Source organism: Stenella coeruleoalba, assembly GCF_951394435.1.
Source record: "Stenella coeruleoalba genome assembly, chromosome: 12".
Taxonomy (NCBI): Eukaryota; Metazoa; Chordata; class Mammalia; order Artiodactyla; family Delphinidae; genus Stenella; species Stenella coeruleoalba.
Genome location: NC_137158.1, coordinates 45,959,796 through 47,074,833, shown reverse-complemented (window position 1 = coordinate 47,074,833; position 1,115,038 = coordinate 45,959,796). Strand labels below are relative to the sequence as shown.

The following is a 1,115,038-nucleotide window of genomic DNA, read 5'->3' as shown; positions in this document are numbered from 1 at the left end:
CCTGTGATTCCAATGTATAGAAAGCTTGGGAACCACGGGTCTACAGGAGTATTACTCAATGGGCACTTGAATCAAATGAAGCATTAGATTTAGACGATAGGTTTATTTGCCACACTTGTACTGGTTTAATAATGATATAAAATATTGTGAAGATTGGTTTTCATTTATACCAGTTCACTGATATATTTATTTCTAAATACTTTTGTTGGATATGCAGTTTGGGGAAGTATTACTTGATTTCAGTAATGGCTGAACTAGTGAAGTTGCTTTCAGAATATAAGGTTTCATTTCACATTTCTGCTGCCCAAGTATTATAAATAATGAATTCCAATAGCCAGGCTATGCAGGCTTTTTCTTCTACTGGTGAGATTAACTGTATCAGGCAATGAAAATCTTGTCTGCTTTGCATTCATAGTATCTTTTAGATAAGGAATAATAGACAGTTTGCTGATATTAAACCTAAGTATGTGATCCAATGGCATTTTTCAATATCTTTTTCTAACCTGATTCCAAATAATACAGACTTGTTTCTTCTTCTGTGTTTTAAGTTTTAAGACTTTTTAAAATGGTGCAATTTTTGAGTGGCCATTTTTACCCTTTGTGGACAAATGGAAACAAAATTTAAAAGCCCAAGTACAGTCTAACAGAAAACCAGCATTCCTTAGAGGCACTTATGATCTATGAAGCAAGGTAAAAAGAACCTTGGAATAATACCAACCCTTTCCTTTTACAAAGAAACTGAGGTTAACATAGGTGGTGATTGTTACAGTCCCTGCCGCTAATTACTGGTAGAGATAAGAAGTCAGTCCTCTTGATTCCTAGCCAAGCTTCCTTTCTCCCACTTCTCCATGCTGCATCACTGGCCAAGAAAGTACAACTAACTTCTTTTGAGATTCTCATATCTTACATTAACTGTGGCCATTTATTTAAAAATGTCAAGATACATTTTTTTCCATTAACAAAAGGTCAATGTATAAGGAGAAATAAGCCTTATTTTAGGGAAAATCAAATGCCTACTCAAAATGTACACAAGATAGCGTGTTTCCTTTATCACTGTTAAACTTGACGGTGTATATTACTTGTGATATAATTTTCCACCGAGTTATGGGCAAAGTAAGCTCAGCACCACATACTTACCAAACCAAGCTCCTGTCCTTGAGGTGAAATTTCAGTAAAATTCTACCCATCTTGGTCATTTATCCTCATTTATGCCTGGGGTTTTTTAAGGCATTCAAAAGTCTTAAATTTTCATCTTTTTATTGCATGAATCAATTTTCTAAGTTTCCTGCTATTATACAAGAAGCATAATGCTAGATAGCAGTGTTTCTGTTCATGGTGAGCAAATTAATATTGTGGTGTGAAGGTCAGCCACATGTATACTCATATACATGTATATGTATATATATAAAATATCACTTTCTATTCAGTCTTTAAGCATGTTGCAACAAATAACAACTGTTATGAAGCAGACGAGGGGCACAGACTACAACATTCTTGGATTGTACTATAATGGAAAAGGCACTTAAAATGAATCTGCCAGAATTAAGCAAATTTTAATGTTGTTTGGGGAAAAATGAGTGGCTTAATACTGGAAACTGAGAGTGCTGGGTTCTAGGACTGTGTCTGTCAAATACCAGCTGTGTGAAGAAATTCTTTTTTTCTCCTATAAATTTGCAAAATTCAGCAATAGCATACATGATAACTTGGGCAAATCACTTAACCTGTTTGAGTCTCAGCATCCTAGTCATAAGTTGAAGAAGCTGGTCTTGATCTGTGGTTCTCAATCCTGTCTATACACTAAAATCACCCAGGAAATGTTAAAAAATAATGACGCCCTGCACTACCCTCAGACAAATTAAAAAAGTTTCTGGGGTATGTGGCCTAGACTAGTGGTACTCAAAATGTGGTCCCTGGACTGCTAGCATCAGCATTACTTGGCATATTAGTCAGCTTGGGCTGCCACAACAAAATACCAGAGACTGGGTGGCTTAAACAACAGAAATTTATTTCTCAACGTTCTGAACCCTGGGGAGTCCAAGATCAAGGTGCCAGCTGATTTGGTTTCTGGTGAGAGCTCTCTTCCTGTCTCCTGTCTTCTTGCTGTAACCTCACATAGCCTTTCCTTAGTGCATGCACATGTAGAGAGAAACAGATCTCTTTCTCTCTTCCTCTTCTTTTAAGACCACCAGTCCTATTGGATTATCACCCCACCCTTACGACTTCATGTAACTTTACCTCCTAAAAGCCCTGTCTCCAAATACAGTCATATCGGGGGTTAGGGCTTCAACATATAAATTAGGGCTGGTGGGGGGAGAAACAATTCAATACGTAGAACTTGGGATTTTAAAATTTTTAATTATTTTATTGGGGCATAGTTGATTTACAATGTTGTGTTAGTTTCAGTTGTACAGCAAAGTGAATCTGTTATACATATACATATAGCCACTCTCTTTTAGATTCTTTTCCCATATAGGCCATTACACAGTATTGAGTAGATTTCCCTGTGCTATAAAGTAGGTCTTTATTAGTTACCTATTTTAAATATATCAATAGTAGTGTGTATGTGTCAATCCCAATCTTCCAATTTATCCGTCCCCCCCCATCCCCCAGTGACCATGGGATTTTTTAAAATGTCAGTTCCAAGCCCAGGCTCTGGGAGTAAGGACCAGGAATCTATGTTTTAACCAACTCTACAGGTGGTTCTTATGCACAGTGAGTTTGAGGGTTACTGGCCTAGACCACTTGTTCTTACACTAGGCTGCACATTGAATCACCTGGGGAATTTCTAAACATTTGATGCCTGGGGCCCAATCCCAGAAATTTCGATTTGTTACAGGATGCTCACTCTAAGCAAGTTTTAAAGCTCTGCAGGTGACTCCAATCTGAGAACCTCTGGTGTAGAAGGTCTCTAAGGGTCTTTTCAGTTCTAAACTGGTGTGGATTTTAATACAATGACATATACACATATATATGATATATGTAATATACATAATCTAGATAATGTACATCAAAATGAGGGTGATCAGATAGCTCTTTCTATTTTGTAGTTTCAGATACAAACCATTTGTTAGCCTCTTTTCATTAATCACTTGATTATATGACGCAATAAACAGGAACTTTTTTGAGAATTACTTTTTTTTTTTTTTTTTTTAGCGATACGCGGGCCTCTCACTGTTGTGGCCTCTCCCGTTGTGGAGCACAGGCTCCGGACGCACAGGCTCAGCGGCCATGTCTCGTGGGCCCAGCCCCTGCATCGGCAGGCGGACGCTCAACCACTGCGCCACCAGGGAAGCCCGAGAATTACTATTTTGATAGTACTATTTTACTAGATATATGGTCCTTTATTCTTCATAAGAATCAAAGATCTATTTGATGGTCAAATGTCTTTCCACTGTATAAAACTAAATGAGGGTTTGGATAGTAGCCAGATGTTTATGAGATATTTTAAAAGAATCTTACAAATTTAGAGTCCAGGGGTAATTCTAAAAAAACAAACATAATGTGATTATTTTGTAAATCTCAAAAAGTTTATTCAACCATATAAATAAAGGAAATATGGGTATTTCTTAGTATTAAAACTTACATTCAAATATAAGTTTATATATATAAACTTATATATAATTTTAAAATCTCTTTTGATACCAGGGTATAAATGGCTCTAGGATAAAAGTTGTATGTCATTTACCCCCAAAATGTACAATAATAGCTGTAGAAAAGTGACATTTTAAAATATCTCAAATCACCAGAGCTCTGACCAGTGAATTTAATTTTAATACTGTCAGCATAAAAGTTAGCACATAAAAGTAGAAAAACACAACCCCCTAAAATACTGTCATTTCTCTTCAGGTACATGAATTATTTAAAAACTTCAAATTCATCAGAGAGGAACAAGTAACTAATGAATAAAAATTAATAACCTTCCTAATAATATTGGGGTTTAATAGAAGAGTTATTAAGAATAGTATTTGAGCACTTGGCTTGATTATAATTCTGTTCTGATGAGGCCAAGGGAGCAACATTTTCAAACATATGGACATGTTAAATATCCATACTAATGTTCACAAAGCACCTGGGGAAATTAACACTAAATTGGTACATCCACTCAAAAATTCATGCTCTATTAAAAGTGGGATAATGGTGTCACCTTTGTTTACAAGTCCTTCAAAAATTAGCTTTCAAATATTTTCTGCATCTTTCAACAAGTAAAAACATTAACAGGAAAACTACAAATGAAATATTAGAAAACATGTCAAGATGTAACTTCCTTTCCACATGCAGATACATGACAATATTCCTTCTCTATAGGCAAGTTTATAAGTAGAACATAATCTGCTGGAGAATTGTTTGAAAACAATGCTGCCGTATTACTTTTGCTTTTATTGGATACCAGTAAGAATGACCATGACCTAGCAATTTAACCTAAGAGATCTTGCCTCACAAGTCAAGAGATACCATTTTATGAAGAAAGCAAACTAAACCAACACTTAGAACCACAGATGAGCTGAGATTAACAAATGCTTGCAGTGAAAAGGAAGTATTAGAGTTCTGATTTGTAATAATAGTGCAAAACTCCCAGCTGTTTCCACTTAACCACATCATCTGTTATCTATACTGTATTGAAATGAAAGATCTGTATTACAGAGTTTCTATTCTGAGTGTGAAAGAATAGTACTAACTTTTGTAGGTCCATGATCTGTCAGATGTCATTCTCTGGAAGCCAAAAAGCTTCTGAACTTCATAGTTCAGGATTAAACTGTATTTGCTAAGTATCAAAATACTATTTGCTATATATGGGAAATAAAATATATGAATATAGTAGCTTAGCCAAAATTATAGACAGGAAAAAGAATGTATTTAAATTTGATCATGATGGTTGACAATGACTACTGAAATCCATAAAATCCTGGTAATAATGGTTGTTAAATTGTATTTTATTACTAAGAATCTGGGTAATATACACTGTTCATTTTCAGTGAGGAAATTGATAAAATGCCACTCTAAACATAATTTTTTTGTTTTATTGAAAGAAGCGTTGTCAGTTAGAACTATATGTTTTTTCTTAGTTCAGAAATATATAAGAAAGTCTTATTTGCCAGCTTCACCAGGAACTGACAGCAGTGTCTGTGTCTTCCTTTCCCCAAGAAGCAGAATAGTTCTAATGAAGGATAAACCAGAAAATATAAATTATTTTTGGCCTCTATCTTTGTAGGTGACTTTTGTTGCTTAGACATTGAGATGACAAATGACAGCTCTATTATTCTGGATTGACAATCAAAGAAGTACCAGATTCTATACCCAGAGTGGATGACCGAAGTGTCAAAATTGCATAGGGAAGCAATATTTCACATGATATCTACTCCTTTAGAAATTATGCTCTGCTTTTCATACCATTGTAAAGTTTTCACTTTAAATTTCTGTTTCTGGTTTGGTGTTCCTATTGCTCAGAAGTTTAAACAAGTCTCATTGGCTATTGACCTCCAAGTACATTCATGAAGAATGATACATGAAAGACTGTTTGAACAGGTGCCTGATTCCTCCACAACCTCTTTCATTTAATGCCCCATTGACAGCCAGTGCCCACCAAGACAAAGGCTTCAAGGAGCTGACATTTTACCTGCCTCTTCTGCTGGATGGCATCAGTGAGGAGGAACAGAAGCTGGATCTGGCCCAGAGAGCTTGGAGCCAGGATTCAAAGGCCTCTAATAATTTTTCTAGATGTCTTTAAGAGTTAGTATTAGGGCTTCCCTGGTGGCACAGTGGTTGAGAGTCCGCCTGCCGATGCAGAGGACGCGGGTTCGTGCCCCGGTCTGGGAAGATCCCACATGCCGCGGAGCGGCTGGGCCCGTGAGCCATGGCCGCTGAGCCTGCGTGTCCGGAGCCTGTGCTCCGCAACGGGAGAGGCCACAACGGTGAGAGGCCTGCGTACCGCAAAAAAAAAAAAAAAAAAAAAAGAGTTAGTATTAATCATTATTAATGTCCCTACACACAGTTTTAAAAGGCCAAAAAAAAGAAGTCCCCAAAACTCCCCCCAAAAAATCCAACATGTAGCTCTGGGAGGAAGAAGTTATGAAAGGAGGACATCATCATATACGCAAACTCACAGGAAGTGTTCCCTATTTAGCATAGTAAGAAATCATAAGAATTGTCACAGAATCTAATAATCTATTTCTGACAGTTCCCACAAAACAGATTTTCTTCAAAACTCTTTTTTAACTAGAAACTAATATAGATAGAGAGATGACAGAAAAGAGGTGATAGATAATAGACAAGCTAGGTAGATAGATGATAAAGATATAGAAATAGATATATATAAAACAAAGTTTCAGAAACCAATGTTTACATTTTTTATTTTAGTCGATTTCATTAAAAAAGAAAGATTTTGATTGCTAAATAGATTTCAAAACTCACTAATGGATTGCAACTTGCAGCTTAAAAACATTGCACTGGGGTTATTATGTATGTGTAGAGAGAGATTGTTCATGTTTTGTTTCAAAGTTTAAGGATGTAGACCTCTAAGAAATATGAAACTGAAACTGTGGCTTCTGCATTCTTTCTAACCTACGTAAATCTGGAAGATGTCTTGATGCTTTAAATAAAGAAGTAGAGACAACTCTGCTTAAAAACAGATACCTTGTGACATTGAGAAGCCTGCTCATAGTAGCAGGAGAAGAAGGAAACAGTAGCAACATAGATAATGTTTAAAGCAATACACTATCTTTGAGATTTTCCCAAGGGTCACATAGATTTTTTTTTTTTTTTTTTTTTTTTTTTTGCAGTACGCGGGCCTCTCACTGTTGTGGCCTCTCCCGTTGCAGAGCACAGGCTCCGGAAGCGCAGGCTCAGCGGCCATGGCTCACGGGCCCAGCCGCTCCGCGGCACGCGGGATCTTCCCGGACCGGGGCACGAACCCGTGTCCCCTGCATCGGCAGGCGGACTCTCAACCACTGCGCCACCAGGGAAGCCCCACATAGATATTTTAACAGGAAGAGTGTGTGTTTTTGAGGTACATCAAGAAAAGTTGCGATTGTTAGAGCTGTAAGGCACCAGAGTTTTCCCACACCTTAGAAGTCATCAGTTCATCAAGGAGAAAGTGCACCTGGATGATCATAAATCATCAATCCCTGCCACTGGGAAGAAGGCTTCCAAGGACGCCACATCCCAGACCACACCCACCATATTCCCTCACTACCTCATCTCAGGATTTTTATTACTAAAGAATAGCTCTTCCCCTCAACAAAGCTAGAGACTTTCAAAAACTCTTTCCACCTCCTCCATTTATAAATAATTGTATGGTAGCATACATACCAGCAGAGGCTGCAGCCTGCTGTTGCAGATGGTGTTGATACTGTCATCTCTAAACATGTCATCCATTGACTATTATTCTTATTTCTTTTCACATAGTGACTATCTCTATGGTCAGAAAGAATCAGCAGCAGTGAAAGACATCTATAAGTCACGAGGAAAATAGGGCCATAAAAAGAAATTTTTGCTGTCCCGCATACAAGGGCTTTGGAGTCAGGGAAGGAGAACTTGCCTGTTTTCTGCCAGCAGCAAGGATTCAACTAAATAGTAATGGACTGAAGTTAGAAATCATGTTGTGACCTAGTTCTCAGAAATTCTAAAACCAGATTTATTTACCTAGCTTTATTTTCCTGGGGCGTTTTAATTTATCAGTGACTTGGGTTAATTACTCTATAAAGTCTACACTTGACAGCTCAGCTTAAACCTAAGGAATCCAGAAGAAAAGACATCAAAACGCAAAGACATCAGCCAGGTGTTTCTCTGTGTCTTCACTTTGACACACATATACACACATCTTGGAACATGTACGTATATGGACCTCAACCAGCTTGGAATCATCCGGGAAAGTGGGTCCCTGGAATGCACCATTCAGAGCAGCAGATATTCCTGTTGCAGGGCAATGGATTCTAGAAATATTTTGTATGCTACCTATTAACATTATTTGTTTACATTTCTCAAATAATTTATTAACAGATGAGAAAGAAGGAAAAATATTTTTTAGCTTAAAAAGAAGTCTTATATAAGAAAGGCTATGTTGATGTCATTAAAAAAAAACAAAAAAAAAAAACCTTGTTTTTATGGCTAAAGGGCAGAAGCCAAGGAGTGGCTCACCACCCATCAGCACTTCATCCTTCTGAAGAGTGAACTACTACTGGAGAAGGAACATTGTTTTGTGGATGCCAGAGAAAATCAAGATGTAGTAAACTTTGGGGGAAAAAATTATTAATGAATTTCAAAGGTTCACACTTCTCAATTAGTTAGAAGGGTTTGTTTTTTTGTTGTTGTTGTTGGTTTGGGTTTTTTGCTTTTGTTTTTCCCAGCCATGCTTTGGAAAGATATCAAGACTTTACTGAAACCACAGCTCCCTGTGGAGTCAAAGCTAGTAATTAATGTGAGATGATGAAAAGGGGAGACATTGACTTAAGGCCCATATATGGCTTTTTAGTAATGAATTTGGAAGTACCAGCTAGGCAGACAGGATCTGGTGAGCAGAGACTGCAGCAGGGGCTGAGGGTAGTAAGCCTTTTCATGCCCCAGTGTTGTAGGAACCCGGAAACACTCAGTGTGGCAACTGCAGCCAAACACAGGCAGCATGGGAGGGAAAAGCTACCGCTCAATGGAGATCCAGTTATGTACATCCTGGCTCTACCACCAAGTCAGGGACCTGAGTAAGTCGCAGCAGCCACCTTGGTGCCTGTATCCTCATTTATGAAATGAAAGGTTGTATCATCTACAAGATTCCTTGTATGACTCAAAATTCCTGAGCTGTGGTACAGATGCCTTCCAGATAAGGACAGTCCAGAAGAAATCTAATGCAAGTCACATATGTAATTTTAAATGTCTAGTAACTATATGAAAACAAACAGGTGAAATAAGGTTTTATAAAAATTTTTACTTAACCCACTATGTCCGAAATACTGTTATTTCAACATGCCTTTGAAATCTCAAGTAGCCATGTAACTTCAAGCGCTCAATAGCCCCGTGTTGGGAGTAGCTGCCATCTACCATTTTGGACAGCACAGCTATAGACAGTAGTGTAAATTTTACAGGACAGAAAGGAAAGGAGCTACATTTCTCTTTGATGCTCTGAGTCATGATTCCAAAGTCTGGCTATTCACCAAGATTACTAGAGGAACTTAAAAAAATATTTCTGAGCACATCCCATTCCTTGAGCATGGGTCATGTCTTTAAAAATCTCCCTAGATAAACCTGATGTGCAACCAGTACATTCCAGTCTGCAGAGCAGTGTTTAAAACCTCTTCACTGACCTAATTGAGGCTTCATGCTGTTCAGAGGTAGGTGGAATAAGGGAAGCAGTGATCATGTGGTTAGCGGCCCCTCCAGAGACTCTCCAGAGAGTGGGCATGAGGACTATCTTCTGTCTCCTATGTGAGCTGGAAGATTTCAACACTAATCCTGACAGCATGGGGTGCTTTCAGTTATTGAGGGCAATTTAACTTTTTCAAGTTAAAATGTATTAAAAACAAAAAACAGTGAGCTGATGTTGCAAAACGAAGGAAGCCAGATTCTATTCTCCCAAGACGTGTCCAGCTGGTGACTTGATGGAGCTGCAGCTGTGGTTATAGATCTATTTTTGAGCCACTTAACATTTGTTTGTAGACTGGTTGCCCTCGATCTAAGACATTATCACCTTCATATGTGTTCAACTGAGTGATAACAGAGTAGTTGGGAGAACTTATCAAAGTGAAGAGTCCCATAATACTTCCATTTTACTGACAGAAAAAAAATGGGTATACATATTAGAAGTCTCCCTTCTCGACTTCCAAAATCATTTAAGCATGGACAAAGGAGGCTACTAGGGAATTTTCAGAAAACATACGAGTTGAAATTATGTTGAATGAGCCCTAGCTAATGTTATTCCAAAGGAAAAGCAAAGGGGTCTCAAGTGCATCAATAGATGAGGGTATCTGTGGCCTAACTGGAGCAGATAATTTAAAAGTATCAGCCAAAAAACAATAGGTGAGACCAAAATGGTGATGTAGGAGAATACAGCCTGCATCCCACCACAAAAATCAGCAATTAGACAGCTATCCACAAACAAAAACAGCTCTGGGAGAGCTCTGGAGTCCACTTAAGAAACCCTAACAGCACAGTGGAATGAAACACCTAAGAATAACAGCACCAGAAGAGAATGAAGACAGCTTCATTTTGCCTGTTATCATCCCATCCCCTGGCTGGCATTGCTCAGCACCAAGAGTGAACTTCCCAGCTAGAGGGAGTTCCCTTTGTCAGGAAAGGAACAGCTGGGTGAGCACCTTGCTTACCCAGCCTTTTGGAACACTACACAAAGGTCCCACTTTGGTTCCCCCTACCCAGGCAGGCAAAGTTGAGACACACAGAGACAGCTAGGAAACAAGGAAACAAAGCAGGGGCTACCAATGGCAGCTATGCAGTAGGAGCAATTGCAGTTACAGAGACCTGATATACAGACAAACCCAGCTGATTTTGCCACTGAAGAAACTAGTGGCCAGCACAGTCACAACAGACCCCCTGCAGATTTCACTAGCTTTCACCCAACAGATGAAAGGTGTTCTCATTCATTGACGCCAGTCACCTGAGTCCCTCCCTATTACCTCCCCTCTCCCACCCCGACCAGAGCCCAGAAGGACACCAGCAACCAGCCTAGGCCTCTGCAACTCGTGAGTACAAGACTCCCACAGCTGCCCCCACTGCCGTGTGCACATTCAATTCTAGCCCCTCCAGCCATGCACTTTCACCCACTGGCCTGATGCCCATCACAAACCTCCTGAAGGGTGCATACCTAGGGGGAGATTTGGAGACACAGAGTACACTGGGGCCAGAGTACACTTCAGTGTGCCCCCACCCATAGGTGAAAGTCTTCCCTTAATGAAGTCAGCCCATAAAACACAGATAAAGTCAGCCCTTCTTCAAACACAGACACCTACCCGAGGCTACAGGGAATGCAAAGAATTAGGGAAACATGACTTCACCAAAGGAATACAGTAAAAGCTCTAATAACTGGCCCCAACAAAATGGAGATCCAGGGATTGCCCAACAAAGAATTCAAAATAATTATCCTACAGACGCTCAGAGCACTATAAGGCAACACAAATAAACAATTTAACAATATCAGGAAAACAATACAAGAACAAAATGAGAAGTTCAACAGAGAGATAGAAACATAAAAAAGAACCAAACAGAGGTTTTGGAGCTGAAGAATACAATGATTGAACTGAAGAACTGAATAGAGAACTTTACAGCAGTGTTGATTGAAAAGAAGAGAGAATCAACGAGTTAGAAGACAGATCAACTGAAATTATTCAATCTCAGGAGAAAAAGAAAAAAGAATAAATAGGGGCTTCCCTGGTGGCGCAGTGGTGTAGAGTCCGCCTGCCGATGCAGGGGACATGGGTTCATGCCCCAATCCGGGAGGATCCCAAATGCCGCGGAGCGGCTGGGTCCATGAGCTGTGGCCGCTGAGCCTGTGCATCCGGAGCCTGTGCTCCACAACGGGAGAGGCCACAACAGTGAGAGGCCCGCGTACCGCAAAAAAAAAAAAAAAAAAAAAAGAATAAATAGGAATGAAGAAAGCCTATGAGATTTATAGGACACCATTCCAAGAAACAACGTTCATATCATTGGAGTCCCAGAAAGAGAAGCGAGGGAGAAAGGGGTAGAAAGCTTATTTAAAGAAATAATGACTGAGAACTTCCCAAACCTGGGGAGAGATTTGGACATCTAAGTTCATGAAGCTAATAGTTCACACCAAAATTTCAATCTAAAATGATCTTCTCCAAGACACATTTTAACCATCTAAAATCAAAGACAAAGAGAGATTTTAAAAGCCCAGCTAGGAAAAAAAAATTTCTCTCATATAAGGGAACCCCCATAAGGCTATTAGCAGATTTCTTAGCAGAGATCTTGCAGACCGGGGAGAAATGGAAGATATATTCAAAGTGCTGAAAGAAAGAAATTGCCAACCAAGAATACTTTACCCAACAAAGCTGTCATTTAGAAATGAAGGCAAGATAAAGACTTTTCCTAACAAACAAAAGCTGAGGGAGTTTATCTCCACTTGCAAGAAATGCTGAGAGTTTATAACCACTTGAAAGAAATGCTGAAATAAGTGGATACACAATATAAAAGTAATTTCTATTATAGGTAAACTATAATATCAAAAACATAAAAGGGTGGAATAAAAGGGTAGTGTTGTTCTATGCAATAAATGTTAAGTTGTTATTAGCATAAAATAGACTGTTATGTCTATAAGCTGTTTTACGTAAGCCTTATGGTAACCACAGAGCAAAAACTTATAGTAGATTCACAAAAGGTAAGGAGAAGAGTATCAAAGCATACCACTATGGAAAATTGTCAATTCATAAAGGAAGGTAGCAAAAGAGGAAGCAAGGAACAGGGAACTAGAAAACAGTTAATAAGATGGCATTAGTAAGTCTTTACCTATCAGTAATTACTCTAACTATAAATGGAATGAATTCTCCAATCAAAAGACATTAATGGATTAAAAAAACAAGACCCAACATCTTGCTTACGAAAGACTCACTTCAGCTTTTTAACACACATAGGCTCAAAGTGAAAGAATGAAAAAATATATCTCATGTAAATAGAAACCAAAAGAAAGCAAGGATAGCTATATTTATATCACACAAAATAGACTTTAAGACAAACATGATAACAAGAGACAAAGAAGGTCATTATATAATGATAAAGGGGTCAAGTCATCAAGAAGATATAACAGTTATAAATACACATGCACCCAACATTGGAGCACCTAAATATATTAAGCAAATACTAACAGACCTGACAGGAGAAATAGACAATACAATAATAGTAGGGGACTTTAATACCACACATTCAACAATGCATAGATCATCCAGGTAGAAAATCAACCAGGAAACACTGGATGTGAAACATATTTTAGGGCAAATAGACTTAATAGATATATACAGAACACTACATCCACTAGCACCAGAATACACTTCTCAAGTGCACACAGAACATTCTCCAGGATAGATCACATGATAAGTCACAAAACAAGTCTTAGCAAATTTAAGAAAACTGAAATCATACCAAGTATCTTTCCTGACACGCATGGTATGAAATTAGATATGAATAACAGGAGGAAAGTTAGAAATTCACAAATATGTGGAAATTAATCAAAACACCCTTGAACAACCAATGTGTCAAAGAAAAAAATCAAAAGAGAATTTTAAAAATATCTTGAAATAAACTAAAATTGAAACACAACATATCAAAACCTAAGGAATGCTGAAAAGGCAGTTCTAACCTATATTAAGAAAAAAGAAAAAAATCTCAAATAAACAAGCTAACTTTGTACCTCCAGGAACGAGGAAAAAAAGAACAAACTAAGCCCAATTTTAGCAGAAGGAAGGAAATAACCAATGGTCAGAGCAGAAATAAGTAAAGAATAGAAAAACAATAGAAAAGATCAATGAAATAGATTGAATTTTTGAAAATATAAGATGGACAAACTAGACTAAAAACTAAACTAACTAAGAAAGCAGTCTAAGAAAGTAGACTAACTGAAGAGAGAGAGAGAGGGAGACTTAAAGGATTAAATCAGAACTGAAATAGGAGACACTACAATTGATACTACAGAAATATAAAGGATCGTAAGAGACTACTGTGAACAATTACATGCCCCCAAACTGGATAACCTAGAAGAAATAGGTAAATTCCTAGAAACATAAAACCTACCAAAACTGAAGCATGAAGATATAGAAATCTGAACAAATTAATGAGTAAGGAGTTTGAATCAGTAATCAAAAACCTCCCAACAAAGAAAAGCCCAGGACCAGCTGGTTTCACCGGTGAATGATACCAAACATTTAAAAAAGAATTAATGCCAGAAAAATATTATCCTTCCTGAGGTGGAAAGAGTGAGTTTCTTGAGCTGCTTCCCATTCTGACAGAGTTCTAACTGAAGTTCTTGTAAGGCCTTATTGTACAGCAATTCCATACGCTTCATGGTTCCCTTATTGTGCAAACCTTCCATCCACTCTCTCTTAAAATAAGTTACCCCTTTTGAGATAGCAATGAGAGTGGCAACTCTGTTTCTTGCAACTGAAAGAGCCTGACTTGAGAATGAAAACTGGCCTGAACAGCAGCTGTAGGATCTACATGAGGTTATGTTGTCTAAGACCAAAGCAGCACATAGCACACAAAATGCTTTCGATCAATACATAAAAATTTACTCATTGGTTGGAAATAAAAACGTTTTCCAATCTCCTTAATTTTTTAAAAAAGGGATTTTGATAATTAAATTTATATAGTCTAGGTTAACATTTACTTAATGAATCTCCAATCCTTACCTCACTTCTCAAGGACAAACATGAGGAAGACTGTTCCTGTGTAGACTGCACTAAATATTATATTCATTCTTTTTAAGAGAAGGACTATATATCAGAAAATATTACCTCTACATATTGCTGTAAATATAGGTGTATATTTAAAAGCTATCTGAAGTCTACATTCTAGAAAATGACGTTACATCACTTTTTAAAAGCAGATAACCACTATGATTCAGTATCTGAAGGCTGCTTCCATATACTCTAAAACCTTTTCTAAGAATCTAAGAAAACGTATCACTATGTTTAGATTGACTCTAAGACTTTTGAAACTTAAAATAATAATTATCAAATTATTTTACATTAGCCCATTAAAGTTCAGAAAAAACAAACATCTTGATAGAGAAGCCCTCATCAAAGGAGAAAAATTATAAAATAAGCCCCACATCTACCCGAGTCCCTCTATATCACAACGGCAAGTGTCCTATGGATAGAGACAATCAGATCTATGTTCAAGTAACAGCTGTACAATTTATTTGCTCTATAAGCTCAGGAAAATTACTTAGCACCCCCAAATCTCAGTTTTCTGGGGATATTAATGCCCATCTTGCAAGGTTATAAGGATGAATGTAAAGTGTTGGACACAATGCCAGACAGAGTAAATGCTCAAAAGTAGCTATTATTATTAATGAAACAATGTCTATTTAAAGATTTTACTGATAAACATTTATAAGATTTTCTGGAAATTAAGAAGGCCTCCATGAAGAAAGATATTTATTCAGAGTAACTATCCATGACATAAACAGGTTAATTTGGACTACTACAAAGGAAAATATCCCCAAATTTTCCTTTAAATATTACCTAACACACACTCACACACATGATTCGACACCCCGCCACACACACACCCTTAAGTAGTCTTTCCATTTCTCAAGAGGAAAAGTAGAACATAAAGTTCCTTCTGCTTAAACACAAATTAAAGGTCATTGTCAGGTCATTTGTAAAAATATCCATCAGTGTTTATACAAAGACAAACCCACAGAGATATACACTTCCATGTACACACATACACACAAACACATTTACTTATATGTATACTTGAACAATAAATTAGTAAAGACCTAGGTTTTAGTGCTTAGATAACGTAAATGAGTACGGTGGTGGGGAAGCCCAAACACTTATGATGACCACAAGACTCATGCCTCTCTTATTCTTAATCGTCCCGGATGAACTTGTCTGACGAACACATTCCACAATCCCACAGATTATTCTGGAGAAGGGGAAAGAGAGAGAGAAGGAAGAGAGAAGGAGGAGGGAGAGGAAGTGGAGAGGAGGGAGCATGGAGAAAGGAGGAGGAGGAAGAGAATAGAGGGAGGGTGGGAGGAAGGGATGAAGGAAGAAAGAACAGAGGAAAGGAAGGAGGAAAGAAAGGAAGATTCCATGTGTAGGGCATGTGCGTGGGTTGGTTTGGCAAGCCAGGTCAGTTTTGGGAAGCCAACTTTTTTGCCCAGACTTGCCCTAAGGTTATGTTGTAAAACGGGTAGTGATTTCTCTTCCAGGCATGTTATTGGAATGAGTGAAGTCCCAGACCTGACTAACATTTTCTTCTTGGCCCTCTTACTTCTTTAGCACAAACATGTGGGCTGTGGTGGTTTGAAGTGTTCTCCTCAAAGAATCCCAAAGTTCCTGCTTTTTGTTTCTCAATTTCCTACTACCCAGTTCCAAAGCTAGTGACTCTACCCTGTCTAGCACTGACTCTGTAGATTTTTAAGTCCTTTTGCCTTTCAGAACCACCATTCCTGGCACAGCTGCCTCCACGCAGAGCCTAGAAATTAGGATCAATTACCCATGCCAATTCAGTACATATTGAGAGATTCTTCTAGGGCAGGTACTTTATCATCTGAGGCAGACCTGTGTTTGGGGAACCTTTATGATTGAGCAAAGAAATGGTTCTAACTGGTCATTTTAGTTGAATTTATCCTTGGACATAGTAACAGGGTAAGGTAAGGTCTGAAAAAACTGGTTGTGCCCAGGAAGCTATGTGTAGATAGATAATGTGTAGTTAGATAATAGCTGACTCACACAAAGTAACATTCATCAAGGCACCACTGTTTATTGATACTGATTCCAAGAATATATAAACACCTAAAATCATGAAATGTTACAGCTAGACATCTAGTTTGACCCTTTTGTTTTACATATTTATGGACAGAATTGAGGTCTGGAGATTCTAACTTTTCCCAGATGATGGGCAGAGACTGGAATGAGCTTTGGTTACAATCCAGTGGAAACTAATTGTAACCAAGGAGGTTACACACAATTAGTAAAGGCTTAATGATGGGACTTAAAGTTCTCATAAACTAAAAAGCAGCACTCTGGAATAGGAGAACTGCAGTCACTAGAAAGGTGTGTGATAAAATGTAAGAGACAACTCTCCAGGTTCTACCAGAGTTGAGACGAACATTCAAGACCTTTATCTCATTCATAGCTTACCAGGGAGCTTTCTAATTACAAACTCAAATCCCTAAAGCCCTGAGATTAGAATCGGAGTACACTTGATGACAGAGAGGACTATTTTAATCAGCAAAGACTGATCATTTGAATTAAATTGATAAATCTGTTTCTAAAATTATATACTTGAGGACACTGGATTCATGAAAAATTAATCCAAGATGGTCAATAACCCTTATTCTTTTTCTCTTTTTGTGGAACATTATTAAAAATTTCAGCATATATGTAGCTATTTCATAAGGAGGTAAAAATAATGAAGTTATTAATAAAGAACAAGCATTACTATAATAAAATTGTAGTAGAACGTAGTTGTGATATACTTAGCCAATAAGAATAATAATATTATAATCAGCTATAAAAATGGTTCTTAGAAATTTAAATGTTAATAAGGTTACCAACTTAACACTTTTCTTAAATAAAAAAATAAAAGTTTTAAAATGTGATATGAAGTATCAGATTTATTTTTATCTTCTACTATACTCAAAACACACTGTTTTCTCCCACAGGTACTAGCAAGGGTTACTCTGTTGCTGCCAGGAGATCTGGGTAAGGAACAGCCAAACTGAGATCAGATGACTATTCGGTTAAAATAAGGGTTCTAAGACTGTGGATTCATGAGACTGGGGATTCAGTGAGGAGAAAACATTCACATCTCTGTTACAGGAAAGTTATTAATGATGTTGACTATTTGGAAGAAAAAAGAAAGACAAAAAACCCCCCAAATTCATGCTCAATCACAGCAAATGTTCTACTAACCACTATGTAAAAACAAACTACAGTATTGGTAATATTAGCCAATTTGAGTAGCTTTTAACACAGGAATAAACATTCTTTTCTAAGACTGTAAGTTCTGTGTAAAATAATACAACACAGAACAGAGACTGGGATGTTTCGTGGGACTTTCAGGGCTTTCTTTCTTTCCTTTCTTTGAACAGAAGATATGCCAGGAAAATCATTATACAATAAATAAAATAGTCTATCTTCATCATGTCTAAAGTCACGAAAAACACCCAGATATTGCTCTACCTTTTTTCTTTACTTGGAGGCTGATAGTAGTGTACGTGTTCAGTGAAAATACACATGTGGAACGTAACTCCTCTTTGAGAATACCATGACAACAGTGAGGACTTGCCTGATGTTTACAGAGCCCTATACTTTGCTGTTTAAGGACAGTCTTAAATATCATAATCACCAGTTGAATACAGTGTAAGACCTGACTGGATTCTTTGCTCTCTCTCAAAGAGGAGACAATTGTGTCAGTGGATATTTTTATGATTAATGGGCTAATGATGGTCTGTTTAACACTTTTCCCTGAGAAAATGTGGGAGAAGTCAAGACCCTGCAAGTTCTAAAAGTGATTTGCTTATCCAGGCTTCTCTCAAGAAAGCTTTTGTGATATGAAAAAGAGATTCAAGTTCCTTTCTCTGAAGAATGAGTTCTGATATAATCATGCTTCTTTAAAAGAAGTTTTTTTTGCCAGGAATTCCCTGGCGGTCCAGTGGTTAGGGCTCTGTGCTTCCGCTGCAGTGGGCCTGGGTTCGACCTCTGGTTGGGGAACTAAGATCCCACAAGATGCATGGCACGGCCAAACAAAAAAGTTTATTGCCACAGAAGTTAGAGAGTGGAAGGTCTCTGCTCTGTGAGGAAGTAAGTATATTGATACTACATTGACCTTCATGCTAGTCCTCAGCTAATCCCCTTGAACAGTTTTTATTAATGCATTTGAAATGGCCTGATCACTTTACAATTTTCTTATTATCCTATTTCTTTAGGACACATTAAATCACTTTGAGATAGAGAAAAAGTAAATTATAAAATTTTTAAATGAAACAGATTTGGGTGACTTAATCTCTTAAAGCTTATGAGCTCAGAGTAATCTTTTAAAAATTTTATTCATGTAAACATGAAACAGAATTAATATATAATCCATTCTTCTTAAGGCAATAAATAGGTGTGGAGCTTCTAGTAATGAACACTTGAGGAGACTGATAAATCCTCTCTCCAAAAAGCAACCATAGAGCTAGATAAAATCGACAAAAACAATCATTGTAGCAGTACTCTGAAAACTGACCAAAGGCATACAACAATCTGTGAAGTGTTTAGGTTTGAAAAACTGCTGAACTTAGAGTAAGAATAATTAGAATCTGTGCCATTCTGTCCTAAAGCTGCTCCCACCCTGCCCTGCTCTCCTATTCCTCCCCTGCCTCCCACTCTGCCCTCAGTAAGGACAGAAGTTTTGTAGAGGCAGGGCAGCTATGAGGACTGGCAGCCTCTTTGTCAACCTGGAGTGGTGGCAGACAACCACTCCCAGCAGCATTCTCAGTGAAAGTGATCATCTCACTTAGGTGGGTGAACAAAGAAAGCTAAGAGCTCTACCAGTCTGAGCTTGTGGTCATGGTTGAGGCACATTCTTGGCTGTGTATATGTGGTGACTAGAGTGGGCCAAAGATAGTCACCCACTCCTAGCCAACCCTGGAGCTGTGTGCATGCACAGAGGAGATAAGAAAAGGCCCAGTGTAAAGTAAAAGCTGGAGCTGGAGCAGACTTGGGAACAGCCTGAACTTTGAATGAGCTCCCCTACACACACAGAGGTTCACTGGCAGAGGACAGAAGTCTTATGGCTTAAGGTGTTGAACACAACCTCTGTCCAATCACTCAGCCTTTTGTAGACAAAAGGACATCCTTAGGAAACCAGGCTTAGAATAAAAATAATTGTGTGTGTGTGTGTGCATGTATGTGTGTGTGTGTGTGTGTTTGGGGGGGTGTAGATACACTATATACATACATATATAACTCTGCTCAGTTTTAAAATATGTATATACATACATAGATATATATGATATATATAATGTATAGATACATATAGATATACATATATTCTATATTTGTATACATACATCTATATATTTTTTAAATTGAGCAGAGGCATCAGCACACGCAAATGGCAGAGGAGAAAATTTTCACAAATTTAGCCCAGGCAAGTTACTTAAACAAGCAAACAAAAATCCACAGCAAAAATAACCTTCAGAAGTAAAAAAAAAAATCAGAATCCAGACTCATTGAGATATATTGTCTAATACATCCAGTTATGTAGAGCTCTGTGGCACCATGGATAGAACACTGGACTTCTAATGTGTCCAGTTTTCAACAAAATGATTATGAGATGTGCAAAGAAACAAGAGTGTGTGCCCTATATTCAGGAAATAAAGCAGTCAATAAAAACATTCTCTGATCGCCACCAAATGTTGAATCTTGCAAACAAAAAATACAAAACACTTATTCTAAAAAAGCAGCTATTTAGTTCAAAGAACTGAAGTAAACTATGATTAAGAGTTAAAGGAAAGTATGATAGCAATGAATCAACAAATAGAAATTCTTAGTAGGGTGACAGAAATTAGTAAAAAAGAAACAAATGCATATATTCTGGATTTGAAAACTAAAATAAAAAATTCACTAGAAGGGCTCAATAGTAGATTTAATATGGCACAAGAAAGAATCAGTGACAGATTGGTAGAAACTATCCAAACTGAAGAACAGAGATCTGTGGGACAACATCAAGTGTGCCATCATCCAAGTAGTGGGAGTTCCACAAAAAGAGGAGAAAGAGAAGAGAGCAGAAAAATATTTGAAAAAATAATAACTGAAAACATAACAAATTTGAGTAAAAACATTAATCTGCATATCCAAGAGTCTCAATCAACTCCAGGTATATAAACCTTCTGCATGAAGCTCTCCTCCCTGGTTTTTTGTGGTTGTGTACTCTCATGGGTCCCCTCACACATCCATGACTATTCCTCTTGTGTACTTGTCTTTCTCAATCCTTTTTGTCTCAGTGAATGTATTTTAAAACCCCATGCAACTCATCTTTCTATACTACACACTCTCACATAGAAATTCTATCCATTTTCAAAAACTATCAGTAAAGAGACTTTCAAAACTTATAACTTCTGTATTTCCACTGCCTGGTTAAATACCTCTTCTTGGGTATTTCACTATCTCCCTAACTGCAGAATGGATATTCTTCTGTTGTTCCATATTTCTACAACAGCATTAGCACTAAGAGTGGGCAACAGGCAACCTGAAACCTCAGTTACCTTTGACTTTCCATCTCCCCCAATTTACTCAGTTGTTAAATCCTACCAATTCTACTGACAATTGTCTCCTTCCTAGTCATTTTCACTACTACTTCCTTAGTTAAGGATTTCATTACTTTCTCACCCAGATTGATCCTACAGCAATAACTGGCTTTCATGACCCTGTTCTCTTCTCTTTAATCCATCCAAAACACAGTAGTCAGATTACTATTTCTAAACCATAGCTCTGATCATTTCACTCCATGTTAAAACAACAAAATGATGGTTTCCCGTGGCTCACAAAATAATATCTGAGTTTGTTAACAGAACATTCCTTTCGAAACTATATTTACCACTTCCTTTCACCAACCTCCAATTCCAGTTGTGAAAAAAAAAATTTTGGAGACTGTTTTCAATTCAACTGAAATAAACCATGATGTTTAAAAGAGAAAAAGGAAAGTTTATTTTTGAAAAAAACATGAAAAAAAGATTATTATTTGTGGGTGAGTGCATGTTCCCTGACAACTTGTAAATGTTCTAAGTTTTATCATTATGTAAGTTCTTGGAAGCGCAGAGTAGCCACATCAGCTATGGGAGAGGAAAAGTTTGGGACACGTGGCCATGGGATATGGTGAACAGATGGATGGGGCTGGGGTGGAGGATCCCATGCTGGGCTTTTTCAGCCAGTTATAGACAAGAAGACCAACTAATTTATCTACTGACAGAAGCAAGTTACTAGTAAATGGATACAGATGAACAGAGATTCTAGCACAGGGCACATGAGACAAATAAAGATTAGAGGAAATATTTCTGGAATACTCAGTTTTGCTATTTGTAATCATAGAGGAACGTACAGTTCCAGATGGACCTGGGCGAAGATGTCTAGGAAAGCCCTCAGAGGTCCAGACACACTTGACAAGGGGAAGCTGGAGAATCTTGATTAACTGGCAAGAAGCTGCTTTGTTTTATAAACATGCTGCTGCATGTACAGTACTTTGCTGGAAAATGGAAAAAGCTTTCTATCACTCTACAGCTGTGTGCATAGAATAAGCTACGTGGATTTTGCAAATTAGGTAACAAAAACCCTGCAGATGCTGGTTGGGTGTGGGTCAAGTTGTTTAGCTAAGCTTTCCACTCTCTCTGTATTTATGCCAAAGGCAATTTTTCATTCAGTTTACGAATTATAATGATCTCTGAATTTATAGGATCAAAATTTAAAACATTTCACTATGAAAGGATGCATGTTAATTGAAGATAAATAGAGCCAGAAAAGTAAGGTTAATCAGGACACAAAACAGAGGTGTGAAGAAAACCAAAGCTCTTATTTTACAGAAAGGAACTGATGAAGTCTACTCTCTGTGGTTATTGTTGTTTCTCTTACCTGACAGGATCAATGTAATTATAAAATTTCTGTTGCAATTGCTGAAGATAATCGTCACGGTTATGCCAAATTTTATTATGTCCCCCCAAATTGCTACGGGTATTATTGAATACAGGAGTAAAAAGTCTCTATAAATCAGAGCAGACTTAACATATTTGATATCTTCAGAGCCACTTCTAAAAAATAAACCAAATCACATGGGACATTTTAGCTTACAAATAGTGATTAAGAAGTATGTGAAACCATTTCTTACCATGGGGTATCTGAAATCTCAGACTTCATCAAATTTTGTAAATCTTTAGCCTTTATTTGACCTCAGGACTCTCTCTAATCATCAGTAATACCAATGCTTTTCATTTTTTCCAGATTAATTCTGCAATAAGAGCATTTCTAATCTTAAATGATGAATAATGACACTGTTGAAAAATTTAGCTAAAGTAAATCCTGCACAAAGCATCTTTTCTTATATATGTTTTCCTCATATATATGAGGTACTGCATAGCATGTCAGTAGGGAGCAGGGGTTTCTGAGTCACTTTATTTAAATTAATGTACCAGCTCTACCGCTTATCAGCTGTGTGACATTGAGCAAATATTTATTGTGTGTGCCTCAGTTTACTTATCTGTAAAACAGAGATAATGATAGTATTTACACCTCATAGGGCTACTGCATTAACAAAGATAAAATCTAAACTTCGACATTATCAATATATCACTATCATTAGCTTATTCTCTTTATAGTCATAAATATTCACATGTATCACATAGTCATTAATGTTTTTGCATCAAAGACTATGAACTTAGCATAAAATACATACATATTTTGAGCACAATATAATGACACTAATAGAATTTGATGTTATTCTTTTCTTTAAAACATGCAAGTAAATACAGCAGACCACATGTCACTCAGGCATTTTAATATTAGTTTAAAAATAATGTTTCTTTCATTTTTTAACATCTTTATTGGAGTATAATTGCTTTACAGTGTTATGTTAGTTTCTGCTGTACAACAAAGTGAATCAGCATATGCATACATATATCCCTATATCCCCTCCCTCTTGCATCTCCCTCCCACCCTCCTTATCCGACCCCTCTAGGTGGTCGCAAAGCACGGAGCTGATCTCCCTGTGCCATGCAGCTGTTTCCCACTAGCTATCTATTTTACATTTCGTAGTGTATATATGTCAATGCTACTCTCTCACTTCGTCCCAGCTTACCCTTTCCCCTCCCCGTGTCCTCAAGTCCATTTTCAAGGTCTGTGTCTTTATTCCTTTCTTGCCCTTAGATTCATCAGAACCATTTCTTCTTTTTAGATTCCATATATACGTGTTAGCATACGGTATTTGTTTTTCTCTTTCTGACTTACTTCACTCTGTATGACAGACTCTAGGTCCTTCCACCTCACTACAAATAACTCAATTTCGTTTCTTTTTATGGCTGAGTAATATTCCATTGTATATATGTGCCACATCTTCTTTATCCATGCATCTGTTTTGTTGATGGATACATAGATTGCTTCCATGTCCTGGCTATTGTAAATAGAGCTGCAATGAACATTGTGGTACATGACTCTTTTTGAATTATGGTTTTCTCAGGGTATATGTGCAGTAGTGAGATTGCTAGGTTGTATGGTAGTTCTATTTTTAGTTTTTTAAGGAACTTCCATACTGCTCTCCATAGTGGCTGTATCGATTTACATTCCCACCAACAGTACAAGAGGCTTCCCTTTTCTCCACACCCTCTCCAGCATTTATTGTTTGTAGATTTTTTAATGATGCATTCTGACTGGTATGAGGTGATACCACATTGTAGTTTTGATTTGCATTTCTCTAATGATTAGTGATGTTGAGCATCTTTTCATGTGTTTCTTGGCAATCTGTATATCTTCTTTGGAGAAATGTCTATTTAGGTCTTCTGCCCATTTTTGGATTGGGTTATTTGTTTTTTTGATATTGAGCTGCATGAGCTGCTTGTATATTTTGGAGATTAATCCTCTGTCAGTTTCTTCACTTGCAAATATTTTCTCCCATCTGAGGGTTGTCTTTTTCTCTTGTTTATGGTTTCCTTTGTTGTGCAAAAGCTTTTAAATTTCATTAGGTCTCATTTGTTTATTTCCATTTCTCTAGGGGGTGGGTCAAAAAGGATCTTGCTGTGATTGATGTCATAGAGTGTTCCGCCTATGTTTTCCTCTAAGAGTTTTATAGTGTCTGGCCTTACATTTAGGTCTTTAATCCATTTTGAGTTTATTTTTGTGTATGGTGTTAGGGAGTGTTCTAATTTCATTCTTTTACATGTAGCTGTCCAGTTTTCCCAGCACCACTTATTGAAGAGGCTGTCTTTTCTCCATTGTATATTCTTGCCTCCTTTATCAAAGATAAGGTGACCATTTGTGTGTGGGTTTATCTCTGGGCTTTTTATCCTGTTCCATTGATCTATATTGCTGCTTTTCTGCCAGTACAATGATTCATTGTACTGGCAATCAATTACTTGATTACTGTAGCTTTGCAGTATAGTCTGAGATCCAGGAGTCAGATTCCTCCAGCTCTGTTTTTCTTCCTCAGCATTGGTTTGGCTATTCAGGGTCTTTTGTGTTTCCATACAAATTGTCAAATTTTTTGTTATAGTTCTGTGAAAAATGCCATTGGCAGTTTCATTGGGATTGCATTGAATCTGTAGATTGCTTTGGGTAGTAGAGTCATTTTTCACAATGTTGATTCTTCCAATCCAAGAATATAGTATATCTCTCCATCTGTTTGTATCTTTAATTTCTTTCATCCGTGTCTTATAGTTTTCTGCATACAGGTCTTTTGTCTCCTTAAGTAGGTTTATTCCTAGGTATTTTATTCTTTTTCTTGCAAGTGGTAAATGGGAGTGTTTCCTTCATTTCTCTTTCAGGTTTTTCATCATTAGTGTATAGGAATGCAAGAGATTTCTGTGCATTAATTTTGTATCCTGCTGCCCTACCAAATTCATTGATTAGCTCCAGTAGTTTTCTGATAGCATCTTTAGGATTCTCTATGTATAGTATCATGTCATCTGCAAACAGTGACAGTTTTACTTCTTCTTTCCCGATGTGGATTCCTTTTATTTCTTTTTCTTCTCTGATTGCTGTGGCTAAAACTTCCAAAACTATATTGAATAATAGTGGTGAGAGCGTGCAACCTTGTCTTGTTCCTGATCTTAGAGGAAATGATTTCAGTTTTTCACCACTGAAAATGATGTCGGCTGTGGGTTTGTCATATATGGCCTTTATTATGTTGAGGTAGGTTCCCTCTATGCCTTCTTTCTGGAGAGTTTTTTCATACATGGGTGTTGAATTTTGTCAAAAGCTTTTTCTACATCTATTGAGATTATCATATTGTTTTTATCTTCAATTTGTTAATATGGTGTATCACATTGATCGATTTGCATATATTGAAGAATCCTTGCATTCCTGGGATAAACCCCACTTGATCATGGTGTATGATCCTTTTAATGTGCTGTTGGATTCTGTTTGCTAGACTTTGTTGAGGATTTTTACATCTATGTTCATCAGAGACATTGGCCTGTAATTTTCTTTTTTTGAGACATCTTTGTCTGGTTTTGGTATCAGGGTGATGGTGGCCTCGTAGAATGAGTTTGGGAGTGTTCCTCCCATTGCTATATTTTGGAAGAGTTTGAGAAGGATAGGCGTTAGCTCTTCTCTAAATGTTTGATAGAATTCGCCTGTGAAGCCATCTGGTCCTGGGCTTTTGTTTGTTGGAAGATATTTAATCACAGTTTCAATTTCAGTGGTTGTGATTGGTTTGTTTATATTTTCTATTTCTTCCTGGTTCAGTCTTGGAAGGTTTTGCTTTTCTAAGAATTTGTCCCTTTCTTTCAGGTGGTCCATTTTATTGGCATATAGTTGCTTGTAGTAATTTCTCATGATCCTTTGTGTTTCTGCAGTGTCAATTGTTATTTCTCCTTTTTCATTTCTAATTCTGTTGATTTGAGTTCTCCCTTTTTTTCTTGATGAGTCTGGCTAATGGTTTATCAATTTTGTTTATCTTCTCAAAGAACCAGTTTTTAGTTTTATTGATCTTTGCTATTGTTTCCTTCATTTCTTTTTCATTTATTTCTGATCTGATCTTTATGATTTCTTTCCTTCTGGTAACTTTGGGGTTTTTTTGTTCTTCTTTCTCTAATTGCTTTAGGTGTAAGGTTAGGTTGTTTATTTGAGATTTTTCTTGTTTCTTGAGGTAAGACTGTATTGCTATAAACTTCCCTCTTAGAACTGCTTTTGCTGCATCCCATAGGTTTTGGGTCATCGTATTTTCATTGTGATTTGTTTCTAGGTGTTTTTTGATTTCCTCTTTGATTTCTTCAGTGATCTCTTTGCTATTTAGTACATTTGGATCATCTTTACTATCATTACTCTGAATTCTTTTTCAGGTAGGTTGCCTATTTCACCTTCATTTATTTGATCTTGTAAGCTTTTACCTTGCTCCTTCATCTGTAACATATTTTTTTGTCATTTCATTTTTTTTTGGATGGGTGGTGCTGTATTCCTGTCTTACTCATTGTTTGGCTTGAGATGTCCAGCACTGGAGTTTGCAGGCAGTTAGATAGAGCTGGGTCTTGGTGCTGAGATGAGGACCTCCGGGAGGCCTCACTCCGACTGATATTCCCTGAGGTCTAAGGTTCTCTGTTAGTCCAGCGGTTTGGACTTGGAGCTCCCACCATAGGAGCTCGAGCCCGACCTCCAGCCTGGGAACCAAGATCCCGCAAGCTTCGTGGCATGGTAAAAAAAAAGAAGAAAGACAGAAAGAAGAGCAGTACAATATCAAAGAGTAAAAAACAAAATAAAACCAGAAAGATAAAAAATATATTAGGAAAAATAAAACTATAATTGAAACAACTGCAATAAGGTAAAATAAAACCACAGCAGAAAAAAGAAAAAAAAAAGGGGTGGGGGCAACAAGCCAAAAAGAGAGATCACTAACAAACTATAAAGAATAAAATAAAATTAGAAAAATAAAAGATTTATTAGGAAAAATAAAAATATAAAAGAATCAACAACAATGAATCAGCAAGGTAAAACAGAATCCCAATCTAAAAGAGGAAAAAAGAAAGAAAAAAAAAGCCTTGGTTATGAGGGCAGAGTTTAGGTGGGGGTGGAACTTAGGCAGGGGCGGGGTTTAGGGTGGGGCAGGACCTAGGCGGGTACGGGTGACGTTTGAGTGTGGGGCGAGGCCTAGGTGGGGCGACGTTCAAATGTGGGGTGGGACCTCTGCTTAGGACCTGCATGTAAGGGGAGAGGCAGCACGTGGAAAGGAGGGCCTCTGGAGTGTGGGTTTCCGGAGTTTGGAGGTAGGGCCATGAGTGAGGGTGTAGGTGCAGGGCTTGGGTTCTGCGTGGCAGGAGGGAGGCTCTGAGGGTACAGGATTAGGCGGCCCAGGATCCCAACAGGCTTCCCAGTGCCTAAGTGGACAGGGAAAGCACTGCCCCGTTCCCTTTTGTTCCTTTGCACCCCTGCCCCACCGTCTCCCCATTTCTTTATTTTTAACACAACTTTTATAAGTTATAACATTCAGATGAGCAAGATTTTGGCTAAAATTAATTCTATCACATCATTTAGCATCTTGTAGCTTGTATATCATCTCCCATTCAACTGTTTATATGTCTAGGTCATCATGAACCTTTTCAACAGGAATGTATTTTCTGTTCATATACTGCAAGATACCCATTTTTAGATTTTTCTCCTATAAAAAGTTGACATCTGAATACAAATGTAGGACATACGCTGAACATAATTCTGAGAGAAATGTTTATGAGTAGGTGCACACAGAAGAGAAGAAAACAAAACTTTCAGTAAACTCTCTGGGTATACTTGGTGAAACTTAGGTAGTATATGAATGAATAGAGCAACAAGAAGTGGAATTATTTGTGAATCACTTCAAATGTAAAGATGAAGTAGAATCCTTTATCTTTCAGAACATGATTTAGCTTTAATTCTGCTAGAAGGTAGTAGAGTCATTTCAATCTTTCTTTAAAAGAGAAAAAATGGGAATTTGCCCATTCTGAGTCAAAGTGTCAAGGATAAAAGTTCATTCATTCATTCAACAGACATTTGTGTGATATGCTGGGAATATAATGGCACAAAGATAAGAGATTTCTCTCAAAAATATTAGAATCTAATAATGAGACACACATGTGTAAACAGATTAGTGCAATAATGTTCACTAAGTAAATACAATACATTAAAAGAAAGCAGCAATCGTAGAGATCAACACAGCAAAGAAATGAACTTCTTTCACAGATCACACTATTTTCTAAACTGCATTGTCTTATCTCTGCGTAAGCAGAAAATGCATGAAATAATGTAATTAGAGTGATATGTTTTAATTTCTAAAAAGAGAAATTTATATATTTATTTTGAAAAAAGAGAGGATAGCATTTTAAAAGGATGCTTTTATAGATATACTGAAAAGAATATGGCGTTGAGAGTTGCAAAGACCTGGTGTAGATGCTGGCTCTTCCACTTAGTAATTTTATAGATTTACTAAAGATCTTTAGCTTTCCTGAAGCTCACTTTTCTTTTTTGTAAACTAGATATGGTACTTGTCCTGAAGGACAGTTGAGACACAGCACAGGTCAGTGCTTGCCATTTGAATGCATGAATGATATAAATACATGTTAATTCCATTCTCTTTTTATGGACAATTTATCATTTTTTCATTTTAACAGTGAATGAGAATTCTTGTTGCTCCACATCCTCACCCATACTTGGGATTATCCGTATTTTAAATTTTAGCTATTCTGGAGGAAATCTAGTAATATTTAACTGTGGTTTTAATTTGCATTTAATTTAATTTAATATGCATTTGCCTGACTACTAAAGAAATTACAGACATTTTCTTATATTTGTTGGCAGTTGGGGTACCCTTGTTGTGAAATGCCTCTTCTGGTCTCTTGTTTATTTTTCATTGGGTTGTTTTATATATTGATTTGTAGATGTTCTTTATATGTATGCTGGATACAAGACTCAACATATGTAATATATTCTTGTACCCTGTAACTTGACTACAGGTAATTAAAGGTGTCTTTTGATAAATGGAGGTTCTTAATTTTAACATGGTGTAATTATCAGTCTTTTCCTTTTATTGGTACTTTTCGTGTCCAGTTTAATATAGAGACAATTGATTTATTTCAAAGGTGCATCTCCTTCTGGACTCTGATTTGTGCCACTGATCTTTTTGTCTATTCTCACCCCAATACTACACTATCTTAATTATTACAGACATACAATACGTATTAATACCTAGTAGAAAAAATCCTCCTACTTTTATCCTCCTATTTGAAGAGTGTCTTGCCTGTACCCGGTCCTCTGAATTTTCATATAGATATCTTTAGAATATTTTTAAAGTTCCTTTCTCTCTCTACTCATATACACACACACATACAAATACACACACACTGGGGACATCTCTGGTAGTGCAGTGGTTAAGACTCTGCACTCCCAATGCAGGGGGCCAGGGTTCAATCCCTGGTCAGGGAACTAGATCCCACATGCATGCTGCAACTAAGAGTTCGCATGCCACAACTAAGGAGCCCGCAAGCCGCAACTAAGACCCAGTGCAACTAAACAAATACACACACACTTAAGCACACATATAAACCTACTTGGATTTTTATTGAAACTTCATTAAACCTAAAGGTCAGTTTCAGGAAAATTAACATTTTTAAATGCTGAGTCTTCCAACATGTGAATGTGGCATCAGGCTGCTTTAATTTGTTTTTTATGTCTCTCAGAAATGTTTTATGTTTTTTTCCCATAACTCTTTAATATTTATTGCTCGATTTTAAATATTTTTGATACAATTATACATTTTTTCAGTTTTATTTCCTACTGCTACTTGTCATAGAACTGTAATTTTTAAAATCTACAGGTAGATATTAGAATTAAATGAGCTTAACAAAGACAACCTTGTTAAACTCATTTATTCTAATATCTATCTGTAGAACTTTGGGATTTTACTATATACACAATCATATCAAATAATAGCAGTTTTATTTGTTTCTTTTAGTTATTTTTCTTTCCTTTCTACACTGATTAGGACCTCTAGCATAAGGCTGACCAGAAATGGTGATAATTCTCATACTTGTCTTATTCCTGATCTCAGAAGGAAAGCTTTCAATATTTCCATGGTGTCTGCTATTGGTGTTTTGTAGATAACCTCTATTAGATTAAAGAAATTTTCTTCTATTCTTAGTTTGCCAAAAGACATTTTTAATCATAAACAAATGCTGACTTTAATCAACTGCTTTTCTAGTAAGAGGATCATATAATTTTTTCCTTTTATTCTTTTAATGTGGTAAATTCTACTGATTAGTTTTCTAATGTTAAACTAACATTGTGTAATTACAACAAACTCAATTTATTCGTGACATATTATTGTTTGTACATGTTGTTTGGTTAGCTGAAATTAAGAATTCTGATATATATGTTCATGATTGAGGTTGCCCAGAAATTTCTTCTTCATAATTTCCTGTTCATGTTTTGATGTCAAGGTTATGCTGGCCTAATAAATTAAGTTGAAGAGTGTTAAATTTTTTTTTTTTTCTGTTTTCTGAAAAAGCATAAAAGATGTCTATTCATTAAACATTTGCTAGAGTTAAATAGTGAAACTATTTGGACGTATATTGGAAGGTTTTAAATTAGAGATTCAACTTTTTTCAGTTGTTATGAGATATTCATAATTTCTATTTCTTCATGTCTAAATTTCAACAGGCTGTATTTTTTTCATCCTACTAAGCTTATATGAAATAGTTAAGACGTGAAGCATACATTTATTAGAAATGTAATTATTACCAAAATCTATGGTACATGAGAGCTGTACTTAAGGGTACTTCTATTTCTTATTAAAAGTTTGCCTTATTAAAATGAACTGCTTTCTGGCATAATTTTCAAAAACAAAGTTGTGCTACTAAAAAGATCAAGAATGTGTTTTATTTCTTTTGAGTTAAAATGAAAAGATGGTTGCAGTGGCACGCCTAGTGTATTTGACACCTGAAAGGGACCATTTTTAACACCTCTCCCCCTAAAATATTTTCAGTAATAATCATGAAATAAAATGAACAAAAATTATTATGTCCAGAAAAGAAATGCAGACAGTGCCCATTTTCATTTATTAAATTTTACATAAATAATAATGCTAATAAAAAAATAATAAATGCAAAAAAATAAAGTTTTAATCCATTTAAGTACATTGATGTGTTTTTTGGAAAAAGGAGAAAAATATTCATACTTACATTTTGGTCCCCATGGTGGTGGTGATGAATAACTCCACTGTGCTTTCTGCTTTAAGCCTTCACTTCTGCAAGTATGTCAGTGGCTTTGTCAAATTGATCTTCACATAGTCATGGTCAATAGAATTGGTGTGGCCTCACTCATGGTTGATTGAAGGACACTATTTTAATTTCAAATGTTTCTTTCACATGAAGAAATAGATACACAAGTAATTAGAAAAGCTTTAAAATAAAGATAAGTTTATCCGAGTTTCATAAAAATCCCACTTCATAGTAACTTTCAGAAACTGCAATACTGTCCAGGTCTTTGTTCTTTGGGATCAGCTCTAGCAGCTTTCAAATGTTTCTGCAGTTTAAAAATTTCCACTAAAATACCTTCACCAGAAAATTCATCATAAATTTCTGTTATATTCAGTAAAAGTCTCCAAAGTGTGTAATGGTTACGAATTATTTGAACTTGCTCAGGCTCAGTTCATATCTCTAACTGCTGTGGTACTACTATATAATCCTGTGTTTAAACATAGATTCAAACTAAATTATAGCACAGTGATTATGAAAATGAAAAAAACAGAACTTGGCTGCTTATTCTTGAAATAAACATGTGTAGCTGGGTCCACGTCCAGAGGAGTTAGATTTATTTCCATGTAGACTACAGTGTTTGTTAAAGAACAGGTAACCAAAAAAATGGTAATTCTCAGCTTACATATATATTATTAAATTTCAGTAATGGCAGCAGTTGTTTAGAATTTAGACCAACAAAAAATTTTTTTTCAGAGAGAAGTAGTATGATTGGCATTGCTTAGAATTGTCAGTGCATAGTGATAATAAAAAGTAGGCTGGGGCTTCCCTGGTGGCGCAGTGGTCGAGAGTCCGCCTGCCGATGCAGGGGACGCGGGTTCGTGCCCCGGTCCGGGAAGAGCCCACATGCCGCAGAGCGGCTGGGCCTGTGAGCCATGGCCGCTGAGCCTGCATGCCCGGAGCCTGTTGCTCTGCAACGAAGAGGCCACAACAGTGAGAGGCCCGCGTACCGCAAAAAAAAAAAAAAAAAAAAAAAAAAAAAAAAGCAGGCTTTTTATTATCATTATTTTATTTTAACCCTTTAAAATTTTCTACACACAAAGCATTCCCTTATTGCCTATACTAGGGGTGGACCACTTGCACCATCCCATCTTTGGTACACCACAGGATGGATGAGAAAAATAATGAGGGAAACTGACAAGGAACATTTTTTTCCTTTTAACCAGCAGGCCCAGTATGTTTCAGAATTAAGAGATTCCATGTAATTATAAGAGTAATAAAGTGGCTTGTTGTCCTATTTCTGGAAATACTCATAAATATACAAATTATATTTCCTTTTGCTCCTTCATTAGGCTTGTTTCAATCATTACACTGCCTCAGTTTCTTATCTGCTGTCACTGACAGTGAAGTAATAGAATTAATCTGACGTAATGGGGTGGATAACCAACTAATATACTGAGATTAAAAATTTTGGTAAGGCAAACAAACCTCTGAAGTATTTGAGGTATTTCCTGGCCTTATCAGTCATTTTCAGAACCCTATTAAAAACTGAAGGGAGGCAAAATTATTCTGCTCAATATATGCACATCCTCTTGGATCTAGAGGGGAAATATCTGGGAAATGTAATTAAAAACTTGAGAATCATACTGTGAATCTCAATAGGCTGCAGCAAATGTTAAGTCGCTGGTTCACAGTTTAAAAAAGAAAAAATAACTTAAGATATGGTAAAATTCCAACATCCTAAGAATGTAGTATTGCATAAATTGTAGGAAGCAAAATGAAAACCAGCATTAAATCATTTTGCAGTCAGACTTTAACCAAAATGACTACACCTTTTATGTGTTCTATGCTTTACTGACAAATTTTATTCAAAGAACTAAACCACATGTTTCTTCATAGTCACAAAATAAATAGAAGAAATGTCTATTTGGTGCTTCCTGTTTGGTTCTGTTAATGGACTAATGTTCCCTCCTGCTGTAGCAATTGAGGATGTTTGTATTCTTGACCCCTCCCACAGGGAAGCAGGAAAGAACCTGAACTCTGATGACTAGCTGTACTTCTGGCTTTGATATACTGCTCTGGCCTCCGTGGAGGAGGAACAGACTTGAACTTGTACTAAAAGAAGTGAAAATGCCAATCAAGAGTCTGACTTTAGCAGCCATGTCTCTAAGCTTCTTGTGTAAGAACATAATTTCTTAATAACACACATAATGGTTTCAATCATCCTCAAAATTAGGCAGATAAAATATACAATAAGGCATTTTCTAAAAACTATGTAAAATGGCCAATGAGGTATGAAGCATACACCAATAATGGGCCCATTGATAACAAATAGAAATACTTACTGGGAGCATTCTGTAGTCAAGTATTATGAGAATGCTTTAAAGTTCTAAACTCTAAATACCCTGTAATCCCAATGATTTCTATCCCTTGGACACCAGTTATGGTTTTTCCAGCAAATCATTTGTCCAAGATCCTGATGATAAAATCCATCTTCCTCGAATTCTACCTTTTCTGGAACCCCAACACCATACAAGATCATTCAGGGTCAGTTATAAGCTCTCCAGGTCACATATGGAAGTTTAAAAGTTTATTCTAACCCTGTCCCTTAACCTAACCCTCCTCTTTCTTACCTGTTTCACCTTGTGATGGAAGAAAGGGAGAAATCCATGAAACACCTATTTTAATTTTCTACTAGGAGATAATCTCCTGAAGTCTTTAACTCACCTCTTTTAGTACCTAAGAGCTAATAGATTACTCTTTGCGTTGTGCTGGGTAACTAGGTAACTGAGGAAAACAGCGTCTGTTCTGGAGAAGATGGTACTATACCAGCTGAAGATACCTTTCCCTAACTTTTCCCTGTTCTTTCCTCTTCTTACTATCTGCACTGTAAACCCCTTTAGAATCCACCAATCCATTTTCCCTGGAGTGATAAGGCCTACGTAGAAGGCCTGCATATTTGAAGATCATATAAATGACCTCCAACATGAGTCTCAAGGCTACAGTTTAGTAAATGTGAACCGTCATGAAAATCTAACTCCCTGACTGTCATCATTTTGAAGAGTCTACTTAGGGTTATATTTCTATTTGGCCTTTCCCTTTTTCCACTGGAGTGGATTTAGGAAAATATATTTATTTTCTCACCTGTCTAGTAATTTTCTGCTTCATTTTGCTCTTACACCCTATTTCCCCCATTTAGATTTAGATATATTTTACTTTTCTTTCCATGAAGTCTCCATCCTAATTCATGCCCCATGCTCAGCAGTAAATTTTAGGGAGAACTCAATATCTACATTTGACAAATGAAGGGAGAATGTAACAGTTTCCTTGGCCAAGCAAGAGAGACAGAGTATGACTGTTGTGAGTCAGGATTTGGGCACCTCAGCAGCAGCCAAAAGACATCTAGACTGCCACAGCACTAGATGAAAGTACACGGCAGAGAGTGGGACAGATGGTCAAACAGGGTTATGCTGTCACCATTTAAATATTATCAACAAGACCTAAAGAAGTAAGAAGATCACAATAACTTCCAAAAGATTTCATCACATTGGCACAAACAGCTCCTAAGATATTTCAAACATCAAAGGTTTTTCTTTCACAGAAAGAGTTGAAGAGAACCCTTACCTCAGATTTTCCTTTCTTCTGTGTAGGCTCTTGCTTCTCAGGCTTCTGCTTTTGTGTCCTCTGAGCTCCTTCAGGATGAGGACTCTCTCCCAGTTACTATAGTGATGGGCCAGGAAAATATCTGAATGCATGCTGTAAGTCAGACAACAAATTATAAATGGGTTGGCATTTGACAAGGCAGAACTATAAAAACAGAGAGTAGTGGTCTTTACTGCAAGGCAGAGGAAAATTACATAACACGTATCAGAGCATCACACTGTGACAAAACAGAAGTCGTATAAACATCTTAACTTTTTTTTTTGCGGTACGCGGGCCTCTCACTGTTGTGGCCTCTCCCACTGCAGAGCACAGGCTCCGGACGCGCAGGCTCAGCGGCCATGGCTCACGGGCCCAGCCGCCCCGCGGCATGTGGGATCTTCCCAGACTGGGGCATGAACCTGTGCCCCCTGCATCGGCAGGGGGACTCTCAACCACTGCTCCATCAGGGAAGCCCTAAACATCTTAACTTTCAGGAGCCCACCTATCTCCCCCAGTTGCAACACGGTGCGTTAGGTTTTATCAAAAATGATGAAAGGGGCAAGGAATTTGATGGAGCGTCGGAGACAGTACCCAGAAGAAGTCATGATTAAACTGAGATGTGAAGGTGGAGTAAGATTTAGCTACTCTATGAAAAGGTAGGGACTGACTATCAAGTGCAAAGGCCAGTGAATGGGAGAGAAGGACATTTTCAAGAAGCTAGGAGTTTACCAACATGTCTGGAGTGAAGAAGGTGAAGGGGAAAGAATCAAAAGAGGTTGAGAAGGTAAGTGAATCAGGCAGAGCCTTACAGGCCATGTTCAAGGTACTGCATATGCTCTATGGGCCACAAGAAGGCATTGTAGGATTTTAAGTAAGACCAAGATATGATCATATTTTCATTTCACATTCCCCATTTTCCCTCTCCGTTTTCTGTCACGGGCTTTTACCCTAATAATTTCTTGCACATTTAATCCTGAATTGGCATCCACTTTTTGTATAATTTATACTAACGTAAACTAAGAGAATTTTTAGAAGTAAATGAGTTAAGATATCTGCACAGTACTTTTTTTCTTAAGAAGCTCAATCAATTTCACAGGCACTTTTAAACACATTGGTTACTGTAATTAGTTTCAGGAAGTCACCTACAGCACAATCAAATACCAGTCTTCCGGGGCTGGATGTTATTTCAGGTCATTCAGCTCTATATTCGATTGCACTGTTGTGGTAAAGATTATCTGATAAATTGAAGGGATAATGCTTCACCAAAAAGTACTTTTCAAAAATTCTGTTTATCTAGTAGAGCGTGGATCATTAATTGAAAACTGTGTAAAAAACAATTTCTTAAGTCCAGCCCCAGGGGAGGGTTGCTGTCCATTTATTGTTAGACACAGATATCTGAAATGGAAGTATAAACTTGAAAATTATGAATTACTATTTTGATAAAAACAATGATAACATTTTCTGTCAGAACTTTCCTTATCACTGTTACCTTCTTACTGGGATATTAGAGTAGTAATTTCATTCCTTTGCTGGTGCAAGATTATTGAATTCCTTGTAGACAAGACATAGTATATTCTATATAATAGGGTATTTAGGCAGATGGTTAAATCACTAATGGTTACACCACTGATTTTAAATCACGTAGATCATTATAAGTTAATGATCAGCCTATAGAAAGTCTCTAGTTATGAGTCACAGGCCAATCTGATGTAACATTTAGGACCAGTTGGAAAGTCTTTGTAGAAAGATCCATGATCTCAACCATGAACCCAACCATGAGCCAGATAATGAACCTAACTCAGAAGCAGGCTTTGGTCCTACTGTCTCCCATTTGACCTTCTATTTTCCAGACTCAGTCTGAACTACTTTCAGAATAAATTTCTAAGATTTATAAAATTAAGAGATTTATTGATATAAACTTTAAGCATTGAGTCTCAACTTTAGATGTAATTCAGTGCACTTGAAATTTTCAGACAGAATGTAGTGACTCCAAACCCACTAAAGGAGAATCAGAGTGTTTAATGGGGGATAGTGGCATCAGTATTTTTTAAAGCACCAGATATAATTCTGATGTGAAACCAGCATTATGAGACATGGCTTTGGAAGCTATCAGTTACCTAATTTTATGCAGTATAACATAGTGCTTTAGAGTATGGGTTCTGGCGATAAACAGCCTGGGATCAATTCCTCAGTCCCTTTTACTAGCTTCATGAGCATCAGTAAATTACTTAATGTCTCTGTACCTCATTTATTCAATATCCAGTGTATATTTGTTGAGTGCCAGGCTCTGTTCCAGAGGTACCAGTGAACAAAACAGATGGAATCCCTGCCCTGTGAGGTTTACATTCTAGAGTAAGGACACTTTGGTGGGGGAGGGGGATTGAGCGAGTATGTGAAGATTAAACAGATCTTATATGTAAGGTGCTTGGAACCGTGCCAGGCACAAAATGCTCAACAAATGCTATCTGCCATTTCCTTATTTTACCAATGAGGAAACTGATATCCAGAGAGGGGGAGGAATCTGCCCAAGTAACTAAGAGAGGAGAAGACAGGAGGCAAATCCAGGCTACCCTCACATCACCTCCCTCAGCTCACTCCTAGAAGAATTTCAGTCTGGGGCTGCAAGACAGATGCTAAAACAATGGGGCCAGAACCTGCCTCTTGACACAGATTCCTGTACCTGAACGGAGCTCTTGCTGGTGCCATATATCAGAAGCAAATATTGCTAAATGCAACTTTTATTTGGCATCCCTGAGGACATGGAAGATAAAGCGCTAAAAGAACTCATCTTGTTTGTAGCACCAGCCAATTCTTTAAGACTCCTTATAACAGTCACTGAGGGGCTATCTACTGTTCTCCATTTATATTATGAATCAGTAAAGAATGACTAAGGAAAAATGTAAAAGGAAACTACAAAATGTATTTTTGATACCATTTAATATAAAACAATAATTATTAAAATCTCCCTCAAATAAAATGGTAATATCTTGTGAATAAAGCAAATCTGATGATTTCCCCTAATATATTTAAGCCAGAGCATTACTTTAAAGCATTTAAGAGTCAGATGGAACTTAAGAAGCTTACAGGAGACCAGAAGGAAAGCAATAATTGAAGAGGAGAAAATGTATTATTGGAATAACTTATCTGAGTCAAACTCTTATGAGACGTCCAAACATTTCTTCTAACCCTTTATTAGAATGACTAATATTTGTTTGCATTACAAGATAACTATAAAGATTAAAATCCATATGATGTGACTAAGCTCAAACTTGTTCTCATGACCCTCAAGTCTTAAAAAAAAAAAAAAAGAATTCAAAATTAATTAAGGGGCTTCCCTGGTGGCGCAGTGGTTGAGAGTCCGCCTGCCGATGCAGGGGACACGGGTTCGTGCCCCGGTCCGGGAAGATCCCACATGCCGCGGAGCAGCTGGGCCCGTGAGCCATGACTGCTGAGCCTGCGCATCCGGAGCCTGTGCTCCGCAACGGGAAAGGCCACAACAGTGAGAGGCCCGCGTACCAGAAAAAAAAAAAAAAAATTAATTAAGAATTAAATTTAAAGTTGAGTAAAGTAAGGAGGGGCAATCAATTTAAACATGTTGCAATTCATACTAGAATCTATTTGAAAAACCTAATTTGTTCTGTCTTATGATAACACAGCAAAATTTTCTTTTATCCTTATTATGAAAGCACATGAACTGGAAAAGAAAAAGACAAAATAGTAAATCTTGTTTTAGTATAAGAGATTACGTTGACAGAAAAAAAATGGGGAAAAGGAAATCATCAAGGCAGTAGCTGAGAGCCTTGAAAACAAAGACAAGTAAAGCGCAACTTGATATAAACCATGAGAAAATTGCTCTGTACCTAGGAGGGTTTACATATATGTATCATTAATTTCTCTATGAATTTTATCTCTAATTCAGGATATGAGTTAGCAAAGTTATTGGGATAGTAAGTCCTAAACCTATTATTATAGTCAAGAGAGTAGGTATAATAAATAACCAGATGACAGGCATGTTCATGAACTTAAAGCCAAAAAGTTAGAGTCTGTGCTTTTTAAGAAAGCAATAACTAAATCATTTGATCAACTATACACAGAAATTAATGCTTCAACTAAGAGAAAAGGAAAAGAAAGCCTATTGAAGCTTGAGCTTTTCAACTAGAAAATGAAAACAGAAGGTCTATGTCTGAATCTGGTGGTTATTCACTCTTTGTGGCTTGAATTACTCCACCTCTGCTTGCAATTAATTTATAAAGGATTTATGTGCAAAGAGCAGTTAAAGACGCTCACACATTTATGGGTGTTATGTAAGCAATCATTATTACTAACCAACAAAAAGATATAGGGAGAGCTCTAATCAAATTCACCAAGTGCTGCCTAAACCCATTTAGAAAGCAGTGTGATGATTTACTATGGTTGGGCTTCACTTAAAAGTTGGGTTGTAAAAGTACAAACTATATATTATTTTTCCAGGGCTGCCATACAAAGTACCATAAACTGGGTGGCTTAATACAATAAAAATGTATTATCTCACAATTCTGGAGGCTAGAAGTTCAAAATCAAAGTGTTGGCAGGACTATGCTCCCCCCAAGCCTCCAGGGAGGATCCATTCTTTGCCTCTTCCAGCTTCTGGTAGCCCCAGATGTTCCTTGGCAGATAACTCCAATCTCTGCCTCTGTCTTCACAGGGCTGTCTCTTTAGAAGGACATGAGTCATACTGGCTTAGGGGCCTACCCTACCTCAGTATGACCTCATCTTAACTAATTACATCTGCAACATTCCACCTCCTAATAAAGTCACATTTGGAGGTACTAGGGGTTAGGACATCAACATATTTTTTTTTAACACAATTCAATCCATAATAATCTGTAACTGCTGTTTGGCATACATATTCTGTCTACAGAAAAGAAAAAAAAAGGTTAATGTATATAAACCAGAAAAACATAAGAGAGTAAGTTTCTCCATTACTGGCTTTAAAGATTTATAGATTGATGTTCCAGTTTCTATTTCCAGAGTAAACCATATTACAGATGGCAATAGGTTTCTCCTCTTAGAGTCTCCCTCCTATACCTGGGTTACCCCTGGCCCCCCACCAACCACTCCTTACTCCTTCAGTGCTTTCCTGAAATGCTCCTTCCTCTTCACCATCAGATCCTTTCTGTCCTTTAAGGGCCAGCTATGTTATCCTTCAGGAAGGCTGCTCTGACCAGTGACTGTGCCCATAGTGACTTACGTTCCTCCAAACCCTTACAGTGTTTATGCCCGAATTATTGAACTGGTTACCATCTTACTGATATTTTTCAAAATGTATTTATGTAGTTAAAACAAAAATGTAATACATTACATACTCCAAAGCTGAAAAAGTAAAAGAAAAAAAAGTCCTCTCATCCCTGAACCCCACATTCCCTGGACCTCCACACATCACCTGGCTCTCAGCTCAGTCATCTCTTCTGCAAAATCAAAACTTGGACTAGATGATCTCTAAGGTCCTTTTCATACTGAAAGCACTAAGGTCCTAACACAGAAGATTTTAAAAATGAGGGATAGCTCATTGTGGTGGTTGATATACTCTAGAATCAAACAGAAACTGACTTAGAAAACTCAGTTCTACCTCTTTCTATCTCATTTCTTGTTTCTAACTTCCGCCAGCCACTGTTCTAGGCCCTGACAATGCAGCAGCAAATAAAACTGTCAAGGTCCCTGCCCTCATGGTGATTACATTCCTGTAGGAGAGACAAACAATTTTAAAAAATACATAAATGTATGAGTAAATAATATGATTTTGGATGATAATTACCACACAGAAAAGTAAAGTAAGGCAAGAGATTAATGAATGAGGGGGTGTAAAAGATATTTTAAATAGTTTGTTGGGGTACATTCTCTGGGAAGTGCTATTTGACAGAGAGTGAAAAGGTCTGGAGAAGTGCATTTCAGAGAGAAGCAGCAGCATGAGTAAAGGCCCAGAGACAGGAAGGCAGATGGTCAGAGCACAGGTATGCTACTTACTCTTTTCATTTTATTTCAGAGATAGGTCATTGTGATCTTTTTCATTCTTTTATACAGGTGGCTTTTTTTTTCTATTGTATGCATGTTCCATGATGTTTTTAATAGTCCTCTATTGATAGGCATTTGGGTTGTTGCCAATCTTTTGTTGTTACAAGCAAAAAATTACAAACATGAAATTGTCAGCACAGCCTGCTGGAATGGAACAGACTCTGAGCTGGAAACAAAGCTCTGTCTTTCTCTCTCTTTTCTTGTCTCTCTCTTTATTTTGACTGTATTTCACTGACTGTTTTAGGTACTAGGAATATAGTAGTGAGCTAGATGTCCAGGTCCCTGCCTCAGGATACTTATATCCTGATGGGAGAGAGAGACATTATGAAAATGAACATACATGTAAAAAAGATATGGTTTGGATTGTGACAAATGATGTAAAGAAAATAAAGCAGGACAAGGGAACAGTAAATGGCAAGGTTGTGGGTTCTCTTCCAGATATATTGGTCAGGACAGGCTTTGAGAAGGTGGTATTTGAGTAAGACACGAATAATGTGAAGGGACAGACATTCAAAAGCCTAAGGAAGAGCATTCCAGACAGAAGGAGCAGCACATGTAAAGACTTGAGGCAGGAAAGGGCTTGGCACACTGGGGGAACAGCCAGAAGACACAGTGGTTGGGAGCACACCCAGCCAGATGGAAGGAAACTGGAGCTGAGGCTGGAGGCACAGGCAGCGTGGGGCACAAAGGCCCTGTGGCCATAGGGGACACTTGGACTTGTTCTAAGGAAGCCATGGAGAGAGCCATTGTAAAAAAGAATTACACGTTCTGATTCATGTTTTGGAAAGCTCACTCTGGCTGTGTGTGGAAAGGACACTATGAAGGGGATGAGTAGAACCAGGATACGCGTCTTGCTGAAGTCCAGGCAAGAGTTGATGGTGGTGTATCTTTATCTATCTATCTATCTATCTATCTATCTATCTATCTATCATCTATCTATCTATCTTATCTACGTCTATAAATAGTGTGGGTTTGATAAATATTGTGAGAAGTGTACACATTTAGGACAAAAAAAAGCTGTTGGTGGACTGAATGCCAGTAACAAAAAAAAAAGAGGGAAATAAAGGATGATTCCCAGGTTTTTTGTTGTGAACAACTGGGTGAATGGACTGAGATCAGGAAAACTGGGGTAGGAGCACAGCTGTAGGACACGGGTGGGAATACCAAAAAGAATATAGTTTAGAGTTAGAAACCTATTAGGCATACAGATGAAGTTTTTGGGGAATGGCTGGATATAAGAAGAGGACCTCGACAGTGGTGATCATTTCGTCATGGATAGAATGAGTACCCACAGGGAAAGGAAACAGTGAGGTAGAAAAGTAATTTGAGACCAGATTATAGGAAGTCCTGAGCATGATGCTGAGGAGCTTAAAATTTCTCTACATGGGCAGCGGGAAGCTGATGAAATTGTGTGCGTGTGTGTTATCAATAAAGTTTGGTGTTTGGATAAAAGTAATACACGTTTACTATTTAAAAATTGAATTTTTATAAGTTTTTAGGATGGAATAATATCAAACTTAGAGAAAGCAAGAATAGTACAAAGAACTCCTGTCTACCCTTTACCCTGATTTACCAATTATTACTATTTGCCACATTTGCTTTATTTTTCTCTTTTCTTTCTCTGTATAACATATGTATTATTTATATAGACATACAGAAATAGACACATAGATATGCATGTGTGTGTATACACACATACACATTTATATATACTCACATGTATATACACACATTTTTTTTCTGAACTAATTGAGAGTAGTTAATCCTTTTACCCCTTAATAGTTCAGTGTGTATTTTCCAAGAATAAAGGCATTCTCTTTTATTACCGAATTACAATCTTCAAATTCAGGAAATTTTAATCCATGTAATTCCAATTTTGTCAATTGTCCTAATAATGACCTTTATAATATGACAATTTTTATCTTGTAGAACCAAATCCAGGACCATGAATTGTGTTTCATTTTCTTGTCTCTTTCATGTCCTTTAATCTGCAAAGTTCTTCAGCCTTTATTTTTCACGACATTGACATTTTTAAACAATATGTTAAAAATACTTTATTATTGAAAAATCACTAAGGTCAATGAGAAGGAGGTGGATGGGTAAGAGACAGCATAAAATAAGGGGCAGAGAGGAGACCTGGAAACAGCTTGAGGTGATGAAGGCTTAGTGAGATGGGAGAGAAGGGGGCCCACATGGGAAATTCAACAGCATTTAGAGCCCATTATGTGTGAAAAGTATAGAAATGAAAGTTTGATTTTAGCTTGGGCCATTCAATGGATGGTGACAAGGATTATAAGTAATAGATTTTGTCCTTTGTTTGATTCTAGGTTGAAGGAGGATAACCAGTTTTGCTTTTGAGTGCTAAGTAGATCTATGTATTATGCAGTTGGAAATAAGACACAGAGCTCAGGTGAGATGTCTAGGATGGAGAAGGATTACCTAAAGAAGAATAAACCTAAATAGTCTACCTTCTGCTTAGCTTTCCATCTCCCAACTGAGCCCTGTACACAGCAGATACTTAGTACGGATTGTAGACTGACAACCATCTCATAGTAGCTTAAGGGAAAGGGAAGGGGTGGCCAAGTTTTCTTCCAGGCAGATGAGGGCTGGGAGGACTCTGGGGATTTCCCTGCAGAAATGAGGAAGCCCTGAGCAGATCAGGTCGGCTCCTCCCCTGCTGCTGAGAATCAAACAGGAATTAACAGGGTGCCAGAGGAACGAAGCTTTGTACCAGGTTCACGATTCCCCATCCAGAATTTCCAAATTGAAAAAACTCTGAAGATGTTTTTGTATCTCATTTGGCAGCAAAACTTGACCTGAAGTGATCCTGAGGCTCTTGATAGTGTTTATTTATCCCAGTCACTGTGAATATTCATACATTTCCCCACATGCCTATTAATGTATTTGATAATTAAGAAGTGCTGCCTCAGAACTCACTGTGTAGTACTCAAGTCATGGTATATCCGCCCTATATACCTCCTTTCTAAAAACCAAAAAACTCTGAATATCAAACTCATGGGACTGTAAAGGTTTCAGATGAGGAAATGTGGAAGTGTATTTAAAAAGTAGGGGTAAATACTTTGCAACCTAGACTGACACCTTTAAATGAACATTCCACCCATGAATGTGTGAGTGAAGCTCACAGAAGACTCCCCAGGCTTTGGCACAATTACATCTGGAACTACCGAGAGGACCTTGGTTTCCCCTGTTTTGACTCACTTCTCCTCACTTCAGCATCTTTGGCTCTTTGCTTGATTTTATCCCTTAGCAACCATTACAGGCCTGGCTCACCATTTAATCCAAAGCCCTCACTCTTCTTCAGGATATGGTTTTTGGCTATTTGATCTCTGGCCCTCCTGAATTGTAACTGCCTCTAAAAAAAGGGGCTTAGACTTCCCTGGTGGTGCAGTGGTTAAGAATCCGCCTGCCAATGCAGGGAACATGAGTTCAATCCCTGGTCCGGGAAGATCCCACATGCCGTGGAGCAACTAAGTTCGTGCACCACAACTACTGAGCCTGCGCTCTACAGCCCGCAAGACACAACTACTGTGCCACAACTACTGAAGCCCGTGTGCCTAGAGCCCGTGCTCTGCAACAAGAGAAGCCACCGCAATGAGAAGCCCGTGCACTGCAACGAAGAGTAGCCCCCGCTCGACACAGCTAAAGAAAGCCCGCGCACAGCAACGAAGACCCAATGCAGCCAAAGATAAATAAATAAATTTATTTTTTTAATAAAAGGAGGCTTATCAGCCCCTCTCTGCATCAGCCCTCCTCCACCCTCACTGTTCTAAGCCTTATAGGACCCATCATGTACACCTGTCTCCTACTGTCCTGTCCCTCACATGGGGGGGCTGGGAGGGAGTGTGCAAAAAAGAATCAGACCATCCAGCTGGTCATTTGTTGGCTCATCGTTTATTCATTCATTCAAGAAATATATATTGAATGTCTACAGTGTGCCAGATGCTGTGCTAGGTTCTTAAAGTTTGGCAATTAACAGACATATTTGATGTCATCATTGCATTTACAATCTTCCAAGGGAAACATATTAAATAAATAATTAACTACAATTGTTAAGTGCTACAAATGGGGATGCAGAGTGCAGTGAGGGTGTATAATGAGGGGGAGGGCCCGACTTGGTGTAGAGGCTCAAGGAAGTCTTCCCTTCCTCACAAGAGGAAGACTTGTGAGTTGAGATGAGAGGGTGAGTAGGAGGTAGCTGGGTGAAAAGGGTGAGGAAGGCAGAGAGGATGGGGTAGAGGGAATTCCAGGCAAAGCAAACTGCATAAAAAGGACCCAAGGCAGGAAGGAACTTTGCCTAAACGTGCAAGTGAAAGCCTTCACTGTAGCTAGAAGGGAGAGAGAGAGGGCCAGCAGTGAGGTCTTTATCCTAAGAGATAATCAGCCACTGGGCAGGTGTGGAGGAGGGGGGTTGGTTAACTAAGGATGTGAACTAATCAGCTACTACTTATCAGGTCTCTCTGGTTGTGAAGTGGAGAAGAGATTGGAAAATCAAGGTTGAATGTATGAAGAACAGAATAATACAGTTCTTCCCTCTTGGGACACATAGACATTTAATAGAAGAGGTAACACAGAAACATATTGAATGAGCATGACCCTGAGCAGGACTTGACCTCCCTGCTCCTGAAACGGTGAGTTACACAGTCTAGCTCCACATGGCTAAGGCCAGGGATTTCAGGAAGGCCTGGCCATCTCCAGGGAAGAAGCGGAACAAGACTCCCTCTCCAGGTGGGTCCTCAGGACGGCCTTTGACCTCCAAGGGAGAAGCCTGCCCCAGAACAGTTTGTCTGCTGTCTCCCTCTTTATGCTGGCACTTACGGCCACTCCAAAACCTTCAGCCTGACCACTTGAGTAATCCAACTACCATTCTACAACCAAAGAATGCTCTATCTCTTAGGACCTTGCTCCATATTTTGTATTTGCACAGTATCTGAATAAAAATCATACTTGGGATGATTTCACCTTTAAGTTTGCTGCCCATAATCACTCATCATTTAACTCAAGAAAAGATGGCCATGAAGTTTGCATTAAGAATCATAATCATATGTTATCATATATAAACTACTTCACTCAAATAGAGCAGGATTTACTCTGGCTTACTTCCATATTCCAAGACTTTAATGCTGCCTGTTGGCAATAGGAACACTGCTGGAATTCATTCTTGAACAGAACTTTTTCTGAACTGGAACTCTACACTAAAAAGCAGTGAAGAAAACTTGTTACCATTCATTTATTTTGGACTTAAATTCAAAGGGTGGGAGGAATGGGGGAAGGACAATAGTTCTTTGACACTAGCAAGTTAGTAGAAGGCCAAAAACCTCATTTTTTTAGACTTGATAGCCTGAGGCAGAATAGTCACGAAAACATTCTTGCAAAGTAGATCTTCAGCAGGAAGGGAAAGATAAGATAAATATATGTAATGAAGCATATTAAGCAATTGCAAATGTTGTACCTGGACCCTCTGAATTCTAAAAATTCCCAGCTCTTCACTCATGTGGAATTTGATCAAAAAGTGAAAAAATTATATATTCAGAAGTTAAAGGAACTTGCACATTTGAAGTTGGACTTTTTGCTTTCATTTTTGCATTTGTATGAAAATAATATTCAGATATGGCATGAAATGAGTACTGTACTATTAAGGAATATTCAGTATTCCCAAAATAGTAACAGCCACTTAAAATATACTACTTGAAACTTGCTATTCAAACATGACTCTATTACTTTCACTTGTTCTCTAATTGTGACTTGAGGTCCCAAAGGACTACAGCAACCTCTGCAGTAGTTTACTCTGAATAAAATGTCTTTCTGAAAGATGTGAAGGCGTGTCTACACTTTCTTAATACTGTACACATCTTCCTAAGAAAAATTTACACTTTTTTTTCTGGGCTAAGATTTAGGAATAACTGCCAAATTAAAAATAAATGGTTTGAACAAAAGCAAATTATTAGCAGACCAGCAGTTTATTAAAATTCCACAACTCGATTTCCATGTGATGTTCCACATTATGCCTGCCCAGAGCCAACCACTGCCAAAACACTAGCAATCTCAGAAAACAGCAAAATGTGCTAACTTTCTTTTAGACCATGTTAATTTTACTTTCTCAACTTCAATATTCACAGTATACTATGGAACTTATTTCGACATTAATAACTATTAAAGATATCCACTGAAGGATTACCTTGGACCTCTTAGGTGAGAAAAAAAAGAGTTGTGAATGGTTTTGTTCAAATTTTGGAGATTTTATTCGGTACAAGTTGAATGAGAGGAACCTCCCTCATCTCTCTGTCTCTGTCTCATCTCTGTCTTTATCTCTACCCCTATCCCTATACCTAATTTAGATCTATCTAGGTCTATATATTTATGAATTATGTCTTCTCTGCTTATAATGTCTTCTGACTCATTTAGGAAAAAGGAAGCAACTCACTCACATTCTAAAGTAACTTAAATACATGCTGCTGTAGCTGCTGCATTAGCTAAAAGACTTAATAACACCAAAGAAAAACCCCAGGTAAAAATGGTAACATCCCCAAATGATTTTTCCAAAGCATGAATCCAATTATGTCATCCTTATCCTACCAAAAACTCAGAGGTTCTCATCACAGAATAGAATCCAGCTTCCTTACAGCCGTCAAAGCCTTGCATGGTCTGCCTACTCCACCTCTCTGACTTCACCTCCTCAGTAAAGTTAGTTTACTACTCGAGACACCTACTCTTTGTTGATTAGACTTGTCTCAATCTTAGCTCTTTTGTTCCTTCTGTTAATGATGCTTTTCCCACCTTCTCACCATTCAGTTCTAACTCAAAAATCACCTCCACACAAAGGCCTCTTCTTACTACTTTAGCCCTAATCACTTTTTTTTAAATTTTGGCTGCATTGGGTCTTCTTTGCTGCGCGTGGGCTTTCTCTAGTTGCGGCGAGCAGGGGTTACTCTTCTTTGTGGTGTGCGGGCTTCTCTTGTTGCGGAGCATGGGCTCCAGGTGCGCAGGCTTCAGAAGTCGTGGCACATGGGCTTAGTTGCTCCGCGGCATGTGGGATCTTCCCGGACCAGGGATCGAACCTGTATCCCTTGCATTGGCAGGCGGATTCTTAACCACTGCGCCACCAGGGAAGTCCCAGCCTTAATCACTTTTGAAACTGACTTTCTTTAGAGCATTTAACAGTCACCCCGATTACCTTTTTATATGTTTTTATATTTATTGTCTCTCTCTGCACACCAGAAAGTAAACTCCTAATAATCAGGGATTTGGCCTGCCTTATTCAAAGCTATATCCCCAGTACCTAGAACATACTAGAGATTTCAGAAATATTTCTTTACTGAAAATATGTTTCCAAGATTGATGAGATTGAATGAAAGGGCTTATCTGTCTTACACATTGTAAGTATAACTCTAATATACCTTGTTTATCATTGGTTTACAATAATCATGAAGAGATGGTTTGCTAAGAAAAAGCAAAACTGATGAGATTATGGAAAATTTTTCATCAGTGGAGTCCTAGTTTATGGAATTCCACTTCTAAAGAGGTTTCTAATGATAATGTTCTAGCTATTTTTAGAATGAAAATAAAATGTAACTTCCAATTTTCTTATTCCCCTTAAGTAAATCCATTTGTAGCTTTGAGTTAAAATTGTTCTGTTCCAGGGTTTAGTCATGCATTGAAAAATAACTGAAACTAATGGTATCAAAAAACATACCAATTTACAGGAGATAAATTATTGTTTTCTGAAAACCTAAAAGCTTTTCTTGTTTAAATATTTAAATTAAGGCAGTTATATTTTATTTTCCATGTGGAGTTTCCTGCCTTCCCTTTCTACACATTGGCTAATTTAGCCATTGAATCACATCTCATCTTATATAAAGACCCTGAAATTAAAAAATGTTTGGGATAAAGTCAGCAAATTTTAAACAGGAAAAAATAAATGCATGCTGTCAGAGTTCAATAGGACGCCGATGGCAGAACACAGTACTTCACAGTGAGCCTCAAAGCCCCCCAAATACAGCACAACTCACATTCCAGCCTTCTTCCCTCCCCCTTCTTCCCCCTGCCCATGCCACTCAACTTTGTCTATACTTGCCCATTTCCCATCCTCTCCTCTAACACCTTTCTTCTTCCTTCAAGTCCCAGCTCGTGTCCCCTCTTCTATAAAACTCTTTCCAAACCCCCCAGGCAATCACTAGGTCTTTCCCCTGTGCTCAGCACTCAGACTGTACTTGGTAAAACATGCCTAACATTCACCTTTTCAAACTGCAGTGTAATGTCCTCCATCCCATTGGATAATCTCTCGAGCAGGAACAGTGTCTTTATCCTGGAAGCCTCCACACCTACACTTACTTACTGGGAAGTGCTCAATAAGTAGTTGGTATTCAATTCATTTCAGCATACTTCCAGGTTCTGAGAGGGTACGTTCTGCATATATTATTTTATTCTGCATTGGTAGCTGTTAATAAAGATGGGGTGGGAGAAGATTAGGGGAGGGACTTGTTATACTCCAGTCTCCTCTTTTCCTTATATTCTCCCTCTGGCCTCAAGATGGGGCCAGCGACCACTGAATAGACTCTGGGCTGAGGTTCTGACTTGCTCAACTACCTCTAACACCATGAGTAAGGTATTAGCTCTCAGGTCTTTTCACTGACATCTTACCTCCATTTACAAATACTTCTTCCATCTACTCTCAGTCCTCAAGGACTCTTGTACCCTAAAGCTTTTCAAGTCCCCTATTTAGGGCTTTCCTATTCCTTAACACTTCTGTTAATACATTTAGACCCCAAAGTTCAATCTAAGAAGGTTGGTTTAGTTATTTACGTTACTTTAACTAGTGTATAAATACAAGAGCTTTTATATTTTATTTTATTTTATTTATTTATTTATTTTTTGCGCTACGCAGGCCTCTCACTGTTGTGGCCTCTCCCGTTGCGGAACACAGGCTCCGGACGCGCAGGCTCAGTGGCCATGGCTCACGGGCCTAGCCACTCCGCGGCATGTGGGATCTTCCCGGACCGGGGCACGAACCCATGTCCCCTGCATCGGCAGTCGGACTCTCAACCACTGCGCCACCAGGGAAGCCCAGGAGCCTTTACATTTTAAAAGGAATCGGTTACCTGCAATGAAATTCTAATAAATAATTTTTAACTTGGAAGCTAGCTGTGTTTTTGCTAACTGCAGCATCTCGCTTCTAAGCCTTCCATATAAAATAACTTTTTATAAAAAATAGACATACTTATTAACTATTCACTAATTACTAACTTGCATATTGTGACGGTTAATTTTATGTGTCTTTTGACTGCACTGCTTGACTAAACATTATTTCTGGGTGTTTCTGTGAAGGGTATTTCTGAATGAGATTAATATCTGAATCGATGAACTCAGTGAAATAGATTGTCCTCCCTAATGTGAGTGGGCCTCATCCAATCCATGGAGAGCCTGAATAGAACAAAAAGGAGAGGAAGAGGAATTCACTCTTTTTCCCGGGCCTCATGCTTGAGCTGGGACATCTCATATTCTTCAGCCCTTGGACTGGGATTTACACCATCCACTCCCCTGGTTCTCAGGCCTTTGGACTCAGACTGAATTAAGTAACTGGCTTTCCTGGGTCTCCAGCTTGCAGATGGCAGATTGTGGGACTTCTCAGCTTCCATAATCACGTAAGCCAATTCCCCCAAATAAACATGTCTATAGCTACCTCCTGATGTTTCTGTTTCTCTGGAGAACACTGACTAACATAGATATATTTTAAAAGATATACAGTACTTCAAACAAAAATTACTACCAAATAAATCACCAAGGTCACTTCTAGCTCATTGGTTAAAGCAACCAATACTCCATAATACAGAGGTTCATCTCAGCGAATTAAGTTTCTGATTGAGTTCCAGTTGTTTTAAATTACTCTCTAACCTATTATTGGCCTCATCTTCCAAATTTAAGCAAAAAAAAAAAAAAATCCTCCATTTACCTTGAAATCAGTATCACATTTTGAGCAAGTGTTTTTGCTTCAGCCTTTAAATACCAATCCAAAAAATTATCATAGCAAATATGTTAGTTTATGGTGTTTTCTTCTTTTGAGTGAATACTAAACTCTGTATTTGATCATATAAAGTTAAATTATTTCATCATTTTATGAGAGGGTTTTCCTTAATGTTGTTTGAAAAATATTTTAAATTAAAAGTGCAAATGTTATTCTAATGTCACCACGCCTCTTTAAAATTGCAGGAAGCAAGGAGTTAAAGAACACCTTTCCTTTTCTCATCCCCATTTCCCTGGAGACCACTACTGTTGGCAGCTGGGTACACATCCTTTCCGTGTTTATATAGATATATGGGTATCAACTTATATTATTTATTAAAATACAATTATGATATATTTATCTACAATGTTTTTTGTATCTTTCTAATTTAACATGGATACTTTTCGAAGTCACTGCTTTGGATCCGTTTTATTCCTTTAAAGGTTATGTAATATTCAATTATTTGAACATGCCATAACTTATCCAACTTTTCTTCTACTGCCTTTTAGTTTGTTTCCATTTTTGTGTGGAGGGGGGCTGATGCAATGGATTGAATGTTTGTGTCCCCCAAAATTCATATGTTTAAGTCCTAACCCCTAAAGTGATGGTGTTAGGAGGTGGGGCTTCTGGAAGGTAATTAGGACATGAAGGTGGAGCTCTCATGAATGGTCTTAGTGCCCTTATAAAAGGGACTCCAGAGAGCTCTTGCCTTCTTTCCATCATATGAGGATACAGTGAGAAGTCGGCAGTCTGCAAATGGGAAGAGGGCTCTCACCAAGCTCAACCATGCTAGCGCCCTGATCTCAGACTTTCAGCCCCTAGCACTATAAGAAATAAATTTCTGTTGTTTACACGCCACCTAGCCTATAGTACTTCGTTATAGCAGCCTAAATGATTAAGACATCTGGTCTATCCCTACTTTAGTAAGGATATATGATTAGGACTTCCTTTAATTCCACTTCTTAGAAACTTTCTTCCTTCAACCCAACATCTCCCTGAATCAATCACATAGTCTTTCTCCTTTTCTGAACTGCCAATTATGAAAGAACTGGCCTCGCATGCTAGCTATATTTCTTCATTTCTCATTCACTCCTCAACTCTGTAACCATCCTGCCCCTCCACTCTTCTCAAACTGTCCTCCCTAAAGACACCCATGCCCACACGGTTGCCCAGTTCAGGAACTTTTCTTCCCAGTCTTCATCTCACTCAACATGGCTGCATCCTCTTAACCCTGGTTTCCTGAAGTCCATTTCTCCTTGCCTTCTAGGACAACACTCTCTTCTGGTTCTTCTCCTACCTCTAATAGCTATTTCTCAATTTTTCTCTGCTTGTTCCACCTCACCTGTCTCTCTCATGTTGGTGTTCCAGAGTTCTATTCTTGGCTCTCCTTTCCTCTCCTTCTACATGTCTTTCTGGTGTTCTCATCCTCTCTGATAGTTTCAACTATCACCCATACACTGAGGTCCCAATCTACCTGTAGAACACACTCTTCTCCTGACCTACAAATGCCCGAATTTATCTTCCCGTATCTCCAAAGGGCCACCTCAGATTGACAACAAAATTCTCCTTGTCTATAGCTGAACTCATGATTTCTCCCCTCTCGTCAAAACCTGACCCTCTGCATATATTTCATAACTTACATTTCCACCCAGCCCTGTGGTCCAAACTAAAACAAATCAATCTTCCTCAACTCCTTGCCCACTTTCATATCTAGTTTTTTAATCAGTTCTTTTATTATTTCTCTGAAGTCATCTGTTCTGTTACTACCACATTTCTAAAGATATATTCATTAATTCTTGTCTGAATCATTTCAACATTTCACAACTGATCTCCCAGCCTTTAACCATACAAGCTTCAAGCTGTTTTCTTGGCAATTAAGTTATCTGATATAATGTATGTTAGTCCCCTGTTTAAAGACCTCCAATATCCTCTAATATTCACAGGGTTTTAAAATGCATATATACACTATATGCATATAATAATGTATATTATACACACAAGTATATAAGAGACTGTTAGTCATTAGACTCCATTTCATTGAATCATCACCCCCACCCCCAACTAATTGCCCTCTCTTTCAGCCATTCCCCAAGCTGTCTGAGCTCCTACTTGAGTCCCAGGTCTTTGCTCAGGGTATTTCTTCAGCCTAAAATTCTCTCTCTCCCTCTTCTTATAATCCTATTTTTCTATTAGGACTCATCTCAAAACTGTCTCCTCTGTGAATTCTTACACAGCTCTCTTGTCAATTACAGGAACATAAACTTCCTGTTCTGTGAATCCACAGCCCTTGGCTCACACCACTCTTGCTGCATTTATCATCTGGCATTATAATTATCTACTTCTCTATCTTCTCCACAATGGCATAAATTCCTAATGAACAAAGTTCACGTCCTTCAGATCTTTGAATCCTATCACACAGTTCGGTGTCCTGCATATAGTAAACACCAACAAATATGTTTTGAGTTTACAGTTTAGAAAGACCAAATAGAGTGGTCAGGTCTCCAATCTATGCATCCAATCTACTGTGCTCCAAAAGACAATGCAGACCAGAATGGTGACTAGAAAATTTAGCAAATTTAGATTGGGTGCTCTGTTTACTTTTTTGTATTAGTAACACAGTTCTAGGATCAGCATTTCATCAGCAATTCCACTGGGGATAAACCCAGAACACTTCCTCTCTTTGGGAGAGAAGAAAGCAGTTAAGATGATCCTGTTTGGTTTTTACAGTCAGGGAAATGTTTCCAATAATGAGAGACTATATATGGGCAGATGAAATGCTAAGTGGGAAGGATGCAGATTACCACTCTTTTCTCAGGGTAAGTTAGAATTATTTTCAAACTGGACTTCATGCATTTCCTGATAACAAACCTTTACTTTCAAAATTTCCCCCTGAGTATAGTACAGTGAAAACTAATGAAATATTTACAGGCAGAGCTCTTTTTACCCTTGAGTTCATTTATTACAAATGAACTCTTTGAACCCCACGTCTAAGAATCTGGAAATGCTGTTAAGTTACAAATATCAGCAGTAGCAGGCGGTACTGTTTCTTAAATCTGTCCCACATTTAATAAATGCTTCCACTGAGGGCACTTGTCTCCTAAAAGCCGTATGTTCTGTTTAGATTAATACATTACGGTTGCCATGGTTGTTAAAGCTGGATTTCAGTCCGTAATCATTCAATCAATGCAGTCAACACTGTAGGATGATACTCTGGGTGGTGGGCACTGAAAATATAAACCCTGGAAAAAGCAGTTATCAGGAAAGAGCCAATAGTCCTTGAGTTCCCTGGTTACCGTCAAAGATTTAAAAAAATCAGAAAAGCAACATGGCATAGTGGAAAGAGCTTGGAAGTCAGCCAAACTGGGTTTATATCCACACTACATTACTTACTAGCTATATAACTTTAGGCAAGTCACTTGATGTCTCTGAGATTTCCTGATCTTTCCAATAAGGTGAATTCTACCTATGTCATACAGGAAGATGAGATAATCTCTATTAATGATCAAATGAAGGAATGATGGTCTCCTTCCAAATCAACCATTCACATTTTTAAGACAGATGTGCACAGAATGGATTGCTTACAAACTCAAGGAAGTTGTAATATAGTCTTAGAGCCAAAGAATTCACAAGGCAGAGTTCTCAGGTAACAGATGAAGTGTTATGAAAGAAAACCAAAGTATCAAGTTAGACACTATAATACAAACTTTTCATATTGAATTAATTTTTATGTGCAAAGTATAAATGACCTTGATGAAACTTGCTTTAAAACAAGAGGGCTGTTTTTCATCATGACAGTCTGGTTGTTCCAATAAGGTTCTTTGACCGTGGGACTGTACTTTAAAAAATTACTGATATTTTTGTAACTTATATATGAGCTCTGGAGTTTTAATTAACAGCCACAGCACAAATTCATGGGAACAATGTTTAAAGAGTTTATCTAGAAAAGGCAAAGAAATATGTTCCCTTGTATGAAATTTCTTAACCTTAGGAGTTTGAGATGCTTTCAAATATAAAAATCATGTTTATTCAATGGGCTTTACTGTCAATTTTCGGTATTGTACCAAACAAATCCCTAAGATTCATAGTAAAAATTTTTAAATCTACATAACTATTTCCATTAATTATTTTTTTCATTTTATTAAAATTTTTTTCTTCTTACTAAAAATACAGTAGGAGTTCATTCACCAAGAACACATTTTATGGGTTATTTAAATGACTAATGTAATTACACAAATTTTTCAACTAACTCTTTCTGAATTTGATTCATTTAGCTTCAGTCCTTTCTCTGAAGGGTAATGGCTCACTTTGGTAAATTATTTTAAATCTGTAAGGTTTATAGTGAAGGACGTGGGTTGCATAACATTTGGATGATCTTTTTGATATTAAGTGAGCCAGTAGATAAGTACTTCCAGTGAGAATACTTACTCCCAATATAAACACACACAATTTCTGCTAAAAAAGTTAACTGAAAGCATGAATTTTAATAAATTTTTTTTTTTTTTTTTTTTTGCGGTACGCGGGCCTCTCACTGTTGTGGCCTCTCCCGTTGCGGAGCACAGGCTCTGGACGCGCAGGCTCAGCGGCCATGGCTCACGGGCCCAGCCGCTCCGCGGCATGTGGGATCTTCCCGGACCAGGGCACGAACCCGCGTCCCCTGCATCGGCAGGCGGACTCTCAACCACTGCGCCACCAGGGAAGCCCTAAATATTTTTTTCTAAGAACTTTATGAAGCATAAGCCTCTCTCTGTGGTATGGCATTTTAATTCTAGCAAGCCTTTTTTCTACCACCTGACGGTGCTGTATGTCTAGTACAGCATTGTCCAATATAACTTTCTGCCACAATGAAATGTTACACACTGTCCAGTACAGTAGCCACTAGCCAGATGTTGCTACTGAGAACCTGAAATGTGGTGTGACTGATTAAATGAATTTTTTATTTTAATTAATTTAAATTTAAATAGCTACATGTGGCTACTGACCATTATATTGGACAGTGCAGGTCTAGAATGTATGTTGAAATAACTGGAGTAGTGGACAAGTATGCTTACTATGTCCTAATGCCCCATCTCCTTCTCAAGCCCCTCAGCTCTTACCCATAGCAGGATACAAGTCAAGTGTCGTTTCTTCCATGAAGCTTTCACTGACTACTTTAATCCACATGGATGTCTTTCTCCTCTGAACTCCTAAACACTTATCTGTTTTATAATGGAATTTAGTACCCAGTTATTATACCATGGACAATAGTTTAATGTACGTAAGTTTCAGCATAAAAACAATACAAATAATAGTACCAGCTTCTATTCATTGAAAGCTTATAATGTTAAATATTTTACAGTATCTTATTTCATCTTTTTAATAGGCCTCTAAAGCATGTATTATAATCTCTATTTTATCTATGAGGAGGCTGTGACTCAGAAAGATGAAGTTACTTGTCCAGGTCAAACAGCCAGTTAGTGGCAGAGCTGGAACTTGAAACTGGGTCCATGACTTCTGTAATACAGGGTAGGGGCCTTGTCAGAGTAGGCAGGGTCATATGAGATACTTTGGCCTGATTTGATTATGGGAAGCCATTATAACAAACCTAAGCCTGTGTGAGAAAACTAACTTGTAACGATTACAGCTTAGAGGGAATAAAAGATTATGATTCAATCTCAATTACAAGAGTATTTCATTTATAGTGAGAGACCATTCCAAAGTTCTTCCATCATAGACTAGATATACCACTTTCTTAGAGACGAGTTGCTCCCTCTAGTGAAAAGCGATGGGAATACCGTACCCCCAAGTATTCAAAGGAGAAAATCTCTGTAGAAGCGATACCTTCCTAAGGGGTCTCTTGGAAATTTGTGGAGGTGAGTTTTAGATATTACAAAGAATGGAGGTTGTTATTGGCTTTCATTAGGTGGGCCAGGGATGCTAGATATCACGCAGGAAGTCCTCATCAACAAGACACTGGTCTATTTCTGGGAGGGAAACCTATTTATATTTATCTATCTGAGCCTGGAATTTAACATAATTTTACATATAAAAACAAAATATGTTTGCACTGTTTTACTATACAATGAATTTTCCAGGAAGGAAACTATGGCATTTCATCTGACAAAACACTGTCAGTTGTAAAACATAATATTACTTAAATATCACCAAGAATGAGAGGAAGACAGAGAAAAGGGAAAAAAACATTGCCAATAAACTATGACACAATGCATTCTTATACATAATTTTATCTCTATTTAAAGGGCTCCTTTAGACATATTTAGACACAAGTCAAACACACCTGGACACATATAAAAGAAAAAAAAAGCAAAATAAATGAAGGTATTTCTAAAACTTCTTATATTCAGAAAATTTTTGACTCAGAGTTGTCAACATCCATGTTTTTCAAAACAAAATTATTCTCTTGCTATCGAGTATTTTGATGATGCTGTATTTCTTAAAACAGTGCTCAACTCGTGTCCAGGTTTTCTTCAAAGCCACTGACACCAATTTCGTATGTTTTGATTTTGGCACTTTTTGAGCCTTCCAAAGATATTGATGGAAAGTTTTCAGAGGAGAAAGACATCCATGTGGATTAAAGTAGTCAGTGAAAGCTTCATGGAAGAAACGACACTTGACTTGTATCCTGCTATGGGCAAGAGCTGAGGGGCTTGAGAAGGAGATGGGGCATTAGGACATAGGAACAACTAGCGGTTATAACCATTCTTCACATGGTCTTCAAAGAGTCTGTCTGGAAATGAAATCGGTAACAGTAACCCGGTTTGCATATGTTCAGGCAATGACAGTAACAATGATCATTACTGACACCTGGCTGACAGTGCTTATAAAACACACCCTGCTTTCAGAGACGTGAAAACGTATTTCTTACAATGGAAGAACTACAGAGCTGGGCAAGCGAGGGGAACTTTTCCAGAACTTAACCAAGATTTAGTCACCATTTCAGAAAATCTCATCACCAAAAATAATGCTACTGATGATATCTGAGCCACCAGGAAAACCTACCTGTATCAGTCTCCATCCATGGTGATTAGAGCAACAGGTGTAACTTTCTAACTACTTTGTCATTTCTTATAGCTTAGGCATGTTAATGCCTTTACACGTTGAAACAGATACTATTATAAATTACTTTTATTTCTCTTTTATATCAGGTCGTCATTATATTGATGTTTTTGTATTTATATGTGTAGGTGGATTACATTATCCATGAATTTCAAGAAAGTATTGACTATTAGAAAATATCTGTTATAAAAGGGTGACATTGGGTCTGATAGGGTTTAGAAAATACTGAATTTAGGTATCACGAATAACTGGTTTTCCTCTAAACAGAAATCAAATTCTTGGGCACTTACCTAACAAATATTAATATGCTTGTGGATAAGGAAATGGGGGAGGAGGCATAAAATTGCATATTAATTTAACACTAAGAGAGGACAGTTTATGCTCTTATTTTAAGAAGTGACTTCTCATTTTGTTCAGAGAGCATGATCTCTTGAGTCAAACTATCTGGATTTAAATCATGGGTCTATCATTTTGTAGGTAATTTTGAGTGACTCAGTCTCTGCCTCATTTCCCTAGTGGGTAAAATGAAGTTCATAACAGCATTACCTCAACAGGGTTCTTATGAGAACTAAATGATACAATGGGATGGTGTTTACAACAGTGACTGGTACCTCAGAAGCAGTAAATATGTGAAAGCTTCATTAATTACAAGCATAAAATATATCATTCTGCAAAACAAAGATGTCTGAACTTCTGCTAAAATCATTACCATCCGAGAAATCTTTCCTGAAGAATCAATGATTCCTTGAAATATGGAGAATAATTTCATAGTTGTGTGAACGTTTCCTCACAGAACCATATTAGAATATATTAGATTCCTTGGGGTAGTGGGGTTTATTGCCAACTGCCCCACAACTGCTCTGTAGTGTACAAATACATCTTAGATTCCAAAGTGCAAGAAGGTAATATATGAAACATAACCAAAATATATTCCCTCATCAAGTAAAATGTAAAGCAGTACAGACACACTGTTAGTTTTTGTAAGATCATCAAGGTTTTAATTTATTCAAATCAACAAATATCCTTAAGAATCTACCAAAATCTCAGCTCCATGCTATGTTGAGTAAATACAAAGGAAGAAGCAACTGGGCTCCTATCTCATGGGATGATGCTGGGATGCTGAGATGATGAGACTGACATGTATGAAACAACCAGGGTCACTAAGAGGAAGAGTATAATTACATCTAAATTGCATGGCACAGCTCATAAGAGTTGCAGAAGTTCAGAAGAGGAGTGGTAGAGTGGTAAAGGAACTCTACCTTAGGGGTAGAGTTAGGGACAGGGAGGCAAAATGTAGCGTATGATCTTGGTTAAGGCAGTTAACCTCTCAGCATTATTGTTTCCTCTTCTATAATGTTTGACAATTTAATGCATGTAAAATGCCTAGCACAATCTAAAGCAAGAAAGGTTTGTGGTGAGGTCTTACAGAATGGGTAGTATCTGCCCAAATAGAGTGTGTTTCAGAGAGCAGGATAACCTGCCTCATATAAAAGAGACACATATCCCTTTTAAGGTTTTAGGTTAAAAAAGGAAGAACTCACAAGGAATAGCCCTACTATAATAAGTACAATCTTCTGTGGCAAATAGCAACCACATTTCTTTTCCCTGCATGGCAAAATAACTCCTTTAGCATGTGAGACTTGGTGCAGGTTGAAATCCTAGACAGTTCCTTCTGACAAGCAGACGCTTTCTTTAAAAAAAGAAATGGCATAGAACACACAAAGCTGCTTTTCCTTCTAAATCCTTGCTTCTAGCTGCCCCTTCTCTTATTCAAAAGTGAGCACTTACTCCAAAGTGATCATAACCTCGGCCCTCCATCTTCTATAATAAAGAGTTATAATCACAATCACTTCTCTACTGTGATTTTCAGATAATTAAAATTAGAAGAAATTTAAGTTTGTCCTCATTCCTGATTCATTCAACCAAATAGCCCATATCATGGCCTTTTTCAAATGTACTGACAATAAGAGAAGGAAGGGTTCCCCCAAAGTGTCTCAATACTTTTGGGGGAAATTACACTCACCACAGTCCTGATTACATTTACATGCACCACCTATCACTGGAGTCTTTCCTAACATTATCAGTTAGAGTACTAATTAATTATACTTTTGGACATCATAATGGTGACTTGGACAAATAAGGCCACATCTTCTAGTACTGGTCAAAGCCTGATACTGTCTTCTGCTCAAAAACAGAAGGCATGTTAGTAATAAAAGCTTCCACTTTAGGCCAAATTAAATTATTCTAGTTCCAAGACAGAGGATGATTTCATAGTAATGAGGAAGAAGTGGGCCTTGTGGAAAATTTCATTATTCATTCTTATCTATACAAAAGTAATTTCAGCCATGCATTACAGGCTCATATCCATTTCTTGCAGACAGAAATGAAGTAAGGCTTGGAATCATTACCTTGGCTTGTTCAGAAATGAGAGAAGAATTGGAAATACAGTGCTGGTGGTTTGAGGCTTTGCTATGTAGCTCACCCAAATATGTCAGTCCTTTCAGTGTTTGTTTGTCATACAGTGTGACCACACAAATATACATTATTTGTAAAACAAAACTGTTTTCCCTGTGGTTTTTCTATGCTTTCTGAGGCTTTGATGCATATGTCCAAATTCATTCTGACTAGGATTTCGTTACTGAAGACAGTAGAGCAGTCCTCCGGTTTGCTGGTGGCTGACAGGGAGGAGAGCAGGGTGACAACCCATGTGCCCCTTACTTCTGCAAGCACCAAGCTGCAGGCAGAAGAAACCGTATTCTGTGCATCTGTTCCTTTGTTTAACATTCTAATAATCTATGCAACACTGTGGAAGGCAGTGTACCAGGCACTAGGTAAACGGTACTAAACAAAACCATGACCCTGTCCTGGAGTTCACACTCTTCTCAAACATATTTTATGGTAGGTTTTGGGTTTAACTTTGCCTTTCTGTGTACATATTGCCTAAGTATATTTCTGGACTTGATAGCCAAAAAGACACTCAAGATATGATACATCGTAGCTGTTGGGAAGGACCTCAGGGGAAGCAATGGTGAGGTTGAAGGGGATGCTGCCAGGAAAAACTTGAGCCACACATAGACACAACCAAACCTCAACCCAAGGAGTGTTCATTTCATACTGTTGTAACAAATTACGACAAACTTAACAGCTTAAAACTACACAAAGTAATTATCTTACAGTTTTGGAGGTTAGATGAAATCAAGGTGCTGGCGCAGCTGCATTCCTTTGGAGGCTCTATGGGAAAATCTATTTCCTTCCTTTCCAGCTTCTAGAGGGTACCTTTATACCTTGGATCTTCGTTCCTTCCTCCATCTTCAAATCTGTTTTTTTCTTCTTTCTCCTTCTCACCTCTGCTCTGGTCATCACATCTCACACTTGACACTCCTGCCTCCTTCTTATCATCATAATTACACAGGATCCATCCACCCGAATAATCCAGGACAATCTTTCAATCTCCGGCTCCTTAACCAAATCAAATCTGCAAAGTTCCTCTTGCCACCTAAGATAACATACAGGTTCTGAAGGTTAGGACATGGACATCTTGGGGGGGCCATTATTCAGTCTACCATACAAGGCAAAGCAAATAGAAAAAAAAATGTTTGCCTCTTTTACACCTTGAGGCAACTAACTGAAAGCTGGCATTATGCAGTTTCTTTTCTACTTACGACCATTTTGGTTACCGTTTTAACTGGCTTTTCTTCATAAAAATGGCAGTGGGTGGCCCCTCCACCGGTATTTCTCTGAGGCCTCCTAACTCTCTAACACCAGTTTTCCTCACAACAAACTAAACCTGAGACACTGACATCCCTCTTAAAGTCGGCTCTATGAGCTAATTAACATGAATAGATACTTCACCAAAGCCAACCTTTCCTACCTCCTTGCAGAACTAAACTCGTTAATAGATTAATAGTTTACGGGGCTGGAAATAGCTTTTCTATTTCCTGCAGTGAGGGGCCATGGAGCAAGATTTAGCAAATCGATCCTGACTTAATTCCTGCAGACATTACGCAGGACAAGCTCTTCTTTGATGCAGATTATAAAGGTAAGACTAGCAAGGAACAATATGCATCAGTTTCGTGGTGAAAAGTCGCTCAGTAGCTTTTTCTCCCAGTGATGTCAGAGGCCAGAATATTTTCATTTCACTTCTACTTGAGAAAAGGGAAACAATTTGCTATTCAACTTAGTTTAAAAATAAAGAGAAGATTTTTGCTCCTGGCCATTATGTAATAACAGGGAGTAGATTTACCTTCCTGCCTAGAAAATACCAAACACCAGAAAAACTTGTTTTCAGACGACAGCAGGCAGTGTAGTACTGGGATCCCTACAAGCTGGAGGTACTCTCCAGATGCATCGCAGGGAAGGTCCTCACTGCTTCAGCCTCTGAGTGCGAGCCACATTTATTTACGTAAGTCAAACTACCAGTCCACCCGATTAAATTCATAGGAATAAAACTAAGAAAACACGCTCGGATCGCAGGGTACCAGGTAAGCCGCGCCAGGACTTGCCAATTCTCGCGTCAGGGTGAGATCTACAGCCGTGACGTCACCCTCACGGAGAGGCTCGCGAGACTAGCGAGTGGGTGGAGAGAGCGGTGAGTTTTCGGTGAGAGCAGTGGGTTTTCGCCGAGCGCGGCTTCTGCGGGGAAAAGCAGACGGTAGCCTGACGTTTGTCTGGCTGCTGCCGACATGAGCGGCCCGGATGGGGTCGAGAGGACGCCTCTCCCTGAAACCCCCAGTCTCACCGTCCCCGACCGTGCCCCCGGAGACCTGGATTCTCCCAGGTGCCTGAAGCTCCGTGAGGAAACCGAGGCGTCACAGGTGATGGCGGAGACGGGTGAGGGGAGCTTCGAAGCCGTGGCGCCCGCACCGTCCCAGCTTCCAGAGGAGCGGGGCGCCCCCCGCGCTGCTCCCGCAGATCCGGTCTGTGACGGTAAGCCCCAGATCGGAGGCGGTGGGGATGGCGGTTACGTAGCGCCCGAAGCGGGGCAAGAGCAGGCCCCGCCTCCCAGTGAGAGACTGGAAACGGCGTTTGTATCCCTGGCGACGGACGGCAGCCGGGGAAATGGCTGCCGGCGGGGAGAGCCGCGGGGCCCGGGTGGGGAGAAGGCCCTAGAAACCTGTGGCGCGGAGAGGTTCGGATCTGAGCTGATGGCGGAGGCGAAGGCTGAGGAAGTGAAGACTGAAGAGGGCCCCCTCTTCTCAGTCGCAGTGGATGAGGAGGTGGCGGAGAAGGAAGGAGTGAAGGAGGGGGAGGGAGTGGAGCAGGAGATGGAGATGGAGGAGAAACCAGTAGGTGAAGAAATAGAAATGGTGGAGAATAGAGTGGTGGAGGAGGCAGGGCACCGGCCCTTGCGGATGGATCTCCGCATGAACCCTCTGGAGGCCATCCAGCTGGAGCTGGACACTGTGAATGCTCAGGCTGACCGGGCCTTTCAGCAACTAGAACATAAGTTCGGACGGATGCGTCGACACTACCTGGAGCGGAGGAACTACATCATTCAGAATATCCCGGGCTTCTGGGTCACTGCCTTTCGGAACCACCCCCAGTTGTCCCCCATGATTAGGGGCCAAGATGCAGAGATGTTAAGATACATAACCAATTTGGAGGTGAAGGAGCTCAGGCACCCTCGAACAGGCTGCAAGTTCAAGTTCTTCTTTCGAAGAAACCCCTATTTCCGAAACAAGCTGATTGTCAAGGAATATGAGGTCAGAGCCTCTGGCCGAGTGGTGTCTCTTTCCACTCCAATCATATGGCGCCGGGGCCGTGAACCCCAGTCCTTCATTCGCAGGAACCAAGAGGTCGTTTGCAATTTCTTCACCTGGTTTTCAGACCACAGCCTTCCAGAGTCTGACAGGATTGCTGAGATTATCAAAGAGGACCTGTGGCCAAATCCACTGCAATACTACCTGCTGCGTGAAGGAGTCCATAGAGCCAGACGTCGCCCAATAAGAGAGCCAGTGGAGATCCCCAGGCCCTTTGGGTTCCAGTCTGGTTAAACTTTGCCCTTGGTAATGTTCCTGCATAAAGTCCCTTTCCGCCCCTTGCTGGACCTGTGCTTGGGCTACAGAAATGAGTATGCCTTCTACTTTTTTTTTTCCCCCTTTCTTTTTCTGACATTTCTGCAGCCTTTTTCCCTTGGACATTCAGTTCTCTCAGCCTCAAGATTGAGACCATCATGACCACGCTCCACCACTTCCACATGTGCATTAATATCACATGCTGCATGGCCATGATTCACCCCACTCCTAAGCCAAGTTCGTGATGATGTAAATTGCACTGCCTTTATCTGCACTACTTGGACCCCGTTTGTTCCCAGGGCCTCCGGTCTGCCTCTTATACCTGGAATTCTAGATTTGTCTAGGAGCCCATTCTACCCACTTTGCTCTGCAGTACAGGCATATGGCCTGTGGACAGTTGCGGGCCTTTAATGATATCAAGGGAGAACAGCAGTGGACCACTTGGCCTGTATGATTTATGTGACTCCATTGCTCTTCTTGTGCCTCTGGTCACCGCCTGTCGCTGTCTGCTACTGGCTGTGCCCTTGGCTGCTACCTACTGGATGAACATCTTCTAGACCATTGTCAGCCCCACTCTGGTTTCTGGTAAACAGTCTCCAGGTTTCTTGCCGGCACACAAAAGACCTTCCATTCTTCTCCCCAAAAGACCTCTTCTCTATTCCTCACCCCACCCCGCTTCCCTCCACTCCCTTCATCCAGAACCCTATTAACTGTCAGGCAAGCGGTTGAGGTGACAAGTTAGACTTGTCCTTGTGGCAGGATGGTCTAAGGCTGGTGTCCTTTCAAAGTACCAGGCTTTCTCAGCCTCAACTAGTGAATTCAGCCAAAACCTAGGTACCTCTTTGTGCCTCCTTTTCTCATCGGGAGTGTGATTAAGTGCCAGGGTGGCAGTACACTTTCTCCATTGTCTCTCTCCTGGCTCTTAAAAGAAGTGATAGCTCATAAACATTTGCAGAATCAGGTCTTTTAGTTTTAATTTGGCTCTCCATTATTTCCAGAGACAGGTTGTCTTGTGTAATAGACTACCAGAGCTCTTACTTCCCTCTGCTTTCTTCCCTATCCTCCACCCACTTTAGCAACATCTAGAGGGTTTAAAGGGAGACAGATTTATTAGATTAAATGAAAAGCGATATCTAGGCCCTAATGGATGGAAGAACTAAAGATACTGTGATGGGTGCCCAAAGCATGGGAAACTAAACAGAAGACCACAGGCAAAAATGAGCCAGGTAAAAATTGGGCCTAAAATTAAGACTGAGAGCCTTCAAGGAAGGTTCTTTCTCTGTCATTGGTGATGAGAGAAGTTATTTTTCTCAGGATAAACATGGGAGAATTGAAGGGGGTTGGAATGTTAAATATGTTGTCTAGAGAAGAGATCTTTAAAGAAATGCAACTCAACTTTCAGTGCTTTCTCTCATTTTCATTTGACTTTATGAGGAGGATTAACACTGTGTCTTTTATTTCATTAGTATTTAGTAAATCTTGTTATGTTATTTCTGCTTACTGGGAAAATTGAGCTGTACAGGCTTTATTTTGCTTTCAGTTGGGAACATTTGGAACAGTCTTATTTTCCTGTATGATATAGAGACTTACGTGAATATCTATAGCGGATTTCAACTTGTTTCTGTTAAAACCGTATCCTTAGAAATATAATTTGAATAACTAGTTCTTGTCATATTATTAAGACTTTGGAAATTGTTGTCTTCGTGGAAAAATAACATACTAAAAATGTGTGGCTTGATTGTCTTGATAATTTCCCAGTTAACAACTTAGTAATTGATGTGTCTCTTTTCCTAAGTAGCATAAATACTTGTGAGGTTGCTCTGTCTCATTGAAAGTATACCATTGATATATTTGTCTTTCCTTATATGCATGATGGTAAAATAAAAGCATGTTACTCTGCTAGATTTCTTATTTCTCACCCTGCACATAAACACACATGAAGAAATTGTTCTAGGTGATGGCAGGTTATGGAATTATTAAAGTTCTTAAATGGATACAATAGGCGTTATCCCAGAAGTAAGAAAATGAGGAACACGACTGTACTTTCAGTAGGGACGTTTGTTGTTTCTGTTGTTTTACTTTAAAATGGTAACAATTTCAACTTCTTACGCATGATTGCATTCTTTTCCATACAGCTTGTGTAACACTATCCCCCCTTCACTTCCTTAAAGCTTCCATTTCTGTCTCTATAAATGATATTCTCAGGTCATTCAGGCTCTCTTTATTCATTTGTGCATTTAGTAAGCAAACATTCATAGAGTTCTTATCATGAGTGATACACTCTTCTATCCTTATACTTTCTCAACTGTAGAAACTTGTTTACTTCAAACCTCACCACCTTCTGTGTCAAATCCTTTAAGGCCTGTCATAGATAACTCTTTTGCCTTACAGTTTTTCTATTTTTCTTAGGGAAGATGAAATATTTCTTTTTGTACTTAGTGTACTTTGTAGGGACCTCTGTTCTAGAAAATAACATGTAATAATTCATTATAGTGAATTCCACAAATATTAAGGCATTTTGTCAGGCCCTGGGAAGATAACAAGACCATTCCCTTTGTTGTTAAAGAATTGGGGAGGGCTTCCCTGGTGGCGCAGTGGTTGAGAGTCCGCCTGCCGACTCAGGGGACACGGGTTCGTGTCCCGGTCTGGGAGGATCCCACGTGCCGCGGAGCGGCTGGGCCGGTGAGCCATGGCCTCTGAGCCTGCGCGTCTGGAGCCTGTGCTCCGCAACGTGAGAGACCACAAGGGTGAGAGGCCCGCGTACCGCAAAAAAAAAAAAAAAGAATTGGGGAAAGACTGATGTCCAAATAATTGACACAGTGATACAGTAAAATAAAGAGATATACTTTCACATGTTTTTCACTCTTTCCCTTTCTTTCTAATTTGAAAGCTTTGTGAAAGCAGAGGTAGGGTGTCTTTTACCCTCATTGCTACATCTAGCATAATGTTTTGCCCGTACTTGTCACCAGATAAATATTTATTGAATGACAAAATGAATATCTCAAATGGAAAAAAAGAACAAAATAACTTAGTACCCAGAAAAGACTTTTGATGAGGTAATGGAAAGAAGAAAACAGTTTTCAAGGCATTTGTAAAAGTGATTGTCAACAAATTTGCAAAGCCTTTCTTAAATAAATTTCTTGTTTAATAATTAGAAAAGGTTTAAACACTATAACTTTTCACTTGCTATTTTAACAGGGCATTAATTTTGGATCAACTTTTATGTGCTTTGTTTTTGTACATTTTAAGGTGACGATCACACTGGAGATAGAAAGGGGGTTAGACTCTATAGACATGTTCTGTCTAATACAGTAGCCACTTGTCACCAATGGCTATTGAGCACTTGAAATGTGGTTAGTCCAGATTGAGATCTGCTAAAGTATAAAATACATACTTGATTTCAAAGACTTAGTGTGGAAAAACAGAATGTAAAATGTCTGAATTTTTATATCGATTGCATATTAAAATATTTTTGATATATTGGGTTAAATAAATATTAATAAAATTAATTTCCCCTACTTACCCATTTTTAAAAAGTGGCTGCTGGTAAATTTTATATAGGACAGTGTGGTTCTAGACTTCTTGATGAATATGTCAAAGCATATAAAATATCTGTAGAAGTTTAACATGTTAATCTTTTCTCCCCATGAAATTTTTTGTGACTTTAGGGCAAGGTTTAACTAGCTAAAATTCAAGATGTGTAAAGTATAGCTAGAAGCCAATGGGTAAAAGGTAAAATGATATGTCTTTAATCAATTTGTTTTTGAGTACCTAAGATATACTCAGTACTTCATAAAACGTATTGCGTAAATTAATTTGGGGTATAAGTAGGGTAGATATGGGTGCCAAATTTGCACTTGTAACTGATAGTTACATTGGTTATTTAAGGTAGTCTCGGGCTTCCCTGGTGGCGCAGTGGATAAGAATCCGCCTGTCAATGCAGGGGACACGGGTTTGAACCCTGGTCCGGGAAGATCCCACATGCCACGGAGCAACTAAGCCCGTGTGCCGCAACTACTGAGCCTGTGCTCTAGAGCCCGTGAGCCACAACTACTGAAGCCCGTGCGCTTAGAGCCCGTGCTCCGCAACAAGAGAAGCCACCGCAATGAGAAGCCGGCGCACCACAACGAAGAGTAGCCCCCGCTCGCCACAACTAGAGAAAGCCCGGGCGCAGCAAGGAAGACGCAACTCAGCCAAAAATAAATAAATAAAAAATAAATAAATAGTCTCTAACAACGTTTATGACCTACAGCTTCGTATTTTTCTAGAATAAAATGGTCTGTATTTTTTGGTTTACAGATGTACATGAAGCTCAGAAAATAATTTCAGTCAGTAAACACACCATTTTGTGTATGTTATGTGGGCTCCAAATTTTAACAATTGGCCAGCAACAGAAAGAAAATATCCCAAGCTAGCTTTGGACCAAGTCAATTCAATGCTCACCACTTGAAGAAGTATATTTTATTTTATTTTTTAATATTTATTTTATATTTTTATGTTCTCTGTACCTTCCTGAAAAGTGTATTTTATTTTTGAAAATTAGTGTCGTCTAAAGTGTAGTGAAAATTACAATTTGAAGCAATTACTATTTTGTATTGGATACTATATTAAGGATTATATGGGATAGTAAAGTAAAGGTTGTCCTTGCCCTTGAGGAACTATCTCATTAAGGGGGTGCCATTCTTTGGATGTTTCCTCTTAAGCAAATTCACATCCTCAAACTAGTTATGTGCATAAGAAAACTCGGGGGCTTAATGTGGCCAGGAGGAGGTGTCAGAGATGATCAGGACCATACCCTCAGGGCCATCTTCCTCTCCCTCAATGTTAGTATATAATTGAAGTCCTAGATTGTATAGAAGTGACAGATAACAATCTTTATCCATTCATCAGAATGGGAGGTGTTTCACTTGTGAGCAGTACCAGCTCCATCTCCATGTTTGCTTGAAGTGAATTGTTTGAGCTCTGTAGGGTCACCTTGATCTATTTCCTCTGACTTCAGAGGTTCTTGAAACCTACAGAAGAATTTGCATGGGGCTACCTTAGGAAAACAATGTCTACTTCTTGGCTTCACTTTTTCAGGATTTGCATTTAATATAATTTCCCTGAGAACAGGCCAGGAAGAAATGGTTCTATTAAAAATGTAAAAGGTCAGTTAGGTAAATTGCTAATTTTTATAAATAACCAAATGTCTTATTAGCAACTTGAAGAGACAGGGAAGACAGGCTGGTTTTAAATTGGGATTAACTCAGTTTTACAGTCTACCACCTAGTGCATTAGCCAAAGTAAATACCTTCCCTGAGCCTCGGTTTCCTTGTCCGTAATGCAGGGATGATAATATCTTTATTATAAGCTAATATTCTCCCAGGATATATTTGGAGAATAGATTATATGGTTATAGAGAGGATAGTAACAGCAACCAATTGGGAGCTTACTATGTTCCAAGCACTGTGCTAAAAGATTCCAAGTATTAACATAGTTAATAAAGGTTAGAGTGTGAAAATGCCAAGCACAATGCCTGGCATATAATACAACTAAAAAATACTAATTTTCATTTACCTGCCTCTCATTTTAATTTCTTATTTAGTTCATATCCAGACAAGCAGTCATCTAGCTTAATATTTATCAAACCTGGCTGCCCATTATAAATAGCTGGGGAGCTTTGAAAAAATCCTGATGCTTAGACTCTCCCTGAAACCAATTAAATTAGATCTCAAGGTGCAGACAGGTTTTAGAATCATGGATAACCTTTCCTTGGACTCCTGAAGTGAGGGAATGCTCACTCGTTTTCAGTTTTGTTAAATTTACTCAGAAATCCACTGCCTTACAACATCTAGCTATTGTAAAGGGCCTGGCATATAGTTCCCTTACAGCACATTTTGACCCCTGTAGTCTTGCAGAATGGAATTAGCCTGATTCCACCAAAGAGTTCTAAGTACTTGAAGATCTTCATTACATCCTTGTCAATGTCCCCTCACCAACCTGGCTATATATCAGTTCCTTCGATGTTCCTCCTCTGTTTTGTATGCTAATTAAACAAGATTTATTATGCCAGTGCTCTTACTAAACTCGGTGCCCAGAACTGAACAAAATAACATCCAAATAACAAAACAGAATGAGATTTTTTTTTCTGCCTTTATTATGAATAGTATATTTCTTTAAATGGATCCTGGGAGAGCATTAGCTTTTGGGGCAGCAATATTACCCTTTTACTAAACCCTTAAGTTTTAAAGTATTCACATGCTGCTGAGTTTGGCTTCACCATCTTACTGCATTTTATTGAACTTTGTGTCCAACACTTTACACGTATCTATACTAAATTTTATTCTGTTAGGCTAATTCTCCTAACTTATTCACATTTGGAGGATTCTTTCTAATGAGTAATTCTCCTTAATTTCATGTCGTTTGCAAATCTAGTCTGTAGCCACCTCATTGTTGAACTTCTCCCTCCCGGGATCTTCCTTTCAGAGTGACATAGCATCTTTAAGACAGGATCTTTCCATCAACTGTAGATCCACCTGTTATCGTGTGTGTGTGTGTGTGTGTGTGTGTGTGTGTGTGTGTGTGTGTGTGTGTGTGTGTGGTTTTAACTTTGTTCTAGGGCATCAGCAAGCATACTTGGCACCTCTTAAGGAATTAGGGAAAGATGCCCCCTCCAGGCAGAGGGGTTAGAAAAGTGTGCCATTTCCTCCCAGATGCAGTCCATTATAGCAGATGTGCTTTGTCTTTCAAATTTCCTTGTCAAAAAAGAAAATGACTTCTTAGTGATCTTTTTTTACCTCTATTGATCACTCTGCTTTTTTTTTTTGAAGGCAGTATTAATATTTTAATATTACTACTTCAACTTCTGTGGGTTTGAAATTTTTCAAAATAAAGTTGGAGAAATATTAAAAATGATGTTATAGAGCTTATTTTTAATCAGTCATCAAAATTAGAAAACAAATAACTACAGAAGTGCACAATTAAAAGCCTAGTTTATAGACCTGCTCAATTTCCGTCAAAGTAATAAAAATAAATACTCATATTTAAAAGATTGTTCTATAATTAGAGACTATAAGAAGTAAGTAGGAAGCATATATTATTGTGAAGAGTTATTGGTGAAGGTGGGTTATTTCATACAGCTCTAGATAAGACCCAACATTGCCCCAAATTGACCATATATCTAGAAACTTATTTTGGGATTCATGTACTCCTTTACGAAGTTCTAGAAATATGGGTCTTAATGAGGGCTTCAGCACACATTTCTTGAGGTTGAGACCCACTGATGGATCAGAGATTGGCATTGCAGAATCAGCCACAGGTACTAAAAGCATGATTTGTACACAGAAGCCTGTGAATGTCTTCATTTCCAAGTCTTCATTTTTTTTAAGCTTCAGACTCTGATTCCAGAGTTCAGGAAAGCTTAGTATAGGAAAATAGTGTGTTCTCCGCTTGATTTCTAGTCAGTATACATATCCCATTTGAATCAATTTGCATTTCCGTGATCACACTAATAGTGGTTAACACTGAGTTTCAAATATTTAACCCCTACCACCTCACTGTTGTTTTTGCTTCAGCCATTCTCTTTGCTATTTTAAGTGACCAAAGATGTTACCTAATAATAGATTTTGTTTGTTTGTTTTTGGTATTTGTCTTTGTTTTCTTTCTTAAGGTATGATTTACACACAGCACAAGAATGTTCACAGCAGTTTTATTCACAATAGCTCAAAATTAGAGCAAACCAAATGTCCACCACCAAGTGAATGAATAAATTATGATGTATTCATACAATGGAACACTACATGTAGTGTATACTCAGTAACAAGAAGGAACAAACTTGATTATGCAGCAACATAGTTGAATCTCTAAATCATTATGTTAAGTGAAAGATGCCAGATAAAAGAGTACATACTGTATAATTCCATATATGTGAAGGTCACTAGCCCAGGAAACTTACGTATGGTGACAGAAATCCAAAAAGTAGATTGGGGAGAGTAACTAGAAAGAAGCATGAGCAAACTTTCAGAGGTGATAGTAATGCTCCCCATCTTAATTTGGGTGATGGTAACACAGATGTATCCACTTGTCAAAACTTGCCCAACTGTACACTTAAATTTCATGCACTTTATGTAAGTTATAACCTCAATAAGTAGCAGATTTTAAAATTGTTGAGAATTCAAAAACTGGAACTCCATTTGCCCATCTCCAGTGTTTTGGCTTCTCTCCTTCTGTGCTTAAAAGTTGCTGACTCTACTTGCAAGACTGTATTTGCAAGTTGTTCTCATGCTGTAGTATAATTCCAATTTTGGAATTACTTTTTTTTTTTTTAACTTTTTCTCCCTTAATTCCAGGCCAAAATTGATCTCTTTGGAGATACCCTTAACTTACAAACTAAGAGGTTCTGTTATCCTCTGGTCACTGAAGAAGTCCAGTCTGCTCAGGGCATATTGTTCTGTAGGTGATACTGATATACTCAGTAACAGTCTCCCTGGGGGCACCCTCAAGAATCCCCCTGAGCTTCCCATTCCATTTCTGCACATTCAGATGCCTACAAGATGCTTCTCTGGCCTTCTTTTAATCACAGTTGAATTCCTTGTCCCATGAGTCACAATTTGAGCCTTGGGGATATCCAGTTCTCCTTCAAGTATACATCTCTGTCTCCATAACCTTCTCCACAGATTGTTAGAAATATCATGAATTTCCATGTATGCTCTTGTTTTAGGTTTCCATACCACTATTCCCATTTACTAATAAATAGGGAAATAGAGGCTCAGCAAATTGAAATGTATTCATCTAGATGTAAGCAGCACAGGCTGCATTCAATTAAGGTTTCTTATTTCAAGCTAGGGCACATTTTACCACATTGCAGCAGCTTGCAAGTTTGGCATAAAAACATACATAAAATCCTAGTTAAGTACAAGTATCTTGGCCTTAATTGAAAGTTAATCCTAATTCATTCATAAACGGTTTTAAAAAGGATATATTTATTTATCTTTATATATCTGTTTATCTTCATGTTAAACAATAGAAGGTATCCAGACCCCATCAGATATCTATTTCCTGTATTTTAAAATATAATTTTTGATATTTACTGTCTGAGTTAAATGCTTAGTTTTACTTTTCCTCAGAAGAGCAGAGTGGGCCAAATGTCAAATGTTTTAATATCATTCTGGAATTTGGCAGCTGAGATGTAAAGAACTGTTGATATCACTAAGAAATGTAGAGGATGTATATTTATTGAGGTTTAATTGAGTCAACAGAGTGATTACTTATAACAGATACTTAATACTTATCCTTTTCACCAAGCTCTGCCTTCTCTTAGCACGGTGCAATTACGAGTTGTGTTCAGATGGGCCTAAGAACTGGTGGGTATCTGGTAGTCTAGGTACTGTTGTAGTCAACTATTGTTAAGTAATGGCCGAATTTCTCAAGTTTACTCTTGGGTCAGTTTTGCTGAATCCTCTCCAATTAGCTATTAAAGGTATATATTTCACAAAATTTTTTTCCCTTAAAGTATTGTATAAAGTAATATTATGTGGAAGAATGAGGTAATGCATTTAGTTCCAGCAATAAACTTTTTCTATGAACTGGAAATATACTATATGTCTAGAATCATTTAGAAATAACTGGAACATTGCAGACAAGTATTATTACTACATCCTAATGTTTTATGTTTTTCTCAGATTATTCCAATTATATTTACTTTGTCCAATTCAACTGTCCTTTCTTTCACTTACTGCTTCACCCTTTATGGATTTCTTTCATCTTTGAACTTCGATATACTTATTGTTTCATAACAGAATTTGATGTTGATTTTGTACTGTCTGCAGTGTATTCAATATACGTAAAACAACATAAAAATAATAAAAATTACCAAGTCAGCTTTTATTTATTGAAAGCCCACTGGGATAAATACTTTACACATGTTTCATCTTCACAACAGTCCTGTAAATTAAGTTTTATTATATTCATCTTATACATAAGGAAATTGTGGCTTAGAGAAGTCAAGTGATCTGTTCAAACTGAACAGCTAGTAAGTGGCACAATTGAGATTTAAAGCCAGATCTGTCTGATTCCAACATATGTGTCTTTATTCAGCGTATTAGTAGGGTTTGCCAGAGAAATAGAAACAACAGGAAGAGACTTATTATAAGGAATTGGCTTGTGTGGTTATGGAGGCTGAGAAGTCTCACGATCTGCCATCTGCAAGCTGTAGACCCAGGAGAGCTGGTAATGGTATAATACCCATCTGAATTCCAAGGCCTGAGAACCAGGGGAGCTGATGGTATGATTACCAGTCCAAGGGCAGGAGAAGATTGATGTCCCAGCTCAAGTACTCAGGCAGGAAATAAAAGGGGCAAATTCTTCCTCTACCTTTTTGTTCTAGTCAGGCGTTCCCGGATTGGATGACGCCCACCCCAACTGGGGAGGGCAATCTACTGACACTTTCCTGAGTGCACCAATTCAAATGCTAATTCCAGAAAACATCCTCACAGACACCCCCAGAAATATGTAATCTGCCAAATTAATCCTGTCAAATTGACACACAAAATCAACCATCACACCCAGCATACAAAGGCATGAGGTCACTCAGGTCAGGGACCTTGTCTCTGATTTCCTTTATGATTGGTAAAAGCAAGGCTTTTTTTTCCTGGTGGGGTGAGTGGCTAAATGCTGTCACAGGAAGCCATCATAACCGAACAAGCTTGTCTGAGAAAATTTTAATTTTGTAACAGTGATAGCCTAAGTATAAAAACGATTATGATTCAATTTGAAAAACATATAGAGCATGAAACATTTGTTGAAAACTCATACCTTAGTTCTTTTAATGAATGTATGGTTTATAAAATTGGCATAAATATTCTCTTTGGAACAGTTTAAACTTTAAAACCAACGACAAACTAGTCAGATTATTATTAATTTTTTGGTTCATTATTTGTTGTTTTTTTAAAATAATGAAGCCAGCTATTATATTTTAAATTGTCCTATAAAATATTTTAAATATAATAGATTATTTTATAGACTACTTCCTCCCTCTAGTGACCAGGAATGGGAATACCACATTCACAAGCATTAAAAAAACTGATTCTCAATGTGTTTGTGTACCTCCCCCTAGAGGATGCTTGGGAAATTTGCCAGAGTTATTTTGGTTATTATCAATACAATGAATGTGGGTGCTACTGGCATTCATCAGGGGCATTAAGGACGCTAGCATCCTGCAGTGTGATAGACGGTGCCCCATATAAACTAATTATCCATTGCTGAATATTCATGTAGTTGAAAAATTTATTATTTAAGCCTAGAACCTACCACTATCCTACATATGAAAACAAAAATTTTTTCCACTGTTTATACCTTCCATTTTTAAAAGCAACTTATTTCATTTACAACATTGATTGTAAGATACATCATTGCCTAACAGTAAGAGTGAAAAGAACTGCCAATTAAACTCTGACACGAAGCTTTTTAAGGCTTATTTTATCAACAGTCAACAGCGTGGAAAGGCAACCTATAGAATGGGAGAAAATATTTGCAAACCATGTATCTTAAAAGAGGTTAATTTCCAAAAAATACACGGAACTATTGATTCTATAGGTATAGCCATCTAACTACTTCATCATTTAATTTAATATAGGCATACCCAAGCATTTACAAATTAAAATAGATATTTTAAGAATTACTTTCTTTTACTTTCCCAGATTTCCACAGCGCATGAAAGGCAGAGCTGGAACTCCAGCCCATGCCTTCTGTCCTCCTCTAGTAAGATGGGGTCTGTAGAACACCAATAACAAAAGAGGAATGTTATATCTAATGGGTTGAACTGTTGATTTAAGGCATGAAGTGAGGATCATGAATTCTTGTTTCTCTCCTTAGTAACTTAGTCTCCCCTTAGTAGTATTGTTGGGGCACTTCCACAACAAGAGTCACTACTTTGTGGATGTGGATGATTTAACATTAAATTTGGATATGATCTTATTTCTAAGAAAGTGCCTTCTCATTTTATATGTTGTGTAGGGTTGAAGAATAATATAATGAATGAGTGCACAGGTTCCTGAGTCAGATTACCTGGGTTCAGATTTTGGCTCTATCACTGCTGTGTGACCTTGGATAAACAACTCAATTTCTCTGTGCTTCATTCAGTTCCTTCTGAGGTAGAGTCATTAAATGGAGGTGATAATATCATCTCTCAGGGGTGTTGAGAGGATTAAATGAGATAACACATTTAAGTGTGTAAGTGTCTGGTGTATAGCAGACGCAAAATAAATGTAAGCTATGATGAATATATACAGGCATACCTTGGAGATATCGTGGGTTCAGTTCCAGACCACCAAAATAAAGTGAGTATCTCAATAAAGTGAGTCATACGAATTTTTTTGCTTCTCAGTGCATACAAAATTATGTTTACACTATACTGTAGTCTCTAAGTGTGCAATAGCATTATATCTAAAAAAACAATGTACATACCTTAATTTAAAAATATTTTCTTGTTTAAAAATGCTAACCATCATCTGAGCCTTCAACGAGTTGTAATTTTTTTTGCCAGTGGAGAGTCTTGTCTCGATGCTGACGGCTGCTGACTGATCAACGTGGTGGCTGCTGAAGGCTGGGATGGCTGTGGGCAGTTTCTTAAAGAGATACACCAGTGAAGCCGGCCACACAGATTGACTCTTCCTTTCATGAACAATTTCTCTGTAGCATGTGATGCTATCTGATAGTATTTTATTCACAGTAGAACTTCTTTCAGAATTGGAGCCAATCCTCTGAAACTCTGCTGCTGCTTTATCAACTAAGTTTAAAGTCTTTTGTTGTCATTTCAACAATCTTCACAGCACCTTCACCAGGAGTAGATTTGGCTCAAGAAAGCACTTTCTTTGCTCATCCATGAGAAGCAACTCCTCATCCATTAAAGTTTATATTTATAACAAACTTAATAATAAAGAAAAAGTATGAAATATTTCAAGAATTACCAAAATGTGACAGAGACACCAAGTGAGCAAATATTTGTTGGAAAAATGGCGCCTATATACTTGCTTGACATGGGGTTGCCACAGACCTTCAATTTGTAATACCATCATAGCCATATTATACATTTTGGTAAAACATGTTTAAAATCTTCATTTAGATCATATCATTAAGTTTCACTAAAATCTATGAGATTGTCACCGGGCTACCGTATATATAGAGTAGATGCTAAAGAAGAAGCCACTATGCAGCCATCCTGTCTAGCTGGGATGAGGAGACTGATCTGCATGAAACAACCAAGACAGTTAAAGACAGAAGATAAATAAGTACAACTGGATGGCAAAAGCAACAACAGCTATAGAATGGTAAGGTGGTTAAGGAAGGTATAGGAGATGAGAGGAGACAATCGGCCAATTAATACGTGTCCGAGCATGGATGAGTTAACTTCTCAGTGATTCCTGGGTCCTTATTTATGAAATTAATTCATTTAAAATGCCTAGTGCAATCTACATGAGGTAGGTTGAATGGAGTTTTAAAGAATGGGCAGGCTGTTATTAGTGGAAAATGATTCTATTGACAGGAATAATCAGAGACAGGGATGTTTCAAGTAGTGGAGATACAAATCTTTTAAAAAATTTGATATGTACCATACACCCCAATGTTCATAGCAGCAGCATTTACAATTGCCAAGATATGGAAGCAACCTAAGTGTCCATCAACAGATGAATGGATAAAGAAGATGTGGTATATACACACACACACACACACACACACACACACACACACACACACACACACTGGAATACTACTCAGCCATAAAAAAGAACAAAATTTTGCCATTTGCAGCAACATGGATGGACTTGGAGGGCATTATGCTAAGTAAAAGAAGTCAGACAGAAAGACAAATACTGTATGATATCACTTATATGTGGAATCTTAAAAATATAACAAACTACTGAATATAACAAGAAAGAAGCAGATTCACAGATATAGAGAACAGACTAGTGGTTACCAGTGGGGGTGGGGGGAGGGGAAATATAAAGATGAGGGAGTGGGAAGTACAGACTATTGGGTGTAAGATAGGCTACAGGATGTATTGTACAACACAGGGAATATAGCCAATATTTTGTAATAACTGTAAATGCAGTGTAACCTTTAAAAATTGTATAAAAAATAGTCAAAAAAATTTGGTACATACAACAAGAGCAAAAAGTTCACATGTAGTAGCCTTATGTAATTTTCTAATTTTCTGTTACAAATAGCAAACTCTTTCTTTCCTGCATGGCAAGTAACTTTCACTCAGCATTTGCTTCTCTGTCTATTGGCTCATGTTATAATCCAAGAGAATTAATCCTTCAACAGTGAAAAGATTCTTTAAGAAAAGAAACAAGGCAGAGTAGTGTCAAAGAAAAACTCAAAGTCAAAAAGTCACTTAATTGTAGCATGCCGTTTCCTTGTTTATAAGCAGGATAAATAAATAGATTGATTTCACCCCACAAAGGCAAAAACAGGATTTATTAAAAGAGGAAAGAGGAGAGAGAAAAATAATTATAGTCTGGGAAGAGTGAATCTTGTTTACACATTTTTTTTTTAATGGCATAACTGATTAGCTGGCAGCAGTCAATATGGACAGTCTGTCCTTGAATATCTTAAGTGTTTATGGACTCTCTGGAAAACCTTTGTGAGCTAAACTATGAAGCTGGATGACAGGCTGTTTCTCTGTAATGTCTGCCTGTATCTTTCCATCAGCACCTCATTATTAGCTGTACAGGTCTGCACTACTTCCTTCACCAGAAGTCTCAATATAACTGCTGATTTTCTCGAAATCCTTTGCCCCTAAATCTTTACTTCTAACTGGAATCTCTTCTGAGTCCTTATTTGAAAGTGATCATAATCTGGGGTGCTTTGTAGTGGAATTTCTATTACAAAGAGTTATAATCATTTTTCTAATATGAATTTAAGACTTTAAACAAAAATATGCAAATTTAAATTTTCCTTTTTTCTTGCATTTTCCTAAGGATTAACAGCAGTATTTTCACACTTCAACAAACAGAATAGATAGTAGTGATAACACTATCAAATGAAATGTTAGAACGAACTGACCCGAATAAACAAGTTTTCTTACTCAAATATTTTAACATTAACTTTTTAAATGTTACTTAAAATATTTTAATTAAGACAATTAGTAGCTCCGGTGCCTGCAAACAGTTGATCATGGCTTCTGCCCTGCAGTGAATTATCACAGAAGAAAAATTCGGCAGAATTGCTGGCTTCATGCCCACAGCCATTCTGAAGCAGGAACTCTTCAGATTACGATTACAACCCGAGGGTTAGCACTATATAATATGTATACTTTCAGAAATTAAAATCCCCTTTGATTACGTTTCTTCCAGTAATGCTTAATGGCTGAATTTGCACCCTTGCACGTGTGTGCGTCACCTCTAAGTGAGGAAAATACATTTTGTTACTAACATCAGTTGAAAATGAAAATATTGTCCAGTTGCTTCAAAGGTGTTTGCCAAAGTACATATACTTTAAAATCTGTAAGGCAAACTGAAATAATCCTTTATTATGTCTTCTTAGAATAAGAGAAACTTCCCTTTTAGCTGCTCCTAATTTTTTAAAATCACATTTAACACAGCAACACTTTCTTAGAAATCAAAACCTGCTCATCTCAATTCTTTGGTAACAGCAATGAATCCGTACGTTAAAGAAGGGCTGCGAATTGCTGAATCCACTTTACTATACAAGAGAAGCCCCATGAGCTGAACTGAATAGACAATAACCTTTCTTAGCAGTTAAGTATTTTATAAGACAGTAGGTGCCTTAGAAATTCATTCAGGGCCTTAGAAATCCACATTCACACGGTTCTCACTTGCTCGAGTTTGGTCTGTATCCATTTATGCAAGCCAAATCTTTTCCAGACTCACGAAATTCATAACATTTTGTAACAAAGACAAAGAAACACCCTTGACAGCCTAGCATAATCATAAGACGCAAAGAACTCTCGCGCGAGGTTGAGACGCTACCGCCTAACGTCACCGGTTGCCATAGCAGCATCCCTCAGAGCGGAAAAGAGGGGTGGTGCGAGGGGCGGAGCGCGGCTTCGGCGGAGGACAACGGACTTTCTCCTCCTGCAGGTCTGACTTCTACCAAAATGAGCGGCCTGGATGAGGGCGACAACTTCCCTGTCTCTAAAACCTGCGGTCTCGCTACTCCCGACCATGCCCCGGGACATCCGGACCTAAAGCAGTGTCAGGGCGAGGAAACCGGGGCCACCCTGGTGATGGCGGACACAGGTGAGGGCGGCTTGGAGACCGCCGCAGAGGGAGGCGCGCCCCGGGACCCCGCGGGCTGTGGCCTTGCGCTCCGCATTCGGGTTGCTGGGAGTCGCGGCCGCGTTACGACCAAAGCGGGCCAGAAAGAGGCTCCTGCTTCCACCGAGGGCATGGAAGCAGCCTCTGCCTCCACCTCGGTGGCAGCCGACAATAGCCAGAAAAATGGCTGTCAGCGTAGAGAGCTGCGCAGCCCTGCTGTCGAGAAGGCTCTAGAAGCCTGTGGCGCAGGGAGGTTGGGGTCTCAGATAATGCCTGGGGCGAAAGCCAAGGAAATGACGACAAAAAAGTGCGCTGTTTCAGCAGCAGCGGAAAAGGAGGGAGTAGTGGAGGCGGTGGTGGAGGAAAAGAAGGTGATGCAGAAGGAGAAAAAGGTGGTAGGAGGAGCGAAGGAGGAGGCCCGGGCCAGGGCCCCGAAGATCAATAACTGCATGGATTCGCTGGAAGCCATCGATCAGGAGCTGTCAAATGTAAATGCTCAGGCTGACAGGGCCTTCCTTCAGCTGGAGCGCAAGTTTGGCCGCATGCGAAGGCTCCATATGCAGCGCAGAAGTTTTATCATCCAAAATATCCCAGGTTTCTGGGTCACTGCCTTCCGCAACCATCCCCAGCTGTCACCTATGATCAGTGGCCAAGATGAAGACATGATGAGGTACATGATCAATTTGGAAGTGGAGGAGCTTAAACACCCCAGAGCAGGCTGCAAATTCAAGTTCATCTTTCAGAGCAACCCCTACTTCCGAAATGAGGGGCTTGTCAAGGAATATGAACGCAGATCCTCTGGCCGGGTGGTGTCTCTTTCCACGCCAATCCGCTGGCACCGGGGCCAAGACCCCCAGTCCCATATCCACAGGAACCGGGAAGGCAACACTATTCCCAGTTTCTTCAACTGGTTCTCAGACCATAGCCTCCTAGAATTCGACAGGATTGCAGAGATTATCAAAGCAGAACTGTGGCCCAATCCCCTCCAGTACTACCTGATGGGTGATGGGCCCCGCAGAGGATTTCGAGACCCAGCAAGGCAGCCAGTGGAGAGCTCCAGGACCTTCAGGTTCCAGTCCGGCTAACTCCTGCCCCGTGAGAAGCTCCTGCACAAGTTTCCTTACCACCTCCTCTTGGACCTGTGCTTAGCCAACAGCATGCAGTCTTCCATTTACTTTCTCTTCACACTGGATTATTTTGTCCTTTTGTCCTTCTAAATCCTCAAAAATCAGTGGCAAGATAATCGCTTATATGCCTATGCTCTTCTTCCTCTGAGCCTTCCTACTGTTCTGCATCGTTACATGTTCCAAGTGCACGGCCTTCCACTATTTCTATGCCAAGCACATGATACTGTAGATATGCACTCCCTTCTTTTGCATGCCCTTGGCTCTGTCTGACGATAGCCTTCTCCCAGTTTTTAAAGTGGTTGTCTACCACAAAGAAGCTTGATATACCTTTGCAAATACTTAGCTGGGCTTCATACTTTATGCAGGCTGTCCTCCTGATACCCATGTACTCTGTGGCAAGATCTTTGAGTTTCACTGCTGCAAGATGAAGCTTATGTAGATGATGCCAGTCATCAACCCAAACTGAACATTCCAGGCTACCAGTAACTGGTTTCCAACTGTCTTCCTGGGTCCATGCTATCCACGCTGCTGGTTATCGCAGAATCAGCAGCTGGCTGGTGGGTGGCTACTAGGCATGAATGAGGTAACAGATGACAGGTGTTCTGTGTTATCATGTTGGTCTTCTTATGCCTTTGGGCACCCTGCATTGTGATCACATACTGGTGAGTATGAAGGCCTATGATATGGCCCACCCGAACCTGCACTCAGCCTTCTGAATGAGCTTTGCACAGGCACCATCGCCTTCCTCTTCAGGAACTATCTGTAGACTTAAGCTCCTGAGTAGCACACAGGAACTATCCCCTTCCCTGCCCCCCAAATGGCTACCCATAAACCCTGTCAGGCAGGTTGGGCAGTCGTAATATCACAGCGTCCAAAGCAAAGCTGGTGGGGGGGGGGGTCCCTTCAAGCAGTTAGCCTTTTTGAGCCCTAGCTGACAAACCACCCTTAATCTAGGCAACTTTATTAGGCATCCCCTTCTCAACCCCTCCCGCACCCATTATGAACATGACAAAGTTGCCAGGGCGGGGGCACCGACGAAGAGGTCTTTCTAGTCTGTGGCGCCTGTTATACATCTGTCTCTGTCTTCGTCTCCCTCCCCGCCCCCCCCCCCCCCACCGCTTCTTCCTCTCAGAAGAAGTTACAGCTCAGAAACGGAAAAGAAAACTGGCAAAGCAGGCTTTTTGTTTAATTTGCTCTCCCTTTGATTGTGTCCAGAAGGAGAAAGGTACTGTGCATCAGACTCCAGATCTCTTATTGCTGTCTTCTGCCCTCATGTCTCCACCTCACTTCCTTTAGCAAAGTCTAAACATTTCAAAGGAAAACCTGTAGGTTAATTGCCTACTTATGGGCATTGTTTTTTGGGGCCAACTCTGACAACCCCATCCTCTTCCTCATCCATTTACCAAAACCTTCTGTGTGTTTTCTTGAGCTTTAGTGCGAGAAGCTGAAGAGAAGACAGAAGGGCCTCACAGTAATAATGGCTTCAAGACAGACCCAGAGCAGGCTGTGATCCAAGGCAATCAAAACATAGTTTCACTCCACCTTTCTAAGCATGGAAATTCTTTTTTGGGCCTTGGACCACTTAGAAATAACCCCAAGGCAGCATTTTGAGGGTCACTCGTGTCCTCTGTACTGTTCTTTGACTGCCCTGATGTCCCACAGCCTCCATCCTACTGCCTGGCCTTCTTGGCTCTCAGTCCTCAGCTTCTGCATTTCCTTCCCTGCTTCTGACCTAACAAATGAGGGAGCGGGCTGCAGACTGCATTGTGGGAGCTGCCAAGCCTCCCTCCTAGGGGGTAAGGGGGTGTGTGAAAGTCTGCTCTGCGGGGCTTGGGATGTCTGGACACAGAGCAGTGGGAAAGGTGTCCTAGGCTGTAGAAACTGAAAGCTCAGAAAACAAATGAGCTTGCTGTGGATTGGGCTTGAGACGGTAAACAGGAAAGACTGGAACCCTGTAGGGTCAGGGGTAGGAGGGGAGGCCCCTGAGGTTTTTCCCAGGAGAGGTGGGAGAATGAAAGTGGTTGATGTTTAAAGAGGATGGTGGGAGGAGTTCGTTTTCCTTCAGTTTTTCCTAACTCCTCGAATTCACCAGTAGTTTTTTGTACACAAAAATGCAAGTCTAAATGTTTTGTATTATTTTAGAATATGTGAACGATTAATGGTGTATGCTCCTTATTTCATTGTGTTTGAGTAAAGTCCTGTTAATTCCTTTCTCCATTTATGCTTTCTGGCAAAATTGACATTTACAGGCATGCTTTTTGCTTGTAATTGAGAATGTGTGCAAAAATATCAGGCTTGTTTCCTGTGCAGTATGAAGACTTCTGTGAATATTCACTAATATATCAGCTTGTTCTGTTCTCTCTTCTTATATAGCTCTATTCTTAGAAATATAATTGAATGTGACCTTTGAAATTGTGCTGTCTTGTGGAAGTATTCTCAAACAGAAAACCTAACTGTCGTCTTGATATTTCTTGGCCTAGCAGTAAATATTGTACTTGACCTCGTATGTTCCTAACCAGTGTAAGTACTTGTAGAATTGCTCTGTCAAACTAAACAAAGATAGTACTTTAGTCTTCTCCTATGTGCTCTAAGGAAAAATAAATCTGTTACTCTGCTGTATTTCTTGTTTTCACCAAAAAATAAAAATAAATAAGGCTTGTCTGTTTTGTCTAGGCTAATAAGTGGTTGGCAAATCATTAAAGTTATCAAGTCGTCACAGTAAGTATCATCCTGAACCTTAAAAAAAAAGGCAATAGTGCACATTCCAAGATTTTTTGTGTGAAAAATGGTAAGCCCAAGTGCATACTCATAAACATATTTCCTATACAGTCAGTGTAGGTTTTGGTAATTGAAACACCATATATTGATTTTTGTCCCTCACTTAAAATACTGTTTTCAGTGGAAAACTGTTCTCTATGCCCCATAATAGTTTACTTATATATTTATGTTAACTATGTCCCACCTTGGGCTGATTCTTTTATTTAATGAGCTTAAGATAGACTTTTGGAAGAATTAATCATTGGATATTCTTTAAGTACTACTTAAATTGTTTTCCTACAACTGTGTGGTGCTCTATAAAGAAAGAAAAAAAAGTTATGACAGATATAAAGTCTAGAAACATGATATCAGACATCACAATGTCAATTACCAGTAATGTTTTGCTTTTCAGCAGCTATTACATGAAGGTTTGGGAGATACATACTTCCGCATTCTCTCTAGCAGAGAGAACAATGAATGCTGCAAGGTCTCCATAAATGAATCACTGAATATTTTTAGCCATCTAAACAAAGATTTGACATAAATGCCCCCAAATTACTGATTTGAATTAGAGATTGTTAATTAAACATACAGTTAAAACAGACTTGCTGACTCTTGGTGCAATATTTATTTGCAAGCTCTATTTGCTGAAGTATAATTTTTCTAGACCTGGAGAACTTTAAGTATTAGAGAGCTAAGTTTTCTTTTGCATGTTTTATACCTATCTTAGTCCTAAATTCCCTATACAATGTTCATTTTACCTTTTCAATTCAGTGATTAATTTCTGCCTTGTCCACCATCTGTTTCAAGCATATCTCTTTGTCCTGTTCTGGATATAATCAGAAAATCATTTTTGTTGGTTTACTATCAGCTTTAGTCTAACCAGTAGTACTCATTTTTCTAGTAGGCTGATGCTACTCGTTTGTTACAGATTAACATGGTTTCTGTTCTGTTTAGTCTAATAAAATTAGACTCAGTTAACATTGTCTAGGATTCACGTACCACCCGATCGGTTAACTCATAAAGCCTTGCTCCATTTCTTTGCATTGCCTTTTTGTTTTTCTTCCTCAATTCTAGACCCAAATTATTCTTAAATCAGACCTCCAAACCAGTTAAAGAGTTTCTCTCATCCTTTTCACCAAAGAAGTATTACCATTTTGGTCTGCTTGGGCCATTATTGCCCTATGATTAATAGTGGCATACTTCATAATTTCCCTGGCATCCTCTTCTATTTTTCTGGGTATTCAGCTCAGGCCAGACACCCACAAAATCTTCTCTGCCCTTCCTTACCAGGCCCCCTACTCCTCCACATCACTCCTCCTGCTGCTTTTGCTTCTGCTTTACCTCCAGTTGACTCACGTTTCCTTACATCAGTTTTCATCATTAAAAACAAACCCCCCATAAATGACCGATATTCCTAATCATTGAGTTCCCAGTCTCATAGAGTCACAATTTAAGCCTTCGATACCCAATTTTGCGTCAGATATGCATTCCCTGGCTTGACAATCTGAAGAGATCTGAGGTGACAGTAGGTACTTCCATGTTTGTTCTTATGTTACCTTCATAATCCTGACAGTTTTACTGTCCCCTTTTAAACAGTTGAGAAAATAGGCTCAGAAAGTTGAACTAAATTGCCTAAGATGCAAATCACAAATTGTGCTTTCAAGCTAGGGTACCTTCCACTGTATCACAGCCATCTGTACTAAATTTGGCATAACCCTATTTATATGGGTATTCAATTGAAGGTTATTCTTAACCCATTCATGATGGTCTTTGAAGGGTTTTTTTAAAAATCACTTATTTAAATTAATACAGAATTCCATAGTTACAGATTAAAATACTCCTGAAGTTACATATGTAATCATGATGTTTGCTGCCAGATGAAATTAGCAGTTTGTTCCCTTCACTGAAGGGAGTAAATGTACAAAAAGGACTTTTATTTATTAAAATTTTTTTTTAATTGTATATTTTATTTTATTGTACTTAATTTCTGCTGTACAGCAAAGTGATTCAGTTATGCATGCACATTCTTTCTAAAAATTCTTTTCCATTATAGTTTATCACAGGATATTGAATATAGTTTCCTGTGCTATACAGTAGGACCTTATTGTTAATCCATCCTATATATATAATAGTTTACATCTGCTAACCCCAACTCCCACTCTACCCCTCCAACACAGCTCCACCCCTTGTCAACCGCAGGTCTGTTCTCTATGTCTGTGAGTCTGTTTCTGTTTTGTAGATAAGTTCATTTGTGTCATATTTTAGATTCCACATATAAGTGATAATCATATGGTAGTTGTCTTTCTCTTGATTTACTTCACTTAGTATGATAATCTCTAGTTGCACGCATGTTGCTGCAAATGGCATTATTTCATTGTTTCTTATGGCTGAGTAGTATTCCATTGTATATGTATACACCTAATCTCCTTTATCCATTCATCTGTCAATGGACATTTAGGTTATTTCCATGTCTTGGCTATTGTAAATAGTGTTGCTGTGAACATAGGGGTGTATGTATCTTTTTGAATTATAGTTTTGTCCAGATATGTATCCAGGAGTGGGATTGCTGGATCATATGGTAATTCTATTTTTAGTTTTTTTGAGGAACTTCCATACTGTTTTCCATAGTGGCTGCACAAACTTACATGCCCACCAACAGTGTAGGAAGGTTCCCTTTTCTCCACACTCCAGCATTTGTTTGTAAACTTTTTAATGATGGCCATTCTGACCGGTGTGAGATGATACCTCATTGTAGTTTTGCTTTGCATTTCTCTAATAATTACCGCCATTGAGAGTTTTTTCACGTGCCTGTTGGCCATCTGCATGTCTTCTTTGGAGACATGTCTATTTAGTTCTGCTGCCCTTTTTTTTTTTTTTTTTTTTTGCGGTACGCAGGCCTCTCACTGTTGTGGCCTCTCCCGTTGCGGAGCACAGGCTCTAGATGCGCAGGCTCAGTGGCCATGGCTCACGGGCCCAGCCGCTCCGCGGCACGTGGGATCTTCCCGGACCGGGGCACAAGCCCGTGTCCCCTGCATCGGCAGGCAGACTCTCAACCACTGTGCCACCAGGGGAGCCCCTGCTGCCCATTTTTTGATTGGGCTTTTTGTTGTTGAGTTGTGTGAGCTGTTTGTATTGGGTTGGCCAAAAAGTTTGGGTTTTTCTGTAAGATGTTACGAACTTTTTGGCCAACCCAATATATTTTGGAAATTAAGTCCTTGTCAGTCTCACCGTTTGCACATATTTTCTCCCATTTCGTAGGTTGTGTTTTGTTTTGATTGTACTTTCCTTTGCTGTGCAAAAGCTTGTAAGTTTGATTCTGTCCCTTTATTTCTGCCTTTATTTCCATTGCCTTGGGAGAATGACCAAGAAATATTGGTATGATTTACATCAGAGAATGTTTTGTCTATGTTCTCTTTTAGGAGTTTTGTGGTGTCATGTCTTAAGTATTTATTTTGAGTTAATTTTTGTGTATGGTGTGAGGGTGTGTTCTAACTTCATTGATTTACATGTAGCTGTCCAACTTTCCCAACACCCCTTGCTGAAGAGACTGTCTTTTTCCCATTGTATATTCTCACCTCCTTTGTCGAAGACTAACTGACCTTAGGTGTGTGGGTTTATTTCTGGGCTCTCTATTCTGTTCCATTGATCCATATGTCTGCTTATGTGCCAATACCACGCTGTTTTGATTACTGTAGCTTTGTAGTACTGTCTGAAGTCTGGGTGGGTTATGCCTCCTGCTTTGTTCTTTTTCCTTGTTTTGGCAACTCTGGGTCTTTTATGGTTCCATAAAAATTTTAGGATTATTCTAGTTCTGGGAAAAGTGCCATGGGTAACTTGACAGGAATCACATTAAATCTGTATATTGCTTTGGGTAGTATGACCCTTTTAACAGTATTAATTCTTCCAAGATCATGGGATATCTTTCCATTTTGAATCATCTTCAATTTCCTTCATTAATGTTTTATAGTTCTCAGCATGTAAGTCTTTCACTGCCTTATATGCTGAGTCTTTCAGGTTTATTCCTAGGTATTTTTTTTTGATGCGATTTTAAAGGGGACTGTTTGTTTACAATCCCTTTCTGATATTTCATTCTTAGTGTAAAGAAATGCAACCAATTTCTGTATGTTAATCTTGTATCCTGCTACCTTGCTGAATTAGTTTATCAGCTCCTGTAGTTTTTTTTTTTCTTTTGTGGTATGCGGGCCTCTCACTGTTGTGGCCTCTCCCGTTGCGGAGCACAGGCTCCGGACGCGCAGGCTCTGCGGCCATGGCTCACGGGCCCAGCTGCTCCGCGGCATGTGGGATCTTCCCAGACCGGGGCACGAACCCGTGTCCCCTGCATCGGCAGGCGGACTCTCAACCACTGCGCCACCAGGGAAGCCCCAGCTCCTGTAGTTTTGTGTGGAGTCTTTAGGGTTTCCTATATATAGTATTATGTCATCTGCATGTAATGACAGTTTTACCTTTTCCCTACCAATTTGAATACCTTTTATTTCTTTTTCTTGTCTGACTACTGGTGCTAGGACTTCCAATAATATGTTGAATAGAAGTGATAAGAGTGGGCATCCTTGTCTTGTTCCAGCTTTTAGTGGGAAGGCTTTCAGCTTTTCACCATTGAGTATTATATTGGCTGTGGGTTTGTTATAAATAGCTTTTATTATGTTGAGATATTTTCCCTCTATACCCACTTTGGTAAGAGTTTTTATCATGAGTGGATGTTGAATTTTATCAAAAGCTTTTTCTGCATCTATTGAGATGATCATGTAGTTTTTGTCTTTTCTTTTGTTGATCTGGTGTATCACATTGATTGATTTGCGTATGTTGAACCATCCTTGTGACCCTGGGATGAATCCAACTTGGTCGTGGTGTAGGATCCTTTTTCTGTGTTGTTTGATTTGGTATGCTAATATTTTGTTGAGAATTTTTGCATCTATATTCTTCAAAGATATTGGCCTGTAATTTTCTTTTTTGGTAGTGTCTTTGTCTTATTTTGGTATCAGGACGATGGTGGCTTCATAGGCCTGTATGCTAATATTAAATTTAAGTCCTCTGTCCGTTAACACAATTTTCCTGCTTTCTTATTTCATGTAACTTTATTAAAGAATATACAGCTTTTCTTCTCTAATATTCTCTTTTAAATTTTAAATATACCATTTTTGATGATTATTTTTACTCTTCATATACAATTAGAAACACTTTTTAGAAACAAATAAAAAATTTTTAAAGTCTAATTACAGTCCAACAGAAGCACTGACTGACTCTGCTAGAAAAGTGGGAGGAAACTTGGATATAAACTCTTAACCATCTTTTTCACAAGATGGAAAAAACTAAGGTCAGATTAGGTGGTAACTTGTTCAGATTTCTTTGGTAGCTGCTGGTAAAAGTAGGACTAGAACTTCTGACTTGAGTGAATTTTTTTGACTCTTCAGTGGCCAAAAAAATGCAATTAACTTCTTACCTTGGAGTTCGCATTTTTCATATTAACAAGAGCAGTTTATAAGCATTTAAAGATGTATTATTCTTTGCCATTGACAAAATAAACATGCATAAGGAAAAAGAGCTTTATTTTTAAAAGAAATCAAATGTCTACTGAAAGTTTACATGAAACAGCATCTTTCACTTAAGCCCTAAGCTTGATTATGTATGCTCTTTATTATATTCCAATAAGATTTTGGAATTCAGTTTCAAAGACAATCACATTTATTAGTAGATATTGAAGAAAGCTACTGACTTTGAGGAAAAAAAATCAGTAACTGTTTACCTACCCTGAGATACTCATCCCCACAATATATTTGGGATTATCTGAGCACTTAAAAATTTAACAAAATACTTAACTTCATCGCATCCATCAATACGTTAAATTCTCTGCTACAATCCAAGTAAAATGATGGTGACCAGTGTTTTCTGATATGTCCATGATGGACAGGGTAAAATTACAGCATAAAGAGTAGCCAAGAATTTATATTGTAAACATTATCTGGGTCCAAACATCTTGCCCCAAACAGCTACTAATATGACTATACATTAGCACATCGAACACAATAATCCTGGATTGTAGTATAACTATAAAACCTCTTAAAGCAATTTTTCTCAACCTCTCTTTTCATTATCACCCCCCCCCGCCCTAGGAGAAAAATACTTAATAAATTTAACTTTAAATTACATTTCTCCCTAATGAGAGAAATTAATACTAAGGAATAAGATTTTATTGAGTAGGGTTGAGATATGGAGGACCATTATCCATTGCGTTATACTAAGATTTTTTTCACCCCAAGAACCGATTTTTGCCCCACTGAGAATACAAGCCTTAGAGTGAAGTAAACAGCCTTTAACATTATTAGGGAGGAAAAAAACCCTAATGGGTAACATTGGAGGCTGAAATAGTTGGCTTCTCTATCATCCCTGTCCCATTATGGCTGTGTAGTCTCAGAAGACATCATGTCTACTTCCTTGCTTTGGTAACCACAAAAATAGCATAGTTAAAATAATTTAATCTTACTAGACTTGGTGTTCTGAACTTTAAGTTGAAACAACAGGTGTAGATCAGTTGTTCTCAATTCTGGCTGCATTTTCCTGGGGCATATTAAAGACATCAATGCTCATCTGTATCCCCAGACCAATTAAACCAATGTCTGGAGGTTATGGTCTAGTCAATGGTTCTTGAACTTTAGTGTGAACCACACTGTAATTAAGCACAGATTGCTGGGTCCCATTCCCAGAGTTTCTGATTCTGTATGTCTGGGATGGGGCCTGTAAATTTGCATTTCTATCAAGTTTGCAGGTGCTGCTACACTAGTGGTTTGGGGAACACACTTTGAGAACCACTGGTCTAGGCAAATGTGTAAATATGCATGTGTATGTATGTATATCCCCAGGTGATTCTAATCTCAGAACTGCTAGTATAGAAAATATTAGTAAGATTCTTTTCAGTTCTAAGATATTGAGATTTTAACATAATGAGAGTTGTTGGGTATCAAGATGATCTCTATAGAAAGGAGACCTATGGAAAAACATACCAATTTCTTGGTCACTTCATTAAGAATTTGTTTCTATAAAGCATTTTACAGTAGTTTTTGAAAATTAACATTTTTACAGTACATTTGCTGTACATATAGTTCTTCACTTCATTTTTCAGTAAACATAGTTTATTTGGTTGTCAGTTTCCCATCATTTGATAAGACCAGTGGAGGGTTTGGATAATAGCCTGCTGTTTTTGAATTGTTTGAAGAGAAACTTGTAAATTTGTAGTCCAGGGGTAATTCTGGGGAAAAAAAAAAAGATTCTGCAGATTTCAAAAGAACTTTCATAAATATAAACAAATTGAAATTTGATAGTCATTGATAATAAAACATTTTTAGTTTCATAATTTTAATATTTCTTTTGTCACCTGGATAGGTTGCATGATGTAACTGGTAAATGAGAACTAATAATCTTCATAGCCCTTAGTAATAGTTACTAAGAATAATCTTTGAATGCTTAGCTAAATAAGAATTCTAATATGCACAATATGGCAACTTTTTCCATATGATAAGCATCACTCACACACACACACACACGCACACACACAAACACACAGCCACAAGAGGGGGGAGAGAACATAAAATTCATACTTTATTGATGGTGGGACGCTGTGACATCTTCAATATAAGTATCTCAAAAGCTAGCCTTCAGATATTTTCTTCCCAAGCCTCTTCAAAGAACCATTACCAGAAATATTACAAGTGAAACGTTATATGTCATGTAATGATAGTCATTACACATGCAGATACTGGGTAGTCATCCTTATTTCACAAATTTCACAAGTAATACATTATTTGGTAGTACTCAGTATTTTGAAAATGATACTAACATAAAAATTATACTTTATATTAAATGCCAGTAAGAGTTATTAAGACCCAAATAGTTAATCCTTATGAGGAGAAAACTAGTGCTAAAGATTGGGCAGAAGGAACACTGCCTTTCTGAGGCCAGAGAAAGCTAAGATTACTATAAACAGAAAAACATTCGTATTAGTGAATTTCACTGGTCTTCACTGCTTCAAATTAGCTGGAGCATATTTTGAGCCACTAAAAAGGCTCATTAAAAGGCATTGGAAAGTACATTGATAAAAACTGAGTTTCTAAAATAGTGCATCTGTGGTCCTGGATTTCTTATAAGCCACAAAAATGATACAGGCTGTGAGCTGACCCAGCCACCTCTTTCTCTGTATTTCCTACACACTTCCTAAAGTAAATGTTTTAAAAGCTGTTATAAGGTTAAAATGATTACATTATCAAAATGCTTATAAACCAACCATCATGGTAATGTATATTGCAAACTTTTATAACATCTATAAAAATACCTCCTAAGCATTTAAATGTCAATGAGAGAACCACATCTAACAGAATATTGACGAATAAAGAAACATTACATGAATACAAAAAAGGGGGAATATCAGGTTTGTTTTTCATTTCCTATCTCATTTAAAACAAAAATTTTATTCTCTCTCCCAGGTAGCAGAAAAAGTCTACTAAGGTTAAGAAATCTGGGTATGGAATAGCCCAACTGAGATCAGATTACTATTGTGTTTAAACAAGTACATCCAGATTGGGGATTCAACAAGAGGGAGACATTTGCATGTCTTAGAAAAGTCACTGTTGGGTGCATTTTGGAAGAAAAGAGAATGGTAGACAAAGAACCAAATTCTTGTTTACCACAATGATGTTCTGTTAAACTCTGTGTACTAAATACACCATAATATCAACCACATTATCTAATAATTAAATGAAGAGAACCAAAATGAACAAATATTCTTAAACAGTAAGTTCAATGTAAAACAACACATAGAGAAACAGAACAACTCTCGGGACTTTTTTTAAAGATACTGGCAGGATAACATTTATATAAAGATCCTATCTTCAACATGTCTAAAGCCATGACCATCACACCATTTTTCTTTCAGCCGTTTTTCTTACTTGGGGGTCAATTACACAGTACTATCCAAATTTACTGAATATGTTACTGAAATAATAAATTTCAAATTCTGTGTGAGATATAATTTCCTTATGAGAATGTGATCGTAAGCAATGAGTGCTAAGTTAAAGAGAGACTAACACTTTGCTTTTTGAGGCAATGTCTTGGACATCAAAATCGACAAATCAAATATAACTTACCAACCCTCTAACTCTCCCCCCCACCCCAAATCGACTCCTTTAGCTTTGTTTGACTACTGGTGAGTCCAAGTATTTTGTCCTAAGAGAAGTTAGAAGACAAAGGCTCTGCCAAATTCTTTTCCAGGGTGCTGAGGAAGAAAGCTTCTGGAAAGTGAAAATGGGAGCCACAGATGTTATTACTGCTTCCTTAAGGAGAAGTGATTACCCCAGAAGACAGGGGATTATTTTCCCATTTTTTGAGAAATATTTAAATCCTGGAATAATGGAGAGTCACTTTTCCTTGGCTCTTTTACTATTTCACAACTATATCCCACTGAACAGTTTCTATCCAGGTACTTTAGAATAATTCAGTGACTTCTATAATCACACAACCCTACTCTCTCACTATAAATTTGAGTCACTTTGAAGGAAAGAAAGAGTGAAATATAAAAAATTGAAAATAATAGTTTAGTCCTGGGCCAGTCCCTCCCTTCAAGTTACAGGGTCCATTTCTTTAATAGGAAAATTGTATGTGAAAGGAAGAAATATATTCTTTAATTTTATGTGTGTAAGCATGGAACAAAATGAAAAAAAAATCAGTCTTTTGAAACTGGTGAGAATGAGATATTATTTCAGTGAGTAAGATATATTGACATACTGGATTTGTATAATGGCATAGAGGATGGACCTTTTGGAAGGTCACACATATCTTAGGGTCATCATCATCCTACCAATAAATATCAGATAAATATCTTACTTTACTTTCTCTCATATCCACCCTGTGAGGGTGGTATACCCAGTTTAAGGAAGAAGAATCTGAGGTTCAAAAAAAAGTAGACTTCCACTTCTGAATTGGAGCTGAGACAACTAGAAAAGCTGGATAAAATAAAAACATCAGAGTGAAGTTATTGGAGAGTTGAAGAGGCAACTAAGACCCGAGGACAAACACTTCCTGGGAAGTAACAAGCAGCAGTGAAGTGAGCCAACATTCTGCCACAGCTTTTCCCTTTAGGCACCAGAATTCTGGCTGGGGGCGGGGCAGAGGCAGTTACTAGCAGCAGAAAAACCAGAAGAGATTTTGGCAGTTTTGAAGGGCTACAGACACAAAAAGTGAGGGGCTGGAACCTGCTATAAACAAAGGGGTGGAGAACCGGATTCTAGACTCAAGCCCTTCAAGGGAACTTCAGGAAACTAAGAAGCAAGCAGAAACATACCCCTCTAAAGCACAGTAGATTTTTCAGCAGTCTCTTGGTATTGAGAAAACAGGGAGGGATTAAATTCTGACCTGAGAGAAGAGAGGGTGAATACCTCGGACTTTCAGTGATACTATTTCTGAAACCAGAATTTTTTTATTATGAAGTGATTCTCTTTCAGTTAAGGGATTTTTTTTCCTTCACATTAATAGAGCTAACTCTAACTTTCTTTTGGTTACCATTAACATGGTATTGTCTCTTTCTATCTTGATATTCAAACTTTCTGCATCCATTTCTCCCCATTTTTCTCTCCATTTTTTTTTGGGGGGGGTTTTTAAAATTATGTTACATAATTAGTTCGGTACATGTATCATTACAGTGCTTTTGGTAGTTATCTTAGAGATTACGAGATGCATTTTTGACTTAATATCTAACATACTCTCATCCTTTGCCATATAATAAAGGATGTTAGAACACATTTAACTCCAGCTGTCCCATTTTGTGATTTATACGCCATTGGTGCTATATGTCCTAAAATTATTTATTTAAACCCCATAGGATTTTAAAAAATTGTTTCTAACTGTAAATATTCATTTTAATTTATTCATACATCCTTTTGTTGCTGTATATTCACTTCTTTCATCTCCAGTCTTCCAAGAGGGATCATTCTCACTTTTGCATGAAGAACAAGACCCTTCAGTATTTTCTATATAGTGCAGGTCTTCTAGAGATACATTTTCTCCATTTTTGTCTGTCTAAAAATATTTTTCTTTTATTCTTTAATGATATCTTTACTTGGTATAGAATTTCATCAATACTGACAAGCATTTTCTTTCAGCAATTTAAAGATATCATTCTACTGTCTTTTGGCTTCTTTTGTTTCTGGGAAGAGTCAGATGTCAGATGTCTAACACTCTTATGAAGTACTCCTTTGAAATCAATCTGTCTTCATTCTCTGACTGCTTTTAATATTTCTTAGTTATCTGGTCTTTAGCAGTTAACGTTGGGATTTCCCTTTATGTATTGTGTTTCAGTTCTTTCGGCTACTTAAACATTTGGCTTATTTTCTTTCATCATTTTTGGAAAGCTTGTTGTAGCTATTGCTTTTGGCCTATTCTCTCATCTCCTAAGTTTCTAATTATAGGAATCTTATTCCTTCTCATTATATCTCCTGTGTCTCTTAGTCCCTTTCCGTATCTTCCATGCTTTTTTCTCTTCAGGCTTCATTGTGGCTATTTTCTTTTGGCTTATTTTCCAGCGTACTAATTCACTTTTCCTGTGTCTAATCTTCTGTTAAACCCATCCATTAAGTTCTTAATTTTTACTTTTTAATATTTCAATTTCAGAATTTCCACTTTTTACTAGTTTTTATATAGCTACCAAATTTCTCATTCCTTTCTTTTCTGTACTTGAACTTGGTTATTTCTGTTAGTGTAGTCTCGTACCCTTGTGTGCCTGGTTATTTTTCATTATGTGCTGAACCTTGTATTGTTTTTTGAAATAATTTGAGTCCTAGAATGATATCTTTCTCAAAAGACGACAGTCATTAATTCTTACCAGGTGTCTTGGGGCACTACCAATCTAGAATCTCCTCAATCCAGTTTTAGGGATTCAGCTGATTTAAAGCTGAGCTTCAATTCCTGTGAATGCCTATTTCTAATTCATCCTTCAGAGTCTCAACAGAGATTGAGAGAGTCCACCAGGCCCACCCCTTCTTTGGCAGGCCCTACCTTCTACTTTCTACCCCTGTAGGTTCATGAAACTACAAAAAGGCCACTCACTTCTTTGAGTGCCTTCTCCTGAGTTAGCAAACAGGGGGAAAAGTAGCCCCCAAAGTCAGGTTCACCTTACTTGGCTTCCTTAGCATCCTGTCCTGGTAACTCTTCCCTAGCTTTCTCCTATGACTCCAGACAGACTTAAAAAAAAAAAAAAAAAAAAAAGTACAGCATTTGTAGTTGGCTTCAGTGGACAGGCAGGTCTTAATTACCTAAACTGCCATATCTAGGTGTTACCCAAGAAAAATCTATAAATGCCATGGGAAAATTTTCTTCTTTTAAAGAAAAGAATTCTAGGGCTTCCCTGGTGGCGCAGTGGTTAAGAATCCACCTGCCAATGCAGGAGACATGGGTTCGAGCCCTGGTCCGGGAAGATCCCACATGCCGTGGAGCAACTAAGCCCATGTGCCATAACTACTGAGCCTGCGCTCTAGAGCCTGCAAGCCACAACTACTGAGCCCGTGTGCCGCAACTACTGAAGCTCGCGCGCCTAGAGCCGGTGCTCCACAACAGGAGAAGCCACTGCAATGAGAAGCCCGTGCATCACAACGAAGAGTAGCCCCCAGTCGCCACAACTAGAGAAAAGAACGTGCGCGGCAACAAAGACCCAACACAGCCAAAAAAAATAAAGTAAAATAAATTCATAAAAAAATAAATAAAATTAAAAAAAGAAAGAAAAGAATTCTAGTACTTCAGGTCATTACTGTCCAGCAGCAGGTAAATCTTTATAAGTATTATCCGCCTTACCTGCTATTGCTTCAATACTTGGAATTGCAATAGTGCTGTAAGTGCTGATTCTCTTACAAGACCATGTATAAATCAAGGAATCTTCTGTATTTTCCAGTCCGGAAACTGAATCAATAAAAAAAGAGCCCCATTTTTTAGATAATCTATTTAGAGGCTTTGCCTTCAGTCCCTGAAACAAGAAATAGAATAACGAAACTGTGATTAATTAGTGTTCAACCTCATTATAAGTTTTTTCCACCAGTAAGTAAATCAAAATAGAACAACTGTGTGGAACAACAATTTCAGTTGTTTAACTTTAACCAGACTATATACTATATAAAAAGTAAAACAAAACTTTGTAGTCCTTTAATGTATTCTCCTCTGGCTTTGTTTGGGAACCCCTTTCTCATCCTTTGGGATCTGGCTTGGATGCCACCAGGATATTTTCCTTGATTTCCCACAGTTGCGTTGGATTAGGTCTCCTCCATTTTCTCACACTCTTGAGTTTATCCCTAATATGGTACTTCTCATACTATCTTGCAATTATCATACTATTTACTTTTCGCCCTGGACAGATTATAAACTACAGAAGGTTAGGAACTATCTCATGTATTAGTGTATCCTTAAAGGCTTAGTGCCTAGGACATAGCAGGCACAGAAATGTTGTAGACTAAATAAGACTCATTCAAAAAATACTTCTCAGTGTTTTATGGGTATAGTATAAAACTAAGAATTGAAAAAAAAACCCTATCACGTCCATAGAATTTGGATTATAAAATCTGTCATCCTTTTCTGATGAAAACTTCATTTTGGAGCAGCAAAGAGTCCCAAATATGCCTTTAGATTCATGATTCTTTGCGCTGGAACTCACTTTGTGAAGCAAGATGAAAGTATGTGTTTTTCAGGTGATGGTGTTTAGAGATCACTTAGCAAGAATCTATCTGGATTTCACCAAAGATATTTAAGAGCAGTATGGAATATAAATATCTATGCTTCTGTGTGTACATTTAAGGTGTATTTAGATATAATTTCTCAAGGTGTAAAGAGAAGTTTAGTGTCGTTTTTCTTTATTTACTTCATTGTCTTTTCTAAAATAATGAGTGAGAAGAAATGACTCACATCACACAGGCTATATGTAGATAATGGTTCTGCCAACACTGAGTGGTAATCTGGGCTGCACATTATTCCTTTGAAAAGAGGAAAACAGACCTGTTTACCCTTTCTGGTTCAATGTATTATGGATGCTGTTATTGTCTAAATGTCTGTGTCCTTCCAAAATTCATTATGTTGAAATCCTAACCCCCAAGATGATGGAATTATGAGGTGAGGCCTTGAAAAGGTGCTTAGGTCATGAGGGTGGAGCCCTCATGAAGCCCTCATGATTAGTGTCCTTATAAAAGAGATCCCAGAAAGCTACCTTCTCCCTTCTGCCATGTGAGGGTACAGGGAGAAGATGGTGGTCTATGAGGAAGTGGGTCTTCACCAGACAATGAATCAGCTGGCACCATGATCTTGGACTTCCCAGTCTCTAGAACTCTGAGAAATACATGTTTGTTGTTTATAAGCCAGCCAGTCTATGGTATTTTGTTACAGCAGCCAAAATGGACAGATGCTAATCTTTGTTTATTCTGATGCTAAAGTTTTAATGACTCATTTTCTCAAATATAAAATATATATATCACTAATCGAACGAATCATGCCATTTCTTGAATATATCAACAAGGAGCACTCCTATTTTCATTGAGCCTTTATCTTATAGATTTCATCCCTTAATGGTAAGTGTTCTCACCAAGTTTCTATCTTCTCTTCTTCTCTTTCTCTCTTGTCTCTCTCCCTTAGACATCTCTCAATTTTCCTCGCTTATCCTAACCTATCTCCCAAACCAGTTTGATCTCATCCTCCAGCTGTTTCAAAGAAATGGGATTCAACATTAAACCAATCACATCTCTCTCCTCACAAAAACGTCTCTCCTCAAAAAACCAGGTCTTTCTCATGACTTCCATATTTATATGAATAAAACCCATCAATTCCAGTTGGCTGCGCTTAAAAACCATCGATGTTGTCCGTCTCAGCTCCTACCACCAGCACCCAGCTAGTTGTGCCTCCAGAACATCTGCCATGTACTCTCTCCATCTCCTTCTCACTAGTGCCCACTGTTCATGTTTGTATCACCTCTAGCTGGGCTGCTGGGACAGCCCGCCACAGCATCCCTTCCCATGTGCTGAGCCCATCCTTCACACGCTGCTAAACGAAAGCTTCGCCCCTGTTGCCTGCACATCCAAACACTGCTAGTGATGCCTTTGGCTGACAAACCTACACATCTGCTATTTTACGGTCAAGACTGTACTGAAGCCTGTACATTACAATCTCTGTACACTTATTCATGTTACTTCCTGAACCAAGAATGTTATTTCCATCAGTTGAAAATGTACCTGTCCTTCAATGTTTACCTCACATTCTACATTTTTTATAAATTTTTCCCTAATTCTCCTCAATGAAGTATCCATCCTGTCTTGTTTGTAATTCTTTTATAATTTGTACCCTCTGGAGGCAGTTATGCTTTATTTGTATACTCAAGCTCCCTGACCCCTTTTATCCACAGACTAATATGTTCTGTTAAAAGGATCTGTGTATGATTCTATAAGTCCCTGATATTCATAGTAGGGAGGCTTGCACAAATTAAAAACTTAGTATATGTTGAACAAGACAATGGTGTCAGACTGGTCATTTAATGAGTGGCCTTATTAAGATATCTCTGCTAATCCAATAAGCTCTTACTTATGTCTGATAGTTGTGATGAAAGTTTTGAGTACTGTTCTGAAATATGTGTATGTGTGTGTACACCCAACAGAGAGCTACCAAATCCTGTCTCTTCAGTCACAGTGGGTTGATTTATTAAGGACATATATGTTCAATGGAGCAGGGCTGGGGTGGGGAGGTGGAGTGTGATGATAAAGGAACATTATTTCAATTCTATCTTGGGAAATAAAATCTTCACGCTGTTGACTCACTGTTTCCTGTGGAAGAGCCAATTATTAACTCTTTGTTCATGATGTGTTTATAACTAATTAACAAGAAAAGGGGTCTGTGGGAGAAGGATGGAGCTACCGTCTATGGAATGCTAAAGGAAACATTCCCACTGATGCTTCATTTCCTTATTACTGTCTGTGCATTCTCAAATCATTTTGAAGAAACCAAATCTCCTTATTTCTCTTTAGGGGAAACCTCCTCCCAAATCCCTCGGATTAGAAGGCCAGCTTCCTGGAAGGTTATTTTAAAGCTCTTTTTAACTCAGTCCACAGAACTTCCAATGTCACACTGAAGACCAAATGCTACTCAGTGGAAACCTTGTAGAAACCTGACCCCTTTATTCTAACATTCAGTTGCATCTACTTATAGCTATCTTTTTTTTTTCTTGTGGTACGCGGGCCTCTCACTGTTGTGGCCTCTCCCGTTGCGGACCACGGGCTCCGGACGCGCAGGCTCAGCGGCCATGGCTCACGGGCCCAGCTGCTCTGTGGCATGTGGGATCTTCCCGGACCGGGGCAGGAACCCGTGTCCCCTGCATCGGCAGGTGGACTCTCAACCACTGTGCCACCAGGGAAGCCCTCTTTTTTTAAAAAAAATAAATAAATAGACTTTATTTCTTAGAAGTTTTAGGTTTCCAGATAAATAGAGCACCTCCTTCCCCCCTGAGCACCCACTGGTCTTTTCCAGAATGTCATATAGTTGTATGCAGTATGCAGCCTTTTCGGAACTGGCTTCTTTCACTTAGTAATATGCACTTAAGGTTACTCCATGTTTTTCCATGGCTTGATAGTTTCTTTTGATTGTTATTTTTTGATTGGATATTTGTTTTTTGACTTGTGTTTTCCATTCTTTTTAGATTGTTCCACTGGAATGACTTTAGGAAAATGCATTTTATTTTCTGACCTTTCTTCTTTTCTGCTTATTTTTGCTTTTATACACTATTTTCCCTTTCTAGATTTATGACATATTTTACTTTTCTTTCCCTCAAGTCTTTACCTAAGTTCATTTTGGGTGGCTCAGGAGTAAGCTTAAGGGAGCTACCAATTTTGTTAAGTTAGACCATGAAGTGAGAGCACGAGGGCTTTCATGGCCAAGCAAAAGAGGTAGAGTATAACCGCAGTGAGTCAGGATCTGGCCGCCTCATCATCAGCCAAAACACGGCCACGGTGCCACAGCACTGGATGAAAGTAGAGAACTCGGAAGACAGACATTACAGACCATTACGTTAATGGTCAACAGCATTTATCTTGGCATCATTTAAGAACTATCCACAAGATCAACTGTAGAGCTGAGATGGCATGAAGATCACAGTAAGTGCCAACAGATTTCATCTCTCTTGGCACAAACAAGCACTTTCTAAGACACGTGAAACACAAGGCTTTTCTTTCAAGGAAAGAACCAAAGGAGACCCTTACCTCATATTTTCCTTTCTTCTCTAGAGGCTCTGAGTCCTCAGGCTTCCCGTCTCTGTCCCCTCTGAGCTCTTCCAGGATGAGGACTGTCTCCCAATTACTATAATGACAGGCTGGGAAAATATCTGAATGCATGCTGTCACCAAAGTAAACAACCTGTAAGAGAGCAAATTCTGTTTGAGACATGAGAACTGTGAAAGCGTAGTGTTCATTTTATAGAAGGCAGAAGAAAATCCCTCAACAGGTGTCAGAGTTAAGTGATGTAAAAGTTGCAGAGACGTCTTAAATTTCCTTGAATAACTTCACAGGTGACCTGTCCTATTTGATACACAAGGGGTCAGGTTTAAGAAGTTACACAATTCATCTGCAGGTAGAAGAAAGGCAGAAGATAAGTGAATTCAATTTTCTGAAATAAAAATGAAAGAGCCCATATGGTTACAGTTAAACCTGCCCCTGGAATTGAAGAGCTGGTGAGATATTGGAGACAACCTGTTACAGAGGGTTAGATTAGCAAGAATGGACAACACAACCAATTTACCAGTTTCTGGGCGCCACCCAGACCTGCTGAAACAGAATCTCTGAGAGTGGGTGGGCTTGGGCAAGTGGACTCTGGGACCCTTCCCAGGCATTCTGAGGCAAAGCCTCATTGATCTAGTCCATGTCTCTTAATTTACAGATGAGGAAACAAGGTTAAGGGAACATGAACTAGAACCTCCAAGGCAGGAGTCCCCAGGGGGCTGTGACAGTGTACGAGCCAGTGGAGTAGGGCTCAGTGACCCACTGACCCTCCTTCTCATGGGGCTCCTGGCAAACGTTTTTTAGAAGCATCCTGCTGTTAAAAATATACCAATGTCCAACATCAACAATGTGGCCAGGATGTTAAAAGCTAACGTGTCTTCAGTCTATAGTATAATCAGTTACTGCTTGTTTTACACATAAAAATGTTCCTGATGGACAGTTATCAGGATAACATTCCTCAGTAACCCACACACTATTCCATTGTATCTCTCAGGTCTGTGGCCTCCTACTTGGAATATCTGTTTTTCTCTGTTACAGAGAAAGACTCAATGTACATCAACAAAGGAAAGGCTTATTTAAGCAGAAGAGGTAGGCAAGGAGGTTGGCAGACAGGCAGAAGCAGATGATTGCCTCACAGATAACTATGCTGAAGGCATTTAGAGTTATGGTTTCAGTTTACAAGGGCTTATATCTCCAAGCCCTTGTAAACTGGGCTCAGTCAGAAAATACCTTGGGTTCAGGTTTGCCAGTCATTTTCTTCAGAAGTTCATAAAGATGGACCGCATTCCCTTGGGAGTACCAGCCAGGTTTATCCAGAGATGGCAGGGCCTCTTGTTCCTCGTCATTCTCTGAAAGCACAGTTGGACAATCACATACTTTTTAATCAAGTGATAGCACCCAGCTGGACAGACCACACTCTGGCATGGCTGTAGGACACGTACAGGAAGGAACCATGTGGGGATGGGAGCTAGCATTCAGTGATCACCTATATATATCATGAGCACTTCATGGACGTAAATATATATACTTTTCAAAGATTTTTTTTTTAAGAGCGGTTTTACATTCACAGCAAAGTTGAGAGGAAGGTACAGAGATATCCTACACACCCTCTTCCCTCACAAAGGCAGAGTCTCCCCCATTGTTGGTGATAAAAAATGAGTCCAACATATCACAATGATATGAGTGAACTCCTCCAGAACAAGGAATTCTAAAACCACATTTACAGATAATTAAAGCCATATCACAGCAACTGCCAGCTTAAGGTCAAGAGATATTTATGCCTATTTGGTTGACATTTCAGCAGCCATGTTTTAATTCTTCTACACAATCAAATGAAAACCCTACTATTCTCTAAAGAGTAGTTAAAAAACCAACCACGTATTAGCTTAACATTAAGAGTCTAATGCATATCAGACTCAGCATATTCCTGGAGAAACACAGTGAAAACCAATTATTTCTCACGTCTGTCTGTCTGTCTGTACTCAGCACAGAATGTCTTACCATGTAAATAATGTGGGTTTGATGGCAACTGGGAAATGAGTAATTTATGCAAATATTTTTGAAAGCAAATGTACATTTGATATGTAGAGGCCCACGGTACAGGAACAGTGGGAAGGGCATCTTTCCATTGCTTATTAAAAACAAATCTACAGAATCATAATTTCTTACATATTGGGACTCAGTAATTAACAAAGAGGAAGAAACCCTTCTTTATACAAAGACCAAAACAAAATACTCACTTTACACAAACCCCTCCCTCCCCCTCCCCGTTTCCAGCTCCCACACTGGAAGCTGCTGTGCAGGGTACTGATTCATGCAGGGCAGCTTCCAGGGCTCCGGGAGAACCTCCATAACTGGGAAGCTGTGGGACTCAGAAAACTATTAATTCCAGCAGCAGGGAGCCAGTGTGGGCTGTGAAAGCATCAGAGCCGAAGTGGAAGCGACACAGTCCAAGGGAACAAACTCAAGGAAGCTTCAAGCACAATCTTTATAAACCCAAACATTTTCACACTTCTTTTCATCTCTGGGAAACAGTTATATGAACTTTCATTTTCACATAATATAAATAAATGTGCCCTGCAAGCAGTACAATGATGACACTGATTTGAAAAAGTTTACTTTAAAAGTATATTAGAAGATAATAAATACAATAGATAAAAAACAGAGGAGGACAAAGGGGATAAGAGAGTGACTGTGATTTGTTTCCTCAGTTTTAAAATGGGGATAATAACAGTACTTCCCTCATAGAGTGTATAAGTGAATTAATACAGATGGAGCACACGGAAGAGTGTGGGCCACGTAGGGTTGAAGAAGTCTTAGCTGCTATCCCTTCAATTCACAGGCGCAGAAACTGATATCTGGAGAAGCTAAGAAATTTGCCCAAAGTTACCAAACTGCTACAATCACCCCTCAAAGGACTTCAAATTAGGGGTAGAAGACAAGGAGTAAGACAACAATCAATGAAAGCAAATAGTAAATCAAACTAAAACTCTTTTGAAGACTATAATTTGCTTCTGGATACAGCTGTGTTTTACAATAACAAAGTAAATCTCATTTTTTAACTGTAAGACCATATAGACAAGTAAAAACAAAAAAACAAAACAGTACGTTTTTAGTCAGCATAATAGTTACAAAATTAATATGGGGAAATGACAGTCAAGGCTGTGGCTGACAGCCTTGAAGAAAGCAAGCTCCACGACTCAGATAAGACAGAGAGCCAGAGAACTCATGTGCCTGGGCCTGACTGGTGTGACGTCAGAACTGGCTCCTGCGGCGGTTCCCAGCAGCTTCTCCCAACTCCCAGAGCCTTTGGTGTTACTACCTTACCAATGTTTTAAAAGTATGTATTTGTGTGATGTTTTTGAATCAGTAATACATTTAAGTATTTTTAAAAGACTCAATTTTGAACTCTACCTGCTATGTGCTCACCTCTTCTGCAAAAGGTAATCATTCTTTTATGCATACAAAAGCATATATAAATATATATTCTTTTTCTCTACTTTTGAAATACATTTATTGAGGTATAACTGACATACAATAAACTGCGCATAAAGCATACAATTTGATTAGTTTGGGCACATGTATATATCTATTATGAGCTGAACTGTGGTCCCCTCAAATTCATATGCTGAAGCACTAACCCTGTTCCCCAGAATGTGACTGTACTTGGAGACAGGGCCTTTAAAGAGGTGACTGAGCTAAAATGAGGCCATGGGGTGGGCCCTAATCCAATACTATTGGCGTCCTCATAAAAAGAGGAAATTAGGACACATAATTAGGCAATTAGGACACAGAAGAAAGACCATGTGATGCTACAGGGAGAAGATGGCCATCTATACGCCAAGAAGAAAGGCCTCGGAAGAAACCAATCTTTTTGACACCTTGACCTCAGACTTCTAGCCTCCAGAACTGTGAAAAAAGAAATTTCCTTTGTTTCAGCCACTCAGTCTGCGGTATTTTGTTACAGTAGCCCTAGCAAACTAATACAACACCCGTGACCCCTCCTCCCTTTTAAATGCAAATATCAGCATATTCGGCACACTGTTCTGTAACTTGATATTTTAAAACCTTATTTTATTGATAATATGTTGTGATCTGCCTGTTTTTTTAAATTCCATGATTTATTTAATAGTCTTTTTTTGATAGACATGTGAAATGTTGTTACAAGGAAAAAGTTACAAACATGACAGAATTCGCCTGGTGGGATCAAACAAAATCCCACCAGGATTTCTTTCTTTTCTTCTTTCACTCTTTATTTCAACAATCTTTCACAAACCAATTTACATAGAGGGATATGGCAGTGAACTAGATGGTCTGAGTTCTTGAGCTCAGAATGTTTATTTTCTAGGAGCGACCTCTGACTTGCTAGGGGTTTACTTAACAGTGATTTATGATTAAAATATATTTATAATTGTTTTGGTTTCTAGGACTCCTTCTAATATGAACTTCACTAAACAGTTCATATTTGCTTTATACATCTCTTCTTCAATTTTGAGCTAGAAAAATTTCTCACCAATTATGGATTTTCATACACACTTTCTCCACTGTTTTTGGAATGGGCAGTAAGATACTTTTCAAGTAAAATACCTCCTAAAATTCCTGCCTGTGTTGGGGACTATAAGATGGAAATTATACTATTAAAGGAAATAAATACTTTACCAGTGAGCTGGAGCAAATTTCATAAACAGAAAGTGAAACTCCTACTCTTACCCTTTATCTACTTTGGCTTTGGTCGTTTAGTTAAATATGCTTAACTAACTAGCTCATTTCCACACCTAAAATGATAGGAAGTTTATTTCTTTTCAGAATAACAACCTTCAATTAAATGTACTCACTAAGACATCCTCTTGGTCTTACTAAAGTACGTCTTGGTGATCTGACCAGTAGCATCTGCTTCAACAGAAAATCTGTTTAGAAATGCAAATTGAAGCCTTTTGCCCAGCCCTACTGGATCAGAATCTCCATTTTAACAAGATCCCTAGGTGATTTGAGTGTGAAGTCTGAGAAACACTGATGTAGAAAGAACAGCAGGAAAATAAAACAAAACAAAAACCTGATAGAACAATAAAAGGCATTCATTTCACCAAGGAGACAGTAATGGGCACCTGTGGGGAGCAGTGAGAATGAAGATGAAAAGGTAACCTAGCAACCAGATTTAGCCTTAGGGTGCTATATGGAGTGGGGAGCCAATGAGATTGTGTGTGTGATAAATATATTAAATATATTGTAAGTCTAACAGTAATAAGTGAGCAATACAAAATATATTGAAATTAAAAGCAAGTGACAAATAGAAATCTATGCCAATGAAAAGTATTTGAGGGCAGTGGGCAAGAGATAGAAATAGAGGTATAAAGGGAGGCAGAGGGACGAGGTAGAATGGGGAAGAATGATCAAAGCTTAACGGGAAGGGAGGGGACGGCAGAGATGAGATATTTCTGAGGTAGATTAAACAGGACTTTATGAAAAATACAAGACAAAACAAGAAACAAACAAACCCCCCCAGGACTTGATGCACAGCCTCCTGGATGTGAAAGGGTGAAGATGATGAAGGTTTCCAGCTGGGTTTATTCAGCGGCTGGTCAAGTAATGAAGGTAAGGAATACAAGGTGACCAGCATATTTGGTTGTTGATTGCTTTCAAGGTGGAAGGAGAATCAAGTTTGATTTCAGAATACTGGGTGGAGGTGTCTGGTATACAAGACAAAATATGGTGTGAGGTTCTGGCAAAGACAGCTGGGGCAACATCTGGGAGTCAGTGGATAGGTGAAAGCTGAGGCCAAGACACCAAAGACAGCAAGTTGGGTCATGATTCCCAAATTGGGCGGCGCGGGGGAGGGGTAGTTGGTAGCAGGAGACTGGCGTGGTCCCTCTCCCCACTGAATTTACAATCTTGCAAGGTAGACGGACTCCCTCCCCGCACCAAGCCTTAGCTCTGCTGAGGAGCTGAGTCGTGAGATAACAGATTTTGCCTAGAAGAGGTTCCCCGCCCCCAAACAGTCCTTAAGCCCCTGTAGGGATCAAGCTGAATGGAGCTCAGCCCCCCACCTGCTGAGTCCCCACCCTCCCTTTCGGCGCCTCCATGACAACGGCTGCCATCAGTCCTGTACAACTGCGCAGAGGATGCTGCAGCGCTGGGGTCTCTGGGATTGGCTCACCGTGCCTTCCATCCCAACAAGCTTCTTTGCCTTAATTTTACTTCTAACTTTAATCATTCGGAGCAATGATCTGATTTACGAAGACACTGGACTGTCACGTAAGGGCCAACTGACATGACTTGTACAGTAACATTAACTGCCATATGTGGGATGTTTGCTGGGTTACAAGGCTGAGAGATCAGTTAAGTACTGTAATAACCAGGACCTGATGTAATACTGTGCCAATTCATACAAGGGATGATAAGGGAGTGGCAGGTGACAAACTTGAGAAAACTGGAGGATAGGTTAGTTGTTAAGGGGAGAGAGGAGCTGAAGATGACAGATTTCCCTAACTTAGGCAAGATCTGTGGTTCGAAAAGTTATAACAGAGTTATGGAATATGGGAAATGAATGAGTTGTTATAGGTAAGTCAATTTTCATGTGATGCCAGGGCTCTGGGGCATGGAAAGCTTAGAAGACAGATAGAAACAGGCCTCTGTAAGTCAGGGAAAAGTGAAACCAAGAATTAAGGAATTAGGAGTCATTAGCGAACAGGTGACAGTTAAAACCAGAGGGTGGTAGAAAGCAGACAACAGCAGGAGAAGAAAGGAGGGTCAATGCAGAATGCTAGAGAGTAGCGACATTTAACAAGAAAGGTGAAGGGAAACCAGCAGTGGAAACAGAGATAGAGCAGTTAGAGGTAGAAGAATCAGAATCAGCAGCAAAGTAAACACTGTAACAGAACACAATGTATTAGAAATTCTTTAATATGAGCAGTATGAACCTCTTATTAATAATAGTTCTGGCAATCCTTTTGCCCTCTAAATGTGAATAAACTATTTTGTATCAGCTCCAGAAACTGCAGGATTCACTGTGTCTTACACCAAAATATGTTAAATCAGAGGACCAGAAAACTAAAGCTGGAAAGTACCTTAGAGAGCTTCTAGTCTAATCCCTTCTGGATGTGAAAAAACGGAGACAAGCTCTATATCTATATAAAGGCATGAAATCCCATACATTCTGAGGTCCATAGGCATTTTATTCTAATCATTATAGACAATGGTGATAGGACTTTGGGTCCTATATCATCCATCCAGACTTTTCAACTCTTAAAGTTAAGACTTATAACATTTTCATACTTTAAATTCAGCCAAGATGACTATCAAGTCTTTTAATGAATATAATATCTGAAAATATAGTTTGGATAACTATTATTATGTCAGTCCTCAAATCCAAATTGATAGTATAAAACCAAAAGAAAATACTGTACAGAGGTTATAAGATAGGTACCTCTACATGGTTATAGTTTTTAAAAGCTTACCCTTATATCTCTGAATACTCTTCAATTAAATAGAAATACTGCACAAAGTACAGTAATTTGTCAGCATAAGTTGATGCGTTTGTGGTCTCCAATATGTTAAAAAATTTGGTATATTTTTAATGTGCATTGTTTTCTGTTACTGGTGTTTGTGTGTCTGAGTAAAATTTTAATAAAAACCTTGGTGAAACGGCATAAGCACTACTGTAGGTACAGAACAGACAAGGATTTTCTTGGAACAAAATATGAAAACCTTGAAGATAAAAGTAAAAATAAACATCTATTGAGTACTTAGTTAATGTATTTAAATATAAGTTTGTGAAGAAGGGAAAAACATTGAAATTTTTTTCCTGGTTTAATACAAAGAGTCCTATTTGACACCTTGATTATTTCTTTTTTTTAAATTTAATTTTTTTATTTTACATTGGAATATAGTTGATTTACAACGTTGTATTAGTTTCAGGTACACAACGAAGTGACTGAATCCCTGATTATTTTTTTAACATCAAAGATTTATATAAGACATTAAACCAATATATAAAAAACACCATCGATCCCTGCCTTTCTACTAGGCCAGGGTTTCTTAACCTTGGCACTACTGAGATTTGGGGCCAGATAATTCTTTGTTGGTGGTGGTGGGGGTGCTGTCCTGTGTGCTGTAGGTTGGTTAGCAGCATCTCTGGCCTCTACCCACTAGATGCCAGCAGTACCCCCTCCTCCAAAGTTGTGACAACCAAATGTCTCCAGACGTTGCCAAAGCTGCCCTGAGGAGCAAAACTGCCACAGTTGAAATCAACTGTACTAGACCATTCTCATCAGCATAATGCATATTCGAGTATCTTCAGTTAAAAACAATAAACTACAGGTTTTCCTTGATTTACAATGGAGTTACAACCCGACAAAAGCAGCATAAGTTGAAAATACCTTAAGTCAAAAATGCCTTTAATACACCTAACCTACCGAACATTAGCCTAGCCTACCTTAAACATGCTCAGAACACTTACATTAGCCTACAACTGGGCAAAGTCATCTAACACAAAGCCTGTTTTACAACAAAGTATTGCATACTTCATGGAATTTACTGAATCAGTATTCAATTAAAACAGAATGGTTGTATGGGTACAGCATGGTTGTAAGTGTACTGGCTGTTTAACCTCATGATCTGAGGTACTGGCTGACTGGAGCTGTGGCTTGTTGCCCATTCCCAGCATCAAGAGAGAGTATTAAAAGGCATATTGCTAGCCTGGGAAAAGATTAAGATTCTAAATTTAGGGCTTCCCTGGTGGTGCAGTGGTCGAGAGTACGCCTGCCGATGCAGGGGACACGGGTTCGTGCCCCAGTCCGGGAAGATCCCACATGCCGCCGAGCGGCTGGGCCCATAAGCCATGGCCGCTGAGCCTGCGCGTCCGGAGCCTGTGCTCCGCAACGGGAGAGGCCACAACAGTGAGAGGCCCGCGTACCGCAAAAAAAAAAAAAAAAAAATTCTAAATTTGAAGTACAGTTTCTACTGAATGTGTATTGCTTTTGAACCATCATGAACTCAAAAAATCTAAGTTGAAGCACTGTAAATCGGGGACCATCTGTATGCCCTTGATCCTACACTGTCTTCCACCTAAAACCTCAATTGTTTGACTATTTTCATAGCTAAAATTCTAGAAAAAGTTGTTTACACTCATGGGTTCCACTACCTCCAATGAACTCTTCAAGATACTGCAGTCTGGGCTTCCCTGGTGGCGCAGTGGTTGAGAGTCCACCTGCCGATGCAGGGGACACGGGTTCGTGCCCCGGTCCGGGAAGACCCCACATGCCGCGGAGCGGCCGCGCCCGTGAGCCATGGCCACTGACCCTGCGCGTCCGGAGCCTGTTGCTCCGCAACGGGAGAGGTCACAACAGTGAGAGGCCCGCGTACCGCAAAAAAAAAAAAAAAAAAAAAAAAAAGGTTACTGCAGTCTGGTTCTATATCTATCAGTGCTCAAGACACCAGTGATCTCTGTCTTGTCCACTACAATGGACATTTCTCTTTCCTTTTCCAATTGACTTTCAGTAGCATTTGCCCTAGGTGACCACTCTCTCCTCTCCTCACCGGTTTATGAATGTTGTACTCTATTTCCCCCACTATAATCTGTCTGCTCCTACATCACACTCTTTCTTCTCTATCCTTAATGTTAGAGTGTGTCAGAGCTTGGTCTGGGCCTTCTGCCTATCTGTATTCTCCCTCTGTGTGATCTCATGTAAGCCCAAGGCTTGAAATACCCCTCTATGAGCTGATGAATCCCAAATTTATATCCTGAACCTACACCTGTTCTCTTGGATTCCAGGCTCATTTATATAAATTTCCTAATTGAGAGCTCCAGTTAGATAACTTACAGTCATTTCAAAATTAATACGTTGAAAAATGAGTGCTTAATAGTTATATTAAGAACCACCCTGCACAAACTTTTCCTCTGTATTTTTCCTCATGGCTGTAAATGGTCCCACCATTCATCCATTTGCTCAATTCAGAAAAAAGAAAAAGCAGCAACCTGAAGTCATTTTTGATTAACTCCCTTTTCATCTGCTGCTTCTAAAGCATCACCAAGTCTTGAGTTTTCCATCTGCACAGTGTATCTTAAATATGTCTACCTCTCTCCATTTCCAGTACTGCCGCCTCAGACCAAAGCACCGCAATGTCTCACTTGCGACATTCAATTGCCTGGTCTCCCTCTTTCTCTCTATCCTTCCCCACATCCAATCCATTCCCCACCCAGCAGCCAAAAAGGTCTCTATGTCACTCGTACATCTCAACTGAATAGCTTCAGGTTGCTTTTGGCATAAAAATTAAAACCATTTCCACAGTGTATGAGGCTGCCTGCCTCCCTAATTTCACCCCTTCTCTGGCCATGACTGTGTGCCAGAATCACAGGTCCCTTCTCTGTCACAGGAACGAGCCCAAACTACCCTCACACGGAGGCTTTGCATTTGTTTGTCCCATTGCCAGGGATACACTTCCTCTGCTCTTCTCATTACTCATCCCGCAGGTCCCGCCTAGCAAGTCACCTCACCTGACCTTTTCAGACAGGCGTCCCCTGGCCAGGCACTCTAAGGTGGCCTCCCGGTTTACTACCTCACCAGGCAGTCATTTCCATCTCGACAGGTAACATGACCTGTAATCATATCCCAGGCATTCACCAACTTGCTTACGTGCTTGTTTATGCATCCCAATGAGGGGGAAGAACACCTGGTATCTCTTTTATTCCCCTTGTTGCATCTAACACAGAGCTTTGTACATGGCTGTCAGCCAACAGGTATTTATTGAGTAAGTGAATGAACAAATCTTAAATACGAGAGTAAAGATACAAAATGTTAACTTACCAAGTGTCCGGAAAGGCCTCTGGCTTGGTAAATGAGAGAAGAAACCAGGCTTCAATGCATTTGTAATCACAATGTCAAAAAGATATTCAAAATCATTCCTAAAAAGCAATGATATTTTTCATACATTTATTTTAAGGAATTAGAAAAGGTCCATATAAAACAGAACTTAATCTTTGCCTATTTGACCACAGCATCATTTCTGATCTTTTGATTAACTTCTCTATGCTTTCAATACATTCTAAGGTGAACCTTACACTGGAAATAGAAGGTAGTCAAGCACTAATCATCCTGACACCACCCTGAAGTATCAATACAAACATAAGGGGGAAAAAAAGCATATTAACTCATTAACTCTAGGTGCTAAGCTGGTTTTCTCACTATGGCAATAATTATAGTGTGTAAATTCAATAGTTTCTAACACCTAAAATACTCACGAGCTATGTTTTCAAATTTGGGGCCTGAAATTTGTCTGGATTTATTAGCATCAAGAGTTATTAATAATTTTGTGTGTTACATGGGTCCTACAGAAAGCTAGCATTGTAACAGGTCAGATGGCATCTTTCAGAGAGTGTTCAAAATGTGAAGATACCTTATTTTGAAAATCAGGGTAGTATTACAATATGGTAATTTTTAGGCAACAATAATAATTGTTTTTTAGTCTGTATTTAACACTGTATTAAGGATTATTTGAGACAGCAAAGGAAAGATAGTCCTTGCTCCTGACAGACTCACTATTACATTGGGGAGATAATATTTACCCAACATTCCAGAATACTTTTACACAGCAAAACGACACTGCAGAGGAATTAAGATATGAAGAAAAAGTTTGGTAATCTATGCTAATGAAAAAGAAATTAAGACTTCCAAGTGTTTATTCTGAAGCATGGTCCCACTACCAGGACAGCAAATGTCTCTACAAAAGGCACTTTCCGAGGCATACAGGGCTGCAGCCTTAATTCACTTCAAGGATCCCAAACCTATACATTAATCAGAAAGCAGAAAACCACCGATAAACCGTAAGTACACCATAGGCCAATCTGAATTCACATGTGCTGAGGAACACGGAAATCAGGAAGCTAAACAGGTTGGCAAGAGGTCAGTTTTGAGGCTAAAATTTGCTTCATACTCACGGTAATTCAGTACAGTATCTGCTAAAATTTGAGGAAACAGTAGGGGAGGTCTAACAGCTCATTTTAGAATCTGGCTCTGACCATGGATATTCCCTGGCATTGCCCGTAAGAATGCCACAGATAAGTATTAACACTTGCTGAGCCTTACCAACTACTCTCATACTTTTACCTGTATTGTGCTATTTAAACTTCCTGTCACGCCTATGAGATACTACTGTCCCATCTTTAAGATGGTGAAATTGAGGCTTAGAGAGGTCATAGAACCTACCCTAGGTCACGGGGTGAGTTGCAAGGCAGGGCTTGAGCCCACGACTGTCTTATTTTAAGTCTATGTATTTATGCTGCCTCGATGTTCATGGATGTCAATCCCACCCCTGGCCATGTAAATGGGGAAGTGTCTGGCTCCACACGGAAATGGCTACAGAGGGATTGTATTCCAGGTAAGTAACAGGGGCTATAATCTACAACTCAGTGTCCCTCAATAATCATCCAAAGCTGAGAAACCAAATTCACGGAGGACTGCCCAAAGCACATGCGGTCCATCCACCTTTCAGAAAAGCTAAAGCCCAGACTATGAACGGGCTCTGAGCATACTGACCCGGTAATACCGCTCTGCTACAATGTACTTGGGGTGTGTTTCTGTCAGGAGACGTTAAGGGCTGTTATGAGAAACAACCACTTGTCACTCAGCATTGTTTAATATAATGATATGGTCATGGCTAACACTTTTGGAAAAGCACTGGTGTAATTTGTTATCAGCATTTTATAAGATCATGAAAACGAAATGACTCATCACTTACCCAAGGATATATTCACAGAGGAGTCTACAGTAATCACTGTGAGAACTGGTAATTAACATAAGAATTTTCCCAGCATTTTTTAGCTGTCGAAGCCACTTTTTAACAGATTCCGGACAAGTGTGTAAATACCTGCCTGGATCTCTTTTTATTTCTGGAAAATATATTCCACAGTTTTCTGAAAAATAAAAATATCAAGGAGGTTTTTCTTTTTAAAATTTTTTGACTCAGTGTATTCTCGAACAAGTTCCTCTCTCTCAAAGCTATAGATAAAACTAAAAGGATAAAAACTAGGTTCGAATAATCCAGCAACGACGCCATTACTAATTGCTTTTTAAGAATACTTTTCTTGTTCTTAAAAACATGATGATTGAGAATGTCAGTTGAAAATATTTTTTGGTTATTTGACAAGGACTGATAAAGTGTTAAAACAGATAACACGATAAACACAATACATCAGCATTTTCAAATCAAAGAAAATCTTACTGCATTTGCAATGTCAATTAATAAATATTCTTTCAATCATTCAACAAATATTTGCTGAATACGGATAACAAACAAATACATATTTAGATAATGCACCAGGAACACGTCTTTGGCATGATGCAGCGGAGAAGGGAGCTGGGTTCCTGAGTCAGTGTTGTTTCAGATGAAACTGAGACTAGAGGCCCTGGTCTATTACAGCCCCTGGGAGGTGATGTGATGTTAAATGGAAAAACAAGTCATAAAAGGCAGGAAGGGGACTTCCCTGGTGGTGCAGCAGTTAAGAATCCACCTGCCAAAGCAGGGGACACGGGTTGGAGCCCTGGTCCAGGAAGATCCCACATGCCATGGAGCAACTAAGCCCGTGCGCCACAACTACTGAGCCTGTGCTCTAGAGCCCCCGAGACGCAACTACCGAGCCTGCATGCTGCAACTACTGAAGCCCGCGCCCCTAGAGCCTGTGCTCCACAACAAGAGAAGCCACTGCAATGAGAAGCCTGAGCACCGCAACGAAGAGTAGCCCCCGCTCGCTGCAACTAGAGAAAGCCCGCACAAAGCAATGAAGACCCAGCGCAGCAAAAAAATGAATAAAAATTATTTAAAAAATCATTAAAAATAAAAAAAAAAGAAAAAGAAAAGGCAGGAAGGCAGTGCAGTTGACAGTGAAAGCCGAAGAACCAGAGTCACTGAGCTGGGCTTGCCAGCTCTGTCCCTTTGGGTCTTTAGAGCCCAGGGGGTCAGCCTGAGCTCCGAAGCAGCTGGTACCAACATTTCCAGAAGTCCTGGTCAGATGCACCCACTATGTTTGATATGATGCCTTAAAAGTTATGAGTACTTAGGCACATAATTGCAGATTTGGTTGAAATGCTACTAGATTCATAAAGCACTTTAGAGATACTGTTCTTTGGGCATGATAGCAGTAGTAAGCAAATAAAGAGAACCTGAGTTCCTACTTTCCTTAACTGCTAGGAAAAAGACACAGGCATAAACAAAACAAGAAGTGAACGAGCTTGTAGTGAATTATAAACTCTGCAATAGATATAGGCTATAACTGTAATTCTGTACAATGTCATGCACTTGAAATAAATGAAATGAAAGTTATATATCAAGAATGTCAGGACAGAAGAGTCTCTTAAGAAAAAAAAAAAAAGAAGAAACAAAAGCAGAAATGGTAGCAAATACTGTTGTCTGACTGCCCAAATCCACTCCCCTCCTTCTTTGCTAAAGAGTATTCTGATTTGTTTGAGGTTTCATCCTCCTCTGAGGGGCTAGGTGCTCAGGGAGGGTGGGTGTCTACCAGTCTAACCTAACAGGATAATTCCTTCCAATGTCCTGGTCATGTAAAACAACCCAATTTAATGAGCTTAAACATTAAGGATATCTATTATTTGCAGCCTACAGCATCTCTGTTCAGAAAATAATACATTGTAAGAATTAATCATAACCCGATTAAAAAAATTACTTAACAAAATAAAGAATGTTACAAAATGAGAATAATATTCAGACATCAGAACACCAAGAACAAAAACAAAGTTTGTGCTCTTGTATTTTGCCCTACAGAGAACACATGTGTAAATCTCTAGGATCTCTTAATATCCCAGAAGCTATGTAATGGCCCTTTAAAAAATTAAAATATACTTTGTTTTTCAGGAAAGAGGAGGTACTAGTAGTAGAGGACTAATTTAAGGAAGACAAAAGAATAAAATTAAATAACTAAAAATAGAATAGTTTGATGAGTGAGTGGCTATCAAAGCAATGGCAGAAGCTGTGTCTTTCCCAGAATTTATCTAAAGGAATCATATGTAAGATTATTTCACCCAGAAAAACAAAGCTTTTGTAGCAACAGTAATATTATGGGCTGGATAACAAAAGATTTGTAGTATGTAATGCTGAGAACATTTATATACTTAAGCATCTGTATTCAAAAACAATTGCTGAGAAAAGGTTATTTTTCCTTAGCTATATGTGCTTAGTGCCATCTAGTGATCAAAATATAAGTTACTGTTAAAAAGCTACTATTTCATTTCCAAATGAATAAAATAAAACATATACATTTAAATACTATATTTAAAAATTCTTGCCTAGATTAGTATTAGTTTCCCTTAATAAGCCTAATCTAAAAGAGTGCAAACGTAATAGCCTAGTTGGAGAAAATTACTCTCTGAGGAAATAATGGGGTTGTCCTCCTTTTGTTCACAAGCCAGAGTGAAATGAACAAACTAAAAAAGACAAGTCCTGTACAAACAGATACCCCATGGCAAGTTATGGGTCGCTCTTGCTATAAAAGATCACTAACTGTTGTTGGGTAAAATATTTTCATTCCCATGTAACCTTAAATCATTAAAGAAATAGGAGGTATATTAATATGACTATACTCATCTTTTTAAATTCTATTTTTATTGATATAACTGACATATAAACTTACATACTATGTAAGTCTACGGTGTACAACGTGTTGATCTGACACATACATATTGCAATATGATTACTACTATAGCATGAGCTAACACCTCTATTATGTCACAAAATTATCATTTCTTTTTTTGTGGTGGGGACATAAAGATCTGTTCTCTTAGCAATTTTGAAGTTTATAATTTAGTATTGCTGTCTCTAATACACGCTCATATTTTGTTGAAATAAATCAAGCTATTAAACCAAAGGAATTTATGTTAAACATACTACACTGGAATAATAACTGCCTATTAAATTATTTGCCTAAAGGTAGGGAGTCTGCCTTTTTGTTCAGCAGGGAGCAATCATTCAATGAATGAATATTTAAATTAGTTCAGGGACAGACACAGGAACATTTATGTTTATTTAAAATCAAAGTAATAATATGATTTGTAACATATTACCTAACTGTGACAAAAAACTGTATCATTCATGTCCTATCGAAGTCATGCTATCTAAAGTACCTTCTTTTTTTACCCCCTATTGATAAAAATAATCGTGTTAAATATATTTTTATACTGATAGAGTAACACTGAATAGACAAGACAAGGAATTGAGACCTAAGGTGGAAAGAAAGGAATGGTCTTGTTTGTTCCCAACTCACAAAGCAGACTGTGTTTTCACTTAACCTCAAAGGAATTCTATTTCACTGCCATTTTATTAACTCATTTTCCTGGCCTTTCCATCCCTCTTCTTTCCTTAGATACTGGTATTTTCTGTATCCAGATGGGATTAAAAGTATAATTTTTAAAAAGCTAGTTCTAAAAATAAAAGTTTTGTCCTTTTATATTAAAAACTGGGTTAATATAGAGTCATGGAAATAACAGCCAAGTGTTGCGACACTCTGACGGGCACTGAAAATGGCCTGCATGTATCAAACATGATTAAGGATTGAGGGACCTCTAGTGGTAAAAAAAAAAAAAAAAGTACAACTTGAATAATAAAAATACCTTTTTTAGTCTAATAGGTAATCGTGCCACATCACGATTTCTATCATCATGGCGTTAGTAAGCATTTTCCTCACTTACTGTATCACTACTGTTTGTGTGATTTGTGGCTACAGTTCTCAAAGCTGTTGTGCAGGGGGATTAGAGATGCCAGGATGCTAATAACACCTCCACCATCAGCCTCCAAATAAGGTCTGCTGTTATTTCCACTGCAGAACATAATTTAGGAGAGACTGAAATATTTACAACCTTTATAGGTTATAGAAGAGCATGCTAGTGAATAGCTAAAATGTTCAGCCATGAACTGTTTAAATGTACTTGCTGTAAGAGATGATATAATTTTCTGAAATATACATATACTATATGATTTTTTTGGCCAAGAGATACTGAAATAGTTTTTGAAGGATGAAGGAAATAAACAATAGATTAAATATGTTCTAGATTTCATTTGTTTATTTATAGAAGGCAAAAGATGAAACTGAAATTTAATATTAAAACAGATTTCTTGTTTATGGTTCCTGTATGATTTGTTTCTATCTAATATATTTGTAAATTAAGAAATCTTGAATGTCTAGATTGGGTAAAGTGAGTATCTATGTGCTAAATATAATGCTTGAAAAGGACAACAAATAAGAATTGAGGAATGAAGTATAAAATGTACTGAAAAACATAATTTATAAAATTTTACATTAATAGTATTTGACTTTCATCTCTGTATCTGTTACCTACCCCAAAGATTCTGATTTAATTGGTCTGGGCTGGGGCGATGCCACTGATATTTTTTTAAAGCTCCCCAAGTAATTTCAATGTACAGTCAGGATTAAGAATTATGGCTCTAAGCTATAAGAACTAGAACTTTTGCTATTATTATCTGTATATCTTGCATGCGTCATTGTATATCACTGGCTCTCAGAGAGCAGGGATTTCTTAACTTTACAGTATCTGATTACCTAACATACAGCTTTATACATAAGAGGCAACCAATACATATTAATTACTGGTGATGTGCGATGTCACACATGGGCATGAACACTGAATGAAGAACCTTGCCTGGCAAAGAGAAGACTTGTGTTGGAGATGAGACTGGAGAGAAGGGAAAGCATATGAAATTTAAACATTCAAATGCAAGAGCACTGACAGCTAAGGGACACTGACTTGGTCCACAAGACCTGATAGAGGAACTAGGGGGAGGAAGTAAGTTATAATGTCTGAATCCATGATTCCCAAACTGAGAGCAATATGAATCTGGTGTAGCACTTGTAACAAATATCAATGACTGTGCCCCACCCTAGAGATCTCTGGTGGGTCTCTGGGGCTCCAGAGACTCACACCTGGCCAACAAGACACTTGCAAACCTGTGAAACAGATGGCTTAGATGGACCATTTTATAATCTTAAGATTGCCTGAGTCTACACCTCATGGTGATGTCACAGGCAGATAACTCTTTAGTCACAATGAACACCCATTTCCACAGTGTTTCTCCTCCTTAACAGACCACAGTAAAGTAAAAACATAACTTTTATATGCACTGGGAGAGCAAGAAATTCGTGTGACTTGGTTTACTGTGATATTTGCTTTATTGTTGTGGTCTGGATCTGAACCCACAATATCTCTGAGGTACGCATGTATGCAATCTCCCCAAAACAGAATTTCTGTAGAGTAGTCGTTGTTAAAATACTCTGAGAGTTTCGGATTCAAGTAGATTAGGGGTGGGGCCTGAATATGTGCATTTCTAACAGTTTCCCAGTTTAGGTGATTAGTCCAAGGACCACACTTTGAGAAACACTGCTATATAATACCCTTATAAAACCAGATAGCTTTCTGAAAACCATTTCGCCCCCCCCCCCCGAAAAGCTTGGTCCTCACTATTCTGGCTAGAAATGCAAAACCAGATTAAGCATGTTTAATGTTATCTGATGAAAATTCTCAAACCTATGTCTTATGTTAAAATGGATCTAAACCATCAAGGTTTTAAGTTTTAAAAAATTATTTTCACTTTATAAGCGAAGAATATATGTGACGGTGAAGATGTAATGGAATGTTTTTCATAGTATTATTTTACATTCATTTTAATTTATCAGTCCTGAGAGCAGTAATTTTGTAGGTAAAGCAGAAAAAGCCCAGGTTTTGGAGTTAAACTGGACTAAGTTTGAAATCTAGGTTTGCCACTAACTATATTGGTTATGTGATTCTTGAGGAAGTCTAGAAACAGAGTTAATTTTTAGTAATGCTCGTTGTAACTGGAGGGACATTTTTGCCATCTTCTGCATGTGATTTGTATATAGAACACATGTTCAATTTATTATACATATTACAGTATAGGAAAAATGTATGGGGAGCTCCCAAGATGGTCACAACACTATCTCTCATCGCACATGTGTCTGGAGTCAGAGTCTACTGCCTCACTCCTTTGAATCTGGGCAGGCCCTTTTATTGCTTTGACCAATAGAATGGGGTGCAAGTGACCTTGTGTTACTTCCATGTGTTACCCTTAACTGGCCTGGAAACTTCAATTTCCTGTCTCTAGGAAGCTGATCCCACGAAAAAGTGCAACCAATCTGAGACCACCATGCTGTGAGGAGCAATTCAGATGAACTCATTAGGTGCAGGTGCTCCAACTGCCAGCTCCAGCTGAGCGCTGAGCTGACAGCTTCAACTGCAAGACCCGTGAGTGAGCCCCTGTAGATATCAAGCCCAGTCAAGGCTTCAGGAGACTGCGCCCCCAATGACACCTGACTCCAACCACATGGGAGACACCAAGTGAGAAGCACTCAGAGAGTCCAGAATATAAGTGACAATAAATTTTGGCTTTAAGCTACCAAGTTTTGCAGTGGTTTCTTATGGAGCAATAGATAACTGAAACAAGATGCTTTGGAATGGAGTCACAATTCCAATTATTATCTCTAGGCAATTCAAAATAAATTAAGAAAACATTTGTAAATGCTTCCGGAAACACCTGAAATAAAAGTAAATAGGCTTTAAATTGTTGTTGTTCACCTCTGAAGAATAACTCCAAGGTTTCTACTGTATATACATTTACAGAACATAAATTTATGTATAGCTTATGACAACATAAATCTTTTGAACAGTTACAGTTTAAAGAAAACTCAAATTAACAAGTTATTGAAGGTAAATTCTACACAGTACTTCCGACTTCTCACGTACTTCAAATGTGAGTTACTCAGAAACGGAGATAATAATAACCAACTGCTGAAACACACAGTGATTACAGCAGAAGAAAGGAATCTTTTGAGATGTTTACCTCCCATTAAGCTCAACTCAAAACTTGAGATTTCTTCAAAAACTAAATTGGTCTTCAAAAAAACATGCATTTTAAGTATAACATTTCATCACAAGAGTGTACTTTTTCCTTAATTACCTTAGTTAAAATGTCTTCAGTGTCTCCAGAAATATCTTTTCTTACTAATAAAGCCAAAGTATGCAGAACTAGGACTAACTTGGAAGAAATCAACTTTGGAACACACACAAAGATTATTGCCACAAAGGATTATTTATTCAATATCTGGTCTCACAGTGTAAAATATAAACAGGAAAGCCCTATTTAGCTATTAGGTCTGTGTCACATCTACAGCTAGGACACACAGCATTTAGTGAAGCAGTTATTTTAATGAGGCATTACTCTGTTTTTCACCAGACTTTTCCACCCAAATCTGTATCGTATCAGTATACAATTGACCCTCTATATGTTTTGGTTTCTTTTTTTTTGGGGGGGGGGTAAAACACCACCTGGTCAGTTACCCCATGTTGACAATAAAAAAAAATACTAAACTTTTAAATTAGTGATATTTTAATTCAGTTAATTGTTTTGGCAGAGGTCTTAATTTTGTAATACAAAATTTGAAATTATGGACTCGATCAAATAGAAAAGTGTTAATTTCTCTTTGATGTAACAGACATAGAAATTATAGCATCTATGTGTGTAACGCCCTGTAACATTGTTTGAGGAATGGTAATGCCCTAAACCAGAATTCTTAACCTAAAGTACATACATGGGTCTCAGTGGGTGAATGGAAACCCAACACTGTTTACAACATTTTGCTCATCAATGTATTTGTGCATTTCTTGGGGAGGAGAGCAGGTGCATACCCTCTAGTTTCCATCAGATTCCCAGGTCTGCGGTCACATGACACCCAAGTTAAGAACCACACATTTTTATTTTCCAGGTTAGGATAGGCCAATTAAAAACACATTCCAGGGCTTCCCTGGTGGCGCAGTGGTTGAGAGTCTGCCTGCTGATGCATGGGACACGGGTTCGTGCCCTGGTCCTGGAAGATCCCATATGTCGCGGAGCGGCTGGGCCCGTGAGTCATGGCCGCTGAGCCTGCGCGTCCGGGTCCTGTGCTCCGCAGCGGGAGAGGCCACAACAGTTAGAGGCCTGCGTACCGCGCGCAAAAAAAAAAAAACACATTCCACCCTGAAGGTCCAGTGGTTAGGACTCCAAGCTTCCACTGCTGGGGGCCTGGGTTCCATCCCTGGTTAGGAACTAAAATCCCACAAGCCACGTGGCATGGTCAAAAAAAAAAAAGAAAAGAAAACCCCCAAACCAAAACAGACAAAACCAAAACACATTCCAATACACTCCCTTTGTCACTGTCAAAAAATAATCTTATAGATATGTTTTAGACAAAGGTGATTCTCTAGAACAGGTGACATAGAATTTTTACACAAATAAATATAATTCCTAGACTATTCTGTGATTTTGTACACTTATACTCATCCTAAGTCTGATAAATGAACATTTATTTAGGATGGCTAATTAATGGTTGCTCCTGTCAATTTAATTTATAGGTTAATTGAAAATTACCAAATACAAAACTTAAAAACATATATAAAACATAAATACTCAACACTGAAAGTATTTTGAAATAACATTATTTGAAGAGATTAAATTATTGCTTTTCTTAACAAATACGATACATTCCTGCTATAGAAAATTCACTGAATTGGGTTTACTATTTTTGGATAACAAACCACCTCACACAGAGAGGGTTAAAACAGTATATGATCGTATCTCGTAATTCTGAGGTTTGACTGAGTTTAGCTGGGCGGTTCTCCCTTGGGGTGTGCCAGTCAGATGTCACAGTCTGGCACCTGGGGCTGGGATGGCTGGAACAGTGAGGGCTGATAAAACATCTCTCCACTTTGCTAGCCTGGGCTTCCCCATGACATGATGGTTTCAAGGTAGCTTGATTTCTTAAATGGCAGTGGGTTTCCCTCCAAAGCAAGTGTTCTAAGACACTAAGGCAAAAGTTGCAAGGATTCTTACGACCTTGTCTGAGAAGTCTGTAGAGTCACTTCTGCTGCCTTTTACTGATTATATGGGGCCATTTCATTTTCAAGGGAAAGAAAAGAGGAGTATAAATTCTGGGAGGCACACTTCATTAAGAACTATTATCTTTTCAGACTAGCTACCCAACACACTAATATTTTGGTGTGATTCTTGCCAGTATGTTTTCTATTCATATATAACTATATGGGAATTTTAAGTATACCACATACAGATTTTTACCTGTGCATTTTGTTCAGTGTCATATTTGAGCAATTTCCTAAGCATTAACAGTAATTTAAAAACATTTTGATAAATTTGCCTTAGTATTTTGAAAGGATTATTTATAATAATTATCTTTACTTATAGTAATAACTGACATACTTTGAGTGCTTATTTTTGCCAATAACAGAATTGCCAATGCAACTATAAGACCTTTACAACTATTAATGTATTTAATCCTTCTAACAACCCTGCGAGGCGGGTCCTGCATTATTCCCATTTTGCAGCTGCGGAAACTGAGATACAAAGAGGCTGAGGAACTTGCCCAAAGTCGCAGAGAGAGAATGTAGTACAGACAGGATTTGAACGCAGCCCGTCTGCTTTCAGAGCCTGTGCAATACCACCTCTCTACTGATATAGCATTTGAGTACTGTAGAACAACTTCAAGGATACCATAAATCCTTACTTTTTTTGGCATACGGTGCATTACTAAATAGTATCATAGTTCAGGGACTTCGGGATTGATTGGAATTAGAATAAGTGAGAGTTTGAAATTTGGACAAATCAAATTAGATTTCTGCAGAGGAAAAAAGTATCTATCGATGTGCACTCTGTCTACTTTTCTAGTCACAGCATCTAGAACTGGAAGGGGCTTTAGAAATCATCCACCTCAATGCTGTCCTATTAAAGATGAATTTGTAGAGACCACAGATTTTGCACACAACTATAAAGTTAATAATAAACTTGGGAATGGAATAGAGTGCTCGAGAATCCTACCCCACTAAACCTTACATAACCTCATATGTGATCTTAGCAGTTACACGAGATATGTAACCTCATTGTTTACATGTCTAAATCTTTGTGTTTTAAATCGAACTTATCTGGTGATCAGTGTCTGTTAAAGAAAAATAATGCATTCAGAAGAAGAAGCAGAAGTCAAATGCTTAAATGCTATCCCTATTTTGCTCTGTAATTATTGAATAATGTGCTTTTCCTCAGAATGTCTACAGAAGTTTTTTGTAGTGACTGAGCTCATGTTATATATGCTACTATCTGAGAACTGAGCTTTTATATTGAGACAGGCAAAAAACCCAGAATAAGTGTCTCACATTAAGGTGTAAATATTATCTTCCTTCCAGGAATGCACTGTCCTCTCTTTGCTGCTTAGAAATGTTTGGGGCTTGTCTGTGAGCCCTCTCCAACTGCCTTGCCCAGTCACACCACCTCTGGACATCATTCATCACACTACACGATAATAAACACTTGTAATAAGTGTGTTTACGTATTTTTCTCTCTCCTGAGACGGAGATCTTTTAGGAAAAGAACTGTCTTTACGTTTGTATTTACATTCTTGATGTCAGGCAAACAGTAGAGGATTAATAATTGCAGAAGTAAGTGTGAGGGGAGAGCTACCAAACAAGATTTTACCAGGTGATCATAAAAACCAGAGGTTGGCAAACGACAGCCCGCAAGCTAAGAAAGGTTTTTACATCTTAAAATGATTATATAAGTATCTACATAAAGCCTATAATCCTTATGATCTCTGGTCCTTTGAGAAAAGTTTGCTGATTCCTGATATAAACATAGTATTTCATAATTATAGGACAGTAACAATAAGCAACAGTTATAACTCAGTTTTAGAAAGTGCCAACAAGATTAACGAAATTGTTCATTTGCGAGATTCTGTTTAAAGGTTACGTAGTCTCTCAGCAGAGTGAATATTAGAAGATCATTTGTGATAAAACTGCTTTTTGGAAGACAATATAAATACTTTCATGTATTTTTTTCGTCACAGTGGGTCCCCAGCCATGATATACTTGCCCCTCAGTTATTCTCCGGCCCGGGTCTTCTAACAGTCTATTCTACGGAGCCAGAAGAGGGTTCTTGTCACTTTGCCACCTTGTTAAAACAAATCTAAATCTGCTTTTGCCATTGCCTTTATGACTCTGATACACTTTATTTTTAGTCTCTGAATAAAATGTTTCCAGGCTCATTTGCTTTGCTTGCTGATACAGCAATAATAGCAGGGGCCACATCACAGCAAGACACTGCAAGTCCAGGCTGAAAGCTAACAGCTGGTAATATTTTCTCTTAAGGTCAGAGGAAGTAGAAAGATCCAAAAAATGCACATGATGACATCATCAGAAGGACCTAAAGAGCTTGTAGCTTGAGATGAATAAAGGCACTATTGCCTAAACACACTCTTACATATTAGCTGCACAAGAAACAGGAATGTTTTCCTTGGTATAGCAAATCAAAGATGCCTCCAGGTAAAACCTTGGACAAATTTTAGGGGTTAGCTTCAAAGAGATGCACTGTAAATTTCGTCTCAAAATAGTTTTTAAATGTATTTGCCAGGCACAAAACCACCTTGCAAGGTTTTGTTTTCACCAGAGGAAGTGGGCCCACATACTATCTTGACTTGAAACCTCCCACCTCCTCCAGAAGAAAGAAGCTGGAAAAAATTAGAACTAAAACGGGATAGTTTGGGGCAAAGCAGGCTCAGAGAGGTGCCATTGCTCACTCCTTTAAAAGAAAGTTACAGTTGACTTCTCTAGCTCCGAGGCACAGAGATCAGAAACAACAATAGGAACAAAGCAGTCAAACACCAGACATTAGGGTTCATTTACTATAAATGTCTTAAGGAAATCTGCCTCCTACTGAAGACTCAAATGCTCAGTTATTTAACAATTCTTTAAAAAACAAAAAACCTGGAGTAGAACTTTCACCGAGTTTCTACCAACCTGGTTTTTCTTCCGGAGTCCATAGCTTAACAGAATGCCAAGACAGCATTTTGGCATGTACACACTATGCTCAATTCAGCTCCCCGGAAAACATAAATAACTAAAAAGATCCATTATGAGAACCCAGTCCTCATTCAACAATAATCCATTATGAGGCAGAAAGTGGAGAAAGCCGGGGCAGGGGGAGGGGGTGGTACAGCTGTCCCAGCCTCAGTACCTAACACAGCTTGCAACCTCTGCACGGAGTGGGCCAGGTCTCAGGTAGAAAACGGTGGGAATGGGCAATGGGCGGGAAGGGTTCCCAGCTGAATGATGCTACATTCGGCTGGCTTCCAGAGAATATTCTATGCTAAGCAGGGCTTTTAATCTTCTCAGTTTCGCTTTTTTCTTCTTTGGCCTGATTCCTTTCACCTCTTTCACTCTGCCTCCTTCCAATTTGCTAATACAATAAGTTTACATATCTTGGGTATTTTTCTGAACTGATAAACATACAGTCATATTAAGATGACAATCGCATGCATTTGTAAAATACTTAAATATGAAAGACTTCTAAAACCAAAAATCAAAAAACAACTCTGCCGGGTTAACATGAAAAATCTTAAAAATAATGTTAAAAATTCAGTAATATACATATAAAATTAAAGATTTTGAAAGGAAGGTATTTTTCTGCTTTCTCCATCCCACTGTTAATCTTAAGCCATTACCTCAAAACCGATTCCTTCTTTGCTTTTCTAAATTCCATCCTGCTTTTAGGGGTCAGCATAATTTCCATTTTTTCTAGTTTTCTCTCTCCTTTTGAATATGCCAACTACTATATGCTAGTTCACATACTCCAACTCTTGTTCATATATTTTTCTATATAGTTTATTAATTGCATAAGAGATTTTTATCTTCTATTTAAGCTCCATAAATCAAATTTCTTTGTACCATTATAGTGATTAGCATTACAACGATTAGATTCTGGGCACAGAACACATTCAAAAAAGATAGTGTAATTAAACTTTCTCTTAAGGATGTTAAACATACTTGCTTGAAATCTCGGTGACTATAAGGTACTACATGGTTTAATGAAATAAACCATCTCTTCTGTAGTCAAAGGTGAACTTTGAAAAAATAAAAAAAAATAAAAAAAATTTTAAAAAAAGGTGAACTTTGATTTCTGCTCAATCTAAATGAGGCCTACTTATAAATTTTAATTAAATGGAACCTCAAGGCTAAAGTTCTTAGGAGCAGCAGTGCATATCTCATTGTTGGTGTATATTTAGTGAATATCTTCAGTTTTTCAGAATAAAGCACAACAAATCCGCTACATGCATACAACAGTTCTAGTTATTAAGGCAGGGATCCTACAAGTTCCCAAAAGACCTGAATAAAACAACACTGTCATAATCAAACTATTCCTTACGAAAAATTATATTCTGACTTTCTTTTGCTCTAAGAAGAAATTTGTTAAGCACATGACACAAATGATCAGACTATTTCTTTCTAAAGGAAAGGAGCTGGCAACATAAATCCAGAGAAGCTGCAAGCTTGGAATTACTCAATAACCAAGAATGAAACATTCAATATTCAATTTAAGTGAGGCAGATATCTGCATTTTACTCACAGTGTTTAGCAAATGTTAGCAATAAACACCAAAATGAGCTATGTGTACTCAATGAAGAAAAATGTGAATGAAAAGGAAACTGCACTAGACCTTATAGATGCCCAATAACAGTCCCATTTATCTGAAAACCAAGACAAAGAAAATGTTTTTCCCTCCAGATAAGAACTCCATTTAAAACTTCAAAAGGAGTTAGTTAATCTAAATGTCTCATGCCAGCAAATTAAATCATTATAGAGCAGAGGAGGGAAGGGAGAAAGGAATGCGTGATTTGTAGACGACTTCATTAAGTAATGGCCGTTGCTACTGATGTGAAGAGAGTGGCTACTCCATTCATGCTGAAAAACCTTCAAAGGACAGAGAAGGGGACTTCCCTGGCAGTCCAGCGGTCCAGTGGTTAAGACTCCGCTCTTCCAATTCAGGGGGCACGGGTTCAATCCCTGGCCGGGGACCTAAAATCCCACATGCCACGGTGTGGCTTAAATAAATAAATAAATAAAGCAGTTCTGTGTGAAGTACATATACATACATAAGCACATTACAGGATGCAGTCCTGGGTGATCCTGGGTAGCCTGAATCTGGATCAAACAGTCCTGATTCAAGTCTCAGTTGTACCATTTGCTTGGGCAAGTGTCTCAGTCATTCAGACACTTTGTTGGCTTATCTGTGAAATGATGATAATAGAACCCACCCGATAAGATTATTGTGTGGATTAGACACAATAATATATGTGAAGCACTTGCACAGTGCTTGGCACATAGTAAACACTCTCTGTGAGTCACCCTGGCTTAAACATACACAGTTAATCAACTGTGAAATCACCCTATGGGCGACATTGCATCAGGAAATTGCCCTGCAAGGGTTCAAAATGCAAGGCTTCACTTACCAAAATGGCACTTAACTTCAAAACATATTTGGAAAAAACTTCAAAAGTTCTACTGAGGGGGATGCAGGGAAGTGTCTCTTCTTGCCACTTCCATGGAAAAACGCAGGGCTGGATTGCCTACTGCTCCATTATTTAACGTTTCTCACAGCACTGGGCAGAGAACACTGGGGACCACAAAACCCCATCTCCTCACTGTGCAGACATGAAAGTGAGGCCTAGACAGGTTGAGTTACCTATCATCACACAATGACGTTATTACACCCTGCATGCCCCTGTCCACTAATAAAGTACAGGATCTTTATTAGTCACCATCTTTCATTCCTTTTGCAGTTCTATAATATACAAGGTTGGGAATGAAGCACTCACTGAAGGAGAAAAAAGTCTGTTGACTCCAACTGGGTGAACTGAGGGCTATTTACGTCAAATACTTTATTATAAAAATTCAGCAAACCCACCTGGAGAGCACTTGGCAAATTCGAGTATTATTAACTCAAGTATATCTTACTCCACCAAAAGCCTGTAGGCTCACATCAGTGCATCATTCTCTCTTATCCAACTGTTTCCCTGCAGGACCAAAGGCCACTGTCTTCAAGGTGTTTTCTGGATGGGCCTACAGAAAGTTGCAAGTGGGTACGTTTGATGATCACTGTGTGTGTGTGTGTGTGTGTGTGTGTGTGTGTGTGTGTGTGTGTGTTTGTGAATCTAGGTGTATCTGTGGCATAAAACTATTGAGCCAGCTGCTCCCTACTGGCTTTTTCCAAAAGTTAAATTACGATTATCATTATAGATATTAAGTGGTCCCACCAAATCCTGACAGTATCATGTATTGGTGAGGATACTGAGAATATAAAGTATCTGGAACTCTCCTACACTGTACAAGTATTTTGGAAAATTGTTTAGTAGATCTACCAAAACTGAACACACACACACACACACACACACACACACTTAGCCAATAATGCAGCAATTCCACTTCTAGGGACAGATCTAACAGAAGCACGTAAACAGGTACACAAAACACATGTACATGATGTTCATGTTTGTGATAGTCCCCAATTTAAATTTACCCAAGTGTCTATCAATTATGTAGAATAGATAAATAAATTGTGATAAAGCCATATAATGGTATACTGTACAGTAATGAAAAGGAACAAATTACTGTTACAGTCAACAACAGGGATGAATTATAGAAACATAATGTTGAAGGAAAAAATAGCCAGATATAAGAACATACATACAGCCTAATTCTACTTATATAAAATTAAAAATTAGGCAAAATTAATCTATGGTGTTAGATATCCCTCCAGGCAAGGGATACTGGCTGGAAGGGAGAATGAGGGCTTCTAGGGGACTGGAAATGGTTCTGTTAGCTGGAAATATGTTCATGTTTAACAGTATTTAACAACAGTAATTACAAAGAACTGACACAATATTTTCATGGCCATAAAAATTAAGTAGAGATAAGTGCTAAATCAGAAATTCAAGAGTCACATCAAATGAGAATCTATGTAACCCAACATTGTAAGAGAGTTCAGTATAGAAAAGCAAGCATTTGGTAAATTAGTTTGTTTAAATTTTCATTAAATAACATTTTAGATTAACTTTACTATTTCCTGTCTCCCAGCACAAGAAGTGTTTTTCTAATATCATAATCTGTGGGAGACAATTGTCTATTAAACTTAATTAAAAAGCCTTGTAGGGCTTCCCTGATGGCGCAGTGGTTGAGAGTCCGCCTGCCGATGGAAGGGACACGGGTTCGTGCCCCGGTCCGGGAAGATCCCACACGCCGTGGAGCGGCTGGGCCCGTGAGCCATGGCCGCTGAGCCTGCGCATCTGGAGCCTGTGCTCCGCAACGGGAGAGGCCACAACAGTGAGAGGCCCGCGTACCGCAAAAAAAAAAAAAAAAAAAAAAAAAAAAAAAAAGCGTTGTATTAAGAAGTCAAGAGCCATGTTACAAGGAAAAGAACTTCTAATAAGACAGGACCCCACATTTTTGGGCATTTTATATTACTCCTAATAATATCTGTTACCTCTGTACTTTCCTCACTCTTTGAGAACTTCCAGCCAAGGAACTGTCAGGTAATCAAGAACTGTCAATCTTTCTAATTTTCTCTACGGAGCTTCTGAATTTACTTGTTCAATTCAACAACAGTAGTAATGAAAACAGCTGTCACTGTTTTAATATTTTAATGTTTATCTGCAGTGCATTTTGAATTTATAGACAACAGTTCCCCCTTTCCCAGACTATAATCTCAGAATTCCATTCTTAGCTTAATGGAAACATCATGTCACTGGATTTTTGTCTGGCTCTGTAAATATCACTCAATCCTGATTTAATGCGTCACTGAACTTTGCAGGCTTCAAATAACAGATTTGTATCTGTAAAAGAAAATAGTTCTTTGTTTTTAGAATTAAAGAAATAAACCTCTTGCCAATAATAATTTTCTAAAGGTTCAGACTCTTAAAGGTAGAATCAAGGACATATGGGCTCACTCTCTCATTTCCCCCAAAAGAATATGTAAACTAAAACTCAGTGACTTTTACTTTTTTAGGGTTGATTTAAGATCTCGTTACTTTCAATCTAAATGGGTCAAAATTTAGTAGGAACTTTGTTCTGCCAATGGTTATATATTCCAAACATCCTAAGCACAAGAAAAAAAAGTTTCTCAAAAAATAATTTTTCTCTAAAAGAAGGGCCAAATGTGCACAAGCAACTCTGAGAGCTAACATATGAGAAGAGCCTGCATCAGAATGGAGGATTCCTATACTGTCTAGACCTGTGTTGTCTAATATGGTCATTAGCCACATGTGACTATTTAAAGTTAAATAAAATTTAAAAGTCAATTCCTGCAACACCCTCACCACATTTCAAGTGCTTGACAGCAGCATGTGGCTAGCGGCTGCCACACTCGACAGCATAGATATAGAATATTTTATCATGGGAAAGTTCTATTGGTCAGCATTCCTCTAGGTTAACTTCAGCCCATGATTCCTAAAATTTATCAGCTGTGGCTGCATAAAGCTACGGTGTGGCATTTGGGTCAAAACAGCAAGCAAATGTGATCTGGTCCAGAGATAGAGCATTTTAAAAAGCAGAAATAATAATTATAACCATGAAACCATGCCAAGGCTGCAGTGTGGGCTTGCAGGGGTAACAGTCTGCCCAGAATCAGGTGGCTCAGGCTTTATACCTGCATTTCAGCTGCGTGTCCTTGTCCTCACCTGTCAGATGGCAGCCATATGTTGCCTTCCCTACTTCCTGGGTGGGATGGGTGACAAACAAACCTAAATGATGGGGGTGCTCTGGAGAGTGGTAAACACTTGTTGTTTTATTGTTATTTTTATGTTAAACAACACTATTTTTTTTATCAGCAGTAAACCTGACTACGGCAAATGTTTAGCTCACTGAAGTACTTGAAACCAAAAAGGATTACTGGGGGGATTTCATAAGTCAATGGTCATATTAGGGAAACTTGATGGATCAATTATTTAATACTAAGAGATTACAGAACACTGCTCTCTATATAATGGAATGATTCTGAATTCAGTATTTATAATGAACCACGTTCATATATATACCTCTACACAGTGCCACACGCCCAGAATGAATAAACAATACTGTTCACTGAAATAAAGACGGTGGAGTAACTTCCAATTACACAGTTAAGTATCGTGGCTAAAGCTGGAAAGGTATCACAGAGAAACTAGGCACCTACATTAAACTCTTTTATCTTGTAATATAATGTCTCTCCAAGGTTTTACTATTCTGAAGGATCTCCCCATCTTCCATTCTTATTCTGCATACATCCAGGTACATTACCTGTTGAGCAGGTCTGTGCTTCATCCCATAGCTGTAAAGGGGTGCTGCCATGGACCTACTTTCTATTCCCCTTTGAGAAAATAGAAACCAAACAGGGAAACTTCCAGACCTTGGTTAGAAGAAAGAACCTATAAGCTGTAAAGGCAGCTGTATCTCTGACAAGGTGAGGGAAGAAGGCAGCACATGTGGATTTCCTCACAACAGAAAGTGAACCTGGTCTGCCACAGGATTTATGCCAACACACTAAAGATTGTTATGTGATACATAAGTATGACTGATGAGGACATTAAATATCACTGTGAGAATGATGTCAGTGAGAGACTTCATGAACAGAGTTTTAAAACTAAGAAAATCATATACTAGAGCCTGATAATATCCTTCTGGATAAAACAACCATTGTTTATAATAGTGCCTTAACTCTATTTAGCTATACTTTTAAAAATAAACTTTAGGGGCTTCCCTGGTGGCGCAGTGGTTGAGAGTCCGCCTGCCGATGCAGGAGACACGGGTTCGTGCCCCGGTCCGGGAAGATCCCACATGCCGTGTAGCGGCTGGGCCCGTGAGCCATGGCCGCTGAGCCTGCGCGTCCGGAGCCTATGCTCCGCAACGAGAGAGGCCACAACAGTGAGAGGCCCGCGTACCGCAAAAAAAATAAATAAATAATAAACTTTAAACTTCCGAATAATTTAAAATCTACAGAAAAATTGCAAAGACAGTACAGAGAATTCCCATCCTTTACACTCAGTTTCCCCTATTATTTTATTTATTTATTTATTTTTTTGTGGTACGCAGGCCTCTCACTGCTGTGGCCTCTCCCGTTGCGGAGCACAGGCTCCGGATGCGCAGGCTCAGCGGCCATGGCTCACGGGCCCAGCCGCTCCGCGGCATGTGGGATCTTCCCGGACCGGGGCACGAACCCGTGTCCCCTGCATCGGCAGGCGGACTCTCAACCACTGCGCCACCAGGGAAGCCCCAGTTTCCCCCATTATTAACACTTTACAACATTATGATACATTTGTCACAATTAATGAACCAATATTGATACATTACTAACTAAAGTCCACACTTTATATTTCCTTAGTTTTTATTTAATGTCTTTTTTCTGTTCCAGGACCCCATCCAGGATCCCATATTACATTTAGTGGTCATGTTTCCTTAGTCTCCTCTTGGCCGTGACAGTTTCTCAGACTGTCCTTGTTTCTGATGACCGTGACAGTTTTGAGGAATACCGGTCAGCTATTTTGTAGAATGTACCTCAACTGAGATTTTTCTGGTGAGACTGGAGTTATGTATTTTTAGGAGAAAGAGCCCAGAGTACAGGTGCCATTCTCATATCATATCAAGGGTACATACTATCAACATGACTTGTCACTGTTGATGTTGACCCTGATCACCTGGCTGAGGCAGTGCTTGTCACTGTAAAGTTACTCTCTTTTGCCTCTTTCCATACTGTACTCTTTGGAAGGAAGTTACTATGTGCAGCCCTCGATTAAGGAGTGGGGAGTTATGCTCCATCTCCTTGAGGATGAAGCGTCTGCCAAAATTATCTGGAGTTCATCTGCACAGGAAGGTAGGCTCTTCTCCCCATTTATTTATTTGTTCAATCATTTATTTATATCAATAGATTCACTGATATTTATTTTATACTTAGGGTCTTTGGGTTATAATCCAACACTATTTTGTTCTTAAACAGTTCCAGCTTTGGCCATTGGGAGCTCTATTATTTGATTCCTGTGTCCTTTTGACATACCCTGTCATTATGGTTTTTTTTTTTTTTTTTTTTTTGGACCACTTCCCTACTTTCTGGCACTACGAGATGCTCCAGGCTCATCTTGTATATTGCCTACACCAGTCCTAGAGTCAGACATTTCTCCAAAGAGCTCTGGTTCAGATTATTGGAGAATGATCTGGGCACCTTTTTAAAAGTTTTTAAAGGTGTTTTCATACACACACTTCTCTCACATCCACAGCCTCTCTGACAGATGGGTAAACTAAGGTTCAGAGTAGCTGAAGGATCTGCTCAAGATCAAGACTAATAATGGCAGTGGTGGGATAAAATTCAGTCTTCTGATGACAGTTCAGTGTCTTTTCCATTATGGGTGGTTTTTGGATGAGGACCTAGCCTCAAAGACCAGATTCACAACTTGTAGGAAAAAGCAAACGGGCATTTCTAGAACAGTCTTTCCAGGAGGGAAAATATAACAGAGGTATGTGACAGACTCTATCTATCCAGAAGAAACAACTGGAGATTCTGTCTTCTATGGAACGAGGTCTCTAACTATATTACAGCAGTGGTTCTCAACTGGGGGTGATTTTTCCCCTCCCCCCGCCCCCCGCCCCGAGACATTTGGCAATGTCTGGACACATTTCGTTGGGTAGGGGGCGTGCTGTAACTGGCATCTAGTGGAGAGATGTTGCCAAACATCCTATAACGCATAGAAGAGCGCCCACAACAAAGAATTATCCACTTCAAAACGACAGCAGTGCTCACACAGAGAGACCCTATAGCCAGAGACCACTGAAGAACTTCATCCAATTTTACGCTGTTTCTACTCTTGCTGAATTTTTTTCCCTTTGGTGGCTATGATGGATAATCATGGAAGATTCTGGGGGATTCTGTGACCTCATGAGCTGGTCTATTAGAAGAAAAAGCCCCCCATTTTGATTAAGGAGTGTGGCTCACAATCACATAAAACAGACTCACCTGGTTCTTATGTGTGGGCCAGAGAGCAAGTAGGGGCGCTCTTTAAAGTAAGCTGCCTGAATCAAGCAGGGCATGAACAGAGCGATCATTTCCACAAGGGTGAGCACAGTTATATGTCATCAGCCAGAAAAGGGAAGACCTATCTCCATATATGCCATCATTTACCGGCCACGCATCTGCCGTCTTCTAGTTCAGGAATGAGTTGTGCAGAACAATAAGGTGGCTTGGAAAATCTGCCAGTGAATTGGTCAGGCTTACTAAGTAGATGGCGGTTACCCAGAAACTGCTGCTCACTGCTCAGTGACCTCAATTTGGAGAGGAAGTAGGTGACTGAGTCCCAGTGACCACCCAGCAGTCTGACAGAAGAAAGAACACTTTTTGTTTACCAGGACCTCTCCTGCAAGCTTTAGAAAAGTTTGTTCACTTTTGGTACTAACAAGTCAACGATGGACATTTTCTGAGCAAAGCTAGGTGTGCCCTGGGACCACCAACTGCCACTGCCCTTTTTGAAAAAATATAGAAAGCTTACAGGGGCAGTATAATTTGGGGTGATCCTATTTGGGGAGATCCTGATAATGCAGACACGTATATGTAAAAATACTCAATGCACCATAATGTCTGGTACATAGTAACTGTCAGTGGTAGCAACAATAACAGACCAAATGTTTACTAAATGTTTTCTAAGTGTCAGGCCCTGTGCAAAGTACTTTACACATTATCTCACTGAATACTCACAACTAGCCTATGAGATAAGTACCATGATCACTATTATTACCTAAGCCATCAAGGAAGTCAGATGCTTATGGAATACATGATGGGTAAGGAAAGGTTGAAATTGTCCTTCCGTGAGACAATCTGAAGCCGGGAGATGACATGAGGTCAGGAGATCACAGGGATAAACAAATGTCAGGTTTAGCTCCTTAACATCCCCACACTACCAACCACAGTCTTACAGTAGGTGCTGAAACAAACACTGGATGGACGGATGGAAGGATGAATGAATAAGTGACCAAAATGCTTGTTATTAAACATGGTTATAGAGTAGAGACTCTCTCCCCATCTCAACTTCCCCCTTCTCAAATTATGGTTCAAAATGACCTTTGCAGTCTCTGAAAGCTAGTGCTAGAAAAGAACTCTCTTTGGTCTTCATCCATGATGTCAGAGTCTGCTCTGTGCACATCACATTTGTTTAGTCACTATTCCTTGCTACTGTTGCTCTAAATCTACCTACACTTTCAATCTTAGTCAATGAATACATCTGGCTGATCAACAACAGAGTCTACTGTTTGCTAAAGATGTGCCTTCTTCAAGCAGAAATCTGGAAGATCGTTCTGGCACCCATCTCTCTAACCCCTGATTATTTGGAGGAAGTGGCAGGGGAAAACCTAAGCAATAATTTCAAATGTGCTCATATCTAAAGGCAGAATATTTGGATTATATTTGGTATCACTATAGTGAACTATTCTTAAAAATTAATATTTCTGGAATGAATTTGGTCATAATCTGGCCATGTTCAAGCCAATCTAGTACACTACCACTACTTCTTTAATAGAAAAAAATGTGAATTTAATAAAAATTTAAGATAAACAATAGAAATATACTAGAAAATTTTAAAAAGTGCTTCCATAAAACTGCTAATATTTTGGACAATCAACATACTCCTCTTCTGCAAGATTTTTATAGTGAAATCTTGGTATAAAGTCCTGGCAAGCCATTTTCTAAGCAGCAGATATACTGTTTCATTTACTAACATATACTTGCACTGTGCATTGAATCTGCTTTGTTTTATAGAAACTTACTATCCTGGCACTTCAGTGAACAAGATAGCTAAGAATTTCCACTGATGATATAACATATAGTATGACATAGGCTAACTCTAGGTTGCAAAGCAAAAACACTCCATGCTACCCAGGTATAAGAGCAGGACACAGAAAGTTTAGAAGGAGTGGTGAGCAGGAATAACAGGGAAGAAAGATGACTTCAGGCTTGAAGAATTACAGTATACCTTCTAGATTTGAGGGTGAAAATGAGATATGCCACAGCAGCCATGCACGGCTTTTTGCTGTCACTATATTTTAAAAAATGCTTTAATCAAACATGGACATGGTCAAAAACACTAATTAGAAGAGATATATGCACCCCTATGTTCACTGTAGCATTATTTATTCATTGTAGCCAAGATATGGAAGCAACCTATGTGCCCCAAAATAGATAAGTGGATAAAGGTGTGGTATACCTATCGACTGATCGGTCTATCGATTTATCTAGTGGAATATTAGCCATAAAAAAGAATGAAATCCTAGACCTAAAAGGTATTATGCTAAGTGAAATAAGTCAGCTAGCAAAAGACAAATACTGTATAATTTCACTTATATGAGGAATCTAAAAAACAAATGAACAAACATAACAAAACAGAAATAGGGTTACAGATACAGAGAACAAACAGATGGTTGCCAGAGGGAAGGGGGGTGGGGAGAGGAAAGAAATAGGTGAGGAAGACTAAGAGGTACAAACTTCCAGTTGGAAAATAAATGTTCACAGGTATGAAATGTACAGTGCGGGGAATATAGTCAACAACTATGTAATACCTTTGTATGGTGATACATCATAACTAGACTTACTACAGTGATCATTTTGAAATGTATAAAAATAACAAATCACTATGTTGTGCACCAGGAACTAACATAGTGTTATAGGTCAATTATACTTCAAAACCAACTGACAAACAAACAAACTCACAGAAAAGCGATCAGATTAGTAGTTAACAGAGGTGGGGAATAGAGGATGGGGAATCGGATGAAGGCAGTCAAAAGGTACAAACATCCAGTTATAAGATAAATAAGTACTAGGGATGTAATATACAGTATGATAAATCTAATGAACACTGCTCTGTTATATATGAAAGATGTTAAGAGAGTAAACCCTAGGAGTTCTCATCACAAGGAAAAAAGCTTTTTCCATTTAATTTCATATCTATGAGATGATTTATATTCACCAAACTGTGATAATCGTTTCATGATGGATATAAGTCAAATCATTATGCTGTACAACACCTTAAAACTTATACAGTGCTGTATGTCAATTATATCTGAATAAAACTGGAAGAAAGAAAAAAACAAAAGGTTCTAGCCCTATACATGCCCCTCTTCAGTCCTGTGCTCAAAGGTCACCATCTTTAGCCATTTGTTCTTAACTCTTCTGAAAATTTACATTCACAACTCTAAGTAATATACTTAAGTTCTTAGTTCATAAGCTTTAGACAATATTCACTGACTTCTTACTAAGAAATGAGGATTTACTGAACTCACATTATCCTTCATTATCCTTCTCCTTCCTCTTTACAATATTTATAGTTATATTTAGTTTTATTCTTTTACTGGTCACTTTTTAAATACTGCACTTCAAGCTCTTATTTGTTGTTCCATCAAATTTTAACTCCCCACAACGTAAAACAAGCTATTAGTGACTCTGCTTCCCACCAACTCTCCAACCTCCTTCTACATCCTAACTTCTGACCATCATCTTATTTTTTTCAAATTACCACGAAACCTTTCTATGCTTTGTTTATGAATTGTTTCTAAAAATTAAAGGTAAATAATCTGTGTTTACTGTATTGTGATCTATAAATATTATTCATAGCAGAAACAAGTAATGTTTTAGAATTACATTTCTATTTCCAGAGATCCATGTTTATGAACTGTCATTCAAAAAGAACATGTTACTAGAATAAAGGTCAAATAGATTTCTTTTTCTTAGTTTTAATAAGTGCTCAAAATCAAGCCACATTTTTGTGGAATTGTGATTGGACAATGACCTTATTGTACACTTTTTATCTGGAGTTTCTAATTGCCTTTACTTTTCTATTGTTCATCAAATCATCAAATTTTTACAGCAAAATTATGTTTGGGTCCAACACATAAAGATGAAAATTTCAAAGTTTATTACAGCAGACTTAAAATGAAAATAAACTTTTGAAAACACTATTTTGTTTTTAAATACTTAAAGATAACCTTTTGCTTATGCGTCCTTTAACATGAAGATGAGATATATTCTATGTATATTAATAAGCTCCATTTATATGGTACTGTCAGTTTATAAAACACTGCTTGCACATATTATTTTATGCTCTCAACCCATGAAGGAGGCAATATCTTCTCTACTTCACAAACACAGCAACTTTACATCAGAGAGACAGAGAGATTTAGCTAAGACTGGACAGCAAGTAAGCTGCAAGTTCCAAATTTGAAAACAAGTTTTCTTTTTTTTCTTTTCAAAGTTCAATGTTTTTTGCTTCTACCACAGCTGCCTACTACCTGGGCTCTTTCTACCTTTTGTTTAGAAATAAAACATCATGATTTTTGGTATAGAAGTTCTGTTATCAGTTAGAGCACTCCTATGGAAAGCAACACAATACTTTCCTTATTACTCCTTACTTATTACTAGATTTTTGGGGCAGGAATTTTGTAAATAAACAATGGAAAAGCTGGCAGAACTAAGAGAAAAACACAAATAAACCAAAAGGACATTACATAAAGAGATGCTACAATAATAAACTGAATAGTCAAGGAAGGCCAAAGATTCATAAGCACTAGCTTTCTCAAGTAATAAATGAGCATCTATAAGGCACTGGAGTTACTACTCCAGCAATACAGCATTGTTATAAAAATGGACATTGATCCCAATCATACTCTAACAAGCCAAGTATATCTCACACAAATAGCTTCTTAGGAACAACTCTGGGTACTGATTCAGAAAGATCAAGGGCAACCAAGGAGGAGAACTGGGGTATGGAGAAGATGCCATGTGAGGAACCAGGGGAAGCTGAGCATAGAGAAGTAGGCTCATGTTACAGTCATATGAGCACAAAGAAGCAGGTTTCAGCTTAACAACAGGAAGATTCCAACAGAGGAAACGTGCCCTCAGAAACAGACAAAATATTAGTATTTGGACCAGGTGGATTTCTGTTAGTTGAAGCTTTAGACTCTCTACACAGGTATAAGGCAAAAGCTGAAAATTCAATTCCAGAATTTTGAATTTCATGTTTACCTTTTATAATAAACAAAATAAATATTCTTTAATGTTATTTAAGATCTTATTTTTGACTTTACATCAAAAGAAAATAGTTCAGGAAAAAAGTTTCTTAAAACAAGAACCTACTTAAAGATTAACAGAAACACAGAATGCAATTTGAACAAGAAGAAATGTCCAGGCTTTCATCTGTATATGCTTAAACTCTAATATGTCAACTTTCTTTTTTCAAACTGATGAGGGAAAGTAGTCCAGTTTTTCTTTTGTATGTAGCTGTCCGGTTTTCCCAACACAGTTTATGAAGTGACAGTCTTTTCCCCATTATATCTTCTTGTCTTCCTTGTTGCAGATTAACTGACCATGTAAGTGTGAGTTCATTTCTGGACTCTCTATTCTGCTCCATTGGTCTACATTTCTGTTTCTGTGTCAGTACCACATGGTTTTGATTACTGTAGCTCTGTAGTATAGTTTGAAATCAGGGAGCATGATACCTCCAGTTTTGTTCTTCTTCCTTAAGATTGTTCTGGTTGTTTGGGGTCTTTTGTGTTTCCATACAAATTTTAGAATTATTTGTCCTAATTCTGTGAAAAATGCCATTGGTATTTTAATAGGGATTGTACTGAACCTGCAGAATGTCTTGGTTACTATGGTCATTTTAACAATATTAACTCTTTTAATTCATAAGCATGAACTAACTTTCCACTTGTTTGTGTCATCTTCAATTTCTTTCATCAGTGTCTTATAGTTTTCTGAGTACAGGTCTTTCACCTCCTTCATTAGATTTATTCCTGGATATTTTATTCTTTTTGATTCAATTATAAATGGGATAGTCTTCTTAGTTTCTTTCTGATAGCTCATTGTTAGTATATAGAAATGCAACAGATTTCTGTATATCAATAATGTATCCTGCAATTTTACCAAATCAATTGATGCATTCTAGTAGTTTTTTTGTGGCATATTTAGCATTTTCTATATATAGTATCATGTCATGTGCAAACAGTGATGGTTTTACTTCTTCCTTTCCAATTTGGATTCCTTTTTTTTTTTTCTTGTCTGACTACTATGGCTAGGACTTCCAGTACTATGTTGAATAAAAGTAGTGAGAGTGGGCATCCTTATCTTGTTCCTAATCTTAGAGGAAATGCTTTCAGCTCTTCACCATTGAGTATGATGTTAGCTGTGGGCTTGTCATATGCCCTTTATTATGTTGAGGTTAAGTTCCTTCTATACCCAATTTGTTGAGAGTTTTTTCATAAGTAAATGTTAAATTTTGTCAAAAGCTTTTTCTGCATCTATTGAGATTATCATATGATTTTTATTCTTTGCTTTGTTAATGTGGTATACCATGTTCACTGATTTGCGGACACTGAACCATACTTGCATCCTTAGAATAAATCCATATAAACTCAAAATGGATTAAAGACTTAATAAAACTTCTAGAAGAAAGCATAAGCAGTATGCTCTCTGTTAGTCTTAGCAATAGTTTTTTGGATATGTCTCCTCAGGCAAGGGAAACAAGAGCACAAACAAACAAACAGGACTATGTCAAACTAAAAAGCTTTTGCACAGTGAAGGAAAGTACCAACAAAATGAAAAGGCTGCCTACTGAATGGGAGAAGATATTTGCAAATGATATATCTTATAAGGGGTTAATACCCAAAATACACAGAGAACTCATACAACTCGACATCAAAAAAAACAAAAACCAACAAACAACCAGATTAAAAAATGGACAGAGGACCTAAACAGACATTTTTCCAAAGAAGACATACAGATAGCCAACAGGCACAGGAAAAGATGCTCAACATCACTAATCATCAGGAAAATACAAATCAAACCCACAATGAGATACTACCTCACACCTGTCAGAAGGGCTATTATCAAAAAGATGACAAATAACATGCATTGGCAAGGACGTGGAAAACAGGGAACCCTTGTGCACTGTTGGTGGGAATGTAAACTGGTGCAGCCACTATGGAAAAGGTATGGAGATTCCTCAAAAAATTAAAACTAGAACTACCATATTATCCAGCAATTCCACTACTGGGTATTTATCCAAAGAAAATAAAAACACTAATTTGAAAAGATATATGCGCTCCTATGTTCATTACAGCATTATTTACAATAGCCAAGATATGGAAGCAACCTAAGTGCCCATCAATAGATGAATAAAGAAGATGTGATATATATATACATATATATGTATATATATGTATATACACACACACATATATATATATCTATATATGAAATATACAGGGGTTTGGGGGCATGAGAGAAGCAGGTGAAGGACAAATCTCCAGTATAAATGAGTTACAGGTATGAAATGTACAGTGTAGGGAATATAGTCATTAACTATGTAATATCTTTGTACGGTGACATGCTATAACTAGACTTTTTTTTTTTGTGGTGATCAGTTTGAAATGTATAAAAATACCAAATCACTACATTGTGCACCAGGAACTTACACAGTGTTGCAGGTCAATTATACTTCAAAAACAAACTCATAGAAAAAGAGGTCAGATTTGTGGTTACCAGAGGTGGGGGTTGGGGGGAGGGGGAATTGGAGGAAGGAGGTCAAAAGGAACAAACTTCCAGTTATAAGTAAGTACTAAGGATATACTAAGAATATAATGCACAACGTGATAAATATAATGAACACTGCTGTATGTTATCTATGAAAGTTGTTAAGAGAGTAAATCCTAGGAGTTCTCATCACAAGGAAAAATATTTTTTTCTTTTATTTTGTATCTATAGGAGATGAAGGATGTTCACTAAACTCACTGTGATAGTCACTTCATGATGTTTGTAAGTCAAATCATTATGCTGTACACCTTAAACTTACACAGTGCTATATGTCATTTGTATCTCAATAAAGCTGGAAGAAAAAATTCAAATGATAGGGGGAAATGAGTAGAAATCTCCAAAGCAAAAGTATATTTCATAAGAATATTTGATTACATACAAAAAAGGGAATCATCCCTTTCATCAATAATAGTATTAGCTGATATTTATTGAGAGCTCACTACATGTTAGGCACTGTGCTTAAGACATCATATGCATCATCTCACTAATAATAATACAATTTATCCCAATTTTAAGTATTTGCAAATGAAGATTTATAGGGGTTAACTTGTCAAAGTCAAAGACTAAGTCCAAGCTCACATCCATCTCTTAAACATCACATACACTACCACTAACTACCTAATTCAGTGGATTGGAAGTCCATGTGATAAATTCTTACCATGATATTAATGATTATCAATTTTCATCTGAGTAATGGGCAAAAGGGAGATCAATCAGATGTATTTCATAAGCCCAAATTCTCATTCTCATGTTTGTTGATAATTTCTATTATGTTTATTCTGTCCAAAAAAAAAGGAAAATCAATGTAGCTCAAGAGTAGCAAAACTAATTTGAATTCATCTCTGATAATGCTTCACTCTCCCTTGCTGGTGAGGACATTAATAAACAATGAGAATCTGGCAGCCTTAAGGTCTAGGGAGTACAAATACTGCATATTGATGATATACACACTTTTAAGAGATAGGTCTTAGGAGAAACATGTCAAATTTTGATGTTGATTGCAGAAACTTATCTAACCTACATTACTACATAATAGTTAGACAGTTTTGTAGAATATTTTCAGCAACAGGAAGATTTTCTTTACAGATAGTATAGACCAGCAGTCCCCAACCTTTTTGGCACCAGGGACTGGTTTCATAGAGGACAATTTTTCCACGGACCGGGGTGGAGGAGGGGGGATAGTTCAGGCGGTGATGCCAGCGACGGGGGAGCGGCAGATGAAGCTTCGCTGGCTCGTCCGCTGCTCACCTCCTGCTGTGCGGCCTGGTTCCTAACAGGCCACAGCCCGCGACGCAGTAATGATCCACCGCGCAGGGCTTGGAAACCCCTCGTAGACAGACTATTTTCCTACTGCCCTTCATTCCATGTACCATGCAAACTGAATAATCAAGACATGGTTATTCTTATGTATAATTAATCAAATACATAAAAATCTTTTTGAGTTAGACAGTGATTGCTGAAGGCTATTTCATCTTATCAATAAACTATAATCTATCAGTAAGTATTTATGAAGCACCTATGAAGTGGAAATCACTTGCACCATAAGACCTTTTTCTTTCCTTCTGCAGAGAAACAGGAGCTGTGACAGTAAGTACAGCAGGGTTTTTTGTTTACTTATGGTTAACATTTTTTGAAGACCTCAGATGCTCTTCCTTGTTTTGTATCTTGAAGCAACTGGTCTTGTTTCAGGTCATAGGTATAAATTCTTGCTAAACTACAGAAGGAAGAGCCGGAGTTGTTTATTTTCTTTCTTTCTTTTTTTTCTTTACCATATTGACTTGCAGGACTGAGTAACATTAAATGGGTAGAAGCACACATTACATTTCTAAAGAATGGTTTCTCCTATTATTAGCATTTAGCCCAGGAGTTCAGAGACAGGTCGTGGCCCTAGTTCTAACACTTACTCACTATGCAGCTTTGGGGAGGTCACCTTAAGGCCTCTCAACCTCAGTTTCCTTGTTTAAAACAAGGAACTGGAGTTGGATAATTTCTCAACTCCATTCCGGCTCTGTAATCCTAGCATTTCCTTGTAATGGTCTTTATAAATAGGGGTAAACTACTAATGAGGACCCATGTAGAAGCCCCACACAGAACCCAACCCAATGAAACCGAGAACACGTCTCTGGCACTTTCTCGGATTACTGGAATCCAGCAGACCTGTCACTTGCTCCCCAGCAGAACGATTCTTTCCATACCACATGCGTCTGGCAGTTCAGAGAGCACCACATTTTTGGCAGCTTTGCAGGCCTAAAATCTGTCCTATTTGATTTTATTCAAGACCCAGTAAAGCCAAGAATTGTGCAAAGTCGATGCTTTCTGCGCTGGGGGTGTACCTCTATTACCACTGTCACTTTTATTGCTCTTAAATTTAGCATGTAAAAACAGCAACTAATGTGATGGGGGGTTTGTTTGTTTTGTTTTCTCAAGATGCAATGCTACTAGCTCCTTTATCCTGCCTACTGTCTCCCTTAACGCTCACCCGTCCTCCAAGTAACTATCCATAGCTCCCCCTTGCTATATCCACCAATATAAGAACCATCAGAAATTACTTCCTTTTATCTTGTAGCGACAACCTCATTTTTCAAGGAAAAATCCCCAGTATTTCACCTAATAATGAAAGAAAAAACAGGAAGATAATTTTTAAAAATACTGTTTTGGCTCAGGGAGTGCTGGCTTTCCCTCACTGAAAATGCAGTGATAGAAAAAGAAAAAAACATATACTATCTACTACGTGCCAGGCACTTTATATACCTCATCTCATTTAACATCCACTACCACCTCTGTGATAGATATTGTTACACTCTTGTCACAGCTGAAAAAAGTCCTGAGGTTGAGTCAGTGGGATGAAATAATTTGCCCATATTTAAACAGAGGCCATGCAGTTTCCATTATACCATGAGGCACATATTACTCTGACACTCTCTGAAAACTATTAAAAGAAAAGCATATATTTCATTTCTCTTGTGAAATCAGTTTAAAAATCTTGAAAGGCAAATGCATAGATACAGCAAAGTATACAATAAAATAATTATGTACTTCCTTTGAAGGGATGCTAACAAGCACTTAGCATTTAATTATCTGCTCTGTCTACCATTACTTCATTTCCCCTACCTTCTGCATATGAATGGATTTTTGTATCCATCTCTTTAAGGATACAGTTTTATTAAAATAATTTTATTCACCCTCAAAACATTTCACCACAGCCAACTATAAATATTTACTCTCACTTGACAAGCAAGAGGCTTTCCAAAGGAGAGAAAAATAGTCTGCACAGCTGGTTTAAACTTTTGAACTCGATTTCATCCACAAGAATTATAGAGAACCAGCAGTCTCATGAGCACAACTCAATGTCATCCAACATGAGTTCATCTGTTTGTACGTACATTCATGTGTCCTTAACGTAAAAAGGATCTCAATTACTTACACAAAATGTTTAGGAATAAGATCCAAGATACAGAAGACAGAATAAACATCATAACCAGAGGAAATCAGAGTAAAATGTCAATACCAGAAAGACAAAAAAATAAAACGCACACATACAATACTGGACTACATATAAGTCACCAACTGGAGTCTGAACTTACTGGCACTCAAAATGGGGAAAATTACATACACACAATTCTAATTGTCTATGAGAGAGAAAACTTCTAGTTAATCGAGGTGAATCTTTTACCACAATTTACATCTGAAAGAAATTTCTCAAGAGTGAAACTAAAAATGAGAGCAAAATTTAAGTAGAAGGGGATATATGTATACATATAGCTGATTCACTCTGCTGTACAATATAAACTAACACAATATTGTAAAGCAACTATATTCCAATAAAAAATTTTAAAAAATTAAGTAGAAGAGATATTCCTAAACATCCTATTTCAACCAGATTCAATGAATCTTTGGAAGAGTCATTGTAATGATGAGTAAATCGACAGGTGAAGACTTTGCTGTAAGTTGAGAATATGCAAGGCTACAACTTCTAGGATTTATAAGGTCTGTTTTAAATACAGTAAAGTTCTACTGTCTGAATCAATGTTAATGTTTTATCCATTGCAATTACAAACTTAGACTCCATACTTTAAAATGATAGAGCTATTTAATTAATTTTAAACAAATAAAAACAGAACAAAATGAGAAACAGTTCTGTTCTGATTACATATTTATTTCAAAAATTCAAATTGGGAGCCAAAATAACTAGTTTAGAATGTTTTCTGTTCAAAGTATACCACATGTCTTAACTTGGTTATGTGAATTAAATTATGGTTATGATTTCTTTGTTATAACAAATTCTTCCTCCAAAAGAGATATCACTTTTCTACACTTGTAATTACATAAATATTTCCCAAAAGAAATCCCATGAATGATACTAAGATGTATAAAAAATATTATTAAACTTGAGAAAGTCATTAATACCATGGTAAACCTGTTAGCAAAAGATATTAGCTTTGTCTTATATTGCACGGTGAGAGAACTTCATGGTGGAAGTTCTATCTTAAAGCTGCGCTATAAGGTTTAGTATAGATCTAAGGAGATGCTAATATATGTAATTTTCCTATAGTAGGAAGTTCTTAAGAAAATATCCAAGGAAGAATTCAAATAAAACAATGATTCTGTTAATATCCAAAGATTAAGAATGAAATGACCAGAAAAAAAAGGATCTACCTTAAAAAAAAGCCACTCCCTCTTACATACTACTTTAGTTGATAAAAAGTAAGCAAAAACTAAAAATAATAGAATATTTTAGAATAAGTACAGTATAATAAATTAATTTTCCTCATGACATACCTGAGAGATACTGATGATCAGTAAAATATGGAGGCAGAAACTACAGGGAAGTTTCAAAAAACAGCACAGATGAGAGGGAGTAAATCCTCTTCTTTCACTAAGCCTACTGTGCTTAAATCTGCAAAATTCTTGCTCTTCCTCAAAACACTATAAATCTTGCAATACTTATTCATTAGAGAGCTCCTATCCAATTTTAATAAGAAAACTAATTTTATGTTGCATCATAAACACTGAGTAGGCATTTTCTAAGAATCCACATAATTTGCAAATGAGTATCTTTATTTAGCAGAAAACTTTAGGTAAAATATGGAGTAGCTGAAAAATCATACAAGCTCTGCTTCTGGTCTGGATGAAGAAGGATATGGAAGACCTTTGCTCCTGCTGAAAGAACAACAAATCCCCAGAGAAACCTCAACACACTTCTTTCCATAGAAGAGCTGCGAACACACAGAATGTAAAAAGAAACGTTAAAGAATTAAACGGGAAGAGGCCACTTTCATATCTTGGACCCATCGCTGAGCTTGGAGAGGTGAGCCCACCACAGAAGGACAGTTTGTCAGGCAAGAGGAAACCAGACAGAATATGGATGTATCTGTGGACTTACTGTTAGGATTTAAATCTGTAGGGGCTCCAAATGCAAAGATAATCCTCTCTGCTAAGTCACTGTCCGACACACAGGGATTTTAAGAATCAGCAGAGGTTGGGCATAGGACACATGAACTAGCTCCTTGTGGCACCGCATTGGGGGCAAGGGGTCAGCCACAATGAAAGGTGGTAAGAAGACACTGGCTACAATTTTAAAAAGCTACCCTAGCTAAGTGTGGGACAGCATGTCAGCCTGAAATAGCTCAGAGCACCTGACAGCAGGGGTCTCTGGATTCACTCACAAGGCTTTCCACAGGCCCCCACCAGGTACTCATGACAAGATTGGGGGTGGGGCAGGAGACCTGACAGAGCTTTGGTACAACAAAAGCAAAATACAAAGCAAAAAAGTTACGGGAGCTAGAAGCAGTCCAAATTTATCTGGATAAAAACTCAAGATGGTTTTCATTAAAAACAAAGACAAAAAAAAGCTTACTGAAAGTTATAAAGGGAAGAAGCCAGAATTCTCTAGTGTGTCTATTCGTCATACAAGTTCCATCACTTCTATCATGAAAGCAAGCAAGAATAAGGAATACTTCGCTCACTAAACATTTGTATCTGGTCATGGGCATAATTTGAGTTAAATGTTTCACTGAACATGCGTAACATGTTTTGCATCAGGAGAGAGGGAAAAAATTAACATTGGAGAAGAGTCCTATTAGTAGGGTCAAAAGAGTCTGTTTATAATGTTCTTACAGAAGAATTCCAAATAAGTATATTTTCCCCTGTTCCAAGCAGGGGAGTTTAATTCCTGTCTCCCAACCTTGCATGTGGGCTGGACTTAGTGACTTGTTTCCAAAGAACAGAGTACAAAATGGGGGAAAATAGCAATTTTACAGTAGACAAACCTGGAAAATGCTATGTTGGCTATCAAGGTTAATATCATCAGTAATATTACATTTATAGTATATATCCCGGATATGATGTGATGAGAATACTTTTTCACCTCTATGGGAGTTTCTTCTAAACCTGAAACCCCAGTCTAGTCATGGGGAAAAAAAAATCAAACAAACCCAAATGGAAGAACACTTTACAAAATACTTGGCTAGTACTCCTCAAGACTGTCACGGTCATGGGAAATAAGGAAAGACTGAGAAAGTGTCACAGCCAGAAAAGACTAAAAATTAGACATGATGACTAAATGTAATGTGGTATCCTGGATGGGATCCTGGAACAGAAAAAGGATCAGTGGAAAAACTGGTGGAACCCAAATGAAGTCTGGAGTTTAGTTTGTAGTAATGTATCAATGTTGTTTTCCCAGTTTTGACAAATGCATCGTGGCAATGTAAGAAGCTAATATTAGAGGAAAATGGATGAGGGCTAGACGGCATCTCTTCATATTATCTTTGACACTTTTCTGTAAATCTAGGGATTATTATTGTTATTATTTTTTTTTGCTGTACGCGGGCCTCTCACTGTTGTGGCCTCTCCCATTGCGGAGCACAGGCTCTGGACGCACAGGCTCAGCAGCCATGGCTCACGGGCCCAGCCGCTCCGCGGCATGTGGGATTTTCCTGGACCGGGGCACGAACCCGTGTCCCCTGCATCGGCAGGCGGACTCTCAACCACTGCGCCACCAGGGAAGCCCTAGGGATTATTTTTAAAAGTTTATAAAACAAAAAAAATATACTTTTTTAACCCACAAAATGTAGTATGTCTAGGAAAAGAGAAGACCAGGGGATTTCTCTGACCTGTGCCTTGCTTCCAGGAGCACACTTGCCCTCATACACTTTTCCTGTCACTGTTGCTGGAATGGAACACTCCACGTGAATGAAGCTCACTTCTCTAAAGTGGACTGACAGACTGCCTATCCCCTCATACCACAGCACTAGAATATTCTTTTCTATTATCTAAAAGGCACAGAAGTAGAAGACACCTTCAGTGTTTTCACTAATGCTCCACATCATTCCACCACCATCCCAGATAGGTGCAGGTATTTGGGTTTCAGGCTGTTAAAGGCAAATGCACCAATTTCTTCCTATTTTTTAATCATAATTTTTAAAGTTTCAATTTTGCTGCCCTTTAAAACAAAATTTTGAGAGCTTCAATGTGTATTTCAAGTGAGTGGTAATGAGCAGCCTTGAACACAGTTACATAGTCAGTTGATCACTCAGATGGACACTGCTAAGGGCTATGGTGTGACACTTACATAGTGTCTTTAGTTATTTTTAATACACTGTGTTTAATTTACTCACATAATGGGCCACTGGAAAAAGATCAGAAGCATAAAGACCACAAATTTTGAACTTTAACAAATTATGGAAGACTGTAAAAATGACTAATTCTACAGGCTCACCCCAAAATAATAATATCTATGAATGACAGTCATCTGGTCAAATGTCTTATGTAACAAATCAAAATATCTCTGGCATTTCAGTAAAAAATGTTAAAAGAAACAATATAAGGATGATTTTATCCTAATTGGTCATCCACACCTGCATGAGAAATTGTAGAAAAGTGCTTGCAAATAGAATCCTGAAACATTCTTTCTTATCTCATCATTTAGAAACCAAATAGGAACAAAGAGATTTTCCTAAAGGTCAAAATTCAAGAATTCCAAACATCCAGATATGAAAATAGTTTTTGACTATATTTGATGTCTTAACACATAAAAAATATAATAAACACTTTAAAAATTCTCAACAAATAATTTTTCTTACGTTATAGTATAAATATTACCAAGGATTATCTTAAAATGAACTTTACAGTATATTTAATAGTATGCTAATCTAATAATTTTTAACTTTAAATCATATCCTACACCATGTAAAAATGAAAAAATAATTTTCAAAATTTCTATGAGGGAATCAAGGAATCATATTACTTAGGAAAGGGTTCACAAATACACAAAAGGCTACGAAATGTTCAACAAGTTCAATTATCCTGATTTACAGATGGAAAAAATTAACATCCAACATTTGTTTAAATTCCTATAGAGTTTGGAAGAAAGTGATAGTGTTCAGGGAAGAACTGACTTCTCTCTGTTCCTCACAATCTTTCCACAAGAAAGATTTTCTCCTTTAAGAGACTGCAGCCTTCATCTGGCTGCCATCCATCAAAAAGATCCTCACCGCTAAGCAAAGTGGGTCAGAAAACTCTCCCATCCTTGGACTTCTCTGTGTGTCAGAACTGGATTTAAAAACTCTTTAAGCACATCGCCAACATCAAAACACAAGGCTTAGAAAATATACACTCATACCAATGGTTATCCCAAGGCTTCTTACTGAACCCCAACTTCCCAACACAGCCCCACTATTCCCACCATGGGAGGAAAGCTAAAAACTCAGAGTTCTAAAATGATCTGTAAAATCAAAAGCAGAATAGAAAATAGCAGAGAAAAGCAGAGGGGTACAGAGGATCTCTAACAGAAAATCCAGCCAAATCAAATGTGGAATAAGCTTTCTTCTTGCTTTGCCCTCCTTCCACCTCACTGCCTGCCCCATTCCAGGTCCCTCCCAAAAGCTAGTTCTCAAGTTACATGACATTTGTGATTTAAACAAGTATTTTGTAAGTACAGGTCTAAAATCTGATTATTATTATAATCATCATCTTCACCACCACTAACACTTGCACAGAATGACTTGTTTTTGAAAGCATATTACAAATTTCTGATAGCTAGAGCATAAATGGCCTTTTGGAACAGGGTCTATTTGTAATTCCCTTTCACAAAATGCTCTTCTAAGCCAGAGCAAAAAAACCACATCTTTATTTATTTTTTTATTTTTTTCGGTATGCGGGCCTCTCACTGTTGTGGCCTCTCCCGTTGCGGAGCACAGGCTCCGGATGCGCAGGCTCAGCGGCCATGGCTCACGGGACCAGCCGCTCTGCGGCATGTGGGATCTTCCTGGACCGGAGCACGAGCCCGTGTCCCCTGCATCAGTAGGCGGACTCTCAACCACTGCGCCACCAGGGAAGCCCACATCTTTATTTGATTTTATGACTTGTATTCTTTGTAAAATAATAATCTTGGCAAGTAATTAACAAATAAATCAAGTGATGAAAACACTAAAATATGCAAAACCATACAAGTGGTGACAACTATATTTTAATGGTTCACTCACACATCTATTAATTTATTCAACAATCATTCATTGAGCACTTAACTGTGGCTCAAGGATTGTGCTAGGGATAAAAGAAGATGAATGTTCATTACTTTTAAGGATATTACAGGGCAGTAAAGAGAGACAGCTGTGGGAACCAAAGAGTTCAAAGAAGAGTGGTAGGGTAATCAGTGGGTAGGAGGAGGCCGTCGAGGAGAAAGGGTAGGGGTCAATCACAGAATTACGTGGGACAGGATAAGTGTCGGGAAAAGGCTCAGGGAGGGGGTGACCCTGGAGCTGAAGTCTGAAAGATCAGTAGGCCCTGGTAGATAATGAAGATGGGATACCTGGAGGGTGGGGGTGGGATGCTGACCTTCCGAGCTGATGCACTGAAGTACAGCATACAGTTCTATGAAACACACGGGAAAACAGCAAGCAAGCACTCGGCAAGGCTGGAATTTGAGGGAATGAGGTCCAGCAACATCCAAGGCTTAGCTCTTGTGAAGAAATATAACTCTATCCATAAATTGTTCTTAATTGTGTCTGGACACAGATCCTTTCCAGAATTTAAAGGTAAATAAAAAGCCAACAACAACAAAACTCAAGAGCTAAAGCGTACTGATCCCTTACTATGAGTGAGGCATTTTACATACATTTCTCATCTAATATTATATTCTCAACAACCCTAGGAATAGGAATGATTTAATTGTTTCTGAACACAGATATTTTTCAGCATTTAAAGGTAACAACAATAAAACTAGTAGCCATAGTGTATGTATTACTTACTATGGGTCAGGTACTTGACATACATTTCTTATTTAATTTTATAATTTCAACAACCATAGGAATAGGAATTATTTCTGTCATTCAAAAAAAAAAAAAGACAGCTAGGTAATTCGCCCCCAAGCACCCAATTAAGTGGCAGGATGGACTTCAATCTCAGTTTAACGTAAGCCTGTGCTCTTTGTGCTCTTAGGACACTCTCTCTGAATAACAATTTTTAAAAAGCACATGTATCTACACCATTATTTTCTTCTTCACATTCAGACTGAACTCCCAATCATGGGGCAGGGGAGTGAGATAATGTCCTTCGATTTCACATCTTCCTTTAGCTACCACTCCCTTTTACCGCTTCACAGCAAAAGCAATAAAAAGTTATCTACACTGGTCATATCCATTTTCTCACTTCCTGTTCTCCTTTCAAAGTAGTCTTCTTGCTGAAGAAAGTAGGAACCTGTTCTGGACAATGCCAGCTACAGCCTCCATATTGCTAATTCAATGGCCAACTGACTGTCCTCATATTACCCCACAGCTCAGCAGGTGATTACTTCTCTTCTCTTAGCTCCTGGACACCATTCTCCACTATTTTTGTTGTTTTCCTTTTCTCCTTACCTTATCTGCCCTCTTCTCAGCAGCTCTTCTGCCCTCAGGAACTCTAAATGTTGGACTGTCCCTTGCTCAGCCCTGCATTTTTTCCCTCCTTTTATGAAGTTAAATACCATCTATATGCTGATAATCAGTACATTTTTTTAAAATTCATTTATTTATTTTTGGCTGCGTTGGGTCTTCGTTGCTGTGTGCGGGCTCCTCATTGTGGTGGCTTCTCTTGTTGCGGAGCATGGGCTTCAGTAGTTGTGGCACGCGGGCTCAGTAGTTGTGGCACACGGGCTTAGTTGCTCCACAGCATGTGGGATCTTCCGGGACCAGGGCTCCAACCCATGTCCCCTGCACTGGCAGGCAGATTCTTAACCACTGCACCACCAGGGAAGCCCTAATCAATACATTTTTATCTTTAACCCTGAGCTCCAACTAGTTGTCTAGTTGTCCACTCAGCCTCATTTCTAGGACATCAAATGGGTATCTGAACATCAACAGAACTTAAAAGAACTCTTCACTCCTCGTGTTTTGTCCATTTAAAAAAATTTCCCAATGGAAAAAAATAAAGCTTAGCATACAAGGATACTATACCCTTCCCCATGGCTAAAGAGGTTATGCAGTGCTGCGTGTATTCCATCAGTATGCAATATGAATAGCCAGGATCCCCACAACTGTGTTTAGATATATATGTTCCTATCATGTACACTTTCATAGAGGACTTAGGGTGTCTATCATGATACTCTGGATAATCACTTTGCTTATTGTACTTACAGAAGTGGAAATTTAATAAGCAATGGCTATATATCAATAATCTTAAACAGGAAATTATAACATGTTTTATTTTTTTTTAATGTACAGAAAATTGGTCTCCTGCTGCTCATGGTGGAAGACTATGCAATTTGAACCAAGAGGATAACTAGAAAAATAGGACAAAGTTTAAAAAATATATGCTGACCAGAGAGGTGAGCCTGATACCTGGGGCCTCTATGATTTCCCTCTTAAAGCCTCTGCAGTAAAATGTGCCTTTCATCTCTCCACCCATGTTCACTTCAACATCCTAATGCAGTTTGACTTTTTCGTCTTGTTTTGTTAAAAAATGGGCCCTAATAAGGGAAGGACAGGGAGATACCCTCTCTTGTGGTTCCATATGCTTTTTTGTTGTGGTCTACTGAAAAAGAGTAACTTAAAAAAACCCTGCAGTTTCACATACACTTGATCTCCCTTTGGAGTCAAATCTCTCCAACAATTCACGTCAGTACTTTTCAGATGTGAAAAACTATTTAGTTTTAAGACTTCAACACTGTTTTTTGGCAGACAGCTTTTCAACATGGTTTCAACTCTTTGAACCTGTCCCCAGAGTTCACTTCCACTGTCTGGGCTTCCAAGATAGCAGTGACTAAAGGATTTAACTGAGTGTGGATGCCCATAGAAGTTATTTGTCTAGGGTTCCCCTACACAAGTTACACTAATAACTGACTGGTCCCACACAATTTGACACTTTTACACAACCTTAGAGCACTGCAATTAGTTCAAGAGATGGAGTGGGGGGATCCTCCTTCTTAGACCAAATTAATCAAGAAACCATGAGACAAACGGAAAAGGGGCAAAATATCTGGGATACAAATAAGTAGAGTTTCACTTTGTTTTTCCCTACCCCACCCCAAATAATCCAGGTAATTGCAGCCCAAGGTTAATCTCCTCCCTTCCCTCTCTTATTTGGTTAGAGGGGAAGTGGTGTTATGGAGTGAGTATATTTAGGCAAAGAGAAAAAAAAAAACAAAGCAGAATGAACAAGGTGTTAATGAGGAGAGATGCAGCAACTGTCTTCTCAGGGAGTAAATGGCTCCTCCGTGGACCAGGGGCTAGATGCATAGATTGGGGTCCTGAGAACACAAGGAATTGTGTTGTGACAGGAGACTGGAGTGGGGTAGGGTGGGGAGAGGACTGGAAGCACAAAGTCACTGTCATCTAACCTGTATTATCTTCATATCCATAGTCATCTTTGATAACAACTTCAAATGTAGTTTTTACTCAAGATATACTGTTAAAAGCAAATATTATCAAAGGGTCATAAGAATATCTTTAGTGTTGTCCTACCTGACTTACCCCACGCCTCTCTAGTTGATCAAATTCATCTCTCAAGGCAACTTTAAATTACCACTGCTTCCAGGAAGCCTTCCTTATGCCACCCTCATCCATCCCCAATTAGGAAACAGTAATCTCCCTCTCTCTTACTTTACCCACATCTTTTTTATGACAGGTTCCTTTCTGCTTTGTATTATATACATAGCATGATACTCCTTTAACAGACAGACTATAATAAGCTGATTTAATACTTCGGGATTAAAAAGCAGAGATCACATAATACTTCTTTTCAAACCCCCAAATTAAAGCTCATTAATTTTGTCAGAAACTTAGAGGGACAGGGACTAAGGAAAACACTACAGAAAGTAAGTGTGAAACAGGAAAGCAAGAGGCAAATGGAAAATACTCTTTATTTTACTTATTCCTCCCCAAAATAAAGGACAATGGGGAACAACAGGCCGATAATATTGTGTTTTCAAAGTAAACAAATATTATTGACCTTAACGTAACTTCAAGATTTTTATGCAATGGCATAATCAGAAAAGCATACTGGCCACTATCATGAAATTTCATTACAGGAGATAGTTCATTACTCAACTTGATTTAAGTCAATGTAATTTTTTCTAGCCTATTCCCAACCCTAGTGCCTTTAGGTAATTGCTAATTTTAGTTTCTTGCATATTCTTCCGGTCTTTAAAAAAAATAAATACTCAGTTGTCCACCCTCTACTTATGTTTATACAAAAGATAGCATAAAATATATACAACTCTGTACCTGGCTTTTAAAAAACCTTATGTATCCTGTAAATCCTTCCATTTGAGTACATGCAGAGCATCTTCCTTCTTTCCCTCTCTCTCTCTGTCTTTTTTTTTTTTTTTAAGGAGAAGCACATTATTTCTCTGTGTGGATACACTGTAGCTTATTTAACCAGTCCCTTTTATGGATACATGCCTTGCTTCCAATCTTCTGCTTTTATGACCAATGTTGTAATGGAAAACCTCATTTGTATGTCCTTTCATTGATGTGTAGAATACTGATAGGTAAATACATTGGTAATTTTTGATTGATTCAAAATCATTTTAAACTGTTCACTTTAGCCTTTAAAGGACATATTCAAACTTCTTAAACTGGATTTAATGTATATTATTTAATCCCCAAATATGGTCTTGGGCAAAGGTTGACTTACAGTAGTCTTTTAGGTGACCTAAGCAAGTGCCATTGATTTCCAGAAGAGGTGTCTGTGCTGATAAGTGACAAGAACTATAAATGTGCTGGTAAGTGACAAACACTATAAAATGAAAACTACCACTATAAAGCACTAAATCAAAGACTGTTATCTTTCTCAGATTGTCCCAGACTGCATGGAGAAGTTTGGAGAGGTTAGGAAACTCCATAATACACAGCCATCATGACTGTATGTTTCCTATAGCTCTGAAGCTTCTAAGTTAAATATTTGTACCCTTAACTAATCCAGATGGAGAAATATTTCAGTGCCATATTAAGTTGGCCACATATAAAGTCTATATAATCCCTATGTAAATGAAGTTCTATTCTATCATAACAGCCTCACTTCAAACCTGCACAGGGAGTAAAAACAAAACAGATAAAGAATGATGTGACTGTAAGTTTCTTTTTTTAATCCTGAACGATGTTTTCTATTTTTATCTCATAAAGCAATATTATATTTTATTCTCAAAACAATTCGTTATTTTTCCTCATTTACAGGACTTTATAGCCAAATCAAGAAATGTAATAAGATGCCCCTGCTAAGAAGTACCGCTTAATTATTAATCCTGATTTAATAAAGCATATCAAACATTGCTTTATTTTGAGTTTGATGGCTAAAATAAAACAGAACAAATACAGAATTATTTAATTCCATCACCAAAAACATCCAAATACTTCTCAGGGAGGATCTCTCCCTTTCATAATTAAATTAACCTGTAAGTTTACCAAATAAACACCATGAACAGGGTACTTTCAAATGGTTATAACACTGCCTCACTGTCCTAGCATTTTTTAAAAAAGCAAATACAAAGTTTTGTGTATTTTTTAAATCAACATTTTGCTGGAAGACTTAAAATAAGGTTGACATAAAAATTCCAAAACACCAGTCAGATCACCTGTAGCAAGGAGTACATGTTTGGGTGAATCTGGTGTCAGAGTTCAGGGAAGAAAACAAGTCACAAGCATGCCTGCCCTGAGAGGAAATTGGGTTACCATGGACAGTGTTAGGATATAGGAATAGGAAGAGATTCAAGGCCTCAGTGACAGCAACTTAATTTAGCCCAAAACAGCACTTCAGATGTTTTGCTCTTTTGTTAAAGTATTAAATGCATTTACCAACTACTTAAAAATTTCATATAGGGGCTTCCCTGGTGACGCAGTGGTTGAGAGTCCGCCTGCCGATGCAGGGGACACGGGTTCGTGCCCCGGTCCGGGAAGATCCCATATGCCGTGGAGTGGCTAGGCCCGTGAGCCATGGCCGCTGAGCCTGCGTGTCCGGAGCCTGTGCTCCGCAATGGGAGAGGTCACAACAGTGAGAGGCCCACGTACCGCAAAAAAAAAAAAAAAAAAAAATCATATATTTTAAATGTTAACACTACCACTAGGTAACCAAAAATAAAATCATTAGAGTATTATATTAATTCTATTCCAAGGGAATAGGGAGAAAATACATTGCAAATCAATGTTGATCCGAGACCCACACTTTAATATCTTTTTGGTTAATCACTTCAACTAGCACATAACCAAAACAAACCTAGAAATAGTCCCTTTAGACATGTATTGCACATCCTAATTTCAAAGATGCACCCTGTACTTTCTGAGTGCAATAAATATAACTTTACACTAAAATGGTCCTTGGAAACTCTCTTTGGCATTTAATAAGATCTACTGTCATCCTGAAGGTCTGTGCCAAACTGCATTTCTGTGCATGTAACTTCCGCAGAATGCCACAGAGAAGGTGAAGAAATAATCCTGTCAAGGTCATACCTTTCACTTACCAAGGCTTAACAGCCCCCAAATGACAGGAACTATTCAGTAATGCATGACATGTAAGAAATAAAAATTACTGGGAATTCCCTGGTGGTCCAGTGGTTAGGGCTCCACGCTTCCCCTGCAGGGGGCCCGGGTTCGACCCCTGGTTGGGGAACTAAGATCCTGCAAGCCATGTGGCGTGGCCAAAAAAAAAAAGAAAAAAAAAATAGATTGAACTACATGAAACTGCTGATATTTGACTGGTTTTGATATACAAAAATGGCAACCTCATGTGGTTCAACTTAATATATTCCTAAACCCTGACCAAAAAGAGAGACCAAGACTTGATTTAAGGAGACTTAAAAATTGGAACAAAGTGTTTTACAACTTAAAATTTAAATGAAGACATGGAATATTATTATTTTTGTTTCATTTTGAACTCTAGTTGAACACAGACTCTACAAAACACTATGCTTAAACATAAACTGAATATACTCATCTGACAACAGATATTATTGAATATTTCTCTAACAGAGTTAAATTCACTTTCAAGGTATTTGTGAAACTTTTAGAGCTGATGTTTGTGGATATTCTGTGCAAGAATATGATTTTAAAATATACTGGCCTTTTAAATATCTTACCAAAATATAACATTTTATAAATTAAAGCTAAAATCATACAAGGTCATCATTTTAACAAGTTTTTAAGAAACAATCCTTAATTCCAATTAGGTCAACTATTCAAGATTAAATTATTTATGTGTGTATATATATGTATGTATGTGTGCATATGTGTAAGCACATATACATATTTATGTACCACACACATTTTGTTAAATATTACATATTAGGCTACTTCAAGGGATTAAGATTTTACTCCTTTTCCAAAAGTAATGTAATTCAGCCATCTAGTGGTAAAGTATAAAGCAATCATTTCTCTGTATTTTATTATGCTATGAAAATAAGACTAGCAGTATGGAGGGGGATTATAGGTTATTTAGATTTGCTGTTTCTTTCCTCTGGTGAGGCCACATAGCCTAATCAAGAAGTCAGAAGCATTTTCTTTGTAGACCTTAAAATGACGTTTAAACATTAACATGGCAAAGCATCAACTTTTATTTTTTATTGTACTGTAATCAGCCACATCTTTATAAAATATTCTACCCAAAATTCTATTACTTTGACAAGTAGATTTGGCCCGAAACTTGCTGACACAAGTCTTAAGGCTATAGAAGATACAGTCTAGTGGGAATGGGATACATGTGTAAGTCACAGGAGAAGAGAGATCTTAAGCAGAGACCAGAAAAGGGAGAAATAAGCATCCAAATAAATGGTGAAGTTATGACAATGAGTGTGGCCATCCAGGTAGCCCCTGAAGTATAAAGAAAGGACTAAACATAGAATCTTTAGGAATCCCAACATTCATGGGTTGAGCAAAGCAGAAGAAAAAAATTAATAAAGCAAAGAAGAAAGTCAGAATTGATGGAGGAACCAGGGAGAGAGGTAGTAAGAAAGTCAAGAGGATAGGGTTTTGAGGAAGAGTGATTTATAAAAAGTCAGATGTTTAGAAGGTAATATGACTACTGAAGATAGATCACTGGACTTAGCAAGTAGGAGTTTCTTGATCTTATTAAGAACAGTGTAATGATCTTACTGATCTTATTAAGAACAGTGGAATGGGGCCAAGAATTGTATGTGTTGTAAAAGGAAACAGAAAAGTATAGGACAATTATCCAAGAAGTATGGCTGTGAACGGAGAGAAGGGAAGAGAAGAGAAGGAATCGTAGGCTGTAGGAAGGTTTCTCTTTTTATTTCATAGCATTCAAAGTCTTGAATATGTTAAGGGGCTTTCATAAGACTACAAAGAATAAATGGCAAAATAAAAGTCCCATTGAGATAGAGGGAGATGAATCCAGTGTATATAGGAGTTGGACTGCCCTGGAGAAAAAGCAAGGCACCTCATTCTCTGACATGGTAGTATGGGTTATTAACATAATAGAAGAAATTAAAGGTAGAAGAGTTGAAAAAGTTGTTATCTAATGTTTTCTTTTATTTATTTATTTATTTTTTGCGGTACGTGGGCCTCTCACTGTTGTGGCCTCTCCCGTTGCGGAGCACAGGCTCGGGACGCGCAGGCTCAGCGGCCATGGCTCATGGGCCTAGCCGCTCCGCGGCACGTGGGATCTTCCCAGAACGGGGCACGAACCCGTGTCCCCTGCATCGGCAGGCGGACTCTCAACCAGTGCACCACCAGGGAAGCCCATGTTTTCTCTTATTTTTGAGACAAGAGGCAAAGGGATCTATCTCATGGTGTAGACGCAGGGGCCAGGATAAACGGGATGGAAGGTAAGTAGTAAAAGAAGCTGAAGAGTGAACTCCTGTGTGTAACTTTAAGGTGATAAAACCCAAATCATTAACAGACAGAGAAGAATCAAACAGTTCCTATATTTGCCAATCATATATGCCCATTTCAAGTTCCTAATCATCAAACTAGTTTAACATTTACATTTCAAAATTAACTGAACTGAAAGTATAATGAAGACAGTGTTTCCTTTTAAAGAAGACTATGAAACACAAAACTCACAAACTCTATCTCCTCCAAAATTTCCATTTCTCCTTCTCCTTTGTAAGGAATAGTGTACCAGAATAAACCAGGTCACTGTAATCCTGCATCTTAGTCAAAGAAGTAGCTTAGTAAAATAAAATAGGTGTTTTCGATTAAGTTGGCATCAATTACTCCCCAAATAACATGTCCTTATAAAGCTTCAGAAGCCAAAATAAACTCCTCAGTGCTCCAGAAACAAAGGAATATTTGATGAGACAAAATGATCAGATTATGAATGTTTCAGTCATCAAGAAAAGAGCTGTTATTATTCACAGGCTACAGTGAAGTATTTTATTGCTGCCTTTTTATTATTTAAAGTTTTATTTGCTGTGCTAGACTAAACTGGTATTTATTACAGAAAAGCTAAAATGGCCAGACTTTATTCCCATTATAAATGGGAAGTAGAAATAAAAAGTAATGTTTTCTAACGTTTGTACTATCTATATACCTAACCCTAAATTTAACAGCCTAATGTCACATTTTTCAATATTTACATGTATTGTTTTCTTGATTAACACTGTGAATTCTAAAAGCATACCAAGAGACCACATATAAATTATTTACATTTCATAGCCTTATATTAACAAACTTAAATAACGAACAGCATGCAAGAAAGTAAAGTGACAGAAAAAGATCTCTCATGCAAATGGAAACGACTAAAAAGCGGGGGGTCATTATACTCATAAGAGACAAAATAGACTTTAAAACAAAGGCTATGAAGAAAGATAAAGGAGGACACTATATAATGACAAAAAGGAACAACATGCAAATGCTCAATATATTTCAAGTGAATAAGCAAATTAACAGAATAAAAGCCTGTTCTACAAGGCTTTTAATCATATGATAATTCTGGAGGGCATAAGCCCAAAACAGTGTAAGTTGAAAACATTTAGGATTTTCCTTCTTGAGTAATTTATTTTGAGAAAAAATTAGCTGGGAAAAATATGCATAGTAAAAGTGTATTTGCACATATGAATGGGGTTTATGATGGCTGATACACTCACTGAAAGGTGCACACATTCTGACACGACAATCCTTCATTGTGTAGGGGGAGGGGAGAGAGAAGAGGGATGGTGCAGGCACTCAGGGCAGTGGGAAGATGGGCAGGATACTGTACAGAAGCAAAAAAAAGGGATGAGCAAGTGATACAAATTACAGTTGGGAGATGCAAACCCTACTCCCTGATCAAATTCAGAAACACAGGTAAATCCAGAGATGCCAAGACTTCTGCAGACGAAAGATAACATTTTTAAGTGCCGTAAAAAGTTGTCAAATGTCATGTTATCAAAACTCCTAAAATCACATATAACCTGAAACTGTTTCTATTCATAAAATTTAAGTGCCAATCATAGTACCTAAATCAATTTATGTAATATTTAAATGAGAACTCTGTATATATTACATATAATTGTAAGTGGTATTCCCAAACTCACCACATTTGATGTTTACTAAATATAATATTCCAAGACTCTCCAGTTTCCCTACTGATATTATATTAAATGACAAGAATATATGACAGAGAACTACAATAGCAAGCAACATGAATAAAAATAAGCTTATCAAATACTGCAAGATGACACTCCAATCTCTCAAAATTAGCATTTAAATATCACTTTTACCCAGCTACTTCACTCCAGCCACACCACACCATTCTGGTCCAAGACACCATTTTCTTAATGACCTCCCAGCGACCACTGACTCCCCAAAATTCTGCATATTGTAGCCAGAGTAATCTTTTAGAAACACATATTTAATAGGTCACTTTTCTGCAAAAAAATCCTTCAAGCCGTGGCCTCTCACGGTCTTTGTCAGAGACCAAGCTCTTTGGGTCTTCACAACTACATGATCTAGCTTCTTTGCTTCTAGTCTCATCATTCATGGCCCACAAGCCTTCTTACAGGTCCTTAACAGTAGTTTGGGGGCAATCCTCAAAGGGAGCTATCCTAGGAAATATCATCCCTGTGAGGGGGATACCAGACTTTAGATAAAAAGCCACGGGCCCTAATCCTGACTCTCTGTATAAATCAGATTCCTTCTCAATTTCCTCATCTCTAAAGAAAGGAGACTGGTCAAAAAGATCTCTAAGAATCTTCAAGCTCTCCAATTCCATAACTCTTTCACCACTTATTTTACAGAGAGCATTTATTTTACAGAGAGATTGCAGACTCAAAGGTTCTACCCCAATTTCTATACTGATTTGATGCACTGAGATTAAGTTCAACTATTTCAACTACTTCCTTTTTAATTCAGTGACTGTACTAAGCAATGGGACTCTTGTGGAAAACAGCTCTCTCTCCACTTACAAGTCTAGCCACCCTTTTTGACAGCTGTCCTTTGGTTCACTTTTGTTAAAAGCAACTGTGCTATATTTTTCACTATTCACTGTTTGGAGAGCTCCATCTCAGACTCAACTTACTTACCCTACTAGAGCAGGCTTTGAATAGGTCAGTGTTCTGTTAATATTGGCAAGGAAATCATTTAGAAGACTATAATCCTAAAATGCAAAGTCAGTCTAGTATAGAAACACACTGTCTATTCGATTTCCTGTCACACACAGTGGGAAGAAACATAAGTTAGTATATAGAAGTGGTTTATAAAGCTCTGAAATTTTGCAGTGACGAACACAGCTATTTACGCTTTTAATTATGAAAAAGTTCTTAATGTTTTAGAAGTCACTGAGTAATTTAAATTGTGTTGAATATGCTAATAATATCACTTACACCTTCAAATTCTGACCCAAATGTGTAATTACCCTAAAATGTCCTGCCAGGAAAAAAATATTTTGAGAACTCTGTTGGTTCGCTGCCCACCTGTGTTTGTCCATGGGCTATGTATCTGTCTTATAAGAAAGAAAGAAAAATTTAAGAAACTTGTGAAATAGAATGAAAATCCAAATGTCTAGGAAAGTCTGAGAAGAATGGTCAATTTTCATCACTTAAATTTTCAGTATGTTCTAGTGATAAAAAGGATTGGCTCCTTCAAATAAGCTGTAACTTATAAATCCATGTCATATAATATATATTTACTGAAAATATTTCTTTGGCTAGATTCTTATTTTCCCTGTTATGCTTTCGGTTTGATTTACTTATAGAAATGACTGCCTATAAAGGTACCCACTCAAAATATGAGTTTAAAAAGTCAGTACATTTAAGTATATCTTAATAGTAAACATTATTTTCCTAATTATTTTGCTCAGTTTTCCCACAGAGAAAAACAAACAAAAAAAATCTCAAAATTTAGATAATAATGACTTTGCTATACGAACCATCTAACTTCTAACCATTTCTTCCTTAACAAAAAAACTAATGTACTGAAAAAATACATATAAAATTCTGTTATCATCATTAATACTTCTATTAATTAACATGTCCGTATTTTGAGAGTACAATGAAAACTGATATTCACAAGGATGGTCCTAAGGCAATGTAAGATTCAGTAGTATTAGTAAAAAAAAAAATTAACTGTAACTTTAGGATTATTGTTATCTACTACTGTATTCAAATGCTCAGAAATGCAGGAAAGGAACTCTTTGGATGGCATGTACAGTAAATTCAATGAAAACAAATGCTTCATTCTTTTCTCTTTTGCTTTTTGTCTTTTTAAAAGATGTATTTTGGGATATATTATACTTTTACATGTTACAACATTCAAAAGGTAAAAATGGGCATACAATGGAAAGTCAGCCTCTCTCCTACCCCATCCAATTCCCCTCCCAAAAGGCAACCACTCTTACTAGTTTCTTGTCCATCTTACATAAACCGTGATGGTCCGTGATACATATACAACAATTATATGTATTTTACACAAGGGCTGTTTACAATATACTCTATTCTATACACATTTTTTTCTACTAAATATATTCTGCAGGTCCTTCCATATCAGTCCCTAACAAGGTGGCTCCATCTTTTCAATGACTACTTAATGTTCCATTGCACAGATGTATGAAGTTGTAGCTGGTCTTTATTAATGTATATTTGAGTAGCTTCCTTCTTTTGCTATTGCAAATGGTGTAACAAGTAACCTTATATATACATGTCCTCTGCACATATGCAATTATAATTATCTGTAGGATAAATTCTTAGAGATGGAATTCTTGAGTGAAGGTCATGTGCATTTAAAAATTTTAAAGTATGTATTAATTTACACTTTGTGCAGCAGTTTCTATTTGCAACTTCTTGTTATGAATGAAACTGAACATCTTTGCACAAGTTTAAAGCCATTTATATTTCCTTTTCTGTTAACTGTTTATATATTTTGTCCATTATTGAACTTTTTTTTAGTATGTTTTTAAAGAAACTTTTATATTTTAAGACTATTAGCACCTTGTCCATTACATGAGTTGGAAATTTTTCTCCTGGTTTTTCATTTGTCTTTAATTTTGCTTCTATTTTTCTTCACATGCAGAATGTGTTTTAAATGTTATCAGATTCATACATCTTTTCTTTTATGGCTACACTTAGAAAGGTTTTCTGACTCCAGGATTTAAAAAAATACACATTGGTCTTACATTTATTAATGGCAATTTAATGATTTCTTTTTAATGGTCAGACCTTTGATCTCTGGAATATATTTTGGTGTTAGATATATTTGGAGGTAGGGCACAACTTTACTTCCAGAAAGCTACCCATGGGTTAAACAGCATTTACAGAGTAAACCATTTTCCACTGATTTGAACTGCTTTGATCGTATACTAAATTTCCTAATTCTTTTGGGTCTATTTCTGGACTATCTATTCAGTTTTAATAATACTATGATTCGTAAAAAAATATTGATCAGGAAGAATTTATAGTACACTAAAGCTTAAGAAATATGCTATGTTGTGTCATAATTACAGGATACAGGATAAGATACAGATAGTATAAATATTCTTCTTAACCCTAATTCTTACTTGTTAATTCATTTATCTTTCTTCTCCCCCCAGCAATTCTTTCTTTCTTTAAGGAGAAAATTTCCAAGTGGCCATCTGAGAATATTCCTAGCTTTAACCCAAAGGGATTTCTTTTCCCCATCTTGAGTGAAGCAACTCCAATTATTTACTTATGCCATATAGCTGCAGAGATATTCCCTTTCCCCCCCTTTTCTGAACTTGAAAGGTCAAAGTATGATCAAGTCCATTTAGGAAGCTACCTAGAATCACAGGATGATGCCACAAAATAAAACATTTTTTCTACAGCCTGGATAACTTTTTATTTGCTTTATTTCTTTTTAATTATATACTGGACTGGAATCTCAGAATATCCACACTGCTTTATCATACCTTAGGGACTCTCTCTGCCCCAAATTCTATCCACCCACACCCACCTCAACTTCTGTCCACTACAAAGTATGAAGTTCTTCCTAATCAGCGCTAACTATAACCATAACCAACAAGCTGGGCTGTGCAACATGTGGCTGGTACCTGGGTAGAGTTAGGAGAAGGAGGGATTCTCTCCACTTTTGTGCTGCTCTCCAGAAATAAGAGAAGACTTCTGCCTGGTACAGTGCTCTGTGAAAAGCCTAGATTGCATACTAAATTAGGATAATTACCAAACACAAAATTCTGTGCAAGTGTTCGCTGCTCTTCAATACTGTTGAATAAATGTTAAAAGAAGGTGAGAAGGTACCCAAAACTCTATTTAGTTGGTTTACAAATAGAATTTTCAACTCAGCCACATAACAGCTACTGGTAAAAATGAAATCGTATTCTAAATAACAGAATGTTATTTAGAAAATAAAATGTAAAGTGGGAAAAAAAAGAAACAAACCATTTTCATATTTTATTGGATGGAAGACACAAATTTGATTTTTAGATAGATCTCTGGCAATACCTAAGACAAAGCTCTGAAACATTAAGAGTAGAAGAATGTATAAAATGGTAAATAAATAAATACTGGGTAAGAGATGAAGAGAAAATAGTAAGATGACAATGACAGGACTTATAATAAAGTAACAAAGAACCCATTTTAATGTCTTAAATGAATGTGAAGCTTGTGGATTTATTCTCAAGCAATGATGTAACCAGTCTCCTTACTAAGAAATAATAAAGAACAGAGAAAACTGCATTTTGAAAATCAGCATTCCTTTTTAGCCATCAATTTAATACTATTTAATTTTTTTTAGAAACTCACAATGGAGAGTTATTGAACTCAGATCTTATGATGTAAAAAATCCAAATATTTTGTTGCCGACTCATATCATCATATATCATCTTTCAAAACAAATTCATTTGGAGACATTTAATGGTAAGCAGTTATCAGTATCCTTTGTATTATAACACACTTTGCAGAGGGAGGGGAAGATCCTAAAGAACCTTCCAGTCTATTACAAAGCTTCAAACCCATAGGAAGCTTTTACGTCCTATTACTTTGCTCACATACTAGACTTAAAAGGCACTCTATTTCTCATGTGTCAATCTGATACAAGAATCAAACCTAAGAGTTCATTCACTCTGAGAATATTTCAACATCATACTCCAGCTGAATCCTTTTCCCTTAGATCACGTCCCCACTGCTGGCAAATAGCACATTTTAAAATAAATCCAGGAACTTTCAACAGAGTCGTGCAGACAAGTCAATGCTGTCAGTCTAAGATCCCTGGGTTAAAAAAGGTCTCATTTTGAACCATATGCCGAAGAGAGGTCTTATTCTCCTATCATGCATATTTGTGGCTGGGATATGGGTGAACTAGCTCAAAGTTGTCAGAGACAACTGCAATCACACCCAGTCCCTCTCAAGACTGTATTACTGCTGTGAAGTCTAGGAAATAGTCTGGTGTGTCCCAAAGTCTGGTGTGGATTAAAATTAGCTCTAAGAGTCCATTTACTAGCTTATTGGAAATCAATGTTAATTCAAATACACCCAAATATTTGTGTTCTAAACTTAGAATCCTATATTTAAAGTAATATAGAAAACTAGAAAAGACAAGTTCAACAAACATATTTAGCAGCTCAGTGTATATGAATGGAAGTTGGTGTTCTGTAAGTTTACATTTTAACATTGTAACAAGAATAAATGTTCATTTTCATATTTTCTGTTATAAAAATGGATTCCAATTATATAAAAAACCCTAGAAGTTCAATAATGTTCAAATGTAGAATGGCCAATACCAGGAATAAATTAGCTCTGGATATCCTCATCATTAAAAAAATCAACGACCATACTTATTTGGCAATGATTGTGAAAAATCATAATGAAAAAGCTCCTATCTCTCTAAAATTTTCCCCAAGTTGTAAAAAAGGCTTAAGACATCCCATTCACACCTGCATTTTTATAAAGGGTTAAAAATTTCTTACTGTTATAGATTAAAATCTAGTAGAGAAAATACATCACAACCAAACACTGATATAAATTCAGCCATGCTGCAATTAATGACAAAGTAATAATCCTTCTTGATTTGATTACAACAAAACAAATCATTATAGTTAATTTTTTAAGTAAATGACTTACTTCCTTATAGGCTTATCCATAAAATGATCACTTGTCTTAGGAAAAAGGGCACACTCCCATTCCTTATCTACGGCTAACAAGGATAGTGTAACTTGTTGGCAGTTTTCATAGGGAGAAAAAAACTATAAGTAGTAGAATTAATTCATTCTAAACAAAAAAATCAGAAAAAATGTAGCAGAAAAATGTAGCGCTATTCCTTCTAATGTTATTTATGTTGGTGGAAATTCCTTTAATTATTATCTATGCCAGAGGCAAATTTAGTATGAGTGAAGTATCAGGCATTTTGATATTACTCCTAAATATTATACAAAATAACAAAATCATGTCTCTGGAATTTCACAGTAATAGCAAAATGTGTATGACAGAACCACAGCCTTCTTCCAAATAAGATAAAACCATAATACCTATGTTTTTATCTACCAACTTTCCCACCATAAAACATAAATAGAGAATAGTTAACCTAGGTTTTTTGAGGCATTTGCTTGATTTCCATGTATTCAGACTGACACATGTGTGAAGAGCTGAAGCATCTGGAATAAAGGCCTTTGAATAAGAAAACATCTCCTAGAGCTAGTAAATACAGAACCTTGCATCTTCAGCCTCTGAAGAAGACAGGTGACAAGAAATGAAAAGAAACAAGAAAAGCAGTGCCAAATTATTTTTCAAGGTTTGAAGAACACTATACATTTATTTCACTGATTCCACTGCCATGAGCCTCTTTGAGTTATCATTCTATCAAGATGCCCAGATCGCTAAAGACATTTCTTATTATAAGCACAAAACTTAGTTTTCACCACACACTATAATCTCATTTTCCTGTACGTTTGTTTTCGATTCCAACAGATTTCAACAAAATTACTGGAAACAAGTTACAAGCTCATTGAACATGTTTTAAGAGTAAAAAATGAGTTTGAGAGTGGAATTGGCATTGATGATATATAAAATCCTTAAATATAAAATATGAAACCTGAAACTAAGCAGGAGATACTTTTTCAGTAGACAAATTAGGTTGTGGTTTTGATTTTTATGTTAGTAAATTTTTTTTTTCAACTCAATGCAACCTCTACTACTTTTTCCTAAGATTTTTCCAGGTTAAAAAAAAAGCAAAAATGATGTTTAATAAAACAGAGTTTGTGGTATTCTTGTCTTTTAAAATTAAATTGCTAAAATCGGTGCCCAAAATTCTAAAAAATAAAATGGAACACCTGTGAACTGTACTAACATTAGTTTCATATTTTGAACGGGTATCCATTTAGCCCCCTTACAATGTTTTATAATTCTATTTGTATCATGCATTACAAATCAGCTATGAAGTGAAAATAAGGTAGCAAATTTTTTTTGATTTTTAATCCAACTAACTTCAAAATTTTCCTGTAAAAGGAATTCCTCTTTATTTTTCTAGACTACAGATATACCACATTTACAGTATTTTTCTCAGAAAACCACTTACTAACACAATTAGGACCTGTATGAGGATTTTCGGTAATTAAATGCTGATCATAATCCTCAATTGGAAACATTTTCCTGTTGGAAATCCTGATAACACAAATGTGGTACTAGTTATTATTGCATGAAAATAACTTCTCCTTGAATTCAAATGTCGAATATAAACTTTTGTTAATGATTTATGTAGAACTTTTTCAAGTAAGCCTAGAATTTCAAATTCTGTAAAGAGAATGATCACCTATCTCTATTACAGAAAAGAAAGTCATCAAAAGAAAAATTTAGTGAAACCTTCTCTACCATCATTCAAAGAGGCGCCAGGTCTTTTCTTGAATATACAATGGCATAGAGTCCCACTGGAAAGTTGGGAAAAGAATAACAACCATTAATTTACTGTATCTCAATGAGCTATTTTTTAAAATAGAGTTTTTCTTGGCTAGATAGCTGTAGACAGTATATAAGATGCCATGTATCTGCAAAACACATAACTAATGAAAATCAATATTCAAAATATGGACGGAATGTCAAAAAAACCAATGACAACAACAGACAACTCAATAAAATATGGGCAAAGATACAAACAGGCATTTGAGAGATGACTAAACACAACCGGCCAATAAACATGAAAATATGCTCACCCTCATTAGAAATCAGGAACATGCAAATAAAAATCTAATGAGACAGCATTTTACAACTACTGATTGATAAACCTTAAAATTTAGATGACACCATGTGGTTGTAATTCTTATGCTCTGCTGTAAAACATAACATGACTTTAGCAAATAATCTAGCATTATCTAGTAAAAGAGAAAATATGTATATTCAGTATTATGCTCCTAGTGTACTCCCTAGAAAAATTCTTTTGTGGGCAGCTAGGAAATATGTAAAAGAATGTTTAAAGCAGCATGATTTTTAACAGCAAGCAAATAAAAATAAGCTAAAAATCCATCAGCAGATGAACAAATAAATTCTGATATACCACGGGAAACTATATAGTAGTAGAACATGAACAAACAACAGCCACACACATAGTATAGACAAATCTCAAAAATCATAATGTTGCATCAGAAAATCAAATTGCAGAGGCTCACACACAGTATAGTTCCTTTTAAACAGAATTTAAAAACATGCAATAAAAAAAGTTATTGTGGGCTATGTATGTGTGTGTTTTGGGGGGTGGGATGTGGGAGGCTATCCTTTCTATGATGACAGAGGAATAATAGACACATAATTCAGCAGAGTTACCTACAGGGGGAACACAGGGAATAAGTCAGGGAGGTAGGCACAGGTGCTTCAAGAGTAGCGATAATGTAGGTTTTCTTTAGGTGGGTGGCAGATACATATATGTCCACTTTGTTAATATTCTTTGCTTTTTGTATAAAAGAATTATATATACTATATATACATCAAATACATACATATATATATATACTGTATATACATTATATACATTAAAACAAGGGGTCCTTGTTCTTGAAAACTGTGGAAAGCAATGATGTAAGGCAGGAAGGGGAGACAGGCATAATGTGGCCAGAAGAGCAAAAGAATTGCTTCTACCCTGAGAAAGTACAGCAGCCAAATGATGTAAAACTGCTACATTAGCATTTCAGCTAGCTTATAAGGGATGGAACTTTAGCATAAGTTGATTGATTTAAGTAACCATCAGAGGAAATTAAACAAAAGAGGAGTATTTAAAAATACATGATTGCATGCTCTTGTGGAAAATGCCAACGTAGCATCTGAACCTGGCATCCAAACTCTCTGCTCTGCCACCTACTGGCTTATTGAACCTGTGCAAGTCCTTTACCTGCTGGGCTTCAGTTTCCTTATGTTGGAAGAAAGAGTGATAATATCTGTCACATGAAGTTCCGTGGGTCAAATGAGAAAAGCGAAGTACATGACACACATAAGATACAAAACAAATTCAAGGCCAATCTGACGACAAAGTTGAATCAGATCTAATTAGAGTGTTGATCAGGGAATGCTATTTAAAAAGGGACTGACAGACTCTAGGGCTTTACTAGGGTCTCACAGACAGACAACATTTATACAAATGGCCCTTACCTTGAAGAAGATGACTTAATATTTATAATGTCTCTTAAGAGAAACAAAGTTAAATTCTTATTTCTCACTTTCCTCCCATGACAAGAAATATCTAAAGAACCACAGCTCATTAAAGTGACCCACATATGCACTTTTCAGTTGAAAAATCAGATCCTAAAGTGCTATGAAGTTAAATTTAAAAAGACATATGGGCTCTTTACTGTCATATGCAATGTTTTAAAAAATTATGATAAATTTATCAACACTGCAAGTCAAGTACATTTTAAAAGCAGTTCAACACTGTTATACTGTAGCACACAATACGCATTAAAATGTACAAGAATTTTGATGTATCAGTACTGAGGTAAAATAAAGTCTAAGTATAGATGGCTCTCAAATACAATTATTTCTCAACATTACTGTGAAGTCAGCTTTTAAATGGTATTATCCAAAACATAATAATTGTATTACCCAAAATCTACATGAGTTTAATCAACATTTGTAACAGACAACAAAATTTTAAGTCTTTAAGTTAATCACTCACAAATTGTTACTAGTAGACTGAGCACTTTTCCCCTCACCAAAAAACATACAGTATTTCGTAAGGTTGGTTGTTTCCCACAGGCCACAAAACTCTTAACATTTCCCCCTTAAATTCTCCTACCAGAATTTTTGCCAAATAATTCTTTTCTCATTATACCTGTATTTTTTTAAAGTAGTGCTACATAAGCATACATCTATTTTTTGTAACTGTACTATTTTATCTGTCATCTATGATCAATATGCCTTTTACTAAATTAATCTTTAAAAGCTTTTCTTGGTTACAATACACAAATCCTACTGGTGGCAAAGCTAAAAAGCAATTATAAACTAAATTTACCAATGTGAGAAAGAAAGGTTTATGGGGAAATCAAGCGAAAAGTAGAACTGCAGACAAAACAGAAAATATCCCAATATCTACTCTTACTCTCTTAACATCATATTTGTAGTCAGGTGCAATTCCCCATCATTTTTACCTCAGCCTGAATAAAATATTTTATACAAATATGAAGATCAAAAAATGAAATTCTAAACGTATCCCATTAGAGTATGTAAATTAGTGTACTCTTTACAAAACCAAGCATAGATTCATTCTAATGCTACTCCACCAGCCCCACTCAAAAATTATATCTAAATATTAAACACAAATAGTGAAACTGCTATGAACTCAGAATTAAGAAAAGGTGTTATATCAATGAAACTGTATACTGGAATACAACTTTCTATATACACAATAATGGACTTACCTAAATTTGAAGAAAAAAAGATTATTTGATGAGCATGTTAGTCCCAGTTCAAATAGGGTAATACTAAATTTAAAATGTATTTTATGGCACCAACATAATCACATGACACTTGAGTTCTTTATGTTGTATTTGACAACTCAAAAATAATTTTTCCATTTGAAGGGCAGGAGTGAACTAAAGACAGGACTTCAGTTAAGCTTTAGCTCAGAGTTGAGTTATTCTGAGCATATTAAATCTAAAGAAATAACAGCATTTGAAGAAGTAGGTCAGTGGTCACCTAGGATATATCAACAAGAGAATTCAAATAGCAAGTCAATTCATAAAAAGCTCTCTGCCTTTTCTTTCTTTCTTTCTTTTTTTTTTTTTTTTTTGCGGTACGTGGGCCTCTCACTGTTGTGGCCTCTCCCGTTGTGGAGCACAGGCTCCGGACGCGCAGGCTCAGTGGCCATGGCTCACGAGCCCAGCCGCTCCGCAGCATGTGGGATCTTCCTGGACCGGGGCACAAACCCGCGTCCCCTGCATCGGCAGGCGGACTCTCAACCACTGCGCCACAAGGGAAGCCCTCTCTGCCTTTTCTTTTAAAAACCATCAAACTCTCTGAAGTTGAGAATCCCACACTAAGGTTTCCCCATTTAGGGATCTCTTTTTACAGAACAAAAAGCCCTCACAACTTTTACTACAGCTTATCCGTTGTTAGGATTAAAATATTAGTAATAATTCAAACATCTCCCAAAACATTGAGAATTTTTTAGTAATGCCACCCTGCCTTTCAACCATTATAAAAGACCATGATGGGCTAAAAATAACCATATTAGACACTTCTTCAGGATAAAAGCAAACATATTAACATTAGCACTATTTGCTTTTTAATTAGCTTCTTTTTTAATTAGCAAATTCTAAACTAACCAATTCTAGAACTGAAACAACATGCTCTTTCAGTGGCAAAGAATGAAAACAGTTTCCTTAAATTTGAGAAGCTGATCTGGAAAGCAAGCATAATGAGATTACACTGTCATACAAATTCCTGACAAAGAACAGCCAGCACAGTAGTTCTGAATTTACCAGTGCTATAGTTAAAATTATACTGGGTCCCTTGTAAATCCTTAAGAAATATATCCATAGACAATAATAACTTTACCATCACCTACTGTGTGATCTTGGCTAGGATGCTTAACCTCTCTGGGCCTCAATTCTTCATGTCTAAAGATGGGGATAATAATAGTACCTACTTCATGGGGCTGCTACAAGGAGTAAATGAGATAAATAATGCAAAGTTCTTAGAACTGTATCTAGCACATGATAAACGCTTAATATATGTTAGCTATTCAGGTGGACACTTTCTAACAGATTTCAAAATTCTAAAAGACACTTGATCCTCCATACAAATTTCAGGAAGAGTAAATAAGAGTATTTGTAAAAACATGACCAGGGATGAGCGTAGAGCTAAAGCAGTGCCTGAAGTACAGCTAAAAAATACCTTTCAACTGAATTAAAGTATAATGAAGCTAGAGTAAATATTAAGTATAACTTGTGGAAAATATGTTCGGTAATATGTTATATTACCAAAATTATATTACATTGTTCATTAAATAATGGAGTGATACATTACCTATGGTTTTAATGGAAAAAAGTGAATTCTGCTCAAACATACCTTTGCTAAATACAGGTGTGTGTGTGCATGTACGTGTGTATGTTACTGTTACCCAGAGGACTTAATTAGAGTCATAAAAAATGGGTTTATGTCCGCTTCAGACAAAACTTAAATGTCAGTTTCTGGTACTTACTAAGATTAGCATTTCTTGTAGCTCAAATATTCATTTTTTTGTGATACTGAATGTGATTCTCCAATTTTTCATCTTATAAACTCTAATGTTCTAAAATATCTATCCACTGCCCACCTTCCAAATAATAACTTATTTTCCCTTTAAAGGTCACATATTTCCATACAGGAGGGAAGATGCTAACAGGTAGTTTGGGCAGGGAAAGAATTAATAAATGCTGTCAGTAGTCTATGAGCCCATTTGTATTTCCTGGCATATGTGTTTAATACAGCGAGGATGTGAATGAACGGATATATCAACAAGTAAATGAGGTATGGATGGGTGAAGAAATTTGGAAAATGAAGCACAGGCTTGTCTAAAAAGTTATTCGTTGCTCTAAAACTGTACAGTTCGAGTTTCTGAGACATTTAAAGAAATCCCTTTAAATTCTCGAGAGTATGGGCTCCTCTTCTTTTTCTTTCTCTCTCCATTCAGCCCCTCTCCTGACCTATCCACTTAACTCTACACCTCCAACCATGGCTACCTTGAGAAACACTGTCTTTGGAAAATCTTACTCTGAAATTCTAACTCGATTACCAATAGGACACTGGAAGGTACACAGTCACTAGAACAGGAGCCACAGTCTCTTTTGTGAAATGGCTTTGGAAGCAGTTGTTGATGCTGTGACTTCTCCAAGAATTCCGAGTTATTTTAAGGTAAGACACAGACTGAAAATACCCCAATTCAAACCAACACTGCGCAAAAGGACCCACCCCTGAGTGCCCACAAGTGTGAGGCAAAATGCCCACACTCAATAAATATTGAAACCTGGTCTCCTAAAGCTCTTCATTCATTCATTCAGCAAATATTTACAAGGTCCATGCTTTGTACTAGGCACTACCTGTACAGAGAGGAGTTTCAGTGGTAAATAACCAACAGTCCTTGAATTATATTCAGGAACAATTAAAAAGTGTGATAAGAGGACACCATTGATGATTTGAAAGACGGTTTCACGCCAGAATCCACGACTTCTGCATTCTGAAGAAGCCAGAGTGTTTGGTATCTGTCTCCTCCATTTCACTAAGATCACCAGTAGCAGGTTAGCAGCATCTAACCCAGCAAATGGCACACAGTAGAGACTCAAAGTTTGGCAAACATTTGGGAAGACTGGCGCTATAAAGAGATTCAAGTATAACGTCAGAGGTGTACACTCCTTCAACATCATGGTGGTCATCACCAACACTCACATTTACTGAGCATTCCCCGACACTGTTCTACCACTTCACATATATCTTATTTCATCTTCCAAGGTTCCTAACAAATAAAAATCAGAGAAAACAGGACAGGACCATAGCATGTCTACATTTCAGTCTTACTGGTATCAGAAGTGGCAAGATTTATTTTGACATAGGTGATTAAAGATAATTGATAGAAGCTTAGCACTAAACAGATCATTTGTGGGGAAAATACCACTGTTAATAGTTATTATACCTCCGTGGTATATAAATTTTATATTCTATTTCCTACATTTTCTCTAAGTAGTAATTACTTTAAAAATCTGAAAGCAAGTAAGCAGCCTTTAGGGATTTTACTAATGAGGAAACCAGGTGTAAGAAGGCAGAAGCCAGAGATGGCAGGAAGAGTAACCCTTTAGCACTGGTCCACAGTCAGGGGCAGAGGTCTGCTGGCCAGGTAACAGTTGATTGATTAAAGGTAAGCAGACTGGGGCCCAGCATTACTTAAACTAAAAACACCAGGATGTATTTTAATTGTTAATATGAGTAAGTTACACAGCTATAGGGCATCAGTCTTGAAGGAAGGTTTCTTGGTGGTCTGGTTGCCACCCACAGAAACTGTGCTTCATACCCTCTAGGTAGGTAGTGATCGTGGAGCTGTTCTATGTATTATAATAAGCAGGGGGGCAAAGAGATTTAAATAAAAAGCATTACCCTGTGACTATTCCAATTAATACTTTAATTCTCTAATTTCTCCTTCCAACTTAGCAGACTGCACATGAAAACTGAACTTGTTAATAAAGTAGGAATGTGTTTGAACGGCCGAGACTCTGCTGGATGGCCAAGATCCTTGAAGACCTTAAGTCAAAGAGCCAAGAATCTCTCTCTCTATTTTTTTATTCTTTTTTTATTTTTATTTTTTGCGGTACGCGGGCCTCTCACTGCTGTGGCCTCTCCCATTGTGGAGCACAGGCTCCGGACGCGCAGGCTCAGCGGCCATGGCTCACGGGCCCAGCCGCTCCGCGGCATGTGGGATCTTGCTGGACCAGGGCACAAACCCGTGTCCCCTGCATCGGCAGGCGGACTCTCAACCACTGCGCCACCAGGGAAGCCCCAAAAGCTCTATATTTTTAACTTGGCAGGTTACTATGGAAAGACGATGATGTCATTAACCACCTGAAGCACAAAACTATGAATTCTTTAAGTAATGTGGCAATTTATTGTGCAACAGAAAATAGAATATAAAGCCCTTGTTCCAACTTTCTAAATGACTGGTTTTCTTGACCTGGCCTGAAGTTTCAGGGGTTTTCATCAACACCTGTTTTTTGCATGAATTTCTCCTTTCAAGCCCTCAGCAGGTATCTAACCACTAAACCACATTAGGTTATTTACACAAATGGATCATTTTTAGCTCTTGGGTTCTGTAATAGCACCTATGAATGTTCTTTTAAAACCTTTTCAAGAGGAATGAGGTGCAGCTAGGTGGTGGTGGAAGCTGTGGGCCCCCAAGTGCCCTAACTAAATTTCTGGGCACCTTCCTCATTTCCGCTGTTAAAGACTGAAGGATGATTGAAACAGGAAAGTCAGTATCCTGCTAGGGTAAGGAGATGAACACACCAGCTTAGTCTGTGGAGTTTTCCCTCAATGGGCTCCCTCACCAACAGGTCTTTACTTCATAAATTTAACGCAATTAAACATTAGGGAATGAGACATTCATAACAGAGGAACTAGTTTCCTCCTCTGAAGAATGAAATGATTGATCCAGATAACCTTTAATGTTCCTGAGAGCTCCGAGTCTGAAAGAACAATAACATTCTGAATCAACAGTTTATGTACCTTAGGAGAAATTTTTAAACGTTAAAAAAAACCCTCATGGGTAAACTAAAAAGACAAATGACAAACTGGGAAAAACATATGCAAACTATATCATAAAAAAGAGGTTTGTTTACAGGATACAGAACACTTCTAGGAGAAGTGGGCTAGAAATAAAGTCTTAACTATATGAAAAGATGCTCAACCACACGCTTAGTAAGAGGAATGAAAATTACAAGTAGACCAAGATTCCAATTTTCACTCTAAAATGAGCAAAAATCTAAATGTTCAACAAAAATGAGCAAAAATCTGAAAATTCAACAAAATCTAAACAACACATCCTGTTGGCAAGGCTGCAGGGGCAGGCACTCTCACAGAGTGCTGGTGGAAATGCAAAATGATACAACACCCATGGAGGGGGATTTAATAATATGTAACAAAATCATATATGTATTTACCTTTTGACTCATGAATCCCAGTTCCAAGAATCTCTCCCAAAGATTCAGGCAAACATATATATGTATATGTGTCTGTGTGTGTGTGTCTACACATATATACACACACAGTAGAAGCAACTGCATTAGCAAGAAAGAGGAAATAACACAGATGCCCATCAATAGGGAAATGACTGAAAATACTACAGTATATTCATATAATAGAGTACTACGTAGCTGTAGAAAGGAATGTGGACCATCTTTCTGTGACGTTAGTCAATGATCTTCAAGATAAACTGTTACATTAAAAAAGGTTAAATAAAGTATATATATTAGGATGTGACTTATCAAAGAAATTGGAAGGGGATATGAATGAGTACTTATTTTTATTTATTTATTTATTTATTTATTTATTTATTTATTTTTGTGGTATGCAGGCCTCTCACTGCTGTGGCCTCTCCCGCTGCGGAGCACAGGCTCCGGACACGCAGGCTCAGCGGCCATGGCTCACGGGCCCAGCCGCTCCGCAGCATGTGGGATCTTCCCGGACTGGGGCACGAACCCATGTCCCCTGCATCAGCAGGCGGACTCTCAACCACTGCGCCACCAGGGAAGCCCGAGTACTTATTTTTAAAAACAATTGAAAGATAAACCAAAAACTTTTTTCTTTTAAAAAAAGCTTACTTACAGAAGGAAGGTGAAACACAGGGTGGGTAATAGGTCAGTAATGGAGACCAGATTTCTCTGAATATTCCTCGTTTTGTAAATTTGACTTGGGAAATATGTAATGCATGTCGGAGCTGGCTTGTACTGGCTCTTGGTAAAGGTTCAGGTGTTTTGCGAGCTGGTTGTCTTTACCCTTGTGGTTTGCAATTGGCCATGGTGGGAGTATCTACACCACTGATTACAGCACACAGACCTCCCTAACCCCCAAGAAACATTTATCAGCACACTACAGGAACTTTAGGAAATTACCAAACAAAATTAAATTTTAAAAGAGCATTCTTAAAAATTGAAAGCAAAACAAAACAAACCTAACAGTGAATTGACTGGGTAGCATTACTACATTGAAATGAGCCATTTCAAGGGACCATAAGGCACAGTGATTTGACTATACAGCTATAGTGGAAATACCAAAAGAATTAAAAAATAATCCTAAACCTTTTTCAATACTGTGGTGTGAATGTTGGTATTGTCATTCTAAGAAGTCAAAGTGTTAAGGAATAAAAAGCAAATAAATAACTACATTACTGTCATGAGAATGAGATTTTTAGTGTAGTACTAAGGAGCTAGAAATACAGGTTGCAGGTCACTAAGAAAACACCCTGTGGTCCTCAATCTGAATTAGATGTATTAGTATGAAGTTATGATGTCTAATATGTAATTAACATTACATGAATGAATCCCCTAGCTCTCTCCAGTAAAAAAGCCCAGAAACAATCATCGAACCGGGAACAATGCACACCCTTAGGACCCAGGCACCCAGATTGTGGTCTCCAACTTCTATTTCCCACAAAAGGAACCAAGACTCCCCAATTACAGTTCTGGGTCAGGGCAAGTACAAAATATTGGACGGAAGAAGCTATAAAAGACTCCTCGATCATACCAAAAGGATTCAGAAGCCAACATGAAAAGGTTCCTGCTGACCAAAGATGGAGGAAAAATCTGAGCAATAATAACAACTGCCATGGACTGAAAAACATAAAATGCATTTAAATCCATGAGTTTATAGTGATACTCAAACACCTCACTGTGCCACCTCTGAAGAATGCTAGGAAATATGCTTATTGTTTTATACACTGGTAAAGGTATCTATCCTGCTTTTTCTATACAAACTGTACTTCAGGGTAACCAAATAGTTGGAGTATTTTTCTTTACAGAAGTATTCTAGCTAATAAGCAAAGGAGCAATGGTAGAATTAAGTTACCTAGGTAATGATCATTCTTAGTAATATCACAAAGAGAAACAACCAGCAATAAAAGGTCTCCTGATTGAAATACACCATACCACTGTCTATAAAGTATTCTTGGCCAAAAAGTATTTGTGTGTGTGTGTCTCAAGCCTGAATCAGATTAAACCTCTAGATCTAACTACCAATTTACAGGAAAAACAGGATACAGAGAAGCATGTTAAGTGACAACAAAATCCACATTGTAGGAAACTGTACAGGAAAGATGACCCAGTTTCTCAACAAATAAGCTGTAAAGGGAGAAAAGAGACATGGATAAGAAACCTACATTAACAGGGACATATCAATTAGGGGAAATTCATGAATTTAAGTTGAACAAACAATAAACAATCAGTAAAAAAGTATGAATATGTATGTATGCTACACATGTGCTTGTGTATCTCTACATATGTTTGTGTGTATATATATATGTGTATATACGTGTGTGTATATACACTTACGTGTGTGTGTGTACACACACAATTGGGGAAATCTGAAGTGAACTAAAGCATCTGATAAAATTAAGAAATAACTAATTTTTTATGTTTGATGAAGATACTATTTTAAAGAAAAAGAACTTATCTTCTGGAGAAATATACTGAAATTTCACAGGTGAATTGGTACAATATATGGGATTTAAAAATATGGGGGGTGATGAATGGAAGAAGGATTGAGTGACAGTGACTTGAGATTAGTTTAAGTTGGGTAGTGGGCACAAAGGCATTCACTGTAACCATTCTCTCTACTTCTATGGATAAGACTAAATTTTTCTATAGTAAAGTTAAAAACCATATGAACAAAAACAACAAAAATTATGTATCTAATATTAACAAGCTGGTAACAGAACACTGATAGCAGACTAAGACATTCCAACCTAGAAGTCCCTCATGATCACCTGAGAAGCTTTTTCTAAATATCGTCTCTGAACCACCATGATTTTAATGAACCCCAAAGACAGAAGGAACTGTGTCATGTACCCCAGGACTGTGGAAAGAAGGTTGAGAACCACTGTTTAAACACTGTAAGGGGGGGCGGCTGTACATCATTCGTCCAGTTTTTTATTTCCATGCCTGACATGCAGAAGGTACTCAAGAAATATTTGGTGAATTAATGATACCCTGGGAAGTGAAAATGAACATGCGAGCTTAATAGCAGCTAAATGCTAGATGTGCAAAAAACACTGATATTTGATATTAAAAAGCCACTTAGGTTACTGAGCTTAAAGAGCATGACTTTCTGTTCTTTAAGTACAATGGGTTTTTATCATAAAGCCACAGACTAGTCACTTCCAACAGCTACAAGTAAACTCTTAGGATAAAAATAGTTTTAAATACACAATTGGGTGGGGTGAGGCTAGCAAATATTCTGATTCTACAATCTGTTTTGGACAAGACAGTGTTTCTTATGTGACTAACAAAGCAAACAGTAGTCAGATTCCTTGCGCTGAAATAAGTACACTGTTTGCAAAAAGGGTTGAGCATCCAAGGCTTATTCAATAAAGACACCACATTTTCCAACGTTAAATGGGAATATAGAATGACAAATACCCACATATATTTACATACCCCCCAAAGAAGGCATATGACCACTTGGTATGGATTTTGTCTTGTAATTACTAAATGGAGCCAAGCCCACTGTCTCACCACAGGAAACAGCAAAATACCTCAAGCACAAGAATAATCTAATTTTAAAGCTGGGAGGAGTTTAGAAACCTAATACAAACTTTTCATAGTGTTGAGAAAAAACAGACACCTAGAGAGGTTAAGGTGAAAAGTTCTGGAAATAGAGTAACCACAGAGGAACACTTGGTCTACACAGGTGCACAGAATGAAGGGCCAAGAATTAATCTTTGAACTTTCACATGAGTGATGTCTAGCAGGGTATCGGTCTCAATTACAAACAAATAAGTGTATGCGTGTGTCACCATATATACACACAAAAATACTAGAATATGCACTTCTAATAAATACTTTTAAAACAAATTCTACAGCCTAATATTCAAGGGCATCCATAATGTTACCTCACCTACTTTTTCAAAATCTTTTCCAAATGAACCATAGTAGATAGAAGGCAGCCACTTCTCTCACTTATCTTTGTGGTCTCTTACAGATGTAGTAGAGTAATAGTATAATTACAAAAACTATTGCATAGATCATTTTCAATGATGAAAGAATGATCAGAATATATAGAATGGATAAACAACAAGTTCCTACTGTATAGCACAGGGAACCATATTCATTATCTTGTGATAAACCATAACGGAAAAGAATATTAAAAAAGAATGTATATATGTGTATAACTGAATCACTTTGCTGTACAGCAGAAATTAACACAACACTGGAAATCAACTATACTTCAATAAAAAAAGAATGATTAGAAAATATAATCTTTCCAAGTCTTCTGTAAATCTGAACTGATATAAAAGCCATATTTCATATATATCTGTGACTATTATATAAAGACATATAGGACATTGTAAATTTTTAAATATGGCAACCAATAACATTGTAAGTTTTTAAATATGGCAACCAATACAAGGTTTAAAAGTGAGAGAAGAAAGGAAGGCAGTGAGATGAGTTATCCACTTACATTTCTACAAGGCTTAGTTCAAAATATATACAGAAAATTATATGCAGGGGAGGAGGAAGGGAAGAAAAAGAACAAACCCTTATTTCACCTACTGGTCAAACATTCAATTACTGATCAATCCTGAATCCATACCACTTTAATTCTGCAGAGATTTTTTAAAAAGACGTATCTATACCTATTATGGAATTTTCCTTCTCACCTACTTTATGTGTACAGTTGATGTGATTTAGCTCCAAAATGATGAAATTTAGTAAGAATCAGAATTTGGCCTCTCAACTTCCTGTTATTAGACTCTTTAGGATCCTGAAAACTGATTTAAAGAGTCTCCTAACATTGTTAAAGAGAATACTAACCACTGAAAATTACAATGATAACATTTACTTTCATCTTTGGGGGAAAAACGTTTCTAATTGGGCTGATTCAAGATCCCTGAACGAAACTGCAAGGTAAACCAATAATACTTTTAAAAAGCCAAAAGCAAAGTCTGAAGATTATTTTTCTTATGAAATGAATACAGCAACCTTATTTAAATGGACATGACAGGACCTTATCAAGTTAAGGGTTTTTGTAATCTCCACTGCAACTCTAAAGTAAAACCCAAAATTAAGCAATAAAATCTGAAGCCATTTACTGAACACAGTATAGTGTTGTAAACAATGAATTTAAATCCTTCAGGGTGCAATACAGCAGCTTCCCACTAGCTAGCTATTTTACACGTGGTAGTGTATATATGTCAATGCTACTCTCTCAATTCATCCCACCCTCCCCTTCCCCCCCCCCACCCCGTGTCTACAAGTCCACTCAGCTTGGTGCTCTGTGATGACCTAGAGGGGTGGGATGGGGGTTGGGGCGGGGGAAGGGAGGCTCAAGAGGGAGGGGATATATGTATACATATAGCTGATTCACTTTGTTCTACAGCAGAAACTAACACAACATTGTAAAGCAATTATACTCCAATAAAAAAAAAGTCACATACTCAGAATAATAAATAAATTCTTCAGGGTAATTATTGCTAACTCTACTATCAAATTCATGGATATTTTGCCTCTGTCTAAAAAATTTTAAATAGTATGCAAACACTGAAACATTTATATGCTAACAGTTAATATTTCTCTTATTAATGGCTGAGGACTTATATTAAAATTCTGAAATACAGGACTGCATATCTACATTTTCACTCGTGTGTTTCTCTCAAGCCTAAAAATAAGAATTGGAGTAAGCTATTTTCATAAAAATTTAGAAACATTCACGGACACATTAATGGCTTCACGTAATAACCGAAGTAAATTTAGATGATGGTTTAAATCCACACTCCCCTCCAAAAGACTTCTTCCCCTACTTTTATATACTACCAAGTATTTTCAACCAACGAACACAAGAATGTCCTTTCTAAAAATATAAAGGGGATAGGATCATCCCATTATGAACTAACCTAAACATCTGAGTAATAACTTCTAAAATAAAATCACAGAAAAAGATGGTGCATGGTTAAAACTATTAATATATATTTAAGACAAAGAGTTTATTTTTCAATAAGAAAACAAGGAAAAAGAGAGCCCAACCTGATCTTGTATGCCTGCCCAATAGAACTTTCCATCATAATTTGTGCTTTTCACCTCTGGGGCAGGGGGAGGAGCTTAAACTCTGGGTAACCTCATGTAGTAAGGGAAAAGCAGCATAAATACTGCATGGCAGCTCCCCCCGGGCACAGAGGAAGGCACAGAAAGCTGGTAAGAAACCAACTTCAGGAACTTCCAGCATCCAGGTAAGTCTATGACTGGTGGACTTCCATGTTAGCTTATTTGGAAACAAGCTTCAATTAATTATTTGTTTTTTGTGATTTAAAAAGATGGCTTTCCACTAAAGTGCACTTAGAAAGTTTAATTTGAATCAGTCTATTAAAAATAGTCCTAATTAAACTATATTTGTAAAAACATGTCCTAATCTGAATTTCAGTGTATTTGAGACTATTGGTAACTTCAGTCTATATCAAAGATCTTGAATTATTTAATACAGACATCCAATTACAGTTTCTGTGTTTCTTTTATTCAAATAACTTTATTTTCACTTGATTACCTGAATGTGGTTTTCAAAAACAACTAAGACATATACTTGTATAATTAACAAAATTATAACTCTCATTAATTTATTGAATATATTCAGAATATATAGGATAAGGTTAAGAAAAGTAGATAACTATTTAAAGAATTCATCTGTGAAACATCAGAAAAACAAAACAGGTCAGTCATGAAGCTATATGAAATTACTGTTTTTCAGACTCCATCTGAGAACATGCTGCCACAAATAGCCCTTCTGCTGCTAATATCCTTGAACTTGGCCCATGGAGTATTTTATACTGACCGATACCAAACACCTACAGGCATAAAAGGCCCACCATCCAACACCAAGACACAGATCTTCATCCCTTATACCATAAAGAGTAAAGGTAAACTGACCTATATGTTTTGCTCTATTAACTAGTGGGTTTTTGTTTTCTACAATCTTAATGATCTCTTTAACAAAATGTTTTAAATTTTATTTGGCGTTAAATTTATCTTCAAACTTCTCAATTAGCCCAAAAGGATTTATGGAAAAAGTAGGTCTATTCAAGAACATTCATATCCTTCACACAAGTATAGCAGAAAGATATACCTGAAGAATATTAGGAAATTTTAGGTATAGAAATTTTTTCCCTCAATGATGCTTTTGCACAAATAACTACCCATAATCTAGACATATTAATCCAATCAAATTAATGTTTAAGATGTTTTAACTAAAAATAATTGCCAACTGTATACAAAAAGAGTAGCAGGTTTATATATCTAAATGCTTACACATATTTACTTTTAAAATTTATTTTGCTAGCTTAGAAATACATACAAAATTCTTATTATCAAATGAGATGCTCTCCAAAGAAATTTAATAGGCAAACGAAGTAGCAATTCTCATAATTTTTAAATGCATTTTTGTTAAGTTTAGTAGTTAAGTGCACAGACCTAACTGCTTCAAACTAGCTATGCAACCTTGAGTAAGTTATTTATCCTCTCTGTGCTTTAGTTCCCTCATTTGTAAAACAAGGACCACCTCTTTCAAGGGCTGTTCTGAAACTTAAATGAGTTAATATGTAAAGTGCTAAGTGTTAGCTATTACTTTTACTACTACTATTACTACTACTTCTACTTCTCATACTACTTCCATTACTTCTACTTCTATTTCTACTTCTCTCCTCCTCCTCCTCTTACTACTACTATAGTACTGGTGATGTACTGGTGGTGTAGCCTTAGACAAGTTTTAACTTTGTTCTTGAATCTATCCTTCACCTGCTCAGCTTTCTTGGCTACTATGAAGAGTACTGATATAATGTATGTAAAGTACTAACAGATCCTCAAAGAAGGGCAACTATTAGGTTTCATATTCACTAATTCCACTTAATAGCTGTCTGGCACAAACTGCCCGTTACACTACAGAATTACACCGAGTATTATGAACTGATTGTAGGATTCAAATTTCTTTTCCATAGTATTTTTTCATTATGCTTACATATTTTATACTGTAAATAAAGCTATTTGCCATAAAAATTTTTATGCTTTTGGAGACAACCATTTTTAGCAAATTCAATGTATAGGATTTTCTTTTTAAAAAAGAAAGATGAAGGGCTTCCCTGGTGGCGCAGTGGCTGAGAGTCCGCCTGCCGATGCAGGGGTCACGGGTTCGTGCCCCGGTCTGGGAAGATCCCACATGCCGCGGAGCGGCTGGGCCCGTGAGCCATGGCCGCTGGGCCTGCGCGTCCGGAGCCTGTGCTCCGCAACGGGAGAGGCCACAACAGTGAGAGGACTGCGTACCGCAAAAAAAAAGAAAAAAAAAGAGAAAAGAAAGATGAAATTTTAAATGTTTCTTGAAAGGTAGCTTAATGATCAAAACTAAATGCACAAGTACTCAACAGATTCTCTTGAATTTCTCAAAATACAAATAAAACATAAGAAAGAAAAAAGTTAGGAAAAAAGAATAAAAAATAAGAAAACATGATACTTTACTCGAAGCAACAAATGAAATTTGAAATGCTATGACAAACATATACTCTATGATCACAAATTCAGACTCTTTGTAGCTTACAAGACCATAAGGAACAGTTGTGAATTAAAATAAAATGCACCACCACTTTTAGAAGGTTAAAATATTTTCTATCTTTTCACCATAATGTACGGCACCATTTTTTTTGTAGAAAAAAATGAAAATGTATATCTTGTTAACAAATGAAAAGTTTAGAAACTGTATTTTCACTATGAAATCCACCTTAGTCTACTTGACAATACAAGGTAGAAACTCAAAAACATTATTATCCACTGGCAGTCAAACGAAGATAAAAGCCCACAATTTACACAAGCAAAACACTGAGTTGATAACAGATGTACAAAGAACTCCTGTGCAATTCCTAGGCACATCTGTTCAAACAGGTTAAAAGAGAACTCAGTCCAAAACACACTAAATTATGCTGCAGAGGGTTCCACAACTGGTGGGCACACAAGTGCCACATTCTGACACAATCAACCACTTCGTGGGCATTTAAGAAACTTCTCTACTGGGTAATCGTTATTCTTTGAGGATGGTGCCACCCTATCAAGCTACAAACAAGGGCTTGTGTCCCTCAAGAATACAACAGAAATCACATTCTTTCATGTACTGGAGAGGTGGAGCACCTATTAGGGTAACATTCTAAGTGATAGAGATCACTGTCTTTGGAGTTCCAGTCTCAGATGGTGCTCAATGCAGTCATTCTCAGTAAGACTTGCTTGCTTTTCCTCTCTACTTTAACAGTTGAACAGATTTCCAACCAGACCAAGACAATTATTTTTAGTACAGACATGATCTTTATACGATTCTGAAGCTAACCCCAATTTAATACGGTTTGCATTTTTTAAAATGTCCTATTTTATTCCAAATCATTAAAAGAAATCCTTTACTTATTCATTTATTCTATTTGCAATGTATCAATGCTCATTTATACATACAGACATATCATATATGTACACTAAAGTCAACCAACAATACATGTGTAAACACATGGAAATCTCTTCCATAAATTAATTTTTTCATAGTCTTTTTCCTGATGTCATTTTCTTAAAATCTATGAGTAAATAAAACTCCACATATTTGTTTGCAAATGAAATATAACTTCTAGTTAGTACAAAATATAAAGATACCCAAATGAATTTCCTATTTCAGTATATCTGTTTTAATGATTCTGCTCTGTATTTTGTTTCATTTGTTATCAAATGTTTTTCAAATATCATGAACACCTCTACCCAAGACTATAATATTCTCAACTACTGTTGGCTGACTACTTCTTACATGCCAGTTAATTAATATGAAAGATTTTAAATGTGCCAACAACTAATAGTTAAAAGAAACTATACCCATGAAAATACATTTTCAAAGGCAATTTACAATTCAATTCATTTAATCTTAATTCCATTTTAGTCTTCATTTTGATATTTAAAGCCATTAAAGATTTAGTTAAATGGAGTTTAAGCATATTAATACTTTCTGTACAAAAAAGATGTAGCTCAAAAGTCACAGTTATAAGTCATTTTCAGGGTTTTGACCAAACTATTTGACTACTGCGACATCTACTAAAACTATCATTACTATGAACTGTTTTCTGACAGCATAAGAATCTAAATAGTATACACAGGCATTCTAACTATATTTCTGAAAATTTATTAAACATTAAATTAATTTTAATATAAATGCTACAAGTAGATATTTAGAAACATAAGCAATTTCATTACCATCTTTGCTAGCTATCAAAGAATTTCTCTGAGAAAAAAAAAGACTATTTTATCTAGAGGCTTACGATAATGCTGCCTAAAGATTCTTTGACATAGTAATGCTTCCGTAATGGTATATCCTAATGCCAGCAATGTCTGTTACATCCCACCTTAGACTGACTAAAACTAAAACCCTGGACACCTCTTAAAGCACTTATCAGATAGACACTTGTTTTATTCTCTTTGTGATTAAAGTTCTCATAGGAGGTGTTTTGAGCTTTTCCTATACTTGTTGCTCAATAGCATGCTTCGCATCACAGGCACTGAATAAGTAATTTTTTAGTTTAAATTTATTATATCAGTATAAGTACTTAGCTCAAATGAACCCACAGATCTATGAAATCAACAATATTTGCGTTAATCAAAGAAAACTTTATATAAGCACTTTAACACTACTGTATGTACCTTGCCCATTAATTCCCTAATTCCTTGTTCCAATGTTAATAACGGAGAATGTATGAGCTCACGGTATGTACTGAGGTTAAAAAAAAAAAAAAGTCATCCTAAATCTAAACTGTTCAGCAGGGTCATGGCAGACGTAAATTAAAACAGACTGCATCTCTCCCTTATCTTATAGGATAGCTTTTTTGAGGGAAAGTTGTTATTCTTGTTCTTAAACTTGTTCCCATTTATTCTGTACTTGCCTTTTTCTTCTTTATCTGTCAAATGCCTTTTTCCCCCCTTCCTTTCTAGGTAGATGATTTTCCTAAAATAAATGTGATAAATTTACCTCCAATGCGCTCTTATTCTAAATGAATTCTTCAATCCCAGCTTATTTTCACGGATCGTTAGGATGCAATGGAAGTACCACGGTAGCCATGATCTTGGGAAATCATCTTCTCTAGCAGTGTTTTTTAAAACAATATAAAATGTATTGTCAAACCATTTAAGACCAGTCTGCCAAAATGGTCTGACTGATACTGCAATGTCCTGTTCTCATTTATATTTTGAGAAGCAATGATTCCTTAGCATTACTAACCACCCCCCACCCGGACCCGGTATGTGTACTGGGCATGTCTTATAGGTATATCAGTAAGAGGAGAGGAAGGTATTCCTGGTCCACCAGGCCCTGCTGGACCTCGAGGGCACCCAGGTCCATCTGGACCACCAGGAAAACCAGGCTATGGAAGTCCTGGACCCCAAGGAGAGCCAGGGTTGCCAGGACCGCCGGGACCATCAGCCACTGGGAAGCCAGGTCTGCCAGGACTCCCAGGAAAACCAGGGAAGAGAGGACCATACGGACCAAAGGGAGATATTGGACCAGCTGGTTTACCAGGACTACGGGGCCCGCCAGGGCCACCTGGAATTCCCGGCCCAGCTGGAATTTCTGTTTCAGGAAAACCTGGGCCACAGGGACCTCCAGGAGCCCTGGGACCCAGGGGCTTTCCTGGAGAAAAGGGTGCACCAGGAGTCCCTGGTATGAATGGACAGAAAGGGGAAACGGGATATGGTGCTCCTGGCCGCCCTGGTGACAGGGGTCTCCCAGGTCCTCAGGGTCCCATGGGACCACCGGGCCCCCCTGGAGTGGGGAAAAGCGGTAAAAATGGGTTTCCAGGACAGCCAGGTATCAAAGGTGATCGAGGCTTTCCAGGTAAAAGGGGGCCAACTGGCCCACCAGGCCCCCAAGGTCCTCCTGGGGAACAAGGACCAGAAGGTACTGGAAAGCCAGGAGCCCCTGGAGCCCCAGGCCAGCCAGGGGTTCCAGGGACAAAAGGTCACCCTGGGGCTCCAGGAATAGCTGGGCCCCCAGGGGCTCCTGGCTTTGGGAAACCAGGCTTGCCAGGCCTGAAAGGACAAAGGGGACCTGTAGGCCTTCCGGGGGGTCCGGGTGCCAAAGGGGAACAAGGCCCAGCAGGTCATCCCGGGGAACCAGGTCTGACTGGACCCCCTGGGAATATGGGACCCCAAGGACCAAAAGGCATTCCAGGCAACCACGGGATCCCAGGCCCTAAAGGTGAGATGGGGCCAGTCGGGCCTGCAGGATACCCTGGGGCTAAGGGAGAAAGGGGCTCCTCTGGGTTAGATGGAAAACCCGGGTACCCAGGAGAACCGGGTCTCAGTGGTCCCAAGGGTAACCCAGGGTTGCCAGGCCCAAAAGGTGACCCTGGAATTAGAGGACGTCCTGGCCTCCCAGGCCCTGAGGGCCCAACAGGAGCTAAGGGAGTGCCTGGGCACAATGGTGAGGCTGGGCCAAGAGGTGCCCCTGGAACACCAGGTACTAGAGGTCCCATCGGGCCACCAGGCATTCCAGGATTCCCTGGATCCAAAGGGGATCCAGGAACTCCAGGTCCTCCTGGTCCAGCTGGCATAGCAACTAAAGGTCTCAATGGACCCACTGGGCCACCAGGTCCAAGAGGGTACACTGGAGAGCCTGGCCTCCCAGGGCCCCCAGGCCCCCCAGGCCCCCCAGGCCAAGCAGTCCTGCCAGAGGGCTTTGTGAAGGCAGGCCAGAGGCCTTTTGTTGGTGCCAACCAGGGAGTAACAGGAATGCCTGTGTCTGCTTTCACTGTTATTCTCTCTAAAGCTTACCCAACTATAGGTACTCCTATCCCATTTGATAAAATTTTATATAACAGGCAACAGCATTATGACCCAAGAACTGGAATCTTTACCTGTAGGATTCCAGGAATATATTACTTCTCCTACCACGTGCATGTGAAAGGGACCCATGCTTGGGTGGGCCTGTATAAGAATGGCACCCCTGTAATGTACACCTATGATGAGTACATCAAAGGCTACCTAGATCAGGCTTCAGGGAGCGCCATAATCGATCTCACAGAAAATGACCAGGTGTGGCTCCAGCTGCCCAACGCAGAGTCGAATGGGCTGTACTCCTCTGCGTACGTCCACTCCTCCTTCTCAGGATTCTTAGTGGCTCCAATGTGAGCATATTCCCACCGAGCTAATATGAATCTGCCTGAAAAGGCGTTCCCCAACTCCACCCCACCCCACAAAATGCATATGGAGGTAGGCTGCAAAAAAGTGACCAATTTTAGTTTTCCAAAATACAGATCTGAGCTTTCAGACATAGTGTACAATATGTGAAAACCCTCTCAAGTTTCTAGTCAGCAATCCTAAGTCTCTCTAAAGTTTTCTGTGAACTCCTTCCGTATTTAAAAATTCTACCATAAAAGTACTGCTAAGCTAAAAAAATAAAATGATCTTAAAAAACCCTGAAATGTGATGCTAAATCATGTTAAATTTGATTTTAGAAATTCAGCATTTCCTTTTAAAATAAGCCTGTTTCTAACGATTAACAGGAGAATTTCTAGGAAACATTCAGGAGGTGTCATGTATATTTATGGGACTTAAATACTTGAATATCCAAATTTAAAAGACATTGTATACCCTAAGATCTTTCTGATGGCGCATTACTCAAAGGCTTACGTGGTCCCCTTCATCAATATCTATTCAAGTACACAGGTGCATATAGACTTTCTGCAGCTCTCATAAAAAACCCAAAATATTATGTTAAAAATAATCTGAAATGCAAGGTGCTTTAGTCGTGAACCTTTTCAAACTTTTCTGTGGTTGCAGGAAAGCTTTCTGTATACCATTCACAACTTGGGTAGTGAAGAGTATACAGATGATGTCTGTATGAATAGGATAGGTCAAACAAATGATGTCTGACCTATTCTATTTATTTGACAGAAGTGTGATTAATTTGCTTTAATTCCTTATTTAGTCTTATGTAATATGATTTTGTGGGTTTACAGAGCATTAGCATATGTACCTTGGGCCTTCCATTCCAGTGAAATTATAATTGATGTGAAGGATTTCAAAATGTGACTAGAAATGAAACGATGTTATTTATTTATGCTCTGTACTGTATTTTTATGTTGCTGTTTAAAACTTTTAAGCTGTGCCTCACGGAATGTTTTATCTACTCCTTATTTACAATGCAATAAAATAACATGAATAGATTATTATGCTGAATTTATCTGACACCAGCAATTTGCTATTCTCAACCATTTTTGTAAGGCTTTTCATTTTACAAAGTTAATAAAAAGTAAAATGATAAAGTGGTGGGTAGCTTTTATAGGTGTCATGGTTATGCCCTCCTACCGGAGATGGGCATTCCCACACACCCAAGCACTCAGTGTGGACTGTGAATAGCTATCAAACAACCACATGTGATCTACAAGCCAGGGTGAAGGGCTGGTGGCTGGGATTAGAAAAGTAAGACAATCACCCAAACGTAGTGATGTTTTTCTAGGAAGGAAAGAAGGAGGCAGCAGAGAAATATGTAGTCTGAATAAATATTCTGTAGTTACTATTTATTACCTTGACATGTTTTTAGTCATAACATTTAGGATTATTTTGATGGCTTACACTACATTAAAAGGAAGGCAAGCAATTTTTATGTCAATCAAAAGGCAACATTTTTCTCAGCTGAAAAACACTGCTCTTGAGCAGCTATCGGCCCATTGGCTGAATTAGGGCAGTCTGGTTCAAGTCATCAGGGTAACATACTATAAAGGCATGTCTTAATTCCTTAGAAGCAATCTCTCTGTGTAACCCAAGCAAACCTGTGGATGGAACCGTAAAACCCTAGGCTTGGGTTGGTGATATCTCTGCTCCCATTCTAGGTGAGCCGGTCCTGTTTTTAAGCAATAAGAATAGAATTTTCACTTTCCCTATCTGTCTATAATTACAATACTAATGATTACAAGTGTCACCAACCTTCATTCCCAAGCCAGGAAACAGCAAATTCTGGGGAACCCACAAAATGACCCTATTGGTAAGCATGTAAAAGACGGCATATCTTAGGATACTGGCCATTATGGCCACGAAACAGAAATGAATAAAAGAACCTCTTAAAATATAACCAGTATCAACTTTATGGCAATATTTAAAACCAAATTAAATCTTAATTACGGAACACAGAAAAATAGGTAACTTCTAAGTAATTCATTAGATACACAGCATTGAACAAACATCTAAAGTCTCTCTTCACGTTACTCACCTTTAAAAGCTGACATTTTATAATTATGTTGTATACCAGCAACTATGTCCTTCCAAAAATCAAATGGTTTTTGACCATTGTTCTGCGAAAGAAAAAAGAAAATCCAAATGTGATACATGTAATAGTTTTGTTTTTAAGCATAACAGAAAACACCTGACAAACAACTATAATATCACTGTATTGTAAAATAGGGATTCATGTTTTAGAAAACATAACAGATAAAAACTTCTCGTTTTTCTAAATGTGATTTTAGAAAGAAATCTTCCATGCAAATCACTGATACAGAGATATATACATATGACTAAATATTAATATAACTCACATAACCCAAATAAAATAAAAATTTCCACTCATTATAAAATCTAAACATTATAGAATAGTTTTAACACATGAGCAAATCTACAATGTTATAGCCTGTGAGGTACCAGAATGTGTCACTTCATGTACCATGGCATCAGTGGAGCTAAGAGACCTGAAGCCTTAAAACCTCAAAAGCTGGTTACTGTAGAATTCTGTGCACATTTACTTGAGTTTCAGTATAAAAGAGGAGCAAGTCTCTATTATTAAGGAGGTTCCTAATCCAAAATTCAAATCATTTTTACTAAGATTTTTTTTAAACCAGAAAGCAAGTAAACAATTCTACAACGTTATCACCCTGTGCTTCCTTGGAAACATTAACCAGTGTCCTTCTATCTAAAGAAAGACCAACTACTAGATATTATTAAATTATATAAAGTCCAATTTAAAGACTGGTGCATTTGTATATAATCACTATAAAATGAGAGACTGACTCCATCTCATAATAACTTCTATAAGCCATAACTATTGCTCAACAGAAACTTTCACAAACATACAAATTAATTCTGATTCAAAAATAAACCATTATCTAGTTCTATCAGAAACATTAACATTGTGATTTTTAAAGACAATATATGCAAAAAGGAAAGTGATTCTGCCATAAAACCAGTTTCTGTTCATAGGTCCTAAACTCTAGGTATAAACTGATATAACCAGAGATCTATTTAATCCTGATACATAGGATAAGGAAAAAGTCTATATGCATTAAACTATGCCCAGAATGATGAATTTAAAAATTTCACCTCATTTTTCTGGTTTTATACTATTTACAATGCTTAAAAGGACACATGGAATTTCCTTAAATTTCTTTTATTTATTTTTAAAAATTCTGCTAATGAAACCAAGAAATATTCTTTCCATACGCAGGTTTGGTATTTTCTTTTTCTAGACTATCGCACCCCCTGCTGCAGAACAGGTTGATTATTGGTGGGGTCGGGGAGGGAGAAGGGATGGTCGCTATTTAATTTTCCAAAAATATTTTGACCAAATACTCTATGTTTTTCCTCCTCGGTCACCTCTGAAACCACAAAGAGGAAACTAAGTAAAATCTCAACTCAAAAGACATATATAATTAAGTCCTCTGATTTATAGCTAAATACACTGCACAGTTTCTAAAAAATGAGTCCCCACTCACCTTTGTTAAAGAGTCCACCACTCTGGCACACAGAAGAGCTCCAGGCAGGTCAAAGTAGTTATCATAAAAATAATATTTTCCTAAAAAGAACAAAAATTTAAACTGGGAACAAATTGATGCCTCGTTTATGTGACATACACAGAAACTTGGCTGAAGAGAGACTAGATTTTGGTTTCGCTACTTAAAGGGGCTTTTATTTCAATTCAGAATCACTCCACTACAGCCTATCATCACCTGTTAAAGAAGGCTTCAGCTACAAGGCTACTACAAGAAAGTTAAAAAAGGATATCCATAGTTAAGCACTTTATTAAAAAATATTTATTTTTTTAATGTGAAAATTAGACCATATCCCAAATATGAAACAGATTATGAAAAAGTCACAATTTAAATTATCAATGTCACTGAATTATCATCAACCTGACACTGGAATACCATGAAGTGCTCCACACAACAGTGCCTTTGCAAATCTGTGCTCTGGTCCCCTAGAGCCCCGCATTCAATCTTCATACAATTTCAGACAAACTTCAGTACAATGTTAAGAACAGCCAGGGTGAAGAGAAGAATAAAAAAATCAGATCACGTGAGGACACAGTGTGCTTATCTTAGAGAAACTCGGAAGCACAGGCCTGGCACACTCTAGGGTCTCTGGGAGGAGAGGGATTTGATTAATCCTGTTTGGCCCTAGGGTAGAAATAAACTTCAGCCCTTCCTTGGCACCGATGTCATTTTTGACTCTGCTGTGCCCGGGCAGACGCTTTTGAGGACCCATATCACATCCCCTTGGTCCGCGGCTGACCCCAGCCACAGCTGTGCTATGCAGCAGCATCCTACCTCAAGCTCACCTGTGCCATTCCCTTTCTCTGAGAGCCTCTGGAGCCCACACGGCAAGCCTCAGTCAACAGGGTCAGGAGCCAGTGAACGAATGCTCCAGCCTCCTGTCCCCTGGACTGACAGCTCTGAGAGGTGTTCTCTGCACTTCTCCTCAGGAGTCCCGGTGGAATCCAGCTCCTGCTGTTCTTTCCTTCCACGTCACACCCGCACAGCTATCTCACTCCCGCATACTGCGATCAGGAGCAACCGCTCTGCTCTGAGGGGGAACGTAACCTCAGAGTCCTCTAGAGAACCCTCGGTACAAGGAGGAATCCAACAGAACCAATACATGGAGTCAGATTTCAGTTTAATGTTAAGAAAGTACTTTTCAGATGGTCATAATTACTCTTGTGCAGAGTACTGGTAACTGGCTGATTCTGAGTCCCCACTCCTCCCATTTGTAAGCTGTGTATGAGGTTCTGCAACACAGCTGCCTGGTTCCTTAGTGTCCACCAAGCACAATGTCCAGCATATTGCAGGCACTCAATAAATGTTTGTTGAATGAATGATCTAAAAATAGAGCGGATTACTGTCAACCCTTGAGCAACATGGGTTTGAACTGCAGGAGTCCACTTATACATGTATTTTTTCCAATAGTAAATACTATAGCAGTGCATGATCTGTGATCTGCAGTTGGCTGAATCCACAGATGTGGGACCTCAGATGGGGAGGAACCCCAGGTAGGGAGGGCGACCATAAAGTTACACTCAGATTTTTGACTTCACGAGGGTAAGTGTCCCTAACCCCTGAGTTGTTCAAGAGTCAACTATATTTTGGAATGAAGAAGTGTCACGGGTGAATTAGGAGAAAACTCTCTGCAAGGGCCAGATGTCTATCCCTTTAAATGCTACTTAATGCCCCTCACGTCTTCATGTCAAATTATTAAGGATATATAAGGAATAAAGTCAAAGTTCTGTTAATTCACAAAATGGTTGCATAGGTTTGTATGTCCTTTCCCTCAGTTAAGAATATTTTGGTTAGCATAGTCTTCCTGTTTTTTACTCTCTCACAGCTGAAATTGTTGTGGGAACATCTCAGACTCATTCTCATTCCCAAGAAAGGTTAAGATGTCTTTGTCAGCGTGAGGAAAAGCGGGAATTTGGAGGAAAGGGAGAAGCTATTCCATGTACGCTTCTGCCCACACTGCTATGCTATGAGACCAAACACTCCAGTGCTGCAGGGACCAGGACAGTGGGCACCGGTTCCCAAGGCTCACTAACCTGCACTGTATCTAACCTCTTGGCCTGTGACACCAGAGTGACCTGCCTGAACCAGACAGCCAGCTGTCTTGGGCACTGTGGGAGCAGGAGGTGTGTCATCGTTGTACCCTTGCTTTTCCCCTCCCCTTTTTCTCCTTTTGTGGGCATTAATAGATGAAATTCAGTTTATGAGTTGAAATACGGATTATGAGCCTTGGTTGAGGATCTAATCAAAGAGCTCAGGGGTTGGATGAGAAGGACGCATTGACTTCCATCCTCAAGGCAAGGGGCTGATGTCACTCGACTATCAAAAATGGGCTAGATGACCACCGCGTGGACATAACAGGGTTTGTGCAGCTGTGACATGTTAACAGTGCCAGGCTGCTCTCGATGTCTCTCCCAACATCAAACTCACAGACTGTGCCCATGAAAGCTTTGGCCCTCCACCTCCTTAGAGGGCAGACAGCTCACTGGGAATGAGGTGATTACTGAATTTAGTTCAAGAGAACAAGCCTCTGAATCAAGATCGAGTCCTATAATCATTAAGCTTTACACACAGAAAAACTGTTGCACCAAAACCCACTGCCAACACCTCAGCCTTGCAAACCTGTGTTCTCTTAGTGATGGAGGAACAAAGGCACATGAATGACTGAGGGGAAGAGAACAATTCATGATAGTGTAAGTTCCCACGTCTCCTGCAGACAAGTGATATCATCTCCATTTAAAGATAAGGAAAGGGATGCTAAGAGTGGCTGAGTAATTGACCACATCACTTTAACCAGCAAGTAACAGAGTTACTATCAACCAGGACCGTCTGGCTCCAAGCGCCTTGTGATTTCCACTAGACCAAGCTGTTTCTGCATAATCTACCAGTATGGGAAGAAAAAGATCAAAAGGACTTGCTCTCTGGAAATTGGCTGGTAAGAAAAACCATACTCATGCCAAGGCAACCACGTGAGAAGTGCTTATCAAATAACCTGTCAATAAAATGTCTGTGTCCATCAGTGCTTCAAATTCCCTAAGTGTACTGGTAGGGATTTGTACTTTACAACTCTCTGCTTAACTCTGAACACGAATATACTCATTGTAGAAAGAAGTAGCCCATAAAGAATCAATTGGAGTTCCTGAAAATAAAGGCCTTATTTGGCAATATTTTAAACCCACATATCCGTAGAGCAACTATATTTCTAAAAACTTACCCTGGATATATTTACAAAAGTGCAAATGATACATGTATGAAAACGTCACTGCAGGCTTGTTTGTAATGGTTAAACACCGCTCACAACATAAATGTGCAATGTGAGGACACTGATGAAATACATCACGATGTAGGCCCTGGATGGCAGAGCATGCCTGCATCGGAAAGAATGAAGTACATCTGTCTTTGTGCTATTGTGACGGAATCTCCAAGATGTAGATGAAAAAAAGCGAAGTACAGAAAAAGTATGATCCTTTTTGTATACTTAAAAAAATAAGCTTCGGAGAAAGGGGATTGTGGGGGACAGGGGTTGGAAATAATTACTCTTCATTTTACTTCTTTCTATAATATTTACATTTCCTGATCATATGCTCCCATTATTTTTTTTAGTATAAACAAAGTTTAACTGGAATCACAGGCCATTTTTTCCTTCTTTTATGTCTCTACATTAAGAAAAAATGTGTTATGTTTCAAAGGCATTAGCTTTCTCTTACTATTTTGCAGAAACAGTAGGCTTCTATTTATGTGTCACAGCCCCATCACTGGGCACCTGGAGTGGAAACACTTCCCTAACCAGCCCAGTTAGGAGTAAATAAACTCCAAGACCATACTCAGAGCAGCGCTCCTGCATAAATTACGCACCACAAGGAAGTTTTGATCCTGCGTAAATTACGCACCACAAGGAAGCTTTGGATTCTAGGAGGCACTGCTCTCTAGTGGGCAGAGCAGTGGGTAAACAGGCGTGTCGTGTTGGGTGAATGCTTTCTTTTGTAGCTGGGAAATACTTTACTTCTTTAAAATACTCCCGATTTCTGAATGGATGTCAGAATAAAACACTTAGCTGGGTGCCTACCTTTTCTGGGAGAAGGGAAGAGTTTATAGTTAACCCATGAACAATGTGGGGAGGGGAGGTTCGTGGCTCTGACCTCCATGCAGCCCAAAATCTGAGTATAATTTATAGTTAGCTCTCCTTACCCGCAATTCCACACCCACGGGTTCCATGAACTGTGGATCGTGTAGCACTGCAGTATTTACTATGGAAAAAAAAATCCACGTATAAGTGTATCTGAGCAATTCAAACCCGTGTTGTTCACGTGTATTTACAACTGCCTACATCTGGACAGACAACAGGTGTTCCCTATCACTTGAGTAAAAAGGAAATCCATCCATTTAACTTCAAGCTATTCTGAGTTGAGATGTGTGAAAGCATTCTATACGCAACCCCAAGGTGAAACCTCAGTTTTTCCTATCAACTTATTTTATCAAGATAACACACATTTCCTGACATTTTCATCTCACTACAATAATAATTAAAAAAAACCCCAAAAGATAGCAAATGTAATAAACAAAAACACAACAGTAATAAGGAATAACTCCAACTGTTTTCCGGTTACTACATTTTCTAAATGAAAACAGGTGCATTTCAAAACTGTAGTGTAGGAGAAAATGGCAAAAAAAAATTAGAACAAATGAAAAACTAACAATCAGGACTTTTAATAAGGTCCATGTGTTTATAATAATGTTTTAATGATTCTTTACTAATTTATGCACACCCCTGTTTATAAATAATTTTTGAAAAATCTTTTCATGTTTACTCACGGTGAAGCTCTTTAAAGAGAGTTGGAAAAATGTGTAAAACCACTTGGAATAAAGGGGAAAAAAAACCAAAGGCAGAAGGTACTAGAAATGGCAGTAAAGAAAAGAACTCTAGAAAACAGGAGAGATGAGTAATGTGGGGAGAAGCGGGGGACAGAGGAACGAAAGTAAGGATTGTGCATGTAACAAATTGATAAAAATACAGAATAAGGAATGTATTATTCCTTGTTCTTTACTCCAGAACAAGTGCAACTAGAAAGGTGAATCAACAGAACATTAAATAAAACAGAACCAACTGCCAAAGAGAAAATCAGACACGTGGGAAAAAATACATCCTATTCCTATGAAACCATAGCAGGTCCTTTGTGGGTCCTGCCCAGCAGGGTGCAAGGAGGGTCTTCTTTGTGTCCTGACGTCCCAGGCTCAGGGTCCAAAACAACAGGGGAGGGAATGGCAGTGCTGCCCCACACATGACCCATACCTGACCGGCAGGCCATTCCCGAGTCTGGCGTGAAGTGCTTCCACTCCTTCCTGCCGTACTCCTCCGCCAGCACCTCTGGAGCCAGCATCTTTGTGCCGTGGCTTGCCCTGGTTTGGGGAGATAAGGCACGTGACTCATCAGTGGTTCTCCTGAACACCCCCTCCTCCAGCCTTGTTATTGTTAATTCACCCTGATACTATGAAAGGATTTTTACAAAAAAGGTTTTCAACTGGATGACTTCCCCATTTAGGGTCCTATATGGCATTTCTCTTGACAGCTCTTATTCTTCTCCATGTCACCCATCAACCAGCAAAGTGATCAGGGGCAGCTCACTCTGAGGTCAACGCTGTGGCAGTTGCCCTGGACCAATACTATAAACCACAATTTCTCTGGAAGAAATATGACGACTTCTTGCCTAAGAAGCTGTCAATTAACCACGCAGATAAGATTAGCCTAGCTGGAACAATGAGGAAACACTGCAGGGACTGGGTGGGAAGCTGGGCTGGCAGCAGGAAAGAAAGAGCAGCAGTCAGAGCACGAGCTGCGTCAGGCCCGCAGGAGCAGGGAGGTGCCTGGCACCCAGGGCCAGCGGCTGTGAGCACAGGGGACTTATGAAGATGAAGGTGGGGTAGTAACATGCCACTCAAGGACACCACAGAGCTAAAAACACAATGGGAAACAGCAAGACGAATGGGGCAAAACTTGGAACAGGAAGACAAGAAGGTAGCTATTTTTTGTACTCGAAATACTGCTTTTGCATCCGTTGGGCCTGGTTAAGAGAATCTTACCCTGTAGAGAAACAGTTGATACTTTACGTTGTTTACTTTGAGAAATTATAATGCTAGGGAGTATTATTAGTCTTCTCTTGGTGTTATATTGTGGTAGCAAAGCAAAATGAAGGAAAAGGAAATGAAATAAGAAGGGCAAATGCAGGAAAATCATAATCGGGATCCTATTTATAAACAAGTTAATATTTACATAAAAGCTACTATATGTAAGGGTGGAGGAACCTTGAGCAAGAAATACGATCAGAAAAGGAATCTACTGTATTGTTTGAAAGCAGGCATCAAGGACATAACCTTGTAAATTCAAGAGAAGCTGCAGGTTGGCCAGAACTTGAATGGAGACGGTCAGACCTTGGGAAAAGGGTGTTGGGAATGGGGACCAACAGACAGACGTGACAATAAAAGAAAGAAGCAAAACTGTGGAATGTTTTCCATTCTTTTAACCGTGATTGAAGACAGCCAAATACACTGTAAGAATCTGAAAGTGGCATTTAACGTCATGGTCAAAGCTGCATTCTGTGTGTGTGGTGTACACACACAAATCAATACACACACTCTATCTCTAGTTGCCTGAGAAAAAACATGCAAATGAATTGTAAAATAATCAGAAGTGGAACCACACCTGGCCTAGCTAGCTACACCTTAGGGGCCAGTCTGGGGTAGAGTGTGAGTCTGTACTGTGCAAAAAGAATGATGTACCCAAAGGGAGAGTGTGTACAAGGGGTAACCTGTGCTGAGCATCCTCTTCGTGAACTCTGACCATGTCAGCATAAATCATAAATCGTACAACTGCACAGCCACGTTAACTGCCTGTACTGTCAGCAGTGGGGGGAAAATAGATGCTCACTCCATGGTACCCTCTGTAAGACTAAGGGCAGCGATGGCAGCTGCTTCTCAACTGCCTGCCCTACTCCTACTAATACTCAAAGTGTTGGACTCACCCTAGGAGGAGGGAAGGAAAGGGAGTCAGCACTAAGTTTGGGAGGGGGGGAGATACTTATGAAGGTTGGAACAATCTAGAAACACTTCCAGAAGGAGCTGAGACACAACATGGGTCCTGCATGATGGGGGCGAATTTGGATAAATGGGGGAAGAAAGAGAGGTGTGCCTAGACCGCCAATCCCCACCCAACATCCATTCTCTCCTTCTTCCTTAATAAAGGCAGCTTCAATTTTACTCCAGGTTAGCACAATATAATTCCCAGGCTCTGTGGTCAAAGACATAAAGGAATTTATTAACATTCTACTGTATTTCCTGAAAATATTTCTGATGAGCTAAATTTAAAGAATTAGACCTTTCAATCTAATGCTTCCAGGTTTATATTTAAACGGCTCAAATGATTCACACAAAGACACGCAGGCACATAGATAATCTGCCATCTGATTGACTAAAGTAATAATCTTCTTTAACCCATACCTTAACTATCAAATGCTATATGATAATAAAATGTCCTGGAAAGAGTGAAGCTTTGACTTCACAACTAAATTTTATTACCTGAGCACGGTGCCATTATCTGCAAGTTTAATGAAGTTCCCGTCTTCCAGATCCAATGCCAAGCCCTTGCAACTGAGATAGAAAATTCTGATTACCAGTCAATTCACATAGTTACCTAACCCAAGAAATAAAAATTTATATTTTCAAAAAACTCACAATGCTAAAAAAGGACTCTCCCACCCAAGTGAATGCTATGTTAATCAAACAAGTAAGAATATCAATTCTAAAATTAAATATCATCCTCAGAGCAAGTACATAAAGAAAACTGTTATGTGGGCAAACCAAGGACAGCATATTCAGTGTCTAAAATCTTTGAGCTTTTAAAAAAAGGAATAAAAAAACTCACAGAGAACAAAGAATAAACACCATTGTATGCCTCTGTTAAAATGTACAAATGCTTTCCATTAAATAAAACACACACACAAACACACATTTGTATTCTACAAGTTAAGATCTTGGCCAGAATCTTTTCTGTACTCTTTAGAATCTGCCTCAGTTTAGGTCGGGTTATAAGAACTAGCCCTCTGGACTACGCATACTATTGAAAACCACTAAAACAAAGTCAAATACTAAGTTTTGGGTTGTTCACTGTAAAAGACTTATGGGATTTGGGAAGAAAAATGGGTACAGATTCATTATCATGAGTAATAAAAGCAAGAAGGTAAAACGGCCACCAAACACCAAGGGAATTAAAAAGAAAACGACAGGGTACTTTAGAAACATTATTTACTTTGGTCCACAGTAAAATTTCCAGAGTCGGTGGTTTCATACAGTAAAATATTTCTGTTTCTTCGTTTGCTAAAAGGGATAGATCAAAAAGGACTAACCAAACACTGGAAGAATGTATAACAGATGAACTCTGTTGTTCCAGAATTATTTCTGTATGTATTTTTCATGCGTTTCAGGACTACTGTTATTTTTCAACCGAACAATTTAAAGTGGTTTAATAGGACTTTTGTTTGTTTTATTGTTTAAATGAGGAAGAAGGACAAAGGAAGCCTTGGAAAGTTGAGACTCCTAAGCCAGGAAGGGAGTAAGCAGTCAGAGTCTCAGACATAGGGGTATCTACCCAATTACAGAAAAACAAATGTCCCAATTCAGACACTTATTCAAAACATGATGATTTCCTCTTTTCTTACAGTTCTGTATTTGAAGGGCAATAAAAGAAAATTTTTTAATAAAAGATGTAAATTTTAGACAGCTCTTAATAACCTCTCAAACTCTTAATAACGACAGACTTAAACCATGTAAAAATACACAAATTAGTCACATATGCTCTTAGCTTATTTTCATACTTAAACAAGTCTTAAAGTAGAAAGGACTTTAATTCATCAAACGTAAAACTTTTTAATACAGAAGGCATTTTGTCCTTTGACTCAACTTCACATTTCACTTTGTTTCCATAGCAGAGGAAGCATTAAAATTTTATCCACAATAATTAAAAATCAGAAGGAATGTGCTGACCTTAAAAAAGCTGCTTACCAGAAATCCCAGTCCTCTGGAGTCACAGTGAGCAATTCCTTGTCATACCCTTTCTCCTTGACCAGGAACTGAGCAAAGCTATTATAAATGAGCTGTTAATAAAAAGAAGGAAAAAAGACAGATTAAATGTAAAATTCACTATTCATTCTTAGCTTCAGAGACCTGAAAACCTAATGGAATCAGTCATGAGACAGGTGGGAGGGAATCTGTAGTATCTGTAATTGTGAAGCTCTGCAGGTTAACACTCCGTCCCCAGCAATTTACCCACTCCTGAGAGCCCCAGGGAGCTGCTGTGTCTTTTTTATTCCATCAGCATACAATTATACCACCAAGGACAATTATTAATCTTACTCCCAAAGCCTAATGGGTTGGAGATCATTAAGACTTGACAAAGCTTTGTAAACTGATTTAACAGATCTCCAGAGGATAAACATAATGACCACTCTATCATCACATCCATCCTCCATCCACCCTTGCTAGAAAGGCCCCATGGCGGCTGATAATGCTAATTCATATACTGGGCCCCACAAAATGGAGGCCACCCCACTGGCCCAGCTCTGGTCACAAATCTAAACCTAAGACAGTGTGCGCTTACACAAAACCCCTGTCAAGGAGACCTAACATACACCAATCACAATCCTCCACGTCAGCTTTAGCTCGCTTACCTCACCCTAGAAAACAGGACCTGCAGTGCCTATCAGGGAATCCCTGACCTCCTAGCCAATCATGCCCTATTTCTGTGGTGCCTCTTCTAACACTCTATAAAACACGGTCTTGCCCAAAATCTCCGGGGGAGAGTACTCCACTGCTTGTGGGGCACTGCACTCTCCCAATCTGTGGATTATCTTCTCCAAAGGAAAGACATCAAACTCATTACTTACTACCTTATTTTACTTTTGTCATCTGACACAGGGGAGTCTCAAAGAGAAATACACATAGGGACCAGGCAGGTACTCTAAAGAAGGAATCATGGTACCTCCATCAGACAAAGTGAGTATCGTTTTTTCCCACCATAAGAAAAGCTAAGGAAACAGGAAAAAGGAAGCCTCTGGAAGCAAGCACAAAGACAAATGCTCTGCTGATGGCTGACAGATCTTTTCATTCTCAACAACAACAAAATGACAGGTTTTCTGAGACTGAAGAGTGTCCAAGGAGACACACTGAGCAACCTGACCTTCCTTCTCCAGATGTTAACCCATGACAGGTTTTGATAGCATTGGAATGGCACAAGGGGGAAGCGAGAATAGATACAGCAAGAGTTGTAGGAGGGCTTCCCTGGTGGCGCAGTGGTTGAGAGTCCGCCTGCCGATGCGGGGGACATGGGTTCGTGCCCCGGTCCGGGAAGATCCCACGTGCCGCGGAGCGGCTGGGCCCGCGAGCCATGGCCGCTGAGCCTGCGCGTCTGGAGCCTGTGCTCCGCAACGGGAGAGGCCACAACGGTGAGAGGCCCACGTACCGCAAAAAAAAAAAAAAAAAAAAAGAGTTGTAGGAGAAGGCCTCCCTGAGGAGGTGATGTACACACTGACACCTGCAAGATGGAGCAGTTAGCTGGGTGAATCCAGCGGGGAGAGGGCAATCCAAGTCCAGGGGGGCACACAGCTGAAGCTGGGGATTGGGGTTAGTCACTCAGGTACAAAGTACTACGGACAACAAAAAATACACATCATGATCCTGCCTGCAAGGTACCAGTGCCCTGGGATTAAGAGATGTAAATCCCATGTTAATGAAAATCCTCAGATGCTTAGAGCAGTGCATGGCATACAAGTAAATTCAATTTAAGTATTGCTATTATTATCAGTCGGGCGCTGGTTAAAAAAAAAAAAAAGGTCCTGACTTGTAGCATTTGCTCATTTCCATGGTATAGTTACCCCCACCATGGCCAGTTTCAAGCTACCAATGGTTACTGCACACCATCAGACTTGCCTCTGGTCAAAGTATTTATTCAAACTTGGACAACTGGAGTGTCTCATCCCTTGGCAATACTGATTAACATATGGGCATGCGATTCCAATGAGGTCAGATTCCTTCCCAAGAGAAAGGGCCCTTTCTAGCAGGGATGCCACCAGGGGTGTCCAGAGCTGCGTTCCTTACCTCTCCAAGGAGATGGTTCTGTAATAGGAGAGAATGGGGTCAATGTGTAAAGAGGAGCAGAGAACAGAGGTGCTGAGAAAAGCAGGGAATCTGTGCCTTTGAAAGCCCTCTTCTTGGGGCTTCCCTGGTGGCACAGTGGCTGAGAGTCCGCCTGCCGATGCAGGGGACACGGGTTCGTGCCCCGGTCCGGGAAGATCCCACATGCCGCGGAGCGGCTGGGCCCGTGAGCCGTGGCCGCTGAGCCTGCACGTCCGGAGCCTGTGCTCCGCAAAGAGAGAGGCCACAACAGTGAGAGGCCCGCATACTGAAAAAAAAAAAAAAGTCCCAAGGCCTTGGTCCTTGAAGCTCTTCCTCAAATTATGTTGAGTCACCACAGAAGCCTTCCTGGCACAGGGCCTCCACCACCCACCCCCTTGCTCTCCCAGCCTTAACTGCCACTTACTTTCTCAACAGTCTCACCTGACAAATAATCACACACAATCCACAGCGGGTGCAAACTGGTGCCCCGTGGGTCCTACGCAGACCACAAATTATATTTGGTTCCCACTGAAGGCTGCCAGATAAAATATGAAACACCCAGCTCAATTTGATTTTCGGCTAAACAACAGATAATTTTATAGTATGAGCTTATCCCAGGAAATATCTGGAACACCCATATACTAAAAATGTTTTTTTTATTTGAAATTCAAATTGAACCGGTGTCCTGTATTTTTCTTTGCTACATCTGGCAACCCTATAATCCTGCTGTGTTCGAAAATGAGCTGGTGTTTAAAAATTGAAAGACTTCTCATACAAGCTTAGATTTCTAATTTGTCTTGAGAGAATTAGATCTGACAAGACTGAGCCTCTACCTACGCCCATGGCAAATGCTGGCAGGAGTTGAGCACAGCTGCGCTTGAGGAGGGGCGTGCGCGCACTCTCCCAGCCGCACGTTTAAGTTAACTGCCTGGGTCCAGACACTCCTGAGTCAGCAACTCCAGGACAGCACAGGTGTCATCATTTCTACGATGCTTTTCCTGAGCCCCCCCCCCCCGGTGAGGCGACGCACCCAGTTTCACGTTTGCACGACACTCTGCACTTAACTAAATGCCTATGAGACTGATATGAGAGGCACGCACAGTGATCCATGATGCAGCGCCACTGCCATCTCCGGCATCTTCTCCTGCAACGCCCCACCTTCTGCTTGACACCCAGCAGATCCAGGCGCTGTTTCTCACCTTTAGGTCCTTGCACTGGCCATACTTCCTCTGCCAGAAATGCTCCTCTCTGCCTCCTCACCTGCCACTTGTAACTCCTGTGCTGGGACCCAAGCATCACTCACTCCAAGGACTCTCCTCTGGGATTTGCAGCACACATAAAGCCTGGTGGGAGGTAGCAGAGACCTGCCAGCTGGACCACCTTGCTGGGTGACCCTGGATAAGCTACTTATCCTTTCTGTGACTCAGTGTCCTCATCTCTAAATGATGATAATAACATCTAACTCACATGGTTGTAAGGGTCAAGCCAGTTTATATAGCAGAATGCTTATTAGAATACTGGCTGTTAGTGCTATTTTCAGTTACTAAAATACCTATTATTTATGCAATTGTTCCACAATTATTTATTGAATCCCGTACGTGCACGCAGTCAGCTTGGCACACAGAACACACAATAAACTGTCACATATACTGATGTCAAGGGGTCATGGCTCTAGGATCTAGGGAAAGATTCCAGCAAGTAAACAGGAAAATTTAAGGCAGTGTGTAAGTACTGTGAGAAATTAAGGTTTTTATGGAAAACTGCAGATGGGATAGGGACAGAAAGGTAAACTTTAGGGGGCCAGGCTACTTAAGATGAGACCTGCCAGCTGAGAAGTTTGTGTGATGAAGGGAGGAGGGCCCCAGGCACAGGTAACAGTCAGTCAGCAGCAAGGACCAGGCAATGCTGCCCTCAGCACAGGGGACCAGAACTAACCTTTCAATACCTTTACCCATTACAAGGCCACCTGAAGATCTGTGTTATCTCTGTATCCCTAACTCTATTATGGTGCTCAGCACATTGTTGGTACTTAATAAAAGATTTCTGAACCAAACAGGATATAAAACGCACTAGGTTAATGTTTTCAACCTTTAAATATCACTTACATTCGAAGTTTATAGCAAAGAACTCTTGTCTTTTAACGAGCCTGTATTCTGAAATTTTATGCTCACTCATGCACAAAAGTGGCTCTAATGACAATGGTTTTAACAATATTTCCTTCAAATAAAGGTGACTAGGGAGGAAATGCAAGAAAATGTTAATCAGGAGAAGATTTGAAAGGCAAAGGGAAGGAAAATATGAGTCAAAGACCTAGAGGAACCAGTGGCCAAGGATCAACAAGTCTCCTCAACTCTCAACATGACTAAGGAAACACCTGTACAGCAGGAAAGCAGGAAAGTATAATAGAAGGAACAGTACACTTCTTTTTTTCCACCATCTGTACATAGAGAACATGAGTAATTCACTGTTTTGACCTTTGAGGGGTACCTGAACTGCTGATTGGAGCACTGACCTCACCATACTGAGGAGCAGCCCTTGCTGATGCCTGCACCAGCGGCCAGGAGCTCTGTTCATAAGTGGTCAGGCTGGGGAATGATATGGGTGGTGACTATAAAAGCAAACACTTGTATGTGTCCAACACAGCTCTAAGCATTATCCATCCTTTACCCTTTTAATCCTTTCAACAACCTTTCCAGGCAAATCCAATTATTAGCCCCATTTTACAGATAGGGAAACTGAGAATAGACACGGGTTAAGTAACTTGCCCGAGGTCATAGAGCTAGGAACAGAGGAGCTGGTGCCCTCTGTCTGCAGTCCGGCTGCAGAGTCCTCGCTTTGACTACCATAACCAGCTTATTTCGCTTGGATATTTACATATTTGACTAAAAAAAAAAAAGTTAATTTTTCAAAATTAGTTTCCTTGTGAAACCAAAGGAATGGGGGAGGGAGAACAATTCACTTCAGGGTACAGGTGTGGAATCATACACACCCCACTTCCCCCTCCCTCCCTAAGTGCAGTGAGGACCCAGGCTGTTGTCAGGATTAGACCTTACTCGAGGTGCATGGAGCACGCAACAGGTGAGCAAAATTTATTTCCTTCTCTTGGCAAAAGGCAAAATTAGGGCTAACATATTAATGACTTTTCGGTTAGTCTTCCAATACACCACACAATTTCTCCCGGACTGCAGTGTTTAAAAACTAACAGGCGGTCTCACGGACGTGCAAAAGAAAAACGCAGCCAAAGAAAATACAAGTCGTTAACCAGGTGGGTGTATCGGCGCTCTGCTGGTGGCCAGAACGATTTGCTGAGAAGTTCCAAGGCTGGGGATATGCAATGGACACCCCGAGTTCCCCTAGCCCCACCCTTCCTCTGACCCAGGAACCGTTTCCCTAGCCCAGTCTTGCACGACTTGTCCCTCCTTCGCCCCTCTTCTTCCCTACCCATCTCTCAAACTTGGCTAAGGGCTGGGCTAAATAAGCCGGTACCCACAGCACGGGCGGGGATGGGGGAATGCACACTTCCTTCCGCCCCGCCTCGCCGTGGGAGGCCGAGTTCTGCGCAAAGGCGCGGCGGCTGCAGGGCCCCGGCGACGCTCACCGCCGCCTAAGCCGGGAAGAAACTCGAGCCCCAGCCGCCATGAAGACTGCACGCCGTGCGCCCCGGCAGCCCGCGCCACTCACCCGGGCGCTCTCAGGCAGGTTGTAGCGACACAGAGTGTGGTCCAGGTCGAAGCCGACCACGTCGCAGGCGGCCAGGGAGAAGTGCTGAGCCATAGCTGCCCGCGGACCACCAGAGAGCTCCTAGACGCCGAGAGGCGACGACGAGCGCGCGGGCAGGACGTTGCGGTACTACCGGGCAGGACGCGGCGGGGCGGGGCTGCGGCCGCCCCCTGAACGCCGCACCGCTGCCCCTCGCGCTTCCCGCGCCCGCCAGCCCCGCCCCCGGCCGCGCTTCTGCCCGCCCCTCGCGGCCGGACTTCCCCGCACCCCGACTGGCCGGTTCGCTCCCCAGCTTTCCGCAGACACTCCCAGGCCGGCTCCTGCCCCACTGTCACCACCCTGACCCCCGCCCCGAAGTCCCGAAGGCGGGATGTGACCAGGAGCGGAGCCGCTGCTGCAGGAATTGGAGGCGGCACTAAGCCCCTGTTGGCGCAAAGCCTTCGCCGCAGAATTAACCGGGCCTCCCCTTGGTTTTCAAGGCGCCAGGGAAACCAAGAGAATGTCAAGGTACACCTGACCCTTTACTCTTGTGTGCGAAATGATATAAGATTATGGAGAAAATTTTATCCACTAATATTCCCCTGACCCAATTAGCCTATAATTTGGAAGATTTTTTTTGCCCATGAGACCTCTGACTGGATTCAATCAAAAACTTTATATTCTTTAGTAAATTCCTAAGTGTATTTGTAAGCAGAAACATTTCACCCCCTGGAGCGCGTTGGAAAATAAATTTATTAGAAATCGTGAAGGACCGTTTTGCGAAATGACAATGATTAAGGAAACCAATATTGGTTGTTATTTGATTATCCTATTTTTTATTGTAATGCATTTTTTTCTATGAAAGGATATTAGAAACTTCATAGAACATACTACAGAAGAGAGAACTTTATGCAAACAGAAAGGTTTAAAGTTTATAGAACACAATAATTTGAATGACAGTGTTTTCAATTCTCTCAAGGACTGTTTATAGCTAGTATCATTTTAGATGGATGAAGGGCTAGGACTTTGAGATCTTTAAAATAATTTAAAAGAGAAAATACAAATTATTTAAAAGAGAAAATACAAGTCATTTACAAGAGAAAATACAAACATTGACGTTAAAAAGAGAAGATATAAATGTATTATCTTTGTACTGCTTCTGTTTTAAATTTAAAGGAACACTTTACCCAATAGAAAAAAATCAATAGTCATGACATAATGAAAATATAATTGGTTGAGAATTCCATTTAACCCTTACAAATACTAACACTTGTGGGGCTAATAGACCAACCAAGGAATTGATTTAGTACAATGAATAGTTCAATCTAGTAAGACACTTATTATACGTAGTGGACCCATTTGAATAAATTGGTAACTTGTTCCGTTATGACTTGTAAAAGCCCCAAACATCTCTCTGGAAGAGGACAGGAAAGAATCCTCAAGAAGATTGAGTGGGGACTTCCCTGGTGGCCCAGTGATTAAGAATCCACCTGCCAACACAGGCGACACGGGTTCGATCCCTAGTCCGGGAAGATCCCATGTGCCGCGGAGCAGCTAAGCCCGCGCATCACAGCTACTGAAGTCCGGGTGCCACAACTTCTGAAGCCCCGGTGCCCTAGAGCCCATGCTCCACAACAAAAGAAGCCCTCTCACTGCAACAAAAAGTAGCCCCTGCTCACCACAACTAGAGAAAGCCCATGCACAGCAACGAAGACCCAACGGAACCAAAAAAAAAAAAAAATTTATTGAAAAAAATAAGATTGAGCTGTTCACTGATTGGAGCCCAACACCATGTCTTTAATGTCTGTGAATCAAAAAAGACAAAAGCTGGATTGTATCATAGCTTGTACCTATTTCCCTTTTGTGAGTCTATTGGCCATAGAACTGACCTTAGCATTCCTCTTTGGCCCCTGCAGTAGAGTGCCTGCCAAGGTCAAACTTTCAGGTAGACTACACATTGAAGGCCATAAGTCTCCTTGGAGGATATCTTGTTTTATTGTGGGATTAGGCACGTTAGGAACTTCCCTTAGTAATGTAAATGTACAAGCGCACTCATTGTTAGAAGGAAGAGTATGAAAGGATGGTTTTTTCATGGCATAAGTGTCCCTTGGACTGGAGAGTTGGCCCTTAGACCTGAACATGCTTAACAACAGTTGTATCTCTGCTGAGAAACAACTGTTATACATCTTATATTCCTCACGGTCTTGTGCTAGACAGCCTACAACATTTACACTTTGTAGGAGGGTTTAGAAAATTATCGGATCCCATCATCCTGAAAGATCTGCCACTCCTCCTGGAGCTCCACTCACATTTCTTGGCCACTAACCTCAAAGCTCAGTCTAATTCCTCTAAGAACACATGGGATGGTTTCCCTCTTTCCCTTCACTCCTTACATAACCCTGAACTTAAATACAGACATTAGCTTTGTTTCACAGGCTTATTTTCAAATGAAGATATTTTCTTTTTTTCTGTACATTAAACTTTTATCAAATGTAGTGGTATATCACCTCTTCTATTGTCAACCAAAAGTTCAATGTTCTACTCAGATTCCAATTAATTTCTGTTTCTTTGAGTGATATATAAAATATGCCAGTGTTAGGGACTCAATTGTGTCCCCCAAAGTTCATATGTTGAAGCCCTAAGCCCCAATGTGACTACATTTGGGTATATGGACTTAAGGAGGTAAGTATGGTTAAATAAGTTCATGATAGTGGGGACCTATCAGTATGGCTGGTGTGATTATAAGAAGAGGAAAAGACACAAGGGATGCACATACACAAAAGAAAGGCCACATGAGGACATGAAGAAGGTTCAGCCTGCAAGCAAGAGAGGTTTCACAGCAAACCAGCCCTACCTACATCTTGATCTTTTTTTTTTTTCCACATCTCTATTGGAGTATAAATGCTCCACAACACGGCGTCAGTTTCTACTGCACGACAAAGTGAATCAGCCACACGCATACATACATCCCCACGTCCCCTCCCCTCCGACACCCCCACCCTACCCACCCCATCCCTCCGGGTCCTCACAAAGCACCGAGCTGAGCCCCCTGGCATCACGCAGCAGCCTCCCACCCTACACCCAGTACTGCACATTCGTCAATGCTACCCTCTCACTTCCTCCCAGCTTCCCTCCCCTACCCCCTCCCCTACCCCACCCCCCTCAAGTCCTTCCTGTACGTCTGCATCTTTATTCCTGCCCTGCAACTAGGTTCATCAGTACCCCCTTTTTAAAATTCCATATATATGTGTTAGCATATGGTATTTGTTTTGGGGTTTTTTTTTTTCTTTTATTTATTTTCCCAGAATTTAATTAGGCTGATTTTTTGTTGCAACAGCTTTCGAATTCTTTTTTTATTCTTTTTTTAATGGAAGGGTAGCAGATGTACAATCTTATATAAGTTACAGGTGAACAATAGTGATTCACAATTTTTAAAGGTTATACTCCATTTATAGTTATTATAAAATATTGTTTATATTCCCCATGTTGTACAATACAACCTTGGAGCTTATTTTATACCTAAGTTGATTTGCATTTTTTTAAACATCTTTATTGGTGTATAATTGCTTTACAATGTTGTGTTAGTTTCTGCTGTATAACAAAGTGAATCAGCTATATGTATACGTATAACCCCATATCCCCTCCCTCTTGCATCTCCCCACCACCCTCCCTATCCCACCCCTCTAGGTGGTCACAGAGCACCAAGCTGATTTCCCTGTGCTGTGCAGCTGCTTCCCACTAGCTACTTTACATTTGGTAGTGTATATATGTCAATGCCACTCTCTCACTTTGTCCCAGCTTACCCTTCCCCCTCCCCATGTCCTCAAGTCCACTCTCTACATCTGCCTCTTTATTCCTGTCCTGCCCCTAGGTTCTTCAGAACCTTTTTTTTTTTTTAGATTCCATATATATGTGTTAGGATATGTTATTTGTTTTACTGTTTCTGACTTATTTCACTCTGTATGACAGACTCTAGGTCCATCCACCTCACTACAAATAACTCAATTTCGTTTCTTTTTATGGCTGAGTAATATTCCATTGTATATATGTGCCACATCTTCTTTATCCATTCATCTGTCGATGGACACTTAGGTTGCTTCCATGTCCTGGCTATTGTAAATAGAGCTGCAATGAACATCGTGGTACATGACTCTTTTTGAATTATGGTTTTCTCAGGGTATAGGCCCAGTAGTGGGATTGCTGGGTCGTATGGTAGTACTATTTTTAGTTTTTTAAGGAACCTCCATACTGTTCTCCATAGGGGCTGTATCAATTTACATTCCCACCAGCAGTGCAGGAGGGTTCCCTTTTCTCCACACCCTCTCCAGCATTTACTGTTTGTAGATTTTTTGATGATGGCCATTCTGACCGCTGCACCTTGATCTTGGTCTTTCAGCTTTCAGAACTGTGAGAAAATAATTTCCTGTTATTTAAGCCTCTTAGTCTGTGGTACTCTGTTAAGGCAGCCTCAGCAGACTAACATATAGATGTTGTGTCCAGTGTAGCAAATAATATGTGTTGTTTGAAAGATCTTTGCTTAAGTTTTTTGCTTATTCGTTAGTTTATAAAATCTTGGTACTTTTATTTGTGTGTAATATCAATATCATGCTGTGAAGTTTTAGGGTTTCTTTAGTACTCCTTGTACATATACATTTTTTCTTATAATTAGGAAGTTATAAAATAATTTTGAAAAGCTCAGAAATAAGAAGTTATGATTTTTTTTTTTTTTTTTTGTGGCACGCGGGCCTCTCACTGTTGTGGCCTCTCCCATTGCGGAGCACAGGCTCCGGACGCTCAGGCTCAGCGGCCATGGCTCACGGGCCCAGCCACTCTGCGGCATGTGGGATCCTCCTGGACCGGGGCACGAACCCATGTCCCCTGCATCGGCAGGCGGACTCTCAACCACTGCACCACCAGGGAAGCCCAGAAGTTATGATTTTTATTGCTGATTTTCTAGAATTTAATTTCATCATTATAACTGACCTACATTTTAATAAAGCTAATACTATAATTTAGGAACTTTAACCTTAGATTTGGCTTTTACTTAATTTGTTATCTACCTAAATAATAACTTTGTGATCAGCTAGCTTAAGTTTTAGACACTAAAATAACTCACTAAGTGATATTTTGTGGATTTATAATACTGTATTTTAACATCTACGTTGTAAATGTTATTTACCAAGCATTTGGGGGTGGGGGGAATGCCCTGATTGTTTAATCTTTCATTAGTTTAAAATGTGCTTTTCTAAATACCCCAAAGTAAACATAATATTCAACCTTTTATATAGTATAAGCCAATCTACACGTCTTCTCTGGGTCATATAATTTGTTTAAAGGGAAATAATGAAGACTATTTAGTACTTTAAAAAAATGATAAAATGTACAAATGACTAAAAATTAATCTCTCTAAGCCATTTAGCTAAATAGAACCGAAAGCTGATTTATAATACTGGGCTGTGGCCTTAAGATGGCAGTAGTTCTGCACTAGGAATATATTTCATTTAATTTCTTTAGTAACCTTACAATTTTTTAATAAAAAAATACATCATTTTCTACTCTCCATTTCTGCTCTTGCCACAAGAAGAGAAGCCTACTAAGAAATTTTAGTGTGCGTTTTCTTTGTGAGTCTAGTTACTTTTGATGGTGGAGAGGGAAAATGTGATGGGATGAGGTCCTTTGGTAGAAAACTTCTTATTAAGGTGTGTGTGAATAAAAAACCAAAATGTTTAAAATGTGAAATAAGCTCCTCTTGGAGAGAGAGCTAAAATACCAAATGGCAAAATTGTGATTCAAAAAGATCTCAAACAATGTAGCAATGGATTGAAATTTAATTGGGACAAATGTTGAGTTTTGGGTTAGGATCAAGTAATTAACTTTATCAGTATATTATGGAGCATCTTGATTTATCAGAAGTTAAGTCAGAAAAAAATATGGATAAACTCAAGATGAACTCTGCTAGTTATGATTTGAACTCAGTTTCTCTTTAATTGGCTGTCACTTCACAATACTTCCCTTTGCCTTGGCTGTCCTTCTGGGGTGTGAAGGTTTCTACATTGCAGAAGGGCTAACATGTTGTCAAGGAGTCTGGGAAGAGACTTTAGGTCCTTGGTTAATAGCATCCATACAACTGCTTTTCCTCAGCTAGACCATCCCTGTCAGTCTTTGGTTGCCTCTGGTCACATTGGCCACACCATCAGCAGCCATCCCTGCTGCATAAACTCTGAAACACCTCTAGTTACAGTGTCATCAGGAAAATGTTTAGTTTCACTCAAACCATGAAACCATTCCACACTCAGCCAACCTCTGTTCCTCTCTCGAGCAGTTCCAGGAAACTTTCACAGGAGACTTTTGGTTTCGTTATGGTGGAGTCTGGCTACCTCAGACCGTTTTTCTACCTAGTTGTGACCCACCATTCCTATTCTAGTGATTGTCCTGTGCTGTCATAGGACATTCTGCAAAGCTTTTTTTCTCTTAGAATTTCAAATGAGAATTAAGACTCGATTCTCTCTTTGGGACTCTCAAGCTCATGTGGAAGGTTCTGTTGCCTTCCATACAAGGGATTTAACCTTGCAGTGGGACAGAATGTAGGGTTCCTTTCTCAGAGACCCATACAAATGGCTCTCTCTCATGCTCTCCATCCTGTTTCCCTGGGACTCACATTGTCAGATAAGGTACAGAATGCCTTTCAAGTACTTAGGTGAGTAAGAGTTTCGATTCTTCAAAGGCATCCAAATATGAACATATCTCAGAAACCCCTTATGAAGTGTGGTCCAGTCAATGTGGAGTTCCCCATGGCTCAGGCATGAATCCATAATTTCTTTATCTCCGAACCTCTTAAGCAGGATGTTCACTTTCATGACAAATACTGAATGCATCTTATCTGTATATTTTCATTTTGACCTTTTATCTCCTTCCAATCATGCATTTTTTTATGATGTACAAAAAGTTTCCTTAAATGAGTAACACCTCTCATAACTTAATATAGTTTGATTCTTTACTTTGCCACAGTTTCCTCATCTGTAGAATCAGATATTTGAAAGTTTTTTTTAAATATATTATCTATTTATTATTTTAAAAAACGACTTTCAAAATTGATTATTTTATTGCTCATCCACCCTTCTTTACCAATGTTTTTTCGTAAACACCTGGTAACAAAAATATTCCACACCAGCCCTTTTGAAAAGCAATATACAAATGAGTATCAAGAGTCTTAGAAATGGTTTATATGTGTTGACATCTTTAATCCAATTCTAGACATCCATCCTAAGATCTCTATCCCAGAGAAACATCAGGTAATAGGGTCAATGGGTAATGGTACTGATATACTTTTCCATAATTTGACCCACTCCTGTGTTTCAGCTAAACATTCCAACCACTATTCCTCTAAAATGGATTCTTAAAAAGCATTCAATTAATACAAAAGAAGGCAGACAAAGAGAAGAAAATAAAAGGAATGCTGAACAGTTGGGAGCAATAGAAAGCAAGTAACAATATGGTAGATTTAAACACAGGCATAATGATAATTATATTAAATGTAAATTATCTAAAGACTGCAATTAAAAGTCAGAGGTTATCAGGTTTGTTCAGAAAGCAAGATCTGAGTACAGCATCTAAAGAAACCAACTTTACACATGAAGCTATAAATACCATTTGAAAATATTGGAGATGCACCATGAGGTATCTGCCATCATGAAAGACTTTAGTAATCCGCTTTATTAGTTTTCTCTAACATATTTCTATATAAATTGACTTGTTCTAAACAAAAATAAAAGATATAAACAAAGAAAGACCGTTGCTTAGATTTCTAAATTTCTGGATCTTAAAGCAAAATCAGTTTAGTAGTCAAAAGATTTGTTAGGCAGGAAGCAAAAAGCAAATCATGTATTATCTCCCCTATCTTTGTTTCTGAGTTGCTTTTAACCTCTATTCTCTATACTTCATACCTACCTACCCACAGAAACTGGTATTGGGATTTGTGGAAACACAATCACAAACATATCTGGTTGGCTAAGGTGGGTTTCCAGGCCACACCTGTCCCCTTCTCCATCACCACAGTTCCCACTCACAAGTGGCTTACAGTCCTTTAAAAACGTGGCTGGGCTTTTCAGGATCAGGGATGGGAAGTACAATGAGCAATTCTGTGGTCATTCTGTGGTTGCTGCTTCTTAATCCTTTCACCATTTTTGTTAGCATGAAGAAAAGCTCTACTCATTTTGACCATATTAGCTGGTTCTGCCTCATAATAGGAGCACTAGTTAGAAATGGAGTTGAGTAATAGGAAATCCTCCCACTTCTGTAAGGTACATGTTCCCCATTACTGTTAAGTACATTAAGTATTTTTTCTTTAGGGTTGTTTTATTATTACCTGTTTTTGTGTCAGGCTTCCCTACCAGCTGTAAGTTATTTCAGACTGGGACCTGTGTCTTGTGCATCTTTGTATCTCAGTCCGTAGCACACAGCCTGGCACATAATGCCCATTGGATGAATGTATGAATTTCCATGTCCTAATTTCCATCTTCATCCATTGTGAATTTTTGAATGGGTTCAAAGAAGCTTTTACTTGGAGGCAGGAGACCCTATATTTCACTGACACTCTAAATCCATGTTCTCAGTAATCAATAAATCAGGATTTTACAGATTTATAATAAAGATTTTAATCTCTTGGAGCCACAGTTTCAGGCAGTGTTCTGACAACCATTAATTTTTAGTCCTGTCAAATACTAGTATAAGTGTATCAGGCACTAATTTTTCATTTGACCTTTGGTAGACTCTTCACTGTCTACATAAGAGCTCTCATGCAGGCTGTATAAATTATCATAGGGTAAAAATAGCCTATGCTAACATTTTGGGAACCTAAGAATTAACTTCCCCAGTCACACTTACTTTTTAACGGTGCATCATGTAGAAAAATACTCATTTTAAAAGCTTTGGTTTATATATTTTATTGTGAGGTTCACAGAATTTTTCTAGTTTCTATTAATAGATGCTGCCTATATTAAGATAATACTGCCTATTAAACTCTTCATTCGAACTGTTGACCCTTGGAAAATAGCATTTTTTTATACACTGTAATTTATTCTTGTTCTTAAAGCTGTATTTTAAAAATGTCATTTGGACATGCAAACAGTTCTTAATGAGAACGGTTGAATAAATTCTGCTTTTGGCTTGCAGTGGAAGTGTCAATATATGCATAATTTATTATTATTAGTTTCTTCTGGAAATTAGCCAGGTAAGCAATATAAACAATATGCCCATTTTTTCCTTTTTTTTTTTTTTTTGCCCCCAAATATGACAGTACTCCAAGGAGAGTACACAAGTGCTACAGAGTCTCTGGGTGCACACGTGACCTCTGTCCTCTCTCTCTCTCTCTCTGTGGTGTATGGGCGTGCACACACTCACACAGCGCACTTGCACATGGGTAGGGGGGCTTGTCAATGAGTGGAGGAATAGCAAACAATATTGAGCTTCTTCCATGCACCAGTCATTGTGTTAATAAGAACATCAAGTAATGACCTCACTTGATCATCACAACATAGAGGTAGGTAAGAGCATACTCATTTTACAGATGAAATTCAAATCCAGATCTGTGTGACAAGAAGTCAGCCCCTTCTTTTTTTAAAGCTCTATTTCACTATAGTTATTTATGCGTAATACATGTGTGTGGTAAACAAAAATGAAGCCAATAGAATGAAAGTGAAAATTGTCTTTCACCATTACTCAACAAGTTATAATTTATCTTCCTAGAAATAACTGCTGTACAGACCTATTCCGACATACAAAAATGTAAATATTATATATTTTTAATATTTAAATATATATATATATATATTTATCAACCTACCTCAGTCCCTGCCTTCATATTTCCCATTCCTGAAGATTTTAGTTCTTAGCTCATTGTAATTTTTTCCATCTCCACTTCTCTCTTAATTTTGAATGTTTCCAATACCCTAGCCTCTCAATTCCTTTAACTTCTCTTCTACAATGATCTTGTCACTCACACCGTTTCAGTGGCCCACTCCCACCTTCTTTATCATCTCAAAAACAAGCATCCCACTCTCTTGCTACCCGCTTCTGTTTTCCAGCTCATGTCTTCAGGTTTCCAGCTCCAACAATACTTGAGTCCACTGATATCTACAATCCAATGATTCCCATCTCCTCTTCCCTGTCCTTCACTGCCATTATGTTCTTGCTTCTTTTTGCCAAGCTGAATATTCATGGAGAATCATTATCACCACTTAGTTGATACATCCTTAATTCCTATATTGTTTTTTCACCTCTTAAAAGGTGAAAAATTGTGGTAGATTTCAAAAACAACCATAATTCTTCTCTTCCTTGTATCTATGCCCCTTGCAATATGACTCTGTAGGCTGTCTCAGTAGGGGTCACATAAGTGTTATTTTCCAACAATTCATTAAACTGCAAGTTTAAGTTTTATGCACTTTTCTGTATGTTTGCTGTACATCACAGTTTTGAAAGTTTAACTAAATAAGGCATTTATTTCACATGGGGTGTTGTGTGTATTAAAATACATAACACAGGGCATTCCCTGGTAGTCCAGTGGTTAGGGCTTCCACTGCAGTGGGAATGGGTTTGATCCCGCAAGCAACGCGCATGGCTAAAAGAAGAAAAAGAGAAAGCAGGGGAGACTACTGCATATCAGACAAAATAAACTAAGAACCCAACCCAAACTAACTCAAGAGACAAAATACATTTAAAAAAAAAAAAAAAAAAACTAATACAAAGCCTGGAACCATAAAAACTCCTCACCAACATTTGTTTTTAGGAGTCTGTGTGTCCATCCCAAACTCTTTATGAGTCCTCCTATATCTAATAACTGGATTCCGGCCTGGTTAGACTCATTTTTCCAGATTGGTCAAGAGGCATTAGAAGCAGAACAAGATTGTCCCTGTGGGAGTGTTCTTTTGTCTTTGATCTTGGGAATAAACAATAATGGTAGCCAACAAGTTAAATACCTCTGTCTAACAAATCCTTGGATGCCATGCTCATAACTGTTGGAAGATATTGAGGGTGTCCAGAAGATGTGATACTCTACTCCTGGATCGAAAAACCATCTCCTCCAGTTTTCATTCTCCAATGTACATTCTCTTGTAAGACATGTCAGCGTCCAGCTTTGTGTAACTGCTGTAAGAGCATAAGTTGATCTGGCAGGGTCAGAACAAACGAAGGAATCTGGTCATAGGCAGGATTTGCATCAAGCTCTATGACCAAGTGAAGGTGATTCTCCATCTTCTTTGCAAGAAAGAAGCACAGGCTTTCTCCAGTGCCAGCAGAGTCCCTGGAATATAGGAAGTAGTCAAAAAGTGTTTGTTTAACGAGTAAGGGAATGTATAAATAAATACAATAATCAGGAAAGAAGTTAAGGGGTAATTACAGTTTAAATCAGAGGAGAGGAGACCATAACTTACAGAAAGATCATATTGAAATAGCACTGTGAACCTACTACAAGGATCAAATTACAAATCTGAATGAGGTAAGAGGTGAGAAGAAAAGCGTTGTTATTAGTTTCGTAATTCTAAAGCTTGGATTTAAATAATCACAAGAAGATAAATGATATTATTAACTATCTTTTATTGAGGGCTTACTTTGTGTCAAAAATTTTATAAGCATTTTACATCTATTATCTCATTTAATCTTCACAATGATCCATGTGGTGTAGATACTATAATTATCCTCATTTTTACAGATGAGGAACTGGGCATCACAAGATTCAAAAAAGAAAACCTCAAACTTGCTCACAGTCACGTAGATAGTAAGTAGCCATAGAAGCGACAAAAACCTCGTGACCTAGCAGTCTATTCCATCCATAGCAGAGAAATGAATGGATCATGATGTAAGAGCCAGTTCTTCTCCCAAAAGGAGAGAAGAGTTCAGCAAGCAGGTGGAAGAAGAGAAGCAGAGGGGCCTTGGTGAGAGCAGAGACCCCCGCTGGTGGTTGCAATGAGCCTAATCTCTGCGCCTCCCCTTCTGGCTGAGCACTCACGAGGGAGAGGATGATGGGGGCACCCCAGTGCAGTGAGTGTTCCTTGCTTCCCAGGGTGTAACCAGAGAAGACCTCACCTAGCGAGTCACAGCAGGGAGGAGCCGTTGCAGATAAAACAGGGCAGCAGCTCAGCTTCTCTTGTATCCTGGAGAAGAGTAGGAACTTTCCTTTGTCGCTGAATAGAGCTCTGAGGTAAGACTGCGGAGAGCTACAGATGAGAAGAGGCCTTGGGATGGGACAAGGGGACTTAGATCTCTCCAGTCTGACTCTTATACAAGGAAAGAATCTTAAGACAAGTTTTCAATATGGCTTTTTATGCCTACTGGTGGTCCCCATGGCAATTTGAATACTGTATATGAAGTTTTGCTATCTATGAAAATTTGACCATAATGCAATAAAAAAGTATTTTAAAAAATACTTTAAAATTTTTCCTCAAATTTAATTTTGCCCCTTATATATCTGATTACTTGCAGAAATAAAGCAACTGGATAAGCAAAGAAGAACCAGCATATTTCATTACCGAGAGGTAAGCTCATTAACTATATGGATTTGCCTGAGACCTCCCCAGTTTTAACACAGGTAGTATTTTGTGCCAGGAGATCCTCAGTCCTTGGTAAGCCAGGACCGTTGGTCAGCAGCAGCTGCATACAAACCACATCTCCCTAACATTAAAGGAATTCAGATGAGTCAGTCCCAGTATGACTGGTTGTAGCTCTGCACAATATTCCTTCTTAAGCTCTAAGTAGACTTTCCTCATTCGGACTCATTGAGGGTTTCTTGAGTCGTCAGCAGCTCTCTGAATTGCGGATTTAAAATTTTTAAAAATATTTTCTAAGGAGATGTGAGATATCTAACTCTATGAAACACCAAGGACTAGGCTAGAAGAAGCGTCTGTGGTAGCTTTGCTGACCAGGCAGGTGTAATGTGGGAGCAGATGCTTTTGACTTCTGTGTCACTGGAAGATAGGAGTCAGGACAGGACAAGAAATTCTCTGACAGTCTTCTTTGCCCTAGCAACAGCCAGGAGCCAGGATTCTGGACTTTGCTGTCAGCTCTTTTATTAATTCCCTCAGCAGTCCTTGGCATGTTGTCAGCTCTTTTATTAATTCCCTCAGCAGTCCTTGGCATCATAGCCAAACATCATTTTAAACTCTCAGTCCGTCAACTCTGGATAATTCTTAGCTATCTCACAGTGTTGTTGTGGGAACTGATTAATATTTATGAACACATTTAAATGGAAAAGTGCAGTAGAAATATCATTGAATGAATTGAAAAATTGTTTCCTATATAATATTATGCACAAAGGAAAATAAGCCATGGACTGTAGTGTCTTCTCGGAACAGTTTTAAAATAATGATCAGTTATCTGCCACTTCCCCTTTCATCTTTAATAAGCTTAGTGTTTTGTTATTTAATGTTCTCAACACTGATTTCTGCTAAATTTATTTTTATTATTATTGTATTGATACATTTTGTTTCCTGTTAAATTCAGTACATCTCTTTATTTCCAGTTAAGATTTTCTAAATCATTGACTATGATTTTCCTCCACTGAAATTTGTCCAGTATACAAGGGACATTTGTCATTACTTAAGAATAACTATTGAAACCCACTGCTTAAAAGAATAGATATTTCTCTAGCCAAGATCATTGCATCACATTTCTGTTACATGAATTCTTGCCCCATCCTTACATTCTTCTGAATAAAATTAAAAGTATATTTAACTGGAAGAAAATGGGATTTTCAGCATAAGAAAATTATACTTAAGGATTTGGTTAAGCTCATGAATTATGTAAAATAGAGAAATAATACCTTTCTCATAAAACGTGTATTAGTAACAATTCTCAAAATATTTGTTTTGATAGTATTTTACAAATGGTAAAAAATAAATACATTAACTGTGAAAAGATAGTCCAGTTCAGAAAGATTATTTAAAAAAATTCTGCCTCATGTGTTGTGACAGCAGGGAAGTAGCAGTCATTTTAACAATTTAGCATTTAACAATTTAACTTCTGTATCATGTTTAAGACCAAAGTTATTATTGTAAATGTTTCTCTCATTTCTCATAATTTCAACCTACTTAACTCTTTCCAGCCACAGCTGCTATTTAGTTAAGACACTGACAATGTTGTCTCCAATCACCAAATGTTGGAAATTGTTACCAAGCAGATGAGAACTTCACTCTAATATGTCTTAGAATGGGAGCCTTTCTCATTCTTACCAAAATTCTATAATTATAACCGGTAACTAAAAGCAGAGTACATACCGTAGAGACATATTGAAATGTTCTTTTTGTCTACTCTTCTCTTTCAATATTTCTTATTGGTAACATACACAGAAAATCCTTCATAATTACATAACGAATTTCCTCATGACAAACATATTACGTTTACTAGGATCTATTTCAAAGGGATACTTCCTTTTTCAGGGAGTACCCTAAGCCTTTTGCTGAGATTTGAGAATCGCTCTAATCTTATCAGCAGTTTATTTAATATACTTCTAGATGTCTTCCCACTGCCCAACCCCCAATCCCTGGTACACTTTCTGCAGAAGTCTAACTTTTATCAGTCAGTTAGCGTTAGGTTAAGCTCTATGAGAAACAATACTTAAAAACTCTAAAGCCTAAAACAACCAAGGTTATTTCTTCATTAATTTATATGTACCTGGCTGGTAGTGAGGCTCTGTGCCATGTTTTGCTCAGCCAGGGATGCAGGCTAATAGATCACCTTTCATCTGGAACATCGTTGTCATGGTAGGGAAAGGAAATGTAGTTAGTTGCACACTTCCTCTTAAGTGTGCAATTAACTACATTCTTCCTACTTGGAAGTGATACATACTAGTTCTAATAACAGTTTTGTTGGTCAGAGCAAGTCATATGGTCATGCTTATCTTCAAGAGGATAGGAAAGTACAATTTTACCATGTGCTTGGCGGAGGAGGACTAGAAATGTCCTTGAACAGTAATAATAAATACCACATCTAGTTATTTTGATTAATATTTCCATTTTTAAGGAGTACTGTTTTCTGACATGGTTCTCAAATTAAGGGCTCAGTCACTCAACAAATACTTAAGTGTCAACTTTTTCAGTCTACTTTGCCAAGCTCTGTGGAAGATACAAAGATGAAACAAGTATAGATCTAAAGACTGGTATATAATAGAGTACAACAGTCTTCTTAATAGCACTTGGTACTTCTGCTTCATAGTCCTTAGCAAGTGGTGATTAATTATTTCTATAACTATTTGTGTAATGCTGTCTCATCCACTAGATTATAAATTCTATATAGGATATGGGCTGTATCTCTTTTCCTGTCTATATTCTCAAGAGCAAGCACCACCATGCCTGATACCCAGTAGGTGATGTTTCAATGATTATGTACTGAATATATTATAAAAGAGGAAAATTCTTGTGGAAGTCAAAGAGGGAGACATTACTTCCAAACAAACTTATTCCTTATTTAGATCTTTGTCTCCCTTTGTACTGACAGTATTGATCTGGTCACATTTTTGATTTGCAATAATGTCCTTACACAGGACAGACTATGCTTTTTTTTTTAACTTAATGTTATAACCCCAAGCACTAGCCCAGTGCCTGACACATGATAGGAGCTCAGTAAATATTTGTTGACTCAGTGAAGCAAAGGAGATAAGCCCTGAGGATGACTGAAATAAGTAATTGCCAATAGGCAAGCCACAGTTTTATGACAGTCACTAGAGTGTACTTCCTTCAACCAGTCCATTAGTAACATATGGTTTAATCTTCCAAAGTGTGAGTGTTACACACAATTGCTTCTGATAATTTAGCAGATGAGTGTTTTTGTAATTGAACAAAATTCTGATTGCATCGAACACTAACTGGGCAATGGAGCTTTAGCAGATGACCTCCAGTGGCTGGAGACAGACCCTCTGCTGGAGGCCAGAGGGAAGGGTGATAAGAGGGAGGTTTGTCACATTCTATACATTTGGGGCTAGGTTTGTAACATGGCTTTGTAACTCAATTCATATGTACTCTTTTAAGTTTTGATATTCTGTAATTTCTCTTAACTGAGGAGATGTAAAAATGTGTACAGTCAACCGTACTGTAATGAATACTCCTTTCTGAAGATGAGCATAGCACACAGATTATAGGCTTTTCATGCTAACGTGAAACAAATGCATAGATCACTCTGTACATGGGGGTCAAGATGTTACTTATGGTTTAAATTCAATTGAGGAAATGCAAACTACCTTCTAATAGGCTTTTATAATATGTTGAACATATTTACCGTGATGATTCTCCAAGGAACATTAATCCTCTAAGACCTGGTTACATTTGCAAGATGATCAACCATTTTTCAAGGTCCAGGACAGCAATTACACCAAGTACAAGTCTGTAAATTGTTGTGCCATAAAAACCTCTACATATTACCTGGTTTAACAAGAGATTTTCAATATAAGTTGCTAAATCATCATTATTATGAGCTTAGTTATTAAAATTCCAAGAGCTTGAAAAAAATCTAACCATCTAAAGTCTTTTATTATTTTTGAAAATTTATTAGAGGTATTTATCTGAAGTCAACCAAAATATTTTTTTAACCTTGACTTTAAATAGTAGGAATTTATGAAGATAATAGGATTGATTTTTCTTTTCAATCAAGGAACAAACGAAAAGAAATGCTTAAAAACATGAGACAATTAGACAACAACCATTTATATGAGCAGTGGAAACCTGAATGTGGTTACTTAGGAATAGTTCAATATCAAAATAAAGAATGCCAAATATACTACTTATTTATCGAGACACAAAAAAAGGCCTAGCTGAACAGGAAATTCTTGAAGCTCTGCCCAATTGCTTGGCATGGACATTGGAAAATTCTAAATCTGGGAAGTTTTGTATAATAATTTTTTAATATAAATAATAATTTGTTTTTATATAAAATAATTTGTTTTTATATAAAATCATGTATATATAAGTAAGAACCAGTACATTTGTTATTGTTGCTAATGACTAACAGAAATAAATCTATTACAATCTCTTTCAATTGGAGAATGCCTATTAGACGTATGGCAATATTCTTTTCACCCCTTGGGTTAGGATTTTGAAAATACTCTTGGAATCTTTCAAATACTAAGAAATACTAAGAATGCTAAAAAATGCTACTGGGATTTATTGTATCATAAATGCAGCATTATAAGAAAGGGAAACCTGGGTTCAGGCTACACGATTCATGGACATCATAATTAGAAGGATACAAAATAAGCTGTCCAGACTGAAAATCAGGAGATTGGAGTCCTACCCCAAAGCTCACATAATCCTCTTCTGGGATCCTGGATAGGGTCACATCAAAATGATCCTTGGTCCTTTCATCTTCTACTCCTTAAGTCCTCTTTCCCCCAACTATGACAACCACAGATTGTATGGAATCCTCTTTTGACTGGAGTTCTTGAAGAGGACTGCCGTGTGGTGGAGAGGAAGGATCCTCCCGGGCAGGAGTGCTGGGTATTCCTTTATCATCAATATAGTAGCTCAGTGACCTGAAGCAAGTCACTTCCTCATTTCTGAGCTATTTCCTTCATTCTAAAACGAGGTAATTGGACTAAATGGTCTTTAAAATCTCTTTCAGGATAGAAAGAGACTAGACAGTGGCATTACTTTCAAAGGTAAATGATTGTCAGCTGAGCATTTGCTGATGTCCCACTCAGAGAAGCAAGCTGTCACTAAATTCTGCTACACAAACTGTGGTCTAGAAATCAGCAGCATGGGCATCCTCTGGGACTTCGCTGGAAATGCAGACTCCCAGGCCTCACCCCAGATCTACGGAATCAGAATTTACATTTTTGCATGATCCTCAGATGGTTCACAAGCACATTCAAGTTTGAGGAGCAGCTCGATCAGGTTTGTGAATGTTGATGCCTGCTCAGCTCTGCTTTGTGTCAAAGGTGAGAGCGAGAGAAGGTAGCCCAAAGCCCCAGCCAGTTTCCCTTAACCATCTGCAGGTCTCCCAGCCTGAATCCTTTCTTGTTTGATGTGACAAATTAAGCAGAGTTGAGTCTGCTCTGTACCTGGATAAGACCTCCTGGAAATGTCAGGTGAGGGTGGCCTTTAGTTCTCAAAAGACACCAGCTCTTGTGTTTCCTCTGGATCTTTACACTTGCTTTCCCTCTACCTGGGGCACTTTCTTTCACTCCCCTTTTCACTTGAGTAACTCATATTGTTTCTTCAAGTCTCAGTTTAGATGTCATTTCTTATTTCTAACTGCCCTCTTTTCCCACATGCCCATCTGGGATAGATTTCTCTTCTGTATGTTCCAACCTATCTCATTAACAGAGAAATTGGGGTGCGTGCATGCATGCGTGCACACACACACACACACACACACACACAATCTATTTACTAGTGACGCTGTTAACTTACATGGCTCATACAGACCTACTCTCAGACTTTTCAGAGGTCCTTCCATGCTGAAAGCAAGAGCAAGAAAGAGACTCCTCTACCCCATCCATGGGGCTAGGACATAATAGATGGAACCAAAGCATCCTAGTGTTCTATAACATTATTTTATCATTTAAAATTTTATAATAAATGTTGGTATTTTGGAATCTTTTAATGCCAAATCTTAACATAAAATATAAGATTGAAACATACTTTAGTTGATCTACTGGGGGTGATGCAGGTGTAATTTTATTTTATTTTATTTCACTTATAACTATTATTATTTTTGGCTGTGTTGGGTCTTCACTGCTGCACGTGGGCTTTCTCTAGTTGTGGTCAGCAGGGGCCACTCTTCATTGCAGTGCGCAGGCCTCTCGTTGCAGTGGCTTCTCTTGTTGTGGAGCACAGGCTCTAGGCGTGCAGGCTTCAGTAGTTGCAGCACGCGGGCTCAGTAGTTGTGCCACGTGGGCCCTAGAGTGTGCAGGCTTCAGTAGTTGTGGCGTGTGGGCTCAGTTGTTGTGGCTCGCGGGCTCTAGAACTCAGGTTCAGTAGTTGTGGTGAACGGGCTTAGCTGCTCCGTGGCCCGTGGGATCTTCCCAGACCAGGGATCAAACCCATGTCCCTGCATTGGCAGGTGGATTCTCAACCACTGTGCCACCAGGGAAGTCCTGTAATTTTAATTTTAGTTCATACAAACTTATAAGTTGATATTTTCCTGAAAGAAATATGCGAATGAACGGATGATGAGAGATGGGGAGAGGGATACAGCTGCAGAGGGTGAGAACTAAGAAATGATGGGTGGGATAGCAGTCATATGGAGAGAATTTCTGGGGAAAACCAGAGATTTTAAAAGAGGTTTTAAAAGGATGTTTTCCCATGCAGTGTAACTGTCTCCTTCACATCCTCACAGATCCATAGTTTTAGCTATGTATGTAGCAGTGCTTTTGGAATTGGATATGTTGCCTGCATTTTGCTTTTGTTTGAAGTGGGAGTGAGCTGGGAATGTGATAATTTCCTACAACTGTTTTTAGTAGTACAAGGAGAGGGCACAGGTACCCCAGGGGTGGCCCAGTTACATATTTTCATAATAATGGCTAATATTTATTGGGCAGCTACCACGTCCTGGACCGTGGGCTAAATATTTTAACGCATTTTCTCATTTAATTCTTATAACTCTACGAGGTAAATGTTAGTGTCTAGGAATTGTCAGCATTTTACAGATGAAGAAACTGAGGCTAGGTGGTCAATAATTTATCCAAGACCACAGAGCCAAAGAGTGCCAAGGGAACAGGAATTCTCACCCCCAAGCCATGCTGCCTCCTTGTGATAGTGCACCAGAGACCTGCACTCAAATGGCATCGATTAAACAAGCTATGCTATTTGGGTTCATTTCTTCAGGCAGTTGTGATTCTATCTAACTTTCCTGTTATCTCATGTACATTAGAAAAGTCTTTTCCATAGCAATATTGAGTAAGGGTTAACCTTTTGAGAAGAGTTAGACCCCAGCAGAGTCATGGCTCTACTAATCTTATTTTGCACATGGAGTTTGGAATTAGCCAAGAAACTTAAAAGATTAACCCTAGGAATCATACTTTAACACTATATATGCTCATGCTCTGTCTACCCAGCCACAAATTTTCTATCGCAGGTTTGTCAAAATATCAGAAGGGCTTAAGGAAAACAGACAAACAAACAAACAGACTTCTAGGTGTTTCCGTTTTCTATCATTTGGGGGAATTGTGATGGTCTTTAACAGACTGGAGAGAGTCCTCAAGATTACTAAAATAATTTTGCTGCTAGATAGATGAGAACCTTGATTAATGAAGTATTTGTTTAACAGGCAAGGACAAACCACCTGGGTGAAATGTGTTTACTTATTTCCATTTTAGAAAAGGCTTATCAGCTGCTTCTAGGAGATTGTATACATGAGAATATTCAGTCCTTTTTGAAAGCAAGTGGGACTTCCCTGGTGGTCCAGTGGTTAAGACTGCGCTTCCACTGCAGTGGGCACAGGTTTGATCCCTGGTCGGGGAACTAAGACTCTGCATGACGTGCGGTGTGGCCCAAAATAAAAAATAAAAAATAATAAAAAGACAGCAAGTTCTTTATCCCTTTACAGATATCTCTAGAATATTTTTTCAGTATCATGCTGAAATCTAGACATACTATGCCTATTTCATGTCTTTGATAGTGCCAAAGAAAGAAAAAAAGAGCTTTAACCATTTTTGAATTAAAATTTTTTAAATTTTTTCTTCCAAGCTGAACTGATTTACTTGCAAGCAAGAAAACTCATATCAGTAAAGAAATTCACTGCATAGTTCATAGTTCACTGAGGGGAAATGTCATGGTTTCTGAAGTGTTAGAAATGGAGTTTCCTGGTTATACTCTTTAAGTATTGAAAACATACCCTTTGGATAGGACAGAATGAGTCCCGTGTTGGCTGATGTTTAAAGTAGTCCATTGTCATTGGTCAGGAGAAATACTTCAGTTACGAACAGTAAGGATCTAACGTGCAACGGCTCCTCAAAGTTCATATCCTTCAACAGTTTTAGCTTGTTTCAACTAATGCTGAACAGCATTTGACTTTAATATTCCCTAAGTGCTGCTGTAAGTGAAAAATTTCCCCTTTATAATAGCAATTCCTATGACAAAAGAAAATTGAGGTTAATTTGGCATCTTTTTTTCTTTTCTCATTTTTGAGTCCATGTTGGCTTCTAATAATTAATATGTCTGCTGGAGGTCCAGCCATCTCAACTGAGTTTCAGAAGAGAGGGAAGGGAAAGAGAGTAGATCCTCCAGCTGAGTCTGCCTTTTTTAAGGGACTTTCCTGAAACCCCACCCAATGACTTTCTGCTTACTTTCTTCTTGGCCACTTCTGGTTGTAAGAAGTCTGCAGCCTTTCACTTCTATAAAAGTAAGGTTCTGTTAGTAGGAAGAACAAACTGGACATTGGATAGGCAAGTAGATGTTTTTGTCTCAGGGAGAAAGAAAGTGCAAGGATTTGCAGATGTGGATATATTTTTTGATGTAAGAAAAGGACATTGAATCGGTTAATATTGAACAGATTTGGAATTTCTGTGACAAGTTCATCATTAGAGAAAAAGGATATCTGCAGAGTCTAAGAAGAATGGTGGACGATTTGGAAGAGTGCTACTAGAAAATGAGGAGAACTGCATCTAAGTGGGCCGGCATGTAAAAGAATGTTGAGCAGAGCTAAGGGCTTAACAGGAGTTGGAGATCATTAATTTGTCCTGGTATAAAACTGAGTAGCTGTGGGATTTTTTCTGTTGCAGTGCTCAGCAAATCAGATACAGGAGCATGGCTAAATTCATTTAATGCTGTGTGTATGTTGGATGTGGGGTTGCAGGAGCTAGTAAAACTCAAGGAAAAGAAAAATTATTTTGGCAGAAATGGACAAGGAGTTTCTAAAGGAGGTACGGGATTTTTATTCAGGCCTCAAAATGCAGGCAGAAGTCTGTTGGGAGGAGAAGGAATACCAAGAAAAAGCATGGCAAAGGAGACGGGATCAGAGGTGGGAATGAACAAGACCTATTGGAGACACAGTAAACCTATTTGGCTGAGTGAGAGGGTTAACATAAGGCAGTAATGGGAGGAGGATGTTGAAAGGGTACATCTGATAAAGATCGGATAAAGTGCAAATTTTTCGTCTTGAATTCCAAGCCGTATCTTCCAGGCAATGAGGATCTGTTGAAGGTTATTGTGCAGGAGAGTGATTTAAGATTCATGGGGTGCCAGTGTGCGGTAAGGATGGGAAGGAGAGTGGCTGTAGGCAGGAAAACCGGTTTAGGAGGCTGGCAAAGGAATCTAACATTTGGGAAACAATGCGTGGAAAAAAGGGGACTAAGAGACAACAGACAGAAAGTCACTATCCTTTGTGGTCCCAGCTCTTTTCACGCTCTTTGCTCTCATTCGTGAACACTTGTACACGTGTTTATCTTACCCCAGTGGCTCCTTCCCTTCCCTTCCTTCCCCTTCCTTCCTTCTTTCCTTCCTTCCTTCCATCCTTCCCTCCTTCAACAAATACTTATTGAATATTTACTGCTTACATACTGGACATTGTACAAGGCACTGAAGATTCCAAGAAGGAAATTTTATTCTCCTGGGGAAAACAAACAAGTAAGGGTATCAAGTGGAATTTAATAGGAGACCAAGTAGAAGTGTGTGTGCCAGGTTTTAGGGGCACACAGAGTAGAGGCCCCTAATCTATTATGGCAGAGAAGGTGCTACTTGAACCTGCCTGGAAAAATCACAAGGAAGTCACCAGGGGAGCAGGTAGAGAAAGGAGCAAAGGTGCAGCAGGAAAGAGGGCCTTGGGCTTCAGGGGCGGCTGGTGGCTTGGTGAGCCTGCATCACAGTGTGTATATGTAGGAGTAAAGGGCCGAGAGGTTCGAGAAGTTACCAGAGCCTTGTGTGTCCTGATAAAGACAGCAGGTTCTATTCCAAACATGTTGGAGGTCCCTGAAGGATTTTACACAGAAGAATATTAGCCTTTTTTTAGAGTCATTGAAACACAGGAGTTAAAACCTCAGACTCTGGAGTCAGATTGAGACCAGGGTGTTACTCATGGTTCAGCCACATGGGGGCTGTGTGACCTTGGGCAAGTTACTTAACCTCTCTGCTTCAGTTTCTTCTTCACTGAAATTAAAAAAAAATACTACCTGCCTCACAGGTATTGTTGTTTTTTATTTTCTGAGAGTTAAATGATGTATCATTTGTAACATTCTTAGCACAGTGCCTGGCACATAGAAAGCCCTCAAAACTGATAGCTACTTTTACTAGTACTCATATCACCTCTGACATTGTTACTATTATAAAAACTGCTCTGGGAGTGGTGTGCAAGATGAGTCAGAAATACGAGATAAACTGGAGGAAAGGGGATTAGTTACGAGCCCTCTGGAATAATCTAGGGAAGAATATTTGTTTTGTTCAACACCCAGCTGTCATTCAGAAGGAATAAAAAAAAATGTAGACTAAATGGAAAGACAGACAAGTGGAATTTAGTGATTGATTAGCTCAAAGAAACCAGGGAAAGAGTAAAAGATGACTGCAAGGCTTCAAGCTTGGGTGGCTGTAGAATTCTGGTGCTGTCGACACAAGGAAACCCTTTCTCTCCCCACCCCTTGCCTCAGGTTTCTCAGGCCATTGCTTACCTGATGTCTTTGTATGGCTGGTTTCTTTTTTCAATTTCATTCACTAGCTCAGTGACTGTGCTGTACAGGTCTGCCACTCTGTCTTTTTCTGGAATGCCTTGTCATAACCATAAAGGAGGCATATTTGAATTTAGAAACTTCAAATTTCTTAAGTCTTAAACTCCACTTACAAATTGGTTTTGAATACATCTCTCTAGTTGCTTCCAAATCTTATTTCATATTCTAGATCATGTAGATATCTCTGGAAGGACTTTAGCATCTATGCCTCTGTTTAGGGGCATTAATAGGATCCTACACTTGTTACAATTAATGTTGTGTTTGGAACAAAATGTTCTTATGGCTTCTCAATATTATATAATCATTATTTTCTCTTCTGTTTTATATTGGAATTATATTTTCGGTCCCATATCACAAACAAACAAACAAACCTGGCTTGGCTTTTGGCTTTTCTCTTCCTGCCAAATTAGTACTTTCTACTCTGACTCTGAAGACAGTTGGAGAAACCTAGAACATGAGATCTTGTTTTAACCAAATGATCTGTCTGCCATGAATGCCTGATTTTAGTACAAGGAAATAACAGGAGGGGCTAAGGCCACGGTCCTCAGGTTGTCTTTCTTTTCTTCTTTTTTTCTTTTTCTTGAGTTCAGTTATTCTGATTACTAAAAATGCCTTGCTATTTGACAAAGAACAGGAATTTTGAGTTTGTACTGGGGTTAGGTTAGCCAGGTTAAAGGCTCCAGCAACATTTAGAGAAATTGTTTTTAAGAGAGCAACTTGGTAATAAAGGCCTTATACCAAAAGAAGTGACACCTCATAAACAAGTCTGCAGGGTTCTCTACTAGTGAAAATGGCCTTGTGTTGACCCATCTAAACTTACTGCCTAGGTGTTCTTTGGGATCCAGGGCACCCATTTGTGAGACAGCTGCCTTGAACTAGGGGAAGTAGAGCAAAACTCACTCCCTATCGCGATGGCTGCGCTGATGTCAACTTCATTAGTTCCTGAGCTCCTGCCAGCGAAGTTAGCAAGAACTAGTGCAGACCTGGAGTCAGAGTTGAATAGAAGGAGCTTCCACAGCAGCTCACAGGCAGCCCTCCTACTCTTTCTCTCCGCTGGTCACCTAGTCTGTGCGTGTGTGTGTGCGTGTGTGCGTGTGTGTGTGTGTGTGTTTCTGAAATAGTACATGAAGGATGGGAAATTACATGTCTTTGTGGGAAAATGCAGTGTTTCGGTTTCTCACCGTTTTAGTCAGCTGCTCTTGTATTTTTCCAGACTGTAAATGTATTTTGAGGCTATTAAAATCTATTCACAGTGATTAAAAAAAAAGGTAGGAACTCAATGGCTCTTTCCCAATTGCCCTTTTGTCCAGTAACAAATACCCACTTTAATTTTCCATTTTATTCCCCTTAGTGGTGGCAAAACTATCCTACTCGTCCTTATGGAAGAAAAATATCTCTGCCTTTAATTTCTGTGCTGGTAGCATAGCAGGACAAAATGCTCCCTGTGCTGGCCTATCTGTCCAGGAGCATGATTTTTTTTTTTTTTTTTTTTTTTTTTTTTGCAATACGCGGGCCTCTCACTGTTGTGGCCTCTCCCGTTGCGGAGCATAGGCTCCAGGCGCGCAGGCCCAGCGGCTCCGCGGCATGCGGCATCCCCCCGGACCGGGGCACGAAGCCGTGTCCCCTGCATCGGCAGGTGGACTGTCAACCACTGCGCCACCAGGGAAGCTCAGGAGCATGGAATTTGACAGCTGCTTTTAAGAGTTTGGCTCCCTGGTGAGGGCGCTAGTCTCTCGGGTGTGGGAGAAGGGAGAGGTAGAGAGGACGGGAATTCCATTTAGATCACAGACACAAAAGAACCAGGAAGTAAGAAGAAATTATTACAGTCTGTTCCTAGCTCAGGATGTTAAAGGCAGAAGCCTGGGCCGGTTGGTTATTCATTGGCAAAAAAGAAAGAGCAGTGGGGGTCAGGACTGGTCAAACCACAGAGACAGACCTGACGCGGGAGAGAGCTGCTGGCAAAGGTAAGACGTGGAGATCTTACCTGGAGTTCACCTCTTTCGCTTGGTAACTTTTTCTTGGGACAAGAGGCAGGAGGACTCTTTTCTGTTCTCAGACGTTTGTCTAAATAAAGCCCTCTCAAATTTATTTTTGTGGTGGGATTCCTAAGCAGACAAGAAGAAAAGTCACTCTCTCACCGAGCAGCTGCCCAGCTCCCACCAGGTTTTGCTCTGGGACAGCAGCTACGGGCACAGAAAGCAAGCCGGTGAGCCTCTCCAAGCAGGTCCGCCGGACTGCTGGGAACCAGGGCTTGGTACACGCTCCCCAAACCTGGAGGACTGGTGCTGATTTCAGAGTTTCCAGGTGGAGGAAGAGAAAGTGGATCTGCAGAGAGTAAGGGGAGAGGGAGAAGCCCCTCTCCCCCACTGCCCACGGGGGCGCCATGGGTAACATCTGCCTGAGGCTCCGGAGGTACCTGGAGCCCTGTCTCCCCTGCTTGTCTCAGGAGGCAGACAAGTCGGTGGTGATTCAGAACCCGTGGACTGTCTGCCCCCCCGATCCTCCCCGGCCGCCGTGTCCGGAGCCCGAGAGAAGCCAGGGCCAGTACTTTGTGGCTCTGTTTGATTACCAGGCTCGGACCCCAGAGGACCTGAGCTTCCGCGCGGGCGACAAGCTCCAAGTCTTGGACACGTCCCACGAGGGTTGGTGGCTCGCCAGGCACTTGGAGAAAAGGGCAGACGGCTCTGACCAGCAGCTGCAGGGCTATATTCCTTCTAACTATGTGGCTGAGGACAGGAGCCTCCAGGCAGAGCCGTGAGTAGTACACACATTTTATTTCTCAGCTCTCTGAGGGCGGGTAATGAGGTTTCCTTCTTACCTATCTGCAAACCCACTAATTTTCAAAGAGCTGCCTAGAAAGTATAAGGAAGTACTGGCAAGAATCTTCTAATTGAAACACAACTCCCCTGCTAGGTGAGAGTGAAACTGGAAGGTAGCTGTTGAAATGACTTCTATTAACAGTTTGTATACCTACAGGCCCTGGGTGCATTTTCATCAACATAAACGAATGGTGCATTTAATGCTCTATCTTTTCTTTGGCTGTAAAATAAGTCATGCCTCACTTTAACATAGAACTGCATCTCATTTGCAGGTATATCATAGATCTTCCTTAAACTACACTTGCAAATCTAAAGTCCAGCTCTCTCTTTTTTTAAACTTTTGGAAGCATCAACTCCAGTTCTGAGAGGCACACACAGGGGTAACTAATGTAGAAGGTCACATTTAGAAGATGCTACATTTTCCCAGTGAAATCATGACTGGATATTTTTCTTTGAGTCCCAGATATGGAGTTATGCTACCCAAATTTTGATATCTTTTGGGTTTTATTATGATTAGAAACTAGTCAGCTACAGATGTTTAGGAAGTTTTAACAAGAAAAATAATGACATTATTTCTCCAGAGAAGGAGATTAAGACTTTACCCTGATATTTGAATAAATCCTATGAGTTATAGTGGAATCAAGGAAGAAAACTTTATGTACTTATGCACGTATCCATCCGTCCATCCATCCATCCATGCAAGTGTCAGGTGGAGTAGTGGCATGGGGGGAGAAGGGGCAAGGTTATGCTAGTGGTAGTTGAATATAAAGTAGATAAAGCAAGGTCTTGACACCGTTGTCATACTTGGGGTCTGGTGTGTTGAGAAGCAGGCTCAGACTGCTACTTACCCTAAACTTCTTGCTGCCTGGTTCCAGTGAAACCTAAGACTGGGAATGTCTCTCAGGACTCATTTTATAGAGTGGGTCCTTAGTAGAGGAACCTCTGGGGATTCACTCATTTTCTCATGTGTTTTTTCTTTTGATGTGAGCTGCAGCATCCCTTACTGGCCCAGGTAATAAAATTGTAGGAAGAGCCATGGTGCATTGTTGCTGATTTCCAAACTCAAATTCAAATACAAAAGGGGGTTGCGGGGCTTTTGAGATTCTTTCCAACACCAAGGGCCTGTAAATGTTAGGAAGTGTCTTATTTTACACCTAGATAGAAATCTCTTCCATTCCTATACACTAACAATGAAAAATCTGAAAGAGAAATTAAGGAAACACTCCCATTTACCATTGCAACAAAAAGAATAAAATACCTAGGAATAAACCTACCCAAGGAGACAAAAGACCTGTATGCAGAAAACTATAAGACACTGATGAAAGAAATTAAAGATGGTACCAACAGATGGAGAGATATACTGTGTTCTTGGATTGGAAGAATCAACATTGTGAAAATGACTATACTACCCAAAGCAATCTACAGATTCAATGCAATCCCTATCAAACTACCAATGACATTTTTCACAGAACTAGAACAAAAAATTTCACAATTTGTATGGAAACACAAAAGACCCCGAATAGCCAAAGCAATCTTGAGAAAGAAAAATGGAGCTGGAGGAATCAGGCTCCCTGACTTCAGACTATACTATAAAGCTACAGTAATCAAGACAGTATGGTACCAGCACAAAAACAGAAATATAGATTAATGGAACAGGAGAGACAGCCCAGAGATAAACCCACACCCATATGGTCATCTTATCTTTGGTAAAAGAGGCAAGGATATACAATGGAGAAAAGACAGACTCTTCAATAAGTGGTACTGGGAAAACTGGACAGCTACATGTAAAAGAATGAAATTAGAACACTCCCTACACCATACATAGAAATAAACTCAAAATAGATTAAAGACCTAAATGTAAGGCAAGACACTATAAAACTCTTAGAGGAAAACATAGGCAGAAAACTCTATGACATAAATCACAGCAAGATCCTTTTTGACCCACCTCCTAGAGAAATGGAAATAAACACAAAAATAAACAAATGGGACCTAATGAAACTTCAAAGCTTTTGCACAGCAAAGGAAAACATAAAGAAGACGAAAAGACAACCCTCAGAATGGGAGAAATATTTGCAAATGAAGCAACTGACAAAGGATTAACCTCCAAAATTTACAAGCAGCTCATGCAGCTCAATATCAAAATAACAAACAACCCAATCCAAAAATGGGCAGAAGACCTAAATAGACATTTCTCCAAAGAAGATATACAGATTTGCAACAAACACATGAAAGGATGCTCAACACCACTAATCATTAGAGAAATGCAAAAGTACAGTGAGACATCACCTCACACCAGTCAGAATGGGCATCATCAAAATATCTACAAACAATAAATGCTCGAGAGAGTGTGGAGAAAAGGGAACCCTCTTGCACTGTTGGTGGGAATGTAAATTGATACAGCCACTATGGAGAACAGTATGGAGTTTCCTTAAGAAACTAAAAACAGAACTGCCATATGACCCAGCAATCCCACTACTGGGCATATACCCTGAGAAAACCATAATTCAAAAAGAGTCATGTACCACAATGTTCATTGCAGCTCTATTTACAATAGCCAGGACATGGAAGCAACCTAAATGTCCATCGACAGATGAATGGATAAAGAAGGTGTGGCACATATATACAATGGAATATTACTCTGCCATAAAAAGAAATGAAATTGAGTTATTTGTAGTGAGGTGGATGGACCTAGAGTCTGTCATACAGAGTGAAATAAGTCAGAAAGAGTAAAACAAATAACATATCCTAACACATATATATGGAATCTAAAAAAAAAAAAAGGTTCTGAAGAACCTAGGGGCAGGACAGGAATAAAGAGGCAGATGTAGAGAGTAGACTTGAGGACACGGGAAATGGGAAGGGTAAGCTGAGACAAAGTGAGAGAGTGGCATGGACACATATACACTCCCAAATGTAAAATAGATAGCTAGTGGGAAGCCGCCGCATGGCACAGGGAGATCAGCTCTGTGCTTTGTGACCACCTAAAGGGGTGGGATGGGGAGGGTGGGAGGGAGACGCAAGAGGGAGGGGATATTGGGATACAAGTATACGTACAGCTGATTCACTTTGTTATACAGCAGAAACTAACATAACATTGTAGGAATTATACTCCAGTAAAGATGTTAGAAAAAAAAAAAAGAATCGGATCTTGTCTTTGTCCTGATCCATCATGGTCACAGAGTGGCCTTTTCTGATGTTGGTATTCTGTGACGTTGTTTGTGTTCAAGAGGAGAACACCCAGGCCTAGTCATAAGTGCCATGCAAACTCCTGGACGCTAGGGTCTGCTTTTCTCTTTTTCAGCCAGCATAATACAGATGCTGCTAAATGCTGTAGAGTCACACAACTGTCTGTCATGTAGCATGCACTTAAAAATAATATCTTGGGCTTCCCTGGTGGCGCCGTGGTTGAAAGTCCGCCTGCCAATGCAGGGGACACGGGTTCGTGCCCCGGTGCGGGAAGATCCCACATGCCGCAGAGCGGCTGGGCCCGTGAGCCATGGCCGCTGAGCCTGCGCGTCCGGAGCCTATGCTCCGCAACGGGAGAGGCCACAACAGTGAGAGGCCCGCGTACCACCAAAAAAAAAAAAAAATATATATATATATCTTAATGGATGAATGAGGAAACAAATACGTGGCTGAATGTATGCAGACGTAGAAGAGACAAGTCCTGCTTTGGGGATAATCACACCTTTCTTTCTTTCAGGGTTCAGCTCTCATGACCCCCTTCCAGCCTGCCTCTGGAGCTTGTACTTTTATCGTATAATGGCTAGTTGTACAACTTCTCTCTTTCATATAAGACTGTGAAGTCTTTGAGGGCAGGATACTTGTGTTTCCTGTATCATGCCTGGAAAACTATTTAAAGCAGTGCTTGTGCTCCAGCGAATTTATAATCTCAGGAGGTGAGACTCTCTATTTCCTCTTGAAGTTGTAGATTCTGTGTAGTAGAAGCACTCTCCCATTCAGTTTTACTCAATGCTTATTGACGGGACAATTCAGCACAAATTGTTGAACATGGCAGAAGGGAAGTAAAAGTATATTCAGGGAATGGGAAGTTGTACAGTTTAGTTGAAGCATTTACGGAGAGAGCAAATAGAAATCTGGAAAAAGAGGTTGGGACTAGGTTTTGGAAAAGACCATGTGTGCCACGTTAAAGAGTTTGGGTTTTGTCTGATAGGAAATAGATGGAAGTAAGAACTTTGAAAAGGCAGTGATGATGTGAGAATGGAATGGAGAAGAGAGAGGCTAGGGAGGAGTAGGGAAGTTGTACCAAATGTCTTCAGCATGAGGTTGTCAGGGTTTAATTTCTAATTGTGGTACTGTTAAAAAAAAAAAGAAGAGTAGGAATATGAACAATCTCATGAATGAAAAATCAAGAGGACTTAGGGGAAGGGAAATAATTAGCACTTTTAAGTACCTTTGATGTGCTGAGCACACAAAACCATATATATGAGCTAATTTAATCTTTATAATAGCCCTGCAAGGCAGGTTTTCTTATCACTGTTTTTAGGATGAGAAAATTGAAACTCAAATTTAAATAAATCCAAGAGCATTCTTATCTGGTAAATAGTAGAGGCAAAACTACAAATTAGATGTAGAAGAGAAAGAGAGAGAATTAAAAATGTTATTTGGGACCACGTGAAATAGTAAGAGAAATATACATTTCATAAAGTACTTCTTATTAGGGGGTGTGGTTGAAACAGAAAAGCTGACAACACATTCGCTTTTAGGCATGTTGAATGTGAAGTACTAATAAGTCATCTCAATGACCATGTCCAGGAGAAATGTAGAAATACAAAACTTTGGGCAAAAAGAAAAGTCTATTCCGTGAAGATAGATTTTTGAAGGCATTCACACCGAGGTGTTGTAGATATTACAGGAATATAAGAACTGCAGGGCATTGTAGGCTTTGCAAGGATTATGAGAACCATAGTGTGAGACTCTAAGAAACAGAAGGGGCCAAAGATTAACTCTTTAGAAATGCCCGTCATTTATGTGAGTAGATGCGGTGAGTAGATTGTAGTAACGGCCCAGTTTTTTATACCTCCTTACTACACACTCTCGGGTAGTCTCCTCCCACACAAAATCTTCGTTGACCACGGAACTTGCTTTGGCCAATGGGACGATAGTAAACGTGACAAAAATAGAGATTGAAAATGTTGGGGCTTGCTTTCTTATTGCTCTTGGAGTTCTGTAACTACTATGAAAAAACTCAAGCAAACCTCCTGGAGGAGGGAAGACCATGTGAAGAGAAGCCCTATTTTGTCCCAGCTGACTTACCAGCTGAGTGGAGACTCATGATCCCAGCTAAGGTCAGTGGAGCCCATCCCAAATTGCGCACCTTTAGATTCCTGAGTTAACCAAACACAGTCAGTTCTTCATATCTATAGGTTTTGTTTCTGTGTATTCAGCTAAATGTGATAAAAACTAGTTGGAAAAAAAAAATCCAAAAAGTGAAACTTGAATTCACCACATGTTGGCAACGGTTTACATAGCATTTATGTTGTATTAGGTATTATAAGTAATCCAGACATGAGTTAAAGTATCTTTAAGGGATGTGCGTAGGTTATATGCAAATAGTACACCATTTTATATAGGGGCCTTGAGCCTCCACAGATATCAGTATCCTGGAACCAATCCCCCTCAGATAAGGAGGGAAGACTGTAGTTGTTATGAAGCAAAACCTAACTCATACAGGGAAGAAGAGCCCCTGAAGGAAACAATGAGCATCTTACTCAAAATAAGAAGACAAAATGTCAAGAAGGATGTTTTAGGTCAAATGCTAAACAAAGGTCAGAGTAATGAGGAAGAGGTAAAGACCATTAGATTTGCTGGAAGATTACTGGTGACACTAAAAAGCAGTTTTATAATGTAAATACAGATGATGTCATTCAGTAAAGAGAGTGAGTGAGTTATAACAAGGAACTTCATGCTGTGTCTGGGACTCTGAACTGGGAGGTTTAGGCTGGGTTGAGCCATAGAAAAAGTATTGTATGTTAGGGCTCTACACGTGGGACTTGGGTCCATCCTGAGAACCTGAGACGAGGAAAAGCAAAATTAAAAGAGGCAGTGGAGCTTAGCTGCCTCCGTCTCTGAGCAGAGTATGCAGGGTCCTAAGGACTCTGTCTGTTTGGTTGGGATTTACCAAAAATTTCACCTTCTCTAGGGCATCAAAGTTGGTAGCTTTTAAACATCCTCTGATAAGTTTAGATATTTCGATTTAGAAGTTGGGGCAGAGCGAGGATAAGTCAAGGGTTTATCTTTAGTGCAGTTGGGCCTTCCCAAGATTGTTGGCAAAATTAAAGAATTTTTCTCTTGAGTGCTATCCTCCCCAGTTTTGGGGTCATGTGGAAAGACTGAGCTTAGTTCAAGGTCTTAAAGTACAGGCAGCAAATATATGTAACTTTTAAAGAAGATTGTCTGTGAAGGTAAGCCCTGTTGTCTTCTATGATATACTATAGTTATAAGATATTCCTTGGTTTAACTTCAGGCTATTATCATGCAGAGAATACAATGATGTTTCAGATAAAAATAATAGAAAAGTGACTCAATATCTTGTATCTGCGTTAGGCAGTAGTTTATAGGAATCAGGCACATATTGGTGTTGATGCTGAATCACTCCGAACTCTGTACTACCTCTTATTAAAAGCCTCACTTTAAAAAGCAGTAGTTTAGGAAAATGGAGAGTCATGCTATTGATTTAGCAGGTCCTGGTAAAATGGTAGAAAACAAAATAGTTACATGATAATTAATGGAGATCAAAGGATCCCAGTAGACGATTTTTCTCTTATGATAATTTTGGTGCTTACTGAAACCCCTGATATCTTTTAAGGCAAAATTGTCCATTTTCTGAAAATTTTAATGTTAGAAAATATTCTAGTTTACTGATGGTTTTTAAAAAAACAACAACTTTATTTTTAAAAAAAAACATGTTTGATAAATACAAAACAATATGTGCAACTTTAAGGTAAGATTTAAAGCATGATGATTAATGAACATCCATTTAACCAGCTAGCCTATGACCTAGACTATAACTAACAATGAGCCTATGAGTTCTTCCCCTCCCCCATCTCTATAGTAAAACCCTTTCCTAGGCAATGTTGATAGCAATTCAGTTTCTAATAGTGAAAGGCTGGAATCAATCCAAATGTCCATTAATAGGAGAGGGATAAATTGTGGTTTATTTATTCAATGAAATATTATACAATAGTGAAAACGATGAAGTGAGTGGCATGCAACAGCATGGGTATGTTTTTGAAATATGTTGAGTGGAAAGTAAATTTCAAGAGATGGCATACAATATGATTCTAGTTTATAAAGTCTGCAAATAAAACCAAATAATATATTGTTTAGGCATGTATATTAGTAAACTATAAAATAAAGTAGGGGAATGATAAACAGCTATTTGATTTATTTATCTGAGTATTGTAGATTCTATGCTTCTGTTGAACATTTAAAGAAATGATTAAAAGAATGATTTTCATGATTCAATCATGAAAAGTAAAGGTAACAAATATTCTGGCCAAAAGTTCAAATGTAGATATTGTGATTGATCAGATATTGTTTATGACTCTGCCCTCCTCACAATACTATTTTCACTGAATTATCCTTTAATATTATCCTCCTAATATAAGAAAGACATAAAAAATTATAGCTTTGGGGACTTCCCTGGTGGCTCAGTGGTTAAGAATCTACCCGCCAATGCAGGGGACTCGGGTTCGAGCCCTGGTCCGGGAAGATCCCACATGCTGCGAAGCAACTAAGCCCGTGAGCAACTACTGAGCCTGCGCTCTAGAGCCCGTGCTTTACAACAAGAGAAGCCCCTGCAATGAGAAGCCCGCACACCTCAAAGAAGAGCAGCCCCCGCTCGCGACGACTAGAAAAAGCCCACGCACAGCAACGAAGACCCAATGCAGCCAAAAATAAATAAATAAATAAATTTATTTTAAAAAAAACACATAGCTTTTGCAATTACTGTTGTCATTATCCACTCTGACTTTTTTTTTTTTTTTTTTGTGGTACGTGGGCCTCTCACTGTTGTGGCCTCTCCCGTTGTGGAGCACAGGCTCCGGACGCGCAGGCTCAGTGGCCATGGCTCACGGGCCCAGCCGCTCCACGGCATGTGGGATCTTCCGGGACCGGGGCACGAACCCGTGTCCCCTGCATCGGCAGGCGGACTCTCAACCACTGCACCACCAGGGAAGCCCTATCCACTGTGACTTTTAAGATACTCCTTCCCCAAATTCCAGTGACAAGAATTCTTAACCTTAGACCATGGACTCCTAAAGGTTACAGAGAGGGGCTTGAGACAGTCTATGAACCCTCTGAAATTGCATATAAAATTTGTGTGATGTATATTTGTGCATTTTCTAGGGTAAGGGGTTATAGGTTTTACGATATTCTAAAAGGAATGGTGTTTAAAAAGTGTAAGAACCTGTTGTAAAATTAGCACAGGCAAAGTTTGTTTGTTTCTCTTGAAAAATTGATTTACTTCCTTATAGCAGATAATAAATTATTAATTTATTATACACCACATTTTTATTCTTAGCTACAAGGAAGCTCAGAGTCCAGTTAAATGCTTGTTCACAATAACTGTATTTGACCTTAATTCTGGCTTATTTTCTTCCTTCTCTCTCTCTTTATTTTTTTGAATTCTTTTTTATTTCTACTTTCTAGAACATAATATTGAGTTTTGTAGGGGTCTGTTGTTATAACCTACTTTAATACGTAAATAGTGATGATCAGTCTAGACATGTTTTATGATCTTAAATTATAAATAAAAATAATTTTATATCTTTATATACTAATTAAAGGGTACTTAAAAAAATTCTGTTTCTGAGCTTTGTTGAGCGACTAGTTCTAAGCCAAACTGACAGGTTGTTTGATAGAATACAATTAAAGACTGTTGGCCAAAAACCTACCTTGCTACTCCCTTACTTCGCTCCCACTTCGCTTTTCTGGCTCTAACACTGGTTGGTGCTGTTTCCCCTGCCTCTTACTTGTTTGTTTCATTTCTTTTCAATTTCAACCAAGGGCACACATCTTTGTCTGCTGGAGAATTTGATACAACCTCCCCGCCATTTCTCCTTGTTTCCGGGATTGCAGTCAGCTTGTGTTTGTGCACATGTGTAGGATTCATTCTGGTTATCTCTTGATCTGCAGAGTGAGGCAGAAAAGTGCCCTCACTAGAGGCTTCAGCCCTGTGTAAGACCCACATGCATTAGAGGAGAAACACACAAGGAGCCAAGAAAAAAAAAATAGAGACAAAGGGAAGGAAGGGACATAGTAGTTTAAAATGTCGGTAAAAAAGGCAGATGAATTTTTAATAAACATCAGAAAAGGAGATGTAAGGAACAAACCGAAGATCCCATAAGCTAAAATAAAATAAAATAAAGTAAAATAAAATAAAGTAAAGCTAATGTTTAAGGAATACAAAGTGAGAGTATGTGAGAAATTAAAGAGAATAGGAAAGAGGATTGAGGAGCAGACAGACAATATGGCTTGGTTTGTAGTTGAGGGAAGACTAGGTAAGGATACTTAGCATTTCCATGCTAAGAATGGAAGTATGTCAGACAAATGTGTTCTGTAGGGAAGTTCATGATTCTAGGCTTATAGTATTTAACTGTATTAAAATAAATATCCCTGGAGCTTTTGCTTTTGTGTTACATAAGCATTTATACTAAGGAGACTATAGCCAACGTAACTTTTCAAAGGCAGACTTTCTGTTGGGTCCATCCATAGTGAAGAAAATAAAATGCTAATCATTGTCACTGAAAGTGAGTTAAATCCTTTTCTTCCCTCATTCTGTACCCTCTTTCTACCACCCAAAAGATATGTTATATTTTAGGGTTCATCATCTTTCACAATGTAAAAAGAAAAGAACCCACAAAAATATGCATATTCATCATACAGAGAATGAAACCAAGTGACTTCATGGACCTAACAATGAATTGGCCTCCTGCCTTGACTGTGGGCAATTTGGATGAAAGCAAATTGATAGTGATATAAGAAGTCTTTTACATTCACTAATGGAAAATTGGCTGTATAGGCAAAGTGGTAAAACAGAAGACTTCTGTAGGGAATTAGAGGAAGTTAACAGCCTTGCTTGTTCCCACTGGTTGAGAAGGTCTCACAAAGAAAGTACTCCATTAGGGCAAACAAGACGGATTTATTATTTGCTGATTTAATTGTCAAAGAAATACTATGTTCATAATAGTAAAACCAACTGTTGTTCTGCTGACATGTTCACATGTAGACTATGAAATCTCTTTTTGAGAAAATAAAAGAATAGATAGCTGAACATTTATCAGGGAAGGTTTACATAAGCTTCTGCACAGTTCCAATGATGACTTTTCCTAGGACAGAGGTCACTTACTTTGCTTACCTTATCTATACATTTACATTTGCAGTTAAGACTAATATTTTTCTTGTAAAGCTATTTCATTTATTTAATGCACAAAATACTATTTTTTTCTTTTCAAAGGAACATTTTCAGTTTGACTTTGAAATTAACTTAATAGAAGCTAATCTTCTTCAAATGCAAAGAAAGAACATCTCCCAGGAATCTTTGCTTAACAGTTCTAGGAAGATAAAATATTTCAAAAAGCATTTCGTTTTAACATTCTAAGTGCATTGTTGCAGCTGACAGAGATCACTGAACATGCTTAGTGGTTTAGTTTTGTATAGGGGTTGTTATGAGAAAAATGATCCCAACTTGTTTTTCAAACCTATGTTCTTATCCATTCGACATATTTTAGTAACTTTTGGTTATTATAATTTTGTACCATTGTAAAGAAATAGGAGTATAAATAATATACAGTTTAGTTTGATCCAGCAGAAAGTAAGTATATTTGCTAAGGGTAACCCAAGTAATTGGCAAGGTTACTGCATTCCTGGAGCTTAACCTATCTGACGGATCTCAGTCCCAGCTGAAAGAGGGGAGCAAACTATCCTTATCACTGGAGGTTTTGTCATGGAGAGAGGCTTTGTCCAAGCTAAGAAGGTAACTTTGTCATTTCTTCTTAAACTGCTTTTCTATTTTTAGAAACCAAGTATTTGGTCAGACAAACTTATTGAAAAAGAGCAGACAGATCTCCTACTGCATGTCCTTTTTCTGTCTAGACACTTTTCCTAGAATGGAAAATCGAAATGAAATCATGTTTAATGGAACTTAGAGGTAATGGCCATTGAGAAAGAGAGCCAGATGAAGAGAAAGAAAATAGATGGAATGAAGACAAGACAGAGGAGACGAAGGAGAGCATAAGGAGGAGAAGGCAATTTCTATTACAAAGGAAAGTAACAAGTGTCAAACAATCACTGAGCATGTTCTTCTCTACTGTAAATAGAAACCACAGAAACAGACATTCACCCTGCTCACTATTTATTTGTGAGAATTTGTTGCAACACAAAAATTCATTACCTGTTAGCTTAGCCACTAATATTGAAAAAAAGAAAATCAGTACAGTGGAGTATTAAGGAAAACCTTTAATAATAGCTCGATTAAGAGGTCAATGAGTTGGAAAGCTTGATTTTAATGAGTGGCTACACAATTTACATGACAATTTCTCTTGCTTCTACCTTTTTTGATTCAGTCATTTTGTTACATTTAGTTCAAATGTATTGACTATCATGCACAATACTTTGCTAATCAAATATGTTAGCAGATTATAACTTTGAAACAGAATTTTTCAATCAATGTTATTAGGTGAAAAGTTTCTGGTAGTATGTATTTGGTGGGTGCATAGGTGCATAACGGCTGAGGGGGCATATTGAAAAAGAATTAGCAAGTTTAGAATGTGCCTGAATCTTAAGCATTCTGTAGGTTCAACTGAAATTGAATCTATGGATATTCACTTCTTATAAAAATTCTTGACCTCTCTTAAGGTCACCACTATCATTTAAATTCCAGTTAGTAAAGAATTAAATTATTTTTCAGAACTAATTTCCTCTTGGAAAGCTATGCAGCAGCAAGCAAATAAAATCAACATTCTTAACTCTTAAAAACAACCCTTAACTCCTCTCCCCCTCGGGCTATTGCACATAATCTCTTCTCTACAGCAAACCTTTGAAAAAGTTGCCTTTACTTGGGGTCTTTTTCATTTTTTTTTCCCCTCTATCTCTCTCTCAACCACACTCCTTCTTTAAATGTTTTTACTATATGAATTTTCCAACATATACAAAACTGTAGAAAACAGTACCCCGTTGTCTCATCACTCAACTTCCACAAATATCCTTATACTCCTTTTTCCCACCTCTACTCCCACCCCACCATGGGTTATTTTGAAGCAAATCCTAGACATCATATAATTCTATCTGTAAATTCATTTGTAAGTATCTCTAAAATGCATGAAATACTCTTAAACAAACAAACATAATTGAGTATAATGATCACTCCTAAAAATATAAAATAACACTAATATCATCAAATATCTGGTCAGTGTGAAACTTCCCATAGTTTTATAAACCTTTTCTTAATATTTGGTTTGAATCTAAATTTTTGTGGATTTATTTTGTGATTTGTTTGTGGATGCAAGTAAAGCCCATACATTACAATTGGTTTATTTGTACCTATTAATCTCCCTTAACTTGGATTCCTTTTCTATGTTCATCCGTGGTACATTCCTTGAAATGTATTTCCTTTGCTTCCGAAGCTGGATTTTGCGGACTGGTTCTCTCTTGAATTGACTGCAATTAGACTTTATCACTCCAGGAAGCTGCTCTTATTAAATGTCACCAAGAAACTCCACATTGCAAAATCCATTGGTCAGTTCTTAGTCTTCATCTTAGTTATCTTACCAATACTATAATATTTAACACACTTGATAACTCCACCATCCTTAATACACTTCTTTTAATTGATCTCCAGGATACCCAGTCACCTGGTTTACTCCCGCATAACTGAGACATTTGGGCTGGCACCCTCTCTTCTCCCAGACCATTAAATATCGGAGTGCCCAGTCCTCTGACCTTGATCCTCTTCTCTATCTGGCCTCATTTTCTTGGTCATCTCGTTCAACTTGAGACATGTATACTTGACATCACTATATCCTAATGGAAGTTTCCAAATTCCAGGCATTTCCAACACTTCCAAAACTGAGCTCCTACATTCCTCCTATGAACCTGTCCCACTGTCTTCCCCAGCTCTGTCAATAACAACTATGCCTCCATTTGCTCAGGCCAAATATCTTGGAATCACCAACAGCCATTTTCCTTTCAGACCTCACTTCTCATCAGTCAGAACATCATTTTGCCTCTATCCTCAATAAATATCCACAAATCAGTACCTTACCAGCCCCTGCCATTGTCTGGTCCAACTCATCTTGATCTTTCAATCTGGCTTAGTATGATAGCATCCTAACTGGCCTCTCTGATTTGACTGTTGCCTTAAAATATAATCTATACCCAACCCAGCAGGCAGAGTGACTCTGTTAAAATGCCAAAAAATTAAAATTACTTCTCTGCTTGAAACTCTCCAGCAGCTTCCTGTCTCACTCAGAGCTAACTCCCAAGTCTCCTTGCAGTGACCCCCCCCCCATTTCTACCATTACCTCTCTGGCTTCACTCCTCATTTCTTTCCCTTCTACCTCTGCCACATGACTTTTTTTGTGGGGAGGGGGAGTGTGGATCTAGCTGAAAATGATTTTGTAAAATTTTGTTTGGAGTCTGGAATTTGAATTATTATTGCTCATTAAACTTGTAAGACATAGGGAGAAATAAAGAACTTTGTAGGTGTTCTCATAGATGCAATAACTTGCTCTACCCTGAACCATTGATATACAAGGTGTGGCCAAATTACTCCTAAATCATTAATTTTGATATTAAGGGAGAAGAAGTCTTTCTTGGTCCATGAATATGTATATTCATCCTAAGAATATTGGAGAACATAACCAGTTTCAGGTCTATTGATCGGGTATGAAAGACTATTATTTTCACTTAGATTTTGGGATTGAAGAGTGGCCTTTTAATTAGCTTGTGCTGATGTTTCATCTGTGTTTGGCATTTCAAACTGATTCTCTTTAATAAGGGACAGCCTATGTGCCACTGTATAGTTTTGAGAACACAGTCTTTCTTGCTCATTGATGCTGAGGGCAAAAGGGGAAAATCTGGGAGTTGAACAAATTGGTCTCTTGTACTAACATCAGCAAAAGGCTGTGTTATTACTAAACAGGTATTTAGATTTCAGTCCCAGGCATTTTAAGATCCTTGACATTGCATTTGCTTTTCTCTTATTTATGTCTTTATAGGAGAATTTTTCTTAATGAATTCAATGCAATGTATGCACATCTAAAAATAGCTCTAAACACACAAAAATAATGAGTAATTCTGTTGTCATCATGTAAAATTACCTTCTGCATCTCAAATGTTTCTCCTTCCCGTAAGAAATTAAACACAAACATGAATATATAAACAAATATGTTCTTGCTGTAATGCTACTTGACATTTTAACTGTAATTAAAAGGACTTCGAATATTAACCAACATTAATTAACAATGTAAAGTGCCTTAAGCATGAAGTGTAATAACAATGCTGAGTAGATTAGGCACATTCATCAATACACTTCATGCTTATTAAAGATTTGTTTTTGAATGCTGCATTATTAAACAGGTTTATTATGCCTACTATATGAATCTTGAGTTTCTGCTATATTTGTTCTGTAGATATTACTCCTTCCTGAGGCTGTTGTGGTGTTGAGGACAGGCTCCATGGTCTGAGTATGCAGGGTGAGAGGCTGATTGGAGGTGTGGTTCTGGGAGAAGCAAAGCTGCCTTGTTTTTGATTTTGGTTATGCTAGTATTTTATTTTTCCTAAGTCCCAAAGTGCACGGGGGAGTTGAGGGGGGAAGCAGAAAGGACGGAGAATAATACCTCAGGAGTCCCACAAAATGCTATTTCTTTTGGTGTGGTACGCCTGGCACTCTATGATATTGCTAACTTACTTCCAGTGAATCCAAGAACTTAGCAAAAAAGCATTCCCCAGGTGGTGCTATTTGTGGATTCTGTTCACTTATAATGTCTATGCCGGTAGTTTTCATTCAAGCAGCTTGTGGCTAGAATGGCTTTGTGCCTTAGCCGCCCATCCTCTCATGACATTATGTTGCACAGTCCCTGCCTTGGACACTTTTTATGAATATTATAATGATTTTCAGTTTTCCTTTTTTGTAGATACTGGCAGGCTTCTCCCTCGACCCCTGATCCTACCTCTGAATAGTTCTTTTTGACCAGTGTCTCTAACTACCCTGACACACTCCTGTACATTAGCATTAAACGAAAAAAAAAAAACCCTCAAAAGTTCTTGTTTCACTTTGAAGTTTTCTTCTAATTTTTAAAAATCTTAATCTTTTTAATCATATTTTTTCTTCTTTAAGCCATTAGCATTTTTTTGTTTACTGAATCTGTTGCAGACCTATAATACTGGATTAAAAATCTTCTGTTTTCCCTTTTAATTTCAAGTACTTCTTGCTTTATGTTATTTTGATTTATACTATTTTATACATATTAACATTTTAATTTTTAATTATGATTATCAATTACAATGACCTTTTTATTCTGATGCTTTCAAAAACTTCCAAAGTCTACTTCTTCTAAATTAATATTGTTTATTCAAGATTAAAAAAATTAAGTGGGGCTTCCCTGGTGGTGCAGTGGTTGAGAGTCCGCCTGCTGATGCAGGGGACACGGGTTCGTGCCTCGGTCTGGGAAGATCCCACATGCCGCGGAGCGGCTGGGCCCGTGAGCCATGGCCACTGAGCCTGCGCGTCCGGAGCCTGTGCTCCGCCAACAGTGAGAAACCCGCGTACCGCAAAAAAAAAAAAAAAAAAAAAAAAAAAGTGGATAAGCGTCTATCTAACAATCTACTGTTATTATTTCTGTATCTTTTTACCTTTGGTGCCCCAAATAGTAAAACATGCAGTTATATTTGGTCTTTTAAACCAGTCTTAAATTCTATGACTTGATGGACCATTTAGGCTGCTTATATCCATTATTCATTATATAATATTCATTTGCTTACATAATATTTATTGTTATAAGTATTGTCATTTATCATCCTATTTGACACTTTAAAAATTATAGCTCCTTGTCTCTTTTCTATCGAGGGTCTTTCTTTGGGACTGTTTTTATTTTGCTCTACTAATATGACAGATGGAAGTTATTTCATCTTAAAGGGTAGAAGTGTTTAAACACTACTAGATGATTTAAATATGTTTTCTCATTAGTCCTTTCATCATGTAATTAGTAATTATTATCTACGACACATCAGTCAGTTTAGGGTGGTCCATGGCCAACTCTTTAAGGCCTGATCCTAACCCTGTGGGAGCACATCACTCTGCATAAAGCAAACATGATGGCCATGTCCAATACTTTTTGAGATTTATTATGAACTCCTTATCATCTCTTCCCTACTCCATACCCTTATTTCTTGCGCCATATTGATACCTTTCCTCTGTTTCTCCAGGTCCCAAGTCATGGCATCCTTTACTTACAGGCTGCATTTCCCTTCTTCTGGTAAATCATTTGTGAGGATTATCTCTTTAATAGCTCACCTTTTGTCTTCTCAAGATCTTTCCTTTTCTGATTATTCTTGTGGGAAGAGTAGCCAGTTTTCTCTAACTTGAATCCCTAAGAACTTGGCTCCTTGAAGGACCCATTATTCACATACCTGACCCTTTTTCATCAGTGAAAACAAATCTTTATCTATCATCTGTTATTTTCTTATGGTAACTGATGTTTGATCTACTCTGGCCCCTTTATTGTCCCTATTATGCTTTGACCATGAATGTGGGAACTACTTAAACGACAACAGCAACAACATCAAATTTCTGGACACTGTTACTCAAGAATTACTCTAGGTGCATCTCTTCTTCAGTCACTTAGAATTTCCTTACTAATCAGTATGTCTTGCTTGTCATCTCACTGACTTCAAACATTTTACTGGAAAACTGAGGCACAGGAACTGGTGCCCTGTGGGTTTTTCTCTGTCATCTTTCCAGAAGTGGATGTTTATCTCCTCCTTGTTCTTTTTCTTTACCTTTTTTTTTTTTTTACTTTATCAGTATATGTTATTTTTGCTTGCTGTTCAAATTTGGTTCCTTGAAAAGAGTAGCAGCTCAATTTCAACTAATAATTTGGATACCTTTAAATATACCACACAGTTGATATTTTGACATCTTGTGCCACAGTAATTTATAATTGCTACAACCATTAATGCCTGCAGCATAGATAAAATAAACCTCAGTTTCTTCTTTCTAGGTCTTTTATTTATTAAACAAGAAAGCATATTAAATTATATACAAGTGGGATAACTGATTCCACTCTGAGCTTTAAGAGACTGGGCAATTTATAAACATCAGTTTAATTTAATTTAATTTAATTTTTTTAACATCTTTATTGGAGTATAATTGCTTTACAATGGTGTGTTAGTTTCTGCTTTATAACAAAGTGAATCAGTTATACATATACATAAGTTCCCATATCTCTTCCCTCTTGCGTCTCCCTCCCTCCCACCCTCCCTATCCCACCCCTCCAGGCGGTCATAAAGCACGGAGCTGATCTCCCTGTGCTATGCGGCTGCTTCCCACTAGCTATCTATTTTACGTTTGGTAGTGTATAATCAGTTTTATTTTAATTGAAGTAGAGTTGATGCTGTGCCAATCTCTGCTGTACAGCAAAGTGACTCAGTTATACACCTAGAGACATCTTTTTTAAAATATTCTTTTCCATTATGGTTTCTCCCAGAAGATTGTATGTAGTTCCCTGTGCTGTATAGTAGGACCTTGTTGTTTATCCATTCTAAATGTAATAGTTGTAAACATCAGTTTTTAAGTTAAACATTTTATTTTGAGATAATGGTAGGTTCACATGGAGTTGATAGAAATAATACAGAGAGATTCAGTATATCGTTTCCCCTCTTTTCCCTAATGGTAACATCCTTCAAAACTATACTGCAATATCAGAACCAAAATATTGATATCGATGTAGTCAAGATTCAGGCAGTTCCATCACCACAAGAGTCCCTCTTCTTACTCTTTTGTAGTCAGCCACTGCCCTGCTTCTCACCACCCCACTCCTGTTCCCTCCAGCTCCTGGCCCCGTCCCCTGAAAACTACTAATCTCCATTTCTTTAGTTTTATTTCAAGAACGTTACATAAATGCAATTATACATTTTGAGATTGGATTTTTTTCCCACCCAGTGTAGTGCCCCGACAATTCATGTAGGTTGTTGTGGGTATCAGTAGTTTGTTCCTTTTCATTGCTGAATAGTATTCCATGATGTGGATGCACACAGTTTGTTTAACCATTCACCCACTGAAGGGTATTTGAGTTATTTACATGTTTTGGGTATTATAAGTAAAGCTTCTATAAACATTCTTATTCAGGTTTTTGTGTGAACATAAGTTTTCATTCCTCTAGGATGAATGCCCAAGAGTACAATTGCTAAGCATATGGTAGTTGCATTTCAGTTTTATAAAAATTAGCCAAACCGTTATCCAGAGTGGCCGCAGCATTTTATATTCCCGCCAGCAATGTATGAGTGATCCAGCTGCTCTGCATCCTTACCAACATTTAGTATTGTCATTTTTTATTTTAGCCATTCTGATAAGGGGTAATGATATCTTTTGATTTTAATTTGCATTTCCCTAGTGACTAATGATGTTGAAGATCTTTTTATGTGTTTATTTGCCCTTTGTATATCCTCTTCCATGAAGTGTCTCTTTATGTCTTTTGCTCATTTTCTTAAAGGATGTTTTTTTCTACTGTTGAGTTTTAAGAATTCTTTATATATTCTAGACACTAACCCTTTGTCATATATGTGGTTTGCGTATAATATACGTATTTTCTTTCAGTCTGTAGGTTGTCTTTTTATCTCCTTAATGGGATCTTTCACAGAGCAAAAGTTTTTAATTTTGCTGAGGTTCATTTTATCATGTTTCCCTATTATGTATCATACTTTTGGTGAAAAGTTTAAGATCTCTTTGCATAGCCCTAGATTCTGAAGATTTTTTTTTTTTTTTTTACATTAGTGCATTTTAATTGGAGACTTACTTGCTGCACTCTTCTGAAGTGAAATCAGTAGTCTTGATTCCAAAGTCAAAAACTATGTAAATGAATAAATGTATGAATTAGCCATAGTCTATATCGCTGGAGTCTTTAAAAAATATTTTTGATGGTTTTAGCATTGTGAAGAAACACAAAGTGCCTCTACTGTAGGTACTGTCATGAAGGAAGAAGAGTATGGAATGATAGGACTCCTGCTCTCTGTGCCTTATAGAGTTATTGGTAGATTACCAGAATAAGAGGCATCCAATAGAAATGTAGAGAAGGAAGCTAAGGTCAGAGGTCATGCAGCATGTAAAGCATATTCATTTCCAGAGAGTAAATGGCAGACTTTGGACTCAAGCATAAACCAAGAACTTTTAACTTGTTCTCCTAAGTGTGTTTACTGTCCTGTATTACAGAATCAATGTAACATGACTGATAACAACAAAGGATTATAACCTATGAAAGGTTAGTAATAGGTGAGAACATTGCTGAAAAATAGACTATCAGAGAAAGATATAATCACATACCTTGGGTGTTTGGGCCTTCTAATAAGCCTGGTCTTTTAAAAAGGTCAAAATTATAAGGGTGTGGCTTCAAGCTTTATTATTTCTGAAAAGGGCTTGATTACTTTGAAAATATGTTCAAGGTTCAGGCAGAAGTTCACAATGCCTTCATCAGTAGTGGTAGTTTCCTTTTAGAACTGAAAATTAAAATAATTTTTTACAGTTAAATAAGCATAGAGTTCATACATAAACTTTAAGATGAAGTTTATAGTCATTTTTCAAATAAAAGTGAAAGCAAACAATGTATTTTTGTTTACTTCTTGGTCTTAATATTTCCTTCCTAAAAAAACTAGCTAACCAGAAGCATAGCTTTGTATGACATATTGAAGATTAGATATTTACTTTCTTGACTTCAGGCTTTGAGCACCAGTTAGTCCCCTGAAAATGCGAGTATGTCTATACTGTAATAATCAAAGAAGCAGTGGCAGCCTATGTGGTATCATTTGACAGATGTTATGAGGCTGCACTAATCCCAGCTTCTCCTTTTCATGGAGCCTGGAATTTTTTGCTGCCCTTTGAGTTAAAGCCTTCTGTGCAGAAGATCTTTTTTAAAAAGGTAAATATCTTACCAGGGAAGTAGACATTAATATCCTCAAGAGACTCACATTTCCATACCCATCCCTTACCTGAGAATAGAATCCTAAAGAAGCAGAAGCCAGGACAGTTATATTCATATGGGGTATCTAAAAAGGGAGGGTGGACATTTGTAGGTGCCCAAGGCAGCACAGATACATTTTATTAAAGGGAGATTTCTGAGGAGGTCAAACTTTCCAAGTGAATCTTTTTTGCAAATGCCAACCTACTTATTTTCAAGTATAACTAAGGAAATATTGGCATTATAAAAGCTACATAGTATGGTTTTTTTAAAAAGTAAGTTTTATGAAGTACAGATTACATACAGCAAAATGCATGGATCCTAAACTTACATTTCGGAGAAGTTTGATAACTGTATGCATACGCCCATATAAACAACACAACAATTAAGAAGTAGAACATTCCCATTACCTCAGAAAGTTCCGTCACTGTCCTTTTCCAGACACTCTCTCTTCCCTTGCCCCTGGACAAACACTGTTGTGATTTCTTAGTTTTGCCCATTCTGGCACTTCACATAAGTGCAGTCCTACATTTATTTTTCTGTGTCTTGCTTGTTTTGCTCAATATAATGGTTTTGGGACTCAACCATGTTGTTGTATTACCATTAGTTTGATTTTTAGTGTTAAGTCCTAGTTCAGTGTATGCTGTACCACAATTTGCCTTTTCATTTTCGCTTTTATGGATATTTGGGCTGTTTCCCATTTTTGCCCATCATGAGTAAGGCTGCTATCAGTATTTTTTTTTTTTTTTCGGTACGCGGGCCTCTCACTGTTGTGGCCTCTCCCGTTGCGGAGCACAGGCTCCGGATGCGCAGGCCCAGCGGCCATGGCTCACGGGCCTAGCTCCGCGGCATGTGGGATCCTCCCGGACCGGGGCACGAACCCGTGTCCCCTGCATCGGCAGGCGGACTCTCAACCACTGTGCCACCAGGGAAGCCCTGCTATCAGTATTTTTGTGCAAGTCTATCTGTGGACATGATTTCATTTTTCTTAAGTAAATACCCAAGAGTGGAATGGCTGTGTCATAGGGTCAATGTATGGGTAACTTTATAAGATATTGCCAAATAGTTCTTCAAAGTGTTGTACTATTTTACACTCTTACAACAACATATGAGGGATGCTTTGTATCTTGCCAGTGTTTGATATTCTTGGTCTTTTTAATGTTAGCCCTTCTACTGGGTATAAATATCTCACTGTGGTTTAAATTTGCACTTCCTTAATGACTAATGAAGTTGAGCACCGTTTCCTGTGGGTGTTGGCCAGTCTTATACCTCCTTTTGTGAAGTGTCTGTCCAAGTCTTTTGCCCATTTTTAAACCCAATATCTGGGCCTACTTGGAGTTAATTTCTATTGACTGCATTTTTTTCTTGAGTGTGGATCACACTTTCCTGTTTCTTTGCAATACTGCTAATTTTTGGTTGAATACAGGACATTCTTGCAGCTACTCTAGATTCTGTCACATTCTTCTGAGAATTAGTGGCATTCTATCTTAGTAGACAGTTAAACTTACTGGGCTTTAGCTGCACACTTTGCCTCTTACAAGGTATATAACTACTTGTATCTCTATCCTATTCTTATTTCACCATTGACTGTGATGTTAGGTTATGTAGTTTTTATAACTACTTGATTTGTGAGATATATATATATTTGGATCTAATTTACTAATATATTTTAAAGGTTTTGCATCTGGACTAATGAGAGATATTTATCTGTAGTTTTCTTTTCTTGAAATATCTGACTTTGATATCACAGTAATTCTGGCTTTATAAAATAAATTGGAAAATATCCTTTCTTCTTGTATTTTCTGAAACAGTTTGTATGTAAGATTGATATTATTTCTTCCTTAAATTTTGGTAGAATTCACCTGTAAAGCCTTGGGGACATGGAGTTTCCTTTGTGGGAAGGTTTTAAATTATGAATACAATTTCTTTAACGAATGTAAGGCTATTAAAAGTTTATATTTCTCCTTGTGTTAGTTGGGTAAGATGTATTTATCAAGGGACATGTCTGTTTCATCCAAGTTGTCAGATTTATTGGCATATAGTTGTTAACAATAGTCCTTTATTGTTATTTTAATGTCTTTGGGAATCTGTGATGGTCCCTTTAACTGCAGATATTGATAATTTGTTTTTTCCTTGAACAATATTGCTAGAGGTTTATACCTTTTATTAATCTTTGAAAAAAATCAATTTTTGTCTAATGGATTTTTTTCTATTTTTTGTTTTTTCCACTGTTGTTTTTATTATTTCTTTCCGTCTGTCTCTTAGGTTCAATTTGTTCTTCTTTTTTCTATTATTTTTAAAGGGGCTCTCTGGTACAGTTTTGAAAAAGCACTAGGAAGATATGTATACGTTTGCTTAGAAAATTTATGTTAAACAGTTTTGCAATCTTATTTTTGTTATCAGGGATTTCTTTTCAAGTGACATGATTACTGCTGTAATTTAATTTTCAGTTAATTACATACAATGGACATGAAGATTGTAGGCAGCATGGAGAAATTATAAGGCAGAAAAATCCTTGTTTTTCATTTGTCAAATCAAACTCCTAAAAATAGCACTTTAATTTGAAAGTAGAAGTATAGTTATATATTTCAGGCAATATACAGCACTAGTCTTTTTTTTTTTTTTCATGGTCTCTGCCTTATCAGCCACTATATGTGAAATTTTTTCTGCACCATTGACATATTGATCATACATGTCAATTATGAAACACTTCACAATACATTGCTCTTAAAATGTATTTCTCCAATTATCTGACATCAAAATGATGTATGATATGGTTAGGTAGTGTAAATATTTTGACGTTTTTTTCTTTTTATACTGATCTACATGTATGTTTTTCCAATTATAATGTAAATTTGTAAAAGCAAGCATAGTCTCAGAGTAGGCCTCAGTAAATGTTTATTTATTTTAACGTTTTTCCTTTAGATATTTCTCAGCATTTAAAACATTTTAAAATTTATTTGTTTAGTTTCTAAAGAATATAAAGAATCTGATTTTAAAAGTTAGTTGATATAAAATATCATTTTTAAAAACAACATAAAACCATTGAAATTTTTGTAGTTCTTTTTTTTTTACTCCAATTTTCCCACCAAATATTGGAAACGCTGTGTTGAGTAAGTCTATTGGTGCCATTTTTCCAACAGCATTTGCTCACTTCATGTCTCTGTGTCACATTTTTGTAATTCATGCTGCATTTCAAACTTTATTGTTATTAATACATTTATTACAGTGGTCTGTGATCAGTGATCTTTGATGTTACTATTGTAATTGTTGGGGGCTCCACGTACCACATATAAAACAGAGAACTTGATGAACATTGTGTGTGTTCTGACTACTCCACCAACCGGCTGTTCCCTCATTTCTCTCCCTCTCCTCCAGCAGGCATCCCTATTCCTTGAGACACAACTATATTGAAGTTAGGCCAGTTAATAACCCCATAATAACCTCTATGTGTTCAAGTGAAAGGAAGAGTTGCATGTCTCTTGCTTTAAATAAAAAGCTAGAAATGATTAAGCTCAGTGAGGAAGGCACGTTGAAAGCCAAGATAGTCTGAAAGCTGGGCCTCTTGTGCCAAACAGTTAGCCAAATTGTGAACAGAGAGAAAAAGTTCTTGAAGGGAATTAAAAGTACTGCTTCAGTGAACACACAAATGATAAGAAAGCAAAACCACCTTACTGTTCATATGGAGAAAGTTTTAGTGGTCTAGACAGAGATCAAACCAGCCACAACATTTCCTTAAACCAAAGCCTAATCCAGAGCAAAGTTCTAACTCTCTTCAGTTCTACGAAGACTGAGAGAGGTGAGGAAGCTGCAGAAGAAAACTTTGAAGCTAGTACAGGTTGATTCATGAGGCTTAAAGAAAGAAGCCATCTCCATAACCTAAAAATGCAAGGGGAAGCAGCAAGTGCTGATGTAGAAGCTGTAGCAAGTTGTCCAGAAGATGTAGCTGAGATAATTAATGAAGGTGGTTGCACTAAACAAGAAATTTTCAGTGAAGATGAAGTAGCCTTCGGTGGGAAGAAGATGCCATCTAGGATTTTCATAGCTAGATAGGAGAAATGGTTTGAAAGGATGGGTTGACTCTCTTGTTAGGTAGGGGCTAATGTAGCTCGTGACTTTAAGTTGAAGCCAGCGCACAATTTTCCATTCCAAATATCCTAGGGCCCTTAAGAATTATGCTAAATCTACTCTGCCTGTGCTTTATAAGTGGAACAACAAAGCCTGGATGACAGCACATCTGTTTACAACATGGTTTACAGAATATTTAAAGCTCACTTTAGAGACCTGCTGCTCAGAAAAAAAGATTGTTTTCAAAATATTACTGCTCATTGACAATGCACCTGGTCACCCAAGAGCTCTGATGGAGATGTACAATGAGATTCATTTTGTTTTCATGTCTGCTAATACAACATCAATGCAGCCCATGGATCAAGGAGTAATTTCTACTTTCAAGTCTTACTATTTAAGAACTACATTTCATAAGGCAATAGCTGCCGTAGATAGTGGTTCCTCTGATGGATCTGGGCACAGTAAACTGAAAACCTTCTGGAAAGGATTCACCATTTTAGATGCCATCAAGAACATTTGTGATTCATGGGAAGAGATCAAGATATCAACATTAAAGGAGGTGGAAAGAAGTTGATTCCAACCCTCATAGATGACTTTGAGGGGTTCAAGGCTTCAGTGGAGGAAGGAACTGCAGAGGTGGTAGAAATAACAAGAGAACCAGAATTAGAAGTGGGGCCTGAAGATGTGATTTAATTGCTACAATCTCATGATAAAACATTAATGGATGAGGAGTTGCTTCCTAAGGATGAGCAAAGAAAGTGGAATCTACTTCTGGTGAAGATGCTATGAAGATTGTTGAAATGACAACAAAAGATTTAGAGTATTACATAAACCTAGTTGATAAAGCAGCAGCAGAGTTTGAGAAGGTCGACTCCAAATTTGAAAGCAATTCTGTGGGTAAAATGCTATCAAACAGCATTGCATGCTACAGAGAAATCGTTCATGGAAGGAAGAGTCCATCGATACGGCAAACTTCACTGTTGTCTTATTTTAAGAAATTGCTACAACTGCCCCAGCCTTCAGTAACCACCACCCTGATCAGTCAGCAGCAATTAACATGGGGGCAAGACTCTCCCCCAGCAAAAAGATTACAACTCACTGAAGGCTCAGATGATGGTTAGAATTTTAAATCAATAAAGTATTTTTTAATTAAGGTATTACATTGTTTTTGTACACATAATGCTATCACATACTTAATAGGCTACAATGTGTAAACATAACTTTTATATGTACTGGGAAACCAAAAAATTCATGTGACTCGCTTTATTATTGTGATATTCACTTTATTTCAGTGGTCTGGAACCAAACCCTCAGTATCTCCAAGGTATGCCTGTGCTACAAGAAATAAGATTTAAAAAATGTTGATAATCATTAAAGTTGGCTGTTGGGTAAAAGTGGGTCATTAAACTATTCTCTGCACTTTGGACTGTGTTTGAAAATTACTATAATGCAAAGTTTAAAAATATTATGAGTATGTACATGGAAACTAAAGGATGTGGGAAACTTGTGTCTTGTCATTGAGATTTTCTGTCTAAGAAAATATTTCTGAACATGGGTGGATCTAGGTTTCATGGGCCTATAGCTTATATAGTCTGGAGGGGGAGGTTCTCTTTAAAAATAGAATTCAAAATTATGTAGACAAACTTTGGTAAGAAGGGGAATATTTATCAAGAACAGAAGGTGAAATCACTACAAATTATTTAAAGAAGCTGACAAATAATAAACATTATAACTATAGTAAGATATTAATGAACTACATTCTCTATAAAGTTTTCCCCTGCTTTTTTTTAACTTCATTTTCTTTGATTGGCTCTTCATGTGAAAATGATTTTGTAATATCATTTTCTATAGAAAGAATAGTGATAATTTGGTTTTATTTTTGAGATGTTTAATCAATTTTTTGGTTGATAGTGTAGAAAAGCTGCTTTAAGCTTCATAATTCATTATTTGCAATCTCGTCTATAATTTTAGGATTGTTTTACTTATTTAAATATGTATTTGAATCTTATTTTCCTTTCCATTTTCTAGTTTTGATCCTTATGTAACCGAGCCTACCTCTGAACAACAAACAGGAATTCGTGTTTAACTTTAAAAAAGTATACTCTGTTATTCTGTGGGAACATTTTTTTAAAAGATTTTTTTGATGTGGACCATTTTTAAAGTCTTTCATTGAATTTGTTACAATATTTTTTCTGTTTTGGTTTTTTGGCCACAAGGCATGTGGGATCTTAGTTCCCTGACCAGGGATCGAACCTGCACACCCTGCATTGGAAGGCAAAGTCTCAACCACTAGACCACTAGGGGAGTCCCTGTGGGAACATTTTTAATAAGTTGGCTCTTAGTAAGTCAAAACTATTGAAAGTGAACAGTACTTTGTATGGTATATAATATTTTTTAGGCAGAATGTCAAAGAAAGAAGGGTAAATATCCTCACGTGATTTTCTTTTTTTTTTTTTTTTGGTGGGAAATCAGTGAAGTTGAAGGGAAATTTAAAAAATGAAAGTATATGATTTGTTACAGTAGTCCAAAGCAATGGTTCACTCTGTTTAGCATTCTCTCTGGGAGATAGCTACAAGAGAACTTATCTATTCACAATGAAAGGGGTGTGTCCCCAAACATCCTGTTTTCTACTAAGACCACCTTGTGGGGCAGTTTTCTAAGAATTTAGGTAAAATTTTTAAAATGTCTTTTTATAATAGTTTCAACCTGATACTCCTCTTTATGCAGTCGTTTCTTTATATTTCTGACCCACTCTGTAGAGTAAAATTTTGATTTGAGAACAAGTTCACATTTCCTACTCCACATTCTGCACAGTTTTAGAGAGGTCATACCTAACTGCTTTGGACATCTACCAACACACTGGCACTGGTTGCTCTCTGCATGACCCGATCAGGTTATGCAATTTCTCCCGGCTCCAGTTTCCTCCTCCACAAAATGGGGATATTGAAGCACCTGCTCTGACGACCCCAAGATTTGCCGTGAGAATGAGTGCCATGACGTAGGTGATGACACTGTGAATTGTGAAGTGAAATCCAAATGTTATCCTTATGGTGATTGTTGTTATTGTCACCTTTTTTATAGGACTGTGATCATCTGATTGGCTATGAGGATATTCATGACTGATATAATCTGACTTATTCTTTTGCTCTCTGTTCCAAACCTTCAGACAATTCTCTCTATAATAATGATCTATTTTTTGAAGTTATTTGGTCAGCTTTAACTTTGTAAGACTCACTTTAATTTGGTAAGACTCATATCCCCAAATAATAATTTGTTCATTCATTCATGGTATTTATTGAGAGTATATATATATATATATATATATATATATATATTTTTTTTTTTTTTTTTTTTTTTTTTTTTTTTTTGCAGTACGCGGGCCTCTCACTGTTGTGGCCTCTCCCGATGCGGAGCACAGGCTCCGGACGCGCAGGCTTAGCGGCCATGGCTCACGGGCCCAGCAGCTCCACGGCATGTGGGATCTTCCTAGACTGGGGCACGAACCTGTGTCCCCCGCATCGGCAGGCGGACTCTCAACCACTGTGCCACCAGGGAAGCCCTATATATATATATATATATATATATATATATATATATATATATATATATAAAATATATATATATATATATTTTATTGCAGTACGCGGGCCTCTCACTGTTGTGGCTTCTCCCGTTGCGGAGCACAGGCTCCGGACGCTCAGGCTCAGCGGCCATGGCTCACGGGCCCAGCCGCTCCACGGCATGTGGGATCTTCCCGGACCGGGGCACGAACCTGTGTCGCCTGCATTGGCAGGCGGACTTATTGAGAGTATATTTAATACCAGGTGTTGTGCTAGGCTCTGAGCATTGCAGTGATGAGCAGAAAGATAGGGTTTTGCTCTCTTGGCACTTACAAGTATTGTAAGGAGACAAGGATTTCCTAGCCCAAGAGGCTTGAGCTGCAATCCAAAGGAGGTGTAGGAATTAAATGAGAAGGAGGTGTCTCATATAATAAATCTACCATCACTCATTCTCGCCAAAACCTGCCCCTCATTCTTATTGAGGGCCCCAATCCTGAAGCTCTAGGGTATTCCTGTCCTGTGCTCTCATTCCAACAGCAAGTCTTTTCAAATGTGTAAGATTTAAAAATCTCTTTTCTGGGACACAACTGACAGGTCAGAGTTTAGTGTACTCTGTATTTCACTGAGTTCTTCAATTAATCCCAGGCCAAGAAGTTAGCATAGTGTTTTAGTAGCTGGAAAAGTCTTTGTATCACCCAAATTATGAAATGATACCTTATTGAATTGCAATTGGCTAATTAGTAAGGTGGCCATCCACACAGAGCATATTTCAGCTTCTTAGAACACATACTTGTGTACAAATAGCTTATGTGCTATTTATAAGTAATATTTACATTGTGTATCATTGGAGTTTATCCCCTGTGAAGATACTTTGAGACAGCAAGTATTTTAACCTAATTCAAGAAATTCATTATTTTAATAAAGTTGCATTATTTAAAGCATAAATTGTAACTGGACGAAACTTTGCCCCTTCACCCTTATGCTTGGGTGTGTCTTTGTCAGCAAGAGAATGCATAACTACATCTCCACCCTCTGATATGGGCTATGGTGTGAGAGATGCTCTGCCCAAGGATTTGATGTGCTGAAAAAAATTCTATTTGCAAAACTCTGACTGTTGGTGCTGATGAGAATCAAGACCTGGAGTGGATGGGCCTTTATAGGACAGAATAATTTAATGTCTATTGGAGTATCCAGAAGGAGGCCCAGAACCAAATTGCTTTGCATACAAAAGCAGAGGGTATTTTGTTGTAAAAGCAGGTGGCCCTGGACCTGAGGGAAAAGAGGTGATGGGAAATTTTCTCCTCAGGGGAGAGGATATAAATTTCCAAGAACAGAGATTTCTGACACATGTTTGAACTTGTTTTCCATTCTAGATTGTACTTAAATCTTTGCTCTTCACAACTTTTGCATAAAGTTTGGACTGAATTTATAACTTGTTGGATGGGTTGAAAATGAGAAAGTGAAGTCCAGTGTGGGGCAGAGTAGACCCGAGAGAACAAAGGTTTGGGGTTGATGATACAGACATAAGAGAAAGGCTTTCCACTCAGAAAACAGGGCTGTACTTCTCAGACCATGGTACCTGGTTCCAAGCCTCTGAATTGTGGGCTGGGCTTTGGAACCTGCAGCATCCTGAGCTCCACCTCAGGCCTGGGGGCATTTGCCTTGTACACATTCTTCCTGGCATTCTTAGGCAAACTGGGGTTGGAAACAGGCCCTGGAGGAAGTTAAGTGGCCCTGGTGTGTGTGCGGCAGGTGAGGGACAGTTTTGCTTTTCTCAGCAACCTTTCCTCATAACAGTTCCCAGGAGTGAAGCTTTAATATACTTGTGCAACTGTCTTTTCCTCTAACTCTGAGCAAAAACAAGCAGAAAACCAATTTTCAGGTTCAGAAAAATCCTCCAGGGCTGGCAGAGCCTTCCTTTTGTTTCCTGACAAATAGCTTGTTGACACTGAAAACAAAAGGTGTATTTTCTGCCACTGCTTCTGGCTTTCCTTTTGACAAGGATTTGTGGACGTGTTCAGCTTCTACCATTTCAAAGTCCAGTGGTTGGCATTTACATAGGTTATAAACTTTGGTTATTTATGCTAGCATTATTATTGGTTATTATTAATGATATCATCTTTAGTGGGTAGCTGGGTGCACAGGGTCAAATTATTAAAAAAGAAAAAAACTGTTTTTTCTGACCTTTAGTGAACTCTTTGTCTCACTCTTTGTCTGCCTGGGAACACCTGCTTCATTTAAACCCCTAAAAAGACAGTGAAATTAGTGCACATCTGTGATGGTAGCTGCAGGCATACACACACACACACACACACACACACACACACACACACACGCTTACACATCCACATCCACATATATGTGTGTGTCTCTGCCACATATGGATAAAGATTAGTAGAGATTTTGTTTTTCATTGTATGTTTGCCAAATGTGAAAGACAATTTCATTTAAACATTTTGATTTTTATATGGATTTAAGAGATATCTATGAACAAATCCTACGTTATTTATTCTATTAGAATCAAAAATATTATTTCTGTTCTGTGTATAGTTATTTTTCATAAAATGGTGCTCTTGCCTTTAAACAGATTGCTCACTTTTCTTTGGCTAACGAGCCATTGCTTCCAAGAAGACCCTTGGAGGATACTCATAGCTCCTGGTGTTTTGCATTTCCATAAACATCAGTGATAGAAATGAGTGGAATTGATGGACACTGTTTATTCCTTAATTAGAAAAAAAAACTGCTGATAGATCTTGGCCAAACTGCAGTTGAAAAACCTGGATATTGGCTTCAATCCTAGAGTGGATTATGATCCTCACTCATTTACTTCTCTCAAAGATTCAGTTCAGTTTTTCTCCACAGCTCTATTTATTCTGATTACTTTGACTTTAGGAACACACAGGAAAACCCTCTGGAATTACTGCCGCCTACTAAGAGTGATTTTAAAAATGCACTCTCCCTCTTCCTTCTTTTGCTTCTTTTTTCTTTCTCCTTTGCACTTATCACCTTCGAACACACTATATAGTAACTCATTTATTTTGTTTATTGCTGTCTTTCCCGATTAGTACGTGAGCTCCACAGAGGCGGCGCTTATTGTTTCTTTCATTGACTGCTGTAATTCTACCAACTAGAACTGTGCCTGGCACAGTGTAGGTGCTTGAATGAATGGTTGCAATTGTTGAATGAAAAATGAATGAGTGAGTGAATTTTATGGTGGTGGACTCTGGTTATAGCTTTGTCACCAGCTCTTGTGTGAACCTGGAAAAAACACTTAGCCTTACTGAGGAAGATGAGTATTTTCTGTCACAGGCATCACTGAGAATTTAATGAAATGATGGATTCTTTTCCCAGAAAAGTGCATGTACTCTTTCAAACACATTTACAGTGAGTTTCAAAGATTTACCCATGGGCCCAGATAAAAATTTCTTTCCAGCTCTAAACTGATCAACTCTCCTGTGTTCCTCCCACAGAAGAATTCTTCCTTGTTCCCACCCTTCATACTGTCATCTCTTAAATTTATTGTTTAAATAATTTTTAAAGAACAAGTCAAAATTTTCTATCATTTTTGCTGGTGTGCCCCAAACTTAATATTCTCTACCATGCTAAATCTTAAATGCGATATCTTATCCTCCTAATGAACTTTTTGAATTTTGCTGAAGATCTACTTCTTCCATGGAGTTAGTTTCCACATGGAATTACCTATAAACATCAAAGAAATGGTTTTCTTGTTTCTTCCTTTAATGGACCCTTCTCCCCCGCTGTTGCCCACCAAACCAATCTGCTCACAGACACCTTGTTGGTTCTTTACTTGTGCACATGCCCTTGCCCTTCATTTCTTTGGATTTCTCATCTTTTCCAAATCCGTATTCACTTAAGAAAATACACTTAAAGTGTATTTTCTTTAAGAAGGCTTCCATCGCTGACTCACTGTTAGTTGTTCATATCTCTGGCGGTACACCCTTGGTGATTAAATGTTCTTTTTGTTTTATCACTTTCTTTTTGAGTTATTACTCAGTTAAAAAGGTCTTTTATCCCACCCTCGATACTCTAAGATTCTCAAAGGAAAGGAAATACACCCTTCTTTTCCTCTTTTGCTTTTTTCACCTGTTCTCCATATAGGTATTATGAAGTAAATATTACTGATATATTTCAGTTTATAAAGCACATAGAAAGTTATATCAATATTACCCTGTAGGGTAATAAGAAGGTTAAGATATTTTAAAGATGTTTACTATCTTTTATTTGGATAAAGGATTTAATGAAAGTAAGGGATGACACAGTACATCCTTTAGTGTTAAAATGATAAGTACCACGGCTGAAACGTGGACGTGAACCTCTGGTTTTGCTGGTGTCTGTTCTAATAGTGGGCACCTGTGCTGTATCAGTCATAAAATACTTTGAATATCACCTCCGATATTGGCAAAAAAGAAGACAGATACTCCTCATTTTTTCTTTTTGTATGAGAAACCTGTATCCAGTAAATGCAGACTGGGCTGCAAGTCCAAAGCATAGCATTATTAACCCATCCAGAGCAGGTGCACACAGGGACTACCAGCTGATTAGAGTCAAATGTTTGGTCTTGTTTATTCCATGAAAGTGGTCCCAAAGAACAAGTTATTTTGTAGCTTTTTAAAGGATACTCAGTGGCTTAAATAAAGTGGGATGAGATAATATCATTCATGACACCAGAAATTAAAATTCTTTAAAGTTAAGTGAATTTAAAAGTTCCTTTTATTTTTGTCTTGGAATGAGAAAGGAAATGATTCATGAAAGTAGGTAACTATTTTTTTGGTAGGAAACTAAGTGGGGCTGTCACTCTGAAATTAGTGACCCATATAACTTTTAAAAATAAACGCTACTACCCCAAAGCTTATTGATATAAGGAATCCGAATGAACATTTGTGGTGTTTTGTGAAGTAAAGCATTTCCCTAGGAATTATAAAATCAACTGCATATACTTTCTTTGGATGGGACAAAGGTAGAAACTATTTAATGGTTAATGCTTTCAACTCTAACCCATATTCCTCTAGTTTCTAGGACAAACATTATCACAAATGTTGTACAAAAACAAAGCAGACAGATTAAAATTTACACTTTTATCTCAGGCTTGATGATTGGAAATACCATAATATATGTGCACATCTTGTTTTTTATTTTAAAAGAGACATCAATATTAGCTTTTACTTCCTTTTACACAGTCGGGAATTGTTGTGAAGCAAAAACACTGCCTTGAGATTAAATGCCCATCTGAACTTTGCTGTATTCTTTGTAAACCTTTTGTGAGGAATTGCATACTTTTGATGACTAGACTCAGGGAAGTGGATTCAGGTTACAATCAGATTCTTTCATAAACACACGGTACATACCTTCCTCAGTGGGGAAAGTACCAATTCACCTTACTTCCTCCCTAAGAAAATTCCTTCAAAAGCCCCTTTTGTGATGACTATAAAGGTGAATAATAGCAACAAAAAAGCTTTATCAAATGACCCACGCAAGGAATTTCCTGTTTCCTCTGTGACTGCAAGTCATACTTCAGATACTGGATGTGACATTGTCAGTTTATCACACACGGTTTTCATGTGTGCAGACCTGACATGCTTGTGTTTTGGAGAACAGAAGAGTCAGCCTCAGTTTTGGTCTCTACATTCATGTGGAAGTGTTTTTCCTCTTTGGGAGAAGAGAGCGGTCAGATTGGAATCTGTGGTCTGAGGCCAATTAACATTCGAATCTGTGCTGCAACTGGCCCAGAGCAGATAAGGCTTCTCTCTTAAGTGCTTTACCCTCCATGCACTGTGGCAAGCACAGATAAAAGGTTACGTGAAAACACAGGTGTTATCTAAAGTCCAACATTCAGTATAAACCAAAAGACTATATAAGATGCCCACATTGAGGTACAATGTGTTAACTGTTCATCAACGAGTATTTATTTAACTGCTCCAAAAGGCATATGTGGTGTTATCAGACTCAGTCTCTGTGCCAGGAAAGCCTGCAGCCTCAGGTGAACACAGGGAATAATCTAAAAATAAAAAGTAAAACTGTGCAGCACTAGCTTTTGTGTGCTCCATTCCAAACCAGAGGAGTAGAGGCTGAGAACTGTGGGAATCGTGGGTAGGCAGGTTTAAGTAATGCTACCACCGACAACGGTGAGAGGATGTGTTTAGCTGGAGCACAGTTGATGTAGGGAAGATAAGATTGAAGAAATGGATGGCGTCTAGATGGAGGTGGGCTTGGAATTCCAGGTTAATAAGGATTTTCGTCCATAAGCAAAGGGAACCCTTAAAACTTTTTTTTTTTTTTTTTTTTGCCGTACGCAGGCCTCTCACTGTTGTGGCCTCTCCCGTTGCGGAGCACAGGCTCCGGTCGCGCAGGCTCAGCGGCCATGGCTAACGGGCCCAGCCACTCTGCGGCATGTGGGATCTTCCCGGATCGGGGCACGAACCCGTGTCCCTTGCATCGGCAGGCAGACTCTCAACCACTGCGCCACCTTAAAGGGAAGCCCACCTTAAAACTTTTTTAATGTGTATGTACCAGTGAGATGTCGCAGGTCATATTTTCAGATGATTAATCTAGTGGTGGTGGTGTAAGCAAGGGGGAGAGAGACTGAGGTGATGTACATACAACTTGTAGCAACAGTGCCTGGCTCCTTGTGTGTGATCTGGAAGTGGAAGCTATTAAGATTAAAGATAAGAGATAGCAAAATATTACCAGGGTCCAAATAGTGATGATGCATTGGACAAAGTTTGTGGTGGGGAAAATGGAAAGGAAGGAAAGAATAAGAAAATACACGGAGCAGTATTATTATTATTATTTTGTCCTTATCATGGTAGAGGAGTGGGGAAAAGTGACAGCGTTCATTTACTGCAAGCCAAGGGGGATGCTGAGCCTAAGGAGATCTTTATAGAGGGGAAGGGACATGATTGCCTGGACCATAAGGAACTGGATATTGGCTTTCCTGGCAATGTTGCTGAAACACAGATCAATGCAGGCGAGCCATATAGAACTTCCATAGCTCGAGGGGTTATGATTCCAAGCCTTACATTTAGGCACCATAAATGGCTAAATGTGATTATGAGCGTACCCTGCAAACTGTAGTTATTTTGCAAAAATGTTAGTGTCACTGATCCTCCCAAACCACACTGGTGAGGACAATAGGTGGGTTTATCCCTGATAACGTGTGTAACTGTGATGACAACAATAAAAATACCCCTAGCCTGCATTCCACCAGGGGAGGCACCCAGGGCACTTTCCCCATGGTGGCTATGGGTCAAGTTGATCTACCCACTTTCCCACATGGAAGATCCATGTGTTTTTCTGGGACTGGTTTTAGGAGTTTGTTTTTTTAGGGTCTGTCTACTGTGGTTTAAGGCCAGCTGTCCTGGATTTTAGGGAGACATTGGGGAAAGAAATTGTTTGTTAAATTTTGTAAACCTTAGCCAGCAGTTACTAAGGATGGGTTTTCCCTTTTAAAAAACGTAGGAGGAAATTACCTCCATCTGATTGGAATTATGAGTGTCCTACTGCATGCCAGTCAGTGAGGCAGCAGAGTGGATAGAATAAGACTCCAGTAAATGAAATGAGGAAACATTCGTGGAGACACCACATCTATTAACAGGTTGATTTCCCTCAATTTTGATTGACATCTATATTATTTAAACTTTTTTTTCTTTAGGAAAAATGTAATACATACACACAATCAAAAAATAAACTGTACAAAACAGTGTTGGGTAACCTTCCACAAATGTTTTATAAATATTCAAGAGTGTGTATAAACACATCCTGCTTTTCTTTTCTTTACTTAATTTATTTATTGTTTTATACAGCAGGTTCTTATTAGTCATCCATTTTATACACGTCAGTGTATACATGTCAATCCCAATCTCCCAATTCATCGCACCAGCCCCACCCCCCGCTGCTTTCCCTGCTTGGTGTCCATACGTCTGTTCTCTACATCTGTGTCTCAATTTCTGCCCTGCAAACCGGTTCATCTGTACCATTTTTCTAGGTTCCACATATATGTGTTAATATGCGATATTTGTTTTTCTCTTTCTGACTTACTTCACTCTGTATGACACTCTCTAGATCCATCCACGTCTCTACAAATGACCCAATTTCGTTCCTTTTTATGGCTGAGTACAACTCCATTGTATATATGTACGACATCTTCTTTATCCATTCGTCTGTCGATGGGCATTTAGGTTGCTTCCATGTCCTGGCTATTGTAAATAGTGCTGCAATGAACGTTGGGGTGCATGTGTCTTTTTGAATTATGGTGTTCTCTGGGTATATGCCCAGTAGTGGGATTGCTGGGTTACAGGGTAATTCTATTTTTAGTTTTTTAAGGAACCTCCATACTGTTCTCCATAGTGGCTGTATCAATTTACATTCCCACCAACAGTGCAAGAGGGTTCCCTTTTCTCCACACCCTCTCCAGCATTTGTTGTTTGTAGATTTTCTGATGATGCCCATTCTAACTGGTGTGAGGTGATACCTCATTGTAATTTTGATTTGCATTTCTCTAATAATTAGTGATGTTGAGCAGCTTTTCATGTACTTCTTGGCCATCTGTATGTCTTCTTTGGAGAAATGTCTATTTAGGTCTTCTGCCCATTTTTGGATTGGGTTGTTTGTTTCTTTAATATTGAGCTGCATGAGCTGTTTATATATTTTGGAGATTAATCCATTGTCCGTTGATTCGTTTGCAAATATTTTGTCCCATTCTGAGGGTTATCTTTTCGTCTTGCTTATGGTTTCCTTTGCTGTGCAAAAGCTTTTAAGTTTCATTAGGTCCCATTTGTTTATTTTTGTTTTTATTTCCATTACTCTAGGAGGTGGATCAAAAAAGATCTTGCTGTGATTTATGTAAAAGAGTGTTCTTCCTAGGTTTTCCTCTAAGAGTTTTATAGTGTCCGGTCTTACATTTAGGTCTCTAATCCATTTTGAGTTTATTTTTGTGCATGGTGTTAGGGAGTGTTCTAATTTTATTCTTTTACATGTAGCTGTCCAGTTTTCCCAGCACCACTTATTGAAGAGGCTGTCTTTTCTCCATTGTATATCCTTGCCTCCTTTGTCATAGATTAGTTGACCATAGATGCGTGGGTTTATCTCTGGACTTTCTATCTTGTTCCATTGATCTATATTTCTGCTTTTGTGCCAGTACCATATTGTCTTGATTATTATAGCTTTGTAGTATAGTCTGAAGTCAGGGAGTCTGATTCTTCCAGCTCCTTTTTTTTCCCTCAAGACTGCTTTGGCTATTCGGGGTCTTTTGTGTCTCCATACAAATTTTAAGATTTTTTGTTCTATTTCTGTAAAAACTGCCATTGGTAATTTGATAGGGATTGCATTGAATCTGTAGATTGCTTTGCATAGTATAGTCATTTTCACAATATTGATTCTTCCAATCCAAGAGCATGGTATATCTCTCCATCTGTTGGTATCATCTTTAATTTTTTTATCAGTATCTTATAGTTTTCTGCATACAGGTCTTTTGTCTCCCTAGGTAGGTTTATTCCTAGGTATTTTATTCTTTTTGTTGCAGTGGTAAATGGGAGTGCTTCCTTAATTTCTCTTTCAGATTTTTCATTGTTAATGTATAGGAATGGAAGAGATTTCTGAGCATTAATTTTGTATCCTGCAGCGTTACCAAATTCATTGATTAGCTCTAGTAGTTTTCTGGTGGCATCTTTAGGATTCTCTATGTATAGTATTACGTCATCTGCAAACAGTGACAGTTTTACTTCTTCTTCTCCAATTTGTATTCATTTTATTTCTTTTTCTTCTCTGATTGCCATGGCTAGGACTTCCAAATCTATGTTGAATAATAGTGGTGAGGGTGGATATCCTTGTCTTTTTCCTGATCTTAGAGGAAATGCTTTCAGTTTTTTACCATTGAGAATGATGTTTGCTGTGGGTTTGTCACATATGGCCTTTATTATGTTGAGGTAGGTTCCCTCTATGCCCACTTTCTGGAGAATTTTTATCATAAATGGGTGTTGAATTTTGTCAGAAACTTTTTTTGCATCTATTGAGATGATCATATGGTTTTGATTCTTCAGTTTGTTAATATGGTGTATCACATTGATTGATTTGCGTATATTGAAGAATCCTTGCATCCCTGGGATAAATCCCACTTGATCATGGTGTATGATCCTTTGAATGTGTTGTTGGATTCTGTTTGCTAGTACTCTTTTTTTTGTTTTTTGGCTGCCTTGGGTCTTCGTTGCTGTGCGCGGGCTTTTCTCTAGTTGTGGCGAGCGGGGGCTACTCTTCGTTGCGGTGCACGGGCTTCTCATTGCGGTGGCTTCTCTTGTTGCGGAGCACGGGCTCTAGGCACGCGGGCTTCAGTAGTTGCAGCACGCGGGCTCAGTAGTTGTGGCCCATGGGCTTAGTTGCTCTGCGGCATGTCGGATCTTCCCGGACCAGGGCTCGAACCCGTGTCCCCTGCACTGGCAGGCAAATTCTTAACCACTGCGCCACCAGGGAAGCCCTGTTTGCTAGTATTTTGTTAAGGATTTTTGCATCTATATTCATTAGTGATATTGGTCTATAATTTTCTTTTTTAGTAGTACCTTTTCTGGTTTTGGTATCAGGGTGATGGTGGCATCATAGAATGAGTTTGGGAGTGTTCCCTCCTCTGCATATTTTTGGAAGAGTCTGAGAAGGATGGGTGTTAGCTCTTCTCTAAATGTTTGATAGAATACACCTGTGAAGCCATCTGGTCCTGGACTTTTGTTTGTTGGAAGATTTTTAATCACAGTTTCAATTTCATTACTTGTGATTGGTCTGTTCATACTTTCTATTTCTTCCTGGTTCAGCCTTGGAAGGTTATACCTCTCTAAGAATTTGTCCATTTCTTCCAGGTTGTTCATTTTATTGGCATAGAGTGCTTAGGATGTTTTGTATTTCTGCAGTGTCTGTTGTAACTTCTCCTTTTTCATTTCTAATTTTATTGATTTGAGTCCTCTCCCTCTTTTTCTTGATGAGTCTGGCTAATGGTTTGGCAATTTTGTTTATCTTCTCAAAGAACCAGTATTTAGTTTTATTGATCTTTGCTATTGTTTTCTTTGTTTCAATTTCATTTGTTTCTGCTCTGATCCTTATGATTTCTTTCCTTCTGCTAACTTTGGGTTTTGTTTGTTCTTCTTTTTCTAGTTCCTTTAGGTGTAAGGTTAGATTGTTTATTTCACATTTTTCTTGTTTCTTGAGATAGGCTTGTATAGCTATAAACTTCCTTCTTAGAACTGCTTTTGCTGCATCCCATAGATTTTGGATCATTGTGTTTTCATTGTCATTTGTCTCTAGATATTTCTTGATTTCCTCTCTGGTTTCTTCAGTGATCTCTTGGTTATTGTTTGGGCTCCATGTGTTTGTGTTTTTTACATTTTTTTCCCCGTAGTCCATTTCTAATCTCATAGCGTTGTGGTCAGAAAAGATGCTTGGTAAGATTTCAGTTTTCTTAAATTTACTGAGGCTTGATTTGTGACCCAAGATGTGATCTATCCTGGAGAGTGTTCTGTGCACACTTGAGAAGAAAGTGTAATCTGCTCTTTTGGATGGAATGTCGTATAAATATCACCTAAATCTATCTGGTCTATTGTGTCATTTAAGCTTGTGTTTCCTTATTAATTTTCTGTTTGGATGATCTGTCCATTGGTGTAAGTGAGGTGTTAAAGTCCCCCACTATTATTGTGTTACTGTCCATTTCCTCTTTCTTTTTTTTTTGGGGTATGTGGGCCTCTCACTGCTGTGGCCTCTCCCGTTGCGGAGCACAGCCTCCGGACGTGCAGGGTCAGCGGCGATGGCTCACGGGCCCAGCCGCTCCGTGGCATGTGGGATCTTCCCAGACCAGGGCACGAACCTGTGTCCCCTGCATTGGCAGGCGGACTCTCAACCACTGTGCCACCAGGGAAGCCCCATTTCCTCTTTTATAGCTGTTAGCTGTTGCCTTATGTATTGAGGTGCTCCTATGTTGGGTGCATATATATATATAATTGTTATGTCTTCTTCTTGGATTGATCCCTTGATCATTATGTAGTGTCCTTCCTTGTCTCTTGTAACATTCTTTATTTTAAAGTCTATTTTATCTGATATGAGTATTGCTACTCCAGCTTTCTTTTGATTTCCATTTGCATGGAATATCTTTTTCCGTCCCCTTGCTTTCAGTCTGTGTGTGTCCCTAGGTCTGAAGTGGGTCTCTTGTAGACAGCATATATATGAGTCTTGTTTTTGTATCCATTCAGCAAGCCTGTGTCTTTTGGTTGGAGCACTTAATCCATTCACGTTTAAGGTAATTATTGATATGTATGTTCCTATGACCATTTTCTTAATTGTTTTGGGTTTGTTTTTTTAGGTCCTTCTCTTCTCTTGTGTTTCTCATTTAGAGAAGTTTTTTTAGCATTTGTTGTAGAGCTGGTTTGCTGGTGCTCAATTCTCTTAGCTTTTGCTTTTCTGTAAAGCTTTTGATTTCTCCTTCGAATCTGAATGAGATCCTTGCCAGGTAGAGTAATCTTTGTTGTAGGTTCTTCCCTTTCATCACTTTAAGTATCATGCCGCTCCCTTCTGGCTTGTAGAGTTTCTGCTGAGAAATCAGCTGTTAACCTTATGGGAGTTCCCTTGTATGTGATTTATCATTTTTCCCTTGCTGCTTTCAATAATTTTTCTTTGTCTTTAACTTTTACCAATTTGATTACTATGTGTCTCGGCATGTTTCTCCTTGGGTTTATCCTGTGTGGGACTCTGCGCTTCCTGGACTTGGGTGGCTATTTCCTTTCCCATGTTAGGGAAGTTTTTGACTATAATCTCTTCAACTATTTTCTCGGGTCCTTTCTCTCTCTCTTCTCCTTCTGGAACCCCTATAATGCGAATGTTATTGTGTTTAATGTTGTCCCAGAGGTCTCTTAGGCTGTCTTTATTTCTTTGCATACTTTTTTCTTTATTCTGTTCTGCAGCAGTGAATTCCACCATTCTGTCTTCCAGGTCACTTATCCATTCTTCTGCCTCAGTTATTCTGCTATTGATTCCTTCTAGTGTAGTTTTCATTTCAGTTATTATATTGTTCATCTCTGTTTGTTCTTTAATTCTTCTAGATCTTTGTTAAACATTCTTGCGTCTTCTCGATCTTTGCCTCCTTTCTTTTTCCGAGGTCCTGGATCATCTTCACTATCATTATTCTGAATTATTTTTCTGGAAGTTTGCCTATGTCTACCACATTTACTTGTTTTGGGGGTTTTTATCTTGTTCCTTCATCTGGTACATAGCCCTCTGCCTTTTCATCTTGTCTGTCTTTCTGTGAATGTGGTTTTTGTTCCACAGGCTGCAGGATTGTAGTTCTTCTTGCTTCTGCTGTTTGCCCTCTGGTGGATCTATATTATTTAAATGTTGATATTCAGTAACACTGCATAAATTCTCATTTTTGTTTTTAAAAGACACATTGTGACTTTTTTTGTAAAATAACGTCCAGTTAATCACCTTACAGCTTTCGTTAACCTTTTTGCTTTAGTAAAATGGTCTACTGCCACCTGGTGGCAGCATGACCTAGTGAAGACTGGGCAGGCAGAACAGCAAAGTTAGTACAAATACAGTTAGAGAAGTGAGATCATGTTCACATATTCACTCATGTTCTGTCTTTACCTCAAATCCATCGTGTCTAAAACCAAATATATAATTTCTCCCTTAAATCAGTTCTCTTAAAATAGGTGCTATTAAGCGTGAATGTGGCCAGGCATGAAGCACTTTACACACATTATTTTTCTTCATCTCAAAAGAAGCCTACAGGGTAACGATTATTACTCCCACTTACAAATGAGGAAATCCAGGCATAACTTTCCCAGTGAGATGCTGTAGCTCTTACTTGTTGTTACACTCTGCCTTCTGATGTGCTGCTGAGTACATTGTCCTCCAGTCATGCAGATTTGAAACCCTGGTGTCATGTTTGATCTTCCATCTGTTTCACTGCTCATCTATAATCACCCATCCCATATTCCTTTGAGATTTTTCTTGTAACTATCAATTCTGACTGCCAAAATCTCTAGTCCAGATCTTTATGACATGTAGGCTTTTGTAGCATATACCTGGTTGACTTCTTTCATTTTTTTGTGTATAAATAAATTGTGAAGTGATATAACTACATCTTATCGTAAACATCCAATTATAGAGAAGAATGCAGAGTAAAAAGTGAAAGTCTTTTGTCATCTATTTTGTCATCTCTCCCTAACGTCTGGAGAAGTAAGAACATATAATTTTTGGTTTGTTGGTTTTTAAAATATAAATAAAACTATAATATTCCTAGTACTCTGCAATTTACCCTTTTTCATTCAGCAGTATGTCTTGCAGATCTTTCTGTGTCCATGCTACAGAATTTACACACAATGGACACTCAAATGTTTGCAGAATGAATCTTAGATTTCAATTACATATTCCTTTCATCTAAAACAGGCAGTGTACTTTTTGCTCCATTTTCACCTAACTGAAGCATTTTTCTCCAAGGTTATAGGTTATTATGGATCTCTTCTCGTTTTTGGTTATTCTTAATCAAGATCTCTTTCATGGCAGGTATGGCATAGTAATAAAGATTATTTTCATTAAATATCAATAAAATGTGTATGTGAGTGTGTGTAGTATCATTTTATTGGATAATAATTTTTACATGTAAGTGCCAAATCTAACTTATTTTCAGATGTCTTGTGTAAATTTCCAACTTCTTTACTATTTCTGTACCTCAGTAGTTCTCAATCTTTGGTGTGCATAAGATTTACTGGGGAACTAATTATTAAAGCCCAGATTTCCGGGCCCCACCTTCAGAGTTTCTGATTCACTTGGTATGACGTGAAGCCTGCAAATTTCCAACAAGTTTCTGTGTGATGCTGTTGCTGATCCGCATTTCGAGGATCACGATCTATAAGACTCTCCCCTGATGCTTTCTGCCTCCTAGGATATCCTGATGTCTTCTCAGCACTCACTGTTTACTGCACATAAGAACTACAGCTTAAAGAGAGCATTGAAAATGGCTGTGGCCTGTGGACAACGAGGCTTGGGGTGTACGTGCCCTTCCAGAGTGGGACCAGCAGGGGCTCTAAAGGCAGAACTGAGGAGAATGACAGTTCTGCCCATGGCTCAAACCACAAATTAAGGAGTGGGTTTCACCTGTGCAGAGGGTGGACCGAACTATCGGTTGCCCACCAGTCTGTACAGCAGCACATGCTCTAGCGATCACAATCTATAGCAGACGCATCATCTTTGAGTATGAAAAATGGCATTATAATGCCACTGCATCCAGAAAACAACGATTTATTTTCTTCACTTCTTGATGGCATCTCAGCCAAGTAAAATTCCAGGTATTAAGTGAGCTGATGCATCCATTCAAATAGTTACATGTATTTCATTCTTATTATCAATTCATTACTGGTGTGATTTGCCTTGTAAGGTGATTGTACAAGAATCCAGAATTCGGGGTGGTGGTGGTGGTGGTGGTGTGATGCATTGGGCAATTAGGATTGACGTGTATACACTGATGTGTATAAAATGGACGACTAATAAGAACCTGCTGTAAAAATAAATAAATTAAATTAAATTTAAAAAAAAAGAATCCAGAATTGGTGAGACAGAGAGAATTTAAGAAAAAAAATTCATCACACAGTTCCTCTCTACAAATGTAGTAAAATTATTATATCTTTAATCATTTGATTTACAAAACCTGCTTGCTTATACATATATTAGGCAGAGAAAAGACATCATTTTATAAACTAGATTATCCAAAATACAAATGTAATGTATATATGTAAAGCTTATCTAATGGAGTATTTATTCTTTAGAATTATGAGATATATGAGATATAATTGTACTTCTAAGAATTTAATCTGTTAGATAAATTGTAATTCTTGTAAAGGTTTACATATTTATATTTGGACCAAACATTTTAATGATGCTGCATAATTAATGCACTAGAAATCAGGAAAATGCATGGGGTTGATAAGTGTATTCGATCCATGTTGCTTCTTTGCTTGAAATATTTGTGTGAAGAAATTTTGCCATTGCTGGAAATGGAGTCTAAAAAAAAATTGCCTGAGTATTTTAACTATTAGCTTTCACTAAGCATGCTATCCATAAAAATATCTAATGTTTTTCATGTGTTTGTTTAAACTTTATATAAATAGTATTATAAAGGTATGTATCATTCTTCAACTTCCTTTTGTCCCTCAACAATTTATTTGTTTTAACTGCCAGATAGGATTCCATTTTATATCCATAATGAAGTTTATTTATTCCCCTACAATGGGCCTTTAGGTTGTTTCCAACTTTCCATGCTAGAATTCTTCAGTGAATGTGCTTGTGGTATATTTCCTTGAGCACACAGAGTATACAATCTAGAAGTGAAATTAAGTAGCATACAAATATTCAGCTTTACTAGATATTGCCAGATGTTCTCTGAATTAGTTGTATCAAATTGCATTGCCACTAGTATTATATAAAGGTTCTTGTTTCGTGTTTTTTCCAGTGCCTGAATGTGAGTTTTAAATTTTGTCCAGCCTGAAAAGTGTGAAAGTGCATTTCATTTTTTAAATTTAATATTCTTAATATTCCTAATTACTGGCAATAGACAGAGGCTGTACTTCTTTCCTTATTTTTATTAGTTATTGGGTTTTTCTTTTCTGTGATCTATCCAGTTATATACTGTGTCAGTTTTTCTACTGTGTTGTCTTTTTTTTTAGTGATTATAGGTCTCTATATAACCTGAATACTAATCTTATCCTTGTTTATATGCTCTGCAAATACCTCCTCCAGGTCTGTGGCTTATAGTTTAATTTTATTTCATGGTAATCTTGGTGTTGCAAGTTTTTAATTATGGTGTAATAAATATTATTAATCTTTTCCCGTAAGGCTCGTATGTCTTCTTTTTCTTTTTGTCTTGTGGAAGAAAACTTCCTTAGTCTAATAGTCTCAGAAAGTTTTAGAATGTGCCTTTTACATTAGGTTTTGTTTTTTTTTTCCGGTACGCGGGCCTCTCACTGTTGTGGCCTCTCCCGTTGCGGAGCACAGGCTCCAGACGCGCAGGCTCAGCGGCCATGGCTCACGGGCCCAGCCGCTCCGCGGCCCGCAGGGTCCTCCCGGACCGGGGCACGAACCCGCGTCCCCTGCATCGGCAGGCGGACTCTCAACCACTGCGCCACCAGGGAAGCCCTTACATTAGGTTTTTAATCTATGTAAAATTGTTGTGTATGCTATAGGTAGCAGCAATTAATTTTTTTATATGGATTATGATTGGTACCAGCATCATTTATTGACTAATCCATCCTTTCATCACTAATTTGTATGTTTGGGTCTGTTTTTTATTATGTTCCATTATTCTATTGATATTTACTTATTTCTGCAATAGTGGAAAACATACGTTTCTATTTTTCTGTGAATTCATTCCATGGCCACCTTGGAATGTTTCCAAGCCTTTTAAAATTTCATTTGGACAAACAGTAGCCTGTGGACATTAATTTGGTTCCTGATATTAAATCAATATGGTAGTCATTAGTGTAGTCTACCAAACGTTTCCAGTTTTCTGCCTTCAGGGAAATAGTAGGATTGCATTTTCTACTCTCTTTGGATTTAGTATGAACATACAACTTATTTCTCAGTGGGCTCATTCTTGAGCAGAAGCTTTAAATAGAAACTCCAGGAACCAGCCTGTGATTTGCCACATTTTCCAATCCAGCCTGCCTAGTCAATCGTGGAAGCATGGAGATGGAAATTCTTTGGTGGACATAGAGATGGACATGGCACAGATAACCTTCAGTGGACGTGCAGTTGAGTGAAAAACAAATCTTTGCTGTCTTAAACCACTGAGATTTTTGGAGTTGTTCATTGTTCCAACATAATCTGGCATTTCCTGGCTAATATAGTTAATATTGTGTAATTTGCAATTTGATGATTGGGAAAATGGTAAACAAACATCTTACTTTTGTTAGAAGGTAATTATATTTTAATGTCTCTTTTTTTTCAATTTCTTCCCCTCTTCCTTCCAATTGTGTCACCCTTAGTGCACTCATATTCCCCAATACCCATGACCTGTCAAACCAATTGGAACCAATTTTTGAGGGCCTCTCCCAGCCTGCAATTTCTCACCTGGCCTGTATTTCTTCCCTCAAGCCTACATTTCTTCTCTTCGAGTGTTTACATTTTTAAAAATGATGCCTAGAAAGATAAATGTTTTACCTGAAGTCTTTAATGATAAAGATCGACATTATGACCCTACAGTGAAAGGTCATTAACGCAAAGCTGGCTGTCTCAGTTTCCTCTTATCACATTAGTGTCTGGTGACTTGATATATGTTTTAAACTGGTTCTGATATTAAAATCCATAATTCTTTGTTGGGGTTGATCACATTCACATTTACTGACTCTTGTAGTTCTGGAATGTTAGGGATAAGAGTGTAAAGATGAGAAGTGGAGGGGACACTAAGAAGATACTTCCCAGGCAGAAGTATCTTTTTCACATAATCTCTCCACCGATGAACATTTCCTTTTAAACATGCAAAGCCATCTTATATTATGGGGGTCGGGGGGGTTGGGCAGTGATGGAGGGGAGAAACATGGGAGTTAAAACCCAGAGAACTACATTTTTACTGTTCCCACTTTGATGTAAAATATATGAATCCCTGGATTGGAATGTTTGCCTCCTAACACCTAGAAGGTGTTAGGAGCGGCAGCGGACAGTCTGATGGTGATGTGAATAGTTTTAGAGCGTGGAACATGGCAAACTTACCGTGTGGTGGGCCCACCCTAGAAGCTTTGGATTTGACAGGAGAACACAGGGTTTCTCAGACAGAATGCAGGTGTGAGAAGACATGTGGTAACAGAGGCATCAGCTAAATTTCTATTTTGTAATATATTAAAGACTCCTGGTGAGTGTTGCAGACATGCAGAAAAATCATGTCAAGTATCAAAAACTACCGTTTATACCTGTTACAGTTTCACTAAAGAGTATAAGCCCTTCTGATATTGGAACTTTCTTGCCAAACTTCTTGCTCCTTAAAAAAAAAGAATGTTGACTGGTTAATTAAAGTTTATCTCTCTCTCTTTTTAGGTGGTTCTTCGGAGCAATCAAGAGGGCAGATGCTGAAAAACAACTATTATATTCAGAAAATCAGACAGGTGCTTTTCTAATCAGAGAAAGTGAAAGTCAGAAAGGCAACTTCTCCCTTTCAGGTATGGGCATTGTTCTGTGTGATTTAAATGTGGATTTGAGAGTCTGTAGTCATGAACCTTCTGTGTGAACATGGACATGTTAATTTTAAATTTGCCTTATCTGTTATCTTCACAATAGTACCAAAATTAAATCTATTGACCTACTCAAGAGTAATGTAAAAATTAGCAAAACAATTTCTGTCTGTGGCTAGATGTGACTATAAATGTTTCAAATACACACACTCTAGGTATGAGATGAAAAATATATGGATCTGCCTGTGTTTTCTCACTTTTGCATTATCTAGGAGCCTATCCATTTAGGGAAATGATAAGCAAGAAGCAAAGTCTAAACTGTTGTCAAAATTGATCTTGCCATAATACCCATTTTTTTTTCTTTTTGCATTTCATTTGTCTTTGCCTGGTAAATAGAAAATGAATTGAAATGCTGAATGCAAATGTGCTTAATTAACCAATGACATGTAACATTTGGTCAAATGTAGTTTTCCAGCTGAGAGTCAAGTGCATGTTTACAATACCCTAGGAAAGAAAAAGCACAGGAGACCTGAGAATTATCTTTAAGTGTTACAGGTGCTTATATATTAGGTAGTCATTAGTTAGCCAAAAGCTAGATTAAATGTTTTAGATTCTAGCATTAAAAATATAGAAGTAGAATATTTCCATGAGGAAAACAAAGAAAAAGTAGAATTAACTGAGTCATATCTCTGAATAATTCCCAGGCTACAGTGACTATGCTGAACACTTTCTTAGTAGAATATTATGGAGCAAAACAGCTTTACAGGCTTAGAACAAAATTACAAGGATATTGGCTGGTATGTGCCGAGAATACTGTAATGCTTGCTTATGGGTTTAGCAAGCTTTGTAGGCCCTACTTGGAGACTAGCATAACATTATAGATTCCTTTTCAATGAAGTCAAACCATTTAGAGTCTTTCAAACAAATTATCTGATTGCTGTGTATTCACTAGGGGACAAAGTAAATGCAGACCATTATGTCCTACTGAAAGGATAATTTTCTTATTAGCCAGAAGGAGGACTATACAGGAGAAAAATGGAAAGAAAAGGGTCTTCGATATAATCTACATTAAAATGAACAAACAAGTGTACAACCCAATTGCTGACTGTTGATTACCACTAAGGATCTTCAGGTATACCAGTCATGGATTTATTTCTCAGGGCAGTTGTCTCCTAATCAGTCGGAATTGATGGTCTTCAATTTTGCTGACAGTTATGCTGCTAAAGGAAGGCAAATAATATCCCTTTTCTATCTCTGTCTTTCCCACGTGAGTTTTCCTTAGAAGTATTGTCTTTATTCCTCAGGCGACAGTGGCTCGCAGCTGTCAGAGAAGCGCTTCCTGAGGGGGGCATGATTTATTGATGCTGCGGCAGGGCTGCCGAGACACAGCAGCCCAAGGTTGGGGTGGGTGCTAATTGGCTTGTTGTGATCTTGCCTGGCTGTCAGCTCTTGTGAGGTCTGAGTAGAGAGTTGGGGAGAGAGTTAGGGCTATGACACCTCTCATAGCGGCAAGACACTAATTAGCTGTGAATTACAGCAGTGCTTTTGGATATCATGTATTATACGTGGTAGCCAGAGAATCCATCTTCATTAGATGCATGACAGGTAGTTTTAGGGGCTTTACTGTTATTTGTCATTGGTAGAGAATTGTTTTTCTGATGAAAAATATAAAATTCTGACTGCATGTCAACTAGTTTGGCTATTTCTTGACTTCAGTCAATTACTTTAAAGGAAATTATTATTGTTATTGCCATTAATGTAAATTTGATGTTTGGCATTCCATAAGCATTTATATTGTTGCTTAAAGTACACTTTCGGAAACATACACCTTGAGGGATAAAACTGAATTTCAGGCGAGTTTTTTCAGAAAGGATTTTGCATTGCACATTGTAATTTTACTTTAGGCAGCTCTGCATAGGAAAATCTCTAGAGTAGTAGAGGGAATTCCAGATTCATCCTCAGCGAAAGCTTTTTAAGAGCGCATGATAATAGATTGAAGATAGTTGAAAAATGACAGAGGACATGAGGCAAAAAAGTTCATCAGCAGTGTTCAGGGTGATGCATCTAGTAGCTGATATCATTTATTTATATACTGTCTATTTCTTGAACAAATATTTGAGTGCCTAGTCTGTGCCAGGCTTCTGCTGGGTCTACGGCAGCAAGGAGAGTGAGGCACAGTCCCTGGCCCCAGTCTCCAGGAGGGTGATAACACAGCTGTCTGGTGAGACAAGAGGGGGCAGGGGCCAAGTCTCAGAGAGGAGTTAGGAAGGTTTTACAGAGGAGGCAGCACTTGTGTTCAGTGTGTGTCACAAGGTAGCTGTGTGGGAAGGATTACTCCCGGCAAGGCAAAGGCACAGAGTGGAGGGTAGGGAGTGGGGAGGACAGTGCAGGTGTGTGTGTGTGTGCGCGTGTGTGTAGATGGGGAGCAGAGGTGGAGGAGAGGAGGAATGGCCAAAAATGAGCCTGGAAAGGAAAGCTGGAACTAGACTGTTCAGGGCCTTGTATACCATGTTGGGGAATTTGGAGCTTTTTCTACAGGTCCAAATATAGAGGGAAGTTTTAGGCAGAAAGTGACTCGGTCTGACCTTTGATGACAGAGTGGAGAACAGAACGGATGAAAGATTTATAGGTAATAGTCTGGGGAGAAGTGACGGGGCAAACACAGAGGCATCACTTGCTGCTGTCTGAAATCACAGGTGTGAGACAGAAGTCAGTCAGCGTTCCGCGGAGTAGGGCCAGGGAACCTACACTCAGCCGGCTGCACTAATGCTCCTCTGTCCCCAGAAGCCTCATGACCCCTCTGTTGCTCTCCTTTTTTTATGGGGCAAGTGTGGGAATGGCCTTAGGACTCTCGATAGCAGTCTTTGCTTTGGTGCTAAGAAGTGAGTTTGGACATCAACTATTTGCAGGGTGGTTTGAAAAGCCCAGCACCTCTGGACTGTGGCACCATGCGAAATTGCAGCTTCTCTTTTGTAGAAAAGGAACCATAGGGCCTGTTGGAAGTTGAATTCAGCTGCAGTCCTTCTTGCTGGCCATAGGGGGCGATGGTGGGACCGGCCCAGTGGACCATTACCATGCCATCTAGAAAGAGCTCCTGGGGCTCTTTGCTAGAGAGTCTTGTTTATCTCCACAGGTGATGGCTTGATCCAGGGCAGTTTTGGCAAATAGAGGGTAGGGCATGGAGGTGAGAAATATTTAGAAGATAGAGCCAACAGGAATTGGTAGTTGATCAGAAATGGGGTAAAATAAGGGAGAATGCAGAATCTAGGATGACTTGCAGATCTCTGACTTGAGTGATTGGGGGATAGTGGTCAATTGAGCCAAGATGAGGTCCATGGGAGGATATACTTTCAGGAAGAGAAAAGAGGGGACCAAAGGAATTAAGTTCAGAGGTGTTTGAAGTAATTGCAGGAGGACATACAAGGGGCCATTATCTCTTTTTTGACTTGTGTCTGCTGATTTTGAGCTGAGAACTCACTGTGATACATCTCCATTACAGTGAACATGTAGGTCCCATGGAACGTGCAGGACTTTTATAATAGTACTTTGTGATTGCTATGAAGTCTCTTCTTGAGAATATAGGTAGGTCTCTGTAGCAACATAATTTAATTTTAAAATAAATATACTAGAATTTTTAGAATGAAATAAATGTTTTATCCTTCAAAGGAATAGACTGCTGTTGTTCAAAGTATTGCAAAAATGGTAGAACTCCCTTTCCAGAAAGGATATCACTTTATGTTAAAGGCCTTAGCTGGGCAATTATATGTTCATTAAGTGCAGCTTTGATACGTGGAATTGACCAGAGTTATCTGAAGCCACTTTCTGAATAATCTGGATGATTAGCCTGAGCGAAACCATGGACTTGTAACTTTGTAAATATTTCTGCATGCCTTATCAGTTAGTTCTGAAGGCAATTCAAAAAGTAATGAGAATAACAGCAGCTTCATTAGGGAAGATGTGTATCTGTTCATGTTGACCTTGTGTGTATCCTTCATGTTGAACTTACATATTCAAAGAGTCTTTTATATTTATGAGTAACTCTTTCACTGTAGGTAAATGTGTGCTTCTCAAACTAGGTTATACAGTCCTTGAGCCGAAGCAACATACTTTATTGCTTCTGTTTCATGCTTCTTCTCTATCTCCATAGTTCCTAGTACAGTTTGTAAAGACAGTAGATGCTCAAACACTCACCTCTTTACACTGTCATCTAACAAGAGCAAAGATAAGCAAGGCCATTGTCATATTCTTAAACCTCTGAAGTCTGGACCATGTAAGATCACAAATAATCCTCTTCCTTGCTGTGTTTCAGACTTATTTTAGAAAGACAATTTCTCACCTTAACAGGTTAGTTGTTTCCAGGTAACAAGACTTTTGTAGAGGAGACAAAATTGGAAAAGGATGTCACTTGCATTGTGGCCCTGTCTCTCTCCACCTGGCACAGGGTTCAGACCCAAACTCACTTTCCACCAGCCACTGAGATACCATTATTGCTCCCAAACTTTTTTAAGACCTGCTGATTCATTCTAATCTGATGCTGACCAATGGCAAAAGGCTGTGTGTTTCATTGTCAGTCCTCTGAGCCTCCATTTATTCTTTATTTAAAATGAATGTGGACATAGTGGCCATAAGAGTGTGTCAGGAATTCTATTACTATTAACCATGGATGTAAATACAATTGTATATCCCAAGGAGGGGCAAGTATTAAGTGGTTGGAAAAAATTGCTCCTTGAATTTATTATGCAATGAAATGTCTGTGGATTCTGGGAGCATTTTGATATTGGTTAGAGATGATGTTTTGCTTTTTAAAAAATACACAAGCTGCAGAAAGAAATTTTTGTTAATAACTCCAGTACCTCATATAAAATGTATTGAATTTTAAACATGTCGGTGCCATCTTAGAAAATGCCTTTTAATTAAAGTCATAATTTAGTTGTGTTCAACTTAATTACAAATATCATTGCCTATAAGAGCAAGTGGCTTTTTGGGTCAGTTATCGTATATTCTGCCTTTTCTTAATGTTACTACTGATAAATTATATTCAGATGTTTTAAATACTCTATAAAGTTAAATTAACATTTTATTATGTAGTACATATATCTGTGTTTGTGTGTGTACACAAACATACACACACAGATGCACAGGCAAAGAACTTTTTTCTCTAGGGCACTGCTCATGGAGAAATATTCTATTTTATTGAAAATCCATGGCTAGCATTTCTAGAAGTTGCAGTATTCTTTAGGGTGCTTGCATTGTTTTTTCTTTTGCTTCTCTGTGAACACCACATGTTGACTCATCTAAGTTTTCTCTTCTCTTCTGCTTACCTTATTTTGTTTATTAAAAATATCTTTTCTGTATGAGTAGTTTGAGCTATTTGGAGGCAAGCACAACAAAGAACTGATGCATATTATTGCCCTTTGAATGTAACTTTATAGTAATCAATTCCAGATATTAAATAAATGAGAAGTTGATAAGTCACGTGGAGGTTGGTGAAATTGCTACCTTTTCATACTTCATGACATATTCCATTCTCTTATTTTTTTTCATTTTATTGGCTGCCAAATTAAATTGATCCTTTATTTACATTTTGTCCAATGTTGTACTTCAAATGAAGATAGCAGCTAGCTAACAGTCATTTAAGTTAGCATCCCCTTGAATAGAAATTCAAGAATATACATAAGAGATACAGAATCAGAGTAGCCCTGTAAACTGAGTCTATCAATCAATGATTTGTTAGACTCTAGGTAAATATTCTCCCAACTTCAGTGTGAATACAGGTGAACTGACATATAGGAGCAGACTTTGACTTTTGCATCGGTCAGGGCTAGTCATAAAGAAGGTGTGAGGATACTTTGACCCCTGCTCAGTGTGTGCCCCTATCTTAGAGAGGCAGGACATGCAGATACCAGGAAACCAGGCAACCACTGTTTTGGAACCGACTTAGTGATTTTGGTCTTCCCTGGGCATCTGTGCATAGCCTCCCCCCACCCTGCCTTTTCTACATCCAAGTGGAACAGAAGCTTCCAGCACAGTAAATGTTATAAGGGCAGAAGATGACAGATGATGACTGTGTGTTGCAAATTAGGTGACGTTAACCTTAAAGAAAGAAGGAAATAAGAACTCTGTTCTCCCGTGATTGTGTTTTTCATACATTCTTCTGGTTAAACAAACAACTCAGCATTGCTGCCTTAGTTTGGGCTGCTATAACAAAATACCACAGACTGGGTGGCTTAAACAACAAATATTTATTTCTCACAGTTCTGGAGTCTGCAAGTCCTAGATCAAGGTGCCAGCAGATTTGATATCGGTGAGGGCTCTCTTCCTGATCTGCCTTCTTGTTGTATCCTCACATGGCAGAGAGAGAGAGAGAAAGAGCGCTCTGGTCTCTTTCTCTTCTTATAAGGGCACTAATCCCATGATGAGGATTTCACCCCCATGACCTCATCTTAATTACCTCCCAAAGACCCACCTCTTAATGCCATCACATGGGAGATTAGGGCCTCAACATATGAATTTGAAGGGAAAACATTCAGTCCATAGCAATTACAAAGGACTGGATTCTATTTCTTATGGCAGGCATGCCAAGTGAGTAGGAGAATATCCACCATTCCTCCAGCAAAGCCACAGGAGCTGAACATTTGCTAGACATCGGAAGTATGGTTAGAGGCTTGGTGTGTTAGCAGCCCTGCTGTGCGTGTGCTAAGAGAAGGAAATGTACACTCATCTAAGTGGATGGAAAGGAGGACCAGTTGCATATGTTTTTCTCCTGAGCATCAAATTTCTTTGCATTCAAGGATGAGTATAATAAAAACAAAAGTCATGAGATTCTGGATGCTCAATAACAAAATTTTCCAACTTATGTTCTAGAACAGGAATTCTTTGGTAAGTCAAAAGCATTCCATAAGACAGAGGGTTTAGGAGTTAAAAACATTTGAAGAACACCTCATATTATATCTTCTCTGCCCTGACTCAACAAAAGCACATTAAAGTCTCAGAAGTCCTACAGCCAAGAAAGTTAGCTTTTTAACCCAGAGTTTTCCAAATTACTTGATCATAGAACCATTTCTTCTTCTCTCAAACATGATTTGGGAAAAAATAATTGTATAATAGATGATAAACAATAACCTGAAGATGTAGAGAAAACTCGTTTTTTGAGACATATTCACTAAAAGGAACAGAAGAAAAAAATTGAAAGCATTTGATTTGAAACTATAAAATACAAGAAAACACAAACTATGAAATTAGGCATCAAAAGGGGCATGAAAAGACAATAGATGGGAGATAGGAAGCAGAAAAATTGTCACTTTAGGGATGTAAAGAGCAGACTTGAGATGCTCTCTAGAGAGAGAAGAGAAATCAATGAAAATACGTAAGGGTAGATCATGCACAAACAGGAGACATTTCTTTGACATTTAGTAGAATAATTAAATGGAAGCAACAGCTAAATATGCAGTAGAAGAAAACTTTCCTGAGTTAAAAAACAATCTGTGCTTGTAGATTAAAAGTACTCCTAGTTGTTCTAAGTAGCATAAATGAGAAGATACATACCTAGGGTATCTTTTCAAAATACTTTAATATCAGGCATAAAGGAAAAATTCTCTGAGCATCCAGGGAAAAAAAAATTACAAAACAATTCCACACCATTAAATACCAAAACTCAATATAAACATATAGAGTCTTTGTTTCTCCCTAACTTTATTGATAAAGTTGAAAAGATAACTATGTCCTTTCACCTAAATTCATCAGTTGTTAACACATGGTGACATTTACTTTCCATCGTTCACGTATCTATATATGTCTCATATATGTAACATATATGTAAGTTGCAGGTATTATGTCACTTCACCTTGAAAAGCTTTAGTATTAGTATGTATGTCCCAGGAATAAGGACCCTCTCTTACATTATTACAACCCCATTATTAACCCCCCAAATTTTCACACTAATGCAATAATATTATCTACCATAGAGTACATACTCAAATGTCTCCAAATGTCCTTGCTAGCCCTTTGTTTATTTATTTGCTTTTTGATACAATAAAGGATTATGCATTGCATTTGGTTCTGTACATAAAAAGTCAATTTTCAAAAATATTGGCAAGAATATTTTGAATTATTTTTTAACCATTCATGTATTCATTGATTCATTCATTCACCCGTTCATCATAGAACTTTCCTTTGTGTTTGCTATACGGCATAATTGTGTAAACAACTAAGCAGTTCACACTATAACGTGCACTTGATTATTATGCATATAAAGCACTAATATGCAAAGTGCTTTAAGAATCCAGAAAAGAGAACTGTTATTTTCTGAAAGGGATTAAAAAAGGAGGGCATTACAGGGAAATGAGACAACAGTCAACACTATACCAAATAGTGAGTAAGAGTAAGTGGAAAATAGCATGCATAAAACTTATTTTTCTCTTTAGATAATGTTCATTCTTAAGAATCTTTCTTCCTTTGAAAAATCAGGTGATGCTCCTTAGATTAAAAATAAATCATTTTCTGTGATGCACTTTTGAACCCTTTAAAAAATAAAATGGAGATCTGTAAATTGTTCATCCCTTGCCACCAGTATGCTTTAATAACTAACAAGGTGCTAGATTGTATGTATTATAAATGCGATCATGATAAATTCAATGTGGGTTATATTTTTGGATAGCAAGACATTGCCAGACCTGAGGTACCCGACCAGTTCTCTCTGGGTCTTGGGCTTTGATAATATATAAATTTAATGATCTCAAACTGGGAAAAGGGGGAAGGATTAAAAGCAGAGTTGAGCAGTGGAATACAAAAGGAGGCACGGATAAGGAAGAACATTTGAGGCATGGTGCTGAATTTTGGGTTGAACAGAAAACTAAGCCATCTCCGCTCTGGAAATGAAAGTCAGAGACCAGCAGGCCTTCCAATTCCTCCTCCTTACCACCAGGCTTGAGCAATTTAGTCCATTTTATACTTCAGGGAAATAATAACTAAATAAACGTTTATATTTCAAGGTTACCTGATTCTTAAAGTATCTAAGCAATTTCTTTTTGTTACTCTAAGTGGCAAATACGTGTTATTGAAAAAAAATTGTAAAATTAAGCTTAACCAGAATATTTCACATGGTGTTTATACAAACAGGGACATTGTCTGCAATGCTGAATGCTATATGTGTACCTCTATTTTAAAACCAGAACACCATACTGGCTTCTGCTTTCTGCTCCCCACTCTACAACTGCAGCTACTGAGGGCTTTCAGTCAAACATGTGCCCCCTCTTGTGGCATGTCAAGAAATAGCATGCCATCATGGAAACAATACAGTAGTTTAGATTGTCTGTTTTCATGACCCATTAATTTATAGGAAGGGGAAGAATATCTGATTTTAGTTGAAAAGAAGTTTATAATTTTAAAATACCTCTAGCAACTTGTACTGTAAATATTAAAAACATCTGACTGGCAGTAATCTTACTTTATTAATGTCAAAAAATTGACCAGGGTTTACATTTTTCTTAATGATTCAGGTATCTAGTTTCTCTGTAGTGAAAGTTACATAAGATGTGTTCATAATGTAAAAAGTAAATGAAATAAATACAGTCCAATTTAATAAAAGAGTAGCTCTAATTTTAAGCTGTGTATTTAAAATGATATATGTATATTAGCTACTTTCTATTTGTCAGCATTGCATCTATCATGAAGTCATTTCTAATGCATTTTAGAAATGTGCTTTGCATTAAGCTATTAGGTGCTTTGGCACAGGGATTACAATTTAAGAAAGTATTCTGTTGTCTTAAAAGCCTATGCATGGCAGAGACTAAATTTATTTCCTTATTTGTTTCAGCAGGGCAGGGACTTTCCTTAAATCCTCTCTCATAGCTATCTCCCTTTCACCTGCAGATGCTTTAAAAACGGTTTTGCTAGAAATAAAATATGCAGGAAGCAAAAACATAAAAGGAAAGAAGCAAAAATTATTTTCCTATTTTCATATAATTTTAGTAAGCATCATTTTCTGTATATCTCTTATGTGTATTATCCTGAACAAAATGATGATCCAGGCCTTAAAGAACTTGGGATTCATTCATTCATTCATCAAATACTTATTTAATGCGTACTATGTGCAGTTGGTATTCAGAAGGCTGGGCTATAGTGGTAAACAAGACAGTCCCTGACCTCATGAAGTGTCTATTCTAGTTGGCAGTGGAGGAGAGATGCCAACTAAATAGAAAAGACACACTCGTATAGGAAAGATATCTACTTATTTGTTGTGTTACTCTGGTTTTTACAAGACTAAGCAAATAGTGGAAATCAAGGAAAGCATTTTGATTTTCTTTCTTTTTTTAAAATTTTTATTTATTTTTTGGCTGCATTGGGTCTTCTTTGCTACGCACGGGCTTTCTCTACTTGCGACGAGTGGGGGCTACTCTTCGTTGAGGTGCGCAGCCTTCTTTCTCATTGTGGTGTCTTCTCTTGTTGCGGAGCACGGGGTCTAGGTGCACGGGCTTCAGCAGTTGTGGTGCTCGGGCTCAGTAGTTGTGGTTCATGGGCTCTAGAGCGCAGGCTCAGTAGTTGTGGCGCACAGGCTTAGTTGCTCTGTGACATGTGGGATCTTCCTGGACCAGGGATCGAACCTGTGTCCCCTTCATTGGCAGACAGATTCTTACCCAATGCGCCACCAGAGAAGTCCCACACTTTAATTTTCTATACAGACTAATGGTAGGTTGGAGTAGAAATGAGGATTGCTTTCTTACATTGGAAATTTGAGAGAAATCTGGAAGCAGAATATTATGCTAAGATTAACTCAGTTGGGAAGATGAGGTCATCAGAGTGTCAGTTGGATTCTCCCATTAAACAGTAATAAACTCTGCAGCCTGGGTATGGCGCTCTCCTTGGAAGGGCGAGGGGGGAAGGGGAGGACGTACTGTTCAGACTCTTTAAAGCTTCTGCTAGGATGTGCCATATATTGTGTTTGCCCACACTCCAAAGCAAGTCACAAAGCTGCATCCTAAGTTCATGTGATGGGGAATGATGCTCCACCTACTGCAAGCCATTGCAAAGGCCAAGAGAGAATGATTCACTGACCTCATGTCTCATATAAGTAAATGCAATCAAAGGGCTCAAAATCCAGTAGGAGAGGTACAGTATAAATTACAGGAGCAATACTGTGAATGAATTCAATAGCAGAAGTCGATGTGCAGTGGGATATGAAGGGCCAAGTGAGCTGCTCTGCTTGCTTAAGTCTAGGGGCTTAATGGAGGAGGAGACGCCTGAAATGGGCCTTGAAAAATGAACTTGTCTATAGCACGTAAATAGAGTGACATCGTAGTTGGAGTAAATAGTCTGTGCAAATGCACAGAAACAGAAAACACCATGGTGCATCCAGGAAACTACAGGTAAGTGTTTAAACGTTGAAGGTAGGGTGCAGGAGAGAATTCCGTTAAGGCGTGTGAACTTTAGGCGATGGAGTGCCCTTGAAGAGCTTTAGAAAGGAGAATAACAAATTCAGATTGTGTTTTAGAAGAGGACTCTGGTGACTGTGGAAGCTGGATAGTGATGCAGGACACAGGGAAAACAGTGTATGAGCTTACTGCAGTGAGCTTACTGCAGTGGTCCAGAAGAGAGACTTCAAGGGGCACGCCACAAGGTGATGGCAGTGGAGAGTACGGGCTGCCAGGACATAATGCTCGGTCAGAGATGAGAAGTCAGAGAGAGAGAGGATTCGGCGTGACCCTCAAATCTCTAGCTTTACTGTCTGGGTTTCAGGGTGGCAGTGCCATTCACTGAGATAGAATATTCAAGCTGGGGAGGAAACTTGGGGAATAAGATAATGTGAATTAAAATTTTGACTTGGTACATTTGAGGTGCTGGCAGGGAAGTTGAGTGAGCAGCGTAGCAGAGAGAGACTGGGGGGTCATTACACATTCAGTACAGTCATCAGAATCCAAATGTCTGCAATATTACTAAGAATCGTTGTGAGAGCTGATATGCTGGCCCAGGTGAGAACCAATATAGAAGGAGAAGATGGAGGCAGAGAAGCCTGAGAACCAGTAAAAATAAGAAAAGTAGAATCACTGTGTTAGATGGAGGAATGTTCAACCTGTGTTTCCCTTTAAAGGTGTCAGTTGCAGAAATAGACCTTCTCTGCAGCATTATCCTCATCTCAAGATTAAATAGTACCAATAAGCCTCCTTGCTCCCGGAGCTGTGAGCAGTGTCTTGTGAGAGTTGCCTAAAAATACTTGCTGTTTGGCAATAGAAGGAGACAGTTGGTGGAGGGATTAAGAATGTGGTGTGGGATTCAGAGTCTCGTTCTCTGGTTTTGACTCACAGAATGAATATTTACCTGCTTTGTATCCAGGGGAAAAGTACTTAATCTCCCTCGACTTTAGTTTCTCCTCTGTAAAATGATGAAAATAATATCCATATCCCTTAGGGTTGGTATGAGAATGAAATAAAATACTTCACAAAAAAGCACTTAGCACAGTGCTTGCTTAAGGCAGGTGCTCAATAAAAATCCAGTTGCTTTTATGTTTATGCGTCAAGAATACTACCTTTTTCACAGAAACATGGAGGTGTTGGCCCACCTTGCATTGGAACGTGTACTTTGAACTGTTTTTCTGGGGTAGTGGTGAGTCATCCTGGGTACCCATGGTTGTTTACCTGGTTCACCCCTGAACTAGTGAGAGTCATTAGGAAGATGGCTGGCCAGCCTTCAAAGTGTAGCCTGTGACTAGGAGATGGTTTGTCTTTATATGAAGTGTTACGTGAACATGACCTGAACTGTGTAGGCCGGAAGTTATGACAAATGAAACCAAATCTAAACAGACTTATGTAAACTTTGCCTAATACTTGTCCGAAATAAATAACAGGAATATATCTTATATCAAGGGTCCTCATTTAATATGATGAAATTTCCAAGAATGAGAGCTCTCTGCTTTTGGAAACATGAAGGAATAATGAGCAAATTACCAAAAGCTGTCTTGCATATGTAAAAACAATGAAAAAATGGAAAGACACAGTATTCTGCTGTGAAAATCAATTAGCTAATACACGAGAAGGTCCTTTGTATTTTCACAAGAAGATAAAAATTGATTTCAAGGTATTTCAATTATCATCCATTACATATCTCCAGGACTTTCATGTTCACTCTGTTTAGCATGTCTCCTCATTACCGAAATGGGGTGCAGAGAAGAAGAGAGATTCAGGGACTGAGTTCTCCTTCGTAATAGAAAAGGCTTCCCAAGAGTTTGGGAAGAGTTTGATAGGGACAGGAAAGATGGCATTCTAAAAGTCCTAAAACATTCTCCTGAGAAATTAGTAAATTATTACTTGATAAAAAAGAAAACAACTAAACAAAACAGGAAACAAGAAATAAACAGTTAAAGGTTTCTACTATTTCTACTGTCATTCACAGGACACCCTAGAAGACTAGACTTGGATTCCAACCCTGCGAACAAATAGTAGTTTATTTTGAAACTATAGACTCATCAGTAAAAGAGGAATTTAGACTAAATCATCTTTAAAATTTCTTGTCATTCATATATCATATTCACCTTCCGTTGATAGAATAGTAGGACTTGCAAAAACTGTCTAGTCTTATGTTGCTCTTTCTGAGATCTCTTATAATTTGAAACTTCTAAGGGGAGCATCAAACCTCCCATGAACAGAAACCCCAGAGAACCAGCCTATTCTGGTGTTGGACAGTTCATTTCATTAGAAATTCTTTCTTATGTTTAGTAGGTGTGCCATTTTATTTGATTATTTATCACTTCATTTGTGAAAGGATTTAAGTTGGCTTACGTTGCTGAAACAGTGCAAAATACAGCTAAACATAAAAAACATAAACATAAAAAAGGCAAATCAATGAAAAAGAACAGAGAAATAGATCTTGCTGAGCCTCAAATGGGAGAAAAGTATCACAGGTTAGAAATCAGTTTAGCTGGGAGTTCTCTGGCAGTTAATGCAGAATGGGAACCATATTGTGCTTCTCACTGGGTTATGTAAGAAGAGATGCACTATATTTTAAGCGTTAAGTTCAAAGAGAAATGAGTTCATGGCGGTCTTTATATAAAGAATATCAAGTATCATTATAGTCAGTGTCTTGAGACGTATATGTGGACATTGTCTTAGGTAGTTAATTCTTATGTTGCCTCTCTAACAAAGTGGGAAGCATTATGTATATATTTTTATTTTAAATTCACTATACCTTCATTACAGTGGGTTTGGAAAAACAGAGTAAAATACTCACAAATCTGCCAATCTAACTCAGCTGTTACCATGTTGGCAAATTGGATCATCTTGGCCCTCATGCAGTTATGGTTTTCACAAGGAACCTCAGCTGGGTTCCTTCAGCAGGAAAGGGCTCCAGGATGTGTGAGCAGCCAGATGTATCCTCATGTTTAAAATAATACTATGCTCTTAATTCTGTATCCCAATTATTTCACTTAACACATTTTATTTCACTTAACACATTATCTATTTTTTTCTTGTTACTACATAATTTTTATGATTATCGTTTTAACTCTTAATTTTCAGATTTGCTACAATTTTCCAGTCATTTAATGCTGTAAAAATGCTGCAGTGAACATTCTTATACGTATTGCTTTCCCTGTTTTGGCTGATGAACAGTAGTTAGTTTCCTATACAAATGTTTTCATTGAATTTCATGTTGGAAATGGGCCCACGTTAGTGGACATTATAAGAACCAGCCCTTTGCAATGTGTTAGTGTATTTACTATTAAGAATCTTGATGATGATATTGCTTATTACATTTGCTCTGTGTGTGTGTGTGTGTGTGTGTGTGTGTGTGTGTGTGTGTGTTTTATGAAGACCTATGTGAGAAGTTTCTCTCTCATTTCAGTACCAGCAATAGTGTTTTGGGTTTTTTTTTGAATAACAGTTTATTAATATTTTATTCAGGGAATCAGGTAACTGAATGAGTTTCTCTCATGGTTTTGAGCTGTCAAAAATGTGGAGAGCCAAATCTTTGGTCCACATCTAGCAAACACGGACGGAAATCTAAAGAATACCTTACATAAAGCATACCAGCCTTGTTCCTGGAGTCATAGTCCTTTCCTTTCCTTTTTGTCCACTTATCTTAAATTTCATTTTATTTTGATAATTTATGCAAGCCTTTGGATCTTTCTGGAACAAAGCAGATATATAACTAAGTGAATGCATGTAAATACTTGGATTATTTCCTTAGGGTAAGTTTTGAAAAGTAGAAGCACTGGCTTTCATGTCACATTAAATCTTAATCCAGTGAAAGACCTTCTGTAGGAAACTGAGATAATATAATCCACAGATATAAATTCCTGATGATTTATTGCAGATATAATACTGAATGAGAAGTTAAGAGTCCCAAGAGGAATAAAGAGTCAAGTTGTTTCCTAGAGACTTTCTGTGCAATATCAGATGCTGCAAATGCTATTTTCATGTAAAACTGTGGTAGATACTTTTTGATTATATGAGAAAATATTGAATGTTATAATTATGTATTAATTAAAGTGATACTCATCTTCATAAGATATCATATGTATAAACAGCAAAACTGACATTTTGTTCTGAAAATTTAAGAGCCAGCTTTGATTGGGGATTGGCCTGTTTTAATAAGGAGTTAGACCATAGGGGTCTTGAGGATAAGACCAACAGTTTTCTCAAACATATCCTAAGTATTTGGACAGATATGAGGTTCAGGCTCATGGATTTCCATGCTATATAATATGGAAGAGATAGTTGATTTTTGCACGTAAAGGTAGTTGATTATGTTGTCTTTGACTATAAAAGTACCTCAGCTGGTCTACTGGACCAGTAACAATGCTGAAGACCTCAGGACATGAGAGCTATCAGATGTATCTTCAAATACATTTTTTAAGTTTTTTGAGTCACCTAATGTAGACATTCTCTTAATGAGTCTTCACTTAACCTAGCAGTTTAGTAGTCAAACTTACAGACTGATGTCCACAGCACACTGAATATGCCTGGCTGGGGACCCAGTAGTTGAGTTTTATGCATGAAGAGAGTCAAATCTGTTTGTTCCTTTTGGTTTAGTGGATTTTTTTTCATCAGAAAAGAACAAGTCTTCCACATGATACCACTTTAATATTTTGAGACAGGTGTAATTTCTTCTTTCAGAACTACTCATACAGGAATTCTATTCTGTTTGCTGTAGAACAAAACACAGTGTAAAATGGGTGTGTGTGTTAGATTCTGTTTTAATGGGGGATACAGTGTAATAACTCAATTTAATGTTATTTACTTACTGGTATAGAACTATCTTAACATGATTTCTAAAGCAATGGTATAGGAGGTGTTATCATGATTATAATAGTTTTGAAAAGTACAAACCACCCTTCCAAAGAGAAATCAAATAAACAGGAGTTTACATATGTAGGAGTTCTCTCACACAGAATTAGTGGGAGTTTCTTCACTTAATATGTTTGGTAGCCACTATGTTATGTAGCCTTTATTGTGCAAAGAGTGGAAACTTTTACTTTGGAAGTGGCTCTCTTGTTGACAATGCTATTTGATAATACTGATATTCTAGTATAGTACTCATACATTGCACATTTAGAAATGTCTATCATCCTTTGTGAATAATGACACTCAAACTATCCCTGTGAGAGTATATAGATAAGATCATTATTTTCATTTTCTAGATAAGGAAACTGAAATGAAATTCCTTGCCAAAGGTCAAAGAACAAATCACTGGGAGAATTAGATTAGGGCAGTGAGTTCTTGATTTTCAATCCTTTGCTTAATCATCTAAGTCATATTGTTTTACCCAGAATGGGAACAGATTATTTTCAGTCAGTAAGAATAAGGCTGTGCCCAGATGATGCCAGAAGACTAGCTGAAAAATGAAAATCTGCTCAATCATTTGTTTATCTGTAAAATGCCAAACTACTTGTTATACTGATATCTTTCACTAAGCCTAATAGGTTGTCTCATGTTTTGCAGGCATAGCCTCTAACTTAATGTTTGTATTGTACTAAAATTAACTTTAGTTAATTTCTAGAGGGTCTATCTTTTAAAAACTTAATTTTGGAATATTATAATTATTTAATATGTTCTGAATAATATGTTAGTCGTGTGGTAAATTGAGGAAAAAAGCTCTTTGAAAGTGTTTTTTGATGAAATCTCACACCTTTGTGCAGTGGTAGACAAACTCTTTTCTATCATCAGAGACTATGCGATAAGATCTCACCATTAGGAGAAAGCTGGGCTTCTACGTCTGCCACCAACTCCTTCTAAATTCATTTGGGCCTGGCATTTAGGACTGAAATCATAAGACTCCATCTATATCACATGTATTCCTGCAGAATCAGTTACCCTGGATGTGAAGGTGGTCAAATAATCAGGTGACCAGTGCCATGGTCCTTACAGAAGGTCATGGGCAGAAATAGCTGAATTCTTTCAATGTTCAACAAACCTTTATTGTATTCCTCATACATACTTACCTGCATCTCTGCAATATATCCTAATTCTTGGACGTGTTCTGGTAGATTAAGCAGTTGACAGGTGAAACATTCTCCCCTAGGTCAAACAGCATCAATGAGAGTCAAGATGTAAACTCAGGATGCCTGGCTTTCAGTAGCTCAATTCATTCAACTGTGATGCTACTGAGTTTGTTGAGGGATGATTCCATTATATTTTATATAACGTTTACATGTTTTGCAGTTAAACTACTAAAATGCTTAACTAATCTGAACTCACAGTAATTCACAATAAGAATAGCACAAGCATTATCATTCACTTATAGCCTGTAGAATTTGGAATAGGTTTGGTTCAATAATAAAGATCAAAGCAAACCAGAAAAGGAATAGAAAATTCATTTCTCCTTAGTTCTGAGACCTTCTGAATTCAATCTTTATTAAGAATGACAGTTTGCAAATGTGTGGACTCACTAATATCAAATTTAAATCACTTTAAAAAACCCACTTATTTTGGATTTGATTACTCAGGAATACAATATTAAAAGTGCCTTCATCCTGACTATGGTGTATTGAATTTCCCTGATGTAGCTTCTGTGATCTAATTTTAAAATTATATATATATATATATATATATTTCAGTCTTGGCTAGACTGAAAACTTAAATGAACTGCATATAAGTAATCTATGATGCTGGTCAGAGATGGAGTACTTATTCCTGTGTTATGTTGCAAAGCTCAAGAAATTAGATATAAACATGAATGACTGTCCTCTAATAGTATTTATATGCTGGGGCTAAGTTTGTCTTCCTCTATTTAAAAATAAAATTCCAGGGAAGACTTGACTTAAATGTATTTGTATAATTACCTGTTTAATTTTGCAGCAGACATTTCAGAAGCTTATATTTCTCTTCAAATCCAAGAGTTAGTGACATCATTCATTCATCTAGCAGATGTTTATGTTAGTTGTTACTCTGTGTCAGGCTCTGAGTAGGTATTAGTTCAAGACACAGAGTCCCTGCCCTTCACAGAGCCGCCTCCACTGAGATAAATCCACCATCACAATTAAACTGGGTAATGTGATAGAAAGGAGCTGGGAGGAGTACATGCAACAGGGTGATGGGGAAGGCTGGTTCTGAGGATATAAACTGAGACCTGAAGAGGGGCTGGCTACTAGAAAATTCATAGAAAAAGCATTCAAGTGGTGTTCAAGGCTCCAAGGTGAGAATTACTTTCTTTTTGGTAATGTGTAGTTTTCACAATTTGTAGTTTTCTGAAAGCACTACAGAAAGAAATGAGAATTCGGAGAGAGAAAGCAACAGCCATTAGAAATGTTGGAACATTAGAGTGGAAACATATGGAAATTTGGAGTTTTCTTAAAGCCTGCTCTTTTAATGATGAAGAAATGGAGGCCCAGTGACATTGCCATGTTTTGGTCACATACTAGTTAAATTGTAACCTGGGTCTCCCATCGTCCTGTCTATAGCTTTTTTCTATTAAACAAAATTACCTTTATTGTGCTTGACAACTCCAGATGTATTGAAAGTATTGGTTTTTACAGTTGAGAGTTTAGACCTTTATCTACAAATAGTTGGCAAACATTTACTTAGGCTTTCTTTATGATCAATGGCAATTGCCAAAGCCATATCAATCATTGGGATTTGCATCCCTTATTAAGAAAATCACAAAGAGTATTTTAACCTTTCAGTCATCTATTGACTTTAGTTTCTAGCTTAGAAATCATTAAGTCTTTTGTGATGCATTAAAAGGGAATTCCTAAGTTTCATTTCCATGTAGTCCACTTCAGTTTGGAACCAGATATGGTCCATCTTGATTAAAAAAGGAGAATTTTTTTATTGCTTCCCATCATTTCCAATTATAGATCTGTTGGCTTGCTAGACACCTCAGTCATACTTTATGCACTTTTCTTTTTGATAAATGGCAAACGAATTTTCAGGCCAACAATTTATATAAATTGCAGGTATAATTTATACTTAGCTACCTTTCTACTTCTAATATTTTTATTACTTTGTGGAGAAATGAATTGGGGCTAATATTGTTTACATCTCTCTTTGATTTTTTTTGTTAGCCTTTTAATCCATAAATGGAATCTGTAATGAGCTTAGCTCTGTATCCTAATAAAGCCCCTCTTTTTGGTGATGATTATATAAGGCAATTAACATTGCCCCAAGAGTTATAGTCAGTGGGAATGGTAATTTGACAGATCAGAGAGTACAACGATGTGTTCCAGACACTTAAAAAATTGTAATTTAAGAACCTTATATTACTTTTGGAGGAGCTAAATGTTTGCCTGTTCTCTGCATTTTATTATAAAGAACCGAAAAAAAATATTCTCCTGTATGCAGATGAAATGCTTTTTTTCAGTTTTATTGAGGTATAATTGACAAATAAAATAAAAAGGTATTTAAAATGTACAACATGATGATTTGAAATATATATACATTGTGAGAGGATTCCCCCTTCCCACATCGAGTTAATTAACATATCTATCACCTCACATATTTCTCTCCGTTTTTGGTGAGACCATGTAAGTTCTACTCTCTTAGCAAATTTCAACTATATCATACAGTGTTATCAACTTTAGTCACCATGTTATATACTAGATGCTTAGAACTTACTCATCTTATAGCTGAAGTTTTATGCCCTTTTACCAACTTCTCCCTTATCCTGCTCTCCCCAACCCCATTCCCAGGCAACAATTTTTCTACTGTTTCTATGAGTTTAATTTTTTTTAAAAAAAAATTCCACATATAAGTGATACTACACAGTATTTGTCTTCCTCTGTGTTATCTCACTTAGCACAATAGCCTCAAGGTTCATCCATGTTGTTGCAAATGACAGGATTTCCTTCCTTTTTTAAGGCTCAATAATATTTCTCTCTCCCTTCCTCCCTCTCTCCCTCTCTCCATCTCTACCTGTATTTATATCTATATCTACACATAGATTTTGCTTTCTGAGAACACTGTTTATTTTATTTTAGTGTCCATGTTATAGAATTTCATGGGAGGAAATTCTCCTTTGTCTCTGTACCAGAAAGAACTGTTTCTAAACATCTTTTGTGATTTTATCTTATGAACACTGTGGTTTCTGAAACTGTTTCCTTCTTTACATTGCTAGAATGACAGAGTCCATTTTATAGCTTGTTTTAAACAAGTATACTAGGCCTCAAATCAAAGTTTATTTTTGGTGCTAACTGTACTCTTTTATTTTTATATTTCCTTTAAAATATGATTCCACATTCTTTTTTCCTTTTTTAGTCTGCTGTATGTCCTTTATAAGCTTCCTGAAGTCTTTTCTGAAACAAAGTTGAGAAATAAATAGAATTTGTTAAGATTTTATTCCATGCATTGAAACTATCGTCACAAAATAAGCAAATCTCCTTTGCTTTGGCAAGAAGTTTATTAAAAGGACTTATTTTGGGTTCCAGTTTTAGACAATGGGGTTGTGAAACACTACAGAATCAGAAGACTGGATGAAGGGGGCTTTTTCCTTACCCGGAGAAGAACCTTTTCGACACTGAATGAATTCGTGAGTCACTACACCAAGACAAGCGATGGCCTGTGTGTCCAGCTGGAAAAACCATGCTTAAAGGTGAAATGCTTTCAAGCTGTGTTCCTTTATTTTTGAAGTTAATTTTATTTCCCTCAGGTGTTGGAGTTATTTGTCATGTGATATGTCAGCTCAGAAAAAAAGGTCATTGAATACCCAAGTCATGGATAGGCAAACTGTGGCCCCTGAGCCAATATGGCCCCACACTTATTTTTATAAATAAGCTTTATTGGAGCATAGACATGCTCATTCATTTACAGATTGTCGTTGCTTTTTTGCTATAATAGCAGAGTTTAATAGTTGAAACAGAGACTATATGGCTCACAAAGCCTAAAATATTTACCATCTCATTCTTTTCAGAAGAAGTTTGCCAAGTCCCGACTTCAAGCAACCACTGAACACAGAAAATATTCATTCTTTGCACTAAGAAACTAATCTGGTATCTTGTTATTGCAGCATTTAATGATATGGCTGGAGGGAAAGAAAATTCTGGAATACAATTCTTACTTAGATGATCTGTATTCAAGATTATTAACATGAAACGACCAGGTTCATTATCTGGTTGTCTGTATATAGATATCATTTAACCGTTCTAATAGTTTGATTGTTTGGCCTGGCTGTTTAGTGGGAGGAGGTAACATTTATAGAATTAATCTATATCTATCATTAAATTCTGTTGTTTGCATGTTTTACCTAAATGTGTTTAAAGTTAAGTAGTGGTCATACACCTCAGTGGGGCAAGCCTTCAGCTCCACATCAGAGTTCAGGTCTCATGTACTGTCAGTGGTATAGCCAACCCTGTGGTTTATACCTGGATGACCAGTGAAAGCTTCCTTGTGATGCCTGATTAGAATTCTACAGACAAGTAGAAGCTGAAGAATTCTGTCCCGTATGCAGGGAATTTATGAGCTAAATCCTGAGACGTGAATAGGCAATTTTGGTATAAGTATGTACATCTTAGATGGTACAGGAATGACCTCACAAGAGTATCTAAGCTTATGCTAAGAAATAGTTCAACTGATAGAAAGATATGACTTAAAAATTCTTAGTTTAACCAACATTGTTGAATTCTGGTAGGGAAAAGGGTTTACAAAGCATAGGTGACCTTCTGTGCACTCAAGATACTGATGACTTAGTGGAGGAGATAAGATAAATTTCTAAAGGCAGATGACAAACTAGACTATGCACTCTAGGAGAGCAGAGACCTTGCCTATTTTGTTTACAGAATGGAACCTAGTTGGTGCTTGAAAAATATTTATTTATTAAATAAATGAGTAAATGAGTGAACAAATAAGTAAATGAATTTGAAAAAAGATGAAATTAATTATGAGAAATTTTGTGACACATGTGGTAAATGCTATAGGCCAAAGAGTTGGGGAGATAATTGTGGATGAGATGGAACTTCAGTTTAGCCTTCAAACTTGATTTATGTAGGCAAGGAGGCAAAGAGAACTCCCACCACATAGGTGAGAGGGTGGTATTTGGGTGTCATGTGGGACAGATGGACAGCAAGGTGCCCAACTTAGCAGGATTTGGGAGATCTGCTGGAAGAGGCAAAGATACAGATTCTACCACAATTGCTTTCCATTTAAAAGTAATTAGAATAAAATTTACAATATTTTGTTTTTAAAAATGATGTCTCTTTTTAAAAGTACCTAGACTGTTATTTTCAACCAAAAAATTGTTGAATATAACTTTTTTCTTACGAGTATTCTAATTATTCTGTGAAGCAGATACAAGTCCCAGCTCCCTTTGATTTGTCATATAAAACCGTGGACCAATGGGAGATCGACCGCAGCTCCATACAACTTCTGAAGAGATTAGGATCTGGTCAGTTCGGCGAAGTGTGGGAGGGCCTATGGAACAATACCACTCCGGTAGCAGTAAAAACATTAAAACCAGGTACGAGAACAAGAATGGCAAAGGTTAAATGGCGTATGTTGATACTTATAAGCTCAACTTGCCACTGTAAATGTCCAAGAGGTCATGGGACAGCCAGTGTGGGCACCAAGCGAGGGTTATAATCACTTTCTGTAGTGACCACAGTGATCTATCCCAGCACCTGAGATTTTCAGAATTACTGCAGGTATGATTATGATTTTGAATCCTAATCTTATTAACAACTGAGACTAAGCTTTATTGTCCAATCTGATCATTTTTTTCCAAAAAAGAAGCAGCTAGCTATCCATCCTAACACTGCTCTCTAAGGAAGGCCTTTTGGAGGTCAAAAGAGAACAAAAACTCAGATTTCTTATATTAAAAAATAGCGCCATGATAGTTTTCTTTCCAAGAGGAATAATTATTATTGATTTACAGTGTAATAGCAGCAAACAGCTTTGGTGATTGCTTAAATGTCTTCACTTCACTGGGGCCATTAATCAATATTCTCAGCTATTTATTGCTTAGCAGACTACCGCGCAATAAAGACGAGCCTGAAATCAACTCCCACAGTAGCTCTGACAGGCAAAAATTAATATTTAATGTTGCATTACTAGCTGAGTTGAGATTGGGTCTCTTTTGCTGTGCAGCTGGTCAGCTGTAACCAGCGTAGCCAAGGAGTGCTCTGAGCAGGCTTCCCCTGCAGAGGCTCCTGACGTACCATGGTTTCAGCTCTAGCGGATGGTGTGATCTGGCAATGATTTAAGTGTCCTGCATTCCATGAATCTGACGGCCACCCAAAGCATCAGCATAGAAACGTATTGTAGATAAATCGTCTGAATGGAGATCATAATTGCTGCTATCACTGGAAACATCAATCAGATTGTTTGGGGGTGGGGGAATGATCCTACTATATCGGTAACTAACCATAGGCCAAACTAATTATAATAACCAAAAGAGGTCCTTTATTATGGTTTGGATGCCTCTTTTATTCTTAGCTCCATTTTGCCACAGTGATTCAAGACTTTAATCCTATTTGATTATGTGGAGCAGATGGAAGTGAGGGAGCTCAGCAAAAATTGATGGAGAACAGAATAGGCCATTTCCCCCCATTCTCCCTCTGTAAGTCCTTGCCTCTTCCCCTCAGCCTGTGAAGAAATGCTTACAGTTGATCTGTCTGGTTTTCCTAAGAATATGCCTATTTTTAATAATAATACAAATATAGTCAACACTCATTGAACACATATGTACCAGACAATGCTATTATCCTGACAATGATTTTATGTCAGTAGGATTATTAACCATGTTTTAGAGATGAAGAAACTGAAGTTCAGAGACATTTGGTAACTTGTTCAAGATCACACAGTGAGCTAGGATTTGTTCGAGCCTGGGTAGTGAACTTCTAGACTCTCAAAAGGCATACCAAAGGATAGATTGCCTAAATGCTTTATGTGAAATGATCTGCAGGTCACATGTAACTCTTTCTAACTGCATATTAATAAACAGTCAGAGTGTTAGCTTGGAATGCCAAAGCTTATCCATACCTGGGGTTCAAATATTAGCTGTGAAGTCTTCTATCTGAGAGAATGAGGAACGAAACAGACTCTTTAAGCATCAGTGAAAATGATATTTGCACTATCCATAGTGAATACTGAGATGTGAAACGACAGTATTCCTTCAGTTACAACAATGGCTCTGAAACATCATATCCTAAAAGAAATAAAAGATCTTTAAAGGACTAATGAAAGGTAACTCCAGGTATTCTTCTTTCTCTTAGGTTTTATTTGACATTAACTGTTGATTCTTGGCACTTTGCATGGTGAGTCAGAGTTGAGCCATTTAAGTGCAATTTAATTGTAGATGAGTCTTCAGAATAGGCTCCAATATCTCCCTTAACATTTGGTCAAGCTATTAAAACCAACTGTGGAGATATTAATACAGGAGAAAATGTTGAATATCAGCTTCAAGAGGAGGAAAAAAACACTAAGTTTTGGGAGTGGCCCTTGAATGTTTTCTACTGGGCCTACACTATGGATATATGTCCTTGCAGAATTAAAGACATAAATATGGCAGAATATCATTGCTTTTTAGAAACATTATCCAGCTCTTCCCACAGTGGGTACCAAGGACAGGGCAACTATTAATCTTCTCTGCATCCTGGACAGAAAAACTCACTGCAATAATTAAACATTCAGTGTCTTCCAGTGTTCATGTTAATAGAATGTCTTCTCTTTGTGTTCCTAAGATGCCTGCCTTGTTTTATCAACTAGACTGTCAGTGTTTCCTTTTCCTTCATTTTTCACATGGACCTGAATCAACCTCTCTTCACCTACAGGTCATAATACATAAGCTGCACAGCCCTGATGCGCCAACACATCAGTTATTAGGTTGCCCTGGTTGAACTGATTCTCTTCCTTGATAAATCTGAAGATTTGTGACACTCATGCTCTTACTTTACTGAGAGGCAGGAAGCAATCTTGGTGATTCCCACCAGGCTTCTGTGAGGATAGGAATGCCTCAGTAACATAAAGTGATTTCCCCTCTTCTTGTTTCAGGTTCAATGAATCCAAATGACTTCCTGAGGGAGGCACAGATAATGAAGAAACTAAGACATCCAAAGCTTATCCAGCTTTATGCTGTTTGCACTTTAGAAGATCCTATTTATATTATTACAGAGTTGATGAGACATGGAAGTCTGCAAGAATATCTCCAAAGTAAGCTAAAGACTTAATAAAAGGAAAAAAGAGGAATTTAGTTTAGCTAGTCCTATAAATGTCAATTTAGCAAGGCTTCTATAACCCAAAGGATATCTACTATGGTATATCTGTGACAATGAATGTCTTACCATTGAATTGCTCAACTACTCTTTAATAGGATGTATACTGTGTACTCAAAGGGAGGAAAAATATTTATGTAGTGGAAGAACAAATTGTTCACCATAGACATATCAGAGTACTTAAGTGTCATGTGGAAAATTGAAGAATTGATGTTTTTCATGATGCTTTGTTTCCTACAATAACTAATTGAACATTATCAGTCATGGACCAGTATTTTCTATGGCCCAGAATTAAGGGACATGGAATGCTTTCGGGTGAAGGGAGGGAAAGGTACCCTCATTTTTCTCTTTGCCAGTTTTGGACAACATTGTGCTTGTTGGAATTTAAAATACTTCCAACGGCTAGGCAACATTAGAATATTCAGACTAAAAAGAAGAAATATACTATTACTTTATTTTTACATCTGCTTCCTGTAGTCTGAGAAGACTTAAGGGCACTGTAGAATTTTGATGTTTATTACAAATTAATAATTTAATAAGCCACAATATTATAAGCGTTAAAATGAGATGTTCAGAGAAGTGGAGATCAAGTACTGAGAGAATAATTCATGCTTTAAAAAGAGGCATTTTCTATACTTTCTTGGAATGTCAGAGTGGGACTGATAGAATGTATAGAGGTAAAGGGAGGTGAGAATAATGGAACAAAGATATCGGAAAGATAGGAGTATTCTCTCATTTCAGGGTGCCTTGTGAAGCTGGTGATATTAAATTGCAAGACTAGATAGGAACAAAGAACGTAAGACTTGCTAAGTGCTGTTAAAAACAAAAATATACCTAGCTCCCTTGCATAAAGATATCAAATTCAACAGTATTAGATTGTGTTACCCACCAGAGAGAGACTAACCTCAGCCATGGACTCCTTTTGCTTTATTCCCAGGGACAAAAGTATTAGGAGCCCTTTCAGGTCATCTCTAACGAAAATGCTTTGTCAAATTAGAAACATTCGCGCTGTTATATCTCACAGTCAATGCTCAATCCTCAGATCTATCAGCAGTATTCAATTCAAGGAGGACAGGACACTGCCTCCTTCTGGTAACACTACCTTCTGGAAACACTACCTTCATTTGGCTTCTGGGACACTTCATCCAATGTCCTTTTCTCTTCCTTTCTTGCCAGTTCTTCTCAATCTATGTGATTTCTCTCATCTCCCACACTTCTCAATATCTTGGAATTTTCCAAGACTCTTTTGCAACATCACCAGATTCCTTGCTAATCTCAACCAGTCTTATTGTTTAATAACATTTATGTATTAACCAATTGCCTAAATTATATCCCTCCATTACTTCAGAATCATATATCCAACTGCCTTCTTAGCTTCTCCACGTGAACACTGTATCAGTCTGGATAATATGGGTATGATGCAGTAACAAACCCCTCCAAATCTCAGAGTCTTAACACAGGTGTTTATTCTTGCTCTTGCTACATGTGAGATATAGACTGGCTGGTGGCTCAGGTCTTTTGATCACCTTGGCAGCAGCAGGGGATATGACTATTCTCATTCTGGCTCTTAAAGCTTCTGACCAGGAGTGACAGAGGTCATTTCTGTGCCCTTTTCATTTGGTTAAATCAAGTCAAAGGGAGTAGGGGAGTACAGCCCTCTAAAGTGCTTAACAGCAGGAAAAAACAAAAGTTTCCAAACAGCCCTCATTTCTACTACATATGTCTATTAGACATCTCAAAATAATTTGTCCAAAAACTGATCTCTCATATTATCCTCAGTAATCTGCACCTCTTGTGGTCTTTCCTTCTCTGACAATGTCAACACACAGGCCTAACATCTTGGAGTCACCTCTACTTCTCATATCCTATATCTGACCAACCAGCAAATCCCACTGGCTTGCTTTCCAAATATAGCCAGGATTTTACCACTTCTCAACACTCCTACTCCAGTCCGAGTCATCATCAACTCTCTCCTGGATTCTGCAGTAGCCTTCTAATTTGTCTCCCTCTTTTGGTTCTTGACCCCTTCAGTCTCTTCTCAACACAGTAGCTGGAGAGATCCTGTTAAAATGTAAATCAGGTCACGTCCCTCCTCAGCCCCAAACCTTCAGTGACTCCTTGGTTCTCTCTGTGTAACCCATAAAGTCCTGCCTGACCCGGCTCTCCAGTACCTCTCCGACCCCATCTCCCACAGGTTTGCCCTGGTTCACTCTGTCAACTACACTGCCCTTCTTTGCTACTCTTTGTATCTTCCAGATGTGCTCCGCTGCAGGCCCTGCGCACTTGCCGTTTCCTCTACCTGAAAATTTTTCCCGTTACTTATCCGCACAGCTCATTTTCTCACGTCCTGAAGGCTTTACTCAGGTATTCCCATTACAGCGAGTCCTTCCTGCGTCACCCTCTAAATTCTGAGATTTAATCTCCCTTTGCTGACTCTTCGTATTCCTCTTTCCTGCTTTTTGTCTTCTCTTCCTAGCTGTTAGTTGTCATATAATGCATGACATATTTATGTAGCTTATTTTTAGTGTCTTCTAAAATACAACTTGTAGAGGACAGAGATTTTTCTTTGTTTTAGTGCTAGAACGGTGTCAGGCACACAGAAGGTGTGCACTAATTGTGTGTTGACTAAGTGAATGAATAAATTAATGGATAGATTGAGTCAGGGCTATCCTGAACCTAATACAGTTGGGACTTGTTTTGTGCTTGGTATCAGCTTGCAAAGATACGCTTAGTATATTGCAAACTCCTTTGACATTGAGGATTTCTGTGGTTTGTTGATGTGTTTTACTCAGGGTTGAGCACAAACTCTGTCATCTTCTGGGTTGAACTATCAGGGTCAAGTTTACAGAGGCCTTCATTTGCCCGGATACTTAGCAGCCAGGGGGAGTAATGAAGGCATGCTCATTACAGACAATCCCTTCCCAATCAAGAGGATTTGATTTCAACAAAATGATCTTAAAATGTATCTGCCAGTCTTAAACATCCCATAATGATAAATATTATTAAGCTGAAATGCTCTTGAGTAATGGAACATAACTGAAAATACTTCCTTGCTGCAGATGTAAATTGTCACAGCTCTATGAACGTTTATATCAGTTTTGACATCTGGCTGCTGTATTAAAAGTGTGCTCTGAGGTTGTATGCAGTTCCTAGGCCACTGTGCTTTTCAGGGCAGAAAATATGTTACTACTCAGTTTCCTTCACTATTGTGCCTGTCAGTGAAAACCTTTTTATATCCACCGTAATAGGATTGGATGTTGTATTTGATAGCTGAAATAACACACATTTTTCTATAGAACCATCTTTGTAGTCCCTAAGCTTGGCTGAATATTTTTTTGTAATACATTTTGCCAAAATGGAAAAAGCTTGTCAAAAAACTTTAGCACTAAGGGTAATTGATGCCTGGTATTTCTTACTGAAGTTTAAAGAGGATAAATATCTGCATTTTTTACTTTAGCTGGGCTTGTTTTCTTTCCAATAAATACTTATAGAGCATCTAGTATATGTCTGTATATTTTCTTTGTTTTACAGATCAAGTCCTAGCATGTTGTTCATCATTCTCACAGACAGTTCAGTTAAGTGGATTGAAGCAGATAGGAATGTTTTCACTGAGATACCCTTTAACTGAACACAACTCCATAACTATTTGCTGTCTGCATGAATGGAAGTCTCTTCATAGCCCCTGACTTTGGGTGCTCAGGAGTGTAAGGTGGATTTTAGGGAGGCAGTACAGAATAAATTTATGACGCATGAGATTTCAGCCTCCAACATATCCTGGATTGGAATCTCTACTCTATAAATTATTACCTGTTCCTCTGAGTGGTAGGAACACCTATCAAACAGGGCAAAATACTTCCTATAGTTGTTCTGAGTATTAAATGAGGTGATGTACTAGAAAATCAACCATATGGGATAGTGGTAGGAGAGGAGCATATATATTTTAATTTTTTTTTCCTCTAAAAATCACTATATAGCACTTACTGTGTGCCAGGAATTTTTCTAAGTCCTATACAAGTATTATTTTAGTTCATTCTTCTAACAACCTCATGAACTAAGTATTATTATTACCATCCCCATTTTACAGTTGAAGAAGCTGAGGTATGGAGAGATTAAGTAACTTATGCAAGGTGGTTGAACAAGAATCAAACCCAGGAAATCTGGCTCCATAGTCCATGCTTTTAACCATATACATAGCACTGATATTATTCTCCTAATATCCACCTATTATTTATTGCTGCACGACAAATTACCCCAAAACTTAGTGGCTTACAGCAGCAAACATTTATTATCTCACAGTTTCTGTGGTCAGGAATCCAGGTGCAGCTGAGCCGGGTCTTCTGGGTCAGGGTTTCTCACAAGGCTGCAGTCACGGTGTCAGCCGGGGTTCCAATCATCTTTATCCATTCATTTGTTGACGGACACTTAGGTTGCTTCCATATCATGGTTATTGTAAATAATGCTGCTATGAACTTTGAGGTGCATATATCTTTCGAATTAGTGTTTTTATTTTCTTCAGGTAAATACTCATGAGTAGAATTGATGGATTATGTGGCAGTTTTATTTTTAATTTTTTGAGGAATCTTTATACTGTTTTCCATAGTGGCTGCACTAAATTCAATTCCCACCAACGAAGCACTAGGGTTCCCTTTTATCCACATCCTCACTAACACTGGTTACTTCTTGTCTTTTTTGTTTTTGTTTTTGGCTGCGTTGGGTCTTTGTTCCTGTGCGTGGGCTTTCTCTAGTTGCAGTGAGTGGGGGCTATTCTTTGTTGTGATGTGTGGGCTTCTCATTGTGGTGGCTTCTCTTGTTGAGGAGCATGGGCTCCAGGCACCAGGCTTCAGGAGTTATGGCTCGCGGTCTCAGTGGCTGTGGCTCACGGGCTCTGGAGCACAGGCTCAGTAGTTGTGGAGCATGGGCTTAGTTGCTCCGCAGCATGTGGGATCTTCCTGGACCAGGGCTCGAACCCGTGTCCCCTGCATTGGCAGGCAGATTCCCAACCACTGAGCCACCAGGGAAGCCCCTATTTCTTGTTTTTTTGACGATAGCCATTCTTACAGGTGTGAGGTAATATCTCATGGTTTTGATTTGCATTTCTCTGATGATTAGTGATTTGAGCATCTTTTCATGTGCCTGTTGGCCATCTGTTATGTCCTCTTTGGAAAAATGCCTATTCACGTCCTCTGCCCATTTTTTGATCAGATTGTTTATCTGTTTTTGATGTTGAGTTGTATGAGTTCTTTATGTATTTTGGATATTAACCCCTGATTTGATATGTCATTTGCAAATATCTTCTCCCTTTCAGTAGACGGTCTTTCCATTTTATTGATGGTTTCCTTCATTGTTTGAAAGCCTTTTAGTTTGATTTGGTCCCATTTGTTTATTTTTCCTTTTGTTGCCCTTGCCTGAGGAGACAGGTCCAAAAAAATATTGCTAAGACCAGTGTCAAAGAGATAACTGCCTATGTTTTCTTCTAGGAGTTTTGTGGTTTCAAGTCTTACATTTAAGTCTCTAACCCATTTTGAATTTATTTTTGTATATGAGAAAATGGTCTAGTTTCATTCTTTTACATGTAGTTGTCCAGTTTTCCTAATGCTACTTATTGAAGAGACTTTCTTTTCCCTGTTATATATTCTTTGTTGTAGATAATTGACCATGTGAGTGTGAGTTTATTTATGGGCTCTTTATTCTGTTCCATTGAGCTATGTGTCTGTTTTTATGCCAGTATCATACTGCTTTGATCACTATAGCTTTGTCTGAAGTCAGGGAATGTGATACCTCCAGTTTTATTTTTCTTTCTCAAGATTGCTTTGGCTATTCAGGGTCCTTTGTGGTTCCATACACATTTTAGGATTATTTATTCTAGCTCTGTCGGTATTTTGTGAGTATTTTGATAGGGATTTCATTGAATGTGTAGATTGCTTTGGGTAGTTAAAATGGACATTTTAACAATATTAGTTCTTCCAATCCATGAACACATAACATCTTTCCATTCATTTGTATTCATTTGTATCATCTTCAGTTTTTTTCATCAATGTCTTATAGTTTTCAGAGTACAGGTCTTTTACCTCCTCAGTTAAATTTATTTCTAGGTATTTTATTCTTTTTATTTGCTTGTATATGGGATTGTTTTATTGTTTTCTCTTTCTATTAGTTCATTATTAGTGTATAGAAATACAACAGATTTCTGTATATTAATTGTGTATCCTAAAAGTTTACTGAATTCATTTATTCTAATAATAAATGAATCTTATTTATTATTGGGATTTTCTGTATATGGTATCATGTCATCTGCCAATAGTAAAAGTTTGACTTCTTCTCTTCCAATCTGAATGCCTTTTATTTCTTTCTCTTGTTGGTTGCTGTGGCTAGGACTTCCAATACTATGTTAAATAGAAGTGGTGAGAGTGGGCATCCTTGCCTTATTCTGGATCTTAGAGGAAAAGCTTTCAGCTTTTCACTTTTGAGTATGATGTTACCTGCAAGTTTGTCATAAATGGTCTTTATTACTCAGAGCCTATTTAAATATGCTGCTTAGATTAAAAAAACACACACTCTCACACACAAACTGTGCTTAGGTCTTTCCCATTTGAAAACTTCCCTTGACTCCATTTATTTCATTTTTTTAATTGCAAAAGATGACATACATGTAGAAAGGACATGCATGACTTACGTCCTTGCTACATATATATTTATAATGTAATTATAAAGCGAGCAAGTAAACAACTGTGTAGCCACTATGCAAATCAAGAATGAGAACATAGCCAGCAGCCCAGAAACTCCTCTACTACCTTATCAATGACAATCCCTCACTATCAGGAACTTCATGATAATTGCTTTCCCTTCCTTGACTTACATTTTTCTCTGCTAGCTTCTTCTTGTCTTCCCTTCTTGACTAGGTTTTTGGAAATTGACATCTCCTCTTGCTATCTCCACATCCTCAGCTCCCCTTCAGCCCTTAACCCTTTATACTCCATCTCCAGCGAGACTCTCTTCCTGCAACCAATGTTTCCAGTGACTTCTTAATTATTATATTGTAGAAATGCTTTTTAGTTCTTATCTTGCTGGACTTATTTGACAATGGTAGTGATTTTCTCTTCTCAAACCTTTGACTGTTAGGATGTTCTCTTCTGGTTCTTCTCTCATTCTTTAGGCTGATTCCTCTCAGTTTTCTTGCAGGTTTATTTTTATATGCCCACTCTAAGTGTTGGCATTTCTCATGATTCTATCACTTTCTAGCAATCTCACCCACTTTTAATGTTTAACTCTTGCTCCTAGACAATGACGGTTAAATCCATCTTTCTAGCTGCATGCTTTCCTCTGAGCTTCAGAACCATATGCTTGTCTTCTTTTAGACATTTCCTCTTGGGTAATCCGTATGCATCTCTAGCTTAACAAATCTTAAACTGTTTAATTCTGATCAGACAGCAGCAATGATAGATAATAAGAACAGGTAGGCTTTACTAAGTTCTTCCTAGGTGCCAGGTACTGTTTTAAGTGCTTTACATGTATTATCTCATTTTAACAAATAATACCACAAGGTGATGATCATTATTGCTGTATATATGGAGAAACTGAGACACAGGAGTGTTAAGCAGCTTGCCCAAAGTCAGGAAGAAATGTAAGGCAGAGCCCTGATTCAAATTCTGGCACTCTAGCTTCAAACCAATCTTCCTCACTCTTGTACTGTAGTTGCTCAAGTCAGGAATTGTGTCTGGGACTCTTGACCATAAATTCAATACATTTTTGGTAATATCTGGCTTATTCAGATAGAGATAATGATAATTTGGATTTATATGAGACCTTTTCAGTTCTCCAGAAATTTGAAGACCTCTACTAACAGCGTGGCATCTAAACACTTATCCAGGGATGGCTGACCCCATTTCACAAAGTCACCACAAAATAACACTAATCTCTCTAGTAATGATCAAACTGACTCAACTACATAAATTTCCTATACTTAGTTATATAGAATCAGCAGGAGGAGAAACTATGTCTACGAAAGGTATATCATGCCTATACCTTCTCTTCATAGAGAGATGAGCAACCTATTCTAAGAATAACAGGCTAAGAAAGGAAAATGTAATGCATGCATCAAGCTTAATGGAGTACAAATGTAATATACTCAGCTTATAACTATGTAACATATATAGAACCTTCATTATTTTGTGAGCTAGTTTTTAAGAACAATGTGATGGAAGAATGAGAACTTTTCATTGGTTCAGCCATGCAAATTAGTATTATTTTTAGGGTTAAAGACTAAAACAACTAAGAAATGTTTCAAAGAAATCCAGAGGCAACCAAGTAACAGTTTCCATGAAGAGATGAGTCAGTGATGTGTGGTATTAAAAATGGCAATACCTGGACTCTTCCGGATATTTATAGCTGTGTTTGGATCATGTGGTACTGTTGCTCCTTTCTCCCAATAATGCTCATTTAGGGAAGGGAGGGCCTCAGCTTTGAAATGTGTTTGAGCTCTGAAGCTTGTTGCCTCATTAACCCTTCGCAGGAAATGGAACGGTTTGTACCTGTTATATTTATTTTCTCTCAGTGCTATGGCACTTAATCCCACTGATAGCTCATTCATCAAAATTCTTAGAATTTGCTTCAATAGTTCAAATGTTCTCCAAAGTGAATCTCTTATTTTCTCTTTTTACCTAGATGATGCTGGATCAAATATCCATCTGATGCAGCAGGTAGACATGGCAGCCCAGGTTGCTTCTGGAATGGCCTATCTGGAGTCCCAGAACTACATCCATAGAGATCTGGCTGCCAGAAATGTCCTTGTTGGTGAACATAGTATCTACAAAGTGGCAGATTTTGGACTTGCAAGAGTTTTTAAGGTAGATTTGGCTTTGTTTTAATTAGTTGGTAATGGGTCAAAAGGCTAGACCAGTATACTAATAGATTTACTGTTATTTTTCGATATATTTCTCCAAGTTCTATTGGTCCATAGACCATTTCAGGATCCCAGGGCTCTACAGACAAACTACTTCCTATTTCTATTTCTTCACCAAAGAGAAAGAGACAGAAAAAACGATGATCAACCAGATGGGAAAGTATGTAATTAAGTTTGCAGTTGAATAAATGATCAGTTGTTCAGTACCAGTAGCCTCTGTTTGTCTGCCTCTATTTCTCTTAAAAAAGGCAGCACACTTTGTACAGAGTTACCCTATCCATTGTTGCTCACTTTATGCCAGACCAATATGCATGCTGCCAGGCATGCTGCCAAAATTCTTCAGCAAACCTTGGCTTTTAAAATCCTGCCACCCCCGCTCCCATTTTATGACATTAGGCCAAAAGACACTAATATAGGAGATATAATATTAGGTGTTTTTTTCTGAATTTAATTTTTTATTTCTACATTGTATCGTAAAAATATGAGTGTGAGGCATGACACATAAGTAAATGATTCTCTTTTGATCTTTATGAATTTATCATCTTTTCTCTTTGTAAATTAATTAGATCCCCAGTGAGTTGATACATTAATTTAAATCATTTGGACCCTACTTTTCAGTATTAGAAAATGGTTACATGGTAATTATCAACGTCAGTGGCTCTTCAATACCAGCAGTAAATCAGAAAACAGGCTTTGCTTTCACTTTCTATATTTGCTAAAGACCAGGTGTAAAGCCAGTGTTATCACAGATGCATTTCCCATATGTATTACAGTGCTCCTTCCAGTGCTACTTTTAGCACATAGTAGGCTCTCAAATAATATTTCATTAATGAAGTCCCGCAGATTATTCAGTCTTGTGTGTCAGATTTGGAATTTGCTACTGTAATTATCATTTGAACTAAACTCATTTTGAATCTTGTCCCTCTAAATTTTAATGCAAAGCAAGTTACAGACGAATGAGGGTGACCAAAAAAGAACCCCACTTTAACCTAGCTTGATTCCTTAATGCATTATCAGGTAGATAATGAAGACATCTATGAATCTAAACACGAAATAAAGCTGCCGGTGAAGTGGACTGCGCCTGAAGCCATTCGTACTAATAAATTCAGCATTAAGTCTGATGTGTGGTCATTTGGAATCCTTCTTTATGAAATCATTACTTATGGCAAAATGCCTTATAGTGGTGAGTAATTAATTCTGAAGTGGGCCTTTCTGCTGCAGGTCACTTACTTAGGTGTGACTTTAACTGCTTTGCCCAGACTTAGAGGGCAGAGTTATGAGGCTGACCACACCATGTGCCTGTGGGAGCATAACAGATAAAATTTGATGATGATGATTTGCCTTAATGAGTTGGTTTATTGCCTCCTTCTCCTTTGCTCTTGAATTGCAGTCTTACAGACATTACTTGCTGTAGGATTTAGTTTAGTCTCTGCAGCCTGGGAAGGGGATGGTAGACTTCATAGTTTCTCCGGGGAAGACAGTTTGCTTCGTCCTCTAGAGTGTCAGTATCTATGAATTTAAGACTCTGATTTCCAACTTGTTTTTTGTTGGTTCCATTTTCTATTTTTTAGGTATGACAGGTGCTCAGGTAATTCATATGTTGGGTCAAAACTATAGACTCCCTCAACCATCTAACTGTCCATTGCAATTCTACAACATCATGTTGGAGTGCTGGAATGCAGAGCCTAAGGACCGGCCAAGATTTGAGACACTGCATTGGAAATTTGAGGATTATTTTGAAACAGACTCTTCATATTCAGATACAAATAACTTTGCATGATGAACACTGAAGAACATCAAATAATGAAGTAGCAACAGAGTTCAATAATCAGTTCAGAAATACAATCATATTAACCAACTGTAAAAATGAATTTATCTTGACATATTCAAGTGATAAGGTACATTTGGCCATATAATACAAAAAAGATTATATGTGTATTTTATCAACTGGGCAATACTGCAGGACAGTCTGAGATGAAATATCATCTCCCCACTGCCTGGCAAAATCAAATGCACTAAACAAAGTTATTTTTCTTCTTAAAAGAGACACATTTCTATTTATTGTTTGAAATGCTGTTCAAGAGGATCAACAGATGATAGCGAATTTTTACTCAGTGACTGTTGTAGCATTTTCCCGTTTACTGATTAAGGTGGCTATTCATTATTCCTCGGATTGCTGAATCCCATCAGGCTGTTATTATGAAGGAATCTGATTGCTTTGCTGCACAGCAGGACCTGTGCTTTGAGATTTTTTTTCTCTTTTAAAATATCCTGTATAACTACAATGATGGCAAAGACATGTTAAATGACTTGATTGTACTTGGAGTAATTGCACATATTTTTTTCCTATGCATAAAAAAATGAAGCAGCTGTTGAGAAAAAGAATTAAAATCTCTCTCATTTTGTAGAAGGAAATGATGGAATTTTTCTCTACCTCGGTATGTGTCATCTGAGATTCATCTACATTAGTTTTAATCTCTTAATGCTAAGAATCAGCTTGCAAAGTTGATGAGTTATTATCTTGGAAATATGCAAGAAACATCTAATAGCCTGCCAGATCTGAGAAATAAGTATCAAAATAGTTTAGGAAAATGAGAGGAGAGCAGTAGGATTGCTAAGGCCTGGGATTTCTGAATAATTTAAAAAATGTACCTTTGCTATATAGGCTACAAAACAGGCCAAACTCTGTTTCAGATCTAGAGAGTAGGAATAAGGAATAATAAGGTTTCATAACGTTGGTTATGAAACTGTATTTTTTGTCTGATAGGACAAGAGGGTTTTTACTCATCTTAAGTTTTCATCAACCTTTGTAAGAATGTTATTTCTTCTTAAGCAATGGGTGTATCAAGTTCTGTGCCTCATTAGATGATTAGGGAGAGCTCTCAAAGGGGGTTTCAAAATCAAATATATATTCAAAGATCTTCTAATGTAAAGCAATATGAATGAAAAAATGCATAAGAAAATTTTGAGTATATTGAGAATAATTTGAGTATCTTCTTTCATCTTTCTTTAAAGGAGAAGAAGAGCAGTTTTAAGTGGTTACGGAAACCCCAACACAAAGTAGATTAAGCACTAAGTAAATCTGTATACTCTGTAACTGGAAGACAGGAGTTGTTAAAAAGGAGACAGCAGGCCCCAAATGGAGTCACTTGTGCTAAGCCCCATAGCAGCAAACCAAGACTTAATACTTAAACTAATTGCAGTTTCAGCATTTCCCAGAAATGTCATCTTTAACCAGTCAACCTGGAATTACCTGGCCAGCATGATAGACCCCTTCCATCCCACTTAGAAGGGCAGGAGGGCGACCTCGTCAGAAACAATGCATTCTTTGCTAATGACGTTCTTTTCCCACCTCCTTTCTCCTTTTAAAAACCCTTGCTTTTCTACAGCATGGCCGACTCCTTTCTATTTGTTAAATGGGATGCTGCCCAATTCACGAATCACTGAATAAAGCCAATTTGATCTTTAAATTTACTCAGTTGAATTTTTGTTATTTAACAAGATAGAGAGGACTCTATGCACAATACCATTAACAATTCAATGATGTTAACAAAGACCCAAGTCCTTTCCCAACCTTCCCTCTGCCATCAGCATTGTCCTCATTCCTATGGTCATAGATGGCTCTCAAAACCAACTGGGGTTCCCTCTTCTCTTCACCCAGCAGGAGAAAATGGGAAGCCTCTCTCTTTGCATTTTCAGCTTACATAAAAATCATTCTTTTTCAGGCTTCCTTGGTGGCGCAGTGGTTGAGAGTCTGTCTGCCAATGCAGGGGACATGGGTTCGTGCCCCAGCCTGGGAAAATCCCACATGCTGCGGAGCGGCTAGGCCCGTGAGCCATGGCCACTGAGCCTGCGCATCCGGAGCCTGTGCTCCGCAACGGGAGAGGCCACAACAGTGAGAGGCCCGCGTACCGCAAAAAAAAAAAAAAAAATCATTCTTTTTCTGTTCAGGCAAACTGGGGTCATGTGCCTAACCCTAGACCAATAATAGACTCTTATGTGCTGGCTGAGAATAAATTCTGCCACACTGAAGCTGGGAATATGGTTACCTTTTCTGGAGACAGGTTGGGAGTTTGGCTTATCTGAATAAAATTAGAGAAGATTGGATCCTGGGTAGGTGTCCATTAAGGAGAAAGTCCCCTGAGATGAAGTATCTATACTGTACATATAAAATAGGTGTATGTATGTGTATATACACTAAACTTTTTTGAAACTAAAATGGGTCATATGGAGCTAACAATTATAGAGCCCCTTGATTCCTTTATGAACAGCAAATATTTATAAGGGAAGGTCAACACTAATCTTTCTAATTAGTTGACTATGTATAGGACAAATTCAATTATTTATTTAAATTCATAGAATCTAATGCAAAGAGCAAATTATAAATAACCAGTTATTAAAAATTAAAAGAAAATAGCTCATTTTCTTTGAGTTTATTTCTTGGAGTTCAATCTAGCTTGAACATATACAGAAATGAATTAAAATATTCCCATTTCATTGTGAAAATTCAACTACTATATAATTTACTTTTTTTGGTAGCAGCTAATAACAACAAATTTTTTAGTAAGACCTGATTTTGAAATGTAAAAAGAAGGTTATCCTTTCTTGTTTTTATACTACCTGAAACCTGTTTGACTTACCACATTTGATTCTTGGAGACATTTATGTTCAAGTTGCTGTCAAAGCAATCTATTATTCTTGTTTTCACCTGAGGGATCACAGAGAAAAATAATGGATTCAGTTAGGAGAAGCAGGAATAGATTTTTTTTTTAACTGACATAAATTTCTTTCCCTGTATAGAATAAAAGGATCAAGAAAAGGTAAGTTGAATTTTCCTACAACGAGCCAGCTCTTGTTAAATTTACGTCCCCTAAATTGTAGCAAAGCACTTTCTATGTAATGTTTTATTTATGTAATTCAGTTATTTGGAGGTGGTGGTGAGGGAGGTGAGTACATCATTTCCTGTGGTATTTCAAATCTCTTTTGACAAAAACCTAAGAATTTTTACAATAGAAAAGAATTCAAAATTCCATTAAGGCTCTTTTAAGAAGGTTATGAAGGAAATAGCTTTACATTGTCTAAGGTCAAAAGAGACACAGAGTACAACTTCTAATAGTTTTGAAAACTGAATATTGTGTCATTAAAAACAAAGATAAAGTCTAAGTGACCAACAATCTGCAAAATGGGCTGTGGCAATGGGTCGTCTTAAAGGAAAAAAAAAGAAAATGCAGCAAAAAAAAAAAAAAAAAAAAAAAAAAAAAAAAAAAAGGACACCGAAGAACAAGACATTGGGAAATATCAGGCTGGGCGCATTCACTCACACATTTTGCTCACAATGTGTGTCTGCATGGTGACTGCATGGATGACTGAACTATAGCGGGCCCAAACTCTTTCCATTCTCTGATGGCCCGATGGGAACCATTGCCCCTGGAAGGATGCCAACTGTCACCCAGCTGGTGTTTCCTGGAGGAAGCAGGGCTCAGCTGGTGACCCAAGGCTTTGCCAAGCATCTGCCCTACCTGAAATACTGTTTTTCATGGTGTACTTGAGCATATGGTTTCTGGTCCAAATGGCCTGGTTGGTAGTGTGTTTTGTGCTGACTTTTCAGGACTCTTTGCAAAGATATATTATGTGAATTACAATGGTGATACTTTGGATACTTATTCAGATTGTGTGAAAGGCCACTTTAAAAGAAGTAAATGAGGCTTTTATACATGGGTATTGGAATTGCCAGTGGGTCATCTGGAAATGTTCAGTTCTTGTAATTCCTGGCATCATTACAGAGAAGTTTTGATCTATAATCTTCAACATGATCCCCAAATTCCATGGAGTAGGCTAAAAAAAAAGAAAAAAAGCTGGAAAGTTTGATGGAGAATACTTACAAATCTTTTAAATCCATGACCCTTGAAATACTTTAATTTTCACAGTGTCATCTTTTCACTGCTTACATTGCCCCATTAAACTCCTTCAGATTTTCCTTTTTTATATTAAGGAACTGATAGTAAAAGTCTTAAATTATTTATTATATTTAGAAATGAACTGGAGAATAAAAATAGTGTACAACCCTGAATCTCAGAGACTTTAACAAGTTTAGCTTCAATCTGCACTCAGATGACACTATCTACATAGAAGTTATAAGATTAAGTTATAAGGAAAGAGACACCCAATTATTTCCATTTACACTTCTTGCTTGGGTAGTTAATCTATCAGTCATCTAAAGCAGCTGACTGGAATGTAACATCTTTTTCGTCCTCATAGAAAATAATCAGCTCTTCCAGAAAAGGGTAGCAAATCTCGAACATGCCTTAAGTATCTAGTTAAATGTATTGCTTTACAGGAGATTCAAATCATATAATATAATAACCATGGACTCGTATGTTAGGGGAAAATGGTTAAAAGCAACTAAAATTGCTTGGTTTGGAAGAAGCTAAATATTGTCTTGTAATAATTTCTTGAAATTTTAGAATAGAGACTTTAATTGTACTATTTGTGAAGGATAAAATTGCTTGATATTAGCCAAATTATGTTTAATTTTTATGGCCTACACAATTTCAGGATAAAAGGTATGATAGCTTTTAATCATTTTTCGAAATCTACATTTAATTATAGATTCAGAAAGTGGGAAACAAAGCAGATTAGCCAGATTAATATATTTTAAAGATACTTCTGAGATTTTTGTCTCTAAAAAATGTGTATTTCTATATTGTACTCTTTAATAATATTTATTAGGTACAATTACATGTGAATGTATTACACATGCTTAATTTGTATGTGTAACAAAAAGGATAAAAAAGACCTCTTTTAATTGTACCACTTGTTATACTGCTATTACTTACTTTGGTTCAAATGCAAGTATTTAATTTAAAAAAAAATTTATTTCTGTGTTCTTTAAAATACTAAGGTAAAGGCTTTTCTTGAAAATATATTTTACCCTAAGTGTTCTCTTTTCATTCACACTGGGTTTGTTTATTATGCTAGTTATTTCAAACTGATTATTTTTAACTTGACTTTTAAAAGTTGACTTTATTGTTTCAGAGGTCAAGTTAGTTGTGAATCCACTACATGAATTTAATGTATTTCATAGCAAGTAAAATGTTTCCTCAGTTGACTATATTAAAAGAATTTACATTTGTATGATGGGGAGAGTCTGTGAATCTTAGGAATATGGTCTTGCTTATGTCACATATTCACTAAAGGTTGGCTGCTTTATATCACCTTTCTCAGAAACCCAAGCAAATGGAGAAACTACCAGCTCTTAAGTTGTTGGTTGCTCTGGCAGTGGGAATGAGAGTGCTGGTGGGTCTCATGTTGGCAGTTAAATCCTTGGGCTTACAACTCATTGGCCACAATCACAGGGCTTCACCCAGACTCAAGGAGCGCTGGATGTGCAATCCTACCATGTACCCAGATACAGGGCACAAGAGATTCTCGGTAAATAGCACTAACACTATCATACTGCATTAAAATGTCAAGTAAGTTTTAAGAGATATTGTGTGGTGGAAGGTCATGTACACTCATTTATCCATTTCTTTTCCTTAATTATTTTATTCATTTGTTCAGCAAACATATATTGATTACCTGTTAAGTAGCAGACATTGGGCTAGATGCTTAGATAAAATTGTGAACACGAGAGAAATAGACCCTGCTTTCCTAAGTTTACAATCTATCAAGAGAGGCAGATCGGGATACGTGAATCTCAACTCATAAACATATAAGCACAATTTTACTTTCTCATTTTCTTCCTAAGAATTAACTTATTGTCTGCAAGCTGCTACCCAGTATCCATTCTCTCCTTGCTCCTTAATAGCAGAACCTGTTTTCTTGGATCCCAGCTAAAGATCACATTTCTTAGCCTCTTTTGCAGCTAGGGGTGCCTAGGAGATGTAAGAGAAAGTTGTTTGGCAAGACTTCTAGGAGTGTGTGAAGTGAGGGGGAAAGGCACAAATTAGGGCTAGCCAGGCAGGTCCTGCCCCAATCATGGGGGGCTGTGTAGTCCTGGTTAGTAATCTTAATCTTCCTGGACAGACATTGATAGCCTTTAAATTGGTAGCATAATCGAATTTGAACTTTTAAAATATTATTTTCATAATGTATGGAGAATGGATGTGGGGAGACAATCTAGGAAGACTGATTGGGGGAGCGATGATAGTGGGTCAGGTGAGTGGATGGCAGGAGACAGAGAAAACAATGAACACACGTGAGACACTGGAGGTAGAACCAGCAGCACTTGATAACTGTTTGGTTATGTGGATGAGGAATGGTTAGGTATCAAGGATGACCTCACATGTCCTCTAGGGGAAACTAGATATGACATAACAGAAAAGAAGCAGGCAAGAGAGACGATGATCATTGGAGCTAATTAGCTGATCAGTTGTCATGACATCCAACTTGAGATGTTAAGGAATTGAGTATTTGTACCTGGAGCCTAGAAGTGAAGTACAAAGCCAACTGTAAATTTGGGAGGAGTTGGCATAAGAAAATCACGTAAGGGAAGGGGACCACTGAAGGAGAGAATGGAGAATGAGGAACAAGAAGGGTTCAGCATTAGTCCCTGAGGAGGTGGGACATTTAAATTTAGGTGGAGAAGAAGCCAGAGAAGTGGGTGAAAAATCAGGAGTGTTTTCACAGAAGCTAAGAATTAAGGAACAGACAATTGTATTGCATGTTAATGAGAGGTCAAAGACCTTGGAAAGTGAAGGTTTTCCATTAGCTTTTAGCAACTTGGTGGTCCTGAGGAAGTGCATTTTCACTGGAGAAATGGGATCAAAAGTGAGACTGTAGTAGGCTGAGGCAGAAGCGAGAGATGAGTGGGGACAACGCCTATGGCCCTGGCAGTCTTTCCCCATGTGTGGTCGCGAATGTAAGAGAGAGGCAGCAGCTCACCGTAAATGTGGGATTCGGGAGGCAGGAGTGTGTGTTTCTAAGAATCAGGAAGACAACACCTTGTTTGCATGCCGTTAGGATGGTTGTTGGAATTTATCTTAGCAGGAGTAGAGTACATAGTGTAGAAACATTTTCCAATTCAAAGAAATCTGAAAGAACAACTGCTGTCTTGCTCACTGAATTTGTATGAATTTTATATTATGAATATTTCGTTGTTAAACGAAATATCTTTGCCATAGGGGAACTAAGGCCTGGAACCTACAAAAACATGTTTTGAACGAATATGTCTCTGTTCCAGGACCATTTATTTTAATGAAAATTTCATGGTGAAGTTTTCTTACCTGTTTCTTCAAGATTGATCTAGTTTCCTGATATTCTGTGAGTAGATAGGTGGCTTTTCTTTGGAAATGTAAGTTTTATCTGGATTAGAGAAACAGGGCAAAGAAAAAAAAAATGAATTCAAGTAATTCCAACTAAAGTATCTATTCATTTTCCTTCAATATGGATGTCAGGTCTAATTGTTCAAAATGAAACAATATGGCTTATTGCAGATGAATTATGAAATCCATTTAAGAGCATGTTAAAATAGTGTCAAAGAGGTGATAAGAAAGCTGGAGTTTTAATATTTCAGGGAGAAGACATATGAACCACCCCAAAGAATATAATTATAAGAAAGAATAAGAGGGAAAAAGAAAGGAAAATAAAGCAAAGAAAGGCAAAGCTATTTCAAGAAAACATATCGTCAAAGTCTTAGGAGAAATTATTCTTCCTGTATTTGGTTAATTGGCTTATGAATAATGCAGAAACATTCTTATTTGGCTTTAAAATATCCTTAGTTCAAACTCTAAGTTTTAGGACCTAAGTCAGACAGAAGGGATTTTGTAGTAAAATCTTTCCTGGGCATTATCAACATCAATCTATTTTCATAGAACTGCAGAATGTTAGAGTTGGTAGAAACCTTGGAGATCATTTGTCAGTCTCTCAGGAGTTCTTCTCCATCTTTTGGAATAAAAACTCAGAAGCAAAAATCATAAAAAGAGGTATTTAGTCATTTGAGAGAGGTTTTCCTTCAAGTAAAACTGCTTCATAGACTCCTTAAATCCTTGCAGAATTATTTGCAAATCTTCAGGAAAAGACTTGGCATAAATAAAATTGTTTCAAGTTAATTGTCTCTTCCCTGTATTTTGGAGAAACTTATGGCACTTAATTTAGAGAACAGCAAAGATACACGTCAAGAGTTGATTTTGTGGCTGCACATTAAAAATATTTTAAAGCATGCAAGTTGTGCTATGTTGTGCAAATGGGAATGGGTGCCAATCTTAAGTAACAGCCAAAAGTCAAAGCAGCAGGATAAATTAATTCCATAAGTTCTCAAGCTGACCAGCAGGTGGGGGCCCAGATTGCTGCCAAAGAGCTTTTGATTGGCAGAGAAGAAGAAAAGGGACCTTAAAATAATCTAAAATTCTCATATAATATTCGGTCCATGTGAAAAAAATTACTGGAAGTAAACTCACTTGATCGTAGGTAACTATGCTCAGACCTGCAATGAAGACATTGATCACAGATTACAACACAGCGCTCCCAGTTTTGGAGAAATGCAAAATTACATAGTTCACTTCTCACCAAACTGTAATTATCAAAGTAACTGAGTGGTCCTCACCAAAGTAGAGTTACTGGTACATAGCCCTCATGAATGTGTCTTTTTCTATATATAGGTTCTAATATTTCAGCTCTTATTTTTATATGTATTTTTATGATGCACTCAATATCTTCCCACATGCTCAATTATATTTCAAAAGCACTGAAATCTTTTTTATATATCTTTGCTTGCGTTCTTTGCTTATTCACTCTTTTAACAAAGAAGTATGAATAGACTTCTGTAAAATTAATTTTAAAAAATTACTGGCATTTGGATTTTGTTATTAATACAAAAAGTAAAACATTTTCAGTACCAACTTGCAAAACTGACAACTAATCATAGTTCATTTTTTCAACCATAGGAGAGTTAAATTATTATTATACCAGTGAAAAATTGTGCAATTTTTCCTACTGTGGTTTAGAACTTTTAGTTCACAAAACAGTGAAAATGATATATTGTTTGTGGCATTAACTCTACTTAATTTGGAACCTTAGAATAATTTTATTTTCTTCCATTAAATCTTTAATGCAGTTTCAGCATAAAATTTAAATGTATTAATATGTCAAATATTGATTCTGTGTTAACCTTTTAAGGCTATCTAAATTACATAGATACTTTTTGGTGGATCCGAAAACCAGTTGATCCGTACTTTATTATCTACTCAATAGTATGATTTTAAGTTAATTTGTTGACTAAAGAAGAATTACATCCTTCAGGTTCATTCTATTATGATAATAACATTTTTAATACTGTGTAAAAGACTTAGGAAGATTCACGTACTTTTTCTGAATAAGTGATACAGTTGTATTTTCTTTCTCATTTTTGACATTACATGGTTAAATTCTGGCAGTCTCTTCCATGATGAGAAGGTTTGAAGAAAGGGAGGCACTACTCAATTAATGCTGGAAAAATGCCAATGGAAGGTTGACTTTACATCTTGTTGGCCTTATTGTTTCTCGGGTAAGACGGATGAGAAAACATAGAATGTTAGAACCCCAGTCTGGTTCTGACAGAATGCTGTACTAAGAGAAAATTTGCCTTTGGGCCCATTTAAGAGAACATTTGATTTACCTATGGAACGAGCTTTCAGTAATACCTTTATAACTACTAAGTGGTTTCAGGAAAAGACAAAGCTTCCTGAAAGGGCAAGGGTGGATGCTTTCTGAGGAATTCAGGGATTTTTTTCTTTATGGATCCCACAGGCGTTGTCCTATTTTCCCTACAACATACTTCCTGTGTTTGGCCCAGGGTAGGAATGAGATAAGAGAGAAAAGGAGAAAAAGGGAACTAGGAAGAAGAAAAAATGTAGTTAGCAGCAAGACGGTGAGCTGGTGGGAGAAAACTAGTTCTTTCCTCTTGAGACGTAGTAGTCAGATTTATAGTATCTATTTCAGTCTCAGCCAGAGATTTACTGACAGATCTTTGCCAAATCAAATCACTTAATTCTATAAGCCTTTTTTTTTTTGCTCTTGGTAAAATATTATTGTTAGTATTTATGAATTGCAATGAGGATTTCATAAATATAAAGCCATGAATATTTCATGACGATCTTGAGATATTTGGATCTAAGTATGTGTTATCAAATACAGCCAACTCTCAAATATCACTTAGTGGGTAATGCGTGGAGAACTTAGTTCGGGACTGATATCCCCTTGCCACATAATATATTTCTGAGCTGTCGCCCTTCACAAGTTAGTCAGTGTGTAGTTAAGGAAAGCAATCTAATTTAATTTTAGTCTGGGCAGTAAATCTCCTGCAATGAAGGTTGAGATATAAGGAGGTTGGGGAGTGGTGGAGGAGGAACTGATCTGGGCTTTCATTCAATCATCAGTCCAACATGTAATGAGCATCTGCTCCACGTGAGGGACTCGGTTAGTGTTTGGGAGTAAAAGTATGAACAATAGAGGAAGCCTGGTGTGGTTATGAGCTAAGGCTTTGGAGCTAGATTTATAGAATTCTGGATTTGGGTTACTAGTCCTTAGCTTTGAGCATGGTACTGAATCTCTTCTACCTGTTATCTGTAAAATGAGGATAGTACCTAGGTCAGAGAGTTGTTTTGAAAATTAAGTGAGGAAAGCACTTGTAGTGAGTGGTGTCTGGCACATGCCTGTGCACTCAATACATACTCAATACATGTTAGCTGTCAAGATCAGGTCTCTGTCCTCCAAGATAGTCATCTATGGGGAATTTGGGTAACTGATGACTATATAACATAGTGTGGTAAGTGGTGTCACCCAGACATGCATGGGCTATTAGGAAGGCTCAGGAGACACACTGAAATCGGACTAGAGGGTTAATACAAGTTGGAAGAGGATGTCAACATCCGGTTTTGAAGGGAATTGCATGCTAACCTAAGGACCTATATTCTAGTCTGAAAAAATATGGTATAGAATTTACAAGCTTCTAGTATGAGTTTCAAGCTCGGGTGATATTTGAAAACTGACTAGGTTTTCAACCTGTGACCTCTCTCTTAAGACATGAGAGAACTTAGTTTTACATCTTTGGCTTTTGACCCTTTTAGTCCATCAAATATTTCATTTAATTTTTAGGGATCCCTTTATCTGATCAAAATTTTAAAAATTAGTTTTATGTTTGACCTATTTGTATCTACCTTTATTAGCAATATTTCTCAATTTATTCTTTACATTTTATTCCTATTTAAAAAATGTAATCTCTTTCTTTAGAGGATTTTGGAATTTCTTGGCCCTCATAAAATGTGTTTATTTGCCTCACATTTTCCTTCCGGTCTGGAATATATTGTGGAAGAGGAAACACTGATTTAGGACAGATGGCTCCAGGGTAGCAATGCAGCACGTAATGAGGTTTGGTAGAGAGAACTCAGTATGTGGAGGAGAAGGCCTGTTCCCTAACTCTGTGACCTTGAGCTGACTAATTAATCACTCTCAGTCCCATTTTTAAAACTCTTAAAAAATATGTGTATCACATGGAATAATGAATATGAAAATGGCCAGCCCACCAAAGATACTGAACAATCTGAGTTGCATCTAGTTCGTGTTCATGAATAGAACCCCACCTTGCAGTTTACAATTATTTTCTTGTCCTAGAGGAAGCTGGCCTCACACTACAAATGACCAGATCTTAGCATAGCACTGGCACACAGTAGGCAACTGATATATAATATTTGCTTGAATAAATTAAAAAGTGAGACAGCCAAAATCTCCACAACTAAAGCACAGCTTCTGTCTTCTCAGCAGGTTGCAGGTATACCCCAAGAGCATATTGGAGATGGTGTGGTTTGCTTACACCTGGATTAGCTGGTGCCTGGTGGTCAAGTGGTAAAACTTTCTGCTTCCAGTTAAGATATCATGCAGTTGGTACCATAGAGTAAATGTGAATAATGGAGCCTAAAAGCTCCATGTCAAAAGACATTTTCCGGTATTCACCTACTCACAATTCTGTTTCTACAAAAAATCAGGTGATAATAAATCTTTTTATTATTATTATCTTTTTTTGCAGTACGCGGGCCTCTCACGTTGTGGCCTCTCCCGTTGCTTGCAGGATAATACAAACAATGGATTAAATTCATTTTCGTACCGGGCGAAATTTTACAAGGATTCTTTATCTCCATTCCCTTCTCTCAAACAAGTTACCTGTGGTTGGGATCAATAGAATCCAAATTTAGTATAAAGATGGGTCATCTCATTTACATAAACTAGCTAAAAGAAGTACTTTTGTTGTTTCTATTTTCATCCATGCGAAGAATGAAAACTAAGTACACATGGAACCTGCTGTGGGTGATATCTGTTTGTCAGGTTTGTGACTTAATAATCTGAAACGACTTGAAAGTCAGGATAGGAAATGATCTATCAAATCTTAGACTGAGAAGTTTCCACACTATGGGCTGGTTCTTACAAAGAGCCTCCTGAATCATAAAGGAAAATTTCAGGTGAAACAAATTTATCATTATAATCTAATTCAGGTACACTCAGGCTAAGTCTTTACTCAGGTTCCCAGGATGATTCACTATTAGTGCTTTTCTCCATTCTGAAGATACATGTTTTAGATCAGGTTAAAGTGATCATTCTTTCATTCATTTTCATCCAGCAACTATTTATTGAATGCTTATTATGTGTCAGGTATTTTCTAGGGATAATGGGTCAAAAAAAACAGAGCAAGTCTCTGCCCCATATTCTAAGGAGGATTTCATGCTTAACCTTACTATGACCCAGTATTCCTGCCTGAATCCTGCAGTTTACATAATCAGTAGGGTAGTATTATGGGTATATAAGGGTGAAATGGAGCTAAAATGCTTCTGATTATGTAGCTAATCTTCAAAGTTCTAAAAGACTCTAATCTACTCACACTGCCATATATGTTTGAGTTTTCCCCAAAACCAAATTCCAAGGCCTTGGTGATTGAAATTGGTCTCAACTGCCCTGTGCTTGGAAAACAGAGAATTGACAATCCCATCTCCTGGTTAAATAAAGATTATCAGATTTTTTTTTATCCTATAAAATTTCTAGACACATTTCCGGTAGAACTCATATGAAATGATTTAAGTACGTACATTAAATTTTTTTTTTTTTTGCAAAAATTGTAACATTTCAAGCTTAGATTATCATAGTTTACATTAGGGGAGCTACAGCAGGGCACTGTTGGCAATTATAGGTCTTTTAAAAGAGAAACTGAAAATACAAATACTACAGATACAAATACAAGCATTTCACTCAGTTCTTCTATGAGGGTCCATCTGAGTTTTGTCAGTTGCAGTGTTTCTGTAGCCGTAACAAAAACAACAATATCTCTGTGTTTTTTTAATCATCTGATCAGTAGACGAAAGCTGAAAAGGGCCTTATATCTTTTTTCATGAATCTTTGCTCCCCTGCTTTTCAGACTTCTCTGATAAAGCAGGACATTTTGATATCTACTTACTTCACCTTTTCCAAGTTTGCTTTTAAGGTTAGTGAGAGTAATTTGCTTAGTGATATGGTGATTGCAATCAATTGATTTTCTCCCTCTTTTTACTATTTATCATTTTTCCTCACCAGTGGACTCAAAGGCAGAACTCTACATTCTAATAAAGTCAAATAAACACCACAAGCTTCATTATGGATGAGAAATTTGTCTCAGTTGAAATGTGGGATGGGACAGTTTGTTATTGAAAATATTCATGGGTAAAATTATAGAATCAGCATATGAAAAAAATGGGTGACCAGCAGCAAATATCATGCATGTTCCTTCCTTTAAACACCCTTTCTTGGTCCCTAAATATGGGCATTTCTTAAGATTTGCTCCTGGATTTTCTTTTCATTTCTAAATGTACTTCTGCTAGAATTCTGGTCTACACTTTCGGCTTTAACTGTCATCTCTACGTAGATTGAGCAACTACTAGGTCTCACTGGACACTGTGCTGGTTATTCTCTGCTTGCCCTTGAGTTTGTCTCTGCTCTGCTTTGTTCTATGAGAGGCTGATTGCCATAGACTGCATTACCCTAGCTCCTTGCCCTGCACTCTGGTTGTATGTAGACAATGGAAGGATGGGAGGAAAGTGAATTAGGGTTATTATTTATCTTCCCTCCTCACTGCTGAACCTCGATTCTGGCTTCAGCTCTTGTTGGCAGGCCCCTTCTGTACCACCAGTTCTCAGTGGGCTCAGTGTAACATCATTTCCTCCGCTTTCTCCTTTGTACCTGGAGTTAAGGGCAGTTTCCTTCCATTGCTAGTTTATGTGACTATCTCTTTTGAGTCCCTTAATGCTGCCACACTTTGTATCCTGACAGAGGCAGCCTCTCACTGGGTACCTGGAATCATGGTAAGTGGTTAACAAAACAGGTACTGTTTTTGTCTTTGTGGAATTTAATGTCCTAGTCTGTGGGCATAGTCGATAAACTAGCAAACTAAAAGTAAAAACGACAGCTACCGTTTATAGTAAAATTTATGGAAGGGGCTTCCCTGGTGGCTCAGTGGTTGGGAGTCTGCCTGCCGATGCAGGGGACACGGGTTCGTGCCCTCGTCCGGGAAGATCCCACATGCCGCGGAGCGGCTAGGCCCGTGAGCCATGGCCACTGAGGAGCCTGTGCTCCGCAACAGGAGAGGCCACAACAGTGAGAGGCCCGCGTACTGCAAGAAAATAAAAAAATTATGGTAAGAACAAAATGGTGTAAAAAACAGACAGATGTGGGGATTTGGAGGGTGAGCTAATTTAGACATGGAAATATGTTCCCGTGGGGCTAACACATGAGGTAAGACATCAGTGCTTAGAGGTAAGCTAGCCATTTGAAGGGCAGGAGAAACAAGTCAGCAAATACAAAGAACCTGAGGCAGAAAAGAGGTTAGTGATACTTTAATCGATACCTAAGTAGAGGACCTCATATTTAAAATCTCTTCTTACATCTTAAGCTGTTTATAGATGTATATTTATATACTAAACAAAGACTTAGATTGTACTTGCCAAGCGCCAGACACTGTTCTAAGTGCTTTATATTACCTCATTTAATCTTCATTAATATCTTAAAAACAGGTGCTATTTCCTCCACATTATAGAGGTGGAAACTGTAACACAGAGAAAATATGTCCTATTGTCATCTCAGATTTGGCAGATCCAGGACCAATTTTATTATTTCTCATTTTTTCAGACTTATTTATATTAATGGAATTCTCATTATTTCAATCCCACGGGGTACAAACTTGATATTGGACTTCTCTTTTTTTTTCCATTCCTCTCATTCCCTTTATCAGGCATGAGCCCTTGTCAATTATTCCTTCAACACATCTCTTATATGTGTCACTGTCTTTCCATTATCACCAGCCATGCCCTAATGCAAGCCCACTTCCCCCCCAGATCACTGGATTACAGTAGCATCCTCTGATTGTCCCCCCTCCTCAGAAGGGGAGGGTCTGAAGAAGCTACCAGATTATTTCTTCCTAGAAAAATCAATTCATCATGTTAGTCCCCTTTAAAAAAAAAACTGCTAAAGTCCTCCCAATTCCAAGCAAAAGGACCCATCATTAGAGCGTGTGGCAATCTAACTTTGTTCTCTTTATCCTTAATCCCCTGTTCTTTCATCGTGGGTCTTCTGTACCTGCTTTTCTGATTTCTCTACTCTTTTCTGAACATGAAGGAAACAGAAATTCCATGTGTACCTCTGTCTTCAAGCACAAATCAGGTGAACATGTTAGTTGCAGGGGAAAACGTGTTAATCTGGGAATCTATTAATATTTGGAAGATTCAATTAATATATATTACAAAAAGATTACACACATGTGACTGAGAACACATTTATAAATATGAGAAATGACTCCCTCTTCCTGCATCCACCATGCTGATTAAATAACAAGGTAGTGTGTTTTAATTGTTTTTGTGTGTGTGCATGTAATTATCACAATTTCATTTTCTTTAGTCAGCAGTGCTTTTGCTAACTTGAATGTTATATTTAGCTATGAGGAATGTATTTAAGGAAATTAAATCAATTCATTTAATATAGTATATTTACTGAGCCATTATTATGTGAAAATTCTGTTTTAGGAGCCATAGGGAATAGGAGAATAGGATATGCTTTTCCCCCCTAAAGGACCTTAGAGACCACCAGAGTTCAAAATGAAGCTTATACAAGTTCACCTGGAGGGTTACTAGCGAATAGTGGAAGGAGCTGTTAGAGGAACCCAGGCACCAGGTAGGTAAAAATCACTCATTAATTGACACGGTACTTGGATTCACCACTTTGTAATGGAGTTTGAATTTCTTTCCCTTTAGCCCAAAGCTGCTCTCTGGTTCAGTGCTTAATCTTCACTTATACCTTTTAGCATTAAGAAACTGCCAATATTTGTCTGAAATTAAGAACTGAGAAATCAATGTTTTTAAAAAGTCCATAATAACCAATCTCCTAGGGTATTTACTCACTTTCAGAATCACTTCTATTTCAATCAATGCAAAAGCTCTGGATTTATTATCCTGCCTCAAGAGCTAGTCCCTTTTCCCCAACATGACATGTTCTTGTGTCTGCATAACTCGGTCTGGAATAACGCCCCAGGAGTTCCAGTCTGTGGTGGCTTTTGTCGTTCTCTGTACCTCAGGGTAGTTAGGGGACAGGAGAAGGAATCTCAGTATTTCAAATCCTTTAGAACTCTTTGGGGTGGCCATGTGCACCCCGATTTCAGTTCTCCTTTGAAATCTCCCCATTAATATAAGTGGTATATATGCCTCTTAGTTTTTCTCATTGTCTAAAACAATAACTATAGGAACATACACACTTGTCACTCCCAAAGACAAACATTAGCTCTCACAGACAATACAGGTTAAACTAGGGGGGTCTAAATTCAACTGTGTGCTGAGGCCAGCTAGGAAAACCAGGTGAGAGTGGGGACACAGTGTCACAGGGAGAGATGGGGACTGTGACAACCTCTGCTTGCATCCATCTTTTTGTTGCTACACGGGAATGAGAGTCTTCAGTGTTGCCATACAATCTGAATTATGTCAAGAGGAGGTAGAAATCCATATTTTTAAAATAAAAAGACATAAATTTTTAAGTATTGTGATGATAAATTTTATGTGTCCACTTGACTGAGTGCCCAGGGATTTAGTCAAACATTATTCTGGATGTGTCTGTGAGGATGTTTTTGGATGAGATGAACATTTAAATAAGTAGTCTGGGTAAAGCAGATTGCCCTCCCTAATATGGGTAGGCCTCATCCCATCAATTAAAGACCTGAAGAGAACAAAAATACTGAGTAAGAAGGAATTCTTCCTGCCTGACGGGTTGAGCTGGAACACATGTTTTCTAGCCTTTGGTTTCAAACTGAAAAATTGGCTCTTCTTTGGGTCTCAAGCCTGCTGGATTTAAAATTGGAACTTGCACAATCACCATCAGCATTCCTGGTTGTCAGGCCTTTAAAGTTAGATTGGAACTACACCACTGGCTCTTCTGGGTCTTCAGCTTGTCTCCATAATTGTGTAAGCAGCCAATTCCAACCTCTTTCCCCCCGCCGTCTCTCTCTCTCTCTCGCTCTCCATATATATACATATGTGCACTCATACATACATACATATAGTGCCTATTGGTTTTGTTTCAAATAAAATAAAACAAAACAATGGCCTGAAGTCCTTCATGACATGCCTGAAAGCCAGTGCCATCATTTCAGACTTTATATTAAATCTCTAAGAGAACAGGTAAACATTTCTTAGCTGCTCCACACTTTTCAAAGTTCATTGCATCTCACAATGAAGATATGATTTCAACTTAGTATGTAGAACAGTGCTAGTGATTTTATTAATCTTCCTTATCCCTTTTAATGATCTTTTTTTTGACCTTTCTAAGGCCTTCTAGGAATAAGAACTACCCTGTTTATGGGCCACACACTCGTCAGTGACTGTTCTCTTAGTGACACAAAACCCATGCCAAAGCTTACTGGGACTAGTAAATTCTTAGATCAGACGCCTCATCCTCCTTAGTCCCCGTTAGAGGAGGTATTAGAGAAGCAGGGGATGGAGTTTCATTATTCCAGTTAAGTAAGTAAAGAGACTTCACTTTTAAGCACACCAAACCATATACATCAAAAGGGTTGTTGATCTTGAAGGTAGTCTCCTTAAAAACTAGACTTCTAAAATAAAGATTCTGCCATTTATTCAAATAATATTTTCATTCCTCTTTCAGAATTGCGTTTTAAAACAATTTCACAAGGAAATTTTCTACAATTAAATTAGTTACTCTTTGTGTTTGACTAAAAACATGAACAGCCAAATTAAAAAATTCACCTTTTCAAATAACTTTTGGTTGAAAGGTGAATTTAAATATACCCTCAAGAAAAAAAAAAAAAAAAGATTTGCTACCCCTAAGACTACATAAAAGAATGCACCATAGACAGGTGGCTAAAATATTTTAAGCAATGGACATATCACTGGAATAAATGCATATTATGCAAAGATGGCTGCTCCGAAGGGGTCCCATGGAAGGCCTTTGGTGCATTTTATTAGAACTCAGTCTTGTTACTCAAAGCAAGTGTTGCAAACTCATTGAGTGACTTGGGTTGGGAATAAGACAGCAGGAAATGTGGTGAGTTTAGGAACGAGGCTCTGGCAAGAGCAGGCAGCTGCTCTTCAGCAACACCAGGTGTTGTCAGGGAGGCTTTGAGCCATGTGTTCTCAAACTGCTGGTATTTCAACATCTGTGGAGAATGCAGAGGAGTCTGGTGACGTGGGGCTGACTGGTACCATTGGTGGGCATGTTTCAGTCATGTGGTGGCCAGAACAAGAGCGGGGGGAAGTAGAAACCCTGAGTGCAGATTGTGCATTTGCATTTACCTGTGAAAGGAAGAAAATAAATTAGGGTATTAGCAAGGCCCAGTGGATTTTCCTTAAGGTGTACGTAAGTGGGAAGGAAGGATTCTGAGCGTAGGATATGAGTAATGTGAGTGGAAAGGGAAGGGTGAAAATGTTGTGGAGAGCAGGACTGAGGAACATGGAACCAGGGAACTTGAAAAGGATTAAGCCAAAGGTCCAGGTTGAAGGGAAGGTTATGGGGATGAGGAAGGAGATCTCATCCTCTGAAAAAGAGATTTATTGTGGTAGAGTGAGATGATCGATTACTTGGATAAAAATAGAAAACATACTTATCAAATCTGTGCATTCTACCAATCTGTGAGGAATAGCTAATGTGATTAATAATAGAGTTAAGATTCAAGAAGTCATGTTGGAATGTGGGAATGATGAATTGAAACAAAATTAAGTTTAGTGATGATAAATGCAAAATTTTCCCTTTATACTGAAATAAATCATTTAAAGTAAAGAAAGAATAAATGACTTTATACCATTTCACATGGAAAAGATTAGCATTTTACTTGATAAAAAGCTTACGTATTAGTAATACCAGAAGGGTAACATAATTGCTTCAGAGCTAATGCAAACCTAAGTTTAATGAATTGGGAGCGTACAGGGTCCACCTCAGGAGAGTCTATAATTATGATATGTGAAAGGTCTAAAATTGGGGCAGAAGGAGCAGTCTATAACTGGGGCACTAATTAAACAAACTATGATATATCCTTATAATGGAATACTCTGTAGTTATGAAAAAGAATAAGGAGGCTCTCTGTGTACCAATTAGGAAAGATTTTCAGAATATATTGTTAAGCAAAAGATGAGGGTGCAAGATAATATATATAGCTGCTACTTCTTGTCTATGAAATGGAGAAAATAAGAATATGTAATCATATTTTTAAAGTTTACATAACAGAATTCCAAAATAATAAAAAAAGGAATTAAAAAATGTGGTTACACATAGCAGGCTGAGTGGGAATACAGTAGACGATGACAGGGTAGGAACCGTCACTGTCCAAATTGGAGAGGGACCCTATCCAAAATTATATTCTTCCTAATGATGGGGTTTGCACTACATTTATCTGTTCTTCTTCTGTAGTGTCTTTAATAATATTTGTCAGGTAGAAGGCTATCAACTAAATATTTGCCCATCAAATGAATGAGTACATGAATGATATGACATGAGATGACAACTCTCCTCAAACGTACAAATGACTTGTGTCAAATAAGAATTAGCCCTGTTTTTAGTTCTATGTGATCAAACTAGAACGAATGAATGAGAGTTATGGGAAGAGGAAAAAAAAAACCAGTTTGTTCTTTCAATAACCATTTTTGAGAGACTATTTTGTAGTGGGTACTAGAATTATCAAGCAGAATAAGACATGGTTTAAGCTTTCAAGAGGGTCGCAGTTTAGAATCAGGGTGTCAGGCTCAGAGATAAGTACATTATAACAAAACAGACACAGTGCTAGAAGCAGGCATAGAGAGTGTGGAGAGTGCTGAATAAACCTGGGATGAAGGGGTATGTGTGAGTTTGGGGTGGTCATAATTAGTTTCCTGGAGAATGGCATGGCTGAGCTCGATCTTAAAATAAAGAAGGGGAGGGAAAGGAAAGGGGAAAGAAGGGATAATCCAGGGAGAGGGAAGGCAAGCGCAGAGACTCAGGGCAGAGGAGAGTGGAGTGTGTTGTGAGGAACATCAACCAGTTCATCTTGGTGGGAGCATAGAGCTCAGAGCAGGGAGGGCAGGAGATGTGACAAGAAAGGGACGCAAACAACCTTGAACTCGGTATATTAAAGAGATTTCTAGCAGGCTGCGTCATCTAAAGGCGGGAAATGGTCCTCAGTGGAGGTTTTCACGTTCAAGCCCAGGCAGGCTACATGACCTCTTGCTAGTGCTGTAGAAAATAAAAGAGCAGGGGCTCAGAATTTAAAGTAGACTTTTGTCTTTTAAAAGAACTGCATTGCAGGAAGAAAGGAGGGTGGGGACGATGACATTTGAGTTCCCTGACACATCAGAATTGCAGGTTTTCTTTTACACAAGTGCTACTTGCGATCACATCTACCATTGCCTGCTGGTTAGCAGGAGAGGAGGGTGTCGTGACACTCAGGGAAAGGAGAGGAGACCTCATGATACTAAGCAGTGGGGAGAAGGTGGATCTTGGAGTAAACTTGAAAAAGGTTGTTTGCAAAGGGTGTTGATAACATGCATTTGCAAAAACCCTGTAACCAGTAAAGCATTAAGCAGCTATCATTTTGTTGAGGCTTAACTTTCTCTAAGGACTCTCATATAGAGCGGTCTTATTATGGAGAAGCTGATTTTTTTTCTTCAGAAAAGACAGTACAGAGAAGAAATCTAAGCGTGGTGTAAGGGGTTGGACTGGATCGTCATTTATGATACTTTACAGTCCTGAGTTCAGAATGTGGAAGATCGCTGTTAAAACCTGCCTTAGGACTGTCTGGCCTCATATCATTCTGAGAAAAAATCTTTTTGAGAGGAAGGAAGGTTTTTTGTTTGCCTTTGCTTCCCACGACTTACTACAGAAGCTTGCTACCTAGTAGGGACATGTGCTAAGTAGCTTCTATAAATCTTAATACACAAACACACACGCACACCTTTACAGATGCGAAAGCTGAGGAGCAGCAATGTTAGGTAACCTGCCTGAGATCACACAACCAGTCAATGGTGGAACACACAAGGTTTTCTAACTCCCAAGCTCATGGTCAGAGACTACTGTACTGGCAGATTTATTTGGCTTCTTCTATTATTCATTCTTTTTCTATGTATTTTAGATTTTTAAAAAAAATTTATTTATTTTATACAGCAGGTTCTTATTAGTTATCTATTTTATACTTATTAGTGTATACATGTCAATCCCAATCTCCCAGTTCATCTCACCACTACCCCCTCCCCCGCTTCCCCCCTTGGTGTCCATACTTTTGTTCTCTACATCTGTGTCTCTATTTCTGCCTTGCAAACCAGTTCATCTGTACCATTTTCTAGATTCCACATATATGCGTTAATATATGATATTTGTTTTCCTCTTTCTGACTTACTTCACTCTGTATGACAGTCTCTAGGTCCATCTGTGTCTCTACAAATGACCCAATTTCATTCCTCTTTATGGCTGAGTAATATTCCATTGTATATATGTACCACATCTTCTTTATCCATTTGGCTGTCGATGGGCATTTAGGTTGCTTCCATGTCCTGGCTATTGTAAATAGTGCTGCAATGAATATTGGGGTGCATGTGTCTTTTTGAATTATGGTTTTCTCTGGGTATATGCCCAGTAGTGGGATTGCTGGATCATATGGTAATTCTATTCTTAGTTTTTTAAGGAACCTCCATACTGTTCTCCGTAGTGGCTGTATCAATTTACATTCCCACCAACAGTGCAAGAGGGTTCCCTTTTCTCCACATCCTCTCCAGCATCTGTTGTTTGTAGATTTTCTAATGATGCCCATTCTAACTGGTGTGAGGTGATACCTCATTGTAGTTTGATTTGCATTTCTTTAATAATTAGTGATGTTGAGCAGCTTTTCATGTGCTTCTTGGCCATCTGTATGTCTTCTTTGGAGAAATGTCTATTTAGGTCTTCTGCCCATTTTTGGATTCGGTTGTTTGTTTTTTTAATATTGAGCTGCATGGGCTGTTTATAAACTTTGGAGATTAATCCTTTGTCTGTTGATTCGTTTGCAAATGTTTTGTCCCATTCTGAGGGTTGTCTTTTCATCTTGTTTATAGTTTCCTTAGATTTTAAATAATTTTCAAAAGCTACACAAAGGAAACAGGGTGGGATTCTTTCCCCTTAAATTAAACCACAAGGTCCTCATGCTTGTTAAGAAGGAATCCCGGGGTAGCAGCCTGCATCCCACAGGGAGCCCGTGTCTGCTTTAGAGATTTGTCTTGTAATTTGGAGAATGGTTGAAGCTGACAGTGTAGTGAAAAGGGTACAGTCAGCTTCCTGACATGGGAAGAAAGCCTGCTAAGAGGTAGTCTCCCTGGAGCCCCTGGGTGCCAAGTGTGGGACAGAGCTAACAACTTCCAGAGGGATTTGGGGCCAGCCCTTCCTCTCCAGATGGCTCATTGCAGGATGGACGGTCCCACAGTGGGGGGCTGTGGACGGGGCTGTCCTGGAGGCAGGAGCAAGCGATAACAATGAGGAACCCTTCCGATACCAACTGGGGCACGCTATCCCTGAAAAAGAAGGATCTGAACTACTGTCGCCTCACAGCAGGAAGCTGCCTCTCACACTGCTCAGCTGGACTCACCCGGGCACTCCTTTTGATGTGAATAATTATAAAAGCACTAGATACAATCTTGCATATGTTTCATTCTTTGGCAAAAGTGTTTATACTAATTACTAGCATTTTTAGGGTGTGTCATTGTAGCCAAACACTTGAGGTGAATGCGTTTTTTTTAACCTCATAAGGGAAGCTACAACACCCTACACGTGTGGTCCTGTATTAATGAGTTACCGAGAATATAATTTAACTAATTTTGGCTGTTTTCCTCTTCTGTGTGTTATTTCCTTCCTACTTCCCTGAGCGATTGGGCTTGCAAAGTCTGCAGCAAATGGAACCCTGTAGCCATCATTTCTCTAACAAACAAGAAGAAAAATCAAATATAAAACCCACAAAGTTGGTTTCCCTTCACATATCTATGATTTTCTGTTTTCTACCTTCCTCCTACAAATAAAATCTAAGAGAAACATAATACTTTCCAAGAGCTTTTTTAGTTTTTCTAAGATTGTAATTATGATAACATTCAGTTTTACCTTCTGTTGTACGTCTAACCTCAAAGACCTACACTTGCTAAGACATTAAATTTAACACATCTGGAAACCATTGTTTGACTCCTTGTTTCACTGTTACTCGTTCGGCAAACAGCTGTAACACTTTACACTTTTTTTGCTACTGGGCGGGGCCAGCCCGCCCCCTGCCTACTCCTCCCCCACCCTTCCGGTGGCGGACCTGGCGTCCCAGGCTTGAAGGCCCCGGCGAGCAGGCCGCCTGGAGACGCGGGGCGAGCGCGGCCGTGTGGCCCGCCCTCCTGCCGCAGACAAGGTGACCCTTGTCCAGCTTCCCGACGCTAAGCCCTAACGCCACCACACTGCCGGTGCCCGCCGGGCCTGCGCCCACCTTGCTCCTTACGCCTCAAGACCTGCGGAGGAAGAAACTACCCTGCATTTTTGCAGGTGGAAACCCAGGGACCGGACAGGTCACATGACTAGCCAAGGTCACACTGAACGGGGACAAGGGCAGCGGGGACGGGCCGGGCTGGCCGCCTCCGAAGCCAGGCGGTTCGTCGAGGCCCACGCGGCAGCCCGCCTCCCCGCAGAGGCCGCAGGGGACGCATTGGGGCCGCGCTGGGCCGCCCGCGGGCGAGAGCTCCCAGCTGCAGACCTCGGAGTTGCAGGGTGACGACTCAACGCCAAGGCCAACCGAGAGCAGGCGGCGGAGGCGTCAGGTAGGCGAATCCGAACGAGGGGCTCGGAAGCGACACCTCTCACTTCCACAGCAATGTCCTTCCAGACTGAGGGAGAAATGGACCGATAGTGTATACTTTTAAAGAGCTTTTAAGACATACGTTATGTGCTCATTAAAATAATTAGTCATGTTTTGTAGGAAGTTGAGTGACTTGCAGGTTGGCAGATGGTAGGTGGAAGCTGGTCTCTGATTTGTAATTTAGGGCTTCGATCATTGCGTTTTCTTGTTTTTCTGAGAGAGAAAATTTATCTCAGCTCCTAGGAACCCTTAGGCCATTTTCCTCTCAATTTATGGCTGCTTCATGTACAGCTATTTAATACAGGGGGAAGAAGCGGAGGGTGGAATTAGACGAGTATCTCTGGAAGGGTTGGTCCTTGACTGATTTCTTCTGCCTCCCAGGAGTATTGCTCTGGTCACTGTTGTTCAGTTGGAAGCACCATTTCTCTCAGAGTTGGTTTTTTTGGGTTACTCCACAGGAAATAAAAAGGATCAGGAGAAACTGAAAGCTCAAACAACCCCCTCCTAAAAGAAGTGGGGAGTGTGACAAGAAGACATTACTCAATCCTCCCGAATTTCCTGGGTCTCTTCTGCCATCTTCTCTTCTACATCTTCTCTCATCCCTTTCCTAATTCTCTTTCCCCTTTCCTTCGGTGTTGATATCCATTTCTCACCTTCATCGGCTCTGGGAATCTCTTGCCCTTTCCCTTTCCCTTTCCCTTTCCGTCTTTCTGTGGTATTTACATTTATATCTAGAGAGGGTATGACATTGGCTCTAGGTAGAACAAAGGATCTTAGTCTGTTTAACAAATAGTTGAGGAGTCAAGAGCTTAGTGGCCACAGTGTCACGTCATGCTTGTCTGTGTCACTTTAATGAACAGTAGTATCTCTTCCTTTTACCAACAACTCGTTTAGCTAGAGTGGGCAGTGTAGTCAGGATATAGCTCTCTATCTCCATCTCCAACTCTGTTTGCATCTGCATCTACACCTCTCCTCTATTTCTGTATCTTCATCTATGTATCTGTGTATCCATGGCTCTCTCTCTTTCACTCACTCACTTGCTTTCTCTCTCCTTCCTCCAAAATGAAAAGGAGAAAACTATCAGTTATATTTTGATTTTACACATCTAAGTAAAAATTTATTTTCTTATTTGTCCCAAGGATTTGTAAAATAAGAGTAATATAATGATACCTATAACCAGTATGTTGATATAAAAAAGTAACATTTAATAAGAAAATTAGAAAGTGTTACAGTTTGGCTGGGGATGCTAAGAGATGTCTGATTCCTGCTAGACACAATTCATCTGAGGAGATTCTTAATTATAAAGGTCCAGATATCTGGGAGTCACTGAACTTGAGACTGTGTCCCCTTTTAACAAATTTTATGCTGAAATTTATGGAAAATTTCCATACTACATAGTGATATTTGTTGTTAAAAGTCAGTTATCAATTTAGAAGACAGTAATATGACAGCTTTTCCTATGTTTTTTTAATTAAAGGAAAATATCAAACATTTGTGGTAGTCAAGCAATTAGGTAAGACTGGGAGCAAAATGCTGAGAGTGGAGAAAACTTCAACAAGAAGTAAACTGTCTATATGAGTGGGAAAAAGGACTAATTACGTTCTTTGGGTGAAAGTTTAAGGCAATAACTGGAGGGAAAAACCCTAAGTACTTAATACTAAAATTTATACTATTAGTTTAAGACTCTCAGAGAGACAGGAGGTCTAAGATTAATTACAACTTTATATTAAAACTATTGTGGCAGAATTGTCAGTTGCCTACCCAATATCCACTTGTCCTTTATGCACTAAAAGAAATTTTATATCAATGGGTGGCCATGTACCCAGCTGAAAACCATTTCTCAGCCTCCCTTTAGGTATAGGTGTTAATGAGCTATAAGCAGGAATCTTTACGAAGGGTACTTACTCAGTGACAAGTGCCTTTTTTGTGCCTCTTTATCTTTACTTTTACCTGTGTGTAGACGTGATAGATGGAGAACAGTGGCTATCTTGTGACCACAAGGTGACCTTCAGAATGGGGGCCATGGGACTGGCAGGCTGATAGAAGAGCCTAGGGTATCAGTTATACCTTGGAGCTTCCATACTGGCTTTAGTCTGCAGTACATCAGAAAAATTATCCCATTTATCTATGTGTGTATGTACAGTTTGTGTATTTCATGTGTGTATATATACACACATATATCATAATCAAACTGGTTGATTCCCTCAGTGTTTCTTCTCCGACTTTCAGCAGTCTCCGTCACATTACGCTGTTCTACCTTTTCTTTTTTTCTGTGCGCTTATCACTTTTTCACTGCTCTACAGTTTCTTTTGTATTATGTGTATTGTCTGTCTCTCTTAGATAAAATATCAGCTCTACGAAGGCAGGGATCACTGTCTGTTTTGCTCGCTGAAGTACCCAGAGTGCTTAGAACAAGGTCTGGCACGTGGTAGGTGCTTAGGAAATATTTACTGGATGAATGGATGTGCTGCTAAATACAAATAATGTCAATGAAATACTTGGCAACATCGAAGAATAAATTGTAAATAATAGAGAACATAATCTTCCATGCATATGTGGGTTATTTGTCCCTGGATTTTGTGTGTAATGTTGGTTATTAAAACTTGAGAAAGCACAAGGGGATTGGTGAAGGACTACAAAAGGACAGCTAGAGAGGGCTGGATATGAAGGTGGACTTTAAAAGATTAAGATTGCTTAGTTTGGTCAGCCAAGCTGAAAGGAAAGTTAACCAAAGTTCAAAAATTCTGTATGGAAGTGAAGTGCCTTGTTCATCCCTACCCTGCCCTCTCCCTCCACCTCCACCAGGCAGAGTTAGAGGCCCCTCCTCTGTCCTTCCCTTCTCTACTTTCATGAGAGCTGCCTTATAGAACTTCTGAATGCTTCACTTTCTAAGGCGCTTCCTGTGAAGCTGGTGTATTAATAGGTGTTATGCAAAGAAAAATCATGTAAATAACTTTACATAAAGTCTAAGTAAATAATTTTGGATTCTTAGTAAGTAATTTAAAAGAGCTAAGGCTACTTAGAGTATACAGATGACTTTTTGGAAGTTAATATCTATGGAATAATCCCACCTCCCATGAACCTATTTTGGGGTCATTCTCAGAAAAGTGTACTAAAATGGAGAAGCCATGAATCTAATTGAGTTTATCAATTTATGTTTTTAATTAATGAGTTAAACTACAAAAGAGAAAATAAAACATTTCCCTATAGAACGTTGGTTTTTAGTATCATAACCATCACTAACCCACTTATTTGTAATCTTTCTCCTTTGGGTTACTTTTCATATTTGCATAAGGAGAGAATTTGAAAAAATCACATTGCCCATTTTTTTAATGCCAGTATGCCAAAACATTTATCTGTAAAATTATTTCACCACATGTCTTGAAGTTTGTTTCTATAAATGCCCTGATTTTGCATTTTTATAGGCAGTATTCTAAAGGAAGATATTGTGGCATTAATTAACCTTTTTTTGAGAAAGTATAACATGGCTGGGTTTGTATATATGTGCAAAGATTATTTATATAGAAATGGACTTAGGGAATAATGAATTCATATCGGAGCATTGTGGTATGTTTATCAAAACAAATATGCTATTATTAAAGTTGGGGACTTTTTGGATCCTCATTGGCTACAACCAAGGAATGATTCTGGTTTCTAGGGGTGATTCTGGTTTTGACAGGTGGTTCTTTGCCAGTATTCTTCATGATGGCCTTCACGCAAGGAAGTTGGGCCCTACCTATAAGGCAGTACTCTGAAAAGTCATTATTAGAAAAAGGAATGGCCCTTTTGCCAGCTAAGGAAACTAATACTTTTTATCCTTTATTCTCCTCTAGTCACGATGGATAAACACACTAATTCACTGTGTACAAAGGGCATGCAGCTCAATTATTTACTAGAGGCATAAATTAAATGCTGAGCATAGTTCAGGAGGCAGAGCATCTTTCTTTCTTGAAAATGTAAAAGGAGAGGGAAAAGCTTTAGATGCTTCTAATCTTGCCTGTTCATATTATAGTGAACAAATCAGGTTTAATCCATTTCACTGTTGGGCTTCAAATTTTCATGTTTTCTCTCTGTTTTTCAGTAGAAGTTGGCGTGCAGACCAGCCATAGTGCTTGTTTGTTTTTATCAGAACAAATGTCTCCATTCCCACCAAAGGGCTTGTGTATTCTTTACCCTTTCTCTTCCAAATGACCTGTCAAAACTCAGAAATGTCATGTTAATGTTTTATGGACAGACTATCCCAGCTGCTTCAGGAAATGGCAACATCCCTTCAATAATTTACATGGCATTTCTGCTCTACTTCTTGTGTCTGTGAAGTTTCAGCAGTGAAAAAGCAGACAGCAGTAGGGCTTCTAGGTAGCGTATCTATCTCTAGAGCTTTGTCCACTTCTAGTCCTACTTTTTCCTTCTTAAATCAAAAAGTCAAACAATTTCCATTTTCCAGGCCAGTAGGAACCATCAGTCCATTCTCACACAGGGGCTGTGTTTCAAGTTCATTTTGTGGTTCAAGTTTCACACTTGTTTTTACCTGTTGGATTTATTAACTGTACTTTGTAATTAGCAACTTATTTTACATTAACTTGTTCGTTAAGGGTTCCATCCATAAATATCTTGGTTCCTTATCTTGAAGAAAATGTCCTGGCTAAGAAGGGAGTGCATATTTCTTCTGTGCCAATTTGATTTATTCATCTAAACTCTGCCACATTAGACTCAAGTATTTTTCAAGTGTAAAAAATATTATCATGAACAAAGTTTGCCTTTGGTTTAAATATGGTGTGGTGGAAAGCACAAAGGCTTTGCAGCCAGGAGGCCTCGAATCAAGTTCTAGTTTTGCCCCTAACCTAACCTTTTTGGAATCATAGTCAAGGATCTCTGTTTCTTCATCTGTGAGGTGGGAATTCTTATACTTGTCTGACATCTCACAGGACCTGTGTGAGGACAAAATGAGATGCTGTATTTATAATGTTTCATAAATAGAGGATCTTTAATCAGATCCTTTCACTCTGTGAGTCTGGAGCTCTCACACATATTGACCTTTGTATCAACCTTTCCAGGCCTTGGTGCTCTGAGTCAACACAAGTCCAAGTGGGCAGGGCTTATTAGAAGTAACATAACCTCGTGGCTTCTGGAAGTGTGAAAACGCCTCCCAAACAAGAAAGCTGTAGCAGGGCGAGTGCAGTTTGGTGCAGTCTTGTGTCAGAGAGTGTGAAATGTGTTAGATAAGAGAAAACCATTTCTGCTAATTTCCTTCCAATTAAAGGATGCCCTACACCAAGGCCTGGTCATCTTTTTCTAAACTCTCATTCTGAGGCATTAAAAGGCATATACTTTTCTGAAGAACCTTAAACTTACAGGTCTTTGGTAGATATTTTTTAAATAAAAGGGCATGTGCTTTTTGTTTAGGGATTAATTTCCAGGGCAGGTTAGCTTCTATGCATAATCTAAAGTCTTGGTTTATAAAACAAAAATCTAGCATCCACCAAGAGGTACATATTTTCCATCTTGAAGATGTATATTTGGAATTTTACTTTACATGTAGATTCTTTTTATACATAGCACTAAGTATCTATTATGGCAACTGTATATAAATTTGAATGCGTTATCTTATGTTCTGGTATGTTTAATTGCCCTGCATCTAAATGGTTTGTACATAGTTTCAGAGATTTCCCAACTTTATTTCTTATATTATAATATCTCCCTTACCAAAATGGGTTATTGCCTTGAGGTGGGGATAGTAAGTAGAGAGGCTTAACTTACATACACAGCATTTATAGTCTGCCTTATAGTTACTTTTGAGCTTATCTTTTCGTTCTTTTTTTTTTTTGGCCGTGTGTGCACCATGTGGGATCTTAGTTCCCCGAACAGGGATCGAACCCGCACCCCCTGCATTGTAAGTGCGGAGTCTTAGCCGCTGGACCACCAGGGAAGTCCCTTCTGAGCTTATCTTATCTTTCCTTTGGTGCAGGGGATTCAATCATGTTTTCATAAGTCACATAATTACTTGAATATATTAGTTGCTGAATAGATACTTGTAGAAGGAATAAATTACTGTACTTTGTACTGTCTTGACAGAATGATTTCCTAAATGATTTTCATAATCTTTTCCTTTCAGCACTTTACTATGGCAGACTTAAACCATCTAAACTCTTGGGCCTGTTCAGTGTGAATTCATGAGGCAAGTGATTTCATGTCTCCAGGTATCAGTTTCCTCACCTGTAGAGTGAAGATGCTGACATGGGCAATTTCCAAGTTACCAGAAGCTGAGTCCATTGTTTTTCTTATCACTCAACTCAATGCCAGCTCCCTGATTTAGATGCTGTTACTCCTACCTGGAGTTTCTCATGTGCATTAGGGCACACATGTAACCGTATGGAATTAATGACTTTATCATTCTATCTGTGTCAGATTTCCCTAGAACTTCCTTACACTTTTGAAGTAGAAATTAGGTGGAAGCAGGAGTGTGAGTGTATGTGTACAGAAATTGGAAAATGTTTGCAAAAATAGGTATTTGTTGTCTGTAGGTGGACTGATTTTTCTTAACTAACTGAAGAAAAGGAAATCAGTTTGTTGAACCAGCAAAGGATGATTTGCAGCTCTTGAGAATTCTCCAACTGTCTGAAGATTAGGACACAGTCATGGGAGATCCCCAACATCTTGGAGAAGATAGTTGCAGAGAGTAGGGAACCTATGTACAATTTGGCGGGGGGGGGGGGGCGGGTGGATATCCTTCTTAAAAATATGTGATGCAGGGACTTCCCTGGTGGTCCAGTGGCTAAGACTCTGTGCTCATAATGCAAGAGGCCCGGGTTTGATCCCTGGTCAGGGAACTAGATCCCGCATGCTGCAACTAAAGATTATGCATGCCACAACTAAAAGATCCCACGTGCTGCAACTAAGACCCCTGCACAGCCAATAAATAAATAAATAAATATTATAAAAGAAGAGGTCACAGGGGAGCATGTTGCTGTAGAGCTCTAGTACCTATAAGTCCCTCCAGAGCACTCCTGGACCTCTTCCTAAAAAGAAATGTGATGCAAATAACATTATTTATTCCAAGGAAATTACATTTACCAGTTAACCTAAATATGTTGCTAAGTGATGCGAGCGCCATAACTTAAGTTTAACGTTTTTATAATGGAATATATGCTTATAAATACAGTTTATTATTTCTCACTCATAGTTATTTTTCACTCACATAGTCCATGGTGGTGTCTTACTGCAGCACCCTCCTGCTCACCATTACGATGGAGAGGAAAGCATCCCTGGGGGTCATCATAAGGATGTTTATCCTGCATTGTGTGGGTGCGAAGGCTCTTGTGTTGCAGAGTTCCAACTGTTAACTCTCAATTTTGGTATTGGCTTAAAGAAGGACCACCCCCCATCTGCTACTTGCAGAAAAAAATAAACCAGTTTCCATTGCTGCATGTCACCAGTCAGGAGATGTTACCACTGTCTTTAACTGGGCATGATCCATAAAAATTATTTAATGTACCAACTAACATTGTAAAATAACCTATTATTTGATTTTTTGTTTTATGATTTATTAAAGAAACAAGCAAACAAGAGACTTTGCCTTTCCAGAGGGAAATAAAGTGGATACAGCTACCAATTTAGGTATCTGTTGAAATAATAAAATAATGAAAAAAGTTAAACCTAGGTGAAGAATATTACCGGTCACAGTTACAGAAAGTGAGGCATAAATATTAGGTATTAAGGACTTCTTGAATGCTAAAACACGTAGTTGTGACGTCTCCCCCTTGAAGGAAGCTGGGCACTAAGAAATGTGCTACGCTTTTGGCAGAAAGTTGCTGGCTCAGTTACTGAGTGGTTTGGTCCCAGCTGTGGGTTGATTGATGGCACTGCATTGGAGAGCACTCTTAGGGGAGCTGTTTACCTCCATCTTCCATCTGGAGCTGCTGGGATATAGTTCACTGTGATGATGGCTACTGAATGAGCTGCACTGGCAGGACCTCGGCAACAAGGAAGGATGGTGGCTGGGGAGCGGGCCCAGAATCAAAGGATGTCAGGGTAATGAATGGAGCTAAGCACAGAACAGCCAGCGCTTCTCAAACATGATGGGGTGGCAATTCAAAAAGAAGGATGGTGCACAGCTTTTAAAACTACAAATCGGGGAAATATCACGTTCCTTTGTTCTGTTACTTAGAGACGTTACTTTCTAGAGATTTATTTCAAATCAAGGAAACATTGTACTTATGACTGAAATACAGTGACTTTGTTGACAACTACCTATTTAAAATTCATTTGACCACATTAGATTATAAACTTCTTTTAAGGAAGGTATTTAATATTTATCTGGGCACATTGACAACCAGTAGAAGAGGTGCGTTCTTGATCCACAGGTTCTCTAGGAATCTGTAATTATTATGTATTAGGAAAATGACAAGAAGTAAATGTCATATATATATATATTTTTTTCTTTATTTAATGGGAGACAGTACAGAAAAGTCCATAAAAATAGTACAGAAGTGATAGTACAGAAAAGTGTTTGCAAGAAGTGGATGCACTCAAGCACACACTCCACCAACCACAGGTGTAGGTGGAGTGAGTGCTAAGTATTACAGGGATTTGAGAGGCTATTGTAGAGGTGAGGGCATGTCTGGGAATGAAGCCAGCAGGAGAGTGTCTAGAAAACCTCTGTGGAAGGGAGTTGTAAGGAGAGATTGCAAGGAAGGAGAGATGTGAGTGTCTGGGTTTTTTTTTGCGGGGGGTTAGTTTACTCTTCTGCTTGTGGTTATGTATTATCCCTCTGGCACTCTAGTTTTGCACAGTGTTACTAATATCCTTTCCTTTTCATGAAAAAATCCATTTCCTAAACTATGCTGAGAGTTACTGAGCATGGCATGTAAAATATCCCAGAGATGAAAAACGTAAGACTTTTAAGAAGAGTGAATACTTAGGCTAGATCCTGAGTCGGGTTTGAATTGGGGCAGTTTGGTTGGTGGAATAAAATTTGTGAGCATTACTTGTAATTTGATAAGAGATTATTGCAGTGATGAGATCAAAATGGTAGTTGAGGGAGGTAGAGTCAGCTGCGTTGAGTTCCCTAGGATTATTTTCTGGAAGGAAGTTTGAAGGAAGGAAAGATGGAGTAATGAGAACATAGCTGAAGTAGCTACACATCTTGGTTCTCACGCAAACAAGGAAGGTCCAGTCAGAGCGTTGTATCTGTCAGCACTTTCTTTTATGAAAGTTTTGTTCAGTTTGCTATTTGGAGTTCATGGATCGATTCTGTGATTCTCACTGTCCTGGCTATGCCACGTATTATCACTTTGTTCCCCATTTTTGCACAAAGTTAATATAATACTTCTATTTTTTTGCGATAAAATCCATTTCTTAAACTATGCTGATTAGGTAAAAGAATGTGCTTTTTGGAAGCAAAATTGCATTGTGTATTCTTTTGCTTTGTAGGCAATATTTTTTTAAGGCCTGCACTCATAGACACTAAGATTCTCATTAACTGAGGCAAGTACAAACAGGCGCAAAATAATTAACACTTGAAAATCAGTAAAATTACCAACTAGGCACCTAATTCGTGTCCACTGCTTTGTATTTGACTGCTTTTTAATCTCTCCACAACAGTACCATGATGTAGGCATTAAAGTGGATTGAGTAAGTTGCCTGGGGTTATGTGGTTAATGAAAGGATGCGCAGAGATTTGCACTGGGCTCTCTGAGTGGACGCCCACCTTTTACCCATTACTCAATTTTGCTTGGATTTTTCTATGCTGGATTATCTAGATGTTGAGTTTCTCAAAGTTTTGACATCCTACATGCTGCTTTGTAGCTAGCTGCCCCAGGGAAAATGAAAAAAGGTAGAATATAAAATTCATCAATCTTGTTACTTAGTATAGCTCATAAAAAGTTTTGCAGAAGAAGAAATGGAAACAAATGCCTCAAATTAGAAGTGTATAATTGTGTAACTATTATTTAAATTTTTAAATTCTGTCTCTGATGTAGAAAATTGTGACTCAAAAACAGGAGTTACAATGTAAAACCTTTGCATCTAAAGTCAACATTTTAAGGGAATGAAAGTTTCCCATTCTTCCTGATGTTCCCATAAAGTGTGATTGACACTTTTATTAGCTATAAGTATTGCTAGATATACTAAACATTATTCTAAAGCATTTAGCTCAAGTTACAATGCTTTTTTTAAAAAGAGATTTTCCTTTTTAAATGTGCTTGCTGTTTCTGTTTACTGTTAACTTCTGAAAAATTTATGGAAAATTATTTTCTGAAAAGAATTATGAAAAAGTTTAAATTTGGGTCTGTTTAGTGTATTTCAGTCAGACATTTGTTGTGGGCTGGATTGTATCATCCTAAAATATATGTTCAGTTCCTAACCTTTGAATGTGACTTTATTTGGAAATAGGGTTATTGCGTATGAAATCAAATTAAGATGAGGTCATACTGGATTACAATGGACCTTAATATAGTGACTGTGTGTTTATAAAGAAAAGAAAATTTGGACACAGACACAGAAAGACACATAGGGGAGAGTGCCATGGGAAGATAGAGGCAGAGATTAGAGTGATGTGTCTGTAAGGTAAGAGACACCAAGGATTGCCAGCAACTACTACAGTCTAGGAGAGAAACATGGAACAGATTCTCCCTTAGAGCCTCCAGCAGAAGTCAACATTGCTGACACTTTGATTTTGGAATTCCAGCCTCAGAACTATAAAAGAATAAATTTCTGTTGTTTTATGCCACCCAGTTTGTGGTACTTTGTTCCAGAAGCCCTTGGAAACAGATACAAAAAAATCAACAACAAAGTGCATTTTTCTCCTCTAGCAGGTATTTTCTTTTTCCAGTTTTACACTTTTTCCGTAATGATATCAATAAACTCCTAATAGGGAACAACCAAGAAGTATACATATATTCCTTAAAAAATTTTTATTGAAGGCAAAACATTTCCTAGTATAAAGGCATTTCTAACTTCATAGCACTGAGTGCATCTGGACTACATTTTGTTTTTAATATAGCTACAGTGCTTTTTGGGAGGAAGACTTTTAAGACTCTCAGCAAATTTCAAATATGCAATATAGTATTATTAACTATTTTCACCATGCTGTGCGTTACGGTTTTATTTAGGAATGGCAAAGGAAGACTTCCTGGTTCAAGATAAAAGGATTCAAACCATTTATGTGAATTCTTAGGCATCAAATAACATCTACACAATAAGATGTAGCAGATGTGCTACTGTTAGGAATCAATGTGTGATCCTATCTCTGAGAAAAGAGGAATGTGTTGGGCAAAAGGATGGTGGGCACACGCCAGCAAGGAGACACTCAGTTTGAAAAGTTTGAGTCCCTGCACTTGACCAACCTCGCTTATATTTTGTCATTTATAACTGGGAAGACTATCCTTCACTTTAACATCTGTTTGTTAAATAAAAAACGACTAAAAGTAAAACTCAAGATAACTATAACTATTATAAAGGATAAAGTCGTAAAAATGATTTAGAAAACCCAATACCAATTGGGTACTGTATATTTTGTGCTTTTGCATATGTGGTCTTGTTAATCCTTTGGTAAACCCCATGATATACAAATATCATGGACAATTTCCCCTGGTTTTTCAGTCAAGGAAACAGCATCAGGGATGTTTCATGACTCAGCTGTGGCTGCAAAGCTTGTTATTTGCAGGGTCAGGGTCCTAACTTGTAATCCAAATCTTCTGACTCACATAGTCACCAGTTGCCTCTTTTATGCTAAACTGCATTGAGGTGACCTTCTGTCTACTAATCTAGAATATAGAATGTTTATGAAACATCCTGGCTGAAAGAAGGCTCAGTGAAAGAGATGCAGAAATGATTTCTTACCTGGGGACCAGAGGCTTGGTCTGAGGGATCAGATCAGGTCTATGTAATTCAAACATTTATATGAACTTGAGCATTTTACAAAAGGATCTTTTTTTGAGTGCCTTCATCTGCACTAACTAAGGAGAAGTAGAAATAATCAGCAGACATAAAATGAACAACATGCAATGGGTTCCGATACCATTTTTCAGTTTTTACTCATGAAGGGGTTGCTGAAAATGCGTCACCCGCGGCTGAGATCTGTCTGCAGCTGGTCCTGTGGGATCCTCCACAGCGTACCTCAGGGAATTCCACTCCTGGCAGGGCAGTTTGCAAGGCTTCAGGCATTTTACTAAGCCTCAGTATTGACATTTGCAGTGGACCCAACTGCAGAGAATTGAGTACTGGGTCTTGACCAGTTGACACCCACAATGGTGGCATAATGGCAAAATGCACTTATTATCCATCATGCCCTAAATAGTGTAGGCGCATGTTCACAAATGCCCTTTTAACCCTCTACCCAAGATAGAATGATTTACAGACCCTTTTCTGTCCTCAGCTTGTCTGTATATTCTCTTATTTCCTAACCAAAGAAAGCTCACCTGAGATTTTTGCCCCAGCAAAGATGTATTGACATACAAAAATACCTTCCTTTTTTCTCTTCTTTCTCTTTCTCACATAGCCTCTTTTTGGCTTTGTTGTGCTTATAATAGACTTTTCCTTACTTTTGCTTTGGATATGTCTCTGCAGGAAGGATGTTTCTGGTCATTGCAGTCAGGCTGAATTAACAAAACCATCTTCTGGGGGTTCTTAGTGGGTCATTACAACTGAGTAAGAGGTTCCTTTTGCCATTCTGAAGTCAGTTTGCTTTTTTATATATTTTATATGATTCTAAGTCCATCTTAGACACGATATTTCTGTTTTTTAAATTCAATATTCCATAAGAACATGTTCACCATTGAAGAACTTCTTTTCTTACAAAACGTGCAAATTTTCAAAATGCCATACATTAAAATAGAAGATGAAGCAGAAACTAGGACATAACTTTTTTCCCTCTACTCAAAATTGTAGCATGGAGAGTCCCCACTAGAGGGTGTCATTGAGCTGTTATGGTGTATATGACCTGCTCCCACACAGGGTTTATTGCCTGGCAGTCTTGCCTCTTGAATGGATAATGTGGATAGTCTGATATGCAAGGGAGGAAGTAGTGATGCTTCATGGTCCTAAGATTCTACGTGTCCAAATGGAAAAAAAGAGAGGTTTTGTATATATTTTTAAATTTGATGAGCAAACTCACGAGATAACCATTCTTCACAAACAGCACACATTTGTACACACATTCACACATAAAACAAAACTTCACAAAAGCCTAAAGACACTTGGCTTCAGTAGAAATATTGTTTTCTCTAGAGTTCAATGAATCTTAAGACCTGAGGTCATGCAGATTGATGCATTTTATACCAGGAAGATTAACAGAAACGTTTCCTGAAGCTTTACTGTGTGTTACTTCCCGTTACCCCTAATTACTAGGTATGACTGTAAAAATTCCCATCTAGATGCTTCTTTTTCATTTCCTATCTCAGATGCCTTCATTTTCCATGCCACTCACATCAGAAACCTAGGGGTCAGTCCCAATTTTTACTTACCTCTAACCTCTTTGGACTAATTAGTCACTAAGTCCTATCTCTCAAATATACTTCCTGTCCAACCTTAGCAAGATTGAGTAAGTTCAAGCCTTCAAGAACTCAGACAAGCCTATAACTAGTACCCTCTTTTCCTCAAGTCTCTCTTGTCTATTCACCCTCTATTGGCCTTCTAGAGTTAACTTTTAAAAAAACAAATCTAGATAGTGCAAAGTGACCTTGGTTTTCTGTGTTAGAGTGTTTTCATTATAAAGCATTGTAAATAATTTTTAAATAAAAATACTGCATTTGGCTGTAAAGAAAGATGGACCACATAGCCTGGCATATAGCAAGCTCTTGATAAATGTTTATTTATTTATTTTTTATCAGTTCTCCCCGCCAAAGCCTTTGCCATTTTATTGTGTTAGGTGATATGTTAACTTATTCTTCATTTTATTCCCAGGGCATAGCATCATGTCTGAAACATGGCTGATGCTTAATAATTATTGATTGAATGAAGAAAAGTGTAATTTCAGTTATCTACAAATATAGACTTTCTCAGTTTTATTGCCTTTCACATTTTCAGTGTCTTAATTTTTGAAGATGCTATTATCAGCTAAAAATATACTCTAATAGTTTAACAAATGTTACCTAACTATATGAAAGAATTAACCCGTGAACATATTGCCCTCAAGTTGGCAAAGTCCCTAGCACATTTTACAAACACATTTCTTTTGAAGTCCTAAAGGAGGTAAAGTCTTAACCTGCCTGTAGCTGGGCATGGTGAGGGGTGCGCAGAGCCCCTGAAACTCCTGAAATTCCTCCTGATACTTAGAGCATGTGGCCTATGCATTGTTTTTGGTGGTAGGAGTAAGGAGGAGAGGTCCATTGCTTTTGTCAGATTCTCAAAAGAGATCTGTGACCCAGACACGTAATAACCACTGTCATAGAAGGTGGCAGGCAACAAAGTACCAGGGGTTCCGAGGTTCCATGACAGACTAGTGGGATGTATTCTTCAGCAGCGAACGATTTTGGAACATGTCAAATCACACAATGAAGGCAATTGTCACATACTTAGGACTGAACTTTGAAAATAAATTAAATGAAGTCCATGGCCTTGAACTCAAAGTACCTGAACCCTAAGCACGAGCCAACAAATAAAACCGTTAACTCACAAGTCTTAATTTTGTTCGTGCTTATTCAGAGTGCCTAGTGGGTTTATTGCCAACACTGCTGGGGTTCACACAGAGCCTGTCATGTTCATAACCTTGGGTTTTGTTTCTTTGGTGTAAGTCTCCAGACTTTTTCTTTCATTTACGTGTTTTCAGCGTGATGCCTATCATTTTTTTATTTTTAGAATAGAGATCAGAATAGATCTACAAAGAACTGTGTAGCTTCCCTGTTTTAAAAAGCCTGAGCAGAGAAAAAAATGAGCTGCTATTTGACCTTATAACAGCTTTTGAAAAAACATATTTGTTACATGTTTTATCATGCTCCTTTTGAACTTTGAACTTACTATGTCGATAGTATAGCTAAAACTCAGTAAAATATTGGAAGATTCAACTTGGATGAAATATAGATTCTAAATGTAAGATCATAAGCAATGGGACAGGAATGGGTAAGGAACCTAGAAACAGTGAAGAGAATGCCGAAACTACCCAGAGCAGAAGTTTTAACTAGCACCTTTGATCTCAAATTCCATACCCATCGTTTGTAAGTACCAGGCTAGATTAGAATTGAGGATCCAGTCCCTGCCCCCGCTCCGTAGGGCATATGTTTCCATTAGCCCAAGGCAAGCCTAGTTTATACCCATTGCCCTAGAATCTTATTGGTTCCTTTTTCACTCTCAAAAGTATCTCCGTTTGGACAGCAAATTCTATGGACTTGCTCTCTGCCACAGTGTTAAAAGTCTACTGATGCCTCTATAATTACGTACGTATGCAGTCCTGATTAAAACCGAAAGGGAAAGTGAGATACTGGGATGGCCAGGCATTATGCTCCTTTTGTAGAGGCATTAGCTCATAGCCTAGGGAAAAGGCCGTAGATTGTGTTGCCTTAAAGGTTCAGCATTATGATGGAGACATGAAGCATGACTGTGTAGAATAACCTGACCTCATCATTCAGCGTGTTCTTGGTGGACAGCCTGTGGCTCAGTGGTCTGTGCAAAGGGATTATGATCAAGATCTGGTCCACAGAAAATGGAGCAATGCCTCAGTGGCTACCACGGTCAGGCTTTTTTCTTGTGATGTATTTCACTTCTGCATGTGTGCACGTTTGCTGAATTAACTTAGAAGAATCGAATCTGTGATGAGGTTGTGGGACCATAGGTGACTTCTGGTGCTCCAGGTGGTCTGATTGATACAGAATGTGTTTTAATCCAAATTCCTGATTATCCATTTTTTGCCCTTTGTGGCTTTTGTAAATAAGAAGTAGAACCCTTTGTTAAAATGTATCAAAATGAATGTGTTGCTAAACACTTTAAAAATAATGCCCTCCTTGAAATAGGTTAATGAGCACAGCAGCTTTTGGATAGTTGGTGCCTTTCTTTCTGACTCTTTACTGTTCAGATTCCTGGTCCTCTCCTTTTTCATTTCTGACTTCAAAAAGAGACATTTTGGGCTTTTGTATTTGTCGATTGCTCGCTTATTAGACTCTGCCCGAGTATCTGTGGCCCAGGTTTGTGAACGTCCTTGGTTCCGCTTCTGGCTGTGATCACGCTTGTCCCTCAGCCACTCCTGCAGACACACGAGGCAGAGACGTGGGTGAGTAGGATGTGATTCCTCCTTTGTTGGAAACTCTTTCTTAGACCCATTTTATTTATTTATTCTTTCCTGTGAAACTAGAAACAAATTGTACACTTCATGTCATTGGAATCCTACTTACCTCAGAGTTTTCACTGCAAGTTTTCTTCCTTCCTTCTTTTTTTTCTGTTTTGAAGAGAGAAATCGCTCCGGACGCTTAATGTTGTTTTTACTGTCACTGGAGTTCATGTAAACTAAAATTTAAATTCCTTGCAATAAATCTTAAGTCACAGTCTCTTTTCAGAAACAAACTGCATGTTGACACAGAGCTTCTAGTTGTAGGGACTGGATTTTAAAAAGAAATAGCTTTTAAACTTGCTTGAGTTAAATATGGGTTTTGAACAGGTTAGTGTTGTTTTGTTTAGTGCTCTTTTGTTTTCTTGAGGTGTTTCATCCATACTTCACATTCTACCAACAGCCAGGAATATATTCCTTTATTTTCTTTTGCTTTTGCCCCACTTATTCATCCTAGTCAATATATAATGGCTGTAAAACCTGTGAGTGAGCAATGGCCACATGTGCAAGAGTGTTTCAGGAATAGAAGAATATACAGGAAAAGAACAACTAAATGTGAGAAATATTGAGTGATACTAATCTTATCAAGTGATAAGGGGTGTGCTCTTTTGATGAAGGGCTGGCTGATGTTCATTGAGAAACTCCGAGAGGTGGCGGATACTGAACGGTATTCCCTAGTATGTTTGCCCACGGGAATCTTGTTTATGGGTACTTCTTTGGTTTTGAATATTTCGCGGGAGCAGTGGCCCATGGTAGAGATTGTCCTACAGAGTGAAAACAGATGTGGTAGCTGCATATGTGTGGGTACCTCTGCGTGTATCCGTGTCTGGCTGTGTGTGTCCACGTGTGCACCCATCTATCTATAATGACTTCCTGTCACCGGGAGGCACTATTCTGTTGGCCCCTATCTGGATTGACGCCTGCATGGGGGATGTGTCACTCCATGAGTGAATGTACAGGTGAGTGTAGATGGATATACTTTATGCCACTAGTGCCTGTGTAAGGCAAGGGGAGAATCAGTTTTCAGCATGACTGGTTTCAGGCCAGTATAAGATGGTGACTGGCGTTAAGCCAGGATGACTATTTCCATACCTAATTACAGATACAGAGCTGCTGGCATGTAGGATTTATATTTTAAACATTGCGAGAAAGTTAACTGTGAGCTTAGAGTGGAAGTTGAAGCTGTGTTGAAGGGAACATATGTAATTGAGGTGCCGGGGGCTCCAGTACCATGGGTAATTGTAGCTTTGTTGCATAATGTATGTGAAATTTGTATGGACTAGGGCAGGATTCTTCCTATTTCTGGATTCTCTTTTGTTTATATGGGCAATGACACATCAATTATCACTGTTCAAATCACTTAGTGCTCCAATTACCATTCACTCCAAAGTGTGTGCTTTTGACTTCAGTGCCTAGGTCAGAGGGTAACTTGGAAAATTATGTTTGGCTAATGGCTAAGAGCTCCCTCCCACTCCCATCTTTTGATAACAGTGCTGTCCTTATTGTATGCTTCTGTACATGAATAAAAATACAGAATTGCTTCCAAGGCGAAGCAAGTAAGGTATCTGACACAAGGGCTTCCAGTGCCTCATCTCTAGTGAAATCTCAGTCTCCGCTTGTACTTAGAACTCCTTTGGGTCTGTGACAGATTATATAATCACAACTGAATCCCGAGAGGAATGCTTCCCAGATTATCACCGTTTTAAAAGCAGATCCATGTCACAAAGGAGGCAGAGTTAAAGTGACCTGAGTGGAAGCTGACAGGTCGTGAAGGTGAATTAGCCACTGGGAGGTCAGTGGGTGCAAATCGCTGTAGGGGTTGGTGACCACGGAGGGAAAGGTCTCTTCTGGGTTAGCTGGTGGGCCAATTAGGTGGTAATGGCGGCAGAGAACTATTCTTTTGGTGGCATAAGAGGCCTGCGGAGATCAGTGTCAGTAGGATTGCAAAGATGAGCATTTTGTCATGATATGGAAACAATAGATAGTTTTAACCTTCTTTTACAGCATGCTACAAAAGCACACAAGAGCTAGCCTGTCAATGAAAATTTTACTTTTCCTAAGGACCTTTGCCTCCATTAAAAGCAATATTTCACCTCTTCACTATTTTATCTTTGTGTGTTTTCCTTCTCTTACCGTTATCCTATTCAGCCACATGCAATTCAGTTTGCCCGTGCTTTATAGCAAGAGTCTGGCTTTGAATTATATTTTCTGACTGATCCAGCCACCCTTGGAATATTGGATATGAATTCCTCTAGAAAATAGTTTGTGCTCTCATCATAAAGAAATAACATACATGTGATTAAAGTTTGGCAAATCTATTATAAAATCACACATTTTAAAAGGCAGGTGGATTATTTTATTAAATTAAAGTCTTATGGCATTATTTGAATAAAATAATAATTATGATGCTATAAACAAATTCCACGACAAAACACAATACTTAAAATTTGTGGTGTTTACTATCTGGTAAGATAGTAACATCAGTTTGAAGTCCTAGGAGGTTTGATTTTAGGTTCAGTCCTGGCCAAGAGAGTAAACTTTTTAATCTCCTTTATCTATTGAGTGTCTTTTGCTTTTATACCATCTTGGCACTAAGCGTCACAAAAAAGAATCTGACAAGGACATTAATCTGACAAGGAGTAATTGTAAGTATGAAACAGATTATTTCGAATGTCAAAAAGGACCCCCAAAATGACAGTGCTTAGGCAAGAGGAATGAATCACCACATACATACACACACACACACACGCACACACATGCATGTGTATACACACATTATACATTGAAACAGACCTTTTTGGTGGAGGGAGAGTGGCCCTTTTGACTACCCTTTTAATCAATTCCATTAGTACACAGTCTACTCCATGTCCTCATTCTGTACAAATTTTTGTAGTATTTTAAAAATAATCCTTCTTTTATCTTGGAAACTTGTAAAATACTGGATAAATGTATTAAATCTTTTTAGTAAACTGGGGAGATTTTTTTTTTAATTCTAATTTTTTGAAACTATTAATATATAGAAATAGTCTCTTCTACTACAACTCAATTGTAGTGTTTTCAGGAAAACACAAGTTATTAAAAATTGCATTATAAAAATAATAATTTCAATGAGGAGAAGAGGGAAAAGTTTAAGTGCTTTAGACCTACAATAATGAAGTTATTGTTTTCTTTCAAAAATTTCAGTAGTGAGGGACTTTTAAATAGCTCTAAAGACCTCTGAGACCTAAGTATCAGGGAGCGAATCCAGCATTTGATCACATCCATTTCTGCTCAAAACGAATGGAGAACTTCCATTCACTTTTAATACCTGTATCCCTCATTGTTGTGAAGAACAATACACAACTCACCTCAGTTTCAACAGCCCCACTGCAACAGAACTTTCTACCTAGCCCTGACCCTAGTAAAATTGATTTCTCATCTACTGTGGTTAGCGTAATGCAGAACATCCGTAATTAATCTCTTCTATTATATCCAGTACTTGTTATGAAAATAATAATCTGACAGGGAGACAACTTTTTTTTTGGAATGGAAGCAACTGCTCATGATAGACAACATGTGGTATGTTGGGTCATTCCAGGAGGTATAGACGATCAAGGCTTTGCAAAGACCATTGAAAGTATTCCCAAACTGGACTCAAGGAACCGCTAGTTTATGTGTCTTGGAAGAGGGTGATGCCTTGTGTAACTTACAGTTCCTTTTCCCTTTGTTGTGTTTCACAAGCTTTGTTGTGTTTCTTCTTCACCCTTTGTCTCGTGAACTGTTCATCGTATTCACTTCTGCTCTGCTTTTTTTTTTTTTTTAACTTCAACAATAAAACATTTTTTAAAACTGAAGTTTGTATCTCATTGATTTAAAAATTTTTTTTATTTTACATTAGGGGATAGTTGATTAACAATGTTGTGTTAGTTTCAGGTGTACAGCAAAGTGATTCAGTTATACTTATATATGTATCAATTCTTTTTCAAATTCTTTTCCCACTTGGGTTATTACAGAATATTGAGCAGAGCCTTTACCTTTGGGAGGTGAGCGTGTGGACTTGTTTGAATCTTGGTAAGGAGCATCTAGAGACCACAAAGAGGAAAACGAGCAAATATGGGGAAATGGAAACATTGGGAAGAGAAATAGGAATGAACAGAGGTCTGAGAAGAGGGAGAAATCCCCAAGCCAACTCATCATTTTCTTTATATATTGGGGTGAAGAATTTGAGGGACCTCCCGTGCTCAGTTCATCACTTGCTATCTTTTTTTTTTTAAACATCTTTATTGGAGTATAACTGCTTTACAATGGTGTGTTAGTTTCTGCTTTATAACAAAGTGAATCAGCTATACATATACATATATCCCCATATCACTTCCCTCTTGTGTCTCCCTCCCTCCCACCCTCCCTATCCCACCCCTCTAGGTGGTCACATAGCACCGAGCTGATCTCCCTGTGCTATGCGGCTGCTTCCCACTCACTTGCTATCTTTGGATGCCCATTTGTTTTCTGTGCTTTTGACACACATTTCATCTTGATTTTTCTGTCTTCTTTGTTGCTGGAGGCTGCCTGGGCCCCTCTGTGCTGGTCAGCACATAGTCTGCTGCTTTGGCACTTGCTTGTCATCTTTATGTGCAGTGCCATAGGCATTCACATCTCGTCAGCCGTGTCACTACGCTGTACCTGTCAGCATTACAGTTGTCACCTTCTAGATAGATGCCTTTGGAAACTGGTTAACATTTCACTTTTGCTTTAAACCATGTAAGAATGTCATCTTATGGACCAGATAGAAAAAAATAAATTAATAGATTAGAAAACAGAGAAAATGAAGATGACTAGAAATAAAATTTTCCTATTAAAATGCTGAGTTAAGGATTATTGAAGACAAAATGGATTGATGAAAAGTAACCCTAACATACTGGATCCAACTTAACTCTGTTAAATATCTTTCCATAAAATTACCATCTTGTGTATCTGTATTCCACTTCACACAATCAAGTCATATCTTTCAATCAAAAGTTTTTGTACTATCCATTTATCTAGAAGAAAAAAAGTTAAGTATTAATAGTGATTGCCTCCGGATGGTAAAATCATGGGTAATTTTGTTGTTGCTTTTAGAAATGTTTCTTTAATGTTTCTTTAATGTCCAAATTTTCCACTCTGGGCATTAAAAGAATGCTACTCTATGATTATAAAAGAAATGCTTTTATAGTCATAAAAAATTTAAGACACAAAGTCGATAAAGAGGCATATACACAGTCTATTGTTTTTGTCACATGCTTGTCATCTTCGTGTCTTGTCGACTGTATCACTACTCAGCGCTTTTGAGTGGGGGATAAAAACAGCAATAAACTGTTGTGAATCCCCTGAATCCATCTTTTTGCCAAAGATGGTGTAATCATTCATCTCCATAATATTTATGGAAGACTATCAATTTTCTCACTAACGCAATTTGCTATTAATTGGACTGCTGTTTCCCTCAGGCCAATAATTATTTTATTTATCTTTACTTTCAAGACCCTCAGTTAGTGTCTAAGATACATAGAAAAAATAGTTGTTATATAATTTGAATTACTTTTGGGGATTTTCTCAGTCTAGAGTACTTTTACAAAAAGAATCTGTATACTTGAACTAGTATGATCCACAGATTTTATAATATCTCCAAAGAATTTATTAACACCTGGATATTATATATTTATCTTATGTATTTATTGTTTGCTTTTTCTTCTCCCACCCAAGTCAAGTAGAAATAAAGTAAAAAGTCAAGTCTCAAGATGGCAGGGCCATCATTTGTTTATGTGCCAATTCTGTAGCCCCTGTGCCTCAAATAGCACCTAGTAGGTACTCAATAAAAATTTGTTGGATGAATGAATATAGTATCTTTCTTCAAAATTATAAATTAAGAAATGTTTACAGCCAAAAATTAGCATATATAGAATTGTATAATAAAGACAATAAAAATCACTCACAATTCAATTACTCAGAGATAATCACTGTTAAATATTTGGTGTATTTCCTTCCAAGATTTTTCCATGCCTGTAATATAAATATGACATTATAATTATAAAAATGAAATTATACACATATATACATATATTAGTTATGTAATCTGACTTTTCCCAGTTTATTTTTACTTTATTTTGGCTGCACCCAGCACATGTGAGATCTTAGTGCCCCAACCAGGGATCGAACCCACGCCCCCAGCTTTGCAAGCACAGAGTCTTAATCACTGGACCGCCAAGGCATTCCCTGACTTTTCCCATTTTTGGTATGAGATACACATCGTCATTTGTAACGACTGCATAATATTTCACTACAACTTTTTCAAAGTTTGCAACATAGGCTTGTATTTTGTGGAAAGGGCAGAGGCTTTGGAATCAGCCCAGGTTTGAATTCTGGCTCTTCTGTTTAGTACCTGTGCAAACTTGGGTATGTGACCTACATTTCCATGCTTTGGAGGCAGGTTAGGAGAAGAGAGCAGGAGAAAGAGGTGCTAGAGAAACAAGGAAGAGGGTAAAGGAGACAGAGTCCTGAAGAGGAGGGAGAAGGGAGGCAGACAGACTGGAGACTGGACCCTGCTGGATTCCAGTGTGAGTCACACCCTGCTATTTCAAAGCAGTGTCTTCCTCCTCTGCTTTTTGCAATCATCTTTTTTGATGGAGCTGTGTGTTCAGAAGATTCTGGCATTGATATCTTACTACACTAGCCTAGTGCTGAGATTGTGAGGTGTCAGTATCAGCAAAGAGTGATTTACGGTCCCCCCAAATGAATGCCATTTAAGTTTTGTACTAGTTGCTTTTCTGCCTTAGTTATTCATATTCTTAAAGGAGCTCATTACAGGTCATTTCATTTGTCAGGGCTTAATCACCACTTGTCTTCTTTTTCTCCTTAAAACTTTTGTCATTTAGAACCACATACAATTTTAGAATCTATTTTTCTGGAGCATTAACTAGTAGATCACTTCTTTGGAGTTGTATGAACTTCCTAGTAGGTGACCTTCATGGTGTACTTTTATTTTTAAGAAGCCCAACCTTCCCCTTTCTTCCACCTCAGTCCAATCCCCAAAAGACCCCTCTCCCACCTTGGTCACTATAATTTAGGGTCCTTTCTGAATCTTCAGTCCTCGGGATAAATGTTATCTTAAATCAAATAGCTATCTACCATTCCTTACTTGGTGCCAGGATACATTTTAGAGCCATTACTGTGTGAATGATTCATCAAGAAGTAGGCAATTAAAGTATACCCTTTATTTTAGGTTTTACTTTAGGTTCAGTGGCCTCACTGAGGTTCTTTTCTGATTGAGTTGTTGGCTGGTAAAAACTTCTCAAAATAGTTTGTAGAGGGAAGGATCTTAGAGTGAAATCCTACTTGTGCAAATGCTTCAGAGACATGGCAGTTTTTTTCCCAAGAAAACTTTGGCTCTTCCAGTAGAGGCCAAGTGCCTGGGCTCTAAAAGTTGATGTTTTATTTGGGAGAAAACATAGATCCAACTCTTGGACTTTTACAACAGAAACTTTGTCTCTCTTGGCTTCTTTGTTTTGTTTTTATTCTCAGGAAGGGAATGTTCTTCCCAAGAGGTGACAAAGTGGCAAAATGGCCATCAGCGGCTCCAGGTTTATATCCTAGCGGCTTAGTGATGCCAGTGGAACGGAACCACTTTTCTGCAAGATCCTGTGACAGTTTTGGACTTATAGCTCCTTGGTCCAGCCTGAGTCATGCATCTATGGCATGGGTGGTGTGATAAACATAGACACACACACATATCCATGCACACCCACATAACACACACACACAACCAGATTGCTCCCTGGTTAAAGAAAGGGCTCATAATTCAAGCTGAGCAGACCAGATTTTTCCTGAGAATCTAAATCATTTTGTAGAGACACACAGCACAGAGGTAAAATATGATTAGGGAGGATTCATCCTTGGTAATGGCACCCTAAAAATGGCCCATTGGTTCTTGTTTCCTCTAGTAGCCAAAGGGCTGCTGGGTGGCAACCTTCTGGTGGTTCCTAGAAAATTACATTAGGCAAAACCAGAGCATTTTCAAACTCAGACAGCCAGTAGCCTTCCTCCACAACAACAACCACAAAAGATCAAACTATAGTGTTTAAAGTAAGAGAGAGAAAGAGCCAACTAAATTTTATTAGATGTGCTGACAGGAGCTTTTCAAGCCTAAAATTGTTTTTAGGACTTGGGACCCAGATAGAACGGCCAGTATTATTTTTCAGGGTTAGATTCAGAACATTTGTATCAAATGCAAGCCAATATTGATTTGATTAAAAAATTAAATAATTGTTAGAACTTGTGAGAAAAAGCCTTAGATTACTAAATTTCAAACTTTTTCTCCGAAGCATAATTAAACTGACTATGTTAAAATAGCATGATAATAGGAGGAAATATAATTTATTGCAATGTATTTGTAACTCTAGATCTCTGGTTTCAAAATGATTAAGGTGAAAGCTAAATGTCTACTCAGTTTGCTAGCACTAACATACAAACCCATTTGAAAAGTCATTACCAAAAAAGGTGCTACATGAGACAAAAATATCCCTGAATGGAGGTTATGTCCTCTTTCATAACAATAGTATGACACAAAATGCAAAGTGGAGGTTAAGATAACCTGTTCTCTTCCAAAGGAAATACAAAATTGTTCTGTGCCCATTTCTGAGTTCTTTAGTCTGATTGCTTCTTTCTGGGTTGTTCATGCCCCATCAAACACAGAACATAGAACTGCTCTACTAAGTCAGATATATTATGTTCCGTTGTCAGCTGAGCGAGAGGGCTTCATATGCTCCCCCCAGTGGCACTGGTAAAGGTGAGGCCAATACCATCATCTTTTTATAGTCTCTTATGGCTTATATTCATAGGTCTATTCAAATCCTTTCAGCAATAACTTCAGTCACTTCCTGTAAAAAGTCATGTATATTTATTATTCTCAGTGTAAAGTAGGACTCTGCTTTATTTTTAGTTTAGTTTAATATTGTTTGAACATCTCGCATGTGGAGGCGGGGTAGGCATTATGCTAGAAGCTAGAGATGGCAAGATGTAGAAGATTCCTTTGCATCCTTTTTATTGGGGTATAGTTGTTTACAATGTTTGATTCGTGGTCTGACAAGGAAGGTAGACAAGTCAAGAGATAAATCTGGTACAGTGAGGTGAGGACAGAGATAATAGTGACTAAGTTGGTAAGTGCCCAGTGTCACAAAGCTGGTAGGTGACAGAACCAGGAGTCAAACCCAGTGTGCCTGATGCTGAAGTCCACCTTCTTAGCTACTGTGATAGTCAAGCAGAGTAGGTGTTAAGACATACACACGGCAGTATATGGGAGCACAGAGGTACTGAACCAGCCTGTAAATTCAGGGGAGGCTTTCCTGTGGGGTCTCCTAAACTAGCCTCTCAGGAGTTAGCCAAGTGAAGGTGGGAGAAGGGCTTTCTATGCAGATGAAAGATCCTAAGGAAAGGTATTGAAGTGAAAACGTATGATGTGTTTGGAGTAGAGTACCAGGAATGATTTAGTAAATTAGGAACCTAACTTGGCAATGGCCCTGATTTCTACCCAGAAAAGATTAGAAACACTGTTACAGGTTAAGGGAACTCACTGATGGTTTTAAAGCAGGGAAGTAATGCTTTTAGATGCCTGTTTTAGAAAATGCAGTGAGGAAGATGAGTTTGAGGTAAAATTTGAGGCAAGGGAACCAGTTAGGAGATTCCTGCCATAGCCTAGATGACACATGCCTAAATAAGTTGTAATAGTGGTGATGAGGCCATGGAAGAAGGAATCGAGAGATATTTAAGAGGTAGAATGGATGAACTTTATAAAGGGGCAATATAATATGGTAGTGTCACACAGGGTAGGCTGAAAATCTGATTCTCTTACATATTGGTTATGTGACCTTGGGCAAGTTACTTAACTTCTTTGAGATTCAGTTTTCTCATCTGTCAAATGAGGGTAATAGCAGAACCTATCTCATTGGATTTTTATGAAGATTAAATGTTACTCTGTGTGCGTGTGTGTGTATATATATGGAATATTATTAAATATTAATAAAAAAGAAGGAAACCTTGCCATTTGTGGCAACATGGATGGACCTTGAAGGCGTTATGCTTATTGCAATAAGTCAGACAGAAAAACAAATAATGTATGATCTCACTTACATGGGGAATGTAAACAACAACAACAAAACAAAAACAAACAAACAAACAATGAGCTCATGGTTACAGGGAACAGATTGGTGGTTGCCAGAGGTGGGGCCATGATGAAGGAAAGGGGGGTGTTGAGGATGGGGGGGTGGGCAAAATGGGTGAAGGGAGTTAAAAGGTACAGACTCGCAGCTGTAAAACAAATACGTCATGGGTATGTAATGTACACCATGGGAGCTATAGTTAATAATACTGTGTTGTACATTTGAAAGTTGCTTAAGAGGGTAGGTCCTAAAGATTTTTTAAATTTGTAACCACGTATGGTGATGAATGTTAAGTAGACTTAATTAGGTGATCGTTTCACAATATATACAAGTGTCAAATCATAATGTTGTACACCTACAACTAACGTAATGTTATATGTTAGTTATATCAAAATCTTAAAAAAATGTGAACGTGTGGAAAATATTTAGAACAGTGTCATGCATCGTTGTTTCTGACTGGATGGGAGTGGTAGGGTGGCCCTTATTGGTGATTGGGTGGATGATGGTGCCGCCATTTGAGGTAGAAAACTCTGAAGAAGGGGTTGGCTTACAAGGCAGATTTTTGATTTTGGTCGTATATTTATTGGGCTTGATGTGTTTGAGTTGCATTCTCAGGTAAAGTTGTTTAGTAGACAGTTGCACATACGAATCTGGATCTCAGAAGAGATTTCTGAGAAGCAGATACAGATCTGGGAGTTGCCAGTATTTCTATGTGGGTGCCATTGGAGACTATAGGTATTAATAAGATTGTTCATAGACAGTATTCAAGTAAGGGAGGATGATGAAAGCAGGACCTAGGCAAGTCAGCCATGAGGCTGGAGGAAAAGAGCTGATGGAGGCACTGAAGTAGGACCAGGAGAGATTGGTGTCTTTCCTGTGTACAACCAGAGACATCTGATGACTGTTAGATTGCTTAGATAATACTTCCCCTCTGGAGGGGATGAAAATAAGGTGAACAACAGGCATTCTTGTGAATCTCCGAGCATAAGTGGCTGAGAAGACAGGAAGTTTACATTTCTAGGAAGGTTCTACTGACAGAAGGTGAGCAAAATTCCCACTTTTTTCACCTACTCCATGAGTCAGCTGCACTTTCCATTTTCCCTGCTCTTCGTCACTGCTTTTCTTTCTGCTAGGCAGTCTCTAGTTTCACCAAGCCCGTTTTTTGAGTGGCAGTCAGAATGAACACAGCTGTTTAGCTATGGATGAACCACAGCTTTATGTAAAGAAATACATTTTCTGATTATTTCCAGAACTAAAGACGGTTGACTTCATCTACTGCATCTACATTGTTCTGATTTTGTAAGAATCTAGCTTTCTGTGATGACTCTTGGTTCCTTTACTGGGTTGTACAAAAGCTCTCAACTCTTTATTTTATATGCCCTTTGCAGCCATGGATAGAAAACAGAAACAACAAACTTTTCCTCCACTTCCTCTGAGGACAAATTCTTTCATAGCCTAAATTTCTCCTCTCTCGCAGAGCTTCCCTCCATGGTTTAGGATGGTAAACGTTCCTACTTATTCACACAGTCTGAGCAGTGTTCAGTGCATCTCATCTGTTTTTTATATGACACATGGATAGAACAATAAATAATTTGTATACATAAATGAACAGATGTAAGTGGTTTGATCATGCACTCAATGGAGCACATTTTACATACAAGATGTTATGGCACAGCATGGGACGTGTTCCTATAGCACACAATTTCTCTTTGTGTAGAATCAGAGTTCATCATTTTCTCTGTATCCCTAAACTGAATCTTTTTTACTTCAACTTCAAAAATGTTTGAATTAGTTTCCATATTGACTGATACTATGGAAGATGTCTGCCATCTTAGTGAAATGAGCATTTTAATATAAGGTAAATGTCATCTATGAGCATAAACTTCTTTTATTCTTCTTTGGGTTTTATTTTTGAGGCAAGAATAAACCACAAAACAAGAAAACACCTGGGAAGAAACGTAGCACCAGTTTCAGAACAGAATTCCTTTCACAATGTAAAAACATTTTTCCTTTGTGAGAGCTATTGAATTTGTGTAGTTTTCTACAGATTATGTGTGCTTTCAACCTGTGATATAAACCTTGAGACATGAGATTGGCAGGTGCTCCTTCCGCTTTATAATCACTGAGCAAACTAACCCAAATACTGCTTGGCATCTTTGAGAGACCTGCGTGCATATTTACACTATAATTATTAAGGATTTGGCTCCTGTGTTTTTCTATAATTATGGGTTCATATTTCTCCACAAGGTAGAGAAATTAGCCTGTAACAGAAGAACAAGGACTGAACTATATATATAAAAAGTAGCTTTAATTTGTAAAATGTTGAAGCTGTCTGTAATTCTGATTCCTGGACATTATGAAAAATCTAGTATCTCAGGTATCTGTTTTTTTTATTTCACTTCTTTTATTCCTTTTTTAAAACCTTATTTCTACTTAAATATGCTGCTTATTGCTTAGCAACTATGTTGGCACTGCCATGTTTCTCCTATAGCTGAATAATAGCCATGCAGTAAATAAATTTCTCATAGGATCCTTCAGCCAGGAGCTGATCAAGATGCTAAAATGCTGTGAAATGTGGACAAGCATAAGACGTGGCTGCAGTAACAGCATTCGAAGGCACCATCAATTTCAAATATGAGTTCAAACCTACCATGCAAGTCTCATTAACAACTGTGGTCTGGTACCTCATCTCGGTTTCATCCCCAAGTGCACTACTATTAAATGTGAAGTATTTCATTTTAATGTTACCATTGCCTACTCTAACTGTAGACAAAAGGCTGTTCTTACTTCAACAGTTATAGTATTATGATTCACCAGTCACTTTTACTATCCTAAGTCAATTTTTGAAAGACTTTTTTCACAAATATTTCTGTTGATTAAGACTTTACCCATGTGTACACACCATCTTTCATAAATGGATAGGATCTGTGTTAGAAGTTTCTTCCACTTGCCCTTAAAATTTATTGGCTAAATGTAATCATAAGTTTTAGGGCTAGATAGTAATTTCCAATCCAATGTTCCCCTGTCTTTGTGCATGACTTCTATGGCTAGGTATCATAAAGAGCTGATCAGGAAAAAGCAAAAGTTCAGAAGATGTAAAAAGAATATGTTTATTTGTAACTCTATTTCTGTTTTGTAGGTAAGTTCATTTGTACCCCCTTTTATTAGATTCCACATATAAACAACATCATATGATATTTGTTTTTCTCTGTCTGACTTACTTTACTCAGTATAACAATCTCTAGAGTTACAGATGTAGAAAACAAACTTATGGCTACCAGGGGGTAAGTAGCGGGGGAGGGAAAAATTGGGAGAATGGGATTGACATATATACACTACTATATATAAAATAGATAACTAATAAGGACAGACTGTATAGCACAGGGAACTCTACTCAATACTCTCTAATGGCCAATATGGGAAAAGAATCTAAAAAAGAGTGGATATATGTGTATGTATAATTGATTCACTTTGCTGTACACGGGAAACTAACACAACATTGTAAATCAACTATACTCCAGTAAAAATTTTTAAAAAGGAATATGTTTATTAGATTCCTTCATCTGAAGATTTTAGCATTAAGAAGACTTTTCAGAGGCTCATTCACTGGTAACTGCTCAATAAGCATCACTGATGAATTGGGTAGTAATTCTGCCCCAGGGTCCAGTCCCATCAGCTGTCACAGGTTAAAGAGAATGGAACTGGCCACTCAATAAGGTCAGCAAAGACCCTCAAGGTCTTAACTAAAATGCTCTTATTGATTCAGTAGGTGGCTCGTCTTTCTACAGTTCAATATCTTTAACTAGCATTCTAGTCCAATATTTTTAGGTAACATCTCTTTTCTTTGCTTTTTTCTCTCAGGGTAAGAAGACAACCTGACTCCATTATAGTTTAATAAGGCTGCATTGTACAATCCTGAAACAATTAGATGTAAAAGTAAATATTCTAACAGTTTAGGTATGTGCTGGCATTTTTGCTTGTTTGATTCCTTTCTCTTTTTATTCCCCAATGGTATGACTATAACTGGTATGATCCTTTTTATTCCCCATATGATTGTTTGGTATGATTGTTTTCTTTTTGTTGAATTGACCATTTGATGTAATTCTCTTTCTCTTTTGAACTTTGGCTGTGCTTGTGATCTGTGACATAAACAGATCCTAGAGAAGGATGGAAATTTGGAGTTCACTCAGTCTGAAACCTCACGCCTAAGCAAGAGTTTCCTCTACAACATTTAAAATATTCTTTGGGTTCTGTTGAACGCTTCTAGCATGGTGGTTCCCATTTCTTCAGGGGGCAGCCAATTTCATATATATATATATATATATATATATATATATATATATATATATATATATATATATATATTTATAGGGTTTTTTTGGCTGTGTGCCATGTGGGATCTTAGTTCTCTGAACAGGGATTGAACCCGTGCCCTCTGCAGTGGAAGCACGGAGTCTTAACCACTGGACTGCCAGGGAAGTCCTATATTCTTTTTTTTATGAGCCAAAGTCTCTCTCCTATACCTTTCCCCTACCTCCACTCCATCATTCTTAGTTTGGTGCTCTAACACTTACAGAATGTGTTTATTTCATCTCATGTGAGTGCTATTACAGATATTTGAAATTAACTCTATTTAGCCTCCTTTTCCGTTAGGATATCAGTAATTCTTTCAACCATTCTTCAGTAGGAGAGCAAAATTTGCACCCCGAAACTTCTCTTTGGCATGTGGATTATGTCGAGCTGAAAACAATCAAGGCCAAAAGACTCAGGAAGAAACTTTGACCTTCCTCCTAACTGCCTAAAAGAATTTAGATAGAGGGCCTGTTCCTGGAATCACTAGAGATACCTGCCAAGAATATGGGCTAGGTGTGATTGGGGAAACTCTGCAGGGCCTAGAGATCAGGGTCCACTCTGTGTCCCATTGTCTCTGCAAGATGCAGAAAACATTTGTTTATCAAACATTTGCTTTTTCATCTTCATATTAATCGCCTTCCTCCCCTTTGAAGTCTCAAACCATTACCCCCAACATCCTTTTTTGTCCTTAGCTGAAGATGGTATTTAAGGTAAGAGTTTCACCCACTTTGGCAAGTTACTCAGTTTTCCTGAGTCTCTCCCATGTATACTTGTTATTTAACTTTTTTTTGATTTTTCTGCTGTTAATTTGTCTCATGTCAATTTAATTCTCAGACCAGCCAGAAGAATCTAGAAGGGTAGAGGAAAATTTCTTCCTCACTTACACTTCTCACCTTATAGTTGTCAATATTTAAGAATCCAGGTTATTTTCTAAATGTTCGTGAGGTAGTTCTAATACTCACTAATCTCTTTCACATGTGGTTTTAGGACACTTACTCTAACTTTAGTAAAGTTCTCACGGACAGTCTCCATGTCTTGTCTTTCTTGGAATTCATTTGAGGGTCTAGCACAGATTGTATCTTTTACACATAAGTGTTTAAAAGAAACACTTTAAAAAAAAAGAATTAAAAGAGTATTACTAAAATAGAATTGTCAACTTTCTAAATCAATGAATTGTCAGAAGCAACTAGTTGTTTTTACATCTACTCAGATATATCCTTACAATATTTCATAGGCTTATAGGGATGGAAGGGAACTCGGAAATTTAACTAGTCCAGACCTGTTGTCACTGGGGCATGGCATTAGCTAGAAGCCTTGTTTTCATGGAGGGTAATTGAATTCCTGTGGGTTTAATGGGATCCTTCTTTTTATCCTGACTTCACTGGGTATATAATTTCAGAGTACTGTAATAAAGATCGAATTATATTGAAGTTGTTAGGATTCTGTGTCTCCTTACTAGCTTACTGTTGTTTTTATAACTTGACATGATTTATTTACATGATCATGCTTAACCCTCCTGTTCTTTTATCTGATGCAGAAATCGAAGCATATGCATGGTTAGATTAAGAACCCAAGGTGAAATAGCTATTAAGGGGCAAAGATGGATGACCTAGGATATGTCATCTTTGCATTTCCAGCACAACATAGTGCTTTTCTCTTAATATATGTTTGTTGTTTCATATATTAGTGTCTCAATAAATATTTGTTGAAGGAATAAATATATTTGTTTGTATTTAAAATTAAATTAAAATTGTATTTGTATCCTAGTTATTTATGTATTGAACCTAAAAGGTAAAATAGTTTTGCAAGGCTTAAAATAAAAAAGTACTTGGTCCTCTCATCCACCTTTCCCTGTCCCTAATTATGAGTTTTAGGGACAATTTTCAACATTTTGTCCTGCTGATTCTGGAATTTACCCCCAACTGACTAAAAAGCATATTTATTTTGTATGTTTAGACTTTGGTTTGACTTTTTACTGTGGAAGGTAAGGACTTTGTTTCTTACCTCTCTCCTCCCACACACGTGTATTCATTACCCATCTCTCATCCTTCTGATATAGGTATACCATAACTTTTATTAATTAGTATTTAGTGGTTACTTTGTTGTGACAGTGTAAATATATTTTTCCTTCTAGTTTTATTGAGATATAATTGACATACAGCATTGTACAAGTTTGAGGTATACAGCATAATGATTTAACTTACATACATCATAAAATGATTACCCCAATAAGTTTAGTGAAATCCATCATCTCATATAGATACAACGTTAAAGAAATAGAAAAATATTTTTCCTTGTGATGAGAACTCTTAGGGTTTACTCTCTTAACAACTTTCATGTATAACATACAGCAGTGTTCATTAGATCTATCATGTTGTCCACTGCATCCCTAGTACTTATTTATCTTATAACTGGACGTTTGTACCTTTGACCACCTTCATCCACTTTCCTCTCCCCTCACCCACTGTCTCTGGTAACCACAATCTGATCCCTTTTCCTATGAATTTTTTTGTTTGTTTGTATGTTTTTGAAGTATAGTTGACCTACAATACTGTATTACTTCCTGGAACACAACGTAGTGATTTTTAGTGATTTGCTATTTCTATACATTTAAAATGATCACCATGGTAAGTCTCGCTGTCATCTGTCATAAAATAAATATATTACATAATTATTGACTATATTCCTCACATTGTACATTTCCTACCTGTGACTCATTTATTTTTGTGACTGAAACTTTGTACCTCTAAATAGTCCTTTCCTATTTCTCTTCTCCCCCACACCTTTCCTCTCTGGCAGCTACCTGTTTGTTCTCTGTGTCTATGACTGTGTTTCTGTTTTGTTATGTTTGTTCATTTGTTTTGTTTTTTAGATTCCATATATAAGTGAAATCATACAGTACTTGCCTTTCTTTGTCTTATTTATTTCACTTAGCATAATACTCTCTAGGTTCATTCATGTTGTTGCAAATGGCAATATTTCATTTTTTTATGGCTGAGTAATTTTCCATTATATGTATATGTACACCACATTTTCTTTGTTCATCTACTGATGGACACATAGGTGGCTTCCATACCTTGGTTGTTGTAAATAATGCTGCAGTGAACGTGGGGGTGCAAATATCTTTTTGAATTAGTGTTTTTGTATTCTTCAGATAAATACCCAGGTGTAGAATTGCTGGATCATAGTTTCTTTAATTTCTTGAAGAACCTCCATACAGTTCTCCATAGTAGCTGCACCAATTTACATTCCCATCAGCAGTGCATGAGGTTTTGCTTTTCTCCACATCCTTGCCAACGCTTGTTATTTTTTTGCTGGCTTTTTGATAATACCCATTCTGACAGGTGTGAGGTGATATCTCATTGTGGTTTTGATTTACATATCCCTGATGATTAGTAATGCTGAGCCTCTTTTTCTGTACCTGTTGGCCATCTGTATGTCATCTTTGGAAAAATATCTGTTCAGGTCCTCTGCCCATTTTTTAATTGGGTTTTTTTTTTGATGTCTAGTTGTATGAGTTCTTTGTATATTTTTAATATTAACCCCGTGTCAGAGATATTGTTTGCAAATATCTTTTCCCATTCAGTAGGTTACCTTGTTATTTTGTTGGTAGTTTCCTTCACTGTGCAAGGGGTTTTTTGTTTGATGCAGTCCTATTTATTTTTGCTTTTGTTTCTTTTACCTGAGGAGACATATTCAAAAAAATATTGCTAAGACCAATGTCAAAGAGCATACTACATATGTTTTCTTCTAGAAGTTCTGTTTCCAGGTCTTACATTTAAGTCTTTAATCCATTTTGAGTTTATTTTTGCATATGGTATGAGAAAGTAGTACAGTTTGATTTTATTGTAGCTGTAGTATTCCCAACACCGTTTATTAAAGAGGCTGTCTTTTCCTCATTGTATATTCTTGTCACCTTTGTCATAGATTAATTGCCCATATGAGTATGGGTTCATGTCTGAGCTCTCTGTTCTGTTTCATTGATCTATATGTCTATTTTTGTGCTAGTACTGTGCTGTTTTGATTGCTGCAACTTGTAGTATAGTTTTGAAATCAGGTAGCATGATAACTCCAGTTTTGGTCTTCTTTCTCAAGATTGTTTTGACTATTTTGTGTTTCCATACAAATTTTAAAATTATTTGTTCTAGTTTTGTGAAAAAAATGCCATTGGTATTTTGATAGGGATTGTATTGAATTTGTAGATTGCCGTGGACAGTATGGTCATTTTAACAATATTAATTCTTCTAACCCATGAGTACATTATATCTTTCCATTTGTTTGTGTCATCTTCAGTTTCTTTCATCAGTGTCTTATAGTTCTCCCAATAAAGGTATTTAACCTCCTTAGTTCGATTGATTCCTAGATATTTTATTTTTTTAATGCAACGGTAAATGGGATTGTTTTCTTAATTTCTCTTTCTGATAGTTTATTGTTAGTGTACAGAAATATAACAGATTTCTGTCTATTAATTTTGTATCCTTCAACTTTACCAGATTCATTGATGAGTTCTAGTAGTTTTTGGTGGTGTTTTTAGGATTATCTATATATAGTATCGTGTCATCTGCAAACAGTGACAGTTTTACTTCTTCCTTTCCAATTTGGATTCCTTTTATTTCTCTTTCTCATCTGATTTTTGAGACCAAGACTTCCAATACTATGTTGAATAAAAGTGGCAAGAGTGGCATCCTTGTCTTGTTCCAGATTTTAGAGGAAGTGCTTTCAGCTTTTTGCCATTGAGTTTAATGTTAGCTGTGAGCTTGTCATATATGGTCTTTATTATGTTGAGGTATGTTCCCTCTGTACCTACTTTGTTGAGAGTTTTTATCATAAATGGATGTTGAATTTTGTCAAAAGCTTTTTCTGAATCTGATGAGATACACCTTAAACTGAAGAATTTTATTCTTCAGTTTTTTAAGGTGTATCTCATTGATTGATTTGTGGATGTTGAACAATCCTTGCATCCTTGGGATAGTTCCCATTTGATTATGGTGTATGAGTCCCTTAATGTATTGTTGAATTCAATTTGCTAATATTTTCTTCAGGATTTTTACATCTATGTTCATTGGTGATATTGGCCTGTAAATTTCATTTTTTTAGTGTCTTTAGAATTGGGGTGATGTTAGCCTTGTAGAATGAGTTCTGAAGCATGCCTTTCTCTTCAATTTTTTGGAATATTTTGAGAAGAATAGATGCTAACTCTTCTTTAAATGTTTGGTAGAATTCACCTCTGAAGCTATCTGGTCCTGGACTCTTGTTTGTTTGGAGTTTATTTTTTATTACTGATTTAATTTTGTTACTGATAATTGGCCAGTTCATAGTTCCTGTTCCTTCCTGATTCAGTCTTAGAAGATTGTATGTTCCTGGAACTTTATCCATTTTTTTCTAGACTGTACCTTTTATTGGCTGTGCCTACTAGTGCACCCACAGTAGTAACCCTACCACAACAGAAGGACCCATTCAGCCCACATAGAGGATGACCCTAGAGCATATAGCTCTGGTGACCAGAAAGGAATGCTCTGCTGGATCCCATAAGATGTTTCTTATATAAGGCCACTTCTCTGAGATCAGGAAACATAACCAACCTACCAGATACACAGAAATAAAAACAGAAAATTAGGCAAAATGAGGTGACAGAAAAATATTAAGGAACAAAAATAAAACCCCAGAAGAAGAATTATGAAATAAAGATAAGCAATCTACCTGATAAAGAGTTTAAGGTCATGATCATAAAGATGCTCAAAGAACTCAAGAGAAGAATGAATGAACAGAGTGAGAAGGTAGAAGTTTTTAACAAAGAGTTGGAAAATACAAAGAAGAGTCAAACAGATTTGAAGAACACAACTGAAATAAAAGATACTCTAGAAAGAATCAACAGTAGATTAGATGACACAGAGGAATGGATTAGCAAACTGGAAGACAGAGTGGTGGAAATCACTCAAGCTGAACAGAAAAAAGAAAAAATGAATTATAAAAAATGAGGACAGTTTAAGAGACCTCTGAGATAACATCAGGCATACTAACATTCACATTACAAGGGTCCCAGAGGGAGAAGAGAGAGAGAAAGCGGCAGAGAACATATTTGGAGACATAGTAGCTGAAAACTTCCCTATCCAGGTCCAGGAATCACAGAGAGTCCCAAACAGGATCAACCCAAAGAGGACCACACCAAGACACATTGTAATTAAAATGACAAAAATTAAAGATAAAGAGAGGACATTAAAAGCTATAAAACACTGATGAAAGAAATCAAAGATGACGTAAACAGATGGAGAAATATACCATGTTCTTGGATTGGAAGAATCAATATTGTGAAAATGACTGTACTACCCAAAGCAATCTAGAGATTCATTGCAATCAACAGATTCATTGCAATCCACAGATTCATTGCAGTTCCTGTCAAACTACCAATGGCATTTTTCACAGAACTAGAACAAAAAATTTCACAATTTGTATGGAAACACAAAAGACCCCGAATAGCCAAAGCAATCTTGAGAACGAAAAACGGAGCTGGAGGAATCAGGCTTCCTGACTTCAGACTATACTACAGAGCTATAGTCATCAAGACAGTATGGTACTGGCACAAAAACAGAAATATAGATCAATGGTATAGGATAGAAAGCCCAGAAGTAGACCCATGCATATATGGTCACCTAATTTACAACAAAAGAGGCAAGAATATACAATGGAGAAAAGACAACCTCTTCAATAAGTGGTGCTGGGAAAACTGGACAGCTACATGTAAAAGAATGAAATTAGAACGCTACCTAACACCATACACAAAAATAAACTCAAAATGGATTAAAGACCTAAATGTAAGACCAGACACTATAAAACTCCTAGAGGAAAACATAGGAAAAACACTCTTTGACATAAACCATAGCAAGATCTTTTTTGACCCACCTCCTAGAGTAATGAATATAAAAACAAAAATAAACAAATGGGACCTAATGAAACTTAAAAGCTTTTGCACAGCAAAGGAAACCATAAACAAGACAAAAAGACAACCCTCAGAATGGGAGAAAATATTTGCAAATGAAACAACGGGCAAGGGGTTAATCTCCAAAATATACAAACAGCTCATGGAGCTCAATATCAAAAAAAACAAACAATCCAATTAAAAAATGGGCAGAAGACCTAAATAGATATTTCACCAAAGAAGACATACAGATGGCCAAGAGGCACATGAAAAGATGCTCAACATCACTAATTATTAGAGAAATGCAAATCAAAACTACAATGAGGTATCACCTCATACTGGTCAGAATGGCCATCATCAAAAAATCTAGAAACAATAAATGCTGGAAAGGGTGTGGTGAAAAGGAAACCCTCTTGCACTGTTGGTGGGAATGTAAATTGATACAGCCACTGTGGAGAACAGTATGGAGGTTCCTTAAAAAACTGAAAATAGAACTACCATATGACCCAGCAATTCCACTTCTGGGCATATACCCTGAGAAAACCATAATTCAAAAATAGACATGTACCACAATTTTCATTGCAGCACTATTTATAATAGCCAGGACATGGAAGAAATCTAAATGTCCATCGACAGATAAATGGATAAAGAAGATGTGGCACATATATACAATGGAATATTGCCCAGCCAGAAAAAGAAACGAAATTGAGTTATTTGTAGTGAGGTGGATGGACCTATAGTCTGTCATACTGAGTGAAATAAGTCAGAAAGAGAAAAACAAATACCATATGCTAACGCATATATATGGAATCTTAAAAAAAAAGGTACTGATGAACCTAGTTTCAGGTCAGGAATAAAGAAGTAGACATAGAAAATGGACTTGAGGACACAGGGGGTGAGGGGGAAGCTGGGGTGAAGTGAGAGTAGCAGCAACATATATACACTACCGAATGTAAAATAGCTAGGTAGTGGGAAGCAGCAGCATAGCACAGGGAGATCAGCTCAGTGCTTTGCAATGACCTAGAAGGGTGGGATGGGGAGGGTGGGTGGGAGGCTCAAGAAGGAGGGGATATATGGGGATATATGTATGCTAATGGCTGATTCACTTTGTTGTGCGGTAGAAACTAAGGCAGTATTGTGAAGCAATTATACTCCAATAAAGATCTATTAAAAAGAAGAACAAATAGAAAAAAAAAGCAGAAAGGAAAAGCAGCAAGTTACATACAAGGAAACTTCTATAAGGATATTAGATGACTTTTTAGCAGAAACTCTTTAGGCCGGAAGGCAGTGGTGCAATATATTTAAACTGATGAAAGAGGAAAACCTATAACCAAGAGTATTCTACCATGCAAGGCTTTCGTTCAGATTTGATGGAGAGGTCAAAAGTTTTACCACCAAGCAAAAGCTAAAAGAGTTCAGCACCACAAAAACGAGGCTTTGAACCAAGAAATGTTCAAAGGACAACTCAAGTGAAAATGAAAAGGCCACAACTAGTAACGTGAAAATTATGAGACAAAAAAAAAAAAAAAACTCAGCCTACCTGGAGCTTCTTTTCAGATTCAGAAATCACTTATTGTTGTGAAGGAGTATTTTGAAAACTCTACAGGATGAAAGGGTTTAATTTAAACTTGTGGTTAAAAAAAAAAAAAGGAAAAAAAGCGTGGTAGCTGGGTCAGTAGAGATGGAGGTGTTCCATGTGCATGGAAATATTATAATTGACTTCCTTTGTAGGGTGGAATTATGAGACCTCTAGAAATTTACACCAAAGGAGAAAATATGGGATAGAAAAATTACAGTTAAATAAAACAATAAATGTGGTTTTAGTGTGTGCTGTATCTTATCAAGAAGTAACGCTGCAGCTAAAGTAAAGCAATTATAATGACGTTACTTGCTTAAGATGACCCTGTTTAAAAGTTCATGTAGGGGGCTTCCCTGGTGGCGCAGTGGTTGAGAATCTGCCTGCCAATGCAGGGGACACGGGTTCGAGCCCTGGTCTGGGAAGATCCCACATGCCGTGGAGTAACTAGGCCCGTGAGCCACAACTACTGAGCCCGCCCGTCTGGAGCCTGTGCTCCGCAACGAGAGGCCGCGACAGTGAGAGGCCCACGCACCGCGATGAAGAGTGGCCCCTGCTTGCCGCAACTAGAGAAAGCCCTCGCACAGAAACGAAGACCCAACACAGCCAAAAAAAAAAAAAAAAAAAGTTCATGTAAAGAATATGCTGGCATTTGTGCTATGTAAATAGAATGTTCCCTACAACATCATAATATTCACATGTAGGAAAAGTTTTTTTTTTTTTTTCAGATGGCCTTCACTATTGTAGAATTTTCTGTATTTTTTCCCCATTTCATTTTCAGTTGGGTTTGACATTCAGGCTCTCAGGGTCAACTCTGGGTAGCTGTCAAGCAGACAAACACCTTTAATGGTAACCAAATCTAAATGGAGATAAAAACAAACCCTTCAATATCCTGATGGATTAATGCTTCTTGGAGATAGTTTCCTTCAATAATTGATTACTTGCTGTGGTTTGACTATGTGTGTCGGGGACAGTATGTCTGTTGTCATAACAAACTAATTGAGCAATTCAGTTCTGGTTTCTGCAGCGTGGCGAACTTCAGACGTGACTGCTGAGCACGACTGTGCTCTGAAAATAGTACATCTGGGAGACTTGAGCCTTTTCCAGTTCCCTTTACCTGTGATCCACTTCATGGATTTCAGACTTGTGTGAATCTGATCCCAGATGGGACAGCTCACCTTCAGTACCCTGTCCTGTAGGTAAAGGGAGTAGACCATCCATTACCATCTCCTTCTCATTCTTAGGTTAATGACTACATTAAATATTAAATGAGTTTCTGTCTCCAGAGTGCCGATGTAAGTGATTTTACATTAGCTCATCCACTTTTGGCACTGTCCTTTCTTTGATTTCTGATAAAGCACGTTGCTCTGTGTAACGTAATTCAGAGGAAATCATGATTGATTTGACAACTCTTAATGTGATGCTTAATATTAACCTTCTTCTTTAGATATGGAGGAGGATAGTGAAGGAGGAGGTGAGGGAAAAGAAAGAGGAATCGGAGAAAGAAATGTGTCTTAGGCTTTTTGAAGGTGACAGGGATGAATGATCTAATTAACATACCACAAAAAAGTTAACATGTTTTTCCCCCTCTTTCTTCTTTGAGACATCTCAGAATCTCTGATGGCTCAGAAACTGATTCTAACTCCTCCCTACCAGAACTTTGAAGAGCTGCACCAAGAGGGTAAAGATCATTTGGGGATACAAATATCTTGGGAATAAAATCTGTGGGATTTGCTGCAGCTTTTCAAAAAGGGTTAGGGTTTCACCTTCAGCTACCTTCCGATTTAACATTTAATGAGAAGAGGTGCTGTGGTGGAAACTGCAAGGAGAGCAGAATTAAGACATAATCTCTACCCACTGAGATTATTATCAGAGTAGACAGACAGGCAAGACCCCTAGAAATTAGAGAGTGGAGGCGGGAGCATCAAGGAAGGTGGTTTCCTGTGGGACTCTAGCTGGGAGACCATGAGGCATCTGTCGGCAGCTGTTTTCAAAAGCTTCAACCAGTGAAGGAAAGGCATCCCTGAGGCTTTTCCTTCTAAGGCAAAGCTTGTTCTTTTTTTTTTTTAACATCTTTATTGGAGTATAATTGCTTTACAATGTTGTGTTAGTTTCTGCTGTATAGCAAAGTGAATCAGCTATACATATACATAAATCCCCATATCCCCTCCCTCTTGTGTCTCCCTCCCACCCTCCCTATCCCACCCCTCTAGGTGGTCACAAAGCACTGAGCAAAAAAACAACCTCTTTTTGACATTCAGGAGAGTATAGTTGCCCGTGCCCCTTTTGGCTGTTCTTTTAGGAAGGGAACTAGGTTTATATACTTTTTCATTTCTTTGCAGTAGACAGAGAAGTGGAAATCTCTGGGTAATTGCAGAAGTCGGTGTTTTTGGAGCTCAGCCCTGCAACGTGGAGTCCATTCTCACTCCAAGTTGTCAGATCAGAGAGCAGCAGTGATTTGAGTCTGTTTATGACAGATTTGTCCTTTGTCATCTCACGGAGGCATTCTTACACACATCTTAACAGGATTAGGAGGAGGGAACATGGGTCTAGTAACATCCCATGCCTCACTTTTCTTTATTAAGCCTTGCATATTGAATGAACCTGGCCTGGATGAAAACTTTTATTGGATTTGTATAACTTTTGCTCCCTTAAGAGCCAATATATGAACATGTTACTTAAGTGCTGAAGATTCGTAATTGAGTAAAGTTTTACAGTGGGAAGGGAGCTTTTAACTAGATCAACCTCCTCATTTGGCCCATGAGGAAACTGAGGTCTTACCTGAGAAAGTGGTCATCTAAGTCTTCATGGTTGGTGGTATACAAAATAGGGAGACCCAGCCACAGGACCCCATCTATGCAAAACCACTCTGAGATAAAAACAGACACAAGAGGGAAGAGAAATACGATTGAGAGCAGGCTAGCCAGCTCCCCACCTTGTAAAGGAAAATGTTACAAATATTCTAGTAGAACATATATGACCAAATTACTTTTTTAAAAAAGTATCTTATGAAAAATTTATCTTTTGCTGCACAGGCTGGCTGGTAAAATCAAGTAGTAAGATTTTTTAAAAAATTATTTAACACAAAGATCCCTAACTGAAAATTCACTGTCTTTTGATACATGCTGCTCTTTTGTCTTCTCAGTATGCGTATCAACAAAACAAAAAAATCTGTAGTGAAATTCAAGTTTATGCAAATCATTTAATATGAACTGTACACAGCAACTGACAGCAGTGGGCAAGATTGCTGCTATGTGGTCACTGGCAACAGTTTTACATCCCAAGTGGTCCCTGTGACCTGCAGTAGCTCAGAGGCTACTGCAAGCATCTAGCAGCGGGAAAGTGTGGAGTTTTGTATCATTAATCAGAGTTTCTCAATTAATTGCTGACACTTTGGGCCTGGGAATTCTTTTCTGGTACATTGTAGGATGTTTAGCAGCATGCATCCCTGGCCTCTAAACCCTAGATGACGGTAGCACCTCCCCCGCACCCTGTCCCGGCCCACTGTAACAACCAACTATGTCTCTAGACATTGTTCCCTGTAGATGGAGGAGGGCCAAAGTATCCCCCAGTTGAGAGCCAAGAGCTGTTGCATTAGATGATAAAGTCACTTCAGAATCAACCCGTGTGACCAGTTTCTTCCAGACCACAGAAGCCTGCCTTTATTTCTTAAGTAGGAGAAAGCAGCGCAGAGGATGGGTATGCATGTATGTATGCGTGAAAGAAGGCGAAACAGGACGCACTATTTCTTCAGAGACTTTATTTTTCACCCCGCCCCCAAAGCTAATGAGGTACAAATACAAGTGCCAGGTAGGTGAGGGTGTCTACCTTGGGGCAATACCCAAGGAATTTTACACTGATACTGATGAAGCAGGCACTTTCTAAACCAATCAAATTAAAGGCAGAAAAGGAAGAGACAGATTACTGGATCAATCAGGGTCTAGCTAGGAAAATAGAAACCACAGGGGAATAAATGCAGGGAATTGTTAACACCGGTGATGTGTTGAGCTGAGAGTTATATATGGAACTGTAGGGAAATCCAGAAATGAGCAACAACAACCATTACCCTAGGCTGGAGAGACAAAGAGAGGTCCTCCGGGACCTGGGTCATGCCAAAAGAAGCTGGGACCAGAACGGGCCTCTCTGGTGGGAAATGGAACCAGAATGGAGAAGTGAAGCTGCCCTAGGCAGAGTAAGGAGGAGAAATACCCTGTTTCTCTCACCCTCCAATCGGTTGCCACTTCCTCTCCATTTCAAGAGCTAGTTTTCCCACTCACCATATATGGTATATAGAGTACAGGGGGAAGGTTGGAAATGGACCTAAGGGCAAGCAGGCCCAAGGCTGGCACAAATAACTGTGTCCTAACCTGTTCAAAAGCAGCAAATGGCATATCCTGTTTCCTGGAGAACTAGAACTGGGGGCATGAACTTACCTCGCTTAATGTCTAAAACACGACACACTTCCTGTTTCTTCAGGGCCTTTATTTTGCACCTCCCCCCGCAAAGCTAATGAGGTACAACTACAAGTGCCAGGTAGGTGAGGGTGTCTATCTTGGGGCACTACCCAAGGAATTTTATACTGATACTGATTTACAATGAAAAATCACAGTAGTGAATAGCTTACTTTTATGGAGTATTTGCCATGTACCAGACTCTATGTTAATGACATGCATAATTTAATTGTAACTTTCTGAAAAATTTTATGCTGCAGGCACTATTATTATCCCTTTTCTAGAGATTAGAAAACCAAAATAGGAAGAACTTTAAGCAAATTTCCCAAGGCCACATAACTTGTAAGTGGAGGAGTGTGATTTGAATTCAGGCCTATGGTATTGTGTACCTCACAATCTTGGCCACTATGTTACGCTGCCGTGTTGTAGGAATATGATGATGATAGCTAACATTTATCAAGAAGCTACAGGGTGCCTTGCTATGTTTTAAGTGTTTTTCTATTTATTACTATTAGCTCATTGAAATCACACAATAGCCTATTTTACTGATGAGGAAACTCAGGCACAGAGAGGTGAAATAACTAGTTGAAGATCATAGAGCTACTAAGTGGTAGAGCTAGGTTCTGAACCTAAGTAATTTTGGTTTCAGACCTGTGCTTTTAACCACTAAAGTGATAAAAAGATTTTGTGTGTGTGTGATTTATTTATTCATTTTTTCATTTCAACCAGTTCTATTCAACGCAGGGTACTTTCCTAGGCCTTGGAGCTACAAAGATGAATATGACATCAGTGAGGAACTTATCATTTAGTGGTACTTACTGTTTAGTGGAATGCTCACAAACATGTAAACAAGTGATGATGATTTCATGTGACAGATACTATAAGAGAAGTTCTTCCCAGGAGATATGGAGGAGTATAGAGAGATCGGGAATTTTCTGTACGTGGGATAGAAAGTTGAAAATGGAAAATAAATGAGGGTTTCATAAGAGAGCTAACGCATAAGATGTATTTGCGCTGCAGAAGTTATGCAAGTTGTGCAAAGGAAATGTCAGGAAAGAAAGTGGAAACTAAAGGAATATTCATTTGGGTAAAGCATGGAGTCCAGGAGGGTTGGACAAGGAGGTCAGAAAAGAAGATAAGATCCGGAATAACAGAGGTCCCATATGATCCAATAAGGAGCTGGGAAGGTTTCCTTTTGCCATGCCTTTAAAATTCCGTAGAGCATGTGCTGCATTTATTTTATTTTTCCATCTTCTACCAGTTATAAAATTGTGTTTTCTGGTGCCTTTGAGTACACTGCATATTGTTGGCGAGACCTAATGAAATCTTTCTCTGACTGTACTACACTCTAGCTGCTTTGTGAGTGACACATGTGAAAACTCAGAGCTCAATCCAACTGGCACTTAGGAGGCTCTGGTGACCTGGATTTGGAACAGGCCTTGAACTAAGGCTATGTAAGTCCTTATGGAGAGATTGCTGTGAGGTAGCTGCTGAGATGGCACTCCAGCCTCACTGTCTGCTTCATTGCTGTCCAGCTATTCCCCAAATGGCTTTCTTTGGTGATTAGCTTCACACTGAGTGTTCAGACCCAACAGACAAAGTGGAAACCTGCAATTTGCGATTGAAATGTGTTGTCGGAACTTTAGCCTGAAGATGTCACAGCTTCTATTTTTAGAATATGTATAATATAGAAAGGTAATTAAATTCCCCCATCATGGATACCATGCTTGGCTCAGTATTTAAGGAGGAGTTGCCCTGGGCAGCTTGGCATCTGCCTTGTCCACTGGACATTTGTGTGACTTCTCCAGTTTCCAAAGCCCTGTCGGGGTGTGGATTGATGGGAGAGTGGGGGAGGTGACATCTGCTTGAAGGTGATTTTGACATGATGCCATTGGCTTTTGACAAGTAAAGCAATCTAATGAGCACTATTACTTCTTTCCCAAACTGTGGTTCTTTTGTTCCTTGGTTACTGATAATAATATGGTGAATTAGAGGGAAATGTTAGTTTTTGAAACTTAGAGTGAAAACACCAACAGAATACAGAAGAACGTGGATTTGAGTGTCAGCTCTCCTGCTATTCTGTTGTATAACCATTGGGAAATCACTTAATCTATAAGTTTTAGTTTTCTCCACTGTAAAATAATTCCTGTTTCATGTAGTTGGTGTGAGGAATAAAGGAATGAATGCATATGACAGTGATTTGTGCACTGTGAAATACTATACAATTTAACATATTCTTCTTAACAAATTGACAAGATAAACAGCCTGCTAGCCCCAAGTATTTTCATAACATTTGAGATCTAAGTATGAATATTGCGTAGTACTAAGTGCATCTCTTAGCAGAGGGTTCTTTTTCATAAGAAAACTTTTTCTAAGAGCCCCCCTTTGTTCCTCATTTTGTAACCATGGTCCAGAGTTGACAAATTTTAGAATAAAAGTTGTTATTGAGCGACAGTAATCTCATTCTGGCTGACAAATGGCACGGGAGCACCTGGACCCCTCTGGCTTGAGTCTGCTTCTGAAGAAGGGGGATAATAATACCTACGGCAGAGGACAGTTTTTAAGACTAAATGAGTTAATTCTTGCAAAATACTTAGCATAACATGTGAAACTGTTTTCAATGACTGTTAGCACCTGTTTTTATTATCATTATTATGATACCCACAGTCTGCGGGCCCATGTGATGACTGTTGAATTTCCTTCTGGCCGCGGTGGAGAGCCACTATGGGATTTTTAAGCCACTTTTGAAAAATTAGTTCATATCTTCAAAATCACTCTCATTTTGCACAACTCAGGGTAGAGTCTGAGTATTGTGTATCAAGTATCTACTATACCCTGTTTTCTGTAGAAAATAATGTGACCTTGTGAATCCAGTATGAAAAGCAAATTTTACCAAGATAATTCATATATTAAATAATGAATGGAAGTTGATAATTTAATGGAATCCTATAGGGAACTTTTAGAACATGTTCATAAATTTTTTTGATGAATAACCCTCTGCTAACTTATTTGAGCATGTTTAGCTTTTTATTGTACAATTGACCTATATTTAATACAGAAGAATTAGAAAGGAAAACTAGCAGAGAGAAAGAAATATAAAATTTCCTATTGCCTCACTAACCAAATATAATCATTATTAATACTTTGGCATATACTTTTTTTTGGTTAAAATTTTCAAAGTTACACTTACTTGAATTAGGCATATGTCTTTAGCATTGAATTCTGACAAGATAAAAGGCCTGTCATGAGAACTTTACTTAAAATTCAAAAGAAATAGAATGAAAATTAAAAAATCCTAACCCAACCCAGAATCCCTTTTGTAGTCCAGTTTAAATATGTAATTCAGATGAAAAGTACAGGAAACCTTTTGTGGATTGCTTTCCCAAACTGCAATAACGACCTTTTCTATATATGTTTACCTTCTTTGCACCATAAGCAATAAATCACAAATTGTCACCTCTGTGTGTAATGCTTTGTAGCTAAATTATCTTGAAATGTCCAAAGGGAGAACCATTCAAAGAATGATTTAAAAGAGAAGAGTATATGAGTCAAATACATTACATAAAATGATTCACAGAACATGTCTTTGTGAATTCTTTTTTTTTTTTTTTTTTTTTGTGGTACGCGGGCCTCTCACTGTTGTGGCCTCTCCCGTTGCGGAGCACAGGCTCCGGACACTCAGGCTCAGCGGCCATGGCTCACGGGCCCAGCCGCTCTGTGGCATGTGGGATCTTCCCGGACTGGGGCACGAACCCGTGTCCCCTGCATCGGCAGGCGGACTCTAAACCACTGCGCCACCAGGGAGGCCCGTCTTTGTGAATTCTTGAATGTCACTCTGAATATATTTTGTCTCCATCTTTTTTGTTGGCTTTATCCCTGCACTCCGAAAAATCACTGTCAATTTGTATTGACACACCTGTTCTCATAACTTACTATTTACTCTTTGTTTGATACAGTAGACGTTGGAAGAAAATGGGCTAGAATATTCTAATGGAATGGTTGGAAAAATACATTTTAGAAGTGCGGATACATTACTTGTTTAAAGGCAGCCACAGACGGTTTGTACTTACCTTAATTTGTGGATTCATGGACAAGCTAAAAAGTCACAAAGCTATGCTGTCTAAATAAATGAGTGGTGCCGTTCTCTTCCCTAAGCTGTAAAAGCTAGTCAAGAGTGAACAAAGCACCTGGACATGAACAGTTATTGCAGTATCATCATAAGAAATGATTGGTTATATTTACAGTGCTAAGGGGTTTAGCGGGAGAAGTGGAACACAACTGATTCTTTCAGAATAAATTTGCATTTGTTTATTTAAGACTGTTTCTTCAATTGGATTTAATCCCTAGAAGCAATAAGTAGGATTCCTTTTCTCCTATCTACCCTTTGCATACGACCACAGGATCATAGATGTGTGGACATCAACCACCTGTCATCCCAGTTTAACTCTTATCAAAGGATGATGGAGGATGACACGTTGAAACTCGCCTCACTTAAATGGTCAGCAGCAGTGCACTAGCTTGCTCAGCTTGTCAAGTCAAAGAAAAATTGCACCAGACAAGTTAAACAGGCAAGGAAGACTTTATTGAAGACTACTGCAATAGGGGTCAAGACTATTGAAATAAGGGAGACTGAACTCAATGCCACTGAAACAAAAGACAGAGAGTTTTTAAGCACTAGGGTAAGTGCTAATGGAAAAGACCCGGAGGATGTTACAGGGACGTTGTCAATGTGACTAGGATATCTGTGTTTGCTGATAGACACTTATCTAAGTTAGGCTCCTGTTATCCCACAGAGTCTGGGAGATAGGGGTGCTGTCTTCCTAGATGATTACATTTCAAAGGGATGGCTCTCAGGTCCTCAAGGTCCTGGGTTTTAAAACTGGCAAGAGGCTGAAAAAGATTTCATCTCAAAGGGGAGAGAAAGAATTTACAGTTGCAAGTTTTCCAAAGTAAATGATCTAAAGAAAGGGGGTTCAGGGAATGATAGTCAAGAAGGAACCTGCTTAAAGGTTAGTCAATCTGAAGGAAATGCTCAGATTGTCTTAGTCACCAGAGTCAGATATTCAGGAAAGCTGCCCTGTGGTCAAGAGCCTTTGCTTCCATCCTCCCAGCTCCTGATTGATTCCATAAATAGACATGAGATGAGGTGGGTGTGGATTTTCCAGAGGGGATGAATTATACGTCTGTGATCTGCATGAATATACATACATAAAATATACACGTCAGTGCATAGTACTATATGTGTGTACCTCTCTATTTCTATGTTTATCTATCTGTCTTTGAGGGGAAGTCTGTCTTTGCCTGGAATTAAGAATCTTTCTTAGGAAGAGGGCTCTCTGCCCTGTTGGAACAGCAACTCCTATGTAAATTAAATGTCGGTTCTTCTCTGAAACACTTTAGTGTTGAAAGACTTCATTTAATCTCTTCTTTTTTATTATAACTTTTGCAGAATCTGATTTTTTTTAACTTTTAGAATGATCGTTTTTGGTAATATTTACAGTAACCATTTTTTAAACACTAATTTTTATTGAAACAATACTTAATTGTCAAGAGGAAGGTGGTGTGGCATGTAGACCTATTTTATTGTATTTATCAAATAACATGATACAAGGCTTGGAAAGTACATTTGAGAAGAGGAAGTGATGAAGCTTTGTGAGCACACAGAAGGAAGGAATGGTTAATTTTGACTGTGGATGAAGAGAAAGGCTTCGTGGGAGAAGGAGCATTGAGGTGCGTCTTGAAGAAAGACAAAATTTTGATAGCATGAAAGAGAGAAAAGGGCAGCCCAGATCAGGGTGCCTGTAAGCAAGAGTAAAAGGTGTGAACTTGTGTAGGGTGGTCAGGGAGCAGTGAGTAGATGGATTAGATTGGATGTAGTGCCTGTGGCTTTCAGGACCAGATCATTAAACAGCCCTCTGTTCTCTGCTGAGGAATTTTGATTCAGTTTTTTTAGAGAATAATAACGAACTAAACATTTTAGAAAATCAAAATGATAGCAAATCTATTTTGAGAAAGCGATGACTGTACTTGTGGATTCCTGGAAAGTGAATGGGGTGTTGAGAGGCAGGGAGGATAGAGAGGAAGCTATGAGTGTCTTCACTGTAAGAGGTGTGGTCTGACCCAGGGCAGAGGACAGCACATATCTCAGAACATCTAGGCATTGGAGTCAGTAAATATAGGCTGAATGCAGGACTGCATGAAAAATTAAATTGGGTGTAGGAGATAAATAAAAGGGGAAATGGGAAAAACAACTGAGGTATTTTTAGCTAGAATTATTGAGAGGATGGTGATGCAATCATTACACAATTTTTTTCCAACGGTTTATAATCTATTATGCTATGGGAGCTTGGAGGAAGTAGCAACTCCCTCTGCCTGGGAGAATCAAGGAGGATTCAATAAGGAGGCAATTGATGTAGATTGTTTTGGAAGACGAAGGAGGGCACGTGTGGCCAAGACAAATGAAGGAGCAGGTACAGGGACCATACAGCAGGATGGGAGGTCAGGTGACAGGGGCACAGTCAGGAGCATCAGAAATAGATGGGAGCCAGAGCTGTATTTGCATGCTAAGGAGTTTTGTTCTAATCCTTTAACAATTTGTTGCTATTATTATCGTCATTACTCTTTACTATTTGCTTAGTTGAATTAGGCCTATTAATTTCTTAAATATCCTTCATAAAATGGCATAGTGGGTGAGAGAAATTCCCTAAACACCTGTGTTAGCACATAATAATCAACACTGCTACCCACTCTGCTACCCTATAACTCTAGTTGACAATAATGTAATTGCCTTTCTCTTTTTCTAAGCATCACTGTACGTAGTTTTCATTGCAGAATTATAATAAATTATAATGTAAATTAAAATCATTTACAGACCTTAAGAAGCTGTCACATTTGACATATGAATAATAACCTTTTTACTACTTTAGTTTCCCTAAACTATTTTCTTCTACCCTTTTCCTAGAAATAAACGTGATGACTCAGAAGACATTTTTCAAAATTACAGTAATGATGTTATTGTCATATTTCTAGTATTATGTATGCAAAAATTAGCAAACTGATATGCCTGATCTCTGTAGATCCTCTTGGCATTGGAAAACATCTTACATTATGAACTTAGAAGGAAATAGGTGGGAATTTTTATCCCAAAAGGGCCATTATCGGTTAATTTGGGGGGGGTGTTCAAATGAGTGAACAGTTTTGTTGCTTCAGGTAAAATTCATTGAAGAGTAGAACAGTAGGTGATCCACTACTAAGCTGTTATATTTTTTCCGTGTTAACCTGATCAGATGGATTTAAATTCTATCAGCTCAGAACTTGAAATGTATCCTTTTTAGGGTGTTCTCATATTCATTTCATTTTTAGGGAAAATAGAGAAATTATCTAAATTTGAGGTTATACCCAACATATTATTTTGCACTGAGGTATGTGTAAAGTACAAAGACAGAGCACGCAAACCACAGGAACCCTCATGGATAGGGAGCTCGCATGCATTCCAGACTGTACCTTGGCTCCGTGGCAGGAGTCTTATGAGTATAGGGACCCCAGTGAGGAAAGTCTCCTATAGCTTTCACATGCTGATTGGGATCTACAAATTAATCTTAACATAAATTCTCTCAACTTGGGAGCATTTTCACTAATAACTATTCTTAAATAATCTGTTCCCAAATATTTAATCCAGGATTTACTCATTTGAGAACACTGAGACATTTCGTCCTCTTCAATTTCCTTGTAAAACTATGTATTATGCAGCTTGTCAGTGTGATTGCTTCCCCAACCTTCCTCCCATTACATAGGTCTCTTCTTGATGTCCCAGATTTTCAAGATGATTTTGATGATCTTCACTTCCATGAACTCTTACTCTTTATAACCATTGTTTTTTTATAATTTTTTTTCCCATGGAATGACTCCTTGTTGAATTTGTTCTTTCATCTGATGGCCTGGTATATAAAACCCATAAATTCTGTCCCTAAGAACTGGTCCAGATAAATTAGTTCTGTTCAACACAAGTGATATTAGAAAATCAGAAATTATGGAATGTTTTAACTCTAAATATCCAAAGGCAAATGATTGGATTTAACTGGATGCTGAGAACATTCTGGAGTGTGCCTTCTAACGACTAAGGTTTTTCCTGGAATAGGAGATTTAAAATCATTGGTTTACTAAAGTCCTGACTTTTAGAGGATAAATTTTATTACACCCAAGGGTTCTGTTGCTTCCATCCCTTATGCAAATCCAGCCTTGCAGGAAACAAACATGGGTACACTCTTCTGATTTTAGATAATATCAGAGGGATAAATTCTGAACTCCATGCCACATATGATAAAATGTCTTTCTCCGGATGTTAATCTTGCTTTGTGATAAGGTGTGCACACTCACACACAGATGGAGAGACAAATGGCTCTATTCATGATGCACAGGAACAGTTTTAAAGTTCCTTGGTTTAAGTTTGTTCCTTTAACTTTAGTAAGAAATGTTCTGTGTTCTTTCTGAACACTCAGACTTTACAAACCTCCATTGAAGTAAAAGATTGAATATTAATCCACCTTTTAATGGCTGTATTTTATTGATAACCTGTTTTCTTCTATTGTCTTTAGTCCAGTCATTTACATAGATTTGATTTCCAGGTATGTAAGATATGTGCTTATTCTCTGATATGTGTGCAGACGGTCTATACAAAGTACACATAAGTGGCATTATTTTATATAGGTCAATACTATGGCTTTAAGAATTCTGTAAGAATTTTAAAAACATTGTCACTCTTCCATGCTTGTTCTTTTTCACTTGTTCCACCAGTTTCCTCATAACAGTTAGCAATAAAATTCTAGAAAAACAGAGATGTGTTCTTGGTATTCAGCAAGGAAAGGCAGGCTTGGAAGACAGTGTCCCTCTTCCCAGGCAGTCTGTGAGTGGGACAAGGAACAACTCTAATGATATATTCGGTATAAGAAGCTTTAAAAGGTAAAAAAAAAATGCACGATACATTTATCAGCCTGCTGAATGGTTAGAGAGGTGAGAGCTGGGAGCTAGTATGGGCATGAGTAACTGAGGTTCTGAGTTGTTCTTAACCTGGACACTCCAAGACAAAAGACATGACACCAAATTTTTCTGTGCTTTAGGGAGACCCACAAGCATCAAACAGAGTATCATCATACATAAGTGGAACAAAGCAAAGCAAGAGTCTATGTACGAAAGGGAACTAAACGTCCGTCTAGGCAGGTAGAAATGTCCATTTGTAGGAGGCAGGGTTGAGCTTGCATGGGACTGAACAGCAGACCCTAGGGCAGAATTTGGATGGAAAAGTGCTAGGGAAGGCACCATCATTACAAGCAAGTCAAAATTCTCTTAAGATATGAACAAAGTCACCATGACAAGTTCTGAGACACAAGTGATAAAATAATAGCCAAGCCTTAAACTTGGCTTATAAGGGTTCACTTCTTAGAGACAGGGTAAAGGTACAGTTGTTAGAACTAGTTTGTTAAGGTTATCAGAAAACTAAACTAGCTCCAGGTGGAATTGAATTCCAGATCTTTTCACATTCTCATACAAAGTGATATTTCTGTTTCAAAAAATTAAAAGTATGCCTCTGGCTAATAATGAATGTAAACTAGGAATTATGAAAGCATAATTTACCTTGATGACTGTATGAATTATTTCTTCAGACTTAATGGGTGTTGATTTTTCTTGTCCTAGAATTCCATATGGAAGTTTTTCCCACTGTTTCCACTATTTCCTTGTTCATCATCCCTACCCTGCCCTCACCCTCCACCTCCACCAGGCAGAGTTAGAGGCCCCTCCTCTGTCCTTCCCTTCTCTACTTTCATGAGATCTCCTGCCTTATAGAACTTCTGAATGCTTCACTTTCTGAAGTGTGCTCTGGTATATATATATATATTTATATATATATATTTTTTTTTTTTTTTTTTTTTTTGCGGTTCACGGGCCTCTCACTGCTGTGGCCTCTCCCGTTGCGGAGCACAGGCTCTGGACGTGCAGGCTCAGTAGCCATGGCTCACGTGCCTAGCCGCTTCGCTGCATGTGGGATCTTCCTGGACTGGGGCACGAACCCATGTCCCCTTCATCGGCAGGCGGACTCTCAACCACTGTGCCACCAGGGAAGCCCTGCTCTGGTATATTAATAGGTGTATGCAAAGAAAAATTTTCATCAAGTAAGCTTGGGAGCTTTGGACTTAAATGTATTTTCTTGCTGCATGTTGTTTCAGAGCCTGTAATCAGCTATTGGCATCTTGAATCTCTAAGATAGAGTATTGATCAATTCCCACTCTCTTTCTAGGCCATGGGCCACTTTGTTTTGGGTAGCACCTCAGAGGCTAGTGTTTTCTAAAACATGTTAGAAAATGCTCTATATCTCAGGCGTTGATCTTCTTTTCTTTCCCTTACTAGTTTGTGTTAGTTTTTTGAGGAATATGTCTTGCTCATTTTTTTTTTTTTCCCAAAGCTGAGTATAGGTACTTAAATGTAGAAGGACTCAGTACTTTTTTCCCAGTTTAAAAAAAAATTCTTGTAAAATACACAGACATTAAATTTACCATCTTAACCATTTTTAAATATACAGTTTAGTGGTATTAAATACATTTATAATGTACTACCATCACCACCATCCATCTCCAGAACTCTTTCATCTTGTAAAACTGAAACTCTATACCCATTAAACAATAACTCCCCACACCCGGCTCTCCCCAGCTCCTGGCAATCACCATTCTACTTTCTGTCTCTGTGATTTTGACTACTTCTGGGTACCCCATAAGTAGAATCATACACGACTTGTTTTGTTATTGGCTTATTTCACTTAGCATAATGTGGACTTAATATTTGTTGAGTGAATTATTGAAAAATAAGATAAAGTAAAAAAAGCTACCTCAGAAGATCTTTGGACACCCAAAATATTGACACCCTAATTTGAAAGATACATATTTATTTGTATGTAAAGTATAATTACTTTCACTTCTTTTTCATTTATGGACTCAATTAACATTCATTAAGCCCATCATAGGTTCCATGTACCTTCATCAGCACTGACCTTTAATGATGACTAAGACAAAGCATCTGTCTGTGAGGGATGGCTTTGAAGTAGAGTTTATTACATTTTCAGAAAAGATAAACCTTTGACAAAATTGGTAACCCGTTATTTGTTTAGACATCAAATTTTACCAGTTTACAAGACTTGGTCTTTCAATCTCATATTTTTTATGAGGAACAAGAATATTTTAAGTATATCAGTTCTCCTGTTGAACATTGTTATGCCATTTTTATCTTTCTGAGAAGTCAGTTAAGAACAAGGTAAGAATTTTTCTGCATTTATTGATCTGGTATGTACTGCTGATTCCACAGAAAAAAGTGTCTGTTCTCCAAAGCCTATGATCTTGTTATAGAATGAATTATAACTTTATTTCAACTCCCATCCTCAATTATTGATAGAATTTGTATGAATGGGAATGGTATTCAATTTTAAACAGAGTAAAAGATGACTTTGTTCCAGTTTGTCATGTTTTAAATATGTGGCTAAATAACTCTGTTGAATTTTAGATGAATTGGATCCATGCCCTTCTGCCAGAACAAACTGGAAAGAATTAGTTTACTTTATAATGATGATATTATTTAGGTGTTTATTCAATAAATATTTATTGAGGGAATAGTTTTATAAGATTCTGCGTTAGGTAGAAAGATTCAAAGTTATAAAAGACATAATCTTCAAGGACCTCACATTCTATTGGGAGAAGGCAATCGGTAAAATAAAATGGCAATACTTAGCATACCAAGCAATAAGAGGTATATGCAAAGTGAGGTAGAAGTACAAAGGAGGAATAATTAAGACTTTACAAGGAAGAGGAGAATATTCAGAGTAGTTAACATTTGCATAATTAAACTAAAAGTAGAAATTTTCCTGAAAAAGAAAGAAAAGAAAGGGCATTTCAAATAGAGAGAATAGAATGTAACCAGAGCCTGAGTTGCATGACAGGGAACGCTGCATCATGAGATTGAAGAGACATGTTAGAAGCTGATTGTGGAAATCCTTATGCAGCATGATACAGTGTTTTGGACCAGGTAGCAAGAAGTCAAAGAAGGAAGATATGCAGGGATACAAGATACAATTTATATTTAGAAAGATGTCTGATGGTTGAATATAAGTAGAATGCGATTACCATAGTTCTGGCAAGAGATGGTAAAGATCTGTGTCAAGGCTTTGCAAGTGAAAAGGAGGGAACAGGTAATTTTGAAAAAGGACTTGATGGCTGATTGTGTGTGACGGTTGTGGAAGAGATAATAATAATAACAAAAATAATAGTAATAAAACCCTTAAACACTTCTTCGTTACACAAATGTGATGACGTTAACTCACATTGTGAAGGCAGCTATGAGAAGGAAGAGCAGAGATTTTTTTTCTTTGTGGTTTCGTTGTTAATTGATTTTGGATGTGGTGAAGTGGGTGAGGTTTGTGTTAGTTAAGTAAAGTGTATGAGATAAGGCAGAATGCTCAAGTACATGAAAAAGATCAAAATGACTAAGGGTGAAAAACTGATGGATAGCATTTAATATGTGTGAAGAGGAGTAGGAATTAATGAGAGACCAAACGTGAATATTTAGAGAACTAGGAAAAAGAGGATAGAATAGTTTTCACTTTGCACTATGCAATTCAGATTCCTTCTTGTCTTTTTGTGCCTTCATAGTTCATTTCTTTTTATGGGTGAATAATAATCCATTGTATTGATGTACCATAGTTTGTCCATTCACTTATTGAAGGACATCTTGGTTCTTTCCAAGTCCTAGCAGTTATGAATAAAGATGCTAAATACATTCACGTACAGGTTTTTGTGTAGAAGTTCTCAGCCCATTTGGACAAATAAAGGAGTATGATTGCTGGCTTATATGGTAAGAGTATGTTTAGTTTTGTAAGAAACCGCCAAGCTGTCTTCCAAAGTGGCTGTACCATTTTGCATTCCTACCAGTAATGAGTAAGTGTTCTGTTGCTCCACATCCTTGTCAGCATTTGGTATTGTCAAAGTTTTGGATTTTAGCCATCCCATAGATGTGTAGTGGTATTTCATTATTGTTTTAATTTGCAGTTTCTTAATGACATGTGTTATAGAGCATCTTGTCATATGCTTATTTTTTATCTGTATACCTTCTTTAGTAAGTTGTCCAGATCTTTTGCTCATTTTTTAATCAGGTTATTTGTTTTCTTACTGTTGAGTTTTAAGAGCTCTTTGTATATTTTAAATGCCAGTCCTTCATCAGATATATGTTTTGCAACTATTTTCTCCCAGTCTGGGGCTTGTCTTCTCATTCTCTTAACAGTGTCTTTGGCAGAGCCAACACTTTTCATTTTAATGAACCCCAACATATTAATTTTTCTTTCATGGACCATCACTTTTGGTATTGTATCTAAGAAATCATTGCCAAATCCAATGTTTTTAATACAATGGATTTTGTTGTCTTTTGCTGGGAGTCAATGTATGAAATTATAATTTGAAGCATATTTCTACAAATTCTAGAAACCAGTTGTTGAAAACATTGTTTTAATGTTTTATCCATTTTTTTTAAAATAAGAGATCATCTTATAGAGTCCTCTTATAATTTAATTCTCGGTAATATTTGCTTCTAAGATGTACTTTTAGGCTTTCTTTCATTAACGTGATTTAGTTTATTCATTGCTGAGAAATTCTAAACCTATGACTTTTTGTTTTGACTTCCTAAAAAGCTAAATTTATTCCTCAGTGGCAGTAATTATCTCAGTCTTATTTCCATATATGTCCCTGTCTCCCTTCCTCTATGTGGATTTCTGGCTTACCTTTTTCCTTTAAGTTTTAATGTAGCCATCCTACAAGAAATATCTTTAAGTTATTTCAGTCAGTTTTAGAATGACATGACATCCTGAAAGAAGCACCACTGAAGTTTGCTGACTGTATGGTAACTTGGAAACTTAACTGCATAAATCAGTTTGGTTGATTTAACATGAATGCCCAATTTTAAGTCAGAAGCAAATGGTCAAAAAATAGATTTTTTAAAAATTTAGCTCTATTTAAAAAAAAAAAAATTAGCTCTATTTTAATCAATAGCCTATTGCAACTGCCTGACTGGGGGCCCAGGTCAGAGTATATGATAGATGAGCACTGTTGATGGATCTGTGATGGAAGCTGTGCAAATCCTGCCCTGTGAAGTTATTTGAGATTCCTTCTGAGGGCTCACTAAAGGAAACCATTTACAATATTTGTCTGCTGCATAGGCCATAAATAGAAAGATTTCTCTAAGATCTTCAAAAAATATATGGGTTTTGTTAATATTTGGGTGTATATTCCCATTCCTTTCTCTTGTTCTGACAGCTCCTAATGGGGAAGATAGTGTCAGATAGAAAACTAAAAAGGGAATTTTAACTAATATCCTAAGTTCTATAAAACAGCTAAGGAAGGGAGCTAACACATAGAAGGGCTACATATAGCAACTTTAGGATCTTTCTAGAAACTTACATCAATAAAAGATCCAATCCCTGAATTCCAGGGTTAGCAGTCTACTGAGGAGATAGATAATTATGATAAAATGTGTAAATTACTGCTGTGTAAGATGAAGAGAGAAGAAGGAATACTGAAAACCATAAAATAAAAGACTGTATGTAGTTTCATTACAATGTGCTGAAAAGGCAGCGTAAGAGCTTTAGGTTAAAGGCAAGAAAATATTTCCTACCAGTGAGAGCTGTTAACATTTCATGGGCATTGAGGAAATTTGTTAAACCATCCTGGCTGAAAGGTCTTTTAAAACCAGGGAGATTTTCACATGTCTGAGAGGGTAAGTGTGGACCTGCCTGCAGGCTGAGGGATGGATTGGATGACCTCTTAAGAGCCTTGATTCTATTAGTGAATTTAGAAGTGGAAAATTCATCTTGTGTATTAGATGTTAACTTAAAAATGTTAAATCTGTCACAAAGCGATAATCAGTGAAATATTTCACACTCTGTGAGGCCAGAGCAACCTTGAGGCTCTTTGTGAGCCTGAAACAGTGGGATGATGGCTTACTCAAGGGTCTGATGTGCAGCTCTGGGGTCCTTCAGACTAGTTAGAGAGATAATAGTTTCTGCCTTGGAACCTGAGATTTTGACATTCAAATGGCAGTTCGCCATTTGTGCTGTGTTGGGTCATTCATCAACATCAGTGGCATTGATATTCTGTACAGTATGCTTGCATGCGAGACCATCATTATGTCTCCACATAATTTTTTGTCTGGATCACAGTTTATGTATTCCAGCTATATTTTTGATTATACGTGCTCTTCACTTGTTTAGGTGTTCCTGCCAGTGGACAGCATGACTTTTTAAATGGCAAAAAATGTTAGACTACTTTCATGTTATATCACCTCATCGTAGGATCCAGCCAGTGATGGACAGGCAGGGCTCTTCAGCAGGGGACAGGGCAAGAACTTGGCCAATCGGGAAAGGTCTGCCAGGAACTCCATTCAAAGAGCCAGAAGGTAAACTCTGATGAGCAAACAGGACTGGCATGTGGTGACCTATTCAGGCCCACCTCGGGAGGTTTATTCTGAGGGAGTCAGTCATGGCAGGAGAGGTACTAGGCAGGTAGGAAGGTAGTGGTCTGGGGGAGCTCAGACACAGGAGGGCAGCTCCTGGACGCAAGCCACAGAGCAGCGAACCTTGAGTCAGGGGCAGGGGCTGCTTTCCCTCTGCTAGGCCTGGACAGCCTGGAGTCTAAACTGTTAGTACTAGAAAGACGGAGGCCAGAGCCTAAAGGTGACTGAGGAAGGGGAGTATGTGTTCTCAGGGATGGAGTGGAGCACAGTGGGTAAGGGTGATCACTGCAGTCAGCCGACCTGGGTAAAAACTCAGTTCTGTTCTCTGCCATCTGGGTGGCCTCAGCCAAACAAATTAATCTCTTAGCCCTTCAGTTTCCACACCTACAAAGTAGGGAGGATGCAAGTCCCTTCATTTGGTTGTACAAAGTACAGTGCATAGCACATTGTAAGCGCTTAATGAACCATTTAACTACATAAACACACACACACACACACACACACACACACACACACACTACTTTAGTAACATAGTAGTAAAAATTCAAGAAGTAACATCTTGAATTCAAAATTCAAGAAGTAACATCTTGAATTCAGCAACTGTGTTGCTGAAGCCCCACAGTGTGCAGCGGGGGCAGATTACCCGGGCCTTCCCAGACTGGTGCTAAGAGTTTTAATTTTTTTAAAAAAATATTTTTTCTAATGACAAAAATAATAAATTTAGCATGTTTGAGAAACATGAAAGTATAAGAAACTAATACATAATAATCTCCAGGTATCCTCCAAGAACTAAAAATGATTAGTCACTATTTCGATATATATAGTCTCAGTTTTTCTAATCATATATATTATAAAGATTACAAATGTTCTGTATTCTACATGCCTTTTCATATTCTAATAAATCATGAATATTTTTCCATTTTGATAAATATTATACTTTTTAATAATTGAACAATACTCCACTGAATTCTTGTAATAGAATTAACCAATTCTTCACGGTTAGACTATCAGTATTTTCTGATTTTCATGATTTTCCCTTTTATATGTGTCTTTTAAAAACAAATATCAGAATTATTTCTTAAGTGAAATTCTGTTGAATCATGTGCAGATAACCGCTAGTAAAATAATTTTACTCTTTATTCACACACACACACACACAGACATGCACACGCGCGCGCGCACACACACACACACACACACACACACACAAGAATATTACACAGTGTTAAGAGAAACAAGTTTAGAAAAGTCCTGTAAGCAGAATGCCATTTGTTTAGTGGTCCTTGACCATCATGCAGGGTGAGGGTTGAGTGAGTCTCACTTGCACTGCAGAGGCTAGAACACATCATAGTGTCTAATTTGATGAATCTGGCACATTAAGTCCTAAAAGTTCACTACATTCATCCCACTACAGGCTTTGGTTATTATTTTCCAGTTGGAATAAATTGCATGTCAGACCTTGCCCCTTGAAACATGACAAACTGAGAAATTGTGGTTAGAGGCAGGCTGTACCCTTGCTTGCTTCTGGTTGCCTTTGGCAAGGGGCAAAGGTTTGGATCCTTAGAACTCCAGTTTTGTAGAACCCTTATCTGGTTGTTTCCTATTGCTCCTTTCACAATAACCACAAACTTAATACCTTTAAACAACCCAAATGTAGTATCTTAACAGTCATGTGAGTAGGAAGACCAAAGTCAGTCTCAGAGGGCTAATGTCAAGGTGTCAGCCGGGCTGTTTCTGTCTGGAGTCTCTAGGAGAGAATCTGTATGTCACCTCCCCCAGCTTTCAGATGCAGCCTGGATTCTTGGTCATGGATCTTTTCTCCTTCTTCAAAGCCAGCAACATAGCATTGTTACAACTCCTTCACCAACTCTGCTTCTATTGTCACCACTCCTTTCTCACTCTGACACTCCTTCTTTCTAACTGAGACTCCAGGGATTACACTGGACCCACCTGCATAATCCAGGAATCACAAAATCCTTAATTTAATTATATACGTGCAGTCCCTTTTGCCATGCTACGTAAGGTATTCATAGGTTCTGGGGATTTGGACGTGGCTGTCTTTGAGGGGCCAGTACTCTGCCTACCATGTCCTCCCTCCTTGATATCCATCTGTGAATCCATACTCAGATGGACATTGACATATCTGGAAAATGTTAAACTTGATATTATTTCTGGGAATACTGTTATTAAATCTTCCCTGAATTTAATGAGTGAGTAGCTCTGGGAAGCTGATGGTAAGATGTAAAAGGACTGAACTGGACACTGAGCTCCAGACCTCTGTCATCTCTGTGAGACTGTCTGAGCCACAAATAGAGCCATCGTTAGCATGGTCCCTCCATTAAATCTTTACAACCTGCAAATTTCCAGCTCTGTCAGTGAGGCCCAGGCTTATCTACATGCACTGATTGAATATAGAAGGAAAATTATTGGTGCTATTGTCAGTAGTTGACAGAAAATTTGAACTTGGAGAACAACTCTTTCTTAGAATGAGTGGCAAAGGCTTACAGGCTTGCTCATATGTACCAATTGATTGCCAGACTTAAAACTGTAGCATAAAAATCTCTTACATGGATATGAAATGGTCATTTCAGAGCATGAGTCCGGTAGGCTTTAAAAGTTATCTGATTGTACGTCAGATTTTATAGTTCTTTTTGCAATTCTGAGCTGAGTATTTGAGAAAGTTAGCAAAATAATACAAATGTGTGCTCTTTCCTTAATGATTTCTTACATGACTTACGTTGTTGCTGTGCTTACACACACTGCGACATATGCCAGTTTAACAGTTTTAGTAAAAACAAATAAACAAGTAAACAGACGTTCCTGGATTGTCAGCTTGTCAAAACACGTGTAAAAGTCCTTTGGGTTCTGGTGATAAAGGAGTGAAGTCTTCACACTTGAATTTTGGGATCTTATCTTTGACTGTTTCTATTCTAGTATTAGGCAAATTCCCAAGGACCTCAGAAAATATGTAACTGATAAAGAGAGATTTGTGAGTTTTTTTTCTTTTTGCAATTTTCAATTTGCTGCAGTTTATTGATGATAGCAGGCTAGACTAGTTGGGCTGTATGAGATCCTTCCTTTCCTTCCTTCCTTCCTTCCAGGGAAGTATCAGCTAGGGTTCAATATAAGAAATAGAACCTCTTTGAGTGTTATAGAAAAAAGAATTTATCATAGGGTCTAGACATTATGAAATTGTGTGAGTTGGTGAAGAATTCTATATAAAGCTGTTATCTCTGCGCCTGATGTGGCTTGAGGTAGCTGTAGGTCTTCAGGGCTGGTGGTCAGGTGGAAAAGCTGACTGTGAAGTGGAGGAGGGCAAAGAGGTAGAGGAGCTGTCTATTTCTCACCAGCTCAGTGGACCTCCATGATGCAGGTGACCAGCAGGAAAATCTAGTACTCTTCACTGGATATGCAGGACCCTGAGAAGTTGCTGAGGAGATCCAGTGGGAGCTGAAAGAGCTGGCTCGTGGTATCAAGGTGGGCCATCAGGTCATGACAATGTGCGCCACCTGCACCGGTGCCTCCCACCCTCGACAGATTTCAGAGCATGATGGTTACTGTTTCACTTCTGCCTTCGAAATCTAACGTTTCTCCAGTGGTCAAGTCAAACTCAGAACCCCACAGGGAAAGGAATTCCAGGAATTATAGTTCCTGCTGATCTAAGCTGACACAGTTAAAGCCACCACAGGAAATTCCCAAGACATTGTGGACTGACGATTAAGATAACAAATAGAGCCAGGCACCATATTAAATCCTTCAGAAACAGCAGTGAATGAAAACAGACAAGATCCTTGTCCTCATGGAGCTTGCAGTCTTGTGAAGACAGGCAACAGAAGAACCATAAAAAAACACAAAACGGTTATAATTTTGAAATGCACAAAGGGATTTAAAAGGGTCCTATTATAGGGAATAATAGAAGAGTGATCATTCTGGAGAATGAATTGGGTAGGGCAAAAGACAGAATTTGGTGAACAGAAAGGATGATGACTTGGCTTAAATTAGTGGCAGTGAAAATGGGAGGAAGTGGAAAGCTCTTTGTTGTGTTTCAGCGGAAGAAACATCAGCATTTGCTATTAAATTAGATATTGAGGAGAAGAGGAAAGAAAATTCAAGGATGATCCTCAGGTCTTTAGCCTGAGGTCATTATGTGAGAAGGTCAGAAGAGGACTGGTTTGGGAAGGTGGAATCAAATTTATAAAGTTTTGAACATGATAGTTTAGAGACATTCAATTGGAAATACCATGTGTGGTTGTTTATAAAGTCTGGCCCTCAGAGGAGAAGTTGGAGAATAGTGCAGAGGAGATGTAAATTTGGGAGTTACGCTTATAAAGATAGGATTTAAGGCCATGGTAATAAATGAGATATTGTAGAAAGGGAAATATAGAAAGAGAAGTTGGAGGATCTAGCATAGAGCTCCAGTCACTCTATAATTTAGAGAATCGGTAAACAGGAGTATCGTATTTTTATATATATATATATATATATATATATATATATATATATATATATATATATATATATATATATATATATGCCAGTGAAATAGAAAATTAGTAGATTGTGGTGTTGTAAAAGCAAAGAGAAAAATATATGAGCAAGGAGAGAATGCCAGTTATCACTGAGGGTGATTTAGACCAAGAGGTACGTTTTCCAGGATTTTGGTTTCAGCAAACCTTTGCAGTCCTAAAAATTATGGAGAACCCTAAGGGGCTTCTGTTTTTGTGAGTTATTTCTATCAAAGTTTACTTTATTAGAAATTAAAACACAAAATTTAAAGTGTATATTAATTACTTTAAAAATAGCAAAAATCAATCCATTTCACATTAACATAAATAACATACTTTTATGAAAAACTATACTTCTCAAAACAAAAACTATTTTGAATAGGGACATTGGTTTATGTTTTTACAAATCTCTTTGTCTGGCTTAATAGAAGGCATCTGGATTCTTATTTCTGCTTCTGCACCAGTCTGTTTTGTTCTGTTGTTTTGGTTGAAGCATATGAAGAAAATCTGGTCTAACACAAAATGTAGTTGGAAAAGGAAATAATGTTTTAGTAGCCTGTAAAAATAGCTGTAGATATTCTTTTATACTATGCCAAAACTTGGTAAGTGGCAACTTGTTAAAAATTAATTGCTGTGTAGAAACTAAAACCATATCAGTGAAAATTTAATACTCTGTTTAATACCTATTGGTCTGCTTTATACTTGGAATGGATATTTTCACCCATGCGTGATTTTGTAATACCATTTATCACCCAGAAAATATCGGTTTACTGAGTTATACATATGGGTCAAATATTGTCATATTCCATTTGACAGTATTTTTAAAATCACATTAATATCACATCTGATGTTATCAGTATTATTATAGGAATAGATTTTATAACATAAACTCCTTGAAAAATTTTTTGGTATTCCAGGGATCCCTGGACCACATTTTGAGACTGATTAGTTGGACGAAACTAGAAAATTATTCATTGGATTTGACAACATGGTGACTTTGGTAAGAACAATATTGATGGAAAGAGGGAGACAAAATAGAAATTGGAATGAGTTAAATAAAGTAAGGAAGTATTGATTTCACAAAAGAGTACTCTCCAGAGACATTTATTTGTAAAAATAAGCAGAAAATTGGGATGGTAGCTGAGGATGTGTGGTTAAAAGAAGATTTAGTTTTATTTGCTTTGCTTTATTTTAAAAACACAACCACATATTTGCATATTGATGGAAGCATTTGAGAAGACTAGAAGAGATGGCTGGTGTAGGAGAAAGAAGCCATGGCTTCTTTAAAACCAATGGCTTTAAATCCCTTTGTCAGGGATTTAAGGTGACTTACTCTAGTTGACAGGTAGCAATTGCACATTATTTCATTTTTAGAATTCAGGTAAATACTCCTTCCTCCACCAAACACAATTTACTGCAAAGTAAATACCTCCTGTATAACTGAGCAGGTGTAATTAATAAAGTGCAGAAAAGACTTGGAATGTGTGCTTCATCTACGGATACTCAAGTAGAACTTTTTTTGTCTTTTTAAAATTTTTTTCAGAACACTGAGCTGTTCATATAAAACGCATGTGACAGTCAAATGGCTTTTGATTTGCAAGTTTGCAGTCACAGATCTAGAATCTCTTGTTTCTGTTGCTGGCTAGATAAATGCTTCCAGGATCTTATACAAAAGATGAAAGTCCTGATACGCACATATAGTCAGCCTTGCAGATGTCAGAAGGGCACCAAATGTTGCTATTCTTTTCCTGAATCGGAAGGAGAAAAGTTAAGCCCATATTTTATTGAGTGGCATGTTATGTCTCTCCTTTGGAATTCAGATCTGATCAGCCAGAGGGTCAAATAAAAAGGGCTCGCAACTGGATTTTGATCCAAACTTGCGCTTTTATTCAAAAGCGGCAACAGCTTGTATGCTTGGGGAGTTAAATTTGCTTTATTATTTGGAATCAAACCTCTGCTCTGTGCCCCTGAGCTGGATAATTATTCTTTTAGAGAGAATTAGTCTTCTGATGACACATTAAGAGGTTCTTTTAGAAAACAATACATTTTTAACATTGGACTAAGTCCCAGGATATTTGAAATTAGTGTAAGTAATGGTTGGAAAGCCCCCAAATGATGGTTGTAAATGACACGCAGAGTGGCAGGCTCAGTGGAGGCAGGGACTTAATGGGCACAGAGACAGACGCCCTAGAGGAGCAGAACGCCATGCTGAAGGATTAAATGGCCAGTGTCTAAGAGGCTGGATGCTACCATTTGGGATTTATTGTGGCTGTTCTAGAATGATTTCTTCAAAACCAATGCTGACATTTCAAACAGTGCTTCCAGGGGGCTTGGCTTACAATGAAATTTGACTCTGCTTGAACAAAACATTTCAGATATGCTGGCTAGAAACACATTCACCCTATATTAGTTCGTGTGTGTGTGTGTGTGTGTGTGTGTGTGTATACTTTCTTCCCTGAGGGGTAGATGCTGTGATGCTAAGCAAGTATTATCGCTGGATCTGTGCACATGACTCCCATGTTAATGAGATCCCAGATGGGTTGTGAGAATGTACATGAAGGGTGTAGATGAGTCACAAACTGCTGTTATGTAGAAAAAGTGTTTTACAAACATTGGAAAGTGTCATTTCATTATCTAAGAAGTAATTTTTCTTTTCATTTTTCCTTTGGCATTTGTATCAAGTGCCATGTATTAATTTGTGAAATAGCAATTGATGACTGAGTAAAATTGCTACAACTATATTCTGTCAAAAATATGAAATCAGAATTGGTCCCCAAAGGAAGCAGATAATAATGCAAAATCATTGTTTATTACCCTTTCATTTTTAGGTTTGTTAAAAAATGATCCTTTTCTGTTCTTCTGGGTGACTCTTTTTCTTCTTCCCATTTACTGTTTGTAAATATTCATTCCCCAAGGTTTTAGCCATCATTCAGTTCTATTTCCTTCTCTGTCTATCCCTTCAGCTGATGCCGCTATCTATCATAAATGGGTAAATGGTCCGACCTCATGCTCTGAGACCTTGGTGCCATAGCCTAGGGGCTAAATGGAGAGGTGGTGAATTTTCTGTCAGCCATAACCTTTGTCCATTTTCTCATCTTCTTTGGAAGAATTTTCTGCTCTAGTATGCATACGGTTCAAACCAGTGCATAAATGTATATTTACAAACTGTGAAGATCTGAAACTACATATTGGGATATACCAAAGGGACGTGACAGATTGTTAATTCTAGATTCTAGCTGAACATCTCATGCCAGTCTTACTCATTTATTTTGTAATGGTTGTCTATTCATATTCATCTTACAGAATGGTTTTGGTACTGAGATAGAAGTTCAATGAGTATCTTTTACGTCCAGCAATAATTTAAATGGTTTTTAGAAAAAGAGTTACATTTTCTACTTCTTTATGTCTTTGGTGCTATATTGGGTATACTGTGGTTTTAAGAGATGAGGGAAGAATCAGTGAGTTAATGCTCCCTAAATACTAGGTGTCAGTTGGGATGAGTGATATGGAAGGAAGATAGAATGACAATGACATCTGTGACTTGGTTTGAGTAACTTGAAGTCAAATACCTATAGGTACAAAGTTGCGTCTATCAATGCAGATGGGATGCAAAATTGAGCAGGCAGTGGGATCTTTTTAAAATGAAAATCTGATCATGTTATTTCCCTTGTATAAATCACAGCAATATGTTCCCAGTAATATTAGGAATACCCAGATTCCTTACTAGACTTATGAGGCACTTTATAATCAGCTATTTCCTTATTTATCCAGTCTAATTTTGTCACTCCGTTCTTATGAAACTACTTTTGATTGCTCTAGTGTGGCTGAACTAAAAGCTGTAGAAGAAATGAAAGCTTTGGCTCAACAGATCACAGACTTCCTCTTAGGTAGTATCTGTTTATTTAAAGAAGAAGGAAAAGCATATATATATATATAGCCAATATTACCTAATGAAGGTGTGACTTCAGGATTCAGTTGCTAGAAGTAGATAAGGTCACATTTGGCAAATTTACACACTTGCATTTTCAGCTAAAAACAACTCTATCAGTTGTCCAGGATCATAGAATAACATCATCCTACCTCATTCTGAGGATAGTGGGATTACTAAATTCTAAATGAAATAGTGGAAGAACTTTTCTTAACCAGAATCTTTGTCTGTGACTGATGCTGCTTAAAATTTCCAGGGTGGTTAAAGTCAGCAGAGGCCAGGGGAAGGGATTGGGGAAGAGAAGTTTGGGAAAGAAGTTTCAAAATGAGCTGTGGCAGAGGCTTGAGTAGATCTGAGCAATGGCTGGAGAGGACACAGAGAGCACCTAATATGGGTTAGGTTACTTTGTCTGCACTAGACAGTGAGGCTCAGAGTCAGAAATTAAATTCCATTCTAAGGATATTAATGCTTTTTCCACCCTGAGCAGTAACTAAAATTTTCTAACCATATGAATACTGCTACATAATACATAACTACTTTTTAACTTAATGCTCTTTAACAGTGATAATAATACTAGCTAATACTACTGAGTGCTTACTATGTGCCAGGCATTATTCTACATACTTTTTATGTGTTAACACAATGCTCGTCATAACTCTTTGATGTAATTATTATTGTACCTTTCTGGTAGAAGAAACCAAAGCTTAGAGAGGTCAAGTAACTTGTCCGAGCACACAGCAAGGAAGTGGTGTAGCTGGAATTCCAACCCAGGCAGTCTAGTCAAAGACTATACCCTTAGCCTTGAATCTAAACCACCCCTAATGCACCAGGTTTTGTCATTCATTATAAACACCAATGCTCCTTCATTTCTGTATATTAATTTACTGAGAATTAAAGCATTTAGAGTGGAAGTAAATTCAAAGGAAACCTAATCAGGTTCCTTATTTTACAGATGAGGAAACTAAAGCCTTGAGAATGCAAGGGGGTCCATCTAATGTTATATGGAGCTGATAGACGCGAGCTCAAGCACACTACTTTAAGCCCTTGTTGATTCACTGTAACCAAGAGCTGTTTACTGAACATTGTTTTGCTGGGGCTGGAAAAAAGTCTCAAAGTCTTGATCTGGTGGTTCTTTATTTTGGTTTATGTATGTACGTATATGTATGTTTGCTTATATGTTTGTGTGTATGGAAATATATGAATACATATGTACACATACATATAAAATACATAAATACATTAGAAAAAATATATATATACACAAATACATTAAAAATAGATATTTTTAGGACATGTTTTTCAAAGGGAGAATGCCTTAGCGCTTCCTCATCAGGGTCCTGAGTATCCTTGTGGACCTTGCTGGGACTCTGTCTTCAGCAGCCTCAGGCCTATCTGCTCATCTTCGTTTCTTTGGAAGTGAATGAAATTAGAAAACTGAAAGGCACACTTTCTTTCCTTTTGTTTTAGGGTTTGTACACTGCTTTGCTGCTTAGCACATTTTTATTCAAACACCAATGATCAATAAGTACGAATGGGGTTATCTTTCTTTCCCATGTTAGAAAATAAAGTGAACTTGTTCATTTTTTTTATTCTGACAAAAGAAAATCTATATTAAATATTTGTTTTATTGGGCAAACTTTTATTATTTCTTTCTCTATCTTAATGCAAGCATCTGTTCCTGTTATATGATATCCTTATGTGATACTGGGTCCTCACTTTCTACTGTATCAAAGTCAGATTCTGTGGAATATTATTTTCAATCCCTCGACCACCATCAAACTCTCTTGTCTCTCTTTCTTACTATCAGACTAGTTTAGGCAAACTGACTCGGATTGAGCTCAACTATCTGACTTAACCTACATCCAGAAGAAAGAACTATCAGTTGTGCTGATTATTCTCCATCTAAATCATGAGCATAAATCTAAAAGGGCACTGAACATTCGCCTGCATTTATAGTTTGCTTGGCTACCATGCTTTGGATCTTCTATGCCTCACAAAGACTATAATACACCTCCCTTTGAAGCTCCTAGACCCCTACCACATCTCACTCACCGTTTGTGACCTTACTTCACACATCTGCAGACTTGAACTTCCTCATCATCTCACCACAGTCAGACCTACTAGCCAATCTTCATCTGAACCTACAGTTTCTCCTACTGCAATACTCCCATCAAAGCCTTCCCTCTGGGAGCTCCAGCCCGTGTTCCTCACCGGCAGAACTCAAAGGAAGATAGAGGGCAAGGGAGCACATTGAGTAGGTGGAGGAAGTGAAGAGTAAATCTGGAGTGCCAAAATTGCCCTGGACAAAGGTAACCAAGCAAGGAAGAATTTATTCAAGGCTATTGCCATAGAGGAGTGAGGCTAGAACTCAACTACACCACAGTTAAGAGCACTAGAGTTTTTAAAGGCTGAGGTGAGCTTGTGGAAAAATACTGGAGGATGTTAGAAGGAAGTCATAGGTCATCTGTGTTTGCTAATAAACTTCACATATTTTTATGAAAAGTGGTAGTTTTGCAGCTTGAAGCAAGGCCACCACATAAGTTAGGCTGTTACCTTCCCATAGAAACCAGGAGATGGGGATTCTATCTTTCTTGATTACATTTCAAAGAGATGGCACGCAGGTCACTGAGAAAGACAGTCCTGTGTCATGAAATAGACAAAAAGCCCTTAAAAAGAGTTATATTTAAAATGGGTCAGAGAATGAATTTATAAGTTTTCTAAAGTAAATAAGAAAAGGGAGGTCAAGGGTCTATCAGGAAGAAGCTTGTCTAAAGTTTAGTCAAGCGGAGGAGAACTTTAGTGTCTTGGTCACCAGGTCACATCAGCATGGTATATATTAAAACAACATAACAAAGTGTATTTTTTTCCTGCTGCTACTGCTCCATTTCTCTCCTTGTCTTCAAAGCAAAACTTCTTGAAAGAGTTGTTTATAGCTATTGTCTTTGATAATAACCTTTTGTTCACCCTTCAATCCATTCTAACCATTTCTCCATGTCAGGTATTCTGTGATTGGTCATCATGTTGCCAGATCCAGTGGCCAGTGTCTCTCTCTGTATCCTGCTTGACCTCAGCAGCATTCGACAGAGTTAACCACTTTCTACTTGAAACATTCTTTCCTTAGCTTTTGTTTTTTCATCCACATCACTGGGTGTTCCTTCTTTAACTTTTCTGGTTTCCCCCTCTCTGATGTTTAAGTTTGGAATGCCCCAGGGCTTGGTCTTGGGCTCTTTCTTTTTGGACTACACATTCTTTCTAGGTCAGGGGTCCCCACCTCCCTGGCCGTTGACCAGTACTGATCCATGGCCTGTTAGGAACTGGGCTGCACAGCAGGACGTGAGCAACGGGCGAGCAAGTGAAGCTTCATCTGCTGTTCCCATCGCTTGCATTACCACCTGAACCATCTCCCCTGCCCTGTCCGTGGAAAAATTGTCTTCCATGAAACTGGTACCTGGTGCCAGAAAGGTTGGGAACTGCTGTTCTAGGTAATATCATCCTGGACCATTACTTTAAATATCATCCTTATGCTGCTGACTCCCATTCAGTACCCTAGTCTTGACATTTTCCTACAACTTTAGAATCAGGTTTCCAACTCCCTGCTTCTTGTAGGATGTCTAAAAGACACCCAGACTTAATTTGTTCCAAAGCATATTTCTTGTCCCTCAACTCAAATTTGTTTCTCCCCCATTTTCCATCTGGTAAATAGCAGTGTTACTCACCCAATTGCTCAAGTCAGAAGCCTATGAGGAGTCTGGACTTCCTGTTTTCCCCTCCTTTCGCACATCCAAATCGTTAGCAAGTGTAATTGATTCTACCTGCAAAAACGTATCTCTTCTATTTCCAACAATACATGACCCAACCCATTATTATCCCTCCGTGCAATACTTATCTGTTTGCACTTCTGCCTCCCTGTAATTCATTCTCTGCAGTCAGCAGAAGGATCTTTTAAAAAGCAGACATCAAATCATGTAACTTCCCACTTACACTTAGAACAAACTCCAATTCCTCCCATGCCCTATGATACCTCGCATGAGCTGATCTTTGCCTCTGGATAAATCATGGATTTTGTGTCTCAGCACCCTCCCTTTGCCCACTGCTCCCAGCCATGTTGGTCTCTCTGCTCCTGGAATTCTCTTTCTCCTGATCTTTTCATGGTTGTGTGTGTGTGTGTGTGTGTGTGTGTGTGTTTATGTGTTTGTGTGTGTGTGGTAATTCAGGTCTCAGTTTAAATGTCGTGGGAGAAGATTTCCTTGACCACTCAATCCAAGGTGACCCTGCCACTCTATTACATGACTTTATTCTAATTATTTGCAGAACATTTATTATTCTTTGACGTTTCTTCTTTATTTTTTATTGTCTGCCTTATCCTGCCCGAATCATGAAATCAGGTCCTTCATTTTATCCACTGTCCTTGGAACATGGGCTAGCTCATAATAATTACCATATAAAAATATGTTGAATTAATGTTAGTAGAGGAGTGAAAGCTACATATTCAAGTAGATTCAATTTCCTGACCGTGTCTCAATCTTGAAGCTAAGTCTATACTCTATAAACTGACATCACTTTTTTTTTTGGATTAGCAGTATATCAGTGTACTTCAATTAAATCAGAGAAAAGACTAAGATTAAGTGATTAACCAACAGAAGAAATTGCCAGTGATGGAATGATTTTTTCATGTGACATAAAGGTTCCTATTTATAAGGTTTTATGATGATGGTCTTTTCCTTAATGGTGCATTACATAGATATATGTATGTATTAGGGTTAGGCCTTGAGGCTTACATGAATACCATGTTAATTCATTATCTATAGCATTTCAAACATAGAAATAAATAAGAGTGAAATCACTAAATGGTAGGCAACTATTTTAAATGATTAGGGTAAATTAGCTAATACTGGTAAGATTTAATTCGGTTGAACAAATTATTTTTAAAATTCTTAAAATAAGTACCCATGTATTACGTATTTTGGGTTCATTGAGGAGGATTCTCCCAGAGATTTTTTTAATCCAGTTTGACTTATGAAATTAATCTAGATTCTCAATAAATAACAGTAATTCACATACTGCCAGATATCAAAGTATTTTATAAATACAAATTGACCACATGAATGGTCTTTACAGAGTAGATGTTAGGGTTTATGAAAATCTGAATGGGCAACTGATATGGCCACAAATATAAGTGTTCAGGAATAAAGTATATTTGAAATACTCAAGTCTTGCACTACTTAGGGCAAGTTTGCAATAAATTATATTGTATTAGCACAATTGTTTTGCTTAATTTATACAATGTTTGAAAAATCTTTAGACTGCAACGGACAATCCATATTTTTGTTTTTGCTCAAAAAACCTAACATCTCTCCTTCAGTGAGCCCTCATTGCCACATGGCAGCAGTCAACTGAGCAGAGTAGTTTCTGGTCCACTCTCCACCACTCTCTAGTGTTCAGTGCTTGCCCGGTTTCTCAGTTCACTCATATTTCTTGCCTGGGCCCTGTACACATTGTGTTGACAAATCTGTCAGTTGCTCTAGCTGATAGCTGATTAAGTAATACCTAATTCATATGGGGGAAGTATCTATTTGCTTTACCTGTCTCAATGGCACAAAAGATTATATATTTTTTGCATAAAATGTTTCACAGTTGATGAATTAAATCAAAGGTTAACAGAAATTTTGAGGTACTTAACAATACAATAATATAAAATAATGTTATTAATTTTGTAATTAAAAAAAATTTGGCCTATTTTTATGTTAAATGGTATTAACTTGACGAATTCTTTTTACCTAAAATTGCCTAGTAAAAATTACCAATTCAAGAGTATTATTAGAATATATATTAGCACACCTTTTCCATATTGGTGAATGAAAATGTACATTTATTTTGCAACATTTTATAATTATAAACTATACATATTTACAGTAGAAAAATCTTACATGCAGAAAAATTCAGAAAAGATAGAAAATTACCCGTATTCCAACTACATTATGATAGTGAGTATATATGTGTATATGTTTGTGTATTGTGTGTGGATATATATATCTCGAAGTATGTATAAGAATTATATATTTATATTGTATATATATTTTAAAGCAGAACTAAAAGTTAAAATTAAGATTAATAAAGTAAAATTTAATAGTAATGTTTCATTGTCTAATATATTATCAGCAATTTCCTGTGTTACTAAATTGAATGGACAGTTCTGAGAGAGGAAATTAGTTTTTCTTTTTATTTATAACAGACAACAAATGAGAATTTTTCATTTAATTTTAAAACTAATCTTGTTAGGACCAATCAGTCTTGCTCAGTTCATTTGAAAGGGGAAAGATCTATAAAGAAAGCAAAAAATTATAATAAATAAATAAATTTATATCTTTGCCCCCAAAGAAATATTTATTTTCTCCACTTTTATACTCTTTACTAATTGTCTGATTTGATTTGGCCTCAAAATTGAGACTTAGAAATATTTTTACCATATGAAAGGCAAGACATGTTATTGTAAGAAAACTGCTACTAACATCTGAAAGATCCCCATTTTTCAGTATTCTGTTTTGATAAAAATAGAACCATAACTGAAAATGAGTAATTCAAAGAAATAATGTTATCATTTGCTAAAGGGGGACCCCTTTCTTCCTTCATTTTATTAAGCATGAGAACCAGTGAGTTGGATTGGGGGGAACTTTTAATTATTGTGTGTATGTTTAGAACTAAATATGGGTCCATGTATATTTCACAGCACTTAATTCACAGCTCCACTGTGTTTTACTCATGATGGTGTCAGCTATGAAATGAGTGAGTTTTACTCAGCATACCCAATAAAACCCATGTAAAATTTCATTTCTAAACAGATTTGATAAGATTTTTATTTTGATAATTTCACTTCACAGATGAGAAAAAATATCCAAGGAAACAAATAACTTGACGCAGTAACATAGGAAGTTAGCAAGATGGTGAGGCTCAGTACTCATCACCTGATAAATAGTGCAATAAAAAATACCAAATATTACAACCAACAATGCCAAGTTACTACTTAACTAAAGCAAATAAAATAGAGAGCATGCAAAGGCGATACCTCTTTGTAAATCAGTGACTTTAGGGACTTACATTTAGGGAAAGCATTATACTATAACAGATATAGTATTACCATCTCAGATATGTAACAATTTAGGTGCGCACTTCAGTCTGGTAATACCCAAAGCAATATTTCAGGCAATACAAACATTCCCCTATTTAAAAATGGCCATTTACCATGATCTTATCATTTATAATCTGAGATCTTAGTAAAAAATATTTTGATAGAAGGGATTACATTGCAGCCATCAGGCCATCATCAGTGGTTTTCTAGAAGTCACTCTTTACTGCTCTCACCCCCCTTTCTACCACCTCTCCTTCCTGCTCTTGTCCACATTTTCAGCAGCTGCATTATTTACTTGGTTATTATGTTCATATCAAAAGTTCAGTGGTCTCGATTGGGCATTAGAAAGTAAATCACATCTGAGTTCCAGAAGGGCTGCCTATAAAGTGCAAGGTACCATTTTAACTTTCCCACGTAATAGGTTATTTTGTCATTGGCATTACTGTGCTCCCCAAGTCCTAACAACTAGGCTAAAATAACTCCATTTGTTTCAGCCACCCTCTGTTTATTGAACTGTGGAACAATTTTCCTTTTGTTTCCCTTTAACACTTTAGAAAATAAAGTTATTTAAGTATAGTTCTGGAATCCTTATTGTCTCTACAGGTCATTTGCTCTGGCCAGAAAGATTTCTAGGCAATGAGAAATTGATTTACCCAGAAAACAGGGAGCTTCGTTTTTAATTCTTCCTAATGGCCTTCATGAGGGAATTAGAACATCCTCCTCAGAAAGGTTGACATGCTCTGGCATAGATGGGGGTCGAGCTGCGCTATAAACATGTTAGTGTCTTGACTGTGAATTGCTTGCCACCTAGATGAATGCTCATCACACTCTCTGGGAGACACTTGTCACAGCCTCGTCAAGATCTGCTTATCATTCATGTGGTCACTTCCATTACTTCTACTCAGTCGGTGCTGACCTGCTATTAGTGACTTTAATTTAATTTCCCTCACTAGTGTCATGGGTTATTTCTTCCATTACTTGAGAGGTTTAATTTACAGGGTAAACTCCGTTACATGAGAGAAGGAATTTTTCATGACAGTAGGAACAAGTACCTTTTGAAGATTAAGATGATGCTGGTTATTTATCTTGGTCATCTCAGTAGCTGGCAATTGAAACTTCATTGAATGGTAATATATTCCTGTATTGATGGTGCCTCTGACAGGAATTAAGCAGTGTATGTTTTACTGATTTTATGGAGTCACTTTTTGGTGCTATTCATTCAGAGAATCTTAAATAACAGGTGCAGCGTGACTTATGAGAGGTAGAGAAAGAATATTATTTCCCTTTTGTTACCCTATGGACTTCGGAATCTGACTTCCTTCTGTTTTATTATACTGTTTCAAAAGAACAGTAGTGGGAAAAAGTCTCCATTTGTGTAAGTTCAGATTAAAAGCTTAAAAGATGTTATTCTCCCTGTATTTAGATTTGATTTGAAGAAATGCCTGATAAGAGGGTGCCTTTAGAGCAACGGTCCCCAACCGTTTTGGCACCAGGGAATGGTTTCATGGAAGGCAATTTTTCCATGGACGGGGGTTGGGGGGATGGTTTCGGGATGATTCAAATGCATTGATTTATTATGGTCTCTGTGCAGTCAGACCTCTCTGCTAATGATAATCTGTATTTGCAGCCACTCCCCAGCGCTAGCATCACTGCCTCAGCTCCACCTCAGATCACCAGGCATTAGAGTCTCATAAGGAGCATGCAACCTAGATCCCTCCTATGCTCAGTTCACAGTAGGGTTCGTGCTCCTATGAGACTCCAGTGCCACCGCTGATCTGACAGGAGGCGGAGCTCAGGCGGTAATGTGAGAGATGGGGAGCGGCTATAAATACAGATGAAGCTTTGCTCTCTTGCCTGCTGCTCACCTCCTGCTGTGTGACCTGGTTCCTAACAGGCCATGGACCGGTAGTGGTCTGTGGCCCGGGGGTTGGGGACCACTGCTTTAGAGTACAAATTATGGAGGCAGAACTGATGGTACAGCATTGGAGACTATAAAAAAAATTAAAGTGTATTCATTATTTTGATCAGTATTTTTTTTGATCATTAATTGCCAGAACGTTTAAATATTTTTCACTCACTTTTCCCCCTTTATTCTTCAATCTCAGGGCGTTGCTTAAATGACTTATTCTTCTCTCTAAGTTCTTGGCTTACAAACACTCAACAGTCCTTACAGATTATGACTGCTTTCCTTGGTCTGAGTAATGCCCCCAAAGAACTGATGCCTTGTGAACTTAAATAAATAAAAACAAATAAACAAACAAATGGAGAGCTTTGTGTCTGTGGGCCTGGATGTTGAGAGAGAGATGACTGTCTGTTCCTCTCCTTTTTCCGATTTCTGTTGTTGGCTTTCTTCTTGTTCAGGTCCCAAACTTGAGTTCATCCTCAACTCTTTTCTTTTCTTTTACACCATAGATTTAATTCTTCAATATATACTCTGCCCTCAGAATTAACCCAGAATGTGTCCACTTCTCTCAAACACTGATTTCTCTGAGGGTGAGGGCAGGCGTCTGTTGCACCCTCTTGGAGAACAGTGTGCTGGCCACACTGGGTAATGAGGGGGGTGGGAGGAGGAGGCAGGTGCTAAAGTTTATTTTAAACTTCTAGTCCTAAGAAAAAGGGAAGGAATTTTCTTCACATTCTCTTTTTCAATCCCTGTTTCAACTCTTCTACTGTGCTCCTTCTCTAGGGGATGAGTAATGGTCCTTTTAAATCAATTATGGTAATTTCATTCCCCTTTGCCAGTAATTGGCCTGGGGTGGTCATGTGATTTTATTCTGACCAATGAGATGCTCATAAACCCCGTTGAGGGGATTTTATTCTAAAATTACCAGGGGAAAGCATCCCCCCAGCCTTCCTTCTTGCGTGGAACACTAAAATGATATTTGAGGCCATATTGGGGCAGGAGGGGAAAGCTTGGGGATGACAAGACAATACACGAAAGACACAAACAGCCTGGGTCCTTGGTGATATTGCCAAGTGACTGAATCAATCCTCAGACTTCTATAAATAATAGCAGTCTCAATTAGTTAAGTTTGGCTAAGTTTAGTTTGCTCTCTGCAGCCAAAACCATTTCTAACTGATGAACTTCCATGGAATTTTACCTTGGACTCCCTGTCATTATGTTCCACCCAATGTGGAGTGATCACATTCTTTTTACTTGGAATCCTGGTGCACTCAATTTGTCTAAACCATGACTAGAAAGTGCATCCTTGGTTACCATGTCTTGTCCCGTAGATGAACTTCAACTAGATTTCCTAGACTTAGGGGGTCACAGTTTATAGTGTTTTTTTTAACATGTTACAAAGCCAGATCTTCGGCTGTGTTCTTTCTCTCATTAACCAGCATGTACTGTTATGAGGTACCTGAATGTCCTAAGTAGTTTTTAGGTTTATGGCTATATTTTATTCTTCTTAACTGGGATAATATATATGAATACATTTTGTCATAGTTAAGAATTGAAGATATGTGTGGTACTATTATTGTTGTTATAATTTTTATCATTACTGTTGATTATCGTCCTCTTCCTTCTCCATGTTCATGATGGACTCTTACTCCCAAGATCAGAATTCTGACTAGTATTTCAGTGCTACGATCAGTGTATGGAAGTACAATGAGACTCTTTTAAGATGTTGGAAATAAGAAAAACATGATTGCTCTCGGAGAGTTCAGTTGGAAAATTAATATAGGATAAACCAGAACTTTGCAAGTACAAAGAAGCGCCAAGGCTTATAAAACTTGATTGTAACCTGAATGAATGTATCAACATGCATAAAGAAAAAGGATATTGATTAAAGGGGGGGTTGGTTTGCTAAAGAAGCATAAATAGAGTTAGAGTCAAACATTGTCAGTGCTCTTCAACACCATCCAGGGAAGAGAAACTTAACGCATAGATCTTGAATATTCTGGCTTTTGAAGCTTTCTTAGATTCTGTAATTTCCATTTCATCAGGGACTCCTGAACTCTTCAAGCAAGGTTTTCAAGCTGCTTTGACAAAGCCAGTTGCTTCCTTAGGAGGCATTCTGAATGAATTTTATGATTATACAGCTTTTACTTATTTTTGGTGGTTGAATTGTTTCTTGGAGTGTGACTCCTTACCAGCTCCCAGAAGAAAATAATTTTTATTCCTTTTACTTGGAAAGAAAGAGAGTTGCTTTTTGAGGTGATGGAGTGGACCCTATCTTGATAGAAGTTGATTTGACTCTGACAGTTGGACATGTAGAGTCATTGACCTTCAAACTATTGTGACGTTTGAGAAAGTGCTGAGCTTCTGAATAGCAGCAATTGTAGACAATTTTAATAAATCTATCAGTTATATACCTAAAACTAAAGTTTGTAGAGACAAGATGTTTAGTATTATTGCAGCATATAATTTTTGCTAACTCTTTTCTATTAATGTGTGTGTACGATATTTTATTTTAAATGAATAATTCATTATGGGTTTGTTTGATTAATTCTTCTGTGCACTCCTTTGTCCTTGGAAACCCAGAGGAGTAAAATATTACATCTGCTCTTGTGCCTGTCCGTGAATGAGTGGATCTAAATGCCTAGTTGGGCAGTGATTAATCAGATCTGGCCTTCCCTGGAACAGCTGTGTCCAGCACATCTCCCCTTGGAGTTGGTCAGAGCATAATTTACCCCTAGGGATGGCATATGTCTCAGTTTATTTTATAATTTAGCCCAGTGATTTTTTAAGCTTTCAGGTGCAGGTGACATTTTGGTAAAGTATTAAGGGAACCAGATTTGTGGTCAAAGATCAAGGTTCTAGGTTTGTCTCACCCCACTGATTAACAGACTGACCTTTGGGAAATCACCTGTTAGCCCTACATTATACTTTAGGGCACAGAGTAATACTCTCCTTCTTAATTACCTTTCCATGTTGTCAGAAGCAACAAAGAAAACTATATATATATATATACACACACACACACACACACACAGAGTATATATATATATTAAAATAAATATATACATAGAGAGAGAACTTTGAAGTAGTTAAAAGGTTTTGTGTTTCTAATAAAGAAAATTTATTATTTAATCATGTAAATGTTGGGCTAAATTTTACAGCATATGTTCATGAGCAAAATTATGAAATTTTTTGTTTTCTTATGGCTGAACTTAATACTACTGGGAGTTCTCATTCCCTTTGTTGGAAAAACACTTGATCTGTTATCTCCTAAGGAAATTCCAACATTTCAAAATTTGTCTTAGTAATTTTGAATTTAACTCAAGACAGTGAAAATTTCTCCCTCCTTTTCCTCCCCTGCAAAAGTAGCTCTGAATCCCTGGCTTTCTGTCATACAAAGGTGTGTTGGTGGGGAAGGAGGGGGCATCTGGTCCATGGGTACCCTTTGCCCACCCTGGCTGTGCTCTGGGATATTCAATCATCTTATCTTGTCCATTTCTAGTGGTTTGCTCAGGGTTCCTGCATCCCTGAGCAGGGTTCCTGCATTTCTTAGTATTAGAAAGCTAATTGATAGCTTTCATTTGCTCACACTGACGGTCTACGCGTCTACATCAAGTTCCACTGCAGTATCCCCTTGTCCCAGCTGTGAGACTTTTGCTTTGCCAGCCCTTAGTGTCACTTCTCTGCCATTCTTGGTCATGTGGGAGGGGCAGGATGGCTCCCCAGGCAGCCCTCTTTTACTTTCTATGCATGAGTGATGAGGAGGTTGCTGTCCTGATCAGGATGGAAAGGAGGAGTTTGGTTTTCTATTTGTTTTCCTTAAACTCTCCTGAGCATTCAGCTTTTCTCCTCTTTGACCTGGGGAATCTTGCAGGATGCAGGGCTGTTCCTTTTCCCATGGTCCAATTCCATTTTCTCTCTTCTGCTGTTAATGTATATCTAGTAGGTAGGAAATTAGAGAGGGGCGTGGCTGTTGGTTCTGCTGGATCATATTCCATTCAGATTTTGCCTATCAAGCCTGGTCTGAGGCATTTTGAATTTAACAGTCAAGAATTTATAATCTTTTACTGTGATTTCTCTACCAGTGATGGGTGACTAGGCACTTGGTAAAAGTGAAGAAACTCAATGAACAAGGTGAGTAGGAGAACAAAACATTAATTATAATCTGTCATATAAATTCATGTTTGTCTGATATTTTCCTGACGAGATATCTCATAGTGTCACTCAGAACGATGATTTTTGAGAAAGATGGAAATTTGAAATGTGAACATTGGACATATGGATCTCCAAAAAGTTTAAAAATATTCCTGGAGGTATAAACTATAAATCTGACGCATACTACAGTAATTTCATTCTATTTCAGTAGATGTTAGTAAGCTTTATTTTTCTTGTATACTTATAAAACTGTTTGTTGGATGACTGCTACCTTTTGAGGAAGTATGTTTCCTTATATATTAAGTGGGGTATCATTTAATAGATGAAAGATCTCTGCAAAGTACTATGGACATCACTGAGGTGTTGTGTGTTTTAATTAATGCCAATCACTTGCATACACACTAGGGAGGCTTAATAAATAGTAATTAATTAATTATCTTTAAATATTTGGAGGAATGTGAAGTGGAAGTCAGGATGTAAATCAACTTTAATTTTAAAAAATTGCTAGAACTAATAGATTATATTTTACTTGGTACTATACTTGTAGAAAGGAGAGAACTTCAGGAATAGGAAGGAAAAAGAGGAAATAGAGACTCCTAGAAATATTAAATGTGAAACAATTTTGACTTAGAACACATTTTTTTCTAATTTTGTCCTAAAAACAGATATATTTTGATTGGTGATTTTGTGAATGAAAACGGTGGCTCCTCCTCTTTGAAGTTAATGGTCTATTTGGAGCAAGAAGCAAGTAAATAAAACTAAAGAAAACAAACAAAACTCCACAAAATACAATGCTGTGAATGCTGTAATCAGGTCATGACACCAAGTAGTATCAGAGTTCTATGGCAGAACACTAATACATCAGTCTCCTCATAGAGTTGCGTTATGCTCTTTTGCTGTTTGAAACTCTGTTAATAATATGAAAATATATCACAGTGTCCTGATACTGACAATATTTAACTTGATAACAACTTATAATTAACATCAACCAATCTTCCTTGAGTTAAAGGTGTCAAAGTTGCATGTTATGCTGTCAGCAACATAACCAGGAGACATGACTGTGATATAATAATCCTTTAAAAATATTACAGTTTATGTGCATACCATTTTTTATAGGAGAAATTCGGAAAGGAAACGTGCTATTACTTTGAAGCCACACCGCCACCCCACCCTGCAAAACCAGCTGTGAACAATGTAGCTGCGATAGTCTCTCTTTTAGCCTGTTTCAGTGGAGCTACTAAGTCAGAGGTCAGAGGCAGTCCAGTCCAGTCCAGTCCAGGCCAGCCTAGCCCAGTCTAGCAGTCATTTTATGCAAATACCTATTGGCTTATTTGTCTGTAGGCGCGGTTATCAGTTACATGTCCTGTTTATCTTGAGCTTCCTCCTATGACCTGGCATCTTTCGAGTTTCTCTGGGTCTGTCTTCATCAAGCTTCCTAAACCTTAAGCTTTGCCTTCCTTGAAGCTGAAGCTGCAGGTATCATTTTAGCATCTGCAAGGGCGGCAGCATAGTGTGGGTCCCCGGATGTTGGTCCTTAGGCACAGTGAAAGGCAGAAGCAGTTAAGTGGATAATAAAACTCTGCTTGCCAATACTTCACCCCAATAGTTAACAAATCAAAAATTCACCTAGATTCTTCCTAGGATGAATTTTATCTTTTAGTGTTTATTTCAAATAAGACCTCAGTGACTCTTCACATAGAGCCTTCCTTTTCTGAGCAACAGTTTTCCCTCCAGAGCTCTTACTTGTAAACAATGATTCAACTGCCTGCCACATGGCAAAAAACCTGGATTACTGTATTCTGTGGCTGCCATAGTGATAGCTTTCATAAAACAAATGAATTTTTGAAACAATAAGAAAATCAGGTCCAGAAGCCCAGAACAGTGAAGAGCTATTATTATTTTTTTAAGAAACTTTTAATTTTAGAATGGTCTCAGAATTACAGAAAAGTGAAGATAGTAGAACTAGTTCCCATAAACCCCACACTCATGTCTCCTGTTATCGGCGTCTTATGTTACCATGGTACATTTGTCATAATGAACTGAAATTGATGTATTGTTTTTTAAAGTCCATACTTAATTCAGATTTCCTTAGTTTTTACTGAAAGTCTCTTTCTGTTCCAGAAATGTAATGCATTTTTCAGAAGACTACATTAAATTTAGTTGTCATGTCTCCTTAGGCTCTCCTTGGCTTGCACAGTGACATTCCTCTCAGTTTAACTAAACTTTAGACAAATTTCTTCCTGATGATAGACCCTTAGTATACCTTTCCTTAGATCATTTACTTTAGAAAACATGCAGTTGTAAATTTTTTCTCTGCACCTTTGAAATGTAAACGTAAGTTTTCTCCCAGCCTCTTGCCATTTTTACAACCCAGTGAGATCTTTCTCAAGGACCTGGGAACCATCCTTGGAAGTATAAACATGGAAGGAGATAGCACTCCTATCTCCCAGTCTCTATAGGAGGGTAGGAACCTAACTTTTACTTCATAGGTGTCAAGATGGCCCAATCATAGAGAAAAATATTTGCAAACTCAGGAATAATTTGGTATGCTTGGCATATCTCATTTTTGCAATAATCTAATATAAAGTCTTCCTCCTTGTGTGTTTAACTTTGGTGCAGTTTTTGCTTTGACAACAAAAATTTTCCCTTTTTTTAAAAAGATTTTGATGACCATGGCACTTTTGAGAAGTCCCAGTCAGGTACTTTGCTGAATGTTTCGCAGTTAGGATTTATCTGATATTCTTCTCGTGATCAGATTAGCGTTGTGGGTTTTGGGGAGCAGAGAGTGGATATAAAGTGCCATTTTCATTACACCATATCAATCACACGTAATATCAACATGATTTATCACTATTATACCAGAATGGAAAAGAATATTAAGAAGAGTATATGTATGTATCACTGAGTCACTTTGCTGTATAGCAGAAATTAACACAACATTGTAAATCAACTGTACTTAAATAAAATTTTTTTAAAAACCCATGATTTATCACTACTGACATTGACCTTGATCATTTGGCTAAGGTGGCTTTTATCAGGTCCCCCTCTCCTGCTTTTCTCTATTGTATTTAATATGTGTAGCATAGTGAAGTTATGCTCTTCCACCTTGAAACTGGAGTATCTTCATATACGATGTGGAATTCTTTTGCATGAAAGATTTTGTCTCTTCTCCATTTATTATTTTGTTCAGTCATTTATTTATATTAGTATGGATGCATAGATATTTCTTTTATACTTTGGGTTATAATTTAATGCTGCTTTATTTTGTTGCTTAGCTATTGGGACCCCTTTCGGTTGACTCTCATGTCACTTTGACACACCTCCATCCTTGTTTTTTACTTGTTTATTAATTCATTCATTTATCTATTCATTCATTTATTTTAGTACTTCCTTACTTTCTGGCACTACAAGATGCTCCAGACTCATTTATTTTCTGCTTCCGTCCTAGATTCAGCCATTTTTTTCAAGGAATCCTGGTTCCTTTCATTTGAGAACGATACTAGAAATCAATACCTGGGCACTAAGTGTGCTAGTTATTATGAGGATATCTTTGCTTCCAGGATTTCTCAGCTCACAGAGCAAGAAGATGCATGTGTCAATACTAACATATGTATATACATATATTTATAAACATCTTTATCTGTAATCTGTATCTATATTAAGCCAAAACAAAGCTATAATTAAGTTAAATCAGTTCATATTGATTTCTCCAATTCTAATCCATTAACACATGGATTATTCTAGCCTCCTTCCTTTGCTGATTTATAAACTCCCACTCCAACAGGGAAAAACCTAGCTCCCACCATCTGCCTCCCATTTACTTAATTGTTCAGTTCCCTTATGTATGTAGCAGTATCAGAATTGTTAATATGTGTTTCCATGGGAAATAACTTTATCAACTAGAGTATAGTGTTCATGCACAGTTCCTTTTGCCTTTAGTTTTACAGACACCATTCATTTCCAAAGTTACTTACGTCAGCTCTGCCCACCCCTCCCCACTTCAGTGAGGCTTTTTCATATATTTGTAATACAGTTAGATTCTTTTTCACATTCTACATTTCATTCTGGGATTCTCTCAACCTCCTAAATGATTTTTTAAAATTTGCATACATTAAGGTTCACTCTTCGTGATTATTAATTTTAGATCTTTCTTCTTTAATATATACATTTAATGCTACAAACTTCCATCTAAGCACTGCCTTTGCTGCATCCTACAAATTTTGATAAATTATATTCTTGTTTTCATTTAATTCAAATATATTAATTGCTCTTGATATTTCTTCTTTGGCCCATGGATCCTGTGAAAGTGTGTTGCTTACTTTCCTAGTTTTGGGGGATTATTTAGATAGATTTTTTGTTATTAATTTCTAGTTTAATTCCATTCAGTCTGAAAACATGCTTTTTATGATTTCTATTCTTTTAAATTTGTTAAGGTATGTTATCTGGCCCAGATAGGCCCAGAATGTGGTCTATCATGGTGAAAGGTCCATGTGAGTTTTAGAAGATGTGTATTCTGCAGTTGTTGGAGTAGTGTATAAATATCAATTAGATCAGTTGATCTAGTTGATTGATAGTGCTGTTCAGGTCAACTGTATACTTACTGACTTTATGCTTGTTGGATGTACCAATTACTAAAAAAAGATAGAGGTTGAATTCTCCAGCTGTAACAGTGCATTTGTCTATTTCTCCTTTCAGTTCTATCAGTTTTTGCCTCACATTTATAATGCTCTGTTGTTAGGTGCATATACATTTAGGGTTGTTCATTCTTCCTGGAGATTTTACTCCTATCATTATGTAATGCCCCTCTTTATTCCTGATGATTTTTTGAAGTCCGCTTTGTCTGAAATTAAAATAGCTACTCCAGCTTTCTTTTGATTAGTGTTAACATGCCATTTCTTTCTCCATCTTTTTACTTTTAACTAACCTTAGTCTTCATATATAGTGTTGGTTTCACATAGACAACATGTATTTGGGTGTGACTTTTTTTCTCATTCACTCTGAAAATTTCTGTATTTTAATTGGTTTATTTAGATCATTCACATTCAAGTGGTTTATTGATATAGTCATATTACTATAGACCATGGTTGTAACTGTTTTCTATTTAGTGCATTTGTTCTTTGTGTATTTCTTCTTCCCCATCTGGGTTTAATTGAGCATTTTATATGATTCCCTTTCTCTACTCTATTACCATATCAATTTTACTTATTTATTTTTTTAGTGGTTGCCCTAGAGTTTACAATATGCATTTTAAAGTAATCTAACCCCACCTGCAAAGAACACTATACTACTTAATAAGTAGTACAGGTATCTTATAAGAGAGAATTCCCAATTCCTCCCTTTTGTATCTTACGACATTGCTTTCATTTCATTTATCCATATGCTATAATCACCCAATACATTGTTACTATTATTACTTGGAAAAAACATTTTTCTTTTAGATCAATTATGAATAAGAAAAATAAAAGTTTCTTTTAACCTTTACTTATGCCTTCTCCAGTGATATTCTTTTCTTTGTGTAGCTACATTTCTGACCTATATCATTTTCCTTTCTCCTGAAGAACTCCTAACATTTCTTGCAGGGCAAGGCTGCTGGTGATGAATTCTCTCAGTTTTTATTTGTCTGACTATGCATCTTTGTTTCTCCTTCACTTCTGAAGGACAATTCTATGTTGCTGTTCTTTTTTCTCTCTTACTTTGATAGTTAAATAGTTCACTCTCTTCTTATTTGCATGGTTTATGCAGATAAGTCCCTTATAATTTCTATCCTTGTTCCTCTATAGGTAAGGTATTTTTCTCTTCTGGCTTCTTTCAAGGTTTTTTCCTTCATCTTTGATTTTTTGAACTATGAATATGATATCCCTAGGTGTGATACTTTGGGGTATTCATCCTGTTTGTTTTTCTTTGCGCTTCCTGGACCATAGTTTGGTATCTTTCATTAATTTTGGAATGCTTTTGGCAATTACTGCACCAGGTATTTCTTCGGCTTTGTTCTCTCTTCTCACCTCACATTCCAATTCTGCATATAGTACACCTTTTCAAATTATCCCTGAGTTAGATATCTTGTTCTACTTATTTCTTTATTTTTTCTTTGCATTTCATTTAAGGAAGTTTCTATTAATGTATCTTCAAGTTGACTGATTCTTTCTGTGTCAAGTCTACTGATAAGCCCATTGAAGGCATTTTTCAGTGTTGTTGATGTCTAGCCATTATTTTTTTTTTCTGAGAACTTCCATCTCTCTGCTTACATTATCTATCCATTTTGTATGTTTTCTACCTTTTCCATTAGAGTCTTTACCATATAATTACAGTTATTCTAAATTCCAACATGGATATCATAGCTGAGTTATGTTCTGATGATTGATTTGTCTCTTCACACTGTTATTTTCTTGCTTTTTGGCATGCCTTGTAATTTTTTTATTGTAAGCTGGATATCTTGTACTGGGAAGAGGAACTTAAGTAAATAAGCCTTTAGCGTGAGGATTTATGTTAATCTGTTAGAAGTTGGGCTACTTCTCATGTTTCCTATAGCTATAGGTGCCAAAGACTTCAGATTCCTTTAGTGGCCTTGTTTTTGTCTGTCTTTTCTTGGGCTTCCCTAAGTATTCTTGCCCAGAGAGAGTTTAGATTTGCAACCCTTCCAGCTACGCTGTTATTATACTTGAGCCTTGTTGGTGTGATTGTAAGTTGTGACCAGTGCAGAGAGGAGGCATTTTATAATTTTCTGATTAAATCTTAATCATTTAGTGGTCCCGTGCCTTGTGACCTTCACAGTTGTATCTGTGGTGGTGTAGTTTTTTTGCTCTTTCCCCTATTCTCTTCATTGGATGCAGTGTTCCCAGTCCATTTCCTTGAGGCACTTAGCCCTCTTGAGTTCTTCTCCTCTTAGGTGAGCAGGAAAGCTAGAGCAGGATGGAGCAGGGAGAATGCCCCTCCCTCAGAATCTCTATGAACTTCTTTGTCCTTGAAGAATAGGTTTTTATTATGGAGAACACTCTGGGTATATTTCATAATGATTACTTTTCCCTTCCTCCTGCTAGAGTTATGGTATTTCTTTCTTGGATCTTCACTATAAGAACCTGGTGGGGTTGTTGGAGGTAAAACTCATGACAGTGTAGGGGCCCCACTAAGATGGTGGCACCCAGGAGCTTAGCCTCCAGCAATTTATCAGAATTACCATTGAGCTGTTCCTAGCAGCCTATGGCTTCTGCAGCTTTGGCATCATCTCAGCAGATCTCAGATGTGACTCTTTAGATGCACTGTTTCTCCAGATTTTGTTACGGCAGTTTGCCCGCAGCCTCAGTTCTCTGATGGGTCCAAGAAAAGTCATTGATTTTCAGTTTGTCCAGCTTTTTCATGTTGTAATCATGGGAGCGACTACTTCCAAGCTCTTTACTTGTTAGAGGTAAAACTGGAAGTCCAAGGATTATTTTTTATGTAAATGTCTTGACCAGTAAAATTCAGAGTGAGACAGGTAACTCGTTCTCTCAGATGTCTCTTATATTAGTAGCTCCAAAAGTTCATTAAATACTATCTTACTCCTTCTACAATCACTCTGAGGAGCAGAATCAAAGAAAAACATCCTAACTGTGCAACAGGGAATATCTTGGAAAAAAGAAAGCTTAAATCACTTACCAAAGGAGATATAAAAGCATCACAGCAAAAGCAGGTACAGAACTTAACATATGGCCAAGTGTTCTACTTTCTTGACCTAATTTTGCTTGCTTTCTCTCCTTTTACTTACTCCTAATGCAAACAAAATATGGCTGTATGTCTCACTATGGGAGTGAGAGGTCGGAGCTCTGCGCTAAGAGATCCTCCTGTAGCTGTGGTAATTTTGACACATGTAGCACCGCTTATTCTAACACATTATCTTTGCTCGTATTCCAATCCCAAGTGATCCAGTGCTGCTCAACTGTTCCAGAAAAGCACAACAGTGAAATCTCAAGCAAGGCTTTTACATACTGGGGATTTGATTAACATGACTGTATGAGAATAGAGCTTGAGGCTTTAAAATATATATTCAGTGATATACTCTGTGCATCCTACAAAGTCTCTAATAACTGGTGTAAATGCTTAAGCATCAATTTAGGGAATTGAGACTGAAAAGTGGGGACAAGAGCCAAGCAGATTCTCTAAAGGGCAAGACAGTAAGCGTTAGTAATGCTGTCCTGCCACGGAGTCATAAATGGGTAAGCATAGTACCACTGAAAAGAGACAAGTCAGGGTGCTTGCAGCCCCAAGTCACACCTGAGTTATCCAGGGCTCTCTGGTTAGTGAGGCTTAGCTTGCTGGTCTCAAGGGTGAGACAAGGAAGAGTGGATTCGATTGCGATGCTGACCCAGCAGCGTGCAATAGTGCTGACAGCATACAGCCCTGGAGTCTGTGGCAGAAGAGCAGCTTACTGACAAGGTTCAGGAATCCAAAAGTGATATGCAGGACGTCTCCTGTCTCAGCAGCAACCAGCCACAGCGCAGAGTGTCAGCAAAAAGAAAGGCAAATGAATTTCTTTACTTTCTATTGTTCTCTTGCAAGACCATAATAACCAAAGTCAACTGTTATTTTGTATTAATTCTCTTAAATAATAAGTAAAGAATGTTGTTAGTTGTATTAAAATTCTGTTCCCAAGTGGCAAAAAGGTGAAACAGGAGAGTGAAAAGTGACATCTTTGAACGAAGAATGTTTGGGGAGAAAAAGGCCTTGAGTCATACATTTTACAAAATAACTTTTAAAAAATGTTCCTTTCAAGGAAGGCTCAATTATTAAATAAGAAACGAATACGTATGTGAAGAAAATAGCTTATTGAGGATAAAGCAGCAATAAACTAAAAATTATACAGTGCTTTTATATTGGATTTGAGAAAAATCCATGATATGGTGACTGAAATAAAAATATAGGAGGATGCTGGTGCTAAATAATTTAAAGGATAGAGGAGACATACATTTAGAAAATAAAAACTCATGACCATCATTTGCTTTTCCCCCCCTCGTTCTCTGTATAAGATGACTCTGAAGGATACACTGCTCTTACAAAAACAATTTTTGAATTACTGCTACCGAAAAGGCACTGAGGAGAAGTTTTGTGAGTTAGTATAAAATAGCCTCTCTGCCATAAAACTGATCCTGTCTAGTTGGGATGCCATGGGGGCCCAAATCTGCAAATCAGAAAGCAGTTCAGGACTCAGATCTACTGCCAAATCTCCTTCCCGTGTAATGGGAAGGATAAATGGTGTGGGAGGGGCCCTCATTTGTAGTGTTTGCTGATTTCTCTGGTGTTAAATACTCCCACCTCAGCTCATTTTAAACTGCTAGTGTGAAATTGACCATCTCTCAAAGCTCCTGATAGTTTATAATCAGTGATTGCAAATCTATTCAGGGTTGCTGCAACACTACACCAGCTCAAAGGTTGCTTTGAGCTGTTGTGGCTAAAAAATGCATTTTGGGAGAAATTGGAACTTAGGTTGAGTATTAAAGGATAGGTACTGTGAAACTAAGTTTTGGAGTTGGGGGTGAAGGCTTTTAATTCAGATAGGAAATAGGTCATGAGCCCAGACCAGAATTGGCAATGCCCCTGAGTGAATAAAACAGAATGAGTGCCCTGGAAAAAGGGATCTGATGTAGGGGTGTAGAGTTGGAAAAATGACACCAAAATCCATATAGTGTCTTAAATGATAAAAGGAAAAGGTAGTGGTTTTGCTGTATGTAATGGAAAACTATTGAAGGTTTCTGTCAAGTTTAAGACAAGATTATAAGGTAGTGAATTGTGAAGATTAGTCTAGAAGAGAGGGGATTGAAGGAGTTAGAGACCTGAAGCATGGAGCACAGTTTTTATCCTATCACAATGCAGGTTCCCCAGGAACACACTGTGAGAGAGAGATTTGCCTGCAGGCCATTTACTGGGGGGAGCTCTCAGTTGAACTGTAACGCAGTCAGTCACAACAAGGACCTTAGTTAATCCTGTGGGGAACTCCAGCTGTGATGAGCCTTCAGAGATGTCTTGAGTTGGGGTGAGGATGGTGGGTCTTTTTATTGTGAAGGCAACAGATTAATAGACGTGAACTGTTCTCAGAAGGCGAAACGACCTTGGGAGGCATCTTTCTTTAGCCAAGGACAAGTCCGAGAGAGGTACTTGTAGGCAGCCAACCCTCCAGGCAACTGGGAGAATGAATGTTGCAGTCCCGGCATGGGGGACCTGGGTGGCACATCACAACACCACATACCTTTTCTTAATATGCAGGTAAATTAATGAGAAACTAGTCTAAGGTGGAAATGGAATCGGAAAGGAAGCTATACCTGTGAGATGCATTACAAGGGGACACTTTCTATTGCAAAATCATTTTTCGCTTTTACAAGTTCTAATTTTTACAGTCTCTTGTTGCTTACTCATTTTATTATTCTGTTTTTATTTCTTAAAGTTTCCTTTAAAATGTTTATTTTTAAACATTATGCTCTTTATATGATATTTCAAATATCTAAAATACTTAGTGTATGTATCTGTTGTTTGTTGTTTCTCTGGAATCTCACTAATGATGGCTGGTCTCACTGTGTGTTTGGTGATATTTGATGATGAGACCATGTTTATTTGATCACAATCAGTGGGAACCTTGGGGGTCAGAATTGAGATAGCTCTCTCCAGAGAGGATTTGAAATTGTTCCCAAGGCAGCCAGGTGCTCTAGCAGGTTGAGGTCCCTTCCAGCATCCCTAGCTCAGTGCAGGTGTCTTCGAGTCAGCCATGCCTACTCACAACTTCACTCTTAGGGCAGCGCTACCTTTCTGATTGTCCAGTGGTCATTGTTCTCTGCTCCCCACTTCTCTCTCTGGTTTCCGTTTATTGTGTTTTTTGTTTTGCTTTGTTTTGTTCTTTCGAAGGGGTGAACATAGGGGTTTCTGTCATTTTTGGGGAGTTCACTGATGCAGCAAATAATGAGTTTTATGGAGGAGGTACTTGCTCTGTAGTTGGGAAAGTACACTGAAATATTTAGTTCACCGTACTGTTAGAGGCCAAAGTGACTGGAGACATGACATAAGCAAGATGAAGGCATGAAACAGGAATTTCAAAGTTCTGGATTATAAAACTGGAATAATGATGGGCAGAAGTATGAAAGTCAGGAGAAGAAGTCTTATTGATGGTTTGGGAGGAAGGTAGTGTGTTCTAATATACTTCACTATATCCTGTGCACAATATATAAAAGTTTAAATACTTGAGTGTAAACCAATAGTAAATTTTTATGCAAAAGTATTTCAAACAAAAGCTTGCACAGCTTTCAGGACTATTTAGTAACTCATAAATTGTGCAAATATATTTAATTTTAGTTTTTCCCTTATTATTTCGGGTGAGAGAACACTTTATTTAGTATGGAACATGTGACAGAAATGTGTGACATGTCAAGGAGTTGTATGTTAGAAGTGTGATCAGCTGTGAATGAAAGTAGCTTAAATTAGTAGTCAACATTAGCTATTTACATAAAAAACACTCAAATAATTTCGAAATAAGGCATATATCAGAAATATTTTGCCTCTTATACTAGGATATCCCCAAGTAAACTGTGTTGACTGATTTTATATAAGGTAAAAGTTTAATTTATGGACTAACTGTTTGCTTAGTTAATACTACACTATTAAATTTAGGAGCTTTATAATATGTGTTAATATTTCGTAGGACAAATTTTCCTACTCCCCCTTGGCTTTTATTTTTCAAATTCTTTTTTCTTGATTAATTTTTAAAAATTACACAAAAACTGTAGAATCAGTTTGTTTAGTTTCTGAAATCTTATATTTTGTCATTATTGTGCTAAAGTTATGAATTAACTTAGGGTGATTTGCATCTTTATTATATTTTCCTACATGAGAGTATGTTATGACTTATTTATTGCTTACATATTAGTTTTTGTCCTTTAGAATTGCTTACATTTTTGTACAATAGGTCTTGTACATTTCTTGCCAGTAAAATGTTGAATTACTGTGGTGAGAGCGCGCATCCTGCTTTCTTCCTGATTTTGTCGGAAATGCATCTGAGGATAACTAGTGTGACTGAGCTGGAATGCAAGGCCTAAGTTCTTTCTGTTCTGACGCACTAACTCTCAGTAAAGCTTTATTCTTAGGTGAAAATGTACACTTACATAATGTTATAAAAACATGTATATCTATAAAATATAATAATAAGAGTAGTCAAATAATAAAAGTAGTTCAGTACAAGTTAATATATACCTGGGGGTATTAATATTATCTTTTTACATTTTATTGAGTCTGAGGTAAAAGGCCTTGCATTTTGAAGTGGACTTTATTTCCTGAAATTCACTTAAAGTGGCACTTCCTTGTATATTTTACCCATAAATATTCCCATGATATTTATAAACATAGATTTGAAGATTGTAAAATCTTCCTCTCACATGCTATTCTACAATGTGACTTTGCCACTCCTTCAACAAGAGGTGGCTAATTTTCTTCCATTTGGGTCTGGGTGGGCTTATGATTGCTTTGACCAGTAGAGTACTATGGAAGTAGTACTCTGTGACTTCTGAGGCTGTGTCATAAAAGGCATTGCAGCTTCTGTCTTACTCATTTGAACACTGGTAGTTGGAGCCCTGAGCCAATGTGTAGGAGGTCTGACTGTGAGGTTGCCATTCAGTGAGGAAACCAGTCTACATGAAGAGGCCACATAGAGGTGCTCCAGTTGGCAGTCCTAGCCTTCAAGTCACACAGTCCAGGCACCAGACATACTAAGTAAACAGATCTTAAGATGACTCCAGTCCCCAGCCATCAGGCCACTTCCAAGCTTTGAATCTTTCTGCCTAGACCCCAGAGATCATGGAGCATAGATGACTCAAGACCCACTGTGAGTTGCTTGAATTCCTAACCCATTGAGCCCTTGAGCAGAGACAACGTTGAACTTTACCTGAGCCCAGTGCTCTTGGAAAATAGCAATGGTTAAGAAATCTTCTCACCCTTTGTGTTCTGGGAAATGGTTTTTTCGTGAATATTTCATGTTTTTTTTTGTTGTTGTTTGTTTGTTTTCTTTGTTTAATTTGCTTGCCTCCTGCTCTGAATAGATGATGACTTATGACAAAGCCAGACACAGATCCTCCAAATTCCCATTCTTTGTCTCATAAATGATTAGTTGAACTCTTTATCTTCACCAACCAATACAGATAAAATGCCTGTTGACTTGACCAAACTTTTTTTTTTTTTTTGGTGGTATGCGGGCGGGCCTCTCACTGTTGTGGCCTCTCCTGTTGCGGAGCACAGGCTCCAGACGCGCAGGCTCAGAGGCCATGGCTCATGGGCCCAGCCACTTGGCGGCATGTGGGATCTTCCTGGACCGGGGCAAGAACCCGTGTCCCCTGCATGGGCAGGCGGACTCTCAACCACTGCGCCACCAGGGAAGCCCTTGACCAATCTTTGATTTCCTGACCCAGAATTTTTGCCCACCCTTACGTTAAGGAAGTGTTCGAACAATCTAGCATTGGAGAATCTGCTGACTGTAGAGAAAAAATATCCTCCCCAACCATCCGATCATGTCACCTGCTCACCCCATTGCCCCACACCCAATTCTTTCCACTGGGTTATTTTTACTTCTCTCTGCAAAAGAAATCCCTTCCCTTTCTGCTTTCACTGAGGGACACTTGCAGGTCTTATGGTTCGAGGATTCTCCCTATTAAAATAATCCCCTTCCTCATATTATCTCAAGAGTCCCCTTAACATAGTCTTTCCTTACTAATGTAAGGACTTGCATTTTTTTTTCTTTGACAGCATGACAAAATGATTAATCTGCTAACTATTAGGTTAATTAATTGACTTTTTTTCCCCCAGCATATTCAAAAACCCTTTTTACTCAGGGAAGCATAAGTTATGTCAGTGTTGATTCAAAAATTAAGTACTGTAGGCAGGATTATTTCACTACAAAACTATCAGAAATGTTTATACTCATATATTTACTGGATAATGATTTGAATGACTTCTAAGTTTTGGTATTTATTTGAGTGAATGGAATATTTCATTATTATATTCTAGACATTTTAATGATAATTTTCATGTTAGTTGAGTATGATACTGATAAATTTTATCGGTCCATCCAAAATGTTTTCTATTAGTAGGTATAACATGATATAAATTGTATAAGAGCTATGTTACAGAAACTTGATTTTTAAGACTATTGATGGTCTCCAGATAGAGAAGAAATATCCTGAGTATCAATTTTGTGCTAGGTCTTTCACATTCATTACCTCATTTAACAAACAAAGCAGCCCTGCAAAACTATGTTTTAAATTACATTTTTCATAAATGATAAAATGGTCTTCCTCAAGATAATTGAATTCCTTCTTTGAAATTTTAGTTCTCTTTAAAAATTAAACTAATCTAAAACTAACAAAGACAAAATCAATACTGTGGAAACGGAAAAAACATTTCCTTAGTATCTTTATGGCAAAGATAAGAGATGACTTTATCTTATCGCATTTTTTTGTAGGTGACAACTAAAATTTTAGAGAGAAACAAAGATTGTGGGCCACACACAGGCTTAGTAAAGGGACAGAAATAAGGATTTTTATTTTATTTTATTTTATTTTTTTTGCGGTACGTGGGCCTCTCCCGTTGTGGAGCACAGGCTCCGGATGCGCAGGCTTAGCGGCCATGGCTCACGGGCCCAGCCGCTCCGCGGCACGAAGGATCCTCCCGGACCGGGGCACGAACCCGTGTCCCCTGCATCGACAGGCGGACTCTCAACCACTGCGCCACCAGGGAAGCCCCCCAATTTTGTTTTGTTTTGTTTTGTTTTGTTTTGTTTTGTTTTGTAATGGAACCTTTCTTCCATTGATGGCTGAGGTCTCTTAATCTTACTTCACCTGATTTGTGCAGGATATGAAATTTATGTATCACATAAAATTTTTTAGGAAACTAATATATCTGTTTGTGAGCCACCAATGCTATGGTCTGTGAAAAGCTCTGTTAACCCCTTTTATACAGTATTCGGAGTGCTGAAGAGAAATCCAATATAAGAAATGATTTTTCCTAAAAATTGTATATAGACTGGAAATTAGTTGGTAAAGAAAAAAAAGAGTTGGTTATCTTATTATTCTGTATGAGTCCTTCTGTGATAATAAAAGTAGAAGTTATCTTACAATCTGAGGAGGCATGTGAAAACTCACTCTATGGAGCATAGTGACACCCTCTATTCTTAGGTAAGATGATTTGGAATTAGTTTCATTTATTCAACAAGCATATTTTGAGTACCGCCATACTCCAGAAACCATAAAGTTTTCTGAGGGTGCAACAGGGAACAAAACAGATATCGTCCTTACCCTCATGGAGCTTGCCCTCATAATGTAGTTGGACATTTGTCTCTAGCTGAAATTGCTTAGTTTTGAAATTCAAGATGAAATAAATTACCATTTTTCATCCTTTATGCTAGCACGTAAGTTCCATGTGGGCAAGAATCTTTGTTTTTTTGTTCACCAACTTATCCCTGGTGCCTAGAACAGTGCCTGGCACATAGTAGATTCTCAATAAATATTTGTTGAATAATAAGTACTTTCAACAACAACTACCCTTGGTTAAATTTCTCTTATATACTAGACATTTTACAAGACCGTGTCTTCTAGATGTCACTGGGTGGTGATAGGGGAGGTTGGTACTATTTTATCACATTAACAGTAGAAAGTCATATTTTCTTGACTCCTCCTCTTACCTGCATAAATTATACCCTAGAAACCTCTTAAAAATTTCACTCATTTTTTGGAACTTGCTCAGTGGGTGTACAAATATGAAAAAGTTGCCATGCACATCCGGCAGATTCTTCCCCTTTATGGCCCAGGTCTACTCACCGACTTCCTCTGCCAATGAAGCTGCTGGAGGGTGTTTGTCATTGACATTCCTGCTGGGCAGTCTGTCTCCATCAGGATAATGACGTAGTTTGTGCCTAGTGTACTGTCTCCTAACGTTTCTGAAACGCATACGTATTTCCTCCACTCTGTCACACTCCACCACAGAAACTCCAGAGCAAAGCTGCTCATGCTCTGGGTCTCAGACTTTCTTTTGAGAAGAAAACCTTCAGATTCTGTGAGCAGTGCTCTCTCCATTGAGCTCTGACATAAACTGCTAAGTAGGGTGAAGGCACAGGTAGACCTTGCTGCCTTCTCCCATTCCTCTACTCTTCTCTTCTGTTCCTTGTGTAGACTGATGCTTGGACATGGTGGATGCAGTGTGGCCCAGGCCTAGACCTGCGGAAGTAACCTGATAGCGACAGGCTCAAGGAGTAAATTATAAAACTAGAACTTAACAGGGGACAGTACTGTCACCATGATAGGGGCAGCAACTTCTCATCTAAAATCTGTCATTAAATCTGACCATCTGCCTAAAAATTATTTTTCCTAATTTCAGGAAACTAAGTGTTCAGGTCCTTGAATAAGTAAACCGCCTGGAGAGAGAGAGGGAATGTCGACACAGAAACACACTTGAGGCTTCCAGCTGCATGTTATCCTATTAAAAGTCAGTTTGAATAAAACTGTTAAGAGTTAATCAGGCATTTATTTGTGCCTGGCACAGTTGACCATGAAAGAAGATAAAGTTCTTGTTAACTTGGGAATTATTTGGAGGGGGGATGGAAAAATCCCCAATTGCAGGCAGATATTAGCAGCATGTACAGCTACATATGTGGTGTGATTTGGGGGGTTTTAAGAAGATCCTGTGAATTCCACAATTCTTCCTTGTCCTGCATGCTTATGCATGAAATCGTATTAGGAGTAAAACATTTTTCAGTTTCAGTTAGTTCAGTGTAAGGTGGCCACAAAGGAATTAAGACATTAAACATTTCATTAAAGGAGATTTTCATGGGGTTGGGCACAGAGAGGCTTGGAGCTATTATCAGCACACTGGTTTTCTGCAGAGGTAGAGGAGAGGGGAAGGGCAAAGTTAGGATAGGTTGAAGGCAAGCCGCAGTTATCACACACATTTAGTAAAAATAATTTCAATGAGGATTATATCTGAACCATACAAACATTAAAACAAGGATTAGTATCAAGAAATGGAGATTTCATTGAAGTAAAATTCAAAAGAGCCAGGTTTTAGTTCTGACCTTGATCCTTGCTGACTGTGATCTTGGGCAAGTCACTGAAACTCACTGGGCTTTTCTCATTCTAATATCTTCCAGTCCAGTTTTCAAATCTTGTGATTCAAATGGCTGGGTTGTGTGGAAAGACCTAAAAAAAAGAGCAGTGTAGGTTGGAATAGTTTGTAGACTTTGTGGGAAAGGTAAGTGTTATAGATTGAATGTTTGTGTCCCCCCAAATTCTTATGTTGAAACTTAATCCCCAATGCGATGGCAGTTGGAGATGAGACTTTTGGGAGGTGATTAGGCCGTAAGGGAAGGACCTTATAAAAAAGATTCCAGAGAACTCCCTTACCCCTTCCTCTATGTGAGGACACAGTGAGAAGATAGCTATCTATGAACCAGGAAGAGGGCTCTCACCAGACATCCCAAACATTGAATCTGCCACACCTTGCTCTTTGACTTCCCAACCTCCAGCACTATGAGAAACACATTTCTGTTGTTTATTAGCCACCCAGTCTACGGTATTCTGTTATAGCCCCAGAACAGACTAAGACAGTAAGTCTAGAGCTGGACCACCAACAAATACAGTAAAAGTGTTCTGTACCCAGTTTCTAGTTTGGGGGGAATCCCCACAGCACCAGGCAATTCTTGGGCATCAGCTGGGCATCCTACAATTCAATTCAATTCAGACACTATCTACCCAGAGACAGTACCAGATTCCACAGGCTAAAGGAACTGTACCCCTTACCCCACACTTCAGGTGCCCATTGCAAGCCCAGGTTTTCACCTGGGCTTCTACCCAACCAGCTGTAGATTGGAAGTTCCAATGACCCTTCTCCAACTCAGGGTGCCAATCACAAGTCCAGGTTGTCACTTGGGCTTCTGAACAGGGATGGGCTATAAATCAGAGGTTCCAACAACTCCCTCTTTGGGTTCACTTAATTTGCTAGAGCAGCTCATAGAACTGAGAAACATTTTACTTACTAGATTATAGTAAGTTTATTATAAAAGGTTTATTATAAAAGGGTATAACTCAGGAACAGTCAGATGGAAGAGATGCATAGGGCAAGGTATGTAAAAAGGGGCTCTGAGCCTCTATGCCCTCTCTGAGAACCCCATTCTCCTGGAATCTCCACCTGTTCACCAACCTGGAAGCTTTCCCAACCCTGTCCTTTTGGGCTTCAATGGAATAGGTATAATTGATTAAATCATTGGCCATTGGTGATTGAATTCCAATCTCAAACTCCTTTCCCCTCCCTGGAAGTTCAGGGTGGGCGGTGGGACTGAAAGTTGTAACCCTCTAATCACCTGGTTGGCTCCACTGGCAACCAGCCCCCATCCTTAGGGTCTAAAAATCATCTCATTAACAAAACAATAATAACTCTCACCTATTAGGAAATTCAAAAGAGATTTAGGAGCTCTGTGTCAGAAATAAGACAAAAGAAGACCAAATAAATATTTCTTATTATAAATCACAGTGATCACATACAGGAACTAGATTACTGGAGAAAGAGAAGGGGAAGGAATTCCAGTAAGAAGGGCACAAAATGCAAATTGTAGATCTCAAGGAAACTGATGTGACTGGAAAAAGGTCAGGTTGGTTGTAATAAAACTGTATACTGCATTTTCTAGAATGATCTTTATGATTCCAAGCATAATTACTCTTCTGCAATTGTGTTGTGAAATATTAAATTCCTACCCTCTTTCCTATTGCTCCTACCCTGTCAACTCTCTAATTCCCTTAAGATGCCCACTTTGTGAATTTGTTTTAGCCACTAATATCTTGATTATTGTTGTTCTAGTTTCAATGACTGAGGTGTCCTTTCTCTGTGCAAAGCCAAGGAGCATTAATGGAGTCTCACTTTTTGTAGTAGGGACTCTTAGTTTGGGATTGGACTTGAGGCCTCACAGCATATTCTGTTCATCTGTATTTTTCTACTCCTTTCACTTAGACTGGCTGAATTTTTTCGTCTCTGCTTTCATATTAACCTGTGCATTCCTCTATTGCTTCATTGATATTTAACTATGTGTCTTTCTACATATGTATCTTTCTTTTCAGCAAGCTCTGAGTTTCTTCAGGACAGATTTCTTTTTTTAAGCTGTAGGTCTAACATAGTGAACAACACATGGTAAAGGTACACCTGGCTGAGTGAAGAAGTTACCTGTTGTTAAGCTATACGTCCCATGTTTTGTAACAGAAAATGCCATCTTGATGTTGGGAGCTGAAGGAACTTTTGAACTCAACCATATTTTAATACAATTCTGCCCTTGATTTTTTCCCCTAATATTCTTTAGACTCCAGCTGCATCTCTCAGCAACTGAAAAAAATGTGAAGCTCTATTAGCAAAGAGAAAATATTCAGACCTAAAAGACCTCAAATAGAAGATCAATAGGCTGTGAAGGCAATTATCTAATTCATCTGGGTCACCCTCACCTTTATTGCTAGAAGAACTGGCTTTATTTCAATTCAGTCATAAAACCAGTGGGTTATTAGCAAGAAAACAGGCAAGCAGTTCCTCTACCATAGCTACAGTTAAGAACAATTATGGTATTAAGTTCATGGATACTGAAAAGATTAATAGACTTTTCAAGGAGTTTTATGGACAATTATATGTGAATGATAACTGTACTATATGTTAAGGGGAAAGCTCATATATCTGTATTTCCTTAAATGTGAACAAATTTTGGAAGGAAAAGAAACCTTCTTGAATAAAGCTATTCTTCCTACTTAAAACTGCCAAAGTCCTAAAAAAGTCTAGGTAAGGTCATGAGGTAGCCAGCTCCATTAATGCTTTGCATTAAAGGTTTCATTAATCTTTTACAGAATGTATGATAATAAGACTATTTTATCTCAAATGATCCTGGCCTGGATTTTGCTTGACACGTGTTTTATTAAGTGCTCTTATCTGCCATCTTAATAATCCAGTGCTGGTATTTATTAAAAAGTTTTTGTTAAATCACATTTTTCTATGCAGTTCCTTCATTTGAAGAAGTTGAAAGAGTTTTATTGTTATCTTATTAATATATGCTGTCTTTCTCTGCTGGAGATGTGTAGACAGTGTTTCTCTTTCCAGTATCCTGTTATGTCCTTCTACTGTGCATCTCTTCTGGTTGTTATGTTTCTTCCAAGACAGAAAAGGCAAAATGGAGACAGTTTCTGCTGGGTTTAGGGAACTACTCAATACTGCTTCCTCATTTAAAGGAAGATTGAAGGAATCATACAATCCACAGAGAGTTGTCTAGAAAAGAAATACACTTTGAACTATTTTCAAGAATAGTAAGCATTTTCTTGCATTCCATGGATAGGCTTAAAGTTATTCTAATACTAATTAAGCTTTTATTTTGAATGGCACATTTTGTAAGATGTAAATATACAAAAGGTATGAGTATCATGGGTGAGCTGGTTTGGGGGTTTTTGAGTGATTGTACTTAAAGGGTTCACCTCTTTACAGTGTAGAATTCTCAACCTTTTAGGGAGTGATTAGGTCCCAGGGAACTGATTCACTTTTCAAATTCAACAGATGGATCTTATAAAGCAGTGTGACAATTTATTCATTTTTAATATGTGGTATAACTTATTACTGTGCAGAATAGGAAAGAATATATAATAAAGCATACTGTCTAGAATAGTACATGAAATAATATATGTACAAGCCCTTAGGTGAATCCCTGGCATTTAAAAAATACACAAGAATTGTTAGCTACATCTGAAGTAGCAAGATACCTGGGGAGAAGACTTTAATAACCAGAGGTTGTATTTGAAGTTAGTAGCTATTCTGAGGAATCCGTGAAAGGCCTTGCTTTATTACATGGCTGAAATCTCCAGAATATGAAGGATAGTTAAAAACCCTGCTGATACAGTGACTTTCAGATTACAAAATATTTTCATGTATGTTAATGCTGTCCTGATAAAAATATTGTGTTAATCGACTACTCAGTCACTTTTGAACTGTGTTAGTAAACATTGGTGAAATTAATTTTCCCAGTTCTCAATATTGCAACATAAAGGATACATTTCTCCAGTTCTCCTTTTCTTTTTTCTTGTTTTCTTTGAAATCTTCCGGGTGTTGTTTTATTCTTATCAGTAAATCATTGTCAATTTCAAATAATTGTATTACTTCTGGGAACTTTCCTGTTGATGGCTAAGCATATTTATTGCTCGTGCATTCTTATTTGCTTTGGTCATGTAGGGGAGCCACTCAATCAATTGACCGCTGTTCCTTCTGGCTTTCTCTTTAGATTGTGGGTACAAGTTTGCTCCTGGTTCAGAACTCTTTTACTGTTCTTTCAGCAAACATTTATTCAGTACTTACTTGCCCCCTGACAGCGTAGAAGCATCTAAAATGAAACACTTCCTATGGGCCTGGCCCTGTCCAGTCAGTGAGCCAGAGAGAAGCAACAGTGCCTGGCTTTACATTAAGAGCTCCATCTTCATTTGTCAGGGAAGTTTGTTGCTATGCCATTGATCCTTGTTCTCCTTAGAAAATAGGCAGGATCTCCCTATTTAGTCTCCCCTTACCATATAGCAGACTATCTGCTCTGGCTTCTCATTCCATTTGGAATTGGGGCTTCATCCTAGTTCCCCCTCATCCAGGTCTTGCTATCAACTTTATTTCCATATCAAAAAACTGAACCTGGAACTTGCCTAACCTATACCTTGTCCTTGTACACCTACCTGAAGCTGAGAACTGCTCCCCTGGTTCATGTCAGAGCCATCAGTCAAGAATGCCATCTCATGTCAAGCTAAGGTTCACCAAGCAACCTTTAACCATGTCAATATGAACTGCTGCTCCTTTCTAAAGAGGGTCCATCCAGTTCAGTATCCTAAATCCTGTCTGATCTGGTGTTAAGGGGAACTTTAGCTTTTATGTTGTTAGGGCTTTGGAGAATCTCTAGCCTGGCAATCATATACCAGGCAATGCTGGGATACCTCTGCTGAGCTAGAACAACAGCGCTTATGTTCTCCAAGAGTTTTTCCTTTCCTTTATGTATAAACTCTCCACTTTGCTCTCACACAGTATCTGTGGTATTGACTAATTAGAGGACATCATATTTCCGCCAACATCAGCTTGCTTTCTTTTATTAGCTAAATCCTTGGTGATATACTGTTGAGTCTGGTGTGTGGTTTTACTCTAAGGAATAAAGTAGATAAACATTCAATCCAATCTGGGGTCATGTCTGTTGTAATATTTTAAAAGAGGGACTCTTAGATTTTTATTTTTACCACCCTCTCTAAGCAAGAGCATAGAGCATAGATCAAATAATCATTATAAAATTACGTTTTTCTACAGGTACAAATAAAGCCTTTTCAAATATCTGCATCCTTTCTGGTCAGCCCTATCTGAAGCTAAATGACTCAGGAAGGGTACTGCAGTTACATCTAAGTCTCACATTTTGAGGAGAGATTAATGACTCATTTAATCTAAAGCTTCCAAGTGAAATAAAACCCTTGGGTAGAATGAGCTAACGGTACAAAGAAAAAGGACCATAAAATTTAGTGTGCATAATAATTACCTGGGGTGGTTTTTCATAAGCCAGATTCCATGACCCAGCCCAGAGATTCTGAGCCAGCAGCTTGGAGCAGGACCTGAGAATCTGCCTATTTCACAAACACTTTTGAAGATCTGATGCAGGAAGTTCCAGAACCCCACTTACCAAACTGGATCAGGTCTATGCGTGGACATGGCTTTATTGCCCTCCTTTGTCACGCTCTGGCCCTACATCTCTTTGGTTAGAATGTGGTGAGAAAGCTGTTTTCATACTACTTCCCTAAAGCTGTGTTTCTCCAAGTGAGCTCTGGACATCACAATTGCTTAGGAAGCTTGTTAAGCTTGTGACTTCCTGGGCCCTACCCCAAACTCTGAATGAGAATCTCTGGGAGTAAGAATTTGTATTTTTAATATGTTCCTAATTGGCTCGTGTATGCTAAAGTTGAGAACAAATATCTCAACGATTTTTTTTTTTTTTTTTTTTTTTTGCGGTACGCGGGCCTCTCACTGTTGTGGCCTCTCCCGTTGCGGAGCACAGGCTCCGGACGCGCAGGCCCAGCGGCCATGGCTCACGGGCCCAGCTGCTCCGCGGCACGTGGGATCTTGCCGGACCGGGGCACGAACCCGTGTCCCCTGCATCGGCAGGCAGACTCTCAACCACTGCGCCACCAGGGAAGCCCCTATCTCAAAGATTTTGACAATGAAATTAAATAATAAAAATTCCTAATGCTTATGTATTTATATGTTTCTCAAAATACTTTCTCATATATTAATGTATAGTATGTTGTGAGTTAGGTAACACTATCCCCATTTTACTGATGGTGAAATTTAGTTTCGTATTGGTGGATGGCCTGGTCCAAGATGGTAAACAAATATGTGTCTCAAATTTTCTCTGAATCTTAGGGAAAAATCATTTTATTCATTGCCCTGTTACTTATTTTATTCATCCATCCATGTATCCATCCACACACCTATCGATTTGTTCAACACATACTCACTGAAGACATGTTATGTGCCAGGTAATCTGTCAGGTGCTATAGACACAAAGATAAGCAAGGCTCAAATTTGATTTTCAAAGAATTTATAGTGTAGAGAGTGATGGGGTAAAGTGAGAAAAAGTAAAAAAATCCCACAAAAATAGGTACAGTCTATTTTCCTTGTTTTGTTAAGAGTGGGCCGCTGGGCATCATTATATGGTGAAATGGAGTTAGTTCTTACCCACTCACTCTCCCTGTCCCTCCCCCCACCCCATATTGCAAATGCTGAGGACTTCCCCTTTTGTACCATCATCATAGCTTTAGGTATCTAGTCACGTTCTCCATCACAGGGGCTTAGGAGTATATACTGGTCTTTGGTTTTTCAGATGTGGCTAAGGCATAGGTAAAGCTTATTGTTGCTGGACAGTCAGCAGGCAATTTACTGTTAGCTGTTCTTCCTGGATGACAGTGACAAGGGCAGTAATTATTGCTTCTAAGCACATATGATATATAGAAACGACTTAAATGGCTACTGGGTGTTCTGCAAGTCTTGAATCATCTGCCACGTGCTAGTAGCAGCTGGCATTCACCAGGTAGAGGGTCTGCAGTCACTTGATGTCAGCTCTTCTGGCCCGTTCATGTGATCTCTGTTCTTCGCTTTAATCTGGTGGAATTATTAGCCCCTCTAGAGGCAGGGAGTCCAGGTCACTTTCTATTTCCCCCAATCTGTTAAGCTAAGTCACACCACGGAGTTGCTGATGTTTGCAGATGGGCAAGAATGTCATCTTTCTGATGCATTTTCTTTTTTTGTGCCTGTATATGCATTCTTTTTTTTTTTTTAACATCTTTATTGGAGTATAATTGCTCTACAATGGTGTGTTATTTTCTGCTTTATAACAAAATGAATCAGCTATACATATACATATGTCCCCATATCTCTTTCCTCTTGCATCTCCCTCCCTCCCACCCTCCCTATCCCACCCCTGTAGGTGGTCACAAAGCACTGAGCTGATCTCCCTGTGCTATGCGGCTGTTTCCCACTAGCTATCTGTTTTACGTTTGGTCGTGTATATATGTCCATGCCACTCTCTCACTTTGTCCCAGCTTCCCCTTCCCCTTCTCCGTATCCTCAAGTCCATTCTCTAGTAGATCTGCATCTTTATTCCTGTCTTGCCCCTAGGTTCTTCTGACCATTTTTCTTTCTTTTCTTTTTTTTTAGATTCCATATATATGTGTTAGCATATGGTATTTGTTTTTCTCTTTCTGAGTTACTTCACTATGTTTGACAGTCTCTAGGTCCATCCACCTCACTACAAATAACTCAATTTCATTCCTTTTTATGGCTGAGTAATATTCCATTGTATATATGTGCCACATCTTCTTTATCCATTCATCTGTCAGTGGACACTTGGGTTGCTTCCATGTCCTGGCTACTGTAAATAGAGCTTCAGTGAACATTGTGGTACATGACTCTTTTTGAATTATGGTTTTCTCAGGGTATATGCCCAGTAGTGGGATTGCTGGGTCGTATGGTAGTTCTATTTTTAATTTTTTAGAGAACCTCCATACTGTTCTCCATAGTGGCTGTACCAATTCACATTCCCACCAGCAGTGCAAGAGTGTTCCCTTTTCTCCACACCCTCTCGAGCATTTATTGTTTCTAGATTTTTTGATGCTGGCCATTCTAACTGGTGTGAGGTGATACCTCATGGTAGTTTTCATTTGCATTTCTCTAATGATTAGTGGTGTTGAGCATTCTTTCATGTGTTTGTTGGCAATCTGTATATTTTCTTGGAGAATGTCTATTTAGGTCTTCTGCCCAGTTTTGGATTGGGTTGTTTGTTTTTTTGATTTGAGTTGTATGAGCTGCTTGTAAATTTTGGAGATTAACCCTTTGTCAGTTGCTTCATTTGCAAATATTTTCTCCCATTCTGAGGGTTGTCTTTTCATCTTATATGGTTTCCTTTGCTGTGCAAAAGCTTTTAAGTTTCATTAGGTCCCATTTGTTTATTTTCGTTTTTATTTCTATTTCTCTAGGAGGTGGGTCAAAATGGATCTTGCTGTGATATATGTCATAGAGTGTTCTGCCTATGTTTTCCTCTAAGAGTTTGATAGTGTCTAGTCTTACATTTAGGTCTTTAATCCATGTTGAGTTTATTTTTGTGTATGGTGTTAGGGAGTGTTCTAATTTCATTCTTTTACATGTAGCTATCCAGTTTTTCCAGCACCACTTATTGAAGAGGCTGTCTTTTCTCCATTGCATATTCTTGCCTCCTTTATCAAAGATAAGGTGACCATATGTGCATGGGTTTGTCTCTGGGCTTTCTATCCTGTTCCGTTGATCTATATTTCTGTTTTTGTGCCAACACCATAGTGTCTTGACTACTGTAGCTTTGTAGTATAGTCTGAAGTCCGGGAGGCTGATTCCTCCCGCTCCGATTTTCTTTCTCAAGATTACTTTGGCTATTCGGGGTGTTATGTGTTCCCATACAAATTGTGAAATTTTTTGTTCTAGTTCTGTGAAAAATGCCATTGCTAATTTGATAGGCATTGCACTGAATCTGTAGATTGCTTTGGGTAGTATAGTCATTTTCACAATGTTGATTCTTCCAATCCAAGAACATGGTATATATCTCTCCATCTGTTTGTTTCATCTTTAATTTCTTTTTTCACAATGTTGATTCTTCCAATCCAAGAACATGGTATATCTCTCCGTCTGTTTGTATCGTCTTTAATTTCTTTCTTCAGTGTCTTATACTTTTCTGCATACAGGTCTTTTGTCTCCTTAGGTAGGTTTATTCCTAGGTATTTTATTCTTTATGTTGCAATGGTAAATGGGAGTGTTACCTTAATTTCTCTTTCAGATTTTTCATCATTAGTGTATAGGAATGCAAGAGATTTCTGTGCATTAATTTTGTATCCTGCTACTTTACCAAATTCATTGATTAGCTCTAGTAGTTTTCTGGTAGTGTCTTTAGGATTCTCTCTGTATAGTATCATGTCATCTGCAAACAGTGACAGCTTTACTTCTTCTTTTCCGATTTGCATTCCTTTTATTTCTTTTCCTTCTCTGATTGCTGTGGCTAAAACTTCCAAAACTATGTTGAATAACAGTGGTGAGAATGGGCAGCTTTGTCTTTTCCCTGATCTTAGTGGAAATGGTTTCACTTTCTCATCATTGAGAACAGTGTTGGCTTTGGGTTTGTCATATATGGCCTTTATTATGTTGAGGTAAGTTCCCTCTATGCCTACTTTCTGGATGGTTTTTATCAAAAATGAGTGTTGAATTTTGTCGAAAGCTTTTTCTGCATCTATTGAGATGATCATATGGTTTTTATCCTTCAGTTTGTTAATATGGTGTATCACATTGATTGATTTGCATATATTAAAGAATGCTTGCATTCCTGGGATATACCCCACTTGATCATGGTGTGTGATCCTTTTAATGTGATGTTGGATTCTTTTTGCTAGTATTTTGTTGAGGATTTTTGCATCTATGTTCATCAGTGGTATTGGCCTGTAGTTTTCATTCTTTGTGACATCTTTTTCTGGTTTTGGTATCAGGGTGATGGTGGCCTCATAGAATGAGTTTGGGAGTGTTCCTCCCTCTGCTATATTTTGGAAGAGTTTGAGAAGGATAGGTCTTAGCTCTTCTATAAATGTTTGATAGAATTCACCCATGAAGCCATCTGGTCCCGGGCTTTTGTTTGTTGGAAGATTTTTAATAACAGTCTCAATTTCAGTGCTTCTGATTGGTCTGTTTATATTTGCTATTTCTTCCTTGTTCAGTCTCAGAAGGTTGTGCTTTTCTAAGAATTTGTCCATTTCTTTCAGGTTGTCCATTTTATTGGCATGTATTTGCCTGTAGTAATCTCTCATGATCCTTTTATATCTGCAGTGTCAGTTGTTACTTCTCGTTTTTCATTTCTAATTCTATTGATTTAAGTCTTCTCCCTTTTTTTCTTGATGAGTCTGGATAACGGTTTATCAATTCTGTTTATCTTCTCAAAGAGCCAGCTTTTAATTTTATTGATCTTTACTGTTGTCCTTCATTTCATTTTCATTTACTTCTGATCTGATATTTATGATTTCTTTCCTTCTCCTAACTTTGGGATATTTTTGTTCTTCTTTCTCTAATTGCTTTAGGTGTAAGGTTAGGTTGTTTATTTGAGGTGTTTCTTGTTTCTTGAGGTAGCATTGTATTGCTATAAACTTCCCTCTTAGATCTGCTTTTGCTGCATCCCATAGGTTTTGGTTCATCGTGTTTTCATTGTCATTTGTTTCTAGGTATTTTTTAATTTCCTTTTTGATTTCTTCAGTGATCTCTTGGTTATTAAGTAGTGTATTGTTTAGCCTCCATGCATTTGTATTTTTTATAGATTTTTTCCTGTGATTGATATCTAGTCTCATAGCATTGTGGTCGGAAAAGATACTTGACACAGTTTCAAGTTTCTTAAATTTACCAGTGTTTGATTTGTCACCCAAGATATGATGTATCCTGGAGAATGTTCCATGACCACTTGAGAAGGGAGTGTATTCTGTTGTTTTTGGATGGAATGTCCTGTAAATATCAGTTAAGTCCATCTTATTTAATTTATGATTTAAAGCTTGTGCTTCCTTATTTATTTTCATTTTTCATGAAGTGTCCATTGGTGAAAGTGGGGTGTTAAAGTCCCCTACTATGATTGTGTTACTGTTGATTTCCCTTTTTATGGCTGTTAGTGTTTGCCTTATATATTGAGGTGCTCCTATGTTGGGTGCATAAATATTTACAATTGTTATATCTTCTTCTTGAATTGATCCCTTGATCATTATGTAGTGTCCTTCTGTGTCTCTTGTAATAGTCTTTTTTTTAAAGCCTATATTGGCTTATATGAAAATTGCTACTCCAGCTTTCTTTCACTTTCCATTTGCATGGAATATCTTTTTCCATCCCGTCACTTATAGTCTGTATGTGTCCCTCAGTCCGAAGTTGGTCTCCTGTAGACAGCATATATATGGGCCTTGTTTTTGTATCCATTCAGCCAGTCTGTGTCTTTTGGTTGGAGCATTTACTCCATTTACATTTAAGGTAATTATTGATATGTATGTTTCTATTCCCATTATCTTAATTTTTTTGGGTTTGTTATTGTAGCTCTTTTCCTTCTCTTGTGTTTCCTGCCTCGAGCAGTTCCTTTAGTATTTGTTGTAAAGCTGGTTTGCTGGTGCTGATTTCTCTTAGCTTTTGCTTCTCTGTAAAGGTTCTAATTTCTCTATCGAATCTGAATGAGGTCCTTGCTGGGTAGAGTAATCTTGGTTGTAGGCTTTTCCCTGTCATCACGTTAAATATGTCCTGCCACTCCCTTCTGGCTTGCAGCGTTTCTGCTGAAAGATCAGCTGTTAACCTTATGGGGATTCCCTTGTATGTTATTTGTTGTTTTTCCTTTGCTGCTTTTAATCGTTTTTCCTTGTATTTAATTTTTGATAGTTTGATTAATATGTGTCTTGGCGTGTTTCTCGTTGGATTTATACTGTATGGGACTCTGCTCTTTCTGGACTTGATTGACTGTTTCTTTCTCATATTAGGGAAGTTTTCAACTATAATCTCTTCAAATATTTTCCCAGTCGGTTTCTTTTTCTCTTCTTCTTCTGGGATCCCTATAATTAGAATGTTGGTGCGTTTAATGTTGTCCCAGAGGTCTCTGAGACTGTCCTCAATTCTTTTCATTCTTTCTTCTTTATTCTGCTCTGCAGTAGGTATTTCCACTATTTTATCTTCCAGGTCACTTATCCATTCTTCTGCCTCAGTTATTTTGCTATTTATTCCTTCTAGACAATTTTTAATTTCATTTATTGTGTTGTTCATCATTGTTTGTTTGCTCCTTAGTTCTTCTAGGTCCTTTTTAAACGTTTCTTGTATTTTCTCCATTCTATTTCCAAGATTCTGGATCATCTTTACTCTCATTACTTTGAATTCTTTTTCACATAGACTGCCTATTTCCTCTTCATTTGTTTGGTCTGGTGTGCTTTTACCTTGCTTCTTCATCTGCTGTGTGTTTGTGTGTCTTCTCATTTTGCTTAACTTATTGTGTTTGGGGTCTCATTTTCACAGGCTGCAGGTTCGTAGTTCCCGTTGTTTACGGTGTCTGCCCCCAGTGGCTAAGGTTGGTTCAGTGGGTTGTGTAGGCTTCCTGGCGGAGGGGACTAGTGCCTGTGTTCTGGTGTATGAGGCTGTATCTTTTCTTTCTGGTGGGCAGGACCGCATCCGGTGGTGTGTTTTGGGGTGTCTGTGACCTTATTATGATTTTAGGCAACCTCTCTGCTAATGGATGTGGTTGTGTTCCTGTCTTGCTAGTTGTTTGGCATAGGGTGTCCAGCACTGTAGCTTGCTGGTTGTTGAGTGGAGCTGGGTCTTAGTGTTGAGACGGAGATCTCTGGGAGCGCTTTCGCCGTTTGATATTATGTGGAGCCAAGAGGTCTCTGGTGTACCAGTGTCCTGAACTTGAGTCTCCCACCTCAGAGGCACAGGCCTGACTCCCGGCCGGAGCACCAAGACCCTGTGAGCCACCCCTTTGGGAAGTCTGAGGTCTTCTGCCAGCGTTCAGTAGGTGTTCTGTAGGAGTTGTTCCACATGTAGATGTATTTCTGATGTATTTGTGGGGAGGAAGGTGATCTCCACATCTTACTCCTCCACCGTCCTGATGGTCTGTCTACCATATGTAGCTTTTTGTATAGTTATGATTGTGAGCTGCAAAATATTTTCTGATTGTAATAGTGATTTTCTACATTATTTGCCTATATGATTACTTTCAGTCAATGTGTCAATTTTCTTTTCCCTGTGTTATTTTTGTTCTGATTATTTTTTGAATACAATGTTATTCTGTTGACTTTAATAATAAAAATATATTTGTATTTTGCATATCTTTTAAATTTTATTTTCTAATTATTTATATTTTCTTTATAAAACTATTGGTATGTGACTGATTGTAATAAATTGAAAATAAAGTCGGTCCTTCACATTAATTAGAGAAGGACTGATCTAGAATACAAAGGAACCAAAGAAAATTAGCAATAAAGCAAAAGATAATAGGAATATTGGCAAAAGTTACAAACAGGCAGTTTGCAGAAGAGATAAAAATTCTAGCATGCATTTGAAGAGATGCTTTAACTCATTAAAAATCAGAGAAATCAAAGTAAAATAGTGATGGAATATACTTTATATGTATTATGTAGGCAAAAGTCAGAAAGCTGGATTATACCAATTCCTGACAAGGATATGGGGATAAAGGAACCTTTATAGACTGCTGGTGGGAGTGTAGAATGGTATAACTATTCCGGAAAGCAGTTTGGCACCACTTAGTAAAATGGAGAGTTTACATACTTATAGACCCAGCAGTTCTGTTCCTGGGTAAAAATACCAAAGGAATTCCCATAAGGGAATATCAGGAATTCTGATAAGGGAATGTATCAGACACGTCCTAGGCCCTGTCTCAGATCCTTTTGTCCTCATGAGCTCTAGGATCCCTTGTCACTCTACTGCCCAACAAAGTCCCTTCGACCTACCCTGTATGGGATTTGTAACCACTATTGCAGTAAATAATTCTACAGATTGCTCAGTTCAGCCCTCAGAATCCACCTGGATTTCTGAGTCCTTCCACCACTGCAGGACTCAGAGGGAGGTCCCTTTCTGATTAAGTAATTGAGTGGATTGGTTGCCTTTTGTCCCCAGTGCCCACTCTCTTTCCTCATTTCCCCATACAACAAAACAGTTATTATACATAACTGGAGAGAGGGCTATATATGACATTCTGTAATCAGTATATATGTGGGAAATACATGGAACAACAATGTGACTGGAAAAGCAAAACAGCCTTACTAATCTTTCTAATTTTAATAGGAATTATCTTTGTAGCTTTTCCCACAAAGGCATTTGTACTCTGTCCTACTCATCCTCTGGTCTTTTTACTTTTCCTTGTATTTCCTCATACTTTGGTTGAATATGGCTCAGAATGCACAAAAGAGGATTAGTGGTCTTTTAAGTTTCTTCTCTATCCTAAGTTTCTATGAGTCTGTGATCACTATGGATCAGTGAATGACCACTGGAATAAAGTTGGGCTAGAAGGAAAAAAAAAAAACAACTCAGAATAACATAACAGATAAAGAACTGACTATTCTGAACTGACTATTCTCCAAGTCACCAGAGACTGTAGCAAATCATTTCGGGGGAAAAGGCAAAGAGAGAAAAGACAAGAGAATTGTACTGTTCAACTTTCAATAAAAAGTGTTGTTCGGGTTTTTTTTTTTTTTTTTTTTTTTTTAGTATTTAGCTAACAAAATTAGTTCAGGAACACACTTCTGGACAGATTATCAAATACCTTGCCCACTTCTCCTGTTTGACACCACCTCCTTGCTTTTCTTTGTTTCAGTGCAAATTTTTCATTTTCAAGTGAGTCCATGAAATGGGATTGCTAATATGTTTGACTAGGACTCATTGTATCTGATGAAACAGATTTCAGTGCTCTGTACTAGCATGCTGCATTACAGAAAAGTCACTTGCACTCAGACTAAGTAATATTTATTGGGTGATACACTCTTAAAGTGGAAGTAAATGCCTTTCTTTCATACCTGTTTCTCTGCCAGTTTTTCCTTTTCTTTTCTGTTTTTGTTTTCAAAAAACTGAGCACCTTTTCCCTAAATGGACTCTGGTAACCTGTCAATGTGAAGAAACAGTCCATATCCTGGTGATGGAAGGTCTATTCTTATCCCCAGCCTATTGGGAAATACCCTCTGACCTGTCACTCTTCTCTGTAAAACTAAGACTAATTTAAAGATAAATTGTCCGGAGCTACTGTGAAGCAGAAGCAAAGATAAAGTTAATGGGAATGTGATTCGATTTATAAAAATCTGATTTACACACAGCTTTTCAGTAGCACATTTATAACATCAAATGAGGAACATCTGTACTAAAGGAAACAACAAATTCCTTGAGATGTCATTATGAAAAGAAATCAAATTGTGAGGAAAGACAAGATATATAGGCAATTATTCAATATCAACATGGCTGACAAGTTCAACTATAACTGGTTAGAAAAAAATAATTAAATTCCTTGAACCATAAGCTTGTTCACTTTTTTTTTATCTCGACTGTCTGGGGGGAATAGAATAGTGATTGTATATTGTGAAGCAAGGACAGGTTTTGTCACTAGAAACTTCACATCTTTCAGAAGAGCTGTGATGGTGAGAGTTACACTTTATTATTGGATGATATCAGCCTCTTAGCCGAGACATTTATTGTTCACTAAGCATCCTTGTTCTCTCTCACAGTCTTGGCTTCCTTCCAGTTACCTGCAACCATGTGACTTTCTAGCCCACAGGTTGGGGTGGAAGTGACCTTGTCACTTCTGGGCCAAGGCATTTGTGGACAGGTATAAGTTCTCTACTTTTCTGCCACTGTGAACACCAAAGTGGAATCTTCACCAACTGAGATCCCCAAGTGAGTATATGGAACAGAAGCCTTCACTGACCTACACTGACCTGTAGATGAATCAGAAATAAACTTTTGTTGTATTGAGCCACTTAAGTTTGGGGATTAATTTGTTACTGCAGCGTGAATCAGTGTGTACTGATTAACACAACTGCATAGATGTTGCTAATTCAGACTTCATACTAATTTTATTGCTCTGTTATAATTTTTTGAAGTATTTAATTTTACTTTTTAAAAGCAGAAATATTTTAGAGAGGTAAAGAGAGTAGGAAACTACCATAGTTTCTAACTTTTAATTCAACTTTATTTTAAGGCTTTTGTTTGTGTTCCAGGAGTTGTTTAATGGTATCATAGTCAGTATCACTAGATACAGGTAAAAATGTGAACACTTCTACCAGGGTTTCAGTAATTTCATCAACTTAGCATTTTATTTCTTTAGGTAGAAACATCTTTCAATCAAGGCATCTTTCAATCAGTCCACATTCTCCAGAGTTGCTATTAATTTGTGGAAGAGATAGGAACAAATTTTTTAAAAGAGCTCTGACAATTTATAACTAGGCACTGGGTTGTTAACTTCAAGCCAAGTGGGAGAATATATAGTCTTGCTAAATTTATATTTCAGATGTTCTAGTAAACATACCTATTGTTTAAATATGAATTTTTATTCTGCTGCTGATAGAACCAAGAATTTAGGAAGTGATTTTTAACACAAAATCCAATGTAAAAGGCAAAACTTAGACATAATAATTTCAAATGTGGATGCAATGTACATTAATTTGGTAGTTAGGTTGCAAATTGTACATTTAATTTATTAATAAGTATTTATTGAAGTCCTCAAGAATATTAATTGTTTGAACTCATCATCATCAAATTATTATAAAGCCCAAAGTCAGGGCGTTATGTGCAACGATTCTTTAAATTCCACAACAACACGATGAAAAATTTATCATCATTAGCCTTAGCCTTAAATGAAGACCTTGAAGCAGAGGAAGGTATAGTAACTTGCCTGAGGCCACATGGCTAGGAAGTGATGTAGTCAGGCTTTGGATCCAGGATACCCAGTTCCAGAGCCCTCTCTCTTAATCCCTACACCTTACTAAATCTATTACTACCTGTCAGGTATTTTATTACACATGTCATGGATAATATTTCGATTACTTCACTTATGAGGTATGTATTAATATCCTAATTTTCACAAGTAAGAAGACTGAGGAAAAGAAATGTTAAGGTAAATCAACTATACTCCAATAAAAATTAATTTAAAAAAAGAGAAATGTTAAGGAGCTGGATCCTAATCATACAACAGCAAATATTGTGGTAGGAGTTGACTTCGAACCATGCTTAAACAGGAATGAATTTGATTTCCAAATGATGATGTAGATAAAAACTCTGTGTTCAGATATATACACATGACACAGTGGAAGGTCCTGTGCAAATGATAAATTTGGCAATGACTTTGTGGCCCTCTCAATACATTATAGTTCCCATTCAGATATTTAATAGGGCTGTCCGATTTCAAAACAAAAACAAAACAACTATACTCCCGGTTAAATTTAAATTTTAGATGAACATAATTTTTTTTTAGTATAAGTGTCCATACAATATTTGGGACATACTTATATAAAAAATTGTTTATCTGAAATTCAAATTTAATTGGACCTCCTCCATCTTATCTGTCAATCCTATTTTCTAGAAGTTTCGTTACTTTCATTTTGTGATTATTTACCACATTCAAGGTACAGCTCCCTTTTATTATGTCTTTGGAGTAAAGGTATTATAAAAATATATAGTTCATTATTGCTGTTTATTTACCTACAACAAATGGGGAAGATGGGATGAAACAGTTTTTAATCTTTCCTTTAGTATATGGAATATATAAACACGGACATTCATATAAATTGCTTCTTTGCCTTATTCTCTAGTTACAGTGTGTCAGTTCCTCCTTCATCTACTTATAAAATGTAGATATAGATGCTCATAGAGCAAAACCCCACATATTTATTAGTATTTCATACACATGTACTTGAAAGATAATATGAACCTCCTTGAAGTCAAATACATTTAACAATAGATATTATTAGATTAGAGTTTTGATGGTCTGACTGTTGTTTTGAGAACATCACTGAGAAATTTTGTTTATGGATCAGATTCTGAGACTGTCTCTTAGTTTGAATATATTTTTTCTTGGAAATCTTGACTGCTGTTATTGTATACTCTTTCCTTTTGTTTTTTGCGGCACGCGGGCCTCTCACTGTTGTGGCCTCTCCCGTTGTGGAGCACAGGCTCCGGACGCGCAGGCTCAGCGGCCAGGGCTCACGGGCCCAGCCGCTCCGCGGCATGTGAGATCTTCCCGGACCGGGGCACGAACCCGTGTCCCCTGCATCGGCAGGCGGACTCTCAAGCACTGCGCCACCAGGGAAGCCCCTCTTTCCTTCATTTTTAACAAATCACAACGTAGTCAGAGTACAAAAACACTTTAGAACAAAAGTTTGATGAAAAATAGTAAATTATCATTATCTTGGATTTTTTTTTTCATTTAAAAACCTGTCTCTTCTCCATTTATGGAGTTGGGGGCTGTAGAGGGCACTAATTTCTGTGTCATAGCAACAAAAGCCCAATATACCTGAGAATGGAACAAAAAATAGGATTGGAGATTTGTGGTTGTTTTGGAAAATAGTTTCCAAGATGTGCTTCATTCATCTCTGTTAAGTATTAAAATCAGCTGACTGACGCTGTGACAAGAGTGACTAATTTCCAATTTTCATTTGTTCTGGCTCATCTTCTTCTCTGAAGTTCCTTGTTAATGTGTGAAAATAACTGGTGATGCTTTTCATTTTCATTGGAATGGTTAAACTCATTGCTTGGACTGATGTAAAGTTTGTGAAAAGGAATACATGACATTATATAAATGTGAACTTTATAATAATTAAAGTACACGAGGAGAAGAGAAAAGAACCCCAAATTTTTCATTGCAGAAGTAAGAAACGGAAAGGTGAAGCAAGTGTTTTAATCCCAGAGAGTTGCATCTTACTCCTTCCATCATCTGCTCTCCATCAAGTGGTCTTGGGCTGTGAGAGCCTAAGAGTGGAGTTTCTTCTTATCTACACAGTAGCAAAAATCCACAAATTTAAAAATCTGGTGATCCTCCTCCCTGTCTTTTTTTCTGGAATTTCCTTGATGGTCTATGAAATTTACTGGGCTGAAATTGAAATCCAGGAATGTTAATTATTTACCTAAGAAAAATATCTGAAAATAAGATTTTTCGTATAAATTACAGAATAAAATGAATCTAAATTCATTTTTGTTTAATTTTAATATTTCAAGATTGCCCTTTATCTGCACATTGTATGTATTTCCTTATAACAATGACTGAGTTTGTTAAGAAAAATTCTAATGATGGCCTGTTTTATTCAGAGAAAAAGGTCCCAGAACAGTGTTTGAGAGCACCTCTCCACAAAAAGGGAGAAATCCCTGTTAAGTACAACGTCTATTCATCTTCAGTAGGAAAGAGTTTCCTAGGCTCTTCTCTTCACTAATTCTGGGGAAGTTGGTCAGAAGGAGGTTAAATTGCATGGCTGTATATTTATATCAGTATCTTTATCATCTGTATCTAGATTTTGCCATACTCAGTGCAGGCTTACATAAACCTTTTCAGCTCTGAAAGGATTCTTCACATTAGGAAAGGAGGATAAGTCATCCTCATTGCTACTTAGGAGAACTTGTTTTCTACTTCTGTGACGCAGTTAGTAGGCTTCATCGTAGCACACCAGAGACTTGACAGCACTTGGGAAATTCACTTCCAAATGCATGGACTCAAGAGTAATCTTTTCAAGTCAGAGTACATAGGTACCTGGGGAACCATTTCATGAAATCGTGTGCACTGGGTAGCTTTTATGGAGCTCATTTTCAAATGGGAACATTAGGCAGGAATCTGGCAGAGAAAATGTAATCAGGATTTATAATTAAGTGAGAACAGAATTTATAAACTTGATTATAATTGTAGGGTTTCTAGGCCCTTTTCCAAATATCAGCCACATGCACTGCGACTACAAAATAAGAATTTGTATACTAAGAATTCTTTATTATGATTTCAGTTCTGAAAACTTTGACAGGTTTAATCTCAAACTGAAAATATTGCCATCCTTCTAAAGAAAGTGTGGTTACGGGATATTTCTGGTAGATCCAGTCTGGAAGTATTTCAAATAATTACATAACTCAAAATAACTTCTCAAACAAAAATTCATTGTTTTTCTTAAGAATGTTAGTACTGTTCTCTTTAAATGAAAGAATTTTTGAAAGATAAAAAGTTTGCTTATTTTGTAGGTACATCTTATCCTGGTAGGACTAAAGACAGCTCCATCTCCCTCTTTCGTTTATTTTATTGTTGATCTTCTTGGGAGTTTGGAAACAATAATAGAATTTTCTGGAACTAGCTAGCAGCCAGGGAGTTGTGGGCCTTGGGCGTTGTGGGCCTTGGGCATTTTGGCTGCTGAGAAAGACAGATAAGCATGGCCCTGACTAGCTGCTGTAGCAGCAAGGGCTTCGAATTAGGTGACTCTACTCAAGACTGAGAGTCTAGCTTGCATAGCATTAGCCAACATGGTGAAAGAACAGTATAGTGGTTCAGAGTTGGGTTTTATAATTATACCTAGCCTGACCTGGATGTGAACCCTGGCTATAATATTGACTAGCTGTGAGAATATGAGTGTTACTCAACTTAAGACTCAGTTTCCTCATGTGTAAAATGAGGCTAATAAAGCCAAATTTCATAATTATAAAAATTATAAACCTCATAAAGACGTTTAAAATTAACATGTAAACATATATCCCTGATACATAGTGGATGGTCAAATAATGATGGTACCTATTTTCATTTTTGTTGTTTCACTGAAAAGTTCTTAGGCTGAGTTTCTAGCCATCTATATATCCCATGTATTCTTTTAAAGGATATTATATTTCCTCTCTGATTACATATAGTGTGTGTGTGTACCTACTTGTTAAGATATACAAGTAGGAACTAGTGTTTTACAATGGGGACAGAACAAAGTATAGACATTAATTATGGCTCTGTTTTTAGGTTAAATATAGGAAACACCTTTAAAACTTAAGATCCTTGATTTTACTTGTAAATAAAATCAAAATTATTGATCACCTCAAAGTACTCTGACTTCAGGGGCCTTAAAATCTGTTTAGTGAGGCAGAAGGCATGAACTCATGAAAAGTTAAAACAGACAGAAGACAGTACATTACCAATGGCCAAAGGAGTGGATGGGAGTGAGAGACCTTCATGGCCACAGGCAGAGCCCTGGGCTAGAGAAACCTGGGGGCCCTCGATAGCAGCCCTGAACTCAGAACTCTGCTGGGGTATGTGGGTAAGTGTGGAAGTCAGGCATCAGGGAGCTCTCACAGACAACCTCTTACCCAGCCAGAACACTAAGTAGAACATGCATCGTACAAACCAGTAGTGATCATGAAAATCTAAATAAACTTAATGGAAATTAATTAAAAATATATCAGCCTCTTTATAAAAAAGAATGTGGATTCATGCATTTAAAAAGATTTCTTATGGCCTATCTTGGAAACGTGATGCTGAAATAGAATAGTTTTTGAAAAGTGTTCTGGCTACTCCCACTGCAGCCTGAAGTGCAGAGACTATAGAAATCCTTGGGCGGGGCTGGTGGAGCTACGATCACTGGCAGGGAGAGCGCTGTGGGTTTTGCTGTCTGTCACACTTTATTGATGGGATTCTTGTTACCAAACAGAACATTTCATGACGTATCCAGTTTTTGTTTTATTTTGTTTGGCTACCAGGAATATAAGGGTAAATTATATAAAACATGTTGACTTGGTGTTTGTTGTTTTCCTTTCCTGTACCTCTCAGGTTGTAATGATTCTATTACAGTGGAGACACACGCACATACACACACCTTTCTAGAGTACATATATTATGAATAATTTATTAGACAGATACATAAATGTGAGGGTGGCAGAAGTAATAAAGAAGAGTTCCTGGAGTTTTGCATAGTTTGTGACTGAACCTCTGAGGGATCTGTCCTGTGAGTTCTTTCAGGCAGTTCTGTGTCTTATTCAACATTGTATCCCTGCACCTAACAGAGGGCTTGCCATGTGGCAAGTACTCAACAGCTAGTAACAATAGTGAGAATATATTTTAATAGAGTAAGTCACCAATAAGTGAATAATAAAATAAGAATGAACATTCACTGAATGCTTACTCTGCTTACTATGGGTGGGTACTGTGTAAGATAACATGCACATATTATTTCATTTTACCCTGAGGTAGGTAGTTTTGACCAAACTTAAATGATTAAGTAATCATTTAAGAGCCTTTAATTCACCTGTCTGGAGAAACATAGCTAGGATGTGCCAGAGGAAGATGGGAACTAAGTCAGCTCGACCAGAGAGTCCTGGACGTAACTAGGCAAACTCTGCCTCCCTAAACAGATAAAGGGATTTCATTAGTGAATCTGTTGATGCAGAGGAAGGTCTATCCCTATAGCTGCAAATTCTCTGGAATGACAACAGGGAAGAGTCCAAACATAAAAAGGACGATTTAAAAAATTATATATATAACACACTCCAGTTTATTATGTAGACTTTTACTTTAACCCGACCTGAAATTTGTGTTATTCATGTTGACACTAAGTTTTTCTCTATGTATATATAGATATACACACACAAACACATGCACGTATAATATATGTGTGTGTGGGTGTGAGTGCATTTATGTGTGTATGTGTATTTGTGTAAATGCCATCCCTAAAAAAATTATAGACCAAGGACTCCCCTTTAAGTGGCATTAAATTTAGAGAAAAAATGAAATAGGAAAACTGGAGGTAGGGATATTTGCATAGTATTTTGCCTTGTTTGCTAACTTTTAGTTCAGTTTTTAGAAATACAGATAGTTACAGCATGATATGCTTGGAATTACTCTTTTCTCTATGTCCTTCTGTGTGAACAGAGCAGAAAGTGTGAGAAGGTTTATTTTGATCTCCCAACAGAGGGACCAGTATCTCTCATATAGTCAACTGTTCTCTTCTTCCTGGAACATTTTCTTAGGTTCTGGAACACTGTATTTTCTGTGTTCTCTGTCTTATTAGCTATTTCATCTAAGTTGCCATTGCTGGCTCTGTGTCCTGGGCTTGAATTCTCTCAGGTTGCCGCCAGACTCTGTCCTGCACCACCTCCCTCCCTTCCCTTCTCTAGCTGTGCTCTCTCTTTGGGTGGGCTTGTGAATCTCACAGCTTTCAATGTCATCTGCATCTTCACAAACTCTATTTCCAGTCAGTGCTTTTAACACACCTCAAAAATGTAGAAATATCTTACTGTGTATTTGACATCTCTTTAACACAGACAATGAGAACTTTTGTTTTTCTCCTGAAATCTGCTTCTCCCTTAGTCTTTTCCATCTCATTAAATAGCACCACAATATACCCAGTTAGTTGCTCAAGGCACAAACCTATGAATGATTCTCAGTTCTCCTCTTTTCCTTCTAAGCCAACATGAAATCCTCAGTAGGTTCTGTTGTCTTTCTCCTTCATATCCTTAATTTTCATTTCATTTCCAACACTACCTCCTTGGTCTAGGCCACAATCTTCTCTTGCCTAGAATAGCCTCTTAAGTACTTGCCCTGTGTCTCTTTTTCTTCATTATCATTTAAGTATCAGGAGTGATCTTTTAAAATGAGTAATAGACTCATGTCTCTTCCCTGTAAAATCAACTCAAAGGCTTTCATCAGTCTTAGAATAAAATCCGAACACATCGCCTCGCCTGGTTTAGAACACCCTGTATAAATCTGCTCTCTGCTTGCCTTGTTTACTTCATGTCATACTAATAACCTCCCTCCTCCTTCCCTCCCCATCTTGGTCACTGTGTTTTTGCCATACTGGTCTTCTTTCTGTTCCTCAAAAACACGGTGTCTCTGCCTGACTTAGGGCCTTGATCCCAGCTGTTACTTATGCCTCAATGCCCTTTCACCTGACCTTTGCCTGCCCAGCTTCTTCTTGTCATTCAGATGTTATCTTAAACATCTTTCGTTTTGAGAAGACTTCCCTGACCACACAAACTAAAGTACACACCCAGTAACTCACTCTCTCTCACACCACCCTGTTTAAATTCTCTCCATAACACTTAACATGTTCTGAGAGTTTCTTATTTACATTATTTATATATGTATTTGTTTGTTTATCATTGCTGTCTCCACTAGAATATAAACTTCTTGAGAGCACAGACCTTATCTATCTTGTTCACCACAGCACCCAAAGGCCTAGTTAGTGCATGTCATAGTAGACCCTTGGTATGTATATGTTAAATATTGATAGAATGAAGGCTTGCATGTTGAATTCAAGATGTTTTTGAAGGGATCCTCTGTAGCTCTTAGCTGGCTCCAACCCTTTAAACCATGGGTCTTGGTTTATAAAGGAATAGATGGAATTGGGTGACTTTTCTGGCAGGTACTAAGCATCCCACTGTGGGAGCCAACAGGCATTTTGCCTTATGACAGCCTGAAAGGCTACATAGAGTTCTTGACTCTATGATACACCCATAATTCTTGAATTATGATCCACCCATAATTCTTGGCATCTGGAGTGCAGAATGAGAAAGTAATGATAAAAAATTGATATTCACCAACCATTATGTACTAATATAATATCCCAGGGAAATTAGGCTGATAAACACTCTGATTCAAAAATCCTCATAATCTAGCCCTCTAGGAATTCAAGCAAATCAGCAGGCAAACAAACAAACGTAAACTTAGTTACCAACATACTAGTATTAAAGACTCTGTAGTCACAGTCTTCTAGCTGTAAGGGTTGTTTAATCAATAATGTGATCTAAAAGGCATCCTCAGTAAGAGTTGTCTAAAACGAAGCTCTGTGGTTGGTAGAATTTGATGTGGCTTTTGCCACCCGCTAGTAGTCCTGTGATTATGTTTTCTTAAAAAAAGAGCTCTTGCAGATGTATATAATTAGTGGATTTTAATCCTGAGGGATTATCTAGGTGGGACGAATCGGATCCCATGAGCCCTACAGTAGCTGAGAGTGGTGGTAGAAGGGGAAGTCAGAGAGATTCAAAGTATGGATAGGACTGATGCCCCATTCCTAGGTTTGAAAAGGAGGTGAAGGGACATGTGAAGAATGTGCGTGGCCTCCACAAACAGAGAGCAGTCCTCGGCTTACAGCCAGCAAGGCAATGGGGATCTAAGTCCTATAGCTGCAAGGAATTGATTGCTAATCTCCTGTTCCCCATCTGCACTCTGGAGGATGGCCTACTCCTTGCTAGTAGCTGCAGACTACCTCTGGCCTGGCCAAATCAGTGAACTTTTCTGTTATCTGCTGGGCTGGACCACACCTACTCCACCCCATCCCAAGTTTATTCTCCCCTGAGTATTCCCTCTCAGCCCTAGGCAGCATATAAAGTTCCCTTACATCTTATAGTTAATCTTTTATCATAGTTAATCATTCTTTATATTAAACTACCACTGTTTAATCTACTGTGTGATTTCTGTCTCTCTATCTCCTGATGAAACTTAGAATGATATAGCTGACCACGATGAAACCACTCATTTTAGGGCATTTAAGACCTGTTTTTGAATACATGATTTAATCAAATCTATATTTAAAGTTTCTATAGGTCATTGTCCACTGTCATAGGAACAGGAGTTCAAATTATACAGATTTTATCACGGGGAAGGAAATAGTCTTGTATTGGGATTTTTATTCAGAAGGTATTTTATCTCATATAATAGAAATCACAGGAGCCTTATTACCTGTGTAGCAAAAATTTCCATGCCTATCTCTGCAGTGCAAGGCAAATTTTCAGAACAAATACATAAATAATTGCTGATGTTTAGAAAGAAGCTTAGCTTACTTACTAGACATAATTTCCAGGTTCTACTTATTTTATAACAAAGTAATTTCTACTTTAGAGTACCAAGTAATGATTGTTTTAAGTAACATGACTTTTATTGCACCTTACTTCTTCAAATTTTACAACTTCTTTACTCTTATTTTTAACTTAAGGTCTTGATAGACCACCTGCTTTTAACATATGAAGTAAGAATGTTTGGGGTCAGTCCTTCTTCTGCCATTTTGTGGTCAATATTGAAAATGCTTTGTGTCCACTCACGTGTACTACTTGGAGCTGAAGTTGTCCAGCTGGGGAGGAGTTCAGTGGGAGAATGTGGATGCGATGCAGTGGATACAGTAGGAGAAGGTGGGCTGAAGCCCATTCCATCTTCACTGACACTGCAATGTTTCTAAGACATGACGCACAGGTGCATATGAAATGAAACTCTCATCAAAAGAGCATATGCAAATAAATGAAATTTCAGAATAACTCAAATCTTCCATTTGTACTTAATCATCATGAAGGGGACACAATGCCCAGTAATAACTCTTACAACCTCCTTTTTTCTCCTTTCCCATCCATTGTCAATGTGTGCCACTTCTGCTTTCAGCCTTTCACTCCCAATATCTCCCCCCAAATGCCTCAGCTTCTATCAGTGTTTGCCTCTTGCTCTCTCCTCCATCTTCCTTCCTTATTCTCCATTCAAGCAAGGGATTACTTTAATGGAAGGTGGAGAAGGAGAAGAAATTTGAAGCTGGCCAAGTTGGAATCCATTTTAGTGGTAGAGGTTTGACTTAAGGCTGGGAGATCTCATTTATTCTTCATTTAAAATTCCGTCACTGATGTTTACCAACAGTACTAACTCCAATGAAAGACAACTGAAAAGTAATTTCCAGTCTATATTGAGTCAAAGTTCTAGAGCAGGAAGGTGTACTGTTTCTGAACTAGTTAATCTATGGTCACAAAATCTGTTCCCTGGGAAACAGATTTTGAAATGGAGATTAATGGGCAGGACATCCATTAGGGATTGTTATTGAGTTGTGGGAGGGAGCTGAAAAGTGGGGTTGGTTAGGAAGGAGTTGAGCTTCAGTCAATCTCCATAATTGTGTTAGCTGACTCTTTGAGGAGCTCTAGGGCTGGGATGGCCCTTTAGAGCTTTCTTGGGTGGGGATGAGAGAACATGGTCTTCATGTTCCCACACTGACGTGTGGATGTGAACTGACCCTGGAAGGAAGTATAACTTTTAGCAAGGCAGTTTTCTTCAGCTAAGTCAGTCCTCAAAGAGGACTAGATTTTGGAGATCGTCTTCTGTCAGCATTCTCAACAGCTGGGGGAACAGGCCCTTCATTCCTTAAGAGAGATCCAGGCAGTATATCTGTGCGTCCATCACATGTGACCATATGATGGCATTTGTCAGCCAGACATGTGCTTGGTCAAACATGTCATTAACTACTACTTGTAGGAAATCTTAATAGAGATTTATCATGGAACCCTCTAGAAAAATCAGATTTTATTTCTAGCTGTCAAGGAAATTTATAGAACAGCTTTCCTAGGCTTACCCATTTGTAGAACGAGAGAGGCTACTCCAAGGTTGGAATAGAAAAATTAACAAGATAAAGATATAAATGAACACGGAGTCCATGACTCCTAGACTATTAGGAAATACTGCTTGTGTAGCTGGAAGGGTGACAGAAGACAGAGGGCAATGATCCTAATTTTGGATAATTTTCTTTCAGTCTTCTCAGGTGACTCCTGTGCCTCCACAGCAATTTCTTCCTACAAATAAGCAAGGATTGGTGGTTCAGATGAAGGTGTCTATGTCCCATCACCATTAGCTGGAAAAGTGGGCACTCTGGAAAGTCTTAATAATAAATATACCCCGCTTTGCTCCCATCCTACATTCCTGAAAGTTTTGTTTGGAATGCCTTTCATGTTTTGGAAAATGTGATCTAAAATTCTGAAGGTCTAAATCTCTGTCGCAGAGCTATCAGAAGACACATCATAGTCAGTGGTTCTGTTGGCTCACTTCCTTGTTCAATTATGAGCTCCATATGGGCAGAAACCATGCCTCTGTTCTCTATCCCTCCTGACCAGCATTCCAAGCAGAAAGCAGATTCTCATCAATGTTTGTTGAGTGACTGGATGAGTACATGAATGGTTGTTCTATACTGCTGTTATGGTCTTGCTACTCAGTACTTTTTTCTCTGAGAATTTAAAATTATTTTACTAACTGGCCGCTAGCCTCCTGCACAACAGACACAGCTATGTTGGGACTTAGTATCAAAACATACCAGAAATGTCTACTGTGTATCTAATTAGTTGGGAGCAGAGTATCTTGCCTTAAAGACCATCTGCATTTTTTAAGAGCAGAGGGAGCTTGTGTGGCTGAAGCCTCCAGATTCCAATTCAATTAGGTGCCAGACTGAAGAGAGCTGTAATTGGAATCTAATCAGGCCATCAATACTGGTAAGAGTAGAAATCAGTCAGAGCAACCACATCAGCCTGAAGAACAGAGAGTGCCTGATTTGACCTTTATTTAACCGGAAGGTGATCATGTTGCAGCTGCATATGAGTACAGAAGCTCTGTGTGGCTGTGATGGGAAGTGGAGGACACAGAAGTTGCAGATGTGAATGTGAAGTGGAAAGACCATATTCTACTGGAAAAGACTAATAGTGAATATAAAGTAAGGTTAAAAGGAATAACCAAATGGGGATGGCATAAGAACTCCTGAAGTAAGAGTAAGGGTAATGCGGTGGCTCTGTAACTCCTCAATGGAGAGCTCATAGCTCTATAGATGAGGCTGCAGACACATGACCGTAGCATATAGAGAAGTTCTCTCGGTTAAGAAGGTGGTCCTTCCTTATACTTTACAAAGAAAGTAAAACATGTGAGGTGCTTCTTAGGTTTTTGTCTCCCACTTTACACTACAGTGATTCAATCCTCTTGGTATTTACCTATATACATCTAAATAACATGCTTATATTGCTAGCCACTGCCCCCATTACAAAAAAAGAAGTTTGTTTTCTATCTACTGACTTTCAGGTGTAGAAGATGAAGATTTAACCCTCTTTCATTGCTCCCTTCCCTCACACACATGAATAGGTTGCATTACAAACATTGTAATTTCAGTTAGATCAATACACGTTAATATTATTTTGATTATGTAAGAAGATTCACAATGAAGCCATGCAGTACGCTGTGATAAATTTTCCTTTCCTGTCTATATTTTGTCCCTCACCCCATGGCTCGGTGCTTATATTTGTCATGGTTTTCTTTTTCTGCCAATTTTCTTTGCTGCAACTGTTAAAATCTACTCTCAACGTGTTCGAACACATTAAATATCGTATCAGTTTCATTTCCTTGAAGATATTTCACCTGAGACCTGTAATCTGCTCCTGACTGGCTGATGCTTTCTCAATCAGTATCTCATAATCTCTCTGTATTTTGCCTTTCTCCTTGTTCTAATCTCCATTTCCTGGATCCCATATCTTTCTCTTTCCAGGTTTACTCCCTCATTTTGGTAGATCACATTATCCGTAGCTTCCTGAGACTGGATACATAGTAGGTAGAGTTTTTGACAACTCAGTTGTTTGAAAACGTCTTTATTTTACTCTTACCTATAGTTAATATTTGGCTGGATTTGTAAATTAGAGACAATTTTCTTTCAGATTGTTGTTGAGGAGCCTGATGATGCTCCAATTCTACCCCCCCCCCCGGCTTTATTGAGATATAACTGACATACAGCATCGTGTAAGTTTAAGGTATACAAGGTGTCGATTTAATACATGAATATATTACAAAATGATTACCACCACTGGGTAAGCTAACACCTTCATCATGTCGCATAATTGCCATTTCTTTTCGTGGTGAAAACATTTAAGATCTACTCAGCCACTTTCAAGTATATAATACAGTTTTATTCATTATAACCACCATGCTGTATATTAGATCCTCACTGATTCTTGATCCTTTGTATAAAACCTATTTTATTATCTCTGGAAGAATATATTATCTTTTTCCTGAAGTTGTGAACTGTCGTGATGCTGTGCACTAGTGTGAGTCCATTTTAATCCATGGTGCTGGATTCTTCTCAGGCCTTTCCAATAAGGCACCTCAGAGCCTCATTTCTGGGAAAATTCTTAAAATAGTTATTGGAAGAATCCCTTCCCTTCAGTTTTCTGTTTTTTTCCTTTTGGAGCTCTTTTTATTATCTTCTCTCTATTTCTGTCGTTTTGTCTTTTTGCAACATATCCTTTATCTTCCAAACATTCTATTGAGATTTTTTTTTTCATTTCTGCTGTCACATTTTGAATGCCAAGAACTCCTTTTGTTCTCTAAATACCCACTCCCCCTTTTAAAAATAGCATCATCTTCTTTCTATACAACTATGCTTTTTATTATTTATTTCTGGCTCATATTGATAGTATTTGTTTGAATATTTTTTCCTCTGCATGGTTTCTTTTCCCTTCAGATTGCTTTCTTTCGTTCTTTTTTTTCTCTTGGTTGCCACTTTTCATACTAGATGTTGCCTCAGATATGTAGTGATATCTGCCTCATATTTAAAGATGGGACAATAGCAAGCTGATAGGAGCTCTGTACTTGTGGATGGGCTTCCTTAAATGTGATATTTACTCCTATTGGGATCAGGCTGGCCCTTGCCTTGGGTAACTTGGTAACCCTGGATGTCTATTTCTTTAGGTGTTTTCTCTTGGGCTGGTCAGATTTCCAGAAGAAATCTCCTCCAGTTTCTTGACTGGAGGGTTTACATCTGATTGTTAGTTAGCATTCTGAGAGGCTAGAGGTGGAAGAAAGCTGAAGGTCTGAATGTTAGTGTGTCTACGTTGTAAACTATTTTAAATTGAGCCCCACGCCCACACCCCAACCAATTGCACTGTAGCTGTGGTTAGTGTTCTACAACCCTGAGACCTTCTGTTAACCTTTCCAGAAAACAAACCTCTGGTCTTCTGTCAGGGTGAGAGAGGGGCACTGGTTTGTGCATAAGGCTTGTTTCTTACATTTTCAACCAAACTTTGGTTGTAGCTCCATCTTCACCCCAACTTTCCAAGATACCCAGAGCCACCAATTTCTGAGACTCTGTGGCTTCTGCAATGTACGTAATTTTGCTCCTGAGCTTTCCCAATTTGGGATTCAAAAAAGATCTCAGGTTGTAATGTCGGTTACCACACAACCTTTTGCTTTTAAGTTTCTGGATCTCTCCCTTTCTATCCTCGTGGATTTATGCCTTTAAAAACATTCACTTACAGTCATTTTAGAGCTAAATCCCTGTGCTCAATACTCAATACACATTTAGCCAGAAGTTTTCAACTGTGTTACTACATGTTGTTACAAGCTATCTCTATACAGCTAAGCCAATTTCTGTTCAAAATTTATAATCCAAGATTATATTAGACATCACTGAAGAAAATGAACGGAATTCTCTTTTGGTTTTTGCTACTCTACAAACAAGGAAAAAAGAATAAAAATGACTTTGTGCTTGTTCTATGACATAGTATACTTGTATTTCTGCTGCTAATATATTAACTCTTTTGTAGTGGAATAGAGTATGTGAGTCTCAATTTCTATCCACATAATGACAAAGATCATCCTGGCTGGGATTTGTGTCTAAGGAGTAGATGCTTGACACTGAGTCTTAAGGGCTAAAAATTAAAGGAAAGTATTTTACTTTAGGTAACTGGAGTCAAAAGGGAAAAGAGAGAGTGAGTATGTGAGCTAAAGTTCTTGTTAAATGTTGAGGGTCAGAGTCAGATAAACCAAAAGCAAATTTTAAGTCCGTGGGTAGAAAATTAGTCTGGGATTATACCTGGAAAGCTTTAAGTCATATGAGAAATTTAAATTTTAAATAGAGATGAAGGGGTATTCTTTTAATAGAGTCAACTTTAATGAAATTTAAAATATGGAACTAAATTTTCATGGATCATTCAGAAACCCCAGGTCAAAAATGAGGGACCAAAAAAAAAAAAAAAAGTGACAGAGCTGAGTGTCAGTAGCCAGGTAGATCTAAAGCCTTATGGAGCAAGGAGACCTCTGTGGATGAATTTGTAGGGTCTGAGACTTGCTTGATATTGGTCATTAACAAGTTGTGCAAGGAGGGTATGTCTTCTTTAAAGGCACAGATGAAAGATATCACATCTGAAATGCTCTCAATACTAATCTGAATGAGAACAGATTCATGATATCTTTTAGGACACTCTTGAGTGTAAGGTGTGTTTAGTCCTTAGCATCACAGCCAGTGAAGATAGAAAGAAACCTAAGGCTGATAGAAGGATGGGAGTAATCTGTAGAGTTCTGAAGTCTGGCCTCTGAAGGGGTAACTGTATCATTCATTGATTTATTTACTCATTTATTCTTTCAAAAAATGCTTATTTATTAGTTTCTATTTGTCAGGCCCTGTCCTTGGTACTGAGGATACAGTAGTGAACAAGATACATTCTTCTGCCTTTAAATATCTTATAATTTCTTGAAGAGCTCAGGAGTGGATCAAGTGAAGATTATAATGGGGATTCAGTCCAACAGATAGGAGAGTATCAAAGGGATTCCAGGAAGGAAGTGATATCCAAAATGATACAGGCTAGTGGTAGGGTCATGGACTAGGAGGGCATCCCATTCATCAGAATTCAATGCAGAGAGAAGTGTTCGTTTACTCATTCCTTCATTCCTTCACAACATTACTTACTAAACATCTTACAGAGTACCAGGCACTGCGCTAGGGGTTAGTAGATAGACTCTTTAGTTATATATACATGAGAAAAAATGGTTCCTGCCCCCAAAGAGCTTGCATCTAGGAATAGAAGAAGGCACATAAACAAACAATTGTAACATAGGATGTGAAGTGCTACAATAGACGTAGTACAGGATGCATATGAACATTCAGGAATGACACTTAAACTAAACCTGGGAAATGAGGGGAGACTTCTTGGAGGAAATGGCATTTATGCTGCGACCTGAAGGGTGAAGAGCTCCTGAGGCAAGGGTGCAAAGTACAAAGAATATCCAACTTTTCCTGGCTGGAACTTGTATGCCCTTCTGACTGGTGGCTTTTCTATCTTGGCTGATAGGAACTCAAAGAAAGGAAACCAATATTATCCAAGATGTATTTAAGTTTGTACCTTTCAGAGTTTCTTAAACAGAACACAGGACTTCCAGGTTTCTTGGGTAGTGCAGTACAAATAAATCTATCTGTAATATGTCTGTCTAAGAAAACCAGGACTAGTTATTATAATTCATGAAAATTCCAAATGTTTAAGCAGGCATTTGATGAAACCTTTGGAAAACTACAACAAAGGCAAATGGTATGTAAACGATGTTAAGTTGCAAGATCTATTTGGAAACTATTAAAAAAACCCAGTCTATACCATAGTGATATCAAGGGGGTTGTTTGGGGGATTTTGACAATCCTTGCTCTCCCCATATCCATCGATCCTCAAATGAACATTAGTAGCAATGTACTTACTATAGTAAGCCCTGCTTCAAGTCAAGTCCCCTTTTTTGGACGAGGTAACTGCCCATAAGCTCTTTTTATGTAGAAATCTAGAGTTGCCACAGAGTCTGCATAACATAAAACTTAGAAAGAATTTGTCTCAGCAGAAAACTCTGCAGCATTTTCTGATGGAGAGGATTCAAAAGAATACTTACCTACCAAAGCAGGTTTTAATGGATAAATCTAGTTTGGGTTTGGTAACAGATGATTCTAGAGTTTGCTTACTGCTTTGAAGTTGTATTTATTGCCATTTTATTGTTTATCTCTTAACCCCATATTTTGTGTAAGACCATTATCTCGCCAAACAAGTTTTGCTGACCATAGTACTTTTTAGAAATACAACTTTCAAAATAGAGGGGCAATTAACTAAATTCCTGACCTTGTCCAGATGAGCTTAGGAAATATGTAGGGTCAGAATTGCAAGTGTTGAGTAGGGATTTAGAATAACAGCATGTGTTGTATTTTATTGTTACAATAGCCAACCCCCAGCCCTCTTTTGAGTTTCCCTAAACAATTCTCTCCTTTTGCCAAAGCAATAGTAAACAATGTAGAATAATGTAAAGTGAAGGAAAAATGAAGGATCAAGTTTACCTAGTACCCAACACAGGAAGTAACTTGAAAAACTTTCTTAGATATTTTGGTTCTCCAAAGAATCTCTGAGGTTGCATCACTTACTGGGGATCCTCTTTTCTCTCAATCACTGGCCACACCCTCACTTCTCCCTGCACGCCACAGAGTTCAGTACAGTTATTCCTCTCTCTATTTTCTTACTTATGGATAACCTCTTTCTTCTATGCTAGGAAAACCAGGCACAGCCAGGAGAGGTATGCCTTAATCCTACCTGGAGTGCAGCAAATCCTCTTTTCCATAAAACTCTTCTCTTTGCAAAGGAATTAAGTCAAACCAGACACTAAGAGGGTTCTTGAGGAGTGGCCCACAGGTAGAAGTTGACTGGGAAGAAAGTTGAGAGAGATTGACAGACAGACAGTGTGACTGCAATGCTTACCTGAGTAGAAGTTGATACCTTTGTGGAATATTTGGAGCAGTAGAGAATCTGGTCTTAGCAAGAGTCTCTGTTTATTACTCTATCCAAACTTCATGCAATCTTTTTTGCATGCTTTGTGTTTAAACAAAATTTTCAAATGAACCTTTGAACTGAATGCATAATTCCTAAGGAATGGAGTCAGAATTTCTGAACCTCATTCCAAGTGATCACGTTTGAATTCACTCCAGAGCATCAGGAAATTGGAGAAGCTGGAGCAGAGAGCAGAGACGTGCTCATTTAGGAAGGTGTGCTTTATCCCCTTTCCACCTCTGACCTAACCTCCCAGAACCAAGAAAGAGAGTGGGCATGTTAAATAACATTTCAAGAGAAAAGGAGAACGCTTAGTTTACTTGCCTTAAAATATTGTAAATTTGGCATTTTTCATATGACTTCCTTTTTTGATTGTCCTACTTTGGTTATTATTTATTGAATTACTTTTAGCAATCTCCATTTATCTACTCACTGTTCTTTTTTGGTACATTACTTAAATAGCTCTGAAATTATAACATATTGTGCTAAAAGAAAATGGCAATTTCAATTTGCCCATGTAATGAACATAAATTCCAAGGACAATAAATTGTCGTAATCATTTGAAAATTCAGTAATATGGTAATTTAACAATAGGGACTTTTCTGTGACATAGACTGTTCTGCATTATACATTTTAGTGCTACCATCAATTTGGAGAGGAAGCTATCTATAAGAATATAGCACTTGCATGCTTTTACTATCTTTAAGCATGTGACATTAATTTATAGGAAAATGGAATAGTTTTATCTGCTTAAGGAATGAGCAAAGAAGGAAATATTAATAAGAAATGTGAGTCAGGTTACTAATGACTTATGATCTTTATTAGATTTTGTGTTCAAGAAGGTTTACCTAATGACCTCTTAGAGTTCTAAATTATTAAAGAAACTGTACCTGACCTTTCTTTTTTTCTTGTTAGCATTAAGCAGTCCAGTGAAGGAACTCAACACATGCTGAGGTTCTGGCAATATTGCCATTTTCCTATTTTGTTATCTATTTTCTCTGAATATCTTGATTATTACAAGTGCCTAACAATGACATATTACTTGTGACCTTGAAATTAGTTAAGTTTCAGAGCCCAGAATTCACAGGCTATCAGCTAAAATCTATGGAAATATATTTTTTCACTGCTTCTTCAATTTCCACATTTTGTGTTAGAGGAGATGTGCTTACTTAAATATCTGTTTTGCTAAAGGACAAGCAGGCATTCTAATTTCTGGAAATCTATGTTTTCCAAATGTTCATGGATGGTGTGAATTGGTGGGACACCATGAGTGAAGTGGTGACCAAATGATGATGGCTCAGAGGTGATACATAAACAAATCCTCATTACTTTTCCTATTTAACCTTGATAGGAGTTTTTACTCCATGATCTATGAGAAGAAAAAAAGTATTTCACTCACATGTTTCAGTAGATTTTCACTGCATGGTTAGTGGAAATTTTAATTGACTTGAAATCAGCAGATTTGGGTCACAGTCCTGACAGCATAATTTTCCAGCAGATCACTGACTGTATGAAGCCCAGTTGTCTCATTTTCAGATCAGGAGTAAAATGTGCAAAGCCTTGCAGAATTTTAGTGAAATTTAGTGAAATTTAGTGAAATGACCTTTAAATATCCAATTTAAAATCTATTATGATACATAAAGAGTGCTATGTATTTATTTATGGTGTAAACATTTCCATTAACTAATTTACTTGACTAGGACGAGTCATTAAAAGTTAAGATATGATAAGGACCTATTATTTCTGGAGTGTAGAAGGCACTATACCAGGCACATCATTTGCCTTATTTGTCTTGAAAATTTTTGGCTATACATGTTACAGTTGTAAATCAATCAAAACAGAAATATGTAGAGTGATTAGTGAAGGCTCTTTGTTACAAAAACGTCTGTGACTGCTGTATTTTCTTTATGACTTGAACTCTGTAATGGTTTTTTATTGAGGTAAACATAAATATTGTAATGTGCACAAATCTTCAGTGTATAACTCATAGTTTTATAAATACACACATACCCATGTAAACACCAAAGGATCACTTTCCAGAAGTCTCCCTTATGTTATTTCTTAGTTGATATTCTCACCTTTCAACAATATACCATATGCTGACTCCTTTTCATCATTGATTAGTTTTGTCTGTCCTTGATTTACAAATAAATGGAACATATGTACTCTCTTGTTTCTGGCTTTTTATGACTCATCACTAAGTTAGTGAGATTTAGCCACAGTGTTACATTTAGCATTAGTTGATGTTTTTGAAAACGCTATTTAGTATTCCATTGTATAAATATACCAGGATTGATTTATCTTCTCTCCTGTTGAAAGACATCTAGGTTGCTTCCAGGTTTTGGCTGTTATGAATAAAGCTTCTGTAGACATCTTGGTACTTGCCCTTTGGTGGACATATGAACTCACGTCTCTAGAAGAGAATTACACCCTTTAATCTAAATAAATATTTGGCAATTTCATCCTAAATTCTATTTAATAATGTTACTCTAGCCTCCTTCTCATTCTATTGGTTTTCTTCTTCTGGAACTTCTACTGCAGTGAGATTGGAATTTTGCCTTTATCCCCAGATCCTTTTCTTTTAATCTTTTTTTTTTTTTTTTACTTGATAACATAGGACCATTTATTTCAAACTTTAGTAACTGTGACCCAGAATAAGAAATATAATGTACATTGCAACCTAATGCATACACATATTATAAAAGTCTTATGAAACAATGTATACCCTTACCAAGTATAAAGTATATTTTAAAATTTTGTATCTTCTATTTTAGTCTAGTCAAAGCTATTCATTTTTATAAAAGTGGTTTTTATTTTTTATATATTTTTAAAACTTTTAATTATTTTTACATTAGGTCCTTGTTGGTTATCTATTTTAAACATAGCAGTGTGTACATGTCAGTCGCAAACTCCCAACCTATCCCTCCCCCGACTCTTCCATGCTGGTAACCATAACTTCATTCTCTAAGGCTGTGAGTCTGTTTCTGTTTTGTAGATAAGTTTGTATCATTTATTTTTAGATTCTGCATATAAATGATATCATATGATATTTATCTTTCTCTGTCTGACTTACTTCACTTAGTTTGATAATCTCCAGGTCCATCCATGTTGCTGTAAGTGGCATTATTTCATTTTTTTATGGCTGAGTAATATTCCATTGTATATGTGTACCACATCTTCTTTATCCATTCATCTGCCGATGGACATTTAGGTTACTTCCAATCTTATGCTTTTTTTTTTTTTTTTTTGGTCCATTTGCAACTGCCTTCTGAAAGAATTCCTTGCCTTGATTTTTCAGATCGCTAATTCAATCTTCAACTATGTAAAGTCTGCTATTTAGTGTATGTCTATTTAATTCTTATTTCAGTAACTGTTTTGAATTTTTAAGTATTCTACTATTCCTTTTTCATTGAAGGTTGCTCTTTCATTAATTTTTAATATGTTTGCACTATCCTCTTGAATATCTCTGAAACTATTAGTTTTCTTGTCTTATTTCTTTTCATTCCTATGTTAGTATTTGTTGGTGATTTCCTTTTCCTGTTTCAGATTAATTTGCTGGTTTCATGTTGTTATTTCTTTCAAATGTCTGTTGATTCTTGGTTATTTCTATGGATTGCAGTACCCCCAGCTTAGGCAGTTGAATGTGTGTGTGTGTGTGTGTGTGTGTGTGTGTGTGTGTGTGTGTATGAGTGTACTGGAGGATAAAGAGGGTTCATGATTAGAGTATGAAACCACCTTGACTTTTTTTCTTTTTTAACATCTTTATTGGAGTATAACTGATTTATAATGGTGTGTTAGTTTCTGCTTTATAGCAAACTGAATCAGCTATACATATACATATATCCCCATATCTCCTCCCTCTTGTGTCTCCCACCCATGCTCCTAGTACCACCCCTCTAGGTGGTCACAAAGCACCAAGCTAATCTCCCTGTGCTGTGTGGCTGCTTCCCACTAGATACCTATTTTTTTCTATTTTTTAGGTCTTTTTTTTTTTTAGTTTCTGCTTTATAACAAAGTGATTCAGTTATACATATACGTATATCCCCATATCTCTTCCCTCTTGCGTCTCCCTCCCTCCCACCCGACCTATCCCACCCCTCTAGGTAGTCACAAAGCACCGAGCTGATCTCCCTGTTCTATGTGGCTGTTTCCCACTAGCTATCTATTTTACATTTGGAAGTGTATATATGTCCATGCCAATCTCTCATTTTGTCCCAGCTTACCCTTCGCCCTCCCCATATCCTAAAGTCCATTGTCTAGTAGATCTGTCTTTATTCCCGTCTTGCCCCTAGGTTCTTCATGACCATTTTTATTTTTTTTTTAGAGTCCATATATATGTGTTAGCATATGGTATTTGTTTTTCTCTTTCTGACTTACTTCACTCTGTATGACAGACTCTAGGTCCATCCACCTCACTACAAATCACTGAATTTCATTTCTTTTTATGGCTGAGTAATATTCCATTGTATAAATATGCCACATCTTCTTTATCCATTTATCTGTTGATGGACACTTAGGTTGCATCCATGTCCTGGCTATTGTAAATACAGCTGCAATGAACATTGTAGTACATGACTATTTTTGAATTATGGCTTTCTCAGGGTATATGCCCAGTAGTGGGATTGCTGGGTCGTATGGTAGTTCTATTTTTAGTTTTTTAAGGACCCAACATACTGTTCTCCATAGTGGCTGTATCAATTTACATTCCCAACAACAGTGCAAGACAGTTTCCTTTTCTCCACACCCTCTCCAGCATTTACTGTTTGTAGATTTTTTGATGATGGCCATTCTGAATGGTGTGAGGAGATACCTCATTGTAGTTTTGATTTGCATTTCTCTAAAGATTAGTGATGTTGAGCATCTTTTCAGGTGTCTTTTCGCAAACTGCATATTTTCTTTGGAGAAATGGCTGTTTAGGTCTTCTGCCCATTTTTGGATTGGGTCGTGTGCTTTTTGATATTGAGCTGCATGAGCTGCTTGTAAATTTTGGAGATTAATCCTTTGTCAGTTGCTTCATTGGCAAATATTTTCTCCCATTCTGAGGGTTGTCTTTTCGTCTTGTTTATGGTTTCCTTTGCTGTGCAAAAGCTTTTAAGTTTCATTAGGTCCCATTTGTTTATTTTTGTTGTTATTTCCGTTTCTCTAGGATGTGGGTCAAAAAGGATCTTGCTGTGATTTATGTCATAGAGTGTTCTGCCTATGTTTTCCTCTAAGAGTTTGATAGTGTCTAGTCTTACATTTAGGTCTTTAATCCATTTTGAGTTTATTTTTGTGTATGGTGTTAGGGAGTGTTTTAATTTCATTCTTTTACATGTAGCTGTCCAGTTTTCCCAGCACCACTTACTGAAGAGGCTGTCTTTTCTCCATTGTATATTCTTGCCTCCTTTATCAAAGATAAGTTGACCATATGTGCATGGCTTTATCTCTGGGCTTTCTATCCTATTCCATTGATCTATATTTCTGTTTTTGTGCCAGTACCATACTGTCTTGATTACTGTAGTTTTGTATATAGTCTGAAGTCCAGGAGCCTGATTCCTCCCGCTCCATTTTTCTTTCTCAGGATTGCTTTGGGTATTCCAGGTCTTTTGCATTTCCATACACAAATTGTGAAATTTTTTGTTCTAGTTCTGTGAAAAATGCCATTGGTAGTTCGATAGGCATTGCATTGACTCTGTAGATTGCTTTGGGTAGTAGAGGCATTTTCACAATGTTGATTCTTCCAATCCAAGAACATGATATATCTCTCCATATGTTTGTATCATCTTTAATTTCTTTCATCAGTGTCTTATAGTTTTCTACATACAGGTCTTTTGTCTCCTTAGGTAGGTTTATTCCTAGATATTTTATTCTTTTTGTTGCAGTGGTAAATGGGAATGTTTCCTTCATCTCTCTTTCAGATTTTTCATCATTGGTATATAGGAATGCAAGAGATTTCTATGCATTAATTTTGTATCCTGCTACTTTACCAAATTCATTGATTAGCTCTAGTAGTTTTCTGGTAGCATCTTTAGGATTCTCTATGCATAGTATCATATCATCTACAAACAGTGACAGTTTTACTTCTTCTTTTCTGATTTGAATTCCTTTTATTTCCTTTTCTTCTCTGATTGCTGTGGCTAAAACTTCCAAAACTATGCTCAGTAGTAGTGGTGACAATGGACAACCTTGTCTTGTCCTGATCTTAGTGGAAATGGTTTCAGTTTTTCACCATTGAGAACAGTGTTGGCTGTGGGTTTGTCATATATGGCCTTTATTATGTTGAGGTAAGTTCCCTCTGTGCCTACTCTCTGGAGGGTTTTTATCATAAATGGGTGTTGAATTTTGTCGAAAGCTTTTTCTGCATCTTTTGAGACGATCGTATGGTTTTTCTCCTTCAATTTGTTAATATGGTTTACCACATTGACTGATTTGCATATATTGAAGAATCCTTGCATTCCTGGGATAAACCCCACTTGTTCATGGTTTATGATCCTTCTAATGTGCTGTTGGATTCTGTTTGCTAGTATTTGGTTGAGGATTTTTTCATCTATGTTCATGAGTGATACTGGCCTGTAGTTTTCTTGCTTTGTGACATCTTTGGTTTTGGTATCAGGGTGATGGTGGCCTCGTAGAATGAGTTTGGGAGTGTTCCTCCCTCTGCTATATTTTGAAAGAGTTTGAGAAGGATGGGTCTTAGCTCCTCTATAAATGTTTGATAGAATTCACTTGTGAAGCCATCTGGTCCTGGGCTTTCGTTTGTTGGAAGATTTTTAATCACAGTCTCAATTTCAGTGCTTGTGATTGGTCTGTTTATATTTTCTGTTTTTTCCTGGTTCGTCTCGGAAGGTTGTGCTTCTCTAGGAATTTGTCCATTTCTTCCAGGTTGTCCATTTTATTGGCATATTGTTGCTTGTAGTAATCTCTCATGATCCTTTATATATATGCAGTGTCAGTTGTTACTTCTCGTTTTTATTTCTAATTCTATTGATTTCAGTGTGCTCCCTTTTTTTCTTGATGAGTCTGCATAATGGTTTATCAATTTTGTTTATCTTCTCAAAGAACCAGCTTGTAGTTTTATTGATCTTTGCCATCGTTTCCTTCATTTCTTTTCCATTTATTTCTGATCTGATCTTTAAGATTTCTTTCCTAATGCTAACTTTGGGTTTTTTTGTTCCTCTTTCTCTAATTGCTTTAGGTGAAAGTTTAGGTTGTTTATTTGAGATGTTTCTGGTTTCTTGAGGTAGGATTGTATTGCTATAAACTTCCCTCTTAGAACTGCTTTTGCTGCATCTCATAGGTTTTGGGTTGTTGTGTTTTCATTGTCATTTGTTTCTAGGTATTTTTTGATTTCCTCTTTGATTTCTTCAGCGATCTCTTGGTTATTTAGTAGTGTATTGCTTAGCCTACATGTGTTTGTATTTTTTACAGATTTTTTCCTGTAATTGATATCTAGTCTCATAGTGTTGTGGACAGAAAAGTTTCTTGACACGATTTCAATTTTTTTAAATTTACCAAGACTTGATTTGTGACCCAAGATAAGATCTATCCTGAAGAATGTTTCATGAGCACTTCAGAAGAAACTGTATTCTGTTGTTTTTGGATGGTATGTCCTATAAATATCAATTAAGTCCATCTTGTTTAATGTATCTTTTAAAGCTTGTATTTCTTTATTTATTTTCATGTTGGATGATCTGTCCATTGGTGAAAGTGGGGTGTTAAAGTCCTCTACTATGTTTGTGTTACTGTCAATTTCCCCTTTTTTGGCGTTAGCTTTTGCCTTATGTACTGAGGTGCTCCTATGTTGGGTGCATAAACATTTACAATTGTTATGTCTTCTTGGATTGATCCCTTGATTATTATGTAGTGTCCTTCTTTGTCTCTTGTAATAGTCTGTATTTTAAAGTCTATTTTGTCTGATATGAGAATTGCTACTCCAGCTTTCTTTTGATTTCCATTTGCATGGAATATGTTTTTCCATCCCCTCTCTTTCAGTCTGTATGTGTCCCTAGGTCTGAAGTGGGTCTCTTCTAGAAAGCATATGTACGGGTCTTGTTTTTGTATTTATTCAGCTAGTCTATGTCTTTTGCTTGAAGCATATAATCCATTTACATTTAAGGTAATTATCAATATGTATGTTGGTATTACCATTTTCTTTATTGTTTTGGGTTTGTTTTTGTAGCTCTTTTCCTTGTTTTGTGTTTCCTGCCTAGAGAAGTTCCTTTAGCATCTGTTGTAAAGCCGATTTGGTGGTGCTGAATTCTCTTAGCTTTTGCCTGTCTGTAAAGGCTTTAATTTCTCTGTCAAATTTGAATGAGATCCTTGCTGGGTAGAGTAATCTTGTTTGTAGGTTTTTCCCTTTCATCACTTTAAATATGTCCTGCCACTCCCTTCTGGCTTGAAGACTTTCTGCTGAAAGATCAGCTGTTAACCTCATGGGGAGTCCCTTATATGTTATTTATTGTTTTTCCCTTGCTGCTTTTAATGCTTTTTCTTTGAATTTAATTTTTGATAGTTTGATTAATATGTGTCTTGGCATGTTTTGCCTTGGTTTTATCCTGTATGGGACTCTCTACACTTAACTGGATTTGATTGACTATTTCTTTTCCCATATTAGGGAACTTTTCATCTATAATCTCTTCAAATATTTTCTCAGTCCCTTTCTTTTTGTCTTCTTCTTCTGGGACCTCTGTAATTAGAATGTTGGTACATTTAATTTGTCCCAGAGGTCTCTGAGACTGTTCTCAATTCTTTTTTCTTTATTCTGCTCTGCAGTAGTTATTTCCAGTATTTTATCTTCCAGGTCACTTACCCATTCTTCTGCCTCAGTTATTTTGCTATTTATTCCTTCTAGACAATTTTTAATTTCATTTATTGTGTTGTTCTTCATTGTTTGTTTGCTCTTTAGTTCTTCTAGGTCCTTTTTAAACGTTTCTTGTATTTTCTCCATTCTATTTCCAAGATTTTGAATTATCTTTAGTATCATTTCTCTGAATTCTTTTTTAGGTAGACTGCCTATTTCCTCTTTATTTGTTTGGCCTGAAGGTTTCCTTACCTTGCTTCTTCATCTGCTGTGTGTTTGTCTGTCTGCTCGTTTTGCTTAACTTACTGTGTTTGGGTTCTCCTTTTCGCAGGCTGCAGGTTCGTAGTTTCTGTTGTTTATGGTGTCTGCCTCCAGTGGGTAAGGTTGGTTCAGTGGTTTGTATAGGCTTCCTGGTGGAGGGGACTAGTGCCTGTGTTCTGGTGGATGAGGCTGGATCTTGTCTTTCTGGTGGGCAGGACCACGTCCAGTGGTGTGTTTTGGGGTGTCTGTGGCCTTATTATGATTTTAGGCAGCCTCTCTGCTAATGGATGTGGTTGTGTTCCTGTCTTGCTCGTTGTTTGGCATAGGCACAAGCAAAGTAGCTTGCTGTTCATTAAGTGGAGCTGGTCTTAGTGTTGAGATGGAGATCTCTGGGAGAGCTTTCGCTGTTTGATATTACTTGGAGCTGGGAGGTCTCTGGTGGACGAGTGTCCTGAATTTGGCTCTCCCACTTGAGAGGCACCGGCCTGACTCCCGGCCAGAGCACCAAGACCCTGTCAGCCACATTTTTGGGAAGTCTGAGGTCTTTTGCCCGAATTCAGTATGTGCTCTGTTCGAGTTGTTCCACATGCAGAAGTATTTCTGTTGTTTTTGTGGAGAGGAAGGTTATGTCCATGTCTTACTCCTCTACCATCTTGAAGGTCTCCTTGCCTTGACTTTTGAGTAAGAACTTGTCTTTGGTGATAGTTTTAGGCTACCTGGGAGCAGTTTCTTTTTTTTTTTCCTGCTCTACTGCCTACTCCATAGGTATTCATTTAATGTCAGATTTTCTAATTTGGAAACTATTCTCATGGTTATATCCTCAGGGTAGAAACAAAAGTCAGCTGCTCTGTTCTTCAACTAATTACCTGGTGAACAGCTCCCTGACCATTTTTTCTCATTGCTTTAATCATGCATGAGGCCATTCTTGGGTTCTGCTGTCAGTATTCACTTTTCAGTGGTGCCCTTATTTTTCTATATGGTTTTCCTGTGTGGTCTTGCTTTCCTGTATGGCCTTGGCTCTCTTTGGTCTTCTGTCTTGCTGTCATCTGCCTTATCTTTTCTGGGAAGTTAACAGTTCTGATCAACTGATGACACCATCTCAGACTTTCAACATTGCTGGAAATTTATTTTTATTTGTGTTGTATTATTTTGATAGAATTTAGGGTTGAGGAGAGGCAAATGGTTGAGCCTAGTTAGTTATCTTGAACCAGGTATCTCTTGTGTGTTTTTTTCAATAGCTCTACAAATTGTATAACAGGAGAGATATTAAATAACATATCTAAATTTATATTACTGGCATGTGGAGAAGTCTGACTGATTTCAAAATCCAAGTTCTTTTCAGTACCCCCACCTTATTTTAAAATAATAGGGAACCAAATGCCCAAAGGATCAGGTCGATGTGCTGTTTTTAGGATTTTAAAATTTTATTTTCTGATTTCAGTAGCTTTGTTTTTAACGCTGGGATTACACTTGAATAAAATATAATTGCCGATAATGGATCTGACAGCATGAGTGGATTAGTGTATTCAACAGTGGTTTGATCATTAGAGGGAAATACTAATTTAAAACTCCACATTCCATTCTTTAAGCCTGTTTCTCATTATTGTAATAATATAAACAGTTGATTCCCCTTTAAATACTATTTACAAATATACCTCCACTTTTGAATAGAAGAAGGAGAGGAAGAAGGTTATGTGCTTATTTTTTTTCAGGAATTTTCTGTTTAATATTGTAAGGTTAGGTTATCAGAAATAGGGCTCATAATAATGTTTAAGTATTAGAAATATATACAAAGTTGTTTATGTAGAATAACACTATTTATGACTAATATTTTTTCTTTTTGAAAATTACATAATTGGAATGCTAACTGGTAGTTTTATATAAGCTTTGAATATTCCTTACATTTTTCTTTGAATAGAAGACCCTGTAGGTGAAAGAAATAATCACATCAAATATGTTTGTTTTATTATAGTTATTCAAATAATAAAACTTAATTTTATTTGTTAGAATATTGAAATTATATTAGACATTCATTATCTGGTATACTGATGTTGTAGTTAAAAAAAAAGCAAAATTGGTTAGCTTAATTTCACTTTAACAAAGAACAGAGAAGCAAATAGGCTTTTCATTAGTAGCACTGAAATATGTGTTTTCAAAGGACATGAATTACAAGAGGGCAATGTCACTGTAGTTGATTGGAGCTTTGTTAAGTCATATTTTTTATAATGTCAGTTTCTGGTGATCACTGATGGTGGTGGTAATTGTGGCGGGGGCACTATTTGACAATGAGACATGGAGCACTGAAGACTGCAGCTTTTTTCCTTATTCTAAAACTGGACTCTGAGTTAAGGCTTTTTTTTTTTTCATAAATTTGATGTGATGGCATTATTGAAAAGGACATTTTTCCATGATAATTTGCACAGTTATTAATAAAACATCTATTACGCAATAATTGAATACATTTAATTAAAGTTGATGCAACGACAATAATAGAAAAAGGCAAGACTTTCCGCCGGTGGGTCAGAACTGAATGATGGTAATCAGTCTAGATAGTGCCAAAAAGGAAATAATTCCAGGAGATGAGCTTGATGGCCCTTATTCAGGGACTCTTGGTTCCCTTACAATGAAATTTTAGTAGGAAATGCTAAGTTATGCACCCTCTTAATAAACAGTGACAGTAACTCAATATGTCATAATCCTCCCCATCGTCTGACACATCTTGACACAGATCAAGCAAATCCTGACTTCCTTTCAACTCTCCATTGATTCTTCTAGACAAACTCTAAAAATGTTTTTCTGTATCCCAAACAACCAACTATGGACAGTCTAGCCTTCCACCTAGAAGGAATTATTTTCACTCAAAGGTCAAGAAAGTGTATCTGGAAACAATTAATGAGTGCACATTATTAAATTATCTGTTCCTAATGAGTATTCTATTAGCTAGAAAATGATTGTGGTAATTATAAGCAGAACCGATATATGAGCTCATAACAATTGTGTGGATTTAAATTTTTACTCATGGTCTCTTTCATAAAAAATTCCAAACGATGAATGAGTATGTTTCATTTTCTATATTATTAGCATTTAGCAACTGTTTTGCGTAGATATTGAGGAATCAAAATCGACTCACAGTTCAGGAAGATTGAATTCTCCAAAGCACACATGATGATCCATATAATGAATTCTTGGAGATTTGATGTTAAATGGACATTGCTATTAATTCTGAAGCAAAGAAGATGCACGTAGGGGAAAAAGAAAGGAAAGTGCTGTGTTGAGAAATAGATAAAAATGCAAGGAAAGAGTATACACTTTCAAAATGATAGTTTTTGAAACTAAAATTATACACATTTAACTTTTCCCCTTATTCTTTTCCATCATGTATTCACACGACAGCCCACACAAACCACGCAGATCTCCAACAGATGTAACAGACACTGGAGTGTCACACTGTTACTCCTTGTCATCCACTCCTAAGGGCCATAATCATTTACATAATAAGGAAGCATCATTGTATGAGACCATGACTATGCTCTATTCATGGGTGAAAAAAATTCAACTCCTCTCCTGATTATGTTAGTCAGAGAACAGTTATTGTTTCTTCCATTTCATGGCTCTTATTAAGAGTTTTTAGGAGGTATGGCCTTCAAATATATTAAGCAATATCAATTGGATAGAAAGTGCTTCTAAAATTTTTACAGTTGGTAAGAATATTTTTTTGTGCTGTACCCAGCAACATCACACTTGTGTGTGTTTACCTGGAAGGTTGCGTGACTCAGATCTCAATTATGCCAATGCAGCAGCTCAACCTTAGCCCATCACCATAGGTCATAGAAAAGAAGAGTTTAGTGGTGTAAATGAGTGAAGGGCAGCATGGATACATTAATATCCACAATGTTTGGGTTGTCTAAGTCTGGATGAAAAGAGTAAGGCATTTTTCCTCATTATAAAATCAGCAAGGTTGTTTCTACTTGTTGAATATGAAAAGATATATAGAAGGTTAGTTTGGCTGAATGTGAAAAAAAACTGGACCTAAAATATCTGGCTTTTCCATCTGGCTTTGTCAACTACTAGCTTCTTTTTTCAACAAATTACAGAACATCTGAAATTCAGTTTAATCCTCTTAGATGTTTCACTTCAAAATTCGTTTAGAATATTTGAGAAGTCATAATTTATAGTATAAAGTGATTCAAACATAACATAATAGAAAATAATCACAATAATATCACTTTTATATATGGGAAACTTAAAAAGTTTTGGGGAACTTAGAGAGTTTTCACACTATTTACTCCAAAAAAAAAGCTTTGTGCTTCAAGGGCTTCGGAACAACCTCTATCATTCCTCCACATGTTTGGACCCAGTGGAAAGGATTGGTATCAGGTTTGGGGCTTTTTGCCTTCCTTCAGCATCTTTATTCACTAATACTCAGATTAGGCATTGCTGACAAATCAAGCTCACCAAGCCACTATCAGTGGCACAAAGCTATGACTATTGAAGGAGTGGTTTGACTTAAAATCAGAAATTCTTTGAATTTTGCAACACGCTTAAGACAGTCCTGTTAGATGTGGTTCTTCATTAAAGATTACTGGACCTTTTCCATAGAAATATAGGAACTTTGGAGAAATTATGCTGAACAGCCTAGCATTTTATAAACCTTTACAAATGTCTTCTGTCTGAGTCAAAATTAATTCTGGCTCCTTCTCCATATGTCTGTGCAAGAGATGGCTCCTAACCCTTCGATGGGAACAATTCTGCAAAGAAAAACAAGTTCATTGGTCAAGATTCTATAATGGCTGCTTTCTAGAAAAGAAATAAGATTCCCTTTCTTTTATATGCTATTAACTCATGCTGATGTCTTGTTACCAGTGTGAATTCCTCAGGCACTTTCTTACCTTCTCAGGCATCCACCTTCAGGCACAAGTTACTGTGATTTGATCAACCAGAGAGCTTGGTCAGGGAGGTCTTGTAACATAACAGCTTCTAATGGAAAGAATACAACATAATTGGGAATCTGCAATGGCAGGTGGCCCAGGGCATCATCTTTCAATATTGCTCTTCTAGGCTTGTAGATAAGCATGTAGCTGAGTGCACGGAACTAATCAAGACCCAAGAGCAGCATATGTGCTGTTATAATTAACTGAAAAAAGGTAGTGTACTATTTCAGACCTTCACTGTAAAGCTAGAAAGCTTTGCTTCTCACAGTGTAATCCTTAGACCAGCAGTCTGCATCACCTCAGAGCTAGTGGGAAATGCAGCTTCTCAGGCCCAACCCCATATATACTGAATTAAAAACTGCAAGGTCCCCAGGTGATTTGTGTAAACATCAAAAAATCACCACTCTAAATTTGTGGCACATGGTACCATAAAAGTTGGATTTCTAGCCTTCCTTGGTTATGACACTTCAGTTTTGTTTCTGTTTTCTTCCTTAGCTTGATTTTTGTCCAATAATGATGAATCCAGAGACTTCTAATACTTAGGTGTCTTCTTTTATTTGCTGTTAAAGCTTATTATCTCCTAGAAGTCTTCCGTATCAAGGTTTTCATAACATACCAGTCATACTGGGCCAGCTCTTAAACAGAGTCCTTGGCCTTTAGAAAAATTAAAGCAGTTAGCGTCCCACATCTTGATGTCATGGTCCTAATAATCCACTTCAACTTTTGGCCTTGACCTCTGTAGTTTAGATGAACGGGGGCACCGGTATAGATCTTTGCAGAGGCCCTGCACATTTGAGGAGATGTGTACTAATTGGGCTAAATTCCAACCCCTGTCAAATGTTATATTGTTTATTATTGGCAATTGGACTTAAGTAGTATCTGACCAAACTACATATATCATGCCTTGTGTACTAATGTGTACAGTCAAACATAAGACAGGAGATCAGGAAGAATTTCCTAATGTATTTAGCATGCAGGTTGTGGTAGGGGAATGGAGAACTGGCCTATGAAATATCAACAGTTTTGACTTTGGATATTCCCTGACACTTAAGGAATAAAAGAGAGCTAGAGCAGTAGCTGAGGGGTGGTGGTGAAGATACTCTTTCTTCTTGAGCAGAGTATGGTCTGTTTGGAAGGGGAGCAGCACCATATAGAGATGGAGTCCCTGTGACCTTACAGGAGGGAGTCCATGAGGATTCAGTGACTTAATGAATCGAGATGAGTTGTCTTTAGTTAATGGTATTAAGGTTCAGTCACTGCTGATGGTGGTGGTTCCAAGAGGTTTGGTGGAATTGAGATGGTTATATATTTCTAAAGACTGAAAAAAAAATTGAAATCTAAATAGAACATGACACTGCAAGTTGAGGGTAATTTACCTGCTGGGTAGAAAGCCGGTGATTCGATGCCCAGTCTTTTATTTAAGATGTTTCTATTAAGTGAATGAAAAGGAAAAACAAGACTCCATTAAAATGAATTTTCCAGTCCTGGAGGTTCACCTGCATGTCACTGACATCCCCAACCATCCCCCATCACGGAGCATGAACTCTTTGGAAGTTCTGCTTTATTTGGATAAGGAAATGGTGTGATGGCAAGCCTTTGCAAAGTGTGAGAGCTTTTAATTACCTTGAGGGATTATGTGGAAACTGTCACTGGTCAAATGTCTTTTCTAATGATTTGAAGGATATGGAACAAAATATCTCTGAACAAGGTATAAACGCAAGTCCAGAAAAGACTTTTTATCCCCTGTATTCATTACCTGTGATTGCTGTAACAAATCATCAAAAACCTAGTTGCTTAAAACAGCAGAAGTTTAGTCTCCCGCAATTCTGGAGGCCAGAAGTCTGAAATCAAGGTGTCAGTAGGCCTGCTTTCCCTCTGAGGCTCTAGGAGAGAATTGGTTCCCTTTCTCTTCCAGCTTCTGCTGGCTGACCCAGCATTCCTGGGCTTATGGCTGCATCACTCACTCCAGTCTCTGCCTCTATGGTCACACTGCCTCCTGGATAATCCTTTCTGTCTATGTCTACGCTCCCTCTGCCTTTGTCTCATATATATAAGGAGGCATGTGATGGCATTTAGGGCCCTCCTGGATAATCCAGGATAGAGGAGTGATACTAAGTAATACTTCTTAGAAGATGATATCCACTCTTTAGCTACATAATGTAACAAAAGGTTCCATAGATTAGGACATGGATTTATCTTTTGGGGGCCCACTATTTAACCCACTGTACACCCTACTATTCTTTCTAACAAACTTTAGATCATTACATTTTTGAAGATTCATTAATTACTGTGAGTAGAGAGTCAAATACAGACTTACATTCCCAAACTTCTCACTCTTTTGACTCTAGGTTTGTATCCTGGCACTCAGATCCTTTGCCAGATAAGTAATGACCAGGATCAGCTTGTGGCTTGGGAAGAGAAACATGGCGTTGGCCTGTGGACCTAGGGAAAGTTATTATTGTCCAGGGAACCTAGGATCGAAACAAGCCTTTTATATACACATTGACATCCATGTGGATAGCCTGATGTGGAGTTGTATCAGTCTTCTGGGGAAGGGTCTAGCCACTAGTTACAGTCTGTCAGATAATGCAGCTTGATATCTATTTATAAACTTAATATTTACACTAAAGTGGTATACGTAAGTTAAAAGACTTTTAGGGGTAGGTTTCCTTCTAAGCGAGGACTGATAACTTCCTCACAAATGTCTTTGGATGAATTGGATACTGTGGGTTACAGCAAGTGGCTTCCTTAGTGAGTTGTATTTTTCATATTGATTACAGATGGGTTGAGTATCAGAGCTGTACCTGCTCTGTCTCAGAGGCCACTTGTGTGCACTGACACCATATCTAATAGAGAGGTATATGCCGACTGGGAGAGCAAAGGTGCTGCCTATAGGAAAAAAGAGAATACAGCTAGGAGCTTTGGGCTATCCCCTGAGCTGTCGCCATAGCTTTAGTGACTCCTATTTTCTTACTCCCTTTGCTGCTGTTTCCAGATGGGGGGGACAGAATGGAGAGAGGTGATTCAGAGCACTTTGAGATGATTCACAGCTGCAGCCACTTGTGGAGGGAGGAAAGGAACCCTGACGGTGGTAGGGATGCAGGTATCCTCCAACTGCTCTGTATGTAAATGGGTGGAATTTCACAAACTGATAGCATACTGTGTGTGGTATTGCTGTGGAAGTAGGTTTTCTTTTCTTAGAAAAAATGCCTGAGGTGCTGCATTAGACTTAGGACTTTCGAAGAAGGGATAGAGGCCAGAGCGAATTAGACGTAGGTTTTTCCTCTAACCCAGGAAGATAAAGGAAGTTCACGCAAAATATGTTACTTGTACCTAATGCATTCAGTTACATTATTGCTCCCCAAAGCAGTCTTCTCAGAAATGCTTACCTAAATTCCATTTCTTTCTCTAAAAGTAGACATTCAGAATATAAGCATTGCTGGTCACAGGCACTTTACATGTTACATCAGAACATTTTCTGTCCAGGCAGAAAAAATCACTGTGAGTGTTTTGGGACAACTTCACAGGTATGGACAACTTGCTTAGTTCCAGGTTTGTAAATTTCCTAATCATATCTATTCTTAACAAAAAAGAAAACTGGAGAGTAAGTTGCTACAGGAAATTATTTCAGTTGACAAAAATTATCATCAAGGGTCTAAGAGATTTGACAGAACTGTTAAATATTGGAGGGGTGTCTAATGATTTCCTAATAGATGAACTGAGTACGTAGATGTGCTAGCAGCAAAGTGGAAACACCAAGTCAATTTTGGGGAATAGTTTTATAACTGTATATTTGAAAGAAAAGGTTCAAAATAATAAAATCGAAAAATAAGATTAAGTTGAACTTTATTTTGTAGTGTACTGATCACTTTTAATTTGACATATAAACAGGTGCTCACATAATCTTTTCAGTGCTTAGTTTCTCTAAAGATATAATCGTAGCATTTTCTGGAGTCCAGACCTCAAGATGCTGTTAAGAATGAACTAGTATGTGAGCTTCCTGTGTCAGGCATGCAGTGCTACTCGTATAATGTTATCAATTGACCTCCTTGTTTATTGATATTCAGGATGGATCTAAAGACACTCATTGGCCGGGGAGGGAGGCAAGAATAGATAGTTATAACAGTTCTACAGTTAAAATGAGGAGCAACATCCAAGTTACTCACCACGTTTGGATGCATAGTGCTGTGTACCAGCAAAGACACCTTAACTCCAGTGACAGGCAAGGAAATGCAGCCCAGAGACCAGCTCCTACTGTTAATTTTGCACACATGGTATATATAAGCTAAGGGAACATGGAAAGGGCTTCTATCTAGTGGTGAAATAGTGAAGATCCTTCGTAGTTAATGGTGTGGAGTGGCTCCCCAAAACTGAAGCTGTTAAAATAATGGCTCCCAACAGCAATTCATAAATTAGCTAACTTGGTGGTGAGGTGTTGGTGACCGTGGAAGCATCTGTGGTAGTGGAAGTCACCCACTGCTGTCTCCTAAGAGTAACAGCCATGACTGGATGAGCTGCAACTCCTTCAGTGGAGTGAGTTGGGAGTAAAGAGTAACCTGGAGGGGAGAGAGGGGTCTGACAGCATATGGAGGTGGAGACCCAATAATTCTCCATTTTCAAACAGTTTCCAAAGACGAATAAATACCCCCTAAAAATTATGTCAAAGATGGTACAAATGGGACAACTCCTCCCAAAGGGCACAAGGAATTCCACCGAATACTAAGGCTGACAAAATGCCAGAGAGGATACTTCCCATGTGGTTAAGTATTTCCCAGTGTGTGAATTGCCATAGTACACCCCAGGGTGGGAAATCTTCATTAAGAATGGGTCTGGAGTAATTGGACAAAATAGACTCTTTTATGCATGGCTCAGGTGAGTGTTTGAGCAAGTGTCAGAGTTCATTAACAGCAAGTAACAAAAAAACAACTCTTGTTTATTTAAAAAAGGAATTAATTAGCTAAAAATTCAGCCTAGAGAAAGATCAGAAACCAGGCAGTTCTGGGGATCTTGGGAGGAGAAACTGATGAAAAACCTTTTCAGGGTTTTGCCATTAAGATGAATTAAGTTCAGCCGCTCTCCAGCTGTGTGACATTCTGCTTAAGCTACAGCTGTTCCAGGTTGTCCCTGTCTGTTTGTCCCAGCTGGGCCATGTGTAAACTGCTTGTCCAGGAGGGAGCAGGGCAGTATACTGAGAGGTCTGGAGACATCTTAAAACAGGAGAGGACTGTCTCCTCGATGGAAAAAATAAGGTGATGGTTGCAATGAGAGGCAGTGCTGAACAGAAAAACCAAAAGTTGTGCCCTGTAGCCCAGACCTTGCCTGCCCATATTCATAACATCTTTGCATCCATATCAAAAATTCACCATCAATATAACAACTATCCTATGTATAAACATAAACCCTAAAGTCTAATATGTTTATTTAATTTCAGTTTAAAAATAATTGGATGATGAGCATTTTGTTCAAGTTCAGTCTCTTTCCTGTCACAAGGTAGAAGCAGAAAAAAAAGAATATATATATATATATTTTATATATATATATATATATAAAATATCTGAATCACTTTGCTGTACACCTGAAACTAACACAACATTGTAAGTCAGCTATACGTCAATTAAAAAAAAAAAATGTAAGCAGAGACAAGCAGGCAGTGTTTCCCCACATGCTGTAAATGGGTCATAGCCTACCATCCAAATATGATTTATAGCGCCTCCAAAATTCTCAATGTGCGAGCCCAGTCTCCCAGCCCCCCATCCCCTGCAGGGGTTAGAGGTAAAAGATGTTATTTGTCTTTTATTTTGTAATTTGAGGTAAGTTCTCTTAAATCTTATTGTGTTAGTTTTCTACTGCTGCTGTAATACCTTTCCACAAGTTTAGTGGCTTAAAATAGCGCAAATGTATTACCTTATAGCTCTGTAGATCAGAAGTCTAACACAGGTCTCATTGGGCTAAAACCAAGGTGCTGGCAAAGCTGTGTTCTTTTCTGGCTGCAAGGGAGACTCTGCTTCCTTGCCCTTTCTAGCTTCTGGAGGCTGCCTTCATTCAGTGGCTTTTGACTCCCTTTCTCCATGTTCAAAGTCAGCAAGATCACATCCATCTGACCCTTATTCCATCATTACAACTCTCTCTTTCTAATCTCAGCCAGAAAAAGTTCTCTGCTTTTAAGGACTTTCGTGATTACATTGGACCTGGCAGAATATCTAGGATAATCTCTTCATCTGAAGGTTCATATTCTTAATCACAACTACAACGTCCCTTTTGCCATGTGAGATAGCATATTCACAGGTTCCAAGGACTAGAGTGTAGATATCTTTAGGGGAGGGGACATTAGTCTTCCTACCATAGTGATTAATCCTGATAGTGGTGCCTTGAAGAGAGAACGCCATAGATTCAGATGTCAGATACCAGGAGCTGCCTGGTTCCTGTTTATTCTGAAAGCTATTGTTCAGTTATTCCCTTAGTTTTATGAATCACCATCCACTATCCAATAAATTCCTACTTTTCCCTTAAATTAATTAGACTTAGTTTCATTTGCCTACCTAAGAAATTTATACCATGAGTTGGGAAGGGATATTGGGCTTGAAGAAAGAAAAAAACATCAGCTTTCCATTAAGACAAATTGGTAAAGTTTATAGTGCAGGGAAGAACCAATGTGGAGCTGTGATTCACTTTGGATGGGTGGCAGGTAATAACATAGGTAGACCGAATTAAGCACAAATAGGAGCTAATCCTTTTGACTTAATGCCCTTGGGGTGGGGGGCAATGATCAGAGATTGAAACAAAGCAGAGCTAAAGCATATTTAATTTGGTCCACTTGGGGAATTGAGAATCAAGAGGCATCTCTCAGTAGGCCCTGTAGTGGCTTGGTGTAAAAATGGAGGTTATAGATTTGTTTAATGCAAAAATAAGTTTGTTCCAGAAATTCAAAGCCAGGGGACCAGGGCAAGACCTCTAGGTAAAAAAAGCTAACAGAATGCAAATAAGAAACAGATTTCAGATACACAGGGATAGCGTTGACAATGTTCTGGGCTTTGACAGCAGCGGGAGGGTATTGCACAGAGGTGATGGGTAGAATGTCTGGTTACTCTCTACATATACACAGAAGTGCAGATATAGTTTCTGAAACATGAGGCTTCAAATTTCAACTGAAAATTTAGGTATCGTTTCAAAGCATGCTGATATCTGGGGTGAGGGTTATTATTATATTGACCTGATATTTTCTCATGTACCTCAGGAAAGGGTTGGGTAGGTGGCTTGCAAATAGCTGGTCTCATAGGAATAAATTAAGGATAAATGAGGTAAGTTAGAGAGCGAAGGCTGACTTTCTCAAGATCTCACATTCCCTTAGCACTCTGGTAGGTGTTTTTATGAAAGCAGTTAATGAGAATGATATCTATAAGTACTTGGTTTATTTTAGTAGAATCTTGTACTATTTGGACACATAATTTTTGATGGTAGAAAAACTCATTCTGTACTCATTGAAATGCTATGCCATAGATATACCTTTTTCTAATTGTTGATGCCATCTTGTTTTACCTGTAGTCTATTCTAGATCTGCTATTAACTACCTGCTTGACCTGGGGTAGATCTTTTAGCTGTTTTGGATTTCACTTTCACATGTATAAACATAAGCAAATATTAGGTGGCCTCCATCATTCATTCACTGAATAAATATTTATCCAGCATCATGGCTAGGGATGCAAAGATAAAAAACACATCCCCACACCTGTGAAACAGACAAATAAAAGCTTAATTTTAAAAAGTGTGATTGATTTCTACATAAAGGGAGACAAAGGGAGCTAAGGAGGTACTGGGGGTTGGAGATGAGGAATGGGGAGGACAAGGAAAGAGGGGCTGTCCCTAAAAGCCTTCAGTACGTGTGACATTGTAACTGAGTCCGTTGGTTCAGCAGTGAGTCAGGCAAAGGTGGCCTCATATTGGAAAGATGGAGAAATCAGTGACGGCTTGGTGCCATCTAGGAAGAGTAAATGCTTCTGCACAGTTACAGCCTAACTGTGAGAATCTAGATGTTGCTGCTAGACAAGGTCGTGAAAACTAGCCTAGAAAAGTGCTAGATAAGATCGTGAAAAGCTGCTCGGCTAACCATCCCTCTCTCTGAAAACATCTGATGCAAGCATCCTCAATTTCTAACCTCTGGAAGGCACCAGAATGCACAGATCTACAGACAGATACGTCCACAGCCTCACCTCCTCCAAATCTTGTTCAAAGGTTGACTCTTCATGGATGCCTCCACCACCTATTTATTGAATTAAATTTCTTTAATTAGAAATTAAAGCTGCCAGCTTGCCTTCTGACATTGCTGTCTTATTCTGCTCTGATTTTTGTTTTTTCAAACAGCTATCATATTCTAAAAGTGTTACATAATTTACTTCTTTATCATGTTTGCTGTTTATTAAGTATCTATCCTCCCAGAATGAAAAGCTCTATAAAGACAGGGATTTCTTTCTTTTATATTTTCTTTTTTTGTGATTCTCTCTATAGCAGTACCTGGCACATAGTAGATGCTCAATTTAAAGAACGAACCACAGAGGAGTTCAAGCCTAAAGGACATGCAGTGTTTAAAGAATGGACATAGAGGAACATTGGAGGCAGTGGCGTGTAGTAGGTGAATATACATCAAATTTGGGGTGATAATTGACCAGGAAAGCTTAGGAGAGCAGTGGGAGATTGAAGGCACCCTAAGGGCTTTGGTTGCCTGATTAAGAAATTTGGATTTCACTTATATCCATGTTGTTATGGGCAAGAAAGAGTCTAAATAAAAATTTAAAATCAGAATTCTGGTAAGAAATTACAGAACTGTGAGCTTAATCTGAGCTTTCAGATATTAGTGCTAACGGTGAGACCCTTCCAGAATTCTAAATATACTATAACCTTCTTGCAGTGTTAGGTCAAAAGGAAAGGGACATAAATAAGAAGATGAAAATGTAATGCTACAAAAACAAAATACAGTATTTAGGAAAAAAGGAAAGAACACCTAGACATACAACATCATCTTAGAGAAAAAGTAAAACAGCAGCAAATAAAAAGAACATAACTGATCAAAGAAAAGAAAATGTTTTAAGGAATGTAGACTTTGATGGACAGTGTAACAGGAAATGAGAAATCGAGTGAAAAGGTTGGAAGATGTTTGACATTAACAGTACAACAAAACCTATGAGGCAAATTTGATTAAAAGTATTTTGAAGGCCATTTTTGTTCTGTTTCATCCATTTTCCCCACTATACTCACTGGAAAAATGTCACTTTCCTTGTTCTGTATGTTATTAGAATTATAAAGCCTTGGGTGACAAAACTCATTCCTCCCTTCCCCTTATTTGTTCAGTGCAATGCAAACTATACATTGACAAGCACAGAAGATCCTCTCACTAATCACAGGCACAGTATCATCTGGAAAGAACTGGAATGATAATCTAGTAGATTGGTTATTAACCTGAAATTCATGAGCAGGTCAATGACCTTCTGACATTTGATGGAACATTTTGTGAGTATGTACATTTTTCTAAAGGAAGGGTTCACTCTTTTCATTACAGTTTTGAAAGAATCTGTGGTACCCAAGATGTTCATGGTTATTAGAATGACCAACTATCTCTGTTTGCTTGGATGCAGAACTTTCAGTTTTAAAACTAGGAAACATCCCAGGCAAACTGGGACAAGTTGGTCACCCTAATGACTCCTGTAATCCATATATCTATCTATCTATCTATCTATCTATCTATCTATCTATCTATCTATCTATCTAGACACTTAAACCCAGAAGAATGGCACTGATTTCCAAAGATTCCAGATTTGCTGGAAAAGCTGGGGCTTAAGGGTTCTTGTCTTTTCCTTGTGAATAGGTGATTCACATGTTACAATCTTTGCCTCTCTATAGTAATACCATTTTCTCCTCTAAACTGTTGAATGTGAAAGAGTTACCACAGGCAAAAATATACATCCTACACTTCTCTATATAATTTCTCTCTATAAGAACACATATATTTAGTATATTCTCTCTTTAGATACTGAACTTCAAATATTTAAAAGTCTGGTATAAACGAGTAGACATGAAGAAATATGATTTGAAAAGAAAGTTTTAGCAAGGTTTTATCCTGTTTACTTCTTCAGTGCCAGCCACTTTAATACTGGTTTACTGCAAAGTTAATTACAGATTAATTACAGGTTAATTATAGGTTAATTGCAGAACTACAAAATGTATCATTCACTTTTCTATTAAAAGAGAGTTAATTGCCTCCTTTGACTGGATATCATTGCAGACACTAATTTTCAACTACAATGAGAGTTTTAGAGGAAGTTTGAGCACTGTGTAATTTATTGCTGTTGATGGACTCATCTACAATGGCATCATCTAAATCATATTTCACGGGATATAGTCTATGTTTTTCAACATGTGTTTTCTTTTTTTATTCATAGAGAAGCTGTATCATGATAAATATTATCTTAGAGTAGTAGTTTGGTTGTTAGGCTGACACGCATATGACAGTACTAAGGTTTCAATTATCCACTTGCATCAATCAGTCTTTTCGTTTTCAACACTGTTGCCTGCAGTAATATCACAGCTTTTCTGTCAGACAGAAGAACTTTGTGGGAAATGTTATTCATTATAGCTGCAAATCTGTCACCGTGCCTGGCATGGCTTGTTAATGGCAACATTTATTTCAAAGAGCCACATTTCGCTTTGTTGCAGGAGAGTAGACTTTGTGATCGTAAAGTATAATGAAATGCCAAGAAGATGAAGTGAACAAAGTTTTCCAAAAATATACTAAAGTGATCCAAATCTGTTTTTTAAAAAAGAAGACTATGTTTGAATTCATATTTTTATGCCCTTACTTGTATTTGCAAGTGAACACCCTTGGAATCAGGAGGGCTGTCTGTGTTTGTGTGGCTGTGGAGAGATCCAAAGACTGTTCTTCCTCTGTGTTAAGATTTCTGGTGGACACAAGCTTTGTGAAAGCTGCATAATGACTAATAGCAGTGCATAATGATTCATGAAAACGAATATTCTTACTAATTTGTGTGCGGTATTAAAAAAAATTGAGTGCTGAAAGGGATATGGGTTATTGAGATGAGTGCTAGGAAAAAATGGAGGGATATAACTCAATTTAAACTGAGAAAGTTAATTTCTGCTTTTTTCAGTGGCTAGACTGACATGTAGTTTCACATGCTTCAAAGTGAAACTAACACTGCTGGTCATAAAACTTCTGTTTGGCAGGTAGGTTTTAAAAGAAGTGCCATAGTTCCTTGCATCTCCTTCCATCCAGAGATGGGAGGTCGAGCCTATTTCTCTACCCCTTGAATCTGAGTTGGCCTTGTCACTAGTTTTGTTCAACAGAACAGGAGAAGCAAAGTTGAACTGGTTTTAAGCCTGGGCCTCAAGAGGCCTTGCACAGTTTCTCCTGCTCTTTTGGAGCCCAGCCACCAACCTGGGCTGCTCTGGTGGAGAGACCAGGTGGATATTAGATAAGCCATAGTACTAGGTGAATGATTTTAGCCCAGTCAGCCCCCCCCCACACCCCGCTTCATCCTGGTGGCTCCCCCTAGAGCCATGAGTGACCCAGCCTAGATAAGTAGTCAGTGCAGAAGACCTGCCAACCCATAGATTCATGAGTTTAAAAAATGGTGCTTGTCGTAACCTACCAAGTATCAGGATGGTTTATTATTCAATTTCTTTATATGGAAGATGAAAGTATTGAACCAAATGATCTTTCAGTTTGTTTCAAGATTTATCTTTCGTGGATCATGTGAACCAAGGTGAAAAGACTGTTAAAGAAGATTAAGATGGCAGGTGTGATGTAAAAAATTCATAATATCTTTGTAAGAAAGTAAAATATCTATATGCATATAAGTACTATTATCTGTTCCATCTACCTTTCACCTTATTTCTTTCTCTGTATACACCTGTCTCTGTATATACCTATTTTCTAAAAACCTTTACTGGTTTCCCTCTGCTTGTAGCATAAGTTCTAAGTTCTTTAGCAGGTGGATTTTTTTCTTCCAGTTTCATTGATACATAATTGACATATAACATTGTGTAAGTTTAAGGTGTGCAGCACAATGATTTGATATATGTATATATTACAAAGCAAGTGAATGTTTGTGTCTCCCCACACCCCATTCATATGTTGAAACCGGACCCCGAGTGTGATGGTATCAGGAGGTGGGACCTTAGGGAGGTAATTAGAATTAGATGAGTTCGTGAGGGTGGAACTCTCATGACTGGGATAAATGCCCTAGTAAGAGAAACAGGAGAGCTTGCTTTCCCTCTCTACTCTCTGATATGTGAGGTTACCATGAGAAAGTGGCCGTTTGCAACCCGGAAGATAACTCACCAAAGCCCAGCCATGCTGGCATCCTGATCTTGGATTTCCAGACTCTAGAAATGAGAGGGAAAAAAATTCTGTTGTTTCTAAGCTACCCAATCTACTGTACTCTCTTACAGCAGCCTGAACTGAGACATCAGGACACGTAAACCACTAGGATACCCGTTCTCTTCTGAATATGCCAAGATTTGTCATCCCTTCTTGGCTTTGTACATGCTTTTTATCTTCTTTAAATATACCCTCTCCCTATTCACCTGATGAACAGCTTCTCATTCTTCAAAACTTATTTGAAATCTTATCTCCTCTATAAAGTCCCTCCTAAGTTTCCTAGTTGGAGATATTTGTTACAATGACAAGCATCCACTGCAATGGATTGTGTTTTTTTTTGTTTATATGTTTGTTTCTTCTCCTAGATTATGCAATCTTGCAGAACTTCAGATATTAGGGAGAGCAAATATTTACCACCTACACTGTCCTTGCATAAAGATATGCATCTTAATAATCACATGGATGAAACGAGAGGGAGTAACTGATTTGCCTTTTAGATACTATTCAAGGAGGTTTCTAAGTTCAGTATAGATAAAATTCATGTACGACTTTCCTCTGTGATCTCACTGATTTGTCTTAAGTGCATTACTAAAGCTAAGTGCTAAGAACAAAACAATAGTATATTAAAGGAGCAGTTTATTCAGCATAAATAGGTTATTCTTCAGATCCTTAAACACTGAATATTCTTTCCATCAGTAGAAAAATATTAAAGTCTGAAGGAAACCTAAGGTAGCAGCCTCATTGGTAGTAGTAACTGTGTACATGCAGAGGATACCTTGAAATCAGTTAAACATGGAAGATTATTATCGATCGATTTGTCATCTTCCAAGAGCTTGAGTTACTGAAACTCTTGAAGCATCCTTTGCAAGAAAAGTGGACAACCTTCATATCTGTTGCTTGCTAATTTTCTTGGGAGAAAAACGTGAACTCACTTTGTCTAGACATGCTGATTGTAATCCATCAAGCAATGATTAAAGAGTAATACTCTTCTTCATTATACAGAACGTTAAAGAAACCCTTGAATAACAATTAGAATTCTTGAAACACAGAACATAAAAGGTCCCAGCCCATTATATATTTTCCTTGAAACAAAGGCTTTATAGAAACTCATATGCAGAATAAAAGTGAGGATAAATTCTTCATTCTAAGAAAAAGATAATGAAATAACAACCATGTTATAGGAACCTGATTCCAAGGAATTTAAAATTAGGTATCTTATAATCCAATTTTGGGAATAATTTCAATGTAAATATGTAAGTAAAATCTTAATATATATTAAAATATATAATTATATTATATAATAATTGTATATATTTTAGATATAAAAAATTCAACCCCATGTGGATTAATCATGCCATTCACTCCAGCACTGATATTGTAGGTTCCATACAAATGCACAAGTTTTTATTTAATTATCATCTCATCTTTTTTTTCATATATATTTCTTTGGTCTCTTCTGCTGGGTTTTAATCTGTTTAGAGGGCAGAGTATTTCTTCTTCTAGGCCTTTTGTTGTCATCACAGCTGAGTGAACGTCTGTTCAATTCTAATCAATAATTTATTGATTGAAGAAGAAATGTTAGAGAATGTAAATTATCAGTTTCTATTGTTCCTTACGCATGTAATTTATCATTTTATGAAGTTAAACTATCCCCACCAACCCTTGCTCAAATAGTTCCTCCCCCAGAAAAACATTCTCATCTGCATCTTAAAAATGTTGATCAATCTCAACCACCTCAACTCTTAACATTAACCCCCTACGAATCTTCTCTATTATTTTTTTCCAAAGACATAGCAATATGTATTGCTATATTTATTGTATTTTTCTTCATCTGTTATTAACAAGTGTTTATCTCTTCTTTTTTTTCATTAGGTTGGGAACCCTTTGAGTGCAGGGAATAACCTTATTTATTTACGTATTGTCCATAGTGCCTTCCATAGTTCCCATCATATGCCATAAATGATGCTCAAAAAAACATCTGTTATTTCTAAAAACAAATGGTGATAGCTGATCTCTCAGTTTTCCACTAATACTTTCATAAATCCTGACCATGTGTACCTCTGCCAACCTCATTCTAATTGTCTCTTTTTCTCCAACCCTTCTGGGAGGAGGTTTAATATTACCAGTATAGGATAAAAAATGCTTCTGTCCCTCCAAAATGAGCAGGAGTGTGTTTGGGAAGCAAAAAGTCACAGTAATAAACATAAGAATTAGATTATTAATGAAGAATGGATTTTAAAAATATCTATTATATTTTAATGTTCGATACCTTAGACTAATATGTACTCAGTGATACCAGGAGTAACACCCAGAATAAATGATTTGTTGGGTCCCCTCTGGATACATCCAAGAGTCTGTTGGCCAATTCCATTGTCTCGTCTTTGAGTATGCCTCACTTTAAGACAGGAGCTGTACTCAGGATCTGACTGAATGACAGTTATCAACTGTCACCAGACCATTTAAAAGTGAAATACACTTGCTGCCAACTGTCAGTGCCAGATGCAATGGCAAATCACTTTACAGATTGCAGACAAATTGCACTGATATAATTTCTGAAGAGCCTCAATAATTTACACTAATTAGGAGTGGGCCAGTCTGAAAAGTGAGACATCTGAGATACTTAGGGAATCTTTATAAGAAATGCAATTTCTTAACTTTTAGGTTCAATGAGTCACGTAAACTTGGTTAAAGAAGGATTTCAGGGTGTATCTGCATTGATGAGTGACTTTTCATAAACAAATGGAGAAATGATGCTGGAGGAATGACCAGTATGACAGAGTCAGAAATTTAAGTGACTTTCAATAGGCTGAAATATTGAGTAAGTATAGTAAAATAAAATTCTTTAGGAGTAAATCTGTAGCTCTATATACATTTTTGGAAAAAAACGCAAACTACTAGACATGTGGAAGTTGGGTAAGCCACAGCTAGACAGTAGCAGTATTAACAGACAGACATGAAAAGACAAATAAACAAAACTAACAAAAACTCGGAGGTTTTCATTAACCAGAAGCTTAATATGAAGCAACAGTATCATGTGGCTGCTTCCTCAAAGTAAAATGGTGAGTTACATTAACAGAAGACTACTATTTTCTTCAATGCAGAAGTAATAGTTTTAGCCTCAGCACTGGAGAGACCTTGAAACTATAGTACTATGTCCAGGTTTGGATACCACGGAGGAGAAGATGAGTGGCAGATGAGTGGAGGTCCAGAGGAAAAGGCCTGGACAGTGAGAAGGCAGGAAATCATAGCCCACATGCAGAAACTGGAGACGTCTAGTCTAGGCCGGAACTAGTTTACGATTGACCACAATATCTTGAACTCTCATGTGGGAGAGTTGATTAGATGTCTTATCTTTGTCTCCATAAAACAGAACCAGGGCAAATGAGTAAGAGTAAATGAGAAACAGATACCAGCACAATAACTGGAGTGATTGAAGCTGGGATGCTTAGGATATTATAGAAGACCTTCATCCATGGACTCAGATCCTTTCAACCGTGACATGTGGTTATTGTGATAGTCTCAAAAATTTTATTAATTAATCAAACCCATATTTATAAGGCTCCTTTCCATCATTTTATGTTTATCTTGGCGGTAAAATAGAAACTTCCTGCTTTACATTCTTACTCTCTCCTGATCTGCGTGCCTGCAGACTCTTTGCATTCTTCACTCCCCTCTCATCTAAGGCTGAGTCTAAGTCTATAAAGCTCTTGGAGCAGGCCTTACTGCTAGCATCTCTGTGTCTGGTGTAGGTTAATCTAGGGAAGAGCAGATGTCCCATTTCAGACTCCATTACCAAGCAGTTTTTCAAATCCCCTTTACTCATAATATCCTTCTGTTTTTGTTCTTTTCACCTGTAAACAGGGCATAATAGAAGTACTTATCTCATGGGTTGTTGTGATAATAAAATGACTTAATTTATGTAAATCATAGTGAATCAACCTGTCACATGCTTAGTGTTAGCTATATTAGTAATATTTTGGACTCAAAAATTCAAATTTGAGTTGGAGAAACAGTTAAAGGTAGAAATTAAAGAGCTCTACCTCTGTTTTGGGTGTGGTGTGGGAGGCCAGGGTTAGTTCATGGAGAAGATGATAGATGATCTAGCAAGATGGGAGACGTAGGAGAACACGTATGAGAGTAGAAGAGAGAATTTCACTGAGGAAGTTATGGTAATGCCACAGAGAGGTAAAAGGAGCCTGAGCAGCTGGGCAGTTGGGAGCCACGATGATCCTGCTGGAGCAGCTTCCTTGGTGAGGTGGGGACAGTCACACTGCACAGGTTTTAAGACTGAATGGAAGTGAAGAAATGGGCATGAATTGCATGTGGATTGTCTTCATAAAAGCTGGCTTTGAAGTCGAGGAGAGACAATGGGTGGTAAGTTCAAGGAAATGGAGTTTAGAGACACATTTAAGTTTGGAGTTTTTAATGACGAAGAGTGAATGTGTTTATAGGTAAAGAGTAACACTGTTAGGGAAATCAGCCAACCACGTTCCAACCTACCAGTGACCATTCTACGGAAAAGTAACATCTGTTCTTACCTTACCCCTGAACTTTGGCATTTCCTGTCTCCTTAACTCTGCTTTATTTTCCCCATTTCATTTTTCTAGATAAAAGCCATATATTTACAGCTATATTTTTTTTATCCTTGTCTCTCCTCTCTCAAACACAATCTCCCTTGGGGCAGGGTTTCTTGTTTACTTGTTTGTTTTGTCCTCAGTACCTAGAAGAGTACCTGGTCCATAGGAGGAATACAATATTATTTTTGTGGAATAAATGAGTATAACATCTGTGCTACTCTAGCATTTTTACTGCCTTTTGAAAGAGTGAAACATGTTAAAAAGAAGTAGGGTAAGTCAGTTTATTTTTTAGCTAGAAATAACTGGGACAAAATGTGGGTATGAGATTTATTGAGCTAAGCCTGATTCTCCTGATTACAAAAAATGAAGTACAGTTTGCTAAGAAGATTCTTGTAACCATATGGCAGGGACAATAAATGTCGCTTTTTTTGCAGTCTGTATAACTTGGCTTATTTTGTTGCTTCAGTGTGTATGCCTCTCCAGTTTCTTTCCCTAAACTCCTTAAAATGTAAAAGTCCATGTGCCTAATTTTTATCTAAGAAATTAAGGAATTGCTAGGAATGCTGTCTAGTTGGAAGAAAGGGAGAGGCCGTGTCAAGAAGCTTATTAGTACATACATATGTTTTTAAAATTACTTTGCAGGCTCTACATCAAAAGCTCTGTTAAGCCTCGGTGAACTTCATTTCAGCTTTAGGTGCTAGGTGGAAGTTATGGTTATTGTACACTAAAGAGTTAAGAAGCAAAGGGAAAAATGGGTACAGAAAAGAAACAAAAAGTGATGTATAATCCCTAACGCCACAACCTCAAATTAAATGAGCAGGTGAACATTGTTTAATGAGGAGAGGAAAATCAATGAAGTACAAACAGTCTTCCTCAGAAAGTGAATGAGGCAAAAATGGACTCTTTTCCCTTTATTGAGTTTGGGTGCTGCTGGTATCCTGTTGATGTGTTGATGCTAATTTTATTAGTTTTCAACATCGATTTATTTATTTATTTAATCTGGGACAGTGTTTCTCACACACCTGAGGATAGAGTCCAGTATGACCAGGGGCCCAGAGATAGCAGAGTGTGGGTCTGTTAGTGGTGCCGTGAAATATGTGGAGTCACACACAGAAGGTATGGGATGCACCAGTTACCTCCGATTCTCTTTAGATGCACAGTTACTTATAAATGGAAATGACTTTTCTCTCTTTTAAATGCATATTTATTTTGAAACAAGGAAAGGTATAATACTTGATTCTCATTTATATTCCCCACCTAGAGGTAAATATTGGCCAGGAGTGGGTGCCTATCTTTGTGGACTCTTGAATGCATTCACACCCATATGCATACATCCACACACATACCAACACACAACCAAGCACGCTTACACATTTTCATACTACAAATGCTGTGATGTAAACTCCCTTTTTACTTTGATGTTGGTCTGGAATAAAGAAGATAGAGAAATACAGCTTTTTATTGGGAGCTAAAATTTAGGAGGACATGCAACAGGTGATCCTAATGGATGATCCTCATCAGAGGGAAACATTGTCTTATAATTAAGAGATTTTGATAGACTGATGAATGTTTTTGGCAAGAGCACTTTCTAGGTGGTTCTGTAGGTGGTCATACATGTCAGGGAACCTATTATTTAAAATTTTATATTTTGGTGTGCAAAACAGAAAGGGTTAAATCAGTAGAATAAAAAATATGACTTGGTCATTAAGAAAAGTATATTTTGGTCAACAAGCTATATGGAAACAAAGATATGGTACAGGAGGAAAGAATGGGCAGACTTAAATTCTTGAGACTATGAGAGAGAAGGGAACTAGAACGGAATGTGGGAGGAGTCTGTGCAGAGGACAAAGACTGAGGTTCTGTGGGAAAGGATTTAGGTCAAAGGTGCCAGATAGGTGATATTCTGAATACTGACATGCCGGCTCTTTCCAGCTGGCACTTTCACAATCTGTGTAAATAAAGCAAACATTTTCTTACCTATCTTTATTGACTTAACCATCTGGAAGAAATCCAGTTGTGGGAGATGATGGAGTTCACATTACCTAGCACTTCATTACATAAATCTTTCCACGTCACCTTTCCATGTCATAAACTTTTTTGATTTTAATGGTTGCCAAGAAATTCATTGTAAGATTATACCATGGTTTATTAAGTCAAACCATTCTTGATAGTCTTAAGATGTGGTAGGCAGAATAATGACCTTCCAAAGATGTCTCTGGCCTAATCCTGGGAACCTGTTAATGTGTTAGTTTACATGGCAAAAGGAATTAAAGTTGCAGATGAAATTAATGTTGTTTATCAGCTGATTTTAAAAAGAGAGAGATTACATTGGATTATTAGGGTGGGCCCAATGTAATCACAAGGGTCATTAAAAGTGGAAGGGGAAATCTGAAGAAAGTCAGAAAGGTGGCAGCATGAAAAGTACTTGGCCAGATGGTCTGAAGTTGCTGGTTTTGAAGATGTTGCAAGGGGGCCATGAGCCAAGGAAAGCAGGCAGCCTCTAGAAAATGAGAAAGGCAAGAAACTGATTCTCCTCTACAGCTTCCAGAAAGGACTCTACAACTAGATCTTGGCCCAGTGAGGTGCCTGTCAGATGCTGACATATAGAACTGTAAAATTATAAATCTGTGTTATCTAAGCACCAAAGTTTGCTAAGTTGTCACAGCAGCAATAGAAAACTAATATAAGGTCTAGTTTTAGCTATCTAGTGGCTTTCCAGATTTCAGTCTAGACCCAATACAATTCTCACAACAGTCTTTTAAAATGTAAATCTTTTCACTTTATGGCTCTTCTTAAAGCTCAGGTGACTTCAAATTGCCCTTAAGGATACAATTTAAACTTTTGCAAGGACCTATAAGGCCCTGCATGAACTAGTCCGTGTTGATAAACTTTCCTACACCCTTCAAGCCATTTTTCTCTTCACTCTTCCCTCATCCTGTCTTTCGTTAAGGTCCTTAAACAAGCCAAGCTCTTCATATCCATAGGTGGTAGGCATAGTGGTTAAGCACATAGACTCTGGAACAAGAGTGCTTGAGTTTGAATCTTTGCTCTCTTGCTTACTAGCTGTGTGACCTAAGGAAAGTCACTTTACCTCTCTTTCTCTTTCCTCATCTGTAAAATGGGGTTAAATATATTTTTATGTTTAGAGTACATGGAACAGCTCCTGGCACACAGTAAGCACTTTGTGTTTGGTATTATAATGTGTAAAAAAGCCTGTTCTTGGAGCACTCTTCTCCCTGCTCTTTGCGTAGATGGTTCTTTTTCATCCAAACAGTCTCATCTTGAATGTCATCTCAGAGGGAATATCTACCTCTCCGCCTTTGTTATTCATCATCCTGTTTCCTGCGAGTACCCTGTTTCCTTCAAGGCACTTATCGCCTTTTGAATTATTTCTGCATTTGTTTTTTATGTATCAACTGTGCTTCTACCTTTATATTGTAATTTATGTAAGGGTGAGAGCCATGTCTGTTTTTTTAAACTTTGGTGTGTCCAGTACTGAGCATGTAGTTGGTATGGGGGTGTTATTGTTTTCTTGCTCTTCTTGGACACAGAATGCTTATCTTTATCATCTCCCTTACACTTGGAAAACTGTTCTGGGCAATGGCAGATATGACATTTAATTGCTGTGTGAGACCCTCCAGGGCTCTCTCCCATGTTGTGGAAAATCTTAAAGTAGTGTGTTGGACTGAAGGTGTCACAAGATGGAAACAGCCTGAAATGCTGAACCATTGTGTAGAGGACAGCCTCCCTGGAGAGTTGCAGAGTTTGTGTGAGAGAGAAATAACTCTTGTTGGAATAAGATCCTGTGGGTGTCATCTGTTAACTGCAATATAACCTAGTCTCTGTCACTCGTACAGTGGTAATTGTATTAGTTTGCTAGGGCTGTTGTAATAAAGTACTGCAAACTGGGGGGTTAAACAAGAGGTATTTATTGTCTTACGGTTCTAGAGGCTAAAAGTCTGAAATCAAGATGTCGGCAGAGTTGGGTTTTTTTGAGGGTTGTGAGGGAAGGATTTCCTCCAGACCTCTCTCCTTTGCTTGTAGATGGCTGTCTTCTACTTGTATGCATGTCTCTTCATATCATTTCCTCTCTACGCCTGTCTGTCTCCAAATTCCCCCAGCCCACTCCAGTATGATCTCATCTTTATTTAACTAATTATATCTGCAATAAACCTATTTTCCAATAAGGTCACATTCTAAGACAGTTAGGACTTCAACATTTGAATGTTGAGAGACACAATTCAACTCATAACAGAGATGATTATATACATACACTCAATGGAGAATAGATGAAGTTTTTTCCAAGGATCTCTGTAACTCTTTGCTTAGTATCTTTTACCTCATATTCTCTGTCATAACTAAAATTTCAAAAGAACAGAAGTATGTCCTTTTAGATGGCAAAAACTTAGACAAAAGATCAACCATTTATGAAATAAGCCTGTCCAAATGACACCACACTCTCAGCCTGTCCAAATGCTTGTCTCTGAAGACTTTGTTCTAAACCATTAAGTGTAATGCCCTTCTCATCCTGTGGTCAATGTCTAATTGCTACCTTTTCCTCTATTCTTAATTCTTGTTAATTAACTTATTATGATCTGGGGACCGAGGGCTTCTGGTTTCACCATTTACTAATTGCATTACTTTGGGCAAATTATTTATTTTTTGAATCTCAAGTTTTATATCTACAATATGAAGACAGTAATACATCATAGGATTTCTGTGGAGATGAAAAAAGATAACAAATCTAAGATGTCTAACACAGAGGTGTGCACACAATGGATGCCTGGATGCTAGCTATTAATAATAATATGCTAATAACAGTAATAAGAGTAACTGCTAACATTTATTAATGCTAATAATAACAACAATAAGAGTAACTGCTAACATTTATTAAATGTTTTCTATGTGCTAGAAACTGTTCTAAGTGTTTAATAAATATTAGCTGATTTTTTAATCTTCACAATTACCTTAATAATATTGGTACTGTTGTTTCTCTTAATTTTCAGATGAAAGTGAGGCCCAGAGAGTTTGAGTAATCTGCCCAAGGGCACACACATAGTAAGTGGCAAAGTTAGGGTTTGAACTCATATAGTCTGGCTCTAAGGCAATGAAAAAACCAAGCTTATTAAAAATTATAGAGAAAAAAATAACAGAAATAAAAACAAACAAAAAAACCCCTAAAGAACTCCTAAAATAGCTGAAGTAAACTTTGGAGGTGAAACACTTTTAGACTGCCAAAATTTTGGTCTCAGAGGGACTTTTTCCTTCTATCCAAGTGGAGTTCCATGTTTTTGAGGTTAGATAGCCAGTGCTGTGACCTCAGGGAACATAGCTTTTTACTCTGTGCCTTTTTGCTAAAAGTTTAAATCCATTTCCCATCTGCCAGACAATTGCAGTCAGGGAGAAGAAGTGGTGAGTCAGCAAACTAAAAATCACAGGAATTAACCATCTGAGGAAGGCATCGATGTGGCAGGGCTTCAGGCAGACTTGGAGGAGGTGATGCCTGATGGTGGTCCTGGGGTCGGGGCTGTTCTGTTTTCTTCTTATGGCTCCAGTGCATAGCCCAGAGTCAAGTCAGCACTTGGTGAATGTTTGTTGAACTAATTTAAGCTGAAGTTTATCTCTGTGGCCTCAAGCCAGTCTTGTCCCAGCTGACATTTCTCATCGTTCCCAAATTAACCTGGACCAAATTCTTCCTTACAATCTGGGTTTAAATCCTTATAATTGGATAAAGCCTGTCATCTCCTAAGAGATGTGAACTTTTTAACAAGGAACTCTAGATCAGTGATCCTCAGCAAGGGGTGATTTTCTCCCCCAGGGGACATTTGTCACTGTCTGAGGACACTTTTGGCTGTTACCCTTGGGATGATGGTGTGCTCTATCTAATAGATACAGGTTAGGGGTTGCTCCTTAATGTCCTACAATGCATAGAACTACCCTCTCCACCGCCTGCCTCCAGCAAAACTAAGAGTTGCACGTCAAAGAGTAGGACTGATATTTTGAGGATGGCTAGTGACTTGAAAGCATAGCACCATGAGATCCATGGCTTCTTCCTTGTTGGATCAGGCTGGGGCAAGAGAAAGAATATGAAGTCTTCTAAGGCCCATCCATTTGATGCATGTGTCAACTGATGACTCATTTGAAAAACCGACAAATCCTGGAGTGATTGTAATAAAATAGGAGACAATAGTGAGAATAGTAAGGGTTTAAGCTTTTAGAAAACATGGCTTGTGTTCAAACGCTAGCTAAACTGCATGACTTGGTAAACCTATTTAGGTTCTCTGGGATTCTGTCATTTCCTTACCAAAATGCGGATAAGACTATATGATAGCAGCAAGAATTAAAAGGGCTAACATATATGAAAGGCTCAGCACATTTAAGCACCGTATAAGTGCTAACTGTATTAGCAATAATAGTAATGTTTGCTATTATTAAAACAGTATGGTGTATCAGAAAGAACACAAAATCTACAGTTAGAAAAGTTTAGTTTTCTCATATGTAACGTTGGGATAATAAAGTTGTAGGGGAGTATAACAACTAATAGTAACGATGGCAATAATGTTAACATGTGTAATAAATATGTAATATTGTATGTACTAGGCACTATTTCAGATTCTTTGCAAGTTTTAACTGATTCAATTCTCACAGCAGTCCTACAATGTGGGTAATATTATAAACCCTATTTTGCAGAAGAAGAAGGTTAAAGTGCCTTATAAACTGCAAATCCCACCAAAATGTTGGTTGTTACTACCAGTCGCATATTACAAAGTCTTCTCCCTACACTATCTTTTTGGCTCTATGTGACATCCCATGACACCCTTAGGTGATATTTGATGTCTCTACTTCAAAGATATTTGTACCAGTCTTAATGTCTGCTGAAAGATACTCATACTTACTATTTAATGGAAGCAGAGAGATTGCCATCCAGTTCCCACCATTAACTTCCTTCCAAATGTAAGGACCAGAGCCAGCTCTTTGCTGCCTTGGCCCAGACTGATACTTCAGATGCAAAAGGGCCTTCCTGACAGAGCTCACATAGATCTCAAGTGTCCCTTGCCAAGTCTCACTCAAAATGGGTTATAGGGAAAGGACCGTGAATTACAGATTTTGTGATGTTTTCATTATTCCAGTCAAAAGGGTCGACACTCACCAGAGAATCTCACCCCCAGCTCTATTTTAGTTCTAACATGTTTGGAGGAGGACGAGGGGAAAATAAATCTGTCTTCCCCCATGGCTTCGTTACGCTGTGGGTGGTGAACTGATATGATAGGTGATGACGGGAATCTAGATACCTTAAATGCTATGCTGGTGACATACTCCTGTCACACAGCTACCACACCACAACTTCTGTTTTGACATATTGATACATTGCTTTTTTGTTTGTGGAATTTGTTCTGTGGGTGACTTCTGAGACTCGACACGAAAGTCTCTGCCAGCTCTGGGCAAACTTAGCCTAGATTCTGGTAGGAATAGAAAGAGATTTCTTTTCCCCATTCTGTATGCCCAGGAGAAAGTGTTGTTTACACTCTCGTTGAAAGCTGAGAGGAAAATCACATTGATGTTATTTTTAAAGTATTGTGAATTAAATAGTGATGCTTGACCCAAGACAGGGAGGAAAATTTTATTATGCCAACTTTTAACATTCTTTGGACACCCTAATTTGATAATATCTCTTAATTGCTTAATATTGCAATAATGCATTTCCTCCTCTCATTTTCGTATTTAAGTAGCAGCCATTGATTAGAAAACACTTCTGGGAATCTACCTAAATTATCAAATATTGCCTTTGATAGTTGATATTTTTAGTAAAATTTCTATTAGAAAAGGAAATATATTGAGATGAAAATATATAGCTATAATATTTCTAAGCCTAGAAAGGTATGTGTGTTTTATTCTTCTGGTAACATCAAAGTTCTTGTTCTTTCTCTGACATAGATTATTGCATATTATTTGGTGTATATTTAATGCTGAATCTCCTGTTTTATCTAGAATGATTCTCCCATTCACAAATAAGAAATGAAACTGTGCTAAAGGGGCACAAATAATTTTAAATAAATAATTTTTTTAAAAGCCCTTGTGAATTTTTTCCTTCTTGTTGCCTTTTCTTTAATTTTAAAAGCATACTGATTTTTCAAATATAACTTATTACTATTTTGTGTCAATGTTTAAATAAGACACTTGGTGATTTTTCCCTTTGAATTAACACTGCCTACTGTCATTTTATGGTCTGTTAGTTTAATGTTGATTTTCTAAACCCTATCTTTGGTGTATGACTATTGTACAAATGATTTTTTTTTTTTTGCTTGTAATTTGTTCCAGATAATAACCCCTGATATCATACCAGGAAATTTCTGTGTAATGTAAATTTCAGTGTTAAATTATTTATTGCATATAAATTTTCTATCAGAAGAGGATCAACACACTGAATCCACTAATGGTGGCCTAATAGAAAGTTAATGGCTTATTCCAAGTGATTTTGCAAAAACAAAGGGATACCCGAACCTCGATGACACGGTGCAATTGGCCAAATGCCCAGGGAATAGGTTTTCTATAGTCCACATAAAGTCTGCAGAACTACAAAGGTAACAACTTCTTTCTAAGCCATATTCCTTATTGGATTATCACCATTAAACCCACAGAGAGATGGTGCTGAAAATCAGTAGTACACTTGGGTGGATAGAAGTCTTCTGAGACAGATTGTTTACTTAGTGAGTGCTTAATACTACGGTGTTGTGCAGGCCCGGGAAGCGTACATGCTATAACTCCTTCAAGATATTATTGCTCTACTTTTCTAGTTTGAAAATTAGAACTGAGGGGACAGCATGATGACTAGTGATACAGATTCAAATTATTTGCTTTTGAACATGATTTCTGGAAGCAATGACTCCACTTCCTTTTGGTAAATCAAAAGGCAACCAGTTACCTAGTCAGGCAGGATTCTCTACAGCTTCTGCAGTTATTTAAGCCATCACTCTGGCTTCATCAAATGAAAAACTTCTGCTATTCAAAAGGAGATTTTCAAGATGGCGGAGGACTAAGACACGGAGGTCACCTTCCTCCCCACAGATACATCAGAAATACATCTACACGTGGAACAACTCCTACAGAACACCTACTGAATGCTGCCAGAAGACCTCAGACCTCCCAAAAGGCAAGAAACTCCCCACGTATCTGGGTTCGGCAAAAGAAAAGAAAAAACAGAGACAGAAGAATAGGGACGGGACCTGCACCAGTGGGAGGGAGCTGTGAAGGAGGAAAGGTTTCCACACACTAGGAAGCCCCTTCGCGGGTGGAGACTGAGGGTGGCGGAGGGGGGAACCTTCCGAGCCACGGAGGAGAGTGCAGCAACAGGGGTGCAGAGGGCAAAGTGGAGAGATTCCCGCACAGAGAATCGGTGCCGACCAGCACTCACCAGCCCGAGAGGCTTGTCTGCTCACCTGCCGGGTGGGAGGCGGGGGCTGGGAGCTGAGGCTCGGGTTTCGGAGCTTAGATCCCAGGGAGAGCACTGGGGTCGGCTGTGTGATCACAGCCTGAAGGGGCTAGTGCGCCACAGATACCCAGGAGGGAGTCTGGGAAAAAGTCTGGACCTGCAGAAGAGACAAGAGACTTTTTCTTGCCTCTTTGTTTCCTGGTGCGCGAGGAGAGGGGATTAAGAGTGCTGCTTAAAGGAGCTCCAGAGACGGGTGCGAGCTGCGGCTAAAAGCGCGGACCCCAGAGACGGGCATGAGGCGCTAAGGCTGCTGCTGCCGCCACCAAGAAGCCTGTGTGCGAGCACAGGTCACCTCCACACCTCCCCTCCAGGCAGCCTGTGCAGCTGGCCACTGCCAGGGTCCCGTGATCCAGGGACAACTTCCCTGGGAGAACACACGGCGCGCCTCAGGCTGGTGCAACGTCACGCTGGCCTCTGCCACCGCAGGCTTGCCCCGCGCTCCGTACCCCTCCCTCCCCCCGGCCTGAGTGAGCCACAGCCCCCTAATCAGCTGCTCCTTTAACCCCATCCTGTCTGAGTGAAGAACAGACGCCCTTAGGTGGTCTACACGTGGAGGCGGGTACAAATCCAAAGCTGAACCCCAGGAGCTGTGCGAACAAAGAAGAGAAAGGGAAATCAGGAACAGCAGATTAACTCGCCACAACCAACTTGATGTACCCTGCATCTGTGGAATACCTGAATAGACAACCAATCATACCAAAATTGAGGCGGTGGACTTGGGGAGCAACTGTAGGCTTGCGGTTTGCTTCCTGCATCTAATTTGTTCCTGGTTTTATGCTTAGTGTAGTATTTAGAGTTTATTATCATTGCTAGATATGTTTATTGACTTGGTTGCTCTCTTCCTCCTTTTTAAAAAAAAAATATATATATATTTCCTTTTTCTCTTTTTGTGAGTGTGTATGTGGATGCTTCTTTGTGTGATTTTGTCTGTATAGCTTTTTATTTATTTATTTTTTTTTTTGCGGCACGCAGGCCTCTCACTGTTGTGGCCTCTCCCGTTGCGGAGCACAGGCTCCGGACGCACAGACCCAGCGGCCATGGCTCACAGGCCCAGCTGCTCCGCGGCATGTGGGATCTTCCTGGACCGGGGCACAGACCCGTGTCCCCTGCATCGGCAGGCGGACTCTCAACCACTGTGCCACCAGGGAAGCCCTGTATAGCTTTGCTTTTACGATTTGTCCTAGGGTTCTGTCTGTCCGGTTTTTGTTTTTTTGTTTTTTTTAGTATAGTTTTTAGCACTTGTTATGATTGTTGGATTTGTTCTTTTGGTTTGGTTGCTTTCTTCTTTCTTTAATACTTTTTAATTTTTTTATTTAAAAAATTTTTTATTTTAATAAATATATTTTATTTTTTTCCTTCTTTCTTTCTTTTCTTCTTCCTTTTCTTCTGAGCCATCTGGCTGACAGGGTCTTGGTGCTCTGGCTGGATGTCAGGTCTGTGCCTCTGAGGTGGGAAAGCTGAGTTCAGGGCATTGGACCACAAGAGACCTCCAAGCTCCACGTAATATCAAAGGGCGAAAGCTCTCACAGAGATCATCATCTCAACTTGAAGACCCAGCTCCACTCAACGACCAGCAAGCTACAGTGCCAGACACCCTATGCCAAACAACTAGCAAGACAGGAACACAACCCCGTCCATTAGCAGAGAGGCTGCCTAAAATCATAATAAGGTCACAGACACCCCAAAACACACCACTATACTCAGTCCTGCCCACCAAAAAGACAAGATCCAGCCTCATCCACCAGAACACAGGCACCAGTTCCCTCCAACAGGAAGCCTACAGAGCCCACTGAATTAACGTTAGCCACTGGGGGCAGACACCAAAAACAATGGGAACTACGAACCGGCAGCCTGCAAAAAGGAGACCCCAAACACAGTAAGTTAAGCAAAATGAGAAGACAGAAACACACAGGAGATGAAGGAGCAAGGTAAAAACCCACCAGACCAAACAAATGAAGAGGAAATAGGCAGTTTACCTGAAAAAATATTAAGTGTAATGATAGTAAAGATGATCCCAAATCTTGGAAATAGAATGGAGAAAAAAGCATGATACGTTTAACAAGGACCTAGAAGAACTAAAGAGCAAACAGACAATGATGAACAACACAATAAATGAAATTAAAAACTCCCTAGAAGGAATGAATAGCAGAATAACTGAGGCAGAAGAACGGATAAGTGACCGGGAATATACAATAGTGGAAATAACTACTGCAGAGCAGAATAAATAAAAAAGAATGAAAAGAATTGAGGATAGTCTCAGAGAGCTCTGGAACAATATTAAATCATCCAGTATTCGAATTATAATGGTCCCAGAAGAAGAAGAGAAAAAGAAAGGGACTGAGAAAATATTTGAAGAGATTATAGTTGAAAACTTCCCAAATATGGGAAAGGAAATAGTCAAGTCCAGGAAGTACAGAGTTCCATACAGGATAAGTCCAAGGAGAAACATGGCAAGACACATCTTAATCAAACTATCAAAAATTAAATACAAAGAAAAAATATTAAAAGCAGCAAGGGAAAACCAGCAAATAACATATAAGGGAAACCCCATAAGAGTTTCAGAAGAAACTCTTCAAGCCAGAAGGGAGTGGCAGGACATATTTAAAGTGATGAAATGGAAAAACCTACAATCAAGATTACTCTACCCAGGGATTCCCTGGTGGCGCAGTGGTTGAGAGTCCACCTGCTGATGCAGGGGATGCGGGTTCGCGCCCCGGTCCGGGAGGATACCACATGCCGCAGAGCGTCTGGGCCCATGAGTCATGGCCGCTGAGCCTGTGCGTCCGGAGCCTGTGCTCCGCAACGGGAGAGGCCACAACAGTGAGAGGCCCGTGTACCGCAAAAAAAAAAGATTACTCTACCCAGCAAGAATCTCATTCAGATTCGATGGAGAAATTAAAACCTTTACAGACATGCAAAAGCTAAGAGAATTCAGCACCACCAAACCAGCTTTACAACAAATGCTATAGGAACTTCTCTAGGCAGGAAACACAAGAAAAGGAAAAGAGCTACAATAACAAACCCAAAACAGTTAAGAAAATGGTAATAGCAACATACATATCAATAATTACCTTAACTGTAAATGGATTAAATGCTCCAACCAAAAGACATAGACTGGCTGAATGGATACAGAAACAAGACCCGTATATATGCTGTCTACAAGAGACCCACTTCAGTCCGAGAGACACATACAGACTAAAAGTGAGGCGATGGAAAAAGATAGTCCATGCAAATGGAAGTCAAAAGAAAGCTGGAGTAGCAATTCTCATATCAGACAAAATAGACTTTAAAGACTATTACAAGAGACAAAGAAGGACACTACATAGTGATCAAGGGATTAGGCGAAGAAGAAGATATAACAATTGTAAATATTTATGAAACCAACATAGGAGCACCTCAATACGTAAGGCAAATGCTAACAGCTATGAAAGGGGAAATTGACAGTAACACAATCATAGTAGGGAATTTTAACACCCCACTTTCACCAATGGACAGATCATCCAAAATGAAAATAAATAAGGAAATACAAGCTTTAAATGATACATTAAACAAGATGGACTTAATTGATATTTATAGGACACTCCATCCAAAAACAACAGAATACAGTTTCTTCTCAAGTGCTCATGAAACATTCTCCAGGATATGATCATACCTTGGGTCACAAATCAAGACTTGGTAAATTTAAAAAAAATGAAATCATATCAAGTATCTCTCCGACAACAACGCTATGAAACTAGATATTAGTGACAGGAAAAAAACTGTAAAAAATACAAACACATGGAGGCTAAACAGTACTAAATAACCACTACTAAATAACCAAGAGATCACTGAAGAGATCAAAGAGGAAATAAAAAAAATACCTAGAAACAAATGACAATGAAAACACAACAACCCAAAACCTATGGGATGCAGCAAAAGCAGTTCTAAGAGGGAAGTTTATAGCAATACAAGCCCACCTTAAGAAACAGGAAACATCTCGAATAAACAACCTAACCGTACACCTAAAGCAATTATAGAAAGAAGAACAAAAAAACCCAAATTTAGCAGAAGGATAGAAATCATAAAGGTCAGATCAGAAATAAATGAAACAGAAATGAAGGAAATGATAGCAAAGATCAATAAAACTAAAAGCTGGTTCTTTGAGAAGATAAACAAAATTGATAAACCATTAGCCAGACTCATCAAGAAAAAAAGGGAGAAGACTCAAATCAATAGAATTAGAAATGAAAAAGGAGAAGTAACAACTGACACTGTAGAAATACTAAGGATTATGAGAGGTTACTGCAAGCAACTATATGCCAGTAAAACGGACAACGTGGAAGAAACAGACAAATTTTTAGAAAAGCACAAGCCTTCTGAGACTGAACAATGAAGAAATAGAAAATACACACAGACCAATCACAAGCACTGAAATTGAGACTGTGATTAAAAACCTTCCAACAAGCAAAGGCCCAGGACGAGATGGCTTGACAGGCGAATTCTATTAAACATTTAGAGACGAGCTAACACCTATCCTTCTCAAACTCTTCCAAAATATAGCAGATGAAGGAACACTCCCAAACTCGTTCTACAAGGCGATGATCACCCTGATAACAAAACCAGACAAAGATGTCACAAAGAAAATTACAGGCCAATATCACTGATGAAAATAGATGCAAAAATCCTCAACAAAATACTAGGTAACAGAATCCAAGAGTACATTAAAAGGATCATACACCGTGATCAAGTGAGGTTTATCCCAGGAATGCAAGGATTCTTCAATATATGCAAATCAATCAATGTGATAAACCATATTAACAAATTGAAGGATAAAAACCATATGATCATCTCAATAGATGCAGAGAAAGCTTTCGACAAAATTCAACACCCATTTATGATAAAAACTCTCCAGAAAGTAGACATAGAGAGAACTTACCTCAACATAATAAAGGCCATATATGACAAACCCACAGCTAACATTGTTCTCAGTGGTGAAAAACTGAAACCATTTCGACTAAGATCAGGAACAAGACAAGGTTGTCCACTCTCACCACTATTTTTCAACATAATTTTGGAAGTTTTAGCCACAACAGTCAGAGAAGTAAAAGAAAAATAAATAAAAGGAATCCAAATCGGAAAAGAAGAAGTAAAGCTGTCACTGTTTGCAGATGACATGATACTATACAGAGAGAATCCTAAAGATGGTTACAGAAAACTACTAGAGCTAATCAATGAATTTGGTAAAGTAGCAGGATACGAAATTAATGCACAGAAATCTCTGGCATTCCTATACACTAATGATGAAAAATCTGAAAGTGAAATTAAGAAAACACTCCCATGCACCATTGCAACAAAAAGAATAAAATATCTAGGAATAATCCTACCTAAGGATATAAGAGACCTATATGCAGAAAATTATAAGATACTGATGAAAGAAATTAAAGATGACACAGGTAGATAGAGAGATTTACCATGTTCTTGGATTGGAAGAGTCAACATTGTGAAAAACGACTCTACTACCCAAAGCAATCTACAGATTCAATGCATTCCCTATCAAAATGCCACTGGCATTTGTCACAGAACTAGAAGAAAAAAATCTCACAATTTGTATGGAAACATAAAAGACCCCGAATAGCCAAAGCAATCTCGAGAAAGAAAAAAGGAGCTTGAGGAATCAGGCTCCCTGTCTTCAGATTATAGTACAAAGCTACAGTTATCAAGACAGTATGGTACTGGCACAAAAACAGAAATATAGGTAAATGGAACAGGATAGATAGCTCAGAGATAAACCCACGCACATATGGTCACCTTATCTTTGATAAAGAAGGAGAGAACATACAGTGGAGAAAAGACAGCCTCTTCAATAAGTGGTGCTGGGAAAACTGGACAGCTACATGTAAAGGAATGAAATTAGAACACTCCCTAACACCATACACAAAAATAAACTCAAAATGGATTAAAGACCTAAATGTAAGGCAAGACACTATTAAACTCTTAGAGGAAAACATAGGCAGAACACTCCATGACATAAATTACAGCAAGATCCTTTTTGACCCACCTCCTAGAGAAATGGAAATAAAAACAAAAATAAACAAATGGGACCTAATGAAACTTCAAACCTTTTGCACAGCAAAGGAAACCATAAACAAGACGAAAAGACAGCCCTCACAATGGGAGAAGGTATTTGCAAATGAAGCAACTGACCAAGTATTAATCTCCAAAATGTACAAGCAGGTCATGCAGCTCAATATCAGAAAAACAATCCAATCCAAAACTTGGCAGAAGACCTAAATAGACATTTCTCCAAAGAATATATACAGATTGCCAACAAACACATGAAACAAAGCTCAACATCATTAATCACTAGAGAAATGCAAACCAAAAGTACAATGAAATATCATCTCACACTGGTCAGAATGGCCATCATCAAAAAATCTAGAAACAAGAAATCCTGGAGAGGGTGTGGAGAAAAGGGAACCCTCCTGCACTGTTGTTGGGAATATAAATTGATACAGCCACTATGGAGAACAGTATGTAGGGTCCTTAAAAACTAAAAATAGAACTGCCATATAACCCAGCAATCCCACTTCTGGGCATATACCCTGAGAAAACCATAATTCAAAACCAGTCATGTACCACAATATTCATTGCAGCTCTATTTACAACAGCCAGGACATGGAAGCAACCTAACTGTCCATCGACAGATGAATGGATAAAGAAGGTGTGGCACATGTATACAATGGAATATTACTCTGCCATAAAAAGAAATGAAATTGAGTTATTTGTAGTGAGGTGGATGGACCTAGACTCTGTCATACAGAGTGAAATAAGTCAGAAAGAGTAAAACAAATATCATATTAACGCATATATATGGAATATAGAAAACTGGTACAGATGAACCAATAGGTTCATCTGGAGTAGAGATGCAGACGCAGACGTAGAGAATGGACATGTGGACATGGCAGGGAAGGGGAGGATGGGATGAATTGGGAGATTAGGATTGACATATATACACTACCATGTGTAAAATAGATAGCTAGTGGGAACCTGCTGTATAGCACAGGGAGCTCAGCTCGGTACTCTGTGATGACCTAGATGGGTGAGATGGGGAGGGGCGTGGGAGGGAGGTCTAAGAGGGAGGGGATATATGTATACATATAGCTGATTCACTTCGTTGTACAGCAGAAACTAACACAACATTGTAAAGCAATTATACTTCAATAAAAAAAAAAGACACCCATTTCAGTAAACTGTTTCTTAAAAATTTGATCATATATATACCATATCATCAGCCGTTCTACCCCTGGGTTTTTATACAAGAGAAATGAAAGCATATGTCCACACAATGACTTATGTATGAATGTGATGGCAACTGTATTGGCAGTAACCAAAAACTGCCTAAATGTCCGTCAATAGGTGAATGGATAAAGAAATTGTGATGTAGGCACATAATGTAATACTATTCAGCAATAAAAATTAATAAATTAAGGCAATGTTATCAGTGAATTTTAAAATAATTATTCTGAGTGAGAGAGGCCAGACCCAAAAAATGTATATACTGCATGAGTCCATTCATATAACATTCTAGAAAATGCAAATTAATCCAGAGTGACAGAAAGGAGGACAGTGGTTGTCTAGAGACTGGGACTCAGGAAGAGAAGGATATGAGAATATAAAGAGGCACAAGAACACTTATTTGGGGTGATGGATAACTTAATTTGGGTTATGGCTTCACAGGTATATGTGAAACATTAAACTTATTAAATTGTACACTTTAAGCATGTGAAGTTTATTGTATGTCTATCATACTTAAATAAGGCTATTTATTACAAACAATAAAAAGCTCTTCAAAATAGTCATGCCTTTCCGTGGAGAAACAATTCAACAATATGTGATTTTGAAAAAAAAGTCTTCCACTTGATGAATTTTTCCTTTATCTTACCAATTAGATGCATAGCCATCTTTCTGTTTTCTTACCTTATCTCTCTTACATTCCATCTTACTTTCTTTTATGTTACTTATTGATGTTCATTTGTATAGTGATTTGACAAACATTTATTGAGGATATTCTCTGTGCCAGTCACTGTTCAAGATTTGGGGATGTATTAGTGAACAAAACACAGTGAAATCCTGAGGAAGCTGATGTTCTGAGGAAGACAGACATTGACATCATTTTAAAACAAATTAAGAGACTGTTAAGGGAAGTGCTATAAAAGGGAAGTGCAGGGTGCTATGAGGGAGTGTCACAGAGACCTGACCTGGTCTACAGGATGCTGGAAGTTTTGCTTGAGGAAGTGACACTTGATGTAAACTCCTTAAAAAAGGTATAGGCTCCATTATGTCTACAGGTAGACCTGTCTCCAGGTAGATGCTGTATATATGTTTTTGAATTAAATGGAATATTTCCTTATACTAAGTAAAATACTTTCTTAATAGTTTGTTTTCCTTTTTTATCAAAGTAACCTATTAATACTTAAAGCACTATTTAACAAATAAAACTAATTTAATCAGATTAAAATTACATTTAACTCTACTTTTTTGTGTTTTTTTTTTAAAAAAAAGGAGATATACATCTCTACTTTGTATCCTGCCTTTTTAAAGGTTCATCATAAACCCATGACAAAAATCATACTAACTGAAGACAGATAATTGAGGGGGTAATGTTCAGGGATTTTCTTTATTAAAGAGAGTGCCTAAACTGCATGTTTCTTTCCATGGTTGCACCAATAATTTTAATTCTTTTCAAGACTGACATTTTCTTTTTTTTTCATTTTTTTTTATAGATTTGAATCTCCTTATTTTTTCACATCTTTATTGGAGTATAATTGCTTTACAATGGTGTGTTAGTTTCTGCTTTATAACAAAGTGAATCAGTTATACATATCCATATGTTCCCATATCTCTTCTCTCTTGCGTCTCCCTCCCTCCCACCCTCCCTATCCCACCCCTTCAGGTGGTCACAAAGCACCGAGCTGATCTCCCTGTGCTATGCGGCTGCTTCCCAAGCTATCTACCTTACATTTGGTAGCGTATGTATGTCCATGCCTCTCTCTCGCTTTGTCACAGCTTACCCTTCCCCCTCCCCATATCCTCAAGTCCATTCGCTAGTAGGTCTGTGTCTTTATTCCTGTCTTACCACTAGGTGCTTCGTGACATTTTTTTTTTCTTAAATTCCATATATATGTGTTAGCATAAGGTATTTGTCTTTCTCTTTCTTACTTACTTCACTCTGTATGACAGACTCTAGGTCTATCCACCTCATTACAAAGAGCTCAATGTCGTTTCTTTTTATGGCTGAGTAATATTCCATTGTATATACGTGCCACATCTTCTTTATCTATTCATCCGATGATGGACACTTAGGTTGTTTCCATATCCGGGCTATTGTAAATAGAGCTGCAGTGAACATTTTGGTACATGACTCTTTTTGAATTATGGTTTTCTCAGGGTGTATGCCCAGTAGTGGGATTGCTGGATCATATGGTAGTTCTATTGGTAGTTTTTTAAGGAACCTCCATACAGTTCTCCACAGTGGCTGTATCAATTTACATTCCCACCAACAGTGCAAGAGGGTTCCCTTTTCTCCACAACCTCTCCAGCATTTACTGTTTCTAGATTTTTTGGTGATGGCCATTCTGACTGGTGTGAGTGGATATCTAATTGTAGTTTTGATTTGCATTTCTCTAATGATTAATGATGTTGAGCATTCTTTCATGTATTTGTTGGCAGTCTGTATATCTTCTTTGGAGAAATGTCTATTTAGGTCTTCTGCCAAGTTTTGGATTGCGTTGTTTGTTTTTCTGATATTGAGCTGCATGAGCTGCTTATAAATTTTGGAGATTAATCCTTTGTCAGTTGCTTCATTTGCAAATATTTTCTACCATTCTGAGGGTTGTCTTTTGGTCTTCTTTATGGTTTCCTTTGCTGTGCAAAAGCTTTTAAGTTTCATTAGGTGCCATTTGTTTATTTTTGTTGTTATTTCCATTTCTCTAGGAGGTGGGTCAAAAAGGACCTTGCTGTGATTTATGTCATAGAGTGTTCTGCCTATGTTTTCCTCTAAGAGTTTGATAGTTTCTGGCCTTACATTTAGGTCTTTAATCCATTTTGAGTTTATTTTTGTGTATGGTGTTAGGGAGTGATCTAGTCTCATACTTTTACATGTACCTGTCCAGTTTTCCCAGCACCAGTTATTGAAGAGGCTGTCCTTTCTCCACTGTACATTCCTGTCTCCTTTATCAAAGATAAGGTGACCATATGTGCGTGGGTTTATCTCTGGGCTATCTACCCTGTTCCATTGATCTATGTTTCTGTTTTTGTGCCAGTACCATACTGTCTTGATTACTGTAGCTTTGTAGTATAGTCTGCAGTCAGGGAGCCTGATTCCTCCAGCTCCGTTTTTCTTTCTCAAGATTACTTTGGCTATTCGGGGTCTTTTATGTTTCCATACAAATCGTGAAGTATTTTGTTCTAGTTCTGTAAAAAATGCCAGTGGTATTTTGATAGGGATTGCATTGAATCTGTAGATTGCTTTGGGTAGTAGAGTCATTTTCACAATGTTGATTCTTCCAATCCAAGAACATGGTATATCTCTCCATCTATTTGTATCATCTTTAATTTCTTTCATCAGTGTCTTATATTTTCTGCATACAGGTCTTTTGTCTCCCTAGGTAGGTTTATTCCTAGGTATTTTATTCTTTTTGTTGCAATGGTAAATGGGAGTGTTTTCTTGATTTCACTTTCAGATTTTTCATCCTTAGTGTATAGGAATGCCAGAGATTTCTGTGCATTAATTTTGTATCCTGCTATTTTACCAAATTCATTGATTAGCTCTAGTAGTTTTCTGGTAGCATCTTTAGGATTCTCTCTGTATAGTATCATGTCATCTGCAAACAGTGACAGATTCACTTCTTCTGTTCCAATTTGGATTCCTTTTATTTCCTTTTCTTCTCTGATTGCTGTGGCTAAAACTTCCAAAACTATGTTGAGTAAGAGTGGTGAGTGTGGGCAACCTTGTATTGTTCCTGATCTTAGTGGAAATGCTTTCAGTTTTTCACCATTGAAGATGATGTTGGCTGTGGGTTTGTCATATATGGCCTTTATTATGTTGAGGAAAGTTCCCCCTATGCCTACTTTCTGCAGGGTTTTTATCATAAATGGGTGTTGAATTTTGTCGAAAGCTTTCTCTGCATCTATTGAGATGATCATATGGTTTTTCTCGTTCAATTTGTTAATATGGTGTATCACGACTGATTTGCATATATTGAAGAATCCTTGCATTCCTGGAATAAACCCCACTTGATCATAGTGTATGATACTTTTAATGTGCTGTTGGATTCTGTTTGCTAATATTCTGTTGAGGATTTTTGCATCGATGTTCATCAGTGATATTGGTCTGTAGTTTTCTTTCTTTGTGACATCTTTGTCTCGTTTTGGTATCAGGGTGATGGTGGCCTCGTAGAATGAGTTTTGGAGTGTTCCTCCCTCTGCTATATTTTGGAAGAGTTTGAGAAGGATAGGTGTTAGCTCTTCTCTAAATGTTTGATAGAATTCGCCTGTGAAGCCATCTGGTCCTGGGCTTTTGTTTGTTGGAAGATTTTTAATCACAGTCTCAATTTCAGTGCTTGCGATTGGTCTGTTCATATTTTCTATTTCTTCCTGATTCAATCTTGGCAGGTTGTGCATTTCTAAGAATTTGTCCATTTTTCCAGGTTGTCCATTTTATTGGCATAGAGTTGCTTGTAGTAATCTCTCATGATCTTTTGTATTTCTGCAGTGTCAGTTGTTACTTCTCCTTTTTCATTCCTAATTCTATTGATGTGAGTCTTCTCCCGTTTTTTTTTTTGATGAGTCTGGCTAATGGTTTATCTATTTTGTTTATCTTCTCAAAGAGCCAGCTTTTAGTTTCATTGATCTATGCTATCATTTCCTTCATTTCTGTTCATTTATTCCTGATCTGATTTTTATGATTTCTTTCCTTCTGCTAACTTTGGGTTTTTTTGTTCTTCTTTCTCTAATTGCTTTAGGTGTACGGTTAGGTTGTTTATTCGAGATGTTTCCTGTTTCTTAAGGTGGGCTTGTATTGCTATAAATTCCCTCTTAGAACTGCTTTTGCTTCATCACATAGGTTTTGGGTCGTCGTGTCTCCGTTGTCATTTGTTTCTAGGTATTTTTTGATTTCCTCTTTGATTTCTTCAGTGATTACTTCGTTATTCAGAAGTGTATTGTTTAGCCTCCATGTGTTTGTATATTTTACAGATCTTTTCCTGTCACTGATATCTAGTCTCATAGCGTTGTGGTCAGAAAAGATACTTGATACAATTTCAATTTTTTAAAATTTACCAAGACTTGATTTGTGACCCAAGATATGATCTATCCTGGAGAATGTTCCATGAGCACTTGAGAAAAATGTGTATTCTGTTGTTTTTGGATGGAGTGCCCTATAAATATCAATTAAGTCCATCTCGTTTAAGGTATCATTTAAAGCTTGTGTTTCCTTATTTATTTTCATTTTGGATGATCTGTCCATTGGTGAAAGTGGGGTGTTAAAGTCCCCTACTATGAATGTGTTACTGTCGATTTCCCCTTTTATGGCTGTTAGTATTTGCCTTATGTATTGAGGTGCTCCTATGTTGGGTGCATAAATATTTACAATTGTTATATCTTCTTCTTGGGTCGATCCCTTGATCATTATGTAGTGTCCTTCTTTGTCTCTTGTAATAGTCTTTATTTTAAAGGCTATTTTGTCTGATAAGAGAATTGCTACTCCAGCTTTCTTTTGGTTTCCATTTGTATGGAATATCTTTTTCCATCCCCTTACTTTCAGTCTGTATGTGTCTCTAGGTCTGAAGTGGGTCTCTTGTAGACAGCATATATATGGGTCTTGTTTTTGTATCCATTCAGCCAATATGTGTCTTTTGGTGGGAGCATTTAGTCCATTTACATTTAAGGTAATTATCAATATGTATGTTCCCGTTCCTATTTTCTTAATTGTTTTGGGTTCATTATTGTAGGTTTTTTCCTTCTCTTGTGTTTATTGCCTAGAGAAGTTCCTTTAGCAGTTGTTGTAAAGCTGGTTTGGTGGTGCTGAACTCTCTCAGCTTTTGCTTGTCTGTAAAGGTTTTAATTTCTCCATCAAATCTGAATGAGATCCTTGCTGGGTAGAGTAATCTTGGTTGCAGGTTTTTCTCCTTAATCACTTTAAATACGTGCTGCCACTCCCTTCTGGCTTGCAGAGTTTCTGCTGAGAGATCAGCTGTTAACCTTATGGAGATTCCCTTGTGTGTTATTTGTTGTTTTTCCCTTGCTGCTTTTCATATGTTTTCTTTGTATTTAATTTTTGACAGTTTGATTAATATGTGTCTTGGCATATTTCTCCTTGGATTTATTTTGTATGGGACTCTCTGTGCTTCCAGGATTTGATTAACTATTTTCTTTCTCATATTAGGGAAGTTTTCAACTATAATCTCTTAAAATATTTTCTCAGTCCCTTTCTTTTTCTCTTCTTCTTCTGGAACCCCTATAATTCGAATGTTGGTGCGTTTAATGTTGTTCCAGAGGTCTCTGAGACTGTCCTCAGTTCTTTTCATTCTTTTTTCTTTATTCTGCTCTGCAGTAGTTATTTCCACTATTTTATATTCCAGGTCACTTATCCATTCTTCTGCCTCAGTTATTCTGCTATTGATCCCATCTAGAGTATTTTTAATTTCATTTATTGTGTTGTTCATAGTTGCTTGTTTCATCTTTAGTTCTTCTAGGTCCTTGTTAAATGTTTCTTGCATTTTGTCTATTCTATTTCCAAGATTTTGGATCATCTTTACTATCATTACACTTAATTCTTCTTCAGGTAGACTGCCTGTTTCCTCTTCACTTGTTAGGTCTGGTGGGTTTTTATCTTGCTCCTTCATCTGCTGTGTGTTTTTGTGTCTTCTCATTTTGCTTATCTTAATGTGTTTGGGGGTCTCCGTTTTGCAGGCTGCAGGTTCGTAGTTCCTGTTGTTTTTGGTGTCTGTCCCCAGTGGCTAAGGTTGTTTCAGTGGATTGTGTAGGCTTCCTTGTGGAGGGGACTAGTGCCTGTGTGTAGTGGATGAGGCTGGATCTTGTCTTTCTGGTGGGCAGGTCCACGTCTGGTGGTGTGTTTTGGGGTGTCTGTGGACTTATTATGATTTTAAGCAGCTTCTCTGCTAATGGGTGGGGTTGTGTTCCTGTCTTGCTAGTTGTTTGGCATAGGATGTCCAGCACTGTAGCTTGCTGGTCATTGAGTGAAGCTGGGTGCTGGTGTTGAGATGGAGGTCTCTGGGAGATTTTCACTGTTTGATATTTTGTGGAACTGGGAGGTCTCTTGTGGACCAGTGTCCTGAAGCTGGCTCTCCCACCTCAGAGGCACAGCACTGCCTCCTGGCTGCAGCACCGAGAGCCTTTCATCCACACGGCTCAGAGTACAAGGGAGAAAAAGTAGAAAGAAAGAATTAGTAGAAGTAGAAAGAAAGAGAGAAAGAAAGAAAGAAAGGAGGGAGGGAGGAAGGAAGGAAGGAGGGAAGGAAGGAAAAAAGGAAAGAAGGAAGATAAAATAAAGTAAGATAAAATATAACAAAGTTTTTAAAATGAAAAAAATAATTATTAAGAAAAAATATTAACAAAACAAAACAAAAAAACGGACGGATAGAACCCTAGGACAAATGGTGGAAGCAAAGCTATACAGACAAAATCTCACACAGAAGCATACACATACACACTCACAAAAAGACGAAAAGGGGAAAACATCCTAAATCTTGCTCTCAAAGTCCACCTCCTCAATTTGGGATGATTCGTTGTTTGTTCAGGTATTCCACAGATGCAGGGTATATCAAGTTGATTGTGGAGCTTTAATCCGCTGCTTCTGAGGCTGCTGGGAGAGATTTCTCTTTCTCTTCTTTGTTCGCACAGCTGCCGGGGCTCAGCTTTGGATTTGGCCCCGCCTCTGCGTGTAGGTCGGTGGAGGGTGTCTGTTCTTCGCTCAGACAGGACGGGGTTAAAGGAGCCGCTGATGCGGGGGCTCTGGTTCACTCAGGCCGGTGGGGGGTGGGGGGGGGGAAGGAAGGGGCACGGCGTGCGGGGCGGGCCTGCGGCGGCAGAGGCCGGCGTGACGTTGCACCAGCTTGAGGCGTGCCGTTCGTTCTCCCGTGGGAGTTGTCCCTGGCTCCCGGGGCCTTGGCAGTGGCGGGCTGCGCAGGCTCCCCGGAAGGGGGTTGTGGATAGTGACCTGTGCTCACACAGGCTTTTTGGTGGTGGCAGCAGCAGCCTTCGCGTCTCATGCCCGTCTCGGGTCCGCGCTTTTAGCTGCGGCTCGCGCCCGTGTCTGGAGCTGCTTTAAGCAGTGCTCTTAATCCTCTCTCCTCGCGCAGCAGGAAACAAAGAGGGAAGAAAAAGTCTCTTGCCTCTTCGGCAGGTCCAGACTTTTCCCCGGACTCCCTCCCTGCTAGCCGTGGCGCACTAACCCCCTGCAGGCTGTGTTCACGCCGCCAACCCCAGTCCTCTCCCGGCGCTCTGACCGAAGCCCGAGCCTCAGCTCCCAGCCCCGCCCGCCCCGGCGGGTGAGCAGACAAGCCTCTCCAGCTGGTGAGTGCCGGTCGGCCCTGATCCTCTGTGCGGCAATCTCTCGGCTTTGTCCCGCGCACCCCTGTGGCTGCGCTCTCCTCCGTGGCTCCGAAGCTTTCCCCCTCCGCCACCCTCAGTCTCTGCCAGCCAAGGGGCTTCCTAGTGTTTGGAAACCTTTCCTCCTTCACAGCTCCCTCCCACTGGTGCAGGACCCGTCCCTACCCTTTTGTCTCTGTTGTTTCTTTTGCCCTACCCAGGTACGTGGGGGTTTCTTGCCTTTTGGGAGGTCTGAGGTCTTTTGCCAGCGTTCAGTAGGTGTTCTGTAGGAGTTGTTCCACGTGTAGATGTATTTCTGGTGTATCTGTGGAGAGGAAGGTAATCTCCGTGTCTTGCTCTTCCGCCATCTTCCCGGAAGCCATGCCTCACTTTTGTTTGGATCAGTCAGCAAACGCTTTTTCGAAACCCCAAATTCTCCACACCTCCTACCTTTCGCTCCGCCCTAGTCTCGAAACTCCCGCCAGTGCTCCTCAGGCCGGATCCCCGTGGGAGGACCGACATTTTCTTTTCATGTAACGTATTTTCCCCTAGAGCTGAAGAAAGTGGGACTCACAGAGATAGAAAACAAACTTAGGGTAACCAAAGGGGAAGGTTGGGGAGGGATAAATTAGGAGTTCGGGATTAACATATACACACTACTACACATAAAACAGATAACCAACAAGGTCCTACTGTAGGCACAGGGAATTGTACTAAATATTTTGTAATAACCTATGAGGGAAAAAATGTAGAGAAGTATATATACTTTATGTATATATATATATCTGAATCACTGTGGTGTACACCTGAACCTAACACGACATTGTAAATCTACTATACTTCAATTAAAAAAGAAAAAGAAATGTGGGACTGGAGAGCCAAAGTGATCATAGTAGCTTAGTCTCTCTGGACAGCATTAGTCTTCCCAGACAGACATTTTTATGACCAGCTAACATCTTCCTCCAGCCAATGGGCCTACATTTGGAGGCTTGATGGAACAAGTCTTGTATATATTTTTTCCTGACTTGTCTGCTTGGATCAATTCAGGTATTTTTCATATAAAATACAACTAATATGTACTTTAGATCAGTACTTCACTCACAAAAGTAAGTTGTTTCTCATCTAACACAGACAGATAAATAAATTTAGGAGGCTCTCTTTTTGAAATGGCATTTCAAAAATCAAAGCTAAAGTTGTTTTAGATATGACAATATAATATATGTAATGATTTATTTTAAAAATTGCCTCTAAAATGTTACTTTTTCTTTTTTTTGGCATACTTAGGTGATCAATCCCAAGCTGTGACTCACTTGGAAGATCAGGCTACAGAAGACTTCTGCTCTGTAAACACTGACACAGCCTTTGGCTAAAAACAATAAGACAGGATTTGATCTGAAGATGCGCATCAAGAAAAAAAAAAGGAGACTTATTTAACACTTTTCTGCACCACAGCCTGGAGAGAGATGGGATGGAATTTGATGTTCCTTCCATATTACCCAGGAGGGAGAGACAAATCTTGGGAAACATCTGTGACCATCAGGGAGATTGGAAGTGTGAAACATTGGGGGGAAGTTTTCAACCAACACAAGTGTTCTTTGCTTCTTCCTCCCTGATGAAATGCTGGTATGCTTTCCCAGAGGATGTTCACCTTATCTTCCTCACAAGCCACTTCCTTGCCCCTTCAATGCTTTTGGAGCCTCTGTTATTGAAAGGTAACTTTCTCAGAACTCAGGCTTGTTGGGTGGTGGGGGAAAAAAAAAGACAAAGGACACCCGACTAGGGCATCAACATAGAAGAATCAGAAATGTATAACAGCTATCTCAGCTCTGGCTGCATATGAGGATCACCTGGGGAGCTTTGAAACCTGGTAATGCCCTCCCAGAAATTCTGACTTAAATGACTGGAGTGGACCCAGGAATTGGTACTTTTCGAAGTCCCCTTGTGGGGACTCCCACTGTGGAGGCAGGGTTGAGAATCAATGGTATAAATTCATCATTATCCTGTTATTTAGATTTGAAACAGATTTTCGTAGCTTTTGTGACCAGATTCTTCTAAAGGAGACACTCCTAAACACCCTCCTCGTCATTCTGCTCACTGATCGAATTCATTCTAGACCAAAGGAAAGGGTTTTGCAAACTGTTTGCCACCTCTACGGACACTGACATAACAACTGGCCTGATAGCAGTCACTGCGAGGCTGAACAAATCACCAGCTAAGACACCACAGCTGCCATCCACTGGAAGGGTGAGTAATGCCAAGCAGAGTGGCCCAGCCCAGGGCTTTTCTCTGAATGGCCAGTCCTTATCAAGGACCTTTGTTTATTGAAGAAAAACTACTTTTCTTTTATCATAACCTTAAGATGCTTGGGAATGTGAGGGTAGAACTGTCTGTGATTTGTGCCTTATAAGCCTTGGATGCTGATAGCATGTTAATAGGAAGGAAATATGACCATCTTTTATGCACATCTCTGAGTTAGGAGTCCAGCAAACTGAGCTTAGTGAAGCCTGATGGACATAGTAGTGGTAACCAGCTTGGAGGGATCATAGCATGGTGAGTGTGGAGAGTAATTGGGTTGGAAAAGATTTGTGGTCATGGATCTGCCGCCAGTTAACCTTGTTACCCTGAGACCTTCCTTTGGCTTTTGGTACTTTCTTTTCCTTCATCAGAAGGGGCCTGGGATGGGGTTAGATAATACCTAAGACTTTTCATAACTCTCGTATAATCCTTCAAGATCTATTGGTGGATATTTATCTATTTATAAATATAAGGTGAGATACTGGAGGAAACAGACCCTCTTCACCAATTTAAAGTGGTCATAGAATGTTAGAGCTAGAATTTAGTCAGTCACACACTTAGTGAGCACCTACTCTGAGCAAAGGACTATGTGGTGGTTGGGGGTTGAGCATCAAAAAAACCCAGTTATGGTTCCTGCCTTTCCCAGACTGGCACAGCCTGGAGGACGGAGGAAACCACACAAATGGCTGAGAGAATGCTGGCTTGGAGGAATGATTTAATAGAGGTGCAAAGATCAGTGGATGATTAAAGGGAGAAATAAAGGTCATTTGGCTTCATCATGATGATTAAGAATGGCATTACAAAATCTGTATTTGTTCTTTGGAAGTGTTGGAAGACATTTATTCATGGTGGGGAACTCCTTTTGGGAAAGGCACTATGTCCTCCTTATTGGTAAGCCCTATGGTGTTAGCTGGGCATCTGTGTTGGCTGGGTGCTCAGTACGTGCTACTCCTGACTGACCGTAGACTAGAAGTTGTTGTTGGTATTGCTTTCAAACCTTCTCCATCCAAGAGCAGCATTAGAAGTGGCCTGGCACCCGCGGTATAAATTTGTCATCGTATTACCAGGAGCAAAGCCATTTGGCTGTGCCTCACTCCAGGCCTCTTTGCTGGATTCTCAGATGAGAAGTGCGTAATCATGCCAGTGTGTTCCGATGGCACTTTCACAAGCCGTTCGCGCCGTAGGGAGGGTGTGGTGATCATCAGACCGGAGTGTGGATGCGCAGCCTCCTGTACCTCACACAGCTCCTCTCTCACGGTAGCAGCCACTGCACACTGGGGCACAATAACACTGCCAGGAAGGATTATGAACAGAATGTACCCAAAGAAGCTGGTGGTGCTTGAGTGCCAAGAGGAGCAGATTGTACTGCAGACGGTGTTTAGGAAGGCCATTAGGACAACTTAAGTCATCAGAAGACTGTGACAGGAGACCAGTGATGCACAGCAGCGATAGACTTAGGGAGTGGAAAGACAAAGAAGTGGCTTTGGGTACAAAGGCAAAGTAAAGAGAGCAAAAGGTATATTCTGTGTTTGGGGTACATGACAAAGTCATGCACTCATTGAAATAATACATATTGCTTAAAAACGACTTTAGTTGGGGGCAAGAAAGAATATAGAAAAGTCTGCATAGTAAGTCCCTTTCATAGCAGGGAACACTTAGGTTCCAGTTAACGGGGATACCTAGGTGTGGCCTACAGGAGGGAACGTTGTGAGCGAGGAAGTGGCCATGAAGCAGGTTCATGGTGCGCAAGTGTACATGGTACACAAGGGTCCGTGGAAGGCCTTATCCACAGCTGCCATTGTATTCAGCCGAGACCCAATTCATGCTCACTTCTCTGCTAATGCCTGAGGCCCAGAGATCAGAGTAGAATATCTGGACGCTTGGATGATACAAGCTCCAAGAAGCCAGAATCTGGATCTCATTGAGATTATAAACCACAAAGAGGCAGGCAAATATTGGAAGAATCAGAATCATTGCATATACTTCTCAAGGCTTCAGGTCATCTCTTAGCCCTGGTTCTGAGACAATCCCCTGCCCCTCCCCTGCCGTGCAGCAGAGGGGTGCACCCTGAACAGATGGCTGCACAGCAAAGGGACTGATCCAGGTCACTGTAAGATGTTTTTTTACAAAGAGATAACAGTGTATACAGTGATGCCAGCTTTGAAATTAAGGTATAATAGAAAGAGCTGGGGGTTAGTCAGGTACACATTTGGTGAACAGCTATTAGTGAACAAGGTGTTGTATGTGAGGGTTCAGCACTGAGCTTAAAATGGAGCCAAATCTGGTCCCTTCCTTTCCCAGATGAGCACCCCAGGGAAGGGCAGAGGTGCCCACCTAAATGGCCGGTAGAAGCCAATTCAGATGAATTATTTAACAGAGGTGCAACATTCAGTGGGGGAAATGAAACAGAGAAATAAAAGTCTTCTAGATCAGATTCTTCAGTTAACGGGTGAGGAGTGGGAGGCCTAAAGAGCTGGTGGCAAAAGTGGGACTGGAAACCAAGCTTCCTTCAGGGGAATCTGTGAATGTGCCATCACCATGTCCTCTCATTTGGCACTGAAGGTTTTGAGGTTATAACGTGCACCAAATCATATCTTAAGTTTCTACTGAATACAGTCATTTTAAATAAAAAGTTTTTGTTTGAGATTGAATTCATGTATTCCTTATTGAGTCACATCTGGAAGGTAAAACATGAAACAAAACCAAACGAAGCTGTACTTCGTGATACAATCTTATTTCTCTGTCAGTTTAAGGACCACCTTGGCTTGTCTGTTTCTGAGACTCATTCCCTTGAACGCGAGGAACCCTATTTGAACAGTTTACTCTTTGTGTTTAGTGAGAGCCTTACTGTTTCAAATGTCATCCCTGGACCAGCAACATCACCTGAGGGTTAGTAAAAATGCAGCAAATCCTAAACTCCAAACACCAGGGTCATTTTCAGCTCTATTTTTTTTCTTTACACCTTTCATATCCAGTGGATCCAAATGGAACTTATTCTGTCCCAGAAATGCCTCTCTCACCTGCCAAGACCTCTCTCCCCACCTCTGTTCCTTCAGTTCTGGGAGTTTTCCCAGGAACAAAGTCTTTTTCAGTGTGTCACTGTTTCCCCTGGAACCTCATGCCCACAGCTTCCAACCCATCCAATTTCCCTTTGAAAAATATTTCCATTTTTTTCTCAGCTATGAGTCATCAGCTAAAACTGCTATGGGTATTTTGTGATAGCTATGGTCAACATGTTGTTGTTTTTTTTTCCTAGAAAAACACACACATATATACTCTCCACTACCCTATTTCCCCATCATCTCTAGCTCTACTTCTCTATGTATGTGTGTGTACCTGTATCTCTATCTAATCAATATATAAAACTTTTCAGCAATTTAAGATCCAAGTTATAGTGGGAAAGCAATTACTCAGTTACTCAGTTACACTGAAAATTGCAAAATTGTCTCTTTTGCTCTAAAATAATCAGAGTACTTCAGTTATGCTTGTGCCATCATATTAATAGAAATAAGCTCTGTTCGCTTCTGAACTTGGCAGTTTAATGAAATAGATTATATTTTCTGACCAAAACAAGAACCAAAAAATACCCCAAACCCTTTTATGTGTTCCTTTCGGGAGAGAAGTTGTTATTAAAAGTTACTCAGGCTTAATAACATTAAAAAATGGAGTTATTCATTTAATAAATTTTAGTGCTACCATATGGGAATGATGGGTTATTCCTAAAATACATTTAAAATTTTATTTTTCTGAAGACATTTTATGACATGTGCTACATTTATGTCCCTGCTTTTAATTTTAATATAATTTAAAAAATTATTAGAAGGCAAAAACAACAATACAATTTTCAATGGGAAACCTTGGAGGTTCTTGCATGAATTAAGCTATCTTTCTAGCTGTGATTAACCTGTAGGCTGAATTAGAGGGAAAAAAAAGACATAGCTTCAGAGGAAGCCATGGCATTACAGGCTTCAGAGGAAAAAAAAAAAAGACATGATTTTCTTTACTTGGCATGTTGAGAATTTTTATCCCCTTTGTCTGACCTTTTTATCTCCTCCCTATAAGTCATATCTGCAGTTCTTAAGCGTAATGACAACACTGGTTTATTTTCCTGGCTGTATGAAATCTGATTTAAAATGGTTCTTTTCTTGCTCAAGTTTGGCACCTATTTATTTACTTAATGAAAAACTGCACCCTTTATTGTGACATTCAAATATTAATGTTTAATGCAAGGAACATGAAAAATATATCAAAGGTATTGCTTGTGATAAAACCTGAATCAGAGCCTGATCTGCTCAATATGGACACTAATGACTCCACAGTGGTTTTGTGAGGCCAGAGTGCTTGCTCCACAAGATTTTTAGCCCCAGGCTGAAAACCTTGGCCAAATGAGTTTAGCACATCCCTCAGGATTTATTATATTAGGCTGGCTGACAACGAGTAAGGGACAGATTTGTTCAGACCCAAAAGGGCACACTGCTCCAATGCAGTTAAAAGTAGCCAAACACTCATGACTTCACATCTCCATTTCCATTTGGCAGGGCTTTTTCTGCTTCGAACCTAAGTGAAATTCCAAGTTGCAGTTATACACGTATCATTTTCTAACTGAGAGAATGCTTTTGTATTCTTTCCCCATAATAATACCTTTTATATGTACAGCAATTTGCGATCTGCACGGTTTTCACGTCTGTCATCCTTTTTAACCCACACAGTAACACTGGTAGTTATTGTCTTACTGTTCTCACTTTTATAGATAATGGAGTTGATGCTCTGAGAGCATAAGTGATTGTCCAAGGTCACATAGGTGGTAATTGGAGTCAGAACTCAAACCCAGGTCTTTTGGCTCCGAGTATAGCTGAGGGCTCTTTTGACTGTAGACCATTTTACAATAGAGTGGGATGTCTTAACCTTACAAATTGCCAGAAGGTTTTCAGAATTTCTTTAGAAACTGGATTGAAACACAGGAACATTTGTAACGAGTGTTTTTCTTTCAACTAGAACCAACAGTGAGTCATTCACTGTTTTCCCTCAGAGCATTCTCATTTTTCATTCTACACACAAAATGCAGTGTTCATTACATTTGACAGTACTTTGGGAAAACTTGTTTTTAATATTAAATATCTCACTGGTGAATATTCAAAGGGCTTATGCCTGGTTTTGTGGATAACCTGCTGTGTGACCTTGATAAGGTTACTTAACCTTTTTTATGTCTCTGTAAATTTAGGGTAAAATCTTTCTCTTACTTGGCAATTGTAATGCATAATTAATTAGTGCTACTGGAGTGAAATCAAAGGCTTTGCCACTAAAAGCAAGGGAAATGCAGCACACAATATTACCTTAGATAATCACTAGGGCTAACTGCTCTGAGCCCATGACAGCAGATTGGGAGCTGAGATCCATTTGTTGTCATTGATGACAGTAATGCAACGAAGACTTGGTACTATTTTTTTTTTTTTTACCACTATCTGCTCTTACCAATACACCCCAATACAGCACACAAAAACTCAAGGAGTAATGGCAAGATTTTTCTTTGTGTTCAGCACCTCATCAAAACCTCTTTTACATGTTAGTATTTATACATGGTATACTTTCCAAAAAATTTCATTCTCCTCAGAGGGACACAATTACAGTTTTTGCTTTTATTTATTCATTTTTCTAGATTTTTTTGGTCAGTTAGTTAATGGTTTTATAGTGGTGGTATTGGTAGTGTTAGTTATTGCTCACGTGTTCTCTGCAAACAGTCTGCCCCATCATGGAAATGGTTTGGGGATATCTTTTCTTTTTGTGCTCTTCAATTCTGTTGTCTGATGGAACTGAGACAGTATGTGTTACTATCTCTCTTTTAACTGATAAGTAACTGAGGAACTAAGAGGTTAAGGAATATGTTCTCTCTTACAAACATAAGAAGTGTCAGAGTCAGAATTTAAATTCAGCTTTGTCAGATGTTAAAACCCTTGAAAAAGATACAACAAAATAAAAACAGAGCAAGACAAAAATTGTAGAGATACGTACAAGTACTATGGGAGGTCAGAGGACAGCATGGCTTACCTCTATAGATTTCTGGCTGATGATCACGGTGAGTCACAGAGGAGTCCCCTTTGAAGCTCATGGAGGGACTAGCATCTGATCTGAGTCTGGAATGATGAGCAGGTATTCAATAGGCCGTAAATAGGGAAAAATATTGGTAGCTGTAACAGTAGGAGCAGATGTACAGGGGTAGAGAGATGTGGTGGTAGAGACTGCAAGCAGCCTTGTTTGACTGAACAGCAGGTGTGTTTGGAGAATGCTAGGTCAAGCCTCTGTGGTCTATGCAGAGGAGTATGACATTGACCCCCTGACATCGCAGGGGTAATGTGATCATGTCTGTGCTCTTGAGGAGTTATTCTGTGGGTGAAATGAAGAATGGAATGAATGATAAGAAGACAGGAGGTAAATAATATCGACAGAGGAGACATCCAGATTGGAGAGACATTTAAAAGGTAGATTCCCCGTTACCTAGGGAGGTTCAGAGGCAGGCTCCTTGGTCTGGAAGAAAGAGCCAGTAGGAAGTTATACTGAGAAGCATGCTCTAGAGCCATAGCCCTTTATCCCATCATTCCAGTGGCCCCTATTATTAGTCCTTCCTTTCATAAACTTTTAATAATACACTTGTGCTCTTCATGACAAAACCCACCAGATGAAATCACAGCCCTTGTTAAGTAAAACTTACTTAACCTCTTACTCTTTGCCTGCACTTCAACTCTGAATGTGGCTGGAGAAAAACGCAGAACTGTTTAGTCTAGTCCACTTAAGTTCATGACGGACTGACAGCTAACATTGAGGCTGCTTGGTGCTGTCCAGCGCTCCTGCTGCGTTTCTCCATTCCATTTTCTCTCCCACTCTCTTAAGCCGCTAGATAATTTCAATTTTTGCTACAGAATCATTTTTTGTTTTAGTCATTTGGAATGAAAGAATTTCAGCCTTTTTTTCCAAAGTGCTTACCTTCTATTTCATTTTTCATGAAGTACTTCATTATGAGTGTCCTCAGGACAAGAGTATTCTCTAACATAAACATAATAACCCTATCACATGCAGAACTTAGATGTTACCATATTATCTGTTATACAGTCCATTTTCAAATTGCTCCAATTATCCTCCAAATGTCCTTTGTAGCTGTTTTACTTTTAAATCTAGACTCCAATTAGAAATTCTTTATTGGTTTTGGCTTTCAAATTTTTCTCCTTTATTGTACAAGAGTCCTTGCCCTTTGTTTGTTTGTTTTCCATGATATTACAACTTCCAAATACATTGTTTCGTAGAATGTTCCTCAATCTGGATTTGTCTGATTGTTTCCTAATTATTAGATTCAGGGTAAACAAGAATATTATAGGGGATATGTATTCCTGTTGCCATGAATCAAGAGACACATAATGCCAGTTTGTTTGATCAGCTTTGGGTTAAGGTGAGTCTACCAGATGCCTCCATTATAGAGACAGCTTTTCCCTCTTTATAATTAATAAGTATTTGATGGAGTGATACTCTGAGAGTGTGTAAACATCTTGATTGCCAAAATCTTTTACCTGATGAGTTTAGGATCTATTGATGAACTTTTTCTCCATCAATTATTACATTGATAGATATAAAATTGGGATTTTTCCATTTCATTATTTCTGTAATATTGATTAACTGGCATTGTTCTGATTAGATATCACCCCCTCCCTCTCTGAATATCATTACAATTTTTTTCATTTTTTATATTCAATAAGTTATAACTCTTTACCATCATTATTCTTTCAAATGGTGAAATTATTTCAGATTTGTCAGTGGGAATTTCTTGATGTTGCCTTGGTGTCTTTTTGACATTCCTCACTTCTTTCTTGGCACGAGGTATCCTTTTGCTTTCTCTGGCTTTGACATAGAATCTGACATTTCTTCAAGGATGACTTGTTCATTTTATTTATCCAAGAGTTATTTAACAATTCATTTAAAATGTCCCTTGATAAGACTTTCTAGGTTTATTTTTAATTTCTAGTTGAATTGCACTGCAGTTAGAGAATATTTTTGTGTTATTTCTACCTTATGAAACTTACTGAAGTTTTCTTTGTGACTTAATATATGGTCAGTTGTGTATGCTCTGGGTCCACTTGAAAAGAATTTATATTTTCTACTTCGGGGATGCCTAGGGGTTCTTATACCATCCCATGGTTTCACATGGTGCCACATAAATGCTTCAACTCTAAGAGGTGTAGCTCCAGCCTTGACCTCTCTCCTGAATTCTCGACTTATAAATACAATTACCTTCTAACATCTCTCTTGGAGATTTAATAAGCATTTCGAATGTAAAATGTCCAAGATGAAATTTTTAATTTCTGCCATCAATCCTCCTATAGTCTTTCTTGAGTCAGAAAGTAAACAACTCCAGCCTGCTTGGAGATGTTCAGGTCAAAAAACTTAGAGCCGTCATTGAATTTCTTTTCTCTTGCACTCTCACATCCAATCAATCAGCAAATTCTGTTTTTTTCTTTTTTTAATCTTTGAAATATCTATCTATCTATCTCCACCACTACTGCACCTCTTTATTTAATTGTTGCAGTAGGCTTTGACTGACCTGCCTGCTTCCCTTTAGGCTCCTGCTGTCTAGTATCTTCTCTGCATCCTGACTGATGCTTTAGTATGCAAATCACACTATACAACTCCTTCATTCAAAAGACCATCTCACAACCTACATGGTTTGGCTCCTGCTATCACTCTGACCTCATCTTCTACCTTCACCTTGATCACTGACCTCTAGTCACATTGGCCTTCGTGCTGTCCTTCAATGACACCAGGCACACGGCCTCAGGGCCTCTGCGTTTGATGTGCTCTCATCTTACCATGCTTTTCTCTGAGACATCTTTATGTTTCATGCCTTCACTTCATTCTGATCCCTGATAAAATCTCTCATCTGCAAGGCCAGAGAGAACTTCCCTGACTATCTAAACCCTACCTAATACAAAATTCTTCACAACTATTCCTATTAAGTCCTTTACCTGTTTTACTTTTCTTTATAGAACTTATCACCACTTGGGGTGTGTGTGTGTGTGTGTGTGTGTGTGTGTGTGTGTGTATTGCAAGAACAGTACCTGGAAAACAATAAGATGTTAGTAAGTATTTGTTGAATAAGTAAAATTGCTTTATTGAAAAACATACATTTTTATTAAATTTTAAAATGGTATCACTAGGAAAGACACATTTGCCAATCTCGTGTGGTGTTCTATGTGTTAGACTCATTTTTATTTGGACTAGACTCAGCAGTATCACTGAGATCTTATAGAAAACTGCATTCATTTCCTTAAAACAGTTTTCCTAAGCTTGGTTCAATATGGCAGAGTAGAAGAACATGCACTCACTCCCTCTTGCAAGGGTACCAGAATCACAACTAACTGCTGAACAATCAACGACAGGAAGATACTCGAACTCACCGAAAAAGATACCCCACATCCAAAGACAAAGGAGAAGCTGCAATGAGACGGTAGGAGGGGTTCAATCACAATAAAATCAAATCTCATAACAGCTCGGTGGGTGACTCACAAACTGGAGAACACTTATACCACAGAAGTCCACCTGCTGGAGTGAAGGTTCTGAGCCCCACATCAGGCTTCCCAACCTGGGGGTCCAGCAATGGGAGGAGGAATTCCTAGAGAGTCAGACTTTGAAGGCTAGAGTGATTTGATTGCAGGACTTTGACAGGACTGGGGGAAACAGAGACTCCACTCTTGGAGGACACACACAAGGTAGTGTGTGCATCAGGATCCAGGGGAAGGAGGAGTGACCCCATAGGAGACTGAACCAGACCAACCTGCTAGTGCTGGAGGGTCTACTGCAGAAGCGGGGGTTGGCTGTGGCTCACCGCGGGGGACAAGGACACTGGCAGCAGAAGTTCTGGGAAGTACTCCTTGGCATGAGCCCTCCCAGAGTCCACCATTAACCCCACCAAAGAGCCAGTAGGCTCCAGTGCTGGATTGCCTCAGGATAAACAACCAACAGGGAGGGAACCGAGTCCCACCCATCAGCAGACAAGTGGATTAAAGTTTTACTGAGCTCTAGCTACCAGAGCAACACCCAGATCTACCCACCATCAGTTTCTCCCATCAGGAAGCTTGCACAAGCCTCTTAGACAGCCTCATCCACCAGAGGGCAGACAACAGAAGCAAGAAGAACTACAATTCTGCAGCCTGTGGAATGAAAACCATATTCACAGAAAGATAGACAAAATGAAAAGGCAGAGGACTATGTACCAGATGAAGGAGCAAGATAAAACCCCAGAAAAACAATTAAATGAAGTGGAAGATAGGCAACCTTCCAGAAAAAGAATTCAGAATAATGATAGTGAAGATGATCCAGGACCTTGGAAAAAGAATGGAAGCAAAGATCTAGAAGATGCAAGAAATGTTTAACAAAGACCTAGAAGAATTAAAGAACAAACACCTAAAAGAATTAAAGAACAGACAAACAGAGATGAACAATACAATAAGTGAAATGAAAAATACAGTAGAAGAAATCAATAGCAGAATAACTGAGGCAGAAGAATGGAGAAGTGACCTGGAAGACAGAATGGTGGAATTCACTGCCATGGAACACAGTAAAGAAAAATGAAAACAGCCTAAGAGACCACTGGGACAACATTAAACGTACCAACATTCGCATTATAGTGGTCCCAGAAGGAGAAGAGAGAGAGAAAAGACCTGAGAAAATATTTGAAGAGATTATAGTTGAAAACTTCCCTAACATGGGAAAGTAAATAGCCACCCAAGTCCAGGAAGTGCAGAGAGTCCCAGGCAGGATAAACCCAAGGAGAAACATGGCAAGACACATAGTAATCAAATTGACAAAAATTAAAGACAAAGAAAAATTACTGAAAGCAACGAGGGAAAAAAAAACAAATAACAAACAAGGGCACTCCCATAAGGTTAACAGCTGATTTCTCAGCAGAAACTCTACAGTCCAGAAGAGAGTGGCACAATATATTTAAAGTGATGAAAGGGAAGAACCTACAACCAAGATTACTCTACCCAGCAAGAATTTTATTGAGACTCGACGGAGAAATCAAAAACTTTATAGACAAGCAAAAGCTAAGAGAATTCAGCACCACCAGACCAGCTCTACAACAAATGCTAAAGGATCTTCTCTAAGTGGGAAACACAAGAGAAGAAAAGGACCTACAAAAATAAATGCAAAACAATTAAAAAAATGGTAATACGAACATACATATCAATAATTACCTTAAATGGGAATGGGTTAAATGCTCCAACCAAAACACACAGGCTCACTGAATGGATACAAAAACAAGACCCATATATATGCTGTCTGAAAGAGACCCACTTCAGACCTAGGGACACATACAGATTGAAAGTGAGGGGTTGTAAAAAGATACTCCATGCAAATGCTAACAGCTATAAAAGAAGAAATTGACAGTAACACAAAATAGTGGGGGACTTTAACCCCTCACTTACACCAATGGACCGATCATCCAAATAGAAAATTAATAAGGAAACTCAAGCTTTAAATGACACAATAGACAAGATAGATTTAATTGATTTTTATAGGACATTCCATCCAAAAACAGCAGATTACACTTTCTTCTCAAGGACACATAGAACATTCTCCAGGATAGATCATATCTTGGGTTACAAATCAAGTCTTGGTAAATTTAAGAAAATTGAAATCATATCAAGCATCTTTTCTGACCACAATGCTGTGAGATTAGAAATCAATTACAGGGAAAAAGAAGGAAAAAACACAAACACATGGAGGCTAAACAATACACTACTTAATAACCAAGAGATCATTGAGGAAATCACAGAGGAAATCAAAAAATACCTAGAAACAAATGACAACGAAAACATGAGAATCCAATACCTATAGGATGCAGCAAAAGCAGTTCTAAGAGGGAAGCTTATAGCAATACAATCCTACCTCAAGAAACAAGAAAAATCTCAAATAAACAATCTAATCTTACATCTAAGGGAACTAGAGAAAGAAGAAAAAGCAAAACCCAAAGTTAGTAGAAAGAAAGAAATCATAAAGATCGGAAGAAATAAATAGAAACAAAGACAACAATAGCAAAGATCAATAAAACTAAAAGCCGGTTCTTTGAGAAGATAAACAAAGTTGATAAACCTTTAGCCAGACTCATGAAGAAATAGAGGGAGATGACTCAAATCAATAAGATTAGAAATGAAAAAGGAGAAGTTGCAACAGACACCACGTAAATGAAAGCATCCTAAGAGACTACTACAAGCAACTCTGCCAATAAAATGGACAACCTGGAAGAAATGGACAATTTCTTAGAAAGGTATAACCTCCCAAGACTGAACCAGGAAGAAATAGAAAATATGAACAGACCAATCACACGTAATGAAATTGAAATTGTGATTAAAAATCTTCCAACAAACAAAAGTCCAGGACCAAATGGCATCACAGGTGAATTCTACCAAACATTTAGAGAAGGGCTAACACCCATCCTTCTCAAACTCTTCCAAAAAATTGCAGAGGAAGGAACACTCCCAAACTCATTCTGCGAGGCCACAATCACCCTGATACCAAAACCAGACAAAGATACTACAAAAAAAGAAAATTACTGACCAATATCACTGGTGAAGGTACATGTGAAAATCCTCAACAAAATACTAGCAAACAGAATCCAACAACACATTAAAAGGATCATACAGCATGATCAAATGGGATTTGTCCCAGGGATGCAAGGATTCTTCAGTATACGAAATCAATCCATGTGATACACCGTATTAACAAATTGAAGGAAAAAAAAACCCCATATGATCATCTCAATAGATGCAGAAGAAGTTTTTGACAAAATTCAACACCCATTTATGATAAAAAGTCTCCAGAAAATGGGCATAGAGGGAACGTTCCTCAACATAATAAAGGCCATATATGACAGACCTACAGCAAACATCATTCTCAATGGTGAAAAACTGAAGCATTTCCTCTAAGATCAGGAACAAGACAAGGATGTCCAGTTTCCCCACTATTATTCAACATAGTTTTGGAAGTCCTAGCCATGGCAATCAGAGAAGAAAAAGAAATAAAAGGAATACATATTGGAAATGAAGAAGTAAAACTGTCACTGTTTGCGGATGACATTATACTATACATAGAGAATCCTTAAGTTGCCACCAGAGAACTACTAAGGCTAATCAATGAATTTGGTAAAGTTGCAGGACACAAAATTAATGCACAGAAATATCTTCCATTCCTATACACTAACAACAAAAGATCAGGAAGAGAAACTAAGGAAACAATCCCATTCACCATTGCAACAAAAAGAATAAAATATCTAGGTATAAACCTACCTAAGGAGGTAAAAGACCTGTACTCAGAAAACTATGAAACACTGATGAAAGAAATCAAAGATGACATAAACAGATGGAGAGATATGCCATGTTCTTGGATTGCAACAGTCAATACTGTGAAAATGACTATACTATCCAAAGCAATCTACAGATTCAATGCTATCCCTATCAAATTACCAATGGCATTTTTTACAGAACTAGAACAAAACATCTAAAAATTTGTATGGAGACACAAAAGACCCCGAATAGCCAAAGCAATCTTGAGGGAAAAAAATGGAGCTGCAGGAATCAGACTCCCTGACTTCAGACTATACTACAAAGCTACGGTAATCAAGACAATATGGTACTGGCACAAAAACAGAAATATACATCAATGGAACAGGATAGAAAGCCCAGAGATAAACCCACGCACCTATGGTCTACTAATCTATGACAAAGGAAGCAAGGATATACAATGGAGAAAAGACAGTCTCTTCAATAAGTGGTGCTGGAAAAACTGGACAGCTACATGTAAAAGTATGAAATTAGAACACTCCCTAACACCATACACAAAAATAAACTCAAAATGGATTAAAAAGCTAAATGTAAGACCAGGCACTATAAAACTCTTAGAGGAAAGCATAGCAAGAACACCCTTTGACATAAATCACAGCAAGATCTTTTTTGACCCACCTCCTAGAGAAATGGAAAGAAAAAGAAAAATAAACAGATGGGACCTAATGAAACTTAAAAGCTTTTGATCAGCCAAGGAAGGTATAAGCAAAACAAAAAGACAATCCTCAGAATGGGAGAATATATTTGCAAACGAATCAATGGACAAAGGATTAATTTCCAAAATATATAAACAGCTCATGCAGCTCAATATTAAAAAAACAAACAACCCAATCCAAAAATGGGCAGAAGACCTAAATAGACATATCTCCAAAGAAGACATACAGATGGCCAAGAGGCACGTGAAGAGCTGCTCAACATCACTAATTATTAGAGAAATGCAAATCAAAACTGCAATGAGGTATCACCTCACACCAGTTAGAATGGGCATCATCAGAAAATCTACAAACAACAAATGCTGGAGAGGGTGTGGAGAAAAGGGCACCCTCTTGCACTGTTGGTGGGAATGTAAATTGATACAGCCACTATGGAGAACAATATGAAGGTTCCTTAAAAAACTAAAAACAGAATTACCATATGACCCAGCAATCCCACTACTGGACATATACCCAGAGAAAACCATAATTCAAAAAGACACATGCACCCCAATGTTCATTGCAGTACTATTTACAATAGTCAGGTCATGGAAGCAGCCTAAATGCCCATCGACAGATGAATGGATAAAGAAGATGTGGTACATATATACAATGGAATAGTGCTCAGTCATAAAGAGGAATGAAATTGGGTCATATGTAGAGACATGGATGGACCTAGAGACTGTCATACAGAGTGAAGTAAGTCAGAAAGAGAAAAACAAATATCGTGTATTAACGCATATATGTGGAACCTAGATAAATGGTACAGATGAACCTGTTTGCAGGGCAGAAATAGAGACACAGATGTAGAGAACAAATGTATGGACACCAAGGGGGGAAAGTGGGTGTGGGTGTGGTGGGATGAATTCGGAGATTGTGATTGACATGTATACACTGATCTGTATAAAATAGACAAGTAATAAGAACTTGCTGTATAAAAAATAAATAAAATAAAATTTTAAAAAGCCTCAATAAATGCAATTCCTATTAAATAATAAAAAAATAAATAAAAAATAAAACAGTTTTCCTTACTCATCCACATGCCACCTTAAGTTAATGTGAAAATATGGGTCTGTATCTGAGGGAGCTAATCTTACTACTTAAATCAGAATACCTAAGAGCTTTGAGCTCACTCCATTAGTACTGACAGGATTTTCAAAACGTAGCTTCCTCTGGGAGAATAATATTCCTGCTAGGAGACTGTCAATTTTGCATCTAAGAAAACAAGTGGAGACTATTCCTTAGTGCTGAATATTGCAGAAATCTTATGTATTGGAAATATATTCGAGTTTTTATACTTCTTTTCAATCAAATCTCTTAGTTCATTTCTTCTGCTTTGACTGAACGCTCAGTAGCTCTTTCTCGCACTTCTTTAATCTGAATTTCTCTTTGATCAACCTGCTTGATGGTCAGCACTAACCTAGTAAATATAGATGAGAAGTGTTGTGTGTTCTGTAGGGATGCTGACACTAATGCAGCTGATATCTGGATCATATAAATGAAAGCGCTATGTAAGTCAAAATGTGCTGTATATCAGTGTTGTCAAGTGTGATATGATTAAAATTATTATCATTGTTATTATAGCTATGAACTTTGATAAACTCAGGAGTGTAAGAAATAATAACAGTTCTTATTTAAAAACAGTATCAATTTAAACTTAGCTCAGAGCTCCCTTCTTGCTTAGCTAGGAAGAAATTCAATCTTGACATTGTTGCTCACCCCTTCCCTCAGACAGAATCCTGCAAAAATTCTCATGTCTTTCCCTGAGTCAAAGCACTGAGCTGGGCCCAGTGGCCAATGGCAATTAGTCAAACTAACAGTGGTTACTGAAGGAACTGCAGGTTCCTTTCTGGTCTTGTTGCTCTGCTGCTTGCTTGCCATTCTTGGGACAGAGGACTCTGGTGAGGCTGGGAGTTCATGTGCCTAGAATGCTACATTCTTATCTTATAGAACATAAGAAAAATCCTTTCCACTTAGTATTCTATCAGTTAGAGCTCAGATTTGCTGGAACAGAATTGGCTTTAGCTAGTTTAAGCAAATGGGTACATTATATGGAAATAAAAAGCTTATAGAATTTCCAGAGGGGCCAGGAAAACAAGTTTGGAGATTTTGTAGTTAGATAAATGCCCAACCACATGATGGTACCATTCTAACAGGACAGGAGATGCTATTAGGCTATAGAAGTTTATCTCTTGTTTTACTGTTCCCTGATGGCACAGTAACATTTAGGGCACAGACATGCATTGGGTTATACTGGGGAAGCTTTTCAACAGTTTGTTTGCATTGCATCTCTCTCTATTGGTGAACTTTGAGCAGAATCCAGGCTCTCTTCCTCCTGATTTTCCAGGCACCCTCAGAAGATGGTTTGATCTATGCCATCAAGGGTCCATACCTATTTGGAAGGGGAATAGAAAACTCTGAGAAATATAGTCATATTAGGTTTACTTAGTAATTTGCATCAAGTCAAGCGGACTGAAGTCTTTAGTATTGTCTTTAGTGATAGAGACAAGATGGATGTTTTATGCAGATGCTCTTCTTCACTTGCATGGACAGTTTCAAATAACTCCGTTTCATGGTTCAATTCACAGAGTCAGCTGGGGGAACATTTAGCAGCTAGCTGCTCTTGGTTGACCAATCACCATGAAGTCTGTTTAAGAATAAATGTGCTGTAGTGGCCATACCAAGGCCTTTTAAGGTTGAAGCCACTGATTTGTAGCTCTTACCCTCAGGAATTTTTAAGACAAAATTTTCTGCTTTCTGGAAAACTGTCTTAGTAATGTCGGTTTTCATAGGTTTAAGCAGGTCCAAAGCTGCCTCCTTAGGAAAGTCTTGGCCTTATCTTTATATATTCCTGTGGTTTTCATCCTGTAAAGGTGAAGTGGCAAGGACACTTTAGGTGGTTAACTTTCTATGAGAAGATACCAGTTTTTCTAGTGAGAACTTATCTGAACAATGCAAGTCTCTTTTTAAATAACACAGAATATAATGCTTCAGGCACTTGCTTTTCAGCCACAACTGTGGTTTCTTTTTGTTTGCTTCTTGTTGTTGTTTTTTCTGCATAGCATTTTAAACAAATATGAATTAGTTGCTAAAACTTAGGCATTGAGAAATTTTACACAGAAATCTAGACTTGGGTTTTCTCCTGAAAAGTTGGAAGCTCTGGCAGTGGCACTGAGGCCTCATTGCCACCTGGTAATAGAAGGCAGGTGCTGAGGAGCTGAGGCTCTGGTCTGTTTCTCTTCAGGCCTCATGACTTCTCACTGTATTCCCCCCGGCCCACTTCACTCTGTTATATGCTGATCTCCTAGGCAGTTGAGTTTGTAACCTCTAGTCTTGGCACATGGTTATTTATTTCCTTCAAGCAGGAGTTTTGAGGAGTTTTTCAGTGAGTGAGCATTTTGCTTTATTTTTGTTTTTAACCTTGGATGTCAAAATGTACATATCTGTATTTTTCTAAGGGGAAGATTCACAGCTTTCATTAAACTTTCATAAGAGCTTAAGAACCTTTTCTTTGTATGTTCTAAGTCTCTCTTCCTCCCATGATTTAATGATCTAATTATATTTGTGGTTCAATGTAAATGTTTTAAGTCATCTTTTGGAATTAGGTATAATAGAAATAATGCTAATAATAAATAAAAAAGAAAAGTATCATCCAGAAGCTAACTTGATTTTAAAGGATGTTCCAGTCTTCTTCCGTATCTATAAGTTGCAGAGTACTCGAATTCACTCTGGGGCAGTGGTGAAGAATTGTAGAACCTGCAATTTAGTAATGTCAGTTTTTGTTCATATTGACTCGAGGAGTTTCTAATAGTCTACCACTCTCCAACTAAGGAAAGGCTACCATAACAAACTATCAGAGACTTGATTGCCAAAGGGAGGAACACAGCACTCTCATGGGTGAGCCGTATGTAGCTGACAAGCCAGACACAAAGCAGGGGCTAAAAAATAGAGAGTTGAGATGGGTAACAGTGAATACATACCTCACAGAACACCTGGCAGGGAAAAACTATAGGGAATCAAAGTCTAGTGAAGAATATCAACACCCAGTGTCTCTGACAGCACCTGTGATTTACTTTCTCAGGTACTCCATCATCTTCCTCAGTTGTTTATGTGCTTTTCCCTTTACTCTAGAAGGCAAAAAATCCTTCACTTAAAATTTCTAAGAGGTAAAGAAATTAGAGAATTGTAATGTACTTTTTATATAACAATATACAGATCTTAAAAATACCTTTGGAAAAGAGCACTGGCATATCTAGAGAAAAATTACTGTAATTTACCTCCCTTCTTCTTGCTCATATTAGAAGCCTTTGAAGGACTCATTTTTCCATATGAGTGAACACTTGGAGTCCATGGTAAATAATCTGAAATTTCGCCAAATTCTTGATATGACTGTAACCTCCACACACCAGCATGGCAGCTTTGAGCATTGTGCTTATAGGATGGAAATCTGTTGAGATGTACAGAGAAAGAATGAACTAATAAGATGCCCTCTGGCATATGTATTTCTGAAGAGCAGCCACTCTAGAAAAATGCATTTGGAGAAATCATTTCAAAAGAACAGAGCAAGAAAAGGGAAAAGGACGACACAAGTTGTTTTCTCATAAATTAGTATGCAAGCTTAATTGTTTTCATCATTTTAATTTTTTAGCCTTGTTAAATGCGGTTTTGTTTTTTGGCAGAAGGTCTGAGTCAGTTTTCTAAGCATAGTGATAATTGGGACTGTAATAACTGCCAGCAAATGGTGTTTCCTGAGGGATGACTTATGCTGGAAGGTGAGTCACTCCACTTCAGATTCTCAGCTCCGTGTGAGCTGACCTGGCTCTGAGAGGGTGGAAATGATTATTAAAGTGTGCCAACTTGCTCTTCAGCAAGGATGAAGAGATTGTTGGGCAGGGTATCAGGGTAAGTCCCCGGGGGGGGGGCAGAAAGTGGCCGTAGGCTGGGGTGAGTGGGTGCTCCAAGGCTCCCTGCCAGGGCACAGGAGCGTGTGCACCGCCTGCCTGGCTTGTTGTGGAGCTCGGCAGAAAGCTCAACAGATGCATCTCTTCCCATTTCCTCTGTCACTGCTACTTTCCTACCTGGTCCTGTGCCTAGAAGCAGGGCAGAGGAGGAAAAGTCCTGTGCCTCATCTGTGAATGCAGCTCAGCTCCTATTATTAAACTCCAGACTCAACTCTAGGGTATAATGCAGTGAACTTGACTGCGTTCCATATTACTAGTGACTGCTGTGACATTTAGATAAATATGAGCTTTTTCTTATCATCTTAAAAAAATATGTCTTTATAGAATAAAAAATAATCCATATAAGATAGTCTTCTTTTGGTCTGTTTTATACTAAGTGGGATGAAAATGTGCATCTATAATGTAAATAATGAAGAATAGACGATAGAAAGAAGCTAGAAATTAGAAGATCTGTTTTCCAGTCCTACTTGGCTACTACCTTACTATGTTTGGTCTTCTCAAATATTAATGTGCATATGAGGAATGCTGTTAAAAATGCAAATTCTGGTTCAGGAGGTCTGGGGTGGGGCCTGAGATTCTGTATCTCTAACAAGCTCCTGGGTGATGCCTCTGCTGGTGGTCTCCAGCCTGTACTTAGAGTCACATGATCCGAGTCAAATGCTTGACTGATTTGTCTCTTGCCTCTTCACTTCCTTCAGGCCTTGGGTCACATGTCACCTTCTCTCCATGGTCTTCCCTGACTGTGCTAACTAAAATGGCAGTTCCCACTGTCACCTCATTTTCTTCATTGCACTTCTCCATAGATTCTGACATAAGTATTTATGCATTTATAATTTTCCTGTTCTCAGTAGAGTGTAGGCTCCATGAGGGCAACAGCTTTATTTATCTGTTTATTTATTTTCTTTTCTTATTGTATCCTCAGTCTATAAAGGAGTACCTGGCATGTAGAGGAACACAGCATTGAGTGAATGAATGAATGGCTGGAAGGATGGAGAGATGAATTAATGAATTTTTCTCCCCATCATGCACTGTGTGACACCTTATCTGGAGTCCAGGGTCTTCTGAAAGATTGAACAATCCCACCTTTGAACAATCCCAGTATAGGCAGGGGCAGTGTTGGTAATACCTAGATTCAACTTGTAACAGAATTTGATGTTGACTAAAGGGAGTCTACAACTCTGGTTGGGCTCTTGATATTTTGCAGTTTCCATGTCATTGTAGTAAAAATAATCAGAGTACAATCTTGCCCAGAGAAGTCAAGCATTCTAGGCTTTGAAAGAGAGTTCCTCAGGATTTCATGGTTAATTAAAACCATATCAGGAATCCTTCTTCCAAATTATTTCACCTAGTACTGGAAGATAGAAAACCTTTCTGCCCTTCCTGCTTATATTCATCCTGTCTCAACACAGAAGGAATTTTGTAGGGGTGAATTGAGTTGTTACAGCTCCTAAGAACACAATCATAATTGCAGCTCTCAGGAGTGGAAACCATATTAAGCAGAGGTCAACCAGAATCGTAAGATGTAATTTGCAAAACACCAGAACAGGCGAACAACTGTAACTGCAAATCAAGGAATTTTTGTTTTATTCTGGGTAGAAAGGAAGCGGGATGGGTTATGGGATTCTCTTCTACCGTATCACAGTGAATAATAGTGACTTCCATCAAAATGGTCATCTTCAAATTTTATTTATGTATGAAATAATTTGTGGGAACACAAATTGTGTGAAAATAATAATTTTTCCATCATTTTTCAGGACCAAACCTCATATTTTAAAGAACCCTCCACAGCAATAAATGTCCTGTCTTCTATGTGCAACACACAGCAGAAGGAAGTAATCACACAAGAACTATAGATGACTAAGAGATGGCTTTTTGCAATAGTCTAACTTCAAATTTAAAACTAATTATCTTAATCAAATTAAATAAATTGCAAACTGCTAGGAAAGAAGAGATGTGAGTTGAATTAGTCTTTGTTCTTGCCCCTTGCCAAGGGTGAAAAGGAGAATAAGTTATTTTGATTCAACTAAAATCTATGGTTTAGGTAAACTAGTAAAGCGATAATTTCAGCCAGAAGTTATGTTTCCTCTTTAATTCCAAACACACCTGCTAATTTTCTCACTTGTGGAAAAGCAAATTGTAAGATTTGTGGATGATTGCTTCTCCAACAGAAGGCCCTAAAACATTTCTGACAAGGAGCTATCTCTTATTTCCAGTTATTTCACAATCATTGCAGGGAAGTAAGAGAAAACCACAATGTGAATGCAAGCTAATGATGGGGCTGTTGGGGGGCATTTTCTCTTCTCTGAGACTCTCTTTAAGCCACAGGGCTTGGAAGCCTTCCAGATTTATTGGTATAGAAGCTTATCCCACCTGCCGGATTGTAAAATTCCCCCACATAGAGCTTTGTTGTCTATAAATCTGAACTAGAGATGACATGGTATCAACATTTTCTTCTAATACACATCTGTTGAGAGATAGAAAAACAGGTATTAGGTGCTCATAAAATCACCACTCTGCCAAATTCATTTATGTTTCAAATCTATGAAAAAATATTATTAATGGGATAAATTAAAGATGTCAAAGATAATAAGGTGATAAATAAATTAATAAATTCTTCCCATCATGAAAGCCATCAGGATTGTAGACTTGTGTAAAGTGAGTTCCCTTTAATTCACATGATGGTACAATTAGGGCCAAGACTATGTCATTGAGGAAAACAGTGATGTTGGTAAAAGGAAATACACATACATACATATAGACACACAAAGGCAATTTTCACAGCTCACAATGACAAAAGATTTTGGTTTTCTGTTTGATTTAGTTTTATAAAGCTGTTTTCTTAGGTCTAGGTAAGAACATGGCTGTTGGGCTTTACCAGTGATTGCATCTTTATTCATATAATAAATATTGATTAAATAAAATACAGAATTTCCCCGAATATTTAAAGGTCATTTTTCTTTCTGGCCTGCTTCATGGAGTTGAAAAGAATATGACAAGAAGGGTGCTTCCTTTGAGATACTTGGTTAATAAAGCTTTACTCCAGTAGTGGTAGTTACATAATCTTGCGCAAGAAGCATAAATCTTACTGTGCAAACCAGGACTGAATAACTCCTGGGATTTTAAAGGTATGGTGGCAAGTGACTACCATATGAGAGCTTATGGGGCACAAGGACGGGACTCTACTATTGATAAAACAAATTAGTTCATAATATTGGAATAACCATTAACTAATGGATAACCACCAGTCAGCAACAGTGCAAAAGCAATATGTAGTTTAGCTCTTGCTATTGACTAAAATGGCTGTGCTGTTCATTATTTGGTTCAGCATCTGACCAGCCTGTGTCTAAAAATGGCACCCTCTTGGAGGGGAACAGAAGTGGGTAAAGTAATATTTCCCAACATGGTAACAAATGTTTCTGGGTGAATATGTTACCTTATAATGAATATACATAAAGCATTGGCAATATTAGAGGTATACAAAATGGTTAAATGGATGAAAATACCATTTTAACCAAATGGGAGGACATCCTATTAGATTCTTTTCATTAAACGTCCAACAAGTAAGTGTCACATCTGGCCTATTGTTCAGTCACTTTCCAGTCAGGGTTCTTAAGTGATTCCTTAGTGCCATGAAATGCATGTTGAGAGGGGTCCTTTTCACTCTGCTGTGGCCTCTCCTCTTGAATTGACGTTACGCAGTGCACATCACTGTCACTGTCACAGCATGAGCTGCATATTTTGGGTGAAACGTCTTTCATATGGATGTCAGATACCCCAACCAGTGCTACATGTTCAGAATTCAGATCTTGTGTTTTAGAAATAATTTTTTTTCCACTTGGTTATATAGATTCTTTAAGATTTGTTATTAAAACATGTTCAGTGGGCCCTATAATTGGTGAATTTTTGGAGAAGGCTAATATAAATTATTTTATTTTATAGCAAATCAACAGGGATGATGTGGCTAGGGAATGTCCATTATTTTAACATCTGAGAAGCCAAGACTTTTTACTTGCCATTCATTTATATGCTTTGTGTGTGTGTGCGTGTGCATATGTATACACAGACGTTTATACAGCAAATGCCTGAGTTAAGCATATTATCTTGAATGCAACCTAGAAAAAGTCAGATACATCTGAGATATAGAATCAGTAATAATATAATCAATTAGATACATTGAGAATAATCTTTTATAATCATTCCTTGTTAAAAGCCAAACTTCTGCCCACCAAGTAGTAGAACTCAGAAACTTTGGCGAATACATTAACTGGATCTTTCTTCCAGATCATGTGACATCAGTCTTAGAGGTAAGACAAAAAATTCTTACCTCTGGCATTAATTTGCAGTGTGACCTTGGAAGAGTCATTTAACCGCTTTGAGTTTTATTTACCACATCTATAAAATGTCGGGTTTGGAAAGGTTAAAGGTATTATTTTGAAAAGTAAGCATTAACTATTATTTAAAACAATTATAAAAGAAATTCAGGAAAGGAAAAAAGAAGGTGGGTTTCTTGAAGCTTTGTGTTCAGACCCAGGATAGAAATTTAATTCAGGGTGGGATTTCCTCCTATGGAGGAAATGACTAGCTGAGAAACATTTCTTTCGCCCACCAAAACTGCCATGAAAAGGACTGACTGATAGAGGATGTCAAAAATAAGAAAGGGTTATGGTCCAGGAAATGCATGCTGCTGTGGTCAGTTTGATGGACTTGGTATCTTGAAACGTAAGTGGCAGGTCCAGGAGGAAGTGTGGGCAAGCAGTGGATATCAAGGACATTTAGCTTAGTTTATTGATGGCAGCAGGTTGTTTCATAAGGCAGAGAGAGAAGCAGCTGGAATCTTAAATCAGGCCACATTCTGTAATGTGGCTGACTCATTGTCAGTTTCAGGGAAGTATCAGTAGATATCAAGAACTAAGAAATGATAACATCATAGGTGCTAGACTAGGGTGACTAGAAAATACCAGACAGAACTCCATACTTGAAGTCTACGTAACTCCAGGCAGATTATGGAAAGTTGCAGCTAAGGAAGGGAAAGATGAAAATTTTCTTCACCATTCTGTGAGCTTCCTTGTAATGCAGATTAGACCATGGACCATTCATATCATCTTTGTCTCCCTGGCACCTACCCCAGTGCTGGACATTCATTATATGCCTAACATAATTTGCCATTAAAAAAAATTATAGGATTCAGATGAATGGTGTTAATTTGATCTTAATAAATCAGTCATAGAGGTAGGTCACATTTGTTATTCTGAAAAAATTTGGGGGATTTGGTTGACAAAATAGTGAAATGAGAGAAATATATATATATATATTATATAAAGATCTAAATATTGTTTATGAGACAATAGAAAATCTTGGAATTTGTGACTTGTATTACTTAAAAGAAATTTTATATTGTATTTATAGTAATTATTGGTCTAGTCACCATTAAATGCTGGTTTTGCTGCATGACACAAAATAACTACATGATAAATGTCAATGAAATAAATAATTAATGCAATTTATAATATGCTTTTTTCAACATCAACTTAATCTATAAGTATGTGAAATAATTACATTAATGGAATCGTGGAAAAATTGGGACATGTAATTGATAATATCTAAAGAAGATACACTATCATTTTACTTAGTCATGGGGTTAATAAGATAATTGAAAAATCATTTTGTTCATTCCATCCCCTTTAGGCAAAGCTAAAATGTTTATAGTTTCCTTTGAGAGGAGTATGCTTTTTTATACTGCAGTTTTTATAAATGATACTTATAAGTTTTGATAAAATGTAACATTTTTAAATTAATATCTCTTCCAAAAAATCTTATGTAAAACAAATTTCTTTCTGTCAAATGATATTTTAGAGTAATTGCAAATTAAAATTTAAAATCTATTCTCATGTTAAAAATTTGCCCTCTAATATAATAACATTTACATGTATAAAAAAGAAAAATTCATCAAAATATTTAAGGATAAAATTAATAATTTTCTAATACAGTATATATAATCATTGTCACAAAGTTCAAATATTCTGTTGAAATTAGAGTACTATAGAGAAAAGCTATATTCTCTTGGTTCTGAGTCCTTGGAAGAATGAAATGTGTTCTACATATTGCCTGATTCTACCTTGTGTCTCTAACTTTTATCCACGGCACTTAGGTTTTTTTGGTCCTTTTTCTAATTGGGTTTGTTTATCTTGTATGATATTTCTTCATGGTTTATTTAGTAGCTCTGGTAAGGCCTGTTAGGGGTATTTGATTTGTTTGTTTAGCATACTTTTAAGCAACTAATTCCAACATAGGATACAGGTATCATTAGAAAAGGATGGTTACCACAATATATTTTTTCTTAAACTGCAAATTTCACTTAGTGACTTTGCTTTTTAAAAAGCATATCTATAAACCAGAAGGATAAATGAACTTTGTTCACATGATTGTATAGCGATTCCTATTTTTAATGTTGTCTAATATGAACTGAAGGCACAGGGATTGAAAATTTGCACTTATGCCTTTCCTTTGATTTGCACTGTGGTTATAATAATCCATTTAGCACATAGATAGTTAGATACCAGAAATGACTGACTAATAAATGTTACTGGATACTTCATGCAATATTATGAGGCACTGTACTAGGCTCAGGAGAAGCATAGACTGTGCTTTCTGAATTTATGGTACTACTAAAGCCAGACAACGTTTGCATGAATCTCCTTGGCCTTGGCTAACTCATTTTCATTTCATTTCTTTTTCATTCTTTTTCATTTCATTTTCCTCCCCACCTTCAACTTCCTCATCTGTAAAAGACTAAATTTACAATAGAGTTCCAGCTTCTAGCTGGAACATTCTATAATTTCATAAATAGAAATTCCAGTTTTCTCTCTCTCGCTCCTGCCTTTTTAATTTAAAAATATTTATTTATTTGTTTGTTACCAAAGACTGTGCCATTCTTTAACTTATACTACCAGGTCACTTCTTTATGAAAGTAGAGGTGACATGCATCCCTTCAAGGTAACTAGACCCAAGCTTGTTCAGCTAGTCACTCAGCAAACATATACGAACTATCTACCAGTGGAAGCTCTGTGCTCTACCCTGTGGAGGGTTTGGAAAGCAAACAATTCACACTGTCAAGAAACTTACGTTCCAGTCCTGTGTTCTCCATCTTTTTAAAGATTAGGATTCCTTTTTTTTCCCTTTAAAAACAATTGGTATTTATTGAATACATATGACCTGCCAGGTACATGCACAATCTCCATGCTAAGTTTGTAATATGCATTATCTCTATGATGTTTTTTGACTTGTAGGGTTGTGTGTGTGTGTGTTTGTGTGTGTGTGTGTGTGTGTGTGTGTGTATGGTATGTCTATATTTAAAATTTTTGGTAAAATAGATAAAATTTTTACCATTTTAAACATTTTTAAGTGTACAATTCAGTGGAACTCATTATGCTCACAATGTTATACAATTATCATTACTATCAACCTGGCATTTTCATCGACCCAAACAGAAACTCTATACTCATTAAATAATTACTCCTATTCTTCCCTCACACAAGTTACTGGTAACCTGTAATCTACTTTCTGTCTCTGTGCATGTGCCTATTCTAGATATTTCAGATAAGTGGAATCATAAAACATTTGTCCTTTTGTATCTGGCTATTTCAGTTTACATAATGTCTTCAAGATTCATTAATACTGTAGCATGTATCAGAACTTCATTGTTTTTTATGTCTGAATAATATTTCATTGTATGTATATACTACATTTTATTTACCCATTCATCTGTTGATGGACTCTCCTCTGATTTTGCTAAGCTTCCAGTTTTTGTAATCGTAGATCTACTTGGTGTCCTGATATTTTCATCTCTTCCTAGTGCTAAAGGCTAAAATGAAGCCATCCTCCCTCCATGCTTGTCTTCACCTTTATTCTATTCAGAATTAACTTTTTCATTAGTTTCTTTTATTCCTGTTTTATTTTCTCTTTCTGCTAATGATTGTCTTAGCATATGTATGACTATTTTTTTCGAAGATATAATTTCAGTGGTCCAGTGTGTTTACATAGGAACCTAGATTGTTAAATGTTAAGGAAATATCAAAGCCATGACTAAGATTCATTTGAGTTAAATTTTTTCTAGAATTCATTGCAGTGAAAATATGAATGTGAATGTTATTTCCCTCAACTCATTGATGTATTACCATTTTCTCCCCAAATAATATAAGGAACTATACGATATTTATATAATTTACTAAAATACTAGCATTGATCCTTGGAATAATTACTTAAACTCATTGCTAAGTTTCATTATAAATAAATTTTTAACATTTTATAAGATTATTCTAAATATGATGTACTTACTAAAGTCATATTGCAGGAAAGACTAAGGCTGTGCCTATGTAGAAAATTCTTCCATAGCTGTTGACATTGCTATAAACCCTTGTTACCTAGCTAAATTTAAAGATGTCTTTTACTGATGAGATATTAGTGAATTGGGTTTAGAAAATAAGTATTCCATATATTTTATTCTTAGGAAAAAAATAGTTTAGACCAGGCACATTAATGAATTAAATTTAATGAGGACTTTTGTGGCAATAATGATGGAGTGTCAAGGTCTCTAAGATGCCTCATGCTAGCTATTTTTCATTCTCTTTAATTTACACAAGAAGGCTTAAAGAGCTCTGGGCAAGCTGCTTCAAAGAAAAGAACATCACTGTTGAACCAAAGTTAATGCAAAATTATTTGAAAACTAGAGAGTCCTTTGAACACACAGTTATAGAGGAACACAGAGCTTTTATATAACAAAATATAAGTTCCCTTGTAAAGGATTTTTCCCTCTTTACTCTTCAGATTAAGTACATCCAATTCATTTTTTATGCAGTCCACAAGTTTTAAGACTGTGTGGATATGTTGGTTTGTGAAAAAAACTGATATTAAAAACAATTCTATGTTAACAAAAACCAGCTGAATTTAGTTTAACATTTCTTATATTTCCATTTATTTTGGGTAATGACATGCATGAAAATGCATGCAAGTTGTATCTTTAAAGAATCTTTGGGTGAATAAAGTAAGGAAATTGTAGTTGGAAATCTGATACCTGAGATTGTCTATATGTGTTAGGGGAACAAGCACAAAGACCAATTAGCCCATTCTTTTGATTATCTTCATAATCAATACTGATTTCTGTGGTTTCATTGATCTGCTCACAATTCACATTGAGTCTTAGCTTGGAAAGAGCGAACACTTTCTCTGTCCCTCTCTCTAGCTGATTGCCTGTGCAAAGGAGATGCTCACTAAATGTTTATGAAAGAACAAGATGAGAGAGGGTTTGATGTCATTTCCCAGAAGAAAACATGGCCAAATGGCACTTTACAGTCCAATGCAATTTGCACTTTTTATTCTTTTGACTTCTTTTTTTAAAAAGTGGAATAAAACGCAAAACAATATAATGATACTTCAGCACTTCTCTGTCAAACATTCTATGGAGGCTCAACAAATACCAAAGCAAAAATAGAAACACTGTATGTTCGTAAGTTAAATTCAACTGAATTTATTGTTCAAGACAAAATACATACAGCAGGCATTATTAACCGGGGTTCATGGACCCCAGGACTGCATAGTAGTGGAGAGCTTCAGGGTATCTGTGAAGACTCTGAAACCACATGCAGATTTTGGAGTGTATTTTTCTGAGATGATATTACTTAACAGTGATGGAGAAGTTTCTATTTGTTTGGAGCTGTTCTAATCATTTGTAAGTTTTTATTCACTTGACCCTTATGACAACCTTAGGATATAAGTGTTCCCACTATTTTCGTATTACAGATGAAAAAATGACATACAAAATTTTCATGTAACTCGCCCAGGGCATCACAGCTACTAAGCGGTTAAGCCAGCATTTGTACCCAGAAGTCTGGCTGCAAGGTCTGAACTCTTAATCAGCACACACACTGTGCTGTCTTTTGATAGGGAATAGATTTTGTAACTTTTCTTTTCATATTTTTGAGAGGAGTTTGTGATCAAAAGACAATAAATATCTGCTGGAGTAGAGGAGACATCTAGACCCCAGAAATGCCGCTTTCATTAGACATGCTGTTGCTTAAAGTGCATGGGGTTTGCCATAGCTAAGGAAAATCAGATGTAGTCGCCTGTGGTCACGTAGATGTTAGGCATTTTTAAGGTCTGCTGATAAGTGTCTCAACTATTTAATCTGGCCACCCAGGATGTCATATTTCATATTGCCTACAATAAAATGGATCAAAAATGATAAGAATCAAGATTCTGACAAAGCAGGTAAAATGAATTGATCAAAATCTGGAAAAAAAAGTTGAAATTTAAATGGAGACCTTGGAGTAAGCAAAGTGCATTTACTTAAAGTTGAGCCTAGAATTCCTGTTGATCAAAGGAAAGTTCAAAAGATGATCAGTTACATGATTCACAGTGTTCCTAAGAAAAGCCTATCATCTCCTCAGAGAGAAGAATACATTACTTTGTTTGAAGTCAGTAATACATGCTCATAAAAATATATAGTGAGCACTTTCTTCAGTAGCATCTCTCTAGTAAATGTAATAACTGCTGTAATAGACTGAATTGCATTCCCCCAAAATTCATAGGTTGAAGAAGTTCTAGCTCCCAGTATCTTAGAATGTGACTATATTTGGAGATAAGACCTTCAAAGAAGTGATTAAGTTAAATAATATGGTTGGGCCCTAATCCAATATGACTGGTGTCCTTATAAGAAAAGGAAATTTGGATCTAGATATTCCCATGCACAGAGGAGAGATCACATAAGGACACAATGAGAAGCTGGCCATCTACAAGCCAAGGTGAGAGGTCTCAGAAGAAACTGAACTTGCAGACACTTTGATCTTGGACTTCTAGCCTCCAGAACTGTGAGAAAATATATTTCTGTTGTTTAAGCCACACAGTCTGTGATATTTTGTTATGGCAGTCCTAGCTGACTCGTATAAGCAGGTTCCTTAAAATACTTTATAATAATCTGTACTTCAGCATCATTCTGGTCCTTACAGTATTTTTTTCATGGCAGTTGAGGAAGCAGTGCAAGTTAATGGAAGACCCCCAGTGAAATTCTGAGACCTCCCCCCACCGCCCACCAAATGTAGTTCAAACACAGTGCCGTCTCTGGGACAGCTTTATTTGGAGATAAGATCTAGATTATTCAGAGTAATGGATGAACTCTATGTGTGTTCGGGCTTTTGATAAGTCATATTGCTGAAGAGAGCACTTAAACTTCATAGTAAGGCATGAAATAAAATGTCATTTCTGTATTGCTAATTAAGGGCTAAAAATAGACTATTGGTCACAAGACTTGACCTTTGATGAAAATGGAAAGCACCACCTCCCTCCAAGTGTTGGATCCCTCTAGCTCATGGTCACCTTGTCTCCAAACCAGGGGAAAACCTACTCAGGAGCAAGAATTTTTGTTAGAAAGAGTGTGACTCAAATCTGATGCATGAAAAAATTAATGAATGACATAATGTTAAAGTTGCACACTGCAGGTTTGTACAGAATATTTTCAAAGCAAGAGTGACCAGAATAACTATACCAAAGAAAATCTCATTAATGTAGGCATATAAATGCAAATTTAAAAAACAATGAAACGTAATGGTGATTAAATGTATTAAATGATTCACCATGAAAGTCTCACAGTAATTTATGAATAATATTATAAATAATTTCACTTTTTTATACCCCTATTGTAACATATGTCGCCAAGATTATAATTAGCTGTTGAATTGGTTGTGTCCTCCCTACTCAGTTACATCTTTGAGAACATGAATCTCATTTAATTTCATTTTATTTTCTATCAGTGATGCTCAATACATGTTTTTAGGATGACTGAGCAAATAAAAAAAATGAGTAGATGAAAAATGAGCACATGATCAGCTAAAATGTGCACAGCAATTAGATTCTTACACTTTTCACATATCATTTAATAATAATTAACAAAATACTTCTGTACACTTCTTTTTGTATGATGTGAAGTTTGATGCTACCCAGTTTCTTTAAACATTACATTTTGGAAGATAAAGTTGAGAAAATGCTCTCAGTATAAGGTACAGAATACAAAATTGTATATAGACTAACTCACACACACACACACACACACACACACACAGAGAAATAAAAGTAAGTAAACCAAAATATTAGCTATGGTTATTACCTGGGTGAAGAAATTCATTCTGGAATCCTCCTTCACAGCCAGGTTTACTGAAAAAATTAACATATAAAATTCACCATTTTTAGTTTTATGAGTTTTGATGAAGGCATAGAGTTCTATGAGCTGTGTTTTTGGACATGTGACCACAACAACCAAGTAAAGAACACTTCCATGATCCCAGAAGTTCCTCAATGTTCCATTGCAGTCATTCTTCTTGACTCCCACCCAGTACACTGCCTGTGGCATCCACTGATTTCTTTTCTTATAGCTTTGCCTTACTCCCAGATATCATATCCTGAAATCTTAAAGTATGTAGTTTATGAATTTGGGTTCTTTCATTTAGCATAATGCTTTTGATATACATCTGTGTTGTTACATGTACCAGTATTCATTTTTTTTTCTAGTTTTGGAGTATATGGAAAATCTTCTGCTCTATTCCTAATCCCTTCATGAGTACTCATTAGAGGTTTGTAGATGAGGGTCAGAGAATGGGTGCAAACTAGTCTCATACCTGGAGCTCCCGTGGGTTCTGCACTTTCACACTATTTGGCTTTTATAAATTTGTTAAACATTTTAGATGAGTTGTTATTATCTACTTCTATGATGCTTTGTGTCTTGTACTCCTGTGCTCTCCAGTGCTTACATCCTGTTGTTCTTTCCTTAGATTTCAGACCACTTAGTTTCTGTGGTCTTCAGCTCTCTGAAGGGTTGAGAAAAGGTCTCTTCATTAGATTGTAAGTGCCAAGAAGGAAAGGCTAGAGGCCTGGAGCATAGTGGGTTCTCAATGTTTGTTACATAAACAAGTGAGCAAGTGGATGGATGAATGACACTTTTGTTTGAGCAGGTCTATGTAAAATTTATTACTTCTTTATTGAATGTTAATTAGTGTTGGGGAAACCTGTTAGAAACTTCTCTGAGCATATATGCTCCAGTAGATTGGTTTCTGGACCCATACTCATAGTGGAGAGAGGCTTCATTCAGCCCCTACTGAGGAAATTATAATCTGACTACAATATACCAAGGTAACTGGTAGTAAAAGTGAAAATTTCAATCAGCAGGTTGATTTGAATAACTGATGCCAGATAGCCAGTTGGTTTGATTTTTACCCCTCACTGAATTGACTTAATTAACAGCTTATTTTCATACTGTGTAGCTTTCTCTATGCCTATTGACACACAAGATTATCATTCACAGTAAGCAAATGATTTCCCCTGAGAGCCAGAATTCAACTGCTTTACTACTCTGACTAGAATTTCTACCTTTTTTTTTTAATATGGCACAACTTAATGATCTTGCTCTTGTTGGTGTACACTAAAATTTTATCTGTTTAAACACACATTTAACATAGAATATCTTGTTTCTAACTTTTAACACATATGTATGGTTTAAAATGAACTTCAGTAATTCTGGATATTGCAAAAACTTATAAATAGGCGGCAGTAAGTTGTGAAGAATTAATTCTTTTAGTTTCTGATGGCCTTGTAAAACTTTATGCAACAAGCTACTCATGTCTATGAAATCATACTGGGTGATACAATTATTTTTCTCAATGTTAGTTTTTTGTTATATTTTCACTCTTTTTTTGGTTCTTTTTATTTTTCTTTTTGGTTAGAATTAATATTTGAGAATAATTTCACTAACATAATATGGGTCTTACTTCACAAGAATTTATTATAACAGTAGACCAATAGACTAAGCTCATTTTATTCATCCTCTGACCATACTTTTGAATAGTGTTTAGCTCTATTGATTTATAAGCTTCTGGTTTTTTAAAATAACATGTTTTAAAATTCTGCAGATTGACATGTTTATGGGTCTAGTTAAGGCAGGTAATATAAGTGAAGGCAGCCAGCTAGATGTGGCAGACACTAGCCCATCTCTTTAAATGAAGCTGCTATCACTTGGCTCCTGCAGGAATGCAGGTTGCAAAGACCTTCAGGCTTTCTGTTTCTGGTTCATTTTTTTACCTTCAGCTAAAAAATGGATTTTAATTTTTTAAAAAATCCTCATACCTTAACATCAGATAGATCAATGTGCAAATCCTGGCTTTGCTGCTTAAAGCATTTATCTCAAAGGCCATCAAACCATTCAATAAATAATAACTGAATAGTTAAATGAGCATGCTAGTTATTAATTGTAAAACTAGAAAAAAAACTTGTAAGTTGACTTGAACTCCAGCTTCTGTATTGCTCAAGAGTTCTTAAAACAAAATGTCTAACTGCATACTCTGACCTGAGTGTGGGCATATACGTGTTCACATATATATTAGAAAATAAAACAAGAAAAGAGTAAGAATTTCTGGATAGGTATTGATCAAAATTGGACAAAAGCAGAAAGACAAACGCAGAAAGAAGAATGTTTTCTGCTAATTCTGAAAACTTACTACCTCAGAAATAAAGTGCCCTTTTCCTGCTACTCCATGGAAATGCATTTGTTATTTGTTCATGTTTGGTTCCCTCAAGGGTTTTGTTTGAGTGACTGAGACTAATCTGATGAGTGAAGGTCCTAATGGCATGTAATCGCTTAATGTCTTATCTCTTCCAGGCAACTTTTGCATTTTAATAGAGGCCTCCTGTGCCTTAACCCAGTGGAGTGTGTAATAAGATTAGAGTGACCAGACACAGGGCTTTGCACCTGAAAGTACACAATGGTCAATGTTAATGGATAGCTTTGAGAATTTCAGGTCCTGGCAAGGCCAGGGCCAAAACATTTTTGAGAAAGAAGACATTTCAGTACCCTTCAAATCTAGATATGGGTAGGGTTTACTAGTTAGAACACTATTTTAGGTTGTATACATTATATCTGTATTATATGAAAAGTAATGAATAATTTGACTTATTTGAAAATGTTTTTAATCAGTCATGTTGGAATAACACAGGCAGATCGTTAGAAGACCAAAAAAGGGTCAATGACAGAACCTCTCTTTTTTAAGCTTCATTTTATGCTAATATTTTGTGCTTTCTCTGACCATTCAGTATAATCTTATAACGAAGATCTCATTAGCTTCAACAAGTGGTATTTTGGTATCATTTTCAGGTGCACATCCTCTCTCTCCTACAGAGTCTCCCAAGATTTTTGAAGTTCTTGGGGATGGCACATGTGCTCACAAATTAGCCCTGTATGGCATATACATTTCTCTTCTCTTCTGCTTCAGCTTTTTCTCTGCTGCAAAGGCCTAAGATAGCTGTGAAGCTGTGTCTCAGTATTTCTCCCATGGCCTGCATCCCACTGAGAATCATTTCCTCTGTTGTGCACTAAACAGCTTAATTGGGTACCATGGTCACTTTCAAGCCCTATCGCTGCCTCATCTGGACACAGTATCTGGCAGGCACTGCTCACACCTTTGCTCATGAATTGGGGCATCAGGGTTCTGCAGTGTTACCATGCTCTTTGGAGTCCTTGGACTCCCAGGAATGGGTTACATTCTCAGCAGGAACAGGTAGATAACTTTCTCCACTCTTTGCTGTCTTGTACTTCAAGTCAGTTTTAGATTAAATAATTCTTTCATTTTTAATTTTAGACCCTCTTCTTGTGTCCATACAAGCATAAACTGAGGAATAAACTCAAGCGATAAGATACATTATGTCTTGTTTAGACTAGAAAATCCTTTTAATAACAAAGGGTTTATTTTGACCACATCATGTACCTGATTTCTCTTCTTTTAGGAAATGTTTTCTCTCTGGAGACCATATGTTTTAAACAGCCGCCCTGGCAGCTACTCTGTTGACTGTCAGACATGACCACACCTCAGCAGGACAAAACTTGCCATCAACTGGGCTGATGCACATCTTTAATTGTGATTTTTCTTCGGACCAGAATTAGGTCTCTGTACTTAGATTTTCTAATTTGTCCATGCTTAAGCATAGAGAACTTGTGAGAGTGTGGCTCTAAAAAAAGAGACTTCTTTCCCCCATCTATCAAGATCAATAGAAATATGTTCCCATTCTTTGCTGCAAATTTTCAAATAGACAGATGACCAGAAAAATTAAATCCTCTGCCTAAAATGTATGCAGCCCAAGACCAGGAGTAGAACCTCAATGGGGAAGATAAAAGACCCAAAGGAGTCATTTTTATTTCTTCCATCTATGTATCAAAATCTGAAAGCCATCTAAAATTTTAACTGGTAAAACAAAATAAGACAGGACAAACCTCACTACTTGTGTGTGTGGTAAAGTATTGATTGCCTGTGTAACAGCCATTTTATCTTCATCCATGTATCAGAATCTCCATCTTTTTCAGTGGTAATAAGATCAGCCCCAAGGAATAAATTACTTTCAGTTAATCATGCCTATTCCTTCCCCTTTTGTCAATGATTGGCCTATTGGCCTTAGTCATGTGACTAAGGACATAAAAGGGAAATATATGGGTCTTCTGGGGAGTTTCTTTCCTTCCTTATCCAAAGAGGGAAAGCACATGAAGAAGGCCTACTCCCACTACTCTGACAACATTTATGCGTTCTGTGTTTAGAAGTGGACATTTCAGAATCAAGTTTCTAGGATTATATGGAATAGGCCTAGAGTAGCAGAGGCAGTCAGACCCATGCTCACACTCTTGGAGCTGCTGACTAAACTCCTGAACTACCAACTCCCCTAATTTAGTTTTAAATAAACAAAAAATTTCCATATGGATTAAGTCATGGGTTGGCAAGTGACAACCTGCAGGCTAATACAATCCACCACCTATTTTTGTAAATAAAGTTTTATTGGAACATAGTTACCACACTCATTTTTGTATTGTCTAGGACTCCTTTCACTACAATAGTCAAGTTGGGTGGTTGTGACCGAGACTATATGGACTGCAAAGCCTAAAATATTAACTATCTGCTCCTTTACATAAAAAATATGCCAGTCCCTACATTAAACCACCCTTAGTAGAATTTTCTATTATTGTTATATTGATGAATCTGAATTGATAAAATTCTAACTTTAAACATCGACATTTGTTGGGTAAACAACCACATTTTATATCTTATATACCTATTAAGCCTTGACAAGTTATTTTCTAAATGAAAAGCAGTTTATACAAATGAAAGATAAAGTATTTTGGAGCTTATGTCTATGTTTTATTTAATTCATCCCCAAACTCCAGCCAATATTTTGCCCTAAGATGAAATCATCATCTTAATTGTAGCCTAGTAGGATTTAAAATAACTTGACTTTTTCTTTCCAAATGAGATATTTAATGGAAATGCTTTAAGGGTCCAACTACTGAGTGAAGCACTATTGTTGCAGCTATTTCAAAATGACATTTATGCAGGCTATGTAAAACGTTCACAGTCATTAAATAGCATCCTATGGCCACTCATTTATCCTCCCTCAATTATGTAACAAAAGGACTTATCAAGATCAAGTCCCAGTTTCAAAAAAATTGCCTTTTTAGCAGACCGCCCCAAAGCTCAAATAAGTCAGATTGGTGCACATACTCTTAAAAGGACTTAACGCCAATTTCTATACTTATGTACTAAAGAGTTGTAAAACGGAATGAGTTTGCAATGTTTCTTGGGGGTTTTTTTCATATGAAGATAATTAAGACTTAACGTTCCCTCCCTTGTTTCCTAATATGTATGACACAGAAATATACATTTAAGATCAACAGTATTAATGTATTAGTCAGACTGCCAAATGTGGACTTACTTGTCCTTTCCTCTCATAACTGTAGAAGGGTGGGATATTGCTAGCACGATGGGACACCTCCTTCATACACAGCGTTCCTCTGTTAATCTCACTTCTGCTCTTCATGATTAAACTGTATTGAAAGACTTCTTCCATGATTCAGAAGATTGTTTTTTAATATTTATTTTAATATGAAAGAAGAATATGCTCATTCATCATCAGAAATGTTTTTAAAACAGCACTTCCTATCAACCATTGATGATGAATGGGAAGATCTTTCCTTAGTACCGGAGAGAATATTGCACAAATCTTCCTGAGTCTTACCACAAATCTCTCTTAATAAAATTCAGCTCATCAGTTTGCAGGATAAGAATATGTCTTCAGTCATAAAAGGTATAGTGACAATGGGAGATGTTTCAGAGATCTTTTATTCTTATTTATTTATTTTTACTGTGCTTGAGCTTCTCAGTAGATAACAGGCACAGCTGAAATCATATTTGTTTTTAACAGAGAAAAATTTAGGCTGATAAAATTTGTTTTGAGTGGACAGCCTGTCATCTCATCATATAGTCTCTGATATTTGTTAGCTATCAATTGAATGTGGAAATAGTTCTAGATATTGGGAGAAGTTACAACAGAAAAGAAACCAATCAACAACATTCTTTTAAGAGCTAGAGTAAACATGTATTAAATAAAAGATGGTGCTATGCTTGCTGAAATTACTACACTATGCAGTCCTTCATTAGTTACTGAGCACTTGCTATACATGGGGACCTGATAGACCCAGAGGTACAGCTGTGCACAGAGCAATGCTCCTGCTGTCATGGAACTAACATTTAACATGTCCCAGGGGTCTTCCATTTGTCACTTGAGAATCTAGCCAATAAACAGAGTCATAGTTTCAATCATCTAACAGTTCTTTATAGGTTGGCAAAAAATATGCCCTTTTTAACTTAAATGTGTTATTTCTTTATCTTCAGGAAAAAATGATGAGGAACGAATTTGGATCAGATATTGCAGTCTAAGTAGTTTCACTGGCTGCTAGGTTGTCCTAAAATAAGGATCTACAACACTGACCTTGAGCCTTGGAAGCATTAGGACTGCAAGAATCAATTCTGTGTCAGAATCTTTGAACATATCAGGAGGTCAGTTCTGCATCATTCATTCCACTGATCTTCCATTGCTATCATTTAACAGGTCAGATGTGCAGCTGGCAGAGAAGCATTGCAAAGTTAAGTTAACACATGATGCAGATGGAGAGTGTCAATTCAGAACTGTGTGTCAATTCATTGGTCTCTCCAGAGTTCAGGGTCATAGATGAAAGAACTCAGTCTTCTTTTTTCTGCCAGCTAAGCAAACATGCTTGAAAGTATGGAAGATAGAATATCTGAATACTCTTGTACTTGCTGAGGAAATTTAGGCATATCTAAATGTCTTCAGAGTCAACCCATGAGATCCTCTGAGGTAGATTCGGTCAGCGTGGGATCTTCCTCTTAAATGTTCATTGTGTCCTGCCTGTATCTTCACTTCCTACAGTGTCATTTTGTTGGGTGTGGGTGTTGGCTAGAATCTCCATAGACACAGCATTTTGTCTTAAACCCAGCTCTTGTAACAAGAAAATAATGTAGGTTTAAAATAAAGATGGTAATGGAACTTTTAGTGCAGTAACAGTCCAACTGGATACACTACCAAATTCCTTCCCAAGAGATATATAATCTCTGTAATGGAAACGGGGAAAAACCCCCCAAAAGATGTATTGAATACAAATAATGGAATGAATAATTATAAAAGGGTATGAAATTAACTTTGCATTGTTAGAATTTGCTTTTAAAATCATGAGAATATTTAGGAGAGATTTATATTTTTATGTGAATAGGCTATATATGGCTTTTGTTGCTGAATAATAAATGAAAGTCCTTCTGGACTCTATGGTAGCATATGAAAATGTGTAAAGTAATATTAATTAGAATGTAATGTTTAGCCATAGTTTACCAGTTAGAATTTAAATAGATACAGTAGTTAAACATTCCAGGTATAAATATTGGTCTATAAATCAATCTAGTTAACTCAGTGTTTCTCAAACCTAGCACATTTGACCTTTTGGGCCACAAAATTCTTTGTTGTGAGGGCCTATCCTGTGCATTGTAAGATGTTTAGCAGCATCCCTGGCCTCTACCAACTGGATGCCAGTAGAACTGCCCCAGGGGTTACAAATAAAAGTGTCTCCAGATATTGCCAGATATTCTCAGGGGGAAATATTACCTTGGTTGAAAACCACTGAGTTAACTAACCCCTTTTTATCTCTTATTAGAATTCACATGCTATTGTAGCAAGCGTGAAAGGGAGGTGGAGTTGTAAATGGAGTGTAATGGTTAATCATTTGTTCATATTTGTAGAAAATAACTGCTACAATTAAAGTCAAGGCCCCACCAAAAATAAGACCCTTGTCAAATGGCAAGATTTTAGTTGATAAATTGAGAATTTTACAAAAGTAAAGGAAGACTCTGAGCTATGTTATTGGGAAGCTTCCAAACTGGAAGCATGGTGAACAAAAGGAAAATCACATGTAGATGCATCATAGAAAAACTGCTTAAAGCAAAAAACAAAGAGACACTCATAATAAATAATCAGAATAAAATGATATGTTAATTCTGAAATAGGAAGAATAAGGTTGGCACCTGCCTTCTCATGATAAACAGTGGAAACTAGAAGGTAATAGAATGATATGTTGAAAGCTCTGAAAGAAAATTATTTCCAACCTATAATTCTATATTAAGTGAACATTGCCTTTAGAAAATAGAGACAAATAAAAATATTGTTTTGGATAAAGATTGAGAAAAATTATCTTCATGAGTGCTGCACCAAAGGAAACAGTCAAGCGTGTTCTCTAGGCAAAAGGAAAATAATCATAGATGGAAGTTTTGAGATGTAGGAAAAAATAAAGGCCAGTAAGAAGAGTAAAAATGTTGGTAAATCTGAAGCTGCTGAGCTCAACATGGGTGCTAGACATACCACTTTTATTTGCTTCTTGTAATGGATGAGTCAAAACATAACCCCAAACCAGAAATGAAAGTGAAATATTTGGAGCTGTGAATACAGATATTTTGTCAATTAAGTCTAGATTAATACGCTTTGGGGAAAAATTATACGGTAAATTTAAAGCAAAATTTATTGTCATTTTGATTAAATGTAAATAAACTGTATACTACAATTAAAAGACAGAGCGCCAGACTTAATATAAGCAACAAATAACTTCTATCCATATGCTGCATGTAAGAGATATACTGTACAGAAGGATACAGAAAGTTTCAAAGTAAAGAGATGCAGGAGAAAGTTTCTATAACTACACTAATATCAAATAAAAAAACTTAAGTTAAAAATAATAGAAATAGAAGGGCACATTGCATAATGGTAAAATGTTAAATTGACCAGGAAGGTATTATCATTCTAAATTCATATGTACTTAATAAAACATAGTATGAAAATATAAAGCAAAATTGACAGAATTAAAAGAATTATATAAATGCACAATTATAGTGGGAGACTTCAAATAAAAAAATAAAAGCAACAGAAAATACAATAAAGGCAAAAGTTGATTCTTCAGGACAGATTAAAATTGATAAACACTGGTGACACTGTTCATGAAGAAGTGAGGGAAAACACAAATAACTAATGTGGATAATTTAAAAGGTAGCATTACTAGAGATCCTACAGATATCACAGAGAGATTACTTCCAAACTTAATTTTTGAAGGAACATATACCAAAAAAAGCTGACAAGCGCATTTACAGGAGGAAAATCAAATACCAATATCTTTCATGAATTATAAAAATTCTACACAAAATATAAGCAAACCAAAGAGAGCAATATATAAAAGGAAAATACAGCAGAGATGTGTCTAAAAATAATGGAGAGAAAAATAATCATAGTAGAGTCAATTTTAATAGCCAAACACTACAAATAAAGTAGATACCAAGAATAAAATGGATACATAGATGGTACTATAGTTCATGTAGTAACATTATGCAGCGTGAATATTAATGATTTGCTGCAATAAAAAGTATCACAAGGGATAATCTCAAAAATATAATATCAAGCAAAGAAATCGATACTTCTGTATGATTACATTTATATAAAGTCCCAAAACAGACAATATTAATCTATGATGTTCAAAACAGTACTGGTAGTTAGTTATGGGTCTTTTATGGTGTTTTAATGTTCCATTTATTTTCTTAGGATGTGGTTACAAAGGTGTGTCATTTTGTGATAATTTATTGAGTTATACATTATAATTTGTGCATTTTCATAGATAAATGTTACTCCACAGAAAAATATTTATTTTTTAAAATGGTGGCCCATAGACTGCTTTACTTCTTATTTGATTTTGATACCTACAGTCCTTTGACTGGTAAACATTTTTTATTAGTTCAGCTTTTGTTATTGACTTAATCTAATCAAATCTATGGGCCTGATTAAGCTGGTTAATGAAGGTAGGCATGGCCTTAAGAGTAATATTATATCTTTTCTAATTGATTAAACATTTCATAAACATAAAATACCATGGCAATTAGATGGATATATAGGGCAGATTAATATTACTTATAGTGATGTGAAATTATTCAATTTCAATGAATAATACAATAAATACAATTTTAGGGAAAGAGCATTTGTTATTGAAAGGTGCTTATCCTTTCTTATAGAAATTACGTGTTGTTTAGGATAATCTAGAGCAAAATTTACATAACTAAATATTTGTGAATTCAGTGTTGATTTCCATGCAAGGAGATTATTAATTGTTTCTCAGGAGGTGTCCCAGTGTCCGAGATGTGAGTAGTGATCAGCAAAATCAGGTCGTGCAGATTTGTGCAGTTACCACTGGTAACACTCCAGCTGCCATTTTTGGAAAATTATTACAAGTTCTTGTAATACCACCACACATAGACATCTTTATTCAAAGAACTGTGTGCTAGAAGCTACTTTAAAGAGCGTTCTGCTCTGTTTCTTTTTCATTCTAGGTTTTGGATTGTCAGGGCTGGGAACTCAATAGGTTGACAGTTAAAAACAGCAGCAATAAGATCAAGAAGTCAAGTGTTCGTTCTTTCAAGTAGTATGAAATATATCATTCCTCTTCCATAAAAATGAAGTAAAATGTGCACTAACCTTATTTTAACAGAGAAGAGCAGGCATTGCTTCAGAATGTCAAACTTTACTGATTGTACCAAAAGGCAATTGTTGAGAGCTGCTCAGCAGATTGAGTTCAGTTCTCACCTCCACACACAAAATCATAATCAAGACAACCCTCCAAAGCAATTTCAGTGACATGGCAGCCACAGACTCTTCCTGCTTACCAAAGGGAAGTCCTTTCTAGGTCACAAGCAGGAGACAGGTGTTTATTAGTTTGGGCTTTCAGATAATCTTCCCACTGGCTGAAAATCCCATTAAAGAGTATAGTAGTCATTTCAGCTTCATGACAGAGGCAAAGGTGTAGCTGTCTTTGAGAGAGCCTGTTTTCAAGATGTCCATTCACTTGATTTTATGAGGAATGACTACTGGAGGGAAGGCAAGCATTCTTCACAGAGGGAAGAAAGCACTTTGAACTTTTTAAGCGACAGCCTCCTTCAAACCATCTAGCATTGTTGACAATTATTTCCAGTTTGCTAGAGTACTACAATCATAGTTTATGATATTTTGAAAGCATAAAGCTAGGATTGGAAGCTTTGAGGCGGAAACTTCAGCCTCCATCAGCAGGGTGCATGCTATAATTTACCTCATTTTTCACAAAGGTAGTTTTGGAAACTGGTTCCAGAGGAGACTTTGACACTGATAATAGATCTGGCTAACACAACTGAGGCTTCTCCTCTAAGGCTCACATTCACCTTTTAAAGATCTATAATGTTTTGAATACAAATCCAGCATTATCTACATATGGAGAAATTTATAGCAAGTTAAGAAAGTTCCTCTGATGAGAAAATGCTGAGGTCTGATCTACAGACCAGTATTTTTGGAAATACATCATTTTCACTGTAGTTTGGTGGATTAATCCAGACACAGGCTTGTATCTTGTCCTCTGCTCAGTGGCCTCTTCCAAGAGAAGCAAACGCCCATGTCTCAGGGCTGCTGTGATTAAATGAGATCATGTTTTCAAAATACCATGCAGTAGGTGCATGCTGAATGTCATCTGTTGCTTCTGGTAACTATTATGATTTCATTAAACTGGAAAAAGTTATCAACAATACACTGTCTGCATTGGAATGAATATAACTCAGACACTGGGAGTTAGATAGATGGGGATTCCAAACTTAGGAAGATCCACTCCCAAGGTTTTTGTAAAATTTATAAGAAATCAAGAGTAAAAGATTCACTAAATATTTCACTGAAAATATGGCCTTCACTGCAGTAGAGAAGCAGCTGAAAGAGTTAGACACAGAAGAAGCAAGAGAGAGCATGCACTCTGGAGTGCATGGGAGTAGGTCTGGGAGGGGTTCTTGGCTCTCTTGCTTAGCTGTTTAGTGATCTTTGGCAAATCACATAAACCTTTCTGAACCTCCTTTACCTTATCTCTCTTTCTTTTTTTTTTTTTAACATCTTTGCTGGAGTATAATTGCTTTACAGTGTTGTGTTAGTTTCTGCTGTATAACAAAGTGAATCAGCTATATGTATACATATATCCCCATATCCCCTCCCTCTTGCGTCTCCCTCCCACCGTCCCTATCCCACCCTTCTAGGTGGTCACAAAACACCGAACTGATCTCCCTGCGCTATGCATCTGCTTCCCACTAGCTATCTATTTTACATTTGGTAGTGTATATATGTCAAGGAGATGAAGACATCTTCTCTGATCTTCTCACAGGGATGTTGTAAAAATAAAATTGGACATTATGTGTCTGTGTAGATATCATCATGTTATATTTGTAAACTGCAGTGGAAACTTTCACGCTGTTCACAGCTTTCTTCCCCTTTCCCTGAACTGAAATGCAAAAGCTTCTTCTCTACTCTAGTCCACCTTCAGAGGACAAACTTCCTATAAAGACAACCTTTCCTTCCTCCCATCCTCCCACCTGTTTCCAAGTTTGAAGAAGAATAGCTTTGAGAGGAGAATTTCCAGGCGGGGAGATAGAGAACCAAATCTGTACCAGCAAGTTCTGCCTTATATTGGTTTCCGTGGTCATTAGCTCCCCATTGCTCCCTTTTAAATAACCCCCAAATGAACTGAAAGCCTTTTGTTTGGCTTCCCTTGGCATAGCTGAAAATGACTGACATTTTCAAAAGCAACTTTAATAAATACATTTTCAAAACAGAAGTGAAATCATTAAAAAATGCCAGTAAAACCAAAGCTTTTTCAGAAATTTATAACTCTACAGGGCTGGTTGATCTTGTTTTCATATACTGGAAAATGCCAAGGAAAGTTCCTGAAGAGAACCCGTGTACCCTTTTAAATCATAATATAACAACCACTTCATAATAAAATATCCATTTGTTTATACAGTAAGAATTACCCATATATAGTAAGAGAGGGTACATTCTTCTATACTCATAAAACCTGCTCCTCTTTAAAGTTACTGCTCATTTCCTTCTTTTTACACTTGTCAGTAGTCTAGCCCACCTTCAATGACTGCCTTTCTTCCCCATCCTTTGGTCTCTAACCCTTTGACATCTATTTTCTGTTGCCAGCAGTTCACTGATTCCAATTTCCTTCAGGCTATCTATGAACTACAAGTTACAAACAAAGTCTAACCCCTTCTTCTCAGTCCTTCTGCTTCCTGCTCTGTCCTTTAGTCAGGATTCTTGGTTGTTAGTGGCAGAACCCTTACTATAAAGAGATTGAACAAGGGAACAAGTACCATTTATTAGAGTGATTCTAGGGAAGTGTGCAAATTAAAATAAAATGGTAAAAAGTCAGTCTTGAGAGAGCAGGAATGAGGGCAGTATTAAAGCCCTCTGAGATTTGAGCTCTGTCAGGACTTTCTCCTCCATATCTCTTTACTCTCCCTCTGAATATCCCACCATGGACTAAATCCTCCAAATTGTGGGAGACTAAACCATTAGTTCTAAGTTCCAAGCTCAGATTTTCACAGCTTTGTCAATCTTAATTCGTCCTCATCTTTTCCTCCCAGTCATACAGGAAGGGGTCTAAATGATTGGACTCTGGTTCCAAATTTGAGTCCCAGTAATTGTGGTCATCGGCTGAAGTACCATGTCTGACCCAGCTTGGGATTCTAGAACCCTTGTGTTTCAGGAGATGGTAGACATGGTACTAGAACCAACGACCCCAGTTGGAACCACAATTAGTATTGGAAATACAGTTTCTTCTCCACACTAATTGAAAGTTCTCTCTAATTGAAAGAAGCAAAGGAGGAAGTGCTCTTTTCTGAAGATGGGGACATGGCAAGTCAAAATATTACTTATCTCCTATGATCCTCTGAATATGATATGTTGTTGGCCATCTCCACTTCCCTGCTTCTGTGAGACCAGAGCAGTTCTCCTGGTTATTCTCCTGTCTCTCCAGTGTTCTTTCTGGGTAACTTTCCCTGTATTGTTTCCCTCTAAATTTAGGCATTCCTTTGCATTCTATTCTTGTGCCAGTTCTCTTCCCTTCTAAATACTTCTCTCTTGGTATCTTTATTTATTTTTGTAGCTAAGCAATCCTCCTTATTTAGATGACCCCCAAATATATATATCTTTGTTTTTTTCTACTGAATCTCGTAGACTCATATTTGGACTGTACCCTTAATAGTTCATTTGGATATATTCAAAATCAAATTTATTATCTTCCCACTTTTTTACATTTATCTTTTGTTTTGCTCGGAATAACAGGCAGTACTAGAAAATTGCTAAGAAGTTTGAAATTTTGATTCATATTGTCAGAGGCAGGAACATGAGGAGACAGCAATTAGTACTATATGGAGGTTATTAGAATTTGAGGAACTGAAGAAAAAGAGGCTAAAAGCTTTGGTCCAGAGCTGAAATTTTATAGCATTTAATCAAGGTAATGAAACACAAAACTCAAGAAAACATTGTAATTAATTCTCTTCTCTGTCTGGGTTTAGGTTTTTCAGGCTGCCTTTGTATGTGCCCTCTTATACCTTATAGCATCTTAAGGCACCACATAACACCTAATTCACAGCGTTTATATTGTCCTGGTCATCATGGATCAAAGTGTCCTCCCTCCCACTTACCTTCCCCATAGAATTAGCTGTCAGGTTCCTTCAGTTTTAACTCTGTAATACCTAGTTCCTTTTTTTCTTTAAAAAAAAAATACTTCTGTTAAAATTCCCTAGGTTCAGGCCCTTTTTTTTCCTCCTAAACTGCTTCTGAACTGGGCTCTTTTTTCTAGTCTCTTCTTACTTCAATACAACCAGCCTACTGATGCCAGAACAATCTGTTTAAAGTGCAGCCCTAATCATGCCACTTCTATTGATTAGAGAGCAGGAACTGGAGTAGAAAGGTAAAGGGAGGTGTCAAGTTGATGGATGATCAGATGTAGGCTTTTTGAAATTCAATCTTTGGAGATACAAAGAGCTCAAGTCAAATATACTTATTATTGAGAATCTGGGGTTGATGTGTGTGTATGTGTGTATGGAAAGTAAAGTGTTTGGCTAATGGAACATCTAAAATGATGCTATCATGGACCCAGCTAATGCCATGTAATTCTTCATCTTGAGGAGAAGATTGGTGAAATGCTTTTCTCTCTCATTATGCTAATCTAGTTTAACTAATAGAGTTACTCAAAGCAGAAGAAAGTAGTGAAGAGGAGCACAGATTCTAAAGTCAGATGACCAAATTGGAATCTTGGATCTCTAACCTAACAAGTGTGCAACTGTGTAAAATTATTTTAACATCATTGAGTCTCAATGACCTTTGCTGTAAAATGAGGATTGTTGTGTGGATTTATTTATTGAATAGTTAATATTAGATTGCTATGTCAATTTATTGTGTGGCTCATACTGTGGATAATATCAGATAGCCTATATATATCATATAGAACAGTGCTTACAAAGTAATAGTAATAATAATAACTGACATTGAGTGATTGCTATGTATTAGGTGCTGTTCTAAGAACTACCGATAAGCAGTGCTTAAAATGCTATTTAATCTTGATAAGATGCTATTTTACATAATTTTACATAATGTACCATTATTATTTCTTCTTTTACATGAGGAAAATGAAGTGCAGGGATGTTAATTACCTCGCCCAAAGTCATACATCGAATATATGACAGTATCAGAATGCAAAGCGGTAGTCACGCTCAGAGCCTGCGATTTTTCACTCTGTACTACACTTACCTTCCTGCTAATGGTAGCAGTATACTTTTAATATCTCAATCATGATTATTTTGCATCTCCAGAATTGAGTGAGACTGGATGAGGGAATCAGCAACTCATATTCTCATACATCTTCAAGTTTCCCATTGCCTGAAGAATAAAATCCACAGTACTTATTCAGCTAAAGGTTTTTTGTAATCTGGTTTAGACTCACATTTTCAGCTTTATCTTCTGTTTCTTTTAAATAATCATAGAATATGATAGAAAACACACAGCTGCTTCTAGGTTAACAAGCACATTTATTTTTTCAGTTTCTTAATTTTGTACCTTGGCTCTCTGCTGGGAATGCCCCTTCACCATCTTGTGGCCCCGAAAAAAGGTACATTTTTTTCGGTACATACTCTCCATGAAGAATTCCTCAAACTTTTATTCTGTTTACCAGTAGCAAAATTTTGCAGCATTTAATGTGAATGATTTTAGTTATAAAAGAATCAAGATTATACATTTATCCCAAAGTCATTTCTCTAGAATTAACATGTTTTGAGATACTGAAATATCACTGAAAAGTCTCATGTTTTCTGTTTTTACAGCTAGATGGACCAAAGCAAGACAGTGATTTGTAGAGTAGTTGTGCCTAAAACATCTGTTCACTTCTTAGAAAGGATATTAGACTTAAAACCTCAATTTGGAAATTTGTTGGAAAGAGTCCTAGCACAAAGTTTAAAAGGATTGGCCAGCTGACTAATGGGATAGTAATTTGGGGAAATTAGAGGATTTCCCTTTTAGAAGATAGGGTAGAATATACTTTGAATTCATACTGAGGGAACTATACTTGAGGAGTTAATTAGGGTAAATACTTTGGCAGTTTTGGGGGCCCACCACTTATGAAAAGATTCAAACATTTCTGGCAAAAAGAAATTCCCTCATGGGGCCCTATTTAGCTTTGGTCTATTGATCAGATGTTTTAATGTGGTTGTAGTTATTGGACTACAGATGGGGAGATCCTGCAGTCCCAAAAATGCATAGAGATCATCTTTAGAACCATGTGAATTAATGGTTCAGTTGCTGATAAAGATGGAGCCTCTGGATTTATCTTCTTGAAACTACACTGTTGACAACAACCTCAGTCACTGCCATTCAGGTAATATGCAGAGTCTCCCACTGATATCTCTTGGTATCTGAATTTTACTTTTGAGAGGATGAGTTGCTTATAAAAAGATCTCATTTAAAAATGTTGGTTACTGTCATAGAGAGGTTTACACAGAGGATATTTAATTGTATCCTTTTGAACAAAGACAGGTCATCCTGAGTTGGGGAGGTCTCTTTGTATTGTGCAAATATACAACTTTGGGTGGAACACAAGTGGAGATTTGAGGAAGGGATTCCTATAGCACTAGCCAGGACCACTGAATCAGCCTTGTTGACCGAATGACAGAAATTGCAGCTGCTTTTGCTCACCTCTGGCACCCCCATATGATTATCACTTGCTACGTGATTTTTCCAGGTTTATTTGGCTTTTTAACAGATAGAGCTAAATAAACTCCTTTCCTTGATTGCCTAGATATAGAGCTACTGTAAATAAACTGTACATAGAAAGAAAAGTCTTGAGAAGAAAATGAAGAAAAGTGATGTATGTTATATAGACTTCAGAAAGGTGCCTGTAGAATAGTATGAAAAATAGGACAAACAGCTTTCCTTCTAATTTCTCCATAATTTCACTGTTCTAAATATATGTATGATAAGATACTGGGACAGCAATAATGGGGACAAAAAGTATATTTTTACCCAGCCCTCTCTAAAATGGAATTAAGCAAAAATATTTCTGGTAATTAAAAACTTTTTAAACTGTTCTCTAAATAATCTAGAATTTAATACAACTGTTTCTGTGTATTTGTTAGGGGTGCCTGTAGGCTCAAATGGGGAATGGGACTGCTTTTGGAAACCCTTAAACTTTCCTCAAAATGTCACAAAATTTCTACTGTATCAGCACCTCTTGAGATGCTAATTAAAAATACGGATTCTTAAAATTTACCTCAGACATACAGAGTCAGAATTTGGAGAGGTGGATCTGGGAAATAAGCATTTAAAACAGGTTTATTATGAGCATGAGTTTTGTTATGAATGTTTGAAAACCACTTGTTTAAGGAAATCTCAAATATTTGCCTAGGATCTTAACTATTACTGATATGTACAGAACAGGAACACAATCTTCGTAAGATGAAAAACAGTCTATCACTTTGTTTGAGAAGAGTAGATTAGGAACCTTAATTATGTTTTTGGTAATCCTACCAACAGGAAAGGTGACTCCAAGTGGTTCAGAGGAGAAAATATAGGTGATATTGCCTATACTGGGCTGGAAGAGAATTCTCTTAATGTGAGGCAGAACTTAGAAGAAAAAGCTCATGTTTTTGGAGTAGTGATCATTCTATTGCCCCTGAATAAACACAGCTGTGCTAGTTACTAGAGATGTAAAGATGAATAAGACAACATGGCTATCCTTAAGGAGTTGACATTATTTTGGGGAGGCTGACTTGAAAATAAATAATGGCAAGAACAGAATCAGCCATAAGACAGCATAAAGGAGGGAAGGATCAGGGAAGGATCCATTAAATTAATTCTTGAAGGATAGTTGAAATATCCAGATGATTGGTAATGGAAAAGTGTAGGCGACAAGATTGAACTTTAGGCCAAGGAACAATATGTGTAAAGACCTTGACATCTGAAACAACATAATGTATTTGCTGAGCTGCAGATAATTTGATTTGGCTGAAATGTCTAGAACTGTGCATTTGATAGATTTCAGGTCCTAGCTGTACAATGCTTAAAATTCAGAATAGGCTCTGTGAGAATAGTCTAAAGTAAGTAAACCCTAGAGAAGGCTTCAAGATGATCCTCTCCTGTCCTGTCAGTAACTATTTTGACCTCTTTATCTGCACTTTTTCCTTAAATGATTCTTTCCTGCTCTGTGGATTTAAATACCAACTCTGTTGAGGATTTCTGATGGATATCTGCAGAACCAGTGCCAGATTTGTATCTTATTTCCCACGTAATCTCTCCGTTTGGTCTCTAAACGATAACATATTCAAGATGGAACTCTCGATTTCACCCTCATCAACCTACACCTGGCTCAGTTTTCTCCATCTCATCCAAAGAGTTGTTGAAGCTGAACTCCAAAGAATTCTTCTTAATTTCTCCTTTTCTATCATCTCTCATACTCATTTATCAGTTTTTATCTGAAAAATATGTTCCAGAATATTCTAACTCTCTTGATTGCCTTTACTCTCCATCACCACAGCCATCATTAGGATTCCATCTAAAATAGTAATTCTAACAACTGGCTAGTTACTATTCATCACATTGCCCTGCTGTTTTCCTTTATTATATTTATTGGTGTTTCTACTAGAATTAAGTTCTCTGTGATAGGGTCCCTTTCTCTTTTATACGCTACTGTATTGCTTCCAGCTGGAACTGTGCCTGTCACAGACTATACCAAGGGTATCCGCTGTAAATATCTGTTGAACAAATGAAAAAATAAAGGGAGTATTTTCAACTAAAACAATGATGAACACAATCTCTAGAATTACCAATAAACCAGCCATCAGCCATATGTGGCTATTTAAATTCAATTTAAAATTAATTAAACTTAAACAAAATTCTAAATTTAGTTCCTCAGTTGCATTAGCCACAACTCAAGTGTTCAACAGTCACATGTAGCTAGTGATTACTGTGTTAAACACACAGAAATAGAGCACATCATTTTTGCAGAAAGTTCTACTGGGCAGCACTCTATTCTAGAGAATGAAGTGTTTAAGCCATAATAAAAGAATAGGTGTTAAAGGAAGAAAATTTCTAACCTAGACAGGTTATATAATTTAAGGAGTGAGTGAAAAGCCATGAGATTTTCTTTTAAAGAGCTCTTTTAAATAAGATAAATTCTCAGCTCCAGAGAAGGCTTAGCAGCCGTATAGCCTAGAGGTGGGTCTTCGACTTTTGACCTCCCAAGGTCCCTCTTGGATCTACACATTATTCTTGTGATCATAATTAAACTTGCATTGTGCCAGCCAAATGCTAAATCATTCACTGAATCCACAGAAGACATGGTCTTTGATTGCAAGGAATTTTTCAAGATTCTTTTCAAACTGTATTTAAGAATAGATCACATATTGTAAGAGCTTTAATGAAAAGATTCATCATGATTGATGACTGAGAAAATGTGGGTGACAGAGCCCACGATTTCAAAGCATTTCCTTGTCCTGTTTAATTTACAAATTAGAAGAAATTGACTTGTCCTATTTAATTTGCAAAACTTCAGAAACTCTCCAGTTTAAACTACTAACAGTCGTAGCCAGGTTTTATTAGATCTTGACCTACGGGCTTGTCAGACTTCCTCTAGCAGGCTGGTGTATCTTGAAGCTCATTCCCAGAGTGCATGACAGCTGCTTTCCCTGGTATGGCAAAACCAGTCAGAGCTCTTTGGAATAGTCCCTGAGACAATATTTTAAAGGAGCTTTGTACTGAGTCTGAATACAAAGGTATCCATGGGGCTTGTTTGTTTTCAATTCAAGTCAAGCGACAAGAGAGGACATTGCTTGTCTGAGAAAATACGATCATGGTTCAGAGAATTCTTCTGTTCCATAGACAGGGAGCATGCTGAGAAGAGAGCAAGAGGGACAGCAGAGGGATGGAAAACCCTTGTTTTTGAAAAACCAGCTCTGGCCTAACTTTACAGAATGGCGAATCTGCATGTGGCTCCTACCTGGAGAAAGGCAGCTTATTTGATATTCAGAGGAATGAAAGAGCATCAGAAAAAGCTTTCATGAGCTGTTTTCATCTTTGCTGGCTTGCAATGTCATCGTGTATTTCGGGCCAATAGAGTTTGCATCAGTTCAGTTGACAGGACTTCATGAATTTTAATATCCTGACTCCATATTCATGTTGGTGTTGATGCATCCTTGTACCTTTTTTTTTCCCCTTCATTTTTTTTTAGTAAAAATCTGGATTTGTGCCCAAAGTACAGAGTATTGTCATTCTGTAAAGTATGTGAAACAGTTAATGCAGGTTAAATGAAAAATTGCATGAGTTAGTGTAATTTGTTTCAGCAAATCCATAGGCTATAGTAGGTTTCATTTGAATGAGTAAAATGGAAGACACATTGCATTACTTTGCTCCTGGGCTCTTGGATTTGTTTAAATTGGACTCCTTCACAAAATCTTTCAATACCTTTCAGTCTTGGGTTTAGACAACCTGGGAGTTGGTTTGTCATGTCACTGCAAGAGAGTATTAAAACTTTGTATGGTTGCAGAAAAACAGATAATGCATTTTTAAGGTTATGTTCATACATAAAAAAGATGAATACAAAACCACACAGCTACTATTTGGTTATTTATTGTCTAAAAGACCTGAGTTTGACACTTTGGAATGTTGTTTTCACTTGAGTAACATGGTTCTCCTAATTAACATATGGTATTTGGTCATACCAACATATGGTATTTGGTTCAGTTACCCAAAGAGGGAATGTGCACATTATAATTCGAGGTGCAGAGAAAATAGCACAAAAGGGAAAGGTTATGCTGATAGAGAAAGATACACACATTCACAGTTGAATGAAAAAAGCAGTTCAATCAGCATATTTATTTTTCCATTCTGCAGCATATTATCGTAGGGAAGACAAGATTTGTTTCTTGAATAGTCAACACCAGAACAAATTTCTAGTCTTGCTACATAATAGATGTTACTTAGAGACGCAGAAGTGCATAAATAGCTGAAAAGTTGTAGTTCTAGATACAATAATTCAGAGCTCTTGAACACAGGTGTGTCATTGCTCTGCTTGGTTTTAAGTTATGTTGTCGTCATATCAAATCCAAGCCCATCCTAGGAAACTGAGACAGAACTTTTATCAGCTTTCATTGCATTCAGCTAGTTGTTGAATTTCCTGTGGGTTTCAGTGCCTTAAAGGTTAGCTCACCAACTCAATATTGTTTCCTTAAAATGTATTGTCTAAATAGTGCTAACAGTGAGAGTATAAGGTTTGCTGTGCCTTTCTGAATTTTTGGTTTAGAAACAATAAGAAGAATTCCTGATTTAGAGGGCAAGAGAATTAAGTTCAAATATTTGACCTTTTATTAGAAAATATGTAAATTTAAATCCTGATTTCCCTTTGGAAAACTGTATTGGTATATAGATTTCCTTAGCTTCATTAAATATAATATTTTCGGCAATGGCTGTAAACATTTTCACCCAGTACTCCTTCCAAGATGATCATCTCAAAATTATAATCTCAAACCAAATGTCAAGAAAATTTTTTTAAATATTTCTAAGCACATAGATAAAATATTTATTTTTGAAAAAGGGAAAGCTGAAGAAGCATCTTTCCTTTCTTTAATCAGTTATTTCAGAAATGAGAAAGGCTTTACTTGAGACCGTGGTTCCATAAGAGAGTATGAGACTATAAAAAAAAGATAATTAACAAAGGGCAAGGCCAGTCTGTTACACAACGGAATAATTGTAGCCATCAGACTTTAAAGCTTCATGGGGCTTTAAAGAGCTTTGTCCACTTGCATATAAGCCAGAAGTGTAAGGCTATGACTACTTTACTCATTGATCTCCCTGCTCCCTCCAAGTAGCTAACACAATGTTGGAATGAAGTGGATTAATAAACACTTGTTGAATAAATAAAAGAACCCAGAGGGACTTCCCTGGTGGTCCAGTGGTTAAGACTTCACCTTCTAATGCATGCCGTGTGGGTTCGATCCCTGGTTGGGAAGCTAAGATCCCACATGCCTCGCGGCCAAAAAACCACAGCATAAAACAGAAGCAATATTGTAATAAATTCAATAAAGACTGTAAAAATGGTCCACATCAAAAAATAAAAAATCTTTTAAAAAAATAAATAAATGAACCCAGAGAGGGAAATGGGTTTTCCAAGTAAAAGCAATGTTACAGTTTTATGGTGGATTCAAGAATCAAATCTAAGCTCTTTGTAGTCTTTGACTTATGATATGATGCTCTTTCATGACTCTGGTACTTTTGAAAATTTTTACAAGCAAACTCTTAGCAACCTAAAGACAGCCAAATCAAGCAGTGATCATTACAAGCAACTTCATTTTCAGTGGGGTAAATGTTTTCCCAGAAAACGTGAACTCTTGCTGCAATAAATATAACTTTTGGGGGACAACTTATGGGAAAATAAAAAGTCACCATTTAAAGTCCAGTCATACAGGTCTAAGATCTTAGGGTTGGGCGACCTTCAAGATGGCGGAGGAGAAAGACATGGAGATCACCTTCTTCCCCACAGCTATATCAAAAATACACCTACATGTGGAACAACTCCTACAGAACACCTACTGAAAGCTGGCAGAAGACCTCAGACTTCCCAAAAGACAAGAAACTCCCCACATACCTGGGTAGGGCAAAAGAAAAAAGGAAAAACAGACACAAAAGAATAGGGATGGAACGTGCACCTCTGGGAGGGAGTTGTGAAGGAGGAAAAGTTTCCACACACTAGGAAGCCCCGTCACTGGCGGAGATGGGGGGTGGGTGGGGGGAAGCTTCAGAGCCATGGAGGAGAGCACAGCAACAGGGGTGCAGAGGGCAAAGCGGGGAGATTCCCACACAGGATTGGTGCCAACCAGCACTCACCAGCCTGAGAGGCTTATCTGCTCACCCGCTAGGTGGGTGGGGGCTGGGAGCTGAGGCTCGGGCTTCAGAGGTCAGATCCCAGGGAGAGGACTGGGGTTGGCTGCGTGAACACAGCCTGAAGGGAGCTAGTGCACCCCACCTAGCTGGGAGGGAGTCCGGGAAAAAGTCTGGACCTGCTTAAGAGGTAAGAGACCATTGTTTCAAGGTGCACGAGGAGAGAGGATTTTTTCCCCGTCTGCCCACAGAAGGCACAGCACCAACTAAACCAGCTCCAGAGATGGGCGCGAGTCACAGCTATTAGCTCAGACCCCCGAGACAGGCATGAAATACTAAAGCTGCTGCTGCAGCCACCAAGGGTCCTTTGTGCAAGCACAGGTCACAGTCCACACCCCACCCCGGGAGCCTGTGCAGCCCCCAAAAGCCAGGGTCCCGTAATTCAGGGACAACTTCCCTGGAATGTCATGCAGGCCTCTGCCACCACAGGCTTGCCCGGCATTCCTATTATAACTACCGTACTGGCCCCTCCACACTCCCCTCCCATGAGTGAGCCAGAGCCCTGTAAATCAGCCACTGCTTTAACCCCCTCCTGTCTGGGAGGGGAACAGATACCTGAGGGCAACCTGCATGCAGAGGTGGGCCCACAACCAAAGCTGAACCCCAGGAGCTGTGAGAACAAAGGAGAGAAAGGGAAATTTCTCTGTGCAACCTCAGGAGCAGTGGATTAAATCCCCACAATCAACTTGATGTACCCTACATCTGTGGAATACCTGTGTAGAAAATGAATCATCCCAAATTGAGGTGGTGGACTTTGGGAGCAACAGTAGACTTGGGGTTTGCTGTCTGCGACTGACTTGTTTCTGATTTTTATGTTTACCTTAGTAGAGTTTTTAGTGCAAAACTCTTTTCTTTCTTTCAAAAGAGTGCTGGAGTAGCAACTCTCATATCAGACAAAATAGACTTTAAAATAAAGACTATTACAAGAGATAAAGAAGGACACTACATAATGATCAAGGGAACAAGCCAAGAAGAACATATAACAGTTGTAAATATTTATACACCCAACATAGGAGCACCTCAATACATAAGGCAAATGCTAACAACCATAAGAGGGGAAATCGACAGTAACATAGTCATAGTAGGGGCTTTGACACCCCACTTTCACCAATGGACAGATCATCCAGATTGAAAATAAATAAGGAAACATAAATTTAAATGACACATTAAACAAGATGGATTTAATTGATATTTTTAGGACATTCCATCCAAAATCAACAGAATACACTTTTCTCAAGTGCTCGTGGAACATTCTTCCAGATAGATCATATCTTGGGTCACAAATCAAGCCTTGGTAAATTTAAGAAAATTGAAATCATATCAAGTATCTTTTCCAGCCACAACACTATGAGAATAGATATCAATTACAGGAAAAAAAACTGTAAAAAATACATACACGTGGAGGCTAAACAATACGCTACTCAGTAACGAAGAGATCACTGAAGAAATCAAAGAGGAAATCAAAAAATACCTAGAAACAAATGACAATGAAAACACGACAGCCCAAAACCAGATGCAGCAAAACCAATTCTAAGAGGGTACTTTATAGCAATACAATCCTACCTAAAGAAACAAGAAACATCTGAAATAAACAACCTAACCTTACATCTAAAGCAATTAGAGAAGGAAGAACAAAAAACCCCATAGTCAGCGGAAAGAGAGAAATCATAAAGATCAGATGAGAAATAAATGAAAAAGAAATAATGGAAACTATAGCAAAGATCAAGAAAACTAAATGCTGGTTATTTGAGAAGATAAATAAAATTGATAAACCACTATCCAGACTCATCAAGGAATAAAGGGAGAAGACGCGAATACAACTAGAAATGAAAAAGGAGAAGTTACAACGGAAACTGCAGAAATACAAAGCATCATGAGAGACTACTAGAAACAACTCTGTGCTAATAAAATGGACAACCTGGAAGAAATGGACAAATTCTTAGAAAAGCACAACCTTTTGAGACTGAACAAGGAAAACTAGAAAATATACACAGACCAATCACAAGCACTGATATTGAAACTGTGATTAAAAATCTTCCAACAGGTCTCCCCTGGTGGCACAGTGGTTGAGAATCCACCTGCCGATGCAGGGGACACGGGTTCGTGCCCTGGTCCGGGAAGATCCCACATGCCGCGGAGTGGCTGGGCCCGTGAGCCATGGCCGCTGAGCCTGCGCGTCCGGAGCCTGTGCTCCGCAGCGGGAGGGACCGCAGCGGTGAGAGGCCCGCGTATCGCAAAAAAAAAAAAAAAAAAACCAAAACACAACCCAATCCAAAACTGGGCAGAAGAGCTAAATAGACATTTCTCCAAAGAAGATATACAGATTGCCAACAAACACATGAAAGGATTCTCAACATCACTAATCATCAGAGAAATGCAAATCAAAAGCACAATGAGGTATCATCTCACACCGTTCAAAATGGCCATCATCAAAAAGCTACAAAAAATAAATGGTAGAGAGGGTGTGGAGGAAAGGGAACCCTCTTGCCCTGTTGTTGGGCATGTAAGTTGATACAGCCACTATGGAGAACAGCATGGAGGTTCCTTAATATACTAAAAATATAACTACCATATGACCCAGCAATCCCACTACTGGGCATATACACTGAGAAAACTGTAATTCAAAAAGAGTCATGTACCACAATGTTCATTGCAGCTCTATTTACAGTAGCCAGGACATGGAAGCAACCAACGTGTCCACTGACAAATGAATGGATAAAGAAGATGTGGCACATATATACAATGGAATATTACTCAGCTATAAAAAGAAATGAAATTGAGTTATTTGTAGTGAGGTGGATGGACCTAGAGTCTGTCATACAGGATGAAGTAAGTGAGAAAGAGAAAAAAAAAAAAACGTATGCTAACACATATATATGGAATCTAAAAGAAAAAATGGTTTTGAGGAACTTAGGGGCAGGACAGGAAAAGAGACGCCGACGTAGGGAATGGACTTGACACGGGGCAGGGGAAGGGTAGCTGGGATGAAGTGAGAGAGTAGCATTTCCATATATACACTACCAAATATAAAACAGATAGCTAGTGGGAAGCAGCTGCATAGCACAGGGAGATCAGCTTGGTGCTTTGTGCCCACCTAGATGGGTGGGATAGGAAGGGTGAGAGTGAGATGCAAGAGGGAGGGTATAGGGGGATATATGTTTACGTATAGCTGATTCACTTTGTTATACAACAGAAACTAATGCAACATTGTAAAGCAATTTTATGCCAATAAAGATGTTAAATAAGAAAAAAATGATCTAGGGTGACTGGTATCATTTTGGCTAGTACTTTCCCAGTTTCAGCACTGGAATTTCCATGTCTCAGGAACCCCTCATTCCAGGTCAAATCAGGATGGTTAATCATCCTATTGAGATTTGCAAGAGGCATAATAAGATTGGGGAATGGTTTCTGAGGATATAAGAAACCCATAAATGTACACGTTTTCTCAAAAGTATCTCATTTTGGTATTTTAGGGGAAGTAACATAATTTATATCTTTATAAATAAGCACAAGATATCAAAGGAACATTCACTACCTTAAAATTTCTGAGGTTCTCTGCTGTGCAAAAATTATTTGGGTGGAAAAGTATGAGAATATCCAATACCTTGGTTGGGCTGAAAGATATGGGTGAATGCAATGACTACAGAAGTTTGTATATTTGGAAGTTCTCATGTGACCAAATAAGGCATACTCACATAAGACATTAATAAAGATAAAATACATGATACAGCCGGAAAAAGAAAGCATAGGTAGTTTTTGAATAGTCCAAGGTTTCCAGAGGCAGCTCCCCAGGGCCCTCTCAGTCACACAGGTTGAATATGCTTTGTCTTTGGATTATGAATTATCCAAGATATGTGAGAGACATTTTATTTTTGAGAGAGCTCATGCACTCGTTTCCTGCATGGTTTTTTTTTTTGGAATCTACTAATGACACAGCTAAAAGTGGGCTGAGTAACCAATGAAACCACATACAAGCCATCAAGCTATATAGCCTAAACATTGCAAACAAGCTAGTATAGAATACTTCCAGGGAAGTTTTGAACTTTAAATAACAGAGTATATCTATCATATCTCATCTTTATCTAGCCATATCCAAAGCTAAGCAAGTCCAGCTATCCAGCTGCAAGTTAACCCTAACCACACACCGTGGATAGTTATCGGAGGTTACTCCTTAGTTTTTAGAATGGAGTTATTTATGATCAATGGCTATAAAATAATGAAAATAACTGGAGAGTAAGTCTCAGAATACTAGAACTAGGAGATAATTTTTGATGCCTGAATGCTGACTTAGAATAAATGAAATGAAGTATTATTTTACGATTCAGGTCGTAAACCCATGGAACTTCATTTTCTTTGAGAAGGTTTGAGAAGAATATATCAATGACTTCAAAGAGGTTTTAGTAACTCATGTTGACTTAACCTTGATGAGATTTTAAGGAGGTAAGAATTGTTTGCAGATTTTTTAAAAAATATAAATAAATTTATTTATTTATTTTTGGGTGTGTTGGGTCTTCGTTTATGTGCGAGGGCTTTCTCTAGTTGCAGCGAGCAGGGGCCACTCTTCATCACGGTGCGCGGGCCTCTCACTATCGTGGCCTCTCTTGTTGCGGAGCACAGGCTCCAGATGCGCAGGCTCAGTAGTTGTGGCACACGGGCCTAGTTGTTCCGCAGCATGTGGGATCTTCCCAGACCAGGGCTCGAACCCGTATCCCCTGCATTGACAGGCAGATTCTCAACCACTGTGCCACCAGGGAAGCCTGTTTGCAGATATTCTTGAGTCTGAGTTTAGTATCAAAAATACTGACATACCTCTCCATCATAACTCCATAGATGCTCTGATAGAAAACTAATGTCTGCTCAACAGATCATACATATCACTCAGGGTAGCATTTCTCCTGTTCTTAGTTGAGTCATTTTATCAAGACTCAGGATGTGAGATATGGCAGCTAGAAAATCTGGTAAGCTGGCCCATGTTCATTGGTCAGTTCCATAATCAGGTCCCACTTACTTTGTTCATCTGATCCACTACTATTCTCCACTCTCCATTATCTTGCATCCCTTTACATCTATCTGCCATTGGCTCACACTGGACTAGTCACTGTTTTCTGATCTTCCAGGCTCTTCTTCACCACCCTTGCATTTGAAAATGTAATTCTGTATTCAGGGAAAATTGGCAAAATCAGCATTTGTCGTCTTCCTCTTTAACTGTTATATCTTATTCTTATTTGGGCTAGAATTACACTTGCAGTTGACCCATTGTAAATGCTCAAAATGGTTGCTAAGTAAATGAATGGGTATTGGTGTATTTTCCTCCTGAAAATGTATATTTCACATGTATATGTATATGTACATATGTATATTTCAATGGGGTAATTTCTTTACACACATAAATGATCTGAATATATCATTTAATTAGGGAGAAGAAAAATGTATTTAGGTACACATGTAGCCTCACACTAAGCTTCAAATGGCACCTTCATAGGAGATCTGCACACTTCATTGCATTTTCCACATTGATGTTTAGAGGAATCTGTCAATCTTGAATCACACCAGTCTCTGGACTGCTCATCATCTAGCATCATAAAATAGTGCAAAAAAGAGAGATAAAAGCATAGAGAATTCTGTATTGGGCATAATTTGACAATCTAGAATATAGAAGCGGAAAACTGTCATTTCTGAAGAGTATCGTACATATATATGTATGTGGTTTTCCTAACTCAGGTGAAAATGTAAATAAAATGACATTTTAAAATGACATGTAAAATTATGAATTTAAATATTTAAAAATATATATAAATATGAAAATATGGAGTAAAATGGTATTTCCATTTTTAATTTAAAAATAACTGGTTTTGATTCTATATATTATTAATAATTTTTTTCTTTCACAAAACTCCATCATATCATAAGAATACATTCATTCCACTATTCCACTTAAATGGCAAGCCACTTTATTACTGGCCAGGTTTAAGCAAAGAAATAGGACACATTTAATTTTAAAAAATCCTGCATTTTCTCCTGTATATCCCTATTAGGTCATCCACCCAGAAACTTTTCTGTAGCTACTGATAAAAGCTTTTTATCCAGATATAGTACTTATTGGACTGAGCATTTTAAAAGGATGTAGAGGTTATTTCCAGTTCAGCCCAATTTATTTTCAGTATGAATTTGTTCATATATTCTCTCATCCTTTTCTTTTTGCATATAACTTATCTTTAAGCCTAATTCATGTGAACATCCTTTTGCAATGATGTAAAGATTTTCAAGAACCTGCACCTCCAGCATTTAAAATTACTTACAGTAGAATAATTTCAGCTTGGTCTTAGTTTTGTTTCTTATTGATTCATTTTTTAAGGGGAAGGTAGGGAACTTGGCCTGTTCTTTTGGTTATTCTATAAGAGTTTTTTCTAAACCATAGTAAGTCTTTACAACTCTTTAAAAAAAAAAAAATCAGTGAACTTTTCATTGCTTGCCCTGCAAGGCTAATTCTTGTTAAAAGAGTAGATGCTGCCACTTGAATTTTAAGTCCTAACTAGGTGTCCCATGCCATGGTTACAACTTTCAATTCCCTCTCCTTCCACTTTCCAATAGAGAACAATTAAGAACTGATCAGGATCAGTTCTGATTTGTGGTTTCTCTCAAAGGTTACCACAAAGAAATATATGACTCCTACCAAGCTTTCATCTGTGAATTATGGGGAGCAGGGAACTGATTCAGGGGCTTCCTACAGGGCTGCCAGCATGCTGATGAATCAAACATAAGCCTGACGGTGAAGCAAGAAAACAAAAATTAATTAAAATAATTTTTGGACACAGAAGTAATACATTAGCATTATTGAACATTTAAAAATACAAGGGAATATTAGAAATATAAAATTATCATTATGCTACCACCCAAGAAATATTAATATTAAAAAAATCTTTATATAGTAAAAAACTGAGAATGCATTATATTTAGCTTGCTTCTTTTTGTGCTATTTTAGTGTTTTCACAATTTTTAACATGATTTTGAATAGCTATATAATGTTCCATTATGTGGGTTTCCATAATAACCTGGAGTTACTTTGATGTAAAATTTGGAGATGAGACCCAGTTCTAGAATTTAAATTTCTATCTTACCAAATATATGTTTGTTGATTTTAAAAAAAATTTTCATGGGGTTCCTGTCCTTTGTGGATAACTGCAGTGACATTGGAGTACATCATCCCTGGTGTTTCTACTCATGGCACTTACTAACTGTAAAAGGTATTTCAAGGTACGCTGAGAATAGAACTCTACATCAAATGTGCTAACTAATGTGAGCTTCAGAGTCTCAGTTTGGTTTTGATTGCTCTTCCGAAGCACATTCTGAACAGGGCACTGTTTTAATGTCACAGAATCCTCCAGAGGCAAGAAACAATTCATCACGAATCTGCATGAAAAGGTAGCTAGATGAGAGCTGAATGTAATTCTTTTGTTGAAGGCAGGGCAAATTATAGCAAAGTGCCACTGTAGCAAGTTTCCAAACAAATCCATAATAAAAAACTCAGCTGAAGATAGCATTGCAGGCGAGAGTTGGCCAAAGGCCATATTTTTTGAAATCCAGAAAAAGCATATATTTCTCACCTTCAAACACGGCAGTTGAATTGATGATCTCTCTTTGTTTCTTTCTGTTTTCATTCTCTTTACTCCTGCCCTTACTCTTAGTATGTGCCTTAGATGATAAATTGTCAGTGTTTGCGGATTTTCTTGTATGATCCAAATTTCATTACTTAACCGGCAGCCTAAATCACCTTCATTGAGTGTAGTCCTTGATCAGTCTCCTTAAATTCATATTGTTTATTGGCACAGCTTTGAAACTCATTTCCAGAAATTACACGTCCCATTTCCACTCTCATACACAGATTTAACTCCATCCACACCCGCACACTCAGGCACATGCATTCAAATTGTTTCCGAAGTTTGCACTTCTCTCTCACTGACTTTTGTTGTCATATCACCCCCTCCCCTTACCATCTCATAGAACTAAAAGACCATGAGCCCTGAGACAGAAAATCACATTGGAAACTGCCTGGGTCTGAGGTCCAGAAGAACTTCAGTATCAGACTGAAGCTGTCATTGATCAGGTGTGTAAAATCAGGCAATTTACATTCTTTTTGTCACTCAGTTTCCTTAAAAAGAGACAATGAATGAGCTTATACCTGAAATCCTACATGGAAATGACTTAATAAATAATGCAGGTAATTTTCGTAAGTAAAATAACAGAAATAACCCTGTGTAAGACAATAGCAAGTCCTGAGAACTGCAGACAAATGAAAACTATATATCCAGTATAAAAGCATTAAAATGTGTGGCCCCAAACAAACAGATAAGCAAACAAAACAAAACAAAACCACACTCTCTGCTACCTGCATTCAGTCCATGGACTAGAAGCGTTCAGCCAAAGTTTAGATTCTCTCTTTCTCTTCTTACCTCTGAAATTCTGTAACATTCCAGTGTCAAAATTCTTTACAGAAAGATTTTTAACAATAGCCAAAGCTAAAGAGGAGAGGAAAAAGAGGATGTTGGACTACTTTCAGTATCTCTTTATCAGACCTCACACTGTATACCTGAAGACACCCAAGAATAAGGAACAGGCTTGGGAGCCAGACATAGTTCCCAATCAGGAAGAAGTAAGCTTTGTTAACGCTTTGTTAGGGATGATGGATCCATTGACTTTTGAAGAAAAAACAGGGTACATTCTGAATGACTATATGCACACTCTAGAATGAGAATCATATACCAACTATTATTAAATTAAACATGAGTCATTTATAAAACCTAGCAAATAACATGTACTGTAGTTATCAGTTATAAAATTGGTGAAAAACTTTTTAGCTAAGTCCGGATCAGACACCTTTCTGATCTATCCAGTCTTGCTACACTCTGCTCAGGATCCACATAACCTTCAGTGACCACAGTAGTTTTATGCCATACCAGCCAATGCGGAGGTTTTGCTTCCTTGTATTAATTTTGTACTAGTTTTCGCTTGTGTTGTTTTTCAAAATTCAGAGTAAATAATAAATCTTTTTCAATGTATTGGAAGGAGACATGCTCCTTTCCCATAAACATGGCAAATATCAGCTTCCACTTATTTCTCTTTGAATTAATGTTTAGCTCTCAGTGTAAGGTGGTCTGAGTCACACAGTAGCATTCTTTTTCTTGCATTACATTTCATTCTTCTAAGAAGAAATTCAACTTTCAGATTGGACTCTGAGCTTCAATTCAGTTCAACACGTATTTTGTGCCAGGTACAGGGATAGAAAGGTGAAATAAATATAGAAAGGAGAATGAGAAGATTCTTACTCTTTAAAGAGTATATTCACTTGGAGAATATAGGCACATATAATAGGTACTTTAAGTACAAGGTGATAAGTACAAGAATGCAGGTCTCCAAGGTGCCTTGAGGGCTCAGAGTAGAAACAACTCACCCAAAGTAGACTTAAGGGGCAGAGGAAAAGAAAGCTTTCTGGATGTTATGTATTCTGACTGCCTTATGGAGTGACAAGCAATGAGCTGGAGCTGAAAATATTAACAAATTGAATGTATTCAGGAATTTTCAAGTAATTCTGTGTGGCTTTAGTATAACATGATGCAAAGAATATTGAAATGAGAGTTTGGCAAAAAAAAGCCAGGTAACAAACAGACTTGTATATTATATTAGAAAGTTTAGATTTTAGATTTTAGTTTTTTAAACTTTTTTTTAACATCTTTATTGGGTTATAATTGCTTTACAATGGTGTGTTAGTTTCTGCTTTGTAACAAAGTGAATCAGCTATACAGATACATATATCCCCATATCCCATCCCTCTTGCGTCTCCTTCCCACCTTCCCTATCCGACCCCTCTAGGTGGTCATAAAGCACTGAGCTGATTTCCCTGTGCTATGCGGTTGCTTCCCACTAGCTATCTATTTTACATTTGATAGTGTATATATGTCCATACCACTCTCTCACTTTGTCCCAGCTTACCCTTCCCCCTCCCCGTGTCCACAAGTCCATTCTCTACATCTGTTTCTTTATTCATGTCCTGCCCCTAGGTTCTTTTTTTTTTTTTTTTAGATTCAATATATATGTGTTCGGTTATGGTATTTGTTTTTCGCTTTCTGACTTACTTCACTCTGTATGACAGACTTTAGGTCCATCCAACTCACTACAAATAACTCAATTTCATTTCTTTTTAAGGCTGAGTAATATTCCACTGTATATATGTGCCACATATTCTTTATCCATTCATCTGTCGATGGACACTTAGGTTGCTTCCACCTCCTGTCTATTGTAAATAGAGCTGCAGTAAACATTGTGCCACATGACTCTTTTTGAATTATGGTTATCTCAGGGTATATGCCCACTAGTGGGATTGCTGGGTCATATGGTAGTTCTAGCTTTAGTTTTTTAAGGAACTTCCATACTATTCTCCATAGTGGCTGTATCAACTTACATTCCCACCAACAGTGCAAGAGTTCCTTTTTCTCCACACCTTCTCCAGCATTTAGTTTCTGTAGATTTTCTGATGATGGCTATTCTGACCAGTGTGAGGTGATACCTCACTGTAGTTTTCATTTGCATTTCCCTAGTGATTAGTGATGTTGAACATTCTTTCATGTGTTTGTTGGCAATCTGTATAACTTCTTTGGAGAATGTCTATTTAGGTCTTCTGCCCAGTTTTGGATTGGTTTGTTTGTTTTTTTGATATTAAGCTGCATGAGCTGCTTGTAAATTTTGGAGATTAATCCTTTGTCAGTTGCTACATTGGCAAATATTTTCTCCCATTCTGAGGGCTGTCTTATGGTCTTGTTTATGGTTTCCTTTGCTGTGCCAAAGCTTTTAAGTTTCATTAGGTCCCATTTGTTTATTTTTGTTTTTATTTCCATTTCGCTAGGAGGTGGGTCAAAAAGGATCTTGCTGTGATTTATGTCAAAGAGTGTTCTGCCTATGTTTTCCTCTAAGAGTTTGATAGTGTCTAGTCTTACATTTAGGTCTTTAATCCATTTTGAGTTTATTTTTGTGTATGGTGTTAGGGAGTGTTCTAATTTCATACTTTTACATGTAGCTGTACAGTTTTCCCAGCACCACTTATTGAAGAGACTGTCTTTTCTCCACTGTATATTTGTGCCTCCTTTATCAAAGATAAGGTGACCATATGTGCATGGGTTCATCTCTGGGCTTTCTATCCTGTTCCATTGATCTTTCTGTTTTTGTGCCAGTAGCATACTCTCTTGATTACTGTAGCTTTGTACTGTAGTCTGAACTAAGGGAGCCTGATTCCTCCAGCTCCGTTTTTCTTTGTCAGGATTGCTTTGGCTATTCGGGGTCTTTTGCGTTTCCATACACAAATTGTGAAATTTTTTGTTCTAGTTCTGTGAAAAATGCCAGTGGTTGTTTGATAGGGATTGCATTGACTCTGTAGATTGCTTTGGGTAGTAGAGGCATTTTCACAATGTTGATGCTTCCAATCCAAGAACATGGTATATCTCTCCAACTATTTGTATCATCTTTAATTTCTTTCATCAGTGTTTTATAATATTCTGCATACAGGTCTTTTGTCTCCTTAGGTAGGTTTATTCCTAGATATTTTATTCTTTTTGTTGCAGTGGTAAATGGGAGTGTTTTCTTAATTTCACTTTCAGATTTTTCATCATTAGTGTATAAGAATTCCAGAGATTTCTGTGCATTAATTGTGTATCCTGCTACTTTACCAAATTCATTGATTAGCTCTAGTAGCTTTCTGGTAGCATCTTTAGGATTCTCTATGTATAGTATCATGTCATCTGCAAACAGTGACAGATTCACTTCTTCTGTTCCAATTTGGATTCCTTTTATTTCTTTTTCTTCTGTAATTGCTGTGGCTAAAACTTCCAAAACTATGTTGAATAATAGTGGTGAGAGTGGACAACCTTGTCTTGTTCCCGATCTTAGTGGAAATGGTTTCAGTTTTTCACCATTGAGTACGATGTTGGCTGTGGGTTTGTCATATATGGCCTTTATTATGTTGAGGAAAGTTGCCTCTATGCCTACTTTCTGCAGGGTTTTTATCATAAATTGGTGTTGAATTTTGTCGAAAGCTTTCTCTGCATCTATTGAGATGATCATATGGTTTTTCTCCTTCAGTTTGTTAATGTGGTGTATCACATTGATTGATTTGCATATATTGAAGAATCTTGCATTCCTGGGGTAAACCCCACTTGATCATGGTGTATGATCCTTTTAATGTGCTGTTGGATTCTGTATGCTAGTATTTTGTTGAGGATTTTTACTTGTATGTTCATCAGTGATATTGGCCTGTAGTTTTCTTTCTTTGTGACATCCTTGTCTGGTTTTGGTATCAGGGTGATGGTGGCCTCATAGAATGAGTTTGTGAGTGTTCCTCCCTGTGCTATATTTTGGAGGAGTTTGAGAAGGATAGGTGTTAGCTCTTCTCTAAATGTTTGATAGAATTCACCTGTGAAGCCATCTCGTCCTGGGCTTTTGATTGTTGCAAGATTTTTAATCAGTTTCAATTTCAGTGCTTGTGATTGGTCTGTCCATATTTTCTGTTTCTTCCTGGTTCAGTCGTGGAAGATCGTGCATTTCTAAGAATTTGTCCATTTCTTCCAGGTTGTCCATTTTATTGGCATAGTGTTGTTTGTAGTAATCTTTCATGATCCTTTGTATTTCTGCAGTGTCAGTTGTTACTTCTCCTTTTTCATTTCTAATTCTATTGATTTGAGTCTTCTCCCTTTTTTTCTTGATGAGTCTGGTGTATCAATTTTATCTTCTCAAAGAACCAGCTTTTAGTTTTATTGATCTATGCTATCGTTTCCTTCATTTCTTTTTCATTTATTTCTGATCTGATCTTTTGATTTCTTTCCTTCTGCTACCTTTGGGTTTTTTTTGTTCTTTTTTCTCTGATTGCTTTACGTGTAAGGTTAGATTGTTTATTTGAGATGTTTCTTGTTTCTAAAGGTAGGATTGTATTGCTATAAACTGCCCTCTTAGAACTGCTTTTGCTGCGTCCCATATGTTTTGTTTTCATCGTATTTTCATTTGTTTCTAGGTATTTTTTGATTTCCTCTTTGATTTCTTCAATGATCTCTTGGTTATTAAGTAGAGTATTGTGTAGCCTCCATGTGCTTGTATTTTTTACAGATTTTTTCTGTAATTGATATCTAGTCTCATAGCACTGTGTTCGGAAAAGCTACTTGATACGAGTTCAATTTTCTTAAATTTCCCAATGCTTGATTTGTGACCCAAGATATGGTCTATCCTGGAGAATGTTCCACAAGCACTTGAGAAGGTGTATTCTGTTGGTTTTGGATGGAATGTCCTATAAATATCAATTAAGTCCATCTTGTTTAATGTTCATTTAAAGCTTGTGTTTCCTTATTTGTTTTCATTTTGGATGATCTGTCCATTGGTGAAAGTGAGGTGTTAAAGACCCCTACTATGATTGTGTTACTGTCAATTTTCCCTTTTATGGCTGTTAGTATTTGCCTTGTGTATTGAGGTGCTCCTATGTTGGGTGTATAAATGTTTACAACTGTTGTATCTTCTTCTTGGATCAATCCCTTGATAATTATGTAGTGTCCTTCTTTGTCTCTTGTAATAGTCTTTATTTTAAAGTCTATTTTGTCTGATATGAGAATTGCTACTCCAGCTTTCTTTTGATTTCCATTTGCATGGAATATCTTTTTCCATCCCCTCACTTTCAATCTGTAGGTGTCCCTCGGTCTGAAGTGGGTCTTGTAGACAGCATATATACGGGTTTGTTTTTGTATCCATTCAGCCAGTCTGTGTCTTTTGGTTGGAGCATTTAATCCATTTACATTTAAGGTAATTATTGATATGTATGTCCCTATTCCCATTTTCTTAATTGTTTTGGGTTTGTGATTGTAGGTCTTTTCCTTCTCTTGTGTTTCCTGCGTAGAGAAGTTCCTTTAGTATTTGTTGTAAAGCTGGTTGGTGGTGTTGAATTCTTTTAGCTTTTCTTGTCTGTAAAGGTTTTAATTTCTCCATCAAATCTCAATGAGGTCCTTGCTGAGTAGAGTAATCTTGGTTGCAGGTTTTTCTTCTTCATCACTTTAAATATGTGCTGCCACTCCCTTCTGGCTTGCAGAGTTTCTGCTGAATGATCAGCTATTAATCTTATGGGGATTCCCTTGTATGTTACTTGCTGTTTTTCCCTTGCTGCTTTTAATATGTTTTCTTTGTATTTAATTTTTGAGAGTTTGATTAATATGTGTCTTGGCATGTTTCTCCTTGGCTTTATCCTGTAAGGGACTCTCTGTGCTTCCTGGACTTGATTAACTATTTCCTTTCCCCTGTTAGGGAAGTTTTCAACTATAAGCTCTTCAACTATTTTCTCAGTCCGTTTGTTTTTCTCTTCTTCTTCTGGGACCCCTATAGTTCAAATGTTAGTGTGTTTAATATTGTCCCAGATGTCTGTGAGATTGTCCCCAATTCTTTTCATTATGTTTTCTTTATTCTGCTCTGTGGTAGTTATTTTCAGCATTTTATCTTCCAGGTCACTTATCTGTTTGTCTGCCTCAGTTATTCTGCTATTGATCCCATCTAGAGAATTTTTAATTTCATTTATTGTGTTGTTCATCATTGTTTGTTTGCTCTTTAGTTTTTCTAGGCCCTTGTTAAATGTTTCTTATATTTTCTTCTTTCTGTTTCCAAGATTTTGGATCATCTTCACTATCATTATTCTGATTTCTTTTTCAGGTAGACTCTCTATTTCCTCTTCATTTGTTTGGTCTAGGGGTTTTTCCCTTTTTCCTTCATCTGCTGTGTGTTTCTTTGCCTTCTCATTTTGCTTAACTTACTGTGTTTGGGGTCTCCATTTCGCAGGCTGCATGTTTGTAGTTCCTGTTGTTTTTAGTGTCTGCCCCCAGTGGCTAAGATTGGTTCAGTCGGTTTTGTAGTTTTCCTCGTTGATGGGTCTGGTGCCTGTGTTCTGGTGGGTGAGGTTGAGTCTTGTCTTTCTGGTGGGCAGGACCTCATCCAGTGGTGTGTTTTGCGGTGTCTGTGACCGTATTATGATTTTAGGTAGCCTCTCTGGTAATGTGTGGTGTTGTGTTCCTGTCCTGCTAGTTGTTCGGCCTGGGGTGTCCAGCACTGTAGCTTGCTGGTTGTTGAGTGGAGCTAGGTCTTAGCATTGAGATGGGTATCTCTGGGAGAGCTTTCGCTGTTTGATATTATGTGGACCCGGGAGGTCTTTGTGGACCAGTGTCCTGAACTTGGGTCTCCCATCTCAGAAGCACAGTCCTGATACCTTGCCGGAGCACCAAGTCCTTGCCAGCCACAGGGCTCAGAAGAAAATTGAGAAAAAAAGAAAGAAAGAAAGAAAATAAATAAAATAATGTTATTAAAATAAAAAATTAAAAAGTAATAAAAAAATGAAAATGAAATACCAAAAGAAAAATAAAGAAGAGAGCAACCAAACCTAAAAACAAATCCACCAATGATATCAAGCACTAAAAACTATACTAAGAAAAACTATAGTATAGCAGTAACTAAACTATACTAAAAAAAAAAAAAAAAAGCGGGCAGACAGAACCCTAGGACAAACCCTAGGTGAAAGCATAGCTATACAGGCAAAATCACACAAAGAAGCATACACATACATCGTTGCAAAGGGAGAAAAAGGAAAAATAATATATCTATCTATAAAAAGAAAAAAAAAAGGAGGAAGAGAGCTACCAAATCAATAAACAAATCTACCAATGGTAATAAACTCTAAATACTAAACTAAGGTAAACATAAAACCGGAAATAAATTAGATGCAGAAAGCAAACCCCAAGTCTACAGTTGCTCCCAAAGTCCACCACCTCAATTCTGGGATGATTCATTGTCTATTCAGGTATTCCACAGATTCAAGGTACATCAAGTTGACTGTGGAGATTTAATCTGCTGCTCCTGAGGCTGCTGGGAGAGATTCCCTTTCTCTTCTTTGTTCGCACAGCTCCCAGGGGCTCAGCTTTGGATTTGGACCTGCCTCTGCGTGTAGGTCACCTGAGGGCGTCTGTTCTTCGCTCAGACATTACAGTGTTAAAGGAGCAGCTGATTCGGGGGCTCTGGCTCACTCAGGCCAGGGGGAGGGAGGGGTACGGATGTGGGGCGAGCCTGCAGTGGCATAGGCCGGCGTGACATTGCACCAGCCTGAGGCGTGCCGTGCATTCTCCCGGGGAAGTTGTCCCTGGATCACGGGACTCTGGCAGTGGCGGGCTGCACAGGCTCCCGGGAGGGGAGGTGTGGATAGTGACCTGTGCTTGCACACAGGCCTCTTGGTGACTGCAGCAGCTGCCTTAGCGTCTCATGCCCATGTCTGATGTCTGCGCTGATAGCCGCAGCTCGCGCCCATCACTGGAGCTAGTTTAGGCAGTGTTCTGAATCCCCTCTCCTCGCACACCCCGAAACAATGGTCTCTTTCCTCTTAGGCAGGTCCAGACTTTTCCCCGACCCCCTCCCCACTAGCTGTGGCGCACTTGCCCCCTTCAGGCTGTGTTGATGTAGCCAACCCCAGTCCTCTCCTTGGGATCTGACTTCCGAAGCCCGAGCCTCAGCTCCCAGCCCTCACCCTTCCCGGTGGGTGAGCAGACAAGCCTCTAGGGCCGGTGAGTGCTGGTCGGCCCCCATCCTCTGTGCAGGAATCTCTCTGCTTTGCCCTTTACACCCCTGTTGCTGTGCTCTGCTCCATGGCTCTGAAGTTTACCCCCCCCCACCCCTCGTCTCTGCCCATGGAGGGGCTTCCTAGTGTGTGGAAACCTTTCCTCCTTCACAGCTCCCTCCCCGAGGTGCTGCTCCTGTCCCTATTCTTTTGTCTCTGTTTTTTCTTTTTTCTTTTGCCCTACCCAGGTATGTGGGGAGTTTCTTGCCTTTTGGGAAGTCTGAGGTCTTCTGCAAGTGTTCAGTAGGTGTTCTGTAGGAGTTTTTCCCCATGTAGATGTATTTCTGATGTATTTGTGGGGAGGAATGTGATCTCCTCATCTTACTCCTCTGCCTTTTTGAAGGTCCTCCTAGAAAGTTTAGATTTTAATGAGTAAACAATGGGGAGCCATTAAAGGTTATAATTAAGGAAGTTATACTTGATATCATTCTGAATCATTTGATTGGTGTAACATGGAATTGGGAAAAGAATTAAGGAGCTACTGCAGTATGAAATAGAAAAAAAAGATCTGAACATAAGTGGAGTGGAATAATTAAGACCTATTTGAGATTAAATAAGACAACTTATTTAGATGCTGAGGGTAAAATAGAGGAAACAGTTGAGGCTGAATGTCAGATTTCATTTTGTGACATTGAGTTGTAGTGGTGATATCAAGTAAGGTTAGAAAATCATACGGGTAAGACCCTTTGGCAAAGACGAATATAAAGGAAACATAAGATTCTGGGCATGTTCAGACTGTGATACACGTAGGACAACTAGATAAATAGTAGCAGGAGGTAGGATATGGATTCACAGCTTGTAGAAGATATAATTTGAGGAACCATTGTCATGGAGCTGATAATTAAAATCATGAATATAGATGAGATAATCCAGGAAGAGCATAGAATAAGGAGAGTGAATGACATGGAAAACCATGAGAAAGAGGAATAGGAAACCATGATGATAATAGGAAAAGGATAATGCCATGGAAGCCAAAGGAAAGTATTAACCATACAATTCCAGCAGAAATAGATAGAAAGGACAACTTATTATGAACATGTAGTGTTCAACCCAGAAAGGCAAATTTGATTCTACTTTTGAAAATCAGTGAATGTGATTCACCATATTAACAGCATAAAAGAAAACAATCCTATGATCTTCTCAATAAATGCAGAATATTTAATAATATTTAACAATTGATGATAAAAGCTCTCAGCAAACCTAGGGATGGGGGGAGAACTTCCTCAGACTATTAAAGGACATCTATGAAAAACCTATAGTTATCATCAAACTTAATTTTGAAGGACTGAAACACTTCTCTCCTAAGATCAAGTACAAAGCAAGGATGTCCACTCTTACCACTGCTATTTAATATTCTACAGGAAGTCCAAACTAGTGTAATAAGATAAGAAAAAGAAACATTATACAGATTAAAAAGGAAGAAATGAAATTGTCTTTATTTGCAGATGATACGAGTATGTATGAGTACATATATAAAAACTCGTAAGAAATACACAAAAAAATTACTAGAACTAATAAGTGAGTTTAGCAGTATGGCAGGATGCAAGGTCATTATACAAAAGTCCATTATATTTTTTATGTAAGAAGCAATTGGAATTTTAATTAAATAGTTTCATTTATAATTTTAAAAGGATCTAAAGAAATAGAAGATATATTTTGTTATTGCATTGGAAAATTCAATACTGGTAAGATGTTTTTTTCCTCCCAAATTGATCTGTAGATTTCATGCAGCCCCATTAAAATGTTCAGTAAGATTTTTGATAAATCATTTATGCATATTCTAAAATTTATGTAAAAATTTTAAAAATCAACAATAAGTAAAACAGTTTTGTAAAAGGAAGAAGAGCAAAGTTGGAGGACTCACATTACTAGATTTTAAGACTCATTATATAACTGCAGTAATTAAAGTGTTGCTATACTATCGACATAGTAAATAAAAAAAGAATTGAAAATCTAGAAATAGATTCGTGCATATAAGATTAATTAATTTTTGACAAAGATAAGAGGGTAATTCAGTGAAGAAAGGAAAATCTTCTCAACCAATGCTCCTGTGATAATTTGTAATCTTTTTGAAAAAAGAATGAACTTCAAATCTGACCTTATGTTATCCATAAAAATTAACATAAAATCAATCATAGGCCTAAATATAAAAGCTAAAACTATAAGACAAATTTTGGTATAGCTATATAATGGAACACTATTCATTAATTAAAAAGGAATCAACTATTGATGTGCACAACATGAATACATCTCAAAAATAATATACTGAGCAAAAGGAGCCATGTATAGCATATGATTTCATATATATAATATGGAATTTTAGAACAGGCAAAACTAATTTATTGTGACAAAGCAAATCAGTGGCTGCTTTCGGTAGAGGGGGTTGGAAGAGTTATTGACTGCAAAAGGGCATGATAACACTTTCTGTTGTGATGGAAATGTTCTATATCTTGATTATCAAAATACATCAAAGTACACACTTAAAATGAGTGCATTTTACTGTATCTCAGTAACATCAATTAGAAAAATAAAACGTATATATTGATAATAGAAAGATAGGAGAGACATGAAATGTTTAAAAGCTGCTGTCAAAGTGCCAATAGGAAAAAAGGTTGAAGATAATTGAGAAGCTCAATTAACTAGGGAGGTGTGGTATCTGGGAAAATAGGAGGAAATGATATCAAGGGCAGAGATGGGAGGCAGGTGTTACATGATAAATAGGATATTTTACATTCTGAGGTAGAAGGGAGGTAAGCGGTAATACCACTGTGTCTGTTTATGGGGTTAGGTCTGAAAACATGAAAAAAATCATGATGTTGAAGCCTAATTCCATTGTTGAAGTAGGAGGAAAATCTTCTGTTGAAAATGGATTTTCCTATTGGCCAGAGACTTCCGTGCAGTATTTTCAAGCCAGAAACTAACACTTAAAATAGGACTCCATTAAATGTTAAAATTCAGTCTCACTGTCAATTCCAATTTCCCTTCTCTCTGCAGTTTCTATTCAGCTCTATGCCAAGTCTTGGCTTAATGAATCTCTCCACTTAGAAAAGAATGTACAAAACAGTTCAAGTTATTGAGGAAATACCATGAATATTATTAAATATTTAAATTTTAAAAATTGTAATAGAAATATCAAGTAGACTTTGCAAAATATTTAAAATTTGTGACATGCATGAAAGTCTGAAAGAGACGATATTATTTCAAGGCTTTTAATAACAAAACATATGCTAAAAACAAGCTTATTATTTAATCTGTAATACCTTCACACTTTCCTGTTTTCCTGGCTTCATGAGATAATATCTATAACTGGGAATAACGTATCCTTCTTTTTGAATTTTTAAGATGTTTATCTGTTAAATTTATTTTCTTTCAAAAATATCTAATTACTTCTGTGTTCCTATTTACAGGCTGTTTAAGTGGAAATTTAGGTTGATTAGACAATCGAAATAAGACATTATAAAAGAAAATGTTATATAATAAAAGCACTACAGTTAGTCTTCCTAATTTCAAATTTAAATGTCATAAAGATGTTCTTCTAATTAAAAGCCGTAGACAAAAATGCCACATAAGAACACCCATTAAATGATGCTATAAACAGAAATTGAGTGAGATGTGTGGAGAGCAAGAAGCCAGGGACCCAGACTTTAAACTACAGCTACTGTAATCAATAAATAAGTGAAACAACAGTCGTTAAAAGGAATACTAAATAATAATACTTTAAAACAGCCTCAATGTCACATTTATGTAATAGGCATCTGTCTACCAGGGGCCTTTTAATGACTCTTTTTATGCTATCCAAGGGGCTAACTCAGACTGAGTATAGTGGCCATCATGAGAGAAATAGTACCACATCCTGGAGAAATAAGTTCAAATTCCATATTCTCTAACATACAACGGAAAACATGCAAAAAACACAGGATATAAATTTACTAGAACAACTTCACATAATTATGTATTAGATATAACAGTAAATTTTTAAAAAATGGATCAAGAGCACTCTTTACCTGTAAGTCACAGACACACAGTTTGAACTGGCTTAAGCAAAAGGTTAAGATTATTGAAAGACTGCTAATATATTAGATAGTCTAAGAGAAAATTTGGATCAATCAAGATATAGGAAGGGTAGAGATGCATCTAGCCTTTGGAACTAATAGAACTAGGTTTGAAGATTGATGACATCCATTTATATCTAGACTCTCTTTCTTCTCTGTTTCCTTCCATGTTCTCTCTTGCTGAAGAGTGGTTTTCTTCTTATGGAAACTCTGACCACTATTTTTCCTGAAAATTTATATCTCAGCCCTACACAACAGAAAGAGATTGTGTTTTCTCTTGGTTCTATATCTAAAAATTTACAGCAGGGACTCATTGGCTCTGCTTAGAGCAAATGCCTGCCCTTGGTCCAAGCAATTGTAGCCAGGAGAGAGGGGGCTCACAGTAAAGTGGGCGCTCACGCAACGGCTTTGAAGATGGATTGGGGGACAGGGAAGGGATTCTAACCGTGCAGATAGTTCCACAGATGACCATGCATTGCCTTATTTATCCAAGGCAATAAAGGTGTGGTTTTAATGAAAAACATTCATAGTAAGATACAGGTACAGAGTTTAAATGTCAATTTGTAAAACCAAGTATAATTGAACCAATTTAAATTACTTTGTTTAGATGCTGGAAATACACAAGGTGTTGCGTTGGTCACATAGAGGGAGCTTAATTTCCAAGATTTATTTGTGATCTTAGAAAAATAATTGGAGGTATATTTTCTATTTGATAATGCAAATAAAGGATTCTTTTAAGAACATTACGAGTTCTGTAGGTTTAATAAATGCATTTGTGAGGTCCTAGATTTTTTTCATCTTTGAGGTTAGTTGATTGGGAGGATGGCGTCATACTTCAGTCAAATAACTCAAATAACAAGTCAAAAAAGTCCAATAACAAATAACTCAGGTTTAATCAGGTCTCCAATAAGAGAGAGTTGTAGGCAGTTACATGTGGAATAGTTTATACACACATATTTACTAAACACTTTGACGTGTGTCCCTGAGTGCTTATCAGAGACGCACATATTGCCCTCAAAAAGCAGTATAGGGAGGAAGACACATACAATTAACTGTATTTTAATGATGTGTATCACTTTCTCTTGTTTTCCTTCATTTCTCTCATCTTTTGTGGGATCTTCTACTGATGTTTATCTCTTAATTGTTTAAAAAGAGAAGTTATCAACTCATGTAGATCATATATAGCTTTAAAAAATTAAACAGAAGTCTAAGTGCAAACTCTAAAAATGCTTATTATATGGTCTGAAGTTGCCTTGATAATCTGTATTATTTTATCGCTTGCAGGTATTTTTGATATGCCCGCCTAGTTAGAAACTAATAGTATTGATTCTGAGATGTGCCTGGGTCCCTGTTTTCTTTTTACTCTGAATATTCTTTCTTGATAATTACATATCATCCTGTGTCTTTATTGTTGTCCCGTGATGAAGAAGCATAAATTTATATTTTTAGCTCAGACCTGGTATTCAGACAGGTACATTCAACTGCCAACTGGACAGCTCTGCTTGCAAGTTCCACCAGAATCTCACACTCGACATGTCCAAAATTAAATTCCTCATCTCCACCCAGCTCTCCCAACCAGTTATCTCCATATTTCCTGTCTTGAGACCACCACCATTCACCTAAAATTCCATACCAGAAAGCAGGCATGTTTCTTACCTCCTCTCTCTTCCTCACCCATTTTTCTCCATCTCCACTCTGTACCTCAATTCAGATGCTTGTCATAACTCTAATAATGTAGTTACCTACTAACTGGCCCTGCCTGCAGTCCAGTCCGGAGTAATGCCAGAGTGGCCTTGCTAAATGAAGATCGGCTTGCACAAACTCCTTACTTAAAACTCTCTAGTGGCTTCCTGTATCTTCAGCACAAAGTTAAAATGCATTTGTATAACAAATAAAATTTTTCTTCATCTTATATATAGTTTTTGCTTATTATTTATATGACTAGAATACAGGTGTTTTTAGGCATCAACTTAGCCTGCCTTGTTCATTATTATATTCCCTGAACCTGAAATAGCCTTGGAATACTGCAGGAGTAAACTACATATTTGTTAAATGGATTAATGTGTAAGTCAAAGACTGAAGGTATCTAATCTCTACGAGCTGTTTTGACTTTGTCCTTTGTTGTATTCATGCTGAACTATTGCAGTTGCAGGGACAGGCTGTGATATCACATAACAACCTCTCTCCCAGACTGCTTTCTCTCTTTTTTGGTATTCTTCTTCCTGTCTCTTCAATTTTTCTTCTCTTTCACTCCCTCCATCCCCACAATGTGAACTCCATACACACACATACTCTCACACACATGTACACATGCATGCACACAGGCATATACACTTATATCCACACTTGTTCTTTGCTAATTCCAGTACTTTCAAGCAGACTCTTACGTATCAGATTTTTGAGAATATGTTTTCTGACATGTCTTTCTTACCACCCCTCCTCCCACTCTCAAAGCCCAGTAGGTGTCCTTTCTTTATTTCCATAAAAGACTGTCTTATGTTGCAATTGACTTTGGGGGGTTTATCTCCTCTAACAACTATAATATTTGAAAGCTAGAGCTGCATCTCAAATTCGTGAATCCTCGATATATGTTAGATAATAAATACAGATGAATGAATAAAACAATGAATGAGTGAAGCACTAAGGAAACACAGCAAAATAAGTGACAAATAATATGAGGCTGCTAAAAAACTACTATAATGTCAAAAGATGAGTGATATTAAAGAATTTATTAAGAAGTTGAAATTCACATTATTTATCCAGAATGACATACACACCATCTGTTGCATAATTTAATTATAGATTCTAACCAACATTACTGACCTGTTACATTGTGAATGATAAGATCACATAAGTATTCTCCTTCTAGGTTTTGGACTGCTGCAGTGTTGGTACCTCTTAAGTACATTGTCATTCATGCCGAAGCCAACCCCAGAAATAACGGAAAAAAGGAAGTTAAGAAATTCTATTATATGTAATAAAAGCATTAATAAATTCAATCAATTATGGATCTCACAGAAATTAAAAAAAGAAATCCAAAATTTGTGTAAAGTGAAAGATGGACATCTGAAAATTCTTTACAGACAAAATAAACAGGAAATAATATTGAGAAGTGAAATAATGAAAAGGTAAAATAATAATAGTATAACAATAATATTAAAAGTAGTCTGTATTTCTTTAATGAGAGCTTGCGATATGCCAGAAACCATGCTTAGAAAGGAGTTTTAGACTAATCTAGTTAGAAATCAAGTGAAAGTGGATCACGGAGTTTCTGATGCCAATTGAATTATGTATTATTTCTTTAAGCATAGAATTAATAGAGTGGATTCTGGAATTGGTCCACATGGCCTCAACTCTGGGCTCTACCATTCATTCAATGGGTGAACTTGAGCAGGTTATTTAATTTCTCTGTGCCTCAGTTTGCTTCCTTACTAAAAAACAGAAGGAGTATCTACCTCATAGAGATGTGAGGACTCCATGCATTAATATACATAAAACAATGAGAACAGTGCCTGGAAAAGAATTAACACTCAGTAAGTATTACTACTACTACTACTACTACTACCACTACTACTGTTATTACTACTACGTCTTCCACTGGAGAGCATATTTCCCCCTGGCAATGTGTGCTCGTGGCCTATGACAGATCATAACTCAGTGGCCAGCTTTCAAGACTGCCAGGAGGAAGAGGAAGGTTAGATATTATCAATGCAGAATCAAATATTAGTTCTTTTGTATTTCAACCTTAATAAAATTTTTAAAATGGGAGAAATTGAGAGCAGATATCAGATTCTGCCAGTTGATTTTGAAACACAAATGATCTGCTTAAAGTAAGTTTTAAAAAATAATACATAAACTTCTTTTCTGATTCTAAAATTACACACTTATTACAGAAAATATGAACAATAAGGCTTGCAAAGAAAAGTTACTCATATCTCACTACTCAGAGTTAACCAGTCAGGATTTCTGAGCAATTATTCTCTATCATATTTTTTGCCTCTAACAATTTACATGTTTAAAGACTCTCCCATCAATAACTTCAGTTGTCCAGTGAGTTTCAAAACATATGCTTGTGCATTTGTGTGTGCGTACGTGTGTGTGCATGTGTGGAGGAAGAGGGCTGGAAGAAATGGAGTCTTTAATAGTAACTGCTATAAATCTTTCATTTGTAGGGAGTGGTGGATTGGATAGCTTAAAAAATCTCGCCATATATTTTAATCCTCAGGGCAAGATTCTCCTTCATTAGGGGAAATCTATATTAGTATATATCTAACAAATGAGCATATTATCTTATATAGTTAGGATCAAACTGCATTTTAATTATGTATCCCTCTTTTCCACTATACCATTTCCTCAAAAGCATTTCCTTCTTTTCAATAAAAATAATACTTTTTATGAGCATAACTTTAAACAGCTTCATTAAACACCATGCTGGGCTGGGAAATTGAACATATAGGCTATATGAGTCTAAAGCCCATACACTGTAATCTGATTGGCTCAGCCCCACAAAATCCCATATGTCTGTGTGTATTAGTCCTGCGAGCACCTACTACTCCCCCAATGGTGAGATATCGACAGAGGGATAATCAAAATAAATTTAATGATACACATTTTAGAGCCACCAAGTATAAGAAAATGGACAAAAAGATTAATTTTATAAAACCTTTATCTATATCAAGTAAAGTCTGCACAAGTGCAGCTGACTTGAAATATTTCTCATGCAGAGTGACTGAAGTGATGATATTTTATCAAACTCTCTGACTTGGCAGGAGAGGCATGCAAAGAGAGGGCATAACTACCTAATTAAATATGATAGTGGGGAAGCTGAAGGCTACTTGACTCATTTCTTTCAGTTATTCTTAAAAAATTAGGAATTCTGAAGTCAGGAAAGTTGAGCAGATCTCATGGAGACCTTGAAGCATGGCGGTGGCAGTGGAAGAAACAAGGATAACAATAAGAAGCCATAAGAACAATAATAAAAAATGGCTCTGCATTGCTTTGAAGAGATTCTTTATATTCATTGTGTAGCCATAGCATAAATTACTTTTTCACATTTTTAAATAGTATAGGATATGTGGGTGGTTTTCAAATATTCTCTATTAAAAACAATGATATAGATACATGAAAAGATGCTCAAATCACTAGTAGTTAGGAAAATGCAAGTCAGAAACACAGTAAGATGTCACCTTCTGCCTGTTAGAATGGCCATCACCAAAAAAGAGAAGAGATAAAAGATGCTGGTGAGAATGTGGAGAAAAGGGAATCCTTGTGCACTGTTGGTGGGATTGTAAACTGTAAACAGTGGTACAGCCACTATGGAAAACAGTATGGTGGATCCTCAGAAGATTAAAAAGAGAATTACCATATAATCCAGCAATTTGACTTCTGGGAATATATGCAAAGCAAATGAAAACACTCACTCAAAAAGATATCTGCACCCCCATGTTCACAGCAACATTATTTACAACAGCCAAGACATGGAAACAACAATCAAAACTTATGAATGGATAAAGAAATTGTAATATATATGTAATACATACATATATATGAGTATTATTCAGCCATTAAAAAAATGAGGAACTCCTGCTATTTGCAGTAACACTTGATGGCTCCTGAGGGCATTATGCTAAGTGAAGTAAGTCAGACAGAGAAGGGTAAATACTGTATGATCTCACTTATATATAGAATCCAAAAAGCAAAAATCACCCAAATTTATAGAAAGAGAGATCAGGTTTTTGGTTACCAGAGGTGTGGTTGGAGGAGGGAGAATTAGAGGAAGGTGGTCAAAGATATAAACGTATAGTTGTAAGATAAATAATGACTAGGAATGTAGTGTACAGCATGATGACTATATAAGAAAGTTGTTAAGAGAATAAAGCCTAAGAGTTCTCATTACAAGGAATTTTTTTCTTTTTCTTTTAATTATATCTGTATGAGATGATGGATGCTAACTAAACTTATTGTGTTAATCATCTCGCAATATGTCAACCGTTATGCTGTATATCTTACATGTTTACAGTGATATATGTCAATTATTTCTTAATAAAATTGAAAAGAAAACCAAAAAACAAAAACAACTAAAAACACAATTTTAGTAGCTAGCATTTACTGAACACTTACTATGTACCAGGCAGTGTGTTAAAAGCTTTTGTTTATATTCTTTTGATTCTCTCAACAACTTTGTGAAGTAGTTGCTTTATCATGTCCATGATAAATGGAGATTTAGAGAGTTTTCTTACCATGTGTGTCATGCTGCTGGCCTGTAGCAGAGTGGAGCTTTGAACACAGGCACCCCTAGAGAGTGGCACACACTCTTATCCACCAACGGTATCACTATACATTGGTAATAGCCTATGTCACATAGCTCCTTCCAGATTATAAAATGCTTCATGTTCAAAAATAATAATGATGTGATGAATCTTCTCCTGCTTAAGTCTTTGTTTGCATTATGGATTATTTCTTTTCAGTGAATAAGCCAAAATTTCTTAGCGTAAGTTGACAAATGATGTTCCAGAGTGTTTATACCAATTTTCACTCACCTACCAAATTAGGAGAGTGCCTATTTTCTTCATGCCCCAAAGAGAGAAGTTTGAAAACAGAAGAGTGCAACATGGTTAAATCATATATAAATAATAATGAAATGGAGATTAAACATTAAGGTGGAAACTAGTAAAGTATTTCACAGAGAAATATCAGAGGAGCTTTACATAGGTTGATAGACTTGAATACGATATTGATGGATTTGACAACAGAAAGAACAAGAAGGTACACAAATTATTTGGAATATTTACTCAAGAAATGCTCTTTAAAATCATCACAAAATTCCAATTTATGAGTGACTTTAAGACTTGAAAAGAAAAGAAAGTGGATACCTTCCTGGGACATTCATTGAGTTGGCATAAACACAGATGTTGATAAATGTGAAAAAGAGAAAAACAAGAAAGAATGATTAATTATCATTATTTTCAGTTTAAACACATTTTGTTTTGGGCCAATCTACATATGTTTATTTCTTAATCTTTAAAAATGAAAAGGAAGAGAATAGACAAAAGCAAATAGGCATTTGTGAGTACTAGGTTCATCAGAAATTGATAAGGAATGTGTAGAGATTTTGCTGGTGTTGGTCATGTGAAAAGAACTTTAAATAGGTAAATACCATATAAGTAAAATTTTTAAGATAAAATATGATAAAGGATGTGAAAATACTCTGAAAAGTGTAAAGCACAATGGAAATGTAATAATTAGGTTATGACTCATTATTAAATCAAATTATTTGAGAAATAATATGTTGGTACACTTCTCTGACATGATTTATCTTGCATTAAATCCAGAAAAAATAATCATAATGGAAGATGTCATTTTACTAGTGGCTCAGTTTGTGTTATGAGGGCATTTGTCATTAACCATGTAGTTTGTCAGGCAGTTCAGAATGTCAGTTTTCAGGGAGGGACGATTTCTACTGTTATTCTTTAGACCACATAGGACCTGGTAAACTTTATCATATGTTAATGAGGTTGGACAAAGAAATACTAAGGAGCTGAACAGTTAAATCAGCGTCTAGAAAATGAGCCCTACTCTAGATAATAAATTTTATAATATTGTCCCATCTACTTTCTGTAAACACGTGTAGTACAGGCTCTAAGTTTATGAATAATGGCTTCATTTTGAAGTAATTAGGATTCAATGCCATTAACAGCCAGATGTCTGGATAATTATAGTTTAGAATGAAATGTCTAAGAAAAGGCATTTCTGTTCTTATGACAATTATGCATGTGATTAATGGTATAAATGACAATATCCAATATACATACAGAACAGCAAAATTAACTGTATCTATCATGAGTGACAGTATGAAAATTAGATGAAATCAATAAGCAGAGGTAAAGAATAGCTCCTTTAATATTGTGTTCTCCAAGGCAGGGCAGGTTGGAGCAGGGGTCTGGGGGATGGGTAGAGATGGTACCTTTGTCAGTCTCTCTAGAGTCTTAGTGAAGATCAATCAGTAAATACCACCTTTAATTATGTGCACTGTGTAAGTGCACCAAAATCTTAAGGATGCTTGAATGCTAAAGGAACATCTCAGGCCCAATTTTGAAAATTGCCATATGCAAACCTTTCAGAAGGAAAATTCAATTCTAGGATTTATCATATTTTTAGAGTAGTGTGCCCCAGGACCTGTCCCTGTTAGATGAGGCAATGGGATTTTTCCAAGGCATGGAGCACACCTTTAGGTGTTAACCCCAGGCATCTGGGCATTTCCTTCCTCTACAGTGAGAAAATGTTCTGCAGGTCTCCAAAACCAATGGCTTGCATTTAGGTTTTTGTTTTTTTCATTGAAACATATTTCTTTTCCACCTCCTTCCCTTCACCCTCACACAGTCCTGCACACACATGCATTTACACAGATATCTGAATTGTTTTTATTTTGCTTTGTTTAGTGTTCATTTATTATAATACTTAATAAAGACTTTCATCAACTTTACTTTCATCTTTTTTAAACTTCTTCCTTTGGAGGTATTTTGTATCTTTTAATTCACCTTTGTAAATATATCTTACCATCTGTACACACTAGACATCCATAATTTCTATATAGTAAGTACTTCTTCCTTTTTTATTTCTCTACCATGCTATTAGTACTATTTTCAAGTGTCTTAAAAAAAAAAGCTTCTTGTCATGAATAAATGGAAAAAACTTATAAAACAGAGAATAGTATAATCTACCTCCATGTGCTTATCTCTCAGTTTAAACTATTCTCAGTTCATTTCCTTTCCTACCTACAATTACTTCCACTCTTGCACTGGATTATTTAGATGTAAATCCCAGGCTTCTTATCATTTCACCCATAAATACTCTATATTTAAAATATAAGAATCATTATTTAAAACATAACCAGGATATAATTATCTCACATATTATGTCAAACTACTCCCTGAATTTCCCATTGTATTTTAAACAATTAGACTAAATCCACTGCTTTATATTCCTATAGTCATCATTAAATAAATAAAAATGTTTTTGCTCCCATTCTATTGTCCTTAAAATAAAACCATTCTCTTTTTTTCTTATTTTCACCTGTTTTGACCATTATTAACTAAAAGTTATGTTTCTAATTATCTCAGATACTTCAGTTTTCTTTGAGGTACATAATTTTATTTTCTTCTTGAAGAAAATAATAGGAAGTAGCCAGGCCAGCAGGAGGGAAAGGGAATTTCATTAGAAATAATTCGAAAAGAGAAACAGAAACACATAAAGTACATTTTTGGTTAGATTAAGTTCAGCAATTTCACTCTTTCCAGAGCCCAGAGGGACTCGTAGGTCTTTATAGAGGAGAAGCTGTAAAAAGAAAGCAGAGCCCCAACCTATATATCATGTATGCAAGTGTTGGTTCTTTCCAGAGAAATGAAACAACCTGTCTGAGGGACTTTGGGAGGGGAATAACGTAATAAGATCAGAATTTTACCAGGGGCATAATTGAGACAGCATGGAAAATGTATCTGCAAAGGGGCATATCTGGAGTCAAGTACACAAGTCAAGAACATATTGCAACAGTTAGAGTCAAAGATACTAGGGTCCTACAATAATTTAAGGTAGTGATGATGAAGAGGGACAGATTTAGTAGGAGATGATGCTGAAAAAAACTGATGGGGATAGAGGGGGAAAAGTCTTTGAAGACTTTAGATTTGGGACCTGACTCAGGTTTGGAATAACTGGATAGATTTTGGTGCTTTTAAACATGGGGGACATAGAAGAACAGATTGAGGTAGGAGCATTGGGAAAGGAAGCAGGGAAAGTTGTGATTCTGGCTTGGGACACTTAGAGTTGGAGGATCTGTGGGACATTCAGGGAGGAGTATGAAGCAGGCAGTTAAATTAATCCAGAGCTCAGGATTGAGATTGTTGCTGGGAATTTCCACCAGGAATTAATCCTGCTCAGTTGGTGTGGAGGACTTGAGAATGAACCTGGCAGACCTCCAGAAATGCCCAGTAGCTGAGCTTTCAAGTTCATTGCCCAGGCTGAGGCCACACCCACCACACAGGCTCCTTGCCAATGACTGTTTATTCACATCAACAATTTTACTTTCACTTAATTGCATAATTTCTTTTCTTAGTCACTATGTGTTTCACAAGCTTTAAAATTATGATAATACTACTGCACAGAACCATATATTTAAATACTGGAAAAGTCCTAGAATTTTTATGAAGCCCTAAAGAAATTTTCTTTCTGCAACATAACCTGGACAGGTCAATATCCTGTTTGCTTCTTGTTTTCCTGAAGATGTCTTAGCTAAGAGCTATAAAACACTTAGAATTCCAGAGTTCTTAGCCTCACTCCTCCTCTAACACTGGCCATCAGAAGCCCACCAACTAAAATCAATGTGTGTGTTCTGATCCCTTTGTCATACCTGACAGTTATAGAGGAATCCAAAACCACAGGTAATAGCAATGATGTTTCACAATCAATTAGAAAGTTATCAGAAATACTTTTTAATAATTCGATCTCTTTTGTAATAAATCTGTAGGCCTTGTCTAGGGTAGGGACTAGGTCATACTTAAACTGGTTCAAGCCCAGGTTTGCTATTTACCAGCTCTCTGACTTGGGATTATTTAGCAAAATCCTCTGTGTCTTAGTTTTCTCCCATGGGAAGGGCAGAGAATTCTGATACCTACTTCATAAATTTGTGATGAAGATTAAATAAACATACATATAAAACGCTTAGTAAATTGTTCAGCATATACTAAACACTATACATATAGTAGTTACCATGATTTATTTATTTATATATATTTTAATATATTTCATAGAAGCGCCTTTTTTTTTTTTTAAGATGTTGGGCGTAGGAGTTTATTAATTAATTTATTTATTTTTGCTGTGTTGGGTCTTCGTTTTTTGTGCGAGGGCTTTCTCTAGTTGTGGCAGGTGAGAGCCACGCTTCATCGCGGTGCGCGGGCCTCTCACTATCGTGGCCTCTCTTGTTGCGGAGCACAGGCTCCAGACGCGCAGGCTCAGTAGTTGTGGCTCACGGGTCCAGTTGCTCCGCGGCATGTGGGATCTTCCCAGACCAGGGCTTGAACCCATGTCCCCTGCATTAGCAGGCAGATTCTCAACCACTGCGCCACCAGGGAAGCCCGATTTATTTTTTAATTGTTAATACTTAGTACCATGCTTGGAATATAGTAAGTGCTTATTAATGTTTGTTGAATATATTCCTAAATTACACATTTAAAAGACCTGAGTGTGCCATGAAACACATTTCAGCACCTCAGTGGGAGGAGGTCTGTAGTTGTACAATAAACTGAAGCAGGGAAACCCTGTTATCTCTTGGTTTAATAAAACAGTGCTTTATGTAAAGCTGCTGATCAATTGGGATTCTTATTTATTCTTTTCCACCATGATAAACAAATGAGAAGTAATCAATAAACCTAGGTAATCCTTTAGGAATCTGTTCAGTAGAGCATACTATTAGCAAAAGATTATGCCCCAGAAAGCACAAGTATAATATGGGTTTTTTTGTAGTTTGAGATATGAGTCACTTATAGTTGGGGTAACCATATAATTTATTTAAAATGTAACCGTTTTAAAGAGAGAGAAGATTTATTTCATGATGGACTTATTGATCAAGGTCATTAACTCTGCTAGCCATCCATCCACAATATTTTTTCCAATACCACTTATAATAACATTTTGGGTACATAGGGAGACATAGCACTTTTATTTTCCCAAGTACAGAGAGTTACCTGGGCACAAGAAGATAACGTATTATTTGTTCTGTCGTGGAATACTACAAGTACTTTGAGAACTTCACTCAGTAAGCATTCCTTAATGTTATGCAGAACCTAGAATTTACATCTGATATCTCACCACCTGATGAACTGGGATAATGGCATCTCAAGCTGTATGGGAAAAAGGTTTGCCCTGAAATCCAGGTCTCAGAGGGTGGCTCTGGCTGTGGAACTTGCTTTGGTCCCAGCAATCCACAGTTTCTGTCTCCATGGTTGACAGCCCAAACTACTTATCGGAAGGTAGTTTTTGTTGAGAACCATAGTGATAACCAACACATGGATTTTGCTACGGGTTACTGGGGACTCAGGTTTTGGTTTGTTTTACAGTAAAGTAAAACCTGGAGGATAGAAGATAGCTTATCATTTTACTTTAATTATTAAATAAAAATGACATCTAGAGCACTAATTAATTCATTCACTTAAAGCTTATTGGGAGAATGTAATATTCCTTTCCTTCTGAAGCCCTATTTTATGTGTATATTCATGCATGTGAATGTATGATTGTGTGTATATATGTATATGAGTATATATACATATTCCTTATTGAAAATTTTATTATGTATTATTTGTCTATAGTTCCTTTCCTCTTACTAGTTATAAGCTCCTTGAGGGCAAGGGTTAGGTCAATTATATAAAAAATAATCCTTTGTCCTTAACATGGTGCTTTCTTTATAGTAGGTGATAAATATATACCTGCTGAATAAATGTACAGATTCTGTTAGCATCATTTATCAATATGGCCTTATGAAATATGTACATTCCCATGAAGCTATCCCTTGCTGTAAATGAAATAGCAGTGGCATAATTATAGAGAAAACAGCGATGAGGTGTAGACTCCTTTGATTCCAGCTTTGTAAGGGTTATGAGGCAGCATGGAAAACCTTTGGTGCCCTTCCAATACCCAGGTTGTAAAGTATCTAGAAAGTTCACATCCTCACTTAACAGATTTGTCCGGGAAGTAAGATCTTCTAACTCTGGCCATTCTTTCCTCCTGTCATACTTTGCCCTGGGCTCCAAAGTCCCTTGATCCCGTCTGTGATGCTTAAAAGAATCATTACACCTCCCATATAAGGATATCTTTCATAAGGTTTTACAGTGACATGGTCTTCCTCTTGACAGATAGAGCCATTTTAAAGATACCTTTCTTCCAGATAATTTATTTGCAAGATGCCACGTTCATGATTAGGTTAGAAAGACTAGCATGGAGGTAAACTATTAAAAACACACACAAACAAACAAATAGTACAACTTTACTGAACACCAAATTAATTCCAGATGTTTTCTTCTTTTACTGAATAGAGAAACAAATGGGAGTTTATTCAACAAAATACTGAATTAATCATTAGAGGCCAAACATATCTATTTTTAAAGCTATTGAACTCTGTATAACATTAAAAAAAAAAAAAAAGGATTGACTCTCTGAGTCAAGCCATAACTGAACAGATACCTCATTTGGTCCAAGCTCCTGATAATTAGTGGGACTTAAATCTTCCTGGCACACCTCAGCATGTTTAATCACAAGCATCCAGTATTTATAGCACTTACTTTCATTCAGCCTCTGCCTCTTTGGTTTCATTAGCAAGCATTACTCTCCAGGATATTTAGGCCGACTTTATAGGAACATTGCCAAGTGAGTCAGGATCAAAACATGTAATAGATTCAATTCACTGTGACTTATATATACAGTTACACCACATGTTGTGTCCTGGAAGCACTTTATCTTTAACATGCTGTGGTGGTGTGGCTGTCTTGAGATTTTTAAAATTCATGTTGTGTTGTGAAATAATATTAAAAGAGAAAATATACTTAGCATGGAGAATGACACAAAAAGATAATCAGTAAATTACCAAAGTGATACATATGAGTGAAAATAAGGACCTATAATCTTTAATATAAAGAAATAAGTAAAAACATATATATCTAAAGTCTCCTATTCTTACAGCATATACTCTGGAGGGAGACAGGGAATAAGTGAACTCTGATGGCCCAGGCAAAGCCACTGAGCAACTGAATAGTGCCTTTGCCTCCCCCAGTTAACTTCTTCATTCAGCACACCTTTTCTCCCTTTTGCTTCTCTTTCTTCTTCTTTTTTTAATATTAATATCATTTTTATAGCAGTTTAAGATTCACCAAAAATTGAGGGGAATGTACAGAGATTTCCCCCACCACGCATAGACTTCCAAATTGTCAACACCCCCCCACCAGATTGGTACATGTGTTATAACTGATGAACCTATATTGGCACATCATCATCACTCAGTCCAGAGTTTACATTAGGGTTCCACTCTTGGTGTGGTGCATTCTATGGGTTTTGACAAATGTATAATGATATGTGTCCATCATTATGATATCATACAGAGTATTTTCACTGCCTTAAAAATCCTCTGTGCTCCATCTCTTAATCTCTCCTCTCCCCATTCCTGTCAACCTATGATCTTTGAACTGTCTCCATAGTTTTGCCTGTTCCAGACTGTAATGTAGTGTGTAGCCGTTCCAGTTGGGCTTCTATCACTTACTAATATACATTTAAAGTTCTTTCATGTCTTTTCATGGCTTGATAGTTCATTTCTTTTGAGGGCAGAATAATATTCTGTTGTCTGGATGTGCTGAAGTTTATCCATTCACTGATTGAAGGACATCTTGTTTACTTCCAAGTTTTGGCAATTATGAATAAAGCTGATATGGATATCTGTGTGCAAGTTTTGTGTGGACATAAGTTCCCAACTCCTGTGTGTAAATACCAAGGAGTGTGGTTGCTGGATTGCATGGTAAGAGTATTAGTGTTGTAAGAAACCATGAAACTGTCTTCCAAAGTAGCTGTAAAATTTTGCATTCCTACCAGCAGTGAATGAGAGTTCTTGTTGCTCTGCATCATCACCAGCATTTGGTGTTGTCTTCCAGATTTGGGCCACTCTAATAGATGTGTAGCAGTGTCTTGTTTTAATTTGCATTTCCTTGATGACATATCATGTGTGGCACCTTTTCATATGCTCATTTGCCATCTGTATATCTTCTTTGGTGAGGTCCTGTTAAGGTCTTTGGCCCATTTTTGAATAGCGTGGTTTGTTTTCTTATTGTTGAGTTTTAAGAGTTTTTTAATATATTTTGGATAGCAGTCCTTTATCAAGTATGTTGTTTGTAAATATTTTTTCTCTTAGTCTGTGGTTTGTTCTCTCATTTTCTTGACACCATCTTTTACAGAGCAGAAGATATTAATTTTAATGAATTCCAGCTCATCATGGGATCATGTCTTTGATGTTGTGTCTAAAAAGTTATCACCATACCCAAGGTCATCTAGGTTTTCTCCTATCAATCCTTCTTTATCAGGCCTCTGGTCGTTTCAGAATAGCTCCTTCATTTTCCTCTGCAGTTATCCCATATCTCCCTCGCAATGATTACTTTCTAATATCTTTTTAGCCCTTCAAACTCTGTATAAGGTAATCAGCAAATCCATGGTGATGTATTTAATGGCACTCATTGATTCATATATCTGCCATCTCAGGCAAGACATACGTATATTAATAGGGATCATCTTGGGGTAAAAATACCTTAAAGCAAATGAGAAACTCTAAGTTAGTTTTGCAGGCAACAGGATAAACAAAGGTAAGATTCCTGGAAGACAAACTTTTAGGAAGCTGTTATAAATGTTATAAATGGATACTCCCACTTGTGAATATTCTACATTACCAAAGAGGAAAACATAGTTATCAATATGTGTACATACTCAAAGGTAATTTTTTAAAGTATAAGAAAATTCTCAGAAAACTTGGAATAGAGGACAATCTCTACTTTATAAACAACATCTCTAAAAAACTTACAGCTAACATCATACTAAATGATTTCCCCTTAAGATGGGGAACAAGGCAGGTTTGTTTACTGTCATCACTTCTATCAGCATAGTACTGGAAGTTCTAGCCTGGGCAAGAAAGCAAGAAAAGGTTATAAAAGACACAGAGATGGGAAAGGAAAAAACAAACTCCATCTATTTGCTGGTGACATGATTGTGTAGAAAATCTCAAGGAATCTAAAGTTCCTAGAACTAATAAGTGCATTCAGCAAGGTTACATGATATAAGGTCTACATATAAAAATAAAATATATTTCTATATACTAACAGTAAACACATAGATACCAAAATTTTAAATGAAACACTATTTATAATTGCTTAATCAAATGAATTACTAAGGTGTAAATTTAACAAGACATGCACAGGACCTCTATGGTGAACACTATACAATGCTAATGAGAGAAATCATAGGAAATCTAAATACATGGAGAGATACATTGTCCTTGTGGATTGGAAGATTCAACAGAATAAAGATGGCCCTACTCCCCAAAGTGATATATAAGCTTAGCACAATTCCTATCAAAATCTCATCAAGAATTTTTGTAGATAAAGACAAGATTATTTTAAAATAACAAAGGAAATAGGATAGCTAAAACAATTTGAAAAATAAGAATCAAGTGGAAGGAATCAATCACCTGATTTTAAGACTTATTCTAGGGCTACACTGATCAAAGCTGTAAAGTACTGGTTGAAGGGTAAACGCAAAGATCAATGTAACAGACTAGAGACCCCAATATAGACCCACACAAATATGTCCAACTGATTTTTTTTTTCCACCCTAGCCAGGGCACTTTTGACAATTTTGTATGAGTATCTATCTCTAAAACTGCTTCTCCACCCTCCAACTCTCCATAATTTCTGACGGATTAAATGGGAGATAATTTAGCTGAGCCCTGGAGTCTTGGACTCCCTTAAAATACACAGAGGCCATATTATCCTTCCTTAACTTGGGACTAAAGTTCACATTTAACATCATTCTCTTGAGGGGAGCACTGAATAAGAAAGATAAGGGTTTTCCTTCTGTCACTTGTGAATTTGACATCATCTTCCCAAGCACTAGATTAATCCTTTATTTTTTGCTCTATCTATACATTTTCCTAAATAGCTTTATTTTAAAAAGATAATTTTTTTCCATGCAATTCACCATTTAAAGTTCACAGTTGTTACTAAGCTTGGGCTACTACAACAGAATGCCGTGGACTGGGTGGCTTATAAACAACAGACATTTATTTCTCACAGTTCTGGAGCCTGGAAGTCCAAGATCACAGTGCCAACATGGTTGGAATCTGGTGACTACCCACTTCTGGGGTACAGACTGCCGACTGCCTACATCTCACATGTTGGAAGGGCTCTCTGCCCTCACCTTTTTTTTTTCCATCAAACTGAACTTCTTTATTAAGTGCCAAGGGTCCAGGTGGGTCCTGCCCCCTGCCTGTGCCTGGAGCATTTCTGCCCAGGCCTGTGCCTGGAGCATTTCTCAGGAGCCAGAGTGCCCAGCGGTCCTGGGCTGGGGCAGCCCCTGCAGAGTTGGCTGTGCAGCCTCTGTCTGTAGCGTAGCAGCACTCACTGCACGTGCTGGGCCGCGTGCAAGGAACAGTAATCGTTCTTGTGGGCGATGAAGGGGGACAGGCTTCTGAACTTGATGTCACACAGGCAGCAGTACCTGTGCTGCCTTTGGGCACAGGCGCCAAGGCCCCCTGGGTGGGGGCTCTGCAAGCCCTTGTCTGAGTGGGAGGGGGGCGTCCGCACAGCTTGGGGGCCCGGTCTAGGGCTGCCAGCTGGTGGAAGTGCTGGTCGAGGTTGCCTGGGACAGCGCCTTGGGGGCAGTAGGGCCTGGCATTCTGGCTTCTTGCTCAGGTCTATCTCTGGCCTCTTTTTTTTGCGGTACATGGGCCACCACTATTGTGGCTTCTCCCATTGAGGAGCACAGGCTCCGGATGCGCAGGCTCAGCGGCCATGGCTCACGGGCCCAGCCGCTCCGCGGCATGTGGGATCTTCCCAGACCGGGGCACAAACCCGTGTCCCCTGCATCGGCAGGCAGACTCTCAACCACTGCGCCACCAGGGAAGCCCCCTGGCCTCTTCTTACACAGGTATGAATCCCACTCCCGAGGGCTTCAAGCTCATGACCTAATTACCTGTTAAAGGCCTCACCTCCAAATACTATCACACTGGAAATTAGATTTCAACATATGAATTTGTGGGTGGGGGGCATACATTCAGTCCATAACAAGAATTTAATGGCTTTTAAAAGTATATTTACAGTATATTGCATCCATCACCACAATCTAATTTTGGTACATTATTGTCCCCCACTAAAGAAACCCTGCAACCGTTAGCAGTCAATCCTAAGTGCTTTTTCCAATATACTTATTTTTATTGGAGGTAGAATGGGAATATTAAAGAGTTTTAACTATAAAAGACATTTAAAAATGACTTAAAAGACTTTAAAAAATGCTTATTTACTATCTGCCTATCCTTTTCGGTGAAATGTCTCTCCATGTCCTTTGCCAGTCTAGTTGGATTGCTGATATTTTACTATTGAGTTTTGAGAGTTTTTAGTGCATTCTAGATATTAATCCTTGGTCACATAAGCAGTTTACAAATAAATAAGCAAACCTTAGACTAAGTCTCATATCCTATAGAAAAATCATTTCAAAATGCATCAGAGATTAAAATGTAATACTGTGAGACTTTTAGAAAAAACATAGGAGAAAATATTCAAAATCTAAGTCTAGGCAAACAGTTTTTAGACTTGTCACCCAAATCATGGAAGTATAAAGAGGAAATCAATGTATTGAATTTCATCAAAATTAAAACCTTTGGCTCTGCAACCGACCCTATTAAGAAGATGAACAGACAAGCTGCATACTTGGAACAACTAGGCATAGTTATGCAATTGAATTATAGAACAGAAAAGTGTATCTTACATACTGGAATTTGCAGGTTAACATGAACCTACAGTCTGTCTTATTCAACACTGTGTCTTCAGAGCCCACCACATACAAAGGGTTTAATGTGTTCGTGTGCCAAGTTTGTTGTCTGAAAGAATAGTATAGTGTCAGATAGAAGACTTGAGAGACTATGATGAGAACAAAAGGAAATGGTTTTTGGTTTTAGGGGAATCAATCCTGAGAGTGGATGGATGGCGATACTCAGGTTTCTTTTGAAAACTTGTAGGATGTCAGTCTTGGTAGGTAGGACAATGATAGGCTGTTTACTAGGAACTTTATTCTGGTTTGGATGAAAAGAGACTCGGTGGTGAAATTCAGGCTCCCAGTACACAGTTGAGGTGGGCCATGGGGAATGTGCACTCCCTGATGCAGGCATGAACGCTCCACGAATTCCTTCTTGACCTCTTCCCCACCGCTCTCCACCCCACACACAGAAAAGTAGAAATTGTATCTTGAAGGCTTAAATGAAGAGATGATGCACATGATATCACCTTCCACCTTGATCCTCTCTTGGTCTTTGTTGACTCTAGCAAGGTAGAGAGACAATCTGAAAATGCTCTTATGGACCCTAGGAAGGGCATAGATGGTAACTAAAAAATAATTGCCTGACTTATGTCACAGCCACCTGGGTGCAATGATCTCAATCCTATACGCATATTTAAATCCTGGATCCCTTTCCCCAAAATAGATTCTGATTTTATTGTCTGGGTTGAGGGTCAGAGCACCAGTTTCAGAAACGTCCCAGGTAATGATAATGTAAAGCTAAGTTTGAGAGCAGTTGCCCAACAGCAGAAACAATGTAAGAGTTCCAGCAATGGATTAATGGGGTTTGGTGGAGGGAAGGGTGCAGTCAAGGCTCAGAGGTGTCTCCATCAGAGGTTTAAGATGACCAGCTTTGGCAGGGCCAAAATAGACCAGGGGTTGTTCCAACTGAGAACACAGCAAGGACGGAGGCCAACATACAGAGGCCAAGCTGCAGGAGGCACCTCGTGAGTCAGGAGGACCAGGAGAGAAATAGAGCATTTATTCTACAAAGGTTGAATTATATCCTCAAGACATGGTTAAGAAAATTTGTAGTGACTCTGTAATGTAATTTTTTCTTAAATGCTGTCTTGACCCAGTTTTAAAGCTGTGACCAGAGGCTGGTCAGTTTCCCTTCTTGAGCAGCTGATTGTCTACACCTCAACCACTCCTGTACTCAGAGGCCACTGTAAACCACCGTAGTCACCCCAGGCCCAGGTATAAGACAGCTGTGGACAGCCCCTATGCCCTGGAGCTGAGAAATTATTCAAATTACCCAATCTGTAGCCCACCAAACCTAGCTAATCCCCACTTGTTTGCCATACATCAGTCCCCTACAGATCCAGCTTGCTGTTTACCTTGTCGCAGGTACAAAACTCTGTGCCCTTATGTAGTAGCCCTTATGTAGTAGCCTTCTTTCCTTTGGAGTTGTGAATAATAGCCTTTTGTCTATCTGTATGTCATTGTGTTATGTCTCACTATGGAAAGAAATTTTAAGCCTTATAAAATATCCCGTTATGTTTAATGGACAAGATTAAGGATCTAGTGCTTTCCTCCTTTCTCCACCCCTTCTTCACACACATTCACAGGGAAAATTAAGGGGATGAGTGATGATGTGGTCAGTCACAAAAGTAGTTACTTGATCTTGACCAACAAACTATCCTCAGTGTAGTTGACGACTTGAAATACCAGTAACTTACCAAGATTGAACAAGGGTCTTGGCCTACCTTCTGACCCAGGATTGATGAGCTCAAACTGTAATAATCCTTGGAAACCTTGATTTTATATCCATCATTTTGTAATACATGTTAATTGTATTACATGGCAAGATTCAAATGATCAGACATGTGTCTTCCATAGAACTCACTTTAATGGAGTGAAAACGAAATTTGCAAGTGCTGTCTTGCTTAGTGTTCAGTGCAGGGGCACAAAGTCCATACAGCAAATCACAAAAGCCCAGTGATCTAGAAATGCGATGAGAGTACATAAGTAAAAAGTGTAAAGTACAAAGTAAAAAGAGTACAAAGTGAAAAGCATTGAAAATACTCCTACACATAAACACTGGAGAAGATATTTAAGAAATAGAGTATGATTTAAACAGACATTTATAACTGAAGTCTTAAGGAATAATTGAGGGTTACAAAAAATTTAAAGTTGCATGTACAGAAAAAAATGTATTTGAAATGGATCTGATTACCATGATGAGAGTCCACCTCAGGATGGTCATAACTCTTCTTCAAAGATCTAAAATAAATTTTTTTAACATGCAAATACTTAAACTTCAATTTTTAGACAGAAGTAGAACTCAAAGAATCTGAGCCTATAAACCTTTTGGCTACATTATTACAAAATTTCTTTCATTATGATTTTCGCCTAATGAACCAGCTTTAGTGCATTTATAGGTTGGATGACTGACAGAGCCCTCCATTATTAGTTGCTCTGATGGAATTGCTTGAAGGTAGATGTTAGGAACAAGTTTGAGTTTAGGATGCAGTTGGAAATGTCATAAATGTTGAGCTTCAAGTGCATGCAATCTCCATTTTGCATTTACAGATCACAAAAGATGTCTTTTCCACCAATTTCATGAATAAAATACTTCCACGCTTGCGATTTGGTGGACAAATATTACATGTGTCAATAAACTCAGTGATTTAATGCTTGGAAATTATACCTTTCTTTTGGTTTCTTGAAACCTTGTTTTCAGTGAGGTGTGTTTGGGTGCTGTACTCTATACTCTCTTTGAAAGAAGCTACTAGAAATAGCTTCTGAATATATTGTATTTTTGAAAATGCATTCAGTGCATCAGTCCCCTAAATTAGTACTACATGGAGTTCAAGAGCAATTGCTTGTGAAATGCTTTGATTTCACTTATAACCTGTATAAGTATATGCATGTATATGTATATCTCTCCGTACGTCCATGCAAAGTTAGAATTATTACATTGTTTATTTTGTTTTCACTTTATACTTTGTTTTATAAGAAGCTCAATGTAAAATTTTATATTTCAGTAAAGCAATGTAGATATTTTTATTGTTTGAATGTTTGTGTTTTTCCCTCCTCTTGTCATGGACCGCTACAATTTATTGTATATTTTTTGGTCACTGACATTTATTCTTACTTATCTTTTATTGCATATGTTTTGCTTACTCTTATGTCAGGGCCTTTGTGGGCCATGTCAGGATACAAATAAACTGGTAACCCAACATATAAATTGGTCATAGTAAACTCAGGGACAGAAATTCTTAAAAGTTGAGACAGGACCAAAAAGACCTGGAAAATGAATGTTTGTTTTACATACAGAGATTGAAGCCTTATAGCACGAAAATGTATTGAATATGCACGAAAATATGCATATTACGTTTAGTATTACGTTTAAAAATATTACATGCATATTCAAATTATACATACTAATCAAGAGAAAAAGAAGGGATGTCCCATAAAGTTCTAGAGACTGTTCAAAAGAGTATGAGATCTTTGGGCTTCCCACAAAGAAAGCCTTAGGGACCACACAGTTTGGAGAAAGACCTTGTAAAACACAAGGTGGCATCTCATTTGCAAATAGATTTGAATTTGAAAGTAAGCCTGTAACTTTGTTGAAATGAAAGAAATAAAAATAAAAATTCAAATACATCAACTGTTTTTTTAATAATCATCCTTCATTTTTGGAGGTGTTTTCAGAGGACAAGGGGCAACTTCATTTTGTGTGTTCACAGAGAGTTTACTAATGTGTCTTAGAGAAATAACAGACGTAAAATGACTGAAAATAACTTAAGAAGTAAATGTAGAAAATTAAAATTGATTACCTGCCTGTCCAGTCAACCTGGGAATTTTACATTTCTCAGAAAAATATCACAATGCTTGTCTATAAGCTCTTTCTTTTGATATATTATAAAATGCTGACAATCGATACTTATGAAGGAATTGAAAATAACTATATAAAAAGGATGAAATATCCCACAAAGTTTAAGTACCTTTTGCAGATGTAGAAAGGGCCTTTTACTATAAATTAATCTATTCATATGGTTGGAATACACAACTCTCTTGAGACTAGCTCTTTTTCTTATCATATCCTGGTGTCTCATAATCTTCTTCTTGGGTTAGGGGATTATGGGTACTAGAAGAGAGAAACTCTTTATACCTGTAAAGTTTGGTATCATATATATGTATTACTTAGAATGCTACTGTAAAATCTTTTGTTGTGGTAGCTGGAGTTAAGATTTCTAGGTCAAAGAGATGTGGGTGTGTACAAGGGAGGATTCTGAGTATGGCTAGCACACAGTGAGTTCATGTGAGGTGGAACTGAAGAATAGGGCTGGAGAAGGCCAACACAGGTAGCATGTTTAGAACCTAACGACTGTAGAAGTAAGGTCTAACAGTAAGAAACAGAACCACTTTTCAAATTTTATTTAAAATCATCTCAACACTTATAAACAAACCATAAATTTCCTAGGAAGTGTATTTAGTTTGCTTGTAAATCACAGAATGTTTATTTACATTCTGGGATTTGTATTAGTCGGGATTCCACCAGAGAAGCAGAATACACACACACACACACACACACACACACAATTACAATTACAATTTATATATACATGTGTATATAGAGACAATTATAATTGTATGCAATTATATACAAATGTGCTTTTGTGGACAAAAATTGTGTGTGTGTGTATATATATATGTGTGTGTGTATATATATATATATATATATATACACACATGTGATTATCATAGAGTATATAATTTGTTATAGGGATTTGACCTTACTCAGTTGTAGGGGCTGATCAAGCAGCTTCTGTGAAGCTGTTGTCTTGTGCCTAATGTTGAAGTTTTAAGTTAGTTGTAGTCTGGCCATTTGCCTTCTGTGAACTGCATGAACCAGAGAAAATCACCAACATGTATAAGCTCCAGCATGACTGCTGGCTCACATGTGCCATCCAAATCTCCCATATATCAAGAGTTCTCCAGCAGCCCACCTTAACTAGAAGCATACATGGAAGAGAAGTTGGATTCAACCTAGTCATGTTGACCCATTGCAAAAGCCATCATAGCCCTTTATTTTAAAGAAGTTTATTGTAGAAGAGAAAATCCTCCCAAATAAAAATTAAACAAAAACCAAAATCTTAAAATAGAAAAAATACTCTAAATTATAAGGAAGAACAAAGGTTCTAAGGTTCTAAACCTTAGAAGTAATAAGGTATAATATTAAACTACATTTAAAACATCATAAATTTAAAGGATGTGTTTTCTACGTTTCCTGTTAATAGGGCTACCTTCAGGACTGTGTGCTTAGAGTCTATTGCTCTACAATCACTATCTTGAAATTCTTAGTAATTATATCTTTGAACTTGTGTTTTATAAGTGAATGTGAAAAGGAGTATGTACAGAGGCCTGGATCTTACCAGCATGGATTCTTTGCCATCTTCCACCCCAGGTGCGGGCTGGGGGCCAGACATGGGGAGGGATGGAGTCACAGTGCAAGGTGTAGGGTGTGCAGTCAGCCTGCAGGTGTCCCCATGACCGAGGGTGTGTGACATTAAATAAATATATAAATAGAGATTCTATGATTTATATATGCATATTTTATTAATCTATTTATTTAAAGATAAATAAGAGACATCATAATAGGTTGAGAGAGAAACTGTGGAAAAATGAAAGAGCTTTCTTCCTGATTTTTGAACAAAAGGCCCTGATTTTCATTTTATTTATTTTTTTTCTTTTTTTTTTTCTTTTTTTTGCGGTACGCGGGCCTCTCACTGTTGCGGCCTCTCCCGTTGCGGAGCACAGGCTCCGGACGCGCAGGCTCAGCGGCCATGGCTCACGGGCCCAGCCGCTCCACGGCATGTGGGATCTTCCCGGACCGGGGCACAAACTCGCCTCCCCTGCATCGGCAGGCGGACTCTCAACCACTGCGCCACCAGGGAAGCCCTCATTTTAAAATGAAAACCCTGCAAATTATTTAGACAACCCTGCCTGTTCAAATGCTCTTATTATATGAATACTTTTATGTTGAAGAAACTATTAATTAACATTTGAACTACAATTTTGAAATTTTTTATATGTGATCTTGTACATCATACACACTGTCTTGGTTCAAACACCTATAATTTGATTTAAAAATATGTACATGGAATTCATTTGTCTAAACTTTTCTGTATTACTAGATGATACATTTTAAGTGGTATATCTTATTTTTCACTATTCTTTTTTCTTCTGGGTATTGTATATATATTTGTATTCCCAATTCTTCTGTGTTTCTTAAAAATGATAAATAGAAGTATGTGTCCATAACACACATGTGCACACACACACACACACAAACACTCTCTCTCTTTTTCTTTTGTGGTTAGGAGATTTCTAATTAGACACTTTCCTATGTGCCTACAAGAAAAGGTGTTCTAAAATCTTAGAGGAAGGTCAGATAATCATCTAGAGACCTCTCTTAGTGGCAAGGTTGTCCCTCTGTTGTTTGTCTCCATAACTAAGAGTGACCAAATTGCTTCATTTACCTTAATATGTTCTTGACTCTGCATTTGCAATTTACTGACTCCTCAAATTTTAGTTAGAGTTGTCTGAGTTCTGTCCTTTAGACTTTGAAAGCCTAGACTGAAAATCTTGAAATACTTCTTAAAGAAAAGACTGTTAGACCATTATTTTCATCACTTCATATAGGATTGGATAAGCATCAAGGAACATGGTTTATGGAGCAATCTTCTACTCTGTGGGAGATGGGAGACGATGCCTGAGATGACCTGCTACTCTGGTCATCCTAGCAACTTAACTTCACTGCAATAAGGACTTGATTTGGATTTAGTACCAGGGCACTCGCCAGGAAAATGAAAAGTTGGCACCTGTGATATGATTAAGACCTTTCATTATCTTCATGTGGAAGCAGAAACATCCTGTATGTTATGAAAAAAATGATTTTCGAATACCCTTTGTTCCAAGACTTGACTGATTTAATATTTGAGAGGTCAAGATATAAGACACTATTCAAAACATGGGGAGGATAAAGACAGACCTCCTGTCATTTAGGAGTTTACAACCTAGTGAAACAAGATTTATAATATAAGGTGCTCTCTGTACAGATTTTAAAAAAATTCCATTCTATTAGAAGATGAAGGACATGAAATAGAAAAATGAATTATTGAAATATTCTGCTTGAGGGCCTCCTGCTCCCCCACCTCCCCTGGCATTGGGAAAGAAGAAGAAACCCCCCTGATTCTCTTCCCACTTACTCCCCTGGTGGTAGTAGCTGTGGGTAGCCATCGCCTCTGACGGTTTTAGGGTTACTTTCATACAATGTAGAAAAATGTCAACAGAGGACTTCAAAGAGACATAGAGGGCACACAACCAGTGATCAGTGTTTTAAAAATCAAATAAACTGTGTTTATTTTTTAAAGGAAGTATTATGTTTAAAAATATTACTATTGATATTATACTGATATTGTGCATGTCACTTAGTAAGAGTGTACCTTTCAGGCTTAGGAACTTGTCTATTTTTGGAATAAAAAAGAGATATCTTCTTTATATATCTTTATATTTTTAACTCCTAGCTAGATCATCAATAACTTAATTTTATTTTACTTTTTATCCCTCATGGTGCTTAGTATATTGCCTACACATAGCAGTCTCTTGGTCTGGTTATCTCTGTGGTTTGACAAAATATCCCAAACTCAGTAGCATAAAGCAATGACCATTTTATTATGCTCACGTATTCTGTGGTTAGGAATTTGGATAGATTGTAGTGGGGATGGCTTCTCCCTCCTGCATGTTGTCCAGGGACTCGACTGGGAGCACACCAACGGCTGACTGGAATGGCTGAGGGCCGAAGTCATCAGAGGCTACTGCACTCATGTCTCTTGCATCTGAGATAGGATGACTCAAAGTATGGGCTTAGCTATGACTTCAGACTTGAGACCCCACTTGGTTTCTCCTTGTGTCTTTGGCTTCTCAAAGTATGGCAGCTATGAGGGGAAGAGACCTGAGAGTGAGTGTTCAAATGACCAAGGTTGGAGCTTGGTTATTTGTCTTGTCTGACTTGCCTTCAGAAGGCATGCAGTGTCACTGCCACTGGATTCTATTGGTTACAACTGAATCACTAAAAACCACTCAGATTCAAAGAGAAGGGAATTAGACCCCTTCCCTTCACGGGGAAATATCAAGGTCACATTGCAAAAGAGCATGAGGAATGGCAGATATCGTTGTGATCACTTTTATGAAAAACAGTCTTTCATAATGTGCAATAAATAGTTGATGTAATTAATTTAATTGAAGCCTCAAGCAGGGGAGATGATAAGTTCCAGGCTTTCATGATGCCTTCATGTAGTAGCGATATATCAGTTTTTGGAATTTTGTTTTTTCTTATCTCTCCTTGGTTAGTGGTTGTGATGGTTAATTTTATGTGTCAACTTGTTTGAGTCATTGTACCCAGATATGTGGTCAAATATTATTTTGGATGTTTCTGTGAGGGTGTTTTTGGATGAAACCAGCATTTAAACTGGTGGACTTTGAGTAGAGCAGATTGTCCTTCATAATGTGGCAGGCCTCATCCAATCAGTTGAATAGAACGAAAAGACTGACTTCCCCCAAGCAAGAGGAAAATTCTGCAGCAGGGGACGTTTATACTTGAACTGCAACATCAGCTCTTCCTGGATCTCTAGCCTGACAATCCACCCTGCAGATTTTGTACTTTCCAGACTCTATAATCCCATAGGCCAATTCCTTAAAGAAAAAACAAAAAAAAACCCCTATCTCCCTATCTATCTATCTATCATCTATCTATATTTCCTATGGTTTCTGTTTCTCTGGAGAATGCTGACTAATAAAGCGGTGTTCTCTGGGCTGGAGAAAATAGAATTGCACTTAGAATAGATTGGGCGGGATTTCCCTGGTGTTTCTGACTCAGGACTCTAAATTTTCCCGTGATAATTATTCTTCTTGCTACTGCTTCCAAAATTGGAGTAGTGTTTGATCCAAATTAAAAATAAACTTTGCTGAGACACTTTCTGCTTCAAGAATCCAGAAATATGATCTTGTACCTCTACATAATACTGGTAATATTTCCTGTCTCGTTGACTTTAGAATAGGCCATGATTAAAAAGTAACGTTTAATATTGCTCTCCTCCAAAGAGCAAGTCAATCAGATATATGTGGGCAGCTCCCACACCCTTCAGTCAGCAGATGACTATTACGTATTTGAGGGCTGACTTGTGTATCAGCTGATTAATCATGACACAGCATATATAACAGAGCAAAGGATTTTCATTTCTGGCACTTAGGGTATAAACTCAGGTTACCAACCAATATTCTTATATGTCTTCTGGCTGCTTGTACAGCCTTTCTTTAATTTCCATGCTCCATGTTGTGTTTACTCTTCTTAGTCTCTGATCCCCATTGTACTTTTTGTTCACTTTGTCCTGTGAAGGTGTATCCTTTTAAAAATGTGTAGACGAGAGACCTTTGGCAACTGTCCCACCCATGCTACTGTCAGAAATCAGTAAGAAATCAAGGCTTTTTTCAGCTGAACCTCGGTGAGGCCTGGGAATCCTGCTCCATGTGCTGTTCTGGGGAGCCACAACTGGTTGATGAGAGTTGGCATGGGAGGTAAAGTTTGTGTGCCAACTCTTCATTTGGGGTAATTTGCCTTCAACGCTCTGAATGACTATCTTTATTAGATTTCTGGACTAGGGAACAAATACGTTAGATACTTAGTTTTGTTGATAGCGATATACTTGTTCTTCCAAGAATCAAAATATTTAAGATATTGCTTAAATCACGTCAGAGAAAAAAATTTACTGTATATAAGCAACAACAGTAGTATTACCTAGAGGCTTCTTTCAAAGCTCTAAAGATACCCATGAGGATTATGGACTTTGGTGCCCACTAAGTATTTTTGGGCTAATTGGCTTACACTATCTTTGAATTTATAGTAGTACCTTTTTTTCAGTTCTTAATTGAGAAGTATGTGTTGGCAGAAATATGGGCAAAAAAGATTTTCCAAATATACAAACGTGCCATAACAACTCAAGGAAATTTTGGTATCCGCTATTCTTCTCTCTTACTAGAGGTAACACTCGGAGGTGGGATGCAAACTGTCAAGTATTTAAGCTTGTGTATAGCAGTTCATACTTCGTAAATTCTTTATATTCTCTGTACTTCAATCTTTGAGATATTCAGAAAGGGTTGTGAAATTTTCTGTATATTAAAACAAATTATAACACCTTAAGCACAAAAACAAATTGAAAAGAAAAATTAAAGTCCTGCAGTAGATCCGGATTTGTCTGGGTAGTTTTGTAGGTTGTTATGTATCCATGTTAACAACAAAGGTTTTAGCAGGAGCAGTAGTGCATGAAGCTGAAACTTTTCCCACTATTCTTTGCTGTAATTCTCTTTATATTTCTTAGGAGTGGTACAAACAACTGCAGAAGTTTTCACACACAACCTTCCATCTGCCAACAGCTCAAGCTGGCAGGAATAGGCAGCTTTTCAGGGGTGTGAACAGAATTGATTTGTACACACCGCTGGATCTGTTCCAGTGTATTTTCTCAGCCAGGACCAAAAGTAGTGTTGCAAATGAGTGGTACGGTAAGCTTTTTTTTATCTGATGTATACTAGGTTACACATACCGAGTGCTCTCAGAAGCACAGTTTAAGAGTGGGTATCACATTAATCAATTCATGGCAGGAGGGAAAAAATGACTGTTACATTACAAAGGATGGAGATTGAGTAATGGTTAGCAAGAACTTAGGAGAAATGTAGCTGCGCTTCATAGGTCCTGCTGCAGATGAAAAACAATAGCTGCAATTAAAGCCATACACTCCCAGAGTGGATTCAGAATTTAGGTAAATGAGGAAGAGAGCAGAGCGAGGCATAGAAGAGTGTGGCTGCAAATAAAACCTGCTCTCTTTTGCCAGCACCCAAATCTTACTCACGGCTTGAGAGGGATAAACAAAAGCCAAAAAGGAAAAAGTTCACATTACCTGTAAGAACACTCTAGTTTCTGCAGTGCTGTGATGTAACCAGGTAGCCTGCTTATCTGTTTGACAAATAGGGAATACCTAGCAACACATTTTCTTGCTTAATTTTCCAAGTACAAGAGGTTAAATATTAAACTGAGCTAATATTATTCAGGTCCCTAAACAATACTTTGAAGTCATTTCTTCGTACATGGAATGTCTTGTTTTTGATAGTTGAAAAGGATAACATGTCTCTTAGATATTTCTAGCTTCTCAAAGGGAATTTGTCCAGGCACGTGAGATAATTTTTACTGTAGGATAATTTTCCAATAATCATAAGTGCACATTGCATATTGTGACTCATTTGTTGGAAGAAACCTGAAAGCATGTTTAATTCTTTTGATAGGAAAACAAAGTTTCTACAAATTCTCATATTTGAATTTTATTCTTAGAAAAAAGCCTATTTATCAACTTGCCAATATAGTTCATTTCTGTTCTGTAAGCATAACAATTTTCCTGATGACTCTTTTCTTAAAAAATATCAATTACAATTGCTGAAAAAGGAAGTTTTGAACAGTGTCTCTATGGAATACTGTAGTGGATTTATAATAACATTTTTTAACATTATTTAACCTCATTGTTGGAATATATTTTAGATTTTATTTGCTGATGTTGAATCCAGTTAAACAATATACAGTCTCGTTGAGTGGTATAATTTTCTTTAAAAACATCACAACATCTGTGAACTGAAAAACAGGTTCTGGCTGACCTAGGGAAAGAGAACTGGGGGGCCTCTACTGGGGCATGGCAGCCATCTGGAAGCAGAATCAGGGGAGTCAAGACCAGGGCTGAGAACCAGTTATAGAGCTTTATTCAAAGTATGTGGAACAAATGAAATATCTGGACCCTAGAAACCTAGGCTACAGCTAAGAGGTCAGTAAGCCGATGGCAGATGAAGCAAGGAAGACAAGTGAAAGCTTGAAAGGCAGAGGTTAGAACCTCAGTACTCGATTTCTGTAGCTAATTAACGAGGTTGTCTACTCTCAAGGGCAAAGCCCAGGACATATGGGCTTCCCTGTCCCCATTCAAGGTCCTTCCTGCCTGGCTGCTGTTCCAAGCTTCCGGCCAGCCACTCTACCCCTCACTGCTCCGGCTGGGCCAATACCCCACCCTATTCCTCTCCTTGCCGTCTCCTTCCCATGCTGGGACTGCTCTTCTTCCCAGTTCTTTTCCACTTCCTCTCTCTAACTTTTAAACACCTCTGTATCTGAAAGTTTCTGTAAGAAAGTTTCTTTCTCACTTTCTCTATGGTCACCTTGGACAGACTTAGGTGTCTCTTCCTCAGTGTTCTGTAAATGCAGTATTGTTGGATGTATCATTTTACATGATAATTACTTGTTTATCAATCTGTCTTCCCTTTTAATCGGCGTTCCGCAAGAAAGCAAAGATTTTGTTTTATATAAACTCAAATCACTGGTGCCTGGCACATAGTACAGATTTATTTACAGATTGTCAAATGGAATCATGCAATGTTCCATTAACTTTCTTCCACTTTAGGAAACAAATTGCAGATTATTTACAGGATTTTGAAACTAAAAAGAAAAACAAGAAAATTCTTACGTTGATATAGTGTTCCTGATCTGCACTTAAAAAAATAAGAAAACCTTAAAAAAAGAGTTAAAAAATGCTAAACTTATACAACCAAAACAAAATAAAATGATAATAATCCTACCAGTTTAACATTTTTTTACATTACTGTCTAGAACTTGGCCGTATGTATCCATATTTTACATAGCTATATTTGTTGTTAAACTCTGTAATTTTCACTTAATATCATATCATAAATAATTCTTCCAAGTATTGATGTTACATGTGTTTTTCTAACTTTGAGTAAATGCAAATGGTGAAAATCTCCCCCACTGTTCACCAATTCTGAAGGAGTTTTTTCTTCTTTCTGTTTTATTTTGCCAAATCACCTTATATGAAGCAAAATTCATCTTTGGAGAATTCATTTCAATGATGAATGACTGCTACCTGTAAACGTAAATATTGTTTGAAATTCTCTTGCCAGGGATTTAGACATCAACTTTTGAGAGCATTGAGATGATGCTAAATTATAACAAAGTGTTTTTGATTGGAGGGTTATAATCTGTAGGTTAAAAAGTTGAAATATCTTATGAATGTCTTGCCAAAACTAAAATCTTCGTGTATAGAGAAATGAATGTGCTTGCTCTCTATGTATTCAACTTCTTTATCTGACCTTGCTCCTTCAAAGATGCACTTGTTACAGGATGTCAGTCACTAATGAGGCCTAAAGTAATTGAGGCTGATTGAGCTGGCAAGATGCTGCCTAATTAGAATGATAAATGGAACTGGCTGATCAAGAATGGAGGAGTGAATGGCACAGAGGGCATTAAGCAAGGTCATTCTGTCAAGGAGGACCACTCATCCTACCCCCTCCCCCCAGCCACACAATGACCGTCCTTCATGCCATGTGAGCCCAACACTAAACGAAGTATGAAGATCAGTGCTTGTGGAACTTTCTGACTCTTCATTAGGCTAAGTGTGGGGAGGGTTTAGTGATTCCCTAGGTAAGTCATTCAATATAAATATGAAAACCAAATACTTTGAGCCGTATAATTCTCTATTAAGAGTGTGGATTTACAAGTGCATCTGTTTTCTAAACAGGTAAATCTAGGGTACCTCAGAATTTGCCCCATGATTTCTATCATGTTAAACTTTCCACACCACATGAGAAATACATCAAGCAACTTCACATGTTTGAAGGGCACAGATAACATTTAATCATTGTGTTTTAGAACCTGACTCATATGTAACTGATCTTTTTATTTCTTAAGTGTATGTATTAGAATCATTTGCATTTTATTATTTTAGCATTTTTTCCTTTTAAACAATATATTGACTTTATTCTTTAAACTGATGTGGATGAAAATGTATAAATATAGATTCATAAATATTTCGATGACAGTGTAATTTCACTCAGCTTATTTAGTGATGCCTATTCACTTGCTATCATCTGGGAGTAAATGTTCGGAAAGAAAGCGGCTCCTATTCCTGTTAAGCCATATTTAAGCCATTTTTAATAGAAATCGCTCTAAAGTGTATAATACATCTGTCAGAGCACCCACCCCCAAATTTCCTGGGACACAGCCCTTGACGGCACATGACAGTCTTCTAGGATGGTTGATACTTGTTACTCTAGGCATTATTTTAAAGTTTGTGTGTCTGAGATGCAGGCTGTAACTTCTCAGAACCCCTAGCTGATGCTTAGTGTAAGAAAATACTTTGACCTGAGACCTTTAGTCAGACATTGGCAAAAAAATATCTGAAATAAAAGATGGATGTGGCCTACTCAAAAAAAAAAAAAGTAGGTAAGCACCAGAATTTTGGGGAAAATAATTAATAGAAAGTAACATGAAATTGATGTAATATTAAAATAATTCAGTAAATGGCATTTGGTAATAGTAATTACCCCCTGCTACTAAACTCTCATTCATTAGTATATCTGTCACTTCTTCCAATGATGAATTAGAAGGATGTTTATCTGATTCAGCTTTCCTAGAGGTTTTCTCTCTACCTTTCTACCTCTGTAGTCTTCCGTAAGGATTCAGTTACAGATACAACCTTGCAAGATTCATAGGTAAGTGCATCATCTCTATGGCATTCACAGCTGTTTGCTTGACTCTCTGAGTTACTCTGAAATTCACTGACTTTAGAAGGAAATGGTTAAGATATAACGTTTGTACTCAGTGAGGCCTGGCCTTCAATATTGTCCCCACCGTTTACTAGTTATGTGGTTTTGGACAAGTTTCCTGACCTCCATAAAATGGGCATAACGATGTTCACATCCCTGGCTTGTTTTAAAGATTAAAGGAGATAATCTATCTAAAAAGCTTAGCATCGTGGCTGTTACATAGAAAGTACTAAGTGGTAGATAGGAATACTGCTTACACACTTAGTGGTGGTAACTAGGAAATGAATAAAACTTTTCTGTCTGTGTTGCCATTCCGCCACCCTTCCACTGCTCCCATTCCCTAGCTTGACAAGGTATTGCCATCTTTCTGTCCTCTACAATATTCTTTTTTTCTGGCAAAGAGTCACTTCCAGTCTCTGTCCTGTTGGCCACTCTCCCTTCTCCATCAGTCTGCAGCCCCTACTACCTCTCTCCATCCAGCTGTCATATTGCCCCTCCTTACCCGATTGAATATCCTCTGTCATATTGCCAATTCTCTTCCCACTGACACGAGGCATGACTAAAACTGTCAGTCATCTCTTTCAGGCTCATTTATATCCACTTTATAAATGTATTAGACAGCCCCTGCTTTGTGAAACAGAATACATTGAATGGAACCTTTTCTTGATGACTCAGGGTCATGTCCATGAACACCAATGATTGTTCTGTCCTATACAGTTAGAGGAACCATCGAAGTATATAGGTTGCTTGTCCCTATGCTAAATGGATTTCTTTTAAAATTTATTGTCAGGAAAAATCCAGCCTCTCCAGACAAAGGTGGGTATGTCCTGTTGTCTGACAATGAAACATATCTACATGGGCCATGTTTTATGCAAACATAGTTTCTCTCTTTTACTTTGTACTTCAGTGGTTTTCTTTTTTGTTTGCTTGTTTTTTTTTTAATACTACTCTATTTATTTATTTTTGGCTGTGTTTCGGTCTTTGTTGCAGTGTGCGGGCTTCTCATTGTAGTGGCTTCTCTTGTTGCAGAGCACGGGCTCTAGGTTCCCGGGCTTCAGCAGTTGCAGCATGCGGGCTCAGTAGCTGTGGCACGCGGGCCCTAGAGCGCAGGCTCAGTAGTTGTGGCGCACGGGCTTAGTTGCTCTTCGGCATGTGGGATCTTCCCAGACCAGGGATCGAACCCATGTCCCCTGCATTGGCAGGTGGATTCTTAACCACTGCGCCAGCAGGGAGGCCCCTTGTATTCAGAATGTAACTTCTCCTGAATGTGAGGATCTCCAATCTTCCATTCAACTCCAAAATTACAATTCTAACACCTAATTGACTTTTTGTTCAATAGTTGTATTTTATATATGATTTTATTGTCACTTCCTTCAAATCTATTTTGGAATTAGGTGAGACAAATATTATATGTATATATTATAGAAATTGTATTAGTTTCTTAAGGCTGCCATAAAAACTACAGCAAACTGGATGGTTAAAACCAGAAATTTATTCTCTCAAAGCTATGGAAGCTAGAAATCTGAAATCAGGATGATAACAGAGCCATGAACTCCCTGAAGGCTTTAGAAAGATCCTTCCTTGTCTCTTCCTGGCTTCTGGTGATCGCTAGCCACCCTTAGCGTTCCTTTGCCTGGAGACACATTGCTCCAATTTTTGTATCCATCATCACTTAGTGTTCTCCCTGTGTGTCTCTGTTTTCTCCTCTTATAAAGGCACTAGTCATTCAATTAGGGCCTATTCCAATTGAATATGACCGCTTCTCAATTTAACTGCTTGCATCTCCCAGGATCCTACTTCCAAATAAAGTCACATTTAAGGTTCTCGGTAGACATGAATTTTAGGGGGACACTATTCAACCCAGTACAAACACCAAATTTCTTTGATTTTCTGTTTGGTTATATTTTAGTCAATACCACCTGCTATTATCTCTTTGTGGTAATTCTTCCAGCTATACTCCCTTATATGTCCTAATTTCGAGCCTTTAGAAAAATATGTTAGGGCAAAACAAATTAAATTAGCTAAGTCAGTTCACCTGTTAACATTTTTAACCTGGTTAACATATTTTTTTAAAGGTGACGATAAGGTAAATAGCCCATGTCTGCATTGCAGTCCTTGCTGGTCAGGATAATGGCAGAAGCTTTCAGATGACAGCTGGAATCTACAAGCTGTGAAATATTGGTCTTTAATAGGAGGCAGTATCCAATAAGGAAGTGATAAAACCCAAAGGAAAGTAAGAGCAGCCTATAATCCCCATTGAATATATTTGTAGAACAACATGCTCAGAAATATTGTTTAGTATAAGTATTCACTATTAATCCCTCCTTCTGCATTTCCTATTGCTGTAAGGGAAACTACTGTCTGCTCATTTGCTCTGACCTCAGTGATACTCAGACTCTTCTCTGTCCTTCATTCTCTGCATATAGTCAGTCATCACATCTTGCCTAGTCTATCTAATAAATATTTTATTTCCTGCTTTCATCCTTTTGTCACTCCCTTGGTTCAGGCCCTCGTCACTTCTCATCTGCAATATAGTAAGAGCAGTGAAACTAGTCTCCGTGGTTCTACACCCTCTCCGTGTGATTCCTTCCAATACCTCTGAGAAGATGTTCTTCGTAAAATAAAATACTGTTCATACTGCTGCCTTATCAAAACCCCTCGATACCTTTCCATACACTAAAGGATAAACTTGATATATCTGAACAGGACATGGAAGAGTAGTAATGATCTGGTTGTTTCCCCCCCTTCCAACCTCATTTCCCAGGGCTCCCCACATGTAATCTGGGCTATAATGCTGTGAAACATCTGGATTATACACACTTACTAGATACAGCTCACTGTCTTTGTGATACCTTCTGTACCCATTTCCCAGGCAGAATCCAATACTGCCTTTTCTCTGCTCACGTAGCATCTTAAAGTATATACCACTAGTACATTGACAGCATATCATTTTGTGACACTGTGTGTGTGTATTTCCTTTACAAATAGAATAAGCACAATAGTGGAATAAGATGGGCTTTGAGGGCTACATACATGGTAAGTCAAAATAGGTTCCTTTACTTTCCATTCATGTGTTAAGCAGGAGGGTAGAAAAAGGAGAGAGTGAATATTCCAAGGGAGAGAGCAACTCCTGGGACAGCATCAGAGAAGACATGTCTGTAGGTACCAAGGATACAATAATGAATACAACAAGCTAGGTTGTTGCCTTCACGGAGGTTTTACTTTGCTTTCATGTAATTATCTGTTATTTCCATTTGCTATCTTCACTATTTCCATTTCCTAGCACAATGCCTATACAACGTAATCAATAAATGTTTGTTAATTTAATTGAATCAAATATAAAATCCAGATTAGATTTTTACATGGAATTGTGAAATGTGCGTGATACACAGCAAAAAATACTAAACAATCAAGATGGTCATTTTTCTAACCCAGTAGTTTATGAAGTGAATATTCCTTAAGCACTCTACTGTACTAAAATTTTGTATGCTATCAGACTTAAAATGCTGGCAAAACTGTCCAAGGTAATCAATCAATATATACCAGTAATAGCAGACATCAAAATCTTCAGCATCTGTAGCATCTATTACATGTTCCCACTTTTAAACTAATAGAACTTTGGCAGAGGAGGACAAAATGTGAACAGAATTTACAGCTAGTCTCCTAGGTTATAACCATCTAAGTGTATCGGAAAAAATGTAGAAATTTCTGATGTAACATTTAGCCAGGTAATGACAGAGAGAAATAAAAATGTTAGTCTGCAAGTCTTTAATATTATCTTTGTCAAAATCATCATCACTCCCTGCAACTAGATTTGTTGGACAGCCACCCTGTGTGCATTATGTGCTAATGTTATATTTCTTGCCTAAAAATCAAATGCCAGATTCTTACCCAGATAAAGCTTATAATGTAATAGAGGAGATGTGAAGTACACCCGACTGGTGTTAACAGAAGTACTAGCACACACAACCATAAATGTGTGAGCCATTGCTGAAGTTGGCAAACATCGAGTGATATCTCAGCTAATTAGTAGTTTAGTGCTTTTGTTGACGACACATGTTCTTAACCTAATGATTTATTTACTTACCTGTGGTCAGTTTTTGAGTTTATGTTATGAATGAAATCGAGGTTACCACATGATCAGCATATGGACTACCTAAATTGGCTTCGTTAACTTCTACTCGTTAGCTGGTGAACAGTTCACAGGAAAGAAGTGATGACATGTCAGTGTATCTAAACATTTGCATCACAGCAGCCAACAAAACAACTAGAAGAACATGTCTTGTTAAAAATAAACCAGGAAGATCATTTTTATCTGCTAAAGAGGAAAAAGGGTCCTTTGTGATATTGAGCCAGCTACAACTTAATGACTTCATTAATAGAAAAATCCCAGTGTTAAGCAAAGAAAGATCCTTTTTCTTGGTAATATTGTTAAAAATCAAGGAAAACATTCCCTGGCTAATGAAAGCAAATATGAACAAAGCATTTGGCAAAGTTTTAGGAAGATTATGCTTTGGGGACAAGATGAACTAACCAACAGTTGTTTCTGTCACGTGCATGAAACTCTCTTTCTCAAGATCATTTCTCTGGGCAGCATATTACTTTAGGTTGATGTCGCTTTTTCATGATTTGTGCCATCCAGGGACCAGTGTATTCACGAATGCAGCGTAGTGGGTTTGCTCAGAACCACGCTTTTGCTACCTCTGTTGGTTCCTACATGACCATTTTGTGCTTGTGCACAACCTCAACCTTTGTGATTGCTTTAGATGAATGTCAGAAGCAATAAACTCCTGCCTCTGTTAAATAAATATAGAACCACCACTGTTTATTTCCAGCTGTCATTAGTAAGAAAACGGAAGAGCAGAAATAAAGGACAGGAAAACAAAAAGTGAGGATAGCTGATGAAAGCTAGTTCTAGCGGCAAAAATAGTTAACACAAAATCTTTTTTTCATAGAATTTTGTTTGGAAAGTGCACCTGAGGGACCAGAAGGATTAGCAAACTTTGCCAGTCACTGCAGGGTGCAGCTAAAGTAGGCTCATTGAAGTTCCAGTTCAAAAATGATAAGGTTTAATAAATCTCTGTGGGTAGATTTATCTCATAATTGCAGATCATATTTAGAGGACTGGACTAATTAGACTTGATTTGTATATGTTTTAGGCTTAATTGAAAGTCATTTTTTTCCTATGTTACTTCAAAATTATTCTTTGTTAATGTGGAAAGAGGTAACTTTCGTATAAGCTAAATTCTAAAACATACTGTGTTTATCTTCTTTACATTTGAATTGCATGCTGCTCTGCTGTTATGAAATATAGTCACTGTGCTAAAAAAAAGAAAAGATGCTGATTTCTGTGTCTGTGATTTGTGATACTAAAATATGATATTTAGAGATAAATCTTAAAGAGAACACAAGAACAGATTTATGCCAAAGCAGAGTTATATGTTAATAAAGGAAACAAAAGGATAACAATAAAGTAATTTCTTCTGTGCACCACCTTTTGTTTAACAAGGCCACTCTTGGTAGCTGATTAATTGTTTAAAAAAAATACTAAACCTAAAATACTATACCTCATTGCAATAAAAATTATAATCCTTTGAAGTATTTAAATTAGCATGGTTACAAATATGACTGTATATGTTGGTTCCATTAATAGGCCATTATTATTTAAATTTTGCATTAGTATTCATCTGGAATTTTGTCTGGATTTCCAGTCTGGAATTTTGTCTTGGATTTCCATAATGTTTCTCTTGGTCCTCATTAGGGTATCTCGGTACATATGCTGCTTATTGCTAATATGGCTATATTGCAGTATCTTTCGAGTTATGGATGAAATCTGCAGTCATTTAAGTGCATTGCTGCAGTAATCTTTGTGTAATATAGCAAAATTCCTCATGATTCAAGTTGTTTTTGAAATTGTGGAGGGGGTCCAAGGACAGGAAGAGAGCTTTGGTGTTTTCTTTGTGTCAGTGTTTTCCTGGAATTATTTTCCAGTTTTCCTTCCCTAGGCTAAACTTACGAATTAACAGCTCATGTATACAGTTACAGGACAAATTTGGAAACCATTGGGAAGTCTCTCTTACCTCAGAATAATTGTATTTGAGTCTCATTTTCTAATTATAAACTGTGTGAATCTCCATCACTAGATTTTCATTAGGTAAAAGTTAATATCCTTTTAGTTAGTAAAAATAAAGTTGATCAATTAAATACCACTAAAAATCCCAGGAAGTTATTTTGTGGATATTGATAAACTTATTCTAAAGTTTATGTGGAGAGTTGAAAGACCCAGAATAGTCAACACAATATTGAAGGAGTAGAACAAAAGAAGCTGACATCACACAACTTAAAGGCTTACTATAAAGCTACAGTAATGAAGACAATGTGGTCATGGTAAAAGAATACACAAATTGATCCATGAAACAGAACAGAGAGCTTCAGCTAATGGTGCTGAAACAACTGGATATTCACATACAAAAAAATTAATCTAGACACAGACCATACACACTTCACAAAAACTAACTGAAAGTAAATCACAGACCAAAAGGTGAAGTGTAAAACTATAAAACTCTTAGAAAATAACATAGGAGAAAACGTAGATGTCCTTGAGTATGCAGATGACCGTTTAGATACAATACCACAGGCACAATCCATGAAGTAAATAATTGATAAGTTAAACTTCATTAAAATTATTAACTTCTGCTCTGTGAGAAACAATTCCAAGGAAAATAATAAGACAAATAAGAGACTGGGAGAAAATATTTGCAAGACACATTTGATAAGGGATTGTTATCCATAATACATAAAGAACTCTTAAAACTTGACAATAAGAAAACAAACAACACAATTAAAAAATAAGCCAAAGACTAACAAACACCTCACCAAAGAAGATAAACAGATGGCAAATAAGTATATGAAAAGATGTCCTGGGCTTCCCTGGTGGCGCAGTGGTTGAGAGTCCTCCTTCCGATGCAGGGGACACGGGTTCGTGCCCTGGTCCGGGAAGATCCCACATGCCACGGAGTGGCTGGGCCCGTGGGCCATGGCCGCTGAGCCTGCGCGTCCGGAGCCTGTGCTCCGCAACAGGAGAGGCCACAACAGTGATTTCACGTACCGCAAAAAAAAAAAAAAAAAAAAAAGAAAAGATGTCCTATATCATATGTCATCAGGGAAACGCAAATTAAAACAACAAAGAGATACCACTACACACCTACCAGAACGGCCCAAATCCAGAAACCTAACAACACCAAATGCTGGTGAGGATGTGGAGCAACAGGAACTCTCATTCATCGTTAGTAGGAAAGCAAAATATTATAGCAATTTGGAATACAGATTGTCTTTTTCTTACAAAACTAAAAATACTCTTACCATATGATCCAGCAATCAGGCTCCTTGGTATTTACTTAAAGGAGTTCAGTTTCTTTAATTTATGTCTACATAAAAACCTGCACACAGATATTTATAGAAGCTTTATTCATAATTGTCCAAACTTGGAAGCAACCAAGATATCCTTCAATAGGTGAATAGATAAATAAACTGTGATATACCCAGACATTGAAATATTATTCAGCATTAAAAAGAAATAAGCTATTAAGCTAAGAAAAGATATGGTGGAACCTTAAATCCATATTACTAAGTGAAAGAAGCCAAACTGAAAAAGGTTACATATTGAATGATTCCAACTATATGACATTCTGGAAAAGGCAAAACTAAAGTGACAGTAAAAAGATCAGTGGTTGCGAAGGAGTAGGATGGGAAGGAGGTATGAATAGGCAGAACATAGAGAATTGTTAGGGTGGTGAAACTACTCTGTATGATATTACATTGGTGGACACATGTCACCAAATATTTGTCAAGGCCCATAGAATGCACAGTACCAAGGGTTAACCCAAATGTAAACCATGGGCTTTGGGTGGTAATGTTGTATTTATGTAGGTTCATGGATTGTAACAAATGTACCACTGTGATGAAGGATGTTGCTAATGGGGAAGGTTGTGCATTTGTCGGGGGGAGGGAGTATATGGGAATTTTGTGTACTTTCTGCTCAATTTTGCTTTAAACCTAGAACTGCTCTAAAAATAGTCTTTTTAAAATTGAAAAGAAAGAAAAGAACGTTTCAATTCAACAAACAACAAAATAATGAAGTTAACCCTTACATCCATTAGGCCAAATCATTAACTTTTTATGTCTCCTCGACTTTCAAATAAAGCAATTTCTCTTGTAGAAATATTAATAACCAATATTAAAAGGAAACTTCAATTCCCTTTCTTCCCCCCCCCCAATTGTCTGTCCCAAGACTTTCCACATGCCACATTTTGACTACTGCTCAAAGATGCCAGCTGCCTTGATGACAGAAAACATTTAATAATTATATGTCTAAGAAGGGGTGTGTTGGCAGGTGGGAAGGTGGGGTGTGAGATCTATCAGTCTGGAACAGAGACTAAGAAAGAGAAAGGAGAGCAAGTACAACATCAAAGGGTTCTGAGAAATGTCTTAAGAAGGAAAACAACAGAAAGGACCCAGAATGGTAAGTGAATTTGCAGAGTTCTTTCCATGGTGGGCTCAGATTCAAAGGTGGGGTGAGGAAAAGATGAGCCTTGCCTCACAAGGAAGGGATGAGAGAACAGGCTGAGATGCCCAGAGGACGGCAGGACAGCCTTGAGCGTGGATGGGAGGAACCATATATGACCCACATCCACCAATAACTTTGTGTTCATCATTCAGGGCATTTATTGTAATAGGTATAGTAAAGGCTTATTGCCCTGACAATTGATTTGTAAGTCAGATACCTCTCAGTGAGTTGAGATGATTGCTTTTTGTGAGATTTTTGTTAGAAATCTGGCAGCAGCTGAAAGCAGTATTTGTTAAATAGGAAAGAGAGAAAGAGTGCTGGATTAAACGTCAGTGGACGTTAGAGAGGAGAGAAACTGGCAAAGACCCATGGGATGCTTTCTAGCTTTTCCTGATCAGGTTCCTCTCTTGCTTTAGAGAGCATAGCTAGTGTGCAGTGAACCGTATGGGTAGAAAGATGACAGCTATTTATTAAATAAATGATTGTGTGTAAATGTTTTCAACAAGTGAAATTAGTTTAAATTACATTAAAGGCTAAGATTTTTTAAACTTTTTATTTTTGAAAATTCAGTCACATAGCTTTTAAATTCAGAACTGCATCAAAGAGGGTGATGCAGTCAAAGATGAAAATAGTTAAAGGAAGCAAAATTGTTTGGTGAACAGCAAATGATGGAACATGTGGAAGGCTAAGATGGCCTATAATGCTTAAGAAATGCCATTCTCAAGGGCTTTGTTGTTGGGTGAGCAAGAAAGTACATGCAGCTAATGCAATTTGGCACTAATATTCCAATTGATGATTCATTGGTTTTTAATGTGTATTGTTCATAACTTTGCAACATAAGGGAGAAAGCAGTGTAAGCTTAGGGGTAGTATTCTGATCCTAGCATTCAAACTAACGCTGATTTTTTTCATAAATTGAATCTAAAGATAGATTGGCATCTGAAATATTTTCTATATAGATTTTTACGCTCTTTTTAAAATATTGTTGATATTAAGTTTTGAACTGAAAGAAGTAATAGTTACCAGATGTATGTAGCCTGGAATGGATAATGTATGTTTTGCAATAAAATGAAGTATTAACTTTGAGAAAATATCATATTGAAAACTGAACATGTTAGTCTGATGCTTACATAGTTTATAAGGCATGTGAATTCAGATATGTGGCCTTGTTTGGGGTCCTAAGAATCAGGGTCTAGAACTTATCATAAGTTTCCTATGCTCTTAAGATCCTTACGAGTGTTTGTGTGATAAGGTTTTCTAGTTCATTGTAAGTTAAGTTACACACACACATATATACATACATATATACACATATAATTGTGGGTATATATATGTATCTGTATATATACGTGGGGGGACTGAGGGGGTGACAGAAAGTGTGTGAGCACAGGAGCAAAGAGTATATGAGAATCATTTTCAGAAGAAATCAAGCAAAATTGCTAAAGCAGCATATAATATAGATCTTAGTGAATGAAGAATTGTATCAAAACAAATTAATGGATAATTGTTAAATGAATATTGCTTTTTATTACTTACTTAAAATTCTTCCACCAACCGTATTAGATGGTAAAATATAATTGTCAAGATATTTTTCTGTCATTCATTTTTCTCATTCAATCATTCATTTAATGAATAAGCATATAATGTCCTAACTCTGATTTAGTGTTTTGAAAAAAAGATGCAAATACTACATATAGTAAGGATAGGGTGGGGAGGTCAGACATTTTTCTAAAGAAAGTAGCTCTGATCTCTGAGTCATAAGTGCTGTTAATTTAGCAAAGTTGTGGGTTACTAGTGAAAAGCACATTCTGTTAAGCATCAGTATGCACCAGGCCTTGAGGCAAATGAGAACAGCAGAGAAAGCCAGTACATCTGAACTGTAGAAAGGGAGCTAACCTGCAAGGTGAGGATGGGGAGATAGGATACAGATCATGCGGTGATATGTAGGCTTTTTTACCAATGTTAGTGTTTGTCTAAGAGAAGTGTAATTCTTTGGAGGGTTTTACAAAGCGGGATGAGTAGTAGCATTAGCATTTTGCAAAGATTGCTTTGGCCCATAGAGATAATAAATTGGAGGAGAAAATTAAAATGTGTAGATTTAGGGTTAAAGTTGGTGGAATAAAGTATTTTTGTTTATTGAAACACATAGAAAGAAAAAAGTGTGTGTGTCTGTGTGCGTGTTTGTGTGCATAAGTATGAAATAGTAAGGATGACAACAAATTTTGAACAATATCTATAATAAAAAATGGTCCACAACAAGGCAGCATGTTGAGAGCTAACACAAACTACAACCTCAGGTTGAATACATACATCTTTTATAGAAAGTGCCATATCTCTGAAAGGCTTATCCAATATTCTCTTGATTAATAGAAAAAAAGATCAAAGGGTTTGGATGGATCAAAGGCAAAGTAGGGAGAGTCCCTGACACTGCCGGTTCCAGGTCTCAGAGTGGACAGTGGCAAGGGATGGGAAAGTGAGAGGACACCATTATCATCTAATAACCTGCCCCTCCTGGTGAGAGCCTGAAAGAGGGAAGATGTTTGAAAGGTGGGAGGGGAAGGGGCATGGGATTAGGAGATTAAAACCCAGAGAGTATGAATAAAGGAACTTCAAACTGCCACCTCCAAAATCAGAGTGGAAAATTGTACCCAACCAAAAAGAACACAGCAGATTTTGGGAGAGTGGTTCATCAAGGACTTGAAATTATTGATAGCCCCAGGAGAGTCTCCTGACTCTCACCGTATTTCAGACTCTGCTGAATGCTACCAGTCACAATACAGAAAGGAACAAATGCAAGACCTGTGCAGAGATGCTGTCAATAAAACTAAAACAAACACAATAAGCAAACAATAGCAGAAGCATATAAACATTTGACAATAACAACAAACTGCAATTGGAAAGAAAGGAAGATGAAAGTAACATCTAACAAGTTTTAGTTTTAGAATCAGAAGAGGTCTGGAATGTGGTTCTCTACACTTTGTAGCAATTGTGAAAATGTGTGTGTTTGTGCCTGTTTTATGGGAGTTCAAAGAAGAGTTTAAAGAAGAGATTCCAGGCCAACAAAAAAGAATCAAAGGGAGGTGACATACCTGAGGAGGAAGAAATGGAAGGCAAAAACAAAACCATTGTAGAGTTAAAGAAAAGTTTAGAGATAATGAAAAGTAGAATGAATCTGGCTTAAAGCACAGTGATAAATCAGAGAACCGAGAAAAATCACAAAAATAAAAAAATAAATAGTATTAGAAGAAATAGTATTTCCGGAAGACATACAAAGGAAATCAACAGATGTATAATTGTGTTCTCAGTAAGAAAATACAGCATGTGGAAAATGATAAATGGATGATAAAACTGCCTTTCCTATCATAAAGGTGATTCCTGTCCCACAAAATTTGATGCAGAAAAGGCAGTACCAAAGCATACGTTGTGAGATTTAGAACTTAAAGGTTGTGAGATTTAGAACTTAAAGGTTAATGATAATGATAATAATAAAAAGCACATGTACAGAAAGCTGAAGATTTTTTTCATACTTCATAAGATGCCAAGAGACAACACTGGATAATTTAAGCATATCATGCTCAGCTTAGTTTTCTTTCAAGGCATAATCCTAAAATTCATGAAACTCAGAAAAGATGTCTTCACTTGAGTTATTCTTGAAAGATATATTACTTGATAACGAAATAAAGCCAACCAAGGGATGATGGCAATGAAATTAAAGAGCTCAGGAAGGAACACAGCATGATAGGATAATAGGTTGAAATTTGACCTGTTCAGATAAATATTTAAGACTCACCAATTCTGGCTTTACTTTCTTTGTACTTCTCTCTTTTATAGTGAGCTTATGCCACTTTTTTCCCTAAAGCATGCATTTTCAAATATTAATGTCGGGAAACTAGTTAAAAGGCAGTTAGTTGTCATAGTTCAGGCACATGAGTGCTCAGGCTAGGAACATAATAATGGGGATGGAGAGATGTGGACAGATACATGAGATGCAGGAGGTAAATTTGATAGGCTCTGTTAATGTATGTGAGGGAGAGGGAGGCGACAAGCAAAACTTCTACATCCCTGGCCTGCACAACTTGTTGGATGGTTCTCTGTGACAGGAAATACCAGAAAAGACCTCAGTGTGGAGGGTTGGGTGGAGAGTTTCAGATATTATTCGAATCTGTGGTAGCGATTATCAGACTTCAGGGTGTAATGGCTCCTTTGGACTGGCAAAAACATTTGAGAATTCTTTCTCCTTCCTGGAATCCACATAACAGTAAATATATTATTAATATTATTATTTACATTGGTAATTACTACTCCAGAGAATACAGACTAATGTCCTCTAGTAGTTTAGAATGGAAGTGGGTAATCTTTTTGTACAAGTACAGATAGTAAATATTTTAGGCCTTATGGGCCACAAAGTCTCTCTTAAAACTACTCAGCTCTGTCACTGTAGCAAGAAAGCAACCATAGACAATACAGAAATGCATGAGTGTGATGATGTTACAATGAAATTTTAGTTTTGAGCACTGGATTTTGAATTTTGTATAATTTTTACATCATGAAATAGTATTCTTATTTTTATTTTTTTTTTTACCACTCAAGACATAGAAGCCATTATTAGCTCATGGATTATTTTAAAAACAGGCAGTGAGCTGGGTTTGCATACAGATCCTAGTTTGCCAAGCCCTGGTCTAGAATATTTACCTTCTGGATCTCTATTTAAACCTCTTAGCAAAAATTGGATTTCCACCGTCAGCTGAGGTATTATGTAAATATTACCTGTAAGTTTGATAATCATGGATGAAATCATAGCAAATTTTTTACAAGAATAATTGTGCGAGGATGTACAGAAACATAGAACCTTAATTGGAAACATGCAGCACAAATCAGCTATGGTTTTAAGCTTGATAAGGGTTTAATTCAGCAAAGGTATCCTCTAGAGGCAGTGAAATTACACTGTTGTCTTGTGAGGATGTTCTCTGTTAGAGTGCTTAGAGACCTTTCTTCTTGGTAACTTTTATCAATTGAAGTGATATATCTATTCCTGTGCTTTATGATGACATTCCATATTTGAAGATAACTAACTTTTATATCTAACTAACTTTTATATCTTTCTTTATATAGTCCCTGATTCCTGATATCTAGTTTTCCTCTGGTTAATTTCAACTAAAAATTTGTGTGGTGGAATATATATATATATATATATTTTGGTACGCGGGCCTCTCACTGTTGTGGCCTCTCCCGTTGCGGAGCACAGGCTCCGGACGCGCAGGCTCAGCAGCCATGGCTCATGGGCCCAGCCGCTCCGCGGCATGTGGGATCTTCCCGGACTGGGACACGAAACCGCGTCCCCTGCATCGGCAGGCAGACTCTCAACCACTGTGCCACCAGGGAAGCCCTGGAGTATATTTTTAAATGAGCAAAAGATCTGAGGAAGATGGAAACTTCCATATCCCACTGTAATCTAAAAATGTCACTGAAACTTTTTTCCCTAGGGAAGCCCTTTACTTCTGTAACTGTTAAGTATAACATCCTTAGTTTTTATGTTTAACATCAGTAAAAATTTGAGGACATACCAGAGAGATTATAATCAAATGGTATTTTTTATTAGATTTCATCTACTTAATGTGTCTAGATGAAATGATGTGACTCAAAAGAGTAACATACTCATTTGCTAGCTGAAATATCAGTACTCATAATTTAACAAAATATGTTGTTTACATGATAATAAATATTTTACATACAGATAAAATATAATTTTATATTTTTAATTCTTTTTGAATTTTATAATCCTTTTAACAAATGTTGTGTATGAAACTGTAACTAGAGAAAGCTTCAGAAATAAGAAAATGCTAGTGTTCTTAACAAAGCAATTAGTAGTTGAAAGAATATTTAAGAACAGGACAGAAATAAAATAATCAGGAAATCATTTAGACAGTGGAGGTCCTCTGCAATCATTATACTTTTTGGAGAATAGCCAATTATAATTTTTAAAAATGTAACCTACAGTCTTTAAGTAAAATAAAAGCTTATTAGGTCATATGGACATTTTACAATTTTGGCAAAATTAATTCCGATATCTTTAAATATGTCTTCTTCAATTATAATCATATTGAATACTAAATGTACCATTACACTTTGGTCTCTGAAGAATTTAATGACAGACTCCAGTATCATCAGCTAACATTTAAGTCAAATAAGCTTTTGTTTAAGGTAAAATACGCTGAGCCAGAATAAACAGATTCTAACTGAAAACATGTAAACATGCAGAAAAGACAAGTTGAAACCACTAAGTTTTCTATCATAGTTAACAATTATTTAGCATTTGAAAAGAAACACACACACACACAAAGTTTTGTCTTTCTTGCACCAAAAGAATCTAGGGGAAATAAAAGTTATTGTTGAAGTGTTTTTCCTATAAAATATCCACCAGACTTACTGTATTATAGCAAAAAATTCGGTTAACTGATTGAAGCAGTGTGTCCAAGCAATTCCATCTGATGGGCATATTTTTCCCTATACAAGTTGAAATACTCAATTCAGCCACCTGGGAGAAGCACAGCTAATGTATGTTGGAGTCAGAGATTTGTATAGATCTTTTATTATTTTTTGATTTATAAGAAAAATGCTTACTATCAATTGTCACTCTATCATAAAGTGGAGACAAATGTAGAGAAGAAAATAGATGGCTCATGTTCTTTAACCAAGAAATGCATTTTAAATTCTCATGGACTTCATAAATTTGTGGAATTCCATGATTATATTGAATCCAGTGCTTTAATTCTCCACTGTAATATTTGAATCACTTTATATTACATTGAATTGCTAATTTAGACTCTCAAATGATAAAACATGAATTTCACATGTCCTGAATTTAGATAGTGGTTATCACCCCTAGATGGTAAATGTAGGTGAGATGTTCATAATACATCTCTTTGGGCTCTGATAACTAGTATCCCAAGCATCTACTCACCACTATTTTCATTTAAAATATCATATAATATATGCAAAATAAAACATTTTATTATATACAGAAAAAGAATTATACAATAATAAGTTCCTGTCCATATGTTTCCCTTTCTTACATTACGCTCTATTTCTTATTGATAAGATTATGTGAGTAATTCATTCAGATCTCAAAACATTATTATTATGAGCACAAATACTATTTGCTTTAGTGTCTGTTGTCCCGAAATTGCTCATATTCTGTTTGGCTGTTTTCATTTTAGGTTGTGCTTAATGGTGCCATTATCTAAAGGTTAGAATTTGTTAATTAATTTAAACAATTTTTCTTATATGTGGTCATTCTTCCTATAGGTATTGATAAGGTATTAATACTGGAATTGAGTCATAACCTTGCATATAAAATAAAATGAAGATATTTCCAGTTCTTAATTTCCTCACCTACAACTAGTCCTACTCTCTGGTTCAAACCTTTGATCCCGTCGTTTTAGAAACAGCCACTCTTCTGAAAACACAATTTTAAGTATCAGTTCTATGACCAATGTCTTCTAAACAACAACTCACCTACTCTGGCTCTTAGAATGCTACTGCAGTTACTCAACTTGCAGGCATCTTCAGACTTTTTCACGATCTATAAGACTCCTTAGTGCAAGATCAACTTTATCACTTGCTTAGACAATCCAATGGCCTCCAAACTGTTTATCTTCCTCTAATCATTCCTTTTTATTATTTATTGTATATACTGGATGGAAAATGCTCTTGAATGTAAATAAAGTACATTATGTCATTTCCATATTTTAAAACATGTAATATCTTTCTAACTTACTTATAATAAAATTCAAACTTCTTTCATTGTTTATAAAGAGATGCATGATTTAGTCATCACCTATGTCCCCAGCCTCACTTTGTACTATTCTAATTCCTAGCTCAAATTACTCCAGCCACAATGATCTTCTAAGTATTTTTTGAATGATCCAAACTCATTATGTACCATCTTTTGTCCCAGCTGGGATTACCCTTCCTCTCAATTTCGCATGATTTTCTCTTCCTTTTTGTTCAGATCTCAGGTTAAATGTCACGCAATATAAAGTAGCTATTCAATCTCTTGCTATCTCTTTGACTTACTTTCTTTTCTTTTTTTTAGCTTTACTGAGGTACAATTTCCAAATAAAATTATAATATATTTAAAGGGTACAATGTGATGATTTGGCATATGTATACATTGTGGGAGGATTTCTACCCTTGAGTTAATTAACACACCAATCATCTCACATGTTTACCTTTTTTCTTTCTTTTGGTGAGAACACTTAAGTTCTAATGTCTTAGAAAATTTCAATTTTACAATACAGTATTATCAACTAGAGTAACCATGTTATACATTAGATCCTCAGATTTTATCCATCTTATAACTGAAGGTGTTACTTTTTTTTACCAGCCTTTTCCCATTTCCCTCACCTCCTAGTCTCTGGCAATAACTGTTCTACTCTGTGTCTTCTATGAGTTTGACTTTTTTAGATTCTACATATAAGTAATAGTAAACAGTATTTGTCTTTCTCTGCCTGGCTTATTTCACTTAGCATAGTGCTTTCCATGTTCATTCATTTTGTCATAAATGACAGGATTTTCTTGGTTTTTAAGGTTAACTAATATCCCAGTGTGTGTGTGTGTCTCTCTCTGTGTGTGTATCACATTTTCTTTGTCCATTCGTTGATAGACACAGGTTGTTTACATACCTTGGCTATTGGCTATTGTGAATAATGCTGTAAAGAAAATGGGAGTACAGATATCTCCTCAAGATAGTGATTTCATTTTCTTTGGATATACACTTAGAAGTGGAATTGTGAATTATATGGTAGTTCTGTTTTTAGTTTCTTGAAAAATCTTTATATTGTTTTCCATAGTGACTGTACCAGTTTACATTCCCACCAACATTGCACAAAGGTTTACTTTTCTCCACATCCTTGCAATATATGTTATCTCTTTTTGGTGACCACCATTCTAATGTGTGAGGTGGTATCTCACTGTAGTTTTGACTTAACATTTTCCTGATGATTAGTGATATTGAGCACCTTTTCCCGTACGTGTTGGCATATGTATGTCTTTATTGGAAAATCAGTTCAGGAAAATCAGTTCAGGTTTATTAATTAGGTTATTTGGGTTTTTTTGTGTGTTTTGGGTTTTTTTGCTATTGAGTTGCTATTGAGTTCCTTGTATGTTTTAGATATTAACTCCTTATGAGATATGTGGTTTGCAAATATTTTCTCCCATTACACTGTTTTTTCACTTTGTTGATGGTTTCTTTTGCTGTGCAGAAACTTTTTAGTTTGATAATGTCCCACTTGTTTATTTTTGCTTTTGTTGCCTTTGCTTTTGGGGTCAAATCCAAAAAATCAGCTTCCCTGACAGAAGTAGCCACCCCGCTAGTGCATGCTAAATTAGAAGACTGGCTCTCAGGCAGCTTTTAAAGTATGCAGATAAACCCATTTCAGGGAAAAAGTGGGAGATGGGTATTTTATCTCCTTCCTCTGGGCTGAGCCCTAGGGGGATAGTTGCAGTGAGCGCTAGTGAATTTGTTTAAGATGTGCCTCTTTGTTTGCTGAAGTCTTGTGGGTCTTGTGGACACAAGTCGTTAGCTTTCAGAGCTGTTAGGGGGGGGCCCATTCCTCCAGTGGGAGTCTTTAAAAGTTAGGGCACTAGATGTAAGGTCCAAGCCCTTTGCTCCTCGGAGAGAAGCTGGGAGTCAGGTGTTCCTTTCTGATTGTATGGTGCTATGGCATGGGTGGAGATTTTGACAAGAGTGTCTCAGCCTCTCCTTTGTGTTTTGATGTGGGTATTTTCTCATTTATCTGATGTGTAGGAGTCACTCAGCTAGTTTCTGGATCTCTTTCTGAGAGACTTGCTCCATGGGTAGCTGTACATTTGGTGTGTTCCTGAGAAGAAGGAAACTCAGGAGGCTCCTATGTTGCATCTTAGTCTGCTCTGACTCTCACTGATTATTTTCATATCGAACCCCGTAGGATATAAAAGTCATGAGAATGGAGACCTTGCCTATCTTATTCACTGCTGAATTTGGAGTAATACTAACACACAATACACACTTAATAACTACTTCTTGACTGATTAGGTTAACTAAATTCAAAGGCAAGAAAATGTTAGTCATCCAACTTCCTAGTTCAAATACATATTTTGTCAGTTCAAAAAAACTCGCAATGTTACAGAAATATGTTGCTGCCTCCCTCTAATATGAATGCACAGTAGTGGGTCACAATACTTTTAATCTTTAGATATGGTGCTTTCCTGTAAGGCAAACATTATCAACCTTGTTTTCTTAGATTTTGACTTTTCCAAATGTTTATAAATAATTCTATATAATAGTCCAATACAACTGTCATCTCTTAGAAGCTTAAATTTTTAACTTAACTTTCTTTAAGTGGTATCTTTTAAAGGGGATTCCATGTGCATTTAATTATTAATATTAAAGAAGTCCATTTTAAACTTTTTAAGAAAATTCATGTGGTAATTTACTTGTGTTTTACCCAGCTCAGGCTGCTGTTGACTGAAGAAAAATGAACAACCTAAAAGTTGTGAGTTAAGTTTTATTTGGGGACCTTACTGAGGAGTATAGCCTGGAAGACAGCTTCTCAGCTCAGAGGAACTGCTCCAAAGAGGTTAGGGAGAAGCCAGGATATATAGGAGTTTTTGCAGGAAAAAAACCAAACATGGAGTCGAACATCAAAAGATTACTGCAAATCACAAAAAGCAGACATCTTAAGTTAATAATTTTAGCGCTTTTCTATGTTTGGGAAGATGCAAAAGTCTGGGCTCATTGAAATTATTCCTTAGATATTTATCTTAACTATCTAGGGCCAGCATCCTCTTGTTTTTTATTTTCCATCCTGAATTCCCCTCTGGGTGCACCATGGGTGGGGGTGTGTGGCTGCAGTGGCTATGGCTTGATGGTGATGGAGGGTAACATTCATGGTCTACTGGAGTAGCAGGCAACATTTTTTGTCCACATTGCCATAACAACAACATCAACAACAACAACATCAACAACAAAACAAAACATCAACAACAACAAATCAACAACAACAACAAACCACCCAATCTGTGTGGCTTAAACAACAGAAATTGGTTTCTCACGGTTCTGAAGTCTAGAAAATCCAAGATCAAGGTGCCAGCAGATTTGGTGGCTGGTAAGGGCTCTCTCCTTGGGTTGCAGTCAGCTTCTTTCTCACTGTATATTCCTATGGCCTTTCCTTAGTGTGTATACATGGACAGCTCTCTCTCTCCCTCTTTCTAAGGTCACTAATCCTATCAGATTAGGATCCCACTCTCATGACCTCATTTAATCTTAAATACCTCCTAAAAACCCTGTTTCCAAATACAATCTCATTGAGGAGTAGTGCTTTAACATGTGAATTCGGGGGCAGGAACACAATTCAGTTCATAACATATAGATAACTGAATAAAAATAGACATTGAGGTCTTAAAAAGTAACAGCCCTAGGGTTTCTGGTTTTGCTCTGTGAGTGTGTGTGAAAGCACAAACAGAAAATATTTACCGTTTATCAATCATAGTGTCAAGAGGAAAGGTCTGTAATTTATGAATATCTGTGGCTATACGTACATGAATCTAATCCATGCAATTGACAAAGTAAAAAAAATTAGTCAAGCGTCATTCAGGGATCTGAACATATAGTTGGTTGACTCTACTGTTTATTGTTCGGTGGTGTGTATAGAGGCAGAACACATTTGCATGAAAGGGTCATATTCCTTATTGGGAGCTAAGAGCTTTTCTTCATGCAGATAATATACTCACAATTTACAAAATTATGATTTTTCTTTTATAAAAGACATTTTCTAGATCACTGACTCAGAGTTTCATATATGTGTGTGTGTTAGAGACTTATGACACTGATAAATTTCCAGTAAAAATAGAGAAAATATATTGTGAATATGCTGAAGTGCACATTCACTGAAAAGTCACCCATACCCTTCTATATTTGTTTACAGGTACACAACATCAGCATATTAATTCATATAAGTCACTCAGTAATTCATTCAAAAGATATTTTTAAATGTTTTCTATGTAATAAGCCACGGGTGAAGTTGGGAAGCATTTCTTCATGTATATTGCACATGCTATTTGGTCAAAATATATTTTGTATAGAAAATTAACGATTATCCTGGGGACTATTTTTGAGACAGAGAAGGTTAGAGAGTTGAATGATTATTGTGTTAATATGCCAACATGTACATAAAGGACTGCATAAGTAAATGAATTATTTTATGTTCTCTTGTACAGGGAAAATAACACAATATCTGAGTAGATAGGAACTAATAAACTGCAAGAGACAAGATCTATTTCATTGACAAATTAATACTCTGTGTCATTAGCACAGGAATCATCAAAGAAATATTTTAATGAGGAAAGCTAGGCAAGTCTAGAATCTGGATAGGCAAGGCATATCAGCCCAGTTCCTCTGTGTAAGAAATAATAAAAAAAAATCTCAGTGATATACAATAATAAGCATTTATTTCTTGTTCATGTATCTGCTACTCATTTGGGTAGATTTGCTTCAGCTGTGTATATAAGGTTTAGCCAGGGCACCTGTTTCAGACTGTGGATCCAGCTTAGCTTGGTTACAAAAGGGGTTCAGTTTTCTTCCATGTGTCTGCATTTGGGAACCCAGATAAAGGAACAACAGATGTCCAGAGGAAGCTCTTCTCATAATGATCTCTAGAGTACATTCACTGATGCACATGATAAACCTCACTTGTATCACATCCATTAGTATCTTACTGGCCAAAGCAATGGTGTATATCTAAGCCATTATCAGTTAGGCAAATAAATACAGCCCTGTATTCATGGTGGGGTGAGGGGCAGGAATGAATATATGCTGAAAAGTAATCTAATTTTCACAGTGTGCCCTCTTATTCATAGGTATTCACTTCCTTTCTTCATGCAGAGTTACTCACTATCTCCTTAAAAAGAATATGCCAAAATCTCATTGAAAAGTTTCATTCAATCTTGGCATCAAGCTCGAAGTCTAGGATCTTGTGATTTACACTGGGCCAAGATTTTGCTCCCTCTGAAACCAGATTTTGCTCCTCTGAAACAATGAACTAAAAACAAGTTATGTATTCCCTATATACCCAACATAAAATAATGGAACTGGGGCATAAAATAATGGAACTGATTGTAACTTCATTAACAATCCCATCCAAAAAGGTGAGCATATAGCATTCACTGATACATAAAAATTCTAAAATTTGGCCAAGTAAATGCTACCAGGTTGTTCTCCTGTTAGGGAAGTTTCCTTGATCAGTCACCAATTAAATTCCTCAAAGTGGCTTTCCAGTCCATGGTTTTCCACAGTTCTTGGATTCACTTTCTGGGGACTGCTTCAGTTTTATCATTTCCCTTGGTCATTTCTAAAGAAAGTATTGGGAAATACGTCACTCATTGGTGAATGCACAGCTTTTCAGCCTCTTTCTGCATCTAGAAATTTGGGAGCCAGCCTTCTTTTTATACTTTATATAATCTCAGTTTCTTTTAATCTGGCTGCTTGTACTTTTTCCATCATAGGCTCTTTCAAAAACGTTGTATGTGTTTTACTCATTAGTTTCCAGCAAATTTATTTGCTCAAAGCTATACCCACAATTACTTTCCAGACTTGTCTTTCTTTTTAGATTTACTTACCAGTAATTTGGTGTATTTAATTTTGCTGCTATCAAACTTTCTAAAAGCACATTGGGCCAGCTGAAAGAATCTTCTACAATCACCTTAATTCTTTTATAGGTCTAAAGTTCTGCAGATACACTCTTAATTTCATCATTGCCTTACCACCAGTTCCATTTTTCAGTTCTGTAAATTCTGGGCTGTTTTTATTTCCTCTGAACTCTGTTGCCAACAGGTCAGCTCCTTTCTGAGCTCATCTTTTTCTTGGGTCTTAACTAATTGTATTAGTCAGGGCTGTCCTAAGTAACATAACTGATAGGATGGATAGATACATACATACGTACATACATAGAAGAGGAAATTTGTTATAAGAATTGGGTCATACAGTTATGGAGACAGAAATCCCACTACCTGCCGTCTGCAAGCTGGGCAAAGAGGAAAGCTGGTGGTATAATTCAGTCTGTGTTGAAAGACTGGAGACCCAGGAAAGTCGATGGTATAAATCCTCAGTTCTGCAGTTCTGAGAACCAGGAGCTCTGATGTCCAAAGGCAGGAGAAAATGGATGTGCTATCACAAGAAGAGAGAGAGAATTCTCCCTTTCTTCACCTTTTATTTTCTGTTTGGGCTTCCAGCTGATTGCATGATACTACCCACACTGGTGAAGTGGATGTCTTTACCTAGTCAACTGAATCAAATGCTAATCTCTTGCAGAAGCACCCTTACAGACACACCCAGAAGTAAATTACCAGCTATCTGGGCATCCGTCAAGCTGACACATAAAGTTAACCCTCACACTAAGGTACGTGATATACACTTTCAAAATAGTGCCTCAAAACTGCCTGGTTCGACACTGCCAATTCAGCGCATACATTTTCTTTTTACTTCATTACTGCTAGCGTTACCAAATGTTTTGCCACTACATTACACAGAGCATTCTTCTCAACTGCATTTAACAATTTCTTTACCAGCCTGCCAATTCCCAACATCACTGCCACTAATTTTAGTTTTTAATTTTTGCAGAACCATGCTCCTAGGACCAATTATGTGTTAATCAGTTGTTGTTGCATAACAAACCACCACAAAATCTTTGTGGCACATAAAAATAAGCACTTACTTCTTAGTCATAGATCTGTGATTCACCTAGAATATCTCTACTTCAGACTGGGGTGAGGTTACTTTGGTTTGAGAGCCTGTGTTTGAGCCCATGTCTGTTCAAGTAAATTCATTCTGTAGGTAGAACTGAAAGAGGCAGAAGCAATCTGAGGGAAGCTCTTCTCATGGCAAAATACCAGAGCCCAAGAATGTTTGCCTAAAGGCATATCATATTTTGAGTCTTGTCATGTACACTATCATCCCGTTGGACAAAGAAAATCACGTAGCCAAACCCAGTATCAGTGGGGCAAGGAGGATTTTCTTTCCATGGAGACCAAGGTTTGCAGGAAATGAGTGAATGCTTGCTAAACAAGGATAGAATCTACCAAAACAAGGGAAAGCATTAGAAGAATACAGTGATTGCATGTCCTGCCGTGATGGTGATAAGCATGGGCTTCTGGGTCTCTCTGTGTAACTTAATCTTGAGACCCCACAGATACCTGGGGAAATTGATGGATTTTTTCAACCTAAAAATAGACTGTGAGACCTTCTAAGAATAATAGAAGGTGGTTGGATTCTGGTGTTTGGGAGGAGAGAAAGTAATAATTGGCAGCTCAGAGTAAAAGGGAGCTGAATACTAGGAAAGGAAGACTGAGTAGGAAAAGGTGTTAGGTGTGTTTTCCTTCTCTTCCCTACTTGCCCATTTCTTTACGTGAAAGGGGAAAACACAGCATTAATCATAGCAGTAGTCCATGGGCTAATATCAAGATGACATAAGGGCAAAAGTACCTACGCAACTTACGCTGGGAAGCCACCAAGGAAGACTATGCAGTGGTCAAAGCCATTAAATAAAGGTACCTGTCTATGTGTCTGCTGACACAGTCACCCTGCAGGGAGATTGTTTGGGACCTACATGATTTTCCTTAAAGGAGGAGCCCTGCTGAATGGAAGATGGACTAGAGTAAGAGAGTAAGGGTAGGGAAATCAATGCTCCTATGAAATGAATAGCTGATTCTGGCAAGATTTCCAGGAGAAATATGACTATGGCTAAAATGCAATCATATCAGAATTGATTTGCTGTGCCTGACCTCATTGTATACCAATCTACCATAAACTGAATGGGAATTACTTTAAAGAGGAGGTGGGTCCACTATAAAGCAAACTGTCAAAGCTGACAAATATACATCTTTCCCCTGCTGACTTCCTCTGCTTCCTTCTGTCCTGAAGGCAGCAGCCTTTCGTATTTATTTAATGGTGACCCTGAAACATTCTTCTCTAGGAGCAGCCTCATTGCTGTCCTGTTGGTAAGAAAGTGGTTTGTTTTTTAAAGTAGATCTCAATTATCTTACAATCTCGTGCAATGTGCTTCTTAACCCAGGAATAATAGGAATTGATATGAAAGCCCCTGTTAAATAATAAAAGGGTAGAAAGAAAAGCAGCATTTTTCTATTCATATGTAAATGAAGGATAGGAGGTGAAAAAGAAGAACAACTCTCCTTTTTGTTGTGATTCTTTTTCTTTACAATTTATACTATATATTTTATCAAAATTAATTTCTTATCCCTATTAAACTTCATAGTTAAAAATTTAGATACAAGTAGTATCTTATTTATACTAACTCAAGATTCTCTTTTTATCAACAAAAATAATGTATAAATCATCTGAATCATGTACAAATATTGTTGCTTCTTTCTTTCATAAACATTTGAAACTCTTTAGAGTCAACTAAAGTAGAAATCAAAAGAAGAAAGCAGACCCCCATGCTTTAATAAAATGAACCGTTAACAGAATAGAGAGATATTTGGTGCAAGGAGGAGAGCTGTCTTTAGAAAAGTAACAAGGTGAGCTTTCAGAGACCCTGTTTATGTTCACCTATAGAACCCATCGATGTATGCAGTAATTTGCAAGCAGAGGCTTGTAAATTTCATTCTCTTTTCTACTCTCCTCTATTTATTGAAATTCCTAGTCTACCTGAAAAATTTTAATAAGTGGTGTAATGCATTCAGCCAGGATTTACAATGTCATGCATTGAGTTGGTAGAGCCAAAAGAAAGTGCTTTTCTGAGTTATAATTTTGCTCTCTCCCAATCTACTTTCTTTCCTGCACCTGTACTGATTGGCTAACATCATCGAGCATAAATGGCTGGTCACCCCTCATGTGTAATTCATGTAATCAAAACTTTGCAACTGTGCACAATTTCTAAACCTATGTCCTATGTGCCCAAATGGGTTTTCTCTAAGTTGTCAGGACTTTCTGCAATGCAGCATGGCTGGCTCTGCTATCATAAACTGAAGCAATAATGAAATTGTCCGAATGGTTCTAGAGAGAGCAGTTTAATCAGGCACTGCTTCTACCTGGGATTGGCTGACAGGTGGCCCCAAACATTGAGAGGCTTAAAAAAAACAAACAAACAGCTTTCCTCGTATCAAACCGAATGCTCGTATGGCTTACTGGGAAATGTACATGAAGAGATTTTCTTTTTTTTTCCTTCACAATACTGTGTTAGTTTCTGTTGCACAACAAAGCGAATCAGCCATATGCGCTCACATGTCCCCATATCCCCTCCCTCTTGAGCCTCCCTCCCATCCTCCCTATCCCACCCCTCTAGGTCATCTGCAAAGCACAGAGATGATCTCCCTGTGCTATGCAGCTGCTTATGGAGGTTCCTTTAAAAACTAAAAATAGAACTACCATACGACCCAGCAATCCCACTACTGGGCATATACCCTGAGAAAACCATAATTCAAAAAGAGACATGACCACAATGTTCATTGCAGCACTATTTACAATAGCCAGGACATGGAACCAACATGAAGAGATTTTAATCAGCGACTTTTCATTCCCGAGGAACAAAAGTAATGCTTTAGAAAAATGTAGGTATTGTTACTTAACAGTGTTTGTAAATCCAGCATTAAATTTAATAATTATGTAATTAGATCTGAATTACAAAAATGAATGCTTCTGAAGCATTGGGACTTGCAGAGTATGTTATCTCACATATGCACATGCCTCTGAGTAGATTAATGAAATTAGCCAATGGTAATAGGGAAACATTTCTCATTGTCCTTTCTTAGATGAATGATTTCATGATTTGATGTTGTGTCCATAACCATGAGCTAGTGATAGAAGAGAAAATATGGAAACATTATGAACTGTCACATGTTTCCCATGTGCCAAATGTGAATCACTGGCAATTTTGAAATTTTTCACCATGGGGAATACTATGTGTACTACTTAGGCAGCTCTTTATTCCCCCAAAATATAACGTTTTCATCCTTTTTGGTTATTTTTCGTAACTGAAAGATTATACCTAGCTATTTTGCCTTCAGCATTGGAACTGGGTGCTTTATCTAGCTCATTCAAAGTAAAACTATAGTCCAGGTAGGTCATCATGCTATTTGATATTAAAACAATCTTAAAATTAAGGAAAACCCAGAAAATGTACTATGAGCTAAGATGATACACTGAGAAGCAGAGGAATACTCATTTATTTAACCAACAAGCATACCCTGAATATCTACTTCATGTAAGACACTATGCTATATACCAAAAGGTATACAAATGTCATTACAATGCAGATACTGTCCTCAAATAGCTTACAATGTATTAAAGGACAGAAGAGAGTTATGCAGAACTGTGACACAAATTAAGGTATGATAAGGCCCCATAAGATGTAAAATAAAACTTTCTAATATGGTTGAGAGCAAGATAAGTTATATCAGTTTTGGCATCAAGACTCCAGACTGTTTCTTCTCTTTCTATATTCACTCTACTGACTTCACTTTTGAGACACTAGCTCTTCCCTTGGTTCCAGGATGATTATATTAGTTCCATGTTTAACACCGCAAAATATTAATATCCAGGGTCAAAAGGAGTGAGGTTATAATGAGTGAGGAAAGTGATTCTTAAATCCACACACTTTTCTTTGGCCAGAATTGGGTCATATGCCCATTGCTTCTAGATGAGGCAGAATAGAACTACTGTATGAACTTAGATTAACTAAGTTCTCCTGCCTGATTTGGGCATGGGATCACCTTTCTTTGAAGTAGGGCTGGACTTCTTTATGAAATCAGATTTCTGTTCTCAAGGAAGAAGAAGGAAAAAGATGCTAGGTGGACAACCAGCTGTGTCTGCTGCAGTCAGTTGAGTAGAGTAAGAGAGGAGGGCCAGGACGTACAAAATTACATGAAATTTTGTAATTAATTTTGTTATTGGAAGCAGCAGCGATGACAGAAGTCCAAGTTAAAGCCTTTCTGGAAGTATCCTGTATAGAGCAATTCTATCAAAACATCTGGTAGGAAAATGCAGGAGAGTAATGATATATTCAGGAAGATAGTTTAGGTAATGAGAAGGATTTTTCTAATAAATAAAAGGAACATGGGCATTTTTATTCAGAAATACTGTCAAGGAAGAGACCGGATATTACAAAATGGAAGTAAAATCTGGAAGGAGGCTGGAGTAGTATTTTCCAATATTTGTACGTAGTATTTTCCAGTAATGTACATATAAATCACCTATTGATAGAAGGATCGTGGTGAAACCTTATCAGCAATATGTATCTCAATATAAAGAGCATGATGTTTTGTTTTGAGACTAGCCTTTGTTGAGGGAGAAAAAGGGCAGAGAGCATGTAAAAAATAGGTGACTGTTAAGGGAAGGAGTGAGGAGAAAACAACTGCAAAGAAAGGACTTCAATTGTTCACAATGGCTAGAAAGAATTTGTTTTAGAAAAGGTAGAAGGGTGTCATGGGTGACTTAAAAAACCTTAGGTTTACTCTCACCATACTTCATACATAGGAGCCTAGCTGAAAAATAATCAAAATTCTATTTCGAACTTTTCCAGTTTTACCAAAAAAAAAAGAGAGAAAAAAGGGGGGGATAAATAATTTAATTTATCACTTATACTCTAAGATTCTACAAAAGTGACACATTGTAAGTCTTGGGTTACAGCCAAGGTTAGCTATTTTAATTTGCCGTATATTAAAGAATCAACCGACTAAAGATACAAATTGGAAAATTACAAAGTCCTTTTTATAAAGTATTGTAAATTATAGTGAAAAATCTAGTAATCATGAGCTTAGATAAATAAGGGGTATTTTGTCCCTTATTTATTTAAAAATTATAGCTTTGAACAAGTTCACACTGCATCCGAGCCACAAATAAATTGTGTGAGAGTTTGCATACGTGTGTGTACAAAATATATGAGATTAGTGTTTAGAAGCTATAGTTCATGAAGTTTGAGATTGTTTTGAAGCCATAGTTCATGAAGTATGGTTTTTAAAAGACAGGACAGAAAGGGATATGAGACCTATTTTTTAAAATAGGGGCTTTAGTGTAGAAGTAAGAGTAGATTCAGAAGTTCCTAGAGAAGAGGTCAATGGATAGAATTTATAAGAAGGCAAGTTTTAGGGGCTTCCCTGGTGGCACAGTGGTTGAGAGTCTGCCTGCCGATGCAGGGGACACGGGTTCGTGCCCCGGTCCGGGAAGATCCCACATGCTGCGGAGCGGCTGGGCCCGTGAGCCATGGCCACTGAGCCTGCGCATCCGGAGCCTGTGCTCCACAACGGGAGAGGCCACAGCGGTGAGAGGCCCGCATACCGCAAAAAAAAAAACCAAAAAAAAAAAAAAGCTCAACAATTGATTAGGTTGTTTTTGATGGAAGCAAGGTTTGCTCCCTTGAAGAATGATTCACCATCTGCCCAGGACATTATGGAGGAGATGCATTTATTGATGACAAGGAAAAAATGGATATTCCTTTCAATTTACTAATACTAAGCTATATGTATGGATGTGGTCTTCAAATTCCTCTTATAAAATTTTACTCCTCATCAGGGTTAAACACATTTAATTCAACAAATAGAAAACACAAATCTGATTACATTAGTATGGGTAACAAGAGAATTTTGACAATGTCATTAAAATATTCCTGTGCCAATTAGTCTTCGGAAATATACTTTCTGGGCCTGAATCTTAGGTACTTGGGATTTGTTCAAGCAATCAAAAATTCATTTTACTACAGTTCTTGTGCCTATTGATTCCTGTTGATTGATTGGAAAGCCATGTTTACCTCAAATGAGTTACTGGGAATATTTTTATCTTATTTGCCCAAAGAACTAGGTTCAGACTACATAAAGTAACCTAAGGCTTAGCTTTATATATTCTACTAATCACCAGGTATTTATAAATACCTGTGAGATGAAGCTGATACCTCAGGAAAATGAATGTTAGCTTATAAAGTTGATGATCTTATTTCATGCCCTAAATAGCTTTACATTTATTCCTGTTAGTTTATTGCATTTACAAGGAATCAGGATTTTAAAAATTATTTTAGTTCTAATTTTTTCCTTCTTAAGCAATGCATTTGAAAAGAGTAATTCATTATCCTCTGACAAAGATAAACATGAGAACAAGTTCCATACCATATATTCATAGTGGTTTACACATACAATGATTACAAATTCTGTAACAGTGGAAGGAGATATGTGACAGAGTATTTATCTTCTCATGAAGGAGGATCAAACATTTGTTACCACGATCAGTTTTTAGACCCAAATGAAAGTAAAATATATGTTAGACATCATACTTTTTTTTTTTACATCTTTATTGGAGTATAATTGCTTTACAATGGTGTATTAGTTTCTGCTTTATAACAAAGTGAATCAGTTATACGTTCCCATATCTCTTCCCTCATTGCGTCTCCCTCCCTCCTACCCTCCCTATCCCACCCCTCTAGGTGGTCACAAAGCACCGAGCTGATCTCCCTGTGCTATGCAGCTGCTTCCCACTAGCTATCTATGAATGGATAAAGAAGATGTGGCACATATATACAATGGAATATTACTCAGCCATAAAAAGAAATGAAATTCAGTTATTTGTAGTGAGGTGGATGGACCTAGAGTCTGTCATACAGAGTGAAGTAAGTCAGAAAGAGAAAGACAAATACCGTATGCTAACACATATATATGGAATCTAAGAAAAAATATGTCATAGACATCATACATTTTTTCACTTAAATTTAATGATTATTTTTTACCTTGTGAAAATTCTTTTCATTGTAGCATACAATTTTTTTTTCTTTTTCTGGAGCACAGTTTGGGCACAACTTGTGCCAGAAACTAGGGTACCAGGGTCAATAAGATACTTTCTGTCCTCTGTTGACTCAAGGTCTTATTGGGGTGAAAGTCACAGAAATAGATTTTTAAGTCAAAATCTGTTAAGGAAAATGATGGAAGGTATCCAAGGGCTATTAGGAAGATCTAGAGTAGGTCATGGCTAAACTGAGTTTTGAATAGTGTACAAAAACCATGATTATGATTTAAAGGCTGTGAAGTTACAATTTTATCACAACAGTGGTATTGGTGCAAATTTCTTCACTTAAAATTATTACATTTATGAAATTTTGTGCATAAAATAGTGTATTATGAGGAAAGTAGCCCCAAACTTTCTCACAAATAAAAAAAAAATCTGTGTAGCAAACGGATGTAGTAGCAAATGGAGTTTAAAATCCCTTTGAATTCAAACAAATATATATTAATTAAATAAATTTTAGTTTTTTCTATTATTTGCAATAAAGGAGTGTGATACCTCCATCTTTGTTCTTTTTTCTTAGGATTGCTATGGCTATTTGGGGTCTTTTGTGAAAGGACATCTTGACAATATTAATCTCCTAATCCATGAGCATGGAATATCTTTCCATTTATTTGTATTTTATTTAATTTCTTTCAACAATGTCTTATAGTTTTCAGTGCACAGGTCTTTCACCTCCTTGTTTAAATTTATTACTAGGTATTTTATTCTTTTTGTCTCAATTGTAAATGGTATTGATTCTTTATTTCTCCTTCTGTTAGCTCATTGTTAGCATATAGAAATGCAACAAATTTTTGTATATTGATTTTGTGTCCAGCCACTTTAATGTTTTCATTTATTATTTCTAATAGTGTTTTGGTGGAGTCTTTAGGGTTTTCTATATATAAAATCACATCATCTATCAATAGTGACAGTTTTACTTCTTTCTGTTCAATTTGGATGCCTTTTTCTCCTTGCCTAATTGCTCTGGTTAGGACTTCTAATACCATGTTGAATAAGAGCAGTGAGAGTGTGCATCCTTTTTTTGTTACTTATCTTTCCGTTTTTCACCATTGAGTATGATGTTAGCTGTGGGTTTCTCATATATAGTCTTTATTATGTTGAGTTATATTCCTTCTATACCCACTTTATTGAGAATTTTTATAAACAAGTGCTGATTCTTGTCAAATGCCTTTTCTGCATCTACTGAGATGTTCATATGATATTTCCCGTTCATTTTCTTGATGTGGCGTATCACATAGATTCATTTGTGGATGTTGAACCATCCTTGCTTACGTGGAATAAATCTCACTTTATCATGGTGTATGATCTTTTTTACGTATTGTTGAATTTGGTTTGCCAATGTTTTGTTGAGGATTTTTGCCTCTGTTCATCAGAGGTATTGGCCTGTAATTTTCTTTTTTGGTATGTTGGCCTCATACAATGAGTTAGGAAGTGTTCCCTTCTCTTCAGTTTTTTTGGAATAGTTTGAGGAGGATGGGCACTAAATCTTCTTTGAATGTTGTAGAATTGACCTGTGAAGCCATCTGGTCCTGAACACTTGTTTCTTGGTAGCTTATTTGTTACTGCTTCAATTTCTGTTCTGGTGATATGTCCATTTAGATTTTCTGTTTTTTTCCTGATTCAGTCTTGGAAGTTAGTATGATTCTAAGAATTTGTCCATTTCTTCTAGGTTGTCCAGTTTGTTAGTGTATAGCTTTTCATAATATTCTATTATAATACTTTGTGATATTTCTGTGGTATCTGTTGTTACTTCTCTTTCATATCAGATTTTATTTATCAGGGCCTTCTTTTTTAATTCTTAGTGAGCCTAGCTAATAGTTGGTCAATTTTACCTTTTCAAAGAATCAGCTCTTAGTTTCACTGATCTTTTCTACTGTCTTTTTAGTGTCTATTTCAGTGAAAGAACTGCCTTTTAAGTTTTATTCATGGAAGTGGCATCAAAAAGCTCAATGTGATAGAAGCAGTTAGCAAGAATGCAATTGTTTGAGGTAATTAAGCAGGATCAACAAGAGAGATTAACTTTCTGGACATCATTCCTTTTGGCAGAAGCTATGAAATGATTGTTCTGGTTTAAGTAATAGATGCCATTGAAATAAAAAAGTGCAGAAGAGTGTTCCAGGTAGTTTACAGTTGCATGGAAAAGTGGGTAGTATATAAGCCTAGAAGATTCGCTGCCAGTGTACTGGGCATACACTGATCTTAGTAATGATAGAATAAACCTCAGCAGCTGATTTCTCCCCTTTTACAAGCAGACTGTTCCAACAGTTGGAGCTGCCAGTATAGTAGGTAATACATTACACAGATGAGATCAAAAAATGAAATTGCCAGAAATTTGCGTAAAAACAATATAATGAAAGAGAGATAACAAACTAAAGAACTTACACCTGAGGAAATAGACTTATATAACAACCAGAAAAAGGCTGTAAATAAGTAAAATTCCATATCCTCAGAGAAATAAATGAGATTATGTTGTTGTAGAAACAACTTCTAGAAATTTGGGAAATGCAAATTTTAATTGTTTTAAAAATTCAATGGAGAGGCTAAATAGCAGAATAGAGGGAGCAAATGACTGAATTAACATTTTAAAGAGTGGTCTGTGGAATCAGTCTAGAATGTAGGAAAAAGGGATAAAGGGGTCAAAAGTATAAACAAAATAAAAAGTAAGGAAAGAATGAGCAAGAGATACCTAAATGTGATTAATAGAGAGCCCCGAAAATAAACCTATACTTATATGGTCAATTAATTTACAACAAAGGAACAAAGAATATACAGTGGGGAAAAGACAGTCTTTTCAATAAATGGTGGTGGGAAAACTGGACAGCTACATGCAAAAGAATGAAACTGGACTACTTTCTTATACCATATACAAAAATAAACTCAAAATACATTAAAGACTTAAGTGTAAGACCTGGAACCATAAAACTCCTAGAAGAAAACATAGACAGTATGTTCTTTAACATAGTCTTAGCAGTATTCTTTTGGATCTATCTCCTCAGTCAAAAGAAACAAAAGAAAAAAATAAACAAATGGGACCCAATCAAATTAAAGTTTTACACAGTGAAGGAAACCATCAACAAATGAAAAGGCAACCTTCTGAATGGGAGAAGGCATTTGCAAATGACATATTTGATAAGGGGTTAATATCCAAAATATGTGAAGAAGTCAAACAACTCAATATCAAACAAACAACTGAATTAAAAAACGAGCAGAGGACCAGACTAGACAGTTTTCCAAAGAAGACATACACATGGCCAACAAGTACATGAAAAGATGCTCAACATCACTAATCATCAGGGAAAAGCAAATCAACACCACAGTAAGATGTCACCTCACACCTGTCAGAATGTCTATCGTCAAAAAGACGACAAATAACAAATGTTGGCAAGGATGTGAAGAGAAGGGAACCATTGGGCATTGTTGGTGGGATTATAAATCAGTGCAGCCATAATCGAAAACAGTATAGAGATTCTGCAAAAAATTTAAAATAGAGCTTCCGTATGATCCAGTAATTTTACTTCTGGATTTTTATTCAAAAATAGAAAATATTAATTCAAAAAGATATATGCACCCCTATGCTTATTGCAGCATTACTTATAATAGCCAAGATATGGAAGCAATCTAAGTGTCCATCAACAAACGAATGGATCAAGAAATATATATATATATATAAAATGGAATAATCATCAACCATAAAATGAATGAAATATTGCCATTTGTGACAACATGTATAGACCTTGAGGGTATTACGCTAAGTGAAATAATTCAGAGAAAGACAAATACTGTATGATTTCACTTATATATTAAATCTAAAAAATCAAAACAGAAGAACAAAGAAAACTAAACAAATTCATAGATACAGAGAACAAACTGGTAGTCACCAAGAGGGGAGGGTGGTAGGTTGTTGGCCAAAATAGAAAGGGAGCAAGAGATACAGACTTCCAGTTATAAAATACATAAGTCATGGGGATGTAAGGCACAGCATAGGTATTATAGCCCGTAATATTTTAATAACTTTTATAGTGACAGATGGTTACTAGACTTGTGGTGATCAATTCAGAATATAAATAAAAGTCAAATTACTGTGTTGTACACTGAAACTAATATAATATTGTATAAAACCATAGTTCAATAAAAAGGAAAACAAAAGACCTCCAGAAGTGAAAATAGAAAGCATGGTATTGAAGCACTGTTTGAAAAAACAGAGAAGTTCTGAGAATGATGTCACCACCATAGTGGAATAAGAATTTTCTACAATCTTCTCCCCAAAGAACACAAATCAGACAATCACCCAAAGACAAGAGAGCCTTTGTGGAAGTGTAGGAATCTAGCAGAGAAGTTCCAGAACACCTTTGGAGCAAAAACAATCTGTTATTGAACACATTGAAGAAGGGAAGAGGAACAGTCTCACTTTATCCATATCATTCCTCCTCCAAGGTTGCACGGCTCAGTGCTAAGAGAGACCTTCTCAGACCGTGATTTCTCCCATGGGGGAATAAGAGAGCTTGTGAGAAAGAGTCTGGTATTCCCAGCTGTACAGGACACTGCCAAAGAGACCCACTTCTTTCTTGCCCCATCCAGAACACTGAGGTATGCTGTGCAACCAGGGGTAGGGCGTGACTGGGAAAACTGCAAACAGGGCTAAGAATTGAACCTGGTTGCATTTAAGTAATTGAAAGAGAGTAACCTGGAAAAATTAGATAGTCCAGTGCTCATACAGCAATGTGACAAAGTCTCAGATTCTGTTTGTTTCCTCTCTCTCTTATCCACAGATATTCTTCCCTTATCTTGTAGTCATATTCTAGTAGGGAAAATAGAGAAGTGTGAGAGGCATAAAGCATTCTTCCGAGTCTGCTTCCTTTTTATGAATCTTTCTTTGGTGCCTGGTTTGACTTTTGCTTATATCTTATAGTTTTGCTTAAGGCTTTCAGGTGGCAAAATGAAAAGGGTCACCATATCTAAGGCAGTGCCATTCACATTATAGACATGTACTATCTTTAAAGAAATACAAATCAGAGTCTTCAGAATTTTCTTCAACACTGGATGCAAGAGGATGATGGAACAATATCTTTCAGGTACCAGAGGGAAATGAATTTACATCTAGAATATTTCATACAGAAAAAAAGTGTTATTCATTTGAGAGTGTAAAAACACATTATATGATCAACAAAGACTCAAAACATATACCATCCTCAAACTTTCTTTGAAAAAAACAGGGTTTAACATTCAAAAATCAATAATTCAGGGCTTCCCTGGTGGCACAGTGGTTGAGAGTCCGCCTGCCGATGCAGGGGACACAGGTTCGTGCCCTGGTCCAGGAAGATCCCACATGCTGCAGAGCGGCTAGGCCCATGAGCCATGGCTGCTGAGCCTGCGCATCTAGAGCCTGTGCTCTGCAATGGGAGAGGCCACAGCAGTGAGAGGCCTGCGTACCGCAAAAAAAAAAAAAAAAAAAAAAAAAATCGATAATTCAATCTATCATATCAACAGATTTAAAAAGAAAAATCACATGATCATGTTAATAGATGCAGAAACAGCATTTGACAAAATCCAGTACCCATTTATGATAAATATTCTCAGTAAACTGAGAATAGGACTTGTTCTCAACTTGATAAAGATAATCTACAAAAAATATACAGCTAACGTCACACTTAATGACAAGAAACTCAAAGCTTTCCACTCAGATTAGGTATAAGACGAGGATATCAACATCATACTGGAAGTTCTTGCTAATGCAATAAGGCAAGAAAAGGAAATAAAAGATGTACAGATTGGGAAGAAAGATATAAAGCTGTCTTTGTTCACAGATGACATGATTGTGTAGAAAATCTGAAAGATTCAACAACCAAAAAAACCCTCCTGGAACTAATAAGTAATTATAGGAAGGTTGCAGGATACAGGGTTAATATAAAAAAGTGAATGTCTTTCCTATATAGCAACAATGAACAAGTAGTGAAACTTGAAATTAAAAATATAATCCCATTTACATTAGCACCAAAAAGAAAAAGAAATACTTAGATATAAATCTAACAAAAAGATGTACAAGGTCTCTCAGAGAAAAACTACAAAACTCAAATGAAATAAAAGAAAAAACAAATTAAAGAACTAAATAAATGGAGAGATATTCTCTATTCATAATAAAGACTAAACATTATCAATTTTTCAGTTCTTCTCAACTGGATCCATAGATTCAATGCAATCTCAATCAAAATCTCAGAAAAATTATTTTTATGGATATTGATAAACTGATTCTAAAGTTTATATGGAGAGGCAAAAGATCTAGAATAGTCAACACAATATTAACAAACAGGAACAAAGTTGGAAGACTGTGCTACACATCTTTAAGACTTAGTGTAAAGCTACAGTCATCAAGGCAATGTGGCAATGGTAAAAGGAAAGACAAATAGATCAATCAATGAAACAGAATAGAGAGCCCAGAAATAGATCCACATAAATATAGTCAACTGATCTTTGACAAAGGAGCAAAGGCAGTGCAACAGAGAAAAGATAGTATTTTCAATAAATGGTGCTGGAACAACTGGACATCACATACAGAAAGTGAATCTAGACACAGACTTTATACCCTTCACCAGAATTAACTCAAAATGGATCATAAGCCTAAATGTAAAACAGTAAAACTCCTAGAGGAAAATATAGGAGCAAACCTAGATGACTTTGAGTATGGTGATGCCTTTTTAGATAAAACACCAAAGGCATGAGGCAAGAAAGAAATAATTGATAAGCCAGAATTCATTGAAATTAAAAATATTTGCTCTGTGAAAGACAAGATCAAAAGAATGAGAAAACAATTTCTCCCATAGATTGGGAGAAAATATTTGCAAAAGACACATCTAATAAAGGACTGTTATCTGAAATACACGAAGAACTCCTAAAACTCAACAATAAGAAAATAAATAACTCAGTTAAAAAATAGGACAAATAACTTAAAACGACTTGCCAAAGAAGATATATGGATGACAAATAAGTATATGAAGAGATTCTCCACAAATATCATCAGGGAAATGCAAATTAAAATGAGATACCACTACACACCTATCAGAATAGCCCAAATCTGGAACACTGACAACACCATATGCTGGTGAGGGTGTGGGTAAACATACCTCTAATTTGTAACTAATGGGAATGCAAAATGGTACAGCCACTTTGGAAAACAGTTTGGTGGTTTCTTACAAAATAAATATAGTCTTATCATACAATCCAGCAATCTCACTCCTTTGATATTTATCCAAAAAAGCTGAAAACTTATGTCTACACAAAAACCTGCACACGGATATTTATAGCAGCTCTATTCCTAATTGTCAAAACCTGGAAGCATCAAATATGCCCTACATGAAAGGGTTAATGAACTGTGGTACACCCAGGCAATAGAATATTACACAGCACTAAAAGGAAATGAGCTATCAAGACATGAAAAAAAATGGAGAAAGTTTAAATGCATATTACTAAGTGAAAGAAGCTCATCTGAAAAGGCGATATACTGTATGATTCCAACTGTATGATATTCTGGAAAAGGCAAAAGTATAGTGACAGTAAAAAGATTAGTGGTTGTCACGGGTTGAGGGTAGAGATGAACAGGCAGAACACAAGGATTTTTAGGACAGTGAAAATATTCTGTATGTTATTATAACAATGGATATATGTCATCATAATTTTGTCCAGCTCATAGAATGTAGAACACCAACATTGAACCTTAAGGTAAACTGGATTTGGGGTGATTATGATGTGCCAATATAGGTTCATTTTTGGTGAAAATATGTACCATTCTGGAGAATGATCTTGACAATGGGGAGGCTATGCATGTGTGAGAGCAGGCGAAATCGCTGTACCTTCCACTCAATTTTTTTGTAAACCTAAAACAGCTCTAAAAAAAATTGTCTTAAAAAAAACAGAGGATATAATCCATTACAAAGGAAAATTGAATCTGAGAGTAGGTAGTGATTTATGGGAAAGAACAGTGAGCAAATAAATGAGTAAAAGTTATTTTTGTCCTTGAAAATAAAAAGTTTGCACTAAAATTCAAAGTGATATTTATGAGAAAGATGGCAAGAGTGGTTGGAATAGTAAAAATACACTGAGATTAAACTCCTATTCATGGAGAGGCTATGGGTATGATTATTACTAGATATAGCTTGAAAAATAAATTTAATATGCAAACTAATATGAGCATAGCAATGCAAAAATGAAAATAAGCTAAACTAAACTTCAAACAGAATGAAAAAAATTAGGATGAAAGACAATGATGAATATAACAGATGGCAAGAAATATGGAAAGGTGAAATGAGATTAACTATAATAGATCACACTCACTAATTAAGATGGCTGACAAAACATTTTAAAGACAGTGGAGGAAAACCAAAATAAATATAGAGGTATCCTGTGTTGATGGCAGCACCCATCATTTTAAAATTATAAATTTTCTCCAAATTAATTTTTACATTTAATGTCTTTCCAACAAAACCCTATTAGGTTTCTTTCAAGAACCTTGACAAAATAAAATAAATATAGAAGGGTATATTTTCACAAAGAACTAAAAATATTTAAAAAGACAAACCAAAAGGGTAATAGATTTCCACTACTAGATATAGAGGTTTCAACAAGAGATTTTAATTAAAATGATATGAGCCTAAATTATTTATAACATATAAATCCATAGAACATGATAGCCAAGGATACATATATTTATCTGTTTCATTGACTCAATGAAAGGTAAATTGATTATATATTGGAATTTTTAATAAAAGAGGTGAGGTCTCTGTAGGAAAACATTGTTGGGACAATTGGCTGTTGGGAGACAAGTCCCCATAGGTCACTTGTGTTTCTTCCATCTTATTGCCCTTTGCTCCAATCTTTATTTTATAGGATATTTTTGTCATCAACAGACTCGGAAGATAGACATAGAGTCTCTCTCTAGAGCAAAGGGCAAGCATCCTTACCACCTATTATAAAAGGTTTGGTTTTCTTTAGCTCAGGAGTTCCTTTTTTATAGCACAACCCACAGCATAGGTGCAGGTGTCATCTTGTTCTCTTCAACTTTCCTTGTGGAAATTGGGGCTCAGGGAATTGGGGCAAAAAACATGATAATCTGGCTACTGCTATTGCTGTGGTTAATAAACTATCTGTCATTATTGACCCAGAAATCTCATATCTTCTACTGACAGCTATAAAACATTGTTGGCTAACATTTTCGCTTGTTTATAGGGTAAAATATCAAACCCTTCACAGTTCTTACCATTAGCTATCCATGAGGAAAATATAAAATTATATCCCAATCTCATTCCATACACAAAATATGCTTCAAATACTTGAAGTGTTCAAAGGGAAAATAAAATTTATAACTATCAGAAGAAAATATAGAAAAATATTTCATTACTTCTGCTTAGAGAAGAATTTCTTAAACAAGGGACAAAATAAATTTTGCAAAAAAAAGTTGATAACATGTATTTATTAAGCAACAACAACATCTGTTGTGCAAAAGATGACGCTAACAAAGTTATCATGCAGACACCAAAGGGAGAGAATATTATATATAATACATATACATACATATTATATATGTATATTTGTATTGTTCCAAATATTATAATGAATATTATTAATAAATGTGTACACAGTTCGATAGAAAAAGTGGTAGAGTATATGAATAATCATTTTAAAGAAAAGAAAATATGAATGCACAGTAAACACGAGACTATATTCAATTTCATTGATAGTCAAAAAAATACAAATTGAAGTAAAAATAGGATATATTTACTTATCAGTTTTGAAAAAATATAAATATCTATGATGCTAAAGCAGTGGTGGGAAAGATTATTCTCATAAACTGGTGTATTGCAACTTTAGGAAGCTATTTGCTAGAATCTGGTAAAATTGAAAATGTTCACAATATTTGCAAGTCAGTTCCTTTTTCTAAACTCATACTTCTACCATGGTTAAACATGACATAAATCTTACACTTACAGAAATGTTAAAAGAGCTGAAGAGATAAACTCTGGGCTGCTATTTCAGGGGCAGTGCCCAAAACCATACTGCAGAATATGGAGCACTGTCACCATTGAATTAAGTGCCATGATGCAACATTCTTGACATATTGCTGTCATGGACACCACTGACCCCAGAAACACACTGCCTTTACCACTGTCCCTTTGCCAGAAAAGTGCATTGCCCTGCTTGCCCTGTTTTCTTAACCAGATGTTTTCTGAATTCCAGGCAGTGTCTGATGGGTGGAATCTAATTCCAATGTCTGTTCCCTATGGGAAAGGAAGGCTGGGAATTTTTTTCCTTATTTCACATTGGAGCATCAAGGTTCATCACTGGGAGGAATATTGAAATATGAATCAATTCAAATAAAATTGTTTCTCTTACCTAAATTCATATGCCTTTTAAATGCCCCCCACACTCCAAAACAATGTCTATCTCCTCTAAAACTGCCAGCAGCATAACACACAAATCTTCATAGCTTTCAGACATGGTGGACTTTGGTTTTGAAGACAGGGCATGAGATGTGATGTGTTTCCCTGGGGTCTGAATGGTTTTTAGAGTCAGAGGTTGCTCCTGAGTCAATGCTTTGCACAGAAAAGATTCTCCAATGTTGACTAAACAACATGAATAAATAGTTGAATGAATAAGTTAATGATCTGAAAAACTTAAGACTGGATCTTTTAACCATTTTGTGAGACATAGTACTTCTAACCAAGCTTATATAGCCAAGTGTTCCATTTGGCTGACTGTGTGGCAGTGTACCCAGGAGGGAAGCATCATTCAAGTTTCTTGGAAGCCTCTTCAGGAACTGGCAATTCAAAAAAAGTACTTTCATTTTTCTGGATATTCCTTGGAGAGAGCATCTAAGAAAAGACACTGATACTAACAGCAGTCCACAAATGTGAAAAACTACCAATACCCTTTTTTCTTTCTTTCTTCCTTCCTTTTTAAAATTTATTTATTTTATTTATTTTTGGCTGCATTGGGTCTTAGTTGCAGCATACAGGATCTTTCGTTGCGGCACGTGGGCTTCTCTCTAGTTATGGCGTGTGGGTTTTTCTCTCTCAAGTTGTGTCGTGCAGGCCTCCAGGGCGTGTGAGCTCTGTAGCTTGCGGCTCGCGGGCTCTAGCTGAGGCATGCGAGCTCAGTAGCTGTGGCACATGGGCTTAGTTGCTCTGCGGCATATGGGATCTTAGTTCCCTGACCAGGGATGGAACCCACGTCCCCTGCATTGTAAGGCGGATTCTTTACCACTGGACCACCAGGGAAGTCCCCCTTCCTTTCTTTCTTGCTTTCTTCCTTCATTCCTTCCCTCCCTTTCTTCCTTCCTTCCTTTCTTCCTTCCTTCCTCCCTCCTTCCTCCCATCTTCTTTCCCTTCCTCCCTCTCTTCCTTCCTTCTTTTCTTTTCTTTTTCTTTCTTTATTTTTGAGTGTCAGTTGGCTCATAGCTGTACTCATCTACTTATTCTGCATGTTTTCTAAAATATTAATAGAAAGTGTTGCTATACGCATCCTCGGATTTTGTGCTAGGTGATTAGTTGCCCCCTTTATTACCGAATGATGAAAAATCTCATTCATAGGCATGTGGGAAATACATCAACTTGAAAGTAGTGACATACATCAAAAATCAGTTTTCCTAATCAGACATCTGATGTGCCTAGTTATAATTGGAAGGTGTTTTTTTTTTTTAAACTTTCTGATTTATTCCTTAGGACTTCAACTTGACAATCTGGATGTAGAGGTACCAGGAAAAAATTCCCATGGTGATTCCATAGGAGTTCCACAAAGCTCATCTTTCTTTTTCCAATTGAAAGAGTATTAAAACTTTGACTAATGTGGTGAAAAAATAATTGAACCATTTTAAGTGATTAATATTTTATAATTTCATTGATTTGCCAAGATGATGCTAGTAGGAGTTTGAGACCATCAAATATATGGCCCATATGATGGTGTAATCATGTCTTACCACATACTCAATTCCCATAAACAAGGAAGCAAGAATTTTAAATAATTTCTTGGTTGGGTGGATTGTATGAGTAGCAGTTCGTTGCTATGTTCTTCTACCGAGGCTCAAAGAGCAGAATTTCCTTTGTGATACTCAGTGGTGTTTATTTACCTTAGTGGAGGTACGCTTGGTTAGGGTTCATTTTTGCTCTTGCAGTCTCTGAAAGCTCGGTATCTAAAGTTCCCTTAGGTTTCTGATTCACTGATTTCTAGATTTTACCTGTCATTCAGAGACCATGGCATAGGAACAATGATTCTCAGATAACTCTAGGACTCTTATCCTGTTGGTTTAGAGCCTTTCTTTTAGAGGAAAAATAAATCTTTACCATGGCACCACCTTACAGAATAGCATCCTTTGTTGAAAAATTAGAGTACTGGGGTGTACTATTGCAGCAGCAACAGACTGGGTTGGCTTACCAATAGCATAGATAGGGCAAGATGAAATGAAAATGGAGTCAAAGCTTGAATTGTGAACATCTGCATATAACTGAGTTTTGCTTTCAGAGGATGCACCATGTTATCAAGCTTGCTTGGTTTTATGCTAAATGTATTATGGCAGCTTTCCCCAAAAGAATTGGTCAACTTCTCTGGAAACTCATTCTAGAAGACAGCTTCATTCTATTTTAGGTTTCTGACAAGGTTTGCATAACATTGTTCCATTAACTAAATTGACATGTATTTATTCATTTGTATTTCATTATTTCAGCAAATATTTACTAGGCCAAATATAAGTGCTAGTTATTATGCTAAACATTATCATATGTTTTGAAAGTGTTCCTATAAAGGTATTCACTGTGATATTGGTACAGACAAGTGAGGCACAATAAGAACTGCCAACATCAGGAAAATGATGTTAGGGCTAATGTTTGAAAACTATGCAGGCACTGACCAGTTAGATAAAGGACTGTAGAGATTTCTATTAGGACAAAGCAGTAACAGGCGTCAATGAAGTAAGCAAGAGCATGGGGCTTTGTAAACAGCTAAGTACACCTGAAAGAGAGGATGAGAAAATAGGGAGTGTTAAGAGTTCACAGGGGCAAAAACATGAAAGCAAAGGAGGCTTGAAGTATTTCAGTGTCAAATAATGACACAATCAGAATTGGATTTTTAAATAGAAAGCCTGGAAGAAAGATGGAAAATAAATTGGAGTTTGGAAACTTGGGGTAGAAGTTAGAAATCTTATCCAGCAGTCCAAGTGCAAGTGACGAAGTAATGAAGTGGCTGTAGATATACAGAAGAAAGAATAAATAAATGACATGGAAATGGTGGAATGGACGAGTCTTGATTACTGATTGCGTGTGAAAGGTTTGGGAGAAAGTCACCTTTGGAATGCCTAGATCTGCAGTTTTCAAAATAAGTACTGAGGTGCTCCAGTGAACTCACAGGATCCTACACAATATTTTAAATTTTTAAGAAAAATGCAGCAATATCTATAGGACACTGTGTGAATTACTAACTCAAGGTAGTTCATAGTTTCAACATTCGATTGTGCTGCCTTCCTTTCAATGATGTCATATCTTTGTAAAGCTAAGTTTTCAGTGGTTGTTGTGATAAATATAAAATATTGCTTTAAAAAATGTAGAGCAAGAAATGAAGGTGGAATTGCACAATATAACTCCATGGTTGGAGAAGTTTCACAGAGCTCAGATATACACATCCCCTTAGCAAGTAATCATGGTTATTTAAAAATGAAATAAAATATTATCTTTTAAATTTATTTTTATCATTTTTTCTAACGGCTACTAAATTGTTAGAATCTAAACACTTATTAAATTATTTGGGTCTAATTTCTTACTAAATAGAACTCTTAGGTATTTCATTTGGCTTCATTTGGCTTTTTGTGGAAAAAAAAGCAAAAAACAAAAAAAACCTGAGATACTAAAGGCACCACAGATCAAAACAGTTTGGAAATCTCTGGCCTAATGATCTCAGCAGAAAGCCAGAGAAGACAGGGGAAAAATGACCTGGGCAGACACTAAGGACATAGAGTGGTTTATAAAATGAAGTGTCCCCAAAATTTGTGATGGCTGAAAAGGGGAAGAGTATGAATGGTAGTGAGAGGAGAGAAAACAGAGATTAATATGGTAATTAATGATAAATAACCACATTTTTATTTTTTCCTTTTTTTTTATACGGCAGGTTCTTATTAGTCATCCATTTGATACACATCAGTGTATACCTGTCAATCCCAATCTCCCAGTTCATCACACCACCACCCCCACCCACCACTGCTATCTCCCCTTGGTGTCCATATGTTTTGTTCTCTACATCAGTGTCTCAATTTCTGCCCTACAAACCGGTTGATCTGTGCCATTTTTCTAGGTTCCACGTATATGCGTTAATATACGATATTTGTTTTTCCCTTTCTGACTTACTTCACTCTGTATGACAGTCTCTAGATCCATCCATGTCTCTACAAATTACCCAATTTCGTTCATTTTTATGGCTGAGAAATATTCCATTGTATATATGTACCACATCTTCTTATCCATTCATCTGTCGATGGGCATTTAGGTTGCTTCCATGACCTGGCCATTTTAAATAGTGCTGCAGTGAACATTGGGGTGCATGTGTCTTTTTGAATTATGGTTTTCTCTGCGTATATGCCCAGTAGTGGGATTGCTGGGTCATATGGTAATTCTATTTTTAGTTTTTTAAGGAACCTCCATACTGTTCTCCATAGTGGCTGTATCAATTTACATTCCCACCAACAGTGCAAGACGGTTCCCTTTTCTCACACCTTCTCCAGCATTTGTTGTTTGTAGATTTTCTGATGATGCCCATTCTGACTGGTGTGAGGTGATACCTCGTTGTAGTTTTGATTTGCATTTCTCTAATAATTAGTGATGTTGAGCAGCTTTTCATATGCTTCATGCCATCTATATGTCTTCTTTGGAGAAAAGTCTATTTAGGTCTTCTGCCCATTTTTAGATTGGGTTGTTTGTTTTTTTAATATTGAGCTGCATGAGCTGTTTATATATTTTGGAGATTAATCCTTTGTCAGTTGCTTCATTTGCAAATATTTTCTCCCATTCTGAGGGTTATCTTTTTGTCTTGTTTATGGTTTCCTTTGCTGTGCAAAAGCTTTTAAGTTTCATTAGGTCCCATTTGTTTATTTCTGTTTTTATTTCCATTACTCTAGGAGGTGGATCAAAAAAAGATCTTGCTGTGATTTATGTCAGAGTGTTCTTCCTATGTTTTCCTCTAAGAGTTTTATAGTGTCCGGTATTACATTTAGATCTCTAATCCATTTTGAGTTTATTTTTGTGCATGGTGTTAGGGAGTGTTCTAGTTTTATTCTTTTACATGTAGCTGTCCAGTTTTCCCAGCATCACTTACTGAAGACACTGTCTTTTCTCCATTTTATATCCTTGCCTCTTTTGTCATAGATTAGCTGACCATAGGTGTGTGGGTTTATCTCTGCTGTGGCTATTCGGGGTCTTTTGTGTCTCCATACAAATTTTAAGATTTTTGTTCTAGTTCTGTAAAAAATGCCATTGGTAATTTGATAGGGATTGCATTGTTGGATTCTGTTTGATAGTATTTTGTTGAGGATTTTTGCATCTATATTCATCAGTGATACTGGTCTGTAATTTCCTTTTTTGTAGTATCTTTGTCTGGTTTTGGTATCAGGGTGATGGTGGCATCATAGAATGAGTTTGGGAGTGTTCCTTCCTCTGCATATTTTTGGAAGAGTCTGAGAAGGATGGGTGTTAGCTCTTCTCCAAATGTTTGATAGAATTCACCTGTGAAGCCATCTGGTCCTGGATTTTGTTTGTTGGAAGATTTTTAATCACAGTTTCAATGTCATTACTTGTGACTGGTCTGTTCATATTTTCTATTTCTTCCTGGTTCAGTCTTGGGAGGTTATACTTCTCTAAGAATTTGTCCGTTTCTTCCAGGCTGTCTATTTTATTGGCATAGAGTTGCTTGTAATCGTCTCTTAGGATGCTTTGTATTTCTGTGGTGTCTGTTGTAACTTCTCCTTTTTCATTTCTAATTTTATTGATTTGAGTCCTCTCCCTCTTTTTCTTTATGAAGCTGGGTAATGGTTTATCAATTTTGTTTATCTTCTCAAAGAAGCACCTTTTAGTTTTATTGATCTTGCTATTGTTTTCTTTGTTTCTATTTCATTTATTTCTGCTCTCATCTTTATGATTTCTCTTCTTCTGCTAACTTTGAGTTTTGTTTCTTCTTTCTCTAGTTCGTTTAGGTGTAAGGTTAGATTGTTTATTTGAGATTTTTCTTGTTTCTTGAGGTAGGCTTGTATAGCTATAAACTTCCCTCTTAGAACTGCTTTTGCTGCATCCCATAGGTTTTGGATCGTCGTGTTTTCATTGTCATTTGTCTCTAGGTATTTTTCAATTTCCTCTTTGATTTCTTCAGTGATGTCTTGGTTATTTAGTAACGTATTGTTTAGCGTCAATGTGTCTGTGTTTTTTACGTTTTTTTCCCTGTAATTGATTTCTAATCTCATAGCACTGTGGTCAGAAAAGATGCTTGATATGATCTCAATTTTCTTAAATTTACTGAGGCTTGATTTGTGACCTGAGATATGAATTTTCTTAAATTTACTGAGGCTTGATTTGTGACCTGAGATATGATCTATCCTGGAGAATGTTCCGTGCGCACTTGAGAAGAAAGTGTAATCTGCTGTTTTTGGAAGGAATGTCCTATAAATATCACTTAAATCTATCTGGTCTACTGTGTCACTTAAAGCTTGTGTTTCCTTATTAATTTTCTGTTTGGATGACCTGTCCATTAGTGTAAGTGAGGTGTTAAAGTTCCCCACTCTTATTGTGTTACTGTTCACACAATGGTAGAGGTTCACCTTTTGGGAGATAACTGTGCAGGCATCAGACTTCATTGATGCCCACACTGTGAAACCCACCAAGGCCTAATATTTTTCTAAAACTCACAACATGAATTATTATTAAATTTCCAGTAACTAGAAGCAAGAACTCTGGAGTTTGGAATGAGGCTAAACTTGCAGATAATATAAAAAATAAGAGTTCAGGAAATCTTGATTTGGGGCTGAAAACTATCAATGCTAAAGAGATTGCAGTGCCTTTGAACAAGAGCCCAGAATTTAGTCAGAGACACTATGCATCAATTCTGTTCTGGTACCAGTTATGAGATTATTCATTTAAATCACTTAGCACAGAGTAAGCACTCAAAAATACATAGATAAAATGAAGTCTGCCTTGGTGCCTATGTTAATAGTCTTTATAAGAAATGTCTTCATTCCTGCTGTAACTACAGCTTATCTTTGGTTTAAAGTGCTTGTTTAAAGAAACGTGTTTATACCATAGAATCTCTTGTTTGAGATGGAAGGTTTATGTGGCATCTCTTGCGCAGTAATGAGTGCTTACACAACGCTGCGTGACTGCCATCCTTTGGGACCCACAAGAAAATGGACCTCTTGTGAGTCAATCACAACGATGAAAACATTTACAATAAAATTGACTTTCCCTTTGTGTGCAGTTTACATCCACTTGTACAGGGTGAGCTGATACAGGATATCAGCACGTATTCTCACCAAAGGCGATCCTCTTGAGACTCGGGAAAGAAAGGATCATTTCTGAGAAGCTCATTGTGTCTCTTTTTATTTTATGCTATAACTTTTCTTTGACATTACAATGTTTTCTTATGCAAATTGTAACTATTGGCTTTGTATTGTAGTGATCTGTTCTTCTACAGGTAATGGCAGTAGATTTTATAGAAATACAGGCTTGGATGAAACTTCCTAAGCTCTCTCTTTCCATTTGGGCAAGTATAAATCTTTCCCTCCAGTCTTGCCCAGGGATAACCAAGATGAAGCAGCAGGAGACAGATAAAACACAATCAAATCTGGAAAAAAAAAGGAGGGGGGTTTCAATTAGTTGCTATCTCAACTGAATAATGGATCCAAAATGTTGCATATCTGCAAGGAGTTCCACTGAGTTGTTTGAGGCATAAATATGACCACTCCTTGCTTCGTGTACTGGTTAACTCCTGAACAACACAGTGAGGCTTGGTTCTAGGGTAGGAGTGAGTTGGGAGAACCAAACAGATGATACAGCATTGTTTTTATTTGTCACCGATATATTTCTGAATTTGGGAAATTAAGCCTTGGGAGTAAAATGAGAGGTGTAAGCAGATTTTGCTGACTCATTCCATTCTGTCATAGTTCAGAATTAGGTTTGTGATAGACATAGGTGACTTGTATGAGAGGAAAGCAAGACTGTAGTTTTGAAAGTGACTGATTTCCCATGTGGATTATAGTTTTATTAAAAAAAAAACTAATAAATACCAACCTAATTACCTTTCCAACTAACAAACTAATCAAACAATAAACAAATACATAAAGTAAAATAACAGCTGAGCAAGTTTAAACGTGTTTGAAGTTTACATTTGTTACACTTAATCTGTGAGGGGAGAAACAGCTCATTCCTAACTGTTCTTGTGTTATAATTCATTTACTGTCTCTGTCTGTTTATGTGATTGCATGATTCATCAGGCCCTAGCAGGAAATGAGAGGTCTCTTATTCCCAAGAAATGGCGTGTCCCATCCTGCATTTCACTCCTTTTGTTTTTCAGATCCTATGTCTTAAAATAAAGTAGAATTCCTCAAGGACAGCATCCTCTCTTCTACATATAATTTGCTATGGATAAAGCAAGAGGCAGTTGGTGACTGATCATAATTACATTAATACAGAAAATTGCAAATTCCCTATATATATGTGAGATGGCTGAATTCATTAGAACTACATTTAATAATATGGGAGTTATTTTAATGTTAAGGTACCTTTACTATAAAACATATGAAGAGTATACTACATTTTGAGATTCATGAAGATGCTGGTCTGCACATGCCTAAACAGTGTCGGGTTTGGCAGACTCTACAGTCATATACACTCACATAACTGATATCTAAACAGTTGGATGTATCTAGATAGAAAGAAGATGTATGACTTATACACCACCGAAACATTGAAACTTTCATTAATTTGGAATTGTAAGCTTGTGTGTGTGTTTTCATGGCTTAGAATTAAATTGTGAGTGTTAACATTGGAAGCCTGAAACCTTTCTGAATAACTCTGCTTCGTGCTGCCTCATGTTTTATGCAAATTATGTTTTTGCTAGAATTGCATTGCCAGGCTACATTAAACTTTAATGTACTTAGAGAAGGATTGGATTATAAAAATTACTGTTATTATCATCATGTCTATATAAAGAAATTAAGGAAATTATTTGAACATTTTAAAAAGAGACATAGGGAATAAGAATGAATGATAGTAGAGGAGGAAAATTATTAGTTTTAGTCTATAGTACCATTTGGTGCTTGGTATCAAAATTTAGGCCAATCCTTCATAATCAGCCTTACTGTAAGATTCACATTCAAGAGTTACTATTTTCTCTTTAAAGTGAGCTTAGATGCTAGTCAGTCTCTTTAAGTTAGATTCTTCTTCAGAAATGAGTGTCTAATACTTGCAGAAATTTTCTGACTAGGTAAAAAGATTATTATAATTACATAATATATTATATATTGTATATGTAATGTAATTAATATGATATGACTATGAGGAATACAATCTCCTTGGTATCCATAGGGGATTCATTCCAGGACCCCCATGTATATCAAAATCCTCAGATGCTCAAGTCCCTTATATAAAATGGCATAGTACAGTTGCCCCTCCGTATCTCTGTATCTGTGGGAAATGCATCTGGGGATTCAACCAACTGCAGATAGAAATCCTAGGTTGGTTGAACTCATGGATACAAAAGGCCTGACTATATATTCTTATGTGCCTTGCACTTCATATACTTTCTAAATTCGATTTAGGATAGACTGAAACCTGACACTGAAGGATTTCTTTTAGAGATTTTCCATTCCTATAGGACTTGCCTAAATATAATTTGGGCTTTTTCAATACCTTTGTCTTAAATGCCTACAGACTATTTTAAAAAGTTAATAGAAACAAAAGTGTTTTTTTTTGTAATTTCCTGATATATATGTTTACATATTATACATTATTATAATGTTATATATTACATATTTATTTAAATATATGTTTACACACATTTTTAAAGAAAATGCCTGTTTCATCTTTTACTATTTAGTTAAGGAAGTTAGTGATTGTAAAACAAACAGAGTATTTGAAGAAATTGATAAAGGCTTATACAGTTACATTTTGAGGTTTATCCCCAAGTGAATGTATTAGGCTGGAGAAAAATACACTCTGGAAAAGATATGGAAATAAAGACCAGTGAAGGGGGTGCTAGATAGATATATTTGATGCTTCTTTCTTGCCTTATTAATTAATTTACAACTGTAGATAATCTCAAAATTTATCCACATATCTTTCTGATAATTCCATTCCTTTCTATAGACCTGAGTTTCTATTTGGTATCACTTTATTTTGGCCTTTAAAATTTCCTTTGACATTTCTTTTACTGCAGGTCTGCTGGTAATAAATTCTACCAGTTGGTTTTTTTTTTTTTTTTCTTTAAGATGTCTTCATTTTTTGAAGGATAATTTTGTTGGTTATACAATTTTGGGTGAAAAGTTTTGGTTTTTTTTTTCTGTTAGCACCTTAAAGTTGTTTAACAATTGTCTTCATATCCACAATGATTATGATGAGAAGTTTATTTTTTAACTTTGTCTTCTACATAAGCAACCATGTATGCAATGTGTCATTTCTATTTGTATACTTTTAACATTTTCTCTTTACCTTTATATTAAGTGATTTGTTCACGATATGTCAAGGTGTTGTTTTCTTCAGATTATCCTACTTAAGATAAACTGAACTTATTAAAAATCTGTAGGTTTAAGTTAACTAAATTTGAGAAATATTCATTCACTTTTTCTTCAAATATATTTTTCTATCTATATTCTTTCTTGAACGTCACTCGTGTTGCTGCAGATATCAGTAGTTCTTTTATTTTATAGCTGAGTAAATTTTCCATTGTATGGATGTACCACTATTAGTATATCCATTCACCATTTGATGCACATTTTTTGGTTGTTTTTCAATTTTCAGCTACTGTAAATAAACCAGGACTGTGGGGAGACAATTGCAATGTGTCTTGTAATTGAAAAGAAAGGAAAGAAAAAATAAATCATTAGCTCATAGAGTATGTGATCACCAAAATTCCATATGACTCAACATCAAAATACCTTGACATGAACATTAGGCTGCCTTCTTGCATTTATGGCTTTGAGTATATTTCATTTTGGTGTATTAGAGAGACATAGTCAAGGGCACATTTTCTAATTCTTTTCTTCAACTTCTAAACAATATCCTAAAGTGATGTAATTCAATATAAACTTTGGATTTTCATTAATTTAGTAAGAGTTTCCTGTAGATATAGAATAACCACAGTTTGGTTATTTTTGATCTGTTTTCGTTAGAGACCAGTAGAGCATATGATTTTCAGAATTTCTTTCAGACTTTTCAAGGTCCAAAGGTGACTCCCTGCCTTTCATTTCTACAGTGAATTTTTTTCTTCAAAGACAGAGGTGCTATTGATGCCCTCTGTGGTTCCTCGTCTCAGCTAAGAATGATGAATTTGGCTTTCACAGTTATCCCAAGGGATCTCATGCCATAAACGCATTTTCAGTCATGCAGTCTGTGGAGTCAGCTCGTAGGTTTGGCAAACAGTAGAAAACAAACTTATTATACTTCTCAGCCTTACTTGTGAAAACAGCAGTCCTCCTCTAGTCTCAAATCAAAAATTGTAGAATTTTCCATAATAGATTGGAAACCTGTTAGCTTCATGGGGAAGTTAAATTTATGTTTTGTACAGCAGTTTCATTTTTTTGCAGTTAAATCACAGTGACTCACATACATACTAGTCCAATCCCTAAATATTTCAAGGTACGTTCTAGACATTATACAATTAATCTACCCAAGGAAACTAGAAAGGGCCTCATAGGATTTCTTTTATTCTGAACAAATAATAAATATGTAATGGATTAATTATGCATCTGATTCCAATTTTGAAATAAATCTGATGTAAAGTTGCTATAAATTATTTTGAAATACCTCCTTTCTCCTCTCTGCAGTGTCTCCCTGCTACCCACCCCTGTGCCATCTTGGATTATTAGTATTAAAAATGAGGACTTTTATGTCCAATGCCTCTGCTTAGGGGTGAGAGAGCAAATATTCATTCATGTTACACAAAAGAGTAAGCTAAAAACCAAGAATAGTAAGTGACCTAGGCTTTTGTTTATAGTTGGGAAGAAATTTTCTATATGCTGCTGCTCTGCAGAGAGTTCTATTAAAAAAAAAAAGGATCTTCAAAATTACCATGAGATCAGGTATATTTAGTTAATGCTGTTAATCATCTTTTCTTAAATGTATTTTCATAGAAAAAATGATGTGAGGATACCTCTACCTGTGGATAAAAAACATTTGCATAATTTCCTGAATTGAGCCTGTTTATTATTGTTGATTGACAAATAAGCCACATCACTGCATGCATACCACCTTGTTTTGACAGTGAATAAAATTAATCACATATACTGATGGCCTGCTCTGTGCTAATTACTATCCAGTAGTTTGGGATTCAATGAAGAAAAGGGCATGGTTCTGCCCTCCCTGTACTCACAGCTGACAATCAAGTAGAGACATACAAATTAACAAAAGAATTATAGTACAATGAGTGCAGACATAGATGTTTATACAATTTATATGGCAGCAAAGAACAGGAAGTGTTTTACTCTTATTTATGATTATCAAAGAAAAAGAGAAAGATTAATTGGCCTTTGTTTTTATAATTAATTAATTGGTTGTGTTGGGTCTTCATTGCTGCTTCTCATTGTGGTGGCTTCTCGTTGCGGAGCATGGGCTGTAGGTGTGCAGGCTTCAGCAGTTGTGACATGCAAACAGTAGTTGTGGCTTGCGGGCTCTAGAGCGCAGGCTCAGTAGTCGTGGCACACAGGCTTAGTTGCTCCACAGCATGTGGGATCTTCCTGGACCAGGGCTGAAACCCATGTCCCCTCCCTTGGCAGGTGGATTCTTAACCACTGTGCTACCAGCGAAGCCCCCTGACCTTTTATAGGGTTTCGAAGGTCTCTAAGAAGACAAGGAAGAGAGAGAAATTCTAGGCAGAGGAAGCAGCATATAGAAAAGTTCAAAGGTGGGAGGAAAAAAGTGTCTGTATTTGGGGATATGTTAAGTCTCTGGAGTATAAAGAGTGAGAAAGAAGCAGCAAGTTAGAAGGCAAAACTGATGAGTGGGGCAAATCAGGAAAGGCCCTATGTGCCAGCCGATAAATATGCACTGAACCTGCAGTCCCAGTGAATGCCATGACCACTTAATGGACTGTAGGTAATTTAATCTGGATCCTCATGGAGAATAATGGGCAGAGCTGAAGGAGAAGAGACTGATTAGCAGGCACTGAGAAAGTCTAGACATGAGATAACAAGATCTCATTCAGAGTAGTGGCAATGGTGACGGAGAGAGGCAACAGAAGAACAGATATGTTTTAGATGATTTATATCACAATTGGGGGTATCAAACAGATAGGGAAGGTCTAGAATGATCCCTAGTTTTTTTGTCTTGAATAAATGAGCAGTATGATAACATTACATGGTACATGGGATAGGGATGGCAGAGTGACTTCTGAGAAGAATTACAATAGTATTGCTCTTTGTAAATCATATTTATACTATAATCTTTCTCTCTGGAGAGAACCTAGGACCATCATGAGTCTGGGTTTACACAGGACAGTCCCAGTTTATGCCTGTTGTTTTAGATACTAATTAGTAACTGATAAGGTGTATGGCTATGTTAGCTGTGATAGATTGCCAAACTAAAAGAATGATTTTTCTGTCTTTTATCCCTCAGAAAGTTCTTCCTTTTGAATTCACTTGCACTTGTAAAAAAGTCCATGGAAGGTACATTCCTCTGTCAGACTCCTAAATTACTATAACATGTACGAAATTATTTTCTTATGGATCTACCTGCTCCAGTAGATTGTCACTTTCCTGCGTATAAGAACTTCATTTAAAAAATTCTCTGGGGCTTCCCTGGTGGCGCAGTGGTTGAGAGTCCCCCTGCCTATGCAGGGGACGCGGGTTTGTGCCCCAGTCCGGGAAGATCCCACATGCCGCGGAGCGGCTGGGCCCGTGAGCCATGGCCGCTGAGCCCGCGCATCCGGAGCCTGTGCTCCACAATGGGAGAGGCCACAACAGTGAGAGGCCCGCGTACCGCAAAAAAAAAAAAAAAAAAAAAATTCTCTGGCTGCTAGAACAGTACTTGCCACACAGTAAGTGCGCTCTCTCTCGCGCGCTCTCTCTCTCTCTCTCTCTCTCTCTCTCTCTCTCTAGTTATCTTAAGTGTACATTGATTGGTCCTATATATGGTTATTGTGATTTCATAATTGGTCATAAATTTAAGAGATTCACTAGGGAAGATGTAAAAGTTTTCCTCAGAGAAAACTATGATAGGCAAAGGGTTTGGTGAATTTTGAAATTATCTGGAAAAATTCCTGGGGATTTGGATATTATGTTGTAAAATTTTCTCTCTTATTAAATAGTTATTTTGGGGACTTTAATGTCTGTGACTCCTAGTTTTAATATCTGCAAATGTCCTTGATTTTCCACATTACTGATTGTTATTTGGATCTGCTGACATAATGAATTGGCACTTTACACCATAAAAAAAAGATATGCAAATATTTGTTGGCGTTATTACCTTATTACAGATATTAGTGTTACAAGGTTTATAATGATAATATGTTTCTTTTGCAGTGGAAATTTTTCTTAATCACTGAGGCTTTTTAACAACTTCTTAAATTTGGAGAATGGAAGTATAATTATTAGATAAAGAGGCCAACTGGAAAAAAAAGAATAAGCAAATTCTTAGTTGAAAATAATAGTGCCAATGAACGCAATATTGCACTTGATGAAAATGAGTCAGTTTCTACAACACTGATATAGAAGTACATTTGAATTTTATTAAAACCCTGTGATTTTTAAGTTTCTTATATAGTATCCTCACTAACAATAACTGCTTTAAAAGTAAGGTGATATTAACATTTTATAGCTATGTTTTTAAAAAATGTCAGAAAAATGGAAAAAGAAAATTTATCCAGAAAATCAAAAAGAGAAAAGTGAAACAAACCTATTCACTCAGAACTGCTGAGTTCAGGGTGTCCATAGAGAGAAGGATCATGAGTATAATTAGCCCAAAAGTCAAAGAGAGAAGGAAGTGTTAATTTGAATAGACTGCAAGTGTATTATATCTGCTTTCAGCATTGATTAAGTCTTCAGAACACTTTCATCAGGGGAATAAGAGCTGTGAAGTAAATATTAAAATCCTACCACAGAATACTATTCTCAAGAAAATCAATATACCAAAGAAAAATTACACTAAGGTAAATGCATACACACATATGTATTAATATAGCTTAGTGATCTGAGAGGAGACACTATTATTCATGTTATTTTTTCTAATATATATTTATATATTATATTTTAATTGTATAATTTTATTTATAAAATGGTATTAGTGTTTCATATATATTTTATTTGTCCATAGATTTTCAAATATAATACTCAAAATGAATATTTATATGTCAACCTTACTTTATAAAGCATTTATATATATGTATACATATATATAGTATATATATCCAGTATGATATATATATACTTTAAAGTTGACAAAGTAAAATTGACATATAAATTCATTTTGAATCTTATATTTGAAAGTTGCTGGACAAATAAAACATATATAAACACTAATATTATACCACTTTACAACAAAATAATATAAAGAATTAAAAATCCATTCATTTGCTCGCTTAATTCAACCCATTAAACTAGTCATACACCTCATGTGCAGATACACAGATTAACATGTTATTTGAATCGAAGGGAGGAGAATGTAGGTAAAGAGTAGGAATTGGAGTTATGAGATCAAGAAAAAGAATAAAAAATTCTTCATTAAAAAACACAGCATGAATAAAAGATCAAAATAAATCTATATGTGCTGATATATGAATGTCTATGAGATATGAAATGAAAAAAATCAAGTCAAGTAAGTATAACTCCTATATTTGTGCCTATAGTCTTGTGTATGATCCATGAGAAAGATGTATCCATATGGGGAGGAAATGTTTAACTTTGCCATTATGCACATTTACTGATTTTTTAAACAAACAGGAATTACTTTTAAATTTGAGAAACCCCAAACAGAGAAAATTTGAAGCATAAATGACGTAATGTCTTTGTCCACGTGGAGCACATGAATATATTTATCTCTTAGACGTACTCTAGTATTGATCAAATGGATAATTAATGTATCGTGTTCTTAGATACTTAGTGAAGAGCAGATATTTACTAAATTACACTAAATGTGCTTATCTTCTAGTGTTAGGTCCAATAGGAGCTGATATTAATTCTTCTTATTTCATCTCTTTTATTATTTTCCTCATTCCCATTCTCAGTCATTCTGTGTGTATATCATGTTGAACTACTGATAAATATGCAAATTTTCTACAATCTCCTTTTGTATTCTATAGGACTCTGATACATACATACCCCAGGTCTCTTTCTTTAGGAACTCTGGTTATATGTTCTACCACTAGGGAGACTTCCTGAATCCCCAAAACTGAGTCAGTCCCAACTGTTTACATACTGTCTTACTCACTGTTCAAAACCCTATCACACTGAATTCCAACTATATCTTTACTTGCTTGTATCCTGAGATGGGCTTTAAATCAGAAGAGGGCTGTAATCATATCTGCAGTGTCTAACTCAATGATTGGTACCTAAGTGATTCTCAATAACTATTTTAAGTGAAAAAGTTAGCAGTTAAATTGGCCACTCTCTTTGAGCAAGATATTGGATATTTAAGCACCCAGAATAATTTTGGTCCAGCTACTGTACCTACTGGCTGATATACCTTTTATTCCCACATCCATAATAATATCAATGGATATTTTGTGCTCTTTCAGATAATTATTAAATCACTAAGAAAATACATTTAAACTTGGCACATTATTATATATGCCAAGTTCTCGTAGGTCTATATTAGACTCAAAAGATGGAAGTTAAATTTTGTTGATAGAAAGGACATAAATGTATAATAGAATTAAAAATTTAAGGTATATGTATATATATACACATACATATGTACGTACATATATATATGGATCTATGAGATGACAAGCTAGAGTTAATGACAATTTTAAAAGACCCAGATGTGTATCTAATATTATAAGACTACTTTTCATTGGTCCCTATTAATGCTGAGTTATCTCAAGGACTGGTTGATATCAACTAATAAAAGCACTTTTATAATAGCCACCTAGACAGCAAATACTTTTCAGGGTGCTTACTAAGGCACAACTCACTTACTATTATTGGCAGTAATTACAGTGGCTCAAGGTTGGAGTCCAGGTATGCCTCTTGTTATTAACACCTAAATCCAGATATCCACTGAACATTGGCTAGAGAGCATTCTCCCTATTGAAAATATTGGAAATACCAAAATGATTTTGGCTTAAATAATTTGGAGATAAAAAATGGAAAGAAAAGGGCTTCCCTGGTGGCGCAGTGGTTGAGAGTCCGCCTGCTGATGCAGAGGACACGGGTTCGTGCCCCGGCCTGGGAAGATCCCACATGCCGCGGAGCCTGCGCATCCGGAGCCTGTGCTCCGCAACGGGAGAGGCCACAACAGTGAGAGGCCTCCGTACTGCAAAAAAAAAAAAAAAAAAAAAAAAATTAACCTTTTTGTAAAACTCATTTGTACTGTTTCAGTTGTTTCAAATTACGTATTGAAATGTGTTAAGCTATAAATAGGTGGCGTTTCCTGCTGTAAAGTGCTCTGCGGAGGGCAAACATTCCCAAAGATTAAATTGCACACAAAAAATTCATATAGTTTATGTTGCTCAAGATGGAGGGGGTGCTGTCTTCTATTACAGTGCAATGATGCATTAACCTAAACGATGGAAGTCCACAAATAGATATCCTAACGTGGTCATACCTGGGTTTTTGTTGGGCAGAATATACTTGTAATAAAATAAAATATATTGCTGGTGCCTAAGACATGGTTAGGGAGCATGGAAAGTATTCTGGTCCAGTAATTTTACGAAATAAAAGTTAGGTTTCTACTCACTAATAGAGGTTAGCAACATAGCCTGTGCAAACAGGTCCCAAACAAAATGACTACTTTAAAATTTAGGAGGAGTTGTGATTAATTGAATTAGGAAAGTTTCTGGGTGTATCATTACTGCCTATGCGCAAAATTTATCCTCCCTTTTTAAGAATCAACTTAGGCAGGGAAAGTTCTGGAAATATATAAGCCAAATATTAATGACAGTGGTGAGGGGTAGAGAGATTTAAAAAAATAAAGGTATAGACACTTTTACTTTACACCTTCCAATTATTCCGATGCACATTTAGGTTAAGTTGCCTTCTTTTTCTATTTGCAACTAAAAACTTAGTGAATATATATATGTATGTATATATATGTGTGTGTATATATGTATGTACATAGATGTATATATATGTATGTGTATATATATAGGTGTGTGTGTGTATATATATATATACATATATATATATATAAAAGAGCAATTATTTTAAGATGATCTTTTTAAGGTATCTATGTCCTTGATTGTAGTACCTTCTTTTTTTTTAGGGAAGAAAACAGGCCGTAAACAACTTTGTATTATCAGTTCTGCCCAGTTCCTGGCACAAAGTTGTACTCCACAATTGTTGATTTATTTTATGCACTTGTGTTTCCATGCAGAAAACACACAAACAAGAAAACCCACGTCTCTTTTCTTAAAAGAACAGGTAGACATGGTTTGCATTTGGTGTGACCGCTGTTGGGTATCATCATTCCCTTACCGGCTCCAAGTAGTTTGATCAGTCACCCTTAACACCTTCCTTTCCCTTCTCAAGCTTTTCCTGCCAACCCTCGTCCCTGATCCATCCACATAAATTCACGGGCAAATAATTATTTGGTTTCTAAGTACTGTTTCTATGACTCCAAACTCCCTTTCATCCAGATCCATCTCTGCTTCTCCACAGCTGCCAGCGTAGTTCAACACCTCACCATTTTCCAGCACCACTCTCCACCTCTCACCTGGAACATGGTAATGGCCTTCTAGCTGGTCTTTCTGCCTTTAGCGTCTCATATTCCAATCCATCATACATGGAACAAGCAGCATCATAATTTAAAAAATAGATTTAGTAGTATACCTGCCATGCTTAAAACAAATAAAAACAAAATATTTATGGTTTCCTCTTGCTTACAAGACAAAATCCCAACTGTGATAAAGTGGAGATTTTTTTTAATTTGGTTAATGTTCATCTTTAAAATCCTTAATTTCCATGGATTACTCATAGGTGCCTGAAACATGTTAGCTGACTTTTATTTTTGGAGTAAAATAATAGACATCTATTAAAAAAAAATATCTTAACCTATTTAGAATTTGTCTTGAGTGTAGAGTTGTACTGGTTAAACAAATGTTATTTCCCTCCATTATAGTGATTTTTGCTATGTTCATAATCTAAAATAGGAGCTGAAAGATTAATGATATGTCAGATCTTCTTTAAATCTATTCTCAACAGCAACACAAACTGCAAAAAGAATCCGCACTATTTAAGTGGAAATACATCAATCACAGAAATGAGCAGGCTGCAGGTCCAAGTCAATACCTTCCAGCCTCTTAAACAGAGGGAAGGGAAGCAAGTTTGCTTATGTTCAATATGCCAGAGAGCAGGGATGAATAGCAGTAGTGAACATCTCTGACTGCAGCTTGCCAATATTAACTTGAAAAATTATCAATCATTAATCCATCACAGTCCTAATTATTACTGAACTTCTGCATTAACAGGAAAGGAAATTTAATGAAATAGGTTAAAGAGCTTTGGTTTAAAAAATCATCTTATTATTAGATTACATCTAAAGACTCATCCTCATACTAATGAACCTAAACATTTAAAAGAAATCCTGTGGCAAGTTATGAAAGAAGTTATGTTGTAGAAGAAATCAAACGTTTTAAGACCTACTCATTCCCTCAACAAGAAGTCTCATTATTCTAATATTTTTTCATATTTAAGGTGATGTAGGAAACTCCAGAGCGTGTTTATGTTATTAAATATGAACAGTGGAGGAATGGCTGAGCATTCTGCTTTGCTTAATCACGTAAGACCCAATGACAATTAGAGGGAACAAAATTTTCATAATAGATTGAGATAGTGTTTGGCATTAACATGATCAGTGGTTTAGTTGAAGAGCAGGATGATATAATGAACTCTGAGAGTTGAAGACTGAGTAGTTTAAACAGGATGCCAGGCTGCTCAGTTGCAAATGCCTATAATATTAAACCCGGTCGATCTGTCATTTTTATCCTTTCCTTTTGTCTGGGGAGATATAGGGATGATGCCATGCTTACTCTGTGAAACATGCCTATGGAAGATGGGCAGAGTCAAAGATTCGTTAGGATGCTTCATCATTTAATTTCATAGTATGCTTCATAAGCCTTCATAATCTTTATCCTATTTTTGTTTTAAATAACTGTGAAATCCTTGCAGTACATTGTATATTTTTAACACATTAGATTCATATCTAAAGAATAAAACCAGCTAATGAAGATAGTTTTTTATATTGTTTTTAATATGAGCAATTCTTTCAAATTTCCTTTTACAAAATCTGAATGTTTTAGACATACACAACTTAATTGCTGTTGTTTTTACGAGAGCATTTCAATAAAAGAGAAAAAGACTCCATTTGGTTTTCCTGCGTAGAGAATGAAAGCAGCAGGAAAAAATGCTGTTATTCAAGTCTATAACAGTCAACGTCAGTAAAGCAAATGATACTTGAAAATAATATTTAAAGTTGAAAGCAGAGTAAAGTAATGGCCATTAGCCTCTAGTGCCTAGATGTGCCTTCCCAGTTGATGGCATGTATGGTAGGATATTATATCTGATAATTCAAGTAGCATATATAGTCACCCATTAACCTCTGGAGAGTCAGGGATCCATGGCAAGCCCAGAATGTGCCACTTAACAACGTCTCCATTACTTTCAGTGGTCAAACTCTGTAAAAGTGAATATGGATATGTTCTGAAGTACTTCTGGTGATTTTTGCAGAAAGACATATTTGGAACAGTAGTCAAAGGCTCTTAAGAGTTAATTAAATATGACTTAGATTATATCAAAAAAATGATTAAAAAAACCCTGCATTCGGCCGCTTGTGAAAAGCATTCCTATGATGGTCGCTAAAACACTTTGCAATAATTCTGTAATACTGCCCTCTTTGGTCAAAATGATTGATCCAAGAGCTATATTTCCAAAGAGATTGAAATTTGGAAAGCAAATGTTTTTAAGGTATCTTATTATCTTATTTATTTATTTTAAGCTTTACTGAAAAGTCAGTGCCGTCAAGCTCTATCCCTTAAATTTAATTCTGTAAATCTTTTGTTACCTTTTTTTTTCAGTGTTTAACTTCAGGAAACTGTGTTGTTAAAGCAATGTTTTTATTTATATGGGAACTGTGAACCTAATCATGTGTTGTGCTTGCCCTAAAATTGCCTTTCTTGTCATGATCTCTTTTGTTTTGAAGCTGAGTTAAGGAGCAAACTCAGAGTTAAGTCAAATCACTCAGAATATATCCCATTATAAAAATGGGCTAAAAGAGGCATTTAAAAGATAAGTGAATAAATGCTCAAGGGAAAAGTGACAGAAAAGAACGGTGAACAAGAAAAATACACTTTCTAACTACTAAGAGATTCATTTACACTTTGATTACTAAAATGTTTTGCCAGGTCATTTAGATTCTGTGATTAAAAAAAAAAAAGCTCATTGATGAACATATCAACATGCTGTTCTTTTTATCCGTACTTGGCTTAGTGTGTGTATTCTTTTTACAAGCTTGCCATCAACTCTTCATTTTAATTTAATTTTTACTTTTTATGTTGGAGATAGTTTTAAAAGCCAAATAATTCTACGAGCTTACTAAGAAACAGACCAGTTTCTCCTTCCCTGCAAGTCCTATATACCATAGGCTCTTACATCTTTTAGCCATTTTGATTTTTAATTCTTTTTTTCTGGTAATCCTCTCCATATTTCCAAATAACAAGCTTATAATACGGTTCTTAATGTTTCAATTTCAGAGTTATTGGATTTTTACTATGAAAAGTGTAGTTCTTTGAAGATTTTACCACTTGTAGGCCTGTGCTTTCTCGCTGAGTTTTCAGTAAAACTCTCCCACGTCCAGCAAGCTTTGTGTTTCAGTTCCTCAGCTCCCATCTCTTCAGTAGCCACCCACCACAACTCTGTCTTGTGAGGAAGGGGCTCTGAGCATCTAAATGCTTAATACACAGCTTTCCAGCCAGTCCTACTTCTAGCGCCACCTGGACACTTCAGTGGAGTAATTTTTGAGCCTTCTGGGGTTTTCTGGTGGCAGTCAGCTTAACTCCCTGCTTCAGCGTCTCCAGACCTAAGTTTCAGCTTTCTTCAGTTTGCTTAATCAGCTATCACTTTTACATGTGCTTTCCGGCTTCTGAAATTTTGTCACTGTCAGCTCATCCTGTTATCTTTGTTCCTGTGGAATTATACAGTCTTTTATCCTTTTCTTTATGTGTGTGAGGTTTTTGAAAAGAGCACAGGTGCACAGTTTTCATCCTTCCATGTTTGTGTCATTGATTTTTTTCTATCTGTTACGAACTCATTAGAGGTATTCAAATATAGTAATATTACAAAAATGGTTTTATATAAAATAGTTCAAATCATTATGATCTCTTCTGCTTATTATGATTTTAATCATATTTATTTCAACAATTTATAATCTCTATACCACTAGTTCATTTCTCATTCTTATAATAGCTACTCTTACATGTGCTTGATAATAAGACTGAATTCTACTAACAGCACAAAGAAATGCTTATTTGACGTTTGCAAATGTCTACAAAATGTCAACTCATTAGTCCTTTCTCGAGCCCTGTGGAATAGTTTCCAAGAGGCAACCTTAACTTTACATTTACAGATAGAATAGCTGAGCCACTGAGGGACTGTGAAATTCCTGAGGTCACCCCCCCAAAATCAGTTGTGGTAAGAGAATCACGAATGTTTGACTTCAGTTGTTTTAACATAACCATGAAACATCACTCAGTTCTTCCTAGTCAAATTCATCTAAGTATAATGAAATACCTTTCTACAAAATCAGTCTTCACTATTCCCCAGAAATATTTGAGGAAAAATTAAGAAAAATTTTACATTGCAAGCATATCTTATAGACAGCACAAGAATTTTCACTTGGAGAAGGGCTTACCCATCTGGTATATTTTTTTTCCTCATCAATATTTGTCAAAAATTCAAAATAATGTAGTACTCTCCTGGGCAAACCTGGCACTTGGTTACCAAAGACGTGAAAACCTATATGCATGCTGTCTTTCCACTCAACCGTATAACTCAGCACTTTGTCATCTCCATTAAAGACTGACTTTGTACCATGCCATGCATTTTATAATATTTCTATCTAAATGCAGATTTCTACACTCCATGTGTACCATGTAGTCAGGTTTTCCATAAAAATACCAGCAGGAGAGTACGTTGAAATTCATTTTGCATATTAAAGAAATCTCTTTCTGAGAGTCCTTCTTTTATTTGTTTTATCAACTCAAGCAATAAGCAAGAAAATTAGAGTTTCAGCAATAATGGAAAAGCTATTTATGATTTTATCAGCCTTGCCACTTGTTTCCCCTGCTTAGACAATTTACTGACTCTTAAGAGCAAGCCAGTTTAAAGTGTTCCACTGGAAAATGAAATAAGTCTATCTGTGTCATTTCACCCAAGTACTGTAGTACTCTATTACCTGGCGACAGCTTCACTTGAGTAACATGCCCCCTGAATGCTTTTCTTCGCAATACCTACAGCACACATAAAATATGTCCCATAGGGATATGTTCCACTTGAAAACATTATTACAAATGCCATAATATTTTCCAGCATATATCTTGCTGGCATGGTTGGGTCAGGAATACAGTCAGAGCCTAACAGAAAATAATGTCTCTTCACACTTCGTGCAAAATTTTTTACAGAGAAGGCAAATTTGAAAATGACTGTCACTGGACTTATGGCAAATTTCAAATGAGCTCATTATATGCAGTTTATTGAAGCTTTCCATATGCCCACAGGCAATTCATTATGTAAGGAATAAACAGAATACATGGAGAAATAAAGTGCACATGACATTAAAGAAACAATACTTCTAAATCTGTAAGCACAAGAATTAAAGTTAAAAAAACCTCAGTTTCCCATACTTATTTTCTAAAATCTATCATAATTTAAAAAATCATGTTGTAAGAGGAAACCAAAATAAGTTATATATACATACATTCATATACAAAGGAGAGTTTATATCTGAGGTAAAGCCTCTTACTGAACTGAAGGCAGTAACTTAGAATGTTTAAACAGATTTGAATAAACTTGACCTCATTCATCCATGTTGGAAAATATCTAAATTTGAATTGCTATAATGACCTGAAAACTATTAATTATTTTATGTGCATTGTTATTTTTCCCGTGTGTAGATAGCTTACATCTATAGCATCAAAAAATCTTTCTCTAGTCTACTTTTTATTGTCTACACAGATTTTACAGTTTTTAAGACCAAATTATTTTTTTTAATTTATCCAGTTCCTTCATATATACCTTCTTTTCTGTTTAAAAATAACAATTTTTAACTTTTTCATTATTCACTGTGTCTGCAACAGTAAGAACCTGTTTAGGAGAGAAATGGAATAACATTTTTTTCTAAAGTCTCAATAGGCCAAATTCATAACATAATAAAATATATAGATATCAAATATTTATATATTCCCACATTTTAAAAATAATGCTTTAATCCATTTGAATAAGAGAGTATACATCATGTAAAAATGAAATAAAACTGAGAATACTTTAGATATTTCTGATTTTTAATAAACATTATGATGTGTTTCAAATTCAACCAAGATGGATACCATTTGGAGGAATTGGAAGTTTAATCTGTACTGTTGTGTGACTGTGTCATGGCCCAGGTACAGAGGCATACTGAGTTGTCAATGATCTGGAAAATGGCATGAGGCAACATTTGAGTCTGCAAATATACTCTTCTTAGTGGTAGAATGAATCTTCTAATTAACGTACATATCAGCTATTACTAGGATGTAATTTGTGTTTTCAGTATATCACCTATAAAAATTGCTTACCTACATTCGCTCTAATCTATATTTCCTTCTCAGCAGAAGCCCAATAACGAAAACACATTTGATCTGCCTCTTTAATCATTGCATCTTAATGTTTTATTTTGTTCAGCTGGCAAAAACAAAGGCAGAAATGCTCTATGTGGCCTTCTGTGGGAAAACAAGAAAAGGCACTGTTACGGAGGGAAGAATCATGTATGTCAGAGACTTTTGAAAGGAGTTAGCATGGAAATCAGTAGAAAGGGAATTATTTTTTACCTTTTAGAGGAAGAAGGTGGGAATACTAAATCGAAAGAAAGCTTACTGCAAGGCCAAAAAGACAACTATTGTTGGCAGCTTTAAAATGAAATGAAACACCTCACTTCCAGCAGAAGGTTGCACATTGTCCCTGGTGAGACAAAGAATTAAATACTTGTCACGGGTAATCTATGGCTGACATTCTGAACGATATGGCAGAGTAAGGTTGCAGCCCTCTCTGGTAGCTGTTTTCTCCCAGTTGAGCAATGAAAAGCCAAGGACAAAGCCTCAGTTCAATGGTTCTTTTCCCCTTCACACTACCCTTTCTGATTTATCCGCAGGAATGGATTTGAAAGGAAAAAAAATGTTTAACAGAGTTACTCAGAGAGGTACAATGGTGTCCACAGTTTACAGTCAAAATATTATTTTGCTTGAATTTCCAGTACTGTGGCACGATTAACCCAAGTGTTAGGTATTGTGACTCCCAGTGTTTAGTCCCTGAGAGCAGGCATTCAATATAAAGTAAACAGAATTTTACTGAATACCCCTAGTTGATCTCTCACCAGATTCATATGTATATAAATCTAATTTGGGGCTGGCCTTAACACCTGCCTTGAATAGTGACTACCTGAATTTATATGAATGAGGAAAAGGATGGTCCAAGTGTTGTACTTCTGTTTTTACCCTTTCACTTCATATTTTCTGACCCTTTACTGATGAAGGAAGAAGTTTAGCAACTCAAATCCATGAACTAGGATTTGCATTACTGAAGAGTTGGAAATGTTTGTGATTGCAAAATTGCACAGTTATTTCACCACTCTTTCGGTATACAAAGCTACTTATGCCAAGGGTAGATTCTTAGGTCATATTTCTAGGAAGGCATTTATCCAAGGTTTTCATAGGTCAGTGTGTGGTTTTAACTTAATACAGAGCTAGAAGAATCTAGCTAGAGGAATCTAGAGGAATAATGGTTCACATAGCTCTTGAGCCATTCCTCTAGAATATCTATAGGGTCAGCCAAGCTAATGCAATTAGTTTTTCATCAGAGAACTGACCGTGCTGTAGTTTAAGTCCAGAAATAGTAGGTGGAAACTTCAGCTAACCATAGACATAGCCAACTGCAACATGACTCTCTCTTGTATATGGCCAAGAAATTATATGGCAAATGGCATTAAAATATTCAGTGATATGTAGATTCATGAACAAGTATGTCTATATGTGGATGGTCTATACATATGCATTATATACAAATACACGCACACATTCTTAGAGTATGACAAACGATTTTCAATCCCCTCAGCATTTCACTGTGAATGCTGTTTTCAAATCTTTAAAGTGAGTCCTTTGAACCCTCTATGATTTCTACAACCTTCTCCAGTTCATGGCCCAGAGGAAGCAATGATGAATGAAATGAAAATGTATTGTCACAGTTTTTACACATAAGCATATGGATTTTATTTTTAGTTCAGCTAAGAATCTAGAATTAACAGTTTAACATTAAAAAGAAAATGGGATTATGTATACACAAAGAATTCACATAGCAACCCAGCATCTACTGAGATTATTTTCCAGTAACATTCTCAATGATTTTTTTTCATTCTGAGTAGGCATGGAAACCAGTTCACTGCCCAACTTCAGCTTGAGTCACTTGAAGTTAGTGTGCTCACCTCCAAGTTTTCCCGCAAATGTCATTTCTCACTGAGGTCTACGTAAAACACCCTCTCTAGAAGTTAAACTCACCTGATTTCCTGTCATTCTTTTTTTTTTTTTTGCGGTACGTGAGCCTCTCACTATTGTGGCCTCTCCCGTTGTGGAGCACAGGCTCCGGACGCGCAGGCTCAGGGGCCATGGCTCACGGGCCCAGCCGCTCTGCGGCATGTGGGATCTTCCCGGACCGGGGCATGAACCCGTGTCCCCTGCATCGGCAGGCAGACTCTCAACCACTGCGCCACCAGGGAAGCCCCTCCTGTCATTCTTGATCCCTCTTATCCTGCTCTAATGCTTTTCTCCATAGTAATACCATCTTCTGGAATAGCATATGTTTTTACATGTATTATGTTTGTTGTCTGTTTTCCACATTCAAATGTAAACTCCACAAAACTGGGTATTGTTCCTTGAGTTTATCACCTAGCTGGGACCCATGACTGGCATGAAGCAAGTATTCAAGAAATATTTGCTCAATGAATTTCTTCTTTTGAATGTGAGATGTTGGAAATGCTCTTTGCCAATCTATTTTTTGAATAAGTGGGGTTATGCTGCAGTAACAAACAACCCTTGCATCTCAGTGAGTTAGAACAGTAAAGATCGATTTCTCACTCATGCCACCTGTCGGTCATGAATCAGGTAGGGGCTTTGACCTGTTTTCATCTGTCAGGTAGTCAGGTTGAGGGAGGCTGCACCTCAGTGTTTCCACTATTGTCAGAGCATGACAGGCAAACATGGCAAATGATGTGCTGACTCTAAGGATTCCAGCTGGAAGTGATACATGACTCTTCTATTTATATCTCATTTACTAATGCAAATCACATGGTCACATTAACTTCCCACAGCCAAGGAAGTGCCATCCTGCCATGTGCCCAGATAGAAAGTGGAATATATCAGTGCGTGCTTGGTGATCAACACACATCACAGTAAATAATTGTTATTTTTTCCAACAAGTCACTGGTACACATATGTATGCAACATGTATGAAATGGAAGAATATAAGTATAGGTCTACTAAAATTGAATTATTTTCTTGAAAATTTCACAATTTTACTTATGTAATGACTAGCCCTATAACTTCAACGGACAGAAATCCTCACTGCAAGGGTCCTGGAGGAAAGATTGGATGGAAAGCATTTAATAGAAGGGAAACAAATGCAAGCACAGGAGTTGGTCTTTCCTTTTTTTTTTTCCTCTGTGTCTTAGAGTGCTAAGACCTTTTTCTTTCATAAAGAATTGAACTCTAACTTAAGTCAAAAGCAATAAGCTGGCCTCAGCATTTTTCCTCCTCCTTTTTCCACTACTTCTGTCCTCTTCCCTTCTCTCTCTTTTTTTTAATCTCTTCCACCTTTTGATGTTGCTGTTTTCTCTTTTTTTGAAAATGGAAATAACTTACTTCTTAAATTTTTCTGTATATAAAAATAAGAGAACAGCGTCAGAGTTTAGAAAAGAAGAAACAATTATCTGAAATCTCAGCTTTATTTTAACCACTATGTATGCAGTGTTACTATTTCTCCCTCCCTCTCCCCCTCTCTCTAGCTCACACACACACACACACACACACACACACGCGCACACACACACCCCACAACATTCATTCAAATACATGGAAATACACCATCCACATTTATTTATTGAGATGTAATCATACTATGTGTACTGATTTTTGAGGATTTTGTTCCCTCACAAATACATTGTGATCTTTTGTAAAAAATAAATTTAAATCTACTTCAATATTTAATGTTTGTGTAAAAATAATTGATGAATTCAGAATATTGAACACACAGTCTTCTTTTTTTGTGGTAAAATATATATAGCACAAGTTGTCATTTTAACTACTTTAATGTATACAGTTCAGTGGCAATAATCACATTCAAAATGTTGTGTAACCATCATCATCATCCATTCCTAGAACATTCTCATCACTCCAAACAGAAACTATGTACCCCTTAAGCAGTAACTTCCCATTCTCCGTTAACCACAGCCCCTGGTAACCTTTAATCTTCTTTCTGTCTCTATCACTTTGCCTGTTCTAGATAATACATACAGGTGGAATCATACAGTATTTCTTATTTTGTGTTTATCTTACTTCATTTAGCATAATATTTTCAAGTTTCATCTCTGTTGTAGCATGTATCAAAGCTTCATTCCGTTTTATGGCTGAATAGTATTCCACTGCATATATATGCCCCATGTTTTGTTTATCTAGTCATCTGTTGATAAACCCTTGGACTGTTTCTATCTTTTGGTTGTTATGGAAAATGCTGCTATGAACATTGGCCTACAAGTATCTGTTTGAGTTCAAATCTTTTGGGTATATACATAGGAGTGGAATTGCTGGGTCACATAGTAATTCTATGTTTAACTTTTTCAGAAACTATTTTCACAGTGACTGCACCATTCCATATTTCCATCAGCAATGCACAAGGGTTACAATTTTCTCCACATCCTCTTCAATACTTGTTATTTTCCTTTTTTTCCACCTTAAATTATAGCCTTCTTAGCAGCTGTAAAGTAGTATCTTATTATGGTTTTGATTTGCGTTTCCCTAGTAACTAAGGATGTTAAGATCTTTTCATGTACTGATTGGCCATTTACATTTTTTTGAGAAATGTCCATTCAAGTTCTTTGCTCATTTTGAATTGTTTTTTTTGTCTTTTTGTTGTTGAGTTCTAAGAGCTTTTTATATATTCCAGATATTAAACCTTTATCAGATATATGATTTGCAAATATTTTCTCCCCTTATATGGATTGTCTTGATAGTATCCTTTGATACACAAAAATCTTTTCCCAGTGCCTACTGAAGGATGTTTAGGAAGTGTCCAGACTTTTTCAGTATTATTCACAATTTTCCAGTAATTTTCCAGTATTCATGTCCTTGCATCTATGCATGCTTTTTTGAATAATGACTTGTAGAAATAAAATTGATAGATGAGGCCTTCCCACTTTTAAGACTTTTGGTAAATAATAACTCAATCCCTTTATTCAAGTTGCTCACCAGTACTATATGGAAATACCTAATTTTCCCCAAATTCACTCACATTATCTTTCTTTTTCATCCTTTCATATAATAAAATGGTTTTTTAATGACTTTATATTTTTGGAGGCCAAATTACAATGTCTGTGTAGGGAAAACTTTTTGGACACAAAAAGTTTAGAAATCTTTAAAATAAACATATTTAAATGCAATAGTTAAGCTTGTAAACAAAGAAAATCCAGGAACTACTTGAAATATACATTTTAAATGAATAATATTTGATTTATTAAACTAATAATTTATAAAGTTAATCATTTTGGAATTCATCTATTGTTCAAAATGAATTTTTGCTTTCTCACTTGCACAAATGAAGGTGCAGCTAATAATAATTCCCATATGTAAGACAAATGCATTACCATATGAACAGTATTTACTAAAGACAACTCACATGCTAATAAATAGTCCCATGTCACAATTTTTTGTTTCTTAGAAATTCTAAAGTTTCATTTGGAAATTACTAAAGCAAATAATTAACACTTAAAGATATAATGATTGTAATAAAATGAATATGAGTCATTTAAAACCTGATAATTGCTTGTAGAAAATACTTATTAAAAAAAAGTAACTGAAAATATTCAGAGATAAACAGTGTTTCTTGCATATAAAATAATTTAACTTATACTTAAGTTAAATATGTAATTAATTTAACTTATACAAACTTGTTTGTCTTATACAAACAAGAGTTCATATTTATAAACACTGGAAATTATTAGATTTAACGATTATATCACATACCGTGTTAATCTGAGATTAAGAAATACTCTAACTGGCATGACATGAAGAAAAGATCATGAAGCTTTGCGCTGAGACAGTCCTAGATTTCAAACCTGCTTTGAGCCTTACTATCTTTGTGACCTTGGGCAAGTTACACATATTTTCTAGGTTTCATTACCTTCATCCACAAATAAAGATGATAATATCAGCTTCGTTGGGTAATTGCTGGGATTAAATGAGATAATGTATTTATCTACCACAAGGCCTAGCAAATAATATATAATCAATATGTGTTAGTTCTGCCTTCAAAAAAATATACTAAGTGTATAGTATCTATAATACATGGAAATGAGAGCTCAAGGCTTTTCTGTATGCTATTCTTCCACAGAAATATGTGGATGAAATTGTTTGTACCTTAGTTTGATGTTTGTTACTCTGATTTTACATAGTTATTTTGTTCTGTTAAATGCTTAATAGTAGCCTGTGGTGTTATTTAAACAGTGAGCGATTTGTCTCTGTAATTAGAAGCATCTTTACCTCTAATTCTAAGACTTGCATTAATATCAGTGGGAGGTTGATGTGACTATAATACGTAAGGAGGCAATCATAGAAATTCCCACCTAGTAACTAACCAGTGGGTTCTCTCGGAAAGGGAATTCCATATGTCCCTCCTGTTGAGATGTTTTAATTCATCACTACACACTGCCTATACTAATTAACATGTGCGGTGTTTACACAGGTTATGGAATAGATAGTATTTGCTTTTAGAAAAGGTAATTGCATGAAAAACTAAAGTTGATTCTATTAGAGCCAAAGATTTATGTGATAAATAAACCTGCTCTCCTAAAGGTTGCATGCAATTATTGTGAGTCCCAGATTTCAGGACATCTGAATACAGACCTGGCACATGATAGGCATTGAATAAAAATCGTTCAGAACAACATTGAATAGATAAAGATAATAAAAATAGAAAGAAAATAAATTATTGTGACTTTTAGCATCCTATGAGGGTGCTGAAGTGGACCATGAATCAGTTACCTGTTCACAAGATAACTGCAAGCATAAGAATTTTTCTCAAGAAACCCTGATCTATTAATTAAAAATTAAAAAGCAGGAGCCATCACTGTGTGAGGATGCCACCACCTCATGAGAACACATGCTGTCTTCTGACCTTGCTCATTATTGTTCAGGCCTGTAGTTCTTTATACTAAAGGTCAGGCCTGTAGTTCTTTATACTAACCTTGATCCTGCTGATTTGCAGTCTACCACTTTAAAACATCATGATGAAATGTAAAAACAAATGGAAATATTGATAACTTGATTGCTCTTCTTTCATAGTTGCAAATAGAATGTTTGAGAAATACATTGAAAATAGCCAGGTTTCAAATGGGAAATTTAATCTCCAGTTTTCATTAACTACCCCAGCTTTACTCTAATGATTATTACATTTTTCATTTCCTCTTCTGAGTCTATTTATTTCTCCCCCTCCATTTCCTCTGGGAGCCATCCTCACTAGGAACTGGGGAATCCTGAGGGGTACAGAATGGCTGTTTGCAGAGCCTTCTTATCTAAAAGTAGTATCTATGATCCTGAGGGGAAGGAGGTGCTTGCTCAGAGATACTTAATGCTCTCCAAGCTTATTTTTAAAAATCACCATTTGGGCCTCCAACCAGCTTAGCTCTAGGGCTTGTTTCTTTCTGCTTTCATGTTAAAAAGCTCCTTTGTCAAAGCCCTTAGGCCCAGTGGTGATAACTGCTACAGAAAAATACTAGTGATGGAAAGATATATTTTCAATAACCCTTGACTTTTATTAGTTCAGCCACTGCTAGAATAAAGGATGAGTGGGCCCTTGATATTTTAAATGTTCTATGTCCCCCTCCATATACTTTCCAGGTCAGCATTCTTTACTGATGAAAATTCTGGTCTGGATTTTGGTTTGCTGTCATGGGGAGAAGTGTCTGCAATTATCTACCTCTGAGCTTTGGTTGTTATCCCCAAAAGCCTAAGGACAATAATGGTAGCATGAGCTTTGTAGTGTGTGTGTGTGTGTGTGTGTGTGTGTGTGTGTGTGTGTGTGTGTGTGTGTGTGTGTGTGTGTGTGTGTGTGTGTGTGTTGTGTTTTAATTTTCATTATGTCTGAAAATGAGGCATCAGATTAATAAATCTCTAGGAGTGTGTTTGGAGAGGGGAGTTTCCTGAAATAGGGGAGAACAGTGCAATCTTCTGTGCTAAAAAATTTAAACATAATCAGGAAGATTTTTAAAAATCCCACATAAAACTTCTCAGAAGAGCTCTGTAGCTTCAAGTCAATGTTATGGATAAATTTTTAAAACTCAATTATCTGTAAAACTTTTACTAGCCCACAATTTTTCAATATCTCTTTCTACATTAACTGTTGCTAGAATGAAATGCATTACATAACAAGAAATAGCACAAAGATGTATGGAGCTAATGTTATTATTTTTAGAATAATTTCAAGTCTGCTCAAATTTAATCCAATCTAATTGTTCAGGTATCCTAGGATAGCAGATTCATACTAATCTATACATTACACTGGGAAAAATTTAGCTCATGCATTTGGCAATAAATTAAAAGTTGACTTTCAAATGTGTAGAGATGAGCTAGATTTATTGCCCTCTGACTTTCAAAGCAGCCTTCTCAGGCTTTCAATCAAATGACCAGTGGTACAGTGAAAAAAGCACTAATATGTAAGCTAGGAAAAGTGGGTTCTAGTAATGACGTTGAATGTGGGCAAGTTAGTTAATGCTTTTGGATCTCTGGTTGCTCATATGTAAAATGAAGGTGCTTGATTACAGCATCTGAGGATCATTTGAATTAGAAAATTCTGTTTTTATTAAGAGATGCCATCTATAATTTTTGCAAAACTGTTGAAGTCAATTTGAGATAAAATTAGTTGAAAACTTTATAAAACGGAAGAACTTTTCATTTATATAGATTTCCAGATATATTCTGTCATCTTGGCACTGATATTATATCATTAGTTCATTGTAAAATAATTTTAAATACCATCTTACCTGCTCCTGTTCTTAGGTTTGTGTTAGAAAAGAATGTATCTAGAAAGAAGCTGATATTGCTTTTATTTTATATAGCACCTTATATATTTTATAAAGGGCTTTCTTACATTTTATCTGGTATGATGTGCAAAAGAAGTCCCATGAGGTATATAGAATGGGAATTATGGTCACCATGTTAAGTTTGAGATAAGTGAGGTTAAATAAATTTTTCAAGTTCATATAAAAATAAAAACAGAAAAGGGCACCCTGCAACACTGTTGGTGGGAATGTAAATTGGTGTAGCCACTATGGAAAACAGTATAGAGGTTCCTTAAAAAGCTGGAAATAGACCATATGATCCAGCAATCCCACCCCTGGGTAAATACCTGGAAAAGACGAAAATTCTAATTAGAAAAGATACATGCACCCCAGTGTTCACAGCAGCATTATTTACAATAGGCAAGACATGGAAACAACTCAAGTGTCCATCAACAGTTGAATGGATAAAGAAGATGTGGTATATATATACAATGGAATATTACTCAGCCATAAAAAGAGTAAAATATTGTCATTTGCAGCAACATGGATGGAACTAGAGAATCAGACAGAGAAAGACAAATATTATTTGATATCCCTTATATGTAGAATCTAAAAAAAATGCAAATGAACCTACACACAAAACAGAAACAGACTCACAGACATAGAAAATAAAGTTATGATTACCAAAGAGGAAAGGGAAGGCGGGAGGGATAAATTAGGAGTATGGGACTAACAGATGCAAACTGCTATACATAAAATAGATATGCAACAAGGATTTACTGTATAGCACGGGGAACTATTGATATATTCAATATCTTGTAATAACCTATAATGGAAAATAATCTGAAAAATATATACGTATATATTTAACTGAATCACTTTGCTGTACCCCTGAAACTAATACAGTATTGTAAACCAACTATGCTTCAATAAAAATTAAATTAAATTAAAAAAAAAATAACATCAGAAAAAGTCAAGAATAAGGTTTATATAAAATCAATCTTCTTTGTAAAAATAGGGCAGTCTGTAAGAGAAACAAATACAAGCACATAAAAAATGAAAATAGAAAACTATAAAATGATAAGGATATTAAATTTCAATATTCAGAAAGTAAAATGAGAAGGGACCGAAGTATACTTTCTTTAAAATAAATTTACAAAGATACTCAGTGACATGCTAGAGGTGTCAGTTTAGGAATATCCTTAGATACCTCTCTCTTTTCATCCTAACTTTGCAACTTATTACTAGTTAAAACTCATACCACATTTGCGTCATAGGAATTTGAGCTCAAGTATTTAAACATCAAGGGTAAAGGGTTCTTTGGACTCTTTTTGCATTTAATCAGCTTATACGTTCTTCTCATCCTCTGATGAAATGAGAAGTTTGAAAGACTCGAGAGATGAGTCTGATCTAGGGAAGAATTTGGAAGAAAGATGGCGGCAGACTTCCTGAGTATAAAAGTAGTTATTTCAACAATGTTGGAGGAAGACATCAAAAAGACATGACTGCCATTTTACCATCAAGCTGGACTGAGGCAGTTGGAGGCTTTCTACCTCCTCCCCTGTCCTTGAAATGTGCATTTCACTTGCCGTCCAAGTTTCCAGAAGTTGATCCAAGTATACAGCCTTGAGAAAGTAATATGGCATTGAGACTGTCTGAACTGGGTATGTGATTGAACCCAATTAAATCCTCTATATAAATTTTTAACAATCTGGTTAGCCAGTGCAGAAATCTGCTCATGTTGTGGCCACCAAGATAAGACTCCTAAGTTCTCTTAATAAACTTAATAATCTGAAATATATATATACATATAGCTGAATCACTTTGCTGTGCACCTGAAACTGACACAATATTGCAAATCAACTATACAGAAAAACAAACAAACAAAAACCAACCCTGCCCCACCTATCAAACTGGAATAGCCTGCCTCTTTCTTTGGTCTCTCACGTGCCCTCCTGTTACAGGTTGGTTTCAGATTACACCCAGGAAAGCTCCCCAGGAGGTTATGAAGCAACAAACAAGCAGCAGCATTAGATTAAAAATAAAAACTAAACCTTCTTAGATTAGACTTGAATGTACTGAAACAGGCTTTGAAATTCCATAATCAATAAATATGCTTTGATAAAGACTGTCATCGATTTATTCAGATGCTAGTTATGATGTGTTTAAACAAATCATTTGAACCTGCCAGTTGGTGGAATCCAATGGTGGAATGCCATAGTAAAATTGGTTTTAGATTTAAAAGCATATAGTATGTTGTTTGTTTGTTTTAGATCTAAAATCCATGTAACTATAGGACAATATATGAAGCTTAAAATTCATATAATTAAAACATAATTTAATTAAGTACTATAGTTGGTATGGTCATTGATTGAAAAATACATGCACCCCAGTGTTTATAGCAGCATTATTTACAATTGCCAAGATATGGAAGCAGCTTAGGTATCCATCAACAGATGAATGGATAAAGAAACTGTGGTATGTGTATATACAATGGAATGCCACTCAGCCATAAAAAAGAATGAAATTTTGCCATTTGCAACAACATGGATGGACTTGGAGGGCATTATGTTCCCTGAAATGTCAGAGAAAGACAAATATTGTATGGTATCACTTATATGTGGAATCTTAAAAATACAACAAACTAATGAATATAACACAAAAGAAGCAGACACAGAAATAGAGAGCAAACTTGTAGTTACCAGTGGTGAGAGGGGAGGTGGGGCAATATAGGGGTGGGGGAATGGGAGGTACAAACTCTTGGGTGTAAGACAGGCTCAAGGATATGTTATACTGTACAGGGAATATAGCCAATATTTTGTAATAACTGTAAATGGAGTGTAACCTTTGAAAAATTGTACACAAAATATAAAAATTAAATTAAAAAATGAGAGTAGTCAAGATACAAATGTCCAATTCTGACTTCAGATATTAAATGTAAGTACACAAAGTGTGGTGATATTGACAGCAGAGATGAAGTCAAAAAGAGGAAGTATTATTGAGAAAGTTTGTATCATTTTAGACTTTGAGTAAAAAGAAAGTAAATTACTTTGAAAAACATTTTAGAAAATAGAAGAGCACATAATTTCTGGTTAGTAACTGATGTTATTGGCATTAGTCAACTGTCTCATATATTTGGAGGTGATGATACATCTGTTAATTCAGACTAATGCATATATATATATGCACAATTTTAAAAACTTGATGACAGCAAATGAATATATGGCTCTACATCTGATGACATTAAAGAGAAAATGATCTGCACATATTGCACTATAAAAACAGAATAGTGGTGGTAAATAAGCCTAGATTCCACGACTGTATTATAATACACGGTCACTCATTTGTGTTCTACTGTCAGTCTAATACATTTCATTTCTCTTCATGAATAAGTTCACACTGATCTGTAAAAAATAAATATCTTTTGGTCAAATGATAGTTAGATTTGTAAATACTAGATTTATTTGCAGCATCTGAGATAATAATATCAGCAGGTACATGGAAATGTGTTTTTCTGGAAGAAATTGTGTACATGATGCTATTAGAAAAATACTATTTCCTTCACTATTCTACCTCCGACACCAAGTTGCACAAAGTAGATATCACTTTGCAAATATTCATGGGTATTTCTTCTTACTGGTTTAAAGTCAGTGATTATTGCATGTTTAAATAATAATGATTGGATTGTGAATGCAAATCTCATAAGATTGATGAGGCAAAAATCCTGTTATCAATATTGACAGAACATTAACTTTATCATTCAATGACTTATTAGTGGCCAGTCACTGACCTTTCATAGGTGAAAATAAACAACAACAAAATACTCTAAAGCCCCACATGATAGGCCTATTTGAGTTAGGTGCTGTTTCATACTTGTATGTGAATTAATTAATTGGTTTAAGCTAAATAAATAAATAAATACATTCCAGACACTTGGGCATATAACACTGAGCAAAAGAAGAAAAACATAAAAGCATAAATGTACATATAATAAAAATATACTGTAATAAAAATAATAGATGAAATTGACCAATTCCTTGAAGAACACAACATACCCAAACTCACACAGGGAAAAACAGATAATCTAAACAGGCCTATATCTATTAAAGAAATTTTATCAATAATTAATAACCTTCCAAAAAGAAACACCATTACTAGATGGTTTAACTGGTGTATTCTATCAATTTTCTAAGGAAGAAATAATACTAATTCTATACAAATCCTTCCAGAAAATAAGAGAGGGAACACTTCCTAAGGCATTCCAAGAAGCCAGCATAACCCTGATATGAAAACCAGATAAAGACATTACAAGAAAGGATAAATGCAAACCAATATCTCTCATGAATATAGAAAAAAAAAGTGAAATCTTCATTATTGTGGTAATGCTCATTTTGGATCATTTCTTCTCATAATGTAAGTTCATATGCTAGAGCCATAACACATAGTTTCCAAGTATCTAATTCAATTTGCAATATCAGGATAAACCTTGATTAGAGAACTCAGCCTGATAAGATTAAATCAAAGAGGTATAGGTCATACCTCTTTTGCAGTTGAGTGGCGTATTTCTCCCCTGTCTCAACAGACCAATCCTCATCCCTGCATAATTGCTTTTCCATATTGTTCAATAATCTCTTGTATTCTTCTTCACCAACCTGGAATAAACTTATTCCTCCCACTCTCACTTTTCTTCTTTGAGACCATTTAGAATTTATATCCCTCCTGGGCCTTCCTAAAAGACTTACTAATTTATCATAATCTATAACAATTATAACTTTAGCTTAACTAAGTTTTATTTTCTTGTTCTCCCTAAATTTAAGAAAATATGGAGCTAAAAATCCCCCACAATATGTTTGAGATCTGAATGCATGTGCTAAAGCACCAGAATGTAATCAATGAAACTCAACTATGTTCAATATAATTTTGTAAAAATAGTAATATTCTACTCTGGATTAAAGGAAAAAAATCAGATTTTTATATACAGGAGCAACGTCAATGGAAAATATCATGGAAACAAAAGAATGTCTCATTCTTTTCCTAGCACATACAAAGTGCTAGGAAAACAGAAACTAGATGTGACATAGTGTTTAAAGTGAAGGCTTCTCCCTCTGATGATTGAGTATAGTTTTGCTTCTGAAGGAGTTTCAGCAAGACTAGCAATTGCTGGATGCCAAGAAACAAGGGCTTGAAGTGATACCACTCCAAGATATCTGAGTAACAAAACCAATAGTAGAGAGACGGAACAAGTGTGATTTGATTGAAGAGAGCTGACAAAATTGTTTTAACTGTTTGCAAGACATCATACTGGCTACAGGCTTAACAGAGAAAAATCAGCTCTGAGTATGGGAAAACATCGAAGATTTCCCATGGTCACTCTGGAAAAGTAGGTTTTAATGAAGCAAATGAATTTTCCAGCTGATGGATCCCTGCTGCTTTTATTTACTCACTTAATGATTGATATAAACAATTTTATGATTAAAATGTTTATTCTGTTTTTCTGTAATTTAAATTATCTCATTAGCTTGGGGGACCCTGACAATTAGATATACAACTTTTTGCACATTCTAATTTATAACACTTTTGCACATTCTATTACATTTTATTATTTTCTGCCTATATTTTTCCCTTTAAATTAGAATTTCTCACTTTTTTTTGTAAATAAAAATCCTCATAATCTTAAATGTTAGAAATATATTTAAAGTTAAATGATAGTAAGATTAATGATGAATATCAGAGTGATGAGATATTATTTAGACCCTTACACTAAAGTTATCTGTACTAAGCTTAATGGTATCTAGCCTGAACTATAGCTCAGGTTTCCTATCCAGTCATACTTATTTCTACTGGTTGTTATACAAGGTAGAAACTTATGACACATAATCACTAGCTGATAAGAATGATGATGAGTGTTTCATATGTCTGACAGATAGTTCTAGATATTCGGATTGACAAGAAACCAAGACGAGATTTTACACTGAAAACCACTGTAAACTAAGGGGATAAGAATTTCAAAAGTAAAAACTACAAGTTTTCATATTTAACTTGGGTGAGAGAAGTCAGTGAGGCCTCGATTCATTTAGCTGTGGAAAGTTTTCTATTGTTCTAGTGTATCACTTGCATGTGGTGTCGAATATTCTCAAGAGTAATATGCCATTAATTAATTTCTCTGACAAGTGAAAATTTCGAGTCTAGGGGAGAAAATTCAATGTCTCAGCAATTTGCACTAAAATTGGGTCTTAAAAAATACTCTTTCCCTAATCTCAATTTTAAAAATCATAATTTTTTTTCACACTATTTGAGATACTGACACATCACTTAGAAAAGTGACTTAAAATTTTATAAATTATCTTTCTTGACATTATTGAGGTATACATAAATATTTTAAAATCTGTTCCTTATTTCGAAAGCTCATGCAAGTATCTTTCCCTTGACAGCTGTGTTCTACACTCAGAGGAAGTAAAATCTGTGCTTGCTGCCATTTCTCTGCATAGCACAAAGCAACAATGTATCCTTGGTGACCACAGTTTGATTATACTCCTAGTATTTACTGTATTATTCCGTATTTAAATAAAATCCTCAGTCATATTGTTGACCAGCTACTATTTTCTCTGAATGAAGCCATGTAAGGATTACAACATTTTAAAATACATTTATTAATTCCATTCCACGTGGCACTCATCTACTGTTTTCAGTTTGCATTATGTGAAAAAAGTTATTAAAAACACTTCTTGTCCTGCAGAAAACCTTTTCAGTAACAAACAGATACTATATATAGTATCTGTTTATATATATATATGTGTGTATATATGTGTGTGTGTGTGTGTGTGTGTGTGTATATATATATACACACACACACACACACACACACATATATACACACACTGAATCAATGCCAAGAAATGGTTCTACCTTTACCCATCAGCGATCCTGGGAAGCAAACAACATATTAGTTATCCATGGGGTGGTGATTTCTTTCCCATTGTACAAAGCTGATGTTGAGCAAAGTTCTATCGTGCTTTTTTCATAGAAGGATTTTGCCAAGAACTTTTTCTGTATTTTGAACATATGTCATTAGCATTATATCTAGTTTTATGAACTTCATATATATTTATTTTAGAAAGTGAAACTTTTAAAATTCTATCTTTACTGATGAAGGATTGGGGGAAATGTATCAGTAGGCCAATGAAATCCAGTTTTCAAAAATTCATCTTCCAATTGGCAATTTTGTTTTAGATTTTGTTGAAAAATAAACATCTTTTCAGGTTTATTTATTTCTCTGGCCAAGTCTTTTTTTTTTTTTTTTTAAGATCTTTATTGGAGTATAATTGCTCCACAATGGTGTGTTAGTTTCTGCTTTACAACAAAGTGAATCAGCTATACATATATACACATCCCTATATCTCCTCCCTCTTATGTCTTCCTCCCACCCTCCCTGTCCCATCCCTCTAGGTGGTCACAAAGCACCGAGCTAATCTCCCTGTGCTATGCAGCTGCTTCCCACTAGCTATCTATTTTACATTTGGTAGTATATATAAGTCATGCCACTCTCTCACTTCGTCCCAGCTTACCCTGCCCACTCCCCGTGTCCTCAAGTCCATTCTCTACATATGTGTCTTTATTCCTGTCCTGCCCGTAGTTTCTTCAGAACCATTTTTTTTTTTTTTTTTTAGATTCCATATATATGTGTTACCATACGGTATTTGTTTTTCTCTTTCTGACTTGCTTCACTCTGTATGACAGACTCTAGGTCCATCCACCTCACTACAAATAACTCAATTTCGTTTCTTTTTATGGCTGACTAGTATTCCATTGTATATATGTGCCACATCTTCTTTATCCATTCATTTGCTGATGGACACTTAGGTTGCTTCCATTTCCTGGCTATTGCAATGAACATTGTGATACATGACTCTTTTTGAATTATGGTTTTCTCAGGGTATATGCCCAGTAGTGGGATTGCTGGGTCATATGGGAGTTCTATTTTTAATTATTTAAGGAACCTCCATACTGTTCTCCATAGTGGCTGTACCAATTCACATTCTCACCAGCAGTGCAAGAGTGTTCCCTTTTCTCCACACCCTCTCCAGCATTTATTGTTTGTAGATTTTTTGATGATGGCCATTCTGACTGGTGTGAGGTGATACCTCATTGTAGTTTAGATTTTCATTTCTTTAATGATTAGTGATGTTGAGCATTCTTTCACGTGTTTGTTGAAAATCTGTATATCTTCTTTGGAGAAATGTCTATTTAGGTCTTCTGCCAATTTTTGGATTGGGTTCTTTGTTTTTTTGATATTGAGCTGCATGAGCTGCTTGTAAATTTTGGAGATTAATCCTTTGTCAGTCGCTTTGTTTGCAAATATTTTTTTCCCATTCTGAAGGTTGTCTTTTCATCTTTTTTATGGTTTCCTTTGCTGTGCAAAAGCTTTTAAGTTTCATTAGGTCCCATTTGTTTATTTTTGTTTTTATTTCCATTTCTCTAGGAGGTGGGTCAAAAAGGATCTTGCTGTGATTTATGTCATAGAGTGTTCTGCCTACATTTTTCTCTAAGACTTTTAGAGTGTCTGGCCTTACATTTAGGTCTTTAATCCATTTTGAGTTTATTTTTGTGTATGGTATTAGGGAGTGTTCTAATTTCATTCTTTTACATGTAGCTGTCCAGTTTTCCCAACACCACTTATTATTTTCTCAGCACTCTTTCAGGTTTATTTGATCTAACACCAATAGAATCACATTCCGTAACAAGCTGACTCTTTTTGACTATTTGCGTCTATAATGTTACTCTGAGTTCAGACATATACATTGATAACTTTGTAATATCTTCACTAAAACAGTTTTAAGTCCTTTTAGTCATTTGGTGAAATTCGACCATAAAACAGCACAAGAGAAACAGTACTGCCAACGATAAACAACACATAAGTGATATAAAAGTGTTAGATGGGAAAATTGTAACTTATTAACTGATATTGTACAATTTGCAAAAAAAAAGAATATATCAATTATAAAATATAGTAGGATTTCTTTGAATATAGTAATTATTATATTCCAAAAGCATAAAATATATGTGTAGTGAGTTGAATAGTACCTTCCCCAAATTCATGCCCACCTGGAACCTCAGAATGTGACCCTATTTGAAAATAGTGTCTTTGCACATGTAATTAATATGAGGTCAACCTAGAGGGGTGGGATAGGGAGGATGGGAGGGGACACAAGAGGGAGGGGATATGGGGATATATGTATATGTATAGCTGGTTCACTTTGTTATAAAGTAGAAACTAACACACCATTTTAAAGCAATTATACTCCAAGAAAGATGTTTAAAAAAAAAAATGAGGTCATACTGGATTAGGGTGGGCCCTAGATCCAATGGCTGATGTCATAAGAGGAAAAGACACAGACACATATGGAAGAGGGCCATGTGAAAACAGTGACAGGGTGATCAAGAGATGCAGGCAGATTCAAAATATCTTTTAAAGGTGAAAGTGGCATACATTTTTAGATAGAGATGAAAGGTAAAAGAAAACACGAATTAATAATAACAGAAATGGTAAGAGGGGATATCATTATAAATTCTAGAGGCATTATAAATATAATAAGATAATGTTATAAATAACTTTATGGTAATAAATAACTTGGATGAAATTTACAGTCATTGAAATTACAAAAAATGCAGCAGAAATGGAAAAACTAAATGCCTCAATATATGTTAAATGGTTAAATTCATTATAAAATATTTTTATAAAAATATCCTAGGTACAGATTATTTTACTGGTGAATTTTCTTTTTAAACACTCAAGTAAGTAATAATACAGACCTTCCAGAAGCTCTTTCAGAAAAAAGAGAAGAAAAACTTTCATTTTATGAAACCTGGATAACCCTGATACCACAACCTCACAAAGATATTACAAGGAAAATTAAAGATTCATATCCCTTATGAACATCAATAAGAAAATACTTAACAAAATATCAGGAAATAAAGTACAGCAATGTTTTTGAAAATGATAATGCTTAATGCGAAGGGAGGATTAATTTAGCAATGCAAGTTTGGTTTAAAATTTGAATATTCATCAGTACAATTCATCACATTACTGGGAAAAAATGATAAACCCATATCAATAGGTGTAGAAAACCATTTGAAAACAGTTCAACGTTCATTCATGATAAACAGTCTGTGCAAACTGTTAATAGAGGGAAACATTCTCAAACTAATAAAGAATGTCTAAAAAAACCTATACCTATGTCTACATATTTGTCTATATATGTTTGTAGCAGATTTTTCATAATAGCCTAATATTGGAAATGATCTGAGTGACCATCAACAAGAAAATGGATTAACAGATTGTTATATATTTATATAATTCAATATTCCTCAGAAGTAAAAGAAATGAACTACTGATATATACAACCAATGTGAATGGGGCTAAAAAATACTATGTTGACCAAAAGAAACAAGACACAAAGGACTATGTACTTTGTGACCTTGTTTATATGAATTACAAGAGTGTATTTTCCCTTCAACGAGTGACTACAAGGTACAGTGTACTTTAAAATGAATGTAAGGTATTCATTTTTATTTCATTGATAATAACTGATTTTGCTTGCAGTTAAGACAGGTGGTAAGACTTACAGTATAAAATATTTTACACCTGAGGAGAAAAAGTTTTCTAGACAGCTTTTAGTATAATGATTTCAATTTTCAATATAACTATACACATAAAAAGAAAAATAAGGTTTCTGTGCTAGCAAAGGAAACCATCAACAAAACAAAAAGAAAACCTACCAAATAGGAGAGGATATTTGCAAATTATGTATCTGATAAGGAGTTAATATCCAAAATATGAAGAACTCATACGACTCAACAACAAAAAACAAACCAATTAAATAATGGGCAGAGGAACTGAGTAGATGTTCTTCCAAAGAAGACATACAGATGGCCAACTGGCACATGAAAAAATGTTTATTACTAATTATTAGGGAAGTGCAAATCAAAACCACAATAAGATTCATACCTGTTAGAATGGCTGTTATCAAGAAGGCAAGAAACAACAAGTGTTGGTGTGGATGTAGAGAAAAAGGAACTTCATACACTGTTAGTAGGAATGTAAATTGATGCAGCCAATATGGAGGACAGTATGGAGATTCCTCAGAATATTAAGAATGAGCTACCATGTAGTCCAGTTATCCCACTTATGAGAATTTATCCAAAGAATGCAAAAACACTAATTCAAAAAGATACAGGCACCCTTATATTCATCAGGACATTATTTATGATAGCCAATATATGGAAATAACCTACATGCCCATGAAAGGGTGAATGGCTAAAGAAGATATGGTATGTATATACTACTATGGAATACTACTCAGCCATGAAAAGATGCAGTCTTTCCATTTTGATAACATGGATGGAACTTGAGGGTATTATGCTAAGTGAAATAAGTCAGAGAAAGAAAAATACTATATGATTTCACTTATATATTTGTGGAATATAACAAACAAACAAAAACCAAAATAAATGAACAAACCAAAGAAAAACGAACATGTAGATACATTGAACAGAATAGTGATTATGGAGAAAAAGTGGCTGGGTGAGGGCAAAATGCATAAAGGGGATCAACTGCATGGTGATGGATAGAAACTAAATTTTTAGTGGTGAGTATGCTGTAGTGTATACAGAAGTAGAAATATAATGTTGTGTACATGAGACCTATAATATTATAAAGCTATGTTACCTCAATAAAAAATAAATTTTAAAAATAAGAATTAAAATGGAGGGGAGAGGCTAAATGGGTAAAGGTGGTCAAAAGGTACAGCCTTCCAGTTTATAAAATAAGTCCTGGGGATATAAAGTACAGAATGATGCCTATTGTTAATGATACTGTATTGTATATTTGAAAGTTGCTAAGGAAGTAGATTTTAAAAGTTCTCATCACAAGAAAAAACTTGTAACTGTGTGGTGATAGATGTTAAGTAAACTTATTGCAGTAATCATTTTGCAATATATACATATATGGAACCGTTATATTTTACAGCTTAAACTAATACAATGTTATAGGTCAATTATTTCTCAATAATGTTTTTAGTTAAAGTATTCAAAGGACAAGATGCTGAAATTTGTGTTTTAAATAAATTGGTGAGTGGAAGATGGATTTGAAGGGCATCAATGCTGGAGACCTGGAGAATGTAGATTGCTGGCAGCCACCCAGCCAAGAAATTTCAAGGGCCTGAGCTGTGGTGGTGCTTTTAGGAGTGGAAAGAAGGGACTTGGCTAATAAATGATGTAAGCTTGATCTTGAAGAATAATTAGCCATCAACGAGGCAGACATGTGAAAGAAGGACATTCCTAGGCAGGTGTAGAAGCAGGGAGGTATGAAAAAGCAGCAGATGTTCTGAGAAGTGGAAAATAATTCAGTGTGACTAGAACACAAGATAACTACAAGGGGAATGTCAAAGAAAAACCAGAGCTGGATGATAGATAAAGTGGTCAAAGTAGATTTGATTCAGGAACTATTACTGTAAGGGAAATGAGACCTCATTATAGAACTGAGCTCAATTTGGAATACAAGAAGAAGTGAGGATTTATAGCCAAGGAATGAGGTGGAGGTGTGGTAATGGGGGGAGTAAAAAAAGAAGTATCTGTGCCAATGCTATCATGTTAGGAAGACTATTCTAGTAAAAAAGCAAAACTTCAAAATAGCTCCTAGGGAAATTATTAACTCAGACTTTGTAGTGAATTATAGTTATTTCCAAGAAAATGTTTAGTGCTGAGTGAGAATGAAATGTATGATTTTTGCAGTAAACACATTTTTGATGCTCTGAGAAATTTCATAATCTCTGTATTTGATCAATCCTAAACATACAGTTTAATGGTAAAATGAGATGCTCCTTCATCTTTGCATCCTCATGCCATGCTCCCCATAATCCAGACAGACTTGAGAATTTATGTGGTGTCTTTTGAATTAAATCTCTGGGTTCACTGACTGTGATCATAATAACATATGGAGGGAGTTAATTGTTCTTTTTTATTTTAATTATATTAAAAACATTCCTCAGTGCATACCAGAGTGTATCCTTCATATCATTTGTTTACGTTTTTCTTTTGTTTTGATGAGAACTTTTTTATTTATTTATTTATTTATTTTTTGCTGTACGCGGGCCTCTCACTGTTGTGGTGTCTCCCGTTGTGGAGCACAGGCTCCGGACGCGCAGGCTCAGCGGCCATGGCTCACGGGCCCAGCCGCTCCGCGGCATGTGGGATCTTCTGAGACCGGGGCACGAACCCGTGTCCTCTGCATTGGCAGGCGGACTCTCAACCACTGCGCCACCAGGGAAGCCCGATGAGAACGTTTTAATATCCATTCACTTAGCAGCTTTCAAATATGCAATACTTTATTGTTAACTGTAGTCAATATGCTGTACATTTCATACCCAGAACTTATTCATCTTATAACTGGAAGGCTCTACTTTTTGACCCCCTTCACACATTTTCTCCTCTTCCCGGTCCCCACCTTTGGCAACCACCAATGTGTTCTCTGTTTCTATGAGTTCAGTTTTTCAGGTTTCATACATAAGTGAGATCATGCATTACTATTCCTTTATTTTTATATATATATATATCACATTTTCTTTATCCATTCTTCCATCAGTGGGCACTTAGGTTCTTTCCATGTCTTGGCTATTGTAAGGAATATTGCAATGAACACAGGGATGGGACTATCTTTTTTGAGATAGTGATTTCATGTCTTTTGGATATTTACCAAGAATTGGAATTGCTAAATTGGAATTGCTAGATCATATGGTATTTTTAATTTCTTGGGGAACTGCCATACTGTTTTCCATAGTGGCTGTGCCGATTTATATTCCCATTAACAGTGCACAAGAGTTCCTTTACTCCACATGCTTGGCAACGCTTGTTATCTCTTGTCTTTTTGATGACAGCCATTCTACAGATGTTAGGTGATATCTCATTGTAACTTCGATTTGTATTTCCCTGATGATTCATGATGTTGAGCACAAACACCTGTTGGCAGTTTGAATGGCTTCTTTGGAAAGATGTCTATTTAGATCCTCTGCCTTTTTTTTTAATTGGATCGGTTGGATTTTTTTTTTCTTTTTTACTGTCGAGTTGTATGAGTTCTTTAAATATTTTGGATAGTAACCCCTTATCAGATAGATGGTTTGCAAATGTTTTCTCACATTCAGTAGGTTGCCCTTTCATTTTGTTAACTGTTTCCTTTGCTGTGCAGAGCAGAAGCAGTTTAGTTTGGTATAGTCCCACTTGTTGATCTTTGCTTTTGCTGCATTTGCTTTTGTTGTCAAATCCAAAAAAAATCAATGTCAAGAAGATTACTCTCTACGTTCCTGATCTTAGAGGAAAAGCTTTTAGCTTCTTGACATTGAGTATGATGCTATCTGTTGAATAAGAAATAGTTCTGTGATTTACAAAAAAAGTTTTGACTATTTTGTGTCACAAAAGTTAAAACTATATACTCATAGCATTTGCTGTATCAATAGTCATCATGATTCCCAAAGAGGAACAAATTTTGTTCCAGAGAATTTCTAAGATTAATATTTTTGTAAGAAATTTTGGAGAATGTATTTCTTTGTGATTTTGCTAAATGGGAAGAATCATTTTATCTTTTAATGAAAAAAACTTTTGTATAACTATCATCTCATTTTTTGCTACTTATACTTTTGATACTTATCCTATCTGCTATTATTTTGGTATCTAGTGATGCAAAAATTTGTGTAAGAATGGTTTCAAATTTCTCACTAAATAAAAACCAGCTGAACTCAGAACAGTGTTCTCCCCAGAAATGGCAGATATTCTATATCTGCCGTGCTGAGTTGTCATCGATGATAGAGCAAGGTGATTTTTTTTTTTAACTTACTTATTTATTTTTGGCTGTGTTCGGTCTTCGTTGCTGTGCGAGGACTTTTCTCCAGTTGCGGCGAGGGCCACTCTTCATTGCGGTGCGCGGGCCTCTCACTGTTGTGGAGCACAGGCTCCAGACGCGCAGGCTCAGTAGTTGTGGCTCAAGGGCTTAGTTGCTCCAGGCATGTGGGATCTTCCCAGACCAAGGCTTGAACCCATGTCCCCTGCATTGGCAGGCAGATTCTTAACCACTGCGCCACCACGGAAGCCCGAGCAAGGTGATTTTAACGTTAATTTCAGGCAAATTTATTTTCATTGTAAATTCAAAAAATGTACAACTGTAATAATATATTGACTTTTTATTGAATTAAAGATTCTATTGGAACATGCTTAAGTCGAAAGAAAGGAAACACGCCTCTTAGCCTTCAGTAGATCAGAGAAGGAGTAAATAATTGTGTCACAATAAACTTTTCACCCTCATCTATAAACACCAGGAAAAAGAATTCTGTTGGCATCAGTGTATAATCAAATGATCTCCTCTGTAAATTAAAGACCTAAATAATTGTCATATTTTTGCTCAAAGAGATGTATAAGTATGAATTAGATCATGAATATAGGGATCTAAGTATATATCTTATCAGAGGACATGATCATGTAGATATGACACATTCAGAAACAGCAAATCATTAGTTCCTTTTTTTAAACATCTTTATTGGAGTATAATTGCTTTACAGTGGTGTGTTAGTTTCTGCTTTATAACAAAATGAATCAGTTATACATATACATATATCCCCATATCTCTTCCAGCTTGCATCTCCCTCCCTCCCACCCTCCGTCTCCCACCCCTCTAGGTGGTCACAAAGCACCGAGCTGATCTCCCTGTGCTATGCGGCTGCTTCCCACTAGCTATCTATTTTACATTTGGGAGTGTATATGTGTCCATGACACTCTCTCACTTTGTCCCAGCTTACCCTTCCCCCTCCCCGTGTCCTCAAATCCATTCTCTAGTAGATCTGCGTCTTTATTCCTGTCTTGCCACTAGGTACCTTTTAAGTGCCAGGCACTATACCATGTACTTTATGATGCATTATTTCATTCTGTCTGTAATGTTGGTAGAAACTAGAGCAAAAACTAAACCATTTATGTTATTTACCATTAGAACTAAGCCCAGGACCAATCTGCTGGGGAGTGTTAAACTGCATACAATTTTCCAAAGTCTTTAACTTCTAAGATGAATATTTTTGGTTCTGGTGCTATTTTATATCTTGAAATTGAATCCAATTAGTTTTATGAAGTCTGACTCTCAGCTCACTTTTTTTTTTTTTCCACAAAAGTAAACTGAATTTTTAAATTGAATTTTCAAAAGGATCCAAAGATTATTGACACCTACTGGTCAACAGAAGCTGTATCCCATTTGGCTGGAATCTGACTATTTACATCAGCAAAGACCTCCCTTGGAAAACCTAATCTACTAATTAATATAATATAAAGTCTGTAAAGATTTTATTTATTTTCTTATTTGATATCACAGGCTTTATTTCAGTGGCTGGAAGATCATTTTAAAACCACCAGAACAAGGAATCACTGATCTAATTTTGAAAATTGTGACCATGGACCAGGAAACACTAAATAAGTATTTGAGTATTTTCCCTCACTCTACAGCATGTCTTGTAAAATTATGCACAGTGACAAAGTGGACTGTTTCGATGTACTGCCTGTAAAAAAGGGATCAGGGTGTATAGACATAAAACTTGTGTAGTTCAAAATATCAGGAATGTAGCAGCCTTTTCAATTGCTCTTTCCAATCTTCAATAGTAACTTTGTTTTGATTGTATCAGAAACTGCCTTCCTTGTCTTGATATTCTTTGTAGCTGCTTAAATAGATTTATTCCAGAGAGTAATCCTTATTTTCATCACTGTCAAATGTACTCTGCACTTGGGTGGATACGTTTAGATGACAGAAGAATGTTTCCTTGATTACAGTTTTCACAAAAGGCGCCTCTGGAGTGTGTCCTCTTACTTGACTATTGATTGATTATGCTCCAACTCCTCAATCGTCTTCTCCTTCATTTTCTACCCAATATTTTTCAAAACTCAATTTGGATAAGAAATCTCACTCAAAAAATTGTTGATGCTGTTCAGTTTGTACACATGACTATTACCTGAGAGACAGAACGTGCTCAAATGCTTTCCGTCAGTAATGAGTGCTTACACAAATAGCCTGGCTTTTTGGTTTCTTTCTTCAAATCAATCATGAGACTTTTGGAGTTTCCTGATTTCTTAAAAGTAAAATATGTATTTGCCATTTCACTTAGGCAGTTGGACAGGAAATCCAAACTTCCCACTGTAGAAATTTTAGAAAACAAAATGATCTGAGTTCGAATAATAATTATTTAAACAAACACACATATAGCACCTTCTCTGTGCCAGACATTATTCTAAGACTTTCCTTAAATAACACATGTATCATTACTACTTTCCCAAATCATACAATGTATGAACTATATCTCTGTCCATTTTACAGATGAAGATGGACAGTAAGGCTCAGATCTGTAAATACAATGGTGATTAAGGAATTTTTCCAAAGTCACCTATCTAGTACATATCGAAGATAAATTTGAACCTTGGCAGTCTGATTCCAGAGACTATATTCTTAACTACTACATTGTAATAAAGTATCCAACACAATGCCTAGGACACAGCTCAGAATCAACACAAGAGTTTGTCCTCTTCCACCTTTAGCACTCTATGTAATCTGTTCTTATAAGGGTGCTTTTATATATCACCCTTAATAATATCCTTTAAAAGTTCTGATTCAGATGGCCACATTCTCAAAGCCTGAACAAAATCTGCCCCATACCACCCATGATTTTGCTTCAAAAAATAGATGGAAGACCAGCACACTAGAGCTTCTATTTGCAAATCCTGTATGCTATTAGATACATCAAAATCCTAAACTGGTGACATATGTGGAAAATTGGGCAGGATTCTCCCCTGAAGGAAAATAAAATGGTGACTGAAAGAAAACATTTTGATCTTTAGTGAGACAGGAGAAATGTGGGAAACTTGTGATTTTCAGAACCAAATTTCTCTCAGATGCATCTTTTGTGACAAGGAGCAGTGATTCCCAAATAACATTTCAGTTTGGTACAGCCCTTCTCAGAAAAGAATTATGAGGATGTGGGATTTGGGAGAACTTGAATTCAGCTGTATAAACTTTAACACGTGTTTAACTGCTTCTGATATTCATTATTTTCATTCATCCATTAAGCAAGTATTTCTTCAGGGCTACCAGGCATTAGAATAGGAACCGAGATAGAATAACAACTAATGTCGTACTACTACTCTTAAGGATATGGGATATTGGGGAAGACATATGAATAAATATAAATAAATAGATAATATGATTATAATGGGATAAAGGCCATAGTAAGTGCTGTGCTTGTGCAAAGAATGGACATCCCACTTATTACCTTTATGATAAAGAGGAGGTAGCAAGCAGAGGTGAGAAGTAATGTTTCAAGGGGAGGAACATCTTAGGCAAAGGCTCTGAGTCAAGAAAGAGTCTAAAAGGTATGGTATGTCAAACCTTTAACTTCTGAGCGATGTGCTTCAATTTCCTTTTCCAATGGTTTAAACAGTATGTCTCCAAGAAAACTTCTGTATTTAGAAAATGACTGGCAATTTATTCTTTCTGTGCAAGCTCACACCTTTATAGTTGTCCTTCCTTATCAAGATGTTATCCTCAGGACGGCTGTACTTGTTAACACTCAGTATTTCAACACGGGCTACCACATTTTCCATTCCCATCTATAATTTGGCATCAAGTTTGAAGCCATTATTTATCATGTTAGTGTTATAATTAACTACAAATGATTGAAGCACATTTTTTAAGTGTCCTTAAAAAATAGAGTGAAGCTTGCCAGGGTCACAGTTGACAAAATATGTGGTGATAAAAGAGACATTTGGACTGTACTTGGCAAATACATAATCTTTCATTTTCTAAGAAATGGTATTAGATGATACCCTGTTATTTCCTTGAAACTCAAATGCCGTATGTAATTTTTGATAATGATTAGAAATGTAGAACAGTCTCTTTCGTGCTCTTTAAATCTCGTCATAAACTACCTTGGAGTTAACACCTGAGCATGTATTGAGTCAGATGGAATTTTACCACCTGGTATTTGGCCTGCAATACTTGAATTTGTGAAAACATGACCGTGAGCTTTCTTAAAGATTAAAAAAAAAGTTTCTGAACTCTTTAAAATGTTCATAACTTATCTGTCTAATAAAATTTTTGTTATAGTTGCCTATTAAACCATCCGTTGATTTTTAAAGTAAGTATATTTTTCTATCCACATAACACTGAATTTTCATGTACCTTCCCTATCTTTTTCTGAAATAAATGTTCCTAAAAGAGGTTTGTACTTTCTGTTTAATAGAACTAACTCAAATCTCTACCATTCTACCCTGCTTTCCTCAATGCTTTTTGTATACCCACAGTGTTCTCCTAATAGCATCTTCTCTTCTATTTGGCTTTGTGCTTTGGACCTACTGCTTGGTTAGAGACTCACCAGTAGTTGGGATATTGCAAAGGAGGTCTGTGGAGGTGCTGATGTAAAACAGTGCTATAAAGTACTTTTAAGAAAAAAATCTTACCTCCTTGCTGGTAATTTAGAGACTTTGCTCAGTTTAACAAAACAAGAAGATCTTAAGTGTGAGAGGTTTTGTTTGTTTGTTTCCTGAAAGTTTTAGCATTGTTACTTAAAGGTTTACTCCAGGTTTGGTTCTCCCTGATGCCACCCATTTCCTCCGTCTTACATCTCCCTAGATGCTATATTATATGCTACCACTGAAGGACATGCTCCCTTAGCGCTACTTTCCCATATTCTGTTTTTATTCTGCCTATGAGAGTGAGGGTGAAATTACTTGAGCTGAAACAATGCTACAGAGACTACTAGTTCTTTATTTATTACTTATTTTTCTTTTTTTTATTAACAAACTTAATTTAATAAAGGGGTGCTAATACATTGGACTCAAAAATTATTTTTCCAGCCTCTCTTGCAGTTAGGGATGTCAATGAGATATGAAGAAAAGTTATTGGTTGGGGCGTCAGGGAAGTCCATTTATCTCTTCACCCTTCCCATGTTTTTCTGCCTGAAACACTAGCCATGATAGATGGAGCTCTAGAAGGAAGAGTCTGTGTAACTTTGAGGAAGGAAGCAATGCACTAAGGATAGCAGAGGAGAAAAAAAAGGAGTCTAGGTCCCTCATGGCTTTTGACGACTTCTAATAGCTTTGATCTGTCTAAATCTGGATTTTTCTAGAGTAATACCCTGATTTAAGACATGGTATTCAAGTCTCTGTTACCAGAAGCCAAACACAGTTCCTGAAGGATACATAGAGCAAGTAGTTGATCAGTAAACTGCTTTGACCAGTAAATCAACTGTCACCCCCGCTCAGTCTCCATTTCCGTGTCCCTCCTCACATACCATAAAGTGGAGGAGTCATTGGAATTTGGAGCAGAAGTAGATGAGAGCCATCTCAGGCCACACAGTAACATTACTAACACTAGGAAGGTGAAGACGAGAGAAGTTGAAATGAAACATTTATTCAGTAATACTATGGATTGGGAACTATACTGTTAATCTTGATAGAAGTACTTTGCAAGATACACATCATTTTACTGACTTTTCCAGAAAAGTAAATAGAATTAGAGAAATTAAGTTTCAAGGCCATGCAGCTTATTATTTCTAGAGCTAGAATTCAAATTTTGATGTTGCCCCTCCAAAACACTTGCTCTTTAGAGCGATGTTTTCTATTTTTTACTAGCACTTTCATTATATATATGATGAACAGACCAGACTAAGTTCATCAGAGCTCAACAAATTAGAAAGGATAGGAAATTCTACTTTTTATTTCTCAATGAAGTGGCAGCTTCTGCATCTCATCAGGCCGGCTTGTAAATCCTAGCATCCCCATATGAGCTGTAATAAAATTAGGTGAGAAAGAATCTTGTTGAAGTGGAATAACAAGAACACCAGATGTGAAGCAACTGGAGAAATGAATGAATGAACACCTTATCCTTATTAGTCACACAACTCTAGATTTGTCAATATATTTTTTTAAGTCAAGCAGATTCTCCAGCATCTTGCTACTAAACTCATAGAAAAGTGCTGTTACTTGCAAAACACAAAAATTGGGTCCTGTATTTGTTAGTATTGGTGGGGGGAAAGCGAGGTCAGTAAGATATGCTGACTTGTAGCTAAAAATATGAGCATTTATTAAACTTTGCCATATGTGAGGACGCATTCAAAAATTGGGGCAGACACAGTTCCACATTAATGATCATCACATTAATCAGTTCCACTGCTGTTTCCTTCTATCTTTTATTTGATATGCGGGCCTCTCATTGTTGTGGCCTCTCCCGTCGCGGAGCACAGGCTCCGGACGCACAGGCTCAGCGGCGATGGCTCACAGGCCCAGCCTCTCCACGGCATGTGGGATCTTCCCGGACTGGGGCACGAACCCGTGTCCCCTGCATCAGCAGGTGGACTCTCAACCACTGCGCCACTAGTGAAGCCCCTTCTGTCTTTTTAGAAAGTGGTTTGTATTTAATTTGCCTTTGATGCTGCAAAAGTAGGAGAGTATTTAGTGTTTGTACATGGGTGGACTCTGAGATCTTAATACTGCTCCCTATAATAGGGTCATTAATAAAACCTAAAAGAAAAGCTTTTGGAAGGAGTAGCATCTAGATTTTAATCCCAGCTCTAGAAGTTGTAGAGTTACAAGGGCCAACAGGTAAAACAAGAATTAACTATAGGAATAAGTTAAATATCCAAGTCACTTTGTTAAGTTCACAATAGGGTTCAAACCCCACAAAATCCAGTAATGCGGGATACTGCCTACAAAGCTATGGATTTGATGAGAGCCTTCCTGAGACAGGCTTATCTCTGAGTGTCTGAAAAGTGGCTACACAAAGAGATCATATTTTTAAATTATTCATGGTTCTCACGGAGAAGGGAGACTTTAGCTGTCAAACAAGACAACCACCCTGACCCATCTCCGTCCCTACGGAAATACCTTCATAATAGCTTAGGAAAGCCTAGCTTATTTAAACAATGGGAAAGGGAATCATCGTTAAATTCTAAACTAAGACATTGGACAAAAACGATGAAAATAAAATGAACAGTATTTCATTAGTTAAATAAAGCACCCAGGAAAAATTGTTCATGAGGAAGGTGATAATTTTAACCCAATATTTTAAAATTAGCTATATGAATTTCAGAAGTCATAAATACTAAAGCTCAGAAATGATTGGGCTAGACACACAGAAGAATACTAATCAAGAAATAGGGGACTTAAGAGAAATTTTTTTTTTTCCCCCCGGTACGCGGGCCTCTCACTGTTGTGGCCTCTCCCGTTGCGGAGCACAGGCTCCGGACGCACAGGCTCAGCGGCCATGGCTTACGGGCCCAGCCGCTCCGAGGCATGTGGGATCCTCCCGGACCGGGGCAGGAACCCATGTCCCCTGCATCGGCAGGTGGACTCTCAACCACTGCGCCACCAGGGAAGCCCGGGAAATTTTTTTTAAAAAAGAAAATAGAACAAACTTCAAAAACTAACTCTAAATAGTAATCTGAAGTAGATATACATCGAAGAAATCATAGGGAGGGAATGAAAATAAAATAAGCAACAACAAAAGAATAGAATCAAGGATGGTTTGAAGAAAATGTAATAGACATAAAAAATATGCAGAGAGACACGATGTATACCTAGAGGAGTCTGTGAAGAGGAAATGCAAAGCAATGAAACATAGTAAATAGTTAAAACTATAATTCTGGAAGCTTTCTTAAAAGAAGAAAGTTTGAATTGCATGTTACAAAGGTACACTCTCTACCTTGGAAATTCTATTCAGAATATCCAAAGCTGAGATAATTCCTAAAATAACTATTACACTTTAAATATAATGAAAAATAATTATTTGGGAATCTGGGAAAAGCATCACTTAAAAGAGAAAATAAGTCAGAATAGCATCAGACTTGACTGTAATATTTTATTACACTAAAATGTGAACTTAAGACCATACGATGGTATTTTTAAGATATACAAGGAAAGGGAATGTTAGCCAAGTATTTTATATACTGACAAACTGTTCTTCCAGAATGAAGGCCATATACAGATACTTTTGAATTTTGAAAAACTTGAGAAGTGTTGTTCAAATGATCCTCCCCTGAGAAACCTAGTAGAGAACAAATTTCTGGTAACCATAAAATGATAAAGTTTGGGGTGAGCACTGAGTATATTTATGGGGGACTTAAACTATAAGAATGAGAAAGAGAAGGCAGAATGTGTTATCTTTTCTTTAAAAATAAACTGAGATAACACTAGTGACTAAAATTGGAGAGTGGAGGGAAAGAGGGAGGGTAGAAAGACTGCTGTTTATGGTAAGATGGTAATATATAGCATCTAAGGAAGGGTTGGTTAAGGAATTTATATAAGGATATGAGTATCAAAATACAACTTGGAAAAAATGCAAACTATCCATGATAAAAATAGCGCTCTAAAAAAAAAATCAACTACAATTAACTCTTGAATAACACGCGTTTGAACTGCCTGGGTCCACTTATACATTATTATTTTTTCAATAAATACAACAGCACTGCACTGTTTGCAGTTGGTTGAATCTGTGAATGCAGAACTGTGGATATGGACGGTTGACTGTGAAATTATATTGAGATTGTCTACTACAAGGGGTAGACAGGGTGGGCATCCCTAAGCCCTGCATTGTTTAATGGTCAACAGTAATATAAAATTTTATATAAAGATTATATATATATATATATATATATGTAATGAAACAATATAACAAAGTTAAAGACCAAGCCATCATTTTTTAAAAAAAATGTAAATAAGAATAACCCACCTAACAAAAGGAAAAAAATCATATTTGCAAATATATTGAAATGCAAAATTGTGCCCTCCAAGAGACACATCAAAAACAAAGTGATTCAGAAAGTTTAAAAATAAATGTATGGGAGTAGGGAGGAGACCTACTGTAGTCCCAGGCTAAAATGGACACAATGGCAGTGGCAGAGCTGGCCAAGCAGGTGTAGGTCTGCAGTAGATTCATCCCTCCATTATTAATGGAGTGTTTAAATATAGAAACAAGTACAAAAAGTTGTTGGTTGTAGGACAACTTTCAAACAAATTCAAAAAGTTTGCCTCTATTTGTAATATTCATATAAAGCATTTGATTAGATTAAAAGCTGAAGTGACACAGCAACAAAAGGGGAAATTATTCCCACATCCAACTTGATCCATATGTTTACTAAAAGTAATTACTTGAACAATATCCATGAGTTATTTTTGCATTTTCCACTATGATCACTATTTGCTGTGAGAAATACTGCGCTTGGTTACCACTTTATCTCCCTCTAGAGGATAGAGTCCCAGGTGCCACTCTTTCTGAATTAGAAACAGTCCTGAATGACTTCCTATAAAAAGACCAGACTACTGGGCTTCCCTGGTGGCGCAGTGGTTGAGAGTCCGCCTGCTGATGCAGGGGACGTGGGTTCATGCCCCGGTCTGGGAAGATCCCACATGCCGCAGAGCGGCTGGGCCCGTGAGCCATGGCCGCTAAGCCTGCACATCCGGAGTCTGTGCTCCGCAATGGGAGAGGCCACGACAGTGAGAGGCCCACGTACCGCAAAAAAAAAAAGACCAGACTACCAGATCTTGACGTTGAAGGACAGCCTAACCCATTGATTGTGCATATTAGCTAGAAGTACATTGATATGACTTTCAAAACCAAGAATCAGAAGTTGAGCACAGATGGTTATGAGAGAGATTGCATGAAAGTACTGATTTTTCCAACATTCATCAGTAAAGTTCATACATGTGCAGGTACAAAAATTACTTCAGAACACTTCAAAAGGTGTTTAGAAGGGTCTAGATCACTACACCTAGAATTACTTCTAAAAGAGGATGGCCAAAGACACATCAGGCAAATGCAAGTACAAAGTGAAGAATTATCAAGAATCTGATATGACACACACACAATGGAGTACTGTCCAGCCATAAAAAAGAAGGAAATCCTAGCATTTGTAACAACGTGGATGAACCTGGAAGGTATTATGCTAAGTGAAATAAGCCAGAGAAAGACAGATACTATATATCTCTTACATGTGTAACCTAAAATGAATAAATAAATAAAGTAAGAAAGTTAAATTCATAGAAGCAGGGAGTAGAATCATGGTTGACAGGGACTGCAGGATGGGGGAGATAGGGAGCTATTGGTCAAAGGGGACAAAATTTCAGTTATAAGATGAATTAGTTCTGAGAATCTAGTGTAGAACATGATGACTGAAATTAATAACTCACCACACACATACACAAAAGGTAACTATGTGAAGTGTTAGATGGGTTAATTAACTTAATTGTAGTAAATATTTGACAATGTATATGAAATCATCACATTGTACAATTTAAATATATACAATTTTATTGGTCAGTTATATCTCAATAAAGTTGGAAAAGTTAAACAAGGATAAATAATTAAGAAATTTGTAAAACATGTTATGATATTAATAAATATTATATATATGATAAGGCCTTTAAGACTAAAATAGGGAATGAACAGATGGACTAATAAACCAGTAGGGAAATTTCAGAAATAGTCCAAAGTGAATTTGATAATTTATGAAAAGTTGACATAGAAAATCAGTGAGGATAAGTTAATCTTTTAAATCAAGGGATTATGACAAACAGATTTCCATTCAGGAAATAAAATAAATATAGACCCATATATTACATTGTATAAGAAGATAAGTCTCAAATGGATCAGTTATATAAATACAAGAAAACAAAATTATACAGGTATTAGAAGAAAGCAGAGGTGAAATGCCTGGCTGTAATTAAACCTTCCTAATTATGATTCAAAATTGATAAGTAATAGTGAAAAGGGAATAATGCATTTAATTAAATAAACCAAAGAAATGAATAGAAAAATGTCAAAAGACAAATGGTAAACTAGGAATTTGTAATTTATATTGCAAATAATTAATATCTCTAAAATGTAAAAAACTTCTGTAATGAGAAGGAAATATAATCCAGCAATTTAATATACAATTTGCAAATGACATGAATGTTTAATGACATGGAAGAATGTTTAAATTCACTCATAAAAAGAGAAAAATAAATAAAACACCACTGAGATACTATTTCTTACCACTCAGACTGGAAAAAAACAAAACAAAACAAAAAGTCTCATACCAAGCTGGTGAGTATGTAGTGAACTAGTCTCATACATTGCTAGCAAGAATGCAAAGTGTTACAACTCCTGTAGAAGATATTTTGGCAATGTTTAGCAAAGTGATATCAAATATTGGACCAGACAATTCCACTTCTAGAATCTATCCCAAAGGTAGATTAGCAAACCACAAAATAGCTTGTATATAATATTATTTGTTGCAATTATTTGTAATAGCAAAAAATTAGGAATAAACCATATGTCCATTAATAGGGTGTGGGTTGCATAAATAATGGTACATACCACAATGAATTATGAAGCTGCGAAAAAGAATTAGGACAATCTGTGCCCACCAATTTATTTTTTTAATTTTCTTTTTTTTAACATCTTTATTGGAGTACAATTGCTTTACAGTGGTGTGTTAGTTTCTGCTGTATAACAAAGTGAATCAGCTATATGTATACATATATCCCCATATCTCCTCCCTCTTGCGTCTCTCTTCCACCCTCACAGGTGGTCACAAAGCACGGAGCTGATCTCCCTGTGCTATGCGGCTGCTTCCCACGAGCTATCGGTGTTTTATTTGGTAGTGTATATATGTCCATGCCACTCTCTCACTTTGTCACAGCTTACCCTTCCCCCTCCCCGTGTCCTCAAGTCCATTCTCTAGTAGGTCTGCGTCTTTATTCCCGTCCTGCCCCTAGGTTCTTCACGACCATTTTTTGTTGTTGTTTTTAGATTCCATATAGAGTGATAGCTAACATATATGTACACAGCAATGTGTATAGTAGAGAAAGTTTCATGTAAGAAATGGAAGATCAAAATATGTACACTTTATTTACTTAAATTTGCAAAAGGAAACACTGAAAAAAATTTTTTAAAAGCTGATGAAAAGGATCGTATGGGTAACCAAATAGTTTGAATGAATTAGGGAAAGTTCTTCTATACATAATAATTCTAATAAATACAGAAGGAATGATAAAATTGGAAAATTACCATTTTCATCGCTAATGAAAAAATTGATCCAGGCAAGTAGTCAGTGGATAGTAAAACCATTAGTAAAGGTTGATTGGGAACTTTAACTTGACATAGTCTTCACCTCCTGAACTCGTGAAACAATTTTAGCATCACTAGACATCACTAACATGCAGTGAGAAAGCCAGACAGTATGTGCCTACTGATAGAATTAATATCAAATGAGCTGCAGATCCTACAGTATTATTATGTCAACAAAACAAAATAAAAAGAAAATGAATCAAATCAGACTGACAGGAAATTCAGGGACTAAAGGGACTAGTTAAATGACATATCAAGGAAGCAATGTCAAACACGGTTATGTGGGATATTCATTGGACATCTAATGTGGTTTCTAAAAGAGGAATATTGCATACAAAAATAACAGATATGCAACACAGAAAAAGAAAAGCTGTGGTAGATTGATAGACACTTAAAATACAAAAATGAGCATAAGAATCAAATGTAGTGAATATAACTTGTCTCAATCCTAGTTTGAATGAGTTGACTATTCAAGGGCAATTGAAGTAACTTGAAAGGTTAGTTATTAGATAATATTAAGGCACATTTTAAATTTGTTAAGTGTGATAATGATATTGGATTATTTAAGAAAATTATCTGTGTTTTTGAGAAACATACAGAATATTTCTGATTGAGTTGACATGGTATATGCATTTTGCTTTGAAATACTCCAGTAAAACAATTTTGAAAATATTTTTAAAAATATGAGTAGAGGATAGATAAAGAATAGAAAAATACACCTTTCATCTAGCTTAAAAAAACTATCAACATTTAGCTATACTTGCTTTAGCTATTACCCACTTTATTTCTATAAAATAATATTGTGAAAAATTTAAAACATACCAAAAAAGTTACAGCTAATACCCTAATCATGCTTTTATGTATATTTTCCTAATAACTTTAATTGTTTTATAGGCATTCAATAAATGATCTAGGTAACATTAAAGTCATTTCAAAGTACTTATTTATAGATTATCTGTTAAATATATTAGCATAGACGAGCAAGGCAATTTCAGAAACATTTTCTATTAGGTATGCTTACTAGGCTGAGGAAACCAAGGAAAGTCCCTCAATCACCTTTTCATGAATCATTTAAAATGAGACCATCTGAAACATCTGAAATAAAATGTGGATGGGCAAAGCAGTGTGTTGTAAAGAGGGTATTATCTAGCACTAAACTTCCGTGATTTTATTATGCTTGTAGAAGCTTAGAAAATTGTCCCGTGTTCTCACATCACTACATTGAAATGCTAGAAGGTTTGCCTCTCAGTGTGCAGACTCATAGAAACACAGTCTAGGAGTTGGTAATGTCTTCTGAAAATGCACACCTTGCTGAGGCACCAAATGATTGGAGTGGTTCATTAATCACATTTGTTTTGCGACTTAGAAAAACACTCTCTTCCCTCTGTTTTCCTTATCAAATCTATATCTTTGAGACTGTCAACATATTAAGTAGGTGAAATTTCATAATTTAATGTTTAAAGGCAGTGAAATGATGTTAATTATTGATTGACTTGGGGCATTTTAGTTTGTAATTTAATAGTTTAACATTTTAACATCATTTAGGCAACCTATTTGGAGGGCTACTTTGTTCATATAATCATTACACCATCAACTTGTGAATCATATGGAGATATCCAGGATTGTTTTAAGAAAAGCTCACTTATAGCACAATACAGCAAGTGGCTTGGGGAAAAACGACAACCTATAGTACTTTCCATCCTTTACAAGAATACTAATTTTAGAAGGTGAGGTTTAGTAGTAGTAGAATATAATAGCTAACGTTTATTGAGCTCTTACTATTGGTCCCACCCTGCAGTAAGAAATTTACATATGGGATCTCATGTGATATTCATGGAAATCCTATAAGCTAAGTACTGTTATCACCCTTTGCACTTCATATAGCACCTGGAACATCATTGTTGGTTGAAGTTTGCGAATAAACGAATGAATACATTGATGTGTGGGGAAAAATCATATTTAGAAAGTTTCTGGAAAATATTTTATCTTTTCTAAATAACTTCTTTTCTCTTATCAATTGACTGCATTAGAAGCATATGTTCCCAGGATAAGAATACAATGAAGTATGTTGCCCTTGTTCATTTTATGTTTCTAAATGTAAAATTACAATTAAGTTGAATGATAGATGATCTTCACTATTTTGATAACTTGTGAAAAGTTACGTGGTAAAATAATCAGCCGTAGCTTTGTTTTTATAACTTTATTCTTAAAATTTTGGTATTCTGGTTTCATAGGGTGATGATAAGAAGATCTATTCTCCTGTGTTTGCTTACATATTCTCTTTTCCTTTCTCTGTGAACCTGGAGTTTTGGATTCAAATCCCTAATTATTCTGCAACTGATAAGCAGAAATCTCTGGGGTAGAAGCAATATAACTTTGATCTGAAATTGAATCTCCCTTGGAATTTTGTGATAAAATTGATCCGGCCTAAGTAAGTTAGGTGGATAACACCGCTCTACTATCTGCCTTTGAGGCCTCTACTCGGGTTTATCATTTCTGTCAATGTTATTCCAGTTTGTGCAACTGATTCGTTGTGTGGCAGATGAAGGGTTTAAATTCTTTTCCAAACACCGCTGAACAGCGTATTTATGTCACATTACTTTTTTTCTTGTTACAAAAGTATCTGCTCATTGTGAAAAATTAAAATATAGAATGCTATATTACTAAAATGAAAATCACTAGTATACTTGTGTATATACTTCCTGCCTTTTCTTTGAGTGTGTGTGTGTGTGTGTGTGATTGCATTTATATGTGATCACACCGTGCATATTTTTTTAAACATCTTTATTGGAGTATAATTGCTTTACAATGGCGTGTTAGTTTCTGCTTTATAACAGAGTGAATCAGTTATACATATTCATATGTTCCCATATCTCTTCCCTCTTGCGTCTCCCTGCCTCCCACCCTCCCTATCCCACCCCTCTAAGTGGTCACAAAGCACCGAGCTGATCTCCCTGTGCCATGTGGCTGCTTCCCACTAGCTATCTGTTTTACCTTATTTACAAAAGGTAGTGTATATATGTCCATGCCACTCTCTCACTTTGTCACAGCTTACCCTTCCCCCTCCCATATCCTCAAGTCTGTTCTCTAGTAGGTCTGTGTCTTTATTCCCTTCTTGCCCCTAAGTTCTTCATGACCTTTTTTTTTTGTTTTTCCTTAGATTCCGTATATATGTGTTAGCATACGGTATTTGTTTTTCTCTTTCTGGCTTACTTCACTCTGTATGACAGACTCTAGGTCCATCCACCTCACTACAAATAACTGAATTTCATTTCTTTTTATGGCTGAGTAATATTCCATTGTATATATGTGCCACATCTTCTTTATCCATTCATCTGTTGATGGACACTTAGGTTGCTTCCATGACCTGGCTATTGTAAATAGAGCTGCAATGAACATTGTGGTACATGACTCTTTTTGAATTATGGTTTTCTCAGGGTATATGCCCAGTAGTGGGATTGCTGGGTCATATGGTAGTTCTAGTTGTAGTTTTTTAAGGAACCTCCATACTGTTCTCCATAGAGGCTGTACCAATTCACATTCCCACCAGCAGTGCAAGAGTGTTCTCTTTTCTCCACACCCTCTCCAGCATTTATTGTTTCTAGATTTTTTGATGATGGCCATTCTGACTGGTGTGAGATGATATCTCATTGTAGTTTTGATTTGCATTTCTCTAATGATTAATGATGTTGAGCATCCTTTGATGTGTTTGTTGGCAGTCTGTATATCTTCTTTGGAGAAATGTCTATTTAGGTCTTCTGCCCATTTTTGGATTGGGTTGTTTGTTTTTTTGTTATTGAGCTGCATGAGCTGCTTGTATATTATGGAGAGTAATCCTTTGTCAGTTGCTTCGTTTGCAAATATTTTCTCCCATTCTGAGGGTTGTCTTTTGGTCTTGTTCATGGTTTCTTTTGCTGTGCAAAAGATTTTAAGTTTCATTAGGTTCCATTTGTTTATTTTTATTTCCATTTCTCTAGGAGGTGGGTCACACCGTGCGTATTTTCAAGGCTTTGCATTTAACATCATGAATATTTTTGGTTGTCACTAGTATTATTCTCCATCATGATATTTAATGCTTGTGCTGTATTATGGGATTAAATTGTTTAGAATGTATAGTCCAATCTTACATTGTTGGTTACTTAAAGTTTTTTCACCATTTTACTCATTTAAATAACACTCTGATGAACATACTTATATATAAATTTCCATGCCTAATATATTTTTTTATTGGAAATAATTTTCTGGGTCAAAATATGAGAATGGCATTCCGGCTTTTGTAAAACCATCTTTTTTTTTTTTTTTTTGCGGTACGCGGGCCTCTCACTGCTGCGGCCTCTCCGGTTGCGGAACACAAGCTCCGGACACGCAGGCTCAGCAGCCATGGCTCACTGGCCCAGCCGCTCCGCAGCATGTGGGATCATCCTGGACTGGGGCACGAACCCGCGTCCCCTGCATTGGCAGGCAGACTCTCAACCACTGCGCCACCAGGGAAGCCCTGTAAAACCATCTTTAGATGTATATTTTTTCCAATAGAGAATAAGTAATATTATACTTCTTTACAAACATTTTATATACATGGACAGCTTCAGACATTTGGACTCCTATTTAGGTTGGCTCCTCGAATTTCACCTTTTCTGAAAGAAATGTTTTGTTTTTGTCTTTCTTTTACACTTTTAACTCCATTACTTGTAGAGTAATCCTCTCTGTAGCTAACCACCTCCATTTTCCAGGTTATCTTGTGACATGATGAAAATTGCCATTCTTCCATCGCTATTGTCTTCCTCCATTTACCTACCAGAACTTTTCTGTTAATAGACAGGATATCTAACACTATTCCAAGCAAAAACTCTTATTCAGATATTTCCTATAATAAACTTAAAATAAGACCTGAACTTACTAATGTAAACATTATTATTATATATTTCTTGCTTTGTAATCAAAGCTACTTTTTTGTCGTTTTATATTTTTCTAGGAAAAAACGGGATGACATAGCAAGAATCTCTGGTTCTGTAATCTTCATAACAAATAATACTTTCAACAAAGCTGCTGTGGCATGACTCCCAAGGCTAGAACTTTACACACAGAGTCACAGACAGCAGCCTGGTCACTTGCTAAATCTTAGCACTTGTGAATGCTGCAAATGTATTTTAACTAATTTATATACACTAACTTGTTTAGGATAATTAGCTATTTGATCAACATGCTCTAGGTCAAGTTACCCCAGCAACAGATTTCACAAGTTGGTTCACAATGATTAAACAGATTTATCCAGTGTTTTGCTGAGGTCTTATTATGGTTTGGATACTAAATCAATAGATAATAACATTCCACAAGAGAAAGCACCAGGTCAGATGAGTTCACTGGTAAATTCTACCAAACATTTAAGGAAGGAATTATACCAGTTCTCTACAATCTCTTCCAGAAGATAGAAGCAAAAGGAATACTTCCTGCTGCATTCATGAGGCCAGCATTACCCTAATACCAAAACCAGACAAAGACATTGTAGAAAATGAAAACTACAGACTTCTATCTCCCATGAATATATGCAATAACCCTCAAAATATTAGCAATAGAATCTAACAAGGTATAGAAATAATTGTATACCATGGAAAAGTAGAATTTATCCCAGATATTCAAGGTTGGTTCAACATTTGGAAATCAATTGATCATAATCCATTGCACCAGCAAGGTAAAAAAGAAAAACCGCATAATCATATCAATAGATACAGAAAAGGCATTTGACAAAATACAACACCCATCCCTGATAAAAACTCTCAGCAAACTAAGAATAGATGGGAACTTCCTCAACTTGGTAACAAACATCTGCAAAAAACCTACATCTAACATCATACCTAATGGTGAGAAACTAGAAGCTTTCCCACTAAGATCAGGATCAAGGCAAGGATGTTCCTCCTGTAGATTTTCAGCATCATTCTGGAAGTCCTAGCTCATGCAATAAGACATTACTATAAAGCCTCACTCATCAAGACAGTGTAGTATGGGCAAAGAATAGACAGATCAATGAAGTAGAATAAAAAGCCCAGAAATAGACCTGCATAAATATAGTCAACTGATTTTCACAAAGGAGCAAAGGCAACACAATGGAGAAAAAATGGTCTTTTCAACAAATGATGCTAGAATAATACTGGACGTCCATGTGTACGCATGCACGCACACACACAAATGAATCTAGGTACAAAATTTACACTCTTTATTAATGTTAACTCAAATAGTTCATAGTACTATGGAAAGACAATTTAGGAGAAAATCTAGATGACATTGGGCACAAGGATGGCTTTTATTTTTTAGTTTTTAATGTTTTTCTTTTCCATTATAGTTTATTACAAGTTATTGAATATAGTTCCCTATGCTATAAAGTAAGACCTTGTTGCATATCTATTTTATATATTGTAGTTTGTATCTGGTAGTCCCAAACTCCTAATTTTCCCTCCCTTCCCCTTTCCCCTTTGGTAACCGTAAGTTTGTTTTCTGTGTCTGAGTCTGTTTCTGTTTTGTAAATAAGTTCATTTGTATCATTCTTTTAGGCTCCACATATAAGTGATATCATATGGTGATTGTCTTTCTCTGACTTAACTTCACGTAGTATGATAATCTCTAGGTCCATTCATATTGCTGCAAATGGCATTATTTCATTCCTTTTTATGGCTGAGTAATATTCCATTGTATATATGTACCACATCTTCTTTATCCATTCATCTGTCGATGGACATTTAGGTTGCTTCCATGTCTTGGCTATTATAAATAGTGCTGTTATGAACATTGGGGTGCACGTAGGTGATGGCTTTTTGGATGTGATAACAAAGGCCATGATCCGTGAAGGAAATAATTGGTAAGCTGGACTACATTAAAGCTAAAAACTTCTGCTCTGCAAAAGATACTGTACAGAGAATGAGAAGACAAGCCACAAGCTGAGAGAAAATATTTGCTAAACACATATCTGATAAAGGACTGCTTTCCAAAATTACCCTTAAATCAATTATCAGAAAACAAAATTTTGATTAGAAAATGAGCAAAAGACCTAAGCAGACACTTCACCAGAGAAGATATATGGATGTCAAATAAGCATATAAAAATATGTTCAACATTATATATCTTTAGGGAATTGCACATTAAAACGATGAAATACCACTACACAACTATCAGAGTGGCCAAAATCCAAAATGATACCAATACCAGTGAGGATGTGGAACAACAGGAACTCTCATTCATTGCTGGTGGGGATGCAAAATGGTACAGTTACCTTGGAAAACAGTTTGGCAGTTTCTTACAAAGCTAAACATATACTTTATGATCCAGCAATTGTATTCCTTGGTATTTGCTCAGAGGAGTGGAAAACTTATGTTCACACAAAAACCTGCACATGGATATTTGTAGAAGCCTTATTTGTAACTGCCAAAAATTAGAAGCAGCAAAGGTATCCTTCAGTACGTGGATGGATGAATAAATTGTGATACATCCAGACAATGGAATATTATTCAGTATTGAAAGTAAATGAACCATCAAGCCATGAAAAGACATGGAGGAACTTTAAATACAGAGTACTAAGTGAAAGAAGCCAATATTACAAGGCTACATACTGTATGATTCCAACCATATGATATTCTGGAAAAGGCCAAACTAAAGTGACAGTAGAAAGATGAGTGGGTACCAAGGGGTAGGGGGTTAGGTGGGATGCACAGGTAGAGCACAAAGGATTTTAAAGGCAGTGTAACTGTACTGCATGGCACTATAATGGTGGATACATGCTATTACACATTTTTCAAAACCATAAGGTGTAGAACACCAAGAGTGAACCCTACATAAACCTTCGACTTTGGGTAATTATGATGTGTCATTGTAACAAATGTGAGACTCTGGTGTAGGAAGCTGGTGAGGGAGGCAGTGAGTATGTAGGGGCAGAGGTGCCGGGGAACCTCTGTACCATCTGCTCCATTTTGCTGTGAAAGTGAAATTGTTATAAAAATAAAGTGTATTCATTTATTTATTTTTAAATCACTAGGAGGTAAGGGCAGGACTGCCTGTGTTCACCTCTAAAATTATGGAGCTCTTGTTCTAACTTGCTGTCACCTGCTTCATTGAATTCCAGGGCAGGGATGACGTATGATGCAAATCCTGACCGTAGTGCTTCTCCACTGGCGCAGCGTTTTCAGGGGTGGGGACAGCTGTACTCCCACTGCTTCCTCACACCACCGTTGGTCTTAGAGCAGTTATCACCAACAGTATTATGAAACCTGCCCCCGTCTTGAGAAAATAGACTTGCAATACACTTAGAGATTCTGTGGGGAAAAACTGAAAGTGAAAATATTCTTGTTTATGTCAGTACCGATCCACTGACCTTGTTTCAAGTTTGAACTAAAGGAATTCTGGATTGAAAACCATCTAAATCTGTGTCTATATGTTCATATATCACACTTAAATCTATAGTTAACAGTGAAGTGTGCTTTATTGTAAAGATCCCCAGTATTCTGAGAGCCCGTAAGAGAGAGACTTAACCTACACTGTGGAGCTGAGGAAGTAAATCGAAGTCTTCCCTGAAGAAGTGGAGCTGGTGGATCGTGATTAATTGATAGGAATTAACTGAGAAAATGTGAGCCTGCTCTGCTACCCATCCTAACTTAACCAGGCTCTTTCCTCCTCCATTTTACCAAGAAATGAGATTCATTTTCTCTGGTACCAAGCTAAAGAGAATGAGATATTAGACTAATTACAGGCATAGTAAACCTACACAGTGATTGGAGACCTCCAGATCCCTCCTCTGGGTGTCTTCCGGAATGCTTATAGCCAGATTTCTATATCCCAATAGAAAAGGTGGAAGATTTCTCCCTGGAGAAACATTTTAGCTTCCAGATACCGATATTTACTGGGTACCTGAATGCGATAATTTGGTGCTTACCTAATTTCCCATGGTGAAGCCCAGCATCTAATGATTCCCATCACTACTTATAGAATGTCCAGTCATTTTTAGTCAAAAATCCAGAAATAACAAAATTAAAACCACTAGACTAATAAAATAGTATTTAGTAAGAGTTTTCAAACTCCAAACTGACATGAAGCTCAGGGGCATGATGTTACAGGATGGCTTATAACATGAAAATGAGGAAGTTGTTTAACCTTTACAATGATTGACTATTACAATGAGGGTTCCCAGATGGCTGGGGATTGGTTAAAAGTGAATATCTTATACCAGTTTTATGAAAATGATTCAAGTTTCCTTTATGATTATCAGAAGCATTCACAAGAAAAAAGTTAAGTTTTGCTTATGTTTATAAAACAAGCTTATGTAGCTTAAATGGTTCTATCTGCTCAGAGAATTTTCAAGTCTATTCTCCATTTTATATTTAATTTTAACAGAGCTTTAGTCTTTAATATGAATGGACAGCAAGGACAAGCAGATATTTGAGGAAATCCTCTAATATGAAATATAGGATTTAACCTCCCTCATAAGAAGAAAAAAGAAAACCAGAAAAATATACCTCAGGGAACACAGACAATACTAGAAAGAGAATAAAATATCAATAAATCTATAATCAATATTTTCAGAGAAACAAGACAAAAATTGATTTTACATGTATATAAGAATTATATGTCAAAATGAATAATTGGAAAAATTTTTAAAGCCCTTAGAATTAAAAACAACATAGAAATTAAAAATTCAGTACATTTTTGAATTGAAGAAGTGGAATAAAAGGCAAAGAAATGGACAATAAGTTAAAAAATATAAGATAATTAGAGGATCTGGCAGGCTTACATGCTACTAGTAAGAGTTCTAGAATAAATGGAAAAAAGAGAGAGGAGGAAAATATCAAAGAAATGTTAAAAGAAAATGCCCAGAAACCAATCTCATGGATTCTTAGGTTAAAACGGACAACTCAGTGCCAATGAATAAAACCCGTTTTGAAATCTCAGATCATTGGAGACGTTGGAACATTGGAGGCTCTCAGATTTTCCAGAGGTAGATAACGGATGGTCTATAAAAGATCAAGTTACATGCCAGGGTCATGTTTCCATAATTACAGGAAAGCTGGAAGCTAAAAGATTACGGAGCAATGCTAAAAGAATTCTGAAAATAATTTCCAACCCAGTCCTACACCTAGCCAAATTTCCACTCAAGAGTAAACAGAGAATAAAGGTGTTTGAAAGAGTGCAAGAATTTAAAACATTTACTTCCTATGTGTGCTTTCTTAGAAAGCTGGTGAGAAATGTTCCATCCTTATTAAGGTGTGAACCAGGCATGAGGAAGATGTGGTATGCACGAAACAGGGAATTCGGCATAAGGGAGATTTCCACACAAGACAGGATGATAGTGAAGGGAGTTCCAAGTAGAATAACTGTGTAGCTAACTGAGAGGATGGTTATTTGCAGATGTTTTCAAAAGGATGTTTTCCCCAGAGTATGTGCATTTTGATGATTTGAAGAAATGAGAATTTTTACTTTGAATTATTGGTATAATCTTTAAGTCTTTGATAATTATATGATAGTTTGCATTATTTAACACCTATATTGTGCCTGGCACTATTTCAAACATTTGACGTATATTTATTCACTTAAATTAATTAATTAATTAACTAATCCTCTGACATAGATATTATTATTCTTTTACCCTGAGGACTTAGACTGCTGCTTAGTGGCAGAGCCAGGATTCAAACTCAGAAGTCCACCTCCTGATTTTGTGCTCCCAGCCACTCCCTATCTTCTTCTCATACAATCACTAGTGGTACTGAAAATTTTCCTATTAGGAAAATGTAATCAAAAGGCTTTTTCTTTCTAATTTTATACTGCCTTATAGATTCGAGAGTTGAAATTGTGACTTTTTCTGCCTTATCTTTATAAAAATGTAAAAATTGAGTACTATTGTTGGGTTTTAACAGAAATGTTATATATCAATATACTTTGCCATCAGTGTTTAAAAGAGAAGGAAATTAGTAAGTGCAACCAACTTCCAGGGGTGATTTTATAAGATAGCAGCATGTTTTACTGCTTTCTATCTAACATTACATTTCAATTTTAAGCATTTAACAGTCTCTCTTATAGATAAAACAGTGGTTAGAAGAAAGACATTCTATACTTTTCTGTTAGAATTCAAGGTAGATACTCCTTATATTGGAGTCCACAGAAGCTAGTATTACAATGGAGCTCTTTTGTTGTTTTTTGTTTGTTTGTTTTTTGAAGTGTAGTTGATTTACAATATTATATTAGTTTCAGGTGTACAACTTGTGAGTCAACTTTTTTATAGATTATACTCCATTTAAAGTTATTACAAAATAATTGCTATATTTCCTATAATGGAGTTCTGGTATAATAAATGTCTTTATATGTAGTTCAAGTTGGTTGAAAGAGCAATTTTTGTCTACTAATAAAGCCTAATTAAGAGCTTCCATCTGTCACTAACTATCTCTGTCAACTTACGAGCCAATATCACCTCTCTGATTTGTATTCGATGATTAACCAACACTTTTGTGCACATATGGAGTATAAATGGGGGTAATAATAAATGGGGGTACCCCCTCAAGTGTAGATTTATGGCTTTTATGAGGCTCAACACACATTGATGGATTATGAAGTATTTAACAAAGTACATGAGTAAGTGCATCCTTTTTTTTTTTTCTGGGCCAAAAAGGCTGAGAAATGCTGTAGCAGACAGAAAACTAACAACGATTATTCTTGCCCTGGAGAAATTCACACTCTGATGAGGAAGACAAACAACACACTTGCAAAGCACTACAAAAATTGCTAAAATAAGGGTTAGTGCAAACTTCTGTGGAGCACAGACACAAGAATCCCTGTTTCCCTAGTCTACTGATATTCCCAGTCTCCTAGACAGCTGTCACCACCTTCTCTCCTCAAATTTCCAACACCTGCTAACTCACCTTCTCTGTCAGCTGATCAGCTTGCTCTTTTGTGGACTCTGAAACAAAGATAATGCCAAGGCCACCGTCACCATATCAAGTCATCTACCAGAATGTACATCCACGTGCTCTGCCATACTGTCTACTTTCGTAAATGAACTATCCATGGTCATATGCAAAGTCTGTCCTCTCTGTGGGCACTAGATCATATCCCTTCTCAAATCAAAGAAGACATTATTCCAGTAGCTGTCCTCTCTCTTCTTCTACATCACCATTTCCCCGTTTACTAGGTCATTCTTGGAAGCATAAAAACATGCTGCTATTTCTCCACTCCTTTTAGAAATGAAACCTTTTCTTGAAGCCACTCCATGCCTACCTTTCCTCTCACTCTCTCTGATTCGTCTCCCCACGTTGTGTCTTCAACAAGCTCCAAGCGAGCTATAGTCCCCAACCACTTCACTGAAACTGCACTCAACACTAGCGACTTCTGCTTTGCTAAATCCAATGGACAAGAATCAGTTCCCCTCTTGCTTGATTTGTGACCAGCCTTTGACACACATGTTCCTTCTCCTTAAAGAACCTTCTCTACTTGACTGTCAGGTTGTTTTTCACACGTTCTCATTACTTTCTCCTGACTCCTCTTGGCCCATTTTTCCTCATCTCTCTTACATCTTAATTTTGGAGACTTCTCCCCGCCCCCTGGGCTTAGTACTTGCTCCTCTTCAATCCTCTACCGAGATTCACACCCACACCTTTAGCATCTTGTCTCAACTCATGGTAATGTGTATGCTTTGTATGTCAGAACCGCCACATCTGTATCTCCACTCAGGACCTCTCACTTGACCTCTAGGACCAGGGGCAAATTATATTAAAGCAAATGGAGTTGAAGCTTTGGGTCCCTCACTTGCGCGAGCCCCTTTCAGGGCTCTGGGTTTTGATCATATGGGCTACCATTTTTGTAAAATATACTGAAGACTGTATGTAATGGAAATTTGTTATGATGCTGAGTCTCCAGCTCTCACACTTCTCCTCCTGTCCTTACGCATTGGAACAGCCATGAGCATTTTGAGGATATAGGCAATGGGATGTTGGCTATAATGCAGAGCGCAAGTGATTTTTTTTGTATGTAGGGCACAGGCTTCTTGCAGTCCTGTAAATGGGGAGTATGTCTGTTTTTGGTTAGAGGTGTGGAAAAAATTAGGAGGAGGGAGGAGAAAAGTAGGCACCATGTAGTCACAAGAAATAAGCTGAAAAGAGAATTTCAGCGACATATTATGAAGAGATTCTTCTATCAGTTTAGAGCAAATGGAAAAGCAATAGACTAGAAATGTTTCAGAAAATTTAGTAGTTTGCTGCACACTGGGCTTTGTATCAGTACTGTATGAATAGAGGGGCCTTTGTATTTCTGACATGCAATCATCCTTCCATGACAGTTGGATACATAAAATTTGAGAGAGTTCAAAAGAACACATAAAAGTTGAGAGGATTCAAAAGTCTTATATTTTACATATAAATGATCAGTAGATAATGAGAAGATACAATATGTTCAACATATTCATTGGTGTATTTATGAATTCAATCATTAACAACTATTAATTGAGTATATACTATATTCAAAGCAGTATGCATATATGAAGCAGTCTCCACACATTTCTCTCAGGAAGTCTCCTAAAGGAGTTTACAAAATATTTAGGGTAATAAAATATAGACATGTAAGAAGTACAAGGTAATATATGAGAATAGTTGAATCACAGGTTTAGGCACAAATGTAGCAATAAAGCAAAGATCTTGTAAGGTAAAGTGAGTGGAATTGCTTAGGTTACAATGAAGAGTTGAGAAGAGAGAGCACTGAAAGATTGTATTAACCATTCATATGGGGCAAGATTACAGAGGGTCTTAGAAGAGAGGTTAAAGGGATTTTAATTTTTTCTTGAAGAAATAAATCTTCCTTAGTAGTTCTGTGAAAAGATACAATATTTTTTCATTAAAATTTTTTTCAGAAGTTAGATAGCCAGGAAAATTATCTACTTACAATAAGTTTCCTGCTTCTGGGAGCAGTTTACTTTAAATACCAGAAGTGTTAAAAATATTAGTATAGGGGCTTCCCTGGTGGCGCAGTGGTTGGGAGTCCGCCTGCCAATGCAGGGGACTCGGGTTCGTGCCCCGGTCCGGGAGGATCTCACGTGCCGCGGAGCCGCTGGGCCCGTGAGCCATGGCCGCTGAGCCTGTGCGTCCGGAGCCTGTACTCCGCAACGGGAGAGGCCACAGCAGTGAGAGGCCCGCGTACCGCAAAAAAAAAAAAAAAAAAAAAAAAAGTATAGCTATAGTTTAGTATATACTGTATACTTAGTATAGCTATACTAATATAGTATAGCTATAGTTTAAAGAATAAATAAAAGTGATAATTAAAAGCCACATGCTGTGAAGAGAGTTTTTTCCTTTATTTTCTGTAAGAAAACAAAAAATATATAGGAATGTTCCCAAGATGATAAGTCTTCTGTTGGGAAGGGGTGGTGGGCTGCCTTGCAGAAGTTGAGTGCAGTAGTGCAGGAGATGAGTTGTTATCTACTTTTTTTCACTCAACTTTGACTGTTACTCATCCCTCTATCCTGGCCCTGGGTGAAGAATTAAAGATCAGATATAATCCCCAGAGTCTCTATTAATAGAGGTCAGAAATCATTCAAATAAAAATTCAAACACTGATATTGTATTTGTGTCTTGTAGAAGATTATTTTGTCCAAGGATGTCAGGTTGAGACCAGAGGCAGGGATAGCAATAGAGTTTTGACATAATTCATGGGAAAAATAGTAAGAATGTAAGATAAAGAGATAATTGCTTGAATAAAAACATTCAACCTTAAAACCATAATATATGCAAGGATATCCTGCGTGAATTATAAATAATTTGGTCAAAGTTGAACACATTTAGCAGAGCTGAAATTTGAACCCAACAGTTTGCTTCCAGAGCATGTACTGTTAACCATTGAACTGCCTCTAAACATAAAATGAATTGAAAGGTTTATTCTTTTTTAATGAAGGTATTGTTACAGAAAAATAAACTGAATTTTATGATTACAAATTTGAACTGAAAAAGCCTAGTGAAGTGGCACAATTATTGCCTTAAGAGCCTAAGAGACATTTGTCTGAATTCTGACTCTACTACTTGATATCTCAGCAAATTTGTTCAGACTGTTTAATTTTCTAATTTCTCTGATTCTCAGTTGTATCATCTGTAAAACTGGAAAAAAATATCTATTATGTAGAGATTAAATACATGTATGTGTAAAATAAATAATAGCCCATAGTACACATTTATATGGTAGGCGATGCTGCCGTTGATTCACAGTTCTAAGCCTGGATAGCATGGTAAATTATATTATTGTAGAATATACAAAATGAGGAAAGAAAATGTATTTGTGTTCAGACTTTCATATAGGTAATAAATTATTTATTTTGCTTAATTGTGAACAAACACCTATGTATAAGCAAGAGAAAAGAAAATAAATTTTTTAAAAGAGAGAAGTTAGAGTAGAATCCAAACAATCATTGCAAAGGACACTCCACTCCCTCTTTTACTGTTAAAAAGTAGGGGCCTGGGCAGGATGGGAGGTATTAAAAAATTGAGAGTTTGTTGACACTGGGAGAGGTAAAAATAATTAATCTTATAAAGTAAAAACAAGAAATAGCCTTCTTTGTGAAATAGATGAGATCCTATTTCTTCACTCTGAACTCCGTTGAGGCCAGCCTATCTCCCATTCAACAGATTATCTGTTAGGCTGAATGACATGTCAAACCGTGTAATCAGTTTTCATGCATTTACATTTACTATACCAATAGGCGTAAATGCTCTGTGGATGACTAAAAAAGGATAGGGATAAAAGGAGTCGTGGGCTTCCGTGGTGGCGCAGTGGTTGAGAGTCCGCCTGCCGATGCAGGGGACACGGGTTCGTGCCCCGGTCCGGGAGGATCCCGCATGCCGCGGAGTGGCTGGGCCCGTGAGCCACGGCCGCTGGGCCTGCGCGTCCGGGGCCTGTGCTTCGCAATGGGAGAGGCCGCAGCGGTGGAAGGCCCGCGTACCGCAAAAAAAAAAAAAAAGGAGTTGTTAATGGACATGCTAATAGTAAAATATTTATTTTATGAGGGAAGATAAGAGGGAGAATAAAGAATACTACTCCTGGAGCAATTCCCTTGAAAAAGAGGAAATGATTTTTTTTTTTTTTAATTGCGAAGAAAGATCATGCTGTGAGATAGGAAAGCAGAAAAGAAATGTCCTCTTGTCAAGGCCAGTAACATAAGTGAGAATCCTTGTTGGGGAAGGAATATTCCAAAGTGGAAAGGACAGGAATTGAATATAGACTTCCCTAAAGGTATCTTATTTTTTAAATTTGACTTTGAAAATCTGGAAATATTTTACATAATTAGGAAAGAACATCAAAGCAAAATTAGACAAAGAGAGCAACACCTAAAAAATTGTAACAGGGCTTCCCTGGTGGCGCAGTGGTTGAGGGTCTGCCTGCCGATGTAGGGGACACGGGTTCTTGCCCTGGTCCAGGAGGATCCCATATGCCGCGGAGCGGCTGGGCCCGTGAGCCATGGCTGCTGAGCCTGCGCGTCTGGAGCCTGTGCTCCGCAACGGTAGAGGCCACAACAGTGAGAGGCATGCATACCGCAAAAAAAAAAAAAAATTGTAACAAAATGAAGCAAGTAAATCTAACTCTGTAGGGCATTAGTGGCTTAAATATACAGAGAAACTTTAAATAAAATTTTAAAATAAGGAATTATATATCCACCATGAGATTTATATCCTAAGATTAGACAAACTGCAAAATAATCCTTAAACTGATTGTGTAATCATGTTGTTATTAATATTATAACATTGGCATGTTGATTCTGAAAGTATGTGCACATGTGCAAACACACACACAGGTAAGAAATCATCTTAATGTCTTTAGCGTATTAGTTTCTTATTGCTGTTGCATCAAATCACCACAAATTTAGAGGCTTAAAAACCACACAAATTTATTATAGTTCTGGAGGTCAGAATTCTAAAGTAAGTTCACAAGGCTGCTTCCTTCTGGAGGTTCCAGGGAAGAATGTCTTTCCTTGCCTTTTCTAGTTCTAGAGGCCACCTACATTCTTGGGCTCATGGCCACATGCTCCATGTTCAAAGCCAACAGCACAGCAATTTCCAAAGTACCTTTCTGTTCCTCCGCTTCCAGTATCACATTGCCTCCTCTCCGTGTAAGACTCTCTTGCCTCTTTCTTATAAGGATCCTTGTGATTATTATGGGCTTGCCTGGATAATTTTTCCATCTCAAAATCCTTAATTTAGTCACATCTGCAAAGTCCCTTTTGCTATGCACGGTCATGTGCTCACAGGGAGTAGGACATAGATCTTGTTGGGGTCCATTATTGAGTCTACCACAACTAGGGACTAAGAATTTTAGTATTACATATATTTAAATGAATAAATAAAGCTAGGTTTATTGAGCTTGCTACATGAAAAGAAATGCACTCCAGAGGTATGAGATATCTTAGAATGGGAGAATTTATGGAAGGATACATAAAGGGCTTGGGGGCCTAAGGAATTGTTGATAAGTTGTAAACTAAGCAGGTTGCTGGCACATTCAGATTATGTGAAGTTACCATGAGATCAGTTTATCTATGATCTTAGTCTTGGAGCTAAGGCTGAATGAGTTAATACTACAACTATTTGAGTTTAGCTATTCTGTGACATACTTCATGGTTGGGTTTCTTAAACATATCTCTCTTATTAGACATAGTACGGTCCACTTTGCACATGTGGTTTCTGTTTTCAATATCAGTACCCTTCCTCCAGGGTGGAAGCCTAAGAAATGAATAAATCATTATCTTCTGAGGATGTAATCAATCCGAATTTATACCACTGTTTGATGTATTGTGATCATTTGTTGGATTTTTAATGCAAGGTAAAAGACAGTGGAGGAACATCTTTAAAACACTTAACCTGTCAACCTAGAATTCTAAACACAGTGAAAATACCTTTCAAAAATGAAAGCAAAATAAAGATATTTAAAGACATATAAAAGATAAAAGAATTAATCACACCAGACCAGCACTACAAGAAATGTAAAAGGAAATCTTTCAGGAAAAATAAAAATGACAACAGATGGAAATTTGAATCTATGCAAAGAAATGTTATACAAATATATAAAGTATATAAGTAGGATTAAAACTACTCCTTATTTTATAAATAAGATTTTAAAAGATAATTGGCACTTCTGATTTCTGGTCATTCAAGAAACATAGAAATTGTCACTCCATCCTAGCAACAAGTTGAACAAACTAAAAAATCAACAAGATTTTTAGATCCATCAGAGAAGTGAGGTCATAGGGCAAACCTCTGATGCCAAAGGTGGACAGACAGACAGGCATATACAGATAATCACACCTTATTGGAGCAGAAACCCATCTCTGTGGGAACCACTACTGGGCTTGGAAAACCTGAACTACAATCAATGAATTGCTGGAGTCTCAGTGTAGTCAAGCCTGAGAGATAACATCTCCAGGGAAGTCCCAGTCTTTGGGGATGTCTCTACACTTTTGTGAGTTTAAATTCCACTTTAGATCCCATGGACTTTAAAAGGATAAAAAGGGAATACTCTATACAGATTTGATAACCTAGATGAACTGGACCAGTTCCTTGAAAGACATAATCTGCCAAAACTCAAATGAGAATAAACAGACAACCCAGATAGGCATATATCTATTAAAGACATTAAATCAATAGTAAAAACTTTCTTTAAACAAACAAAGAATAAAACAAGGTTCACTGGTGAATTTTACCAAACATTTAAGAAAGAAAGTATATCGATTCTCTACAATCTCTTTCAGAAAACAGAAGTAGAAGGATTACTTCCTAACTCATTCTCCGAGGCTATCTGTCATTATCCTAATCCCAAACCACACAAAAATGTTATAAGAAATGAAAACTACAGATTCATATGTATCTTGAACATATACACAGGAATCCTCAAGAAAATATTAGCAGATAGAATCCAACAGTGTATAAAAATAATTATATTCTACAAAGAAGTGGGATTTATCCCAGATATGCAAGGCTGGCTCAACATTTGAAAATCAATTAATGTATCATGTCAATAGACTACAGAAGAAAAATCACACGATAATATCAATAGATGCAGAAAATACACTTGACAAAATAGAATACCATCCATGACAGAAACTCTCAGTAAACTAGGAATAGAGGGGAACTTCCTCAATTTGATAATGAACATTGACAAAAAAATCTACAACTAACATCGTACTTAAAGAATTGAAACTGGCAGTTCTTCTGTTAAGATGGGGAACAAGGCAAAGATGTCCTCTCTCACCAGTGCTTTTCATTATCATACTGGAAGTCCTAGCTAATGCAATAAGACACCAAAAGGGAAAAAAAAGGATATACAGAATGTGAAGGAAGAAGTAAAATTGCGTTTGTTGGCAGAAGACAAGATAATCTATGAGAAAATCTGAAAGACACACACACAACCTTCCTGGACCTAATAAGCAACTATAGCAAAGTTGCAGGATGCAAGGTTAATATGTAAAAGTCAATCACTTACTTCTATGCTAGTAATAAACAAGTGGAATTTGAAATTAAAAACACAGTATTGTTTACATTAGCACCCCAAAACATGAAATACTTAGATATAAATCTAACAAAATATGTACAAGATCTATGAAAAAAAGTACAAAATTTGTAAATAAAGAGCAAGGATCAAGCATTTATCCCACCTTTTCAGTATAAATATACCTCAGGATAACCATAAGTTGATAACGATTCTTTCTGTATGTAAAAATTGCAGCTAATATAGAAAGAATAACAAAATTAAATGTCACTATTATACCACTTTTAATGAAAAATGGTAAAATGAGCATAATTCTCCCTCTCTCTTTCTTTCCCTCTTAAGCAAGTTTGAATTGGGTTTCTGTTACTTGTGATGTGTTAGGCAGTATAGTGGGTGATGTACTAATACATTTTTAGGAAGCACAATGGATTGCTGACAACATTTATTTTACAACACAAGTCTCTGTAATAGGAGAACTCAGCCAGACATACAGCAACCTGGCTTAGGCTCAGAAAGACATTTTTGATAGATTGTCATTACCCCATTCAATACACTGTTAAGAACACTGTGAAAATAATAGGTAAAAGTTAATTTATGTCCTCTATTGTTGTAACAAAGAGAAAATAGAAAAAAATATTAGACTGGAACAAAGTCTAACCTTCCACACAGAACAGTAACATTTTATACTGTATTTTGTGTGATGGTTACCCAAATGTCATTTGAATTCTTTGATCATAGGACATTCACTACTTTTTAAGGTGGTTTTCTCATAAAATTTCACTCTGATTCTATCATTCCTTAAATGATACGGTTTCCAGATATTTTATCCTTCTGTTTACTTATTTCTATTTCCTATTTACTATAGTACGGTTCTCAGAACAGAAAAAATAATATTACAAGTATAATATCAGTGAGATTACTACTGCCTTCACTGGCTCCAGTGAGTAAATATTTTGCTTCCATTTGTGTTTTCAAGCATCCTACATAGAGTTTTCCAGGCTTGGTGTCTGGTCACAGATATTCAGGATCTGGGTAGACATGGGAAACAAGGGCATGCAGTATTATTAAACAGAAATGCAGAGCCACTAAACGTGATTAAAAAAAAACAGATTTCGGTATGGATATTATGAGCAAACAAGAGTTGTTCAAGAATGGAAGTCTTGGACAAGTTGTACAACTTGAAATTTCCTTTATAGCCAGCACTGTTTTTATTGGATGACATGCCAATAAAGTCACATTTAACCATGGTATGTTTTACATGCTGTTTAGCCTCAGACTTTGAAGGTTAATTTATTCAAATTATCAATTAATGATCTCAGTTTATTTTTTCTCTTAGTAACTGTGTTTAGGTTAGGTTTCTTCTCTCTTAGACATATGAAGTTAATTCTATCAAACCATACCTGGAGCTTTATATGTACCCATTATGACCTCCATAATTTGGCAATAGAAATCTTTTCCATTCATACCCAACTAATGTACTATGTATCACTCCAGGTTTTATGTTATTTATAACACTGATAAACATATATTCCATGTTTTTATATACAGTGATAATTAATGTTAGGGACAGGTAGGAACAAGAACTGTGTCCTGTGAGAAAACACAGAAACATCACTTAAGTTTTCATGGATCCATTAATTAACCCTTTTGAAATGATTATTTCAAAGATTTGATATCTGTTTAACAGGATTACCGTTCTGCAACATTTTTCCACCTTGACCACAAGAATATCATGATAGGCTTTGTAAAATTTTTGGAGAAAATGAACACACTCCATCTTCAGGATTCCTTTGACTTACTAATGTTAGGAAATGAGTTTAGTTTTATATCATTTATTCTCAATGGTCCATTGCTATCTTCTAATAATTCAATACAGTAAACATTTTCAGTCATTTAAAAACAATCCATCTAAAACTTTCTAGGGATGGATACGTTTACTTGTTTATATTTTCTAGACATAATTCTTTATGTAGTTGTGTATGTTTGTTTTTAAAAATGAGGATATTTTCCAATCTCCAAAAATTCTTTCACCCCCAGTTCTCAAATATTATCTACCTGATCCGCTATTGCATATACCTTTCAAGAATTTCCTTACATATCATTTTCTTGAGCTTAGACAATTATTTTAATCAGCTACACGCCCTTATGGTCATGATACTCTTTTAGGATATTATCATATTCTTAATGATTTTTCTTGTATTCTCATTTGAGATAATTTTTTAATGGGCAGATATCAAAATCAAAGCTGAGTTATGTAGCTGTCAGTAGAGCATCCATCATAAGTTGTAAAAATGTAGGAAAGACAAGGTACTCAAAAGCCAAAGGGAAGAGTGAGGATGCCATTACTGAGACCCTAGGTCTTATGCTAATAGCACAGAATAGCAACACGAATAGTCATATAGAATTTTCAAATGACTGTTGATTTTACCCAAATGTGATCATATTACATGTCCTTCAGTGAAAATCATATCATGGTAATCCTGTGTTACTATGTTAATATATGAAAAAGACTGCTTAAGATTCTGTTATGATTATAACGTTGTTTATTTAAACACACTGTTAAAGACAGACTTCTATTTTGTTATGTTTTCATACACATAATAATAAACGGTACAACAAAGATTTTCATATCCTTGCATACTAGTCCTTTGATTTCCATGAGACTGACTCTCAGGAGCAAAGTTGCGGTATCGAATAGTATGCTTACTGTTCATTTAAATAGCTATTGACAAATTGCTTCTCTTATATTTGCAACAATTTATTTCCACCAGCAAGTGTGAGCAGAGTATTGTCTCTAGGTAACCACTAGCCATAGTTGTTTCATTCTTTTAATACTATACAATCAAATTTTCAATAATCTCATTATGAATTTAAAATTTACTTCCCCCTAAGTACTAGTGAGATAAAAACCTTTTCATATATTTATTGGCTATTTGGACTTAATCTGTGAATTTTGTATTTGAATATTTGGCTATTTTTTGTTGGATTGATTACCTTTATTGAATATGTTAAATTTGTCAAATGTCTGGTAAATATTTTCATCAAATTATAATTTATCTTTGACTAGGTTTTTGGTATACTTTACCTTATGCTTCAATTATTTACAATTAAGGGAATCAAGTTGCTTTTATTTTATTTATTTACTTTGGTTTCTGAGTTTCCAACCTTGATTAAGAAGTGCTGACCAACCACTGGATTATACATTTATTCTCCTTACTCTTCTTCAAGACTTTATTATTTTACACTTTTATATGAAAAATTTTGTAAGGCTAAAATTTCTTTTTGTTTATTGTGTGAAGAAAATGTCCAAAGATATATCCTGCTTCATGGTCATCAACTTGTGCCAGCATTTTTTTTTAATTGCTTTTGAATTGAAGTCATAAAATTTTCATATGTTAAACTCCCAGATATCCTGGGCTTTATTTCTGGACTCTATATTTGCTTATATATTTGTCTGTTCCTATGATACTTCCAGAAATTTTTTAGTTGTTCTAGTTATTCTATAGTAGTAAGTGTTAGGGTAAGTCAATGCCCCTTTCCCAAAATAGTTGCCTTGTTTATTATCAGATAATTATTATGCTTTCCCAAGCTTAAAATAATTTTACAATTTTAAAAATCCAGTTGGGATTTTATTTGAAATTATAACAAATTTGCATATTAATTTGGAGGATAATAACATTTTTATATTATTTCTTTTAATTTAAGAAAATAAAATATTCTTCCATTTGTAGAGATGTCATTTTACATCCTTCATTAAGTTTTCTTCCTTTGCACTCTATAATTTTCTTGTTAAATTTATTCTTGAGCATCTTATAACTTTCATGGTTATAAGGAATTAAATATTTTATTATCTATTTTTAGTGTGTTATTATTGGTAGTTTTTTTAAACCTACCTTTTAAATAATTCTAATAATTTTAACAGGCTCTTGAATTTTCTCTTTTACTTTTCAAAAAAACTATATTTCCACATTTGCAATATTTTCTTTGATTGTTTAAATTTCTTTTTGAAGTCCACATAATGTTAAGTGCATTACTTTGACTGAATGAGAGGTGAATACATATTTTGGGAAAGTTGGCTCATGAGAAAACTCTGTAGGATCAATTCTGAGTTTTGAGCACCACTTTCTTTCTTCTGTCTTCCTCAACCTGGGGAAGTCTCCCACAGCTCATCTCTACCAGTTCCTGAGTATATTCTGAACCTTAGCAGCATGCTATAACCCTAACTTCACAGGTGGGTGGGTTTGAAAATTAACGTAAAGACTTCACAGTGAATCCAGTCCAAGTGCCTGGACTTCTGCCTTGTGTCCTCTTTCCCTGTTTCTGCTGGATGGGCAAATCTTACCTGGCTGCTGCAACCTAATCCATGCCGTGGGTCCATCCTGCTTCCCAGCAACTATATGCCCAATATCCAACTCCAAATAAAAAAAGAACATGTCAATCATCCTTGCTTGGCCCTATGCATCATCACTACCAATATTCCCCTACATATAGTCATGGTATAAGTTGAACCTGAATTTGCCAGATTCCACTGGATATAGTAAATTGAAATACTGTCATCCAATCTTCCATTCTCTGAAAACTAACTTTCCCCTAACCCCCATCTTACTCATTTTCCCCTTTCCTGCTAGGTCACTACTGAACCACTGAGTATCTTGTGGTGAATCCATGTCAGGTGTGAGCAGATTTTGGAATTCACAGAGAAAATATATGAGATAATAATAAAAATTAAAATCAAATGATTACTAAACTCACTGAATGCTTACTACATGTCAGATTTTTTTGAAATATTTTACATGTATTAATTCATTTAATTCTCACAACAACCACATGAAATATCCTCATTTTACAAATGAGGAAATTAACTGACGTGTGGAGTAGATTTCTTCTTTTAAAACTAGGCTTCTCTGATTTGCCTTACCGTATCCATTTGAAGATAGCAAAGTGTTTCCAAAATCGGCATAGTATGTGAATATACTTTCTGCTTATTCCAATAAATCATGGATTACTCTACACTCTCAATTTTTCTTAGCACTTTTTAACATCTTATTTAATATGTGGCCATTCTCTGATATTCTTAATATCTTGTAATATTCCTTGCATTTATTTTTTTCTAATTATGGTATTTCTCTTTTTGTATGGCTTATTTCCTTTTATAACTCAAACTCATCTGTAAAATGATTGTTCATTCACATTGCTTTTTTAAATTTTATTTTCCTTCTCTCCTCACGATGAATTACATAATGAAAATTTTAGAGCTTTCTACCATGTTGAGCGATGTTTCCTTTTTAGAGACACTTGTTACAGGATTATTTCTACACTTCGAAATCTAATTTGAGGTAAACGTTTGACAATATCCAGAACTATGTCCTGCATTTCATTCTGGAAGCTTTTATATATCCCAGGTATATCAAGATATATCCCAGGTATATCAAGATTTCAGTAAGAGTGACTCGCTGTGGGTTATTTTTTGTTCATTGTACAGAGCTTTCAGTGAGTCTGTTCAATCAGGAAACTTCTTTCCTTCAGGCTAGGGAAAATTTCCTTTCTCAGTAATACTGTCATCACCTCAGTCTCTTTTGCTGTCTCGTTTTGAAATTCCTATTAGTCAAATGTTTGTTATCCTGAATAAATAATCTTACTTCTATTTTTTTTTCTTTCTCTTGACTTTAGTATATGTCTTGGGAGTTGAGAATCTCTGGTTTATGTCTCCTTTGAGATATACACTGGGAGAGAAGTCACTTGTCTACTTAGTGTCTGGGAGGTAACCTGAGGGTTTAAATGATTCTTACACAGGTATTCCTTTATGAGTCCTATTTTCAATCACTGTAGTTCACCTCACATTCATAGATTTACTGTATATTTGGGAAGGTTCTCCAGGGTAAATCATCTGACAGCACATTTGATTCTTCCTGTAGGGAAACTGAAGTTTGACTTCCCTTTTTTTCTGATGAGTCTATCACAATAATTTAATCTGTTTTTTATCAAATATCGTGATTTGGATTTACACATGTTTCCTCATTTTATTGAAGATAGAGTTCGTGCTTTTGTTTCTTATTTTCCTTGAAATTTTGGAGTGATTTTGAAATCCAGATTGTCAAAATTATTAGAGCTGCACCACTTTCAGTTGACCATTTTTATTCCACTCTTGCCTTCAGGGCTTGGCACCTGCTCTTCTTTCATCACGGAAGACTCACCTTACAGCGCCCTTTACTTCTCTAGCACAGCAGTAATAACACTTGGTGGCTATTTGATAAATGCTTGTCTTACACAGGCTTGAGGACCCCAGGAGAATAAAACCATGCTGTGCTTGCTGTTGTCTTCACTAGCATAGTGCCATTCAATTAATATGTGTTGAAAGCATAAATGTACCTTTTTGTGACTCTATCCTTTATCCTCACATGGACCCTTAGAAGTGGAGGGGAGTGAGGTTGATGACTCTGGGCAGGCTTTCTGTCATGTCTGGGATTCACACTCCAGAAAGACAGCATAAGAGCCAATTAGCCATGTCATCTCTGCATATGGCTGTCACCATATGCCTCACAGAAAGTCACCAGACACAGATACACCATCATTTCTTCCTGGAATTGTAGCAGTGTGCATATGTCTGTTATTGCTCATGGATTTTATTATTGCTTATTGCTATTTTGTAGAATGCCCTGACTAACTGGCTAGGAGAAAATCTTCATATGTATTATATACCTTGGAAATGCTGCCTATTCTTTTTGATTTATCCACTCTTCCATTATCCTCTTTGATCTGTCAACTGCTTTTTTTTTTTTTTTTTTTTTTGTGGTACGCGGGCCTCTCACTGTTGTGGCCTCTCCCGTTGCGGAGCACAGGCTCCGGACGCGCAGGCTCAGCGGCCATGGCTCACGGGCCCAGCTGCTCCGCGGCACGTGGGATCTTCCCGGACCGGGGCACGAACCCGTGTCCCCTGCATCGGCAGGCGGACTCCCAACCACGGCGCCACCAGGGAAGCCCGAGATGTTTTATAAATGCTTTTTACCTAGTGAAGAGGTCAGCCTCCATCTATAACATTTGGAATAGGAAATCGCCTTAAACAGGAAGTTTGCTAAATATAGTACATCTTGTAGTTTTCAGAAACAGTCCCAACTGTGCCCATGTGAGTCTTGCCGGTTCTGGGGATATGTAGACATGTGGCAACTATTAGAAAGACCTTTTTAAGCCTTTCAGTCATTCCTTTCCGGTCTCCTTAATCTTTCTTATGTATTTATGGATGGATGCCTATGTATCAAGTCTTGCTTTCTTTCAAAACTACACCAGCATAGGGCTTCCCTGGTGGCGCAGTGGTTGGGAGTCCGCCTGCTGATGCAGGGGACACGGGTTCGTGCCCCAGTCCGGGAAGATCCCCCATGCCGCTGAGCCTGCGCGTCCGGAGCCTGTGCTCCGCAACGGGAGAGGCCACAACAGTGAGAGGCCCGCGTACCGCAAAAAAGAAAAAAATATACCAGCATAAACAACCTTGCAGATCTATGTCAGCACATTTAAAAATTCTCTTTCTCACCTCTAACAGTCCTATTTACTTGTGCCTACTCACCAGGGGGATTCTAGCAGGTCATCTTTTCTTTCTAAAGAGAGGGCTCTAAAAACCATAAAAGCACTCACCTTGCCACTTCTCTCATTTGAACTCAACAGCTTTAAATTATCTGATAATCTCCACCCTTTGAAAGCTGAGTCTGAAAAATAGAAGGATTTACAATGACCATCTGTTGCTATTTCTTTGTCCTGTACCATTAAAAATGAGGCTGTAACTCACAAGGATGCATGGATGTCCCCTTTAGCACTTTCATCCCCTGCGAGTCACCACTGAGTAAGTTAGTGGGCTCACAAGTTGGCTTCCGAATAGACCCAGAGATGAATGAAGATTTATCCTTTGTAGCATTTTCCTCATTTCTCTTAACTGAACTAGAAATGAGTTGACAGAGAAAACTGGATTAGTAAAATAAACAAGTATTATGTGTTTGTGTGCATAAAAAGAAATCACATTCTTTGCCCCCAGTGGCAATCCATTTGTTTCTAGAGAATGCATCTGTTCTCACACATTCCAGAAACATGGGAGCCCCAACCAACAAGGAGAATAAACCCTCTGCTGGATTTCATATTAAGGAAGCTGGCATTTGTCCTTCCCCTTTTGGGCCCTCACCCTTCAAGGCCGTTAGCCTAAATGATGCTGAGGCATTGAAACAAGCAAAGAAGCCCCAGTTGCCGTCTTCTTTTCTCTGAGCCATATGTCAAGCGCTATAGCGTTACGAAGGGAAAGCATATATCTTCCCGATCCCTACAGTGTTGAGCTTATTTTCTGAAGCGTGAGATTTGATTACTCTTATTTCTCCAAGTAGAATCACTGATACAGTTTGTCGGAAACGGAATTGAGCTCTTTTTCTATTTAAAGAGCCAGGCAAGTTTATTAAAACTGCGAATTTCACAGGGTAATAATTTGCTGGGTGGCATAGAATTTTTTTTTTTTTATAACTACTCTGCTTGCTGTTGCTTATGTTGACTCACTTTCCTCTTTACAGTATTGGTCCACATAATCTTGCATTTGTTAGCACTGCCTTGGGGGCAAGATTAGAAAGTGTTGTGTAGGCACAAGAAATGAGAAGCAGTATTTTGGATAACAAATTTCTACTTCTTGTTCTGTTATCAGCTATATTATATCGTGGGTAGGAGAGAGAGGTCTTCAAAAGAAATTCTGTTTCTCACTTTGCAATACATGGTTAACCTGAAAAGTACGTATATAAACGGTCTAGGCTCACTGGAATATGTTTGGTGCTTAGTAAGTGCTAGTGCCTCCAATTGACATTACAGGTAGTATCAAATGTACAGTTGTCCTTAACTGAGTGATCTGGAAATGCATATTGGGGCTGTAACAAAACCTCACCAGACTGGTAGACTCTTTCACCAGGAAAGGTTTTTATAGGCCATTCAGTAAATTATTTCACAACCTCCCCATCCAGGTTTTATCCAGTTTCTCCCTGAATTCTTCCTAAGAGAGGAAGCTTACTACTTTTTTGAGGCAACCGATGATGCTGTTGATACATTATCAGTCATTATTATGTTCTTTCATCTATTAAGCCAAATCTGCTTCATTTTCACTTCTGCTCGTGCCCCTAACCCTATGAAATCATAAATAACAAGCTTCTCCTTCTTACACAGTGTGTTATTTTATGTTCAGAACTGGATTAACTATTTCTCATGTATTTGCATAGCATGTTACAACTTACATAATGCATTCACTTAAATGATCTCATTTGACCTGCACAACGACCTTATGAAGGAGAGGATACCATTATACCAGTTTTATAGGTAAAGAAACTGGGCATTAAAGGGGTAAAACGACTTGCCCCAAACTGCTCAACTCTAACATAAAACAATAGGGTTCAAACCTCTCATCTTTCTGACCACTTTTTCAGCTCTATTCAATCCGTAACAATGAAGAGCTTCTGGAACCTTCATGCATTTTGTCACCATTCCCTAGTTGATATTTGCCATGCTCAACTTCTAACAACATGGCTTACAAAATCAAACACTTTGAGCATGCCCTATCCAGTGTAGACTTTAGTGAGGTGAACCACTATCCTGTCCAAACTGAGAATGACATTGTTTAGTCACTCCAAGACCACATTCCCTTCCTGAGACGCCCTTCACACTGTTGACTCATGCTGAACTTATAATTAACTTAGAGTTTGCTGTCATGAGATTATTAACAATTCATGACTCCTTTTTGGTGTTGCACAATTAATTTTGAAATATAAATTTCCACCAAATACTTTTAGTATATTCTCCCAATACTTCCAGATTTTTTTTTTTTTAATTTGGTTCTGTGTTTTCAGTTTATGGCACAACTGAAATGACAGGCTTCTTATTTGGCATCTAGCAGAGCATTTTCCAATGGCTTGCAGTTTAATATTTAATATTCATTGTCAGCAAGGGCTCAGTGAACTAGAACAAATGATGTATTTTATTTTATAAAGAGCTTTCAGTACCTTATGCTGATTAGAAAGTTGGAAAATTTTAGGCACTATAAATAGCCAGTGATAGAGGTATATTTGGTTTGCAGAATTCTTTTAACATATTTCTCAAGTACAATACATAGAATGTACAGTACATAGAATGACCCTATAGATGAAAATACATAATGAGATAGCAGTGGAAAAGTTATAAATTATAATCAAGACTCCATCGAGTAGTAGTATATAAAAATAAATGCCTTCTACTCAAAAGAACTCATTATTGGGAGTCACATCTTGAGAGGCAATCTGAATTATTGGAAGGAGTTCTGTACCTGGTTTCAAACCTAGTAAGTGATACGAAATAACTATGGTATAAAGAAAAACATGTTTTTTATTAACTGGACTGTTTTTGTTATTATATTTTCTTTATTTAAATTTTGTTTTCTCCCCTTTCTTATTGAAGTCATTTTTGAAAAACCCTGCTTGTTTCAGTTCTGCAAAGGGAAATTGGGCCCTGTCCAGGGTCTGGCTTAGGACAGGCTACGGGAAAAAGAGTGAGAAGGTCACAAGAGAACTGAAAGTCATAGGAGCGTCGAGGCCATTTAAGCAATTGCCCATCTCCTCCTGGATGATCTCTTCTCGAAAGATTTCTCTGAAACCGGGGAAGCCACGGGTTTAGCTTCATGAAAAGAGGATGTTTTCCATGTGAAAGTAAATCACAGAGATAAACTTTTGAGAAATTAGCATCATTCTGAATCATAGCCAGGATTTAGAATGTAGTCTGTGCTTATTTTTTACCGTTTTATAGTTCCTTAATTTGAAGCCTACTTTGTGAGCACCAAATAATGGATACAAAACCCAATCTTCCTTCCCAGCCGTGACTACCACCTGTTACCGTGGTTCAGTGCCAAGGGTCTCCTGTGTGGGTGAGTCTTCTCTAATTAGACGGGTAAACAAAGTGCACAGATCCTGCTTCTCTTTTATTAACCTCTCTTAAAGAGCTAAATGGATGGGCAGCATACAAGAAAAAGTATCTTGTGTAGGGTGTGAATCCTAAACAGTAGGGAGTGAACCCTGACAAATGTTGATGGGTTCGAGCACAAGTTTTAGAAACAACCAAAGGTTTGTTGATCAGTAAGACCCCTTAATGCTTAATGCTTTCACTGATTATCAGGGCATAGGGCTCTCTAGGCCAGCAGGAGAGCACTAACAGGAGTACATCAGGATGTTCCAAAGCAGCACTTGCATGAAATTCAGAAGTTTTTGCCCAATAGATGGTTTGGACACATGCCAATTCTTTCACGTAGCCACTCCAGAGTGGCAGGCAGACTCTAGCCCACCTCCAGATGTACCAGTGATAGCTCCATTATATTTCTTGCAAAAACTAACATCTCACAGAAAAACTCGACTTATTAACCATGTGATGAATCATCCTAAACTTGAAATGTCATATCTTTCCAGTAAAGCTAAATACCATGTAATTCTCTATTGGACCATTCATCAATTCTTGACCATGGTCACTGAGAGATTAGGTTCTAAAGAATAGAAGATGTGATATCATTTTAAAACATAGAAAGTAACTTCTGTGTCAGGAAAACTGTTGGCATAGAGGAGATCATTCAGCTGGAACAGTCAGGTTTTTTTTCCAAGGTTTTATCATGAAACTCATGAAAATATGAATGTGAATTGCATACCTAGGTGGACTGTGATAACTGATAACTCTCTCTATTACTCAGCATCTCTTTTGTTTAATGATATATTTTGTCAAATTTGCAGTCTCGACAATAGCTATTGTTTACATTCAGTTAGTATATACACATTTCTAAACTGAAGATATCACAGTTGGAATAAGTTATGATTGCAAAAGTAAGCTGGTAAATTTTAGAGTAATGATCTGTTAGATCAAGCACAGATTTTAGATAGTACTACCTCTGGAGCCTTCATTTTCTCAGTAAGTCACCACAAACTTGAAATGGCTATTCAGAATTATGGTATCCATTAATAACAAAACTAGAACTTAACCAAAGTTCTCTTAATTACACATGTATAGAGTTGAAACCTCAAGAGGAGATGTCAGTTCCCCTGGTTACATTTATATGGTAAATTAGTTTAAGAGCATGGGCTTTGGAGCCAGGCAGACTTGCTTTTTAACATTGGCTTTGCTGCTTACTAGGACAATCATCTGATAAATTACTTAAATTCTCAGAGCCCCAGTTTCCTCACATCTACGTATTCTACAGATATAGAAATAATAGTATCTGTCTTAGAGTGATGTTTCAGGAAGTAAAGGAGAATGACTCTGTAACCTTTCTCCTTACTTCTTTTTATTGATAAAAAATAATATCTTTTGAGTTACATAGATTTATTTTCAAATTCCTGCTTCTTCAGCTACTACTGCTGTCACTTTGGGAAAATTACTAAATCTCTCTGAGGGTGATTTTCCTTAAAATAGGTTGGTATTTAGTGACATTATTATGTTTAAACTATCAGAAGTATGACGTAAAAGCTTAATAAAGAGTTTTGCACACATATCAAGGTTAAATAAATGGCAGTCATTAGCTCTTAGGTTTATTGTTGACAACATATCTTATAGGTCCACAAGTCCATTTATCTACAAAAAAATGTGAGTAAAGGGAAGTTCTGAGAATATGATATTAAGTTAATATGAGCTTCTGGTTCAATGTGGTGTTCAGCTAGTGAACTCTGATAAAGCTTGTCATTATCTTGAACTGAAAATGATCTAGTAATACACAGAAGGAAGTGAAAATCCAAGACACATTAAAATTAAGAAAATATAATGCTATAATTTAGGATGGTAAAACTGTCAGAGGATAAATCACTGATGATACAATCTATGGGGTTTCACTAAGAATTGTAGTCTATGTCCAGTGCACATGCTTTGCTTGAGAGTAGGAAGTAGAATGTCTCATTCCTTCTCAACTTCCTGCCTGCATTGAGACCCACTTTCTGTACCTGTCAAAAAATGATGATATTTCTCCACTGCTTAGGTACTAATATTTGGGACAACTAGAATACCACTTTCACAGACACTTCTTTTCTCTTCTGTCATGTTTCTTTCTATACTATTTCCAAATAGTGTATTTTCTATTAGAAAGTACTGTCTTCTACTACTAGGAAATAGAAGAACAATGAATGGTAGTGGTAATGATTTGGGTAGAATATTGACAGGCATGTGTGGCTGGCACTCTAGGGTGATGGTTTGTTTCCAGCTAACAAAAACAGAAAATTAATAATTCATGCACAACCTTTATCACCATCAATAATTAACATTTTGCTTAAAGTTGTGGTCAAAGTGATGGAACACAAAAGAGAAATTAGGAAAATCACAACTATAAGAAAGAAAGAAAAGTTTAACATTATGGACAGATAATAGGGTTCTATAACAAGGAAACCCTCCAATAGAACTTTCTACAGTGCTGGAAAGGTTCAGCTAGTGGCTGTCCACAGCAGTAGGTATTAACTATATATGACTGGTAAGCATTTGAAATGTGGCATGCACAACCAAGGAACTGAATATTTAATTTAATTTAAAATTAATTTAAATTTAAATAACCAAATGTGGCAAGTGGCTACTACATTGAACAGCACAACCCTAGGGGATTATTTAAAATTCCTTAGAATCAAAGGGAACTTCCAGCCAAATGGCATATACAATATCAATATTTTTAAATGACTTCTTCCATACACCATCATTAAAGCAATTGAAATTATAATTGAAAATTTTTTTCAATTCATTTTTGCATTAAAATGTCTAAAACTTATTATAATAACAATAAAATGAATAATTCTCTTAAGACTATTAAAATTTAAATAAACATTAAAAGCAGCTCAGTCAATACTGGCTTTGGAAATTTCCCCTAATGAAACTTTTTTCCTGTGACTATGTACTATTGTCACTTGTTTGCCACCATATCTCAGAGGGTTACCCTACACCATACATGATGCTTCCCTTTTGATCTTGTAATCAGCCCTGGCCGTGTCTACTCCCTCAGACCAGACGCTTCTCACCTCCCCTCTTGCATCTGTGTATCTGCCCAGACTTGAATACAATTGTCATCAACATTAAACTGTATTTGTGCTTCTTGACTATAAAAAAAAAAAAAAGTTGAGAGTTTTGAGAAAAAGATTTGAATAAATGAAGAGAACTGTGTTTCTAGACGAGAAGACAGAATATTGTAAATATTCTATTTCCTGCTAAATTAATTTATAGGTTCAAAAGTGAAATGGGATCTTCCTTGGGACTTAATTAAAAATTTTAAAGTTGATTTACAAGTTGTAGACTTGTATTACATGATGCCTTTCTCGGCTGCGAAATTACAGCATCCCATTCCTTTAACTCGTGTCTTACCATATGAATAGATTTGGCCAATGAAATATGGGTGCAGAGGGCATTCTAGAAGCCAGCTTTGTCTCTTTTTCCTCAGCATTAATTCTGTGATGTTCTGGAGTGAAAACATCCAGAAAAGCTGTAGTCAACCAGGATAGACTTGTAGCATGAATAAGAAGTAAACCTTGGTTCTTGTAAGCAACTGAGGTAACTAGACATATCTATCAATATTCCTTTGTGTTTAAACCATATTAAATATGGTTCATATTAAAATGCAATAAAACTACAAATATTTTACCAGTCTGGTATTGACAGATACCAGATTCTGGTATTGGTAGAAGTGTAAATTGGTACAAATTTTCTGGAGAGCAATTTTTCATTATATATTAAGAATTATAAAAATACTATTTACATCAAGTGGAATTAATACTAATTCTGCTTCTAGAGATCTGCCTGAAGGAAATAATAATTTAGAAAAAATGTTTGTACAGCAGTTTCACTGAATTTTTTTTTATAGTAAAGGGTAATTAAGAAGTAACCAAAATATACAATAGTGGAGTATAAATTTGGTATCATCACCATTTCAGATAATATAATTCATTCATTAAATATCTTTAAATCAGTGTTTTAAAGAATTCATAATATCTTAGGAAATTGTTTGCCATGAAATAATTAAAAAAAGATTAATAATAATACTCTATATCATTCAAATTTGGGGGAAACATACATACATAGAGAAAGAAAATTAACTGGATTAAAATAGGAAAAAGATTTTGGGAGGTTTTTATTTACTTGAAACTATTTTCCCTTCTTAATCACAGTTGCTTATTCAATGATGAAGTTGAATTTATGAGAAGAAACAGAGTATTTCACAGATATATCAATAATAAGACTAGCATTGACTTACTTATATATTTATTAAAATAGGCGGAATAGATCTTGTGCCAAAAAAGCCTTTCTCCTCAGAACGTTTTTAATTTAAATTTTGATGAGAAAAGTACAGTGAGTAAAACTTCTTTTACTATAAATTCTTAAGCATGGCTGTTTCTAACATGGTTGTTCTAACATTTGGTTATATTGAATAGTATAATTGTCTTTGGATTGCTTATCATTATAATCACTGTAATGAAATATGACCTATACATCATTATATTTTGCCTTTTTTGAGAATCTAATTAGAAATGGCCAAATCAGCTAGAGACAGACAATCATTAACATCTGTCTTTCTGGTCCTGAGTTGACTGAAAATGGATCTATAAAACTTCCATTGGTTTTAAGTCAAGAGTCTCAGGAAATTCTTTTTTTCTTTTAACTTTTTATTTTATATTGGAGTATAGTTGATTAACAGTGTTGTGATAGTTTCAGGTATACAGCAAAGTGATTCAGTTATACATATACATGTATCTATTCTTTTTCAAATTATTTTACCATTCAGGTTGTTACATAATATTAAGGAAATTCTTGAAGTCTACAAAGGGAGTAGAATGCTTTCATCAAAATGATAGTCTGAAGGATAACAGATTTGAACACAAGAGGAAGATAGAACAGATTTTACAATGAATTGCTTTAAGTTTCAAGAATTTAAAGGTAAATCAGGAGAAACTGGATGAACACAGAACTGGCTGGGAGCCTCCATCTTACATTTTGAGCTATTCCCTTAGTGCTCTTAGCATTCTGGAGGGAGCCACATTAGCAGATGCCTGCTGCTGAGCATGTGTTGCCCACCACTAAAGACGACAGACATTTAACCTAAAAAAGCTATTAGACTAAGGAGACTGTGTTCTCCAGATTTTCTGGGTCAGTTGGTGTTCAGGTGTCATTAGGTTAATACAGAAAATAGAAACTTTGCCTTTGATAAGGATTTCTGAGCTGGGAGTCTGGCTGGGTGTTGGGGAAAGTGGAACTCTATGCAGTTTTAGTTTCTTTTACAAGATCTGCCTGCAAGTTAAACTTCTTTTCCTTAGCTTCAAAAGTGAGGTTTTAACAATTATTATTGCTTTATTATTATTTTTCTATCATGATTTCATCTACCGATGGTCAGTGGTTATATTTTACTGGAAAAGAATTTTTTCCTCAGATTTTCTCAACTAGGACTTATTTTCTTCTGATTTCTCAGTGTTTGCATAAAGGATTTCATCCTAACAGGATATTTATTTTAGGTTGGAGGGATAGGCACTGATGTCAGAAGCATGAGCCCTTGCAGTTGAGGAGAAAAACACAAGGATGAAAGTGGCAGATTAATTAACCAGCTATAGTGGCTGACCTTTGCAATGGCAGCCAAACAATCTCACATACAATGGCAAACTTAGCTGTGGGTCGGCTGGGTTTGTTATCTACAAAGATGTAATATAGTGGAGGAAGTCAAAATGATACTCAAGGCTTGAAATTCAGTGGAGGACAGGAATGAGGTTCCAGGCCACCCATCCATTTAAAGAGCAGTGTTTGGGGATAGAGTGAGTAGGACCTACCTCCTAAGGACAAAAGCACTGAAAGAGCTAGTTAGTGGTTCTAGTCATGTAGGCGTTCGTGGTCCAGTGGCAAGAGGGAATTGGAATGATAGGCAAGGTAATGCAGAACAGTTAGAGTTAACCTGACACAAAGACGTTGAAGAGTATGTGGTCAACACAGTAGGCTTGTTGTCTGAAATCCAGCTACACTGAGTACTTGGATTTGGTCAAAAAAAGTAATGCTAAATAATAAGGGCTGGTAGGCTGAAGATACTGAAGGACTAAGTCATCATTGCTTTCAGCTGGTGATGACAGGCCAGAACCTATGTAGATAACCTCAAGAATCCCTGGAAGCAAGGCCTTGATAAATAATAATAAAAGGGAATAGGAAGGGAAATAGTTTAATATTTGCCCAATATTCTAGAAGTAGGCACTTAAACGGCACCAGTTCATTATTAGTAAATTCCGAGTAAGTATTAATATTTTCACATTATAATTGATGTGATGAGATTCAGAATGTTAGATATTAGCATACTATTGGCAGCTCTGTATGTCATGGTTTAGAAATACATACTTTGGGCCCCATACCGTGATGCATCCATATCTATGGCCCTTGTTATATTGAGAGGGGCCCAAGGTGAATGTTCTCCGCATACTTTCACATACATATCATTTAATTTAAGAGATTTGTTGTAAAGTTTAGGGGAAACTCTTTTATGTTTTATGGAATTATAATGAGTAGATTACAGAACCATTTTGTATGGACAGTCACCTAAATGCAGAGTACACTAGTCTGTATTACATGCCCTTTAAAGAACTCAGAGAGACAGCTTCTTTGTCTTCAAGGTGGGAGGCAAGCTGGATGAATGCACAGATTGCCCTATAAACCTGTCCCCTCAAAAGTGCAAGATGTATTCATGGAATTAGGTTTGAGCTTGTCACTATGAAGAAAAAGATTAAAACTCGAAGATCCTTGAAAAAGAGTTTAAGAATCTTAAGTTACGGTAAAACTCTGCAAGGCTCTGTGACGGCATTAAGCTGCAGAAGAGTATGCTGATAACAAGTGTGAAACGGGGACAACCAGAAGCACACAAGGAGATTAAAATGCCAGTTACGGAACAAATGACTTCAAGAGGGATTAAATTAAGATATAAAGAGCACAGGGATTTGTGCAGCTCAGATTGCTGGTGAAAGTTATGAAAGTTTTCTTCACAAATTTGTCAGCCTGAATGTAGTTGAGGCTGCTGTGGGTAAATTGGATACTAATAATCACTGTTTGCTTGAGCTTTTAGCTCAGATGTTCGATGATTTCCGTATCTGTAAATACCAAGGAAGCTCTCAAGTTCCATTCCCTTGTTGGTCTGAGAAGAGGCTGGCAATTGGATAAACTTTCTTTAGTTGCTATTTTGTATGCTTAATATTTACACAAAGATTGGCCAAAGATAATACCAGAAAAATCCAAATCAAATTAAATTTTGGGGGGCTACAGCATAATAAAAAATAATCACTCTCTGATGCAATTAATACTTATGGAGTACCTGCTACATACTAAGCACTAGAGTAATTGCTGGGTGACAGTGGTCCATGCCTTTGTTGATCTAACAGGCTAGTTTTATGTAAGTAACCAAATACATAAATATAAGACTGAAACTATGACAAGGACAATGAAGAAGAGTTAAGCACATTTAAAATCGGACTCATTAGGTGCTGGGGAAGGCTTCCCTAAGGAAATGATTTTCATTCTTGGATCTTCTGAAAGATGAGTAGGTGTTAACTAGGAGAAAAAGGATGGGAAGAGTTCTCCCAACAGAGGGCATAATATTTGCAAAGGTTTCTTGAGTCAACTGGGAGCAAAATGAATTTGCGAAACTTAAAGAAGGAGTGAATGAGAGGGTAGGGAGCTTGGTATAGGAAAAGGCTAGAGAATAGGTAGAGACCAGACAATGCAGGGGCCATATTTTGAGCTACAGAGCTCCACATAGATGCCTTTGACTGGTGTGATTATTTAAATTTGGATTTAAAGTAATTAAAACTAAATAGAATTAAGAATTGAGTTCCTCAGTTGAGCTAGCCACATTTCGTGTGCTCAATTGCCGTTTGTGGCTAGTGGTCACCATACTGGAGAGTTCAGGGGACATTTCCATTATTGCAGAAAGTTCTACTGGATAGCACTGTGTTAGTTTAGCTTTATCATAAGAGCAATGGGAAGTCACAGAAGGATTTTCTTCAACATTGAGGAGAGGAGTAGTATGACCAGAAGGCACATTTTGAGATGAACTTGATGGCTATAGAACAGAGGCAAGTTTGTCAGGGGAAATCGAATTGTAGGCAATTTAAGAAGCTATTATTGTCTTCTAAGAAAGAGGTTATAATAGATGGGAGATGAGAGAAGTGGACAAAATTGAATGATTTTAGCAGCTAAACCAGACAGGATTTAGTGATGGATTAAATTTGGGAATCAAAGGAGAGATTTTTGGTTTTCAAAGTTTGGATAGTGGTATTTGTTATTCTTTGACAGGAGGACACTGGAAAGGATCAGATCTATAGGAGATTAGGAGTGCTTAATTTGAGGGACCTGAACAATCCAAGATGTCCAGAGGCAGCTGGATATAAACCTTGCGTTCTTCACTTCTTTACTTCTCAGCCACCCCACAATTTGTTCCTTTTAATAGACTGTTCAGCTTAGAATAAGGTTGTCTTAGAATAAGAACTGGACATTTAACTGACTGTAAAGGTAGACTCATGCTTTGAGTGCTATGAGACATCAGAGATGCCACAATGTACTCCCATCATTTTCTGGATATAAAGACCAAATGCTGCAGAGTTTCCATCATTCGTTGGTTAATGGCAGAGACAGTTCTCCTGCTTTTGCATACTACTTTTTCTGCTTACACCAAGTTTCTTCCCCAGGGTGAGAAAAGTAAGTATTTTCGGGTCTAAAAACTTTCGCAGTAAGCAGTTGTATGAGAAATATCTCTGGAATTGCCTAGCCCAGCGGCAGGCAGTGTAGAACTCTGCTTGATAATGAAAGAAAGACGCTGCCTAGATTTCTTGGCACAATGTTAAAGGCATAATTTTTCAACATTTGTTGATACTATGGCAGTATATTTTGATGGGACCTGTGAGTTGCTCAGAGAATTTCAAAGTAGTTTTAAATTTCCTTAGCCACAAAGAGCTTGTCATAGACTGCTGAACGACTATGAAAATGTGAAAAAAAAACACTCCTGGTGAATACTAAATCTTACCACTTTGGAAAAGGCTTCAAACAGGCAATTCTGCTTGAGATAACATACTTTCTGTTGTTTCATTCTGTCCACTCATTCTCTTGCTTTATTTATTATTTCGATCTGCTTAGATATACTCTAAATTACTGTTGGAACCTAATATTTTGTTAGAGTGAGTATAAAGTAAATTTACTTGCATGAATAATTAATTCATTACAAATATAATTGAGGAATGTTAATTTATGTAAGAAACATATTTAGCTAACCTATTTTAAAGAAGTAAGATCTACAGTCAATGTACTTAATTTTTGTTTTTTTGTTAACATCTTTATTGCAGTATAGCTGCTTTACACTGTTGTGTTAGTTTCTGCTTTATAGCAAAGTGAATCAGTTATACATATACATATGTCCCCATATCTCTTCCCTCTTGCATCTCCCTCCCTCCCACCCTCCCTATCCCACCCCTCTAGGTGGTCACAAAGCACCGAGCTGATCTCCCTGTGCTATGTAGTTGCTTCCCACTAGCTAGCTGTCTGTTTTACAATTGGTAGTGTATATATGTCAATGCTACTCTCCCACTTCGTCCCAGTTTACCCTTCTCCCTCCCCATGTCCTCAGGTCCATTCTCTACGTCTGTGTCCTTATTCCTGTCGTGCCCCTAGGTTCATCAGAACCATTTTTTTTCTTTTAGACTCCATATATATGTGTTAGCATACGGTATTTGTTTTTCTCTTTCTCATTTACTTCACTCTGTATGACAGAATCTAGGTCCATTCACCTCACTACAAATAACTCAATTTCATTTCTTTTTATGGCAGAATAATAGCCATTGTATATATGTGTCACATCTTCTTTATCCATTCATCTGTCGATGGACACCTAGGTAGCTTCCATGACCTGGCTTTTGTAAATAGTGCTGCAATGAACATTGTGGTACATGACTGTTTTTGAATTATGGTTTTATAAGGGTATAGGCCCAGTAGTGGGATTGCTGGGTCATATGGTAGTTCTATTTTTAGTTATTTAAGGAACCACCGTACTATTCTTCATAGTGGCTGTATCAGTTTACATTCCCACCAACAACGCAAGAGGGTACCCTTTTCTCCACACCCTCTCAAGCATTTATTGTTTGTAGAGTTTTTGATGATGGCCATTGTGAAAGGTGTGAGGTGCTACCTCACTGTAGTTTCGATTTGCAATTCTCTAATGATTAGTGATGTTGAGCATCCTTTCATTTGTTTGCTGGCAATCTGTATATCTTCTTAGGAGAAATGTCTGTTTAGATCTTCTGCCCATTTTTGGATTGGGTTGTTTGTCTTTTTGATATTGAGCTGCATGAGCTGCTTGTATATTATGGAGAGTAATCCTTTGTCAGTTGCTTTGTTTGCAAATATTTTCAGAACCCCCATTCTGAGGGTTATCTCTTCATCTTGTTTATGGTTTCCTTTGCTGTGCAAAAGCTTTTAAGTTTCATTAGGTCCCATTTGTTTATTTTTGTTTTTATTTCCATGTCTCTAGGAAGTGAGTCAAAAAGGATCTTGCTATGATTTATGTCAAAGAGTGTTCTTCCTTTGTTTTGCTCTAAGAGTTTGATAGTCTCTGGCCTTACATTTAGGTCTTTAATACATTTTCAGTTTATTTTTGTGTATGGTGTTAGGAAGTGTTCTAATTTCATTTTTTTACATGTAGCTGTCCAGTTTTCCCACTACTTATTGAAGAGGCTGTCTTTTCTCCATTGTATATTCTTGCCTCCTTTATCAAAGATAAGGTGACCATATGTATGTGGGTTTATCTCTGGGCTTTCTGTCCTGTTCCATTGACCTATATTTCCGTTTTTGTGCCAGTACCACACTGTCTTGATTACTGTAGCTTTGTAGTATAGTCTGAAGTACAGGAGCCTGATTCCTCCAGCTCCATTTTTCTTTCTCAAGATTGCTTTGGCTATTCGGGGTCTTTTCTGTTTCCATAAAAATTGTGAAATTTTCTGTTCTAGTTCTGTGAAAAATGCCATTGGTAGTTTGATAGGGATTGCATTGAAGCTGTAGATTGCTTTGGGTAGTATAGTCATTTTCACAATGTTGATTCTTCCAATCCGAGAACATGATATATCTCTCCATCCATTTGTATCATCTTTAATTTTTTTCTTCAGTGTCTTATACTTTTCTGCAAACAGGTCTTTTGTATCCTTAGGTAGGTTTATTCCTAGGTATTTTATTCTTTTTGGTGCAGTGAGAAGTGGGAGGGATTCCTTAATTTCTCTTCAAGATTTTTAATCATTAGTGTATAGGAATGCAAGAGATTTCTGTGCATTAATATTTATCCTGCTACTTTACCAGATTCATTGATTAGCTCTAGTAGTTTTCTGGTAGCATCTTTAGGATTCTCTATGTATAGTATCATGACATCTGCAAACAGTGACACTTTTACCTCTTCTTTTCTGAGTTGGATTCCTTTTATTTCTTTTTCTTCTCTGATTGCTGTAGCTAACACTTCCAAAACTATGTTGAATAATAGTGGTGAGAGTGGGCATCCTTGTCTTGTTTCTGATCTTAGAGGAAATGGTTTCAGTTTTTCTACATTGAGGACGATGTTGGCTGTTGGTTTGTCATATATGACCTTTATTATGTTGAGGTAAGTTCCCTCTTTGCCTACTCTCTGGAGAATTTTTATCATAAATGGGTGTTGAATTTTGTCGAAAGCTTTATCTGCATCTATTGGGATGATCATATGGTTTTCATTCTTCAGTTTGTTAATATGGTGTATCATGTTGATTGATTTCTGTATATTGAAGAATCCTTGCATTCCTGGGATAAACCCCACTTGACCATGGTGTATGATCCTTTTAATGTGCTCTTGGATTCTGTTTGCTAGTATCTTGTTGAGGATTTTTGCATCTATGTTCATCAGTGATATTGGCCTGTGGTGTTCTTTCTTTGTGACATCCTTGTCTGGTTTTGGTATGAGGGTGATGGTGGCCTTGATGAATGAGTTAAGGAATATTCCTCCCTCTGCTATATTTTGGAAGAGTTTGAGATGGATAGCTGTTAGCTCTTCTCTAAATGTTTGATAGAATTTGCCTGTGAAGCCATCTGGTCCTGGGCTTTTGTTTGTTGGAAGATTGATAATCACAGTCTCAATTTCAGTGCTTGAGATTGGGCTGTTTATATTTTCTGTTTCTTCCTGGTTCAGTCTCAGAAGGTTGTGCTTTTTTAAGAATTTGTCCATTTCTTCCAGGTTGTCCATTTTATTGGCATATAGTTGCTTGTAGTAATCCATCATGTTTCTTTGTATTTCTGCAGGGTTAGTTGTTACTTCTCCTTTTTCATTTCTAATTCTGTTGATTTGAGTCTTCTCCCTTTTTTTCTTGATGAGTCTGGCTAATGGTTTATCAATTTTGTTTATCTTCTCAAAGAACCAGCTTTTAGTTTCATTGATCTTTGGCTATTGTTTCCTTCATTTCTTTTTCATTTATTTCTGATCTGATCTTTATGATTTCTTTCCTTCGGTAACTTTGGAGATTTTTTGTTCTTCTTTCTCTAATTGCTTTAGCTTAAGGTTAGGTTGTTTATTTGAGATTTTTCTTGTTTCTTGAGGTAGGATTGTATTGCTATAAACTTCCCTTTCAGAACTGCTTTTGCTGAATCCCATAGGTTTTGGGTGATAGTATTTTCATTGTCATTTCTTTCTAGGTATTTTTTGATTTCCTCTTTGATTTCTTCAGTGATCTCCTGGTTATTTAGTAGTGTATAGTTTAGCCTCCATGTCTTTGTACTTATTACAGTTTTTTTCCTGGAATTGATATCTTTTTTCACAGCGTTGGAGTCAGAAAAGATACTTGATATGATTTCAATTTTCTTAAATTTACCAAGGCTTCTTTTGTGACTCAAGATATGATCTATCCTGGAGTACGTTCCATGAGCACTTGAGAAGAAAGTGTATTCTGTTGTTTTTGGATGGAATGTTCTATAAATATCAATTAAGCCCATCTTGTCTAATGTGTCATTTTTTTTAGCCTCTTTATTGGAGTATAATTGTTTTACAATGGTGTGTTAGTTTCTACTTTATAACAAAGTGAATCAGCTATACATATACATATATCTTCATATCTCCTCCCTGTTGCGTCTCCCTCCCACCCTCCCTATCCCACCCCTCTAGGTGGTCACAAAGCATTGAGCTAGTCTCCCTGAGCTATCCAGCTGTTTCCCACTAGCTATCTATTTTACATTTGGTAATGTATATATATCCATGCCACCCTCTCACTTCATCCCAACTTACCCTTCCCCCTCCCCGTGTCCTCAAGTCCGTTATCTAGTAGGTCTGCGATTTTATTCCTGTCCTGCTCCTAGGTTCTTTATGACCATTTTCTTTTAGATTCCATTTATATGTGTTAGCATACAGTATTTGTTTTTCTCTTTCTGACTTACTTCACTCTGTATGACAGACTCTAGGTCCATCCACCTCACTACAAATAACTCAATTTCGTTTCTTTTTATGGCTGAGTAATATTCCATTGTATATATGTGCCACATCTCATTATCCATTCATCTGTCTATGGACACTTAGGTTGTTTCCATTTCCTGACTGTTGCAATGAACATTGTGATACACGACTCTTTTTTTTTTTCGTTCTTTTTTTTTTTCGGTACACGGGCCTCTCACTGTTGTGGCCTCTCCCGTTGCAGAGCACAGGCTCCGGACGCACAGGCTCAGCAGCCATGGCTCACGGGCCCAGCTGCTCTGCGGCATGTGGGATCTTCCCGGACCGGGGCACGAACCTGTGTCCCCTGCATCAGCAGGCGGACTCTCAACCACTGCGCCACCAGGGAAGCCCTACATGACTCTTTTTGAATTATGGTTTCCTCAGGGTATATGCCCAGTAGTGGGATTGCTGGGTTGTATGGGAATTCTATTTTTAGTTATTTAAGGAACCTCCATACTGTTTGCCATAGTGGCTGTATCAATTTATATTCCCAACAACAACTCAAAATGGATTAAATACCTAAATGTAGGGCCAGACACTATAAAACTCTTAGAGGAAAACATAGGCAGAACACTCTATGACATAAATCACAGCAAGATCCTTTTTGACCCACCTCCTAGAGAAATGGAAATAAAAACAAAAATAAACAAATGAGACCAAATGAAACTTAAAAGCTTTTGCACAGCAAAGGAAAACATAAACAAGATGAAAAGGCAACCCTCAGAATGGCTGAAAATATTTTCAAATGAAGCAAATGACAAAGGATTAATCTCCAAAGTTTACAAGCATCTCATGCAGCTCAATTTTAAAAAACAAACAACCCAATCCAAAAATGGGCAGATGACCTAAATAGACATTCCTCCAAAGAAGATATACAGATTGCCCACAAACACATGAAAGGATGCTCAACATAACTAATGTGCCATTTAAAGCTTGTGTTTCCTTTTTTTATTTTCATTTTGGATGATCTGTCCTTTGGTGAAAGTAGGGTGTTAAAGTCCCCTAATATGACTGTGTTACTGTCGATTTCCCCTTTTATGACTGTTAGCATTTGCCTTATGTATTGAGGTGCTCCTATGTTGGGTGCATAAATATTTACAATTGTTATATCTTCTTCTTGGATTCATCCCTTGGTCATTATGCAGTGTCCTTCTTTGTCTCTTGTAATAGTGTTTATTTTAAAGTCTATTTTGTCTGATATGAGAATTGCTACTCCAGCTTTCTTTTGATTTACATTTGCATGGAATATCTTTTTCCAACCCCTCACTTTCAGTCTGTATGTGTCCCTAGGTCTGAAGTGGCTCTCTTGTAGACAGCATATATATGGGTCTTGTTTTTGTATCCATTCAGCCAGTCTCTGTCTTTTGGTTGGAGCATTTAATCCATTTACATTTAAGGTAGTTATTGATATGTATATTCCTATTACCATGTTTGTGGTTTCTTATTGTGGGTCTTTTCCTTGTCTTGTGTTTCCTGCCTAGAGAAGTTCCTTTAGCATTTGTTGTAAAGCTGGTTTGATGGTGATGAATTTTCTTAGCTTTGTCTAGTTTGTAAAGGTTTTAATTTCTCTATCGAATCTTAATGAGATCCCTGCTGGGTGGAGTAATCTTGGTTGGAGGTTTTTCCCTTTCATCACTTTAAATATGTCCTGCAACTCCCTTCTGGCTTGCAGAGTTTCTGCTGAAAGATCAGCTGTTGAGCTAATGGGATTTCCCTTGTATGTTTTTGTTGTTATTCCCTTGATGCTTTTAATATTTTTTCTTTGTATTTAATTTTTGATCATTTGATTAATACGTGTCTTGGCATATTTCTCCTTGTATTTATCCTGTATGGGACTCCCTGCACTTCCTGACTTGAGTGACTATTTCCTTTCCCATGTTAGGGACGTTTTCAACTATAACCTCTTCAAATATTTTCTCAGTCCCTTTCTTTTTCTCTTCTTCTTCTGGGACCAATATAATTCGAATGCTGGAGGATTTAATGTTGTTCCAGAGGTCTCTGAGACTGTCCTCAATTCTTTTCATTATTTTTTTCTTTATTCTGCTCTGCGGTAGTTATTTTCACTATTTTATCTTCCAGGTCACTTATCTGTTCTTCTGCCTCAGTTATTCTGCTATTGTTTTCTTCTAGAGAATTTTTAATTTCATTTATTGTCTTGTTCATCACTGTTTGTTTGCCCTTTAGTTCTTCTAGGTCCTTGTTAAATGTTTCTTGTATTTTCTCCATTCTATTTCCAATATTTTGGATCATCTTTACTATCATTACTCTGAATTCTTTCTCAGGTAGACTGCCTATTTCCTCTTCATTTGTTTGGTGTGTTGGGTTTTTACCTTGCTCTTTCATCTGCTGCATATATCTCTGTCTTCCCATTTTGCTTAACATACAGTGTTTGGGGTTTCCTTTTTGCACGCTGCATGTTCATAGTTCCTGTTGTTTTTGGTGTCTGCCCGCAGTGGGTACGGTTGGTTCAGTGTTTTGTGTTGGCTTCCTGGTGGAGGGGCCTGGTGCCTGTATTCTGGTGGGTGGAGCTGGATCTTGCTTTTGGTGGGCAGGGCTGAGTCCAGTGGTGTGTTTTGGGGTGTCTGTGAACTTAGTATGATTTTAGGCAGCCTCTCTGCTAATGGGTGGGGTTGTGTTCCTGTCTTGCTAGTTGTTTGGCATGGGGTGTCTAGCACTGGAGCTTGCTGGCTGTTGGGAGGTGCTGGGTCTTAGCAGTGAGATGGAGATCTCTGGGAGAGCTCTAGCCAATTGATATTATGTGGGGCTGGGAGGTCTCTGGTGGCCCAATGTCCTGAATTCAGCCTTCCAACCTCAGAGGCTCAGGCCTGACAGCACGCCAGAGCACCAAGACCATCCGCCACATTGCTCAGAAGAAAAAGGAGAAAACAAGAAAAAAAAAATTTTAATAAATAAAATAAAATCATTACAATTTAAAAAGGAAAAAAAATTATTAAAATATAAGTTAAAAAGGAAAGAAGATCCATGAATGACAACAAGCACTAAAAACTATACTAAGATAAACCTAAAAATCAGAAACAAGTCAGTCACAGGCAGCAAACCCCAAGTCTACAGTTGCTTAGAAAGTCCAGAGCCTCAATTTTGGATTCATTCATTGTCTATTCAGGTATTCCACAGCTGCAGCATACCTTAAGTTGATTGTGGGGTTTTAATCTGCTGCTCCTGAGGCTGCACGAGATATTTCCCTTTCTCTTCTTTGTTCACACAGCTCCTGGGGTTCACCTTTTGTTTTGACCCACCTCTACTTATAGGTTGCCCTCAGGTTTCTGTTCCTTCCCAGACAGGACAATGTTAAAGCAGCGGCTGATTAGAGGACTCTGGTTCACTCATGCCAGGGGGAGGGAGAAGTACGGTAGTTATAATTGGAATGTGGGGCGAGCCTGTGGCAGCAGAAGCCACTGTGAAGTTGTAACAGCCTGAGGCATGCCGTGTGTTCTCCCTGCGAAGTTGACCCTGGATCACGGGACCTCGGCAGTGGCGTGCTGCACAGGCTCCCGGGAGGGGAGGTATGGATAGTGACCTGTACCAGCACACAGGATTCTTGGTGGCTGCAGCAACAGCGTTAGTGTTTCATGCCTGTCTCTGGTGTCTGCTGTGATAGCCGTGGCTCACACCCATCTCTGGAGCTCATTTAGGCAGTGCTCTGAATCCCCTCTCCTCGTGCACCCTGAAACAATGGTCTCATGCCTCTTCAGCAGATCCAGACTTTTTCCCATACTCCCTCCTGGCTAGCTGTGGTGCACTAGCCCCCTTCAGGCTTTGTTCATGGAGCCAACCCCAGTCCTCTCCCTGGGATCTGACCTCCAAAGCCCGAGCCTCAGCTCCCAGCCCCCGCCCATCCCAGCGGGTGAGCAGACAAGCATCTCGGGCTGGTGAGTGATGGTTGGCACCAGTCCTCTATGCGGGAATCTCTCCGCTTTGCCCTCTGCACCCCTGTTGCTCCGCTCTCCTCCATGGCTCCAAAGCTTCCCCCCGCCCACCCCCAGTCTCTGCAAGTGAAGGGGCTTCCTAGTGTGTGGAAACTTTTCCTCCTTCACAGCTCCCTCCCAGAGGTGCAGGTCCCATCCCTATTCTTTTGTCTCTTTTTTTTCTTTTGCCCTACCCTGGTACGTGGGGATTTTCTTGCCTTTTGGGAGGTCTGAGTTCTTCTGCCAGCGTTCAGTAGGTGTTCTATAGGAGTTGTTCCACATGTAGATGTATTTCTGATGTATTTGTGGGGAGGAAGGTGATCTCCACGTCTTACTCCTCTGCCATCTTGAAGTCCCCCCCTACACTCAATTTAAAGCAAACATTTTTCACTTTAGAATATCTTGATTTTTTATTTTATATCTTTATAGGAAACAGAATCTACATTGTGTATCAAAGTAAAACAAAATCTAGACTAATCCTTTCATTTCATTTATGTAAGTACCCAAAGCATTTATCATTTGTTCTAAATAATCTGCTTAACAATCTGGTGACATACAAAACATTGACACTTTCTAGACACTAGTAAGATAAAATGTGGAAAAAGTGAGTTTGTAATATCTGATAAGAAATTAGTTGATAAAAGTTAGGAGAAGATTTAATGGTTCTTATTGAATACTAACCAGTTAAACATAAGTCTAAAAATACATATCGTTGCATCAGTACTATAAATATTTATATATATATAATTTCTTAATAAATATTATTCTATAGCCATAATACTTTCCTTAGCATTTAAGATTCTAGAAACAAATGATCAGGCTTAATGTTAATGTGATTGAAAGTGAACTCTATCCCTCAGTTACTGACAAACTAGGATTCATCTCAAAGTATTTTATTTATAACAAATGCCAAGGTTAGAACTCATATTTCTGTTTTAACTACTACATTAAAGAATAACTTGAAATTTTCAGAAATTAAATTTAGGAAAAACTGAGATATACAATTTTAACCTTATTAAGTCATGTAAATATAGAAGTGGTTGTTATTTCTAATTTAAGCCCAATATTATTCTTAGCACGGCAGTTATTACAGATGACAAAGAAAAAGAGTTCAGTTCTTGGGGTATAGGGTAATAAATACTATGTCCTGTTACTTTCATTATATATTTTCCAATTTTGATGTAAATGAGAAAAAATGTAGTCATGGAAGTCACTTACTATTATATCAATTTTATACAGACTTGACCTTGACCAAAGAAACATGCTTTGAAAAGTAGAAATGTTCCCACTAAGTAATATACATTAGTCATTAACATTAACTCAATTTTGAGATAAATAATAAATCTCTTCTGATTTTATAGCTAAGAGTTAATCCAGTAGAGTGGTTATCATCAACTCCAAAGCCTTTTAGCGTTTTTAATTGTTCTATTCAAATGAAAAGCTTTATGCCAGCTTTTGTTACCACCCAATTAATTCTAAAAACCAATTAAGATAAAATCATACATAATAATCTCCTACTTATTACTAAGTGTATAAAATTTGCCTCCATCATTTAGTTCTTTTGACCCACCGTTGACAACTCCTGATTAGTGGAGCTTCAATACTCTTCACTTCTCTCCTTATTAGCAATAATGGATATTTGGAAAAAGACACCCACTTCTGTTTGCTAATTCAAATCAACATTGCATATTCCCTATAATTTGAATATCTCTGTAATTGTTTGTCTTTGAATACCTGCCTTCACATTATTTGGTTTTCTAATATCATTCCTGCTTAAGAACAACAGGATACCTCACAATGTGATGTGATTAACCTGGCTGTTGGTTGGTGATTATTCTAGTTCATGTAAATCTGAGAATAAAAACCTAAACATTAGAGATAACCTTTTTAAGTTCGTAAAATCAGGTGTGTAAATTATATTTCTGATTAATTTTGTTTTGGATAATTGACTATTGTATTTCTCAAACTCTGGATCTCATTCTACATAATTTTAAACACTCATTCAAGTAATTTTATTATATGATATTAGAAAAAAGTTATAAATTATATTTAATTATTGTATTCTTTCCATAAATATAATTTAGCATTACGTAAATTTAAATGTATTGCAAAAGTATTGTGAAATAAAACACTAAGATATTTTTGTCATCTAGATTTTAAAATAATTAGTCAAGTCTATGTCAAGAAGTTAACAGCATTCAAATGCATTTTTATGCTTCATCTGTATAAACAAGTTCAGTTAAAATATTTTAAGGAAATATATATTTTAAAGATGCAAAAAATAGATTAATGAATTGGTGTTCATGGAAAACTCTGGGATAAACCATAAATGTTATTAGCTTTATGGAATTAATTTGTCTGCATAGACATCTAAAATGATAATTAATTCATTTTTATATCCCTCTTTATGATGCTTCATTAATGGGATATTTCTGAGTTCTAATTAGGCGTGCATGTAAGATATCCCATGTATCTAATACACTTTCCCAATAATAGTAATAGCCTACTAAAACAATGGTTTCCAACTATGATTTGAACAGAGAGTGGGCACATTTACCATAATTTTAATATTATATTGATAGGTAGCAATAAAAATATTTTGATTGAATGCTGATTAAAGAAAAAGAATTCTTGTTCCAGTCCTCCAATTTAAATACCACAAGTAAAGTTTGATTAGATGCCAGTGTCTCAGGTCACCAATCATGCAAGGATTGAAGGTCCAGGTAGCAAAATTTGTCTAAGAAATTAGTCAAGGGTTGGGGGCAGGGTGAAGTCACCCAGTCTAGATAATTAATAGAAAATGCAGTTAAAGAATATGTTGAAACAGGAGAACCTATTAGTGAAAAGTAACCTCTATTTTCTTAAAGAATTAGAAAAGAAAGGCATTTGTTTAAAAATGAAGAATTTGGTATGGTTGAAGGAGATGAAATGAGGATGGTAGGGGAGATGTTTAAAATGTAATTGTCTTTTATGCACAATCTTACTCTCAGGTGATAAACTACTTTCTTTCTGCAAATACTGGTGTGCATTTTAAGAATGTATATTCTGCTAGACTGGTGATTTCATCTCAATTGGATAAATGAGAAGAAATGAGTCAGTTAGATTGTACTGTTTTTCACTGAAACTGCCAACTGCCCTCAAAGTCTTGAATTGAAAAGTAGGAAGTTAAACAGCGTAAAAGAAATTCAGGTATCGTTTTTTAACGCAAAGTGAAAATAAAATATAAAATGGAATGTCAATGGTATCAACAAAAACAGCAATCATAAACCAGCTTGAAACAGCTGGGAATGCATTCTGAAAGAGAAGTCTGGAGCCCTAAGTTGCTGGCGAACACGATCATAACAGTGACTTTTATCTACATGTGATTTAACTTTGATCAATTTACAAGAGGCATCTTTTTAAAGTTAACTGTATCTGTATTTGCAGCCAATTTTTCACCTGGAAACATTACATCTACAAAGCCATTAATACATTTCCTGAATATGTTTTTGATAAGGAAATGACCCTTGAGGCTTTGTTTCCTTTATAGAGTAGAAACACACTCACATGCCTTCATTGACAGTTGTCATTTTTTTAAAGCCTCATTCAACATGGTAAATGAAGGAATATCTCTTTATACGGCTTGGTGTCATTACTTTTATACTTTATGGCTCCAGTTTACCTAGAGGAGCCTGAGAGCTCGGAACTCAGGAGAGATGCTGAAAAAACCATCCCTCTGCTAATGCTACTTTATCCATATTACAAAATTCTGGACATGAAAATGATGAATTATATTAAATGAATTTCTGACTGTATATGTATTTTAGGTTGTTTTCCTGTGCTAAAGAAGAGTTCAAAAACTTCCATTTCCACTCGTACTCAGTTGGCAGACAACAGTGCCTTAGAAATGGCTGAATGTTTTTTGAGAAGCAACAGTGATATGTTCAACTCCTTGCTTTGGGGGAGGTAGCTACAGAATCCGTCATTCATTCAATAAACCTTCACTGAGAATCTACCAGGACCTAAATCTGCTAATCTGTGAGCTGCATGAGAGCAGATACTTGGCTGATTCTCTTCTGCATCCCCCAAATTTAAACAGATCTGGTGATAAGAAATAAATACCAAAACAGAGTCAAGGACCTGATTTTGAAGGAATGGTGTTGTGTGCTGAATTTAGAGACTGTCTTTATTCTCTAGAAATTAAGGAATATGGAAGGATTTTAAGCAGATATGCTGACACTCACTGTGTGAAAGATGGAATGTAAAGTGTTGCTTCTAAGGTAGGAATGTCCGTTAGGAGACACCGGCACTATCTTGGTAGAGTGAATAAAATTCTAAACAAGAGTAGCCAAAGTGAGAGTGGTGAAAAGAAGATGGATTTGAGATATATTTCCAAAAAAATTGATAAGATTGGATAACCATCTTCTTTTACCCACGTTTGGAGAATTAGTATCCCTCTAATCCTGGTCCTTGATTCCTCTACTACTTTTTACAATTTTAGTCGCACACTGATGACTCAAATTCTATCTCTAGCCTAGATCTCTCTTCTGAGCTCTAAGACTTATAAACACCTTTCTTCACCATTTGCATGTTTCAAAGGCATCTGCATGACCAAATTATTTTCCCTTGTCCCTTATCATAGAATGTAGCTCCATTACCTGACTGGTTTCTGAAGCAGGAAATCAGAAGCAACCTTAAAATATTATTCTTACTTTATCATAGAAAGTACATTATGTCTTTACCTTTCTAATCCCCTCTTGAACACTAATCTAGGACTCTCTCGTCTTTCACCTGGATTATTGCAGGATATTCTCTTTTTTTAACATCTTTATTGGAGTATAATTACTTTACACTGGTGTGTTAGTTTCTGCCTTATAACAAAGTGAATCAGCTATATGTATACATATATCCCCATATCTCCTCCCTCTTGCATCTCCCTCCCACCCTCCCAGGTGGTCACAAAACACTGAGCTAATCTCCCTGTACTATGAAGCTGCTTCCCACTAGCTGTCTGTTTTACATTTGGTAGTGTATATATGTCCATGCCACTCTCTCACTTCGTCCCAGCTTCCCCTTCCCCTCCCCGTGTGCATCTAAGACTGTGTCTTTATTCCTGTCCTGCCCCTAGGTGCTCCAGAACTTTTTTTTTTTTTAGATTCCATATATATGTGTTAGCATATGGTATTTTTTTTCTCTTTCTGACTTACTTCATTCTGTATCACAGAATCTAGGTCCACCCATCTCACTACAAATCACTCAATTTGATTTCTTTATATGGCTGAGAAATATTCCATTGTATATATGTGCCACATCTTCTTTAGCCATTCATCTGTTGATGGACATTTAGGTTGCTTCCAGTCCTGGCTATTGTAAATAGAGCTGCAATGAACATTGTGGTACATGACTCTTTTTGAATTATGGTTTTCTCAGGGTATATGCCCAGTAGTGGGATTGCTGGGTAGTATGCTAGTTCTATTTTTAGTTATTTAAGGAACCTCCATACTATTCTCCATAGTGGCTGTATCAATTTACATTCCCACCAACAGTGCAAGAGGGTTCCCTTTTCTCCACATCCTCTCCAGCATTTATTGTTTGTAGATTTTTTGATGATGGCCATTCTGATTGGTGTGAGGTGATACCTCATTGTGGTTTTGATTTGCATTTCTCTAATGATTAGTGATGTTCAGCATTCTTTCATGTGTTTATTGGCAACCTGTATATCTTCATTAGAAAAATGTCTATTTAGGTCCTCTGCCCATTTTTGGATTGGGTTGTTTGTGTTTTGACATTGAGCTGCATGAGCTGCTTGTAAAATTGGAGATTAATCCTTTGTCAGTTCCTTCATTTGTAAATATTTTCACCCATTCTGAGGGTTGTCTTTTCATCTTGTTTATGGTTTCCTTTGCTGTGCAAAACCTTTAAGTTTCATTAGGTCCCATTTGTTTATTTTTGTTTTTATTTCCATTTCACTAGGAGGTGGGTCAAAAAGGATCTTGCTGTGATTTATGTCATAGAGCATTCTGCCTATCTTCCCTCTAAGAGTTTTATAATGTCTGGCCTTACATTTAGGTCTTTAATACATTTTCAGTTTATTTTTGTGTATGGTGTTAGGGAGTGTTCTAATTTCATTCTTTTACATGTAGCTGTCCAGTTTTCTCAGCACCACTTGTTGAAGAGGCTGTCTTTTCTCCATTGTATATTCTTGCCTCCTTTATCAAAGATAAGGTGACCATATGTGTGTGGGTTTATCTCTGGGCTTTCTGTCCTGTTCCATTGATCTATATTTCCGTTTTTTTTGCCAGTACCACACTGTCTTGATTACTGTAGCTTTGTAGTATAGTCTGAAGTACGGGAGCCTGATTCCTCCAGCTCCATTTTTCTTTCTCAAGATTGCTTTGGCTATTCGGGGTATTTTGTGTTTCCATAAAAATTGTGAAATTTTTTGTTCTAGTTCTGTGAAAAATGCCACTGGTAATTAGATAGGGAATGCATTGAATCAGTAGATTGCTTTGGGTAGTATAGTCATTTTCACAATGTTGATTATTCTAATCCAAGAACATGGTATATCTCTCCATCTGTTTCTATCATCTTTAATTTCTTTCATCAGTGTCTTATACTTTTCTGCATACAGGTCTTTGTCTGCTTAGGTAGGTTTCAACCTAGGTATTTTATTCTTTTTGTTGCAATGGTAAATGGAAGGGCTTCCTTAATTTCTATTTCAGATTTTTCATCGTTCATATATAGGAATGCAAGAGTTTCTGTGCATTAATTTTGTATCCTGCTACTTTACTAGATTCACTGATTAGCTCTAGTAGTTTTCTGGTAGCATCTTTAGGAGTCTCTATGTATAGTATCATGACATCTGCAAACAGTGACAGTTTTATTCTTCTTTTCTTATTTGGACTCCTTTTATTTCTTTTTCTTCTCTGATTGCTGTAGCTAAAACTTCCAAAACTATGTTGAATAATAGCAGTGAGAGTGGGCATCCTTGTCTTGTTTCTGATCTTAGAGGAAACAGTTTCAGTTTTTCACCATTGAGAACGTTGTTGGTTGTGGGTTTGTCATATATGACCTTTATTATGTTGAGGTAAGTTCCCTCTATGCCTACTTTCTGGACAGTTTTTATCATAAATGGGTGTTGAATTTTGTAGAAAGCTTTTTCTGCATCTATTGAGATGATCATATGGTTTTTCTCCTTCAATTTGTTATTATGGTTTATCACATTGATTGATTTGGGTATAATGAAGAATCCTTGCATTCCTGGGATAAACCCCACTTGATCGTGGTGTATGATCCTTTTGATGTGCTGCTGGATTCTGTTTGCTAGTATTTTGTTGGGGATTTTTGCATCTATGATCTTCCGTGATATTGACCTGTAGTTTTCTTTCTTTGTGACATCTTTGTCTGGTTTTGGTATCAGGGTGATGGTGGCCTTGTAGAATGAGTTTCGGAGTGTTCTTCCCTCTGCTATATTTTGGAAGAGTTTGGGAAGGATAGTTGTTAGCTTTTCCCTAATGTTTGATAGAATTCGCCTGTGAAGCCATCTGGTCCTGGGCTTTTGTTTGTTGGAAGATTTTTAATCACAGTCTCAATTTCAGTGCTTGTGATTGGTCTGTTTATATTTTCTATTTCTTCCCAGTTCAGTCTCGGAAGGTTGTGCTTTTCTAAGAATTTGTCTGTTCCTTCCAGGTTGTCCATTTTATTGGCATATAGTTGCTTGTAGTAATCTCTCATGATCCTTTATATTTTTGCAGTGTCAGTTGTTACTTCTTTTTCATTTCTAATTGTATTGATTTGAGTCTTCTCCCCTTTCTTCTTGATAAGTCTGGCTAATGGTTGATCAGTTTTGTTTATCTTCTCAAAGAACCAGCTTTTAGTTTCATTGATCTTTGCTACTGTTTCCTGCATTTCTTTTTCCTTTATTTCTGATCTGATCTTTATGATTTCTTTCCTTCTGCTAACTTTGGGGGTTTATTTTGTTTTTCTTTCTCTAATTGCTTTAGGTGTAAGGTTTGGTTGTTTATTTGAGATGTTTCTTGTTTATTGAGGTAGGATTGTATTGCTATATACTTCCATTTCAGTACTGCTTTTCCTTCATCACATAGGTTTTGGGTGATAGTGTTTTCATTGTCATTTCTTTCTAGGTATTTTTTCATCTCCTCTTTGATTTCTTCAGTGATCTCTTGGTTATTTAGTAGTGTATTGTTTAGCCTCTATGTATTTGTATTTTTTACACATTTTTTCCTGTAATTGATATCTAGTCTCGTAGCATTGTGTTTGGAAAAGATACTTGATCCAATTTCAATTTTCTTAAATTTACCAAGGCTTGATTTGTGACCCAAGATATGATCTATCCTGGAGAATGTTCCATGAGCCCTTGAGAAGAAAGTGTATTCTGTTTTTTTTGGATGGAATGTCTTATAAATATCAATTAAGTCCATCTTGTTTAATATATCATTTAAAGCTGCGTTTCCTTATTTATTTTCATTTTGGATGATCTGTCCATTGGTGAAAGTGGGGTGTTAAAGTCTCCTACTATGATTGTGTTACTGTCGATTTCCCCTTTTATGGCTGTTAGCATTTGCCTTATGTATTGAGGTGCTCCTTTGTTGGGTGCATAAATATTTACAATTGTTATATCTTCCTCTTGGATTGAACCCTCGATCATTATGTAGCGTCCTTCTTTGTCTGTTGTAGTAGTCTTTATTTTCACGTCTATTTTGTCCGATATGAGTATTGCTACTCAAGCTTTCTTTTGATTTCCACTTGCATGGAATATCTTTTTCCATCCCCTCACTTTCAGTCTGTATGTCTCCCTTGGTCTGAAGTGGGTCTCTTGTAGACAGCATATATACTGGTCTTGTTTTTGTATGCATTCAGCCAGTCTACGTCTTTTGGTTGGAGCATTTAATCCATTTACATCTAAGGTATTTATCGATATGTATGTTCCTATTACCATTTTCTTACTTGTTTTGGGTTTGTTATTGTAGGTCTTTTCCTTCTCTTGTGTATCCTGCTTAGAGAAGTTCCTTTAGCATTTGTTGTAAAGCTGGTTTGGCGGTGCTGAATTCTTTTAGCTTTTGCTTGTCTGTAACGTTTTTAATTTCTCTCTTGAATCTGAATTAGGTCTTTGCTGGGTAGAGTAGGTTTGGTTGTAGGTTTTCCCTTTCATCACATTAACTATATCCTGCAACTCCCTTCTGCCTTGCAGAATTTCTGCTGAAAGATCAGCTGCTAACCTTATGGGAATTCCCTTGTATGTTATTTGTTTTTTTTCCCTTGCTGCTTTTAATATTTTTTCTTTGTATTTAATTTTTGATAGTTTGATTAATATGTGTCTTTGTGTATTTTTCCTTGGATTTATCCTGTATGGGACTCTGCGCTTCCTGGACTTGATTGATTTTTCCGTTCCCATATTAGGGAAGTTTTCAACTATAATCTCTTCTAATATTTTCTCAGTCCCTTTCTTTTTCTCTTCTTCTTCTGGGACTCCTGTAATTTGAATGTTGGTGTATTTAATGTTGTCCCGTAAGTCTCTCAGACTCTCCTTGATTCTTTTCATTCGTTTTTCTTTATTCTGCTCTGCAGTAGTTATTTCCACTATTTTATCTTCCAGGTCACTTATCTGTTCATCTGCCTCAGTTATTCTGTTGTTGATTCCTTCTAGAGAATTTTTAATTTCATTTATTGTGCTGTTCCTCATTGTTTGTTTGCTGTTTAGTTTTTCTATTTCTTTTTAAAGGTTTGTTGTATTTTCTCCATTCTGTTTCCAAGATTTTGGATCATCTTTACTGTCATTACTCAGAATTCATTTTCAGGTAGACTGCCTATTTCCTCCTCATTTGTTTGGTCTGGTGGGTTTTTACCTTGCTCCTTCACCTGCTGTGTGTTTGTCTTTCTTCTCATTTTGATTAACTTACTGTGTTTGGGGTCTCCTTTTTGCACGCTGCAGGTTGATAGTTCCCATTGTTTTTGGTGTCTGCCCCCAGTGGTTAATGTTGGTTCAATGGCTTGTGTAGGCTTCCTGGGGAGGGGACTGGTTCCTGTTTTCCGGTAGATGAGGCAGGACCTTGTCTTTCTGGTGGGCAGGACCATATCCGGTGGTATGTTTTGGGTTGTCTGTGACCGTATTATGATTTTAAGCACCCTCTCTGCTAATGGGTGGGGTTGTGATCCTGTCTTGCTAGTTGTTTGGCACAGGGTGTCCAGCACTGTTGCTTGCTGGTCATTGACTGGAGCTGGGTCTTAGCACTGAGATAGAGATCTCCTGGAGAGCTTTCACCTTTTGATATTACATGGAGGTGGGAAGTCTCTGGTGGTCCAATGTCCTAAACTTGGCTCTCCCACCTCAGAAGCCTGACACCTGACCATAGCAAAAAGACCCTGCCAGCCACATGGTTCAGAAGAAAAGGGAGAAAAAAAGAAAGAAAGAAAAAAATAAAGTGAAATAAAGTTGTTATTAAAATAAAAAATTTAAAAGTAGTTAAATAAAGAAAAAAAAAAAAAAGAAGAGAGGAATCAAACCAGAAAACAAATCCACCAATATACTAAGAAACAAACAAACAAAAAAATGGACAGACAGAACCCTAGGATAAATGGTAAAAGCAAAGCTGTACAGACAGAATCACACAAAAGTATACATATACACACTCAGCAAAAGAAACAAAGGAAAAAAATGTATATCTATTCTATATAAAAATAAATGGAAGAGAGTGACCAAATCAATAAACAAATCTACCAATGATAATAAATTGTAAATACCAAACTAAGATAAACATGAGAACAGAAACAAGTTAGATGCAGAAAGGAATCCCCAAGTCTACAGTTGCTCCCAAAGTCCATCACCTCAATTTTGGGATGATTTTTTGTCTCTTCAGGTATTCCACAGATGCAGGGTACATCAAGTTGATTGTGGAGTTTTAATCCGCTGCTCCTGAGGCTGCTGGGAGAGATTTCCCTTTCTCTTCTGTGTTCACACAGCTCCCGGGGTTCAGCTTTAGATTTGGCCCCGCCTCTGCGCGTAGGTCGCCTGAGGGCGTCTGTCTTCGCTCAGACAGGACAGGGTTAAAGGAGCCGCTGATTCGGGGGCTCTGGCTCACTCAGGCCGGGTGGAGGATGGGGTACGGATGCGGAGCGAGCCTGCGGCGGCAGAGGCCGGCGTGACATTGCTCCAGCCCGAGGCGCGCTGTGCATTCTCCCGGGGAAGTTGTCCCTGGATCCCGGGACCCTGGCAGTGGCGGGCTGCACAGGCTCCCTGGAGGGGCGGTGTGGAGAGTGACCTGTGCTCTCACACAGGCTTCTTGGTGGCGGCAGCAGCAGCCTTAGCGTCTTATGCCCGTCTCTGGGGTCCGCGCTGATAGCCGTGGCTCACGCCTGTCTCTGGAGCTCCTGTAGGCAGTGCTCTTAATCCCATCTCCTCGCGCACCCTGAAACAATGGTCTCTTGCCTTTTCGGCAGCTCCATACTTTTTCCCGGACTCCCTCCCGGCTAGCTGTGGCGCACTAGCCCCCTTCAGGCTGTGTTCACGCTGCCAACCCCAGTCCTCTCCCTTCGATCCGACCTCTGAAGCTCGAGCCTCAGGTCCCAGCCCCACCCACCCTGGCGGGTGAGCAGACAAGTCTCTCGGGCTGGTGAGTGCTGGTTGGCACCGATCCTCTGTGCGGGAATCTCCCCGCTTTGCCCTCCGCACCCCTGTTGCTGTGCTCTCCTTTGTGGCACCGAAGCTTCCCCCCTCCGCCACCCGCAACCTCCGCCCACGAAGGGGCTTCCTAGTGTGTGGAAACCTTTCCTCCTTCATAGCTCCCTCCCACTGGTGCAGGTCCCGTCCCTATTCTTTTGTCTCTGTTTATTTTTTTTTCTTTGCCCTACCCTGGTACGTGGGGAGTTTCTTGCCTTTTGGGAGGTCTGAGTCTTCTGCCAGCGTTCAGTAGGTGTTCTGTAGGAGTTGCTCCACATGAAGATGTCTTTCTGATGTATTTGTGAGGAGGAAGGTGATCTCCACGTCTCACTCCTCCACCATCTTGAAGGTCTCCTGCAGGATATTCTTAATTGAGTTTGTTTACATCTACTCTTAGTCCACTCCCAATCCGATCTCCACAATGTAGTTGCTATGATCTTTTCAAAATGCAATTCTGATATACCATCTTTTCAACTTGAAAGTTGTAGTGAGTGCATTATTTTATGATAAACACTGGCATCTTTAATATAATCTTTAACATTTTATGTAATCTGGCCCATGTCAGATTACTCTCTTGCCTCTTCTTGTGTCACTCTATATTTTGCTTTCTATTCCTCTGCTAAATTGGGTGTATTTCAGTTTCTCCAGATTACATGTGCTCTCCCTCAGGACATTTGCACATTCTATTTCCTCTGCCTAGGATGCTCTTTTCATCTGTTTTTATCTATTTGTCTGTGTAACTACTTCAAACATAAATTCATTAGGTAGGACTCTTCCAACATCTTACCCCTCCCTACCCCATTAGAGAGCTAGTACACATCTCCTATATGGTTTCATAGTTACCAATATATTTTGATTCATATAACTGATCATGGTTAAAATTTATATATTGGTGTAGTTTCTCCATTAATGTCTGGCTTCCTAACTGGACCGAGGGCAAGATACTATGTTTGTTTTGCTCAGCAAAATATCTTTAGATCCTGGTGCAATGTTTAGTATATAATATATTCTTTTAATGAATGTTTGACAATTGAACAAATGGATGAATTAATGATCAGTTGGAGGGAATAAGGTGAGCAAAAGATTTCAATATATGCCAGAATTTCCTGAAAACAGATTACTTTCAGGTTCATCTAAACAAATGATCACAAGTCAAATATATATAATTAAAGTTGAAAGTAGTTTTAGATAAATGACTGGAAAATGAAGAATAAGCTATATTGAAATGTCAAGAATGCTTTACCCTGTATTTATTTGAGTTATGCTTTAGAAAACCATGCTAATCAAAGAATATTTTGGATCTCATCATAAAGAAAAAGTGATACAGAGCTCTATGAGATTATATCTAAATTCAGTAAGTGGTTTTAAGAAAGTGCTCCAAAAAGTTTTTGAAAGGTTACCACATGGAAACCAAAGAATTGATGAAATATAATACCATATAGTACACAATAAAAATGTTGGTTTTGTTGACCTTCTGAAATCTATTACTCATGGTGTACTCAGCAAATCTTGTTAAATTCTTGCTTCTAAGACCTTTGTGAAGGAAACTTTGTTTTATAAATTCATTTACTAACAATCTGTCCTGGTAGGGTAACACAATAAAAATATTTCCTGGGAATTCTACTTAGACTAAATTGAAAAGACTCTGACCAGAGTCCTGCTCTCCCGTCAATGACTGTAAGTGGAAAAATGAGTAGGTCCCAAAGACTAGAAAATTTTGTATTTCATCCAGCTCTTATGTTCTATATTTATGGTTCTTTTTAACAGAAGAGTGTTTTTCTCTTCCATGTAAAGGTAGAGACGTGAAAGCTCTTTGGATTGCAAACTCATAAATGTCGTCATATTTGAGGTGGTTGACAGCTTCATTGTCCTCTCAGTGAGTTCAAATTCAGTATTTTCTGTATATAAAAATATTTACTTATGAAAATAAGTCTTTTGGAGAAAATATTAGGGGCTAGGGCAAATACAACTCAACCACTTACTAGCTGTTACTTGACTTTCACATTCATGACAAGTTGATAATAATGGTGCTAACCTCACAGATTTGTGGTGCAAACCCCATGTGCTGATATATGTAGAACACATGGAACAATACCTGGCATGTAGTAAGAGCTCAATACACTTTAACCATGATCATTACTATCACAGAATTTTAAAAAATCTGTGCCCTCTAAACTCTCACAATATATTTGGATATATTTTAGAAAACACAAGGAAAATGACAATTTCCAAATAACAGTTAATACATAAACTAAAGAAGTATCACAAGGCACATACAATTAATTGCCAAATAAAATGACTTTTTAAAGATTGTTATAGGAGAGCAGAGGATGGATGGAGAGACCAATTAGGGTGGGGAGCTATGGAATATTTTTTCAGAGAAAATCAGTTTTCGCTAGAGCTCGTAAAATTAGTAAATACGGGTTTCTTCTTAAGTTAGAAATTTCTGGCACATACTTGCTTATAACTATATTTTAATTTGCATCAAACCTTGTTCTAAAAATATTGACAATTACATGAGTAGATAAGAGCATATATCAAAAGTATGGTGAAAATACACTCTAAAGGAATATTGTTAATAAGCTATTACAAAAAAAAAGTCAAATGCCACTTTTCTGGGGGCTGTCTAAGAAAGATTAGGAGGCCATTCCTCTGGAGCCCCTACAAATACTGGATTACTGATGTAATCCAGTGATGTGGGGCAGCCACTTAACCACGCCAGATGTCTGAAAGACATGCACAATAGAAACAAAAAACCCAGCATGACATTTTATTATGAGTGAAATCTGTTAAATTTTGCTTCCTTTTGCTCAAAAGCTCCATCCTAAATCTCATAAGTCACACTGACTGGAGTCAGAGGCCAGAGGCCAGGTCCAGAGCCAGAATGCAAGCATTTGCTCCTTGGTCTGTGGATTAGCCAGCCCAAGCTGCCTGCTGTGGGCTTTCTTAGGTCTGAACTGTCCAACTCTAGCTGCCCCAACAGGGGAGAAACACGAGAAGAAATAAATGTCGCAGGCTAGCCTAGATTCTTAGTTTCAGGTGAATCTCTGATCCAGAAGAGAGAGGTCTTTTTTTTCTTTGAAAATCTCTCTCCAGACACTGGAGATTGGCTCCCCAGCTAATCTGGTCTCTAGGATCTAATCAGTCTGTCAGGACTTCTCCTTAGGGCCCGTGGGTGGAACTAAGTAGAGGGGGCCTTCCCCTGAGAAGTATCTTGCCCCAGCAAGAAGATGGGCAGTAAAATAACAATGAAAATAATCACTCTCTCATGAGGCCAAGAAATACAAACTCAACTTTATTTACCTAATGGAATTATACGAATAGCTTTGAACCAGACTCAGTTCCAAGTTTATACTACTTAGTTCAAATGACAGTGAAAGGCATATTTATGGCATATTGTGCTTTGGAAAAACTGAATTAAAGGCTCCTATCATAGTCAAGAGGTTTAAACATAGGGGGGCCCGGATTACAAACAACCTGAAAATATTTAGTAACAGGTTATTTTAGAAGTCACTTCAAAAAATTACAGCATTTGAAAATCTCCTTTTCAAGAAGCTGAAATACTGAATACAAGCTCAAACTTTCAGTATAAAATGAAGGAAATGGTAGAAAATGACATGTTTATTAATTCTCTACAGAAAGTCATTATTCTTCTGGTACTAATCTTGATTTTTCCCCCCATAAACACAATCATTTTTATGAAATTATCAGATATACCACCAAGTAGGTGGAAAGAAACCCTGACCACTTAAAAAAAAAATCAGCTGCCAGAATTTTGAAGGAAAAAAAAAATCCCCATGCACCTCGGAGAAATTAATTGCACTGTCTAAACTGTTGATAACAGTGGCAAGAAAAAGATGCTACTTTCATCATTTATTCAAAGCTGCCAAAATGGTATTGGAGACATTGATAAAAAATAACTACATTTGCAATTTAAATAACACGAAATATTTCATTTTTAGTTGCTCTCTTCCTTTTATTTCTCGGGCAAATTCATTGCTCTCTTCAGCTTGGCTGGGCTGATTGCTCTCCTTCACAATATACTGTTTGGAATGATTTAAATGCACTTCCTTAAAACAGAAAAAAAGATAAGTGGAATTTTTTAAAAGCTCACGTATATTGGTATGTCTTGACGGGTAATTCTTTACTCGAGTTTATTATAAAATTTTGTTTCAAACTGTAAGCTTTAAAATGTGGAAATGTGGGGAAGGAGAGAAAAAGAATTTGACTTACAGTATGAAATAGGATGTCTCTCATAGACAAATCTTCATGGGTTTCATTTTAATTAACCTGCCTTCATTTTTATTGTTGCATTATTCAGTTTCACCTTATGGTGCCATTTAGACAGTAAACTTTTCACACATCTGCAGGGACTGATAACAATGATTTTAATTGTTAATATACCAATGCTAATAAGAATATTTGCTACAATAGCATATATGAGTGCATTCTTTATTTTCAAGAAGCCTATAGAAATACTGGAGGTCATGCAGAGAATTTTTACCCTGTTTTTTCTTCTTACACCAAATTGTTCATTTATATTGGAATTTGGAGATCTTTAAGGAACTAAACTGTTCTTCTTGATTCTCAACTAATTTGTTCCAGCTTCTGTATGACTAGACTAATCCTGAGTTGTTTGAGCTATAATTATTATTCGGATTTGTCAGAGTTTAATTTTACTTTTCATGGAAAAGTAGAAATTTTAATTATGTCTTATAAATAGAATTATTTAAATGGCCTTGGTAGTAAATATATAATCAAGAAATTGCTTAGTAAAACAAAGGAAATATATTGTCCAGAAAAATTGAAGGATACAAAACAAATAATAATAAGAGGCAATAAAATACCTTATGGGAAAAAATAATTATCTGATAGTGGTTCCACTACTTTCAATACTGTTTCACATATACATGAATTTTTAGACAACTCTAAGATCTCACCTCTGATTATACAACTGTATATCATATTTGTATCAATATTAGCTTTCTCTGAATTCCTTCACGCTTACTTTATGATTTCAAGCATATTGTTAATTTGAATACAATTTTGGGTCTTCTTCAAGTCACCTCTATTTCATTGTAGGCAAGGAATATGTTTTTCACTGGTCTGGTCTTCACAAGGCCTCCATTGGTTTGATAAATTGAAAAGAAGTTAGGTAAATAGATTTTAATCCATAGATTTATTGTTAATTATACATTAAAGGAAAATATTACCAGATGACTTAACAGTGGTATGTGGAGAATATTCAACTAACCCAGAAAATAACACCTCAGTAAATGAGTTAATAATAAATTTAAAGTCTGTTTAACTACAACACATACACATAAACATTAGCAACTAAAACACACAAACTAATAAATCACAACATTGTGCTGTGCACAAAATTAGGAATTTTCTAGTATTCATTCATTCATTAAATATTTACTGTTCTAGTCATTTTTATGTTGATGAGTATTTTCCTGTGTCAATTTTCATGTGTGTGCATGTGAAAGTACCAGAGAGAAAAATAAAGTAGGGTAAGGGCAGAAGGAGAGTTGCGAGGTTGCAATTGTTAAGTAAGGTTTTAGGGAAAAACCAAAAGCATTTGAGTAGAAATCTGAATAAGGTCAGAGTGAGCCAGTGGGATATCTGGAGTATCAAACAAAGTGTTCATTATGCATTATGGATGCAATACAAAAAATATTAGAGATGGAAGCATACCCTGTTAGCAGTGACATTTCAGAGGGTGATAGGAAGTAATAGGTATAGATGAGTGAGAGGAAAGGGGATAACTTTCTTAAGTGGGAGGAATGAACCTACCGAAGTCCAGAGGGAGTTGTAAGCTTCGTGAAATGGAATGATGCCTAGTCTCCACAGAGATTGACTCAGTGATCAGGTTATTAGTCAAGATACACCAGATACACCAATAGGAAAACTGAAAGACAGGAAGCCAAGCAATAGACCAGAACTCATGGGAAGAGCAAAGGAGAAAGAATCGCACCTCAAGACTTATTTGGTGAGAAGGCACAGCCAAGGGATAAGAACTCAGAGACTGAAACAGGAGGGAATCATATGGCTCTCCTAAGACGTTTACTTGTCCTACTCTCCGTGCTGAGAATTTTTTTGAGCTCTACTCCAATGCTTTGTTATTTAAAAAAAAATTGAGACGTAAAACATTTTAAGTGTACATACATTTCAGTGGATTTTTACATATGTATACATTTATGCCATTACTAAGTCAAATTCTAATGTAGAATATTCCCAGCACCCAAAAGGCTCTATCGTGTCCCTCCCAATCGACTTCCACCTTATATCCCAAACTGTAAGTCAGTTTGCCCATCCCTGAAGTTCATATAAATGGAATCATACAATATGTACTCTTCTGAGTCTAGGCTTTTTATGCAACACGATATATGTAGGATGTTGTTTAAGTTTAAATTAAATTTAATTTTTACTGTGTACTGTTCTGTTGTGTGAATATAACATGGTATATTTATCCCATTTATTATTGAATGACATTTGGATTGTTCCTAGTTTTTGGTCACTGTGGATAATACTTGTCATGAACACCTCACACAAGTCTTTTGATGAATACGACACTCATTTTTGTTGGATATATGCCCAGGCATGGAATTGTTGAGTCAAAGGGTTGGTATATATTTAGTTTGGGTAGATATTGCCATTTTCCAAAACGGTTGTATAAATATATACTCCCTCCAACATGTATAAGCGTCTGAATTGTTCCACATCCTTCATTGTCCATCTGTTTAATTTTAGCCATTCTATACTAGTATGTCCATGTGATTTTAGCTTGCATTTCGCTGATGACAAATGGTGTTGAGTACTTTTTATATGTTTCGTGGTTATTTGGATATCTTCTTTTGTGAAGTGCCTGGATCTTTGGCCATTCATTTCCGGTGTTGTATGGATTTTCTTATTAACTTGTAGGAGTGCTTTTCATATTCTGGGTGTGGGTACTTTGTCAGACTAATTGAAATCCATTATTTAAATGAAATCTAATGTTCAATCTTTTATTTTCTGGTTAATTTTTTTTTTCCTGTTTGAGAAATCTTTGTCTATCTCAGTGCCACGAAGATATTCTCCTATGTTTCCTTCTAGAAGTTTTATGGTTTCAGCTTTTACGTTTAGTTGTTGTGATCCACTTTGAATTTCATTTTTATGTTTGAGGTGAGGTAAGAGTCAAGGTATATTTTTCAAGATAGATGTCAAATTGTGTCAACCCTATTTATTGAAAAGACCACTTTTTAATGATTTGCAGTGATGACATTGACATCAACCAGGTGATTCTGTATGTATAAGTTTGTTTCTCATCTATTTTGTTCCACTTATCTATTTATCTCTTCTTGCCAATACTGTCACTTTATATTATCTCCATAGCCAGTATTTTAAGTCCTCAGCTTTGTTCTTCTTTCATATTGCCTTAGCTATTCTGTTTTCTTGGAGTTTCTATATAAATTTCTGAATCAGCACTTTAATTTCTACATAAACACAAATATTCTTCTGGGATTTTTATAGGCAATGCATTGAATCTATAGATAACTTGGAGAAGACTGATGTCTTAGTGAGATTCAGTGTTCCAGTCCATTAACATACTATGTCCCTGCATTTTATTTAATTTCTCTCATAAGTACTTTGTGTTAATCTCTCTCATTTTTGCTGGTACTAATGAGTTCCTTTCCATAGATAATACAGATAGAAACTTATATAAAAACAAGAAATTATGTAAATATACTTTAAAACTCATAATGTATACTTTGTGAGATTTGTATAACAAAATGTATAAAAATTATCTCAGAGATTAATAAACTTTTCATATTATTTCCCTTAAGAGGTGAGCGTTTTACGTATTATAAATGAGAGTGTGTGTAATTAATGATCTCTTTTAGGGATGAGAAAAAGCAAAGTAACAAATGCCCTAGTTCTTTTGACCTGATTGTCTGGAAGTCAGGGGAAGTGGCAGGGGACATCCAGAGGAAACTTAAAACCTATACCACCTCATCCTAGAATGTTGAGGACTTTGGAGGATTCTGGCAGAAAATGTCATAGAGTGGGACCTCCCACCCAGAGTTCTATTAAAATGGTGGTAGGGACTTCACAACCCACAAAAACAAAAAAATTGGAATCCACAAAATGCAAAAAAAAAAAAAAAAATGGAATCCACAAAATGCACTTAGAGCTGGATTTAGTTCTTAATGAAGCCGCTGCTAAGGGAGAGGGTTCCACACACCCAGGAAAAAAGGGAAATGAAATACTGTGATCCAGAGATTTCTCTTAACCCTATCTCCCTACATCCCTGAGAGGTGAAGCTCACTTAAATAAATCAAAGGAGCTGCCATACTTAACTGGGATGCCTGCAAGATCTTGGTATTTTGACTTAATCCACAACCTCACCCCACCTCCTGTGCTGCAGCAGTGACTGTAGCATTGGGGTCCTGACAGCAATTATTAGGAAGACTCAGAGACTTCAGGGGAGATACCCACACTTCGGTACCACTCATTGACCAGCTGGAACATAATCTTCTCTCATTTATCTTTCAGAGAAATAAAGTTATTTAAGAAAAAATATTAAGGTTCATAAGTAGTGAAGGGCCCTTTCTTCTCTACACCCTGCTCTAAAGGATAGTTTTAATAAACCCACATCCAGTGGAGGGAGATAAAAGGAAGAGAGAGGTTGCGGTAGACTTCTAACATTCTCTGAAGTGTTCATACTATGGAAAACTCAGGTAACAACTATTATTTACACGTATTTGTGTCAAAGTTTCAGTCCCCAAAGAGTGTAAATAATTATTATCATTTAAGTAAAGGCAGCGACTATCTAATTATCAATTGATTTAGTGAGTATTGTGTTTAAAATAACAGATGTATGACTCTTGACTCCCTTCATATCTAATATTCTATCTGTAAAAACAAATTGCTCATTATAAAGTAATAGAGTTCCTGAGTTGTAAATCCCTTGACCTGGTGAAGCTTATTTCCTACATTCTAAATTCTGTGCTCAAGAATTACTAACCTCCACAAATCTGCTAATCACAGTGATTATAATAATAAAACTTTGACAGAATTAGATTATATGCTTTATCAGATTCAGAGAAAATTAGTGTAATATGGCAATTTAATAAGACTAAATGGAACCACATACTATTTCTCTATATGTTGTTGTTTAGAAAAAGATTTTTGTATTCTTGTTACAATATTTTTAAGGAAGTCAAATTAGAGTGGAACATTGTTTAAGTTAAAACATAAGTGTATGAAAATTAGCTTAAGATGAGTTTTCTCCAATTTTTATTAAAAACAACCAGATCTACAACCTCCAACAGAAGACAGCATTTTTCATTAATTGCTTACAATTCCCTGTCTTATCTAAATATTTAAAAGAATATTTAATTGGATGCACATATATGTGTGTTGTGTGAGTGTGTGTTCATGCATGACATTTGTTTTCTAAACTATCCAGGTACCTATCTTTGTATTTTAAAACCATCCATCTATCCTAAACATTTCAACATATTCACTACATATGTAGAGAATATAGAGAACATTTTGAGATTTTGGTACAAGAGCATCTTTTCTTTCTATAACATTTCTATCTCTTTTCCCCAGCCCCTTGCCATATGTTCTCTTTTCCTCATTCTGTTGTTGGATGTTATCATTCCTCATTAAAACTTTGAGGGACTTCCCTGGTGGCGCAGTTGTTGGGAATCTGCCTGCCAATGCAGGGGACACAGGTTTGAGCCCTGGTCCGGGAAGATCCCACATGCCGCAGAGCATCTAAGCCTGTGCACCACAACTACCGAGCCTACGATCTAGACCCCGCGAGCCACAGCTACTGAAGCCTGCAGACCATAGCTAGTGAAGCCCACGCACCTAGAGCCCATGCTATGCAGCAAGAGAAGCCACTGCAATGAGAAGCCCGCACACCGCAAAGAAGAGTAGCCCCCATTCGCTGCAGCTAGAGAAAGCCTGGGCAGCAACAAAGACCCAACACAGCCAAAAATAAATAAATAAAATTTTAAAGAAAATTAAAGAAAAAAACTTTGAGATAGGATAATTACTGGAATATTAATTTATGAATTTTTTCTTTATTTTTTTCCCCCCTCTCCCATTTTAAGAAGGTTGTCAGGGCATTTTAAGAAAATTTTCCTTAAGGCAAGGACATGATGAGAATTTTATACAAACTCTTCCTTTTTTAACTTCTTGTTTTCTAAAGTGTGGACTAACTAAAAAACATGATGCTAAGATGTTTCAGAAAAGGAGGGAAAAGAAGAGTACATTTTAAGAGAAATAGAAAGGAGTGATTCTGAGATCCTGGGAAGAGGTTGACTATGTTGCCAATGGGTCTTAAGCTTATTAGGATCTAAAAGATGCCCTGTGGAACAATTGGGAAGATGGCAGAAGAGAAGGCAGAGAACGAAAGTGCCATGTGTACCAGAGATATAGAAAGGCATTAGAGTTCAAGGGACCACTGTAAGCTTGAAACATGAGGATGTCAGTGTCAACAATGATGCACTGGAGGCCAATTACCACTTTCCCAATGGAGACTATAGGCCCATTTTCTACTTCCCCATAGTCTCTTAAGTTGTGCACAAAACATGAACAGAACTCAACAGTGACTACAAGATGGACTATAATTAAAGAAAAATGTTAAAAATTGAATATTTCTTGAGGACCTTGGTTTGGGGTCTGAATAATAATTCAGACCTTGGTTTGAGGTTCAAATAATTCAAATTTATCTTTGATCATCAGTGAACTTTAAGAAACTTTTTTTTTAATTTTGTTAGAAAGGTGATGGGTATAATATAATGTCAAGGGTATAATATAATATCAGGCAATTTCTAGGGGATTTGCCAAATGATCACAGAAAATTTAGGAACTATAGATGTATAGTTGTCATGTGGCTAAGTCACGTAGTAAAACATTTTGTAAATACCTCTCAATATAATGTCAGTATTAAAGTCTTATTTTAAAACTTTAATTAAAAAGGGTCAAGTCTTCAAATGTTCCCTTGAGTTGTTGGTCTATAATTAAGTACCATTTAAAATAGTGCAAGAATACAGTTTATATAATTCTCATAGATTTCAAATGTTATATATACATATATGTATATATTTGACGGTGATAAAAACAGGAAGTAATTCCTTAATCAATATAAGATATTGTGAAGCCTTCTCATAATCTACTTGGAAAATAGTTTATCATTAGAAATAGTCTACATATTTACATTGTATTTATTTCCTATGTCTGCCCTAAAACAGAATGACAAACTGAGTGGTTTAAAACAACAGAAGTTTATTATCTCACAATTGTGGAGGCTAGAAATCTGAAATCAGGTGTGTCATCAGGGTCATGCTCTCTTTAAAGTCTCTAAGTGAGGATCCTTCCTTCCTACCCTTATGGTGTTGTCAATGACAAATTGCACCTGTCTACTGAAAATAATGTACAACCTAAAAGTTGAGAATTATGTTTTATTTGGCAGACATACTGAGGACTTAATGCCAGGGCTGCAGCCTCTCAGATAGCTCTGAGGGACTGCTCTGAAGAGGTAAGGGAGGATCCGGGATATAGAGTTTTTGCAACAAAGACCAGGTATTCAGAACTTCAAAACATTACTGTCAATCAAAGAAAACAAGACATCTCAAGTTAATGAATTTAGCACTTTTCTATGTATGGGAAGATGCAGGAGTTTGGGCTCATTGAAATCATTCCTTTGATACATATCTTAGCTATCTAGGGCCGGTATCCTGTCCTTTCTCATCCTGAGCCCCTCAGGGTGCACCGTTGGGGGTTGCTGTAATGGCTTGATGGCTGCACGTCCTTTGTTTACTGATGTGGCAGGCAATATTTTTCATTCACACAGTGGACAGGTAAATAGGCAAGAAGACTTTTCTCAAGACTTGGAGTCAGGACTATTTCAGTAGAAATGATAGAATGAATACAACTCTACTGAACTCCTGAGTGGTGGCTGTGATCCCACCTCCTTCTCTCCCAAATTAGTGAGAGTGACATTATTATAGGGATAACCTTAGTAGTGGGTCACCATTAAGTCTCACACCTGTATTTTTATAGCAATTACTGTGTTTTGTTGTATGTCTATTTTCCTAACTAAACTTTTGTGTTAATTGCTGTATCCCTAGTGCCCAGTGCAGTGTCTGACGTTGACCAGTGGACAGTGATTGAACGAATGAGTGAATGAACCAAAAAAAAAAAAAAAAAAAGGAAGAATGCAACTCTGCTGAAACAAAAGGCAGGAGAACTTTGAAGCCCTGGGATGACCTAGTGGAGCTATACTAGAGGCCATTAGGTGGAGAGGTTGGTCAGTATGATGAAGCCATCTGTGTTTGTTAATTGGCACATCAAAGTTAGGCTCCTACTCTTCCACAGAGACTGAGACTAAAGTAAACGCTCTAAGGAAATAGAGTCCAGGGGCCTGTAGTCAGGAATAAACCCATCTAAAGTTTAGTCAAGCTGAGGGAAGTGTTAAGGCTGTCTTGTAAGTGTTTGCTGACAATCTTTGGTGATTCTTGGCTTATAGACAAGTCATCGCAATCTCTGCCTCTGTTTGAATTCCACATCAGTTGTGGGAAACTACTGATGGCTTTTTAAGCAGGTTTGTAGCATGAGCTCATATTCTTAAGAGATTCCTTTGGCTGCTTGAAAAGACTAAGTAGGTTGATAGCTATTGCCATAGTCTGGGCAAAAATTTGTGGTAACTTATGGACTAGGAAGGTGGGTAGAAAGATAAATAGAAGTGAATATTGAGGTAGATATTGTCTGTAGAAACATGAGAACTTGCTGAGAGTTTGGACCTGAATAAAGATGTATATGGAAGAAATAACGATAATCCTAAGTTTTGTCCTTGTCAAATGGGTGTATGTTATTGCTGCTTATTGTGGATAATTATAAGGGTGGGGGTGGATAATTATAAGGGTGGGGGAAAGTTAGTGGGTGAAGTAATTAAAGGAATAGTTTTGGACTATCTAAATTTAAGATCTTATGTTTTTTTTTTTCTAAAGAGGAACATGCAATGGATAGCTAATTATGTGTATCAGCAATTCGGGAAAGAGATCTAGACAGAGGTCAGTTTGAATATTATGAATCTTATATGGAGTTTCAAGTAATGGGACTATTTTATACTAATCGATATATTTAATATTTATTGAGGAGTTAGTCTGCGCTAAACACTGTGTTACATTCATTATATTTATTACCTTTACAGAATTCTTATAATTTTATCATCTTTGCTCAATTTATATCTCCATTGTGACGATGAAGTTACCTAGGTTTAAAGGGTACAACCAAGATACCTTTTGGTAAAATATCAGAAAATCCAATTCCAACTGGATAAGCCACATAGAAAATATGAAATTGTAGATAAGTGTAGCTTTATATGAGGGTAAGTATAGTATCTCAGGAAAGTCACAAAGGTCATTATTTCTTTCTATCATTTTATTATTCTTTCGTATTATTGACTTCGTACTAATATTGACTCACCTTGAGATCAGAGTGAACCACCAAGAACTCTAATCTTCCATGGTTTGTATCCAGCAGAGAAGAGGGAGTATCTTCATCCCAGCCCTCAAATCAAAATCCTGAAATTCTCTTTGTTTCAGCTGACTTAGGTCAATCATATCTACCTTCAAATCAATCTCTAGTCTTCAGAAAGACCCCAGGGCAGCAAGAAGAAAGATGTGTGGCACCAGGAGATTCTAAATTTCCTAGGAAGTGTTTAGTGAAGCTACAGCTGAAATCAGAGATGGGCTGAGGTGATGAGACACAGGGTTCCAGAGGCAGTTTACTCTAATAATAGGGGAGAATTGGAGAAAAAAGATAAGGACAGGAAATGGAACCAGGAACTAGGCCAGCATTAAAATTCATGTGGTGAAATTCCTTCATTTGTTAAAATTCAGCTATAAATTTGGTAATAAATTTTCTAACAGCCAATGGGAAAATGGAAATATAATCAGTTCCACAATGACAGAAATCAGTTATAAGGCAAAATAAAGATAATTAATAAGCAGAGTAACTATTCTAAGTATCAAGCACTCCCCTCCCAAATAAATTCAAGTTTCATCTAAAAGAAGGGGCTGTGCAATGTAATAAATGATATCCTCAATAACATCTTTAAAAAATGAATCCATTAAACAAGATGTGGTATATATATATATATATATATATATATATATATATATATATATAAAACGGAATATTACTCAGCCATAAAAAGGAACAAAATTGGGTCATCTGTAGAGACATGGATGGACCTAGAGACTCATACAGAGTGAAGTAAGTCAGAAAGAGAAAAGCAAATAGCATATATTAACATATATATGTGGAATCTATAAAAAAGGTACAGATGATCTTACTTGCAAAGCAGAAATAGAGAAACAGATGTAGAGAACAAATGTATGGATACCAAGGAGGAAGGGGGGTGGGATGAATTGGGAGATTGTGATTGACATATATACACTATTGATACTATGTATAAAATAGATAACTAATCAGAACCTACTGTATAGCATAGGGAACTCTACTCAGTGCTCTGTGGTGACCTAAATGGGAAGGGAATCCAAAAACAGGGGATGTATGTATATGTACAGCTGATTCACTTTGTTGTACAGTAGAAACTAGCACGACATTGTAAAGCAACTATACTCCAATAAAAATTTTTAAAAAGACAAAGAAACAAACAAAAAATGTAACCATGAGTTACATACAGAGTTCTTTGTAGCAGACAATGGCATTGCACTAAAATTCAATTCAGCATAAGAAATCCACGAATGCAGTCTACTGATGACCAGAATTAATCTGGGAATAGCCTGTGGAGTACCTAAAGAAATAGATGGGTTGAATAGCCTTTAGGTAATATTTTAAAATATTGTGTTTCTTAAAAAAAATTTTCATTTGCTCTTGCAGGCAAATATTTATATATTTTAAATACATCTATATGTAAGATTATCTCACAAATACTTAGAAGCAGTTATAGTCCACAAGAGGGGGGTTAAAAATTAATTTTAATTAACAATTAGCTAAATATGATTCTATATTATAGCTTTGATGGAGAAAAAGTAAGCAAATAAAGCTAATGCAATTGTAAACTGCATTAACATAAGCAGGATGTCTGAAGTGGGTAGTGAGAATCCCAGTCTACTCAAAGTAATTCTCAGACCATACCTGCATCACTTTTTCAAATTCTGGCTGCCTGGATTTTAGATAAGTATCAACAAATGAGCAGTTCTAGAAGCAAGTCACAAGGGTGATTTCAAAATGTTAACCATGTTTTATAAAGAGTGATTAAAATAATTGGGTAGGCGTAGTTTTGAGGGTGAGGGATGATAGACCTTAATAGCCAGCTTCCAAGATGTGAACAGATGCTGTAGAGAGACATGCCAGGGGTGTGAGTGCTGATCTAAGAGGCAGAACTAGGGCCAGTCTGTACCATGTACCAGGAGATAGAGATCTACTAACTAGAAGAAAGACCTATGTAGTAGTCAGAAATTCCAAACATGAAATAGGTTTCATCAGCAAGTAATGGGTTGATGTCCTTGGAGAAATGATGATAGGAAAAGACATTGGTGAGAGATGATTCAAGTTTTGAATGGATAGTTGTAGTAAGTGATTATACACTAAGTGTCCATTATAACACTAAACATCTGTTATTTTGGTCAGCATTCAAAATCCTTACTACTTATTAATGTTAAGCCATTCAACTTTTTTCCCAAATACTATATACTATGTGCATTTCTAAGCACTGGAAGATATAGCAATGAATAAGAAAGTGAAGGTTCCCTTGAAACTTACCCTGTTTGGGAGGAGTTGGATACAGATTAATGATAAAAAATTCTATAAATTTTTAGAAAGCAAAAGTAAGATAAGGTGCAAAATATCACTCTGAATGTTTTTGATGTGACAGGTACTGACCACTGCTGTGAGAAGTGCTCTATTCACCTTCTGGTACAGTGGGCTCTTTCTGAATGTCTGCATTGTCTCCCTCCACCCGCCATGAATCCATCCTTATGGGCTTCTTCCTGACAATCTCTCTGAGATCACTAGATACTGGGCATCCTTAGTGTTTTCAATCTGAGTGCCATTTAAGTTTCTATTCTGACTGTATGAATGTGTGTAGTTGCACAAACAGGTAATAGGATTTGAGGTAGGACATGTTAAAGCAATGGATGGAGAAACAGTCAACAATGGCTCCTCAAATTAGAAACATCACATTAAAAATTCAGTATCGAAGTTTCTAAAGCTGTATGTCTCAAAGCATGATCTGAAAGACAGCTACATAAGAATCACAAGAAATACTTGTTTAAAAAAGCAGATTCCTATTCCTTCTAGTCACTGTTGAATCTTTGTGGGTTAGAGGCTGTCAATCAATGTTTTGAACAAACTCTTCAGGGATGTGTATATAGACTAAAGTTTGAAAACCTCTGTATTAAAGAATAAGAACTCAATAAGAAATATGAGTACCTTAAAGGGAAACTTCTCAGGAACATCAAAAATATAGAACTCCTGTTAACAAGAACCTAAGAAAAGACAACAGAACTCTTGGAAGCCCATGGCTGTGGTACCTAAAGTTAGGAGACATGTCAGTCTCCTTACAATTACATAAACAAGGCACAAAGGCTATGCTTTCCCCCACCCCAGCCAGTACCTGATGCCTCTGGAGAGGCTAGTTCTGTTGATACTGAATGACATAAAATAAAAGAAGATGAGTTTAACGTAAGGTTAGGAGAACTCCTTTTTTAGAAAACAGAAGGTTTCTGTAGTGGCTTTGAGAAAAATTATGAAAAATTAAAAACAATTTCTTAATTACTTTCAAGCAGGGCCACATTTTGTGTTAATTGTCACCTGTATACTTGTACAGTTCTCCTATCTAGATTGTAATTTCCTTCATAAAACCTTTAATAACCTTACTTTTTGTATATAATCAGGAGAGCTTAAAAATATTTAGCACATAGTGAACAATAAATACTCAGCTTTTGGTGATGATGGAATAGTTAAACCTCTAGATTGTTTTGGCCCAATGAGGATTTTTCTAGGGTGATTAAGAAAGGGAAACAAGATTTTAATGTATTTTGTAGTTAAATCTATGCAGATACATGGATCTAGTCATATTCTTTATTTGTTACCACTAAATGTCCTATATTGAGAGAGACAGAAGGAGACGATGAAAGAGAAAGAGAGAGAAAGGTTGAAAGACCCTTATGGATTTGATTTATGTAGCATTAAAATAAGAAAAAGTGATAGCTATGGATTATAGAAATCCATTTACCAACATCTTGAAGACAAGAGCGTTCCTGGTTAAAATCTGCATGACTTTTTAGAGAATACAGTGAATCAGATGAATTTAAATTAATCTCCAATGACAAGCCTTGTAGATCAAGACAAGTGCTAGCTACAATTTCAATTGGTTTTTAGTGAAGAATTTGATTCTATTATCTATGAAAAAATTATAAATTAGTTGTGAGGATTTGGTACAAAACAAAAAGCTAAGCAGAAGTTAAGTGAGTGAAGCTGTCTTCCCATTTGGAGCCAGTTTTCCAGTATTTTTCTCTGTAGGTTTTTATCAAACTAGTCAGCCTTGGCATATCTACATGGTGTTGTAATTGAAGCAACTAATACTCATGGATGCCTATAATTATATTGTCATGTAGATTAGTTGTGGCTGATTGGTTGAACTCAAGGTCAGAATTATTTTCTAATACTTCTGCCACAGAGCATCTAGACAGAGCCTGAATGGTGCTATGACTACTATACAACTATTTCCACATATGTCAAGGCTCAGAGGACAAATTTTACTAACTCTGACTACAACTTTGAGAGTCATTTGTGAGATACACATGGAACACAATATCTTACAAGTTCAAAGGTAAAGCTTTAGAGGATCCCATAATTTCAAAAAAGAGTAAGTACAGTTTTGAGATTTTATAAATTCATGGAATGAAATACTTCAGATTCACAGGCGAATCAGATTTACACCCAACTACTTCAAAGATCAATGTTTAAGAAAATATAGATATTGTTTTTCAGTTTTAAAGTTCCTGAAGACATTAGCCATAAGATATTGAGTTCATAAATTCAAACAGAAAGATTCAATTGCCAAATGTTTAAGAACTAGATTAAAAGATTAACAGTACTGAAGGATTAATTACAATATAGCGTGTTCTTTTTCATGTATATGTCAATGATACAGTGCTTAACAAATTTTATTTCTCTAGATATAGCAGGGGGAGAAGTTATAAATGTGCAATTATAAACCTGTGATTTTTTGTATGATTGCATCTTTAATTATGCTTCTTAGGTCGAGGGTGCTGTCTTGAAGAAAGTAGAAAGGTCTGTCTACCTAGTCAGCATTCTAGTTATGTATCGTCTCTCTCACTGTCTATATCTATCGACTCCCTGCCATACTCCAAATTTAGTTTGGTTCTTTGATGCATACTTGGGAAAATAGTGTACAAAATTTGGCAGTCTATAAATTTGAACTAGGTTATATTTGCCTATCATAAAAATAGTTCCACCTTAAGGAGGCAATACTTTTTAAAAAAATAATCTGATTACATAATATAGAGTAATTAAGAGGTTTAGGGACAATAAATAATAATAACAGTTCTTTGGTTCTCTTTAGAGAAGAGATGTTATTTAACAAATAGAGTGATAACACTGTGCCAAGCTACTGCAGTGAAAATTCAACACATTCTTCATTACAGCAGTAGAACCATACATACTGTATTCCTCTCCAGAATTCTAAGCAGAATATCCATTAACTCTCCTAATTTCTATTACATGTAGGACAAGGGTTTTCAACCCTCCAACAGTTTGTTTAACAATAATTCACTCAAAAAGTCATTCATGTGGAGGTCTCTATAACAATGTAAAATTCTCCCTCGTGTGTAGCAGGTAATTATTTTTCTAAAGTTGAGTTAAACAATAATCTTTGTGTAAACAAGACATTCCTATGCAGTCTGTTGTTGATTGTTAATTAATTTTTGCCCATTGATGTAATGCAAAAATTCACTTAGAAGCTGTGAATTGTATGAAATAGTAATTATATTCTAGAGGTTTCAGAGCACCACAGAATGATGAAAGTGGGCATTGATAAGCTTTTAATTGCAACCCATTCAGTTGAGCTATTATGTTTTCATAACCTCTTATTTTTCATTAGTTATCTGTCAGTTTATAATATAGTTGTTAATTGAAGTAGAAAAAGAATGTGTGAACTTTGTTTTCCCAGTTGTATACTTGAGTTATCCAAGAAGACAAACATACACATAGCCGTAGTATTGCGTTTTCAAGGCTAACAAAGCTAACAAGATGGAGCTAAAAAGAGAAAAAAAGGGATAGAGAACATCACACAGTCTCAGGGAGTAGTTTTTCCATAGCCCTCCATGAATAGGGAGAAGCCAGATGACTCAACTGACTACCAAGTGCAGAGAAAGCCCAGATGAATAAAATCTAGAAAATGATGAGCTTTTTTTTTTTTTTTTTTTTGCGGTACGCGGGCCTCTCACTGTTGTGGCCTCTCCCGTTGCGGAGCACAGGGTCCGGATGCGCAGGCTCAGCAGCCATGGCTCACGGGCCCAGCTGCTCTGCGGCATGTGGGATCTTCCTGGACTGGGGCACGAACCCGTGTCCTCTGCATCGGCAGGCGGACTCTCAACCACTGCACCACCAGGGAAGCCCGATTAGCTATTTTTGTTCAAGATTAAATAAAGCATCCAAAAGAAAAGAAGCTTTTCTCCTGCTTTAAAAAATTTAAGCTTGAATGAGCCTTACTATTGAAACTGCTTTATTATTTTAAAAATAATCTGTCCAAGCACTGTGGTACTAATTAGCATACTTTTAAAATTCTGCAAAAATAGTACTTGATGATGGAATTAGAAGAAAATTTTTATAATTTATCTATGCCCACCTCCTAGGCAATCATAATTCACTAAAAGATAAATAATGTATGTATCCATTTTGTTTAATATGTAGTTTTGATCATATTTTTTAAGCTCAATTTGAATCTTCTTTGTCTAGTATTGAAGACTGTATACACTATTACTCTATGCTGGTCAATTCTATCTTCACTTAGAGACTGACCTCATATTTGTCAAAATAATATCTTAAAAATTATCTGGAATTGAAATAAAATACAATAAAATTCCCACATCCTCATAATTTTGGTAAGAAAAATGCATTTTTGTTAGCAAAAGAAAGGTAAAGTGCCACTCCGCAATAAACCATCTTCTGAAAACTATAACTCTTGAAAATATCCTTTGGTTAATTATAATGATTGAATGTCCATTTCCTTCATAGGAAGAAAAAGTTAAAGCTTATGTTTTATTAAACATTAAAATAATTTTTATTTCACAAAGCTAAATACGGCCTTCTGGCACACAAAGATGCTGTTCAACATGTTTAATGAAATTTTGTTATTGTATTTTAGATACAAAAACTGAGCAGTATGATGTGTTGAAACACACACACACACACACACACACACACACACACACACACACACACACACACACACACACACACCCACCCACCCACCCACCCACCCACCCACCACATTTCATTCTCTCCCAATCTCACTTCCCTTCACAGACATTTTCCTTTACATTTCCATGAGCACACACATAATGTATACTTTAAACATAAATGGGATCAGATTATGTACATTGTTCGGTAACTTGCCTTTTCAATTCACATTCCATCAATTGCATTATGTCAGAAATATGTATCCATGTTTCTTTTTAAATGGATACTTCATTTTACGTAGTAAGAATGCACCACATTTTACCTAACCACTTCTTTATTGATGGGAATTTAGGTGGTTTTTCAGTACTTCAGTATTGCAATCACAGCTGTAAAGAATGGTTTTTCAGTACTTCAGTATTGCAATCATAGCTGTAAAGAACATTCTTGCTAGTATTCTTAAACGATTCCATCCTGTTAAGTCTTGTAGTGTTTATCAAGAGTGATGTTCATCATTAAGACCAAGAGAAGGTTCTCTTTGAATTTATTTAATTTTCCAGATGCCTATTTTCCTTTTAATAAATTTATTTATTTTTGGCTGCATTGGGTCTTCGTTGCTGCCCGGGGGCTTTCTCTAGTTGCGGCGAGCAGGGGCCACTCCTCGCTGTGGTGCACAGGCCTCTCGTTGTGGTGGCCTCTCTTGTTGCCGAGCGCGGGCTCTAGGCGCGTGGGCTTCAGTAGTTGTGGCTCGCGGGCTCTAGAGCACAGGCTCAGTAGTTGTGGCACACAGGCTTAGTTTCTCTGTGGCATGTGGGATCTTCCCGGACCAGGGGTTAGCTAGTGCTACTGCTGCAGGTTGGGTTGAGAAGCAGCCAACAGAAATTTTTAAAAGAGATAATTTCCTTGTCAGCTCTTACAGAAATGTTGCATTCAGACAAAAGTACAAGCTCTGCAGGGAGAGAGCGTCCCAGGGGTGTACAGCCTAGTGAGCAGATCATGCCTCTATTAGCAGTGGTTTTCAACCCAGGGCAATTATGCCCCTCTCTCCCCACACACACATACCTCAGGGACGTTTGGCAGTGTCTGGAGACATTATGCTTCATAATTGGGGATGAGAGGATGTTACTAACAGCTAGTAAATAGAGACTAGGGATGCTTCTAATGTGTAGGATAGCCCTCCACAACAAAGAACAATCTGGCTGGAAATGTCAAGAGCACCGAGGTTGAGAAACTCTGCTTTGTTAAAATTAGAAAAAGGCATCCTTTGCACTGGCTTTAATAGCCTACGTCACAGATCTTGGCAAGCAGAACACCGGTTGGGTTCTGCCTCAGCTTACACATTCAACCAGGTGTCCCTGTATAGGGCACAGCTGGTAGGTAACCTTGAAGGACGTGCACTGAGGCTGACTCTTATCACCTTTTGACCTCCAGATTAATTATAGGAAGGCAATTGTTTCCTAATAGCTTCAAAAATTAACAAAACTTTACCAGTAAAGGGACTGAATGTGCAATCGAAAAACCCACGAGTAGCTATGTTACCTGTGACATGAAAATCTTGAATTGAGTAATTCTTAGGCCACTTCCAGATCTAAAGTCCTACCATTCTTAACCACACACTGTATGGTTAAACATTAAGACTCAGGGTCCAGACAATCTAGTTTCAATCCTACCTCTGCCACTTATGAGGTCACTACCTCGAGAAGTTGTTTTCTCTCTCAATGCCTCAATCTCATCACCTAAAAAAAGAAAATAACACTAGCACACACTTCATAGGATCATTGTAAGGATTAAGTAACTTAAAATACATAAATTGCTTAAGAAATTTGTCTGGAACCTGGTATGTGCTCAATATGTGATAGCTATGATAATAATAATGAAATACATATCTCTAAAAGAACTTACCAAGCCCTGGGCCCCTTACTACCTCTCCATCTTCATTGTTTCTGCATAAGGTTGTTCTTCAAAATACATCTGCCAAGGGCTTTTGCACATACCATCCCTTCTGTTTGATATCCCCTCAGCTTCCATGTATTTTTATCCTCAATACCTGGTGCTTATTAGGTGTTTAGCAGATATGTGTGGAACGCTATTTTCTGGAGACTGCACTCTGCATTTCTGTTAGCTACCCGCTGTGGGATGCGGGACTAGTTAGACTAGTAAGGTAGTACTCAGAAGTGTTCATAAATGTCATCTCTTGTTCTAAATTCTTGGGAGGACTTCAGTCTTTCATATGCTTGAAACCAGCTACACCCGTGTAACTTGCTTAGACCAAGGACATGTAAGAAGAACTGATATGTGGTTCACTTTCTGGATATAACATAAGAGCCACTACACAGCCACATTCTTCTCTTAGCCTCTGTGATCATGGAAGCTTGTCTCAGTGGGATTTTCTGTCAACCCGGGTCACTGAGTGATTCAGTGAACAAAGCCCCCGTGCCAACCGATAAACATGTAGCTGAGCAGGAAATCAATGGTGCTGTTTTAAGCCACTGGAATGTTGGATTGTTTGTTACCTTAACAAAAGCTGTTCTATCCTGACTGATAAAAGTAGGCTAGGATAGAGCTTCTCACAATTCAGAGTCCTTTCCCTGATTTATGAAGGGAAGTTTTGCCTATATAAGTTATTTTATTGTAAAATATGTCTAATATTAAATGTGAAAATATAAACTTAATTCAAATTAAAACCTTTACTAATCTGAGAGAATGTAATATCTTGGCTTGTTTTAATATGTACTATTCAAAATATCTTGTTAATTAAACATTTTTCAAAATCAGCATTCTCAACCTGGATGTATATAGGACTTACTTGGGGAGTTGAGAAATAAATAGCTCCCAGGGCTTCACCTCCAGAGATTCTGACTGGCCTGGGTGAGACCAGGGCCTCACAATTGTACCTATGATTCCAGTGTGCAGCCAGAGTCAAGAACTACTGCTCTGAATGTACATAAAGTCTAATAGGAAATGACTATCGCAGGACTCAACCAGTTGTTCTAAACATTTTCTGAGTCAGTCAGTGAAGATAGCTTACAGTATAACCCTGGTAAAGTCACTTAATTTTTCTAGACCTGCTTCTCATCTATAATCATCTACATTATTCTCATCTATAACAACTTCCATTTCCAGTGTCTTGCATGGCTTTACATGTTTTGCACATATGAGAAGTGCTCTCTGATTCACCCTTCACCCATGAGGGATCCAATAAATGTCAGATACTAGATACTAGTGGCAATGTCTGAACAACCATCAGTTCTAATAAACAGATTGGACGTTCAAATTAGAAATTTCCTCTCACAGGATACCTATTAGTCTTTGGGATTTTTATAGCCACCATCCATGTCAATAATAGTTGGAGTCAAGTGCTGACCTGCGATGAGTAGTAATAAAAATGGGAATCTTTTTCCTAAAATCTGAGTTCACATTTCCTTTCATTTGTCTTGAAAAGAAACTAAAAGTATTTCACAGTAAGAGAACACTTAAAACAATCTGAGTTGAAATCCAGCCCTGTACTTATGTGAGAGAATGGAGACATGTAGAGAACTATTATGTTTGAAATACTGATGTCATTGCACAGACTACTCCTTCCTGGTTGTTTTGCTTTCTCAGGGAAATAGACATCATCTGGTCACATGCATCCCACATAGGCTTTCAGATAATAGTAGGTAATATCACAGTTTTTGTTTAGGTTTTATTGTTTGAATTGACTAGTATATTTCAAAAGTCAATCATTTTGCCTACATTATGCTCATTGAGTACAGACAACATTTTTTTTTTTTTGGTCATTGACTTTTAAAGATTGTATCTAGATAACTCAGTTGATTGTATTCCTCATTTGTTGTTCTTCAGATATGCCAAGACACTGGGCTGAGGCAGTAGTCTTACCAGAGCTATTACACATGTCTTTACTTCTCCTGCACACCACACTTGAAACCAGTTCATTTGCTATTCCTTGAAAGAAGCAAGAATTATCTAACTGAAACAGGAGAGAAACAAACAGAAATTCAACTTTGTGTAAATAAGTATGCTGAGGAGAGATAAAATAAAAGATATAGCTATAGCTGTAGCTATAAAATAAAAGATATTTAGTCATATATTTGTATGTGTTTTTAAATTGTAATTATTCCTAAATAGTCAGACACAGTTGTGTCTATATTAATGGGTAAGATCTGATATAATAATTTGCTTATTTAATCTTTTATTCTTAGCACCATAGTAATATCCAAAATCAGTAATTAGTGTGAGAAACAAAAAAGGCAAGCAGAAGCACAAGGAATATTCTTTCTTGTTCAGTAAACACAAAGATAATATGCTAGTGACCACTAATGAGGGCTGCTTATGTCTGTTTAATAAATTATTGTCTTGAAAAGAGAATTGTAGACAAAACATTATGTAAAAATGTCCCAATTTTTAATAGACAACCAGTACTGTGCTTACTTTCACACAGAATCCATTAGGGGTGGTGACTAATTTCAGAGTAGTAGAAAACAGTTACAAATTAATAAATAGTTCTCTCCTTAAATTTCAAACAAAATTTAAAACAAAAGTTTTATTGCAGAAGCTGAGTTTACATTTCAAAAATCTTAGAATTTCAAATTTCACCTTTTATTTCATAAATCCAATCTCTTCCAGTTGTTTTAAAGCAAAAACAGATCCTTGTTCCTGGTATGAAGTAAACCAGAAAGTAATGTATGCACATAATTTTATGTGACAAGCATACAAATGATTAATAAATTAGTAAATTTAGATTGTGTTTTCTTTTTTCATCTTTATTGGAGTATAATTGCTTTACAATGGTGGGTTAGTTTCTGCTTTATAACAAAGTGAATCAGCTATACATGTACATATATCCCCATATCTCTTCCCTCTTGCGTCTCCCTCCCTCCCACCCTCCCTATCCCACGCCTGTAGGCGGTCACAAAACACCAAGCTGATCTCTCTGTGCTATGCAGCTGCTTCCCACTAGATATCGGTTTTACATTTGGTAGTGTATATATGTCCATTGCCACTCTCTCACTTTGTCCCAGCTTACCCTTCCCCCTCCCCATGTCCTCAAGTCCATTCTCTAGTAGGTCTGCGTCTTTATTCCCGTCCTGGCCCTAGGTTCTTCATGACCATTTTTTTTTAGATTCCAAATATATGTGTTAGCATACGGTATTTGTTTTTCTCTTTCTGGCTTACTTCACTCTGTATGACAGACTCTAGGTCCATCCACCTCACTACAAATAACTCAATTTCGTTTCTTTTTATGGCTGAGTAATATCCCATTGTATATATGTGCCACATCTTTATCCATTCATCTGTCGATGGACTCTTAGGTTGCTTCCATGTCCTGGCTATTGTAAATAGAGCTGCAGTGAACATTGTGGTACATGACCCTTTTTGAATTATGGTTTTCTCACAATCTACGGGTAGATTGTGTTTTGTGCTTTGGTTCCTATTCGGCCCTTAGAGTATCACTATGTAAATTCTGTGGCTTTTTAACTTGATTAATCTGTGTATTTGTTTCATAACTTATCCCTTCTTTATGATTTACTTTCTCCAATAGGTCTTTCCACTTTGCCTATAAACATGGTCACTTCTCTAACCAATAAGATATCCTTTAAGCTGCATAATCAGCTTCCAGTTCCCATATCTTTCTCTCTTTAAAAAATTGTTATTATTCTTTCAGCTTTAGTTTTGTAATTTGAATTTTTATCAAAATAACACATATACATTGCTTAAAAGTGAAATAGTATAAGGGTTTTAAAAGCAAAGGAGCAATTTCCTATCTTACCTTCTTATTCCTAATTTCTTCTCTCTAGGAAGCAACCAATTTCAACTCTATTTCAGATAATTTCCCCTGAACTTCTTGTTATTTTTCTAAGTAAAATATGTATATGGACATTTGTTGATATTGACATTTGGCATGATTTGTTGACCTCCTACTTACCAAATATAACGATTTACACACACATATGCACATGCAAATACTTCTTTTCTATCCTCTTAATATGTTCATTTCACATTTTTGTTAAATCTATATTCATTTCAATTGTAAATCAACTTTTAGCTCAGTCACCTATTATATCATTATATTGTTTCTTTTCTTGTACAACATTTTCTTCTCTCAGAGAAAAAAAGGGCCTTGATTTTTTCAGTTGTTGAAGTCTTGTTGTAACTATTGCTGATTGATCCACAAGCTGTCTGGAGGGATTTCTTACTGGCACCAAACACACCAGATGATCTGCTAGGTCCACTTTCTTCCAAAATATTCTCCCCGTTGTCCCTGACATTCCGCACCAATTTGAGTTGTTTCCTATGCAATAAGCTAACTGCAGAATGACTTCCCTGGGCTTTTCTTTCACCTTTTTGGGAATTTCCTCTTGTTTTCTTTCAAAGTAAATCTCTTGTTCACTGAGTTTTATTCCTCTCTCTTTCTTATTTGATGGCCTCATCTTGGTAAAGCAAATCTTCTCATAACTTCCTGAAAAAAAGGTGCATGGGTGTATATGAAATTTCTGAGTCCTTTCATCTTGGAAAATGCCTTTTTTCTTTCCTCATATGTGGTTAATGCTCAGTCCAGGTTTAGACTTAACTCACATTACAGTAAGAGAGAGAACTCCCTTATTGTATCAATAGAAAGAGTTCTTACAAATCAATAAGATAAAATGCTATTTTCCCAATTAAAAAATGGGTAAGGTGTATAAAAAAGAAAAGAAAATATAAATGACTCTTAAGCATATTAATTGTAATATTCATAAAAATAAAGTATAACTAATTATAGGGAGATCCCAATTTTTGACTTACCATATTGGCAAAGATGAGAATGTTTGACATTGCACTGCTTTTAAGAGAGGGGTAGTGGGGAAAAGGAAGTCTCATCTATTTCTGGTGGAAAGGTAAATAACCACAACTAAGAAGAAAAATATAACATTATTTTTTAGAGTTAAACATGAACATAATTTGGACTCAATCATTCCAATTCTAGGTATTTGTATTTCAGATAGAATGTGAGAAAAGATAGATAGATAGATAGATAGATAGATAGATAGATAGATAGATAGATAGATAAAGATAGAAACATAGAATAGGGAACATTTATTGCAATAGTTTTTGTAGTAGCAGAATTTCAAAAACAACACAAGGGCCCATTAATAATGGGAATTGGTTAAATGATGCTTAGTACCTACATTTACTATGAATACTATGCAGTTGTTCCATGAGTGCTAATACAGACATATCCCCAAGATAGTCTCACTCAAAAAATAGAAATAAAAACAAGGCACAGAGACAAGGTATGATATGCTACTATTACTGTGAAAACAAGAAAATATATAGATCTGAAGAACATATAATGTAGTAACAGTGGTTGCCTCTAGACAGGAAAAGTGGATGGCTGGTGACAGGAAAGGATAAAGATTTTATAAGAGTTTTTGTACCTTTTGCATTTTATACCAGGTATATTACCTATTTGGAAATAAATTGAATTGTCACAATTTATTTTGAAGGGAGTTTGAATTGCCAATGATTTCTCTTAAACATAACAGCTTAGTGGTACTAATGCACTTTTCACTGGGCAAATTACATCTAGATTTAAATTTAGCCGTATGGATCTGATAAGTATTATTTATAGCAACCCTTTGTTTAACTGCCCAATGTATTTTTATCTTTTTTTTTTTTTTTTTTTGCGTTATGCGGGCCCCTCACCGCCACAGCCCCTCGCGTTGCGGAGCACAGACTCCGGACTCGCAGGCTCAGCGGCCACGGCCCATGGGCCCAGCCGCTCCACAGCATGCGGGATCCTCCCGGACCGGGGCACAAACCCGCGTCCCCTGCATCAGCAGGCAGACCCCCAACCACTGCGCCACCAGGGAAGCCCCCCCATGTATTTTTAAACTCATATCTACACGGATGTCTAACAATGACAGTACCCATACAAAAGTATAGTTATTAAATCCTATTAAAATAAGGTACTAACATGCAAATTCACTGGTTTTCATACATTTAATATACAAAAGCTCTGTAAATTAAACAAAACCTTTCTTTGATCAAATACATCAATACATCTTTTCTCTCTCTTCAATATTAGGTTTGTTTTCATATGTTAACTTTAGTTCCAACACAATTATTACTACTTTTGCTTTTTTGAGCTTATATAGCTTATATATGTTCTTCCTAAACAGAATTATTGATTTTTTTATTTTCTCATAGCTTAACTTTTGGTTTTTGTTCATTGCTCTGAAAGTCATATATTCTAAGACAGACAAGCAGTGGCATTTGTTTTTATTCCCAGCCTCTACATATTTATTCCTAAAACCTGGATGTTATCAGCAGACTTACATAACCCCCTGGTGTCTAGGTTAAAAAATACTGATATGAATTGATCATGAGCTTTCCCTACATATTCCATAGGAATGCATAGAGCAAAAAGTTGGGCAATGCAATTTATTAGTTTTGATAAAGTTTAGAAAAAACTGGAATATAAGCAAAGAGGCAAAACAATGTAATTCCAATGTAACAATGACTGAATAGAAATTGAATCAGCTTTAAGACATCCTTTGCAAGTACATTAAAATAGACTTGTAGTGACCAATTAGGATATTTACATTCTATATATTAAATGATTTCAGATATGTTCCCTTTCTGTTTTCACTAACACAAACATCAACTCTTCTATAAGATTGTGAGATAATGATATAGTGTAAAAGAGTAAGTATTAGTCACAGAGTTTTTAATGTATGTATATTTTAATGGAACAAAATGATCTGAAGCTCACATGTAGCAGGGAAGAACACTTGGAAAATTCTAACTAGAATATATTTATAGTTATATAGGAAAAGTAATCATCCATTTATGTGTTTTATACTTTGATTTTATGTTATTACAAAAGATATCAACAGATTCCAGTATATGATGTATGAAATTTTTACCTGTGGAAGGAAATTTAAGCATATTATCAATATATTTTTAAAATAAAATATATCATAGTTTCATTAAACAAACCAACAAAATACTTCAATACCATATATATTTCAACTTATCCATAACTTAATGAATTGTTAATTTTCCTTCCAATATTTGTTACTATTAAATGTTTAGCCAAACTCTTGTCTGTATTTGGTAGTTGAAAAATCCACAATAGGCTGGTAAGATGCTATGATAATTAGAATACAAGTTGAGTTGCTATAACTGAGAAAAGCCGAACTATCATGGCTTTATCAAAGTGAAAGTACTTTTTATTTTTCCCTCTCACATAAAAGACTGGGTATGTGATTCACTTCTGCTATAGCAACTTGATCGTGTTGGATGGAAAGATTCCCTCTATCTTTCTGGTCCAGTAAAGTGTGTCTTTCATTTCATAGTTCTAGATGCTCCAATTCCCACCATCATGTCTACATACTAGTTACCAGAAAGGGGGAAGAAAAGAATTAAGGCAACGGATCTCTTCCTTTTTTATCCAGTTGGTCAGAACTTAGCCACGTATTCACATCTGGCTGCAAGGAATATTGAGAAATTCAGTCTTAACTCTGAATGATTATGTGCTCATCTAAAATTCAGGGGTTTTGTTATTAAAGGAGATATGGGGACTAGCAGTGTCTGCCATGTTTACAAATTATATTTGATTATTCCATCACCATCCTTCTACCCGCATCCCCTATTAGTGGTGGTTTTTGAAAGAGCTACCAAGACTTAATGCTATGTTGAAATATAAGTAGCAAGAACTATGCTTCACTTCCCCTTACCTTGCCCCGATTTTTTTTTCTTTTCTTTTTTTTTTTTTCATGGCTCACGGGCCTAGCTGCTCCGCGGCACGTGGGATCTTCCCGAACTAGGGCACGAACCCGTATCCCCTGCATCGGCAGGCGGACTCTCAACCACTGCGCCACCAGGGAAGCCCCCCACCTCCAATTTTTGAAGACTATCCTACTTTATTTCTTTTTTGCGCTTGCGAAAGGCCAAAGTAGTAAATTTAAAAAATGTGATTCGGTCATTCTGTGTTTTCTTGACTATGTTCTAATCGATCTTTATAAAGCTGAATTAATTGTTTTATTAATTTTTATTAAAGTTCTTTGTTTTCTCCTCAGTCAATCTCAATAGAAGCTTGCCAATTTTGTTAGTCATTTCAAAGAACCAATATTTGGCTTTGATATTCCATTTTATTGTCATACAGTTCTAAATTCTAAGTATTTTAAAATTTCTATTTGTGTTCTTTTTGTTTGTTAAATATTTGAGTTATTGGGAAGTCTCTTAATTTCCAATTGTATTTATTATCATTTGTATTTATTATACTGATCTTTGCATATAATATCGCTTCTTTTCAAAATGTTAAATTATTCTAGTTTATTATGTGTCCTAAATATGATTAAGAAGCACCAACTAGAACATAGTACCTGACACATAGTAAGAGTTCAGTAAATACATGTAGAAGTAAATAAATAATATCAAGCTAATTAGTTGTGTTTTCAGCTCCTCTGTATTTTGGCCTGCTTCATCTATAAAAATTGAAAGAGATATATTGAAAGCTACCATATGTTGTTGGATTTGTAAACTTCTCTCTGCATTTCTCCTGGCTTTATAAAATAGAATTGGACGCTTTAAGTGGTTATAAGTTTAAATGTGTTTTATCTTCTTGGTAAATAAAATAGTTTATCATTAGGCAGTAACACTCCCAATCTTAGTGTTGCTTTTATCTTAAAGTTCATTTTTATTTTATATTAATGTAACTACTCTAGCCTTATTTTGGTTAGTTTTTCACGGATACATTTTCCCCATCTTTTTCCTTTTTAGCCCTCTATGCCCTTATATTTTGTGAATGGTTCCTGAAAAAGACTATACCCGGATTAAAAGTACAGTTTCACAATCTCTGCTTTTTAACTAGTAACCTTAGTGTATTACACTTGTTATCATTACTAACATATGTCTTCTTTTCACTTATGGTGTACTTTTAACGCATCTCACTTTTTCCATGCTTCTTTTTCTTTTCTTCCCTGACTTTACTTTCATATTTTGAATTTACCTGTTTGTTTACTATTGTCATTTGTTCTCCATCTATGAGTTTAAACGTTATACATTTATTCCTGTTCAATTAGTGTTTACCCTTGAAATTGTAATGTACATATTTAATATAACAAACTATGAATCAACCAATATCATAACCAACCTACTCACACTCACAAATAATACAGGGACTTAGAATACTTTATCTTAGATTAACCCTGGCTAGCTTGAGTTATTGCAGTTTAGTATTATGTTTCTGCCCTTATTTTAAACCTCATTAAAAAGAATTGTTATTCTTTTATAAAGACTTTTTAGATCTCACAAATATATTTTTTTTTATTTTGTTCACCATTACTTATTGGAACTCAGGTTTTCCATTTGGGGACATTTTCCTCCGTTTTGCTGTAAGTCTGCATATATATTATGTAATAGTTATAGAGAAATGAAAATTGAGTTAAACTATCACTTGCTCTAAGCTTGCTTACAGTGCATCCATACAGTCCATACATCCTACAGTCTACCCTCATCTCATCTCTTTTTTAGGGGGCTGTGTGAGCTATTACAGGGCATTCTGTGGGCAAAACCATCCCAAAGTAGTCCAGCGCTCTAGTTTTGACTTGATGAGATCTCAGTAGGTCCGTGCTGAAGGGAAAAACTGGGTTCTTCAAGTAGAGAAGAAAGGTGGTCTGGCAGTTGGTGCTAAGGAGATGATACTTGTGTTAATTATGTCCCCATAATGCTAGAGACCTCAAAATATCAACAATCAACAGAAAGAGGGCAAGACTCTAACTTTTCCCCTTTGATGGTCTCTTCCTGTTAAGATATCACTTGGTACTTATTTTCTGAGAGGTTTTTGGTGCAAACATGAATTTGATAGGGTGTGTGTATGTGTGTGTGTGTGTGTGTGTGTGTGTGTATGCATGCAATCTTTCATCACTCTGTGCCTACCTCCTCTACACTTTCTTGAATCCACTGGTTAAGCCAATAGTGTCCTGACTGCCTATTAGCCATTTGTACTTTACTTTACCTTATTTGCTTTTAGAAGAAAAAACTTAGGGTGTCCAATGTACTTTGCCACTTTTATTCTGGTTTATATCTCAGCATGTTCTGTTCCTTTCAAACCTGTAGCTATGGAAACATTTATCATTTTTCTTGCTTTTCATGCAATAGTTGGACATAATGTTTCCTTTTATTCAGTGACATTTAGTAGTATTAGATGGTAGAAATTAACTCAAATTCTGAATGAAGGATCAGACAAGTATTATAGTTCCTGAAAGTACCTGGAACTGCTAATCATGATGATAAATGGCTCACTGTGAGTTGGTAGAAGAAGTGCAATGGATTGTCATTAGATGCCTTTTGAGTTACGATTGCTTTTAACAATGTTAATAGTACCTGACCAAATGCCAAAATGGAGAGAATCACAAATGAAGAGGCTCTTATACCTATATTTTGCTTTATCTTGTTTTGAAATAGAATGCACAAACCATGCCAAAATACATTTATTTTTAAATCAGCCAAATTTCAAATTATTCTATACCTTCTCTTTATTTAGAACAAAGTGGCCTGAGTATCAATGGCCCATGAAAATACATGAATTGGGAAGACTTTTTTTTTTGCAATCAATACCTCCAGTGTACTACTGATGAATAATTCACATGGAGTATAGCAGGACCTTGGGGTAGATTTACTCTTTTTTTTTTTTTTTTTTTTTTTTTTTGCGGTACGCGGGCCCCTCACTGTTGTGGCCTCTCCCGTTGCGGAGCACAGGCTGCGGACGCGCAGGCTCAGCGGCCATGGCTCACGGGCCCAGCCGCTCAGCGGCATGTGGGATCCTCCCGGACCGGGGCACGAACCCGCGTCCCCTGCATCGGCAGGTGGACTCCCAACCACTGCACCACCAGGGAAGCCCAGATTTACTCTTTTTTAATTAAAATTTTTTTTTAGATTTACTCTTGATAATTTCTTGAGGTGGAAAATGTTATTCTCAGTTGATAGATGAGGAAACTGAGGTTAAGAGAGATTTAAATGATGTAAAATATATGTTTCCTGAGACATCATAATTTTACAGTATATGTTAATTTCTTTTCCTTCTGATCAACTCATCAGTTTAAGGTTCTATTTAGTTCTGTCATGAACCATGTGGATGCCATTTGGGAGACTGTTTCTACAGAAAACATAACCAGATGCTCCTTATAGCCTCCTTATATTCTCTAATTCCAATTATTCAGACTTGTGGACAGGATTCTAGACTCAGAGGTACTATTTCACAAGCAAATCTATTTGGACACAAGCAAGATAAAAGAACAAAGCAAAACAAATGTCACAAAACAAATATTAACTTTTAAAAACTCACTAAATGGGGACTTCCCTGGTGGTCCAGTGGTTAAGACTCCATGCTTCTAATGCAAGGGGCACAGGTTTGATCCCTGGTCAGGGAACTAAGATCCCACATGCTGTGCAGCATGGCCAAAACAAAAATAAAATAAAAAATTTAAAAACCCCCACTAAATGCCTGTCTATAATTCAGAGGAGACCCTTTCCACACCTCACTTGAAATCACTTTCAGTTGTTTTCAAAATGTGCTGAACATCACAATTACATGTAAAATGTTGTCATCCACACCCCAGCCCTCTGCTGTAGAAGAGGCAGTAAATACAAGTGGATAAGAAACCCAGTGCTTGAGTCAGACAACCCAGGCTTACGTTCCAACTTTACACTAATTAACTCTTAAAGCTTCAATTTCCTCATCTGTATAAAAATCACAAAGCCAGGACTATAAGAGGACTATCTTTCTATCTTGTGTGTAATTCTAACGAAGCTTTTAGATTAGAGAGTTTCTGCAAAAAGTTATGCATACTGCCAGCAGAAGTGCCAACCCATAAGGCAGGAGAGAGAACTACTACACAGGACACACACACACACACACACACACACACACACACTTGCTTACTCATGCATATGCATATACATCCACAGAAAGAAAGAAAGAAAATGATAGGTTTAATACTGAGATTGTCTGCAGTTTTATTAGTTATATACTCAAGACTACAGTTATTAAGTTTATACGTATTGAGTTGTATTACAGACTGACAGGCCAGAGAAGAGCATCAGCAGGTTAGAACTATGTGCTTTGGGGCAGATAGTCCTTAATTCCTCAGAAAATCCTGAGTAGATCACTCTATCCCTCTCCATATAATATCATGCAAAAGCAAAGGCTTATACACATATCTACTTTCAGAATTAAATGTGGTAAAATACTCATTAACAGATTTTGGAAGTATTATATCTAAAATATTCTATTTCAAAAGTTTATTTTAAGAGATATTTATAAAACCGAGGTATCTAGACTGACGTGCTTTGAATGGGCTAGTTGACCAAGGATTTGATGACACCATAGGAGAGAAACACTTACATTTATATGGGACCCTTACTAACAGGTGTTTATATTTTGTTCTAGGATCGACTATAATTAGGTCAAACATCAGGCATTTATAATTTTCAGAATCTCCAAACACCACATCTTTTTTTCTTATTTCCTTCTTTGTCCCCTAATTAAATTCTTGCATGTATTTAATTAAGGCTTTGAACATCTAACCTCTACTCTCACAGGTACAGATCTATAAAGAACTTGTCATTGAGCATATCAGAAGCAGGTATAGTTTGAGGTCTTTTAACGTATATATACTTTATGTACCTGTGAATAGAGGAACTTTGGGTAGCGGTTGATTCAACTCCTACAATTTTGTAATCTTGAGTCATGCTTTTCACTTTTATACAATTGACATTACTCTAATGAGACACTGCATACCATTTCTTTGAAGGTGAAATCTCAGGATAGGAAAAAAAAGATATTGTAAGACACATGAAAGTGCATATATTTTTTTTTTTTTTTTTTTTTTTTTTTGTTTTGTTTTGTTTTTTTGCGGTACGCGGGCCTCTCACCGCTGTGGCCTCTCCCGCTGCAGAGCACAGGCTCCGGACGCACAGGCCCAGCAGCCATGGCCCACGGGCTCAGCCGCTCCGCGGCACGTGGGATCCCCCCAGACCAGGGCACGAACCCGTGTCCCCTGCATCGGCAGGCGGACTCTCAACCACTGTGCCACCAGGGAAGCCCGAAAGTGCATATATTTTTTGTGTGAGACAGTTATACAAATTAACTTGTCAGGTTTTGCACTGAAGGATCTTAAGTGTGTTGCTTTGTAAGTTGGCCACAAGTGTCTAAATTCCCGATTATTGCTCTGGTCTAATATTCTCCAACACTAGTAGACATGATAATTACAACAAGAGAGTATTCTGTAAATAATAATAAATAATAAAATAATAGCGTGTTCTATATAATAAGGATTCTGTAGCTTCACCTTCAAACTTTGATTCTTGTGAAATAAAGAAATAAGTGTTTTTTAAAAAAGGAAATAAGTGTTTTTACCAGTTGTCTCAAGTGATTCTGATACTTCAGGCTTGTTAACTGACTGACAACTACCCTCTAAGAAGCTCTGGGTTAGGCCTCGCAGAAGCTCTGTGTTGCCCAGTATTTACAAAGCCATTTACTCACTTTCATCTCAAAATTAAAGAATTTAAGCACCTAACTTACTGTCTCATATGATCAGGTTACTTTAGGGAAAATTCGCACACTTTCTGCAGAAAAGATGGGCAGAAATGCATGACAAGCCTTCTTGAGTGCAGGTTGTCAGTTGGATTGTTGCTTTCCTTGTCCAACGTTTATTTTTCTAAGTCAACCTGTTTGTTTAACTGGGGCATGAAACATATATCCATATATTCAAAATAATATTTATCATAAAAATTTGGAGATACATAAACTACAAAAGAAAACTATCTTATTTTTTTGCTGGGTAGAGAAAGAGGGAAATGATTACTCAGCATAAATTACCTTTTTTGGAAGGCACAAAATAACATAGCCTCCCTAACACCACCCAAATAGCTAGTCTCTCTGTGAAACTAAAATTCAGAAAAGGAGGTTTTTTTAGCTGCATTTTTATAGTTTGATTGCCATATTTACAATTTCCTTTTCTTGCAAAATTCTGAACATATGTTCTGTTATGTTCCATGCCTCCCAGATGAACAAGGAGTATGACTTGTAGTAAATGTAAATGGAGATTTGTTCTCAAGGTTTTATATAAATAGAAATAAGGAAAAAATATCTCTAGCCTATGAGACTTGGAAGGTTGTTTGGTAGTTCTTAAAGAAATAATATCAAAGATTATATGGCCTAGACACTTCCAAATCTCATTATTAATTTAAATTATGAAGATGTAGCCCTTTAGAAACTTTGGACACCGAGGCACATCAGAAATTTGATAAATATTATATACCAAGTTTCAACACTTGGAAGTCTTAAAGGTGTAGGATTCACACATTTAAAAATTGTCTTTATACGAATGTATCTATCGTATTGGTTTTATAAAGGAACTTTTAGGTCATCATGAATTTTACAAACTTGTGGAGACAGGTAAAGTGTATGGGATCTTCTTTTGCAAATAGGACAGGATGTATTTTTATTTAATCCAGATGTTCTATCACACTAGAGATGGCACAGTGGATTTCTTATAGTCTTTCCTAATAATCTTACGCATACTTGTGTATTCTTACATTTCTTTAAGAAAGAGCAATGAGGTAAATGCAGCAAATTGGAAGAATTTTGTAAAAAAATAAGTGTGTGTTTCACAGAGAACACTGAACCATTATTTACTAATAGAATTGCAAACATCATGGTCTGAATGAGCTAAGCACCACACAAATATGTTATTCTGTTATAATTGATATTATTTTAAAATTTCCTAAATACTCTTGAAACTGTTTACTATCACTTAAGATTATTTAAAATAAATAGGAAGTTGTTAAACATTTATGTTAGGGCACTTTAATCAGTCCACTTCATCTGTCATAGTGAAAGATCATCCACATATCACAGAAGCAGGGAATGTATCCTATAATCCCAACCTCTGCAACTTTATTGTCTCCTGTTTCTTTCTCCAGAAAGTTTAGTTGTTCTCTTCAGTGTCCATGAATCTTCTGGTTGGACAGACAGGGCCCGGGGTTGGTCCTAACGTGGTCCAGTTTCCTAGTCCTGTCAGTGCCAGTCTTCCTCTCATGGTCCCGAGTATCTCAGGCAAGTCTTTTAACTTCTTAGAGCTTCATGTTGTTTTGCCATAAAAAGAGAGCATTAATATTTAGCCCCTTCCTAACTCTAACCATCAAAGGTTCCATGATCCCAAGACACTTTTCATGGTCTTTTATTCTGGCTCTCTTGACTTATCTGCTTACTGTCTTTTCTTTGATAACTTAGACCCAATTTTTATAGCTGATTCGCTTTCTTATAAAGCAGAAACTAACTCACCGTTGTGAAGCAATTATACTCCAATAAAGATGTTAAACAACAACAATGAAACCCCACTGGTTTGCTAATAGTTCTCAACATTTTCTTTAACAAATTTAATAAATTTGAAAAGTTGTAGACAACTGCAGTTTCTGTCAATACACATAAAGTGAAATGAAACTCTGAAATAATAAGGTCCCATGAAATAAATGTGCTAGTGCATGCATGCATTTGTGTGCACTGGGGCACTGGGGGGGCCATATGGCTGGCAGGCTCTGTGGAGTCAGAGCCTTGAAGTCCTGCTGCTTTATGTTCTTTTCAAATTCCAGTCCCTGCCCTCTCAGCAGCATGATGTACAACAGAAGCTCGACACACACAGGTGACATTACAATTGCATCCATGCTCTGATCCCCTGCCTGCAGAAAGCCAGTAAAGGAGCCAGTCGACCCTATGGGTCATTAGATATGTATTTTCTAGCTTAAACAGTTCATGGTGATCTGGAGCAGAATGGACTGTGATGAATTCAGAATATTAGACTCCTTTCTTGCCTGTGCCTGGTGGGCAAAATCAGAGAAATAACTTAGAAAGTTCCCACATGCCTCTTCTCCTTTTCCCTCTTGCTTCTTTCCCTTCCCACCCTTTTGACCCTCACTGAATTAGCAAGTGAATTTGGTGTTCCTCTTAAATATACTGGTTGAGATCAGGATGATCCAGGTGTGGGAATTGCTCTACAAAAAGGTGCTTTGCTTTGACAAAGCACTTAAAATTTCACACACACACACACACACAAAAACACTTCTCATCCATTGCAATCAGTAGGAAGATTGCAGTGTGTGTCAAATATGTTTTATATTTATTTATAATTGCTTCAGATCATTCAAGGACAACAGAAATTACATGTATGTTCACTTAATGGCAGAGAATAATGTTGAAAAACTAGAGAGTAGTGAGATGTGTTTATGTTTGTGTGTACGATGCAAAAATTAACCAGTTTGGGTCTTCCCTGCCCTCTACCCCACACCAGCTGCCTATTTGATTGAATGGTTCTTATTCTTGGTTTTTTTTTAAATCTTTTCTGAGACAGAAATCTAAACTTTATCAAAAGTTTTTTAAAAGGGCGGTTTACCAAACATTGATATAAACCGCATTTAAAATTTGATTATAAGCCAAAGCATTACTTAGAAACTGTTTTCTTTGGTTTTCTACAATCAAGTATAATCAGTCACCGTTTTTAATATAGTATTCCTCTTTTTAATTAAAAATGTCTCTTCTCCCTAATTATACATTCTTTACCTACATGTCTACATAAATATCCAGTTCCAGTTAGTCATCAGAAAATCTGCTAGATTGGGGCAATTCTTTCAATTATTTTCAAACAATATGTTGCAGGAAATTCAGCATCTCCAGCTTCTGCCCACTAAATGGGTGACAACCAAAAAACCTCCCACAAACTTCCAAATACCCTTAGTGGGTATTTTTTCTATCAAGAACTACTGTTTTAAACTTGGGCATGGGGCTATAATTTTCCTAAAGGGAAGTGGACACCCTGTGGACTCTAAGAAGGAAGTACTCTCAGAGATAATAGTGAGACCGAGGTCAGGAAAGTGGAGCCAGGGTCTGACTTAAGCATGCAAGGAGGATCTTTTTGAAGGATTTGCTCTTTTTGTCTGTTTTTCTCTTAAATTGCCAGGGTTGAGATGGGATGGTAGGCAATCATGATTAGGCAATATTAAATTTGCCCTTTTGTATGGGTAATTTTCTTTAGTCAACTCATACTTTGACTTAACTAATCATAGCCTGATTTTAATTCTCTCCCTCTCCATTAAAGAGACCCATACACATAAACTTATATAGAGGTGTATGGGAAAGATTCGGAAGAAAAAGAAAAGCATCTCATCCCACATACTCCCCTTTCCTGAGGCCCAAGGGAGATTGACTGCATATTATTGAGGACCAATATTCCAACATTCCGCTCAGTGACCGGCATGAAATGAGAGGTGGCTTAGAAACAGTAGGGAGGAGCATGTGGTTAGAAAAGGAGCTGTCAAGTGAAGGACTGTAGCTATATGGGAACCAAAACTCTTCATCCCAAAGGTTCTAGGTCCTGCTCTGTCCAATGTGGTAGCCACTAGCTGCAAAGGCTTTTGGGCTAGTTCAAGCTGAGATGTTCTTACGTGTAAAACACACATAGAATTTCAGAGACTTACTGTAAAAATAAAGATGCAAATTATCTCATAAATATTTGTCATTGATTTCATGTTAAAATGGCAGTACGTTGATATGTTGCAGCGGTCCCAACCCTTTTGGCGCCAGGGACCAGATTCGTGGAAGACATTTTTTCCATGGATGGAGTTGGGGGTGAGGGGATGGAGGGGATGGTTCAGGTGGTAATGCGGGCAATGGGGAGCGATGGGGAGCGGCAGATGAAGCTTCACTTGCTTGCCCGCCACTCGCCTCCTGCTGTGCAGACTGGGGCCTGTCCAAAGCCTAGGGCTTGTGGACCCCTGATATATTGGGTTAAATAAAATATATTATTAGACTAATTTCACCAGTTATTTTGTACTTGTGAACTGTGGCTGCTAGAACATTTTATATTACCTACGTGGCTCATATTGGACAATATTCATCTAAATGAGGGAAACTCTTCAAGGGAAGGAGGGAAGGTTAATACTTGGTTATAATTCATTCAACAACTATTAACTGGGCTTCTTTTCTAAGTCAAGCACTGAGCCAGGTGTTGGATAAATAGCTGTGAATGAAACAGACAAGTTTCCTGTACCAGTACTGTCAACAGTGTCCTCAGGGGACAGAAGCTAAATGTGTAATTATAAAATTATAAATTTTGATAAGTATCATTAAGTAAAAATAATAGACTATAACAGAGGCTACCAGCTTAGATCAGAAAGTCATGGAAGATTTTATGCTTAGTGAAATAAGTCAGTCAGAGAAAAACAAATACTGTATGACATCACTTATATGTGGAATCTAAAAAAATAAAACAACCTAGTGAATATAATGAAAAAGAAACAGACTCACAGATATAGAGAACAAACCAGTGGTTCCCACTGGGGAGAGGGAATGGAGGAAGGGCAAGATAGAAGTAAGGAATTAAGAGGTACAAACTACTATGTATAAAATAAGTAAGATACATGGATGTATTTTACAACACGGAATATGGCCAATGTTTTATAATAACTATAAATGGAATATAACCTTTAATATTTGTGAATCACTATGTCATACACCTGCAACTTATATAATATTGTACATTAACTATACCTCAATTTAAAGAAAAAAAAAGAAAGTCATAGAAGACCTTTCTGAGGAAATGACATTGGTTGAGAACTGAAGTGTGATTGGGAGTTAGCAGGAAAAAACATTGTAGGAAGAAGAGCATTAGATACAGAGGTAACAGCATGTGCAATGATCCTGGGGCAAGAAAAAGATGACTAGGGCCATGTGCTGAGGTGATGCAAAAGAAGGTGTCCTCAGATGGGCAATGTAGAGATAGACATGGACTAGATCACTGCTGACCATTTAACACTTCGGAGTGGATTTAAGCAATAAAGTAAAATGTTTTGCCTTATATTTTTAAAACATTCCTCTGTGTGGTGGTGAATTGTCAGAGCAAGCAAGCGTGAGTGTGGGAAGAGCAACGGGAAGATGACTGCAGTTGGCCCAGGTGAGAGACGAGATGTTTGGTCCAAGCAGAATTGATGGTGCCTTTATTCTTTGCCTTGGCACATGCTACCTGATTTTGTTAACTTAGGTCAGATATTCTCTCCTTTGGGTGGTGATTGCTCCGTATTATACATCTTTCTGTCCATGTTCTATTAGTCTTCAGAAATTGCTCCTTTATTTGTCCTCTTTGGATTTTTGCCAAAGACAGAATGCAGCTTTCTGATTCCCCTGTGCCTTATTATACTTAATTAAAGCCTCTTTGCCTCCTTTTTCAAAAGGGACATGTGAAAAAGAAGCATGTTTTCTTTGTTTTTGTCCTGGGTAGGCACTACGAATTTCATGGAGTCAGAACACCACAGAACATGATTGCTAATACCTGGTGCTAGCCCAGACCAGAGATTGATTTTTTGTTGTTAAATGTGCATGGAAATATTGTATTCTCTTTACACTGGATGGTGGAAGCTTTCAAAATATGTATCAAATGAATAAACTATTTAAAATACATTTATCAGTTTATTAGGTAATGTTTTACATGGTTAAAATATTTAGAAATTATAAAAATGTCTTCAGAAAATAATTCTCTTTTTCTGCTCACTTAATGATCCAGCCAACCCCTGAACAGGTTAGCATTGCTATTTGTATCCTGTGTATTCTTCTGGAAATTATTATTTCGTACAAAGAAGAGTATTTATCTAAACAAGAAAGCCCCCCTTATATTCTTCACACATGGGGGCTTATCATAAAAATTGTCCTGCACAGTGCCTTTATTGTTACTTTAATTTTTACTGAGACATAGTTTCCATATGATAAAATACACAGATCATAAGTGTATAGCTCATTGAGTTTCGGAAATTGCATATACCTGTGTAACTCACGGACCTAGCCAATCCATCAGTAAATTACCTCAGCCCCACCTTCAAATTCTATCCTGACTCTGACACCAGCCCCACCATTACCTACGCTGAGTTTCCATCATCTCTCACCTGGATTAGAAATGACCTCCTGACCCATTTTAGGCTATCTCAAAACAACAGCAGAATCCTTTAAAAATATAAAGAAGATTATGCTGTGTCCCTACCTGTTCTCAAAAACTTTCAGGGAATGTCCTTAAAATGAAGAGGCTGTAAGGTCCTAAATAATCTGGCCCTCCCTTGTCTCTCTGCAGGACTGGCTACATAATTTGTGAAGCTCAGTGCAAAATGAAAATGCAGAGCCCCCTTACCTACATTTCTACGTTCCGTTAAAGTACTGAAATATAGGGTTTTTTTCTTTCTTCCATGGTCTCTCTCAACTTGTCATGGTGTTTTTAAATTGTTATTTAATGTGGCACTCCCTTGGGCAAGGGAAGGCCCTCGCCAGTGCCCAGGATCCCTGCTCCACTACTGAGTGTTCACGATATTCACTGGCTCCTGGGTTCCCTTTCCCTTCTTTCCATCAGCTGCAGGACCCAGAACCTGTTCGCCAGCTGGGAACAGGAAACCCCACCCTGGCATCTCCCCCTCCCACAGGCCCACTGCCCCAATCCACAGCCACAGCCAAGAGTTGGGCAGCAGGCAAGAGTACTGCAAACTCTGTACCAAGACACCATAGGTACCCAGATGTGGGATGGGTGAGAGGCTTTCCCTACCAAGTCACCCATGGAACGCACGGGAACCAGATGGCCTCTGCTGTGCTCTACCTGGAGACACCTCAGAATGTGCCTGTCCAACCTCAACCCTCCCCACTCCCCATCCAGGCCCCACTTGGTTCCCAGGGTGGAGGGGAATAGACAGAGAAGTCAAGGAGGCCCTGGAAGACAGGAACATGCATGTACTGAGGCTCCAGACTCTTACTCATGCTCCACTGTCTCATCAGCATGCACTTATAAAACACAGGTTCAACCACAAAATTATTAATAGTTTTAAGAAAGTGGCCATGGAGCTTTCAACCTGAAGCTCAGGGCCTTTCTGGGTACAGGGGCCTGTGTGACTGCGCTGGTCACACACTGGGGCATCTAGCACAGCCACGTCTAACTCAACCCTATTCCTAGCTCCATCTCTCTCCCTCTTTACTTACAGTGGCCTCTTGGCTATTCCTTAAGCTTTTTTGCCTTTTTCAAGTCTGTATTCACATGCCACTCTCTCAAGGAGACCTTTTGTAACCAATTAATGTACAGTTAACACTCCCCAGTACTCTATCCCACTTACTCTGTTTTTTCAAGGCGCTTATCATCTTCTAAAATTCTATAGACTTTAATTATTTATTATGCATATTATTTATCATCTGCATCACCTACTGAAAGATAAGCTCCATGAATATAGGAGCCACTTTCTGTTCTGTGTACTGGTGTATCCTGAGGGACACTGACTGAATGACTGGCATGTGGCAGATGCTCAGTAAATTTTCATTGACTAAATGAATAAATAATGAGTGAAAGATTTCTATCTGGAAATAAAGTGCTATAACTCTCCCAGGAAAGACTGTTGCTTGTGTGTGGCTGTGTATGAGTGTGTGAGGGTGGAATGGGTGTCAGTATTTGAAGAAGAATGCAGAGTTTAGTGGGGAAGAAGCCATTTGTAGTTACTCAACAACAGCTGGTATTTTCCACTGTATTGAAGGGAGCAAGTCTCTGTAAAAATCAATTGATAAATAATAGCTGCTTTCCAAAGTCACATGAGTAATAAATGGCAGAACCAGGATTCAAGTACAGATACGTGTGACCCCAAAGCCAGTGCTTAATCGTCTCAGGGGTTATTTGCATTTAGAAAGAGATACTTCTACTTCATAGTGGATTTCTCTTGGCAGGCTTCGTGAGGGACGTATTTTTGACTGGAGGGTCTTCCCTAGTGTCTGGAGCTTTTTGTTTGTTTCCACTATGCTCCCTTCTTTTCCTATACTTCTAGAGTACACAGGCAGACAGACACAGATAGGCTGTTAATCCCTGAGTTACATGCACCCCAATGTGTAGCTCCAATTTCAGATTAGTTTACATCTAAAATCCTATCATTAGTGATATCAGTGAAAATTTTGGATGATACAAATTATCCAAAGCAGCGGGTAATTCAAAATTCATTTGGCCCAGGGACATAAGAACATGCTCAGTCTGGAAAACCTCTCTTTTTTCTCTCTCTCTTTTTCTCTCCCTCTCTCTCTCTCTCTATAATTAAAACTTTTCAAGATAGACTTTTACAACATATTTTCTAAGTGATAGTTAAAATGTTTGGTAAATATTACTGATTCTTATTAAACAGTCAGCTCCAAATACTTTTTTTCTAACAGTTTTACTCAAAATTGTTTCATGATAGAGTAGAAAATAAATCTCCATCCATAGTGTATATTTCATACTGACAACATCCTGTTGATCATTGATTCAGTATTTATAGCTCTACAAATTCTAATTATTACTGAGGGTTTACATTAAATAGCATTTTCATGAGAAGTTCTAATTGTAGATTCTTTTAAAATTCTAAATAATGGATGAATAATTGTAGGGCAGTAGAGAATGAACACGTGGTCAACAGGGCTGGTGGATCCATATGTTAATATGCTGCAACTTCAGATTCAAATGAATAAATATTTATGGCGCATTTATTATCATCTCAAGGCATTTATTTTCTAGTTGAAGCATAGATAATATTCTACTCCAACCTCATGAGACAACAACGATTTATATTGACTATGACCACTAGTTCTAGTTTTATTATAAATGTATTCTAAAATATTTTACTGTTCCTTTTTATGTATTGAGTTTTCATAATAATCCTCCTCCAAATACCTATCATTAAATCCCTCTAGTTTTCCTTTTACCATCTCTTGACAGATAACCTTGCCCTAATTACTTTTAATAACGCCTGGATTATTACACTAACCTCTTTGTCTCCACTTATAAATTTAGTCTCAACACAGCAGCCAGAAGGATCCTTTTAGAATGGAAGACAGTGCATGTCCCTCCTCTGCTCACATTCTCCTAAATGCTTCCCATCTCACAAAAAAAAGGAAAAGTCAAGGTCCTTACAATGGCCTTAAAGGTCTCTGTGATTGCCCCTTCCTATTTGCCTTCTGCCTTCCCTTGCTGCCTACTGCTGGCTTACTTCCCTCTATCTACTCTGCCCTCCTTGTTCCTCTGACATGCAGGGCATCTGCCATGCCAGGGCCTTGCTCTCTTTGTCCCCCTGCCTGATACTCTTCTCCCAGGGATGTCGCCTATCCTTCAGGTCTGTGCAGTTGCCATTTCTCAGTGAGGCTTGCAATCTTTTCCTTATTTAAATTGTAACTCCTACCTTCTGTCCAGCATTCCCTTATCCTTCTTCCCAAATTTACTTTTCTCCGCATAGAAGCATCTGACATGCTATATATTTGAATAGTTGTTTGTTTATTGTATATGTCTTCACCCTCCTCCATCACCAATAAAAAAATGAGTTTCAGGAGGGTGCATTTCTCTTCATTGTATATCCAGTGCCTAAGATAGTCCTTTGCACAGAATATGTGCCCAACATACAGGGCATCTTTTTTCTTTTGGTCGTTTTAGCAGAAGTTCAAAATAATGAGAGAATTTGAAAGTGCTTATTAAAGTTTTCTTAGCTTAGTGGATTTTGTTGTGTAACAGATATTTTGTAATCAATGATTCATTTCTACCACATCTGCAACTCTAGAATGATTTGAATAGTGCTGGTAGGTTGATATGTATAAACAGATAAAACTAAACAGAGAATTAAATAATAATAACATGTTTAAATGAACTGAATACATTTGGAAATATTTCATGAGTTAATACATAAGTAAGTGATATTCTTATTGCTCTACACTCAGAGAGCTGACTCATTTTAATGATTTCATCTATTATTTCTGTAGAGGCAAGTCTCACAACTATGGCTGTATAGTTTTTCCTTAGTTTCAGGTTCTTCCGGATGACTCTGTATTTCTGTGTATGTTTCAAACATGAAGTGTGTAAAGCTAAGTCACAGCTTTTTTTTTTTTTCAAATCAGCTCTCTTCAGAATTTCCTATTTATTATAATGGCATCATTATTTTTTCTAGTTTTCCAACCCTGAAACACTGTAGTGAGTTACTTTGGACTCTAATCAATAGAAGAAAGGAATAATATACTTTTTTAATGCTTCTAAGTTAATGAAGAATACTTTATCAAGGATAAATTTTTCACCAGAATAAAATGATTAAAAGGATTCAGAGCAAAGTTCTTTGTTTGGGAGAAAAATAACAATTAAATAAGATTTGGGGGTCATCAATTTAAGAGTGAGGTCGAGGAATAGGATTTTATATTTATTTTATAAAAATAAATATTTTTATTTATTTTGTATTGCTCATTAGACCAGCAATGAATATGCAGTGGAGATTCCTTATTAGAATAAAGGACAATGGCCTTACCATATATTCATGCTGTCTTTCCAATCACTGAAGAACTGAGGAATGGAAGATGTTCTCAGACCTTACGAGCCCAGGATATAGATGCTAACACACCTAGAATGATACCTGTTATTTGTGCCCACTTACTGACCTTTTAGTTAGACTTTAAATAATAAGTAATTGGGCCGTCCAAGGGGGTTAGGCATCCTGAGTGAAAGACTAAAGAGTTAGGAAACCAGAGGTCAAACATGCAGCAAGGATAAATATTTCCTTAGAAAAGTTAACCCATGTTCTTGTGACTCATTTATCAACTCTGCAAGGTATTGAGAGGCTATGGTTAGGGGCATGGGATTTGGCTGAAAAATTTTCCAGCCTCAAATAAACCTTTCTACCATAGAAAGAAGTTTTGTTTAAACTTTGTAGAAATTCCAGCAGCAAGCAATTCTTGAAAATCAACCAGGGCACATTTCTCAGGTCTGATATTACGTGGAGCCTGGATAAAATCATGTCAAGGCAGCATTGATCAGAACTTGTGAACTGGGTCAATTTTAGGTTAATGATTTCTATAATCTTGTAGTCCTCAGGTTGCCATGAGTTCAACCACAGAGTCACCCTCTGTGGCCATTTAGACTATTGCCTTTCTTTTCAGAGTATGCATTGCATTTTTCAGTGTGAAAAAGGCCACAACCCTTTTTAGGTAGGCTTCTAAGCACAGAAATAGTTGAAATATATATAAGCCACAACTCCCATTGCCTCTGCTATGATTACTTAATTATAAAATAAATTACCCCCAAACTAAGTGGTGTAAAACAACCATTTATTATGACCATGGATTTTGCACGTCAAGAATTTGGACTGGGTACAAGGATAGCTTCTTTTTCTGTTCCAGAGTCCTGGGGTCTTAACTGCAAGACCCCAAAGGCAGGAGGAGAAATTATCCAAAGGTGTGTGTACATGCGACAGAGAGACAGAGACAGAGAGAGACAGGCACAGACAGAAAGAGAGAGAACTCCAGGCAGTTGCCATGAATCTTTAAGACTTGGACTCAGAGTTACAGGGTATCTCTTTTGCCCTATTCTCCTTATCACAAAGTCACAAGGTCTGCACAGAATCAAGAGAAGGGGAAATAGATTCCAACTCACCATAGGGAGTGGCAAGTTCCTGGAGGAGCATGTGGGTCCAGAAATATTGCTGTGGCCCTTTTAGAAAAATAGAATTGCCATATCCTATTTCAAAACGAATTGAAGGAGGAAAATTATAATGGATATGTGTGTGCACCTCCTTGTGTGTATATGACAATGTGTGTGAGTGGGTGATGATATCCCACTGTATTAATAATAAGCTTATTCTAATGTCAATTTAAGGACAAAGACACATAACTCAGGTGGTTTCTCTTCTGCAAAGTTGTAAACTCTGATTGTAACTAAGTTTATTGCCCTTCTCTAGTTGGAAATCTTTCACAAAGTTTTCTGTTCTTGCTGTGATACTTGCTTAAGTATGTTATGGATTACTGTGGTCAGAAACATATTTGTATATACTGAGGAATCTGCATTTGCTATTCTAAGGAAAATATTTTTCCACATGTGCATTGGGGGAACAAAATCCTCAAAGGAGAGTAAGCAGAGCTGCTGGCATTTTGCCTTACAATATATATGTCACTCACCATCCTCCATTCACAGCACTTTCCAACCTTTATTTCATCCTTACTAGAAAAGAGGAAGGTAATAAATTGTATTATTGGTATTCACTGCAGACCAAGAATTGTGCCAGGCACAGCTTTAGGTATTTTTGCAAAGGCTATTATATTGACTATATTCTTAGTTTTTATTTTTTATTTATTATTTTTTTAATTTTTAAAAATTTTCATTGGAGTACAGTTGACTTACAATGTTATGTTAGTTTCAGTTGTACAGCAAAGTGAACCAGTTATACATATACATATATCCACACTTTTTTAGATTCTTTTACCATATAGGCCATTAGAGAATATTGACTAGAGTTCCCTGTGCTGTACAGTAGGTCCTTATTAGTTATCTATTTTATATATAGTAGTGTGTGTATGTCAATCCCAATATCCCAATTTCTTGCTATCCCCTGGTAACCATAAGTTTGTTTTCTACATCTGTGGTTCTACTTCTGTTTTGTAAATACGTTCATTTTTACTCTTTTTTTAGATTCCACATATAAGTGATATCATATGATATCTGTCTTTCTCTGTCTGACTTACTTCACTCAGTATGACAATCTCTAGGTCCATCCATGTTGCTGCAAATGGCATTACTTTGTTCTTTTTGATGGCTGAGTAATATTGCATTTTATATATGTACCACATGTTTATCCATTCCTCTTTTAATGAACATTTAAGTTGCTTCCATGTCCTGGCTATTGTAAATAGTGCTGTAAAGAACATAAATATATTCTTAATCAAAGAATTATGTATAGTTGGCAACTCTAACTGCTAGTGTGGGAAACCTTAATTTAAATGCTTAAAGGACCCAGGGAGATGACTTAAATGTGTGAATCTGACCAAGTGGTACAGAGCGAGTGATGGCATCTGCTACATAGCCCCCTGGAGGGGTTATGAACACTTAAGGTATTCAGTGCAACTGAAAAACAAATGAAAAATAAGACACTGATCATGCCAAGCATAAGGCAGGTGATGCTGGATTTGACCTACTGGCTGTTAATGTGTAACCCCTAAGTCTAGGGAGAATTGAATGCCTTGTTTTCCCAACCCGAATTCTCAAAAGGAGAGGGTTTAACTTGGGACAATGATCTTGGGATAAGGGGAAGGTGGAATGCTGAACTTCGAAAGGGAACCTTAGAGGCCTAATAGATTCTCAAGTGGGAGTGATAGAGACATTATAAATAAGATTCCATGAGGCAGCTCTCTCTCCCTATGTCATCTGAGTGGTAAGAATTCAAGTAGACCAGGGTAGGGCCTACTGGAGAGGAGGCTCACTCAGTTCCATTGCTAGTGCAGGCCTTAAAATAAAGTAGTCCTGAAAATCTAGCTTGGTTCAGAGGAGTTGAGACTAGAAAAGGCATTTGGGTTGAAGCCCTGCATAGTAACAATATGCATAGTACCTTACAATAAGGACACAGTTTTTTTAATATTTTTTTTATATTTTTAATTTTTTATAAATTTATAAATTTTAAAAATTTATTTAAAAATTTAAAAATTAAAATAAATTTTATAAATTTATTTATTTAAAATTTATAAATTTTATATTTATAATTTTTAATATAAAAAAAGGTTAAGTGTACATTATGGGCAAACAGGGAGAGCCCACAGGAGTTAGACTTCTAGAATGAAGGCATCTTTCATTGTAATTGCCTATCATTATCTTCCTGCTTTAAAGTAGATATTCACTAAAGCTTCCACTTAGGTAACTGTTTGGGGGTAAAAATCAGCCTAGCTCTCAGTTCATTTTGTAGAGCAGAACAAAGCCATGCCCTGAGTTTATCAAATGATAGAGACTACCCTCCTGATGGTGTTAAACTTTCCCTCAGCTTGATGAAACTTTAGACAGATTTCTTACTGACTCTAGGCCCCTAACTTCCCTTTTCTTAGAACATTTTCTATATAAAGCTTATAATTGTGAATTCTTTCTCTGCCCATTTGGGATATACGTAAATCTTTTTAAAAACCTCTTACCAGGTTTATAACTGGAAATGCCTTTCTCAAGGACCTGGGAGCCATCCCTTTGAAATGTAATCATGTAGCATCCCTGTCTCCTGGGAGGGTAGGAATCTAACTTCAGTGGACACCAGTTAGCAAATACAGATGGCCTAACCACAGAGAAAAATATTTGCAAATTCGGGAAATAACTCAATGTGCTCATCACATCCCATTGATCAACCTCTCGCTAGTTTTTTCTAGTACTTTTCCACTAGTTCATCACAACCTTTAAAAGCACTCTTAGCCTTTGTTCCAGTGTCCAGCGGAGTTAAATTCTGATTTAGTTCTGATCTCTCTCCCCTATTGCAATAGCTTTGAATAAAATCTTCCTTGCCTGTTTAGCTTTGCCCAGGGCAGTTTTTGCATTGACCCTGCTCTGGATACAGCCTTCTCTATTTGCATTGCCTGGAATCTGAGTGATTCACTGAAGAATCAGCATCTCTTTTTCTTCCTCCTTCCTTCTTGGTTCCTTGCTTCTTTCTTTTTTCTTCCCCCTTCCAGGCTCTACAATTGTTTTCCAGAGCCAGTCACTATAGGTTTATGCTATGAAAATATCATCAACATATAATAATAGTGAGAAGCAATTTGCATAGGAGAAAATTTTCTTGATACATAATTTGAGATAACAATGAGGAATCATAGGTTAAACACGTCTAGACAGATGATCTTGCTCTGCTAACTTAAAAAATATACTGTGCTTATCTCAGAAAATTGTTATACTCTTAAAATGACTTCAAATCATACAAAGTGATGGGACTTTATATAGAGAGAGTCAAATAGGACATAAAGATCTTGAAGCAAACTTCTTAAAAGAAGAAGAGAGATCAGCTGTGCGGAGATTTGCTTTTTCTAGCTTATTCTGAGCGAACTGTTCTGGCAACACTCACCTGGCCTCAAACAATCCCAGTTTCAGCCTTTGCCAACTTGTGGAAGAATGTTTACACCTGCCCTTGCCTGGCTTCAAGGTTCTGCTGTGGGGAGTTCTGTGCTGCTGGGAGATAAATGTTCCTCCTACTAATTATAGGTCCAACTCTCTTCCTCCCACTTCAAGTGTAAATTACCTCATCATAAAGAATTCCTTTTAAAACAGGATGTAATTCCCTGTCACTACCAGTTGCTTCACAACACTCCAGGCAAGCCCCAAAATTGTTTGCAAAGTCTGTATCCTCCAAAGAGAAGAAAGGAAACAAAAGAACAATGGAAAAATGCAACAAGGAATCAAAATAAACACACCAAATTTCATAGTCTCTTGCCAATATTTTAGAAAGACACTTTACAAGCTTTTGGAACATTGCCATATCTGAGTTTCACAGGAATTCTTATTGTCCAGAATAAAATAAAATACACGTTACAGCAAAAACAAATGCCTATGTTCATATGAAGACTACTCAATTGCATTACACACTTATGGATTACACTTTTTAAATAAAGTGTTCTAATTAGTAAATAGAAATAAAATTTTTATGAGAGCTAATCTAGTCAAGTGTCAAAATTTGAAAATATATTCTGATAAGTGTACTGAATCAGCCCATCTTTACGCTGAGTAGAACAGGGTAAAATGCTTTTGAGTAGTTTTTTCCAGAATTATATGATTATGAACATGTTGTAAGTTATAATATATTGGTGACGTATCCACCAGAACTTCTGGGCTCTAATAGTCACTTGAAATAAATGGACAGAAAAGAAAGTGAGCCAGCAGAATTACTGTGATAAAATGATCAAAATTTGATTCATAGAATTTCTTCTTTTGTAACAAACAAAAATAAAAAATTAATGGAATTAAGTAATATATATTTTTTACTAAGGACAATATGACATATAGAACAATAGCAACCATACCAAAAATATTGGACTGTTCAGGAATGCTGTTTCTGTGGGCAATTTATGACTGTGAGTACTTGGGTGTGGTGATTTTCTGTTTCCTGGTTTTCAGGGTTGTGGCACTCTGTCTTTTTAAAGACAGAGTCTCTCATAATAATAAAGTTATGTCAAACAGAATTTTCATAAATAATTATTTTTTAATAGATTTTGGGGAAAATATCATTAGATATCATATGGAATAGTTGAATAAATGCAGTTGCATACTTAGGAAGCACTACTCTAAATCAGAGAGATTAAAAGTCCAGTCCTTGAACCAGTAGCATTGCATCATGAGGGAATTTAGAAATGCAGATTCTTGGGCTCCACTGAGACTTACTGAATCAGACATTCTGGAGGTGCAGCCCCGGATCTGTGTTTTAACAAATCCCCAAGTGATTCTCCGAGGTGCGCTAAGGTTTGAGAACCACTGTCTAAAAGAGGGCCGACTTGGGATAAAGTAAAGAGGAGGTTCCCAGGCAGGGATACCTTGTGAGAACTCAGTAATAAAGTGATGGGTAGCATGGATTTGGACACTGCCAGCAGACAAAAATTGGTACTTGAGAAGTCTGTATAGGTCTACATTTTAAAACTACTATCTGGAAATTTTCCTATTAAACCCTAAAATGATGCTGTTGTTTTCCTACATTTATCATCACATATTTTGGAGCTCATTATGTATTCTGTTGAGTTTTAAAAAACCAATTAATTTATATGGAGGAAAATTCTGTACTTGAGAACCAAAAGAAGCTACCTATTAATCCTGTCTATAAAACTCTGCATTTTCTTTTCCATTCTAAAAATAGCTTCTGATAAAAAGAGAAACACAGTTTACTTTCCTGACAGTCATTCCCCCTGGATACAAGGGATTCAGTAGGACACAAATATAAAATTTTAGGGCAAATGTATGCTGCAGGGGAAAGTCTTCACATTCTCTTTAGTGAGAAGCAGAAATCATGCCTGTCTGGATGGTATCTAAATTGCCAGATGGTTAAACTATCTTGGCATTGATTTACCCATCCATCCATTTATCTATCTATTCATTCTTTCATTCTGTATTTTTTGAGCATTTCTGTCTTCTCTGCATTGGCATCTATTGTCTTTTTTTTTCCTTCAGTTTGAGAGATTCCTGGCTTTTGACATGGTCTGTGATTTTCTATTGTAACCTAGATATTTTAGGTATTATGTTTTGAGTCTCTGGATGTTATTTACACCTTCCTTTTGATATGGCATCCTCCAACCTGCTCCAGCAGAGGAAGGAAGAGGGACTAACTTATTACTTCCAGGCAGGGTTAGAAGTCCAGGTTCCCCATTCAACATCTATTGACACATGAAGGGAGCTGGGGGTCTTCTTGTCACTGTAGAATGGAGGTGTGATTTTCAGCTCTCCATTAGAACTCTGCTGATACTTCCTTGGCTGATAGCATGAGGAATGCCTAGTAATTCCTCCCCAGGTGGCCTTCACTGACTTCCTGGGCAAAAGAGGGCAGAGGTCAGCCTCATTTTGGCTTGCTGGTTGTAAAAATTCTGACTCTCCTCTAGGCCTTCTCTGACATCTTTCCAGTGGAGAGGGGCCTCTTGTTACTTCCAGGTGAAGGTGAAAGTCCCGGTTCCCCATGGGGTCTCCACTGACCTTGTGTTTTGGGTGAGGCCTCCTTATCATCTGTTGGGATTGAAAGTTGTGGCTCACGTCTTTGACACCATCACAGTGAGAGGATAGGCTTGCCTTTTTATAGCCTGGTAGCATGGAAGTCTAGGCTTCCAGCTCAGTTGCACTGATGTGGTGGGACACAGTTTTTCTGTGGTGTTTGGCTGGGGTAAAGCAGAGATTGACTAAGTGGTCTGTCTTGTTTTGTGCTCCTTCCTGGTCCTGTGGCTAAGAGAAAGCAGACTTTAACTGGGGTTTTTTTTGGCTTGTGCCCCTTGGTGTTTTTGAGTTTCAGCTTCCTTAGCTCCAGGTCATGAGAAGGAAAAAAAAAAAAATGCCAGGGGATTCACTACTATGCTATGACTTGAATTCTGAGTTTCATAGCTAGTCTACCTCATTTTTTCTACTGTTCAGAGTTTTGTTGTGCTTGTTCTATCTGCAATGTCCAGGGATTTTTGTTGTACTTAGCTGGAGGAATAGGGAACAGTATAGCTAATCCATCTTCCCAGAAGTGAAAGTCACTACTCTTTCATTTGTAAAAATTGTTATTTGTAAAATATTTGATTACACTTACTTAAAAAATCAATTGTCTGATTGTGAAAGTCACCACTCTTTCATTTGTAAAAATTGTTATTTTTAAAATATTTGATTACACTTACTTAAAAAATCAATTAAGTCTGATTGTGAATTAAAGGTAATAATTTATCTCAGGCTGAAGAATTTTTGTATTTATGTGAAGTTAACAGAAACCCAGAACACTTATTTACATGACAGTATTTTTTAAACAACAACAAATTTCCTGGTAAATCTCTACTTATTAGCATATAGTATTGGTGACACACTAGAGAAAATATGTTGAGTTAAATTTCCAGTAGAAAGCCACTAAAATCTTGATCAGAAAATGCCAGAAATGCTTGAATAAGTAGAATATGCTTTTGGAAAATACCAAATTCCAGACTTAGAGTCATATCTTAATATGATTCTACCTAAAGAGGTACTACAACTTCAGTTTGAATCTTAATTATTTCCTTGAAGGAGATAGAGGCAAGGATATGATAATTTACAAATCTGAAAATATTTGTTTAGTTTACTGCATAGCAGTTGGTAACTACATTCATCTTGAACAGTAAAACAAAACAACTAGTTTAAAAGAAAAGGCAAACACCTGAAGTGCTTAAAATAATCAAACTTCTACAAATAAATACAATCATCATCAAAATTTATCTTAAATAAATGTATAAATTTGTATGTATACATACATATGTCCAGATTATTTATAAAATAGGTTATTCTTGTTCACTTATTTTTATAAATTTTCTCTACTGACTTCCACATTTTAAGAAGTCCTGTGGATGGATTTGAGATAATGCTTGTGTGGCCAAGTGCCCACTTTGATGAGTAATACCACTTTTACACTGTCAACCAAAGAAAAATATTTCTTTTATTTTGTTTATAATTAATTTTTCAACAAAGTTGATGTAAGGTTGTTTATAAAACAACCTTATAGTAAAATGATATTTACATGATTTAGGAAGTAAGGGTGCAGGAAAATAAGAATTATTCTAAATAAGGTAAAGCTAGTGGTGATATCAGCAGACAGATATCAGTAGACAAAGCATATGGCAACTATATACTTCATTAGAAACAGACTATAAAATACAGAGAAATACCATCAGTAATATGATTCAAGTGTTCTTAAAACCACAGCTATTCAAAGTACCAAAGCTTAAAAGGAATTTCTCCTGTGGGTCCATAGTATTGAGCTGAATTATTGTTCTCAGTGAAATGCCCAAGGTCGCGAGGCCCCTCCACAAGACCACCAGAGTCGAGAGTCAAAGCCAAACGGCAAGGGTCATTTATTGCAGGTTCGAACCTGGACCTCCGCGCACTCGTTGCCGGTGACGCTAAGAGGCCCTGGCGGAGTTTAGTACAGCTCTTTTATAGACCGGTACAAATATAGTCGCCGATTGGTTGACTTTTAAACAAAGACACTAGTCGCCGATTGGTTGACTTTTAAACAGAGACACTAGTCGCCGACTGGTTGACTTTTAAACAGAGACGCTAGTCGCCGATTGGTTGACTTTTAAACAGAGACACTAGTCGCCGATTGGTTGACTTGGTTGGACGGTTGCGGGGGGGGGGGGGGGGTCAGCAGGCGTAATTACAGAAGCGAGAGCGGCTGGTTAAGTTTCGGTTTCCTGAGGTTTTGTTTCTTAATTAGAAATACTTAAGGCGGGGCCATGGTCGCAAAAAGAAATAGTGCAAACAGGAGGACTGATACAACCCTAGCAGTGCTGCGGCCTCCACCAGCCCAACGGCAGGGCGTCGGGAGGCTGTGCGCCCAACTTCAGGCGGCGCTCCCAAATGTGGCAAGCCCAGCGCCGCGCCCTGGAATGGTCCTTTTTTCGGCCCTCCCCCTCCGGAAAGAACAGAAAAGAAATTCCAGGAAAAGCACAAATTGAATGCAGGGCGTCAACTCAGTCCTATTCTCACCAAACTAGAACATAGCCCCCTCATTCCCCCCTTTCTCATGAAGCAGAGGAGCCAATCTTGGGTCCTCAAGGCTCCGTTTCTTCAATTTCTGAGGCCTCGCAGGGCTGATATTGTGTTCTTAATATCATTAGCTGGACTGTATTTATTCTTTCGCGAACGAAATTCATGACTTTACTGAGTATACAGGGGCCTATAGTGAGGAGGAGAAGGAGGCATAGTAGAGGGCCCAGGATGGGGAGGAGGAAGGGGAGCATCCCATGAAATCCTGACCAAAGGGGATTATCCGCTAATTCTTGCCGGCGGCGAGCTAGGTCTTCCTGGAGCTGGTGGATCTTATTTCTTACAATGCCTGATTTATTTGCATAGAAACAACATTTTTCTTTTAGGGCGAGGCATATCCCACCCTGTTCAGCTGTCAGTAAGTCTAAGCCCCTCCTATTCTGTAGGACCACCTCGGCCAGCGAATCTAATTGGTCCTGTAAGTCCTGAATGGTCCCAGAGAGAGTTTCTACATCTTCTATTAATTGCCTAGACAGCTGACTATAGGAGTGAAGGGAGACCCCAAGACCTGTACTCCCTGTGGCCACAGCTCCTGTAATTCCTAATCCTACCAGGAGGGGTAGGACTGTAATGGCTCGTTTGGTTTTGCCTGCCCAGAGGTCAAAGCTGGGAATGGGCAACGGGGTGTCTCCCGAGATCAAGTCTACATTGGGGAGAAGGGTGGCCAGGGTGCAGACCCCTGTCCAATTCGGGGGTAAATAGGTGTATGCTAGGTTACTTCCACAGACAAAGACAGTGGTATTAGGACTACAGAGGGAGGAGTTCACGGGGATATATTGACTACATCCAGTGGATGAAAGGATTCCCAAGTCAATACTGGCGTTAGAGAGGGAATCGTTCTTGACAAAGCATGAGGTATTAAAGGTGGTTGAAAATTTTGAAAATTGTATGGGGAACGGCTCGGGGAGTGAAGTAGGGTTACATCGTTCGCTGATATTTAAATTGGCGAAGGTGGGGATGGCTATAGGGCGGGGCGGTCCTTGAGGAAGGCAGAGCCAGCAATCCTGTGCTAAGTTGGGGTTGGTGGTATTCAAAAGCGCAAAAGTAGCTTCTAGTATGGACATGGTCTGGGAGTCCAATTCAGAGGGATCGACCTTAGGGAGAATTAGGGGGTGGTAGCTGAGCTGTGGGTACAGATGCCGATAGGCCTCTTCTATTTGTCTTCGGGTTTCTATCTGGCGCACTGCGTCCTGGGGCCCCCCACCGTCTGACATATGTGTGGGGGCCCTGGTATTCCAGCATACCGGGGTCCCGGGGGTGCCAGTGCATCCAGCCTGAAGGTATTTATTATCATCACTAATGATGGGGCTTTTATTATTCTGTAGTATGGCTGTGAAATAAGTCTTGTTATTGGCCCCTATACATTGCTGGTAAGAGGAATAGCACATGCTATGCATTGATTCCTGGAAGGTAGAACAGGGGCAAGTAGCTCGAGGGGGAAGTGGCTTAGGCTTATGGTAGCATTGCCAGTTTTGAGAGGCCCCGGTAACCCTATATTCCTGAACAAGATACGCAGTTATGCCCCCGCAGTCCTGCATATGAGTATACCCTCGGGGAACAACAGGAGTCTCCATAGTACCTCCCCTGCACTCGCACGGTGCACCATATAGTAGTTGTATTAAAGTATTCTTATTGGGGGGAGGGCCGAATCCTCCCCTCGTGGCCCGAGGGTTGAGGGTTAGGACTATCATTAGGGCTATCAGCAGTACCTTGGTCATCATGGGGGAGGGTACGGCGCAAAGTCAGTTTGAGGGGATTGTTCTTACTCCGGTCAACAGTCCAGGTGACGTCAGCTTTAGTGGACTTGATGAGGTCAGAAAATGGGTCCACCGGCTTGACGTGCGTGTGATGGATCCAGGCAGCTATGCTGTCCACCTTAATGGCTGTCGGCGTTGTCAGGATGATCTGGTAAGGTCCTTTCCACCTGGGTTCTAGGGTCTCTTGTCGATGGCGTTTGACAAGGACCCAGTCACCTGGCCGGAGCTGGTGTGGAGTAGGTGGGGGTCCTGTTGCATATAGCTCTTTTAGTTTGGGCCAGATTGTCTCGTGTATCCGCTGTAAGGCTTGGAGGGAAGACAGGAGATTATTTTCTGGGTCCAATTGGATAAGGTTAGTCTTTAGATTAGGGATGATAGGAGGAGGCCTACCATGCATTATTTCATAGGGAGTAAATCCTAGCTTATAGGGGGAATTTCGCACCCTAAACAGAGCGTAGGGGAGTAGGACTACCCAGTTAGCGCCAGTCTCCATGGTCAATTTAGTCAAGGTCTCTTTTAGAGTTCTATTCATCCTTTCTACCTGTCCTGAACTCTGGGGGCGGTATGCACAATGTAATTTCCAATTAGCCCCAAGTATGGAAGCCAGATCCTGACTTACCTTAGAAACGAAGGCTGGCCCGTTGTCGGACCCTATCATAACTGGAAAGCCATACCTGGGCAGGATCTCTTCTAGTAGCTTCTTAGCTACTATTCGTGCAGTCTCATTCTTGGTTGGGAATGCCTCAGTCCAACCTGAAAAGGTATCTATAAACACCAGTAAATATTTATACCCATATTTGCCAGGCTTTACCTCCGTGAAGTCCACTTCCCAGTAGGCTCCAGGCTGGTTTCCTCTCTCCCGGATGCCAGTGGTTGGCGGGTGGGTGCTGGCATTATGGAGTTGGCAGACTGCACAGTCAGCAACCAGTCGTTCAGTCTTCTCGGAGACATTTTTAATTTTAAGTCCAGTCTGCCTGATGAGATCCTGTAGCCGTCGGGCGCCCAAGTGGGTGCTACGGTGGATCCGTTCAAGGACCAGGGTTCCTAGTCTCTCAGGAAGGAGGATATTGTTTTTAGCGTCCCGCCACCATCCGTCTCTAACCTGGGTTAGAGGAAGCTTGCTCATCCATCTGATGTCATCCTCCGAGTAGTCGGGTTGGGGCGGTAGTTCCCGGGGGCCTGGATCCGGCAGTTGCAGGGGAAGTAATGGTATTGGAGTGTGTGCCGCCTTTCGAGCCGTCTGGTCTGCCAAATTGTTGCCTCGGGTGACTGGATTCGTGGGTTTTTGATGCCCCGGGCAGTGTACAATGGCTAGCTTTTTGGGTTCCCATATGGCCGCTAGCAAGGCCAGGATTTCCTCTTTGTTTTTGATGTCTTTGCCCTCTGCTGTGAGTAGTCCCCGCTCTCGGTATATTGCCCCATGTATATGTGCGGTAGCGAAAGCATACCGGCTGTCTGTGTATATGGTGGCTTTTTGGCCTTTGCTCATCTTGAGAGCTTGGGTCAGGGCAATTAATTCAGCTTTTTGGGCTGAGGTCCCTGGGGGGAGAGTCTCTGCCCATATCACCTCAGTTTCTGATGTTACTGCTGCCCCCGCATACCTCTGACCTTGCTGGACAAAGCTGCTGCCGTCAGTGAACCATGTGACTTGTGCATCCGGTAGGGGCTGGTCACGTAGGTCTTCCCGAACCCCATGGATCTGGGCCAGTACCTCTGCACAGTCATGGAGTGGGGAGTCCAAATCTGGGTCAGGTAATAGGGAGGCAGGGTTTAATGCCCGCGGCGGAGTGTAGCTGATTCTGAGGGGATTTAGCAGTAGACCCTGGTAGTGGACCAATCGAGCATTGCTCATCCATCGGTCGGGAGGCTGTTTGAGAACCCCGTCGATGGCATGGGGGGTGGTGACATGTAACTCCTGCCCCATAGTTAGTTTGTCAGCATCCTTTACCATTAGGGCCGTGGCGGCGATCATCCGGAGGCAAGGAGGCCAGCCGGCAGCCACTGGGTCCAATTTTTTTGATAGGTAAGCAACAGGCCGGGGCCAAGGACCGAGGGGCTGGGTCAACACGGCCTTAGCTATGCCTTTGCTTTCATCTACAAAGAGGTGGAAGGGCTTGGAGACATCAGGGAGACCCAGGGCGGGTGCGGACAGCAAGGCAGTTTTGATCTGCTGAAATGACTGCTCAGCCTCTTCTGTCCATTCAAAGGGCGTCTGCTCTTTGGTGGCTAGGTATAGCGGTTTGGCCATTTCAGCAAATTTGGGTATCCATAAACGGCAGAACCCAGCCGACCCCAAAAATTCCCTCACCTGTCGAGGCGTGGTGGGTCTGGGGATGCGGAGGACGGTTTCCTTCCGTGCATCTGTGAGCCATCGTTGCCCCCCTTTCAATAGGTATCCCAGGTAAGTTACCTCAGGCCTGCAGATCTGTGCTTTCTTGGCAGAGGCTCGGTATCCCAGGGTGCCGAGAGTCCGTAGGAGGTTTCTGGTTCCCTGCAGGCAGGCTTCAGCGGTCTCAGCAGCTTCTCCGGTGTTATAGTCCCATTCATCCTGCGGGGGGCGAGTTAAGGGAAAAGCTGCATTGATGAGGTCAGGGTTAGCGGTGGGTTGACCATTATCTCCAGGAACCAGTTTTCTCGCCTCCAGCTGGATTCGCTCCCGTTCTTCGGTAGTGAATAGGATCCGGAGGAGCTGTTGGCAGTCATCCCAGGTGGGCTGATGAGTGAACATAACGCTATCTAGAAGAGCTATCAAGTCTTTAGGATTATCAGAAAAACGGGCATTCTGGGTTTTCCAATTATATAGGTCACTGGTAGAGAATGGCCAATACTGGAGTCGGGGGTTCCCTGTCTCATCGGGAGGGCCTATTTCTCGCAGGGGTAGGGCTATGGTGGAATCAGGATGGCGGAACCCTGGGTCGCGCTGAGTGCGTCCGCGAGTGCGCCCAGCCGGCCCCTGGGAATTATTTTCATTGGGCAGGGGGACCGGTAGTGCCTCTGCCTCTCGGTCCTCCGGTTCTGGCCTGGGTGGCCCTCCGGGAGGGGCTGCAGGAGGTTCTACCAAGGGGAGAGGAGCAGAGCCAGGAGCAGGAAGGGGGACTGGTTGTGGGGCCACAGGAGGAGATTGATATGGGGGGGGGGGTCTAGGAGAAGGAGGTCTTGGCTGTCAGAGAGTATGGGTGCAGTTCGGGTCTGAGGCTTGGGAGGTTTAGTTGGTCGGGCCGCAAGGATCTTATATGACCCTGATGACAAAAAGGGGGTCATCCAGGGAGGAGGGTTTTCTACCAGGTCCTGCCATACCAGGATGTAGGGGATCTGGTCCGGATGGCCTTCTTTTCCTGGCAAGAAGACTCTAGATTTAACTTTTAGGATTATAGGAAGACAAAAGGTACCCTCGGTGGGCCAGCCAACCCCGAAAGTTGGCCATTCAGAGCGGCAGAAGGTAATTAGTTTTCTTCTCCGGATATCCAGACTGAAGTTGTGTCCTCGGGACTTTACATCCCCGAAATTAGCGAGAAGGAGGGAGAGGGGGGTACTCTGTGCTTGGCCCATGTCTAGGTCCTGTAAGAGATTGATTAGAAAAGGTTACTCTGAAAACAAAAGTGATTAAGAGCAGTCCCAATAGCGGAGTCTGTAAAAGGAGGAAGGGGAGGTTATCGCGTGCGCGCTTCAGATGGGCTGCCAGCCCCAGATGGGTCGTGGTGGACGTCTCCAACCACACCCGACTAGGTGTCCTATAGCGCGTCCGCCAGGACTGTCCTAGTCCCCAAAACAGAAGGTACCCTGAGCCGGCTTACTTACCGATCGGTTGTCAGCGATGACCCGTTGACCTGATGTCTGGTGGGCTTGGGGGCATCCCGGACGAGCCCCCAAATGAAATGCCCAAGGTCGCGAGGCCCCTCCACAAGACCACCAGAGTCGAGAGTCAAAGCCAAACGGCAAGGGTCATTTATTGCAGGTTCGAACCTGGACCTCCGCGCACTCGTTGCCGGTGACGCTAAGAGGCCCTGGCGGAGTTTAGTACAGCTCTTTTATAGACCGGTACAAATATAGTCGCCGATTGGTTGACTTTTAAACAAAGACACTAGTCGCCGATTGGTTGACTTTTAAACAGAGACACTAGTCGCCGACTGGTTGACTTTTAAACAAAGACACTAGTCGCCGACTGGTTGACTTTTAAACAGAGACGCTAGTCGCCGATTGGTTGACTTTTAAACAGAGACACTAGTCGCCGATTGGTTGACTTGGTTGGACGGTTGCGGGGGGGGGGGGTCAGCAGGCGTAATTACAGAAGCGAGAGCGGCTGGTTAAGTTTCGGTTTCCTGAGGTTTTGTTTCTTAATTAGAAATACTTAAGGCGGGGCCATGGTCGCAAAAAGAAATAGTGCAAACAGGAGGACTGATACAACCCTAGCAGTGCTGCGGCCTCCACCAGCCCAACGGCAGGGCGTCGGGAGGCTGTGCGCCCAACTTCAGGCGGCGCTCCCAAATGTGGCAAGCCCAGCGCCGCGCCCTGGAATGGTCCTTTTTTCGGCCCTCCCCCTCCGGAAAGAACAGAAAAGAAATTCCAGGAAAAGCACAAATTGAATGCAGGGCGTCAACTCAGTCCTATTCTCACCAAACTAGAACATAGCCCCCTCATCAGCATCTTCTTTACAAAACTTCCAACATAGATTTATTAGATTTTTTGAAATTAAAAATGTAAATTTTATTTATTTAAAAATCAAATTAAAATCAAAGTGCACATTACTAGTTCTATAAATAATTGCTTTAAAACAAATGTTAATATAGCATTATGTAATATAACATATATAGTATAAATTGTCAATGCCTCCCTGCAAAGAGCACAAGAGTCATATCTGTAGTTTTACAAACTTGGGTTCATAACTCATTGTAACAAGGGAAAACACATTCCATGGAAAACCATATGGTGTCCCAATAAAAGGGTGTTAGAAAGGGCTTATTGTATGCAGGATTTGGGCAAAGTGATTTGGGGGAACAGTCAAGGAAGTTGAGATTTCCTCTGAATTGGTGGCTGTGAGGAAGCATATTAATTCTATGATCTTGGTTAATCTTATCTAGAAGGAAGGAAAAACCTGGTGACATGAAAGCTATAAAGACACCACAGTCACTCATGTGAGTCAGGAGAGAAAGACATTTAGTATTGTGGTTTGCACAGTGACCATGTTTGTGCCCGTGTTTAGACAAGACTAAGAAGCAGTATTGCTCGTTTGTTTGATCTGACTTCATTGCAGTTAGAGTGACCTCATCTGAGGTTAGTGTTCTCTGAGATTGTCTGGGTTCAACAGGGCAACACCATGGCCTGCATGATAATGCCAGGCTAGCACTTAACAACACCAACGTACTGCTGCTAGTATAAGGCCAGTTTCTGAACATCAGGATCTACTCTTCTCTTGTTAACCCTCTCTCTATATAATGTTCTCATAATAGCTATGAGTATACATATTCATATTTGCTTAAAAATAAAATTACAGCACGGTGATACATGAAGAAATATAATTTGCTTTTCACTTAACAATATATTACTAAAACATTTCCACATCAACAAATATGGAAACAAAACTTTCTAAATTCTCACTTTTAATGAGAACCTGGTACTTGATCATATGCATGCAACTTGATTTTTTTAAATTATATTTTGATATCTAGCTTGTGAGGTAAACTTTCAAGTGCATTTACTTTTGCTAACTTTCTCTGAGGTTAAATTCCTAGAAGTGGAGTTTTCTAGGCCAAAGAGTAGTAATATTTTTAAGACTTTTAATTCATACAAGTTGTCTAAATTATGTCACTTTATACACGTATCATCAAAGTATAAGATGGACCTTTTGTTCCTACTACCTCTTCAACACTGATTGTAAGATTTTTTAAAAACACATCTCTCTAGGCAGATAAGTGATAAAGTTTATCACATAGTTGCTCTAATTTGCTCCAGTAATACTAAGTAGATACTATTTATTAACTGTGTGCTGGGCATTATGCTAAATCTTTACAAATCTCAGGGAGAGGTGGAAAAAATACACATTTCAGTTGAGTAACGAATGGCTATATGCTAAAATCAACAATCTCAAATGAAGCCACAGTCGAATCCTACCAAATGAATACTAAAATTTCATTTAAAGAAACAGCTAATTTTAGAATTTTCCTTCATCATTATTAATTATTAAAAAGTTTGGAAAATAACATTTATTTTCCAGAAGCAGTAATTTCTTAAAACTTTTAGCTGGTACACTATTCCTGTGATCACTAATTACAAGAATGACAAGATGCCCACTTCAGCTAGAATGTTTTACCACTAACCTCTTTTGCACAGAGCAGAATATATTTCTGGAAGAATATTTTTTTAGTGGAATATTTTCTAGAACAAACTTTGTTCTTAAGATTCCCAGCTTAGAGAAAAAAATCCCTTTTTTTTTTCAACTACTGAAAATTGCTGATGGTCTCAAGTAATTACTTAAAAATCAAATTTTTGTTTAAATTTTTAGCCATTATAATGCAAATCTATAAGGAGTGTCTTAAAGCAATCTTGTCAAATTTACTGTTTTTTTAACATTTAATTAGTAAGCATAAAATATGATTTGAGTATTTCTTTTTTCTCTGAATTTTCTTCTTTTCTTCTTACTCTGTTGTGTCTGGATGTAGATGATTAATCATAGTTTTTATTGTACATGACATTAGAGTTTTTCATAAAATTTTAAAGTGGCAGAGTTGCTATTTATTCACCCTCAAAAGATATCAAGAATACCAGATTTCTTGGAAGACTTATAATTTAAATAAAATTTAAGAAGTAAGTATTAATTAGAATTCATAAATTTTAATTTTTAATGTGTTAATATACCAAAACTTATAAATACTTAAGAATATGATAAAATCTAATTTTAGTTCTGCTGGCATGCCATATTATATAAGTTTGGTAAGCATTTCTTTTTTTTAGGCAATCTAGCTAAAAGATTCTACTAACCATAATTTAGGTAGATAATATTTCCTTTCTTTTACCTATTCATTCTCTTGCAATCCAGTTTTGTTAGGATAATCTGGAAATTTCTATCTAGTTTACTATCTTCAAATTACTTTTTATAATAAACCTTCTCTTTTTAGAAACACTGACATCTGAATACTCTCCTATAATTGTACTTACAGCAGTTAATCTAATGCAACGCTTTGGTTTCTTTGTTATTTTAACCCCCTTTTTTGTTTTTATATTTCTTTTTCTTGGTTTTGTTTTTTTCAACAAAGACTAGCAAAAGACAAGTACAGTCAATTTTGATGTTTGGAACAAAAGAATATTTCCTTTGGAAGTATAAATATTATCATTTGGATAGTCTCAGCATATAAATAATTAAAGTCATGGGGGCTGATGATATCACTCAAGGAAATTGTACATTAAAAAAAGAAAAGTGATCCTAGGGCTGAATACTGCAAAACATCTGAGGGGAAAAAATGCAGAAGAGAAAACCTAACAAATAAGACTAAAATGGGATTCCTGCTTTTATATCATAAATTTTATTTTTTCTGTTTCCTTACCATATGACCAAGATGGGCTTTAATGTTTCCCTCAGATTGACTAAATTTTAGCCAAGCTTCTTCTTGATGGTAGGTCCTTTTTTTATAGCATTTACTTTAGAAAATTGCAATTGTAAATTGTTTCTTTGCTCCTTGAGATATAAATCTTTTTAATAGTCTCTTGACAGTTTTAAAACCCAGAAATACCTTTCTGGACCTGGGACCCACTTTTTAACCTCATGGGTGCCTTGCTCTAAGTTGTAAAACGACCTCTTCTCATGAAGATATGAGGAGCTTTGCTCTTCCTGTGGGTAAGGTCAGTGAACAAACACACATGGCCTCAGATCCCCCATGCCATCTCTTAAAACCACTTCTGCCTTTTGTTTCAACAGGAGCTCAGACTGGCTTCTCTACCCTTTTGCAATAGCCTTGAATAAAATGTCTTTCTTGTTTGTCTAACATTGTCTTATGTAGTTTTTGCTTGACAACTGTGCCTGCCAAAATCTTGGTTTGTTTTAGGTTCCTGGACCTCGTTGCTTGATGCCACAGACATTCTTAAATTCTTCTAACTCACAGCAGATAAAAGGACTTGAATGGAGGTTTCTTTGTAGGTTTTTTTTTTTTTTTTTTTTCCGGTACGCGGGCCTCTCACTGTTGTGGCCTCTCCCGTTGCGGAGCACAGGCTCCGGACGTGCAGGCCCAGTGGCCATGGCCCACAGGCCCAGCCGCTCCGCGGCACACGGGATCCTCCCGGACTGGGGCACGAACCCCGCGTCCCCTGCATCAGCAGGCGGACTCCCAACCACTGCGCCACCAGGGAAGCCCTCTGTAGGTTTTAAGACCTCATTAGTGGGACTTCCCTGGTGGCGCAGTGGATAAGATATCCGCCTGCCCATGAAGGGGACGCTGGTTCGAGCTCTGTTCCGGGAAGATACCCCATGCCGCAGAGCAACTAAGCCCGTGCGCCACAACTATTGAGCCTGCGCTCTAGAGCCCGCGAGCCACAACTACTGAACCCACACACCTAGACCCCGTGCTCCACAAACAGAGAAGCCACTGCAATGAGAAGCCTGCGCACCTCAACAAAGAGTAGCCTCTGCTCGCCAAAAGTAGAGAAAGCCCACACACAGCAACAAAGACCCAACGCAGCCAAAAAAATAAAATTAAATCTTAAAAAAAAAAAAAAAGACCTCATTAGTTTTCATTCCTTCACCTCCTTCTGGGATTTCTTGGACTACTGCTTTGCCTTCCAACTTGTAAGGTCTGGTCCTACTTGTGAGAAATATCCTATGTGCCAGAATTTTGTTTTCCTCTTCAATCTGATTCCATCTGCACTTGAACTGCCAACTTCTTCAAAGTTTCTGGCTTGTTCTCATCTCAGGCTTCCAATCCCAGAAGATGTTATTCTCCAAACTACATTTTCTAGGTGATTTCTTTTCACAGTGAAGAAGTATGAATCATATGTGTCCTCAAGATGCCATTATTTTCCTGGAATTCATCCTGGGAACCAAGAAACCCACTCAAGAAGCAAATAGAAATAATGGACACATTTTAAATTCATGTTTACTTAAATAACTTATATTCCTTCTTTAAAATCAATCTTTACCCCTTCCCTCCACTCCACCCCAACTCTAGGGCTCAATATTTTACAACTTTATAGCTTCTTTCTGGGCAACCTTTTCTGCATGCAACCTTTTCTTCCTTGACTGATGTTTTGTAAATGATATTCTGTTGTCTTCAAGCTTGTCCTCACTGGCTAAGGTAGTGGGGAAGACAGTGCTGAGACTGACTTTGCGTCACAGCAATATTATCTTCATCTACATCTTTGGGTGAAACTTTATGGTTCTGTAGGCATGTACTTTCACCATTTATAGGAGCCATGTTTTAGTAGATTTGCTTCTTGTCTGTGTACATCGATATTCATCTGGATTGTTGACTGTTTAGAAATCTGAGTGTGGCTGGAAGGCCAATCAAGTGACCTTCTCTTGTTATTTCTGGAGCTTCTTCTGATTTAACAGATTGAAAAATTATTGAGGAAAACAATTCTGAATTACTCGGTAAGCTGTGAACATGTATGCCAATCATGTTTAGACAAATCCTTGCCTTATTACTATTCTATTTTTGTTGCAGTGGTGGGTAAAATAAACATATTAATCTCTCTATGTCCTCTGTTTCCTCATCTTTGAAAATGGGAATCATTATGATTACCCCTGGTTTGTTATGAGGACTCAATTATATAATGCGTGAAACTGATAACACTGGTCTTGGAACCTATTATATAATCAATAAATAGTAGCTACTGTGAGTATAATCATAAGGCTGTCCATGAGGAAGGGGTAAAAGAAGAGTATTTGTAGAATTTTAACTTCTCTTTTCCTTTCTACAGAGAAGTTTTTTGTTTTGTTTTTAGCTTAGAGTTGAAGTATTTATAAGGAAATATGTAGTCAGAGAGAGGGAGGAACATTTTCTTTTTTTTTTTTTTTTTTTTTTTGGCCACACGAAGTGGCATGTGGGATCTTAGTTCCCTGACTAGGGATCTAATCTGTGCTCCCTGCAGTGAAAGCACAGAGTCCTAACCACTGGACTGCCAGGGAATTCCCAGAAACATTTTCTTAAATTCTAAGTTTATGTGCATTCAAGTTTTAAAAACATCTTTCCTCCAAATAAAGTTAACTGGAAAACCCTATTACTCACGTCTAACTAGAGAAATGCTACCATTGCTAACGGCAAATTAATAAGGTAAGTAATAGTTTAGTAGGGGTACTTATGTGGCCATTAAGGCATGTAAATCATTTAATCCCCTTCTGTGTGTTGAGCATCATGTTGGATTTAATAAGTACATGAATTAACACTAAAGAGTTTATAGAGTAGATGAGGACATAAAGCAAATTATACAAAAGCTAAAATATACAAAAGCTTAAAAATAACGTAAGTATGAAAGAAGAGAGTTCTCTCTAAAGACGCTGGAGACAATAGTGACAGGATCTTACATATTCACACTGTACAATGTATTATAACATTAATTCTTTAATTTAAATCTCACCAAAACATACTGTTTTTAAATTACAAACTAAGGATTAGAGATGTTAATTCACTTCTAAAATTCACATACATGAAAAGTTCTAGAGCTGAATTTATAATCTAAGCTTTCTGATTACATACCTATACATTTCATCAGCTTCTCTTTATAACAAATAATCAATATGACTCAGTCAGATTCTTCTTGGCTGCTTCTTGACCCATAGTTCTTTGACATTACAAGATAATACTTTGGTCAATTTTTTTCTTTTACCACAAGACCATTTTGTCAAATATTATTAAGAAATGGCCTGTGTTTAACAATTATTATTCAAAGGCTCTGTTAAGGTTTTTCTGCAATTCTAAATTGCTAAAATCTGAAAATTTATTTTATAATCCACTCACTTTCTTATACATTCCATTTTATTTTGTTGCACAGTGAAATACAGCACATTCAAAGTGTTAAAAGAATTCCCTGTTTCTACATGGTTGTCACTGATAAGGAAATTTTATTTCATATAGCCTATGAAAGCAGCAACTGAGGGTCAACTTTGAAGGCCATGCAGATGAAGATTTATGTTGCCTGAAGGCAGAGTCCCTAAATTAGGGGTCAAAGCATCAGTGAAACATCTACCAGAGTAATGAAGAATCCACTTTCTAAAACCCTTCTTCAGCTTTGAAAATCATAGTAAAGATACATTACTTGGCAAATGGTGGAGAGAGGACATCATTTTACATTTTAGGATAAGATTACGTTATGAATGATCTCAGTGCTGAGTAAAGAAAATAAAGAGAAAAAGGGAAACTAGGGAATTCTACGCAGTGATATTTTTGTTTAGCATTCATAAGGAAAAACTATGAGTTGTTTATAAAAATTTATATTTTGACAGTACATTTATACTAGTGTTTTATTAATCTATTGAATAGGCTTAGGGCTATCATTTTATAAAGTGGTTTTAAATTCAGTAGTTCTTAACCCTTTTCAGCCACTGTCTTCTGTGAACACTTAATGAAAGCTATGAATTCCCTCCCCCTAATACTTACACATGCATGTACAATTTTATTTATAAATAAACATGGGACTCATAGAAACCTTCTGAAGCCCTGACCATTGAACTATGCAGGATACATCTGAACATATACTATGTAATCTCTGAAGTTTCTTCTCTAAATAATTCAAAAGCATTTCTGACAATTATTTCTGATAGACCCAATATAATTTTATGATATTGCAGCATGGGCTGACTATTGCTCTTTGTGAACTGTTGTGTTTACTTCAGCTCTTCTTTCTTTGTTCACCCTTTCCTATCATATTTTTGGATTGTTTGAATGATATTTAGAATTTTATTTTAATTTAAATATTAGCTTTTATTTTCTACTATTTTTTTTTTTTTTGGCCATGCCACGTGGCTTGCAGGATCCAGTTCCCCGACTAGGGATTGAACCCAGGCCACGGCAGCGAGAGCCAGGAATCCTAACCACTAAGCCACTTCTAACTATATTTTTGCCTCACTTTTTAGTGGTTAGTCTAGGAATTGATACACATCATCAACTTAAAAAAATTTTACACCTTAATTGAAGTATAATAAGTAGAATATATTTAAAGAATACAATGCAATGTGTTTGACATATGTATACACCTCTGAAAATATAACCAAAATCAAGGTAATAAGCATATCTATCATCCCCCAAAGTTTTCATTTGCCCATTTATATTCCGTCCCTTCCCTTTCTACCTCCCCTCTTCTCCTAGAAAGCACTTATCAGCTTTCTACTACTATAGACTAGTTTGTACTTTCTAGAATATTATATAAATAGAATAGAATCTGTGCTATTTTTATTGACTGGCTTATTGACTTAGCATAATTATTTTGTTGCATGCATCAATAGTTGATTCCAGTTGCTGAGTAGCATTCCATGTTATGAATATGACATAATTTGTTTACCCTTTCACCTGCTGATGGACATTTGACCTTTTTTTGATATGGGACTATTGCAAATAAACCTGCTATGAATATTCAGATACAAATGTTTGTGTGCACATATGCCTTCATTTCTCTTGTCTAAATGCCTAAGAGAGTAATTACTGGGTCTAAGGCACTCCCCACATTGCATGTCTTTCATTACTCTCAAGAAATGAACCTGGGCACTTCACCTATGGTATAAAAACCTTGCAATTTTCTGGGTTCATTTAATACCTCTGCCCTTTACACTACTGTTGCCATATGCATTATAAGTATGTATATTATAAACCCCTCAAGATTATAATTTTTGTTTTAGACCAGCCTATACATTTTAGGTAGAGTAAGAAGACAAATTGTCTTTAACTTTACCAAGATATTTACCATTTGCAATACTCTTCATTCCTTCTTGAGGGTCCAAGTTTTAAGGATTTGCAGTAATGCAGGCCTTTGGTGAGAGATTCTTAGTTTTTTAATCTGAAATATTTTTATTTTGCTGTTGCTTAAAGGTTATTTTCTCTGGACAGAGAGTGGAGGGTGGATTGTATATTGTTGTTTTCCAGCATTGCTAGGATGTCTCACTGTCGTCAGCCCTTCGTTCCTTCTGAGGAGAAGCCAGTGGTTATCTATGTTGTCATTTCCATCCATGTAATTTTCATCTTTGGTATTTAGCTGTTTCTACACAGAATTGGGGTTCCCCCTCACAGGCTTTCTCATTTCTGAGATTCACACCTCAATTTCTAGTATCTGTGTTTGCAGTGAAGTCTGTTCTCTAATTCTCCATGATAGTAAAACATGGATTTCTGAGTTCCAGCTACCTTCTTGTAGCCACCTGGCAGATCTCAGATCCAAAGCTGTAAAAAAAAAAAAAAAAAAGATGAGAAAAAGTGAAAACTTACTCCATGCTCTTCTTTTCTAAATGTTAATGCCTCCATAATATTGATCTAATTTTATTCACTCTCCAGTGTCTTCAGGTAGTTATTTTATAAATTTTGCCCAGGGTTTTGTTTTTACATATTTAAAGGTTAGTCTGACAAGGAACTTAGTCATGATGAGAAGGGAAAACTTTTTTGTTTTTAATGTGGAGAGATTTGAAGACATTTAAAGGATTATGGGAAATAAACAGAAAAGAAGGAGATTTTAAAGATAATGGAGAGCAAGGGAACTGATGGAGCCTGGGCACTAAAGGAGAAAGACAGTGAGACATCTAGTGAACAGATATATGAGCCTTAGACAGGAGGAGACAAGTGGTGAAAGGAGTAAGGGAAGGGATGCTTTATGAAGATAAAGTTTGTAGGTATTTTCAAATAGATTCAGAGTGCTTCTATCATATTCTTTCTATTATCTGAAGTATAAAGAAGTGTAAGCTCTATTTATGGTGTACAGTCATGTTGGTAATACTACAGAGTACATTCTGTAAAAAAAGGAATTTTTAAGTATTCCATAATTCATATTATTTTCTCGAGTTCCCTAACTAAGCCTTCACATAGCATCCTACACCTGAGATTGGCTTCACAGTGGGATGGCATGTCTACCTACATGAAGTGTTTCTCCACCTGAAACACTCAGGTACCTCACATTTAACATCTTTGTTCACAAACTGGCTCCTAACAAGCAAACTAACATATGAAAAAAAGAAGGAATAAATGAAACAAAATGAAATAAAATAACCATTAATGATGCAAAAGACCTCAGAAGACATTTACTCTCTTCTTTGAAGAAATTCTTATGAACTGATTTGCAGACCTTTAATCCCTTCACAGCACAAGTGGGAGAAAATTCCATGTCTTTCAGACAGATGGATGAGAAGACATGCCAAAAACAGTCACTTCACTGGGTCTAAAAGAGACCAGCCAAGCTATTGGTGATGACAGGGACAGATGGGAAAGACTGAAGTCTGCAGTATACCCAAAATGCAACAATATTTTGGTTGGTGTTATACCTATCTATACTTATCCCAATTTTGCTGAAAAAAGGGCAATAAAATTGGAATTGAACAGGAGAAATAATATGGGCAGCCTCACCCAATTCCCCAGGGTCTGGAACATCCAAAGGTAATACCTTGGCTCAACAAGACTTCTGGCTTCAGACTAACACACTATTAAGGCCAACAAGACTATGGTCTCCCAGCAGCAGTAACAGCATAGACTGGTAGGGGTTGGTTTATCCAGAATGAGGTCAGTCTTCCTATTACTATGGCTCAGTCCCAGATGAACTGAACACTCGGCTGCTCAGCTTAGTGCAAGACATAGAAATGAGCTCTTTCTGTTGAACAGAACACAAATTATTTCTATACCTCTCTCGTTCTTCTACGTAAACATCCTGTACAATTTTTTTTAAAGCATAGGAAATAAAAAGAAGCAAGTAATATGACATAACAATCAAGAATAAAATTAACAGAGGTTAACCTCCAAATGACCCAATCATGGGGATTAGTAGACAAAGATTTTAAAACAGCCATTATAAAAATGTTCTCAAATATGCAGGAAAAGATATAAATAATTGGTGAATAGATGTGGAAATCTTAGAATGAAAAATGAACAATAAAAAAGAACAAACTAGAATGTGTGCTTCAAGAAATCTAAATAAAACTAAAACCCCTGGACACTATATATGGAAGAAACACAAGAAGATTCTGAAAGGTAAAGAGAAGAAGAGAGGCTGTCTAGGGACATGGTAGTGAATTCTCCTGGGTTTTCTCTTATGTCTCACAGATCCCAGACATGGAGTTGAAGAAAATGACAACCCAGAAATGTCAACAAGCACAGAGAGCAAAAGCCCTGACAAACCCTACTCTCTAATCAAAGGACCAGGAAAGGGGCAGTGCAGCCAGATATAAAACTTTTTGCCAAACCCTATAGAAAAATGTATGGCCCCGTACCCACCCATGCCAGCAAAAGCCAGGTAGGGAACCTAGACTTGTGCCCTCATGAGGCTACACTGAGGCACTCCAAGCCACTACTGTGGTTGTTTTGGAGAAGGCAAAGAAGAGAGCTGAGAATTTCATTCCCATTGGCCAGCAATGAGACTTTCACTGCCTCCCTGCTCCTCAGCCCCACCCACCATGGGAGATCACATGGGGAACCTGGATTTCCACTCCCATCAGGCAGTAACAAGGCACCCCTTTCTCCCTCTGCTGGGATGGTTTTGAGAAGGCCTAGTGGAAGGTCAGTACTTTCACCATCATCCAGTGGTTATGAGGCCATCTCCACTGTGGTGTCAGTGGAAACAACTTGGGGCACCCGAGCTCCTACCCCTACCCAGCAGTAATGAAGGACACCTCTTTTCACATGTCAGTGGAAGCCAAATGGGGAACTGGGACTTTTACTGCTACTGCAGTAATGAAGTTGCATCCCACCTTCCCCAGCTGGAGCAGTGTCAGAGTAAGCCAGCTAAAACTGAAGATTGACATAAGATACAGAGTTTTATAATATAATACAGAAGTGTCAAATTTTCAGTCAAAAATTACTTGTCATACAAAGAACCAGGAAAATTTCAAAATGAATGAGAAAAAATAAGCACTAGATGCCAATACCAAAAAGACAGATATATTAGAATCATCGGACAAATGGTCATCATAAAAAATGCTTCAGTGAGGAGTTACAAACACACTTTTAACAAATGAACAATTAGAAAACTTCAACAAATAGTCTCCATAAAGAAATAGAACATATAAACAAGACTCAAATGGAAACTGAAACTATATTTTAGGACTGAAAAATATAAAACTGAAATAAAAAGCTCAGCAGATGAGTCAACAGCAGAAAAGAAGGGACAGAGGAAAGAATCAGTGAACTGTAAGATAGAACAATACATATTACTCAAATTGACAACAAAGAGAAAATAGATTAAAACAAAAAAGATTCAGAGATCTGTGTGACTACATCAAAAATTCATGTCACTGGAGTCCAAAACGAAAGGTGAGTAAGGAAAGGACTGAAAAAGTACTAAAAAATGATGCCTGAAGACTTCCCAAACTGGGCAAGAGACATAAACCTAGAGATTCAAGAAGCTGAGTGAACTGCAAACAAGGTAAACCCAAATAAACCCAGATCAAGACACATTTTTATTAAATATAAGAAAAGTAAAAATGAAAAAGAAAAAAATTATTGAAAGTCACCAGAAAATGGCAATGGCAATAGGGGAATTTTTTTGAAAGGTAGCAGATTTCTCAGCAGAAACCATGGAGGCCAGAGGAAGGAACATAATATTTTTTAAGTGCTGAAAGGAAAGTACTGTCAACCCAGAATCCTATACAAGGTGAAAATATACTCCGTAATTGAAGGGGAAATCAAAGCATTCTCAAATGAAGAAAATGAAGTGAATTTGTCACCAGCAGACCTACCCTAGAAGAATAGCCAAATGAAGCTCTTGAACCAGAAAGGAAAGAATAAAGCTTGGAATATCACAACAAAGGACGCAGATGAGACTTCCCTGGTGGCAAAGTGGTTAAGAATCCGCCTGCCAATGCAGGGGACATGTGTTTGCGCCCTGGCCCAGGAAGATCCCACATGCCGCGGAGCAACTAAGCCCATGCACCACAACTACTGAGCCTGCGCCCTAGAGCCCACGAACCACAACTACTGAAGCCCACACCCCTAGGGCCAGTGCTCCGCAACAAGAGAAGCCACCAAAATGAGAAGCCCGCGCACAACAACGAAGAGTAGCCCCCATTTGCCACAACTAGAGAAAGCCCGCATGCAACAAGAAGACCCAATGCAGCCAAAAATTAATTAATTAATTAATTTAAAAAATATATATATTCATTGTAAAAAAAAGAAAGGATGCAAACAGTAAGCAACGTGAATAAATAAAATTGACTTCCCTTCTCCTCTTGAGTTTTCTAAATTATTTTTGATAGTTGAAGTAAAAATTGTAACACTTTATGAAGTGGTTCTAAATATATGTAAAGGAAATATTTCAAATAATTATATTACAAATGCTTGAGGATAAAGAGATATAAAGGGATGTAAGTTTCTACACTTCACTTGAACTGATAAGTACCAGTATACTAAGTTGTGTGTATATAATGTAATAACTAGAGTAACCACTAAAATCTGTACAAAGAGATACACTGAAAAACAGAATACACAGATCACAATAGAATTCTTGAAAACAAAAAAACTGAAGTAATCTACAGAGAGGGAGAATAAACAATACAAAAAATAACATGGTAAAATTAAACCCTAAAACCTCACTAATGACCTTAAATGCAAACAGTAGAAATACAATTGTTAAAGACAGAGACTATGTTTTACCAATCTCTGGATAAAAATCAGGATAAATCAAACTGTATGCTGTCTACAAGAACCTCACAAATATAATGAGATAGACTGGTTGAAAAAGAAGGATGGAAATATATGTAACATATATGTTTGTTTTATACATACTAATATATATGTATATTACTTATACATATTAAATATATAGGTATATATTTAGAATATATATAACAAATATTAGTCAAAAGAAAGCAAGAGTACTGTATTAGATAATGGAGTCTTTAGAGCAAATAAAGTTACAAGAGACAGAGAGGGATATTATATATAAGAAAAAGGTAAATCTACCAAGAAAATATGGCTGTCCTAAATGTATTTGCAACAAACAACAGTGGTACAAAATATATGAAGCAAAAAGTAATAGAACTTCACCGCAATTAATTTTTTTTAATATTAAAATAGATAGCTAGTGGGAACCTGCGGTACAGCACAGGGAGCTCAGCTCGGTGCTCTGAGATGACCTAGATGGGCGGGACGGGAAGGGGTGGGAGGTCCAAGAGGGAGGGGATATATGTATACATATAGCTGATTCACTTCGTTGTACAGCAGAAACTAGCACGACATTGTAAAGCAATTATACCTCGATTAAAAAAATAGAATATAATAAAAAGCGATAGAACTACATTGCTTAGACACTTTTAAAAAGTGATTTGAAAACTAGTAACAGGAACTGTTACTTTGTTTCGTTTTTGGCCGCACCGTGTCCCTTGCGGGATCTTGGTTCTCAGATCTTGGTTCCCTGACCAGGGATCGAACCCACGCCCTCGGCAGTGAAAGCGCAGTCTTAACCACTAGACCCCCAGGGAATTCTCACTTTTTTGACTATAATTAAATGAGAAGTAAGAGAAATATGAAGGCAAAGGACTGTATTATGATTTTGTAAAACAAACAAAAAACACTATGGAGGCAAAAGCTTTAATCAAATGTTTACTCATATTTTCCTAAAATAAAAGAGGAGGGGAAGAGTAGGAGAAGGGAGAGGGAGAGAATATAGGTTTTATTTTGGAGGAATGTTTTTGGACTCAGATAAATTTGAAAAATGCCTAGGGTTAATGTAAAGTGGATCCAGAATTGGCAACTAACTGTGCAGAAACTGCTCTAAGTACTTTATAGACCTTATCTCCTTTAACACGAACTGTATTCTTTCTGAGTGAGAAATTATTCCCTTTCTGAAGATGAGAAAGCTAAGGGCCAAAAAGGGAAAGTAACTTGTTCAAGGGTTATAAAACCTAAAAAAAGTTTTGTTTTTTTTTTTAAACTTGCATTGTTTCACATACACATCTTTTCTTACATGTACATTTCACTGTTTTGACAGATACCTTCACCTGTGTAACAACAGCCAGGTCAAGAGACAGATCATTTCCATTACTCCAGGAAGTTCTCTAGAAGGTTACGCGATTCCTGAGAGACACTTTGGACATCTATCTTTTTACAGGTACGCCTCCACGTTACTTGCATTAAAAGGGCGATGGAAGTTGTTAGAGATAAGCAGTGTGAGAGCAGCAGTGTTCATAGCTCATGTAAATAGCTCATGGAGAGCCAAGTGATAAAGGTTGAAAAAGTAAAAACAAAACCTCAAAAACATACTTAGGCAAATTTAACTCTGTTCTTCTTCATAGTTCATGAGATTATTACTGTTTTGTAAACTAGTTCTACTTTTTAGTTTCATATTAATACTCATACACATTTAACTATTTTATTGAGTGCTTTCTATGTACCAGACACTATACTAGGCGTCTTCTATGCATTACCATTCAATACACTAGTCATTTGAGATAATTACCATTTATTATTCCCATTTTACAAACAAAATTGAGGCCCAGAGAGCTTACACAGCTTCAGGATCTGCACCTAACTCTAAAATCAGAAACCAAATTCTTAACCCTGATGGTGTTCCATGGATCATTCTGTAATACTAAATTATATCTGGTACTTTGTTTTTTAGGAGGCAATAAATTATGTACTGTCTAGGAAATATGTAATACCTTTCCAGTAGTTGACTTCAAATCTAGTCAATATGCCTTTGCTTAGTATCTGCCATCGTATACACTAGGCAGTGGTTACATAAAGGTGAAAATATAATCTCAAGGAGTTCAGTATATTTGATGAATTGAAAAAAAACATAGTATTTTCAATTAAAAATCCTGGATTCAGGGACTTCCCTGGTGGTCCTGTGGTTGGGACTCCATCCTTCCAATGCAGGGGGCATGGGTTCAATCCCTGGTTGGGGCACTAGGATCCTGCATGCCACATGGCATGGCTAAAAAGTGGAAAAAAAAAATCCTGGATTCAATTTCTGAATTTTTTTTTTTTGTCTTTTTGTTTTTTTTTTAAACTCTATGACCTCAGATCATATTGTTTCTGTTTCAGTTTCCCTGTCTGTAAAATAGAAGTAACTACTTCACGGGGTTGTTTAGGGGATCAAATGAGATAATATGTATACGAGTAAAATTCTAAAGTGTGAAGTAAAATCTTATGGATTATTGTACTAATAACTACAGTAAATTTGATTAATTGTATATGAGAGGCATTGGTTATGAAAGAGCTTGGGTAGCTAAGGAGTAATTCATTTTACTGAAGAAAATAGTATGGGGAGTAAAAGTAAATGGTTGGTTAGTAAACATTTTACAGAAGAAGTGGCAATTAAGATCGACAAATTAAAACACTGTCGGTGAGTAAAGAAGAGATAAGGTTATCTATTGTTTGTTAATTGAGATAACTTACTCCTCTTGTGTTTGATAAAAAGTGTGTCGCTATAATTCATAAATTAGACATTGAGTAAAGATTCTACATGAGGGGAAAAAAAAAGAAGGAAAAAAAGTGATAGAACTGAAGAGAAATAAAGTCCACAATTATATTGGAGACATCAATACTCCTCTCTCAACAACTGATAAAACAACAGGCAGACAATTAGCATGGACTTAGGAGAATTCAAAACGATTAACAAAATGATTTACTCAACATCTATAGAATACTCCAGTCAGCAGCAGCAGAACACACATTTTTTTTCAAGAGCTCATAGAACAAATTCTAAGATAGACCATATCCTGGGCCATAAATCAAAGCTTAACAAATTTAAAAGAAATGAAATCATACAGAGTTTGTTCTTTGATCAAACAATGGTATCACGTTTGAAGTCAACATAACTAACATAAGAAAATCTCCAAAGACTTGGAGACTAAATCACATACTTCTAAATAATCCATGAATCAAAGAGTAAGTCTCAGAAGAAAGAGCAAAAAACATTATCAGTGACCTAAATGCCCATTAACAGAATAATGGATACACAAATTATGGTATATCTAAACAATAGAAGACTATTCAGCAATAAAATAGTAATGAACTACCTGAACACTCAGCAACAGGAATTAATATCAAAAACACGCTGAGAAAAAGAAGCTAGACACATACAAAAAAGTTAAAGATCAAAGAACACTAACCCAACGATATAGAAATCAGAATGGCGGTTCCGTATGGAAGGTGAGGGATGGACAGAAAAGGGAAACTTTCTCAGGAGACAGGGATGTACTATATCTCGATTAGAGTGTAGGTTATACAGGTTATACAACTGTAGGTTATGCAGTTGTATATGTTTTCAAAACTCATCAAACTGTATACTTAAGATCTCAACATTGTATGAAACGTAGTCCTACTTCAATAAAAATACAAAAAATTAAATAAAACAGAATAATTCTTAACTGCATCCTCTTTTCCCTTTTATTATATATTCTATTTCCAAATGCTGTTGATCTATCCTTCAAAGTATCTCTCAAAGTGTATCACATTCTATTAGCCCTGCTGTCACTGTCCTGGATGAGATCTTCATTTGGATGGGGACAATCTCCATAGTTATCCCCTTGACTTCAGTCCTTCAGTCCTGTTAGTCTTAAACCATTCTCCCCAAAGTTTCTAAATGATTAAAAGAAAAAAAAAATGTTAACATCTCCCATAGATAGAGTTCCAGTGCCTTAGCACACAAGGCACACCTTGATTTGCTTTGCCAATGACTTTATTTTGTCATCATCTTTTCATTTGCTTGCCTTCTCATTAGACTATGTGCTTTATGAAGACAGGACGAAATCTTATTTTTTAAGTAAATCTTAATTAATGTTTGCTGAAAGCATAAGTAGAGTACATTAGTTGATTGCCCTGAACTGGCTACTCTCTGCTGTGATTTTGAGTCTCATTTTGTCAAAGCAAATTAGATGTCATTGTACAGATGATGCAAAATTTTGTTAGAACAATATGCTTTAACCTTACCTAACATTTTGACTGCCAGCCAGAGAATGAACTTAAGTTTTTCTTTCTCAAAATTGATTTATCACAAATTGCAGTTGGTGAAGTGATTAAAAAATAGATGTCAATTCACCAAAGGAATAATTTCTAATTGAAATCTATACATGGGCAACACAAAAAGTGTCCTAACAAATTTCTTCATATTTGATTTCTCTCCTCTTACAAAAATTGATTTAAAAGGCTTTGTATTAGTTGGCAATACTAATAATTTAAGAAAATTAAACAAAGAAAATACATGCACTAATACCATATTAAGTATAAATACAGCTCATAGCTTGAAACTAACATTCTTTTAAAAAAAATTCTTCAAACTATCAAGATTAAAAGTATTTTAACCATATGTATTCATCCTATATTCTCAAAAGCATAAGCCTATAAACATTTCAAAGTCTAAAATATTTTGCCAGGTTCCTGATATTTTTTATTAAATTTATATTTTCATAAATAAAGATTAGTATTAAACAAAATCAGTTATTTTGGACACTTTGCTAATTCAACCAAAATTGCACTCAAGATTTATTAATCTATTGATGAACTCCACACCACTTGAAGTCTTTGAAGGTCAATTGTCACAAGTCCAACAAGATTAATGATTCCCTTTCTATGCTTCAAAAATATAAGAAAACACTGATGAGTATGTGATAAAGCTGTACTTTCAGCATCCTGTAGAACTGAACTTCAATGCAAATGTGGAGGTCTATTGTTGGCCAAAGGATTTTTTCCCTTTAGCCTAAAAAATACACTTGGTGATAAATTTTTGAAAGTAAAGAATGTCTCAGTGTTCATTCTTAGGAAACTTTCAGATTTCAAAAATCTAAGATTATCAGGCAGATGATCTTAAATGAAGTATGTAGTATGTCCCTGAGGTTCTTTTCCATTAAGTAAATGGGAAATAACTGAAGAAATGGTTTAGAGACCCAATGAGATGTAATGTCAGCTATGGGAAAACCTGTGTTCTTGCTTTGGCTTTGCTGCTTATTAAGGTCTGGACTCTGAAGCAAGCCACTCTACTGATCAAAGTTTAGTTTCAATATTTGAAATATGTTTATAATAAAGTTTACTTACTTTAAATTGAGGTTCTGTAAAAAAAGGGCCTTTGAGTCAGATAAACCTAGTTTTAAATCCAAGCTTTGTGCTTGCTGTTGCCTGTGTGGCCATAGGCAAGGTAACAACCTCTCCAAATTTTGTTTCCTCATGGTATACAATAAGGATAATAGTTTCTACATAATGAGGTTGTTTTGAAATTAAATGAAGTAATAGTTTTCTAATCCAAGTGTTCCTCTAAAATCTTGAGATATGAATAACATGCTCCCTAGTTTATAAACAATAGAGTCCTCAAACTGCAGCACATGAAATATTGAGCAATTTGGCAGGAAGTCTAGTCTCCTGTCCTTGCCTCCTCTTAACCTGGTCCCCCAGTGTTGAAGTCATAGAAACTCCCCGGGTTCACACTGTCCTTTCTCATGTCCAAAGGACCAGTCTTTTTTGTACTTTCTAAGAACTGAATGCTTGACCTCAAACTCAGCTACCCCCTTTTTCTGGAGAACTTCCCAATCATAACCTCAAGCTCATTGCTCCAAAATGATCCGGCTCTGACCTGCTCTGCAGCCACAACAGGAGCCCGGTGTGGTCCCTGAAACAGTCAGAAGAGGTCCCTGTTCACAGGTGCTGCTGCGTCCCTTGGAGTAGCATCTGTACCACTGTGAAGTGGTACAGATACTACTTTGCATCAGAGGAGGGAGGTGGGGAGTGAACCTTACAGTCAGTTTATGTCCTCCGTAACTAATAAAGCTCACCCTGGCCTGCATTGGTCCCACAAGGTATAAGGTAGGACCATCTTCTGCCAGTGTTTTACTTTGCCAAAGTTGAGCCAATGTCAAAATTGAACTGTTTTCCAAACTGCAGCTCTTTGAAAAAATCACTCACCTTTCCTCTTAAGCATTGCTTTCTTTCAGGATGATGCATTTGAGAAAATTTTGGTGTCTGTCCTGAGAAACTTCAGGCCATGATTAATCAGCTTTGTATTTTCAGCATATCTTTCCCACCTTGAAACTTACTAATCTTGCCAGATACCGGTTTTGAAAGAGATCAGCTCTATCCACAGGACAGAGTTTAGTAGCCTCGAGTTTGTGGGAAAGAGGGTACCAACTTAACCTCCTTTCTTCCTAGAAGGTCCTTGGTTCCTTATATAAATTAGAATATGTCCTCAACAAAAACTATAAAAAAAAAGTGAAGACAATAGAGTAAACTTTCATTACCAAACAATAAAATCCCAATTATATTCCATATATACTACAGTGTCAAGCAAAATACTGTAGCACATTTTAAATAAATACAATTAATATCTCAAGTGATTTAGGTAATACCCAAATAAGTATGGGAAAAATTGAGAAATACGTGGATTTTTCATAGTCATAAAATTGATTAGATATGCCCCTTTTCCTTCTGAAATATCTCATATTCAGAAATGTGCATAGTATCCTTGAAGTAACATTGATGGCTTCACAAGACCAAGTGAAACCCTTTGAGGTTAAACTTTCCAATTAAATAAAAACGTTCCTACACTTATCTTTTAACATCACTGAGTTCTGAATCTAGGATTATCACCGAGTAACAGCCAATTACTTAATAATTTGGAACTTAATACTTTCACAAGAATTATGCTGAACTTAAATTCAGAGTAAAAGTATGGAAAACAAAAAAACATATGTATAAGCATATGTATGAAGTCCCTTCCTGGACTAAGCATTTAATTAGACAGATTTATTTTTAAAAATGAATATATTCTCCTTATTCAGATCAACACAGAAACATATTTTTTAAATGCTTGATCCTCTTCTCACCTATTCTACTTTCAAATAACCAAAATAAACAGTTTGATATACATTATTGCAGGTACGCATACACTCAGACATATATACACACATTATTTTATTAGTATTAAAGGCTATTATACTGAAAATGTTTTAGAAATATATATCATATTACAAGATGAAAAGATTTTAAGGGGTGAATTTAACAAAATATTAGGCCAAAGAGATAGACATTTATTTTATTTTTTTGAATTTTAGTTTATTTATTTTTTATACAGCAGATTCTTACTAGTTATCCATTTTATACATATTAGTGTATATATGTCAATCTCAATCTCCCAATTTATCACACCACCAACCCCCCGCCACTTTCTTTTATTTTAAATAAAAACGAATTCAATGCAAATTTATAAGTGAGATCTAGTTTTTGTAGAGTGTTATTGAATACACTACCTACTTAAACAGGCTTTTTAAAAAAGTACTTGATAAATAACAGAATAGGCTCTCATTTATTTATTAAACACAAAATCATCAGGTGTTTGAAAATTCAAAACAATATTAAACATTTACCATATACCTCTTAAGTGTATACCTAGAGTAGGTCCCTGCATACTTCTAAAGATTGCATCCTTTGTATTATTAGTCAACCTGAAATTAAAGTGGCCATGAAATTGTTATTAACATTTCTTTTTTTCTGAGTAAAATGGTCAAACAAATGAATTATTGAATTTATATCATAGTATATCATGATTTCAGTGAGATTTGATTGTTGCTCTAAGTTAATTCAAAGTTGGTGGATATTCATATTCTGCCTTTGAAACTTATTTTTTCATTAAATATTTCCCCAAAATAATATTTTCATTCTCTGAGTATATTTGCCTCTCTCTATCTCTCTCTATTGTGCTTGAGTAGTGATTATTTAACAATTGTTCATGCCTGAATTCTCCTTGATATTTACAATCGAAAGTTTTAAAATGTTGGCTTCTATCTGTAAATGTACAAATTTCTGAATGTGATAAAAAAACTAATTAAATGAACTATATTTCATTCAAATATATTTTCATTGGAAGGGGCCATATAATTAAAGTACAATATATTATGACAACATTTAACATCAATTCTGACCTTGATTGTACTAATTTTTACAGTGTTCACTCCCCCTTCTCAGTAGGATTATACGTCCTTGCCCGTTGCCATGTGATTTACTTTTTGCCTGTGAAAAGAATACTCATTCCTGCCTCAATGCACTCTGACTTGACTGTGCCTTACTTTGGCCAATGGGAAGTGAGCCACCATGATATACGCCATGTCTGAGCAGAAGCTTCAAATCCTATTGCATGGTTTGGCTTAGCCTATGCTGTTCTCTACTGTGGAGACATGCATGTCCCACAAAGAGGCTGCTTCTACAGGGTGGACGTTTTAAGCCACTGAGATGGGGACGAAGGGCTTATAATACAACAAAGCTAACTAATACTAATACAAATTTTGAGAAATAAATCTGACTGATACCAATTTTGAAAAAGAAAACCAGGTGTTTACTTCCAAAATAATTATAAGTAAATACGCTTTGTATGGAAATGGAAGCTTGTTCATGGGGCTCCCTCTAAACTACCCCCATTCTCTTCCCTGAACGTCTGATTAAAGTACAGCATAACAAAAATATGTAATTTCCCTTTAAATAACAAGTTAGCAGTTTAAAATGACTTCCAGTTGCAGGGACTATAGTCAGAGGTGTAACCATCACATATTCTTCTACCTTTTTATAAGATATATAAGCTAAAGATGGTTTAAAATACAGAACAAATTGTTTCAAAATCACACAAATTGAGTAATATCTGATAATAGTTTAGAATCTATTGAAAACAATATAAGACACCTAAACAAAGTGATATTACTAATATTTATTTTACCACGATGCATGAAATTTGTGACGAATTCCTGCCATATTTTTATACTGAGAAGTTGAAAGCAGTTTTCTGAGTTGCATTTAGAAACTATAAAGTCTTACGATGCATAGAAAAGTGGCAATTGGAAAGCCCAGTTGGTATTTTAAAACTACTGCTTCTTGATACTCTATATTGGCAATGAAAAATCCTGGCCATGACTGGTTTCTCAGTTCAGCCTGATATCTTATTTCAGGATGTGAAGATCTGAATGTTGCTTTCCTGTTGCTACTTCTCATATATGCCCAGATGTTACCATTTTAGTGCTAAAAAACATTGCCAACTTTTTCACTGGCATCCTTTTATGTGATGAAGTAGCTAGTCTTGCTTTCTAAGATTATGCATTCTCCCCCGATCTCCCATAAAATCGTGAATCAGGCCAGGGAATCATGGCCATGTGTGAACAGTCAATGCATTCCCCCTCCCCCTGGAATTAAAAATGATTTTAAAAAGATAAACACTGCCAGCAAATAACTCATCTGTTTACCAGGTCCCTCCAATGATATGACCGTTTCTAACCTCTGCTCTTTGGAAAAAGAATATTGGATCCTTGATATGTTCATATCACTACAAAAGATATTTTGTCCCTCCCTCAAATTTCTTCTTTGAAGAGCTATATGAGCTTAACAATCTTCAGGAAGTTAATCACTACTGAAAAAACAATAGAGTAGAATTAATTATAGTCACCAATTATAGTCATGCTGCCTGGACACATTTCTATAAATCTGAATCTCATAAATTTGAATCTCCTTCTTCCTACTCACTGTTTCCCCTTACTTCGCAGAGAGATAAAAAACACTACAGTTGCAGTTATCCAAAATGTTATCAATGACCTCCTTGATATTTTTGGTCTTTGTCTACTTGAATTCTTGAAGGAATTCTATATAGTTACTTATACCCTCTTCTTAAAAAAATCTATACCTTCAATACTTTCCAAGTGAATCTTTTCTTAAAACCCAATCTCTTACCTAAGCTTCTGACCCATCATAAATGCATGGACCTACAAAATTTGAAGTTTCAAAAGTACTCTGAACTCTTTATGTCCATAAGATCTAACCCATGAAATCTGGTTCTCTACTTACGTGAGTAGAGTGAATGGATTCCATTCACCATATGCTCCAACCAGAATCCCAAGAGCCATTCTTCACAACTCCTACTCCTTCACCATATCTAATCTGTCATTGGACTCCTTTGATTTTACTTCCTAAACATATCTCAAATTTGTCATATTTTCTTCATGTCAAATACTCCCTGGTCTCCTAACTATTCATCCTAACTTAGTTTTCCCACATTTGAATCCATTTCTTTCAAAAATAAAAATGTGACCGTGTCGCTAATTTGATTACATCTTCAATTGCTTTTATGTCAATATGTAAAACTTTTTCATGGCCTACGGAGCTGGTGTAGTCCAGACTTTTCCTACCTCTGCAGACTCATTTAATGCCACTGTTCACTTTTCTTTCTGAGCTCACACCTTTGGCTTTATTTCTGACCCTCAGACACAACACGCTTGAGTTGTTTGCATGGTCTTTGCATATGAAGTTTTAGTCTTTTGGCACGAATTCTTTTCTTCTGGTGACTTCCGCTATTTGCTGTTGACACTTAGAGGTAAACTCAAATGTCATTTCTTCAGGAAAGACTTCCCTTATCTTCCAGTCTAGACAGCGTCCCAATTTTATTCTCTCAAATGATTTTTATTGTTAGAGTATTTGCCAGAGCTTACTGATATATAACGTTTAGGTGACTATACAAGTTACGACAATCTCTTACACTGGACTGTAAACACCATGGACCAAGGACCATCTATTTTACTCAAGAATGTATCCTCTAAGCAGCAGGATATGTATTGCTAAGCAGCAACAGGTACTTAATGAATATTTGTGATGAATTTTTTAAAATGGATGACTCAGTGAATTCAAGAATGAGGAATTGTCACCACATTTTTGTCAAGCTCCTCTGTTTTTAAGGTAGATGTTATGCTTACTCCTAGATTGGCTTCTAATTTTTAAAAACTGGCACCACACCTATTTTACAACCCGTAATTGGTGTATTTCACAGCCTTTTCAATGAGAATGTCGTGTTGAATTCAGGACTATTAACTATTTTTAAAGCTTCAGTTGGAAGAAATTATATCTGTAGAGACTTGCCTTAAATCTAAGTATTTCAACAATTTTCTAGATCAAAGATGTCCATCAATGAGTCTACATTTTTTCATGGGTATGCTGGTGGGTAGGAGTGGCCTGGGTTGAGGTAGGGAGAAAATATGAAGTAATTGCAAAGAATTTCCAAAATCATACCAGGAATATTAATTAGAGTGAATAATAAAGTTAGTATATGTTCTAAAGTTTTAAGTATATAAAGACAGTGTTGTGAAAAACAACATGTAACTTTCTAAAAATTTTCATTTGATTTATAGCAGTTTTCTCTCTAATGCTTTTTCTATATCAACTGATAATAACAGCATAATTATATCATATAAGGATATAGAACATTTTTTAATATCATAAAGCCTATTTAATCATATGTGGGCATTACACAGCCTAATAAACAGCTCCATGATTCAATGGCTTAAAACATAATAATGTATTTGGACTCATATATCAGCAAGTCACTGGTTGGTTGCTCTATGCTGGGTTTTTCTGGGCCTCAAACTGTGGGTTAAATCAGGTCTGCTGTGGATATCTCTCATCCTCCTTAGGCAAATGAACAAGTTTGGGCATATTCTTTTATTAGCAATGACAGAAAAGCCATATATATGGAAGCAAACCCTTGATATTTCTTAAGGAATAGGCTCACACCTGGCACAGTCTTAGTTCTGCCCATATGTAATTGGCCAAAGAAGACTACATGGCTAAGCCCAATCTCAATACTGTGGAGAAAGAGAATCTGATTCCAGTGCAATAGGCTATGGAGTCACATAGAAAGGTATGAAGAATCAGGAAAAGAAAATGCAATCTATCCCACAAAATATTTCTCCCAATTGAGAAACTTGAGATCCATTATTTCGGATGTTTTATGTTTTTCCATAATTAAGCCAGAGGGGTGTATTCTTGAATTGCATCACCAGTTCATTTACTTATTTATACATTACTCAGTAAAATACACTCCTTTTCAGTGTATTATTTTGTGGGTTTTAACAAGTGCATCATTATACAACATTTACCATAATCAGGATGCAGAACAAGTTTGGCTGTTACCCTAAATATTCCCACAAACAGCTTCACTTTTATACTGTGTTAACCACATATATATTAGTTTGGGATTTTCTTCCAGACTGTCATATAAATGCAGTCGTACAACATGTAACTTTTCCAAATGAACTTCTTTCACTTAGCATAACACTTTTGAGATGCATTCGTGTTGTATATATCAAAAATAGATTTTTCTCTTTCTCCTTTCAGTTCTGTCAGTCTTTGCTTCACATATTTTGCAGCTCTAAGTTTCATTAAAATTGCTTTGTCTTCTTAGTGAATTAACCCTTTTATCATTATTTAATGACTTTTAATTCCTGACTTTTTTCCCTCTTCTGAAGTTTCCTTTTTTGATCATGATATAGCCACTCCAACTTTTGATTAGTGTTTGCATAGTACATCTTTTCCATCCTTTTTCTTATAACTTTGTTATTTCATTTCATGTAAGGTTTCTTATATATAAAAAATATCTTGACTTATCTAATCTGACACTCTTTCTCTTTTAGTTGGTTTGTATGTACCATATTGGATTTAGACCTTCTAACTAATAGTTTTTAGTTTGTCCCCTCTGTTTATTTTTTCAAATATTTTTTCTGCACTGCATTATTTTCCCTGTACTTCTGGGACTACCAAGATTTGGATGCTAACACTTTTGATACTGTCACACATGTCTCTTAGGCTTTTTTTCATTATAATGGCTATTTTGCAGTTATGTATATAGAATAATTTCTATTGATCATTTGCAAGTTCAGTGACACGTCATTTTTATTCTGCTGTTGAATTTCTCTGAAGTTTTTATTTCTTTTAATTTATTTTTCTTCCTAAAGTGTCCATTGTTACATTTTTATAGTTTCTGTTTCTTTGCTGATAAGTTCTATCTTCCCATTAATTTCAAGGGCTTTCACTCTTCATAAAAACATGGATACAATAACTACTTTGAAGTGTTTGTCTAACAGTTTCAACATTTGAATTATTTATGCTTGCTGTCTATTGATTAGATTTTTTTCTTCAGGACTTTTGACATTGTTTGCTCTTTTTTATGTTGAATAATTTTGTTTTACATCCTAGAAATTTTGAATGTTATGTTATGACTCGGTATTGTTAAAATCATCTGGTGAATGGGTACTTTCTGTCTTTTAGCAGTTAGTTATAGACCACTTGTGTCCAGATTCACCTTCTGTGTGGCCTGTGATTCCAATCTCATCTTTGATTTCAAAGTCTTGAAGTGTTATTCTCATCCATTCTGTGTGTCCAATTCTCAGGAGACAAAATGGCACCTAGGTGGCCATCTACATTGTATTTCCATTCTCAAAGGCTTTGCTCTGTTGTTTTGTATCATTTCCTCACCTCCACAGATCAGAAATGAGTCCAGGACTTTAAATAAACAGGGTTTTAAAGGATCCCTTTATCCAGCTCTCTCCTCTCTGTGATTCTCTCACATATTTTAGCTTCCAGGGGACTGATTTTGGTGCTTTGGCTAGAAAGCTGAAGTTTTTGTCCTCTGTGCTATTTCAAGCTTTCTGTGATTAGGTGTGTTTTGACGAAAAGTGATGAGAGAAAAAATAGAGAACAAGCAATGGAGATTCCCTCTATGTATTTTGGCCACAGGAGCCTCTTTCTTCAGTTTCACTTGTCAGAAAGAAGGATGTTTTTATCGGTATTTTAGATGCTTGGGTGACTGCCATTTCTACTGCCATGACCATCGTCATTGCTGTTGCCCTCCTGACACAGGAGTGCTGCTTCTTAAGAGGGACTTGCTTTGAGGCAGTGCTGAGAGTACAAAAAGAAAGAAAACAAAAAGATTTCCTCCCACTCATATACAGAGGTGGCCCTTCCAACCTCTCTGACCTGAAAGAGAGTGTTTCTCTTGGAGATCATCTGTTGATATCAAGTGAACATTTTGGGTCAGGGTTTTTAGCTTTAATTCATGGGAAAGAGAGTATAGTTTCTTCATCTTACCCTGATCTAGAAGTTGGGCTAAATCATTCTGATTGCTAAAAGGATTGCTCTCATTATGCTTTCAGCCTTCCCAGAAGGATATTATCCAAAAGTCCCTTTAAAAATTTCATTGCTGTGTTCACAGCAAGTATGGTGGTGAGGAACTTGTTTTGTACCATAATTCTCTTTTTGAAAACTCACAGGACATTTTCACTAGCTTCAGCATGTGGAATAATTAGGCTACTTCTGTGCACCTAACTTATCTTTTATTACAGGTGGTATGATTTGTAATTTGACCTTTGTCTGACATTGCAAAGAAGTATATTTTTCTCCCACATTTGGCAAGTTTATTGACTAAATTTTATATTAATCTCACTTTTGACTTTATCATAATCTGCCTCTTTTAATTTTTCTTTTGATTAACTTCATTCATCTGATTTAAATTTTATTTTAACGTGTTGTGTTATAGGTATTTATGTAGACAATTTTAACTCTGAAAAAAGAAAGGATATAAACAAATAAATCCATGTACTATAATTACACTGCATATCATAACTGAGAAGAAGTCAATGTACATGACTGGGACAGAAAAGACATGAATATTTTAAAACAAATATTATTTTGAACTGTATTAATTTAGTCTGCATTAAATAATTTGAAGTTTACCTTTATTTTAGAAAACTTTGATTAATAGGCTCTGGAAATTAATTTTCAGAAAAATGCATTCAGTTAAACGTTTAAAAGAGATGGAATAAAATTATTTTATATTCTCTTGAAGCTCATCAGAATCATCATTTACAAGTCAGTAGCTAATATTATTATGTAATCAACAGATGACTAATGCTTAAGTAGTTGGGACCAATAGGCAATATGCAATTAATTTAAATTACTACTTTTCAAAATTAAAAACTTTATTAAAGAGAAAAGCACTTTCCGTAAGTCAAGTCTACCAGCCTCCTATTGATAGCTCTCCCCAACACCCATCCTGCTTACTCTTCCATATTACAGCAAGGTATATATATTTTTTCATGCTGACATTGAGCTTATAGGCACAAACTCCTGATCTGCACATTTTAGAAAGAAATTAAGCAACTAAGTTGTCTAGGAAAAGCAATTCTACAACTTCTCACTATAACTGTGTCAAATATACTTAAAGAAATATCCCTGTGCTTTGCCCCATTATAACCTGTTATTTTTATCTCTAGCACAGAGGATTGGCCTCTTTTCTTAGAACAGACCTTGTTCTTCTATCTACACAAACTTCTTCCTTATTTATGTGTCATTATCAGCTTAAGGGGTTTAAAATCCAGCTTTCATACCATCTCCTCTTTGATGCTATCTTGGGATAAAAGTTTTTATCTTCAGAATGGACAATCCCACATATCTTTGAGAATTCTATGGGGTTTTTAAATAATAAACATGAAATGGCGTCTTAGCTATAAGCATGAACTAGGAACTATAGTAAAGAGTAAACCAGTCATTTTAAACTCACATCTAAAAGTATCCTATCAAAATTATATTTGGGGCTTCCCTGGTGGCACAGTGGTCCACCTGCCGATGTAGGGGACACGGGTTCGTGCCCCGGTCCGGGAAGATACCACATGCCGTGGAGCGGCTGGGCCCGTGAGCCATGGCCACTGAGCCTGCGCGTCCGGAGCCTGTGCTCCGCAACGGCAGAGGCCACGGCAGTGAGAGGCCCGCGTACCGAAAAAAAAAAAAAAAAAAATTATATTTGCAAGGTCCTATGCTGGGCAGACAAGTCACCTCATGTACTGTTAACGTGTAGAATAAGAGTTGGTAACGAAAGTGATGTTACAAAACAAGAACAACATGATTCTCGATGTAGATGGCATTACATGTGTGAACTGACCAATAAAGGATTCCCTGATCTCTGACAAAAAAGTAAAATAACAACAAAATGCCTATTGAGTTGAGGGTCAAGGAAATGGATTATTTAAGTTCCACTAAAGCCTAACCCTAATCTTTAATATCCTTTTGAATTATGAGAACACAGCACAATTTTTCCAAGAAGAGTTATTTTTATTGAATCTGTTTTTTTTTTTTTAATTAAGAAAATATGTGGGGTGTGTGTGTGTGTGTGTGTGTGTGTGTGTGTGTGTGTGTGGCAGGGGAGCTACAAGCCTGTGTGATAGCCCATGTCTAGGATGGGGAAAAGAAAAGTGAATATGACTGCTTCTTGCATTAACTATGAAAAACCACCATGACCTCAGCTCCAAGAACCTGGGTGTCATTGGTGCTTAATTTCAATTACCCTGCCATCTGTGAAAAAATTAGAAGCCCCTGGCAAGTTTTTCCTATCATATGCTTCTGCTAGGACGCCCCCCCCAAGTCCTGACTTATCAATCAGAATTCTCCAGAGAAATAGAACCAGTATGATATCTATCTATCTTTCTATCTATCTATATATCTACCTATCTATAGAGAGAGCAAGCGCCAGAAGGAGACAAAAAGAGACAGACATAGAGAGCAACAGATCAGAAGTCAACAGATTAACTGATTGTAGATGTTTTACCTTCACAACAGCACTTAGATTAGTGTTTGATTAAATAACTGGGAACTATATTTAGCCAAGTGCACACATAAGACTACCCATTGCACCTGCCATTTTCTAATATTAAGCAATGTAGCCTTCTCCATGTCCACAGCTCAGCTTTAGATGATGATATATTCAGGATTTCAATTTTGTCATTTTAATTTGTAAAGACAAATTGGATTAATTTCGTAGGCAAATTTGCCTTCCTCTCCAATCTCTAGGATAAAAGTGCATATCATCACTTATAGAAATATCTATATACTACTCCATGGAGCTGAAAAAACAGCCTAATAATATAATAAATATTCATCAATTTCTAACTTTGATTTATTTTTATTGGGTTAATATCTAACAAAAATTACTCTATCAGTTTTCTAGGTAATTTTTCTGTGGTCTCTTTTTTGGTGGAGATAAATAATTACAGTCATCCATAAGTTATATAGCCCAACTAAGGTGGGTGCCAGAGATAGAGAGGTGGTAGAGAAAATTTATACACTTGGACGAAGGGACTGGGTTTGATATCATAGTCTGAAAGGAACTGTTTAAAGTGGGGATTTAAATTTCCGAAATGCTATTTGTTGATGATTAATTTCAGCTTCAACAATATGCTGAGAAAAGGGACACAAGAAGTTCAGGCATCATTTAAAACAAGGGTGAGCAAACTTTGTAAAAAAGAATGATGAAGAAATCTACACACTGGATTAGATCCTTAATTGTTTTTAAATTAATTTTTATTGGAGTATAGTTGATTTACAATGTTGTGTTAGTTTCAGGTCTACAGCAAAGTGAGTCAGTTATACATATACATATATTCACTCTTTTTTAGATTCTTTTCCCATATAGGTCATTATGGAGTATTGAGTAGAGTTCCCTATGCTATACAGTAGGTTCATATTAGTTATTTTTGGACTTGCCATGTCTTAAATAGGATTGGGAGAGAAGAGGAAACTGTGTGTAGTCATCCTGCCACTTAGGCTATCTCCCTTGACACAATTAATCATACAGAGAACAAACAGGTATCCTTCATTTTGACAGAATTGAATTGTACCAAAGAGCAGATGCTTCCAGGGGATAATATCTCAAAGATCTAGGCACAAACTCAAGGCTTAAGGTTGAAAAGGATTGACTGATAGTAATAATGGGTGCAAATGTCTGTGAATATGTAACTGTGCAACTCTTTTGATTAAGATATATTTCCTAATAAAAAGAGTGCATATATATATGTATTTTTATATGTGTATATATTTATCTATAAATATTTTATATGTTTGTATATGTATACATATGTGTATGTATATCTATATGATTTGATTATGAAGCTTTATCTTTTACTGAGTTTTATTAAGATTTGTTTATAATTCTTTTCTCACTAGCCCTGTTATTTTTAGTACAAGATTTTGCAGAATATTTTCTATAAATAAATACTTTTTATGGTATTATAGGAAAAATGCCTATATCTGGAAATCTTCTGGAATGTTATCTAGAGACAACAGGATAGAGCAGTGCTTATTATCATGAGTCCTATAATTCTGAATGAAAATATATGTAATTATTAAAATGCCAATGATTGATTATTTTGCTAGTAGACAGCCAATATGCCAAGAAAAATTTAGCTATATGGCTGTAAGTCTCTACAAAACAACAGTGTTTTAAATGTATCTGTAGTGCTACTTCTTTCCAAGTGGATCAGTCCATTCAAATCTAATGTCCCCATATTACTTAGTATATTATATTTTAACAATATTTAGATTCCCTTTGGATTCATTTTTATCCTCCCTTTACATAGATCATATACAGTAATTAAAATTATAGCCAAGAAATAATTTTGCATTTAGCTTATAATATTGATAGCCATAGAATACATTTGGGTTGTATTTTGCATGGGAAAGGAGCCAATGAAGTATGAACTCATGCATACAAATCTGTTTCTCTCCCCAGTAGCATATTGCATCTGATGTTTCATGAAAGTGGCTTCAGGAGAGAAATATAATAGTTTGGGGTTTTTTGGCTATGAGGGCAATATACTCTTTTGAAAATGTCCTTTTTCCATTTTAAAAATAAAATTAATCTTTGTTATAAAATGCAAGCTGTGCTTAAGTCCTTAATGAGTAGTTATGATAAAAATATGTTACAAAATATTTTTTCTTTATTTGTACTTGGGAAAGTGAAAACAAACTACAGAATAGTCTAGTCTTCCTGTATGTGTCATACTATCTCCCAAGGTCAAGCTCAAGCTTCATTTAGTTTTGGTGGTTCTAAACTAGAGTTTGTAACCTTCATTGACCTTTTTAGCTATTATAATCTTGATTAGATGTCTAGATAATTTATTTGGTAATTAATTCTATTTGACCTTGCTCTGATACTTGTTTATTTGTTTGTTTTTCCATCTCTGCTTTTTCATATGTAAAATCCTTGGGATAGGCAGCATGTCAATATTTCTTTTCCATGCTTTCCAGTATCTGGTAGTGTCATACACATGGTATATTATAGTTCATAAAGACTTACCATATAAATAGATGAATGAATACAATAAAGTTATAGGGTATGGTTCTATCATATAAATTTAAAAGTCCAAATAAAATAGTTATGAAAGTAGAGATCCCAAAGGATTTTAATAATATAGATATTAACTGGCAAAAAAAAAAAAAAAGAGGGAAAAAGTTAATACACTGGAACATCCAATTAGCTCAGAATTTAAAAGCATGCTATTACATTAAACCTGAGTGAAACACAGAAGAGTAATGATGAAACCATTACAATGTCCTTGGAACTATATTTGCTGATAGTAAAGATGCAAAGCTGAACCTGCAGCTCTTTTTGATGTTTCTGGATCATTACTCTGTTTCATTTTCTCAACTACCTGTATTATCTTTCTGAAGTCTACATTTTATACCCAATTTCTGGTGGTTCATTAACAAGGAATATGCTACTTAATTTTATCCCTTTCCCTCTTACTCTCTTCTCTGGGTTTCACTTGAAACGCTGTCCTTCTCTTAAGGAAAAAAAATGTGTTCTGGTCAAAGTTGTTACATAAAATCCCTGTGTTTCCAAATTAAGTAGCTAATTTGAAGAAATAATTTTTGTTGTAAAGTATTTTTCTTCAAGTATAAATTTAAATCAAATGATAGTTTGACTAATAACTACTGATTGTGATTATTTTATTTTCTAGGAATACCATAAGTTAATAAACTTGCTCTACATTCTTTCAATAAATCAAAAAATTTGTGGTATAATTTACATACAAAAATGCACTGTTTTCAGTGCCCACATAAATGAGTATTGGCAAATGTATATGTTCATCTAACCACCACCCCAGTGAAAATATACATTTTCAATACTCCCCAAAGATCTGTCATATCACTTTGTAGTTACCCCAATTCTACCCAATCAGACAACCATTGCTCTACTCCTGGTGACAAACATTTTTAAAAATTGATTAGTGATGTACATCTGATTTAGTGACGGCTTTTTAAACCACTATAGTATAATGACTTCCTATTGAACATTAGTCATTTTATACATGTTTCAAAATCATTTATTACATAAAACTTTTTATAGTTTTGTAATCAGGTAACAATGTGTAAATATGTAACAATGGATAATATCACATCATCTTGAGGTCAATTTTTATTGTTTATTTTTTTTCTCTTGGGAATGAATCATGTTTTCCTATTTCTTTGTAAGACAAATAACTTTGGATTGTATCCTAGACATTGAATATCTTCAAGTATTAAGGCAATAAGTGATACCACAAAATAGCCAGCCAGCACAAATTCTTATAGAAGATCTCATTCTAACTTTTGTTCACATTCTTTCCTCACTGGAAAAGATTAAATGCTTGAAAGTTCTCATGAATGGTACCCTTTGAATTAAAATTAGAGAGTTAATTGGCAGATTTTTTTATTTCCATTGCTTCTGTATCATCCAGATAGCACTGACAGAGTCATCATGCAAACATCCTAAATTAAATGTTTATTATTTTCTTAATTATATCTTTTTATATTGGTTTTTAGTGATAGCTCAAAGGATCCTACCATACATTCTTAATTTTTCTGGACCACATCTTCTTAAACATAGAAATCTTGCAATAACATAGGTCCAATTACGATATCTAGCTCCATTTTTTTATGCTATAGTTGTTATAGTATTACACCTATATATGTTATAAATTCACAATAAGATATTATAATTTGTGCTTTAGTTAAATATATTTCATAAAATGTAACAAAAAATAGTCTTTTATGTTTATATATTTCTTGAACCTCTTAGGTTTCCTGTAAATTCCTTTCCTTTCAATCTGAATAACTTTCTGTAACATTTATTATAGTGCAACTCTGCTAATGATGGATTTTCGTGGTGTTATTTTATCAGAAAATGTCTATATTTCACCTCCATTGTTGAAGGATATTTTCACTTTGTATAGAATTACGGCTTGAATTCTCCTTCAGCACTTTATTGTTCTACTTTCTTCTGGCCTCCATGGATTTTGATGAGAAGTCAGTCAACATTCAAGTTGTTGTTTTCCTATATATGACACATGATTTCACTCTCACTTGTGAAAAATTTTTTCTTTTTCCAAACAGCTTTCAGCAGTTTGACAATAATGTCCCTAGCTGGGATTTTCTTGGCATTTACACTGCTGGGGGTTGAATGAACTTTTTGAAACTGTAAATTTATATCTTTCAATAATTATCAGAAGGTTTTTAAAATAATTTTTTTTTCAAATGCTTTTCTTGTTTCATTCTCTCTCTCTTGGAATAAAATTACATGAATTTAGAGATATGTCCATTTTGTTTCCCAAGTTACTGAGGAACTACTCTTTTTTTTTTTTACCATCTTTATTGGAGTATAATTGCTTTACAATGGTGTGTTAGTTTCTGCTTTATAACAAAGTGAATCAGCTACACATATACATATATTCCCATATCCCCTCCCTCTTATGTCTCCCTCCTGTCCTCCCTATCCCACCCCTCTATGTGGTCACAAAGCACCAAAGCTGCTCTCTCTGTGCTATGCGGCTGCTTCCAACTAGCTATCTGTTTTACATTTAATAGTGTATATATGTCCATGCCACTCTCTCCCTTCATCCCAGCTTACCCTTCCCCTCTCCCCATACCCTCAAGTCTATTCTCTAGGTCTGCGTCTTTATTCCTGTCCTGCCCCTAGGTTCTTCAGAACCATTTTTTTTCTAGATTCCATATATGTGTGTTAGCATATGATATTTGCTTTTCTCTTTCTGACTTATGTCACTCTGTATGACAGACTCTAGGTCCATTGACCTCATTACAAATAACTCAATTTCCTTTCTTTTTATGGCTGAGTAATATTCCATTGTACATATGTGCCACATCTTCTTTATCCATTCATCTGTCAATGGACACTTAGGTTGCGTCCATGTCCTGGCTATTGTAAATAGAGCTTGAATGAACATTGTGGTACATGTCTCCTTTTGAATTATGGTTTCCTCAGGGTATATGCCCAGGAGTGGGATTGCTGGGTCGTATGGTAGTTCTATTCTTAGTTTTTTAAGGAACCTCCATACTGTTCTCCATAGTGGCTGTATCAATTTACATTCCCACCATCAGTGCAAGAGGGGTCCCTTTTCTCCACACCCTCTCCAACATTTACTGTTTGTAGATTTTTTTGCTTGATAGCCACTCAGTGTGAGGTGATACCTAATTGTAGTTTTGATTTGCATTTCTCAAATGATTAGTAATGTTGTGCATCCTATCGTGTTTGTTGGCAGTCTGTATATCTTCTTAGGAGAAATGTCTGTTTAGGTCTTCTGCCCATTTTTGAATTGGGTTGTTTACTTTTTAATATTGAGCTGCATGAGCTGCTTGTAAGTTTTGGAGGTTAATCCTTTGTCATTGCTTCATTTGCAAATATTTTCTCCCATTCTGAGGATTGTCTTTTCTTCTTGTTTATGGTTTTCTTTGCTGTGCAAAAGCTTTTAAGTTTCATTAGGTCCCATTTGTTTATTTTTGTTTTTATTTCCATTTCTCTAGGAGGTGGGTCAAAAAGGATCTTGCTGTGATTTATGTCATAGAATTTTCTGCCTATGTTTTCCTCTAAGAGTTTTATAGTGCCTGGCCTTACATTTAGGTCTTTAATACATTTTGAGTTTATTTTTGTGTATGGTGCTAGGGAGTGTTCTAATTTCATTCTTTTACATGTAGCTATCCAGTTTTCCCAGCACCACTTATTGAAGAGGCTGTCTTTTCTTCATTGCATATTCTTGCCTCCTTTATCAAAAATAAGGTAACCATATGTGCATGGGCTTATCTCTGGGCTTTCTATCCTGTTCCATTGATCTATATTTCTGTTTTTGTGCCAGTACCATGCTGTCTTGATTACCATAGCTTTGTAGTATAGTCTGAAGTACGGGAGCCCGATTCCTCCAGCTCCATTTTTCTTTCTCAAGATTGCTTTGGCTATTCGGGGTCTTTTGTGTTTCCATAAAAATTGTGAAATTTTCTGTTTTAGTTCCGTGAAAAATGCCATTGGTAGTTTGATAGGGATTGCATTGAACCTGTAGATTGCTTTGGGTAGTGTAGTCATTTTCATAGGGTTGATTTTTCCAGTCCAAGAACATGGTATATCTTTCCAACTGTTTGTATCATCTTTAATTTCTTTCGTCAGTGTCTTATAGTTTTCTGCATACAGGTCTTTTGTCTCCTTAGGTAGGTTTATTCCTAGGTATTTTATTATTTTTGTTGAAATGGTAAATGTGAGTGTTTCCTTAATTTCCCTTTCAGATTTTCCATCATTAGTGTATAGGAATGCAAGAGATTTCTGTGCATTAATTTTGTATCCTGCTACTTTACCGAATTCATTGATTAGCTCTAGTAGTTTTCTGGTAGCGTCTTTAGTATTCTCTATGTATAGTATCATGTCATCTGCAAACAGTGACAACTTTACTTCTTCTTTTCCAATATGGATTCCTTTTCTTCTCTGATTTCTGTGGCTAAAGCTTCCAAAAGTATGTTGAATAATACTGGTGAGACTAGGCAACCTTGTCTTGTTCCTGTTCTTAGGGGAAATGATTTCAGTTTTTCACCATTGAGAACAAAGTTGGCTGTGGGTTTCTCATATATCACCTTTATTATGTTGAGGTAAGTTCCCTCTATGCCTACTTTCTGGAGGGTTTTTATCATAAATGGGTGTTGAATTTTGTTGAAAGATTTTTCTGCCTCTATTGAGATGATCATATGGTTTTTGAGACTTGATATCAATTACAGGAAAAAATCTCTAAAAAATACAAACACATGGAGGCTATACAGTACACTACTAAATAACCAAGAGATCAGAGAAGAGATCAAAGAAGAAATCAGAAATACCTAGAAACAAATGATATTGAAAACATGACGACCCAAAACCAATTGGATGCAGCAAAAGCAGTTCTAAGAGTGAAGTTTATAGCAATACAATCCTACCTCAAGAAACAAGAAACATCTCAAATAAACAACCTAACCTTACACCTAAATCAGTTAGAGAAAGAACAAAAAACCCCCAAAGTTAGCAGAAGGAAAGAAATCATAAAAATCAGATCAGAAGAAATAAATGAAAAAGAAATGAAGGCAACAGTAGCAAATATCAACAATAGCAAAGAACTAAAAGCTGGTTCTTTGAAAAGATAAAATTGATCAACCATTAGCCAGACTCCTCAAGAAAAAAAGGGAGAAGGCTCAAATCAATAGAATTAGAAGTGAAAAAGAAGTAGCAACTGACACTGCAGAAATACAAAGGATCATGAAAGATTACTACAAGCAACTATATGCCAATAAAATGGACAACCTAGAAGAAATGGACAAATTCTTAGAAAAGCACAACCTTTTGAGACTGAACCAGGAAGAAATAGAAAATATAAACAGACCAATCACAAGCACTGAAATTGAGACTGTGATTAAAAATCTTCCAGCAAACAAAAGCCCAGGACCAGATGGCTTCACAGGCAAATTCTATCAAACATTTAGAGAAGAGCTAACACCTATCCTTCTCAGACTTTTCCAAAATACAGCAGAGGGAGGAACACTCCCCAACGCATTCTACGAGGCCACCATCACCCTGATACCCAAACCAAAGATGTCACAAAGAAAGAAAACTACAGGCCAATATCACTGATCAACATAGATGCAAAAATCCTCAACAAAATACTAGCAAACAGAATCCAACAGCACATTAAAAAGATCATACACCATGATCAAGTGAGTTTTATCCCAGGAATGCAAGGATACTTCAATATATACAAATCAATCAATGTGATAAATCATATTAACAAATTGTAGGAGAAAAACCATACTCTATTTTTTTTAAATTTTTTCTCAGTGTTTTCTGTTTTTCAGATTGGTAGAAGTGGAGGCACTTAAGCTGGAGAAGCCAATTAGATATCCAAGATATATGTCTGATGAGATCTTTTAGAATAGAAGGAGTACTGTACTCTTTAGTGAATAGGTGCTAACTAAGTATTCAACACCAGTCTCTGCTTCTGGAAGGTTAAGCATTGTGCAGTGGAAGTGGCTATAGTAGCCTAGGCAAGAGGGGACACCCACAATTGGGTACATGCATAACCACAACCCCTGCCATCACAGTCACTCCATTCAGATGTCCACAGTACAGACACTAGAGTGGTCAAAGGAAATGTCTGGTCACTTCCACATATCCTTTTTACAGATTAGCTTGTTCCTTATATTCTAGAGTCTTTCTAGACTCTAACTGTAACTAAGCCATTTACCACTGCCCATGGGTTCATGTGCATCTGTACTTTAGGCCACTTCTCCTTCTATTTCTACTATTTCTTGTAAATGTACTGGAACTCCAAATCATGTGGGAGGGTTTTTTTCAAATGAAGAGTGATTACTTCAGAAGTAAGTAAGGCCTTGGGTCTGGACCTTAGGGATCTGCACTGTGACTTTTGTTTCAGAAATTGACAAAGACAGTCCACAAGTTTTGTTATCTACTACAGATATCTTAAGCATCATTGGTTCTGTTAGATCACATATTCTGAATGACCATAGGGCATCTTACTTTGTAACCTAAACCTGCTGCATAGTTTCATCATGTTGTAGGCCAGACTTGAAACTGGGAATCTTTGAGTTGACCAATAAATGAATTAGAATATCTTTTCATATATGTTGCCTCTCATATCCAAATAGGTTTACCAGGGGCTGCAGGTCTTTCTTAGTGATAGAGGAATAAGATGCAATACTTGAAATTTTCTTTAGAGAGGATTCTGTGACATGCTGTATACCACTGGGCACCTAAAAACATTACTGACATGATTATTTCCAATATTCTTTCAGACATGTATCTTACTAGGAGACATCACCATCACACTAGCAATTGAATCCATAGAACTATTAAAGAAATGAGTGACACAGTTCCCAAATCCTATTTTTCAGGCTTTCTTTTTAGGGTCAATTTGGTAACAAACATCCTCAACATGATTCCCCAAAAAGGAGAGCCTGAGGTAAAAACTTAAATGATGCTACTTTATTTGGGACTATAAACATAGGAAACAGGAGTAAGGGAAAATGCAAGTGAGCAAGGGAATGAGAGACAAAATAACATAGTTACATTAATAATCTGGCTATCACAAAGAAACCTGAATAGCCCATGCAATCTTGAGAAAAAAGAGCAAAGCTGGAGGTATCATGCTCCCTGACTTTAGAGTATACTGCAAATCTACAGTAATCAAAACAACATGATACTGGCACAAAAAGACATAAGACTATACAATGGGGAAAAATTCTGTTCAATAAGTGGTGCTAGGAAAAGTGGACAGCTACATGGAAAAGAATGAAATTAGAACATTTTCTCACACCATATACAAAAATAAACTCAAAATGGATTCAAGACCTAAATATAAGACTAGAAACCATAAAAGTCCTGGAAGAAAACATGGGCAGAAGACTCTTTGACATAAATTGCAGCAATATTTTTTTGGATCTGTCTCCTAAGGCAAAGGAAACAAAAGCAAAAATAAACAAATTGAACCTAATTCAAATTAAAAGCTTTTTCACAGCAAAGGAAATCATCATCAAAACAAAAAGACAATCTACCGAGCAGGAGAAAATATTTGCAAATGATGACCGATGACGGGTTAATATCCAAAACATCTAAACAGCTCAATATCAAAAAACAAACAACATGATTTTAAAAATCAATATCAAAAAACAAACAACATGATTTTAAAAATGGACAGAAGACCTGGATAGACATTTTTCAAAAGAAAATATACAGATGGCTAACAGGCATGTGAAGAGATGCTCAACTTTGCTAATCATCAGGGAAAGGCAAATCAAAACCACAAAGATATCACCTCACATCTGTCAGAATGACTATCATCAAAATGTTTACAAATAACAAATGTTGGCAAGGAAGTGGAGAAAAGGTAACCCTATATGCTGTTGGTAGGAATGTAAATCGGTGGAGTCACGATGGAAAATAGTATGAAATATCCTCAGAAAACTAAAAATAGAACTATGATTTGATCCGGCAATTCCACTCCTGGGTATATATCCAAAGAAAGTGAAAACATTAATTCAAAAAGATAAGTGCACTCCAATGCTCCTAGTAGCATTATTTACAAAGTCAAAATATGGAAGCAACCTAAGTATCCACCAACAGATGAATGGATAAAGAAGATGTGGGGGGTGTGTGTGTGTGTGTGTGTGTGTATATATATATATATATATACACACACACACACACACACACACACACACACACACACATACACAATGGAGTATTACTCAGCCATAGAATGAATTTCTGCTATTTGCAACAACATGGATGGACCTAGGGGGTATTATGCTTAGTAAAATAAGTCAGACAGAGAAAGACAAATACTGTTTGTTATCACTTACATATGGAATCTAAAAAATAAAGCAAACTAGTGAATATAACAAAACAGAAGCAGACTCATAGATACAGAAACAAACTAGTCTCTTAGAGGAAAATTTAGGCAGAACACTCTATGACATAATTCACAGCAAGATCCTTTTTGACCCACCTCCTAGAGAAATGGAAATAAAAACAAAAATAAACAAATGGGACCTAATGAAACTTAAAAGCTTTTGCACAGCAAAGGGAACAATAAACAAGAAGAAAAGACAACCCTCAGAATGGGAGAAAATATTTGCAAATGAAGCAACTGACAAAGGATTAATCTCCAAAACATACAAGCAACTCTTGCAGCTCAATATCAAAAAAACAAACAACCTAATCCAAAAATGGGCAGGAGACCTAAATAGACATTTCTCCAAAGAAGATATACAGATTGCCAACAGACAAATGAAAGAATGCTCAACATTATTAATCATTAGAGAAATGCAAATCGAAACTACAATGAGATGTCATCTCACATCGGTCAGAAATGCCATCATCAAAAAATCTACAAACAGGGCTTCCCTGGTGGCGCGGTGGTTGAGAGTCCACCTGCCGATGCAGGGGACACGGGTTCGTGCCCTGGTCCGGGAAGATCCCACATGCCGCGGGGCGGCGGGGCCCGTGAGCCATGGCCGCTGAGCCTGCACGTCCGGAGCCTGTGCTCCGCAACAGGAGAGGCCACAGCAGTGAGAGGCCCACGTACCGCAAAAAAAAAAAAAAAAAAAAAAAAAAAAAAAAAAAAAAAAAAAAAAAAAAAAAAAAAAATCTACAAACAATAAATGCTGGAGAGGGTGTGGAGAAAAGGGAACCCTCTTGCACTGTTGGTGGGAATGTAAATTGATACAACCACTATGGAGAACAGTATGGAGGTTCCTTAAAAATCTAAAAATAGAACTACCATACGACCCAGCAATCCCACTACTGGGCATATACCCTGAGAAAACCATAATTCAAAAAGAGTCATGTACCAAAATATTCACTGCAGCTCTATTTACAACAGCCAGGACATGGAAGCAACCGAAGTTTCCAACAAGAAATGAATGGATAAAGAAGATGTGGCACATATATACAATGGAATATTACTCAGCCATAAAAAGGAATGAAACTGAGTTATTTGTAGTGAAGTGGATGGACCTATAGACTGTCATACAGAGTGAAGTAAGTCAGAAAGAGAAAAACAAGTATCGTATGCTAACACATATATATGGAATCAAAAAAAAAGAAAATGGTCAGAAGAACCTAGGGGCAAGATGGGAATAAAGATGCAGACCTACTAGAGAATGGACTTGAGGATATGGGGAGGGGGTAGGGTAAACTGGGACAAAGTGAGAGAGTGGCATGGACATATATACACTACCAAAAGTAAAATAGATAGCTAGTGGGAAGTAGCCGCATAGCACAGGGAGATCAGCTTGGTGCTTTGTGAGCACCTAGAGGGGTGGGAGAGGGAGGGTGGGAGGGAGGGAGACGCAAGAGGGAAGAGATATGGGAACATATGGATATGTATAACTGATTCACTTTGTTATAAAGCAGAAACTAACACACCATTGTAAAGCAATTATACTCTAATAAAGATGTTTAAAAAAATTAAAAAATTTAAAAAAAAAACAAATCAGTGGTTACCAGTGGGGAGAGAGAAAGGGGGAGGAGCAAGATAAGAGTAGGGGATTATGAGGCACAAACTACTATGAACAAAATAAATAAGCTACAAGGATATATTGAACAGTACAGGGAATATAGTCAGTATTTTATAATATTAAATGGAGTATAATCTATAAAAATATTGAATCATCTTATACACCCCAAAATAATATTATATTTTAAACCAACTCTACTTCAATTAAGAAATAATAATCTGGCTGCAACCTAGTGTCAAGTGTGACCAATTGGTGGTCTTGTGACTTATGAGAAATATATATATTTTTTCAGATGACTAAAATATATTTCTCATATATACTTGGTGTTTGTTCACAATTCCTGGCACACAGATCCCAAGATCCTTGGAATTTTCTGAGCAACTAGAGCTATGGGACTATCTTTTTTGTACTATTTGGTCTCTTGACTTCCGTTCTTAAGTTGCTTCAGAGCCATAAAGTTGAAATGGGTGTCTTGTTTTTCATAACAAGCCCCTTTTCACCACAACCGGGTTTGTGTTATTGAGGTGACTTTTCACCTAAGGATGGGAGCTTGTTGCCAAGGGAACCAACCATGAATAAAGGGTTGGAAATTTCAGTCACACACCCCTGACTTCCAGGTAGGGGAAAGGGGATAGAGGTTGAATTGATCACCCATGGCCAATGATTTAATCAACGATGCCTGTGTAAAGAAGCCCCTATAAAAACCCAAAAGGTGAGCATTCAGAAACCTTCCAGGTTGGTGAACACACGAAGATTTGAGGAGAGTGGCATACTGAGAGAGAGCACGGAAGCTCTGTGCCCTTTCCCCATACCTTGCCCTATGCACCCCTTCTATCTAGCTGTTGCTGAGTTATATCCTTTTATAATAAACCAGAAGTCCAGTAAGTAAAATGTTTCTGTGAGTACTGTGAGCTGCTCTAGCAAATTAAGCAAATCCAAGGAGGGCTTCTTTGGAACCGCCAATCTATTGTCAGTCTATCAGAAGCACAGGTGACAACCTGGACTTGGAACTGGCAGCTGCAGTGAGGGAGGAGCAGTCTTGTAGGAGTGACCCCTTAACTAATGGAATCTGATGCTATCTTCTTATAGAAAGTGTCAAAATTGAGTTGAATTGTAGGACACTCAGCTGGTGTTCGAGAATAGCTTAGTGATGGGAAAACACCCTCCTCCTCCAACATTAAAATTGGATCCAGAACCATTACTGCCTAATCTTGGGACAATCTTCTGATGTCTTCTAAAAATGAAAGGCTTATAAATGCTTGCTTCTGAGGACCATTCACTGAAGGAAGGGAAAGGATAAACAAAGCAAAACAAACAAAACGATTCACTGGATTCTGCATCTTACTGGTTGAAAGTTCGCCTTACAAGGTCTTAACCTCACTGAGTTTCTGGTTTGCACATGAGTGGGCACTGAGTGAGTGTACATGGCAGCTCATGTCTCAACATCGGCAGGGAAGCCCCAGGGCTGGAGGTGAGGAGTTGTGCAGTGCGGACATCAAGCAAGGCGCTCTGGGCTTGTGTCTGCGCGAAGTCTGTCAGGACCTACACACAGCTGGTCAACCCAGTAGCAGCTGCAAGAGAGATGAGGCTGAATGGACTTGAGGTGGTGCATAAAAAGTTTCTTATATACACACTAAGGAATGAATAAGCCTTCTTTTCTGCTAGCATGTTTGCAACAGTTTTTGAGCATGATTACACCAATCTTGCCACCCCCTAATATGTGGGAGACTAAAATATAAATACTCCTAACATAGCAGTCTCTCACTTACTGTGACTGCAAAATTAAAACAATGAGATCAGTTAGAACTAGCCTGGGTCATTTACATAACTGATCCTGCAGCTGATTTGTGTGCTGGGTGTGATGCTGAACCACTGTAGGGAAACTGCCCCTGTGCTGACAGATGACAGGAAGGTGTTTGTTGTGGGCAGTCATGCAAACAGCTCCCTTGGTGGGAACTTGATGTCTTTCTAAATTTCTAGCCCAGAAATTCTTTTTTTATTTTTATTTTTTTGCACAATACACCTTCTCCAGAATTTCCAGAACATGCTTCACTTACCTCTTTCCTTGACAATCTCTTCTCCAGGCAACTTTTCCCTCAACTCTTCCTGAAAACTCCATCATGATTTCCTGCCTACAAAAAAAGATATAATTATTTTCTTCCTCCCCTCAGCTTTGGACAAAATTCTGCTGTCATGTTCTTCATGTAAGTTTTACTTACACGTACTTACTTTTAATACTTTCATCATAAATCAGTCCAGACTTATCATATGACTCTTCATAATCTGACCAAATAAGGACATCCACAGACCCCAAAATGTATTTAGAAGAGGCAAATTCACTTTCCGTCTGCCATTACTCCTGCATATCTCAGTGTACGTGCTGCAGATTGCTCTCCTATCACTCACTAACCTAGAATCCCTTCACAGTTAAAAATTTTAAAACCCACTATAAAAATTTGGCTTTCTGAGCCACCTATCTTCATTTCTTCCTATTTTTATTGAAGAAGCTAGTTCTCAAAACGTAATTAATTTTTCTACTCCCATAGAATTTTTAAAAATATTCCTGACCTGCTGCAATTCTGAACTCCCTATTAATCAACACACTCACAAGTTTTAATAAACTGTGTTCTTGTACTTTCACTTATGACCGCTTTCTTAGCTACTTCTTTTATATCGCTAGCTCATATTAGACCTTCTGCCTACCACACCTCTCTCACTTTGCCAGGGCCAGCACTGTGACTTTGATCTTACCTTTTCAGAGTTTTTAACCCCTCATTCCACAATGGAATTAATTTCCTTCCAACTACCATGGGAGTGGGTGTTTGTTCTGATTAGTATAACATATTTAATATATGTCTGGGATTGTTCTAATTTCTTTCAGTGTATTAACTCATTTAATTCTCAATGTTATTCTAATGGTTGAGAACTATTTTAGTCACATTTTACCAAATGAGGAGATGGACTGTTTACACAGTGAATAAGTGACAGAGGTAGAATACCAACCTAAGTAGCTTGCCTCCAGGCTGTTCATAATTTCCGCAGAAACTAGATGACTGAGGCCAGGGTAGAAAGGGGTAGGATTAATAAGCACAGTAACCCTAGCAGAGGGTTTAGACAAGGAGACTGGCCACTTGGTCTTAGGGGTGAGGTCATGTAAAGTGCAAGATGTCTGGCTCTTACTGACCCACAGTCTGGTCAAAGTAAAGCTAGTTTGAGAAAGTGTTGGTATTAGCTGATGAATAAATCCTCTTTCAGAAAGAAGAAATCCATTTTATAAAGTAGCTATAACGATATGAAAAAGAAACATTTCACAATTTGTAAAGGTTAAAGGTCATGACATGTAGAATGTATGAAAGATAGAAATGATAATTTTTATACTATATTTATACTACATTTAATGGCTGTTGCTGTGACTGAGGAATTAGTGGCAGTGACTTCCCAAACAGTGGCTCTGGGAGTGGGGACCAGGGATGATCAAACAGTTTAAGGTGAGAATGGCAGCTGGCAGTAGTAGCCCTGCTAGTGAAGGATGTGCCTATCTCGAAGGGGGCCAAGATAGGGACAGCTGTAATGGTAACAAAGGCAGTAATGGAGAGGCCATCAGGATTTGTGGACAAGGCAGAAATTCTTGTTTTTTCTAAGTCAGTTTGTCCTGGGGAAAATTGTTGACAATGAAGTATGTCCTTAAAAAAATTCTCATTATAAAAAAGAAGCAGCATTCAATTTCAGTTTATATTTTGTTTACCTTTCCTGAAACCTAAATGACCTTCGGTTTTGTTACGACACTTGTTCAAGTGGTTACATATGTAGGATTCCAAATTGTACAGGACAATAATGTCTGCGTAATTTCTTCACTCCTGTCTCGGAAAAAATTCTGTTGAACTTCATTCTATCTCATTCTCCAGCATCTAGCATAAGGGCATTATTTATTATTTTCCTCTCATAAAATAAAGGCTGCCCTAGAAGGCTTTCAATATAAAACCATGGCTGTTTTCAGGAAATTGCAAGTAAAAGATTCTAAATGGGTTTCCTAACGATTAAGGCATTCCTTATGAGACTAGCTAAGAGAAAAAATACCCTTCCTTCAAGTCTGCAATACTTCCCAGAAAAACAATCTTAAATCATTCTTCCATGGCTTGACAGAAAATGCCAATACTGTTGCAAATGGTAAGTTTTCTAGGGTTATTACAAATCTCTTAATTTTAAACAAAAAGCTGTTTCTACCACACTTTTGGGAAGCACTGAAAACAGTAACACTTGCTCAGGCCTGATAAAGACGGATGATTATAATTGTGTATTCAGATGATGGCATTTGCCATGAAAGCATTGATCATTGTTCAATGCATGCACACTCTATTTTAAAGTTCAATTTTAGAGGCAAAGACTTTTCAGCACACCAAGTTTTTATGGCTTGTTTTGACTGATTACTCTATTTCTCATTTAATGCCTGTTGGTTACTAGCATGCTTTCTTTCTATCAATGTATATGACTTACTGAATTTTACTTTCATTGGCCTAATAATTTGATGTATACCTGTCTTTCCTGGCCAAAACAATAACAATGAGAATAATGCTTTGGCTCTCTTTAGGGTTATAGAGTTTAACGTGGGAACAGAATGCTTTTCAGTTTGAAATCCAATGATTCTGTGTAGGGCTTCAGCTTGGGCGAAGGTGCTGAAAGTTATTTGTTAGAATCACTTAGAGAGGCTTTGCAAACCACATATATCAGTTTACTCCTTCCTTGTTCCCCTTTAGAGAATTCCTTTTGTAGAGGACTACCATTAATATATCCTTACAGGTACTGAATTGAAAAAAAGTGTTAACAGCCAAGAATCAATATGGAAACAGAAAAATGACTTAAGCAATTTCCCAAAGAAGAAGCAAGTTTTGAACATTTTTGTTTTTAATCTAAATGATAAAAAATGGTTCTTCACTGAGAACTTGAACCCATCCTCCCTGTAGAAAAAAATAATAGACTGTTCATTGATTTCACAGAGACTACCCAATTTAATTAATGATGGGACTGAGCAAGTCTATGTTGGTATGGTGAAAAACCAGCAATGTCTGGAGAGCTGCTCTGTCCTTATATTTTTGTTCATAAAGAAGTTAGTTTACATAAAAAAAAGACTTTTATGCATGAACTACAGACTTACCCCAGGTTTCAATTATAACAGAACTAAGAGAGATGATTAAATTCTGACCCTTTACCTGTAATTATGGAGATCTCATCTTTAAAAGTTCTTTTTTTCCTTCAATGATGCTTGCCAAGCAGCTTGATAGTTTGTTTAAGGAGTTATCACAATATTCTAGGAAATGATCCATTTAAGATATAGTCCTTATCTTTAGTCACAGCTAAAAAAACTTATTGACAATATAAATTATGAAACTTCATTCCATTACTGAGTATCTATTTGTGCCAGACTCCACTTTAGCCATATGAAGACCAATATAGGAATGATGATATGGGCTGAATGTTTGTGTTCCACCCCCCTCAAATTCATATGCTAAAGCCCTAATTCCCATTATGATGGTGTTTGGGGGTGGGGCCTTTGGGAGGCAATTAGGTTTAGATTAAGTCGTGAAGGTGGTGCCCTTATGGAGGTAGTGCCCTTATAAGAAGGTGAGGAGATAGGAGAGCTATCTCTTTCTGCACATGTGCACCAAGGAAAGGCCATGTGAGTGCACAGAGAGATGCCAGCCATCTGCAAGCCAGGAGGAGGCCCCTCATCAAGAACAGAATCTGCTGGCACCTTGATCTTGGAATTTTCAGCTTCCAGAACTATGATAAGTAAATGTTTCTCTTTAAGGCACCCAGTCTATGGAATTTTGTTATAGCAGCCCGAGTTGACTAAGACAAATGGTTTCTGCTCTGAAGAAACAATCTAATGATTAACCAACCTTGTGTAAGCATATTATGCTTAAAAATCTGTAAGATTCAAGAGGGCACAGTGTCCGAAGCATTTGTGGTAATCTTGATCATGAATATTTTGTCCTTTTAAGACAGAAATGATGGAAAAAAAATCTATAAATCATGTCATGGATCATGTTGTAGAAGATTCAGTGGAATATATTAGGACCGCAAGGACATGTGACTAAAGGAGAAAAATGAAGTACCTCTTCAAGAGTTAGGAAGGCTCTCAAATGGAGCAAAGAAGAGGTTGATTTATGCTCAAGTGCTAAACTAGGATCAATAAGTGGAAATTCCTGGAAGATGATTTTACTTTCATAATCAAAAAGAATTTTCCAATAAATAGAAGTGTCCACTATTGGAAAGTACTGCCTGTACAATAATTTACTGGTTACTGAAAAAGACATTTTGAAGGTTATTCATGCCTTAATTGAGGAAATTGGGTTACAGTGCCTCTAAGTTCTCCTCAAATTCTAAATTGTAAAATTTAATTCTAGGATTTTGCAGTTTGATTTTAAAGCATGGTATCGGACACAAGTTGTATTTTTATAGAATGAGCACCTATAAATCATGGGCAATGATGTTAAAATAACAAACGATGATAACTCGATAAACGAAGTTTAAAAATCATTTTCATGTTTTATTTTTTTAATGAAACTGTTGGATTCTGTTGAAGTCTGTGTGTGTGTTGGGGGGTGTGGATGTATGTGGGGAGGTGGTATTTAAGTACACTGTTGTTTTATGGCTACCCATTTGTGATATAGTTTGCTGATAGACTATAAAAAAGACCAAAAGAAAGTCAACCTCACCTTGAAAAAAGTGCATGCTTCTTTTTTTCTAGAGAGTTTGTTAGTATTATTTTGCTGTATCTGTTTGCCATTTAAAACATGATATTCATATAAAGTTTTATTGCTAGTGGCCTACTGTCAGCTATCACAAAACTGGATGTATTGTGCTATTGCAAGCTTTGTATAGGTGAGAACTTTACAAAAGTAATTAACAGCACATTGAGTATAATAATCAATGCTAACAACAGTCATGTAGATAAAATTAATTGCATAAACAGAATATCCTAATTAGTATGAATTCTTTCTTGATGAATCATGAGAACTATAGATGATAACCTTTTCAATATCTTTAATTCTCCGAAGCACTTCTAGTTCTGGTAATAGTTTCAGAAATCTGTCATAGCAACTACTTTGGGAGATTAACATCTCTAATGCCTTCTTTGTACTGGTAATATTAAGCTTTCAATAACCATCTTTTGGATGATTGCCACTTAACTCTATACTGCATGTAAATTTTAGTCAATGTCTTTTAGATAACTAATTCATTCAAAAAATACATATAGCATTAGCATACTATATGTATCTACACATCAAAGATATAGCAGTTTTTAAAAATAGAATTCTTTACCTTTATTAAACTTATATGACCATATTGGTCAATTGTCAAAATACTTTATCAAGTTGTTAAGTGATAATAATTTTCTTCATTTCATTTTTTGAGTTCTGCTGGTTATCTTCATCATGAGAGGAGTGTATAAGTCATGGAAAAAAACTACAAACTACTTCTCCAAGTATTTAAACAAAAATGAATTTAATAACAATATTAATCTGTACAAAATTATTAACAGAATCATAGAAGAGGTTAAAAATGATTGTTGATTGCTAACTAATTACCAGTGCAGATTACAATAGCATATATAAATATATATATATATGTATATCTCTCACAATTACTAAGTTACTAAATATTAGTATATTAAAGAAGCTGACAATTGCTTACCTCCTCAGACTCCTTTGTCAGAGAATGTCCTTCTCATCATTGATAGCATCATGTGACTTTGACACTTCTGGGCATAGCATTTGGACCAGAACTGGACATTTGACCAAAGGTGAACCAACTGATAGACTGGAATAAACCAATTATATTTGATTCATTCTTTTTTTCTTCCAACTTTATTGAGATATAATTGATTTATAGCCAAATAAGTTTAAGCTATACAGCATAATTATTTACATATATTGCGAAATGATTATCACAATAAGTTTAGTAAACATCCATCATCTCATATAGATAAAAAATTAAAGAAACAGAAAAATATTTTTCCTCATAACCATTGGATTGGCCAAAAAGTTTGTTTGGGTTTTCACAAGCTCTTACAGAAAGACCCACACAAAATTTTTGGCCCAACCATGGAATGCTTAGGGTTTACTCTCTTGACAACTTTCACCTATAACACACAGCAGGGTTCATTACGGTCATCACGTGGTACGTGACATCCCTAGTGCTTCTTCATCATATAACTGGAAGTTTATACCTTTGACTGCCTTCATCCAGTTCCCCCTCCCCCCACCTGCCCCTGCCTCTGGGAACAACAAATCTGACCTCTTTTTCTATGAGTTTGTTTGTTTTTGAAGTATAACTGACCTACAACACTATGTTAGTTCCTGTTACACAACAGAGTGATTCGATATTTCTATACATTTCAAAATGATGATGTATCTGATTCATTCTTTTGGTAGTTTGAACCATGAGATACCATATCCTGAGTTATTTCATTAGGGAATATCTTTTTGGAACCACTGCTGTTGACAACTTGGTTCATACACTTACAGGATTCTGTTTGTTTGGCTTGTTTTGTTTTACCCTTGAAATTTTAAAAACTTTTTTGTGTGTTCTTAGATATTTATAATCTTACAGGACCTTCCCTCCTCCTCCCTCCTGCTTTGAACAAATTTAAATCAATTTCTCTTCCTTGAAATAACATTTGTTCTGATTAATAAAATAAGTCCTAAAATTGCATTTTTGAATTACATGTTTGACCTTCACAAGTGCTAAATCATCGAGTTCCTATGATTCAACATATACCTGTATGGATATATATAGATTTACAGACATACTTTTATATAGCTTAAGAAACTTTATTTGTTCAAACTTGTTTAAAATTTCCAAGTAATTTTGACTGTGAAATGAGTTCTTGTTTGTATGAGACTAAGGTCTTCCATTGATATATCCATCTATCTGGTAGATAGATGGATAGATATATCAGTATCTATATACTATCTGTAAAGATATTGATATCTATCTTTCTATCTACATACACTTCTGAAAACACTACATTTCTGAAAAAGTGATAACTGATACAGTACAGGTTACTGTCTGTCATGCCTTACTTAAATAATCATTGAAACATTTCAAAAAATATATATAGTTAGCCTGTCCTAAAAAACGCAGATAAGTGGATTTTGGTGGTCATTTCAGAAAGTTCAGAGGTTACGTTGGAAGAACAAAGTACAGAGCTACTTAAAAGGGATTCTCTTTTAATGTCTGAAAAAGACATCTGGGAAAGAACTTTGGAATAGGAAGCTGAATAATTCTATTTACGTATTTAAATGTTCTTTTAATGATAAAATCATAGATCTTTAAATTACGGAACTTGTTAGATATAACCCATTTCATCGTCCTCAGAAAATTAAAGTCAAGATTATGTAGTTTGTGCAAGAACACAAATAATGGTCAACATTTATTGACTTTTTATTGATATTATGTACCAGGAAACCCTTTAAATATGTTATTGCATTTGATCTTCACAACAATTCTATGAAATTGATACTTATATTATCTCTTTTTAGAGATGATGAAACTGGTGAACAGAGAGGAAAAGTACATTGCCATGTTCACAGGGCCATAAGGATTCTGAGATAGACCTTGAATCCTGCAACAGGATTCAAAGCCCTCATTCGTGACCACCAAACATGGTTTCAGTCATTCGTTAGTACAAAGAACAGTCCCAGACTTAAAGCTTGGAAATTATCATTTTAAATCTGGCTCCTTCTTCTGCTGCCCAGTGTGACCTCGCCTCATCAGGGCATTTGGAGTTCCACCTGCTTGTGCCTCTGGCCTATCTCTCCTACTTCTAATGTCACCCTCCAGGAATTCCTAGAGCTATTCTTCAACTTTTCAGGCTCCACTCTGACTGTTGACCCTTAAGGTTACCCCGAATAACTTTTCTGAAACTCTGGCTCTCTACAGCATTTCTCTCTTCTGCAAACTTCATTGCCTGTGTTAAAAACAAGACAACAGGCTCAAAACAGTGTTGCTTATGTTATGCCCCATGTCAACAAACTGAGACTTAATTTAATTAGTTCTGGCTGTCCCTAAAATAGAATCTTAAACCGGTCAATCAGCAATTGCCTAATCAGTATTAGTTAGATAATCTGCCTGATAGACCCCTGCCAGCCCCTAAAGGAAACTAACCTTGCAGTAACCAGCTCACATTTTTGCATTGTATAATTTCCTTGTGCCTGCTCCCTTTTGCTTGTAAGTCTTTCATTTTGTACAGTTCCTTCAGTTCCTTTCTATCTGCTAGACTGGACGTTGCCCGATTCAAATTGATTTTTGCTCAAAGAAACTCAAAATTTTTAATGCTTCAGTTTATCTTTTAACACCTGTAACCTCAAAACTCCCCTTTTCTCAAACCTTTTTCTAATCCCTTACTTTCAGGCTCTCACCACTCTTCTTCCACATTCCATCCTCATCCCCTTATAGTGGTTTGTCCCCTGCCAATGTCATTGGCATCAACCCTTACTCTCTATCCTCAACTTTGTTAAGAGTCAAGCTGGTCTTGCAGGTCCTGCAGAGCAAAATGATTCTATCCCACCAGGGCCTTCAGGCTTGTTATTCCCTCTTATGAACTATTCTCCATCCCTCTCCATTCGTCAATTAAATCCAGCCTACAGCACTGGCACCACTTGGAAGTTTGCTGGAAATACAGAACCTCAGGCCTCTGTCCCAGGTAAACTGTACCAGAATCTGCATTTTAATAAGATTCCCAAATGATTCAAATGTGCGTTAAAGATTAAGCAGCCCTATCCTTTCAGAGCACTCCCCATAATTATAATGACATGATTGGAATCTATTGTTTATATAGATCTTCCTCTTACGAAGGTGAGCCCCAGGAGGGCAAAGGCCTCATCTTTCACTTTCACTGCTTTATTCACACTTCCTGGTATGGTGCCTTGCACAAAATAAACTCAAAAATAATTATTGAACACTCAACAAATTTCATATATTTTGTATTGAGCAAAAAACTCTCATATACCTAAATGATCAGAACAGCCTAGTGAAGATGACCTACAGCCATAAAATTGCTTAAATTTGTATTCTCTCCAAAGAATAAAATAGTGTATTATAGCACCTTAGATAGAGCATAATATTTTAAGCTATATTCAATTCCATATAAAAAAAAATAAATCTAAACTTTGGCATGTATTAAAGTTTTAAGAGTTTGCCAAAATACCCAATAAATGTACTATCAAATGACTATAGTTAAAAAATAAATGGATTCTAGCTAGTGCTCAAAAGACAATAGAGAATACATTTTTCAATATGCTGTTTGTTAGCTATAAGATTGAAATCAAATAATCTTTTTGGGGGGGGGCAGTGAGAGGAAATGCTACTTTTTTCTACCTCTCAAAATATATTTACAGGAGTGAGACTTAAACCTGTATTTGAAAGTCTGATATCCTACTAAAAACACTGTAAGAAACTCAAAGTTTATTTTTCCCACTAATTATAATGGAAACTACTAGTTCCTAATTGCTACTAATACCATAAAACATAAAATTAAGTGATAACTATTTCGGATACTGTTAAAAGCATATCTAGTGGACAAGATGAATTTCCTCTTTAAGGTTATTGTCACTATTAAATCAAAGCTTCTTGAACAGCAAGAAAGTTGGGGTTGGTATTTCTTGCATGTTCTCTCCAGCTGGGTGTGATACGGATTTTTAAAGGTTCTGTGTTAGTGATACAACTATCCAATCCACTTTGATCTAATAAGAAACTGTGGGCATGAGCCCATAGTTTGTCTTTGCTTCTGTTTTTCTGAGCAAATCTTGATGATTTTCTCTTTCACCTTATACTTACGTTTCAGATGATTGGGTGGTTCAGTCTCTGAATCACTGGACTGGAATGTTGTTTAGAATCCTGTTGTTAACTGCTTGACTGAAAAAGTCGTTCTGAATTTATAAGAGAAGCTTAGAAATGAGAAGTCCTCAGTGAAACATGTTTAGTAATTGAAGTTTCTGGCAAATTGCAGTCAAGCTCTCAGGCTTCCACAGGCCTCCTGAAGCTTACAGAGTTTCTGATGGAATAGCTTCTTTCTCAAGGGAAAATTAGGGGCCAGGAAAGGCACAGCTTATCAGGGATACAGGTACCAAGCCTCTAGGTCAACACCTGTGATTTCAAGGGAAGTAAATGTGAAGTTCTGGGCTTCCCTGCTAACTGGAAATTTTGCATTTCTTTTAAAAATGGAATCTACTATGTCAACATCTTTACATAATTGTTCTACAAAAGTTTAAGTGGAATCATTTTACACTGTGCTTTTTGTTGTCATTTGTAGCTCCTCAGAATAACATGAAATGTGCCTTATAAATACTGGAAGTCAGAGATTTCTTAGTCATTTCATATTTTGTCTTATACATCATTTTTCTCTTACAGGCAGCCACCCTAATATTGAGTTTATTATCTGCACCAGCAAAGTATTTTCTCCATCCATTATTTACTTGTCTGTTGCTTGAAATACTTAATTTACCTTGGCAATCTCTACAGAAAATTGAAATATTGATGTGAATTACTTTAGTACTCTGCAGCCTCAAGGAATTAGCTACAGAAGAAAAAAATATATATGTAATTACATCAAAGGTGTGACTCCCACATTTTATCAAGCCCACTCCTTGGTTTCTTTCATTGTGGTCCTTGATCTGGTTAGTTGTTCTGCAATGTTTCATCTTTATGACTTAGAAATTTAACAAATATGGCTACGACAGCCATCAGACAGATTAATTTTGCTAAAGCGAAATGATTGTTATCTTGTTTGACATGTGCTGCTGTGAAATAGAGATGATTTGAATGGTCTGCTGAAACCCTCAAGGAATGCAGTGGTGGAACTCCAGTTCATGTTCAACCAATATGGTGAACGGCTTCAATCAGTTCAACTCTGCTATTGAAACACTCCTTTAAAAATAATTAAAATGATATCTGTATTTTATTAGAAAAAGAAAGCATTTATTCTTATAAATAGGACACCTAAAAATGCACTGACTGGCGGCAATGCTGCCCTCAGGTGTAATAAAGTTGATGAGCCCATGTAATAAAATTTATGGAACCAGAGCGAATTCAATTTATTTAAATATGCTCAGTTATGTTTTTGTTTATTCCCATAGCAGATGTTTAATTTACAAACCAGGCAATTACGACAGCTCTTCCAAACAAATAAGAGCAGATTAGTCAAACGTTCACATCAATTTTTATGTTTATCATTAGTTTTATGAGGTGTCATGAATATTCAGTGGTAAGAAAACCTATAATTATGGTACCTGGAAAACCTCAAAATGACGTTTTGCTTCTCTAAATGCTATTTCCCCCTTTTAGATAAAGCTTTTAGTGTGTGTTGTCTCTTATTAGTTGGGTTAGTTGGGTTTACAGGCTGCAGTGAAAAAAGCACTCATGCTCTCCAGGGATCTTGTACATTCTAGTCAAAGTGCTGATGGCATTTTTGTGAAAAGCATGTGACAATGTATAGGTGATCATGTTTTGATTTTTAGTATGGAGATAAAGACATATTTGTGCATTCTGTAACATTACCATGCAGATTTTATAAAATTTTAATTTTACTTAAAAATAACTCACCGTACTTTTATTTATAAGGTTAATTTGCTTCCTCTTCTTTGCAACCCCTTTTGTTATACCAAGGGAAAGTTTTACTTTTCCAGATATCAGACCTGTTGCGGCTCTTAGTGTTGAATCTGTAGATAGGAAGTCTTAATGTGAAGCCATTTATAAGGGAGGTCTTCACACAGCAGTTTTAGTTTTCTTTTATGTGCTTAAACTGTCAGAAGAAAAAGGCTGCAGCTCCATTATGAATCAGTACAACTATACAGCATGATCCATGAACAAGGACGCGATATTTCCAGGCCGGCTGCCTTTGAATGGATTGTATGTACTTGGACAAGCTCTGCCCTAAAAGCAGTGATACATCCTCAATATCCTAAACCTGATTCCCACAATGCATTTTTCCCCAATCTACTGTAATGGCAGGTTACCTGTCATTAGTCAGCATTCAGTCAGAAAAGAAAATTAGGAGATCAATGTGTTAAAATAGCTCTAGAGAGAATAGCTTCATTAGAAATATTTTCAATGTAAGTTATACCAAATGTTGAAATAGAAACTGGAGGAAAACATGATTTTACTGTTAAAGCTGCTTTGAACTGAACTATAATGTCATAATTTTGTGGGCTTTTTAAAATTCTCACTAGCATACCTTTTTTGACAGAAACCAAAATATCATGTTTCTTTGTCATTAGTTATAGTATAAATCTCCCAGGAGTGTTAACTTTATCATACACTTGTGATAATTATATGTTTTGAATTTGAATGTAGGCCACATCAGAATACTGTTTAGCATATAGTCACCTCTTGGATTCTTGCTGAAACTTCTAAAAGCATTAGTCATTTTGAATTCAAAACAGTCAGAATTGATTTACATATTCCTATGATGTTTATCTGCAACGTAATTTTTTTTAACATCTTTATTGGGGTATCATTGCTTTACAATGGTGTGTTAGTTTCTGCTTTATAACAAAGTGGATCAGTTATACATATACATATGTTCCCATATGTCTTCCCTCTTGCGTCTCCCTCCCTCCCACCCTCCCTATCCCACCCCTCCAGGCAGTCACAAAGCACCGAGCTGATCTCCCTGTGCTATGCGGCTGCTTCCCACTAGCTATCTACCTTACGTTTGGTAGTGTATATATGTCCATGCCTCTCTTTCGTTTTGTCACAGCTCACCCTTCCCCCTCCCCATATCCTCAAGTCCGTTCTCTAGTAGGTCTGTGTCTTTATTCCTGTCTTAGCCCTACGTTCTTCATGACATTTTTTTTTCTTAAATTCCATATATATGTGTTAGCATACGGTATTTGTCTTTTTCTTTCTGACTTACTTCACTCTGTATGACAGACTCTAGGTCTATCCACCTCATTACAAATAGCTCAATTACGTTTCTTTTTATGGCTGAGTAATATTCCATTGTATATATGTGCCACATCTTCTTTATCCATTCATCCGATGATGGGCACTTAGGTTGTTTCCATCTCCGGGCTATTGTAAATAGAGCTGCAATGAACATTGTGGTACATGACTCTTTTTGAATTATGATTTTCTCAGGGTATATGCCCAGTAGTGGGATTGCTGGGTCATATGGTAGTTCTATTTGTAGTTTTTTAAGGAACCTCCATACTGTTCTCCATAGTGGCTGTACAATTCACATTTCCACCAGCAGTGCAAGAGTGTTCCCTTTTCTCCACACCCTCTCCAGCATTTATTGTTTCTAGATTTTTTGATGATGGCTATTCTGACTGGTGTGAGATGATATCTCATTGTAGTTTTGATTTGCATTTCTCTAATGATTAATGATGTTGAGCATTCTTTCATGTGTTTGTTGGCAGTCTGTATATCTTCTTTGGAGAAATGTCTATTTAGGTCTTCTGCCCATTTTTGGATTGGGTTGTTTTTTTCTTTGTTATTGAGCTGCATGAGCTGCTTGTAAATTTTGGAGGTTAATCCTTTGTCAGTCGCTTCATTTGCAAATATTTTCTCCCATTCTGACAATATGGTACTGGCACAAAAACAGAAAGATAGATCAATGGAACAGGATAGAAAGCCCAGAGATAAACCCACGCACATATGGTCACCTTATCTTTGATAAAGGAGACAGGAATGTACAGTGGAGAAAGGACAGCCTCTTCAATAAGTGGTGCTGGGAAAACTGGATAGGTACATGTAAAAGTATGAGATTAGATCACTCCCTAACACCATACACAAAAATAAGCTCAAAATGGATTAAAGACCTAAATGTAAGGCCAGACACTCTAAAACTCTTAGAGGAAAGCATAGGCAGAACACTCTATGACATAAATCACAGCAAGATCCTTTTTGACCCACCTCCTAGAGAAATGGAAATAAAAACAAAAATAAACAAATGGGACCTAATGAAACTTCAAAGCTTTTGCACAGCAAAGGAAACCATAAACAAGACCAAAAGACAACCCTCAGAATGCAACGTAATTTTTAACACACACACACGCACCTTTTGACTTGGCTTGCTTTATTCCATTTCTGTCGGGTGGAGGATAATAGACTTAAAGCTGATTTATAAGATGTTCCTTTTTAATCTTGCTTTTTAGATCCACTAATAACAATAATCTGAAGGAGATGATGGGGATGAGTGTAGGACACAAAAAGAAACATAAACCTTAAGCAAGAAAGCATGCAGAAATAGACTTCTTACAGCTCTGAGTCTACTGTTCAGCAAAGGCGATGCCAGTCTATGGAAATAATGAACAACTTTTTGGGGGGAGGAAAAGCAGACACTGGGGCATGTAAACAGAAAGGGCCACTGATAAATAAATGCACACAGTATATTGCTGTGCAGTATTCTCCTGGGAATCCAGGAGATGCAGAAAATGGTATGCCACTGTCTATCTGTAGATAGGAAGTCTTGGTATGTTTAGATTATAAAGTTCTTAGAGTGTGAATTACTAGTGGGATTTGCTTTCTCTTAACAGGAATAAATCCTTTTAGATTGAAGGCTGGTAAGACTAGTAATCTTGCACACCAGTCTGTTATAAAGAACATAATGACCTCTGTAAATGATAGAATGATATTTTTTGTAAAATGCAAACCAAGCAGTTCACATTTACAGTTGCTAAACTAATAATAGTCTTCTGAATGGATTTCATAGTTTGCTTCTAACATAATTTGCTTTGGACCTTTATAGTTCATCATTGTTCTGCAGTGGCAAACATTATAAGTCTTTCTTTCCTGTGAGACAAAAACTTTTGACTTCCATGATACAAAGAAAAATTTCACAGTTTTAAGGGTCTTCATAATAACTATAGGTCAAAATTATTAAATATATTTCAAAAGCTGTCAATTTATACTAATAAACACTAAAGTTCTTATGGATGAAATGTGGGGAATTTGTTCTTGTAATGCATTTACCACAAAATCCAAGTTATTTAGATTTCCCAATTGTTAGATTTCTGGTAGTTTCAAACTATTAAAATTATATAGTATAATTTATTTCCTTTTTTTATGACAATAAATGTGCTTAAGTAAAATAATGCAAATATAGAAAGAATGGAGTATATAAAACCTTTTGCATATTGGTGAATATCAATATTTTTTTACTTTATCAAAGGTTGAATTGTTTTATGTACAGCAGTTTTTTTTTATAAAATATTTTAGTCCATTATCTTACATATATGTCATAAGAAAAAGACTTACATTACATCTTTTCATGTATATAACATTAACTTACAAAAATTTACTCATTAATATATTTTTAAGATTAAGACAGTTACTTTTTGTTTTATTAATTCCTGAAAATAGACACAGCAACAACCTGAGAGATTAAAAAATTGTATGAAAAAATGTCAATCAGGTTACATAATTTATCATTCTTTCATGCATTCACTTATGCAACTTTGAATTGATGATTATTCAGTTAATCCTTTACTTCACACTTACTATTTTTTAGTTAATAGAATATAAATATAAATACTCACCCTCCCTTCACTTGATGAGATCAAAGTATAGTGTGGGAAATAGACTTACCATGTGAAAACTGGGGGAGCGAGTGTGTGAGCTTCAGTTTCCTTAGATGTGGAGTGAGAGGCGATACTGGATGTCTCTAAAACCTTTGTCTCTTTTTACATTCTTTAATTTGTCCACTTTGAATGGTTATTTTTCAAAACTTAAAATAATCAATAAACTAATATTATATTTAGTATTTATATAAACTTATTATATATATATGTTAAGCCCATTTTCAATGAAATGTATTTATAATTCTCTCCAAATGATGTCTTCAATGATCAATCCTTAATGATTCCAGGGTTCTTTCATTGACATATAATTGACATATAAGATTATATTAGTTTCAGGTGTACATCCCTAGGATTTATTTATCTTTCAACTGAAAGTTTGTACTTTTTGACCACCTTTACTAGTGGTAACCACCAATCTGTTCTCTTTATCTATGAGTTATTAGATGTTACAAATTAACATATTTACATTTTCAAATTATGAAAATTAAAAGAAAAAAACACACAACATTCAAAATGAGATTTTTCTACTTACTCATATATATTAGTATTCAGTTACTGCTTTCCTCTAATGATATTTTGGACTACGTCTGCTCAGTGGTTGAAAACATTACGGTAAAATAAAAAAAAACATGTTTGCTGTCAACAATAGTTTTGAAATATGGAATTGGTCTTTTTTTTTCTTTTGTAAATAATCTTTCAGCTTTATGTCAACTTCTTTATTGACCCTCTATGAATTTGTTTCTCACGCTGCCTTTCTTTTAACGCTTGCTCCAGTTTTATGTAAATAATGTACACAGTTTTAAAGTATTATTTAAACTAGTTCATTAAAGTTGCTTTCTTCAGCTTGACTCTTTAAAGGTCAAATGGCCACATGATATTGAAGTTGTAAAGGAGCTCAGAGATCATCTGGAGTCATTCTTTTCTAAACTGGCAGACAGCAATCTTGTTTTTTCTGAAATAACTCTGGGGGGTGGGGGGAAGAGTATAGCCTTTTCACCCCTGGTCAGCTCTAATTGCTAGAAAATGTTTCTTTGGCTTTACTAAAATCTGCTTTAGGAGAGAAAAAGACAATAAGTCTTGGTCCCTACTTCCAAATGTTAAAGTTAATGAGGGGCGTATTTTTGCAAACACTTATCGACAGTAGCAGACAGTGAAAAAAGCCATCTCTACCTAAGGCAGAATGCCATAGGAGCCCAGGGGAGGAAGGGATGGCCCCTTTCACCTGAGGGAGAGGAGGTTCCCTGGATAGCCTGTCATGTAATAAAGACCTTGAAGAGAATGGGCAGAACTTAGAAAAGTGATGTTTAAGGAAAAATCATTCCAGTCACAGGGAATAAAAGGAATATAACTTAGCTATTGTTAGCAGCATTATTATTAGTAGTAATAGTATTACTTAAATAAATTATCATTAAATTTATAAAACAAAATTTAAAATGTAAATTAAAAGACCATAGGTTTAAAACAAACAAAAATTAAACCCCTACAACTCTAGAAACTAGCAAAAGTCATTAAAGGTTTGGAGTAAATGAATAACATGTTTTATTACATCATTCTCTTCCTTACTTTGTCTTTGAGACAAAAGAACACCCCATCCCTAAACTTGTCATTTACAGCATAAGATTGACTTATGCTGGCAATGTTACTTACCAGCCCAACTAGCTTTTAGCAGTTTTGAAACCCAAAGGAACAGTTCTGGACGTGTTCTGTTTGATTTCCAAATAATCTGAGTCGGTTTTCCTCTAAGTCAGCTTTGAAGAGTTGACGCTACTCAAACAAAACTGGGTTACTTATGAATTGCCTTGGGTAAGGGACATGTTCAGTTTTATTATTTGCTGGGAACTGAAAAGACCAATTCATGGAAGTGGCCTACATACAGGAATTAATTTGCTTTAAGTAAAGAAAAATTCTTAATATGAAAGAAAAATATGTAAGTAAATATAAAATAAATCAAGCTGCGGTAATATAATGAAAACTATATTAGTTGCACACCTAAACTCTGTCTAATACTATATCCTAACTCCACCCCTAGAAGTGTAATTCAGAGCAAGTTAGGCTCGCTTTGCTTTTGTTCCTTCATTAGTAACAAAGGGACCATACCCTACCTACCTCATAATGTTGTGCTAGAATTTTTTTCAGGTGGTCCATAAAAAGTGCTGACAACAGCATATGTTGACCATTATTTTGTTGTTATACAGTTTACATTGATACAATACAAACACTATTGATTTCTAAATTTACTTTAGTTGTTATGTAGCAATTTTTATAATTGAGGTTTGGATAGTATGCAGAGAAATAGAAACATTTAACAAACATAAAGCATAATCACCAGTCATAACAGCTGACGACAGTTACTTCTAAATCATCTCAGACCCTCCAACTTTTGCAGAGGCAAAAAGCTGTTGTGTTTATTCTTTTATTCAATTAGTATTTATTATGTGCCTGACGTGTGTCAGGCATCCCACTTAGGCTGGGCATTTGTGGTAAATAAGCCACAGATCCTAGTGGCAATTCCAGTCACAGGTGTCTTTATTCTTTTGGACCACATCTTAAGGGCCTGTTCTTATAAGGTCATGAAAAAAAGAGAAAAATATTATACAAAGCTGAGATTTTAAAAATTGCTTATTTTGGCTGCTGCTGTAATAAACCTATTTAAAACAACAAAGGATTTTCTGCTGTCATTAGCCACTACACATGCCTTTCTTGTTAACCGTGCATCCCAAGCATGTAGAACACAGCAGATATTTGCTGTGTTCAGATATTTGCAGGTACTCAGCAAATATACAATGAAAGAAAGAATTATAAAACATTAAAATAGCTAGTGATGTTCTGGTAATATTTAACAACCAGTTCTCTGGGAAAAGGGCTGATTTGTATTTGCTGGCCAATTTCTGATTTTGTGGTATGAAATCCACAAAATGGCCAATATCAAGCTACCAATGTAATATCAATTGACTCAACATTTCTGAAAATTTAACAATCAGCTCTCACAAGTCTGTCTAAACCAGCTGCAGCTAAAATATATATGTGTTTACTCCTAGTCAAAACAGAGGCCATTATATATATATATATATACTGTCTCCATTTATCATTATAGAATGTTTTTTCAGATTATTAGACACTATTTAAACAGAAAGTCTCAATTTAAATTATCAAAATTGTTCTAAAAATTTAAGCTGAATCCCATATCAACCCTCTGAGGTATGTTCAACAGTTCTACCTATTTTACAAATGAAGAAACTGAGGGCATAGAATACTTAACTTGCTTTAGGTCTCAGAGCTAGTAAATGACAAAACTGGAATTCCAACCCTGGCGTCAATAATTTGGTTCCAAAGCCTGAATTCATAAGCATCATGTTATATTGCCTCTTGAATGATGAAAATGATAAAATACGTGTTTATGTTTCTTCTCAAAATTTTACTCAATAGGATTTGATGATTGATCAATTCCTTGTTCCTTTAGTCCCTCTCTTTGGTTACTTATTTGCTTGTTTCTTTGTTTGGATGAAAAATCTTAATAGGCAGGAGATAGATCCAGGAGGAAAAATAGAGATTGTCGAACCTCTGAAGATTCAGCTCTGGAATTGCTATAATTGTTATTTGTCTAGTGGAGAAACCACGTAAATATTTAACAGCCTAGTAAAATAGTACATATTGCTTCTATACACCAAAAATTCAACTATATTACAGGCCCAGTAATTCCTTAACTGTGCTTCCCTAGGAACCAGAAGCATCACACTAATTGGGAAGGTCTTTATTTCTGTCTCTCAATACCTATAGTAAAAAGAGGCTATAATAAATAACCATCAATAATTACTAAGAGCTGAATTTTAAATTTCAAAATGTACTTTTTCTGATGCATTTACTGTATTTTACCTTTAGCCTAAAGTGAATACTAAATTTTCCACATATTAAACCACCCCTCATTTTCTCTTTGGTACCAAATTTATTTATTTTTTGATCTGTGAACAGTTTGAGAGAATTTACTATCCATGTATTTATAGAATGTTCATCAAACAAGAGACCTTGGTACTTTGGGAAATACAGTAACTTGTGAAAAACCATATACATTAGACTTGTCAGTTGGGTTCCCCAGGGCCATCCTCTCTAACTCTAAAGCAGAATTCCTACTGTTAGTTAAATACTATTTCACTCCCTCAAATTAATCATCATAGAACCTTTTTTGCACATGAATAGCAGCCTTGTGCCATAAAAGTGCTTTTTTTTTTTTTTTAGGGAAGGAGAAGCTGTTTTATTTTTTGTTCTTTTTAACATCTTTATTGGAGTATATCTGCTTTACAATAGTGTGTTAGTTTCTGCTTTATAAGAAAGTGAATCAGCTATACATATGCATATATCCCCATATCTCCTCCCTCTTGCATCTCCCTCCCACCCTCCCTATCCCACCCCTCTAGGTGGTCACAAAGCACCTTAAAAAACTAAAAATAGAACTACCATATGACCCAGCAATCCCACTACTGGGCATATACCCTGAGAAAACCATAATTCAAAAAGTCCTTTATATAGGTTGTCAAAATTATTGAAATTTTGTAAATAAAAGATTTGTAGTATATTAGTTATTGTTATTACAGGGGCAACTAAACATTTAAAATGGAATCTTGGTGTTAGAGGCTTTCTCAAGATTTAAGTTGTAGTTAAAAACAAATCAAATTCCTTGTGCAATAGTACGACTAAATTCACCTCTTACAACCTTAGTGTCTGATTCTTCTTTGGAGAGGTGGGGTTGGGAAGGCAGCCACAGGCCAGTAATTTCCAGGTAAGGACAAAAGGCACCAAGAACTCAAATCCTGAAAGGGATGCCAAGGTTAAATAAAGTCTAGACACAAACCTTAGACAAATAAGCCAAAAGGATGAGTGAGAGAGGGGGAGCCCAAAGTGCGAGATTAGAAATACCAGAAAAGGCGGGAGAGAGAAACAAAGTAGCACAGCAGATGCCTGGGTATCTCTGACAGTCTTCTCTAAGGATGCATTAGTTTGTGGAAGAGGGTCCAAATGCAGCAGACACTATTCTCACCATGAATAGAGACTTGGAAAAGATAGAGAATGAGATGTGGCTGAATATCTCACTTGTTTGTCCCTTAGGAAATCAAGAGGAGAATACATGCTTCATTTTCGTGTTTCTCAACCCATTGCAGAAATCAAGGGATCAGAAGGAGAGAAAATTATACAGGTATGAGCTAGAGTGAAAAAGTCCATATCCCTTAGGCGGTCTTTTCAACACATTAAACCACAGTGAGTGAACATCACAGGCATGAGGGTGTGCCCCACAGGCACGTTACCCATGTATTACTTTTTCTTTGAATACCTAAATTCAGGTGCACACCATGTAATTTGACACAACTGTATTCTCTCTTGTATTTTTTATTGTTGTTTCAGATACTAACAATATGTGAAAATAACATTGTTTACTAATTGTTAGACACCTGGTAAATGCCTCCCCTTCTTCAATGTCTGATCCATCAGTTCCCTGTTCTGCTTTCCTATGGACACACTCACAGCCAGATGCCATAGTCCTGATTCCTATCTACTGGCTGACACCCCATTGCTGCCTTCCTGGGCCCTGTCCCTATGCCATTGCTACTGATTCAGTGTCTTCTCACCCAGATCTCTCTTTGGTGTTGATTTTCCTTCGCTATATATGCATTGTGTTGTTGGCTGTCACTGAATTTATTTAAAAGTACCATGTGAGGGACAGAGATTATACTATACCCAGATGAATCACTTAATTCTCGTATTCTTGAAACTTAATTGCACATAACTACTGTACTTGGCATTTTTATTTGGATGTGATTCTTTTTGAGCATTGGCTAAGGAAAAAAGAAGAGCTTGCTTTCCTATGAGATTTACATTTCTTCTCCAAGAGAAGAGGTGCTGAAATTATTTATAATATAGATGTTCTGCAATTTCACATCAATCCCTTGAGAATTACATTTCTCACAGGTCTGCTTTCTGCCTATAATTCTAAATATAGTTGACACAGAGTTTATATTTGTGCTGAAAAGGCTGATTTCAAAAGTTCACTTTCTTTCCTGGGAATATTGTGAAGAGTATTAGCAAAGTGCTTCTTTCCTCACCAATTCAGGTCATCAAAATGAGAGTGAACACTCAGTAGACAATATAAACCAAAACTCAAGTTTAGTAATTTACATTACTCTCATTATCTCATTTAATCCTAACAACAACACTTTGGTCAGGTAACCTTACTCCCATTTTATGATGATAAAATGGACTTGAAAAAATTACTTTGCTTACCCAGTGTCACTCAGCTGGTAAGTATCAAAGGTTAGACTCAAACACAGTTCTTTCTACAAGTGAATTATTTGCTCTTACACATTATGCTATAGTTGTCTAATATTGCTTTGGTGCTTTCTAAAGTTTTCTTTAATAATATGTTATTAATCAGAGGGGTTGCTGTTTAAAACCACTCCAGTTCAAGATCCAACATGGACATTGGTTTTACAATATCTCTAGAGAGAATTTATTAAAAAGCAGTAAATTAAGCATTTTTACACAGGCGGAATGGGTTTGCCAATAACTCTGGGGAAGCAGAATATTCTTAATCTTTATTTATTTTTTCAGTTACCTAAAATCAGTTGTATAAATCCTAAATGAAGTTATTGTTTTGAAATTTAATTAATTACATACTTATTCTTTTGCCTCTGATATATTTGGCAATTGTGCCTATCCCCCCCAAAAAAGGAAAGAAGAAATACAATAAAAGCATTGATTTCTGAAATATAATTTTAAATCTCTAATCCTAAAAAATAAGCTACTATAAAATGAAATGCTAGTTGTTATTAATAACATTATCCTAGTAAAAAAAAAAAAAAAAAGCCTGGGGCTTCCCTGGTGGCGCAGTGGTTGAGAGTCCGCCTGCCGATGCAGGGGACGCGGGTTCGTGCCCCGGTCCGGGAAGATCCCACATGCCGCGGAGCGGCTGGGCCCGTGAGCCATGGCCGCTGAGCCTCCGCATCCGGAGCCTGTGCTCCGCAACGGGAGAGGCCACGACAGTGAGAGGCCCGCGTACCGAAAAAAAAAAAAAAAAAAACCCTAGCTGCTAACTGATATAACACAGTGGCATGAAAGTATATTCATAGAGAGATTAATCTAAAAATAAACAAGAGTTTCTCAGGAGCAAAATGAGCATATGCCTTTATGTTCATAAAGTCTTCAGATTCAAATGTCTGATAAAATGAAAGACAGATTAAGAAAGGTGATTTTTCATTAGATAATGCATAGAAAGTACATGATATAATATCCTGATCACAGTTTTACAAAATTACTATTTTTTTTTTTTCCAAATATTAATGAGTAATGAAAATACCTTACCCCTGGCACTTTTAATCCCTCTTCTCTATTTTGGTCTGTCTGGTTTTGTCCCTTATCATTTATCACAATACAATGTACTACTTATTTTATTTATGTATCTCATTATTGTCTGTCTTGCCATTAGAATGATAGGAATTTATGATTAATTTATTACTACTAGATTCCTAGTGTCTAGAATGATGCCTGGTCCACAGTAGGTGGTCAATAAATTCTAATTGAGTAAATAAATTTGCTTAATTTATAAAGAACTTTGTTGGGAATAATAAAATCAGAGATTTAAAAAAAATTTATATCTGAAGACGTCAGAATAAAAGGGTATTGTTGTGTGGCTGTAATCTAGTAAAATATGGAGCATGAATATGTGGAGATTTATAAATAAAAACAAAGAACTTCAGTGATATAAAAGCACTTTGAGACCAATTTGTATGTAAAAACTAAGCATTTAGCTGTCAGACATTGTGAGCAGTTCACACAGATTTCCCCATGTGTCACACTCTTCCCTCAGGAACCACGGGGGCCATGCGGTATCAGCTGTTTTACTCAGCAGGTGTGATTCAACAGCTCTTTCCGGTAAGGCTTGTGCATCTGAGATATTTTCTTTTTTTTTAATTCAAGAGATCTAAATGTAATCTGGTAAAATATAGTGGTTCTGTTTACAAAATTCTAAATGCCAGAAGCCATCTATCATTCTAATCATCATCACTGTTTTCCTCCTCATAGCTTTTTCAGAGGAAAGGAGTTTTAAACATGGTAAATGTCGCCATGTCTCAGAACGAGAAAGGAGAAAGGAAATTTAGTTCTGATTTTCTCTTCTCTTGTTTTCTCTAATTTCTTATTAGATAATAGATTTCTTATTAGATCATAAATCTTTTATAAGCCTTTAAATGTATATGGAGGTTAAAAGTGTAGCTTTTGGAGGAAGAAAAAGCTTCACTTGAATTCCAGCTCTGCTGCTGTGGAAACATCTCTGGTGATTTGTCTGTTTGCCCCCTTCCCATCCTTCTCTGTGCTTCTTGAGGCTGAGTTCCAAGGGCTGCAGCTCTTGGGCTGCCAGTTGGGATTGGCCAATGGGAAGTATGAGATGGAGCCTTGCTCCCACCCAGCCTCAGGCATTCTGGCAGTGGTTATGTTCCTCTCACTCACAACTCCTGTTGGTGTGGGTTCTCTTATTCTCAGCTTCTAGTGCTCACAGGGTTCAGATAACACCGTTCTCTCCCCTTGCTCTTTTAAGTGTGGAATATACTGGCTTCCTGCTGTTGTGCCTGCCTGATGTTTAACCACCCCATATTAGTTCCCCTAACCCTGCCCACCACTCTGGATAGAGTCCCTTCTGTAGGGACACACCAACTGAAACATCAGTTTCTTTATGTGTAAATTGGAGGCAATGTCTACCTTTTGGCTTGTTGGGGTGATAAAATGATATCACATATTTAAATTATCTAACACAATGCCTGGCATAAATTGAACTATCTTGGTGGTAACTGCGATGGCAGGGCTAGTAATAATAATGGTTTTTATTATCTAGCCAGAACAGCAATGATTTTAGCAGTTTTTGTGTTTATTGCATACATTTCTCAAGGGGCAGAACACAGATGAGCATGATAAGATTTCAAAAGAAAAAAAATATAACTTTTGTAACTGTTTTTATAATATCAGTGTCTGTGACAGAAACAACAAACAAACACATCTTGGCTCCTAAGGAAGGTAATCCTACAGCCGTATGTCCCTGTTGCTGCAAAAGCAGTTATGATGAGTTCAGTGATTGCGTCGGGGTTTGTTGTGGCTAACCGCCAGCCAAATCTTTTCTTCTGAAACTCCATGCACGTATTCCTTGTATCCTAAAACTGAAGTATTGTGTAGGCCACTGACTATTTCCAGAAACTCAAATTGATGCCATCTATTTGAATGGAACAGATGGAAACATCTGTTTCAAATGTTACTCTGGTTATTGTTATAGCCCAGATCCTCAGCATAGAAGACACTGAGATCACTACCCTTTAACTCAAGAATCCTACTTTGAAGCTAGGGCAGTACACACCATGATACACACCAGCTGTATCATAGTGATATTTTCTTCTGTGCTTCAATTTTCATAATTTGAATTAGGACATTGACAGATTTCCATCAGAATCACTATTAAAATGGTGCTCTATAATTCAGAGCAGTTAGAAAACTCTTGGGTCTGTGGACTTGAGTAGTGAGATAAATTGTTGAGAAAGACAATTACTGACTTAATGGTATCATTTTACAAACCAATAAATTAAAATTTGAAAAATTTTTTTTTTTTTTGCGGTACCGGGCCTCTCACTGTTGTGGCCTCTCCCGTTGTGGAGCACAGGCTCCGGACGCGCAGGCTCAGCAGCCATGGCTCACGGGCCCAGCCGCTCCGCGGCATGTGGGATCTTCCCAGACCGGGGCACGAACCCGTGTCCCCTGCATCGGCAGGTGGACTCTCAACCACTGCGCCACCAGGGAAGCCCGAAAACATTTTTATGAATAGAAAATAATCTTTCAGTATTGTGTCATGAACTTGAACTAGGATGAGTTAAATGGGAGTGGTGTACTAGTAAGAATTGATGTATTGGAAAAGATACAATTACAGATACAACGTTAATCCAATAGCTAAGTGGATTATCAAGAAAACAAATGAAATGTTTAGATAAGTATATTGGCATGTAGAAATAGAGGTGATTATCATTTCAATCCAGTGTCTTAACGTATAAAGATCGTGGTTCATTTTTACAGAAAAAGCTACTTGAAAGAAGTAGATTCTAAAATTAGTTTTAAAACTCTTCCCTCAACTGATGAAGGAAAGGCAGGATATAATGTAAGAGATTTGCTTTTCCATGTAAACAATCATTTATGGCCACACGAGACAAGAATTTTGCCATAATATTTATAAATTTGTCAAAGCTTTTGCCATGAAAAGAGGAGAAGAAAAACTGGCATATTAACTCAATTTAAAAGCCACATATCTTCAGCAGCGATATTCATTGAGTAAATTTGCATTTTGTCATCATGTGGCTCATTTTGCTTTTGTTTGCTTGTTTTTGTTTTCCCTAAGGAAATATGCACAGAGCACAGTTTGGACTTGTTTTTCTCCCCCTCTTCCAGAAAAGCATGTTAGGTGGATAAGGACAAGATGGGAGGAGCAAGATTAAATACATGATTGTCGTGTTTATAGTCATCCATCACTTGGGGAGTAACATGCTTTTCTTTTTTCATCAAGTCAAAAAGCAAGGAAATTTAAAATAAAATTAACATAATTTTGTCGATGTGTCAAAGTGAGCTTTTCATATCTGTCTAAAATGTAAATGTCAGTCAAAAAAACAGTTGGATATCATTTTGGTGAATATTTTTCTTTAGTCTCACCAGAAACAAGTTTAACTATCCCCAACTTTTAAAAAAAAATTATATATAAGACCTAATTATGCAGAAAAAGATGAAATCATATTGGGTGCCCAATATATAGTATTACTTTTTCTGCTCTGGTATTCTAAAGTAAAGTTGTGTTGAAGGAAAAGTTCTTAAAGAAATCTGATTCCAAGTCCTCTTAAAACAGTTATAATTAAATTCACAACTATCAGAACTAGCCTTGTTTGATAAGAATTGCAGCTAAAATGTTTCCCTTGCTTTCACTTTCAACTTACTTGCTGCATCTATAAAAGAAGAACAGTGGAAATGTTCTGTTTCCAAAAATAAATAAAGTTCAACTAGTACTTTACTTATTGGTTGTTAAACGGTTGTTTGACTTGAAAAATGTTCAAAATCTATATATGTATGCATTTTATCTCTCACAGAGGTAAGTCAGAGTTAGGAAGACTGTGAGCATGCTAATTTCTTTTGCAGGGTGGTGCAAATTAATTTGTCCATAAAAAATGTTTTAAATGTTTTTCAATGCATTTACTTCTACAGTAAATTCGTTAAGTAGTATCAAATACATATTCACTAGTAATAATTTATTTTTTCAGAATACAAAATTTCAAAGATTTTTTTCTTGGTTCTGTAGAATTTGCAAGAGCAGGTGACACAGAAACAAGAAAATGTTAACCCTGAAGAACTATGTTATAAAGCTATGTGATTTAGCTACTTCCACAATTTTCTAAAATAAAATCTAAAAATTTTATGAGAATACTTTAGTTATTTTAATAAGTTGTAAGTCATTACAAGAATCTTCTAATCTTATTGACACATATTGACACTCTAGTTGTTTCATTAATTTGAACTTGAAATTGTAAGTATGTTCATAAAAGCCTCAATTTTTTTTACAAACAAATATCATCAAAAAGCAATATTTTACAACATCCACTAGGTTGGAGCATGGTATTTTGCTCAATATGGAAAAAATATGGTTCTTACATTTTTGAAGATTAGCAAAATCTCTCTTCTTACAAATGTGGCATCTGAAAACCTCCAACAGGGGAAAATGTCAAAAAAATTCATTTTTCTAATCTATTACAATACTGTTTGCTTCTTGGATGAAGCCAGGTGGTAGGAGATGGGATTGGATAGGTGATTTTGATTAAATATTCTTATATAGGTTTTGAAATTTAAATTATGTGAGTATATTATTGACTCAAAAAGTCAAATTAAAATTTTAGAAAAATGAAAGCATTGTCTCTATTTCAGTTGTTAGTTATTTGTTTTCATAGTTTCACATAGTTTGTGAAGAAGCTACTATACTACCACTTCAAATTAATAGAAATAATAAAATGTTAGCTGGAAGGTTCTAGGAACATTTATCTGTATGTGGGCATAGAGAACTACATAATGCTTAGTGCCATGTCAGTTGGATAAAAGATGACTGTTTTTCCTTCTCCCTAAGGAGGAAAAATGTTAACACAAATCACAAATGCTTAGACCCAGTCAGTGCTTTTGGAAGGAAATACACTATCTTTAAGTTCAAATGATAGTAAAGTCTGAGTCCCTTTATTGTTAATTCCAGATTTATTTCTTTACATTAACCAAGCCCATTAACAACCCTTCTGTTTGTATGTTTTGGGTCCTCTACTGTTTGAACTCAGAACGCAACATCATTTGAATGTTAGAAAACCCTCCCCTTAACGTACAGTGATGCCAGATCAAGACAACTGACAAACATTAGCAAGGTATCTGAATTTGAGATTAACATCAGAGAATGATAGAATGATGGGTACTAATATAATGCTTTTTCCAAGAAACACAAAATACCTTACTTTTAAAATTTAGTCTTTATTCAGATACAGGTATTTGGCAGAAAGTTTCTCAAAAGTTATTGATGTAGACTATAATTTCAAGGAAAATAACTGGCAAAATTTGTTGTCAGTGATGAATTGTAAGTCAAGTGAAAATTAGGATTTTGGAAATTGTACCCACTATTGTGATCCCAATGATTTCTCAAGTCTTAAAGCCTTTCCTTATGAGATAACTATAGGTGGTGATATTAACTAACACATGTAATTAATATTGTATAATGAGATGTGCCAAAACTTGGAAGATTTGCATAAATAAGTGAACCAATATTTTTCCAAATGACCAATGGATAATGTTGCACTATCATGAATGGATAAAACATCCTTTCAGAGTACAAGCTAGATCAGTGGATGTTAGTGTAAAAAGCTTATTGACAGGGTTTCCGTTTCCACATTACTTGTCAAGTTTTGGTGTAATATCAAGGAATAATATCCACAATTATCTGAAAAATCTATTAAAATTCTCATCCCTTTTCCAACTACATATGTGTGTGAGACTGGATTGCCTTTGCATATGACAGCAACACAATATCTGACTACAAAAGCTGATATGAGTCTCAGGTGCTCTTCCGTTAATCCAGACATTAAAGAGTACTTGAAAAAATGTAAATAATACCTTTCTCATTTCCATTTTGGAAAATATTTTTATAAAATAATCTATTTATATTAACATATAATAGGCTTATTTTAAATTTTAAATGAATTAATGAAATTAATTTTTTTTGTTTTACTCTCTAATGTGCTAAATATCAATATATGTAACCTGCATAACCAAAACTCTTTGGAGTCCTCAGCACACTTTAAGCATCTAAAGAGGTCCTGAGAACAAAATTGAGAACTGCTATTCTACAAAATCCTCAACTGAATACAGTGACAAGATTAATCACACAATTTATTTGAGAATATCTATTAAATTGAGATTATCCTAATAACAAATCAATCACTGAACATAGACTGACAATGGGCAGAACATCCCTAAACATCAGTCTGCTTAAATTAAATGAAATTATATATTGCTAATCCCTTTGAAAAGCTAAATAGATAGAAGTTAAATAGATAATACAAGTTAATTAAAAATAACTACCTTTCCAGATATCCTGAATAATTTAACACCCTTTGGTGGTATTATTTACAGTGTTACATTTCTAAGCTTTGTTGTTGTTTTTTCTTGAGTGTTAGATGAAAAAGAAATAGCTAATTTGCATGTTTGCATATATTTGCATATCACCTTTAAAACTTTACTCCTCGGTATGTAAACTAAAAGAAAAAGAATGAATTAGCACAATTTACAGTGATTATATTCACGGCCCATATTCTGCATAAAACACTTAAACTTTTTAATGTTTAATGTAATACAATTTGAAATTGAGAATAGTAGACATGGATACAGATCTACAGTGTAAAACATGTATAAAGAACTCAATATAAGATGCAGATGACCTTGCCCAGGAGGAGGATGGGGTAGCAGGTAAATAAAAGGAATGTAGGAGACAAGACATTCTTTATCTGCCCTAGCTCTGCTGTTAGACAATGTATATTGTAAACATTGATAACCCTAACCTACATATAGATATATATGTCTGCATATTTTCTATATTATACATCAATATTCTATATATTTTATATTAATATTGTATAGTTAACAAACACTTCAAGAGTTCTCAGGGTGGCCTTGACATCTTTGGCAGGTTGCCATCTCTAAAATGCAGTTTAGGTCTCACAATTATTTAAAGCTAGAGTATATTTTGCACTTATCATTTTATTAAAAATAATGGAAACCTGAAAAACTGTTTTTATTAGTGGAAATACAATCGAGACAAAGGCTCAAATCATTGCTCATGCCAAAATCAATGGATAGCCTCAGTAAAGTATTCCATAGATTTAAGCTTAATGCAAGTGTGAAGAAAGAAGGAAAATGGAATGTGTTCAACATACTATGATACATAAACATAAACACACACATAATATATATAATATACAAAAGTAGTATAGGATACTGTGTTTAACAGATGACATGACAGGATGCATTAATAATCAGCCAGGGGATCTATGGAGATATTTGTAAGGACATAGCTTGGCTATAGATTCATTTTAAGGAAAAGATACTCTTGAAATATTTTTTTGGAGGGAGACAAAGTTTGTAAGAACATTTTAAACATGTCTTACTTTCTTCCCTAGTCCATTCTCAAGATATCAGCCAGCGATTCTTCAAACTGCAAAATGAATCAAAATGGACTTTTCAAATATTGCATTTGCACTCAGGATAAAATTCAAAACCTTTATTGCAGTATATGAGGTCAACAACTTGTTTCTTTCCAAGCACTCTGGGCTCGCCCAGAATCCCTCTCCCTTCCCTCACTACAGATGACCAGTGGGATTTGCCCAGTTCTTTGAATAGGGCATGCCTTTTCCTGTCTCAAAGCATATACCCAAGCCCAGTGCTTCTGTTGGAACCTCTCTCCTTCTCTCTTTAATTTTTACTGATTGATAAATGTTTCCAATTGCCATTCTCCCCCACCAGTACAGCCCTGCTCCAACCTAAATTATTTCCTTTTACCTGATGGTTTCCTAAAAACCTGTGATTTTCTTTCATAATTATTATCACACTATATAAGTTTATACAGTATTGTGAAAGTTTAGTTTGATATCTTTCTCCACTTTGGAGAACGTTTAAATTTTATTCACTGTTGTGTCCTCAGAATATAGAATCTTTCACATAGATAACAGTAATGTGTTGAGTGAATACAAAAATGAAAGTCAATATTACAATCTATGCTTAATTTCTTGCTCAATAACCTGAAGGATGCCCAACTCAGTGCCCTGCAGTTACCATCATTCTTTCTTTTTTCATATGTTGTGTTTGTTCTAACTATATTTATTGAAATATAATCTTTTGTCTTTTAAATTTAATAATAAAAATGCTGCCTTGGGCTTCCCTGGTGGCGCAGTGGTTGAGAGTCCGCCTGCCGATGCAGGGGACACGGGTTCGTGCCCCGGTCCGGGAGGATCCCACATGCCGCGGAGCGGCTGGGCCCGTGAGCCATAGCTGCTGAGCCTGCGCGTCCAGAGCCTGTGCTCCGCAACGGGAGAGGCCACAACAGTGAGAGGCCCGCGTAACGCAAAAACAAACAAAACAAAACAAAAAATGCTGCCTTGCATTTTGAATGCCTGTCCTTTTTTTAAAAAAAAGCTTTATTTAGATGTAATTATCATATCATAAAATTAACCATTTTAAGTCTATAATTCCAGGTTTTTAGTATAGTTAGAGTTCAACTATCACCCTAATCTAATTTTGGAACATTTTTACCACTTCAGAAGGAAACCCAGCAATCATTAGCAGCCCCTGACAATGCTCCCTCCAATCATAGGCAAACCACAAAGCCACTTTCTGTCTCTCTGTATTTCTTCTGGAAATTTCATATGAATGGAATCATACAATATGTGATCTTTTGGGACTGGCTTCTGTTTTTGTGTTTAATTCATTTTCTTAGTCACTGATTTTTATTTACTTTTACAAAGATACCAATCTGTGATTGATTGGGAGTTTAAAAAGAGGGTCTTTATCCACAGGTAGGTTGAGAAGCACTATTTTGACAAATATGTATACATTGTGCATGTAATTGCTGGACAAATGACCACTTAGATCATTAGACGTCTTAAATATGTTCATATATATGATTAAAAGCAACCAAAACACTCTTGTACATTTGACTTTCAAAAAAGCCTTCAGAAACCCATGATAGGTGACAGCAAGATACGACTCCTACGTGGGTACTGTCTGGGTGCGAGAGTTGTAACGCAGGCAGCCTCTCTGAGATCTCCTCGACCAAAGCTCTAAGCACTAAAATGTTTATCACAGATGCCGTCAGGTCATCCTAATTAAGCAGCATGTGTGTGTGTGTGTGTGTGTGTGTGTGGAATTTGTAAAAAAGATTTCTTCTACCTGTGATAGTTTACTTTTCTCAGATATGTACATGTACTTGCATTTGTATATAATTTTTCAAACTTTATTTTCCAAAATATTTGAAGGCAAATCTTCATGCAGCAGAGGTTAGACTCAAAGGCTATGGTAGTGACTGCATAGAAGGTATGTCTGAGTAAAGCATGCATAGTGATGACATTCTCCAGAAAATCAAGAAAGATTTGCTAGCAGAGTAGAGGCTTATCTGTGATTAATGTATATCAAAAAAAAAAAAAAAACATCTAAACACAAAGAGAAAGGGATAGACGTGGTCATTTCATAGAATCCAAAAGTTGGTAGGTTATTTAGGATTATTCTTGTTTGAAGTGTTACTTATTTAACTGACAAAATAAAGGCAAGGGAAACGTTAGCTCAGTATTCTGTATTCTACATCTAATTAAAATTGTGCTTACTGTCTGCCACTGACTATTCTATTTTAAATATGCTAAACTTTTAGTTCTTACAACAGTCCCATTTCTGTCATTCCAATTAAAAATTGTGTCACATGTACTAAGTGGTAGAATGGGCTTCAGAACACACAGACACACAGACACAGACACACACACACACACACACACACATGCACGCACGCAGGGGTTTATATATTATTCACTGAATTCACTAGCAAAGAAGAAAAAATGTCACAACCCAATCTCTTATGCTTGGTTCCAGGGTAAAATATTCTCAGAATGTGAGATGATTTTTTTCTCCTCTACACAAGCAATGTAAACACAAATAGTACTTGTAGGGTATCTTCCAAAAGGTTTTGTTAAAACAATGGATTGTGAGATGAGTCCATCCGAAAAATTGTTTCAACTATAACTAAAATGCCTCTAGTGGATAAACTGTATAACCAAACTAAAATTAAACATCTTTTTATTTGAAGATTCTCATCACGACGAAAATTCAAATTGATCATTTCTTTTATTTATTTATTTATTTTTGGCTTTGTTGGGTCTTCGTTGCGGGCTTTTCCCTAGTAGCAGCCAGCGGGAGCTCTCTTCATTGCAGTGCATGGGCTTCTCATTGTGGAGGCTTCTCTTGTTGCAGAGCACGGGCTCTAGGCACGCGGGCTTCAGTAGTTGTGGCGCACAGGCTTAGTTGCTCCGCGGCACGTGGGATCTTCCCGGACCAAGACTTGAACCCATGTCCCCTGCATTGGCAGGCGGATTGTTAACCACTGCGCCACCAGGGAAGCCCTCTAATTGATCATTTCTGAAATTGAGATAAGTATGTAATTTGGAGTCTCAAAGAACAAATATTACAAGAGCCTCCCCAAAATTGTTCTTTGGATTATATTATTTCTATACTACAAGCCAGGCCTATTAAACTGATGTTGACTCTTTTTAAATTAAAAACAAAACAAAATCCTAGAAAGAATACTTGTCAAAGTAAAAATTTTTGTTTTCCTCTATGAAAATCTTCCTTCAATTGTCTCTGCATTTCAGATGTGAAATTCCATCTTCTCTGGGCCCCTAAACAACTTAAATGCCCTACTAATACCTTCATATCCTTGCTTCATAGGTATCAATCAATACTATCAAAGGAAAAAATAAGAGGAAATGTTCGAATTGATAAATGTGTTCAACTCACAAGAGAGAGGAACACTGAACTTTCCTATGAGAAAAACTGTCCTTTCCATGAGCTTTAAAAGCATGAATCTCCTGGGCACATGAAGAAATTGGTAAAAACAGCAGCATCAGCTACTTCTACTGATAACTTGCTTTGATCGTGCTACGTAACTATCCCTTGTCTCAGGCTGAACTTTACATAAATAGTTAAGTATAAATTACTAGGACATGAGATTTTCTTTTCTATCAGTTGGGGATATTTTAGTTATTATCAAAGAATAGCCTGAATAAATAGTCACATTGTTGTTTAGTTTAATAATTATATATTTTAATTATTTTTCAAGATTTTGCAGTCCTTGATGATGCACGTTTCTAAAGTTTACAAGAACATTACAGTACTTGAAATGGTAGGTTCTTTTAGAACAAGCATAATACATTAATTACATATCTCTAAAAGGGATACACAAAGATGATGAATAGATTCATAGCAATTAAGGCCAATTTATTTCCACCAAATAGATAATTTCAGGTCTATTACTAGTTTTCTAATTCTTTAAAAATCTTAAAACACTGTTAACTTTGATCAAATTATTTTTTAGCAACTACTAAGATAATCAATGTTCATGTTTCCCCCTTTTCATGATTAATGTAGCTAAATATGGCTTTGGATTTCTTACAGTGAGGTATTTTTGTATTCCTAGAATGAATGCTGTTCAGTCATGGCCACTGGTCTTTGAAAATATTTCTGAATTTTAATTGCTAACATTTTATTCGGGAATTTTTTTCCTAGTTTCCAAAATATTGGTGTTTTGTGTGTGTGTGTGTGTGTGCGTGTGTGCATAACCTGCATGGTAAGTTAATAAGACTTCAAAGTATCAGTTCTATTTTTAAAAAAATTTTATTGGATTATAGTTGACTTAAAATGTTGTGTTAGTTTCAGGTGTACAGGAAAGTGATTCAGTTATACATATATTCATTCTTTTTTCAGATTCTTTTCTCATATGGGTTATTATAGAATACCGAGTAGAGTTCCCTGTGCTATACAGTAGGTCCTTGTTGGTTATCTATCTTATATATAGTAGTATGTGTATGTTCATCCCAAGGTCCTGATTTATCCCCCCACCCACGTTTCCCCTTTGGTAACCATAAGTTTATTTTCTGTATCTGTAAGTCTGTTTCTGTTTTGTAAATAAGTTCATTCGTATCATTTTTTAAAATTTGATTTCACATATGAGAGATATCATATGATATTTGTCTTTCTCTAACTTACTTCACTGAGCATCATAATCTCTAGGTCCATCCATGTTGCTGCAAATGGCATTACTTCTTTCTTTTTTACTGCTGAGTAATAGTCCATTGTATATATATACCACATCTTTCTCCATTCCTCTGTCAATGGACATTTAGGTTGCTTCCATGTCTTGGCTACTACAAATAGTGCTGCAATGAACACTGGACTGCATTTATCTTTTCAGATTATGGTTTTCTCTGGATATATGCCCAGGAATGGGATTGCTGGATCATGTTGTAGTTCTATTTTTAGTTTTTTAAGGAACCTCTATGCTGTTTTCCATAATGGTTGTACCAATTTACATTCCTACCAACAGTGTTGGAGGGTTCCCTTTTCTCCACACCCTCTCCATCATTTACTGTTTGTGGACTAGTTCTATTTTTTATGACATGTAATTAATTTCTGCTTTAATTTGTTCTATTTAATATTATTTTCCTAATTTTATTTATTTATATTACAGTTTCCTGAGTTAAATCTTTTATTATTTATTTTTTTGTTATTATAACAATTTTTTAAAGTTTTTAAGTTATGAATTTTTCTCTGACTATAGATTTGTCCTTATTCTAAAAATTTATTGATCTATGCTCGTTGAACAACAAATTTGTCTTTTTATTCAGTTCTTTTAAATTATACTGATTAATGTTCTTGAAAAATAATTGATTAAATGGTCTTTATTAGTTTTTGTCATTCATTCTTCATTTATATGTTACACCTCTCTCATTAGAGCTATTACCAAATTTAAACCTAATTTGGGGAAGTACAGTGTCAATGTTAAACTTAAGAGTTCTAATATCAATTCTACTTTTGAAAAAAAACATAGTAATTATTACATTACTCCAAAAATTGGTTTGGGGAGCAGTAAAAGTGACTTTGTTTCCTATTTACAAAATACAACTTTAAAAGGTAATTTTTTTATTTACAAAATATAATTTTACAAAAATCACTTCAAAATGAATTAAAGACTTGAGATCTGAAAACATAATAGTCCTAGAAGTAAACATACCCTCTTTGATATCAGTCTTAGTAATGATTTTTTGGACTTGACACCAAAATCAAGGTAACCAAAGCAAAAATAAACAAGTGAAATAAAATCAAACTAAAAAGTTTCTACACAGTAAAGGAAACCAGAAACACCTATTTTTTTCTGGCAGGGGGGCTCCCTTTTGCTTGGAGTATCATCTTCCATCCCTTCACTTTAGCCTATGTTTGTCTTTAGAGCTGAGTTGAATCTCCTGGATGCAGCACATAGTTTGGTCTTATTATTATTATTATTATTTTTTGCGGTACGCGGGCCTCTCACTGTTGTGGCCTCTCCCGTTGCGGAGCACAGGCTCCAGACGCGCAGGCTCAGCGGCCATGGCTCACAGGCCCAGCCGCTCCACAGCGTGTGGGATCTTCCCGGACCGCGGGCACGAACCCCTGTCCCCTGCATCGGCAGGCGGACTCTCAACCACTGCGCCACCAGGGAAGCCTCTGGTCTTATTTTTTAACCCATCTAGCAACTCTGTGATTTTTGATTGGTAAAGTCAATCCATTTAATTTTCAGTGATTAATAATAAATGAGGACTTAGTACTGACATTTAATCTTTTGTTTTCCGGTTGCTCTTTATTTTCATTGTTTCTTTTTCCTTGTGGTTGTCTGCCATTTTAGTGTGGTGGTTTTCTATGATGTTTTTATCAGTTTCCTCTTTTTTGATGTTTTGTGTCTCTGCTCTAAATGCATGTTTTGTGGTTACCGTGAGGTTTGTATATAATATCTCATAGATAAAATAGTATTTTTTCTGCTGATAGCATCATCTTATCTTCATTTGTCTATATGGGCTCTGTCCTTTTCCTCTTCCCCTTCTATGTTTTTGTAGTCTCAAATTATTCCTTTTAATGTTGTGAGTTCATTACCAAATTGAAGTAGCTATAGTGATTTTTACTACCTTTTTCCCTTTAAGCTTTATGCCATAATTAAGTGCTTAACAACCTATTCTGATGTAGAGTTGCAATTTTCTGATTCTGCCCGGTGTATTTATTACCTTCATCAAAGCTTTGTGTACTTTTGCCTTTTTGTTTCAGGTAGAAGAGCTCCTTTCAACATTTCTTTGTAAGGAAGTTTTAGTGATAATGAACTCTCTCACTTCTGTTTGTCTGGAAAAGCCTTTTTTTTTTTTCTCCTTCATATCTGAAAGATAACTTTTCTGATAGACTATTATGGGCTGACAGTATTTATCTTTCAGTATTTTGAGTATGTTACATTACTCTGTCCTGGCCTGTAGAGTGTCTGCTGAGAAATCTTCTGACAGCCTGATGGGGATTACTGTCTTTTTTTCCCCTGGCTGCCTTTAAAATTCTTTATTTTTCATGAACTTCTGACTGTTTTAAGCTAATGTGTCTTGGAGAAGGTCTTTTTGCACTGAGGTTATTAGGTGTTCTCTAAGCTTCATGAACTTGTATATCCAGTTTATTCCCCAGGTTTAGGAAGCCCTCAGCTATTATTTCTTTATAACTCTTTGCTCCTTTCTCCCTTTCTTCTCCTTCTGGGATACCCATTATTATTATGTTACCCTTCCTAATAGAGTCATGTAGTTCTTGCAGATTTATTTTTTTCACATCTTAATTTTCTGTTCCCTTCTACCTGTATCACTTCTAGATTTCTGTCTTCAAGCTCATAATTCTCTCTTGCATATATTCTGCTATTTCTACTGCTTTCTTATGCATTCATCTCATTTATTGCGTTTTTCAGCTCGAGAATTCTATCTGGTTCTTTTTTAGAGTTTTGATTTCTTTTGTAAAATATTCCTTATGTTCCTTAATTTTATTCCTGAGCTCATTGAACTGCCTTTCTGAGTTTTCTTGTAGCTTATTGACTTTCTTCATGACAGATATTTTGAATTCTCTATCAGATCGCAATATTCTGTGACTTTATAAGTTTGGTTTCCTGAGAATTGTCATTTCCTTTTTGTAGTACTGTGTTACCGTGGTTTTTCATGGTGCTTGATGTGTTGTTCTTCTCCTCGTGCATTTAATGTAAGGAACACCTTCCTTATTTAGATAAAGCTTTTTTTTTTTAATTTTTTAACTTCGATTCTAACCATTCAACAGGTTGGTAATTAGAAACCTTTCTTTTGCTTTTCAGTAGGTGGCGCTACAGCACAAATTTTTGGTTCCACTTACCTGCGCTGCCTCTGGCTATATTTGAGAATCTACACTTTTCACCTTCCACTGCCACTGCCAGATGTGTCGCTAGTTCTCTCCTTGTCTTTGAATGTGCCTCTGGGGTTGCTGGTGCCTTGCTGCTGCTGGTGCTGCTATAGCTGGCATCACCACTGGGAGTGCAGGGATGGCAGGTGCCTCCGCCACGTCCAGGGTTGTGGGCACCTATTCCTTTCTGGGGTCGTAAGGTTTCCGAAGGCCACCAAAGCAGGCAGGCGCCAGAGTCATATGTGCAGCTGCAGCTGGAGAGACAAGGTTGTGGCCCCACCAGTGGTGTTGCCCAATTCCCTATAGGCACCGCTGTGGCCAGGAGGCCAGAGCAGTGTGCTGTTACTGGGTTTTCTGGGGCTGTAGGCTTACCACCTGGGCTGGGGCACTGGGATCACTGGCATTGCCTCCACCGTTTCACATGCTCTGTGTGTTCCAGTCTACCACCTCAATGTACAGATGTGCAGAACTCTCTGGTGTCCTGGTGTGTTGAGAAAGAGAAACCGTTCCTGACTGCAGAAATTAACTTGGTTTGTAAATACTTTTTTTTTTTAACATCTTTATTGGGGTATAATTGCTTTACAATGGTGTGTTAGTTTCTGCTCCACAACAAAGTGAATTAGTCATACATAACCATATGTTCCCATATGTCTTCCCTCTTGCATCTCCCTCCCTCCCACCCTCCCTATCCCACCCCTCCAGGCTGCCACAAAGCACCGAGCCAATATCCCTGTGCCATGCGGCTGCTTCCCACTAGCTATCTACCTTACTACATTTGTTAGTGTGTATATGCCCATGACTCTCTCTCGCCCTGTCACAGCTCACCCTTCCCCCTCCCCATAACCTCAAGTCCATTCTCTAGGAGGTCTGCGTCTTTATTCCTGCCTTACCCCTAGGTTCTTCATGACATTTTTTTCCCTTAAATTCCATATATATGTGTTAGCATACGGTATTTGTCTTTTTCTTTCTGACTTACTTCACTCTGTATGACAGACTCTAGGTCTATCCACCTCATTACAAATAGCTCAATTTCGTTTCTTTTTATGGCTGAGTAATATTCCATTGTATATATGTGCCACATCTTCTTTATCCATTCATCCGATGATGGGCACTTAGGTTGTTTCCATCTCCGGGCTATTGTAAATAGAGCTGCAATGAACATTTTGGTACATAATTCTTTTTGAATTTTGGTTTTCTCAGGGTATATGCCCAGTAGTGGGATTGCTGGGTCATATGGTAGTTCTATTTGTAGTTTTTTAAGGAACCTCCATACTGTTCTCCATAGTGGCTGAACCAATTCACATTCCCACCAGCAGTGCAAGAGTGTTCCCTTTTCTCCACACCCTCTCCAGCATTTATTGTTTCTAGATTTTTTGATGATGGCCATTCTGACTGGTGTGAGATGATATCTCATTGTAGTTTTGATTTGCATTTCTCTAATGATTAATGATGTTGAGCATTCTTTCATGTGTTTGTTGGCAGTCTGTATATCTTCTTTGGAGAAATGTCTATTTAGGTCTTCTGCCCATTTTTGGATTGGGTTGTTTGTTTTTTTGCTATTGAGCTGCATGAGCTGCTTATAAATTTTGGAGATTAATCCTTTGTCGGTTGCTTCATTTGCAAATATTTTCTCCCTTTCTGAGGGTTGTCTTTTGGTCTTGTTTATGGTTTCCTTTGCTGTGCAAAAGCTTTGAAGTTTCATTAGGTCCCATTTGTTTATTTCTTATTTTTTTTTTTAACATCTTTATTGGAGTATAATTGCTTTACAATGGTATGTTAGTTTCAGCTTCACAACAAAATGAATCAGTTATATATACACATATGTTCCCATATCTCTTCCCGCTTGCGTCTCCCTCCCTCCCACCCTCCCTATCCCACCCCTCCAGGCGGTCACAAAGCACCGAGCTGATCTCCCTGTGCTATGCGGCTGCTTCCCACTAGCTATCTACCTTACGTTTAGTAGTGTATATATGTCCATGCCTCTTTATCGCTTTGTCACCGTTTACCCTTCCCCCTCCCCATAGCCTCAAGTCCATTCTCTAGTAAGTCTGTGTCTTTATTCCTGTTTCACCCCTAGGTTTTTCATGACATTTTTTTTTTCTTAAATTCCATATATATGTGTTAGCATACGGTATTTGTCTCTCTCTTTCTGACTTACTTCACTCTGTATGACAGACTCTACGTCTATCCACCTCATTACAAATAGCTCAATTTCATCTCTTTTTATGGCTGAGTAATATTCCATTGTATATATGTGCCACATCTTCTTTATCCATTCATCCGATGATGGACACTTAGGTTGTTTCCATCTCTGGGCTATTGTAAATAGAGCTGCAATGAACATTTTGGTACATGACTCTTTTTGAATTATGGTTTTCTCAGGGTATATGCCCAGTAGTGGGATTGCTGGGTCATATGGTAGTTCTATTTGTAGCTTTTTAAGGAACCTCCATACTGTTCTCCACAGTGGCTGTATCAATTTCCATTCCCACCAACAGTGTAAGAGGGTTCCCTTTTCTCCACACCCTCTCCAGCATTTGTTGTTTCTAGATTTTTTGATGATGGCCATTCTGACTGGTGTGAGATGATATCTCATTGTAGTTTTGATTTGCATTTCTCTAATGATTAGTGATGTTGAGCATTCTTTCATGTGTTTGTTGGCACTCTGTATATCTTCTTTGGAGAAATGTCTATTTAGCTCTTCTGCCCATTTTTGGATTGGGTTGTTTGTTTTTTTGTTATTAAGCTGCATGAGCTGCTTGTAAATTTTGGAGATTAATCCTTTGTCAGTTGCTTCATTTGCAAATATTTTCTCCCATTCGGAGGGTTGTCTTTTTGTCTTCTTTATGGTTTCCTTTGCTGTGCAAAAGCTTTTAAGTTTCATTAGGTCCCATTTGTTTACTTTTGTTTTTATTTCCATTTCTCTAGGAGGTGGGTCAAAAAGGACCTTGCTGTGATTTATGTCATAGAGTGTTCTGCCTATGTTTTCCTCTAAGAGTTTGATAGTTTCTGGCCTTACATTTAGGTCTTTAATCCATTTTGAGCTTATTTTTGTGTATGGTGTTAGGGAGTGATCTAATCTCATACTTTTACATGTACCTGTCCAGTTTTCCCAGCACCACTTATTGAAGAGGCTGTCCTTTCTCCACTGTACATTCCTGCCACCTTTATCAAAGATAAGGTATCCATATGTGCATGGGTTTATCTCTGGGCTTTCTATCCTGTTCCATTGATCTATCTTTCTGTTTTTGTGCTAGTACCATACCGTCTTGATAACTGTAGCTTTGTAGTATTGTCTGAAGTCAGGGAGCCTGATTCCTCCAGTTCCTTCTTTCGTTCTCAAGATTGCTTTGGCTATTCGGGGTCTTTTGTGTTTCCATACAAATTGCAAAATTTTTTGTTCTAGTTCTGTGAAAAATGCCAGTGGTAGTTTGATAGGGATTGCATTGAATCTATAGATTGCTTTGGGTAGTAGAGTCATTTTCACAATGTTGATTCTTCCAATCCAAGAACATGGTATATCTCTCCATCTATTTGTATCATCTTTAATTTCTTTCATCAGTGTCTTATAATTTTCTGCATACAGGTCTTTTGTCTCCTTAGGTAGGTTTATTCCTAGATATTTTATTCTTTTTGTTGCAACGGTAAATGGGAGTGTTTTGATTTCACTTTCAGATTTTTCATCATTAGTATATAGGAATGCCAGAGATTTCTGTGCATTAATTTTGTATCCTACCACTCTACCAAATTCATTGATTAGCTCTAGTAGTTTTCTGGTAGCATCTTTAGGATTCTCTATGTATAGGATCATGTCATCTGCAAAGAGTGACAGCTTTACTTCTTCTTTTCCGATTTGGATTCCTTTTGACAGCTTTACTTCTTCTTTTCCGATTTGGATTCCTTTTATTTCCTTCTTCTCTGATTGCTGTGGCTAAAACTTCCAAAACTATGTTGAATAAGAGTGGTGAGAGTGGGCAACCTTGTCTTGTTCCTGATCTTAGTGGAAATGCTTTCAGTTTTTCACCATTGAGGATGATGTTTGCTGTGGGCTTGTCATATATGGCCTTTATTATGTTGAGGAAAGTTCCCTCTACGCCTACTTTCTGCAGGTTTTTTATCATAAATGGGTGTTGAATTTTGTCAAAAGCTTTCTCTGCATCTATTGAGATGATCATATGGTTTTTCTCCTTCAATTTGTTAATATGGTGTATCACGTTGATAGATTTGCGTATATTGAAGAATCCTTGCATTCCTGGAATAAACCCCACTTGATCATGGTGTATGATCCTTTTAATGTGCTGTTGGATTCTGTTTGCTAGTATTTTGTTGAGGATTTTTGCATCTATGTTCCTGAGTGATATTGGCCTGTAGTTTTCTTTCTTTGTGACATCCTTGTCTGGTTTTGGTATCAGGGTGATGGTGGCCTCATAGAAGGAGTTTGGGAGTGTTCCTCCCTCTGCTATATTTTGGAAGAGTTTGAGAAGGATAGGTGTTAGCTCTTCTCTAAATGTTTGATAGAATTCGCCTGTGAAGCCATCTGGTCCTGGGCTTTTCTTTGTTGGGAGATTTTTAATCACAGTTTCAATTTCAGTGCTTGTGATTGGTCTGTTCATATTTTCTATTTCTTCCTGATTCAGTCTTGGCAGGTTGTGCATTTGTAAGAATTTGTCCATTTCTTCCAGATTGTCCATTTTATTGGCATAGAGTTGCTTGTAGTAATCTCTCATGATCTCTTTTATTTCTGCAGTGTCAGTTGTTACCTCTCCTTTTTCATTTCTAATTCTATTGATTTGAGTCTTCTCTCTTTTTTTCTTGATGAGTCTGGCTAGTGGTTTATCTATTTTGTTTATCTTCTCAAAGAACCAGCTTTTAGTTTTATTGATCTTTGCTATTGTTTCCTTCATTTCTTTTTCATTTATTTCTGATCTGATTTTTATGATTTCTTTCCTTCTGCTAACTTTGGGGTTTTTTTGTTCTTCTTTCTCTAATTGCTTGAGGTGCAAGGTTAGGTTGTTTATTCGAGATGTTTCCTGCTTCTTAAGGTTGGCTTGTATTGCTATAAACTTCCCCCTTAGAACTGCTTTTGCTGCATCCCACAGGTTTTGGGTCGTTGTGTCTCCATTGTCATTTGTTTCTAGGTATTTTTTGATTTCCTCTTTGATTTCTTCAGTGATCACTTCATTATTAAGTAGTGTATTGTTTAGCCTCCATGTGTTTGTATTTTTTACAGATCTTTTCCTGTAATTGATATCTAGTCTCATGGCTTTGTGGTCAGAAAAGATACTTGATACAATTTCAATTTTCTTAAATTTACCAAGGCTTGATTTGTGACCTAAGATATGATCTATCCTGGAGAATGTTCCATGAGCACTTGAGAAAAATGTGTATTCTGTTGTTTTTGGATGGAGTGTCCTATAAATATCAATTAAGTCCATCTTGTTCAATGTATCATTTAAAGCTTGTGTTTCCTTATTTATTTTCATTTTGGATGATCTGTCCATGGGTGAAAGTGGGGTGTTTAAGTCCCCTACTATGAATGTGTTACTGTCAATTTCCCCTTTTATGGCTGTTAGTATTTGCTTTATGTATTGAGGTGCTCCTATGTTGGGTGTATAAATATTTACAACTGTTATATCTTCTTCTTGGATCGATCCCTTGATCATTATGTAGTGTCCTTCTTTGTCTCTTTTAATAGTCCTTATTTTAAAGTCTATTTTGTCTGATTTGAGAATTGCTACTCCAGCTTTCTTCTGGTTTCCATTTGCATGGAATATCTTTTTCCATCCCCTTAGTTTCAGTCTGTATGTGTCTCTAGGTCTGAAGTGGGTCTCTTGTAGACAGCATATATAAGGGTCTTGTTTTTGTATCCATTCAGCTAATCTGTGTCTTTTGGTGGGAGCATTTAGTCCATTTACATTTAAGGTAATTATCGATATGTATGTTCCTATTCCCTTTTTCTAAATTGTTTTGGGTTCGTTATTGTAGGTCTTTTCCTTCTCTTGTGTTTCTTGCCTAGAGAAGATCCTTTAGCATTTGTTGTAAAGCTGGTTTGGTGGTGCTGAACTTTCTCAGCTTTTGCTTGTCTGTAAAGGTTTTAATTTCTCCATCAAATCTGAATGAGATCCTTGCTGGGTAGAGTAGTCTTGGCTGCAGGGTTTTCTCCTTCATCACTTTCAGTATGTCCTGCCACTCCCTTCTGGCTTGTAGGGTTTCTGCTGAGAGATCAGCTGTTAACCTTATGGGGATTCCCTTATGTGTTATTTGTTGTTTTTCCCTTGCTGCTTTTAATATGCTTTCTTTGTATTTAATTTTTGACAGTTTGATTAATATGTGTCTTGGCATATTTCTCCTTGGATTTATCCTGTATGGGACTCTCTGTGCTTCCTGGACTTGATTAACTATTTCCTTTCCCATATTAGGGAAGTTTTCAACTATAATCTCTTCAAATATTTTCTCAGTCCCTTTCTTTTTCTCTTCTTCTTCTGGAACCCCTATAATTCGAATGTTGGTGCGTTTAATATTGTCCCAGAGGTCTCTGAGACTGTCCTCAGTTCTTTTCATTCTTTTTTCTTTATTCTGCTCTGCAGTAGTTATTTCCACTATTTTATCTTCCAGGTCACTTATCCGTTCTTCTGCCTCAGTTATTCTGCTATTGATCCCATCTAGAGTACTTTTAATTTCATTTATTGTGTTGTTCATCGTTGCTTGTTTCATCTTTATTTCTTCTAGGTCCTTGTTAACTGTTTCTTGCATTTTGTCCATTCTATTTCCAAGATTTCGGATCATCTACTATCATTATTCTGAATTCTTTTTCAGGTAGACTGGCTATTTCCTTTTCATTTGTTAGGTCTGGTGCATTTTTATCTTGCTCCTTTATCTGCTGTGTGTTTTTCTGTCTTCTCATTTTGCTTATCTTACTGTGTTTGGGGTCTCCTTTTTGCAGACTGCAGGTTCGTAATTCCTGCTGTTTTTGATGTCTGTCTCCAGTGGCTAAGGTTGGTTCAGTGGGTTGTGTAGGCTTCCTGGTGGAGGGGATTAGTGCCTGTGTTCTGGTGGATGAGGCTGGATCTTGTCTCTCTAGTGGGCAGGTTCACATCTGGTGGTGTGTTTTGGGGTGTCTGTGGCCTTATTATGATTTTAGGCAGCCTCTCTGCTAGTGGGTGGGGTTGTGTTCCTGTTTTGCTAGTTGTTTGGCATAGGTTGTCCAGCACTGTAGCTTGCTGGTCGTTGAGTTAAGCTGGGTGCTGGTGTTAAGATGGAGGTCTCTGGGAGATTTTCGCCGTTTGATATTATGTGGAGCTGGGAGGTCTCTTGTGGACCAGTGTCCTGAAGTTGGCTCTCCTACCTCAGAGGCAGAGCCCTGACTCCTGGCTGGAGCACCAAGAGCCTTTCATCCACACGGCTCAGAATAAAAGGGAGAAAAAGTAGAGGGAATTAGTAGAAGTATGAGGAAAGAAAGAAGGAAAGGAGGGAAGGAAGGAAGGAAGAAAGAAAGAAGCAAAGAAGGAAAGAAGGCAAGAAGGAAAGAAAGGAGGGAGGGAGGGAGGTAGGAAGGAAGGAAGGAGGGAAAGAAGGAAAAAGACAAAGAAAGAAGATACAGTAAAAATAAAATAAAGTATAATAAAGTTATTGAATTAAAAAATTCTTTAGAAAAAAAAAAGGGACGGATAGAACCTTAGGACAAATGTTGGAAGCAAAGCTATACAGACAAAATCTTACACAGAGGCATACACATACACCCTCACTAAAAGAGGTAAAGGAGGAAAAATCATAAATCTTGCTGTCAGAGACCACCTCCTCAAATTGGGATGATTTGTTGTCTAAAGGAGGGAAGAAAGGAAGGAAAGAAAGAAAGAAGGTAAAGTATAATAATGTTATTAAAATTAAAATTGATTATTAAGAAAAAAATTTTAAGAAAAAACCATGGATAGAACCCTAGGACAAATGGTGGAAGCAAGACTATACAGACAAGATCTCACACAGAAGCATACACATACACACTCACAAAAAGAGGAAAAGGGAAAAAAATCATAGATCTTGCTCCTAAAGTCCACTTCCTTAATTTGGGATGATTGGTTGTCTATTCAGGTATTCCACAGATGCAGGGTATATCAAGTTGATTGTGGAGCTTTAATCCGCTGCTTCTGAGGCTGCTGGGAGAGGGTTCCCTTTCTCTTCTTTGTTCTTACAGCTCCCAGGGGCTCAGCTTTGGATTTGGCCCTGCCTCTGCGTGTAGGTCGCTGGAGGGCGTCTGTTTTTTGCTCAGACAGGACGGGGTTAAAGGAGCCGCTGATTCGGGGGCTCTGGCGCACTCAGGCCGGCGGGGAGGTAGGGGCACGGCGTGCAAGGCGGGCCTGCGGCGGCAAAGTCCAGCGTGACTTTGCACCAGCCTGAGGCCCGCCGTGCGTTCTCCCGGGGAAGTTGTCCCTGGATCCCGGGAACCTGGCAGTGGCGGGCTGCACAGGCTCCGCGGAAGAGGGGTGTGGAGAGTGACCTGTGCTCGCACACAGGCCCCTTGGTGGCGGCAGCAGCAGCCTTAACATCTCCCGCCCGCCTCTGGGGCCCGCGCTTTCAGCCGCGGCTCGCGCCCGTCTCTGGGGTTCGCGCTTTTAGCCGCGGCTCGCGCCTGTCTCTGGAGTTCCTTTAAGCAGTGCTCTTAAACCCCTCTCCTCACGCACCAGGAAACAAAGAGGGAAGAAAAAGACTCTTGCCTCTTCGGCAGGTGCAGACTTTTCCCCGGACTCCTTCCCGGCTAGCTGTGGTGCACTAACCCCTTCAGGCTATGTTCAAGCCGCCAACCCCAGTCCTCTCCCTGCGCTCCGTCTGAAACCGAAACCCGAGCCTCAGAGCCTCAGCTCGCAGCCCCGCCCGCCCCGGCGGGTGAGCAGACAAGCCTCTCGGGCTGGTGAGTGCCGGTCGGCACCGATCCTCTGTGCGGGAATCTCCCCGCTTTGCCCTCCGCACCCGTTGCTGTGCACTCCTCCGTGGCTTCGAAGCTCCCCCCTCCGCCTCCCGCAGTCTCCGCCCACGAAGGGGCTTCCTAGTGTGTGGAAACTTCCTCCTTCACAGCTCCCTCCCACTGGTGCAGGTGCTGTCCCTATTCTTTTGTCTCTGTTTTTTTTTCTTTTGCCCTACCCAGGTACGTGGGGAGTTTCTTGCCTTTTGGGAGGTCTGAGGTCTTCTGCCAGCGTTCAGTAGGTGTTCTGTAGGAGTTGTTCCACGTGTAGATGTATTTCTGGTGTATCTGTGGAGAGGAAGGTGATCTCCGCGTCTTACTCTTCCGCCATCTTCAAGGTCCCCCCCTGTAAATAGTTTTTTAAAGCCCTTTCTCCAGCACAAAAGTATGTAAAGACATTATGTCATCTTTAAGTAAAATTTATTTTGTGTTAGCTTTTTCACTAAAAAAAATGCCATATCTAAATTTATATGTAAAAAGTTTTAAATAATCAATTTTAAGGATATTTGCTTTTAGAAAATATCAATTGTGTAAAATACTATTCATCTACATTGTGAAAGACTTAATAGGTTTCTTTTCTTTCGGGTCAAGAGCTTTTGCCATTTGAAGTAGTGCCCATTAGCCTAAGAGTATTGATCTTTTCAACAACTACAGTAGACAAAAGGCAAAATCCTTTCTCTTCAACTTGAGTAAACATTCTAGGCAAAAAAATTCAGAAACATATGAACAAAAATTATATGTATAAACTTCTAAAAATATATAAACTTTTAAAAGCTACTGAGATAACTTTCTTTAGTGTTTTTGTTTTCTTTTATTGGGGGAAAAAAGCTACAAGGCATGCTCTATCTTCAAAAAAATCTGTCTACTGAAATCACATTGAAATATATTAGCAGCTCTGCACCCATATTTTATAAGTTTACAAGACTATAATTCCAACTTTGCTTCAAAAACATAGCATCAGCAAAATACCCTCTTGTTTACATCAGTTTATGTATTCAATTAAACCACCTGGTTTTACAACAGCAAAACATTTCTACACAGTTCACAAGCCCCATCAAAGAGGAATAGTTTTGTGAAACCCAGGTGTAAGAGTCCCACTGTTTTTAAATGTATGATTTAACTGGAATTATTGAAAGGAAAGGATTGCAGCAGCAGCATCACAGATAAATCTGGGCCCCCAAAGATGATTTGCTATTTGTTTTGTAAAGGCTAAAGATCTAATACAATGCCTTCTGAATTAAAATATTTAGCCCCTTTGATATCTTTATTCAGTATCTCCACTTCCAGTCATATAGTTCATCTCCTTGGAAAATGGCATGCCTCCAAGTAAAAAATATTTCAATAATTCACTGGCTGTTTGCATATTTTGCAAGTATGATTCCAGATTTTTTAATTGGATTTTTAGATCAGGTTACTTAAGATATTTGTTATTGCCAAAAAATTATTTTGCTCATTTTTTGTGCTATTTATGCTAGAATGATTGAAATAAAATTGCCTGCAACATGTCATTGTCCTAGTACAGGTTTCTGGTAACTGACTATACTGCTGAACTGAATGAATAAGCATTTTCAGAACTCTAACAGAAAACTCATGAATTCATAGAAGTGCTAACAAAAGATCAAGATAAAAAGAAATTAATTACATGGGACTGAGTGAACTGATGAGGATGATTATAATTTTTGTGACTTTCTGTTTGAATTAAAAAAAAATGTGATGTTAAAAAAAAAAAAAGATAACCAACAAGGACCTATTGTATAGCACACGGAACTCTGCTCAAATACTCTGTAATAAACTAAATGGGAAAAGAATTTGAAAAAAAACAAAACAAATAACTCATTTTATTTATTCTGTACAGAAAAAAAAGACTGGTTGATGGTCATTATCTGAAAATAAAAGTATGAGTGTGCTTAAAAAAAGAAAAACAAGGTCATTGTCCTATGCTGAAATGCTATCTCAACATAGGCTATTAAAGTCATGTCCTAATATGTATTCATATATAAAACATGCCAAATAGAAATATTGATCCTTTACATGTCTTTTGCCAACTTTTAATTTTTAAAAGTATGTAATGTTATTTTCATTTATCCCCCAAAAGATGAAAATAAGCCAGTTATTTGTAACTATTTTTTCAATATTGCTCTTTTCGATGCTCTATTTTTTAAAATGCAGTACCATATTTTTAAAAACTTTTCCCAATTTCCCTTTTTTCTCAAAACGTGTATCATTTTCTTTAGAAGGAAATAAGAAACGTTAAATTCCAACTTAAAATAAAACCAGGGCTGAAGATGAGATTCTAATGACACCTCAAACTTACCCATCTTGATTTCTAGGATGAAATGGATGGAGTGATTTCTGCTTTAAAACTATAGCTAGAACAGAACAAAGCTGGGATACATTTTCTTGGGGAAAGAACACAGGTAGATCTTCCAGCGTTCTCTTGGTGCAACATGACTTTTTTTTTTTTTTTTTTTTAATGCGTTGGGTCTTTGCTGCTGTGCGCGGGCTTTCTCTAGTTGTGGCGAATGGGGACTACTCTTTGTTGTGGTGTGCAGGCTTCTCATTGCAGTGGCTTCTCTTGTTGCACAGCATGGGCTGTAGGCACATGGGCTTCAGTAGCTTGGCACATGGGCTCAGCAGTTGTGGCTCGTGGGCTCTAGAGCACAGGCTCAGTAGTTGGGGCACACGGGCTTAGTTGCTCCGCGGCATGTGGGATCTTCCTGGACCAGGGCTTGAAACTGTGTCCCCTGCATTGGCAGGCAGATTCTTAACCACTGCGCCACCAGGGAAGTCCTTTTTTAAGAAGAAAAAAAGATTATAATCTATCTAGAAAAAGGTGCATTAAAATTATATGTGTGTGCTATTTACTACAAGTTTCATGTGTCTTGTAATAATTCCAAATCTGTAACATATTTCCTGCTTCTCACAATTACAGCTCAGACTCCTTCCTTGGGACCACACATTGCCCAATTCCCAGTGGTGAGTTTGTTTCTATGCAATTTCTATCCAATTACGCTAATTCCTTCCCAATCAGGATGTTTTCTCAGCATTTACTGGAGGCTGAGCTTGTAAGAAAATATCTGTCCAATTCCCTCAAAAGTTTGGTCAGTCTTTGTGGCAACGAGTAGGAAAAACGCTCATAAAGTCTACTGGCATTTTGGACTGAACTGACTAGATTTGTTTTGCCATTATGCTGGTCATACCTAATCAGGAGTTTCAGTGTGACAGGTGTGGCTACAGACCCTGGGCTCTTAGACAGGATCATTTTCCCCTTGAAAGAGCCATCATGAGCAGCATCCGTCAAGACCTCAATCCATTTATAGTAAGTCCCCTACATACAGACCTTCAAGCTGCGAACTTTCAAAGGTGCTAACGTGCGTTCGCATGTCCAATCACGTAAGTTAGTTCACGTGTCTGGCATACATTGCCACGTGTGTGCATCCTCTACAAGTGGTTGTGCTTTTGTGTACTTTACTGTACAGTACTGTTGCTGTGCAACATGAGGGGCTTACTAATGAAGACCTGATAGAATTGGAGGCCCAGAGAAAGGGTGAAGAGAGACAAGAAGAAGAAGTAACTGAAGAACGGAAGAGATTCACGACGCGGGAAATGGCAAGAGGATTTTCTTTATTTGAGGAGGCGCTGTTAGTTTTTGAAGCACAGGACCCAAACCTAGAATGGTACATGAAGGTTGCAGCAGCTGTTCAGAATGCAATCTGGTGCTACTGTGTCATCCATGACAAGAAAAAAAGCCACTCCCCAGACATCTCTGGATCGTTTTTTCAAGAGGGTAGGTAGAATTGAATCCAGCAAGGAACCAGAACCTGTGCCATCACCGTCAGGCGTGAGTGAAATTGCAGCTTGCCCTCCGTCTCCTATTGCTGACGATCCTTCAGCTCTTACCATCTCCCACCTCCTCTCCCTCCTCCAGTCAGAAACTCTTGTGCCTGTTCACTCGATGCCAGCCCCTGTATGCCAGCTGTTGTACTGTACTGTTGTACTTTTCAAGGTACTGTACTGTAAGATTAAAAATATTTTCTTTATTTTCTGTGTTTGTTTTTTATGTATTATTTATGTGAAAAGTATTATAAACATTACAGTACAGTACTATATAGCCGATTGTGTTAGTTGGATACCTAAGCTAACCTTGTTGGACTTACTAACAAATTGGACCTACTAATGCACTCTTGGATGGAACTCATTTGTATGTAGGGGACTTACTGTATGCAAATGGAAGCTTGAGTTGCCTTATTACCTGTACCTGTTGCCACCTCTATAGTCTTCATAGCCAAAACCAGAAGATGCAAAAATAAAGACTATAGCTTCTCAGAAACTTGAGGGGTACCTACTAGTTTATTGATGTAATTGGCATGAAAATCTTATATTCTTCTTTGAAACAACTATCTGCGCTTATGTAACATGGGAATTTGCAGGAAAAGAACTATGTGCTTCTTGCTGGCTTGAAACAAGAAAATATCTCATTCTCTTCCATTCAATGCATTAGACTTTTACAACACCACAATGACACTTTTAACAACAAACAAGGGTATTAAAAATATTTCACTATTTCATTAAATCATCACATCAAGACTTAATTGATTATTAAGATAACTACCCTCAGGGCTTGTCTAATTTATGCCATTTTTTTCGCTGCTTTTCTAATGCTCTATCAAAATGTATAGTTTTTCTTTGGTTGAAGTAAATGTTTCACTTGTGTTCCCATAACATGTATTGATATACTTTCTAAAATTGTTCTTCCTCATTCCTCTTCTCATTTTTTTTTTTTTCTGGGAAAATTTCTCAAACATGAGTAAATGAAAATTGAATTAACCTGTGACCTGCCAAGGTCAGTTTTAAGCATCATTATGCCCTAAGCTGCACACATCAAAAAAGGATTAAGAAAAAAAAATGATTGTGTTTCATAAAAAGGACAGGGGCATAAAACAGAATAAATAATCAAGTTAGAATTTATTAATTTCTCCTCTAGCTCTAAATTGAACCAATTTCTAGACAAATACTGGCTGTAGCGTAAACTTTAGAAGCATATGTATACAACAAATCAGCTAAGAGTCTAAACCTTTCCCATTTACCCAAACCAGAAACATCAGTAATCTCCTAGTTCTTCCCATTTTTGTGAGAAATAAAGAATGTAGGTCACTGGATGAGGGGGAGGGAATCTGAGTTATTTTATGGTTGTCATCTACTCTTTCCATTCAAGAAAGCATAATTTCCTCCTGGAAGGAAGCAGGTTTCATGCCTCAGGCTGGGCATAAATCATACAGAAATGCTATAGCATAGAGTATAATTTTATAAATTATGTTGTGGAAAATAGAGTTAAGCTATAATCTACGATGAGCTACCATCCCTCTAAGGAATATTTGAGTAATGGGCAAGAACTTTGGATGCTGTGATCTTTTGGCACCTCTAGAGAATGGCTGGGCTCCTTCAGGTAAATGATTTGGGGTAAGTTTTCATAGTGCCTTTTATACCTTAAATGTTGCTTAGGGTTTCAGTAAAGCCATGAACATATCTTTTACAATATGAACAGATTTCTAGCTATTTAAAAAATAGCATTTCTCCCAAATAATATTTAAATTAATAGCTTTGAAAAATTGTGAGGCATTTCTTACAAGAGGTTCCATTAAAAAGGAGAGAGAGAAAACGGAGAAAACTTTCATTACAAACTTCTAGAACAAAGTTAATTGTAATGAAGTAGGAAATGTGTGTTATATTTGGTAAAGTTTCTGAATATCATGGTTTAGAATTATATAGATCTAATAGGTCACTGTGAATCAGCTCCAGCAAAACTGATCAGCTGGGACAAACAGAGAGATATTAAATAGTGATTTTTAGTATTTATTTTGCATTTTCAGTATTCAAAGAATTATCACCTTTCAACTGTCCAGTGTGCTAACAGCTTATAGCTTTTCCATTCTCTGCTGCCTTCCTTCTGGGTATCTCACCAGTCATCAGGCATCTCTATCACAAGCTAGCCAGAGGAAAAGGGATGAGGGACTTTCAAATCAGTCAATTTCATTGTTCATTTCCAGTACTTTTTTTTTTTAACAGATCAATGGAGGATAGTTTGAAATCACTGCGTAAACTCAAATATTACATTAACTTCATCTGTCTCTTATCCATATCGTGTCGCTTGAAATTACAAATATTACTCATTCTTGACAACTTGAGCACAAGTTAGGTTTTTAAGTTTTGTGCAACCTACAATATAATTTAGAGAAGGCTTGGCAAATTCTTGCCTATTTACTCTGTTAGATATTTTAATTGTAAAATTATATGTTTATTATAAGGAACTAAATCATAATAAGGGTTATTAATTTTCCCAAGTTCTGTTCTTCCAAATCACCAAACTTCATTCCCTGGAAGAAATCATAGTGAACTCACGTTAATGTATATCCTTCCAGATGTTTTCCTTTCTTTCTTTTTTTTTTTAGAATATGTGATATTCTGTATCAGCTTCAGCAATTGGCTACGCTCATTACATCTACCACTCAAGACATTTTCTTTCCCTCCACTGTAGAATTTTGAAGTCAGTCATTGATTCTGTATCATTTTATCTGTAAATATTTCAGTCTGTGTAGTCTATTAATAAAATGAAAGGATTGTTTCCTTTTCTAAATCTAAACAATATAAACTTTAAACGTTAAGACATAAAATGACTTGTAATAATATTTAATATAATCAGTTATCAAGATGAGCTCCAAATTCCCCAGTTGTCTCATAACTGTATATTTAAAGTTGGTTTGTTTCAATAATATTGTTTGAACAATATCCAAACTAGGTCAATTTTATTTTGCATTTTATTGATATGTATTTTAGATCTCTTTTAATCTATAAGTTCCTCTACCATCTTTTTTTCTTCTCCTTTAATTCACTTGTTGAAGAAACCTGGTGTCCCACAGAGTGGATTTTCCTGCTTGCCTCTGTGGGGTATTGTTTAATGTGTTTCTCTCTCATCTTGTATTTCTTTTAAACTGGAGGTTAGATCTAGAGGACTGATTTGATTCAGCCTTGACTTCTTTAGCCAAAAACATACATCACAGTTTGCACTGTGTACTTTTATGTGTGGGTGATATTAACTTCCTTTTTTTGTAATGTTAACTATTACCTAGATCCATTATTTCATTATACAGAATGGCAATATCTTAATTCTACTATTATTTCTTCATTTATTAACTAAAATAACTCCATGAAAAGAAACCTACTAAAATTCGTTTATCCTAAGGTACTATTAATTACAGAAAAACAAAATAGATCAATTATTATTTCTCTTAATTTAACATTTTGAAAAATATGAGTTTGTTGTCTAGCATCTTCTGAAGGTGGTAAATAAAGCTATTATTAGGGATTCATGGATATTAATATATTTAATGTGTATTGATTCATTGTAATTATCATTCATATTAATGCTCAATTGTCCCATTTTGTTACTACTGCCTTTTCTAAGTTGTTCCCTGATCCCTTTTGACATTATCTCATACTTTTAATAGTTTTTTTTTTTCTTTTTGGCTTGATAATATAGTCCAGGTTCATCTATATTACCTCTCACAGAACTGGAATCTGTCATTTTTCTAAGCTATCTTAGTTCCCTTAACTGTAAATTGTGTTTAGAGGCTGTAAGCTGGGCTGCATTGATTACATGTTGCCACTGAGTTGGTCATTTTTTCTAGGTATTTAAGTTTACAGAGCTAGGAAACATGCTTATTTTTAAGAAATAAGACCAATATGTTAAATTCAGGTTTAGAATTACAGAGTTTTTACTTAACTTCTTTAATTTTATATTTGCATCTCTTTTCTAACACTGAAAATCTTGGATTTTTAACTCCATTGCTGTTCACTTTATCCTACCATATATGTAAATTTGTGTAAGCATATATAAATTATATAATTAATAACATATTATTACGATGATAAGATAACTGGGACTTGTTTTACCCACCCCACTTAAACAATTTTTAAAAACTGAATTTTTAAAAATTGAGATAATTTGAAAAAATAGATAAAATATGTGACTAACAAGTAGTGTAAGACAGTAATTCTTAAGAGAAGGACAAAACAAAAACTGAGTCTAATTATTTTCCTAGTTTACTACTTGGACTGCAGAGCAGAGAGAGTGAACCCGAAGAGCCTGGCAGTGTTGCTGAGAGGAAGAAGCAGCATTCAGAATTTGATGAGTAAAGATGGCTAGAATTCATAGGACAGGATGCCAGAGAGAGTTGCCAGTGATCTGAAGAGAAAACCACAGGTCTGAAGAGGGTCCTTCTCAAGTCTAGGTAAGAACTGACCAGCATACGTGTGTAAGCAATCTATCAAAGCCAGGGAAAGAACCATTGGAAAGAAGCAGATGGAACAATTCTTGAGCTTGCAAAAGGCTGTTATTAGCCAGAGTGGAAAGAACTCCTGACACATAAGCAGAGTCTTCAGAGGGTATTGTCTTGAGAGGGAAAATTTCTTAGTTCTACAATAAAGGCTGCTTTTTGACCTGATAAAATAGCTTAAAAGAAAGCCTTAGGAGGACTAAACATTTTTTTCCAAATTATTTAATTACCTCTCAGGAATAATCTAAAAAATTTAAGGAAATAATATTAATAATAATAAATAACAAGCCTAATAATCTAAAAGTCACATGTCTGTCATCCAATGAAAATTTACTAGGATACAATGAAGCAGGCCTATATGATACATAACAAAGAGAAAAATCAATCAATAGAAACAGATGAAATTTCACAGATAATATAATTAATAGAATATTAAAACTGTATATATATTATATATATATATATATACACATATATATTCTTTTTTCCTATGTATTTCAGAAGGTAGAGGAAATAGGATCATGAAAAGAGAATGGCAAGATATAAAAAAATACTGAAATGGAACTTCTAGAGATAAAACTGTCTTTCTTCCCCCTTATGCTAGGAGAGCCTTTTAAACATGGTATCATGCTTGATACAAACACAGCCACCTTCAGACTTCTCTTCATCTTTTTAGGCAGGGATGCTGATGGGCAGATAGGGGAAAATTGGAAAATATAATGACATGTATCACTGCCTACAATTATTTTCCCAGAATGAGAAGAAAATGCAACAAGTCAGGAGGAACCAGCTCAAGTGAATCTTTCTACATGTTTCTAAAATTTTGCTCTTCTAGCAGTTATTTCTTGTCTGAGGCAAAGCCTCTCCCAGATTACTACCAAGCTTTTTTCCTACTGGGCTCTCCCTCTAGTTATTATTAAGTTGTATGTGTTTTCTTTCTCATCAAAAAAATAATGCCATGACTACAAGGTGGCACTCTTTACCAAGGAAATTCAGGGTGGAGTGTTCCCAGTTTCGCCTTGATTCTGATTTTTTTATCTAGTGTGTTAGGTCTGATATGTTCTTGGCTTCCTTGACTTTGTGGTTAAACGTATGACAACTATTTCACAGTTCTATGTGTATTTGCTAAAGTTTGGCTGATCTGGAATAGTTTGTTCTGAATTCATTGTATTCATTCCATTTACATGTACATCTAAACTTAATCCACATTTCTCTTCCTGAGTAGTAGAGTCCCATCTTTGAATTTTTCCTCTAATTTTATAAAATCTATTCAAAAATTTAACAAGAAAGACTATATGTTTTGAAAATAATATATTAATTAAAATAGAAGATAACCAAGTGATATGGACCCTACAATTCCAACTTTATAAACTGATTTACACTAAAAGGCTAGGAGATATCCGTAAAATTAAAATTATTTTTGTAATTAAAATATGGGATTTTGTGTGAGTTTTATAACATATGCCTTAATATTATTTATAATTATTGTTTCAATTTTTAAAAACCCTTAAATATACAACTAAAATAATAATGAGTTTTTGTGTGATATAAATTTGCTTTTTAAAATTATAAGTACATGATGGATGAAAAAATCATAGAATTTTTGAAATTAGTAAATTGGATTTGAATAGACTGTTTTATAAAAGGCAATTAAAAAAAATAATCTATTGTTCTAGAGTCTGACAATCCACAAACCTGATTTTTCAAAGACAGCAGCAATTAAAACATATGAAGAATTTTAGCTCGAAGATAACTGCAGGGAAGAAGATTCCACATTCTCTCTTCATCTCTTTATGTTTCCCCCTTGGACACCCAAATGGAAACTCACTACAACATGCCTGCTGTCTCACTGGAGTGCTGGGAATGGAACATATGCCCCTGTTTTCACCACTCAATTCCTTCTTCCTTTCCCTCCCAAGGAGAGAAATGACTTGTATGTATGTTGGGATCAGTATTAGTCTGACATTTATTAAAATGTTCTTTCCCTTAAAAAAGATATTAACATTTGCTTCCTGTTTAGTGTTACATGTTAAGTCTCTTCAGACTGTTTTTTCTTGCCTTTCGGCAAGCTTTGTAATATTTGTTGAAAGTCAAGAGGCATGTTGTACTGGGGAATAGGAACTGAGGAAAATAGGCCTTTAGCATCACAATTTACGTTACTAGGAGTGGGTTTATTTAACGTTTATTGTCGTTATGGGCTGAGGCTTACAATTCCACTAGTGATCTTGTTTTTTTTCCTCTCTGGGCTTTAGGGCTTCCTTCCTTTGGTACTGCTTTTAGGATAATCTCTCGTACCTTGCAGCTCTTACAGTCTTGCAGCTGTTGTATACTGTGATTACCTTGGAGCCTCCTTAGAAGAGTGGTGGTGGGTGGGGGCATTCTGTGATTTTTCAATTAAGTCTTTAGGGTGGCCTGCATATTGGGGCTGTGGTCTTCACAAGTGTTTCAGACTCTCCTCCATTGGTGAAATACTTTTCTCCCTGCCACCTACTCTGGCTGCAGCATTCCCAATCTACTTCCTTGAAGCCTGGTCCGCCACTGATGATTTTTCCCCTCTTAGGTGACAAAGGAGGGCTGGAGGAGCTGGAGGAAAGGAATTATAGTCCTCCTGCTGGAGTTTCTGAATAGTTCTCTGGCAAAGAGGCTCTTTGTGAAGAAGACTGTGGGACTGGTTCACAAAGGATGCAAGAAAAACCATTGATTTATAATTTGTCCATTTGTTTCTTACTGCAAAGATGGAATCAATGACGTCCAAGGTATTTACATGTAAGAAACTTTAAGTCCCTACATGTTATTTTTAATCAGAAGCGTTAATATTAATTTACTTAAATTTAACAGTATAAAAATAGAAGTTGAATTAAGGAATTCATTAGTTTTACTAGGCTGTGAAAGATATTGTGAAAAACATTTAATGTTAGAGTGATTATTTCATACATGTATTCTCTCTTCATATCATATTATTGAATACTTATTTAAGAAAATTAGGAAATTAATATTTATATTTCATTTACTTTGCCATTTATGCCCCAATATTTTTTGTTACTTCTGATGTGCCTTTCATGTTGACAATGTTTGTATTTTCTTTTCTTTTTTTTCTATTCATTTCCTGATTTCTGCCATTGTGCTATCCTTCTGTAACTTATAGTTTCTTCTTTGAGCCTATTTCTGGAAATATCATGCTGTTGCCAGCTTCTTTGATTCTGTGACAAAACAATTACCTGCATTCTTCCTTGGTACTCTTAGGTGATTCCTCTTGTGATGTATGTACTTCATGTGCCTTTGTTCATCGTTTTCCTCTTCAGTTGAGGAAAAAAAAATGCCAATCTTTAAGTACAGCTTCTCTCTTGATTTCTTTCATATTTCTGTTCATCTTTGAATGGTGCTAGGTATATGTTTGAGAAAAGCACGTTGGGGAAAGGAGGGAGACAGAGCTCCAGTAATCTGCTGTGCTGACATCAGCTTGATTCCTCTTACCAAATCTATCATTTCCTTTGCCCAGGGAGAAAGTCTCCTCCAAAGCTTTTGGCATGAAGGGTGTCAACGTGGCTCACGGCTAAGTGCTTTACTTCAGAGTTTCTCTTCATCATGTTCATTACCTGCCTGGCCTTTTTCTATGACATTTACTCCTGGCCACTTCCTTTGGCTAAGGGGCTAGATTATAGAAAAATAAATGACTTGACAGCACAATTTAATTTTTCAACTCCACTTCCATTGCTGTTCTGAATTGTCACACTGGGTCCCTAGAGAGAAAACTCTCATTTCTGCCTCGGGCCACTCAACCTCAGTTCTCTTCACTCTAATCAATCAAAGAACCAATAGAGATATTCTTTCCTAACTGCCAATATTAATATAAGAAAAACTGCTTCCAGCTGGGGTGAGAGGGACCTGTTGGTCACCTTGCAGCTTTATTCTTTGTTTGGGCAACATTCCCCAGTCTCTGGCAGAATACATTCATTGACTCTGATTGGAGTTATGGTCTTATTTTATTTTACTTTATTTTTCTTGCTGCTACAATACTTTGATGAGTTAGAGGAAGTAGAGTAGACCAGTGCGATAAAAATGTCACTTTGACCTCAGAAATAGTTTTAATTTGCCAGTTAAAATAAATAATACTGCCGAGGAAAACAACAAAAGCACAATGAATATCGCTCCTCTCTTTTCTTCATTATACTTAGGAATTTTCGGAATAGCCATTAGTAAATTTCTGGCTCTGAGATGGACTGTGAAATAATTGGGGCAAATTTTGAGGTTAATCTAATGTTTGTGTCACAGAGGAAATTAGCAACAAGAACCTTTTGGTGGTAGGACTTGCATCCCTAGAACTTATACTGTGCAGACCTTTATGAAATTCTAGGATATTAAGCCTCAGAACACAGGAGCAGACCTATCTGTTACCTGAGCAATTTCAAAGGCCTGTGAAACAGAATATAAATAAGCTCTCAGAGAGTGTCGGGATTTTTTCTTTCCTTCTACAATATTATCTTGAGAGCTATTAAAATCCCTTTTGTATTACTATCTCTATTTTTAAATATCCTCCCTGAAGGGTACATGTTAACATAAACTCTAGAACAGAATAAAGGACAAGACCCTTTTTAAGATAAATATATGTGGAGACTTCCGGGAAGATGGCGGAAGAGTAAGACGCGGAGATCACCTTCCTCCCCACAGATACACCAGAAATACATCTACACGTGGAACAACTCCTACAGAGCACCTACTGAATGCTGACAGAAGACCTCAGACCTCCCAAAAGGCAAGAAACCCCCCACGTACCTGGTTAGGGCAAAAGAAAAAAATAAACAAACAGAGACAAAAGGATAGGGACAGGTCCTGCACCAGTGGGAGGGAGCTGTGAAGGAGGAAAAGTGTCCACACACTAGGAAGTCCCTTCGCGGGCAGAGACTGCGGGTGGCGGAGTGGGGGAGCTTGGGAGCCGCGGAGAGCACAGCAACAGGGGTGCGGAGGGCAAAGCGGGGAGATTCCAGCGCAGAGGATCAAGGCCGACCGGCACTCACCAACCGAGAGGCTTGTCTGCTCACCCACCGGGGCGGGCAGGGCTGGGAGCTGAGGCTCCGGCTTCATTTGGAGCGCCAGGAGAGGACTGGGGTTGGTGGCGTGAACACAGCCTGCAGGGCGTTAGTGCACCGCGGTTAACCGGGAGGGAGTCTGGGGAAAAGTCTGGACCTGCCGAAGAGGCAAGAGACTTTTTCTTCCCTCTTTATTTCCTGGTGTGCGAGGAAAGGGGATTAAGAACGCTGCTTAAAGGAACTCCAGCGAGGGGCGCGTGCGGACCCCAGAGACAGACATGAGACGCTAAGGCCACTGCTGCCTCCACCAAGAAGCCTGTGTGCGAACACATGTCACTATCCACACCCCGCTTCCGGGGAGCCTGTGCATCCCGCCACCGCCAGGGTCCCGGGATCCAGGGACAACTCCCCCGGGAGAACGCACGGCGCGCCTCAGGCTGGCAACATCACGCCGGCCTCTGCCGCCGCAGGCCCGCCATGCACTCCGTGACCCTCCCCACCCCGCCCCCACCCCCCACCCCGGGGCCTGAGTGAGCCTAAGCCTCCAAATCAGCGGCTCCTTTAACCCCGTCCTGTCTGAGCAAAGAACAGACGCCCTCCAGCGACCTACACGCATAGGCGGGGCCAAATCCAAAGCTGAGCCCCTGGGAGCTGTGAGAACAAAGAAGAGAAACGGAAATCTCTCCCAGCAGCAGCGGATTAAAGCTCCACAATCAACTTGACTTACCCTGCATCTGTGGAATACATGAATACACAACGAATCATCCCAAATTAAGGAGCCGTGTGGATGAAAGGCTCTTTGTGCTGCAGCCAGGAGTTAGTGCTGTGCCTCTGAGATGGGAGAGCCAACTTCAGGACACTAGTCCACAAGAGGCCTCCCAGCTGCACGTAATATCAAACGGCGAAAATCTCCCAGAGATCTCCATCTCAACGCCAGCACCCAGCTTCACTCAACGACCAGCAAGCTACAGTGCTGGACATCCTATGCCAAACAACTAGCAAGACAGGAACACAACCCCACCCATTAGCAGAGAGGCTGCCCCAAATCATAATAAGTCTATAGACACCCCAAAACACACCACCAGACGTGGACCTGCCCACCAGAAAGACAAGATCCAGCCTCATCCACCAGAACACAGGCACTAGTACCCTCCACCAGGAAGCCTACACAACCCACTGAACCAACCTTAGCCACTGGGGACAGACACTAAAAACAACAGGAACTACGAACCTTCAGCCTGCAAAAAGGAGACCCCAAACACAGTAAGATAAGCAAAATGAAACGACAGAAAAACACACAGCAGATAAAGGAGCAAGATAAAACCCCACCAGACCTAACAAATGAAGAGGAAATAGGCAGTCTACCTGAAAAAGAATTCAGAATAATGATAGTAAAGATGATCCAAAATCTTGGAAATAGAATAGACAAAATGCAAGAAACAATTAACAAGGACCTAGAAGAACTAAAGATGAAACAAACAATGATGAACAACACAATAAATGAAATTAAAAATACTCTAGATGGGATCAATAGCAGAATAACTGAGGCAGAAGAACGGATAAGTGACCTGGAAGATAAAATAGTGGAAATAACTACTGCAGAGCAGAATAAAGAAAAAAGAATGAAAAGAACTGAGAACAGTCTCAGAGACCTCTGGGACAACATTAAACGCACCACCATTCGAATTATAGGGGTTCCAGAAGAAAAAGAGAAAAAGAAAGGGACTGAGAAAATATTTGAAGAGATTATAGTTGAAAACTTCCCTAATATGGGAAAGGAAATAGTTAATCAAGTCCAGGAAGCACAGAGAGTCCCATACAGGATAAATCCAAGGAGAAATACACCAAGACACATATTAATCAAACTGTCAAAAATTAAATACAAAGAAAGCATATTAAAAGCAGCAAGGGAAAAACAACAAACAACACACAAGGGAATCCCCATAAGGTTAACAGCTGATCTTTCAGCAGAAACTCTGCAAGCCAGAAGGGAGTGGCAGGACATATTTAAAGTGATGAAGGAGAAAAACCTGCAACCAAGATTACTCTACCCTGCAAGGATCTCATTCAGATTTGACGGAGAAATTAAAATCTTTACAGACAAGCAAAAGCTGAGAGAGTTCAGCACCACCAAACCAGCTCTACAACAACTGCTAAAGGAACTTCTCTAGGCAAGAAACACAAAAGAAGGAAAAGACGTACAATAACGAACCCAAAACAGTTAAGAAAATGGAAATGGGAACATACATATCGATAATTACCTTAAATGTAAATGGACTAAATGCTCCCACCAAAAGACACAGATTGGCTGAATGGATACAAAAACAAGACGCATATATTTGCTGTCTACAAGAGACCCACTTCAGACCTAGAGACACATACAGACTGAAAATAAGGGGACGGAAAAAGGTATTTCATGCAAATGGAAACCAAAAGAAAGCTGGAGTAGCAATTTTCATATCAGACAAAATAGACTTTAAAATAAAGACTATTAGAAGAGACAAAGAAGGACACTACATAATGATCAAGGGATCGATCCAAGAAGAAGATATAACAATTGTAAATATTTATGAACCCAACATAGGAGCACCTCAATACATAAAGCAAATACTAACAGCCATAAAAGGGGAAATCGACAGTAACACATTCATACTAGGGGACTTTAAAACCCCACTTTCACAAATGGACAGATCATCCAAAATGAAAATAAGGAAACACAAGCTTGAAATGATACCTTAAACAAATTGGACTTAATTGATATTTATAGGACATTCCATCCAAAAACAACAGAATACACATTTTTCTCAAGTGCTCATGGAACATTCTCCAGGATAGATCATATCTTGGGTCACAAATCAAGCCTTGGTAAATTTAAGAAAATTGAAATTGTATCAAGTATCTTTTCCGACTACAACACTATGAGACTAGATATCAATTACAGAAAAAGATCTGTAAAAAATACAAACACACGGAGGCTAAACAATACACTACTTAATAACGAAGTGATCACTGAAGAAATCAAAGAGGAAATCAAAAAACCCTAGAAACAAATGACAATGGAAACACGACAACTCAAAATCTATGGGATGCAGCAAAAGCAGTTCTAAGAGGGAAGTTTATAGCAATACAATCCTACCTTAAGAAACAGGAAACATCTCGAATACACAACCTAACCTTGCACCTAAAGCAATTAGAGAAAGAGGAACAAAAAAACCCCAAAGTTAGCAGAAGGAAAGAAATCATAAAAATCAGATCAGAAATAAATGAAAAAGAAATGAACGAAACGATAGCAAAGATCAATAAAACTAAAAGCTGGTTCTTTCAAAGGATAAACAAAATAGATAAACCACTAGCCAGACTCATCAAGAAAAAAAGGGAGAAGACTGATATCAATAAAATTAGAAATGAAAAAGAAGTAACAACTGACACTGCAGAAATACAAAAGATCATGAGAGATTACTACAAGCAACTCTATGCCAATAAAATGGACAACCTGGAAGAAATGGACAAATTCTTAGAAAGACACAACCTACCAAGACTGAATCAGGAAGAAATAGAAAATATGAACAGACCAATCACAAGCACTGAAATTGAAATTGTGATTAAAAATCTTCCAACAAGCAAAAGCCCAGGACCAGATGGCTTCACAGGCGAATTCTATCAAACATTTAGAGAAGAGCTAACACCTATCCTTCTCAAACTCTTCCAAAATATAGCAGAGGGAGGAACACTCCCAAACTCCTTCTACGAGGCCACCATCACCCTGATACCAAAACCAGACAAGGATGTCACAAAGAAAGAAAACTACAGGCCAATATCACTGATGAACATAAATGCAAAAATCCTCAACAAAATACTAGCAAACAGAATCCAACAGCACATTAAAAGGATCATACACCATGATCAAGTGGGGTTTATTCCAGGAATGCAAGGATTCTTCAATATACGCAAATCTATCAACGTGATAAACCATATTAACAAATAGAAGGAGAAAAACCATATGATCATCTCAATAGATGCAGAGAAAGCTTTTGACAAAATTCAACACCAATTTATGATAAAAACCCTGCAGAAAGTAGGCGTAGAGGGAACTTTCCTCAACATAATAAAGGCCATATATGACAAGCCCACAGCCAACATCATCCTCAATGGTGAAAAACTGAAAGCATTTCCACTAAGATCAAGAACAAGACAAGGTTGCCCACTCTCACCACTCTTATTCAACATAGTTTTGGAAGTTTTAGCCACAGCAATCAGAGAAGAAAAGGAAATAAAAGGAATCCAAATCGGAAAAGAAGAAGTAAAGCTGTCACTCTTTGCAGATGACATGATCCTATACATAAAGAATCCTAAAGATGCTACCAGAAAACTACTAGAGCTAATCAATGAATTTGGCAGAGTGGCAGGATACAAAATGCACAGAAATCTCTGGCATTCCTATATACTAATGATGAAAAATCTGAAAGTGAAATCAAGAAAACACTCCCATTTACCATTGCAACAAAAAGAATAAAATATTTAGGAATAAACCTACCTAAGGAGACAAAAGACCTGCATGCAGAAAATTATAAGACACTGAAGAAAGAAATTAAAGATGATACAAATAGATGGAGAGATATACCATGTTCTTGGATTGGAAGAATCAACATTGTGAAAATGACTCTACTACCCAAAGCAATCTATAGATTCAATGCAATCCCTATCAAACTACCACTGGCATTTTTCACAGAACTAGAACAAAAAATTTCACAGTTAGTATGGAAACACAAAAGACCCCGAATAGCCAAAGCAATCTTGAGAACGAAAAAAGGAACTGGAGGAATCAGGCTCCCTGACTTCAGACTATACTACAAATCTACAGTTATCAAGACGGTATGGTACTGGCACAAAAACAGAAAGATAGATCAATGGAACAGGATAGAAAGCCCAGAGATAAACCCATGCACATATGGACACCTTATCTTTGATAAAGGTGGCAGGAATGTACAGTGGAGAAAGGACAGCCTCTTCAGTAAGTGGTGCTGGGAAAACTGGACAGCTACATGTAAAAGTACGAGATTAGATCACTCCCTAACACCATACACAAAAATAAGCTCAAAATGGATTAAAGACCTAAATGTAAGTCCAGAAACTATCAAACTCTTAGAGGAAAACATAGGCAGGACACTCTATGACATAAATCACAGCAAGATCCTTTCTGACCCACCTCCTAGAGTAATGGAAATAAAAACAAAAATAAACAAATGGGACCTAATAAAACTTCAAAGCTTTTGCACAGCAAAGGAAACCATAAACAAGACCAAAAGACAACCCTCAGAATGGGAGAAAATATTTGCAAATGAAGCAACTGACAAAGGATTAATCTCCAAAATTTACAAGCAGCTCATGCAGCTCAATAACAAAAAAACAAACAACCCAATCCAAAAATGGGCAGAAGACCTAAATAGACATTTTTCCAAAGAAGATATACAGAGTGCCAACAAACACATGAAAGAATGCTCAACATCATTAATTATTAGAGAAATGCAAATCAAAACTACAATGAGATGTCATCTCACACCTGTCAGAATGGCCATCATCAAAAAATCTAGAAACAATAAATGCTGGAAAGGGTGTGGAGAAAAGGGAACACTCTTGCACTGCTGGTGGGAATGTGAATTGGTTCAGCCACTATGGAGAACAGTATGGAGGTTCCTTAAAAAACTACAAATAGAAGTACCATATGACCCAGCAATCCCACTACTGGGCATATACCCTGAGAAAACCAAAATTCAAAAAGAGTCATGTACCAAAATGTTCACTGCAGCTCTATTTACAATAGCCCGGAGATGGAAACAACCTAAGTGCCCATCATCGGATGAATGGATAAAGAAGATGTGGCACATATATACAATGGAATATTACTCAGCCATAAAAAGAAACGAAATTGAGCTACTTGTAATGAGGTTGATAGACCTAGAGTCTGTCATACAGAGTGAAGTAAGTCAGAAAGAAAAAGACAAATACCGTATGCTAACACATATATATGGAATTTAAGGGAAAAAAATGTCATGAAGAACCTAGGGGTAAGGCAGGAATAAAGACGCAGACCTCCTAGAGAACGGACTTGAGGTTATGGGGAGGGGGTAGGGTGAGCTGTGACAGGGCGAGAGAGAGTCATGGACATATACACACTAACAAACGTAGTAAGGTAGATAGCTAGTGGGAAGCAGCCGCATGGCACAGGGATATTGGCTCGGTGCTTTGTGACAGCCTGGAGGGGTGGGATAGGGAGGGTGGTAGGGAGGGAGACACAAGAGGGAAGACATATGGGAACATAAGTTTATGTATGACTGATTCACTTTGTTATAAAGCAGAAACTAACACACCATTGTAAAGCAATTATACCCCAATAAAGATGTTAAAAAAAAAAAAAAATCTTCCAACAAGCAAAAGCCCAGGACCAGATGGCTTCACAGGCGAATTCTATCAAACATTTAGAGAAGAGCTAACACCTATCCTTCTCAAACTCTTCCAAAATATACCAGAGGGAGGAACACTCCCCAACTCATTCTACGAGGCCACCATCACCCTGATACCAAAACCAGACAAGGATGTCACAAAGAAAGAAAACTACAGGCCAATATCACTGATGAACATAGATGCAAAAATCCTCAACAAAATACTAGCAAACAGAATCCAACAGCACATTAAACGGATCATACACCATGATCAAGTGGGGTTTATTCCAGGAATGAAAGGCTTCTTCAATATACGCAAATCAATCAACGTGATACACCATATTAACAAATTGAAGGAGAAAAACCATATGATCATCTCAATAGATGCAGAGAAAGCTTTTGACAAAATCCAACACCCATTTATGATAAAAACCCTGCAGAAAGTAGGCATAGAGGGAACTTTCCTCAACATAATAAAGGCCATATATGACAAACCCACAGCCAACATCGTCCTCAATGGTGAAAAACTGAAAGCATTTCCACTAAGATCAGGAACAAGACAAGGTTGCCCACTCTCACCACTCTTATTCAACATAGTTTTGGAAGTTTTAGCCACAGCAATCAGAGAAGAAAAGGAAATAAAAGGAATCCAAATCGGAAAAGAAGTAAAGCTGTCACTCTTTGCAGATGACATGATCCTATACATAAAGAATCCTAAAGATGCTACCAGAAAACTACTAGAGCTAATCAATGAATTTGGTAGAGTGGCAGGATACAAAATTAATGCACAGAAATCTCTGGCATTCCTATACACTAAGGATGAAAAATCTGAAAGTGAAATCAAGAAAATACTCCCATTTACCATTGCAACAAAAAGAATAAAATATCTAGGGATAAACCTACCTAAGGAGACAAAAGACCTGTATGCAGAAAATTATAAGACACTGAAGAAAGAAATTAAAGATGATACAAATAGATGGAGAGATATAACATGTTCTTGGATTGGAAGAATCAGCATTGTGAAAATGACTCTACTACCCAAAGCAATATACAGATTCAATGCAATCTCTATCAAACTACCACTGGCATTTTTCACAGAACTAGAACAAAAAAATTCACAATTTGTATGGAAACAAAAAGACTCCGAACAGCCAAAGCAATCTTGAGAACGAAAAACGGAGCTGGAGGAATCAGGCTTCCTGACTTCAGACTATACTACAAAGCTACAGTAATCAAGACAGTATGGTACTGGCACAAAAACAGAAATACAGATCAATGGAACAGGTTAGGAAGCCCAGAGATAAACCCACGCACATATGGTCACCTTATCTTTGATAAAGGAGGCAGGAATGTACAGTGGAGAAAGGACAGCCTCTTCAGTAAGTGGTGCTGGGAAAACTGGACAGCTACATGTAAAAGTACGAGATTAGATCACTCCCTAACACCATACACAAAAATAAGCTCAAAATGGATTAAAGACCTAAGTGTAAGGCCAGAAACTATCAAACTCTTAGAGGAAAACATAGGCAGGACACTCTATGACATAAATCACAGCAAGGTCCTTTTTGACCCACCTCCTAGAGAAATGGAAATAAAAATAAACAAATGGGACCTAATGAAACTTCAAAGCTTTTGCACAGCAAAGGAAACCATAAACAAGACCAAAAGACAACCCTCAGAATGGGAGAAAATATTTGCAAATGAAGCAACTGACAAAGGATTAATCTCCAAAATTTATAAGCAGCTCATGCAGCTTAATAACAAAAAAACAAACAACGCAAACCAAAAATGGGCAGAAGACCTAAATAGACATTTCTCCAAAGAAAATATACAGACTGCCAACAAACACATGAAAGGATGCTGAACATCACTAATCATTAGAGAAATGCAAATCAAAACTACAATGAGATATCATCTCACACCAGTCAGAATGGCCATGATCAAAAAATCTAAAAACAATAAATGCTGGAGAGGGTGTGGAGAAAAGGGAACCCTCTTACACTGTTGGTGGGAATGGAAATTGATACAGCCACTGTGGAGAACAGTATGGAGGTTCCTTAAAAAACTACAAATAGAAGTACCATATGACCCAGCAATCCCACTACTGGGCATATACCCTGAGAAAACCATAATTCAAAAAGAGTCATGTACCAAAATGTTCATTACAGCTCTATTTACAATAGCCCAGAGATGGAAACAACCTAAGTGTCCATCATCGGATGAATGGATAAAGAAAATGTGGCATATATATACAATGGAATATTACTCAGCCATAAAAAGAAACAAAATTGAGCTATTTGTAATGAGGTGGATAGACCTAGAGTCTGTCATACAGAGTAAAGTAAATCAGAAAGAGAGAGACAAATACTGTATGCTAACACATACATATGGAATTTAAGAAAAAAAATGTCATGAAAAACCTAGGGGTGAAACAAGAATAAAGACACAGACTTACTAGAGAATGGACTTGAGGCTATGGGAAGGGGGAAGGGTAAACTGACAAAGCGAGAGAGAGGCATGGACATATATACACTGCCAAACGTAAGGTAGATAGCTAGTGGGAAGCAGCCGCATAGCACAGGGAGATCAGCTCGGTGCTTTGTGACCGCCTGGAGGGGTGGGATAGGGAGGGTGGGAGGGAGGGAGACGCAAGCAGGAAGAGATATGGGTACATATGTATATATATAACTGATTCATTTTGTTGTGAACCTGAAACTAACATACCATTGTAAAGCAATTATACTCCAATAAAGATGTTAAAATGAAAAAAAAAAGATATGTGTAGACTCTATTTAGGGGCTAACATGTAAGAGGGACCATTTTTTTCCTTATTAGTTTTCCTTACTTTATTATAAATCTTAAATAATAATAGAAGGAAACAGCTTTTTGTTCCAGAGTATAAATGTAAAAAGAACATTATTGTTACAAATGCAAACATCATCATTCTCTGTAAGTACCTCCTTTAGAGACACAGATTCATTCCAATTCTTTTGAGACCTAGTGTGTAGACTGCATTTAGGTTGTCTAAACACTCCCAGAGTACACTTGTGCAAATGTAATGAATATCAATAATTCTTTCATACCTACACTGAGGAAAAGCCGGACAGTTTTTATGTAATTAGAAACTCAGAATATGTTTATTGCCTTTTGTTATTACCTTGCTTATCTGAAAAAGTGCCTAAGGCCATTTTTTTACTGTTAACTGAATACTGTGTAATCTCATAACAGTTTTCTATAAAATTACAAGTGAGAAAATCAGACTACTAAAATGTTGAATCAGATTATAGAAAATAAATTTAAATTCCATTAACTCCTGAAAACGTTGGAGGTCCAGCTTTCTGAATTAAAAATATAATAATTTTGAGAAAATTTTTATTTGTAGCTAAAACTCTGTAAAGTATCATATGGAGTGCTTTAATATAGGAAAAATGTAAATATGATGAACATCGTATGCACTATATTATGTCAATTTTAGATAATTTTCATGACCAAACAGAGAAACTCTATCCTTAAGCTATCATTCCCTTAACCCCTTATTCCCCTAGTTGTAAAATAATAACTCACCTATTTGATATCTCTATAGATTTAACTATTCTGGACATTTCACATAAATTGAATCATATGATACGTGGTCTTTTGTCCCTGGATTATTTCAGTAGCATAATGTTTTTAAGGTTCATCTATATTGTAGCATGTATGAGCACTTAATTCATTTGAATGGCTGAATAATATTCCGTCGTATGTATATACCATATTTTGTTTATTCATCCATCTGCTGATGGACCTTTTCACTATTGTTAATATTGCTGTTATGAAAATTCTGAAACAAATTTTTGTTTGAACATCTGTTTTCAGTTATTTTGGTTATATTACTAAGAGTGGAATTGTTGAGTCACTGGTAAATCTACGTTTAAGTTTTTGAGGAACCACCAAACTGTATTCCATAGCAGCTACATTATTTTACATTCTCACCAACAATGTTCAAGGGTTCCAATTTCTTTACATCCTTGAAAACACTTGTTATTATCATTAAAAAAATTTATTATCCTAGTCATCCTAGTGTCTTGTTATTTTGATCTGTGATTCCCTAATGACTAATGATGTTGAGCATCTTTTCATGTGATTTTTGGCTGTTTGTACATATATTTTGAAAATAAAATGTTCATTAAAATCTTTTACCTATTGTTTAAGTCAGTCGTGTGCCCTTCTGTTTTTGAGTTGTAAGAATACTTTATATATTCTGGATATTAGACTCATAAGATTTGCAAACAAACATTTCTCCCATTCTGTGGATTTTTTTACTTTCTTGATAGTGTCCTTTGATACACAGAGTTTTTAAAGTTTACAAAGTCCACCCTATCTAGTTTTTCTTTTATTACCTGTGGTTTTGTTGTCATAGCTAAGAAACCATTGAGATTCTGAAGTTATACAAATTTATTCCTATGTTTTATAGGTTTTAGCTCTTACATTTAGGTCTTTGACTCATTTTAAGTTAACTTTTGTAAATGGTGTAAGAATCCAACTTCATTCTTTTCCATGTGGCTATCTGGTTGGTTAGTGATTAACTTTCACACTAAGTTTTACACATCAGTTTTTGTATGAGTTATGGGGACTACAGAGAATTCTATATTATTTAAAACTGCATTCTTAGTGTCTATCATGTTGCCTAGTAGATTACAAACCTATTTGATTCAAATAGGTACAATTAATAAACAATATATTATTCAATATTAAGGAAGAATAATTTGTGGTGTATAGCATACCCAATGTAATGTGGAAAAATGTTTCTAATTATATAGATATTTTAAAAATATGCTAGAGATAACTTTGACTTACCAAATTGCATAAATTATTTTAATAAAATAGAAAATAATACTAATGTACAGATTCTACAGCTATGAAAAACTTAGATTTACATTTTCTTGTAATCCTTAGAACAGTTCCATAAGTAATTAAGGATAGGTATTATATCTCATCTATGTATTAATAAATTAATGGGAAAATTTGCCCAAGGTCAATAGCAATAATATGATATGGTTAAAAAAATCAGTATTATTTTTCTTGACTCTAAAACCATATTCCTTCCATGTCATCACAACTGCTTCTTCCTTAAATTAGATCTTTAAGTAATTTGTTGGTCCACCTAAAATAAATGTGTTCAAAATAAATCTTTCCTACAAAGTTGGTGGAATTCTCAGGTCAAACCAAATCAAAAAATCTAAGTTGGTTTTTTTTTTCCTTCTTCTACCTAGCATTTCTCTCTGACAGAACATTGAATTAAGTAAGTCCAGTACAATTCACTCATCATAAAACCATACTGCTTATACCCTGAGAAAACCATAATTCAAAAAGAGTCATGTACCAAAATGTTCATTGCAGCTCTATTTACAATAGCCAGGACATGAAAGCAACCTAAGTGTCCATCATCAGATGAATGGATAAAGAAGATGTGGAACATGTATACAATGGGATATTACTCAGCCATAAAAAGAAACGAAATTGAGTTATTTGTAGTGAGGTGGATGGACCTAGAGTCTGTCCTACAGAGTGAAGTAAGTCAGAAAGAGAAAAACAAATACCATATGTTAACACATATATATATATGGAATCTAAGAAAAAAAGAAAAGTCATGAAGAACCTAGGGGTAAGACGGGAATAAAGACACAGACCTACTAGAGAATGGACTTGAGGATACGGGGAGGGGGAAGGGTAAGCTGTGACAAAGTGAGAGAGTGGCATGGACATATATACACTACCAAACGTAAAATAGATAGCTAGTGGGAAGCAGCCGCATAGCACAGGGAGATCAGCTCAGTGGTTTGTGACCACCTAGAGGGGTGGGATAGGGAGGGTGGGAGGGAGGGAGACGCAAGAGGGAAGAGATATGGGAACATATGGATATGTATAACTGATTCACTTTGTTATAAAGCAGAAACTAACACCATTGTAAAGCAATTATACTGCAATAAAGATGTTAAAAAAAACATACTGCTTGATATTCAGTATCCTAGAAGTTAATATATTTCAGAAGTCAGTGATGAGTAATTTTTATAGATGACTGATTGTTAGGGAAAGCAGATGGAGATGTTTTAATCTTCAAAAATAGAAGACAAGTATTTTAAAGAACTTAATGAAACTCAATGCTTACTTTCCTTTTGCAGTAATTATCTTCAAAGAGAAGTCAAGAGAGTGCAGAATGGGGAATCACGCACCAGAAGAAGGGAAATTTTATTATCAAGAGAATTATTTTCCACATGTTAAGGCAATAAAAAGAGATTCATAAGTTCATAAGTATTCAATGGCTCAGAATGTATACCATCCACAGAGACTCCAGCCCCCTCCAAAACGAATAAACTAAACAAAACAAAAAAACTACTTGAGAATGTGATTTAGCCAACTGGGAAATGAATAAAAAGAAGAACCTTAATAATGGGAGAAAGGTGGTATAAAATATTAGTGTAATGTTCACTAAATGTATAAAAGTCAGACAGACTTTATGTAATTTTGTATATATGGTTATAAAACAATTCAAATGTCATAATAAACCATGAAAGAAAGTATGCCTAGTATCAAAATCATCTAAAAATTATAAACTTCTTTAGAGATTATAATTCACTCATAGAAATTGGAAATAGAGAGAAAGGAGATAAGGGAAGAAGCTTTGTATTAGTTTTCTCATATTAACTGAGGGCATTCAATAGATACACTCTAAAATTTTGCCACTGTTATTTATAGTATATGTTCAAAGGTACATTAAAAAAAACCTCAGATGTAACCAACAATAGGATTTAAAACATGGTATATATCTTCTAAATCAGTAGAGAAAAAAATATTTTCATTTTACATGTTTTCATGTAACAAAATATAGAAATTAAAATAACTTGTTTCAAATGAGAGGCAGGAAAAGAAAAAGTAAGAACATATAAATATGGGGGTCAGCAGACTGCTTCCCATGGGCCAAATCTGGCCTTGTTTTGGTAAATAAGCTTATATTGGAATACAGCGATTCCACTCATTTACATATTGCCTATGGCTGTTTTCCTGCTTCAGTGGCAGAGTTTAGTAGTTGCAACAAAGATTGTAAGGCCTACAAAGCCTAAATTATTTGCACTCAGGAAATATCTGTGAATATTACAATTCACGGAAAAGTTTGGCCAACCCCTGGTCTATAGTAAAGATATATATACGTGATTCTTTCCTTCAAAGAACTCATAAGCTAACAGGGTAAGAGAAAGGAAAATAAAACTGGTAATGCAAAAAATGCTGTTAAAAGTACATTCACAAAATATGACAAAAATAACTAGATAAAGCACACTAATTCCTCAAGTTGCTTTCTTTTCAAGCAGTAGAGTGATGAGAGAGCTTCATAGGGCTTGTTATTTCTGTTGGATCTTGAAGCATAATTATGGGTTTTCTAAGCAGAGGACAGAAGAGGCATCTGAGGCAGAGAAAACAGCATGTGAAAAAAGCATGAGGGTGGGAAATAGAGGGATATTTGGGAGAAGTGATCGATATGGAAGAAAGTGACCTCTGCAGGTCTTTGCACTCATTATTTCTTCCCCTTGGATCCCTAAAGCATTTGTCATTTTCCAAAATGATCTTTCATGCTCATTAATATACTTGCCTTCACCTCCCAGAGGGTAGGCTTAATAAGTATTTGTTGAATGAATGAATGAGTGAATGACCAAATTAATTCATGGCATGGTCCATTAAGTATGAAAGATGGCTAGGGAGTCAAACAGCATCACCACCTATTCTCAATGACCCTGGTTTAGTGACTTAGGTACAACTGCCACACCTAGTACATTTGCTCTGAGCCATGCTTCTTCTACTCCTCCAGCTGGCAGATCATCATTTTCCTTAGTAAAGATGATAAAAGCAAAAGAGGATTTGAATAGTCAGCTTCCTCCCAGATAGTTATAAGCATTATAAGGTCTGCTTTTGACCAAAGTGTTTCTTTTAGCTACAAATATAGTTTAAAAGTCCTTTTCTGCAGTTTTCTCTGCAGTTTTTACAGCTGCTTCGGTTGAAAGCAGTGGAACCTGCCCCAGATGCTTACGCTGCTGCTTAGATCTCTGTGGTCCATTATTTCAGTGGCTACAAGAGCAAAGTCAGAGATCCAAAGTGTCCATGATCTTGTTAAATTTAGTCTATTCCATTTCCACAAACTCAAGCCTGAGACAGCCCTTGGAAATGCAGGTCACTCACTGTGAAGAAGCAGATGAGAGTTGGTGAACAAACTTTTGTCAATTTACCCTTAATCTGTCTATGACAACTTTCCACACAGGAAAGTTGAAAGGTGAAAGTTGAAAGGTGAAAGAAGCCATCATCAGTTATTGTCACTTTGAAACTTACATAAGATTAGCTCAAAAAACTAATACCTTATTTTCTTCAAAACTAATATAGCTAGAAACTTTATATAATGGATGATTAAGTTGCATTAACTGCTTTTTATGACCTTTTAAGGATTAAATCATCAGAGTAGGACTAATAGTATATTTATAGGGTACTTTTTACTTCAAATGAAATGTTAAATGCATATTTACCCCATATTTAATAGAATTATCACTGCAAAATATATAGCAATTGAATTTTACTCCTATCAATGGAGGAATTTTCTTAGTTCCATCTGCTTGCTAATGGAACTGAGCAGGACACTGCAGCAGCCCCACACACACAAGTACAAAAGCCTGCTATGTCCCCTGCATTTTATTTGTAGAAAAGTAAGTCTCCCAGGCCTTCCAGAGTCACAAAAGAGCAGGCTCAAGCAGTTAATGATTAGGACAATAGAGTCACAAACTCAGTGTCTGATGCACATTCCTGAGTTGTTTTACAGATACTGTAACTGCCACCAGAGGAAAGAAAAAACGCTAACTTTATGATGACCAGACTATAGACATGACATAAGCTACTCCATCTTGAGCAGTACTGAATCTATGGCTAGCACAATTCCAAGAACTGGCCTCAAGAGAATAGGATTAACATTACTGCTCATAATTATATCTTTGTGGGCATCAAAATAATTGTAGCTTGCTCTGCCCATATATATAAGTGGGCAAATAAAATTGCCAGCAAAGAGATTTACAGACCCATGTTGGCCTCTTCCACTCTGAGAATACGGTGCTCCACGTCAGCACGAAGAAGCTGCAGAAGATGGATCTTTGCCCCTAATCCCATAGAAATGGAATGATGTTTGACGGTGGGGCCTGAAAGCAGCTCTTTTGCCCCTTTCCTTTTTGCCCATTTCTGTCCCCCTCTAATCTTGAAAGAACCTAATTATGGGAATGAGATCACTAGGCAATTTAACCTACCTCCTGATTTATGCTGTACTGAATGCACACTATGCCTTGCCTAACCTGTTGATTCCTTCCCTAGATTAAAGGAAGTAAGAATGAAGAATTAAGTAGTTAATGACTAGCTCTCTACCTACAACAGCCCCCTTAGCAATCCTGCAGGCAGATCACATGGGCAAGGTAACATCTGAAGAGAGAGTCAGTCTGTACGGATGGAGGATGATGCAGAATCCAACCTCCTGCCTTGATGATTCACTGAGATTCTTCCCCCTTTTCTCCCTTTAAAAACTGTCATGGCTGAGCAGAATTTTCAGAGTCGGTCGTGGGACATGAGTCCACCTTCTCCCTAGATTGCCAGCTTTTCTGATTGAACCATCTTTCCTTTCTACTGACACTTGCCTCTTGATTATTGGTTTTGAACTGTGAGCAGCCAAACCTGAGTTCAGTAACGCTAATATTACATAACAAAACTAAAGTTATCATTTTCTTTCTTTCTTTTTTAAATTTTAGAGTTGTTTTCTTATGTAATAATGAAGTGATGTTCTTCAATGTAATAGCAGCTCTATCTAATGTTTCCTAGCCTTTCTGAAAAAGAAGTGACAGTTTTACGTTATAGTGAAACTGTCACACAAATGGGCTGTGAGTTTCATTTTCAAATAAGATTGCCCCTTCCAAAAATAGAGGAATCAGATTCCATTCCAAATTACATAACTGGCTATATTAGGGAATGTTTGGTTACTCAACTATGGAAACCTGCAGGTTTATGCCAGATGAAATAATTTGGATATAGGATTTTCAAGATTTATAGAGGGAACTCAGTGTTTGGGAGGTGTTTTCCTTTGAGATTATCCAAAGCCTTAGGGAAGAAAGAAATATGGCCACAGGGTTTCAAATTTAAAACCCAGGATGAAAATACCTCAAAAAAAATTGCAATGCTTTGTTGAGTCGTTTGGTATCCTTACACTTCTGAGAAAATAAGAGAAATGTAGATATTGTGAAATAAAGATGAGGGAAAAATTAAAAGATGAAAAAATTGGGATGAGTATAAATCAATATCTAAATATTCCTGTGCCCAGAGATGTCTTATCTTTGAGTGTTTTTCTCTCTTTTTTTATTCTAAAATCAATGTTGGGATTCAAATTTGTTAATTTTTTCCAGAATAACACAAATGTACTAGAAATCGTCCTATTCTTGTTTTCAGCAGTCTCTTGGGGAGGTTGGGGGTGGGAGGATATAGTTGCAAATGAATGAGCAGTGAATTCATTTTGTTTTATATGATAAAAATAAGTTTATCAAAATTTCTACATTAGTTATGTCTAACATTTTTTTGAGGCTCACAGACATGTTGATAATTCCTTTCTCTTATTTTCAAGTGGGTGCTTTGAACTAAATTGGAATACAAAGCAAACTAGCTTCAAAGATCAGAGCTCTTAAACCAGGGCGTTCTGAGTTATGAATGATAGACTGATATTTTTGAAGCTCTTATTTCCTAAAGATGAATTTCTGCACAAAAGGAAATTTGAAAACAAATTAATATTTCTTCCAATGAGATTCCAAATTCTTTCCATATATACCTTATCATAGAATTCATACTTTAAACATCTTTTGCACATTTAATACTGCAGAAGCCAATCTGCACAGAGAAATCATTCAGTATTTGCTATGGCCAGTGGGATTTCATGCCTTTATGTTTATTTGTTTTGAATTGTCACCATAATTAAGCAAAGTTGGCAGAGTATATCTCAGATGCAAATATCCTAAACTAAATATAGTGTTTGCCTAAAATATTCACAGCTGATCAACAATCCATTAATAGATATTTTAGAAACATGCCAAAGAATTCTCTAGAGGATTCACTCTATGTAAGGTTGTTCCAGAGATAGTATTTTAGGACAAATTAAGATTTTTTTTCCAAAATACACTATCTTTCTTGGATCTACCGCATGATCCAGTTGGGCAGCTTTTAACACTTAATTGTTAGGGATATTCATCCTGAAATTTAACATCTTCATAATTACCTTTTATATTTGTTTGTTTAAATATGTGTAAACAGGCAGAGTTCATTCTGGAAATGTGTTTACTTAATACCACACAAAATAGTCTCTAAGTATACTAAGAAATTTAGATACAAGGCACTTTAAAATTCAAACTATTTTCATATACTCTAACAGAATGAAAGAAAATGAGAACTATTTAGTGAAGAAAGATTCTTCATTTTCTCACATAGTTACAGGACCCTGTTTACACCTACACAGCTTTTCAACAGATGATTTTATTTCTTTGTTCAGTGTGAAGTAATTATGTTGCAGTTTCATTCCTACCAGATATTTCCAGATGCCATCAAGATGAGAGAGCTGAAGCCACATCACTGTAGGCAGCAGACAAAGGCAAACAGTTAATCAAACTGTGACCGTGATTAGCCGGATAAAAAGTGACAGTTTCTAGCAGTTCTACAGCACCTGCATTTCTTCAGAATGTAGCTCTGGAGCAAGTATGGTCGGCTCAGCAAATTCCAATATCGCAATTAAGAAATAATGTAAAGCATTTTAGAGAAGAAGATTAACAGAGGCACGAAATGCAGACTGCAAGGAAAACAGTATTTGAAAAAATTGTGTAAACTTATAATTTTGTGTATAAAATGGGCGAATGTCTGTAATAAGCTCAGGAAATCATCTTTAAACTGTGAGGAAGACAAGCATTTGGAAGCCATGGTAATGGTAATAATCCTGCAAGATGAACTGCCTATAAGGAAAGGAAGAGACGTGAGAATACCTATAATGCATCTGAAGAATATTAAATGTGGATTAAGGTTGTATTAACATAAGGAAATAACCACTCAGGTTTGAATAATGAATATTGCCCTTTCACTGTTTCTAATAAAAATTATGTCATCGAGCAGCAGGCAGTTGCTTGTTTGCATTATACACATCCAACTTTGAGATGCTTATTATCTTTATGTCTGAAAGGAGAAAACTAGAAGGTGAGGGTGTGCCTTGTGACAAGGACTTTGAAGGCATCTATAGATCTCTTAAGAAATTCAAATAATCAAGGCTTTGATGAAGAATCGAAGTAATATATTATCTGCATATTTGAACAAAGTAACAAGAGGGCCAGACATTTATAAAAATGTAAATCTAAGTCTGTGGTATAGAATTCTCAACTACAAGAGCACCTATGCTTCAAGGAAGTTTTCTTCATTCATCCATGAATGAACATCCTGAATTTTAACGTATGTTCAAATTTCAAGCACTGAGTGGACCTGACAGGGGGATTGAGGTGTTCCCCCAACTCAGTCATCAACCATAGGAGTTTAGCAGAATTTCAAGCCCTTGAGGAGTTTCAGAGGAGAGCAAGAATTTAGTACAAAACAGCACCTGTACTGTCATCAGTGTCCCAAGAATTCACAGAGCTGCTAGTCTAGGCTTAGAGTTTAGCAATTCTAGAAAAATGTTTCTTACAGATAGGGGATAGGACAGTCCAGGTGACCCCTGAGAATAGATGGTAGACAGTCTGAATCTGAAGTTATGAAGACAGGAGTCCCTATCAGTGAACTGAGGTTCAGCTCACCCACCTGAGTCTCTGGGCTTTTCAAACCAAATGTGCTCAACCTAAACTCAACTGACCTTAGTAATATGTTGCTTTACAAGCAACATAGAAACAACATACAAGCAACGTAAGAAGAGATTTATTAAAGCACACTCTACCTACTTTCTGGAACTAATAAACTGTCAAAAAATAAAGAGAAAAGATAAAGAGATTTAAAACAAGACTAGGGAAGATTAAGCACACCTAAACAACTATGATGAGTTTTCCTCAATCACTTCCATGAGGACCTGATTACAGAGATGTGAGCCTTATCATGTGGGGAATTCCAACATAATATATGGCTGAGAAAAAGAAATGAACTGAGGTCACTAAAGTTGGAAGTGAGATAAAGGCAAGAATCTGTTACTCTAGCTTTAGTTTCATCAAAAAGTGAAATTTATAGCTCAGAGTGATGTATCATAATTACCAGACAGGGCTGGTACCACTGCAGGGCTGATGGTTATCCAAAAAATGACCTCACTGGTAAGGAGGAATTTCCCAAGCTCGAGAGTGAAAACTATCTCAATGATTTGTTTCAGAAGTACTATATTTTATTGAACTCACCTGGACAGACAACAGTTTTTCATTCACCTGAAAACACATATTAAGACTCAAATAAGCTTAGACAGTGTTAAAATTGTGTGTGTGTATTGAGATGGGGAATACCATGTGCAACAATGAACAACAGAATCCACCGGATTACATGGGATTTAGATTTTTTCCTTTGTATTTGATTCAGAACCTAACAATGCCCGCAGAATAATGTTTTAGTCTTTTACTTTTTTACTGGCACAAAAATACCATCTCCTTTATCTCTAAACACTAAAAAATATTTAAATCTCAAAAATACTATAGTTTTGCAATCAATATAAATATGGTGAATTTTCTAAAATTTATAGTTTGGACATGTTATTAGAGGAATGGTTTAAATTTTTTTTTTTTTTAAATTATCAGTTCTTTTGAGCTAAAACAAATAGACTGCCAGTTATTTCTTCAGCAAAAATGGGTTTATTCAGGATCAATGAAGACTTGCAATTTGGGGTTTGCAAGCAAGGGGAGCCATATGCTAGTCCCCATACAGCAAGGAGAGGGAAACTTTTTTAAAGAGGGGAAAAGGAAGTTGGGAGCACTATAGTAAACACAGAGCCCACTGGAGGAAATAAGAGTTCAAAGTATAGGTGCTTTTCATTGGCTGAGTATGACAGTCTCTCATTGGCTGAGCTCTTACTAGGTAAGAAGACGAAGTCCTTCTTCTTCATTCTGGGCTCTGCTGTTGTTGTAGACTTTGAAAGCTTCCCCTTCTGCCCTCCTGACTCTATTTTAATTGAGGTTTCTGTTTATTAATTTTTACAGCTCTATGAAAATATGCCCAGTGCTGGGCTTGCCATCTTGAGAGAAGAAAAAGGAAAGCATTATGCATACTTCCTAACTACAAGCACAAGATAAAGGACATGTTGTTTCTATGAGTGAAACAATGGCTGCTCAAAGAGGGTACCAGTATAAATGGGAAGAGCCCAGTATGGCTTCCTGGAAGAGCTAGAAGACTTAAAGCAAGAAGCATTGATATTAGGCAGGATTAGACAGCCAGTCAGTATTACTCTGAGTTCTCAAGAGATGAAATCAGAAATCACAAATCAAAAAATCAAACTGACATCAATTTCTGGAGAATATTATAATTTGCAATACTCATAAAATGAAACATCATTTTATAGCAATACCCTAAGTCAGAGTGGTAATTTTTCCTTAAATTTTCATTATTTCCAAATATAATCGTACCTCACTTTTATGAGCTTCATTTTATTGTGCGTCACTGATATTGATGTTTTTACAAATCAAAGGTTTGTGACAACCTTACATCAAACAAGTCTATGGGTGCTGTTTTCCAACAGCATTTTTTCATTTTTCACATATTGATAATTCTCCAACATTTTAAACTTTTCCATTATTAATATATTTGTCATGGTGATCTGTGACCAATGATCTTCGATGTTACTATTGTAATTGTTTTGGGGTGCCACAAACCTTGCCTGTATAAGATGGTGAACGTAATTAATAAATGTTGCGTGTGTTCTGAATGCTCCACCAACCGGCCATTTTCTTATCTCTTTCCCTTTCCTCAGGCCTCCCTATTCCCTGAGACATAACAATATTGAAGTTAGGCCAATTAATAACCCTACAATGCCCTCTAAGTGTTCAAGTGAAAGGAAGAGTCTTTCCATTTAAATCAAAAGCTAAAAAGGATTGACCTTGGTGAGGAAGGCATGCAAAAAGCCAAGCTTTGCCTCTTGTGCCAAACAGTCAGCCAAATTGTAAATGCAAAGGAAAAGTTCCTGAAGGAAACTAAAAATGCTACTCCAGTGTTAGAAAGTAAACAGCCCTCTTGCTGTTTACTTTCTCTTGCTGGAGAAAGTTTTAGTCATCTGGATAGAAGCTCAAACTAGTCATAACATTCCCTTAAGCCAAAACCTAATCCAGAGAAAGGTGCTAAATCTCTTCAATTCTCTGAAGGCTGAGAGAGGTGAGGAAGCTGCGGGAGTGAAGTTTGAAGTGAGCAGAGGTTGGCTCATGAGGATTCAGGAAAGAAGCCGTCTCCATAACATCAAAATGCAAGGTGAAGCAGTAAGTGCTGAGGTAGAAGCTGCAGCAAGCTACCCAGAAGATCTAGCTAAGGTAATTCATGAAGGTGGCTACACTAAAAACGTATTTTCAATGTAGATAAAACAACCTTCTATTGGAAGAAATCCATCTAAGATTTTCATGGCTAGAGAGAAGTCAATGCCTGGCTTCAAAGTTTTAAAGGACAGGCTGATTCTCTTGTTAGGTGCTAATGCAATTGGTAACTTTAAGTTGAGGCCAACTACAGCCCTTAAGAATTATACTAAATCTACTCTGCCTGGGTTCTATAAATGGAACAACAAAGCATGGATAATAGCACATCTGTTCACAACATGGTTTATTGAATATTTTAAGCCCACCATTGAGACCTACCGCTCAGAGAGAAAGATTCCTTTCAAAATATCACTGCTCATTAACAATGCACTTGGTCTCCTAAGTGTTCTGATGGAGATGTGCAATAAGATTCACGTTGTTTTCATGCTTGCTAACACAACATCCATTCTACAGCCCGTGGATCAAGAAGTAATTTCTACTTTCAAGTCTTATTACTTAAGAAAAACATTTTGTAAGGCTATAGCTGCCATAGATGGTGATTCCTCTGATGGATCTGGACAAAGTCAATAGAAAATTTTCTGGAAAGTATTCCTTGTTCTAGATGCCATTAAATACATTCGTGATTCATGGGAAGAAATCAAGATATCATCATTAACAGGAGTTTGGAAGAAGTTGATTCCAACCCACATGGATGACCTTGAGGGGTTCAAGACTTCAGTGGAGGAAGTAACTGCAGATGTGGTGGAAATAACAAGAGAACTAGAATTCAAAGTGAAGCCTGAAGATGTGACTGAACTGCTGCAATCTCATTATAAAATTTCTACAGATGAGGTGCTGATGCTTATGGATGAGCCCAGAAAATGTTTTCCTGAGATGGAATCTACTCCTGGTGAAGATGTTGTGAAGGCTGTTGAAATGACAACAAAGAATTTAGAATTATTACATAAACTTAGTTGATAAAACAGTTGTAGGGTTCGAGAGAAGTTCTACTGTGGGTAAAATGTTATCAAACAGCATTGCATGTTACAGAAAAATTGTTGGTGAAAGGAAGAGTCAATCAATGCAGCAAAGTTCATTCTTGTCTTATTTCAAGAAATTGCCAAAGCCACCACAACCTTTGGTGACCGCCACCCTCAACAGTCAGCAGCAGCCATCAACATCAAGGCAAGGCGCTCCACCAGGAAAATGACTATGACTCCCTGGAGGCTCATGTAATGTTTAGCATTTTTTACCAAAGTATTTTTAAATTAAGATATGTACATATTTTCGACCTAGTTCTATTTCACATATTATAGACTACAGTATAGTGTAAAGATAAATTTTATATACTTTGGAAAATCAAAAAAAATTAGTGCGACTTGCTTTATTGGGATATTCACTTTATTGCAGTGGTCTAGAACTGAACCCACAATGTCTCCAAGCTATGACTGTATAATTAACTCCTCTCAGTGGAGCCAGGTGATTTTTAGAAAGACTGATTAGTCTCAGGAGAAATATGGCTCTAACTTTAGAACATCTACATAGATATACATATACATAACTGAGAGTTTACAATTATGTTTTCATTTATTCATGCGTTTTTCACTTATCTGAACAATGTTGGATATGCAAAGAGCAATAAATACAGTTCCTGCTCCCAAAGGATTTAAGTCTATATAACAGAGACAGATACATATATAAATAATTAGAGCAGCATGTTGAATGAATAATAGAAATAGGTATAGAATAAAATAGTAGTATCAATGAGGACATGATTCACTTGATTGAGTCTAAGACTTAGGATTTTACCATATGATATAAGATAAAAAGCAATTTAAACACTATTAATGGCACATACAGAAATGTAGTAAATTTTGATAGCATAGCTTATTCAAGCAATAAGAAGCAATTTAATATTGCTGGTGCCTAAAATACAGATAGAGGAAAGTAAGCATTGTTAAATGTGGTAGATGGTAGAGTCATATTTTGAAGGTTCTTTTACTAATGAGTTTAGACTTTTTACTGTGAGTTATGGGGAGCTACTGAAAGTTTTTAATTGAGAGAATGTCATGGACAAATATAGACTTTTGAAGGGTCCTCTGTATGAAGAACAGATTAGAGATTGCAGTTGAGTTAGGAGGTAAATATAATAATACAGGGGAGGGATGACAGCAGTCACTATGGCTGGAGCAGTGGCATCGTACCTATTTTCAAGAGATTGAATCAAAATCTGATGACAAATTAAGCCATGTGGGGAAGAGAGCAAGAACTATGAGTTGACTTTCAGGATTCTACCATGAGAAGATGGTAGCACTTTTCATTAAGCTAGAAAATAACAAAGTAAGATATAAAGTTGATGCTGAAGAGTTTGGGTTTTAAATACTCAGTTATTGAGTTGAAGATTCTCTTTTGATTTGAGGGAATTGTTTTCTGAAGAAGAAATTCTCAGAAGGCAAAAGAATATATAAATCTGTAATTTAGGCGATATAATGAATTGGATATATATTTTAGAAGTCATCAAATTTCAAAACGTTGTGAAAATATGGGAGTACGTAAAATCCCCAAAGGAAATTATTTATAATGAGATGATAACCTAAAGAGCCCCAATGTCTGAGGCAATATTGGAGGAAAATTATTAAGAACAAAAATATCTCATACAGACATTGGAGATTGAAAGATTTTTTTTAAAAAGGGAAAAAGAATGCTACTTAATCTTAGACCATAGTCTAATAGAATACAGGAGGGTTGTGTCTCAGAGGGAGAGACACTAGAAAGGTACCAAAATGTGAGAAAGACAGAAAATCCAAAATCAGAAGGTCCAGAAGAATTGCTAATTGGTCCAAAGAATAATGAACCATTGGCTCCATATATTAAAGTGGATTTTTTACATCTTTTTTTATCCATTCACCTATCAATGAACACCTAGGTTGTTTCTGTATCTTTGCTATTGTAAATAATGCTGCTGCAATAAACACTGGGGTGCACATATCTTTTTGAATTAGTGTTTTTGTTTTCTTCAGATAAATACCCAGAAGTGATATTTCTGGATTATATGGTAGTTCTATTTTTAATGTTTTGAGGAACTTCCATTCTGTTTTCTATAGTGGTTGCACCAATTTGCATTCCTACCAACAGTGCAAAAAGGTTCCCTTTTTTCCGCATCCTCACCGACACTTGTCATTTGTTGTCTTTTTGATGATAGCTGTTCTGACAGCTGTGAGGTGATTTCTCAATGTGGTTTTGATTTGCATTTCCCTGATTAGTGGTGTTGAGCATCTTTTCATGTACCTGTTTGACATCTGTATTTAGACATTTAGAAAAAATATCTATTCAGGTCCTCTGCTCAGTTTTTGATAGGATTCTTTGTTTTTTTGATATTTAGTTGTATGTGTTCTTTATATATTTTGGATATTAACCCCTTATCAGACATATCATTTGCAAATATCTTCTCCCATTCAGTAGATTGCGTTTTGTTTTGTTAATGGTTTCCTTCACTGTGTAAAACCTTTCTAGTTTGATGTAGTCCCATTTTTGGTTTATTTTTGCTTTTGTTGCCTTTGCCTGAGGAGACATATCCAAAAAATATGCTGAGGCCAGTGTCAAAGAGCATACTGCCTATGTTTTCTTCTAGGAGTTTTATGGTTTTAGGTCTTACATTTAAGTCTTTAATCTATTTAGAGATTATTTTTGTATATGAGGTAAGAAAATGGTCTCCTTTCATTCTTTTACATGTAGCTAGCTGTCCAGTTTTCCCAACACAATTTATTGAAGAGACTGCCTTCTCGATTGTATGTTAACACCTCCTTTGTCATAGATTAATTGACCATATATGCATGGGTTTATTTCTGGGCTCTTTATCTTACTCCATTGATCTGTGTCTGTTTTTGCGCCAGTACCATACTGTTTAGATTACTATAGCTTTGTAATACAGTTTGAAATCAGGAAGCTTAATACCTCCAGTTTCGTTCTTCTTTCTCAAGACTGCTTTGGCTATTCAGGGTCTTCTGTGGTTCTATATAAATTTTAGGATTATTTGGTTGTCACAGCGACAATTTGATTTGTACATAGCATTGATTTGTACATGGCATGTTTGATTGCAATAAATTTGTCACAAAATGCTTTTCTAAAAATATGAGAAGAAAAATATGATAAATATGGTGATGAATATTTTGTCATGCCATAATTATGTCAATATTTACCAAAGCATTTATATTTGAAAGGAAAATAAAGAAATTCAGGGAAACAGGTGTTATACATATAAAGGCACATCATAATGTCACCTGATATCTGGGATTGGTTGATCAGAACTTCCAGTCCTCATGGGTTCATTTCTTTGCTTTGGGGTTTTATGTTTCAACCCAAAGTCATTTAACTATAGTTTGTGACATGCGAATACAAAATAGTTAAAGATATGAAGATAAAATAGTTAAAACATTATTTATACTGAAGGTTCTTTCTTGGGATTCATTCTAGCCAAGAATGTATGTGTGATCTTAAAATTTATCAGTTGTTATAGTAACATCCATTTGAATTTAATCACAGTTTAAAACAGAATAATTAAAAATTTTCAAATAATCTAATTTAAATTATTTTAATCAGAAATTGAATCCATTAAAACAGAGACTCCTTAAGATGTAAAAAGTTAGATATACTTTAAGTCAGTCAACTCTACATTGAGAATGGTTGTACCCTGGAAAATTCACCTCAGAGAGACTGGAAAGTATAGAGCACTAGTTTTTCCAGGGGCAATTTTGTCCACTAGGACACATTTTTTGCTGTCACTACTGGGAGAGGGGTGAATTAATGACGTCTAATGAGTGGAGACTAGTGAGGTTACTAAACATCCTACAATGTATATCTCAGCACCCCACAACACAGAAGTAGCTGGCCCAAATGTCACTAGTGCAGCTGTTAAGAAACCCTGATTGAAACAAAATAGGTGTATCCTATCATTTCCTTTTTCCATAGCTGTTTATTTCTGGCTCTCCCTAGACTTTCAGGGTCTAACTCTGTCTCAATTTCCTCTTTCTCTCTCTCTTTGTCATTTTTTCATTCTTTTTGTCTCTAATGAACCTCTTTGATGAAGATCCATTTATACTTGATGGCACAGGACATCTTGTAATTAGAAGTGAGGACTAGAAGTTGTCAGAGATAAAAGACTAAATCAAAAAAGAGTGTAGTAAAGTTGCATCAGCAAGACAAAAAAAAAATTGATTCAGTGATACTATTTTTAAAAATATTTCAAATTGTCCTAAAAATGAATAGAAAGATTGAAGATGGACTATTTCCAAAACTTCATGAAAGTCAGCCTCAGAGACTGTAAACAGTGACATCAACCAGTGTCAGTGAGTACAAAGGACGCTACATTTAGATACACCTTGAACTTTAAAACTGTTTCTCCTCCATTTCCTCAATTAATCTTTGTGTGGAAACCCCTGGATTTCAATCACTCACACTTCTTTGTCTTTGCTTCTATCAGTTTAAGCAAAAAATAATAAGACTGTACTTTCCTTTTGATTTGTGATTTCAAAAAATTCTTCAGCTGGGTTCAACATATTTTTTTAATTCTTTTTTCCCTCTCTTTATGGTAAAATATACTTAACATAAAATTTACTATCTTAACCATTTTTAAAAGTACAGTTCAGTAGTACTAAACCTATTCATGTTGTGCAACTATCACCACTATACATTTCCAGAACTCTTTTCATCTTGCAAAACTAAAAACTCTGTGCTCATTAAAAAATGGTTAAGTTGGACTTCCCTGGTAGCGCAGTGGTTAAGAATCCGCCTGCCAATGCAGGGGACATGGGTTCGATCCCTGGACCGGGAAGATCCCATATGCCGCAGAGCAACTAAGCCCATGCACCACAACTACTGAACCTGAGCTCTAGAGCCCATGAGCCACAATTACTGAGCCCACGTGCTGCAACTACTGAAGCCCATGCGCCGAGAGCCCATGCTCTGCAACAAGAGAAGCCACTGCAATAAGAAGCCTGCACACTACAACGAAGAGTAGCCCCGACTCGTGGCAACTAGAGAAAGCCCACGCACAGCAACAAAGACCTAACACAGCCAAAAAAAAAAAAAAAGGTAAGTGAGTAACTTTCATCCAAAATTTTGGAAGAAATTACACAAAATACAATATGATAATTTTCATTGTCATTTTTTATGAATTTAATTTACTCATTTAAATTCTACCCATAATGTTTTTCTTTGGACCTAATTGTTCTCTATAGGAAATTTCTCTTAAATTTGACTTCACATTCATTTACTGCATTAATTAATTGAAGACAAGGGAATTCGAAAATGAGAAAGTCTCATTACTGAATTAATTGAATGGGAAAGTTGAGACATGAAATAATGAAAGGAAAATGTATTTCCACAATCAATTGATCATTTTACACAATTCTCCTCCTTTTATTATCTCATTCTCCCTATTAACCATTTTATTTACTTTGCCATGCATCTTTCCATTATTTCTTGTTTGATACAAGCACACAAGGTTAAATTTTTCATTTTCTACTTCCACTGTATATTCACAGGCCCAGGCAAAGCTACATCTAATCTCTTATTTCCCAGGCTTTATGACTCTTCACATATCTATTTTACACATTGGTATGTATGTTTTTACATATTGGTAAAACCATACATTTTACATATTGGTAAAATTGGTTTTACATATTGGTAAAAGATGGAATTTGTAGGAATTACTTGGTATTCAGAACCCACATTCTGAACAAAGCATCTCAAAATCAAGTGCTTACAAGTGCCAAAAAAGTGAATAAAGTGGCAAGTGTAAGTACACAGGTGAATGGAAAGGACTGTGGACAATGGACAGTGGCACAGCTTTTGTGAAAAGGGGCCAGCTGCCACTCATGATTTTAAATCTCTGTAGACTAAAGTAATCTGCATGCAAAATATGTTTTGTAAAGCTTCAGTTTCCAACTACTGATCTAAACAGACATGTACATTTTTTTCACATTAGACTGTGCAGAGCAGAGAGGTTGTCAAAGTTCTGTTGAGAGTAGCTGCAGACCCTTGAGAAGGATAGCTTAGATGTTCCCATGTCTTCCACCTTTATATATACTTTCACTTAATTTAATAACTGAAATTTCTCTAAAGATACCTATATTTAAATTGGAAAAGGAGGGGGCTTCCCTGGTGGCGCAGTGGTTGAGAAACTGCCTGCTAATGCAGGGGACTCGGGTTTGAGCTCTGGTCTGGGAGGATCCCACATGCCGCGGAGCAACTAGGCCCGTGAGCCACAACTACTGAGCCTGCGCATCTGGAGCCTGTGCTCCGCAACAAGAGAGGCCGCGATAGTGAGAGGCCTACGCACCGTGATGAAGAGTGGCCCCCGCTTGCCACAACTAGAGAAAGCCCTCGCACAGAAACGAAGACCCAACACAGCAAAAATAAATAAATTAATAAACTCCTACCCCCAACATATAAAAAAAAAAAATTGGAAAAGGAGAAAGATTTTCTTTATCTCCAGCTATCACATCCTTCTTTTTCCTCTCATAATTCTCTCTTTTTCTCAATGTAGGAGACTCTGGGAATACACTATTTGCCAAATTTTATTACTTCTCTTTATTATTCATAGAAAAATTATAAGTACTAATTTTTAAACAGTTTGCCATCTTTCAACACATGTATTATGTATGGTGGAACTAGTATGTTTTAAATGAACATACAATCATCATAAAATATTTTTCAATAAGAATTCTTAATAATTTCTCATACATTATGTTTCCCCTACCAACTTCCATTTTGAGAATTTCTATGTGTTGGTTCCAGATCCCCAAGCTTATATTTTATTTTTTCAGTACATGGAATTTATTTTTAGTATTTCTGCTACTCTAGTTACTAAGTTCTTACTTATTTCTTTGAAAGAACTGTATTTTATTCTGTCAATTTTACTTTCTTGAAATTTATTTTGTTAACATGCATTGGTATCTTCACTTACAAAATAATTGAGCTCTACAAAAGTTATCCAATTAGGAAAACTCATTGAAGAAACTTGACATTTAAATGAACACTATAATAAATATTTTACAAAACAAATAATGAACCCCTATTTGATTTATTCTTTGTATAAAGGATTTTGTAAATGTTAGATTTGTTCATAGCAAACGTGCATTTCCCTGACATCTCTTTTTAGACTATAATTTGAAAAATACATAGGAAGCCATCTTATATTATTAAGAATTATTCAGATTTCTTTGCCTACAGTGTATATCCTAATACTCAAAAGTCAATCCAAAAATATCTAAGTCATAAGCGTGAGTGTACATGCATGTGTACAGGCCCACTTGTGTATACACACACACACAATTTTCCTACTCAATTTCAAGACAGCTTCAACAATTTCCAGGTGAAGAATCTATTTCCATTTGATCATTTCAAATAATTACTGTAACTAAGAATTATCTCCAGGGGGCAAGAGGTGGTATCTATAGTTAGGCTGTGTTATCAGTGGGCAAAGTCTGTGGTTCTCCTTGAATATATTCTGTCAAGACTCAATTTCTTCTTTCCAAAATGACATTTAATATACACTTGACCTTTACCTCAAATTCTAAAATTGTCAATTTTCTTTATGATAGCCTCCAGTTAGGAAATTAATCAAAAGTTCAGGAAAATAAATTAGTTATTTAACTTTTGTCACTCAGCACCAAAAATAATATGAGAAATTTCTTGCTGCTTATAAGAAATATGCAGTGTATTTTTTTCTTTAATTATTTGGTATTTCTTTTACTCCAGCCTAAATATCTTGAACTTCTTGGGGACAGTGACCTCCAGTCTGTACAGTCACTCACATAAGCAGTCACAGAACAGATTTCATTATCATTTGAATGTTTTGTTAAGATGACCTACACTGAAATCCCACACTTGACTGTGCCTCCTAATGTTTTATATCTCTCACTTCTAAATTTCTACCAACCTAGAACTTTATATTTACCAAGATGAAGATCTCTAGTTGTCCCAGTTGTACATATTCTTCCTCATCTCCTAATTCTGGCATCACCTGCCTCTCTTCCAAATTAAAACCTTATAACCAGCTGCTAAAATTATACTTTTTTTTTTTGGCGGTACGCGGGCCTCTCACTGTTGTGGCCTCTCCCGTTGCGGAGCACAGGCTCCGGACGCGCAGGCTCAGCGGCCATGGCTCACGGGCCCAGCCGCTCCGCGGCATGTGGGATCTTCCCGGACCGGGGCACAAACCCGCGTCCCTTGCATCGGCAGGCGGACTCTCAACCACTGCGCCACCAGGGAAGCCCTAAAATTATACTTTTCGTACTATTCTTTTGCCATTGTGATCCACCTTGCCAACCCAAAGTCTTTCATATCTCCAATTATGGAAAGTTACTTGATCTTCCTCTTCTAGATTATCTGGAGAAAGTCACAACACAGTGATGAATGAACAGATATACCATCAGCCTATTCTTATATTCAAACTCAAAACGTAGTCGTGCCTAACAACTGTTTCATCATTGATTTCTATATTAGTAACTGTAACGCTTTTGCAATATGAATTGGAAACTGTCCAATCATATATCCCCTTATTTAAAAACGGTCTATTTTTAGCCTCACAACTTCTTCACTAGCAATAAACTCCCTCCTTTTTTTCCTTCCTTGTTCAAGCTAAATACTAAACTGATCCACTATAATTTATCTCTGTTAATCCCCTCTGGACATAAATATCAACTCTAGATAAACTGCAACCTTTAGATGCAGTGACTAAACCAGAAAATTTGACTATTTTTAGGTAAGAATTCTATAAATGGGTTTATTCGTTTCACTTTTATTCCTGATGAACAATAACAAAACAAAAACAAATACAAAAACCTCAAATGGGCTCTTCAGAATTTCTGGCAATCTCTTCTATTTGGCTTGTTAGCTCCACTTCCCAGGAGGATTATTTCTTAGATAATCTTCTTCACTCAAATGTCCCAATCTCCCATACGTTTTCTCAGTAATCACCCACAGCAGATGACCTCACACAGTATTTTCACCACCTTCATCTTCTCCCCAACAAACCTATAATCCTATCTAGATTAGTTCCACCTATTCTACCAAAGGCCAGTCTTTCATGTCCGCTCTGAAGCCCATCCTTTTGACTCTCCCTAAAACTCTGCTTCTTTATTCGCTCTTCTTCTCTCCTTCCCTTCTATGGCAATTATGTCAGCGTAACAACATCTAGTATCTTCAACCATTATGTAAAAGAAAAATGTATCCAATGCCACACTCTCTCAAACTACTTGGCCATATCCTTGACTTCTCTCAGAGCTGACCTGCCCAGAAGATTATCTGCACAGGCTATCTCCAACCCAATCTCACTATTTCCCTGCTACTCCATTGGAAGTGTTTCTGTTAAGGTCACCAATATTGCTAATGATATTTCTGTACTCAGCTTACTCACTATCTCACCAAGTTAACGACACCCATATTCTTGAAATTCTCTTCTCTCATGGCTTTCAAGACTCTGACATGTTTTGCTTTCTTTCCTTACCTCACTGATTCTGTTTTATGGTCTCCTTTGCTGTTTCCTTCTCCTTCACCAGTTTCTATATATTGGAGTCATTGTGGTTTAAATTTGGACTCTCCTCTCTATATACACTTTTTTTTTTGTACAGTACACTATCCCATTCAGATGTGGTAGTCAATTTACACGTATTGGCTTTTTTTTTGTTTTGTTTTGTTTTGTTTTGCGGTACACGGGCCTCTCACTGTTGTGGCCTCTCCCACTGCGGAGCACAGGCTCCGGACGCGCAGGCTCAGTGGCCATGGCTCACGGGCCCAGCCGCTCCACGGCATGTGGGATCTTCCTGGACTGGGGCACGAACCCATGTCCCCTGCATCGACAGGCGGACTCTCAACTACTGCGCCACCAGGGAAGCCCCTATACGTATTGTTTTGAAACAAATACATTCTGTAGTTGAGTAAATTAATATAATTCTTAAAAATAGACATGTCTTTTAAATTTTTTGGTTAAGGTCTTGAGGTTAAAAGTTGGATTTCTGGAATAAAAACTGAAATTTTGGGCTTCCCTGGTGGCGCAGTGGTTGAGAGTCCGCCTGCCGATGCAGGGGACACGGGTTTGTGCCCCGGTCTGGGAAGATCCCACATGCTGCGCGGAGCGGCTGGGCCCGTGAGCCATGGCCGCTGAGCCTGCGCGTCCGGAGCCTGTGCTCCGCAACGGGAGAGGCCACAAGAGTGAGAGGCCCGCGTACCGCAAAAAAAAAAAAAAAAAACTGAAATTTTTAGTCACCAAATGAATAAATTGGATAGCCTCTTGCTCCTTTCACTGTAAGCATTCATATCAGGACTGTGATTCAAAATGACAAGAAATAGTATATGTAGACATTTTAACTTAAAAAATTTGCCCACTCCCTCATCTTCTATTTGTATCCTGTGGTCACCAGAATGTATATATTCAGGACTTTTGTAATCTTACTGAAAATGTGTATTTCAACAAAACATTTGAGTGTTAAAAAAACTGTGTTATGCCAAATAAAAGTGTAACATTTTGTAATTAGTTAAAGAAATAAAAGTCTGTAAATTCTGATTTCTATATGCAAAATGAGGCTGTGAGCCATTTCCTGAACATGACCTGGGTTTCTATTCTCTGTGTTTTTCATAAAAGTGTAATACTCACCCATCATTCTTTTGAATAAATAACTCTTCTTCCTAATTATCTTATAATTCTTAAATCCTGATTATATCTGTGCTAAACCTTCTCACTTTTTCCTATACTTTCTTAATCTCTTTTTTGCCTTTTTCACAGTTTTATCCTCTGTAATCTATTCTGGAAAATTTCTTCAGCTCTATCATTCTTTCACTAACTCTGTTTTCAACTCTGTGTCTAAAGTTTTGTTTAATGTGTCCATTCATTTTTAATTTGAATTTTTATGGTTTTCTAACTCAAATTTATATATATATGTATATATTTTAAAATCTGCTTAGTCTGCTTTATGATCTCACGTTACTGACTTATATTTTCAAGGTTTTTGAGGTTTCAGGGTTTTTTAATACATTCACTACAAAACACATCATCTTTTCAACATATTCCAGGTTTGAAAATTCAAATTTTTCTGAGGCTGTGAATCTAACACGGCTCATTGTTGTTTTAGCTAACTCCCACACATGGTGCCTTGTTTTCTTAAGTTGTATGATTTTCTATTTATCTATGACCCACTAATTTTTCTTGACATTTTATCTCTGAAAATTATTTGAGACTTTGAATGATCTCTTATGTGGAATATTTGAATTTGCTTCTGCCAATGCTTTATGGAAAATAAACTAAATTCCCAACTTTAGTTTTTTTCACCACAAAGATACTTTAATTCAGTCATTAAACTTATATCAGAGCTTGTGTTTATAAATTATGTAGGAACTTTTTTATCTCGATTCAGGTTTAGTGTCAGGACAGGTAAGTTTCCTTCTTCATGATACATTTATTTCTTAACTGTCTTAACATTTACGAAAAATATTAGAGAAACTATCTTTCCAAAAATATCAAGATATTTTAAAAATAGATACTAATTAATACAGTGTGATTTTGGCACTAAGATAGACAAATAGATAAATGAACCAAAATGGCAATTCTGCATATATGGTACTTGTCTTGAACACAAGTTGTATTACAAATAAGTGGCTAAATGATTTTCCATTTTCTACTGAATAAATACTTCTGGAAAATAGGCTATCTATATAGAAAGAAATAATATTAGATGGCTACATTACTCCATATAAATATACAAATTTCAAATTTATTAAGATCTAAATGAAATGCTGTTTATTATTAAACAGAAATAAGAAACAATCCAAATTTCCACCAATAAAATGGATAACTAATGTTTGGTATCTTCATAGGGTGGAATATTATACTGTGTTTAAAGAAAGTGCATTAGGAACTACATACCCATTAAGTATTAATCTCAAAAGATAAAATGATGTTGTAGACATATGATGCAATTTATATAAATTTTAAGAACATACAAACTGAGGTTATTATTTATGGGTACATAAAAATGTGATAACAATATCAAGCATGTCTTAAATAATTTTAAATGATTGATTGGCATTCGAAATTAAAAAGTGACAGGAGAGAGTTCTCAGACCACATTTCTAAAGATTAATTTTTAAAGAAATGATCATAAGATAAAATATTAAGATTTGATATAATTGGGTTATAGTTAAGTATGTCTATTGTATTATTTCCTTCTCTCTTCTTTTTGCATTCCTGAAATATTTCCAAACGTTTTAAGTGGGTAAAAAAGAAAATAATGCTATAATTCTCTTTATTCTTCTAAAAAATTGTAAGATCTTCACTGGAGTGGAGCGTCTTCTTGGGGGCCATCTGCTGCTGCGCATATTCTGTTCACTCAGATGTTTAATTCTTTTCATCAGTTATGTACTCTGATATTATAATATCCTCTGCATTTCCAAAAGTAGATAAAATATATTGTGTGGTCCCTTCTCCAAATGATAAAATCATATGCATACTCATGATTTTCATTCTATTAGTTGTAATAATGACAGTGCTGGCAGGATTAGGTCAACTAGATGATCAGAAAAGCCAAGAAGATAGGAAAAAGATGGGCATATCTGAGTTCCTTCTTCTCTCGACACAGTACAAACCCCTCTGGTCCTTGTGATGTGTCTTCATGGTGATTCTTGCAGAGGTTCAGTCATCCCAGATGAATGGTAATATTATGTCTATATGGCTTTGATATTTATTTGAACATGTGTGTTTCAGTTTTATACTGTGTTCTGTTTTTTCCCCACCAATTCAAATATTTTCTGCAAGTGAGCAGGGCATAAATTCTAAACTAAACAAGTACTGCTGAAAAGGCTTCATGATGCACATCAATGCAGGGATCAAGGCCACAAGCTTACTAGAAATGATGCACACCCACAGTGCCATGTAATTCAGAAGATCATTTGTAACTGTGAGAGGTTAACTCATTTACACCAGGGAAAAGAAGGCTGAAGTTTAAATAGTGTATATGTTTTCCATTTCTCAAATAAATTAAGCTTTCAACTCTTTTTCCTTTAATAATTGGTACTGTAGGGCTGCTGGATTCTTTTCCGTGCCTGCCTGCCTGCTCAAATACAGAATTTCTGATAGTACAGCAGCATTGACTGATCAGTAACAGCAGTATTCAGAAACCCCTCGAAGAAGATCTCAATGGTGTTTCTAAGCTCTGAACTTGATTTGCAAGTTAAATGTAAATGCATATGCTGGTGGAAGCCTTATGAAGTCAGTCTGTTTGAGACTGATTTCCCACGATAAATGTTTTTGGATTTTAGATGACTTTTTTTTTTAATCAAAAGAAGAAATCTTGGGCTTCCCTGGTGGCGCAGTGGTTGAGAGTCCACCTGCCGATGCAGGGGACACGGGTTCGTGTCCCGGTCCGGGAGCATCCCACATGCCGCGGAGCGGCTGGGCCCGTGAGCCATGGCCGCTGAGCCTGCGCTCCGCAACGGGAGAGGCCACGGCAGTGAGAGGCCCGCGTACCGCAAAAAAAAAAAAAAAAAAAAAAAAGAAGAAGAAATCTTTTAATGGTATTTGTTTATTTGTGTGCTTGTTCCCACCACGTGCCACTCCAAATTCTAGATTTCCTCTGCTTTCCCTGCAAAGCATTAATTATGCTTTAATACATGCATACATTTTTTTGAAACCACAGACTGTCTTCAGTTTAAGCCTGTTTCTGTATTTTCAAAGGGGTAGTTCCAACTGCTACAGTAACTGGGAATATGAGCACCAGTGCTCCCAAGAGCTATGCCAATATACCCTCAAGCTCAAGGATTCTTCCTGAATATCTTACTTCAAGTAACTCAAGCTGGGATCCCCAGCATGGTCTTTCATTCCTCCCTGTTTCTTACAACCTTGTAATCAAACTTCGACTCCTATTTATGCTGATTCTTTTATCTTTGTGTCTTTCTACATCTCTTCTTTTCTTTTTATTCCCACAGCTTCTACCCTAGAGCAGATCCTCCTGTTTCTTCAGACCACTGCAATAACTTGCTGATGGTCTCTCACCTTTAATTTGGACCCATATCCTCACCCCCAACACCCTCCCCCCAACACACACGCTGCTGATAAGATCACCCTACACAGCACTGAGATCATTTCTTCTCCCTTGAAAGAATCAAGCCCAAGCATCTTGCATAGTATTAAGTAAGACTTTCACTACATCATGAATTATATGTTAAAAGATCTTTTTATATTATGTTATTTACTAAAGAGCAAACTTGATAAAAATATATGAATCACTTTCTATTCTCTTATTTTAATTTTTCAACTAAAATCTTCCAAAAACATTCATAAACTCAAACATTTACTCAGCCCATCTGTAGATTTGCTTATTAGTAAAACTGAATATTTGTAGCATCTAGTACTATCATTATTTATTTATTTATTTTTGTGGTACGCGGGCCTCTCATTGTTGTGGCCTCTCCTGTTGCGGAGCAACAGGCTCTGGACGCACAGGCTCAGCGGCCATGGCTCATGGGGCCAGTCGCTCCACGGCATGTGGGATCTTCCCGGACCGGGGCATGAACCCGTGTCCCCTGCATCGGCAGGCAGACTCGCAACCACTGCGCCACCAGGGAAGCCCTCTAGTGCTATCATTTAAAGCACGGCTTATATCAGAGGAAAACAAGAAATTAAGTGTATGCAATTCAAATAAATAATTTTAAATATCAAACTGTAATTCACCACTTTTCCTGTTTTAATCAGAAAACAAGAAAATACTTGAAGGACAAATTTTGAATTTTATTATTGCCTACCTTGCTTTTGACAACAAGATTCTCAGTATTACACAGAGAATATTGAATATGAGAAAATTCTTTTTAAGGTATCAAATGGTAAACTTTATTTTCCAACTGCTTTACTAATGAAGGTGACTATACAGAATTCCAGTAATATCATAAGCATTCTGAGCTTATTCTGTCTTTAACAGGAATAAGAACATTCTAACATGCATTAAAGAATTCATTTTCTATCATAAATGTGCAGAGTAAACACTACTTTATCTCTCATTTGCAGTTTCTTTTGTCCAAATAAATATGCTCATTCTCAAAGTGTAGACATGTTTTTATGCCAGTGACTAATATAATTGGGAGAAAAGCAACTGAAATTTCTCAGAATCCTACATAATTATTATTTTTTAAAAATAGCTCCTTTTGAAGGTGACTTGGTGATTAGAAACTTCTCAGTTTACAGTTAGAGATCTCTTGGTGGAATCAACCACTTTAGAGAACATAACTGGTCTTTAGTATGGCAGCTGTATGGATTATGCAGGTTCCCACTCTGAATTACAAAGTAGACATTCATAAACAGTAAATCTTCTCTCCTGTGTCAATGCTTATTTATATGCTAGTATTAGTTTTAATGGTGGTGTTATTTTACTTTACCAAACAAAGGTAGAGGCCACTATGAATTATTTCCAATTCAATTTAGTTTGACTTAGAATGGAGAAATTTCACTGAAAAAACCTTTTTCTTCTCCCTCCCTTCCTTCCTTCCTTCCTTCCTCTCCCTCTCCCTCTCTCTGTCTTTCTCTCTCTCTCTCTGTCTTTCCTAATACAGGCATACCTCATTTTATTGTATTTCGCTTTATGTGCTTTGCAGATACTGTGTTTTTTACAAATTGAAGATCTGTGGTGACCCTGCTTCAGGCAAGTCTATCGGCACCATTTTTCCAATAGCATTTGCTCACTTTGTGTATCTGTATCACATTTTAGTAATGCTCACAACACAGCGAACTTTTTTTGATATTACTGTATTTGTTATGGTGATCTGTGATCAGTGCTCTTTAATGTTACTATTGAAATTGTTTTGAGGGTGCCACAAATCTTGCCCATATAAGACAGTGAACTTAATTAATAAATGTTGTGTGTGTTCTGAATGCTCCACCAACCAGCCATTTCCTTATCTCTTTCCCTTTCCTCAGGCCTCCCTACTCCCTGAGACATAACAATATTGAATTCAGGGCAATAACCCTATAATGTCCTTTAAGTGTTCAAGTGAAAGGAAGTCTTTCAATTTAAATCAAAAGCTAAAAATGATTAAGCTTAGTGAGGAAGACATGTCAAAAGCCAAGCTAGGCCAAAATCTAGGCTTCTTGTACCAAACAGTCAGCCACATTCTGAATGCAAAGGAAAAGTTCTTGAAGGAAATTAAAAGTGCTACCCCAATGAACACATGAATCATAAGAAACTGTAACAGCCTTCTTGCCTATGTGGAAAAATTTTTAGGAGTCTAGATAGAGGTCAAAGCAGCCACAACATGCACTTAAACTAAAGCTTAGTCCAGAGCAGGGTGGTAGGTCTTTTCAATTCTATGAAGGCTAAGAGAGGTGAGGAAGCTGCAGAAAAAAATTCTGAAGCTCGGAGAGGCTAGTTCATGAGGATTCAGGAAAGAAAGCTGTTTCCATGATGTAAAAGTGCAAGGTGAAGCAGCAAGGGCTGGTGTAGAAGCTGCAGCAAGTTACCCATAAGATCTAGCCAAGATAATGAATAAAAGTGGTTATACTAAACAACGTATTTCCAATGTAGGTGAAATACTCTTATATTGGAAGAAGATGCCATCTAGGACTTTCATAGCTAAAGAAGTCAATACCTGGCTTCAAAGTTTCAAAGGACAGGCTGATTCTCTTGTTAGGGGTTAATGCAACTGGTGACTTTAAGATGAAGCCAATGATCATTTACCATTTTGAAAATCCTAGGGCCCTGAAGAATTATTCTAAACCAATTCTGCCTGGGGTCTATAAAGGGAACAACAAAGGCTGGATGACAGCACATCTGTTTACAGCATGGTTTACTGACTATTTTAAGCTCACTGTTGAGAACTACTGCTCAGGAAAAAAGATTCCTTTCAAAATATTACTTCTTACATAAGAGCTCCGTTGGAGATGGACAGTGAGATTCATGTTGTTTTCATGTCTGCTAACACAACATCCATTCTGCAACCCATGGATCAAGAAGTAATTTCTACTTTCAAGTCTTATTATTTAAGAAAAACATTTTGTAAGTCTATAGCCGCCATATATGGTGATTCCTCTGATGGATCTTGGCAAAGTCAATTGAAAATCTTCTGGAAAGGATTTACCATTCTAGATGCCATTTAGAACTTTCACAATTAATGGAAAAAGGTCAAAATATCAACACTAATATGAGTTTGGAGAAGTTGCTTCTAACTCTCATAGATGACTTTGAAAGGTCCAAGACTTCAGTAGGGAAAATAACTGCAGATACGGTGGATTAGAATCTGAAGTGGAGCCTGAAGATTTCACTAGACTGCAGCAATCTCATAAAATTGTAACAGATGAGGAGTTGCTTCTTATGGATGAGCAATGAAAGTGGTTTCTTGAGATGGAATCTACTCCTGGTAAAGATATTGTGAAGATTGTTGAAATGACAACAAAAGAGTTAAAATACTACATAAACCTACTTGAAAAAGCAGCTGCAGGGTTTGAAAGGATTAACTCCAATTTTGAAAGAAGTTCTACTGTGGGTAAAATGCTATCAAACTGCCATGCATGCTAGAGAGAAATCATTCACAAAAGGAAGAAAAGTTCAATGGAAGCAACAAATTTTATTGTTGTCTTATTTTAAGAAATCGCTATGGATTCATCAACCTTTGGCAATGACCACCCTTATCAGTCAGTTGCCATCAACATAGAGGCCAGACGCTCCACCAGGGAAAAGATTACGACTCCCTGAAGGCTCAGATGATGATTAGTGTTTTTTACCAATAAAGTATTTTTTAATTAAAGTATGTACATTTTTTAGACATAATGCTATTGCACACTTAACTGACTACATTATAGCATAACCATAACTTTTATATGCACTGGGAAACCAAAAAAAGCATGTGACTCATTTTATTGTGATATTTGCTTTATTGTGATGGTCTGGAATCAAATCCACATTATCTCCGATGTATGCTTGTATTCCATTAAAACAGTGTTCTTTAAAAACTAGAATAATTTGTCAAAGTAGATTTTTTTTGTAGTAATCATAGACATTATCATTGTTTCTTTCAATTTAACTAATGATTTATTCACAGGTATGAAATAGTGATGCATATATGTGGATGTCTAATGGACATTCACACTGTGTTGAACACAGCTAACTCACAGGTATGAAAGTGACCATGACAATAGACTACATCTTACAATTTTCTTTTCCAAGGGAATATTAAAGAGGAATTTAAAATCTGAATGAACCCTGACTACTACATAAACTACTAGGACATTGCATAATCTCCCTAACAACAATGCATATTAGAAACAAACCTCCTCATTTTCCCACACCCTCTGTCAGTAGCAGGCATATATTATTACTATATTCATCAACACATCACTACTTTAGAGGGTAATGAGTTGTGATGGTTGAGAAAGGTTCTAAAGGAAGATGAAAGTATCTCCCTCTCCTCTCCTGAGAGAAATCAAATAGACTTCAACTGTTAACTCTAATAGACAAGGATAGTATCTACCTTGTTTGACCTTGTATCACCAAGGGTTATCACCATGACTTTGAGACATTCTAGTTAATAATTATTTTTGAAAGAATTAATGCATTATTTAGAACCAGCTAATACATCTTCAAAGCAAAGTGTCATCACCTCTATGTTCAGTGGACTCACACAATGTATTAAAAATACGATGAGATACACGGACTTGTCAATGTCAGCAGCAAATAGATGGATTGCAGGGTTCTTTACTTCCCTATTTCCAGTGGTGTTCTATGCAAGACGACACACCTCCCATCACCACCAAAATCATTATAAAATCTAAAGAAAAGCAGCATAAGTAAAATATCTTGTCAAGTGTCCTGACAAATGTCATTCCAATTGGATATCTACCCAAGGGCCCTCCTATTATAAAAATGATTAGAACAACATTATTGTTTTACTTTATTTTCACAGCAAGGCAGAGATTACTGCAAAGTGCTTCATCCCATGTGGAAGAATAGAACTCCATCTTGCTTGTGGGTGTGTGAAAATAGCTTAATTTTCCTTATCTGTGCTTCACTGGGAGGAACAGAAAACATATCATGACTAATAAATGTAGTAAAATATACAACACAATTTGTCATATTCTGTTTCGTGTCTCAGTTCTTTAGCTCATCCTTTCCTTGAAATGATCTATAATATTCTCCCAAGCCAAACTTGATTGTATAATGAATGCCTATGTTTTAAAATTTAGGATGTGCATTTAAACCCCCTAGGAGGCCTTCTCTGACACCATGGTTCCACAATAATACTGCCTGCATGTCTCTCTATACTTGCTATAGAGAGTGCTATAAATATAACTGTCTCACTACGCAGGTTGAGTTCATTGGGGTTATAAGCAAAAAATTATTTATTTTTTTCAAATGCTTGCCTCTAATTGTGCTTCATTGAATCCTTATTTCTCTGAATTGTGCACTCTATTGATGAAATCATGTTCCCATTCCCATTTCAGAAAATAATTTACTCTAAGATTCAAGTGCCTCTCCTTCCCCCCACCACACACAGTGATTGAACATGTCTCTACCCAGGAAATGAGACCTTATTCTCCCTTTCTTAAAGGGCTCCCTAAACTTTACAAGTGACTTCCTGGGGACCCCCTCCCTTACCTTCAATAAAGGGAATCAGTTGAGCCTCTGACCTTCACTGACAGGGAGATGAAAAGAGACAAGACGACGGCCTCTCTTTAGGATGATATATTTACACAAATGAGAGCTCAGGTTCCCTTCCCATTCACGCGCTTCTCCAAGGGCAGACCTCCAAAACAGGCATACTACTCTCTCTCCCATGTGCACCTGAAGACTCTCATGCCTAGAACGAGGACTTTTTTGATCTGAGTCTTGTATAATTCAAAGGAAGATTATCACCACTCTAACTCTCTGCACCATTAAAAAAAAAAAGCAAACTAAAAACAAAAGCCTCAGGGACACGCAGATTTCAATCAGTAACTCATACCACTATTTATTTACCTATTATAGAATTATGTTCTTTGTTGCCTTGGTACCTTCCCTAATGTGCAGGCCCAGTGACACTAGGGTCTGTGGCCTTTTCATCTTTGTATCTCTAGGCACCTTGCAATACTCTAGATGACAGTAAATTTTTCTTGACTAAATGACTAAGTGAAGTTAATTCTCTGTTGAATTAATACTCTCTTGAGATATGTTACAATATTAACAACATGGAGATGTCAGTGTCGACTATACAAGATATTACACTAAGTGATTTACAGTTACTTTCTTGAGACCTCAAACTATTCTGCAGAGAATTTACGATTATCAACAATTTATTATCGAATTGAGGCTTAGAAAAAACTGTCTCCCAAGACTTCACCTTTAGAGGCAGAGTCAGTATTCACATTTGGGCACATCTGATTCCTCACTTTATACCATGTCTACTACAATATAAGGCCTTCAATGAAGGGCCTAGATAAAATTTGTTTTTAGAAAACTGTCCATAAGCATGATATGCACATATGTATATCTGCACACATGTGCACACATAAACATGTGATTATATTATACATATATTATGCTCATGATATGCATGTGAATATATAATATACATATGATAAACATAGCAATATCATGTCTATATAATTGTGATTATATATATACAATAAATATATAAACTATATTTTATATTTCCTCTTTTTTCTTATATAAGGATGTTGAAGCAATGAATAATATTATCTGAAAATGACTCTAGAAACTCACTCCGGGTTGCCTAGAAATTGAGCTACCAGGTACCCTCTCCTTCTTTCAGTGAAAGATGAGGCACTCAGACTCAGTTTCATAAGGGCTAGGAAGTTCTCCTAGCAGGGATAACCACAACGTCCTTTGGACGTGTACGTGTACAAGAGCAAAAGGCAACTGACATTCCCATTAGTCTCTTGTAAACAACTGACAACAAACATCAGTGCTTTCTGGCAGCTTGTTTATTCTTCCAATGTCAAGGCTGATTTTTTAATGCTTTTCTGCATAAGGCAGGAAACACATGCAAAGTATGGTCTCTTTACCAATATGGAAGCCATGCCTTACTTAACAGATGCCCTGGTATGTGTTACTATGGGATGATGGGAAGCTGGGGACGTGTGCATCTCTATCCTGCTTACCCTGATATTGAGGCAATCTCCTTTTCAAGATAGCACCTATACCTGAACTCATTATATGATGCTGTGGATGTCATTATGAACCCTGGTGTGTGATCTGGTAAAACATAGAGAAATGATTTCAGTGGGAAAACTATTTCAAACAACAGACAAACAATTGCAAAGGCAGATTTAATAAAGATTTTAGTATGACAGACCCAACAAAATGGTCTTTTCTTCCTTTCCTTTTTTAAAAGTCATCTTGCCTTTCAGAGAAATATAGGCTGAAATCCTGGCTTACCCTCCTATAGGTTTTTCCATCATCCTTGAAAGACTGAAACCATAAGGAGGAGGAGAAAGAGGGGGAGGGGAGCAGAAGAGGAGAAAAATAACTGAAACAACTACTGGAGTTCCAATAAACATGGTTCACTACCTTGTCAGTGAGAATTCAATGTCCATTAATGTCACCATTCCAAAAGAAAAATTACCCCCACTTTATCTATCAAATCAATAGCTACACAGAAGAGGGGAAGTATCATAGATTGTAATCAGCAAGCAGCTCGATAAATTGTCTGAGGTCCCTAAGCCACATTAATCAGATCCTTGTTTTAACAGATATTAATGCAACATTTTCACAAATTGTACTGAATATTCATATCTGTTATTTCAGGGATATTTTTGGAACCTCCTCAATCATGCAATTATTGTTTATTACTCTATGGAGGTGAGGGGCAGTAGTGGGGAGACAATATTTACATATTTTCTGAGTAATATTTAAAGTTTATGTAAAATTTCATAGTGCATCAATTTAATAAATATATTAATGCTGAGGGAAAAATGATTTATATTATCTTCATAAAAATGATGCAGCATGGTTGTGTTATATTGGATAAATCACTTTCTTCCTTACTGATTCTAGTTCTGCTACTGACCATCAAGTATATGCGCCCTGTATCTCAGTCATTGAATGCCTTTAAAATATTTAAAAGAAAAATCTTCTTTTATTCAATTAAATTTTCATTTATAATCTGTCATTACTTTCCCAGTATACACTGATGGGGGCTTCATTTGTTTTGAAGCAGCTATCATTAACTGAACCATCTGGCCATCCTACTTGATGAGGTAGAGTACTTTGAAGCACTCCCTCCCAAATACCTTCAAGTACAAAGACTGTATTTCCCTAAAGTGAAATGTTTCTGCTCACATAATGCCTTTCCTGAGTGCATTTTGCTCTCAGCTAGACACTTTTCTTTTGCTAGGGGCCAGTTAAATTCCTGCTGAGTATGAGTATAGATACATAAAGAGCAAGTAGAGAAGGCTTTGCCTCCTGGAAATACTTTATTAACACTAAACAAGGAAGTGAGATACAAACACAAAAATGCTGAATGGGATGTCACAAGATGCTAGGGTTTTGCAAGAAGGAAGTGAATTTGCAGACAAGGTTAAAATATGACTTATTTAGAGTTAAGTTGGTCATTCTATCAAACAGTTTCTTTGGTGTTCAAGAATGAAAAAAAAAAAAAAAAAACACCTCTCCAAAGATTCTGTGAGCTGGACTTCTTTTGGTTCTTCTGAGTCACGCCAGAATCCTGATGGCCCGACCACTGACAAAGAAGCAGCAAGTGGCAATAACTGATGGTGGGCATCAGGCGCTGGCCAGGTGAAAAGGTAAGACAGACGTTGTCCTCTACCTCATGCAGTTTAGTGTGTTACAGGGAGATCAACTAACATGAAAAGAAAATAATAATAAATCAGAAGTGATTCAAATCTCACCTATCCCAGTTTCTAAAGAAGGAGGTGCTTTTTGTTGGCTGGGTCTAGTGATTGGGAAAGTGGCAATTCATATCAGATTTGGTTGTTATATTTTATTTTTCTGTTGTTGTTTGTGATGTTACATATACAGAGACTGACCTCTAGATTGGAACGTTATGGTCCAACAAGGTCCAGTAACATTTGATTACATAAAACATTGTGAGGAAGTATGGAAGGGGAAATAGAAATGCAATAAAAGCACAAAGTAGTGGCCCATTCTCTATTCCATGGAACTAGAGAAGGTGCCTTGAGAAAATAAAGCTTAAACTAATTCCTCTTGTGTAAATAAGAATTAGCCAGGGAAAATAAGGTAGCAGGGATGTTTCACTCAGATGTGTGAAGGTCCAGAAGTGAGAGTTTTAGAAGAATGAAGGCTTTAGATGTGTGGTTTAATTTCCAATATTTGAATATTTTCTAGACACATTTCTGCTGTTAACTTCTAGTTTGATTCCTTATGGTCTGAAACCATGTTTTGTATAATTTTAATCCTTTCAAATTTGTTAAGGCTTGCCTTATACCTTATGATATGATCTACCTTGGTGAATAGTCCATATACACTTGAACTGAATGTACATTCTGCTATTGTTGAGTATAGTGCTACCGATCAATTGGATAAATTAGGTTGATGACGCTATTCAGTTCTTCTATAATCTTGTTTAGTTTTTGTATTGAACTATTGATTATGGAGAAAAAAATGTTGAAGACACCATGTGTAATTGTAGATACAGTTTTTGCTTTATGTCTTTTGAACTTCTATAGAAGTAATTCTATAGAATTACTTTGTCTTCTTGGTGAATTTATGCCTTCGTCATTATGAAATCTATCTGTGTAACCCTGATGAGTTTTCTTGTTTTGAAATTTACTTTTTCTGCAACTAACATAGCTACCACAGTCTTCTTTTGATTAATGTTTGCATGTTTTTCCCCATGTGTTTATCTCTAATTTACATGTAGCACTATAGGTTAATTTTTTAGGGAAGTATGTCATTTATCTTGTTATTTTATATCATCTGACAATTTCTGTCTTTTAAATAGAGCTCATTTGTTTTTAATGTAGTTATTTATATGGTTAGATTTTAGCTCACTATTTTAATGTTTGATTTTTGTTTTTCTCTCTCATTTTTTGTTCTTCTTTTCCCAACTTCCTATCTTCTTTTGGATTATTTCAAAGTTTTATAGAATTTAATTAACTTATATTAGTGTTTTCTTTTTCTATTGTTTTTAATATTTTATTTGATAAATACAATATACATACCTAATTTTTATAGCCTCTTCAGAGTTAATATTTTACCACTTCAATTAAAATCTAGAAATCTAAAACTGTACAGTGCCTTTATGTCATATATAAAAGACTTAAAAGGAGAAAAATAATTTATTCTAATTATCTGGAAATATACCACTTCTTCAGCTCTTCCTTCCTTCCTAACATTTCAAGTTTTCTTCTGTTAAGCCTCCCTTTAGTTTGAAGAACTTTCTGTAGATTTTCTTTTAGATCAGTTCTGCTGGCAACATAAAAATTCTCAAACTTTTCCTTCAGCTGAAAATATCTATTTTGCTTTTTTTCCCGAAAGATATTTTCATTGTATACGAGATTCTGCATTAATATTTCTTTTGTTTCAGTTCTTTAAGAATAATGTCCCTCTATCTTCTGTTCTCCTCCATTTTAATTTTTTCTGGTAAGAAATCTGAATACATTCAAATTACAGTTTCCCCTTTGTGTAATGTGTCATTTCTTTCCTGCCTTGTTTCAGGATTTATCCTTGTATTTGTTTTCTGGTAGTTTTATTTTGATGATTCTGAGCATGATTTTAAGTTTATCCTTTCAAGGATTGGCTGAGCTTTTTAATCTATACATGTATATCTTTTACCAAATTAAGTTTTTAGCCATTATTTCTCCAAATGTTTTTCCTTGTCTATCTCTTTCTATTTTCCTCTGTGACTCAAATGTTAGAACTTTTGATATTGTTCCACAGATCCCTGAGTCTCTGTTCATTTACTTTCAGCCTTTTAATTTGTGTGTTTCTGCTGTTTGGAGTGGCAGATTTCTATCAGCCTATCTTCAAATTTGTTGCTTATTTACTCTGCTATCTTCTCTCCATTATCAAAACCATTCCGTGAATTTTTATTTTAGATGTTATGACTTTCAGTTCTTTGATTCTCATTTGATTTCTTTTTATAGACTTTTCTTGTCTCTCTTGCTGGAAACATATATATTTCCATACATTTCTAGAGCCTTCATCTTTAACTTATTAAGCGTGATTATAATAACCACTTTGACAGTCTGATATTTTTTGCTTTTGGCATTTGTTTATATTCTTTTCTCTTCAAATTGACATTTTCCTTCTTATTTTGTATTGTGACCTGGATGTTTTTATACCATGTCGTGGGATTTGAGTCCTGTTAAAATCATATGGAGAATGTTGATGTGTGTGTGTTTGTGTGTGTGTGTGTGTTTGCTGTCAATGAACCCAGTTAGATTTAGAATACAAGGCTGATCTCATCTGTGTTCAGTGGTTCCAATTTCAAGTTCAGTTTTCAAATCCACTGCTATACTTTTTAGATCTGTACTATGCATGTACCACTCTGAGGTTAATTCAGGACTTGGCGCTGGTTTATATAGCAGTCCAGGTTTCAAAGCCTGTGCTGTTGTTTCTTTGGTTCTGTTCTACATATGTGCAGCTCAAGACTTAGCGCACCTGGAGCCCAAGACTTGTGTTGTGCTACACAGAGAATGAGTGGATAAACTTCTTTAGCTCTCCTTCTTTGTGATCTCCCCTATACTGTCTAGCTCCTGTAGGTCCTTTATCCTATGTCATCTAGCCAGAAAAATTGGTTACTTCAGGGTGTAAGCCCCTGTACTCTTGTTCAGCTGTGGGCAGCTGGGGCTGTCCTTGAGGCCACAGAGAAAGAAAAAAGAGCTAAAGAAACGTGAGTTCTCTGAAACACATTATTTGGTCCTCAGGGAACCCTTTTCTTGATTCCTGTGGCTAGAGGATTTGATTTTCTATCTGGATTTTAGGTACCCACACTACTGTTTTTCTTGGGGTAGTACAGTTAGCAAAGGGACTAACCTCTTGTCAAAGCTGAAAATTAAAGGAGGAAAAAATAACCAAGTAACTCACCCCTGATTTTGTCTTTCAAGTTTTTACTTTCCTTGCCAACCCTCCTGTATTTCCTTATTTTTCATGCCCTCAAGTTTATATTCTGTCCAGGGTTTACAGTTGTAATTCATGAAGGAGATAGGCTATAGTAGGCTTACTCCATATGACTGGCACTGGAAGTAAACAAAATGATTATGAAGGACCTGTGGAAGATCCACATCATTGTCTCTGGTTAGAGCTATATATCTGGATCATAAGGGCTCTCACTGGGTTCAATTCGAGATTCATATATAAGTAGATAGTAGTTAAATCCATAGAAGTAACTGAGAATACCCAATTGGTGAGTATAAAGTGAAGGAAGAGCAGAATCTTGGCACAAGCCACATTTAAGTGACATTTGAAGAAAGAGCTGTACACAAGACAGACTGAAGGGGATGAGAAATGTATGTGTATTACAAGAAAATTACAGAGTATGGATTCTTAAAACCTATAATGTTGAATGCCCCAGGAGCTTTGAAAAATGTGACTTTGACAAGAAATAAGTTGTTAAAAATTTGAGATTCTACTCAGAGATCAAGAAGGATTAACATCTGAGAAGCATCCATTTGATTTAAGGCAAAGATGTCATTGGCAACCATGGCAAGAACAGTTTACATAAAGTCATTAGGGCCAAATGATAGTGACTGACTGGTGAATGGAAGATGAAGTAGATACTTCAAGTCTAGACAATGAGAAATGGAATGTGGCTGTGAAAGGGAGAAAGTAGGGCAATGTCTAGAGGAAGAAATTTTAGATAGACTTGAGAGATTTCAAGTTTTATTTTAGTAGATTTTTTGTGTTCCTAAACTGGAAGTGGCCTTAGTACTTTAAAATGCTAATAGGAAGGAAGCAGTAAAAAAGAAAAGGCTAAAAACAGAGAAAGGAATGAAATCTCTGAGATGGCAGTAAAAAAGGGATGCTAAGCACAGGTGGAGCCACTCGTTAAGAATGAAGAAAATAAAACTTCAGAATAATGAAACCTCTTCAGAAAACTCTAATGAATTACTGGCATATAAATGCTTATTCCTGAGTCTGCTTCTGAGGAACCCAAGCTAGACAACTCTGTAAGTATTTATCTAACCCTGATTTCAAATTCTTTACAATATTTCAAACTCATCCATCCAAATGCCCATTTTATATCACTACTTTTTTTTATAATATCTCAAGCCAAATATGTTCAAAGCAGAACTCTTGATTTTTTTAATGCTGTTCTTCTTTCAGTTTTCCTCCTTTTAGTAAGCTCCATCCCCCTTTTCAAGACAAATAATCATCTTTCATTTCTCCCTTCCCCTTAACCCACATCCAAAACATCAGTAAGTAGGCTTGACTTTGAAAGTTCCAGAATTTGTTAAAACTCTGTCCACGTACCTCCATCTGTACTGCTACCTCTCTTGCTAAGCCCCTATTAATCTTCTACCTCTATTAGCACAGTCATCACCTCATTTCTCCAGTTGGTGCACCCCTACAATTTAATTAATCAAATAATAGCCAGAGAGACCTTTGTAAATGCACCTGAAGTCATGTCCCTTGCTATTTAGGAAGCTGGTGGTTTCTTGTTGAACTTAGAAATTTCTGCTTATTACCATGTCTACGTGCAGAAAGATAGAAGTAAATATTTAACAGCTAGTGTGGAATGACCATTCACCAATCAGATGATACACTGGTCACAATGTGTAACGCTGAAGTAGTTCCTAATGATGGAATATCAGCCTTTCCTGCAAGATGCTACAAGCCCACTCTCTCCCTCACTCATTCTTCCCCATCATGCTGTCCTTCCAAATATTTCCTTTGTCTAGAATCTTCCCATGGCTGGCTCTCCCCTATCGTTCATGTATTGTCTCAAATATTACATTCTCTGTGAGGCCTTCTCTTAACAATTAATGTCAAGTCCTTATCCTGCCTGGCTTAGTCAATCTCTCACTTGTTTGTTCCATTTTCTCCATGGAACTGAAAACTACATGAAATTATTTTATACACTTACTTACTTCTTTTGTTCCTCCAACTAGAATTTAAGTTTATCAAGAACATGGATCTTGACTTGTATTCTCACCACTGTATCCCCATGACCAAGGACAGTGTCTGGCATATGGCAGACTTTTAATGCTCACTCATTAAATGACTGAATAGATGCATAGAAAAAAGTAGTTATAAAAACTATAAAATAAAATAAATTATCAACTTTATTATCTATAACTTCTATTTCTATCCTACTCATGAGTGTCAGAACAATACATCCGAATCTCTATTGAAATGCTCAATATGAATTCATCCCTTTACTTTGAAGTATTCCTCTTTTATTTTTTGTCATGCTACGTGAGGTACACTCATCCTATGAAAATTTGCAGAACAGTTTAAAAGGTGGGCTTTGAATTAGAATTGAATAGGTCCAAAATTCATTTCTGCCACTATTATGTAAGAGAAAGTTACTTAACCTCTCTGTAAGTCAATATTCTCCTCTATACTATGATGATCATGAAAATACTTATTTTATAAATTTGTTGGAAGTATTATATAATTAATTAATTCATGTAATTCCTTGAGATTATGCCTGGCAGAAAGTAAGCACTTTTTCAGTCATAGGTAGTAGTAGTTGCAAAGCAAGAAATATGGAAATAGTCTTAGACTTCTCCAGCAATCTTACTTTCCCGATCTGGTTGGAACACAGAATCAGCAAATTTTGCCATCCTACATTTCCCCAATTTAACTTCTCTAATAAACTCTAATTACTATTCATATCTGCACCATATTTTGACGACTTACTGCAGGAATAGCTTTACTATTCCCCCGTTGCTCCACCTCTATCTTCCTGTCAATTCTTTCTATCATAATGATCTTCCTAAATTAAAAACTGGTATATGATTTTCCTACCTATAATCTCTCAATACCTTTGTATTGACTTCAGGATAAAACCTAAACCTAGCAAGATAGGGAAAGCCTTTCATTTTTCATCACTCCCTCCTGGAAATCTATTCTTTGGCCACACTAGGTTCACAATTGCCCCTATGTGCCAGCTTCTCTCCCACCTCTGAGCTTTTGCTTATACTGCTCATTGCGTGAAGGGCAGCCTTCTTTTGACATTCTGTTTCTCCTTCTTCTCCTTCCAACATCTTCGTTACTTAGCAAATGCCTAATCAGTCTTTAAAGTTCTCATCATCTCTTTATTTGACTGACTTAATGAACGAAGATCTATTAAGGGCCTATCACATGCCCGGGTACTTGTGGTTATTGTTGCCTGAATATTGTCAATACCCTCTGAGCCAGATTTCTTCTTGTACGCCTTCTTTTGTTTATTCCAGACAAAGCTACATTTGACTTAAGGTTTAAGATCTCAGTCTTTCTGTGGCTAGGAAAACTCCATTTTCACAAGTGATTTTTCTTTTTTCAAATAATTTTTATTTAATTGAACTTCCTTACAGTTCCTCCTCCCAACACTTGGAACTATCATCTAAAGGGCTTCTTCGCTAACTTCCACCAAGGTGACTTACTCTTTGTAACTACCTCAGGACAAATTAACACACTGAATGGAAAAAGTTATAAAACTGCCTCTTACTATGTTAAAAGCATTTTATGAACCAGAGAAAAAAAAAGTCTGCTACCTCTTCTTCCAAGAACTGACCTTCTAGGATATAACACAGATAAAAGAAAAGGAGAAATGAACAAATATACACTGAAACCAAGATGTTTAGTTAGAAGGAAATTGAAAACAAGGAAAGACGCATAAAAAGTTCTGGGAACAAGGCAGACGGGGGTCTAATTTTTCATGCACTACAGTTGACTCAAAAAACACCAGTACCCTTAACATATGTGACCATATAATTCAGAGAAGATTCTTCCTTTATTCAGCAGCCTTGAAATAGATCACTGATGCTTTTGCATTGCAATCGGACTGTACTCATTAATCTGAACTCTTCTATATTGTAAAATGTGAAAATATTGAGAAAAAAAAAATTGAAAAGGAATAAGATCATTCCACCTCTCCAATCTGTAGCAAACATGAGATCTGGGAAATCTCTATTCAATTCTAGGATAAAAACAAAACCAAATAGATAACAACACAGGAGCCTTGAAAGATATTAAAGCATTAAAAATAAATAAATAAAAAGTATTTGATGAAAAGAGGAACACATTCCTAAAAATAATTTCAAGGATATAAACAGAATAAATGTACTTAAACTTTTTCTCTGAAAAATGTTCACAGCTGATTAACATAAATAGCTCATACAACATTAAGTGCTAGAAGACAATGGAGTGCCATTTATTGAGAGGAAAATATCATTCGATATGTATAAAAGTGACAGAAGGACATGATTCAGAACACATAAAACTCCTGTGTGTGTTTTTTGAGAGTGGATTCAAAGATGAAACAAAATTTTAAACTAGTCAAAGTCAGGAACTCAAAAATGGAAGCATATTATTCTATTGTATAGGTATAGAATACGTAACTAATTTCATATTGCTGGGACTAAGAAAATTAAATTAAATTTGCCCTTGTTGAGAATTATCCGTTGTTTTACTAGTCAAAGCCTGGATTCTAACACTAGACTATCTGGGTTCAAATTGGACATGAACCATTACTAGCTTTATGACTCATTTTTTAATCTGACAAACAGGAATATTAATAGTACCTACCTCCTTGGGTTGCTGTGAAATTATGCATGTAAAATTATATGTCAGGCACTTTAGTAAGTCCTTGATAAATGATAGACATTATTATTGTTACACTTTGAGATGTTCTAATTTTTTCATTATTATAAGTAATGTTTGATTCATTTGGTATGTTTCTTTGTATGGAAGCCATAATTTCCAATGGATGAATTACTAGAAGTACAATTCCTGGGTCAAAATATGTGAATATTTCAAAGGCTTTTAATACTGTCTCTAACCAGCCAGAGTATATGAGTATACACGTAAGAATAAATTTTCCCGTCTTCCTTTTGAAGACGATTCCTTTAACTTAAAAGCACAACATTTTAATTAATAGGCAACACTGATATACTATTACTTAAACATGGAATTTGTAATGATGAAGCTAGCATTTTTCTACAATTTGAAGTAATTTTGTGTGTGTGTGAATTGCCTATTTCTTCAGGATATGCATATTTCTACTGGGACATTGATGTTTTGCTGTTGATAAATAATCTAAAAGTCATTGTTTAAAAAAAGAGAACCGTATTATTAAAGTTATAATTATATAGTAGTAGATTGAGTATATATAACAGTAGATTAAATTAACAAAGACTGAAAAATATTGAGATACATTTTTTATCCTTCATGGTGGAAAATCGTGAATATTATATTGTCTTATTTATAATAATGAGAAATAAATTATAGCCTACCAAGTCAGAAAACAAAATAATAAGCAAGGGAATTTAAACTAACAAACAAAAGAGAACTAGAAAATTTGCTTAAAACGTGAGGACAGAAATTTTAACATACCAGATTTGACAATGTATTTAAATAAATTAACGTTTTATTAAATGGCTAAGTTTCTTAGAATGGGTTTTAGAAATGATTCAAGTATGTAATGGGGGAAGAAGGAAAAATTAACATCAAATGTTACAGAAAATTTAAAGTATTCTTGAATTTTACAGGAAAATTGAGAAATTTTTATTTAAAAAAGGAAAAATTAGAGAATAATTTTCCTGTAAGCCATTTTTAAATGTATATGTCTAGCCCACTTTCTTTTAAATTTGATACTGGAATAAAAATAATCAATTAGATCAAATAGTCCCTATGTATAAACATATCTGTATAAATGTACCTGGCTAAAGAAATCTAAAAACTGAGGAATTAATTATTCAATAAATTGAGTATTGGGGGAAAAACCAAGGTAGCTGGTTTGCAACTCATACAGCAACCAAAACAAATACAGGATCATTTAAACCCTAAAAGCAAAATGTAATCACACAAAGTAGAAGAAAACAGAGGTAAATTTTTACTGATTTTAACAGCGCAAAAAAGTTTTTCTAAGCTTACAAAGAATGATAGAAATTATATATAGTTATGTCATTAAACTTGGCACTTTAAAAATAAGATCATTTAGATGAAGAATACCATAAATAAGGTATAAGGCAGTTTAAAAACTATGAACATATAAGCCACAAATATGACAAACAGTGGATTAGTGTCATATATAAAGGGATCTTAAAATACATGGGAAAGCACTAATAAACCAATAAAAAGTCCATGAACTGACAATTCCCAGAATATTCATCCTCATTAGTGATAAGAGAGATTAAAATTAAAACAGCAGGGGCTTCCCTGGTGGCGCAGTGGTTGAGAGTCCGCCTGCCGATGCAGGGGACGCGGGTTCGTGCCCCGGTCCGGGAAGATCCCACATGCCGCGGAGCGGCTGGGCCCGTGAGCCATGGCCACTGAGCCTGCGTGTCCGGAGCCTGTGCTCCGCAATGGGAGAGGCCACAGCAGTGAGAGCCCCACTTACCGCAAAAAAAAAAAAAAAAAAACAGCAATGGCATTGTTTCAATATTAAGTTTGTTAAAATGTTTAAAACTTATAACTATCAATATGGCTGAAGAGAAGGTGAAAATAGTCACTCTCATGCCCTCCTAGTGAGAGTGTTTATCATGTGAACTTCCAGCCACTGGGAAATATATATTAAGAGCTTTAATAATGTCCTCAGTTGACCTGGTTATTTTCTTCCTGCAATTTTTCCTAATGGAAAAAATTCAGACATAGATGTGTATATGTGACCTTTATATATAATATTTAACAGATTATTATTTATAAAAGTAAATATTAGAAACAATCTCAATAGATTCTTGGTAAATAAGTTATGGAACATAATTATAAGGGAAAACCATGGAATAGTATTCAATGACATGATAAAATGTTGATTATGTAATGTTTAGTGAAAAAAATGGAACAGTCACTGAAAACAGTACATATAAATATATACCTGGAAGGCAAAATGGAAGAGACCATGCCAATATATGGATAATCACTTGTTCACATGGCTAAATGTCAGAATTATTTAGGAAATTAAAAAGAAAATACACCTCAGTCTCATCCACAGATATTCCACTACGTCTGGGAGTGGAATTGGGCATCTTCTTGTTTAAAAGTCATGATTACTATTTACTTGACTGTACTGCATTACTTAAAGCTGAGAATGATTGAGAATGGACTAAAAGAAGGATTTTCACTTACAGACATATACTTCAAAAATATGTTCAGTAAGTCCTTATCGTACATTTGGAATTTTGTTAGAAACTATTCTGTTGAGCTTCAAAGATTCAGTCCTGGTCTTTGTATTAGTCAAGGATCTCCAGAGAAACAGAACCAATAGAATGTGTATATAGAAAGGAAAAGAAGATTTATTTTAAGGAATTGGTTCAGGCTACTGTAAGGACTGCAAGTCCAAAACCCACAGATTCTGAAGGTGATCTGGAGACATAATTCCTTCTTCCTCAGGGCACCTCTGTCATTCTTATTAAGGTCTTCAAAGGGTTGAATGGGGCCCACCCACATTGTGGATGGTAATCTGCTTTACTCAAAATCTACTGATTTAATGTTAATCACGGGACTTCCCAGGTGGTCCAGTGGTAAAGAAGCCACCTTACAATGCAGGGGACACAGGTTCGGTCCCTGGTCAGGGAACTAAGACCCCACATGCCACGGGGTAACTAAACCCACGCACCACAACTACTGAGCTCACGCTCCTCAACTAGAGCCCGCGTGCCACAAACTACAGAGCCCACGTGCCCTGGAGCCTGTGCGCCACAACTAGAGAAAAGAAAAGAACCCCCACGCCACAACTAGAGAGAAGTCCGCGCACCACAATGAAAGATCCCTCATGCCTCAACAAAGATCCCACGTGCTGCAACTAAGACCCAATGCAGCCAAAAATTAACGAACAAATGAAAAATAAATCTTAAAAATAAATAAATGTTAATCGCATCTAAAAAATAACATCGCAGTAACATCTAGACTGGTGTTTGTCCAAACTCTGGATACGCTTGCCTAGCCAAATTGACGTAATAAAATTCCCCAGACAGTCTTCTAGTCAAAATGATAAAAGTCATTAAAATAAAATATTTTAATTTCCCCAAATGACATGCTCTAATGATATCAAATAAAAGCTTTCAGGCCTTTTCAATTAAACTACATTTCTAAGCAACTTATAAATGTCTACTCACATTTCAGATGAAGCTGCTAGGAGATACTCTGTATAAAACTTTCTCAGATTATTAACTGGTATTCTGCAATTTTGTGTATATCAATGTCTCAAACTCCTCTAAACTGTAGTCAGCCTTTTCTCCAAGTGGGTAGGAAGAAAATAGTTCAGGAGAGAGGAGCTTAGTAATACATAACTTACAATGTGTTTTATTTATGTTTAATTTCAGGAGTCATTCTAAGAATGTAAAAGTGAGATTTCCTGTGTAAATCCAGGTAGATGAGGCACAGTCATTAGTTCTTCCCACCCCTGTGCTTTCCATCTCATCTGCCTGGTACATGCTCCAATACATGTCACACTCTTTATTATTTTTCATCATTTCCTGTGGGATGTTTCCTCAGGGTCTCAAGTGAGACCCACCACCATACTGCATGCTCTGTTTATTGCAGAACTAAATGAAGCATGCAGGGCTGCATCTGAAAACAATTAAAAATAATTGAAATGAGCTGTGGACTCTACTAGTCTCATTAAGTTTAATATTTCATCCTCCACACATTGGGGGATTTAGATCCGAACCTCCAATCCCTCAGGCCTCTGGCTGGCAAAAGGGATCCATTTCCCAGGGCAGATAAAGGGCCATCAGTTAGGATGCTGGGGCTGTGATCTACGACCAGGCAGGGAAAGTTCTGATTGCTGCCAAGAGGCTTCTGCAGAGGAGACGATGTCTCTCTCCACTAGCTGCCTTTGAGCAGCTGCTTTATGAATTAATAAACATCACCATGAATATGCACACATCCCTTATTAAGAATTCACAAGCATATTAATCAAGCAGCACATGCAACTCTATATTAAAGTTAGCTTTTGTATTGCCTTTCTCCTTCTTCTCCTTCTTACCCTTCTTATCCTCCTTCTCCTCCTTCTTCTTTCTTCTTCTCCCTCTCCCTCTCCCTCCCCCTCTCCCTCTCCTCCTTTTCCTTCTCCTTCTTCTTCTTCTTCAGACAGACAGAGACAGAAATAGGGACAGACAGAGAGGAAACTAAATATTTAAATTTTTCTTTATATGAAAGTCAAGATAATAGAAAAAGTTTGAAAAAGTTCCTGAGATGAGACCATACTTCTGAAGGTCACATTATGGTAACTTGGACGCAAATAACTTAAATATCTCAAATGTTATGTTGGAATCAAGTTGATGGTTTACTTATGTCAAAATAATATGTATTCTCTTATGCAGAATATAAAAATGGCTATCCTAGATGACAATGTTTCTGAGTGGATAAAGCCATTCCCTTTTTTTGTACCCAGAAAGGCCAGGGAAATTTAGCTGTGAGGTAATTATTCTTAGTGAGATATTTAACATGATTCAGTGACAGGTATGAGGAAATGAGATTAGCTCTTACCATGAAGAATGACTTAGATGTGAGCTTGGAATAATGTATGTATAAGAAAGATAAAAGTAAGTATTTTATTAAACTGATAGTACTTGTGAAGATCATTCTATAGGCAGCACTGTGGATTTGCATGTTTGACAAAAAAGAGCACTGGGAAGCTTCAAAGGACAATTGACCTTTTAATTTTCTCTATTTCAGGAAGATCTGATTACCCTTAGGCTCATCTTACAATGTTCTTCCCCTGTCAACTATAGAACAATAAATTACAATTTATTCCGGATGATCATGTTGATGAGGCTTGGAGAGTTAGAATCACGTTAATTTCTTCTTAAATTTGTATGAGTAAATAAGCCACAAGAGAAACTCCAACATTTCAAATAAATGACCCTTTTCACATAATATCGTAAATTCATGCTTATTCTCATCAGTGCTCTATTTGGCAATAACACATCCCTTTCTCCCTCATCTAATTTTTTCCTCCTTGAAAAACATGTCCTTTATGATAATAACAGCCAGCATCTATTGAACACTTGCTGTGTGCCAAGGACTATTCTCAGTGCTTTACTTGTACTTTCTCATAGTAGACAGCAGACCTATGAGGTAGAACACGGTTAACTCCATTGTTGCACCTAAGTGCAGAAGAGGGCGAAAAGTAACTTGCTTATGTAATATTTGAGGCAGAGCTAGGACTCAGATGCTGATATTCTGGCTCTTCCATTCATGTGCTTGACCATCATACCTACTGCCCTTATGGATCTTGTCTATCCTCCACTGGCCTGATTTAGACACAAAGTCCAGAAGAGAAGAGAGAACAAGGGCACTCTGAGGAACCAGAAGAAGTTCAACAAATCTGGAATGGGGGAAGCATAGACTAAGAGGGAGTTAGTGGTTAGTAGTATGAAATGAAGCTGAAGACTAAATCAGGGCCTGGAATGTCGGTGTTCTCACAATCTATGTAACAGAGTAGGAGGCTTGTGGAGAGTTTTAATCATGATAGTTGAATGATCAAGCTTGACTTTTCAAGAAAATACTGATTGAAAATCAAAATTTGTATTGAGGCTATTGCCACGGTCCACTCAGAGGTGCAGCTCTATTTTTTGCCCGAGTATGCTGGGACAGTGTCTTATATGTATTTAAACAATGTGTAGATAGATGGAGTCATAAGAAATTGTCAGTGACAACATATATATGAATTATAGTAGGGCCCTAAGTAAATTTTAATTTCTTCACCTCTTTCATAGAACTAAATGGATACATTTCCCTAAATCCTTCTCATACTAAATGCGTTATGTAGATACTCAAGTAAGAAAGTATACAATACCAGGAAAAGATTATTTTCTACTGAGGAGTGGATTTGAAATTTTATTAGCAAATTTAATAGTTCTCAGTGTAACTTTTTCTAGTTGTGCCATTCTTTTCCCTTCTAGGCCTATGGCCAACACTAATTTCCGTGACTACATGCAATTACAACCCCCTATTGAGGGGAAAGTGAAAATGATTTTGAGATGATTATGGCTCTATCATTATGCTTCTTGCATCATAAATCTCAGATTTAAAGTGTTAAGACAGTTTAAAGGAAAGATAGTAATCAAGACTAGACTAAAATAATATAAGACACAAAATTTTTTATGTCCCTAGAATTCTTTTACTCTTTATTGCTCGTCTTCCAATTGTTCAGGAATACAAAAATCTCACCCATAGGTTACAGTCCCTTTTTGAAATTCTGGTATGAGGAAGTGACTCCTGTTGTCATCAGCAAGAAAATGGGAGCAAGAATTGAAATAAAACATGCAGTAAAGAAACAGGACTAAAAGTTATTTTTATGAAATGGCTTTAGTTGAGGTTAAAAACGTTTTTAAAGCCTGAATATTATATCTAGAAGCAGGGAGCAAAAAATAACTGTGAAGAAAAAAACTGACATCCTACGCTTTGGAAAGAAGTGATTGTGGCAAAATTAAGCTATAAATGCAAATATATATACAAAATGCAAATACAGATATAGAGGCAGATGAACCTATAGATACAGAAATAATAGTTACATATACATAAATATATGTATTTATATGTACATGTATAAATAACCATTTTGTATCAATATCTTAGTCTCTCTGTACATATATATCTATATCTGTATATATATTTGTGTATATATATGTATATATATATTCATGTATATATATATATAAAACATATATACATATTTTTTTCTAGGATTTTAGCAGAGCTTCAGATAGAGCAGGAATGTTAAGAATGGTTAAATAAAAGTCATCTAAACTTAAAATAACCAAGATTTTTAAATCATAGGATCTGTGTAACAGTCTAGGGAAACAAGAGTCAAAGATATTCAATTATGACATCAGGAACATTTGGATAAAGGAGTAGACAGAGGAAATGTAATTCAGGATTCCTTTTACCTATAATTTGATTTGTTTTGATTAAACCAATTAGAACTAACAAGGAGTGTATGTATGGTTGATGGATGTTATACTACCAAGTTTCTCAGAAGAAGGGAAAATGAAAACAATTGTTCATTTTTACTAACGTACAACAACGAAATGCCATTGAGATTCTGTTTATTTGAAATGCTTTCTTTTAAATTTGTTGTAAAAATTCTCCTGATGGCTTATTTATGACTTCATTCACACAAACCATTTTTTTCTTATTAAAGTTTTAGTTTTTAGTGAAATAGTTATTTTTCATAATGATAAATGTGTTTGTGAATTCCTTCTCTTTAAATAGTCCTTGAAAAAGCTCAGTAATCCAGCAACCATCTTGTAGCATTATTATTGTCTGTTTAATTTGTTTCATATGTCAGATAGTACATGTTTACTCTATGTAGAAATTTAAATACTTTCTCATAATTGATTGGATCTGAGCCATACTGGTCTTGACTGCATCATTTCTTCCTGACATTGCGCATGTCTACATTCACCCCAAACAGTTGCAAGCTTCCAATATAATAGATGAACTATAACCAAAATTCATAAATGAAGTATGCATAGCAACATATATTGTTACTGACCAAGATGGCCTTACCTTTCCCCTCAGCTTTACTAAAATTGAGTTAGGTTTCTTCCTGACAATAGGCTCCTAACCTCCCTTTTATTAGAGCATTTATTCTAGAAAACTTGCAAATGTAAATTCTTTCCCTGCCTTTTTGTGATGTAAATCTCCTACCAGCTGGGGCAGTTTTACAACCTAGGAATGTCTTTCTCAAGGACCTGAAGTCTTCCCTTTGTAATGCAGTCATCAAGAAAAATAAGGCCCCTATCTCCCAGTCTCTGTGTGCAGATAGGAGTTTAAATTCACTAAAATAAACAGGATAAAAGCCAATTGGTAAACACTGATGAACAAGTCACGTTGGCTAAATCCCCTCCTACATCCTCTAGTACCTGCCCACTAGCTTATACCAGGATTTTAAATTTTTCCTGCCTTATGTTTCATTGGAGTTGAGCTCAGTATTTCTCCTCTATTGCAACAGTCTTCACCACTATTGCAATCGTGTTGAATAAAGTTTTCCTTGCCTGTTTAACTTGTCTGGTGCAATTTTCTTCAACATTACTAGATTTTATGCTTTATTTTGAAATATTTTATGGATTATATCAGGAATGTTTTCCAAAGCATAGTTGAGAAAGACATCAAAACTTAATAGGAAAAAATAAAATTAAGAATTTTATGTCTCTATTAATCTGATTTTATAGATTTAATGACATAGAAAATGTCATTAAATCAAAAACATAACTTTAATGAGTTTGACATGGACCCATTTTTATGAGAAAAGTGTATCAGTGCATTTATATGTGTATGTGTACATAAATAAAGAAAAAGATATAGTAGCCATCATTAGAAAGTAAGATCATTATATAATTTAAAATTTATTTTTCTGTTTTCCTGAATGTTTTCCAAATTTTTAAACTTAGGTGTCAATGTTTAAAATTACTACTAATATTTAACTCTTCAACATTGAATTTTTGTGCCATGATAGACTGTATTGTTGGTAACTGGCTTAGAATATTAGTTGTGTTTGATTGCTCTCTTCTCCATAAAAACCATACAAAGGGACCTTAGCATTCTCTGCAAAAAAAATTAAAATGATTGAGCTATGTTTTCTCAGTTTTCTAAAGCCAATATAGAAACTTGTCCATAGAACATTCAAAACTTTCCTAGGAAGTTTCTACTAAGCTAATATTGAGGGAAAAGAGGGAATTCCTGAGTGCAAGATGTAGAAAATATATATGCCTTACAACCATAGGAGTCAGTCTCTGTCGATTAAACATACAAAAAATTCCTTACTAAAAAATTCTATGTCTCCATCCTCAAATTTCATTTGTATACTGGTCAAACTGAAGTCCTCTTTCCAGGAAGAGTAATTTACCACTTGAATGACTTTCATTCTTGTTATATATGGACTTGGGAAAGAAGCAGCCAGAAAGGCAAAACTGCAGAGTGCAGTGTCTGAATTGTCAAGGTGCCAGAGTGACTCTGTCTACTATTTTTGTATGTGGGTAAATGTCGGTGTTGTCAGGAAGGCTTTCTCCCATTTTCTTCAAACTTCTCCTTTGTCTGGTTGAAATGTTCCATTACAGTATGGCTATGCTAAAGCCATAAGCCCTGCAGCTGTTTATCAGAGGTTTATATTGCTGCCAAAATAGAATGCCCCACCTTTGTAAATAGCACTCATGCATTTAGGAAAGAAAAGCAATGATACACGAGGGGAAAAAAGCCGTTTGCATTATTGTATTGTCCATATTTTTTTTCCTTTTTGATGGAAAAGAGTTAAAGAGAGGCTGAAGAAATGTATAAGTTGATGTTTTGTTTTAAAGAAGTTGCTAAATTATAAATATTTTGCTTTAAGAGAAGCTGAAAGGTATATGAAGATAAATGTAACATTTGCATAATAAAAAGATTTTTCACATCACAAAATAATTTCAAGGGAGATTTTAAAATAGGTACCTCTTTCTCTTGAATTTTAACTACATTTTGATTCCCCCAAATTAGCTTTATGTAAACATTTAAAAAATTCCATCTATTTACAAACTAAGAAATTAAAAAATATCTTTTTCTAAACATGGGGACAAAGTTCATAAAAATTATTAACTGCCAACAAATAATTGTAAAAATTATCTTATTGTTTTCTATTGATTGATAGACAACACTGACCACAGAAAATTTTCTCCATCTACCTTTAAATCAAATTGAAAATAATCGATACTAAATGACTGATGTTGTCTTAAGATATAATACTTTTTACAAACATAAATATTCTGTGATCTACTGTTTCCTTTAGCTGTTGAAGATTCTAATATGATTCCACAATACTGTTTGACTTGTGAAATAGCTGGGAACTCATTCTTATCCTTAAACAGCCTTACACGGTTCAGCAGCTGTCTTCTGCAGAAATCACTGATATGGATGATCGTTTTCTGACTTCCAACCTCTGTGTAATAGAGATTAAGTGCTCCTTGAACAGAGTCAATGTTGTCTAGTATTGTAACTAATAACTACATTAGAATCATTGGGGAAAAGTAGAGCAGAGGGGGAGTGTTAGATAAAGGTGGGGGAGGAATTAGCACAACTGGCTTTCATGTCTCTTATCTCCTTTATTGAAGTCTAGATTAAGTAGTTTATAACCGGTGTGTTCTTATTGCTTGTCTAATTAGCTTTTGGGTGCTACTGCATTTACTGGGTTTTATTTGTTGACCTGATCTTGCTTGCTAAATCCTTTGATATTTCAAACAAAAAGTGAATCTCTAAGACCACACTAATGAAATCACCATGTCTTCCTGTGTAAAGAGGCTGACGAAAAACATACTCAGTGCCATTTAAACTGGATAAAGAGGGGCTTCCCTGGTGGCGCAGTGGTTGAGAGTCTGCCTGCTAATGCAGGGGACGCGGGTTCGAGCCCTGGTCTGGGAGGATCCCGCGTGCTGTGGAGCAACTGGGCCCATGAGCCACAACTGCTGAGCCTGCGCGTCTGGAGCCTGTGCTCCGCAAAAAGAGGCCACCACAGTGAGAGGCCTGCGCACCGCGATGAGGAGTGGCCCCCGCTTGCCACAACTAGAGAAAGCCCTCGCACAGAAACGAAGACCCAACACAGCAAAAAATAATAAATTAATTAATAAAACTCACTCCAAATTTCATACACAATAAAAACTACTATTTAAAAAATAATAATAAAAAAATATAAACTGGATAAAGAACCACCTTCCTTTTTACCTTAGCATATTTGCAAGTTGTATGTCTATGACAGATATATTTGGAACTCCATTCATTGTTATTGTTAGAGAGCATTATAGAAATTAATTTTATATTATCTAAAGCTAAAAAACTAATGGAAATTATATTTTAGAATTTGATAGACCAAGGTCCTTCAAAATGATGGTCAATCAGAGAGGAGAAAAATATGCTTCAACTTCCTCTAATATTCATGAAGTTCTTTAAAAATTCTAGATTTTTAAAATAAAATTATTTTATTGGAAACTAAATAGAAGATTGTTTATAAGTACTTAGTTATATAAGGGCACATGCCTAACTTTCTCTTGATGTATAGATAGCTCCAATAATATGAGTGAACTTCTTTGAAAGACTCATTTAGTCTGCTCTTCACTCTGTGCCAGTGGTAGCAACAACTATTAATTCACATGTTTTGCATACTGCCTTTGAGAAGTCAACCTTACTTTGTTTGATTGGGTAACAACAACCCTGCCACATGGTAGTTACTTATGAAGAGGACATTCTTTTCAGCGACCTGAAAATAAATTAACAAAAAGACAGCAAAGCAACCTAAATTAAGATTAGAAACACAGAAAATGTTGGGAAAATTACTCTGAGAAATACAATGAAACTGAATTTTTTTTATTTGTGGTCAGGAAAATCTACACAGAAAGCCACATTTTAAAAAAAAAAAATGTAGTTTTTTTTTAAAACAGCATCTTAAATGTTGTTTGTGGAGTTTGCAGTCAGAGCAAAGGGAGTGAGTTGAATGACTACAGAGAGTTCTGTCACGGAGCTATGAGAGTTTGAGATGCATTCATCTCCCACTAGAAATCTACCTGTCAAGCAGAGTGGAAGGCTTATATTTGCTGATGAGACATACTCACTCAGGATGTCTTAAAGGCATAATGTCAAGTTTTTCACAAGGTAAGTTTTTCGATACTCAAATGATGCTTTTGTAATGTGATGCTGAGTGCACATTTCTGTTGCACAGACATTAAACCCAAAAGTGAAGACAAAGAAGCTTCATGATTTTGACATTTTGAAAAAAGAAAACACAACAGGTGCAAGATAACTCTCCAGGTCCTTTGAAGATGTTGTAATATTTGGCTTTGCTAACTCCGCAATTACCTCCTTCCCCATGCACGCCCCCCCCCCCCCCCCGCCGTTTTGTAAAGGAAAGATCATTTCATTATCCTTAGAGTTGATAGGCATGCAGTGGTCCTTTCTTTTCCCTGTGGAGGCTGGGGATCTCCACCTCCCTTCAACACCCTCCATGTAGTGAGAGGAGGCCCTAAGAAAGGGGCCAGCAGGAAGGGAGATAGGAGCCCCTTTCCCTGCCTGGATGCTTACTGCTAAGGAATCAAGTGACACTTACTGACATCAGAATAGAGTGTAGGAAGGTCATCCTTGAGAAGGCATGACTACTACTTCTTTACATTTTGGTTCTGGTACATAAGTTTGGTTCTGGTAACTGTTATAAACAAAAAAAAATCAAATTAATTTTATTTTATTTTTGCTTATAGAAGCCCAATTTGTAGAATTTAATTAATCTGAGCATAAATCTTTCCAATAGGGGCTTATGTTTCCAAGATTTGAGCATCAGGAAGCAATTTGTTTGCCACATTATGAAGGCAAATAAAGACTGTAGGGTTCCATGCCTAGAATGAGAATCCCATAATATCCCCATAGTCTTCAACGGTTCTTGGAAACCTGGAAAGCACAGTAATGGTTTCTGTGGCTCCATCTGAAGGAACATACAGGTAAAAGAATGCGCATAACAAGAAATTGCCTAGGTGGCTTCCAAGGAAGTTTTCCCACTAAAATCTGGGGTTGGGAGCATGGTCTACTGCCAGGGACTGAGAAAGACTGGGCTGACTCTGCCTTAGGAGGGACTCTATGATGTTTGAGGTTCTAAAAAGGACAACACTGTCCACAAGAAAACAAGGCATGTCACCTACATGGACATCACCACACCAGTAAAAGTTACAAGGAGCAAGCAGACCAGGCCTGGCTGGAGTGAAAGCAGCAGTGTCTTTCCACCACCGATAGGCAGAGACAACCACTGCTATCTCTCCAATTCCTTCTCTCCATCTCAACATAGGAAAGAGTACAATCAGGCATGTGTACTTCCCCACGGCAGGAGCCTGGAGTCACAGTAAAGCATAATGTGGAGGGAAGAGGGACTGCGTGGGAAAAAATATGAAATAAGAATATATAACTGGACAGAACTGGATGATATTTTTTTAAATCTGAAAGTGACCAGGAAGTTATGAATCTCCCTGAGATGTAATTAGAGGTAGAAAAGGTAAATTCTCCAGAGCATGATTAAGGGGAATCTTAGAGAAAATAAAACAATTTTATATTTGTACTCCCAATGTTGATTCAGTGCAACAAATCTGACAGAATTCCAAATTTAATGTGGAGAACAAACAGCCAAAAAAAGGTATTTTCTATTTTTGACCGTTTATGTTCTAATTTATTTATTTTAGTCAATTAATGAACTTAATACACTCATTTGATCACGACAGAAAGGAGCTACAACATGCCACACCACACCTGATCCCTACGTAGTACCAAATGAATCTTTAAAGCTGGTTTTAGCTCAGAGATCTAGTTGCCCTAGTTCTGTTATAAACAAAAGAAAACAAACAAAAATCAAATTAATTATATTTTATTTTTGCTTATAGAAGCCCAATTTGTAGAATTTAATTAATTTGAGCATAAATCTTTCCAATAGGGGCTTATGTTTCCAAGATTTGAGCATCAGGAAGCAAGTTGTTATAACTGAAGAACACGGGCTTTAAAAACAAATAAATTTGGGTTCTAATTACTCTTCCACAATTTAATTTCATGAGACTTTGAGCAAGACTGTTCTAATCCTTATTTAGAGGTAAAAGGTATTGTTACCTGGTAAAGGATGAGATTGAAAAAGCAAAGGCAACTAGCACAATATTTATAGAGTACCTAGTAGTACTGAGTAGTAGTCGAGCTGATATTATTGAGTCTCTGCTGCAGTTACCATCCCTTGCTGTAATTCACGGTGCTGGGGTGAACTAGTGGAATGCTCCCTCCTGCAGGCATACGCATAAATGACAGGGACCCCCTTGGAGACTGTCCTCTTTAAGAGAAGTCAGAGTTAGGTAAGAATTAGTTTCAAAAAGGGCAGGGTGATTCTGGGCACAAAATGGCATCAAAATGACCTCTAGGCCCACCTCGCCATGCATTTCTGTCTGAGTCTGCAGAGGACCATGAGGTCTGGGATAGGAAAAGAATAAACAAACAAAAAAAATTTTTATAAAAGTTGTACCATATATTATAACTAAACAGTAGTATTTCTTTGGCATTTATTATCAAGCAAATTTTGAAACTAAATAGAAAATACACAAAAGTCAAAGAGAAAAAAATTGCTGAAGAAAATGACAGATTTCAGGTGTGACTACCAGAGGTACAATTCCTGGGACATCCAGAAATTAACAGAAGGACATTATACAGGCCTATATGTCCTACAATAACAGTGGATGCAAGAGTTGGTGAAAACTATGTTGTCTTTGGGGACTTCCCTGGTGGTCCAGTGGTAAAGAATCCACCTCCCAATGCAGGGGATGTGGGTTCAATCCCTGGTCAGGGAACTAAGATCCCACATGCCACGGGGTAGGCCCTCGTGCCAAAACTACTGAGCCCGCGTGCCTCAACTAGAGAGCCGGTGTGCCACAAACTACGGAGCCCACACGCTCTGGACCATACACACAACAACTACAGAGCCTATGCACCCTGAAGCCTGGGCGCCACAGCTAGAGAGAGAAAAAAAACCCTCACGCTACAACTAGACAGAAGCCCGCGCACAACAACAACTAGACAGAACCCCACACACCACAACGAAAAGCCCATGTGCCGCAACAGAAGATCCCGCGTCGCAACTAAGAGCCGACACAGTAAATAAATAAAGAAATAATTTTTAGAAATGTTGTCTTTTACCTAATGTTAAAATCTTATTCAAATCCCCATGAGCAATTTGAATAGCTAAAGCTAAAATGAGAAGTTTTTCATTTTTTGTTGCCAGTCTTTTTGTCCAGTGCAATCCTAACCCATCCACTTTATAATTTATTACCTGAGGAGGAATCTTGAATGATTCTGTGTTCTATACACTCTCTTTTGTATTACTGATACTCAGTTTATGTTAAGTATCTTGCGTTTTTTAAAGTAAGTTCTTTTTATAATCTTTCAAATGTTTCTATGAAAGAATATTGCAACTAAGTACTTAGGCTTAAATGATGACTCTGGAACCATGCTAAAAGCATAATGTTTTAGACATTTCTGCTCAAAAAATATTTTACTGTTAATAATATGTAAGATTCTTGTGAACATATATGTATATATATTGTTACTAAAATAACCTGTACTAGGGATTAGAATTTCTCAAATGGACAACCAATGCCACGATATGAATACACTGAACCTAATTTTAAATGTCTTCATGTAAGGTGTATTTATTCAGTCATCAATAAGTAGGTAGATTTACTTAGTGTGTTATTTAAAGCTTGGGTTTCCTTATTTATTTTCATTTTGGATGATCTGTCCATTGGTGAAAGTGGGGTGTTAAAGTTCCCTACTATGATTGTGTTACTGTCGATTTCCCCTTTTACGGCTGTTAGCATTTGCCTTATGTACTGAGGTGCTCCTATGTTGGGTGCATAAATATTTACAGTTGTTATATATTCTTTTTGAATTGATCCTTTGATCATTATGTAGTATCCTTCTTTGTCTCTTGTAATAGTCTTTATTTTAAACTCTATTTTGTCTGATATGAGAATTGCTACTCCAGCTTTCTTTTGATTTCCATTTGCATGGAATATCTTTTTCCATTCCCTCACTTTCAGTCTGTATGTGTCCCTAGGTCTGAAGTGGGTCTCTTGTAGACAGCATGTATATGGGTCTTGTTTTTGTATCCGTTCAGCCAGTCTATGTCTTTTGGTTGGAGCAGTTAGTCCATTTACATTGAAGTTAATTATCAATATGCATGTTCCTATTACCATTTTCTTAATTGTTTTCGGTTTGTTATTGTAGGTCTTTTCCTTCCCTTGTGTTCCCTGCCTAGGGAAGTTCCTTTAGCATTTGTTGTAAAGTTGGTTTGGTGGTGCTGAATTATCTTAGCTTTTGCTTGTCTGTAAAGGTTTTAATTTCTCTGTTTAATCTGAATGAGATCCTTGATGGGTAATCTTGGTTGTAGGTTTTTCCCTTTCATCACTTTAAATATGTCCTTCCACTCCCTTCTGGCTTGCTGAGTTTCTGCTGAAAGATCAGCTGTTAACCTTATGGGGATTCCCCTGTATGTTATTTGTTGCTTTTCCCTTGCTGCTTTTAATACTTTTTCTTTTTATTTAATTTTTGATAGTTTGACTAATATGTGTCTTGGCGTGTTTCTCCTTGGATTTATCCTGTATGGGACTCTCTGCACTTCCTGGACTTGACTATTTCCTTTCCCATATTAGGGAAGTTTTCAACTATAGTCTCTTCAAATATTTTCTCAGACCCTTTTTCTCTTCTTCTTCTGGGACCCCTATAATTTGAATGTTGGTGCATTTAATGTTGTCCCAGAGGTCTCTAAGACTGTCCTAAATTCTTTCCATTCTTTTTTCTTTATTCTGCTCTGCAGTAGTTATTTCCACTATTTTATCTTCCAGGTCACTTATCTCTTCTTCTGCCTCAGTTATTCTGCTTTTGATGCCTTCTAGAGAATTTTAAATTTCACTTACTGTGTTGTTCATCATTTGCTCTTTAGTTCTTCTAGGTCCTTGTTAAATGTTTCTTGTATTTTCTCCATTCTATTTCCAAGATTTTGGATCATCTTTACTATCATTACTGTGAATTCTTTTTTGGGTAGACTGCCTATTTCTTTTTCATTTGTTTGGTCTGGTGGGTTTTTACCTTACTCTTTCATCTACTGCATATTTCTCTGTCTTATTTTTTAATTTGTTTAACTTACTGTGTTTGGGGTCTCCTTTGTGCAGGCTGCAGATTCGTAGTTCCCATTGTTTATGGTGTCTGCCCCCAGTGAGTGAAGTTGGTTCAGTGGGTTGTGTAGGCTTCCTGGTGGAGGGGACTGGTGCCTGTGTTCTGGTGGGTGGCTGGATCTTGTCTTTCCAGTGGGAAGGGCCGTGTCCAGTGGTGTGTTTTGAGGTGTCTGTGAATTTAGTATTTTAGGCAGCCTCTCTGCGAATGGGTGGCGTTGTGTTTCTGTCTTACTGGTTGTTTGGCATGGGGCATCCAGCACTGCAGCTGCTGGCCGTTGGGTGGAGCTGTGTCTTAGCGCTGGGACGGAGATCTCTGGGAGGGCTTTCACTGATTGATATTACGTGGGGCCAGGAGGTCTCTGGTGGTCCAATGTCCTGAACTTGGCTCTCCCACCTCAGAGGCTCAGGCCTGACACCAGGCTGGAGCACCAAGACCCTGTCAGCCACACGGCTCTATAGATTTCTGGTTTAGTGCTTCTTAATTTCAGTCTCTGTTGGAAATTCTCAGGCATCTCTACTACTTTAATTAAAGCCAATGAACTCCAGAACAGTCAGTGGAGAATCCTTAACTGACAGTCCCTCTCTCTTTCTCTCCAAATAAACCTTCTTTTACACATGTTCTAGTACATAGGTTGAAGGGCCACGTTATATTTACAGTAGAAATGGAGAAAATATGCTCTGAGTATCCCAAGATGATAGGTTTAGTTTAATGTGTATATTGAATGTGAAACTTAAGGTTAAGGAAAATAATTGCTGATAGGGTGCAGAGAACAAAATGAACCTTGGTTGATGTATCTCAGCTCAGAAATGTAGCTAAGTTATTAAAGGTCCCAACAGCACAATTCCAATATAGATAAATTATTTCCAACATAAACTATTCCACTAATGTTCCATCTCTATCCTGTCTTATCATCTGTACACTAAGAAACTGTGAAATAATATACTATACCTGTAAAGACTTTCATTCAATAAAAAAAGGTACAAGAAAATCAACATGATTTGCCAAATCTCACTCTTTTATTCTTCTGTAACTATTTTACAAATAGGAGCAACCATCAGACTTCAGATATTATAGTCAGATTCAAGTTAACATAGAGTTCTGAAGAAGTACATGAATTGAAAAGATGCAGTTCCATTTCTAGGGGTCCACAGGGAAATTTCACTTATGGATACTTCTTGCCCTTGATACTATGTCATTTTCTGAACCTGACATAAATCAGAGGATGTGGAAATTTAAGGAAAATAATATTGTCTATTTTATATTTGGCATAGTGTACAGTCATAATGTCATTTTACCTATTAAAATGCATACGTGACTGGGCTTTTGATATTTAGAACATGTCTGTAATGCCTAAAAAAATTGTTTCTCAATCCTTTTTGTTTTTTTCACTGAAGAGTTATTGTATTCTGTAATTGAAAAATAGTATAGCAGTAGGAAAAATGCAACATGGTCAACATACTCTGTGATGGTCTTCTTAAGGAAATATTTTAGAACTAGTAAGAAAGAATTTTTTTCTTATAATCTTTTTCTACTCCTTGCATAGGACTTTCATTTTATCGAATTTTTGTCACTGTTAATAAATTCTTCAAGTCTGGTAAACTTAAGTGGTTGAATTTTTAGGGTTTCTGTTTTTTCTAGCATGTGCTTTCACCTATTTTCCTCTCTCTCTTCCTTCATAAGATATTCTTACTGTCCTGCAAGTGATTACTTATGTAAAAGAAAAGCTTCTGAAAGGTAATATATCATGGAAAAAGTAGATCAAGTGCTGTGTCCTCCCTGAGGGATAACAGACTTGCTTTGCATTATGCAGCAAATGGCCTTGTCTTTGCTCAAACAAAGAATGACTCATTATATTAGGTGCAATTATTATTTAACTCAAAGTTGCCTTCATATTTTTGTTAGCATTTAGATTTTTTCAATCTGTTTTAGATTAATTTTTATCTATTTATTTTAGTTAGATATTGTGTTATATAGAAGCAAAATATAAATTCAATTATATAAAAAAAAATTAACATTCAACAAACTATTTCTTTTAAACAGTAGTCACTTAGTAAGTATTTGTCCAAATGAATGTATTAAACTCAAATATATGCCATGTACTTTGAATATATAAATGGTATGATGTGGAATCTAAGATTACAGTTTTTGGTGTTAACATAAAGAATATTCTAACCCTTAGATCTAAAGGTGTTCTGGTTCAGAAGATGCAGAATTACTCCTCTCTGAAGTACTCAAAGGAACATGCGTGACCCCTAGGTAGGAATATAGAAGAGGTACTCAACTATGTGGATGGTCAACATATACGTCCTTACAGTTCTAGAAAGTACAGGTTTGAAGGTAAGAAAATTTATCTGTCTGTTCCCAAAGTGTTTTATTAGAGTCTTAGTGCTATTGAGACAGGCTGGGACCTGAGACCCTTTGCTGCAGTGCTGCAATGCTTGCACCTGGACAAACCTCTCCTCGAGAAATAAAATACAAAGAAACTATATAGGACTAAAAGTAAGTGCATGTATGCACAGTAGGGGCAAGTTCTGGGCCAAAATATACAAAAAGACCAAAAAAAAAAAAAAAACCTGCCACTTCTGAAGAGCCAGGAGCAAAAACCAGGTGTCGGGTGTTGGGAGCAAAAGCAGGCAGGGTACTGTGTATGCCCCCTTCACTCAACACCACAAAGCGGTGGGCAGAACACCTAAGCCATCCCTCTGGCCCAACCCCTGGACACACCCCTACCCTCACCTCATTTAAGGAACCAGTTCGCCCCTCTTTGGGGAACGAGCAAGGGAACCTGTTACTTGTTCTTGATGCCCCCTGCTGCAGCATGGGTCCCAGTAAAACCTTGCCTGAATTTCTTGTCTAACTTCTAGTCAATTTCTATTGATTGGGAAAGGCCAAGAACGCTGGTCAGTATCACTATGAAGATGCTGTAGAGGATCCAAAGAAACATGCTTAGCAGTTGGAAACAGAAGTCTGTAACACGGTAGAGATGTCTTATTTAGGAGAGAGGTTATAAAGAAAATACTGAAACAGCTAATTATGAAGAGATTTTCTAAGGAACCCGTACATGTGAAGGCCCTTTAGAGGGCAATGACAACCAAAGAAGATGAAAGGGAAATGAATAGGGATAAATGTTGTGATGATTGGCCTAACTTCTCTTTCCTTTGTCCCCCTCTCCAGAGTGTTCAAGATGTTCCATGTACCTGGATGAAAGGTACACGATGCTCCTCAATATTTACACACAAGTGTACACACACACACACACACATACCACACACACAGGCGTGTGTGCCAGCAACCAGATTAAGATAAAATCACTTCCAACATCTTGGAAAGCTCTTTACCCCTTTCCCGGTGAGTTAACGTATCCAACGCCAATAGTGACTACCATTTTGACTTCTATTACCACATTTAGTCCTTTTAGAATGTGCCTTCTCTACTCAAATGTGTTTTTTATGTTGTTTTAATTCATTATTAACTACACAAAAGAATTATTAAAATATGTACAAATTATTAAAACGACGAAATAGACAATTGTGTACACAACTATGTTAAAATTTTTTTTTAAATTAAAAAAAAATTAGAACACTGAACATAATACCCTCTAGGTTCATCCATGTTGTTGCAAATGGCAGAATTTCATTCTTTCTTATGGCTGAGTAATATTCCATTGTGTGTGTGTGTGTGTGTATGTGTGTGTATATATGTGTGTATGTGTGTATGTATATATATATATGTATTACATCTTTTTTATCCATTCATCCACTGATGGACACTAAGGGTGCTATGATCAATTAATCTATGACAAAGGAGGCAAGTATATACAATGATAAAACACAGTCTCTTCAATAAGTGGTGCTGGAGAAACTGGGCAGCTACATGTAAAAGAATAATATTAGAACATTTTCCTATACTATATACACAAATAAACTAAAAATGGATTAAAGGTCTGAATATAAGATGAAAACCATAAAACTCCTAGAAGAAAACATAGGCAGAACATTCTTTGACATAAATCATAGCAATATTTTTTTTGGATCTGTCTCCTCAGGCAAAGGAAACAAAAATGAAAATAAACAAATGGGACCTAATTAAACCTAAAAGCTTTGGCAGAGCAAAGGAAACTATTCACAAAATGAAAAGACATCCTACGGACTGAGAGAAAATATTTGCAAGTGATATGACCAACAAGGACCAACAACCCAAAATATATAAATAGCTCATACAACTCAATATCAAAAAAACAAAAAACACAATTAAAAAATAGGCAGAAGAATTGAATAGACATTCTTCCTAAGAAGATATACAGGTATCAACAGGTACATAAAAATATGTTCAACATCACTAATCATCAGAGAAATGCAAAGTAAAACCACAATGAGGTGTCACCTCACACCTGTCAGAATGGCTACCATCAAAAACTCTACAACAGATGTTGGTGAGGATACAGAGAAAAGGGAATCCGAGTACACTGCTGGTGGGAAGGTACAGTGGTGCAGCCACTATGAAACACAGTATGAACATTCTTCAGAAAACTCAAAATAGAACTACTATATGATCCTGCAATTCCACTGCTGGGTATATATCTGAGGAAAATGAAAACACTAATTCAAAAAGATACATGCAGCCCAATGTTCACAGCAGCACTACTTATAATATTCAAGATATGGAAGCAACCTATTAAATATTTTTAACATAACTTCCTTTCCCCTACACCTTTGTTTTCCATGTACTGCTCACAAACACTCTCAGCTCCTCTTTCTTAAAAACCTCCTCCTCCAATCCATATTAGTCAGCGAGGCCCTGCAAATCCCTCCTGCTCAATAAGGCCAACTCTTACCACTATATTTAAACTTGCACTAAGGCCCCCATTACCAACCATGTTGTCCTCGCTCTCCACCCATCTTATTCTTTTATCCTGAAAATGTTAATCTTCTAACAAACTACATAGTTTACTTATTATTGTCTCTATTATCAGTCTCCTTCTGCTAGAATGAAAGCTTCAAAAGGGTATGGATCCTTCTTTCTTTCATCCACATGCCTAGAACAGCACCACACCTGTAGTTCATGCTCAATAAATATTTCTTTTATTACAGCTTGTGCAGCTAAATTTTTTTTTGGGGGGGTGGTACACGGGCCTGTCACCGCTGTGGGCTCTCCCATTGCGGAGCACAGGGTCCGGACGCGCAGGCTCAGCAGCCATGGCTCACGGGCCCAGCTGCTCTGCGGCATGTGGGATCCTCCTGGACCGGGGCACGAACCCGTGTCCCCTGCATCGGCAGGCGGACTCTCAACCACTGCGCCACCAGGGAAGCCCCAGCTAAGTATTTTATTTCAGCCCCTGAGTATAGTAACAATCTTTTACCCTCAATATTTCTCCTTCTCCTCCTACTCCACAGGCCCAGTTCTTTACCACACACTCTTTGAATCTGATTATGAAAGCCTCAGTGCTGTCTTTTAAAAGCCTAGGGGGGAAATGACGATGAGGATTTCAACTGAGGTGAAATCAGTTGCCCTCTGGGACACTGGAGAGGAAGGACATTTGTAAATAATCCCAAAGCAATTATTTATTTTTCTTTCCCATATATTCCATGGTTTTATTTTATTTTATTTTGCTATTATGATAATTGTTTTTCTTAACTGCAAAGAAAAGGTATATAGAAGAAAGTTGAGTTACTTGCCTGACAACCAAGATTGTCATATATTAGGCCAAGAAGTAAATGGAGCAAATTGCAGGACAAAAATCACTGAGTTGTCTTCCGAATTATTCAATGACTCCCTACTGTCATACTAATTAGCCTTATATACCTAAATTATAACATATATTGACTTATCCACCTTATATTTAACCAAACTTTTTCAGTTTTACGTCCTATTTATCTCTTAAATGTAGTTTAAACACATAGCAAGTTGAACTACAGGAAGCTGGCCTTTAGTATTTTCCATACTAATATATTTGACACACTTGCATAGATAGGTTTGATATGATACCCTAAACCCCTTCAGAAAGACTAGGATGGAAGATAGCGATGCTGAGTTTCTGTAGGTATACGTGGGATTGACGTAAGTCAGGGGAATTTGGGTAAAAATCTTAATGTAAACTCTTCCTTGCTTGCAGGACCCTGAGGGCTGAAGATATTCAAGTTAACAAAAAATACAAATGGTTATTATTATTTTTTTTTGCTTTTTTTTTTTTAACAAATGGTTATTTGATGGACTACTTTAAAATACTGGGGATAATACATAAAGTCCATGCTTTGTTGAGGAAAAAAAAAGGTTTAGGACAAAATTTTAAAGTCATTCCATTCACTGATGTTTTAATACTGGTCACTGTAGAATCTGTAAATAATACATGAAGTATACAATCTCAACAGCCAAAAAGTTAGTAGTACCATTTCATACCCTCTAAAATTCTTTTTGGCTCAAGTCCCCAAAATATATGGTAGTGAATATGTCAAATGATTTCTATTTTTTATCTTTTGAGAATATTTGGATTCTCACCTCTGAGAAAGCAAAGAATGTAAAATTTCCACTTAGGGTCAAAAGAAAATCAAGAATTGCTGAGAGGCCCACAAATGATTAAGCTGCACCAATAAAGAATGTATTAGAAATATAGAAACTTTACATGCTAGGAGAGACTTTCCTGCTGAATTGGGTTAACGGGTTCAGATAAGCTTGTGGCTTAAGTACGTTCTTCACTACTTAGCTTTTTCCTTTAAGGACCCCGCCAGGTGTGTCTGCTGTGACAGCAGTTTTAGTACTTCACCAACATAGTACCTTTTGATTTTATTTCAGCTGCTGTGATTAAACAGACACACATCACTTGCTGTGCCACAGTGAAAGAAGCTTGTGGTTCACCTTTGCTGAATTAGTACCCACTGAGCACTGCAAATATTTAAAATGTCAGTCCATTAGATAATGTCAAAGAGGGCTGCAAATACCACAAAATGGCACCAAGGAAGCCATTCAACACAGACAAAAGAACATTTAACACCTCTCTCCTTCAAGGTAAAATGAGAGCTAAATAGAAACAGTAAACCTCTGATGAAGTTACTAAGATCAGAAAATTTAATAACTATAAGTGGGACACAGGCTTATAACTCATTCTTTCAGTACATTCTCTCACAAAAAGTGTTCTATTGCTGATCTTAAACCCAGTGCTGTTGCAGGAGAATTAATTTATATTGACACAAGATTAGGGAGTTCTTACAACAAAATCCATCTGGTGTCACTCTTAGACAATCTCCGGATACTTATCCCAAGAGCCCAGCTTCAAGTGGAGACTTCAAATTTCAAGTGACATCTTTATTTCTTGTTCAAGTATTTAATTCCAAAAGGCAATAAGGGAAGACACCATACCTGTGTGACATTTGGAAATGTCAGCAAAACCACAGACCACCCAGAACTTTCATGATCTTTCCATAACCTGTTATTCAACTCAAACCCAAAATGCAACTATGTTTTTGGAATATTTTTGTTTTGTTTCGATTATAATTGATACACAATGAATAAAATTTCAAACTTTTTTGGTTTTTTGTTACTCACATATGTATTAATGAGGGTAAAACACTTAGCTGCTCTGTGAAAATACCCAGGTCATTCCTCAAGCAAAGAACATTTAGAAGTATTCAGTGTCTATGGACAGCTCTGATCCATAAGTCTGTTTAGGGTCCAGGAGGGCAATTCTGCCATGTTCACAGAGGCCTTCCAAGGCCATCTGAGTCACTATCATTCTTGCCTATGGAACAAGGGAAAAGGCTCTAGATTTTCTCTCAAAATGTGAGGTGGAAATTGTACATCTCCCTTTCTCTCATATTCTACTCGTGTGAACTTAGTCACATGACCATACTTAGCTACAATTCTGGGAAACATAGTCTCGTGTCCAAGAAGAAGTCAAGGAAGTTAATTTCCCTTCATGGCATATTTGTTCATCTATGTGTTTCAAAGTGATTCTATTCTATCATCATATGGGAAAAAAGGATGAGACTTTGAACTGAACCTGACAAACAGAGAGAAAAAGAATATGTGAATGCAGATATCAAGAATACTCAAATATTGATAAATATAAAATTCCCCACATAAAATTTTAAAATAATATTGAGACATTTGTGTTAGCAGTGAAGATTACAAATCTCTCTTAATGAACACAGCTTTATTTTTTTCGTTCTTAAAAATACAGTAAATTTGATTTTTGCCATTAGATGCTTCTAATTTTCTAATGTAAAAAAATTTAAAAGATGGAATCAAACTTAACTTAAAATATAATAAATATTTATAATGACCAAAAGCTTGAAAATTATAGGAAACTCATGTTTGAAAGAAAAGATTATTATATTATACTGCATTACATTTCCAATATTTGCTTTATTTTTATTTTATTTATAATGCCCCATCTTCAAAACCACCCCAGTCTGGCTATTTCTTTAAATTGCTGCATAATGGATATTATGAGAATTCACTCATTTTAGAAAAAACAGTATCTTGGATAGGAATTTTATGCTTGATTGAAAATTTCCCAAGTTTAATTTCACTCTATTAATCTTAGAACTAATTCTTCTATCTAATACTTTTTATCCTCAACTGGTGTTTGCATGCTTTCAATAAAAATAGATTATTATCATATTTCTTTAAACCATCTCTGAGCCATGCCTTTGAAATATAATTATTTACTTTCTTTGGAAAAGAACAGTCTAATTAAATGTATCACAATTAAAATAGTAAGAGTGGAGATCGTGACATAGAAAACAAGTTCTGTCTAGTCTATGAAGAATGCTACTTTAAATTCAATACTGGGCTGATCATTATTATTTTTCCCACTTGAGTCAGTTCCTCTAACTCATTTATCATTTCACTGCCTTTCTTAGAAGTTCCTCCACTTTGTCTTTATCACATACCATTTTTCTAACATGTTACATGTAAGTGATACTATTCTTTTAGATTTAGTCTTAACAAAAATCAAATAGTGATACAGTATCACACTTTTAGAGCTGATAATTGTTTTTAATTTAAATTTCTGTCAAATTAGCAGTCATAAGATTCCTTTCAGTATCGGAATTTCAATTCTTCTAAGTATAATACTCATAATTCATTCATTTTTGCCATCCAGTGAATATTCCTTGAGTTCCTACTAAGTGCCAGGCAGTGTACTAAGTATGGGGGCTTCCATGATGAGAACGAAGAGACACAGAACCTGTTCTCACAGAGTTTAGAGTCTAAACTAAAAGTATTCAAGAGTTGAATACTTAAATTCAAAACTTTAGATGTAACCAACACTAAAAAAGAAGAGTTTACTAAGTATTCTCCAAGTTTACAATAAAGAAAATTGACCTAGTCAGTGAGGATAGGGAAGCACTCCCTGAAGATGATCTGATTAAGTTATGATTCAGGGAAGCACTGGAAATAACCAGGTAAAAACTAAGGTTAAGAGAAATGTCAGAGGGTAACAGTCTGTGCCATAAAAGAGTATAGGTGCATCCTGGAAAACTACATATAAACCAGCCTTGCTAAAAGCAAGTTATAAAGTAAGACAAGGGAGGTAGGGAGGGATTTACAAAGCTAAGCTGTATCAAGAATTTGGTTCTTCATCTGGCTCTTAGAGTTATTTTAAGCATGTGGATGATAAGACCAACCTTATATTTTGGAAAAATCACTCTTGCTGGTCTATGGAGTACATAGTGAGGGTGACATGAGATGATCCAGAGAGTGAAGTTAGGGGGCTATTCTGTGCTTTATATGAGAAAATGAGAAACTACTATATTATGAGTATATGAGAAACTACTATACTGTAGTTTGGACCATAATTTTGGTAAGAGAGAGGCATAAAAGTGAGTTTACTCAAGAGCTACTTAGGGGGTAACATTAGTATGAATTTGTATAATACACATAGATGGAAAGGGAGAAGGAGGTCATATTCAGAATGGCCCCTTGATGGGGAATGGTGCTTAGAACCAAGGGGGAAATATCATAAAGTTCAATTTTGAAAAGTTTGATTTGAATTACTCTGCAGATATTCAGTAGAACTGTCATGTAGGCAGTTGGATACATGGGTCTAATGCTCAGAAAAGACACAGTCTGGATAGAAAAAGATTTGAGCTCCCCCCCACCCTGCCCCCTTCATAAAGGTGAAAATTTGGAGTTCCCTGGTGGCACAGTGGTTAAGAATCCGCCTGCCAATGCAGGGGACACGCGTTCGAGCCCTGGTCCGGGAAGATCCCACATGCCGTGGAACAACTAAGCCCACGTGCAACAACTATGGAGCCTGCGCTCTAGAGCCCATGAGACACAACTACTGAGCCTGCGTGCTGCAACTACTGAAGCCCGTGTGCCTAGAGCCTGTGCTCTGCAACAAGAGAAGCCACCACAACAAGAAGCCTGCACACCACAATGAAGAAAGCCCGTGCACAGCAACGAAGACCCAACACAGCCAAAAATAAATAAATAAATAAATATATAAAGGTGAAAATTTAAGCCATGAAAAGAAAGCCCGTGCATAGCAACGAAGACCCAACACAGCCAAAAATAAATAAATAAATATATATATAAAGGTGAAAATTTAAGCCATGGGCATGGATGCAATTAAGTGGGTACAAGATATGGAGTGAAAAGAGAGAATGTACAAGGAAACTACTTGAAGAACTTCAACTTTTAGGGGCTTGTAGAAGATAAGCCTACGAGAGAGAGAGAGAGGTGCACATAAAGAAATAGAAAAAGAAATGCTAAAGTAGTGTTATATCAAGTAAGCCAAGGTAATAAAGTGTTTAGAGATGAAGGCCAAGGTCAACAATGTCAAATGCTTTTGAAAGTTCACATAAGATTGATACTGAAAAACGTCCATTAGACCTAATGGCATTGCCATTACAGATCAAGTTAGAATGGAATGAGAGATATAAATCAAACTGGAAGGGCTAAGGATTCAGTGATAGGTGACAAAATGGAGACAGGAAATATACGTCACTCTTACAAAAAGTTGACTATGTAAAGGTAGGGTGAGATCAAGCAGCAGCTGGAAGGACTGTTGTATTCACTGTTTTTACTAATCCTTTTGTTGATATCTTTAAAAATGCTCGGATTAGAAATATTTGATTATGTGTAAAGATTGTTGAAAAGAAACAAATGAGCTGAATGCAGAAGTGAGAGAAGGGATAATCAAAGTGGAGAGAGGTGTGAGGACTCAGGTTGCAAAACAATGATGGGAAAGAGGAGACTATTTTTTCAATAGAGAAGGAGAAAATGATGGGTAAGTTTAAGAGAGTGGATTTACTTGCCCAGTGGAGGTAATATCAGGCATTTGGCCTTCTGACGGCCTCCACCTTGTCTGTACAAGAGGCGCTTCTCTGTCAGGAAGTTGAGAGGATGGGAAGGTTTGAAAAAGTCTTTGCAAAAAGAAAGCGAGTACATGTTAAGGAAGCAATTGGCGACGATTGTTGATGCATCTCTTACTGGAAGGCATCTCCTTTGGTAAATCCTAATTTTATTGGGTTTATTACATTAATAGAAAAATAAATAATCGTGTCTCTCTTTTCAGTATCCATCTGTATATGAATGAGACTAACGGGTACAGAAAAACATCATAAGAAACCAAAAGGGACTCTATTAAATTGGGCTTATTAGATTTATGGTACAAAAAAACTGTATGAATCATTTAATTAAAAATTATAAAAGTATACTTTAATATATGCTAATTCAGGTGATGATTTAATATCTAATAAAATAATGCAATCCTGAATGTAAATATGCAACCAGAAAGATGAAACTAGAATGACAAATAGAAGTGGCATGAAAAGAAGAATCTAAGAAACAGAGAGAAAATGGAAACTATTTTTAATGTCTATTTGATTACCATAATATCTTAATTCTTTTCTAGAAGAAGTTTAAAATTTTAATAACAATTACTAATTTAATTTAATATATTGAATTAGAAATGTATTAAGAGTAGGAACTGTAAGGAAATGATTAAATAGCTATCAATATTAATCCTACTTTAACTGTCATTCTTGGAAAATTGGCAAAAACGTTAGACATTTAATACCCATAATGGATAAAATTACTTAATTATTTTATTGCAGTACTTATTTTTGAGACCTAAAATTACTAACTAAAGAGCCCCAAACACAAAACTCTGCCTCAGTTTCTAAGTGAAATAACTCAAAATTCAGGCAAATCAGGCAACAATAAAGTTAGTAACCAGTTAATAATACAGCAAGAATAAGAATAAATCTATAGGGCTTCCCTGGTGGCGCAGTGGTTGAGAGTCCGCCTGCCAATGCAGGGTACACGGGTTCGTGCCCCGGTCTGGGAGGATCCCACATGCCACGGAGCGGCTGGGCCAATGAGCCATGGCCGCTGAGCCTGCACGTCGGGAGCCTGTGCTCCGCAACGGGAGAGGCCACAACAGTGAGAGGCCCACGTACCGCAAAAAAAAAAAAAAAAAAGAATACATCTATGGAAATAATAAACATCATAATAATAGATGTTTATTCACAATATGCCAAGTGACAGACACTGTAAATCACTTAATCCTAAAACAATGTTACACGATAGTTATTAATACCTGCATTTAACAAAGAGAAAAAATGAATCTCAGAGAACTATTTTGCCAAGGTTAATTTTTTCCATCAGCCTGAGCTGTCTCCCATGGTGCCTATTAAATTAAAAACACCAATGCCAAGATAAAACTCTATAGAAAGGGCAGTTTTTGGAGCTTTTTGTAACAGAAACAATCTCAAGGAAATAAAAGAGGTAGTTCACTTTAATTAGTGAAAGTTATCCCATGAAATCCAATGGCAAAAGCAATAATGATATCAGTTCCCATTTATCAAGTGCTTACCACGTGCCAAAATCTGCTCTAAGCTCATTATATATATTAGCTTATTTAATCTTTGGAAAAACCCCATAGTATTACCATTGGGATAATATACTATAATTATTATAGTAATATATAGTATTACTATGGAGTAATATACTATTACTAATTTCCTTTTTATAGATGAGGAAACTGGTGTACAAAAAGTTAATTTTCTTGCCTTGGTCACAAGGACAGAGGTAGAATAACATGATGGAAAGGCCACTGGTTTGGTGCCACAGTCTTCCTGCCTTCTGAAGAATGTAACTAAACAGTAGAGCTAAAAAATAAATCCATCAGAACTTTCTTTCTCTGATCTCCTATTTTGTGTACATATTCCACTCTTTCTTTGTGTCTGACTTTCTCTAGTCATTGGGCTGTAAGAGTATGAACCACTGCTTCCAAATTTACATGACTTAACTTGGTCATAAGCCACTCACAGTCACTTCTGAACCTTGCAGTTCTACAACTTGCAAGGAAACATCTATTCAGCTCAGCTTGAGTCAACTGTCCTAACTTGGTCAAATAAGTTATGAGCAGAAAGAAGAGATCACATATGACAAATTTCTGGGGGGTTTTGCTAGGCTCTCCACTGTAGATAAAGAGGAGAGAAAAACTTCTCCCAAAAGAGAGTCACTCTGAATAGACAAAAGAAAAACTACTACTGAGGCAAAAGTAAGAATCAAGAAAAACAGAATGGACCATTAGCTATGGCACAGTATGATCATTATTTGGTTCCATACCAGTTTCTCTTCCTAGACAGCCTATTCCCTCAAGTCATTAACTGTGTCTTACTCAACTTTTTCTTTCCACATTTGGGAGCACTGTCTCATATAATAATCTGCCTTAAAATGTTTTTGGAAGTGAACTGAATGACATACTAATTATTATTCTTCACATGACATGTATAATCTGTTAAGTATTCTTCCAGGGAGTGAATTTGTCAGAGAAAATGACTACAGATTTCTAGATAATTATTTTCTTTTAATTTCTGTAAGTTAATTAGCTAGATATTTTCTTAATCACATTAATTGAGAGTGGGGTTAAAGGAATAATGGGAAGCAATGTGTTCACAAAAAATAGACATTAAGGAACCTAGAAACCCTGAACGTATGGTGCAAACCTCACCCCATTCTTCGAGGTGCCCAGGAGCACAATGAAAATTTTTATGATCTCCCACAGGTCAGCAGACTACTAAAGAGCCAGAAAGGGTTCAATATTGGGCCATTCTTTAACAGAACTCAGAGGGAAATAGAAATTGTCCAGCTTAATTTATGTAAATAAGAGGTTCACCCAATAACTTTCATGAGGTAATTTAAAAGTATATATATTATATTAAATAAACACAGAGATATTATGGAACAGAAAGTAAAAATTATATGATTTCTAAGAAAAAACCGGCAATTTTCAAGGAAATATGGGTCTGTGGAGGGCTGTGTCCCTGTTTTGCCAGATGTCCTAGTTTCTTCCTTTCTGCCAGACTGTGGTTCTTCACCTTACTCTGGATCACAAATAGGTTATTGTATTTGATGAAAGTTGTTTCTGAAAATATTAATATAAGCATAAAGACAAAATTTTACATACAATTTTAGGGAGTCTTGACCCACCCATGTATTCTGTATTGGTTATTGCACCCCCAAATAAGAAGACCCACTGGATCAGAGTACACCAGTAGAAAACTCCAGAGTCCTGCACAAAGCATAGGCCAAGAGTGGAGGGGAAACTTCTTAAGCCATTGTTAATAATTAGCTTTTTATTGCAGTTTTCCCAGCTCTTTTTAATAGCTGACTTAGGCACACATACAGAGTAGGAAATTTGACTAGATACATTGACCTTAAAATAGAATTATCTGAGATGAGCAAAATACTACAGAAATCAGAGGAAGAATAAGAATATAGGCAAGGACAAAGGCCTTACTATGGTTAGCAATTCTTACCAATTTTTTATTCATCTCATCTCTGAGCATAGCATCATTTGAAATGGATAGTGGTAGTGCACTTCCTAACCAAAAAAGAAAATTTGACCTAAACTATTTTGAGAGTGATTTAAAAATATTATTTAAAAAGTCCAGTATGATCATTCAAATTATGTATATTTGTGTTTGCGTCGTGTGTGTGTGTGTGTGTGTCTGTGTGTGTGTGTGGAGAGAGTGAGAGAGAGAAGGAGACAGAGAGAAATAGAGAAAAATGGGGAGAAACAAATATACAGACAAACTTATAGCCACAAGTCTCAATAGAGAACTAAATAATTGTGAAAATTATATTAACTATGTTTATGAAGCACATATTTATTTAATACACATCCTGGAATCTTAAGTATTAAGAAGACTGCTGGAAACATTAAAATTTGAAAGAATTAGTGATGGCTTTTGACACAATTATCAATTATTTCTGGGTAATTTTTACTTAAAAGTATCAATGAAATTATTACTTGTAGGTTAAAATGTTTGGTCATATCAATATTCGATTTCCTGAAAAGACTTTCTTTAGGAGATGTGAGTGTCAGAATTTGTGAGAACTGATTTGTGGATAACAACTTACCACTTTGCCCTTCTGAAGGCATACAATTCTCTCATCAATATGTGATTCCAAAATTGTAAATTTTAATTTAAAAAGCACATTAATTTTTTCTGGGAATAATGGTACCACTCAGTTTGTTACATATGTATTATTAGAATAAAGAATAATAATTAATGCATTCAAATAACTCAATAAAATACATATTGTAAACTGTTTAAAATTATTTTATTTTCAGTATAAATAATTTTTGGTTAAGTGTATTTCACCAAATCCTTATGCTCCTCACATTTTCTTACAACACCACTGAGTAGTATTCTGATCATTTTGCTATAAAGCAAATCTTTTTACTGTTGTACTCAAAAGTAGTAACTTACTGATTAATATTTTCTAATTATTGAGATGTACTAATAAGAAGGATTTTCAATGCATCATACTATAAATTTTATGATGACCCAGCAAGAAAGAATTATATTAAAGCATATAAAACATAAATTTCTAACATGAAATTTATATTTCTTTCATAAGACTACACCAGTTTAACACAATCTTCTTTCTTTTTTTTGAAGATGAACTTGAGGTTCCACTTTATTTATGTATTTTTTAAATGAATTTATTTATTTTTGGCTGCATTGGGTCTTCATTGCTGCGTGCAGGCTTTCTCTACTTGTGGTGAGCAGGGGCTACTCTTCGTTGCAGTGTGCATGCTTCTCATTGCGGTGGCTTCTCTTGTTGTAGAGATGGGCTCTAGGCGCACATGCTTCAGTAGTTGTGGCATGCTGGCTCAGTAGTTGTGGCTTGTGGGCTATAGAGCACAGGCTCAGTAGTTGTGGCGCATGGGCTTAGTTGCTCCACAGCATGTAGGATCTTCCCAGACCAGGGCCCAAACCCGTGTCTCCTGCACTGGCAGGTGGATCCTTAACTACTGTGCCACCAGAGAAGCCCCAAAATCTTCTTTCTTATGTGCAACTCACCAAGACAATGCAAGATAAAAAGAAATTAGCTTAATTATAATTATTTGTAACTATTCTGATAATGAAATCCATTAAGTTATTTTGAAAGTTGTATATGCAAAAGGCGATATTAACTATGAAAGCCTATTGCCTATATGCGTGTCTTCCTGTTTCCAATCCATCCAGTTTCTTGCTGCAAAAATATATATTTTGAATCATTTCTATATCTATCTTGCTTCCCTTCTCAACTAGTAATAATGATTTCCAGTTGACTACTGTATCAAATTCAAACAGTCCGTAGTTTTCATAATTCTTTGTATCTGGATTTCATACTGGACTGCATCTCTGGACATACGCTCTGTTTTTCCTATCTTATTTTTCTACTGTACCTAATAATCATGTTAGCCTCCAGTTCAGGCCAAATCCATTACTCAGTCACATATCAGAGTTAAATAAATTATCCAATCATTTACTCAACATTTTTACTTTAAGAAAATATTTATTCAGTCTGTATTTACTATGCCAGATGCCAAAGAGGGTTGAAAAGAAAATTATAAACCCTTACTACAGTATCATTTACTAGGCACCAGTTAGTTGGCAGATACTGTTCTATACACTTTTCATGTATCATCTCATCTAATTTTCAACATAATCTTTTGACATGGGAGTTGTTATGATGCACACTACAGATGAAGGAACTGAGGATTAGAAAGTTTAAGCAGTTTCCACAAGGTTAGACCTTGGAGGTGATAGACCTGGAATTAGAATCCAGGCATTTGGATTCTTGGTGTGAAAGAAGATCTAATCCGATCTTCCCCAATTGCTCTATGCAGTAGACAGTGTACGTGTTCCTTATCCATTTATGGACTAGAGGAAAAAAACTGTAAGAAATTAAATGACTTGTTCAATATTAGGTGACAAACCAGAGGTAGAATGCAGTTTTTAGTCCCATATTATTTTTTTTTACCCACACCACATTCTACAACATAGTGCAAACTATATCAAAGCATGACTTTACCTCTGGTGGAGCTTGCCTTTGGTAGGACAGAACTAATACAGAAGTTGACAACACTATATTTTGAATGGATGGTATTACATTTCTTAGACAACAAATAAGGGAAGACAGTATAAAAGGAAATAGGTGGGAATTTCCTAGAGATTATTTGAGCGTTGGCAAGTCTTTCTGTTTGAGGGAAACACAGGGTAAGTGCAAGAGGATCATTCCTTATCTGTGAGCTGGAACCAGATTATGAAGTGCCTTAAAACCTGAACTTCATTAGCTCTCAAAAAGAAAGGCATTAAATGCTGTTTAGCCCAGAATCTGATATTAAGGATGATTTATCTGAGAATGATGCATGGGACACAGTGCAGCAGTAGTATATAATCACCAGCATGTGTGCTGTTGAATGAGACTCACCTAGAGGTTTATATGAAACACACTAGCTTGTGAACATCAAACTAGGTAGGTCTGGCATGGTCCTTAGAACCTGTGCCATTTATATGAACAGTTATATTTGGGTTTAGATTAGAAGACAGAAAAGTGGAGTAGAAATACAGAAATTTGATTAGGCTCGGTAAGTATATTGCAGTACTGAATGTGAGAAGGAAAGAAAATTTGAACTTGGATATTTTCAGAAAGAAAAGGGGGAAAATGGCAAGTGTACACTACAAAGATTCTATAGATATACATCTGCAAGAAATTAAATCTGGAGGAAGAAGGGCTCAGAAGTGTTCTAAGTCATAGGGACTGTGAAGCTTTGAGATTATGTAATATGAAGAGTTCAAAAAAGTATCAGTCAGTCAATACAGGGAGCAAGAAAGAAAGGGGAGGCTGTGAGGAGATTATTAGGGATTTTACTTTCAACATGGGGTAGAGATAATTGATTGCCCCTCTGCTTGTAGTTCCTTCTAAAGCAAGAGTCTCGCCTTACCTCCAGCTCCTACTGAAGACGTGAGTTCTAGGTGGCTTTGTTTATACCAAGTGACACCATCTCCTTGGTCACAGCTTTTTAGACCAGAGATGACATCAGATCTAATGTGCACTAGTCATATGGGAATGTGTCTAGTAGCTCTGCTTACAATGTCAGGGAGTAACCACAGCTTTGAGGCTTCAGTTCATATTCATCAATAAGAGAATTTGTGTTCTATACTCTGGAGATTTAGCTGTCTACATAATTACTTATATATTATTTAATCTAAATGTCAGCTATCACCCCATTACCCTCTTTGAGCTCCTTTTGAAGAAAAAAAATGGACTTACAGATACTTATATGTTTTTGAACAATATGGTGTTTATTAAATATTTCATAGAGGAAATGGAAGAGAGGGTACAGATTTCATGTCACACAGCAATCAATTTGGTAAAAGCCATGTTAGACACAGAGCAGCCAGGGTGCAGTGATGTAAGAATGCAATACACAAAGGTTCACTGCGGAGGTGGTGAATGGGGATCAAAATCCAGGTCATGTTTCTCTCACCAAGCTGAGCCCTCATGACAGACTGCATCAGTCTAGACCAGGAAAAGAGCCTTTTTGTACCATATCCTCTGAGAGAGCTGCCTTCTTGAAAAATCATCCTCTTGAATGGGGATTTTTTTGTGACCGATACAAGAAAGTCATATAGGCTAGGGGGCAATTCTAATGAAATATTTTGTTTTACCCCCAAAACGCCTCTTTGACCATACCACCACTAAGAGGCCTCTTCTTCCCTCTGCTCTCCATCTTTTTTCCTTTCAACCTTTAAACCTGTGACATCATTCTTCTGGTGCCAGTAGTTATAGAAATCCAGTTATCACCAGCAAATACCGCCAAAAGCATGGGGGAAGGAGGAAAAACAATACTCATGTCTCCCTCCTTCCCTGGGATACCCTGCCAGTGCCTGATATCCCTGACATCAACAGGAAGCCAGAAAGCAAGGGAACCCAGGTGAAAAGACCTGTAGGTGTGAGCCTTCTGGTGAACAGAGCAGGGTAGAGAAGGGTGAAAAATGGCTTGGATGGGGGGAAGGACCAGTAAAATCACTTTCAATTCAGCCTTTGCAATCTGAACACATCAGCAGTCTTCAAGTTTAGTATTTTAAGGTGTGAAAAGATGGCTTTCACACAATCTTTTTTTCTGAAATGCAGGATTTCAAAAGTATTACTTTGAGGTCATGCTTATTTTGTGTTTGTTCATCGTATCCTCATTTATCTAAGCATCAGTTTTAAATTATGAAAAACACTGATTCCAAAATATATGAGCTTGACAATTCAAAAACACATACAATACTTGATTTAAGAAACTAGAGAAGTAAACTTAACATTTTAAATACTTCTGAAGGTATAAGGGGTTCTTTTTTTCTATAAGCTTTTTTTTTTTTAAATTAATTAATTAATTTATTTTTTGTGGTACGTGGGCCTCTCACTGTTGTGGCCTCTCCCGTTGTGGAGCACAGGCTCTGGACGTGCAGGCTCAGTGGCCATGGCTCACGGGCCCAGCCGCTCCGCGGCATGTGGGATCTTCCCGGACCGGGGCACGAACCCGTGTCCCCTGCATCGGCAGGCGGACTCTCAACCACTGCGCCACCTGGGAAGCCCAGCTGTTTTTTTTTTTAAACATAACTTACTACAGGATTCCCCAAAGTATATTTTATTGTTATCTGAAAGAGAAGTATGTCAAATGTGGCAGCAAATCATTTCCAGACTCAATTCGGTTTAGTCACTTTTTGGCAGTAGAATCATGCGTTGGAGGGCACATATGCCCTGGGGATACTCAAGGGTATTCACTATGTTTAGCCTAGTCAGCCATTTTGAGTAAATAGAAAAGGCTTGATCTCACATACAACAGAGGGTAAAGTGACTGTGAAAAAAACTTCAAGATTCAATTTAGGGTAGATAAGAGTTCTGTTCTTACTGGACAATTTAAAAATGTGTTTCAACTTCACTGAGATGAGAATTCAAGTATTTTCTTCTTGTTGGAATTGTTAAATAAGGAATGTATTCTCAGAAAAGGAGTTTACTGAAAAGTGAAGATATACAAATAAACAATTCCTAATCAAAATTCCATACAATATGATAACTAGAATATATTAGCATAATATACAAAGCAGAAAGTAGAGTGGTGGTAAAAAAAATAGGGTTCAGGGAAAGGTGATAAAGGAAGGTGAACAAAATTTTGAGAAAGAAATTTCAAAAAAGGTGTTTTACAATCTATTTTTAATATAGGTTCTTCTGTCACAAGAGAATCATCCATGATAGTAGAACAAATATATTCACTGAAACTTGGAGTGGGTCAATGAAACAATTATGTGATGCATATGCCATCTTTGTATCAAGAAAATCTGTAACTAGCACAAGATTACCACTCAAGCCTTAGTTTGAATGGAGGTGAGATTAAATAAACTGAAAATAAGCTAAATAAACTGACGTTAGAAGATTACTTTGTACCTACACAGACAAATACAGAAGGATTCAATATAAAGGTACACAACGCACTTCATTAACTATGTGTCTCCAGATATAACTTTATAACTATTTTTCTCTTAAGTATTATTTTTTACTCACTGCAGTACATATTCAGTCTAAAAAAATTAGGAGAATTTATACTGGGATCCTGGTCAGATGGGTAAGGTAATATAAAACATTTTGACAATCTTTAACAAGATTAGCCTGAAAGCAGATGAGACTGATGGAGAGAAAGCTCTAATATAGAAAGCTGGGCAAGTACAGAGAGTAGAGCTAGTAGGAGAAGGTCTTAAACTCTTAATCAAAGGTAAGAGGAGGCAGTCAACCATTATCTGGGGATAGAATAAGACTTGATACTAATGACTGCCTTTTACTGTGGTGACACAGCCTTTCATTTGGCAATCTCCCCAGGGACCCATTCAATTGGGAAAGTGTCTGTGCAACAGGATAATAAGGATTTGATGGTCTTTTTTCAGTAAGGCAGAGGGTAAACATCCTTTTTTCTGAGTGTGTCTCCCAAAGCAGCACCTGGTGCTCTCACCAAGGTAAAAGAACCACTTTGTGTGCCCCAGATTTGCAGTGCATGATTCCTCTCGTATGTTTCTCTACATAACGCATTTGATTATTGAAAATTTCATCCATATGCCTCTGTTTCATCCAAAAGAGTCCCAGCCAGTATACCAGGATCCTCTAGAATTTCTGAGTCTGGTCAACCCTCATGAAAATAAATATTGTGTCCCATTTAATATACTGAGGATATATTGGGAACAAAATTCCCAAATACCTCCAAAAGTAGGAGAAATGTCAAGGTTACACTCAAATATTTCTACATTTTTACTTAAGGAAATGAGGACCAAAATAAAATAATCTAATCTTTACCTTAATCTCTAAATTTTATCCAAGATTCTAGCATTCTTTTTCACATGTCATGAAGCACTTTTAATGCAATAGAAAATCTCATCTGAGACTATGTTTCATGTCTTTGGAATACTCGTAGTGGGTCACAATTTGGCTCAATTTAGCATTTTGAAGACTAGTTGGGCAGATAGAAATAGGAAAGAAAAAATACTTAGTATTATGAAAACATACAGATCAAATGATGCCTATCTATTAGAAAAATGTAACAGCATTTAAATAAAATATTACATCAAAGAGACTGAACTGGCTACAGGTTCAGGCACTAATATGATGAAAGAAAAACAATGTTGAGAGATATAAGTCTCAGGAGAATAAATATATTACGATTGCATTTATACAAAGTGAAAAAGAAAAAAAAGGAAAAACTAAGTCATACATTGTTTAGGGATCCAAGCCTACATGTTAATGCCATCAGCACACACTGTAACCTCAGGCCAAATCCAACCCTCCACCTGTTTTTGTAAATAGCACTTCTTTTTTTTTTTTCTTCAGAACACAGACATTTCCATTTACTTACGCACTGTCTATTATTACTTTTACACTACAATAGCTGAGTTGAGTAGTTATAACAGAGACCATATGGTCTACGAAGACTAGACTATCTACTATCTGGCCCTAGGTAGTTTTTATATTTTATGAAACTTGATACACTTCTTCTTTATAATGAACATGGAAGAATATAGTCCAATAATCGCCAACCCCATCTTGAACAAGAAAAAAGTGGTGCAATATGTCTTACTAGACATCAAAAATTATTATAAAGTGCTACTGAATCAGAGCACTCAGGTATTCTGAGTACAAGGATAGAAAAATAGATCAAAGGAAGATTTATGGAAATTTGAAATAGATTATAAACCAAACTGATTTATAACTTATCTAATATTGCAGGTGAGTAGAAAAATAAGGGATTTTTAATGATGGTGACATAATTTTTTACTTAGAAAAAATGAAAATGGACATCTACATATACTATACCCAGAAATCCACTCCATATGGATTGAATTTATAAATGTTAAATTTTTAAAAATATTTAGAAGAAAATACATGAAAATATCTGAATATGGAAGGATTTCTTAAGCAAGAAACAAAATTTGCAAACCATAAAGGACAAGATTAATATATATGACTATGTTAAAATTAAAAGCTTCAGTTCCTCAAAATACATCACATAGAAAATGAAAATAATAAATTACAAATAGGAAAATTCATTTGTATTACTATTAAAATAAAACTTTTAGAGAACACTTCGAACACCATCAAAAAGAAGAAGAAGGGCTTCCCTGCTGGCGCAGTGGATAAGAATCCGCCTGCCAATGCAGGGGACATGGGTTTGATCCCTGGTCTGGGAAGATCCCACATGCCACGGAGCAACTAAACCCGCGAGCCACCAACTACCAAACCCATGCACGCGCCTAGAGCCCATGCTCTGCAACAAGAGAAGCCACCGCAATGAAAAGCCTGTGCACCGCAACGAAGAGTAGCCTCCGCTGGCTGCAGCTAGAGAAAGACCACGTGCCGCAACGAAGACCCAATGCAGCCAAAAATAAATGAAAATAAATTTAAAAAAAAAAAAAAAGAAGAAAACCAATCCAAGCAGAAAGAGAACAAAGAAATTTTAAAGTCACTTCATAGGGTATTTTTTAAAACTTCAACAAACATGAGAATATAAAATTACAATTAAATACAATATATACCTTCTCTCCTTTCTACAGCTACACTTGCTTTCATTTGACATATTAATTCTTACATTCTGATGGATATAAAATGACTAATTGTCATTGGTCACTTGTTTTTCTGCATGGTACAACTACCTATTCAATTCTTCATACCATGTAGATACCATAAGTAATAAACTTATATACTACATCTTGTTTGTGAAGGTCACTCTCAACTAAGCTGGAAAAAGTCTTACAGATCTTCATGGGAAAATAAGGACTTTACTTGAGCATCATATGCTGAAGACCACTGGTTACTTACAGAGCGAGATGCAGGTGGGGAGAAAAGGAGAGCATTTCAAATGGAGTGTAAACATGTACGTGTGCTTACATTTCTTTTCTTGAACATTTATTCAGTAGGATCAAACAGCATTGTAAACTCCTCCTTTGGGCAGCAAACTGTGTCCTAACCGTATTAAAGTCTTTAGTCTATAGAAGAACTAAGCAGTGCCCAGATGCACTGATTTTGCTCACTGCAGGAGGTAATGAGTCCAACAGAGCTGTTTTAGAGCCACACACTGGGGTTTTTTCATTAGAACAGGACATGCCCACTGGAAATAGGTGAGGAGGGTTAAGTACTGAGAAACTGGCCACAGGAACCTGTGGATCAGAAGAGGACTAACAATGGAGAAATTTAATTACTGGAAAAAGAGGTATGGAAGAAAAAGACAATTGTGTGAAGGAAGGGCACAAATAACTACAGAGAAGACACGAACAAAATGGGCATAGACAGAGGCTCCACACAATCACACAATTAAGAAAGACAAATTTAAAGAAAAAATTGCTACTTTTTCTTATAGCTTATTCAGCTGTATCTGTTTTTTTTTTTCCCCCAGCTGTATCTGTTTTCAACCACATAAGGATCCCATTTTCTTAGGATTTTAATTTCAAAAATAACAGACTATTCCATTTCTTCTCCTTCCCCTTTAATTGCACATTGAAACTTTTCCAAAAGCAGTATAAACTATGTATAATTCTTCATTCTTACTACTGAAATTCTATATTGATATTTCTGTAAAGCACCTTTGCTGTCAATTATCTAACTTCCTTTATTGTAGCCCCACGTTCTCTCCTCTCCCTAAAGCCAATCTTAGGGTCATACTTTGTCCCTAACATCATATTCTAAATAAAGATACCATTTAACAGGATGTACTTCAAATGACTGAGTAATGAACTGAGTGCTTTGATTTTTTTTGATAGATTTATCAATCTATCAAAAAAAGTGTGTTTTGATACATTTATCAACAGAGAGGTTTTCTAGTGAGCATCGCAGTATATCCTCAGAAGGGACTTTTTAAAGTGATTTCCTTGTCTTCCCTTTTCAGTGTTTGAATGTAGAGTTTTGTTTCAGTCAGGGTTCTTCGTTGCAAGCAACAGTAATCAACAAACTAATTGAAGCAGAAAATAAGGGGTTGAAATGATATTTCAAGGTTCACAAACTTGACAGGAAGGCTAGAGAACCAGGCTTGTAAAATGGTTAGGGACCAAAGAGGTTAGTCATCAGAGAACTCATCCAAAATTATACCCAAGAATATTTCATTTAACACAGTATTGATGACACCAGTATCAGACAGTTCGCCACTTCTCTGCTTCCACCACTAGACCATCGCCACTGCTATCACCTCCATGGATAATGTTTCAAATGACCTTGTGTCTTTGGCTTATTCCCTCAAGATTCAAAGCCCCAAAGAGAAGCATAGAAACTTGAATTATGTGCCTGTATCTTATTTCCCAGTAGTTATTTAAGACAAAATATTTAGTTTTGAGGGCTTCTAATAATGAGAGAGTTTACTTCTGACCACAACTTACACAATGAGGGCTACCCTTAAATTCAGAATGGTGTTTGGATGTAAAACTAAAAAGGTAACAGTTGTCCACATATCACTATTAAACTCACTTTTCTCTTCGCATATGTCACTGAGTTTTCTATGGTTTACCATACTTTCTTTATACACCTAAGACCTCTTCTCCAATGTTCCAACAATGAATTTCCTAATTTAGCTATCAGAAACCACTTCCCTCTTTGCAGTCAATAACCTTATCAGTCTTCTTCAAACCCTTTTTGAAGATAAGGTCTTTCTGTTTCACTACTGTTTATGCCATACTATGAGATAAAAGTTAGTCATGTTTTGACTCACTTGGTATGGAAAGTAGAGATTAAAAAGTTATGAAGTGACTGCATACATTAAAAAAAATTATGTTGAAATGTTATCCTCTTAAAATAATAGAAAATAGGATATACAGACTTGTACCATGTTACAAAGAAAGTATCTTGGGCTTCCCTGGTGGCGCAGTGGTTGAGAGTCCGCCTGCCAATTCAGGGGACATGGGTTCGTGTCCCGGTCCAGGAAGATCCCACATGCTGCGCGGAGCGGCTGGGCCCGTGAGCCATGGACGCTGAGCCTGTGAGCCATGGACGCTGAGCCTGTGCATCCGGAGCCTGTGCTCCACAATGGGAGAGGCCACAAAAGTGAGAGGCCCGCGTACCGCAAAAAAAAAAAAAGAAAGTATCTTTAAGAGAAAACCTGTAATTTTTTTTTTTTTTTTTCCTGCAGTACGCGGGCCTCTCACTGCTGTGGCCTCTCCCGTCGCGGGGCACAGGCTCCTGACATGCAGGCTCAGCGGCCATGGCTCACGGGCCCAGCCGCTCCGCAGCATGTGGGATCCTCCCGGACCGGGGGCATGAACCCCTGTCCCCTGCATCGGCAGGCGGACTCTCAACCACTGCGCCACCAGGGAAGCCCTGTAATTTTTGATACTATATTCCATTCAGAAAACATGGTCTGGGAACAAGTAGGTCCTGAGAATTAAGGAATGAAAAAGATAGATGAGATCCCTGTGCTCATAGAGTTTCAATTTTCACGTACTGTATATTTATAATTCTTTCCTTAGATTATCAATGCATTAGGTTAGGAATCATGGATTTTATTCTTCTCCATTGCTAATCCCATGACAAAAGCACGATATACAAATATATAGGTACACATTTAGAATTTCAATTAAATTTTGACTATTTCATCATTATTATTTGATTTTTTTCTTTTATACATAAGATGTCTCTTTTAAGTTGAGAGAGGAACTTTTATCTAATTAAATACCATATAATCAAATTTTGTAAAATTGAGACTAGTACTCAGGTATGATCTCCTTGAACTAGAATTTTTGTTGATTGATTTAGAGGAATACATGCTCAGGGTGAAAAAATTAAATAGAAAATTGCAAAACTATATACAATTAAAAGTATATTTCTGATAAAAATCCCAGGAAGTTATTTTGTGGAAACTGACAAACTATAACTAGATTTTATATGGAGCTAGAAAAGTCGCAGAGCAGCCAACGTAACACTGAAAGTGTGGGAGGGAAAGGTGCTCACTTATTAACTTTGGAAATGAGTGGAGTCTATAAGACTAAAGGCAAAAAGCGTTGTGCATAATAACTGAACTCTAGTTGATAAAGTTGTTGCCGTGAGGGTACAGATTAATAATATTGACATTGCTATACATGCATATATGAATTGAATAATTAAGGAAATGGATGGTGGGTGATGGGAAAAAAACTTCTCATTGTTTGGAGTGGAAAGTTACAGATAAGTAAGGGGAGGGAACTAGAACGATCCATGTTGTAATGAATTAAAGTTGGAGACTCCCCAAGAATTCATATTTAGCTTCATATACCTTGATGTAGATTCAAATGCTTACATATAGACATCTTTATAGGTACATGTATGTACACAGATTAGTATACATATATTTCTTTGTCCTTTTTATTAAGAGGCCCTAGAAGTAAAACCAGCCCAATGGTAAGGAGCACTTACTCCAATATTGGTTTTTAACACCTTCTCCAATAAAAAAAGTCAGGAATCCTTGGAGAAATAGCTGATTCTGGGACTGAGGTAGAGAACAAAATTAGCCTGCAGCACCTTGTAGAGCCAGAAAGTAAGGAAGAACTCAACAAACAAACAAACAAACCCACTTTGGGGTATGTTAATGTGGCACAGTTCCAACTAAAAAAATCCCCAATGTTGAAAGCTGAAACAATTTGAACAGTTAATAGTATTAAATTACAACCCAATTATAAAGTAAATATCCATGAGTCTATGCAGCTATGACTAAGCACATGACTGGGGGAGATTAGACAAATCACCTGTTCATAAGCATTGTATATAAGCACTCTCACACCCAAGGATGTGGAGCATAACTCTTCATTCCTTAAGTGTAAGCTGAACATTATGACTTATTTCTAAAGACCTCGGTACGGAGAGGGGGAAAAAATAAATTTACAGTGAAGAAACATGGCAAACACTACCTTTGCCCAGTGATCAAGGTTAATATCAACAACGATAGTCATGCTGATAATATGTATTCTGATAGTATGATAGTATGTGATGTGATGACAGTGGAAATATATGTCTGTGGTCTTCCTCTCCCAAAACCCAAATCTTAGTCTAATCATAGGAAAAACCATCAGACAAGCCCAAACAGAGGGACATCCTGCAATATACCAAACCAGTATTCCTCAAAAGTGCTGAAGGTCAAGGGAAGTCTGAGAAATACCCGGAGTCAAGAGGAGCCTAAAGAGTCATGACGAGTAAATGTATTGTGTTATCCTGGATGGGATCTTGGAACAGAAAAAGAGCATTAAGGAAAAACAAGAAATTTGAATAAAGCATGACTTCAGTTAGTAAAAATGTATCAATATTGGTTCATCAATTTCAAGAAATGTACCATACAATTAAGATGTTAACAATAGAAGAAACTGATTGTGAGATACATGGGAATTCTCTGTACTACCTTTGCAATTTTTTTTAGTAAAGTTAAAACTATTTTAAAATAAAAAGTTTATTTTAAAAAAGATATACCTCTGTTCTATGCAGGGCCTAATTCTGCAATCCTCTTCTCAGAGGTAAACATCAGACCCAGTTTCTTTGTTGCCTTTCATAGTCTTCATATTTATGGCAACAAGCCTAATAATAATAATAGTAATAATAATAACCTATATGGTTAATCATATTTATGTTCATAATGTCATATGCTTTATATATTTAAAAGCATATATACTTATAAACATATATATTTTTGCTTACATGAACTTTAGCATTCTATATACATATTATTCTGAATATTTATTTATTGTTTAATATTTCTTGGAAATAATTTTATGCCAATACATACAGAGCCACTTCATTTATGTTCCAACAGCTCTTGGCATAGCATTGAATGAATGTATCTTACTAGAGTTAATGAATCTCTTGTTAATGGTAAAGCATGTTGTTTTTACATATATATGTGATTATATTGATTCTATAAGTAGAATTGCTGTATCAAAATGTATGTGCATATGGAATTCCCCGGTTGCCCAGTGGTTAGGACTTGGTGCTTTCACTGCGGGGGCACGGGTTTAATCCCTGGTCAAGGAACTAAGATCCCACAAGCCGCACGGCAAGGCCAAAAGGAAAAAGACAAAAAGAGACAAACAAAAAGCAAAATGTATGTTCACATAAATTGTTTGATATAAATACCAAACTGCTCACCGACTAGGCTACACTACTCTACCCTCCATCAGTTAAGTATGAAAATACCTATTGCCCCTCACAATCAGCAGTACCATCTATTACCAAATTTTTAATATAAAGTGTATTCTATCGTTGTTTTAAATATACTTTTTAAAAGTATAATCAAGGTTGTGCACCAATTTGCTATCAAAAAGCCCTTTGTACCAGAAGTTATTGGTTTTAAATATGAACTCATTACTCAATAATGTTAGACAAATGGAGAGCCATTTAGAAGAGGATGAAAACTGGATCCATATCTCATACCAAACCACGGGTATAAATCTACAAAACTGTCAATAATTAAAGTGCTTGAAAAAATGAAACCTTAAAGTAGTTAAAGAAAACAGAGGTAATTATTTTATGCTTTGGAATTGGAAGGCCTTTTCCAACCATGCCCCAGGAGCTACTAAAAACCGCCCAGGAGCCATAGAAGAAAATTTTAGTCTTTAAGTACATGGAAATTAAAATCGTCTACATATTTAAGAGAAAAAAGCAAAATAAAACAAATGCAGAAGAAATACGTAATATATTCATATATGTAAATATACATATAGGTAAATGCACACACAAAAGAAAAGCAAATGATACTAAAAGATATAGTCAATCTCATTCATATTAAGGAGAATTACACTATATGTATCATCTCTACAGACTGTCCAAGAGCTAAACATTTGACAACACTCTATTTGCACGCCTCTGAGAAAAGAGGTAGTCTTATATTGATGGGATTGATGGCAGGAGTGTGAAATAGTTCAACTTCTAACGAAGGGAAATGTGACAGTATCTTTTAAAATTGTAATTACATTTACTCTTTGACTCAGGAATTCCACTTTGGGAGATATATCTTACCAATACACCAATAAACATAGAAAATGATTTATGTACATCTTTCTTCATAGAATTCCTGTTCATAATAGCAAAATATGAACACAAGCCAAAGGCCCATCTATATAAAAGTTGTTAAGTAAACAGTAGTATATTTATATAGTGGAATATGTAAATCTGTCTAAAGAATGAAAATGCTGCCTATGTAAAATAAAAGAAAATTTTCACATTATATTTTTACATCAGAAAAAGAAAGTATGGTATAGAAGCATGGATATTATATGGTATTTTTTAATATATTTGCATTTTCTTATGTCTACATGATAAAAACTGAACAGATACATTTTAAGGACTAATAAAATTTGCTTCTTTCAGAGGGCAGAGGTATGGTGTGTACACGGACACGGGGATAGAAATGACTTTTCAAAGTTTAGCATTGTGTATCATTTGGATTTGATCCCTGTGAATATATTACTTATTGAAAAAAAGAAATTAAACAATTAAAAGCTACACACTGCTTCTCTGTGCTCCTTGTCCATTTTTATATTGAGCTATAGATTCCTTTCCTAATGAATATAATAATTCTTCACAAGGTAGAGAGATTGATCCTTTGTAATATATTTTGTACATATTTTTTTTCACATTTGATATCTGGGCCTTGTTTGTGATATTTCTTCTCTTGGAAAAATGCTTCATTTGTAATCAAATCTGTCAATATTTTATGAACGTTTCTGTTGTTTGAAACCAACTTAAAATGGTCTTTGCTGCCTCAATATTATTAAAAAAAAATTACCCTTTATTTTTATCTAGTTCTAAGGTTTCTTTATATTTGACATTAGTCTTTGATTTGTTAATTTATTTGTGTTAAAAAAAAGTAAGTAGAGATTTACCCCATCTTGAAAAGTTCTAGCCAGTTATTGTTATAGTTATTGAGTGATACACCTTTCCTCCCTGACTTAGGTAACATTTTCATCACACACTCAATCCTTTTTACAAATTATACTCTATTATTTTCCTTTATAAATTTATTTCTGATCATTTGACCTATTATGAATAGAACATCTTCCCATTATATTTTCCCTAGACTTTTGTTTATAGAAAATCAATTTTTGTTAATTAATCATTTAATCAGATGCTTACTGAATATTTCTATATTCCTAATAGTTTTAAAGTTAATTTCTTGGGTTATACAAATATAAAATAATATCAGTCAAAAAAAGTAAATTAATTCACTGCATAAACTTAAAGTCATAGCAAGTGTTTTAATTAGTGTGAAATTATCTAAATGAAATCACTTCTTGGTAATCCACATACAGTAAAGCCATATTAAAATTCCCTGTGTTGTCTCTGGGTGCTTTATTTTAATAATTTGTTTTGTGTCCCAGCACACAGTACTGGTGAAAATGGACAAGAAACAAGAGCATACGAACTGCAGACTATTTTTTTCTGGTTCCTCAAAGCCTATTTCTTATAGGTTGAATTTGGAATTATTTTTTCACAATCAGCCACAAAGATAATATCCAATTTTATAGTGAAGGAGGAGGCTCAAGGTTCAGAAGAGAATGCTTTGCCTCCAGAAGAGTATAAATACTGATGGAGGTCATTAAATCAGCAATATAAACAGATTGCTTAGTAATGTATAGCCTTATTTTCATCTTGGAATATTACATCCATAATTCTCAGCTAGTATCTTTGCTCTAGCATAATCAATATTCAATACAATGTAATAATGTAAGGTAATGCTGTAGGGGGTTTTCACAAATGTTCTGCAAAACTCTGTAGGACAAATTGTCCCTTTTGCTCTTTGCATTAGTTGGCTGCAATTTAATTTATGTTCTTCAGTTGTTCCTTGTTTCTTAGCAAAATTAATAGCCATTGGAGTTCAGTTGCTTTATAACTTGGATAGTTATCACTGTGTCCTGTTTAAATGTTTCTCTTAAGAATACGTTAAATCCTTTTTACTACTTTTTCAATGTTCCAAAGCTGGAAATGGTAACAAATACCTGGTTCAGTCTTTCATATATCAACACTTGTAGGTATGTGCACTATATTCTAAAGATTACGTGATATCATGACATATATGTTACAATAAAAACTATTTTATTATCATATTTCTGAGACCAATACTGGGAATACTTTAGAGGAAATTTATATCCTGTGTCTTGGGTGTGTCCATGTGCCAGCCTGCTTTTTTATTTTTTGGTGACCTCTTCTATCAGTTGTCAATAAAGTATTAATTCTCTTAAACAGTACATCACCTAGATTTATTTATAAATGCAGACATATGTGTTTCAATATATGAAAGTTAATAGTGCTCACAATGTGTAGTGTATTTAGAGAATATTGGCAACGGTCAGAAAATCATAGTTGTTAGGATTTTTCTCTTAGGAAACTTTTAAATTTGTGCTTTTTTGAATTATAAAGTACTTCAGTCATTCTCAGAGAATACACAGACACAACAATTAAATTGAAAAGAATAAAATTTGAATGAGAACTTTCTGTTAACAATAAAACTGGATTTGCAGGGATGGTAGTAGATTATGCAACTTCCTATAGTAATTAGAACAATTGAAGACAGAGCTCTAATTCCATTAATAGTGAAATATTACTAGATTTGAGTTTTATTTTTTGAGAATAGATTTTATATTTTGACATTTTTAATAATTTTGATTTTTTAATAATTATTTTTAAAACTTCTAATAATTTTCAATAAAATTCCACTTTTTAAAAATTCCACTTATAATTTATTCTGTTATCAATTATAATTCCATTAAAACGTTTTTCAAGTTCTATTTTTTGAAACACATTTAAAATACTATTTCATATGTCCAGTAATTTTTTTTTCTTATAATGCTTTCTGGGACATATTCCCTCACACTAACTTTTGAGAATTTAATATTTCCTTATTTAACTTCTTTCTTCTGTAGAAAGTATGTAACATATATGCAATATTTATGTATTTTTCTTAAAAATTGCATAAACTATTTAAAACCTGGAATAGAATTTCAAGACAGTGTTGGAAAGTATTTGAGAGATGTCTATTCCAGAATGTAGCTATTTAGATTGAGCTGGCTGCCACAATGGAGACGGCCTCTTATTGTCTTAAGTGTTTTCTTAGTTAAATCAAATCATAGCTCTTTGTGATTTCCACCCATTGCTTTAAATTTTTACTTCTGGGAAAATAAAAATGCTCTGCATTTATTCTACACTATTTCTTTAACAATTAGAAAAGTTATTCTGTTTCTAGCACACCCAATAACTAATTTCCATCCTCTTTATGTGCATTAATTTTAAATGTCATTCATGATACTCTAATCTTAGAATTTTAAAGTACTTGATATCAAATAATTAACAGTTTTGAAGACTTATGAAGAACTAGGTCTTGGACTAGGCAATTTTTTAGACTTTCATTTAATAATTATAGGAACTGTATAATATAATAAATAATTCCCAAATCTATGACTTGACACACTAAACGTTTTTGTCTGCTCATGTCACAATTCACTGGGGTCAGTAGAGGTGGGAGGTGCCTAATTATAGGTGAGAGACATGTCTGGGTAAGGCCTAGAGATAACAATGCAACTTCCATTCAGTTTCCGATAGCTTAAGCTCAGTCATGTTCCAAATCTACTCTAAAAGACCTGGAAAATGTGGTTTGGCCATGTACCCAGGAAGAAAACAAAATCAGTTTGCTGAATTCATAGCAATATTATTGCCACAATCCACTCTTCTCATTAACAAATGTCTGTCCCTCTCATTTTTCCAAATGAAAACGACATTTTCTCTCCAATGAGTCAAAGGCCCAGTTAATACCTCCAGCTCTAAGTCAAGGGTCTCTGGTTAATGCATGGTCCAGTATCTGGTCTGGATGTGGCTCTTTGATTGCATCAGTCTATGAACTAAAATGGCAAAGAAGAGACAACACTCATTCCCTTCTGGAAAAGGGAGGAATAAGAGTCCAGGCAAGTCACCAAAACACAGCTATTCTGAAATTCCTCTGTATAAACACTGTAAAAAAACTTCTACTCTGGGGGTTGGGCAGTTCCTTGAATTGGTCATGATTCTGCTCTCTGTGTGGTTTACTGCATCCATTTTTCTCCTGAAATATGCTCTGGAAAGTTTCCTTTATCTACTGATGAGGAAGATGCTGCTTTGCATCCTCCTCCCTGATTCTGGATTATTTTAAGGTTCAACTATCAATATCAGGCATTTTAAAATCTGGCCCTAATTTTCTTTCTACCAATACAAATCCCTGCAAAAATGAGTAAGCTTCTGATACATTTGCTTTCAGAAAGTGCCCTGTATCAGTAACCACCACCCAAATGTTATTTTCCTAGACAGAGTTCTACAGTCTTTTCTCCATAACTTTTCTTTCAACTTGTTGCAGCTGCTTGGTGGCTAATAGACTTGTGTGAACAGGACAAAACTTTTATCCATTCTTTGCCACAGGCTGAGTCACTCTTTTTGAAGAAGTCCTGCTGGGTCTTTATTACTCAAAATCTATTAGAACCTCATCTATTACTACGTCTAGAAGTTTTCTTTCCAAAATCTTTTAACTCCAAGTTCTTGAATACTCTTTAGTTCTTTTCATTTCTACTCCCTATCTGATCAATTCTTTTTTTTAAAAACTCGTATTTTCTTTTACTTATCTTCTAATTGAAGCCTATAAAAACCAATGTAAATCATTACTAAATTTTTTTTTTTTTTACCTAGAGCTGCAAGCTCAGTAAGCATTTGGTTTGCTTTCTAATCTTCACAGGTGATAGTTTTAGGAAAGGTATTACCATTATATTTCATGGATATTTAGCCATTTACCCAGTTTGTTTCCTCCTAGGATCTAACCTGAACCACTCAGCCATTTACATATTTGCCCCTTCTCCCTCCTCTCAGGTCCAGTTCCCCACAAATACAGTTCCTGTATTAGTCAAGATAAGCTAACTATGTAACTATCTCCAAAAATCATGCTGCTTATTATAATTTTGAATTATGTATATTCTTTATTATTATTGTAATCAAATATTCCCTAAGTTGTAACTTCATCTCTCCCTATCTATCAAAGCATATTCATCACTATTTAAACTCGCTTAATCTTTCCCATTGGAAAAAAAATCTAACTTTCATTTAATGATGGCAGTATAAAGTCTTATCAGAAAAACTTTCTCCTATTTCTAAAGAAATAAGCACACACAGAAAAAAATGAAGAGGCAACACTTAGCACCGGAAATATTTTAAAAAGTGTTGGTCAAGAAAAAAAGCCAAAGAACTTGTAACTGTACTGCACAACTCCAAGTAACACCCCCTTCCCTTTTGAAGTCATAATGGTGAATGGGAAAAATCTAGAGAACTCTTTTGAGACCCTCAAATATAGAGATATTCAAGATGTTCTTATCTTTTCCTTCTTAGAATTGAAAAGAAAGCTATCACTGAGAATATATAGGTAAAATAGGAGAGGAAATTACTAGTTATCTGAAAGCTGTAAGGCACTAGGGTTCGCCCTGAAAGAACTGCAGTGATCTCAAATTTGAAAACTCTCGTCAAAAATTTTAAAAAATTAAAAAAAAATACAGAGTGAAGTAAGTGAGAAAGAGAAAAACAAATACTGTATCCTAACACATATATATGGAATCTTAAAAAACGGTTCTCAAGAACCTAGGGGCAGGACAGGAATAAAGATGCAGACATAGAGAATGGACTTGAGGACACAGGGAGGGGGAAGGGTAAGCTGGGATGAAGTGAGAGAGCGGCATGGACTTATATATACACTACCAAATGTAAAATAGCTAGTGGGAAGCAGCCGCATAGCACAGGGAGATCAGCTTGGTGCTTTGTGACCACCTAGAGGGGTGGGATAGGGAGGGTGGGAGGAAGACGCAAGAAGGAGGAGATATGGGGATATATGTATATAAAAAAGAAAAAAATATATCACCTGAATAAATGTAGTGCACATTTATTGACACATTTTCTAGTTGTGTTGCTTTGGGCAAGACACTTAACCTTTCCCGTTTCAGGTGCATTATCTGCAAAATGGAGGTTATACTTCAGTGAGTTGTTATGATTAAATGAGAAAAGCCTAAAGTGCTTAGAACCATGCCTGGCACTTAGTTAAGTGCTCAATAAATATTATCTATTATTACTATTTTTTAAATTAATATTATTACTATTATTTTAGTATTATCTATTATTACTATTTGTTTTAATTTGTACTTAATTTATCCTGTTTCCCTAGCCTGTTTTGGAGTCATTTTACCTTCCACGGTAGGTCTGCTGGCTCTTAGCTCAGTATCCACATGTAGACACTAAGAACAGCTTTGGAAAACCTAAAACAGAGGATCTCCTTTTGCCTGATCACCTGTGCTACTTTTCTTTTTTATTTGCCTCAGGGAAGCCTATTTGCACAGAATTCCAAGTGGCTGCTTGAGAATACCTTCTCTTTTCTCTCAGTGTTACCCTTAGTTTCTTTAAACTACTTCTCTAATTGCTGAGGACAAGGAAATCAGGATACAGGATTCTTTCCCCTCCCCTCTTGATTTCCCTCTTCTTCCATTCTCTAGAGCCAGAATACAGTTTGCTTTATTTTATTCCTCTCCCCTGCTGTATCTTACTATTATATGAAGGCCTTAGAGGCCACAGAATAATAACCTCATTTTTAAGTGCGCTTTTACCACTATACCATAGGGAAAATCTATGAATTGAGATATCCAAATCCTTTCTCACTACAACAGCGTGGTTTGCAAGACTGTTTACCTGTTATATTTTGAATCTCAAAAGCTGAAAATTATCTTGATCTTTCTCTTTGTATACTCCAATAAAAATTAATATAAAAAAATCCTTTTGGTAAGATATAAAAAAAAAAAAAAAAAGACAATTATGACTAAAACATAGAGAGCCAGGAGGTATGGAGTGAGGGTGGAGAGGCAAGGACTTGTGGCAGAAATGTGTGATGTTTCCTGTAATATAGCACTTTTTCAATTATTTTGAGAAAAATCCCCGTTTCATGCATCCTACATACTTCCAACTCAAGCAGAAGCCAGAATGCCAGTTTCTCAACCTCTATTTGTACCCAAGGTACTGGTATATGACCTAGGCTCTGCAATTCAGACTCAACTACGTGAGACTTTAATTCAGACGTGGGCAATATGAAGAAGCAGAAACCGAGTAGAACCCATTTGGGGAAGATAGGAGCCATAGAAGCATGCAGGTTTCAGGGCAGTGAAACGGAAATTCTGCCACCTAGGTCAGCGGCAATTATGATGGCACTGGGGTCTGCATCTACAGCAGCTGGTAGACCCAGCAAGTGTGATATGAGCATTATTCCAGGCTGTGTGACCTTTAGACCTGACCATTGGGCTTTCCTAATCAGTAAACTCTTAAATAACTGTTTTCAGAAGTTTCTACTGTTCGCATTTGAGATCTTGAATTACTCATAAAAAGACATCATATCATATGGAGGTGGTTACCTTAATAGGATAAATTCAACAAATATTAATCCACGACTATGCATATAACAGGTGTTATGTTGAACATTTGAACTATAATGATAAATTAGCACAATCTCTATCTCCAAAGAACCTATAATCCAGGGGGACCAGATTTTTAACACAATAGCTTTCCATTCTTTCTCACAGGGTTCCTAAATTAGATAATAATATAACATCAATAGTTTACATTTTTAAAATTAAGGAAATGTCTTAATTTTCTGATAAATAGTACAGACAGAAAATTTAAACATCTACATATAAGAATATACACTTTTAAAATTATTGGATCTGGCATTATGTATATTAAAAGGAATATATTTTCCAAATGATAGCATGAGTATAGTGGGCTAACAGATTCTTTGGAGTTTAATAATGAAAAATTATCTGTGCTCTGTGGTTCCTATTAACCTCTTTATCAGTACAATCTTACCCTTCCAATGTGTGTCTTCAGACTCTTGGATTAAAAATAAGGAGGGTTGGGCTTCCCTGGTGGCGCAGTGGTTCAGAGTCCGCCTGCTGATGCAGGGGACACGGCTTTGTACCCCAGTCCGGGAAGATCCCACATGCCGCGGAGCGGCTGGGCCCGTGAGCCATGGCCGCTAAGCCTGCACGTCCAGAGCCTGTGCTCCACAACGGGAGAGGCCCCAACAGTGAGAGGCCCGCGTACCGCAAAAAAAAAAAAAAAAAAAAAAAAGCAGGGTTGAAATAAGATCAAGTGAAAAATAATAGTATTAAAATAGACTAATGTAAGCATAGCTAGTCTAATGTAACAAATTAAAGATTATTGGTCATTGGAATTTCGCTGGTGGTCCAGTGGTTAAGACTTCACCTGCCAATGCAGGGGGTGCGGGTTTGATCCCTGGTCGGGGAGCTAAGATCCCACGTGCCTGGGGCCATAAAACCAAAACATAAAACAGAAGCAATATTGTAACAAATTCAATAAAGACTTTAAAAATGGTCCACATCAAAACCAAAAAATCTTTAAAATTTTTTTTTTAAAAATAAAGATTATTGGTCATCATTACAGGTTCTATTGTTTCTACATAATTTATGTTTTCTATCTATAGTTTTTTTTTTTTTTTGGCAATATGTGTACTTACTGTATTGATGGTCCCTCAGAAAAAAACAAAATGGTGTGCAGGGTTTGTTAATTAGTTCTAAGCAACTAAAGAACCACATACAAGTTAGCATAAGAATTTATATTTGGAATAGCAATAAATTATTTTCATTTGCCTTTCATATTCTCTCCACCAGAGATAAGTCAACCTTGCTTATTTATCCTGAGACCTGTTCTCTAAGAAGTCTGCAAAATTTACGCATGTAACTCAGCCTATAAAGTGCTTCCTGGACAGCATTTCAGAAACTCCAAATTCTGGAACAAGTCTCTCCATTATACTGTAATGCACCTCACATTAACCATGCAATCATAAACAATGTTACTAACTTATAAGTTATTGAAAGTATATTATACTCCACATTTTGTTCCAAGTGCTATAAGATATTTTGTTTCTTTAATACACTCTAAATCTTAACTTCATTGTTTAGATGAGAAAACCAAAGCTTAGAGAAAATTATAAACACTCAATCTTTCTAGCTCCAAAGACACCATAGATATCTATCACAGATACCAAGATATGGTCTCTAGGAGGCTGGATCAAAAGAGGGGTACAGAGAGTACTGGGTTTGGGTATAGAAGACATGTTTTCTGGTGTTCTTTCTGAGGCTTTTCAACTGTATTATGGTCTCAAATTCAGAGTGCTCTGTATTGGTGGTGGTGGTGGAAGTTTATTTATTTGTTTTTGCTTGTTTTGTTTGAAACTCCAAATATGGACAAAAAATAAATACCCCTCGACTGACTAGTTGGAAGGTCGTCATGATATGTGACATTTTATAATCTATAAAGACCCACACAACTGTGAAAAATACAGTAATTGCTATTTTACACAAGTCAAGACCTCTGATCTCTCTAGAAAAACCACATTAAGGAATGAGATGAACTGTAAGAATGTTGATATTGGAAGCCAACTCCAGTTTCTAATAAAGATTAAATGAATGTGCTTCTCTGTCAACTAGGTCCAAGAGAGAAAGGAGTTTATAAAGTTTTATATCAGTGTGCTATACCAATTATAGTTCATGTTTCTTGATCCAAAATGGAAAATTATTATATAGCCAGAACGTATCTTAATAGATTCTATAAATGTGAATCTATGGATTAGATAAATTTGGAATAGCTTCTAAACTCCTTTCAAGTTAAAAAAAATACCATATTAAATTTTAATTAATTCAGTCACTTAAATTATCATCAAGACTCTTCCTTCAGAAATAGATTTATGTAAATGCACGACTGAATAGAAAGAATATGCACGATTGGTAGAAATATCCTTTATATTTTTAAAAAATATTTTGGCACATACCCTTGTGCCAAAGAGGGTTAAAGCAGAGTAATCTCACTGTCCCTTAAAATACTTGACGGCTGAGATTCCAGCTCTTTAATTCCATTTCACTCCGGAAGCACAGTGCCACAAGTCATTTTACCTCACTGTCACTACGGTATGTAGTACTGCCTTTCTAGTTCATGTAGTAGGAATAAAACTAAACAACTCTGGTGCTCTAAGAGCAAGAACATTTTTTTTTTTTGCGGTACGCGGGCCTCTCACTGTTGTGGCCTCTCCCATTGTGGAGCACAGGCTCCGGACGTGCAGGCTCAGCGGCCATGGCTCACGGGCCCAGCCGCTCCGCGGCATGTGGGATCTTCCCGCACCGGGGCACGAACCCGTGTCCCCTGCATCGGCAGGCGGACTCTCAACCACTGCGCCACCAGGGAAGCCCAAGAGCATTTTCACTGTATTAAGACCAGGCAGCTGATTTTGGTCTTGTTTTTCAGATGTAAGTGAATTTTAATGCCAAGGAAATTTAGGGAGCTTACACCAGGGATCTGGAGTTAGAAGACAGAGATTTAAGGTTTTGTTCCATCATTTACATTCTATTTGACACTGAGAAAATTGATAAAATTTCCTACTTCTTCACCTATTAAATGGAGTTAATAATAATCTCCACTCAATATCATTATGATTATATAAAGATTGTACACTGTAAAATATTAAAATGTTGTATCTGGTTAAATTTCAGGCCCTATGCAGTGAAGCCAGATGGACACAGCTGTCCCAGATGTGACATTAAGGCAAAACATAATTGGAGGAGAAGGAAATATTGATTCTCTCCATCACTTTTTGTATTGTTCTCAGTACTGAATAAATCAAGATCCATTTTGCAAGCTGTATTTGTTTCTTTTTTAAGTTTGAGGGCAACGACAAAAACCAGTTTCTTTGTGCTTCAAATAATTTATAGACTCTAGTATTTCTTTGCTCTCAAATTCTGGTTAAAAATAACAATCCAGCCATTCGTTTATGATATTTAACATGATTAGGCAGCTTTCTTACTTTTCTTCCCAATTATGGTTTAAAGTATGTTTACTCATGACTATGTGTACTTATGTTCAAAATCCGTATGTGAACTCTTCCAGCAACAGTTTGTCTTTTACTATACCCAGACATCTGATGGGTGCCAGTGACCTAAAAACAATTAATTTATTTCCAGGTCCCATCCAGTATATAAAGTTGAAGAAAAGAAAACTTGAGACCTGAAATCCGAATTTTAGAGGGAGAGAACATAGAGACTTTCCAATCCAGTCTCTTCTTTGTGGAGGTGAGAAAGCTGAGGACTGGTGATTTGAAGTGACATGCGTAAAGTCACATTGTTAGTTAATAGTGAAGTCAGGGCTGGGTCGGTGCTATTCCCAGGGCTCCACGTAGCTTCCATCTGCATTCTTCAGTGCTCTCAGTCGCTAATTTCTTCGTTCCGAAACAGTTATTTATTTTGGCTGTGAACAATAGCTTTCTGTGACACCTTCAGCACTGCTTTTTAAAATACATCTCTATTTTTGGTTCTGTAGTATCTCCTACCTTCTCTGACTTGTAATGATTCATAATATGGTGCTTCCATTAAGATATAGCCTCAAGTACTGGCTGCACCAGACATGCACATAAAAGAAAACATTAAAATTTTAAAAAAGACCTCAAAATAGTGACACAGCTGTATAGAGAGACAGACAGCCTGATTTCATATATTATTGGAAAAACAAAGTTTTTTAAACAAATGAAAAAGCAAAAGAAGGAACAAAGAAAACCCTAGACACTGCACACCCTCAGAATAAATCCTATATTCTCAGAAACTACAACCAAGTTCCCTAAGTACAATATGGTTCTAATTAGACTTTTGTTGTTGTCAAGATGAATAGTGCAAATCAAAGAAGAGAAGAAAGAATATTGGACTAGCTAGTTCATAGACCACTTCATCTTTCTGCATTTGTTTCCAAACCTGAAGACTGAGGAGTTTGAAACTAAATTACCTCTAAGTTACTTTCCAGTTATAAGTTATGTAATTTTCAAGGTATTTAACCCACTACCTCTACCTTTTGTACTTTCTCTATTGACTAATCAACACCAACAAACTTACAGATTTCCATAACCCTGAATGTTCAAAGCTTTCCACACTTTATTCATATTTGTAAATACCCATTTACAAAAATTTTAGCACCTCATTCTTAAAAATTTCAGCACCTCATTCATATTGCATAAATATCCATTGGTCAGGGTGGTGCAATATTCCTTGAACCAGACCATCTTTGAATTAATAATTAATTAACAAAGTTAGAAAAAAAGTAAGGGATGAGGGCTCTGAGAATTAATATACTACATTTCTAATTTAATTGTTAGAGTCGAAATAACATGTAAGAAAATACTGTCTGTGTTGTAGTTGTCTAGGTAATTGCAGGATTTGGGTAATGTAAGTCAAACGATTCTTGAATTAATAAATGGCAGGAGTACTATCACAGTAGTGACTCTTATTAGCTTACTTCTCAAATGAAATGTTGGTCTCTACACATTTATTTATTAACATACCATTTAAAAAGCAGATAGATCACTAATTCTAATCTACTAAATGTTGTATAATATTTTTATCCCACAAAGAAAAGGAATGACAGTAGAAAAATAAAATGAGCTATATGTAAAATTATAGCTCAGTGACAGTTATCCATGACAGGTGAGATGGTGACTGTCTTGGATGAACAGCATCAACAGTCACATTTCAGACTGCATCAGCTTCTAGCAAACCCTCTACCAGAGGTGTTGCTTAGATTGATTATGGTTGTTAGCTCAATTTTCAAGTCTGAGAGGAGATGCCAGTGAGCCATGTCACTAAGAGAACAGCTATGGAGGGCCTGCCTGTATAATCCTCACCAGAGAGCAATTCCCCTCAAATGATGTTGGAATAAGTCATTTAAAATAACTCAACCTGATTCTAGCTTTAAAGATATAAGAAGTTGATCATCTCAATAGATGCAGAAAAAGCTTCTGACAAAATTCAACACCCATTTATGATAAAAACTCTCCAGAAAGTAGGCAAAGAGGGAAACTACCTCAACATAATAAAGGCCATATATGACAAACCCACAGCCAACATCATTCTCAATGGTGAAAAACTGAAAGCATTTCCTCTAAGATCAGGAGCAAGATAAGGTTGCCCACTCTCACCACTATTATTCAACATAGTTTTGGAAGTTTTAGCCACAGCAATCAGAGAAGAAAAAGAAATAAAAGGAATCCAAACCAGAAAAGAAGAAGTAAAACTGTCACTGTTTGCAGATGCCATGATACTATACACAGAGAATCCTAAAGATGCTACCAGAAAACTACTAGAGCTAATCAATGAATTTGGTAGAGCAGTAGGATACAAAATTAATGCACAGAAATCTCTGGCATTCCTACACACTAATGACAAAAAATATGAAAGAGAAATTAAGGAAACACTCCCATTTACCATTGCAACAAAAAGAATTAAATACCTAGGAATAAACCTACCTAAGGAGACAAAGGAACTGTATGCAGAAAGCTATAAGACAATGATGAAAGAAATTAAAGGTAATACAACAGATGGAGGATATACTATGTTCTTGGATTGGAAAAATCAACACCGTGAAAATGACTACACTATCCAAGGCAGTCTACAGATTCAATGCAATCCCTATCAAACTACCAATGGCATTTTTCACAGAACAAGAATAAAAAATTTCACAATTTGTATGGAAACACAAAAGACCCTGAATAGCAAAACAATCTTGAGAAAGAAAAAGGGAACTGGAGGAATCAGGGTCCTGGACTTCAGCCTATAATACAAAGTTACAGTCATCAAGACAGTATTGTACTGGCACAAAAACAGAAACATAGACCAATGGAACAGGATAGAAAGCCCAGAGCAAACCCACACACATATAGTCACCTTATCTTTGATAAAGGAAGCAAGAGTATACAATGGAGAAAAGACAGCCTGTTCAATAAGTGCTGGGAAAACTGGACAGCTACATGTAAAAGAATGAAATTAAAACACTTCCTAACACCATACACAAAAACTCAAAATGGATTAAAGACCTAAATGTAAGGCCAGGCACTATAAAACTCTTACAGGGGAACATAGGCAGAACACTCTATGACATAAATCACAGCAAGATCCTCTTTGACCCACCCCCTAGAGAAATGGAAATAAACAAATGGGACCTAATGAAACTTAAAAGCTTTTGCACAGTGAAGGAAACCATAAAAAAGACACCAAAGACAACCCTCAGAATGGGAGAAAATATTTGCAAATGAAGCAACTGACAAAGGATTAATCTCCAAAATATATAAGCACCTCATGCAGCTCAATATCAAAAAAACAAACACCTCAATACAAAAATGGGCAGAAGACCTAAATAGATATTTCTCCAAAGAAGATATACAGATTGCCAAGAAACACATGAAAAGATGCTTAACATCACTAATCATTAGAGAAATGTAAATCAAAACTACAATGAGGTATCACCTCACATTGGTCAGAATGGCCATCACCAAAAAATCTACAAACATGGGGCTTCCCTGGTGGTGCAGGGGTTAAGAATCCGCCTGCCAATGCAGGGAACATGGGTTCGAGCCGTGGTGTGGGAAGATCCCACACGTCACAGAGCAACTAAGCCCGTGTGCTACAACTATTGAGCCTGTGCTCTAGAGCTCACAAGCCACAACTACCGAAGGCCGTGTGCCTAGAGTCTGTGCTCTGAAACAAGAGAAACCACGGCAATGAGAAGCCCGTGCACCACAAGGAAGAGTAGCCCCCGCTCACTGCAACTAGAGAAAGCCCACGTGCAGTAACGAAGACCCAACACAGCCATAAATAAATAAATAAATATATTTTTTTAAAATCTACAAACAATTAATGCCGGAGAGGGTGTGGAGAAAAGGGAACCCTCTTGCACTGTTGATGGGAATGTAAATTGGTACAGGCACTATGGAGAACAGTATGGAGGTTCCTTAAAAAACTAGAACTACCATATGACCCAGGAATCCCACTACTGGGCATATACCCTGAGAAAACCATAATTCAAAAAGAGACATGTACCACAATGTTCATTGCAGCACTATTTACAATAGCCAGGACATGGAAGCAACCTAAGTGTCAATCGACAGATGAATGGATAAAGAAGATGTGGCCCATATATACAGTGGAATATTACTCAGCCATGAAAAGAAACGAAATTGAGTTATTTGTAGTGAGGTGGATGGACCTAGAGTCTGTCATACAGAGTGAAGTAAGTAAGTCAAAAAGAGAAAAAAAATACCATATGCTAACACATATATATGGAAACTAAAAAAAAAAAAAAGTTCTGATGAACCTAGGGGCAGGAGAGGAATGAAGACACAGACGTAGAGAATGGACTTGAGGACACAGGGAGAGGGAAGGGTAAGCTGTGATGAAGTAAGAGAGTAGCACTGACATATATCCACTACCAAATGTAAAATAGATAGCTAGTGGGAAGCAGCCGCATAGCACAGGGAGATCGGCTCACTGCTTTGCGACCACCTAGAGGGGTGGGATAAGGAGGGTAGGAGGGAGACATAAGAGTGAGGGGATATGGGGATATACATATTCATAGAGCTGATTCAGTTTGTTATACAGCAGAAACTAACACAACACTGTAAAGCAATTATACTCCAATAAAGATGTTTAAAAAAAAGATATAAGAAGCCCATTTCAATTCAATATTAAATCAGAAATAAGTGTTAAATGTGGGGTCTGTTAATAATTTTTGTGCCATTTTTTGCTGAAAGCATACACTTTTACTCAAATAACTCCGCTCCCAGGTTGTATATGGTCTCCTCAAATTTCTTTTGTTTTACATTTTTCTACACTTTACAGAAGCTTTTTGGCAATGGCATTAATTATAAAAGCTCAAGATAAGATTTTTCCTCCTTTGAGCATTAATTTATAGTGTTTATTCTAAATATTGATGAACCATCCTCATTCCACCCCTCATTCTGCATCCCTCCCACTCCCCCAAATCAGTAGTTTTATTTCTGTTTAACAAGTTCCCTGCGACCAACTGTAATACAGTGAGGATAACAAAAATGAGCCTAGATGGTGGAGGGAAAGGATTCATGTAGCAATATTCTTTTGACTTTCTTGTTAACACTTGGGATTTCTAGAAATAATGCAGCATACATGTTTTTCTCTGAGCTTCTCTCTTCTTTGGAAAGATCAGACTAAGGCATTAGGGAAGGCAAAATTTCAGGCTTTCAAGTCATATAGAACTTGGATTCAAACATAGGATTCACTACTTTCTTGCTGTGAGACCTTGGGCAAATTGTTTAACTCAAAACAAACTGCTCATCTGTAAAATGGGCACATGAACAGGACCTACTCTGAAAGAATCGTGAGGATGAAATGATATAATATGTGAAAATATAGAGCACAATGAATGCCTGGCACAAAGAAACACTCCATAAATGGTATTATGTTTAATATAGTTATGCATTGTTACGTTATCCATTATTTTAAAGTTTCTCTTATATGGTATTTTTTTCATATTCATTCATACATGTTTAAGAAGGAAGGAAAGTAAGATTACAAAATTAAATGTATGCACATACACATGGAAAAGGTTGACACTTTAAAATATGATTGTCATTTTTTGCCATTTAATTTTTCTAGAAATTAAATTTTATGGCATTTTACAAAAAGTCCACAATTGTTGGGAATGGGTGGCCTGGGGGAAACACACTACTGGTCTTTCACCACAAATGGCTAAAGATGCCCTGTCTAGAACAGGGCATCTTTTACTTTAATGTCAATGCAAATCATCTGGGCTAGGTGAGGCTGTGATTCTGTATTTCTAACAAACTCCAGGTAAAGCTGATTGCTGCTCAGAGAAACACACTTTGATTGGTAAAATATTAGAGTATTCAGACTAACCTGAAGAACTTCTAATCCATTTATAGTTAGTAGACAACATTCTCGTCACCTTAAATCAGCTAAGTGGACTGATGAAGTATATATAAAAATTAGGAGAAGTGAAAATGTTTCAGTTACCTAAATTGTATTATTATATATCAGTATTTTTGGAAGCATTTATAGTGTAAATATATGGGAATATCTTTACTCTTAATATAGACAGGATCTATTTGGTTAAAAATGCCTGTGGTAAATTTCACTTAAAGACAGAAATGAATTGGTGAGGAAGAGGAACACTGGAAGAGACTCCTGGGCTAACAATATAATGAAACTAGAGCCACACCTACTAATTTCTAGTCCCTCCATTTTGCCTCTAATCAAATCACAACTCCTCAATAGTGAGACTAAGGATTTTTACTGGATATTGCTGACCCAAATGCCCTCCCTCATCCAGCCATCTTTGCCTTCACCATCTAGCGGACAAACATTGCTTTTGAAATGAATAATCAATCCCTACTAAAATTAAATTTTAAGATTTCTCTTTGAGCCAGATATTAACATGACAATTACTTTGCCTAGAATACCCTCCTCCTCTGCTGAAACATTAAACTATCACATGAAGATTATTTTGTCCAAGCATATGAGACTCTAACATATTTTATGAAATTTCTACCTACTTCCTTGAATCCTGGATGTCAGTAAAATTATGTTTTTTTATGTACCTGTTACATGTTTATATTTTTTTGACCAACTGGAGTGACAAGAAAACCAAAATACCTTCAGAGGCAGCCTATGATCTTTCCATTTATTAAAATCTCTCATAGCATTTAATTTGCCATGTATTAAATGAATACTGATTGTTTTTATGCTTTTGCTTCTGGAACAAGTATTTTCTAGAATTCTGTTTTGTTCTTCTTTTAAGTGAACATGCTAAAATAATAAAGGCGATTGTTAGAAAATGAAAAAAAAAATTGAAAGCATTTTGCACTACTCAACTGTCTATTATGATTAATTATTAGCATTTAGGGAAATTTATTTTATTTAAATCTTTGCAACATATCTATAGTGATTCTGCTTTCTGTTAATTAATTATAGCCCAGATAATACATTAATTATTCAATGATGATAGCCATCACCTATGTGCTAGACATTGTATCAAAAATGTGTAGTAGGAAATGCCTTGTGAAGCCCACAGTTTGCAGGGAAAAAATGCATTTATAATTAGCAGTCTTTTATAAGTCGTAGTAAAAGTTCAGTCTGTCTGGAGTGTATCAAGGAAAGTTCTACAGAGGAAGAAATCAGAGTTTTGTAGCACTGGTTGAGAGGGAATGTTCTGGAGTCAAATAGACCTGAGTTGAGCCCTCATTTTGCCATTGATTAGCTATGTAATCTCAGATAAACTTAACCTCTCTAGGCTTTCATTTGCTTATCTGTAAAATGGGTGTTGTTAGCCTTATTGTAGTCTAAGCTGGATCATAAGGAAAGAGGGACAGGGCATTAACTGCAGGGAGGCAGAGGTCTCATATTCCTAACCATCCGGGCCTTGGTGAGGAGTTTGGATTTCATTCTCAGCACAAAGGGAACTCACTAGAAAGATGTTATCCAAGAACTAACAAGATGTGACTTACTTTTTAAAAGATCACTTTGGGTGTAGTGTAGACAAGATTAACATAGAAGAAGAATGAAAATGTGGAGTGTTGAAGCCTGAGGGTCCAGTGAGAAATGATGATGTTTATAGATCTAGAGAGAGACAGACAGTGAAGATGAGCCAGGAGGTTACTAAACTAGCCTATGGAACAGGGTATGAACTGGGTCAAAAACAAGTGGAACAGATAGGAAAAACGGATCTGAGAGATTCTGTAGAAATAGAAGTATAAAAATAGAAACAATATTTATATAGGGAAAAAGACAACGGGGCAGCATTCACATGGCAAAGACTTTCAGTGTACCTAAAAAAAAGGTATTGGTCTGATATAAGAAGAATAAGTATAGGAAATGAGTCAAACATTTTTATATTTTTCAGGCAGAAAATAGTTTTTGAGGACCCATATATATTATTGGCTATATTTTCTCTACCTATATTCTTGAAGGCAAGAGCGATCATTTAAAATTAATTTTATATAGGAAGCCACATATTTATTTAAACACCAAAATATTAGTTGCTTTCTCAATATGAAATGGTATTTTTTCAGCATTCTGAAATAAGAGCTGTACCCTCTGATCAATGATTAACTTGAGGGCATTTAGCACATCTTTCACAGAAAGAGGTTATATTTACAAACAAAATGATATTACATGTCTGGTATGAAATTTCTGATAGAACAACTTTTCCTAAACAACCTGTAACTTTTGGTGAAATAGTGCCTGAGAACTGAGGAATAATATTTTACTCGATTCTTCAGTAAGCCTGGGCTTATTCTTGTCAGAGTAAATTATTTTATCTGTTAGATATATCATCACCTTGAAAAGAAAAAAAAATTTTTATTAATATGAACTCTATAAAATCTGGCAAATTTTCATGAGAATTAACCATCTGTGTTCAGTAAACTGCCACTTGGAGGTCTGCATTGTGCCTGTGTCTACCCGTGGGCAGACTCCAAGGGGGCACCATTTATTGAGCATCTGCTGTGAGCTGATTTCATGGTAGCCCTGGGTTTGCAGCAAGCAAAAAGCTTCGATTTTTAGATCATTTAACTATTAGATAATTCATTCATGAAACAGGTATTTAATGAGCATCTACTACGTGACAGGAACTGTTCTGGATACTGTAGATACAACATTGAATACATTAGATAAAAATTCTTATCTTCATGGAGCTTACAATCTAGTGAGGAAAAAATTATTTACTAAAATGAAATAATAAACTTGCATATACACTGGATATATGTAAATAAATTATTTCAATTTGTTACTTTAGCTTTAATTAATAGAAGAGATTATTATATTAATAAACTTTAACCCAGATGTATGTATTGATGACTTCAAGTAATTTTATAGTATACGCTTGCATCTATTACCTTGTTCATTGTTACACATGAGGACTGAAAGTGCCGATCAGACTTAAAAAAATTTTTTTTAGTTTAAGTATAGTTGCTGAACAATATTATATAAGTTACAGATGTACAATACAGTGATTCATAACTTTTTATTTATTTATTTTAAAGATTTTTTTTGATATAGACCATTTTTAAAGTCTTTATTGAATCTGTTACAATATTGCTTCTGTTTTATGTTTTGGTTTTTTGGCCATGAGGCAAGTGGGATCTTAGCTCCCTGACCAGGGATCGAACCCGCACCCCCTGCATTGGAAAGCGACGTCTTAACCACTGGTACACCAGGGAAGTCCCTGATTCATAACTTTTAAAGGTTATACTCCATTTATAGTTATTATAGAATATTAGCTATATTCCCTGTATTGGACAATATGTCCTTGTAGCTTATTTTATACCTAATAGTTTGTACCTCTTAATACCAAAAAACTGATTTGTTTTCTGTATCTATGAGGCTGTTTCTTTTTTGCTATATTTACTAGATTGTTTTTTGGATCTCACATATAAGTGATAGCATATTGTATTTGTCTTTCTTTGCCTGACTTATTTCACTTAGCATAATACTCTGCAAGTCCATCCATGTTGTTGCAAATGGCAAAATTTCCTTCCTTTTTATGGCTGAGTAGTATTCCATCGTGTGTGTGTGTGTGTGTGTGTATTACTTCTTTATCCATTCATCTGCTGATAGACACTTAGGTTGCTTCCATATCTTGGCAATTGTAAATAATGCCGCTGTGAACATTGGGGTGCATGTATCTTTTCAAATTAGTATTTTATGATTTTTTCGAATATATACCCAGGAGTGGAATTGCTGGGTCATATTGTAGTTCTATGTTTAGTTTTTTGAGAAACCTCCATACTTTTTTCCACAGTGGCTGTACCAATTTACATTCCCACCAACAGTGTATGAGGGTTCCCTTTTCTCCACATCCTCGACATTTGTTGTTTGTGTTCTTTTTCATGATGGTCATTCTGACAGGTGTGAGGTGATGTCTCACTGTAGTTTTTATTTGCATTTCTCTGATGATTAGTGATGCTGAGAATCTTTTCATGTGCCTGTTGGCCATCTACATGTCCTCTTTGGGAAAATGTCTATTCAAGTCTTCTGCCCATTTTTTAATCTTTTTTTGATGTTGAATTATATGAGCTCTGTAAATATTTATATACAAGCTTACCTCAAGAAACAAGAAAAATTTCAAATAAACAACATAAGCTTATACCTAAAGGAACTAGAGAAAGAAAAACAAACAAAACTCAAAGTTAGTCAAAGGAAAGAAATCATAAAGATCAGAGCAGAAATAAATGAAATAAAGACTAAAAACTCAATAGAAAAGATAAATGAAATGAAAATCTGGTTCTTTGAAAAGATAAACAAAATTGGTAACCCTTTAGCCAGACTCATCAAGAAAAATGGGAGAAGGCCCAAATCAATAAAATCACAAATGAAAAAGGAGAAATTACAACTGACACCACAGAAATACAAAAGATCATAAGAGATTACTACAAACAACCCTATGCCAACAAAATGGTTAACCTAGAAGAAATGGACAAATTCTTAGTATTGTACAATCTCCCAAGACTAAACCAGGAAGAAATAGAAAATATGAACAGACCAAATACCAGTAATGAAATTGAATCAGTAATTAAAAAACTCACAACAAACAAAAGTCCAGGACCCGATGGCTTCACAGGTGAATTCTACCAAACATTTAGAAAAGAGTTAACACTTATCCTTCTCAAACTATTCCAAAAACTGCAGAGGAAGGAGCACTTCTGAAATGATGCTATGAGGCCAGTATCATCCTGATACCAAATCCAGACAAAGATATCACACTAAAAAAGAAAATTACAGGCCAGTATCACTGATGAACAAATATAGGTGCAAAAATCCTCAACAAAATATTAGCAAGCCGAATCCAACAATACATTAAAAGGATTATAAACTTTGATCAAGTGGGATTTATCTCAGTGATGCAAGGATTTTTCAATATCTGCAACTCTGTCAATGTGATACCCATTAACAAGCTGAAGAATAAAAACCATATGATCATCTCAATAGATGCAGAAAAAGCTTTTGGCAAAGTTCAGCATCCATTTATGATAAAAAACTCTTCAAGAAAGTGGGTGTAGAGGGAACCTACCTCAACATAATAAAGACCATATGTGATAAACCCACAGCTAACATCATACTCAATAGTGAAAAGCTGAAAGCATTTCCTCTGTGATTAGGAATAAGACAAAGGATGCCCACCCTTGCCAGTTTTATTCAACAGAGTATTGGAAGTCCTAGCCACAGCAATCAGACAAGAAAAAAGAGATAAAGGAATCCGAATTGGAAAGGAAGAAATAAAAGTGTCACTGCTTGCAGATGACATGATGCTATACATAGAAAATGCTAAAGGCATTACCAGAAACTACTAGACCTCATCAGTGAATTCAGTAAAGTTGAAGGATACAAAATTAATATAGAGAAATCTGTTGCATTTCTATATGGTAACACAAAACTATCAGAAAGAGAAATTAAGGAAACAATCCCATTTACCATCACATCAAAAAGAATAAAATACCTAGGAATGAACCTACCTAAGGAGGTTAAAGACCTGTACTCAGAAAACTATAAGATGATGAAAGAAACTGATGAAAGAAATTGAAGAGGACACAAACAGATGGAAAGATATACCACATTCTTGGATTGGAAGAATTAATATTGTTACAATGACCATACTACACAAGGTGATCTACAGACTCAGTGCAATCCCTATCAAAATACCAGTGGCATTTTTCACAGAACTAGAACAAATAATTTCAAAATTTGCACAGAAACACAAAAGACCCCAAATACTGAAAAAAAGAAGAACAAAGCTAGATGGATCATGCTTCCTGACTTCAGACTATACTACAAACCTACAGTAATCAAACAGTATGGTACTGGCACAAAAACAGATGCATAGATCAAAGGAACAGAATAGAGAGCCCAGAAATAAACCCATGCACTTATGGTCAATTAATCTATGACAAAGGAGGCAAGAATATACAATGGAGAAAAGACAGTCTCTTCAATAAGTGGTGCTCAAAAAACTGGATGGCCACATGTAAAACAATGAGATTAGAACATTCTGTAACCTGATATACAAAAATAAACTCAAAATGGATTAAAGACCCAAATGTAAGACCAGAAACCATAAAACTCCTAGAGGAAAACATAGGCAGAACAATCTTTGACATAAATCATAGCAATATTCTTTTGGATCCATCTTCTAGAGCAAAGGAAATAAAAGCAAAAATAAACAAATGGGACCTAATTAAACTTAAAAGCTTTCAAACAACAAAGGAAACCACTGACAAAATGAAAAGACAACCTGCAGAATAGGAGAAAATATTTTCAAATGATTTGACTGATATGGTGTTAATAGCTAATCAGACTTTTAAATTAAATTTTAGAGTCCTTCTCTCATATGTAATTATCACAAATATTGAGATACCTGTGGTTGATTTGTTGGTTATTTTGTCATATTTTGATTCATTTTCATGGACACATCAGTAGTACTTCAAAATGATTGTTAATAGATTTTAAAGTTGTGACTTAAGTGAAGTATGACACAAATACTTTAACTACAATTTCAAATACCTATAATGAGTTCTTTCAGAAAATTATCTTGGAAGCTTCTATTTTTTCTTGGAGGTTTGAAAAGAAATGTCTTAAATATTTCTTACTGTGCTCCAATGCAGATAGGAGAGTATGACCAAATGAAATAAGACCTATGGATAATAATGTACATTTCTGCAGCAATCTGTAGAGTGCTTTATAACAGTACCCTCTAGAACTACATAAAGCAAACATTGAACTGTGTAGCAATCAGCTAAAAGCCTGATTAAGCAAGTAATGTTTAAGCAAATATTTCAAACACTCAAGATTGATCCCTGAAGTTTCTAAGCACGAGTGGCCTTCTTTTTACCACAAACAATAAGCCCACAGAGACAGAATCAAATCTCAAATGTAAAAGCAGGACTTCTGATATAACTGAAAAGCAAGAGTAAGGCACAATTCCAGCAATCTAAACAATGAACTGCATAATTTAGAAGTTGCATCTCTGGCTTATAGGTCACCAGTGTCAATACAGTGTCATATGTGCACCTGAGGGCTGTCCTGAGCCAATGAGGTAGGAATAGATGCTCAGATACACCAAGGAATTAGAAAGTGTACTTTCCTTTTATTGGATCACTAGCTTTGAGAAATAATGTATCAACTAAATAATTAGGTGCTTCCAGTTTGGGGAGATATATTCTGAGTAAAAAATAATAAAATAGATACCTTCTTAACTACTAAAGTTAATCAATATTTCTTGCTCCACCACAAATACTCAGAACCATACACACACACACACACACACACACACACACACACACACACACAGAGAAAGACAGAGAGAGAGAAAGACACAGAGAGAGAGATGGAGAGAGAAAGACTTATGTCTCTTTTGTGACCATTTCTTGTTGACTCTTGGATGTATAATTTGAATTGTTTCAGTACATTTCCTTAAACAAGTTAAATTACTTGAAACAGCTGTTATTCAAATTGTGAATCAGGTGACAAAGTGACAGGATACCACCTCTCCAAAAGCAAGACAGTAACTACCTCAAAGGCAATATGTTAATAAATGGCTTGGTAGCATCCTCATTAATTATCATCGTCTTAAGCATCCCAGCTACAACAATACTAGTTAATACTTAGTTTCTCATGTGCTGGGATTGTGCTAAAAGCTTTGAAGTCAAAGATCTCACTTAATTCTTGTAAAAGCCCCTTTAGCCACCAATGCTTTATAGATGTTAAGCTAATTGGCCAATATCACACAGCTAGTAAGGGGCAATATCTGAATGCACATTCAGGCACTGATTAGAGAAATCTAATCACTGTGCCCTGCACATGTAATTTTAATATTTTAATCATAGGGTTTACATGTAGTATCAATGTCTTCTTTTATTTTTTTTATGTCCTCTTCTAGCCAAGTTAAGAAAAGATCTTCCCGGTCTGGGAAGATCCCACATGCCGCAGAGCGGCTAGGCCCGTGAGCCATGGCCGCTGAGCCTGCGTGTCCGGAGCCTGTGTTCCGCGACGGGAGAGGCCACAACAGTGAGAGGCCCGGGTACCGCAAAAAAAAAAAAGAAAGATATTTTTGGTCTTTGTCCTGTTTCTGTCACAGAGCTCCTAAAACTACTGAAATTTCCTATGTGATGAGAGTGATAAAAGTGTCATTTTTTTATGTTTATGAGATGACTTTTGGGAGGCAGTAGTTAAACTAAGAATGGGGACTGAGTGCCTAAAGACCCAACCCTGTGTTTATAGGGTTGAAACTTTCAGTCCCACCCACCCCTCCACCTCCAGGGAGGGGAAAGGCAGTAGAGGCTGAATCAATCACCAAATGGTCAATGATTTAATTAATCATGCCTATGTAATGGAGTCTCCATAAAAACTCAAAAGGATAGCGTTCAGAGAGTTTCCAGTCTGGTGAACATGTGGAGATTTGGGGAGAGTGGGCCCTGGGAGAGCATGGAATCTCCATGTCCTTTCCCCATTCCTTACGCTGTGCATTTCTTCCACCTGGCTGTTCCTGAGTTATATCCTTGTATACTAAACTGGTGATGTAGTAAGTACAGTGTTTCTCTGAGTTCTGTGAGCCGCTCTAGAAAATTAATCAAACCCAAGGAGGGTGTGTTGGAACCTCCAGTCTGTAGCCTATTAGAAGTATAGGTGACAACCTAGACTTAAACTGGCCTCTGAAGTGGAGGGGTGGGCAGTCTTGTAGGATTGAGCCCATAACCTGTGGGATCTGACACTATCTCCAGGTAGATAATGTCAGAATTAAATTGAATTGTAGGACACTCAGCTAGCCTCCGAAAATTGTGTTTTGGTGGTATGGAGAAAATACCCTCCTCGTTCACATTAGAATTGGGTACAGGACTTTTAACTGCAAATTAGGAGATTATGTAAATGTAGATGTTTGTTTTCTCCTTTTTTAGTATTCATACAACACTGGTTAGAAAAATGACTACCAAGGTATCAAGTGCCCTAGGTCTTAGTATAGCACTAAAATTAATACTGATATGATGATAATATGTTAAAAATAAAATAAATAAAAGACACATTGTGAGAATCAGCTTATTTGATTTACCTCCAACTGGAATTTCATAGGGATTATAAAACTGATAAAAAAAATAAAGAGAAATATTAGAAAAGAAGGGAAATGAAAAGTACAGCCAACTTGAAAATAACTTGTTCTCTCATCTCCAGGTGAGGTCCTTTGTCATATGGATAAACCTCTAGTTCTTAAACGTGTCAAAAGATCTTGAAAGGCACAAAAAATGATAGGACCTAGGCAAGGATTTTTAAAACACTTTTCTTTTTGAAATAATTTTAGACTTACAGAAGAGTTGCAAAGATGGTATGGAAAGTTTTCAAATAACCTTCACTCAGCTTCCCCTAATGTTAACATCTTACATAACCATCATGCAATTATCAATACCAAAAACTTAATATTGGCACTATACTATTAATTATTACAGACTTTATCCAATGCTTTTTTCAGTTCAAGAATCTGACCAAGAACGCCACTGCAATTAATTGTCATGTTTTTTTCATCTCCTTCAATCTGTGACAATATTTCCTTGTCTTTCATGTCCTTGACACTTTTGAAGGACATGGGTCAGGTATTCTGCAAACTGTCTCTCAATTTGGGTTTCTCTAAAGTGTTCTCATCAAAAAATTGAAGTTATAAATTTTTGTCAAGCATACCACAGAGGTTATGTGCCCTTGAGAGAAGTCACTGTATCATATCAGGGGTACATAATGTTCATATATCTTACTATTGGGGTGTTAACTTTAACCACTTGGTTAATGTGATACCTGCCTGGTTTCTCTATTGTAAGTTAATTTTTCCCTACGCACTGAGTAAATATTTGGGGGGAAACATTTTGCAGCTATAATGGTTAATTTTATGTGTCAGCTTGACTGGCCATGGTGTGACCAGATTAAACATTATTTTGGGGTGTATATGTAAAGGTGTTTCTAGGTGACTAGCGTTTGGATTGGTGGACTCAATAAAGCAGTTTGCTCTCCCCAGTATGTGTGAACATCAACCAACCCATTGAGGGCCTGAATAGAACAAAAGACAGAGGAAGAAAAAATTCATTTTTTCCTGCCTCACTGATTGAGCTGGGACGTCTCGTATCATCTCCAGCCACTGGACAGTGATTTACACCGTCTTCTCCCCTGGTTCTCAGGCCTTTGGACTCAAGCTGAATTATACTACTGGCTTTCCTAGGTCTCCAGCTTGCAAATGAGACCTATTGGTTCTGTTTCTCTGTATGACCCTGACTAAGACAGAAGGTATGCAAATATCCTGTTTCTCCTTAAACTTTTGTCCACTAATTTTACCATTTATCTGCGGATCTTGCCAGCATCAATTATTGCAATGATATTCTAATAGTGATTTTCTATTTCCCTCATTCATCTACATTTATTAAGAAGAATTAAACTGAAAGGAAGAGCTGTTCCTTCTTTCCAATCTATTTGTTTTTTCAATATCCATTTATATCAATAAGATGGATATTTATTTTATTATATAAAATTCTGTAAATTTATATAATAAGTATAACAACTGGAAAAATTCAACTGTGGTTATTTATTTAGTTCAATTTTTTTCAACTTTGGCTAATGGGAACTCTTTCAGATCTATTCCTGTGTCTCTTTAATATGCCCCTATATTTTTGGTTTTTGAGAACTTCCTCATAACTAATATCATAAGATGCTCCAGGATCATCTAGCAATTTGCCTATCCCAGCCTTGGATTCATTTATTTCTCCAAGAAGACCATTTTTTTAATTGGAGAATGATTTTTAGGAACCAAGATCAGGATATTAGGCATATTCATTGTTATCACTGCTTCTAGACAATCTTAGTGAACAGAGCTAGGAAATTACATATATATGTGTGTGTCTATATTTATATATAGACCCACATACAAACATATATATCATACATACACAAACATATATATATATACACACACATATATATTGCTGTTTCTAGCTATTTCTCTGTGTGTGTGTGTATGCATAGGCAAGTATACACAAGCATGCAAGCATACACAAGCATCTATGTAATTGTTTTACCTATTTACGTGTGGATATTTATGAATATATACACTAGGTTTATGTAGAATTCCTCCTTTTCTTATTTGTAACATTTCTCCAATAGTGCAATACCTGAATTTTATTACCTACAAATATTTACTTATTTGTTGTCTAGGTAAAGTAGTTTCAGAATTGATAACATATACCTTTGGGAGAAACAAATTTTACCAACTAGAGTTCAGTATTTGTATACTATTCTTTTTATCATTAGCCTACAGTATCCAGTGAAAATACTTTTTTTTTTTAAGTTACTGGGTCCACTCCTTTCTTTCCCACTCTTTTCTGGTGCTAATATCATTTATTTGAGATACAATTAGATTCACTGCCACAATTTGCATTCTGTTTTGGTTTCCCCAATATCCTGGTTTATTTTTTAAACTTTTTCAGATATTAAAATTCCCTCTTTTTGGTGTACAGTTCTATAGGGTTTGACAACTACATAGAGTTCTGTGTTTACTACCACAGCGCCACACAGAACCATTATACTAATTTTTGACACTCCCTAAATTCCTTTGTGCTCTTCTTTTGTAGCACTACATATCTCCCATGCTTACAATTTTGACTTTTCCAAATTGTCATAAAATGGAATCATACCTATCATGTAGCCTACCAGGTCCTGTTTCTTTCATTTACTTAACAGGCAACTATCTGGTTGTAAATTGATAGCACTTTCCTTTTTATTTCTGAAGTGTCTTCCAATGCATGGATATTTCATAGTTCATTATCCATTCACCTGTAGAAGGACATCTTGGTTGTTTCTAGCTTTTGGTGATTATAAATAATGCTGCTATAAACTCCACACATAATTTTTTTTTTTTTTTTTTTTTTTGCTTTATGCGGGCCTCTCACTGTTGTGGCCTCTCCCATTGCGGAGCACAGGCTCCGGACGCGCAGGCTCAGCGGCCATGGCTCACGGGCCCAGCCACTCTGCGGCATGCAGGATCTTCCCGGACCGGGGCACAAACCCGTGTCCCCTGCATCGGCAGGCGGACTCCCAACCACTGCGCCACCAGGGAAGCCCACACATAAAAATTTTTGAAAGTATATATTTTTATTTTGTTTTCATCAATACCAGGAGTAGGAGTGCAAGATTGTATGGTTAATTTTGTTTAATTTTATAGTAAACTCCTCACACTGTTTTCCAAAATAGCTGTATCATTTTGCATTCCTACTATCAATGAATGCCAGTTGTCTGGCATCCTGGCCAGCACTTGATAATGATAGGGGTTTGTTTGCTTCTTTGTTTGGTTGTTTTGTTTTGCCATTCTAATGGGTGTGTAGTGGTAGCTCCTGGTTTTAACTTCTGGTACCCTAAAGGCAAATAATGTTGAGCATCTTTTCATGTCTTTATCATCCAGTCACATATCTTCTTTGGTGAAATTCCTGTTCAGAACGTTTCCTCATTTATTTTTGTTTGGGTTGTTTGTTTTCTTATTGTTGTTTTTAAGAGTTCTTCATATATTCTGGATATAATTCTTTGTCAGACATATTTGAAAATGTGTTTCCCAATCTGTAACTGACCTTTTCATTCTCTTAATAGTGACTTCCACAAAGCAAAATTTTTGTAATAAAATCTCATGTACCACTTTTTAAAATAGATCATGCATTCGGTGTTGTTATTTTAAATCTATTTGTATTACACAAATGCATCCAAATTTTCACCTACATTTTTTCTAGAAGCTTCATATTTGATGTTTTTCTTTAGACATCATTCATTTTGAACTTTAATTTTTGTGTAAGGTATGAGTTATACATTGAAATTCTATTTTTGAAAAGTAGTTGTCTAATTTTTCCAATACCATTGGTTAAATATACTATTGTTTTTCCATTTTATCACTTTTACCTTTTGTCAAAAATTACTTAACTATATTAGTGAGGGTCTATGAGCCCTCTATATTCTATACTATTGATTTATGTGTCCATACTTTTACCAATACCACAGTGTGTTTTTTTTTCTTTCCCACTTTTCATTTGTTTTTCCCTCCCTTTTATCTGGGAAATTTTTCTTAAATATTCTTTTGGAAATGTTAGTTTCTGCTATGTGATAATTTAAAGGAATTCTTTTTTGTTCTCTGAATGTTCTATGTGTAAATATGTATGTATATGTTGTTTCATGGATGTAAGGTATTCTCTTTTCTGAATTATTAATCTTCTTAAAGTGTTCTTCTGCTACTTTCATTTTTTATTTCCATGATGTTTTAGTTTGCTTGTTTTCTTCTCTGTCTTTTATATTAGAGATTTTCTTCGATGGTGTAATGATCTTTGCTGTCAGATCATACGTAAGAGTGAGGATCTGAAAAGCAGGTTAGGACTCCATATGCATTCATGGGGCTTGGAAATTGATGAGCCTAACTGGGGAGTAATTAGGAGAGACTTGGTTCTTTCTTTGGGGGCCTTTTCTTTTGAAACCAGTCGCTTTCATCTGAAAGAAATTCCTCAGCTGCAAGTTGGGATTGGGCAAGTGTTCAGCATGTTTGCTAGAATTCTGGGACCTGAGAAGAGAATGTTGGAGGGTGGTTCTCACCTCTCAGTAAGTAGACTTCTGTTATCTCCCTCAATACCCTCAAATTGTTGCCGATGTCCCCAGGTCCAATGTCAGTCCATCTGTTTCAGGTTCTTCAGCAGGTAATCTCTAGCCTACTGCTGAGGCTCAGAGGAGGAGGTCTCATGACTATTTGGTATAGGGAAAGGATGGGTGAATTTAAGTGCTCTTTTTAAATATTTATATTCATTTTTCCTGCTTTCAATCTACCCTGCACTTCTGTTTTTATTGCTACCTATTCCCTTCAACATCTGAGTTACAATGAAAATAGTTATGTTGTTTCTTGTGAGCTTTATACACATACTGGTCCAAATTTTAGCTTTCTCTTGTCTGCTAGGTTAATTATCACCTGCTTTCCAGTTCCAAAATGTTGCTGACACAAATCATCCTTCCCTCCCATCTCTTTGTTTCTGTGGGGTTTTGTCCTTTTATTTATTTATAATCCTTTCAGTGAAGTTTTGAGAGGAAATGGAGACAAATGCATGATTTCATCTTGGCAGTCATGAAAATGCACTTCTCAGATGTCCTACTGCAGGGAGGCAGTGTCTCAAATAGGTACCTTTATATTAAGCAATTAATATTGGGAGATGTAAATCCTTCAAATTATTTTTCTGTGTCAAAATTGTTCTAGCTATTTCAGTCCCTTGCTTTTCCATATAAATTTTAGGATCAGCTTGTTGATTACTCCAGAAAGACAAAACAAAAACCAACCTGCTATAATGTTCATTGGAACTGTATTGAATCTGTACACAAAATTGAGATAAACTGCTATCTTAACAATACTGAGTCTTCCAATCAAGGAACATAGTGTTCAGGAACACAGTAACATCTCTTAATTTATTTAGGTCTTTTTATTTATTTCTTCAATATTTTGAAGTATTCAGCATACAGATACTACAATTTTTAAAGATTTTTTAAATTTCAAATTCCCATTGTTTACATTTATTATATAGAAGTGAAATAGATTTTCATTTATTAACTTTATATCCTTCAACTAGGAGGGGAGTGTTAAAATCTCCAACTGTAATTGTGGATTTTTCTATTTCTCTTTTTAGGTCTGTTAACTTTTACTTCATTTATTTTGAAACTCAGATGTTAGGTATATACACATCTAATATTGTTATGTCTTCTTGAAGAACTGCCTCTTGTTCATTATGTAATAACCTTTGTTATCCCTAATAAATGGTATTGTTCTAAAGTTTACTTTCTCTGATATTATATAGAAAATCCAACTTTCTTTTGGTTAGTGTTTGCATGGATTGTTAAAGGTTCATAAGACTACCCTAAGGCCCAATGATGTTAGGGACACACAGGACTCACAAGTTTTTGTGATGATGGTTATGATTTATTACTGAAAGGATGTAGAGTAAAATCACAGAGGGAAAGGTACATAAAGTGAAGTCCAGAGGGAACCAGGTACAAGTTTCCAAGTGACCCTTCCCAGTGGATTCACATAGGACACTCTTAATTCCTTCAGCAATGATGTCTAGCAATATGTACAAAAAGATGCCAAACAGGAAAGCTTATCCTAACCAAGTTTTCCAGGACTTTATTGGGTATTTGTCATATGGGCATATGGTACCTATATGACTGACCTTAATTCCTCAAGATCCAGAACCCCAGAGCAAAAGTAGATATTCACCACAAATCACATTGTTAGCACAAACTATCTAAACCAACTAATTCAGCCCAAAGTTGTAGGCCCACAAAATTACCCTTTTTTTCAAATAGAACATTCCAAGAGCTCATTTCCCAGAAGCCAGCCAAAGGCCAATAATGAAAACAAGCCTTTCTTTGGAATGTGCAGGGTTTAAACAATCCAGACCTGTTGAGTTAACCTTTCCCATACATATGGTATAACTTTTTTCATCCTTTTTCATTTAAGTGATTAATAGCTTGACTTTTAAAATGGGTTTCCTTTAGATGGCATATAATTGGATCTTGCTTTTTTAGCCAATATGGAAATCTCTGTATTTTAACTGTTGTGTTTAGACTATTCATATTTAACATGATTACTGATGTGATTGGATTAAAATTTATCACCTTAAGCAAAACTTTAACCAGGGATATAGAGACATCTGGTGATCTAATAGGGGCCTCTTTGGTGATCTTCAGGGACCTCTGCAAACCTGTGTAAATTGTATGTAAAATTTTGTGTGTATATATCTGAGTACAGTTTTTATGAGAGAAACCAACAATCCATCAGACTCTTGTATGCATCTATGATGTTTTCCCCACCAAAAAATATTATTTAAAAGGAAAGAGAAGTAGACATAATAATAAATACATATCTATGTAGGTCAGCACTGTTGCAAGAGACCTGCATTTATTAACTCACTTGTGATTTTCTTAAAAATCCCTGAGGAAGTTACTATTATTATCCTCATTTAATAGATGAAAAAATTGAGAGAGTTTAAACAACTTGCACAGCTATACAGCTAGTAAGTGGTTAAATGGATGTCAAATCCAGGCTCTCTGGCCCTAGAGAGTACCCTCAATAATATACTGCACTACCAATCATAAAGCTCTCATAGACCCTGAGATTGTTAGTCTGTCCATATCGACACCAGCAGCAAAACATCATCTTCCACAGATACTGATTTTCATTTGGCAAATAACTGCATAAAGCAGTTCATAAATTCTATACTTTGGTAGCCAATTGTCCAATAATTGATAAAGAAAGAGGAAATCAATCTAGAGGAGCTAGTAGGTAATTTTAGAAGCTGGTAGACATTGTTTCAAATGTGAGAAACATAGATCCAGTTAGTAAAATAAGTAAATATGGATTTCCCTTATACTTGGCATATTTTACACATGACATATCTGGCCATTTGAGCTTTTTTTTTTTTTTTTTTTTGCATAATCATTTACAGCTTTCTGTAGTGCAGTTTGAGGGCTTGAATAATATCTAACCTAGCCAGCATTCAAGCATATTATTGCTGCAAGACCATAAAAATATAAAGGGAATTTCCATTTCACTTTGCAAATATATTATCTGAAAGCCATAGGTCAAATTATATGTAATATCTACTCGCTGAATCTGAAGAAATTTCCTTCAATGTCTGGAAGAAGAGCATGCCATGCCAAAGGAGAAGACAACAAAATAGCCCTGAGATGGAGCGTGTTTGGTAAGATCCAAGAATAGAAGAGGGTCCAATGTAGCTGAAAGTTAGGTGAGTGGTGAATTTATTAGGAGAGGATCCAAGCACTAAAATGGATCTTGTAAATGCTCGAAGGGCTTTGTGTTTTGTTCTGACTAAAACAGATTAATCTCACGGCTGAGTCTGTCTAGGGAAAAAGAATGGAAGCTGGGAGACCAGTTAGGTATGTTTTGCAATAACCCAGACAAGAGAAGATGCTGGCCTCCACTATGATAGCAATAGAGGTGATGACAGATGTTTAAAATCCAGACATATTTTGAAGGTAGAGTCAACAGCATTTGCTTTTGGAAGGGATATATAGTATGAGGAAAAAAAAGTCAAAAATGACCCTAGATTTTTTTGATCTAAGCAACTGGAAGAATAGCTTGAATTTTACTCAGATTGGAAAGATGTGAATGGAGTAAAATTTCACAGGGAAAATTAAGAGTTCAGTTTTGGGCATGAATTTGAGGTATCAATTACACACCCATTAGGAAAGATTGAGTAATGGTAAGTGAATGAATGAATAATACTCTTATACGAGATGAAGCAAAGAAAGTGTAAAGTTCTTGTAAAAAATAAACTGACTTTTGTCAATTAGAGGCATTGTTAACCTGATATACCTGTTATGTGCCAGATGCCTTTCTGAGGCTCTGGGAATATATTAGTGAAGAAAACAGACATAAATCACTGTTCTCATGAAGATTACATTTCAGTGGGTAGAGATGGAAATTTTAAAAATTAAATAAACAAGCAAAATATATAATAGCTTAGAATGTAACATATGCTTGAGGAAAAACAATGTATGAAAGGGTAGGGGATATTGGAAGTATCCGTAAGGCAGGGATGGGTGTTATTAAAACAGTCACTGTATGCCTTGCAGACTATGGCTGCCCAAAACATCTAGGCAGTTATACAACACCCAGAGAAGCTTCCTCAGAAGTTACAATATTTATAATGTGCTTGAGGCAGAGGACCATATCATTTTCAACCTTTAATTTAACCTAAGAGGACATTTCAAATGGAAGGAGTCTACAAACATATCTGACACCACAAATAACAATGAGACATGAAGTTTGCTCATATCCATTCAATTCCATCATTCATACCTAAACAGTTCAGCTCCCACTTGTGGCCTGGTGAGGTAAGGGAGTCCTGCTTTTCAGCTAGTACAATCAAGATTTCATCCGTTTTCAGCCAAGGAAAAGGTGGAAACAGGAAGATGAGCGGACAATAAGAGCCTTGGAGAGGAAAGAGACAGGTTGGTAGAGAATAGAGTAAAAGAGTCATATATTCTAAAGCATCAGTGAAAACCAAGGCTGAAAAATCTGAGAATGGTAATAATTAAAATGTATTGAGTATTTACTGTTTGATAGAAACTGTTCTAAGTGCTGCACATTTATTAACTCATCTAATCTTCATAACAACTCTAAGAGATAGATATTATTTTTGTCCCCATCCTACAGATGCAGAACCTGAGACTCATAATGTTTAAATAGCTTGTCAAATTCACACAGCTAGTAAGTGATGAAGCTGTGGCAATCTGATGCGGCATCATATGTTCTAACCTGTAGGCAATGCAGGCTGCCTTACTCTCAGTCGAGAATAGCCTGCCCTGCTTTCACATAAGATTTGTCACACATTTACTTTAGTCATCTTTGTGCACTTACCAAAATAGACTACAGCACTGGAGAAAACAAGGCTCAGGGTAAATTGCCACATTACAGAAATTTTGATTTTGGAGGTATCTTTCTCCTTTCAGAAACGATTAGCAATTTAAGTGAATATGGTACAATCAACTATATATAATTAAGATATTTATACACACACGCATATATATACAATTAGTAGTATTAAACTTATAATCACTAATCTGTAAAAAATTCTTATTAATATGGATGTTAACAAATTAATGAATAACATTGAATTGGTTCTCTTTCTTCTACTGCTGCTCTAACCTTAGTTTTAACCACTTATAAAATATGATAGTAATAACTGTCTTTTTAAATTTTGCATACAATATTTTTTCAATGTTTACACCAACCCAGTGAGGTAGGAATTGTCCCCATTTTGGAAGACAAGGAGCTTCATAAACAGATAATGTTACTCAACTAAATAATATCAGAGATGGATCAAAGCCAGTTCATCCAGTCTCGTGCTCCTTTACATTCTGCTCTATCGTCATGCACAAATAGACTGACAGCAAAAACTAATCTACAAAGGAAATGAGTATAGGAAAATGGTTTATTATGCCTAAAATTTTTCTCTCTGCCAGTTAATCACCAGACTAACTTACTGTCAGCTATGATAAACAACCTAAAAGTTTAAATCTAAATCTCTTTCTAAAAAGAGAAAGGGAAACAGAAAAGGAAGAGAAGACAGGGAAAAAGAAAAAGGAAAGGGAATAGAAGCCCTTCTTTTGAAGGATCGTAAATACTTTGGCTACAATATTGGTAATAGGCAGAAAAGCAGTGGTGAGTATTATCAAAACAGATTTTAAAGATAGTACCTGACCTTGCAGTTAAGTTAGTACTGTCATATAAATGGGATTAAACTCTCTCCATGTTCTAGTGTAACTATGATTTGAATTTTCTCTATGCCTTTTTATAACAGACACAGTCATTTTTAAGGGGTGAAGGGATTAAATATTTGGTCTTTACTTAAGTAAACTAGCATTCATCTTTTAACACTGGAGAAAATAGCAGTTGTCATGGCTGATTTTTAAAAGCCAATGCACTTAATAGGGAGATCCCAAATAGTGAACCTTCAGACTGTGAATCATGATGATCTGTGAAGCCATCCTATGGATAGTATTTGGGATATATGATTAAGACCCCAGAAGGGAATGAACTTATGAAACTTTCCTACAATATTCTATAAGTTCCCATGATCTCTCTTTGTTTTTTGGGAAAGAAAATGTAGTTTTAGAGCTTGATTTTATGGTTTACACCAGGGTTTTAGTTAACTATTATCTTAAATGATAAGGCCTGCTATTGGACTTCATACCAAAATAAATTTAAAATGTCTTCAATTTCAGGAACATGAAGCACTGTTAAAACTCAGGTAAATACAGTAATGTGAAAGAGTCCAAAGAGATGCAAATGAGGCAAGTTAGAAAGTGATGTCTTAAAAAACTTCATTGAATTCTTACTCATTTTAGAATGTCTTATCTTTCCAGTGTTTGTCATTGCTGATTGTTCTAAATAGAATCTAGTTTATTGTCCCTTGAACATTAGATATGATGGGTTTTATTAAAATGACATAACTTGTGAAATTCCCTGGGAAATCTTACAGACACCTGAATGAATAAACAATCTATTAAATTACAGATATATAACTTTGATGATAAGTTCACTTTCACAAACTCTAGTTCTTTTGGTCCCATGGTACAAAAACTCAGCTTAAGGCACTTGAAGTTAACAGAGTGGAAAAATAATGGAATTCATATAATGTAGCAATAGATTACAATTGACTGTGTCAGGGTTGGGGGCAGGGGGAGCACCTTCCATAGGGAAGCATAAGCATGCTCCATTTCACTGAGTAACAAAGAGAAGGAAAAGTGTCAGATGTGTGAGGGAGAATTGTGGCAAAAAGGAAAATGAATTATGAAAAAGAAGAGAAGCTCAGAAAATGGTGGCATAAACAGGCTTAACACATTCAGAATTATCAGGTGAGAGTGATCACATGAGCCTTGTGAATTGCACTATGACATGCAGAACATTTAACAGAAGATAATGGCAAGCTCTCAGATCGCTACCAATGTGCTTTTAGAATTTAGTTAGCAATCAAGTAGAGAAGGAGCAAGGTCATGTTCTTGCAAAGAGATGATGACATCTTTATTTCCACTTTTCTGTGCAATTGCACAAACAAAGGGTAAATATGGATTATTTCTCTTTCAACTCTGCACCTCAATCTAGATTGCACTATCAAGAGTGAGAATGAGATGGAAGAAAGATTTCTCTTTATAATTTTTTTTTTAGCTTTCTTTTTCTTGCTCTCTCTCTTTTTTAAAGAATGACACTTTTGGGTTTATTCTCAAAATAGCATTTTCTAAATGGAGTCCAACCTATAACACTATTTTCTCAGATTTAACACTACCTTATCAAATGATGCAAAGATCTGAATTAAATTGTTGGAAAGACATCTTTAGGATATAAAGGGAGGAATTTCTTCTAAGAAATGGAGTCAATGATATTCTCACATTAAATTAAGGATGATGGATAAATCCTTTCATCATTCAATTTCACATAGTTAAAGGAAAAGGATATAGATTTTTTTTCATGAAATATTGCCCTTTGGAGTTCTGTTTGAAAATAAATATATTACCTGTAAAGCAATTTATAAAAATATAACTAGAACACTGCACCCAACAATGACAGAATTCACACCCTTTTTAAGGATTCACAGAACTCTTAACAACATTAACTATATACTAGATGAGGATACAAGTCTCGACAAATTTCAAAATTAAAATGTTTTAGTACTCTCTGACCACAACAGAGTTAATTTGAACATCAGTTAAAAATTCATTAAGAAGTCCAACCTGCTGGAATATTATATATTTTTAGAAAATCTATTGAACAAAAAGAAATCAGAATAAGAATTAGAAAATATTTTAAACTTAATGATAATAATAAGGAACATATCAGAATGGATGGAATGTAGCTAAAACAGGGCTTAGAGAGAAATATAGTTTTAAAGACATATTTAATCAGGAAGGTTAAAAATCAATATCCAACCTTGTTTCTCAAGAAACTACAGTAAAACTAACCCAAATAAACTGGAATAATAATGGTAATGCCAGGAGAAAATGAAATAGAAGTATACAATAAAGAAAATCTAAAGGCAAAAATTTAAGACTAAATAAGAATAACAAAGAGAGAGAGAGAGAGAGAGGCACACTACCAGCAACGCTACAGACAGAAAAGGCATTACTTCAGCAATACAGGGAAAACAGACAAATTCCTTAGAAATACAATATATCAAAACTGGTAAAAGAAAAAATATTTGCATGCTCCCGTATCTCTCATAAATTGAATTTGTTATTAAAATTCTTCTAACAAAGAAAAAATCCTTCAAACAAAAAGTTAAGAAAGAGATAACAGTAATATCATAGATCCTATACAAACTCTTTTGAAAAACGGAGAAAGAAGGGATATTTCACGATTTGTTTCATGAGGTCAGAATAATACTGATACCAAAACTTGACAAAGCTATAGTCCATCTTCTCTCATGAACATGAAGGTAATAAATTATAATCAAAATATTAGCAAATTAGTTCCAGTGATAACTAATAATGATTATATCAACATATCACAAACATTGTTGATTATAGGAATTCAAGGTGGGCTCAGCATTTGAAAATCAGTCTATATATTGTGTCATATTGACTGCAAAAGGGAGAGCAATTTAATGATCATCTCAATAAATGCAGAAGAAGCACTTGGTAAAATTCTTCAAATATTATGGAGAACAATTAACAAATATCTAAATAAATGGATATATCATACTATATTCGTTATTTGAAAACTCAAGTTGTAAATAAGTCAGTCTTCTCAAATCGATCTACAAATTTAATGAAATCCAGGTCAAAAATTTCAGGGTTTTGTAGAAATTGACCAGCTGATTCTAAAATTTGTAGATGAATCAATCTTAAAGAAGACAAAGTTGGAGAATTTAAACTACTGAGTATTAAGACTGATTGTAATGCTACAGTAATAAGAGCAATGTAATATTGGCACAAAGGTAGACAAATAAATGGAATGTTATAAAGTCTAGAAATAGACCCACATCTTTATGTTCACCTGAATTAAGGCAGTACAGTAGTGAAAGGATGGTCAATTGAAAATCATATGAAAAAAAAGTAAATTTTGATTCTTACTTTATGCCATACAAAAATAAAACAACTGTAGATCAATTGGAGATTTAATGTGAAAGTTGACATAAAGACCAAATGTGGTTTATTCATCAAAATCCCAAATGTCCAAAATAAGTCCAAAAATAGGTGAATGATTAAATAAATTATTGCCATTAAATTTATGTTTGAAAAATATTTAAGGGCATAGAGAGTAACATAAGTTAAAATATGGAACTTATTATACAAAATTGTGTATAGAGTATGATTCCAACTTACATACGTATAATTTGGGTGTAAAATCTGGAATAAATAAACTGATTGCATAGTAGTTATCTTCGTGTGGTAGAAATACTGGTAACTTTTTGTTTTCTTTATCCTTCTTTGTGTTTCTAAATTTTCTGTAGTGTGTATGTATTCCCTTTTTCACCTGGATCAGAAGTTTTATAAAGTTGTCCCAATTACTTCATAATTCAGGTAATGATTTCCAATTCATGTATATCTACTTAAAGTCATTTATAGCATTTGATCATGGCAAACTGCACTTCCCAAATGATGTGACCCCTGGACTAGAGTTATTCTTTTTGCATTAAGTGATTTTGTCAGTCTTGATATTTTTGATTTGCTTGTGTTTACCTCACATATTTAATTTTTCTAACCACAAGCTGAAAGTGGCTCTAAAATTTATATTTAGATTTAAATTTTAGAACTCAGGCTGTCCTCTCAAAACTCAACAGTGAAAGAAGCAAACGATCCAACTAGATCATGGGCAAAAGACATAAAGAAACCAAAAGAGATATACAGATGGAAAATCAGCCCATGAAAACATGTTCAATATCATTAGCCATTATAAAACGCAAATTACAACCACAATGACGTACCACTACCAACCTATCAGCCTGTGTTATGGCCAGTGTAAAAACAACGGCAATACCAAAACCTGACAAGAATGCAGATAAACTGGATCACTCATACAGTGCTGCTGAGAGTATAAAATGGTACAGTCACCGCGAAAAACATTTTGGTAGTTTTCTTAGAAATAAAACATTCAACTATCATAAAACCCAGCTATTGTACTTCTAGGAATTTACCTAAGAGAAATGAAGGCTTTTGGTCACACAGATACATGGACATGCATGTTTACAACATCTTTACTCGTTATTTATTTGTATCGCTCAAAAGTAGAAACAGCCCTGACGCCCTTAATGGGTGAATAGTTAAACAAACTGTTGTACAGCCATAACATGGAATACTAAGCAGCAATAAAAAGGATGAACTACTAATACACACAACAATGTGGCGAATCACCAGGAAATTATGCTGAATGAAAAATGTCAATTCCAAAAGATTACATTTATATATGACTGCATATATATAACGTTCTTGAAATGACAAAAATATAGAAATGGAGAATGAATTAGTGGTTGCTAGGGGGTAAGAAGGGGGTGAGGTGGGAGAGAAATAGGTGTGGTTATAAAAAGGCAACCAATGGATCCTTGAGATAGAAACG

At 37.1% G+C, this 1,115,038-nt stretch overlaps 6 protein-coding genes and 1 long non-coding RNA gene across 17 annotated transcripts; 5 read left to right on the top strand and 2 right to left on the bottom strand.

Annotated features, from left to right (window-relative positions):
• Positions 1–35,209: 35,209 nt before the first annotated feature.
• LOC307195624 lies at positions 35,210–62,845 on the bottom strand. The gene is made up of 3 exons (XR_013830895.1): positions 62,593–62,845; positions 61,524–61,845; positions 35,210–35,341 (listed from the first exon to the last, which is right to left on the bottom strand). It is a non-coding gene; the product is annotated as an uncharacterized lncRNA (long non-coding RNA).
• A 52-nt stretch (positions 62,846–62,897) lies between these two features.
• TSPYL1 (TSPY like 1) lies at positions 62,898–68,236 on the top strand. Its single transcript, XM_079939865.1, has one exon. The coding sequence runs from the start codon at positions 63,032–63,034 to the stop codon at positions 64,340–64,342; it is 1,311 nt and encodes a 436-aa protein (XP_079795991.1). The 5' UTR covers positions 62,898–63,031; the 3' UTR covers positions 64,343–68,236.
• A 12,139-nt stretch (positions 68,237–80,375) lies between these two features.
• Positions 80,376–84,407, top strand: TSPYL4 (TSPY like 4). The gene has a single exon (XM_079939866.1). It carries the CDS (start codon positions 80,460–80,462, stop codon positions 81,702–81,704), a length of 1,245 nt encoding a protein of 414 aa, XP_079795992.1. The 5' UTR covers positions 80,376–80,459; the 3' UTR covers positions 81,705–84,407.
• A 144-nt stretch (positions 84,408–84,551) lies between these two features.
• On the bottom strand, positions 84,552–211,155 carry NT5DC1 (5'-nucleotidase domain containing 1). Its single transcript, XM_079939864.1, has 12 exons — positions 210,943–211,155; positions 205,153–205,244; positions 203,671–203,742; positions 201,392–201,498; positions 196,048–196,127; positions 194,556–194,637; positions 114,524–114,698; positions 112,594–112,691; positions 103,022–103,140; positions 101,777–101,929; positions 97,353–97,521; positions 84,552–91,767 (listed from the first exon to the last, which is right to left on the bottom strand). The coding sequence occupies exons 1-12, from the start codon at positions 211,033–211,035 to the stop codon at positions 91,652–91,654; spliced, it is 1,356 nt and encodes a 451-aa protein (XP_079795990.1). The 5' UTR covers positions 211,036–211,155; the 3' UTR covers positions 84,552–91,651.
• COL10A1 (collagen type X alpha 1 chain) lies at positions 185,079–193,512 on the top strand. Its single transcript, XM_079939862.1, has 3 exons — positions 185,079–185,526; positions 186,039–186,207; positions 190,614–193,512. The coding sequence occupies exons 2-3, from the start codon at positions 186,054–186,056 to the stop codon at positions 192,473–192,475; spliced, it is 2,016 nt and encodes a 671-aa protein (XP_079795988.1). The 5' UTR covers positions 185,079–185,526; positions 186,039–186,053; the 3' UTR covers positions 192,476–193,512.
• Positions 211,156–236,978: 25,823 nt separating the features above from the next.
• Positions 236,979–321,304, top strand: FRK (fyn related Src family tyrosine kinase; the record flags this gene model as incomplete). Its single annotated transcript, XM_079939863.1, has 8 exons — positions 236,979–237,349; positions 284,303–284,424; positions 305,285–305,448; positions 307,140–307,308; positions 309,840–309,998; positions 318,722–318,903; positions 319,977–320,142; positions 320,531–321,304. The coding sequence occupies 8 exons, from the start codon at positions 236,979–236,981 to the stop codon at positions 320,737–320,739; spliced, it is 1,542 nt and encodes a 513-aa protein (XP_079795989.1). The 3' UTR covers positions 320,740–321,304.
• Positions 321,305–344,581: 23,277 nt separating this feature from the next.
• On the top strand, positions 344,582–986,249 carry LOC307195523 (uncharacterized protein). Of its 11 annotated transcripts, none has more exons than XR_013830850.1 (8): positions 344,582–345,223; positions 534,830–535,789; positions 882,986–883,105; positions 933,618–933,705; positions 936,370–936,434; positions 962,996–963,039; positions 968,163–968,351; positions 970,957–972,726. XR_013830850.1 is itself a non-coding variant. In XM_079939655.1 (7 exons), exons 1-4 carry the CDS (start codon positions 918,652–918,654, stop codon positions 968,264–968,266), a joined length of 342 nt encoding a protein of 113 aa, XP_079795781.1. In that variant the 5' UTR covers positions 918,646–918,651; the 3' UTR covers positions 968,267–968,351; positions 970,957–971,152; positions 985,116–985,144; positions 986,025–986,249. The 11 variants fall into 11 exon arrangements, 7 of the variants coding, with proteins under 7 accessions (XP_079795781.1, XP_079795782.1, XP_079795780.1 ...); XR_013830852.1 differs by lacking the exon at positions 344,582–345,223 and adding an exon at positions 533,107–533,530; XR_013830853.1 differs by lacking the exon at positions 344,582–345,223 and adding an exon at positions 534,099–534,141.
• The last annotated feature ends 128,789 nt before the right edge of the window (positions 986,250–1,115,038 follow it).

Bases quoted from the DNA above. Each gene is read 5' to 3' on its own strand.
- TSPYL1 (XM_079939865.1), top strand. From the start codon at position 63,032: ATGAGCGGCCCGGATGGGGTCGAGAGGACGCCTCTCCCTGAAACCCCC.
- COL10A1 (XM_079939862.1), top strand. From the start codon at position 186,054: ATGCTGCCACAAATAGCCCTTCTGCTGCTAATATCCTTGAACTTGGCC. The intron at 186,208-190,613 runs GTAAACTGACCT...CATGTCTTATAG, and splicing joins TTATACCATAAAGAGTAAAG to GTATATCAGTAAGAGGAGAG.
- LOC307195523 (XM_079939656.1), top strand. From the start codon at position 918,652: ATGTCCTTCTCATCATTGATAGCATCATGTGACTTTGACACTTCTGGG. The intron at 918,737-933,617 runs GTGAACCAACTG...TTTGTCCCTTAG, and splicing joins AACTGGACATTTGACCAAAG to GAAATCAAGAGGAGAATACA. The intron at 933,706-936,369 runs GTATGAGCTAGA...CTCTTCCCTCAG, and splicing joins AAGGAGAGAAAATTATACAG to GAACCACGGGGGCCATGCGG.
- TSPYL4 (XM_079939866.1), top strand. From the start codon at position 80,460: ATGAGCGGCCTGGATGAGGGCGACAACTTCCCTGTCTCTAAAACCTGC.
- NT5DC1 (XM_079939864.1), bottom strand. From the start codon at position 211,035: ATGGCTCAGCACTTCTCCCTGGCCGCCTGCGACGTGGTCGGCTTCGAC. The intron at 203,743-205,152 runs GTAAGCAGCTTT...TTTCTATCTCAG, and splicing joins CCAGAGGACTGGGATTTCTG to TTGCAAGGGCTTGGCATTGG. The intron at 196,128-201,391 runs GTATGGGTCATG...TGTTCTTTTTAG, and splicing joins GGGAATGGCCTGCCGGTCAG to GAAAATATTATTTTTATGAT.